At 40.6% G+C, this 1,023,217-nt stretch overlaps 10 protein-coding genes, 1 long non-coding RNA gene, 4 other non-coding genes and 3 pseudogenes across 55 annotated transcripts; 6 read left to right on the forward strand and 12 right to left on the reverse strand.

Annotated features, from left to right (window-relative positions):
• The first annotated feature begins 68,030 nt into the window (after positions 1-68,030).
• On the forward strand, positions 68,031-89,354 carry ZNF184 (zinc finger protein 184). 5 transcript variants are annotated; one of them, XM_017678676.3, is made up of 6 exons: positions 68,033-68,294; positions 68,827-68,974; positions 77,591-77,658; positions 79,734-79,860; positions 80,214-80,306; positions 83,735-89,354. In XM_017678676.3, the coding sequence occupies exons 2-6, from the start codon at positions 68,968-68,970 to the stop codon at positions 85,693-85,695; spliced, it is 2,256 nt and encodes a 751-aa protein (XP_017534165.2). In that variant the 5' UTR covers positions 68,033-68,294; positions 68,827-68,967; the 3' UTR covers positions 85,696-89,354. The 5 variants fall into 5 exon arrangements, with proteins under 5 accessions (XP_073081202.1, XP_017534165.2, XP_073081203.1 ...); XM_017678677.3 differs by lacking the exon at positions 68,033-68,294 and adding an exon at positions 68,303-68,592; XM_073225101.1 differs by lacking the exon at positions 80,214-80,306 and having other exon boundaries at positions 68,031-68,294.
• Positions 89,355-117,611: 28,257 nt separating this feature from the next.
• On the reverse strand, positions 117,612-125,494 carry ZNF391 (zinc finger protein 391). The gene is given in 5 exon segments (XM_073224321.1): positions 117,612-117,832; positions 117,835-118,275; positions 118,278-118,793; positions 125,205-125,298; positions 125,390-125,494. Coding segments are annotated over 5 exon segments (1,377 nt in total).
• A 138,485-nt stretch (positions 125,495-263,979) lies between these two features.
• On the reverse strand, positions 263,980-270,151 carry PRSS16 (serine protease 16). Its single transcript, XM_017666850.3, has 12 exons — positions 270,082-270,151; positions 269,847-270,007; positions 268,944-269,043; positions 268,669-268,798; positions 267,755-267,878; positions 267,435-267,512; positions 267,302-267,349; positions 266,589-266,879; positions 265,699-265,840; positions 264,609-264,788; positions 264,384-264,529; positions 263,980-264,271 (listed from the first exon to the last, which is right to left on the reverse strand). Exons 1-12 carry the CDS (start codon positions 270,149-270,151, stop codon positions 264,203-264,205), a joined length of 1,539 nt encoding a protein of 512 aa, XP_017522339.3. The 3' UTR covers positions 263,980-264,202.
• Positions 270,152-272,329: 2,178 nt separating this feature from the next.
• Positions 272,330-385,390, reverse strand: LOC108400702 (histone H2A type 1-H). Of its 10 annotated transcripts, none has more exons than XR_005056453.2 (3): positions 384,911-385,388; positions 299,455-299,524; positions 272,420-272,550 (listed from the first exon to the last, which is right to left on the reverse strand). XR_005056453.2 is itself a non-coding variant. In XM_037000201.2 (2 exons), exon 1 carries the CDS (start codon positions 385,300-385,302, stop codon positions 384,916-384,918), a length of 387 nt encoding a protein of 128 aa, XP_036856096.2. In that variant the 5' UTR covers positions 385,303-385,389; the 3' UTR covers positions 272,330-272,550; positions 384,911-384,915. The 10 variants fall into 10 exon arrangements, 7 of the variants coding, with proteins under 7 accessions (XP_036856096.2, XP_073080640.1, XP_073080639.1 ...); XR_012126203.1 differs by lacking the exon at positions 299,455-299,524 and adding an exon at positions 372,046-372,117 and having other exon boundaries at positions 272,421-272,550; positions 384,911-385,390; XR_012126202.1 differs by lacking the exon at positions 272,420-272,550 and adding an exon at positions 372,046-372,117 and having other exon boundaries at positions 384,911-385,390.
• Positions 328,853-328,935, reverse strand: TRNAS-UGA (transfer RNA serine (anticodon UGA)). Its single transcript has one exon. It is a non-coding gene; the product is annotated as a tRNA-Ser (tRNA).
• TRNAT-AGU (transfer RNA threonine (anticodon AGU)) lies at positions 362,237-362,310 on the reverse strand. Its single transcript has one exon. It is a non-coding gene; the product is annotated as a tRNA-Thr (tRNA).
• Positions 366,695-366,767, forward strand: TRNAV-UAC (transfer RNA valine (anticodon UAC)). The gene has a single exon. It is a non-coding gene; the product is annotated as a tRNA-Val (tRNA).
• A 127-nt stretch (positions 385,391-385,517) lies between the features above and the next one.
• On the forward strand, positions 385,518-874,541 carry LOC108400704 (histone H2B type 1-L). 27 transcript variants are annotated; one of them, XR_012126208.1, is made up of 9 exons: positions 385,522-386,039; positions 399,146-399,337; positions 407,239-407,395; positions 409,539-409,809; positions 412,580-417,356; positions 428,851-428,958; positions 429,071-429,136; positions 433,092-433,323; positions 433,721-435,225. XR_012126208.1 is itself a non-coding variant. In XM_073224552.1 (2 exons), exon 1 carries the CDS (start codon positions 385,650-385,652, stop codon positions 386,028-386,030), a length of 381 nt encoding a protein of 126 aa, XP_073080653.1. In that variant the 5' UTR covers positions 385,518-385,649; the 3' UTR covers positions 386,031-386,039; positions 392,296-392,313. The 27 variants fall into 27 exon arrangements, 4 of the variants coding, with proteins under 4 accessions (XP_073080653.1, XP_073080654.1, XP_073080652.1 ...); XR_012126210.1 differs by having other exon boundaries at positions 409,659-409,809; XR_012126211.1 differs by having other exon boundaries at positions 409,750-409,809.
• Positions 390,144-391,775, reverse strand: LOC108400700 (histone H4-like). Its single transcript, XM_037000205.2, has one exon. It carries the CDS (start codon positions 390,779-390,781, stop codon positions 390,470-390,472), a length of 312 nt encoding a protein of 103 aa, XP_036856100.1. The 5' UTR covers positions 390,782-391,775; the 3' UTR covers positions 390,144-390,469.
• Positions 394,713-398,282, reverse strand: LOC140846798 (histone H2A type 1-J-like; annotated as a pseudogene).
• LOC140842985 (histone H2B type 1-J) lies at positions 398,486-399,137 on the forward strand. Its single transcript, XM_073224556.1, has one exon. It carries the CDS (start codon positions 398,488-398,490, stop codon positions 398,866-398,868), a length of 381 nt encoding a protein of 126 aa, XP_073080657.1. The 5' UTR covers positions 398,486-398,487; the 3' UTR covers positions 398,869-399,137.
• Positions 399,671-426,931, reverse strand: LOC140846800 (uncharacterized). 2 transcript variants are annotated; one of them, XR_012126231.1, is made up of 4 exons: positions 423,459-426,931; positions 421,568-423,061; positions 402,496-403,278; positions 399,671-399,898 (listed from the first exon to the last, which is right to left on the reverse strand). It is a non-coding gene; the product is annotated as an uncharacterized lncRNA (long non-coding RNA). The 2 variants fall into 2 exon arrangements; XR_012126230.1 differs by lacking the exon at positions 399,671-399,898 and having other exon boundaries at positions 401,961-403,278; positions 423,459-426,911.
• Positions 553,935-579,278, reverse strand: LOC140846675 (uncharacterized). The gene is given in 3 exon segments (XM_073224139.1): positions 553,935-567,178; positions 567,932-569,668; positions 578,890-579,278. A coding segment is annotated over 1 exon segment (1,998 nt). The 5' UTR covers positions 561,409-567,178; positions 567,932-569,668; positions 578,890-579,278; the 3' UTR covers positions 553,935-559,410.
• Positions 679,697-681,314, reverse strand: LOC108405489 (acid-sensing ion channel 3-like; annotated as a pseudogene).
• Positions 701,366-701,438, reverse strand: TRNAV-AAC (transfer RNA valine (anticodon AAC)). Its single transcript has one exon. It is a non-coding gene; the product is annotated as a tRNA-Val (tRNA).
• On the forward strand, positions 735,362-758,889 carry ZNF322 (zinc finger protein 322). Its single transcript, XM_017673691.3, has 3 exons — positions 735,362-735,743; positions 736,535-736,616; positions 754,672-758,889. Exon 3 carries the CDS (start codon positions 754,839-754,841, stop codon positions 756,042-756,044), a length of 1,206 nt encoding a protein of 401 aa, XP_017529180.1. The 5' UTR covers positions 735,362-735,743; positions 736,535-736,616; positions 754,672-754,838; the 3' UTR covers positions 756,045-758,889.
• LOC108390956 (olfactory receptor 2M2-like) lies at positions 837,181-838,117 on the forward strand (annotated as a pseudogene).
• Positions 874,542-1,000,392: 125,851 nt separating the features above from the next.
• ABT1 (activator of basal transcription 1) lies at positions 1,000,393-1,005,359 on the reverse strand. The gene is made up of 3 exons (XM_017675669.3): positions 1,005,085-1,005,359; positions 1,004,197-1,004,402; positions 1,000,393-1,004,054 (listed from the first exon to the last, which is right to left on the reverse strand). Exons 1-3 carry the CDS (start codon positions 1,005,344-1,005,346, stop codon positions 1,003,674-1,003,676), a joined length of 849 nt encoding a protein of 282 aa, XP_017531158.1. The 5' UTR covers positions 1,005,347-1,005,359; the 3' UTR covers positions 1,000,393-1,003,673.
• Between the last annotated feature and the right edge of the window lie 17,858 nt (positions 1,005,360-1,023,217).

The following is a 1,023,217-nucleotide window of genomic DNA, read 5'->3' on the forward strand; positions in this document are numbered from 1 at the left end:
TTTTAAAAAAAAGATAGGATGTCTAGAAATGAGAAACATAATAATTTAAATTAAAAACTCCATTGGAGAAACTAAATAGCAGATTAGTCACCTCCACAGACAGTTACTGAACTAGAAAACATTCAAAAAAGTTATACAGCACAGCCAGATGAACAAATAAAAAATATCAAAGAAAGTTTGGAGGCTGAAGTAAGACTATTTACCATATCTCTAATCAAACTCTCAGAAGGAGAAATAGATATAACAGAGCAGAGGCATTATTTGAAGAGTTTTCTAGAATAGTTGAAAAGTACAAGTCCTCATATTCAGTCAATGAACCCATAGTAGGATAAAATCAAAGAATCACCACCTGCATATATTGAAGTGAACCTACCATTAAAATATACAAAATGATGATCCTAAAAGCAGCTAGTGGGAAAGAACAAATTACCTACAAAGGAAAGACAATTAGATTAATGGCAGACTTCTCAAAAGCAACAATAAAAATTAGAAGACATTAGAATAAGATCTTCAATGTGTTGAGAAAACAACTGTAAATGTGGAATTTGAACCTAGAAGAATGTTCTTTCTCAAGAATGAGTGCAAATTAAGAACATTTGCCAACAATAGCAATCCACTAAAGAAAGTTCTTAAGAACTTAGTTTAGTCATATAAATTGATCTTGAATAATAGTAGAAAAGCAAAAGGGAATGATGGACACAGACATCGTTGACTATGTGGTAAATGCTTTGAACAACTACATGAAATAATAACAATGCCTCGTGTGGAATTTATGATACAGTTAGAACAAAAATACTAGAAAATAATAGCATAAAATGGGCAGGAGAATGATCAAAGTTTAAGTATAAGAATGCTTTGTTTTTGTGAAAGAAGGTAAAAATATCATGATAACTTGAGATATTGTTGAGAATGTATGTTAAAATATCTATGGTGTTGGGTGGAGCTAGAGGGTATTATGCTCAGTGAAATAAGCCAGGTGGAGAAAGACAAGTATCAAATGATTTCACTCATCTGTGGAGTATAACAAAGCAAAAACTGAAGGAACAAAACAGCAGCAGACTCACAGAAACCCAAGAATGGACTAACAGTTACCAAAGGGAAAGGGACCTGGGTGGATGGGTGGGAAGGGAGGGATAAGGGGGGAAAAGGGGCATTATGATTAGCACATATAATGTAGGGGGGTGGTGTATGGGGAAGGTAGTATAACACAGAGAAGACAAGTAGTGATTCTATAGCATCTTACTATGCTGATGGAAGGTGACAGTAATGGGGTATGGGGTGGGGACTTGATAATGGAGGGAGTCTAGTAACTATAATGTTGCTCATGTAATTGTACATTAATGATACCAAAAATAAATAAATAAATAAAATATCTTAGGTAAACACTTAAAACATAGACATGCTGAAAAGAACTTACAAACTGAGACATGGAGAAAAGTGGAATGAGGAAAAAGAAAAAGAATATTAATCTGAAAGAAAAAAATTTTCAAATAATATGACATAATAAGCACAAAATTATGTGATTAAAAATAAATCCAGTTAAGTCGGTCATCACAGTACAAGAATTAAATAAATGCATCACATAAAGAAAAAGGTTGTGAGACAAGGGAACAAAAGCAAACTTCAGCTCTATATTATTTACAAGGGACACACAAAAATTAAAGAGCAAGGAAGCTACTACTTCATGCCCACAAAGACAGTTAAGACAGTTCAAAAAAACAACATCAGGAACAGAAAAAATAGGTGTTGATAAGGATGTGGAGAATTTAGAACCCCCATACATTTCTGATGGGAATGTAAAATGGGACAGCCTCTTTGGAAAACAATTTGCAGTTACTCAGAAAGTTAGAGATAGCATACCATATGACCCAGAAATTCCAATTCTATCTAGGTATATACCTAAGAGAATTGAAAACATTTATATAAAAATGTGTACAGTATGTTCGTAAAAGCATTATTTATTACAGCCAAAAAGTGAAAACAACCCCATCAACTGAAGAATGGCTACACCACAAAGATGTTATATCCATAGTGTGAAATATTATTTAAAAAGGAATGAAGTATTGATACATCCTACAGCATGGATAAACCTTGAAAACATTATAAGTGAAAGAAGCAGACACAGAAGGTCACATATTGTATGATTCCTTCTATATGAAATGTCTAGAACAGGTAAATACATAGAGACAGAAAGTAGATTATTGTTTACCATAGGATGGGGGAAGGGGAAATTGGGAAGTAAAGGGTTTCTTTCTGGGATTTTGGAATTGTTCTGCAATTAGTGCTGATGCTTGTACAATACTGTGAATACATTAAAAATCACTGAATTTAAGATGGTTAAAATAGTGAATTTTATGTTATTAAATTTTATCTCAAAAATAAAAAGATACTGAAGCAAAGGGATGGAAAAATGTATATCATACATATGATTCAAAAGCTAACCAAGAGAAAAGCTGGGATTGCACATTAACTACAGGCCGAGACTTCAAGGCAAAAAGGATGACTAGCAGTAAAGAGGATCCTCTCCTAATGATAAAAAATTCGATTCAACACGAGGATATATTTGTATTCATCTAACAACCACATATCCAAACTAAAGCAAAACTGACAGAACTGCAAAGACAAATCGAGAAGCTCATTGTCATCACAGCGATTTACAGCATACTTCTCTCAATAATTGACAGGACCACAGGTAAAAAAAAAAAAGTATGGATGGAAAATATTTGAACAGTATGTTCAAACAGAATATTTGAACAATAATTCACAATCTTGATGAGATTCAGGGATCAGTAAGCTCTTTTAAGGGGCCATACACTAAAACATTTTAGGCCTTGTGGCCTATATGCTGCTGCCATTGTAGGGCAAAAAGAAACCATAAATAATATATAAACTAATTGCCATTACTGTGTGTCAGTAAAAAGTTATTTTGAAAAATAGACAGAGGGCCACATTTAGATTACCAGCGATAGTTTGCCGCTTCTTACTATGGATAAATGTAGAAAAGCTAAAAAAAAATAAACTTTCATTTTAAGAAGTTGGAAAAAACAATGGCAAAATAAAGAATTTAAAGGAAGGATAATGTTTTTAAAGAAGCAGAAACAAATGACAAAGGCATAAAGCATACCATACCATAGGGAGGATCGACAAAGGTAAAAGCTGGTTCTTTGAAAAGATGTGATTACCAAAACACTGCTGAAATTAATTGAAAGAATAATAGCACAAAGAATAGTGGCATTAATGGCAAAGATAGGACATTCCATACATGCTACAGAACTTTAAAAGATAATAACAGAATACTGAGCAGCTTTATGCCAATAAACTTGAAAAAGAATGCAATAGACATATTCCTAAAAGTATATGACTTCCCAGATCTGACAAAAACAGCTAAGAGAACCCAAAGGACTTCACAGGTGGTTTTACTGGTGAGTTCAGCCAAATGTTTAAGGAATGATAATTTTGATCTAATACCAACCACTTTGCAAAAGCTAGCATAACTTTCATATCCAAATCTCAGCCAGAACAATGTTAAAAAAATTACATAAAAGCAAAAATTCTAAACTAAATATTAGCAACAAAACCCAGGATGACATATTGCATTTATCATGAGTGCAAAATCGGTTTGTCATTAGAAAAATTGATTAATTCCCCATGTTACAGATTAAGGGAGAAAAATCATGGTTATTTCAAAAATTGAAAATCAAGTTCAAATTCCATTGAGGATAAAATCTCTTAGCAAACTAGCATAAAAGAGAATTATCTTCACAGAAGACTATCCACACAAAAACAAAAACTCTACAAAAATATTATATCTAATGATGAAATATTGAAAGCATTCTCTTTGAGAGGGTAACAAAATGAACTTGACTGCTAGGTGATGCAGGCAAAGCTCCAAGTCAACTCAGTAAGGCAAAGAAAAAGAAACAAAATATATGTGTGTTGGAGGGAAGAAACAAAACTTCTTGTTCTTAAGCTAAATAAACATATATATTCCAAAATAATCTATGGATGAATTATTAGAATTAATGGGAGTTTATATACAGGGCACAGAATAAATATAAAGATGTATTGCATTTATGTACATTATCAGTAATAAAGAGAAAACAGAATTCTAAAAAAAAAGTTATTTCCTGAATCAGACTATTAAGTTATATAGTTGGAGAATTTCTCTCTTTTATTGGTTTCCAAATGTATTGATGTAATGTTGCACTCAATATGCTCTGATTTTCTTTCCAATTTTGCAGGATCTTCTGCTATTGTGACCAGATAGCTAGGTAGAAAAGAGGGTTAATGGGGAAAAAGCTGGTCCTCTGCGGAGCTGATCTGGGAGCAGACGTCAGAGGGGCACAGAGTTGCTGCTCCCAACTGCAGTAACAGCCCTCTGAGTGTGCCTGGGGACCCTCCCTGTGGCCAAAGACTGAGGGCTCTGGCCAATCTTGACCTCTCTTCTGAATGCTAGTCAGAATTGTACTGGTTTTCACCCTGTCTGTATAATCTGTATACCAGCCAGAACTGTACCTGCTCCAGGCAATGAACTTGCCTTTCTCACACTCTGGCTCCATTGAGTCTTGCAGCTGCTGACCGACCAGAGAGCTGCTAGTCACTGGCTGACATTATCTGGGAGCACAAACACCAGCGGCTGACACCCACCAAGAGCTGCCCATGGAGTGCTGCGGCCAAGCCCTGAGAGCTAACACTCACCAGGAAGGGAGCCCGGAATGTAGTAGATGTCAACCACGAAGGGACTGCCCAAGGGGAGAGCAGTGGGCACTGGCAGCTGGCCCCTGGATACGGGTCCCACGCTTGGGTCCGCGTTTAGGGGGCCACAAAGGAAAGGCTCCTTCTTCGCACCTGGTTTGTGAGCTGATGTATCACCATTCTGGACAGACTAAGTGGCTGTGCTGGGCCTTTCTTGTCCAGAAATCCCTAAAATAAGGATTCCAAGGAAAGTTTTGGAGGGTCATACTAAGGGTCTGCAGCATGGTTTGCACCTCTGACCTGTCCAGTGGGTTGACTGCAGAAAGAAATGTGTCTGGAGCCCTGTGATAGTTTTCAAAACATGGGCACAAATTGTCCGCACCAAAGGAACGCCCACCAGGATGCCCACTCTGTGACTAGCAGTCACTGGGCTGCTTCCTGTGTGTAAGAAGCAGGTGGTACTCTGTTAAACAGCTGGCCTCACTCAGTACAACCTTCAGGATCAAAAGAAGTGGCCAATAAATAGGCTAATTATAATAATATCTGTGCTGTAATAAAATTGGCAAAAGGCAAGACATTCCATATGTCCAGGGTTTCACGGTTCTCAATCAACATGAAGGCTTGCAGTGAAAACGCAAGCTGACTAGGTTTCATATTGAAACCCCCTCTCTTAAGGAAATACATTTCAGGCCCTGGAAAATCGCCCTGAGCCAGGAAAGCCCCTTCTCTATACTTCTAGACTCCTGAGTGGACCCTGTTGTCTGGAAGCCTCTCCCAGGAATGCTGAGAGCTGGTACTCATCAAGGGGCGGAGTAACCGTGAGCTGGCTCCGAGAAGTGAGCCCCGTGTGTTCAGCTACATGTCTCTCCTTTTTCATTCCCAGTTTAATTTTGTTGTTCTATCTCTCCCTTTTCTTATGGAAAAACAAAAGACCAAAAATATTCTTTAAAAAGTAAAATGTGTTAGGACAAGCCTCACTAAAGTATCAGGATATATATAACATAATTAAGAGCATAATTTTTATTTAGACCAAAGGAACAGAATAGAAAGCAAAGAAACGGGATACTTGGTATACAAAAGAGGTGGCAATGTATTATGGGAGACTACAATAAATGATGCTTAATAAATTTGTTGTCTCTGTGAATAAAATGAAATTTGATCCCTCTCCCACAGCACAAAAATCACTTCATGGTGGATTAAACCTAAATGTGAGAGGCAAAAATTTAAAGCTTTTGGAAAGAAATAAGAGAATATCATCACCTCAAGGTATAAAGAATTTCTTAAAAGAAAAAAAAGGATTTCTTAAAAAGCACAAAACGTAAAGGAAGAGATTTACAACATCTGATTTAATTAAGTTTAAGAATTTGTGTTCTAGAGGTGACAAATAGAGAAAACAAAACAGACTAGGAGGTATTATTTATAAAACATATAACTGATAAAAGACTACTACTGAGAATATACAGACAGCTAGTAATATATTCAACATCCAGAAAGCCCTAACTCAATTTTTTAAATGAGCAAAAGATTTGAATAGGTGCTTAACAAAAGAGGAACCCTGAATGACCAATAAACCTATGTGAGAAGATGTTCAGTTTCATTAGAAATCAGAGAAATTTTAACAAAAATCTCCAAGATTTTGCCTCCAGATTAGCAAGATTTAAGAGATGACAAACCAAGGTCATTAAGAGTGAAGAACAACAGGAACTTGCCTCCACCGCCAGGGAGATTATAAACTAGACAGCCGCTTTGGAAATCGTTCAGCATTTCCTGCCAAGGTGAGTATGTTTCCACCCTTAGAAACAATACTTCTTTGTACACAGTGTAGAGAAACTGCACATGCATCACAGAGACATCTACAAGAGCATTTGTAGATGCATTTTTCAGAAACAGGGACCACCCTAATGCAGAAGAGTAATTGAATGACACCGGATGGCAGTGGAAGGGAACTCAGCTGCCTGTGTCAGTGTGGAAGGCTCTCCACAATGTGGAACCCAAAACGCAAGACAGAAGCGGACATGTAAAAATCCCCTTGTATAGAATTCAAATGCATGCTGCATTAAGTGGTTTCAGAATCCAAAATACTAAAGTTACAGAAGGAAGGGAGAATGATAGACACAGCTTACAGGACAGTGGTTACCTGCTGGAGGGGCATGGGGCTGCAGGGAGAAAGGGCATTGGTCTGGCAGCACACTGTGATATTATGGGAAAACATAAAGCCTCATTCTTTAGCTGGTAGGGGAGGCAGGCATGCTGTTTTATACCTCACATTTAAAATACATTTTTTCTCAGAGTGGAGATGAATACATTTATTCATATTTAGAAAGAAGGGAAAAAGGGAGGGAAGAAAGGGGGAGGGAGAGGGACTACCACGAGTGTATGAGATTCTTGGAGCTCATTGGCACGTAGCAGAGATTAATGGGGGAGCGGCAGTCGGGACTGCCCAGAGGGAGAGTCCTGAGATGGGCCCCTGAAGGGCTGGAGGGATATGATAGGTGAAGATGGAGAGGAGGCGGGAGGGTCCCAGGGAGAAGGCGGGCCAAGACAGTGTGGAGGAATGAGCCTAGGAACTGTCTGCTGGGGGTCTGTGGCCGAAGGACAGAGGTGCACAGACAGCAGGGGTCCATTAGGGAGGCCTCTGGAAGCCAGGGCAAGTCAGGGAGGCTGTCTGACAGGAGCGCAGCATCCATTTCTGAGGATCTGAATGGGAGACCATCGCCCCCTGAGGCACTTAGCAATCTTGAGGAATCCAGGATTTATGTTCTGCTCATCAGAAATGGCCCACAGTAATCAGAGATGCCCTCTCTGTCTTCTGGAGCTTAAGTTTATGGAAGCCGGAATTCCCTGAGAATAAGGGGTGTAGGACAAGGTGAATATAGGACCCCCACTGCCTTCTCCCTGTGGCTCTGCATCTGGATGGGGAACTTCCCTGAAGCTCCCCTCATGTGGAATGAGGCTAGAAAACCTGAAAACCATAAGCCCAGAGGCCCCATTAGAGTGCAGTGAGCTGGGAATACAGCTTTACCCCAAAGGAAGTATCCCTATGCCTGAGGGCCTCTGAGACGGGGTCACTCACAGGCTCCTGCTCACGGTGGTCCCCAGAGTCACGCCCCGGGGAGCGGAGCAGGCCAGTCATGCTGGGTTCAGTACAAAAGCCCAGTTCTTACATCTTGAGGGACAAGGAAGCTATGAGGCCAGCTGTGACAAGCAATACGACTGGAGATACAAATGCTGCTCTTTGCATGAAATGCTTTTGCTTATTGCTGGGTCTTTTCTTGCCATGAGCTCTCAGCTACACATTCCCGTCATCAGAAGGACTTTAATAACCCTGGATAAAGCATTCCCTCATCACTGTCACAGCACCTGTTCTACCTCCTGCCTGTAGCACTTGCCACTCCTTAGGGTGTCCAGGAGGGCGCGACACTGTCACCACTCTGAAGTGCTAACACCAGGCTGGCACAAAGCGAGTGAATGAGCACTCCATGTGTGCGTGTGGAAGGAGAGAGAAAAAGGGGTAGGAGAGAAGAAGGAGGGAAGGCCGGGCACAATGGAGAAGGCACGGGGCATGGGAAGCAAGGGTCCTGGTGCGGGTCTCGGCTACAGCCACAGGGGAACTCTCATCTATCAGAGCAATGTGGCCGGCCTGTTAGATGGCTGCACCAGGAAGGTGCTTCTATGAGGACTAAGGCATTCCTGGTAGAAAAACTCAAGGAGTAAGAGAAGGAAATGTGGTCCCAGCAGGGATGGCCGGGGGTGGGGATGGCCTCTCACAGGTTGGCTCCAGCCCCCAGGAGCATGGCCATCCACAAAGCCTGAAGGAACTACTCTGAGGTAAATTCTGCAGACGCCCTTCTCAGCACGCCATGTACAAAATGCGAATGGGCGGCGGGGAGCAAGAGAAGCCTCTGGAGCGGGAGCCGCGCTGTCCTGGCCACGCCTCCCTGGCCGCGCCCCGCGGACTGACCGCGCGCCGCGCCAGCACCCAGCCTCACAGGCTACAGGTGCCTTGGGAGACCGCGGCCCAGGGAGCCAGGGCGGGGCACGAGGGGGCCTGTCAGAGCCACACCCATGCAAGAGCGCATTCCCTGGGGACCCTGGAAGTGCCTGGGGTGCTTCCAGTGGGTGGGCTCATATTCATCCGGTGGGAAGCGCGGGCCTGCCAAGCGGCTCCTTACCGACCTCGGCCGGCATTGCGCTCTGGCCTGATAGGCCGGGAAATACGGGACTGAGCCGTGACAGGGAGCGAGACAGGATATGCGGATGAACAGAATCCAGTGACGCTGAAAAGACAAGTTGGGGACTATTTTAACTGTCAGTGGGCTTTTTCAGGCTGAGAAAACAACCATGCATTAGCCAGTTTCATGCAGAGATGCTGAGACGCAGCGACACGACTCCAACGGCCCCACCAACACGCTGCCAGAGTCCCCGGAGCAAGAGGCGGGATTGGGATGACAACCTTTGACCAGTACAGCCACTTGTAAACCACGGAAACCCTCAGAGGGATTCAGCAGCGCCCCTTGCCTTCAGGAGGCATTTAACTAGCCCCCTTGGGGATTCCTGTCTCTAGACAATTATTTCACAGTAAGGAAGAAAAAATTGCCTGAGGTTTCCAAGCACAGTCAAATTCACTGAAGTCAATAAACATGTCAGACGGTCTGTGTAGCTGCCACAGAGAAGACACAAAACTTTGCTCTTGAAGGATGCTCTTTTCCCACACGAGATTGCATACAGGTGCAACCAGGAGCCACGTATTCCAGGTGACAGTGAGTGTGACCTCTGAAATAGCCTCACTCAATAAGTATTGGTAATGATACATTTTTATTATGAGATAAATGAAGGAAAGTGCTGAGTACAGATATCTTATATCTTAAAATGCAAGTACATTGCAGTGTATTCACTAAATTATTTATATCTTAGTAAAGATTTGTTGGGAGCCGGGCTATGCCCCTTCCCCCACTTGCTGATGTGGTGGGAATGGAGAACAAAGAACATCCTGTTTATGCATCCCAGGAGGAACTGGAGGAGCCCTGCTGTCCTTAACTTTGCCCGGCTACCACTGACGTCAATACTGTGCTTCATTGTCTATTGGATAATGCTATTTCCTGGAATAGTGTGCCTTCTTTGCTGTATGAACACCCTGGACCTTCAATAAAGCTTTGTTGGCAACACATTGAAGTGTCAACTCTCCCTGTTCTTTCTGTCATCTTTTTCTTCTGAGCCCCAGCGTTTTCCCCTTCAGCAGACCCTGTTTGATTTGATGCGGATGGTCCGTGTCAAGTGGCGCCCAAACAAGGACCTGAAAGACGTACAAGAGAAATGTTGGAGAGACTGCATTCCGGGAAAAGAGAAGGGGGATCCCCAAGAATAGAGACAGCGACGCTTCAGACACCGCGTGGATGCAGTGAGTATTTACTGGGAGCCCAGACATGGAACAAACGGGTAGCAGACAGCTTTACGTGTCGGGTTTAAAAAGGCTGTTAGCTGTAGCAGTATAAAAGTAGGGAAACCCCAATTAGAAAGATTTTTAGATTTTATTGAGAAAGTGTGCCCTTAGGAAGAAGGGACAGTAGACATACAATTGTGGAATGAGGTAGGAAAGGGACTTCAATCTTATTATTCTACCCATGGCCCAAAAAAGGTTCCAGTGGACACATTTGGCCTGTGGACCTTAATTAGAGACTCTTACATGACTTAAGGCAAATTAATGCGGTTCTTAAACCTAGGGGACCTTTACAACAAGGCATCCCTTTTCCGGCTATGATTCCAAAAGACTGGAATATGGCTATCATTGACCTTAAGGATTGCTTTTTTACCTTGCTCCCCATTCAAAGCAGTCCTCTTAGGCCTGCTTTACTTTCTCCTGTGTAATGTAAATAGAGCCTGTAATTAAGCTGAACCCTCAGATCAACTTGTAAATAGCTCTATTCTATTAACTGCTTTCCTTAGAGGCAGTCATCCTGGAGCTAAGCATTTCCTCCTCAGCAGCCCCAGGGAAGCCAAACAAGCTTGTGACTCAGATCAGGGCTCTAGTAGTGAAAAGCACACAGTCCCTGCATTTATCAGACAGGCAGGGCACTCTTGAGGAATGACTAAAGCTCGGGCAGAAAAAATAGGAAAACTAACTGAGAGCAGTTCGATTCCTAAACTCTAAAAAGAAGTATCTTATCTTCTGCACACAAACCTGGCCCCAGTACAGACTCTCTGATTAGAGAGGCTTGGCCCCTAAAAGAAGTATGCAATATAATGTTATGCAGCTAAATACATTTTGCCACAAGGGAAGAAAATAGTCAAAAGTTCCATGAACTACTACAATATGGAGCTAGTTTTCTAAATTCTTTTAGTGAACATCTATTCTACTTATTAAGTTCATCACTATCTTTGAGAATTGAGAAGTCTTAAACTAAACTCTCTGAGATAGAAGAAATTTATCTTCTGCAATACAGCCTGGCTTTAAATGACTGGAGCTAGAATTGTATTTGCATTTCATTTCCAGCCCCCTGGACACACACAGTCCGTATCAGTTCAGAGCCTTCATCGGCCCTGTTAGCCTGGGGCCGTCTAAACCTTAACCCAGTTATGTAAACTGCTTGCCCTTAGAGTGTATTCTTGATAACTGAAGTACTTTTAATCAAATAAACTAAGAAGAAAGAAGACCATTGAATATTAGAAACTCAAATCTTTATGTCAGTTTGTCTGTATACGTTTTTATATGAAAAGTGTTGCTAACTGTAGTCATTATGTCTCAGTCTGTATGTTTGTGTGTCTAAGTGTGTAAATAAAAAATATTTTCTGAAGGGCCCCCACCCATAAGATGGTGAACTCACACCTCGCCCGCCCTAATCCCAGCACCTAGCCAATAGCCAACAGCCCCGTAGAAGTGACACCTCAATCAGCTCATGCCCCTTCCTATATAACCCAGCACCTTTCCCTAATAAAGCAGATTTCTCCAGTGAATTGCTGCTGTGTGTCGCTCCTTTCCTTTCATTGGTGCCAAAACCCAGGAGACGGGACACCCCAACTGGGCCCCGTCTTCCCCCGACACCAGCAGCAGCTTGCCTTCGTCCTCTTTTTCCGGCGCTGGCTCCTCACACTCACCACTCCTCTTTGGCCTTTGGGTAAGTTTTCCCCCGGAGCGGGCCACTATTCCCTGAGCTATCGCAGTGCCATTGATCACGATTGTCCAGCAAGGCCCTGATGCTTGGGGACAAGGAGAGAACTCTCCCCACCTTAGGCCTTCACGGCTGCGGCGGACCCTCAGGCCCCTCCTCCAACAGCCATAAACGAGATGACTCCTTTGCGGAGGAGAACGCTCCCTTTTTCCCCCCTCCTCCTTCCATTCCTTCCTCCAAAAATTCCTAGTACTAGGTACCTCGTGACTCCAGTACTCTGCCTTCTTAGAGAAGTCTAGGTGACGACCCACACTTCCTAAGAAATTCCGACTCATATACGAGTTTCCACAGACCACCAAGGATCATCGGGGATGCCCTTTGTCTCCTTGCGGTCTGCTCCCAGTCCGAGGATCTCCGTTCGTCTTCCCCTGTTTGTCTCCTTCTCTGTCCTTTAGCCATGGGAGCCTCCTCATCCGTCCCTAAAGATTCACCTCTTGAATGCCTGCTCAAGAATCTAGCCACCCTCTCCCTGACACCTAATATAAAACCAAAACTTCTCCGTAAATACTGCTCCCAAGATTGGCCGACATACCCCCTAGACGATAACAACCAATGGCCCGCAGGGGGAACTCTTGATCCTAACATCACTCGCGATCTCTTTAACTACTGCCAGCGCCTGAAAAAATGGAAGGAGATTCCCTATATCGAAGCTTTCCACCTCCTCCTCCCCCTGCCTCTTCCCAAGTTCTCCTAGCCTGCAAGCCATCTCCCCTGCAGAAGCCTCCAGTTCACTCCCTTCCCCTTTTTCTCCTACAACAGCTCTTCTCCCTTCTTCCCCCACCATCTCCTCCCACATCTCACCTCCTCCGCCTTCGTTCCCCTCACCTGCCCCTCCCCCACGGATTGAGCCTGAGCCTTTCAGCCCCCCTTTAACTACATCCGGGGGGCTCCTCCGTCTTTGCCCTCATCACCTGTTTCTCCCCCACAGACTGAGCCAGAACCCTTCAGTCCCCCTCCCTCCCAGTTCTTAGACTCACTCAAGCTCTATTACAGTATACCAGCCTGGACCCAGAAACGCCTGATGGAAGACATGTCCTTGTGACATACTTCCTAGCTCAAAGCTACCCTGACATTAAAGCTAAACTCAAAAAGTTAGAACAGGGCCCCGCTACCCCACAGACTTAGATCCTAACAGTGGCCTTTAAACTCTTCCATAACCGAGAGGAGGAGAAAGAACGCCGTAAACAAAACGCTGATCAGGCCAATTTCCAAATGTTGGCCCAGCTGATAAAACCACAACCTGGGCGCCCTTCTACAAACAAGCCCCCCCCCAGGAGCTTGTTTCAAGTGCAGACAAGAACGACATTAGTCAAGGGCGTGCCCCTCCCCCAGATCTCCTACCACCCCATGCCCCAGATGCCACAAAAAGAGCCACTGGGGCTCTGATTGCCCAGCCACCTGAAGGGGAGGCTGGACGAACAACCCCCATCCTAAGCCCGCCGTAGTGGGGCTGGCAGAAGAAGATTGACAGGGCCCGGGGGCTTCTCGCCTGACCATTTCCATCACCAAACAGGAGCCCAGGATTACTTTGATAGTAGACAGTCGCCCCATCTCCTTCCTCCTAGATACAGGAGCCACCTTCTCAGTCCTGGGAGAATACTGGGGCCCTACCACGCCTGCCATTACTCCTATAGTTGGGGTAGGAGGTAAACAGATTTTCCCATTAAACCCCCCCCCACCCCTTTTTATGCACAATCCAAGACAATCCCATACCTTTCTTCCACTCCTTCCTGGTTATGCCCCAGTGTCCCATCCCTTTACTAGGATAGGACATCCTTACTCTCCTCCACGTTTCCATAACTATATCCACTCTGACAGCCCCCAGTACCCCCTTTCTGATGGCCCTCATAGCCGATGACCCCCCTCTGATAAAAGCTCCAGTTTTGCCCTCATACACCCTGTAGATCCCAAGGTCTGGGACATTACAAGCCCCTCCGTGGCTCTATGTCCTCCTGCCTCTATCAAATTATGTGACCCCTCTCAGTATATCTGTCAGGCCCAATAACCCCTAAACACTTCAGCCCTCATAGGCCTCCAACCCATCATTCAAGATCTCTTAAACAAAAATTACCTCAGACCCACTCACTCCCCATTTAATACCCCCACATTAGCTGTTAAAAATAACCCAACAGATCTTTCTGCCTTGTCCAAGACCTTTGCCTCATCAACATGGCTGTTGTCCCTATCCATCCCTTAGTTCCAAATCCATACACCATTTAGTCACACATCCCTGCCTCGGCATCCCACTTCTCAGTCCTAGATCTCAAGGTTGCATTTTTTTCTATACCTCTGGACCCCTCCTCCCAAGATTTTTTCGCCTTCACCTGGACGGACCCATACACAAGACATTCTGAACAACTCACTTGGACAGTTTTGCCACAAGGCTTCCGAGATAGTCCCCATATTTTTGGACAAGTCCTAGCTCAGGACCTCAGTTTCATCATGAGCACTCCAAGTCCACCTTATTACAATACGTAGACAATCTTCTACTCTGCAGTCCCTCGTGGGAACAGTTTCAACTTGACACTGCCTCCCTACTTAATCTTCTAGCTTCCAGAGGTTACCGGGTATCCCCCATCAAAGCTGAAATCTCTTCCCCTTCTGTCACTTACCTTGAATTCCTTCTGTCTCAACAAAGAAAGTCCATTACCTTAGACAGAAAACGACTCCTCTCTGACCTGCCCGTTCCAAAACCAAGACAGAAATCCTTTCCTTTCTAGGCCTGGCTGGGTATTTTAGAGCATGAATCCCTAAATTCTCCCTGTTGGCAAGACCCTATACAACCTCAGAAAGGGCCCCCCTGAAGAACCATTATCATCCTCACCCCGACACTCCTTCATTAAGCTCCGTCAAGCCCTTGCGGAAGCTCCAGCTCTCCATCTCCCTGATTTGTCGAAACCCTTCTCAATATACATTCATGAGAGGTCCAGTCAAGCTCTAGGAGTCCTAGGCCAATATTATGGCCCATCCTTTGCCCCAGTAGCTTATCTCTCCAAGCAATTAGACCCCACAGTTTGGGTAGGGCCGCCTGCCTATGGGCATTAGCCGCTGGGCAGCTCTTGCAGAAAGAAGCTCATAAACTAACATTCGGGGTGCCCCTGACCATTCTGTCCCCACATCACCTAAAAGATCTCTTAACCTACAAAAGTTTACAGACTCTCCCTCCCTCCAGACTCCTGACCTTACTGTCCTCTTTCCTCCAAAATCCAGACATTTCTTTCCTCCCCTGCCAGCCCCTGAATCCAGCCACTCTTCTTCCTCTACCCTACTTTCCTCATACTCCCTCGCATGATTGCCTGGAAGCCCTTCACAACTTCCTTCCGTGCCACTCCACGACCTCCAAAGGAGCGCTCTCACACTCCGACCTCATCTGGTTTACTGATGGGTCCTCCTTTAAACATGAGGGCACCCACTACGCAGGATATGCAGTAGTCTCCCTCGAAGACGTCATTGAGGCACGAGCCCTACCCCCTGGTACAACCAATCAACAGGCTGAACTCATTGCAGCCACCAGAGCTTGCACTCTGGCCCGGGACACGTCTCTCACATTGTACACTGACTCCAAGTATGTATTCCACATTCTCTTGTCTCATGCGGCAGTATGGAAAGAACGAGGCCTCCTCACCACAAAAGGAAATTCCATAACTAATTCAGCCTTAATTACTAAACTTCTAGAGGCTTCACAGCTCCCACACTGACTAGGCATAGTCCACTGCAAATCACATCAAAAGGATGACTCCCCCATTGCAAGAGGTAACAACAAAGCCGACAGAGTAGCCTGGTCAGTTGCCTTATCAGAAGACACACCAGACAACAATCCGTCTACCCTTGCACTTCTAGCCTTATCACAAGACACCCTCTCTTCCCAGGACAAGGAGTCTCTCTTCCGCCTCTTACATGAACTGTTCCATCCCAGCCCCCAATCCTTGATCCATTTTTTGCAATCTTTTTTTTTTCTCTCTCTCCTGAACACAAAACCCTACTTAACCAAATCACCCGCAGGTGCACCATCTGCCAACGCACTAACTCTAATACCCCCCTCAAGGCCCAACCCTTCCCAGTTCATCAAGCAAGGGGTAATGTCCCCACTGCAGATTGGTAAATAGACTTCACTAACATGCCCCCTGTATGGCGTACCAGATACCTACTCGTGTTAGTAGATACATTTTCAGGATGGGTTGAAGCTTTCCCCACCACTAACAAACGAGCGTCCGCAGTTGCCTCTATCCTCCTCAACCAGATCTTTCCTAGGTTTGGGATACCCACTTCCCTCCAATCAGATAATGGCCCTGAGTTCACTGCCCAAATTATCCAGAACCTTTCCAAGTCGCTCTTGCTCCCCTGGCATTTACATTGTCCTTATCGACCACAAGCTTCGGGAAAAGTAGAAAGAACCAATAAGACTCTAAAGGACATCCTGACCAAACTATCTCTAGAACTACACCTTGACTGGGTTCGCTTACTTCCCTTAGCTCTACTCCACATTCGGGCCCTCCCAAAGAAACCTTCTTTCTTGTCACCCTTTGAGATCATGTATGGCCACCCGATTCTACCCCCGGGGCTCCCTTCCCACAAAGGACCAATTCCTCCAAATATGGCCCTTCTGCTACTCTCTCTCCTCTGCACTGAATTGTGGAAATATCAGGATTGGCTCCTTCCTGATCCATCTGCCTCCCAAAATCCTCCTGTCTTAGAGCCCGGCCAAGTAGTGTTTTATAAGCCGCCAGAGGATTGGCCCTCTCTCACCCCAAAATGGGAAGGTCCACACCCAGTTATTCTCTGCACCCCCTTGGCCGCAAGCTCTTACTGCCTGATAACTCTGTCAGCCCTTGGATTCATATCTCCAGGTTGAAAGCAAATACCCAGGACCCACCTTCTCTGGACACCCAAGACCCATCAGTCACAATCCAGAGTCCATCGGATACAGCCCAAGACACTGTCTACTCTGCCATGCCTCATCCCTCTGATCCCTTGAAACTCTGCATCTCCCATTCACCCCCTTTGCCATCCATACCCGAATCATGACTTTTTCCTCCTTTACTGCTCTCTCGCTTTTTTTCCTCATTCCTATTGTCTTCCCCGCCACCCCAGCCTCCTTTGTATGGTGATTCAAAGTCAGACAGACTTACACACAGCATCAAACAAAAGTTACTGCCCTCATTGCCACATCAGACTGCCCTCTGAAAGGCTGCTCTTAGCCTTTATACCTCCACTTTCCTCCCTCCACCGAAGTGTTCACTAGTAGCTACCTTTATTCTCCGTACCTCTGCTTCCTCTATGACCAAAGACAAGCCTATTGCAAGCGATGGCAAGACACCTACGGGGGATGTCCCTACTGGTCTTGCGCCATTCACTACATGGGTAACTCACGGTACCCACAGTATTACTCCTCCAACTGTTTCATGAAATATCCCAACGGCTCATTCTCCTTATCAATCCCAGATCCCTGGGACTCTTGATGGGCCACCAGAGTCACAGCCTCAGTTTACTATGGGGGGTCCTCGACCCCCCACGGTACCCTTCATATCTCTCGAGAGTATGTTCCCTCTCACTCCCAGATCTTTCAAGTTGCATCAGATATTGGACATTCCGAAAAAGTCATTATCCAAACCCTTGACGGCGCCTCTTCATCTTCTTATTCCTCCTACTCTTGGTTACAGCTCATTCAAGACACCACCATCTTTCTCAACCACACCCTCAACACCGCCAATTGTTTCTTGTGTGCATCACTATAGCACCCACTACTGGCCGCCGTGCCCCTTAATATTTCCAACTACTCCTTCCATGCAGAAGGACAACTCCTCCACCCCTTGGAAGACATACTCCTATGGGAACCAGAATACGCAGATAATCTCACCATCCACCACTGTGTAGGCCCAACTCCACCCCCCTCCAGTGCACTTCACTGCCTCTATCTACACCCCTACCTCCAGCTCTAAGACTTTTATGCAACCGGGACACTTCTTTTGGTGTAATGGCAGTCTTTTCAACTCACTGCCTCCCAACTCCAATATACCCTGCATTCTCATCACCCTAATCCCACAGCTTACACTTTACAGCATGGCAGAATTTCTTGAGCTCCAACCTCCCTTGCCCTCGTGCACAAAAAGGGCTGCTTTCCTTCCCATCATGGTCGGTATCTCTTTGACCACCTCGGCCATTGGGGCAGGGTTTTCAGGAAGAGCCTTGGGTCACTCTCTATGGGCAATTAAAGATCTCAACGCCAAACTTGAGAGAGCCCTGACATCCACTGCCGATTCCCTGGCCTCTCTCCAAAGACAGGTCACTTCGCTAGCTAAGGTCACCCTTCAAAACCCGCGGGCCTTAGATCTGCTTACAGCCAAAAAGGGCGGCACCTGCGTCTTCCTTTGAGAGGAGTGCTGCTATTACATCACTGAATCCGGCATTGTAGAAACTGACATTACCAAACTCACCGACCTTGCCTCCAGCCTCCACTCTGCTTCCAATTCCAACCCATTCTCTTCAATACTAACAAACCCCCTCCTTACCTGGCTCTGGCCCATTGCAGGCCCCATAATAATCATTCTTCTCGCCTGTCTCTTCTTACCCTGTATAATAAAGTTCATCAAAATCCCAAGTAGGAAAAATCTCTAATCAAATTTTGAACCAGCTTTTACTCAGGAACTACCAGCTTCTGGCCACAGAAGATCCCTCACCCTCACGTAACCTGCTCACCACACGCTGAGATGGACCTCTCTCTCCACTAGAAACTGTTCCTGGAAACAATGGCCACAGATGCCTGGCTCCTGACACCCATATCCTCTTGGCATCATTGGAATCAACAGGTCCTCGACCTATGGTTACAGGGAACCTTCATTGATTTCCAACCTGAAGAAGTCCACATCTACTCGTCCTTACTGTGGGGAGTCCTATCAACCCTTTCCTCCCAATCCTCAAGCCCTCACTCCATTCTCTGCCCCCGTTCAGCAGGAAGCAGAGAGAAAGCAACGTCCACAACCCCATAGAGGAGAAAGGGGGGAATGAAGGGCCCCCACCAGTAAGATGGCGAACTTCCTGCTTCTCTTCCTGGTCTTCGGTTCCCACCGGCGCCACCTGAAGCCCAATCACCTCTCCCCTCCCCCCAATCCTGGCACCTGGCCAATAGCCACCAGTCCCGTTGAAGTGATACCTCAATCAGCTTATGTCCCTCCCTATATGACCTAGTACTTTTCCCCAATAAAGTAGAACTCTCCGGTGAATTGCTGTTGTGTGTCACTACTTCCTTTCGCTCTTCCTCCACCGGAACACGCTCCTCCCATCCTCTGGTTCCAGAAGCCACGGACAAGAAGCTGAGGAGAGAGAAAGCAATTAGATATTAGTGACTCAAGTCTTTATATCAGTTTGTCTGTCTGTGTATGTTTTTGTGTAGGGAGTGTTCCTGATTGTAGTCATTGTGTCTCAGTTTGTATGTTTGTGTGTAAATGACAAATATTTTCCTACCTCCGGATGATATTAATAAAAATTGATTTAAAAACAAGTTCTTGTGAAAATTAGGCATTCTAAAACTTCCAGAAAATATGATAAAAAATGTTAAGCATTAACGCTAATTTGGGTTTGGCTGAGGTGGGAATGTACTTGTGGTTATCAGCTGCCTAAGTTTACCTAAGGTCATTTAAGTTGATGTTATCTGCTAAATCTTTTAAGAATAAAATGCTTAAAGGCTTGGCTTTGTCTAATATACAGTAAAGGTCTTGTAAGTAATCTAGCATAGTTGTTACGAATGAGTGAACTAAATAAGTGTGGCAAGTGAACACCTTTTGTTTGTTACAGTGTGTATACCTACCTGCATCTTTATAGTAACCTAAAACCTTAAAATTTTGCTGAGTTAAAAAGATATACTTTGTGCTTAGTGAGAAATTGTGTTGTAAAGCTCATAGTTAACAGAAATTATAAAATGTTCATAAATTTGTCAATCCAAGAATGCTAGTGTAACAGTTTATAATAGTCTACTTCTCAGTGTTCACTAAAAATTAAAGTACCTGGTAGTTTTAAGTTCTAATTAAAACTACTTAAAGTAATAAGGAAAACATTTCTGCATGCTAAATAATGTGTCTTTTGATAAAAGAAAGTAACTTTGTTCTAAAGTACAGCTGTTTATTTAGAGAGATAAATCTAAATGTAAAAAGGTTGTAGAAAGCTTGTGGAAGAATTTAATATGGTCATGCTATATAAAATTAAAGCAAATGAGTCTTGGTATAAAGTACACAGCAAAATTAGAATTTCATTTTCAGTTAAAAAGACAAAGTTTTCTTAACTGTTAATCTGCTCTTAATATTAAAAGATTGTAATGAGTTCTCTAATTGTTTTATCAAAGCAGTTTCTCATGCTTAAAGTCTCAATAAGTTGTCGGAGTCTTTAAGAAAATGAGATCTTAATATTAAAAGAACTAAAAGCTAAAGTTTGCTAACAATTGTGTAACCTTCTTTATTTGCCTTTGAGGTATTTTGTTGTCATTCTGGTTAAATAGATAAGTATTGCTTCATAGCAACCTATAATCCTATTTAAGCAAGTACCTTAAAACTTTTAACAGCTTCCCAAAATCAAATTCAAAAAGGTACTTTCACCTCTAGTTAACTCTGATATTTTCCAGAGGGCCCCTAGAACATGTCAGAAGACCTTTTTCTCATTGGAGAAAATATTTGGCTAATTTAGCTTACTTATCTGATATATAATTACCTGCTTAATTACGTAGAAAGCACTGTCAAAAAGAATAATGCTAAACTTTGTTATTGAATGTTTTGTATTACAGAAATATCAGAATTTCCTTATGTCAACTGTCTTACAGTAAGCTCTCATCAGATATTTAACCATTGCCATTTGTAAGTCTTTTGTCATTTATAGTCACTATTTTATTACTCCTAAACTAGCAAAAAACTAGATTTCAGCAGAACAGGTATTAGTTACAAAGATTAAGTAAACTAAAGAAGATGATTTTGTGGCTTTTTGTTTCAGATGTTGCTGATAAAATGTTTTAAGCTTTTTCTCTTAAGCTGACAACAGTTTGGTGGGTGGCTGCCTTTGTAAGCAGAATTGGGACTTTTATCTTTCTCTCTACCTGATCCCTCCAGAATTAAAAAAAAAAAACTCTGAGTGACTATTTTTATATTTCATGGCAGTGTGTTTATTTGCACAAGTTCAATAAGAATCTGCTTTCCTTGTAAGAAAACCAATTAGAAACACTAGTTATATTACCAAAACTTTAACTGGAATGTCATACCTGAGAGACATGTGCATAAACTCAGATATGAACAGCTTTAAGGAACTAAGGTTGATTTTATAAAGCCAACAAAGCCCCTTGGAAGAACTGGCCTGGTACCTTGCTTACAAGGTTCACAGCAGCCTTACCAGGTGAGTAAAGAAAGTCACTTCCTGGCAGGTGCAGGAACTTCAAGATGTCTTGGAGACCTCAAGAAGAGAGAAATTCACCCAGATCTATAGGTACCGCAGGCAAAACCTGATGGCAAGTATGGCTTGGCTGTCTGGCCTCAAGAGGCCTTTAAAAGTTCTATCTGAAATTCCTTACAAAAACTTCCAGCAAAGCATATTTTAAAAAGCCTATGTAATCAATTGCTCTTCTTGCTGCACTTATGCAAATAATCAAGCCAAGTGTTACTTATTTTCTTAACCTAGTTACTTCTAATAAAAATGAGGGTGATTTTAGAGAAAAGTATTCTTTCAATAATAGTCTTATCTATACTAAATCCTAATACTAGTCATTGAGATGTAAACTCGATCCAGAATTCTAGTTTCCCCATGATACCTGGCTATGATTCTCAATTAAACTCTTCATATTTCTAGTTCTCATATTCAGCCATGCATTCTTAATCTCATCAAGTTTGTCCTTCCAGAATAAAAAATCCAACTCCAGATGTTCCTACTTAACCTAATAACAATGTGTTCTATCTTGCCTAGAAGCCACAAAACTGCAAATAGTAATAGAAATGAAACCCAGAATAGAAGTGCCAACCTTCTGAAGCCCTCTCAACTGACCAGTGATAGAAACCCAGCTGCAACCTTTACTGCGCCCCCTCTCAGCATGAAGCAGCCAGAGCCGTCATTGCCCCTTTTCCCTGGCATCAGCTAGAGTCTCTATCTGTAGAGGAGAGAATGAGACAGAGACCATAAGCTTAAACAGAATAAAGTGAGAGCCTCTAGAAAAAGCAAGGCAAGATATTTGCAGTCAGAGCAATGTAACTACATGCTATGAAAAACCCCCTGCCCCACGACATCTCTTATCAGACAAAAGTAGCCAAATCAAATCATTGCCCATTATGACCAAAAGGCTGGAATGTAAGGTTGAAGGCACTAGAGGGAGGGGTGAGCACGTCAGACACTGATGACGTGCCAAAAGTCCCCAGCTGCTGCCCCCTCCCAACCTAGAAAATGTGCCTTAAGCTAGCCAATCCTCGCACCGCTGTAAACCTAAGCTCTACCTCCCCCTACCTTCTTTAAAAACTCACTGCCTGTCTACTTTCACGTGACTTCCCCAGCCGCCATTTCCATAGACTAGGGAACCTCTCCTGGGGCATTCAAGTAAACTACCTGGCCCTTTGTTGCCTCTCTTCACCTGCTTATTTTGGCTAAAATTTACATGTACAAGAATGTTATACAATAAAATCTATGTCTAAATAAGTCTAAGAGAGAACTTAAAATAAGTATAAATTTAAAAGAAATCTAGTTGTAAGAAAGCCATTGTGTTATTATTTGAGTTTTTTCCTTTGTTAGGGGTACACAAAACACTGGTGCATCCTGTAATCACAAGCCTCTTGCACTGGAACAAGCAGTGTCATCTCGGTGCGTAGGCCAGTCCTAATAAACCTCTCCAGCCATGTGCAGCAGGGATTATCCTGGCCGATGCCCTGGGTGCCATCGTCATTTCTCCAGCCCCAGCACCAGGAAGTTTCCCAGTGGAGGAGGAAGAAAGACAGTCGCTGCTTTCTCAGGATCCAACCATCATCTTTTACTCTCATTAGCTAAATTGAATTTTGAGATATTATGAGAATCAAAAGTAAGTTTACCTGGTGTAAAATTTAGAGTCATAAAATTACACTAATATACATTTAAAATCGATATGTTCATGCACAGCAAAGATTCATTTGCTGGCATAGAAAAGAATAGTATAGTTTAAAAACACTGTCAATAAGAAGGGTTGAAACAAAGATGAGGTCTAACTAACTATACATCAGCTAAATTGAACACATTCCCTGTACTTTCTCATAAGCCCCAATTATGCCATCCTGTATTATAATTCAGACCCTATGGACCTTTCCTTAGGCATTAGGGTTATGTTTGAAATGTGTGGATGCATCTTGATCAATTTTAAAACTTCACTTCTGTGTCTTACAAACTGGGAAATGTCTAGAACATTTCCAACCTTCCTGAAAGAGTGAAATTAAATTCTTCTCACATCATCCTAGATAATTCATAACTTAACATAGCTTCCAATTGTGTTTGCAGAGGGAATAGAAAGTGCAGAGGCATATCCTATGATAAGCTTGGTTTTTAAAAGAGCAAATGATAAAATTTAATAAATAGCACACATGTCCTGTTAGATTTTACTCTATTTAACTCCCCTCAGCCTAAATTACTTTAAACTAATTTTATATCAAATTTGCTGTTACCATTCTTGGCTGTTATACAATAAATTCAAGCATATTACAGTTTGAAGTGCATGTACACTTATTTTTAAAATCATACAGATGTACCCTTATTAAAATCTACCATCATTACAAGCCAAAATCTTAAATATTTTGACATAAGCTAAATCTTCATGAAAAGAAAAATGCTGCCTTCTATGTGACACCTTCTCAATATACATGTAGAGAGTATGTAAGTTTGAGATCACACCAGTCATCAGATGTCACTGTATAGCATGTGTTTTATTCGAAGTAGAGGATGTTATTTTTAACACTTTATTCTGAGACTTTTTTAAAAATAGCTTTGCAATGCAGCAATCTCATCTACAGGTGCTTCTTCAAAAATCATTACTGATTTCAAAAATCACACATGAAAAGTTAAGTGCAGTGGCAGATACGCACAAGCTTAGATTACTAGGATGCAGATGTGGTCAGGGTCTCAAAGGATAATCTAGTCATGATGGTTAATTTTATGTGTCATCTTGACTGTGCCACGAACTGACCAGATTAAACATTATTTCTGGGTGTCTGTGAGGATGTTTCCTGATGAAAATAGCATTTGCATAATAAACTTGCTCCAGTAAATCTTTGTCCTCAATGTGGGTGGGCATCATCCAATCTGTTGAGAGCCTGATTAGGAAAAAGGCAGAGGAATTCACCACTTTTCTAACTGCCTCTCTACTGGAGAATGTTTCACCTCATCTTCTGCTCTCAGGCTGAAATTTATGTCATTGGTTCCCCATTTCTCAGGCCTCGAATCAAACGGAATCATACTCCTGGCTTTCCCGGGTCTCCGCCTGCAGAGAGCAGATAGTGGGACATCTCAGCCTTCACACTGATGTTGGTTCTGCTTCTCTGGAAAATCCTGGCTAACATATTAGCTGTGTTTCTGATTTCTAGATTAGGAAAACTCCACATCATTTAAGCCTGACTTTCATGTATTAAAATAGTTAATAAATAAGTAAGGAAGCACAGGAATAGTGCCCCCTCCAGTGGTCAAACTCCTTGAAACTTTTCAAACATGGGAAAGCTGTCTTGTAAGCCCTGGGTGGATCCTAGGCCCAGGTCCCAGGAGAGCTCCCTTACCGTTGTAGGTGCTGTGTGTAAACAGGAACATGATTTTAAAAACTGGGCTTCTGGTTTGGAATAATGGACACAACTAGATCAGGACACGTGTTTTTAAGTTGTGAAAACATAAAGAAAAGTAAAATTCAGTGCTGGTGTCTTAACATTAGATTCGCACTTTTTAATGCCTACCAGGTGTGAAGAAAATGTCTATTAACATTTAAAGTGATACATCTCATAAAGGGAAAAAAACAGTCTTGGGGTTTGAGGATTTTTATTATTATTATTAATAAAATACAGTGGTTCTCAACCAGGATGGATTTTTTTCCCCTAAGAGTGGGAAAGCTTAGAGACATTTTTGGTTGTCCCAGAAAGGGGCAGAGGCTACTGGCACCTGAGGGAAGTCCCTCAACACGAAGATGGCTCCACTTCAACATATCCTCCTGTCCAAAATGTCCACAAAGTTAAGGTTGAATAACCCTGACTTAAGAATGTACTCTAATCCTTTTCATTCATATGTAGTATATATAAACCTTCAACATGTAAGCAGTATTTATTAAATGCAAAAGCAAATGCATTTTGTTAAAATTCCATCAGTAAAGTCAGAAACTCAGGAAGGATGATTCTTATGATCTCAATCTCATGTTCACCACTTTCTTCTGGATTATACATTTTCTGATTATACATAAAGTGATATATTTATGATGTTTAGCCATTGTTTTGCTAAATACAAAATATATTTGGGTGTTTGGGTAGATAGCCAATAAGAGATACATTTTGTCCCTTGGAGAAATACTAGGAGATGAAGTTTAAATTTATTCCAGGTGGGTCTGAAATATTTCCATTAGAAAAACACACCTGCTAGTGACAGGTGCATTGAGAGCAGAGAAAAGAGAGAGAACAGATTGACTGTGATACATTCATCCCTCTGGTGACCAAGGAAAAGCAATTCTCTTAGGACCAGGATACCCAGCCTGGGATCCCTGAATCCTTAGGCTGTATGAAAACAAGAAAAGTTTGAAAGCTATTTTCAACTTATTAGAAGTGATCTAATAAGAATTGAACACTTCTTCATAAGAAAATGTATTAGACTCACTAAAATGAAAACTTCAGCATGTAAACACATTACATACAAGTTCATTTTATTACATTCTGATGTAATGTTGTAGGAATTTCTAGATCCTTTGAAAAAATAATGCAAGGAATCCTTTGTGGTTAAATAAAACGTTGGAAACTGATGCCCTGAGGAAACCCAGCAGTGATATGAGTATGAAAAGTAAAACCATACACAGTACTGCAGGACTTTCTCTCCCACTTACTACTGTCTTACCAATGGGTTTCAGACCTGGGCAAGTTCTCTATGGATTCAATGTGACCAAAGAAATTGACAGCAAAACGTTCTTTGGGGTGAAAGGGTTTATTACTCGGCTTGTTCTCCCGGCTTTAGGTCAAGCACTAGCGTCTCTACCTCCACCCAGAGCACTGGGCCAAGCTGCCTATATAGGACAATAATAGCCTATTGCCTAAACGTGTGGAAGGGGTAGCCTCGCAACATGCCTGTTACATCATCAGGTGGTTTAAGTTCAGTGAGGATCCTGGCCACAGGAACCCCAACTTCCCCACACTCCACCGCTCCAGGATTCTCACCTTACAATCTACACTTTCAATCTTCCACAATGGTCCCCATGTGAGAAAGCTGGAGCACTGTAATCAGACTCCACAATAGCAATAGGGGTTAACAACAACTTAGAGATAATAAAAATTAAGATACAGCAAGATTTTGATACAGGTAGCAAAAACTATAATAATCCTCAAGGCAGAGGAGGTTCCTAATAACAAAAATAATAATAATCCTCAAGCCAGAGGAAGTTCCCAATCCACAAAGACTTTAGGGGTGATAAGACACGTTTTAATGCCACCAACATAGGCAAATCTTGTCCATCAGGTAGAATACATGCAAGAGAGTGGTCCTGTGATAGAACTGTAGCAGGAAAGGGGTCCCTTCCAGGTCTAGTATACCATACTTTTACTCCTTTCCCCGTGGGGGTTCCTGAAGGGTCTATATATATATAGTGCCACTGGAGCTGCATGCACTGGCCACAGTGATAAAACAAAACTCCCACTAAGATGCTCCTACTTTCTGGCCATTCAGGATATACTACTGTGACCTTTAGTGGCCACTCTGCTGTTATTCCAGGAATACACAGGAGGCCAGCTTCCAGGCCTTGTCCCCAAGGTGCCAGGAGAGCCAGCCATCATTGGTTCATGTTTCAAAAGGTTCAAGGCCACATCCACTCAATGGAGTCTCCAGGGTTCAGTGCAGTTGGTGCTGGAAGCAAGATGTTACTCTGGTGGCTGAACCTTGGCTTCAGTGATTCTTTCTTGGTTTGTACTTGCAGTTGTATAGGGGAGGCAGCCATATGTGTTAACATGTCTGTGGGGCTCAGGACTCCCTTTTGGGGTCTCTCATTCACATGCCTTAGCACGATCCCCACAGACTATTGGTATCTGACTTTAGTCCTGATTTTAACAAGCCATGTGTCTCTCTATCATGCCAGCTGCAGTAGGATTATATGGCACAGGAAACTTCCACTTGATTCCCAGCTGTTGCACCCATTCTTGCAGTGTATATCCAGTAAAATAGGTGCCCTGATCACTCTCAATCACCTGTGGTTGGCCTTAGGTGGCAAAGAGATGCTCCAGGCCTCTTTTGGTCACCTGCTGGTCTGCACAACATGTAGGAAAAGCAACCAGAAGTCCACTAGCTGTGTCCACACAAGTCATCACACCGATATCCTTCTGACACAGGTAAAGGTCCAATATAGTCTATCTGCCACCTGATGAGGGGTATAATCCCCTTAGCTATTGTCCCATGTTGCTGTGAAACTCAGTGTAAGACCCTTTTGGAGCACACGACACACTCCTGCCAGGCTCTACTAATTTCTTCGAAGGTCAAAGGCAAGCCGCACCTCTGGGCTACAGCCCACATTGTCTTTTGACCCACATGTAGCAAATGCTAATGTAGCCATTGGGCCACATCAGAGGCAGGTTTTCCTTCTAACCAACGTATCTGGGCCAATTTATCTGCCTTATCATTTCCTGGGGATGCCACTGGCAAATGACCTGTCCCATGGTATACTGTAATTATTTTAGTCTGACCACAGGCCCATAAAACCTGCCACAATTCTTGCCCCCAAGGGGTTGGTGACCAACCAGCCAGTTGAAATGGTACCAGGTTGGTGGTCACAGGGTCAAGCCCCAATAGACAGCCCAGCTGTCCATGCAGACAACTATAGGGGAGGGCTCCTGGCTGATCACAAGCCACATAGCCCACAAATCAGCCCACTGGCTGCTCTTCACCTCACCATCTTCCATCCATATTATCTCAGTCTTAGAATGGAAAGCTATGGCCCTCCAGTTTGGGGGCTACCCACAGCTGGAGCCATTTGTGTACCATGCATCTTTGGGTTTAGGGGCTCTTTACTCCTGAGAGGGACTCTCTGCTACTAATGGTTCAAAAGCAAGCTCTTCATGCTTTCACTAGTATATATCACCAGCCCCAACAAGCACTGGAGTTCTTCACTCAAGGGGCTACTAAAGGGCACTACACTGCTGTAGGTAAGCAACCACTTGGCTAGTGTGGATGTTTGTGCCACAAAACTCCTTGGCTTTTGGGTCCAGTCTTGTGCCCACCCCAAGATGGGATAGGTGGTTACCTTTATCGGGGCCATTCCAGTGATGGGTTCTGTAGCCAGCAAGGCATGATACATAGCAGCCAGTTGTTTTTCTACCAAAGTGTATCATACTTCTGCCCCTTTCCAGAGATGTGACCAGAATCAAACGGGTTGGTGTGTTCGTTCAAGCTACTGCCAGAAACCCCAGCCATAATCGTCTTCAGTCACATGAACGTCCAGCTCACAGGGCCTTGATGGGTGTATCACACTAAAGGCCTGCACAGCCTTGACTGCCTGTTTTGCTGTAGTAAAGGCAGATACATATGTCTCATCCAAGTCCCACCTGACACTCTTTCTTACCAACCAGTATAAGGGCTTCAGAATTTGTGCCAAGTGCGGGATAAATATCCTTCAGTAGCCTAGAAGATCCAGAAATTCTTGTAGCAATGCTGCAGTTGTGGGGGTAGGAAAGGCCTGGACTTTATCTATAACTGCTTCTGGTATCACTGTGGTCTTACCCGACCAGACTATTCCAAAGAATTTGACAGACAAACCAGGTCCTGAACCTTGGTGCTGTTCACAGCCCAACCTTTCTCCTGTAGATGTTGCAGCAGTCTAGGTGCTGCACCTTCTAGATCTGAAAGAGAATCAGATGTGAGCATGACATCATCAATATAATGGTGCAACTGCACCGTTGGCAGTTTCTCCCATGTAGCCAAGTCCTGGGCTACAAGTCCATGACAGATGGGTGGGGCTCTGTAGGTATCCCTGTGGGAGGACAGTGAAAGTACATTGCCATCCTTCCCACATGAAGGCAAACTGTTCCTGACTTTCCTGCTCAATGTCAAGGGAAAGAAGGCATTATCAAGATCTGCCACATAATGATATGCTTCTAGTTCATGGCTGAGAGTATCCATCAAGCCTGTAATAGAGGGGACAGCAGCATGCATAGGGGGTGTGACTTTATTCAGTTCTCTGTAATGCACAGTCATACTCCAGGAGCCATCTGGTTTTTTACTGGTCACACTGGGGAATTGAAAGGAGTATGGGTGGGCTTTATAATACCCACCTCCTAATTTCCAGCTCCTGGAGAGTTTCTCCAATCCCTTTATGCCCTCCAGGCAGTTTGTATTGTTTGATATTAGTTACCTGCCAAGGCACAGGCAAACCTATGGATGGGTACTTAGCATGTCCCCTCAGAATTGCCTTCACCACATGTACTCTCAGTCTGAACTCACCTGCAGTGGTCTGCAACCATAGACTCTGCAGGATATCAATCCCCAAAATGTACTCAAGAATAGGAGATATATACACAGTATACTCTTCTGGGGGTAGACGCCTTATTCCCAAAGGGATTTGTACTTTTTTCACTCTGACAGCCTTCCCCCTGTATCCATCTATGATAGTGGGGGTCCCAGAGAACTGCTCAGGGTTACCATGAGTCAGTAAAAATTCAGCCCCAGTGTCCACCAGAGCCAGGACATGTTGTATGTTCACTGGGGACCAATGGATAGCTATTTCAACATGTGGCCTCTGGTCCCCCCCTGGTCCCTCAGGGGATATACCTTGACCTTCCCCTCAGTCAAACCATGTTCCCCAGTCACCATCCTGTGTGGACTCAAGTGAGGATGGCTCATTCTCCAGCAGGAAGTCTTGCAAACACACAGGCTGGACATGTGGCTGTCTCTGACATCTGCCTCTTTGGTCTTAATGGCTGGAACTGCTGCTCTGGTTTCAGCTGTTACCATAGCTCCAGTAAGATCCTATTTGACTTTCCATCTAATTTCCTTCCATCTGCTCCTGCCCATATTAAATCAACCCACATCTGGGTCCTCATAACCTTCATGGGGCCCTGTAAATTCTTCTTGTGAGTAACCGATCATATTTCTTTCTGATTCTCATTGCTTCAGCCTCTCCAAAGTCTGCTACTGTATGTGTCACCTCACTTATGGGATGCCATAAATGAGGGGAAAGAATGGCCACTAGAGACCCAAAGAGGAATGTAGGAGCCATTTGAAGTACAGTATTTCTCATCCCAGTAGTGAAAATCTCTTTATCTGAGTTATAATTCTCTGGACTATAGATGGCATTTCTTATGCCTACCTCTCATAGCACCTGTTGGAGCTCAGCATACACCTTCCATATAACACGAGAGGATGGTAGATCACCCGGATTGGGGCACAGAGCATGAAGAGCAGCCATAAGTCAATCAAGGAGGAGTGACTCCCTGCAGTCTGATATGCATTTTGTACTCACCTCCTCAAGTGGGATGCACTGTCAGGGAAGCCAGCTTTCCCATCTCTGATCCTGACAGAACAAGTCCATCCACCCCGAAGTACCACAGACACAGGAGCCAAGCTGCTATGGACTCTGACAGCTTCTGCCTAAACCAGGAGCCCAAATCCACCAGCTCAGCCTGAGTATAGTAGGGTCAGAGCATAGAGTGCTCCACGACCTGGGGAGGAGGATGCTCCTCTCCTTGGGGAACTTTCAGCTGCAGGGTCTTTATTTTCTTTACAACCACTGGGCATGCTTTAAATACAGGAGGGTCCAGTGCCTCTGGAACCACCCCTTCATCCTTCCCCAGCTCCTCCATTTCTGGGGATGATGGCACCTTTCTCTCCCCTCCCCCGAGTGCCTCCTCTGCTACAATCTTTACCTTTTCTACTGTGTCTCGCAGCAATGCTACCTCAGTCTTCAGAAGGTCTCTTACCTTCAGTTCAATGCTTCGCAGCTGATGTTCTCGTGCCACCTCTGCCTGTGCTTCCCTCGGGAGTTTGTTCTTTTCCTTGATGGCCTCTTTCTCCTTCAGAACACCTGGCAGTACTGCTGTTTTTTCTCTAATGTCACCTTGCTGCCGGTGCTCTCGTGCTGCCTCCTCCTGCACCCAGGCCATCTCCTTCCTTAGGGAATCCACAGAGGTTTGCTGCTCATGTTCTCGTGCCGCCTCCTCCCGCATCAATACCACTTCCCTCCTCAGGGCATCTGCAGAAGTCTGCAGCTCGCATTCTCGTGCTGTCTCTTGCAACAATGCCACTTCCTTCCTCAGGGAATCTACTGAAGTTTGCAGCTCGCATTCTCATGCCACCATTTCTTGGGTCTCCTCTGTAGACCTTTTTAAGACTGTGAGATGCAGCCAACTCACAGTCCCCGCTGCCTCATGGGCATTCTGCTTCTCAAAGGATCTGCTTACTATATCAAGAGCCACCCCTACTGCCTCAGGTGTCACCTCCACTTGCCTCCAGTCCTGGGTTGGGGCCCAGTCCTCTAGGAGACAAGCCACCTCAGACCACATACCCATTGGGGGACGATCCACTGCCTCCCCCATTCACAGGGGCAGCCCTCTGAAGCACCCCTCCCATAAAGGCAGCCTGTCTTTTTCCTTGGTCAACAATGAACCCTGCTGACTATCCCAATTGTTTTGCTAATAGGTTTTCGGCCCCGGGCATGTACACTATGGATTCAGTGTGACCAAAGAAATTGACAGCAGAACGTTCTTTGGGGTGAAAGGGTTTATTACCCAGCTTGTTCTCCTGGTGGTAGATCGAGCACTAGCATCTCTGCCTCTGCCCAGAGCACTGGGCCAAGCTCTCTGTATAGTGCAATAATAGCTTATTGCCTAAAGGTGTGGAAGTCGTAGCCTAGCGACAGGCCATTTACATCATGAGGTGGTTTAAGTTCAGTGAGGATCCTGGCCATAGGAACCCCAACCTCCCCACACTACTTGCGGGACTTAGTCCAGTACTTGGTATATAAGGAAAAATTGTAAATACTTGGCTTAAGCCAGAACTTTTAAAAGGAGTAGGATCTCCTCAGCTTCAAAATCATGGTGACTGGACAACTGAGGAATTGTGGGCCAAACTGCAGACCCGTCTCCAAGAGCCCACATTTGCTCTCACCAAGGGGACCTCAGGGCTGCTTCCTTGAGGAGCACCATGAAGATGGGCCCTGCAGTGGCGCCAGGTCCCCTTGCCCACAGTCCTCCCACAGCTGAGTCAGACCAGCTTCCAGAGCATCCCTGACATTTACCAGGTGTTGCTCCTCTCCAGGCCCGTGCCTGCTGAGAACCAAGTGCCCGCCCCTCGGTATCCTTCACCAGCTCCTCCTCCACCCCTCCAGTGTGGGTGCTGTGTCCTTCACACTGCTGTCTGGACCCTTCTATCCCCTCTCTCTAATAGCCACCCTAAGCAACCCCCTGCCCTACCACAGCCTCACTTACTAGCTATATGTGGAAACTCCGACATTTACATGTGTAGCTAAACTCTCTTCCTAGCTCCAGACCAAGGTATCTGTTTATTCATTTGGATATTTACTATGCAACCCCAAACTCAATGGGTCCAAAACAGAGTTCCCAATATTTCCCCTAAACTCTCTTTTACTCTAGACTTCCTTAACTCAGAACATAGCACCATAATTCACCACTTTGCTTCTCGGGGTTTTATCTTTGCCTTCTGTTATTGAATGAATTGTGTTGAAAAATTATTTTGACTCCCTAACTCCATGTATCTCAGAATGTGACTATATTTGGAAATAGGGTGTTTAAAGAGGTAATTAAGTTAAAAATGAGGCCATTCTGGGAACCCTCCTACACTGCTGGTGGGAATGTAAATTAGTTCAAGCATTGTGGAAAGCAGTATGGAGATTCCTCAAAAAACTCAAAATGGAAATACCATTTGACCCAGGAATTCTACTCCTAGGAATTTACCCTAAGAATGCAGCAGCCCAGTTTCAAAAACACATATGCACCCCTATGTTTATCACAGCACTATTTACAATAACCAAGAAGGAAGCAACCTACGTGCCCATCAGTAGATGAATGGATAAAGAAGAGGTGGTACATATACACAACGGAATATTATTCAGCCATAAGAAGGAACAAACCCTACCATTTGCAACAAAGTGGATGGAGCTAGAGGGTATTATGCTCAGTGAAATAAGTGAGGCGGAGGAAGATAAGTATCAAATGATTTTACTCAATTGTGGAGTATAAGAACAAAGCAAAAACTGAAGGAACAAAACAGCAGCAGACTCACAGAAGGAAAGGGACCTGGGAGGATAGGTGGGAAGGGAGGGATGAGGGGGGGAAAAGGAGCATTATGATTCACACACATAATTTAGGGGCTGGGGGCATGGGGAAGGCACTATAAACACAGAAGAGAAGTAGTGATTCTATAGCATCTTACTATGCTGATGGACAGTGAGTGTAATGGAGTATGCGGTGGGGACTTGATAATAGGGGGAGTGTAGAAACCATAATGTTGCTCATGTAATTGTACATTAATAATACAAAAAAATGAGGCTGTTTGGGTGGAGCTTTACTGCACTCCAACAGATGTCCTTATGAGAAGTTGGGGCCTATGGAGAAACACCAGGTATGCATGTGCATGGCAGACAGAAGACCATGTGAAGGCGCAGCAAGGAGGCAGCTGTCTGCAAGCCAGGAGAGAGGCCTTGTGCCAGACCAACCCTGCCAGCCTGTGGATCTTGGTCCTTAAGCTCCAGAACTCCATGAAAATAAGTTTCTGTTGACTAAGCCACCCAGTCTGTGGACTCCTGTTATAGCAGGAGTGCCTTCTCCCTCCCACCAGTCACCAAGTCCTACCCATCCTACTTCCTAAACATCTCTGCAGTCTACGCTCTGCATACCCATTCAACTGCCCTCATCCAGCACCCCATCAAATCTTTTGTGGATGCCTGTAGCAGCCTCCCTGTAGTCCTTCTGCTATCACTTTGCCCCCAAGAATTCCAGTCCCCAAAGAGAGGCCAGAGTGCTCATTTAAAAATGGAATCCTTTCCCCTGATCTAAAACCCTTCAATCTCTCAAAGAATAAAATCAGAACTTAATTTGGCAGGCAAGCTGAGAATGATCTAGCCGCTGCCCACCCCTCTGGCCTCAGAATCACGTCAACCTCTTATCTTCCATTAGACACAACCACGTCTGATAGTTTTTCCAAAGACTAAGAACACCATTCTTACCACCCAAATTTTACCCCTTGTTGGAAAATTTTCTCATCCTCTCCTCCCCTTTTGGCTAGTGTTCACAGATCTTTTGGGCCTTGGCCATGCTCTCACCTCCTAGGAGAGGCTTTCACTGACACCCCCTCTGTCCTCCTGGCTCTCCTGAGTCTTGGGAGAACCCTGCTCTGGTTTTCATAGTGCTCTTCATGAGTGAGATTAAACATTTATCTTTATGATGTTTTCATGTCTGCCTCTGATATGTGAGCCCCATAGGCTGAGTGTCACAGCTCTCTCTCTCTCTCTCTCTCTCTCTCTCTCTCTCTCTCTCTCTCTCTCTCTCTCTCTCTCTCTCTCTCTCTCTCTTTAAATTCCCACAGCCAAATACAGAGCCTGGCACATATTTGTGGAAAGGATGATGAATAACCAGAACACACGATTACTTCTAAGAAATGCCTCTGGGACTCCAAAGGAAGAGGACTTACTTCCCCTAAAAGCCCAAAATACGTTGAGAGAGGGCTTTGGCTTAAATTCTGAAGTCAAATACTGAACAGCCATGAAAACCAGAATTTACAGCAAGTTAAGCTATAAGAAGATAAAACTATATGTCTTATTTGCTTTTTATCCATATCACTGTATTTCCTAACACTGTAAAATTATTTTGTACCTTATATGATTACAGGATACACCATCCATTAAGAAAGAGTAGAACTTGGCTGGAATAAGGGGTTTGAGGATACCAGTGAAGATTTAAAGTGGGTATCAGGGGTAAATTAGAAGGGACTGAGAGAGATCAAGTAAGGTAACTGGCTGGCAGAACTGACAGCAGAGCTGGGGTCATTTATTCTATGGGCTCCAATCAACTAGAACTTAAGCTGCATAAAGGCAGTGTATGGATTTCCTGAGGCACCATAGCAAAGTGCTATAACCTGAGTGACTTCAAATGACTGAACATTATTGTTTCACAGCTCTGGACGCTAGAAACTAACATCGACGTGTCAACAAGCCACACATTCCCTGAAGGCTCTAGAGGAGAAAACTTCCTTGTCTTTCTCTACTTCTGGTGACTCCTGGCTTCCCCCTGTTGTGGCAGAATGGCCCCAGTCTGTGCCTCTGTCTTCACACATTCTTCCATCTGGGTTTGTGTGCCCAAGTCTTCCTCTCCTTTCTGCTAAAGGTATTAGTCCTGAAATTAGGTCAGTCCCTAAATCCCAGATGATTTCATCCTGAGATCCTTAACTAGTTCTATCTACAAAGACTATACTTTCAAATAAGGTCACATTCTGAGGTTCTAGGTGAGTATAAATTTGGGAGGCCACTATTCAGTTACAGGTGAGAACTTTGTTTCATTCACTACTCCATCCCCAGAGCCTAAAATAACACTTGGCACCTGGTTTATGCTCAATAACTATTTGTGACTGCATTAACAGGTAAATAAAAGAAGTGCAACAGAATCAAGGTTACTAAGGACTGTAGATGCTTCTCCTGAGCAGTGCAGACAGGGCTTCAGCACAAAGGCCAGCCACAACATGGACTGCCAAATGCAGAACCCAAGGGAGTGACCCGAGAAACCATGACACGGCTCCGGGTGTCTCACCAGGCAGGAGGTGGGAAAGGGCGGAGACGCCGAGACTTAGGGGTGGGTGGTATATGGAAGACTCTGAAGGAGCTGTACCGTGGGAATCTCACCCTCACCAGGGCCACCAAGAGAAGGGGTGAGGGGAGGGCTTCCTACTCATTCCAACTTCTTAGGACTGCTCTGGCTGCTCAAAGAGGGTAGCAGCTCTATGCCAGGAAGTCACTGTGTGCCCTCCACAGGTACATGACTCCCGGGGTGCAGACTTGACAGCAGGAATGTGGTCAGTCTGAGGTTGTTTCTAAAAGGATCCTGCCCCAAAGAGCAGCGTGTCAGGAAGAGAGGAACCTGTCACCTGAGGCAAGAGGGGATGGAATCTGAAAGTGATCAGAAGGGTCGCTGTCCACACCAAAGGAATGGCACCCAGGTGGGTGGCTTGGGAGGCAGTGGAGGGGATGTGGGGAGGTCAGTCTTCTGGAGAGCCTGGGAATGTGTTCACAGTGAATCAGCTTTAAACTCCACACCACCTGCACGGAACATGACTCCAGAGGTCAATCGAGAACCTGTGGTCCATTCTCGCTTTGCCTCACTGCCCCAGCAGAGTCAGAATCAGCAGCCGCGAAGCGAGAGAGTTGGTGGGGGGGGCTGCCCAGAACCTCTGCCCACACCAAACACTCCTATAAGCCCAAAAGCAGAGAGGGATCGAGTCTTCCTTTTGAGTGAGGACTGAGGTGGTGATGAGTATACTGGGTCTGAAAAAATCACTGATTTGAGACTACAGTGAACAAAGGACTGAGAGACCAGAAAATCATGGAATCTGCTCAAGTTTTCAAAAGGCAGAAGAAGGATTAGTCCCACTCAGAATTAAAGGGTCAGAGGTAAAGTGGTTTCTCTGATTACACCCCTAAGTGCCACATGATCTGAGTACTAGTTTCAAGCCATCAGTCACATAATACAGGTTGAGCAGAGGAGGAGAGGAGCTAGGAAAAAGCCTTCCAGGCACCACCGGTGTTATGCCTCCAGGAGGCTGTGGTCAGAGGGTGGATGATGGGTGTGGCATTTCTGAGGCCCATAACAGATGGTGGGGCTGTGGAGATGTCCCTGTGGAAGGATGGTAAAAGTCCATTGCCGTCCTTCCCACATGAAGGCAAATTCTTCCTGACTTTCCGGCTCAATGTCAATGGAAAAGAGGACATTAGCAATATCTACCACATAATTGTATGTTCCTAGTTCATGGCTGAGGGTATCCATCAGGCCTGCAATAGAGGGCACAGCAGCATGCATAGGGGGTATTACTATATTTAGTTCTCTGTAATCCACAGTCACACACCAGGAGCCATCTGCCCTTTTTACTGGCCATGCTGGGGAATTGAAAGGACTATGGGTGGGCTTTATAATGCCTTCACCACACATACTCTTAGTCTGAACTCACCTGCAGTGGTCTGCAACCATAGACCCTGCAGGATATCAATCTCTAAAATATACTCAGGGATAGGAGATACATACACAGTATACAGCTTTTTTCACTCTGATAGCCTACCCCCCATATCCATCTATGATAGTGGGGGTCCCAGGTAACTGCTCAGCCCCAGTGTCCGCCAGAGCCAGGACACGTTGTATGTTCACTGGGGACCAATGGATAGCTACTTCAACATGTGGTTTCCAGTCTCCCCCAGTCCCTCAGAGCAGATACCTCAATCTATCCCTCAGTCAAACCGTGTTCCCCAGTCATCTTCCTGTGTTGGCTCAAGTGAGGTTGGCTCACTCTCCAGCAGGAAGTCTTGCAAACACACAGGCTGGACATGTGGCTCTGTCTCTGACCTCTGCCTCTTTGGTCTTAATGTCTGGAACTGCTACTGTGGTTTCAGTTGTTGCCATAGCTCTAGTAAGATCCTATTTGACCTCCCATCTAATTTCCTTCCATCTGCTCCTGCTCGTATTAAATCAACCCACATCTGGGTCCTCATAACCTTCATGGGGCCCTTCAAATTCTTCTGAGTAGCAGACCTTATTTCTTTCTATGTTCTCATTGCTTCAGCCTCTCTTAAGTCTGCTGCTGTACATGTTATCTTCCTTATGGGATGCCCTAAGTGAAGGGTAAGAATGGTCACTGGAGACCAAAGAGGGATATGGGAGCCATTTGAACCACAATATTTCTCATCCCAGTAGTGAAAATCTCTTCATCTGGGCCATACTTCTCTGGACTATAGATTGAATTTCTTATCCCTAGCTCGATATGCGAGAACACCTGTTGGAGCTCAGCATACACCTTCCATATAACACGAGAGGATGGTAGATCACCCGGATTGGGGCACAGAGCATGAAGAGCAGCCATAAGCCAATCAAGGAGGGGTGATTCCCTGCAGTCTGATATGCATTTTGTAATCACCTCCTCAAGTGGGATGCACTGTCAGGGAAGCCAGCTTTCCCATCTCTGATCCTGACAGAACAAGTCCATCCACCCCGAAGTACCACAGACACAGGAGCCAAACTGCTATGGACTCTGACAGCTTCTGCCTAAACCAGGAGCCCAAATCCACCAACTCAGCCTGAGTATAGTAGGGTCAGAGCATAGACTGCTCCACGACCAGGGGAGGAGGATGCTTCTCTCCTTGGGGAACTTTCAGCTGCAGGGTCTTTATTTTCTTTACAACCACTGGGCATGCTTTTAATACAGGAGCGGTCAGTGCCTCTGGAACCACCCCTTCATCCTTCCCCAGCTCCTCCATTTCTGGGGATGATGGCACCTTTCTCTCCCCTCCCCTGAGTGCCTGCTCTGCTACAACCTTTACCTTTTCCACCGTGCCTTGCAGCAATGCTAGCTCAGTCTTCAGCAGCTCCCTTACATTCACCTCAATGCTTCACAGCTGGCGTTCTCGTGCCACCTCCGCTTGTGCTTCCCTCAGGAATTCCTCTTTTTCCTTGACTGCTTTTTCCTCCTTCAGAGCACCTGGCAGTGCTTCCATCTCATTCTGTAAGGAATCTTTTACCTCTTTAATGGCACCTTGCTGCCAGCATTCTCGTGCTCCCTCTTCTTGCATCAATGCCATTTCCTTCAGGGAATCCACAGAAGTTTGCAGCTCATGTTCTTGTGCTGCCATTTCTTGGATCTTTTTCAGAACTATGTCCTTTTCTTCTGTAGACTTTTTTAATACTGTGAGGAGCAGCCAACCCACAGTCTCGCTGTATCAAGGGCACGCTGTCTCTCAAAAGACCTACTTAATATACCAAGGGATATCCATACTGCCTCAGGTATCACCTCCACTTGCCTCCAGTCCTGGGGAGGGCCTAGTCCTCTAGGAGGCAAGCCACCTTAGACAACCTGCCAATTGGGGGACAATCCACTGTCTCCTCCATTCAGTGGGGCAGCCCACTGAAGCACCCCTCCCATAAGGGCAGCCTGTCTTTTTCCTTGGCCAACAATGACAATGAACCCTGCTGTATTTTTTTTTGAGAGGGCATCTGTCATATTTATTGATCAAATGGTTGTTAACAACAATAAAATTCTGTATAGGGGACTCAATGCACAATCATTAATCAACCCCAAGCCTAATTCTCAACAGTCTCCAATCTTCTGAAGCATAATGAGCATGTAAGAACAAGTTCTTACATGGTGAACAAGTTCTTACATAGTGAATAAGTTCTTACATGGTGAACAGTGCAAGGGCAGTTACATCAGGGAAACTTTTGGTTTTGATCACGTATCATGAACTATAAACCTTCAAGTCACATATGATTCTTTGTTTGATTTTTATACTTGATTTATATGTGAATCCCACATTTGTCCCTTATTATTATTATTATTTATTTTTTAATAAAATTCTGAAGTGGTAGGTAGATGCAAGATATAGGTAGAAAATATAATTTAGTGCTGTAAGAGGGCAAATGTAGATGATCAGATCTGTGCCTATAGACTAAGTATTAATCCAAGCAAGACAAGGGCAACAAAACATTCATGGATGCAGAAGATTTCTCTCAAAACAGCGGGGATGAGGATCTAAGCCTTACCTCTGCTGATCCCCAGTTTCTCACCTGATGGCCCCCTGCGATGGTGCCTGTCTTAGGTTGTTCCTCCCTTGAGAAATCTTACCCGTCTCTGGCTAACCAGTCATCTTCCGGGTCCATACAGGGAAATGTAAAGTTGGTAAGTGAGAGAGAAGCAATATTCTTTGAAAAGGTTAGCTTTTTATTTCTTTGAAGATTTATGCCCTGTGGCTTCTATGCCCAGCATTAGTCTTGAGGTACCTTCACCACTTGGAAGAAATATGATACTCAGTAATTTTTTATATGAGGCACGAATTCTACTAAAGGGTTGTAATTAGGAAGGAAGAAGAAAAGCTATAGAAGTAGCAGATGGAAGAAAACATGGGAAGATTGATTATTTCTTTGACATATCTTCTTGTAGAGTAACATAAGCATGTATAGGTTTTAAAAAACTACTAATTAAAGTGTGTACACACATTAACAGAATAGGAATACAGATAGATAACAAAAGCAGACCTACAATTACCAGCCATATCCAGTGAAACCAAGAAAACCAGTTAGGTACTTTAGGCATTTGTGAAAACTTGTCAATGATATGATGGATATTGTCTAACTGAATTTGAATAGTTTGAGAAAAATAAGACAAATTAAAACAACACATTCCTGGGAACTGTTCACATCCCATATGTTCTTTTATCAGTAGATAGTCTATAGTCACAGGATTTTGGAGCACTGCAACTTGCACTTCTCCTAATTCTTGGTTGAGTTCTGACAGTATAGATCCAGTCAAATTTGTTGTTTTACTGTATGCACAGGCCAGCTTAGATATCTCCTTCCTCATTCCAATGGCAAGTCCAAGAACTGGTGGGATAAATGCAGCTACAACTGCAACAACACCAGGATCTTTGTTGAAGTTTTTTGATGATCATCTTCTGGAAAGACTCTTCCAGAGTATGTTGATGTTGGAACTTCTTCATATCGTATCTTAATTCATTTTCTGGGTAGCCAAATTAGGCTTTGATCTTCTGTATAAACACAAACAAACCCTTTGCCCACAGTTTGATGTGACCTTTATACCACTATGAAGAACCTATTGGAGATCACCACACAGGAACTGCCTTATTTTTTTGAGAAAGGAATATTATCAGAAAAATGTACTTCCATAGCTGATCATCTGACACCCTTTAAAAGATCAAAATGAAGGATATGTAAAGCATGCATTAATCGTTGATTTGCAGTTAGTTTTATCCTATCAGGGATTAATCCACCTTTTCTTTCTCCTTTTTTTTTTATCATTAATCTACAATTACATGAAGAATATTATGTTTACTAGGCTCTCCCCTACACCCAGTCCCCCCCACAAACTGTATTAAAGTCACTGTCCATCAGCATAGCAAAATGTTGTAGAATCACTACTTGTCTTTTCTGTGTTGCACAGCCCTCCCCTTTCTCCCACCCCCTACATTATGCATGCTAATCATAATACCCTCTTTCTTATTCCCCCCCTTATCCCTCTGTACCCACCCATTCTCCCCAGTCCCTTTCCCTTTGGTACCTGTTAGTCCATTGTTGGGTTCTCTGATTCTGCTGCTGTTTTGTTCCTTCAGTTTTTCCTTTGTTCTTATACTCCACAGATGAGTGAAATCATTTGGTATTTGTTTTTCTCTGCTGGGCTTATTTCACTGAGCATAATACCCTCTAGCTCCATCCATGTTCTTGCAAATGGTAGGATTTGTTTTTTTCTTATGGCTGAATAATATTCCATTGTGTATATGTACCACATCTTCTTTATCCATTCATTTACTGGTGGACACTTAGGTTGCTTCCAATTCTTGGCTATTGTCAATAGTGCTGCGATAAACATAGGGGTGCATCTGTCTTTTTCAAACTGGAGTGCTGAATTCTTAGGATAAATTCCTAGGAGTGGAATTCCTGGGTGAAATGGTAAGTCTATTTTGAGCATTTTGAGGAACCTCCATACTGCGTTTTCTTTTGCTGTACAGAAGGTTTTCAGCTTAGTATAGTCCCACCTGTTCATTTTTGCTTTTGTTTTCCCTGCCTGGGGAGAAATGGTCAAGAAGAGGTCACTCATGTTTATGTCTAAGAGATTTTTGCCTATTTTTTTTTAAGAGTTTTATGGTTTCATGACTTACATTCAGGTCTTTGATCCATTTCGAATTGACTTTTGTGTATGGGGTTAGACAATGGTCCAGTTTCATTCTCCTACATGTAGATGTCCAGTTTTGCCAGCACCATCTGTTGAAGAGACTGTCATTTCGCCATTGTATATCCATGGCTCCTTTATCAAATATTAATTGACCACATATGTTTGGGGTAATTTCTGGAGTCTCTAATCTGTTCCACTGGCCTGTGGCTCTGTTCTTGTGCCAGTACCAAATTGTCTTGATTACTATGGCTTTGTCGTAGAGCTTGAAGTTAGGGAGTGAGATCCCCACTAATTTATTCTTCTTTTTCAGGATTGCTTTGGCTATTTGGGGTCTTTGGTGTTTCCATATGAATTTTTGAATTATTTATTTCAGTTCATTGAAGAATGTTGTTGGTATTTTGATAGGTATTGCATCAAATCTGTATATTGCTTTGGGCAGGATGGCCATTTTGACAATATTAATTCTTCCTATCCAAGAGCATGGGATGAATTTCCATTTGTTAGTGTCCCCTTTAATTTCTCTTAAGAGTGACTTGTAGTGTTCAGGGTATAGGTCTTTCACTTCTTTGGTTAGGTTTATTCCTAGGTATTTTATTCTTTTTGATGTGATTGTGAATGGAGTTGTTTTCATGATTTCTCTTTCTATTGGTTCATTGTTAGTGTATAGGAAAGCCTGTGTGTTGATTTTGTATCCTGCAACTTTGCTGTATTCCGATATCAGTTCTACAAGTTTTGGAGTGGAGTCTTTAGTGTTTTTTATGTACAATATCATGTCATCTGCAAATAGTGACAGTTTAACTTCTTCTTTACCAATATGGATTCCTTGTATTTCTTTTTTTTTGTCTAATTGCCATGGCTAAGACCTCCAGTAATATGTTAAATAACAGTGGGGAGAATGGGCATCCCTGTCTTGTTCCCTATCTCAGAGGAAAAGCTTTCAGCTTCTCTCTGTTCAGTATGATGTTGTCTGTGGGTTTATCATATATGGCCTTTATTATGTTGAGGTATTTGCCCTCTATACACATTTTGCTGAGAATTTTTATCATGAATTGATGTTGAATTTTGTTAAATGCTTTTTCAGCATCTATGGAGATGATCATGTGGTTTTTGTGCTTCTTTTTGTTGATGTGGTGGATGATGTTGATGGATTTTTAAATGTTGTACCTTCCTTGCATCCCTGGGATTAATCCCACTTGGTCATGGTGTATGATCCTTTTGATATATTTTTGAATTCTGTTTGCTAATATTTTATTGAGTATTTTTGCATCTACATTCATCAGGGATATTGGTCTGTAATTTTCTTTTTTTCATGGGGTTTATGCCTGGTTTTGGTATTAGGGTGATGTTGTCTTCATAGAATGAGTTTGGGAGTATTCCCTCCTCTTCTATTTTTTGGAAAACTTTAAGGAGAATGGGTATTATGTCTTCTCTGTATGTCTGATAAAATTCTGAGGTAAATCCGTCTGGCCTGGGGATTTTGTTCTTGGGTAGTTTTTTTGATTACCGTTTCAATTTCTTTGCTCGTAATTGGTTTGTTTAACTTTTGTGTTTCTTCCTTGGTCAGTCTTGGAAGGTTGTATTTTTCTAGGAAGTTGTCCATTTCTTCTAAGTTTTCCAGCTTGTTAGCATATAGGTTTTCATAGTAGTCTTTAATAATTCTTTGTACTTCTGTGGAGTCTGTCGTGATTATTCCGGTCTCATTTCTGATTCTGTTGATTTGTGTTGATTCTTTTTTTCTCTTAGTAAGTTTGGCTAGAGGCTTATCTATTTTGCTTATTTTCTCAAGGATCCAGCTCTTGGTTTCTTTGATTTTTTTCTATTGTTTTATTCTTCTCAATTTTGTTTATCTCTTCTCTGATCTTTATTATGTCCCTCCTTCTGCTGACTTAAGGCCTCATTTGTTCTTCTTTTTCCATTTTCAATACTTGTGATGTTAGACTATTCATTTGGGATTGTTCTTTCTTCTTTCCGTGTGCCTGGATTGCTATATACTTTCCTCTTAAGACTGCTTTCGCTGTGTCCCACAGAAGTTGGGGCTTTGTGTTGTTGCTTTCATTTGTTTCCATATATTCCTTGATCTCTTTTTTAATTTGCTTGTTAATCCATTCATTATTTAGGAGCATGTTGTTTAGCCTCCATGTAATTTTGAGCCTTTTTTTTGTAGAATTTATTTCTAGTTTTATACATTTGTGGTCTGAAAACTTGGTTGGTAGAATTTCAGTCTTTTGGAATTTACTGAGGCTCTTTTTGTGACCTAGTATGTGGTCTATTCTGGAGAATGTTCCATGTGCACTTGAGAAGAATGTATAACCTGTTGCTTTTGGATGTAGAGTTCTATAGATGTCTATTAGGTCCATCTGTTCTGCCGTGTTGTTCAGTGCCTCCATGTCCTTACTTATTTTCTGTCCAGTGGATCTATCCTTTGGGGTGAGTGGCGTGTTGAAGTCTCCTAAAATGAATGCATTGCATTCTTTTTCCCCCTTTAGTTCTGTTAGTATTTGTTTCACATATGCCGGTGCTCCTCTGTTTGGTGCATATATATTTAAAATGGTTATGTCCTCTTGTTGGACTGAGCCGTTTATCATTATGTAGTGTCCTTCTTTATATCTTGTTACTTTCTTTGTTTTGAAGTCTGTTTTGTCTGATACTAGTACTGCATCCCCTCCTTCCTTCTCTCTGTTGTTTGCCTGAAGTATATTTTTCCATCCCTTGACTTTTAGTCTGTGCATGTCTATGGGTTTGAGGTGAGTTTCTTGTAGGCAGCATATAGATGGGTCTTGCTTTTTTATCCATTCTATTGCTCTGTGTGTTTTGATTGGTGCATTAAGTCCATTTACATTTAGGGTGATATATGCACCCAACACAGGATCACCAGCATATGTGAAACAAATACTAACAGAACTAAAGGGGGAAATAGAATGCAATGCATTTATTTTAGGAGACTTCAACACGCCACTCACTGCAAAGGATAGATCCACTGGACAGAAAATAAGTAAGGACATGGAGGCACTGAACAACACAATAGAACAGATGGACCTAATAGACATCTATAGAACTCTACATCCATTGCCATTGCAGGCTTTAGATTCTTGGTTACCAAAGGTTCAAGGTTAGCTTCTTTAGTATCTTACTGCCTAACTTAGCTCACTTACTGAGCTGTTATATACACTGTCTGGAGATTCTTTTCTTCTCTCACTTCTTATTCCTCCTCCTCCATTCTTTATATGTTGGTTGTTTTATTCTGTGCTCTTTCGTGTTTCCTTTAACTGCTTTTAGTGGGTAGTTGATTTTATTTTTTGCCTTGAGTTAATATTTGGTTGGTCTGCTTTCTTTGCTGTGATTTTATTTTCTCTGGTGACATCTGTTTAGTCTTAGGGGTGCTCCCGTCTAGAGTAGTCCCTCTAGAATACCCTGTAGAGGGGATTTGTGGGAGGCAAATTCCTTCAACTTTTGCTTGTCTGGGAATTGTTTAATCCCTCCATCATATTTATATGATAATTGTGCTGGATATAGTATCCTTGGTTCAAGGCCCTTCTGTTTCATTGCATTAAATATATCATGCCATTCTCTTCTGGCCTGAATGGTTTCTGTTGAGAAGTCTGATGATAGCCTGATGGGTTTTCCTTTATAGGTGACCTTTTTCTCTCTAGCTGCCTTTAAAACTCTGTCCTTGTCCTTGATCTTTGCCATTTTAATTATTATGTGTCTTGGTGTTGTCCTCCTCGGGTCTTTTCTGTTGGGTGTTCTGTATATTTCCATGGTCTGTTCTATTATTTCCTCCCCCAGTTTGGGGAAGTTTTCAGCAATTATTTCTTCAAAGACACTTTCTATTCCTTTTTCTCTCTCTTCTTCTTCTGGTACCCCTATAATATGGATATTGTTCCTTTTGGATTGGTCACACAGTTCTCTTAATATTGTTTCATTCCTGGATATCATTTTATGTCTCTCTGTGTCAGCTTCTATGCATTCCTGTTCTCTGGTTTCTATTCCATCAATGGCCTCTTGCATCTTATCCATTCTGCTTATAAATCATTCCAGAGTTTGTTTCACTTCTGTAATCTCCCTCCGGACTTCATCCCCTAGCTCTTGTATATTTCTGTGCATCTCCGTCAGCATGTTTATGATTTTTATTTTGAATTCTTTTTCAGGAAGACGGGTTAGGTCTGTCTCCTTCTCAGGTGTTGTCTCTGTTATCTTTGTCTGCATCAAATTTTGCCTTCTCATGGCAATAGAGATAGTTTGCAGAACTGGCATGAGTGACAGCTGGAAGAACTTCCCTTCTTGTTGTTTTGTGGCCTTCCTCTCCTAGGAGGAGAGCGACCACTCATGGCTTGTGTTGGGCAGCTGCGTGCAGACAGGGCTTCTGATTCTTGTCCGGCTGCTATGGAGTTTATCTCTGCTGTTGATGTGGGCGTGCCCTGCCTCGGGCTGCTGCTCCGATATGGTGAAGCCGCATTGGAAGGAAAACGGCCAGGAGAATGTTTATCTCCATAAGGGGCCTCAGAGCTGCCCTGCTATCCAGGAGTTTAGGGTGCCTGGATTTCCCTGCTGCTGGACTAAGTGTCCCAGGATGCTTTTGTCCAGCTTTAAGACTTCCAAAAGTCCCTTTAAGACTTCCAAAAAGCATGCGCTTTTCTTTGTCCCCGGGGCACCAGCTGCAGGGTCCTGCTAACTGGTCTTACTGTCCTGTTTCCCTAGTATCCAGGACCCCACACATGCAATGTGTCTGCGCTCTGGTGCAGATGGCTAGGGCTGGCTATTTAGCATTCCTGGGCTCCCTCTCCCTCCCCGCTCCATCTCCTCTCCTCCTGCCCAGATCTGGGACGTGGGGCGCTTGGGTCCCACCAGGCTGGGGCTTGTATCTTACCCCCTTTGTGAGGCACTGGGTTCTCGCAGGTGTGGATGTGGTCTGGATGTTGTCCTGTGTATTCTGGTCTCTCTTTTAGGAAGAGTTGTCTAGGAGATTTCCACTGCTCTACTCATGCTGCCATCTTGGCTCCACCTCTGAACCCTGCTGTATTTTGCCAATTGTCTTCCCAATGGGTTTCAGCCCTGGGCAAGTTCTCTATGGATTCAGTGTGACCAAAGAAATTGACCACAAAACATTCTTTGGGGTGAAAGGGTTTATTGCTGGGCTTGTTCTCCTGGCCGTAGGTCGAGCACTAGCATCTCTACCTCCACCCAGAGCACTGGGCCAAGCTGTCTATATAGGACAATAATAGCCTATTGCCTAAACGTGTGGAAGGGGTAGCCTAGCAATAGGCCTGTTACATCATCAGGGGGTTTAAGTTCAGTGAGGATCCTGGCCATAGGAACCCCAAATTCTGCACAGTATTTCTCTTTTTAGCTCTGTCACTTTTGTTCTTTTTTTATACTTTGAAGTTGTTATTATGTACCTACAAATATAGGATTGTAATATCTTACTAAATTGACCTTTAAGGTTATGAAATAGACTGATTTATTGCTAGTAATGCTTCTTCCAAGTGTCAAAGTATTATCATTAAAATGGTTCTAGTCTATCTTTTCTGGCTACTTTTCTATGCCTTTTACATTCTTTTGCTTTAATTCTTTTAAAAAATCCACACATTTAAGTTGTATGCCTTTTAAAAAGCATATAGTCTGGGAGACATTTTCTTTCCATTATGATAATCTTTGTCTTTTCAGAAGTATTTAGTCTACTTAAAATAAATGTTCTTTTAGTTGTGTTTTTCCTTGATATTCTTTTAATTTTGTCAATATGTTCTTCATTCTAGTCTTGCCTGAGGGTATCGGCCACATGCAAGTTCACTATGGATTCACTGAGACCAAGGAATGACAATGGAAGTTCCTGGGATAAAAGGGTTTATACGCAGCTTAATTCTCCCTGCTATATGTCAAGCACTATAATCACATCTTCTTCCAGCAGTCTGCAGGTCTCTAATCTGTCCCCATTTCTGCCTCTGCAGAAAGCACTGGGAAGAGCTCTTTATATAGTGACTCAGTCAATAATAGCTTATTGCCTACAGGTGTGGAAGCAGTAGCCTAGCAGTAGGCCAATTACATCATCAAGTAGTTTAGATTCAGGTGAGGATCCTGGCCATAGGAACTTCAATTTTCCCCACAATTCTTTAATTCCTGTGTGCTTGTCTCTTTTTAGATTGAAAAGTATTTATATTATTCTGCTTCCTCTCCTAGATTAATCTGTAGTTCTACATAAAAGATTTTAGTGTAGATATCTTGCTCATCTTTTATTCAATTTAGCCCTAGGCAGTTGAAATTTTTTATGTTACTGTAATTGGACCTTTTCATTTTAAATTTCCACTTGTTTGTTGTTAGTACATATAAGTACACTAAATATTCTGTATACTGACCATGAAGCTAGCTATCATTGCAATTCATGTATTCCAATTTTCAGATTCTTTATTTTTCTTTAGTTTAAAGAATACCCTTTAATATATCTTGTAATGCACATCTAATAAGGAATTCTCCCTGTTTTTATTTGAGTTAAATCATCTTCAGTTTGCTTGATTTCAATTAAATCACCTTAATTTTTCTCATCTTCTAAACGAGGTTATAATATGCTGTGGGGAAGTTGGGGTTCCTATGGCCAGGATACTCACTGAACTTAAACCACCTGATAATATAACAGGCCTATTGCTAGGCTACCCCTTCCACACGTTTAGGCAATAGGCTATTATTGTCCTATAAAGACAGCTTGGCCCAGTGCTCTGGGTGGAGGTAGAGATGCTAGTGCTCGACCTACGGCCGGGAGAACAAGCCGAGTAACAAACCCTTTCACCCCAAAGAACGTTTTGCTGTCAATTTCTTTGGTCACACTGAATCCATAGTGAACTTGCCTGGGGCTGAAACCCATTGGCAAGACATATACAGATGGTAAAGAGCACAAATCTTAATTACATAGCTTGATGTATTTTCACATATGAATATACCTATATAACAGCTATCATGGTCAAGACATAGAATATTTTAGCAGTACAAAATGCTGTCTTTAGAAGCATTCCAGTCAGTGCATGCCCTCCTCCCAAGGACAATCACTCTCCTCATTTCTATCACTGTAAATTAGTTTTGCTGTTTCTTATTTCTTATTAAGTGATAATGTATGGTTTATACTCTTCTGTGTCTTTGAGTGACAGTATGTCTGTGACCTTTAGCCATGTTATTGTGTGTATCAGTAGTTATTCTTTATAATGACTGTATGTATTTCACATTTCTATTCTACCCCTGATGAACATTTAGGTGTTCCAAATTTTGAGTACTACAAATAAAGTTGTTGTGAACATTCATTTACATGTTATTTATGTTGGCTATATACTCAAGTAATGGAATATCAAGGTCATAGGAAGTAAATGTTTAGCTTTTGTAGGTACGGTGAAACATTTTTTCAAAGAGGTTATAGTAATTTATACTCCAACTAGAAATATGAAAATGTACTTGCCACCAGTTGGTATTGTTAGACTTTTTTATTTTAGCCATTCTGGTGGGTGTGTAGTGCTAATTTTGGTTTTGATTTGCATTCCTCTGATGACCTTTTCACATACTTATTGACAATTTTTAATCTCTTTTGTAAAGTGTCTGCAAAATCTTTTGCCCATTTTCAAATTAGGTTGTCTAAATCCTGATTTGTGTAGGTTTTTTATATATCTGGATTTTAATCATTTAATGGATCTATTACAAATGACTTCTTGTATTCTATAGCTTGTGTTTTCACTCTTTTAATGGTGTATTTTACAGCCAATACATCCTTAATTTAAAATGTCTTAACTCATTAACTTCTTGTCTTATGATTCAGCAAGGCCATGAAGATATTGTAGTATGTTTTTGTCTAGAAACTTAGCTGTTTTTTTCTTTCACATGAAGGGCTATCATGAAATAGTTCTGTATTTATAATATGAAGTAGGAAGTCAAGGCTTATTTTATTCTACATGTATATCAAAATGTTACATCATCATTTATTAAAAAGACCATCTTTGCATGAACAAATTGACCTAGAGCCTATTTTGTAAATCAGCAGCATAAATCTTCATTTAGTTCATCTTCTTCAATACTCACTTGACATTTAAAATTCTTTTGCATTTCCAAATATAATTTATAATCAATTTTCACAAAAATACTTTGAGATTTTTATTGGAATTTCACCAAATCTGTTGATCAGTTTAAGAAGAATTGATATCCTAACACTATTGAACTGAATCTTCCACTTAACTTACTAAGTCTGACCTTAATATCACTTAACTTGTTAAGGTATGTCACTTATCTTATTGAGGTATTCTTTTGTTTATCCCAGTAATGTTTTGTAGCTTTTGGTGTAGGTTTCTTTCACACTTTTGCTAGACTTATTCTGAGCTAAGTAATGTTTGTAATGCTATTGAAAATGGAATTTTAAAAAGTTTTATTTTTCAATTGCTTGTTGCTAGTATATAGTAACATATATGATATTTTACATATTGACCACAAGGGCAATAACCTTATAACTAGTAGCTAATAGTAACTAAATTCACTTACAAATTAGTTTTTAGATTCTTCTCAGTTTTGTGCATTCATATTGAAATGATCTTCCAATAATGAAGTCTATGTTTATTTCCCAATATTAATATCAATTGTTCTTGTTTTATTGTATTAGCTTTTACTTCCAGCACAATGTTGAGTAGAACAGATAATATAGACATCCTTGTTATGTTCTCAAACTTGGACTCATTTTTTTAAAATTAAGGCATCATTGATATATAATCTTATAAAGGTTTCACATGCGCAACATTGTGGTTTCAACATTCACCCATATTATCAAGTTCCCCCACCACACACCCCATTGCAGTCACTGTCTATCAGCATAGTAAGATGCTATAGAGTCATTATTTGTCTTCTCCATGCTGTACTGTCTTCCTAGTGGCCTACCTATATTGTGATTGCTAATTATAGTACCCCTTCATCCCCTTCTCCCTCCTTTCCCACCCACTTTCCTCAACCCCTTCCCTTTGGTAACCACTAGACTCTTCTTGGAGTCTGTGTGTCTGTTGCTGTTTTGTTCCTTCAGTTTTGCTTTGTTTGAAACTTGGGCTCATTTTATAGTTAACTTTTATTAAACTAAAGAAATTCCCTTCTATTTATTTTGAAAGTTTTTATCATGAATTGGTGTTGAATTTTGTCAAATGCTTTTCGTTGTCTTCTAAGATAGTCATCTGGTTTTTATTTATTTCATTGATGTGGTAAATTACATTTTAAACATATTAAGTCAATCTTGAATTCCTAAAATAAATCCCATTTGGGCACAATGTTTTAGCTTTTTAAAAAAATGTGCTTGTTTGATTTGCAAATATTTTAGTTACTGTTTATATTGGCCTGTAATACTCTCTTCTCATAATCTCTTCTCAGGTTTTGTTATCACAGTTATATTGGGCTATATATAAAATGAGTTGAAAGATACTCTCTTTTTCTATTGTCTGAAAGGGCTTCTATAAGATTGATAATATTCATTTCTTATTTGCATAGAGGAATTCACAAGTGACTCTATGTAGGCATGGAGGTTTATATGAGTGACTTTTCAAATTACAGATGTCATTTCTTTAATATGCATAGGGCAATCAGATTTCCTTTTGCTTTTTTGTGTCAGTTGTAGTATATTGTGCTTTTCAAGGAATGTATCCATTTCATCAAATGCTTCACATATACTGGTGTAAAGATATTTATAATACCAATTTCTTGTTTATAAAATATATTTAAAATACACATGATTATTATCTCTTTCATTCCTAATGCTCATATTTTGTATTTTATTTATTCTCTTTTCTTTTTGATTAGTCTTGTCCAGGGTATCTATTTTATCAGTCTTTTCAAAGAACCAACCTTTTACTTTGTTTATGCTCTCTGATGTATGCCTGCTTTCACTTATTAATTTTTCCATTTATTTTAATAGCTTTTATTTTTTGCATTTAAGTCCTACCTTTTTATAGCTTTTTGAGTTAGATCAGTGATTTTCAACCTTTTATTTGCTGTCCAATACAGTAAATTTAATGATGAAAATTTCCCTCAATGAATAGCTAATCAGACAAATTATGATATATTGCATTTTCATCATCATTCAGTTCAAAATTTAAAAATTTCCATGTGTTTTCTTCTTTGGCTCATGGATCATGTAGACAAGTATGTATTGCTTTCTTTTTATACCTCCAAAGTTTTCTGGCAGTCTTTCTGAAATATACAAGATTGAGCTTTTGTTACGCTTGGTCTATGTTAGTTTTTCTTTTCTCTGAAAACGTAACCTTTACTCCTTTGTTGTGGTCCTTACAGCTGGGTTTGCTATTTACTGCTAAGGGGTAATGCGTCTGAAGTCTCAAATGACAGCTGATAGTGTTTACCAAGTTCCCCCCAACTGGGAGAGGCATGAACTTTAACCCTTTGTTCCCCAGAGCTCTGCAGCTGCTGAATCTCAACAGATTATTCGCTTTCCAGCTTCTCTTTCCTACAGAGTTTTTGGAACATCTTCCTGTGTATGTACAATTTAGGAATTAAGCAACAATGTAACAAGGATTTATACATAGAAATTTGAGCATGATTCCTCATCATCTGAATTTTGACCCTCTGTTTCTATGGACTTTGGTAGCCCCAAACTCCAAGGAGTGTCCTGACAGTCCAGTGCAACTGCTTCTTTCCCCTTGGAATTTATTCCAAAATGCTGCAAAACAGTACAGTTCCTCCCTCAAGGGCCAGCCCTTGTGCAAGGGCTTATATCATGCATTTCCCTTCTCTCAAGGACTGTAGCCCATCAAGTTCTGCCTTTATTGATTGCTCATCAGTGCCTTTATAGCTCTCTTAAAAAATTTTTTTTTAATTAAGGTATTACTGACATACACTTGTATGAAGGTTTCACATGAAAAAACAATGTGGTTACTACATTTACCCATATAATCAAGTCCCCACCCATACCCCAATGCAGTCACAGTCCATCAGTGAGGTACAATGCCACAGATTCACTATTTGCCTTCTCTGTGCCACACTGTTTTCCCCGTGATCCCCCACATCATGTGTACTAAACTTAATACCCCTCAATCCCCATCTCCCTCCCTCCTGACCCGCCCTCCCACACCCCTCCCCTTTGGTAACCACTAGTCCCTTCTTGGAGTCTCTGAGACTGCTGCTATTTTGTTGCTTCAGTTTAGCTTCATTGTTCTACTACACAAATGAGGAAAATCATTTGGCACTTGTGTCTCTCTGCCTGGCTTATTTCACTGAGCATAATGTCCTCCATCTATATCCGTGTTGTTGCAAATGGTAGGATTTGTTTCTTTCTTATGGCTGAATAGTATTCCATTGTGTATATGTACCACATCTTCTTTATCCACTCATCTACTGATGGACACTAGGTTGCTTTCATATCTTGGCCATTGTAAAAAGTGCTGCAGTAAACATAGGGGTGCATATGTCTTTTTGAATCTGAGAAGTTGTACTCTTTGGGTAAATTCCAAGGAGTGGGATTCCTGGGTCAAAAGGTATTTCTATTTTTAGTTTTTTGAGGAACCTCCATATTGCTTTCCACAATGGTAGAAATAGCTTATATTCCCAACAGCAGTGTAGGACGGTTCCCCTTTCTCTGCATCCTGGCCAGCATTAGCTGTTCTTAGTCTTTTCTATGCTGGCCATCCTTACTGGTGTGAGGTGATATCTCATTGTGGTTTTAATTTGCATTTCCCTTGTGATTAGTGATGTGGAGCATCTTTTCATGTGTCTGTGGGCCATCTGAATTTCTTCTTTGAAGAACTGTCTCTTCATATCCTCTGCCCATTTGCTAATCAGGTTATTTGCTTCTCGCTGTTAAGTATAATGTTGACAGTGCGTTTGGCATATATGGCCTTTATTATGTAGAGGCACTTGCCCTCTATACCCATTTTGTTGAGTGTTTTGATTATGAATGGATGAATTTTGTCAAATTTTTTTTCAGCATCCATGGAGATGATCATGTGGGTTTTGTCCTTCTTTTTGTTGATGTGGTGGATGACGTTGATGGATTTTTGAATGTTGTACCATCCTTGCATCCCTGGAATAAATCATACTTGATTATGATGGATGACCTTTCTGACATATTTTTGAATTCAGTTTGCTAACATTTTGTTGAGTATTTTTGCATCTATGTTCATCAAGGATATTGGTCTGTAATTTTCTTTTATGTGGTGTCTTTACCTGGTTTTGGTATTAAAGTGATACTAGCCTCATAGAATGAATTTGGAAGTATTCCCTCTTCTACTGTTTGGAAAACTTTAAGGAGGATTGTATTAGGTCTTCACTAAATCTTTGATAAAATCCAGTGGTGAAGCCATCTGTGCCAGGGATTTTGTTCTTAGGTAGATTTTTGATTACCAGTTCAATTCCGTTGCTGGTAACTGGGCTCTTCAGATTCTCTGTATCTTTCTGGGTCAGGCATGGAAGGTTGTATTTTCCTAGAAAGTTGTCCATTTCTACTAGGTTATACAGTAATGTTGGCATATAATCTTTCATAGTATTCTCTAATAATTCTCTTTATTTCTGTGGTGTCCATAGTGATTTTTCCTTTTTCATTTCTGATTCCGTTTATGTTTGTAGACTCTCTTTTTTCTTGATAAGTGGCTAAGGGTTTATCTATTTGGTTTATTTTCTCAAAGAACCAGCTCTTGCTTTCATTGATTCTTTCTACTGTTTTACTCATCTCGATTTTATTTATTTATGCTCTAATCTTTATTATGTCCCTCCTTCTACTGACTTTGGGCCTCCTTTGTTCCTCTTTTCTAGTTTCATTAATTGTGAGTTTAGACTGCTCAAACGGAATTGCTCTTCTTTCCTGAGGTAGGCCTGTATTGCAATATACTTTCCTCTCAGCATGGACATTGCTGCATTCCACAGATTTTGTGGTGTTGAATTATTGTTGCCATTTGTCTCCATATATTGCCTTATCTCTGTTTTTATTTGATCATTGATCTATTGGTTATTTAGGAGCATGTTGTGAAGCCTCCATGTGTTTGTGGGATTTTTCATTTTCTTTGCATAATTTATTTCTATTTTCATACCTTTGTGGTCTGAGAAACTGGTTGGTATGATTTCAATCTTTTTGAATTTACTGAGGCTCTTTTTGTGGCCTAGTATATGATCTATTCTTGAAAATGTTCCATGTGCACTTGAGAAGAATGTGTATTCTGCTGATTTTGGGTATAGAGTTCTGTAGATGTATGTTCAGTCCATCTGTTCTTATGTGTTGTTCAGTGCCTCTGTCTCCTTACTTATTTTCTGTCTGGTTAATATGCCCTTCAGAGTGAGTGGGGTGTAGAAGTCTCCTAGAATGAATGCATTGCATTCTACTTCCCCTTTAAATTCTGTTACTATTTGTTTCACATATGTAGGTGCTTCTATGTTGGGCATATAGATATTTATAAAGGTTATATCTTCTTGTTGGATTGCCCTTTTTATCACTATGTATTGTCCTTCTTTGTCTCTTGTTACTTTCTTTGTTTTAAAGTCTATTTTGTCTGATACAATACTAGAACTCCTGCTTTTTTCTCTCTATTAGTTGCATGAAATATCTTTTTCCATCCCTTCACTTTTAGTCTGTGTATGTCTTTGGGTTTAAAGTGAGTCTCTTGTAGGCAGAATATAGATGGGTCTTGTTTCTTTATCCATTCAGTGACTCTATGTCTTTTGATTGGTGCATTCAGTCCGTTTACATTTAGGGTGATTACTGATAGTATGTACTTATTGCCATTGCAGGCTTTAGATTCATGGTTACCAAAGGTTCAAGGTTAACTTTCTTACTATCTAAGAGTCTAACTTAACTCACTTAATATGCTTTTTCAAACAAAATCTAAAGGTTCTTTTCTTTTTCTCCTCCTTTTTCTTCCTCTTCCATTCTTTATATATTTGGTGTCATATTCTGTACTCTTTGTCTATACCTTGATTGACTTTGGGGATAGTTGATTTAATTTTACATTTGCTTAGTAATTAGCTATTCTATTTTCTTTACTGTGGTTTTATTACCTCTGTTGGCAGCTATTAAACCTTAGGAACACTTCCATCTATAGCAGGCCCTCCAAAATACACTGTAGAGATGGTTTACGGGAGGTAAATCCTCTCAGCTTTTGCTTATCTGGAAATTGTTTAATCCCTCCTTCAAATTTAAATGATACTCTTGCCAGATAAAGTAATCTTGGTTTGAGGCCCTTCTGTTTCATTGCATTAAATACATCATGCCACTCTCTTCTGGCCTGTAGGGTTTCTGCTGAGAAGTCTGATGTTAGCCTTATGGGGTTTCCTTTGTATGTGATCTTATTTCTCTCTCTGGCTGCTTTTAATAGTCTGTCCTTATCTTTGATCTTTACCATTTTAATTACTATATGTCTTGGTGTTGTCTTCCTTGGGTCCCTTGTGTTGGCTCTCCATGGCCTCGGAGACTATCTCCTTCCCCAGATTGGGGAAGTTTTCAGCAATTACCTTCTCAAAGACACTTTCTATCCCTTCCTCTCTCTTCTTCTTCTTCTGGTACCTCTATAATGCGAATATTGTTCTGTTTGGATTGGTCACACAGTTCTCTCAATATTCTTTCATTCTTAGAGATCCTTTTTTCTCCCTGTGCCTCAGCTTCTTTGTATTCCCCTCTTCTAGTTTCCATTTCATTTATTGTCTCCTCCACCACATCCAATCTGCTTTTAATACCCTCCATTGTGCTCTTCAATGATTGGATCTTGAATATCTTTCTGTACCTCCTTGTTCATGTTAATGATTTCTATTTTTAAGTCCTTTTCAGGAAGATTCATGAGGTTGATGTCCTCTTTCTCAGGAGTTGTATTAATAATTTCACTTTTAACCAGGTTCCTTTGGCATTTCACATTTGTATTTGGCAGTCTCCTGTGTCTTGAAGTTCTACTCTCTGGAGCTGCTCAGCATCTGAAGTGATGTCAGGGTCACAGGGGAGTGGTATTGGTTCCTGGGGGGAGGAAAGAGCTGTTTCCTGCTTCCCAGTCGCTATGCCTGTCTCCACTGCCTGAACCAGTGGGCCAAGCACACAGGTGTAAGCCTCTATGTTTTGCATTTGTGCTTGCTATAGACAGATCTTCCTTGTGTCTGGCCTAATGCCAGGGTAGGGTTTGCCAGTTTGCGAGCCAGGTGGGGCTGGCTGGGAGAAAGGTGCAGTAGGCTGGGTATCACAGAGGGGGTCCTTGGAGCTGTGTAGTCAGCCAGGGTGCTGGAGCACCTGAAGATCGTGAAAGCTCCCAACCTGCTGGGCAGAGTGCACACAGACAATTTTGTCTACCAGTCCTTTCTCCTAAGCAGTAAGCTCTGTGCAATCTCTGCCCCTTTGGCAGCCCTCTTGCTCAGGGCTTCCTTGTTAGGAAGTCTCTCAGACTGCACACCTTTCTTTTGTCCCAGAGCAGCTGGATATGGATCTCTGCTTTCCACAAGTGGGTGGAATCTCAGTCTCTCCAGGAATTCTTCCTGTCTTAGCTTTCCAATCCCCTAATCATGAGAGTATCATGAAAGCACCATGAAATGTAGGTCTGTGCTCCCAGAGCAGATCTCTGGAGTTAGATATTCAGCAGTCCTAGGCCTCCATTCCCTCCCCACTTCATTCCTCTACCCCCCCGCCCCAGTGAGCTGGGGTGGGGGATGGGCTTGGGCCCCTCCTGGACACAGCTTTATGTTACTCTGTTCCATTACATCTGCTCTTTTCTCCAGGTGTATACAGTCTGGTGCAGTCTTCTTTCCTGTTGTTCTTTTGTGATTAGTTGTATTAATTATATTTTCATATTATATGTGGTTTTAGCAGGGAGCCTCTGTCTCACCTCTCATGCCACCATCTTTAATGAGATCAGCCTATAGTTCTTATATACAATGAATCATTTTTTCCTCAATAAGAAAAATATAATATTTTATGAAGAAAATGAGAGAAGTAAATGATATTTAGTGTTAGGTGAAAAGGAGGGGATATCAATTACTCAATTGTTCAGTAGAGATACTGAATGAATAATCCAGTGGCTGTCAGTGGTGCACAATAATAATTTTAAAAATTGACTACCAAAATTTTGTGACAGAATGTTAATAATTAATTTTAAAATAATATTTCAGATTTATTCTTTTATCGTGGATATTCCTTCTTTTATAAAGTGCTATTAACAACAAATGCTGGTGAGGATGCAGAGAAAGGGAACCCTCCTATACTGCTGGTGGGAATGAAAAGTAGTTCAACCACCGTGGAAATCAGTATGGAGGTTCCTCAAAAAACTCAAAATAGAAATACCATTTGACCCAGGAATTCCACTCCTAGGAATTTACCCTAAGAATGTAGGATCCCAGTTTCAAAAAGACATATGCACCCCTATGTTTATTGCAGCACTATTTACAATAGCCAAGAAATGGAAGCAACCTAAGTGTCCATCAGTAGATGAATGCATAAAGAAGAGATTGTACATATACACAGTGGAATATTATTCAGCCATAAGAAGAAAACAAATCCTACCATTTGCAACAACATGGATGGAGCTAGAGGGTATTATGCTCAGTGAAATCAAGCACCAAATGATTTCATTCATCTGTGGAATATAAGAACAAAGGAAAAACTGAAGGAACCAAACAGCAGCAGACTTACAGAACCCAAAAATGGACTAACAGTTACCAAAAGGAAAGGGACTGGGGAGGGTGTGGGAAGGGAGAGAGAAGGTGAATAAGGGGCATTATAATTAACACACATAATGTGATGGGGGGCATGGGGAAGGGAGTGCAGCATAAAGAAGACAAGTAGTGACTCTCTAACATCTTACTATGCTGATGGACTGTGACTGTAATGGGGTATGTGGTGGTGACTTGATAATGGGGGGAATTTAGTAACCACAATGTTGCTCATGTGATTTTATATTAATGGTGCAAAAAAAAAAAAAGCAGTGCTGTTTGGTGTTAACTGTGCCTCACAGAAATACTGATCTTAACACTCATCCATTCAGCAATTGGTCCAAAGTATATATTTAGTGTACTTCTAATTCTAATCTTGTTCATCACTATAAGGGAGCATAGGATTATTTGGATTTGGTCACATCTTCCCATCTTACATTTATTTCTGTTTTGATTTTTAGTACCATCTTGTTTTCATATTCCAAAATGTAGTCATTATTAAACAATGTTGTTTTAGGCATGCAATGTTTATTTAGCTTTTCTCATGTGTTATGAATTTCCTCTTTCACTATAGCATTTTGCATCCCATTCCATCATCATTTCTAAATTCTACCCCTTTATATCTATGGTTTATATATGTTCATTTATTTTAATTTATAGATTTATTAGTTCTTTCTTCTTGTTTTCACTTTTTATATTGAAATAATGTAATATTTAAATAGTTTCAGACTGAGAGAAAAGTAACAAGAATATAAAGAATTCCTGGCTACCTCTCAACCCATACTCCAAATATTAGCGTATCTGGCAGATTACTGTATTGTCTTTTATTTCTCTGTCACATATGAAAGAGAACTGTCTAAGACTGTTTGAAATTGTAAAAGAGTTAGAACTGCAATCATACAACACAAAGAAATAAAAGGCATCCAGATTAGTAAGGAAGAAGTTAAACTGTCACAGTTTGCAGATGACATGATGTAGTACATAAAAAACCTAAAGAATGCACCCCATAACTACTCAAATTAATAACTGAATAAAGCAAAGTTGCAGGACACAAAATTAATACAAAGAAATCCATTGCATTCCTATATACTAATGATGAACTAGTAGAAAGAGAAATCAGGAAAATGATTCCGTTCACAATTGCATCAAAAAGAATAAAATATTTAGGAATAAACCTAACTAAGGAGGTTAAAGACCTATACCCTGAAAACTATGAGACATACATGAGAGAAATTAAAGAAGATATCAATAAATGGAAATACATCCCATGCTCACAGATAGGAAGAATTAATATTGTCACAATGGCCATCCTGCCTAAAGCAATCTACAGATTCAATTCAATCCCTATCCCTATCAAAATACAGCATTCTTCAATAAACAAGAACAAATAGTTCTAAAATTCATATGGAACCACAAAAGACCCTGAATAACCAAAGCAATCCTGAGAAAGAAGAACAAAGCTGAGGGGATTACATTCCCTAACTTCAAGTTCTACTACAAAGCCACAGTAATCAAAACAATTTGATACTCCCACAAGAACAGTCCCATAGATTAATGGAACAGAATAGAGAGACCAGATAGAAACCCACACATATATGGCCAATATACAATAAAGAAGCCATGGATATACAGTGGGGAAATGACAGACTCTTCAACAACTGGCACTGGCAAAACTGGACAGCTACATGTAAGAGAATGAAACTGGATTATTGTCTAAGTCCATTCAGAAAAGTAAACTCAAAATGGATCAAAGACCTGAATGTAACTCATGAAGCCATAAAACTCGTAGAAGAAAACATTGGCAAAAATCTCTTGAATATAAACAAGAACAACTTTTTCCTGAACACACCTCTTAGGGCAAGGGGAAAAAAAGCAAAAATGAACATAAAATGACTATATAAAATTAAAAAGCTTCTGTACAGAAAAGGACACCATCAGCAGAACAAAGGGGTTCCTACAGTATGGGAGAATATATTCGTAAACAGCTTATTCAATAAAGAGTTAATATCCAAAATATATAAAGAGCTCACATGCCTCAAGAGCCAAGAAACAAATAACTCAATTAAAAAATGGGTGGAGGATCTGAACAGACACCTCTCCAAAGAAGAAATTCAGATGGCCAACAGGCATGTGAAAAGATGCTCCACATTGCCAATCATCAGGGAAATGAAAATTAAAGCCACAATGGCATAGCACCTCATACTAGTTAGGGTGGCCAACATCCAAAAGGAATGGAACAACAAATGCTGACGATGATGTGGAGAAAGGGAAACCCTCCTACACTGTTGGTGGGAATATAAATTCGTTCAACCATTGTGGAAAACAATATGGAGGTTCTTCAAAAAACGAAAAATAGAAATACCATTTGACCCAGGAATTCCACTCCTAGGAATTTACCTTAAGAAAACAAGATCACAGATTCAAAAAAATCTTTGCATCCCTATGTTTATGGCAGCACTATTCACACTAGCCAAGATGTGGAAGCAACCTAAGTGCCCATCAGTAGATGAATGGATAAAGAAGAAGTGGTACATATACACAATGGAATATTATTCAGCCATAAGAAGAAAACAAATCCTAACATTTTCCACAACATGAATGGAGCTAGAGGATATTATGCTCAGTGAAGTAAGCCAAACGGTGAAAGACAAGTACCAGATGATTTCACTCATTAGTGGAGTATAACAACAAAGCAAAACTGAAGGAATAAAACAACGGTAGACTCATAGACTCCGAGAAGGGACTATGGGTTATATAAGGGAAGGGGTGGGGAAAGGTGGGTGGGGAGGTAGGGAGAAGGGGATTAGGGGGTATTATGATTAGCACACGTAGTGTAAGTGGGTTACGGGGAAGGCAGTATAGCATGGAGAAGACCAGTAATGACTGTATTACTACGTTGATGGACAGTAATTACAATGGGGTGGAGGGGGAACTGACAATGTGGGTGAATGTTGAAGCACAATGTTGCTCATGTGAAACCTTCTTAAGATTGTCTATCAATACCTTAATTTAAAAAAATAAAATGAACATAGGACAAACTTAACAGCTTAAAAAATAGAACTGTCTGAGACTCAGTTTGAAAACACATATCTATCTACTCTTAAATGGATGTATTTTTGTAAAACAAAGGCATTGGTTTATATAACCATAAAACAACCAAAACAATCAAGAATTATCACTGACAATATCATTTAATCAATAAAAAGTCTTTATTAGATATCACCACTTTTTCCATTAATGTCCCCTACAACAAAAGAAAATCCCAGATCATGTGTTGCATTAAATTGTCATCTTTAATCTGGAACACTTAGTTTTTCTTTGCGTTTCATAATAGTGCTATTTTTGAGGAGTACAGTTCAGTTACTTTGTAGAATGATCGTTAATTTGAATTTGACGTTTCCTGTGATTAGATTCAGATTACACATTTTTGGCAGAAATACCGAAGTGACATTGTGCCCTCCCGAGTACTTCACAACCAGAGGTAATTTTGTTAGGTCCTCAAACTGGTTAATCACTGATCAAGGAAGTATCTGCCTTATTTCTCCACCGTAGGTGCTATTTTTCTCTTTGTATTACTCTAACTTGTTTTTGCAATCAATATTTCGTCGTTATGTGGCTTTAAGAACTCAGCCGGAGACAACAAGCCACCAGAAGCGTACTTTTAGAAGTCAAGCTTTCCTCCTCGCCGGGGACTGGAACACTGCACCTCCTGAAAAGCTGGTATAATTTGCCACCACATTAACCAGGGAAACAAGTTGCAGCCTGTCCTTGGGAAATAGCCATAAAGTTACACATTGCTGTTCGCATTCCTTCACTTTGCAAGCAGACACTTATCCCCATGAGGAGGTACGACGCACATACGTTGTCAGCGTCTGAGTCAAACGTACAGACTCCAGAAGTTTCGGTTAACTCCAGTTCATCCTGCACTCGCTGGAACAGGCAGCGCGGTGGGCCGGGCGGCGATGGAGCTTTGTGAGAGTATTAAAGTAAAAGTAAAAAGCAAAGATGAAAAACGCTCTCCCTAGCTTCCTTTGTGGTGTACTGATTCCTGTTTACACTCCACCATAATGTGAGTCCTAGGGAACACAGAAGGGAGTCTCTAATACATGAAATTCCTTTGACTCCAATGAGCTTTCCAAGGCATGAAATTCAAAGACAAAGGGAAAGGAGACTGATTATTAGGGAACCTTGCAGGAAAGGAGAGCCACTTTTTAGAAAACAAAAACTTACGTTTCTTGCTTGGTATTCCCGGAGCCATTCGACAAGCTTTGCTAGGAAGCGACTAAGAGCAAAACCTGACGTTACACCTTTCTCCACTGACCTTAGCAGCCAGAGGAAAACACCCCGTAGTTGGCAGGACTTGAACTTGAGTGGGGAGACCCTAATGAACTTCCAATTCATCACCCTAACCACTTGGCCACAACTACACTTTTCTTCTTGGGCTTTTAAATAGAAATTCCATCATCTGACGTAAAGCAAGAGCAAAAGGGAAAAAAAACTATAAAAACAGAAAATGTACTCTGCAAATTGGATAGAAACCCTCAGGTGAAGTGCAAATTTGGCATTAACATTAACCTCTCTCGGATGACCGGGGGAATTCAAAGCACCAGAAGGGGAATTCTCACCGCCTTAGCAACACCTTTTTGGACAACTTAAGGCCTCTGTACTCTCTCACTCGCTACTAAACTCACCTCGCAACGAGGTGGAACCAGACCCGCATCATAGTTTCTAGGCCTGAGAACATGGACCTTTTGTTTGCCATTTCCAGGCTCCTTGATGAACGTTAATTGCTTTCAGGAAGGGACTTGGTTCTGCTAATTAGTGTTCCAAGTGGAGGGCGAGGAAAATTACGTGGGCAAGCCTCCTAGCACTCCCTTTTACTAGAGCCCTCAAGCGCCTAGGCCCACATCAGTCCTAAAGGAGCGTCAATCCCTCTGTTATTTCACAATCCATGCATTGTGAATAGAAGGTTTATGCGTTCCTGTCGGATCTGGAACCAGGCTATCTTACAAAAGGAAGAACCTAGCTTGATTTTCGGCTAAAGCAGGCGCTCTCATTTTGTCGAAATTTAACCAACTCAAGTATGTTTTCTTTGCTCCTTCTCAGAATCAAAGCTTCAATCTCAGAATCAAAGCTTCGGGTCACTGTATTCTTCTGAACTGTCTGGTGCATAGATTACTGTAACTGGTTTTTGACTGCTTCTCTGTGTCACACATTAATTTAAGCAGAGGAAAACGATTGCAAATGGAGAATCACGTCACCTTAACTGAGATGAGGAAGAGGGTCAAGAAGGGAGGAGGAGAGAGGGAAGAAAGTGTCACAAAGGGAGAAGGGAGAGACCTAAGAAACAAAGTGGTTTTATAGGAGACAACCTACTCTGAAGGGTTAGGCATGAAGCAATTTTTCATATAAATTATGCTTTAGAAAACTGTTGTCTATAATTTATGAATATCATGTCTTTTCATTTGATATATCTATATCTATACCTATATATCTATATCTATCATCTATCTCTATCATCTATCTATCTATCTATCTATCTATCTATCTATCTATCTATCTATCTATCTATCTATGTATCTATCTATCTATCATCTGTCTATAATTGTTTAAAGCATTTGAAACAGCTTCGATTGAAGAAATACCAAAAACCTTTGTACTGAAAAGAAAAAACAGCTCAAAACAGAAAGCAGTTAGTGCTGTATTTGAGCTAAAATTATTAATCAATTATTGTTTAGGGTAACAATGAACAAAGACTGTACACAAGTGTTTTACTGCACTGAAAAAAACTTCCTTTTTCTTAGTGGTGGACTGGATCTTGGTAAAGAAAGAGAGTCAAGGTTGAGTTGTAGAAAACAAAAACTAGCCTACTCATTATTTTAGCTCTAAACTGGAAATAAACCAAATGTCCATCTACAGTAGAAAAGACAAATAAACTGAAGGGGTTTTTTTCTTCATACAAAGGAATACCATACCACAAAGTTATGGAAATACAAATACATACAACCACATGGCTGAAACCTCACAAATTAATACTGAGTGGAAAAAGCCAGTGAAAAAATCTGGTTATTATCAAAATCCTATGTGAAAGAAGAACCATTATCAAGGCAGATTATACCTTAGGTTATTAATTTATGCATTTTTTTGTGAATTTCCCACATTTTCTGTTCTCTAGTTGGCACCCTGAGTTAATCAAATGAACTAAAGTAAAGTGTTTAGAACTTAGCACCAAGTAAAAATGCAATAAACTTTGGTTTTTATTCACTGAATTATACCTTGTAGCCAGTGTTTCTTATTGGTGCCTGGCATATAGTAGGTACCCAATATTTTGCCTATACAATCAGAAAGCATCCATATGGGTCTTCCTATGATTGCTTACATTTTTATGTGTAGACCCAGTCACTTAAACTAGATAGAAAAGTCACTGAGGACAAGAATTGTTTTACTTCTTGTTATGCTCAATATGTACTTAAAGTTTATTTGTATAATGTGTGGCTAAAAATTTCCCAACCCATCAATAAATGGTTCTTTTTTTGATTAACAGTTTTTCCTCAATTTATCTCTTTCCTCACACATTTTACTATAGACAGCAAGGAGAAACTGGGCTGCGCCTTCCACCCTCTGCTTGGAAATCTGTCTTGGCAAAGGGTTTCAGCCCTGGGCAAGTTCGCTACGGATTCAATGTGACCAAAGAAATCGACAGCAAAACATTCTTGGGGTGAAAGGGTTATACTCAACTTTATTTCCAGGTGGCACGTCACTCAATAGAATTCCATTCACTCAGAGTGAGTCTTCATGCAGCAAGCCGGTCTCTGCCTCTGGGCCCATCTGTCCCCACAGCCATCCTCTGCGCCCCTCTGTCCGCACAGATGTCCTCTGTGCCTCTCTGCATAGTCGTCCCACACAGTCATCCCACACAGCCGTCCTCTGGGCCTCTCTGCCTGCACAGCCATTCCGTACAGCCGTCCTCTGGGCCTCTGTCCTCCGCGCTGCCACCACTCCAGCCTCTGCTCTCCTCTCCTGCAGCCTTGCAGCCCTGCCACCGTGTCGCGTGCAGAGTACTGGGCGGAGCTCTTTTTATAGAGTCAACAGCCATGTATTGCCCACAGGTATGCAGTGAGCTAATCAACCACGGCCAGGTGAGAATCCTGGCCACAGGAACTCTCATTTTATCCACAAAACCTCAGTTAAAAATTTGATTTCGTGTTGTAAATTCTGCTTTCCACCCAATTGTAGAACACAGTTCAGCCAACTTTCTGCCACTTTATAACAAAAATACATTTTCTTCCAGTTTCTAATTACATGTCCTCATTTCCTTTTGAGAACTTACCAGAAATCCCTTTAAGAGTCATGTTTTTAAATAAATACACTTAAAAAAACAGTTTTAGGTTTGCAGGAAAATTGAGTGGAAAGTATAGTTTCCATATACTTTCATCACCCTCAATTATCCCTATTATTAGCATCTTGCATTAGTGTAGTGCATTTGTTAAAATTGATGAGTCAATATTAATAAATTATTATTACCTAAAGACCTAGTTTGCATTAATTCACTCTGTGTTGTAAGTTCTATAGGTTTTCACAAATACATAATTAAATATATTCACCATTACAGTGTTATACAGAATAGTTTCATTGCTCTAAAATCCTGTGCTTCTCCTTTTCATCTCTCATTCTTTTCCCCAGCCCTTAGCAACCATCAATCTTTACTATCTCCATAGTTTTGCCTTTTTCAGAATGTTATATAGTTTGAATCATATATATGCAGCCTTTTCACATTAACTTCTTTCACTCAGCAATATGCATTTAATGCTCCTCCATGTTTTCTGCTAGCTTGTTAGCTCACTTCTTTTTATTGCTGAACACTATTCATTCATTGCCTGGATATACCACAGTTTATTCATTCATTGATCTATTGAAGTACATTTTGGTTGCTTCCAAGTTTTGCCAATTAGGATTTTGTGTGGACATGAGTTTTCAGCTCATTTGGATAAATACCAAGGAGAGATATTGCTGGGTCATATTCTAAGAGTGTGTTTAGTTTAGCAAGAAACTGCCAAACTGTCTTCCCAAGTGGCTGTACCATCTTGCACTCCCACTAGCAATGAATGAGAGATGTATTCTTTTTTAAACTCAGGAAATTGTTTATCTCTTTGCTAGGGAGTATAATGTTAGAGATTAAAAGTGAGAGCTTGGGACCAAATTACTATATTTAAGTTCTAGCTTTCCCACTTAATGGCTATGTCACTTTGGGGCAAGTTACTCAATTTATCTGTGCATCAGTTTCCTTTGTTGTAAAGTAGGAATAAGAATGCAGAGATAATTTCATTAGATTATTTTAGGACTCAAATAAGTTAAAAGCAGTAAAGCACTTAGAACATTGCCTGGCACAAAGAAAGTGTTAAATGATAGCTGGTTTCACGTGGTCTCTCCTTCCTGATGGCCAATTACACATGTTAGCTGTCCAACCTCTATTTTTTATATCCATCACTTTCTTTTCTTCTATTCCACTCATCTTTTTCTTTTGAATCGTGGAAGAGTTTTAACAGAATACCCTATACATAACTGATTCACTTTTCCACAGCATCAATTCAGTTCTTCTCCAGTATGACTTTAATTATGTTGCTGTATTTTAAATATGCTTGCTATGTGTTTTTATCCTTCTTCATCTAGTGTCTTTATTTCAGCCTCTTCCCTCACATCTTTCTTTCCTGTTTCATTCAGGTCCTGTTTTCTTGCCATCTACTGAGAATACCAAATTGTTTCCTAAAATTTTCTAGTTCCTATAGATCTTTTCTGAAATCTGCTCTTAGAGACTTCTAGATATTGTTCCTTTTCCTTTGACCCTGAATTTGTTTTCCATATACTCATAGTTAGGATGTCCAAGTTTCGTGTTTTTTGTAAGCTAATAGGCTGAGTGGCTTCATCTTAGGCTTTCTATCCAAATACTGGGGATGCACAGAAGGGCAGTAAAATGCGTGGACCACACATTAAAAAACGTAAAACTTACCGGCTTCTCATGGATTCTTTTCTTCCGAGGACACACTGACAAATTGAAATTGGGCACCATTCGCAGATAACTGGTGGCTGACGTAGGCTTACACAATGCACTGCTGCAGGGCAAAACACAGTAACACCAGCTTTCGGTTGCCTTCAGCATTTCAAAAAGTGTATCGCGACCCAGTCATGAAAGCAATGTAATGGATCACAATGGATTTAAATCTAAGATTTGTAATTTTTAAAACAAAGGAATAGAACACTGAATTGAATGCAGAACAGGTAACAATGTATCTTGAAATGCTTGTTTGTGTTTTAAAATTATACGTGTGTAAATGTGTATTTCTTAAAATCCGTTCGATCACACAAGCGTGAGTGACCACTCGAACATACCACCGCTTGAGACATTTGAAGCAAATAACGGACGCGTAGAACGTCCAGCTCACGCAACGGGATTTTAAGCGTTCGCTGGGCCTCTGGGAAATGGAGTTCAGCATCGTGGAGCACTCTGGGAATCGTAGTCCAGCGTTTCTGCCCTGCGCAGTCTACTAGCAGCAGCGGAGCGGGGGCGTGGTTCTTTCCGCGCGACCGGAAGTGAATGTTGAAGCCGGCTGTAGGCGTGAAGAGGTTGGCGCTGGGGAAGTGCAGCTGCTCTGGCGGTCTTCGCTGGATCTAGTGATTGTCCCAACGCTTCCGGACCTGGGATCGGGGTGTACAGATCGCTGTATAGGGAGGGAAACCCAGGTATTACCATGGCAACCGCCAGCTCTCCTGCTCCGTGACGTCAACCTTCTTGCTTCTCTGGAAGCGGCCTTTGCATCGCGGAGATGGGGAGTCCTCGCAGGGGACGCCCCTCGCCGCCTGCACTGCGGAGAGGTTCCGCCCTGATCCCTTGGAGGTCTTTGTTCTTTTGTTCCGGTTTAGGAGGAAGGACTGGAGCTGGGCCCCGCCCTGCTTGTCTACCTTTCAGCTTTTCCGCTCCTCAACAGGTGTGCCTTCCTGCATCCGAGTCGCGGGTGTGAGCCTGCAAGTGTGCGCGGAGGTAACCCGCCGGGTCTGTGGGCACCTCTAGCTAGATTCCAGGGTTGGCACCAAGGACCTTTTTTGAGGCGGGCTGAACCTGCATACCCGATCTCAATTCTGTTTTTGTTCAGCAGGGGTTCCTATTTAGTGTTCTCTCCGGGCACTTCTCTTTTCCAAGGACCTCTTGGCCACCATGTAAAACTCTGAGGTGTGACTGTGACGCATGCTGCTAACCCCATCCTGTGTCTTCTAGGGCAGCCACACTCAGCCAGTGTGTGTACGGGCTCAAACTCCTTGATGGACATCTGAGCGCCACATCGGGGATCCAGGTGGAGGGACGCTGCTTGGGAAACCTTGGTGTCCAGGTTCCAGAGGAAAGGGATGAGTTCCTGAGATGGAAGGTAGTGGGGACGATAGGGGGAAGAATGGAATGGTGCAGGCAAAAGAACAGCCATGATTTGAAATCAAATACATGACAGAGCCGGTTGAGATGAAGGAGGGAACCTCATATTTAGGGATAGAGAAAAGAAACTGAATTACACTATACAGAGAGATTCTTCTTTACATTTACAGGGAGAGACTTGGAGGAAGAGTTAGTTCATTCTCCGGATTAGGGAATGAAATGGAGCAATGATATAGAATGTCTGTGATCCTTACACAACTTCTTTTTATTAGATATTGAACTGATAATCTTGCAGTCAGAAAAAAAATCTTGGTAATCATCCCTTAAATGCAAGAATCAGTTTTGAAATATCTTGGCAGATGGCCTCTTTTAGTTAAGCCTATGCCTGAACTAGTGTGGCATTAAACTGTCCATTTTGGGTGCAAACAACTTCCCATGTTCCCCTTTCTTTTTTCAGTTCCTTATATTAAGCAGAAGTGCCTGTTCCTGTTAACTTATGTGTTGATCTTAGTTCTTAGTCTCCATAAGCAAGAGATTGCTCCCTTTCACATTGCTGCCCTTCAGATATGTGAATTCAGCTGTTACAACTCCTACTCACAAATACTTTTCCTTTCTAAACAAAATAGCCTCAGGTCCTTTGATGTCTGTTCATATGACATATCAAGACCTCTTCTCTGGAAACCCTCCTGCATCTCAGCATGTTTCTTAAAATGCATTGCATAAAATTAAACAGTTCTTTAGATGTGCTTTAAAAAATATCTACTTTTGATTTGGATTATACTTCTGCTGTTTAACATCAGATTGTATTTGCTTTAATAAAAGTCAGTAACATTGTGCTGTAAACCTAGATATTTTTTAATTTATATAAGCTGCAGTTTAAAAAAATAGAACTTTTTTATCCTTAACATCAGGACTTAAAACATATATAATTATTCAATCTTTTGGCAAGTGTTCCAATTTGTCAGAATAATTCTGAATCTTAATTTACTTATCAAGTGTTTTAACTGTTCTTTCCAACTTCATGTCACTAGTATAGTTAATGAGTATTCCTTCTAGTTCTTCCTTTATATCATTGAACAGGTCAGGGTGAGGTCAGAGCCCTGTGACATCTATGGACTTCCCTCTGCATCATCATTGTCTTTACATTCTTTAGGTATGACTACACAGTCAGGTTTGGTTTAACTTAACTGTTACCATCCAGTCCTTTTTAAAAATTTGTTTAATATCACTAGAAGTCTTAACATATTATTTACATAGGTTTGAGCTATACCTTATATTTGTCCTCAGTCTTTTTTTTTTAAAGGTACAAAGAATCTGTTATATTTATTACAGCTTGCATGCGTATCTACAGTTATCTCACAACAAGTCGTTTAACTTAACTGTATTGTGTCACTAATGAACAATTATAAATTGTAATAAGAATAATTCAATTTATGATAGTATAAGAAAGTATGAAACAGGAATATATCTAACAAAAATATGCAATGTCTGTACACAGAAAGCTACAGAACATTGCTGGGAAATTTCTTTTCCCGCTGTACTGAGATGTAATTAACCCATAACATTGTGTAAAGTTTAAGTTGTCCAGTGTGGTGATTTGATAAATCTGTGTACTGCAAAATGATTACCACAATAAGGTTAGTTAACACATCACCTCACATAGTTGCCCTTTGTGTGTGTGTGGTGAGAACAGTTAAACTTTACTCTCAGCAACTTTCAGGTATATAGTATTGTTAACTATAGTCACCATGCTGTACATTAGATCTCTAGAACTTATTTATAACTAAGTTTCTACTCTGTGGTCAACATCTCCCATCATCTTCCACCACCCCCCAGCCCCTGGTAACCACCATTTTACTCTTTGTTTCTGTATGTTTGGCTTTTTTAGAGTCCATGTATCAGTGTGATCATGCAGTATATGTCTTTCTCTATCTGATTTCACTTAGCATAATGTCCTTAAGATTCATCCATGTTGTCGCAAAAAGCAGGATTTCCTTTTTAGGGATGTATAATATTCCATTGCATATATACACAAAATATTCCCACTGTTGGTGGGAATGTAAATTGATATATAGTCACTATGGAAAACAATATGGAGGTTCCTTAAGAAATTAAAAATAGAAGTATTATATGATCCAGTAGTCTCACTTTTGAGTATATATCCAAGGAAAATGAAGTCACTATCTTGGAGAGTATCTGTACCTCTGTGTTCACTGCACTATTATTCATAATAGCCAAGACATGGAAACAACCTAAGTGTCTCAGGAATGAATGAATGGGTAAAGAAAATGTGATATATATATTTTCCAATGTGACTCTATCAATTTACATTCTCACCAACAGTGCTCAAATTTTTCATTTTCTCCACATCCTCACCATCACTTGTTGCCTCTTGTCCTTTTGATGATACTCATTCTAACAGGTGTAAAGTAGTTTAGTTTTGATTTGTATTTCCCTCATGATTAGTGATGTCAAGCCCCTTTTTTAAAAAGTTTTTTTTATTGAAATATAATTTATATACAATATTAAACTGGTTTCAGATGAACAACTTAGTGATTCATCAGTTATATACTTCATCAAGCACTCACCATGGTAAGGGTAGTTACTATCACTATACAAAGATTTTAAAATATTCGGAGTTATATTCCTTAACAATACTTCCATCCCTATGACTAAACTATTTTATAATTTGATGTTTGTACTTCTTTATCCCCTTTACCTATTTTACCTGTAGTCCCATCCCATGGTAACCAACTGGTCTCTGTTTGATTTTATTCCTGTTTTATTTGTTTTCTTTTTCAGATTCCACATATTAGTGAAACTCCATGGTATTCCTCTTTCTCTGACTGACTTCACTTAGCATAATACTCTCTAGGTCCATCCATGTTGTCACAAATGGCAGGATTTATTTATTTTTTATGGCCGAGTAATATTGTATATATGTACTACACCTTCTTTATAGTTTCATCTCTTGATGGATACTTTGGTTGCTTCTGTATCTCGGATATTGTAATTATGTGGCAATAAATAAGAGTGCATTTATTTCTTCCAATCAACGATATTGTTTTCCTCTGGTAGATTCCTAGAAGTGAAATTGCTGGGTCATATGGTATTTCTATTTTTAGTTTTTGAGAAACTCCATACTGCATACAGGTTGTACCAATTTGCAGTCCCACCAGCAGTGTACAAGGATTCCCATTTTTCCACATCCTTACCACACTTGTTACTTTTTGTTGATACTAGCCATTCTGACTTGGTGTGAGGTGGTATCTCATTGAAGTTTTGATTTGCATTTCCTTGATGATTAGCGATGATGTGCATCTTTCCATATGGTCTGTTGGCCATCTGTATGTCTTGTTTGGAAAAATGTCTATTCAGGTCCTCTGCCTATTTTGGATATTTTGGATATTAGCCCCTGTCAGAAATATTGTTTTCAAATATATTCTCCCATACAGTAGGTTGTCTTTTTGTTCTGTTGATGTTTCCTTTGCTGTACAGAAGCTTTTTAGTTTGATGTAGTTCACTTGTTTACTTTTGCTTTTGTTTCCCTTGCCTGGAGAGAAGTAACCAGATTAGTACACTGCTGATGTTCAAGAGTTTACTGCCTATGTTTTCTAAAAGTAGTTTTATGTTTCTGGTCTTATATTTATGTCTTTGATTCATTTTGAGCTTAGTTTTGTGTATGTTGTGAGACAATGATCCAGTTTCATTCTTTTGCATGTAGGTGTCCAATTTCCCCAACACCATTTATTGAAGAAACTACCTTTTCCTCATTGTATGTTCTTACCTTCTTTGTCATATATGAACTGACCATGTATAGACATGGGTTTGTTTCTGGGCTTCCTATTCTGTTCTATTGATCTATATATCTGTTCTTGTGCCAGTATCATACTATTTTGATTACTGTAGCTTTGTAGTATTAGTTGAATTACGAAGAAGCATGAAACCTCCAGTTACGTTTTTTTTCAAGCTTGCTTTATCTATTCAGGGTTATTGATTTGAATATGTTTAGAACTATCCTTGCAGCCCAGGGATAAATTCCACTTGATTATGATATATTATCCTTTTAATATGTTGTTGAATTTGGTCTGCCAATATTTTGTTGGGAATTTTTGCATCATTAGTCATCAGGGATATTAGAATATAGTATTCTTGTAGTATCCTTGTCTGGCTTTGTTTTCTGGGTAATCTGGCTTTGTAAAATGACTGTTCCCTCCTTTTCAGCTTTTGGAAGAGTTTGCAAGACTTGGTTTTAATTCTTCTCACAATTAAAGTTCACCAAGGAAACCATCTTATTTCTCATTGTATACCATTGTGGTTGGAATAGATTATTTGTATGATTTCAGTCTTCCTAAATTTGCTGAGACTTGTTTTTTTATCTATCATACAATCTATCATGGAGGGTGTTCCTTGTGCACTAGAGAGGAGTGTGTATGCTGGTGCTGTTGTATAGAATGTTCTGTATATGTCTGTTAGGTTTATTTGTCTAAAGTATGAGTCAAGTCCAGTGTTCCCTTGTTGATTTTCTGTCTGTATGATCTATTCATTGCTGACGGTGGGGTATTAAATTCCTCTACTATTACCACATTGTTTATTTTTCCCTTCAGATCTGTTAGTATTTGCTTAACATAGTTAGGAGCTCTGATGTTAGGTACATATATATTTCTACTTGTTACACCCTCTTAATGAATTGACACCTTTGTCATTTATTATAATTGACCCCTATATTGCTTATTATAGTTCGTGACTTAAAGTCTGTTTTGTCTGATATATGTATAGCTAAATCTGCTATCTTCTGCTTTCCATTTGCATAGGATATCTTTTTCCATCCCTTTACTTTGAGTCTGTGTGTGTCCTTACAACTGAAATGACTCTGTAGGCAGTGTAAAGTTGGATTCTGTTTTTTTATCCACACAGCCACTTTATTCCTTTTTATTGGGGAATTTAGTCCATTTATTTAAAGTAATTAGTAGGTAAGGACCTACAGATGCCAGATTATTAGCATTTGCTGGCTGTTTTGTACTTTCCATGTTCTTTCCTCATCTTTTGCTGTCTTTGTGAGTTGATGATTTTCTGTAGTGGTTTGCTTTCATTCCTTTTCTTTATCTTTTGTGTATATATTGTAGGTTTTGCTTTGTGGTTACTCTGTGACTTAGAAACGTCTTGCAGATACAACAGTCTATTTCAAGCTGATTACTTCAATAGCATACAAAAACTCAACTCTTTTACTAACCCCACCATTTTGTTTTTGATGTCAGAAATAACATCTTTTTATATCCTGTATTCAGGATTTTTTAAAACATTTTTGTCCTTTAACCTTTACATAAGAATTAAGTGATGAACACATAACCATATTACAGTATTTGAGTATTCTGAATTTGATTATATATTTATCCTTATCAGTGTTTTATCATTTTGTATATTTCTTTTTCATATCAGCTTAAAAGACACCTTTCACCATTTCTTGTAAAGCAAGACTAGTGGTGATGAATTCCTTCAGTTTTTGTTTATGTAGGAAAGTCTTTATCTCTCCTTCATTTCTGAAGGACCACTTTACCAGATAATATATTCTTAGATGGAAGTTTTTGCTTTGAGCACTTTGAATATATATCATCCCACTCTTTCCTGCCTACACAGTTTGCTGAGAAATCCAGATAAACCTACAGGAGTTCCCTTGAATGTGAGGAATTTTTTTTCCTCTTGTTGCTCTTAAAATTTTCCCTTTGTCTTTGATTTGAGACAGTTTTATCATAATGTGCCTCAGTGAAGGTGTTTTGTGGGTAAAATTATTTGAGGATTTCTAAGCTTCACAAACTTGGATGTCCTAATCTCTCCCAAGATTGAGGAAGTTTTATTTCCTTAAGTAAGCTTTCTTTCCCTTTCTCCCTCTCTTCTTCTGTGACTCCAATAATGCATAGATCTTTTAATGGCATTTCATGGTTCATGTAAGCTTTCTTTGTTCTTTTGTATTATTTTTTTCTATATTCTCTGACTGGATAATTTCAAAAGACTGTCTCCTGCCTCACAGATTCTTTTCTTTTCTTGATTCAGTCTGCAATAGATTATATTTTGTCTAATTTTTCATTTCATTCATTGTGTTCTTTGGTTGAAGATTTTTCTAAGATTGGTCTTTTTGTAAAACTTCAAGTATTGTGGATTATTTTCCTAATTTCATTTAATCATCTTCCTGTGTTTTCTTGTAGCTGACTGAGATTCCTTAAAACAACTATTTTGAATTTCTTACGGAAATCATAGATGTCAATTTCTTTGGGTCAGTTACAGGAAAATTATTGTATTCTTTGGTACTGTCATGTTTTCTTGACTTTTCATGTTCCTTGCATTCTTGCTTTGCTATCTTCCCTTTTGAAGATGTAGTCACCTGATCCAGTCTTCACTAACTTTGGGAAGAATTACCTTCTGTCAGCCCTGTTGGGGATTCTAAGGCTTTCTTCAACCTTCTATAGATATATCTGCCCCACATTTTCTTGTTCCTCTTGAATTCTCAAGATTGTATGCCTTTTCTCAATACTGCAAAGCCAGGTGCTTGCTGGGTGCTGACAGCCTCCCATTTGCTTTCCTTTGGCAATCCTGAATGGTCAGGTTTTAGTGCTTTCTCCCAATGCTACAGATTTAGATTGGCTTTCTGCATGTGTTCACCAGCTGTCTACAAAGGCTCACTCTTACCGCTGTAGGGGGTGCACATAGGAAGGCAGCTGCAATGTGAGAGTGGGATGTAGGTGAGGCACATGAAGTATTAGGGTTGTTAATGATGAGTTGGTGTGATCTGTAGGCAAAGCATCCCCAGTGGCTCCATCTTCCTGATGGAGTCTGTGAAGTGGTTTAGTAGGATCTTTGTTCCTTTTGTACCCTCTGAGAGCTCTGACTGCTCCCCACCACCCAGTCAATCACTCAGCACACCTCAGTATTCTGGATGAGTGAGAAAGAACTGTGTTTCTTGATTGGCATCCCACACAACTAGAGAACCTGGGTACTCACATGCTCTCACTTCCCCCATGAGTAAATAATAGGCTGAGAAGGTCTTTCTTGGCACTGAGCTTTGCCACTTTGGCCAGGGGAGTGACATGGGTAGTAAAGTGAAACTGTTCCTCTTTTTTCTTCAATGTGTCCACTCATGGATTTTCTTTTTGCCCCAATGGTTTGCTGGAATTTCCCTGCTGGACTCCTGGACTTTTACAAGGACATTGTCATCTGTGAGTGATTGTCTAAATCAGTATGCTTTGGGAGGAAGATGGTAGCAAACTTACTCTGCCATGTTGATGACATCACTCCTCCTCTAAGTTTTTTGCCCCTTATATCTTTTATGAGTGTTCTTTTAAATTTTAAGTTCATCAGAATTAAGTCAACCAAAATAGTTTCATCAATGCTTTTTCTTTTGGAGATTTCTCACAATTGCATAATTTGGATTACCTTTCATAAGCCTCTTATCTCTTAAAGTCATGATAATACTTGTAACATTTACTAGGCATTTACTGTTGCTAGGCACATAGTTGGTTTCTACAACTGTTACTATTGTTGGTTCAGTTGGTTTTTATTACTTGGAATCAAAAGCATCTTAGCTAAGACATTGCTCTTGATTCTGTTTTCCTATAGTCTTGGGTATGTATTTGTCCAGGTACACAATATTTCCTTTTACTGCTAAAAATTCCAAGATAACATTTTCATTATTTTCTCAAGATTTCTGTTAACAAAAGTTTTCCCTTACTGGTCAAATTTAAATCTAGAGTAATAGTTCCTTTCATCGCTGCTTCTATTTTCTGAGGATTGGTCTTACCTATTAACCATTCTCCAAGAGGAAAGTTTTTGTTTTCTTTATTGATATATAAGTTACATACATTAACTGCATAATTCTTAAGTGTACTGCTTGATTAATTTTTATATATTATATATACTACCCATATTAAGATACAGAATGTTTCTAATGGCCCAGAAGTCTTTCTTGGTCACCTGCCCAGTTAATAACCTGCCAGAGGTACCCACTATTGTAACTTCTGTAACTGTGGGTTATTTTGGTCTGTTATTGAATTTAATATAAATGGAGTAATATAGTGTGCATTCTTTTATGTCTGGTTTGTGTAGCTCAATACTTTTTATGAGATACATCCATGTTAGGTTTGTCAATAGCTCATTCTTTTATATTATGGAATAATATTCTATTTTATGAAATATCAGTTCATCCATTCTCCTGTTGAAAGACATTTGGATTGCTTCCAGTTTGGAGATATTATAAATAAACCTGCTAAGAATAGTCTTGTGCTTTGGTGGACATAAGCCCTCATTGCTTTGGGTACTGTATGTGTAGGAGTGGAGTTGCTTAGTTATAGAGCAGATATTTACTTAGCTTTAGAATATACTGCTAGTTTTCCTCAGTGATTGAGAAATTTATATCACAGCAATGTACAAAAGTTCCAACTACTGCATATTTATGCCAGCAGTTTTGACCATGTCTATTTAATTTCATACATTCTGGGGGGTAAGTAATGTAAGTGATATATGTTGTTGTGATCATTTGCCTTAATAGCGAAGTTTCAAAGGGCCTGTGAATACTTGTGGAAAGTTGAACAGGATTAATTGGGGTTTCTTCTTCTTTCTCCAGATCTCTCCTCTTCAGAATCTGCCCTTCTTCAAGAGGGGCGTATTCTACTCCCATCAGCCAGTTTTCAGGTATGTTAGGATTTCCTGAAATGTCTTTTCAGTCCTTGAAATGGGATTGTGTATTCTTTTGCTGTGGCATATGTTATCAAAAACTGGTTTTAGGGAGTGTTACTTCGAAAGTGTGCTGGAACTGTTTGTGATATCTCTCTTCTTAACTCTGGGTTCAGTTCTATCATATCTGTAATTTGATAGTGCTGTGGAGATGGTATTTTCACCAGATTTTTGGATCATCTCTATATAGTCCCCTCCTCTCCAGTATCTATGCTGCAAATTCCCTGCCCTAATAGTCTGAGCCCCCTTTCTCTCCTCAGCTCAGTAAGACCACTGTGCTTTGTAGAGTCTGTGCCTTCTTTCTTGGAAGTCTGGAGAGTATCTCTAAACAGGAAGCTGAGGGGATTATGGGGCTTATATGATTGTCTTCCTTCTCTCAGGGGTCACAGTTCTGCTTGCTGTTCAAAGTACAAAAATACTTGTTTCAGATGTATTGTTTAGTTTTATGGTTGTTTACACTGGGAGAGCTAGTCCAGTTGCTCTGTGGGTCTAGAAGCAGAAATTCCAATAATACACTAATCTATTTCAAGGCAAAATTTAATCACCCAGTTTCAAATACATAGTAAACAAAAAAATTAGAAAGTTCCCCTGCAATGCCTCCAAGTCCCACTACACAGTACCACTAATAATAGTTGGTAATGTGTTCTTTCAGGTTTTTTTCTGTGCACTTACATATAAACTTTCCTATTCATAAAAATAAAAGTGGGGTCATACCATGTATATACTGTTTTTTAAATATTTACACATATTTCCTAATCTGTATATTACAGGTACTTCATTTATAAAATGTCTACATAAAGTGCTTTAGTATGGATATAGCATACATTTTTTAACCAGTCTCCTATTAAGGGACATTTAAGTTTGCTTTTTGCCCCTCTCACGCAGTGTTGCAAGGGTACTTGTACATATGTATTTGCATCCTGACATGTTTCTGAAGAATAAATTTCTACAAGCAAAAAAACTAGGTTGAATGATAGGTCCTGTTAGATTGCACTCCAGATAGACTGCGTTAGGTTTCTGTTCCCACCATAGTACGCATGTACGCTCAGCAGTGTTAGTCATTCAGATATCATTATTTCACTCTATTTTTAGTAGAGTGGAGCATTTTTCATGGTTTGTTAACAATGTCTTAGGTGAATTATCTGTTTGGGTTGTTGGCCTTGTTACTTTTGTGAGTTGTTCATCTTTTTTGCTATTTGTAGAAACTAAGAATATTGCCTGTTGATAAAGTTTATTAGAAGTTTTACATTTTTATATGGTTACACTTACCAGTCTCCTTATAATTTTTATCTTTCACATTTCAAACTTACTAAAAAGTGTTTCACTGTCTTTTATTTTTGCTTTTTCTTTAAAGTTTAGTCTGTAATCTAGCAGAAATTTTTGTTTGGATTTTGATGGTATACCATGAAATAAGGAACTCAATTTTTTCTCAGATAATTAATTATGACATCATTTAGTAACTAATCCAGCTTATTTTAACTAATTTGAAAGTTGCTTGATTCTATTCAATTCTTATAAATACGAGTCTGTTTTTGGACTCTCTATTTTGTTTCATTGAGTTTTATTCCATACTAGGCTACTCTGTTTTATCTTATCTTTATCTTTTGGCTTATTTTATCTTGTATTATATTTTGTAATGTGGTAGGGCAGGCCTCCTCCCCAAATTCTTTCAAAAACATCTTTGGCTATCCTTGCACATTGTAGGTAGTAGAACATTACTGATGTTAGTTAAGTGTACAATTAATACTTGATATATTTTGAAACACACAAATGATGATGATGATAATGAATAGTGATAATGGCCAATATTGACTGATGATGTACATATGGCAGACCCTAATTGAACATATTATTTAATTCTTACAATAAGCCTATGAGTGAGGTACTGTTTTAATATTCATTTCACAAAGGAGGAAATATCTGTCATTTTTCAGATAGCCCATAGGTTGCCTTACTTTTGTCAATATTGCTAACTTTATCCCTTGCCTAAGTGAATGCTTTATGGCTAAGCAGAAATATGTTTGGTGTTTCAGGAATCAGTGACCTTCAAGGATGTGATAGTGGACTTCACCCAGGAAGAATGGAAACAGCTGGATCCTGTGCAGAGAGATTTGTTCAGGGATGTAACATTGGAAAATTATACACACCTGGTCTCTATAGGTGAGGATAACTTCTCTGAGTTAATATCTGGGGGTGTGGAGGAGGCGGGTTCTCTCGTGCTTAGGTGAGTTGTGCCTTTCATTGAAGGAACCAAAGATTTCCACATTTTGAAAGATTTTGTAAAGGTTTTTATTTCCCTAGCAAGTAGAAGGACAAATAATTTTTCTGAACCCAGATCAGTTCCCAAATTATACCATGTCTGGGAATTTGTAACATTGAAGCTTTATATGTTATCCACTCCCATCAGCTTTGTCCCACATATCCTTTCCTCTGAACACAAAGTGGTGAGACTGAATTATGATACACACTTTTAACTTATTGCAAACATACACCTTTTTCCCCCCCATGAGCAGGGCTCCAAGTTTCCAAACCTGATATGATTTCCCAGTTAGAACAAGGAACAGAGCCATGGACTGTGGAACCTGGCACTCCAGCAGGTACTGGAGGTAAGTAATGGATACCTGGCAGATGAGTGTCATCTAACCACCAGCCTGATAATAGGATTTTATGTCTGAAATATAGATGTACTTGCTTTTCTTTAAAGTATGCCTGGTGGAGATATAAGAAGCTATCTGGACTCTTTTATGCTTTGCAAGCACTGGCTCAATATATATTCTATTTTTATCGTGCTTTCAGAAGAGTTTTCCTTCCTGCCTTTCTCATAAAGTAATGCCCTGAACTGGACTCTGCATTCCATCTTTTCCTACATCCTTTGGGACCCTGATCTCTTAATTATTACTTAACTTTTCAGCCCTTATAGTTTCCTTTTGAATCTCCAGGCTCTTTCACTAGTACCTTCAAATAGAAATAGGTAACCTAAATTTACATATACACCGTTACTCAACACAGTTAATCTTTTTGGCTACCATCTAATCTGCCTCCTTGCTTTCCCACCAAACTCTGCAAAATTGAGTACCATGCCTGCAGCCTCTGTTCATCACCTACTCCTTTCTTAATCTATGCATAGACTCTGATCCTATCACTTCATCAGACTGTCCTTGAAATTATGAATAACTTTCTTGTAAACCATCAACTCCCAAACTGCACAGAGAGACCTCTTCAAAGATCTGATCCTGGAAAAATGTGCAGCAGACTTAGTCATACTAGGTAGGGAATCTAGCTCCAGAGTTAATGAGATGGGAATGGGGGTTCTTTTTACAAGGAGGAAAAAAGCACCATGTTCAAATTCGGGAAGTGCTGGATTAGTAAAGTTTTAGGTTTTTAAGAGAATTAAAAAAAAAAAAATGTAGTTGGGCATTATGAATTTCCAACAGAGTTGCCTAGAGTATAACATTTCTCTTTGCCCCACCACCCCAGTCATGAATCCTTGTTTTCATACTGCACCTTTAAAATCTATTAGAAAGTTTCATGGAACACAATTTAGAAAAGTAATTTAAAAAAAAAATAAGAGCTTTATTAATTTGTATGTTTTACAGTTAACTTTTGAAAAATTAACAAGGTTTGTTACAAATTAGAAATGAAATTTTAAAAAATCTCAACTTTAGCAGATATAAAACAATTTTGAAAGATTAAATGTGCTTTGAAAAGCAGATTTTTCAAAAAATGCTTTAGTCATTACCAAAAAGACTTACTTAGCTAAAAATAACAATAAAAAACCCATGTTGCATAGGTAATATAATTCCAGTGATCCAGTCAATAGGCAGAGGACAATCACATGATGTATTTATTTAGTTCCATTCTTTTATTTACTTATCATTGCTTGGAATGACCTGATGATCATAGTCTTGGTAAGCTAGTCTTCGGTACTGCCCTCTTCAGCATTCAGAACACACATTTAACTAGTGACTTGGCTTCTTCCATTTCTGTAAAAATGATTTACAGTTCTATAAGCATCTGTACAAGTAATTGACATTGAGATAGTACCTATATTGAGGTGGTCAGTGGCCCTGAGCCCTGTCTGTGTCATTTTCCTTATCTTCTTTATTGCCATCTTCTCTAGGCTGTCTTGGTAACTTGGCCCTTGTGAATTGTGATCAATAATCCTGACATGTACTCTGTTTCACAGGTCTACCTTGTACTTTTGCAGCCTGGTTGTCAACATACTTAATTATTTCTCCGTATACAGGGGTGGTGGAATACTGTGGTCAGTGCCCACAGACTTGCTGCAGTAAAGTGGGAATTCCTTGCAGTAGGGATGGTACTGTTCAGGCTGACCTTCTGGAACTTCCTCCAATTCCTCATTCTTTGCCACCCTCCCCCCCATGATATTCTGGTCATTCTGTTGGCTATTGTGTGAAGACATGACAACATGGATAACATTGGTCACTTTCTGTTGTATGATGACTCCCTTCAACTAGAACTCCAACCAAGGCTGGAGATTAGCCACTTCCACACCCTTTTCTCCTTTAGCAACATCAGACTCCATGGTCTCAATATCTACTTCACTGTAAAGTATTTCCAGGAGGTATTCTTTATGGCCATCTGCTGTACAAATATATTTTTGGTGTCACTCCTGTTAATAAGAACATATCCATTTCTTATACTGAACAACTGGCCATTACCCAAAATGTGTGTTCTGAATGCTGAAGAGGGCAGTACCAAAGACTAGCTTACTAAGACTATGATCATCAGGTCATTCCAGCAATGAAAAGTACATAAAAGAATGGAACTAAATAAATACATCATGTGATTGTCCTCTGCCTATTGACTGGATCACTGGAATTATATTATCTATGCAACATGGGTTTTTTATTATTATTTTTAGCTAAGAAAACTGATTTTCTTGTTCCTGCTGGAGAAGTACTGCTGCTATGAGTCTGCCTGCACTTAATATACACTGCACCATTATCCATGGTACTGGTTATGGCAGGCAACTATGAGCCTCTTCCTCACTGCTCGTGCTTGCAGTGATAATGAAGGTGAAAGTGACTAGGTGGCAGCATAGGAAATTCAGGATTCTCTGCTATCTGCTGTACCCTCCTGTTTCCAGTAGAACCAAAGAAATGCTATTTAAACACAACCGTTTTGTTTTTACTGAATCTGCCAGTATTGATTAATCCGCTTCTTTTAATGGTCATCTTTCTTGTCTTGGGCAATACTCTTTGTCCTGGTTATGTACTTTTCTGTCTTTTGTTTCATTTACTGTTTGCTGACAAACTGCTCTCTTTCAGTATTATATTGTATTAATCCCATTATCCTAAAGACCCTCAACGATTGTGCCCCCACCTCTGCTCTTTTTCATATTCCTATGGCTCCAGCTATTCTTTTCCTTCTGCTTTTGAGCTGGTATTTCCTACCTTACATATGAACATCTTGATTATTCTACTTTGGATGTCTCCCACCCCTACAAACACCCCTATAGTGGAGTACTCCATTTTTCTTCCTAAATCTCAAAATGCCTAGAGTCGAACACATTATTTTCCTCCTCACAAATTATTTCCTTTACTGTTTACAACTTTCCCATTTTGAGCAGTGATATGGCTGTTCCTTCAGTGTTCCAGGCTATAAACCATAGAATCTTAGCCAGGTCTTTACTGTTTTCCTGTCATTGAAATCTTGGCTCTTAGATTTTTGTTTTCTTAATCGTCAGCAAGGGATCCCATTTAAGACTGCTTTCTTAGATTCAGTCCATCTGTCTCCTCTTAGCCATCTCTATGGTCACTTTTTAGTCTACCTTAAATGGAATTTCCTTACTGGTTCTTAGAAATTATTTATGAAATTGAATTAGACATTTTCTTGCCACTTTTATATTGTCTTTATCATTATCCTTGATTCCTTCCAACTTTTTCCCCAAAATAATAGGGTTATATTTGAAAATACTCAAGATTTCCTGAGGGCTTTATAAGTTATTTCTGTTAACAGCAGGACTCTTTTCCTCTGTTCAGAGAATACAGAGCTTTTCTTTTTCTTTCAGACTGGGAAATGATACTGGAAAATAGCATAGTAGCCCCAGAGCTGGACATTTCTGAAAAACAATCATCTAAAGAGGCAAGAGTGGAAAAACACAAAAGGGATGAACATTGCAGTTCCAACTTCTTAGAGAGTTGTGTATCTGAAGGCAGTGTAGAGAGGCAGCAGACAAACCAACAGACACTGCCAAGAGAAGTAAAATTAACTGAAAAGACAGTGCCCACATGGGAGAGAGGCCCTGTAAATAATGACCTTGAAGAAAGCATCAATATGAGTTCAAACATTGTAACACAATGGGAAACATATCCACAAGAGACCTCTACTAAAACAAGCAACAAACAGACTTTAAAGCCAGTTAAAAAAGAAAAATCTTGTAGGTGCAACGAATGTGGGAAAGCTTTTAGTTACTGTTCAGCTCTCATTCGCCACCAGAGAACACATACTGGAGAAAAACCGTACAAATGTAATGAATGTGAAAAAGCCTTCAGTCGGAGTGAAAACCTTATAAACCATCAAAGAATTCATTCTGGAGATAAACCATATAAATGTGATCAGTGTGGAAAAGGCTTCATTGAGGGTCCATCTCTTACTCAACATCAAAGAATTCACACTGGAGAAAAACCCTATAAATGTGATGAATGTGGGAAAGCCTTTAGTCAAAGGACCCATCTTGTTCAGCATCAGAGAATTCATACTGGTGAGAAACCATATACCTGTAATGAGTGTGGAAAAGCCTTTAGCCAGAGAGGCCACTTTATGGAACATCAGAAAATTCATACAGGAGAAAAACCTTTTAAATGTGATGAGTGTGATAAAACCTTTACCAGGAGCACACACCTTACTCAACATCAAAAAATTCATACTGGAGAGAAAACCTATAAATGTAATGAATGTGGGAAGGCCTTTAATGGGCCCTCAACATTTATCCGTCATCATATGATTCATACTGGTGAAAAACCTTATGAATGCAATGAATGTGGAAAAGCCTTCAGTCAGCACTCAAACCTCACTCAACATCAGAAAACACATACTGGGGAGAAACCTTATGATTGTGCTGAATGTGGAAAGTCTTTTAGTTACTGGTCGTCCCTTGCTCAACATCTGAAAATTCATACTGGAGAAAAGCCTTACAAGTGCAATGAATGTGGAAAGGCCTTCAGTTATTGTTCATCCCTTACTCAACATCGGAGGATTCACACCAGAGAAAAGCCCTTTGAATGCAATGAATGTGGAAAGGCTTTCAGTTACCTCTCAAACCTTAATCAACATCAAAAGACTCATACCCAAGAGAAAGCTTATGAATGTAAGGAATGTGGGAAAGCCTTTATTCGGAGTTCATCTCTTGCTAAACATGAAAGAATTCATACTGGTGAGAAACCCTATCAGTGTCATGAATGTGGAAAAACCTTCAGTTATGGCTCATCCCTTATTCAACATAGGAAAATACATACTGGAGAAAGACCTTACAAGTGTAATGAATGTGGGAGAGCATTCAACCAGAACATACACCTTACACAACATAAGAGAATTCACTCAGGAGCAAAGCCTTATGAGTGTAATGAGTGTGGCAAAGCCTTTCGACATTGTTCATCTCTTACTCAACATCAAAAAACTCACACAGAAGAAAAACCCTTTCAGTGTAATAAATGTGAAAAAGCTTTCAGCCAGAGCTCCCATCTTACTCAGCATCAACGAATTCACACTGGAGAGAAGCCCTATAAGTGCAATGAATGTGACAAAGCCTTTAGCCGGAGCACTCATCTGACTGAACATCAGAATACTCATACTGGAGAGAAACCTTATAACTGTAATGAATGTAGGAAGACTTTCAGCCAGAGCACTTACCTCATCCAGCATCAGAGAATTCATTCAGGAGAGAAACCTTTTGGATGTAATGATTGTGGAAAGGTCTTCAGATACCGTTCTGCTCTCAAAAAACATCAGAGACTTCACTCTGGCATATGACAGCCCTAGGAACATTGTAGGGTATGCTTTTACTATAGTTTGATCTTTTAAGTACTGAAGAATTAGAATGGATTGAGAAACTGATTAAAATATTTTAACTTTTCATTATCACACTATGGAATGAAAGCACATTGAACTGAAGTAATACAGTTATGGGTGACATTGGAAAATTCAGCTGTTTTAAGGTTCAATTTCCTCTGAAATGAGGGATTTGGAATAGATGATTTCAAAGGTTGTTTGGTTTTATATTCAGTTTTGTATATTCACAATATATTCTTGAATAGGATTAATCTATATCAGCATTTTGCTATGTTATACCTAGAACGTATATATTTATGCATGTTTGGACAGTAGAAAGCATTTGTGCTTCAGTAACTAGACCAGTGATCTATAATGCTCCTGTTCTAATGCTTTTCAGTTGTTTGACTAGTTTCTAATAAAAAGATTATAAAATATCCTCAAATTAATAACTAACATATTATGGTTTAGCTCAATGCAAGTATTATTTTTCTATTATTTTTCTCTTATAGTATGTTTTAAGATTCTAGGAGTTTATCACAATTATAGAGCTTTTCTGCAGCTTAAACCAGTGTTATTTAACCTTTGCTGCATAGTGGAATTAGTTTGGGAACTTCATAATTTATTACCAAAGCCCCATTCCAAGAGATTAAATTAATTAGCCAGCTGTGTAAGACCCAGGCTTCAGGGCTGGTTTGTTTTTAACTCTTAATGTGCAACTTGGAGAGAACAGCCAGATTAGATTTCAGTATCCATTCCTTTAGTTAGTTTCTTGTGGCTCCTCCTAGAAGCTTCACAGATTAGTTGCTCAGTATAATGTCATTTTGACTGTCATCTTTGTAAATTGGGTTTTCACAAGCTTTTGGAGGTAAAGTGCAGAAATTAATTGTGTAAAAATGAATCATTTTACTTGCTTTCTCTTGCTCCCTCCCCTGCCCTGATATCAGAAGCAGAGGACACTAAGAGTGACACTCCCGGAAATGTGCAGCCCACAGCCTGCAAGACCATTTGTGGCAATTCTAGTCAGGATAATGTTTAGCCATAAAGAAACTGTTCCCTTACATTTTTTCCAGGTACAGTCTAATAATCAGGTCAGCTCTTTTAACAGCAACTGATAGTTTTCCAGTCTAGCCTTGACAGTGGAGAGCTATGAGAACAGGGGGTAGCATAGAAACTGATCATTATTTAAATATAAGGAGAACTAAACTCTTCCCACAAATGAGGTTTGGGGGAGTGAGCACTGCATATTTTTACAAGTGAAAAAATCAGTGCAGTCTTTTTTGCTTATATAAATGCCAGTGACCTGCACTGGAATTTTGTCACCTCTTTAACTGAAAATGCCATACAGTGAAAAACAATTCAGGAAATAATGTAGCCAATTAAATCTCAGAATCTTTTCTGTTGTGATCTGAAACATCTATAAAGGAATGTCATCTTGATATTAAGAAATTAAAAAGTGTTCCATTATGTAGGAATTACCTGTTGCAAAGAGGTAGAAACTGGCAAAGTGAAATGGATCTCAGGTTATAAGGCAAGCTTTGGTTGGATCTGAGCTACTCCTACAGTACAAGGAAATGAAGTTTCTATATCCAGATGAAGGGTCATTTTGTTTCACTGAAGATCCCAAAATGTAAAACAGTCTGTCGGGAAGACTGCTTTCCTTGTGCCACTCTGATTCCTATGTGAAGCAAGAGAATTGATGTACAAATCTATAATTAACCCTGAAAGATCCCACTCTGTCCCATTAATTTGATCTCTTCACAGATACTGTCAGATCAAACCCCGAGTAACAAGAATATGTGATCACTGCTTAATTCCTCTTTTATGCCTGCTTGTACTCCATCTTCCTCATCTTCCTCATCTTTGGAAATGTGTTACCCACTCCTAGATAATACAGGCCTAGTGAAGGGATATGCTGTGAGGCTCCAGTAATTAACATGATCTTGGTTTCTGTGTCTCCTTTTTGAATACCTCAAAAACATCTTTATAGCTATCCCAGAAGATATTTGTTTCCCCAAGTGGGTGTGTTTTTAATTGCTGCTCTTAATCATGTTAATCTAACTAAACTAAACTAAACTGGTGAACTAAAGTTTTGTCCCTTATTACCTGACATGTCCTTTAACCATGCAGTTACCTTTTTCTCTGCTTCTCACCCCTACCTTAAGACCAGAGGGGAAGTTGAGTGGTTTCTTAGTCTTTTAAAATTAATTATGTCATTTATATGCTATAAGCTCCTAGCATGACATACCTGAAACATCATCTCAGTATCATACTGAAAGTGGAGTAAAATTAAAATCTAAAGGGGAAAATTGAAAGTTAGAAGTTAGAGTTTTTTTCTTAAAGTAGCAGAAGGATTCACTTTAGATGTCTAACATCCATTGACCAAACTTCAGAAATATAATCTCAGAATTAATAAAGCCAGACAGTACTTCATGAGACAAAGAATTCTCTACTATTTACAAAAAAATTCTAAACCTTCATATGTAGTTTCTTTGGATCAGTGTCCAAGATTGAGCATGCAGAGACCAAGCGTTTTGCTCCAGGTCCTAGATTGACAATTTCCTTATCTGTCACCAGATCATAGAAAATTGGGCCATCTGACTAGTTTTTGTCAAATAACTGGGTGAGGGAAGAGGGAAAGGGAGAGATATCACAAAGCCTAGTCAGTCATTCTTAAACATTTAGGTAGACATTAAAAATCATTCAGCACAGCCAATGCGTAAGAGATACCTGATCTTATAGAGGTTGGAGTTGAGAAGTGGACAAAACCAAATTTGCATTTGCAGAGCTCACATCCTATTTTAAATGTGTGAAATGTCAAAAGTGTTATAAATGTTATAAATAACACTAGAGCAGCATGAAGGGCTTGTGAGGAATCCTCACATGTTGGCTGGGAACTGCCTTTCTAATGAAATTTCATTGCAGTATAGACTGGAGGAAATGAAGAAATGAACCAAGTAGATATCTGGGAGAAAAACGTTACAGACAGAGGAACCAGTAGCAACAAAGGTCCTGAGATAGGAGCATCTTTGTCAGTTTTAGGAACATTGTCAGTTTTAGGAACATCTTAGTTTTAAAGCATCTTTGTCAGTTTTAGAGCACAATGAGTAAGTGGTAGATGAAGTCAGAGAGAGAGCTGGGAAACGGTTCATGCAGGGCTTCTTTGTCATGAAAAAGATCGGGCATTTTATTCAGAATGAGATGGTAGGCCACTGGAGAATGTTGAGCTGAGGACTGACATGATTTAATTATGTTTTAAAAGGGTCACTTGCTTGCCGCAGTGTAGGGAAGAGACTGTAGGGGTCACAAGTTCATCAGAGGTCTAGTTGGAATGCTAGTCCAGGTAAGAGCAAATGTGGTTTAGAGAAAGATATTAATAAGTTGTAGGAAGTAGTTAGATTGGAAATGTATTTTGAAAATACAGACAATTTGCTGATTGTTTGTAGACATGGAAGTATGAGAGAAAGAGAAACTAGAATGGTTCTAATGGCTTTGGCCTGAGCACCTTTAAGAAAGGAGAGGCTGTGTACCACAATGGAGAATATCAAGGAAGAAGCAAGTTGACAGAAGGCTTGAGGAATCAGAATTCAGTTTTGGAACTTTAAACACAGACAACACAAAATGTAAGCGTACAAACTGAACACATCTGTAAATAATCACCCAGGTCAGGAAATAGAGCATTACTACATCCCAGTAACCTCCTTCCAATCACAACCTCTTTCTTCCCCAAAGGTAACCACTATCCTCAGTTCTAATGCCATTTATATTAGTTTTGCCTGTTCTTGATTTTTGTTAGAGGTGAAATGAAAGGAGATAAGGCATAGGATAGTTAGCTCTTACGAGTGGGAAAGTGAATTGACTAAGGAAACAGGAGTGGAGGGAAGCCCTGATAGTTCCTTTGAGGTATTCAACCATGAGTTTTAAATCATCATCTTTGAGTTTTCTTTGGCTATGCTCAGTTGCATGGGGGCAGGGATGGAAGGAGCTGAATATTGGTTTTAACTAGGATTTCTCAAAGAGAGGACAGTTGATCCAAGAGAGAGAGAGGAGAGCAAGGGTCATTGAAAGAGGGTTTGTAATAAAGACCTATAGAATTTAAACTGGGAGGAAATGAAAAGTAAAGGCTAAATTGGGGGTGTAATTAAAAATTGCAAGACAGTACAAGAGGGAAGAAATTGAAAGAGATGATAGGAAATGGGATGCTTGAATTGGGTTTTGAAGAGCATATGTACTGGTAATGATACAAGGTCTAGAGTGTAACTGTGGGCATAAATGCCTGAGGGGGTAAATGGGACCAGATCATTGGAGGAGAGGAGGCCAAAGACTTGAGAGCCTGGGGTGTTGGATGGATTGACTATATACATATTAAAATCACCAAGTATAATGGTCTGAGCAGCCATGGGAAGATAAGGCAAGTGTTATAATCTCCAGTGAATGAGGGAGTGACTTGGGATCAGTAAATGATTTCAACCAGAAGAGGTAGTGGTGCCAGATGTCTTGGAGCTGAAGGGTTCTAGGGAGAAGGCAGAAACCATGGCCTGTAAGTGGCAATAAAGAGCAAGAAGAACATTTACCTCACTTCCAGGCTCAGTTAAGTCTGCTTATGTAAGAGATACAAGGGAAGAAGAGCAATCACGTGAAGGAATATTCTGGAAGAAACTCCAGAATTATTTGGAGAATTGTTTTCAGAGTCTGATGCATTTTCTTGTGAATTCTCTCATTGTGACAAGTGCAAATGAGAAAGTGGATTTGGGAATTTGGGAACATTTTGAATCAATAATAAATAGTAATTACAGAGACTGGGGTTGTCTTATCTTACAGTAAAGAGGAAGAAGAAAGGCAGTGGAAGAGGGCACAAGCCCCTAAGCACACTATCTCAAATGGTAGGCACTCAGTAGAATTTATAATTATGTAACTGGTTGAAAGTTAAGTAGGGCTAATGCATTATAAGCAGGGAAAGGGGTAAATATTCACCATAAGGATGCTATTATTTTTGGGGAAAGTAATTAGGCAAATTATAGCATCCAGGCTGGAAATAATAGGAAATGAAACTAGGAAGGGGTTGAGAAAACAGAAGGGCACAGAGCCCATGACGGAATAGTGTGTGCATGAGGTGCTTAAAGAGCTAAAGAGAGATATGACAATGTTGGTATGATCTGTATCAGGGTATTTCAGCATGATCCAAAACATTCTGAATCACACCCTAACTCCCCTTGCACAAATTTCACATTTTCTAGGCTGTGTTTTTCTTCCACACCTTTAGTTTCTAATAACAAGTTGGTTTCCTGTACAGATGTGCCTACGAGGAAAGAATGCAATGTTTATACTCACTAAGTATTCCAGTCCTCATGGCAGTTGCAGTTTTCATTGTTAATAAAGGAGCATTCTGTATATATATCAGTCTCAAACCGCTGATTTCATTTGCATTGGTCAGTGTGAGTAATTCCTACATTATGGTCACATCTATGTTCAAAAAGCTGGGACCAGGTTATGGATGATGACAACAGCAACAATAATCACAATTTATTAAAGAGCAACATACCAGGCCACCTAGCATGCATTATCATAACTCTAGGAGATCTGTGTTGCTATACCTATTTTTACAGGAGATTAAATTTAAATGGTTAATAACTTTCCTGTCAATCACATAGAAAGTATTGCAGTCAGCATTCAAATTCTGGTTCTGGCTTGTTTCAAAGTCTATGTTTTTCCACCTTATCACAATACCTATCAGTAAGTCGCCAAAAGTAACAACACTGCCCTGTGAGTGGTCAGCCAACTGTATTTCTTTTAGTGACAAGAATACATACCCATGGACCTCTTTAAATCTCCATTATAGTTTGGAACTTTTACATACTCTGTATTATATCTCCATGACACTTCCCTTGTGAAAAAGTTTCCCCACACACATAAAATGAGACTTAAAAAAAAATAATAACCTTTGATAAAGTCCCTTGTCAAAGGCTTTTGAAAATATTAATCACATTATCATCATCAAGGCAAACTTCATCATATCTGTGTACCAGAGGACTACCAATGTCCCCTCAATTAATAAAAAATAGAAAATGATCAGTGTTTATTTAACAGACATCTGTACTATAGTGATCATGGAGTAATAGACAGAAAGTAGCATTACATTTAGATTCTCAGATCAAATCTGAGCACTACTTCTTACCATCAATGAAACTTGAGGTTTTTAACATTTCCATATATCAGACAGCTCCAGGATTACAAAATGGATATTGTTTGACTCCCTAAAACTTATTATTTTGGGTGCTTGAGCCACTTCTCACCACTTTTCAACAGAGTTAATTCATTAAAAATCAATTTGTCATAAATCAGTTAGACAAAAATCAGTGAATGACCAATTTGTTGAAAAAATTCATCCATTTTACAAAAAAATGTGGTTACTTAACTATGAAGTTACAGATGGGTAAAGTAAGAAAAAAAACAGGCAATGACAAGAGTAAAAATACTGGATACATTTCTAATATTTTTGAAGATTCATAAGATTTCAGGTGGGCCAGTTTCATATTACTAGCATATAAAGAAATGTTTGATTTGAGGAAATCATAATTTGGGGAAGTAAGATCATGGGTATTCCCATCTTCTAATCTATTATGCAAAAATGATTATACTCAGTAACCAAAACTTCAGTATAAGATTAGTACTCCAAATCTCGTAAACATGAATCATAAACTTGCTAAGAAACAATCTAGGGTGGTATTTCCCGAACTTTAAAGAAATTGTGAATCTCTGGGGATCTGTTACTGATTCAGGAGGTCTAGGGAAAGGTCTAAGATTCAGCATTTCTAACAAGTTCATAGGTGATGCTGCTGATCTATGTACTACACTCTAAAAAACTAGTCACTAGTGACTTCAATATGAAATATCACTGAACATGGTAGCCAGTGTAAAAAATTGGGTTGAAGATGAGGCGCTCCTTTTTGGACATAGTCATTTGTGGTGCCATCAGAAAGGAAGTATTTGGAAATATGGGATTTGAGCTCATGAGGAAGGCTGTGTCGATGTGCAGACTTGGAACACAGAGATAATGGTTTAAGCTGCAGCAGAAAGAGACTAGAGAACCAGATGTTAAAGACAGAATTTTGGAGCATGTCTGTATCCAAGAAACAGAAAAGAAGATAAGGCAAGTCAGAGAAGTAGGAGGGATAAAACTCTGAGAAGCTAGATGAGCAAACTCTGAAGAAAGATTGGTGTGTGGTAGAGCATGCTACTGAGTTACAATTTGTACCAGTAAGAGTAAAATCAGCAATTAGGGGTTAGTGGAGTCCTCAGAAAATTTGTTTTTGAATAGATAAAAACAGTCACATAGTTCAAAAATCACAAAAGTATTTAAAAAAATACAATAACTTTTCACCCTTCTGTCCTCCATCTGGCTAGAACCCCCTCTCAAGTAGAAACTTTTAATTAATTTGTGTACCCTTACAGAGTTTTAGTGCAGATATAGGCGAATATAAAGACATATTCTTGTTTCAATTCCTGTTTAGTGTAGCATATAGCACATAGAGTATTATGCACCTGGCTTTTGTTCACACACAAATATATTCTGGAGATCTTTACATGTAGAGAGTGTTTTCATTCTTTTTTATAGCTATGTATCATGCAGAGTTCTACAGAAAAAAATAATTATAGCTAAAGAGACAGATTTATTTTAAAGAATTGGCTCATGCAATTGTGGGGGCTGACAAATACAAAATCTGTAGGGCAGGCAAGCAGCTTGGAAATTCAGGTAAGAGTTGATGTTGCAGTCTTGAGTCCAAAATCCCTAGAAGGGCAGCAGGCTAGACATTCAGGCAAAATTTCTATGTTACAGTCTTAGGGCAGAATTCCTTGTGCTCTAGGAAACCTGTTTTTACTTTTAAGGCCTATAACTGATTGAAAAGGCCTACCCACATTATGGAGGGTGATCAACTTTACTAAATGACCACATCTACAAAACAACCTTCACAGAAACATCTAGTGTTTGACAAAATGAGTTGGCACCACAGTCAAGCCAAGTTGACACAAAAAATTAATCATCACAAGCTGCATAGTATTTCATTGTATGGATGCTCATTATTTAACCAATTCCATTTAGATTATCATTTTTTGCTATTACTAACTATTCGATGAATTGCCTTATATAAATGTCATTTTAAATATGTACAAACATATGCAGTTGTCATGTATTGCCAAATTCCCTTTCATGGGGATTCTCCCCCATCAGCAGTATATGAGACTATTTCTCCACAGCCATAACAAGGACTATGTTGTCATACCTGGAAATTTTTGCCAGTCTGATTGGCAAAAATGACATCTCAGCGTAGTTTTAATTTTCCTTTCTCAATGTGCAGATTTAGTTGAGTTTCAAAGGGACAGGCCAAATTTAAGGGGTTATGGAATAAGTGGCTGGTAACTTAGAGAATGGATAAAATAGGTAGTAGTCCGAAGGGATCGACATCTGGCCATATTGGGAGAGAATTAGTTTGGTGGCTAAAGAAGCATGTGGATTTGATGAAGATGTTACTAAACAAGAGACCTACTACTCTTGTTTAAAGCGGTCATGAAAAGAATCACTAGAAAAGGAGAGACTGAATATTTGAAAAGAATGTGAAAGCAGTAGTAAAGGAGGCAGAAAGAAATGGTATCCCTGACAAAGTTAGGATGGATAGGAGCTAAGTGCTGGATGTGAAAATTATGGACAGAAGGCTGTGGGTGGGGAGCAGTTGGCAGGCACTTCTTAAAGGAGGATTTTTGGAACAAGAATTAAAAAGGGAAGGGTTAGATTCACCAGTGGAAGAGGAAAAGCACAGGCTGCAGATGCTGCATTATCCACAGGCATGGGGATTCCTGCCTGCCAACACCCCAGGGCTCCAGATAAAAAGCAGAAGGTTTGCTGGATGATTCACCCACGTGGACATTGATTGATTCAACAAATACTTACTGAGCTTGTACTCTTTCAGGCACACTGATGTCACTCAGAATGAAATGAGACATGAAATAGCACAGAAGGCTATAAACCACATACCAAAGTCACATATGTATGAGAGATCAGGACAATGAGGTGTGGGAGGACATGAAAGTAAAAGGAGTGTTCTGGGAAAAGGTGAGATTTACTTTAGTTTCAGAGGTACTCTGGAAAAAAACAGTAACAGGATGGGCCCAGGAAAAGAAACCCCTAAGCATTATGGAGATGACAGTGTAGCTCATTTGGGCAGTAGTCAAAGGATGACGTGAACATGAGGCAAGAAGGAGTTAGCTGACTTCACTGTTTCAAGAAAAAGGCTGGTTTCAAAAAATAATAACAGAAAACTTCAGGCATAAAACAGAATAGTATTATGAATTCCAGTGTACCCTTAACCGAGATTCAATAACAGTCAATATTTTGCCAATCTTGTTTAGCTATATCCCCCGCAATCTCTACTTTTATTTATTCCAGGAGTATTTTTAAGACCCAAACATCTTGTCATTTAATTTGTCAGTATTTATCTTTTTTCCTTTTAAACATAACCATAATGCCATTATCATAACCAATGAAATTAACAATAATTTTATAAAGTTGTTTCAACAATAAAAGACTGAAACATTTGTTAGTGGTTCTAAATAAAAACAATGGTGTTTCAGAAGCCTGAAAAGAAATGCTGATACAGAGACAGGACTAGTTAGCTCTTTGATGATACCATTAAAAATTATATTGTAAAATATTAACCACCATAGGGAAAGTTCGTATGTATATAGTAAACATTTCATTACATATAAACTATACCACTTTTTGGTATGTGTAAACATATATACACAGAATCTATCTTTCTCCATATCTAGCATATGTAGATATAAAGTGGCTCAAAGAACATTTACTAATACACCCAGGGATTATCCGAGTGATGGGACAAGTGCTTATTTTTTTACTTTTTGGGTGTGTACTGGGGTGGTGGAGGAGGAGGGTGGCAGGAAGTGTTGGAGGAAGGATTATGGCTTCTTCGATGGGGCTGAACTGACTTTCAGTGAAGAAAGTGACTCATCTTCCATCTCACAGTCCACAAATCAGAAATGTAGGTGAATACATAGTAGATGCAGAAAATAATTGAATAAAATCTAATGAAAATAATTGAATAAAATCTAATGAAAAAGGGTGAAAGCTTCACTGCGATTTATCATTTTGCTGGAAAAAGAAGTGACAGAGATTCAGGGTAAGCTACCCTCTCAAAATGAGGTTCTGGTATCTCTACAGCACTTTGTGAGCTGCTGTCCACTCTGAAACCCATGACATCAGGAAGCCCATGATATCACACAGTTTTCAGTGTGAGTGGGACTTGGCCCTAAGACTTCTGATAAACGGAGTCTGGTAGCTGTGATGTTTGTGAGCTATGGAGGTTTCTGGTAATTCTAATACTTACAGGTAGGCTCAGGCCAGATAAGTTGTGGTGTGAGGTTGCTTGGAGTGCACTCTGCACTGTCCTTCTGAGGTCACTTCTACTTTATTAGGAGGGCCCCGAGGTTCCCCACATTCTTGTCTGCTTTATTAAAGGGGTTGAGGAACCCGTGTGTTGATTATAAGCTCTATAATGGCAGCAACCGAATCCCGAGGTGGGAGAGAAGGCCGTGTATATCTGGGTGCTGTACATGAAGGAAAGTCCTGGAAACCAAAGTGTCTGTGTCTAAATTAGGTTTAGAGTCCTTGTTTGACAACAGGAACAAGTACCTCCCAGTGTGTGGATCTGGACAGCACTATAGGGATGGGACTGAGAGGCTAGATGACTTATTAAGGAAGCAGTCCTAGATGGCTCAGAGCACATATACTGTCATGCTATTCCCCAAGTTCAATGCATATAGATGGCACTGGCAATGTTATTCCCTTACCTTTAGGCCGTTGTTTACTGGACCATGGGAGAGTAAGAGCAGCCTATATTGAATCTGGCTAAAGAAATAAACTATTGCAAAAGCTCTAATCAGATTCTCATAAAAATTTGAACTTTGGATTTGGAGTCAAACAGTTAATAATGGTGATAAAATGAGATAAGCAGAGAGAAAAAGATTAAACAAAACACTTTACAGCAGAGTACTGATTAGTGATTGATCTTTGTTTCTGAAAAGACAACTAGTAGAGTTCCCATACAGTCATCTAAGCTATGTTCAGTTTGTTAGACCCATCAGTTTATACTGAAAATACCTCCATGAGGCTGGGTAATATCCGAATTTACACATTTGTTCCCATAGTTAAATTTTCTACTATGATAACTCACACAAATGACATGTGGTTAGCCCCTTTAAACAGATGAGACCCTGGAGAGACAGAGATAGATCTAGTCACAGTAAGAGGGCAGGAATTAATTAAGAGTGCCCTCTAGAGAGGGCTTATAGCACCAGGGGATAAAAAGGATAAAGCCTTGTTGGGCTTTTGTTCAAACATATTGTAATTTCCCTTATTTCCCATTTATTGTAAGAGCAAACTTCAGTACATTTCTGAGTAACTAACTACCCTTGATAACCTTGAACAGGTTGATGTATAATTAAGACCTCAGACTGGACAAAAATGGTAGGTCCCAATGATGCAGAAGGGTGAGCAACAACCATGGAATGCTGTTTTTCTTTTTAATTCTATGGGATCGTCCTTCCTTTAGCTCTAACCACCAAAGCAACTCATCAGGAGTCTCAGAGATGATGGTCAAGGACTGCTGGTCTCCACTGTCAGTGAACCAGATCCATTACAGCCCATTAGGATTCTGTTTCACACGCAACTTGATGAATCACTTTCCTCCTCCCACCCACCCCTCAAAAAAGGCATTGTGATCTTATCAGCCTTTGGAAGGAGAGTATTAAAAGTCTGATGTAATCTTCCAGGAGCCTATGGCATCAAGGCCCTGTGTTGGGTGACCTCTTGGGTCAAGAAACACAGGACAGTGTGGAGGAGGCCGGCCTGCAGGATGGGCTGGAGCAGAAGGGAAGCTTCTTTCCTTAAAGCAGCTATTAGGGTAAGAAGGATGAGCAGATGGGAAAGAGGGGAGTGCTGAGCCGTTTGCACCAGTAAACACAGTTTTGGACTTCAACTGTTCACTTGGCTTCAACAAATGAACTTTTAATAACATTTTGGCACCAAATGGGCATCTGGTTTCATTCTTACCTCTAGCTGTGTAGTCTTGAAACATTATCCGCTGACATAAGTGGCAGATCATGAAAAATCCTCTCATGTTCCCTGACCTGGCCCACACAGCCACTGAAGAGGTAGGACAATGGGATGACCCTTTCTCCTCCCTCACCTTACGGACCACTCACTTAGGTGAGAAAATGGGCTGCCATATCCTGAGGAAACATCTCATCTCCTAACCTGGCTCATACTATGTACAAGATCCCTGGGAATCTTTTTTTTTATAGTGTTCAATGTGTTTTTTTTATATCATTAATGTACAATTACCTGAACATTATGTTCACTAGACTCCCCCTATTATCAAGTCCTTCCCACATACCCAATTACAGTCATTGTCCATCAGCGTAGTAAGATGCTATAGAATCATTACTTATCTTCTCTGTTCTTTCCCCTGTCCCCCCCTGCTACATTATGTCTGCTAATCGTAATGCTCCCTCTTCCCCCTTATCCCTCCCTTTCCACCCAGCCTCCCCAGTCCCTTTCCCTTTGGTAACTGTTAGTCCATTCTTGGGTTCTGTGAATCTGCTGCTGTTTTGTTCCTTCAGTTCTTCCTTTGTTCTTATACTCCACAGATGAGTGAAATCATTTGGTACTTGTCTTTCTCCTCCCGGCTTATTTCACTGAGCATAATACCCTCTAGCTCTATCCATGTTGTTGCAAATGGTAGGATTTGTTTTCTCCTTATGGCTGAATCATATTCCATTGTGTATATGTACCACATCTTCTTTATCTATTCATCTGGTGGACACTTAGGTTGCTTCCATTTCTTGGCTATTGTAAATAGTGCTGTGATAAACATAAGGGTGCCTATGTCTTTTTCAAACTGGGCTCCTAGGAGTGGAATTCCTTGGTCAAAAGGTATTTCTATTTTGAGTTTTTTGAGGAACCTCCATACTGCTTTCCACAATGGTTGAACTAGTTTACATTCCCACCAGCAGTGTAGGAGGGTCCCCCTTCTCCACATCATTGCCAACATTTGTTGTTGTTTGGCAGTCCCTGGGAATCTTTATCCCCTAACCATAGCTATATGGCTTCATATCTTCCAAAAGGACAGTGTAACTTTACCAGTTCTATGTGAGTGCCAAGTTAATCAAGTATATAAGATGAGAAAAGGCCTGACCAATTTGGCCACTAAAAATACAGTGAGCCACTTTCAGAGGCAGACAGTTTTATTACTTATGTAGAAAGCAAAAGGAAGAGTAAGCAAAGGTGCTAGCTCCCTAGGTCATTGTCCCACACACCAAAAAAGGATGAAACTGAATAAAAGGTGTTGGATTGGACTGAGTTGGAGTTAGGGCATACTCTGTTGCTGAGGAATCTGATCTCAGCTAAGCAACTTTATAATCTTCCGCTAAACCCTGGAGAAAGCATCATACCTCTTCAGAACTCGGGAAGCCAATGAGAAACTGTCACATGATGCTTCTTAGGGATATAAAGAGTTGTGTAGGAGGTAGCTTTATGACAGCTCCTCACAGCCTTCTATCTTGTATTCCTGGAAGATTATAAGACATTTTCCAAGGCTCAGATTAGCTTTGGCTGTGTGACTTCTATGGATATGTGCAGGCTCCACAGTGGAGCTGTCCACCTACAAGAGGTAAGCAAACTTTTTTCTGTAAAGGACCAGACTCCTCCCAGTCACTCATGTATCTTTTACTTTCATTTCTAATACAAAAAGTTTTAAATCTTAATGAAACCATACTTATAAGAATGCTTTTAATTAACAGAGACCAATACCATACAATAATAATAAATACATGTACAAAAGAAGGATTGAAAGGACATACCAATTGATGGCAATGGTTGCTTTTAGGGAGAGAGGGAGAGGAATGAATAGTCAAGATAACGAATACAATTTCAATTTGTCTTTAAAAAAAAGTACTAACAGGGACATTTAGATAAACATAGTGAGAAGCTAAAGTCACATCACTACTATGTGCCCCATGATCAGACCTCCCTCTCCCTAGTGGGCTGGCTCCCAGGATTATTGGCATCAAATCCACCAGCCCTCCAGATGCCTTGGACCAACACTGGCTCTGTGGCTGGCTGGCTGGCTGCCCCATCTTGTCACTCACGATCAGTCAGCTACAACCCTAACACCACACCTGGGAGGAATGTACGACTAGTAGCCCTTTAGAGGATACTCCCCAACTCCATGACCCTGCACAACCCCAGGCTTTCCCTTTGGTGGATGCAGTAGCAGTAGGTTCTGATTGATCCTTTCAAACACACTCGCTAGTTCTTTTTTCCAACTTAGCTGGAATTCCTAAGCAGGAGCCTTGCCCAGTGCAGAGGTTTTAGGGAGGGCAGGGAAAAAGGTTACCCTGTGCCTGCTCACAACTTCATAATTGTCATCACTTTCTAAGCACAGAGTAGCATGTTACTTGCTTTACTTTATAAATACCTGACTCCACTTAGCAGTCCTGTGAGATAAATAAAACTATTCCCATTTTACATATGGTAAAATTGCAGCCTAGACCAGTTTGAGTGGCTTGCTCAAAAAGTGGCAGTTTGGGGACTGGAGGCTTACTAGTAATGGCACCTTGAATCCAAGTTATTTAAATGTTTCTCCTCCCCCATTCTCAAGGACCTCTTCTTCCATGCCACCAACATCACTTATCATGTTAAAAGTGCTTGGAGTTGCCTTTCCTTCTTCATTCCTCATTCTTTCCACACTTCATCCAGTCTTAGGCTGACGCTTGAGTCCACACCCCTGCTCAGACCTTACCACCTCAGTCCTTTAAAAGGCTCCCTCACTCATCTCCTGCTTCCAGACTCTAGGCTACTCTTCATTCCCTGCTGAAAGAATTATCTTTTTTGTTCTCTGTTTTTCAAACTGCATAAGAAAAGAAGCAAAAAAAGACATACTATGTAGAAAATATGAAGCAAAATAGGAAACTCCAAGGAACTCCCTCCATACCCACTCTACTTACCACACCAGAAATAATCATATGTTAATAGTTTAACCTATAGCCTTCTACCCTTACTCTAGACCCAAGGGTGCAGTGAAAGGCAAGGGGGTACAAAGCACCCCCACTCACTGCACTTCATGGTGACATTTCCCTATACTGGTAATGCTGATGCTTGAGGCCCAAGATCAATGAGCTGTAAAGGGAGTCAGTGCTGTTTCCACCTGTCTTCCCCAAACTGCCCTCACGATCTGGCAACCAGCTGAAATCACATGGCTGTCTGATTTTTACTGAATATGAATTATTTAACATGTTCTTCATATTAACTTAGTTTCCAAGGGAATGTTGATTTTACCATTAGATCAAATCCAATTAATTATTTGCCTCTACAGAAACTAACCAAAAAGTTAAATACAATAAAGCACATAAAATACAATTAAAATTTACAAGACTGAAGGAAAAACTTGATAGGAAATACAACTGATTTATAACAACGGATACATAAAATGAGATTTTTAAAGATAATCAAAGCTCTATAATTATTCAGTAATAAAAGTAAATTTTATTATGCATATGCCTTAAATTTATAGCAATCATGTGCAGTGGGACGAAGAGACTTTCACATACATAGAAATATTTTAATGCACCCAATTATCAATTTTTATGAAAACATACAAGGTATAATTTAATTTGTGGGTAAATATTTATGCTAAATAATAAACTGAGATAGTTTCACTATCCTGAGAATTTCAGATACATACAGCTTTTAAACATACACTACAGATTACTTCTAATAACAAAATCAATGGTGAATGAACGTGACTTTAGGAGTAAGACCATCCAAGTACCATTTGTGAACAATAAATTCCGTCAAACCCCGTCTGGGGAGAAAGTGGTCCAGTCACCTCCTATCTCTTCATCCCCACCAGGTGCTCCTTCTACAGCTGCTGTAGGCGGAGATGAGCCTTTGCAGTTGTCTGCCAGTAGAGTCTCGACTACCCAACCGATGCCCCCAGAGATTCTGAGGCCCCACCCACACGCGGGTTTTGGATCTTTGCCTGCCCACCTGAGGGCAGGGTAGGGGGTCATGGCTTTGGTTGTGTGGGGGCCACAATAGTGGGACCAGAAGGTGGCGACGTAGGTAACCCAGGTCCGGACCCACTTTTCTCCCCGCACCGCATTCTGCAGCCCGCAGCATGGAGAGCAGAGCTCTGAGCTCCACGTTTCCACCTCAGAAGAGTGGGGTTCTCTGCCAGGGTCCAGAAGCTAAAGTGTGTGAACACCCTGATCCAGCGTCTCTGTCCAGCTGTGACCCCAGAGGTCAGAACCGGGGAGCTGAAATCATACTTAAAGGCCAGACCTGCCACACTGCTCCTCAGGGGCCCTTACCTGGTCAAGCCTGGACCCCCGCCATTGACCACAGCCCAGAAGTTCACAGACCTGCCTTAGAGGCCTGTGTGCCACCAGTCCCCCAGCCCCTGCACAATACCCACCATGGTTCAGCAGATCCACCGTACCCACTGGGCACACTCCACTCGCTGGGAGACCACCAGACACAATCCTGCCAATCCTACCTCGTGGATTGTCATCAAGGCTTGGAAATGCTGTCCCATAACAGACCCCATTATTTCATTATGCCTGTTCTTTCCAAATAGTGGGAAAGTTACTTCAAGTGGAAGCTTTGGTTTGTTTCTACAGCAATGTGGAGGCAGGTGATGATCAAGATCTCTCCTCCTGAACAGAGCGCCACCCCTTTGCATCCTCAGAAGAGATAATCAGCTCTGCAGGGACCCCACCCACAGAGAAGCCCCCAGACCCATGTGCAAAGGAGACAGTGCTGAGGGACCTCAGATAATTCAAGAAAGGGAGAGTGAAAGATGGAGACCTTAATCATTCTGAAAGCGGGCACAAAAGAAAGAGCTGGGAGACCAGACCTTCTGCATTTAAACCTGAAGAAAAATGGAGTCTTCCTTCCTTTGAGCACAAGAGTAGGCCTCTGAAGAGGAAAACCTCCATTCCCAGGGCTTACATGACTGAATAAGAGACACCATCAGTTTTTTATGAAATACTTGACCAGTTCAGTCCTTGACCAATCTTTGACCTGCCAGTGGGAGGTCCTATAGCTCCACTCAAGATCTCTCTGTGTCAGAGAAAGGGTTTCATTTCATCATCCTAGCCAGTGGAGCAGCCAGCCAAGAGGAGAGAATGACATCAGTTACACTAGCAAAAGCTTTACTGGAATCCTCAAAGAGCAAGAGTAGTTCTTGTTAGTTCTGGACAGCAATATTAGGAGATTCTGCTGCTGCATCTGGCTCTGGGTACCAGCTGACACTATATCCTAGATTGGTTATATAGTTCCTGTGAAGACCTGGCTTTGGGAATAAGGTTACACTCCAATAGATCAATAAGGCCAAGGACAAAACTGAGGCCACCAGATACCTGGTCACTCAGACCTGGCCTGATAGTCAGCCTTCCAAGTAGATCACCCTGCCTGCTGCAGGGACATCTCCAGCCCAGAGCTCCCAGGCCATCTGGCCTCCCACAATCTACTGGATAAGCAACCAGTGTGGCACACATGCCTCTGAAGTCATTCAACCTGCTGGCCTCACTTGGGTCCTCACAGTCAGAGGGCCTTCCAGGCACCTCTTCAGACTCAAAACCCACAGCTACTTTTACCCTTTAAACCCCTGCCCCTCCCCCATCTCTAGTCACTGATACCACCCACCTGCCCTTGACAGGTCTGTCATGCCCCACCAAATCCTTCAAGTCTATCTTTGGCAGCTCCAAAGGTATCCCTGTAAATTCCTATTTGATTTTGGCCTTAGTGCTGCTGGGAAGAGCCTTATCCTCCCCTTTTTCAACTGTAAGAGACCCAGATTTCTGACCTTGGATGTTCCTTGACTTTCTACTCTAGAAGCTGGAGACTCAAGTCCTCTCTGAGGAATGCATTTTTGAGGCCCTACAGAGGCGAATCTTTTGGACTTGAACAGTTCTACTTTTGAAGCTTGAAAGTAGAGAAATATTCACACATACCAAAAATCTCTTCTTCCCATCTATTCCTTCCTATGTTTTCTGTGGAAACAGATATGCCGGAAAGGTCAGCTTTCTTTCTCAAGTCTAATTGTCACTTTCTCTATTTGTATATATAAAGACTTGGTCTTACTATTTATCTGACAAGAAACGTAATGTGTGCTTTGATTTGAGTTTGTTGGAGGAATGACTTGTAGTGGTGAGATGCCAACAGAGCCAGGTTTAACTGTGTTAAGGTTCCGGAGATAAGGCAAGTTGGATGAGACAAGCAGCACCACATTATGGACATAAATGCTGAATGCCAATTTTCAAGTTCTTTGGCTTAAGGGACAGCAACATCTCAGGATGCTACTAGGGCCAGGGAAGTTAAAGACAAGGTAAAACAACACTGCTTCTTCTCTCTACATCATAGGCCATGATTTCCCTTATACTTGCTAGGAATGCTAAATTGGGGAAATAAATCTTACACGTACTCTTTCTCTTAACTTAGACCTTATCAAATCACCCCTCACATTCATACTTCTCCCATGGAAGGTAGATTAGGAAGCCTCTTGGGCCAAAGAACAAAGAAAGAAAGATGGGGAAGAGCAGGTTCCTAAGCTTACCCCTCTGTGAAACCAGTGAAGGTCTCAAACTTAAAGTGAGTCCTTGGCACTTCTTACCATTCTGATGAATAAAAATAAAGTCAAGAAAGATTCCTTGAGTACGTCTACCCCCTTTTAAATAGAAAGTCTTGGAGGCTTATTTGGAACAATAACCAATGTAAAATTTGTTAACAAAAAACAAATTTCTCACCATAACATGATATATGTACTACTCCTAGCACACCCATTTTTATAGATGGAGAGTCTGAGGCAAAAAGATGCTGAATAGGGCAAAAAGTGATATGAAAAGATAGAAATGGCTTTGGTAGGATATACAAGTTAAATTTATTATCAGCTACTGCCCCCATCTCTCAAAACTGCATAAAGAGCCATTCACTAGGAATTAGGGCAAAGTGCTATTCTTCAGCAAAGCCATGGACTTCTTCAAAGTGCATGTTGACAATGATTCAGGCATCCAGGCTTCATAACCATCAATAGTCCTTTTTCTATCTTTAATTGTTCAAAATGTAAAATGCAATACATTCATTCTCATTAGTTTGTCAGAACAACTTAATTCCTATCAGGAAAGATACAATATCACTAGCAGAACTTGAACACAAATCTTTGTACAAAAACAGGACTCCCCAGAGGCAGAGCCAAGATGGCGGTGTGAGTAGAGCAGTGGAAATCTCCTCCCAAAACCACATATATCTATGAAAATATAACAAAGACAATTCTTCTTAAAATAGAAACCAGAGGACACAGGACAACATCCAGACCACATCGACACCTGTGAGAACCCAGAGCCCTGCCAGGGGGTAAGATACAAGCCCCAGCCCTGTGGGACACGAGTGCCCCTCCCCCAACTCCCAGTGGGAGGAAAGGAATTGGAGCAGAGAGGGAGAGGGGGCTCAGGACTGCTGAATATCCAGGCCCAGCCATCCAGACCAGAGCGCAGAAACAGTGCATGCGTGGGGCCCTGGATATTAGGAAAACGGCAGCAAGACTGGTGAGTGGGTGCCTGAGGCTGGCGCGGGAGAACAAAGAAATGGGAGTGGCCATTTTTTTTTTTTTGGCGAGTGCTTTTTGGAAGTCTTAAAGGGACAGGGACACCAATACTAGGGAAACAGGGCAGCAAGAACAATGAGCGGGTGCGTGAGGCCGGCGCCTGAGGACAAAAAAAAGTGAGCATCTTTTAAAAAATTAATTAATTAATTAATTTTTTTTTTTTTTTTGGTTTGGTGAGTGCTTTTTGGAAGTCTTAAAGGGGCAGGGTGGGACACTAGGTCCAGAGGCAGGGAATCTGGGGATCTCTGGGTGCTCTAACCCCCTGGGAAGCAGGGAGCACAGAGGACCCTTATGGAGATAAATAGCCTCCCGGCCACTCCCCCATCAATGGGGCTCCACCATTTTGAAGGAGCAACCCCAGCCAGGCCAAGCCCACAGCAACAGCAGAGATAAACTCCATAGCAGCCGGGCAGGAAGCAGAAGACCTGTCTGTGCACAACTGCCCAGCACAAGCCACTAGAAGTTGCTGTTCTCCCAGGAGAGGAAGGCCACAAACCAGCAGGAAGGAAAACTCTTCCAGCCGTCACTCGTGCCAGCTCAGCAAACTATCTCTATCACCATGAAAAGGCAAAACTACAGGCAGACAAAGATCACAGAGTCAACACCTGAGAAGGAGACAGACATAACCAGTCTTTCTGAAAAAGAATTCAAAATAAAAATCATGAACATGCTGACGGAGATGCAGAGAAAAACGCAAGAGCAATGGAATGAAGTTCAGAGGGAGATCACAGATGCCAGGAAGGAGATCACAGAAGTGAAACAAACCCTGGAAGGATTTATAAGCAGAATGGATAAGATGCAAGAGGCCATTGAAGAAATAGAAACCAAAGAAAGGAATGCATAGAAGCTGACATAGAGAGAGATAAAAGGATCTCCAGGAATGAAACAATACTAAGAGAACTGTGTGACCAATATCCGTATTATAGGGGTACCAGAAGAAGAAGAGAGAGGAAAAGGGATAGAAAGTGTCTTTGAAGAAATAATTGCTGAAAACTTCCCCAAACTGGGAGAGAAAATAATAGAACAGATCACGGAAATACACAGAACCCCCAACAGAAAGGATCCAAGGAGGACAACACCAAGACACATAATAATTAAAATGGCAAGGATCAAGGACAAGGAAAGAGTTTTAAAGGCAGCTAGAGAGAAAAAGGTCACCTATAAAGGAAAACCCATCAGGCTAACATCAGACCTCTCAACAGAAACCCCACAGGCCAGAAGAGAATGGCATGATATATTTAATGCAGTAAAACAGAAGGGCCTTGAACCAAGGATACTGTATCCAGCACGACTATCATTTAAATATGATGGCAGGATTAAACAATTCCCAGAAAAGCAAAAGCTGAGGGAATTTGCTTCCCACAAAACAACTCTACAGGGCATCTTACAGGGACTGCTCTAGATGGGAGCACTCCTAAAAAGAACACAGAACAAAACACCCAACATATGAAGAATGGAGAAGGAGGAATAAGAAGGGAGAGAAGAAAAGAATCTCCAGACAGTGTATATAACAGCTCAATAAGCGAGCTAAGTTAGACAGTAAGATACTAAAGAGGCTAACCTTGAACCTTTGGTAACCACGAATTTAAAACCTGCAATGGCAATAAGTACCTATCTCTCAATAGTCACCCTAAATGTAAATGGACTTAATGCACCAATCAAAAGACACAGAGTAATAGAATGGATAAAAAAGCAAGACCCATCTATATGCTGCTTAAAAGAAACTAACCTCAAACCCAAAGACATGCACAAACTAAAAGTCAAGGGATGGAAAAACATATGTCAGGCAAACAACAGCGAGAAGAAAGCAGGGGTTGCAGTACCAATATCAGACAAAATACTTCAAAACAAAGAAAGTAACAAGAGATAAAGAAGGACACTACATAATGATAAAGAGCTCAGTAACCATTCTAAATATATATGCACCCAACACAGGAGCACCAGCATATGTGAAACAAATACTAACAGAACTAAAGGGGGAAATAGACTGCAGTGCATTCACTTTAGGAGACTTCAACACACCACTCACCCCAAAGGATAGATCCACGGGGCAGAAAATAAGTAAGGACACAGAGGCACTGAACAACACGGCAGAACAGATGGAACTAATAGACATCTATAGAACTCTTCATCCAAAAGCAACAGGATATACATTCTTCTCAAGTGCACATGGAACATTTTCCAGAATAGACCACATACTAGCCCACAAAAAGAGCCTCAGTAAATTCCAAAATATTGAAATTCTACCAACCAACTTTTCAGACCACAAAGGTATAAAACTAGAAATAAATTCTGTAAAGAAAACAAAACGGCTCACAAACACATGGAGGCATAACAACATGCTCCTAAATAATCAAAGGATCAATGAACAAATTATAATAGAGATCAAGAAACATAGAAACAAATGACAATAAAAACGCAAAGCCCTAACTTCTGTGGGATGCAGCGAAAGCAGACTTAAGAGGTAAATATAGCAATCCAGGCGCACTTGAGGAAGGAAGAACAATCCCAAATGAATAGTCTAACATCACAATTATCGAAACTGGAAAAAGAAGAACAAATGAGGCCTAAAGTCAGCAGAAGGAGGGACATAAAAAAGATCAGAGGAGAAATAAACAAAATTGAGAAGAATGAAACAATAGCAAAAATCAATGAAACCAAGAGCTGGTTCTTTGAGAAAATAAACAAAATAGGTAAGCCTCTACCCAAACTTAATAAGAGAAAAAGAGAATCAACACAAATCAACAGAATCAGAAATGAGAACGGAAAAATCACGACAGACTCCACAGAAATACAAAGAACTTTAAAGACTACTATGAAAACCTATATGCCAACAAACTGGAAAACCTAGAGGAAATGGACAACTTCCTAGAAATAATACAACCTTCCAAGAATGACCAAGGAAGAAACACAAAGTTAAACAAACCAATTACGAGCAAAGAAATTGAAACAGTAATCAAAAAACTACCCAAGAACAAAACCCCGTGGCTGGACGGATTTACCTCGGAATTGTATCAGACACACAGAGAAGACATAATACCCACTCTCCCTAAAGTTTTCCAAAAAATGGAAGAGGAGGGAATACTTCCAAACTCATTCTATGAAGCCAACATCACCCTAACACCAAAACCAGGGAAAGACCCCACCAAAAAAGAAAATTACAGACCAATATCCCTGATGAATGTAGATGCAAAAATACTCAATAAAATATTAGCAAACCGAATTCAACAGTATATCAAAAGGATCATACACCATGACCAAGTGGGATTCATCCCAGGGATGCAAGGATGGTACAACATTTGAATATCCATCAACATCATCCACCACATCAACAAAAAGAAAGGCAAAAACCACATGATTATCTCCAAAGATGCTGAAAAAGCGTTTGACAAAATTCAACATCAATTCATGATAAAAACTCTCAGCAAAATGGGAATAGAGGGCAAGTACCTCAACATAATAAAGGCCATATATGATAAACCCACAGCCAATATTATACTGAACAGCGAGAAGCTGGAAGCTTTTCCTCTAAGATCGGGAACAAGACAGGGATGCCCATTCTCCCCACTATTATTTAACATAGTACTGGAGGTCCTAGCCATGGCAATTAGACAAAAAAAAGAAATACAAGGAATCCAGATTGGTAAAGAAGAAGTTAAACTGTCACTATTTGCAGATGATATGATACTGTACATAAAAAACCCTAAAGACTCCACTCCAGAACGTGTAGAAGTGATATCTGAATACAGCAAAGTTGCATGAAACAAAATTAACACACAGGCTTTCCTATACACTAACAATGAACCAACAGAAAGAGAAATCAGGAAAACAACTCCATTCACAATCACATCAAAAAGAATAAAATACCTAGGAATAAACCTAACCAAAGAAGTGAAAGACCTATACCCTGAAAACTACAAGTCACTCTTAAGAGAAATTAAAGGGGACACTAACAAATGGAAACTCATCCCATGCTCTTGGCTAGGAAGAATTAATATTGTCAAAATGGCCATCCTGCCCAAAGCAATATACAGATTTGATGCAATGCTTATCAAATTACCAGCAACATTCTTCAATGAACTGAAATAAATAATTCAAAACTTCATATTGAAACACCAAAGACCCCAAATAGCCAAAGCAATCCTGAGAAAGAAGAATAAATTAGTGGGGATCTCACTCCCCAACTTCAAGCTCTACGACAAAGCCATAGTAATCAAGACAATTTGGTACTGGCCCAAGAACAGAGCCACAGACCAGTGGAACAGATTAGAGACTCCAGACATTAACACAAATATATATGGTCAATTAATATTTGATAAAGGAGCCATGGACATACAATGACGAAATGACAGTCTCTTCAACAGATGGTGCTGGCAAAAGTGGACATCTACATGTAGGCCGAATGAAACTGGACCATTGTCTAACCCCATACACGAAAGTAAATTCAAAATGGATCAAAGATCTAAATGTAAGTCATGAAACCATAAAACTCTTAGAAAAAAACATAGGCAAAAACCTCTTAGACATAAACATGAGTGACCTCTTCTTGAACATATCTCCCCGGGCAAGGAAAACAACAGCAAAAATGAACAAGTGGGACTATATTAAGCTGAAAAGCTTCTGTACAGCAAAAGACACCATCAATAGAACAAAAAGGAACCCTACAGTATGGGAGAATATATTTGAAAATGACAGATCTGATAAAGGATTGACATCCAAAATATATAAAGAGCTCACCCACCTCAACAAACAAAAAGCAAACAATCCACTTAAAAAAATGGGCAGAGGAACTAAACAGACAGTTCTCCAAAAAAGAAATACAGATGGCCAACAGACACATGAAAAGATGTTCCACATCGCTAATTTTCAGAGAAATGCAAATTAAAACTACAATGAGATATCACCTCACACCAGTAAGGATGGCTACCATCCAAAAGACCAACAACAACAAATGTTGGCAAGGCTGTGGAGAAAGGGGAACCCTCCTACACTGCTGGTGGGAATGTAAGTTAGTTCAACCATTGTGGAAAGCAGCATGGAGGTTCCTCAAAATGCTCAAAATAAACTTACCATTTGACCCAGGAATTCCACTCCTAGGAATTTACCCTAAAAATGCAGCACTCAAGTTTGAAAAAGACAGATGCACCCCTATGTTTATCGCAGCACTATTTACAATAGCCAAGATTTGGAAGCAACCTAAGTGTCCATCAGTAGATGATTGGATAAAGAAAATGTGGTACATATACATAATGGTACATATACTCAGCCATAAGAAGAAAACAAATCCTACCATTTGCAGCAACATGGATGGAGCTAGAGGGTATTATGCTCAGTGAAATAAGCCAAGCAGAGAAAGAGAAATACCAAATGATTTCACTCATCTGTGGAGTATAAGAACAAAGGAAAAACTTAAAGAAGAAAACAGCAGCAGAATCACAGAACCCAAGAATGGACTAACAGGTACCAAAGGGAAAGGGACTGGGGTGGATGGGTGGGTAGGGAGGGATAAGGGGGGGAACACAAATGGGGGTATTAAGATCAGCATGCATTAAGGGGGGTGGGAGAAAGGGGAAGGGTGTACATCACAGAGAAGACAAGTAGTGATTCTACAGCATTTTGCTATGCTGATGGACAGTGACTGTAAGGGGGTTTATTGGGGGGACCTTGTATAGGGGAGAGCCTAGTAAACATAATATTCTTCATATAATTGTAGATTAATAATAACAAAAAAAAGAAAAAAAAGGAGAGGGGGATTACTCCCTGATAGGATAAAACTAACTGTAAATCAATGATTAATGCATGCTTTAAATATCCTTAATTTTGATCATTTAAAGGGTGTCAGATGATCAGCTATGGAAGTACATTTTTCTGATAATATTCCTTTCTGTTAAAAAAAAAAAAGTAGTTCCTGTGTGGTGACCTCCAATAAGTTCTTCAGAATGGTATAAAGGGTATATCAAAGTATGGGCAAAGGGTCTGTTTGTGTTTATACAGAGGATCAAAGCCCAATTTGTCCACCCAGAAAACGAAATAAGATACTATATGAAGAAGAAGTTCCAAGATCAACATACTCTGGAAGAGTCATTCCAGAAGATGATCATTAAAAAACGTCAACAAAGACCCTGGTGCTGTTGCAATTGTAGCTGCATTCATCCCACTGGTTCCTGGAATTGCCATTGGAATGAAGAAGGATATATCTAAGCTGGTCGGTGAATAGAGTAAAATAACAAATTTGACTGGATCTATACTGTCGGAACTCAACCAAGAATTAGGAGAAGTGCAAGTTGCAGCTCTCCAAAATCTTGAGACTACAGACTATCTACTGTTAAAAGAACATATGGGATGTGAACAATTCCCAGGAATGTGTTGTTTTAAATTGTCTGATTTTTCTCAAAGTATTCAAATTCAGTTAGACAATATCCATCATATCATAGATAAGTTTTCACAAATGCTTAGGGTGCCTAACTGGTTTTCTTGGTTTCACTGGAGATGGCTGGTAACTGTAGGTCTGCTTTGATTATGTAACTGTATTCCTATTATGTTAATGTGTGTGTGCAAGTTAATTAGTAGTTTAAAACCTATACATGCTTAAGTTACTCAACAAGAAGATATGTCATAGAAATAACCAATCTTCCCATGTTTTCTTCCATCTGCTACTTCTATAGCTTTTCTTCTTCCTTCCTAATTACAACCCTTAAATAGAATTCCTGCCTCATATCTAATTTACCGAGTATCATAATTCTTCCAAGTGGTAAAGATACCTCAAGACAAATGCTGGACATAGAACCCACAGGGCATAAATCTGCAAAGAAGTAAAAAGCTAACCTTTTCAAACAATATGGCTTCTCTCTCACTTACCAACTTAACATTTCCCTGTATGGCCCCAGAAGATGACTGGTTAGCCAGAGATGGGTAAGATTCCTCAAGGGAGGAACAACCTAAGACAGGCACAGTCGCAGGGGGGCCATCAGGTGAGAAATTGGGGTTCAACAACCTCACCCCCCCTGTTTTGAGAGAAATCTTCTGCATCCGTGAATGTTTAGTTGCCCTTGTCTAGCTTGGATTAATTAATACTTAGCCTATAGGCACACACCTGATCATCTACATTTGCTTTCTTACAGCACTAAACTATGTTTTCTACCTTTATCTTGCATCTACCTACTACTTCAGCATTTTATTAAAAATAATAATAATAATAATGATAATGATAAGGGAGAAATGTGGGATTCACATATAAATCAAGTATAAAAATCAAACGAATATTCTTATCTGACCTGATTGTTGGTCGTTCATAATGCGTGATCAAAACCAAAAGTTTCTGTGATGACTGCCCTTGTACTGTTCACCATGTAAGAACTCATTCACTATGTAAGAATTTGTTCACCATGTAAGAACTTGTTCGTTATGCTTCAGAAGATAGGAGACTTATGAGAATTAGGTTTGTGGTGGACTAATGATTGTGCATTGAATCCCCTGTACAGAATTTTATTGTTGTTAACTGTTAACAACCATTTGATCAATAAATATGAGAGATGCCCTCTCAAAAAAACAAAACAAAACAGGACTGAAAAATGAGTATACTGTATTAGCAAGCATAGACAAAATGCACTTTCATCATTAAAATCAAGTTTTAAAATAAATTAAATTTAGAGTCAGTTCTCCAAATTGCTATATTAAAAAGCATTAAAGCAATAATAAAAATAGTAAGAGGCATAGTCAATTTTTTGTACCATTAACACTTTTTCATTACAGAAGAAGTCAGCAAATCTGAAGCAACAGACCTTTTGTAAAAAAAACCGCTCAACATACCTTCTGTTCCCACACTCTGTATGTAACTAAACATTTCTTCCTTCTCAAAAGGTAGTGTACTATTTCGGATCTTGCTTTATCTCCAACCCTATTTGCATCCACATATTAGACCATGTTCACAACCTTTCTTAGGACGTAAATTAGAGAACCAGAATCCACACGTGCTGACTTCTAGTTCTATACTGTCTTAAACAAAAAGCTAGCAAGCTACTGTTTTAAAAAGAAAGTAAACAAAATAGAATTCAGCGGTGGGCGAGGCTTACGCCCTGGCTGGGGTCCAACCCTCGGGTGGCCTGAGCTTGGAGCTTACCTCACCAACTGAGGCATCGGGCAATGCTGGCTTTTCGCGGTGGTTTCAGCAAGCAGAGGAGCAGGCCGCCCTTGATCGTAGCTTCCCAGGATATGCCAGGCAGGCCCTGGACGCCGCGCCCTCCTGGCTCTTTAGCTGATCTTGCTTCAGAGAGCCAAGAAGCAGGAAAATGGAGTTTGGGAGCGCCTACTGGCCCTCTTTCGGTAGCTCCTTGGAGTGGCCATGGGGGCCGTGTTGGGGAGAACGTGTGCACACCACCGTCGCCGCTAGCGTTCAGGGGCCGTGAAGAGCCAGGAGCACGTCCAAAAACGCAGAGCCCCCATGTGGTGGTTTTCGAACACAGGTGCCTCCTTACCTACCGAGATGACGGAGAAGCTACCCAGTCGCCAGGTAAGCAACGACCAGGGAAGGCAGCTGGCTTCCATAGGACACTTTCTCTCTCTCCACCTGCAAGGCTCACAGAAAAGGGCCTAAACTGAGTGCCTGGATGTGGGCTCTCTCCAAGGTAGGATATTATTTTGAAGAGGTTCTTCACAATGACTTTGGCTGCAACAGAAGACCTACGTTTTTCCTTAAAATAAAGCTGACCCCTCCCAATCACTCTTACCTTCAGACTCAACTTCCCCACCAGAAATCCCAAAAGTTTCTGGTTCCACATTGACTTCATTTTAAAGATACAAGTTAATCTTATCAGACACAGTATTTTTATGTTTTGTGTTCATAAGTAACTGCTGAGTGTATGTTAGAAATCCCTCCCTGCATGCCCTACTAGCTTACATGAAAATTATCAACAGCATTTAAGGAACGCAGTCACTGGCCCCCTCTTCTTCCTCGCCTTCCTTTATATCTGGTCACCAGTTTCACTGGATCTTCCCTTTAACTGGGTTTCTTCATCCATCTATCTTCATTTCCCAGTCACTGTTCTAAGACTTGAGCTTTGCATCTAGTTTCTGCCTATTCTCTGTCATTTCCATACCTGTCTATTCTACCACATTAATCATCCCCTCTGAAACCAAACAATTACCATGATCAACAACCTCCTGGAATTCCCTCATTGCCTAAAAGAGTAAATTCAAACACTATCTAGCTCTCAAGGCTGCCATCTAGTTTTCTAATTCCAAATCAACTTTCTCATTTTTTTACTTCACTGAACTCCCTGCCATAGAGAGTCCATTTCATCTACTCAAATAAAACTAGATGAGGACATTTTCTGACCTCTGTACCTTTTCTTACATCTTTCTCTTCCAGGTCTTGCTAGGGTCCAGTTTTAGAGGTCCAGTACTGATCAGCAGAACTGGGATCAAATCATGGTCCTTGGGTAAGTTATTTAACATTTGAAAACTTCAATTTCTTCATTCTATGGTATGGTATATTAAATGACTCATGTATGAAAAGAGCTTTTCTTCTGGCACCCAATGATTACTTGATTATCTAATATACTCTACCCTCTTCCCCTTCTAACTCCATTTCACCCCAAGAACAACTTCACACCTGCTTTCTGAGCCTTCTACTATGAGCTAAATATTTATTTACTGGAGAACCTACTACATGCTAGGTGTTATGGAGGGTACATTATTTTTTATTTTTTGCAGTCAAATGCATCATATAATTACACAAAGGCCAATAGAGAAATTCATTTTAAATCTATTAGGAAATCTTTGCTTTCCTTGAAAAAGGGGCTTTTTTCTTTCCCTTACAATTATAGTATAAACAAATGACCATCTCACTTTGGTTGCCAGAATGCTCAGTTTGCATCTCTATCTGAATGACTGTATGGCATACTGAAATTTGTCCTGATCTCAGTCTTCTTGGCACCTTCCCCTTTCTCTAATGATTTGTATGTTTTCAGTTTTCTATTTTATCATATCTTATCAGCTATCTTGAATCACTTTGATACACTATAGAGTTATGATAAGACTGATAGTTATTGTCTATTGTGGCAGTTAGAAGAAATACCTTCTAACTGATTTGTGATCCTACTTTTCCATTTCTGACAATAGAATTACCATCTTTCAGGGGATGAAAAGAAAGGTTACAGACAGATGTGAAGAAGTAGAACATAACAATTTATTAAGCACTTATGTCAGACACTGTTTTCATCACTATACATGAATAAACTGACTTAATCCTTACAACAGTTTCATGAAGTAGAAAACCAGGAACACTAAAGGAAAGTCAGTCCCCAGTTAATGTACATAATTCAAGGTAGGACAAAAAGGACCAAAATATTTATGAGGTTATCTTACCATTCAAGAGAATAAGGAGGCTGCACCATTAAACTTAAACCCTCCTGGTTTAGATTAAAACTAGAATTCAGGCCTGCATTGTACTATGTATTAGATAGGACACAAAGAGATTAAGACAATTTCTAACTTCAAAAAGGCTTATGGAGAAAAAGCATCTGAAAGAACCAGAGAACAGAAGTATGTATTGAAGAATAATGCAAACCATCGCAGCAATGACTTCTAAGGAGGTGGGGGACTGAAAGTATCAGAGGCAGGATTTGAGTAGGGCCTTTTATAAAGTATGAATGGGGTTCCTGGAAACACAAAGAAGAAAATAGGACATGTAAGAGTGTGTAGTAGTTTGAAAAGAAACCAAGCATGAGAAGAGGGTGTAGTAGAGATAAAGGATAGGCCTGGCCACATGTACTGGAGAGTAATAGAAAATAAATAAGTAGATCCAAGTATGGAAGCCCTTGAAGTTAAACAGTTTGAACTTCCCCTGGGGGTCAGAAACTGTGGTCCCTTTGAACAAAGTGGTAATTTAGTCAGGCAGCTAGGTAAAGACAAGGAAACAAGGGCAGCAACAATGTGTTTACTCTAGTAAACCTAGGCACAAACTACCAGGCAGCAACAGTAGAAATAGAAAGAAATGAACTGTTAAGCCATTTCTAATAAAGTTTAGCAGACTGATTACCTGGGATAAAAAGGAATCAGTAAGCAGTAATTACAGGGCATTTAGTAACTACTCAGCACTTTGGATGTTTTATATGGATCTAAAACAAGATTTCTGTCTTTAATAAACTTACAATCTAATTGAATAACCTCAAGCATTATATAACCTGATAAAATAAGATTATTCTGGTCTACTCTTGCCCAAAGTCACAGAGCTGATCATTGTTAATCAGAAGACTGCTGAGAGGTAGGAAAACTGTGGATTAGCACAGAATCATGAACCCCAAAAGCTCAAATTTTAAGGCATAAGAATGGTCAAGAGTGCCAATGACAAGTAGGAAAAGGACTGAGAACTAGGCACTGAGTTTGTCCATTAGAGATCAGCTTTATAGGATTGGTGAGAGTTAGAGCCAGAGGGTATGTTTCATGAAATCTCTAAACAAAATTAAAATAAAAAAAATAGGGCAGCAATTTTTTAAATGATAATGAAGGAACAAAATGTAAGAGCTTTAGGACATTACTGGTAAGTATGGGATAGAATAGCATTACAATTAGTTAGGCACATTAGTACAACTATGGGTTATACTTTGAGGAAAACATGCTTTATCAAAAAAGGAAAGAGAAAGGAAGAGAAAAATCTGTCTTTATAACTTGAAGGACTTAATTTGCCTTAACACTGTTATCCCCAAACTGTTTTTTTGTACTGTTCTGAAGTCAGTTCCTTGTCTTCTGCTACTAGAGCCAAGAAGCATGAAAATACACGCACGCACACACACAAAGGATTCCTCTGTAAGTGAAGGAGGTGATGTGGTTGGAAAATAGAGTGTTAAGCTCAACTTGTTGTTCAGAGACTTACATGAAATAGAGATGGTGAGGAAATTCAGGGTATCAGGTTGCTGTATATGTTTAAGGCTGAAGTCAACCAGACTATTAGATTAAATATATTAGGTTTCTTTTTAGTCAACCCCTTGTTGTATTGATCACTAATTTGAGCATCTAGTTTACAAAAAGGAAGGAAGGCTAGCTTGAAACTGGTTTATAGCTAGCTAGTAGAGAAGGAAAATTCAAACAAGTATGTATTTTTCTTTTCAGCTGTAGGAGATTATGTTACATGCTCTTGTGCTAATATTTAAGAATGTTTATATGTTACTCAGTATGAAGTTGCTGATGTCTTATGAGAGTTGAACTCTGACTCAAGGCTTTCCCACAATTGTTACATTTGTAAGGATTCTCTCCAGTATGAGTTCTCTGGTGAATAATAAGGGATGGGCTCCAATTGAAGTGCTTTCCACAGTCTTTACATTCATGGGGCTTTTCTCCAGTGTGGATTCTCTGATGCTCAATAAGGGATGAGCTTTGACTGAACACTTTCCACAGTCACTACGCTCATAGGGGTTCTCTCCAGTGTGCGTTCTCTGATGTTCAATAAGAGATGAGATCCAACTGAAAGCTTTCTTACATTTACTGCATTCATAGGGACTCTCTCCATTGTGTATTCATTGATGCTGAATTGTGGTTGAATAGTCACTGAAGGCCTTCCCACATTCATTACATTTGTAAGGTTTTTCTTGAGTATGAGTTCACTAATGTTGACTAAGGTTGGTACTTCGACTAAAGGCTTTTCCACAGTCACTACATTCATATGGTCTTTCTCCAGTATGAATCTTCTGATGTAGACTAAGATGAGTACTCTGGCTAAAAGCTTTTCCATATTCACTGCATTCATAAGGTTTCTCTACAGTATGAGTTCTTTGACGTTCGATAAGGTCTGTGCTTTGACTAAAAGTTTCCCCACATTCATTGCATTCAAAGGTTTTTCTCCACCATGAAGTTTACTGTGGACAATAAGGTCTGATTGGTAACTAAAGGTTTCCCCACATTCATTGCATTTACAAGGTTTCTTCTGCAGGAAGAGTTTTGGGTGTTTAATTAAGTCTGAATTGTGTTTGGAGTTTTTCCTAAATATGGGAGATCTATCACCCTGTGAAATTTTCTGCTGTGCACTAAGTTTTGAGCTTAGACTAAATTCACTAAATTCAGGACCTCTTTTCCTAGTGAAAATTTCCTTGAGGGTCATTGACACTTTTCTGATTGCTGTTTTCTCAAAAGATTTCTTTTGTACAGGACATTTTGTCTGCCTTGATAATTGGTCCTCAGTTTTATGGGCTTCTTCATTTGTAGGACCTTGGGTAGTATTTCCTCTGAGAGTTTCAATTGCTGACCCTGAAAACTTTAGTTCTTCAGAAATAGCCTGACTGGTATTGATGCTTTGGTTCAGTTCAAATCCCCCTATCTGAAAGACACTTAAAGTGCAAATGTCACCTGTTTCTAGTGTGGAGAGCAAGAAAAATAAACCAGCAGAAAAAAATACAACTAATTTGCCATTCATGCATACTAGAAACTTTATATGGTGAGAAAATAAAAAGGGACACTGGAAGAGAAGTGAAGAAGACCAAGAGAGATAACAGGCAGAGTTTTTACAGTGGGCATGGTCAGAACAGAGACATCAAGAAATATGGAAAAGAGGATTTGGGTAATATGCTAAGCCAAAAAATGGAAATGAGCAGATACACCAGCTCATAAGCAGAGAAGAGTGATTAGAAAGTAAAATGAACTATTAGTTATGACAGCTGATTCATCCTGGTAAATGAGAGAAAGGAAAAGGAAAAGAAGACTAGGTGCTCATGTGCAGAAAAGACAACCCCTAAAAAAGCAAAATGTAAGAATGAGTCTATCAAGCTTGGGTGCAACCATTTTCTTGGCAATGAGAGAGAACAAAATTTCAGAAATGCTAACTACCACACTGCCACCTCCATTTTCCCCCAACCCTTTTTCCAACTAGTTTAGTAATTCTTCTAAACAAGTCTGCAGTCACAGTCTATCAGAAGTTTAACATAGCTCATGTAAACTGAGCTTGACTTAGAGTTCATCTAGGCCAACTCACTTATTGTCAGATTGAGTAACTCAGGTCACCCAGAGAATTTTAAGAACTTAGACTAGAATTCATATCTCCTAAATATCAGTGGTGGTCTTTTTGTGGTACCACTCACCCAAAGAGGTATTTTTGGTCACTGCTCTCTTCAGCTCCCTGAAGATCCAGTATCTATTGTTCTCCCACCAACTGGGTGATCACGTCCTATTTGCATGCTGGGAATCCTGCTGATTGGTAATAGTTTAACACAGGCTGTTGGTGCTGGAGAAACAGGGCAATTCAGAGCTCAATCTTAATGCTTTGATCTGTAGAAAAGATAGTGTGAACTTTCACAGAGGCTGTAGCAGGAGGGGCTAGAGAAATGAGTATCTAAAAGAACCTAAAATTAAGTTCTGAAAGAAAGGTTATGCTCATTCATATCAGAATCATGTGGAACTTGTTACTCCAGACACCTGGTCTTTGCCTCAGACCTAGTAAGTATGATGGGGACAAGGCATTTGTATTTCATAATTTCATATGAGTTAACAAGCTGAGTTGTCCAAAAAGACCCTCAAAAACACACTCTGGGTTGCCTGAAAATCATATTAACTGGGACTAGCCCCTCCTTACCCAACATTCTTCTCACATCAGGAGGGTCTAAAACATTAACTCAGCTTCCCATAGGACATGGCTTCTTCCTTCTGCCAGAAGGGCCAATACTTCCCAAGGACATCAAGTTTCCCAGGTTAGCTTTGTCAGACAATTCCTGTTAAAAAGCTGGGACCCCACATTCAAATTGCCGGGCACCAAAACATTCATTTATTACCTCCACTAACAAGGTTGTTCTTACATCTGCCTTATAAGGAAGAGCAGCAAAGCCCTCTCCTGGAACATAGACCTACATTGAGTGTCCAGCAGAGCATCCTGGCTCCAGCAACCTTTCTGTTGGGAAAATGAGAGGATATCGGAATCTGTGACTTTTACCTGTCTCTGGAAAGTTTTCTCATGAAGCCTTTTTCTTTAACCTATTCTGTTGTGAATTCTTCCAGAGCCCTTGTGCATTACAGTAGGCAACAAACCGTATAACAGCTTTCTTAATGTTTCTGCTCACAGCACAATTTGAGACCCATTGGGTTAGGAGTTGATCTAGTTTCACAAGTCTTTCCTTTCTCATAGATTGGGAATCTCCCAGATGTAGAGGTGAACCTTGGAGGAGATCCACCAAGAAGCCATGCATGGAGAATCTCAAGAGCAATATGATGAAGATGATGTCTGTATCCAGTTTTGTCAAAAACACACCTTGCAAGTAGAGACAGGGAATACAAAATCCCTACCACTGAGTTGAATGAGAGTCAGAAATTCTAATTTATTTAGATCCTTGCAAGAAAATCCAGTTGGATCCTTTATGAAGCCAACATTCCTTAATAAGAATTTGCCTTACTGGTAGGTCGGTTGGCCTACATTCTTGTAGCCTAGATCCATAAGCTACTTCATCATTATTTTGTTGGCAGTTCACCATTACTACTGTTTTTTATTATAGTAATCCTTGGGGGTAGCCATACTACCTCCTAGGGAGAGTTTTGGGAATTTGTGAAGGTTTTTTGGTTGTCATGGTGATTGGATTACACCATTGGAATTTAGTGGGGGACAAGGATAATGGCCATTCCTGCAAAACAGAGAATGTCCTTTATCCTGCCTGACTTTCAAAAAAGCTGTCTTAACTGAGACTAGAACCAAATACTACTTTACATACAGAGAAAAAGTATTTTGCACAGCTTTGATATATATTGGGAAATCAAGGAAATATACTTCTTTTTCTTTGAATGTGATTAGGAATTATTCACCATTTCACGAAAAGTAAACCACTCATGGTATTAGATTTACAAATACGATATCCATATATCAGGCTACATTTGTGGCTGGTGTATTCAAAGTAATTTTATAAATAGCTGTAGACATCTATTTCTTGCAATCTTTACATGCTGAAATTCACATTATTCTATTATGAATTACTTTCCTTTCTTTCTCCTTTATATTTCAGTTAAGGTAATATATTGATATTTTGGAAATTACATCTATAGGTAGTTAATATTATCTACAAATTTTATTTCAGGATATCAAATGGGATGAGGAAAGGTGGAGAAATGCTTCTCTAGTGAAATGGAACTAAACAGTTACACAATAGATGAATAGCGCATCTCTAGATAGATAAATTACAAAGCCATAAAGCAAAAGTCCTTGTCCCTAACAGAAGCCCTTGAAGACCTGAAAATACCCACACTGACATAAGGGTGATGGGGAAACTAATGAAAACTTGTACATAGTGGAACATTATTACATGATTATACAATACATCCATCCTGAAGAAGAAAGATTGTTAAGGAAATGTTTAGGTTTTTGAAGGTAATGGGAAACCAAGAAGAATTGAAATTTGAAGATCTTTGTAAACTGTCTCCCTGGAACCATTAAAACTTAAAAGCTAGCAGGATATCCTGAACAAGAAAAGAACTATGACAGAATTCAAAGGAGTGGCCAATTTGAAGTTTAGAGTTTACTTTCATGCTTATTAATATCCTGATGATTGGTAAACCGTGCTAATTTGATATGATTATAATTCCACTAATGTGTATATACTGTATAGTACAAGTGTCCCAAATTGTAGCTGTTTTTGCATTTCAAAAAAACTCACTAAATGTATAATTGTATTATGCATTGTGTTTGTCTACATGAAACACAAAGGCAGACACATAGAAACCCCACTGGGGAAAGTTTCTATATTAATTTTTCAAAAAGGAAACTGAATGGAACTTAACATGGAAGTTCTTGAGGTCTTTCAGGTCTGCTTACTCTAAGCATTTTATGAATATTTACTCATTTATGCCTCACAACAAGGAGAGGGGTACTATCATTCCACAATACAAATGAAGAACTTGAGGTACAGAGAAGTTAAATAATTTGACCCAAGGCCAGGTGATAAATCCTGGACTCAAACACACTACACTATACAGGAAAACAGGGAAAATATACCTGAGTCACATTTTCCATTCCTGTGGTCCCTAAATGGTTAAGAAACTAAACTCCATTTATCCTAGGATACCAGCATGACCTTGACTGCAGAGTGCTATGAAGGTTTAGGGAGTGACTAACCTCTCTGAGAGGTGAATACCCCGAGAGGCCCAATCATGCTAAAAGCCCTATCTATGTAACCTAAGAATTAAAATTTCCAGCCTCCGCACCCCCCAAAAATTTCCAGCCCCTACTGAAGTGCTTCCACAGTGTAGATAGCATCCTTGGCATGAATCATTGAAATATAAGATAGGGTCCTGTGGTATAAGCATTTATCAGGTAATCTGGATTTTTGTCCTATCTCTGTTGGTAGCTACATAAAAACCAGAGGACAATAACCAGTCTGGTTTTATGTCTCCTCACCTGTAAAATGAAGATGTTATACTTGATTGTTTGGTCCAAAGCCATCTGACTCCAGGAGTTTAATTTTAGGTCTCTAACTCTGAGGCACATACCCATCTGCCTGGACTAAGAAGACTAAATGACCTGCTCTTTTTCAAATCACCAGAGACATATGAGAGCCTAAGGTCCAGATTTCTTTCAGATAAAACCATTCAAGAATCAGGCCAATAAGGCTGTATTCTTAAATCCTCTAATGATGAAACAAAGCACAGGAATATTGAGGAAGACATAAAGAGCAGTCAGGAAGCAAATAGGGTATAGTCCCTTGTTAGGCAAAACTTGGCAGACTCACGTAAGAAGGGAAGTTCTATGCAAAGAGAAATAAATGTGTCTCTGCTCAGCAAGATGACTCAAACTTTCAGAAAAGAAGGCAGAATCCTTAACCTATGTGGGATGTAGATATTAGAGTTAAACAATTGCTTTTCCCTCTTCTATCTCCTCTTGGCTTTCTTTCTGGTAAAAGACAAAGCTAGGTAAACATCTTAAGGCATCCAAAGTGACTGGTCTAGTAGTGTCCACATCTGGCCAGTTGAAGAAAACCTTAAGGGTTAAGAGGTAAAGTAAATGCCAAGTTCTTCTCAGGTACAAAAAAAGAATAATAGACATTTATGTCTGGGCTTAAGTCCTCAGTTCTTTAATAATAAAATGTAAATGGGATAGATCTGGGCGAAAGTCCAAACTCTAAATTCTAGGTGATCTGAAGCATATAATCCAGCCTCTTTGTTAGTTTCCTCACATGAGGTATGGATTTAAATAGAGTATTGCCATCATCTCTTACCTCCTTTTAAGGGTCAAAACAGAAGGCAACTCACAATGCTCTACCACCACAGGGCTGTACATCCCTGGACAGGTCACTCACCTTTCTGAAAATCTGGTCCCACCCTGTAAAAAGGCATTGTTAGCACTTGCTTGTCTTACCTCACAAAGCTTCTGTTAACACTACAAGTTAGATGATAGGAAAACATTTACAATAAAATATATCATACAACATAAAGAGATGATACTATTGTCATGTTTACTTCACAAAGCTTCTGTTAATGCTACAAGTTAAATGATAGGAAAACATTTATAATAAAAAATATCATGCCACATAAAGAGATGTTACTATTGTCATGCTTACTTCAAATGAATTAATTTTTAAATTGTGATGATGTACATATAAGGACAGATGTTTTCAGAAAATTTTTGAGACTCCCTTCAGCAGCTGCTGCTCTAGAGCATGGAAAGATTTGTTCTTTTTCTTCGCTTGGGAGGATGAACATGAAATGGGGAAAGGAGGGCTGGTGGATGTGACAAAAATCTCAGCAGGAGTCCCTAGATATATTTCATACAGGTTAGGAAGTCACTGTCTCCACAAGGGTATGGCCACACCCATATCCAGGTTCCATCCAAGGGGTTCCTCCACCATGGTGTGTAAAGTTGTCTCTCCTTTTCTTCCTCATACTTTAGTTTTTTGGATCACCTTACTACTCTGTAGATACTGTAGCTCTACCAAATCATTATTCTGTCAAGTACAGTGGTCACAAAGTACTGTAACCTCCCAAAACCCAATCTACTCTTTATGTGACTCTAACTTAATAGCCCTAACAGCTGCTGGCCACCACCTATTATCCTAACCATCTTAAATTCTTTTGATCATGCCACTTTTTCTTATATTCAACTTCTGATACAGCAGGAATTCTCCCTTATTTTGACTTTCTTCAGTGTTAAGAAATTAAGTCATTCAGAAAGAAGCAGGTTCTGGAATAGCTCTTCTCCATATGCTTTGCTTTCTGGTATAGGGCTGATTGCTTCCTGTAGCCCTTGCCAGTGCACAAAGGAATCAGCAGAAGGGCCTAGGCAGTCTCAGGTCAACCCTACAACTAAAACTGGTCCCTAGTCCTATTAAAATATGTTCTTCAGGAAACAGTGTTAATGTAAATTGGCTCAACATTAACAAACTCACAGACTTTGTCAACACCTCCAACAAATAATTAACATCTATTATATTCTTACCTATAAACTATTAACCCTCATTATTAGAACCATACAATAAAGGCTATAAGCTCTGTAACTTCAAGGAAGGTCCTTCATCTCTGTGTGCCTGTTTCCTTATCTTTAACATGGGGATAATAACAGTGCATCTTATGGGGTTAATAGACTAAAATCAGGTAATAACAAATAAAAACTCTTGGAACTTTTATTCTGCCTGGTACTAGGTAGCCACCTGGGAAACATCCAAAGTATATAAGAAGTCCTCCCTCGCCTTGCTAGAGGGGAGGGGAAAGCAACTCTGAACCATCTCCCAGGTATGCATCTGAAGAACACTCCCTGTTAGTGCAGCCAAGGGACCCGAATGAGCCCATTCATGAGGCAAGTACGGGGGCTCAGAGCAGAGATCCGGCGCAGCGTCCCAGCTGCAAAGGTGCTCTTAGTCGGTTCTTCAGCCTGACCACCCACGGCCCTCTCGCATGTCTTACCGAAGAGAGCCAAATGTTTACGGAGGACCACTTCCCAGAACCCCACCGCCCACCCGACTAGGCCCGGCGCTACGCGCCCCACTCACCGGCCGCCTCCAGCCGAGAGTGGGGACACACCCCGGGACGGGACCCGAGCTTGGACGGAACCTGAGTTCGCGCGGCTTGAGGAAGCCGGAAGGATTAATGGGCATCCCTTGTGTTAACCAGCTGCTCCAGCGCTCACCACGTTCCCCTGAGTCACAGAAACTCTTCTATTCATATTCCTGATCATGTCCTGCACGTTATGTGGAACCGGTCATTATTCCATCAACTGCCCGTAACCGAATTCTCCTGGCATAGACAATCCGTGAGAGAACAGAGGATTAATAACGGAGAGTGAGCAATGTACTAGTGGACGCGGCTCTGCGCCTGCGCCGGAGAATCCGGGCCCTCCAGGCTGTGACCAGACTCACTTTCCTGGAGGATTGTGCAAAGCTCCTCTCCAGGAGTGTGTTAATGAAGAGGTTGAGAAGTTGGTGCTGGAGGACTGAGAAAGGGGGTCTTCAAGAGCTCTGGAAGACCTTAATACGTTCTACAAAGTTTAGCCCAGACCACCGGTTAACCTTTAAATAGCGTACCTGGAGACCTGGTTAAAACAGATTCCCAAGCTTCGTGCTCCCAGATTGATTTATTGATCTGAGGAGGATCCCAGGAATGCCCAATTTTCAACGGACATCCTGGATAATTCTGATGTAGGTGGTCCCCACACCATCTCTAGAGAAACAGGCTTCTTAGTACAGCCTGGATGCTTACCTGCAATCAAATGCAGTACACTTCTCAAATTCCACCGAGACATAAAGATGAATAAAATCAGAACCGTATCCTAATCTACTAATTTTTTAAAAACCACATTTCTACAGATAATTTTAAGACAGTATAGTGTTGTTGCAACAAAAGCGGTACAATTTATTCTGAGAGTTCAGAGGGGAGAGAATCTGTGGGATGAGGAACACTGGTATGCTTTGATTTGAAAAATTTAATGGAAAGTATAGCAAAGGGCAACCTTTAAAAGAGTTGGTGAGCTATAAGAGTAGAAAGCATATGAAAAGTTGTGGATTTAGTATATGGCAGCTATCTACAAGTACTATAGAATAAGTGGAGTTTACAGAAGCATGAAGTAAAGGGGAGCAGGATCCAAACCATTAAGGTAAAAGGGACCTAGAGACCATCTAATTTTATCATTTCCATTGTATTGTTTTTATTAAGGTATCATTGATGTACAATCTTATGGAGGTTTCACATGAAAAACATTGTGGTTACTACATTCACCCCTATTTTCAAGTCCTCCCCCCACATACCCCATTACCGTCACTGTCCATCAGCATAGTAAGATGCTATAGAGTCATTGCTTGTCTTCTCTGTGCTATACTGCTTTCCCTGTACCCCCAGTACATTATGTGTGCTAATCATAATGCTCCTTAATCCCCTTCTCCCTCCCTCCCAACCCACCCTCCCCAATCTTTTGGTAATCGCTAGTCCCTTCTTGGAGTCTGTGAGTCTACTGCTGTTTTGTTCCTTCAGTTTTGCTTTGTTGTTATACTCCACAAATGAGTGAAATCATTTGGTACTTGCCTTTCTCTGCCTGGCTGATTTCACTGAGCTTAATACCCTCTAGCTCCACTCATGTTGTTGCAAATGGTAGGATTTGTTTTCTTCTTACGGCTGAATAATATTCCATTGTGTATATGTTCCACATCTTCTTTATCCATCTACTGATGGACACTTAGGTTGCTTCCATATCTTGGCTATTGTAAATAGTGCTGCGATAAACATAGGGGTGCATATGTCTTTTTGAATCTGTGATCTTGTTTTCTTCAGGCATTTCCAGTGTATTTTTAATAAAAATTTTATATTGTATTAAAAATACGCAGAATACAAAAACTATCATTTTAACCATTTTGAAGTGCACAATAGTTTTTAGTATATTCATAATGTTGTACAAACACCAACCATCTAATTTCAGAACAATTTTATCACCCCAAAAGCACATTCTGCAGTCATTGCTTATTACCGTCTCCCCTTTACAGCATAGTAACAACCATTTTACTTAATGTCCCAATGAATTTGTTTGGTCTAGATACCTCATATAAGTGGAACTGTACAATATTTGTCCATTAATTTCTAGTTTATATCAAGTAGCATAATGTTTTCAAGTTTCATCCACATTATAGCATGTATCAAGTTCATCCATGTTACAGTATGATCAATTCGTCTTTTGTTGCACACTTGGTTGTTTTCATCTTTTGGCCTTTGAGAATAGTGCTATGAACATTAATTACAAGTAACTGGAATAAAAAGAAAAAAACAAGTAACCGAATCCCTGTTTTCAATTCTTTGGGATATCTACCTGAGAATAGAATATATGGGTCATGTGGTAACTCTATGTTTAACTATTTGAGGAACCACCAAACTGTTTTTCACAATGGATGCACTATTTTACAGTCCAGCCAACAGTGTGTCAGGGTACCAATTTCTCCACATATATGCTAACATTTGTTATTTTCTGGTTTTGGTTTCTTTGTTTTGGTTTTCTATTATAGTTATCCTAATGGGGAATAAAGTGGTATCTAATAGTTTTGATTAGCATTTCCCTACCAGTTAGTGATGCTGAGCATCTTGTCATGTGCTTATTTGTTGTATATGTCATTTTTGGAGAAATGTCTATTCATATCGTTTGCCCAATTTTGAATTGATTGGGAATATTTGTTGCATTGTAAAAGTTTTTATGTACTCTGAATATTAATCTCTTTTCAGATACATGATTTGCAAATATTTTTCCCATTTTGTGGGTTGTCTTTTCACTCTTTTGATAGTGTCCTTTGGTCCTGTGGGGAAAACTTTCTGACCAGGATTCCCGCCTGGACTTAATAGCATCCCCTGTGTACATAATAATATGTTTGCACATTTATGGGATGTTTACCCCTGACGGAGTCTCTGGTCAGTTATGGAATACCAGTCTAAGGTAAAGGTGGAGAAGAAACACCCATTATCTCCTACCCTCTGTTCCTGATATGTAATTGGTCAGGCACCCACCAGCCACCAGGGACCTGCTCACAGAGTTTTTCCCCATGTGAGAGTGGGGCAGGGTAGCGTGGCCAGGAAGAAAGACCTTGGTGAAAGAGGGGTCCCAACCAGTGCCAAGGTAGAGAGCAGGGCAGCCAGGATTCAGAGTCATGAGAATGGGGAGGGAGCCAAGTGAGCCACCAGTGCAAGTCAGGAAAGACTAAGCCATGAGAATAAACCCCTCTAATTCCCAACTTCTTGCCCTTGCCTTTCTTCAGTCTCACTGAATTCATAGTCAACTTGAACTGGGAGGGGAAACCCCTCTTCCTGGAGCTACAGTGCACAAAGTTTTTAAAAAATTTTTATGGCAATGTAATTGACATATAATAATATATTCATTTCAGGTGTACAAATGATTGCTCTCATATTATGAAATGCACACCACAGTAAACCTAGTTAACACCCATCACCACACATAGTAACACATTATTTTTCTTGTCATGAGAACTTTGTAAGAGCCATTCTTTTAGCAACTTTCAAATATTCAATACAGTATTACTAACTATAGCCACCATGCTGTAAAGAAAGTTTCTAATTTTGATGAGGTCTAATTTATCTATTTTCTTTTTACTGCCTGTGCAGTAAAAAGTATTTTTCTCCTAAGTATTTTCTCCTTTCAATGCTAATGAAAATGTAATTGTTTAATTTCTATTTCAGAGTTTTCATATCAAGTGTATAGAAATACAAACGAATTTCTTGTGTTGATTTTATATACTGTAAACTTGTTGAATTCTTTTATAATCTGTAGCAATGTTTTTGTAGATTATACAGGGTTTTCTACATATAAGCTCATATAATCTGTGAACATAATGTTACTTTATTTTCCAATTTGGGTGCCATTTTTTCTTTTTCTTGCTAAATTGCTCTGGTTAGGACTACCTGTACTGTATTGAATAGAAGTGGAAAAAGTGGTCATCTTTTGTTCCTGATCTTAGGGGGAAACTTTTCAGTGTTTTACTATTCAATATGACTTAGCTGTGGGTTTTTCACATGTGATCTTTATCACATGGAGGAACTTCCCTTCTATTCTTACTTTTTTGAGGTTTTTACCATAAAAGGTATTGAATTTTGTCAAATGCTTTTTTTGTATCAACTGAGATGATCATGTGGTTTAATTCCTTCTACTAATGTAGAAATTCATGTGGAATCTCGTGCATTAATTGATATTTGCATGCCACTTGGTTAAGATATACAATCTTTGTAATAGTCTACTGAATTGTATTTGCTAGCATTTTGTTGAGGATTTTTACATTTTTATTCAGGAAGGATATTTGTAGTTTCCTTTTTTTTTGTAGTGCCATTGTCTGGCTTTGGTATCAGGCTAATGCTAGCTTCATATAATGAATTGGAAGTGTTCCCTTGTCTTCAAATGTTTAGGAAGAGTTTGAGAAGAATTTGTGTTAACTTTTTAAATGTTTGGTATAATTCATTCATAATGCCATCCAGTCCTCTGCTTTTAATACTGGTTCTATCTCCTTATGAAGTATAGATCTATTCAGATTGTCTATTTCTTCTTTAGTAAGTTTTAGTAGATTTTGTATTTCTTTGAATTTGTCCATTTCATCTAGCTTTGTATTGTTTGTATTCTCTTATAATTCTTTTTGTTGTAAAATCAGTAGTAATGCTGCCATTTTATTTCCAGTTTTAGTAATTTGAGTCTTCTCTTTTTCTTAGTCAATCTAGACAATGAGTTGTCAGTTTCATTGATCTTTTCAAAGATCCAAATTTTGGTTTTGTTAGTTTTCTCTATTTTTTCTATCCTCTATTTTATTTATCTCTGCTGTAATATTATTATTTCCATCTTACTAGTAGCTTTGGGTTTAGTTTGTTCCTTTTTTCTCCCAGTTCTGTAAGGGTACAATTAGGTAACTGATTTGAAATCATTCTTTTTTAATGTTCATACTTACAGCTATAAATTTTTCTTTTAGCACTGCTTTTGTTTCACCTCATAAGTTTTGGTGTGTTGTACTTTGTTTTTGTTCTTCTGAAGTTATTTCCTAATATTCTTTGTGATTTCTTCTTTGACCAACTTTTTGTTTAAGATTATGCTATTTAATTTCCACACAGTTGTGAATTTTTTAGTTTTTCTTCTGGTATTGATGTCTAGTTTCATTCATTTTGATCAGAAAAGATACTGTGTATATCAGTCTTTTAAAATTTATTAACACTTTTATTGTGGCCTAACATATGCTCACTCCTGGAAAATATACCATATGTGCTTGAGAAGAATGTGCATTCTGCTGTTGCTGGGTGGAGTGTTTTATATATATATTTTCTAGGTCTGTTTGGTTTATAATATTTCTCAAATACTGTTTCCTTATTAATAATCTGTCTCATTCTTCTATCCATTATTGGAAGTAGGTTATTATGTTTCCAACTGTTATTGTAGAATTTTCTGTTTCTCTTTTCAATTCTATCATGTTTTGCTTCACATATTTTGTGCTCTTTTATGTATGCTTATAACTCTTACATCTTCTTGTATTGAAAATTTTATCAATATGTAATTTTCCTCTTTCTTTCTTGTAAACTCTTCTGATTTAAAGTCTATCTTTTCTTTAATCCAGCCATGTCAGGTCTCTTTTAGTTACTATTTGTATGTATTCTATTTTCTTTTCTTTTCTTTCTTTTCTTTTTTGTATCTTTTCACTGTCAATCTCTTTGTGTCCTTATATGTAAAGTGAATCTCTTGTAGACATCACACAGGTGGATCTTGTTCGTTTTTTATCCAATCTGCCAATCTCTGTCATGAATAGGAGATTTTAATCTAGTTACATGAAGTGTGATTACTGATAAAGAAGCGTTTGATCTGCCATTTATCTATTGTTTTCTGCATATCTTACAAGTTTTTGTTCCTTATTTTCTCCATTACTGCCTTTTCCTGTCTTTAGTTCATTTTTTGTGATGCACCATTTTGATTCCCTTTCCTTTTCTGTATGTTTTTAGTTATTTTCTTAGTAATTACTTTGGGGATTAGAATTAACACCTTAAATATATAACCTAGTTTGAATACTAATTTAGTTTTAATAGTATACAAATGCTGTGCTCTTATACATCCCCATGTCTCATCCTTTATATTCTCATTGTTATACCTTTATTCATTGTATGCCCACTAACATAGAGTTATAATTATTATTTTATGCACTTGCCTATTAAATCATGTAAAAAAAGAGGGAAGTTTCAAGCCATAACAAAAGTACAGTACTATCTTTTATACTAACCTATGCATTTACCATTGCTATATTCTTTATACTTTCTTTGGGCTTTGAATTGCTATCTAGTAAGTATCCTTTTGTTTCAGCCTAAATGACTCCCAATAGCATTTCTTATAGGACAGGTTTACTGGTAATGAACTACCTAAGCTTTTGCTTATGTAGAAATGTCTTAATTTATCCATCAGTGCTAAAGGATGGGTTTTTCCACATAAAGAACTTCTTTTTTTACTGTCTCTTTCAGCCCATAAATGTTATCCCATCACCTTCTGGTCTTCATGGTCTCTGATGAGAAACCATCTGTTAATCTTAAAAATCTCTTTGTCTTTGATTTTTGACAATTTGATTATAATGTGGATCTCTTCAAGTTTATCTTTCTTAGAATTCATTGAGCTTCTTGGATGTGTATATTCATATGTTTCATCAGATCTTGGAAGATTTATTATTTCTCCAAATATTCTTTCTCTTTCTCTTTTGATTCTCCTTCTAGGATTCCTGTAATGTGTATATTAGTACCACAAGCCCCTCAGGCTCTGCTCATTTTTCATTATTCTTTTCTTTTGCTAGCAGACTGGATAATTTCAATTGTCTTACCTTCAAATTTGCTGATGCTTTCTTCTGCATGTTCAAATGTGCCCTTGTACTCCTTGTAGTGAACTTTTCATTTCAGTTACTGTGTTTTCAGCTTCAGGATTTGTCTGGTTTCCTTTCTTCATTGTTTTCATGATTTTCTTTTGTCCTTTATTCATGGTTTCCTTCACTTCATTGAAAATAATAAAGACAGTGGACCTAATGTCTTTTTCTAAGTGCAATGTCTAGGCTTCCTCAGGGATGGTTCCTGTCAAATCTTCTTTTTTCTTGCTAATGGTTCACTTTTCCTGTTTCTTTCTTTGCTATATAATTTTCTTCTTGGTAGGGAGAACTGAGCATTTTCATAACTCCAGAAATCCAATTCTCTTCTCTTCAGGGATTGTTGATTTATATTTTTTGAGGCTGAAGTCATTTTGTAGCTTTTCCAAGCTATTTTTACAAACTATGCATTCTTTGTTGTGTGTGATCACTAAACTTTCTCTTCCATTGTCTCTGTAGTCAGTCAGTTATCTGACAAAGTTTTGCTTAAATGTCTGGCTCCCAAAAGGGAAGTACCAAAAGGTGGAGGAGAAGTACTATTCCTTTAAATCTCATAGGGGTTATTTCAGCCTTTAACATTTAAACAATGGATGGCCTCTGTGCTGTCTCCTCAGTCATCAAAAGCAGTTACCAGCAATCAAAACATGCAGCCCTGATTTTTGGAGTACATAGTCTTTATTGTCTACCTTAGCACCAGCAAGCCACACCTTGAACAAGGCCCACAGTCCCCACTGGTTGCCTGCCATAGTGCTGAGTGATGGGGTATAGTAGCCACTTCATGAAACAGTGATAATCACCAAAATTTACCAAATTCTTCATCAATATCTCCTCTTTATATCAGTTTAAGTTAGTTAAAAAATGCCAAAAGATATATCTTCAAATAAAACACTATATAAATTTTCATTATGGAACCTGATTCATAGATATATTTTTTTGTAGATAATTATTTTTTATTGAAGGGTAGTTGACACACAGTATTACATTAGTTTCAGGTGTACAACACAGTGATTCAACATTTATATACATGATAATTCTAGGTACTAGCTATCACCATACCAAGTTGTCACAATATTTTGACTATATTCCTTATGCTATACATTACATACCGATAACTTATTTATTTTACAATTGGAAGTGTGTACTATTTTTTTTGTGAGGGCATCTCTCCTATTTATTGATCAAATGATTGTTAACGACAATATAATTCTGTATAGGGGAGTCAATGCTCAATGCACAATCATTAATCCACCCCAAGCCTAATTTTCGTCAGTCTCCAATCTTCTGAAGCATAATAAACAAGTTCTTACATGGAGAGCAAATTCTTACATAGTGAATAAGTTACATGGTGAACAGTACAAGGGCAGTCATCACAGAAACTTTTGGTTTTCATCATGCATTATGAACTATAAACAATCAGTCCAAATATGAATATTCATTTGATTTTTATACTTGATTTATATGTGGATACCACATTTCTCTCTTTATTATTATTATTTTTAATAAAATGCTGAAGTGGTAGGTAGATGCAAGATATAGGTAGAAAACATAGTTTAGTGTTGTAAGAGAGCAAATGTAGATGATCAGGTGTGTGCCTGTAGACTATGTGTTAATCCAAGTTAGACAAGGGCAATAAAACATCCACGGATGCAGCAATTTCTCTCAGAACAAGGGGGGAGAGGTTCTAAGCCTCACCTCTGTTGATCCCCAATTTCTCACCTGATGGCCCCCCTGCAACTGTGCCTGTCTTAGGTTGTTCCTCCCTTGAGGAATCTTACCCATCTCTGGCTAACCAGTCATCTTCCAGGGCCATACAGGGAAATGTAAAGTTGGTAAGTGAGAGGGAAGCAATATTGATTGAAAAGGTTAGCTTTTTACTTCTTTGCATATTCATGCCCTGTGGCCTCTATGCCCAGCATTTGCTTGAGGTATCTTTACCACTTGGAAGAATTATGATACACGGTAAATTCGATATGAGGCACGAATTCTATTTAAGGGTTGTAATTAGGAAGGAAGAAGAAAAGCTATAGAAGTAGCAGGCGGAAGAAAACATGGGAAGATTGATTATTTCTTTGACATATCTTCTTGTAGAGTAACATAAGCATGTATAGGTTTTAAACTACTAATTAAATTGCACACACACATTAACATAATAGGAGTACAGTTATATAACCAAAGCAGACCTATAATTGCCAGCCATCTCCAGTGAAACCCAGAAAACCAGTTAGACACCATAGGCATTTGTGAAAACTTATCTATGATATGGTGGATACTGTCCAACTGAACTTGAACAGTCTGAGAGAAATCAGACAAATTAAAATAGCCCATTCCTGGGGACTGTTCACATACCATATGTTCTTTTAACAATAAATAGTCTGTAGTTGTAAGATTTTGGAGTGCTACAATTTGCACTTCTCCTAATTCTTGGTTGAGTTCCAACAGTATAGATCCAGTCAAATTTGCTGTTTTACTGTATGCACAGGCCAGCCTAGATATCCCCATCTTCATTCCCATGGCAAGTCCAGGAGCCGTTGGGATGAGTGCATCTACACCTGTAGCAGCGCATGGATCTTTGTTGGAGTTTTTTGATTATCATCTTCTGGCATGACTCTTCCAGAGAGTGCTGATGTTGGAAGTTCTTTTTCATATTCTATCTTAGTTCATTTTCGGGGTAGCCAACTTAAGCTTTGATCCTCTGTATAACCAGGTCCCCCCTATAAACACCTTTACAGTCACTGTCCACCAGCATAGCAAAATGTTGTAGAATCACTACTTGTCTTCTCTGTGTTGTACAGCCCTACCATTTCTCTCACCCCCCCCCATGCATGCTAACCTTAATACCCCCCTTTTTGTTTCCCCTGCCTTATCCCTCCCTACCCACCCATCCTCCCCAGTCCCTGTCCCTTTGGTACCTGTCAGTCCATTCTTGAGTTCTGTGATTCTGCTGCTGTTTTGTTCCTTCAGTTTTTCCTTTGTTCTTATACTCCACAGATGAGTGAAATCATTTGGTATTTCTCTTTCTCCACTTGGCTTATTTCGCTGAGCATAATACCCTCCAGCTCCATCCATGTTGCTGCAAATGGTAGGATTTGCCCTTTTCTTATGGATGAGTAGTTTTCCATTGTGTATATGTACCACATCTTCTTTATCCATTCATCCATCGATGGACATTTAGGTTGCTTCCAATTCTTGGCTATTGTAAATAGTGCTGCGATAAACATAGGGGTGCATCTGTCTTTCTCAAACTTGATTGCTGTGTTCTTAGAGTAATTCCTAGGAGTGGAATTCCTGGGTCAAACGGTAAGTCTGTTTTGAGCATTTTGATGTACCTCCATACTGCTTTCCACAATGGTTGAACTAATTTACATTCCCACCAGCAGTGTAGAAGGGATCCCCTTTCTCCACAGCCTCGCCAACATTTGTTGTTGTTTGTGTTTTGGATGGCAGCCATCCTTACTGGTGTGAAGTGATACCTCATTGTAGTTTTAATTTGCATTTCTCTGATAATTAGCGATGTAGAGCATCTTTTCATGTGTCTGTTGGCCATCTGTATTTCTTTTTTTAGAGGACTGTCTGTTCAGTTCCTCTGCCCATTTTTTAATTGGGTTATTTGTTTTTTGTTTGTTGAGGCATGAGAGCTCTTTATATATTCTGGACATTTATTGGATCTGTCATTTACAAATATATTCTCCCATACTGTAGGGTTCCTTTCTGTTCTATTGATGGTGTCTTTTGCTGTACAGAAACTTTTCAGCTTAATATAGTCCCCCTTGTTCATTTTTGCTGTTGTTTTCCTTGCCCGGGGAGATATGTTCAAGAAGAGGTCACTCATGTTTATGTCTAAGAGGTTATTGCCTATGTTGTTTTCCAAGAGTTTAATGGTTTCATGACTTACATTGAGGTCTTTGATCCATTTTGAGTTTACCTTTGTATATGTGGTTAAACAATGGTCCAGTTTCATTCTCCTACATGTAGATGTCCAGTTTTGCCAACACCATCTGTTGAAGAGACTGTCATTTCGCCATTGTATGTCCATGGCTCCTTCATCAAATATTAATTGACCATATACGTCTGGGTTAATGTCTGGATTCTCTAGTCTGTTCCATTGGTCTGTGGCTCTGTTCTTGTGCCAGTACCAAATTGTCTTGATTACTATGGCTTTGTAGTAGAGCTTGAAGTTGGGAAGTGAGAAACCCCTACTTTATTCTTCTTTCTCAGGATTGCTTTGGCTATTCGGGGTCTTTGGTGTTTCCATATGAATTTTTGAATTATTTGTTCCAGTTCATTGAAGAATGTTGCTGGTAGTTTCATAGGGATTGCATCAAATCTGTATATTGCTTTGGGCAGGATGGCCATTTTCGAGATATTAATTCTTCCTAGCCATGAGCATGGGATGAGTTTCCATTTGTTAGTGTCCCCTTTAATTTCTCTTAAGAGTGACTTGTAGTTTTCAAGGTATAAGTCTTTCACTTCTTTGGTTAGGTTTATTCCTAGGTATTTTATTTTTTTTGATGCAATTGTGAATGGAGTTGTTTTCCTGATTTCTCTTTCTGTTGGTTCATTGTTAGTGTATAGGAAAGCCACAGACTTCTGTGTGTTAATTTTGTATCCTGCAACTTTGCTGTGTTCCGATATCAGTTGTAGAAGTTTTGGAGTGGAGTCTTTAGGGTTTTTTATGTATAGTATCATGTCATCTGCAAATAGTGAAAGTTTAACTTCTTCTTTACCAATCTGGATTCCTTGTATTTCTTTGTTTTGTCTAATTGCCGTGGCTAGGACCTCCAGTACTATGTTAAATAGCAGTGGGGAGAGTGGGCATCAGTGTCTAGTTCCCGATCTCAGAGGAAAAGCTTTCAGCTTCTCGCTGTTCAATATAATGTTGGCTGTGGGTTTATCATAAATGACCTTTATATGTTGAGGTACTTGCCCTCTGTTCCCATTTTGCTGACAGTTTTTATCATCAATGGTTGTTGAACTTTGTCAAATGCTTTTTCAGCATCTATGGAGATGATCATGTGGTTTTTGTCCTTCTTTTTGTTGATGTGGTGGATGATGTTGATGGATTTTCGAATATTGTACCATCCTTGCATCCCTGGGATGAATCCTCCTTGGTTGTGGTGTATCATCCTTTTGATATATTTTTGAATACGGTTTGCTAATATTTTATTGAGTATTTTTGCATCTACATTCATCAGGGATATTGGTCTGTAGTTTTCTATTTTGGTGGGGTCTTTGCCTGGTTTTGGTATTAGGGTGATGTTAGCTTCATAGAATGAGTTTGGGAGTATCCCCTCCTCTTCTATTTTTTGGAAAACTTTAAGGAGAATGGGTATTATGTCTTCTCTGTATGTCTGATAAAATTCCGAGGTGAATCCATCTGGCCCGGAGGTTTTGTTCTTTGGTAGTTTTTTGATTACCGCTTCATTTTTGTTCCTGGTAATTGGTCTGTTTAGATTTTCTGTTTCTTTCTGGGTCAGTCTTGGAAGGTTGTATTTTTCTTGGATGTTGTCCATTTCTTCTAGGCTTCCCAGCTTGTTAGCATATAGGTTTTCATAGTACTCACTAATAATTCTTGTATTTCTGTGGGGTCCGTTGTGATTTTTCCTTTCTCATTTCTGATACTGTTGATTTGTGTTGACTCTCTTTTCCTCTTAATAAGTCTGGCTAGAGGCTTATCTATTTTGTTTATTTTCTCAAAGAACCAGCTCTTGGTTTCATTGAATTGTGCTATTGTTTTATTCTTCTCAATTTTATTTATTTCTTCTCTGATCTTTATTATGTCCCTCCTTCTGCTGACCTTAGGCCTCATTTGTTCTTCTTTTCCCAATTTCGATAATTGTGACATTAGACCATTTATTTAGGATTGTTTTTCCTTTATTAAATATGCCTGGATTGCTATACACTTTCCTCTTAAGACTGCTTTTGCTGTGTCCCACAGTAGTCGGGGCTTAGTGTTGTTGTTGTCATTTGTTTCCATATATTGCTGGAACTCCATTTTGATTTGGTCATTTATCCATTGATTTTTTAGGAGCGTGTTGTTAAGCCTCCATGTGTTTGTGAGCCTTTCTGCTTTCTTTGTACGGGTTATTTCTAGTTTTATGCCTTTGTGGTCTGAAAAGTTGGTTGGTAGGATTTCAATCTTTTGTAATTTCCTGATGCTCTTTTTGTGGCCTAGTATGTGGTCTATTCTGGAGAATGTTCCATGTGCACTTGAGAAGAATGTGTATCCTGTTGTTTTTGGATGTAGAGTTCTGTAGATGTCTATTAGGTCTGTCTGTTCTAGTGTGTTGTTCACTGCCTCTGTGTTCTTACTTATTTTCTGTCTGGTGGATCTGTCCTTTGGAGTGAGTGGTGTGTTGAAGTCTCCTAGAATGAATGCATTGCATTCTATTTCCTCCTTTAGTTCTGTTAGTATTTGTTTCAGGTATGTTGGTGCTCCTGTATTGGGTGCATATATATTTATAATGGTTATATCCTCTTGTTGGACTGAGCCCTTTATCACTATGTAATGTCCTTCTTTGTCTTTTGTTACTTTCTTTATTTTGAAGTCTGTTTTTTCTGATACCAGAATTGCAATACCTGCTTTCTTCTCTCTGTTGTTTGCATGAAATATCTTTTTACATCCCTTAACTTTAAGTCTGTGCATGTCTTTGGGTTTGAGGTGAGTCTCTTGTAAGCAGCATATGGTTGGATCTTGCTTTTTTATCCATTCTATTACTCTGTGTAATAGAGTAATGGACTGGTGCTTTCAGTCCATTTACATTTAGGGTGATTATTGAGAGGTATGAACTTATTGCCATTGCAGGCTTTAAGTTTGTGGTTACCAAAGGTTCAGGGTTAGCTTCTTTACTATCTTACTGTCTAACTTAACTCGCTTGTTGAGCTATTATAAACATGGTCTGATGATTCTTTATTTCTCTCCCTTCTTATTCCGCTTCCTCCCTTCTTCATATGTTGGGTGTTTTGTTCTGTGCTCTTTTTAGGAGTGCTCCCATCTAGTGCAGTCCCTGTAGGATTCCCTGTAGAGGTGGTTTGTGGGAGGCAATTTCCCTCAACTTTTGCTTGTCTGGGAATTGTTTAATCCCTCCTTCATATTCAAATGATAGTCGTGTTGGATACCATAGTCTTGGTTCGAGGCCCTTCTGTTTCATTGCATTAAGTATATCATGCCATTCTCTTCTGGCCTGTAGGATTTCTGTTGAGAAGTTCTATGATAGCGTGATGGGTTTTCCTTTGTAGGTAACCTTTTTTTTCTCTCTGGCTGCCTTTAATACTTTGTCCTTGTCTTTGATCTTTGCCATTTTAATTATTATGTGTCTTGGTGTTGCCCTCCTTGGATCCCTTGTCATGGGAGTTCTGTGTACCTCTGTGGTCTGAGAGAGCATTTCTTCCCCTAGTTTGGGGAAGTTTTCAGCAATTATTTCTTTAAAGACACTTTCTATCCCTTTTTCTCTCTCTTCTTCTTCTGGTACCCCTATAATCTGGATATTGTTCCGTTTCGATTGGTCACCCAGCTCTCTTAGAATTCTTTCATTACTGAAGATCCTTTTATCTCTCTCTGCGTCAGCTTCTCTGCATTCCTGTTCTCTGTTTTCTAGTCCATTAATGGTCTCTTGCATCTCGTCCATTCTGTTTTGACGTCCTTCCAGAGCTTGTTTTATTTCTGTATTCTCCTTCCTTAGTTCTTGCATATTTCTCTGCAAGTCCATCAGCATGGTTATGACTTTTGTTTTGAATTCTTTTTCAGGAAGACTGGTTTGCCTTTCCATGTTGACAGGTGCTATTTACTGTCAGCTGGGAGGGCCAAACTTTTCACTTGCTACTGGCCTTTCTTTACTGGGACAACTGCGACTCCTAGTGACTTGTGTTGGGTAATTGCATGTAGACTGGGTCTTTGTGTTTTGCCCAGCCGATATGGAGGAATTTCCCTTTTGTGGACGTGGTCTGCCTTAGGCTGTTTCTCTGCTTTCGCAGCACCTGGAGGGTAATGGATTGGGGGGTGGGTGCGGCAGGCTGTTTGGCTGTTTACCTCTATGAGGGCTCTCAGAGCTGTTGCCCAGGGGTTTACTGCGCCCGGTTTTCCCTGTAATTTCCAGCCACCTGGCTGTGACCTGTGTTGTATCTGTCCAGCTGTTATGTCCCTGTCCCTTTAAGACTTCAAAAAGCACTCGCTTTTCTTTGTCACAGGGGCATCAGCTTTGGAACCCACTCAGAGGTCTTGCTGCCCTATTTCCCTAGTTTCCAGCCCTCCACACATGCAATGTGTCTGCGCTCTGGTGCGGGTGGCTGGGGCTGGGTGTTTAGCAGTCCTGGGCTCCCTCTTCCTCTCACCAGGAGCTGGGGGGAGGTGTGCTCAGGTCCCGCTGGGCCGGGGGTTGTATCTTACCCCTTTCACCAGGTGCTGGGTTCTCACATGTGTGGATGTAATCTGGCTGTTGTCCTGTGTCTTCTAGTCTCCCTTTCAGGATTAGTTGTATTTGTTTTATTTTCAAAAATATGTTTTCGGGAGGAGATTCCCACTGTTCTACTCACGCCGCCATGTTGGCTCCACCGATTCATAGATATTTTTAACAAAATTTTCTAATTTCATATATTTAATGGGAAATAATTAATTACAGGGTTACTGCCTGCAAGGGAACTTGGTAGGAAGATAGAAATATCATATGGCATAACTAGGGGTGGTTGTTACTCAAGTGTGTATACAGTTGTCAAGTCATTCACTGTCTACTTAAAAATTATACATCAATGCATATTTGAAAAAATGTTATACGAACAGTACATTAACAAATTTCTGTTCTTTCAGATCATGTAATTTTTTCTTTAAAATCTGTACATGTTCTTGAGAAGTTTGTAAGACTAGATCTTTATTTAGATTTGCAAATCTATGGGATCCATATCAAGTTCAGCAGTATCTATTTCTTTAAACACATGTCACACACACAGATTATATTTCTGTTTCTTGCTACATCATTGGAAGTTCATGAGATTTAATCTTACCCAGTTTATTTTAACAATGATTTTCTAATTTTTAATTTTTCCAGGTAGAATTGCTCATATTTTTCTACTTCTGCTTTATTTGAATTTTAACTGCAATTTCTCATTTTGGAGCCTCAGGTTTTAGGCATTTAATTTTTAGTTCTCTTTGATATGCTCTTAACTCTTCCCAGTTTCTTTGATATGCTCCTTGTGTCATTTGCTAGGCTGTTTTCTCATCAGCAATACACTATTAACTCATTTAATCTTCACAATAACCTACAGAAAGAACCACTGAGAAACAGCCTCTCAGATGCACCAAAGGAGAATACCTCACACCCTGAATTTTCTCAAATTATGCCCATTCTTAATCAAAGAATTATGAGAGGCTTGTTTAGATATAATAATTAAGAAATATAGAGAGACAATCAGACAAATCCATTGATGTTTATTTTCTCAGGCTTGTACATTTAGGAAGGACTTAAGACATTTTAAGAGATACAGATACAATGGCACTTATTCAGCACCACACACTGTGCTTTCTTTTTCTTTTCCTGTGAATCATTGACCTTCTCACAATCATCAACATGCTTCTCAATGCCAGGCTGCTTAATGTTCTTCACCATTAGAATGAACAACTAATATCAAGGCCATACCATACCAAGGGTTGGAACTTGATTTAGCTTCCATTTTAAATATGAAGATAATGGATCTCAGAGATGTTTTCATTCATCAATAGAGGTCTATACAAGGCTAGGCAGATGACCTAGAGCATACACGTATTACACACACACACACACACACAAATACCACAGTGAAGTAGACTAGGAAAAGAATTGTACTGGGATTAGGGTACTAAATATCATCTTGGGCCTGTTTCTTGGCATTTGAAAAACAGTAGGGAATATTGCACAATTAAGAATATAAGCTTCTATAGCCAAATCATATGGGTGACCTTGGGTGACTTACTTCTCTGAGTATGAAGTTAATAATCTCAATCATTTATTCAAAGGTATTTGATTATATACAATGTGCTAGTCTCCGTTCAAACTTATGTTTACGATAAAACATATTAAAACACATCAGATATGCACTACCAGGACTAAATCTATAGTCCAACAAAATTAGGTTTATTCACTTGCTACAACAAGGTGGATCATCACCAGCAGGATCATGGGACATGATCTCACAAAGAACGAAACAGGGTTAAGGTAGAATTTTGAGGGAGGGTAGAATTTAGGTAAAATTAATGATGCAGTATTTTGATAGGCCCAGAGAAAGGCCAATCTGGATTAAAAACTGGACTAAGGATCCTGTTTCTTTGGAAATCTCAAAGTTAAGATAAATGTGATATGTTGTATCTAAAAATGCTGGGCTTCCAAAGCTCTGCACCTGGTTTGGAAATAGATTGTTTTTCTTGTCAAAGATGGCTCCAATCCTGCAGTTCAGATGGCCTTGGTTTTCCTCGCTTTGAGGGGAGAGAAAAGAACATAGGGGAAGAAGCTTTGTGTGAGAAGGTGGGAAGAAAGCTTCCATGCCTGTGTGGTGGGGTTTGTCTGACAGAATGTTTAAAGCCTCCACCATACCCCTCCTGTGTTATCTGGGTTACTTCGCATAATCTTTTTTTTCCCCACACCAGCCTTTTATCCACATGGTACAATGAAAATGGTGTGGTTTAGTCAGTTAATTTAAAAATTATCCTACCACAAAACTGATATTAGAGGGGCATAGAGTTATAACATATGTATAGATTTGTGTAACCACCAGCTTCAGTCAAGATACTGAGCTGTTTTGTTCACTCCAAAAATCTTCCGTCTCTATTAACACCCTTTCCCACCATTAACCCCTGATAGCCACTGATTATTCTCCATCTCCACAGTTTTGTTTTTTCCAAGTATCATGTAAATGGAATCAAATACTGTGTAACCATTTGAGACTGACTTTGGTCACTCAGTACCACTGATGGAGGTGATAGAGGGACGCAGGCAGATAGAGTTCAGGGCCTCTTTAAGTTTCAAGACCTTTGTAAGTTTCAAAAAGCTCAAATCCAACTCAGCCATTCAAAAGTCTGCTTAGATACACCTCAGCTCTGATTGGTTATGCCCAATGCAAATGAAGCATTGTACTTTCAGGCAAGCAAGAGTGGATTGTGATGTCATTAGTTCAGTTTGCTATTGGTCAGTGAGGTGGAACTTCCTCCCCTCAGTAGGCAATATAAACCCTAGACATCACAGCCCTGGCATCCTCCCTTGGAGACGCTCCTGAATAGCAGGAATCATTTCCTTTTCATTCTTCAGTAAAAGAGATTCAGTAAAAAAGATCTCCCTTTGTGAGATCATGCTGGTTGCTCTCTCCTCTTGTCTTCTGGCTTCATTCTTTGTCACCTCTGAGACATAATCCTGCAGAAAAACAGCATCTCAGCCAGTGACACCAACCTGTGAAATTCATCTGTGTTGTTGTGTGAGTTCCTTCTTATTGTTCAGCAATAGTCTGTTGATTAAATAAATCACTGGGTTTTTTCATTCCATTCACCTGTTAGTGGGCAGTTGGATTGCTTCCAGTTTTGGGTAATTAATTATATTACTCTAAATGTTCATGTACAGGTTTTTGTGTGAACAACAGTTTTCATTCATGCCTGATTTTTTAAGGCAAACAGGTCTAAATTTGAATCCTGGCTTTGAGACTTATTGACTGTGTGGTGCCCATGGACAAGTTAACTTTTCTGAGTACTTTCTTCAGGGAGTTGCTGTGAAGTTAAATGACCCAATCAATCAGTGGCTCTCAACTCTTTCAGACCCAACAGGCCCCTTTTACAACAAATATTTTATAATGCCCTCATTTCTATGCTGAAACAAAATTCATAAAATTGGTAAAACTAATCTACATACATGATTTTTAAAAAATATATAATGCCCTAAGTCTAAAATAAAGGAGAAATAAGAGGAAACATACTGCAACTCAGTCTAAGAAAATGACCAAATCTTAGTAAAATTCAGAATATAGTATCATGATTTAGATGGCAGTTACCTTTATAGAAAAAATTATTGTACGTTAGCACCTAAAACAACAAAAAAACTCTAGTTGGGTGTAAAAATGTTAGGTTCTAGGCTCTGATAATGATCAACAGATTTTTCACCCATATGAATGTCTTGCAGGACATTTGAAAATTGAGTAAGTACTAGCTCCTTCCCATTGAGATCCTCTGATTTATGTGAAACCTTTAGTATATTTACTAGCTCATGGCAGCTGCAAGCAACAACATTCTGAAATTCTCCATTGCTTTATTTGGGGACTGGCTCAACATTTTCACCTTTTTCTGAACCAGTGGTTCTCAAACTTGAGTGTGCATCAAAATCACCTGGAAGGTTTGTTAAGCATTGATTTCTAAATCCACTGCCAGAACTTCTCATTCAGTAGGTCTGGGATATGGCCTAAGAATTTTCATTTATGGCAAATTCCAAGGTGTTACTGATACTGCTGGTCTAGGGACCACATTTTCATAAGAAGTATTCTAAATCTCTCCCTTCAAATGTTAAAATTCAGTGGATCTTATAAAAATGCAAATCTTGTTTAATCTCTACAAAATTCTGTATAACAAAGGATTCAGATACACTCATCCCTGTTATTTTGTTCCTCAAGAAACTTAGATTCAAAGATTTTAGTAACTTGCTTAATGCTTTACAGTCTTTTACTCACTTAGATATTAGAATCCAGGGTCCTTCATTCCCAACTGAATGCTTTTTCCATTAAGTAGCACTGTCTCTGATAATAAGGCAGTATGTCCTATAATGAAGAATGTGACAAGCAATTTCTTCTATATTCTCAAAGAGTCAAGGAAAATGGCATTACTTTATATCACTTAATGATCCATTCCTCATTTCTTACATTCTCCTAGCTTACAATGCTTTCCAGCTGCACTGGCCTGTTCTTCCCAGAGTATGATGAGGATATTCCTGTCTCAGGATTCTGATGTAGGAAAGATAAATTGTTTCCTCCTGTGGGGAAAATGGAACTTTCTAATCAGGATTCCCACCTGGTCTTAATAGTGTACATTGTGTATATAATAAGAGCATGTTTGCACATTTATGAATGTTTATCAGTGGCAGAGCCACTGGTCAGTCATGGGATTGCCAGTCCAGGGTATGGGTGGAGAGGAAGGACCCACACACTGAGTTCCTTCAGGTGTGGTAGGGGAGCTGAATGGGTGGCAGAGAGAAAGGAGAGGGTCTGGGTTTGGAGCTGGGAGTGCATTGCAGCCAGGAGACAATGAGCTTGGGAGAAGAGCTGGAGCAGGGAGAGAGAGCTGAACAGCCTAGGTTTGGAGTGGGGAGAGACTGAACTGTGAGAATAAACCCTTTAATGCCCAACTTCTTATCTTTGTCTTCCTTCAGTCTCAGCAAATTCATAAAGAACTTGTCCTGGGCAGGGAACCCCTTCCTCCTGGAGCTATGCCTCCCTAGAAAAGTTTCCCCTGGCCATCCTACCTAATATCAAGTTTTTAATCCCCTTAGTTTTGGTAGTATTTATGACTACCTGAAGTTGTGCTTGTACATGTATTTTTATTTCTGCTTTTTTCAGAGGGGCTTTATTCTGTCCTGTTGTTGCATCCCTTGTGCCTGCCAAAGTCCTTAGCTTGGAGCTGAATGGATGTGTGAATTCAGTATGTTAGAAACTCAGTTATGAATTCAACACAATTTTCATCCCAGTTTATTCAGTTCAGCAAGCATATATTGAGCACCACCAAATAGTAGGTACAGTGTTGATATTAAGGATATAAAGATGGAACTTGATTCCTGCTGGGGGAAGGGGAGGGGAGGGGAAAGGTGCTCAGAAAGTAATTTCAGTACAGGGAATAAGTACTATGATAGAGACTAAGTTACTGCTCTTGTTCTCTGGAACCTACTTTGGCTGTGAATAATGTACAGCATGAGACTGAGGCACAGTGCCTGTAGACTTTCACTGCTCATAGGATGGCACAGAATGTCTGGATGCCCTTACTTGCTGGAGCTGAAGAATCAGTTGGTGTGGTCTCACCAAATACTACATATGTGTATTTCTGGAGCAGTGCATGCCCTTACTTGCTGGACCTAAAGAATCAGTTGGTGTGGTCTCACCAAATACTACATATGTGTATTTCTGGAGCAGTGCTATCCAATATGTTTAAATCTGTGTTGTGCAATTTACTCACTGGCTGTTGAGTAATTGAAATGTCAGTATTGCAGTTCAAGAATTAAGGCTGTAGAAGAAACTGGCTGGAGCTTGAGAGGTCCTGTGGCTGTGGGCTTACTAGACTGGAAAATCAGAGAAATGCAATAGACAAGAAATATCCAGATTTTGGATGCCTTTTGTGTGGGTGAACCATACTCCATACAGTGTCATCTGTGTGTGGAAAGCAGTGCAGGCAAGGTTACCTGAACATAGAGGTTAGGGCAACTACAGCTGCCCCAGGAAAAAGAACACAGTGGAGCCTTTTTATTGGTGTTGCAAAGATAGAAGCCTAGGAAAAAGAGCAAGCCAAAAGAAAACTATGAAGATCTGGCCATTGGGCTTCAGCAATTAGGTGGGAAGCTTGAACAGAGAAGTAAATGTATTCTTCTAAGAGAACCCACACTCTCTCCAGATATTGCTGGATCTTTGAACTGGCATGCAGTTCTATGAATATCTGAGAAGGTCATTCTAATACAATTCTAAATTGGAGGATGCTAATGTGATACAAGAAGAATCCAGACATTCTCCTTTAATACATTTACCAGGCATGGATGCAGTCTTCCAAAATCAAGAATAAATAAACAGAAACGAAATCTACACACAACTGAGTGAATATTATCATAATAAAAAAAAGAAAAAAGAAAAGAAGAAAAGTGTAGTACTAAAAAGAACCTGCTTTGGGAAAATATTTACTAAAAAAAGCAAATATCAGATAGCATCTGCTCATGCCTTCTTTTAAATTCAAGAAAATATTTGCTCTCTGAAACCAACATGAACTATAAAATATAAAAAGACAACTGGCTGAGGTGCAAGAAGAATTTTTTGAAAATAGAACTCAATGAAATGTGACAAGAATGTAAGAAAACCAATGATTCCAGAGCAGAGTTAAAAATTGCAAAAGGCAATAAAAGAGAAAAACTATACTGAAATAGAAGCAAAACTTAAGAATGTAAGATAATCCTGATTAAATTATCAGTTACATTTTATGTGCCAGGGAGTATATTATATGACTTCCCTGCATTACCTATCCTGTTAATTTTTTTTTGGTATCATTAATCTAAAATTACATGAAGGACATTATATTTACTAGGCTCCCCCCTTCACCAAGTCCCCCCCACATACCCCTTCACAGTCACTGTCCATCAGTGTAGTAAGATGCTGTAAAATCACTACTTGTCTTCTCTGTGTTGCACAGCCCTCCCTGTGCACCCCCCCTACTATACATGCTAATCGTAATGCCCCCTTTCTTTTTTCCCCACCCTTATCCCCCCCTTTCGACCCACCCTCCCCAAACCCTTTCCCTTTGGTAACTGTTAGTCCATTCTTGGGTTCTGTGATTCTGCTGCTGTTTTGTTCCTTCAGTTTTCCTTTGTTCTTATACTCCACAGATGAGTGAAATCATTTGGTATTTGTCTTTCTCCACTTGGCTTATTTCACTGAGCATAATACCCTCTAGCTCCATCCATGTTGTTGCAAATGGTAGGATTTGTTTTCTTCTTATGGCTGAATAATATTCCATTGTGTATATGTACCACATCTTCTTTATCCATTCATCTACTGATGGACACTTAGGTTGCTTCCATTTCTTGGCTATTGTAAATAGCACTGCAATAAACATAGGGGTGCATCTGTCTTTTCAAACTGGAGTGCTGCATCCTTAGGGTAAATTCCTAGAAGTGGAATTCCTGGCTCAAATGGTAAGTCTATTTTGAGCATTTTGAGGAACCTCCATATTGATTTCCACAATGGTTGAACTAATTTACATTCCCACCAGCAGTGTAGGAGGGTTCCCCTTTCTCTGCAACCTCTCCAACATTTGTTGTTGGTCTTTTGGATGGTAGCCATTCTTACTGGTGTGAGGTGATATCTCATTGTGGTTTTAATTGGCATTTCTCTGATAACTAGAGAATGGAGCATCTTTTCATGTGTCTGTTGACCATCTGAATTTCATCTTTGGAGAGCTGTCTGTTCTGCTCCTCTGCCCATTTTTTTTTTTGAGAGGGCATCTCTCATATTTATTGATCAAATGGTTGTTAACAACAATAAAATTCAGTATAGGGGGGTCAACGCTCAATGTACAATCATTAATCCATCTCAAGCCTAATTCTCGTCAGTCTCCAATCTTCTGAAGCATAACGAACAAGTTCTTACATGGTGAACGAATTCTTACATAGTGAATAAATTCTTACATGGTGAACAGTACAAGGGCATTAATCACAGAAACTTTCAGTTTTGATCATGCATTATGACCTATAAACAATCAGGTCAAATATGAATATTCGCTTGATTTTTGTACTTGATTTATATGTTGATCCCACATTTCTCCTATTATTATTATTATTTTTATTTTTAATAAAATGCTGAAGTGGTAGGTAGATGCAAGATAAAGGTAGAAAACATAGTTTAGTGCTGTAAGAGGGCAAATGTAGATGATCAGATGATCAGGTGTGTGCCTATGGACTAAGTATTAATCCAGGCTAGACAAGGGCAGCAAGACATCCACGGATGCAGAAGATTTCTCTCAAAGCAGGGGGGGTGAGGTTCTGAGCCTCACCTCTGTTGATCCCCAAATTCTCACCTGATGGCCCCCCTGCGACTGTGCCTGTCTTAGGTTGTTCCTCCCTTGAGGAATCTTACCCGTCTCTGGCTAACCAGTCATCTTCCGGGGCCATACAGGGAAATGTAAAGTTGGTAAGTGAGAGAGAAGCCATATTGTTTGAAAAGGTTAGCTTTTTACTTCTTTGCAGATTTATGCCCTGTGGCTTCTATGCCCAGCACTTGTCTCGAGGTATCTTTACCACCTGGAGGAATTATGATACTCGGTAAATTTGATATGAGGCACGAATTCTATTTAAGGGTTGTAATTAGGAAGGAAGAAGAAAAGCTATAGATGTAGCATATGAAGGAAACATGGGAGGATTGATTATTTCTTTGACATATCTTCTTGTATAGTACCTTAAGTATGTATAGGTTTTAAACTAACTAATTTGCACACACATATTAACATAATAGGAATACGGTGACATAAACAAAGCAAATCTATAATTACCATCCATCTCCAGTGAAGCCAAGAAAACCATTTAGGCACCCTAGGCATTTGTGAAAATTTATCTATGATATGATGGATATTGTCCAACTGTACTTGAACCATCAGACAAATTAAAGCAGACCATTTCTGGGATCTGTTCACATCCCATATGTTCTTTTAACCATAGATAGTCTATAGTCATGAGATTTTGGAGTGCTACAACTTGCACCCCTCCCAACTCCTGGTTGAGTTCCAACAGTACAGATCCGGTCAAATTCGTTGTCTCACTGTATGCACATGCCAGCCTAGACATCTCCCTCCTCATTCCTATGGCAAGTCCAGGAGACAGTGGGCTGGATGCAGCCACAACCACAGCATCGTCCGGATCCCTGTGGAGGCTTTTTGATGATCATCCCCTGGCACAAGTCCTCCAGAGAGTGCTGATGCCGGAAGCTCCTCCTCATATCGTATCTTAGTTCATTTTCTGGGTATCCAAGCTAGGCCTTGATCTTCTGCATAGAAACAAACAGACCCTTTGCCCACAATTTGACATGCCCTGTATACCACTGTGCAGAACTCATTGGAGGTCAGCACACAGTAACTGCTTTTTTTTTTTTAATTAAGAGAAAGGAATATCATCAGAAAAGAGTACCTCCATAGCTGATCATCTGACACCCTTTAAGTGATCAACATTAAGGATATTTAAAGCATGCGTTGATCTTTGATTTACCAATAGTTTTATCCTGTCAAGGAGTAATCCCCCTTTTCTTTCTTTCTTTCTTTTTTCTTTTTTAATTTTTAATCTACACTTACATGAAGAATACTATGCTTACTATGCTCTCCTCTATATCAGGTCCCCCCTAACAACCACATTATGGTTTCTGTCCATCAGCTTAGCAAAATGTTGTAGAGTCACTACTTGTCCTCTCTGTGTTGTGCAGCCCACCCTCCTCTTTCTACCTCCCCCCATGTATGCTAATCTTAATACCCACCTTCTTCTTCCCCCCCCTTATCCCTCCCTGCCCACCCATCCTCCCAAGTTCCTTTCCCTTTGGTACCTGTTAGTCCATTTTTGGGTTCTATAATTCCGCTGCTGTTTTGTTCCTTCAGTTTTTCGTTTGTTCCTATACTCCTCAGATGAGTGAAATCATTTGGTATTTCTCTTTCTCTGCCTGGCTTATTTCACTGAGCATAATACTCTCCAGCTCCATCCATGTTGCTGCAAATGGTTGGATTTTTCCATTTCTTATGGCTGAGTAGTATTCCATTGTGTATATGTACCACATCTTCTTTATCCATTCATCTACCGATGGACATTTAGGCTTCTTCCAATTCTTGGCTATTGTAAATAGTGCTGCGATAAACATAGGAGTGCATCTGTCTTTCTCAAACTTGATTGCTGCGTTCTAAGGGTAAATTCCTAGAAGTGGAATTCCTGGGTCAAATGGTAGGTCTGTTTTGAGCATTTTGATGAACTTCCATACTGCTTTCCACAATGGTTGAAGTAATTTACATTCCCACCAGCAGTGTAGGAGGGTTCCCCTTTCTCCACAGCCTCGCCAACATTTGTTGTTGTTTGTCTTTTGGATGGCAGCTATCCTTACTGGTGTGAGGTGATACCTCATTGTAGTTTTAATTTGCATTTCTCTGATAATTAGCGATGTGGAGCATCTTTTCATGTGTCTCTTGGCCATCTGTATTTCTTTTTTGGAGAACTGTCTGTTCAGTTCCTCTGCCCATTTTTTAATTGGGTTATTTGTTTTTTGTTTGTTGAGGTGTGTATGCTCTTTATATATTCTGGACGTCAAGCCTTTATCGGATCTGTCATTTTCAAATATATTCTCCCATACTGTAGGGTTCCTTTTTGTTCTATTGATGGTGTCTTTTGCTGTACAGAAGCTTTTCAGCTTAATGTAGTCCCACTTGCTCATTTTTGCTGTTGTTTTCCTTGCCCGGGGAGATATGTTCAAGAAGAGGTCACTCATGTTTATGTCTAAGAGGTTTTTGCCTATGTTTTTTTCCAAGAGTTTAATGGTTTCATGACTTACATTCAGGTCTTTGATCCATTTTGAGTTTACCTTTGTATATGGGGTTAGACAATGGTCCAGTTTCATTCTCCTACATGTAGCTGTCCAGTTTTGCCAGCACCATCTGTTGAAGAGACTGTCATTTTGCCATTGTATGTCCATGGCTCCTTTATCAAATATTAATTGACCATATATGTTTGGGCTAATTTCTGGGGTCTCTAATCTGTTCCACTGGTCTGTGGCTCTGTTCTTGGGCCAGTACCAAATTGTCTTGATTACTATGGCTTTGTAGTAGAGCTTGAAGTTGGGGAGTGAGATCCCTCCTACTTTATTCTTCTTTTTCAGGATTGCTTTGGCTATTCGGGGTCTTTGGTGTTTCCATATGAATTTTTGAATTATTTGTTCCAATTCATTGAAGAATGTTGCTGGTAATTTGAGAGGGATTGCATCAAATCTGTATATTGCTTTGGGCAGGATGGCCATTTTGACGATATTAATTCTTCCTAGCCATGAGCATGTGATGAGTTTCCATTTATTAGTGTCCCCTTTAATTTCTCTTAAGAGTGACTTGTAGTTTTCAGAGTATAAGTCTTTCACTTCTTTGGTTAGGTTTATTCCTAGGTATTTTATTCTTTTTGATGCAATGGTGAATGGAATTGTTTTCCTGATTTCTCTTTCTATTGATTCGTTGTTAGTGTATAGGAAAGCTACAGATTTCTGTGTGTGAATTTTGTATCCTGCAACTTTGCTCTTTCCGATATCAGTTTTAGTAGTTTTGGAGTGGGGTCTTTAGGGTTTTTTATGTACAGTATCATATCATCTGCAAATAGTGACAGTTTAACTTCTTCTTTACCAATCTGGATTCCTTGTATTTCTTTGTTTTGTCTGATTGCCGTGGCTAGGATCTCCAGTACTATGTTAAATAACAGTGGGGAGAGTGGGCATCCCTGTCTGGTTCCCGATCTCAGAGGAAATGCTTTCATCTTCTCGCTGTTCAGTATAATGCTGGCTGTGGGTTTATCATATATGGCCTTTATTATGATGAGGTACTTGCCCTCTATTCCCATTTTGCTGAGAGTTTTTATCATGAATGGATGTTGAATTTTGTCAAATGCTTTTTCAGCATCTATGGAGATGATCATGTGGTTTTTGTCTTTCTTTTTGTTGATGTGGTGGATGATGTTGATGGATTTTCGAATGTTGTACCATCCTTGCATCCCTGGGATGAACCCCACTTGGTCATGGTGTCTGATCCTTTTGATATACTGTTGAATTCGGTTTGCTAATATTTTATTGAGTATTTTTGCATCTACATTCATCAGGGATATTGGTCTGTAATTTTCTTTTTTGGTGGTGTCTTTGCCTGATTTTGGTATTAGGGTGATGTTGGCCTCATAGAATGAGTTTGGGAGTATTCCCTCTTCTTCAATTTTGTGGAACACTTTAAGGAGAATGGGTATTATGTCTTCTCTGTGTGTCTGATAAAATTCCGAGGTAAATCTGTCCAGCCCCGGGGTTTTGTTCTTGGGTAGCTTTTTTATTACTGTTTCAATTTCTTTGCTCTTAATTGGTTTGTTTAACTTTTGTGTTTCTTCCTTGGTCAGTCTTGGGAGGTTGTATTTTTTTAGGAAGTTGTCCGTTTCTTCTAGGTTTTTCAGGTTGTTGGCATATAGGTTTTCATAGTAGTCTTTAATAATTCTTTGTATTTCTGTGGAGTCTGTCATGATTTTTCCATTCTCATTTCTGATTATGTAGATTTGTGTTGACTCTCTTTTTCTCTTAATAAGTTGGGCTAGAGGCTTATCTATTTTGTTTATTTTGTCGAAGAACCAGCTCTTGGTTTCGTTGATTTTTGCTATTGTTTTATTCTTCTCAATTTTGTTTATTTCTTCTCTGATCTTTATTATGTCCCTCCTTCTGCTGACTTTAGGCCTCATTTGTTCTTCTTTTTCCAGTTTTAATAATTGTGATGTTAGACTATTCATTTGGGATTGTTCTTCCTTCTTCAAGTGTGCCTGGATTGCTATATACTTTCCTCTTAAGTCTGCTTTCGCTGCATCCCACAGAAGTTGGGGCTTAGTGTTGTTGTTGTCATTTGTTTCTATATATTCCTTGATCTCTATTTTGATTTGTTCATTGATCCATTGATTACTTAGTAGCATGTTGTTAAGCCTCCATATGTTTGTGAGCCTTTTTGTTTTCTTTGTAGAATTTATTTCTACTTTCATACCTTTGTGGTCTGAAAAATTGGTTGGTAGAATTTCAATATTTTGGAATTTACTGAGGCTCTTTTTGTGATCTAGTATGTGGTCTATTCTGGAGAATGTTCCATGTGCACTTGAGAAGAATGTATATCCTGTTGCTTTTGGATGTAGAGTTCTATAGATGTCTATTAGGTCCATCTGTTCTAGTGTGTTCTTCAGTGCCTGTGTGTCTTTACTTATTTTCTGCCCGGTGGATCTATCCTTTGGGGTGAGTGGTGTGTTGAAGTCTCCTACAATGAATGCATTGCAGTCTATTTCCTTATTTAGTTCTGTTAGTATTTGCTTCACATATGCTGGTGCTCCTGTATTGGGTGCATATATATTTAGAATGGTTATATCCTCTTGTTGGACTGAGCCCTTTATCATTATGTAGTATCCTTCTTTATCTCTTGTTACTTTCTTTGTTTTGAAGTCTATTTTGTCTGATATTAGTACTGCACCCCCTGCTTTCTTCTCACTGTTGTTTGCCTTAAATATGTTTTTCCATCCCTTGACTTTTAGTCTATGCTTATCTTTGGGTTTAAGGTGAGTTTCTTGTAAGCAGCATATAGATGGGTCTTGCATTTTTATCCATTCTATTACTCTATGTCTTTTGATTGGTGCATTAAGTCCATTTACATTTAGGGTGACTATTGAGAGATATGTACTTATTGCCATTGCAGGCTTTAGATTCTTGGTTACCAAAGGTTCAAGGTTAGCTTCTTTAGTATCTTACTGCCTTACTTAGCTCACTTATTGAGCTGTTATATACAGTGTCTGGAGATTCTTTTCTTCTCTCCCTTCTTATTCCTCCTCCTCCATTCTTCATATGTTGTGTGTTTTGTTCTGTGCTCTTCTTAGGGGTGCTCCCATCTAGAGCAGTCCCTGTAGGATGCCCTGTAGAGGTGGTTTGTGGGAAGCAAATTCCCTCAGCTTTTGCTTGTCTGGGAAGAGTTTAATCCCGCCATCATATTTAAATGATAGTCGTGCTGGATACAGTATCCTTGGTTCAAGGCCCTTCTGTTTCATTGCATTAAGTATATCATGCCATTCTCTTCTGGCCTGTAGGGTTTCTGTCAAGAAGACTGATGTTAGCCTGATGGGTTTTCCTTTATAGGTGACCTTTTTCTCTCTAGCTGCCTTTAAAACTCTTTCCTTGTCCTTGATCCTTGCCATTTTAATTACTATGTGTCTTGGTGTTGTCCTCCTTGGATCCTTTCTGTTGGGAGTTCTGTGTAATTCCATGGTCTGTTTGTTTATTTCCTCCCCCAGTTTGGGGAAGTTTTCAGCAATTATTTCTTCAAAGAGACTTTCTATCCCTTTTCCTCTTTCTTCTTCTTCTGGTATCCCTATAATACGAATATTATTCCATATTTCTCTTAGTGTTGTTTCTTTCCTGGAGATCCTTTTATCTCTCTCTATGTCAGCTTCTATACGTTCCTGTTCTCTGGCTTCTATTCCTTCAATGGCCTCTTGCATCTTATCCATTCTGCTTATAAATCCTTCCAGGGATTGTTTCACTTCTGTGATCTCCTTCCTGACATCTGTGATCTCCTTCCGGACTTCATCCCACTGCTCTTGCATTTTTCTCTGCATCTCATCCCATTGCTCTTGCATTTTTCTCTGCATCTCTGTCAGCATGTTCATGATTTTTATTTTGAATTCTTTTTCAGGAGGACTGGTTAGGTCTGTCTCCTTCTCAGGTTGTCTCTGTGATCTTTGTCTGCCTGTAGTTTTGCCTTTTCATGGTGATAGAGATAGTTTGCAGAGCTGGTACAAGTGACCGCTGGAAGAGCTTCCCTTCTTGTTGGTTTGTGGCCTTCTCCTGGGAGAATAGCGACCTCTAGTGGCTTGTGCTGGGCAGCTGTGTGCAGACAGGGCTTCTGCTTCCTGCCCAGTTGCTATGGGGTTTATCTCCACTGTTGCTGTGGGCTTGGCCTGGCTGGGGCTGCTCCTCCAAAATGGTGGAGCCCCATTGTAGGGGGAGTGGCCGGGAGGCTATTTATCTCCATAAGGGGCCTCTGTGCTCCCTGCTGCCCAGGGGGTTAGAGTGCCCAGAGATCCCCAGATTCCCTGCCTCTGGTCTCAGTGACCTGTCCTGCCTCTTTAAGACTTCCAAAAAGCACTCTCCAAACCAAAACAACAACAGCAACAATGAGAGAGGGAACAGAAAGAATAAAAAAGGAAAAAACACGTGATTTTTTTTTTTGTCCTCAGGTGCCGGTCCCAGGCACCCGCTCACTGGTCCTGATGCCCTGTCTCCCTAGCACCAGGGTCCCTGTCCCTTCAAGGCTTCCAAAAAGCACCCACCCACCGGTCCTGTAGGGAAAAAACACTCGATATTCTTTGTCCTCAGGCGCTGGTCCCAGGCACCCGCTCACCAGTCCTGCCGCCCTGCCTCCCTAGCACCAGGGTCCCTGTCCCTTTAAGGCTTCCAAAAAGCACTCACCAAAAAGAGAGAAAAAAAGGGGAAAAACGCACGATTTCCTCCGTCCTCAGGTGCCGGTCTCAGGCACCCGCCCACCGGTCCCACAGGGAAAAACGCGGGATATTCTTTGTCCTCAGGTGCCGGTCCCAGGCACCCGCTCACCAGTCCTACCGCCCTGCCTCCCTAGCACCGGGGTCCCTGTCCCTTTTAGGCTTCCAAAAAGCACTCGCAAAAAAAGAGAAAAAAAAAGAGAAAAAAAGAGGGGAAAAACGCGTGATTTCCTCCGTCCTCAGGTGCCGGTCTCAGGCACCTGCCCACCGGTCCCGCAGGGAGAAACGCGGGATATTCTTTGTCCTCAGGCGCCGGTCCCAGGCACCTGCTCACCGGTCCCTCCACCCTGCCTCCCTAGCAATGGGGGCCCATCCCTTTAAGGCTTCCAAAAAGCACTCGCCAAAAAAAACCCGCTCCGGTTTCTTTCCACCCGCCGGGAGCCGGGGGGAGGGGCGCTCGGGTCTCGCTGGGCCAGGGCTTGTATCTTACCCCCTTCGCAATGCGCTGGGTTCTTGCAGGTGTGGATGTGGTCTGGATGTTGTCCTGTGTCCTGTGGTCTCTATTTTAGGAAGATTTTTCTTTGTTATATTTTCATAGCTCTATGTGTTTTTGGGAGGAGATTTCCACTGCTCTACTCACACCGCCATCCTGGCTCCGCCCTCTCTGCCCATTTTTTAAGTGGATTGGTTGTGTTTTTTTGTTGAGGTGCGTGAGCTCTTTATATATTTTGGGTGTCAAGCCTTTATTGGATATGTCATTTACAAATATATTCTCCTATACTGTAGGGTACCTTTTTGTTCTGTTGATGGTGTCCTTTGCTTTACAGGAGCTTTTCAGCTTGATATAGTCCCACTTGTTCATTTTTGCTTTTGTTTTCCTTGCCCGGGGAGATATATTCATGAAGAAGTCACTAATGTTCACATCCAAGAGATTTTTGCCTATGGTTTTTTCTAAGAGTTTTATGGTTTCATGACTTACATTCAGGTCTTTGATCCATTTTGAATTTACTTTTGTGTATGGGGTTAGACAGCATATAGATGGGTCTTGTTTTTTTTATCCATTCAGTGACTCTATGTCTTGATTGGTGCATTCAGTCCATTTACATTTAGGGTGATTATCAATAGGTATGTAATTATTGCCATTTCAGGCTTTATATTTGTGCTTACCAAAGGTTCCAGGTTACTTTCCTTACTCTCTAAGAGTCTAACTTAACTCACTTAGTATGTTGTTACAAACACAATCTGAAGATTCTTTTCTATTTCTCCTCCTTTTTCTTCCTCCTTCATTCTTTATATATTAGGTATCAGATTCTATACTTTTTCTCCATCCCTTGATTGACTTTGGGGATAGTCAATATAATTTTGCATTTGCCTCACAATCAGCTGCTCCACCCTCCCTACCATAATTTTCCTACCTCTGGTGACAGCTAACCACCCCTAGGAACACTTCCATCTATAGCAGTCCCTCCAAAATAGACTGCAGAGATGGTTTGTGGGAGGTGAACTCTCTCAGCTTTTGCTTATCTGGAAATTGTTTAACCCCTCCTTCAAATTTAAATGATAATCTCACCAGATAAAGTAATCTTGGTTCCAGGCCCTTCTGCTTCATGGCATTAAATACATCATGCCACTCCCTTCTGGCCTGTAAGGTTTCTTCTGAGAAGTCTGTTGTTAGTCTGATGGGACTTCCTTTGTATGTGATCTTATTTCTACCTCTGGCTGCTTTTAACAGTCTGTCCTTATCCTTGATCTTTCCCATTTTAATTACTATGTGTCTTGCTGTTGTCTTCCTTGGGTCTCTTGTGTAGGGGGATCTGTGGATCTCCATGGCCTGAGAGACTATCTCCTTCCCCAGATTGGGGAAGTTTTCAGCAACTACCTCCTCAAAGACACTTTCTATCCCCTTTTCTCCCTCTTCTTAATGCGAATATTGTCCACTTGAATTGGTCACACAGTTCTCTCAATATTCTTTCATTTTTAGAGATCCTTTTTTCTCTCTGTTCCTCAGCTTCTTTGTATTCCTCTTTTCTAGTTTCTATTTCATTTATTGTCTCCTCCACCGTATCCAATCTGCTTTCAATACCTTCCATTGTGTTCTTTAACAATTGGATCTCTGACCTAAATTAATTCCTGAGTTCTTGGATATCTTTCCGTACCTCCATTAGGATGTTGATTATTTCTGTTTTGAACTCCCTTTCAGGAAGAGTCATGAGGTCCATATCGTTTAAATCTTTCTCAGGAGTTGTATTAACAATTTTACTCTGGACAAGGTTCCTTTGGCATTTGATGTTTGTATATGGCACCCTCTAGTGTCCAGAAGCTCTATACTGGAGCTGCTGAGCCCCTGAAGCAATGTCAGGGTCACAGGGGAGCGGTACTGGTGCCTGGGGGAAGGAAAGAGCTGATCCCCACCTCCTGGCTCCTGTGCTTGTCTCCACTGCCTGAGCCAGTGGGCCGTGCACACAGGTATAAGTTTTCATCCCAGAGCAGCCAGATATGGATCCCTGCTTTCCACAAGCAGCCAGAATCCCAGTCTCCCCAGGAACTCTGCCTGTATTAACTTTCCAACCCAGTAGTCATGCAAGTCTCATGAAAGCACCATGAAATGTAGGTTTCTACTCCCAGAGCAGATCTCCGGAGCTAGGTATTCAGCAGTACCAAGCCTTCTACTCCCTCCCTGCTCCATTTGTCTTCCTCCTGCTGGTGAGTTGGGGTGGGGGAGGGGTTCGGGTCCCACAGAGCCACAGCTCTGGTACATTACCCCATTCGCTGAGGTCTGCTCTTTTTTCCAGGTGTGTGTAGTCTGACGCCATCCTCTTTCCTGTTGCTCTCTCAGGATTAGTTGTGCCAATTAAATTTTCTAATTGCATCCAGTTTTAGGAGGAAGCCTCTGTCTCTCCTCTCATGCCACCATCTTTTCTGTTTATGATTTTTATTTTGAATTATTTTTCAGGGAGACTGGTTAGGTCTGTCTCTGCAGCTTCTCTCTCAGGTGTTGTCTGAACTGTCTTGGACTAGACTAAATTTTTTTGCCTTTTCATAGTGATAGCGGTGGCTGTAGGCAGGTTGTGGGTGTGTCGGCTGGGAGAAGAAAGTCCTTTCCTGCTTGCTGGATGCCTTACCCTTCTCTGTTGCCTTTGTTGGTGACCCACACTCATGGAGCAGCCACTGCGTTAGTCCCCTAAGCTGCTGTGGGTAGGGTCTCCATCAGAGCAGCGCGGAGCCCTGCCGGGAGTGGCAGGCATGCCAGTTGTGCTCCTCCGTGATAGCAGCACCCCTGCTGGGCAGCTGTATACCAGCAGCGGCCTTTGGGTCTGGCCCGGGCAGCTGTGCATTGGGCTGGGATTCTGATCGGCTGCTGAGAGCATGCCTGCTCCCTCTGGCTCTGCTGCAGGTGCACGTGGGGCTCTCCTGTGTGGGCCTCTACCGTGCTCCTCTGGCTCCACTGCTGCCGGTGCGCATGAGCCATACCTGGGCTGTTCGGTTGCCGCCACTGTGCACTTGCACAAGCCTCTCCTGGTCTCCTCTAGTGCCATTGGTGCACGTGATGTGCTCCCGGTCCCTTCTGGCAGCCACCCCTGGCACGCGCTACCACTCTCCCGCTACTGGGCCAGTGTGTCGGGGTCCACGCCAGTTGGAGGAACGACTGGCAGGCTGCTTAGTGCTGTGAGGGGCTTCAGATCTGCACTGCTTCCCCGGAGTTTACAGCGCCTAAGGTTCCCTGGGATTCCCAGCTTCTGGCTAAGTGTGCCAGGATGACTTCGTACAGCTATGGGGCCCCTGTCTCTTTAAGATTTGCAGAAAGCACTAGCTTTTCTTTTGTCTTGGGGGTGCTGGTTGTGGGGACCTGCCAACAGGTTTTACTTTTCCGTTTCTCTAATATCTGGCACCCTGTGCACAGTGTATCTGCGCTCTGGGTGTGGATTTCTAGAGCTGGTTGTTTAGCAGTCCTGGGCTTTCACTCCCTTCCCGTTCTGACTCCTTTCTTCTCACCAGGTTCTGGGGTTGGGGAGTGTTCAGGTCCCACCTGGCCATGGCTTGTATCTTACCCCCTTCATGTGATGTTGAGTTCTCACAGATGTAGATGTATCCTGGCTGTTGTACTGCATCCACTGGTGTCTCTTTTAGCAATAGTTGTATTTATTGTATTTTCATAAATACATATGTTTTGGGGAGGAGATTTCCTCTGAACTATTCATGCCGCCATCTTCCCGTGATCATGATTCTGATTTCTGTCACCAGATAGTTTGCTTGCTCTTGAACTTCATATAGGTAGAATTATACAGTTTTTCCTGTCATACTGCCCTTTTCCCCAGCTTGTTTTGAGATGTGTCATTGCATGTACAATAATTCCCAGAAATTTATTATTCTTATTGCTAAATAGGATTTTATCTTATAAACTGCAATTTACTATACAAGGAAATATGAGATCCCAAATAATGTTCATAGGAAAGAAAAACCAAAATTGTAGCATCCATAAAGGAGAGTAATGTAGCAGAAGCACGCTGAGCCCATAATCCAGAGGTCGATGAATCGAAACCATCCTCTGCTACCAGAGGCTTTTCTTCTTGTTGCAGGCAAAAATACAAAGCAAACAGAAGTCTTCACAGATATGCAGCAGCACGTTGACTAATCCTATTACATATTGCCACCCTCACCTAATTAGGTATTTTCTTTATCTTTCTGCAAAAACCTCTCTTCTCATTCAATTCCAAAGAGGCAAATTGGTCTCCATTCACCTCCAAATCACGAAGAGGTGGTGACTAATTTACCTTTGATTTCCAATAGATCGGCATTTTATCTTTGGAATGGAGAATGGAATATGCACTTGTCTTGGGTTTTATGTTTTCTTTACACTGGGAAGAAAAACATCCGTATTGATTTCTGCCGAACGACTATGTTGCATTTTTATTTGGGCACAAGCCTCCTGCACATAGTCACTTCTTTATTCACTCCAATACATGACTTATCAAATTTAGATCGAGTTAATGGGAATTTTTTGTGAATCCTTCTCTAAAGCAATAAGACACCATATGTATGGACTTTAAGGGAAAAACTGAAGCGAAGAAGTTAAATGTGAAATAGGCAAAAATGGAAAGAGTGCATTAAAATTAAAAAGTTCGTGCATCAGGATCCCATTGGCAAACTTAGGGGGAAAACAGAAATCTCAGTAAGGTATTTTCAAAAAAAATTTTTTTTTAGAAAAATGTTTTAATGAAAGCATTCTTTAGTGACTCCCCACATTATAAGAAAATATAAATTCTTCTAAACAACAAGTACCATAAATAGTGAGAATTTTAAGAAATCAGGTGGAAAAGTAGAAATATGGTGATAGGAAAAGTGGATCAACTTATCTTGCCTACTTATCCCTTAAAAGAATTTTGACTAAATGTCCACGCACAGGAGATAGGTTGGATAGCTATAGCACAATGAGGACTATGCGGCAGAATGAATAACGAAGATGCCTATTAACTGGTACAGAGTAATTTGTAGGAGATATTGTTAAATGAAGACAAAGGGCAAAAGAACACATACAGTATTTTAGTTTTTGTGCAAAAAAAAAAAAAGGTGTGGGGAATAAGAAGAAATATGCAGAGAAAGATAAATCAGAAAACATGGAAGTTTTTTACCTAAAAGAGTAGCAGGTCATGGAGAGGATGAGGTAGAAGTGTTGTGGAAAGAAGTGATACTTTCCTGCATATACTTTTTTTTATATGGGGTGTAAAAATATCCTTAATCTGAAAACAAAGTGAAAGAAATGAACCTAGTTGTGTTCCAGTGAATATCATACCATATATAAGAGGAAAAGAAGTAGTACTAAAACAAGTTATTAACTGACAAGGAAACTAGGGGAGGAACAGAAATACAAAAAAATCCTGGATTCTTTCTAATTGTTTTGTCTTCTGTTGTCATATGGACAAAGCAATTTTGAAGATGTTTCAGGTGTACATAGAGCACATGAGTAAATTTGTTGATGTCATTTCATCCAGTGTTTTCATTGTGAAGGAAGGCACATACAAATATGAGATGGAGGGAAGGCAAGAAAGACCCCTGTGAGATGGACAAGAAATGGAAGTATCAGTGTGAACTCATGATTACTAATAAATGCATATGTATGGGTATATACATGTATGTATGCATGCACAAATATGTGTGCATCTGTCTATATATTTATTACTTGTGTGTATGCACATGCATATATATCTTAGATATTTTTGCTAAAAGGTCTTAGAAGCAAAGACACACCAGAGGTGATAAGTGTACCTAGACCTCAAATACCATTTCTCACTAAAAGGACACCTCTGAGAAATAACTGACTTTAAAACTGGGACAGGGTAGATGCAAGTCAAGCCTAGAAAAACTTACTACACCAGAAATTAAGAAAATCCTAAAAAATATGATCATAGAATGTTACAAGGACACAGTAGTCAACTTGAAGGGCCTTCCACTAACCTAAATTGGGTTAATTTGAATATCAACATAATTTAAAGGCAATAAGGAGTTGTAAACTACTGAAAAATTAGGATTTCATGTGTCTATACTGAGAATAAATACATAAATAAATGGTGGCTGATGGATGACTTTTGCTTGCAGTAGAATGCTGAAGTGCAGACCCATAAATGTGAAGAGAATCCTGGAATTGACATATTATCATATTTGCAACCATTACAGTAAAGATGGGCTCAACCAAGATTTATTAGTGATGCTAAATCTGAAGGGTAATTTTGATGGGGACAAGGTGTATGTATGGCTTTAAGATCTCTCCCCATAGATTACTTATTAGTTTCAACAGGGGAAAATATAATCATGTACCATCTTTAATGTGTGATAAGAATTAACCCCATTAATGAGGGACAATGGACTTTCTGTGCCTCCAGATTCCATACCCTGTGGAAGGATGTAATATCACTTACATGGGATTCTGAGTGGGGAAACATAATTGAATCTTATTATGAGAGGGGAAAAGAATCACACAAAGTCCAAATGAAGAGTGTTCTGATTTTTTTAAATGTGAGCTGTTACTGTGTCCTTTAAAAATATCAGTGTAAAAATACAAGAGATGTTGTGGAGATGTTCCAGACTCAAGGAGACAAAAGGGATATGGACAACTGATACAATACCTAACCCTGGATGGAATATTGTGCTGAAAGGGGAAAAAATTCCACAATGGGCATTATTGAATCAATTGACAAAACTGAAATACAGGTGAGAGATTTTTAAAAATATATACATTAATATTAAATATACTGAATTAATAATTATATTGTCATATATAAAGAATATCCTTATTTTTAGGAAATACTCATTTAAATATTTTAACAATTTACTTCTAAATGGTCTGAAAAAAATAAAAAATATTGGAAATAGAGATGGAGATGGAAATGGAGATGGGGGAGAGGGAATAGTGTAAAATGTTAATAGATGAATCCCAACAAAAGGTATATGGGTGGGTGGTCTTTGTACTATTCTTTCTTTTTGATTTTTTGGTTTTTAAAGTCTTTTGTTTTTTTGAGAGGATATCTATCATATTTATTGATCAAATGGTTGTTAACAACAATAAAATTCTGTATAGAGGACTCAATGCACAATCATTAATCAACCCCAAGCATAATTCTCAACAGTCTCCAATCTTCTGAAACATAACGAACAAGTTCTTACATGGTGAACAAGTTCTTACATAGTGTATAAGTTCTTAGATGGTGAACAGTGGAAGGGCAGTCATATCACAGAAACTTTCGGTTTTGATCACTCATCAAACACGCATCTGAACTATAAACAATCAAGTCAGATATGATTATTCATTTGATTTTTATACTTGATTTATATGTGAATCCCACATTTGTCCCTTATTATTATTATTATTTTTAATAAAATGCTGAAGTGGTAGGTAGATGCAAGATATAAGTAGAAAACATAATTTAGTGCTGCAAGACGGCAAATGTAGATGATCAGGTCTGTGCCTATAGGCTAAGTATTAATCCAAGCTAGACAAGGGCAGCAAAACATCCACAGAAGCGGAAGATCTCTCTCAAAACGGGGGGTGGGGTGGGGTGAGGTTCTAAGACTCACCTCTGTTGATCCCCAATTTCTCACCTGATGGCCCCCTGCGACTGTGCCTGTCTTAGGTTGCTCCTCCCTTGAGGAATCTTACCTGTCTCTGGCTAACCAGTCATCTTCCAGGGCTATACAGGGAAATGTAAAGTTGGTAAGTGAGAGAGAAGCAATATTCTTTGAAAAGGTTAGCTTTTTTTTTTTTAATTTGAGAAGGCATCTCTCAGATTTATTGATCAAATGGTTGTTAACAACAATAAAATTCTTTATAGGGGACTCAATGCTAAATGCACAATCATTAATCCACCCCAAGGCTAATTCTCGTCAGTCTCCAATCTTCTGAAGCATAATGAACAAGTTCTTACATGGTGAACAAATTCTTACATAGTGAATAAGTTCTTACATGGTGAACAGTACAAGGGCAGTCATCACAGAAACTTTCGGTTTTGATCACGCATTATGAACTATAAACAATCAGGTCAAATATGAATATTCATTTGATTTTTATACTTGATTTATATGTGAGTATCACATTTCTCCCTTATTATTATTATTATTATTATTATTAATAATAATAATAAAATGATGAAGTGGTAGGTAGATGAAAGATATAGGTAGAAAACATAGTTTAGTGCTGTAAGAGAGCAAATGTAGGTGATCAGGTGTGTGCCTGTAGACTAAGTGTTAATCCAAGCTACACAAAGGCAATAAAACATCCACGAATGGAGAGGATTTCTCTCAAAACGGGGGGGGGGGGGGTGAGGTTCTAAGCCTCACCTCTGTTGATGCCCAATTTCTCACCTGATGGCCCTCCTGCGACTGTGCCTGTCTTAGGTTGTTCCTCCCTTGAGAAGTCTTACCCGTCTCTGGCTAACCAGTCATCTTCCGGGGCCATACAGGGAAATGTAAAGTTGGTAAGTGAGAGAGAAGCAATATTGATTGAAAAGTTTAGCTTTTTACTTGTTTGCAGATTTATGCTCTGTGGCTTCTATGCCCAGCATTTGTCTTGAGGTATCTTTACCACTTGGAAGAATTATGATACTCGGTAAATTCGATATGAGGCACGAATTTTATTTAAGGGTTGTAATTAGGAAGGAAGAAGAAAAGCTATAGGAGTAGCAGGTGGAAGAAAACATTGGAAGATTGATTATTTCTTTGACATATCTTCTTGTAGAGTAACTTAAGCATGTATAGGTTTTAAACTACTAATTAAATTGCATACACACATTAACATAATAGGAATACAGTTACATAACCAAAGCAGACCTATAATTACCAGCCATCTCCAGTGAAACCAAGAAAACCAGTTAGGCAGCCTAGGCATTTGTGAAAACTTATCTATGATATGGTAGATATTGTCCAACTGAACTTGAACAGTCTGAGAGAAATCAGACAAATTAAAACAGCCCCATCCTGGGGACTGTTCACATCCCATATGTTCTTTTAACAGTAAATAGTCTGTAGTTGTAAGATTTTGGAGCACTACAACTTGCACTTCTCCTAATTCTTGATTGATTTCCAACAGTATAGATTCAGCCAAATTTGTTGTTTTACAGTATGCACAGGCCAGCTTAAATATCTCCTTCTTCATTCCAATGGCAAGTCCAGGAACTGGTGGGATGAATGCAGCTACAACTGCAGCATCGCCTGGATCTTTGTTGAGGTTTTTTGATGATCGTCTTCTGGTATGACTCTTCCAGACAGTGCTGATGTTGGAAGTTCTTCTTAGCGATGTGGAGCATTTTTCATGTGTCTTTTGGCCATCTGTATTTCTTTTTTGGAGAACTGTTCAGTTCCTCTGCCCATTTTTAATTGCATTATCTGTTTTTTGTTTGTTGAGGCGTGTGAGGTCTTTATATATTTTGGACGTCAAACCTTTATCAGATCTGTCATTTACAAATATATTCTCCCATACTGTAGGGTTCCTTTCTGTTCTATTGATGGTGTCTTATGCTGTACAGAAGCTTTTCAGCTTAATATAGTCTCACTTGTTCATTTTTGCTGTTGTTTTCCTTGCTCAGGGAGATATGTTCAAGAAGAGGTCACTCATGTTTATGTCTAAGAGGATTTTGCCTATGTTGTTTTCTAAGAGTTTAATGGTTTCATGACTTACATTCAGGTCTTTGATCCATTTTGAATATACTTTTGTGTATGGGTTTAGACAACGGTCCAGTTTCATTCTCTCACACGTAGCTATCCAGTTTTGCCAGCATCATCTCTTGAAGAGACCGTCATTTCCCCATTGTATGTCCATGGCTCCTTTATCAAATATTAATTGACCACATATGTTTGGGGTAATTTCTGGAGTCTCTAATCTGTTTCACTGGTATGTGGCTCTGTTCTTGTGCCAGTACCGAATTGTCTTGATTACTATGGCTTTGTAGTAGAGCTTGAAGTTGGGGAGTGAGATCCCCTCTACTTTATTCTTCTTTCTCAGGGTTACTTTGGCTATTCGGTGTCTTTGGTGTTTCCATATGAATTTTTGAACAATTTGTTCCAGTTCATTGAAGAATGTTGTTGGTAATTTGATAGGGATTGCATCAAATCTGTATATTGCTTTGGGCAGGATGGCCATTTTGACGATATTAATTCTTCCTAGCCATGAGCATGGGATGAGTTTCCATTTGTTAGTGTCCCCTTTAATTTCTCTTAAGAGTGACTTGTAGTTTTCAAGGTATAAGTCTTTCACTTCTTTGGTTAGATTTATTCCTAGGTATTTTATTTTATTTGATGCAATTGTGAATGGAGTTGTTTTCCTGATTTCTCTTTCTGTTGGTTCATTGTTAGTGTATAGGAAAGCTACAGATTTCTGTGTGTTAATTTTGTATCCTGCAACTTTGCTGTATTCTGATATCAATTCTAGTAGTTTTGGGGTGGAGTCTTTAGGGTTTTTTATGTACAATATCATGTCATCTGCAAATAGTGACAGTTTAACTTCTTCTTTACCAATCTGGATTCCTTGTATTTCTTTATTTTGTCTGATTGCCGTGGCTAGGACCTCCAGTATTATGTTAAATAGCAGTGTGGAGAGTGGGCATCCGTGTCTTGTTCCCGATCTTAGAGGAAAAGCTTTCAGCTTCTCGCTGTTCAGTATAATATTGGCTGTTGCTTTATGATATATAGCCTTTATTATGTTGAGGTACTTGCCCTCTATTCCCATTTTGCTGAGAGTTTTTATCATGTATGGATGTTGAATTCTGTCAAATCCTTTTTCAGCATGTATGGAGATGATCATGTGGTTTTTGTTTTTCTTTTTGTTGATGTGGTGGATGATGTTGATGGATTTTCGAATGTTGTACCATCCTTGCATCCCTGGGATGAACCCCACTTGGTCATGGTGTCTGATCCTTTTGATATACTGTTGAATTTGGTTTGCTAATATTTTATTGAGTATTTTTGCATCTACATTCATCAGGGATATTGGTCTGTAATTTTCTTTTTTGGTGGGGTCTTTGCCTGGTTTTGGTGTTAGGGTGATGTTGGCTTCATAGAATGAGTTTGGGAGTATTCCCTCCTCTTCCATTTTTTGGAAAACTTTAAGGAGAGTGGGTATTATGTCTTCTCTGTGTGTCTGATAAAATTCCAAGGTAAATCCGTCCAGCCCTGGGGTTTTGTTCTTGGGTAGTTTTTTGATTATCGTTTCGATTTCTTTGCTCATAATTGGTTTGTTTAACTTTTGTGTTTCTTCCTTGGTCAGTCTTGGAAGGTTATATTTTTCTAGGAAGTTGTCCATTTCTTCTAGGTTTTCCAGGTTGTTGGCATATAGGTTTTCATAGTAGTCTTTAATAATTCTTTGTATTTCTGTGGAGTCTGTCATGGTTTTTCCATTCTCATGTCTGATTCTGTTGATTTGTGTTGATTCTCTTTTTCTCTTATTAAGTTTGGCTAGAGGCTTATCTATTTTGTTTATTTTCTCAAAGAACCAGCTCTTGGTTTCATTAATTTTTGCTTTTGTTTTATTCTTCTCAATTTTGTTTATTTCTTCTCTGATCTTTATTATGTCCCTCCTTCTGCTGACTTTAGGCCTCATTTCCTCTTTTTTATTTCAGTTTCGATAATTGTGATGTTAGCCTATTCATTTGGGATTCTTCTTCCTTCTTCAAATGTGCCTGGATATCTATATTCTTTCCTCTTAAGACTGCTTTCACTGCGTCCCACAGAAGTTGGGGCTTTGTGTTGTTGTTATCATTTGTTTCCGTATATTCCTTGATCTCTATTTTAACTTGTTCATTGATCCATTGATTATTTGGGAGCATGTTGTTTAGCCTCCATGTGTTTGTGAGCCTGTTTGTTTTCTTTGTGGAATTTATTTCCAGTTTTATACCTTTGTGGTCTGAAAAATTGGCTGGTAGAATTTCAATCTTTTGGAATTTACTGAGGCTCTTTTTGTGAGCTAGTATGTGGTCTATTCTGGAGAATGTTCCATGTGCACTTGAGAAGAATGAATATCATGTTGTTTTTGGATGTAGAGTTCTATAGATGTCTATTAGGTCCATCTGTTCTACTGTGTTGTTCAGTAGTGCTTCCATGTCCTTATTTATTTTCTGCCCGGTGGATCAATCCTTTGTGGTGAGTGGTGTGTTGAAGTCTCCTAAAATGAAAGCATTGCAGTCTATTTCCCCCTTTAGTTCTGTTAGTATTTGTTTCACATATGTTGGGTGCATATATATTTAGAATGGTTAGATCTTCTTGTTGGACTGAGCCCTTTATCATTATATAGTGTCCTTCTTTATCTATTGTTACTTTCTTTGTTTTGAAATCTATTTTGTCTGATATTGGTACTGCAACCCCTGCTTTCTTCTTGCTGTTGTTTTCCTAAAATAAGTTTTTCCATCCCTTGACTTTTAGTCTGTACATGTCTTTGGGTTTGAGGTGAGTTTCTTGTAAGCAGCATATAGATGGGTCTTGCTTTTTTATCCATCCTATTACTCTGTGTCTTTTGATTGGTGCATTAAGTCCATTTACATTTAGGATGACTATTGAAAGATATGTACTTACTGCCATTGCAGGCTTTAGATTCATGGTTACCAAAGGTTCAAGGTTAGCCTCTTTCATATCTTACTGCCTAACTTAGCTCACTTATTGAGCTGTTATATACAGTGTCTGGAGATTATTTTCTTCTCTCTCTTCTTATTCCTCCTCCTCCATTCTTCATATGTTGTGTGTTTTGTTCTGTGCTCTTTTTAGGAGTGCTCCCATCTAGAGCAGTCCCTGTAAGATGCCCTTTGGATGTGGTTTGTGGGAAGTAAATTCCTTCAGCTTTTGCTTGTCTGGGAATTGTTTAATCCTGCCATCATATTTAAATGATAGTCATGCTGGATACAGTATCCTTGGTTCAAGGCCCTTCTGTTTCATTGCATTAAATATATCATGCTATTCTTTTCTGGCCTGTAGGGTTTCTGTTGAGAAGTCTGATGTTCGCGTGATGGGTTTTCCTTTATAGGTGACCTTTTTCTCTCTAGCTGCCTTTAAAACTCTTTCCTTGTCTTTGATCCTTGCCATTTTAATTATTATGTGTCTTGGTGTTGTCCTCCTTGGATCCTTTCTGTTGGGGGTTCTGTGTATTTCCATGGTCTGTTTGATTATTTCCTCCTCCTGTTTAGGGAAGTTTTCAGCAATTAGTTCTTCAACGATACTTTCCATCCCTTTTTCTCTCTCTTCTTCTTCTGGTACCCCTATAATGCGGATATTGTTCCTTTTGGATTGGTCACCCAATTCTCTTAGTATTTTTTCATTCCTGGAGATCCTTTTATCTCTCTCTATGTCAGCTTCTATGTGTTCCTGTTCTCTGGTTTCTTTTCCATCAATGGCCATCTTATCCATTCTGCTTATAAATCCTCCCAGAGTTTGTTTCATTTCTGTAATCTCCTTCCTGGCTTCTGTGATCTCCCTCTGGACTTCATCCCATTTCTCTTGCATATTTCTCTGCATCTCTGTCAGAATGTTTATGATTTTTATTTTGAATTCTTCATCAGGAAGACTGGTTAGGTCTGTCTCCTTCTCTGGTGTTGCCTTTGTGATCTTGGCTTGCCTGTAATTTTGTCTTATCATGGTGATAGGAAGAGTTTGCAGAGCTGGGATGAGTGACGGCTGGAAGAACTTCCCTTCTGGTTGGTTTGTGGCCTTCCTGTCCTGGGAGAACAGCAACCTCTAGTGGCTTGTGCTGGGTAACTGTGTGCAGACAGGCCTTCTTCTTCCTGCCTGGCTGCTATGGAGTTTATCTCCGCTGTTGCTGTGGGCGTGACATGGCTCAGGCTGCTGCTCCAATATGGTGGAGCCCCATTGGAGGGGGAGCGGCCGGGAGGCTATTTATCTCTGTAAGGGGCCTCCGTGCTCCCTGCTGCCCAGGGTTTAGAGTGCCCACAGATCCCTGTATTCTCTACCTCTGGACTAAGTGTCCTGCCCTGCACCTTTAAGACTTCCAAAAAGCACTTGCCAAAACAAAACAACAACAACAAAAAAAAAATTAAAAAGAAAGAAAGAAAGAAAGAAAGAGAAAGAAAGAAAGAAAGAAAGAAAAAAAGGCTGCTTGCTTTTCTTTTGTTCTCTGGCACCGGCCTTTGGTACCCGCTCACTGGTCTTGCTGCCCTGTTTCCCTTGTGTTAGGGTCCCTGTCCCTTTAAGACTTCCAAAAAGCACCCGCCAAAACAAAATGCCAACAACAAAAATTAATAAGTAAAAAGTGGCCACTTGTTTTTCTTTATTCTCCAGTGCCAGCTTCAGGCACCCGCTCACCGGTCTTGCTGCCCTGTTTCCCTAGTATTGGGGTCCCTGTCCCTTTAAGACTTCCAAAAAGCACTTGCCAAAACAAAACAACAACAACAACAACAAATGGCCACTTGCTTTTCTTTTGTCCTCCAGCGCTGGCTTCTGGTACCCGCTCACCCATCTTGCTGCCCTGTTTCCCTAGTATCCAGGACCCCATGCATACACTGTGTCTGCACTCTGGTCCGGATGGCTGGGGCTGGGTGTTTAGCAGTCCTGGGCTCCCTCTCCCTCCCCGCTCCAACTCCTCTCCTCCCACCGGGAGCTGAGGGAAGGGGCTCTCTGGTTCCGCCGGGCCAGGGCTTATATCTTACCCCCTTTGCAAGGCCCTGGGTTCTCACAGGTGTGGATGTGGTCTGGATGTTTTCCTGTGTCCTCTGCTCTTTATTCTAGGAAGAGCTGTCTTTGTTATATTTTCATAGGTATATGTGGTTTTGGGAGGAGATTTCTGCTGCTCTACTCACGCTGCCATCTTGGCTCTGCCTCGAAAAGGTTAGCTTTTTATTTTGCAGATTTATGCCCTGTGGCTTCTATGCCCAGCATTTGTCTTGAGGTATCTTTACCACTTGGAAGAATTATGATACTCAGTAATTTTCGATATGAGGCACGAATTCTACTAAAGGACTATAATTAGGAAGGAAGAAGAAAAGCTATAGAAGTAGAAGACGGAAGAAAACATGGGAAGATTGCTTATTTCTTTGACATATCTTGTAGAGTAACATAAGCATGTATAGGTTTTAAAAACTGCTAATTAAATTGCATACACACAGTAACAGAATAGGAATACAGATACATAACAAAAGCATACCTACAATTACCAGCCATATCCAGTGAAACCAAGAAAACCAGTCAGGTACCCTAGGCATTTGTGAAAACTTATCAATGATATGATGGATATTGTCTAACTGAATTTGAATACTTTGAGAAAAATCAGACAAATTAAAACAACACATTCCTGGGAACTGTTCACATTACATATGTTCTTTTAACAGTAGATAGTCAATAGTCACACGATTTTGGAGCACTGCAACTTGCACTTCTCCTAATTCTTGGTTGAGTTCCTACAGTATAGATCCAGTCAAATTTGTTGTTTTATTGTATGCACAGGCCAGTTTAGATATCTCCTTCTTCATTCCAATGGCAAGTCCAGGAACTGGTGGGATGAATGCAGCTACAATTGCAACAGCACCAGGATCTTTGTTGAAGTTTTTTGATGATCATCTTCTGTAATGACTCTTCCAGAAGATGTTGATGTTGTCTTTGTACTATTCTTATTCTTACAATTGTGTAGAGATTTGAGGTTATTTCCAAGTAAAAACTTTAAGACCCTTGTAATGGAAGTTTGAAGAAGCAAAATGAATAACATAATAAACATTCAAATTCCCACCAACCAACCTAAACAATATGCCGTATTTTGTCAAAGTTGTTTCTTCTTTTACTTCTCAATCACCGGACTAGTATTTTGAAGCAAATCTAACACAGGAGGTTCCAAAGCACTTTACTGTGACAAGAAAGAAAGGTAAGAACTTCTGTGACCTGAGTAAATGAAGAAGGTGATATGCAAACTTTTGTCAAATATCCAGAGAAGAGGGTAGCCAGAGTCAGACAAAAACCTTGGCTCCTTTGGCTCTGCAATTTGAGCCATGATGTGATTAGGGTGAGGGATTGCACTACGGGGACTCCTTGTCAGGTCAAAATCACAAGCACATCCATGTACGGATGTGGTAAGATAGAATAAAAAGTAGTAAATGGTGCACTAAGAGAGCAATTATTCTCAGCCAAAATGCAGGAACACTGGAGTATCTGAGAAGGAAATTAAAGTACCTGAAGCAAAGAAAAGGGGGTGTGTAGTAGTGGAAAGGGAAAATTGTGCAATGTGCAATTTTTCTTTAATTAACCGAGAGGTAATAAACAGAGAATACATGTCCACAACAGGATGGAATTTGAACCCACATCTGCAAAGCACAATGAATTAGCAGTTAACCACTGAGCCACCTCACCCCTTTTTGAGTATATTTTTAAAAATTTCTTTTAAGTCTTACTTTGGGCAAAGCCTTGCACTTTGATTCTGGTGTGTAGTATTATTTTGCAAACTGCAGTTACCTTGGAGAATTTTTACACAAAACCAGTTTTCTCCACCTTTGTCCAGAGAACGTTTCACACTGATTATTTTAATGTGCCCTTGTCTCCAGTCTCAATTGTCATCCTTTCTCAGTACTCTCACACTTGCCTCCCAGTCACGGTGAAATTCTTTTAATTATTCCCCAATTCCATAACCCCCTCATTTTCTACCTACGATACTTTTTAGGACACCCGTCTGCCCTCATTTCACCTGCCTTCTTCTTCTCAGATCTCAATTTGAGCCTTACAGCACCGCCTGCCACTCCCCCTCCCAACCCCTACACTTTCTCCTTTAGAGCCCTAAGTGAGATTTTACAGCTAAAGAGTACGTTTTATCTTGGAAACATTTTCATTCCGTAACTGCAACAGAATTTTATCCTAATATGTATTTTTTATGCTCAAAGACATATATATCTGAAATCTACTTTTCAATTATTTCCAATGACTATAAATCTGTTTAAGCATTTTTTTCTGACTTATATTATCTGCACATTTAAAAGTGGCATACAATAAAAAATACATAATACTGGTAATGATTTATTATACGTAAAGTAGAATTACACTGGAAATGTGTCTTTTGGTGAAAGGTCTGGCAATATTTTTCCCAATAAATTCATGCGTCTGAAGGTGAAAATTTATTATGACTGAAATTGGAACTTGGTGGAAATTTAACAGTAAAAAGACTACTATTTTGTGGTTTTGAGTAAGAGCAGGGCTTACTTTTTGTAGTTAGAGTGCATCATTTAAAGTAGAATCTTCAATACAGTTCCACTAAATGTATCAAAATTTAATAAATAAACAGCAATAAATAAAAGTGATAGCGAGCAGGGAAATTGCAACCACGTAAAAATATAGTTTTATAAAAGATGAATATCTATTTTCTTTCAAAGAGAATAATTTTCTTACAAAGCTGAATAAGTGTAAAAAATTTAAAGCATTAACTTTCCATGATACATGTATGTTCACTTCGTTAAAAGTGCAATGTAGGTGAGGAATTTGTTGCCTCGTCCTCTATGAAATCGTGTAAATACACAACTGAGACGCAGCCCTGTGTTTCATTTACAGGCGATACTTCGGAGACACCAATATTTACAATCGTTTTTTCTTGTCAACAGGGAATGTGTTTACCCTTGAGGTAATGTGTCACGGTAAGATGTTGGAAGAAAGTAACAGAACAGCATGATTAGCAAGGGAATGTGAAAGCAGAGACCGTTCCCATCCCAGGAGCGGGCGAGTGGTCAGGAATGCAGTATAGGAAAGTGTTTCTCTGTACCCTGAAGGATCTCTCCATCTCCAGTCTTTACCTGCTGCTGAGTTGCATTGCTGCAGAGCGCGCTCACTTCTCTATCTGCCTTAACAATGAGCTGCTTTCCCTGCCCACATTTCCTTTCTTCCTGCTCGCCTGCTTCTCTTTTCCAATTGGACTTTCTTCAAAACTAAACGGTCCCCACAATGCCGGAGGCGGCTGCACTTTCCCAGTCTGCAGAAAGTGTCCCAGCTCTAAGTCAGACGAAGAAGTGCACGGAGCCGAGGAGCGACGCACCCAGCAAAGTCCTCAAGATACCCTCGCTAGAAAAGGTCGCGGCGGTGTGGACTAAACACCGCTGTCCTCAGGAAGAAATATTAATCAGCTCATTTCCCCTCTTCCCGGGACAAGCTTGCTCGTGCAAACTCAAGGCAGCCTGTCCACTGACTGTTGACTATTGCTGTTGTAGCTTCCAGTCCCCTGGCCTATCCACCCCGACCTCTGAACTCGGGCTGTGAGCCCTTTGTGATCTTCTCTGCGAACAGTTTTCTCTCGGCATGGGTGATGTTCAATTGCCTGAGACCTATTGCCTAAAGGTAAATCACCTACTAAATTTCCACCCTGACTCTTCTCGGTCCGCAACTATCACCAAACTTGCGTTTTTCTCACTGGCCACCTTACTTCCTGACTCCTCAGTTTACGGATCTTTAGAGATTTCCAGGTCATTAAAGTTCGGGCGAATTCCATGTGCATTTACTTTTCAGATTTCTTCTGCCCACACCCCAAGAAGCAAATTGTGCACAGCAAGCATTATTAAGTTATTCTTTGGTTGGTGACTGTAGACACTGGGCTCAGCAGAAGTGACGTAGGAATATCAGGAATAGAATTGGGCGCAGAGGTTTGTATGTGTAAGAGACTTGGTTGCCGGGGAAAAGATGGGGATCCAACAAGGAAGAAAGAAAACAACTAAGGTCCTACTGAGACTTGAACTCAGATTGCTGAATTCAAGATCTAGAGCGCTGATCATTATACCACAGAAAAGCTGCTTGCACAAGATTCCCTAAAAACTTTGATGACCTTGTTCTTCTTAAACCTGGTTGTGAGAAGTGGGAACATTCTGCTTTATTTCCTCTAGGATTAAGCTGTGCACAGTTGTTACATGCCTGCATCCAACACATTTTACACCAGTCTTAATGAAAACCATTGACTTCCAAAAGTCTGGAATCCTCCCCCATCAACCCATCCCATTTCTTCCCAAGTGGTTCCCGGACTTCACTGGAAAACAGGTGCAGTTGTTGAACAGAACTGAGCCCTTACCGTGTTTCAGGTGCTGTGACAAGTATTTTGTGTTGGTACCTCCCCTAAAGCTCACAACCGCCCTGTGAAATGTGGACTGAGGCAGAGACCTGAGATCCTTCACTCTGCTTTATTATCAGGTCTTTTTTCCCCCTCTCAAATCATTTTTAGTGTGGTACCTGGTACTTTTCCCGACGACTCGCAAACGCACTCAAGATTCCCCCACCCCACCCCCGCCCTGCCTGGCATATCCCTTTCTCGCACACACAGGAGCCCACACGGTGAAAATCCACAAGATAAATTCTGTTTCTGTGATGATTTTTGTTAAGGGTCCGGTCTCAGCATCTTGATAAACTCCTGCTGGTCTTCAACTGGCTCGAAGAATGAAGAATGTCAGTACAAGTTTAATAAAGAATTTTGACCAATTTCTTTAATGATATAGGAATACAAAGCTGTCCTGCAAATAGTTTACCTGGGTTACATCCCAGTTTGATGGGAGCTAGACTTACTGGAATTTGAAGTCCTGAGTTTGAGCACTGGAGACGAGGACCAGACATGATTGGAAGACTGTGCGCCCGGTCTTGGGCAACTGACGGTAAAACACAAACACAGCCAGGTACCGCTACAAAGGCTTTATGAGTATTCTCGTTGAATTCTGCAAAACCCCATGTGGTAGATAGCTTCTGAATCCTCTTCAACATCACCACCACCACCACCATCATCTTAATACATTTCACTGATGAAGAAATATTACCTCAAGCTAGGAAATGGTAGAGTTGGGGATCCAAGCCAGGTAGTCTGACTCCAGAGAACTAAGAAGGCTTAAGAGCCAACAATCACTATGTGACACGGTCTCCCTCATTCTGCTTTAAGAAATATTGTTGGAAATAGGTACTTTTATGTGTAATCTGGGAGACGCCAATCCTTCATTCCCTGATCTTAATGTTTTCTTATAGAGTATAATCTATGTAGAAAATATGAAACAATTAGGAAAACTAGATGAACTCCCTTCGAACCCATTCCAGTACTTCACAGAAATAATGCCAGAGCTGAGGAAGAAGGACGTTCTAAGGTGATTGTGAAGCAGAACCAACATTGAGATCACAACTTGTTCCTCTCAATACATTGTCAGTAAATTCGGTAGGATTGCAGTGTAAAGACATCCCATTCTGAGCATTTGTGAATACTCCACCCTTCTTTAAATCCTGGCCTCCATCAGTGTCTGCCAGTTCAGGCCCTAGGATTGGGCTCAGATTGGCTCCCAAGAAGTGTCCCTACTTTTGTGCTTGATCACACTGACCTCTGAATGTTCTGGGCTCTGTCTCTGAGGAGGAGGACTTTCTGCCTTGCTCTAGGCCTATGGAAAAAAAAACCTTATCTACACATTAATAACCATATTTATACTTAAAATACAATAGACATAATGTTATGTAATTTTTTAAACTCAAATGTCCTGGACACACTTCAAACATCAATACATAAAGGTTTGCCTTACCTTGGTTATTTAATTCTATACTGCAGCATAATTTATTTAACTAGACCTTACTTGTTGGACATTTAGGTAATTCCTATTTGTATTTTCTCATAAAGAAGTTTCACAGGAATATACCCCTGCCCTGTGCCTCTAGACCTGTCACTTGTTACCTGCCCCCCCAAGGCCAACCCCTAATGCCTTATACAAATGCCCAGCTTCTAGAATTCCCTCTCTGGTTGGACTTTTCTGACCCTGACAGCCTGCTGCTGGGTCCTCCTACAGATGGTTCACCCCAGGTCCTTTCCTTGTTACCTTTGATGGGAGTTCATTTGTAGGCTGAGGGTTTTACTTCCTTTGGTGAGAAATTTTGTCTGGCTCCTGTGTATAGGATGTAGAATGGGTTGAAATCTGGCAAAGCTGCAGGTGCAGAATCTTGCCTGGTGGCCTTTTCAGAGTCACAATCAGAATCACTCCGCCTCTGCCAGTGGCAGCAGAAGGAAGGACAGCACCTTGTGCTTGACTCTAAGGAGGAGGGTGCAGGAATAGAGCATAAGACCACGATTCTCTCTTTATCTAAAGGAATCATCTCTCTCATGCCTTATAAATACAAGCTTGGCTTTTGCACGTGTGGAACATAAAGGACTCCTTCCTCGGTCCTGTCTCTCCCAGGAGCACAACATGAAATTGTAGGAAGTGAGAAGAAATTCACCTACAGAAAATCACTGATGAGAGGTGCAGGGAGAAAATCTATAAACTTAAGCTCAGACTCAAAGAAAGAAAGGGGTTTTCTTTTCCTCTGGGCCCTGTCTCCTTTGCACTTTAGCCACGTGACAAGGTCCTCCCCAGAGACTGAAATTTTTGCTGTCAGTCATCTGCCCCTGGACTACTGAATGGAGCTGTAGAGCTCCCCTCTTAGATGTCCTTTGGCTCCTCCCCTAAGGACAGAGGCCATAGACCTCCAGGAGTTGGGAGTGGGGGTAACCCCACCCCTCCACCCCTCCACCCTCTCCCCTTCAGGAAGAGTTTTCAGCCTGAATTAACAGCCCGTGTCAGGAAGCTTTCAGGAAGAGGGCTCCCCTTCTGTTCAAGGTGGAAATTACAGTTAATAGAGACACAAGGTGAGGCGAAAGAGTGAGGGAGCGAGGCCCACGTGACCATGCCTGAGGATGCCATTTCCACAAACAGACAAAGTGCATCCTATTTGATCCCAGGCTTTGAAATGCCCCCACGCACACCCGGAAAATGGTTGAGAGCTTATTTACTGAATATGATATCCACTCATTACTTCTGCTCATATATTTCTTATATAGATTTATTTCTAAAAATATTACTTCCATTAAATGAAACATAATTCATTATTTGCATAGGAAAAGTTACTTAAAAGGTAAATAGAAAGAAAATGTCCTTATCATTTTGCAAAAGGTAATTGGTTTACACTACTGAGTACATGAAATGATTCTCATTGAAGAGAAGGAAGTTCTCTGATCATGTAGCAGAAATAGCAAATTCAATTTTCTACACATGCATTTTAAAATTAGAAAATCAACTACTTGAAATGGTGAACATAAGGTTTCTTATCTGACTACAATTGTAGGGAAACAGAGATCATCAAATTCTTTTTGTATCAATCTACAATTACATGAGCAACATTATGGTTACTAGACTCCCCCATCACCAAGTCTCCACCACATAACCCATTACAGTCACTGTCCATCAGTTTAGTAAGATGCTATAGAATCACTACATGTCTTCTCTGTGCTGTACAGCCCTCTCTGCACCCTCCCTTACATCATGTCTGCTAATCTTAATGCCCACTTTTCCCTCTTATCCCTCCTTTCCCACCCACCCTCTGCAGTCCCTTTTCCTTTAACTGTTGGTCCATTCTTGGGTTCTGTAAGTCTGCTGCTGTTTTGTTTCTTCAGTTTTTTTCTTTGTTCTTATACTCGACAGATGAGTGAAATCATTTGATACTTATATTTCTCTGCCTGGCTTATTTCACTGAGCGTAATACCCTCTAGCTCCATTCACGTTGTTGCAAATGGTAGGATTTTTTTTCTTATGGCTGAATAATATTCCATTATGTGTATGTACCACATCTTCTTTATCTATTCATCTACTGATGGACACTTAGGTTGCTTCCATTTCTTGGCTATTGTAAATAGTGCTGTGATAAACATAAGGGTGTATATGTCTTTTTCAAACTGGGCCCCTCCATTCATAGGGTAAATTCCTAGAAATGGAATTCCTGGGTCAAATGGATTTTTATTTTGAGTTTTTTGAGGAACCTCCATACTGCTTTCCACAATGGTTGAACTAACTTACATTCCCACCAGCAGTGTAGGAGGGTTCCCCTTTCTCCACATCCTCTCCAACATTTGTTGTTATTTGTCTTTTAGTTGGTGGCAATCCTTACTGGTGTGCGGTGATAACTCCTTGTGGTTTTAATTTGCATTTCTCTGATGATTAGTGATGTGGAGCACCTTTTCATGTGTCGGCCATCTGAATTTCTTCTTTGGAGAAGTGTCTGCTTAGATACTGTTCCCATTTTTTAATTGGATTATTTGCTTTTTGTTTGTTAAGGTGCATGAGCTCTTTTTATAATTTGAATGTCAACCCTTTATTGGATATGTTATTTATGAATATATTCTACCATACTGTAGGATGACTTTTTGTTCTATTGATGGTGTACTTTGCTGTACAGAAGCTTTTCAGCTTGATATAGTCCCACTTGTTCATTTTTGCTTTTGTTTCCCTTGCCCTGGGAGATATGTTCATGAAGAAGATTTTTGCCTATGTTTTTTTCCTAAGAGTTTTATGGTTTCATGACTTATATTCAGGTCTTTAATCCATTTCAAAATTACTTTTGTGTATGGGGTTAGACAATGAACCAGTTTCATTCTCTTACATGTAGCTGTTCAGTTTTGCCAGCACCAGCTGTTGAAGAGGCTGTCATTTCCCCAGTGAATATTCTTTTATCATTATTTGCCTTTGTCATATATTAATTGACCATATATGTTTGGGTTAATATCTGGAGTCTCTATTCTGTTCCACTAGTCTGTGGGTCTGTTCTTGTGCCAGTACCAAATTGTCTTGATTACTGTGGCTTTGTAGTAGAGTTTGAAGTTGGTAAGCGAGATAACCCCTGCTCTATTCTTCCTTCTCAAGATTGCTTTGACTATTCCGGGTCTTTTGTAGTTCCATATGAATTTTAGAACTATTTGTTCTAGTTCATTGAAGAATACTGTTGGTATTTTGATAGGGGTTACATTAAATCTGTAGATTGCTTTAGGCAGGATGGCAATTTTGACAATATTAATTCTTGCTAGCCAAGAGCACGGGAAGAGTTTCCATTTGTTAGTGTCCTCTTTAATTCCACTTAAGAGTGTCTTATACTTTTCAGGGTATAGGTCTTTCACTTCCTTGTTTAGGTTTATTCCAAGTATTTTATTGTGAATGGAATTGTTTTCCTGATTTCTCTTTCTGCTAGTTCATCATTAGTGTATACGAATGCAACAGATTTCTGTGCATTAATTTTGTATGCTGCAACTTTGCTGAATTCAGATACTAGTTCTGGTAGTTTTGGAGTGGATTCTTTAGGGTTTTTATGTACAATATCATGTCATCTTCAAACAGTGGCAGTTTGACTTCTTCCTGACCAGTTTGGATGCCCTTTATTTCTTTGTTTTGTCTGATTGCCGTGGCTAGGACCTCCAGAATAAAACCGGGGAGAGTGGGCATTCTTGTCTTGTTCCCGATTTTAGGGGAAAAACTTTCAGCTTCTTGCTGTTAAGTATGATGTTGGCTGTGGTTTGTCATACATGACCTTTATTATGTTGAGGTACTTGCCCTCTATACCCATTTTGTTGAGAGTTTTTATCATGAATAGATGTTGAATTTTGTTGAATGCTTTTTTGGGATCTATGGAGATGATCATGTGGTTTTTGTCATTCTTTTTGTTGATGTGGTGGATGATGTTGGTGGATTTTCAAATGTTGTACCATCCTTGCATCCCTGTCATAAATTCCACTGGATCATGGTGAATGATTCCCTTGATGTATTTTTGAATTCGGTGTGCTAATATTTTGTTGAGTATATTTGCATCTGAGTTCATCAGGAATATAGGTCTGTAGTTTTCTTTTTTTGTGGGATCTTTGCCTGGTTTTGGAATTAGAGTGATGCTGGCTTCATAAAATGAGTTTTTAAATATTCCCTCCTCTTCTATTTTTTTGGAAAACCTTAAGGAGAATGGGTATTATGTCTTCTTTATAATTCAGCAGTGAATCCATCTGGTCTGGGGATTTTGTTCTTAGGTAGTTATTTGATTACTGATTCAATTTCATTGCTGTTAATTGGTCTGTTTAGATTTTCTCTTCCTTCCTTGGTCAGTCTTGGAAGGTTGAATTTACTAGGAAGTTGTCCATTTCTTCTTGGTTATCCAGCTTATTAGCATATATATTTTCATAGTATTCTCTAATAATTCTTTGTATTTCTGTGGTGTCCATCATGATTTTCCCTTTCTCATTTCTGATTCTTTTTATGTGTGTAGATTCTCTTTTTGTCTTTATTAGTATGGTTAGGGGTTTATCTATTTTGTTTATTTTCTCAAAGAATCAGCTCTTGGTTTTGTTGATTTTTCTATTATTTTATTCTTCTCTTTTATTTTTTTCTTCTCTGATCTTTATTACATCCCTCCTTCTGCTGACAATGGGGTTTCATTCTCTGACATGTAGCTGTCCAGTTTTGCCAACAACAGCTGCCTCATTTGTTCTTCTTTTTCCAGTTTCAAAAATTGTGACTTTAGACTATTCATTTGGGATTGTTCTTCCTTCTTTAAATAGGCCTGGTTTGCTATATACTTTTCTTTTAGAACTGCCTTCACTGCATCCCAAAAAGTTGGTGCTTTGTGCTGTTGTTGTCATTTGTCAACATATATTGCTTGATCTCTGTTTTAATTTGGTCTTTGATCCATTAACTATTTAGGAGCACGCTGTTAAGTCTCCATGTGTTTATGAACATTTTTGTTTTCTCTGTCCAATTTACTTCTAGTTTTATACCTTTGTGATCTGAGAAGTTGGTTGGTACAATTTCAATCTTTTTGAATTTACTGAGGCTCTTTTTGTGGCCTGGTATATGGTCTGTTCAGGAAAATGTTCCATGTGCAGTTGAGAAGAATGTCTATCCTGATGCTTTTGGGTGTAGAGTTCTATAGATGTCTGTAAGGTCCATTTGTTCTAGTGTGTTTTTCAGTGCCTCTGTCTCCTTATTTATTTTCTGTCTGGTTGATCCATCCTTTGGAGTGACTGGTGTGTTAAAGTCTCTTAAAATGAATGCATTGCATTCTATTTCCTCCTTTAATTCTGTTAGTATTTGTTTCACATATGTCATTGCTTCTGTGTTGTGTGCATACATATTTATATTGGTTATATCCTGTTGGACTATCCCCTTAATCATTATGTAATGTCCTTTATCTCTTGTTATTTTCTTTGTTTTGAAGTCTATTTTGTATGGTACAAGTACTGCAACACCTGACTTTTTCTCCCTTTTGTTTGCATGAAATAACTTTCTCCATCCATTCACTTTTAGTCTGCATATGTCTTTGGATTTGAGATGAGTCTCTTGTAAGCAGAATATAGATGGGTCTTGCTTTTTAAGCCGTTCTATTACTCTGTATCTTTTGATTGGTGGATTCAGTCCATTTACATTTAAGGTGATTATCAATATGTATATACTTATTGCCATTGCAGGCTTTGGATTCTTGGTTACCAAAGGTTAAAAGGGTAGCTTCTTTACTATTTAACCATCTAACTTAACTCTCTTATTAAGCTATTATAAACAGTCTAATGATTCTTTATTTCTCTCCCTTCTTATTCTTCCTCCTCCATTCTTTATATGTTAGGCATTTTATTCTGTACTCTTTTCTGTTTCCTTTGCTTTGTGGATAGTTGATTTCGCTTTTTGCCTTTAGTTCCTATTTGGTTGGTCTGCTTTCTTTGCTGTGGTTTTATTTTCTCTAGTGACATCTATTTAGCCATTGGAGTGCTTCCATCTAGAGCAGTCCCTTTAAATATACTGTTGAGGTGGTTTGTAGGGGAAAATTCCCTCAACTTTTGCTTTTCTGGAAATTGTTTAATCCCTCCTTCAAATTTAAATGATAATCATGCTGGGTATAGTATTTTTGGTTCAAGACCCTTCTGTTTCATTGCATTAAATCATGTCATTCTCTTTTGGCTTGTAAGGTTTCTGTTAAGAAGTCTGATCATAGTCTGATGGGCTTTCCTTTGTAGGTGATCTTTTTTCTCTCTCTGGCTGCCTTTAATACTCTGTCCTTGTCCTTGATCTTTGCCATTTTAATTATTATATGTCTTGGTGTTGTCCTCCTTGGGTCCCTTGTGTTGGGAGATCTGTGGGCTTCCATGGTTTGAGAGACTGTTTCCTTCCCCAGCTTGGGGAAGTTCTCAGCAATTATTTCTTCAAAGACACTTTCTCTCCTTTTTTTTCTCTATTCTTCTTCTGGTACCCTTATTATTTGAATGTTATTCCATTTGGATTGGTCACACAGTTCTCTTAATATTCTTTCATTCCTAGAGATCCTTTTATCCTTCTCTGCCTCAGCTTCTCAGTATTCCTGTTCTCTGATTTCTATTCCATTAACAGTCTCTTGCACCTCATCCAGTCTGCTCTTAAGATCTTCTATTGATTATTTCATTTCTGTTATCTCCCTCCAGACTTCATCCCTTAGCTCTTGCATATTTCTCTGCAGGTCCATCGGCATGGTTATGACTTTTATTTTGAATTATTTTTTCAGGAAAATTGGTTGTATCTATCTCATCAGGCTCTCTCTGTGGTTGTTTGAGTGATTTTTGACTGGACCAGGTTCTTCTTCCTTTTCATGGCAATAGAAGTGGTCACAGGCAGGTGGCGTGTGTTTCAGCTGGGAGGACAAAGTCCCTTCCTGCTTTCTGGTCACCTTGCCCTTCTCTGCTGCCTGTGTCAATTACTCACACAAAAGGAGCAGTCTCTGGAATGAGCTGTTGTGGATGGGGAGGCCCTTGGGATATCCAAGGGCCTTACAGGGGGTCACAGATGCACTTGTGTTCTCATGTGAGAACAGTGCCCCTTCATGACTTCCAGACCTTGCCCTGGGTTCTGTGGCCTTTGTGGTTACCTGCACACTGGGAGCAGTCTCTGGGATAATCTCCTGAGCTGCTGTGGGTGGGGATGCCCTTGGGATAGCCTAGCACACTGCGGGGGTTGCCAGACACACCAGATGTGTTCTCCTGTGAGAACAGTGTCCCTTTCTGCCTTGTGGACCTTGCTTCTGCTTCCTCTGTCTGTACCAGGCAGTTGCACACAGGTGGCAACCTCTGGGTCTGTCCCGGTTAGCTGTGTGCAGGGAGAAGACTCTATGTAGTTGCTGTGGGTGGGGCTGTTTTCCAGCTGCTCTGCAGCTGTGGCAGGTCAGCTGGTTTGCTTGCAGCACCAGACAGAGGGAATGAATGGCAAGCTGCTTATCACTGTGAGGGGCTTCAGGACTGCGTTACCCACCAGGGTGTTTGGGTGCCTGATGTTCCTTAAGATTCCAGCCTGCTGGGCTGGGTGTGCCAGGGCAATTTTGTCCATCTGTTAAGCTCCTGTTCCTTTAAGACTTTAAAGTGCCTGTTTTTCTTTTGTCCTAGGGGAGCTGGCTATGAGGACCTGCTCACAGTGTCCGTCTCCGATTTTACTTTTCTGTTTCTCTAATATCCAGTACAACATGCAATGTGTGTCTGTGCTCCTGGTGCAAATTACTAGGGCTGCTTATTTACCAGTCCTGTGCTTCCACTCCCTCCCCACTCTGATTCTTTTCCTCTGCCAGTGAGCTGGGGTGGGGGGAGTGCTTGGGTCCCGCCAGGTCACGGCTTTGTATCTTACCCTTTTCATGAGATGCTGGGTTCTTGCAGATGTAGGTGGAGCCTGGGTGTTGTACTGTATCTTCTGGTCTCTCTTTTAGGAATAGTTGTATTTGTTGTATTTTCAAAAATATATATGAGTTTGGGAGGAGATTTCTGCTTCCCTGCTCACGCCACCATCTTATCAACATTCTCTGTCCTTCAATTTTCATAATAAATATTATAAGGTATAATTTAATTAGTGGCTAAATATTCATGCCAAAATAGAGTAAAATAGGATGCTCTTATTCTCTTGACAATTTCAAAACTGAATTGTACAAACCTACTCCTTCTAACAACAGCACAATACATTTTAATGTGACTCTACAAGAAAGATCACTTAAAGATCATTGGGGAACAACCTGTCCTCTTCAAGACCCATCCCATCCATAAGTGAATCCAGCCCATGTCCATCTCACCATACTTTTTGATGTGGATAGGGACAGGGATGGCCTAAACTAGGAACTGAGTGGGATCACCAGAGGGCTCAGGTGCTGGGCAGGTCTCATTCATCCACCTACTTGTAGTCTCTGAGGCTGTGCCAGTTGAGAGTCACTGCCAGACCTCCTAGGAGGACTATCAAAATTTACCCACCTGGAGGCAATGATGGAACAGGAAGGTGTTTGGATTCCTCACAGGTGAAGGGTACCTATGGGAGGCCTCAGCCATAAAGAAAAAGTGTTCTTATTTCATATATCCCAACCCTCAGGCTCCCTCATCAGAAAGCTCCCACCTTCAGTCTCTCAGACCAATGGAGATCCAAGTGCCTCTCATCATTTCATTGTCCTTCAAGACCCCAGGTCCTAGGCCTTGTACTCCTGAAAGCTCCCTTCTCTGCCTTAGCCCTGGCATGGAGAACACCCTAGGGAAGACAATCCAAGCTGAGGACCCTCCAGATATCTGCCCCAGTTGGAGCCTGGAGGCCCGGTCCAACATATGTTGCAGACTGCTTGCCACAAGCAATCTGAGGCTCCATGATTCCCAGGAAGTCAATTTGAACTGCCAACACACACCTCTCTGCTTGCCAAAAGCATGCAACCTACAGCAGAAACAACAGAGCCTTCATTTGCCCCTCTTCATCCTCCAAATAGGCCAGACTTGTTTCCATCCATGATGGAAACAAGGATCAGATTTACCTTCCTGCCTGGAACAACTAAAATGACAAAATATATGAAACGATTTTCAAGGCACTAAATATCAGGAAAAGGATAGTAATCCCTGAAAGAAAAAAAAATGAAGTGAACATGGGGAAAACTGAAGTTAAAACTAGGATTGCTCCCAACTTACTGCCTTGAGAGACCCTTCCATTCCAGGCCCCAATGCAATGAAGTGGAAATCAGGCAGTGGCTCTGAACTTCCTGAGTTAATGAGGGAGATGACAGTCCAGGAGACCAAGACAACTAGAGTTGGCAGAAGAGCGTACTGCAAAGAGAGGTCTGTGATAAGAGAAAATTTCATAAAGAGCTCCCCATTGAGCTGAATACCTATCTGAGCATGCTGGCAGGGAAACTCTAGAAGGCTGGAGGGAAATGATGCAGAAAAATCAGAGGCAACCACAATATTTAATTGTCCTTTCAAGTCAGAAGCAATGATACGAGATCTATGTCTACCTATTGATCACAAGATTTCAAATTCAACTCATGTTGAAAGAAAGGAAGGAAGGAAGGAAGGAAGGAAGGAAGGAAGGAAGGAAGGAAGGAAGGAAGGAAGGAAGGAAGGAAGGAAGGAAGGAAGGAAGGAAGGAAGGAAGAAGGAAGGAAGAGAGGAAAGGAAGGAAAGAAGGAAAGAAAAAGAAAAAGAGAGAGAGAGAAAGAGAAGAAAAGTCAAGGAAAGGAAAAGAAAAGAAAAAGAAAGCCCGTGTTCTTGTGTATGGTGTTTCTTATTCAAAGTAATACATACATGTAAGTAAAGGAAATATCCTGAGCCAGTCCTACACCTTCCTTGGTACCTCCTCACAGGGCAATCTCAGGATGTCAGTGAAAACTTAAAGCTTTTGGAGACATGGAAATAACAACTTTTTAAGAACTCATTACTTTGTATCTTTTAATGATTTGAGAAAGGAGGTTGTTGGTAACACTACTGGAAAGACGATTTAAAATCAGATAAGATTTTTTAAAGTTTGTCACTAATCTCTTCCACTTCTTTTCCCCATTAGGCAGAGCTCGCACTCTTGGGTCCTCTGCTTCTGCACAGCTCTTTGTTCTCGGCCATTGCTTCTGGAAGAAAGAGAACACAGAACACAGACTGGGGAAATACCAAACCCGGGAACTGATTTGGGTTGTGAGCAGATTAAGGGAAACCGACATAGATATATTTTGAATTTTATACAGTATTATATGTTATTTCCTGCTTTTTATGGGTTAAGAAGCGAGTTTCTCTGAAAATAAGCAACAGCCTCCTTTTGAAGGTTAAAGTAAGACACATTGGCCACTACAGGGATTCCACCCAAGACCTTGTGGTTATTAGCACCATGCTTTAACCAACTGAGCTAACTGGGCCTTGCCAGCTATAAAGGTCACTATTGTTCAATTTGCTTTCTTTCCATCTTTAAGGCAAATGAGACCTAGAAGGAACAAGGGTTGATTTCAATTTTCTTTTTCTTCAGTCAGGACGGTTCTTTAGGACTTGAGCCTGCCGTGTCCTCAGTCTGCCAGCCTTCTGAATAAGGCCGTTTTCCTTGTCCCAGTATCTTGTTTCTCCACTTATCGGCCTGTCGGGCAGCCAGTGGCATGAGCTTGGACTCAGTAACACTGGGACTCTGGTTAGTCTGGTTGATCACTTTCCCTGGATTTATTAATAACAGGCAAATGGCTGCTTGGTCTCCTCCAGAAAGTGCTGAATTAAGGAATCAGCATCAGTTTGTACTGGTGGCAGGTTCAGCATTTGAGAGTAGCAGTTAACTTTATCAGCCTTGCTGAATGGGACCCCATGTTATTGTGCCCATCCATCCCTGCCACTACTTTCATGTGACCAATTTGCCAGCCCTGGGATTGCTAATTACTAAGGCTGGATGACAAAAACTGGCAGAATCATTCTGGTTACTTAGTTTTTTAGTACTTCTGCAGTTGATTAATTCTTATAGAAGTGATATGTGATAGATTTTCATGCTTTGTACCTACTATAACCCACCAGCCAAACCAGTAATCACTCACAGGAGTTCTTGTCTATTCTTACATCTGAAAATGAAGTTGATGACCAGGTCTTCTGCCAGAAGCTCTGCCCATTAGGGGAATTCCCCACTCACTGCTCTTTCAGAAATATTACAGGGTGGGAGGTACTGCATTCACAGTCCTCCAATCCTGTTGGTATGGTAGAGAGATTCATTAGAGAACCTACTTCTTACCACTCCCAATGGAGGTACTTTAATTTTAGGCTTGAAGATAAAAGACAGGGCTGTTTTTAGTCCTAAGAGGCAGAACCACCTCATGTTTTAAAACTATTTACATTTTTACTAAGTCCTGGCTCACACACAAGCAAAGAAGACTTTCTTTTTGAGCTGAACATGTGTCAAACTAGAGTTACAGGCATTCTTTGAACCCCCAAAAAAGACTGCTTTATTATTGGTGTTCTTGAGTAAATTATGAAACTAACACACCCAACCAAGTCAATAATTATTAAACCTTTTTCCCTCTCCTTTCATACTTGCCAAAAAATCCAGCAAATGGCCCGCCTGATCTAGAGCGTGCATGCTCCCTCTTCCCACCCATAATGGCATTGGGCAAAGTTCGATGAACTTCATCCAGTTAGATGCTGAGTCCAGAGAAAAGTCCAGCAAGAGCAACTGCATGTCCAGATTACTTTCAAGGACCCCAAATGCACATACACACAAGAAAACACCTTGACTCCATCCTATGTCCACCTGGGCATTCTGGACCTAAATTGAACTCCGTGAAGTCAAGTGGCTGACTTGATACGGAATACATGAATGCTCAGTTTCTGATGTCTGTTAACTGTTTTACAACACGAGGAACACTGTCACAAACTGAACAGCAGACCACAGCTCACAGGGTCTTGCCAGCTGCCTTGGGAATAGTGATAGGGACTACATTTCGAAACCTCAGCAGTGCCAACAGCTCAGAAGAGCAGCCGTGAAGATGGAAGTTTGAGGTCACTCAAGAAATCGGTGGCCAGAGCTACTGAATGAACTGCCACCCTGGACCTGGACTCACCAGAAATTCTTTTTTTCTTGTTTTTTATATCACTAATCTACAGTTACATGAGGAACATTATGGTTACTAGACTCCCCCCATCACCAAGTCCCCTCCCCACATACCCCATTACAGTCACTGTCCATCAGCAGAATAAGATGATATAGAATCAATACTTGTCTTCTCTGTGTTGTATAACCCTCCCTGTGCCCTCCCCTACATTAGGTCTTCTAATAGTAATGCCCCCACTTTTTCCCCCCTTATCCCTCCCATCCCACCCTTCCTTCCCAGTTCATTTCCCTTTGGTAACTGTGAGTCTGTTCTTGGGTTCTGTGAGTCTGAAAAAAACTGAAGGAACAAAACAGCAGCAGACTCACAGAACCCAAGAACAGACTCACAGTGAAATCATCTGATACTTCTCTTTTTCAGCCTGGCTTATTTCTCTGAGCATAATACCCTCTAACTCTATCCATGTTGTTGCAAATAGTAGGATTTTTTTCTTCTTGTAGCTGAATAATATTCCATTGTGCATATGCACCACTTCTTCTTTATCCATTCATCTACTGATGGACACTTAGGTTGCTTCCATTACTTGGCTATTGCAGATGGTGCTGTGATAAACATAGGGGTGCTTCTGCCTTTTTCAAACTGGGCTCCTGCATTCTTAAGGTAAATTCCTACAAGTGAAATTCCTGGGTCAAATGGATTTCTACTTGGAGTTTTTTGAGGAACCTTCATGTTGTTTTCCACAATGGCTGAATTAGTTTACATTCCCACGAGCAGTGTAGGAGGGTTCCCCTTTCTCCACAACTTTGCCAACATTTGTTGTTTGTCTTTTGGATGGTGGCCATCCTTACTGGTGTGAGGTGATAGCTCATTGTGGTTTTAATTTGCATTTCTCTGATGATTACCAATGTGGAGCACCTTTTCATGTGTCGGCCATCTGAATTTCTTCTTTGGAGAAGTCTCTGTTCAGATTCTGTGTACCATCTTTAAATTGGATTATTTGTTTTTTGCTGTGGTGCATGGGCTCTTTGTGTATTTTAGATGTCAACTCCTTATCAGATCTGTCATTTATGAATATATTCTCCCATACTGTAGGATGCCTTTTTCTTCTATTGATGGTGTCCTTTACTGTACAGAAGCTTTTTCAGCTTCATAGAGTCCCACTTGTTCAGTTTTGCCTTTGTTTCCCTTGCCTTGCCGGACATTCTTAAGAAGTCTCACAGATTCTTCAGAAGTCCTTCCAGCACAGAAATGAATTTCCAGTTTGTGGATACCTGAACATCCAAGACTTACTTAAAAGAGAGATAGAGGGAAGAATCACGCCCAGAAGATTGTGTAGATCTGGAAACCAGACCTGCAAGGCTTGTGATCAATTTGTATAATTCACATTCACTTATAATACTATAGAAAGACAATAAGAAAATAGAGCAAATTTTCTTTCAAGTATTTTGTATGTTATGTAATGATTGTGCTTCTCTTAACAGTTTCTCCTTTGCATGGGAGTGTTTTAAAGAAACCTTGTGAGTTTGTTTACTGAAATTTTGGAGCCAGTTCAGCTTCTCACATTTCTACATAAATACAGCTTTCTTAATATACATATATTGGAGACCATGGGTGTAGGTGGATCAACATTGGTAATATATGTATTATTTTTAAATTTACAGATGAAAAATAACCTAAGCGTACTGGGATACACTTTTAAATAAACCACAATGTATTTTCACTGTAATAAAAAAGAATAATTTGAAAGAACAATCCAAAATGAATAGTCTAAATTCATAATTACTGAAACTGGAAAAAGAAGAAAAAATGAAGCCCAAAGTCAGCAGAAGGAGGGAGATAATAAAAATCAGGAAGAAATAGATAACATTGAGAAGAATAAAACAGTAGAAAAACATCAATGAAACCAAAAAGTAGTTCTTTGAGAAAATAAACAAAATAGACAACCACCTAGCCAGACTAATAAAGACAAAAAAGAGAATCTACACACATATAAAGAATCAGAAATGAGAAAGGGAAAATCATGATGGACATCACAGAAATACAGAGGATTATAAGAGAACACTATGAAAATCTATATGCTAATAAACTGGATAACTGAGAAGAAATGGACAACTTTCTAGAAAAATAAAGCTGCCCAGGAATGATGAAGTAAGGAATAGAAAATCCAAACACACCAATTATGAGCAACAAAACTGAATTGGTAATCAAAAAAATACCGAAGAACAAAACCCCTGGACCAGATGGATTGATTCACTGCTGAATTTTAGCAGACACTTAGAGAAGACATAGAACCCATTCTCCTTAAGATTTCCAAAAAATAGAAGAGAAGGGAATATTTCCAAACTCATTCTATGAAGACAGCAGCACTGTAATACCAAAATGAGGCAAAGACACAACAACAAAAAAAAATTACTGACCAATATCCCTGATGAACATAGATTCAAAAATACTCTACAAAATATTGGCAAACCAAATTAAAAAATACATCAAAAAGATTATCCATCATGATCAAGTGGGATTCACAACAGGGATGCAAGGATAGTAAACATTTGCAGCCCATCAACATCTCTCCACATTAACAAAAAGGACAAAAACCACATGATTATCTCTATAGATGCTGAAAAAGTATTCGACAAAATTCAACATCCATTCATGATAAAACTCTCAATGAAATGGGTATAGAGGGCAAGTACCTCGACATAATAAAGGCCGTATATGACAAACCCAAAGCCAACATTTTACTTAACAGCAAGAAGCTGAGGGCTTTTCCTTTAAGATAGGGAAGAAGACAAGGATGCCCACTCTCCTGACTTCTATTCAACATAGTTCTAGAGGTCGTAGCCATGGCAATCAGACAACACAAATAAATAAAAGGCATCCAGATTGGTAAGGAAGAAGTCAAACTGTCACTGTTTGCTGATGACATGATATTGCACATAAAAAACCCTAAAGAATTCACAGGAAAACTACTAGATCTAATATCTGAATTCAGCAAAGTTGCAGCATACAAAATTAATACACAGAAACCTGTTGCATTCCTATACAGTAACGATGAATTAGCAAAAAGAAAAATCAGGAAAACAATTCCATTCATAATTGCATCAAGAAGAAGAAAATACCTAGGAATAAACCTAACGAAAGAAGTGAAAGACCTATACTCTGAAAACTATAAGGCACTCATGAGAGAAATTAAAGAAGATACCTACAAATAGAAACACATCCTGTGATCATGGAAAGGAAGAATTAATATTGTCAAAATGGCCATCCTGCCTAATGCAATCTACAAATTCAATGCAATCCCTATCAAAATACTAACAGCATTCTTCAACAAACTAGAACAAATAGTTCTAAAATTCATATGAAACCACAAAAGTCTCCAAATATCCAAAGCAATCCTGAGAAGGAAGAATAAAGCAGGGGGAATTATGCTTCCTGATTTCAAGCTCTACTACAAACACACAGTAATCAAGACAATTTAGTACTGGCACAAGAACAGACCCATATACCAGTGGAACAGAGTAGAGAGCCCAGATATAAACCCAGGCATATATGGTCAATAAATATATGAGAGCCATGGATATCCAATGGGGAACTGACAGCCTCTTCCAGACAAAACTGGGCAGCTACATGCAAGAGAATGAAACTGGGTTACTGTCTAACCCCATACACAAAAATAAAGTTGAAATGGATCAAAGACTGGAATGTAAATCATGAAACCATAAAACTCAGAAAAAAACATAGGCAAATATCTCTTGGACATAAACTTGAGCAACTTGTTCATGAATGTATCTCCCAGGGCAAGGGAAACAAAAGCAAAAATGAAGAAGTGGGACTATGTCAAACTAAAAAGCTTCTGTACAGCAATGGACATCATCAATAAAACAAAAAGATCCTACAGTATGGGAGAATATATTCATAAATGACATATCTGATAAAGGGTTGACTTTCAAAGGAGACTTCAACACACCATTCACTACAAAGGACAGATCCACCAGACAGAAAATAAGTAAGGACATGGAGGCACTGAACAACACACTAGAACAGATGGACTTAATAGACATCTATAGAACTCTACATCCAAAAGCAACAGGATATACATTCTTCTCAAGTGCACATGGAAGATTCTCCAGAATAGACCACATACTAGGTCACAAAAAGAGCCTCAGTAAATTCCAAAAGATTGAAATCTTACCAACCAACTTTTCAGACGACAAAGGTATAAAACTAGAAATAAATTGTACAAGGAAAACAAAAAGGCTCACAAACACATGGAGGCTTAACAACATGCTCCTAAATAATCAATGGATCAATGAACAAATTAAAATAGAGATCAAGGAATATATGGAAACAAATGACAGCAACACAAAGCCCCAACACTTGTGGGATGCAGCAAAAGCAGTCTTAAAAGGAAAGTATATAGCGATCCAGGCACACTTAAGGAAGAACAATCCCAAATGAATAGTCTAACATCACAATTATTGAAACTGGAAAAAAAAAAAAGAGCAAATGAGGCCTAAAGTCAGCAGAAGGAGGGACATAATAAAGATCAGAGAAGAAATAAACAAAATAGAGAAGAATAAAACAATAGAAAAAATCAATGAGAAAATCTTGGAGAAAATAAACAAAATACATAAGCCTCTACCCAAACTTATTAGGAGAAAAAGAATTCTCACACATATCAACAGAATCAGAAATGAGAATGGAAAAATCATGACAGACTCCACAGAAATACAAAGAATTATTAAAGACTACTATGAAAACCTATATGCTAACAAGCTGGAAAACCTAGAAGAAATGGACAACTTCCTAGAAAAATACAACCTTCCAAGACTGACCAAGGAAGAAACACAAAAGTTAAACAAACCAATTACGAGCAAAGAAATTGAAATGGTAATCAAAAAACTACCCAAGAACAAAACCCCTGGGCCAGACGGGTTTACTTCGGAATTTTATCAGACACACAGAGAAGACATAATACCCATTCTCCTTAAAGTGTTCCCAAAAATAGAAGAGGAGGGAATATTCCCAAATTCATTCTATGAAGCCAACATCACCCTAATACCAAAACAAGGCAAAGACCCCACCAAAAAAGAAAATTACAGACCAATATCCCTGATGAATGTAGATGCAAAAATACTCAATAAAATATTTGCAAACAGAATTCAACAGTATATCAAAAGGATCATACACCATGACCAAGTGAGATTCATCCCAGGGATGCAAGGATGGTACCACATTCGAAAATCCATCAACATCATCCACCACATCAAACAAAAAGAAAGACAAAAACCACATGATCATCTCCATAGATGCTGAAAAAGCATTTGACAAAATTCAACATCCATTCATGATAAACACTCTTAGTAAAATGGGAATAGAGGGCAAGTACCTCAACATAATAAAGGTCATATATCATAAACCCACAGCCAACATTATATCGAACAGCGAGAAGCTGAAAGCTTTTCCTCTGAGTTCAGGAACAAGACAGGGATGCCCACTCTCCCCACTGTTATTTAACATAGTACTAGAGGTCCTGCCCATGGCAATTAGACAAAAAAAAGAAATACAAGGAATCCAGATTGGTAAAGGAGAAGTTAAACTGTCACTATTTGCAGATGACATGATATTGTACATAAAAAACCCTAACGACTCCACTGCAAAACTACTAGAACTAATATCGGAATACAACAAAGTTGCAGGATACAAAATTAACACACAGAAATCTGTGCCTTTCCTATACACTAACAATGAACTAATAGAAAGAGAAATCAGGAAAACAACTCCATTCACAATTACATCAAAAATAATAAAATACCTAGGAATAAACCTAACAAAAGAAGTGAAAGACCTATACCCTGAAAACTATTAGACACTCTTAAGAGAAATTAAAGGGAACACTAACAAATGGAAACTCATCCCATGCTCTTGGCTAGGAAGAATTAATATCTCAAAAATGGCCATCCTGCCCAAAGCAATATACAGATTTGATTCAATCCCTATCAAATTACCAGCAACATTCTTCAACGAACTGGAACAAATAATTCAAAAATTCATATGGAAAACACCAAAGACCCCGAATAGCCAAAGCAATCCTGAGAAAGAAGAATAAAGTGTGGGGGATCTCACTCCCCAACTTCAAGCTCTACTACAAAGCCGTAGTAATCAAAACAATTTGGTACTGGCACAAGAACAGAGCCACAGACCAGTGGAACAGATTAGAGACTCCAGACACTAACACAAACATATATGGTCAATTAATATTTGATAAAGGAGCCATGGACATACAATGGGGAAATGACGGTCTCTTCAAGAGATGGTGCTGGCAAAACTGGATAGCTACGTGTGAGAGAATGAAACTGGACCGTTGTCTAAACCCATACACAAAAGTAAATTCAAAATGGATCAAAGACCTGAATGTAAGTCATGAAACCATAAAACTCTTAGAAAAAAACATAGGCAAAAATCTCTTAGACATAAACATGAGTGACCTCTTCTTGAACATATCTCCCCGGGCAAGGAAAACAAAAGCAAAAATGAGCAAGTGGAACTATATTAAGCTGAAAAGACAGCAAGAGACACCATCAATAGAACAAAAAGGTACCCTACAGTATGGGAGAATATATTTGTAAATGACAGATCTGATAAAGGCTTGCCATCCAAAATATATAAAGAGCTCACCCACTTCAACAAACAAAAACAAATAATCCAATGAAAAAAATGGGCAGAGGAACCAAACAGACAGTTCTCCAAAAAAGAAATTCAGATGGCCAACAGACACATGAAAAGATGCTCCACATCACTAATTATCAGAGAAATGCAAATTAAAACCACAATGATGTATCACCTCACACCAGTAAGGATGGCTACCAACCAAAAGACAAACAACAACAAATGTTGGTGAGGTTGTGGAGAAAGGGGAACCCTCCAACACTGCTGGTGGGAATGTAAATTAGTTCAGCCATTGTGGAAAGCTGTATGGAGTTTCCACAAAATGCTCAAAATAGACTTACCATTTGACCCAGGAATTCCACTACTAGGAATTTACCCTAAGAATGCAGCACTCAAGTTTGAAAAAGGCAGATGCACCCCTATGTTTATCGCAGCACTATTTACAATAGCCAAGAATTGGAAGCAACCTAAGTGTCCATCAGTAGATGAATGGATAAAGAAGATGTGGTACATATACACATGGAATATTATTCAGCCATAAGAAGAAAACAAATCCTACCATTTGCAACAACATGGATGGAGCTAGAGGGTATTATGCTCAGTGAAATAAGCCAAGTGGAGAAAGAGAAATACCAAATAATTTCACTCATCTGTGGACTGTAAGAACAAAGGAGAGACTGAAGGAACAAAACAGCAGCAGAATCACAGAACCCAAGAATGGACTAACAGGTACCAAAGGGAAAGGGACCGGGGAAGATGGGTGGGTAGGGAAGGACAAGGGGGGGAGAAGAAAGGGGTATTATGATTAGCATGCATAATGTGGGGGGTGTTAGAAAGGGGAGGGCTGTGCAACATAGAGAAGACAAGTAGTGATTTTACAGCATCTTACTACACTGATGGACAGTGACTGTGAAGGGGTATGTGGGGGGGACTTGGTGAAGGGGGGAGCCGAGTAAACATAATATTCTTCATGTAATTGTAGATTAATGATAACAAAAAAAAGAGAAAGAAAAGGGGGATTACTCCCTGAAAGGATAAAACTAACTGCAAATCAATGATTAATGCATGCTTTACATATCCTTAATTTTCATCTTTTAAAGGGTGTCAGATGATCAGCTATGGAAGTACATTTTTCTTATAATATTCCTTTCTCTTAAAAAAAAAAGCAGTTCCTGTGTGGTGATCTCCAATAGGTTCTTCACAATGATATAAAGGTCATATCAAAGTGTGGGAAAAGTGTTTGTTTTTGTTTATACAGAGGATCAAAGCCTAATTTGGCTACCCAGAAAATGAATAAAGATATGATGTGAAGAAGAAGTTCCAACATCAACATACTCTGAAAGAGTCATTCCAGAAGATGATCATCAAAAAATTTCAACAAATATCCTGGCGTTGTTGCAGTTGTAGCTGCATTCATCCCACGAGTCCTGGACTTGCCATTGGAATGAAGAAGGAGATATTTAAGCTGGCCTGTGCATACAGTAAAACAACAAATTTGACTGAATCAATACTGTCAGAACTCAACTAAGAATTAGGAGAAGTGCAAGTTGCAGTGCTCCAAAATCGTGCGACTATAGACTATCTACTGTTAAAAGAACATATAGGATGTGAACAGTTCCCAGGAATGTGCTGTTTTAATTTGTCTGATTTTTCTCAAATTATTCAAATTCAGTTAGACAATATCCATCATATCATTGATAAGTTTTCATAAATGCCTAGGGTACCTAACTGGTTTTCTTGGTTTCACTGGATATGGCTGGTAATTGTAGGCCTGCTTTTGTTATGTAGCTGTATTCCTATTCTGTTACTGAGTGTATGCAATTTAATTAGCAGTTTTTAAAACCTATACATGCTTATGTTACTCTACAAGAAGATATGTCAAAGAAATAATCAATCTTCCCATGTTTTCTTCCATCTGCTACTTCTATAGCTTTACTTCTTCCTTCCTAATTATAATCCTTTAGTAAAATTCATACCTCATATAGAAAATTACCGAGTATCATAATTCTTCCAAGTGGTAAAGATACCTCAAGACAAATGCTGGGCATAGAAGCCACAGGGCATAAATTTGCAAACAAGTAAAAAGCTAACCTTTTCAATGAATATTGCTTCTCTTTCACTTACCAACTTTACATTTCCGTGTATGGCCCCGGAAGATGACTGGTTAGCCAGAGACGGGTAAGATTCCTCAAGGGAGGAACAACCTAAGACAGGCACAGTCGCAGGGGGGCCATCAAGTGAGATATTGGGGATCAACAGGGGTGAGGCTTAGAACCTCATCCCCCCTGTTTTGAGAAAAATCCTCTCCATCCGTGGATGTTTTGTTGCCCTTGTCTAGCTTGGATTAACACTTAGTCTACAGGCACACACCTGATCATCTACATTTGCCCTCTTACATCACTAAATTATATTTTCTACCTATATCTTGCATCTACCTACTACTTCAGCATTTTATTTTAATAATAATAATAATAATAATAAGGGAGAAATGTGGGATTCACATATAAATCAAATATAAAAATCAAATGAATAATCATATCTGATTGTTTATAGTTCATGATGCATGATCAAAACCAAAAGTTTCCGTGATATGACTGCCCTTGCACTGTTCACCATGTAAGAACTTATTCACTATGTAAGAACTTGTTCACAATGTAAGAACTTGTTCACAATGTAAGAACTTGTTCATTATGCTTCAGAAGTTTGGAGACTTGAGAATTAGGCTTGGGGTTGATTAATGATTGTACATTGAGTCCCCTCAACAGAATTTTATTGTTGTTAACAACCATTTGATCAATAAATATGAGAAATGCCCTCTCAAAAAAATTTAAAAAATAGAATCTGTAACACTGAGAGAGAAGCTGCATCTTCTGAACCCTGTTGGGAGATTCTTGGACTTGTTCCATTCCAATTTCATGGTTTTGAACAGCTTTTACTGTGCCCTGAGACTTTCTGGGAAAAGAAGAAGAAAGCCCCTCTTTTAAATATTTCTTTGTTTCCTTGATTCATGACCAAAGAAGGTAAGTTTCCCCTTAGATGTGAGTTCTGTTACTGTGGAAATTGAGAGCTTTTCCTTTTTCTTTTTCCTTTCACCAGGGGGAGGCAGGAATTTAAAAAATAAGAGTATAATTTGATTGTTATTGCTGTTAAAAAAAACCCAAAGGCACAATGTTGTAGACATGATTCTATAGACTATAAAAAGGAAGAATGGTATAGAGAGCATTGCTCGTAAACAGGGCTGTTTAGATTAGCAAGTGGTTTGATAACTTAAAGTAAGGCTGGAAGTGAGTGCATTTTCATTACTTCTGTTGTAGGGTATATTTTAGTTTGGAAACAGCCATGTAAAGTCCTTCTAAGAGTCTTTCTTTTGGCCCTAACTCTAGGCTTCATTAAAACTTCATATGTCACATGCAAAGTGATTTCATATCCTTTCTAAATTTTTAAAACAAATATGAAATTAATTTATATATGTTATTGCAAAACAGTAACAACAAATGGGTTCTTGAGATGGCGGTAGAGTTGAAAATTGGATCCCCGAGTGTTTGTGTGTGTGTGATGGCCATTCTCCATTAAGCAATCAGACACTTGTCTCTTTCTCAGATGTGACCACTGACACTGAGCTCTGTGTTTACATTGTATTAGTCCGCCCAGGCGGCCACAACAATGTATCACGGACTGTGTTAAATGACAGTCTCTGACCCTGAGACTGAGGAAACAGGGAGAACAAAGAGAAACTGCCTCTTGTTGATGGTTACAAGATTTGGGGAGCTATTTGAGTTCATTTTCAAGTCGAAGTCAGTGTTACATTTTAACCCAGAGATTTAATTCAGTTTTCCTCTGTTATACTATCATGGCTTAGTACAGTGGTGTCTTCAGAATTAGAATTTAGTAAATATTTTACTAATCCTCCCCAAAAGTGTGTATTGTTAAACTTTAATATATTTGCTAATTCTGACTATTAGAACAAATAGGCACTCATGAAAAACTGGTAATCATATGCAACCAAGGTCATTATCTATTCTATAAAACATGTAAGTGTGGCGATTCTTTAGTATATGTAACACACACAGAAGTACAGGGAAGAAAAAGTGACAGGTATATGATAGGAGGGAATGATATTTAGAAATTGCAGATTTGACCAGATACTTTGACTTGCCCTAATAAAGAAACCATAACATTTTCAGGATGCTTGTTTTCTTTCCAAGTATGTATAAAATAGACACCTCTGTTCTTTCTCTGAGCCTCTCCATGTTTTAGATGTACCCTTGCTAACTCCAAACCAAGGATGGGATAAAGACCAGAGATGGACTGCATATTGTTTGAGAAATGCAGTAGGGCTTAAAGATGTATTAAAGGATAAGGATGAGGTGATGATCATGACTTGGTAAAAGCAGAGGGGAGATAAGAAATAGAAATGTGTGTTGAGCACATTGCCTTGTGATAAAAATATTTTAGTTTCAGACATTTCTGTTTCATATTAGTTACATCCAATTACTTCATCAAATTTTTAATTTATTCTGCTACAGTTACAAGGCTAGTCTACTAATCCTCAAACACTATTCCCAGGAATAGTCTTCCCTCAAGTCTTCTTTCTCCCTTCTTCCCTTCATTCCTATCTTCCTTTTCCACAGGTAATATACTCATTGAGACTTTCAATGAAAACCTTATTCAAAATTCCAAACAAACCGTACACTTTCAATACCACTTCCTTGGTTTACTTATCCACATCCTTCATCAAGATCTATATTTGACTTGTTTATATTGTTATCTATCACTCCTCCTCTAGAACGTAAGCAGATAGATAGTTTTTGTCTCTTTTGTTCACTGCTGTATTCCTAGTAACTAAGAAAGTGCCTCACACATAGTATGTAGATTCAGTAAGTATTTATTGAATGAATGAGTAAGCTAGTGAATTATGTTTTCTTCACAGTGAAGTACAGAGGAGGATGGAGGATGCCTGACTAGTGAAAGAATCTACATAGGCATATGTGTGATTTCTTGGTGAGCTAATGAGACTAATTAATTCATTGGATATTATCTCTGGGCCATCGAGGTTTGATTAGAAAGACAAATTTTAACTAAATCAAACCCAAGGTCATTTGGTGCAGTACATGCTTCTCTTCTCAATTTTACTCATTCCCTGGCAGGTTTCCTTCAGTCTTACCATTTTAATACTATGTATGTGTTAGCAACTCAATAATATCTTCAGCCTGAACCACTTCTTTAAACTTCAGACTGATATATTGAACTGCCCAATTGCTATCTCCAGTTATACATCTAATAATAGATATCTCCAACTTAATATATTCAAAACTAAATTCAAAACTAAACTCTTGGTCTCCCCTGATTCCAGGATATTTCCTCATTTTCTTCCCCTTCTCAATTAGAGACAACCCCATGCTTCCTGTTTATAAAGCCAAAAGGATTGGAATATTCTTTGATCACACTAATTTCTTACTCTCCATGTCAAATCTGCCAAATTATTTCTTTAAAGTAGGTGCAGAATCTAACCATTTTTCACCACTTCAACTGCTATCATACTGGTCCAAGCCATATTATATCTGATATGAAATGCCATGTTATATATCTGGTATGAAATATTTAAAATACCTAAAATATCTTCATAGTCTTCCTGCTTCCCCCTCTACAATATTCTCTGTGGATCTGCCTCAGAGATTTTTTTTTTACCTTAAGTTATATGAAACCATTCCTTTGCTGAGAAGGAAACAATGGCTCTTGCTGCACTCAAAGTAAAAGCCAAAATCTTGCATAGTTCATTAGTTCTCTAATATCTTCACCTTCTCTTCCATTGCTCATGCCATCCTTTCTCTGAAACTGTTTTCCAAAATAGAGACATGACTTACTCCCTCACTTCCTTCAAGTTCTAGTTCAAATACTACCACATTAGTGTGGTTTTATCAGCATAGTACTATCAGGATTCCTCTTTCATATTCTTTTTCTCCATAGAATTTATCATTTTTTAACACACTACAGCATTTGATTAATTTTTTTCATATACAGTGTTTCCCCATGCCACTGGAATATAAGTTCCATAAAGAGAGAGGAAATTGTTTCCATTTATTTGTTTATGTATCATTTTATCTACAACAGAGCTGGCCACATAGTGAAAATAAACATTTGTTGAATTAATGCACCAAATTTAATGTTTGGTTTTGTATATTAGAAAAATGGAATTATGAAAATCATGGTTCTTCCTAGACTCATGAAGATAAGAAAACTCATGTTTAAATCTATGTCTGAATTTAACTCTTTGCAGCTTCTGATTGATTATTGCCCAACCATTGTGACCTCTCTTCCTCATTTGTCATAGGTTTGTCTATGTCAAAAATCCTAAATCTCTTCTAGAAGAGCTCTTCCAACATAAAGTGACACTACATTTGTAAGTCATAATTCTTCTTGGTAAATTACACAATTTTTTATTTAGAATAATAAAGGCCACTATGGGAAATTTAAACATGTCAAAAATAATAAATTAATACATGTGAGAAAAAATATTAGCACTATTCAAAAAGCAAACAGTTCCATCCATCTCTCTCATTGAAATACAGCTCAAAATTTGGGACAGAATGCATAGAGCAGCTATCTGAGAACTCTGAAAAGCAAATGGTAGAGGTAGATTGGGGAAGGAAATCAGAACTAAAGTACCCCCAAACTGTCTGCAAATTTCTCACTTCCTTTCCTCCAGTAGAACAAGACTAGAGTCAAAGACAGCCTAAAAACTCAGAACTGCTCCAGTCCTTAGGATCCCTTTTGTGGTTGGTGACAATGGTAGCATAAGCTACACATGCATAAAATTCTGAGGCAGATGAAATCTTGTCTCTGACCAAAGAACTGGTTCCAAGGTCGTAGAGGAAATCTTTATTGTTTTTTAATTTGTGTCTATTCTTTGTGGAACCCTGTTGAAGTACCAATTCAGTGAAGTGTGCAACAGAGCAAGGGAACTAAATTTTTGGACTTCTATTCAGAGAACCAAGAAAAGGATCCACTAGGAACTGGAAAGTGGGAGTGTAACTGCACAGGTAGCCCCCTTTTGATGAAGCCTCTCAGACTTTTATTAACAACAAGAAGATCAAGTGCCTCAATTATGACCCAGAGTTTGGGAATTAGACTGAGTAGTTAGATGAAAGAAAATGGGAATTTGCAAACCAAGATAAAGCAAACTCAATAGACACGGGACTCTTGACTTATATATCCTTGAGGTTTTTGTAGGAATTTAGAGCCCCCACCAGATGAACCGCCTGCAGACCACAAGCATGCAGACCCAGACTGGGTGGAGCCAGAAGAGTGATAGGTAAAATTCCTGAACCATTCCCCTGTCACCTCACCACTGACCAATCAGAAGATTGTGCAGGAGTTGATCACACCTTACAACACTTCCCCATTATTTTGCCTGTAAAAATCCTTGCTTGTAAGCCAGTGGTGAGTTTGGGGCCTTGAGCATTAGTTATTCATTCTCCTTGCTTGGCACCTTGCAATAAAAGCCCACTTTCTTTCACTACATCCTGATGGCAGTGTTTGGCTTTGGAGCACATTGGGCAAGTAGACTCAAGTTTGTTTGGTTCAGCAACAGGAGATTGCAGAAAGGAACTGAGAAATGTGAACTTATAAATTTGTGTTTGAACTTGGAGACTCAATTCTGAGCTGTGCATGTATATCTGACTGAAATGGCATATTAAAAGTAATTTCAAAGTAATATGCAATTATAATTCCATAACATGGGTTCATTTTTCAGTGTACAATTCAATGATTTTCTTTTATAGGTCTACAAAGTTGTGCAAATATTATTACAATCCAATTTTAGAATATTTCCATCATCCCAAAGAGAAACTTTTGCAGTCACTTTCCATTCTATCTCCAGCTCCAAGTAAGCACTAATATACATTCTATCTCTCTTTAGAGAGAAATCTTGTCTCTGGCCAAAGATAATATCCCTCTTCTGGATATTTTATATTAAAGGAATCATAAAATTTGTGGAGTTTTGCATCTAATTTCTTCCATTTGGCATAAGGTTTTAGGGGTTCATGCATATTTTAGCTTATATCAGTATTTTTTTCCTTTTTATTGCCAAATAGTATTCCATTGTATGGATATATCACATTTTGTACACCCATTCACTCACTGATGCATATTTGGGCTGTTTCCCCTTTTTGGCTAATATGGGTAATGCTGCTATGAATATTTGCATACATGTATTTATGTGGATATATGTTTTATTTCTCTTGTGTAGAAACCTAGGAGTGGAATTGCTGGATTACATTGTAAGTATGCATTTAACCTCTTAAAAAACTGTCAAATTATTATCCAAAGCAGTTGTATCATCTTATGCTCTCTTCCAGAAATACATATGAAGATTTTATTTTCTCTGTATCCTCATCAACATATCCAACAATTGTCTGTCTTTTTATAATATAGCCATCCTTGTCAGTATGAAGTGATACCTCATTGTAGTTTAAATTTTCAGTTCCCTCATAACTAGTGATGTTGAGCATCTTTTCATGTGCTTCATGGACATTCATACATCTTCTTTAATGACCTATCTATTAAGATCTTTGCCTATTTCTAAATTTGGTTATTTGTTTTTTGATTATTGAATGGTAAGGGTTCTTTATATATCCTGGTTCCAAGTCCCTAACTGAACACTCGACTTGCAGATATTTTATTCTAGTATGCTACTTGTCTTTTAGCTTTTCAAATGATGTTCTTTGCAGTGTAAGAGTTTCAAATTCTGTGGAGTTCAATTTATAATTTTATCTTTTGTATGTTTTTGGTGTGAAATCTAAGAAATTGTTGCCTAAACCAAGGTTATAAAGATTTATTCCTGTGTTTTCTTCAGAGTTCCATAGTTTTAGATCTTATATAATCTGCAATATAATGAGTCATAAAAAATATATATTTGGTCATTCATATTGAGACAGGGACCGTGGATATAGGCAGAGTAGGGTGAGGGCCTCCAGAAAAAAAACAAAGCAAGATAATTACAGACAAAACAATGTAATGATGTGCAAAGAAGCCCCTATCGAAACTCTGCGTTAAGCATTATGCAAAGTGAAAGTCACACTAATTCTCTAGGGTAAAGATACTAGACTAGGAATATAGACATCCTCAGTGAGATTAGTTAAAGATCAAAAGGCCAGGAGCAACTTGGCCTGGGATGTTTGAGTTTTCTGCAAGTAAAGAAGAGTATCTCAGCATAACCTGTGAGTTCACTGTATCAGTTACATCATGACACTGTAAAATTTGCCTTAGCCTACTGAAAGGCCCAGCTTATTTTTAACTGTATCTATATGCTGTTTTTCCTTCTCTAATGCTAATCAAGTAATCTGCAACCGAGGCAAAAGACTAATTTGGTAAGCAATCCCAACTATAAACAGCCCAAAAAGTCAAGAAATAAGATTCTGAACACATACTCTAGCAAAACAGGCAACAACCTAGCACACCTTGGGGGCAGGGCAGGTGGCCTAACAAGTTTGCACCCCTAGCCCTTTACCCCCATTCCTGAAAATCCTCAACCATGCATAAAACCCCTAGAAAATGGAACAACCATGGACTCTCTTGTACACTCCTGGCATCTCACTTTATCTCTAAATAAAAGCCTCTAACTTGATCTCCTACTTTGAGTGTTTGCGAAGTTCATTCTTTAGCTCTGTGAACAAGAACCCCGGTATCAGTATGACCAAATATATATTTCCCAAGTATATTTGGTCTTCATCCACAGTTCTTGAAAACATGGCAGTCTGAAAGGTGAAACAGGTGTTTTTGTCATGTTAATGAGAAACTTTTGGAACCCTATCCAAGGGCAGGGGCTGGAGGCTTCATCAGCCAATGGCGGATAATTTAGTCAGTCATGACTATGCAATTAAGTCCTCACAAAAATCCCTGAGAAGAGCTCTTTGCTCTCTCTTTCTGCTCTGCTTTGCCTACTCTGCTCAGTTGATTGCAGAGAGCTTCTATGCTTGGGGAACCAGGACGCTTCCACCTGCCACCAAGCCAGACCCCAAGTTCCACAAGGACAGAAGCTCCTTTATTTGGGACCTTGCCCTACAGATCTCATCATCTGGCTTTTAACTTGTATCCTTTATGGCTTATCCTTTATTAAACCGGTAAACATAAATGTTTTCCTGAGGTCTGTGAGCTGCTCTAGCAAGTTAATGTAATCTAAGGGGAGGTCATGGGAACCTCCAATCTGTAACTGGTAGGTCAGAAGCACAGGGAACTGCCTGGGACTAGCAACATACAACTGGAGTCGGGGGTGGAGGGCAGTCTTGAAGGATAGAGCCCTTAACCTGGGAATCTGATGCTGTCTGCAGGCAGATAGCATCAGAATTGAGTTGAGTTCTCCAACACCCTGCTGGTGTTCCAGAATTTCTTGGTGTAAGTATGTGTGGGAAGGTGCCCTCTCACATGCTTACACACATTGGAATTGGGTCTGGGTACGCAAATGAAGTTATACTACTATTACTGCTATGTATAATATTGTTATTGTTATACATATATCTGGGGAAAAAATACACCACTGCTTTGGTGTCAGAAGAGTGGGAATCACAAAATCTATGACCCATTTCTTGCTTCATTTGTGTTATTTTACAAAGATTAATTGCAAAATTAACTCAAAGCTAATTTGAGTTAATTTGGTGTGAGGTAAATTAATGTTTTTTTCATGTGGATATCCAGTTGTCTCTGTGAGACAGAGACCATGGGTGTAGTCAGAGTAGAGTGAGGGCCTCCAGAAAAAGACCCCTACCAAAACTCTGTATTAAACAATTAAGCAAAGTCAGAGTCACATTTATTCTCTAAAGTAAAAATACCAAACTAAGAATATAAGCATTCTTCAGTGAAGATTAGTTAAAACTAAAAAGCCAGGAGTAACTTGGCCTGGAATGTTTGAACATCCCCCAGATAAGAAAATATGTCAGCATAGCCCATGTTTTCATCATGTCAATTAAATGAGGCTGTTGTAAAATTTACTCTAGCCTGCTAAAAGGCCCAGTTTATCTTCTTTAACTTCGCCCAGATGCTGCTTTTCCTCCTCCAGCCCCTAATCAAGTAATATATAACCTGGGCAATTAATATAGCAAGCAAGCCCAGTCACAAACAACACAGTAAAACAAGGAAGATTACATCTTAAAGATAAGATTGCATTTGAACCCCGCCCCCCAAAATAGGTTTCTTAACATAACAGACAATAACCCAGCCCACCTTGGGAGCAGGACAGGCAGTCTTGATTAATGTGCTCCCAAACCTAGAAGTTGCTATTCTGGGAAAGAATCATAGCAGTAAATTTCTTGTGTTAACTCTGCAAAATAATCCAGAAGTCAACACTAAACTATGTTTTCTACCTTTATCTTGCATCTACCTACCACTTCAGCATTTTATTAAAAATAAAAAAATAATAATAATAAAGGGAGAAATGTGGGATCCACATATAAATCAAGTATAAAAATTAAATGAATATTCATATTTGACCTGATTGTTTATAGGTCATAATGCGTGATCAAAACCGAAAGTTTCTGTGATGACTGCCCTTGTACTGTTCACCATGTAAGAACTTATTCACTATGTAAAAATTTGTTCACCATGTAAGAACTTGTTCGTTATGCTTCAGAAGATTGGAGACTGATGAGAATTAGGCATGGGGTAGATTAATGATTGTGCATTGAACATTGAGTTCCCTATACAGAATTTTATTGTTGTTAACAACCATTTGATCAATAAATATGAGAGATGCCCTCTCAAAAAAAAAGTAATAATCCAGAAGACTGATAAGAAACTTAGTGTCTCTTCAAAGATGGACATTTGGGGACCATTTAGTAGGTCTGCATCCCTAGCCCTTTGTCTCTCAACCACCTATAAATCCCCTAGACAATGCACCACTATGGGTTCTCTTGTCCCCTCCTGGTGTGAGCCAGGAGCTCTGTCCTCTCACTGTATCTCTCAATAAAAGCCTCTCCCTGGCTCTCCTACCTTGGGTGTTTGCTAAGTTCATTCTTCAACTCTGCAAACAAGAACCCTGGCATCATCTGCACTATCTGTTGAAAGACTATCCTCTGCATCACTGAATTGCCTTGGCACTGTTGTTGAAAACCAGTTGACAGTATGTGTAGTGGGTTATTTCTAGACTCTTAGTTCTCTTCTGTTGATCTGTTTTTCTATCCTTATTGCCAGTGTCTCAGTCTTGGGTACTGTAGCATTATAGAAAGTGTTCAAATCAAGGAGTATAAATCCTTCAACTTTGTTCCCCTTTTTTCAAAATTATTTTGCCTTTCCTGGGTAATAAAAAAAGTTTCTTGCACCTTATATAAATTTTAAGATTAGCTTTTCTATTTCTGCCAAGAAAAAAAAACTAGTTAAGATTTTAACAGGGATTACGTTGAAATTATAGATAAATTGGGGGGTATAGTCTTCTTAACTTCATTCTCATCCCCAGTAGGAAAGATACAAATTCTTCCAGCATTTTTTATAGAGCTCAGTAATGCATGATTTTGCAGCCCAAAAAAAGTCTATGTGTTTGGAATTTCCCTCAGGAAGGAAAAGTAATCTGTGCACTGTAAGTGGGAGATGAGCCCTCTGAGTCCTGTGCTTCCCAGTTCTCATTGTGATCTGAAACCTTGAGCAGCTTTGCCTTTGCTGAGAGTTATTTCAGGAAAAAGGTAAAAGAAAAGAAGCTCCCCCTTGAAAATGTTTCTCTTTTTTGGTCGAATCACGCTTGTAGAAAGACGAAATTTCTCAGTGAGTGAAATTCTTTCCTGCTGAAGGTGGAATTTTTCTTTCAATTTTTTTCTATTCCCAATAAATAAGGAAAAGTGGGAAAAAGAAAATGACTTTCTCTGAAGAGCTAGTGCAAAATATATGATCAATAATTTTAAGCAAAATCACAAGAAGCCGATTAGTTCAATTGTTTGGAGCATGGTACTAATAATGAGAAATTTACAGGTTCGTCCCCATACAGGCTAATTGAGCCTTCCCTACGTATATTTAAAATTCTAGGCTACCAGAGATTTGGCTACCTGGTTCTAGCTAATACGACTTGTAGGTAAGATTACTGTTATAAAAATTAATGTTATTTCTTCATTATTTAATTGTGGAACCTCTCTAATTTGCTCAGAATATATTAATTCTACTATTTTACAATCAACTGATTGTCCAAAAATATTTTCCTCTAAGCTTCCCATCTTCTGCCTTTACAAAAAATGTCAGCCTTGGAATTAGCTTTACAGAATCTTGTTATACATTTTCCAAGATACCAATTTTATCCAATTTTCACTTACTGTAAAGCATTTCATTTATTCCATTTTCGTTTTAAGTTATTTCTAGAATTTGTAGGAGAGTACTGGTTCTAAATAGGAGCCATCACTCTTAGGGATATATATATGTATATACATTTTTTCGTATCATTAATCTACAATTACATGAGGAACATTATGCTACTGTACTCCCCCCATCACCAAGGACGCCCACATACCCCATTACAGTCACTGTTCATCAGCGTAGTAAGATTCTCTTAGGGATATTGTAGAAATGTGTGGGGATTTTTGTTTGTCATCATGATTGGCTGGTTCCTCTGACATTTGGTAACAGATCAGGAGTGATACACATCCTAAAATTTTCTGGACAGTCCACATATTGTCCTGAGTCCACTAGACTTCCAAATGTTCTCTGGACTTTCATGTATGTAAATACGCTTTGATGATCACAGCCTTAAACTGAATCTCTTTATATATAAATGCAAGCATTTTACATGGTTTTAATATACTAAATTTATAAATTAAGGGATGATTGTTTTTTGTTTTATTTTGCTTGCTGAGAAATGTTCATTTTAGAAAATCATGTCATTGTGAGCAGTACCATTTTTTTGAGTCACCAATGAAACATGCCTCTGTCATGATGATTCTAGGTCCAAGTTACACCTCAGGGCACATAACAGCTCCAGGTTAAGAATAAACATGCCGTAGATACTTACTGATGAATGAATCCTCACTAAGAAAGTATGCTGTTCAATGCCTGTGTTTTGCCATTCTGATAAGTGAGCAGGGGTAGTCAGTAGAGTTTGCTTACTCACATTTCTTTTATAATGAGTCTAAGTATATATATTTGCCATATATATGAGGCAATTTTATTTCCTTTTCTATTAACTGCATGTTATATCCATTCTATAAGGTTATTAGTCCTTTTCTCATTGATTTGTAGGATCTCTTTTAATATGAGGGCTATTAGTCATTTGTCTATGATTATGAAACAGTATTTTCAGTTGTCATTTGCCTTTTGACTTTCTTTATGATGGATTTTGCCTTGTACAAAAATTACCTTTTGTAGACATAATAATCACATTTTCAAGGTTTTTAGTTTTTGTTTCTCCACTTTACTATTATAAACACTTTAAACTATGTGTTCTTTTGGTATGTTCACCTTTCTATATATTATATTTAAACTTACGACCCACTGTAAATTTATTCTTTTTAATACGTTATTCATATTTCCTCTGCAATGATTCTCTTCAATTCCCTGCCCAGTAGACTATATAGTTTTACCAAACAATTCTTTCGCCAACTGATTTGAAATGCTGCCTTTATCACAAACAAGTCTTTGCCAATTTCCATATTTTAAGTAACATTAATCTGGCACTTTTGAGAGGAAAGATGACAGGACCTGGATCCCTATAAATTTTGCATGAATTTCATATTTTTCCTTCAGCTCTCCCAATTTTCTCCTTTATAAAATAGAGATAGTCCCTAACTCTTAAGATAACTGTAAAGGTTAAAATCAATAATGTTTATAAGATATCTAGAATAACGACTGAAAATAGCAGTTGGTTAATAAGTATAAATTCATTTTCCTTTCAAAAGAAATTATTCTTTCTTTTATAAGCTCTATTATTACACAACTTTTCTCTCCTTGTTTAATAGCATACTTGTGCTTCTTTAATAGTTTAATCATTCATTTATGATTTGCCTAAATATGTGTGATCTCATCTCATTAGTAAGGATATGAGCCAAATGCTGAAGTATTTTAATGGAAGTGGTAAATTTTCACCTCAGGTTCTTTGCTATGTGACTTTTCAGTCAAGCAACTGTTGCATCCTGGGGTCTCAGGATGTCTCTTCTTTATTCAGTGAATTTCAAGTCTGAAAATTGCTCAGGTTCAGAAATTGGGCAAGGGATTATGATTTTTATTGGTGTAACTGCCCTCATCCATCTTTGTTTTCTTTTGATAATATGGCCTGAGCAATAACCATCTCCATAATTCTCTTTGAGTCAGGATTTATTGGCTATGACTACAAGTTTGCTGCTTACCATATAGGAGGCTTCTGGCAATGAAGCATCATTACCTAGCTTTTATTGTTTTGGTGTCTTCTCCTCCCTATAGTAGAGTCAGTTTTTGTAATGGCTTCTCCTACCACCAGCCCTGACTTGCAGAGAAGAGCTAATTTTTAAAAAATAAATATAACTTTTTAGTCATGCTCTAGAAATGTTTGCCTACTGTAAGGTCATGCAGATATTCTCTCATATTTTTTAGTTGAAAGTTCTATTGTTTTACCTTTTAAATTTACATTTAGATCTGCCATCCACACTAAAATAATTTCTTATGGTGTGTTGAAGGGCTTATGGTTCTTTTTTTTCACATACAGCAAACCAACAGTTCCAACACTTCTATTTCTGTGTTATCTAGTCTATCTATTGGTCTATTTGTCTATTCTGGAATCAATACTGCACTAACGTAATTATTATCATTTTATGCATACCATAGTATCTCATGTCAATTCTCCAAATTTGTTCTTATTTTTCAAGATTACCTTGATTTTTCTTGGTACCTGGCAGTAAACTTTAGGGGGAAAACCTTTGTTGATTAAAAAAAACTGCTGGAATTTAGATTTGGATTTAACTGAATGTATAAAACAGTTCGGGGAAAATAGATATTCTAATAACGTGTCTTCCAATCCTTGAGCCTGGTAGCTCCATTTATTTAACCTTAAAATTTGTCTATGTGATGTTTGTAGTTTTTAGTGTGACAAAATAGTCTTAACCCTTTAAAAAATGTATTCATGTATATTTGAAGATTTTTGATGCTCTTGTTAATTGTATATTATTAAAATGTATTTTCCTGATGTCTGTTGTTGTGCAGGAAAATTAATTAATATTAATAGTAACTTTTGCTGAAATGGTTTTCTAAATTTACTTGTTAAATTGCTTTGTTTGAAAATAAAAGTGATTTATCATGTTAACAGAATAAAAGAGAAAACACATTATTCTAATGGGTGGAGAAAACATATTTGACAAAATTCAATACTTATTCATGATAAACAGCCTCTAGGGTTAGAAACAAATTTCTTCAATGTCATATAGGGCATTTCCAGGAAATGTATAGCTTAACTGGCAACACTAAGTATTATTTCCCCTACATCTGAAGCAAGACATAATGTTTGCTCTTGACACAGGATTCCATAGGTGTACTTGAGGTCAAGTCAGTGCAGTAAAACATGAAAAAAAAAGCATGAAAAATAGAAAGGAAAGGGAGGAGTAAAACTATCTCTATTTTCAAAAAACATTACCTTCTACACAGGAAAAAATGTCTTCAGGGATCTACAAAAAAATCTACCTAGAATTTTTAAGTGCATTTAGCAAGGTTATAGAAGGTCAAGCAGATATACTAATATCAATTTTGTGTGTGTGTTCAATACCAATTCAAAAACAATTGAAAGATAAAATTAAAATACATAATTTATTAGAGTATAAAATACTTAGGAGTGCATTTGACAAATACCTGCCAACATTGTTGAAAAAAATTGAAGACTACCTAAATAAATGGAAATTTATACCATGTTTGTGGATTGGAAGTCTCAGTAATATTCACTTTTCAATTCTCCCGAACTGACCTATAGATTCAATGAAATCCCAATTAAAACCCCAGCAGTCTTTTTGTAGAAATTAAATGTTATGAAAATTCAGAGGATCCAGAATAACTGAAAAGGACCTAGATCTCCAAAAATAGTTTTGAAGTAGTTGGGAGAAGAAAGGGTATATTTGGAATTTTTCTTACCTGATTTCAAACTTCCTCTAAGTTGATGGTAATTAAGACATTTGTTATGTAAGGGTAAACAAATACATCAGTCAAACAGTATACAGTCTAGGAATAGACCCACCCTCGTATGGTCAGCTGATTTTTGACAAAGGGACTAAGTAAGTTCTATGGGAAAACTAGAAGTCTTTTCAATACTGGTTGTACAACAAATGGATATCCACACATAAAAATATGAACCTTCACTCTTATGTTACATCATATGGAAAAATAAAATCAAGACAAACTAAAACATAAAAGTTAATTCATAATATTTTTAGAAGTGTGGCAGAATATCTTTGCAAGGTGAAAGTAGGTAAATTTTCTTAGCACACATAAAGGAATTGATAAATTGGATTTCATCAAAAAATTTTTAAATGTCTTCTTTTCAAGGCACTGTTAAGGAAATAAATAAGAAAGTCATAATAAAGACAGAAATAATATATGTTTAATACCTGTATCTGACAAAGGACTTGTGTGAAGATTATACAGAACACTCCTACTCTCAAAAATAGAAATACGAACAACTTAATCAAATATGTCAGAGACTAAAAGACATCCACAACTAAAGATACATGAACAGCCAATTAATACACTAAAAATGCTCAGTGTCATTGGTTATTGGAAAATTAAAATTAAAAACTAAAATGAGATACCATTGCATACACTCATTAGAAAGCTTAAATTGAAAATGCCAACACCACTAAATGTTAGTGGTGCTGCATGTGGAGCAACCAGAATGTTCATATATTGCTGCTGGGAATATAAACTGATATAACCACTTTGAAATATTTGGTAGTTTCTCCTAAAGTTATATATACGTGTGAACTTTTACCCAGTCATTCCACATACAGACATTCTAAGTATTTATCCAGGAGAAATGAAAACACGTGACTACTGAAAAAAAACCCAGCATAATAATGCTCATAATAATGTTCATAGCAGTCATTCACAAATCTTGAAACCAATCAACAAGTGAATGGGTAAGTACTGATAGAAGCAACAACTTGACTGAAGCTCACAGGTAAAATGCTGAGTGAAAGAAAGGTATATAAAAGAGTAAATATTATATGATTCATTTATGTGAACATCTAGGACAAACAAAACTAATCTAGTTTGAAAAATAAATCAGAACAATGGTTTTTCTTTGAGGGGCTGGGTATAGCTGGTTGAGAAAGGACCAAAGGAATATTGGAAGTTGGAAATGGTTTATAAATAATGGTAGGTGTGTGAGTTATATAAGTATGTCCATTTTTCAAAACTGACTTGGGATTTATGCATTTTGTTACATGTACATTTTACCTGTAAAAAGAACTGTAAAAATAAAAGAAACAACATAGACAGGCATGGGAAATAGATGGAGGTAAGGATGGAAATAGAGAATGGATAATAGAATATGGATGATTGTTAAGGCTGGGTGATGGATATGTGATGATTTATTATAGTGTTCTGTTCATTTTGTATATGTCTGAAAATTCTCATAATAAAAAATATAAAGTGATCACACTTTTAATGTTTTTAAAATGTATGAAATGTAAAAAACTATTATCCCTTTCTATTGCTGAGTCTTACCATATTTTAGACACCCTTTCAACTCCAGGTTCAGAGATGGGATAAAGATGTGAATGAAAGGTGATTTCAAGTATGGTTCTGTGTATTCGTTTAACTGCTGGCATCCCTTACAGAACACATTCCCAAATCTCATAAAATTTCCTAGAATGAAAATCGTGAATTAAAGGAGCTTGTTTTTTTAAAAAATTAAGGTATCATTGACATACAATCTTATGAAGGTTTCATATGGGCAACATTGTGGTTTCAACATTCACCCATATCATCAAGTACCCTCCCTCCACTGCAATCACTGTCCATTAGCGTAGTAAGTTGCCATAGAGTCATTACTTGTCTTCTCTGGGCTGTACTGCATTCCCTGTGACCTACCAATATTGTGTGTGCTAATTATAATGCCCTTTCATCCCCTTCTTCCTCCCTGCCCACCCACCCTCCCTAACCCCATCCCTTTGGTAATCACTAGTCCCTTCTTGGAGTCTTTGAGTCTGTTGCTGTTTTGTTCTTTCAGTTTTGCCTTGTTTTATACTCCACAAGGAGTGAAATCATTTGGTACTTGTCTTTCTCCACCTGGCTTATTTCACTGAGCATAATACCCTCTAGCTCCATCCATATTGTTGCAAATGGTAGGATTTGTTTTCTTCTTATGTCTGAGTAATATTCCATTGTGTATATGTACCACATCTTCTTTATCCATGCATCTACTGATGGACACTTAGGTTGCTTCCATTTCTTGGCTATTGTAAATAGTGCTGCGATAAACAGAAGGGTTCATTGTCTTTTTGAATCTGAGATCCTGTTTTCTTCTGGTAAAGTATAGGAGTGGAATTCCTGGGTCAAATGGTATTTCCATTTTTAGTTTCTTAAGGAACCTCCACATTGCTATCCACAATGCTTGAACCAATTTAGATTCTCACTGACAGTGTAGGAGGGTTGCCCTTTCTCCACATTCTTGTCAGCATTTGTTGTTTCATGTCTTTTGGATGATGACCATCCTAACTGATAGGAGGTGATATCTCATTGTACTTTTAATTTGCATTTCCCTGATAATTAGTGATGTGGAGCATCTTTTCATGTGCCTGTTGACCATCCTAAATTATATATGCATATATATACATATATATTTGGTATCAATAATCCACAATTACATGAGGAACATTATGTTTACTAGGCTCTCCCCTTCACCAAGTCCCCCCTGCCCAACAGACCACATTAGTCACTGTCCATCAGTGTAGTAAGATGCTTTAAAAATCACTACTTGTCTTCTCTGTGTTGCACAGCCCTCTCCGTGCCCCTACACACATTATACATGCTAATTGTAAGGCCCCTTTTCTTCTTCCCCACCTTCTCCCTCCCTTCCCACCCATCCTCCCCAGTCCCTTTCTTTTTGGTAACTGTGAGTCCTTTCTTGGGTTCTGTGATTCTGCTGCTATTTTGTTCCTTCAGTTTTTCCTTTGTTCTTATATTCCACATATGATTGAAATAATTTGGTACTTGTTTTTCTCCATCTGGCTTATTTCACTGAGCATAATACCTTCTAGCTCCATCCATGTTGTTGCAAATGGTATATAGTCAATGTACGATAAAGGAGCCATGGACATACAGTCGGGAAATGACAGCCTCTTCAACAGCTGGTGTTGGCAAAACTAGAAAGCTACATGTAAGAGAATGAAACTGGATCATTGTCTAACCCCATACACAAAAGTAAATTTGAAATGGATCAAAGACCTGAATGTAAGTCATGAAACCATAAAAATTTTAGAAAAAATTATAGGCAAAAATCTCTTGGACATAAACATGAGCAACTTCTTCACGAACATATCTCCCCGGGCAAGGGAAACAAAAGCAAAAATGAGCAAGTGGGACTATATGAAGTTGAAAAGCTTCTGTACAGCAAAGGACACCATCAATAGAAAAAAAAGGTATCCTACAGTATGGGGGAATATATTCATAAATGACAGATCCAATAAAGGGTTGACATCCATCCTAATTTTTTATTTGGAGAACTGTCTGTTCATATCCTTTGCCCATTTTTTAATCAGGTTATTTGCTTTTTGGTTGTTGAGGCATATGAGCTCCTAGGTATTCCTAGGTATTTTATTGTTCTTGATGCAATTGTAAATGGAGTTGTTTTCCTGATTTCTCTTTCTGTTACTTCATCATTAGTATATAGGAATGCAACAGATTTCTGTGTATTAGTTTTGTATCCTGCAACTGATGAATACAGTCACTAGTTCTGGTAGTTTTGGAGTGGATTCTTTAGGGTTTTTTGTGTATTTTGGATGTTAACCCCTTATCAGATAATTCATTTAGGAATATATTGTCCCATACAGTAGGATACCTTTTTGTTCTGCTGATGGTGTTCTTTGCTATACAGAAGATTTTTAGTTTGATGTAGTCCCATTTGTTCATTTTTGCTTTTGTTTTCCTTGCAAGGAGATGTGGTCAGGAAAAAGTTGCTCATGTTTATATTCAAGAGATTTTTGCCTATGTTTTCTTCTAAGAATTTTATGGTTTCATGACTTATATTCAGGTCTTTGATCCATTTTGAGTTTTCTTTTGTGTATGGAATTAGACAATAATCCAGTTTCATTCTGTTATACATAGCTGTCCAGTTTTGACAACACCAGTTGTTGAAGAGGCTGTAACTTCCCTATTGTATATCCGTGCCTCCTTTACCATATATTAATTGGCCATACATGTGTGGGTTTATATCTGGGCTCCCTATGCTGTTTCATTGATCTTTGGGTCTGTTCTTGTGCTAGTACTAAATTGTCTTGATTACTACAGCTTTGTAGTAGAGTTTGAAGATGGGAGCATAATCCCCCCAGCTTTGTTCTTCCTTCTCAGAATTGCTTTGGCTATTCGGGGTCTTTGTTGTTCTATATGCACTTTAGAACTCTTTTTTCTAGTTTGTTGAGGAATACTGTTGCTATTTTGAGAGGGATTGCACTGAATCTGAAGATTCCTTTAGACAGGATGGCCATTTTGACAAAATTAATTCTTCCAAGTGTGGGATGTATTTTCATTTATTGGTGTCTTTTTTAGTTTCTCTCATGAGTCTTGCAGTTTGCAGGGTATAGGTCTTTCACCTCCTAGGTTAGGTTTATTCCTAGGTATTTTATTGTTCTTGATGCAATTGTAAATGGAGTTGTTTTCCTGATTTCTCTTTCTGCTACTTCATCATTAGTATATAGGAATGCAATAGATTTCTGTGTATTAGTTTTGTATCCTGCAACTGATGAATACAGTTACTAGTTCTGGTAGTTTTGGAGTGGATTCTTTAGGGTTTTTTGTGTACAATATCATGTCATCTGCAAACAGTGATAGTTTAATTTCTTCCTCATCAACGTGGATGCCTTTTATTTCTTTGTATTGTCTGACTGCCATGCCTAGGACCTCCAGTACTATATTGAATAAGAGTGGAGAGAGTGGGCATCCTTGTCTTGTACTCGATCTTAGAGGAAAAGCAGCTTTTCACTGTTAAGTATCATGTTGGCTGTGGGTCTGTCATATATGCCCTTTATTATGTTGAGGTACTTGCCCTCTATACTACTCATTTTGTTGAGAGTTTTTATCATGAATGGATGTTGAGTTTTGTCAAATGCTTTTTCAGCATCTATGGAGATGATCACGTGGTTTTTGTCCTTCTTTTTATTGATACAGTGGATGGTGTTGTTGGATTTTCAAATGTTGTACCATCCTTGCATCCCTAGGATGAATCTGACTTGATCATGATGTATGATCTTTTTGATGTATCTTTGAATTCAGTTTGCTAATATTTTGTTGAGTATTTTTGCATCTATGTTCATCAAACATATTTGTTTGTAATTTTTTTTTTGTAATGTCTTTGTGAATCTGGCCACATGGAATGAGTTTGGCAGTACTAGATGGCAGGTTAGTATGTCTTAACTAAAAGTTTGATAAAATTCGCAGGTGAAGCCATCTAGTCCAGGCCTTTTGTTCTTTGGAATTTTTTTATTATCGATTCAACTTCATTGCTGGTAATTGGTCTGCTAAGATTTTCTGTTTCTCCCTGGGTCAGACTTGGAAGGTTGTATTTTTCCAGAAAGTTGTCCATGTCTTCTAGGCTATCCAATTTGTTAGCATATAATTTTCCTAGTATTCTCTAATAATTCTTTGTATTTCTGTGGTGTCTATAGTGAGTTTTCCTTTCTCATTTCTGATTCTGTTTATATGTGTTAACTCTCTTTTTTTCTTGATAAGTCTGGTTAGGGGGTTATTATTTTGTTTATTTTCTCAAAGAACTAGCCCCTGGTTTCATTGATTCTTTGTATTGTTTTATTCTTCTTAATTTTATTTACTTCTGTGCTGATCTTTATTATAGACCTCTTTCTACTGACTTTGGACCTCATTTGTTCTTTTTTTCCCTAGTTTCATTAATCATGAATTTAGACTGTTCATTTGGGATTGTTTTTTCTTGATGTTAGCCTGTATAGCAATATACTTTCCTTTCAGAACTACCTTCACTGCATTGCATGGGTTTTGGGGTGTTGACTTGTTATTTTTTTTGTCTCCATATATTGCTCAATTTCTGTTTTTATTTGTTCATTGACCCATTGATAATTTAGGAGCATGCTTTTAATCCTCCACGTTTGTGGGCTTTTTGTTTTCTTTGTATAATTTATTTCTAGTTTCACACCTTTGTGTTCTGAGAAACTGGTTGGCATGATTTCAATCCTTCTGAATTTACTGAGGCTTTTTTTGTGGCCTAGTATGTGATTTATTCTGGAAAACATTCCATATACACTTCAGAAGAATGTGTATCCTGCTCCTTTTGGGTGGAGAGTTCTCAAGTGTCTGTTCAGTCCATCTGTTCTAGTGTGTTGTTCAGTGCCTCTGTCTCCTTATTTATTTTCTGTCTGGTTGATCTGTCCTTTGGAGTGAGTGGTGTGTTTAAGTCTCCTAAAATGAATGCAGTGCATTCTATCTGCCCCTTTAATTCTGTAAGAATTTGTTTCACATATTTAGGTGCTCCTATATTGGGTGCATAGATATTTATAATGGTTATATCTTTTTGTTGGACTGACCCCTTCATCATTATGTAATGTCCTTCTTTGTCTCTTATTGCTTTCTTTATTTTGAAATCTATATTGTCTGATATAAGTACTGATACTCCTGCTTTTCCCCCTTTTATCTGGATGAAATATCTTTTTCCATCCCTTCACTTTTAGTCTGTGTAAGTCTTTGGGTTTGAAGTGAGTCTCTTGTAGGCCACGTATAGATGAGTCTTGTTTCTTTATCCATTCTGTAACTCTATGTCTTTTGATTGGTGCATTCAGAACATTTACATTCAGGATGATTATCGATAGATATGTACTTTTTGCCATTGCAGGCTTTAGATTGGTGGTTACCAAGGTTCAAGGGCAGCTTCTTTACTATCTAACAGTCTAACTTGACTTCCTTTTGATGCTATTTCAAACACAATCTAAAGGTTCTTTTATTTACCTCCCTTCTTCTTCCTCCTCTACTCTGTATAATATTAAGTCTCATATTCTGTACTCTTTTGCATCCCTTGACTGACTTTGTGGGCAGCTGATTTAATTTTACAGTTGCTTAGTAATTAATTGGTCTACTTTCTTTACTGTGGTTTTATTTTCTTTGGTGACAACTACTTAGCCTTAGGAACACTTCCATCTATAGCATTCCCTTTAAAATACTCTGTAGAGATAGTTTGTGGGAGGCAAATTCCCTCTGCTTTTGCTTATCTGGAAATTGTTTAGTCCCTGCTTCGAATTTAAATGATATTCTTACCAGGTAGAGTATTCTTGGTTGGAGGCCTTCTGTTTCATTGCATTAAATATATCATCCCACTCCCTTCTGGCCTATGAAGTTTCTGCTGAAAAGTCTGCTGATAGCCTGATGGGCTTTCCTCTGTACGTGATAGTTTTTACTCTCTCTGGCTGCTTCTAATACCCTGTCCTTGTCCTGGATTTTGCCATTTAATTATTATATGTCTTGATGTTATCTTCCTAGGGTGTCTTCTGTTGGCAGATCTATGGACTTCTATGGCCTGAGAGACTATTTCCATCCCCAGTTTGGAGAAATTTTCAGCAATTATTTCCTCAAATAGACTTTCTATCCCTTTTTCTCTCTCTTCTTCTTCTGGTACCCCTAAAATGCTAATATTGTTCTGTTTGGATTGGTCTCACCATTCTTTTATTATTCATTCTTCCTAGAAATCCTTTTTTCTCTCTGTGCCTCAGCTTCATTTTCCTATTGTCTAATTTCTATTTCATTTACCATTTGCTCTACCTCATCTAATCTGCTTTTAAATCCCTCCATTGTATGTTTCACCTCAGATATTATATTTTTCAAAGTTTCAAAGTCCTCCCTGAGATCTTGAATGTTTTTCTGTAGCTCTGTGAGCATGTTTATAATTTTTATTTTGAAATCCTTATCAAGAAGATTGGTGATTTCAGTTTTGCTTAGCCCTCTTTCTCGTGTCTGGTGAATTTTTGTCTATACAAGTTTTTTTGGCGGTTTCATATTTCTAGTGATTCCTATGGAATAATAACTTTTTGTAAATTGTACCCTCTAGTACCCAGAAGCTCTACTCTGGAGTTGTTGAGCAGGTGGAGCAATGGGGGTGGGTCAGGGTTGGTCACAGGCAAGTGACATTGGCACCTATCAGGAGGAAGGAGCTCTTTTCTGCTTTCTGGTTCCAATGCCTGCCTCCACTGCCAGGTCTGGTGAGCTGAGCCCACAGGGAGGAGCATCTGCACTATGCCCCTGTAGCTGCCCTCGTGGGGCCAGCCTCTGTCTGGTCTGGTGCAACAGCAGGGGCAGTAGTTGTGAAGATCAGTGCCTGCTGGGAGGAAGGAGTAGCAAGCTGCACATTGGCAGTTGGGGGGCCTCAGAGCTGCATTTCCAGCCAGAGGGATGGAGCCTCTGGAGCTGCTGAAAGTTCCCAACCTGCTGGGCTGAGTGTGTCTGGACTAATTTGTGCACCTGATCTTTCTCCTGAGCAGCAAGTTCTGTGTAATCTTTGCCCCTTTAGTTCTGTGTAATCTTTGCCTCCTGCTGTTGGGAAGTCTTTTAAAGTGCCTGTCTTTCTTTTGTTCCAGAGTGGCTGGTTGTGCATAGCTATTCTCCACACTCCAAGTGGCTGGAATCTCAGTCTCTGAGTATTCTGCCTATCTTTGCTTTCCAACCCCACTATTCTCCAGAGCACCATGTAATATGGGTTCATTTTCCCCCAACAGATCTCCAGGGCTGGGTGTTTATCAGTCCTGGGCTTCTACTACCTCTTTTCTCCATTTCTCTTCCTCCTGCCTGTGAGCTTGGATGCAGGGAGGGTTTGGGTCCCTCAGGCTCCCTGCTTTGCTACTTTACACTTTTCTTTGAGGCCTCTCTTTTCTCCAGATGTAGGCAATCTGTTGTGTAGTCTTGGGTTGTTCTTTCAGGATTAGTTGTATTTGCTGTATTTTCCTGTTGGTGTCATTTTGGGAGGAGGTTTTGCCTCACTTCTCACACTGCCATCTTTTCCCGCTGTTTTCTCATTTTGTTTTATTTGTGTTGCCCCTGCCTCCCCCATTTTGATTGTATTCAGATCCTCTACCCTGTCCTACTTCCAGAGGTCCCAAAAGTGAAACACAGAGAAAGGAGGTCCATCTGTTTAAAATGTGCATGACATCACTCTGAATCTACCACTGCCTGGCTGTGGTACCAATACCACCCTTCCTAGGCTCTTTAACCTCCATCCAGGATCCTTTCAGGATCTATTGTCCTGCAGGCTGGCTTCGCAAACCTTACTCCACATTCAGAGTATGCAGTGGTCTACTGGACATCCCATTGCTGGGAGGTGAGGTTCCGGCTGAATCTGGTATGTGGGCATCAAGACCCACATGCCCCACAGAGGGGAGCAGCACTGGTCTTCCATCTGCACAACTGTGGCCTTTCTCGATTTAACACTTCCTCAGGCAATACCTCTTTTCTTTCCAGTGGGAGTGGTGACGTCCTTGCTCAGTTAGAACAACATTAGTGAAAACATTTGTGGGCCCACATTGTTTCCTCTTTCACTTTTTTTTTCTTTACAGCCTCTTTGATTTAAAACTGTCTATCAATCTTTCTATGTGATCCTCTCCTCGTCATTAATGGCAAGAGATTTAAATGATAAAACCTTAGATTATGGATGCTCCTTTGATTGACTGTGAAGACACATTTCAAGTTGCGCAACAGCCAAAATTGCTTTCTGGGATAGTAACAATAAACCAATTTCACAATAATTGGAACCTGAAAAACTTTCAGATACTCATTTTAGCATCAGTTTAAACAAGATTCACATAAAGATGAATGACAAAAGGTAGAACTAACCAGGAGTCAAACTTAGAATCTCCTGTGTCAAACCTAGAATGTCCTGATCCACAATGAAGCATATTATTCATGGCACCACTGGCTCACTGTGGCAGAGGTTCTTAAATACAACTTTTTGGATGAGACCTCAGCAGTCGCTGGTTCAAGTATGAGGATAGAAATAAGAACCACAAAACTGCTGGCTCCAACAGACTCATATAATTTGTATTAGTTTACATAATACACCTTTGTTTTAAATCTCTACATTTAAAATTATAACCAAACTTAACCTTTAGAACACTATATATATGATAGAAGGAATGTCTTTCCTTTAAAGCAATTTTTTCATCTCTGTGTGTCTTTTTATTGGTTTACTTGTGAGCTCTTCACTAGTTTTTGCAGTCTGTTTTCTATCATGTTTTCACCTTCATTATATTTTTCTTATATAGTTGGGCATTATGATATAGTCATGGATTAGTTTATTTAGTTTGGAAATACATTTGGTTGTAAGAATCACATCTTTTTCTCTCACAGTTAAAAAAGCAGTAACTCACTACGAGGGAGAGTCACAGCAAAATTGTGAAATAAGTCATACAGCAGATAAAAGTGTACAAAAGCAGATGGTAAAGGCAAAAAGAACAAGAATTCAATAAAAGCACACACATTCTAGAAATCGTATTTGACATAGACTGTTGGGTCTAGGAACTGATTTATTAGCCAAATAAATTTTTGTAAGACAGATATGTTACATTTAGGCAATTTGGTTATTTGTTTAGTTTTCAAAGTTGGCAAAATAGACACTTCAAAATGTAAAACTGCTTTAAGAGAAGGATCTTTGATGTTAAGAGAGAGGTGGCTTATGTTCTTATAAGCACAAATGTGGAAGCTAGAATACAAAGGTTTCTTGTCCTATCTTTGACATCTTTTGTCTAAATGGCCTTACCCACATTAGTCAACCTCTGTGCTTGAGGTTCCTCATTTTTATGAAGCAATCTTGTCTGCTGAGGTATTACTATCATTATTCTACCTTCTATCTTGACATCCAGATGTCTGCTTTTCCTATCTAGAATTCTTTGTACTGTCCTGAGAATTTCATGAGAATAAGAATGATGACAGAATTTGGGAGGAGGAGAGGACCACTACAAAGTGGAAATGTTCTATTGTCTATCAAACACCATCTCACAGAACATTTAATTTGCTTAAGTGAATAGTGTAGATGTTACTGTGATGATTCTGAAAATCATATTCAAAGACCTCAATCTGTGCATTTTTTCCTTAAAGGAGCTGGCTGTGAATCTCATGTTAATATCCTTTCCCTTGAATTGAAAAATTAAATTTCTCTTTCTCTTCTGAATTACATTTCCATGTTTTCTGCAGGTGATGAGTCCCCATCTTGCACCTTAGATAATTAACTACTCACTGTGAATCTGTTATTCATCTCACATTGAGGTAATATTTACCTTGCAGGACCATAGTAAGTGTTTACATATTTTTTCAATTAACATTCATTGTGGGTACTAAGGACTGCAACAGATAGAGTTTCATTCATGAACAAAACCTGGCACTGCACCTACCCTCTTGGAAATTATGTTCTAGTGAGAGACAGACACTAATCAAGTTACTATGCAAATTAACATAAACTTTGCATTAAAAGAGAGGTATATAGTGCTAAGAGAAATATGAAGACTTGTTTAAAAAGCTTTAGGGAAGCTTTTTCTGAAGTAGTAATGGTTGAACTCAAGTTTCAAAGTCAGGGAGATATGAGCTAGGTATAGAAGAGTATTTAAGGTAGAACAGATAATATGTGCAAAAATCCATGGCAAATAACAGGGAGTGATTTCAAAGAGGATAGTGCTGTTGGAGAGAAGGGGAAGTAAGGTATTAAATGAGGCTGAAGACATACAAGTGGCCACAAAGAGGATTTCAAGCCATTACCTTTTATAGCTGTATCAAAATAACTATAAAATGTGTAGGTAATAGTTTGTTACCAAACCAAACAAACCTGGATCCATTCACCTGATGTGCAGTAAAGCCAAACACTGACATCAGGGAAACTGAGCATTTATTGCAGGGTGCCAAGCAAGGAGAGAAGGTAGTTAATGCTTAAGGTCCCTAACTCCCTGTAGGGTTACAAGTAGGGATTTTTAAGGAAAAAATTATGGGAGAGGGTTGCAGGGTGTGTGATCAGTTCATGCATATTCTTCTGAATGGTCAGTGGTAAGATGACAGGGGATTGTTTCATGAATGTCAGCTATCAATCTTCTGGCTCCACCCAATCTGGGGTCTATTGTCAGGAGGTGGCCCATTTGGTAGGGTTCTAAATTCCTGTAAAACATCTCAGTGATACGTGGGTCAAGAGTTTATTTATAGCCTTGAAGGAGAACTAAGAGTCCTGTATCTGTTTAGTTTGCTTTACATTTGTTTGCAAACTCCCATTTTATTTCATCTCTAACTACTGAGTCTAATTCCCACACTGTAGTTTATCACTGAGGGACTTACACTTCTCTTTGTTAATGAGAAATCTCAGGGACTTCATCAAAAGGGGGCTACCTGTGCAGTTATAATTTTTTTTAGAAACACCAGTTTCTGCCTTATCCCTTTGCCTCTCAAAGTACACAGAATTTGAGATATGGTCAGACTGAATCTAAATAAAAAACAACTATCTTTCTCCAAACAATTTGAGAAATCTCACAGAAATTTGGATCATGTTGATCTCCTTAGTCCATCAGGGGCAAATCAGTGGTCCCATTTGGGAGCCTAGCAAATGTAGTAACCCCAAATGGAATTCCAATTCTCTACCATCCTTCTAGGGCTGTGTTCTGCAAATGCAGATGAACTAGCACTTAAGATCCTTAAGTACAATTTCCCTGAATGTGGTAATGCTTATTTTGTAACCTTGTACTCAATCAAGTAGAAATACTGTCTTCCATATTTCATGTTTCTAAAACAATAAAAAAGTGACTAAACACACACACACCATCAACCCAATATACCATGAAGCCATTTATTTCCTCCTTGACTTTCCTCATTTGCCAGAAAGCCTTCAAACAGCCCAGCAAAAGCCAGAGTATGCTGTACACGGTTCTGGTCCCAGGAACAGTCAGGATCCCTTGTTGCAACCCAGACAATATTTCCTTGATGTTTTGCTCACCTTGAGCTGAACTGGTAATGTCCGAGAAGAGCAGCTGCCGGTCTAGATACCCTGCCTATGAGGGCCCCAATGCCCGATTCTGTGTATATCTGTCTCACAGACTTGTCTAATCACACACTCAAGTAAACCCACCATAATCCCTTTCCAGTCCCCCAACTGGGACTGTTCTGTGCCTAAATGTAATCGTCCTTTGAAATCACTGAAACTGAGGTTCTTGGCACCTGACAACTTCTGGCCGAGTTGCCGCTCCACCCAGGGAAGCCTGGATCTTGTGATGTGCGTTGGGTTGCGGATCTCCGAGCGCCACCTGGGATTCTCCAAAAGGTGCTGTTCAGCATTGACAACATTGTGGAAACACCTGAGTGGGAGATGTAGCTCAAGGGGGACTGCTAACCAAGTCCCTCAGAGTATTTTTGGGATACTAATGCAGCAACCAGAACTGGATGAAAAAGGAAAGGAGAGCCAAAGTTCAGTTGATGCCTCTGCAGGACAAGATCTCGGCATAGTTCTTGGGAAAAGGAAACTTTCCTTACTCATTTCCTCCATCCCCTACTCCATTCTATTTCACATCCTCCATACACAAATCCTATACTGAAGATTTTTGAAAATATTTCTGGCAAGGAAAAACTGTTTTGGAGAAGGATGGCATCTAGTTAAGTCTAACCCTTTCTTTTTCATTTGTTTTGCCTTTTGTTTGACTACTTTATTTATTTGCTTATTTATTTAACATTGAGGTCTGGCATACCTCAGTTGCTTATTGGCCATTTGATATTCCAAGAGGCATCTGTTCAAATAGTTTGCCCATAGACCAAAAGTGAAAGTGAAGACAATAAAGCCTTTTGAGGAAAATTTAGAAAAAAACTTCATGCCAAAAAGATGGTGATATGAGAGTTGAGACAGAGGCTCCCACTTAAAACTGCATATAATATGAAAATATAATTAATACAACTAATCCTGAAAGAGCAACAGGAAAGAAGACTGTGCCAAACTGCATACACCTGGAGAAAAGAATAAACCTCATGGAATAGGGTAACATATCAAAGCCATGGCCTGGCAGGATCCAAGCCCTTTCCCCAACCCAGATCACCAGTGAGAGGAAGAGAAATGGAGTGGGGAGGGACTGGAGGCCTGGGACTGCTGAATACCTAACTCTGGAGATCTTCTCTGGGAGCACAAACCTACGTTTCATGGTGCTTGCATGGTACTGTCATGATTAGGGGTTTGGAAAGCTAAGGCAGGCAAAATTCCTGGAGAGACTGAAATTCCAGCCACTTGTGGAAAGCAGGGATCCATATCCGACTGCTCTGGGACAAAAGAAAGGCGGGCAGTCTGAGAGAGTTCTTAACAGCAAGAGGGCTGCTAAAGGGGCAAGAATTGCACAGAACTTATGGCTCAGGAGAAAGGACAGGTAGACAAAATTGTGTGGGTACACTCTGCCTAGCAGGTTGGGAGATTTCATGATTTCCAGGTCCTCCAGCTCCCTGACTGGCTACACAGCTCTAAGACCCCCTCCGTGATATGTAGCCTACTGCACCTTTCTCCTGGTCAGCCCCACCTAGCTCGCAAACTGGCAAACCCTACCCTGGCATTAGGCCAGTCAGAGGGAAGCTCTGTCTGCAGCAACTACAAATGCAAAGCTAGAGGCTTACACCTGTGTGCTCGGCCCACTGGTTCAGGCAGTGGAGACAGGCATAGCCGCCGGGAAGCAGGAAACAGCTCTTTCGTCCCCCCAGGCACCAATATCACTCCCCTGCTACCCCCGACATTTCTTCAGGGGCTGAGCAGCTCCAGAGAGTAGAGCTTCTGGACACTAGAGGGCGCCATATACAAATATGAAATGCCAAAGAAACTTGCTTCAAATTAAAATTATGAATACAACTCCTGAGAAAGATTCAAATGAAATTGACCTCATGAATCTTCCTGAAAGGGAGTTCAAAATAAAAATCATTGACATGCTCATGGAGGTACAGAAAAATATTCAAGAACTCGGGAATGAATTCTGGTTGGAGATCCAATCATTGAAGAGCACAATTGAGGGTATTAAAAGCAGATTAGATACAGTGGAGGAGACGATAAGTGAAGTAGAAACTAAAGAAGAGGAATACAAAGAAGCTGAGGCACAGAGAGAAAAAAGGATCTCTAATAATGAAAGAATATTGAGAGAACCACAGCAGCAGAATACACATCCATTTGCAACAACATGGATGGAGCTGGAGGGTATTATGCTCAGTGAAATAAGCCAGGCTGACAAAGACAAGTGCCAAATGATTTCCTCCATCCCCTACTCCATTCTATTTCACATCCTCCATACACAAATCCTATACTGAAGATTTTTGAAAATATTTCTGGCAAGGAAAAACTGTTTTGGAGAAGGATGGCATAGGAGCATGGAGTGCTCCACAACCTGTAAGCTATAAGCAGGTTTTAAACTTTATTTCTTCTTTTGACTGATTTCTGTTTTTAGAGGTATCTGCCCCAGGATTTCCTCTCCCCGGACTTACAGGGAGGTAGCAGGAAAAGCTGCATTGCAGGAGGCCATGGGGGACGGTGGGAAAGAATAGTGGCGTCAGCCCTGGAAATGGTGGAGGAGAAGCTGTTGGTGGAGAAGACCAATGGAGAATAGGAGGAGACGGGGCCACTGGCATATCTGCTATCCAGGCCACCAGTGGAGGTACCATCATCTCCTGTTTTAAAGTCCTATCCAGCTGTAATTAAGAAACTAAAAACGAAACGACCATGGGCTTCTCAGGGGGAGGAGCAGCCCCCTCCCCAGGTTGTGGAGCTCTCCATGCTCTGCCCCTATACCCTGGATGAGCTGGTGGACATGACCATCTGGTATAGGCAGAGGCCATCAGAATCTCTGCCTACATAGCTTTTACGTCTCTGGGATATGGGGTGGAAAACGTTGTGTTGGGTACTGAGATGAGTAGAATGGCTTCCCTGATGACTCACCTTTCCCTCTGGCAGTGGTTGCAAAGTGCCCGTCATACCTCAGGGAATCAGACACTCCTGGAATGGCTGACAGCTACCATCAGAATAGTTTGGCCTAATCAGGGTGATTTACCATATTTTCCCAGTAATTGGAAAATGTATGCAGAGCTCCAACAGGTACCATGGGAATGGGGTATGAAAACTATCATCTATAATATGGATCCCCAGGGCCCTGATGAGGAGGTGTTCACTGTAGGAATGAGAAACCTGGTGCTGCATACAGCTCCCACATCTCTCTTTGGGTCCCCAGTGAATACTCTTGCCCCCCACCTAGGGCAACCCATAAGGGAGGCTACTTGTACTTTAGCAGATCTGGGGGAAGTTGAAACAATAAGGGCACGGAGGGAAATACAGGCCACGACTGAAAGGAGAAGTGCAAAAGGCTCAGTGCAGGTCTCGAGGACCCAGATGTAGGTTGATTTGATAAAGGCTGGGGTAGTGAAAGAAAAACTGGATGGGCAGTCCAATAGAATATTGTTAGAACTGTGGCACCAATTAAAGCCAGAGCAGCAGCTCCAGCCACTGAGGTCTGGACACGGAAACCAGAGTCAAGGCCTCATGCCCGGCCTGTGTACCTGCAAAACTTCATGGGATACAGTACTAAGGATTCGCCTGAGCCCTCACCCCAACAGGAGGATGATTGGGCATCGTGGTTAGACTGAGGTGGGGGGGTTAAAGTTCCCACCTTGGGGGACATGGTGGAGACCAGAGGCCACATGTACAATTAGCAATTCATTGGTCCCCTCTGAATGTACAAAGTGTCCTGGCGCTGGTGGACACAGGAGCTGAGGGCTCTTTGATTCATGGCAACACTGAGCACTTTCCCAGGACCCTTGCTGTGATAGATGGCTATGGAGATAAGGCAAGTAAGGTGAAGAAAACCCAAATCTCATTGGGGATAAGGTGTTAACCTCCAAAGGAGTATACTGTGTACATTTCTCCCATCCCTGAATATATTGTGGGGGTAGATATCCTGCAGGGCCTGTGGTTACAGACCACTGCAGGTGAGTTCAGACTGAGGGTATGCATGGTAAAGGCAGTCATGAGGGGACATGCTAAGCACCCACCTGTAGCTCTGCCTATACCTTAGCAGGTGACAAATACTAAGCAGTATAAATTGCCAGGGGCACAAGAAAATTGGAGAAACTTGACAGGAGTTGGAGAGGGTGGGTATCATAAAGCCCACTCATAGTCCTTTTAATTCCCCAGTGTGGCCAGTGAGAAAGCCAGATGGCTCCTGGCATATGACTTGAACTACAGGGAATTGAATAAAGTCACACCTTCTTTGCATGCTGCTCTCCCCTCTATAACAAACATTCTGGACACCCTCAGCCATGAACTGGGAATGTATCATTATGTAGTAGAACTTGCTAATGCTTTCTTCTCTATAGACATAGGACAAGAAAGCCAGGAACAGTTTTCTGTCATGTGGGAAGGCTGGCAGTGGACATTCACTGTCCTTCTGCAGGGATATCTCCACAGTCCATCTGTCATGGACTTGTAGTGCAGGACTTGGCCACATGGAAGAAACCACAAAGAATGCGATTGTATCATTACACTGATGAAATTATGTTCACTTCTGATTCTCTTTCAGATTTAGAGGGGAGAGTTTCTAGACTGTTGCAGCATCCACAGGAAAAAGGATGGCCTGTAAACAGGACCAAGGTTCAGGGAACTGATTTGTCTGTGAAATTCTTGGGGGTTGTCTGGTCGGGTAAGAGTAACGTTCCTGAAGCACTCATAGACAAGGTCCAAGGCCTTCCCCACCCCTACCACTGTGGCAGTATTACAAGAGTTTTGGGGCCTTCTGGACTACTGGAGAGTGTTTATCCCACACTTGGCACTAATTCTCAAGCCCTTATGCCAGTTGGTATGAAAGGGCGTCAGGTGGGACTGGGATGAGACATGTGCAGCTGCTTTTACTGCTGCCAAGCAGGCAGTGAAGACTGTATAGGCCTTGATTGTAATGGACTCATCAGGGCCCTGTGAACTAGATGTTCATGTAACCAAAGATGTTTATGGATGGGGTCTTTGGCAGCACCTTGAATGAACACAACAATCTAATGGATTCTGGTCACTGTAAAGGAGGGCAGAGGGCATCAAGAGTCAGGAAAAAGGACTAATAACATTTAACCTAACTGCCTAAAGCATGGGCCACCCAGTTTTGAATAAACAACCCGAGGCTAAGCTTAGAAATGCGCCTGTTTTAAGTTAGATAACTAGAAGTAAGCAACAGCCTGGGGACGTGATCCGTGATAAGTCACATAGACATGCTTGGGTAAGCAAGAGATAACAATTGAAGCAGTCAGGCAACTAGAGTGTTCCCTAAAAGGTTACAATATAGAATGTGTTTTAAAATTATTGGTTGTAGAAATGTGCGGGCTTCGGTGTAACGGCTGTGAAAATCCTATGTAAGCAATACCTAAAGTTGCCTGGGGGTCGGCAGCTCAGACTCGGCCTGCATGTCAGGGGAGGTGCTGTCGACCCCAGCTTGCTGGCTGAATAAAGACTTTGCCTGTATTTACATCTCCATGCCTGTGTGCTTTGTTCTCTCGGGAAAACCCGGAGTTCCTGGACCCTAACAGTAACAACTATGGAAAGGGGCAGAGGTCCGGTATACCTTGGTAGAGAAGCAACTGGCTGCTGTGTGCCATGCCTTACTGGCTATGGAGCCCATTGCTGGAACAGCTCTGACCAAGGTAATAACCACCTATCCCATCGCAGGGTGGGTGTGAGACTAGAACCAAAGGCCACAGAGTGACATGGCACAGACACCTATACTGGTCAAATGGGGCACATATTTACAGCAGTGCAGTACCCTCTCTACTAGCCCCTTAAGTGGAGAACTCCAAGGCTTATTGGGGCCAGTGACCTATACCAGTGGAAAGCAGGAAGAACTTGCTTTTTATCCATTGGTAGCCGAGACTCCTTATCAGGAGGGAAAAGCCCCTATACTTAAATATTCTTGGTACACAGATGGCCCCAGTCATGGGCAGCCCCCAAAGTGGAGGGCTGTGGCTTTCCATCCTAAGACTGAGACAACATGGATGGAGGATGGAGAGGGGAATCTCAGTCAATGAGCTAAGTTGTGGGCAGAATGGCTTGTGATCACCCAGGGGCCTTCCCCCATAGTTGTATGCACTGACAGCTGGGCCATCTACTGGGGCTTGACCCTGTGGCTACCAACATGGTATCATGCCAACTGGATGGCTGGTCACTGGCCACTTTGAGGGCAAGAGTTGTGGCAAAGACCTATGGGCCTCTGGTCAGACTAAGACTATTACTGTATATCATGTGACTGGCCATTTGCCTTTGGCATCCCCAGGGAATGATGAAGCAGACAAATTGATCCAGGAGCACTGACTAGAGGAAAATCCTGTTTCTGAAGCAGGAGACCCATCTGTAGCTCCCACAGGGAGGGGGGTGAAAGTCTGGTATACTAGACCAGGATGAGATCCCATTCCTGCCACCATTTTATCACAAGACCACTCTCTTGTATGTATCCTACCTGATGGACAAGATTTGCCTATGCTTGTTTTACTAAAACATGTATCTTATCACCCTTAAGTCCTTGTGGCCTGAGTGCATCCCCTGACTGCAGCTGCCACATGATGATTGCTTTGAACCCTGTTACTGCTTGCCTATGGAATGGATGGGCTATGGATTTAATCTGTATGAAACTTTGAATCTAGCTGAATCCTCTGGCTTTGAGGATTGTCATAATTTTATTGCTGTTGCTATTGTTATGTAATTAGTCTGGTCACAATGCTCCAGTTTTTCATCCAGGGACCATTGCGGAAGCAGGGGAAAGAGTAGATTGTAAGGTGAGATTACTGGAGGGGTGGCCTGTGGGTAAAATTTTAACATTTCCAGAGTATCTTGCCTGGCTGTAGTGCATTTGCATATACTCAGGGGTGGAGAGAAGTTCATCTCCACGTCAATAGGTAATTACCTGGGCATCTGAGAGCATTTCTGAACTTGAGAGTGTAAATGGGAGGGGCTGTCTTGTTGGCTTGCTTCCTCCCAGAGCAGGGGAGAGAGAAACGGTGCTGGACTGCAGTTTATAGGCAAAAAATGGGTTTTAAACTTTATTTCTCCCTTTGACTGATACTGGATTTCCTCTCCCTGAATTTTTACTGCCTTTTAGTATGTTGTTTATGGCTGGGCCTGCATGCTAAATTATTTGCCTAGGTTACAAACTACTTGATTAGGGCTGAAGGATCAAAAAACCCAGCATATAGGTAAAGTTATAAAATAAGCTGGGCCTGCATGATTAACTCAATAATGACATGGGCTATGCTGAACTACCCTCCTTCATCTCAGGAATATTCAAACATCACTGGTCACATTGCTCCTGGCTTTTTGAGCTTTAACTGATTAACTCTGGGTCTTTTGTTTAGTGTTTTTTTTCCCTGGCCTTATTCTCTTTCCACCCCACTCATATCATTTTCTTGCCTAACAATTAAATAATAATTCTATCTATTTATGATTGGGTTGGTGGTGATCTTAATGTGTTTTTTGACTCATACCACAATGTCATCCCAAGAGGAGATTTTTGAACTTTGTATTTAAGGCTATGTCTTCAGAGACTTGAAAAATGTCTGGAGCATACTAAGTTCTCAATAAATGTGGGTAGTGATAGAATCCAGACCTGAGTACCACCTTTTGAATAAGCCCACCCACCATCTCAGAGAGACCTAGGTGTCATCTTACTTAGGCTACAAGCATTCTCCAGAGGACACGTCAGCAAGCCACAAGCCCACCTTTGTCCCTCACCCTTCCTCTCAAAGAGCCTGCCAAAAACCCTGGCCATAAAAAGCCTCTTGACCTGTTAGAGACCCCTTTTTCCTTTGTTTTGCTGGCCAGGACAGAGGGGTCCCTCTCAGGTTCAGCAATAAATCTGTTTGGACTGTTGAGTTTGCATACCCTCTTTTCTTTAATCTATCCCCTTTCCCTTTCAGGTAGAAAAGCTGAATAAATGTAGATTAGTCTGAGAGTGTTCCAGGAGGACAGAAACAGTGTGGTTGAATATTTGTACTCACTTTAATCCTCTATTTTCATGTCACACTACTCATTAAAACTTTCAAACTTGTGTATGTTAGATGTGGATAGTTCATTTGTTCCCACATATTTCTGAACCATGTTCAGAGGAGTTGGTGCTTGCCAGTAGTAACTATTTGAATCTGACTTCACTCTCTTCTCACATTGATTCTTGGAGGAGCATTCAAAAGCACTTGTAGTGTTTGAGTTCTGTGGTGTAGTGGTTAGCACTTTACACGCAGAACAATCCTGGGTTTGACTCCCACTGGAGCCATAAAGTTTGTGTATCTTTCCACTCAAATAAAATTAGAGTCTGTGCTTTTTCTTTCTCCTTTAGAGAGTTAAGAAAAAAGAGAGTCTAATCAGCTGCTTCTCCAGTTTCCTCCTCTGAACACCCACACAACTGAACTGCAGGATGTGGGGCTATGCTATCTTACACTATCAGAAAATTTATCTTGGTAACACTCTGGCTTTCATGATGGCCGAGGAGAAAGCAGGCACAAACAAGGCCTAACCAAAAGCAAATGAAAAATGCTTTAAAATAGTTCATAGCCAGGACATGATTGAAAAGATTCTTCTGATTTTAATTCCGCAGTAGTTATAATGTTAAAGATTTATAACTGCAAAAACAGCATCTACTTTAGTAAGTTTAAGCACTAAGGGTAGAGAAAGGAGTAAAGAAAACAAGTGTTTTATCTCAGAAACTTAGACTCCAGTTTTCATGTTTCCTACAGAATCAGATTTTTAAGGAGCATAAATCAGGCATTCTTTTGTGGTTTGGTAAGGAAACGTTAGTGGAGTGAAAATAGCTACAGCACCTATGTGGAAAAATGTGGTACTGTTAAATAAAATGGAAAACCCACCTTTTTAAAAGGCACTATATAATTTTTAATGTCCCATAATTTAAAAATTAAAAGCCTAAAGAGAATAGTAGTTGCCTAGATCCAAATTTCTCCAGGTATTAAAATACAAAGATACACAACAAATCAAACCACACCTTTTCCTCACTAGAAGACAGCACTACAAAATTCAAGTTACCTATAAACAGAACTATAAACATCCCATGCAAGCAGGTCTATCTGTCAAGTGCTCCCAAAGGTGAGGATTTATAGGGATTGGAAGGAGGTAAAGAAAAACCAAACAGAAGCAGGAAGATGGAAACTGAGAACCTAAGGTTCCATAAAATCTCCCTGTCCTCAAATACAAATACCACCCTAAGTGAGAAAATATTGTGGGAGTTTTCTGATAGATCAAAGCACTGGCTAGAGATGGGACTTAGAAGTACGTGAGATGTGTGATGGTAGCATCAAAAAGGAATGACTTCTGGATGAGAAGATATGAAAAAGGAAGGGAGAAGCATACTTTGGATACTAGATGGTGAGGGGAAGAGAAGAAAGGAGGGATTTCAAAACCCTGAAAAATAAAAGGAAACCTAAAATCTGAAGACACAGAACCCTTTCCCAGTACACCCCAAGTTCCCCCCAAACAGCATCTATTAGCGATACTGTATTTTTACGAAGGTATAAAAGAGGATGGGCTTGGACTAACAATCTTGTAAGTTTCCCCAAATCTCTTCACAAAATACCTAGTCTTTATTTACACAAAGCTACTTTCAGAAAAATCAAAATATTTTTGCTGAGGGAAATTCCTCCAAAAATGAAAAAGCAGAACAAAATTTAACAAAACTCTCAAGTTTGAAAGAGATATTTTCAAAGAAGCATTTTTGGATTCTAAAAAATCACATTGTTGGAAGTTCAAAAAATTAGAAGAAAAATGGACCAAAATGGAAAGCAGTGAAATGAAAGTTGGTTAACTAAAGAAAAAAATGCAAAGAAAAAGAAGAATCACATCAGAAGTAAAGGCTAAATTATGAAGAACCCAGGGAGCATGGATTTAAAAAACCAATGTTTGGTAATGGAAATTGAAGACAGAGAAACCACCAAGGGAATTAAAAGGAGACAAAGAAAGAAGTCATATAGATCAGGAAAAAATGATTGAAAGAATAGGAAGGCAAAGAAATCCAATATATGAATAATTGGATTTCCTGAAAGAAAAAGTGTCAATAAAATAGAAGTAGTAATTCAATCTATAATCCCAAAAAAGCTTCTGAAAATAGAAGAAACCTAGCTTCAGACTTCTGAAAACCAACATAAAAAATTAGATCAGCATTTAAAAAATAGAAATAGAAGTGTGAACCAAGAATTATATACCTAGCCAAGCTAATCTTCAAGAATCTCTAGACTATAGAAAAGTGTTCTAAATACGCACAATTCAGTTTTTCTTGAAGAGTATATGGTGGGATGAGTTTCATCTAATCAAGAAATGAAGAAACTACATTCAAATTACTGTTGAGTGAGCCTTTAATATATTTAATTATAGATCTAAGACCAAGACAAATATAAGAGCAAAGATGGAAGAATAATGCAAAATATTTCTATACTGATACAAAAGAAATAAGCATGTGAAAATGGGAAAAGAATGGAAAAAGGAAACAAAATAGATTTATGGACCATTACATAGACAAATAAGTGAAAGTGAACAGTTACCATAAAAAAACTGGAAACAAAACCCCAGGTTATGTAAGGGTAAATAAAGAAATGGGGGAAATAGAAACATTAAGGTAATGACTAGAATAAAATCAAACCATCCTAGATGTCATAGAATTTTTTTTAAGTGAGAAAATATATTACATTAAAAAAGTAATACAACAAATAATATACATTACAATGATGAAATAAGACAGTTAAGAACAAGTGTATCAATCATATCATTACATATTAATGGGCTTAACATATATGTTAAAATATTTTCAAATTAGCTCACAGAGCAAAACCTAACTATATGATATAAGATACACATCTAAAACAGAATGATTTAGAAAGAAGAAAATAAAGGGATGGGTGAATGTACACCAGGAAGAAACAAAAATAAAGTAGGAACTGTGATCCTGACGTCAGATAAATTTGAATTCCAGCCAAAAATATTAAACATGGCAAAAATGTCAGTTTTTAATGTCAAAGGCCACAAATCCAATAATGCTAGAACAGCTATAAATTGCTATGTACTATAATGGATCTGTGGCATCTTGCTGCACTGATGGACAGTGACTGCATTGGGGCATGGGCTGGGACTTGATAATATGCGTAAATGTAGTAACCACATTGTTTTTTCATCTGAGACCTTCATAAGAGTGTATATCAATAATACCTTAATAAAAATTTTTAAAAAAATTGCTATGCACTAAAGAATGCACAAGCTACATTTATAAAATAAAAATTATGGAAAATATTGACTAGGTTTAAAAAACAGTAATAATAGAGATTTTTAAATGACACCTTCAGCACAAGATAGGCCAAATGGACACAAAGTAAGAAAAGATGTAGAAAACCAAAACAGCATAGTCGAATTTGGATATATATCAACATTTATAACATGGTATAGAGAATATTCCTTCTTCTCAAGGGCACAAGGAACACTGACAAAAATTACTGATGTAATGTGTCACCAAGAGCATCTGTAAGTTCCACCAAACAGAAATATTACATCAGCACTTGCTAGTGTATAAAACTCAGCCTGGGCCTCAAGGAGTATTCTGCCCAGTGCAATCTCTGCTTTGAAAGAGTGAGATAAAAGAATACATATATTGGTCTCTGTCCCTTGGTTCCAGGAATGAGCTCCTTGAAACCCTTGTAATTTCCTGGGTAATAGGAGTCTCTTTTGTTCTATTAAAGAGACTCTGGGAGGTTCCTCAGTGGATCCTGCATGAGGACTGGTCACTAGAAAGACAAAGCCACGATTAGAGGCCTGGAATTTTCATTGCCAACCTTCATTCTCTTGAGAAGGGAGAGAGTTTAAAATGGAGTTAATAATTGATCATGCCTATGTGACTCCATAAAACCCCAAAAATATGGGATTTGGACAGCTTACAAGCTGGTGTACATATGGAGGTTCTGGGAGAGTGAAATGCCCAGATGTAGCATGGAAGCTTTGCACCCCTTCCCAAATACCTTACCTTACATCTCTCTTCCATCTGGGTGTTCATCTGTATCCTTTTCCTTTAATAAACTCATAAGGGTAAGTAAGTGTTCCCCTGAGTTCTGTGAGCCACTCTAGCAAGCTAAGGGAATAAGAACAAAGGGTCATGAGAGTTGTTAGCCAAATATGATGGAAGTTGTGGCTAACCTAGGAACCTATTACATGTAATTGTCATCTGAAATGAGGTGGGAGCATCTTTTGGGACTGTACAATCTGACAAAACCTTACAATCTGACCTTAACCTGTACAATCTGACAAAATCACCTGGTAGACAGCATCAGAATTGAGTTAAACTGTAGGACACCCAGCTGGTGTTGCAAAGAATTGCTTGTTGTGGGGAAAACCCTCCACACAGTTGGTGACCAGAGCATCAGAAATAAAATGTTTTCTATGAGAAATAAAGGAGACACACGGGTGAAAGACTCATAGTAGGGAAGGACTGGGATTTTTCCTACCTAGAAGGTAGAAAACTGAATTTTTCCATTTAGAAACATACAGGAAAGCTGGAAATTACTGTTGGAAAATAAAAACAAAAATCTTGTAGCTCCCTAGCATTGCAAAGACTCCCCATTCTCTCCAATGTGTTTCCATCTTGTCCAGTTAAATAAAACAGAATAAAGGTAATGGAAGCTAAGTTTATCTACATTGGAGAAGGAAATTATACGTATAGAAAGTTGTAGAATAAAATAAACCCCTGGTTGTTGGATTAGAATGAGGGGTATCAGTATGGCTATATCCATTTGTAGGTAGCTAGATAGGGATATTGAAATAGATATAGATGTATGTATTTTTATGTGAATGCACATTTCCTGACTCTGTTCACTGAGAAGTAATGAGCACAGGTCTTGATTTCTAAAAACTATTTCCTGATAAAAGGATCCAAGACCTCCTTTGAAAAATAGCTGATCTCAAGACTGGGACCAAAAATGTATGATATAAATATGGAGATTTTCCTTGTCCTGGAAATTAAGAACTTCTTAAAGAATGATGATACATGTCAAAAAGACACAGGAGTTAGTTTGAAGGACCCACACTGACCATATCTCTGACAATTTGAGCGTCAAAACAAATGATTAATAATTATATCTCTTTGAATAGGAATTCATTAGTTCATTTGAAATAATAAATAAATAAGTAGAGGGGAAGGGAAAGTCATAGCATTTCAAAGAAGACATGCAAAAAGAACAATAAAATTGTTATATTATCAATTTGAAATGATAATAACTTATTCATACTAGATGGCAAGCTAATAGGTAGAACTTTTGAGGAGGATGAAGATATTTACATAATTTTCAAAGACTCTCCACAAATTCTTTTTTAAAATACTGATATTTGCTATTATGGCAAAACATACCACAAACATAACATAAAATTTGCCTTTTACCCATTTTTAAGTGTGCAGTGTGTTTCACAGCAACTCCTTTTGGGTTCCCAGACCCGATTCCAACGTGTGTGTATGTGAAGGGGGAATTTCCCACACATACAACACCAAGCAATTCTGTAACACCAGCAGGGGGTCTGAGAACTCAACTCAATTCTGATGTTATCTGCCTGAAGACGGCACCAGATCCCCCAGGTTAAGGGCTCCATCCTACAAGACTGCCCTCCACCCCCCACTCCACATGCCAATCGGAAGCCTTAGGCTGTTAAACCAACCAGCTACAGATGAGAGGTTCCAATGACCTCCCCCTTAGGTTTGATTAACTTGCTAGAGCAGCTCACAGACCTCAGGAAAACATTTATGTTTACCAGTTTAATAAAGGATAAACCAGAAAGGATACAAGTTAACAGTCAGATGAAGAGATATGTAGGACAAGATCACAAATAAAGGAGATGTTGTCTTGCAGAGCTTGGGGGCCTGACTCAGTGGAATTTTTCTGGTTCTTCAAGTGTGGAATCTCTCTGACAGAAAAACAGGTTCAAAAAAGAGAGAGATGCTCTTCTCATGGAGTTTTGTGAGGGCTTCACTGCATAGTCATAAATGACTATATCATTGGCTATTGGCTGATTCACCTCCAGCTCTTGCCATTGGATGGGATCCTAAAGTCTGTTATTAACATGGTAAGACCCCCATTTCACAATTTAAGGCTCTGAAGTATTTTCATAAACTGTGGATGAACCTGTAAAAAATACAAGTGGTCATCTGAATGACTAAATGTGTATTTCTTATGTCATTATATTGCAACAGTTCTGTGATATTAATTACATTGACATCGTTGTGCAACCATTACCCCCATCCATCTCTAAAACTTTTTTGTCTTCTCTGAAACTCCTACCCATTAAACATTAAATCCCCATTTCCCCCTCCTCTCAGCCCTCCAACGACTACCATATTATTTTCCCTCTCTATGAATTTGGCTACTCTAGGTACCTCATATAAGTGAAATCACCCAATATCTATCCTTTTGTAACTGGCTTATTTCACTTACACAATGTCTTCAAGGTTCATCTATATTATGTCATGTCAGAATGTCCTTCCTTCTTAAGGCTGAATATATTTCATTGTATCCATGTACACCACATTTTGTTTATACTTTCATCTGTCAATGGATACTCGGTGGCTTCCACCTTTTGGTTATAGTAAATAAGGCTGTCATGAATATGAATGTACAATTATCTATCTGAGTATTTCCTTTCATTTCCTTTGGGTATATATCCAGAAGTGGAATTGTTGGATCATGTGGTAATTCTATGTTCAGTTTTTGAGAAATCATTGTTTTCTGCAATGACTGCATCATTTTACATTTCCATCTGCAATACCTGAAGGTTCCAATTTGCTCACATTCTCACTAACATTTATTATTTTCTGGTTTTTGGATAATATCTATCCTAACAGGTCTATAGATTACGTTAAAAATAGAGAAAGAATAGTCATATAGATTAATGAAGCAAAATAGAGACTCCAAAAATAGAGGTATACATATAAAGTAAATTGATTTTTGTCACAGGTGCCATTGTAATGGATGGGAAAAGAATAGTCAAAACAATAGTGCTGTAACAATGGGATAACCATATGGAAAAAATTTAACTTTGACCTTTATCTCAGAGTATATACAAACATTAACTCAAAATATATCATGACTTAAATAAAAGCACTAATTTATAAAACCTGGAAAAGAAAACATAGGAGAAAATCATCATGATCGTGGAGTAGGCAAAGATGTCTTAGGATATCTTTGCATGAACCATGAAATACAAAAATTTGATTAAATGTTTTCCATCAAAATTAAAAACCTTTGCTCTTTGAAAAATACTATGAGAAAAATGAGAAGGCAAGTCACAGACTGTGAGAACATATTCAAATTCATAACAGAACAGACTTGTATACAGAATATATGAAGGACTTTTACAAATCGGTACTAAATGACAAAACCCAACAAAAACATGGGCAAAAGACTTAAACATAGTGCTTCAAAAATGAGGATATATAAATAGCCAATAAGCATACAAAAATGCTCCATTATAGGGAATGCAAATTAGCACTTTAGAAACAAACTGCAAATAATACTTTAAATCCAGTAAACTACCTAAATTTAAGTCTGGCAATATCACATGTTGAAGAACTTTGGAGCAAATGGAACTCTCATAAGTTATTGTTTGGAATGCAAAATGGCACCACCAGTTTGGAAAACATTTGGTAGTTTCTTATAAAGTTAAACATACATTTACCAAATGACCAGCAATTCCACTATCTACAGTTCACCCAAAAAGAAATGAAAACACATGTGACAGTTAATTTTATGTGTTAACATGACTAGTCTACACTTCCTAGATATTTGGTCAAAGACTAGTTTAGATATTGCTCAGATTAACATTTAAATCAAGACTTTGAGAAAAGTAAATTATCCTCCATAATGTAGGTGGGACTCATCCAATCCTTTAGAGTTGAAGAGCTTGAGAGAAAAAAGACTGACCTCTCCTAAGGAAGAGGAAATTCTTCTAGCCGACTGCCTTTTGACTTGAGCAGTAACATCAGTCCTATTCTGAGTCCAGCCTGCTGACATACCCTACACATTCAGATTTCCCAGCCTTCACAATTACATGAGTCAATTCCTTAAAATCCCCCTCTCTCTCTCCCTCAATATATATGTAATTCTTTTTCTCTTTCTCTGGATAACACTGACTAAATACAACATATGTCCATACAAAGACTTATTATATGAATGTTCATAACAGCTCTAATCATAGCCAGAAAATAAAAACAGTGCAAATGTCCATTCACATTTGAATGGAAAACAAATGCTGATATAGCTGTACCATGGAGTACAATTCACCGGTAAATTGGAATAAGCTACTGATACATGCAACATGAATAAATAAAAAATTCACTCATGAACAAAAGAAGCCAGAAATACAAGAATACAAAATAGAGTTGATTAAAAAATAAAAGAATCAGAATCTTGTACAAACTGCTTTGGTTCTGCTTTTTGCTTCAGCATCTACCAGACACAGAATAACATCAACATGTCATTTAAAAAAACATCTTGTTTTATCTTTCAGAAGTGCAGAACTTGTGGATAGATTTACAGTTTCTTTCCCGACAGAATAATCCAAATAGGTCTGTTTTCTTTGCAAGAATCAGTGTACCAAAATTAGAAGAAGAAAAAAATGCCACACAGGAATCTTTTTTCTTTGCTGGGTCACAACTTCCCTTTGCTTTGTTGATGGAAATTAAACAAGGAGAACTAAACCTTGAGGGAAATCAGAGATGTGTGTTCAATTCCTTTAAATTCTTAGAGACAGATTTTTCCTCGCAGACATTCATTGAGACCTCGGAGTGGACCAGAGGCTGTGAGAGCTATCTGTGTATAAACGTAATAAAAGCCACTCCAGACTAGTCCGTACAGGGATCAAACCCACAGTCTTAGTGTTGTCAGCACCATCTTTTTACCAACTGAACTAGCCTTCCACGGGAAAGGAACTGTTTTATTTTCTATTAAAAGTATATAAGCCGAAGTTATTGTTTCAAAGTTTATTTCCAAAACAAAACAGGAAGTTCTTTAACTCTTCGTATTCCGTCCCTTCCTCCCTCAATGAATCCATCCTACCTTACTCAATTTCCTTTAAAGAAAACAAAAAATTCCAGCCTACCTCTCGTATATTATGTATTTAAGAAAAACTTGAGCTGGTATTAAATCACATCGCTCTAGCAAGTAGAGGTGTCTTCATGAATAGTGGTTCGTTTCACCAGCTGTGTTCTTGGTTTTGTGGTTGATGGGCAGAAGCTCCCTTCACAGATATGGTCGACACAGAATTGAAACATGCTTGCTAGAGGAATGTTCGGGATAGAACCTGTGACCTTGATGGTGTTAGTACCACGCTCTAACCAACTGAGCTGGCACTAAGAAACCTTCCCATATGGAGGATATAAATGAAAACCAAAGGACTTCACTCTCTCCTGTATCAGAGATAGGAAAAAGAAAGAAGTTTAACATTCGTCTTGAATGAACCCTGCCTCTTTTTGCGGGCCTCTTGTGGATCTTTCTCAAACCCCCAGTTCTGACAGGAAAATATACTAATCAAAGTTGCTGAGTGAGGCTTCCTTTCTCCTATCCAGGGAAGGCCCAGGGCAAACGGGAAGCTGCTCCAAGCCTGAAATGGCTACGGGCATATCTCAGAACTGGTCACAAAGTTCAGGTAGTGCAGGGCTCGGAGGACTCGGCTGCTGCCCAGGGTGCTCTCCGCTCCTGTACAGTATTTGGACCGATCCAAGGCCTCAGGATGCAGGAGCTTGCACCCTCTCCCTGCCTGGCCTCTAAGTGCTCCTGAAGTCACCTTCACTTGAAACGCCGCCAGTCCTTGCACTGAGTGGTGGGGTGGTGTGTGCGTGTGTGCTGACAAAAGACCCCTGACACCTCCTCTTCTGTGACCTCTCCCCTTCCAAGGGCAGAACCATGCCCCCACCCCCTACCTATCAATGCCAAAAGGAAATCCAGGCATCCTGTGAGGACCAGTTAGATTACACTGCTCTTGTGAGTCCCAGATCCTGCTCTTGCCAAGGCAGTTCGAAGTTAGAGTAATGGAAATGTTGTGGAACTAGATAGAGGTAGTGTTTGCACAACGTTGTAAATGTACCAAATGCCACTAAATTGTTCGTTTTAAAGAGGTTATAAAATCAGAAAACAGAGTAGGCATGATTTCTGGATAGAGGGGGTTCTGATAGGAACTTTGGTGTGTTACATGTTCTATTTCTTGTAGTATTTATTACTTGTTTTTGTAAACTGTGGGCACACAGATATTACTGGTAGTAGCTTAACAAAAATTAATACCACACTTCATAAAAAAGTAGATTAGTGGTTCCTGGGACTGAGTAGGAATGGAGATTTACTGCAAATGGATGTGAGATTCTTTCAGGGGGTGTTTGGAAATGTTCTGAAACAGGATTGTGATGATGGTTGTATAACTATAAATTTATGAAAGATCATTGAATTGTACACTTAAAAGTGGAGGAATTTTATGGTATGCAAATTATGTCTCCATAAAGCTGACTAGTAAAAAGATAAGTAAATCAAGACTCTGAGAGGATAAAAAAACAGCAGTCATTACATGGTGCCAGATCACAAAGTAACACTTGACAGCATCCTAAAAGATGAGGAACTAGTTTTGAAATTATCTGTGGTAAGAAAAATGTGTTTGAGGCAAAGAGATTTTCAGCATGTCTAGGCCTTAAACAGATATTGCTCCATTTCATACTCATCTATCCTGAGACAGTAAATAGCACCTCACATTATTTTACTTTCCAACAGTGGCATATAATACAAGCAGTCCTTTAAAATCAGTCTATCATCTTTAGATTTAAACAGTTTAAGTATGACGTGTATAAGTATGGATCTCTGTGCTTATCCTTGTGGAGTTTGTTGAACTTCTTACATATGTAGCTTGATGTTTTTAATCAAAAGTAAGAAGTTTGGGGCCATTATTGTTTTTTTTGATATCGTTAATGTACAGTTACTTAAACAACATTACGGTTACTAGACTCCCCTGGGGCCATTATTTTTTTTTTTTTTTTTTTTTTTTTTTTTTTTTTTTTTTTTTTTTTTTTTAGAGGGCATCTCTCATATTTATTGATCAAATGGTTGTTAACAACAATAAAATTCAGTATAGGGGGGTCCATGCTCAATGTACAATCATTAATCCATCTCAAGCCTAATTCTCGTCAGTCTCCAATCTTCTGAAGCATAACGAACAAGTTCTTACATGGTGAACGAATTCTTACAGAGTGAATAAATTCTTATATGGTGAACAGTACAAGGGCATTCATCACAGAAACTTTCGGTTTTGATCATGCAATATGACCTATAAACCATCAGGTCAAATATGAATATTCATTTGATTTTTGTACTTGATTTATATGTTGATCCCACATTTCTCCTATTTTTATTATTATTTTTATTTTTAATAAAATGCTGAAGTGGTAGGTAGATGCAAGATAAAGGTAGAAAACATAGTTTAGTGCTGTAAGAAGGCAAATGTAGATGATCAGATGATCAGGTGTGTGCCTATGGACTAAGTATTAATCCAGGCTAGACAAGGGCAGCAAGACATCCACGGATGCAGAAGATTTCTCTCAAAGCAGGGGGGGTGAGGTTCTGAGCCTCACCTCTGTTGATCCCCAAATTCTCACCTGATGGCCCCCCTGCGACTGTGCCTGTCTTAGGTTGTTCCTCCCTTGAGGAATCTTACCCGTCTCTGGCTAACCAGTCATCTTCCGGGGCCATACAGGTAAATGTAAAGTTGGTAAGTGAGAGAGAAGCCATATTGTTTGCAAAGGTTAGCTTTTTACTTCTTTGCAGATTTATGCCCTGTGGCTTCTATGCCCAGCACTTGTCTCGAGGTATCTTTACCACCTGGAGGAATTATGATACTCGGTAAATTCGATATGAGGCACGAATTCTATTTAAGGTTTGTAATTAGGAAGGAAGAAGAAAAGCTATAGATGTAGCATATGAAGGAAACTTGGGAGGATTGATTATTTCTTTGACATATCTTCTTGTATAGTACCTTAAGTATGTATAGGTTTTAAACTACTAACTAATTTGCACACACATATTAACATAATAGGAATACGGTGACATAAACAAAGCAAATCTATAATTACCAGCCATCTCCAGTGAAACCAAGAAAACCATTTAGGCACCCTAGGCATTTGTGAAAATTTATCTATGATATGATGGATATTTTCCAACTGTACTTGAACCATCAGACAAATTAAAGCAGCCCATTTCTGGGATCTGGTTCACATCCCATATGTTCTTTTAACCATAGATAGTCTATAGTCATGAGATTTTGGGGTGCTACAACTTGCACCCCTCCCAACTCCTGGTTGAGTTCCAACAGTACAGATCCAGTCAAATTCGTTGTCTCACTGTATGCACATGCCAGCCTAGACATCTCCCTCCTCCTTCTTATGGCAAGTCCAGGAGACGGTGGGCTGGATGCAGCCACAACCGCAGCATCGTCCAGATCCCTGTGGAGGCTTTTTGATGATCATCCCCCGGCACGAGTCCTCCAGAGAGTGCTGATGCCGGAAGCTCCTCCTCATATCATATCTTAGTTCATTTTCTGGGTATCCAAGCTAGGCCTTGATCTTCTGCGTAGAAACAAACAGACCCTTTGCCCACACTTTGACATGCCCTCTATACCACTGTGCAGAACTCATTGGAGGTCAGCACACAGTAACTGCTTTTTTTTTTTTTTTTTAATTAAGAGAAAGGAATATTATCAGAAAAGAGTACCTCCATAGCTGATCATCTGACACCCTTTAAGTGATCAACATTAAGGATATTTAAAGCATGCGTTGATCTTTGATTTACCAATAGTTTTATCCTGTTAAGGAGTAATCCCCCTTTTCTTTCTTTCTTTCTTTTTTTTTTAAATTTTTAATCTACACTTACCTGAAGAATACTATGTTTACTATGCTCTCCCCTATATCAGGTCCCCCCTAACAACCACATTACGGTTACTGTCCATCAGCTTAGCAAAATGTGGTAGAGTCACTACTTGTCCTCTCTGTGTTGTGCAGCCCACCCTCCCCTTTCTCCCTCCCCCCCATGCATGCTAATCTTAATAATCCCCTTTTTCTTCCCCCCCCTTATCCCTCCCTGCCCACCCATCCTCCCCAGTTCCTTTCCCTTTGGTACCTGTTAGTCCATTTTTGGGTTCTGTAATTCTGCTGCTGTTTTGTTCCTTCAGTTTTTCCTTTGTTCCTATACTCCTCAGATGAGTGAAATCATTTGGTATTTCTCTTTCTCCACTTGGCTTATTTCACTGAGCATAATACTCTCCAGCTCCATCCATGTTGCTGCAAATGGTTGGATTTTTCCACTTCTTATGGCTGAGTAGTATTCCATTGTGTATATGTACCACATCTTCTTTATCCATTCATCTACAGATGGACATTTAGGTTGCTTCCAATTCTTGGCTATTGTAAATAGTGCTGCGATAAACATAGGAGTGCATCTGTCTTTCTCAAACTTGATTGCTGCGTTCTTAGGGTAAATTCCTAGGAGTGGAATTCCTGGGTCAAATGGTAGGTCTGTTTTGAGCATTTTGATGCACCTCCATACTGCTTTCCACAATGGTTGAACTAATTTACATTCCCACCAGCAGTGTAGGAGGGTTCCCCTTTCTCCACAGCCTCGCCAACATTTGTTGTTGTTTGTCTTTTGGATGGCAGCTATCCTTACTGGTGTGAGGTGATACCTCATTGTAGTTTTAATTTGCATTTCTCTGATAATTAGCGATGTGGAGCATCTTTTCATGTGTCTCTTGGCCATCTGTATTTCTTTTTTGGAGAACTGTCTGTTCAGTTCATCTGCCCATTTTTTAATTGGGTTATTTGTTTTTTGTTTGTTGAGGCGTGTGAGCTCTTTATATATTCTGGACGTCAAGCCTTTATCGGATCTGTCATTTTCAAATATATTCTCCCATACTGTAGGGTTCCTTTTTGTTCTATTGATGGTGTCTTTCGCTGTACAGAAGCTTTTCAGCTTAATGTAGTCCCACTTGCTCATTTTTGCTGTTGTTTTCCTTGCCCGGGGAGATATGTTCAAGAAGAGATCACTCATGTTTATGTCTAAGAGGTTTTTGCCTATGTTTTTTTCCAAGAGTTTAATGGTTTCATGCCTTACATTCAGGTCTTTGATCCATTTTGAGTTTACCTTTGTATATGGGGTTAGACAATGGTCCAGTTTCATTCTCCTACATGTAGCTGTCCAGTTTTGCCAGCACCATCTGTTGAAGAGACTGTCATTTTGCCATTGTATGTCCATGGCTCCTTTATCAAATATTAATTGACCATATATGTTTGGGTTAATTTCTGGGGTCTCTAATCTGTTCCACTGGTCTGTGGCTCTGTTCTTGTGCCAGTACCAAATTGTCTTGATTACTATGGCTTTGTAGTAGAGCTTGAAGTTGGGGAGTGAGATCCCCCCTACTTTATTCTTCTTTTTCAGGATTGCTTTGGCTATTCGGGGTCTTTGGTGTTTCCATATGAATTTTTGAATTATTTGTTCCAATTCATTGAAGAATGTTGCTGGTAATTTGAGAGGGATTGCATCAAATTTGTATATTGCTTTCGGCAGGATGGCCATTTTGACGATATTAATTCTTCCTAGCCATGAGCATGGGATGAGTTTCCATTTATTAGTGTCCCCTTTAATTTCTCTTAAGAGTGACTTGTAGTTTTCAGAGTATAAGTCTTTCACTTCCTTGGTTAGGTTTATTCCTAGGTATTTTATTCTTTTTGATGCAATGGTGAATGGAATTGTTTTCCTGATTTCTCTTTCTATTGATTCGTTGTTAGTGTATAGGAAAGCTACAGATTTCTGTGTGTTGATTTTGTATCCTGCAACTTTGCTGTATTCCGATATCAGTTCTAGTAGTTTTGGAGTGGAGTCTTTAGGGTTTTTTATGTACAGTATCATATCATCTGCAAATAGTGACAGTTTAACTTCTTCTTTACCAATCTGGATTCCTTGTATTTCTTTGTTTTGTCTGATTGCCGTGGCTAGGACCTCCAGTACTATGTTAAATAACAGTGGGGAGAGTGGGCATCCCTGTCTGGTTCCCGATCTCAGTGGAAATGCTTTCAGCTTCTCGCTGTTCAGTATAATGCTGGCTGTGGGTTTATCATATATGGCCTTTATTATGTTGAGGTACTTGCCCTCTATTCCCATTTTGCTGAGAGTTTTTATCATGAATGGATGTTGAATTTTGTCAAATGCTTTTTCAGCATCTATGGAGATGATCATGTGGTTTTTGTCTTTCTTTTTGTTGATGTGGTGGATGATGTTGATGGATTTTCGAATGTTGTACCATCCTTGCATCCCTGGGATGAACCCCACTTGGTCATGGTGTATGATCCTTTTGATATACTGTTGAATTCTGTTTGCTAATATTTTATTGAGTATTTTTGCATCTACATTCATCAGGGATATTGGTCTGTAATTTTCTTTTTTGGTGGGGTCTTTTCCTGGTTTTGGTATTAGGGTGATGTTGGCTTCATAGAATGAGTTTGGGAGTATTCCCTCTTCTTCTATTTTGTGGAACACTTTAAGGAGAATGGGTATTATGTCTTCTCTGTGTGTCTGATAAAATTCCGAGGTAAATCCGTCCGGCCCCGGGGTTTTGTTCTTGGGTAGTTTTTTGATTACAGTTTCAATTTCTTTGCTTGTAATTGGTTTGTTTAACTTTTGTGTTTCTTCCTTGGTCAGTCTTGGGAGGTTGTATTTTTCTAGGAAGTTGTCCATTTCTTCTAGGTTTTCCAGCTTGTTGGCATATAGGTTTTCATAGTAGTCTTTAATAATTCTTTGTATTTCTGTGGAGTCTGTCGTGATTTTTCCATTCTCATTTCTGATTATGTTGATTTGTGTTGACTCTCTTTTTCTCTTAATAAGTTGGGCTAGAGGCTTATCTATTTTGTTTATTTTCTCAAAGAACCAGCTCTTGGTTTCGTTGATTTTTGCTATTGTTTTATTCTTCTCAATTTTGTTTATTTCTTCTCTGATCTTTATTATGTCCCTCCTTCTGCTGACTTTAGGCCTCATTTGTTCTTCTTTTTCCAGTTTTAATAATTGTGATGTTAGACTATTCATTTGGGATTGTTCTTCCTTCTTCAAGTGTGCCTGGATTGCTATATACTTTCCTCTTAAGACTGCTTTCGCTGCATCCCACAGAAGTTGGGGCTTAGTGTTGTTGTTGTCATTTGTTTCTATATATTCCTTGATCTCTATTTTGATTTGTTCATTGATCCATTGATTATTTAGTAGCATGTTGTTAAGCCTCCATGTGTTTGTGAGCCTTTTTGTTTTCTTTGTAGAATTTATTTCTACTTTCATACCTTTGTGGTCTGAAAAATTGGTTGGTAGAATTTCAATATTGTGGAATTTACTGAGGCTCTTTTTGTGAGCTAGTATGTGGTCTATTCTGGAGAATGTTCCATGTGCACTTGAGAAGAATGTATATCCTGTTGCTTTTGGATGTAGAGTTCTATAGATGTCTATTAGGTCCATCTGTTCTAGTGTGTTGTTCAGTGCCTGTGTGTCTTTACTTATTTTCTGCCCGGTGGATCTATCCTTTGGGGTGAGTGGTGTGTTGAAGTCTCCTACAATGAATGCATTGCAGTCTATTTCCCTCTTTAGTTCTGTTAGTATTTGCTTCACATATGCTGGTGCTCCTGTATTGGGTGCATATATATTTAGAATGGTTATATCCTCTTGTTGGACTAAGCCCTTTATCATTATGTAGTGGCCTTCTTTATCTCTTGTTACTTTCTTTGTTTTGAAGTCTATTTTGTCTGATATTAGTACTGCAACCCCTGCTTTCTTCTCACTGTTGTTTGCCTGAAATATGTTTTTCCATCCCTTGACTTTTAGTCTATGCTTATCTTTGGGTTTAAGGTGAGTTTCTTGTAAGCAGCATATAGATGGGTCTTGCTTTTTTATCCATTCTATTACTCTATGTCTTTTGATTGGTGCATTAAGTCCATTTACATTTAGGGTGACTATTGAAAGATATGTACTTATTGCCATTGCAGGCTTTAGATTCGTGGTTACCAAAGGTTCAAGGTTAGCTTCTTTAGTATCTTACTGCCTAACTTAGCTCGCTTATTGAGCTGTTATATACACTGTCTGGAGAGTCTTTTCTTCTCTCCCTTCTTATTCCTCCTCCTCCATTCTTCATATGTTGTGTGTTTTGTTCTGTGCTCTTTTTAGGGGTGCTCCCATCTAGAGCAGTCCCTGTAGGATGCCCTGTAGAGGTGGTTTGTGGGAAGCAAATTCCCTCAGCTTTTGCTTGTCTGGGAATTGTTTGATCCCACCATCATATTTAAATGATAGTCGTGCTGGATACAGTATCCTTGGTTCAAGGCCCTTCTGTTTCATTGCATTAAGTATATCATGCCATTCTCTTCTGGCCTGTAGGGTTTCTGTTGAGAAGTCTGATGTTAGCCTGATTGGTTTTCCTTTATAGGTGACCTTTTTCTCTCTAGCTGCCTTTAAAACTCTTTCCTTGTCCTTGATCCTTGCCATTTTAATTATTATGTGTCTTGGTGTTGTCCTCCTTGGATCCTTTCTGTTGGGGGTTCTGTATAATTCCATGGTCTGTTCGATTATTTCCTCCCCCAGTTTGGGGAAGTTTTCAGCAATTATTTCTTCAAAGACACTTTCTATCCCTTTTCCTCTTTCTTCCTCTTCTGGTATCCCTATAATACGAATGTTTTTCCTTTTGTATTGGTCACATATTTCTCTTAGTGTTGTTTCATTCCTGGAGATCCTTTTATCTCTCTCTATGTCAGCTTCTATACGTTCCTGTTCTCTGGCTTCTATTCCTTCAATGGCCTCTTGCATCTTATCCATTCTGCTTATAAATCCTTCCAGGGATTGTTTCACTGCTGTGATCTCTTTCCTGACATCTGTGATCTCCTTCCGGACTTCATCCCACTGCTCTTGCATTTTTCTCTGCATCTCATCCGATTGCTCTTGCATTTTTTTCTGCATCTCTGTCAGCATGTTCATGATTTTTATTTTGAATTCTTTTTCAGGAGGACTAGTTAGGTCTGTCTCCTTCTCAGGTGTTGTCTCTGTGATCTTTGTCTGCCTGTAGTTTTGCCTTTTCATGGTGATAGAGATAGTTTGCAGAGCTGGTACAAGTGACCGCTGGAAGAGCTTCCCTTCTTGTTGGTTTGTAGCCTTTTCCTGGGAGAATAGCGACCTCTAGTGGCTTGTGCTGGGCAGCTGTGCGCAGACAGGGCTTCTGCTTCCTGCCCAGTTGCTTTGGGGTTTATCTCCGCTGTTGCTGTGGGCTTGGCCTGGCTGGGGCTGTTCCTCCAAAATGGTGGAGCCCCGTTGGAGGGGGAGCAGCCAGGAGACTATTTATCTCCGTAAGGGGCCTCTGTGCTCCCTGCTGCCCAGGGGGTTAGAGTGCCCAGAGATCCCCAGATTCCCTGCTTCTGGTCTAAGTGACCTGTCCTGCCCCTTTAAGATTTCCAAAAAGCACTCTCCAAACCAAAACAACAGCAGCAACAATGAGAGAGGGAACAGAAAGAAAGAGAAAAAAAAAAGGAAAAAAAAGGAAAAAACAAGCGATTTTTTTTTTTTTTTTTTTGTCCTCAGGTGCTGGTCCCAGGCACCCGCTCACTGGTCCTGCTGCCCTGTCTCCCTAGCACCAGGGTCCCTGTCCTTTCAAGGCTTCCAAAAAGCACCCACCCACCGGTCCCGCAGGGAAGGAACGCTCAATATTCTTTGTCCTCAGGCACTGGTCCCACGCACCCGCTCACCAGTCCCGCCACCCTGCCTCCCTAGCACCGGGGTCCCTGTCCCTTCAAGGCTTCCAAAAAGCACTCGGCAAAAAGAGAGAAAAAAAAGGGGAAAAACGCGCGATTTCTTCCGTCCTCAGGTGTTGGTCTCAGGCACCCACCCACCGGTCCCACAGGGAAAAATGCGGGATATTCTTTGTCCTCAGGTGCCGGTCCCAGGCACCCGCTCACCAGTCCCGCCGCCCTGCCTCCCTAGCACCGGGGTCCCTGTCCCTTTTAGGCTTCCAAAAAGCACTCGCAGAAAAGAGAAAAAAAAAGGGGAAAAACGCGCGATTTCCTCTGTCCTCAAGTGCCGGTCTCAGGCACCCGCCCACCGGTCCCGCAGGGAAAAACGGGGGATATTCTTTGTCCTCAGGCGCCGGTCCCAGCCACCCGCTCACCAGTCCCGCCACCGTGCCTCCCTAGCACTGGGGTCCCCGTCCCTTCAAGGCTTCCAAAAAGCGCTCGCCAAAAAGAGAAAAAAAAAAAAAAGGGGAAAAACGCGCGACCTCCTCAGTCCTCAGGCACCGGTCTCAGGCACCCGCCCCCAGGTCTCGCAGGGAGAAACGCGGGATATTCTTTGTCCTCCGGCGCCGTTCCCAGGCACCTCCTCACCGGTCCCGCCACCCTGCCTCCCCAGCAACGGGGGCCCGTCCCTCTAAGGCTTCCAAAAAGCGCTCGCCAAAAAAAAAAAAAAAAAAAAACCGCTCCGGTTTCTCTCCACCCGCCGGGAGCCGGGGGGAGGGGCGCTCGGGTCCCGCCGGGCTGGGGCTTGTATCTTACCCCCTTCACAAGGCGCTGGGTTCTTGCAGGTGTGGATGTGGTCTGGATGTTGTCCTGTGTCCTGTGGTCTCTATTTTAGGAAGATTTTTCTTTGTTATATTTTCATAGCTCTATGTGTTTTTGGGAGGAGATTTCCACTGCTCTACTCACGCCGCCATCTTGGCTCCGCCCCCCCTGGGGCCATTATTTTTACAAATTTTTTTTTTGCCCCTTTATCTTTCTCTTTGTGGTGGTATACTCAATGGCATTCCACAGATCTCTGAGGCTCTGTTCCTTTTTCTTCATTCTGTTTTTCTGTTCTTCAGATTGGATAATCTTTATAATGTATCTTCAAGTTCACTGGTTCTTTCTCCTGCCAGCTCAAATCTATTATTGAATCCCTGTAGTGAATTTTTCCTTTCTGTCACTGTACCTTTTAACTCTAGATTTTTCACTTATATCTTTAAACATTTTTTTCTGTTCCTTTCTTGATCTTCTCTATTTGATGAAACATTGCCATCATCCTCCTTTCATTCTTTACACATGGTTTTGTTTAGTTGTTTGAAAATATTTATAATAGTTGCTTAGAAGTCTTTGTCTTCTAGATTCAACAACTAATTCCCCTCAAGCTTAGCTTCTATAGCCTATTTTTTTTCCAGTGTACAGATCACACTTTTCTGTTTCTTTGCATGTCTCAACATTTTGTTGAGTATTAGATATTTTAGATAATATATTGGTCTATTCTGTATATGTGTACAGACTCAGTGAGGGATGGGTTGGTGCCTTGGGTTCACTTCCATCTCTGTGGCACATGCACACATTCCCGGGCAAATTTGGAATTTGTGGGAGACCTTATCAAGGCCCCAGTGGCTGTTCCGCCTCCCTATTAAATCTTTACCTAGTCCCCATGTCCATTATATGTTCCGAACTTATTCAAAACTGCAGACCAGGGGAATCACTGGCCCTTCTTTTTTGTTTGTCACTGAGATTGCTACTTTAACAAACAGTGCTCTGATAATCATGTGAGAACTCTATAGTAGCAATAGCAAAACTGCTGTTTTCGTGATCTTTCCTATCCAGGTTGAACAACTGTGCTGACAGAACTAATGGGGAGTGGGAGCAGCCCTAGGCAAGAATCTGCCACAGACCTGTTTTATTCTTTTCTAAAGTTCAGTGTTTTACAAATAAATGCTTCGGGTTGTTGTATGTCTTTTGTACGTACTGAAATGGTGGTCTTTATCCAGTTTTACAGTTGCTATTGGCAGGAAAATTTATGTTATCATGCCAGGGTAAATCTCTAGTATAGATTAATTGTACCTGTTCTTAACCTTTCCATAAATGAAGACATACCATATATACTTGTGTCTAGCTTCTCTTGCACAGCATAATAATTTTCAGATAAATCTGATTCTGTATTTACAGTGGTTCATTCTTTCTTATTACTAAGTAATATTTTATTTTTTATGCATTATCAAAATTTGTTTTTCCATTTATCTGTTAATGAACATTTGTATTATTTCTAGTTTTGGGCTATTGTGAATAAAACTGTTATAACCATTATTTTACACATCTTTTCATTGATATATGTTAGAAAAGCATAAAACCTAAATGTGATTTATTCCAGGCAGGAGGTTGGAACATTTTAACAGTAAGGTATTAACAAAGGGCCACGTGGTGGAAAATATGCCAGGAAGCTGCTCAAGCTGAGATTGGGGGTGGGAGGGAATTGGTAAGGACTTGGCTATACCTGTTTGAGTTTTTAAACCTACAAATGAAATTACGACAAATGTAAGGAAAGGCCTAATATGGATATAACTGGCTTAGGCAACGTCCAGGAAAGAATATGAACCCTGTAGTACTAAGTCAATGAGGGATACTAGGGAATACATTACTTGACACCCGCAGCCTCAGGTGTGCCTGCCCACCAGACACCTGATCTTGCAAGCCTGTCATTAAAGCCTCACTCCATGGTTCTCTTTGTCTCCATGTCCACGTATTGAGTTTGGACCAGGGAGTGTTTCTCACAATATATAATTTTATTTTTCTTGGGAAATGCCTAGAAGAGGGTATGCTGAGTTACAGACTAAGGTGTGTGTGTGTGTGTGTGTGTGTGTGTGTGTGTGTGTCTAAAGCGGTTTTATGATTTCACATTCTCAACAGCACTAATGGGATGTACTACACCCTCATAATTTGAACTTGTTGGGGGTTTTGTTTATTTGCTTGTAACTCAATTGTGTGTAAAGTAGTATTTAATTGTGATTTTAATTCATGTCTCTAATGACTAAAGACATTAGGTGTCTTTTCTATGTGCCTATTGCCCATTCACATATTTTTAAAAAATTCAAGTGTTTATTCAAATGTTTCACCTACTTGTTACTGGTTTATCTTTTTATTATTGATTTCTAAGAGTTCTTTTAAATCATCTGAACATGAGTTGTTTGCCAGACATATGTATTCCCATTTCTTAATGATGTTCTATAATGATTAGTTTTAAGTTTTGGTAATATCCAACTTATCTCTTTTTATATATTTCAGGCTATTTTTTTCCTAAGAAATATTTGCCTACTGCAAGATCATAAAGGATTTTCCTATTTTTTTCTAGAAACTTCATAGTTTTAGCTTTATACTTAGATCCATGATTCACATTGTATTGATTTTTTAGTATGGTGTGAGATGGGTGTAAGGTTTTTTCCCCAAGTTTTGAGAAGTTCTGAAGCTCAGAGAATACTTGAGTAGAAAAAGTAGCCTAGCACCAAACCAAAACCCATTCAGATATCAAATTGAAAAGAGGTTTGGAAGAGACTGAGAGAAGGTGCATATAGCAAACTAGTACGAAAACCAAGAGCACGTGAAGAGTTCTTTCATTTATGGACAGGTACTGAGCATCAGACCATGGTGCACATGTTAAGCATATAAAGGGACACTGGAGCTAGACCTTAGCATGTGGGGCTGTGGTTCAAGAGCAGAAAGCAGTAAAGGGCAGAACCTGATGAACAGAGCTCAGGGCAGACCTAAGGAAAAAAAAATTAGTCCTCATGGTTTGGAGTCAAGATAGGCAGGGAGGGACTTGCTCATAGGAGAATGGGCTTTATGGCTTCTCTTACCAACCAACCTCCCTCCCCCCATCCTGCCTTGTCCTGACTTGCCTTTACTTCTCTACTTCCCAACTTCCTAGAGGCACTTTGTCTCCCTGACTTGCTACTTCATACTCCCAGTGGCTGCTGCTTAGAGTGGAAAACCATGGCATGGTTGGCACAGTTGAAGTGGGCTAAGCAGGCACTCTTGGGATTGGGCCTACCCTTCCTAAGGTTAGAAGCTGAAAGTGCCAGAGAGTGACATATGATTGTAGGAAAACATGGTGAGTAAAAGGTTTGGAAGGAAGATGAAAAGCGAGAGATAGAGAATGATAAAGATTAAATGACAGAGCGGATCACAGGAAGATGGTGGCGTGAGTAGTTCAGTGGAAATCTCCTCCCCAAAACATATATATATATATATATGAAAATACAATAAATACAACCATTCCTAAAAGAGACACCAGTTGATGCAGTAAAACAGCCAGGATACATCTACATCTGCAAGAACTCAACATCACATGAAGGGGGTAAGATACAAGCCATGGTCAGGTGGAACCCGAACGCTCCCCCACCCCAGAACCTGGCGGGAAGAAAGGAGTCGGAACAGGGAGGGAGTGAAATCCACACCCAGAGCACAGACATAAGGTGCATGGGATGCTGGATATTAGAGAAATGGAAAAAGCAAAACCTGAGGGCAGGTCCCTGCAACCGGCACCCCTGAGACAAAAGAAAAGCAAGTGCTTTCTGCAAGTCTTAAAGAGACAGGGACCCACAGCTGGATGAAGTCGTCCTGGCACACTTAGCCAGCAGCTGGGAATCCCGGGGAACTTTAGGCATCCTAAACCCTGGGACGGCAGCGCAGCTCTGAAGCCCCTCACGGCACTAAGCAGCCTGCCAGTTGTTCCTCCAACTGGCGCGGACCCCAACACACCAGCCCAGTAGTAGGAGAGTGGCAGCATGCACCGGGGGCGGTGGCGCCGGAGGGGACCAGAAGCAGATCACGTGTGCTGGCAGCACCAGAGGGGACTGAGAGCGGCTCGTGTGAGCCCGCCGCAGCAGCAACCGAACAGCCCAGGTGCGGCCTGCGCGCGCTGGCAGCAGAGGCGCCAGAGGAGACTGGGAGAGGTCCGCGCAGGAGAGGCCCGTGTGCACCTGCAGCAGTGCCAGAGGGAGCAGCCATGCTCCCAGCAGCTGACCAGAATCCCAGCCCAGCGCACAGCCACCTGGGCCAGACCCAAAGGCCGCTGCTGGCACACAGCTGTCCAGCAGGGGTGCTGCTATTGCAGAGGAGTGTACCTGGTGTGCCTGCCACACCCCACAGGGCTCTGCGCTGCTCTGACGGAGACCCCGCCCACACCAGCTTAGGGGATTAACCTGGTGGCTGCTACAGGAGTGCGGGTAACCAACACAGGCAGCGGAGAAGGGCAAGGCATCCAGCAAGCAGGAAAGAACTTTCTTCTCCCAGCTGACACATCCGCAACCTGCCTACAGCTGCTATCACCATGAAAAGGCAAAAAAATTTAGTCCAGTCCAAGATAGTTCAGACAACACCTGAGAGAGGATCTGCAGAGATAGACCTAACCAGTCTCCTTGAAAAAGATTTCAAAATAAAAATCATAAACATGCTGACAGAGCTGCAGAGAAATATACAAGAGCTAAGGGATGACGTCCAGAGGGAGATTACAGAAGTCAAACAATCTCTGGAAGGATTTATAAGCAGAATGCATAAGATGCAAGAGGCCACTGATGGAATAGAAACCAGAGAACAGGAACACATAGAAGCTGACGCAGAGAGAGATAAAAGGATCTCCAGGAATGAAACAATATTAAGAGAACTGTGTGACCAATCCAAAAGAAACAATATCCACATTACAGGGGTACCAGAAGAAGAGAGAGAAAAAGGGATAGAAAGTGTCTTTGAAGAAATAACTGCTGAGAACTTCCCCAGACTAGGGGAGGAAATAGTTGCTCAGACTATGGAGGCACACAGAAATCCCGAGAGAAGGAACCCAAAGAGGACAACACCAACACACATAATAATTAAAATGGCAAAGATCAAGGACAAGGACAGAGTACTAAAGGCAGCCACAGAGAGAAAAAAGGACACCGACAAAGGAAAACCCATCAGGCTATCATCAGACTTCTAAACAGAAACCTTACAGGCCAGAAAAGAATGGCATGATATATTTAATGAAATGAAACAGAAGGGCCTTGAACCAAGGATATTGTATCCAGCATGATTATCATTTAAATATGAAGGAGGAATTAAACAATGCCCAGACAATCAAAAGTTGAGGGAATTTGCCTCCCACAAACCACCTCTACAGGGTATTTTAGAGGGACTGCTCTATATGGGAGCACTCCTAAAAAGAGCACAGAACAAAACACCTATCACATAAAGACTGGAGGAGGAGGAATAAGAAGGGAGAGAAATAATCATCAGACTGTGTTTATAGTAGCTCAATAAGTAAGTTAAGTTAGACAGTAAGGTAGTAAAGAAGCTAACCTTGAACCTTTGGTAACCACGAATCTAAAGCCTGCAATGGCAATAAGTACATACCTATTGATAATCACCCTAAATGTAAATGGACTGAATGCACCAATCAAAAGACATAGAGTCACTGAATGGATAAAAAACAAGACCCATCTATATGCTGCTTACAAGAGACTCACCTCAAACCCAAAGACATGCACAGATTAAAAGTCAAGGGATGGAAAAAGATATTTCATGCAAACAACAGGGGAAAAAAGCAGGTGTTGCAATACTAGTATCAGACAAAAGACACTTCAAAACAAAGAAAGTAACAAGAGATAAAGGACATTACATAATGAAAAAGGGCTCAGTCCAACAAGAGGATATAACCATTATAAACATATATGAACCCAATACAGGAGCACCAATATATGCGAAACAAATATTAACAGAATTAAAGGAGGAAATAGAACGCAATGCATTCATTATGGGAGACTTTAACACACCACTCACTCCAAAGGACATATCCACCAGACAGAAAATAAGTAAGGACACAGAGGCACTGAACAACACACTAGAGCCGATGGACCTAATAGACATCTATAGAACTCTACATCCAAAAGCAACAGGATACACATTCTTCTCAAGTGCACATGGAACATTCTCCAGAATAGACCACATACTAGGCCACAAAGAGAGCCTCAGGAAATTCCAAACGATTGAAATCCTACCAACCAACTTTTCAGACCACAAAGGCATAAAACTAGAAATAAACTGTACAAAGAAGGCAAAAAGGCTCACAAACACACGGAGGCTTAACAACATGCTCCTAAATAATCAATGGATCAATGACCAAATTAAAATGGAGATCCAGCAATATATGGAAACAAATGACAACAACAACACAAAGCCCCAACTTCTGTGGGACGCAGCAAAAGCAGTCTTAGGAGGAAAGTATATAGCAATCCAGGCATACTTAAAGAAGGAAGAACAATCCCAAATGAATAGTCTAATGTCACAATTATCAAAATTGGAAAAGAAGAACAAATGAGGCCTAAGGTCAGCAGACAGAGTGACATAATAAAGATCAGAGAAGAAATAAATAAAATTGAGAAGAATAAAACAATAGAAAAAAAATCAATGAAACCAAGAGCTGGTTCTTTGAGAAAATAAACAAAATAGATAAGCCTCTAGCCAGACTTATTAAGAGAAAAAGAGAGTCAACACACATCAACAGAATCAGAAACGAGAAAGGAAACATCATGACGGACCCCATAGAAATACAAAGAATTATTAGAGAATACTATGAAAACCTATATGCTAACAAGCTGGAAAACCTAGGAGAACAACTTCCTAGAAAAATACAACCTTCCAAGACTGACCCAGAAAGGAACAGAAAATCTAAATAGACCAATTACCAGCAATCAAATTGAATCAGTAATCAAAAAGTACCCAAGAACAAAACCCCAGGGCCAGATGGATTTACCTCAGAATTTTATGAGACATACAGAGAAGACATAATACCTATTCTCCTTAAAGTTTTCCAAAAATTGAGGAGTACGGAATACTCCCAAACTCATTCTATGAAGCCAACATCATCCTAATACCAAAACTAGGCAAAGACCCCACAAAAAAGAAAACTACAGACCAATATCCCTGATGAACATAGATGCAAAAATACTCAACAAAATATTAGCAAACCGAATTCAAAAATACATCAAAGGGATCATACACCATGACCAAGAGGGATTCATCCCAGGGATGCAAGGATGGTACAACATTTGAAAGTCCATCAACATCATCCACCACATCAACAAAAAGAAAGACAAAAACCACATGATCATCTCCATAGAGATGAAAAAGCATTCAACAAAATTCAACATCCATTCATGATAAAAACTATCAACAAAATGGGCATAGAGGGCAAGTACCTCAACATAATAAAGGCCATATATGATAAAGCCACAGCTAACATCATACTGAACAGCAAGAGTCTGAAAGCTTTTCCTCTGAGATCGGGAACAAAACATGGATGCCCCCTCTCCCCACTGTTATTCAACATAGTACTGGAGGTCCTAACCACAGTAATCAGACAAAACAAAGAAATACAAGGAATCCAGACTGGTAAAGAAGAAGTCAAACTGTCACTATTTGCAGATGACATGATATTGTACATAAAAAACCCTAAAGACTCCACTCCAAAACTACTAGAACTAATATCGGAATTCAGCAAAGTTGCAGGATACAAAATTAACACACAGAAATGTGTGGCTTTCCTATACACTAACAATGAACTAATAGAAAGTGAAATCAGGAAAACAATTCCATCCACAATAGCATCAAAAAGAATAAAATACCTAGGAATAAACCTACCCAAGGAAGTGAAAGACCTATACCCTGAAAACTGCAAGACACTCTTAAGAGAAATTAAAGAGGACACTAACAAATGGAAACTCATCCCATGCTCCTGGCTAGGAAGAATTAATATCATCAAAATGGCCATCATGCCCAAAGCAATATACAGATTCCATGCAATCCCTATCAAATTACCAACAGCATTCTTCAATGAACTGGAACAAATAGTTCAAAAATTCATATGGAAGCACCAAAGACCCCAAATAGCTAAAGCAATACTGAGAAGGAAGAATAAAGTGGGGGTGGGGGGATCTCACTCCCCAACTTCAAGCTCTACTACAAAGCCACAGTAATCAAGACAATTTGGTACTGGCCCAAGAACAGAGCCACATACCAATGGAACAGAATAGAGACTCCAAACATTAACCCAAACATATATAGTCAACTAACATTCGGTAAAGGGGCCATGGACATACAATGGGGAAATGACAGTCTCTTCAACAGATGATGCTGGCAAAACTGGACAGCTACATGTAAGAGAATGAAACTGGATCACTGTCTAACCCCATACACAAAAGTAAATTCGAAATGGATCAAAGACCTGAATGTAAGTCCTGAAACCATAAAACTCTTAGAAAAAACATAGGCAAAAATCTCATGTTCATAAACATGAGTGACTTCCTCATGAACATATCTCCCCAGGCAAGGGAAACAAAAGCAAAAATGAACAAGTGGAACTATATCAAGCTAAAAAGCTTCTGTACAGCAAAGGACACCATCAATAGAACAAAAAGGTACCCTACAGTATGGGAGAATATACTCATAAATGACAGAACTGATAAAGGATTGACATCCAAAATATATAAAGAGCTCATGCACCTCAACAAACAAAAAGCAAATACCACAATTAAGAAATGAGCAGAGGAGCTGAATAGACAGTTCTCCAAAGAAGAAATTCAAATGGCCAACAGACACCTGAAAAGGTGCTCCATATCGCTAGTCATCAGAGAAACGCAAATTAAAATCACAATGAGATATCACCTCACACCAGTAGGGATCGCCACCATCCAAAAGACAAACAACAACAAATGTTGGCGAGGTTGTGGAGAAAGGGGAACCCTCCTACATGGCTGGTGGGAATATAAATTAGTTCAACCATTGTGGAAAGCCGTATGGAGGTTCCTCAGAAAGCTCAAACTAGAAATATCATTTGACCCAGGAATTGCACTTCTAGGAATTTACCCTAAGAATGCAGCACTCAAGTTTGAAAAAGACAGATGCACCCCTATGTTTATCGCTGCACTATTTACAATAGCCAAGATATGGAAGCAACCTAAATGTCCATCAGTAGATGAATGGATAAAGAAGATGTGGTACATATACACTATGGAATATTATTCAGCCATAAGAAAAAAACAGATCCTACCATTCGCAACAACATGGATGGAGCTAGAGGGTATTATGCTCAGTGAAATAAGCCAGGTGAAGAAAGAGTAGTACCAAATGATTTCACTCATATGTGGAGTATAAGAACAAAGGAAAACTGAAGGAACAAAACAGTAGCAGAATCACAGAAACCAAGAATGGACTAACAGTTACCAAAGGGAAAGGGACTGGGGAGGATGGATGGGAAGGGAGGGATAAGGGCAGGGAAAAACAAAGGGGGCATTACTATTAGCATGTATAGTGTGGGGCGGGGGGACACGGAGAGGGCTGTGCAACACAGAGAAGACAAGTAGTAATTTTACAGCATCTTACTACGCTGACTGACAGTGACTGTGAAGGGGTATGTGGGGGAGACTTGGCGAAGGGGGGAGCCTAGTAAACATAATGTTCTTCATATAATTGTAGATTAATGATACCAAAATAAAAAAAAAGATTAAATGACAGAAAGAAATAGAGAGGAAGAGCATCAGAGACTGAACAGATAAGAGTTTCAGGGAGATAGATTGCAAAGGCAACAAAGAAAGAAAGGGAAAGTCTGAAGAGAGTGAAATAGAGGCAGAGAGAATGAGAGAGAAAGTGACTAAATTGACACAGAGTCCAAGAATTAGAGACAGAAGCCAAGAGAGTGGAGATGGCTAAGGGCAGAGCAAAAGAGGAGAGTAGGCACACACCGATTGAGAGACAGTGACAGACATAGATGGGACCAGAAAAATAAACAGAGAAAGACTAAGACTCATACAGAGAAATGAAGATATTCACAGAAACAGCAGAAGATTGAGAAATATAGAGTCAGAGGCAAGACAATAGAGGAAGAGACTGAGGGAGAGGGGAACAGTGAGAGAAACTGAGAAGCAAAGAGACAGGTCAGGGTCTGAGTTCCAGAAAGACATGCAGCAAGATGCCCAGCTCAGGAGCTGAGCAGAATCTGAGCCAGAATCTGATTAGCTGAGCATGAAGAACCGCATTTCTTTGAAATTTGACATTTAAAATACCAGTATTCACAATGAGAATAAGCATCCATTTATATTTACATAACTTTATCTGTAACAAAACACTTCTAGTCAGTAGTTGAGATGTTTGCAGAAACAAGTCAGTTATATGCAGAACAGGTGCTGAATCCCAATCCCTGGGAATTTCAAAGTAAGCTGCTTTCTCCTGTCTAATGAATGAATATGTCCAGGACTGAGGTGGCCGTGCAGGGTGTACTGAGGATGTGGGGCTCAGATCCCACCCCTAACCTGGCTGTCCTTCGCCAGCCTAAGCCAGGTCTGCAGTTGCTGAAAGATGTTCTGTAGAGAGATGAGAATTTTGAAAGTCAGACCCTAGCACTAATAAGGTTATGAGTATGCAAACTAGTATGCAAATGACAATGCAAACCACCCAGAGCTTATTTTCTCTTACCTGCCGCCCTTGGCGGAGGCTGGGGGAGTCTGCTGGACTCTCAGGTGCCATGTCCAAGCAGTGGGAGGCACCAGGAATGAGAAGAGCTGACTTCAAGGGTCCCAAGGCTTGTGTTACACTTAGTACATGCCAGGGGTCTATGTCCCCTGGAAATTAAGGAGAGAATGGTGTGTTGAGCTGGGGCAAGGTGGAAACTTAGGAGTCTGGTTCTAATGACATGCTCACCATTAACAAACAGCACTTGGGTGGCCCCTAGGGTCTGGCCACCATAGTAGGAGTTTGTCTGTGCCACAGCCTGGGCTATGGATGAGGCTGAGAGTCCAAACACCTGCTCACATAGCTCTAGGTGGGAAGGCAGTGCTGGGAGCTGGGAGAAAGGACATCTAGGGCCCTCACAGGTGACATCTATGGAAGGAAATATTTATTAGTGTGGGGCATACAGCCAGCCCCCAATTCTCCTTTAATAATCATTTACAGAGCTCTCCCCCAGTGGTGACCAAGATACCTCCAGACCCTCCCTTCAATGAGTTCACCATCCTGTCAGAGAGACTCCCCCCAGCCCCTGCCCCCTGACAGTGACAGCCAGATAAACAAACACATTTTTAGTCTAAATATGTCTCATGCTATATTTGAGACACAGTTACATGAAAAAAAAATGTTGTTTATCTGAAATTCAAATTTAACTGGACATCCTGCTTTATTTGGCAACGCTACCCTACAGTCACTGAGGAGCCATGGAAGAGTTTTGAAAAGGAGAAGAACAAGTCATATTGCAAAAGCTCTCTCTGGATCCCTGAGGAAGCTGGGTTGTAAGGGTGAAAAGAAGGTCTAGACACCAAAGAGGAGGCTGGGAGGATGGGGGCATCTACCAAGACAGCAGAGGTGGGATAGAAAGGGGGTTGGGGTGAACTGGAGAAGTCCAAAATGAAGAGTAGGCAGGACTCAGTGATTGATAGGCTATGGAGATAATGGGGAGGAGACATGTAAAACACTGCTAGGGGTTCCAGCCTGGTGATTAGGGAGGGTGTCACCATCATTCCTGGGACAAGGACACAGATGAAGAGCAGATTGAAGGGGTGATTACTCATGTTGGGGACTAAGTGTGTATGTGAGAAGGTATGTGAGGACCAAGTACACATGCACCCTCTAGTATAGCTGTCTACTCTCAATCCCCACACCTGTAGGTTAAAAAATTCCAGCAGTCAGGTCAGTTGTCCTGTGAAAATGAAAATGAATCCAGATTACCTATGACATGGGTTGTATGGGCATAGCACATAAGGTATGTTCTAAGGGTGATGTTGGGCCAGTCACTCACAGAAGCCAAACTCAGTACAAGTTTGGTACAACCACTGCCGATCACCCATGCCGGACTCTTGGGGTTCTGTGACCCTCAGCTGTGCCACTGTCTCTGCTCGGGAAAAGCTTAAACACTTCTGGCCCAGACTGTGGATGACAACCTAGAGGACAATATGCATATATACATACACATACATACGTACCTATACACACACACACACATAAATTCCTTCCCTCCCCCCAACAAGCCAGGTCTAGAAGCAGAGGGCCCTACAAGTGAACTGTCAGAAGTCAGAAGAGTGAATTTCAGAGTTCTCGAACTGTTGTAGGTCACAGGGAGTGTAGAGATTAAGGTACCAGATGACTGTGAGACCTTGGACAGGTGATAACCCCTTGGACCTCATTTTCCTCACCAATAAGTTGGGATAATAAAACCAATCTCCTAAAACTATAGTGAGAAGTCAATTAAGATATGTAAAGAGCTTCACACAGCGTTTGGTCCAGACAGCGCTGGTAGCCGATTGTAACAGTGTGTTTCTAAGGATACTGGTATCTCGGAGAACTCTGTTCCCAGGGCTACATTTCTTCACTCATTCTGTAAATACTAATTGAGCACCTGCTATGTGAGACACTGTTGCAGGCCCTGGGAAGATAGAACAAGACAGGTAAAAGAGCTAATAGTCATAGTCGCTAACATTTGCATACTGTGTGCCAGGCTCCTGCTGAGTGCTCTACATGCCCCACTTCATTTCTTGAAACTCACACCTTGCCTGTGAGGTGTCATCCCCATTTTACAGATTGGGAAATTAAGGCCCAGAAAGGGTTCACGCTTGCCCAAGATCAGAGAGCAGAGGTGGAACTGGAACCCTTGCAGGCGGACTCTTCCAGAAGATGCTCAGAGGTGCTCACCTGCACGGCACGTCTCAGCCCGCGGTAGGGAGTGGAGCGACTGCAGTTGCCCCCGCCCCCGAGGAGGAGTCCGCAGAGATGTCGCACACTCAGCGGCGCTCCAGTCTGTCCGTCGTACTGCACTGCACCTCCCACCAGGGCCTGCAGCGCCCCCAACATTTCTGCCTGGTCCTCAGCGCGGTTCAGGGACCCGCAGGCGACCAAGTCCGCCCGCAGCGCTGCCTGAGTCGCCCTGCCGGCACGTAGCCGCCGCTCCACCTCTGCGAAAGCTGCAGATGCCGCCTCCCGGCACTGCGGGGAACAAGAGGCAGGCCTGGGCCTCGGCTTTACCTTCTCCAGGGGTCTTCCTGGAGCTCCCCGCCTACGGGATCAAACTCCTCCTCGGGCGGTCGAAACTGGCTTCACCCACTTCCGTTTCCTCTTGTGGATAGCCTTTCCCAGGCCTCACCCCACAGTGAGCCTCAGCCCACTGAGAGGGTTGTCGGTCCCTCGGCCCCGCGCCTCCTCAGCCTCGCCCCTGTTGGGACGCTTCCCTTTCTGGGAGAGCCACCGCATACTCAGTTCCCACCTTCATCCCAAATCCTCCCGCTACCCGTAGCTCAGGACTTCATCAGACCCCGCTACCTTGTAGGCTTCACCCTTTTTCTTTGACTCCCAACTTCCAAGGCCTACTCTCTCTCCCTATCATCCTCGGAGTAGGCTCCATTTCCTACCTCCGCGGATCCGCCAATCGCCACGCTCATTAGACTTCTGGACACCACCTATAGTCGGGCCGTAGGAGAAGATATCAGGGACTCCCATGGCGGGGACCCTTCTCCTCCCGCACCCGCCGCCCGCCATTCTTACCTGATTGTACTCGGAGAAATCCAGCACCGCCTGCACCGGGGCGGAAGAGGCGACGGAAGCGAAAATGAGGTGGGGGTACTAAAGGAGAAGAGTGGGGTTTGAGGAACTGGGTCCCCATACTTCCTGCCCCTATGTCACTCACCAGGGTGGTTTTAAGCAAGTTCCCACCCTCTATACACTCGACTCTTTGGAAAGCTCTTCTGGGGGAAAGGAGGATGTGGGGGAAAGGAATGTACTGGTAAGGTATTCCTATTATCTGAGGTGGGAGCCCCGGAGTTCAAGTTTCCTCTTCCCAGCTGGCCCAGAGGAGTGCCGGGGACCTTTAGCCTGGCCCAGGCGGCCAGGGACCCGGCGTAGGAGCCTCCAAAGCAGATCCAGTAGCTGGAGAAGGAGACGTTGAAGAGGCGAGCAAGTGCGAGGCGTGCAGAGACCACGTCAGCCAGCCTGGGGTCAGAGAGGAGGCTCAGTCAGTCCTCAACGCTGAGAATCCCTGAAGATTCTCCCTCTACATAGGCGGTGATCCAGAGACTCGAGTGTGGATAGTCTGGCGAGAACCAAGGCTCTTTTCTCATGATCATTTCTGAGGGCTCCCTTCCCTGGTACATTTCCACATGTACAGGTAGGCTAGAGGAGACCTCCAAGCTGCTTCCCTTCTGGACTAGATGGTAGAGGGAAATCTCCAAGGTTTCCAGTTTCCAGGTTAGATGGAAACCTGGCAAAATATAAGGGAGAGGTTGGGAGCAGAAAAGGAGAGCTACTCAGGAAGAGGCTGAATGGGTTAGAAGGCACTGAAAGAGGAGACACAATTGGAAAAAGAGAGAGGATATGTCTCACATTCTCTTCAATTGTTGATTCTTTCTTTCCCAACCTTCTGAAATGGTTTTCAGTTAGTGCCATCCTACTGCAGTTAGAAACTGATTTAGCTTGTGAAAAGATTGCAAGATAGAGAAACATGGAGTCAAAGAGACCTTTGTAATCTAGGTAACAGATGCTGTAGTCTGGACCAGCAGGCCATAGAGGGACAGAAAGAGATGAGAGTACACTGTAAGAGAAAGAACGACATAGGGAGGACAGAGACCCAGAGATGGAGAAAGAATAAGACACTGAAAAACGAGGGAAACCTGGAACCCAGAGGTCACCTTTGGACAGTGGAGGAGACACAGTGATCCAGAGATGCCGAGACACAAACATTCTCAGTTGTGTGACTCCAAACACTTTCCTTCCCCCAACTTACGCATGGCGGCTGGACAAGAAGCGGAGCTGAGCCATGTCCAGGCCCCTGGCAGGTACACTCAGACCATAAAATCTGTGTTCCAGGCCTATCACAAGAGCCCCCCATGCTGGGGCCAGGGCTGCAGGATGCCCTGTGAAGAGTATGCAGAGTGGGGGTAAGGGGTGAGCTGGTCTTAAGCCCTGGCCTCCATCAAGGCTTATAACTGCAACATGCATCTCCTCTTCCTGGCCCCCACCAGTTTCCCAGCTATGTCTTTTTCCACCCTTGTTTCTTACCTCTCATCACTGAGCCAGGTCCAAGGCTGCCCTCACCACCTAGATGCAGGAATACAGGTCCATCCTGGCTGGCCCAGTGTTGGTCATTTGCCCAGTACCTCTAAGAGTTGGGAAAGAAGAAATGGGATTGTGAAAATTCTGACTTAGTATTTATTCCTTTTGGTTCTAGTCTCTTTCCTTTATGGATCTTTCTTTATATACTTAGTAGTATGTGAAATAAGCTTGTTTATTTACATGTTCATTTCTCTTCTATTTGTTTTATCATCTAGAATATAAGGTGTACAAAAGAGAGTAGATAGTTTTGTTATGTTTTCACTCTTATATCCTTAGGGTCAAGGATAGTGGCTAGCACATTGCAGACACTTGCTATACATTGAAATAATAATTATAGAATGAGTAATAAATGCAGGTGGATTTAGGAATAGGGCTCAGGTAAGCTGGCCTTTGGAAACTATAGAGCAGTTATGAAAAATGGTGAATTTGTCCATTTATTCAATAGATATCTTCAAGTGCCTGTTGTGAGCCAGGTCTTATTCCAAAGCTGGTCCGAATACCTGCTACATAGTGAAACTTGGTGGTGGTTTTAGTGTTCAATGCAAAGGACAGGGAGAAGGAGACTGAGGGGCAGTGAAAGAGTGAGAGTGAATGCCAGAGAGAAGGAAAGACTGAGGGACAAAGAAAGTGGGAGGCTAAGAAGAAGGCAGGGAGATAAGGGGATAGAGGACAAGTCTAAGAAACAGGCGCTAGACTAAAGCACCATCAGGGATACTGGCAGCAGGCAGAAGATGAAATGAGGTGCACAGAGATGGGAGGTGAAGTGTTGAGACAGGGGAGGCGGCAAAGACAGTGGGAAAGTGAGGAAGGGGCTGCGTAGGTGGTGAGCTCCCCCTCTTCTGGCCTCACCTGCAGGAAAGATCGTCTGTCAGATGCGTTGAAGGGATCCAGTGGCTGCTCCAGCCACCCTTGTTTTGGGATGGCCACTGTATCTGGGCTCAGGCCCAGGCCCAGGGTAGAGCTCTCCTGAAACCTTTGCATATGCTCACCCAGGCGCCTAAGAAGGGAGGCTGTGGGACACAAAAGGGAAGGAGTCAGGCCAGACCATATGGGAGCCCCTGCCTGACCCTCAGCCTCCTCCTACCTGGAGCTGAAGACCCCCAGAGGGAAACCAGGAGCACAAGGCCCAGCCACGGGGCAGGCCAGATGGCCATGCTGTCCAGTGTCCTGCACAAGAGCTCTGGGTGCTTGTTCTCCCCACTCACTAAGGACCTTTACCATATCCCTAGTAGGGCTGGGCTTTAAATTGATAGTCTTTCATCCAGAGCTCAGGTTGCTGTTCAGATGCCTCTCCTGGGACAGGTCAAGCGTCTGTAGGAACCACTGAAGCAGGGCAGGGACGCCAGAATCTGTCTACAGAAGCCTGCTGATGTGGCACCTGAATATCCAATTTCTCTCTTCCTTCTGTACCTCTGTATGCCTCAGTCTCCCCTCTACCCCTTAGTCTTCCCCCTCTTTACCCCAGATTCCCCCTTCGTGTGCCCTAGTCCATTTTCTGTCTTCAGTCGCCACCTCAGGACTGCCTCTTACCCACTTACTCTGTATTGTATCTCTGCCCCTCAGCATTATCTTCAGTCGGCCTCAGTTGCCCCAACACTCTGTCTCTCCCTGTCTTTGTTCCTTAGTCCCCTGTCTCTCTTCCGATCTTCTCTACTTCAGTTTCTCTCTCTGTCCCTGAGTCTCACCCTGTCTACTCTCTAGTCTCCCCACTTTCTGCTCCTCATCACAGCCCCACAACTCCTGTGACCCCCAATCTTACCACTCTCCTTAGATTTTTTGTGGTTCTTTGAACATCCAGACTTGTTCCTGCCTCAGAATGCTTATCCTTGCTGTTTCTGCTCTGAATTGCTGCTTCTCCACAAATGCACATGGCTTGCTCCTTTACCTGAATAGATCGCTATTCAAATGCCATCTGTTCAGAGGTCTTTCATGGTCATCTTTTTAAAAATTGCCAAAGCTGCAGTCCTCCTCTATTCCTTTTCCTGCTTTATTCTTCTTCATAATACTTATCACTATTGGAAATACTATACATATTTTATTTATCTATATGGTTTATCTGTTTCCAAGGCTAGAAAGGAAGGTCCAGGAATTTTCACCTCTTTTGTTTATTGCTAAATGTCTAGTTCCTACAACATCATGGACAATCAATAAATATTTGTTGAGTGAATGAATAACCCATCAAGTAATATTTCTGGTTCTAATTAAAAATATTTCCAGAATCTGACAATTTTTCACCACCTCCAGGGCTATCACCTTACTCTGAGCTACCATCATCTCTGACTTGGAATATCACAGAAGCCTCTTAGCTGGTCTCTCTGCTTCTGATTTATCCTCCACTCGGCAAATACATCCTAGTGAATATAAATTCAATCATTCCACTTCTTGGTTCAAAACATTTCCCTGGTTCCCCATCTTACTCAATAGTCTTTGAAGTTCCATGTGATCTGGCCCCCTGTTACCTGCATGATTTCATCTCCTACCCTTCACTCCTTGGCTCACTGCTCCAGCAACATTGGATTACCTCATATTTCATAAGCCTTTCAACTCCACTTCTTCCTCAGAATCTTTGCTCTCACTGGGATGCTTTTTCTCCAAATAAACAAATCTTTTCTTACTTCTTATAGTTCCCTAGTTATATTTCACCTTACCAGATAGGTTTTACCTGATCACTCATATAAAAAAGCACAACCTCTGATACTCTCAGTCCCCTGACCCTTGTATTGTCAGTCCCTGATTATGATAATGTTTTTGCATTTCTATCCCAAACTTTTCCCCAGGAAACAAGTTTATTGCAGCAGGAATTTTATCTTTTGTTCACTGCTTCATCCATAACACCCAAACCACTTCAAAGCAGTTGGTAGGTGCTTGATAGATATATAATGAGTAGAAGGCTATATATGGTGAATTAATCAATTCATCAATTAATTTTGAGGTCAGAAGAGGATTCCCTAAGAACGCAGCATTAGAATTGAGGTAAGACTGAGGAGCTGGAAGGAGCATGAAGTGATCTGGGGTTAGAGGGGTCCTGGCCCAAGCAACAGCAAATGCAAAGACTATGAGTTGCATACTTGCCTGGCACCTTCAAGGAAAATCAACCAAGTCAGTGAAGCTGCAGGAGACTGAATGAAGGAACTCGAATTAGATGAGAAATGTGATGAGCAGCAGAGTCATGCCTGCTGGCAGACCATAAAAAAGGCTTTGGATTTTATTTAAAATTGGTATGTCATTACAGGAAGCCCTTTGAAAAGTAATCTATTGGTACATTTATTAATTTCTTTTTCAGTAAATATCAATTTGCTCAATTGTTTTAATTGCTAGACTGGAAAGGTAAGGATCTTCACTCCAGCTCAAAAATAAGAAGACAAATAGCCCATTTAAAATGGGCAAAGGATTTGAAGAGGCATTTCTCCTAAGAAGATATACCACTGGCCAATGAAAAGATGTTCAACATCAAAATCTCACTTATCTGAGAGAAGGTGACACTCCAGAAACAAGCATGCCTCCAATATGAATCCCACTACATCTTCATCTTCTCCCTGGTTTTGCTTCAGACCTGTAGCAGGGAATCCAGAAACAGGACTCAATTCATTTTTTGTTCAGCATGGTTAAAATGAGCAAGCAAAGAAATAAAAACACTAGGTGCCAAGCTGTGTAGCGAAGCTCAGGCTGGAGGAAGACCCCTGCAAAGCAGGGGCCTTCGCAGCTGGCTCCCTCTATTACCCACCTTGGTTTTGTTATTCTCCATTATACTATTGGCTTTGTTTTTACCTGCATTGTTGCTAAAGACTAAGCTAACCTTTGCTAAGCAGCGTGGAAAGGATGAGAACATAAACTTCCCAAAAGCTTTTCAGGACAGTGCTCCTGAAGAATAGAACATGCAGGGCCAGATGGTGATTTTAGCATAAAGTACCAAAACCTGCTGTTAGTCAAACATTGACCACCCCATTTCCACTGAGAATGCCCCCCTTGTTTACACTGCTAGTGAAACTAGTGACGGAAAGTTTTCTAGAAATCAAGTTATGAGAGAATGTTGAATGGAATAACCCTGTTGACACTTAATTGATCATTTCATGTTTTCTTCCCTCTACTACTTCTATAGTTTGTTTTTCTTCTTTCCTAATTACAGCCCTTTACTAGAATTTGTGCCTCATACGTGAAATTACCAAGTACCATAATTTTCCAGGAAGTAAAGATACCTCAAAACAAGTGCTGGGCATAGAAGCCATGGAGCATAAATCTGCAAAGAAGTGAAAAACTAACCTTTTCAAAGAATATTACTTCTCTCTCACTTACCAGCTTTACATCTCCCTGTATGGCCCCATAAGATGGCTGGTTAGCCAGAGACGGGTAAGATTACTCAAGAGAGGAATAACCTAAGACAGGCACAGTTGCAGGGGGGCCATCAGGTGAGAAAAAGGGGGCCAACAGAGGTGAGGCTTAGAACCTCAGCCCCCCAGTTTTGAGAGAAATCTTCTACACCTGTGGATGTTTTGTTGCCCTTGTTCAGCTTGGATTAAGACCTGGTCTGTAGGCACAAACTTGATCATCTATACCTGCCTTCTTACAGTTCTAAATCATGCTATCTATATCTTGCATTTACCTACTACATTAACATTTTGTTAGATTCACATATAAAGTATAAAAATCAAATGAATAATCATACATTATATTTGATGTGATTGTTTATAGTTTAAGGTTTATAGTTAAAACAGAAACAGTTTCTATGATATGAATGCTCTTGCATTGTTCACCATGTAAGAACTTGTTTAGTCCCTGCAGTAGTGGAGTCTTGGAAACTTGTGTAGCATATGTCAAGGAGATTTTGGTATCCACATAGAAGAAAGAGAAATGTAGATAAAAAGGGGAAATTTAGTTTGCTGCCTACTGTGTCCTATAAAGGAGTATAAGATGAAGATATGAGTTTATGATTTTAAATTGATTATAAATTTATTAAAGCCTCTAAGAATATTTTTGTGGGAAAGAATCCTAGCTAACTGTGGCACTAGGTGACCTGTATTTCACCCTGAGCTGATAGACTCCATAGTCGCTGCTACATACTGCACGCTCCTACGGTCACATGCACTACTTAGAAACTGCATTGCATAGAAACGTAAAACACAATAGAGTACATATTAATAAGAAAAGTTTCAGTCAGACAACAGAAAAACAATCACCTGTCTAACACTTGACCAACCACGAATAGATTAGAAAGGAAAAGAAAGAAAAAAGCTTGCCTATACTTATTAACCAACTGCCTATACTAATGAATCATCAGAACAATAAAAAATGATCATATCCTTGTGCAAAATGGTATAAATAAAGCTGTCATCGACACTTTGTCGAGAGACCACCTCCATCTGACTCCGTGTCCTGTCTCTCCACACACCGACTCCGTCTCATCCTTTTGGGCTTCACACCCACCCGCTGGAGCTGGACTCCAGCAACTAGGTGCAGCCTCAATTGTGGGCACTTGGGTAACATCTGTCAAAGCCATCAATTCATGTATGCACAAGAAACTAAAAACAATGAAATCTACTGGGAGGGTAGGAGACTGGGCATAGCGGAATTCAGTGACAAGGGATGCTCACTGCATGCTTTTAAAAAATATATTGTGACTTCATTTCCTATTAAAAAATACAGAATTTAAGAATATACTATAAAAGTACAGTAAAGGAGGAGCTAAGAAAGAAATGCTGGGCTCACAGGAATCCACCTCCTTTGAAATGGTCACCAAGCAGTACTGAGGTTTCTCAGGTGACAACGATTCACACAAATACAATTTGAGTTCTCTCTGGAAACCTAATGCAAACCCATAGGAAGGCTCCAACTGCAAGCCTGGCCATGCGCAGGCCCAGATAAGAGAACTGAAACTGTCATGAAAAATCATTGAAAAAAGGGTCCTGTGGTGGGCTCGTTCTTCAGGCACAAAACTGGATCTTCCCATTGTGGGTATTGCCTGTGACTCTTGTTTCAATGGTCATACTCACCATGTGCCCTTTAGGAGAAGCAGAAATTTCCATGGATTCCCCGGTTAGAACCCACAGGTTTGTAAAAACCTATGGTTCCTTTATCAAGTTCATTAGTATGGCTCAGAACCAAAGGTTTGTTTGTTTGAATGAAGCTTGATCATTTTATTAAGACAGTAATGGGAGGCAGGAAAGAATTTTGGCCTTCAATACCATCCACAGGAAAGATGCTAATGGAGTTAATATTTTCAAAGAAAATACAAGCCTGTAGAATGGCTGGGTAGTTCAGCTGGGCTAGAGCATGGTCATAACCACAGGTTGCAGGTTTGTTTCTGTACCAGCCTCTTCTCTCTGGTTTTGTTTCCTCTGAACTGTTCTTATCAGAAGTTCTCTCTCAGTCTTAGCTGTAAAAGCAGGGGATAAGTTAACCATGCTCTAGGAAGCCTTAAATCAGTCCCCTAGATTTCCCCCCCCTTTTTAACCCATTCACAATCCAAATGACCCATCCATCTTAGAGCAGGACAGGTAGTGGTTCATTCTTTTAAACTCTCAGTGCTCTGTACAGCACCATTGGTGAACTGCAAAAGGGGTTATAAACTATTCACAAAATCCACCCACAAATTAAGGGTACTATTTCCATATAACCTTGGTTTACTCCCAGAGCCTTGTGCTCTCTCCCAAATTAATTGTAATGTGCACATGTATTTTTGTTGCAAGAAAGTAGGGTATAGGAAGCTTAAAGTAATTTTAAGCATAAAAATTATATCTGGGGGGAAAGTGAAGTTTGAGGAGGAAACAATGACATAAGATTAAGGGCTGTAAAAAAGTACTTGTTCATGCAATTATTTTTTTTCATGAATAATGATTATATCAACTTACTTAGAATTTACCTTTGATATATCAAGAATGATGCAACAGTTTCATTTTTATATGGTCAATAATTACAATACAAAGAAAAACAACTATTTAAACTCTTGATAAAAATTAATTAATTATCAAAAAATGTACCAGGGGTGCATAGTTTTAAAACTTAGGGAAGCTAACAAAATTTTTAAGCCTAAAGGCTCAAACTTGGCCAAGTATAGAATAACTAAGCTCTGTTCTTTTTTCAGCATTTGTTTGATTCTTATTCATATTGGAAACAGTCTCCATGCCCAATGTTAAGAGGCTCCACTCAGACCAAATATTTCAATGCGTCCTTGCCTGGAACGTTTGGAGGTCTGCATAGCTGCCTGGGCAACTCAAAGCAAGGGTCTGGTGACCAGCTGAGTGACACATCCTTCTTACCCTCAGGATAGAAATTGGAAGAACTTGTAAGTGGCCAGAAAATCTAGAACACTCGAGGGTGCCACTGTTATTCCAAAAATGGTGAAGATCTCTCTTTCCATTTGAAATGGTCTTGGCCTGCGTGGCCTCCCAACTGGAGGTAGGCGGGACGCTGAGTTGGCTGGGAAATTTTCCAGGAGGAAGAGCCACCCATCCAGGATCTTTGCGAGGGCCAGGATTTACTTGGCTGCTCCACACACACACACACACACACACCACACCTGTACCTACTAAACCCTGTTTGCACGCTGTCCTTGTTCCGCGTCTAAAAAGAAGTGTGCGCCAAGCTTGTTGAACTTGAGAATGATTGGGCTACGGGAGGCGCAGCGTGTGAGCCCCTAGAGAATGAAGCACGCGGTGAGAGGAAGATTACTGTAGAAGCTGGCTAAGGAAGTCCTTGGAATTCTTCCTGGAGCTCCAGCGGCGGGAACTGGGCGAGAAAGTCATTTTTGGATGATGGAGATCTTTGAGCTGTTACCGGAGCCCATCTTTCTCCACCATTCTCCTGCCCCAACCACGCGCTCCACCAGTAAGGAGATGAATCGAGTTGAAAATAACTTTCTGGAAAGAACGGAAAAAAATTGAAACTCCTGATGACATCCGAATGACACCAGAGGGTTTTCGTGCTACACTTAACCATTAGCAGAAATGATCTGTACATCTTTTCCCCATCTGTCAAATTAAAATACTGAGAACCTACCACGCTGTGGGGGCACCAGGGGTACCAGAGGAATGAAGACACCACAGTCCTCGCCTTCATAGAGAAGGAAGATAAACATAAGTAGTTAGTTATAATAAAACCTCAAAGTGAAGCAGAAGGCACTCACACAGCTGGGAGTTTTCCAGGGAGCAGAGAAGGGACATCTTCTCAGTTCTTGGGCACCACACGGCAGACATGCCAAAGACTTCATTACCCGCCGTATGGAAGCCAATCCAGCTGCACCCAGCCGGGACCAAACCCACTCCACAAACTGGAGGGTCAGTTTCATAATCTGCCCATTCGGAAGTAAAGCTCGGAATGACCAGCTTCTCCTTGCAGACCTATCCCTGGGTCAGAAGAAGGAAGCTCGTCCTGTGAACGCTTCTTGGTGTTTTCTCAAGGAGGAACTGACAAGTTTCAGAAAGTCTTGTTTTCCACAGAAGAGGCGAAAGTTCATTTCTTTCCGAAGCAATTTTCGCCTTGTCTGCTTGCAGGAGTGCAGAAAGGAGGAATGGAAAACAAGAAGAGAAGCTTGGAGAAACAAGCTTGATCGTGGTTAAAATCAGCGAAACGATAGTCTCTTTTGGAAAAAAGGAAGAAAGCTTTCCTTTAAACACAAAAATGTTAAGAAACTTTTTAATTTTTCAAGAAAAAAAAGAATAGTGCCACAAGCAGTTAGCTCAGTTGATTAGAGCGTGGTGATAATGACGCCAAGACTGATGGTTCGGTTCAGTTTCCCCTACGGGACGTGAGAGGTTTTTTTTTTTCTAACTATAACAAAAATTCCTTTTACTGCAATCACCCTACGCATTGGAAATAAACTCTCCGGGGTAAAACTGGAATTAAATGTTGACATCATTTCTTAATCCTCAGCAGTGAAACCTACTTTCTTGGTTCCCTCTCCAAAGGGGGAGAGAAAGAAAAAGAATAAGCTTGTGGGAAAAGTGGCAAAAGATTTCAGATCGAAATTTTAGTAAAGAAAATGAGGGTACCAGAGTAGAGGTGGTATAGAAGGTAAGGTGTGTGTCTGATGGCCCCTGTCCATCTGAGTGCCATGGATTCCTCATCTCTTTCCCAGAGTCCAGTCCACCAGGTCCCCTTGTGGCCATTATGTGTTTCATGTAACTGCTCATTCTTTGCACTGACTTTCAACATTGTAAGCATTGATATTTCTTGTTGTTAAAAATAACCACAATCGGACAAATTGCATATTTCCTTTCCTTTTCTTTTTCTTTTAAGCAGTAAGCTTCCACCAGGATTTCTGTCCATGAGGACAGATATTTTTTTTCTCCTTCTGGATCTCCAGAACCACGAACAATTCTGAACACAAAGTAAACATTCAGAAATATTTGTGGACAGTGAATATATGAAGTCTTGCCATCAAAGTATCTTTTCAAACATTGTGATTTTGTTTGCTGAATCTCATCATTTCACCTATATAAAGGAACCAACGCTTACCAAAGTCACCATTTATGACAAAATAATGTGGTTGTAAAGGCCACATTATTTTGTAGAATATGTAAGAATTTCAGAAATGAAAAATTAATGATAAATATAATCCCAATAGAAATGAAATTCAGATTTGATAAAGAGACATTTTTCAAGAGATGATGAAACAACAGCTCAATACTTGAAATACAAGGCCAAATTTCATTTAAGGAGAGAATTATGTTGGTAAGGTACAGTCCTTTGGAGAGAGCCAATGGCTGGCTTTTTTGTGGGGAGAAGGCTTAGGGAAGTGAGGACTGTCAGATACTAAGTGGGTTGACATAATTTATGGAAGCCTAGTTATTTGAGAGAAACTGTTTTCATTTGGTTGGCACTCATAGGCCTGTTTATTGAAGTGAGTCCATCTGTGACTGGCTCACTTTCAGAAAGCAGGGCTGACAGTGATTAGTTGTCCCACAAAAAGTATGTTCACAAAACGATTATCATTGACAGATTGAATTGGTTTAGAATTGGTTCTGGTTGCTACTTGTTATCATGGCAACAGAACAATCAGTAAGTCTTTCCCTAAGTTTGTAATTAGTTTATGCCCTCAACACTTTACCTTGACCTAAAAATAAAATATTATTTTATTCATTTGATTTAGTATCCAAGTAATGTGTAATTAAAACAATTTTATCTCTGAACCCTCAGTCTACCTTAGACACCTTTAACTTTCAGTTTGGTGATGGGATGAATAGCAGAGATGGAGTTAAGAAAGGATGAAGGATGGGTAAGGCTTAGAGATATTGTAGCTGGGATGGATCATGATCATGGCTGGGGTGATGGGGAAATTGGGATAAGAAACTGGAATATATGGAACACATAACTGGTAGTAAAAAAGATGATTTTAATTCTGAGTTTTGCCTCAAATCAACCTAAATAATTAATTCCTTGTGGTGGGTTTACTGTAAGGATAACCCAATTCTTCTCCCATCATCTTATCCATGCTTTTTTCTATGTGATCTTATAGTGCCTTCCCAGTTCCTTGGCTGAGCACTGCAGTTTACTTTGGCCAGTGGAATATTAACAGACTTGACAAAGAAGATTTCTGAATATGCCCTTTGCTCTTTCTGCTTGCTTTTTGAAAGTTGTGGTTTTAGTTTTAGTTTGTTTTTTTAAAATGGTCTGTTTTTTAAAGCAGCTTTAGCTTAACAGCAAAATTGAGTGAAAAATTCTTATATTCCCTCCCCCAGTACACACACATCCTTTCCTATCATCAACTGCCAGAGTCCAGCTCCACCCGAGGGGTGGGTCACGAAGGAAAGGACAGCGTCGACGAATGAGGAGATGAGACTCAAGATCAGGTTGAAGAATCTCCTGACATCAAGTGACAGGGTCTTTATTTTTATATCTTTTAGGTCTTTACATAATATTAAACCTTTGACAATGTTTTTTCCCTTTAGTTTTTGCATAATTCCGTCTCATTACAGATGTTATAATTTCCTTGAACAGCTTCCTTGTAACATTTAATGTTTAACTTTCCCCTAATCTTTTTGCCCAAAGATGTAGACTACGTGCTAGGTGCTAGACAGGAAAATGGCGTGTGGCAGTCTGTGGGCTATGATTATGCTTTTAAGCATGTGAGGTTATACAGAATTTAATGCATATATAAAGTTTAAGCTGTATGGTTAAAACTATTAAGCTTCTATTCACATGCTCTGAGGTTTCTGTTTACATCCAAACGTTATCCATCCCCATCCTAGTTTAAGGTCTATGTCCTCACGATCTGGATCTGATTTTTGTATACAATATGAACATTTTATTCTATTATAATAATCATTCCACATTTTTAGATCTTTGTATCTTTCTTCTCTAGTTCGTAAGCAGTATGGTTTATTACTTATCTTTATCCTTTCACACAGTGACACAGAGTCTGTGCATACTACTTTGCCATTAATATAATAGTATTTTATCTTGTATTCATCATAAATCCCTGTGTATGGGATATTTGTGAAAGTCCATTTCCCTATCTTTCCCATAGAAATTTTTCCTTTAGGGGGATACCAGAGGCATCCCCTTATGTTCTAAGCAACATGGGGAGGCCCCTGGGCAGTAGGGATTATTAGGTGTTTTTTAGTTTCACTTTGCTGCTTCACAGGAACTCCTGGGCTTTTCCACGGGCCTGGCTCCCATAACTCCTTCTTAGCCAATTCTGTAAGAAATTCCTCGTTCGTCATATATGTGTTGTTGCAGAATGGGGGACAGGCTGGATCTAATTCTTGGAACAGCTTGGTTTGTTCTGACTTAACTGCTTGTGGCAGCATGCCGGGGACGGTTGGTCCCGGAACGCTACTTTTATTCACGGAACTACTGTTTTGATTCCAATTATGATCAAAGGTTCATGTTATGTTGATTAATAGAGATGAATCAGTTTTAGATACATATGATTTCCCATATATGAGCCCAATTACCAATATCATAACTGCAAAAATAAGTACAGGAACTAGCAGGGGCCAGCTACGAGGTTTCCTGGCTTTTTCAGGATTCCTCTTCATGCGTGGACCTTGTCAAACAGCATGAGCAGCATGGCCCACGCCAATCAACATCCTAAATTAGAATGATACATTTGTTACAACTGAAGTCTACATTAAAGCATTATCCTTCAAGGTCCATAGTTTATATGAGGATTCCCTCTTGATATATATTCCAAAGGTTTTGGCACATATCTGACATATGTCCATCATTATAGTATCATACAGAATTGTTTCACTGCCCTAAAAATCCTCTGTGCCCTGCCTGTATATTATCTCTCTTTCCCTCCCAACCCCTAGAAACCTCTGATTTTTTAACTTTCTCCAAAGCTTTGCCTTTTCCAGATCTCATATAGTTGACTCATATGGTATGTAGCCTTTTCAGATATGCTTCTTTCACTTAGTAATATGCATTTGAAACTCCTCCACAACTTTTCATGGCTTGATAGCTCATTTCTTTTTAGTGCCAAATAATATTCCACTGTCTGGATGTACTACAGTTTATCTACTTGCCTACTGAAGGACCCCTTGGTTGCTTCCAATTTTTGGCAATTATGAACAAAACTGCTCTGAACATCTGTGTTCAGGTATTTGTGTGGACTTCAGTTTTCAGCTCTTTTGGGTATAAATAGCAAGGAATGAGATTGCTGGATCATATGATTGTTAAGAGTATTTAGTTTTATAAAAGACTGCCAAACTGTGTCCCAAAGTGACTACACTAGTTTGCATTTCCACCAACAATGTATGAGAGTTCCTGTGATTCCACATCCTCTGCAGCAATTGGTGGTGTCACTGTCTCAGATTTTGGCCATTCTAATAGGTGTGTGCAATAGTACTTCGTTGTTGTTTTAAGGATTGCTGGCAATTAGAGACTAACGTGAATCAGTAAATCTCTCAGTGTCATTTTCTCTTCGAATTTACTGTGCCTCGTCAGTCCACTGTCTGATTACCTTTGCTTTATCCAGTTGTAGTTTTTCCCCTAAAAAACCCATGTGGAATACTTACTTATCTAAATGCTTGAAACACTTTTGGGGCAGAGCTTTTTATTAAAGATCAATTATATGTCACCTCACAGGTCACTTGCCAGTGCATGGACTGAATGTCTTTGAGAGCTCTGGCCCAACCTTATTTGGCCAGAGTTTGGGTGTCAGCATTATATGTAGAAAATATGGCTGCCCTTAATGAAAATATATATCATTTTTGTGATTGCAGGGTGATGGTGCAGTAAATGTCTACTATATGAGACTAATGCCATCATTTTAAATTTAAGCAAAATTCTAGAACCAGTCTTTATGAATATTTGTTCTGAAAGGGAAAACAACAGAGAAGACAAACATGGAATGAAAATCCATTTGTGATGTGTTGCTATAAAAGAACTTTGGAAAATTCTTCAGTTTCCTCAGGGAGAGGAATTTTCATGTACTCCAGTCAGTGAATTACTAATGACTTAAAACAGTTTTATTTGTACTGACAATAACAATCTTTTTCCTGACTATTGGATTATTCTCATGAACATTCAAATATGCTATTTGACTCCTACGTTAAAAAGGCTTCTCCTGATGTTGAGGATGGTGGTGTGCATAGAGCAGCAGAAATCTCCTCCAAAAACCACATATATCTATGAAAATATAACAAAGACAACTCTTCCTAAAATACAGACCAGAGGACACAGGACAACATCCAGGCCACATCCACACCTGTGAGAACCCAGCGCCTTGCGAAGGGTGAGAGAAAGGCCACAAACTAACAAGAAGGAAAGCTCTTCCAGCTGTCACTCGTACCACCTCTGCAAACTATCTCTATCACCATGAAAAGGCAAAACTAGAGGCAGACAAAGATCACAGAGACAACACCTGAGAGGGAGACAGACCTAACCAGTCTTCCTGAAAAAGAATTCAAAATAAAAATCATGAACATGCTGACAGAGATGCAGAGAAAAATGCAAGAGCAATGGGATGAAGTCTGGAGAGAGATCACAGATGTCAGGAAGGAGATCACAGAAGTGAAACAAACCCTGGAAGGATTTATAAGCAGAATGGATAAGATGCAAGAGGCCATTGAAGGAATAGAAAACAGAGAACAGGAATGCATAGAAGCTGACATAGAGAGAGATAAAAGGATCTCCAGGAACGAAACAACACTAAGAGAACTATGTGACCAATCCAAAAGGAATAATATTCGTATTACAGGGGTACCAGAAGAAGAAGAGGAAAAGGGATAGAAAGTCTCTTTGAAGAAATAATTGCTGAAAACGTCCCCAAACAGGGGGAGGAAATAATCGAACAGACCACGGAAATACACAGAACCCCCAAAAGAAAGGATACAAGGAGGACAACACCAAGACACATAATAATTAAAATGGCAAGGATCAAGGACAAGGAAAGAGTTTTAAAGGCAGCTAGAGAGAAAAAGGTCACCTATACAGGAAAACCCATCAGGCTAACATCAGACTTCTCAACAGAAACCCTACAGGCCAGAAGAGAATGGCATGATATATTTAATGCAATGAAACAGAAGGGCCTTGAACCAAGGATACTGTATCCAGCACGACTATCATTTAAACATGATGATGGGATTAAACAATTCCCAGACAAGCAAAAGCTGAGGGAATTTGCTTCCCACAAACCGCCTCTACAGGGCATCTTACAGGGACTGCTCTAGATGGGAGCACTCCTAAAAAGAGCACAGAACAAAACACCCAACATATGAAGAATGGAGAAGGAGGAATAAGAAGGGAGAGTAGAAAAGAATCTCCAGACAGTATATATAACAGCTCAATAAGCAAGCTAAGTTAGGCAGTAAGATACTAAAGAAGCTAAACTTGAACCTTTGGTAACCACAAATCTAAAGCCTGCAATGGCAATAAGTACATATCTCTCAATAGTCACCCTAAATGTAAATGGACTTAATGCAGCAATCAAAAGACACAGAGTAATAGAATGGATAAAAAAGCAAGACCATCTATATGCTGCTTACAAGAAACTAACCTCAAACTCAAAGACATGCACAGACTAAAAGTCAAGGGATGGAAAAACATATTTCAAGCAAACAACAGTGAGAAGAAAGCAGGGGTTTCAGTACTAATATCAGACAAAATAGACTTCAAAACAAAGAAAGTAAGAAGAGATAAAGAAGGACACTACATAATGATAAAGGGCTCAGACCAACAAGAGGATATAACCATTCTAAATATATATGCACCCAACACAGGAGCACCAGCATTTGTGAAACAAATACTAACAGAACTAAAGAGGGAAATAGACTGCAATGCATTCATTTTAGGAGACTTCAACACACCACTCACCCCAAAAGATAGATACACATGGCAGAAAATAAGTAAGGACACAGAGGCACTGAACAACACACTTGAACAGATGGACCTAATAGACATCTATAGAACTCTACATCCAAAAGCAACAGGATATACATTCTTCTCAAGTGCACATGGAACATTCTCCAGAATAGACCACATACTAGCTCACAAAAATAGCCTCAGTAAACTCCAAAATATTGAAATTCTACCAACCAATTTTTCAGACCACAAAGGTATAGAACTATAAAAAAATTCTACAAAGAAAACAAAAAGGCTCACAAACACATGGAGGCTTAAAAACATGCTTCTAAATAATCAATGGATCAATGAACAAATCAAAATAGAGATCAAGGAATATATAGAAACAAATGACAACAACCACACAAAGCCCCAACTTCTGTGGGATGCAGCGAAAGCAGTCTTAAGAGGAAAGTATATAGCTATCCACACACATCTGAAGAAGGAAGAACAATTCCAAGTGAATAGTCTAACATCACAACTATCGAAACTGGAAAAAGAAGAACAAAAGAGGCCTAAAGTCAGAAGAAGGAGGGACATAATAAAGATCAGAGAAGAAATAAACAAAATTGAGAAGAATAAAACAATAGCAAAAATCAACAAAACCAAGAGCTGGTTCTTTGAGAAAATAAACAAAATAGATAAGCCTCTAACCAAACTTATTAAGAGAAAAAGAGAATCAACACAAATCAACATAATCAGAAATGAGAATGGAAAAATCACGACACACTCCACAGAAATACAAAGAATTATTAAAGACTACTATGAAAACCTATATGCCAACAACCTGGAAAACCTACAAGAAATGGACAACTTCCTAGAAAAATACAACCTCCCAACACTGACCAAAGAAGAAACACAAAAGTTAAACCAATTAGAAGCAAAGAAATTGAAATGGTATTCAAAAGACTACCCAAGAACAAAACCCCTGGGCCGGACGGATATACCCCGGAATTTTATCAGACACACAGACAAGACATAATACCCATTCTCCTTAAAATGTTCCAAAAAATAGAAGAGGAGGGAATACTCCCAAACTCATTCTATGAAGCCAACATCACCCTAATACCAAAACCAGGCAAAGACCCCACCAAAAAAGAAAATTACAGACCAATATCCCTGATGAATGTAGATGCAAAAATACTCAATAAAATATTAGCAAACAGAATTCAGCAGTATATCAAAAGGATCATGCACCATGACCAAGTGGGATTCATCCCAGGGATGCAAGTATGGTACAACATTCGAAAATCCATCATCATCCACCACATCAACAAAAAGAAAGACAAAAACCACATGATCATCTCCATAGATGCTGAAAAAGCATTTGACAAAATTCAACACCCACTCATGATAAAAACTCTTAGTAAAATGGGAATAGAGGGCAAGTACCTCAACATAATAAAGGCCATATATGATAAACCCACAGCCAACATTATACTGAACAGCGAGAAGCTGAAAGCATTTCCTCTGAGATCGGGAACCAGACAGGGATTCCCACTCTCCCCACTGTTATGTAACATAATACTGGAGGTCCTAGCCATGGCAATCAGACAAAACAAAGAAATACAAGGAATCCAGATTGGTAAAGAAGAAGTTAAACTGTCACTATTTGCAGATGATATAATACTGTACATAAAAAACCCTAAAGACTCCACTCCAAAACTACTAGAACTGATATCAGAATACAGCAAAGTTGCAGGATACAAAATTAACACACAGAAATCTGTAGCTTTCCTATACACTAACAATGAACCAATAGAAAGAGAAATCAGGAAAACAATTCCATTCACAATTGCATCAAAAAGTATAAATACCTAGGAATAAACCTAACCAAAGAAATGAAAGATTTATACTCTGAAAACTACAAGTCATTTTTTAGAGAAATTAAAGGGAACACTAACAAATGGAAACTCATCCCATGCTCATGGCTAGGAAGAATTAATATCATGAAAATGGCCATCCTGCCCAAAGCAATATACAGATTTGATGCAATCCCTATCAAATTACCAGCAACATTCTTCAATGAACTGGAACAAATAATTCAAAAATTCATATGGAAACACCAAAGACCCCAGATAGCCAAAGCAATCCTGAAAAAGAAGAATAAAGTAGGGGTATCTCACTCCCCAACTTCAAGCTCTACTACAAAGCCATAGTAATCAAGACAATTTGGTACTGGCACAAGAACAGAGCCACAGACCAGTGGAACAGATTAGAGACTCCAGAAATTAACCCAAACATATATGGTCAATTAATATTTGATAAAAGAGCCATGGACTACAATGACGAAATGGCAGTCTCTTCAACAGATGGTGCTGGCAAAACTGGACAGCTACATGTAGAAGAATGAAACTGGACCATTGTCTAACCCCATATACAAAGGTAAACTCAAAATGGATCAAAGACCTGAATGTAAGTCATGAAACCATTAAACTCTTGGAAAAAAACATAGGCAAAAACCTCTTAGACATAAACATGAGTGACCTCTTCTTGAACATATCTCCCCGGGCAAGGAAAACAACAGCAAAAATGAGCAAGTGGGACTACATTAAGCTGAAAAGCTTCTGTACAGCGAAAGACACCATCAATAGAACAAGAAGGAACCCTACAGTATGGGAGAATATATTTGAAAATGACAGATCCGATAAAGGCTTGATGTCCAGATTATATAAAGAGTTCATACGCCTTAACAAGCAAAAAACAAATAACTCAATTAAAAAATGGGCAGAGGAACTGAACAGACAGGTCTCTAAAAAAGAAATACAGATGGCCAAGAGACACATGAAAAGATGCTCCACATCGCTAATTATCAGAGAAATGCAAATTAAAACTACAATGGGGTATCACCTCACACCAGTAAGGATAGCTGCCATCCAAAAGACAAACAACAACAAATGTTGGCGAGGCTGTGGAGAAAGGGGAACCGTCCTACACTGCTGGTGGGAATGTAAGTTAGTTCAACCATTGTGGAAAGCAGTATGGATGTTCATCAAAATGTTCAAAACAGACCTACCATTTGACTCAGGAATTCCACTCCTAAGAATTTACCCTAAGAACGCAGCAATCAAGTTTGAGAAAGACAGATGCACCCCTTTGTTTACCGCAGCACTATTTACAAAAGCCAAGAATTGGAAGGAACCTAAATGTCCATCAGTAGATGAATGGATAAAGAAGATGTGGTACATATACACAATGGAATACTACTCAGCCATAAGAAGAGGGCAAATCCTACCATCTGCAGCAACATGGATGGAGCTGGAGAATATTATGCTCAGTGAAATAAGCCAAGTGGAGAAAGAAAAATACCAAATGATTTCACTCATCTGTGGAGTATAAGAACAAATGAAAAACTGAAGGAACAAAACAGCAGCAGAATTACAGAACCCAAAAATGGACTAACAGGTACCAAAGGGAAAGGAACTGGGGAGGATGGGTGGGTAGGGAGGGATAAGGAGGGGGAAGAAGAAAGTGGGCATTAAGATTAGCATGCATAGGGGGGCAGGGAGAAAGGGGTGGGAGGGCTGTACAACACAGAGAGGACATGTAGTGATTCTACAACATTTTGCTATGCTGATGGACAGTGACTGTAATGTGGTTTTTAGGGGGAACCTGATATAGGGGATAGCATAGTAAACATAGTATTCTTCATGTAAGTGTAGATTAAAGATTAAAAAAAAAAGAAAGAAAGAAAAGGGGGATTACTCCTTGATAGGATAAAACTATTGGTAAATCAAAGATTAACACATGCTTTAATTATCCTTAATGTTGATCAATTAAAAGGTGTCAGATGATCAGCTATGGAGGTACTCTTTTCTGATAATATTCCTTTCTCTTAATAAAAATAAATAAAAATAAAAAATGAAAAATAAATGCAGTTCCTGTTTGCTGGCCTCCAATGAGTTCTACACAGTGGTATAGAGGGCATGTCAAAGTGTGGGCAAAGGGTCTGTTTGTTTTTATGCAGAAGATCAAGGCCTAGCTTGGCTACCCAGAAAGTGAACTAAGATACGATATGAGGAGGAGCTTCCGGCATCAGCACTCTCTGGAGGACTCGTGCTGGGGGATGATCATCAAAAAGCCTCCACAGGGATCTGGGCGATGATGCGGTTGTGGCTACATCCACCCCACTGTTTCCTGGACTTGCCATTGGAATGAGGAGGGAGATGTCTAGGCTGGCATGTGCATACAGTGAGACAACGAATTTGACTGGATCTGTACTGTTGGAACTCAACCAGGAGTTGGGAGGGGTGCAAGTTGTAGTGCTCCAAAATCTTACGACTATAGACTATCTACGGTTAAAAGAACATATGGGATGTGAACAGATCCCAGAAATGGATTGCTTTAATTTGTCTGATTTCTCTCAGACTGTTCAAGTACAGTTGGACAATATCCATCAAATCATAGACAAATTTTCACAAATGCCTAGGGTGCCTAAATGGTTTTCTTGGCTTCGCTGGAGATGGCTGGTAATTATAGATTTGCTTTGTTTATGTCACCATATTCCTATTATGTTAATATGTGTGCACAAGTTAGTTAGTAGTTTAAAACCTATACATGCTTAAGGTACTCTACAAGAAGATATGTCAAAGAAATAATCAATCCTCCCATGTTTTCTTCCATATGCTACCTCTATAGCTTTTCTTCTTCCTTCCTAATTACAAACCTTAAATAGAATTTGTGCCTCATATCGAATTTACCGAGTATCATAATTCCTCCAGGTGGTAAAGATACCTCGAGACAAGTGCTGGGCATAGAAGCCACAGGGCATAAATCTGCAAAGAAGTAAAAAGCTAACCTTTCCAAACAATATGGCTTCTCTCTCACTTACCTGTTGGCAGCCGCGCTCAGAAAATAGCGCCCAATGCAGGGCAGCCGGAAGGCCCCGAACTTCCTAATGACAAATCATCCAACACCACTAAACTACATGCTAATTGCGCCTTGGCATAAGGACCAATGAGACCCACCAAATTGATATGCTAATAAGGCATATAGAGCCGCACCAACCAGGTCAGAGCATGAGAACTATATAAGCAAGCCTCTCCTTCCCCTCTGGGTCCTGCCCAACTCATTTGTTTCACAAAGAGCTGAAGAATAAAGCTTTCTGCAGAAGAATCCTGCTGTTGTTGCATGCTGTTCTTGCCGGCGAGGACGGGGCACGCGACAAGTGGTGCTGAAACCTGGGGACCAGAACATCACCGGCACAGGGAGGACCCTTCAGACATCTGGAGAGGATTCAGAACTGCAGGTCTGAAGAAAGCCCGGAGGGGTAAGTTCCGAGAGGCCCCTGCTTTTTAGGATGATGGTTGATGGTTCTCTGTAAATAAGGAGGCACCATGGGGAATGCACCGTCATTAGTCACGGCGCTGCAGACAGCTCTCAAATAGCGAAACTTGAAGGTCTCCAGCAAAGTCTTAGGATCTTTTGTGAAGGAGATAGACCGTGTGGCCCCCTGGTTCATTTGTTCAGGGTCCCTCTCAATCCCGAGCTGGGACAAACTGGGGAAAGATCTTGATAGAGAGGAGGAGGAGGGTAGCCTGAGGGGAGGCACCAGGCCCCTCTGGAAACTGATTAGAGCTTGTCTGCAAGATGAGAGATGTGAAAAGGTAATAAAAGAAGGTCAGAGAGCATTGACAGATATCCAAGAGAGCATGTCAGAAACAGAACGGGAAACAGAGAGCGCGCGCGGCCGAAAAAAGGCCACAAAAACGAAAGTAAAGAAACCCCAGAGTGAGGGAGAAAGCCCGCCTAGGGCAAAAGCGAAAGAGCCCCGAGAAGCGAGTGACGATCGCCTCGGAGAAAATAGTAAATACCCCTGGAAAGAGTTGAGGGACCTCCAATTCTCCAATAGGGAATCTGAGGAGGAATTAACGTCCGCAGAGGAAGGGGAAGAAAATAAAACCGCAGAGTGCAGAAGTAAGGGAACCAGCAAAGTTGAAAAGCGGACCAAGGAAAAAATGAAAGCAGGGTGTCCCCCGACGCCCGTTGCCCCGCCACCTTACGTGAGTGGCGCACTCTCCTTTTGCCACCCAGATACTCTTCAGGCAATTAGACAAATGTTTCCTGTATTTGAGGATAATGGTGTACGCTCTCACCAACCCCTGAGTCATAAACAAGTTAAAGACTTAGCGGAATCCGTCCGAGCGTATGGGGTCAGTGCCAACTATACCATGGCACAAGTTGAGAGATTAACAGAGACAGCCATGACACCCGCAGACTGGCAATATGTAACTAAGGCATGCCTTTCTAGTATGGGGCAATACATAGAATGGAAGGCATTGTGGCATGATATCAATATGACCCAGGCACGCGCAAACGCGGCCAAAGGACAGCCTGCGTGGTCATATGATATGCTGACGGGCCAAGGACAGTGGGTAGCCAACCAGACCGCCTTCCCCTTACAGGTATACGCACAAATAAACACGTGCGCCGCCAAGGCATGGAAAGCCCTCACCAACAAAGGAGAAGTATCAGGCAATTTGACAAAAATTATTCAGGGGCCAAGCGAGCCATTTTCTGACTTTGTCGCCCATATGATGGAGGCCGCAGGCAGAATATTTGGAGATCAGGAACAAGCAATGCCCCTAGTGGAGCAATTAGTATTTGAACAATGTACCAAGGAATGCAGACAGGCGATAACACCCTGGAAACAAAAAGGGATACACGCCTGGTTGAAAGCCTGTAGAGAAATAGGAGGGCCACTCACCAATGCGGGCCTAGCCGCGGCCATATTACAGAGCCACAAACAAGCCAGGATCACTAACAGAAGTATCAAATGCTTTCAATGCGGAAAATTAGGACATATAAAGAGAGAGTGTAGGAGCCCAGCTTCAGAACAAACAACCCAAAAGATCCCTGGGTTATGCCCTAAAGTGTAAGAAAGGCAGGCATTGGGCCAATGAGTGCCGGTCTATTAAAGATATAGAAGGGAAACCCTTAGAACTGCCAAAAAACGCCCAGAGGGGCCCCCGTCACCAGGGCCCGCAAATATATGGGGCAACCAGCACGCAAGTGTCATTCGGGAACAACCAGGCCCCCCAAGGAGAGCCACTTCAGGTTCCGCGGGATTGGACATCCGTGCCACCACCAGAATAGTGTTGACTCCACAGATGGGAGTTCAGCCTATCCCTTCAGACTTTAAAGGCCCCCTACCACCAAATACCATTGGGTTACTCCTAGGGCGCTCTTCTGCTGCATTGAAAGGCCTGGTAGTTCATCCCGGAGTCATAGATCAAGATTATGAAGGACAGGTAAAAATCATGTGTTCGGCCCCTAGAGGAATCTACCCTATATCTCCGGGAGACCGCATAGCCCAGCTCTTAGTTTTACCTAGTCTCCACACCAATTATCCTGCTACCAACACGGAGAGGGGAGAAAGGGGCTTCGGCTCCTCTGACTGGGATTCAGCCTTCATAGTATTAGATTTAGCAGACAGACCAAAATTAACTCTTCAAATAGAGGGAAAGAGCTTTGAGGGAATCCTAGACACTGAAGCAGATAAAAGTATTATCTCTGCAACCTGGTGGCCCTCCAAGTGGCCTGTGACCCAATCCTCACATTCATTACAAGGTTTAGGATATGAGTCAAGCCCTTCAATTAGTGCCAAACCATTGAAATGGCGAGCCCCTGAAGGACAAGAGGGTACAGTCACCCCTTATGTACTCCCTCTACCGGTCAATTTATGGGGGAGGGATGTCATGAGAGACTTAGGCCTCAAACTCATTAATGAATACTCCACCCCCACCCAAGGCATGATGATGGACATGGGATACATCCCTGGCAAGGGGCTGGGGAAACACCAACAGGGACGCATAGAGCCCATCCTGCCCAAAGTAAAGAATGACCGTCACGGCCTGGGTTTTTCATAGGGGCCATTGAAGATGCCATGCCCATACCTTGGCTCACAGAGGAGGCCGTATGGGTTCCTCAGTGGCCCCTATCCTCTGAAAAATTAGAAGCAGCTCATTGCTTAGTGCAAGAGCAGCTCCAAGTGGGACACCTAGAACCCTCTGTGTCCCCATGGAACACACCCATATTTGTAATCAGGAAAAAGTCAGGATCATGGAGGTTGCTTCATGATCTGAGAGCAGTAAATGCTCAAATGAGAATGCTTGGACCCGTACAACGGGGACTGCCACTCCTCTCTGCCTTACCCAAAGAATGGAAAGTGCTCATAATAGATATTAAAGATTGTTTCTTTTCTATACCTCTAAGCTCCAAGGACAGGGAAAGATTTGCTTTTACTTTGCCAGCTATTAACCATGAACAACCCGATGCCAGATTTCAGTGGAAGGTCCTCCCTCAAGGAATGGCAAATAGTCCCACCATATGTCAACTGTATGTTCAGCGGGCGCTAGACCCAATTCATAAGACCTATCCCACGCTAAAGATCATCCATTACATGGATGACATCCTTCTTTGCTCCCCACAACCAGCGGAAATAGAAGAAGCATATATAGATCTCACTAGATCCCTAGAAAATTGGAGACTGAATATAGCAAGCGAGAAGGTCCAAAAATCTAGTGTTAGCAAATTCCTAGGAGCAACCATTTACACAGATGTAATTTGCCCCCAAAAGCTTGAGATAAGACATAATCAGTTGCGAAATTTGAATGACTTCCAAAAACTCCTAGGGGATATTAATTGGTTGCGCCCATACTTAAAGATACCCACCACTGAGTTGACACCACTGTTTAAAATCCTAGAAGGAGACCCACAACTAACGTCACCGCGCTCCCTCACACCTGAGGCATTACAAGCCATTCGCAAAGTGGAACAGGCTTTGATGACAGCACAGCTAAATAGGGTTCAATTGAATGAACCCTTTGAGTTGTGTGTCCTTCCCACCCCAGAGCTGCCAACAGCAGTCTTATGGCAGCACGGCCCACTGATCTGGATTCATCCCCAAGCCTCTCAGGCTAGGACAATAGAGTACTATCCGGCAGCCGTGGCCAAACTTGCTTTGAGAGGAGTAAAAACCTCCATGACACATTTCGGAGAGGCTCCAGCTAAAATTATAACCCCTTACAGCGTAGAACAGATACAAGTATTATGTGCTATGAACGATGATTGGGCCATACTTGCTTACAGTTTCTCAGGAACCTTTGATAATCATTTCCCTAAACATCCCCTCATCAACTTCGCCAAAAATCATCTCCTAGTATTTCCTCGGGTCACTAGCCTAACCCCGCTGCCTCATGGAAAAACAGTTTACACGGACGGGTCTAAGATAGGCACAGGTGCCTATGTCCATGATGGCAAAGTTGTGACAAAAGGCTACACGCCTGACACTCCACAAATAGTGGAATGTCGCATAGTCTTAGAGGTCCTACAAATCTTTCCTGAACCTTTAAATATTGTGTCTGACTCCTGTTATGTAGTTAATGCAGTCAAATCTCTAGAAATGGCCAGGCTAATCAAAGCGTCCAGCCCAGTAGCCACTTTGTTCAAACAGATACAATCAGCACTACTTCATAGACAATCTCCTTTGTATATAACTCATATCAGAGCACATTCAGGCCTTCCCGGGCCTATGACTCAAGGCAACCACCTGGCAGACCTCGCAACCAGAAATATAGCTTTTCCCCTGCTAGACCCTATCACCACAGCTTCAAAATTCCATACACAATTTCATGTCACTGCTGAAACGCTGCGCAAGCGGTTTAGCATAACCAGGGCCGAAGCTAGGAACATTGTCCTTAGCTGCCAACATTGCTGCAGCTTCCTTCCCGCACCTCATGTTGGGATCAACCCCAGAGGTATTAGGCCTTTACAAGTCTGGCAAATGGATGTGACGCATTTTTCACCTTTTGGGAAACTTAAATACGTACACGTATCCGTGGATACTTGTTCAGGAGTCATCTTTGCCTCCCCATTGTCAGGAGAGAGAGCTTCCCATGTCATCCAGCACTGTCTTGAAGCTTGGAACGCATGGGGCTTACCACAAATCCTGAAAACAGATAATGGCCCAGCCTATACCTCTACAAAATTTGCTCAATTTTGTCAATGTATGGGGATAAAACATATCACTGGCCTTCCCTACAACCCACAGGGTCAAGGGATTGTGGAACGCGCGAACCGCACGCTCAAATCCTATTTACTTAAACAAAAAGGGGGAATTGAGGATATACCCCCCACACCAAAAACTGCCACAGCCCTAGTACTTTTCACTATAAATTTTTTGAATCTGGATGCTCAAGGCCATACAGCAGCGGATCGCCATAATCAGTGGCCAAAAGACCCACAAGAACTAGTAAAATGGAAGGACGTGTTATCTAACCAATGGAAGGGCCCGGATCCAATCATAATCAGATCCAGGGGAGCTGTGTATGTTTTCCCCCAGGGTGAAGAAAATCCCTTCTGGATCCCGGAGCGCCTAATGAGGAAAGTCCTAAACAAAGGAGATGACTTCGCTGTACCTCCTGACCCTGCTCCTGACACTGGAGACCCCGACTCAGGGAGTATTGAGATGGGGAATCCTGTCTGCCTTTCCTAAGCCTATGCCTGTCCATTTCAATGCAGCCGTTTTTCCCCGCTTTTTCACCACCAACTCTAGTATGAACTTGCCCTACCTAGAAAAGGACACCCTAACAGCCCCGTTGGGAGAAAACCGATCCTTCGTAACTAATGGGTCATTATGCTTCACCACTCAGAATCTAGCTGGCTGTATCTCCCTGAAACGGAGGAAATACGGATGGTTCAGTGACATAATTCTAGAGGCCAGTGGCCTCCCAGTTATGTCAGCTAAATTTGAAGGGCCTAATAAGGAAGGGAGCCCACCCTATAAGAACATGACTATCCACCAGATGGTTCTCTGGATCAATGGCACATTTGTACACTCTCCCAGGAACAATTCCACCGACAGGCCTCGTCAACCCAAATATGCCTCCCATTGTGTGGGCGACTATGAGGGAGAGCTGTGGCCCAGGACTGACTGTCAGTCAACTGTAGTAACGTGGGCAACTGAGAGGCAGGAGTTTACCATCTCCCCAGATATGGAGGGACGGCCAGCCAATGAGGCTTGGTGGCCAGTAAAGGTGCTCGAAGGCGAGTTTCGCCAGCAGCTGAGCATGAACCCCTTCCATAAATGGATGCTGTGTGGAGTCAATGGCTCGTGTACCGACCTCTCCCCCTTTTCCGCCCTCCAGGGTGGGGGAATCGGTGTAAAAAATATCACCTTTTGGTGCGAGAACAACCACACGCGCGCACACTGGAACATGACCATGACCCATAACAACGAGAACTACACGTGTTCAGCAAAATCAGGTCCAGAGTCACCTAATTCCCTTTTTCCACCTTCTCCAGTATGCGTATACCCCCCATTTCTGTTTATCTTATCCAATAGTAGCTTTGACTCCTGCTCCAATGAAACCTGCTTTCTGTCTCAGTGTTGGGATGCGCGTAACTTTACCAATGCTTTGGTAGTCCGCATCCCCCGTTGGGTCCCTGTTCCCGTAGACGCCCCTAACACCATGACTCTGTTTCGAGAAAGGCGCGATTTCGGCGTTACAGCCGCCATAGTGCTCCTGATCTCCGCGACCGCGGTCGCAGCCACTGCCGCTGGTATAGCTTTAGACACCTCCATCAAATCGGCTACAGAGCTCAATAACCTTGCAGCCTCAGTAGCTTCTGCCCTGGACCAACAGTCCACACTTGATGGCAAACTGAAAGGAGGAATAATGATCCTCAATCAACGCATAGATCTTGTGGAGGAACAAATGGAGGTGCTCTGGCAAATGGCCCAATTGGGATGTGAGCGGAAATATCATGCTCTCTGCATCACTAGCATTCAATATGAAAATTTTACACGGGCAGCTAATCTGTCACGAGACCTGTCCCAGTATCTTTCAGGAAACTGGTCCCAAGACTTCGATGGGACACTAGAAGAGCTGCGGCGAGAAATAATCCACATCAACTCCACCCGTCTAGATATCTCCGTAGTGGAAGGACTCTCTTCCTGGTTCCTCAGAGCTCTCTCCCACGTCAAGGAGTGGGCGGGCATGGCTGGGATGGGCGTGTTCCTGCTTGGAGGTCTCATGCTCTTACTCTGGTTGTTATGCAGACTCCGCAACCAACATAAGCAGGACAAGGTGATCCTTGCTCAAGCCCTAATGGCGATAGACGTTGGCGCCTCTCCCCAAGTGTGGCTCAACATGCTTAAGAAGGAAGCTCGGCTTTAGCTTGAGGTAGCTCTTGCACCCTGAGCCCATGTGGCACTGCACCAGGCCCGAGTACCTCAATGCTTAATCACAGCTTTCTTTAAGAAGCTCATGGTGCAAGAGGGTTGAGAAAAAAGGTCCAAACCCTTTGTACCAAGCGGTCCCAACGCCAGCCAGAGGATGCGAGGCAAAGCACTGCAAGAGGTCTTGGACCCCTCTGAGAGGCATGCCTGACTGCATAGGGGTAGATGCCCAGAACCCCTCTCCAAAAAGGGGGCATCAGGAAGTATGATGGAGGTCAGGCCTCTGTCTCCGCCTCTGCTGGCAAGTTCCGCCTTGAGCTTCTGTTAGACAAAAAAGGGGGAGATGTTGGCAGCCACGCTCAGAAAATAGCGCCCAATGCAGGGCAGCCGGAAGGCCCCGAACTTCCTAATGACAAATCATCCCACACCACTAAACTACATGCTAATTACGCCTTGGCATAAGGACCAATGAGACCCACCAAATTGATATGCTAATAAGGCATATGGAGCCGCACCAACCAGGTCAGAGCATGAGAACTATATAAGCAAGCCTCTCCTTCCCCTCTGGGTCCTGCCCAACTCATTTGTTTCACAAAGAGCTGAAGAATAAAGCTTTCTGCAGAAGAATCCTGCTGTTGTTGCGTGCTGTTCTTGCCGGCGAGGATGGGGCACGTGACACTTACCAACTTTACATTTCCCTGTATGGCCCTGGAAGATGACTGGTTAGCCAGAGAGGGGTAAGATTCCTCAAGGGAGGAACAACCTAAGACAGGCACAGTCGCAGGGGGGCCATCAAGTGAGAAACTGGGGAACAACAGTGGTGAAGCTTAGAAACTCACCCCCCCTCCCCCCCGTTTTGAGAGAAAGCTTCTGCATCCGTGGATGTTTTATTGCCCTTGTCTAGCTCGGATTAGCACATAGTCTATAGGCATACACATGATCATCTACAATTGGTCTCTTACAACACTAAACTATGTTTTCTACCTTTATCTTGCATCTACCTACCACTTCAGCATTTTATTAAAAATAATAATAATAATAATAAAGTGAGAAATGTGGGATCCACATATAAATCAAGTATAAAAATCAAACAAATATTCGTATTTGACCTGATTGTTTATAGTTCATAATGTGTGATCAAAACCTAAAGTTTCTGTGATGTACTGTTCACCATGTAAGAACTTATTCACTATGTAAGAATTCGTTCACCATGTAAGAACTTGTTTGTTATGCTTCAGAAGATTGGAGACTGACGAGAATTAGGCTTGAGATGGATTAATGATTGTGCATTGAGCATTGACCCCCCATACAGAATTTTATTGTTGTTAACAACCATTTGATCAATAAATATGAGAGATGCCCTCTCAAAAAAAAAAAAAAGGCTTCTCTTTCCCCAACATTTTCCTCTAGCTGCTGTCAGGTGCCATTATACAAACTCTCTAAAGAACTATACAGATTTACTATCCGCAGTTTCTCTTATCGGACTCCTCGACCCCTGACCAGAGGAAGAGCGGGAGATGCGATGAGTCATTGAAGACCTGAAAGGACCAGCCAGGGAACTCAAGGCGTAACAGCGCAAGAGTGGTGCTGAGAGGGCACCTCTCATATTTATTGATTAAATGGTTGTTAACAACAATAAGATTCTGTATAGGGGACTCCATGCACAATCATTAATCAAGTCCAACTCTTATCAGTCTCCAATCTTCTGAAGCATAACGAACAAGTTCTCACATGGTGAACAAGTTCTTATATAGGAAACAATGCAAGGGCACTCGTATCATAGAAACTGTTTCTGTTGTGACTACGAATCATGAACTGTAAACAATCAAGTCAGATATGATTATTCATATGATTTTTATACTTTATATATGAATTCCCACATTCTCTCCTCCCATTCTTCTTCAAACCAACTACTTTCAGGGTTTTGGCGCAACCATTTCATGAAAACTGTTTGTCAAGATCACCAATGACCTGTAAATATTAAAATTAATGATCACTTCCAATTTCCTGACTTCTCAGAGGCCATTATCCTTCTTAAGACATTTTCTTTATATGACTTTCAAGACATTGCTGTCCTGATTGTCTTTATACCTCACTCACTTTACCCTCTCAATATCCTTTGTTTCCCCTCTTCTCAATCACCTTTTTTTCATAATGGAATCTTAGGGCATGGTCATTGGACCTCTTCTTTATGTACTTCAGTCCCTGGTTATGTTATTTCATCTATTCTGATAGCTTAACCAATGTCTATATGACCACAACTCCCAAATTTGTATCTGCAGTCTTGATGCCAGGCTTGTATATCCAGTTGATTCTTTAACACTCTACACTTGAGTATTTTAACAAGGTATCTCAAAGTTAGCATGTCTAAAAACAGAACTCCTAGTTTTTCCCCAATAATACTGTCATCTAGTCTTCCCCATTTCAGTCTTCACCCTTTCAGTTTTTGAGCAAAAAACCTCTAAGTCATCATTGATTCTACTTTCACTCCTCAGAAATTTATTTTTACTCTACCTTGAAAATACATCTAGACTGTCACTACTTCTCACCAACTCGACTGCCGCTATTGTGTTTAAGCCACAGTTATGATATATCTCTGATATGCAGCATGGTGAAAGGGACATAATATGTCTTCTTGTTTCTATTCCTTTCTCCAAACAAAATATTCTCCACAGAGCTGGTAGATCTCTTTTGAAAAGCCTGTTATATGGAGTCATTTCACTGTTTAAACTGCAACATCTCTTTATTATATCAGAGTAAAGATCAGAGTCATTAAGCAATGGCCTAACAAGGCTCCATTTAATCCATTCCCTCCCTGCCTAATTGAGCTACTTTCCACTTGGCTCATTCTGCTGCAGTTTGAGGCTTCTTGATTCTCCTAGTTTACAACTACTCTGCTGTCTCAGGGATCTTCAACTCTGTTACGGCCCCGAATGTCTGGGGACCGCTCCTCCTTCTAAGAACACCTCCCACCGCGAGGCGCAGTTGTCTTACCAAGTTGAGCCAGGAGAGGTGACAAGTCTCAGGTCTGGTCTTGTTCCGTAATTCTTGTAACTTAAAAGTCCTGCATTGCAAAGGGGTGCAAAGATTTGAGACTTGGAAATATAAACAGATTCAGATAGAAAACTTATGGAATAAAACTCCACACACATGAAGACAAAGCCTCTTGTTTCCACCTTATTTTGAATCAGGGACTTTTCGCAGGTTAGGCGAATGTGATAACTACTACACTACAGAAACTGACGCTTCACTTGTCTTTTTACATCCTTGAATTAGTTTAGCCTTAAATTTATCCTTTCCTCCAGAATATTTTCTTTGTTGAGGACTATTTTACACTTTGCGATTCTTAAAATTAATGATATCCAAACTCGATCATTCGTCGGCAGGCGAATGCTATTCCCAGAACCCCAATTACTTTTCAAGCACCATGCAGGGAAATCTTTGGCAGGCTCCTGGAAAATTTTATTTCAGGAAACTCCTTGATAATGTTCTACACTCATTTCTCTAAAGCTCTGAGCTTCATCTCTCCATAACTGAAAATTATCCTTTAGTAACTAGAATCAACTGGCTGAACTTGGGACTTCCTCAGGCAATGGCGGGAGAGAGGGGCAGAGGAAGGGCTGGAGGACTGGGCCCTTTTTTGTCTGTCAAGCGTGGGCTAAGGGGGTGACTGGGAAGTTTTGTGAAAGTGAAACCTGACTATTAGAAGTCAAACATTCTATTCTTGTCACTCACGTTTACTGCTCCGGAACAGTAAACTCGGTGTCTGATGTCTGTTAATGTCTTATAGCAGGAAGATGACCTTTGTGATTTACCCAACTCTTTTTTGTTATTCACCCACTTTCAACTGTCCCAAGTCCTGTCCTTACCAACAAGGAAAGCAGTCTGCCTTCTACTAGGTTCTAAGGCCAAGCCTCCACAAAGGTAGTCAGTGGCAAAAATATGCTTGTCCCCAAAGTAAGTCGTGAGAAACTAGTAACAGGAGAGAGGCTTCTTGAAGGCTTTGAGAAAGGTCACAGACTGGTGCTCTATTGTGACAGCTTAAACATGATTGATCAAAATATTGTGGGTAGTGGAGAAGAAAGTCATGTTTCTCATTAGCATAATCTCCAACCCCACCTTCTTTTGTTTTGAGATCACATCAACAGAAAAAACAACTATTACATTTAATGCATATGTGTTTGTAGGCTTTTCTCAGTATTTGGTTAGAAGTTTATTTTAAAGAAATTATTGAATAGTCCAGTCCCATTCTCATCATTGGAAGTATCTGACACCCTAAAGGAACTGGTAAACTAGAAGAGAGGGAATACCTAGCCTGATCACAATGATCAATTTGCACACAGTAATTTAGTTGTGATAAGACTGCTATGTGAAATGTCAGCTATAAAAGTCATAGGGTTTTCTCAAATGAGCACAGAAAAGAGACATCTCCTCCATTATCAATGGTCAGGAAATACTTGCTAGGGGAAGTGATGACTTAACTGATGAAAGAAAAAAGTGAGGTGGTTGAAAACACATTGAATGGAGAGGGGATACCTGCATTGGGATGGACATGGAGCTCCAAGTGTATGTTTGAAACACAGTGTGCCTTCATTCATTCCTGTTCCTCATGGAAATTCATTCAATTGAGAGTAAGTAAAATAACATGTGCTGGATCAGGGAGATAAAAGACCACCCTCGACAGTATGGAGCTTAGATTTACTCTGAATATAATGGGTGGGAAAGAATTGACTGTTGGAAAGAGGAATATGACATTTTCTATTTCAATCCAAAGACCTTATCTGTATAAACCATGAATGAAGAGGGCCAATATTTTATGATAAAATATTGAAGCATTCATAAAGTTTGAAGAACTGCACAGTGAACACCCACATGTTTTAGTTATGGGAGATTGGTTCTCTGCCTTCTTTGCTGAATACTCTACTCTATAAAACAATATCCCCCCAACAATCCCCTTTGCCTCTAGGATAAATGTTACTTGGTATTGCTTCCAGAAGAATCTCCACGAGCCTTAGCCCTTGTGATGAGTTGGACATCAATGAAAGCCATCATCTCAGGACAGATTGGGCTCATTGTTCTTGACCATTCTAGGGATGCAGGGTACTAAATGTTATTCTCTGTTGCCTAGAGGGCAAATGGTCTCACAAGCTCCTTTCTTTTTGAAGTTGAATGGCCTGGAGAATTGAAATCTCTTAAGGCAGGACATGGATTTGAGTGTTTTTTCCTTATGCTGGCAACTTGTCAGGACCTTGAAAGTAAGATTCATTTGGGCACCCACTTTTAACACTCTGATATTAGGCCTTATCTTGAGGTTTGAAAACAAAAGACAGAGTAAGTGTTCATGCAGAGGTGCACAACAGGAAATAAATAACTTGGATGGGTTTAGGGAAGTTCAAAATCAAGCAGAAAAAAAATCTATTTATGGACCAATTACCATTGAACAAGTATATATAGATTTCTTACACCTTATATTTATTACTTTTTTGTGCATATATTGGCAGTTTCCTATGCATAATTATCTCAACTTAGCTTTGTGAACAATATCCAGGGCACCAAATTTTACTGATCCTGAAAAAGGGGAGTTGATAAAAAGTTCTGCTAGGAATGGTTATAGTTTTCATTAAAGAAAGGCATATTTAATCAACAGCTACTAATTGCTTGGAACTAAAACATAAGCTCCATGAGGAAAAAAGGTATTTTGTCTGTTGTGTTCACTACTTTATTCCTAGTTACAATGTCTGACTTATAATAGGGATTCAATTAATATTCCTTGGATGAATCAATGGATGATAAATTGAACGAATGAATGAATGGATGGATGGATGAATGAATGAATAAGGACCAGGTAAAAATCAAGAATTTAGTTTTGAACATCAATACCTACTTTTCCCCGTTTATTCTAACTGATGGGCTTTTTAAATATGTGCCAAATGAGATGCTTATAAAGTTACTTAGCACTAAAAATGTCCTCCATACCTCATTTGTGATGACACTGTCCCTGGATCTGTTAACTGTAGCCAATTTTTTTGTTGGCTTCTGGGTATTTCTATCATTTTCACCTGTCTTCCTCAGCAATGACATTGTGTCTTAGTGTAGTGTTTATTACTTGTGTGTTATATACAGAAGCCATAGTTTTGTCCCCCACTAAACCCAAGAAACACTGGTCCCTTTGTCAAGTTTTTTTATTTCATAGTAGAGAGACCAAGACATTGTTTTACAATCTCTCCCATCTGGATGATGACTACTCTAGTAGCTGCAGGGTTCTGGGATCTGGTTGACATCTCCATTCCCTCATTTATTTCTGTTTATCATAAGGAGCTACCTAAAAGTATTTTCAAAAAAGCTCGAGTGACTGTAATTGAAAAATATTCTTAGAACACAAAATTAACAGTTGACATGGGAAACTACTGTGGAAGCTAGGAAGTATGGAATTCTCCCAGTTTCAGACAACAAAAGAGGAGGTCAGGGATTAAGATTGTCTGAGCAGGCCTTGAGTCTAGCACCATGGAAAGAAATTAATGCTCAAGAATACAGATGGTCATTCCTCTCGGAAAGGAGAAAAGTAGGCAGTGTGAGAAGTGTGGCGGAAATCTCCAAAACCACATATATTCTGAAAATACAGCAAATACAACTATTTCTAAAAGATTGACCAGAAGTAAGAGTACACTGGTCAGTCTACATCTGGGAGAAGTCAACATCTCATGGAAAAGGGTAAAGTAAAAAGCTACGATCCAGCGGGACCTGAGTAATCCCCCCACCCCAGCTCACCATTTGGAGGAAGAGAATCAGAGCAAGGAGGGAATGGAAGCATGGGACTGCTAAATACCCAGCCCTAGAAATTTATCCCCAGAGTACAGACCCACATTGCATGGTGCTCTGGAGATTAGAGGGCTTGAAAACTGAAGTCAGAGAATAAGATGGTGGGGACAAGAAAAAAAGCAGGCACTTTAAAAGGCTTCTCAACAGTCAGAAGGCTGTTAAAAGAGCAAGGGTTTAGGAGAAGGAACAGGTGGAAAAAATCGCCCTGGCACTCTCAGCCCAACAAGTTGGGAACTTTCAGGAGCTTCAGGCACCCTATCCTCCTGGTTGGCAACCCAGCCCTGATGTTCCTCACCCTGATAAGCAGCCTGAGGCTCCTTCCTCCCTGCTGGAACCTGTGGGCAAACCCACTGTCCCCACCACTGCTGCACACCAGCCAGAGGGCAGCAACTTAATGTAGAGGTGTCTCCCTGTGCGTGGCTAACCAGCCCAGACAGCTGAGACAGGCAAAGTGACCAGGAAGCATGACAGGGCTTTGCCCTCCCTGAAAAATTGCATGCTGCTTTTCAATGACCCCCACAATCACCCTAGGCCATCCCGAGGGCTGCCATGCCCATGGCATTTAGGGGATTAACACAGAGGCTTCTCCCTGCACACGGTTAACTGGCAGAGACAGCAGACAAGCACTGTGACTGGTGAGGAAGGGACTTTGTCCTCCCAGCTGACACCCATGCCACTCCCCTGCAACCACTCCCATTGTTTCAAGACTATGAAAAGGCAGAAGAACGTTGTTCAATCCAAAATCCCTCAAACACCAGAAAGAGGGCTTGGGCTCGGTGAAACTGAAATAATCAATCTTCCTGAAAAAGAATTCAAAATAAAAGTCATAAGAATGCTAATGGAGCTACAGGAAAATATTCAAGAGCTAAGTGATGAATTCAGGAGGAAGATAACTGAAATGAAACAATGGAGGAATTTAAAAGCAGATTAGATGAGGTAGAGCAGACAGTAAATGGAATAGAAATTACAGAACAGGAATACAGAGAAGCTGAGGCAGAGAGAGAAGAAAGGATCTCTAGGAATGAAAGATTAAGAGATTTGTGTGACCAATCCAAACAGAACAATATCCACATTATAGAGGTACCAGAAAAACAAGAGAGAGAAAAAGGGTTAGAAAGTGTATTTGAAGAAATAATTGCTGAAAACTTCCCCAAATTGGGGAAGGAAATAGTCTCTCAGGCCATGAAAGTCCACAGATCTAGCAACACAAGGGACTCAAGTAGAACAACACCAAAACATATAATAATTAAAATGAAAAATATCAAGGACAAAGACAGAGTACTAAAAGCAGCCAGAGAGAGAAAAATATCACCTACAAAGGAAAACCCATCAGGCTATCATCAGACTTCCATCAGAAACCTTACAGGCCAGAAGGGAGTGGCATGATATATCCAATGCAGTGAAACAGAAGGGGCTCATACCAAAAATACTCTATCTGGCAAGATTATCATTTAAATTTGAAGGAGGGATTAAACAGTTCTCAGAAAAGCCAAATTTGGGTAATTTATCTCACACAGGCCATCTCTACAGTGTATTTTAAAGGGACTGCTCTACATGGAAGTATGACTAAGGCTAAATATCTGTCACCAGAGAAAATACAACCACAGCAAAGGAAGTAGACCAACTAAATACTAACCAAATGCAAACTTAAATCAGCAACCCACAAAGACAGTCAAGGGATACACAAAGAGTACAGAATATGACACCTTACATATAAAGAGTGGAGGAGGAAGAAATAGAAGGGACAAAAAAAAAGAATCTTCAGACTGTGTTTATAATAGCATAATAAGTGAGTTAAGGCAGAGTGCTAGATAGTAAAGAAGATGCCCTTGAACCTTTGGCAACCGTGACTCCAAAGCCTGTAATGGCAATAAGTACTTATCTATCGATAATCATCCTAAATGTAAATGGACTGAATACACCAATCAAAAGACACAGAATTACAGAATGGATTAAAAAAAGCAAGACACATCTATATGCTGCCTACAAGAGACTCACTTCAAACCCAAAGACATACACAGACTGAAAGTCAAGGGATGGAGAAAGATATTTCATGCAAACAATGGGGAGAAAAAAGCAGGTGTTGCAGGTGTTTTGAATAGACTTTAAAACAAATAAAGTAACAAAAGATAAGGAGGACATTACATAATGATAAAGGGGTCAATCCAACAAGAGGATATAACCATTATAAATATCTATGCATCCAACACAGGAGCATGTACATATGTCAAACAAACACTAACAGATTTAAAGGAGGAAATAAAATGCAATGCATTCATTTTAAGAGACTTCAACACACCACTTACTCCAAAGGACAGATCAACCAGACAAAAAATAAGTAAGACTAGGCCACTAAGAGAGCCTCAGCAAATTCAAACAGATTGAAATTGTACCAAACAACTTCTCAGATCACAAAGGTATGAAACTAGAAATAAACTGTACAAGAAAACAAAAAGGTTCACAAACACATGGAGGCTTAACAACATGCTCCTAAATAATCAATGGATCAATGGCCATATTAAAACAGATATCAAGCAATATATGGAGAAAAATGAAAACAACAGCGCAATGCCCCAACTTCTGTGGGACACAGCAAAGGCAGTTCTAAGAGGAAAGTGTATAGCAATCCAGGCCTATTTAAAGAAGAAAGAACAATCCCAAAGGAATAGACTAAATTGATGATTATTGAAACTGGAAAAAGAAGAACAAATGAGACCCAAAGTCAGCAGAAGGAAGGACATAATAAAGATCAGAGAAGAAATAAATAAAATTGAGAAGAATAAAACAATAGAAAAACAATGAAAACAAGACCTGTTTCTTTGAGAAAATTAAAATAAACTCCTAGCCAGACTTATCAAGGAAAAAAGAGAATCTACACACATAAAAAGAATCAGAAATGAGAAAGGAAAAATCACTATGGATACCACCATACAAAGAAATTATTAGTGGTATTACAAATACAAAGAATTATTAGAGAATCCTATGAAAAATTAGATGTTAACAAATTAGATAACCTAGAAGAAATGGACAACATTCTAGAAAAATACAACCTTCAAAGACTAATGCAGGAAGAAACAGAAAAACTGAACAGACCATTTACCAGCAATGAAATTGAACTGGTAATCAAAAAACTACCCAAGAAAAAAGTTCCCGAAACAGATGGCTTCACCACTGAATTTTGTCAGACATTTAGAAAAGACATAATACTCATTCTCCTTAAAGTTTTTCAAAAAGTAGAAGTGGAGGGGACACTTCCAAACTCATTCTATGAAGCCAGCATCATTTTAATAACAAAACCAAGCAGAGTAACCACAAAAAAGAAAATTACAGACCAATATCCCTGATGAACATAAATGCAAAAATACTCAACAAAATATTAGCAAACCGAATTAAAAAATACATCAAGAGGATCATACATCATGATCAAGTCAGATTCATCCTAGGGATGTAAAGGCAGTACAAAATTCAAAAATCCAACAACACCATCCACTATATCAATAAAAAGAAGGACAAAAACCACATGATCATTTCCATAGATGCTGAAAAAGCATTCAACAAAATTCAACATCCATTCATGATAAAAACTCTCAATAAAATGGGTATAGAGGGCAAGTGCCTCAACATAATAAAGGCCATATATGACAAACCCACAGCCAACATTATACTTAACAGCGAGAATCTGAAAGCTTTTCCTTTAAGATTGGGTACAAGACAAGGATGCCCACTCTCCCCACTTCTACTCAACATAGTACTGGAAGTCCTAGCCACAGCAATCAGACAATACAAAGAAATAAAAGGCATCCAGATTGGCAAGGAAGAAGTTAAACTGTCCCTGCTTGCAGATGACATGATATTGTACATAAAAATCCCTGAAGAATCCACTCCAAAACTAATAGATCTAATATCTGAATTCAGCAAAGTTGCAACATACAAAATTAATACACAGAAATCTGTTGCATTCCTATACTCTAACAATGAACTAGCAGAGCAAGAAATGAGGAAAACAATTCCATTCACAATTGCATCAAAAATAATAAAATACCTAGGAATAAACCTAACCAAGGAAGTGAAAGACCTGTACTCTGAAAACTACAAGACATTCATGAGAGAAATTAAAGAAGATACAAATAAATGGAAACACATCCTGTGCTCATGGATAGGAATAATTAATATTGTCAAAATGGCCATCCTGCATAAAACAATCTATACATTCAATGCAATCCCTATCAAAATACCAACAGCATTCTTCAATGCACTAGAGAAAATCATCCTAAAATTCATATAGAACCACAAAAGACCTCGAATAGCCAAAGCAATCCTGAGAAGGAAGAATAAAGCAGGGGGAATTATGCTCTCCAACTTCAAGCTCTACTACAAAGCCACAGTAATCAAGACAATTTGGTACTGGCGCAAGAGCAGACCCATAGACCAATGGAAGAGACTAGAGGGCCCTGATATAAACCCAACCATATATGGTCAATTAATATATGATAAAGGATCCATGGACATACAATGGGGAAAAGACAGCCGCTTCAACAGCTGGTGTTGGCAAAACTGGATAGCTACATGCAAGAGAATGAAACTGGATTGTTGTTTAGCCCCATACACAAAAGTAAACTCAAAATGGATTAAAGACCTTAAGGTAAGTCATGAAACCATAAAACTCTTAGAAGACAACATAGACAAACATCTCCTGCATATAAGCTTGAGAACTTTTTCCTAAACCTATCTCCACGATTAAGGGAAACAAAAGCAAAAATGAACTCATGGGACTACATCAAACTAAAGAGTTTTGTACAGCAAAGGACATCATCAACAAAACAAAAAGGCATCCTACAGTATGTGAGAATATATTTGTAAATGACATATCCAACAAGGGATTAACATCCAAAATATCTAAAGAACTTACACACCTCAACACCCAAAAAGCAAATAACCCGATTAACAAATGGACAGAGGATATGAAGAGACAATTCTCCAAAGAAGAAATTCAGATGGCCAACTGACACATGAGAAGATGCTCCACATCACTAATCATCAGGGAAATGAAAATTAAAAATCACAATGAGATATCACTTCACACAAGTAAGGATGGCCAGCATCGAAAAGACTAAGAACAACAAACCCTCCTACACTGCTGGTGGGAATGTAAGCTAGATCAACCATTGTGGAAAGTAATATGGAGGTTCCTCAAAAAACTAAAAATATATTCCACTCATTGGAATATACCCAAAGAATACAACTTCTCAGATTAAAAAAGACATATGCACCCCTATGTTTATCACAACTCTTTTTACAATAGCCAAGATATGGAAGCAACTTAAGTGTCCATCTGTAGATGAATGGATAAAGATGTGGCACGTATATGCAACGGAATACTATTCAGCCATAAGAAAGAAACAAATCCTACCATTTGCAACAACATGGATGTGGCTGGAGGACATTATGCTCAGTGAAATAAGCCAGGTGGAGAAAGACAAATGCCAAATGATTTCCCTCATTTGTGGAGTATAACAATGAAGTAAAACTTAAGGAACAAATTGTCAGAGGCCTCAGAGACTCCAAGAATGAACTAGTGGTTACCAAATGGGAGGAGTGTGGGAGGGAGGGAGAAGAGGACTGAGGGGTATTATGTTTAGTACACATGGTGTGGGGGATCATGTGGAGAACAGTGTATCACAGAGAAGGGACATAGTAGATTGCTGGCAACCTGCCGCACTAATGAACAGTGACTGCATTGGGGTATGGGTGGGGACTTGATAATATGGATAAATGTAGTAACCACATTGTTTTTTCATATGAAACCTTCATAAGAGTGTATATCAATCTTACCTTAATAAAAAATTAAAAAAAAACACAACACCCTCCCTCCTACCCCAAACCATCTGGAACCTGTTTTAATGAGTTCTTAACCCACTATCCCATCCCTGAAGCATCCAGAAAAGTCTTAATGACTTGGAAAACTATGTGCACCTGGCTCAGTGCTTAGGACATAGTAGGTATTCAGGAAAGATTTCACTAGTGGATAGCTAGAACTGCATGTTAAAATACTTACTTATAAAACCAGTGTCTCATATTGAAACTCCAAACTCCATGTGTATGCATGAGGTTTTCCAAATTTACCCCAAGGAGAGCTTGTCTCAATATTGACTTTCCTCTGGTTCCAGAACTGAAGCCTTTACCTGGACAATCAGATTCAGTGGATTTGGAATGGGGCTTAGATTCAGCAGGCAAAACAGTGTTTTCTGATGAGTAATAAAAATGTGTAGATATCACCTTTGTAATATGCAGCTTCATTCTCCCCACCTCTATTATTCCATGTCCTTTCCTCCTTGTTTTTCTTTCCAGATCCATGTAAAGAAGTATCTTCTCTTGAGTGTAAGTGGTGGTACAGTGAACTGGGTCTGGAAAAGTGGGTGTTGCTTTAGCATTATGTCCTTTTTTTTTGGTTACAATATTCTACATTTTAAGATCAGGGATGGTTTACAGTCTTTCCCTAAAACCAGAGTAATGCATGGTGCAAATTAGTGATTAGATAATACTTGTTTAAAATGAACTTTTCATTAGTTTTCTCCAAGAAACCTTATAAGGATTTGTTTCTTTTCCATGCTCTTCAAAGTCTGGTCTCAGAGTTCATGGATATATTCATAATCTTCCAGGGACTAGCAATTATCATTAATTCTAACTCAGTCATTTTGACTACTACTGCCTAGCTGTTACTGGGATGGATGAGTAGTTAAGGAATTACGTTTAAGATTGAGTGGATGTATGTCCATGTGAGTTCAAGCTCCACTTTAGGTGCAGTTGTTCTGGTAAGTATTTTACTTGAAAATGAAAATTTTTTGTGAAAAGTTAGGAGCTAATCCAGCATATAGTTGGGTCTGGATTTATTTTATCCAATGTGGCAAACTCTATCTATAATTGGTGGGCTTAGGTAATTTACATATGATGTAATTACTGACAGTTTTCTATTAAAAGTCTACCATCTCATTACTTATTTTCTGTGGTATACTGTTGCAGTCAAATGTCATTATGTGAAAGTTTTATGTCTTGCTATGCTACTCTTTTCTGGGTCATTTGTCTAGAGATAGATGTCTTTTCTTAAGGCTTTTTAAATTCATGTTAGTTGACATGGACACAATGTCCACCTAGTCTGTGGTACTTTTTTATGGCAGCCCTGGCAAATACATGCAAGGACATATTAAACAAATACATACATACATATGAAATAAAAGTAGGACACAAAAGGATTTTTAAAAAGTAATTTAAGGAAACAGTCTGCAAGCCAAAACTTTACATCATATAATCAGGAATATGCTCAGAGTATAGAGAAATAATAATTTGCCCAATAACTAGAACTAGGAAGCAATGGAGAAAAGTTTTTATAGAATAACAAAAAAATGTCTTATATCAAAACTATATTAATAGAATGTAGTTTAAATTGAGGTAGAGGAACATGGCGGCATGAGTAGGACAGTGGGAATCTCCTCCCAAAAACATATATATTTTTGAAAATACAACAAACACAACCAATCCTACAAGAGAGACCAGAAGATACAGAACAACAGCCAGACTACATCCACACGTGCAAGAGCCCAGTGCCTGGTGAAAGGGATAAGATACAACCCCTGGCCCAGCAGGACCTGAGCACACCCCCCCCCAGCTCCAGGCGGGAGGGAGAGGGAGCCAAGGACTGCTGAATACCCAGCCCCAGCCACCCGCACCAGAGCACAGACACAGTGCATGCATGGAGGGCTGGAAACTAAGGAACCAGGGCAGCAAGATCTCTGAGCGGGTTCCGAAGCTGAAGCCCCTGTGACAAAGAAAAGCAAGTGCTTCTGGAAAGTCTTAAAGGGACAGGGATGTAACAGCTGGACAGAAACAACACAGGTCACAGCCCAGTGGCTGTGAATTACAGGGAAAACTGGGCACACTAACCCCCTGGGCAACAGCTCTGACACCCCTCACAGAGGTAAACAGCAAAACAGTCCCCATCCATTACCCCTCCAGGTGCTGTGAAAGCAGAGAAGCAGCCCAAGGCATATACCACACCCTCAGAAAGGGAGATTCCTCCATATCGGCTGGGCAAAACACAAACACCCAGTCTACACGCAATTACCCAACACAAGCCACTAGGGGTCGCAGTTCTCCCAGTAAAGAAAGGCCAGTAGCAAGTGAAAAGTTTGGCACTCCCAGCTGACAGTCAACAGCACCTGTCAACATGAAAAGGCAAAAAAATATGATACAGACAAGACTAACCCAGAAAGCTTCAACATCTGCTACATCTTTCCCTGAGAAGGGATCTGGGGAAATAGATTTAACCAGTCTTCCTGAAAAAGAATTCAAAACAAAAGTCATAACCACGCTGATGGACTTGCAGAGAAATATGCAAGAACTAAGGAAGGAGAATACAGAAATAAAACAAGCTCTGGAAGGACTTCAAAACAGAATGGACGAGAAGCAAGAGACCATTAATGGACTAGAAAACAGAGAACAGGAACGCAGGGAAGCTGATGCAGAGAGAGATAAAAGGATCTCCAGGAAAAAAAGAATTCTAAAAGAGCTGAGTGACCAATCGAAAGGGGACAATATCCGCATTATAGGGGTACCAGAAGAAGAAGAGAGAGAAAAAGGGACAGAAAGTGTCTTTGAAGAAATAATTGCCAAAAACTTCCCCAAACTAGGGGAAGAAATGGCCTCTCAGACCACAGAGGTACACAGAACTCCCATGACAAGGGATCCAAGGATGGCAACACCAAGACACATAATAATTAAAATGGCAAAGATCAAAGACAAGGACAAAGTATTAAAGGCAGCCAGAGAGAAAAAAAAGGTTACCTACAAAGGAAAACCCATCAGGCTATCATCAGACTTCTCAACAGAAAACTTACAGGCCAGAAGAGAATGGCATGATATACTTAATGCAATGAAACAAAAGGGCCTCGAACCAAGACTACTGTATCCAGCACAATTATCATTTAAATATGAAGGAGGGATTAAACAATTCCCAGACAAGCAAAAGTTGAGGGAATTTGCCTCCCACAAACCACCTCTACAGGGCATCCTACAGGGAATGCTCTAGATGGGAGCACTCCTAAAAAGAGCACAGAACAAAACACCCAACATATGAAGAAGGGAGGAGGAGGAATAAGAAGGGAGAGAAATAAAGAATCATCAGACCATGTTTATAATAGCTCAACAAGTGAGTTAAGTTAGACAGTAAGATAGTAAAGAAGCTAACTCTGAACCTTTGGTAACCACAAACTTAAAGCCTGCAATGGCAATAAGTTCATACCTTTCAATAATCACCCTAATGTAAATGGAATGAATGCACCAATCAAAAAACACAGGGTAATAGAATGGATAAAAAAGCAAGATCCATCCATATGCTGCTTACAAGAGACCCACCTCAAACCCAAAGACACGCACAGACTTAGAGTCAAGGGATGAAAAAAGATATTTCATGCAAACAACGGAGAGAAGAAAGCAGGTGCTGTAATTCTGGTATCAGACAAAACAGATTTCAAAATAAAGAAGGTAACAAAAGATAAAGAAGGACATTACATAATGATAAAGGGCTCAGTCCAACAAGAGGATATAACCATTATAAATATATATGAACTCAATACAGGAGCACCAACATACCTGAAACAAATACTAACAGAACTAACGGAGGAAATAGAGTGCAATGCATCCATTCTAGGAGACTTCAACACACCACTCACTCCAAAGGACAGATCCACCAGACAGAAAATAAGTAAGGACACAGAGGCACTGAACAACAAACTAGAACAGATGGACCTATTAGACATCTATAGAACTCTACAACCAAAAGCAACAGGATACACATTCTTCTCAAGTGCACATGGAACATTCTGCAGAATAGACCACATACTAGGCCACAAAAAGAGCCTCAGGAAAGTCCAAAAGATTGAAATTCTACCAACCAACTTTTCAGACCACAAAGGCATAAAACTAGAAATAAACTGTACAAAGAAGGCAAAAAGGCTCACAAACACATGGAGGCTTAACAACACGCTCCTAAATAATCAATGGATCAATGACCAAATCAAAATGCAGATCCAGCAATATATGGAAACAACCGACAACAACAACACAAAGCCCCAACTACTGTGGGACACAGCAAAAGCAGTCTTAAGAGAAAAGTATATAGCAATCCAGGCATATTTAAAAAAGGAAGAACAATCCCAAATGAATGGTCTAATGTCACAATTATTGAAATTGGAAGAAGAAGAACAAATGAGGCCTAAGGTTAGCAGAAGGAGGGACATAATAAAGATCACAGAAGAAATAAATAAAGTTGAGAAGACCAATATCCCTGATGAACGTAGATGCAAAAATACTCAACAAAATATTAGCAAACCGAATTCAAAAATACATCAAAAGGATAGTACACCATGACCAAGTGGGATTCATCCCAGGGATGCAAGGATGGTACAACATTCGAAAGTCCATCAACATCATCCACCACATCAACAAAAAGAAAGACAAAAACCACATGATCATCTCCACAGATGCTGAAAAAGCTTTTGACAAAGTTCAACATCCATTCATGATAAAAACTCTCAGCAAAATGGGAATAGAGGGCAAGTACCTCAACATAATAAAGGCCATATATGATAAACCCACAGCCAACATTATATTGAACAGCGAGAAGCTGAAAGCTTTTCCTCTGAGATCGGAAACTAGACAGGGATGCCCACTCTCCCCACTGTTATTTAACATAGTACTGGAGGTCCTAGCCACGGCAATCAGACAAAACCAAAAAATACAAGGAATCCAGATTGGTAAAGAAGAAGTTAAACTGTCACTATTTTGAGATGACATGATACTGTACATAAAAACAGCCTAAAGACACCACCCCAAAACTACTAGAACTGATATAAGAATACAGCAAATTTGCAGGATACAAAATTAACACACAGAAACCTGTGGCTTTCCTATACACTAACAATGAATCAACAGAAAGAGAAATCAGGAAAAGAACTCCATTCACAATTGCATCAAAAAAAAAAATACCTAGGAATAAACCTAACCAAAGAAGTGAAAGACTACAAGTCATTCTTAAGAGAAATTAAAGGAGACACTAACAGATGGAATCTCATCCCAAGCTCTTGGCTAGGAAGAATTAATATCATCAAAATGGCCATCCTGCCCAAAGCAATATACAGATTTGATGCGAACTCTATGAAACTACCAGCAACATTCTTCAATGAACTGGAACAAATAATTCAAAAATTCATATGGAAACACAAAGACCCTGAATAGCCAAAGCAATCCTGAGAAAGAAGAATAAAGAACTGGGGATCTCACTCCCTAACTTCAAGCTCTACTACAAAGCCATAGTAATCAAGAAAATTTCGTACAGGAACAAGAACAGAGCCACAGACCAATGTGTCGCGACCCTTCAGGGAATGAAGCAACACGCCCAAGGTCTTGATTCTTCTCTAGGCTTTATTTTCTAATCTCTCATGGTGGTTACAGCAGTTGTCGGGAAGCTCCTCTCCCTCCCGGCAGGCTCCCTTATATTCAGTCACCCAACCAATCCGGGACAGTATCATGCGTGACCTTTAAGCGGATAGGTGTCACGCGCCACTCTAAGGGGCAGCACGAGCTGTGCACGGGTATGGAAGTCTGCTGGGCCAATCCCCAACAGGGAAGAGGGGAAAGGGTGGTGAGCAGGAAGCAGGCGCCATCTTTAGGGCATTGTCCAGCTAGAGTGGGGCTCAGCCTCGGCCGTAGGCCGGGCCCCCACATCTCCCCCTTTATTGTTTTATAACCAAAAGGCTGTCAGGATCATGCCTGTCTTAGGTCGTCTGGAGTCTGCGGCATTCTTACCCGTCCTCAGGCAACAGACAGCTTAGGTCTGCACCCTGTCTTAGGTTGATATGCGCAGCTCCCGATCTTACCCGTCCTTGACTACTGATCCAGCATATTAAGCCATACTCTAGGGGAGATGCCTTCCTCTAGTGCTGCCATGGCCTGCAACAGGACCTTCCATTCTCCTCCTTGCTGTTTTGTATGGAACAGACTTTCCTCCCAAGCACGAGGAGGCCCACAATTAGCAATATTCCTATGACACCTACACCTGACCAGGCTTTGGTGGCGTTTAACACAGCTTCAGCTATTTGAGCTACGGAGCAAAATTTCTAACCATAGCTGAGTGGTGAGCTCGTCAAGCTCACTGGACCAATTTGTGGTTAACATCTTGCCTAACTGTCTGGACAAGTTGGCAGCTTTAAAATAATTATGAAAAGGAATACCAGTAATACACCCCCGTATAAGAATGGACACAGCCCACAGACAAAACCTCCCCCAAGAGGTCCAATTGTTCTTGAAGAAGGTTCATGCGTTGGTTGACCAAGGCCATCCCATTCTTAAAATGGCCGTTGATGACGTTCTGCATTGTCATTGCCGAGGCAGTGGCCTGGGACAGACCATTCAGCATCTCTGCCGTAGGAATGGTGATCCACGGCAGGAGCAGAAGCAGTGCAATCATCTTGTACCTCTGCTCTGGGGTTTTCCAATCTGTGTATCAGATGTTCAGGCACCCAAACAGGGTTCTGCTGGTCCTGTGGAAAAACACAAACCGAGCCTCGGGTCCAGATAATCACTGTGTCCGGGCCTTTCCATGTTCCTTCCACAAAACTTTAGGCATGTGTTTTGGATTGGATTGTTGGCCGTGCACTGCAGCCATTTTTGTCCAGTGTTCTAAAGTCTTCTCCTATTTCCCCTTTTTGTTTATATAAGGCATTCTTGAGGGTGAGGTGGGTGCGTTCCACCATACCCTGACCCTGAGGGTTGTCTCTAGCTCTCTGCTGCTCTCATGACACAAAAGGATGTCATCCATATATTATCAGGGGAAACTGTTTCCTGACAGTTTGTAAGGCCTTCTTTACATACACATGGTGGGGCTATTAGCCATGCCCTGTGGCAATAAACCTTTGACAGTCTCTTGTTCTAATATTTGGTCTTTAACCTTGTTTCCTAACACAAGCTACTGAAAACCCTGTAATTTTCTGGGTGATAGTAGTGTCTTTTGTTCTAATGAGGCAACTCCTTGTGGGTTCCTGAATGAGGGCTGGTCACTGGAAAGACAAAGCCATGATTAGAAGCTTGGAATTTTCAGTGTCCCTCCCAATTCCTTTAAGAAGGGAGAAGTGGCTGAAATGGAGTTAATGATTGATCGTGACTACATAATGAAGCCTGTGTAAAAACCCCAAATTACAGTGTTGCAGAGCTTCCAGGTTGATGAACTCATCTACGTACTGGTAAGGGTGATACATCCCCAATTCCTGTGCTTGGGACCCTCCCAGACCTCACTGTATGTACCTCTTCATGTGGCTGTTTGTCTGTATCCTTTATTATGTTCTATAATAAACTGGTAAACAAAAGTGTTTTCTGAGTTCTGTGAACTGGTCTAGCATGAAATGGAATCCAAAAAGCAGAAGCTCCTGGGGAACCTCTAATTTTTAGCTGAATTGGACAGAAGTTGTGGGTAACCAAGCGACCTATTACTTGAGATTGGTATCTGAAGTAGGAGCAGTCTTATGGGACTGAGTCCTCAACCTGTAGGATCTGACACTATCTCTGGAAAGACAGTGTTAGAATTGAGTTAAATTATGGGACAGCCATCTAGTGTCAAAGAATTGGGTGGTAGGAGAACCACCACACACACACACAAACACACATCTCGTGGCCAAGAATGTCAGAAAGTATTCTGTGTGAGTAATAAAGGAGAAAAACATAAGGAATAACTGGGTTTGTTTCCAATATACCACTCAGCCTCAAATTTTTGAAAAGGGACCTGAGCTTTTTAAATATTTCTTTTCTTATGCTAGATGGCACTGGAATTTAGTCAGTAGAGGATGCTGGAGAGATACTGCAGGAGGCGAAGAGCTTTGTTTTCTGGTTCCAGGAACTCCTGTGCCCTCTCATCTTCTCCATTCATTCTATGGACTTCCACAAAAGTGAAAAAAAGAAGTTGGATATCATTGATTCATTCACAAATATTACTAGACATCACATAAGGTGAATATTCCAGGATGCAAAATGAATTAACACCTGTTGTGGGGATCTTACAAAAACAAAATAAAACAACAGTGGTGTCCAGTAATTGCTGGAGATCTTGCAAGCCTCAAGTGACAATGTCATAGATCAAACACAAAATATCCAATAGTCGCAAAACGTATCACTGATAATCTCACTGAATAGGGGAGGGGCAATGTCATCAAATGAGAATTCTGAATTTTTTGGTGACCAAATAATAATTTATGGTGCTTCAGTCATGTCATATGAAGAATGATTTTCATGCAAATTTTTAGATGGTTCATTTAGTCTTTCTCTATCTTCTTAAAAAATTTCTATTGCTCACTACTTCTAGTAACCACATCTACAAAGTAAAAAACATCAGACTCTTAGTTTCCCACATGATGTTACAACTGAATAACACAGTTTCGTCAAGAATAAATTTCTCAGACTGTCTTCAACAAAACTAAGGCTAACACTTTAAAACATTACAAAACCTATGGAGAGAGTCCCAATAAATTGCAATTCAGAATTTTCTGTTTACTAAGCAGACTCTTTAACTAGCCAATCCACAAAACCCTCTTGAATAGAAACAGAAATGCAGGTAAAGAAACATAGATTGAGGTAAACTTTACTTTCACATTTTAGTGTGAGGGCCGGGCCCCTGGCCAGGGCTTGGTCCTGGGGCTGATCCACCGTGGCTCCCTTGCCCAGTGGTAGTTCTAAGACCTGGTATTTTAGCCTTGTCACCAGCTGGAGAAGATGGCACCCATTTCTTGCTCACCACCCTTTCCCCTCTTCCCTGTTGGGGATTGGCCCAGCAGACTTCCGTACCCGTGCACAGCTCATGCTGCCCGCTTAGAGTGGCGTGTGACACCTATCCGCTTAAAGGTCACACATGATACTGTCCCGGATTGGTTGGGTGACTGAATATAAGGGAGCCCGCCGGGAGGGAGGAGAGCTTCCCGACAACTGCTGTAACCGCAGTTTAGAGATTAGACAATAAAGCCTAGAGAAGAATCAAGACCTTGGGCGTGTTGCTTCAGTCCCTGAAGGGTCGCGACAAGTGGTGCCAAAACCTGGGAATCGCTAAACCTCGTCGCGACCTGATCCGCTGACCCTGGTGCCTGCCGATGAACGTCGCTGGATGCCGTTCGGTCGGCTGGCCAGACCGGGAGAGGGAACCGAGGAGGGTGAGTGGATCGGCGAGTAAACTGAAAGTATACGTGGCAGGGCAGACAGCAGGCAGTTGCGGTGGGTGTTTATGTGTAGTGTGTGTGTCCTGTTAGTGTTTGTGACATTGTTTATTATAATATATGGAATGAGGAGGCGCCAGTGAAGGTTCACAGAGCAGCGATGAAATCAAAAGGTTCACAGAGTGGTGACGAAATCAAAAGGTTCGCAGAATTAGCGACGTAGTCCATCTAAATTATAACTAGGATACTTGGCCCTTTAGAAAGAGGATGGGGACGGAGGCCTCTAGGGTTAGGGCTGAGGAACCTCTGAAAGCGCTCCTTAGAGCTAATGGAACCCCTTTGAAAATGAAGACTGCCAGGGCATTCCTGAACACTATAGAGAATCATGCCCCATGGTTCTTAGATGAAGGAAAGATCACCAGCCCTTTATGGGACAGGCTGGGGGATGACCTACGCCGGGCAGACAAGAGGGAGCCCCTTCCACCAGGGACAATCCCTATTTGGGGTCGAGTAAAAAATTGCCTGAAGGGACAGAAGCCAAGCTGCCGAGAGGCCATCCAAGAGGGGGAGGAAATATTAGAGGAATTACGAGAAGAGCGTGCCTCCGCAAAGGCATCAGAAGGGGGACCTGAACAGGGACTGCCATCTGATGAGGATGCAGACGAGGAACTTTCAGGGGATGAGCTAGAGAACAGGTTTAATAGCAGAGCATCACACCTGTCATTATATCCCTCCCTTGAACCGTTGAGACTCCAGCCAAGGGAGAGGGTGAGGCTCACCACACCCCCCTAAAGGCAGATAATGCCAAAGCAGGGCTAGTAACTTCCTCAGCCCCCATTGAACCCTCACGATTAAAACCAGGACCATTCACTTCATGGCCCGAACCGCCACCTTATCAGCACTGTCACTGTAAAGATGGCTGGGCGAGGTGGGTATGCAGAGAAGGGCAGGCAGCATTCCCTGTAATAGAAGACCCAAACACTCAGCAAAGGTATCATCAACCCATAGACTTCAAAATAATCAAAAGCCTGAAGGAGGCCGCCACCACCTATGGGCCTCAGGCCGCCTTTACAGTGTCTCTGGTAGAATCAGTGGCCTCTTTGAACCTAACCCTGGCCAATGTCGCCAGGGCGTCTCTCTCCGGAGGCCAGTATCTGACTTTTAAAACTGCGTGGCAGGAGTTTTCCCAGGATACAGCACGGCGTAATATTGCAGCAGGGAACCATCAATGGAACCTAGACATGTTAATGGGCTCTGGACCCTACTTAGGGCAGCACAATCAGGTCAACTACCCTCCCTCGGTTTACTTACAGATTTCCACAGCCGCGGTCAGAGCTTGGAAGACCTTACAAGGCACAGGGGATCTACAGGGTCAGCTTTCTAAGGTGTTGCAGGGGCCTAATGAGCCCTATGCAGATTTTCTCGCGAGGTTGATGCAAACTGCTGGTAGGATCTTTGGAGATGCAGAAACAGCCATGCCCTTAGTCAAACAGTTAGCGTATGAGCAAGCAAACAAATGGTGTAAGGAAGCCATTCGGCCATGGAAAAATAAAGACTTAAACACCTATATTAAGGTATGTAGAGACATAAACGATAGTGTAGTTCAAGGGCAAGTGATGGCCACTGCAATAACTCAAGGACTGCGCAATGCACGCGGTGGAGCCACCCCTCCAGGGGCATGCTTCTATTGTAAGCAGCCAGGTCATTTGAAGAGGGACTGCCTCAAGCTAGGGGGACCAGGAGGTAATGCCGCACCCATCAGGCAACCTCGACTGTGCCCTAGGTGCAGAAAAGGGAACCATTGGGCAAATGAGTGTAGATCAGTGGCTGATGTAGAAGGACGCCCACTGCCTCCACAGCAGCCAAAAAACGGGAGGCGGGGCCCCACACCTCAGGGCCCGCAAATGTATGGGGTGATTCAGCAAATCCCCCAAACGCGTTATCACCTGACCGATCAGAGCACTCACAAGGAGGCGGAGAACCAAGGAGAGCCACAACAGGGAGTGTCGGACTGGACATCCGTGCCACCACCCGCCTCGTATTGACCCCAGAAATGGGAGTTCAAGTAGTGGAGTCTGATTACAGGGGGCCCTTAAAGAGGGGGGTGGTGGGACTCCTTTTAGGCCGCAGTTCTACCACTAGAGCAGGCTTGATAGTCCATCCTGGAGTGATAGATCCAGATTTTGAGGGAATAGTAAAGGTGATGGTCTCCTCCCCATGAGGCATTACCGCCATAAATCCAGGAGACCGCATCACTCAAATTCTTATGCTTCCCAGTAACCATGACAATTTTGACAGTAAGAAGGTCATAAGGGGGACCTCTAGCTTTGAGTCATCCGGGGCTTCACTAGCTTGTGTCATGCTAGAATTAGGGGACCGGCCTATGTATGTAATCCAAATTAGAGGCAGGGAGTTTGTGAGGCTGTTAGATACCGGGGCAGATCGCAGCATCATCAGGGAAGAAGAGTGGCCTAAAGACTGGCCTCTAAATCGAGCTGCACAAACACTGAGAGGTCTGGGGATAGCCCAGGCACCAATGTACAGTGCAGCCACACTGCCATGGAAGGACTTAGAGGGGCATCACGGTGTTATTCAACCATACATCCTAAAAATGCCTATGTCCCTATGGGGACGAGATGTGTTAACACAAATGAATTTTAAACTAACCACAGAGACTTTTTACAGTGAGCAGTCTAATGCCATAATGAAAAGACAGGGGTACGCAGGCACTAGAGGACTAGGGAAGGCTCTCCAAGGGAAAGAACAACCAATCCTTTTAGCAGGGAGATCGCCCAAAGGGCCCGGAAGACCAGGATTGGATTTTTCTTCGGGGCCACTGAGGGAAAACAGCCTATAGAAATAACATGGCAGTCAAAAAGGCCCGTGTGGGTACCTCAGTGGCCCCTCACCAAAGAAAAGAAGGAAGCAGCCCACACTTTAGTACAAGAACAGATAGCAGCTGGTCACCTCCAGCCCTCTACCTCTCCATGGAACACACCTATTTTTGTAATTAGGAAAAAGTCTGGCAAGTGGAGATTACTCCATGATCTCAGGGCAGTGAACAGACAGATGGAGCTTATGGGACCTGTACAATTAGGCCTTCCTCTCCCTGTGGCTCTGCCCAGAGGATGGAATTCAATAGTGATAGATATCAAAGACTGTTTCTTCTCCATCCCACTTCACCCCAGAGACTGTCAAAGGTTTGCCTTTACCGTGCCAGCAGTGAATCATAGTTGTCCTGATGAGCGATATGAGTGGATAGTATTGCCACAGGGCATGGCTAATAGCCCCACCATGTGTCAGATGTATGTAAAGAAGGCCTTACAAACTGTCAGGAAACAGTTTCCCCTCATAATCATCTATCACTATACGGATGACATTTTGCTGTGCAGTGAAGAGGAGAGACAACTGGAGTTGGCTCTCTGTTTCCTGCAGGAACATTTTGAGGAGTGGAACCTTAAAATAGCCCCTGAAAAGATCCAAACATCCAAAGTAAAGGAATATTTAGGAATGAGATTGGGAAACACAATGGCCAGGCCATTAAAGGTAACCATAAGGACAGATCACCTGAAAACTCTAAATGATTTTCAAAAACTACTGGGAGACATTAATTGGGTTCGTCCATATTTGAAACTCACCAGTGAAGAGCTAAGTCCCTTATATGACCTCCTGAGGGGAGAACCTGATCTGGCCTCCCCTCGATCACTCACTGAAGAGGCGAGAAAAGCTATAACATTGGTTCAGTCACGCCTGCAGTTAGCGCAAGTCGAGCGGATTGATTACTCCAAACCAATTGCCTTCATAGTGCTCCCTAGTAATCATAGCCCCACAGGTGTATTGTGGCAAGAGGGCCCTATGCTATGGGTCTACTTGGCACATTCGCCCGGGAAGATCCTGGATTGGTATCCCCAAAGTGTGGCCGAGCTGATCTTGAAAGGTGTCAGGGTATCCACAGAGACGTTCGGTGCCCCTCCAAATACCATCATTACCCCATATACTGCAAAACAAATTGAATGTCTTACCGCCTGCTGTGATGTATGGGCTATCGCCTGCACCATATCTAGTGCCACCTTCGATAATCATTATCCAAAATTCCCCTGGCTCCAGTTTTGCCTAGCTAACCCGATCATTTTCCCTAAAACTACCAGGAGGGAACCCATTCCTAGGGCTAAGGTAGTCTTTACCGACGGCTCTAAGGATGGCACCGCCACAATAGTTACCAATGGACAATCATGGACCCTCACATTCCCAGCGACATCCGCCCAGCAGGTAGAGCTGCTGGCAGTGGTGCAGGCCTTTAAATTATTTCCCCATGAGCCATTTAACCTCCTGTCAGACAGTCAATATGTAGTTAACTCAGTTACCATTATAGAAAATGCAGGGCACGTTAGACAGACATCGCCAGTCGCCGGAACACTTAGAAGCTTGCAACACCTTATCTGGGATCGGGTCCATCCTTTCTTTATTGGACATATCAGGGCTCATACTCCACTCCCAGGCCCGCTTGCCGAAGGAAATAGGAGAGCGGACAAACTAACCCGCTGCCCATACATCCTGGCTTTAGCCAACCCGGTAGAACAGGCCACTAATTACCACAAGCTCTTTCATGTTAATTCCACCACCTTACGGATGAAATATCCTATTACAAGGGAGCAAGCGAGAGCCATAGTTCTCAGCTGTAAATGGTGCGTTGCTCTCCTACCCCTACCATCTCAAGGCATAAACCCAAAAGGACCACTACCAAACCACCTGTGGCAAATGGATGTCACACACATCCCCGAATTTGGGAACATGAAATATGTTCATGTGTCTGTTGACACATGCTCAGGAGTAATATTCGCCTCCTGCCACACGGGCAAAAAAGTCCGAGATGTTATTTCCCACTGCCTACAGGCATTCTCTGCCTGGGGCATGCCTAAACACCTGAAGACTGACAATGGACCAGCATATACATCCCGACCGTTTCTGACATTTACTCAGACTCTAAACATTGCTCATACAACGGGCATTCCATACAACCCTCAAGGACAGGGTGTAGTAGAGCGCACACACAGAACACTCAAGGCCACTCTAATAAAACAAAAAGGGGGAATAGGGGCAGACTACAAATCCCCTAAAGATGAACTTAATACCATCCTATTTATATTAAATTTTTTGACATTGGACATAAACGGCCAGAGTGCGGCTGAAAGACACAGTCAGTCTGCCAACCCTGACAGGAAACCCAAAGTACTGTGGAAAGACATGCTGGAAGGTAACTGGAAAGGCCCGGACCCAGTACTTATCTGGACCCGAGGCTCTGTTTGTGTTTTCCCGCAGGGCCAACACCAACCTATCTGGGTACCGGAGCGATAACGTGAGGCGAGTGGAAAACTCAAGGATGGAAGAACAGAATACTGATGCTGATAGCGCTCATGATCCTAGGGTGGACCCTGCTGCCAGCAAGACCCAAGCAGAGACAGCTATGGGGAGTAGTAAAGGCATGGCCACTGCCACTGCCCCTGAGTAACCTATCAGCAGAGACTTTGAACAGCCTGTCGCAAGATCTTGGTGAACCAGCGCGTGGACATTCTCCAGGAACAACTGGATTTGCTCGGTCAGACATGGCATTTGGGCTGTGTCGGTTCCTACACTGGACTGTGTGTTTCCAGCATTCTGTTCAACAACTTCTCTCAGGCTGCGAACCTATCCCGACAGCTGGGACACTTGCTGAACACAAACTGGTCTAGCGAACTCGAGGAGCTTACCGCGCAGCTAAGATTAGAAATCATGAATGTTAGCTCCATGTCTCAATCAGCTATGACAGTGTTTGATGCCGAAAGGCTTGGTCCGGGGTGGGAGTTATGGGTGTGATTGTGATCGCTGGACTGCTGCTTCTTGGCAGGGCAATTTGCTCTGTGCAGCAGCAGCAATTACAGGATAGACGAGTGCTGTTGCAAGCGATGGCTGCCCTGGAAGAAGGCGTCTCCCCAAATATATGGTGGCTTCAGATGTTGGATCAGTAGCCAGAGACGGGTACGATCTGGAGCTGCGCATACCAACCTAAGACAGGGCACAGACCAGAGCTGTCTGCTGCCTGAGGACGGGTAAGAATGCTGAAGACTCTGGGCAACCTAAGACAGGCATGATCAAAAGGCCATGCATTATATCAAACAAGAAGGGGGAGATGTGAGGGCCGGGCCCCTGGCCAGGGCTCGGTCCCGGGGCTGATCCACCGCGGCTCCCTTGCCCAGTGGTAGTTCTAAGACCTGGTATTTTAGCCTCGTCACCAGCTGGAGAAGATGGCTCCCATTTCCTGCTCACCACCCTTTCCCCTCTTCCCTGTTGGGGATTGGCCCAGCAGACTTCCGTACCCGTGCACAGCTCGTGCTGCCCACTTAGAGTGGCGCGTGACACCTATCCGCTTAAAGGTCACACATGATACTGTCCCGGATTGGTTGGGTAACTGAATATAAGGGAGCCTGCCAGGAGGGAGGAGAGCTTCCCGACAACTGCTGTAACCACCGCGAGAGATTAGACAATAAAGCCTAGAGAAGAATCAAGACCTTGAGTGTGTTGCTTCGGTCCCTGAAGGGTCGCGACATTTAGGAACTGCTTTCAGAGAAAAATACATTTGTATTTTTTTAAGTAAAAAAACAAACAAATTCTTTGAAATATGACACTACCATGGTGTTTGTCTGAAAGAACTACATATCTGGCAAATTGTATGTTACTGACATTGCCACATCAATAACCACAAGAAGATGTAAGAGTAACAAATACTATCATATAGTAAGTACTTTTATTTTTTCTAGCGGCCATGTTAAAAAAGTAGAAATAAACAAATGAAATTAATTTTAATGTTTTTACCTCAAATATTATTTCAACATGCAACCAATAAAAAAATTGAGATACTGCTTTTTCTTTTTGAACAAAGTTTTATAAATATGTGCTAATGGCTATAATGACTGTTGTTTTGGATAGCGCACCACAACGTTCTCGGAGAAAAGGAAAGAATTCTCTTTCACGCTGTAATCTCTGTAGATTTTTTGAGTGGGAGAATTCCCAACACGCAGACTGAAAACAAAGTATGTTTCCTCCTTTAGGTCAAAGAGTGTGATTATTATATCACAGGTTTTTTTGTTTGAGCAGGAGGTGGAGACGGACTTACTTCTAAAACAAGCCACCACCAACACCCGTCCCCCCAACAAACAAAAAAGGATTTGACGAAATTTACACTTTATTAAAGAGAGAAATAAAAATCTTGATGGTAGAAAAGTTCTGTTAACTTGGTTGACTAAAGCCTAATGGAATAATGCTGAAGTTGTGAGTTTCGTCTCCCTATAGACCCTCTGTTATTTTTCCTTTTTACCATGGAAGTTTTCTGTTGGTGTTAGATGTAAGCGGGTAGTAGAATACGACGCATTAGTCCGGTGCTGATTAGAGTATGGGATGCGGATGCGGTGTCAGGATCACCCTGCTAGCAATTGACGGGCCACATCCGAGAACGAGTGCAGAATCTCTTGGAGTGAAGGCCCAAAACTGGGTTTAATACTCCCCAGTGATTCTCCTGAGGCTAGAATTTGAGAAACATTTCCTTTAAGAAGCTCCAGATATTTTGGACAATTCTTCCCTCCCTCTCCCTTGTAAATCGCTTCCAGCCCAACGGACAGTGAATTAAACGAGGTCGTGTCGTGTAGCAGGCGGACTCCCCTTAATGAGTTCAGCGTCAATAAACTTTTGTAAGAGAAATATGTGTATGCCCACAAGTGAAGGTCTCTTTTGCTTATTTGTGTTCCTTTTCACAGCTTCACCTAGGTTTTCCTCCCACGCTCTTCCACTCTGCCCCAGCTTCTGCAGTCAATCCAGGAACACCTAGAAAGGAGATCCGCCTGTTCAAAGAGATCGCCCCAAAGTTGCCAGTTCCCTCTGCTCCCTGAACATCTTCTCCCTCTTCTGATAAGTTTGTTACCCGGGATTCCTCACAACTCTAAACAGTTTCTGAGTCTCGGTGCTGTTCTGAGATTGACGCGCACCGGTGACACGCGAGCTGGATGGGGAGATAGAGGCTGAATCACTTTGGCGGACGTCAAGGCTAATCTTTGCTGAGATCGCAGATCTGATAGCCTACGGAAGACGCGGTGATTTCCATGGTCCACTGTCACCCATTTTTTTTTAAAAATTATTTCTCCAGTTGACTCCCTTCTCTTTCCTTCATGCTCAGGAAAGAAAAGTGTGAAGGAGAACCAGAAGAGTGAGAGCCCTGCCCAGTGGAGGAAAAATTAATAAAGAAAATACTGGTCAATTTTTATTTACATTTTCTTTGATGCATCTTCTATTTTTTAAACCTAGTATTTCCTTTTTTGTACACCATAAATTCACATTTTTGTACACCATAAAAATGTACAATTCAGTGGTTTTTAGTATATTCACAGACTCATGCAATCATTCACCATTATCTAATTTCAAAACATTGTTATCATCCCCAAATAAACTCTGTACCCTTCCCCAGCTCCTGGCAACTACTAATACTACTTCTATGGATTTGCCTATTCTGGATATTTCATGTAAATGGAATCATGCAGTATGCTGCCTTGTGCATCTGGCTTCTTTGACTTGTAACTCGTATCAGAACTTCATTATTGTTTATGGTCGAAAAATAATTCTTGTTTTGATTTTTAAAGTTGTCTTTACAAAGTTCTCTTTCAAACAACTCCCTTTCTTAGCATTAGTGAAAGAATGGAGATAAAAAGGATGAAATTTTTGAAGAGACATTTTGAGTAACCAGATTTACTTGGACTGCCCACACTGTGCTGTCCGGAAGTACCTTGCAGGTTGAAGAGTCAGGTCAGATGAATTAATCTTTCGAAGGACTCGAATAATTTGTTTTAGTTTATCAATTTGAAACGCCTGTACAAAGAAGGATGGATACTTTTCTAAAAGTGGGTAAGCCAAGCCAGCCAGGAGTGGAACCTAGAATCTTCTGATCCGTAGTCAGACACATTATCTACTGCACCACTGTCCCCTCACGACTGCAAGGTTGGGGTTTATATGTATTACTCATTAAATCATTGAGGAAAATGGTTGATTGGTAATGCATTTTAAACAGAAATGAATTGAATGACTAAAACCTGTGGATTCTGAAAAACTGACTAATTGTCTTTGTGGTCAATTTGTATAAGACGCATTAGCCTAAATTATTTATTTTATGAAATAATTTTCTGCTTTGAAGCACCATGTACGTGATAGGACTGTCGTTCGCCTTTTTGAAATTAATGCAGTCCATTCATCTGTTCACCAAGCAATTATATTTTTCTTATATACTTAGATTCTGATGCTGTGTGTGGGTTAATAATTAGTGATACACATAATTTTAAATTTTGACATAATGAAAAAGAAAGAATAAAATACATTATTGCAGTATTCAATCATGTTTTCCATCTCACTGTCCAAAGAGCCATAATTCATTATGGAGGAAATAATTTCAGACTCTATACAGCAGAAAAGAGATTCAGAAACACTCACCTCACAAATTAGGCCAAATGGAGGCAAGAATTTCAGTAAAACTAAACATTTTAAGAACCAAATTCCCATGGTTAATACAATTATAAAATTAAAGAATACCAATAATCATTACATAAATTGGCTAGCTATACTTAAGGGCTCAGTGTAGACGAAATAAACACGTAGAAATACAAAAGTATTTATAAGTGAAGGTGGTCCTGTCCTTTAATAAGGGCGAGAAACAAGAAGAGTTTCGTTCCAAGTGCAGCCGGGCTGCACATCGTCTTCATCAGGACTCACTAAACTGCCTTTGCCAAGTGTTATCTTCTCTTTGTCTTAACTTCGTAATTTCTCTACAATGTTTCAAAAAGCGCTTGGCACCCATATACAAACGATATTTACAGTCCTAGATCTTCCCATTAGTCTGTTTCTTGTGTGCTTGCTCTTTTTTTTTTTTAATACCACAGAAGTCTTTAAGGAAGCCACCCACATTTCTACTATGAGCACGGACACTGTTATCCCAAACTTTGGAAAACAAAATTTCCTGTTTTGCTTTACCATTGAGGTCCGAAGCTGCTGCTTTCAGATTTAACTATTTCAATGCAAAGCAAACAGCTATTCTGAACGCAAAGTCTCGAGCTTTGCGTGGACTGCAGGGAAGCTGTAGATGGTAGGACGGAAGGAAGCACCGCATGCTCATGGTCTGACTCACAAATGCCCAGCTTGGAGATGATGTGAGACAAAACACACAAAGTGGTCGTGAGGGAAAAGATGGGTGTCGTGGTGGAAAAACCACGGCATTTTCTGAAGGATTCAAAGTTTTACGAGATCACAACAGTGCGAAACGCTGAGAGCAGGATTATGAACCTGCATGGGGAGCTCCCATTGGATTTCAAGTCCAACTCCTTAACCACTCAGCCATCACAGCCTCACCCAGCACACCCCTCATAAATGAAACACCACAGCCACAAAAGACTCCGATTTATAGTGTTTTGTATCAAAGTTGGTCGCTCCTGTTTATTTGGTATGTTTATTTTAAGCAGTATACGCAAGGAGCTCGCTCCCCAAACCCCTCCATCAGATTTCTTCACTCAGCCCCTTCTCAGCCTCATCCAGCTTGACCCCATCTTTACAGGCCCCAGGCTGTGAAATATCACCTCTTTGAGAGAAAGCAATACTCCAGCATCACAAGAATCCTTGATTTTCAGGAATTTTCTATAGTCTACATGGATTGCATCGTCAGTTGGCAGGCAATGAAGTAAGGGATTGTATTGAGTGTGCCCAGTATCCTACTCAACTGTGCTCTCTCTCCATAGACAAATACTATGTTTTGCTGCTATGGAGAACAATTTGACAGGATCTACCAATATTTCAAATGCATATAACCTTCGATACAGCATTTCCACAAATGTACAAGATATACTTGCACACCTCAGAGAATATATTGTGTTAGAGCTTATTCTCTGCAGCATTAGTTATAATAGCATGATTGGAAAAAACCAAATTATTCAGAATTATTTAACTAGATAAGTTATGGCATTACTACACAGTGGAGTGCTATGTATATTTTAAAAAACAAGGATGGTCATTATTTACACACACATATTTTGAAATAAAAGCAAGGTTCATATCCATCTGTATAAAACAGAGAGATATTATTTTAGATTACATATGCATGTTTCAAAAAATCTCTCCAGGATAATCAGTAAACTCATGACAACCGTAACCAGTTGAGGGGCTGGAGACTAAGGAGAAGGAATTGCTTGGGATAAGCAGGAGGGAGAAGGTAATGCATGTCATTTTAGACTTTGGATGTTACCTATTAAAAGATTTACATAAAAGCTCAAGAACCGGCTGAAGATGAGCCATGTGTTGGTTTCATTGGTTTAATTTCCAGTGCCTCTGATGGAACACTTTGGAGATTTAAACAATCTTGAGAGGAAGACTGTGGAATCCACTAACGAATTAAAAGGCTCTTTTGATATGTTTGTGGTTCTTTCTCAGCTAGATCTTGATTTTTTTCCCCTAGTCCTTCTACTTACCAAGGAAATCAGGAGTCCTGAAGGAAAACAAAACAAAAAAACAGAGAAAGATCATTTTTTTAAAATGATGCTATCCAAAAACAAGTCACTGCTCATCCAATCCTTTCTCCTCCCTGGGAGTTTAACTTTAGTTGTAGATTCTTTTCAGTTCTAAACAGTTTCTCAGCCTCTCCATGCCACCATGAACCCTTCTTCTACACATCAACATCCTCCAGATGTTCCTTCTCTTTCCTCCAGGAGTGGCTCCTGCTACAAAAGTCCAAATGAGTGTGGGTGCTATCCAAAGGGAAAGAAGTTGGAGAAAGTATTGGTCAATTATTATCATTTCCTTTAAAGCTTCTTTGATTTTAAAATTTGTTCGAGTTTTTCTCAGTCATCATTCTTTCTCAACTTCAGGAAGAAGTGGGAGATAAAAAATCTTAGAAGATGGCTCCTTTGATGGCTCTGCAGACTTGGACTCAACTGACAGCCAAAGCTCCATGGTGGGGTAACATTTTCCCATGTGAAAAATCAACTCAGGATAATTTCCTTTCAAAGTACTTTAATAATTTGTAACAGCATCACTTCCATGAACAATGTAGTAAGAAAGATGTATTTCAGAAAAACAAAAGAAAGCAGACAGCCAGGTGTGGAGTCATGACTCGTCAGACCTGTGACCCATTGCTCCACTGGCCTCCTTGCACAGGAGGTCCATATCAATTTATCTTTGGCTATTTATGCTTGAGTTCAGAAAAGGAAATGAAAGTTTTAGGGGTTTCTATAAAGTTAATGTGTTCCCCCAAAATTGATATGTTGAAATCTAATACCTAATGTGATGGTATTGGGGTAGGGAGGGGGAATTTGGGATGTGTTAGGTTTTCATGAATGGGATTAGGCTCTTATGAAAGAGACCCCAGAGAGTTCATTCACCATTTGCTCCATGTGCAGAAGACTAATAATAGCCAGGAAGTCAGGAAACAAACTTTTACCAGGCTTGGAATTTACTCATGCTATGATCTTGGACTTCCCAGCCTCCAAAACTGTGAGAAATAAATGTGTTATTTAAGCCACCCAGTTTGTGGTATCATTGTCATAGCAGCCCAAGTGGGGTAAGACTGGGATAGAGACACAAGTGAGACCCACAGGACTGAGCCAGTTGTGGCAAGACAGACTCATTTACCTTATAATTAGTTTCCATACTATACATCTGCCTAAAATGTCCATATTTAAAAGAGTAATCAGGTTTCAACTTTAGAGCATATGGTAAGGTGGTAGAGGTCTTGTGTACTAACTGGAGAGTTGATATACCCCTGAAGTAGAGTATATACTGCCAAATTCACCAGCTGAAAGCCCACTGCTTTTCATGGTCTTTATGCTTAAGTATAGATAAAATAGCACTAATAATAATAGCTGCATACCAGGTGCCCTGGTATGTGTTAATTTACTTTATTAATAAAATGACATCTGGAATAGCTGATGCAATTGGAGTAATCACCTGACAAAACGATAACTTTACAATAGTCTTTATAATAACTCACTGTCATTCTCCATAATCAATTTGTCTTCTTTAGTTGAATAAGAGAATTGAATAGCGATATTGTGGAAATCTCTGCCCCTGCATCTTTCAAGTCTCTGATGTTGGCACTAATTTCTGCAGTCCCTTCACTAATACCAATATTGCTTTTGGCTTGCTATTTTAATAGAGGGATTTCTAGTGGCTTCACTTGGTCTTTTTTGTCATAATAGCCTTTACTCTGTCAGTCACAGAAAAAAAGATTCTATCTGAAACTGGGGAAATCACCACAGGACTGGTTCAAGGACCCACTGTGCCCACAATGAAATGGAGCAGAGACAAAACATCATTGATTGTCAGACACTATTGATTCATAAGTCCCTACTGTTACTGAACCAAACAAGCCTGGGTACACTCACTTGACATGCAGCAAGCCAAACACTGACACTGGGATGTAGTGAAAGAAAGGGGGAATTTATTTCAGGGCACTATGCAAGGAGAATGGGTGGCTAACGATCAAAGTCCTGAACTCTCCTTGGTTTACAAGCAGGGGTTTTGAAGGGCAAAATAATGGAAAAGGGTTGGTGGTTGTGTGAAGTTCATACCCATTCATCTGACTGGTCAGTGGCGAAGTGAAAAGGGATTGTTTCAATAATCTTAGTCATCAATGTTTTGGCTCCACCCAGTCTGGGGTCTAAGTGCTTTTGGTCAGCAGGTGGCTCATCTGCAAAAATGTTCCTGCAAAACATTTCAAGGATCCATGAGTCAGGAGTTTATCTGTGGCCTCGATGGGAAACTAAGAGTCCTATGTCTATTTAGTTTGCTTTACCTTGGTTTGCAAACCCCCATTTTCTTAAATCTCTAACTACTCAGTCTAATTCCAACATTCTGCGGCATTATTGAGGGACTTGGAATTCTCCTTGACTTATTAATGAGAAGTCTGAGAGAGGCCTATCCAAAAGGGACTGCCTGTGTGGCTACACTACTTAGCCTGGTGGACAGCAGTGATGTTTTATATCTCTAGCCATTAATGCCAGTTCAGGGCCATGGTCTAATAATTCCTGAAAAATCTATTTCCTTTTCCCTAATGCACAGTCATTTTGGTAATCGATGCAGGTCTCTTTAGGAAAGGCTAGAAGGAAAAATACCAGTATTAATTTTTAGCAATGTGCCAGTGGTCTTTCTCAAGGGACATAGGACTTCTTTCAGTTCAAAACCGGCTAGCGTCTGGGAGCTCATACAGATCAAGTTCAAGGTGCTCTCAGAGCTGATTTCTGGTGAGACCTCCCTTCATAGCTTGTAGATGACCACCTCTTACTGCATCCTCACATGGCCTTTCCTCTGTGCATACATGGAAAGAAAGATTTCTGTTGTGTCTTTCTGGTCTTATAAGGATACTAGTAGAATTGGATGAAGCCATACCCTTACGACCACATTTAACTGTATTTACCTCCCTAAAGACCTTATTTCCAAATACTCACATTAGGGGTTAGGGCTTAAACATATAAATTTTCAGGGGATACAATCCAGTCCATAACAACATCCACTAGTCTTTGGCAATTAAGTGTCAACATTTGCTCTCTGTCACCCTGTAATCCAATACAGGTAACTGTATTTACCTCCCTAAAGACCTCATTTCCAAATACTCACATTAGGGGTTAAGGCTTAAACATATAAATTTTCAGGGGATACAATCCAGTCCATAACAACATCCATCTAGTCTTTGGCAATTAAGTGTCAACATTTGCTCTCTGTCACCCTGTAATCCAATCATCTCCATTATGTTTAGGGATTCCAGTTCAATGGTAGCAGGTCCCACTATAATTTCTGGCCTATAAGGAAGTTACCAGAGAGCAATTCAAGGCTTCTGGGGCTCCCCTTATGAATTTATTCCTTACAATTTTGGGGAAAGTTAGCTTCTGTGGAGAAGCCCATGATAAATCCATTCTAGAATTTTAAGTTTCTTAAGACTTAAGAAATTCTGCTCTGCAGTATACCAAGGAAGTATTGATATTTTACTGTCATTTAATTGAACCCTAACTTTGGGTCCATGTATTAATAATTTATTAATTATAACTTTATAATTAATAAATTATAATGAATTAGATTTTAAGGGATTGTTTCAATAATCTTAGTCCTTAGAAGGAAAAATACCAGTATAAATGGAGGACAATTTGACAAGATTTACCAATATTTCAAATGCATATAACCTTTGATACAGCATTTCCACAAATGTACAAGATATACTTGCACACCTCAGAGAATATATTATGTTTGAGCTTATTCTCTGCAGCATTAGTTGCAATAGCATGATTGGAAAAAAACCAAATTATTCAGAATAAGTTATGGCATTACTACACAGTGGAGTGCTATTTATATTTAAAAAAATGAGAATGGTCATTATGTACACACATATATTTTGAAATAAAAGCAAGGTTTTTTTTGGATCTCATGCTCTTCTATCATAGTTAAACTGGTAACATGATATTAAAGCAAAATATATTTTTTAAAATAAAAGGTATATATGCCAACCAAATTGACAATATTTGACAACAAAATGTAACTGGCAACAGTTGCTCTTGATAAGACTCAGACTGAGAACAGAGCTTTCTAACAAGGTTCCCAAGCCCGTGAATTAAATTATCAACTCAGGTATCACTGCCTAATTAGACCATATCAATGCATTTCAGGTAATGCAACTTTATATTCCTTCCATCTTGATCCTATACCCTTAAGATCTATTCTCATTCAAATTTTCCAGGTTTATATCAGTATAAATTGGCAAAATCATTAAATTCTTTTGATGCATGTCACACCTTATCATGGACCATACATTGTGCTTGACCATCTGGGGTCTCAAGAAAGGGGAGAGGTGGTAGTGATAGATCCTGAGGAGTACAGCAGAGCTTAGCAAGACAACTATCTCAGAGAGGCCATTGCAAAGTCCTCATGCAAGGAGACACTAACCTTCTCAGGCTGGGATAGAAGGGCTGCTTCTACCAGTTAACACCAGGAGTTGTAAACTAGGTGTTGAAATGTATGATAATTTCCATAAATGTGGTTGAAAGAGGTGATATCTCCCACCTTTTAACTTATTTCATTCTAGAAAAAAATCCATTCTATTCTTCAATATTCTTAATTTTTAGCAAAATATCTAACTAAAATGCAGACCCACTTATCACTAGAGTAAAATGCAGTTTACTCTTCCTTTTTTACTATCCTATCCCTATTCATCTCCCAAGATAGGAATTTATCTTTTACCTGAATCAGTTCCTTTTTTAACAATATATTTAGAAAGCCTTGTTATCAGTATGAGTCTGTCAAGAGCAACTGTTGTCAGTTACATTTTGTTGTCAAATATTGCAAATTTGGTTGACATATACATCTTATATTTAAATATATACATATATATTTGCTTTAACATCAAGTTTCCAGTTTAATTCTGAAAGAAGAGCCTGAGATCTCAGGAGGAGATGACAATATCTTGTCTTTACTTTTGTTTGCACCAGCTATAAGTTTGGTCTATAGAACAGTAAAACAAAGATATCATGATTCTGTAAGAAAGACTTATAAATGATTCTGAGTTCCTTGAGGGCAAAGGCTATTCTTTGTGCATTTGTATTCTGTGCCAGAGATGGTGGTGTTCTCTAAATGTTTCATCTGCTTCCCTATATTTCTCAGAAGCCTGCTTACACTACGCTTACAACTGCATACAATTGACTACTTCTGGTCAATTGTATGCAGACGAAGTGACAAGACTGTGGGAGAAAGGGCTTCCGACCCTCTCCTGAGCTCAGGCCGCTCAATTCTTGTTCCCAAAGAGTCATTTTCTGTCACCAAGAGATGAATATCAGGGTGCATTGCAGGGACAGAGAAACACGGGGAGGTCTTGAAATGAAATTCTCCAGTTGTGGTAATCATTTCACAATAAATGTAAGTCAAATCATTGTCGTACACCTTAAACTTATACAGTGCTGTGTATCAATTACATCTCAGTAAAACTACACAAATTCTTATTTTAAAAGCGTATCATTAATTCACACACACACACTCACACACACACACAAAAAAAAAATACAGAGAAAAGAAAAAGACATCCCCCAAGATGCTGTGATAGCTTTCCATGCCTGGAATCTGTGTAAGAATCTGAGCCTTGCGTGAAAGGCTTTGCTTGGTTATGAGGGGTTTTTTTTCTTCATAGATAGTAGAAAAGAGGAAGGCACCGGGACAATGGGCATTTTCTGAACAGGCTCGTGGCAAATAAACTTGGGCCCTACTGGTAAAGTTTTAAGTATATATAGGCAAGAGCACCATATTATCCGGAACAGTTTCTGTAGTGTAGTGATTGCCATGTTTGTTTCATACACGAGAGGTCCCCGGTTTGAAGCCGGATGAGATCATGCTTTCCTAAGATTGCGTTCAGTTTTATTTCAGGAATTTTGCCTTGATTGTACTTGCAGGTAACAGAACTCACAAATCGTCACACCTATTTACTTGAAATCAGGAGTTATCCTAAGAGACCTACACTACTGTTAGGGTCCGGGCTTCCGAAGCTTCTCCAGAGAACAAACTACACAGGCATAGAGATGTAAATTCAAGCAAAGTCTTTATTCAGCCAGCTAGCTGGGGTCCAAGTGTCAGCCCGAAGCAGCGGGTCTCAACAAGGACCCCGAGCACTCAAAGCCAAGGGTTTATATAGCATTTTCAAAACACTTAACTCATAGTAATTTTCCACAGCTGCACATTATTCTTGCAAGACATACATCCTGGGGTTTGGCAGGAGCAAGATAAGACCACTCCTCAACTGTCAGGGAGGTTCTGCATTATAAGCTTGGTATGTAAGATTAGCTGACCAAGGTTAGCTGACTAAAGGCCACAGCTGCCCACCACCTGGTGTTCATGATTAACTTGTTTTTCAAGGCCTTACCCAGTTCCAGTTTTTCTTTCTAAGTCACATACTCAGAAAATGGCTTCTAGGCCTTTAAGATGGCTATGCTTATGCTAACCTATTTCTATTCTTACACTACTGCAACGCTTCTGTGTCAGCTTGGAGACAGCTTTTCCCCGTCTCCCATCTGCCTTCCCTCTGCTGAGTTCCTGACTGGCCTGTGAGGGTCTTTGGGAAAGTACCAGAAGAGATAAGCCGGCGCCACGAAATGGTTTTCTCTGCTTGGAATCTGGGTATCTGCGAAATACACGGCTTCACCTTGAAGACGAGACGCAACAGCTACCCAGTGTCTGGCAAGGACCTTAGCCACCACCCTTATTTTATTTCTTGCGAGGTAAGTATTTTCAACTAAAACCTACTGACGTCGCAGAAGGGGATATTATAGTGGGCTGCAGAGCGCGGAAAGGTACTGCAAAGCCCCGGCTCTTTGATACGCGCCCTTTCCCGGAGGCTCCCAGGCTGGACCCGCCCAGAACGTTGTCCGGGCTGTGGGTGGCGGGGGTTTCCCTGAGGCTCTGTGCTGCAGGCGAGCCGCGGCTGGGTGGTGCTGAGCTGGATCTACCTGCTGGCTGCAGCGCGCGCGCTCTGCTTACCCGCACAACACCTCCAGGTGCGGGAGCTGCAAACAAGCGGGTGGGCGTGCGTGGAGAACCTGCTGGAGTCCCGAACTGGGTCCTTGAAATAAACTTTGCCCGGACATTTCCAGGACTCGGTGTCCAGCTCAGCTCGATGAATCAGTGCCCAGCAAGTGAAGACTGTCCTGGGTGAGAGAAGGGTGACGGAGCCTTCTTGGCGTTAGAATGGCGCAAGCTGGTTCTACTTAGATCTCTTACAGCTCTTGTATTGTCTAATTTTCAACACTCTGGAGTTAAGTATTCTAGAATGACCAGCTTTTTGGACAGCTGACCCAGGACATGGCCCTATTAGGCCCAAACTAACTAACATAAGCATATCATATAAGATGAATAATTATACACATATGTATTATTATTTTTAACATAGAAATATGAAAAGCAGGTGTTTATTTGAAATTACAGTATTGTATTTGCTATTCTGTTACATAAATGCTGCTATTTAATCAAGACACCAGGACTAGTTAAAAAAATGGAAATTAGTAATTAATAGGACAAATGTGTGAGAAAAATGTAACAATATTTCATATTTCATAGCATTTTGCTCTTCTGGTACAGAAGCTTTTAAACTTTTGGTGGTTATTTAAAATTTGTAGCCTACATTATTGTGTATTCATAACATGCATATATGTTACATTTTAAAAAAAGGATAACAAAGATAATGGGCCAAATTAAACAGATTACCTATATTTAATAAGTAACATGACTTTTTTATGTACCATGATACAGTATTTTTACTTTGTGTTTCTTTTTCCAATAATATTTCTCTGAACTGCCTGCAGGCTTTAGGATGTTCTTCTTTCCTTTAATGTAGTGTTAAAACCAAATACATCACACCATATCACACTATTCTTGGTGTCAGTTCTGTGTGATGAAATCAAGCTAAATATCCTCTCAACAAAAAGGTTTGAGCATTAAATCTTCAGGATTTTACATAATAGCAAATATAGGTTCTTAGACTAGTGAGAATTACTTTCTAGCTCTCTAAAAATGTGCATCTACTTTACATCTTGTTTGGATAGACCTGCTGTTTGTCAATCAGATCCTTTGCATCTATATGTTCATCAAATCATATCCATGTTAAAAATGCCCATCATTTAAAAATATTGCATGACACATGGGATACTATTGTACTCAGATCTCTCTCTTGGGGAATATAGTTTTAAAGCACAGAGGTAATTTGAACTAGTGAAATAAAAGTTGGATTCCAATTAAGTTACAGTTTTGGTAGAGAAATGAATAAGTCTTGTTTAACTCCTGACTGCCCATTTTGGCTATTTTTTTTTTACGTTCTGGAGTTTTATTTGAAAAAATTGAGTCATTCTTTTCAGTGTATGAATTTTTGTGGCAACTTACACACAACATTGGATAACTCTAGTGTTGTCAGTTCATCCTTTTCAAGTCTCCTGTGCCCTCTTCAAAGATCATCAAACAGTATTGGAAAAGGATCTTATACATTTCTTTTTACTCAAAACCTTTTCTACATTCTCATCCTCAACTTATTTCTAAGTTAAAGAAGAGCATTCTGCTTGTCTCAAAATTTGAAAATATGATTTTATGATTTTTATGGAAGGCCAATATTTTCATATATTTTCTATAGATGTAGAAATCCTGCAGGCACATACTTAAAGAGGCCATAATCTTCTATTTCTATACAGTCAAAATCTGTACATTTTGAGGAAACTGAAAGGTGACCAAAATTTTTAATTATAAAAACTCTAATAAGCATTCATAAAACCTGAATAAGGTTTATTTAGGTGAATAAACCATATCTCTTTTTAGCAATATTATATAGAAGATGTACAGGACATTTAGCATATCATCTTTACTTTTTCTTTGGTAAGAAATTTGCTGTCTGAATTTTCTAAAATTTACATTTGTGCTGTCAGATAAATATGCAGATCGATGAGCAAAGTCTAATTTTTATTTGGGCAAGAGATTACAAGTGATGTAGGCCATTCTGATAATGGTGACCTTTAATAGGACCTAGAGGATGAGAAATGTTTTTTAGGAAACAGACAAGGAGAGAAAAGTATTTTAGTCAGGAAGAAACACTTCAGTAAAGATATACATCTTTGAATGTCTTGGCCTTGTTCAGAAATTGTTTGGTAAGATCAATATGTTTACTGTTTGTGATAGTTAATTTTATGTGTCAACATGGATGGAGCCATGGTACTCAGATATTTGGTCAAACATTATTCTGATTGTTTTTGTGAAAGTGTTTTTGGATGGGATTTATATTTAAATTGCTGGATTTTGCACTCTTAGAATTAGTTCATACTTAACTGACCATCAACTTATTATAGATTGTATATTCATAGGATGTTATATAAGAACCCCATAGTAACTGCAAGCTAGAAATTTACAATAGATACACAAAAAAGAAATAATGGAGAACCCAAGCATAACACTAATGAAAGTCATAAGACACCAAAGAAGAGAGAGCAAGAGTTGAAGAAAGGATCAGAGAAGAACAACAAAACCAACCAAGAAACATTTTAAATGTAAATGGCCTACATGCTCCAATCAAAAAATATAGGGTGACTGAATGAATAAAAAAACAAGACTCATCTAATTGCTGCCTACAAGAGACTCAATTCAGACGTGAAAACACACACAGACCAAAACTAGAAGGATGGAAAAAGATATACCATGCAAATAGGGATGAAAAGAAAGCTGCAATACTTATATGAGAGAAAATGGGCTTCAAAACAAAATAACAAGAGACAAAGAAGGACATTACATAATGATAAAGGGGTCAGTCCAACATATAACAATTGTAAACAGCTGTGCACCCAAAATAGGAGCACCGAAATATATAAATCAAATACTAACAAACCTAATGGGAGAAATTGACAGCAACACAATAACAATAAGGGGCTTTAATACTCCCGTACATTAATGGATAGATCATTCAGACAGAAAATAAAAAAGGAAATAGAGGCCTTAAATGACATATTAGACCAGATGGGCTTAGCATATATATACAGAACATTCTACCCAAAAGCAAGAGAATACACATTTTTCTCAAGTGTACATGGAGTGTTCTCCAAAACCGATCACATATTAGAACATTAAACATGTTTCAACAAATTTAAGAAGACTGAAATTGTATCAAGCACCTTCTCAGACCACAGTGGTATGAAACTAGAAATCAGATAGAAGAAAAAGTACTGGAAAAAACAAACAGTGAAGGCTAAACAATATGCTCCTAAATAATTAATGAGCTGAGGAACAGATCAAAGAGGAAATCAAACAATACCTGGAGAGAAATGAAAATGGAAACACAGTGGTTCACATATGTGGGATGCAGCAAAAGCAGTTCTAAGAGAGAAGTTTATAGCAATACAGCTTACCTGAAGAAACAAGAACAATATAACCATGAAACTAAAAAAACTAAAAAAAGAACAAACAAAGCCCAAAATTAGTGGAAGGAGGGAAATAATAAAGATCAGAGTGGAAATAAATAAAACAGAAATCAAGAAAACAATAGAAAAAAAAATCAATAAAATCAAGAGCTGTTTTTTTGAGAAGATAAATAAAATAGACAAATCCTTATCCAGACTTACCAAAAAAGCATAGAGAAGACACAAATAAAATTGTAAACAAAAAAGGAGAAGTTACAACTGACAAAACAGAAATTCAAAAAGTTATAAAAGAATTCTATGAAAAATGATATGGCAATAAATTGGACAACTCAGCAGAAATGAATAAATTCCTAGAAACATAGTCTTCCAAGACTGAACCACCAAGAGACAGAAACTCTGAAGAGACCAATTACTAGTAATGAAATTGAACTGGTGATCAAAAAATTCCAAACAAACAAAATTCCATGACAATATAACTTCACTGGTGAATTCTACCAGACATTCAAAGATGAGCTAATACCTATCCTTCTTAAAGTATTCCAGAAAAGAGAAGAGGAGGGAATACTTCCAAACTGTGAGGCCAGTATCAACTCTTATACCAAAACCAGAGACACTACAAAAAAGAAAACTACAGCCTAATATCCATAATGAACATAGATACATGAATCCTCCATGAAATATTAGCAAACTGAATTCAAAAATACTTCAAAAGAATCATCCATCACAACCAAGTGGGATTTATTACAGAGATGCAAAGATGGTATGAAATCCACAAATCTATCAATGTGATAGATCACACTAACAAAAGGAAGGATAAAAACCATATGATCATCTCAATAGATGTGGAAAAAGCATTTCATAATATTCAACATCCACTCATCCTAAAAACCCTCAACAAAGTGGGTTCAGAGGGAACATACCTCAATATAATAAAGGCCATATACAACAAACCCAGAGCCAACATTATACTTAATGTTGAAAAGCTGAAAAATTTTTCTCTAAGATTAAGAATAAGATAAGGATACCCAATCTCATCATTTTTATTCAACATAGTATTGCAAGTCCCAGGAATGGCAATCACACAAGAAAAAGGCATCCAAATTGGCAAGGAAGAAGTAAGTCTCACTATTTGCAGATGACATGATACTATATATAGAAAACCCTAAAGACTCCACCACAAAATAAGATCACATACAAAGGAAAGCCCATCAGGCTAACATCAGACTTCTCAGCAGAAACCTTACAGGCCAGAAGGGAGTGGCATAATGTATTTAATGCCATGAAGCAGAAGGGCATGGAACCAAGATTAATTTATCCAGCAAGATTATCATTTCAATTTGAAGGAGGGATAAACAATTTCCAGATAAGCAAAAGCTGAGAGAGTTTACCTCCCACAAACCATCTCTGCAGTCTATTTTGGAAGGACTGCTATAGATAGAAGGGTTCTTAGGATTGGATAGCTGTCACCAGAGGTAGTAAAACCACGGTAGGGAGGGTGGAGCAGCTGATTGCAAGGCAAATGCAAAATTAAATTGACTATCCCCAAAGTCAATCAAGGGACAGACAAAAAGTACAGAATTTGATACCAAAACTATAAAGAATGAAGGAAGAAGAAAAAGGAGGAGAAATAGAAAAGAACCTTTAGATTGTGTTTGTAACAGCATACTAAGTGAGTTAAGTTAGACTCTAAGTAAGGAAAGTAACCTGGAACCTTTGTTAACCACGAATCTAAAGCCTGCAATGCCAATAAGTACATATCTATTGATAATCACCCTAAATGTAAATGGACTGAATGCACCAATCAAAAGACATAGAGTCACTGAATGGATAAAAAACAAGACCCATCTATATGCTGCTTACAAGAGACTCACCTCAAATGCAAAGACATGCACAGACTAAAAGTCAAGGGATGGAAAAAGATATTTCATGCAAACAACAGGGGAAAAAAGCAGGTGTTGCAATACTAGTATCAGACAAAATAGACTTCAAAACAAAGAAAGTAACAAGAGATAAAGAAAGACATTACATAATGATAAAGGGCTCAGTCCAACAAGAGGATATAACCATTATAAATATATATGCACCCAACACAGGAGCACCAGCATATGTGAAACAAATACTAACAGAACTAAAGGAGGAAATAGACTGCAATGTATTCATTTTAGGAGACTTTAACACACCATTCACTCCAAAGGACAGATCCATCAGACAGAAAATAAAGACACAGAGGCACTGAACAACACACTAGAACAGATGGACCTAATAGACATCTACAGAACTCTCCACCCATAAGCAACAGGATACACATTCTTCTCAAGTGCACATGGAACCTTCTCCAGAATAGGCCACACACTAGGCCACAAAAAGAGCCTCAGTAAATTCAAAAAGATTGAAATTCTACCAACCAACTTTTCAGACCACAAAGCTATAAAACTAGAAATAAATTGTACAAAGAAAGCAAAAAGGCTCATAAACAAATGCTTAACAACATGCTTCTAAATAGTCAATGGATCAACGACCAAATTAAAATGGAGATTCAGCAATATATGGAAATAAATGACAACAACAACACAAAGCCCCAACTTCTGTGGGACACAGCGAAAGCAGTCTTAAGAGGAAAGTATATAGCGATCCAGGCACCCTTGAAGGATAAATAATCCCAAATGAATAGTCTAACATCACAATTATTGAAACTGGAAAAAGAAGAACAAATGAGGCCTAAATTCAGCAGAAAGAGGGACATAATAAAGATCAGAGAAGAAATAAATAAAATTGAGAAGAATAAAACAATAGAAAAAAAATCAATGAAACCAAGCTGGTTCTTCAAGAAAATAAAGAAAATAGGTAAGCCTCTAGCCAGACTTATTAAGAGAAAAAGAGAATCAACACACATCAACAGAATCAGATATGAGAAAGGAAACATCATGATGGAACCAACAGAAATACAAAGAATTATTAGAGACTACTATAAAAACCTATATGCTAAGAAGCTGGAAAACCTAGAAGAAATGGATAACTTCCAAGAATAATACAACCTTCCAGGACTAAAGACTAACCAAGGAAGAAACACAAAATCTAAACAAGCCAATTACCAGCAAAGAAATTGAAATGGTAATCAAAAAACTACCCAAGAACAAAACACCTGGGCCAGATGAATTTACCTCGGAATTTTATCAGACATACAGACAAGACATAATACCCATTCTCCTTAAAGTTTTCCAAAAAATAGAAGAGGAGGGAATACTCCCAAACTCATTCTATGAAGCCAACATCACCCTAATACCAAAACCAGGCAAAGACCCCACCAAAAAAGAAAATTACAGACCAATATCCCTGATAAATGTAGATGCAAAAATGCTCAATAAAATATTAGCAAACCTAAATCAAAAATATATCAAAAGGATCATACACTATGACCAAGTGGGATTCATCCCAGGGATGCAAGGATGGAGGAACATTCAAAAATCCATCATCATCCACCACATAAAAAAAAAGAAAGACAAAAATCACATGATCATCTCCATAGATGCTGAAAAAGCATTCGACAAAATTCAACATCCATTCATGATAAAAGCTCTCAGCAAAATGGGTATAGAGGACAAGTACCTCAACATAATAAAGGCCATATATGATAAACCCACAGCCAACACCATACTGAAAAGCGAGAAGCTTAAAGCTTTTCCTCTGAGATCGGGAACAAGACAGGGATGCCCACTCTCCCCACTGTTACTTAACATAGTACTGCAGGTCCTAGCCATGGCAATTAGACAAAACAAAGAAATACAAGGAATCCAGATTGGTAAAGAAGAAGTTAAACTGTCACTATTAGCAGATGACATGATATTGTAAATAAGAAACCCTAATACTCCACTCTAAAACTACTAGAACTGATATCAGAATACAGCAAAGTTGCAGGATACAAAATTAACACACAGAAATCTGTGGCTTTCCTATACACTAACAATGAACCAATAGAAAGAGAAATCAGGAAAACAATTCCATTCACAATTGCATCAAAAAGAATAAAATACCTAGGAATAAACCTAACCAAAGAAGTGAAAGACCTATACCCTGAAAACTATAAGGCACTCTTAAGAGAAATTAAAGAGGACACTAACAAATGGAAACTCATCCCATGCTCGTGGCTAGGAAGAATTAATTTCGTCAAAATGGCCATCCTGCCCAAAACAATATACAGATTTGATGCAATCCCTATCAAATTACCAACAACATTCTTCAATGAACTGGAACAAATAGTTCAAAAATTCATATGGAAACACCAAAGACCCGGAATAGCCAAAGCAATCCTGAGAAAGAAGAAGAAAGTGAGGGAGATCTCACTCCCCAACTTCAAGCTCTACTAAAAAGCATAGTAATCAAGACAATTTGGTACTGGCACAAGAACAGAGCCACAGACCAGTGGAACAGATTAGAAACTCTAGACATTAACCCAAACATAGGAGCCATGGACATCCAATGGGGAAATGAGAGTCTCTTCAACAGATGGTGCTGGCAAAACTGGACAGCTACATGTAAGAGAATGAAACTGGGTCACTGTCTAACCCCACACACAAAAGTAAATTCAGAATGGATCAAAGACCTGAATGTTAGTCATGAAACCATAAAACTCTTAGAAAAAAACATATGCAGAAATCTCTTGGACATAAACATTAGCAACTTTTTCATGAACATATCTCCCTGGGCAAGGAAAACAAAAGCAAAAATAACAAGTGGGACTATATCAAGCTGAAAAGCTTCTGTATAGCAAAGGACACCACCAATAGAACAAAAAGGTACCCTACAGTATGGGAGAATACATTCGTAAATGACAGATCCAATAAATGGCTGACATCCACAATATATAAAGAGCTCATGCACCTCAACAAACAAAAAGCAAATAATCTAATTAAAAAATGGGCAGAGGAGCTGAACAGACAGTTCCCCAAAGAATAAATTCAGATGCCCAACAGACACACAAAAAGATTCTCCACATCGCTAGTCATCAGAGAAATGCAAATTAAAACCACAATGAGATATCACCTCACACCAGTAAGGATGGCTACCAACCAAAAGACAAACAACAACAAATGTCAGTGAGATTGTGGAGAAAGGGGAACCCTCTTACATTGCTGGTGGGAATGTAAATTAGTTCAACCATTGTGGAAAGCAGTATGGAGGTTCCTCAAAATGCTCAAAGTAGACTTAACATTTGACCCAGGAATTCCACTCCTAGGAATTTACCCTAAGAATGCAGTACTCCAGTTTGAAAAAGACAGATGCACCCCTATGTTTATTGTAGCACTATTTACAATAGCCAAGAAATGGATGCAACCTAAGTATCCATCTGTAGATGAATGGATAAAGAAGATGTGGTACATATACACAATGGAATATTATTCAGCCATAAGAAGAAAACAAATCCCACCATTTGCAACAACATGGATGGAGCTAGAGGGTATTATGCTCAGTGAAATAAGCCAAGCAGAGAAAGACAAATACCAAATGATTTCACTCATCTGTGGAGTATAAGAACAAAGGAAAAACTGAAGGAACAAAGCAGCAGCAGAATCACAGAACCCAAGAATGTACTAACATTTACCAAAGGGAAAGAGACTGGGGAGAATGGGAAGGTAGAGAGGGATAAGGGTGGGAAGAAGAAGGGGGGTATTATGATTAGCATGTATAATGTGGGGTGTGGGGGAAAGGTGAGGGCTATGCAATACAGAGAAGACAAGTAGTGATTCTACAGTATCTTACTACGCTGAAGGACAGTGACTGTAATGGGGTTTGTGGGAGTACTTTGTATAGGAGAGAGCCTAGTAAATATAATGTTCTTCATGTAATTGTAGATTATTGATAACAAAATTTTAAAAAGTTAAAAAATATATATATAAAGGAGAACAAAATGAAAATGTAAGAATGGAAAAATTCAATAAGCAAAATAAACGTCTCAGAGTATGGGTTCTACACCAGAATAGAGGGGACAGAGGAAAGAATTAGTGAACTGGAAGATAGAACAATAGAAATTACCTTTATGGCAGCCTTAGCAAACTAGTACACTCATAAATTGCTGGTGGGAATGTAGTACAGCCACTGGAAACAGTTTGGCACTTTCTTTAAAAAACTAAACATGAAACCATCATGTGATGAGCAGTTGCTCTCCTTGGCATTTATCCCAGTGAAATTAAGACTTATGTTCACACAAATAACTATGTGGGAGAGGAAAAAGATTTTTCCCTCTATGGCTGAGAGCCCTCCTCCTGAAATAAAACATGGATTAGCAAGAGAAAAGCAATCATTTCAGATAGATTTCTTTGACCTATTGTTCAAAATTCCATTACCTAATTTTATCTGAGCTTTGGATAAGAGAGAAGTAACATGACACTTTCAATTTCTGTTAAAAATGGCTCCTGAGGCTTCAGAGCATTTAGTTCACAGGAGATAATCCCAACAACAGTAGTCAGTTTATATAAATTATAACAGACCTTTTCACTTCTCTAATTTTTTTTTCTCATGGAAATTAATGCTTAAAATCGTGGAAATTTAAACTAGGTCATCTGAAAACATGTAAAAGTCCACTAGAAACCTTGCACAAAACTGATTTAAATACATATTCTACTTCCTTACTTGAGATTGAAAGAAGAAATTAGCTATTCATTGATCCATTTTCAAAAACTGGTTGAATGCCAACTTGTTGTAGGTTTGGTGAATGTTCTGGTGTTGAGAAAATCAGAGAGTCAAAGAAATAACACAAAAAGTAGAATGGTAATTCATGGAGACTACTGAACTTCTATCACCTTTTTATATGACAAATTAGTGAGACTTAGTGTCAAATCCTACATCCCATTCAGCTTGTTTTGATGCAGGCATTCAAATTCCACTGTTCTCCACAATTTATTACTGGTTACAGAAGGAGAATTCTGCATCCTACAGTTCCCAGGATAGAATTTAAGGTACTCTTTTGAGGCCCTACTGGGAATGATTTTTCATGCAATCTTGTACATGGACCAAAACTTCACATTAACCTTTTCCTATAAAATACTCCACTGTCATCTCCTCACTTCAAAATCCTAATTTCCTAGCTGGTAACAAAATTCACTTTTGTCCATCATTTACTTCTACTTAATATATACCCTATCAAGCTATCTTCAACATTGCTGGTGATATTACTCTTCAAAATTACAGAAAGAAAAGGAGAAGGAGTTTAACACAGGATATTCTTAAGCAGATGTTCCATGAAGCTCCAGCATGGATGTTTTCCATGGCACATTGTTTAAGTACTTTCCTTGTTAATCTGTCCTGATCATTTGTACAGAAAATACATCAGTGTCAGAACTGAAGAACATAGAAGATCCTTAAGGTAAAATGAAGTTACTGCTTATGTGGACAAGGCATGTGTGGGGAAAATGCAAGTTCCTATCACTAGGATCCTCATCCTGCCCCTAAACTACTTGATGATCTAAATGGCCTACTGCTAGGCTACTGCTTCCACACCTGTAGGCAATGAGCTGTTAGTGACTGAGTCACTATATAAAGAGCTCCACCCAGTGCTCCTGGTAGAGGCAGAGAAGGAGGTGGATTAAAGACTTGCAGACTGCTGGATGCATATGTGGTTCTAGCGCTTGATCTACCATCATAAGAATAAAACTGCGTATAAAACCTTTTAGCCCAAGAACATTCCATTGTCACTTGTCAGTCTCATTGAATCCATAGTGAACTTGCCCAGGGCTGAAACCCTCAGCCAAGACAGCATGCCTATAGTGAGACAGCTAATTAGAAATCATGGATTTTAAGCTCTAGGAGGTTGGGGCAGGGGAACCATGTATGGCCCTGGGTTAATATGGTGAAGACTAGACTGTTTCATGGTAGGTGCTCAATGAATACTTGTCAAATCAGTGAACAACATTACAAGTAGCTTTCTGATATGTATCCTGATCTCCATGTGACAATCTTTTGCCCTGGGTGCCTAGCAGTCTCACCCAAAAGTCTAAGTAAAGCCTGGCAATGCACCTGCAGGTGGTCAGCCATTTGACTTCTGGAATGTTTACACAGCATCATCTAGATATTATTTCTCACTTTTCCTAACTTCAATATAAGGACAATAATGGCTGTCTCTTAATATCAACTGGATAAATCTCATGTGATGTAATGTTTACCTGAAATAGCATCCAAAGCACCTGGCACAAATTAGGCCCTCAAATGGTTGGTTTCCTTATTGAAAGAGGCCTATGCTGTTGCTATATATTTTAAAGAATATAGTTTCAAGGAGCTATAAAAGCAGTTTTGGCACAGAAATATGGAAATATTTAAAAAATATATAGCACTAAGTTCCATATCTGGTTAGGTAGTAGAAAGTTGCAAGAGTATGTCCCTATTAACTAAACCAAACCCATAAACTTGAGAATAGATTTTCTGAGACATCAAGGATTTGATGATACAAAAGAACCTAAGTAAACAAAATTCTAGAGGAAGGCCTTCAGAGGAGAGAAGAAACCTCTGGCTGCCCTTATCCCTGACAGATGGACAGAGACATCTCTCAGGAGGAGCTGCAGTAAAGCACAAAGAGAAGGGATTACAGAGAGCAAGTACTATAGTAAAAAAAAAAGGGGGGGGGTTTCCATTCACCTTCCACTGAATTTTACTAAAGACAGTGCAAATGAGGACAACTACTAGTTCATATGGTGATTGATAATACAAGTTAAAGAAATGTGCCAATGTAAGTCTGGGGAGAGGAAATCCTGGGGCAAAATACCTCTAAAAACCGAAATCAGTCAAAGAGAGAAATAAAGTTTAAAGCCCGTTTATTGCTTACAAACTGCAGTCCAGTGCCATCTCTCTCCCCTGCTCTGGAACAAGCAAGCAAGCAAGCTCCTCCCCTTAAACTCTCAGGTTCAGACACGCCCTCGGCTGCCCAGGTAGTTTCCCACTGGCATGGAGATGAACTCTCCATCCTTGTGAATATGCAAAAGCCTGAATGCCAGGTGAGATATTCTGGAAATGTTACAATTTTACCCACAGCCAATGGTAAGGAATACTATCTTACATGATCTTTTTATTTTTACTTTTATTTTTTTTGAGAGGGCGTCTCTCATATTTATTGATAAAATGGTTGTTAACAACAATAAAATTCTGTATAGCGGAGTCAATGCTCAATGCACAATCATTAATCCACCCCAAGCCTAATTCTCATCAGTCTCCAATCTTCTGAAGCATAACGAACAAGTTCTTACATGGTGAACAAATTCTTACATAGTGAATAAGTTCTTACATGGTGAACAGTACAAGGGCAGTCATCACAGAAACTTTTGGTTTTGATCACGCATTATGAACTATAAACAATCAGGTCAAATATGAATATTCGTTTGATTTTTAAACTTGATTTATATGTGGATCCCACATTTCACCCTCTATTATTATTATTTTTTTCTTTTTAATAAGATGCTGAAGTGGTAGGTAGATGCAAGATAAAGGTAGAAAAAATAGTTTAGTGTTGTAAGAGAGCAAATGTAGATGATCAGGTGTGCGCCTGTAGACTAAGTGTTAATTCAAGCTAGACAAGGGCATTAAAACATCCATGGATGCAGAAGATTTCTCCCAAAACAGAGGGGCTGAGGTTCTAAGCCTCACCACTGTTGAACCCCAATTTCTCACCTGATGGCCCCCCCATGACTGTGCCTGTCTTAGGTTGTTCCTCCCTTGAGGAATCTTACCCATCTCTGGCTAACCAGTCATTTTCCGGGGCCATATAGGGAAATGTAAAGTTGGTAAGTGAGAGAGAAGCCTTATTGTTTGAAAAGGTTACCTTTTCACTTCTTTGCATATTTATGCCCTGTGGCTTTTATGCCCAGCATTTGTCTTGAGGTATCTTTACCACTTGGAGGGATTATGATACTCAGTAAATTCAATATGAGGCATGAATTCTATTTAAGGGTTGTAATTAGGAAGGAAGAAGAAAAGCTATAGAGGTAGCAGACGGAAGAAAACATGGGAGGATTATTTCTTTGACATATCTTCTTGTAGAGTAACTTAAGCATGTATAGGTTTTAAACTACTAATTAAATTGCTCACACACATTAACATAATAGGAATACAGTTACATAACCAAACCAGATCTATAATTACCAGCCATCTCCAGTGAAGCCAAGAAAACCAGTTAGGCACCCTAGGCATTTGTGAAAATTTGTCTATGATATGATGGATATTGTCCAACTGTACTTGAACAGTCTGAGAGAAATCAGACACATTAAAACAACCTATTCCTGAGAACTGTTCACATCCCATATGTTCTTTTAACAGTAGACAGTCTGTAGTTGTAAGATTTTGGAGTGCTACAACTTGCACTTCTCCTAATTCTTGGTTGAGTTCCAACAGTATAGATCCAGTCAAATTTGTTGTTTTACTGAAAGCACAGGCCAGCTTAGATATCTCCTTCTTCCAATGGTAAGTCCAGGAACTGGTGGGATGGATGCAGCTACAACTGCAGCATCGCCTGGATCTTTGTTGAGGCTTTTTGATGATCATCTTCTGGTATGACTCATCCAGAGAATGCTGATGTTGGAAGATCTTCTTCATATCGTATCTTAGTTTATTTTTTGGGTAGCCAAGTTAGGCTTTGATCCTCTGTATAAACACAAACAGACCCTATGCCCACAGTTTGATATGCCCTTTATACCATTGTGTAGAACTCATTGGAGGTCACCACACAGGAACTGCTGCTAGTCCATATTTGGGTTCTGTAATTCCGCTGCTATTTCATTCTTTCAGTTTTTCTTTTGTTCTTATACTCCAGAGATGAGTGAAATCATTTGATATTTCTCTTTCTCGCTTGGCTTATTTCACTGAGCATAATACCCTCCAGCTCCATCCATGGTGCTGCAAATGGTAGGATTTGCCCTCTTCTTATGGCTGAGTAGTATTCCATTGTGTATATGTACCACATCTTCTTTATCCATGCATCTACTGATGGACATTTAGGTTGCTTCCAATTCTTGGCTATTGTAAATAGTGCTGCGATAAACATAAGGGTGCATCTGTCTTTCTCAAACTTGATTGCTGCATTCTTAGGGTAAATTCCTAGGAGTGGAATTCCTGGGTCAAATGGTAGATCTGTTTTGAGCATTTTGATGAACTTCCATACTGCTTTCCACAATGGTTGAACTAACTTACATTCCCACCAGCAGTGTAGGACGGTTCCCCTTTCTCCACAGCCTCGCCAACATTTGTTGTTGTTTGTCTTTTGGCTGGCAGCCATCCTTACTGGTGTGAGGTGATACCTCATTGTAGTTTTAATTTGCATTTCTCTGATAATTAGTGATGTGGAGCATCTTTTCATGTGTCTGTTGGCCATCTGTATTTCTTTTTTGGAGAACTGTCTGTTCAGTTCCTCTGCCCATTTTTTAATTGGGTTATTTGTTTTTTCTTTGTTGAGGCATGTGAGCTCTTTATATATTCTGGACGTCAAGCCTTTATCGGATCTATCATTTACAAATACATTCTCCCATACTGTAGGGTTCCTTTTTGTTCTATCGATGGTGTCTTTTGCTGTACAGAAGCTTTTCAGCTTAATATAGTCCCACTTGTTCATTTTTGATGTTGTTTTCCTTGCCCGCGGAGATATGTTCAAGAAGAGGTCACTCATGTTTATATCTAAAAGTTTTTTGCCTAAGTTTTTTTCTAAGACTTTAATGGTTTCATGACTTACATTCAGGTCTTTGATCCATTTTGAATTTGCTTTTGTGTATGGGGTTAGACAATGGTCCAGTTTCATTCTCCTACATGTAGCTGTCCAGTTTTGCCAGCACCAACTGTTGAAGAGACTGTCATTTCCCCAATGTATGTCCATGGCTCCTTTATCAAATATTAATTGACTGTATATGTTTCAGTTAGTGTCTGGAGTCTCTAATCTGTTCCACTGGTCTGTAGCTCTGTTCGTGTGCCAGTACCAAATCGTCTTGATTACTATGGCTTTGTAGTAGAGCTTGAAGTTGGGGAGTGAGATCCCCCCTACTTTATTCTTCTTTCTCAGGATTGCTTTGACTATTCGTGGTCTTTGGTGTTTCCATATGAATTTTTGAACTATTTGTTCCAGTTCATTGAAGAATGTTGCTGGTAATTTGATAGGGATTGAATCAAATCTGTATATTGCTTTGGGCAGGATGGCCATTGTCATGATATTAATTCTTCCTAGCCATGAGCATGGGATGAGTTTCCATTTGTTAGTGTCCCCTTTAATTTCTCTTAAGAGTGACTTGTAGTTTTCAGGGTATAGGTCTTTCACTTCTTTGGTTAGGTTTATTCCTAGGTATTTTATTCTTTTTGATGCAATTGTGAATGGAATTGTTTTCCTGATTTCTCTTTCTATTGGTTCATTGTTAGTGTATAGGAAAGCTACAGATTTCTGTGTGTTAATTTTGTATCCTGCAACTTTGCTGTATTCTGATATCAGTTCTAGTAGTTTTGGAGTGGTGTCTTTAGGGTTTTTTATGTACAATATCATATTATCTGCAAATAGTGACAGTTTAACTTCTTCTTTACCAATCTGGATTCCTTGTATTTCTTTGTTTTGTCTGATTACCATGGCTAGGACCTCTAGTACTATGTCAAATAACAGTGGGGAGAGTGGGAATCCCTGTCTAGTTCCCGATCTCAGAGGAAAAGCTTTCAGCTTCTTGCTGTTCAGTATAATGGTGGCTGTGGGTTTATCATATATGGCCTTTATTATGGTGAGGTACTTGCCCTCTATTCCCATTTTGCTGAGAGTTTTTATCATGAATGGATGTTGAATTTTGTCAAATGCTATTTCAGCATTTATGGAGATGATCGTGTGGTTTTTGTCTTTCTTATTATTGATATGGTGGATGATGTTGATGGATTTTCGAATGTTGTACCATCCTTGCATCCCTGGGATGAATCCCACTTGGTCATGGTGTATGATCCTTTTGATATGCTGCTGAATTCTGTTTGCTAATATTTTATTGAGTATTTTTGCATCTACATTCATCAGGGATATTGTTCTGTAATTTTCTTTTTTGGTGGGGTCTTTGTCTGGTTTTTGTATTAGGGTGATGTTGGCTTCATAGAATGAGTTTGGGAGTATTCCCTCCTCTTCTATTTTGGAAAACTTTAAGGAGAATGGGTATTATGTCTTCTCTGTGTGTCTGATAAAATTCCGAGGTAATACCGTCCGGCCCAGGGGTTTTGTTCTTGGGTAATTTTTTGATTACTGTTTCAATTTCTTTGCTCATAATTGGTTTGTTTAACTTTTGTGTTTCTTCCTTGGTCAGTCTTGGAAGGTTGTATTATTCTAGGAAGTTGTCCATTTCTTCTAGGTTTTCCAGCTTGTTGGCATATAGGTTTTCATAGTAGTCTTTAATAATTCTTTGTATTTCTGTGGAGTCTGTCTTGATTTTTCCATTCTCATTTCTGATTCTGTTGATTTGTGTTGATTCTCCTTTTCTCTTAATAAGTTTGGCTAGAGGCTTATCTATTTTGTTTATTTTCTCAAGAACCAGCTCTTGGTTTCATTGATATTTTTCTATTATTTTATTCTTCTCAATTTTATTTATTTCTTCTCTGATCTTTATTATGTCCCTCCTTCTTCTGACTTTAGGCCTCATTTGTTCTTCTTTTTCCAGTTTCGATAATTGTGATGTTAGACTATTCATTTGGGATTGTTCTTCCTTCTTCAAGTGTGCCTGGATCGCTATATACTTTCCTCTTAAGACTGCTTTCGCTGTATCCCACAGAAGTTGGGGCTTTGTGTTGTTGTCATTTGTTTCTATATATTCCTTGATCTCTATTTTGATTTGTTTGTTGATCCATTGATTATTTAGAAGCATGTTATTAAGCCTCCATGTGTTTGTGAGCCTTTTTGTTTTCTTTGTAGAATTTATTTCTACTTTTATACCTTTGTGGTCTGAAAAATTGGTTGGTAGAAATTCAATATTTTGGAATTTACTGAGGCTCTTTTTGTGAGCTAGTTTGTGGTCTATTCTGGAGAGTGTTCCATGTGCACTTGAGAAGAATGTATATCCTGTTGCTTTTGGATGTAGAGTTCTGTAGATGTCTATTTGGTGCATCTGTTCTAGTGTGTTGTTCAGTGCCTCTGTGTCCTTACTTATTTTCTGCCCGGTGGATCTATCCTTTGGGATGAGCAGTGTGTTGAAGTCTCCTAAAATGAATGCATTGCAGTCTATTTCCCTCTTTAGTTCTGTTAGTATTTGTTTCACATATGCTGGTGCTCCTGTGTTGGGTGCATACATATTTAGAATGGTTATATCCTCTTGTTGGACTGAGCCCTTTATCATTATGTAATGTCTATCTTTATCTCTTGTTACTTTCTTTGTGAAGTCTATTTTGTCTGATACAAGTACTGCAACCACTGCTTTCTTCTCACTGTTGTTTGCCTGACGTATGTTTTTCCATCCCTTGACTTTTAGTCTGTGCATGTCTTTGGGTTTGAGGTGAGCTTCTTGTAAGCAGCATATAGATGGTCTTGCTTTTTTATCCATTCTATTACTCTGTGTCTTTTGATTGGTGCATTAAGTCCATTTACATTTAGGGTGACTATTGAGAGATATGTACTTATTGCCACTGCAGGCTTTAAATTCGTGGTTACCAAAGGTTCAAGGTTAGCCTCTTTAGTATCTTGCTGCCTAACTTAGCTCGCTTATTGAGCTGTTATATACACTTTCTGGAGATTCTTTTCTTCTCTCCCTTCTTATTCCTCCTCCTCCATTCTTCATATGTTGTGTGTTTTGTTCTGTGCTCTTTTTAGGAATACTCCCTTCTAGAGCAGTCCCTATAAAATTCCCTGCAGAAGTGGTTTGTGGGAAGCAAATTCCCTCAGCTTTTGCTTGTCTGGGAATTGTTTAATCCCAACATCATATTTAAATGATAGTCATGCTGGAACAGTATCCTTGGTTCAAGACCCTTCTGTTTCATTGTATTAAATATATCATGCCATTGTCTTCTGGACTGTAGGATTTCTGTCGAGAAGTCTGATGTTCTCCTGATGGGTTTTCCTTTATAGGTGACCTTTTTCTCTCTAGATGCCTTTAAAACTCTTTCCTTGTCCTTGATCCTTGCCATTTTAATTATTATGTGTCTTGGTGTTGTCCTTCTTGGATCCTTTCTGTTGGGGGTTCTGTGTATTTCCGTGGTCTGTTCGATTATTTCCTCCCCCTGTTTGGGGACATTTTCAGCAATTATTTCTTCAAAGAGACTTTCTATCCCTTTTCCTCTCTCTCCTTCTTCTGGTACCCCTATAATACAAATATTGTTCCTTTTTGATTGCTCACATAGTTCTCTTAGTATTGTTTCATTCCTGGTGATCCTTTTATCTCTCTCTATGTCAGCTTCCATACGTTCTTGTTCTCTGGTTTCTATTCCTTCAATGGCCTCTTGTATCTTATCCATTGTGCTTATAAATCCTTCCAGGGTTTGTTTCACTTCTGTGATCTCCTTCCTGACATCTGTGATCTCCCTCCGGACTTCATCCCATTGCTCTTGCATTTTTCTCTGCATCTTCGTCAGCATGTTCATGATTTTTATTTTAAATTCTTTTTCAGGAAGACTGGTTAGGTCTGTCTCCCTCTCAGGTGTTGACTCTGTGATCTTTGTCTGCCTGTAGTTTTGCCTTTTCATGGTGATAGAGATAGTTTGCAGAGCTGGTATGAGTGATGTCTGAAAGAGCTTTCCTTCTTGTTGGTTTGTGGCCTTCCTCTCCCCCTTCCCAAGGCGCTGTGTTCTCGTAGGTGTGGATGTGGCCTGGATGTTGTCCTGTGTCCTCTGGTCTGTATTTTAGGAAGAGTTGTCTTTGTTATATTTTCATAAATATATGTGGTTTTGGGAGATTTCTGCTGCTCTACTCCTGCCACCATCTTCTATTGTCCATCTTTTTATTTTAATTAAGAAAAAATGTTATAAGTTGGATAATGGAAAAAAAGCACATGAAGTGTTGACCTGATTGGTCAAAAGGTACAGCTCTCTTTTTTCAAAAACAAAAAGAAAAATCAAAAAGTGTCTTTCAGGTCTTACACAGGTAGACATATATAAAATGTACGTATATAAAATGGGTAAATTAACTTAAGATGCAACAAAAAGTAGAAAAGAAATATGGGGGTTCCAACAGAGAAAAGGGCAATGGAGGGTGAGTCAGCTGCTCTACTGGTCCCTCCCAGGGTTGACACCTGCCTGCAGGTGAATCAGGCCTAGCCTGGGAGGGCCTCACTTCAAAGGCCCAATGGTTTTCTGCCCCCTTTCTCTGAATTGCCCCATCTGGCCTCCGATCCCAGTTTCTTCCTGGTCCTGAAAACCTCGGGGACTCTGAACTCTTCTTGGGCTTGACTTCTCTAGTCCTGGATTAGGGAGGAAGGAGAGGTTCTTAGTTCTTTGGGGATGGAGAGGAGTCAGAGGCTATGGAGAGAGGCAGTCCTCAGTTGTTTGTCCCTGCAGACCACTCAGGCACCGCCAAGTGTCCCATAAGCTGCACTGAAGCTCCATATCCATCACTCTGGTGTGTTGCTGAAGGTTCTACATATTTCAGGGGTTCTGTGGCGAGGGAACCACACTGAGACCAGAAGTGGAGATGGCGCAAGTTTCCAGGTCCTGAGGCCTCTGGCAAGAATTGATCCATCCAGAATGATCTTCAGGAGCGGAGAATCAGCATCCCCGCCCAAGGAAGTTGGCAGTTTCTTTATCCGCTGGCTGCCATTTCGGGGTTCACGTTTACTCTGGGCCTTCTCAGAGTTCTTGGCAGAAGTCCCACTCGCGGACATGTATCTGGGTCTTTGGTCAGTTTGAGAAAGATTTAACTTTTACCAGGAAAAAGCAGAGTTCATCAGTGCCAGCAGCTGGGATTTCTCTTTTTCCCGTTTTTATAGAAAAAGAAAAAAAAAAAGACCATTTCTCAAACTTTTGTAGAAGAAAATATTACTCGCCTCTGGTTGGACAAAACTTTGAAATAAGTAAGGAAAGGTACTTGCCCGAACTGGCCGGTTAGCTCAGTTGCTTAGGGTGCAGTGCTAATAATGCCAAAATCGTGGGTATGGGCCACACAGTAAGGAACATTTTATCATCACCAATGCCCAGATTTTATTTATAACTTTATTTTTTCTTTAAGACATATGAGAGTTAGGATGGAGAGGTTTTACAGGAAACTGAATGAGGTAGTGGAGATGCAATTAAGAGTCCAGTAGGGGAAACAGAATTTTTTGCATACTTTGGAAAAAGCTTGAGGCAATACTATTTTGGTACAGTTTAAGCTTTCGAAAGGCAAGTATCCCTTTTCGTTAAGGTAAGTTGCTCAGCCGGTTAAAGCATTGTTTTTATAGTTTTATGGTCATAGGTTCCACCCCCTACAGTGTACTAGAGGAGGCATTTAGTTTTTCTTTTTCTGCATGTGGGAACTATCTCAGCCTCCTGGCTTTTCCTTGCATCTACAGACCTGCCCTTGAGAATGCTCTGTGGGCAAATGGAGCAACGGTCCTCCTTTGGGTTATATTTGATTGTTACTTCAGCACTCCCATTTAACCAAGCCATTTACAACTCATCTAAAAATTCTTTTGAACTTATATCAGAAATGCGTTGGATCTGAGATTTGATTTATGAAAACAGGGTGTACGGTGGGCAAGAGCCACTGGGGCCACTCTCAGTCTAAGCGCCTTGCTCTCTCTGTCTTGTCCCTTTCTTGAAGTCTGGTCCCTGGGCCTCTTTGTCCCTAGCCCGCAATCTCCTTTACCTGTTTTTCTCCTCTCCTCTTGCTCTTTCCCCAGAACCTCAACATATGTTTACTCTTTCTCTTGTTTAAAAGTAGAGGGTTACTATGAAGACGACATTAACGATTTAGAGTAATGACATAAATCATGTCTCAAGCACAGTTGCCATGGAGTTAGTGGGTGCTCAGTAAATCCAAGAAGGCAGGGCCTTACTCTGTTTTGCATCCTTCACATCAAGAACAGTGCCTGGATAAAAGTCAGAATCCCCCCAAAGTTTTTTAAACAATTAAAGAATACCTATAACTCCACTGTGTATTAAATAATATACTTACAGATTTGAAAATAAGAAGGACTCTACAGGCCGCTGCTGACTTTGAAGATGTAAACCAGTGTGGGGAGCAGGCTATGCCCTTCCCCCACTTGCTGATGTGGCAGGAATGGAGAACAAAGAACATCCTGTTTACGCATTCCATGAGCAACTGAAGGAGCCCTGCTGTGCCTACCTTTGCCTGGCTACCGCTGATGTTAATACTGTGATTGATTGTCTATTGGATAATGCTATTTTCTGGGATAGTGTGCTTCTTTGCTGTATAAATACTCTGGACTTGAATAAAGCTTTGCTGGCAACGCGCAGGAGCGTCAGCCCTCCCAGCTCTATCTGTCTTTCTCTGTTTTCTTCGCCCCCCTTCCGCACTTCAGGACCTGCTCGACTCGGCGCGGCCGGACCGCGTCAAGCCAGCCTCCAGGAAATGGGATAACACCCAGTAGAAACAATGATTTCTAGCTGATAACCTGCTAGGAAACAGAAACCTCAGTCCTTTGCCAACTTCATGGACCTGCATCCTGTCAACACCATGACTTTGGAAGTGAATTATCTCTTAGATCCTACAATAAGGAGTCCAGCTCTGCCATGTTTCTCCTTAGCCTGATGAGCCTCATCCCCCACATAACACCCCCATAAGGTAAATGCATTTACAGGGTCAATAACTACATGGGTATAAATTAGGTATTCCTTCTCCCTCTCATCCCTTGTCTTATCCCCTTACTGCCAAACCTCAGCACTACAGACCATATATAAGTACTATTCTTAATTTCATATGTATTCTTGATTTTCTTTATGCACAGATGTAAATATGAATATAAATTTTCTTTTTCCTTTCTACTTACAAAATTGTCACATTGTATACATTCTTTTGCATCTTGTTTTTTTATACTTGCTATATCTTGGAGATAATTGGTCAACACTTGCAGAGCTTTCACAAAGCATATTTAATATTATATATTATACAGAAACAGACCCTATTTTCAACTGAGTTAGTCCAGCTAGCCAGTAGTTGAATTTGAACTTTTAAATACATCCCACTACTGAAGACAGGAAATGTACAAGTAGGGCTAGAGAGACTGCCAGGAGATAGCACCTTTAATTTTCTGTTATAATATCAATGAAACATTCCCTGTGTGAAACCATATATTATTTCAAATAGTCTTAAGGTAGGGGCTCCAAAGCAAACTTTTAATCAAGAAGATTATGTATAGATATGTTCAAAGATAATTTCTGGAAAAATACAAAACTATGACTCACATACAACATAAAAATGAGCACATTGGATAGGAGGAGCCAAGATGGCGGAGTAAGTAGGGCAGTGGAAACCATATATTTTTTTGAAAATACAACAAATAGAACCATTCCTAAAAGAGAGACCAGAAGACAAAGTACAACAGCCAGGCTACATTTATATCTGTGAGAACCCAGAGCCTCACAAAGGGTGTAAGATACAAGCTGCAGCCCAGCATGACCCAAGCCCAGACCCCCACCCCAGTGACCCAGCACACATAACGTAGTGGGAGGGCATGGGGAAGGCAGTATAGCACAGAGAAGACAAGTAGTGACTCTATAACATCTTACTACGCTGGACAGTGACTGTAATGGGGTATGTGGTGGGGACTTGAAAATGGGGGGAATCTAGTAACCACAATGTTGCCCATGTGATTTTATATTAATGATACCAAAATTTTAAAAAATGTAGCAGAGAAAGAGGAGAGGGGATTCAACTTCCTTATCCTTCAACCAGGCTGTGGAGGTAGTCTTGGGATATACTTATAATGGAGGAAGCCTCCTTTCGATGTAGAGGCTGAATTTGGAGTAACTGACAGGTGTTAGGTAGTCAGAGTTTGGTTCTTGTCTTGTGTGTTCTATGTAACATTTCAACAACAGTTCAACAACAATGGTTGAACTAGATAAGGAATATTCAGGATTACTTATTGACAGGAATGTGAGAACATATTTGTCCCTTCCCAACTGAGCTTTTGGTAAGGATAGGGCAGGAACAACACTGTAATATATGATATATAGGACTAAAGGTATTTTCGATCTTCAGTGGATTTAGTTTGCAAGATCAGAATACTGCAGTATGGAAGTTGTTTGTAATATAAATTCTAGCCGAAATAAGCAGGCGAAGAGAGGCAACAAAGGGCCAGGTAGTTTATTTGAACGCAAATTCCCGGGTGATGTTCCAAGGATTGGCTAGTTTAAGGCACATTTTTCAGGTTGGGAGAGGGCAGCAGCCGGGGACTTTCGCAAGTCATCAGTGTCTGACGTGCTTGTCCCTCCCCCCAGTGCCTTTAACCTTACATTGTTGAGGCTTATTACTGCAGGGGTGGAAACACAATTTTTCCTCTACCCTCTGAGCTCTCAGCTGAGAATTGTCCCCCTACCCGCTGCATAGTAAAAGACATTAACAGGAGAAAAACAAATAGAAGTTTATTAACATGTATACCTCACGTATATGCGGTATATAATCAGGGAAAAATAAGTAACTCTCAGAGGTGGCTTATAATTTCAGTTTACATAGCATATTCAACAAAGAACAATAAATTTGTGGAGAAATGACAGGACAAAGGAAAGCAGTTTTAGGCTTCGATGGGCAGAGATAAACGGTAGTCAAGTTTGTTATTTAGATTCCAAGCCTTTAGGGTCTAAAGTAGTCTCTGGGGACTGAGAGAAAGAGAAAAAAGGACCTCCATTAAACTTGTCCCGCTTTTAGGCAAATAGCAGGAGGGCAGGGAGTTTGTTTTTTGGTATCTGTTACTGCTTACTTGCTTTCAGCTCACAATAATACATATGCCAACGTGGCATATTTTGGGGTGGCATAATCGGCAACCCTTCATGACCATCTTTTTTTTGCTCTCATTCTTTTGGAAGAAGATGGTGGAGAATGGCTATGAATAAAACTAGGAAAATGAAGCCAAGTTTGCCATGAGGTATAAATGGAATTTCAGCGTAAGTGCAGGACTACTTTTACTAAAGTGGAAAGACAATGACTCTTGCGGAACTTCAATCATATTTGAAATCTTGGAAAATGGAGAAATGGAATGCCCAGTGTGTAGGCCAGTGCTACACAGTACGTTTTAGCTTGGGAACTACAATGTCAGTTAAGATTCAAGACAATGATAATTTATTTGTGATTTATGTCCTCAAAACGTTGTTTTGCTCCAGTTTTTCCCCTTGTACTCAACAGGTTATACCAATGTGCAAACAAGTCTGACAGTTCTTAGGGTTTGTACAAAACCAAAATTGTGACTATCTAAATTACACCAGTGCTCTCTTAGTTGTTCTCAAAAATAAAAATAAATCTGATTCCAAACCAGATGCCATGGCTTATTAATTCTTTGCCTGACACTGACAACCGAACTCCATCATTTAGCTGAAAATGTTGGCTGTCATAGGTTAAGAGATATGAGACCGAACTTCCCAAACAGAATGTGAAATGTTACTGCCTATCACCTAGTGCAAGATAATTTTTCTTAATCCAGATCATTGCCATAGCAATCATCAGCAAGCTCACCATTTTCTATCAACTGTAGAAACCTTAATCATCTTTTCTTTTATCCCACTCTTTCATATCGATTCAATTATCTGGTAATAGTCTCTCCAAAAGTGGAATAGTAATTCAGTAGCCTTTCCAGCTATTCAGTGCAAATCCCACATAATATTTAGTGGCAGTAGTGAAAATACAAAAGCAAACAATACAGGCCCTGCTGGGATTCGAACCCAGGATCTCCTGTTTACTAGACAGGCGCTTTCACCAGCTAAGCCACAGAGCCCTCCTCTAGGTATCTGTTAACTACACCTTATTTGTTACATTTTCCGTACAATGTAAAAAATTGGTCATTATCAAGAGCTTTTGTCATTTGATTTTGTGACAAAGAGAATACATCTATGTTTCTGAACTCGTACCACCGAGTAGAAACTTCATTATTTAAAAGATGCAATCTTCAATGTAAATTTTAAAAAATGGTTTCAAATTGGAATGTAATTCCTATTTCATGGTCAATATCGCCATCTAGAGAAAATATTGGATATTGCAACACATTTTAAATCTGTTTATCTGTTAATTCATTTTTTCCACAAATGTTGAGTCATTGTAGTATTTAAGGTAATTTTATCGATATTGAAGATACAACATGAACAAAAAACAAGAATTCTTCTCTTATAGAATATGCATTCTAGAAGGTAAAGAAAGCAAGTTTAAAAACTTTGTCCAAAATCCCCCCAAACAGAAAAGGAGGGATATAAGAACTAATCCCGCTACTATCAGGTTACAAAATCCCCGGTAATTCTGAGTTAATCCACTCCATTTGAGCAAAACCATCATGCTTCCTTCTATTTTATCAAACCTGCACACACACACACATACACAAACACGCAGAGATGAGGACGAACTGATGCCGAGGAGATTCGCACCCACTCAGCTTCCAACTTGTCCAAAACAAGCACTGGTTTCAAAACACTTTCAAAGACAATTTGGGTCTCAACAGGTTTGCTCCTTAATGCGGAATTCCGCAGGAGGAAACTTTGCCTCTGGCACAGTCTTCTTTTGCTCATTGACCTGCTGGGTTTAAATTGACTTGGTTTCTGTCTCCATATATTGTAAAACTGAGTGAGGGTACAGAGAGGTAAAGAGAAAATTAGGGTACAGTATCATAAATCACCCTCACAGAATGTTGTGGGAACTTGGGCACGGCACAGAGTGTGTTTTGGTAACATCACAAAACCTCTGATCTGACAGGCTCCTGTGAGGTTGAATGTAGAAGGGTTTGTGGCATGTTTGGCTTGAAATACAGCTTAGTGGTTGGGAGAGAACAGATGGGGCCACATCCTGAAATGTTTAAAAAACTGCCTTGTGTGTTAAGGGGATGAACCAGGGCATATGCATTCACTGAGCACCCACAAAGTGCAAGACCCAAGAAAGATGAGAAGTCACTTAAGAGATCTTGTGACAGATCCTCTGTATATCTGACTTCCTCTGGGCATTCCCCTCTTTCCTGCCAGTCTAGGTTGTACCTAATCTACTAGTCCTTTCTTACAACACTTCAAGAGTCATTAATTACCTTTGTTCCCATGCTGCCATTCCTCTCCTTACAGAATTTAGTTTGTTTATTGTGTGTCATTTTGATCATATGCACTGTTTGCAAAATTGACTATTTTGTTTTGTGCACATATACATATACACAAGTGGTTTATATATTCTTATGCCTTTTAAAAAACATTATGATTTTTAAGATCCATCAAAGTTATCCTGTGAACACCTAACTTCTAACTGCTATGTAAAATCCCATGCTGGGCACTCACCATGTATTTATCTTCTGTCCCAGTGATGGACTCATGGGTTGCCTCCACTGTCCCACCGCTCCAAATAAAGCTGTCTCCTCATTTGTCCCCCTTTATGTACTCATGTGAGGATTTCACTGTGATATATATGTGGGAGCAAATTAATCCCAATTTATTTTCAAGTCATTCTCCACTCCCACCAGTACGGCATGTCCCTTTTTCCTCATCCATGCGTAACATCACCCAGCCTTCTACTTTTAATCTAATATGTGTAAAGTGACCAATCATTGTCTTATTTACATCTGCAGTCATATTTTCTAATGATTTTGAGAGTTTGCTTACATGTTCGTTAGCCATTTGAATTACATCTTTTGTACATTGACTCTTATAATTTGCCCACGATCTTATTGAGGTTGATGTATTTTTCATGTTGAGGTACAGGGGATGTATTGTATATTGTGGTTATTCGTCTACTGTGAATTTTAGACCTTGCAATATTTCCTACTATTATGTAACTGTCTATTGAGTTTGTCAATGGAGGAACTTAACGGCAGGTCCTTGATTTTGTTAAGGATTCATCTTTTTTTCCCCTTATAGTTTGTATTTTTGAGGTTATACTTAATGGAGCTTTCTTTGCTACTAGGTTAAAAAATGTTCTTCTCTCTCTAAAAAAATGTAGATTTTCTTTTTCGCATTTGAGACATTAATCCACATCTAAATAAGTGTATTGTTTTTTTACATGACAATCTGTTAGAGCTGCATTTTCTAGTGACCAAATTTTGGTTTAGTAGGGTCTCCAGTATGTGTGGATGCTCATGGAGCATCCTATGCTTCCTTTATCTTAGCTGCTTCATATTTGCATGTGAATACATATTTAATAAAATTACATGTTTTTCCAGTTAGAATATATATCTGCAAGGCCAGGGAAAGTCCATTTACTCCCTAATACTCAGCACAAATAAGGGCACATAAATAATATTTTTTAAGAAAACAATTGTTTGAATTAAACCTTACGAATTACCAATCAAACAGCCTCCCAATGACTTGTTTTTTTGGTTATGTTCTTGTAAGCCTGGGCTGCTGTTTCATGGATCAATGAAGTTGATCCTAGGTAACCCAAACTGTAAACAAGCGTTTTAGTTTTCATAAGAAAAAGATATGAGAACAAAATTCTAAGTTCTGTAATAGATGAGTAGACAAGGTTTTAAACTTAAGATTTATAAGTTGCCTGTCTGCATGGGTTCAGCCTTCTGACACATGATTTTATCTTCTAATTTGTTCTTTAAAATAAGAACTGGAATCCCCTCTCAGTGGTTCCAGAAAACTTACATGTTTCTGTTTTGTACTCTGGCTATTTGATTATTTTTCTCTCATATAAACATGCACCTTCTTTCCAGAGCCTGGCAAGTAAAATCCTATTAGGCATTATTTAATAAGTACATGTTTGAATCTTTCTACTATGGTCCTAGCCCACCATGGATATGCTATTCCAAGTCCATGAATGTCTAAGTCTGCTGAAATTTAACTGAAAGGAGAAATGAAAACTGAGAAAACCTTCGACAGCACAAAGGAACAACTAGTATTATGTAGCCCATAAACAACTTCCTTGGCTTGGTGGCCCTCACTAGTGACTTGACATTCTAAAGTCTCCCGACTCTTCACTAAAGCTTTGGAGAGCAGGATCCAGAATTTGAAGACTTGTTAGAACAATACTGGATGGACAGTTGAGAAAGAGATTGTGTAGGGGATGTAAAACTTCTCCCCTCATAAGGTCTCTGGCTAGACCTAAGACTTAAATTGACATAAAACAGAATAGGAGAAGAACATACAAATTTTATCAAGTAATCTTTACATGTACTTAGGACCTTACACAAGAGAAACGAAGACTCAAAGAATCGGTCAGAATCCAATACTTACATACTAGGTTGGACAGATATTGTGAAAACGTGACAAGACCAGGGGTTTGGCAAGGACAATTAATTGTTGAGAAGTGACTAGGAGGATAAGGGTTAATTTAACATTTTTTTTGTACAGATTTTCCTCAGCCTCCACTTCTCCTCTCTGGTGGTAAGAATGCTTACTTCCTCCTGGTATGGGGAGGGCACCTTTCACTTGGGAATTTTTTCTCCTGCTTTCAGGAAGAAAAAGGAGTGTAGAGTACCCTTCCTGCATCTTTTGGTTTTCAAGTGCCTTTAACTCAAAACAGGCAATATACCAGAAAGGCATATTTTGTGGGGGCATGCTCTGAAACCCTGCAATTGAAAATATTTATTTGGCTCTCATTTTAATGCATAAATATCTGTAAGTTGACTTAGTGAGTAGTCCCCAGTTAGCCAGCTCTGACTCAGTCTCAGATAAAGGGAGATAATTTACTCAGGACCTGTTATTTCCTAGAAACCACGGTGTAAGGTGCACCCATTCCAGGGTTTATTGGTTGCACTGCTCTGTCCTCAGCACCTCTACAAATGCTTGGCAGATGGTAGACGCTGAAAAAAAAATAATTTTTTCACCAATGGATGAGTATAGATTAGTTTAAAAATGTTCAAAAAGGTACAAATCAAGAATGCAGTTTTTGATAATTCTTTCTCTTATGTTTACAGATGACTCTACTGCGGATATTTAAAGCTTGTGCGCGAGTGAAATGCCCTGGAAATGTAACTCAGCACTAAGTTTCCCTATGTTCGAGCAAAGTTATCTATATATGGATGAAAAATTTATCAACATTTTTTAATATATTTGTCCAAGCACTTATGTAGGGAAGGAAGACTTGGGATACAGAAAGTATGAGATACAAATGCAATATAGAAATCAAATAGGATAGTTGGGAAACGACAGGTAATTATGTATTCTCAGAAAGAAGCTGCGCATTTATGTTGCGGTTCCATAGTGTAGTGGTTATCACGTCTGCTTTACACGCAGAAGGTCCTGGGTTCGATCCCCAGTGGAACCAACGAAGAAGGTGACAAATACTTTATTCCTTTTCCCACCCCCGCCGCTCGACTCTTCCCTTGTTCCACACACTAGAGCAGGGTTTGCTTTGCTTTTTGTTTTTTGCCTTAGTTTAGGCTTCTGAGGGTGTACAGAAAAAACAATTGCTGGTTCTCCCGGCGCTTCTCTTCGGAAGATCTATTTTCATGCACGACTTAGCCCTCGGGCTCAATGGTGCACAAGAGCCCACAAAAAAGGGATCTTGTTATTTCTGCTACCTCTAGACACCTTAAGACTTAGTTTTCAGTGACGCCTGAGTGCTCGAGACACGAAACATTTTCTCACCTCAAGAGTGCGAAAGCCTAAATCGCAGAGATTCCTAAAATTGTAAAACTGGGTGGAGGGGCGAGGATTCGACTTTACGTCAAAAGGGTGTAGCCCGGGCTTCAGATCAGGAACAATGACAAATAAATGTGCGGGCAGGTCTGCACAGAGGCTGGCCGTTCCAGCAGTTTCCCAATCCTTCGGGGAGACTCGCGTTCTCTTCCCCACAGATTCAAGCTCTCCTAGCTCTTGCCAAGGAATTCTCAAGAAGAAAATTCGAGGTTTGTTCTCTTAAGAGGAAAAACAGAGGTCACTGGCCTGGGAGACACTTGACGCATTTGATGGTTGCGGTTCCATACTAAAAACAAGAGAAATCTACGAAAACCTAGATCTTAAACTGTTAGCCTTCCCAGCTCTCTTCAATCCCACTTCCACTCACAATAAAGTGTCATACAAAGCGTCAGATCTTCTGAGCGACTTTCCTGCATCCTGCTCTTAACTATGAAAAGTCAGAATTATTACATATCTGTAGAGTATATTAAAGAAAGGTAATAAAACACAGAAAGAAAGAGCAACTTGAGGGACAAAGTCTACATAGATAGAACAATATTGAGAAAAAACCAATAATATATTCAGAGACATGGAAGATATTAAATACAAGTGTGTTTACACAAGGAAAGAGGCTTTTGTAAAACAAAAATACATTATCAGAAACGAAAAATTCAGTAAGTAGATGATAAAGTACGATAATATTCTGGAATATCAAGCAAAGAATAGCAATGAGGAGAGAAGAAAATAAGCACACTAGAGGAAAAGTCTAGGATGTACAATAAGTAAATAGTACTACTTCCAAAAATACAGAATAGGGGAAGTGCAAGGAAGATAAACCTCAAAAAATCAGGTATATATCACAACACTCTAACACACACATACACACAGAAAATCTACATAAGCAGGGATCATTGAATATTTAGTAAAAAGGAGAAAAATATTCTTATACTTGATTATTGAAGAAAGAGAGAAGAACATAAAATAGAGAGGGTAAAAAAATTACAAAAAGGACCAGTTAATAGAATAGCTGACTTTTCAAGGTTAAGGGAAGCTATAAGACAGTGAAGCACTGGCTTCAAAGCTGAGAGAAGATGACATCCACTCTAGAATTCTTTATGACCTGTAAGTATCAATCTAGTTTGAGTGTGTAAGATAGATTTTCAAATATACATTGTCTTGTGAAATTTACCTTCAATACTGCCTTTCTCAGGATCTACTGGAGGATATGTTCTACCACAATGAAAGGGTAAGTTAAGAAAAAGGAAGACTTGGGATACAGAAAGTATGAGATACAAATGTAATATAGGAGACAAATGGTCAGATAGTTGGGGATGACAGGAATATCATATATATGAAGTGTTAAAGGGAGCTAGACCAGACTGCAAGAGTTCAGAAATGTCTGGGGAAGAATTCTTCCAAGGAGATGAAGTCAAGAGAAACCTGGATGTAGAGAAATACCCTGAAAAGAGGTTTAAATAACTGTTGTGTGAATTTGTGGTTGAAATAATAAAACGTATTGAAAATTGAAATAAGAATAAGATTACTTATTCCGTGTGGGGGAAACAACTGTAGTTTGTTAGGATAATTTAAAGTTAGAAAATATGTATAAGAATTGAAAGGGAATAAATAAGGAATCATTTGTTGCAGATGGTATGATATCTACAGAGAAAACTGGAGAATCAACAAATGTTTAAAATCAATAAATGAGTTTAGCACATTTGCTAGATACTGTTCATAATTTTAATTTAGAAATATATCTTATTCAAAGAAAATAAGGTTTTCAAAATTGTACCTTAGAGTTAATATGACAAGTTATGTACAATACTTACACACTAAGAGTTATACAATTTTATGGAAAGATAGCAAAAACTACTTAAATAAATGCAAAGATACATTACATTAATGAGAACAAAAGTCGCATAACATAAAAATGAAAAGTTTCTTTAAAATTATGTGTATATGTGTATTTCAATCCAAATTCCAATAGATTCTAGTGCTTGGAAAAAATAGTGAGTTTTAGCAAACTAAATCATTTTAAAAGTTAAAAAAAGACATCAGTGCTGTTTTCCAAGTATTAGATGTCCTCTAAATGACAGTAATTAATATGTATGGTATTTTTACAGAGATAGATAAATAAATCAGAACAGAATGGATAGCACAATTAGACCAAAGCAAATAATGAAATATCATATCTGACATAGGTGGTATGACAGATCAGAAAGAAAATGTAGACTATTCATTAAGTATTGCTGACTCAATTATACATATTAGAAAAAAAATCCATACTTTAAAATATACATAAAAATTACTTACAGGTAGATTACAGGCTGAAATGTGAAACAAAAAGCCTTTAGGCTTATCAGCTAAGGCAGTCAAGGAAAATTGCTAAAAATTCTTTCTCAGCCAAGGGTCTGTCTACCAAGAGCTGTGGGGCAGAATTGACATGAATCACCATTTCTCTCTTCTTACTGAGATTGTTTTTCCCTGTTCCTCTCTCTTTCAATAGCCTCTGTCCATAGGAGTCTGTACCCCCTGGGCATCACACTTAGAGGAAAGCCTAGGAAGGCTGGAGGACATGCAGCAATAAGCTACTGGAGGACTATTGAGGGCGAGGGTGAGTTTTTATTCCCTAATCTAGAGCGGAGTTGCCTCTGATTTATCTTGATGTGGACCATTAGCTTCTACTCATGAGTTCATTGAAAGGCCAGGACCTATATACATTTTTCAGCTTTCTTGACTAAGGTTCTTTATGAGGTTTATCTATTACCTGACTTCTACTTTTCACTGAAAGGGAAGTGTTTTCATGAATCTTCCTAAAAACCTAACTAAGGTCCTGGGGGAAAGGCCCTTTGTTTCTCCTTTTGGAAAGCCTTCCAAAATATAAGTAGTCATTTTAACATAAAGTTAAACATAAACATGCTAAAGTGGTATGGATGCAGAGAGATCACTGCACACTGGAGTAAGATTAACATGCCCAAACCATTGCCTACTTGCACTACTTTTCTTGTGTTTCTGCTGATATTAGAAGAATGTTTCTTTGGTATAAATCTTTTTTTTTCCTGATTCCCTGAATTTTGTGGTCATACTTTCTATGGTCTACCTTCCTCTAAGACCTTTGTGCCTTCTCCAAATTTATGGCCTAATATGGCAAACATTTTGGCCATCATTGGCTTTATAAATAGCTGAACTGAAATCTTAAAATACCCCTTAATCCTGAGGACAGACAAAACTTCTGCCATAGTTGGAATTAGCTTATTACCATCAAAATAGCAGAGGACTGCTGCCAATTTAAACACATGCTAGGTTCAGCACTAGTGTTTGCAACATCACTACTGCACAGAGGCCTTCTTCCATGTAAGTAGTGATGTTTTTATTTAAAAGTAACATCAATGGCTTATTTTATCATGCTTTTGGTTTGTAACTCACTGAGACAGTGCCATCATGCATATTATGCCCCCAAATCTTTAGAACAATTATACAGAGTGGTAACTCTCATTAACATTCATTGAGAGATGAAGATGATCATGCACAGAAAGATTAAAAAACTAGACCATGAGTGCTATAGATAGAGCAGGGCAGCTTTCTCTCTGCAAATGTGGTTGACAGGTTGGGTAGGATGTATCCAGACCAATATTCATGCATTTGCAAAAGGACACATGAAAAATGCAGGCTTTTCATCTCATAATTCCCCTGCGAGTTTATACCAGATTTGCTAGTGATGCTCACTCAAAGCTACACAATGCACTTGAGAGCCAGAGAACCTGTCACATCTAATATAAAAATGTGCTTGATACCAAGTACCATATGGTGCGTGCCACATAAGCTCTCTACTTTTTGAACATATCATAGGTCTTCGTTATTCTTATCACTCATCTGGCACTACAAATTAATACTGCACCACATTTAGGGCCCTCATCCTCCTGTAGGCCATAGCCTAGGGATTCCTGCTGCTCAAGCCAGTAAAAGCTGGAGAAAATGTGTTCTAGAGAATTGCAAGATCAAGATATTTGTCTCTATTCTAAGTCCAAGTTTCCTCATTTACTGGTGGCAAAGAATTGACAGGAGCTGGTCCTTCTGGATCACTCATATCCTCATCCATGGAAAACTGAGGAGAAACAACATACACAAAAGAGAAAATTGAGGTAGATGTGGTAAAAGAGAACATGGATGACACTGTGAGTGCTGTTGGACAATTGGAAAATAGCTTCAAACCTGGGCTGCTGGAGGGATGGCAGACAAAGTATAAGACATTTCAGCTCAGTTACAATATCTCTGAAGCTTTGTTAGTGTAAATTTCAGAATCCATGTCAGGTAGATAGATAAGGAAGGAATGAGAGCTATTTTAGCCCTAAGAAGGGAAGGCTTTAGAAAACTGAAGAAGATATCTTCATACTGAAACTTCTATAAGCTGTTACAAATATAGGACAGAGACAGTATTTTTTGAGCACTCAAAATCCACAAAGCCCAGGGCAGACCAGATGCCTGTGTTCTCAGAGTGTTGTGTTACAGAAGCAGAGAGCTCATGGAAACTGCTGTGGGTAACTGCTTATCTCTAGTCACCTCACTGTGGTTGCCAGGTAGCATCTACTGCTTCTCTTTTCCAGCCACCTCTCCATCTCAGATCAGTTCTTCTCCATTTCCACCTTACCCAGTCCAGTTGCCCCTTTCTAACTCACTCTAGAAACTAAAGAGGCTCGAGATAGTGGTTATTCTTCTGAGCCATGATTTTTCCCCTTAAAGTTGCTCGAATTTTCTCCAGATTATCAGTTTACAGTTTCCCAGCACTAGCCCAGCCAGGATGCTTAGAAGTGCATGATTCATAATCAGTCTTTTGTGTGCTAGGAAAGATTGCCAAAATAAACATGGACTGCATTTGAATGGGCATTTTCTCCTTTTTAAAAGGAAAAGTACTCTGCTTTTATTACCTCAATTTCTTCTTTGGGACTTTCAGCAAGGCCAACAGGACTGTTGGGTTGGGTATGGTTGGGAAAGAAGCTCTGGAGAGAGAAAAATGAAAAACAAAAACCATTGACGCTTTCTGTTTGGCCAGCCGTGGGGGAAAGGTCACAAACATTTTATCTCTTTTGGTTAGAAGTCTGTTCAATTTCCCTTGGGTTTTTCAGAGGCTGTCTCCACTGCAGTGTAGCAAAAAGCAGAAAGGTGTTTAAGAGCACAAACTTCCACCACGACTCAGATTGGAAAGGAGATCGCTGGCAGCCAGTGAAGAGTACTAACCACTATAGTTAGACCACATACAAGTTTCACAATGTGGGCAAAATAGTAGTATTTCCCAAATGTCTCGCCTGGTTTTAGTTCATCTGCATATCAACAGGCATCCCTCAGGGGTGGAGCTAAATTCATCTCCATATCAATGGGTAATTACCTGGGCTACGGAGGGCTGATCTGAACGTGAGAGGTTAGAGGGGTGTTCCTTTTGCCTCTGTGGAGCAGGAAAGAGAGACGGCCCCAGACTGCAGTTTGTAAGCAATAAACGGGTTTTATACTTTATTTCTCCCTTTGATTTCACTTTTAGAGATATTTCGTCCCAGGGTTTCCTCTCCCTGGAGTTACACACTACATGGAATTTTCTGAACTTTCCTAATGGGGGTTAGTAACATAACACCCCCAAACTCACAACTTTCACTTTCACTGCTAACTCATGCACATCTCAGACCTCGGCCGCAGAGTGCAGTGGGTGCTGCTGTGAAGTGAACTGGCCTGGTCCTATTTTTAGCCATTCTGGTCGGAATCTCCAGGTGCTTGGCATGGAATCTGGCATGTTAATAAGCGCCAGGGGTCAGTCTCTGGTCCCAGGAACGCACATGGTCAGTGCTAACCCACATATCGTGAGCAGCCCGTAAGGTTCGCCCTTGACTCAGCCAGTCCACTTTGAACTGTCAGAAAACGCTGAGTCCCTTGGGGGTGCTCAGACCTCATCGAAACTTCTTTCTCCTGGTCTTCCTAGGCTGCCAGAATGGGGATAAAAAAACGTGCTTTTCGTATGGCCCGGAAACTCGTATGGGATACCCTCCTGCTAGCACGCTGCTCTGCGAACGTGTCTTCTGGAATGAGGCACCTGGATGCGCTGTTTCTTTGGTGCAGAATAATTGCCTTTCCTTCTATATGGTTAAATTTGATCAGTGCTTCAGCTCTCCGCTTTAACTTCAATTCATCGGGGAAGCTTTTCCTGACTTCCCCTCTCCACATAACACACTCATTCCAGTCTATGTCAAATTTATTTTCTGTGCTCTAAGAGGAAATGACCATTTTGTTCAACAGTCTGTCACCAGAGCTCCACATTTGGTGTGTTGTTTATGAATATTGCATGGCCACAAAATGAATGAATGGGCAGAGATTTGAATCCAATGGTTTATGAAAGCACTTTTTCCAGCAGCATGGAGCCATGCCCTGCAAAGATGACTCTATTTTGTGTGTGTGGAAGAGGATGCTCAGATTTGGGTCATTGGTGGGAAAGAATACGTAGAAAATTAAAGCAAAGCAATTCAGAATACCTCAGCAGCTGTCCATATAAAACTTCTCAGCACAGCCAAAATTTTGTGTTCACTTTTCTGAGATTTTATCTCTTTTCTTCTAGATTATATAAAGTCATCCTAATTACTGTCAGGTTTGCTGAAGAATTACCTGCTTCCCAAACTTTTTTTGATCAGGGAAGAGTGCTAGGGATTTCCTCAGTCTCAAAAAGATGAGCTCAGTTCAGTTGGAGGAAAGGAAATGCTGCCAGTAGAAAGAACACAGGCTTCCTCTGCCTCAGGCTTGTATGAGGGGCCTCTCTTTCCTCTCCTTCCCTCAGAGACTTCCTCTTACCCTAGTTAGAAAGTTAATTGTGGACACAAGTGCTTTTCTGAATTTTCTGCAGGGATGTTTTCAGAAACTGGATTGATCTGCAAGTGCTTCTCTATAAACAAAGAGGAAAGCTAAGCCTGAATACTAGTTTTTTTGTGTGGACAGGCCTAGAAAATGGCCTGTTTTCTTCTGATTCTTATTTTTGAAAGTTTTTCTGAGGTTTTTGGCTGACACATTCACTAAGTGATTCTGGGTAGCATAAAAGACAGGCTGGAATACACCCTATCAACTCCACATTTACCAATGCCATAGACTCTCTACTTCTGACTTTCCTAAATTTTCCATAAGAAATAAATTTAAAACCCTCTCCTACTCAAGGGTGTAGTTTCAGCAACTCTACCCTCTCTCTCCTGTATTATTTAAAAAGACAACCTCTATAGGATCTTTCCTATCAGCATTCAAAGATGCTTTCATTTCTTTCATCTGAAAGAAATGCTCTCTTGCTCTCATTTATCCTTTCATCTAGTGACATGACTGTCCTTCAACTTTAGAGCCATGTTTCCCTAAAGTGTCATCAAACTCATATCTTCTTTCATTCAGTGATTTTATTTAATCAACTTTGCCTTGCCTTCCCCCCAACACTTGACTTTCAAATTTCACTAATCGAAATTGCTGTCTAGTAGTTGATTGTTAGCCCTTGTTTTACTTGACTTCCCAGCATAATTTGCCATAGCTGATCAATCCTCCCTGAAACGTTTCTTCATTTGGATTCAAAAACACCATCCTCCAGATTTTTCTCCCAATTCATTAGCCTCTAATTTTCAGTTTCATTTTGATTCATCCTAATCCTCATGTCCTCCAGGCTCAGTCCTTGTTCTCTATCTTCTCTCACATCCTTGGTGATTATATCTGGGACTATATCTGATGATTATATTGGAAATCCATACTCTGGGATTTCAGCCAAGACCTCTACTTAAAACTCTGAACATGATATTCAGCTTCTCAGTGGATACCATTTTTTGGATGTCAAGTAGACATTTCAAATTTAATACATCTGAAACTTTATTATTTTTTGTCTAATGGTTTTATTTATTCATTGAAGTATAGTTGATATACAATACTGTATTGGTTTCAAGTATACAACATAGTGATTCAACAGTCATCTACATTGTTAAATCCTTGCCCTGAGTGTAGTTACTGTCAACATGGAAAGATATTAACAGTATTATTGACTATATCCTCTATGCTGTACTTTCATCCTATACGGGATTTATCTTATGATTGAGATTTTATGTCTCTTTATCCCCTCACCTATTTCACCCACCCACTCCTAACCCCTCCCCCATGATAACCACTAGTCACTTCTCAATGTCTATGTATCTATTTCTGTTCTGTTCATTTGTTTGTTTTGTGAAACTGAATTCTTGATCTTCCCCTCAAACCTAAACTTGCCATTCCTCTCTGCTTTCTGAAAAATTTGGATGGGTAGTAGAGACTGAGAGTAGGTTACTGCTAACTTGATTGGATATTGATACCAAATGACACTTCACTGTCATATATGATTCATTGGTGGGAAGGGGTGCAACCTGTCATGACTTCTAGTACCTGGTATGTACTAGGAAATATTTTTCTTAATCTCAACTAATAATTAAATCCAGAAATTATTTTCAGATGGGAAAAAGAATGCATGTATGTGGGTGTGTATGTGTGTATTACTGTTTGCCAAATGGCTCTGAAAATCATTTATCATAATGTTTTCCAGAAGAACACATCATAATGCCATACAGAATATCATGCTGGCACATTACAATGACATCAATATACTGGTTAGTCCTGGGGAGCAGAAAGTGAGAAGTATTCTAGATGTTTTACTAAGAGATGTGAATACCAGAGTTTAGAGATAAAGCCATGAAAGTCAACAGCTTGATGCAGAGAAGTTTATAGGGGTCTGGTGACATAAGATTGTTCAGAATGTTCTCTCTAAAGTGAAAGACAGGTTGCTGCACCTCCAAATCCCTACATTAAGAGACAATGCTTGGTGGGCCTCTTTGGATTTTGGAAGCAACATATACAATATTTGGGTGTGCTACCTTCACCAGCTACCAGATAATCTGTAAGCCTGCTGGTTTTCAGTAGGGCTCTCTTCAAAGTGCAAATGTCCTGCTACTTAGATTTTATGACACATAAGAACTGTTGGTCTAGAATTATTCATGGCAGACAAAAATTCTCTAAGGAGGCTCTTGCAAAGCTCATGAAGAGTATCATACCAGGGGATTTAGAATAAAGGATTATTTTATTAAAATAATTATGTCTTTTTTTCTGATTTTAATTATGCTTTCTTTCATAACTGGTGCCAGCCACTTAAGGACAGTAGGATATTTTTGTTGAAGGAAGAAACAACGTTATACACAGATGTGTAAATTACTCTTTAGGAGCTATGTTTAAAGGCTGGGGATGGAAGAGGTCATATATAAGAAAACAAATACATTTGGCTCTTATTTTGAGGGGTGGACAATGAGGATGAAAATAATCCATTAATTTGCCTTTAAAAATATATACATATTGCTGGTGTTGGGAAAACTGGACAGCTATACACAAGAGAATGAAACTGGATTATTGTCTAACCCCATACACAAAAGTAAACTCAAAATGGATCAAAGACCTGAAGGTAAGTCATGAAACCATAAAACTCTTAGAACAAAACATAGGCAAAAAACTCTTGAATATAAACATGAGCAACTTTTTCCTGAATGTATTTCCTCAGGCAAGGGAAACAAAATAAAAAATAAACAAATGGGACTACATCATGCTTCTGCACAGCAAAGGACACTGTCAGCAGAACAAAAAGGCATCCTACAGTATGGGAGAATATATTTGTTAATGACATATCTGACAAGGGGTTAACATTCAAAATATATAAAGAACTCACACGCAGCAACACCCAAAGAGCAAAAAATCCTATTAAAAAATGGGCGAAGCATATGAACAGACACTTCTCCAAAGAAGAAATTCAGATGTCCAACAGGCACATGAAAAGGTGCTCCACATCGCTAATTATCAGGGAAATGCAAATTAAAACAACAATGAGATATCACCTTACACCAGTTAGGATGGCCAACATAGAAAAGACTGGGAACAAATGCTGGCAAGGATGTGGAGAAAGGGGAACCCTCTTACACTGCTGGTGGGAATGTAAATTAGTTCAACCATTGTGGAAAGCCGTATGGAGGTTCCTCAAAAAACTAAAAGTAGAAGTCCCATTTGACCCAGGAATTTCACTCCTAGGAATTTACCCTAAGAATGTAGGATCCCAGTTTCAAAAAGACATATGCATCCCTATGTGTATCACAGCACTTTTTACAGTAGCCAAGAAATGGAAGCAACCTAAGTGTCCATCGGTAGATGAATGGATAAAGAAGCTGTGGTACATATACACAATGGAGTATTATTCAGCCATAAGAAGAAAACAAATCCTACCATTTGCAACAACATGGATGGAGTTAGAGGGTATTATGCTCAGTGAAATAAGCCAAGCAGAGAAAGACAAGTACCAAATGATATCACTCATCTGTGGAGCATTAAGAACAAAGCAAAAACTGAAGGAACAAAACAGCAGCAGACCCACAGAACCCAAGAATAGACTAACAGTTACCAAAGGGAAAGGGACTGGGGGGGGAAGTGAGAAGGGAGGGATAAGGGGAATAAGGGGCATTACAATTAGCACACATAATGTAAGGGGGGACACGGGGAAGGCAGTATAGCAAGGAGAAGACAAGTAGTGAGACTCTATACCATCTTGCTATGCTGATGGACAGTGACTGTAATGGGGAATTTGGTGGGGACTTGATAACGGGGGTAATCTAGTAACCACAATGTTGCTCATCTAATTGTATATTAATATACCGAAATTTTAAAAAATTAAAAATAAAAATATAAATAAATAAATAAATATAAATATATATATATACACACACACACACACACACACACACACACATATATTATAAACAGCATGAAACAAATTCTTTTAGTTTCTCTAGCAGATGGGAATAGGCAGCTTAAGGATTGTTTTTTATTTGTCTGTGTAGTTCTATTGCTTAGCATGATGTTAAGCCAAGTATTCAAGTTCAATAATCCAAATTCTTTATTTGAAAAGTAGCTTCTGATGTCTACTGAGCTGTTTTAGTTACTGAATGCCTGACAGTGGAACACAACATAAATGTGTGTCCCAAAATATTCACCAGGAACTGGGTATTCTATCACCTACTGGATTTTAAAAATTGATACTCACAGTAGCATTTTATTCTAAGATGAAATTCTATAGACAAGACCACATCTAAGACCTTGGTCTGGAGAGCATGTGTAATGCTTAGACTCTTGTGGTATCTGTTCACTAACTGCTGTCACTTCTCCTTCAACTCCTTTTTTTTATCACTCACTGAAAACTCCATATGACCAATTAACAGAGGATTAAATCATTGGCCTGTTTTGACTGGCTTTGCAAAATATTCTGGTACTGATAGAATTGGATGGCTGTGCACTACAAGTCACAACTCTACTTAAGGATTGGAGGCCTTGAGAGAAAGAAAAGTGAAGAGAAATTTTCCCTGTCAGCAGAACATTTAGTGGTACATCTGGTTGTCCACTTCTTGTTGCAGGGAATCTGGCCTGATGCAGGAAAAGCAAATCTGTATGTATCTTTACTAATTTATGGATAGTGACTAATGAGTTATCCAGCTAGTCAAGGACATGGAAAAAAAGACTAGAAAATTGTTAACATGAATGGGGTGTAATGCAAATGGTCAATGGTAGTAAATGTATTTGAGTTGCCCCAAAATTATTACCAGAGGGCTCCACTATTAAGGAAGCTCTTAATAATCAGGTGGAAACATGACTTCTGTGGGTGTCAGCCTCTTTGCCCAAGTACTATTTTTTCTCCTTTAGATAACAATATTATTATACTGCAGTGAGAGTACAACTCCTTTTGGATTCCTGGACCCGATTCCAATGCATGTGTGTGAGGGAGGTGTGGGGTATTCCCACACACACAACATCAACCAATTCTTGAACACCAGAAAGAAGGGTGTTGGAGAACTCAACTTAATTCCGATGCTATCTGCCCAGAGACAGCACCAGATTCCCCAGGGTAAGGACTCCATCTTACAAGACTGCCCTCCATCCACCACCCCAGGCAGTTATCTGTGCTTCTGACCAACCAGCTACAGACTGGAGGTTCCCATGACCTCCTCCTTAGGTTGGATTAATTTGCTAGAGCTGCTCATAGGACTCAGGAAATCATTTATGTTTATCAGTTTAATAAAGGTTACCATAAGGGATACAAGTTAACGGCCAGATGAAGAGAGACATAGGGCAAGGTCCCAAATAAAGGAACTTCTATCCCCATGGAGCTTGGAGCCAGGCTTGGTGGCTAGTGGATGCGGAAGTTTAGAAGCTCTCTATCTCACAGAGAGGCAGGATCCAAGAAAGTGATAAGCTCTATTCAGAGATTTTTGTTGTTGTTGTTTTTTGAGGACTTCATTGCAGTCATGATTGACTAAATTACTGGCCATTGGCTGATTGAACCTTTAGCCCCTTCCCTTGGGTGGGGTCCAAAATTCTCTCATTTACATAACAAGACATCCATTTCACCTGTAAGACTGCAGTGTCTTCAGGAACTGTGGATGAAGACCAAATATACCTGGGAAATACAGATTTGATTGTATAAATTGTATGAATGACCAACTTTTTATTTTTTATGACTCATTATATCGCACCAACCAACCAGTGATTGCACAATAGTTCACATACAAAGTAGTTCATATTGGGAGGGATGGACCCTATGGATGAATTCAAATCATGGGATCACTAACACCAAGCTGATTGGGCTACCACCACTGCTGAATGTTCTATTTGCCAACAGCAGCCACACTTGAGCCTCTTTATATTACCATTTGCAGGGGACTATCAGCTGACCATTAGTCCACTAGAGATTATTATACTGGACCCTTCTCTTATGGAGGAGGCACTAATTTTTCCTTACAGGGATAGACACATGGAGTCTGGATTTTACTTGTGTTTCTACTCCTACCACTATCTGTGGACTTACAGAATACCTTTCCCATCATCACTGTATCTCAAACAATGCCTCCCAAGTAGGGCACATATTTTGCAGCAATGGCCTTGCACCCATGGAATTCACTGATCTTAACATGTTCTTCATCACCCAGAAGCTACTGACTTGATAGAATTTTGAAATGACATTCTGAAAGCTCAGTTATGTCACCAACTGGAAGGTAAGAATCTTCAAGTTTTTGTCTTACAGGATGTGGTATATGCCTTAAAACAATGGCCAATATATGAAGCCATCTCCCCTGGATCTGAAATAATAATTGATAATTAATTTCAATTAATTTGAAGGCTGAGCACGGCCTCTGTACATTTTAGTCTTCTCATGTCACTGAACCAATAGGCAAAGGAAAGTGTTCCTCCTTTCGCTGCGATGAGTGGTCCCAATTTCTAGGAAGTAATTGCGCTCCTGCTGTATAATTGAAGCTAAGAAGATACTGCTGGAACCCAGGGAAGCCTCTAAATGTTCTTTGTCCACAAACCCTGGTCAAAAAATTGTGGCAGAGCAATAAAGAAAAGACTACTGAGGATATAGATCCCACAGGAATAAAGGCAAAAATTATGCCACCATGTAAAGAATTCAGCCAAAGTGCTGACAGAGGTCAAGGTAATAAGGAATGAGTTTTTAGAAGAAGGAAGTCATGATTACTAACTTAAGCCTCATGACCAGAAGCAGAGTCCATGTGACAACATTTCAAGTTTGAAGTGACACTATGAACAAACTAAACCACTTTATAAGCTGTTCATTCCATGTATCCCATGTAGAAATGCAAATTTTTTACCTGGGAAAAGGACAAGAATAAATACCAAAGGACAAATTTACTTGGTCAGATATTTATTTACCAGTTCATATTCTCTCCCCCTTCTTCATCCTGAAGGGCTAACCTATATATGACCTATAGGCTGACCTATGAATTCAGTCCTTGTCCTTTGACTTCTAGTTGGATTTGGCCAGTGGAAAGTAAAAGCAGATTAGAGTGAGGAAGGAGCTCTTTCTGTCTCCAGATTTTTTTCTTCTTCTATTGTCCTTTAGGGCCTAGGTGTGATAACTGCCTGTTTATGTTAGATTCAGAGCACTGCACTATCCCTTATGATTTCTTAACACCTTGCTTACTGCTTTACAATTAGCCTATTAAACATTTCTCAAAGTATTCCATTTAAGGGAGTATCTCCTCATGGAACACTGGCTAACTTACTGACCTTTTCTAGCTTATATGCTAATGGAGCTTGCAGGCCAATTAAACACAAACATAAATAAGATGTTTAAAAAAAAATAATTGGTAGGGAGTTTAAGAACCTGGTCTATCAATAGTGAATGGTTGTCAGAAGGCATGCGTGGATTAGGATTCAAAAAATAACTCACTGAAGAGGTGCTTTTTTATGAAAATTGAAGAATGAATAAGAGTTATTCAAGGAGAGACTAGCTAAACACTCTGGGCCTTGAAAACAGGAAATGCAAAGCTACTGAGGCAGGAAGAACTACCATATGTTCTAGAAATAACAATCCCTTGTGACTGGAGTATACATGAAAGGAGAAAAACAGAAAAAATGTTGTGGAGATAGAGAGAGCCAGGTAGATGGTGAACACTTTACTTTTTTTGCATGGATCTGTTGTGTCTTTGTCCCAACTTCATGCTTTCCTTTGTATCCTGAAAGCTAGATGACAGCAAATTACATTTCCTTGATTCCTTTGTCAGCCAGTTTCTGATTTGTTTAATCCAGCAAGAGGCAATGGAAGAGAAGTGAGAAGCTGGGAAGAAAGGAGAATCTGTGCTTATGGCAATAAAGGTGTTTAGTTCTTGAGGGTAGGTTGGGGAGAGATGATCACTTTATCACTGTTAACACAACACACCTTTCCCCTTGTGGAAGAGCTGGAAAAACTATTATCTCTTTATGTAATCTGATCTAATGAATGGATATTTTGGAAACTGACAAGTGCTAGTATGTACAGGAGAAACTTCTAGTTTATTTAGCAGGAGGATCAGACCAAATCAGACAGGCCAATCCCTGAATATACTTCCTAATTCTACTGTCTTGCCAATGGGTTTCAGCCCTGGGCAAGTTTGCTATGGATTCAATGTGACCAAAGAAATTGACAGCAAAACGTTCTTGGGGTGAAAGGGATATACCCAATTTTATTTCCAGGTGGCAGGTCAGTCACTAAAATTCTGTTCACTCTGAGCAAGTCTGCATGCAGCAAGCCGGTCTCTCCCCTTGCCTCTGGGCGCCTCTGTCTGCACAGCCGTCCTCTGGGCCCCTAGGTCCGCACAGCCGTCTTCTGGGCTCCTCTGTCTGCACAGCCATCCCACGCAGCCGTTCTCTGGGCCTCTGCAGTTGTTCCGCACAGCCACCCTCTGGGCCTCTGTCCTTGGCACTGCCACCACTCCAGCCTCTGCTTTGCTCTCCTACAGCCTTGCAGCCCTGCCACAGTGTTGTGCCCAGAGTACTGGGCGGAGCTCTTTATATAGAGTCAATAGCCATGTATTGCCCACAGGTGTGCAGTGAGCTAGACAACCAGGGTCAGGTGAGAATCCTGGAGGATAAAACATTCATTTTACCCACACTCCACTCCTCCAGGATTCTCTCCTCTCAATCTACGTGCCCTTAATCCTCTGCAATGGTCCCTGTGCAAGAAAGCTCGAACATTGTTTTCCAACCTCTCCAGCAAAATGTCTTGCAGACACACAGGCCGGACTTGTCGCTGTCTCTGACCTCTGCCTCTTTAGTCTTAATGGCTTGAACTGCTGCACTGATTTCAGTTGTTGCCACAGCTCCAGTAAGATCTTATTTGCTTCCCGTCTAATTTCCTTCCATCTACTCCTGCCCGTATCAAATCAACCCACATCTGGGTCCTTGTAACCCTCACGGGGCCCCTCAAATTCCTCCTGTTAACAGGTCTTACTTCTTTCCGGGTTCTCATTGCTTCAAACTACTGTACGTGTTACCTCGCACTTTGTAATCGCTGCCTCAAAGCGGGCTGCACTGTCAGGGAAGACAGCTTTCCCATCTGTGATCCCGACAGAACAATTCCATACACCCCTAAGTCCCACAGCCACCGGCTCAATCTGAGTATAAAGGTGGACCATAGAGTGCTCCACGACCTGGGGATGAGGCTGCTGCTCTCCTTGGGGAACTTTCAGCTGCTGGGTCTTTATTTTATTTACAACCACTGGGAGTGCTTTCAATACAGGAGGGACCCAGTGCCTCCGGCACCATCCCTTCATCCTTCTCCAGCTTCTCCATTTCTGGGGCTGATGGCACCTTTCTCTCCACTCCAAGTGCCTCCTCTTTACAGTGCCTCTCAGCAATGCCAGCTCAGTCTTCAGAAACTCTCCTACCTTCACCTCAATGCTTCGCAGCTGACGTTCTTGTGCCACCTCCGCCTGTGCTTCCCTCAGTTCGTCTTTTTCCTTGATGGCCTCTTCCTCCTTCAGAACACCTGGCAGCACTGCCCTCTTGTCTCCAATGGCACCTTGCTGCCGGTGCTCTCGTGCTGCCTCCTCTTGCATCAATGGCATCTCCTTCCTCAGGGAATCCACAGAATTTTGCAGCTTACATTCTCATGACACCATTTCTGGGGTCTCCTCTGTACTCCTAATGCTGTGAGAAGCAGCCAACCCACAGTCCCCACTGCCTCACGAGCACTCTGCTTCTCAAAGGATCTGCTTACTATACCAAGGGCCACCCCTACTGCCTCAGGTGTCACCTCCACTTGCCTCCAGTCCTGGGGTGGGGCCCAGTCCTCTAGGAGGCAAGCTACCTGAGACCACATACCCATTGGGGGACGATCCAGTCTCCCCATTGACAGGTGCAGCCCACTGAAGTACCCCTCCCATAAGGGCAGCCTTTTTCCTTGGTCAACAGTGAACCCTGCCTACTTTGGCCAAGTGGCTTGCCAATGGGTTTCAGCCCCCGGCAAGTTCACTATGGATTCAATGTGACCAAAGAAACTGACAGCAAAACGTTCTCGGGGTGAAAAGGGTTATACCCAACTTTATTTCCAGATGGCAGGTCAGTCACTAGAATCCCATTCACTTAAGAGCAAATCTGCATGCAGCAAGCTAGTCTCTGCCTCTGGGCCCCTCTGCCTGTATCATTTATTTTCTCAATTTATGCAGGTCTCTGATCAGTTAACACCTTTAAAAAGGTTATTTCCACTTACTCTATCTAAAGTAATAGCCCCCTTATGCTTGATGTCTTATCTCCACTCTTTTTCCCATGGTATATGTATTACTTGTTTACATGTTTTATGTCCCCCACCTGGTAGTTTCCATGGAGGCAGATTTTCTAAATTGCATTCACTGCTGTATCCTAAGCTAGTACAATGCGTTAGTGTTCCAAATAGAACCAAGTACTTAACCATTATGGGATTAAGTTCTGCATATTAATAAAAATTCTAACTCCCACTGGAATCAATTCTTAAAATGGAAATGGTCAATGAGTATAAAGTTAATAATTTCATCATCTTAAGAAAACTGAGTTTACATCACTTAACCAAGCTGTTCTTTTCCAGGACTCTTCTAGTATACAAAGAAATACTACATTGGTCTTCAAAAAGCGACCAGTTCATCTGTACTTTTGCTTGTGAACACTAATAGTTAATTAAAAACTGTTGAAATATCTACTTCATCTAAAATTTCTGAGCAAGCTTCTCCTGGTCATACTAACACCTGTACACTTTCACATTGTTTTCAGGTCAGTTTACATTTACTAGAGTTGCTAACCTCTCCCAAAAGGGAGAACATTTTGTAAATTAGACTACCAAAAAATTGAAGTATAACAAACGGTGTGTACCAGCTTTCTTCCTCTGACAAAGTAATTGGCTCTGAAAAGAGCCTTTTGTTTCGTGGATTTTCTAACCTTGCTCATTTGGCCTTGTGGTGGCTCTCGGTCTTCTTGGGCAGCAGCACGGCCTGGATGTTGGGCAGGACGCCGCCCTGCGCGATGGTGACTTTACCCAGCAGCTTGTTGAGCTCCTCGTCGTTGCGGATGGCCAGCTGCAGGTGGCGCGGGATGATGCGCGTCTTCTTGTTGTCGCGGGCGGCGTTGCCCGCCAGCTCCAGGATCTCGGCCGTCAGGTACTCCAGCACCGCCGCCAGGTACACGGGCGCGCCGGCTCCGACCCGCTCGGCGTAGTTGCCCTTGCGGAGCAGGCGGTGCACGCGGCCCACGGGGAACTGCAGACCAGCCCGCGACGACCGGGTCTTGGCCTTGGCACGAGCCTTACCTCCTTGCTTGCCTCTTCCAGACATAGCGACTTCAACAAGTACTCTGCACACAACCTCCAGTGAAAGCGCGTGGGGAGAATGGAAAGTGGTGGTGGTGCAGCTTTTTATACCCCTATTTGGGCGCGAAAAAGAAGAATTTTCATTGGTTAAGCGTGCAGTTTCATCTTAACGAATGAAAATTGAACGTTAGGATTTTTGTGTTCTGAACGTTCAGAGCTAGTTTATGACGTCATCCAAAAAGTGACCAATCAGACGCAGGTCTTTAACTTATCAGCTATTTGCATAAGCGGTTCTATATAAAATGGACCTGTCGTGCTTTGCTTGTGTCACTTTGTCCTTGTTATTGTAGTAGGTAGATTGCGTACTTGACTATGCCTGAACTCGCCAAGTCTGCTCCGGCACCCAAGAAGGGCTCCAAGAAGGCGGTTACTAAAGCGCAAAAGAAAGATGGCAAGAAGCGCAAGCGCAGCCGCAAGGAGACTTACTCTGTGTACGTGTACAAGGTACTCAAGCAGGTCCACCCGGACACCGGCATCTCGTCCAAAGCCATGGGCATCATGAACTCGTTCGTCAACGACATCTTCGAGCGCATCGCGGGCGAGGCGTCGCGCCTGGCGCATTACAACAAGCGCTCGACCATCACCTCCAGGGAGATCCAGACGGCCGTGCGCCTGCTGCTGCCCGGGGAGCTGGCCAAGCACGCGGTGTCCGAGGGCACCAAGGCCGTCACCAAGTACACCAGCGCCAAGTAAATTTGCCAAGTAAGCGTCTTTAAAGTTAACCCAAAGGCTCTTTTAAGAGCCACTAAGCACTCAGCATTAGAGCTGCAATTGCATTCTTCCAGTCTAGGCTTTAATTATGGCGGTTTCCGTGAGTGGTTGCGGGGATTCCATTACACTGAGGAATGTGTGCGGTGCTCGGCTAGAAGGCAACCGGCTATAGTATCAAGTATCTTTTACGAAATCAGGTACACGGATCTTAAAATGGGGTGGTGACCCAAAATGTGTGTGTAAATAATATATATTATGTAAACTATAGTATATGATATGTACATACATGGCGTGAAAACATCCTTCGGTTGTGAGAAAGTAGGGTGGCTTCCTGTTTTAAACCCTGACAGCCTATCACGTGTCCTTTTTTCCTTCGTAGTTAACATCCTGTTATGAGTTCTGTCTCCGATAACCTTGCAGCCTTTTAACTCGTTATGTCCTAGGCGGTGCTATGTGAATAGAAAGATAAAAAATAAGGGGATTAAATTGGAAAAACAATTGCTTTCGTTCACCTTTTTTTAAAGCTTTCGTCTCCAGCCCATTAGGAATCAGGACAATGCCAGGCCCGGAGGGGTAAAGCACGCAAGACAAGGATTAGAAGCATAGCTTTCCTCCTGCTTAAAGACAAAACGGGTCTCAAAAAGTCTTGTGTGACCAATTCACTAGTTTTTTAAATCAAATATATACAGCTACAGAGACAAGTGACAGATATGTTGTATAAAATGGAAAAAACAAGGACGTACTAAGAAAAATTGGAATATTGTACTGCCTTTAATAATTGAGCAAGTTTTTTCAAGCCCTTACATTCCAGTATCCTATTTGTAAAAGAACTTTGATCCTTGTGATTCCTTTCAGGTGTTAAATTCTGTGCTATCCAGACAAAATGAGATCTGTGTGGTGTGAGAATAAACGTGACTTTCTCAGGTCCACAACCTGACCAATTACAAAAGAAAAATTCGGATAATGAAATCAAGTTGACATTCACAGGCAGATCTTGTACCTGGCCTGACACACTTCCCCAAATTCTCCATTATATGACCAGGGCCATTATACTCTGTGATGACTTATCTATCAATTGAGAGTGATTGAGAATGTTACAGCTTGGGTTATAGAATATAAAATATTTGGTGCCTTGGTTATTTGATTTTGATGTCAGTTATTTTGCCATTTTAAAATGATGAAACCTATCAAGATTATTAACAGGAGAATAATCCATGTAAAGCATTTAACAAATTTGAATAAACAAATATCTTAGGCATTTTTTCTTTCACTCTTTACCTTTTTTTGTCTCACGTTTTGGAAATGTTAAGCATCCAGTTAATCATTGCTTATTTAGAGAATAGAAAGCTCAATCTTTTCAGCTCTTTCAATCAGTTTAGCTCTAAATTTTAAGACAAATAATGAGATATAACCAGCCTAATTTTTTTGTCCATTGATAACAATTTTTTTGGAGAATTAGGGGAGAGGGAAGTAACTCCTATATGAAAAGCCAGCATTCATAAGAACTGTCAAAAATCAACATTACTAATTAATTTTTGTGAACCTAAAGATACAATAAAAACAAATCAACCCCCAAGGTGACAATATATTTCTCATGCTGAAAAAGTTTAAAAGCCAAAATATATAAAGAAAGAATACTTACAAATCATAAATAAATCCCAGGAAATAAAAAAACAGGCAAAAAAATATGGACAGGTAGTTCCCATTAAGGGGAAAATTCCCAAATAGCCAAAATCCTATAAGAAAATAAACAACTTTATAACCAGAGAAATGCAACTTAATACACAATGAGATACCATTTAGCAAATCCTTAGACTGACAATTTAATTCTGACAGGAAAATGTTGAAGATGTGAAGTAACAAGAACTGTCAAGAGTACTGGTGGGATATGAGAGTGTAAACAAAATACAATCCTGAAAAGCTAATTGTTTCTTTATTTTCATGTTGAATATCTACATACCCTTATACCAAGCAGTTTCACTCCTAGATATGTAACTAGAGAAAGAGCACAGCTGTGTACAATGCCCACTGTAGCGCTATTTATAATGAAAAATTTAAGATATTTAAATTTCTATCAGGGAAATGAATGTTATGTGCTATTGACTCACCGCAAGACTTCAGAAGGGAAATAAACAATTACATGTTTCAACACATGAAAAGCAAATACAGAAAAACATGTTTCATAGAGGTGTACTGATTTCTAAAAAGTTTTAAAAGGAGAGACATGATGCTATATATTATTTAGGGGTATGTGCAAGTAAAGTTAAAAACTAAGAAGCATAGGAACAATAAACAAAATCAGGGTGCTGGTTAATTACAGGTAGAGGATTAACTCTAGGGAAAATGGAGAGCTGTGCTGTTGAAAAGGGACACACAGAGAGATCCCATTGTATTTTTTCTCTTTTGGTATCATTAATAAATAATCACATGAGCAACATTGTGGTTACTAGATTTCCCCCATTATCAAGTCCCCACCACATACCCCATCACAGTCACTGTCCATCAGCATAGTAAGATGCTATAGAGTCACTACTTCTCTGTGCTATACTGCCTTCCCCATGCTCCCCCCTCCTTTATGTGTGCTAATTGTAATGCCCCTTATTCCCCTTATCTCTCCCTTCCTACCCACCCCACCCCCAGTCCCTTTCCCTTTGGTAACTGTTAGTCCATTGGGTTCTGTGAGTCTGCTGCTGATACGTTCCTTCAGCTTTTGCTTTGTTCTTATACTCCACAGATGAGTGAAATTATTTGGTACTTGTCTTTCTCGCTTGGCTTATTTCACTGAGCATAATACCCTCTAGCTCCATCCATGCTGTTGCAATTGGTAGGACTTGTTTCTTTCTTATGGCTGAATAGTATTCCATTGTGTATATGTACCACCTCTTCTTTAGCCATTCATTTACAGATGGACACTTAGGTTGCTTCCATTTCTTGGCTATTGTAAATAGTGCTGCAATAAACATAGGGAAGTATATGTCTTTTTGAAACTGGGATCCTACATTCTTAGGGTAAATTCCTAGGAGTGGAATTCCTGCGTCAAATGGTATTTCTACTTTAAGTTTTTTGAGGAACCTCCATACTGCTTTCCATAATGGTTGAACTAGTTTACATTCCCACCAGCAATGTAGGAGGGCTCCCCTTTCTCTGCATCCTTGCCAACATTTGCTTGTTCCTAGTCTTTTCGATGTAGGCCATCCTAACTGGTGTTAGGTGGTATCTCATTGTGGTTTTAATTTGCATTTCCCTGATAATTAGCGATGTGGAGCATCTTTTCACGTGCCTATTGGGCATCTGAATTTCCTCTTTGGAGAAGAATCTGTTCATATCCTCTACCCATTTTTTTTAATAGAGTTATTTGCAAACATTTTGGGTGTTGAGGCATGTGAGTTCTTTATATTTGAATGTTAAACCCTTGTCAGATATGTTATTTACAAATATTCTCCCATACTGTAGGATGCCTTTTTGTTCTGCTGATGGTGTCCTTTGCTGTATAGAACATTTTTAGCATGATGTAGTCCCACTTGTTCATTTTTTATTTTGTTTCCCTTGCCCGAGGAGATGCATTAGGGAAAAAATTGCTCGTTTATATTCGATTTTTGCTTGTTTTCTTCCAAGAGTTTTATGGGTTCATGACTTACATTCAGGTCTTTGATCCATTTTGAGTTTACTTTGGTGTATGGGGTTAGACAATCGTTTCATTGTCTTGCATGTTGCTGTCCAATTTTGCCAACACGGGATCCCATTGTATTTGAATTAAGTGGTGTGGTATTCACTAGCATCTTTTGTATAGATGTACTTTAGTGTTTAAGATTGTACCAAAAGGCAAACATTGGAAAGGGAGGCAAATGTACTGTGGACTGGGTTAAGACTGTCCAAATGTTTCCAGCCACAGTTAAATGTAGAGGAGAAAGGTGAACAAAACTCTCCCAATACTCCGTTACAGATCTCTTCAACTCCCTTCAGCCAAACACATTTTTCTGAAGGTTCTTGACTAAATGGAAAGTATACCTTTCTTAAACCCTTCAGCCTGTCATTAGGGATATATCTACAGGATCCGACGGAGATTGTTGGACAGAGTACTCTTGGTCTCAGGTAGACTCATTAATTAGGACGATGACCCCAAATTAATAAGCCAGAGAAGTTGAATTCAATCTGCACCCAGAGAAAAGCCGCTGGCTTGCAGAGCTCTGGTCCCCCACAGGCCTGGGAGTCTTGCCCCGGAGCCAATACCACGAGCCGCCCAAATGTAACACCCTGTGTAACACCCTACCCAGAGTAAACCTGAACCAAAGTAATGATTTACTAAACGCTTGTTTTCTGACAATCACTCCAGCTTTTTCAATGAAAGTTTTGGGGGCCCTTACAAGGGCCCCCTTTTTTTTTTTTTTTTTTTTTAGCAAATGACGTTATTCTAAATTACGTTAGCCGCCAAAGCCGTACAGAGTGCGGCCCTGGCGCTTGAGCGCGTAGACCACGTCCATAGCCATGACCGTCTTGCGCTTGGCGTGCTCGGTGTAGGTGACGGCGTCCCGGATCACGTTCTCCAGGAACACCTTCAGCACCCCGCGGGTCTCCTCGTAGATGAGGCCGGAGATGCGCTTGACCCCGCCGCACCGGGCAAGGCGGCGGATGGCGGGCTTGGTGATCCCCTGGATGTTGTCCCGCAGGACCTTGCGGTGGCGTTTGGCGCCGCCTTTACCCAGGCCCTTTCCGCCCTTCCCGCGTCCAGACATTTTCAAGAAGTTGAAAATTAAAGAGAGCCCACCTCCTCAGGTTATCTCCTTTTTATGGGTAACCTCTGCGGACCAGAGTGAAAACAAGAGCTGTGGCGGGAAGTGCGTCTAGTTTGGGAAGGGAACCTAAACTGAAACAAGCGTGCTATGCTACTCCCTTTTGTTCTTTCAGTTAATTCTTTTGAATTCTTAATACCTATTTTTCTGCCTCTTTTCTCTTGTAATGTGTCTGGCGACCAATTCTCATAAAACAGCAAAACTTAAACATTGCAGAAAATACATAAAAAAGTAAAGAGAATAAAATATTCTGCTTTAATCTCTACATATATACATGTATTTTTTTCTCTTAATATTTGTATAAAACTATACCATTTTGTAGTTTTCTCCTTAATCTGCGGGAGAAATATCACGTGAAATAACTTCCCAGAAATAGAATAAGAATGCTAATAAAATAGAAAATTTTAAGATCTTTCAGGTATATTGCTAAATTTCCACAGAAGGTGCACCAATTTTCATTTCAACAGTAGGGTAGAACCATTTAAAAAATTTTACCCTAAAATAATCTTTCTTGTAAAGCGAATGAACTTTTGAAAAATTAACTAGCTGGCTAATCAGTATAACATTAAATATTCCTACTGGTTTGAGGAACTTAATTGATTATACATTGAATTTTTCTCAAAATTAATTCCTGAGATTTTATTGCTGTGCTGATCAATCTGTGTATAGTGCGGAAGTGTTATGTGAATTGTTTGAAATACTGAAAAATATTTTAATACTTGGCAGTGTTCCTACATCTTAATTAGTTTCAAATAATTTCTACTATTATTACCATTCATTCTTGAAGTTATAAATCATGTCTTGTTGCAAGAAAGTTCTTTTAGTACTCTGCTCAAAACTTAAGCCTACCCACTTATTAGGGCAGAATTGTTATTTTTGAAATACTGTGTGTCCTCCTAACCTAAAAATACTAAATCTCTCCATCAATCCAGGTCTTTAATTGTATCTCAGAACAGATTTTACTATGTAATATATAATTTTAAAAATTAAAAAACTTTTGTTAGGCAGGAAAATAGATATGAGCGGGGTGGAAAGAAAAAAAGGCCGGAAAAGTCCACTAAAACTTTAGACCCAAAATTAATCAATTAAAGCTAAAAAAGCCAGCAGCAACTTGGCCTGGAATGTTCGAATATTCCCCAGAAAAAGGAGTACCTCAGCATAACCTATGTCTTTATTGTGTTAATCATGCAGGCCCAGCTTTATTTACCTTTACTTTTGTGCTGTATTTTTTCTCCTTCCGGCCCTAATTAAGTAGTTTGTAACCTAGGCAACTAATTTAGCATGCAGGCCCAGCCGTAAACAACATAGTAAAAGGCAGGAAACATTCCATCTTAAAGATTGTATTTTAATACCCAGTAAGTTAAAAATGTAAGATTCTTAACTTACTCTTTACCAAACAGACAATAACTCAGCCCACCTTGGGGTCCTGGCAGGCAGCCTGTTTGATCTCCCCCTAGACCAAGATGCCGGTATCCCAGGGAGAAGATGATGCCGGGGTTCTATGCTCACGAAGCCGAAGAATGAGCTTCACAAACACTCAAGGTAGGAGAGCAAGGTACAGGCTTTTATTTAGAGATAAAGTGAAAGGACAGAGCTCCCGGCTCACGCCAGGAGGGGACAAGAGAGTCCGTAGTGGTGCTTTGTTTAGGGGGTTTTATAGGCAGTTGAGGATTTTTCGAGAACACGAAAAAACTTAGGGGTGTGGACTTGCATCACCTGCCTTGTCCTCAAGGTGGGCTGGGTGGTAGTCTGATTGCTAGGGCTGACAGCAGAGTCACGGGTTATGCTGATACCCTTGCAGAACATTCCAGGCCAAGGTGCTCCTGGCCTTTTGACCTTTAACTGATCTCATTGAAAGATGTCTATATTCTTAGGTATCTTTCCCTAGAGAATTAGTGTGACTTGACTTTGCATAATGCTTAACAGAGTTTCATTGGAGACTTCTTTGCCCATTGTTAACATTGCTCTGACTGTAAATATTCCTCCCTGCTTTTCCCAGAGGCCCTCACCCTACTCTGACTACACCCAAGGTCCCAGTCTCAAAATCAGAGCAGGAAGTTCCTTGTGTTAAGTTAATTCTAAGTATTCAAAGTCCACTTAACTAGTCTGCTCCTCCAGCCCTTAGACACATCCCTAAAGAATCATTAAACGGGAGAACCCCCAACCTTTTGAAGCGCTCCTCTCTGAGACTGCCTGCACTTTCCAACTTTAACTTTCAACTGCACCTTTTAACTTTAAACTCTCTCTTTTCAACCTTTCAGGGGGTGCTCCTCTAAGTATCCGTAAATAAAACTTTTACTCTGCTTCACTGTGTCTCTGCCCTTCAATTCTTTGTCGCAGCGGGGACAGAGGAAAATACACAGCGCTCCCCCAAACACTTTTGTAAGAATTAAGTTGTCAATGAACAAGTGGAAAACTCGAATGCAGGGGAAAGTATACTTTTGTTTTTCTAGGAAAACTTCTATTAAAAGACTGATTACATACTTCAAACATTCTTGGTTAGATATTCTAATTGTTTAAAAATTACAATTTTACTATTGTTTAAATTCTGAGAAATTTTAATCGCACTTAGCATCAGAATGTAATTATTCAGTGATTTTCTTGCTATCACTTATTTCAATGAGGGTTACTTTTAGCCATGTTGCATTACAGTATTTTCAAAGTATTTTAAATTTCATTAAATAAAGAGAAATCTTTCATTAAAATATTTAATTTTTTATGTACTTCTGTTTACAATAAAAGAAAACTTGCCAAACACCTTTGTAAAAACAAAACTGATTCAACCAGCGGTAAGGGAATTAATTCATTGTATTTTATGGAGAGGGTAGATAGTATAGGCTTTTAGTTTAAGGGCAAATACAAATTGAAAATCAGAAACTTAATTCTCCAAGGGTCCTTTCCTTTTCCTCTTTCAGAATTTATTTCTCTGTCCTTTTCAAATGCACATAAATCCTTTTAATGGCTAAGTCTTTTTGTCAGCCTCTTAACTCAGGAATGTTTCCTCTTGGACCTTAGGCCCTGTCTTTGAAATGTAATCATCAAGGAAAATAGTGCTCTATTTCCCAGTTTCCTGAGGAGCGATGGACCTAACTTCGGCTGTTACCTGACTCCAATAGCTAAATCTACCCAGTGCAGTAAGTTATTGTTAGGCCGGGGAGAGGAAATCCTGGGGTAAAATACGTCTAAAAACCAAAATCAGTCAAAGGGAGAAATAAAGTTTACGAGTCATTTTTTGCTTACAAAACTGCAGTCCAGCCCATCTCTTTCTACTGCTCCAGCAGCAGCAAACCAGCCTTCTCTCTCACCTCTCAGGTACCGATAAGCCCTCCTTGCCCAGGTAATTACCCATTGATATGGAGATGAACTTCTCTCCACCCCTGAGGAATGATAAAAATACACTAAAACCAAACTTCTTTCCACCTCTGAATGCCTATTGAAATGCAGATATACTAAAGCCAGGTGAGAAATTCTGGAACTATTACAATTTTACCCACACTGGATTTAGGGTAGGCTCTAAATCTAATGACTGTTTTCCCTGTAAAAGGAGAGGATGTAAAGACACAGGAAATAAGGCTTTGTGAAGATGGTGGTAGAGACTGCAGATACGTTGCCACAAGCCAAAGAACTCCAAACATTACCTTTCTTTACCAGATGGAAGCTCCCAGATCAGTGATTACACTATGGGAGCAAAGGGACAAAATAAGTTTTCAGGATTTATTTTGCATATCACTTCCAAAAACTGTCATTACTGTCAGTGTCTTCCACATTTTGCCTTTAGATGTTCCATGTAACTCTTCAGGGAAATCCCGGGGCAAAATACCTTTGAAGCCAAAATCAGTCAAAGGGAGAAATAAAGAGGGAGAAACCCGTTTATTTCTTACAAGCAGTCATCCACTTCTGCTCTCCCATATCTCTTACAACCCAGCTGCAGAAGGAACCTCACATAACCTCTGTGATCCAGAAAAACCCTCACTCTCCATGTAATTACCTATTGATATGAAGATGGATACTTCACCCCTTGGAAACACCTATTGATATGGACATGTACTCAGGCCAGGCAAGAGATTCTGGAAATATTACAATTTTACCCACATCCCACAGGAGAGAAATCAAGGCATCGACTTAAATCTGCCTAACTAACTTTGCCCTTGTTTTCCTAGTTACTTCCCTGCAGCTGCCTTCCCCACACCTTTTGTCTATGGCTGAAGGTGATATTTAGGCAGTAGTTCTACGGCACCTCGGGAATTACTCATTTTTCCCTGGGACTCTCCCATGTATGCAATGAGGTATGCATGCAGTTAAAAAGAAGACAGCAGGCCCCAAATGGAGTTAACTTGGGCTGAACCGTAAGTCAACAAACCAAACCTTAAAATCTAGCCTAATTACAGTCTCTGTAACCTTTTACCAGTCAACCTGGAATTAACCGGTCAAAACTAGTAAACTAATCCACTTTATAGGCCCTTGTAATCCCCTCAGGAGGATGGCTTTGCCTGAAACAATGCATTCTTGGCTAATAATTTTTTCAACCCCTTTTCCACTTTTAAAAATCTTTCTTTTTCTATAGTTCAGTGGGGCTCCTTTCTAGTGCTAGATTGGATGGTGCCTGATTGATGAATCATTGAATAAATCCAATTTGATCTTTAAATTTACTCAAGTTGAATTTTTGTCATTTAACAATGTTAATAAACTTATGTTTTCCTCTTGCAAATGTGTCTTTTATTACAGGGGTTTCAGCCAAAAATTCAGTAGAGGAAAAAAAATTTTTTTCCCCCTACAATTGGAAGACATATTTAAAGATAGAATGACTGACTAAAATAACTTGGATTATATAGCTTCTAAAAAGCCTATAGAAAAGTTAAACATTTTACTGTTTTTGGCAGGACCATTTTAGTGCCTATAATTGTTGGTATTTGGGTGTATTCCAAGAAGTCATATTTAGACTAGTATTCGAAGCAGTTATATTTTAAATACAAGAAATAGAAAGAACAAAAGGGTGTGAATATTAGTATGAGAAAATTATATACTATAAGTGTTAAAAAAAATGCAGATAGTAAGATTCAGTTTCAGGGGAAAATTATAATTAAGTTGAAAAGGGATGGTTGACCAAATTTTAGAGCAAGGGTTTTCAACCTTGATCCATATATACCGCAACACCTCTGAGGATAAAAAACAAAAAACAAAAACCCCTGAGGGCAGGGTGTGGATGGGTGGTGGTGAGGGGGAAGTCCATAATTTTGAATGGGGAAAATATATTGCAATTAATCTCTGACTGGAATTTAGCATTTTACTTTGTTATGAATTTAGGCCACAAACCTCAGTACCTGTTACTTTGCTACTCACTGGTAATTACAGATGTTTCATTTTTCTCATGACAGTTGCTGCATTATCTTGAGCCATCATTTATACTCATCTAATTACTGACAGCAGTTTTTAGATTCACCAAAAGATTGTATCATGTAGTATGTTAACTATGTAAGCACATGTCACTCATTCAAATTTATTGTTAAAAATACTTTGGTAACTAATGTAGTATATTTTCTCTTGCAATTTTTGCATTTATTAACATAAAACATTATGCTCAAAAAGGTTTCCATGTCATTAGATAGCCAAAGGTGTTCACCATATTCAAGAGAAAGTTAAGAACTTTTTTGAGATAACATCAGTTAAAGGAGTTCAGTGAGCAGAGTGTAGGGGTTCTTCCACTTGGGCAATAAAATCATTGGCAGGAATATTCCTTATTTGGTTTCTTGTAACAAGTTACTTGTAATGTCACATTACATAATCCTCTGCCATAGATAATCCTGTCAGTTTTGCTGAGGGACTTCGATTTCTGTCAGACACCACAATATACAGTTCTCCAATACACATGAACAGCTCTTTGTCAAACCATTCCATAGTCCCTTATTTTCTTATCCTACACATACTTTTAAGTTTTTGAGGCAGAACAGTCTGTGTGATTCGTTACACATTTCAATGGCAATTGTTACGGGAGACATTTACTCAAACTTCTTGATTGACTTAAAAATTTTTTGCCCTGTCAAGTACTCAGACAATAGGACTTCAGACAACAGACAACAGATTTTAGGTGCACACCAATTACGAGAAACTTTTCTCGGTCTCCAGAATGCTGTTGCATCTGCGGATGTAATCTTACCTCACTCGTTTCATTTAGCGTGGTAGAGTGGTGAGGAGGAGTGTCTTGCAGCACATGTATTATTGGGAAAAATGTATATGGGTCTGACAGCCTTTGGGTAGGGGAAACCTATTGCGTGATGAATTTCCGTTGATCTGTAGGGGAACTGGATGTTCTTGGCCATAATGGTGCCCCGCTGGTGTCGTGCTTGACGTGGATGGCGCACAGGTTGGTGTCCTCGAAAAGCCCCACCAGGTAGGCCTCACACGCCTCCTGCAGAGCCATCACGGCCGAGCGCTGGAAGCGCGAGTCGGTCTTGAAGTCCTGCTCGATCTCGCGCACCAGGCGCTGGAACGGCAGCTCGGTGGACTTCTGGTAGCGGCGTATCTCGCACAGCGCCACCGTGCCGTGCCGGTACTAGTGGGGCTTCTTCACGCCCTCCGTGTCCAACGCGCTCGAGGGCCGCCTTGGTGGGCAAGTTGCTTGCTGTGCCGTGCAAATTCGAATTACTTAGATAATTCTTTTGTATCCAAATATTTCAGAAACCAAGCTAATGGCTCCCTGTGGACACTTGATAGCAATAGGGACTGGTTCAGTCACTGCAAAGGACTTTCAAAACCGATGAAACTTTAACGTTTCTTGCACCTTATCTTTTACATTGTTTTTTTCAACCGTTAGGAACCCTGTTTTTCCAGTTAAACCGTTTTTCTCATTCTACATAAAAAGTATTAAGATCTTTATCCAGGAAATATGGCTGGCCCTTAAAAGGGCCTTTGATTTGCTCCAGTTGCTACAAACTAACCTAAACCACTACTTCCCCTTAAGTCTTGTGGTGGCTCTCGGTCTTCTTGGGCAGCAGCACGGCCTGGATGTTGGGCAGGACGCCGCCCTGCGCGATGGTGACTTTGCCCAGCTGCTTGTTGAGCTCCTTGTCGTTGCGGATGGCAAGCTGCAGGTGGCGCAGGATGATGCGTGTCTTCTTGTCGCGGGCCGCATTGCCTCCCAGCTCCAGCAACTCGGCCATCAGGTATTCCAGCACCGCCGCCAAGTACACCGGCGCGCCCGTCCCGGCGCGCTCGGCATAGTTGCTCTTGAGGAGCTGACGGTGCACGCTGCCCACGGAGAACTGCAGCCCATACCGCTAAAGCGAGTCATGGCCTTAGCGGGATCCTTGCCGCCCTGCTTGCCACTGCCAGACATTTTTCTGTTGGCAAAACTTTAACTACACCCCGAATAGAAGTTAACGCTGCAGAAGCAGTATCTTCTATAACCCTCATTAGGCGCGGAAAAAAGATTTTTCATTGGTTAAATTGACAGCTTCTTCTTGCCCAATGGAAATGAGTCTTCGATGTGATTGGGCAGAACTAACTTCCGACGTTATCCTGAATAGCCACCAGTTATACATAGGACTTTAGCCTATCACCTTATTTGCATAAGAGGCTATATATGAAAAGAACACTTTGGAATTTTATCATAGTGTTTCTTATTCTTCACGGCGTTTGAGCTATTCCAAATCATGCCTGAACCCGCCAAATCCGCTCCGGCGCCCAAGAAGGGCTCCAAGAAGGCGGTCACCAAGGCGCAGAAAAAGGACGGCAAGAAGCGCAAGCGTAGCCGCAAGGAGAGCTATTCCATCTACGTATATAAAGTGCTCAAGCAGGTCCACCCCGACACCGGCATCTCGTCCAAGGCTATGGGCATCATGAACTCGTTCGTCAACGACATCTTCGAGCGCATCGCGGGCGAGGCGTCGCGCCTGGCTCATTACAACAAGCGCTCGACCATCACCTCTAGGGAGATCCAGACGGCCGTGCGCCTGCTGCTGCCCGGGGAGCTGGCCAAGCACGCGGTGTCCGAGGGTACCAAGGCCGTCACCAAGTACACCAGCGCTAAGTAAACGAGTTGGCAGCAAACGCAACCATAAAGGCTCTTTTAAGAGCCACTTCTATTCTCAAGGAGAGAGCTGGTGCTTGTTTGCCTTCTGTGCTGGGCTTTTGTAACTCGTTAAGTATTTAGTCTGCGTGATAGGGCAGTTACTTAACAGTCATGTATTAGGATCTTCCTATCACGGTAAACTCGAGATCTGCTAACGACAGAAATAGCCTGACTAGTGTAAAGCTAGAACTCCTTTCTGTAAGATAGATAATAATGCTTGAACGCCTTTTGTCATTTAGGAACTTTACATCTAAAGGGGCTCGGCCACCAGTTCTCATAACCATAAGGTTAGAAGCAAATTCAAATCCTTTGGATCACCACTTGGACAAAGGGTTGGACTCTTCCCGGGTGCCGACGTTCGCGGGCAATTTGAATTTGTCCAGAGAATGCCCGCCCTCCCTCTCCGCTTCCTGATTGGTTGCCAGCATGCGGTAAGCGACGACGGTTTTGCGTGCGCGGGAGGAATCCGCTTACTGCCTCTGCCCGCTTAGCACATCCGAGCTTCTGGAGTAAATATTGTCGCCATCCTGCTTTTCATTCTTTAGCGTTTTATCCCTTTCGGGAACGAGATTTATTATTTCCTAGAAATTTTCGCGGGATAGAAGGGAAACTGAAGGATGTACTTTTCAGTCTGAAAATAGCAACGCTTTATTTCTAATTAGGAAACTTCCCTTTGCCAAATGTACATATAATAGAAAATATTTCAAGGTGAAACAGGACTCTGGGGTCCAAAGAGGCAGAGAAGATTGAGGGCATTATCGTAGACTCTTATGAAACAAAAAATCAGTTTCCATTCTGAAGTTCCCTTCATTGGTATTTTAAATTGTTTGATTTTGAGAACAGTGAGGTAATTCAGCGTCATTCAGCTTGTCATAAGTGAGAAGTAATCACCCACCAGTCTTTCTCTTTTAAGTACAAAGCCATAATCTATAAAGCACTAGGAAGCTTCTATGGCTATTTATTATGTAGAAGTGATATATACAAGACCCAGCCTGAGCAAGTGAAGGAAGAAAAATAATTGTTAGGACAAGTAGCTCATACTCCAATTACTTTTGAAATCGTTATGCTTTTTTATTTTTTAATAACGAGAGGTTTCCTATAAATTGTTGGTTGGGAAAGACTATCCAGATTTGAAACTTGGCCCTACCTCTTAAAATTTGCACTGGCAAATGACTTTCTCTGGCTTTTTTCCTCACTTAAAAAAAGGGATAGAATAGTCATTCTCATGAATTAACACTTTTAACACGCTTAGAACAATTTCTTGCATATAGTAAGTATTCAACATATGTGAGCTAATTCTGCTGATAGCAATCATTACAGCAGTATTAGAAACAGTAATAATAGCATGCAATTTAGGAGTACTCATGGAAAACAAAAGGGAAAAGAAGAATTGCCACCACTAGGTGGAATGGGCATAGTATCTTACTTTTTCTGGAAGGATAAATGATTTAAGATAACTGACTTAAACTGATTCATGTGCATGGCTAATGATTTGTTTGGATAGGCAAACATTTGAAGGAGGCAAAATGAGTTTATTTGACAAGTTTTGGGTAAGAGTGATGTAGATGAACTTTTTAGCATGATCTGAGAGAATAATGTTCCATGTGAATATTAGTCAAAAGTTTCACTCTTCAGAGGAGACTATCAATTATCAGGTATGCAACGTCAACCACGTGGATGTCTCTTAAGTCTCTTTTCCTAACACTTTTCTTTTCCTAACACTTTTCTTCTTACTGCCCAAGCAATTTGTAAACAAAGTGGCCAAGGAGGAAGGGGTAAAGGTTATATATGAACTCCACAGTATAGACTTAGCTGACCAAGGCTGACCTGGATACTGGCCTTGCTAAGTGTCACATCTGCTAGGACAAGTAGTCTTGGATACATGTCGTTATGAATGAGGTGGGGGTTTGTCTTCACGAGATAGACACTTATTCTAGATTTGGATGTGTTTTACTTTGTATCATGCTGCTGCAAGCAAGACTGTCTGTGGACTTATTGAATACTTTATACCTCATATTTCATAATATAACTTTTAACCCAGTTCAATACATTATAGAGAAAAGGTAAGGTAGTGCACAGATGGCCATGGGTCTCACTAATCTTAATGTATACGACATCCTTCATAAGTACCAGCCTTATCAATTATTGGGAGACTCAACTAAAGTAGTATCTAGGAATTTGGCAAGATATTTTCTAGTCCTGTTCAACTGGATATTGTATATGTGCTGAGTAATGACAGAATAGGTGTAATTTCTCCCATTCTAAAGCACATTTATTAAATAAGAGGTAGAAATGGAATAGTATCTGTTATTATACTCAATAACCAATTAAAACATGTTTCACTTTCCATCTTTGCATCTCAGAGCTCACTCTGCTGTGTTTAGCGTGTGTAGAAGTCCTGTATTTAAAAGAAGAATGCTTCTGCCAATGGATACTGAGATAACTCTATTAAAATTATTGATTTACCAAAAATTCATTTCTGATAAAGTTAAAGCAATTTTAATTAGATTTACTAGCTGGTTTAAGAGAGCTGTGGGAAGCCTTGACTTAAGGTAATTGGGCCTTTGTACTCCTCTTTTACTCAGTCTTCTATATGTTTTTTTCTTTCTCCCTTCCCAGAACCTCCTTTTTTAGAGAGATGGGCAGGTAGCTGGGACAGAGACTGTTCTTTAAAATGTGCTAATAAACAATAGAAGTGAAAGCTGGACAATTTAGCAATCTTAGAAATCTTTAAATAAGTGAAACTATACTAATGTTAAGTTACTGTAAAATTTATAAAGACATAAAGTTTTCTTAATTCTTAGAAATTAGTAATTTAGTGGTTTTTAGATAACTGAATTGAGAAAAATTGTCCTGACTACCCATATTTCTTCCTTTGACATTTCATGTATGTGTTTGGCTACTTGACCTTATCACTGCATCTTCTTTCCTTCACTTTTAGCATTTTATTTAGGGTGTGTTGGTGCCACATAAGTGCAAGTTACCGAATATATAGCTGTCCTCAAAACAGGACTAGAGTAGAGTGGATTCTGGGTTAGGAGCTTTTCTACAACTGAAAAGACTGTGCATACTCATGAGTATGACTGAGATATGCTTTATGTTAGGTGAGAAAATTGTCACCATTATCACCATCATCAGCATCATAAAGAAGCAGTAAGTGGAAAAGAGTGTTGGGTTTTGGTGATTTTTATGGCCTTACGGCTACTAATCAAATTACAAAAATTAATTGAATTTCTACATAACACAATAACCTTCTGTAAGTACGGGTAGAGGAAATCCCGGGGCAAAATACCTCTAAAAACTTAAATCAGTCAAAGGGAGAAATAAAGTTTATAACCTGTTTATTGCTTACGAACTGCAGTCCAGGGATATCTTTCTCCTCTGCTCCAGAGGAAGCCAGCAAGCAAGCAAGCCAGCCCCTCCCTTTAAACTCTCAGGTTCAGACACACCCTCAGTTGCCCAGGTAATTACCCATTGATATGGAGATGAACTTCTGTCCACCCCTGAGGATATGCAAATGAACCAAAGCCAGGCGAGATATTCTGGAAATGTTAGTTTTACCCATAGGCCACCCCTCCAGAAATCTCACCTGACAATCTACTCTTTCTCCTTCTTCTGCAATGATCCCTGGATGAGAAAACTTGGAGCATTGTGACCAGACTAATGACATAACAATGGCAACAGCATAGAATCATGACAATCCTCAAGAGGAGGCTTCAGCAAGGTTCAAAGTCTTATGCACATTAAGTCCACAGCTTGTCCATTCCATAGGCAGGCAGTAGCTGAGAATTCAGAGCAATCATCATGCAGCAGTTGCAGCCAGGGGGCACATTCAGGCCACAAGGACTATAGGAGAAAATAACCTTAAGGGCGATAAGATACATGCTTCAATGATACCAGCATAGGCAAATCTTGTCCATCAGGTAGGATACATACAAGAGAGTTGTCTTGTGATAAAATGGTGGCAGGAATGGGATCTCATCCTGGTCTAGTATACCAGACTTTCACCCCCCTCCCGGTGGGAGCTACAGATGGATCGATATATAGGGCTATGGGAGGTACATGCACTGGCCATAACGATAAAACAAAACTTCCTCACAAAATGCTCTTACCTCCTGGATGTTTTGGTACATTACCATGACCTTCAAGGGCCATTCAGCTGTTACTCCAGGAATACACATGAGGCCATTTTCCAGGCTTTCCCCCAAGGTGCCAGAAGGACCAGCCATCGCTGGTCCATGTGTCGAAATGTCCAGGGCCAGGTCCATTCAATAGTGTCTCCAGGGCTTAATGCAGTAGGGGCTGGCAACAGGATGTTGCTCTGCTGGCCATATCCTGGCTTCAATAACTCTTCTTTGGTTTGGAGTTACAACTGTGTAGGAGAGGCAGCAAGGTATCAGGTAGGATACATACAAGAGAGCATATCCATGGGACTGAAAGCTCCTTTACATGGCTTCTCATTCAAACGCCGCAGCACTGTCCATAGGCGAACTAACCAACCCTGCAGGCTATTGTTGTCCACCCTGAGGCCAGATTTCAACAAACTGTTTTACCTTTCTATCATGCCTGCTCCAGTAGGATTATATGGTACATGAAATTTCCACTTTATTCCTAACTGCTGCACCCATTGTTGTAACGCATGTCCAGTAAAGCGGGTGCCTTGATGGCTTTCAATCACCTGCGACTGGCCATAAGCTGCAAAGAGATGCTTCAGGCCCCTCTTGGTGGTTTGCTGATCTGCATGACGTGCAGGAAAAGCAACCAATAGTCCAATAGCTGTGTCCATACGTGTCATGGCATATCGATATCCTTCTGATATTGGCAGTGGCCCAATATAGTCTATTTGCCACCTGACAAAGGGGTATTGGCTCTCTTATATTGTCCCATGTTTCTGTGGAACTCCGTGTAAGTCCCTGTTAGAACACACAAGGAACTCCTTGCAGGCTCTGCTAACTTCGTCAAAGGTCAATGGCAAGAGCCACCAGTGGGCTACAGCCCACACTGTCTTTCAACCTGCATACAACAATCGCTGGTGTAGCCATTGGGCCACATCAGAGGCAGGCTTTCCTTCTAGCCAGCACATCTGGGCCAATGTGTCTTCTTCATCATTCCCTGGGGATGCCAAAGGCAAATGGCCAGTCACATGATATACAGTAACAGTCTTAGTCTGACCAGAGGCCCATAGGTCTTGCCACAACTCTTGCCCCCAAAGGTGCTGGTCACCAACCACCCAGTTCTCATGATACAATGTCGGTAGCCACAGGATCAAGCCCCAGTAGATGGCCCAGCTGTCAGTCAGACAGCTATAGGGGAAGGCTCCTGGGTGATCACGAGCCATACTGCCTGCAACTCAGCCCATTGACTGCTCTTCCCCTCTCCATCCTCCATCCACATTGTCTCAGTCTTAGGATGAAAAGCAACAGCTCTCCGCTTCAGGGGCTTCCCATGACTGGAGCCGTCTGTATACCAAGCATCTTCAGGTATAGGGGCTTTTCCCTCCTGGTAAGGAGTCTCAGCTACCAATGGCTGAAAAGCAAGTCCTTTTTGCTTTCCACTGTTATAGGTCTCTGGCTCCAGTAAGTGTTGGAGTTCTCCACTTAAGGAGCTAGTAGAGAGGGCGCTGTGCTCCTGTAAATATACACCCCATTTGGACAGTGTAGGTGTCTGTGCCATGCCACTCCATGGCATTTGGGCCTAATCTTACATCCACCACACGATGGGATAGGTGGTTATTACCATGCTCAGAGCTGTTCCAGCAATGGGCTACATAGCCAGCAAGGCATAGTACACAGCAGCCAGTTTGCTTCTCTATCAAGGTGTACCAGACCTCTGCTCCTTTCCATAGTTGTGACCAGAATCCAATAGGTTTGTGTGTCCATTCAAGACACCATCTATAACCATCTTCGGTTACATGAACATCTAGTTCACAGGGCTTTGACGAGTCCATTACATTCAAGGCCTATATGGCCTTGACTGTCACTTGGCAGCAGTAAAAGCAGCTGCACAAGTCTCATCCCAGTCCCACGTGATGCCCTTTTGTACCAAACAGAATAAGGGCTTCAGAATTTGTGCCAAGTGCAGAATAAACACTCTCCAGAAGCCCAAAAGACCCAAAAACGCTTGTAATAGAGCCACAGTGGTAGGGGTGGGGAAAAAGCCTGGACCTTGTCTGTAACTGCTTCAGAAACAACTTTAGTTTTACCGGACCAGACAACCCCCAAGAATTTCACAGACAAATCGGGTCCCTGAAACTTGGTGTTATTCACAGCCCATCCTTTTTCCTGTAGATGTTGCAACGGTCTAGGAACTGCCCCTTCTAAATCGTAAAGACAATCAGATATGAGCATAAGGTCATCAATGTAGTGATACAACCACACTGTTTGCGGTTTCGTCCATGTGGCCAAGTCCTGGGCTACAAGTCCATGACAGATGGTGGGACTGTGGAGATATCCTTGGGGAAGGACAGTGAATGTCCACTGCCAGCCTTCCCACATGAAGGCAAACTGTTCTTGGCTTTCCTGTGTTATGTCAATAGAAAAGAAAGCATTAGCAAGGTCAACTACATAATGACACATTCCCAGTTCATGGCTGAGGTTGTCCAGAATGTCTGCGATAGAGGGGACAGCAGCATGCAAAGGTGGTGTGACTTTATTCAATTTCCTGTACTCTACAGTCATATGCCAGGAGCCATCTGGCTTTCTCACTGGCCACACTGGGGAATTAAAAGGACTATGAGTGGGCTTTATGATGCCCACCTTATCCAACTCCTGTTGAGTTTTTCCAATTTGTGCCCCCCAAGCAATTTATACGGCTCACTATTTGTCACCCGCCGAGGTACAGGCAGAGCTGCAGGTGGGTGCTTAGCATGAGCCCTCAGAACTGCCTTTACCATACGTACCCTCAGCCCAAACTCACCTGTAGTGGTCTGTAACCACAGCCCCTGCAGGATAACTATCCCCCAAATATATTCATGGATGAGAGAAATATACACGGTATACTCCTTTGGGACTAAACACTCTATCCCCAATGAGATTTGGGCTTTTTTCACTGTAATTGCCTTCCTCCCCATAGCTATCTATCAGGGGTCCCAGGAAAATGCTCAGGGTTGCCATGAATCAGAGAACACTCAGCTCCTGTGTCCACCAGTGCCAGGGCACGTTGTACATTCACAGGGGACCAATGAATTGCTAATTGTACATGTGGCCTCTGGTCCCCACCATGTCCCTCAAGGTGGGGAGTTGACCCACTCCTCAGTTGAACCACGATGCTCAATCATCCTCCTGTGGGGGTGAGGGCTCAGGTGAATCCTGAGTACTGTCTCCCATGAAGTTTTGGTTTCTGTGTCCTGGACCTCAGCGGCTGGAACTCCTGCTCTGGCTTTAATTGGTGCCACAGTTCTAACTATATTTTATTGGGCTGCCCATTGAGTTTTTCTTTCACTGCCCTGGCCTTTATGGAATCAACCCACATCTGGGTCCTTGAGACCTTCATGGGGCATTTTGCACTTCTCCTTTCAGTCATGGCCTGTACTTCCTTCCATGCCCTTATTGTTTCAACCTCCCCCAGGTCTGCTAAAGTATGAGTAGCCTCCCTTGGTTGGGGGAAAGAGTATTCACTAGGGACCCAAGGAGAGATGTGGGAGCTATATGCAGCACCAGGTTTCTCATTCCTATAGTGAACACCTCCTCATCAGGGCCCTGGGCGTCCATATTATAGATGATGCTTTTCATACCCGCAGTACCTGTTGGAGCTCTGCATACATTTTCCAACTACTGGGAAAATATGGTAAATCACCCTGATTAGGCCAAACTATCCTGATAGTGATAGGGAAAATTTACAAGGACAGCAACCTAGCGGGTGGCTCCACTCTGTCTCACACCCCTCCCTCCTCAACATAAACAACTCTACAAGGACAGTAATTTAGGAGGTGGCTCCCCTCTGCCTCTCCCCCCTCCTCAACCCAAACAAAAAAAACACTCCCTTGGTTTCCCTGTGCTGCCCAGCACCAGGTCCCAAGGTTCACTCCCTAAAGTCACTCCCCCTTGCCTGCTCGCTTGCTGTGCATGTAGGAATGTTACAGATAAGGAAGCAGAAAGGTATAAATTGCTCCCTTTTCCTTTGTTGGGGGCTCAGACTTTTTGGGAGATTACTCCCCTCTGAGCCCGCTGGTATGAAATAAAGCCTCAACACTCCAAGACCTCCGAGTGCCACTTGTTTTTTTCCATCGGTGATCCAGTCCAGGCTATTTTTCTTCATTTTCCGTAACATTTGGTTCCCTGACCGGGAAACCCAACCGCGCTGGCCCTTTGTTGACACTGGTTTGGGGCAACAGCGGGATGGTGATGGAACAGATCACAACGGTGAAGGCGCGCCCTGCCTGACCTTTCAGCAGTCTCCCACCTGGTCGCCCTGGGCCAGCCACGCTCCACTGTTCCTGCTGGACTCAAGGAGGCTTGGCATGTGAAGACCTGGTTCCGACGTCGAATCCGGTAAGGCCCCCGGGGCACCTAACCCAGCCAGTCCCACCCATTGGGGTGAAAAGGGAGCCTGATCATCTCCCGGGAGGCTTATTAAAAGTCTCACAGGTAGACATTCCCAGGGGGGAAATGTTTAAACTCTGGTCTGCCTGGGTGTGTGTGTATGAGTGAGTGTGCTGGGCAGCTGAAGTCATTCAGTCTGCACTGAATCTATGATTTCACAGCCTGCAATAAGGAATCTGCGTGTGCCCTCATCCGCTTTCGCGGTCAGCCATCAGGGCATATCAATGATTCAGCTTTGGCTGACCTGGCCTGGAACTTATACAGGTGCACCTTAGCCAAGGCTGGCCAAAGTCTCGCGACAGGACGGGCATCTGACTGGTCTCCTTTCTAGATGAGGCACCCCTCCCTTGTCTGTTGTTGTGGCACTGTCCATGGATACATCATGGGGTCAGGACATAGTAAACCCACAGTTCTCGACACTATGATCAAGAATTTCAGAAAGAGATTTTCAGAAAACAACAGAGTAAAATTAGCTCTTGGCAGGTTGAAAACCCTGTGTGATGTAATAAGTATTGGACCATCCAGCTCAGCCAGTCCATGTTTTACTATCAACCCTTCTCCACAACTGAAACCCCATCAGAAAAGCCATAAGCCCTGGTTGATCTTATGTAACCCCTCTTCCAAATCAATCGGCCAACTTAAAAACTGTCAACAGCTTCTCAGTATCCTGTTCACAATAGGAAAGGAGAGGCAGCTGGGGTCCTTGGTCAGGGTGCATAGGCTGAAATTGCTGTCCCCGAGGAACACCCCAAGAGGGACTTCACCACCCCTGAGGGACAGCACCAGATCCACCGATATCAGGACGCCCTCTTCCAGGAGATCAAAGCTGGGACCAAAAAGCCTATGAACATGACTAAAGTCTTTTCAGTCACTCAACAACCAGAAGAATCTTCTAGAGACTATTATGAGAGACTGTGTGAAACTTATCGCATCTACACCCCTTTCAACTCTGAGTCACAAAGGAGCCAGCAGGTAGTAAACACCACATGCATAGCCCAAGCTGCCCCAGACATCAGATGAAAGCGCCAAAAGCTTGAGTGCTTCACTGAGATGACTGATATTGCCAAAAAAAAAAAATCTAAACAAAGAAGTTCAGGCCGACAGAGAGGAAAAAAAAAAATTAGGCAAGTCTCCTGGCAGCTGCCCTGAAAGAGACGGATGGGCAGAAGGCAGAGAGAAGCCAGCCACCTAGAGGGGGGAAGCCCAGGAACCCCCTAGCCAGAGACCAGTGTGCTTACTGTGAAAAAAAAAAAGGTGGGGGAGGCATTGGAAGGATGAATGCCCCAAATAAGGCAAAGCCCCAAAGCCCAGTCGCTGCCAGGAAGAGCCCCGTGAGGAAAGGCTCATTAGCCTGGCAGGAGCAGACTGAGACTGACAAAGACTGGCCTCTCTTACACTTGGCCCCGTGAGCCCATGGTCAGAATGAAACTGAGGGGCCAAAACATGACTTTTATAGTTAACACAGGGGCATAACATTGTGGTCACCCTCCCTGTAGCCCTCTTCAGTGAAAAAGACTGCAACTATTCTCAGTGAAAGAGTACCTCACTGCGACCCTCCTTATCCAGGATGACTCAGGAGACACGGGCCCACGCAAGAGATTTTTTATCTGAAAGAGAAAGTGGCTGCCCCAGAGAGAGAGAGAGAGAGAGAGAGAGAGAGAGAGAGAGAGAAAGAGCAATGGGACAGAGAGCAGAGAGAGCAGAGGTACAGAGAGACAGAGAGCAAGCATGGTGCAGAGAGTTATGCCTTTTATTGTAGTAAATCCCCTTGGCCTGTTGCCTTGGGGATGGTTGGGATGTTTAGAGATAAGGTGGGGCAGGCCCAGGCATGATTCTCACAGGCTTATGTGCTTGAGACCATGGAGTAAATGAAAGATAAATTACTATATTCTACACTTGGAGCCACAAAGACAGTGGCAGTATCCCCTCTCACAAGAGGCGAGAGCAGGCATCCAAGAATGCTAATCAGACTCAGAGAGGCAGGCACCAGTGTCTCAGAGAGAAATCAAGGCAGAAAATTAATCTTTAGTATTCGAGGACCGCATGCCATCCTACACCTGTTACTAACCCTTGGGCCCTGTATTATCAACAGGCTGGTCCAGTTTGTCAGAGACCATGTGGAGGCTGTCCAACTGATAGTCCTCCATGCTCAATACAAGCCTCTAGTAATACTTTTACACCTGCTTACCTTTGAACCATGTATTCTCAATAGACTGATGACTTTTGTCAAAGATAAAATTAATACAGTCCAGCTAATGGTGCTAAGGCAACAGTATCAGCCTTTATCTCCTATCAACTGAAAGAGGTTCCGGGATCCCAGAGACCCCCAGGACTCCTGACCCAGAGGGACCCAGTGCTGGCTGGTGAGTGCACTCAGTTTTCTGTCTGTCTTTGTCTATCTGTGTCTCACTGTTTTTGTTCGCGAACAAGCCTGTATAAGCCTGTAGTAGCTCCAGTCTGTCTCAGGGTCGGCAGTGACTTAGGCAGACACGCTGGTGGGTCGTCGACCGGGGGTCTTGGGAGACATCCCTTGCCCCCATCTGGAGGACGAGGTCCTCATCTGTGAGGAAAGTCAACTGCCACTGCGGTCTGACAGGCCCTCAACTTACTTTCAGTTTTGCCTCTGCAGCCACGGCAGATTCTTCTCTGTAGGCGCCTGTTTGTTGTTAGTCATGTTTGTCTTAGTCTTGTTGTTGACAGAAGAAATGAGACAAATGCAAACGACCCCCTTGTCTCTCATGATAGACCATTTTCCAGACGTTAGGGAGAGAGTTCACAACCTGAGCACGGATGTCAGGAAGAGAAAATTTCGTGTTTTCTGCACCTCCGAGTGGCCATCCTTTAACGTTGGCTGACCGCTGGAGGGAACTTTGATCTAACCACTCCTTTACACGTTAAAGATATCAGAAGAGCTAACAACCTCAGTGTGGAAGTCAGGAAGGGTCGGTAGTAGACTTTTTGTTCTAGCGAGTAGCCAGCTTTCAATGTCAGATGGCTGCCAGAGGGAACCTTATTATGTCTGTCTGTATGTTTGTGTGTCTAAGTGTGTAAATGAAAATATCTTTCTACCTCCGGATGGTATTAATGAAATTGATTTAAAGACAAGCACTTGTGAAAATTGGGCATTCTAAAACTCCCAGAAAACTCTAATAGAAAATATTCAGCATTAATGCTAATTTAAGTTAAACTGAAACAGACATGTCCTTATAGTTATCAGCCGCCTAAGTTTATCTAAAGTCATTTAAATTGATGTTATCTGCTAAATCTTTCAAGAATAAAATGCTTAGAGGCTTGACTTTGTCTAATATTCAGTAAAGGTTTTGTAAGTAACCTAGCATAGTTGTTAGGAATGAGTGAACTAAATAAGTGTGGCAAATGAACACTTTAATAATTGTGTGTAACAGTGTGTATACCTACCTACAGCCTGAGAATCTTTGTACCTACAGCCTGAGAGTTTTAGTAACCTAAAACCTTAAAGTTTTGCTAAGTTAAAAAGACATACTTTATGCTAAGTGAGAAGTTGTGCTGTAAAGCTCATGGTTACAGAAATTATAAAATGTATTCATAAATTTGTCAATCTAAAAAATGTTAGCTTGTCTACAATAGCCTACTTCTCAGTGTTCACTGAAATTTAAAGTTCCTAATGGTTCAAGTTCTAACTAAAACTACTTAAAGTAATAAGGAAAGCATTTCCCTATGCAAAAAAATGTATGTTTTAATAAGAGAAGGTATAAAGAATGGAAATTCATTCTGCATGCTAAAGAATGTGTCTTTTGATAAAAGAAAGTAACTGTTCTAAAGTACAGCTGTTTATTTAGAGGGAGGGAAAAATCTAAATGTAAAAAGAAAGTTGTAGAAAGTTTTAGAAGAATTTAATATAGTCATGCTATATAAAATTAAAGCAAATAAGTCTCAGTATCAAGTACACAGCAAAATTAAAATTTTGTTTTCAGTTAAAAAGACAGTCTTCTTAACTGTTAGTCTGCTCTTAATATTGAAAGATTGCAAAGAGTTCTCTAATTGTTTTATCAAAGCAGTTTCTCATGCTTAAAGTCTCAATGAGTTGTCGGAGTATTAAAAAGATGAGATCTTAATATTAAAAAGACTAAAAGCTGAAGTTTGCTAACAACTGTGTAACCTTTAGTTATATAAGATTAAGTAAACTAAAGATGATGTTGTGTCTTTTTGTCTCAAATGTTGCTAATAAAGTATTTTAAGCTTTTTCTCTTAAGCTGACAACAGTTTAGTAAATGACCATCTTTATAAGCATAATTGAAACATTTATCTTTCTCCCTACCTAATCCCTCCAGAATTTAAAAACTTTCAGTGACTATTTTTATATTTCATGGCAGTATGTTTATTTGCGTAAGTTCAATAAGAATCTGCTTTCCTTGTAAGAAGACCAATTAAGACCACTGGTTATACTACCAAGGCTTTGACTAGAATGTTATACCTGAGAAGCATGTGCATAAACTCAGATATGAACAGCTTTAAGGAACTAAGGTTGACTTTATAAAGCCAACAAAGCCCCTCAGAAGAACTGCCCTGGTACCTTGTTTATGGGGTTCCCAGCAGCCTTACCAGGTGAGTAAAGAAGGTCACTTCCTGGCAAGTGCAGGAACCTCAGGATGTCTTGGGGACCTTGAGAAGAGAAGAATTCACCCAAATCTACAGGTACTGCAGGCACAACCTGATGGCAAGTCTGGCTTGGCCTCAGGAAGCCTTTAAAAGTTCAATCTGAAATTCCTTATAAAAAGTTCCAGCAAAGCATATTTAAAAGAGCCTATGTAATCAATTGCTTTTCTTGCTGCACTTATGCAAATAATTAAGCCAAGTGTTATTTTCTTAACCTGGTTACTTCTAAAAAAATGAGGGTGATTTTAGAGAAAAATATTGTTTCAATAATGCAGTCTTATCTATACTAAATCCAATACTAGTCATTGAGATGTAAACTTGATCCAGAATTCTAGTTTCCCCACGGTACCTGGCTATGACTCTCTATTAGACTCTTCATATTTCTAGTTCTCATATTCAGCCATGCATTCTTAATCTTGTCAGGTTTGTCCTTCCAGAATAGAAAATCCAACTCCAGATATTGCTACTTAATAATATGATTTATTCTATCTCACCTAGAAACCACAAAACTGCAAATAGTAATAGAAATGAAACCCAGAATAGAAGCGCCAATCTTCTGAGGCCCTCTCAACTGACCAGTGATGGAGACCTAACTGCACCCAGTACTGCACCCCCTCTCAGCATGAAGCAGCCAGAGCGGTCATCACCCCTTTTCCCTAGCAGCAGCTAAGGTCTCTATCTGTAGAGGGGAGAATGAGACAAGGACCATAGGCTTAGACAGAATAAGGTCGCAGGCATCACTCCAAGAGTCCATCATTCCAGAGTGAAAAAAAGCCTGTCATCCTATTAAAGAAGCACATTAGCAGGAGGCCCAGCCAGACCTCCATATCCTCTCTGCCTCCACATCTGACAATTGCCCTCTGACTAATGGACACCTGCGTGCCGTAGATCCTGGCTCTTGTTGGAGTAGTGTCTTTTATTCTGGGCATTGGACTCTATGCTGTTGCACCCATGGACTGGACTATTCCTCAAAAAAAGTTGCCCTTTCTATTGTCTATTGGGTAATCGTTAAATTGTTTTACTGTGCTTACCTGTCTCTCCTAGCTGGACCCAAGTCTCAGCCTGCATTTCCAAAGTACCTCTCTGTAATGTTTAATTGTATAAAAGTTATAAAGTGAGAGTGGGCTAAAGGGAGCTACCTCCTTTCCCCCAGTGAGATTTCCTAGGCAGAACAAGCTGCCCCTTTACTGATCCCTGCTCTAGTTGGGCTCATTAGAGCTGGATCAGCTGCAGTAGACACAGCAGCTCTAATAAAGAAACTCAGGGCTTGATGCCCTAACAGAGGAAGCTGATCAAGATTTAGAGCAGCTTGAAACCACCATGATTCAGCTGCAAGATCAGACTGATTCCCTGGCTAAAGTAATGTTGCAAGATTGTGAAGACTAGACCTCCTGTTCATGTCACAGGAAAGCTTATGTATAGCCCTGAAAAAAGATTGTTGTGAGTTATCTAGCCAAAGTTAAAGAAAACATCCAGCATAGAAATAAAATGCTTGAAAATAAAAGGTCTTAGTTACAGAGATGGTTTGAATAGAATCCATGGCTAACAACTCTTCTAACTGACCTTGCTGGGCCAGCAATTCTGCTGTTCCTTAAACTATTAATGAAACCCTGTATATTTAATTGGCTCATTAACTTTATGGAGGAATGCGTTTCCTCCATACAGCTCATGTAAGTGCGGAGCCACTATGACCCTATCATAAGCCAAAGAGATGATGCCCCCTAGGTGTTTGAAGGGGCATCAGAGGGGGGAATCAGGGAAAATTTACAAGGACAGCAACCTAATGGGTGGCTCCACTCTGTCTCACACCCCTCCCTCCTCAACATAAACAACACTACAAGGACAGTAATTTATGAGGTGGCTCCCCTCTGCCTTGCCCCCCTCCTCAACCCAAACAAAAAAAAAAACACTCCCTTGGTTTCCCTGTGCTGCCCAGCACCAGGTCCCAAGGTTCACTCCCTAAAGTCACTCCCCCTTGCCTGCTCGCTTGCTGTGCATGTAGGAATGTTACAGATAAGGAAGCAGAAAGGTATAAATTGCTCCCTTTTCTTTTGTTCGGGGCTCAGACTTTTTGGGAGATTACTCCCCTCTGAGCCCGCTGGTGTGAAATAAAGCCTCAACACGCCAAGACCTCTGAGTGCCCCTTGGATTTTTCTGTCAGTGATCCAGTCCAGGCTTTTTTTTTTTTCAGTATTTTACGTAACAATGGCAGCCATAAGCCATTCCAAGAGTGTCTGATTCCCTGAGGTGTGACAGGCATTTTGCAACTGCTGCTGGAGGGAAGGGTGAGTCATCAGGGAAGCCATTCTACTCATTTCAGTACCAGACATAACAATGTTTTCCACCCCCATATCCCAGAGATGTAAAAGCCATGTAGGAAGAGGGCCTCTGCCTATACCAGACACTCAATGTCCACCAGCTCATCCTGGGTATAGGGGCGGAGCATGGAGTGCTCCACAACATGGGGAGGAGGCTGCTCATCCCCCTGAGGAGCCCACGGTTGTTTCATTTTTATTTTCTTAATTACAGCTGGGCGGGCCTTTAAAATGAGAAAATGGTACCTCCTGCAGTGGCCTGGGTAGCAGAATTGCCAATGGCCCTGCGACCTCTTCTCCCTCGGGCTTCTCCACCAATGGCTCTTCCTCCATTTCCAGTGCTGAAGGCACGGCTCTTTCCTCCCGCTCCCCTACAGCCTCCTGCCATGGGGCTTTTCCTGCTGTCTCCCCTTTGCCGCTAAGGAGTCTTCTAGGAGTATGACCTGTGTTTTCATTAACTGTCTTTCTTCTTTAACAGCATCCCATAGGTTATCGCTCAGCATCTCCAAGTGGTGAAGTGTGTCTCTGATCCATCTAAGTCCCTCTCTCTCCTCTCTAACCCTCTTGATAATCCTTTCTCCTGTATAACATTTTCCACTATCTCGATGAAAAGAGACCCTACAACGCCAGCTGCTACATGGTCCCAAGGTCTCCAAGCAGTCTTCCAACTCACGGAGGGCTAATTCTGCAGCTTCTGGTGTTTCCACCCTTCCCCAGTTCTGGGGAAAGCCCCACTCCTCTAGGAGGTACTTTACCCTAGACCAATTCCCCACTAGGGATTCCCCAGTTGTAAAACCCTACAGCTGGGGGGATAATAAAAGGTGAAGTGGCACAGCACCCTCTGCCACTGCATGCACTAGGGCCTCCCTATCATTCACAGGAGCAGCCCTCCCAAAGATGGCACCCATTATGACATTTAAAATTGGGTTCAGAGGCACCCTGCTGACTGCCACCAGATATAAGTCTGGGGAGAGGAAATCCCAGAGCAAAATACCTCAAAAAAAGAAATCAGTCAATGGGACAAATGAAGTTTAAAACCTGTTTATTGCTTACAAACTGCAGTCCAGGGTCATCCTCCTCTGCTCTGCAAGCCAGCCAGCCAGCAAGCAAGCAAGTCCCTCCCTTTAGACTCTCAGGTTCAGACACACCCTCAGTTGCCCAGATAATTACTCACTGATACAGAGATGAACTTCTCTCCACCCCTGAGGATATGCAAATGCACTAAGGCCAGGTGAGATATTCTGGAAATTTTACAATTTTACCCACACCTTCAAAAGTTAATAAATACATGTATAATATAGCCACATAATAGATAAATATAATGGATCAAGAAGAAATACATGATACAAAGCTCTTATTTAAAGGTATTAAATGAAAAGATATATTCATAGAAAAGAAATATTGAATAGCATAAAGATGTCAGTTCTTTGAAAACTGGTATAATTATTCAAGGTAGTTCCAGTCAAAATCCTACTGTTAGTTTTGGAATTTGGAAACTAATTCTGATATTTGTTTGAAAATCAAAGTGGTAAAAAACAAAAATAAACCGCCATGAAACTGCTGAACAGCCAGAACACAATTTAGTGATTAAAAAAATGAAAACCTCATATGACTATTCTACTGAGCACTATAGACAGGGGTGGACATATCTACCAACTGAATTAGTTAGAAATCCAAGAATGACATCTAATTTTTTGTTAAAACTTTTACAAAAGAGAAAAGTGAGATTCCAAGTTAGTGAGGAAAAAATAGGCTGGTTCAAAAATTTATCACAGCAGCTGGTTATCGAAAGAAAAGAAAACACCACTAAATGTAAAAGGAAGACCACTAAGACCTTTTAGAAGATTGGAATATTGGGATAGAGGCGTTGTGTATTTTCCTCGGTTCTTGTCCCCACTGCGACAAAGAATTGAAGGGCAGAGACACAGTAGTAAAGAAGAGTAAAAGTTTTATTTAAAGTTGGTTAGAGAGAAAGAAGTGGAGGTGACCTCAGAGAGAGGGGAGCACCCTGAAACGTTGGGAAAAAAAGTTACGCACTTAGAAAGTGCTGGTGACTTCAGAGAGAGGAGTGCCCTGAAAGGTTGGGAGTTTCCCCTTTTAAAGATTTTTCAGGAATGTGACAAAGGGATAGGGTGCAGGCTTGTTAAGTGGTCTCAAGTATAGTTGATGAGACATTAAGTTTCTTATCAGTCAGCCCTATCCATCACCTCCCTGCTTCAGAGCCACAGACAAGGGAGGAGACGCCATGAGTTATCAAAGACCCAAAAGGGCCAGCCAGGGGACTCAAGGCCTAACAGCTCAAGAGCAATGCCCAGAAGGCATTTCTTGTATTTATTGAATAAATGAACTTACAGTGAACTCAAACATCATTATCTGGACTTGAGTCTAGCCCAAGGACATGAAGCTGTTAGGCTGCAGGCATCAGGGGAAGGGGTGAGCCTGATGGACAAGCCCAGGCCTCACCAAAGGAGGCAAAGAGACCCAACAGGTTCCGGTCTGACAACATTCCAGAGCCTGATCCGATAACCCTCCCAACTAGAGCCCTTCCCCCAAGCTAAAGAATTAGTGGTAACTTTGCAGTACCTGGCTAAAGGCCAGTGAGAGACCCTCACGTACCCTAGACGAGCCAATCCTCACACCAATGTACACCCTTGCTCTCCCTCCCTGCCTTCTTTAAAAACTTGCTGCCTGCCCTGCTGGGTGTGACTTCTCTAGCCTGTAGTACCCAGGCCGCGGGAGCATCACCCTGGGGTGGCATTCAAATAAACTACCTGGCCCTTTGTTGCCTCTCTTTGCCTGCTTACTTCGGTCGAAATTTATTGAAATTTATCTTACATATGGTGCCAAAAAACCCAGGAAGGAGTGTGAGCGCGGAGCCCAGACCAGCCACTGGTGGCTCCGCCCCCTCCTTCCCCGACCCGGGACCTCAGACTGCTCTCCACAGCATGGACTATTTTCTGGTGAGTTCTTCAGTTTCCCCCAGTCTGTTTCCCTTCCTAACTCTGTTTCACCTGGTCCATTAGAAATCGTACATACGTCCAGGTGGCCCACCCTCTGCAGGCATCCGGCCTGCCCCTGGCCCTGCGGTATGGGAGATGTCCATACCCCAGGCCCCAGGATGTCTGCGGGCATCCGGCCCGCCACTGGCCCTGTGGTGGGGGAGACGTCCCTCACCCAGGCTCCCAGGGCGTCTCCCCTGACTTGGTGCGCTTGGGACGCTGGTCGTTCCTCTCAGAGGGATTAATTGGGGAGTGATGCAGGCATGGGGAACTAGCCCTCAAAAGCAGAGGCTCAGACCCCACTGTGGTGTCTCATTTCTAATTTGGCTACTTTATATTTGCCCCTGGAAGTTCACAAATAAAAGCTAGTCTTTCTTTGCTCTGAGGCCGGGCCTCAGTATCCCTTGGACAATCAATCTCGCTGCCCCCGAGGGAACTTTGTTTTAGCTTCCTCACCACCTTGATTAATTATTGCCACTGGAGCGGAGAGTAGAGTGAAATCCCATATGTGCAGGCTTTTTGGACTTGGCACTCCCGTCCAGATCTTTATGTTGTATTCAATGACTCAGGTTCTCCTAGCCCAATCTCCAGTTAAAGATTGTCATCCTCTTACTCTGCTCAGTCCTTCCTTTTCAGATCCACCAGAAAATCTCAGTCGCCCGCGTCCCTCAGCTTCTGATCCCCTCCCCCTCTCTCCACCACCATCTTTAAGACATTCTTAACCATGCCTTTTCCCGCTCTCCTCTTCAGTAGCTGCACCACCCTCTCTCCCTCTCCTTCCACCTTCACCGCCCTCTTCCCCCACCAGAACACGGTCCACCCGCCCTCTAGTTCCAAAAGCCACAGACAGGAAGCTGAGGAGAGGGAAAGCAACTGAATATCAGTAACTCAAGTCTTTATATCAGTTTTGAAAGGGCAAGTTCCCAGATTCTATTTTAGCCAATTGGGGCCCGGATCCTACTTCACCCAATCGGAGCTTGCTCTCTCTCCCCTCCAGTCAGCAAGAAGTACACCCACCACCCTAGACCCTGCCAATTGGCCAAAGCCATGACTCATCACCCTCCCAACTACCCCCAGGCACAGCCAATCAGCCAGAGCCACGGCCATCACCCCCCAAACCGCCCTGGTTTTCTGGGGAAAACGGGCTCTCTTTCTCTGGCACCTTGCCACTGTGTTGGCACGGATGTGAGATTGAGCTCTGCCTAGCTCGAATAAAGGCTCTTTTGCTTTTGCATCGGTGTTGGCTGGTCTCCTTGGGATTCGCGACTTTGGGCACAAGTTTGTCTGTGTATATGTTTTTGTGTGGGAGATGTTGCTGACTGTAGTCATTGTATCTCAGTTTATACGTTTGTGTGTCTAGGTGTATAGATGAAAAATATTTTATTTAAAACAAGAGCTTGTGAAAATTGGGCATTCTAAAACTTCCAGAAAATCTGATGAAAATGTTAAGCATTAATGCTAACGGGTTTGGCTGAGGCGGGCATGTCCTTGTTATCAGCTGCCTAAGTTTACCTAAGGTCATTTAAGTCAATGTTATATGCTAAATCTTTTAAGAATAAAATGCTTAAAGGCTTGGCTTTGTCTAACATTCACTAAAGGTTTTGTAAGTAATCTAGCATAGTTGCTAAAAATAAGTAAACAAGCCTAGCAAATAAATATCTTAATAATAATACTGTATTAATGTATAAGAGTATATATATATGCAAACAGCCTGAGAATTTTTGTAACCAAAATTCTTAAAGTTTGCTAAGTTATGTGGACATATTTTGTGCCTAATAAGAAATTGTGCTCTAAAGCACATTTCCAAAAATGATAATATACGTTCATAAATGTATCAATGTGAAGAATGCTAGTGTAACAGTTTACAGTAGCCTATTTTTCAGTGTTCACTGAAAGTTAAAGTAATAGCTTTAAGTTCTAATCAAAACTACTTAAAGTAGTAAGAAAAACATTTCTGCATGCTAAAAAATGTCTTGATAAGAGAAAGTAACTTCTAAAGTACAGCTGTTCATTTAGAAACATCTAAATGTAAAAAGAAAGTTGTAAAGAGTTTGTAGAATTTAATATGGTCATGCTATATAAAATGGAAGCAAATGAGTCTCATTGTCGAGTGCACAGCAAGACTAGAATTTTGTTTTCAATTAAAAAGACAAGTTTTCTAAACTGTTAGTCTGTTCTTAATATTGAAAGATTGAAGAAAGTTCTTCTATTGTTTTATCAAAGCAGTTTCTTATTCTTAAAGTCTCAGTGAGTTATCGGAGTCTTTATGAGATCTTAATGTTTAAAGGACTGAAAGCTGAACTTTGATAACAACTGTGTAACCTTCTTTATTTGCCTTTGAAGTACTTTGTTGTCATTCTGGTTAGTTGGATAAGTATTGCTTCATGGCAACCTGTAATCCTATTTAAGCAAGTGCCTTAAAACTTCTAACAGCTTCCCAAAATCAAATTCAAAAATTTGCTTTTACCTCTAGTTAACTCTGATGTTTTCCAGAGGGCCCCTGGAACATGTCAGAAAAACGTTTTCTCTTGGAGAAAGTATTTGGCTAATTTAGCTTATTTGATATATAATTACCTGCTTAATTACCTAGAAAGCACTGTCAAAAAGAATGATGCTAAACTTTGTTACTGAATGTTTTGTGTTACAGAAATATCAGAATTTCCTTATGTCAACTCTCTTACAGTAAGCTCTCATCAGATCTTTAATTATTGGCATTTGTAAGTCTTTTATTATTTATAGTCACTTTTATTACTCTTAAGCTAGTAAAGAACTAGATTTCAGCAGAACAAGTATTAGTTACCTAAGATTAAGTAAACTAAAGAAGATATTTTGTAGCTTTTTGTTTCAAATGTTACTGATAAAGTGTTTTAAGCTTTTTCTCTTAAGCTGACAACAGTTTAGTAAATGACTATCTTTATAAGCAGAACTGAAACATTTATCTTTCTACCTCATCCTTCCAGAATTTAAAAACTCTCAGTGACTATTTTTATATTTCATGGCAGTATGTTTATTCGCACAAATTCAATAAGAATCTGCTTTCCTTGTAAGAGGACCAATTAAAAACAATGGTTATATTACCAAGGCCTTGACTGGAATGTCATGCCTGAGACACGTGTATAAACTCAGATATGAACAGACAGCTTTAAGGAACTAAGATTGACTTTATAAAGCCAACAAAGCCCCTTAGAAGAACTGGCCTGGTACCTTGCTCACAGAATTCCCAGCAGCCTTACCAGGTGAGTAAGGAATGTCACTTCCTGGCAGGTGCAGGAACCTCAGAGAAGAGAGGAATTGACCCAAATGTACAGGTACTGCAGGCACAACCTGAGGGCAAGTCTAGCTTGGCTTTCTCTCCTCAAGAAGCCTTTAAAAGTCCAATCTGAAATTATTTATAAAAAGTTCTAGCAAAGCATATTTAAAAGTGCCTATGTAATCAATTGCTCTTCTTGCTGCACTTATGCAAATAAGCCAACCGTTAATTTTCTTAATCTGGCTACTTCTAATAAAAATGAGGGTGATTTTAGAGAAAAGTATTGTTTCAATAATGCAGTCTTATCTATACTAAATCCCAATACTAGTCCTTGAGATGTAAACTCGATCCAGAATTCCAGTCCCCCATAATGGTCTAGCTAATGCCCCTGCTAGGCCCCTTAATAACAGTTTGTGGTTTACTATTAGTTGCCCCTTGTGTCCCCAGGTTCCTCCAACAGCTGCTAACCCAGATGACCTGGGTCGCCACCAACCAGATGTTACTTCACCAATACACACCTCTTCCCACTGAGCCCCCTCCTTCGGCCTAATACCAGCCTCAAAACCCCATGACGCCCCTTGTCAGCTGGAAGTAGCCAGATCGAGTCATCACCCATTATGACCAAAAGGCTGGAATGTTAGGCTGCAGGCATCAGGGGAAGGGGTGAGCCTGATGGACAAGCCCAGGCCTCACCAAAGGAGGCAAAGAGACCCAACAGGTTCCGGTCTGACAACATTCCAGAGCCTGATCCAATAACCCTCCCAACTAGAGCCCTTCCCCCAAGCTAAAGAATTAGTGGTAACTTTGCAGTACCTGGCTAAAGGCCAGTGAGAGACCCTCACGTACCCTAGACGAGCCAATCCTCACACCAATGTACACCTGTTGGATTCCCCTGAGGAAGGCGCCGCCCCAAATCACTCACCAAAGACGTTTCTTGATGCAACAAGCAAGAGGAATTTATTCGGAAGCCAACTAGTTGGGGTCCAAGTCAGCCCGTCGCAGCAGGTCTCAACGAGGACCCTGAGCACTTACAACTAAGTGGTTATATAGGATTTTCTGAGGCATTCAGCCCTAGAGGATTACCATGGTTACAGATTGTTTTGTAATAACAAGATAACAATACTACATAGCAAGATAACAATACTACAAAGGCAGTAATTTTTCAAACCTACGATTTCTGGGTTAGTGCCACGTCCTGGGGGTGTAGCAAGGTAGGGTCGGCATTTAGGTTAGCGCTGCCAGCAGTCATGATTGATTAACTTGTTTTTCCAGAGGAGTTACCTGGTTTCAGTTGTTCCCTCTGAGTCATATATCAGAATGGCTTTTTGGGCTTCAAGATGGCTACTCTTAGGCTAACTTATTTCTCAGGGAGGTTGGGGTCCTACATTCCCCACTTCTTTTTCTGAACATTCTAATCATGGAATGTTGGTTTCTTCTTGTTGTGTGAGGGTATGATACTGTTGTCTCAGCATTAGCACCTGCACAGCACTTACTCTTTCTCTAATAAAGGTTATTACTCGATTTAAAATGCAGGGACTTAAGGTGAGGAGCAATATTGAAATAAGCAGGGGTCCTGTCAAAGTGGATATTAGAGTTGTAAGCCATGGGGATCTAGAAAACCAGGATTCAAACAGGCTCTGGTTAGCTTCTCGTTCTCGCTTTCGCTGATCTAATCTTTCTCTTAATTTAGACATTGAGTCTCTTACTACTCCAGTATGGTCTGCATAGAAGCAGCACTCTTCTTTTAGAGCTGCACACAATCCACTTTCTTTTAGAAATAGTAAATCTAACCCTCGTCTATTTTGCAGCACTACTTCAGAGAGAGAGGTTAGGGACTTTTCAACTTTAGAAATAGACTGTTCTATAGTTCTCAAATTTTCATCGATAGCTATTCTTAGTCCTTCGTAATGTTGGTTTCCTTGTATAATTGCAGCTGCCCCTGGTCCTACTCCGGCTGCGACTCCTACTCTTAGTAATACAGCTAGAGTGAGACTGGCTCTCTTTTATGCCTTAGTTTAGGTTCTAATTCTGCCACGAATGATAAGTCATCATGATACATTAGTCTGGGTACTAACTGGACCATGATACAGAAATCACGGGAGGAGTTGAAGGCAGAAGTAGAGACACATGGGGTCACTCCAGTGTTACAAGCCCACCATCCCTTGGGAGGAGGGATTAAATACCTGTTTTTACCAGGGAAGGCTATGGGTATGGTCTCATTCTTTCTTCTACAGATAAAGACTCTAGCTGCTGCTAGGGAAAAGGGGCGATGACCGCTCTGGCTGCTTCGTGCTGAGAAGGGGGCGCAGTAAAGGGTGCAGCTAGGTCTCTATCACTGGTCAGTTGAGAGGGCTTCAGAAGGCTGGCGCTTCTATTCTGGGTTTCATTTTTATTACTATTTGCAGTTTTGTGGCTTCTAGGCAAGATAAAACAAATTGTGTTATTAGGTTATGTAGCAACATCTGGAGTTGGATTTTTTATTCTGGAAGGAGGCTACATTATTGAAACGATACTTCTCTCTAAAATCACTCTCATTTTTACTAGAAGTAACTAGGTTAAGAAAATAATTAACAGCTGGCTTGATTATTTGCACAGGTGCAGCAAGAAGAGCAATTGATTACACAGGCTCTTTTAAATATGCTTTGCTGGAACTTTTTGTAAGGAATTTCAGATTGAACTTTTAAAGGCCTCTTGAGGCCAGACAGCCAAGCCAGACTTGCCATCAGGCTTTACCTGCAGTACCTGTAGATTTGGATGAATTCTTCTCTTCTCGAGGTCTCTGCACCTGCCAGGAAGTGACCTTTTTTACTCACCTGGTAAGGCTGCTGGGAACTCTGTAAGCAAGGTACTAGGCCAGTTCTTCCAAGGGGCTTTGTTGGCTTTATAAAGTCAATCTTAGTTCCTTAAAGTTGTTCACATCTGAGTCTATGCACATGTCTCTCAGGTACGACATTCCAGTCAAAGCCCTGGTAGTATAACCAGTGTTCTTAAGTAGTCTTCTCACAAGGAAAGCAGATTCTTATTGAACTCGTGCAAATAAACATACTGCCATGGAATATAAAAACAGTCACTGAAAGTTTTTAAACTCTGGAGGGATCAAGTAGAGAGAAGGATGTTTCAATTCTGCTCATAAAGATAGTCATTTACCAAACTGTTGTCAGTTTAAGAGAACAAGGTTAAAACATTTTACCAGCAACATTTGAAACAAAAAGACACAAAATCATTTTCTTTAGTTTATGTAATCTTATGTAACTAATACCTGTTCTGCTGAAATCTAGTTCTTTACCAGTTTAGGGATAATACTATAAATGACAAAAGACTTACAAATGACAATGGTTAAAGATCTGATGAGAGCTTACTGTAAAACAGTTGACATAAGGAAATTCTGATATTTCTGTAATACAAAACATTCAGTAACAAAGTTTAGCATCATTCTCTTTGACAGTGCTTTCCTGGTAAATAAATATATATATATCAGATAAATAAGCCAAATTAGTCAAATACTTTCTCTAGTGAGAAAAAATTCTTCTGACATGTTCCAGGGGCCCTCTGGAAAATATCAGAGTTAACTAGAGGTAAAAGCACCTTTTTGCATTTAATTTTTTTAGAACTATCATTACACATTTATTGTCTATATACTCAGCACAGTAAACAAGATATCTTAAAAAGTGGGGCAGCAGGGGAGATTGCTGCTGTCAATTTTTAAAGACAACATACAGAAAGTCAAACTAATTCTAGGTTACTAAGCATTCTTGAGAGAATGGTAGCAGATGGTAGATTCTTCTGCTTTCATCTTCAGGAGGGGAAAAAAGCTACAATAAGAATTCATATTTAGCTGAAAGAACTGTCTAAACTCAAGGCAGAGTATAATATCACCAGGCATACAAAAGACCTGTTAGAGATACATACAAAGAATGAATATGGCTATAGTTAAATTCAACTTAAAAGTTTAAGCAGAATCTCAAATTTAAATGTCTCTTTCTTTCACACAGATATTCAGATATGACCAGAAATATGATTTGAGATGAAAGAGGTCAGGCATTTTACTTCTTCATTTAGGGACTGAGAAATGATGACCTTTGGCTTACAATCAATAGCTTACAAACAGTGAAAATAATAAGAACATAACTCAGCATAAGTGTCTAAGACCAGATACAAAAAAGCAGAGAAAGTGCTTAAGTTTACAGGTCTTCCCTGAAAGCTTCAAGAATGTTTTACTCTTTAATAGTAGATATAAGCTGCTATGCAAATTCTATTAAAAGCTCTAAGATTATTTGCATTAAAAAATATGGAGAGTCCCCCATGTTTTTTTTTAAAACATACAGCATATAAATTAAACAAGAAGACCTGGTGGTTCTCAAAAAATCTATTACAACTTTTCTCAAAAGTGGTCACACGTTCATCTATCTAAACCTTTACAGTGAAACCTGTTTTTCTGGGAGAAACATAATCTTGTCCAGATTCTACAGTTTAATAAATTTTGGTTTGTTAACTAAGTGCATTTAATCAGCTGAAAAAAGCTTTGTTACTATTCTGCTTAGGAATTCAATTTTTCAGGCCATGCAATCATTTTTAATAACAAAATATTTCAAAGGCAAATAAAGGTTATACAGTTAGTTGTTAACAAACTTTAGCTTTTAGTCCCTTTAACATTACGATTTCATGGCAACTCACTGAGACTTTAAGCATGAGAAACTGCTGTGATCTTTCAACATAGAGAAATGCCCTCTCTATCACTTTAAGCAGTTCTAACCAGAACTCAAAACTATTAGAAACTTCAAGCTCCAGTGAACACTGAGAAGCAGGACACTGCAAACTGTCAAACCAACATTTCCTAGACTGACAAACTTACGAACACATTCTACAATTTCTGCAACCATGAGCTTCACAGCACAATCTCCCAGCAAACACAGAGCACATCTTCTCAACTTAACAAAACTCTAAGGCTTTAAGTTACTACAAAGATTCTCAGGCTGCAGGTAGCCATACACACTGCAACACACAATTAAAAATGTGTTCACTTGCCACACTTATCCAGTTCACTTACCTGCAACAACTATGCTAGCCTACTCTCAAGACCTCCACTGAACACTAGACAAAGCCAAGCTTCTAAGCATTCTATTCTTAAAAGATTTAGCAGATAACATGACTCAAATGACTCTAGGTAAACTCAGGCAGCCGACAACTACCAGGACATGCCCGCCTCAGGCAAACTCAAATTAGCATTAATGCTTAACACTTTTTTGTCAGGTTTTCTGGAAGTTTTAGAACACTCAATTTTCACAAGCGCTTGTCTTTAAATCAATTTCATTAATACTATCCGGAGGTAGAAAGATATATTCATTTACACACTTAGGGGGTTGTCTGAGTCTGTCCCATTGTCAGTATAACAATTATTAGGCACATGAAAGACACAAAAAACAGAGACACACACAGATTAGACACACAGCGGCCGCTTTTTGTTTTTTCTCAGATTTTCAAACAGAAACCGAAAGGAATCAGAGGGTTGATATTCCTGGCGCCTGAAAATCAACCCTATCTCATCAGATTCACCTTGCCAGAAAAACAGACGGGAGGCTACCAGGCGTCCCTGGCCTCCCAACCTCCCCGAGGCGTCCCCCAGGGTTGCAGCCTGCGGTGCTCCTAGTACGTCTACCGACCGCAGTCTCGACCCCTTTACGGGATCGGGACAGCTGCCAGACAGTGGGTACCCCTTTTCAGAATTCTGACCGGTCTCACTGAAAAACAGAAGACAGAACACAGACAACTCAAGGCGCCACTAATACAGAACACAGACAACTCAAGGCGCCACTAATCTTACCTCTTCCTCCAAGAGCGACTTCGGGAGTGAAGCGGGGTGAACGCATGATCCCGGACGAGCCCCCAAATGTTGGATTCCCCTGAGGAAGGCGCCGCCCCAAATCACTCACCAAAGACGTTTCTTGATGCAACAAGCAAGAGGAATTTATTCGGAAGCCAACTAGTTGGGGTCCAAGTCAGCCCATCGCAGCAGGTCTCAACGAGGACCCTGAGCACTTACAACTAAGTGGTTATATAGGATTTTCTGAGGCATTCAGCCCTAGAGGATTACCATGGTTACAGATTGTTTTGTAATAACAAGATAACAATACTACATAGCAAGATAACAATACTACAAAGGCAGTAATTTTTCAAACCTACGATTTCTGGGTTAGTGCCACGTCCTGGGGGTGTAGCAAGGTAGGGTCGGCATTTAGGTTAGCGCTGCCAGCAGTCATGATTGATTAACTTGTTTTTCCAGAGGAGTTACTTGGTTTCAGTTGTTCCCTCTGAGTCATATATCAGAATGGCTTTTTGGGCTTCAAGATGGCTACTCTTAGGCTAACTTATTTCTCAGGGAGGTTGGGGTCCTACACACCCTTGCTCTCCCCCCCTGCCTTCTTTAAAAACTTGCTTCCTGCCCTGCTGGGTGTGACTTCCCTGGCCCGTGTTTCAGACCACAGAACATCACCCGGGGATTGAGTTCAAATAAACTGCCTGGCCCTTTGTTGCCTCTCTTTGCCTGCTTACTTTGGTTGAAATTTATTGGAATTTATCTTACACAGGACTTGATTGCTTTTCCCACACACTCTGTTGATGTGTAATCAAGGACTGAGTGATGAGAACCAAAGCAGTTCTCATGTCTCAGAGTCATCTTCACACAGTTTTGGTGTCCTTGAGAAGCTTCTGTAAGATAAATTCTACCTTATTTGAACTGTGTATTAACCCCATCAATCCCACACAGCCCTCTAGGTAATTCTGCAAAATTAGCTTATCAATATTGTCAGTCAGTCCTCCAATTTGTTTGCCAAAGAGTATGTTAAGAATCTTTTTTCTTAAACTTCTTGGGTTTTTAAAAAAATGCAATTTTGACATTAAAGTGGGATCTCCCTGTCTTTATTATGCTGTTTATAGGTGGGCCTTTTTAGCAGGTTAGAGTAAATCTTAACAATTGACACAATGAAGACATGGGCAGTGCTCAGATACTTTTATCTGGGGAATATTCAAACCTTCAAGGCCAAGTTGCTCTTGACCTTTTGAGCTTTAACTGATTAACTCTGAGTCTTTTCCAGCTTTCTAGTTTTAACTGGTTAACTGAGTCCTTTCTAAGCGGCTTTATTGACCTTGTTCTCTTTTCACTCTGCTCATATCTATTTTCCTGCCCCACAGGAAAATACAATCTCAAAGTAGGGAAGGATTTCTTAAACAAGAAACAAAAGCAGTAATTGTGAAGAAAAGTATTACATTATACTTCATTAGGAGGCATTTTCTTTTTAAGCTATTTTGCAACATTAAGACTACTATGTTCTTTTTGCCTTAAGGAGGGAGAAAATATTAGTGAATGTCAATTTAAAATGAGGAAAGGGTTCAAAAGCCTGTTTCTACTGAAATCTGATCTTGACCTCACCTGAGGTCAGATTTTAGTAGGTTCAAACCCTTTCTTCTCTTCCAGTTTCTAATTCAGAATAGTAAGTGTTGTCTTTTCCTATTTTGTCTATAGATACAGAAAAAAACTTTTAAATAAATGTGTAGGGAACTAAGAGTTTCAGAATAAGAGTTTCAAATATATATGAGCGAAAGCTCTTTTGACTTAAACAGAAAATATTACTATGATGTATTTTCTTTTTAGAAAGCAACCCTTTTCCCTTGCGCCTTCAACAGAAAAGTTCTACAAGCAATCACAATCCATGAATAATGAGACCTCCACCATCCCAACTATAGTTTCTCAATTCCTTTTCCACTCAGCTATTTGGAGATTTGGTTAAATGTTATGTATTTAAATAGATTTAAAAAACCTAACAACCAAATGCCATGTGTAAATGTAATGGAATCCCAACTCAGATAAAATCATTGTAAAAAACATTTGAGGCAATGTGGGTAAAGTTGAAACATTTCCAGAATATTTTGCTTGGCTTTAGTACATCTGCACATCAACAGGCGTTCAGAGGTGGAAAGAAGTATGGCTTTAGTACATTTGCATCTTTCCTCAGGGGTGGAGAAATTCATCTCCATATCAGCGGGTAATTACCTGGGCAAAGGAGGGCTTATCTGTACCTGAGAGGTGAGGGGGAGGGCCATTTTTACTGCTGCTAGAGCAGGAGAGAGGCTTGCGCCAGACTGCAAATTTTAAGCAATAAACGGATTTTACACTTTATTTCTCCCTTTGACTGATTTCGGTTTTTACAGGTATTTTGCCCCAGGATTTCCTCCTCCCAGACTAACAGGCAATTGAAGATTTTTTTGGAAAGCTCTAGATATTGGATGATGTCAAACATCATGATTAAATTTTCTTAGGTGAGAAAATTTTGTGTTTTGTTTAACCCTGTCAGGACGTTTATATAAATACTCATAACTGAAACAATATGCTTGTGATTTCTTTATACTGTCCCCTTCCCACCCACTGCAGGCATGGGCAAGGAAACAATATGGGCATGATGGTAATTGTTGAGGCATGCGTTATGGGCACTTGGAGGTACGTTATTTTCTTATGTACACTTACGTATGATTCAGTATGCCCGCAATCCCTTCCCTGCTTCCTTCTCCCTGCTCCTCCTTACCCCACTTCCAAAAATGTTTTTAAGAAACCTGGCCCAGTTAACGAACATATTCTCTTTTGGTCAGCAAAAGATGACACCAAGAGGGAAAAAGAAGAGGCTACCTGCCCAAGGGAGATAACTCACAACAGCTGTCCCCTCCCTCCATTGCACAGGCCGGATAGAGTAAAGAATTGCTATCGCCATCTTGTGGCCCGTTAGGATAATGCACCTAAACTTTTGTTTAATGGTTTCTATTAGGCAGTCCATTGTTAGGGTTTAATAATTCATATAGAAAGAATACCATAAGCAATCCTGTTCCTAACAGTCCTCAACTGCCAGGTTTCCCCATCAATAACAAAGAACCACTCTTTATTAGTTTCCCGTGTACCGGTCTGGAAAAATAAATATATAAATGGAGATTCTCTTCTTCCTCTAACACAAATGGCCAATGGTTATATTCCTCTCATGATTCTGACCCTTGTTTTTCTAATTATCTAGTTTGGAACCCTTTCCTATAAGTATAGTAGTGTAGGACCCCAACCTCCCTGAGAAATAAGTTAGCCTAAGAGTGGCCATCTTGAAGCCCAAAAAGCCATTCTGATATATGACTCAGAGGGAACAACTGAAACCAGGTAACTCCTCTGGAAAAACAAGTTAATCAATCATGACTGCTGGCAGCGCTAACCTTTCAGTTAGTTAAGCATAAAAGCTGACCCTACCTTGCTACACCCCCAGGACGTGGCACTAACCCAGAAATAGTAGGTTTGAAAAATTACTGCCTTTGTAGTATTGTTATCTTGCTATGTAGTATTGTTATCTTGTTACTACAACACAATCTGTAACCATGGTAATCCTCTAGGGCTGAATGCCTCAGAAAATCCTATATAACCACTTAGTTGTAAGTGCTCAGGGTCCTCGTTGAGATCCGTTGCGACGGGCTGACTTGGACCCCAACTAGTTGGCTTCTGAATAAATTCCTCTTGCTTGTTGCATCAAGAAACGTCTTTGGTGAGTGATTTGGGGCGGCGCCTTCCTCAGGGGAATCCAACATTTGGGGGCTCGTCCGGGATCATGCGTTCACCCCGCTTCACTCCCGAAGTCGCTCTTGGAGGAAGAGGTAAGATTAGTGGCGCCTTGAGTTGTCTGTGTTCTGTATTAGTGGCGCCTTGAGTTGTCTGTGTTCTGTCTTCTGTTTTTCAGTGAGACCGGTCAGAATTCTGAAAAGGGGTACCCACTGTCTGGCAGCTGTCCCGATCCCGTAAAGGGGTCGAGACTGCGGTCGGTAGACGTACTAGGAGCACCGCAGGCTGCAACCCTGGGGGACGCCTCGGGGAGGTTGGGAGGCCAGGGACGCCTGGTAGCCTCCCGTCTGTTTTTCTGGCAAGGTGAATCTGATGAGATAGGGTTGATTTTCAGGCGCCAGGAATATCAACCCTCTGATTCCTTTCGGTTTCTGTTTGAAAATCTGAGAAAAAACAAAAAGCGGCCGCTGTGTGTCTAATCTGTGTGTGTCTCTGTTTTTTGTGTCTTTCATGTGCCTAATAATTGTTATACTGACAATGGGACAGACTCAGACAACCCCCTAAGTGTGTAAATGAATATATCTTTCTACCTCCGGATAGTATTAATGAAATTGATTTAAAGACAAGCGCTTGTGAAAATTGAGTGTTCTAAAACTTCCAGAAAACCTGATAAAAAAGTGTTAAGCATTAATGCTAATTTGAGTTTGCCTGAGGCGGGCATGTCCTGGTAGTTGTCGGCTGCCTGAGTTTACCTAGAGTCATTTGAGTCATGTTATCTGCTAAATCTTTTAAGAATAGAATGCTTAGAAGCTTGGCTTTGTCTAGTGTTCAGTGGGGGTCTTGTGAGTAGGCTAGCATAGTTGTTGCAGGTAGGTGAACTGGATAAGTGTGGCAAGTGAACACCTTTTTAATTGTGTGTTGCAGTGTGTATGGCTACCTGCAGCCTGAGAATCTTTGTAGTAACTTAAAGCCTTAGAGTTTTGTTAAGTTGAGAAGATGTGCTCTGTGTTTGCTGGGAGATTGTGCTGTGAAGCTCATGGTTGCAGAAATTGTAGGATGTGTTCGTAAGTTTGTCAGTCTAGGAAATGTTAGTTTGACAGTTTGCAGTGTCCTGCTTCTCAGTGTTCACTGGAGCTTGAAGTTTCTAATAGTTTTGAGTTCTGGTTAGAACTGCTTAAAGTGATAGAGAGGGCATTTCTCTATGTTGAAAGATCACAGCAGTTTCTCATGCTTAAAGTCTCAGTGAGTTGCCATGAAATCGTAATGTTAAAGAGACTAAAAGCTAAAGTTTGTTAACAACTGTATAACCTTTATTTGCCTTTGAAATATTTTGTTATTAAAAATGATTGCATGGCCTGAAAAATTGAATTCCTAAGCAGAATAGTAACAAAGCTTTTTTCAGCTGATTAAATGCACTTAGTTAACAAACCAAAATTTATTAAACTGTAGAATCTGGACAAGATTATGTTTCTCCCAGAAAAACAGGTTTCACTGTAAAGGTTTAGATAGACGAACGTGTGACCACTTTTGAGAAAAGTTGTAATAGATTTTTTGAGAACCACCAGGTCTTCTTGTTTAATTTATATGCTGTATGTTTTAAAAAAAAACATGGGGGACTCTCCATATTTTTTAATGCAAATAATCTTAGAGCTTTTAATAGAATTTGCATAGCAGCTTATATCTACTATTAAAGAGTAAAACATTCTTGAAGCTTTCAGGGAAGACCTGTAAACTTAAGCACTTTCTCTGCTTTTTTGTATCTGGTCTTAGACACTTATGCTGAGTTATGTTCTTATTATTTTCACTGTTTGTAAGCTATTGATTGTAAGCCAAAGGTCATCATTTCTCAGTCCCTAAATGAAGAAGTAAAATGCCTGATCTCTTTCATCTCAAATCATATTTCTGGTCATATCTGAATATCTGTGTGAAAGAAAGAGACATTTAAATTTGAGATTCTGCTTAAACTTTTAAGTTGAATTTGACTATAGCCATATCCATTCTTTGTATGTATCTCTAACAGGTCTTTTGTATGCCTGGTGATATTATACTCTGCCTTGAGTTTAGACAGTTCTTTCAGCTAAATATGAATTCTTATTGTAGCTTTTTTCCCCTCCTGAAGATGAAAGCAGAAGAATCTACCATCTGCTACCATTCTCTCAAGAATGCTTAGTAACCTAGAATTAGTTTGACTTTCTGTATGTTGTCTTTAAAAATTGACAGCAGCAGTCTCCCCTGCTGCCCCACTTTTTAAGATATCTCATTTACTGTGCTGAGTATATAGACAATAAATGTGTAATGATAGTTCTAAAAAAAATTAAATGCAAAAAGGTGCTTTTACCTCTAGTTAACTCTGATATTTTCCAGAGGGCCCCTGGAACATGTCAGAAGAATTTTTCTCACTAGAGAAAGTATTTGACTAATTTGGCTTATTTATCTGATATATATATATATTTATTTACCAGGAAAGCACTGTCAAAGAGAATGATGCTAAACTTTGTTACTGAATGTTTTGTATTACAGAAATATCAGAATTTCCTTATGTCAACTGTTTTACAGTAAGCTCTCATCAGATCTTTAACCATTGTCATTTGTAAGTCTTTTGTCATTTATAGTATTATCCCTAAACTGGTAAAGAACTAGATTTCAGCAGAACAGGTATTAGTTACATAAGATTACATAAACTAAAGAAAATGATTTTGTGTCTTTTTGTTTCAAATGTTGCTGGTAAAGTGTTTTAACCTTGTTCTCTTAAACTGACAACAGTTTAGTAAATGACTATCTTTATGAGCAGAATTGAAACATCCTTCTCTCTACTTGATCCCTCCAGAGTTTAAAAACTTTCAGTGACTGTTTTTGTATTCCATGGCAGTATGTTTATTTGCACGAGTTCAATAAGAATCTGCTTTCCTTGTGAGAAGACTACTTAAGAACACTGGTTATACTACCAGGGCTTTGACTGGAATGTCGTACCTGAGAGACATGTGCATAGACTCAGATGTGAACAACTTTAAGGAACTAAGATTGACTTTATAAAGCCAACAAAGCCCCTTGGAAGAACTGGCCTGGTACCTTGCTTACAGAGTTCCCAGCAGCCTTACCAGGTGAGTAAAGAAAGTCACTTCCTGGCAGGTGCAGAGACCTCGAGAAGAGAAGAATTCATCCAAATCTACAGGTACTACAGGCAAAGCCTGATGGCAAGTCTGGCTTGGCTGTCTGGCCTCAAAAGGCCTTTAAAAGTTCAATCTGAAATTCCTTACAAAAAGTTCCAGCAAAGCATATTTAAAAGAGCCTGTGTAATCAATTGCTCTTCTTGCTGCACCTGTGCAAATAATCAAGCCAGCTGTTAATTATTTTCTTAACCTAGTTACTTCTAGTAAAAATGAGAGTGATTTTAGAGAGAAGTATCGTTTCAATAATGTAGCCTCCTTCCAGAATAAAAAATCTAACTCCAGATGTTGCTACATAACCTAATAACACAATTTGTTTTATCTTGCCTAGAAGCCACAAAACTGCAAATAGTAATAAAAATGAAACCCAGAATAGAAGCGCCAGCCTTCTGAAGCCCTCTCAACTGACCAGTGATGGAGACCTAGCTGCACCCTTTACTGCGCCCCCTTCTCAGCACGAAGCAGCCAGAGCGGTCATCGCCCCTTTTCCCTAGCAGCAGCTAGAGTCTCTATCTGTAGAAGAAAGAATGAGACCATACCCATAGCCTTCCCTGGTAAAAACAGGTATTTAATCCCTCCTCCCAAGGGATGGTGGGCTTGTAACACTAGAGAGACCCCATGTGTCTCTACTTCTGCCTTCAACTCCTCCCGTGATTTCTGTATCATGGTCCAGTTAGTACCCAGACTAATGTATCATGATGACTTATCATTCGTGGCAGAATTAGAACCTAAACTAAGGTATAAAAGAGAGCCAGTCTCACTCACTCTAGCTGTATTACTAAGAGTAAGAGTCCCAGCCGGAGTAGGACCAGGGGCAGCTGCAATTATACAAAGAAACCAACATTACGAAGGACTAAGAATAGCTATCGGTGAAGATTTGAGAACTATAGAACAGTCTATTTCTAAACTTGAAAAGTCCCTAACCTCTCTCTGAAGTAGTGCTGCAAAATAGACGAGAGTTAGATTTACTATTTCTAAAAGAAAGTAGATTGTGTGCAGCTCTAAAGGAAGAGTGCTGCTTCTATGCAGACCATACTGGAGTAGTAAGAGACTCAATGTCTAAATTAAGAGAAAGATTAGATCAGCGAAAGCGAGAACGAGAAGCTAACCAGAGCCTGTTTGAATCCTGGTTTTCTAGATCCCCATGGCTTACAACTCTAATATCCACTTTGGCAGGACCCCTGCTTATTTTAATATTGCTCCTCACCTTAAGTCCCTGCATTTTAAATCGAGTAATAACCTTTATTAAAGAAAGAGTAAGTGCTGTGCAGGTGCTAATGCTGAGACAACAGTATCATACCCTCACACAACAAGAAGAAACCAACATTCCATGATTAGAATGTTCAGAAAAAGAAGTGGGGAATGTAGGACCCCAACCTCCCTGAGAAATAAGTTAGCCTAAGAGTGGCCATCTTGAAGCCCAAAAAGCCATTCTGATATATGACTCAGAGGGAACAACTGAAACCAGGTAACTCCTCTGGAAAAACAAGTTAATCAATCATGACTGCTGGCAGCGCTAACCTTTTGGTTAGTTAAGCATAAAAGCTGACCCTACCTTGCTACACCCCCAGGACGTGGCACTAACCCAGAAATAGTAGGTTTGAAAAATTACTGCCTTTGTAGTATTGTTATCTTGCTATGTAGTATTGTTATCTTGTTACTACAACACAATCTGTAACCATGGTAATCCTCTAGGGCTGAATGCCTCAGAAAATCCTATATAACCACTTAGTTGTAAGTGCTCAGGGTCCTCGTTGAGATCCGTTGCGACGGGCTGACTTGGACCCCAACTAGTTGGCTTCTGAATAAATTCCTCTTGCTTGTTGCATCAAGAAACGTCTTTGGTGAGTGATTTGGGGCGGCGCCTTCCTCAGGGGAATCCAACAGTAGAGCGTTGAAACTTCTCAGCAGCTGCACCTGAGCTAATGCCGCAAGGAGGGTAACCCGAGGCCAGACCTTTTCCTATACCTGGGAACCCCACGATGGCTGCATCTTCCCTGAAAATAGGTTGATGTTCGTGGGAGGAAGGTGCCAGTGGGTCTCTTTGAGGAGCTGCCCAGGGGCTGAACCAGGTCAGACAGCTGTGGGTGTTTGAATTCCTGCTCACTTCCTGGTTTGGCACTCATGCTTTGTACAGAGGGGCATTGAGGTCGTAATGCTGATTTCTCATCTTGTCGGTGAGGCCTTCTTTGATTGTCATCTTTATAATTGAGCCACCCTATCCAAATTTCCTATTCCTGCTTACTATATTTTTCTTAACAATATTTATCAAGATCTGAAATGCTGTATGTTTTACTTATTATTTTGCTTATTATCTTCACCATACCACCCTCCCCACTAGAATAAAAGTTACTTGAAAGATGTATTTTTCTATTTTGTCTTATTTTGATCACTACTGTATTTCCCAGCTTCTCTAACAGTACTTGGCATGCATTGTGTCTCTGAATAAATGAATGAAGTAGTATTTCTTGGCTCCACTGTTGCCAAATGTGAGACCCTCAAAGAATTTTCTTTACTTCCTTTGGTGAATGATGCAGAATATCTGTGGGGGCCTGGCCTACGGCCGAGGCCGAGCCCCACTCTAGCTGGATGACGCCCTAAAGATGGCGCCTGCTTCCTGCTCACCACCCTTTCCCCTCTTCCCTGTTGGGGATTGGCCCAGCAGACTTCAGTACCCGTGCACAGCTCGTGCTGCCCACTTAGAGTGGCGCGTGACACCTATCTGCTTAAAGGTCACGCATGATACTGTCCCGGATTGGTTGGGTGACTGAATATAAGGGAGCCCGCCGGGAGGGAGAAGAGCTTCCCGACAACTGCTGTAACCGCCACGAGAGATTAGACAATAAAGCCTAGAGAAGAATCAAGACCTTGGGCGTGTTGCTTCGGTCCCTGAAGGGTCGCGACAATATCAGAGACAAACTGTGCTCCCTTCTTGCCATTCTTTGAGTGCTCCTTCTGGTTAGCATCCCAATTTTCTCTCCCCCACAAAAAAAAAATTGGTTCTGTTAAAACTCCAATTACTTCTTTTTCCTGAATATTTTACATTGATTATTGGCACATACATTATTTTATTTTAATACACCAAATAAGGCAACTGACACACTGTGTCACTTCAATTTGTCCTGCTCTCTGAATTTCGCATTAAGGACCCTTTCATTAGGGAAGACGCACAACTGAGCTTCAGGGATGTGGCTATCAGGAAATTACAAGTCTTTCCTTCTTTTGAGGCTGCTTTCTGAATTTCTGTTTCTTCTGGGAGAGAAACACTGGCATCAAAGAACTTCTCCACAGGAGCCAACAAGTCTTTTATTTCACCCCTGCATTTAGAAGAACCAACACTCAGGGTGGTGCTGCACACCATTCCCTGCTCATCCAGCAGCAGGGCCTTGTGGTCTTCTAAGGGGAGGCATGTGTTCAACTTTGGCTAGTCTTTTTTTTTCTTATTTGATTATCTTCAACTCCCTGCTTTCTGAAATTTCAATCACTCCTTCACTGTCCATTGTCTCCTCTTTGGCTACAGTACCAAGTAGGTCAACTAGTTCAACTAATAAAGGGATGAAGGACTGTCAAACCTGTCTCCAGCCTCAATGTGCTCCTTATTTAAACTGCACTTGCTACCACATGGCCTGAGGTACTCCAAAATAGCATGAAAAGGACCTCATAGTAATACCACTATCTATTCAGGGTGTGTGTCAGGGAACAGTAAAGAGTGAATCACAGTTTTATTTAATCCAATTTAATTTTTTCATAAACAGATATTATCATCTTCATTTTAGAGATGAAACTGAGGCTCAAGGGAAAAAATAACTTCCTAAAGTTACATGGCTGATAAAGCAAAGCCAGTAGAGGAAAGCAGTTAGTTTACTCTGAAATGTGTGCTCTTTCTTCCATCTCAGCTCATGTTTCCTCCACATTCCTTCTTCACATGTGCTCACTAGTTCATTTAACACATATTTACAGATTTATGGATTCATCCATTAAACAGATATCCCCACCTCTAGTGACTTGCCAAATCTTGTAAGTTGTTCCTGTGCACTCTTTCCTTTCACTCATTCCTTCACCCACTTGTGGTAAGTGGTATTGTGGAAGAGACGCTGTGTCACATATAGGTCACCTCTGACTTCAGAGGCTGATATAAGGAATATGGCCCATCATCTGGGGCTTTTCAGTGTTTGAATAGTTTCTGGTTTCTTCACCTTTAATCAAACCATCTTCTAACCTTTCTGACAGTCCACACTGCTAAAGAAATATACTTTAAAGCTCAGTTTGGTAGTGAAACTCCTCTGCTTAATGTTCTTCAAGTAATCTTCCATCCTCTTAAACTGGATTTCAAACCATTACTCAACATCATCTACAATTTTATACTTCACTAAAAGAAATCATTTCTATCCTGAATGAATGTCTCATGCCAAACTAAACAGATGCCTCTCCCTCCCTCAGAAACTCCCATTTCCACCCCTGTGGGCCTACACTCTATTCTTGCTTCAGTTTTATCCTTTAATGGCCAGTTTTGGTTCCTTTGACTTGATATATTGTTTTCCTCTAACCTCCCACAGCTCTTTATTAAACTTATTTTGTGTTTTTACTCTCCCACCATGTATTTGTGTGTGTGTGTCTTCTGAACATCTCCATCTCAAGAGCAGTAAGTATCACATTAAAACCTCACATATTTTCAAGAACTAGCATGTAAATTTGTTAATTTGTCCTGAAAAGTGGAAAGAACATGGCTTTTTCTTTATATTAGCTTTTTATAGATGTTTAGATAGGAAATGAAAAATGGACAATTGTTTGTATCTTGCATTTGCCACAATTGACAGCTTCCTTTCTTCAAGTCTTTGCAATGTTCTGTACCAAGGAGATTTGTCTTGGTATGTTTCCTGCTCAAAAAAAATGTGACTTCTCAATTACAAATTCCAAAAATCTACTGGCATGCTCATAAATGTTTTCACATGTTGCATAAAAAATAAATTTATTTTTAGGACAATAAAGGCATTGTTGCTTTGTTGTTGATTCTACTTACCTAGTAAGAAAAAGATACTGGATTCAAATCCTTACAGGATTTTATTTTTACATCGTCTAGTACTTCTTCATACTCATTTCTTTACACGAAACTGTTGCCACTTGATGAAGCTTTATTTGCTTTATCTAGTAGATTCCAAACCTGACCTACCAATACTTGCATAATTGAGAGTAACCATAATGGCATGTCTTTGTTCTTAAGAATAGATAACTTTAATAACTATTGAATAAGTGTCTGTGTCAAGACCTGTTTAAGGCATCTGGAAAACAAAAAGGAGTAAGATATCACTGTTATTAAGGAATTCATTGTCTAATAGAAAAGACCAGGGAGGTACTTAATTCTAATAATCCTGCTGCCAGGAATAAAGTGATATGTTCAGAACCTTCCTCAACTCCACAGCCTTCTGGCTGCTCCAGGTTTCTAGTGCTGCATTCTCACTTGCTAATTTCCATTTTCTTTCCTTCAGGACCTGGTGAACACAGCCGAGGAAAGGGTTGAATGTCTTCCTTGTGCTGCAGGAATAGGACTGGACCCTCTGAACGACTCATGTAAACTTGAAATTACCCCCTGCCAGTTTCATTCTATTCTATTCTGATAATAAGTGAAAGGAAAGGAGCGACACACAACAGCAATTCACCGGAGAGTTCCGCTTTATTAGGGAAAGGTACTGGGTTATATAGGAAGGGGCATAGGGTGATTGTGGTGTTACTTCTATGGGGCTGGTGGCTGTTGGCTAGGTGCTGGGATTGGGAGGGGGGCGAGAGGTGATTGGGCTTCAGGTGGCGCCGGCGGGAACCGAGGACCCCGAAAAGAAGCCGGAAGTTTGCCATCTTACTGGTGGGGACCCTTCATTCCCCCCTTTCTACTCTATGGGTTTGTGGACGTTGCTTTCTCTCTGACTGCTTCCTGCTGAACAGGGGCGGAGAAGGGAGTGAGGGTTTGAGGATTGGGAGGAAAGGGTTGATAGGACTCCCCACAGTAAGGATGAATAGATGTGGACTTCTTCAGGTTGGAAATCAATGAAGGTTCCCTGTAACCATAGGTTGAGGACCTGTTGATTCCAATGGTGCCAAGAGGATATGGGTGTCAGGAGCCAGGCGTCTGCAGCCATTGTTTCCAGGAACAGTTTCCAGCGGAGAGAGGGGTCCATCTCAGCATGTGGTGAGGAGGTCACGTGAGGGTGAGGGGTCTTCTGTGCCCAGAAGCTGGTAGTTTCTGAGTAAAAGCTGGTTGAAAGCTTGATTAGAGATTTTTCCGACTTGGGATTTGATGAACTTTATTATACAGGGTAAGAAGAGACAGACGAGAAGAATGACTATTATGGGGCCTGCAATGGGCCAGAGCCAGGTGAGGAGGGGGTTTGTTAGTATTGAAGAGAATGGGTTGGAATTGGAAGCAGACTGGAGGCTGGAGGCAAGGTCAGTGAGTTTGGTGATGTCAGTTTCTACAATGCCGGATTCGTTGATGTAATAGCAGCACTCTTCCTGGTGGAAGACGCAGGTGCCGCCCTTCTCGGTTTTGAAGGGTGACTTTAGCTAGCGAAGTGACCTGTCTTTGGAGAGAGGCTAGGGAATCGGCAGTGGATGTCAGGGCTCCCTCAAGTTTGGCGTCGAGATCTCTAACTGCCCATAGAGAGTGACCCAAAGCTCCTCCCGAAAACCCCACCCCAATGGCTGAGGTGATTAAAGAGATACCGACCATGATGGGAAGGAAAGCAGCCCTTTTTGTGCACGAGTGCAAGGGAGGTTGGAGCTCAAGAAATTCTGCCATGCTGTAAAGTGTAAGCTGTGGGATTACGGTGACGAGAATGCAGGGTGTATCGGAGTTGAGAGGTAGTGAGTTGAAAAGGCTGCCATTACACCAAAAGAAGTGTCCCGGTTGTGTAAAAGTCTTACAGCCGGAGGTAGGGGTGTAGATAGAGAGGCAGTGAAGTGCACTGGAGGGGGGTGGAGTTGGGCCTACACAGTGGTGGATGGTGAGATTATCTGGGTATTCTGGTATGTCTGTCAGGGGACGGAGGGGTTGTTCTTCTGCATGGAAGGAGTAGTTGGAAATATTGAGGGGCACGGCGGCCAGCAGTGGGTGCTGTAGTGATGCGCACAAGAAACAATTGGCGGTGTTGAGGGTGTGGTTGAGAAAGATGGTGGTGTCTTGAATGAGCTGTAACCAAGAGTAGGAGGAATAAGAAGATGAAGAGGCGCCGTCAAGAGTTTGGATAATGACTTTTTCGGAATGTCTGATATCTGATGTAACTTGAGAGATCTGGGAGCGAGAGGGAACATACTCTCGAGAGATATGAAGGGTACCATGGGGGGTCGAGGACCCCTTGTAGTAAACTGAGGCTGTTACTCCAGCAGCCCATCGAGAGTCCCAGGGATCTGGGATTGATAAGGAGAATGAGCCGTTGGGATATTTCATGAAACGGTTAGAGAAGTAATACTGTGGGTACTGGAAGTCACCCATGTAGTGAATGGTGCAAGGCCAGTAGGGGCATCCCCCGTAGGTGTCTTGCCATCGCCTGCAATAGGCTTGTCTTTGGTCATAGAGGAAGCAGAGGTAGGGAGAATAAAGGTAGTTGTAAATGAATACTTCAGTGGAGGGAGGAAAGTGGAGGTACAAAGGCTCAGAGCAGCCTTTCAGAGGGCAGTCTGATGTGGCAATGAGGGCAGTAACTTTTGTTTGATGCTGTGTGTAAGTCTGCTTGACTTTGAATCGCCATACAAAGGAGGGTGGGGCGGCAGGGAAGACAATAGGAATGAGGGAAAAAAGCGAGAGAGCAGTAAAGGAGGAAAAAGTCATGATTCAGGTATGGATGGCAAAGAGGGTGCACGGGAGATGCGGAGCTTCAAGGGATCAGAGGGATGAGGCGTGGTAGAGTAGACAGCGTCTTGGGCTGTATCTGAAGGACTCTGGATTGTGACTGATGGGTCTTGGGTGTCCAGAGAAGGTGGGTCTTGGGTATTTGGTTTCAACCTGGAGATATGAATCCAAGGGGTGACAGAGTTATCAGGCAGTGAGAGCTTGGCGGCCAAGGGGGGTGCAGAGAATAACTGGGTGTGGACCTTCCCATTTCGGGGTGAGAGAGGGCTGATCCTCTGGTGGCTTATAAAACACTAGTTGGCCGGGCTGTAAGACAGGAGGATTTTGGGAGGCGGATGGATCAGGAAGGAGCCAATCCTGATATTTCCACAATTCAGTGCGGAGGAGAGAGAGTAGTGGAAGGGCTATATTGGGAGGAATTGGTCCTTTGTGGGAAGGGAGCCCCGGGGGTAGAATCGGGCGGCCGTACATGATCTCAAAGGGCGACAAGAAGGAAGGTTTCTTTGGGAGGGCTTGAATGCGGAGTAGAGCTAAGGGAAGTAAGCGAACCCAGTCAAGGTGTAGTTCTAGAGATAGTTTGGTCAGGATGTCTTTTAGAGTCCTATTGGCTCTTTCTACTTTTCCTGAAGCTTGTGGTCGATAAGGACAATGTAAATGCCAGGGGAGCGAGAGTGACTTGGAGAGGTTCTGGATAATTTGGGCAGTGAACTCAGGGCCATTATCTGATTGGAGGGAAGTGGGCATCCCGAACCTAGGAAAGATCTGGGTGAGGAGGATAGAGGCAACTACGGATGCTCGTTTGTTAGTGGTGGGGAAAGCTTCAACCCATCCTGAAAATGTATCTACTAGCACGAGTAGGTATCTGGTACGTCGTACAGGGGGCATGTTAGTGAAGTCTATTTGCCAATCTGCAGCGGGGACATTACCCCTTGCTTGATGAGCCGGGAAGGGTCGGGCTTTGAGGGGGGTATTAGGGTTAGTGCGTTGGCAGATGGTGCATTTGCAGGTGATTTGGTTAAGTAGGGTTTTGTCTTCAGGAGAGAGAGGAAAAAAAGATTATAAAAAATGGATTAAGGATTGGGGGCTGGGATGGAACAGGTCATGTAAGAGGCGGAAGAGAGACTCTTTGTCCTGAGAGCAGAGGCCGTCTTGTGATAAGGCTAAAACTGCAAGGGCAGACGGATTGTTGTCTGGTGCGTTTTCTGATAGGGCAACTGACCGGGCTACTCTGTCGGCCTTGTTGTTACCTCTTGCAATGAGGGAGTCATCTTTTTGATGTGATTTGCAGTGGACTATGCCTAGTCGGTGTGGGAGTTGTGAAGCCTCTAGAAGTTTAGTAATTAAGGCTGAATTAGTTATGGAATTCCCTTTTGTGGTGAGGAGGCCTCGTTCTTTCCATACTGCCGCGTGGGACAAGAGAATGTGGAATACGTACTTGGAGTCAGTGTACAATGTGAGAGACGTGTCCCGGGCCAGAGTGCAAGCTCTGGTGGCTGCAATGAGTTCAGCCTGCTTATTGGTTGTACCAGGGGGTAGGGCTCATGCTTCAATGACATCTTCGAGGGAGACTACTGCATATCCTGAGTAGTGGATGCCCTCATGTTTAAAGGAGGACCCATCAGTAAACCAGATGAGGTCGGAGTGTGAGAGGGCTGCTTTGGAGATCGTGGAGTGGCACGGAAGGAAGTTGTGAAGGGCTTCCAGGCAATCATGCGAGGGAGTATGAGAGAGTAGGGCAGAGGAAGAAGAGTGGCCGGATTCAGGGGCGGGCAGGGGAGGAAAGAAATGTTTGAATTTTGGAGGAAAGAGGACAGTAAGGTCAGGAGTCTGGAGGGAGGGAGAGTCTGTAAACTTTTGTAGGTTAAGAGATCTTTTAGGTGATGTGGGGACAGAATGGTAAGGGGCGCTCCGAATGTTAGTTTATGAGCTTCTTTCTGCAAGAGCTGTCCAGCAGCTAATGCCCATAGGCAGGGGGCCCATCCCCGAACTGTGGGGTCTAATTGCTTGGAGAGATAAGCTACTGGGGCAAAGGATGGGCCATAATATTGGCCTAGGACTCCTAGAGCTTGACTGGACCTCTCATGAATGTATAATGAGAAGGGTTTTGACAAATCAGGGAGATGGAGAGCTGGAGCTTCTACAAGGGCTTGACGGAGCTTAATGAAGGAGTGTCGGGGTGAGGATGATAATGGTTCTTCAGGGGGGCCCTTGCTGAGGTCATATAGGGGTCTTGCCAACAGGGAGAAGTTAGGGATCCACGCTCTAAAATACCCAGCCAAGCCTAGAAAGGAAAGGATTTCTGTCTTGGTTTTGGGAACGGGCAGGTCAGAGAGGAGTCGTTTTCTGTCTAAGGTAATGGACTTTCTTTGCTGAGACAGAAGGAATCCAAGGTAAGTGACAGAAGGGGAAGAGATTTGAGCTTTGACAGGGGATACTCGGTAACCTCTGGAAGCTAGAAGGTTAAGTAGAGATGCAGTGTCAAGTTGAGACTGTTCCCACGAGGGACTGCAGAGCAGAAGATCATCTACATGTTGTAATAAAGTGGACTCGGGGTGATCATGGTGAAACTGTTTAAGGTCTTGAGCTAGGACTTGTCCAAAAATATGGGGACTATCTCGGAAGCCTTGTGGTAAAACTGTCCAAGTAAGTTGTACAGAATGTCTGGTGTATGGGTCCTTCCAGGTGAAGGCAAAAAAATCTTGTTAGGAGGGGTCTAGAGGGATAGAAAAAAATGCGTCCTTGAGATCTAGGACTGAGAAGTGGGATGCGGAAGCAGGGATCTGCGATAAAAGGGTGTATGGATTTGGAACTAAGGGATGGATAGGGACAACGGCTATGTTGATGAGGCGAAGGTCTTGGACAAGGCGGAAAGATCCGTTGTTTTTTTTAACAGCTAATATGGGGGTATTAAATGGGGAGTGAGTGGGTCTGAGGTAGTTTTTGTTTAAGAGATCTTGAATGATGGGTTGGAGGCCTATGAGGGCTGAAGTGGTTAGGGGGTATTGGGCCTGACAGATATACTGAGAGGGGTCACGTAATTTGATAGAGGCAGGGGGACATAGGGCCATGGAGGGGCTTCTAATGTCCCAAACTTTGGGATTTACAGGGTGTATAAGGGCAGAACTGGAGCTTTCATTGGGTAGAGGGGGGTTGTCAGCTATGAGGGCCATCAGAAAGGGAGTACTGGGGGCTGTGGGAGTGGATATAGTTATGGAAATGTGGAGGAGGGAAAGGATGTCCCATCCTAGTAAAGGGATGGGACACTGGGGCATAACTAGGAAGGAGTGGGAGAAATGTATGGGACTGTCTAGGATTGTGCATAAAAGGGGGGGGGTTTAATGGGAAAATCTGTTTACCTCCTACCCCGACTATAGGAGTAATGGCTGGCGTGGTAGGGCCCCAGTATTCTCGCAAGACTGAGAAGGTGGCTCCTGTATCTAGGAGGAAGGAGATGGGGCGACCTTCTACTGTTAAAGTAACCCTGGGCTCCTGTTTGGTGATGGAAATGGTCAGGCGAGAAGCCCCCGGGCCCCATCAGTCTTCTTCTGCCAGCCCCACTACGGTGGGCTTAGGATGGGGGTTGTTCGTCCAGCCTCCCCTTCGGGTGGTTGGGCAATCAGACCCCCAGTGGCCCTTTTTGTGGCATCTGGGGCATGGGGTTGTATGAGATCTGGGGGAGGGGCACGCCCTTGACCAATGTCCCTCTTTTCCGCACTTGAAACAAGCTCCTTGGGGGGGCTTGTCTGTAGAGGGGCGCCCAGGTTGTGGTTTTATCAGCTGGGCCAACATCTGGAAATTGGCCTGATCAGCTTTTTGTTTACCGCGTTCTTTCTCCTCCTCCCGGTTATGGAAGACTTTAAAGGCCACTGTTAGGATCTCAGTCTGTGGGGTAGCGGGGCCCTGTTCTAACTTTTTGAGTTTAGCTTTAACGTCGGGGTAGCTTTGAGCTAGGAAGTATGTCATAAGGACCTGTCTTCCTTCAGGTGTTTCTGGGTCCAGGCTGGTATACTGTAATAGGGCTTGAGTGAGTCTATCTAAGAACTCGGAGGGGGTTTCATCTCTCTTTTGAATTATGCCTTAGAGCTTTTGAAAATTGACTACTTTACGAGCTGCCTTTTTTAGACCTGCTATTAAGCAGGAGGCAAAAATATCTCGAGAGTGGAGACCCTCGGCGGTGTTATAATCCCAGTGTGGGTCTTGTTCGGGGACAGCAGTGGGACCAGGGGGACAGGTGGGGTCAGTCCTGTGGGTTTCGGTAGCATGCATTTGGGCGAAGTCCCAAGCTCGTCTACGCTCCTCAGGGAGGAGAGTATTGGCTAGGAGCATGAAAATGTCATGATGCGTGAGGCTGTAAGACTGGAGGGTCCATTGAAACTCCCTGATGTAGGTCGTGGGATCAGTGGAAAAGGAACCTAGGCATTTCTCTAGTTGGGCTAAATCTCCTAAGGGGAAAGGGACGTGAATGCGCACGATGCCTTCGGATCCTGCTACTTCCCGGAGCGGGGCGATAATTTTGGGAGGCCCTTGGGGCCGAGTCTGAGGGGGACTGAAGGGTTCTGGCTCAGTCTGTGCGGGGGAAACAGGTGATGGGGGCAAAGTCGCGATAATTTTGGGAGGCTCTCGGAACCGAATCTGAGGGGGCAAAGACGGACGAGGCTCTTGGAACTTAGTTAGAAGGGGGCTGAAAGGCTCAGGCTCAATTTGCGGGAGGGGGGAAGGTGAGGGGGACGGAGGAGGAGGTGGTGAGGTGCAGGAGATGGTGGAGGAGGGGGAAAGGAGAGGATGGGAGGCTTCTGCGGGGGTGGAGGCGGCGGCTGCGATAGAGGAAGGGGGAGGGGCTGTTGTAGGAGAAGAAGGGGAAGGGAGAGGATGGGAAGCTTCTGCCGCGGGGAAAGCGGCAGCATTGGCGGGGGTAGAGGAAGGGGGAGGGGCTGTTGTAGGAGAAGAAGGGGAAGGGAGAGGATGGGAGGCTTCTGCCATGGGGAAAGAGGCGGCAGCGGCGGCGGAGGGTGGAGGGGTTGTAGGATGGGGAGGGGCTGAAGGGGGAAGTCTGTATGGCGGAGGCTCGTTGGCCGGGTCAAAGGTAATTGAAGAGGGACTGGGAGTGTGTGGAGGGGAGGGAGACGGCTTGCAGGCTAGGAGAACTTGGGGCGGGGAGCAGGTGGTGCAGAGGCTGGGATTTTGAGCTAGGAGGCGAAAAGCTTCGATATAGGGAATCTCCTTCCATTTTTTCAGGCGCTGGCAGTAGTTAAAGAGATTGCGAGTGATGTTAGGATCAAGAGTTCCCCCTGCGGGCCATTGGTTGTTATTGTCTAGGGGGTGTGTTGGCCAATCTTGGGAGCAATATTTACGGAGAAGTTTTGGTTTTATATCAGGCGTCAGGGAGAGGGTAGCCAGATGCTTAAGCAGGCATTCAAGAGGTGAACTTTCAGGGAGGGATGAGGAGGCTCCCATGGCTAAAGGACAGAGAAGGAGACAAACAGGGGAAGACGAACGGGGATCCTCGGACTGGAGGCAGACCACAAAGAGACAAAGGGCGTCCCCGATGATCCTTGGTGGTCTGCGGAAACTCGTATACGAGTCGGAATTTCTTGGGAAGTGTGGGTCGTCACCCAGAGTTCCCTAAGAAGGCAGAGTGCCGGAGTCATGAGGTACCTAGCGCTAGGCGTTTTCGGCAGACCGAACAGGTTTCGGCGGACTGAACAGAAGGAGGAGGGGGCGGGAAAGGGAGCGTTCTCATCCGCAAAGGAGTCACCTCATTTATGGCTGTTGGAGGGGGGAGGGGGCTGAGAGTCTGCTGCAGCTGTGAAGGCTTGAGGTGGGGATTTATGGCTGTCGGGGGAGGAGCCTGAGGGTCCGCCGCAGCCGTGAAGGCCTGAGGCAGGGAGCGTTCCCTCCTCGTCCCCGAGCATCAGGGCCTTGCCGGACGATCACGGTCAATGGCACTGCGATAGCTCAGGGAAGAGTGGCCCACCCCGGGGAAATTTTGCTTAAAAAGTTTCAGCTGAGGCGGGGGTTTATGGCTTTTGGAGGAGGGGCCTGAGGGTCCGCCGCAGCCATGAAGGCCTGAGGAGGGGAGCATTCCCTCCTCGTCCCCGAGCATCAGGGCCTTGCCGGACGATCACGGTCAATGGCACTGCGATAGCTCGGGGAAGAGTGGCCCACCCCGGGTGGGGGGGGGGGGAACTTACCTAAAGGCCAGAGAGGAGTGGTGAGTGTGATGAGCCAGCGCCAGAAAAAGAGGACGAGGGCAAGCTGCTGCTGGTGTTGGGGAAGACGGGGCCCAGTTGGGGTGTCCCGTCTCCCGGGTTTCGGCACCAATGAAAGGAAAGGAGCGACACACAACAGCAATTCACCGGAGAGTTCCGCTTTATTAGGGAAAGATACTGGGTTATATAGGAAGGGGCATAGGGTGATTGTGGTGTTACTTCTACGGGGCTGGTGGCTGTTGGCTAGGTGTTGGGATTGGGAGGGGGGCGAGAGGTGATTGGGCTTCAGGTGGCGCCGGCGGGAACCAAGGACCCCGAAAAGAAGCCGGAAGTTTGCCATCTTACTGGTGGGGACCCTTAAATAGGGAAGGTACTAGTTTACACATTGTGTTTAGGCTTTCTGGCATCATTTTGATGCTGGGGTTCTTGTTTGTGGAGCTGAAGAATGAGCTTCAGAAACAGTCAAGGTAGGAGAGCATGGTACAGGCTTTTATTTAGAGATTAAGTGAAAGGACAGAGCTCCTGGCTCATGCCAGAAAGGGACAAGAGAGTCCGTAGTGGTGCGTTGTCTAGGGGGTTTTATAAGCAGTTGAGGATTTTTCGAGAACATGAAAAAACTTAGGGGTGGGGACTTAAGTGGTTCCTGAATATTAAAAATTAACTGTAAGGAATTTCCTGCCTTGATTTCTCACTGGGACACCAGCGCTTTGGTCTGGGAGCATATCAAAATGATGCCTGCCCAGCCCCCAAGGTAGGCTGAGGTATTATCTACTTGCTAAAGAATCTTGCCTCTTGAACTTCCTGGGTGTTAAAATGCAATCTTTTCTTTAAGATGGAATTCTTCCTGCTTTTTACCATGCTGTCTACAGCTGGGTCTGCATGCTAAGTTAGTTGCTCAGTTTGCAGAATTACCTCGTCAGATCTGAAGGAGGAAAGACAGCACATAGGCCTGGGCCTTTTAGTATGCTAAAGTGAATCTTACACATGGTTACAAATGATTAGCATAATAAAACATGTACTACTCTTCTTTATCTGGGAAACATTAACTGATCTCACTGAAGAATGATTCTAGAGCTCAATGTTTAACATAGAGTTTTAGTAGGGTGGTGTTTCCTTGCATGTAGTTACATTGCTCTGACTGCAAATATCCTGCCCTGCCCCCTCCAAAGGCCCTCACCCTACTCTGACTACATCCATGGTCCCTGTCTCAATTTGATTCAAATAACATTTAAAATATTTTTTATACACTATATAAAAAGTCAGTTTCATGTAAAAGTTAAGAAATGAAAGATTAGCAAACCATAGTATATTTGAATTTATGTTTAAATGAATTATGTCACAAAATCAATACCTTAAAGTATAGATTTGAATGCTAAAATTTCTTTATGTTAAAAAATAATGTATACATAGTATGATATTTGACTCATGGTGGTCTATAAGTGATGGTGACATCTAAAAAGAGCTAAAATGCTATTTTGCTCTTTAAGACTAGAAAACAATTTCAGGAAATGCTAACAATTTAAAAGTTAATGTCTTTGGTTACTTTTTAAGGTTCTTTTCAGGTTTTCTTGGGCTGTTATGAATATAAGTTCTATGAAAATTTTTGTGTGTGACTTCTGGTAAACTTATGCATTCATTAATTTTGAGCATATGAACAGTCAATTTGGAAGGTAGCCATATGTTTAATTTTAGTAAACACTGACAAATATTTTTCCAAAATAGATAGATGAACCAATTCAGTCTCCTGTGAGTGACATAAGATGATTTCAAGTGCTTCGTACCTTTGCCTTTATCTTGTCAGGCTTTTTATTTTGTCCTCTGGGGAGAATGTGTAGTAATATCTTGTTTTAATTTTGATTTTCAGTTACCTGATGAGTAATGATGTTGTTGAGTAATGATGCTCATATACTTACTGTATATTGAATGGCATTTAGTGGAAGAGATTATTCATATTTTTAATTCTTTTTATTGGATTATTTATCATTGATTGCCTTGTAAGATGTTTTTTTCATAAGGATGTTTCTATATGGACATATCATTGATCTAACACAATTTATTGACTAAAGAGTCCTGACTAAAGAGTCTGGGCTTAAGCTACTCCATCTTTTTTAATGACTTCGTTTTGTGAGAAACAGGTCACGCCCACTCTGTGTCTGCACGCAGCCCATTTTGTGCACCGCCTGCTCTGCGCATGGCCCGCTCTGCACACGGCCCGCTCTAGTATAAAAGAAGAATAAACTTGTTCTTTGGGGTCTCCACCTGCACGTGCGAGACCCCAGCATGATGGCTACCCAATAAATGCTCTTGCTTTTGCATCCATGCGTCTCCCAGTTATTTGGAGGTCGATTACACGGACCGAACATTGACAAGACAACAGCTTTCCCATTGCACTGTAGTGTTACCTATGTCATGAAACAGGTTACTATAGTGTCTATATTTTTAGCTCAATACCAACTGCCTTTATTGTCATAGCTTAAGGTAGGATTGATATCTAGTATCATAGAAACTTCAACTTTGTTCTTTTTTATGATTGTCTTTGCATTTTCACATATGTGTTAAGATTTGAGAAGAAATACTTCCTAATTCAAGGTTGGCAAATTAAACTGTAGGCTAACTCTGCCCTACCAATGAATTCTTAAAATAAAGTTATTGGAACACAACTACAGCCGTTCACTTCTGTATTATCTATGGCTACTTTCTCTTAAAACAGCAGAGTTGAGTAGTCACAGAGAACTTATGGCCTGCACAGCCTAAAATATTTACTATCTGGCTCCTTAAAGAAACTATTTGCCAACTCCTATCCTAACTATCATTCTATAATGTGGACATTAGGCTGATACTAAAACCAGACAAATACATTACAAGCAAAGAAAACTATTGACCAATATCCTTCATGGACATAGATGCAAAAATTCTTAATGAAACTTTAGAAATTAAAACCCAATAATACATTAGAAGAATAACACACCATGATCAAATACTCCTGGTTTATCCCTACAATGTTGGCTTGGTTTAACATTAGTAAATCAATCAATGTAATATGCCATTTTAACAAACTGAAAAAGAAAACCTATGATCATATCAACAAATGCAGAAGAAAGCATTAAACAAAATCCAATATCCATTCCTGACCAAAACTGTCAGCAAACTAGGAATAAGAGAGAATTTCCTAACCCTGATAAAGGGCATCTGCAGAAAACCTCAAATAATATCATATTTAAAAGGGAATGGCTGAGTGTTTTCTCCCTGAGATTGTAAGGTAGCTATGTCTGTTTTTACTACTTTAATGTTGTACTGGAAATTCTAGGAAAAAAAGACAACAATGGAGGAAAAGAGGGAAGGAGAGAAAGAAAGGGAAAGAGAGAGAGGAAAAAAAGTCACCCAAATTGACAATCATTCATACTGTCATTTTCTCAAGTGATATTGATGCCGGGGTTCTTGTTTGTGGAGCCAAAGAATGACATTCACAGTAGGAGAGCAAGGTACAGGCTTTTATTTAGAGATAAAGTGAAAGGACAGAGCTCCCGGCTCACACAAGGAGGGGACAAGAGAGTCCATGGTGATGCATTGTCTAGGGGTTTTATAGTCAGTTGAGGATTTTTTGAGAATGTGAAAAAGAGTTTAGGGGTGTAGACTTATTAAGTGGCCTCTGAATATTAAAAATTAACTTAACATAAGGAATTCCCTGCCTTGATTTCTCTCTGGGACACTGGCGCCTTGGTCTGGGAGCATATCAAAATGATGCCTGCCCAGCCCCCAAGGTAGGCTGAGGTATTATCTACTTGCTACAGAATCTTGCCTCTTGAACTTCCTGGGTGTTAAAATGCCATCTTATCTTCAGATGGAATTCTTCCTGCCCTTTACTATGCCATCTATAGCTGGGTCTGCATGCTAAGTTAGTTGCTCAGTTTGCAGAATCACCCCCATCAGATCTGAAGGAGGAAAGACAGCACATAGGCCTGGGTCTTTCAGCATGTTAAAGTGAATCTTACACGTGGTTACAAATGATTAGCATAATAAAACATGTGCTACTCTTCTTTATCTGGGGAACATTAACTGATCTCACTGAAGAATGATTCTACAGCTTGTAAGAATGAGTTAGCCTGAGAACGGCCATCTTAACAGCCAAAAAGCCATTTCTTGAGTACGGGACTCCAAGGGAGGAGGGACTGGGTAAGGCTTGATAAACAAGTTTTGAAGAACAAATTAATCAAGGACACCAGGTTGTGGGCAGTTGTGGCCCTGGTCAGCTTATCTTGCAACACCACTCTGTCTAATTGAGGAGTGGTCTTATCTTGCTCTTGCTAAAAATAATATGTAACTGTGGAAAATTACTGTGAGTTAAGTGCTTTGAAAATGCTATATAAACCCTTAGCTTTGAGTGCTCAGGGTCCTTGTTGAAACCCGCCATGTCGGGCAGATACTTGGACCCCAGCTAGCTGGAAATAAACCTTGCTGTGTGACTTGCATTATCATGAGTGTCTTCTGTCTGAGAGGTGGTTGACTCCGGACCCTAATAAGCTCAATGTTTAACACAGAGTTTTAGTAGGGGAGTTTCCTTGCATGTAGTTACATTGCTCTGACTGCAAATATCCCACCCTGCCCCCTCTGGAGGCCCTCACCCTACTCTGACTACATCCATGGTCCCTGTCTCAATATGATCATTTATGTAGAAATCAAATGGAATCTATAAAAAGCTACTAGAACTAATGAGTGAGCTCAGAAAGGTTATAGGATAAAATATTAATATACAAAAGTCAACTGCATTTATATCCACTAACAATCAGAAATCAAAATTTTAAAAATTCCATTTATAATAAAATTAAAGTATGAAATATTTAGAGATAAATATGACAAAAATGTCTGACATACTGTCCACTGAAAATTACAAAATTTTCCTTCAAGAAATTAAAGATGACAACTAAATAGGGAGAGAGAGCTCATTCATAAATCAGAATACTCATATGTCATTTCCAAACTGATCTATAAATTTAAGAAACCTGGCAGGAGCCATGCCATTCAAGCTGTGTAGTAAGCTCAAACTAGAGGAAGACCCCCACAAATCAAGGGCCTTTGCAGCTGGCTCCCTCTATTATCCACCTTGATTTTGTTTTTCTCCATTTTATTATTGGCTTTGTTTTTACTTGCATTTTTGCTAAGGGTTAACTAACCTTTGCTGAGCAGTGTGGAAAGGATGAGAACATAAGTTTCCCAGGAGCTTTTCAGGACAGTGCTCCTGAAGAATGGAACACGTCAGGGGCCAGCCAGATGGTGATCTTGGCATAAAGTACCAAAACCTACTGTTAGTTAGTCAAACATTGACCACCCCATCTCCACTAAGTGAGAATGCCCCCCCTTTTTTTATTACAATGCTAGTGAAACTAGTGATGGAAGAGTTTTATAAAAATAGTTATGAGAGAATATTGAATAGAATAACCTAGTCAGACACTTAATCCATCTTCTCATGTTTTCTTCCCTCTGCTACTTCTATAGTTTTTCTTCTTCCTTCCTAATTACAGCCCTTTACTAGAATTTGTGCCTTACATGTGAAATTACCAAATACCATAATTTTTCAAGAAGTAAAGATACCACAAGACATGTGCTGGGCCTGGAAGCCACAAGGCATAAATCTGCAAAGAAGTAAAAAACTAACATTTTCAAAGAACATTACTTCTCTCTCACTTACCAGCTTTACAGCTCCCTGTATGGCCCCAGAAGATGGCTGGTTAGCCAGAGACAGGTAAGATTCCTCAAGGGAGGAACAACCTAAGACAGGCACAGTCGCAGGGGGGTCATCAGGTGAGAAAAAGGGGGCCAACAGAGGTGAAGCTTAGAATCTCACACCCCCAGTTTTGAGAGAAATTGTCTACACCCATGGATGTTTTGTTGCCCTTGTCCAGCTTGGATTAATACCTAGTCTATAGGCATGGACCTGATCATCTACACTGCTCTCTTACAGCACTAAATCATGCTTTCAATCTGTATCTTGCATCTACCTACTATATCAACATTTTATTAGAATTACATATAAAGTATAAAAATCAAATGAATTATACATATTTGACTTGTTTATAGTTTAAGGTTTGTAGTTAAAACAGAAACAGTTTCTATGATATGAATGCCTTTGCATTGTTCACCATGTAAGAGCTTGTTTAGTCCCTGCAGTAGTGGAGTCATGGAGACCTGTGTATTATGTCAGAGAAATTTTGGTATTCACACAAAAAGAGAAATGCAGATAAGAAGGGGAAATGTAGTTTGCTACTTACTGTGCCCTATAGAGGGATGTGTAATGAAGATATGAGTTTATGATTTTAGATTGATTATAAATTTATTAAAGCTTCTAAGAATATTTTTGTGGGAAAGAATCCTAGCTAACTGTGGCAGTAGGTGATCTGTATTCACCCTGAGCTGATAGACTCCATAGTCACTGCTACATACTGCACGCTCCTATGGTCACATGCACTACTTAGAAACTGCATTGCATAGAAACATAAAACACAATAGAGTCCATGTTGCTAGGAAAAGTTTCAGTCAAGGAACAGAAAAATGATCACCTGTCTAACACTTGACCAACCATGAATAGATTAGAAAGAAGAAAGAAAAAAGCTTGCCTATACCTATTAATCAATTGTCTATACCGATTAATCAACAGAACAATAAAAAATAATCATATCCTTACGCAAAATGGTATAAATAAAGCTGTCATCGCACTTTGTCGAGAGACCACCTCCATCTGACTCTGTGTCCTGTCTCTCCGTGCACCAACTCTGTCTCATGCTTTTGGGCTTCACCCCTCCCACTCCCCCACTCCCTGCTGGAGCTGGACTCTGGCAGAAACCCAATCAAAATTCAGCAAGTTTCTTTGTAGAAATTGACAATATGAGTCTAAAATTCATGTTAAAATGAAAAGGACATGAGATAGCCAAAATAACTGAAAAAAGAACAAGGATGAATGGCTATCAACTACTGACTCCAAATAATTATTGCAAAGTGACAAAGTCAAACAACATAATATTGTCATAAGATATGCAAGTAGGTCAATGGAACAGAACAGAGAGTCCAGAAATAATCCAACACATACATAAACAACTGAATTTTGAAAGAGGCCCAAAGGCAAATTGGTGGTAAAAAGATAGTTTTTTCAATAAATGGAAAAATTTCAGTATCTACTTGGGAAAAAATAAAAGAACTTGGGTCCATAACTTGCAAAAGTTACCTTGAAATATATCATAGATTTGAACATGAAACTAAAACTACAAAACTCTAGAAGAAAATATATAATGAAGTTTTGCAACATTGGGGTAAGCAAAGAGCTCTTATATATGATACAAGAAACACAATCCAAAAAGGAACAAATTAATCAGTTGGACTTCAAAATTAAAAACTGGCAAAAGATAAGAGAATGAAAAAACTAACTTGGAGACATCTTTAAAAATTCACTTATCTGATAAATGACTGGTATCCAGAATATTTAAAGTATGCCCAACATTCAACACTAAGAGAATAAGCAACCCAATTAAATGAATGGGCAAGAGTTATGAACAGACACTTCACAGAAAATATATGGATGGCAAATAACTATAGAAAAAGATGTTGAATATCATTAGTTATTAGGGAAATGCAAATTAAAACCACAAATACCTCAACACATCTATTAGGCTAAAATTAAAGATTAGTCATACAAAGTATTGGAAAGGACATGGGAGAACTGGAACTCTTAGAAACTTCTGTACTGGTAAAATGGTAGAGCCACTTCAGAAAATAATTTAACAGGTTTTTAAGTTAATCTCACAACCTACCATTATGATTCAACTGTTGTACTCCTGATGCCAGGGTTCTTGTTCACGAAGCTGAAGAATGAGCTTAACACTCAAGGTAGGAGAGAGCAAGGTACAAGCTTTTCTTTAGAAATAAAGTGAGAGAATAGAGCTCCTGGCTCATGCCATGAGGGGACAAGAGAGCCCATAGTGGTGTGTTGTCTAGGGGGTTTTATAGGCAGTTGAGGATTTTTCGAGAAAATGAAAAAAAAACTTAGGGGTGTGGACTTGCATCACCTGCCCTGTCCTCAAGGTGGGCTGGGTCACAGTCTGATTGCTAGGGCTGACAGGGGACTCACAGGTTATGCTGATACCCTTGCAGAACACTCAAACATTCCAGGCCAAGTTGCTCCTGGCCTTTTGACCTTTAACTGATCTCACTGAAGATGTCTATGTTCTTAGGTGTCTTTCACTAGAGAATTAGTGTGACCTTGACTTTGCATAATGCTTAACAGAGTTTCAGTGGGGACTTCTTTGCCCATTGTTACATTGCTCTGACTAAATATTCCACCCTACTTTTCCCGGAGGCCCTCACCCTACTCTACTACACTCATGGTCCCTGTCTCACTCCTATGTATCTACTGAAGAGAAAAGGAATCATATGAACATTGTAGGGGTAGACAAATTTTCCCCTTTTCCATTCCTGCTATTTGGCTGGTCTAATAATTAAACTGCCATAAGATAAACAGGATGTTATATTGTAATATTTCCAGAATATCTCACCTGGCTTTAGTATATCTGAATATCAATAGGCATTCAGAGATGGAAAGAAGTATGGCTTTGATGCATTTGCATCATTCCTCAGGGGTGAAGAGAAGTTCATCTCCATATCAATGGGTAATTACCTGAGCAAGGAGGGCTTATCTGTACCTGAGATGTGAGGGGAGGGCCTGGTTTTGGCCTCTGCTGGAGCAGGAGAGAAACAGCCCCAGACTGTAGTTTGTGAGCAATAAACAGATTTTAAACTTTATTTCTCCCTTTGACTGATTTCGGTTTTTAGAGGTATTTACCTCAGGATTTCCTTTCCCTGGACTTACACAGGAGAAAAAGAAACTTAATTTCATACATATGTGAACCACATAAAAACATGAGACACAAAGTGACCAAAGCAGGTACCTTTTTACCTTTTAGATAAGGAAATAAAATAATACATTTGTAAAGAATTAACAAGACAAAGGGGTTTCAGCTTGGGGAAGTAAATTAATGAAGAAGTAACAAGGTTTGTTTATATAGTTTTCTTGGTCCTAAATTCCCTCTTTGGTGATAAAGATGCCTTCCACCTCCTCAAATAGGGAGGGTAACTTTCACATGGGAGATTTCTTTTCTGCCTTCAGGGACACAAATTGAAGGGCCCCCATCAGTAAGATGGCGAACTTCCGGCTTCTCTTCCAGGTCCTTGGTTCCCGACGGCGCCACCTGAAGACAATCACCTCTCTCCCCCCTCCCACTCCCAGCACCTAGCCAATAGCCACCAGCCCCATAGAAGTGACACCTCAATCAGCTCATGCCCCTTCCTATAAAACCCAGCACCTTTCCCTAATAAAGCGGAATTCTCTGGTGAATTGCTTCTGTGTGTCGCTCCTTTCCTTTCATTGGTGCTGAAACCCGGGAGACAGGACACTCCAACTGGGCCCTGTCTTCCCCACCGACACCAGCAGCAGCTTGCCCTCGTCCTCTTTTTCTGGCACTGGCTCATCACACTCACAACTCCTCTCTGGCCTTTAGGTAAGTTTTCCCCCGGAGTGGGCCACTCTTCCCCGAGCAATTGCAGCGCCATTGACTGTGATCGTCCAGCAAGGCCCTGATGCTCGGGGACGAGGAGGGAACTCTCCCTGCCTCAGGCCTTCACGGCTGCAGTGGACCCTCAGGCCCCCCTCCAAAAGCCATAAATCACCGCCTCAGGCCTTCACAGCTGCTGCAGACCCTCAGGCCCCCCTCCAATAGCCATAAATCGCTGCCTCAGGCCTTCACAGCTGCGACAGACCCTCAGGCCCTTCCTCCAACAGCCATAAATGAGGTGACTCCTTTGCAGATGAGAACGCTCCCTTTTTTCCCCCCTCTACCTTCCGTTCTGTCTGCCGAAATCCGTTCCATCCACCGAAAATTCCTAGTACTAGGTACCTCGTGACTCTGGCACTCTGCCTTTTTAGGGAAGTCTGGGTGACGACCCACACTTCCTAAGAAATTCTGACTCATATACGAGTTTCTGCAGACCACCAAGGATCATCGGGGATGCCCTTTGTCTCCTTGCAGTCTGCCTCCAGTCCGAGGATCTCTGTTTATCTTCCCCTGTTTGTCTCCTTCTCTGTCCTTCAGCCATGGGAGCCTCCTCATCCCTCCCTGAAAGTTCACCTCTTGAATGCCTACTCAAGCATCTGGCCACCCTCTCCCTGACACCTGATATAAAACCAAAACTCCCTAAATACTGCTCCCAAGATTGGCCGACATACCCCCTAGACAATAACAACCAATGGCCTGCAGGGGGAACTCTTGATCCTAACATCACTCACAATCTCTTTAACTACTGCCAGCACCTGAAAAAATGGAAGGAGATTCCCTATATCAAAGCTTTCTGCCTCCTCCTCCTCCCGCCCCCCCAAGTTCTCCTAGCCTGCAAGCCGCCACCCCCGCAGAAGCCTCCCATTTACTCCCTTCCCCTTCTTCTCCTACAACAGCCCTTCTCCCTTCCTCCTCCACCGTCTCCTCCCCCATCTCACCTCCTCTGCCTTCGTCCCCCGCAGATTAAGACTGAGCCTTTCAGCTCCCCTTTAACTAGGTCCTGGGGGCCTCCTCCGTCTTTGCCCTCATCACCTGTTTCTCCCCTGTTGGAGACCGCCTTTGTCTTCTCACATGTTTGTAAGCAGAATGGGAAATCACCTTCCCCCATGTCTAAATGCAGCATAGGAAAGCACAAGCTTAAGAACAACCGGTACAGTCCTTGGAAGTTATCTGTCCACAAAAACATATCTTGTCCTCGAAGATGAGCCAAGACTACTCACTCTGAAACTAGGGAGACCTTGAAGATGTGTAGAAACACCACCCCTGTTTCTAGCTATGCCCTTCCCCAACTTGCCGATGTGGCAGGAATGGAGAACAAAGAACATTCTGTTTACACATTCCATAAGCAACTAACTGGAGCCCTGTTGTAGTTCAGTCAGTAGAGCATGGGACTTTTAACCTCAGAGTCGTGAGTTCAAGCCCAACTGGAGTGGCAGAGGCAAGCAGCTGGGCTGCTGGCTGGCAACATGTGGGAGTGTCAGCCCTCCCAGTTCTTTCTATCTTTCTTTATTTTCTTCGCCCCCCTTACGCACTTCAGGACCTGCTCGACTAGGCATGGCTGGACCGTGTCACCCCCCCCACAGACTGAGCCAGAACCGTTCAGTTCCCCTCAGATTCGGTCCCAAGGGCGTCCCAAAATTATCTCCCCCCTCCAGGATGTAGCTTAGACAGACTCACTCAAGCCCTACTACAGTATACCAGCCTTGACCCAGAAATGCCTGATAGAAGACATGTCCTTATGACATACTTCCTAGCTCAAAGCTACCCCAACATTAAAGCTAAACTCAAAAAGTTAGAACAGGGCCCTGCTATCCCACAGACTGAGATCCTAACAGTAGCCTTTAAAGTCTTCCATAACCGGGAGGAGAAGAAAGAACGCAGTAAACAAAAGGCTGATCAGGTCAATTTCCAAATGCTGGCCCAGCTGATAAAACCACAACCTGGGCGTCCCTCTACAAACAAGCCCCCCCTAAGAGCTTGTTTCAAGTGCAGAAAAGAAGGGCATTAGTCAAGGGTGTGCCCCTCCCCCAGATCTCCTACCACCCCGTGCCCCAGATGCCACAAAAAGGGCCACTGGGGGTCTGAATGCCCAGCCACCAGAAGGGGAGGCTGGATGAACAACCCCCATCCTAAGCCCACCATAGTGGGGCTGGCAGAAGAAGATGGATGGAGCCTGGGGGCTTCTCGCCCTACCATTTCCATCAGCAAACAAGAGCCCAGGGTTACTTTAATAGTAGACAGTCGCCCCATCTCCTTCCTCCTAGATACAAGAGCCACCTTCTCAGTCTTCCGAGAATACCGGGGCCCTTCCACGCCAGCCATTACTCCTGTAGTCGGGGTAGGAAGTAAACAGATTTTCCCATTAACCCCCACCACCACCTTTTTATGCACAATCCAAGACAATCCCATACCTTTCTCCCACTCCTTCCTAGTTATGCCCCAGTGTCCCATCCCTTTACTAGGACGTGACATCCTTTCCCTCCTCAATGTTTCCATAACTATATCCACTCCCACAGCCCCCAGTACTCCCTTTCTGATGGTCCTCATAGCTGACGACCTCCCTCTACCCAATGAAAGCTCCAGTTTTGCCCTCATACACCCTGTAAGTCTGAAAGTTTGACACGACACATTACAAGCCCCTCCGTGGCTCTATGTCCTCCTATCTATCAAATTATGAGACCCCTCTCAGTATATCTGTCAGGCCCAATATCCCCTAACCACTTCAGCCCTCATAGGCCTTCAACCCATCATTCAAGATCTCTTAAACAAAAATTACCTCAGACCCACTCACTCCCCATTTAATACCCCCATATTAGCTGTCAAGAAAAACCAATCGATCTTTCCGCCTTGTCCAAGACCTTCGCCTCATCAACATGGCTGTTGTCCCTATCCATCCCTTAGTTCCAAATCCATACACCCTTTTATCGCAGATCCCTGCCTTGGCATCCCACTTCTCAGTCCTAGATCTCAAAGACCCATTTTTCTACCCCTCTGGACCCCTCCTCCCAAGATTTTTTCATCTTCACCGGACCCATACACAAGACATTCTGAACAACTCACATGGACAGTTTTGCCACAAAGCTTCCGAGATAGTCCCCATATTTTTGGACAGGTCCTAGCTCAGGACCTCAAACAGTTTAATCATGATCATTCCGAGTCCACCTTATTACAATACGTGGACGATCTTCTACTCTGCAGTCCCTCGTGGGAACAGTCTCAACTTGACACTGCCTCCCTACTTAACCTTCTAGCTTCCAGAAGTTACCGAGTATCCCCCGTCAAAGCTCAAATCTCTTCCCCTCCTGTCACTTACCTCAGATTCCTTCTATCTCAACAAAGAAAGTCCATTACCTTAGACAGAAAACGGCTCCTCTCTGACCTGCCCGTTCCCAAAACCAAGACAGAAATCCTTTCCTTTCTAGGCCTGGCTGGGTATTTTAGAGCATGGATCCCTAACTTCTCCCTGTTGGCAAGACCCCTTTACGACCTCAGCAAGGGCCCCCCTGAAGAACCATTATCATCCTTACCCTGACACTCCTTCATTAAGCACCGTTTAGCCCTTGTGGAAGCGCCAGCTCTCCAGCTTCCTGATTTGTCGAAGCCCTTCTCATTATACATTCATGAGAGGTCCAATGAAGCTCTAGGAGTCCTAGGCCAATATTATGGCCCATCCTTTGCCCCAGTAGCTTATCTCTCCAAGCAATTAGACCCCACAGTTTGGGGATGGGCCCCCTGCCTATGGGCATTAGCCACTGGACAGCTCTTGCAGAAGGAAGCTCATAAACTAACATGCAGGGTGCCCCTTACCATTCTGTCCCCACATCACCTAAAAGATCTCTTAACCTACAAAAGTTTACAGACTCTCCCTCCCTCCAGACTCCTGACCTTACTGTCCTCTTTCCTCCAAAGTCCCATTCACCCCCTTTGCCATCCATACACGAATCATGACGTTTTCCTCCTTTACTGCTCTCTCGCTTTTTTCCTCATTCCTATTGTCTTCCCCGCCACCCCAGCCTCCTTTGTATGGCGATTCAAAGTCAGACAGACTTACACACAGCATCAAACAAAAGTTACTGCCCTCATTGCCACATCAGACTGCCCTCTGAAAAGCTGCTCTGAGCCTTTATACCTTTCCTCCTATACACTTTCCTCCCTCCACCGAAGTGTTCACTAGCAGCTACCCTTACTCTCCTTACCTCTGCTTCCTCTATGACCAAAAACAAGCCTATTGCAGGAGATGGCCAGACACCTACGGGAGATGTCCCTACTGGTCTTGCACCATTCACTATATGGGTAACTCTCAGTACCCACAGTATTACTCCTCCAACCGTTTCATGAAATATCCCAACGGCTCATTCTCCTTATCAATCCCAGATCCCTGGGACTCTCGATGAGCTGCCAGAGTCACAGCCTCTGTTTACTATGGGGGGGATCCTCAACCCCCCACGGTACCCTTCATATCTCTCGAGAGTATGTTCCCTCTCTCTCCCAGATCTCTCAAGTTGCATCAGATATCAGACATTCCGAAAAAGTCATTATCTAAACTCTTGATGGCGCCTCTTCATCTTCTTATTCCTCCTACTCTTGGTTACAGCTCATTCAAGACACCACCATCTTTCTCAACCACACCCTCAACACCGCCAATTGTTCCTTGTGTGCATCACTACAGCGCCCACTGCTGGCCGCCGTGCCCCTTAATATTTCCAACTACTCCTTCCATGCAGAAGGACAACCCCTCTGCCCCCTGGCAGACATACCCCTATGGGAACCAGAATACGCAGATAATCTCACCATCCACCACTGCGTAGGCCCAACTCCACCCCCCTCCAGCGCACTTCACTGCCTCTCTATCTACACCCCTACCTCCGGCTCTAAGACTTTTACACAACCGGAACACTTCTTTTGGTGTAATGGCAGTCTTTTCAACTCACTGCCTCCCAGCTCTGATACACCCTGCATTCTCATCACCCTAATCCCACAGCTTACACTTTACAGCATGGCAGAATTCCTTGAGCTCCAACCTCCCTTGCCATCATACACAAAAAGGGCTGCTTTCCTTCCCATCATGGTCGGTATCTCTTTGACCACCTCAGCCATTGAGGCAGGATTTTCTGGGGGAACCTTGGGTCACTCTCTATGGGCAATTAAAGATCTCAACACCAAACATGAGAGAGCCCTGACATCCACTGCTGACTCCCTGGCCTCTCTCCAAAGACAGGTCACTTCACTAGCTAAAGTCACCCTTCAAAACCGGCGGGCCTTAGATCTGCTTAGAGCTGAGAAGGGCGGCATCTGCATCTTCCTTTGAGAAGAGTGCTGCTATTACATCAACGAATCCGGCATTGTAGAAACTGACATCACCAGACTCACCGACCTTGTCTCCAGCTTCCACTCTGCTTCCAATTCCAACCCATTCTCTTCAATACTAACAAACCCTCTCCTTACCTGGCTCTGGCCCATTGCAGGCCCCATAATAATCATTCTTCTTGCCTGTCTCTTCTTATCCTGTATAATAAAGTTCATCAAATCCCAAGTCAGAAAAATCTCTAATCAAACTTTCAACCAGCTTTTACTCAGGAACTATCAGCTTCTGGCCACAAAAGATCCCTCACCCTCATGTAACCTCCTCACCCCACACTGAGATGGACCCCTCTCTCCGCTGGAAATTGTTCCTGGAAACAATGGCCACAGACGCCTGGTTTCTGGCACCCGTATCCTCCTGGCACCACCATTAGAATCAACAAGTCCTTGACCTATAGTTACACGGAACCTTCATTGATTTCCAACCTGAATAAGTCCACATCTACTCATCCTTACTGTGAGGAGTCCTATCAACCCTTTCCTCCCAGTCCTCAAGCCCTTACTCCCTTCTCCGCCTCCATTCAGCAGGAAGCAGTCACAGAGAAAACAACGTCCACAACCCCATAGAGGAGAAAGGGGGGAATGAAGGCCCCCCACCAGTAAGATGGCGAACTTCCAGCTTCTCTTCCAGGTCCTCGGTTCCCGACGGCACCACCTGAAGACCAATCACCTCTCTCCCCTCTCCCACTCCCAGCACCTAGCCAACAGCCAACAGCCCCGTAGAAGTGACACCTCAATCAGCTCATGCCCCTTCCTATATAACCCAGCACCTTTTCCTAATAAGTGGAATTCTCCGGTGAATTGCTGCTGTGTGTTGCTCCTTTCCTTTCACAAATGAGGATAAGAGTGTCCTGGCTGTTTCTCAGATAACTTTAATTCAAAATAATCAATGTGCCAAAGTGGCATATTTTGGAGTGGCATATTCTGCTTCCCCCCTTCACCATGTGAGAAACACACTGGTCTAAACTGAGTAAGTGGACACAGAGACAAAGAGAACAACAAAGGGAGGCTTTAATGACGATCTTGCAAGATAAGGTGTCTGGTGAGCAGGCACACCTGAGGCTGTTGGCGCCAAGTAATTTATTCCCAGTACACGAGTCCTTCCCTTGGTTCCTCATTGGCTGAGTACTACAGGGTTCACATTCTTTCCCTGACATTGCCAAAGCCAATTATATTCACATCGGGCCTTCTCTAACATTTGTCTTAATTTCATCAGTAGGTTCAGGTATAGCCAGGCCCTTACCAATTCCCACCCCCACCCCCGACCTCCTCTCTCAGCCTGGGCAGCTACCTGGCATATTTTCCACCAAGTGGCAATTTGTTAATACCTTACTGTTAAACTATTTAAACCTCCTGGTGGGAATAAGTCACATTTAGGTTTTATGCATTTTCTAACAACCATACAAAGACTTTATACAAATGCTCATAGAAGCTTCATCTTTATTAGCCAAAATCTGTAAATTATTTAATGTTCATCAGTAGATGACTAGCTAAAATATGTAATATATTCATGCAATACAGTCCTACTCAGCAATGAAAAGGAATGAACTGTTGGCAAATAAATGTGTTAGTTTCCTATTGCTGCCTAATGAATAACCATTATTTAAAAAGACAACACATCTGGCGGAGTAGGACAGTGGGAATCTCCTCCCAAAAACATGTATATTTTTGAAAATACAACAAATACAACTAATCCTAAAAGAGATACCAGAAGACACGGGACAACAGCCAGACTTCATCCACATGTGCGAGAGCCCAGCACATGGTGAAAGGGGTAAAATACAAGCCCCAGCCTGGCAGGACCCGAGTGCCCCTCACCCCAGCTCTCAGAGGGGGAAGAGGAGTCAGAGCGGGGAGGGAGAGGGAGCCCAGGACTACTAAACACCCAGCCCCAGCCATCCGCACCAGAGTGCAGACACAGTGCATGCATGGAGGGCTGAAAACTAGGGAAAGAGGGCAGCAAGACCTCTGAGCAGGTCCTGAAGCTGAAGCCCCTGTGACAAAGAAAAGCGAGTGCTTTTTGAAAGTCTTAAAGGGACAGGGATGAAACAGCTGGACGGAAACAACCCAGGTCACAGAACAGCAGCTGGAAATTCCAGGGAAACTCAGGCGCACTAACCCCCTGGGCAACAGCTCTGAGACCCTTCACGGAGGTAAACAGCCAAACAGCCCCCCATCCATTACCCCTCCAGGACACGGACATAGCAGAGAAGCAGCAGAGGCTGGTCACCCCCTCAGCAAGGGAGCTTCCTCCATACCAACCGGGCAAGACACATAGACCCAGTCTACATGCAATTGCCCAACACAAGCCACTAGGGGTCGCAGTTGTCCCAGTAAAGAAAGGCCAGTAGCAAGTGGAAAGATTGGCTCTCCCAGCTGACAGTCAATAGCACCTATCAACATGAAAAAGCAAAAAAAAAATTGATCCAGACAAGACTAACCCAGACAGCTTTGGCATCTGCTACATCTTCCCCTGAGAAGGTACCTGGGGAGACAGATGTAACCAGTCTTCCTGAAAAAGAATTCAAAACAAAATTCATAACCATGCTGATGGACTTGCAGAGAAATATGCAAGAACTAAGGAAAGAGAATACAGAAATAAAACAAGCTCTGGAAGGACTTCAAAACAGAATGGACGAGATGCAAGAGACCATTAATTGACTAGAAAACAGAGAACAGGAACACAGAGAAGCTGATGCAGAGAAAGATAAAAGGATCTCCAGGAATGAAAGAATTCTGAGAGCTGAGCGACCAATCAAAACGGAGCAATATCCACATTATAGGGGTACCAGAAGAAGAGAGAGAAAAAGGGATAGAAAGTGTCTTTGAAGAAATAATTGCCAAAAACTTCCCCAAGCTAGGGGAGGAAATGGCCTCTCAGACCACGAGGTACATAGAACTCCTATGACAAGGGATCCAAGGAGGGCAACACCAAGACACATAATAATTAAAATGGCAAAGATCAAAGACAAGGACAAAGTATTAAAGGCAGCCAGAGAGAATAAAAAGGTGACCTACAAAAGAAAACCCATCAGGCTATCATCAGACGTCTCAACAGAAACCCTGCAGGCCAGAAGAGAATGGCATGACATACTTATGGCAATGAAACAGAAGGGCCTTGAACCAAGACTACTGTATCCAGCACGAATATCATTTAAATATGAAGGAGGGATTAAACAATTCCCAGACAAGCAAAAGCTGAGGGAATTTGCCTCCCACAAACCACCTCTTCAAGGCATCCTCTAGGGACTGCTCTAGATGGGAGCACTCCTAAAAAGAGCACAGAACAAAACACCCAACATATGAAGAAGGGAGGAGGAGGAATAAGAAGGGAGAGAAATAAAGAATCATCAGACCACGTTTATAATAGCTCAACAAGTGAGTTAAATTAGACAGTAAGAGAGTAAAGAAGCAAAACCCTGAACCTTTGATAACCACAAACTTAAAGCCTGCAATGGCAATAAGTTCATACCTTTCAATAATCACCCTAAATGTAAATGGACTGAATACACCAATCAAAAGACACAGAGTAATAGAATGGATAAAAAAGCAAGATCAATCCTTATGCTGCTTACGAGAGACTCACCTCAAACCAAAGACATGCACAGACTTAAAGTCAAGGGATGGAAAAAGATATTTCATGCAAACAACAAAGAGAAGAAAGCAGGTGTTGCAATTCTGGTATCAGACAAAACAGACTTCAAAATAAAGAAAGTAACAAAAGATAAAGAAGGACATTACATAATGATAAAGGGCTCAGTCCAACAAGAGGATATAACCATTATAAATATATATGCACCCAATACAGGAGCACCAACATACCTGAAACAAATACTAACAGAACTAAAGGAGGAAATAGAATGCAATGCATTCATTCTAGGAGACTTCAACACACCACTCACTCCAAAGGACAGATCCACCAGACAGAAAATAAGTAAGGACACAGAGGCACTGAACAACAAACTAGAACAGATGGACCTATTAGACATCTATAGAACTCTACAACCAAAAGCAACAGGATACACATTCTTCTCAAGTGCACATGGAACATTCTCCAGAATAGACCACATACTAGGCCACAAAAAGAGCCTCAGTAAATTCCAAAAGATTGAAATCCTACCAACCAACTTTTCAGACCACAAAGGCATAAAACTAGAAATAAACTGTACAAAGAAAGCAAAAAGGCTCACAAACACATGGAGGTTAACAACACGCTCCTAAATAATCAACGGATCAATGACCAAATCAAAATGGAGATCCAGCAATATATGGAAACAAACGACAACAATAACACTAAGCCCCAACTTCTGTGGGACACAGCAAAAGCAGTCTTAAGAGGAAAGTATATAGCAATCCAAGCATATTTGAAAAAGGAAGAACAATCCCAAATGAATGGTCTAATGTCACAATTATCGAAATTGGAAAAAGAACAAATGAGGCCTAAGGTCAGCAGAAGGAGGGACATAATAAAGATCAGAGAAGAAATAAATAAAATTGAGAAGAATAAAACAATAGCAAAAATCAATGAATCCAAGAGCTGGTACTTTGAGAAAATAAACAAAATACATAAGCCTGTAGCCAGACTTATTAAGAGGAAAAGAGAGTGAACACAAAACAACAGAATCAGAAACAAGAAAGGAAAAATCATGATAGATCCCACAGAAATACAAAGAATTATCAGAGAATACTATGAAAACCTATATGCTAACAAGCTGGGAAACCTAGGAGAAATGGACAACTTCCTAGAAAAATACAACCTTCCAAGACAGACCCAGAAAGGAACAGAAAATCTAAACAGACCAATTACCGGGAATTAAATTGAAGCGGTAATCAAAAAACTACCAAAGAACAAAACCCCCGGGCCAGATGGATTTACCTTGGAATTTTATCAGACATTCAGGGAAGACATAATACCCATTCTGCTTTAAGTTTTCCAAAAAATAGAAGAGGAAGGAATACTTCCAAACTCATTCTATGAAGCCAACATCACCCTAATACCAAAACCAGGCAAAGACCCCCCAAAAAAGAAAACTACAGACCAATATCCCTGATGAATGTACATGCAAAAATACTCAACAAAATATTAGCAAACCGAATTCAAAAATACATCAAAAGGATAGTACACCATGACCAAGTGGGATTCATCCTAGGGATGCAAGGATGGCACAACATTCGAAAGTCCATCAGCATCATCCACCACATCAACAAAAAGAAAGACGAAAACCACATGATCATCTCCATAGATGCTGAAAAAGCATTTGACAAAGTTCAACATCCATTCATGATAAAAACTGTCAGCAAAATGGGAATAGAGGGCAAGTACCTCAACATAATAAAGGCCATCTATGAAAAACCCACAGCCAACATTATATTGAACAGTGAGAAGCTGAAAGCTTTTCCTCTGAGATCGGGAACTAGACAGGGATGCCCACTCTCCCCACTGTTATTTAACATAGTACTGGAGGTCCTAGCCACGGCAATCAGACAAAACAACAAAATACAAGGAATCCAGATTGGTAAAGAAGAAGTTAAACTGTCACTATTTGCAGATGACATGATACTGTACATAAAAAACCCTAAAGACTTCACAGCAAAACTACAAGAACTGATATTGGAATACAGCAAAGTTGCAGGATACAAAATCAACACACAGAAATCTGTGGCTTTCCTATACACTAACAATGAACCAACAGAAAGAGAAATCAGGAAAACAACTCCATTCACAATTGCATCAAAAAAAAAATACCTAGGAATAAACCTAACCAATGAAGTGAAAGACTTATACTCTGAAAACTACAAGTCGCTCTTAAGAGAAATTAAAGGGGACACTAACAGATGGAAACGCATCCCATGCTTGTGGCTAGGAAGAATTAATATCGTCAAAATGGCCATCCTGCCCAAAGCAATATACAGATTTGATGCAATCCCTATGAAACTACCAGCAACATTCTTCAATGAATTGGAACAAATAATTCAAAAATTCATATGTATCCACCAAAGACCCCGAATAGCCAAAGCAATCCTGAGAAAGAAGAATAAAGTAGGGGGGATCTCACTCCCCAACTTCCAACTCTATTAAAAAGCCATAGTAATCAAGACAATTTGGTACTGGCACAAGAACAGAGTCACAGACTAATGGAACAGACTAGAGAACCCAGACATATATGGTCAATTAATATTTGATAAAAGAGCCATGGACTACAATGGCAAAATGGCAGTCTCTTCAACAGATGGTGCTGGAAAAACTGGACAGCTACATGTTGGAGAATGAAACTGGACCATTGTCTAACCCCATATACAAAAGTAAACTCAAAATGGATCAAAGACCTGAATGTAAGTCATGAAACCATTAAACTCTTGGAAAAAAACATAGGCAAAAGCCTCTTAGACATAAACATGAGTGACCTCTTCTTGAACATATCTCCCCGGGCAAGGAAAACAACAACAAAAATGAACAAGTGGGACTATATTAAGCTGAAAAGCTTCTGTACAGCAAAAGACACCATCCATAGAACAAAAAGGAACCCTACAGTATGGGAGAATATATTTGAAAATGACACATCTGATAAAGGCTTGAAGTCCAGAATATATAAAGAGCTCACATGCCTCAACAAACAAAAAACAAATAACCCAATTAAAAAATGGGCAGAGGAACTGAACAGACGGTTCTCCAAAAAAGAAATACAGATGGCCAACAGACACATGAAAAGATGCTCTACATTGCTAATTATCAGAGAAATGCAAATTAAAACTACAATGAGGTATTACCTCACACCAGTAAGGATGGCTGCCATTCAAAAGACAAGCAACAACAAATGTTGGCGAAGCTGTGGAGAAAGGGGTACCCTCCTACACTGCTGGTGGTAATGTAAATTAGTTCAACCATTGTGGAAAGCAGTATGGAGGTACATCAAAATGCTCAAAACAGACATACCATTTGATCCAGGAATTGCACTTCTAGGAATTTACCCTAAGAATGCAGCAATCAAGTATGGGAAAGACCAATGCACCCCTATGTTTATCGCAGCACTATTTACAATAGCCAAGAATTGGAAGCAACCTAAATGTCCATCAGTATATGAATGGATAAAGAAGATGTGGTACATATACACAATGGAATACTACTCAGCCATAAGAAGAGGACAAATCCTACCATTTGCAGTAACATGGATGGAGCTGGAGGGTATTATGCTCAGTGAAACAAGCCAAGTGGAGAAAGAGAAATACCAAATGATTTCACTCATCTGTGGAGTATAAGAACAAAGGAAAAACTGAAGGAACAAAATAGCAGCAGAATCACAGAACTCAAGAATGGACTAACAGGTACCAAAGGGAAAGGGACTGGGGAGGATCGGTGGGTAGGGAGGGATAAAGGGGGGAAAAAAGGGGGGGTATTAAGATTAGCATGCATGGGGGGGTGGGAGAAAGGGGAGGGCTGTACAATACAGAGAAGACAAGTAGTGATTCTACAACATTTTGCTATGCTGATGGACAGTGACTGTAAAGGGGTATATAGGGGGGACCTGGTATAGGTTATAGCCTAGTAAACAAAATATTCGTCATGTAAGTGTAGATTAATGATAAAAAAAGAAAAGCAGTTCCTGTGTGGTGACCTCCAGTGAGTCCTACACAGTGATATAAAGGGCATATAAAGTGTAGGCAAAGGGTCTGTTTGTGTTTATACAGAGGATCAAAGCCTAATTTGGCTACCCAGAAAATGAACTAAGATACGATATGAAAAAGAACTTCCAACATCAGCACTCTCGGGAAGACTCATGCCAGAAGATGATCATCAAAAAACCCCAACAAAAATCCATGCACTGCTACAGGTGTAGATGCACTCATCCCACCATTCCTGGACTTGTCATGGGAATTAAGAAGGAGATATCTAAGCTGGCCTGTTCATACAGTAAAATAACAAATTTGACTGGATCTATACTGTTGGAACTCAACCAAGAATTAGGAGAAGTGCAAATTGTAGCGCTCCAAAATCTTACAACTACAGACTATTTACTGTTAAAAGAACATGTGGGATGTGAACAGTCCCCAGGAATGGGTTGTTTTAATTTGTCTGATTTCTCTCAGATTGTTCAAGTTCAGTTGGACAATATCCACCATATCATAGATAAGTTTTCACAAATGCCTACGGTGCCTAACTGGTTGTCTTGGTTTCACTGGAGATGGCTGGTAATTACAGGTATGCATTGGTTATGTAACTGTACTCCTATTATGTTAATGTGTGTGTGCAATTTAATTAGTAGTTTAAGACCTATACATGCTGAAGTTACTCTACAAGAGCATATGTCAAAGAAATAATCAATCTTCCCAGGTTTTCTTCTGCCTGCTACTTCTATAGCTTTTCTTCTTCCTTCCTAATTACAACCCTTAAATAGAATTCGAGCCTCATATCGAATTTACCGAGTATCATAATTCTTCCAAGTGGTAAAGACACCTCAAGACAAATGCTGGGCATAGAAGCCACAGGGCATAAATCTGCAAAGAAGTAAAAAGGTAACCTTTTCAAACAATAAGGCTTCTCTCTCACTTACCAACTTAACATTTCCCTGTACGGCCCCGGAAGATGACTGGTTAGCCAGAGATGGGTAAGATTCCTCAAGGGAGGAACAACCTAAGACAGGCGCAGTCGCAGGGGGACCATCAGGTGAGAAAATGGGGATCAACAGAGGTGAGGCTTAGAATCCCCCCCTTCCCATTCAGAGAGAAATATTCTGCATACGTGGATGTTTTATTGCCCTTGTCTAGCTTGGATTAACACTTAGTCTACAGGCACACACCTGATCATCTACATTTGCTCTCTTACAGCACTAAACTATGTTTTCTACCTTTATCTTGTATCTACCTACCACTTCAGTATTTTATTAAAAATAATAATAACAAAGAGAGAAATGTGGTATCCACATATAAATCAAGTATAAAAATCAAATGAATATTCATATATGAACTGACTGTTTATAGTTCATAATGCATGAGCAAAACTGAAAGCTTCTGTGATGACTGCCCTTGTAATGTTCACCATGTAAGTTATTCACAATGTAAGAATTTGTTCTCCATGTAAGAACTTGTTCGTTATGCTTCAGAAGATTGGAGACTGACAAAAATTAGGCTTGGGGTGGATTAATGATTGTGCATTGAGCATTGACCCCCCCTTTAGAGAATTTTATTGTTGTTAACAACCATTTGATCAATAAATATGAGAGACGCCCTCTCAAAAAACTATATATATATATACACAATTCCAATTGTAAACAATTGTAAAATAAATAAGTAACCGGGATGTAATGTATAGCATAAGGAATATAGTCAAAATATTGTAACAACTTCGTATGGTGATAGCTGGTACCTAGAATTATCATGTATATAAATGTTGAATCACTGTGTTGTACACCTGAAACTAATGTAATACTGTGTGTCAACTACCCTTCAATAAAAAATAATTATCTAAAAAAATAAATAAATAAAATAAATAAAATAAAAAAATAAAATAAAATAAAATAATATAGAACCAAATTATTTTGTAGCTTTTTGATGATTGAGCCATTGATATTGTTGTGTGAGTGTCAGGGCACTAATAAATGATGTCTTGAAACAAGCCACAAATTATTTTCAGAATTAATTTTTTATTCACTTATTAAGACATACATTCAAATGTATAACAAATCAGAAAATACAGAAATTCTACCTACTTGCTTCTATTTACCTAGTTTCTCTGAAACCAGATAACATTCTTTTAGTTTCTTTTGAACTCTTACAGAGATTCATGATTTAAATGACATCGAGTTGAAACATTATATTCCATTTTTGAACATTATTACTCTTACATTGCTTTCTTTTATAAAGAAATATGCCTTAGATATCATTCCACATGAACACATTTTGAACTTACCCATTCTTCATAAGTTCAATAAAATCCCTTTGTGTGGCTGGATCCTCTAGGATATTTTCAAATAACTAGCAAAATAGCCCTTTTTGCTGGGTATTTAGTTCACTTTTTTTAAAGCTGCAATGTGTAATAATTTTTACTGTAATTCTCACAGATATGTACAATATCTGTATACATTGTACAGATATACAAAATATCTGTAGGATCATCCTAGAAGTGGAGCTCCTGAGTTAAAGATTGAATTCATTAGCATTTTGATAGAATTTGCCAAATCGTTCTTCTTCTCCTTACTACTGGAAGCTTGGTAGTGAAAGAGCCATATTATGATCAAGAGAATTGGAAGTGGCTTGCACGTCATAAGAGTGATGGGTTAGACAATGAGAAGATGTAGCTTAGTATGATACCTTGGGTGGTGCTCAGTACTGCTAGTCACGAGGTTTGCTGTATAACAATATAACATAATGTGTTTAAGATATTCTTCTTTTTTGGACACAGCATAACATAACTTAATTCAAACTTACTCTGTAAGGGATTGATGAAACAGACATTTTCTCAAGTCATAATGAATGTGCCAATGTTCAGCCAGATGTCCATTTCTGTGAATCAGCACAAATGGACTGAGAATTGCATAAACAAGGATTAGAATTTCTAGAATATTTAATGTAATGGAATTATTCTCAAAGGGGGAATTTACATATAAAGAAACAATACAATCTGTACCATAAAAGAAAAGAAAACAAAGCATCAGAAGGAGAACACTTTAAGCAGCTTTTATCTCAGGGGGAGTTTGGTAGAGAACCTTGGAGTCCTAAAGCTTGTGGTGCTTGTGGAGAAGAAATACCATGTAGACACTGGCAAAGCCCATGAGGCACTGAAATAGGGCATCTTGAAAGTCCATTAGAATGAGAAAAATCCACTTTATTTTCTGGCTTTCTGGTAGAAAGTAACAACAGCTATCACTTTTACTAATTTGGGATCTGTTCATGCTGCTGCTGTTTGTGATGTAATAGAATAAGTTTCTGCTTATCAAGGAATTGAGTATCCAAAAAAAGAGAAAAAAAGGAAGGGTATGCCATGTAAATACTGGCTTGAGCCTTGCCCATACAGAGGCTCTGGGACTGATGGTGACAGCCTGGACCACAGTGAGGAGATTGCTGGTACAGATTGAAAGGCCCCGACCCACCCTCTATAGATAACAACAATTTTACAGCCTATATCACCTAGGAAGTTTCTCAACCCCAAATTTTCTATTGTCTTTGTAATTCCCTTGGAGAAAAGTATTATGATATTTGTAAAAGTTAACTGCATGACGATGAGATGTATAGATTTCTTCTCAGTGCCACCAAAGAAAATGCATACGTAATTCACAAAAACAAAGATATTCCCCACACAACCAGATCCAGTTATAAGGAGGACTATTGTTCCTTTAATGACTAAACCATTTCTTACTTCATGGGCAGAAAAACTTTGGATCCAGCAAACACTGCTTGAAGAGAGTGACAGCAATTATGATATGTATCTGCAGAGACTAATTCATATAATAGGCTTTTCAGAGGTGTGAGGGGCACTGATTTCATCTGAGGGTCATTATACATGTAATGCAGTGGATTTTCCTCCAAATAATTCTATTGCTTTCCCTGTGGATACCCCTTGTGGGTAATTCTAAATAGTCTGAAATATATTCTTGGAGTTCAGTGTACAATAATCTGAATTTGCAACACAGATTTTTTTTAAATTTCCATACCATCAAAAACAGCCTGCTTGTTCAAATCCTACATATCCTTCATACGTTCGGTCTCAGCAGTGCTGAATTGAAACACAAATTATCCCAATATGAATTTAATTGTTTTCTAATTAATTGTATGATATATCCATCAGTGAATGCCCCAAACCAGGGCCTCATCCTTAACCCTTCTATCCACTCCCACCAACAGACACTTAAAAAATTCTGTTGCTTCAACGTCTTTTAATATCACAAATTTAGCCTCATTTCATCTTCCATAATGCCATCTTAGGTTCCACATTCATTAGATGTCTCCTTTTGATAATACAATTTCATAGTTTGTTGCCTGATTCCAATTTTTATTATCTCTGATACATGCACCTTAATATTTCTGGAGTTGCCTTTTGAAACCCAAACTTTTTCTGTAAGTTTACTGCTTGTAATTTTCAGTGAGTTCTCCTAGTTATGAACATCAAATTAACCTGTATAGATCCCAACTTTTAAAGTCTAATCCGTCAAAGACTTCCAGAAACAGGACTGTGGGCTGAAAAAAACAAAAACAGATCTACTGACTTGACGCAGTCTGGGCAGGATAAATTGGGAAATCTGAAAGGATCTTTATGAGAGATCTGAGTTCTGAGGAATCTAAGGAGAGTCTAAGGGCAGTGTGGATCAGTTCAGGATGTGCTGATGCTTCCCAAAGGGCATTAAAAAAGTTGATTAGAAATTGGGGGCTGTTATCAGACAAGGGCAATTCATGAATTAAAGATCCCCAGTAATTGCTGGATATAACAAAGTGGATTGGGACACTGTTGGTAAGAAAAGAGTAATCACTCAAGAGGGTCATTGTGGCATTTTTACAGCTGCTGAATAATCTTGGGAGAAACAAATTTTTCGGGTAAATTAGGATCCAGCTTTACCTGTGTCCATTTTCCCAACATGCTTAATAACAAAACTGACTTGATCTTCTTCAGTCCAAGCTGATAGGCACTCTTCCAGGCCTGGATAAGGTTTAGTCTTTCACTGCTAAGCTCTTGAATCTCATTTCTCACCTAGAAATTTATATAAAACTACTGACAACTTTTCAAAAACAAAAAACCCATGATGTTTGAGCGAATCCCCATGATTTCTATATGTTCCATATGCTTAGAAAGCCTTCATCCCCCTCCATTTCCTACCAATCATTAAGGGCCTGCCTTAGATTTGTCCTTGCCTTGCAGGTCTCTGGAAGCATGAACTGCATGAACCTAGGCTTGTGTCCACATTGGTACCAGGTAGTCTCAAGACTTGGGGAAAACTGGCTATTGCCTTTCAACCTCTATTTCTTCCCCTGACCAATGGAGAAACTAATGCCTGCAGAAAAGTTTTTAAAAAAACATTACATTATCCTAAATGCCCAAAACTAAGTGAAAGAAACTACCAGCTTAATAGTAAGAGCATCAACAATAACAAATATTCTGGAATAAGAATTGATTAAATATTTAGTCAAAGCCCTAGATAAAAATGATTGCACGAAATGCCTTCATGAGCCCTCATCAAAATGCCCTTGTCAGGTATGATCCTGTGTGTTTTTGTCTCTGTCTAGATTTTCCAATTTTTCTGGCCTTCTCTTTACCATCCCAAAATTTCAAAGCTTTCATCAGAATTGGGACTTGTTTCTGTGCCACCTAATATCACTTCTCTTTCTGGCTGAATATTGCCAGATGAGGAAGGTGCACTGACACTCCCAGATGCTGCTGCTGCTGATTAGAAATGGAAAGGTATTTAAGAAGACATGCTTTACATTCAGACATATGTGTAATGCCCAATCTATATCTAACATCTACTAGCTTAGTCAAATAAGCTCCATCTGAGCTCATATTCTCTAACTAAAAAATGAGATTGGTACTTTCTGCTACATAGGACAATGGTAAAATTAAAGTGGGTTGGTTACCTCTGGTTATGCTACCTCAAAATTCAGCAATTAAAAGTAGGAATTTTATAAACAACAAGTATAATTTTAACCATTTTGTTAGTAGGTGCCCCCCTCAAGCCGGTATATAGTGAATGAACTTGAATTACACATATGATATGATATTAAGTATTAGGATAGGGAGTCTTTAAGAATGGATGCAGGAAGAAAATTCAAATTAAACACTTGCATTTGGGGAACGTGCAACATAATGGGAAAAACCAAATTGCCGCTTTTGCAAAGCAGAAATGCACCCAAAAATGAGGTGTACATTTTTATAAAAGCTAATATTGCTGACAGAGTCATAATGCAGGTGAAAATGGAAACTGAACAAAACAGTTGTTCCTAGAAACTTGACTCATAGCTTCCTGATTTCTGGAGCAAATAAAGTGGTAACCTTAGATGAGAACATACCCAGAGCTCTCTTATGCTTCTAGATCCTGAACCCACGGACAAAAAACTCAAGCATTTCTGGAGTCACATATGTTAAAACTGGTCCCCATCATCCTTCTGATCTCAGGGACACACCATGGAAAGATCAGAAGAAGAGTTGAGGGCCTCAGGCTTACAGACCTCTCGAGTGCCCTCCCTTATTTAGCCAAAGAGAAAGGCAAGATCTATGTGGCTGAGGGAAATTTTATATGGTACAGGAACTAATAAAAGGATCAGCCAGGTGTACTCACCTTGTACCTGTTATGTCCAAACTCTTTGTTAGTCCTTCTGGCAGGTGAGGTCTCCTAAGCCGTATTTGTACTTTCTGGACTGGTTGAACTTTTGGCTCAAGTAAGCTGTAACCAACTCTTCAATTTTCCAAGTTGTCACCCTATCAGGGAGAAGGAAAGCTTCTGCAGAATCTCAGTCCCTAAAGTACAACTTTCCTTCTCCCTACACAATTATGATTGTTTGGCTCATGAGTTATCTCAGACTTAATTATGTTTAATTATATTAAAATGAAAGATGCACAGTGAGAAAGTGAAAACTAGCTAACCTTCCATATACAGCATTCCCATTTTTCAGACCCTCTCCTCATCTTCCCAAAGTTCCAAAGTTCTGAATCAGTATTAGAATCAGCTTCTGAGACACATAAGAAATCACTCTCCTTTCTTTCTCAAGGCCTTCTTTATGCACGGGATATAATAAGTGCTTCCTGTTTTCTGAGCACATCCCAACCACGGATCTGGAGAGGACAAGAATCCCCACTCTTTTCCTATGCACATTTCAGAATAGGGGAAGACAAATGATATTCTCTTGACTCTTCTCTGTTCCAAGCTGAGACCCCTGTAATAAAAGACAGATTCACAAGAGACAAGCAAGCAGAAGTTTATTATCATAAATAACCAATGCATATGTGGAGATACCCAGAGAAAAATGATTGACTCCCTCAGGTGGCTTAGAATTGTGGCTAAGCTATTTTAATTGGGAAAGGGGATGGAGGGATGTAGGCTTCTTAGGAAACAGTAAATGATTTTTAGGAAAGATGAATGGGCCCTTAGAAGAATAGGTGAGAGGTATGATAGTGTCTGACATTTGTCTGGACATGTGGTATAGACTTCTCATCTCCTGTACTGTCATAAGAGCCAATCTTCCCAGGTTGACAAAACTCCTTGAGAGGGGATTCATGACAACTGAGTTTGTTTTGGGTGGCCTGCTTTTAAGTAGGTAAGGGGAATTTTCCAAGTACCCGCAGTTCAAAACTATCAATATCCCCAAACAGCATGTTTTGGCATGTCCTGAACTCCTAGAGTCTTATTTTGGGGTGGCATATTCTACTACCTTCAGATCTTTTCTGTAAGTAGTTGTTGTTTAATTAAAGAATGGACAAAGGACCCTTTGTCAAAATTAGAAGGACCCTTCTGTATCTCTGTTACGGATCACTTCTACACTACAAAGCATTATTAACACTTACTTCTTTCATCTACAGCAACTTTCTACCCCTAAGAATGACCTTTCCAGAGCCTGATGCAAAAGAATATTAATAAACAGAAATAAGGGCTGAGCTTCTCTAGGAGGCAGGTTCTGGTCAAAGTTCCTTCCCTCATTTTCTGTGGGACTGAAGACTAATTACTAAGATTCTTTGACCAAACTTTAATCAGGTTCCTGAACCTTCTTCTAGGCCCATCTGTGCACTTCCTTGTAAAATTATAGTTTTGTTAGGACCCCTCCTATATCAACTTAAGCAGAATCTCCTACCCTTGATGTCTGACCCCCCTCAATATCTGATCAGGTTCCTTGCCCTTCATCTCTCCCAAGTGATGTTCAATCATACTGGCCTTCCTTCAGCAAGAATCCTGTTGAGTGGCTAAGTCAAAAGTCCTCACCCCTGGTGTGTCCTCTTAGAAATTTTTAATTCACAGACCCCTCTTTACTACCAATCTGCTGCTTGGCTATACATTCCATTTGCCAATGCTATATTCTTCCCACTACTGCAAAATCCCATTGCAGTGGTCCCTATTCCTATTTGCAGTGGTCCTGAGTAAAGTTTGCCTTACCGTCTTGAACAAGTGTTATGATTTTTTTTTCTTCAACATTACTTCCAGGTGTACTTGAAATCTGATAAAAAATACTTGTGTCATAAATAAAAAACAGCTCTTTGAGACAAGCACTATTTTCATCCCCAATTTTTATGAGGAAATCCAGACACAGTTAGATTGCATAAATTACCCACTGAGACTTCTAAAGTAAAAAGAAAAAAATTTCCCTGGTGCAAAATGAGGGATTTATTTCCCTTTCTTTTCCTAGAGCATTTGCATTTAAAACTTGTCATTATAAATTTTTTTCTCTGCCCTTTTGAAATGTGGGTACATTTTTTTTAAAGGTAAATATGGCTCTTGTGAGTTTTGCAACCCAGGAATATTTTCCTGAAGGATATGTCAACCATCTTTTGCAATGTAAACCTTAAAGAAGATACTGCCCCTATATTCCAGTTTCTGTGGGAGATTAGGAACCCAACTTCCAGGCCTTATTACAAGTTACAAATATATGTCCTGTCAAGATAGGAGAAATTAATTTTTTCTTTGGGTAAAGCCAATTAATTTACACAGTCATCCAATCACCAGGTGAATTTAGGATGAACTATGTGTGACAAATGGTGTTGTCAAGGCCTCTTACTTGAGGGCAAGTTATCACTTATCTTGAACATATGTATATAAGGGGTTATATCTGTTTGGCCATATAAAAATGAGGATTTTGTTTGTTTGTTCTTGCAATCTCTTTACTGGATTGTCTATAATGCAAATCATATTATGGCTTAATGCTTTTTCAATAATAAAATTCTTTCTTTCTCTTTTACTTTTATAGAGAAGTCTTATGGACTGACAAGAAAACTTTTTTTCTAATTATCTTTCTCCAACACATATCGATAATAGATAGCTGAAACAAGAATTGAACCCAGAAACTCTAACACAAGAGCAAGAAAGAGCTACTAACTACCAATCAGATCTCCCTTTGCCTGTTGTTTCCTATGTGTCCTTCTGGATCAGTCTCTCATTCTAAGCTTGAGTCCCATCTTTCCTAGCCTTTGCATCTATCTTTCTCTCTTCATGTCTGGGTGTGTGTCCCTCAACCTCTGCTTCTATTGGGAGTAACTGCCATTGGTGATAACTCCTGATTTTAATGTGGACTCCATTGATTCTTGGCTAAGAACAACTGGTGGGAGACATTTGATGAGCCACTTGGCCTCTCTATTGTTATGATTTCTCTTATGCAAAATGGCAATGAGATTAGGACCTATTTCAGTGACTACTTGTGAGCATTTAAAAGAGGTTATAAAATGATAGTCAAGAAATTATTGCTAAATATGTTTAAGGTAAGAGAATCTTTCCCAGTTTTAAGAAAGAGCAGGACCGATTGGTTTATGCAGATGGCTCACATCTGTGTTTCTTGATGTGGAACTGTTTGGCTCAGAATCTGAGCTAGGTTTGGGTCATGATGACTCAGGTGAGTTTTACTGTACAATTGATTAATCTGTGGGAGCATTGTACCTCTGTGACATAAACCAGTTGTGCAAGTAACTAACAAGTCAAATGTCTCTCCTATCTAAATCTTCCTTTTCTTTGATTGAAACATCTTCAACAAGGCTACTATTTAAACTATTTTCTCTATTGCTTGTTTCCCTGTTGCAAGTTTAAAACAAACAAAATACTATTTAGAAAACTGAGTCATGTGCTAATAATTTATCTGTTAATTTTCATTTAAGAGTTAAAATGTGGACGTTTGTGTTTAAACCTCTTTCTCCCAACTCTACACCCCAGGGGTGTGGGAATCTCAGGGCAGGGATAGCATGTGTGTCTTTGTGTATCTCCTGTAATGCCTGGAAGAGATTTTGGTCAACACAGAACTCAGAGTTGTACCTCCCAGGACTCTTTGTCCACAAATATGTATCCACAATACATCTCATTAGGCACCACTTGTGGGTAATGTTCTGTATAAACCTTCTCTTCATTCTGCCTGTCACCTTTTCTTTTTATCGAACCAACTTTTATTTCTACCTAGGTCTACGAGCTCCTCCCAAACTCTATGTGCAAATGTAAGCACCTATCAGCTCCCAGATTTGAAGCATGTGGTTTCTTTATAAATATGGGAGGTTGAACAGTTGAGCGAGGGATTAAATTTTTCTCGAGTTTTCAAAATTATTTGAAAAGTTCAGTCTGAAGTGTTTGTAAGATTTTCTTTTTTTAATTTGATATTAATATACAATCACATGAGCAACATTGTGGTTACTAGATTCCCCCCATTATCAAGTCCCCACAACATACACCATTACAGTCACAGTCCATCAGCATAGTAAGATGCTATAGAGTCACTACTTATTTTCTCTGTGCTATACTGCCTTCCCTATACCTCACCCAATGTTATGTGTGCTAATCGTAATGCCCCTTATTCCCCTTCTTCCTCCCTTCCCCCCATATTCTCCACAGTCCCTTTCCCTTTGGTAACTGTTAGTCCATTCTTGGGTTCTGTGAGTCTGCTGCTGTTTTGTTCCTTTAGTTTTTGCATTATTCTTATACTCCACACATTTGGTACTTGTCTTTCTCCACCTGGTTTATTTCACTGAGCATAATACCCTCTAGCTCCATCCATGTTGTTGCAAATGGTGGGATTTGTTTTCTTCTTATGGCTGAATAATATTCCATTGTGTATATGCACCACATCTTCTTTATCCATTCATCTACTGATGAACATTTAGGTTGCTTCCATTTCTTGGCTATTGTAAATAGTACTGCAATTAACATAGGGGTGCATCTGTCTTTTTCAAACTGGGCTGCTGCATTCTTAGGGTAAATTCCTAAAAGTGGAATTCCTGGGTCAAATAGTATTTCTATTTTGAGCTTTTTGAGGAACCTCCATACTGCTTTCCACAATGGTTGAACTAATTTACATTCCCACCAGCAGTGTAGGAGGGTTCCCCTTTCTCCACAACCTTGCCAACATTTGTTGCTGTTTGTCTTTTGGATGGTGGCAATCCTTATAGGTGTGAGGTGATATCTCATTGTGGTTTTAATTTGCATTTCTCTGATGACAAGCGATGTGGAGTATCTTTTCATGTATCTGTTGGCCATCTGAATTTCTTCTTTAGAGAACTGTCTATTCAGCTCCTCTGCTCATTTTTTAATTGGATTATTTGCTTTTTGTTTGTTGAGGTGTGTGAGCTCTTTATATGTATTTTAGATGTCAACCCTTTATTGGATATGTCATTTATGAATATATTCTCCTATGCTGTAGGATACCTTTTTGTTCTATTGATGGTGTCATTTGCTGTACAGAAGCGTTTCAGCTTTCTATAGTCCCACTTGTTCATTTTCACTTTTGTTTCCCTTGTTTGGGGAGATATATTCTTGAAGAAGTCGCTCATGTTTATGTCCAAGAGATTTTTGCCTATGTTTTTTTCTTAGAGTTTTATGGTTTCATGACTTACATTCAGGTCTTTGATCCCTTTTGAATTTACTTTTGTGTATGGGGTTAAACAGTGATCCAGTTTCATTCTCTTACATGTAGCTGTCCAGTTTTGCCAGCACCATCTGTTGAAGAGACTCTCATTTCCACACTGTATGTCCATGGCTCCTTTATCATATATTAATTGACCATATATGTTTGGGTTAATGTCTGGAGTCTTTATTCTGTTCCACTGGTCTGTGGCTCTGTTCTCGTGCCAGTACCAAATTGTCTTGATTACTGTGGCTTTGTAGTAGAGCTTGAAGTTGGGGAGCAAGATCCCCCCCTCTTTATTCTTCTCAGGATTGTTTTGGCTATTTGGGGTCATTGGTGTTTCCATATGAATTTTTGAACTATTTGTTCCAGTTCATTGAAGAATGTTGTTGGTAATATGACAGAGATTGCATCAAATCTGTACATTGCTTTGGGCAGAATGGCCATTTTGATGACATTAGTTCTTCCTAGCCAGGAGCACTGGATGAGTTTCCATTTGTTAATGTCCTCTTTAATTTCTCTTAAAAGTGTCTTATAGCTTTCAGGGTATAGGTCTTTCACTTCTTTGGTTAGGTTTATTCCTAGGTATTTTATTCTTTTTGATGCAATTGTGAATGGAATTGTTTTCCTAATTTCTCTTTCTATTAGTTCATTGAAGTTTATAGGAAAGCCACAGATTTCTGTGTGTAAATTTTGTATTCTGCAACTTTGCTGTATTCCAATGTCAGTTCTAGTAGTTTTGGAGTGGAGTCTTTAGGATTTTTTATGTACAATATCATGTCATCTGCAAATAGTGACAGTTTAACTTATTCTTTACCAATTTGGGTTCCCTGTATTTCTTTGTTTTGTCTAATCGCCGTGGCTAGGACCTTCAGTATACTATGTTGAATAACAGTTGGGAGAGTGGGCATCCCTGTCTTGTTCCCAATCTCAGAGGAAAAGCTTTCAGCTTCTCACTGTTCAGTATGATGTTCTCTGTGTGTTTATCATATATGGTCTTTATTATGTTGTGGTACTTCCCTGTATACCCATTTTGTTGGGAGTTTTTATCATGAATGGATGTTGAATTTTGTCAAATGCTTTTTCAGCATCTATGGAGATGATCATGTGGTTTTTGTCCTTTTTGTTTATGTGGTGGATGATGTTGATGGCTTTTCTTTTTTTTTTAATTTTTAATTTTGGTATCATTAATCTAGAATTACATGAAGAACATTATGTTTACTAGGCTCCCCCCTTCACCAAGTCCCCCCTACATACCCCTTCATAGTCACTGTCCATCAGCGTAGTAAGATGCTGTAAAATCACTACTTGCCTGCTCTGTGTTGTACAGCCCTCCCCATGCCCCCCTCACTACACATGCTAATTGTAATGCCCCCTTTCTTTTTCCTCACCCTTGTCCCTCCCTTCCTGCCCATCCTCCCCAGTCCCTTTCCCTTTGGTAACTATTAGTCCATTCATGGGTTCTGTGATTCTGCTGCTGTTTTGTTCCTTCAGTTTTCCTTTGTTCTTATACTCCACATATGAGTGAAATCATTTGGTACTTGTCTTTCTCCACCTGGCTTATTTCACTGAGCATAATTCAAATGTTGCACCATCCTTGCATCCCTGGGATGATTCCTACTTGGTCATGGTGTATGATCCTTTTGATGTATTTTGAATTCGGTTTGCTAATATTTTGTTGAGTATTTTTGCATCTATGTTCATATTGGTCAGTAATTTTCTTTTTTGGTGGGATCTTTGCCTGGTTTTGGTATTAGGATGATGTTGGCTTCATAGAATGAGTTTGGGAGTATTCCCTCCTCTTTTTCTCTTTACAAGTCTGGCTTATCTATTTTGCTTATTTTCTCAAAGAACCAGCTCTTGGTTTCATTGATATTTTTCTATTGTTTTATTCTTCTCAATTTTATTTATTTCTTCTCTGATCTTTATTATGTCCCTCCTTCTGCTGACTTTAGGCCTCATTTGTTCTTCTTTTTCCAATTTCGATAACTGTAATGTTAGACTATTCATTTGGGATTGTTCTTCCTTCTTTAATTATGCCTGGATTGCTATATACTTTCCTCTTAAGACTGCTTTCACTGTGTCCCCCGAAGTTGGGGCTTTGTGTTGTTGTTGTCATTTGTTTCCATATATTGCTTGGTCTCTATTTAAATTTGGTCGTTGATCCATTGATTATTTAGGAGCATGTTGTTAAGCCTCCATATGTTTGTGAATCGTTTTGCTTTCTTTGTACAATCTAGTTCTGCTTTTATACCTTTGTGGTCTGAAAAGCTGGTTGGTAGAATTTAAATCTTTTTGAATTTACTGAGGCTCTTTCGTGGCCTCATATGTGGTCTACTCTGGAGAATGGTCCATGTGCACTTGAGAAGAATGTGTATCCTGTTGCTTTTGGGTGTAGACTTCTATAGATGTCTATTAGATCCATCTGTTCTAGTGTGTGGTTCAGTGCCTCTGTGTCCTTACTTATTTTCTGTCTGGTGGATCTGTCCTTTGGAGTGAGTGGTGTGTTGAAGTCTCCTAAAATGAATGCATTGCATTCTATTTCCTCCTTCAGTTCTATTAGTATTTGTTTCACATATGCAGGTGCTTCTGTGTTGGGTGCATATATATTTATAATGGTTATATCCTCTTGTTGGATGGACCCCTTTATCATTATGTAATGTCCTTCTTTATCTCTTGTTACTTTCTTTGTTTTGAAGTCTATTTTGTCTGATCCTAGTGCTGCAATACCTGCTTTTTTCCCCCTGTTCTTTGCATGAAATATCTTTTTCATCCCTTGACTTTTAGTCTGTGCATGTCTTTGGATTTGAGGTGAGTTTCTTGTAAGCAGCATATAGATGGGTCTTGCTTTTTTATCCATTCTATTACTGTGTGTCTTTTGATTGGTGCATGCATTCAGTCCATTTAAATTTAGGTTAATTATTGAAATATATGTACTTATAGACATTGCAGGCTTTAGATTCATGGTTACCAAAGGTTCAAGGTTAGCTTCTTTAGTATGTTACTGTCTAACTTAATTGGCTTATTGAGCTATTATAAACACTGTCTGGTGATTCTTTATTTCTCTCCCTTCTTATTCCTCCTCCTCCATTCTTGATATGTTGGTTGTTTTATTCTGTGCTCTTTTGTGTTTCCTTTAACTGCTTTTGTAGGTAGTTGATTTTATTTTTTGCCTTTAGTTAGTATTTAATTGGTATGCTTTCTTTGCTGTGATTTTATTTTCTCTGGTAACATCTGTTTAGCCTTAGGAGTGCTCCCATCTAGAGCAGTCCCTCTAAAATACCCTGTAGAGGTAGTTTATGGGAGGAAAATTCCCTCAACTTTTGCTTGTCTGGAAATTGTTTAATCTCTCCTTCATTTTTAAACTATAATTGTGCTGGATACAGTATTCTTGGTTCAAGGCCCTTCTGTTTCATTGCATTAAATATATCATGCCATTCTCTTCTGGCCTGTAAGGTTTCTGTTGAGAAGTCTGATGATTGCATGATGGGTTATCCTTTGTAGTTGACCTTTTTCCTCTCTCTTGCTGACTTTAAAAACTCTGTCCTTGTCCTTGATCTTTGCCATTTTGATTATTATGTGTCTTGGTATTATACTCCTTGGGTCCCTTCTGTTGGGAGTTCTGTGTACTTCCGTGGTCTGATCGATTATTTCCTCCTCCAGTTTGGGGAATTTTTCAGCAATTATTTCTTCAAAGACACTTTCTATACCTTTTTCTCTCTCTTCTTCTTCTGGTACTCCTATAATGTGGATATTGTTCCTTTGGGATTGGTCACACAGTTCTGTTAATATTATTTCATTCCTGGAGATCCTTTTATCTCTCTCTGTGTCAGCTTCTATGCATTCCTGTTCTCTAATTTCTATTCCATCAAAGGCCTCCTGCATCTCATCCATTCTGCTTTTCAATCCTTCCCGAGATTGTTTTATTTCTGTAGTCTCCCTCCCTACTTTGTCGTTAGCTCTTGTATTTTTCTCTGCAGCTCCATCAGCATGGTTATGAGCTTTATTTTGAATTCTTTTTCAGTAAGATTGGTTAGGTCTATCTCTCCAAGCTTCTTCTCAGAGGTTGTCTCTGTGATTTTGGTTTGGATCAAATTCTTCTGACTTTTCATGATGTTGTGGGGAGCTGGCCCATGTGTCAGCTGGGAGAATGTCCCTTCTAGTTAGTCTGGCCTTCCTCTCCTGGGAGAACAGCAACTTCTAGTGGCTTGTGCTGGGCAGCTGCGTGCAGACGGGATATGTGATTCTTATCCAGCCGCTGTGACAGAAGCTCTGCCCTGCTGTTGTGGGCGTGGCTGGCCTCAGGGTGCTACTCTGCTTTGGCTGAGCTGTGCCACAGGGGTAATGGGCAGGAGGGTGTTTATTGCCATGAGGGGCCTCCGAGCTGCACTGCCGCCTAGGGGTTTAGGGTGCCCCGTGTTCCCTGGGATTCCCAGCTGCTGGGCTGAGTGTCCCCAGGTGCTTCCATCCAGCTGCGGGGTCCCTGTCCCCTTTAAGAGTTTTAAAAAGCACTCGCTTTTCTTTTGTCCCAGGGGCACTGGCTGCAGGGACCTACTCACAGGTTTTACTGTTCTGTTTCCCTAGTATCCAGCACCCCATGCACTGTGTCTGTGCTCCCAGTGTGGATGGCTAGGGCTGGGTATTTAGCAGTCCTGGGCTCCCTCTCCCTCCCCAACTCTGACTCCTCTCCTCCTGCTGGGAGCTGGGGTGAGGGGTGTGCCCTGGGCCATGGCTTGTATCTTACCCTCCTCGCTAGGCGCTGGGTTCTTGTAGGTGTAGATGTTGTCTGGGTGTTGTCCTGTGTCTTTTGGTCTCTCTTCTAGGAATAGTTGTATTTGTTGTATTTTCAAAAATATATACGGTTTTGGGAGATTTCCGCTACTCTACTCACACTGCCATCTTGCTTCCTCCTTCCTCTTGATTTGTTTTTGAAATCAGTTTGCTGATATTTTGTTTAGTATTTTTCATCTATGTTCATCAGGGATATTGGTCTGTAATTTTCTTTTTTGTGGTGCCTTTGCCTGGTTTTGGTATTTGAGTGATGCTGGTTTCATAGAATGAGTTTGGAAGTATTCCCACCTCTTCTATTTTTTGGAAAACTTTAAGGAGAATGAGTATTATGTCTTCTCTAAATGTCTGACAAAATTCACCAGTGAAGCCATCTGGTCTGGGGTTTTTATGTTGGGTAGTTTTTTGATTACTGAGTCCATCTCATTGTTTGTAATTGGTCTGTTCAGATTTTCTGTTTCTTCCTTGGTCAGTCTTGGAAAGTTGTATTTTTCTAGAAAGTTGTCCATTTCTTCTAGGTTATCCTGTTTGTTAGCATATAGTTTTCATAGTATTCTCTAATAATTCTTTGTCTTATTGTGGTGTCCATAGTGATATTTCCTTTCTCGTTTCTGGTTCTGTTTATGTGTGTAGATTCCCTTTTTTTCTTGATAAGTCTGGTTAGTGGTTTATCTATTTTGCACATTTTGTCAAAGCACTGGCTCTTGGTTTCATTAATTTTTTCTATTGTTTTATTCTTCTCAATTTACTTATTTCTTCTCTGATCTTTATTGTGTTCCTTCTTCTACTGACTTTAGGCCTCATTTATTCTTCTTTTTATGGTTTCAATAACTGTGAATTTAGAGTATTTATTTGGAATTGTTCCTCTTTAACTATGCCTTGATTGCTATTACCTTTCTCTGATAACTACCTTTACTGTGTCCCACAGAAGTTGGGGCATTGTGCTGTTGTTTTCATTTGTCTCCATATATTGCTTGATATCTATTTCAACTTTTTAAAATTTCTTATTAAGTAATTATTGATATACACTCTTATGAAGGTTCACATGAAAAAACAACATGGGTACTACCTTTACCAGTATTATCAAACTCACACCCATATCCCAATGCAGTCACTGTCCATCAGTGCAGCAAGATGCCACAGATTCACTATTTGCCTTCTCTGTGCTACACTGTTCTCCCCGTGAACCCCACACCATGTGTACTAAACATAATACCTCTCAATCCCCTTCTCCCTCCCTCACCACCTGCCCTCCTCCACCCCTCCCCTTTGGTAACCACTTGTTCTTTCTTGTAGTCTCTGAGTCTGATGCTGTATTGTTCCTTCAGTTTTACTTCGCTGTTATACTCCACAAATGAGGGCAATCATTTGGCACTTGACTTTCTCTGCCTGGATTATTTCACTGAGCATAATCTCCTCCAACTCCATCCATATTGTTGCAAATGGTAGGATTTCTTTCTTTCTTATGACTGAAAAGTATTCTATCATGCATATGTACCACATCTTTATCCATTCATCTACTGATGGACACTTAGGTTGCTTCCATATCTTGGTTTTTGTAAACAGTGCTGTGATAAACATAGGTGTGCATATGTATTTTTTCCTTGGGTAAATTCCAAGGAGTGGGATTCCTGGATCAAATGGTGTTTCTATTTTTCATTTTTTGAGGAACCTCCATATTGCTTTCCACAATGGTTGAACTAGTTTCCATTCCCACCAGCAGTGTAGGAGGGTTCCCTTTCCTCCACATCCTTGCCAGCATTTGTTGTTCTTAGTCTTTTCAATGCTGGCCATCCTTACTGGTGTGAGGTGATGTATCATTGTGGTTTTAATTTGCATTTCTCTGATGATTAGTTATGTGGAACATATTTTCATGTGTCTGTTGGCCACCTGAATTTCTTCTTTGGAGAAGAATCTGTTCATATCCTCTGCCCATTTTTTAATCAGGTTATCTTCTTTTTGAGTTTTGAGGCATGTAAGTTCTTTATATATTTTGGATGTTAACCTTGGATATGAGTGTCTTGTAGTTTTCAGAGTAAAAGTATTTCACTTCCTCGGTTAGATTTATTCCTAGGTACCTTATTCTTTTTAATGCAACTGTGAATGGAATTGTTTTCCTGATTTCTCTCTCTGCTAGTTCATTGTTAGTGTATAGGAATGCCACAGATTTCTGTGTATTAATTTTGTATCCTTATACTTTGCTGAATTAAAATATTAGATCTAGTAGTTTGGGAGTGGATCCTTTAGAGCTTTTTATGTACAATATCATGTCATCTGCAAACAGGGATAGTTTAACTTCTTCTTTGCCTATCTGTATGCCTTTTATTTCTTTGTGTTGTCTGATTGCCATGATAAAAACCTATAGTACTCTGTTGAATATAAGTGGAGAGAGTGGGCATCCTTGTCTTTTTCCTGATCTTAAAGGAAAAGCTTTTAGGTTCTCGCTGTTAAGTATAATGTTGGCTGTGGTTTGTCATATTTGCCTTTTATTATTTTGAGGTACTTGCCCTCTATACCCATTTTGTTTAGAGTTTTTATCATGAATGGATATTGAATTTTGTTGAGTGCTTTTTCAGCACCTAAGGGGATGATCATGTGGTTTTTTTCCTTCATTCTGCTGATGTGGTGGATGATGTCAATGGATTTTCAAATGTTATGCCATCCTTGCATCCTGGGGGGTGAATCCCACTTGATCACAATGGATGATGTTTTTTTATGTATTTTTGAACTCGGTTTGCTAGTATTTTGTTTAGTATTTTTCATCTATGTTCATCAGGGATATTGGTCTGTAATTTTCTTTTTTTTGTGGTGCCTTTGCCTGGTTTTGGTATTAGAGTGATGCTGGCCTCATAGAATGTATTTGGGAGTATTCCCTCTTCTTCTACTCTTTGGAAAAGTTTAAGGAGGATGGGTATTAGGTCTTTACTAAGTGTTTGGTAAAATTCAGCAGTGAAGCCATCTAGTCCTGGGATTTTGTTCTTAGGTAGGTTTTTGATTACCAGTTCAATTTAGTTGCTGGTAATTGTTCTGCTCAGATTTTATGTTTCTTGATCAGCCTTGGAATGTTGTATTTTTCTAGAAAGTTGTCCATTTCTTCTAGGTTATCCAGTTTGATAGCATATAATTTTTCATAGTATTCTCTAATAATTCTTTGTATTTCTGTGTGTCCATAGTGATTTTTCCTTTCTCATTTCTGATTTTGTTCATGTGAGTAGACTCTCCTTTTTCTTGATAAGTCTGGCTAAGGGTTCATCTATTTTGTTTATTTTCTCAAAGAACTAGCTCTTGCTTTCATTGATTCTTTCTATTGTTTTATTCTTCTCGATTTTATTTATTTCTGCTCTAATCTTTATTATGTCCCTCCTTCTACTGACTTTGGGCCTCCTTTGTTCTTCCTTTTTTAGTTTTGTTAATTGTGAGTTTAGACTGCTCATACATATATATTTTCTTTCCTGAGGTAAGCCTTGTATTGTAATATACTTTCCTCTCAGCACAGCCTTCACTGCTTCCCACAGATTGTGTGGTGTTGAATTATTGTTGTCATTTGTCTCCATATATTGCTTGATCTCTGATTTCATTTGGTCATTGATCCATTGGTTTTTTAGGAGCATGTTGTGAAGCCTCCATTTGTTTGTGGGATTTTTCATTTTCTTTGCATAATTTATTTCTAGTTTCCTACCTTTGTGGTCTGAGAAACTGGTTGGTACAATTTCAATCTTTTTGAATTTACTGAGGCTCTTTTTGTGGCCTAGTATATGATCTATTCTTGAAAATGGTCCATATGTACTTGAGAATAATGTGTGTTCTGCTGCTTTTGGGTATAGAGTTCTGTAGATGTCTGTTAGGTACATCTGTTCTAGTGTGTTGTTCAGTGCCTCTGTGTCCTTACTTATTTTCTGTCTGATTGATATGACCTTCAGTGTGAGTGGAGTGTTGAAGTCTCCTGGAATGATTGCATTGCATTCTAAATCTTCTTTTAATTCTGTTGGTATTTGTTTCACATATGTAGGTGCTCCTGTGTTGGGTGCATTGGTATTTATAATGGTTATATCATCTTGTCGTTTTGACCCTTTTATCATTATGTAATGTCATTCTTTGTCTCTTGTTACTTTCTTTGTTTTGGTCTATTTTGTCTGATACAAGTACTGTAACTCCCTCTTTTTTCTCCCTATTAATTGAATGAAGTATCTTTTTCCATCCCTTTGCTTTTAGTCTGTGTATGTATTTGGGTTTGAAGTGAGTCTCTTGTAGGCAGCATATAGATGGGTCTTTTTTTTTTTATCCACTCAGTGACTCCATGTCTTTTGATTGGTGCATTCAGTCCATTTACATTTAGGGTGATTATCGATAGGTATGTACTTATTGCCATTGCAGGCTTTAGATTCGTAGTTACCAAAGGTTCAAGGGAAACTTCCTTACTATCTAAGAGTCTAACTTAACTCACTTAATATGCTATTACAAATGCATCTAAAGGTTCTTTCTTTTTCTCCTCTTTTTTCTTCCCCCTCCATTCTTTATATATTAGGTATCATATTTTGTACTCTTTGTCTATCCCTTGGTTGACTTTGGGGATAGTTAATTTAATTTTGCATTTGCTTAGTAATTAGCTTTTCTACTTTCTCTACTGTGGTTTTATTACCTCTGGTGACAGCTATTAAACCTTAGGAACACTTCCATCTATAGCAGTCTCTCCAAAATACACTGTAGAGATGGTTAGTGGGAGGTAAATTCTCTCAGCTTTTGCTTATCTGGTGATTGTTTAATCCCTCCTTCAAATTTAAATGATAATCTTGCTGGACAATATAATCTTTGTTTGAGGCCCTTATGTTTCATTGCATTGAATTTATTATGTCACTCCCTTCTGGCCTGTAAGGTTTCTGGTGAGAAGTCTGAGGATAGCCTGATGGGTTTTCCTTTGTAAGTGATCTTTTTTCTCTCTCTGGCTGTTTTTATTACTCTGCCCTTGTCTTTGATCTTTGCATTTTAAGGGAAATGCCAGATTGAGGAAGTTTTCACTAATTATTTTTTCAAAGACACTTTCTATACCTTTTTATCTTTCTCCTGGTATCTGTAAAATGCAAATATTGTTCCATTTGGCTTGGTCACACAGTTCTCTTAATATTCTTTCATTCCCAGAGATCCTTTTTTTCTCTCTCTGCCTCAGCTTCTCTATATTCTTTTTCTCTGATTCTTGTTCCATGAACAGTCTCTTCCACCTCATCTAATCTGCTTTCAAATCTCTCCATTGTTTGTTTCAGTTCTGTTATCTCCCTCCTGAATTTGTCCCTTAGCTCTTGAATATTTTTTTCTGTAGCTCCATTAGTATGCTTACGACTTTTATTTTGAACTCTTTTTCTGGAAGAGTGGTGATTTCAGTCTCACAGAGCCCTCTTTCTGGTGTTTGAGGGATTTTGGATTGGACAAGGTTTTTATGACTATTCATGGTCCTGGAGCAATAGGAGTGGTCACCCATAAGTGACATGTGTGTCAGTTTGGAGAACAAAGTCCCTTCCTGCTTGCTGGTCTCCACACCCATCTTTGCTGTCTGTGCTGGTCAACTGTGCACAGGAAGCAGCCTCTGGGTTAATCCCCTAAACTGCCATGGGCAGGGCAGCCTGCCGGATGACCTAGGGCACTGCCAGGTGTTGCAGGCAAGTAGTGCGTGTTGTGCCATGAGAACAAATTCCCTTCATGTCTCCTGTTCTCTACACCTGTTTCCACTGTCTGTGCCAGTCAACCACAAACAGAGAGCTGCCTCTGGTTCTGGGCTGGTTAGTGGTGTGCAGGTAGAAGCCTCTGCATTAAGATGTATATTTGCTGTAGGCATGGTTGCCCTCCAGCAGGTCTGCAGAAATGACACAGCAGCTGGTTTGTGCACAGGTCCCAGCATGGAGTATGGAATAGCAGGCTGCTTTTCGTGGTGAGGGGCATTGGCACTACATTGCTAACCTGGTGGATAGGGCACCTGAAGCTCCTTGAAGTTCCCAGCCTGCTAGACTGAGTGTGCCAGGACGATTTTTTACACCTGTTAAATCCTTTATCCATTAAAGACTTTAAAACACTTGCTTTTCCTTTGTCCCAAGGGAGCTGGCTGTGGGAACCTGTTTGCAGTCTTTGTCTCAGACTTTGCTTTTCAGCTCCTTTAATATCGAGACTACTATGCAATGTGTGTCTGTGCTCCTAGGGCAGATTACTGCAGCTGGTTATTTGACAGTCCTGTGCTTCCACTCCCTCCCCACTCTGATTCTTTTCCTCCCACCTGGGGTTGGGGAACTGCTTGGGTCCTGCCAGGTCACAGCTTTGTACTTTACCTTTTTCCATGAAATCTTGTCTACTCACAGATGTAGACTACCTGGTGGACTGTTACTTCTGGTCACTCTTTTAGGAATAGTTGTATTTGCTGCATTTTCAGAATATATGTAGCTTTGGGAAGTGTTTTCCACCACACAACTCACACTGCTATCTTTTCCTCCTGATATGAGATTTTCTTTTTTTAATATAGAAAACAAGTTTTGCTAATGGAAACACTGGGGCACTATTGAGTAACATCACCTGAGGTTTGTCCCAAGTTTTATGTGACCATGGTTCATTTTTTTAGACAGTCAAAATAATTAAAATAAATGAGCAGTGTTAAAAGGCAGTGCTGATGAGATTCAAGATGGCGGCATGAGAGGTGAGACAGAGAACTCCTCCCAAAACCAGAAATAGTACAAAAACATAGTTAACTAATACAAATAACCCTAAAACAGCAACAGGAAAGAAGGCTGAACCAGACTGCATACGGACATCACGAACAGAGCTGACTTCACAAAACAGGGTAACATACCAAAGCCTTGATCCAGTGGGACCCAAGCATTCCCCCCACCCCAGCTCACTGGCAGGAGAAAGAGAAATGAGGCAGGGATGGGGTGGAATCCTGGAACTGCTGAACACCTAGCCTTGGAGATCTGATTTGCAAGCAAAAACCTACATTGTGTGCTGCTCTGGAGGTTGGTGGGGATGGGGAGCTAGGACAGACAGAGTGCTTGAGAGACTGAGATTCCAGCTGTTTGTGGAGGGTGGGATCCATATACAGCTGCTCTGTGACAGAGGAAAGGCAGGTGGTCTGGGAGGCATCGTAGCAGTGAGAGGGCTGCTGAAGGGGTGGGAGTGACATGGAGCTTGCTGCACGGGAGAAGGGAGAGCTGGACAAGGTCGTCTGGGTGCGCTCTGCCCATCAGGTTAGGAACTTTGAGGAGCTTCAGGGGCTCCACCCCGCAGGCTAGCTGCTCAGTTCTGAAGCCCCCTACTGTGACATGCAGCCTGCTGCACCTCCCTCCTGACCTGCCAGCACCTGCTCGCAAACCGGAAGTCACTGTGGTGACATCAGGCCAGCCAGAGGGAGGCCCCGCCTACAACAGGTAGAGACCCCAAGCACAGAGGCTTACACTTGTGTGCTCGGCCCACTGGCTGTGATACTGGAGACAGACACTGCAGATGAGAATCAGGAAACAGAACTTTCCTTCCCCCAGACACCAGCTCTGCTCCCCTATGATCCCCAGCCTCAGTCTAGGGGCTGAGCAGCTCCAGAGACTGGAGCTTCTGGGCACCAGAGGGCACCACATAGAAATATAAAACATCAAAAGAACCTGGTTCAGACCCAAATCTCACAAACCTCAGAAAAAGGGCCAAATGAAACTGAACTCACCAATCTTCCTGAAAGAGAGTTCAAAATGAAAATCATAAACATGCTTATGGAGGTACACAAAAATTTTCAAGAACTCAGGAATGAATTTAAGACAGAGACTCAATCATTAAGAAATTCCAATCTGAAATGAAACATACAATGGAGGGATTTAAAAGCAGATTTGATGTAGTAGAAGAGATGGTAAATGGAAAACAAATTAGAGAAGAGGAATACAAAGAAGCTGAGGCACAGAGAGGAAAAAGAAACTCTAAGAATGAAAGAATATTGAGAGAGATGTGTGACCAATCCAAACAGAACAATATTTGCATTATACGGCTACCAGAAGAAGAAGAGAGAGAAAAGGGGATAGAAAGTGTCATTGAAGAGGTAATTGCTGAAAACTACCCCAATCTGGGGAAGGAGATAGCTCTCAACCTATGGAGTGCACAGATCTCCCAACACAAGGGACCCAAGGAAGACAACATCAAGACATATAATAATTAAAATGGCAAAGATTAAGGATAAGCACAGACTTTCAAAAGCAGCTAGAGAGAGAAAAAAAATCAGACAAAAAGGAAAACCCATCAGGCTGTTATCAGATTTCTCAATAGAAACCTTACAGGCCAGAAGAAAGTGGCATGATATATTTAATGCAATGAAGCAGAGGGCCTTTAACCAAGAATACTCTACCTAGAAAGGTTATCATTTAAATTTGAAGGAGGGATTAAACAATGTTCAGATAAGCAAAAGATGAGAGAATTTGCCACCCACAAACCACCTCTACAGTGCATTTTGGAAGGACTCCTACGGATGGAAGTATTCCTAAGGCTAAATAGATCTCACCCAAAGGATAGACAAAGTGTACAGAATATATTTCATAACATACAAAGAATGGAGGAGGAATAAAAAGAAAAAGGAGGGAAAAAAAGAACCTTTAGGGTGTGTTTGTAATAGCACACAAAATGATTTAAATTAGACTGTTAGATAGTAACAAAATTACCCTTGAACCTTTGGTAACCACAAATCTAAGGGCTGCAATGGCAATAAGTATGTACCTATCAATAATAACCCTGAATGTAAATTGTCTGAATGCACCAATCAAAAGACATAGAGTAACTGAATGGATAAAAAAAAAAAAACAGAAGACCTATCTATATGCTGCCTACAAGACACCTCAAACCCAAAGACATACACAGACTGAAAGTAAAGGGATGGAAAAAGATACTTCATGCAATTAATAGAGAGAAAAAAGCAGGAGTTACAGTACTTGTATCAGACAAAAGAGACTTCAAAACAAAGAAAGTAACAAGAGACAAAGAAGGACATTACATAATGATAAAAAGGTCAGTCCAACAAGAGGATATAACTATTATAAATATCTATGCAACCAATACAGGAACACGTACATATGTGAAACAAATATGTAATACTAACAGAATTAAAGGGGAAATAGAATGCAATGCATTTATTTTAGGAGACTTCAACACACCACTCACTCCAACGGACAGATCAGCCAGACAGAAAATAAGTAAAGTGACAGAGGCACTGAACAACATATTAGATGGACCTAACGGACATCTACAGAACACTCCATCCAAAAGCAAGAGGATATACACTCTTCTCAAGTGCACAGTGGACATTTTCAAGAATAAATCATATACTCGGCCACAGAAAGAACCTCAGTAAATTAAAAATTATTGAAATTGTACCAACCAGCTTATCAGATCACAAAGGTATGAAACTAGAAATATATTACTCAAAGAAAATGAAAAAGTCCACAAACACATGGAGGCTTAATAACATAATCAATGGATCAATGACCAAGTAAAAACAGAAATCAAGCAATATGGGGAGACAAGTGACAAAAATAATTCAACACCACAAAATCTGTGGGATGCAGCGAAGGCCATGCTAAGAGGAAAATATATTGCAATACAGGCCTACCTCAGGAAAGAAGGACAATCCCAAATAGTCTAAACTCACAATTAATGAAACAAGAAAAGGAAGAACAAATGAAGCCCAAAGTCAGTAGAAGGTGGGACATAATAAAGATTAAACAGAAATAAAATTGAGAAGAATAAAACAATAGAAGGAAACAATGAAAGCAGGAATTGGTTCTTCGAGAAAATAAACAAAATAGATAAACCCCTACCCAGACTTATCAAGAAAAAAAGAGAGTCTAACACACATAAATGGAATCAGTAATGAGAAAGGAAAAATCTTGATGGGCACCACCAAAATACAAAGAATATGAGAGAATAGTATGAAATATTATATGGTAACACTCTGGATAACTTAGAAGAAATAGACAACTTTCTAGAAAAATACAACCTGCCAATTCTGAATCAGGAAGAAACAGAAAATCTGAATAGAACAATTACAAACAAGGAAATTGAATTGGTAATCAAAAAACTACCTATGAACAAAACACTTGGACCAGATGGTTTCACTACTACATTTTATCAAACATTTAGTGAAAACCTAATACCCATCCTCCTTAATGTTTTCCAAGAAGTAGAAGAGGAGGGAACACTCCCAAACTCATTCTACAAGGCCAACATCACTTTGAAACCTAAACCAGGAAAGACACCACAAAAAAAGAAGATTACAGACCAATATTCCTGATAAACATAGATGAAAAAATACTCAACAAAGCATAAGCAAATCGAATTCAAAAATACATTAAAAAGATCATCCATCATGATCAAGTGGGATTCATCCCAGGGATGCAAGGATGGTAACAATATTTGAAAATCCATCATCATCCACCACATTGACAAAAAGGACAAAAAACACATGATTATCTCCATAGATGCTGAAAAAGCATTTGACAAAATTCAACATTCATTCATGATAAAAACTCTCAACAAAATGGGTATAGAGGGCAAGTACCTCAACATAATAAAGGCCATATACAACAAACCCACAGGCAACATTATACTTAACAGTGAGAAGTTGAAAGCTTTTCCTCAAAGATGGGAAACAAGACAGAGATGCCCACCCTCCCCACTTATATTCAACATAGTACTGGAGGTCCTAGCCACAGCAATTAGTCAAAACAAAGAAATACAAGGCATCCAGATTGGTAAACAAGAGGTCAAACTGTTACTATTTGCAGATGACATGATATTGTACATCAAAAACCCTAAAGACTCAACTCCAAAACTACTAGAACTAATATCGGAATTCAGCAAAGTTGCAGGATACAAAGTTAATATACAGAAATCTGTGGCATTCCTATACACTAACAATGAACTAGCAAAAAGAGAAATTGTGAATTCCATTCACAATTGCATCAACAAGAATGAAATAACTAGGAATAAACCTAACCAAGGAAGTTAAATACCTATACCCTGAAAACTAGGCACTCTTGAGAGAAATTAAAGAGGACACTAATAAATGGAAATTCAACCCACTCTTTTTGGTTTGCAATAAGCAACTTCTTCATGAACATATCTCCCCAGGCAAGAGAAACACAAGCAAAAATGAACACATGGGACTACAGCAAACTTAAAAGCTTCTTTACAGCAAAGGACACCATCTGTAGAACATACAGTATGGGAGAATATATTCATAAATGACATATATGATAAGGGGTTGACATCCAAATTATATAAAGAGCTCATGTACCTCAACAAATAAAAAACAAATAAGCCAATTAAAAGATGGTCAGTGGAGCTGAACAGACACCTCTCCAAAGAAGAAATTCAGATGGCCAACAGGCACATAAAAAGATGCTCCACATCGCTAACAGTCATCAGAGAAATGAAAATTAAAACTATAATGAGATATCACCTTACACCAGTTAGGATGGCCACCATCCAAAAGACAAACAACAACAAATGTTGGCGAGGGTGTGGAGAAAGGCGAACCCTCCTACACTGCTTGTGAGAATGTAAAATAGTTCAACCATTGTGGAAAGCAGTTTGGAGGTTCATCAAATAACTCAAAGTAGAAATACCATTTGACCCAGGAATTCTACTCCTAGGAATTTACCCTCAGAATGCAGCAGCCCAGTTTTAAAAAGACATATGCACCACTGTGTTTATAGCAGCACTATTTACAATAGCCAAGAAATGGAAGCAACCTAAGTGTCCATCAGTAGATGAATGGATAAAGAAGATGTGGTACATATACACAATGGAATATTATTCAGCAATAAGAATAAAACAAAGAAGTTGCTCATGTTTATGTCCAAGAGATTTTTGCCTATGTTTTTTTCTAAGAGTTTTAGTTTCATGACTTACATTCAGGTCTTTGATCCATTTCGAATTTACTTTTGTGTATTGGGTTAGGCAGTGATCCAGTTTCATTCTCTTGCATGTAGCTGTCCAGTTTTGCCAGCACCATCTGTTGAAAAGACTGTCATTTCCCCATTGTATGTCCATGGCTCCTTTATCATATATTAATTGATCATATATGTTTGGGTTATAAGAACAAAGAAAAACTGAAGGAACAAAACAGCAGCACAATCACAGAACCCAAGAATGGACTAACAGTTACCAAAGGGAAAGGGACTGTGGAGGATGGGTGGGAAGGGAGGGATAAGGGTGGGGGAAAAAGGGGGATTTATTATTAGCATGTATAATGTAAGGGGGCATGGGGAGGGCTGTACAACACAAAGAAGAAAAGTAGTGATCCTACAGCATCTTACTATGCTGATGGACAGTGACTGTAATGGGATGTGTGTGGTGGACTTGATGAAGGGGGGAGCCTAGTAAACATAATGTTATTCATGTAATTGTAGATTAATGATAACAAAAAAAATCCTCTATCAACAAATTTATACTCTATCAGCAGAAAAAAAAAGTAAAGAAAAGAAGAAAACAAATCCTACCATTTGGAACAAGATGGATGGAGCTAGAGGGTATTATGCTCAGTAAAATAAGCCAGGCATGGAAAGATAAGTATCAAATGATTTCTTTCATCTGCAGATAAGTATCAAATGATTCCACTTATCTGTGGAGTATAAGAACAAAGCAAAAACTGAAGGGACAAAACAGCAGCAGACTCATGGAACCCAAGAATGGACTAACAGTTACCAAAGGGAAAGGGATTGGGGAGGATGGGTGGGAAGGGAAGGATAAGGGGGGAAAAGGGTCATTACTATTAGCATGTATAATGTAGGCGGGGACACGGAGAAGGCAGTATAACAGAGAAAACAAGTCATGATTCAATAGCATCTTACTATGCTGATCGACAGTGAGTGTAATGGGGTATGTGGTGGGGACTTGATAATAGGGAGAGTCTAGTAACCATAATGTTGTTCATATAATTGTACATTAATGATAGCAAAATAAAAATTAAAAGAAAGAAAAAAGGCATTGTTGAGGCCTTAATTATGGTTTTTGAAACAGTTAAAGAGAGTTCATAACTGCCCTAATAGGAATTGGACCATAATGATAGGGAGAACATCTTTCAGATCTTATTTGGCAAGCAATGGTTTCTCCACCATCATTCAGAATTCTTTGATCCTGGGTGAGTCGATGGGAAATGTGCACCTACCAAAAGCCATTCCTTGTTATTATATCCACTTTCAGTAATTCCCCTCAAGTGGATCCCAGTGTATCAGAGAAAACTTGTTTATTTCTCAAATTCCAAAGTCAAGAAAACCTTAGAACAAAACATTGGTAGGTGAGGAAAATTAGGTTTGAAGGAAATGCTGCCTCTGTTTACATTCCTCTTTAACAAAGTGGATGAAATGCCAACCAATCATCTTGGCAATTAATTTGGTTTAATCAGATGTAAGTCCTCAGAACAAGGACTGGGACGTAGATGAGATATTCTTTCTCTGTTCTGAAGAAGTAAGCTGCCATTCAGGAAATGGCCATAATGGAGAAGCCCACATGCCAAGAAATTTTGTGCAACCTTCAAAAAGAAAAATGAACACAGTCCTATGGCTTCAACTAAATGTGTACTGCCAACCTTATAAATAAGTCTCTCCACAATCATGAGGCTAATGAAACTGTTCTCTGCCTGATACATGGACGGAAGTCTGGTGAGACCCAGAAGCAGAAAACCCTTCTAAGCCATGTGTGAAATTCTTACCTGCAGCAACTGTGAGACAATCAAAATATGTTTTTTAGCCACTAAATTGTAGGAATTTATTACAGTATAGGGAGTTAATATGTTTTTGTTAGGAGATAAGGTGATAAATGATATTTTAGGAACTGGATTCCTTAGCATCCCTGGTTCATATTTTGAGTGTAGAGTGAGTGCCTGTACTGGAAAATCTCTTCAGTCTTGGGTTTGGGTGTTTGATCAAGTGGTACAGAGTTAGATGGATTCAGAGGTTTGATGAGCACTGAGAATCACTTGAAAGCATCAGCTTCATGGTCACATAGACCTGGATTTGTCCCACCAAATACCTACATATTCTTGGGCCATTTGACTAATTCTTCGAACGTCCTCTTCTTCAGATCATAAACCAGAGCCCCTAAATGATCTAAATAAAGTCTTCACAAGCTTCACATCTGCCATGAGTGCTTGCAGTTGCCCTGGAAAAAGGAAATCTGGAAAAAGCTGACATTGGGCAATTCGGTCAGTCTCAGGAGAGCTGAAGTCAGTGCTGAATATAAGCCTGAGAATTTTCCCTGGAATGGTGCACTTCTATGGTGAGTGGACCAACTGCCTTCCTCTACCCATCTCACTGTTCAAGGGGAGAGATGTTGCCTGTACCCATGAAGAGCTGAACATATACTCATTGATGGTTCTGGAGAATCCCATCACATGTGAGGTAAATCTCTATTGGAGGGTATAAATTTGGTAATGGTTTTTCACAATCCTCATCCCACAAACTGTTAGCAGTGTGCTCAGTACAGTGCTCACAGCTGAAAGATAGTTAGACCTGCATACGTAATTTTAAATTTGTGGTAGCCACACCAGTAATTACAAAATTAAGAGTAAATACTGACTTTAAGAAATGTTTATTCCAATGTTTCCAAAGTATTATAACATGTAATTAAAATAAAATTATGGGAGAGGGATTAAAGATGGCAGCGTGAGAGGAGAGACAGAGGCTTCCTCCTAAAACTGGATACAATTAGAAAATTTAATTGGTGCAACTAATCCTGAGAGAGCAACAGAAAAGAGGACGGCATCAGATGGGACACACCTGGAGAAAAGAGCAGACCCCAGATAATGGGGTAATGTACCAGAGCTGTGGCTCTGTGGGACCCGAGACCCTCCCCCACCCCAGATCACTGGCGGGAGGAAGACAAACGGAGCAGGGAGGGAGTGAAAAGCTTGGAACTGCTGAATACCTAGCTCTGGAGATCTGCTCTGGGAGCACGAACCTACATTTCATGGTGCTTTCATGAGACTCGCATGACTACTGGGTTGGAGTTCCTGGGGAGACTGGGATTCCAGCTTCTTGTGGAAAGCAGGGATCCATATCTGGCTGTTCTGGGACAAAAACTTATGCCTGTGTGACTGGCCCACTGGGTCAGGCAGTGTAGACAGGCACAGCAACCAGGAGGCGGGGTACAGCTCTTTCCTACCCCCAGGCACCAGTACCGCTCCCCTGTGACCCCCGGCATTGCTTCAGGGGCTCAGCAGCTACAGAATAGAGCTTCTGGACACTAGAGGGTGCCATATACAAACAGGAAATGCCAAAGGAATCTTGTCCAGAGTAAAATTGTTAATACAACTCCCGAGAAAGATTTAAGTGATATGGACCTCGTGACTCTTCCTGAAAGGGAGTTCAAAATAAAAATCATCATCATCCTAATGGAGGTACGGAAAGACATCCAAGAACTCAGGAATGAATTCCAGTCAGAGATCCAATCATTGAAGAGCACAATGGAGGGTATTAAAAGCAGTTTGGATATGGTGGAGGAGAAGATAAATGAAATGGAAATTAGAGAAGAGGAATACAAAGAAGCTGAGGTACAGAGAGAAAAAAGGATCTCTAAAAATGAAAGAATATTGAGAAAACTGTGACAAATCCAAGCAGAACAATATTTGCATTATAGGGATACCAGAAGAAGAAGAGAGAGAGAAAGGGATAGAAAGTGTCTTTGAGGAGGTAGTTGCTGAAAACTTCCCCAATCTGGGGAAGACATAGTCTCTCAGGCCATGGAGATCCACAGATCGCCCAACACAAGGGACCCAATGAAGACAACAGCAAGACACTTAGTAATTAAAATGGGAAAGATCAAGGATAAGGACAGACTGTTAAAAGCAGCCAGAGGCAGAAATAAGATCACATACAAAGGAAAGCCCATCAGACTAACATCAGACTTCTCAGCAGAAACCTTACAGACTAGAAGGGAGTGACATGATGTATTAAATGCCATGAAACAGAAGGGCATGGAACCAAGATTACTTTATCCAGCAAGATTATCATTTAAATTTGAAGGACGGATTAAACAATTTCCAGATAAGCAAAAGCTGAGAGAGTTTACCTCCCACAAACCATCTCTGCAGGCTATTTTGGAGGGACTGATATAGATGGAAGTGTTCCTAGGGTTGGATAGCTGTCACCAGAGGTAGTAAAAGCATGGTAGGGAGGGTGGAGCAGCTGATTGCGAGGCAAATGCAAAATTAAATTGGCTATCCCAAAGTCAATCAAGGGATAGACAAAAAGTACAGAATTTGATACCTAATATATAAAGAATGAAGGAGGAAGAAAAAGGGGGAGAAATAGAAAAGAACCTTTAGATTGTGTTTGTAACAGCATACTGAGTTAAGTTAGACTCTTAGATAGTAAGGAAAGTAACCTGGAACCTTTGGTAAGCACGAATCTAAAGCCTGAAATGGCAATAAGTACATACCTATTGATAATCACCCTAAATGTAAATGGACTGAATGCACCAATCAAAAGACACAGAGTCACTGAATGGATAAAAAAACAAGACCCATCTATGTGCTGCTTATTAGAGACTCACCTCAAACCCAAAAACATGCACAGACTAAAAGTCAAGGGATGGAAAAAGATATTTCATGCAAACAATAGGGAGAAAAAAGCAGGTGTTGCAGTACTAGTATAAGACAAAATAGACTTTTAAACAAAGAAAGTAACAAGAGATAAAGAGATAAAGAAGGACATTACATAATGATACAGGGCTCAGTCCAGCAAGAGGATATAACCATTATAAATATATATGCATCCAACACAGGAGCACCAGCATATGTGAAACAAATACTAGCAGAACTAAAGGAGGAAATAAAATGCAATGCATTCATTTTAGGAGACTTCAACACACCATTCACTCCAAAGGACAGATCCATCAGACAGAAAATGAGTAAGGACACAGAGGCACTGAACAACACACTAGAACAGATGGACCTAATAGACATCTATAGAACTCTACACCCAAAAGCAACAGGATACACATTCTTCTCAAATGCACATGAACATTCTCCAGAGTAGACCACATACAAGGCCACAAAAAGAGCCTCAGTAAATTAAAAAAGATTGAAGTTGTACCAACCAACTTTTCAGACCACAAAGGTATAAAACTAGAAATAAATTGTACCAAGAAAGCAAAAAGGCTCACAAACACATGGAGGCTTAACAACACGCTTCTAAAAAGTCAATGGATCAATGACCAAATTGAAATGGAGATCCAGCAATATATGTAAATAAATGACAACAACAACAACACAAAGCCCCAACTTCTGTGGGAAGTAGCAAAAGCAGTCTTAAGAGAAAAGTATATAGCAATCCAGGCATATTTAAAGAATGAAGAACAAACCCAAATGAATAGTCTAATGTCACAATTATCAAAATTGAAGAAAGAAGAACAAATGAGGCCTAAAGTCAGCAGAAGGAGGATCAGAGAAGAAATAAACAAAATTGAGAAGAATAAAACAATAGAAAAAAAATCAATGAAACCAAGAGCTGGTTCTTTGAGAAATAAACAAAATAGATAAGCCTCTAACCAGACTTATTAAGAGAAAAAGAGAATCAACACACATCAACAGAATCAGAAATGAGAAAGGAAACATCACAATAGACCCAAAAGAAATACAAACAATTATTAGAGATTAGTATGAAAACCTATATGCTAAGAAGCTGGAAAACCTAGAGGAAATGGACAACTTCCTAGAAAAATACAACCTTCCAAAACTGACCAAGGAAGAAACACAAAATCTAAACAAACCAATTACCAGCAAAGAAATTGAAGTGGTAATAAAAAAACTACCTAAGAAAAAAAAACCCGGGCCAGATGGATTTACCTCGGAATTTTATCAGACATACAGAGAAGATATAATACCCATTCTCCTTAAAGTTTTCCAAAAAATAGAACAGGAGGGAATACTCCCAAACTCATTCTATGAAGCCAACATCACCCTAATACCAAAACCAGACAAAGACCCCACCAAAAAGGAAAATTACAGACCAATATTCCTGATGAATGTAGATGCAAAAATACTCAATAAAATATTAGCAAACCGTATTCAAAAATATATCAAAAGAATGATACAGCACGACCAAGTGGGATTCATCCCAGGGATGCAAGGATGGTACAACATTCAAAAATCCATCAACATCATCCACCACCTAAACAAAAAGAAAGACAAAACCACATGATCATCTCCATAGATGCTGAGAAAGCATTCAACAAAATTCAACACCCGTTCATGTTAAAAACTGTCAGCAAAATGGGTATAGAGGGCAAGTACCTCAACATAATAAAGGCCATATATGATAAACCCACAGGCAACATCATACTGAACAGTGAGAAGCTGAAAGCTTTTCCTCTGAAATCGGGAACAAGACAGGGATGCCCACTCTCCCACTGTTATTTAACATAGCACTGGAGGTCCTAGCCACGGCAATTAGACAAAACAAAGAAATACAAGGAATACAGATTGGTAAAGATGAAGTTAAACTGTCACTATTTGAAGATTACATGATATTGTACCTAAAAAACCCTAAAGACTCCACTGCAAAACTACTAGAAGTGATATCAGAATATAGTAAAGTTGCAGGATACAAAATTAACACACAGAAATCTGTGGCTTTCCTATAGACTAACAATGAGCCAATAGAAAGAGAAATCAGGAAAACAATTCCATTCACAATTGTATCAAAAAGAATAAAATACCTAGGAATAAACCTAACCAAAGAAGTGAAAGATCTATACCCTGAAAACTATAAGACACTCTTAAGAGAAATTAAAGAGGACACTAACAAATGGAAACATCCCATGCTCTTGTCTAGGAAGAATTAATATTGTCAAAATGGCCATCCTGCCCAAAGCAATATACAGATTTGATGCAATCTCTTTCAAATTACCAACAACATTCTTCAATGAACTGGAACAAATAGTTCAAAAATTTATATGGAAACACCAAAGACCCCAAAAAGCCAAAGCAATCCTGAGAAAGAAGAATAAAGTGGCAGGGATCTCACTCCCCAACTTCAAGCTCAACTACAAAGCCGTAGTAACCAAGACAATTTGGTACTGGCACAAGAACAGAGCCACAGACCAGTGGAACAGATTAGAGACTCCAGACATTAACCCAAACATATATGGTTAATTAATATTCGATAAAGGAGCCATGGATATACAATGGGGAAATGACAGTCTCTTCAACAGATGGTGCTGGCAAAACTGGACAGCTACAAGAGAATGAAACTGGATCACTGTCTAACCCCACACACAAAAGTAAATTCAAAATGGATCAAAGACCTGAATGTACGTCATGAAACCATAAAACTTTTAGAAAAAAACATAGGCAAAAATCTCTTGGACATAAACATGAGTGAGTTCTTCATGAATATATCTCCCCGAGCAAGGGAAACAAAAGCAAAAATGAACAAGTGGGACTATATCAAGCTGAAAAGGACACCATCAATAAAACAAAAAGGTACCCTACAGTATGGGAGAATATATGCATAAATGAGAGATCTGATAAAGGCTTGACATCCAAAATATATAAAGAGTTCACGCACCTCAACAAACAAAAAGCAAATAATCCAATTAAAAAATGGGCAGAGGAGCTGAATAGACAATTCTCTAAAGAAGAAATTCAGATGGCCAACAGACACATGAAAAGATGCTCCTCATCGCTAGTTATCATAGAAATGTAAATTAAAACCACAATGAGATATCACCTCACACCAGTAAGGATGACAAACAACAACAAATGTCGGCGAGGTTGTGGAGAAAGAGGAACCCTCCTACACTGCTGGTGGGAATGTAAATTAGTTTAATGATTGTGGAAATCAATATGGAGGTTCCTCAAAATGCTCAAAATAAACTTACCATTTGACCCAGGAATTCCACTTCTAGGAATTTACCCTAAGTATGCAGCACTCCAGTTTGAAAAAGACAGATGCACCCCTATGTTTATCGCAGCACTATTTACAATAGCCAAGAAATGGAAGCAACCTATGTGTCCATCAGTAGATGAATGGATAAAGAAGATGTGGTACATATACACAATGGAATATTATTCAGCCATAAGAAGAAAACAAATCCTACCATTTGCAACAACATGGATGGAGCTAGAGGGTATTATGCTCAGTGAAATAAGCCAAGCAGAGAAAGACAAATACCAAAAGATTTCACTCATCTGTGGAGTATAAGAACAAAAGAAAAACTGAAGGAAGGAAACGGCAGCAGAATCACAGAACCCAAGAATAGACTAACAGTTACCTAAGGGAAAGAGACTGGGGAGAATGTGAGGGGGTGGGTAGGGAGGGATAAGGGCAGGGAAGAAGAAAGGGGGTATTATGATTAGCATGTATAATGTGGGGTGTGGGGGAAAGGGGAGGGCTTTGCAACACACAGAAGACAAGTAGTGGTTCTACAACATCTTACTATGCTGATGGACAGTGACTGTAATGGGGTTTGTGGGGGGGGACTTGGGGTAGGGGAGAGCTTAGTGAACAATGTTCTTCATGTAATTGTAGAATAATGATAACAAAATTAAAAAGAATAAATAAAATAAATAAAATTATCTTCTTTTGTGCTCAGTATTTGAAATAATGTGTATTTTAAATTTCTAACAATGTTGTTTTTGACTAGCTTTATTTCAATTGCTGAATTTCCATATGTGGATTGTAACTACTCTTCTAGAAAGCTCAGATTGGTCTACAAATGTGGTGTTCAAATCCAACTTTCACCCCTAATTCTGTATTTTGGTTGAATACATAACCACTGGGATAAAACTCAGTGTACTCACTGCTACAGTGACTTTTTTTTTTTTTTTACAAAAGCCACATAGCTTCAGAGTCATTTTTAAAGAGTCCCAATTTTATTTGACTCTGAGAACCCAAATAATGTTGATTGGAGGTTATTTATTATTGATACTTAATATATGGGATTCTATCACTCGGCTCTGAATTTACCATGTTATTGGAGTCCTTACAAGGATAAAGATATGTTCCTGACCAACCTCATTTGGAAAATGAGAGTTCTGAGGTTCAGAGTAGAAAGAAGCCTGAGCAACTTCAGACACTCATTTAGAACTTACAGTGTGGGGGACGCTTTCTATAAATTATGAACATGCACAAGGAGGAGGCAGCAAACTCTTACTTATTCAATGAGGATTTATTTGGGGGATCCTCTCAGGGCTGGGCTTGGTAATGTGAAGGTCATAGGAAATACAAGGTCCCTGTGTTTGGGGAGCAGCAGGGCATTCAGTTTTTTATCTCAGTCACCAGTTTTTCTAGAGCCATGTTGGTCTAGACACGTGAGGAAAGGCAATCTGGATTCTCCCTCTCCAAACACCTGAGGCAGGTGAAACAGAACTACTGTTTGCAAAATGTGAAACAGGCATCTTCAGAATGGTTTAGGCGGATGGGACATGTCTATTATTTTCTGAGTTTCCACTGTAATAACTGTGGGGGGAAACAAAAGAGATATGAAGTTGTAGAAATCATATAGAATTTTCATTCCATAGGGGTTGACATTTATACATTAATATTTATAAAGAACATGTCCCATGTACATAATTGTATACTTGTTTTCCAAGGAGAAGAGAGAGGGATACATTGACAGACAGGGATGCACAGACATAGAAAAATCAATACTCTCGAAGAGGTATGTCTAATAATTCTCTAAAACTGTTCAAAGCTATTAAGCAACATTTTTAAAACACAGCAAGAAAATACATTAATAGACACACATACCATCCACAAATTCATACCAAATACACAATCACACTTTACCATATCTACAGGATGTGACATTAATTCCATATTTTAATTTTAAGCACATGTTGCAAGAGACCATGAAAAAAGAATAGAGTTTCTGAAACATAACCAAAGAATAACAAATCCAAATGTCCATCAACAGTGGGAAAGCAAACAATGAAGTTTATGCAGAAAATTAAAGGATTGCAAAACAAATTAAACGTTACTCATTGAAGTAACTCTGTGAGTCAACATGAATCAATTTCACAAATGTGCAGTAGAAAAAAGACTTCACATTCACTTTGATCCTCAAATGAGGATTCTACAGGTACTCATCTGAACATCACACAAACTAATTCATGGTGATAAAAGTCAGGAGACACTACGTTTAGGAAGGAAAAGGAGATGGTATGTAGGGAGGGTGCAGCCAGTGATTTTTGTCAAAATATAATATTTTAGATTTTATTCTAGGTAATCTTCAGGGGCGTTGACACTTTGCCATGACTCATCATCCTTCAGTACAATTATGATCAATGCAATGTTCTCTATGTAAATTATCAAGGAGACAAACATCTCTTTCAGGTAGTGAATCGAATGCCCTGCTGCCTTCCTGTTGCCTTCCTGTTGTATTTCCTGTTGTCTTCACATTACCAAGCCTAGCCCTGAGAGGATCCCCCAAATAAGTCCTCATTGAATAAGAAAGCTAGAGTTTTCTGCCTCCTCCTTGTGCACGTTCATAATTTATAGAAAGCATCCCCCACATTGTAAGTTCTAAATGAGTGTCTGAAGTTGCTCAGGCTTCTTTCTACTCTAAACCTCAGAACCCTCATTTTCCAAATGAGGCTGGTCAGGAATATATCTTTATCCTTGTAGAGACTCCAGTGACATGGTAAATTCAGAGCCAATGGATAAAAATCCCATACAGTTTACTATACTGACTTTTTAACGGCTCAATAAAACGGGGCCTCCAATCAACATTCCCTGGCTCTTAGAGTCAGGTAAAATTGGGACTTTTAAAAAAAATCATTGAATAATGTCAAGAAGAAGTGCTAAGAATGTGTGCTTCTCAGAAGCTCCTGGCCTTAATGCATGGGTTATCTAAAACAAAGACCTGATTTATGGTCTGTAGGACAAACCTTGTACATATGCTTTACACCTGAATATTTTCATGATATTTCCTTATGCTTAGGTAATGATCAAGAAATACCCTGTAACATCAATTTCTGTATGTACTAATCTATACTTTTGACATCATGACCTATGTATCCTTTGTTCAAAAGAGTATATAGGCTTGTAAGAAAGGTTTTCCTTCTGGAGCACTTTTCTTCCAAAAGACTGTTTCCCAAGCAGCTGTCCTAAATCTGGGCTCAAATAAAACTCTAGTAACTCTTTCTGGGAGTTTTACTCTAGGATTTTCTTTTCATCAACAGTAGCTGTGTAGCTGGGGTAAAAAAGTCAGTGGACACTGAGGACACTGAGTTTTACCCTGGTAGTCACTTTATTCAACCAAATCACTGCATCAGGGATGAAAGTTGGATTTGATTTAGAAAATCAACCTGAGCTATGAACCCTGTGGCAACTCAGCAACTGAGTGTGGCTATCAGAATCAATGTTGTTGAAAGTTTTAAATACATTGGATTTAAAATACTGAGTATAAAAAAAGAACATAAAACATTTCACTGATAATTTTACATTAATTAAATGTATAATGGTAACATTTTGGATATATTAGAGTAAATACTTTTTAAGTTAGTATTTCATTCTTTTTTGTAATCATTACCATGGCTACCACAAAATTTTAGATTCCATAGTTGGTCGTTATTATCTTTTCAACTGTGAGCAATGCTCTGAGAACCCTGCTAGAGTTTGTGGGATGAGGGTTGTAAAAAACCATTACCAAATTTATAACCTTAAATGGAGATGGGATAACCCCACATGTGATGGGAGTCCTCAGAACAATCAGTAGGATATGTTCTGGGCTTTGTGGATACAGGCAACATCTCTCTCTGTCTTGATGAATGATATGGGTAGGGGAAGGTGGTTGGTCTACTCTTGGTAGAAGTATGCTCTCCCAGGGAAAATTCTCAGGCCTGTGTTCAGAGTTGGCTCCAGCTGTCTACTGAGATTCACCAAATTGCCCAATGCTGGTTTTCTCCAGATTTCCTTCTTCCAGGACAACTACAGCAGTCAGGGCAGATAAAAATCCTTAATGTTGAGGAGCAGAGCCAGGATGGCGGCGTGAGTAGAGCAGTGGAAATCTCCTCCCAAAAACACATAGAGCTATGAAAATATAACAAAGAAAAATCTTCCTAAAATAGAGACCACAAGACACAGGACAACATCCTGACCACATCCACACCTGCAAGAACCCAGCGCCTGGAGAAGGGGGTAAGATACAAGCCCCAGCCCGGTGGGACCCGAGCGCCCCTCCCCCGGGCTCCCGGCGGGTGGAAAGAAACCAGAGCTTTTTTTTTTTTTTTTTTTGGCGAGTGCTTTTTGGAAGCCTTAAAGGGACAGGGCCCGCGTTGCTAGGGAGGCAGGGTGGCAGGACCGGTGAGCAGGTGTCTGGGACTGGTACCTGAGGACAAAGAATATCCCGCGTTTTTCCCTGCGGGACCGGTGGGCGGGTGCCTGAGACGGGCACTTGAGGACGGAGGAAATCACGCGTTTTCCCCCCTTTTTTTTTCTCTTTTTGGCGAGTGCTTTTTGGAAGCCTTAAAGGGACAGGGACCCCGGTGCTAGGGAGGCAGAGCAGCAGGACTGGTGAGCGGGTGCCTGGGACCGGCGCCAAAGGACAAAGAATATCCCGCATTTCTCCCTGCAGGACTGGTGGGCGGGTGCCTGAGACCAGCACCTGAGGACGGAGGAAATCATGCATTTTTCACCCTTTTTTTTTTTTTTCTCTTTTTGGCGAGTGCTTTTTGGAAGCCTTAAAGGGACAGGGACCCTGGTGCTAGGGAGGCAGAGCAGCAGGACCGGTGAGCAGGTGCCTGGGACCGGCGCTTGAGGACAAAGAATATCGCGCGTTTTTCCCTGTGGGAATGGTGGGCGGGTGCCTGAGACTGGCACCTGAGGACGGAGGAAATCGCATGTTTTTCCCCTTTTTTTTTCTCTTTCTGGCGAGTGCTTTTTGGAAGCCTTAAAGGGACAGGGACCCGGTGCTAGGGAGGCAGGGCGGCAGGACTGGTGAGCGGGTGCCTGGGATGAGAGCCTGAGGACAAAGAATATCGCGTGTTTTTCCCTGCGGGACCGGTGGGCGGGTGCCTTTTGGAAGCCTTGAAGGGACAGGGACCCTGGCGCTAGGGAGACAGGGCAGCAGGACCAGTGAGCGGGTGCCTGGGACCGGTGCCTGAGGACAAAAAAAAATCTCGTGTTTTTTCCTTTTTTTTTTTTTTTTCTGTTCACTCTCTCATAGTTGCTGTTGTTGTTTTGGTTTGGAGAGTGCTTTTTGGAAGTCTTAAAGGGGCAGGACAGGTCACTTAGACCAGAGGCAGGGAATCTGGGGATCTCTGGGCACTCTAAACCCCTGGGCAGCAGGGAGCACAGAGGCCCCTTACGGAGATAAATAGCCTCCCGGCCGCTCCCCCTCCAACGGGACTCCGCCATTTTGAAGGAGCAACCCCAGCCAGGCCACGCACACAGCAACAGCGAAGATAAACCCCTTAGCAACCGGGCAGGAAGCAGAAGCCCTGTCTGCACACAGCTGTCCAGAACAAGCCACTAGAGGTCGCTATTCTCCAAGGAGAGGAAGGCCACAAACCAACAAGAAGGGAAGCTCTTCCAGCGGTCACTTGTACCAGCTCTGCAAACTATCCCTATCACCATGAAAAGGCAAAACTACAGGCAGACAAAGATCACAGAGACAACACCTGAGAAGGAGACAGACCTAACCAGTCCTCCTGAAAAAGAATTCAAAATAAAAATCATGAACATGCTGACAGAGATGCAGAGAAAAATGCAAGAGCAATGGGATGAGATGCAGAGAAAAATGCAAGAACAGTGGGATGAAGTCCGGAGGGAGATCACAGATGTCAGGAAGGAGATCACAGAAGTGAAACAATCCCTGGAAGGATTTATAAGCAGAATGGATAAGATGCAAGAGGCCATTGAAGGAATAGAAGCCAGAGAACAGGAACGTATAGAAGCTGACATAGAGAGAGATAAAAGGATCTCCAGGAATGAAACAACAATAAGAGAACTATGTGACCAAGCCAAAAGGAATAATATTTGTATTATAGAGGTACCAGAAGAAGAAGAAAGAGGAAAAGGGATAGAAAGTCTCTTTGAAGAAATGATTGCTGAAAACTTCCCCAAACTGGGGGAGGAAATACTCGAACAGACCATGGAATTACACAGAACCCCCAACAGAAAGGATCCAAGGAGGATGACACCAAGACACATAGTAATTATAATGGCAAGGATCAAGGACAAGGAAAGAGTTTTAAAGGCAGCTAGAGAGAAAAAGGTCACCTATAAAGGAAAACCAATCAGGCTAACATCAGACTTCTCGACAGAAACCCTACAGGCCAGAAGAGAACGGCATGATATACTTAATGCAATGAAACAGAAGGGCCTTGAACCAAGGATACTGTATCCAGCACGACTATCATTTAAATATGATGGTGGGATTAAACAATTCCCAGACAAGCAAAAGCTGAGGGAATTTGCTTCCCACAAACCACCTCTACAGGGCATCCTACAGGGACTGCTCTAGATGGGAGCACCACTAAAAAGAGCACAGAATAAAAAACACACAACATATGAAGAATGGAGGAGGAGGAATAAGAAGGGAGAGAAGAAAAGAATCTCCAGACAGTGTATATAACAGCTCAATAAGCGAGCTAAGTTAGGCAGTAAGATACTAAAGAAGCTAACCTTGAACCTTTGGTAACCATGAATCTAAAGCCTGCAATGGCAATAAGTACATATCTCTCAATAGTCACCCTAAATCTAAATGGACTTAATGCACCAGTCAAAAGACACAGAGTAATAGAATGGATAAAAAAGCAAGACCCCTCTATATGCTGCTTACAAGAAACTCACCTTAAACCCAAAGATAAACATAGACTAAAAGTCAAGGGATGGAAAAGCATATTTCAGGCAAACAACAGTGAGAAGAAAGCAGGGGTTGCAGTACTAACATGAGACAAAATAGACTTCAAAACACAGAAAGTAACAAGAGATAAAGAAGGACATTATAATGATAAAGGGCTCAGTCCAAAAAGAGGATATAACCATTCTAAATATATATGCACCCAACACAGGAGCACCAGCATTTGTGAAGCAAATACTAACAGAACTAAAGAGGGAAATAGACTGCAATGCATTCATTTTAGGAGACTTCAACACACCACTCACCCCAAAGGATAGATCCACCGGGCAGAAAATAAGTAAGGACACACAGGCACTGAACAACACACTAGAACAGATGGACCTAATAGACATCTATAGAACTCTACATCCAAAAGCAACAGGATATACATTCTTCTCAAGTGCACATGGAACATTCTCCAGAATAGACCACATACTAGCTCACAAAAAGAGCCTCAGTAAAGTCCAAAATATTGAAATTCTACCAACCAATTTTTCAGACCATAAAGGTATGAAAGTAGAAATAAATTCTACAAAGAAAGCAAAAAGGCTCACAAACACATGGAGGCTTAACAACATGCTACTAAATAATCAATGGATCAATGAACAAATCAAAATAGAGATCAAGGAATATATAGAAACAAATGACAACAACAACACTAAGCCCCAACTTCTGTGGGAGGCAGCGAAAGCAGTCTTAAGAGGAAAGTATATAGCAATCCAGGCACACTTGAAGAAGGAAAAACAATCCCAAATGAATAGTCTAACATCACAATTATCAAAACTGGGAAAAGAAGAACAAATGAGGCCTAAAGTCAGCAGAAGGAGGGACATAATAAAGATCAGAGAAGAAATAAACAAAATTGAGATGAATAAAACAATAGCAAAAATCAACGAAACCAAGAGCTGGTTCTTCGAGAAAATAAACAAAATAGATAAGCCTCTAGCCCCACTTATTAAGAGAAAAAGAGGATCAACACAAATCAACATAATCAGAAATGAGAATGGAAAAATCACGACAGACTCCACAGAAATACAAAGAATTATTAAAGACTACTATGAAAACCTATATGCCAACAAGCTGGAAAACCTAGAAGAAATGGACAACTTCCTAGAAAAATACAACCTCCCAAGACTGACCAAGGAAGAAACACAAAAGTTAAACAAACCAATTAGGAGCGAAGAAATTGAAACGGTAATCAAAAAACTACCCAAGAAAAAAACCCCGGGGCCAGACGGATTTACCTCGGAATTTTATCAGACCCACAGAGAAGACATAATACCCATTCTCCTTAAAGTGTTCCACAAAATAGAAGAAGAGGGAATACTCCCAAACTCATTCTATGAAGCCAACATCACCCTAATACCAAAACCAGGCAAAGACCCCACCAAAAAAGAAAATTACAGACCAATATCACTGATGAATGTAGATACAAAAATACTCAATAAAATATTAGCAAACAGAATTCAACAGTATATCAAAAGGATCATACACCATGACCAAGTGGGGTTCATCCCAGGGATGCAAGGATGGTACAACATTCGAAAATCCATCAACATCATCCACCACATCAACAAAAAGAAAGACAAAAACCACATGATCATCTCCATAGATGCTGAAAAAGCATTTGACAAAATTCAACATCCATTCATGATAAAAACTCTCAGCAAAATGGGAATGGAGGGCAAGTACCTCAACATAATAAAGGCCATATATGATAAACCCACAGCCAGCATTATACTGAACAGCGAGAAGCTGAAAGCATTTCCTCTGAGATTGGGAACCAGACAGGGATGCCCACTCTCCCCACTGTTATTTAACATAGTACTGGAGGTCCTAGCCATGGCAATTAGACAAAACAAAGAAATACAAGGAATCCAGATTGGTAAAGAAGAAGTTAAACTGTCACTATTTGCAGATGATATGATACTGTACATAAAAAACCCTAAAGACTCCACTCCAAAACTACTAGAACTGATATCGGAATACAGCAAACTTGCAGGATACAAAATTAACACACAGAAATCTGTAGCTTTCCTATACACTAACAATGAATCGATAGAGAAATCAGGAAAACAATTCCATTCACCATTGCATCAAAAAGAATAAAATACCTAGGAATAAACCTAACCAAAGAAGTGAAAGGCTTATACTCTGAAAACTACAAGTCACTCTTAAGAGAAATTAAAGGGGACACTAATAAATGGAAACTCATCCGAAGCTCATGGCTAGGAAGAATTAATATCGTCAAAATGGCCATCCTGCCCAAAGCAATATACAGATTTGATGCAATCCCTCTCAAATTACCAACAACATTCTTCAATGAATTGGAACAAATAATTCAAAAATTCATATGGAAACACCAAAGACCCCGAATAGCCAAAGCAATCCTGAAAAAGAAGAATAAAGTAGTTGGGATCTCACTCCCCAACTTCAAGCTCTACTACAAAGCCATAGTAATCAAGACAATTTGGTACTGGCACAAGAACAGAGCCACAGACCACTGGAACAGATTAGAGACTCCAGACATTAACCCAAACATATATGGTCAATTAATATTTGATAAAGGAGCCATGGACATACAATGGCAAAATGACAGTCTCTTCAACAGATGGTGCTGGCAAAACTGGACAGCTACATGTAGGAGAATGAAACTGGACCATTGTCTAACCCCATATACAAAGGTAAACTCAAAATGGATCAAAGACCTGAATGTAAGTCATGAAACCATTAAACTCTTGGAAAAAAACATAGGCAAAAACCTCTTAGACATAAACATGAGTGACCTCTTCTTGAACATATCTCCCCGGGCAAGGAAAACAACAACAAAAATGAGCAAGTGGGACTACATTAAGCTGAAAAGCTTCTGTACAGCGAAAGACACCATCAATAGAACAAAAAGGAACCCTACAGTATGGGAGAATATATTTGAAAATTACATATCCGATAAAGGCTTGACGTCCAGAATATATAAAGACCTCACACGCCTCAACAAACAAAAAACAAATAACCCAATTAAAAAATGGGCAGAGGAACTGAACAGACAGTTCTCTAAAAAAGAAATACAGATGGCCAACAGACACATGAAAAGATGCTCCACATCAGTAATTATAAGAGAAATGCAAATTAAAACTACAATGAGGTATCACCTCACACCAGTAAGGATGGCTGCCAGCCAAAAGACAAACAACAACAAATGTTGGCGAGGCTGTGGAGAAAGGGGAACTGTCCTACACTGCTGGTGGTAATGTAAATTAGTTCAACCATTGTGAAAAGCAGTATGGAGGTTCATCAAAATGCTCAAAACAGACCTACCATTTTACCCAGGAATTCCACTCCTAAGAATTTACCCTAAGAACGCAGCAATCAAGTTTGAGAAAGACAGATGCACCCGTATGTTTATCGCAGCACTATTTACAATAGCCAAGAATTGGAAGCAACCTAAATGTCCATCGGTAGATGAATGGATAAAGAAGATGTGGTACATATACACAATGGAATACTACTCAGCCATAAGAAGTGTAAAAATCCAACCATTTGCAGCAACATGGATGGAGCTGGAGAGTATTATAGTCAGTGAAATATGCCAAGCGGAGAAAGAGAAATTCCAAATGATTTCACTCATCTGAGGAGTATAGGAACAAAGGAAAAACTGAAGGAACAAAACAGCAGCGGAATTACAGAACCCAAAAATGGACTAACAGGTACCAAAGGGAAAGGAACTGGGGAGGATGGATGGGCAGGGAGGGATAAGGGGAGGGGGGAAGAAGAATGGGGGTATAAAGATTAGCATGCATGGTGGGGAGGGAGAAAAGGGAGGGTGGGCTGCACAACACAGAGAGGACAAGTAGTGACTCTACTTTTTGTTAAGCTGATGGACAGTAACCGTAATGTGTTTTTTAGGGGGGACCTGATATAGGGGAGAGCATAGTAAAAATAGTATTCTTCATATAAGTGTAGATTAAAAATTAAAAAAGAGAGAAAAAAAGAAAGAAAAAAAGAAAGAAAAAAAGAAAGAAAAAAAGAAAAAAAGAAAGAAAAAAAGAAAGAAAGAAAGAAAGAAAGAAAGAAAAAAAAGAGAGAGAGAGAAAGAAAGAAAGAAAGAAAGAAAGAAAGAAAGAAAGAAAGAAAGAAAGAAAGAAAGAAAGAAAGAAAGAAAGAAAGAAAGAAAGAAAGAAAGAAAGAAAGAAAGAAAGAAAGAAAGAAAGAAAGAAAGAAAGAAAGAAAAGGGGGATTACTCCTTGATAGGATAAAACTATTGGTAAATCAAAGATCAACGCATACTTTAAATATCCTTAATGTTGATCACTTAAATGGTGTCAGATGATCAGCTATGGAGGTACTTTTTTGTGATAATATTCCTTTCTCTTAATAATAATAAAAAAAAGCAGTTACTGTGTGCTGACCTCCAATGAGTTCTGTACAGTGGTATAGAGGGCATGTCAAAGTGTGGGCAAAGGGTCTGTTTGTTTCTATGCAGAAGTTCAAGGACTAGCTTGGATACCCAGAAAATGAACTAAGATACGATATGAGGATTAGCTTCTGGCATCAGCACTCTCTGGAGGACTTGTGCCGGGGGATGATCATCAAAAAGCCTCCACAGGGATCCGGACGATGCTGCGGTTGTGGCTGCATCCAGCCCCCGTCTCCTGGACTTGCCATAGGAATGAGGAGGGAGATGTCTAGGCTGGCATGTGCATACAGTGAGACAACGAATTTGACCGGATCTGTACTGTTGGAACTCAACCAGGAGTTGGGAGGGGTGCAAGTTGTAGCACCCCAAAATCTCATGACTATAGACTATCTACAGTTAAAAGAACATATGGGATGTGAACAGATCCCAGAAATGGATTGCTTTAATTTGTCTGATTTTTCTCAGACTGTTCAAGTACAGTTGGACAATATCCATCATATCACAGATAAATTTTCACAAATGCCTAGGGTGCCTAAATGGTTTTCTTGGCTTCACTGGAGATGGATGGTAATTATAGATTGCTTTGTTTATGTCACCGTATTCCTATTAGGTTAATATGTGTGTGCAAATTAGTTAGTAGTTTAAAACCTATACATACTTAAGGTACTCTACAAGAAGATATGTCAAAGAAATAATCAATCCTCCCATGTTTCCTTCCATATGCTACATCTATAGCTTTTCTTCTTCCTTCCTAATTACAACCCTTAAATAGAATTCGTGCCTCATATCGAATTTACCGAGTATCATAATTCCTCCAGGTGGTAAAGATACCTCGAGACAAGTGCTGGGCATAGAAGCCACAGGGCATAAATCTGCAAAGAAGTAAAAAGCTAACCTTTGCAAACAATATGGCTTCTCTCTCACTTACCAACTTTACATTTCCCTGTATGGCCCCGGAAGATGACTGGTTAGCCAGAGACGGGTAAGATTCCTCAAGGGAGGAACAACCTAAGACAGGCACAGTCGCAGAGGGGCCATCAGGTGAGAATTTGGGGATCAACAGAGGTGAGGCTCAGAACCTCACCCCCTTGCTTTGAGAGAAATCTTCTGCATCCGTGGATGTTTTGCTGCCCTTGTCTAGCCTGGATTAATTCTTAGTCCATAGGCACACACCTGATCATCTGATCATCTACATTTGCCCTCTTACAGCACTAAACTATGTTTTCTACCTTTATCTTGCATCTACCTACCACTTCAGCATTTTATTAAAAATAAAAATAATAATAATAATAATAAAGGGAGAAATGTGGGATCAACATATAAATCAAGTACAAAAATCAAACGAATATTCATATTTGACCTGATTGTTTATAGGTCATAATGCGTGATCAAAACCGAAAGTTTCTGTGATGAATGCCCTTGTACTGTTCACCATGTAAGAATTTATTCACTATGTAAGAATTCATTCACCATGTAAGAACTTGTTCGTTATGCTTCAGAAGATTGGAGACTGACGAGAATTAGGCTTGAGATGGATTAATGATTGTACATTGAGCATTGACCCCCCTATACTGAATTTTATTGTTGTTAACAACCATTTGATCAATAAATATGAGAGATGCCCTCTCAAAAAAAAAACATTAAAAAAAAACATTAAAAAAATAATTTAAAAAAAATCCTTAATGTTCTCCATCATCAAGGAGGCAAGGAGCCTGAGATTCCCCTGTATCCACAGAGTGAGGCTCCTCAAAGTAGTCCCTGAAATAGGGACAAGTCAGTGCTTTTCAAAGTTCACCCATGGATGTTGCAGAAAGAGAAAACACAGAAGGGAGGATATGCCATTGTGAAAGACTGAGTATCCCACTGATGTTTTGGGAATTTTTCATTCCTTTGTAGAGGGTTTGGCACGAATTATGTTGTAAGACAGGAGATGGGTGCTTAGGTGAAAGTAGGTCCAAAAGAAATTAAGTCTTCAAGTGAAGTGCATTTTGCAACTAAAAAGTGACATACATTTCACTTTATTTAAAGAAATCTGCACAGAAAAGGACCGATTGTGTTTTTAAATGAAGTGATTACCATTATAGCTCCTATCTCCTACCAGGCCTGACTCACAATCATCAGGTGGCCAGATGAAAATGTAAGGTTAGGAGTTATTAATTCCTATATCATAGGAAGAACATGGGATTTCACAGTAGTGAGGTTGTTCCTGGAAAAGTATTGGCCTGTAAGTGTGTCTGAAAAGAGAACTCCTTAGCCTATTTGAATATAGGACTTTCTTAAAGTAATCATGAATATTTAATGTATGAATGGAAGCATTTTCTGAGTTATTAAATGCCATGATAAAACTTCATCTTATCATCCTTCTATAATATAAATTCACATCTACATGGAAATGAGTTGAAACTTAACTCATGTCTACTGTTTTTTTAACATTTATCTACATATTCCTAAATTGATTCATCAAACAGCTTTATTAGGTATAATTTATTTAACATAAAAGTCAATCATTTTAAGTGCATAATTCAATGATTTTTAGTAAATTTACAGAGCTGTGCAAACATCAGTAGGTTAGTTTTTAATTGAGGAGTCACCCATTCAATAAATATTCAGGGACATCTTTTGGTAGGAACTGAGGTTTCAATTATAAATCACACTAGACCTAGCTTCCAATGACCTCACAAGGTGGAATTACAGGTAAGTTAAACAAATTATGAAATAGTTGTCATATTGGAGCTCAGACTAGATGTCTCATCCCCATGGCTGGTGGAATGAACATTTAACTTGGGCAACCAAAAGAAATGTAAGACCAATGACACATGTAGCTACTATGACATTCTTAAGTCATTCACAGTGATCAGTTGTGAACTTTCCTCTGATTGGAGACTTGCTTTCTCCATCACAGTGGATGGTTCCTGCCAGCAATGTAAACCGTTTCTTCTTCTTTTATCTCCCTCCATGGTAACTTAGTACAGAACTATTAGACATGACAAATTAGTGAAGGAATCTGGTGGGTAAAATTCTCTTGGTGAGAGTGTCTTAGGTCATTCCACAATTCAAAGTATAAAAAAATAAGTGAGGTATGACAAATCAGAAATGTTGGTGGGTTAAACACCCATAAGAAAAACACTTTAACCATAAAAATAATGTAAAAAATTAAATTCACTTAAGTGAATGAGAGAGGAAGCTTCAGATTATAGTATGTTATCCATTACAGCATGAATTCAGACAAAGTACATTATAGTTTACAATGTCAGTTTCCTCATATGTAAAAAGGAAGCATATTGTATAATAGTAAGTACTTGCATCTTACAATGGTTATAAGAATCAAGTGAGTCAATAAATGCACCATGTATGGAATAGTGTCTGACAAATGGTAAGTATAAAACAAACTATGGTTAGTAATATCATACTTGTTAAGATGGAGATATTTCAACCACTGTGCTGAGGAGGAATGTGAACAGAAGCAGCATTTCCTTGAAAAGAATACTTTTTTTAACCTACCAATATTTTGTTCAAGGCTTTCTTGACATAAAATTTGTAAAATGATCAACTTTGGGGGTTTCTTCTCTTACACACAGGACTCCACATGACAGGCATTAACTAAGAGGGAGTGAGAACAAAGAATGGATTTGGTGAGTGCACATTTCTAGAAATAAGAGAGAGATCCATTGAGAATCAGAGAATTCTGAAGATGGTGGTAGAGAATCTACTAATTGTCAAAATGGGAAAGGAAGATCTTCATTACCATTATTTGTGGTCCATTTTTCTATTTAGGGCAGTTATAAACTCTGTGACAGCTGTGAGTCAAGCTGAGACTGACATACCCACACTGACATACCCCTTGCCTATCTCCAAGACAGCAAGACAGACTGAAAGAGAAATTAGTCCAGAAGGATAGATATAAAACAGGCATGGGAGCCATAGGTGGTAGTTAGAACCTTATGCTCTTGTGTCAGGTTCTCTGGGGTCAGATCTTGATTTTGCTATTGATTATCTGTGTATGTTAGGGAATGATAATTAGAAACTAAAGTTGGAATCCTATCTGAAAAGGCTATGCTGTTTGATTTGATGTTAAGAATTGGGAAAACCCACTGAAAACTTGCAAGTAATGAAGTCGCAGAATCAGTTTGGGTTTTAAAAGACAATTGCTGAAGTATTTAAGTGTATGTATCAGAGTTCTGAAAACTGGAATCAGGAGAGACAAACCATGAACTTTTATAGTAATCAATATGGGATCTCTAATGGATATTAAGCCTAAGAGGGGCATTACAAAAAATGAAACAAGGCTAAATCTCTGAGACATAAGAAATGTTGAAGTGTTTATTGTGGGAGGTTGGGAGGTAGAGATATTGAGAACCAGTTCAGTTATTTTGGAGTTGGCCAATGGTAATATATGATGAAGTAAAAACACAGGGTGACATGAAGTCAGGGGAATTTTTAGTTCAAATCAGCACATGCTAAGATTTAAAATATCTGCAATATATAAAGACGAGCACATTAGTTGCTTTTTCTGACATGGAGGTAGAAAAAAATTCGAAATGTGTATTTAGATTTCTGTTATTGCCATAAAATGACCTACAAAGAGTGCTCACAGTGAAAGGAATAGAGTTCTTTACATAAAAATCTAATCCTTTAGGTATGTCATGATTGTCCTTTATACACTAGAAAAGCCCTATGATATAAATTAACCTTTGCAGATAAATATCATCATAGTGTTGCTTTCTTCATAAGGTGCTTGCTAGATGCAAATCACTCTACCATGAAATAAGAAATGGTTTTGAACATTATCAAGGGAACAATTTTGCTCGTACTCAGTGGATCTGTCATTGTGGGGAATAACTATTTTTATGAATTACACACAGATTTTCATTTGGGGCACTGAGAATAAATCTATACATCTTATTATCAACCACTTGACTCTTACAATATCATAATACTTTTTCTAAGAGAATGTTAGAACAACAGGAAGTTTTGGTTGGAGAAATTTCCTGGGTGACATAGGCTATAAAATTGTTATTTATCTAGAACGGTGGCTTGGGGCCTTTCAGTCTTTACCCCTTGCTGTGACCCAGGCTGTCACCATCAGTCCCAGAGCTTCTGTGTGGATGATGATTAAGCCAACATTCGTATGACATATTCTTACATTTTTTATCTTCTTTTGGATACTCAGTTCCTTGATAAGCATAAATTTACTCTATTACATCACCAACATCAGCAGCATAAACAGATCATAAATTAGTAAAATTAACCGCTATTTTTGTTTAATATTATAAAGCTAGAGAGCAGGATAGATTTTTTGCACTTTTATAGCCTTTCAAGATTTCCTGTTGCAGTGTCTCATGGGCTGGGCAAATGTCTACATGGTATTTCTTCTCCACAAGCACCATAATCATGTCCTCTACCTTCAGAACTCCAAGGTTCTCTACCAAACTTCCCAAGATAAGAGCCACTCAATGTTCTCTTTCTGAATGCTTTGTTTTCTGCTTTGTTATTGGACAGATTCTATTATTTATTTATATTTAAATTCCTCCTTTGGAAATAATTCTTTAATATTAAGTATTCCAGAAATTTGAATCCTTGGTTATGCAATTCTCAGCCATTTGTACTGAGTCACAGGGATAGACATCTGGCTGAATATTGGGACTCAATAAAACTTAAAAAAATGCCTGTTTTCATTAATCCCTTCATTAAGTTTGAAATACTGTTAGTTTTGCATGCTGTGCTAAAAAGTACTATGCTAAGTGAAAACAGTCAGACAACAGAAAGACCAAAACCATATGAATTCACTTATATGTTGAATCTAAAAAAAAAAGAACAAACAGAAGAGAAATAGGCTCATAAACATAGACTGTGGTTGCCATGACAGCTAAGGATATAAAGAAAAAGCCACATCAAGAAGGGTAGGAGGGGCAGAGATACAGTTGGGACCCAGACCGTGTGTCACAACCACTCACAAATAAGAGGGATATCACAGGTGTAGAGGTCCTCCCTCAGGAGAAAGGGATACTTCCAGGCCTAGGGATCTGCACCAGGAATACAAGCCCCCATAATGTTTGGCTTTGAAATTCAGTGCGGCTTACCTCTGGGATTTCTGGAGGGTTATAGGAAACTGAGACTCTGCTCTTAAAAGACCAGCATGCTATATTACTTGGTCTAAGACCCAGCACAAAAGCAGCAGTTAGAAAAAAGCCTCAGTTTAAATGAAATAGACTTAATGACTAATATTAAGTCATGTGCCAGATGCACCAGGATCTATAGGAACCTTCTCCAGGAAAGGTAGTGCTAGTGGGCACCATTTTTCTTGCCCTCCTTAAGCTTAGCTAGCCAGATGCTCACAGGAGTCAACTTACTACCTTGCTAGCACTGTTTGTCCAACCCTGACATTCTCCTGTGGATACACCCCACCTAACCCACCTGCAGGGCAGGCACCCTTCCTAAGCAGCTCCTGCCCCACCATACTCAATGGGCATCCCTGGTTAAGATCAGCACCCCTTGAAAGTGACTCCTGCCAGGCACAGGGGGGAGTGGAGGTAGATAAGGAAGACTCACAAACATGCCCACATCAGATACCACTGGGCTCTCAGGCAGCTGCACAGGCAACATTACCTTTCAGAATTGAGGGAGAAATTAAAAGCTTCCCAGACAAAGTTAAAGGACTTTATCACCACAAAACCACCCTTGCAAGAAATATTAAAGGGACCTCTTTAAGAAGAAAAGGCCATACCAAGAGGTAAGAAAATTATGAAAGAAAAAAATCTCACTAGTGAAAGCAAACAGATAATAAAGGTAGTGGATCAACCACTCATAAAGCTAGTATTAACAATGAAAGACTTTATCTATAATATCTACAAATAAAATATAAATATCTATAAAAGACTATATCTACTATAATTAGTTAAGAGATACATGGAAAAGATAGAAAATATGACATAAACAAAATTGGGGGGGGAGTCAAAATATTACTTTTGGAATACATTCAAACTTAAGCAACCATCAACTTAAAATAGGCTGCTATGGACATAGGTTATTCTATATGAAATTCATGGTAACCACAAACCAAAATCCTATAATAGATACACAAAAAATAAAGGGCAAGGAATCGAAGTGTAACATTAAAGAAAGTCATTAAATCACAGGGGAAGAGAGTAAAAGAATAATAAAAGAACAGAGAAGACCAACAAAAGCAAGCAGGACACAATTATCAAAATGGCAATAAGTACATGCCTATCAATAATTACTTTAAATGTAAATGGATGAAATGCTCAATTGAAGTAAATAGGGTGACTTAATGGATAAAGAAAACAAGAGTCAGCTATATGCTGCCTGTAAGAGACTCACTTCAGACCTAAAGACACATATGAACTCAAAATAATGGGCTGGAAAAGATATTCTTTGAAAATGGAAGAGAAAAAAGGCTGGAGTAGCAATCATTATATAAAACAAAATAGACTTTAAAACAAAGACTCCAAGAGACAAAGAAGGGCATTACATAATAATAAGGGGATCAATCCAAGAAGAAGATATTGCAATTGTAAATATCTATGCACCTAAAATAGAAGCACCTAAATGTATAAAACAAATACTAACACACATAATGTGAAAAATTGAGAGTAATACACAAATAGTAGGGGACTATAACACACCACTTACATCAATAGATCATCCAGACAGACAATGAGTAAGGAAACAATGGCTTTGAATGACACATTAGACCAGATGTACTTAATAGGTACATACAGAACAGTCCATCCAAACATTACAGAATACACATTCTTTTCAAGTGCACATGGAACATTCTCCAGAATGCATCACACATTAGAACACAAAGTCACAATAAATTTAAGAAGACTAAAATAATATCAAGCATCTTTTCCAAAGTAGTATGAAACTAGAAATCGGTTACAAGGAAAAAACTAAAAAAGACACAAACAAGAGATTCAAGATGGCAGCGTGAGAGGTGAGACAGAGAATTCCTCCCAAAACCACATATAGTGTGAAAATATAGTTAATACAACAAGCCCTAAAACAGTAACAGGAAAGAAGACTGCATACAGACCTCACCAACAGAGCAGACCTCATGAAACAGGGTAACGTACAAAAGCCTTGATCAAGCAGGACCCAAGCCTTTCCCCTACCCTAGCTCACCAGCAGGAGGAAGAGAAATGGAGTGGGGAGGGGGTGGAAGTCTAGAACTACTGAACACCCAGCCCTGGAGGTCTGCTTTGGAACATAAACCTACATTGTGGTGCTCTCGAGGTTGGTGGGGTTGGGGAGCTGAGAGAGGCAGAGTGCTTGAGAGACTGAGATCCCAGCCATTTGTGGAGGACAGGGATCCATATCAGGCTGCTCTGGGACAAAGGAAAGGAAAGTGGTCTGAGAGACTTCCTAGAAGCTAGAGAGCTCCTGAAAGAGTGGGGTTTGCATGGAGCTTGCTACACATACACGGGAGAAGGGATAGACAGACAAGGTTGTCTGGGTGTGCTCTGGCCAGCAGGGTAAGAACTTTCAGGAGCTTCAGGTGCTCCATTCCCCTGGCTGGCTACTCAGCTCTGAAGCCCCCCACTGTGACATGCAGCTTGCTGTACCTTCCTCCTAGCCTTCTGACACCTGCTTGCAAAGCAGCAGTCACTGTGCTGGAGTCAGGCCAGTCAGAGGGAGGCCCCACCTACAACAGCTAGAGATGCCAAGCACAGAGGCTTACACCTGTGTGCTCGACCCACTGACTCTGATATTGGAGACAGATATGGCAACCAGGAATCAGGAAACAGTGTTTTCTTACACCCAGGCACCAGTGCCACTCTCCTCCAACCTCCAACCCTACTCTAGGGGCTGAGGAGCTTCAGAGACTGGAGCTTCTGGGAACTAGAGGGCACCACATAGAATTATGAAATGTCAGAAGTACCTGGTTCAGGCCAAAATCTCACAAACCCCAGAAAAGGGGCCAAGTGAAACTGAACTCAAAAATTTGCCTGAAAGAGAGTTTAAACTAAAAATAATCAACATGCTCATGGAGGTACAGAAAAATATTCAAGAACTCAGGGATGAATTGAAGATGGAGATTCAATCAATAAGAAACTCCATATCTAAAATGAAACACACAATGGAGGGATTTAAAAGCAGATTTGTTATAGTAGAAGAGAAGGTAAATGTAATATAAATTAGAGAAGATGAATAAAGAAGCTGAGGCACAGAGAGAAGAGAGGATCTCTAAGAATGAAATAATATTGAGAAAACTGTGTGACCAATCCAAACAGAACAATATCTGCATTATAGGGGTACCAGAAGAAGAAGAAGAGAGAAAAAGGGATAGTGTTATTGAGGAGGTAATTTCTGAAAACTTCCCCTATCTGGTGAAGGAGATAGTCTCTCAAGCCATGCAGTGCACATATCTCCCAACACAAGGGACCTAAGGAAGACAACATCAAGACATATAATAATTAAAATGGCAAAGATCAAGGATAAAGACAGACTTCTAAAAGCAGCTAGAGAGAGAAAAAAGACCACAAGTAAAGGAAAACCCATCAGGTTATCATCAGACTTCTCAACATAAATCTTACAGGCCAGAAGGGAGTGGCATGATATATTTAATGCAATGAAGCAGAAGGGTCTCAAACCAAGAATACTCTACTTGGCAAGATTATCATTTAAATTTGAAGGAGGGATTAAGCAATTTTCAGATAAGCAAAAGCTGAGAGAATTTACCTCCCACAAACCACCTGTGCAGTGCATTTTGGAGCAACTGCCATAGATGGAAGTATTCCTAAGGCTAAATAGATGTCACCAGGGGAAATAAAACCACAGCAAAGTAAAATAATTAATTACCAAGCAGACGTAAAATCAAATCAACTACCCCCAAAGTCAATCAAGGGATAGACAAAGAGTACAGAATATAATATCTAATATATAAAGAATGGAGGAGGAAGAAAAGGGGGGAAAAAAGAACCTTGAAGTTGTGTTTGTAATAGCATATGAAGTGAGGGGAAAAAAGAACCTTTAGGGTATGTTTGTAATAGCATATGAAGTGAGGGGAAAAAAGAAGAACCTTTAGGCTGTTTGTAATAGCATATGAGGTGAGTTAAATTAGACTGTCAGATACTAAGGGAATTACCCTTGAACCTTTGGTAACCATGAATCCAAAGCCTGCAATGACAATAAGTACATACGTATCGATAATAACTCTAAATGTAAATGGTCTGAATGCACCAATAAAAAGACATAGAGTCACTGAGTGGATAAAAATACAAGACCCATCTATATGCTGCCTACAAGAGACCCACTTCAAACCCAAAGACATACACAGACTGAAAGTGAAGGGATAGAAAAAGATATTTCATGCAACTAATAGGGAGAAAAAAGCAGGAGTTGTAGTACTTGTATCAGACAAAATAGACTTCAAAACAAAGAAAGTAACAAGAGACAAAGAAGAACATTACATAATGATAAATGGGTCAGCCCAACAAGAGGATACATCTACTATAAATATTAATGCCCACAACACACCTACATATGTGGAACAAATACTAACAGAATTAAAGGGGAAATAGAATGCAATGCATTCATTTTAGGAGACTTCAACACACCACTCAGTCAAAAGGACAGATCAACCAGACAGAAAATAAGGAAGTAGGCAGAGACACTGAACAATGTATTAGAACAGATGGACCTAAATTACATCTACAGAACACTTTATCCAAAAGAACAGGATACACATTCTTCTCAAGTGCAAATGGAACATTTTCAAGAATAGATCACATATTAGACCACAAAAAGAGCTTCAGTAAATTCAAAGAGATTGAAAATGTACCAACCAGCTTCTCAGATCACAAAGGTATGAAACTAGAAATAAATTACACAAAGAAAATGAAAAAGCCCACATGGAGGCTTCACAACATGCTCCTAAATAACCAATGCATCAGTGACCAAATAAAAACAGAAGTCAAGCAATATATGGAGACAAATGACAACAATAATTCATAATTGCAAAAATCTGTGGGATGCAGTGAAGTCCATGCTAAGGGGGAAGTATATTGCAATACAGGCCTACCTCAGGAAAGAAGAACAATCCCAAATGGACAGTCTCAACTCACAGTTAATGAAACTACAAAAGGAAGAACAAATGTGGCCCCAAGTCACTAGAAGGAGGGGCATAATAAAGATTAGAGCAGAAATAAATAAAATCAAGAAGAATAAAACAATAGAAAGAATCAATGAAAGCAGGAGCTGGTTCTTTGAGAAAATTAACAAAATAGATAAACCCTTGGTAAGACATATCAAGAAAAAAAGAGAGTCTACACATAAACAGAATCAGAAATGAGAAAGGAAAAATCACGAGGGACACCACAGAAATACAAAGAATTATGAGAGAATACTATGAAAAATTATATGGACACACTCTGGATAATCTAGAAGAAATGGACACCTTCTGGAAAAATACAACATTCCAAGGCTGACCCAGAAAGAAATATAAAATCTGAATAGACCAAATACCAGCAATGAAATTGGACTGGTACTCAAAAACCTACCTAAGAAAAAAATACCTGGACCACATGGCTTCACCGCTGAATTTTATCAAACATTTAGTGAAGAACTAATACACATCCTCCTTGAAGTTTCCAAAAAGTACAAGAGTGAGTAGTTCCAAACTCATTCTATGAGGCCAGCATTACTCTAATAGCAAGCAAAAAACCCACAAAAAAAGGAAAATTACAGACCAATATCCTGGAAGAACATAGACGCAAAAATACTCAACAAAATATTAGCAAACTGAATTCAAAAATACATAGGAAGGGTCATCCATCATGATCAAGTGGGATTTATCCCAGGGATGCAAGGATGGTACAATATTTGAAAGTCCATCAACATCACCCACCATATCAATAAAAAGAAGAACAAAAACCACATGATTATCTCCATAGATGCTGAAAAAGCATTCAACAAAATTCAACGTCTATTCATGATAAAAACTTTCAACAAAATGGGTATAGCGAGCAAGTACTTCAGCATAAGAAAGGCCATATATGACAAACCCAGCGCCAACATTATACTTAACAACAAGAAGCTGATAGCTTTTCCTTTAAGATCGGTAACAATACAAGGATGCCCACTCTGCCCACTTCTACTCAACATAGTACTGGAGGTCCTAGCCACTATAATCAGACAATACAAAGAAGTAAAAGTCATCCAGATTGGTAAGGAAGAAGTCACACTGTCCCTATTTGCAGAATACATGATACTGTATATAAAAACCCCTAAAGAATCTACTCCAAAACTACTAGATCTTATATCTGAATTCAGCAAAGTTGCAGGATACAAAGTTTATACACAGAAATCTGTTCTCTTCCTATACACTAACAATGAACTAGCAGAATGAGAAATCAGGAAAACAATTTCATATACACTTGCATCAAAAAGAATAAAATACCTAGGTATAAAGCTAACCAAGGAAGTGAAAGACCTATACTTTGAAAACTACAAGACACTCATGAGATAAATTAAAGATGATTCCAATAAATGGAAACACATTCTGTGCTCATGGATAGGAAGAATTAATTTGTCAGAATGGCCATTCAGCCTAAATCAATCTACAAATTCAATGCAATCCCTATCAAATCCCAACAGCATTCTTCAATGAACTACAGCAAATAGTTCATTCTTATGGAAACACAAAAGATCCCAAAGAGCCAAAAAAATTCCTGAGAAGGAGGAATAAAGCAGGGGCAACTATGCTCCCTTACTTCAAGCTCTACTACAAAGCCACAGTAATCAAGACAATTTGGAACTGGCACAAGAACATACCCAAAGACCAATGGAAAAGACTTAAGAGTTCAAATATAAACCCAACCATATATGGTCAATTAATATACAATAAAGGAGCCATGGATATACAGTGGGGAAATGAGATCCTTCTCACCAACTTGTGTTGGCAAAACTGGACAGCCACATGTAAGAGAATGAAACTGGATTATCGTGTAACCCCATACACAAAAGTAAACTCAAAATAGATCAAAGACCTCAATGTTAGTTGCGAAACCATAAAACTCTTAGAAAAAAAAACATAGGCAAAAATTTCTTGGACATAAACATGAGCAACTTCTTCATGAACATATCTCCATGGGCAAGGGAAACCAAAGCAAGAATATACAAGTGGGACTATATGAAACTAAAATGCTTTTGTACAGGAAAGGACACCATCACTAGAACAAAAAGATATCAATCATACAGTATGTGAGAATACATTCATAAATGACATATCTGATAAGAGGTTGATATCCAAATTATATAAAGAGCTCATGCACCTCAACAAACAAAAAGCAAATAACCCAATTAAAAATGGGCAGAGGATTTGAACAGACACTTATCAAAAGAAGAAATTCAGATGGCCAACAGGCACATGAAAAGATGCTCTACATTGCTAATCATCAAAGAAATGCAAATTGAAACCACAATGAGATATCACCTCACACCAGTTAGGATGGCCACCATCCAACAACAAATGTTGGCGAGGTTGTGGAGAAAGGGGAACCCTCCTACACTGCTGGTGGGAATGTGAATTAGTTCAACCATTATGGAAAGCAGTATGGAGGTTCCTCAAAAAACTAAAAATAGAAATACTATTTGACCCAGGAATTCCACTCCTGGGAATTTACCCTAAGAATGCAGCAGCCCAGTTTGAAAAGTACATATGCACCCCTATGTTTATCATAGCACTACTTACAGTAGCTAAGAAATGGAAACAACCTAAATGTCCAACAGTTGATTAATGGATAAAGAAGAGGTAGTACATATACACAGTAGAATATTATTCAGCCATAAGAAGAAAAGAAATCCTACAATTTGCAACAACATGGATGGAGCTAGAGGGTATTATGCTCAGTGAAATAAGCCAGGCAGAGAAAGACAAGTATCAAATGATTTCACTCATCTGTGGAGTATAAGAACAAAGAAAAAACTGAAGAAACAAAACAGCAGCGGACTCACAGAACCCAAGAATGGACTAACAGTTAGCAAGGAAAATGGACTGGGGATGATTGGTGGGAAGGGAGGGATAAGGGTGTAAAAGGGCAGTCCATTAGCATGTATGATGTAGCAGGGGGGACATGGGGAAGGCAGTGTAACACAGAGAAGAAAAGTAGTGATTCTATAGCATCTTACTACACTGATGGACATTGACGGTAATGGGGTGTGTGGTGGGGACTTGATAATAGGGAGAGTCTAGTAACCATAATGTTGTTCATGTAATTATATATTAATGATAGCAAAAAAACAAAACAAAAAACCCACAAAGAAAGGAAGCTAAACAATATGCTGTTAAACAACCAATGGATCAAAAAAGAAATCAAGAGGTAATAAAAAGCAAATGAAAATGGAAACACAATGCTTCAAAATGTTAAGAATGCAGCAGAGCAGTTCTAAGAGGAAAGTTTATAGTAATGCAGGTCTAGCTCTACAAACAAGAAAAATCTCCAGTCTAACCCCATAACTAAAAGAACTAGAATAAGAACAAAGTGCAAAAACCCAAAGCTAGTATAATAAATAATAAAGACTGGAGAGGAAATAAATAAATGAAACAGACTAGAAGAGCAATAGAAAATAGCAGTTAAACAAAGAACTGGTTCTTTAAAAAGATTTTAAAAATTGAGAAACCTTTAGCCAAACTCATAAAAAATAAGAGGACTCAAATAAATAAAATCAGAACTGGAAGAGAAGTTACAACTGACACAGCAGAACGAAAAAGAACCACAAGTCAATTAACCTGTGACAATAGAGGCAAGAATCTACAGGGGGGAAAAGACAGTTTCTTCAATAAATGGTTTTAGGAAAACTGTACAGCTACATGTGAAAGAGAGGAACTATAAAAAAAACACAGAAAACAAATAATAAAATGGCAATAACTACATACATATGTATCAATAATCACATAAAATGTAAATGGACAAATGCACCAATCAAAAGACAGAGTGGCAGAATGGATAAGGCAACAAGGCCCATCTATATGCTCAATACAAGAGACTCATTTCAGACCCAAGGACATACACCCCCTAAAAGTGAAGGGATGGAAAAAGATATTCCATGCATATAATCGGGAGAAAAATGCAGGAGGAGCAGTATTTGTGTTAGACAAAATTGATTTCAAAACAAAGTAACAAGAGACAAAAGAGGCTATTACATAATGATAAAGGGATCAGTCCAACAAAAGGATTTAACTATTATAAATATCTCTGCACCCAAAATAGGAGCACCTAAGTATGTAAAACAAATAGTAACAGAATTAAAGTAGGAAATACATTGCAACACATTCATTTCAGGAGATGTTAATACCCCACTCACATCAATAGACAGATCAACCAGACAGAAAATAAATGAGGAACAAGCACTAAACAATACATTAGATCAAATAGACTTAGCAGATATCTACAGAACACTCCATCCAAAAGCAGCAGGATACACATTTTTCTCAAGTGTACATGGAACGTTTTCCAGAAGAGATCACATACTAGGCCTCAAGAAGAGCCTCAGTAAATTCAAAAGGACTGAAACTGTATTAAGCAGCCTCTCAGACCACAATGGTATGAAACTAGAAATAAATTACACAAAGAAAACAAAAAGACCCAGAAACACTGGAGGCTAAACAACATACTTCTAAATATTCAATGGATCAATGAAAAAATTAAAACAGAAATCAAGAAATACATGGAGAAAAATGAAAACAAAAACTCAATAGCCTAAAATATGTGAGAGGCAGCAAAGGCAGTTCTAAGAAGAAAGTACCCAGCAATACAGGCTTAATCTAAGAAACAAGAACAATCCTAAATAAACTATCTAAAATCACAACCAAAGAAACTAGAAAAAGAACAAATGAAGCCTAAAGTCAGTAGAAGGAGGAACATAATAAAGATCAGAGCAGAAATAAATTAAATAAAGAAGAATAAAACCATAGAAAAAAATCAATGAAACCAGGAGCTCATTCTTTGAGAAAATAAACAAAATAGATAAACTCCTAGCCAGAAATAAAGAGAACATACACACATAAACAGAATCAGAAACAAAAAAGGAATAATCACAACAGATACCACAGAAATACAAAGACGTACTAGAGAATACTATGAAAAATTATATGCCAACTAATTGGACAACTTAGAAGAAATGGACAACTTCCTAGAAAAATACAGCCTTCCAAGACTGATCCAGGAAGAAACAGAAAATCTGAACAGGCTAATTACCAGCAATTAATTCAACTGGTGACCATAAAACTCCCCCAAAACACATTTCCAGGTACAGACAGCCAAATTCTACCAAAAATTTAAAGAAGAGCTAGTACCCATCCTTCTTAAGGCATTCAAAAATGTAGAAGAGGGAATAATTCCAAACTCATTCTATGAGGCCAGCACCACTCTAATACCAAAACCAGACAAAGATACCACAAAAAAAGAAAGTTACAGACCAATATTGCTGATGAACATGGATGCAAAAGTCCTCAACAAAATATTAGCAAACCAAGTCCAAAAATACATCAAAAAGATCATTCATCATGACCAAGTAGAATTTATTCCAGGTACTCAGAATGGTACAATATTCATAAATCCATCAATATCATATACCAGATTAACAAAAAGAAGAAAACCCACATAATCATTTCAACAGATGCTGATAAAATATTTGACAAAATTCAACATCCATTCATTATATAAACTCTCAACAAAATGAGTATAGAGAGTACATAGCTTGACATAATAAAGGCCAAATACAACAAACCCACAGCCAACATCATACTTAACAGTGAAAGATCAGGAACAAGACAAGGATGCCCACTCTCACCACTTTTATTCAATATAGTACTGGAGGTCCTAACCACAGCAGACAACACAAAGAAATAAAGGACATCCAAATTGGTAAGGAAGAATTTAAACTCACTATTTGTAGATGACATGTTATACATAGAAAATCCTAAAGAATTCACCAAAAAACTGCTAGAGCTAATAACTGAATTCAGCAAAATTTCAGGATACAAAATTAATGCACAGAAATCTGTAGCATTCCTGTACACTAACAATCAACTAGCAGAGAGAGAAATTAGGATAACAATTCCACTTACAACTGCATCAAAAAGAATAAAATATCTAGGAATAAACCTAGCCAAGGAGGTGAAAGACCTATACTCCGAAAACTACAAGACATCATGAGAGACATTAAAGAAGACACCAAAAAATGGATATCTATCCAGTGCTCAAGATAGGAAGAATTAGTACTGTCAAAATGGCCATCCTTCCCAAAGCAATTTACAGATTTAGTGGAATCCCTTTCAAAATACAAATAACATTCTCCAATGAAGTAGAACAAAGAGTTCTAAAATTCATATGGAACTACATAAACCCCAAGTAGCCAAAGAAATCCTTAGAAAAATGAACAAAGCTGGGGGAATTACACTCTCTACTACAAAGCTATAGTAATCAAAGCAATTTGGTACTGGCACAAGAACAGACTCATAAATCCATAGAACAGAATAATGACCCCAGATATAAATCCAAGCATATATGGTCAATTAATATATGATAAAGGAGCCATGAATACACCTTGGGGAAAAGACAGCCTCTTCAACAACTGGTTTTGACAAAACTGGACAGCTACACATAAAAGAATGAAACTGGATTATTGTCTAACTCCATACACAAAAGTAAATTCAAACTGGATCAGAGACCTGAATGTAAGTTATGAAACAATAAAACTCTTAGAAGAAAATATTGGCAAAAATCTCTTGAATATAAACATGAGCAACTTTTTCCTGAACACATCGCCTTGGGCAAAAGAAACAAAAAATAAACAAGTGGGACTACATCAAACTAAAAATCTTCTGTACAGTAAAGGACAAAAAGGCATCCTACAGTATGGGAGATTCAAAAAGATATATGCACCCCTATGTTTATTGCATACTATTTGCAATAGCCAAGATATGGATGTATCCTAAGTGTCCATCAATAAATGATGCATAAAAAAGAGTTGGTACATATATACAATGGAATATTATGCAGCCATAAAAAGAAAAGAAATCCTGCCATTTGCAACAACATGGATGGATCTAGAGGGTATTATGCTAAGTGAAATAAGCCAGGTGGAGAAAGACAAATACCATATGATTTCACTTTTTTGAAGAATATAAAACAAAGCAAAACAGAAGAGCAAAACAGCATTAGACTCATAGACACTGAGAAGTGACTAGTGGTTACCAAGGGGAGGGGAGTGGAAGGGGGCAAGGAGAGGGGTATTGTAGAACTACAGTGATGTACATATGATGAAAAAAAAGCAATGAAAACCTTCTCATTTTTGACAACTTGAGTGAACCAGAGGATATTATGCTAAATGAATAAGTCAGACAGTGAAAGGCATGTGTATAAATGAAAACCATGTGATTTCATTTATATGTGGAATTTAAAAAACTAAACTAATGTACAAGCAAACAGAAACAGACTCAGAAATACAGAAAGCAAAACTGCTGTTTGTCAGAGGGGAAGGGGATTGCAGGGATGGTTGAAATAGAGATGAGGATATTAGGAAACACAAATTTCTAGTAATAAAGTAACTAAGTCGCAGGGATGAAAAGTAGAACCTAGGGAAAATAGTCAATAATATGATAATGACATTTTATAGTGACAGATAGTAACTACATTTATTGTGGTGATCATTTTATAATGTACATAATTATTGAATCACTTTGTATACCTGAAATTCATATAATATTGTATTTCAACTATATTTTAATTAAAAATATAAAATTAGACAGGAGATACCTAGATGAATAAGGACACATTTTGTGACTGGTGGCACAAATTGGTTAATGATAACATGAAATTTGACTTCTACAAATAAGTGCTATTCTGTGCTTCACTCTCAAAAAACTAGATTTGAAATTAGGAAATTTAAATAGACTCTAGAATCTTAAGTAGAAAACAATTTTAAATACAGAAATACATGATTAAACAGTTTCACATCCAAAAGGGTGGCAGGTAGGAGGCAAGAACTGATACTACTGAATTTTAGAACCCACTGATGTGGTTGATAAGCAAATCAACTGCCTCTCACCTCTTATGTTTTTCTAAGTTTTCTTACCATTAAAATAGAAGTAGGAAGATGACCTCTGCATCAATCTTGCCTAAAAAATCTTATATGAAATATCAAGAAATAATGGCTGAAAACATCTAAATTTGGTGAAGGACATAAACTTTTAGATATAGGAAGCTCAGAGAACCCTAAACTGTTTATACCCAGACTAATCATAATCAAGATTTTTAAAAATCACAACAAAAAAATCTTGAAAATGGCCAAAGAGAAACAACACTTCACCTACAAGGGAACAAAAGTTCTTAAATGACAGTGGATTTCTCCTAGGAAATCATGGACTAAGACAAAACTCCACTGATCACCTGATCCTATTAAATCCCTACTGTAACTGGTAGTTCACAGTGACAATATGGACTTCTAGGAATTGCTGTCAATTCAAAACCAGTGTCCATTAATCTCGAAATATCTTTCCCACTACATAATACCCTAGCAAATGACTGCAGGTCTCTTGGAGGAGGGCTGGGAGGTAGATTAACAGTATACAATTTTAGCAGAATAGCAGGGATGCAGTCCTGCATTCTCCTTCACTCAAGGGGTCTGGGTCTGGCATTGGTTCTTAAGTCTGGTAATTGATTATCTATTTTAGTGATTCATATCATATGTGTAGGTCACATTTGGGTCTATTTTTTGATCAACAAAACTAGTAAACTAGTAGAGCCATTCCTAGGCCCTCAAGCTAAAACACTCAATTCAAAATGTCTGCTTAATGGTCCCATATCAATTGATTTTACCTGATCTAATTTTATATCTCTTTAAGCTTGATCCTATACCCATTAGATCCATTCTCACTTATATATCTCTAGCTGGAATCACAGCAATCTGGGAACTGTTTCTGTCTGACTTTCTCCAATGTACATGGCTTTGTTCTAAAACCTATCTTGCTCAAAAATCTGTTCCAAGATTTTCATGTCTCCAGAGAACAACCTAAACTTCTGTAGTCATATTACTCATAATCAGATCACCTTTTTCATAACTACCAAGCAGAAAATCTGCCTCATCGTATCTGGACCTGACCAGAACCAAAATATCATAAGCCTACAAATCTAGTTATGAATTTGCAGGAAATATGGGGGAGAGGAGGGGAGGTGACAGCATGTTTAATGGGAATGAATAAAATTCAGATGTCAAATTTCTATTGCTTGAAAGTCCTGATTTCTAAGAAACTAAATGGCATGAGTTAAAAAGGGGAGCAAAGATTTTATAGATAACAAGAGACTTAAGAGACAAAAAGAACAGGGTTGGGTCCAGTTGCGGGTCTTGTTTTACATAAACCACACTATTTAACTACTACTACTACTACTAATAATATGATCAGAGAAATTTAAACAAGGACTGCTGGGTATTACATATTATTAAAGAATTAGTGTCATTGTTGGGTGTGATATTGGCATAGTTGTTCTTTTTCAGTATTTATTAGTAATATATCCTGAAACATTTACTTGTGGAATGAAATGATAGTCTAAATTTTCTTTAAAATATTCTAGTATGGTAGGGAAAAAAGAGAGGATACTTAAAAGGAATGCTAATATATTAATGATTGAAGCTGAGAGGTTTGGTCAGGGGTGGTTGTAGGGCATTATATTCTGTACTTGAATGTGTGTTTCACATTTTCCATAGTAAAAACAGAAAGGCTCAGGGGCCTATTCTGGAAGTTTGAGATTTGAAGTGCCCTACAGCTCGCCCAAGCATGTTGGGACCTGGAGGGAGAGTCTGAGACTGAATCAGAGTCTCGTGGGAACCCAGCAGTCAGAGGATGTTGAGTACTGGGGCTTAGGAAGCCACCACAGCCACAGCCTCCATCATCTAGATACACTGGTAACAATCACATTGCAACTGTGATTGTACTAAAAACAAGAAAATAGAGTCTTCGAGGTCCACGGTGCTATTTAGCCCATTTAGCCCAACAGTCATCCGCAGTGTCCTCCGCAGCTGGGCCCAGCTGGCTCCCCCATCCTATTTACAATCAGGATCCAGAAACTGTGGTGAATGAGACCTTTCCTGCCGTCACCTTCACTTTTCTCCCACCCTCCTACCTATGGAGCAATGAAGGGCCTCTTGACTTTGACCGAAGCCTCTTTTAGAAGAGCCCTCATAAGTCCAAATGGGGGTTTACGGAACCAAGACTGAATCCATGTCAGGCAAAGATTGCTAAGCGGTTTGCCGCTACAGTGTGGGTGGAGCATAGCGTCTGCTGCTCTGAAATTATTACAGGTTAAAACAGGTACTTGGGAGAAACAGTTCAAATCGTAGACCCTAGCATGCGGGAAGCAGTAGAATCAATGCCCGTGTTCTCCAAAGTTCCTCCTCTTCACTGAGAGTTGTGCATGCTTTCCTCACCAGAGCTTAATGAGTGGCGGCCTAAATATCTGAGACTATGTGTGGCTTGTCTAGAGGGGAACAATTTATAAGCTTATGGGTTTTCCCAGGTCAGTGGAGAACAGAGGAAGCTGAGGGCCTTGGCCAGTTCGCCAAGGAAGAGTCTTTCAGTCATAAAGACACGAAGGGAGCATGTGAAATGACCTCGCGTCCACGCTCAGAAAGGCTGTCTGGGTTGGATATTCTCTCAGAGATTCATAATGCACTTCTGCGAATCTCACTTCCACCCATTCTGTCCCTGTTCTCCATTGCTTAAAGAAGCCAACTTATTCCCTTGGATTCTTTCCAAAGCTACACGTCTCACTGCACCCCCAAAACCTTAGTAAACCCTCCTAACACTTTCAGGTACTTGTTTTAGATTTAACCCCCCATACCAGCCTCTGAGACTGATGAAGGTAGGAACACTTTGTTCAGGTCATCAGGGACCAATCCTCTGTCTTCAAGAAATAATTACTTTATTGAATGAAGGTGGAAATGAATAAATGAATTAAAATATGTATCATGCAGGATGGATAAATAAGGTAAAATAAAGTTCTCTTACAGTTATTCCTGGGGACAAACATATAAAACATTTGTAGAGAGAAATGACAAGGGTAGAAATCATTTGGGGTAAGAAGATGAGGGAGGAAAAATAAAAACTAAGGGGAAGTTTGGAAAGAAACACTGCAATCAGCTGGAACCACCATCTGTAGGTATAAAAACGCACTGCTTTACTGCACCAACATAAAACTGTAACCTGTGTATTATTTTCACTAACAATGATACCATACAATGGAGTACCATTATTTGAGAGCTAAATATTTTCTTCATATTGGCTTTCCACAGACCACTCATTTCTGTGAACTCCAGTGTTTCACCAGAGTCATATGTTTAGATTCCCTTTCCCAATAATGCAGTTGCTTTTCCTCCTCATCATAAATAAAGACTCTAAATATATTTATAGGCAGGTCTGTGAAGTTTTTAGGGGGCAACTGCTCTAGGGGTGCTTCAGAGTTTCAGTTTCCTGATAGAACAGTTTCTCAAAGACAGGAATTGGAAAAAGCAGACAGGGAAGAGGTGTATGGTCAAGGCCAGACAATAGAAGGGACTTTTGAAGCTCTTAAGTTAAGTTTGTGGACATTTTTGTATTATTATTTCTAATTTTCAATGAAATATTATTTAAATTTTATAATTGCCATAATAAAAGTTTTTACCTTGTTTTTAAAAGAGTTTGAAAACTGTTTTTATTAAATAATCATAAAGATAAGAATTTTAAATCATAAGATAGTGTAATTGTTAACACTACTTGAAATTTGTGGAGGAAAAACACTTTGATCATTCTCCTAACTGGATAGATCTCAAATATCTATCTGCCATATTCTATTGTTACATAGATATAAAATAATAAAATAATTGTGAAACTAGACTGTCCATTATCCTGGAGAATCTAGCTTACTCAAGTATTAGTGACGACATTGTAAAAGGACACAGTAAATCGGGAAACAGAACTGGTCAATTGCTAAAAAGAGCCATACAGTTTAAGCCCTGGACCAATTAATTCTAATTATGAATTGACTGGAAAAAAAGTCTTCAAAGTGGCTGCTAAATATCAAGACAACAATGTTAGACTAGGTAAAATTAAGGAATAATCCACAAAATCTGCTTTGAAATACTAATGCCTTAATGCAAGTTTAGGCTCATAGAATTAGGAAGGGGGAAATTAGGAAGAGTGAAAAGGAAGGCGGACTTCTCGGGGCTGGACACTGAGCCAGGTAACCCGAAAGGAGCTTGCCCCAGGACTGGAAACGGAAATTATCCACCCGACGAAGGTGGAACTTGAACCCATGCGTGAAAAGCACAGGAGATTAGCATTCTACCGCCTTAGCCACTCGGCCACTTCGTCATTGTAGAGCAATTTGGGAGCACGTATTTCCAGATTTATACTAATTCACTGGCTATATTGATTGGAAAGACGCCTAGGACATGGCTTGGAGTCATGTGGGAGATATGGAGAACAGGGACAGAATGGGTGGAAGTGAGATTCGCTAAAGTGCATTATGAATCTCTGAGAGGAATATGTAACCCAGACAGCCTTTCTGAGCGCGGACGCTTGCGAATGGACAAGCGGGTGGAGTGGGAAGGCTGCGACGAGGGAGAAAAAACCAAACGGGTTTAGCTCTCACAGAAGTCAAGAAAGTGGTTGGGACGTGTAGAAATACATTTGCCTGGGCCTTTGCTCCTTTCTCGGGCTGCCTGTTCCGGGGGCAAGAAGCGCATTCAGGCAGGAGGCGGGCGTGGCCCGCCCGCAGCGCCCAGCCGGCGTTTGCGGTCACCCTCCAGCCCTCAGCCAAGCCCGATCGCGTGCCTGGTGGGATCCCCGCGGCCCGGAAGAGTGGCCCGGAGCCTCAGTGAGCAGCGGATCCCAGGCCTAAACTCACTGGAGTTGACCTAGGGGAGGTTGGTGAATCGGACTCCTAAATCGTTAATAAAACAGTCTGGAAAATTAGACAATGGATCTGAGCAGGCAATGCTCCATTTTTATTCAGTGTTTTTACTACTTCTTCAAACACGTAGGGTGAAACTGCATAAAGAAGAATCCTTAGCTGGTGAGGCTTTCATTCTGTAACAGAGGAACCGTGAATTCTGATGCCCTCGCCAAATACTTGTATGGTCCTTGGAGTGGTTTTTCTAGGTGAGAGGTTGCCCAACTTCCATTCGATTTTCCAAGGCATCTGGTAATGAAAACGTTTAGAAACTCATTCCTAGCGAGAAAACGATTCAAGGAATAAAAGAGAAAGAAAAACATTATTTCAGCTCCATCGTGTTTCATAAGAATGAATACAACAAACAGATGAATGAACAAAAGTAGTAATTAACTCTGACTAACCAGAGTGAATCATAAATGCCATGGGGGAAACGGTAATATAGAAGGTGAGTCTTGATAAGCAAGTTTTCTAGAGGTGGCAAACAATGAGGGTATCCCACACTGAGCAAAGGCAGAGAGGCGCACAGTTATTTAGAGGAATGGTGAGGAATCCTTGTGAGTTCAACTTTCCCTGTCCAGTATTTGGCTCAGGGATTATTCGTTGTTTTGTCTTTTAACCAATTTTTATTAGAAATTACTTCAAACAGCAAAACGTTACAAGGACGTATTTATAGCACCAAGTTTATTCTTATATATGTTATGAGGAATAAATCTAATTTTATCTTTTTCCGAATTGCTATTAATTGTTCCCCAGACCTTAAAACCTGTTTTTATTTTCAATGATTTGAAATGCCACTTTGATCTTGTACTGAATTTCAATTTTGGTTTAATCTAAGTGAAGTTTCCTTATGCATGATATCCCTTAACTAGTAATTAATTTTGGTATATAAATATTAATTTTTACATATTAATTTTATGTCCTACTATATTGCTGAATTGTTTTATTATTTGATTTAGTTCATCATTATTTCCCTAGGGCTGTACTGCCTAATGGAAATTTCCACAATGACAGAAATATCCTCTATCTATGCTGTTCAATAAGGTAGCCACTAGCTACATGTAGCTATTAAACACTTAAAACATATGATTTGAGGAGTTGAATTTTTAATTTCTTAAATTAAATTTAAATAGCTGAGTGTGGCTAGTGATTTCTATATTGGACAGTGCTGGTATACCATATGTCATCTGCAAATAGAGATAATTTTATATCTCCTTTTCCAGTTCTTATTGAAAGGAAAGGAGTGACACATAGCAGCAATTCACCGGAGAGTTCCGCTTTATTAGGGAAAGGTGCTGAGTTATATAGGAGGGGGCATGAATTGATTGAGGTGTCACTTCTTCGGGGCTGGTGGCTGTTGGCTAGGTGCTGGGATTGGGAGGGGAGCGAGAGGTGATTGGGCTTCAGGTGGCGCCGGCGGGAACTGAGGACCCCGAAGAGAAGCCGGAAGTTTGCCATCTTACTGGTGGGGACCCTTCATTCCCCCCTTTCTCCTCTATGGGTTTGTGGACGTTGCGTTCTCTCTGGCTGCTTCCTGCTGAACAGGGGCGGAGAAGGGAGTGAGGGCTTGAGGATTGGGAGGAAAGGGTTGATAGGACTCCCCGCAGTAAGGACAAGTAGATGTGGACTTCTTCAGGTTTGGAAATCAATGAAGGTTCCCTGTAACCATAGGTTGGCCAAGAGGATATGGGTGTCAGGAGCCAGGCGTCTGCGGCTATTGTTTCCAGGAACAGTTTCCAGTGGAGAGAGGGGTCCATCTCAGCGTGTGGTGAGGAGGTCATGTGAGGGTGAGGGATCTTCTGTGGCCAGAAGCTGGTAGTTCCTGAGTAAAAGCTGGTTGAAAGCTTGATTAGAGATTTTTCCGACTTGGGATTTGATGAACTTTATTATACAGGGTAAGAAGAGACAGGCGAGAAGAATGATTATTATGGGGCCTGCAATGGGCCAGAGCCAGGTGAGGATGAGGTTTGTTAGTATTGACGAGAATGGGTTGGAATTGGAAGCAGAGTGGAGACTGGAGGCAAGGTCGGTGAGTTTGGTAATGTCAGTTTCTACAATGCCAGATTCGTTGATGTAATAGCAGCACTCTTCTCAGAGGAAGACTCAGGTGCCGCCCTTCTCGGCTGTAAGCAGATCTAGGGCCCGCCGGTTTTGAAGGGTGACTTTAGCTAGCGAAGTGACCTGTCTTTGGAGAGAGGCTAGAGAATCGGCAGTGGATATCAGGGCTCCCTCAAGCTTGGTGTTGAGATCTCTAACTGCCTATAGAGAGTGACCCAAGGCTTCTCCCGAAAACCCTGCCCCAATGGCTGAGGTGATCAAAGAACTACTGACCATGATGAGAAGGAAAGCAGCTCTTTTTGTGCGCGAGGGCAAGGGAGGTTGGAGCTCAAGGAATTCTGCCATGCTGTAAAGTGTTAACTGTGGGGTTAGGGTGACGAGAATGCAGGGTGTATCGGAGTTGAGAGGCAGTGAGTTGAAAAGACTGCTATTACACTAAAAGAGGTGTCCCGGTTGCGTAAAAGTCTTAGAACCGGAGGTAGGGGTGTAGATAGAGAGGCAGTGAAGTGCGCTGGAAGGGGGTGGAGTTGGGCTTACACAGTGGTGGATTATCTGCGTATTCTGGTTCCCATGGGGGTATGTCTGCCAGGGGGCAGAGGGGTTGTCTTTCTGCATGGAAGGAGTAGTTGGAAATATTAAGGGGCACGGCGGCCAGCAGTGGGCGCTGTAGTGATGCGCAGAAGAAACAATTGGCTGTGTTAAGGGTGTGGTTGAGAAAGATGGTGGTGTCCTGAATGAGCTGTAATGAAGAGTAGGAGAAATGGGAAGAGGGGTGGGGATAAGAAGATGAAGAGGCACCATCAGGAGTATGGATAATGACTTTTTCGGAATGTCTGCTATCTGATGCAACTTGAGAGATCTGGGAATGAGAGGGAACATACTTTCGAGAGATATGAAGAGTACTGTGGGGGGTCAAGGACCCCCCGTAGTAAACTGAGGCTGTGACTCTGGCAGCCCATCGAGAGTCCCAGGGATCTGGGATTGATAAGGAGAATGAGCCGTTGGGATATTTCATGAAATGGTTGGAGGAGTAATACTGTGGGTACTGGAAGTTACCTATGTAGTGAATGGTGCAAGACTAGTAGGGACATCTCCTGTAGGTATCTGGCCATCGCCTGCAATAGGCTTGTTTTTGGTCATAGAGGAAGCAGAGGTAGGGAGAATAAGGGTAGCTGCTAGTGAACACTTCAGTGGAGGGAGGAAAGTGGAGGTATAAAGGCTCAGAGCAGCTTTTCAGAGGGCAGTCTGGTGTGGCAATGAGGGCAGTAACTTTTGTTTGATGCTGTGTGTAAGTCTGTCTGACTTTGAATCGCCATACAAAGGAGGCTGGGGTGGTGGGGAAGACAATAGGAATGAGGAAAAAAAGCGAGAGAGCAGTAAAGGAGGAAAAAGTCATGATTCGGGTATGGATGGCAAAGTGGGTGAACGGGATTTTGGAGGAAAGAGGACAGTAAGGTCAGGAGTCTGGAGGGAGGGAGAGTCTGTAAACTTTTGTAGGTTAAGAGATCTTTTAGGTCATGTGGGGACAGAATGGTAAGGGGCGCTCTGAATGTCAGTTTATGAGCTTCTTTCTGCAAGAGCTGTCTAGCGGCTAATGCTCGTAGGCAGGGGGCCCATCTCCGAACTGTGGGGTCTAATTGCTTAGAGAGATAAGCTACTGGGGCAAAGGATGGGCCATAATATTGGCTTAGGACTCCTAGAGCTTGACTGGACCTCTCATGAATGTATAATGAGAAGGGCTTCGACAAATCAGGAAGATGGAGAGCTGGGGCTTCCACAAGGGCTTGACGGAGCTTAATGAAGGAGTGTGGGGGTGAGGATAATGGTTTTTTAGGGGGGGGCTCTTGCTGAGGTCGTATAGGGGTCTTGCCAACAGGGAGCAGGGAGAAGTTAGGGATCTACGCTCTAAAATATCTAGCCAGGCTTAGAAAGGAAAGGATTTCTGTCTTTGTTTTGGGAACAGGCAGGTCAGAGAGGAGCTATTTTCTGTCTAAGGTAATGGACTTTCTTTGTTGAGATAGAAGGAATCTGAGGTAAGTGATAGGAGGGGAAGAGATTTGAGCTTTGACGGGGGATACTCGGTAACTTCTGGAAGCTAGAAGGTTAAGTAGGGAGGCAGTGTCAAGTTGAGACTGTTCCCACAAGAGACTGCAGAGTAGAAGATTGTCTATGTATTATAAGGTGGACTTGGAGTGATCATGATGAAACTGTTTGAGGTCCTGAGCTAGGACCTGTCTAAAAATATGGGGACTATGTCGGAAGCTTTGTGGCAAAACTGACCAAGTGAGTTGTTTAGAATGTCTTGTGTATGGGTCCGTCCAGGTGAAGATGAAAAAATCTTGGGAGCAGGGGTCTAGAGGGATAGAAAAATGGGTCTTTGAGATCTAGGACTGAGATGTGGGATGCTGAGGCTGTATGGATTTGTAACTAAGGGATGGATAGGGACAATGGCTATGTTGATGAGGCAAAGGTCTTGGACAAGGCGGAAAGATACGTTGGTTTTTTTAACAGCTAATATGGGGGTATGTCTTTGAGATCTAGGACTGAGAAGTGGGATGCTGAGGCTGTATGGATTTGGAACTAAGGGATGGATAGGGACAATGGCTATGTTGATGAGGTGAAGGTCTTGGACAAGGCGGAAAGATCCGTTGGTTTTTTTAACAACTGATATGGGGGTATTAAATGGGGAGTGAGTGGGTCTGCTTGAATGATGGGTTGGAGGCCTATGAGGGCTGAAGTGGTTAGGGGGTATTGGGCCTGACAGATATACTGAGAGGGGTCACATAATTTGATAGAGGCAGGGGGACATAGGGCCACGGAGGGGCTTGTAATGTCCCAAACTTTGGGATTTACAGGGTGTATGAGGGCAGAACCGGAGCTTTCATTGGGTACAGAGGGGTCGTCGGCTATGAGGGCCATCAGAAAGGGAGTACTGGGGGCTGTGGAAGTGGATATAGTTATGGAAACGTGGAGGAGGGAAAGGATGTCTCGTCCTAGTAAAGGGATGGGACACTGGGGCATAACCAGGAAGGAGTGGGAGAAAGGTATGGGATTGTCTTGGTTTGTGCATAAAAGGGTGGGTGGGGGGTTTAATGGGAAAATTTGTTTACCTCCTACTCTGACTATAGGAGTAATGGCTGGCGTGGTAGGGCCCCAGTATTCTCGCAAGACTGAGAAGGTGGCTCCTGTATCTAGGAGGAAGGAGATGGGGCGACCGTCTACTGCTAAAGTAACCCTGGGCTCCTGTTTGGTGATGGAAATGGTCAGGCAAGAAGCCCCCGGGCCCCATCAATCTTCTTCTGCCAGCCCCACTACGGCGGGCTTAGGATGGGGGTTGTTCGTCCAGCCTCCCCTTCGGGTGGTTGGGCAATCAGACCCCCAGTGGCCCTTTTTGTGGCATCTGGGGCATGGGGTGGTAGGAGATCTGGGGGAGGGGCACGCCCTTGACCAATATCCCTCTTTTCTGCACTTGAAACAAGCTCTTGGGGGGGCTTGTTTGTAGAGGGGCACCCAGGTTGTGGTTTTATCAGCTGGGCCAACATCTGGAAATTGGCCTGATCAGCCTTTTGTTTATGGTATTCTTTCTCCTCCTCCCGCTTATGGAAGACTTTAAAGGCCACTGTTAGGATCTCAGTCTGTGGGGTAGCGGGGCCCTGTTCTAACTTTTTGAGTTTAGCTTTAATGTCGGGGTAGCCTTGAGCTAGGAAGTATGTCATAAGGACATGTCTTCCTTCAGGTGTTTCTGGGTCCAGGCTGGTATACTGTAATAGGGCTTGAGTGAGTCTGTCTAAGAACTCGGAGGGGATTTCATCTCTCTTTTGAATTATGTCTTGGAGCTTTTGAAAATTGACTACTTTACAAGCTGCCCTTTTTCAGACCTGCTATTAAGCAGGAGGCAAAAATATCTCGAGAGCGGAGACTCATGGCGGTGTTATAATTTCAGTGTGGGTCTTGTTCGGGGACAGCAGTGGGGCCAGGGGGATAGGTGGGGTCAGTTCTGTGGGTTTCAGTAGCCTGCATTTGGGCGAAGTCTTAAACTCGTCTACGCTCTTCAGGGAGGAGAGTATTGGCCAGGAGCATGAAAATGTTATGTTGTGTGAGGCTGTAAGACTGGAGGGTCTATTGAAACTCTCTGATGTATGTCATGGGATCAGTGGAAAAGGAACTTAGGCTTTAAAGGCCACTGTTAGGATCTCAGTCTGTGGGGTAGCAGGGCCCTGTTCTAACTTTTTGAGTTTAGCTTTAATGTCGGGGTAGCCTTGAGCTAGGAAGTATGTCATAAGGACATGTCTTTATGACGTTTCTCTAGTTAGGCTAAATCTCTTAAGGAGAAAGGGATGTGAACGCGCACGATGCCTTCGGATCCTGCTACCTCCCAGAGGGGGGCGATAATTTTGGGAGGCTCTCGGGACTGAGTCTGAGGGGGACTGAAGGGTTCTGGCTCAGTCTGTGGGGGAGTGACGCTGTCTAGCCGTGCGTAGTCGAGCAGGTCCTGAAGTGCAGAAGGGGGGGCAAAGAAAATAAAGAAAGATAAAATCGGACCCACATGTCACCAGCTAGCAGCCCAGCTGCTTGCCTCTGCTGCTTTAGTTGGGCTTGAACTCATGACTCTGAGGTTAAGAGTCCCATGCTCTACTGAGCTACAGCAGGGCTCCAGTTAATTGCTTATGGAATGCGTTGTTTTCTATTCCTGCCACATCGGCAAGTGGGGGAAGGGCATAGCTAGAAGCAGGGGTGGTGTTTCTACACATCTTCAAGGTCTCCCTATTTTCAGAGTGAGGAGTCTTGGCAAGATATGTTTTTGTGGACAGATAACTTCTAAGGACTGCACCGGTTGTTCTCTAGCTTGTGCTTTCCCATGCTGCGTTCAGACATGGGGGGAGGTGCTTTCTCATTCTCTCTACAAACATGTGAGAAGACAAAGGCGGTCCCTAACAGGGGAGAAACAGGTGATGAGGGCAAAGATGGAGGAGGCCCCTGGGACCTAGTTAAAGGGGGGCTGAAAGGCTCAGGCTTAATCTGCAGGGAATGAAGGTGGAGGAGGTGAGATGGGGGAGGAGATGGTTGGGGAGGAAGGGAGAAGGGCTGTTGTAGGAGAAGAAGGGGAAGGGAGTGAACGGGAGGCTTCTGCGGGGGCGGTGGCTTGCAGGCTAGAAGAACTTGGGAGGGGGCGGGGAGAGGAGGAGGCGGAAAGCTTCGATATAGGGAATCTCCTTCCATTTTTTCAGGCACTGGCAGTAGTTAAAAAGATCGCGAGTGATGTTAGGATCAAGAGTTCCCCTTGCAGGCCATTGGTTTTTATTGTCTAGGGGGTATATCGGCCAATCTTGGGAGCAATATTTACGGAGAAGTTTTGGTTTTATATCAGGCATCAGGGAGAGGGTAGCCAGATGCTTAAGCAGGCATTCAAGAGGTGAACTTTCAGGGAGGGATGAGGAGGCTCCCATGGCTAAAGGAGAGAGAAGGAGACAAACAGGGGAAGATGAATGGAGATCTTCGGACTGGAAGCAGACCACAAGGAGACAAAGGGCGTCCCCGATGATCCTTGGTGGTCTGCGGAAACTCGTATATGAGTCGGAATTTCTTGGGAAGTGTGGGTCGTCACCCAGACTTCCCTAAGAAGGCACAGTGCCGGAGTCACGAGGTACCTAGCGCTAGGCGTTTTCGGCGGACGGAGCAGAAGAAGGATGGGGGGAAAAGGGAGCGTTCTCATCCACAAAGGAGTCACCTCGTTTATGGCTGTTGGAGGGGGGTGCCTGAGAGTCAGCCGCAGCCATGAAGGCCTGAGGCGGGGATTTATGACTGTCGGAGGAGGGGCCTGAGCGTCCGCCGCAGCCGTAAAGGCTTGAGGCGGGGATTTATGACTGTCGGAGGAGGGGCCTGAGCGTCCGCCGCAGCCGTAAAGGCTTGAGGCGAGGATTTATGGCTGTTTGGGGAGGGGCCTGAGGGTCCGCCACAGCCGTGAAGGCCTGAGGTGGGGAGAGTTCCCTCCTCATCCCCGAGCGTCAGGGCTTTGCCGGACGATCACGGTCAATGGCACTGCGATAGCTCGGGGAAGAGTGGCCCACCCCGGGGAAATTTTGCTTAAAAACTTTCAGCACTGATTGAAGGGATGGTGAATGTGTTTCACTGTCGGAGGAGGGGCCTGAGCGTCCGCTGCAGCTGTAAAGGCTTGAGGCGGGTATTTATGGCTTTTGGAGGAGGGGCCTGAGGGTCTGCCGCAGCCGTGAAGGCCTGAGGCGGGGAGCGTTCCCTCCTCGTCCCTGAGTGTCAGGGCCTTGCCAGACGATCACGGTCAATGGCACTGCAATAGCTCGGGGAAGAGTGGCCCACTCCGGGGGGAAAACTTACCTAAAGGCCAGAGAGGAGTGGTGAGTGTGATGAGCCAGCGCCGGAAAAAGAGGACGAGGGCAAGCTGCTGCTGGTGTCGGGGGAAGACGGGGCCCAATTGGGGTGTCCTGTCTCCCGGGTTTCGGCACCAATGAAAGGAAAGGAGCGACACATAGCAGCAATTCACCGGAGAGTTCCACTTTATTAGGGAAAGGTGCTGAGTTATATAGGAGGGGGCATGAATTGATTGAGGTGTCACTTCTACGGGGCTGGTGGCTGTTGGCTAGGTGCTGGGATTGGGAGGGGGGCGAGAGGTGATTGGGTTCAGGTGGCGCCGGCGGGAACTGAGGACCCCGAAGAGAAGCCGGAAGTTTGCCATCTTACTGGTGGGGACCCTTCACTTATGCCTGTAATTGCTATGTCTAGTTTAGTACCTTTAGGAAAATGTTATAGATGCCAGGCATCCTTGCATTGTTTTTGACTTAGTGGAAATGCTTTCAAGATTTCCACATTAAGATGTTGACTTTAGGATTAAAATACAAGTTTTTATCATGATGAGGAAGAATTGATTCATTACATTTTCTCAAAAGTTTTTATTAGAAATGGATGTTGAATTTTATTACAGTTTTTTTCAGGATCAATGAAGGTAATCATCTAATCATGTGGAACTATGAATATAGTATGATATTAATATTGACTAATATGTATTTAAGATTTTACATTGATATTCATAACATACTGGTCTGAAATATTTTTTTGTGTTAAATTTATCAGCTTTAGGAATCAATGTTATATTTGTTCATTAAAAGAACATGGAAGTCTTCTCTAAATTGCAGTGTTCTTGCTCCTTTCTGTAGATGATGCTTACTTTTAGGTACTATTTTCCTCTTGCTTGAAGAACTTCCTCTACCATTTCATGTAGTTCAGGTCTACTGATAATAAATTCTTTCAGTATTCATATGGTGAAAAATCTTTATTTATCTTTTTGAAATATAAACTTTTAATTTTAGAATAGTTTTAGATTTACAGAAAAATTGCAAAAAGAGTTCCCATATACTCTCATTCAGTTTTCCCTATAGTTAACATTTATGCATAACCATGATACAGTTTTCACAGCATAAGAACCCAACTTTAGTATAATACTACTAACTGAAATCCAGATCTTATTTGAATTTCACTGGTTTTTCCACTAATGTCTTTTTTCCTTTTGAGGATCCCGTCTGAGATACCACATTATATTTAATCATTGTGTCTCTTTAATCTATCTGCTATATGATAATTTCTCAGCCTTTTCTTGTGTTTCATGGCATTAACTGTTTTGAGGAGCACTGCAAGTATTTTGTAAATATCCCTAAATTTGGGTTTGTCTGGTGTTTTCTTTATGATTAAACTGGAGTTATGAGTTTGTGGGAAAAATACCACAGAAATGACACACCCTCATCATATCTTATTAGGATATATGTTATCAACATGATTTATCACTAGGAATGTTAAAATTGATTAGCTGGCAAAGACAGTGTTTATCATGTTTCCCCTCAATAGAGGTACTAGTTTTACCCTTTCTATGCTCTGTTCTTGGAAACAAGCCACTAGAAGAATAATTAAGATTCAATTCCTCGTAGGAAAAGTAGCAACATAAATTATTTGGAATTCTTCTGTAGGAACATTTGCTCTTTCTTCCTCATTTACTTATTTGTTCAACCATTTTTTAAATCAGTATGTACTTATGAATATTTATCTTATACTTCAGGCTATATCCAGTGATGCACAGCTGTTTATACTCAATTTCTCTTTCCCTTTGGTAACTGTTAGTCCATTCTTGGGTTCTGTGAGTCTGCTGCTGTTTTGTTTCTTCAGTTTTTTGCTTTGTTCTTATACTCCACAGATGAGTGAAATCATTTGGTACTTGTCTTTCTCTGCCTGGCTTATTTCACTGAGCATAATACCCTCTAGCTCCATCCATGTTGTTGCAAATGGTAGGATTTCTTTTCTTCTTATGGCTGAATAATATTCTACTGTGTATATGTACCACCTCTTTTTTATCCATTTATCAACTGATGGACACTTAGGCTGTTTCCATTTCTTGGCTACTGTAAATAGTGCTGTGATAAACATAAGGGTGCATATGTCTTTTTCAAACTGGGCTGCTGCATTCTCAGGGAAAATTCCTAGGAATAGAATTCCTAGGTCAAATGTTATTTCTATTTTTAGTTTTTTAAGGTGTTGGGAGTGAGCTAAAAAGAAAGAACTTAAGTAATGTTAGCCTTAAGACAACAGCAAAAGGAAATCCTGCCATGGCCTAAATTGAGGTAAACCTTGCAGTCAGGTTACCTAGCAACATGTGCTTTTCTGTTCTTTCCACTGGCCTATTAATATTGCCAACATCTTGTTAATCAAAAAACACCCTCTGCCCCAGGGGAAAGCCCCACCCTTAAAACCTCCATCCCAAGGGCCCCCACCCACAAGATGGCGAACTCCCTGCTTCTCTTCCGGGTCCTTCGCTCCCACCGGCACCAGCCAAGGCCCAATTACCCCTCTACACCTTCCCGCCGGTGCCACCTAAGGCCCAATCATCTTCTGACCCACCCCTTCCTTGCTACCTGTCTAAATTGAACCTGCAAACAATAAACTGTGTCAGCTTGATCAGACAGCCTGTCTTGCTGTCCATTCTTTGTGCCTCTTGCCCCTTCATTCTCTCCTCCAGGTCGTCGACCCCCATTGATAGTCCTGCAGGTCAGGACAACTGGCGCCCAACGTGGGGCCCGACAGACTGGAGAGGCGAGAACGTCGCCATGTTCTGAACCCGGCGTGAGACAGACTCATATATACTCAATCGGCAACGCATTTGGGAAGGTAGGTCATGGGGCAAGCATCCTCACAAGAATTGTTTATAGCTGGACTCAAGGAGTCCCTCAGGACAAGAGGAACTAGGGTTAAGAAAAAAGACCTGAAACGTTTCTACCTTAAAGATTGCTTTTTTACCTTGCTCCCTAGTCAAAGCAGTCCTCTTAGGCCTGTGTTACTTCCTCCTGTGTAATGTAAATAAAGCCTGTGATTAAGCTGAATCCTCAGATCAACATGTAAATAGCTCCATTCTATTAACTGCTTTCCTTAGAGGCAGTCATCCTGGAGCTAAGCATTTCCTCCTCAGCAGCCCCAGGGAAGCCAAACAAGCTTGTGACTCAGATCAGGGCTCTAGTAGCGAAAAGTCATACAGTCCCTGCATTTATCAGACAGGCAGGGGCCTCTTGAGCAATGACTATAGCTCAGGCAGAAAAAACTAGGAAAACTAACTGACAGCTTTCCAAAACCAAAATTTAAAAAGGTATTTTTACCTCTCAATTAACTCTGATATTTTCCAGAGGGCCCCTGGAACATATCAGTAGAATTTCTTCTTCTCATCAAAGAAAATATTTGACTAATTTGGCTTATTTACCTGATATATACTTACCTAAAAAGTGCTGTCAAAAAGAATAATGCTCAATTTTATTACTGAGTGTTATAATGTCTGCATGTCAAACACGGAAAACTGAAGCCCACTAAATAATAGTATCTTTTTTATTTGCAATAATGGCACTTATGTACGTACATACTGTTGGATTCTCCCAGAGGAGGACGCCGCCTCAAATCACTCACGAAAGGCGTCTCTTGATGCAACAAGCAAGAGGAATTTATTCAGGAACCAGCTAGCTGGGGTCCAAGTTAGCCCATCACAGCGGGTCTCAACAAGGACCCTGAACACACAAAGCCAGAAGTTTTTATAGTATTTTCAAAGGGGCAGCATTTTCTACAACTACAATACAGTGTTTTTCCATAGACACATAAATTTTCGGCTGGCGCTACATCCTGGGGGTCTGGTTAGATAAAATTACTTTCAGAATGTTTAGGGTGGTTCTAGCAAGATAAGCTTGGTATGTATGATTAACTGATTTGAGGTTAGCTAACTAAAGGTCACTACAATTAACACTGGCTGACTAACTTGTTTTTCAAGGTTCTAATAATTTTCCTCCTTCTAGGTTAGAGGGTGGTGTTTAAGCCTTTTAAGATGGCTGTGCTTATGCTAACTTTTGATTCTTCAGATCTTACATTTCCCCACTTCTCTTTAGGGGCATTCTAATCATGGAATGTTTGTGTATTTTTTGTGGGGTGAGTGAATGATATTGTTGCTTCAACATTAGTACATGAACGGCACTCACTCTTTCTTTAACAAAAGCTATCAGCTGATTTAGTATGCAGGGTCTTAGAGTGAGGAGCAACACAAGGATGAGTAAGGGCCTAGCCAGAGTGGATATCAGGGTTGTAAACTATGGGGATCTAGTGAACTAAGATTTAAATAGCCTTTGGCCGGCTTCTCATTCTCTCTTTCTCTGGTCTAGCCTTTCTCTAAGCTTTGACGTTGAATCTCTTACTATTCTGGAATGGTCTGCATAAAAGCAGCATTCTTCTTTTAAAGCTGCACACAGTCTTTTTTCTTTAAGGAACAGCAGATCCAGCCCTCGTCTATTCTGCAAGACTACCTCAGAGAGGGAAGTCAGAGATTCTTCAAGTTTTGTAATGGATTACTCTATGGTTTTTAGGTCTTCATCAATAGCTGTCTTTAGTCTTTCATAATGTTGGTTCTCTTGGACAATAGTGGCTGTCCCCGTTCCCACTCCGGCTGTGACACTTATCTCTAACAACACAGCTAAGGTCAGCGAGACCGGCTCTCTCTTATATCTATGCCTAGGTTCAAATTCAGCTACGAATGAGAGATCATCATGATACATCAACCTGGGCACCAGCTGAACCATGATACAGAAGTCACGGGAGGAGTTGAAGGCAGAAGTAGAGACACATGGGGTCACTCTAGTGTTATAAGCCTACTATCTCTCGGGAGGAGGGACTAGATACTCATTTTCACTTGAAGAGGTTACAGCTATGGTTTCATTACACAAAGCTTTATGGGTGGGGGGACCTGTACTTAAACATCTTCTTCCAGTTACTTCGGTCAGGGTTAGTTTCTTATGGCTTTCCCAGCTACAAATCTCGTGATGGGTCGTCTTGTTAAAACTGCCCAACAATCTTAATTTTTCATAATAAGGCGGCTCAGAAGAGAAACACAACTAACAGGATCCAGTAGTGTTAGGATTGGTGGTGTTTAAGACCTGAAAAGCTCCTTCAAGGAAGTTGAGAAGGCGTTGTCCTGTGCTAGGAAAAGGGGTAACTTGGCCAAGAGTGGAGACAGAGGGAGTGGTGGCAGAGTTCATAGGAGCTAGGGTCTGCTCTGGGGCTGGGGCTGGGAGATGCGGCCGATCCCGCAGGACAGCATTGGGTCTTACTGGGATAGTCGGGAGAGTCTCTACTTTAAGCTTAAGCATAAACAAGACTTTATTATCATAGCCACTCTGGTAGAGTCTTAGTCTCTACGTGAGCCCTTTTTCTCAGTTTGTTGCCCTTTTTCCTGCATCTGTGAAGGAGATGTCAATAAGATTGCAGGTGGGATTAGTCATGCATTGGGCACGAGTGGCACTCCGTTGGATTTTTATGAGGCCTGGAGGAGGTCTCCCTGCACTTCCTGTCAGCCAATGGCATGTCTCTGTCTGTTCACAACTCTAATTTTTACAGAAAAAATCTGTCTGCCTACTACACTGTGAGAACTCGGCATCGGTTGAGGGGGCCGGGCACACATAAAAGCAGGTATTTTGGATCTCTTTCATAGTCTCAGAGCCCCAACGCACTGTATAATCCTGAGTGCCACATCTGGGACTCCAACTTTATCTTCGTACCAAGGGTCTTGTTTGAAGAGAGTGCATATATCTACAGTGAGGGTAGGCTACCAGGTTCCCCTAGGGTGTTGTCCTGTTAACTGGACTACTACTTGGCGGGAGGCTGGGGTAATGATTTGCCACGTCAGTAACCTGGGTTCATGGGGGTTAGGGTTCTGGTGGGTTGGAAGTAGCAGGAGCATCAGAATCACTAATAACATAGTTCTTCTTACACAAGCGAAGCTTAAGGGGGTTATCAGTCCTAGTTACTCGCCAATCCGAGTCCGACTGGGGCGCTTTCTTCAGATGTGAAGCATGTACCCAGGAGGAGATGCTATCTACTTTCACGGCTGTGGGAGTGGTCAAGAGGATGATGAAGGGTCTTTTCTACCGAGGCTCAAGGTTTCTTGTTTGGTGTCGTCTTATGTAAGCGGGGTCTCCCACCTGGAACTGATGAGGCACCGATAGGTCTTCCGGCCGATAGGCTTCCCGGATGGTGGCCCACACTTCTCTCTGTACAACTTCTAGGGCCCGTAACCTTTCAAGCAGAAACTTATTAGTTACACATTCAGGAGATGCGTGGAGGTGAGCCAACTCAAGCGGAGCCGGGGCTCTAAACATTATCTCAAAGGGTGTTAGCCCAAAGCGGCCGGGAGTGTTTCGGACTCGAAATAAAGTGAAGGGAAGGAGGACCAACTAATCACACAAACCAGTCTCTATGGATAATTTAGTCAAGGTCTCTTTTAGAGTTCTATTCATCTTTTCTACCTGTCCTGAGCTCTGGGGCTTGTATGCACAATGCAATTTCTAATCTGTCCCCAGGATCTTGGCCAATCCCTGACTTACCTGGGCAACAAAAGCAGGTCCATTATCGGAACCAATTACCTTGGGGATTCCAAACCTTGGAAATATTTCTTCAAGTATCTTTTTGGATACTGTCTGGGCTGTCTCGGTCTTGGTGGGGAAAGCCTCCGTCCATCCTGAAAAGGTACCTAAAAAACTAAAAGGTACTTATGTCCATACTTAGCAGGCTTAATTTCAGTAAAGTCAACTTCCCAGTAAGCTCCCGGTCGATCTCCGCGAAGCCTTTTTCCGCATATCATTTGATGTTTATTCACATTTACTAATTGGCAAGGGACGCAATTCTTCACTACCTCGTCTGCCATTTTTCTTAAACTAATGATATGATAAGGGGAGTGTCGAACCAGGGCTTTTAGGTTCTTGGCCCTTAAATATGTCAATTGATGTAATTGCCTCAATATTCTGCCTCTTTCTGGGGCAGAATATTTTTTTCATTTCCTGACTTATATGTTCCAAGGGGTGAAGATTTTTGGAACTTCAGTTTGTCCATCCGAGCGAGATCTTCGGGTGTATACTGGAAGCTCTTGATACATGTTGCTTCCGGGTGCACCTGGAGGGGTAAAATGTTTATTCCCTGAGCTGCTTGTTTTGCGGCTTGGTCCGCCCTCTGGTTTCCTTGAGCTAATGGAGAGTCATCTTTCTGATGTCCAGGGCAATGTATTATTGCTACTTCCTTAGGCCTATGGATGGCTTCTAACAATTCTAAAATTTCCTGTTTGTTTTTAACATCTTTCTTGGCAGAAGTTAACAGCCTTCTCTGTCTATAAATAGCCCCGTGTATATGAGCGGTAGCAAAGGCGTATTGGCTGTCAGTGTAGACGTTAAGTCTCTTACTTTCTGCCATCCTTAGAGCTTGAGTCAGGGTGACGAGTTCTGCTCGCTGTGCAGAAGTGCCCATTGGGTGTCCGCTGGCCCACACGATCCGATCATCATCCACTACTGCAGCTCTCGCCATCTTCTTTCTTCCTATGATGTAACTGCTCCCATCTGTGTACCAAGTCAGGAGTCCTGGTCTTTCTAGGGGCTGATCTCGTAAGTCCTGGTAGGTCCCTGTCTCCTCAGCCAGGATTTCCTGGCAGGTATGGAGTACTTCTTTCCCTGGATCGGGGAGCAGAGTAGCCGGGTTTAGGATGGCGGTTGGGGCAAATTCCACACGATCGCGATTTAGGAGCAAGGTTTGGTAGTGAGTCATTCTGGCGTTCGACATCTATCTTTCGGGTGGTTGCTGAATTACGCTTTCCAGCACATGTGGAGCAACCACAATGAGCTTTTGTCCCAGCGATAGTTTGTCAGAATCTTTAACTAAAAGGGCCACGGCCGCCATTACTCTCAAACAGGCAGGCCACCCGCTACTCACTGGGTCTAATTTCTTTGACAAGTAGGCGACAGGTCTCTTCCAAGGTCTCCATTGTTGGGTCAACACTCCTCGAGCTACTCCGTTCCGTTCATCCGCAAAAAGGACGAATGGCTTAGTCACATCTGGCAAGGCCAGAGCGGGTGCCGACAGGAGGGCCTTCTTGATATCATCAAAGGCTTGCTGTTGTTCAGGTCTCTAAACAAACGGGGCTGCCCCTTTGGTTAGGGGATACAAGGGGGCAGCTAAGGTGGCATATCCGGGTATCCATAGTCTACAAAACCCTGCCATCCCCAGAAACTCGCGAACTTGGCGTAGTGTAGTAGGAACCGGGATCTGCGTCACAGTCTGCTTTCGGGCTTCAGTAAGCCACTTTTTTTCTTCTCTCAGGGAATATCTCAAATAAGTCACTTGTTGTTGGCAGATCTGTGCCTTTTTGGCAGATGCCCTATACTTCAATTTAGCAAGTTCAGTCAAAAGGGCTCTAGTGGCCTCTTGGCAGGCTTCCTGAGTAGGGGCTGCTATCAGTAAATCATCAACATATTGTAACAAAGTTACCTGTGGGTTGGAGGCTCGGTAAAAGGCCAAGTCCTGATGTAAAGCCTCGTCGAAGAGGGTGGGCAAATTCTTGAATCCTTGTGGCAAGCGAGTCCAGGTCAATTGTCCAGTAGTTCCCGTGGAGGGGTCTTTCCATTCAAAAGCAAACAGCGGTTGGCTACTCTGATGCAGGCTCAAACAAAAGAAGGCATCTTTTAAATTTAAGACTGTATACCAGGTGTTTTCTGGGGCCAGAGAGCTAAGCAGGTTATAAGGGTTCGGCACAGTGGGATGAATGTCCTGTATCCTCTCATTAACTTCTCTTAAATCTTGCACTGGTCGATAATCTCCTGTTCCCACTTTCTTTACAGGCAGCAAGGGAGTGTTCCATGGGGATTTACATTGCACTAGTATCTCCTGCTCTATGAGCCTCTGGAAATGGGGCCTAATTCCATCTCTGGCTTCTTTACTCATTGGATATTGTCTCACAGTTACTGGTAAGGCTGAAGCTTTTAATTCTATGACTACCGGGGGCTGGTTCACAGCAAGCCCCATACCCGCTGTCTCCGCCCAGGCCCCTGGAAACTGGTTAAGCCACCCCTGACTAACTCGGGAGGGTTCTGGTTCTTTAAAAAGGCAGTACTCGACTTCTAATCTTATGGACAGAATACTTAGGCCCAAAGGTTTTTTTCTCTCGATCAGTCACTCGGGTGTCTTCAGCCTGAAAGGATATTTGGGCCCCGACTTTGGTCAAGATGTCTCTTCTTAACAAGGGTGTGGGGCATTCCGGTATGACAAGGAATGAGTGGTTTACTTGTCCCACTCTTAAGTCCACTGTTCTTTGGGTAGTCCATGCATATTGTTTCTGGCCCGTGGCCCCGAACACCCAAGACTTTTTGCCAGAAAGAGGGCCTCTAGCTTGGGTCAGTACGGAATGTTGAGCACCAGTATCTACCAGAAACTCAACGGGTTGCCCCTCCACCTTCAGGGTTACCCTAGGCTCGGGGAGGGGCTCCGAGCCCCGTCTTCCCTAATCTTCATCTTCCAGCAGAGACAACACTTTTTTTGGAGGTCCCCGCGGTGGCTTCTTAGGGCATTCTTTCACCCAATGCCCCTTTTCTTTGCAGTATGCACATTGGTCTTTTTCTAAAGGGATCTGGTTGCCCAGGTGCCCTGCCTTACTAGTTCTGCCACTAGAGGGCAGGTGTCCTCTACCTTCTACTACTGCGGCCAAGATCTTTGTTAAATTCTTCTCATGCTTCCTATCTCTCTTTTCCTCCTTACTTTCTCTTTTCTTCTCTTTATTTAACTCTTTCTCTTCTTCAGTCTCCCTCTTGTGATAAACTTTCTCAGCCTCTTTCACTAAATCTTTCAATGACAGATCCTGTAGGCCCTCTAATCTCTGAAGCTTTTTTCTAATGTTGGGTGCCGACTGTCCGATAAAAGCAAGGGCCACTGAAGCGCTGTGCTCCTCAGAAGTGGGATCAAAGGGAGTATACCACCTGTAGGCTTCTATCAGGCGTTCTAAGAACACTGCGGGTGCTTCAGTGGCCCCCTGACTGACCTCTCTTACCTTGGCCAAATTGGTGGGGCATCTCGCGGCCCCACGGAGACCTGCCACCAGAGCCTGGTGATAGATGGTTAGTCGCTCCCTACCTTCTGGAGAATTAAAGTCCCAGTTGGGTCTGGTCAATGGGAACCCCCTCTCTATGTCATGAGGGAGTTGTGATGGTCGCCCTTCAGTTCCAGGCACATTCTTTCGTGCCTCCAGGAGGATCCTCTCTCTCTCTTCTGTGGTGAAGAGTACCTGCAAAAGCTGCTGACAGTCATCCCAAGTGGGCTGGTGAGAAAACATCAGGGACTCTATCAGACCAGTTAGTCTTTGCAGTTCCTCTGAAAAGGGCAGGTGGTTAGCTTTCCAATTATACAAATCGGCAGAGGAAAAAGGCCAATATTGCAGAGGTTGGAAAGGCGGGTCCCCCTCTTCCCCGAGGATGGGAACTCCATAAGACCGGAGAGGAAAAATACCCGGTGGTTCCAAGGTGGCCCCTCGGTGGTGCCTAGTTCTCTGGGCAGTTCCCGAAGCTGGTCCCACTGCCTCAGCATCAGGGACTGAGGGTGCCAGGGGTGCTGGGGCTGGCGGTGCCGGGGGTGCCGGGGCTGGCGGTGCTGGGGCTGGGGGTGCCGTAGGGGCAGGAGGGTAAGGAGGGGGATCATCAACCATAAGCAAATCTTGAGTGTCAGGGTGAACTTTAGTAGTTTCTTTTTCCTTGCTCTGAGGTTGGGTCTGGGCAGCTAAAACTCGAGGGCCCGTTTTCTTTTGCACCCAGGGCTTTACCCAGGGCGGTGGGTTCTCCACCAACTCTTGCCAGACTACAATGTAGGGTTGCTGATCCGGGTGTCCTTGAGATGAATCCTGGAAGACAACAGTTTTTACTGCTAATAAAGGGGAGAGATCAAAAGTCCCCTCTGGGGGCCACCCAACATTGAAGGTGGGCCATTCGGAGATGCAGAAAGTCTGCCAAGGTCTTTTCTTAACTTCTACTGACAAATTATGTGCCCTAGTCCTTACTTCTGTGCAATGATCTAGCGTCAGGCTAAGTGGGGTCGTCACTGTCTGTCCCATTGCCAACACCACGATAATTAGGCACGTAAAAGACACAAAAAACAAAGACACACACACATTGACACACAGCGACCGCCTTTGGTTTTTCTCAGATTTTCAATCAGAAACCGAAAGGAATCGGAGGGTTGGTATTCCTGGCGCCCGAAAATCAACCCTATCTCATCAGGTTCACTTTGCCGGAAAAACAGATGAGAGGCCACCAGGCGTCCCTGGCCCTCCAATCTCCCCGAGGCGTCCTCCAGGGTTGCAGCCTGCGGTACTCCAAGTACATCTACCGACCGCGGTCTCGACCCCTTTACGGGATCGGGATGACTGCCAGACAGAGGGTACCCTTTTCAGAATTTCGACCGGTCTCACTGGAAAAACAGAAAACAGAACATAGACAACTCAAGGCGCCACTAATCTTACCTCTTCCTCCAAGAGTGGCCTTGGGAGTGAAGCGGGGTGAGCGCAGATCCTGGATGAACCCCCAAATGTTGGATTCTCCCAGAGGAGGACGCCGCCCCAAATCCCTCACGAAAGGCGTCTCTTGATGCAACAAGCAAGAGGAATTTATTCAGGAACCAGCTAGCTGGGGTCCAAGTTAGCCCATCACAGCGGCTCTCAACAAGGACCCTGAACACACAAAGCCAGAAGTTTTTATAGCATTTTCAAAGGGGCAGCATTTTCTACAACTACAATACAGTGTTTTTCCATAGACACATAAATTTTCGGCTGGCGCTACACCCTGGTAGTCTGGTTAGATAAAATTACTTTCAGAATGTTTAAGGTAGTTCTAGCAAGAGAAGCTTGGTATGTATGATTAACTGATTTGAGGTTAGCTAACTAAAGGTCACTACAATTAACACTGGCTGACTAACTTGTTTTTCAAGGTTCTAATAATTTTCCTCCTTCTAGGTTAGAAAGTACTGTTTAAGCCTTTTAAGATGGCTGTGCTTATGCTAACTTTTGATTCTTCAGATCTTACAATACTACAGAAGAAATGTATAGACACATGATAGAGGAAAACTTAGATGGAATGATATTGCTGATTAGTCTGTTAGAGATGGTGATCATTATGATATTTATAAAGCAGTTTTGTCCCAAGAAGATATTGGCAGTTATACTTGTGAAAAGTTTCAAAAAAGAACTCCTGTCATATTGCATAAGAGTAATTAGTTGTTTTTAAATATATCACTCATTCCAGAAAATAATTTTTCCTCACCTAACTTGTAGTTACAACTACTCGTGAGCCAAAAGTTGCACATCATCTTTTTGTGTAGCAAGAAATTCCTCTATCAGTGAACTGTTGAAGAAGAATTTAATAGGCATAAGACTTTCTCCTATGGTGTTCACTAATATCTCAGGCAAAAAACATCACTCTTCCCCCTAAAGTGCTTGCTCCTGATGCCCAATTAAATTTGCCTGTTAATACTACTATAATTACTGATTGTGTATGTATTAATTGTACTCATGTGCCCTCTTATTGTAATTCTTCAATTGTCGGATTCTCCCAGAGGAGGACGCTGCCCCAAATCACTCACGGAAGGTGTCTCTTGATGCAACAAGCAAGAGGAATTTATTCATGAACCAGTTAGCTGGGGTCCAAGTGTCAGCCCGACACAGCGGGTTTCAACAAGGACCCCGAGCATCCAAAGCCAGAGGTTTTTATAGCATTTTGCAAGAGGACAGTATTTTTCCACAAGCACGTAACAGGGTTTTTCCATAGACACATGAATTGTCGGCTGGAACCACATCCTGGGGGTTTAGTGAGATAAGATCACCTTCAGAATGCTAGGGTGGGTTTTAGCAAGATAAGCTTGGTATGTATGATTAACCGATTGAGGTTAGCTGACTAAAGGTCACTGCTGTCTGTGCTCATGATTGACTAACTTGTTTTTCAAGGTCCTACCTGGTTTTAATTTTCTCCTGAGTCATACCTTTAGGAAATAGTTTCTAGGCTTTTAAGATGGCTGTGCTTATGCTAACTTACTATTTCTTACTAAATGCTTAGGTCCTACATTTCCCCACTTTCTCTTTGATCATTCTAATCATGGAATGTTCGTTTCTTCTTGATGTGTGAGCGAGTGATACTGCTGTCTTAGCATTAGCACCTGTACAGCACTCACTCTCTCTCTAACAAAAGATATTAGCCGGTTTAAAACACAGGGACCAAAAGTAAGAAGCAGTACAAAAATAAGCAAGGGTTCGGCTAGAGTGGATATCAGAGTTGTAAACCATGGGGATTTAGTAAACCAAGACTCAAATAGACCTTGGCCAGCCTCTCACTCTCTTCTTCGTTGATTTAATCTCTCTCTGAGTTTAGACATTGAATCTCTTACTATTCTAGAATGATCTGCATAGAAGCAGCATTCTTTTTTTTGGGCTGCACACAATCCTCCTTCTTTTAAGAACAGTAGATCTAGTCTTTGTCTATTCTGCAGCACTACTTCAGAAAGGGAAGTTAGGGACTCCTCAAGTTTAGTAATAGATTGCTCTATAGTTCTCAAATCTTCATCAATAGCTGCCCTCAGTCCCTCATAATGTTGGTTCCCTTGGATGATGGCAGCTGTCCCCGTTCCTACTCCAGCTGCAACTCCTACTCTCAACAACACGGCTAAAGTCAGCGAGACTGGTTCTCTTCTAAATCTCTGTTTGGGTTAAAATTCTGTTATAAATGATAAATCATCATGGTACATCAGCCTGGGTACTAGTTGGACCATAATGCAGAAGTCGCGGGAGGAATTGAAGGCAGAGGTGGAGACACATGGGGTTAGTCCAGTGTTACAAGCCCACCATCCCTCGGGAGGAGGGATTAGATACCTGTTTTCACCTGAGGAGGCTATGGGTATGGTCTCATTACACAAATGTTTATGAGTGGGGCGAACCATACCTAGACATCTCTCTCTTCCCATTACTTCAGTCAGGGTCAACTTCTTATGGCTGCCCCAACTACAGACCTCATGGCTGGTTGTATTGTCAAAACTGCCTGTCAAACCCAATCATTCATAATAGGGAGGTCTAGAGGAAAAACATAACTAACAGGATTCGGTAGTTTTAGGACTGGTAGTGTTTAGAACCCGGAAAGCCTCGTCAAGAAGATTGAGGAGGCGTTGTCCAGTGCCAGGAAAGGGGGTTATCTGGCTAAGGCTGGGGGCAACAGAAATGGTGGCAGGACCTACTGGTGGGGCTAGACTCTGTTTTGAGGCCGGGTGGGAAGTCTCTTCGGAGGCGTGGGAAGACGCAGCTGATCTCTTAGGACAGCATTAGATCTTACCGGGGCAGCCGGAAGGGTCTCAATTTTAAGTCTGACAATAAATATGAGGCCTTTGTCATATCTAGATTTATAATATCTAAGTCCCCAATGACACCCCATGACCCACCCATCATACTGGCGTCCTTTATCACTGAATGTGATATTTAAAGGATTGCATAACTTTGTCTGTTCACAATTAGGGGATGTATGGTTCCGGACTACTTTAAGGAGGTCTCAACTGGACACGGGGTTCCAATAAACGTCCCCTGTAGTCTCACATCCCCAAGAATTACAATAAAAGGACTGTAAGCCCCCGCATTGTTGGGCTTGTTGATAGGTTCGTCCGTCGCGGGGGCAGACATAGAAGGCAGTGGTTTTCATCTGTTGACGTGCGGCTGGGTCTCGGCACCTAAAGCCCCCTACGCCTCTTTGGCTCTGAGCCTGCATTCCCCCGATGTGATACGTCGGTGGTCCCCCTGGAACGTGCTGGCCTTTGGGTCGGATCTCATCAGCTTGCATCCAGCTAAGCTCGGGTATATCCCAGTCTCTTACTCCAGCAACTAAGGCACAAACATCGGGGTGCAGGGATGGCCACCAAGTTTTAAGGGGAGCCACCTTAGAAATAGACTATACTGCTTCTCCTGTCTGGGAGTAGACCTGCCATGTCAGTAACCTGGGTTCATGGGGGTTAGGGTTTTGGTGGGTTGGGGGTAGTAGGAGCATCAGAATCACTAATAACATAGTTCTTTCTACACAAGCGAAGCTTAAGGGGATTATTAGTCCGAGTTACTCGCCAATCCGAGTCTGACTGAGGCACTTTCTTCAGATGTGAAGCATGTACCCAGGAGGAGATGCCATCCACTTTCACAGCTGTGGGAGTGGTCAAGAGGACGATGAAGGGTCCTTTCCACTGTGGCTCAAGGTTTCCTGTTTGGTGTCATCTTATGTAGATGGGGTCTCTCACCTGGAACTGATGGGGCACTGACAAGTCCTCCAGCCGATAGGCTTCCCGGATGTTGGCCCACACTTCTCTCCATACGACTTCCAAGGCCCTTAACTTTTCAAGCAGAAACATTTTAGTTACACATTCAGGGGACTCATGGAGGTGGACAGACTCAAGCGGAGCCGGGGCCCCAAACATTATCTCAAAGGGTGTTAGCCCAAAGCGGCCGGGAGTGTTTCAGACTCGAAACAAGGTGAAGGGAAGGAGGACTAACTAATCACATAAACCAGTCTCTATGGATAATTTAGTCAAGGTCTCTTTTAGAGTTCTATTCATCTTTTCTACCTGTCCTGAGTCTGGGGCCTGTATGCACAATGTAATTTCCAATCTGTCCCCAGGATCTTGGCCAATCCCTGATTTACCTGGGCAATGAAGGCAGGTCCATTATCGAAACTGATTACCTTGGGGATTCCAAACCTTGGAAATATTTATTCAAGTATCTTTTTGGATACTGTCTCGGCTGTCTCGGTCTTGGTGGGGAAAGCCTCTGTCCATCCTGAAAAAGTATCTAAAAAAACTAAAAGGTACTTATGTCCATACTTAGCAGGCTTAATTTCAGTGAAGTCAACTTCCCAGTAAGCTCCCGGTCGATCTCCGCGAAGCCTTTTTCCGCATATCATTTGATGTTTATTCACATTTACTAATTGGCAAGGAACACAATTCTCCACCACCTTCTCTGCCATTTTTTCTAAATTAATAATATAATAAGGGGAGTGTCGAACCAGAGCTTTTAGGTTCTTGGCCCTTAAATGGGTCAATTGATGTAATTGCCTCAAATATTCTCTTGCCTCTTTCTGGGGCAGAATATTTTTTTCTATTTCTTGACTCATATATTCTAAGGGGTGAAGATTTCTGGAACCCCAGTTTGTCCATCTGAGCGAGATCTTTGGGTGTATACTGGAAGCTCTTAATACATGTAGCTTCTGGGTGCACCTGGATGGGTAAGATGTTCATTCCTTGAGCTGCTTGTTTTGTGGCTTGGTCCGCCCTCCAGTTTCCTTGAGCTATTGGAAAGTCATCTTTCTGATGTCCAGGGCAATGTATTATTGCTACTTCTTTAAGCTTATGGATGGCTTCCAACAAATCTAAAATTTCCTGTTTGTTTTTAACATCTTTCCCGGCAGAAGTTAACAGCCCTCTCTGTCTATAAATAGCCCCGTGTATATGAGCGGTGGCAAAAGCATATCGGCTGTCAGTGTAGATGTTAAGTCTCTTACCTTCTGCCATCCTTAGAGCCTGAGTCAGGGCGACGAGTTCTGCTCACTGTGCAGAAGTGCCCGTTGGGAGTCCGCTGGCCCACATGATCTGGTCATCATCCACTACTGCAGCTCCCGCTATCTTCTTACTTCCTATGATGTAACTGTTCCCATCTGTGTACCAAGTCAGGAGTCCCGTTCCTTCCAGGGGCTGATCTCGTAAATCCTGGCGGGTCCCTGTCTCCTCAGCCAGGATTTCCTGGCAGGTATGGAGTACTTCTTTCCCCAGATCGGGGAGCAGAGTAGCCGGGTTTAGGATGGCAGGCGGGGCAAATTCTACACGATCGCGATTTAGGAGCAAGGTTTGGTAGTGAGTCATTCTGGCATTTGACATCCATCTTTCGGGTGGTTATCGAATTATGCTTTCCAGCACATGTGGAGCAACCACAATGAGCTTTTGTCTCAGCGATAGTTTATTAGAATCTTTAACTAAGAGGGCCACGGCTGCCACTACTCTCAAACAGGCAGGCCATCTGCTACTGACTGGGTCTAATTTCTTTGACAAGCAGGCAACAGGTCTCTTCCAAGGTCCCCATTGTTGGGTCAATACTCCTTGAGCTACTCTGCTCTGTTCATCCACAAAAAGGACAAACGGCTTAGTCACATCTGGCAATGCCAGAGTGGGTGCGGACAGGAGGGCCTTCTTAATATCATCAAAGGCCTGCTGTTGTTCCGGTCCCCAAACAAACGGGGCTGCCCCTTTGGTTAGGAGATACAGAGGGGCGTCTAGGGTGGCATCCACAGTCTACAAAACCCTGCCATCCCCAGAAACTCGCGAACCTGGCGTGGAGTAGTGGGAACCGGGATCTGCGTCACTGTCTGCTTTTGGGCTTTAGTAAGCCACCTTTTCCCCTCTTTCAGGGAATATCCCAAATAAGTCACTTGCTGCTGGCAGATCTGTGCTTTTTTGGCAGATGCCCTATACCCTAATTTAGCAAGTTCAGTCAAAAGGGCTCTAGTGGCCTCTTGGCAGGCTTTCCAAGTAGGGGCTGCTATCAACAAGTCATTGACATATTGTAACAAAGTTACCTGTGGGTTGGAGGCTTGGTAAAAGGCCAAGTCCTGATGTAAAGCCTCGTCGAAGAGGGTGGGCAAATTCTTGAATCCTTGTGGCAAACAAGTCCAGTTCAACTGTCCAGTAGTTCCTGTGGAGGGGTCTTTCCACTCAAAAGCAAACAGCGGTTGACTATTCTGGTGCAGGCACAAACAAAAGAAGGCATCTTTTAAATCTAAGACTGTATACCAGGTGTTTTCCGGGGCCAGAGAGCTTAGCAGGTTATAAGGGTTCAGCACGGTGGAATGAATGTCCTGTATCCTCTTATTAACTTCTCTTAAATCTTGCACTGGTCGATAATCTCCTGTTCCTGCCTTCTTTACAGGCAGCAAAGGAGTGTTCCATGGGGATTTACATTTTACTAATATCCCCTGCTCTATGAGCCTCTGGATATGGGGCCTAATTCCATCTCTGGCTTCTTTACTTATTGGGTATTGTCTCACAGTTACTGGTAAGGCTGAAGCTTTTAATTCTATGACTACCGGGGGTTGGTTCACAGCAAGCCCCATACCCACCGTCTCTGCCCAGGCCCCTGGAAACTGGTTTAGCCACCCCTGACTAACTCGGGAGGATTCCGGTTCCTTGAAAAGGCGGTATTCATCCTTTAATCTTATGGACAGGATACTTAGGCCCAAAGGTTTTTTCTCTCGATCAGTCACTCGGGTGTCTTCAGCCTGAAGCGATATTTGGGCCTCGACTTTGGTCAAGATGTCTCTTCTTAACAAGGGTGTGGGGCATTCCGGTATGACAAGGAATGAGTGGTTTACTTGTCCCACTCTTAAGTCCACTGTTCTTTGGGTAGTCCATGCATATTGTTTCTGGCCCGTGGCCCCGAACACCCAAGACTTTTTGCCAGAAAGAGGGCCTCTAGCTTGGGTCAGTACGGAATGTTGAGCACCAGTATCTACCAGAAACTCAACGGGTTGCCCCTCCACCTTCAGGGTTACCCTAGGCTCGGGGAGGGGCTCCGAGCCCCGTCTTCCCTAATCTTCATCTTCCAGCAGAGACAACACTTTTTTTGGAGGTCCCCGCGGTGGCTTCTTAGGGCATTCTTTCACCCAATGCCCCTTTTCTTTGCAGTATGCACATTGGTCTTTTTCTAAAGGGATCTGGTTGCCCAGGTGCCCTGCCTTACTAGTTCTGCCACTAGAGGGCAGGCGTCCTCTACCTTCTACTACTGCGGCCAAGATCTTTGTTAAATTCTTCTTGTGATAAACTTTCTCAGCCTCTTTCACTAAATCTTTCAATGACAGATCCTGTAGGCCCTCTAATCTCTGAAGCTTTTTTCTAATGTTGGGTGCCGACTGTCCGATAAAAGCAAGGGCCACTGAAGCGCTGTGCTCCTCAGAAGTGGGATCAAAGGGAGTATACCACCTGTAGGCTTCCATCAGGCGTTCTAAGAACACTGCGGGTGCTTCAGTGGCTCCCTGACTGACCTCTCTTACCTTGGCCAAATTGGTGGGGCGTCTTGCGGCCCCACGGAGACCCACCACCAGAGCCTGGCGATAGATGATTAATCGCTCCCTACCTTCTGGAGAATTAAAGTCCCAGTTGGGTCTGGTCAATGGGAACCCCCTCTCTATGTCATGAGGGAGTTGTGATGGTCGCCCTTCAGTTCCAGGCACGTTCTTTCGTGCCTCCAGGAGGATCCTCTCTCTCTCTTCCGTGGTGAAGAGTACCTGCAAAAGCTGCTGACAGTCATCCTAAGTGGGCTGGTGAGAAAACATCAGGGACTCTATCAGCCCAGTTAGTCTTTGCGGTTCCTCTGAAAAGGGAGGGTGGTTAGCTTTCTAATTATATAAATCAGCAGAGGAAAATGGCCAATATTGCAGAGGTTGGAAAGGCGGGCCCCCTCTTCCCCGAGGATGGGAACTCCATAAGACCGGAGAGGAAAAATACCCGGTGGGTCCAAGGTGGCCCCCCGGCGGCGCCAAGTTCCCTGGGCAGGTCCCAGAGCCGGTCCCACTGCCTCAGCATCAGGGACTGAAGATGCTGGAGGTGCTGGGGCTGGAGGTGCCGGGGCCGGAGGTGCCGTAGGGGCAGGAGGGTAAGGAGGGGGATCATCAACCATAAGCAAATCTTGAGTGTCGGGGTGAACTTTAGTAGTTCCTTTTTCCTTACTCTGAGGTTGGGTCTGGGCAGCTAAAACTCGAGGACTTATTTTCTTTTGCACCCAAGGCTTTACCCAGGGTGGTGGGTTCTCTACTAACTATTGCCAGACTACAATGTAGGGTTGCTGCTCTGGGCATCCTTGAGATGAATCCTGAAAGACAAAAGCTTTTACTGCTAGTAAAGTGGGGAGATCAAAAGTCCCCTCTGGAGGCCACTCAACATTGAAGGTTGGCCACTCAGAGGTACAGAAAGTCTGCCATGGTCCCTTCTTCACTTCTACTGACAAGTTATGTGCCCTCACCCTTACTTCCGTCCAATGATCCAACGTCAGGCTAAGGGGGGTCGTCACTGTCTGTCCCATTGTCAGCACAACAATTATTAGGCACATAAAAGACACAAAGAGCAGAGACACACACAGATTAGAGACACAGCGGCCGCTTTTTGTTTTCTTCAGAGTTTTGACCAGAAGCCAAAAAGAATCGGTGGGTTGATACTCTTGGCACCCTAAAATCAACCCTATCTCATCAGATTCACCTCGCCGAAAAAACAGGTGAGAGGCCACCAGGCGTCCCTGGGCCTCCAATCTCCCCGAGGCGTCCCCCAGGGTTGTAGCCTGTGGTACTCTGGGTACGTCTACCGACCGCGGTCTCGACCCCTTTACGGGATTGGGACGATTGCCAGACAGAGGGTACCCCTTTCAGAATTCTGACCAGTCTCACTGGAAAACAGAAAACAGAACACAGACAACTCAAGGCACCACTAATCTTACCTCTTCCTCCAAGAGCGGCCTCGGGAGTGAAGCGGGGTGAGCGCAGATCCTGGACAGCCCCCAAATGTTGGATTCTCCCAGTGGAGGACGCTGCCCCAAATCACTCACAGAAGGCATCTCTTGATGCAACAAGCAAGAGGAATTTATTCAGGAACCAGCTAGCTGGGGTCCAAGTGTCAGCCCGACACAGTGGGTTTCAACAAGGACCCCTAGCATCCAAAGCCAGAGGATTTTATAGCATTTTCCAAGAGGACAGTATTTTTCCACAAGCACGTAACAGGGTTTTCCATAGACACATGAATTGTCAGCTGGCACCACATCCTGGGGGTTTAGTGAGACAAGATCACCTTCAGAATGCTAGGGTGGGTTTTAGCAAGATAAGCTTGGTATGTATGATTAACCGATTGAGGTTAGCTGACTAAAGGTCACTGCTGTCTGTGCTCATGATTGACTAACTTGTTTTTCAAGGTCCTACCCGGTTTTAATTTTCTCCTGAGTCATACCTTTAGGAAATAGTTTCTAGGCTTTTAAGATGGCTGTGCTTATGCTAACTTACTATTTCTTACTAAATGCTTAGGTCCTACACAATCATTGTAAAATAGTCTTCTAGATATAGACTTCCAAATAGTTGAGCATTTTTGTGTAATAACAAAACATATCAAGCCCTTTCTTCACACTATCAAGGTGTTTGTAAGGTGGGACTCATTCTTCCTGCTCTATAGACCACCTGAATATAAGCCAAGAAGCTTCTCCTAGCTCTGCCATCTGATTGTCATGAAAACTTGAAACTTTGAGATCCTGCTGCTATTGCAGTTGCAGCTGCATTCCTCCTGCCAGTTCCTAGACTTGTCATTGGAATGCTAAAGGAGATACCTAAGCTAGCCTGCGCGTATAGCGAAACAAACTTGACTGCTTCTGTATTATCTGAACTCAACCAAGAACTGAGAGAATTGCGAGCTGCAGTGCTTCAGAATCGCGCTGCTGTGAACTGTCTGATGTTAAAAGAGCATGTAAGATGTGATCAGTTTCCAAGAATGTGCTGTTTCAATTTCTCAAACTACCCAAAATCAATTAGATGATATCCCTCATATTGTCAATAAGTTTTTACAAATGCCTAAGCTATCTAACTAGTTTTCTTAATTTCATTAGATAGAACTAGTAATTGTAAGTCTGCCTTTGTTATGTAACTGTATTTCTATTCTGTTAATGTGTGTATGCAATTTAACTAGTAGTTTGTCAAAACCTATATATATATATATATTCAAGTTATGTTTGTCTTTTGACATGTTCGATCTCAGCCATGTAATGCATATTTCCCACAAAACTGAGATACCATATAATCCACAAGGTCAAGGCATTGTAGAATGTGTCCATGGCACCCTTTAAGCTCAATTGGAAAAAACAAAAAAGGGGGAGTTATATCCCCGGCCACCATAGAACTATTTAAATCATATCTTATTTGCAGCCAAAACTGCATCTGATGTATTAAATAAGATAAAAGACATGTTCAAAGAACCCCTGAATAGTGTCTGTCACACTGTCACACCTCTCTTAACCCTAAGCATTTTATGGCTTTTATTGCTGTTCCTAGGGCCTTGTGTCCTTTGCAGCATGTGGAAACTCATCCAACTAGCATCATTTGAAATTGCAGACAGCCCCCCCCACTTGTAAATCATAAGATGTAAATCATAAGATCTAAAGTCAAGTATGGTAGCCAGTGACAGGTAAGATATGGTTGAATTGTAAATACCAACCTAAGACAGGGAGTGGTCGACAGAGGACTATAGTCTCATGACGGGTAAAGATTTACTTCAACCATACAACCTAAGACAGGCACATACCTTGACCCAGTCTGAGTTGGACTGGTTGTTTTATTAAAGAGAAAAAGGAGACGGGATAGTCAAAGATGGGTAAGCACCCTGGAGCCTCTGGCAACCTAAGACAGGGCTTCCACATTGGAGTGGGAGTACCAATGATGGGTAAGATCAGAGTTGCTGCCTTGGGGCACGTAAGATAGGCACTGTCTTCTTATTATAAAACAAAAAAGGGGGAGATGTTGGGAGCGAGCTAAAAAGAAAGAACTTAAGTAATGTTAGCCTTAAGACAATAGCAAAAGGAAATCCTGCCATGGCCTAAATTGAGGTAAACCTTGCAGTCAGGTTACCTAGCAACATGTGCTTTTCTGTTCTTTCCACTGGCCTATTAATATTGCCAACATCTTGTTAATCAAAAAACACCCTATGCCCCAGGGGAAAGCCCCACCCTTAAAACCTCCGTCCCAAGGGCCCCCACCCACAAGATGGCGAACTCCCTGCTTCTCTTCCGGGTCCTCTGCTCCCGCCGGCACCAGCCAAGGCCCAATTACCCCTCTACACCTTCCCGCCGGCACCACCTAAGGCCCAATCATCTTCTGACCCACCCCTTCCTTGCTACCTGTATAAATTGAGCCTGCAAACAATAAACTGTGTCAGCTTGATCAGACATCCTGTCTTGCTGTCCATTCTTTGTGCCTCTTGCCCCTTCATTCTCTCCTCCAGGTCGTCGGCCCCCATTGATAGTCCTGCAGGTCGGGACATTAAGGAACCTCCATACTGCTTTCCACAAAGGTTGAACTGATTTGCATTCCCACCAGCAGTGTAGGAGGGTTCCCTTTCTCCACATCCTTGCCAACATTTCTTGTTGTTTGCCCTTTGGATGTGACCATCCTAACTGGTGTGAGGTAGCATCTCATTGTGGTTTTAAGTTGCATTTCTCTGATAATTAACAATGTGGAGCATCTTTTCATGTGCCCGTTGGCCCTCTAAATTTCTTCTTTGGAGAACTGTTCAAATCCTCTGCCCATTTTTTAATTGGGTTATTTGCTTTTTGTTTGTTGAGGTGCATGAGCTCTTTGTATATTTTGGATGTCAACCCCTTATCGGACATGTCATTTATGAATGTATTCTCCCATACTGTAGGATGACTTTTTGTTCTTCTGATGGTGTCCTTTGCTGTACAGAAGCTTTTTAGTTTGATATGGTCCTACTTGTTCATTCTTGCTTTTGTTTCCCTTGCCCATGGAAATATGTTCATGAAGAAATTGCTCATCTTTATATTCAAGAGAGTTTTGCCTATGTTTTCTTCTAAGAGTTTTATGTTTTCATGACTTATGTTCAAGTCTTTGAACCATTTCGAGTTTACTTTTGTGTATGGAGTTAGACAGTAATCCAGTTTCATTCTCTTACATGTGTCTGTTCAGTTTTGCCAACACCAGTTGTTGAAGGGGCTGTCATTTCCCTATTGTGTATCCATGGCTCCTTTATCATATCTTAATTGACCATATATGCTTGGGTTTATATCTGGGCTCTCAAGTCTGTTCCATTGGTCTATGGATCTGTTCTTGTGCCAGTACCAAATTGTCTTGATTACTCTGGCTTTGTAGTAGAGCTTGGAGTTGGGAAGCAAGATCCCCCCTCCTTTACTGTTCTTCTCAGGATTGCTTTGGCTATTCAGAGTCTTTTGTGGTTCCATATGTATTTTAGAACTATTTGTTCCAGTTCATTGAATAATGCTGTCGGTATTTTGATAGGGATTGCATTGAATCTGTAGACTACTTTAGGCAGGATGGCAATTTAACAATATTAATTCTTCCTACCCAAGAGCATGGGATGAATTTCCATTTATTAGTATCCTCTTTCATTTCTCTTAGGAGTGTCTTGTAGTTTTCAGAGTATAGGTCTTTCAGTTCCTTGGTTAGGTTAATTCCTTGGTTATTCTATTCTTTTTGATGCAATTGTGAATGGAATTGTTTTCCTGATTTCTCTTTCTGCTAGCTCATCATTAGTGTATAGGATTGCAACAGATTTCTGTGTATTAACTTTGTATCCTGCAACTTTGCTCAATTCAGATATTATATCTATTAGTTTTGGAGTGGTTTCTTTAGGGTATTTATGACAGTATCATGTTATCTGCAAATAGTCACAGTTTGACTTCTTCCTTACTGATCTGAATGCCTTTTATTTCTTTGCGTTGTCTGATTGCCATGGCTAGAACCTCCAGTACTATGTTGAATAAAAGCAGGGAGAGTGGGCATCCCATCTTGTTCCCAATCTTAAGGGGAAAGCTTTCAGCTTCTCACTGTTAAGTATAATGTTGGCCCCTGGTTTGTCATATATGGCCTTTATTATGTTGAGGTACTTGCCCTCTATACCCACTTTGTTGAGTTTTTATCATGAATGGATGTTGAATTTTTAAAATGCTTTTTCAGCATCTATGGAGATGATTATGTGGTTTTTGTCCTTTTTAGTTTATATGGTGGATGATGTTGATGTATTTTTAATGTTGTACCATTCTTGCATCCCTCATATGAATCCATTTGATCATTGTATATAATCCTCTTGATGTATTTTTGAATTTGGTTTGCTAATATTTTGTTAAGTATTTTTGCATCTATGTTCATCAGGGATATTGGTCTGTAATTTTCTTTTTTTGTGGTGTCTTTACCTGGTTTTGGTATTAGAGTGATGCTGGCTTCATAGAATGAGTTTGGAAGTATTCCCTCCTCTTCTATTTTATGGAAAACTTTAAGGAGAATGGGTATTGTATCTTCTCTAAATGTCTGATAAAATTCAGCAGTGGATCCGTCTGGTCTGGGAGTTTTGTTCTGGGGTAGTTTTTTGATTACCAATTCAATTTCATTGCTGGTAATTGGTCTGTTCAGATTTTCTGTTTCTTCCTCGGTCAGTCTTGGAAGGTTGTATTTTTCTAGAAAGTTGTCCATTTGTTCTAGGTCATATAGTTTGTTAGCATATAGATTTTCATAGTATTCACTAATAATTCTTTGTATTTCTGTGCTGTCTATCATGATTTTTCCTTTCTCATTTCTGATTCTGTTTATGTTGTTGGATTCTCCCAGAGGAGGACGCTGCCCCAAATCACTCATGAAAGGTGTCTCTTGATGCAACAAGCAAGAGGAATTTATTCAGGAACCAGCTAGCTGGGGTCCAAGAGTCAGCCTGACGCAGCAGGTCTCAACAAGGACCCCGAGCAGCCAAAGCCAGAGGTTTTTATAGCATTTTCTAAGAGGACAGTATTGTTCTACAAGCACATAACAGGGTTTTTTCATAGACACATGATTCATTGGTTGGCGTCACATCCTGGGGGGTTCAGTGAGATAAGATTACTCTCAGAATGCTAGGGTGGGTTTCAGCAGGATAAGCTTGGTATGTATGATTAACCGATTGAGGTTAGCTGACTAAAGGTCACAGCTGTCTGTGCTTATGATTGACTAACTTGTTTTTCAAGGTTCTACTTGGTTTTAGTTTTCTCTTGAGTCATACTTTCAGGAAATGGTTTTTTAGGCTTTTTAAGATGGCTATGCTTATGCTAACTTAGGATTTCTAAATGCTTAGATCTTACATTTCCCCACTTTCTCTTTGATCATTCCAATCATGGAATGTTCGTTTCTTCTTGATGTGTGAGTGAGTGATACTGCTGTCTTAGCATTAGCACCTGAACAGCACTCACTTTCTCTCTAACAAAAGATACTAGCCGGTTTAAAACACAGGGACTAAAAGTAAGAAGCAGCACAAAAATAAGCAATGGTCTGGCTAGAGTGGATATCAGGGTTGTAAGCCATGGGGATTTCGTAAACTAAGACTCAAATAGACTTTGGCCAGCTTCTCGCTCTCTTCTACAGATAGAGACTCTAGCTGCTGCTAGGGAAAAGGGGCGATGACCGCTCTGGCTGCTTCGTGCTGAGAAGGGGGCACAGTAAAGGGTGCAGCTAGGTCTCCATCACTGGTCAGTTGAGAGGGCCTCAGAAGTCTGGCGCTTCTATTCTGGGTTTTATTTCTATTACTATTTGCAATTTTGTGGCTTCTAGGCACGATAAACAAATTGTGTTATTAGGTTATGTAGCAACATCTGGAGTTGGATTTTTTATTCTGGAAGGAGGCTGCATTATTGAAACAATACTTTTCTCTAAAATCACTCTCATTTTTATTAGAAGTAACTAGGTTAAGAAAATAATTAACAGCTGGCTTGATTATTTGCACAAGTGCAGCAAGAAGAGCAATTGATTACACAGGCTCTTTTAAATATGCTTTGCTGGAACTTTTTGTAAGGAATTTCAGATTGAACTTTTAAAGGCCTCTTGAGGCCTGACAGCTAAGCCAGACTTGCTATCAGGCTTTGCCTGCAGTACCTGTAGATTTGGATGAATTTCTCTCTTCTCGAGGTCTCTGCACCTGCCAGGAAGTGACCTTCCTTACTCACCTGGTAAGGCTGCTGGGAACTCTGTAAGCAAGGCACCAGGCCAGTTCTTCTAAGGGGCTTTGTTGGCTTTATAAAGTCAATCTTAGTTCTTTAAAGTTGTTCACATCTGAGTCTATGCACATGTCTCTCAGGCATGACATTCTAGTCAAAGCTTTGGCAGTATAACTTGTGTTCTTAAGTAGCTTTCTCACAAGGAAAGCAGATTCTTATTGAACTCGTGCAAATAAACATACTGCCATGGAATACAAAAAGAGTCACTGAAAGTTTTTAAACTCTGGAGGGATCAGGTAGAGAGAAGGATGTTTCAATTCTGCTCATAAAGACAGTTGTTAACAAACTTTAGCTTTTAGTCTTTTTAATATTACGATTTCATTTCTTTTTAATATTCTGGCAACTCACTGAGACTTTAAGCATGAGAAACTGCTTTGATCTTTCAACATTAAGAGCAGACTAATAGTTAAAGAAAACTTTGTCTTTTTAACTGAAAACAAAACCCCAACCTTGCTGTATACTCGATATCAAGACTCATTCGCTTTAACTTCACACAGCATGACTATATCAACTTTTCTACAAGCTTTCTACAACTTTCTTTTTACATTCAGTGTTCTCTCTCTTTAAATAAATAGCTGTACTTTAGAACAATTACTTTCTTTTACTTTCAACAAAATGAATTTCTGTTCTTTATACTTTCTCTTATTAAAACATACATCTTTTATCATAGAGAAATGCCTTCTTTATCACTTTAAGTAGTTCTAACTAGAACTTAAAACTATTAGAAACTTCAACTTCCAGTGAACACTGAGAAGTAGGACACTGCAAACCGTCAAACTAACATTCTTTAGATTGACAAACCCACGAACACATTCTACAATTTCTGCAACCATGAGCTTCACAGCACAATCTCCCAGCAAACACAGAGCACATCTTCTCAACTTAACAAAACTCTAAGGCCTTAAGTTACTACAAAGATACAAAGATTCTCAGGCTGCAGGTAGGCATACACACTGCAACACACAATTAAAAAGGTGTTCACTTGCCACACTCATCTAGCTCACCCACCCGCAACAACTACGCTAGACTACTCACAAGACCCCCACTGAACACCAGACAAAGCTAAGCTTCCAAGCATTCTATTCCCAAAAGATTTAGCAGATAACATGACTCAAATGACTCTAGGTAAACTCAGGCAGCCGACAACTACCAGGACATGCCTGCCTCAGGCAAACTCAAATTAGCATTAATGCTTAACACTTTTTTATCAGGTTTTCTGGAAGTTTTAGAATACTCAATTTTCACAAGCGCTTGTCTTTAAATCAATTTCATTAATACCATCCGGAGGTAGAAAGATATATTCATTTACGCACTTAGGGGGTTGTCTGAGTCTGTCCCATTGTCAGTATAACAATTATTAGGCACGTGAAAGACACAAAAAACAGAGACACACACAGATTAGACACGCAGCGGCCGCTTTTTGTTTTCTTCAGATTTTTGACTAAAAACTGAAAAGAATCGGTGGGTTGATACTCTTGGCGCCCTAAAATCAACTCTATCTCATCAGATTCACCTTGCCGGAAAAACAGGTGAGAGGCCACCAGGCGTCCCTGGCCCTCCAATCTCTCCGAGGCGTCCCCCAGGGTTGCAGCCTGCGGTGCTCCAAGTACGTCTACCGACCAGTCTCGACCCCTTTACGGGATTGGGACGACTGCCAGACAGAGGGTACCCCTTTCAGAATTCTGACCGGTCTCACTGAAAAACAGAAGACAGAACACAGACAACTCAAGGCACCACTAATCTTACCTCTTCCTCCAAGAGCGACTTTGGGAGTGAAGCGGGGTGAGCGCACGATCCCGGATGAGCCCCCAAATGTTGGATTCTCCCAGAGGAGGATCCCGCCCCAAATCACTCATGAAAGGCGTCTCTTGATGCAACAAGCACGATGGAATTTATTCAGGAACCAGCTAGCTGGGGTCCAAGTGTCAGCCCAACGCAGCGGGTCTCAACAAGGACCCCGAGCAGACAAAGCCAGAGGTTTTTATAGCATTTTCTAAGAGGACAGTATTGTTCTACAAGCACGTAACAGGGTTTTTTCATAGACACATGATTCATTGGCTGGCATCACATCCTGGGGGGTTCAGTGAGATAAGATTACTCTCAGAATGCTAGGGTGGGTTTCAGCAAGATAAGCTTGGTATGTATGATTAACCAATTGAGGTTAGCTGACTAAAGGTCACAGCTTTCTGTGCTTATGATTGACTAACTTGTTTTTCAAGGTTCTACTTGGTTTTAGTTTTCTCTTGAGTCATACTTTCAGGAAATGGTTTCTTAGGCTTTTTAAGATGGCTATGCTTATGCTAACTTAGGATTTCTAAATGCTTAGATCTTACATCACCACCTATAACCAGGCAGTTGAGGTGAAAAATGCCGAGGAGTCTCTATACCTGGTATCAGGAGTTTACGAGTAGATAAAGGGAGACTGGACCTCAGTGAATGAGGATTCTCACCATGAAGAGGCAGAGAAGGGTCAACTCTGGGGATCAACCATGGCCACGAAGGCCATGGCTGGGGATTTCACTGCCCTGGAAGAGACCACAGGGGTGCTGGATGCTCAACGGTCACTTCCCTAGTTCCACAGGGCATTTAAGTTGACCCCAAAGGAAAACTTACCAAATCGGAGGCCGGTGTTATGCGGTAGATTGAGCGACTGGGGAGATGGATGGTGGGTTCATGGCAGAGGATCGAGGAGTGAGGGCTCCCAAGGTAGCTCAAATTCGTGGAGGAAGAGCAATATCAATGGGAGAGCCTCAATTCGAGTCACGGCACCATTGCAAGGGTATCTCACTGTGATCCTCCCTACCCTGAAATAACTCAGGGAGATACAGACCCACGCAAGAGATTTTAATGGCTGTCTGTAGGTGGAGAGTAGCAGCTTGTGGGTGAGGAAATGCATTTTTAAGGAGTAGAGGTAGGGTGTGTTCTGCATTGATGATTGGATCTTAAGGCATGGTGCAACCATCTGACAATTGGTGATTGGATCTAAAGGGGTGGGGCATCTTAGGGTGCCAGAATTTGCCTTCTCTCTGGAGCTGCTCAGCCCCTGGAGCAATGTCAGGGGTCACAGAGGAGCAGTGTTGGTGCTTGGGAGGAGGAAAGAGCTGTTTTCTGCTTCCCAGCTGCTATTCCTGTCTCCACTGCTAGAACCAGTGGGCCAAACACAGAGGTGTAAGCCTTTCTGCTTTGTGTTTGTAGCTGCCAAAGGTAGGGCTTCCCTCTGGCTGGCCTGAAACCACAGCGGGGGTTACCAGTTTCAGGCCTGAGCCAGGTGCAGGCTAGCTGGGAGGAAGACACAGCAGGCTGCATATCATGGTGGGGGCCTTGCAGCTGAGTAGTTTTCCAGGGGCATGGAGCACCTGAACATCGTTTAAGCTCCCAAACCTGTTCTGAGGTCTGCTTTTTTCTCCAGGTGTATGCAGTCTGGTGCAGCCTTCTTTCTTTCTGGATTAGTTGTATTAAATTATATTTTCATAGTATATGTGGTTTTAGGAGGAGGTCTCTGTCTCACCTCTCACACTGCCATCTTTTCTGGAATCATTTATTAAATGTAACTCACAGTCAATTCATAAGGTTAGAAACTGCAATGACATTAACACTTCTCCAGCATGATTAGCTTATCTCATAAATTGCTTATGAATGTTAATAATTGACAGATACTAAACTTTGAAATTAAAAATGTTTAATTTGTGAACAGTTACTATGTCAGTTTTCTGCATGAATTAGGTTTTCTTTTTAACCTGAGAAGTACATAATAATTGAAACATCCATATTGTGTGTACATACTTAACTCAGGAAGGCTTATTTTTCTCTTCCTTATAAACTTAAATAAATAGGACAGTTCTATAATATTGTGATCTAACCAAAATATCTATTGAATGTCAAGCATATGTTGTTGTTTCTAGTTATCTCCCTTTTGTATCATAAATACATAATCTTTATATTAACTAGTGAGAATTCTGGAATTTGAACATAATTTAGGTGTGAAAGACATCAAACTAATTTTTATTCTCAGTTTGGGGCAGCAAAACTACTGAGAGAGGAACAAGTTATAAGTATAAAGCTTAAGTATCTATATGAAATAAAATTTACAGACAATAAAATACAGTAAAAAGAACAAATGAGATTAATTATCTTTTTAATAAGCTTTTGATAATTTGAGAGTATGTCAAAACAGAAAATTAATGAGTTTCTTTAGTGATTAAAAAAATCTGGTGTCTGGGCAGTATATGATATATCTATTTTAATAGCAATACAACTCATAATGTGACTTTACTCTCCTTTTTAAAAATTGTCTAAGTACAACTTGCAGTAAAGGATTTATAAGCTTTTCAAAACATTAAATTTCTCAATGTTTAGTCGACTTTGTCTATCTTAAGATATTATATTGCTCTTAAAATTATCTGTATGTATTATAAACCTAGACAAATAAGGTTCATTTCAATCAGAATGGCTTTACTCATGGACAAAACTTTATTTCTTTTATCCTTTGTTATATGCTGGCATAAGAAAAAAATAAACTTAAATGACCTCAATTGAATAAAAAAAAGCAGTTGGCAAATTTCAATACCCTTTCATAATAAAAATAGTCAATAAAGTAGGCACAGACGAAAACTACTTCAACATAATAAAGGTGATACATGAAAAATCCACAATGAACATCATGCTCAATGGTGGAAGACTAAAGCTTAATCTCTAAAATTTGGGAAAAGATAAAGGTACCCCTTTCGCCATTTCTATTCAACATAGTACTACAAGTCTTAGTTAGAATAATTAGGCAACAAAAATAAGTAAAAGGCATCTAAATTGGAAAGAAGGAAGTAAAAGTATCTCTGTGTATACTACAATGGTTTATAGGTAGAAAACTCTAAGGATTCCACTTACATGTAGAAAACCTAAAGATTCCACCAAAAAACCTGTTAAAACTAATAAATAAACTCAGCAAAGTTGCAGAATACAAAATCAACACACAAAAATTAATTGTTTCTGTACACCAACAATGAACAATACAAAAAGGAAATTAAAGAAACAATTCCATTTTTAAAAAGCATCAAACAATAAAATAAAATAAAACACTTAGCAATAAACTGAGCTAAAGAGGCAAAAAGCTTGTATACTGAAAACTACAAAACACTGCTGAAGTAAATTAAGAAGACATAAATAAATCGAAAGACATCCCATGTTCATGATTAGAAGACTTAATATTGTTAAGATGCCAATGCTACCCAAAACCATCTACAGATTTAATGCAAACCCTATCAAAATCCAATGCTGTTTTTCAAAGAAACAGTAAAATCCAACCTAAAGTTCATATAGAATCTCAAAGGACTCTGAATAGCCAAAACAATCTAGAAAAAAAAGAGAAGTCTCATACTTCCTGATTTCAAAACTTAACTATAAAGGTATGGTAATCTAACATCATGGTATTGTCATGGAGCCAGTCATAAAGACCAATGCAATAGAATTGAGAGTCGAGATATAAAACTTCACATGTTTGGTGAAATGATTTTCAATAATAGTGCCAAGATCACTCAATGGGGAAAGAGTGGTTTTTTCAGCAAATGGTATTGAGAAAACCACATTCAACATGCAAAACAACAAGGACAGATCCTTATCTCATACTATATATAAAAATTAATGGACTAAAGATCTAAATTTAAGGGCCAAAACTATAAAAATCTTTAGAAGAAAACATAGGACAAAAGCTTCATAATATTGGATTTTACAGTGATTTCTTGGACTCCAAAAGCATAGGCTCAAAAGAAAAAGTAGATAAAAACGTTTGTACATCAAAGGACATTGTCAATGGAAAGAAAAGGCAGCCCACAAAATGGGAGAAAATATTGATAAATCATGTATCTGATAAGGGATTGATATCTAGAATATATAAAAACTATAACTCAACAAAAAACAACTCAATGTAAAAATAGTCAAAGAACTCAAATAGACATTTCTTCAAAGAAAATATGCAAATGTCCAATAGGCATATGACAAATTCTCAATGTCACTAATTCATGAGGGAAAAGTTAATCAAATGACAAGAATCAAAGTGAATCAAACCACAATGAGTTAACACTTCACACCCATTATGATGGCTATTACTAAAACAAGAAAGAAAATAATAATTGTTACAGATCTAGGTCAGGGCCATGACTACAGGACATGAGCTTCCAGAGCCTGGGGCACTGTTTGGCAAGAAACTTTTAGAAGAGATGCACACAGAAAGAAGTGTAGAGATCACAAGTGAACATCCAAGTGAGTTGTATGAACTGATTCATATACGTATAACCAGATCTAAAAACAGTCAATGCCAGTAACCAAGAAGCCCTCATTCTGCTGTCTTCTAGATGCTACACCTGAAATGTAGCCAGTATTCTGATTCTAGGACTCAATGACCTTTTATTATCATTTGTGGTATATTATGATTTATTGTAATTATTGTAGAATGTAGTTTTTAAAATTAAAGTATCATTAATATACAATCTTATGTTGGTTTCATCACAGTGATTCAACGGTCTCCAAGATCAACTTATATTGTGATTGAGAATTCTTGTTCCCTTTTATACCCCTCTCCTCCCACCCCAAGCCCTCTCCTTCAGTAACCACTACTCACTTCTCAGTGTCTATGAGTCTAATGCTGTTTTGTTCCTTCTGTTTTGCTTTATTTATACTCTACAAACAAGTGAAATCATGTGGCATTAGTCTTTCTTCACCTGGATTATTTCACTGAGCATAATACCCTATAGATCCACCCATGTTGTTGCAAATGGCAGGATTTCTTTTCTGTTCATGACTGAATAATATTCCATTCTGTATATGTAACACATATTCTTTATCCATTCATCTATTGATAGACACTTAAGTTGGTTCCATGTCTTGGCTATTGCAAGTAGTGTGGTAATAAACATACAAGCACATTTATCTTTTTGATTCAGGAATTTTGTTTTCTTCAGGTAAATTCCTAGGAGTGGAATTATTGGGTCAAATGATATTTCTATTTTCAGTTTTTTGAGGAACCTCCATACTGCTTTCCACAATGGTTGGACCAATTTGCAGTCCCACTAACAGTGTAGGACAGTTCTCCCTTTCTCCGAATCCTTGCCAGCATTTGTTGTTTCCTGTCTTTTGCATAGTGGCCATTCTAACTGGTGTGAGGTGATATCTAATTGTGGTTTTAATTTCCATTTCCCTGATGATGAGTGATGTGGAGCATCTTTTCATGTGTCTCTTGGCCATTTTTATTTCTTCTTTGAAGAAGAGTCTGTTTGGGTCCTCTGTCCATTTTTTAATTGGGTTATTTGCTTTTGGGTGTTTAGGCATATAAGTTCTTTATATATTTTGGATGTTAACTCTTACAGAGAAATTGTTTACAAATACATTCTCCTGCACTGTAGGATGCCTTTTGTTCTGCTGATGGTGTCCTTTCTGTACAGAAGCTTTTTATTTTATAATATCAGCCATAGGTGTGTGGGTTTATGTCTGGGGTCTCTATTCTATTCCATTGACCTACGGGTCTGTTCTTGTGCCAGTACCAAATTGTTTTGATTACTGTAGATTTGTAGTAGACCTTGAAGTCAGGTAGCATAACCTCCACAGCTTTGTTCTTCCTTCTCAGGATTTCTTTGTATATTGGGCTTTTTTTGTGGTTCCATATGAATTATTTACAACAATGTTCTAGTTCATTGAAGAATGCTATTGCTATTTTGATAGGGATTGCATTGAATCTGTAAATTGCTTTGGGAAGGATTGCCATTTTGGCAGTACTCATTCTTCTATCCTTCAGCACTGGATAGATTTCCATTTTTTTTTGGTGTCTTATTTAATATCTCTCATGCATGTCTTGTAGTTTTCAGAGTATAGATCTTTCATCTCCTTGGTTAGGTTTATTCCATTTTATTCTTTTTGATGCAATTGTAAATGGAGTTGTTTTCTATATTTCTCTCTCTGCTAGTTGATTGTTAGTGTATAGGAAAGCAACAGATATCTGTGCATTGATTTTGTATCCTGAAATTTTGCTGAATTCAGTTATTAGCTCTAGTAGTTTTTTGGTGGATTCTTTAGGATTTTCTATGTGCAATATCATGTCATCTGCAAATAGTGAGAGTTTAACTTCTTCCTTACTAATTTGGATGTATTTTATCTCTTTGTGTTGTCTGCCTTGGCTAGGACTTCCAGTACTATGTGTTGAATAAAAGTAGTGAGAGTGGTCATTCTTGTCTTGTTCCTGATCTTAGGGAAAAAGCTTGAAGATTTTCACTGTTAAGTATGATGTTGGCTATGGGTTTGTTGTATATGGCCTTTATTATGTCAAGGTATGTACCCTTTATACTCATTTTATTGAGAGTTTATATCATGAATGGATGTTGAATTTTGCCAAATGCTTTCTCAGCATCTATTGAGATGATCATGTGGTTTTTCTTCTTTTTGTTAATGTGGTATATAATATTGATGGATTTATGAATATTGTCCATCCTGCACACATGGAATAAATTCTACTTGGTCATAATGGATGATCTTTTTGATGTATTTTTGGACTTGGTTTGCTAATATTTTGTTGAGGACTTTTGCATCTATGTTCATCAGGGATATTGGTCTGTAACTTTTTTTTTATGGTGTCTTTATCTGGTTTTGGTATTAGAGTGGTGCTGGCCTCATAAAATGAGTTTGGAAGTCACCCTTCTACATTTTGGAATGCTTTAAGAAGGATGGGTACTAGCTCTTCTTTAAATGTTTGGTAGGATTTGGCTGTGATGCTGTCTGTACCTGGAAATATGTTTTGGGGGGAATTTTATGATGACCAATTGAATTTCCTTGCTGGCAATTGGCCTGTTCATATTTTCTGTTTCTTCCTGGGTCAGTCTTGGAAAGTCGTATTTTTCTAGGAAGTTGTCCTTTTCTTCTAAGTTGTCCAATTAGTTGGCATAGAATTTTTCATAGTATTCTCTAGTAATTCTTTGTATTTCTGTAGTATCTGTTGTGATTATTCCTTTTTTGTTTCTGATTCTGTTATGTGTGTATATTCTCTTTATTTCTGGCTAGGGATTTATCTATTTTGTTTTTTTTTTCTCAAAGAATGAGCTCATTGTTTCATGATATTTTTATCTATGGTTTTATTCTTCTTTATTTAATTTATTTCTGCTCTCATCTATATTATGTTCCTCCTTCTACTGACTTTGGGCTTCATTTGTTCTTTTTCTAGTTTCTTTGGTTGTGATTTTAGATAGTTTATTTAGGATTGTTCTTGTTTCTTAGATTAAGCCTGTATTGCTGGGTACTTTCTTCTTAGAACTGCCTTTGCTGCCTCTCACATATTGAGTTTTTGTTTTCATTTGTCTCCATGTATTGCTTGATATCTGTTTTAATTTTTTCATTGATCCATCGAATATTTAGAAGCATGTTGTTTAGCCTCCAGTGTTTCTGGGTCCTTTTGTTTTCTTTGTGTAACTTATTTCTAGTTTCATACCATTGTGGTCTGATAGGCTGCTTGATACAGTTTCAGTCCTTTTGAATTTACTGAGGCTCTTCTTGTAGCCTAGTATGTGATCTCTTCTGGAAAGTATTCTACGTACACTTGAGAAAAATGTGTAACCTGCTGCTTTTGGATGGAGTGTTCTGTAGATATCTGCTAAGTCCATTTGATCTAATGTATTGTTTAGTGCCTGTTTCTTTATTTATTTTCTGTCTGGTGGATCTGTCCATTGATGTGAGTGGGGTGTTAACATCTCCTGAAATGAATGTGCTGCAATGTATTTCCTCCTTTAATTCTGTTACTATTCATTTTACATATTTAGGTGCTCCTATTTTGGGTGCATAGATATTTATAATAGTTATATTCTTTTGTTGGACTGATCCCTTTATCATTATGTAATGACCTCTTTTGTCTCTTGTTACTTTCTTTGTTTTGAAATCAATTTTGTCCAACATAAGTACTGCTACTCCTGCTTTTTCCCCCTATTATATCCATGGAATATCTTTCCATCCCTTCACTTTTAGTGTATGTATGTCTTTGGGTCTGAAATGAGTCTCCTGTAGAAGGCATATAGGTGGGCCTTGTTGCCTTATCTATTCTGCCATTCTGTCTTTTTATTGGTGTATTTGTCTGTTTACATTTAATGTGATTATTGATAGTATGTACTTATTGCCATTTTATTAATTGTTTTCTGGTTGTTTTTTTATAGCTCCTCTCTGTTCCTTTCTTCCTGTTATTCATGTTTTTCTTTAGTGTTGTAATTGGATTTCTCTTTTTAAATTAATTTAGTGTGTGTGTGTATTTATTTTTGGCCTTAGTTTGTGGTTAACAATGGTTCAAGAATAGTTCCTTACTATATAACAGTCTATCTTAAACTGCTGATTACTCTATTTCAAACACACTCTGATGGTACCTTTTCTCTCTTCTTCCTCTTCCACATTTTTCATATTAGATGTCATAATCTGCACTTTTTATGTATCCATTGACTGATTTTTATACAGTTGATTTTGATCCTTTTATTTTGTTTTAATTTCATACTTGGTAATTAGTTGGTGTACTACATTTACTATGGTTTATTTTCACTGGTGAAAGCTATTTAGCATTACAGTCATTTCCATCTACCTTTAACATATCCTGTAAGGCTAGCTTTGTTGTGGCAAATTCCTTCAACTTTTATTTATCTTGACATTGTTTAATACCTGCTTAAAATTTAAATGATAATCTTGTCAGATAGAGGGTTCTTGGTTGGAGGTCTGACATGGCCAATGCTGCTTATGCTGTTTGACAAGGTCCAGGCATGAGGAGGAATCCTGAAAACAGGAAACCTCATAGCTGGCCCCTGCTAATTCCCACACTTATTTTTGCAGTTATGATGTTGGTGATTGGGCTCATATATGGGAAATCTTATGTATTTAAGATTTATTAATCTTTAGTAAATAACATAACCCGAAGTATTGATCAAAGCAGCAATCCTGGAAATGAAAGCAGTGTTGTGGGACCAACTGTTCCAGACATACTTCCACAAATAAGTGAGGCAGAACAACCCGGCTTCTCTTAAAACTAGATGCAGTTTGTCCTCCCCTTTGTAACAATTCAAACACAACTAACAAGGATTTCTTTAGCATATTGGCAGAGAAGGAGTTATGGGAACCTAGGCCATGGAGAAACCTATTCTCCCAAGAAACTTATATGAAACAGCAAAGTAATAGAGATTAATGGTTCCCATTGCCCACAGCCCCCTTTATGTTGCTTAATATTAGAAGAGTATCCCCCTTGAATAAAGAATTTATGAGCAGAATAGGAAGACTTACATTTATAAATATCCCATATATAGAAATTTATAATAAATTCATGACAAAATATTATTATATTAATAGTAAGGTAGTAAGAGCAGATTTAGTGTTATTATGTAAAGGATAAAGAGGACTGCAAGGCCCTAGTGCCTGTAGATGCAGGAGGAAAGGTGTAAACATCTGAAATTGTGGAATGAATATTATGAAAGAATAAGGTGTTTTTATTGTATTTGTAGGAATGTTGAGGAATGGGTGGTAGGAGTACCATCCCTAGACTTTAGATGTAAGCCTCAACCCACATGTGTAGGATAGGAGTTAATAATTAATAATATATTTATACTTAATAACCAAAAGACATATAGCTTGCATTTTATATAACCTGCTTAAACTTTATATAGCCTTAGACACAAATCTTAAACTTTATGCTTAAAAGCAGACATTATGATTAAAAGCAGACATTATAAACCATACACTGCCACATGCCATTTTCCTGTCTAGCACCTAGCATGTTACCTACATCTCTGGCCAAAAAGGTTAAGGGAAAGTTAAACATTAAATGTTACAAGAAAGTAGTTCAAAAAGATGATAACATCTGTAATGAGCTGGAATTATACAAAAACTGAAAGGAAAAAATATTGTACCATCCATGAACAAAGAAAATATGTAGAATTACGTAAACCTTAAAAATATATAAAAATAAAAACTCTGCTGCTTGATGTCAGGAGACGTTACAACCTTAATTGGGTGCTTCATCTCCTCATTCATCTCTTCACTTGCTGACACTGTCCTTTCCTTCTTGACCCAAACCTTGGCTGGAGCTGGACTCCAGCAGAGGTCCTTCTGTTTCAGTACACTGAATATATCACACCACTCCCTTCTGGCCTGAAGTGCTTCTGTTGAGAAGTCTGCTGGTAGCTTGATGGGGTTTCCTTTATAAGTAATCTTTTTTCTCTTTCTGGCTGCCTTCAACACTCTTTTTATCTTTGATCTTTGTCACTTTAATTATTATGTCTTGGTGTTGTCTTGCTGGGGTTCCTTTTGTTAGGGGTTCTCTGTGCTTCCATGACCTGAGTGTCTATTTTCTTCCCTGGACTGGGGAACTTTTCAACAGTTATTTCCTTAAAGAGATTTTCCATCTGTTTGCCTTTCTCTTCTCCTTCTTGTGCCCTTATTATGCGAATATTGTTGGATGTATTGGCCACATATTATTTCATTCCTACAGGTCCCTTTTTCTCTCTGCTCCTTAGCTTCTTTGTATTCCAGTTCCCTAATTTCCATTTCATTTACATCTCCTCTACATGTGATCTATTCTGGAAAGCATTCCATGTATACTTGAGAAAAATGTGTATCAAATTTCCATTTGATCTAATGTATTGTTCAGTGCCTCTGTTTCCTTATTTATTTCTGTCTGGTTGATCTGTCTATTGATGTGAGTGATGTTTTGTAGTTTTAAATTTCTCCATTGTATGTTTCATTTCAGATACTGTATTATTCAGCCCTGAGTGGCTCTTTTTCAGATTTTCTATCACTTTGTTGAAGTCCTCCTTCAGATCTTGAATACACTTCTGTAAATCTGTGAGCATGTTTATGATTTTTATTTGAAATCTTTATCAAAAAGAATGGTGATCTCTGTGTCATTTAGCTCTCTTTCTGGGGTTCTGTCCTATAGTTCTGTTTCAATCATATTCCTCTGCCCACCCATTTTGTCAGGATTTCCATATTTCTTCATTTGTATTAGATGTCTCTGCTTTGCTTTCTGGTCTTTAGAGTAATATCTTTATGAAGAATGAATGCTATGGTGCCCAGAAACTCAAGATTCTTTTTTTCTAGTTTCTATCTTTCAGGGACCCCAACTGTTGGGGTCCTGTAGACAGTGCCACAGTTCTTTACCCTTTTTTATGTGTTCTTATCTTCCTCAGGTATAGGTGGTCTGTTCTGCAGTCTTCAGATCATTTTCAGGCTTAGTTGTATTTGGTGTATTTTCTTCTTTTATGTGTTTTTGGGAAGAGGTTTCTACCTTACCTTCCTATTCTGCGATCTTTTGTAGAATGTAGTTTTAAAAAGTAACATAAGTGACCATTTCTGATTCTCAGATGTTTTTTCCAAATTGCTCCTGACCTTTGGTGGTGAATGGAGGAGATGTAAAGAGGCTACAATAAAGTCTAGGAAACCTGGACTTCTCAGCCACCTGTGCTTGGTAACTGCTCATGCTTATAGTGCCTCCTACTCATTGCTGCACATTTACTATAATTGGGATTGGGATGTCTCTGGTCATAAGAAATTATGGAGCATCAGGGAGAGGAGAGAGATGTGCCCCAGGGATTGATGTTGTACAATAGAAGCTCATTACCCCTAACACAGCCAAAATTCACATTGACATTTTGATGAAAGTGAGAGTTAGCCATAAGCAATGGGACTTGGGTAAGAATAAACAAGTCTAGCTGGTGCTGATTTGCCAGAACACTACCCAGAGCAATGCTACAACAGAGCTACCAATATGAGTATATCTGACAATGACAGATTGGGACAGCCTTTGGCTTTGGAAGGGAGGCTGTTTGGGTCGGTGCTGATCAGTGACAAGCAGTGAGAGAGAAGAGTCTGAGCTCTTCTGTCACTTGTGAAGAAGAAATATCAGGAATCAGTGGAAGAGGAAGTGCCAGGAGTCAGGGAGGAGAAAGATGATGATTTCCCAACTGTCATCCAGGAACATCTGCTGCTGCCTGGTCCATGAGGGAGCTGTTGTGCAGCAGTTAATTGATGCACTATGTCTGAAGCTGCCTCTTTTTATACAGGCAAGGTAGATATAGGAGATACTAGACAGCAAGGGCTTTTCATCCTGGGTGTGTGGAAGCACTTTTCTCTGTTGTCTCCCCTCAGCACTTGTGCATTTTTCCTTCCCAGTGGGAATTTTTACTTAAGCAGTTTACATTAATTCTGGTGTCCTTCTGTCTTTTCAGTGTGGGCCATTCTTGCTTTTTTCATTAAGATTTTATTTATTCTAATATTTTTCTTTTCCCAGCCCCCAAATATAGCATAGTACATTATTACAGAGAATTGAAGAAAAAGAAAACAGTGGGCATATAATAACATTAATAGTTGCTTTTCAAAAGTGGTTCATTGAGCCTTAAAAAGGCCAAATAATATCCCCAAAGCCATCCAGTTTTGGAATTTGGAAGGCCAATGTTTGAAGTCTGGAGTAAACTCTAGAGTTGTTCTTATCAGCACTGTATTGTTATATTTCTTAAATTTAATGATTGTGTTCAAGCATTTGGAATATGCATACCCTTCCTCACCATTTTCTATAGAAAACATTGACTTAACTAGATTCACACAGATTGTAGTTTGTCAATCATTTAATGATGGAAGTAAGAAGCTTGTGAAAGCTTATTTTAAAAATATACATAACCTCTCTTTCCAATATCATCCATATCAGATATAAGTATATAACTTTTCCAGTCTAGGTGTGATGATCTTTAGGAAAGCAAAGACAAACTTCTTATTCCAAATCTGTTATTGGTATCTCAGAGAAAAAAAGGTGTATCTGGAAGAAAAAAAAACAACCTAGTCAGAAGCCAGTAAATACAGAGATGTGGGAAGTAGAAATTTATCATAATTTATAACACTCTTAATATATGGTCCATATCATTTACTGAATCAATGGAGGCTTTTACATTCAACTCCTCTACACATCTGAGGAAACACTGAAGTTCATACTGCATGTTTCATCCAATCTGGATTGATTTCTACAAGTCATTCAATTTTGATATTCATAAGGAAACATAAATCAACTCAAATGTCTTCCCAAACTGACTTGTAAACTCATCTATGTGATTAATGCAGTTTTACAACCATACCCATGTGCCTCATATAATAATTTTTTGAGCATTTAATAGCAGAGACTGTTGTAAGCAACTTAGATAAAGAGATCATCTCTCTCAAGTGTTCCCCTACTGAGCGTAGGAAGGAAATAGGTAAACAGGCCATGGCAACAGAGATCAATGAGTTCAGTTAAAAGCACCAGACTATAAAATTCTAAGCTGATTTATGACAGATAGGCAGCAGTTATCCACATAAGGGGGTTCTCCAGGGCAAATGCAGCTTGGCATCAGGAGTTTATGCACATTCTGAGGGGAAGGGTTGAAGGTAGTTCAAAAATTAGTTTGAAAAAAAGAGGAAGCCAATCTGTGGAGGAAAAATACATTTAAACTTAAGGTTGAGATGTGAAGCCATATATAGTTTATAAGAAGTGAAGCAAAAGGAACAGATTTATGTTTCAGAAGCTCATTCTGAGTATAATATAGAAGGAAAATAAACAGGAAACATGACACCATTTATATACCATAAAGTGGTTATATAACCACTGTGAGATATTAGGGATGCCTTGATCTAAAGGACAGTGAATTTCTGATTGAGAAAATCACTAGATTTGACAAAGATAAAGAGACAGAATCAGTAAGATGTGTGTCTTTGGCTGGTGCCATGGGACCAGAACCTGGGAAAGGGACTTTTTCTCTGATGACTTTTTGGGGGCATGCTCTCAGGGAAGTGAAGAGGGAGAATAAGATAGGCAGGAAAAATCAACTTCAATCTAATCAGAAACACCAATTTTATTAGGGTTAGTGCCACCCTGAGGCAAAGGGACTGGACTTTTCTATTGTCCTTACAGGGAAAGGGGTAAAGCCACATAGCCTCCCCTATGAAACTACTGTCATTTAGCCAAGAACAATTCTTGGAGAAACTACCACTCTTTATTAGCCCAATATTCATAGTATCTGAGGGATGAGTAGTTATAAACTAATAAAAAGGATCAAGGTAGGGCATCAACACAATACACCAGAATGAGGTAATTTATTGGGCATAAGTAGTGAAGGAGAAAGAGGTATCTAAAATGATACTCAGCACTATAGCTTAGAAATTGATGGAATGATGTTACCTTTGCTTAGTTATTTTCTGGGAAGAATGTTGTTATCTAAATTCTGGACATGAGAGATACATAGAATGATCTCTTGGAAAGGCAGGTAGATGTGCTAGTGTGGAATTTATGAGAGAAGTCTGGGCTGGATATTTAAATTGTAGTTATCACCATCTTCATACCAATTGAAACAAGATAAAAAGAAAAAAAGCAAAGAATAAGACCAGAGTATGTAACCAACACAACCATGTACCTTTACATATTTCAGAATTGAAACTGTTCTTTTCACTGGAATAAACACAGAAAAGCTACAAATTTAAAATGTGTCATCTTTACTTATTTGTGTTTCTCAACTGTTTCTCCTACTTTTTTCCATGAAGTTAAATGATTTGGAGTAACATCATCCAGAGAATAATCTTCCTTTCCTTTATTGGACCTGGAAGTGTTAGGAACTTCCTTATATTTGGGAGACATATATATACTTTTGTCATGGACACTGAGAAAAAAACCCATATGCATTATCCTCACTCATTTGACCTTTTGCAAATACAATCATTATTTGTACCAAAGGGATCAAAGATACAATGGCAGTTTTTCCTCAGAAATTTCCTAGGCAATGTTGGTTGCAAAACTGTGCTTTATCTGGGGAGAGTGGCACATGGTCTTTCAGTCTGCACCACCTGTCTCCTCAGTGGGGCCCAGGTCATCACCATCAGTCCCAGAACCATGTCATGGGGAAAGCTTAAACCATGGACTGCATGGCATGTTCTTCTCCACCTCCTCCTTTTCTGGATCTTTGATTTTATGATAATCTCTAACTTGCTCTACTGTATCACAACAATCAATAGCATGAACATATCTGCAATTAGACCATATGTTGGATATTGTTATTTGCTACCATATAGGCAAATGCTTAGGTGGTTCTTCACTCTCATGGCTCTGAGGGATATCATCTTTCAGAGTCTCATGCACTGGAGCAGTTGGTACATGGCTTTTCATCTGTATAAGCATCATGAATGTGTGCTCTACTTTCAGAACTCCAGGTTTCAAAAAGAAAATCCAGGCCATAAATCAAATCTATGCAAAGTACTCTCATTTTTATGACCTGTTTGCTTTTCTTTTGTTGGGCAGATTTCATTTTCTCCTTCTGCATCAGCTCCTTCTTGATAAATAATAACATAAAAATTTATTGTTAAAACATTTCTAATATTTGGTTATGCCAGTCTCAGCCCCTTTGTGCTGATCAGCAGAGAAATCCACAAGGACAACTGCTGGAGTGCTCACTGAGATGTTCAGGAAATTATGTTTAACATTAATTCCTCCAGGAATTAAGGGTATATAGTTTTAAGGACTGCTTTTACTGTTCTGTACCAGAGCATCAAATTAATCAAGGCTTCTAAAAAATAGATTTACTTTTTATTTTAAGAAGAGACCTGGTACTAGACAATCTAAGGAAGTAGGAAGAATAGATTCTTTCCAGCTTCCCATTCCACCATCTTTTTGTGGCTTTATGTTTTTCCCACAATTATTGCTCTGCCTTCATTACTTAATCAGCATTCTGAGCATAAAGAAAAAGAAAGAAAAGGAAGACACACATATATGCACACACACTCTTTAGGAAAATAAAACATTTTCAGAATTCCTCACCAAATATTTGAATATATTGTTAACATTATATTACTTGGCAGCCTCCAAATGCAAGATTGACTGAGGAATGTTGTTGTTTTCAACTGGGTTACAGTCCCATCCTCAAGATAATCCAGTCAGGCAATTAGTTTTCTGTATGGAGTATTATGTGATCAATGACACTGGATCCAATGTGATCAGTCATTTCAAAAAGAAGACTTTGAGAGAAGAAAAAAGTGGTGAAGACCTTTCCCTACCTATGTTCCTGGAACACATAAGCCTGTCTTCAGAAGCTTCTCTTTGAGATATAACTGAAAAAAATTGTCTGGCAGAATGACTGATAAATTATGACACTGAAATAATTATTCATTAATAACTGACTCAGAGGGTTAAGGATCAATAAATGAAGCTAAGTGTCCATCAGTATATGAATGGATAAAGAAGATGTGGTACATATACACAATGGAATATTATTCAGCCATAAGAAGAAAACAAATCCTACCATTTACAACAACATGGATGGAGCTAGAGGGTATTATGCTCAGTGAAATAGGCCAGGCAGAGAAAGACAAGTACCAAATGATTTCACTCATCTGTGGAGTATAAGAACAAAGAAAAACTGAAGGAACAAAGCAGCAGCAGAATCACAGAACCCACGAATGAACAAACAGTTACCAAAGAGAAAGGGACTGGGGATGATGGGTGGGAAGGGAGGGATAAGGGCGGGGAAAAAGAAAGGGGGCATTACGATTAGCATGTATAGTGTTGTGGGGGGATACGGGGAGGGCTGTACAACACAGAGAAGACAGCTAGTGATTATACAGCATCTTGCTATGCTGATGGACAGTGACTGTGGTGGGGTGTGGTGGGGGGGGACTTGTTGAGGGGGTAGCCTAGTAAACATAGTGTTCTTCATGTAATTGTAGATTAATGATAGCAAAAAAAAAAAGGCAGCTCTAAAAAAAAATGAAGCTCAAAGCTACAGTAAATACTTAACTTTCAAGTAAAGGCCAGGTTGAAAATATATAGAGACAGGATGGTAGGACAGGATTAGAAGAATGTTGTTTAGTTGAAAAATGAACAAGTACTTCCTCTGGATTTCAGGGGTCTCCTACTTAAGTAACAAGCATCTTGGCTCCATTATTTACCTGACACCAAAGTTTGTAAACCATGTGCCTGAGCATACAATGAATGAGATTGATTGAAACCCTTTAGCAACTCAACTGTCTATGACCTACAGTGTAGAGTACTCATCCAGGCAGACAGAGATTTGTCCTTACTCACCTCTCTCCACTGTACTCACCCAGTCTCACCAGGATGCATCGAGAATTTGGTACAAATGTATTTGGAAAAAATCAAAGTACATTCTTTGGGAAAAATGTGTGAGAATAGCTACATGTGAAGAAATTTGAGTATTGGGACTGTACTTGAACTTTACTCTTCTTTATACCTACAGAAGCCCCTGAACCACTCTGAGCATCATGGGAGATGCAGACAAATAAATTAGGAAAAATAAAATGTGCTGGACCGGGAGGCAACATTTTAATTACAGTAGTCAAAGGAGGCTGCCTTCAAGAGCTGATATCCACAATTTTCTTCCCCAGGCCTCTGGCAGAATTCAGGGTAGCTGAAGTTTCAGGTTTTAAGTAAACCAGGAATAGTGACTTCTTCCAGATGTAATTCAGAAAAAATACAATAAAAATTATGTTGTTATTTGTTGTCAGTCTTCTTGCAAGCAAATGTCACCCAGCACCCAAAGGAGACTTTGGGAACAGTAAGAATTTAAGGCTCCATAGTTCAGTTGACTCAAGAGTTGACTGAAGATTTCAGGGGCTTGAGACTGATTTTCCTTATGGGATACATGCCTTACAAAACTCCTGCACTCCAGGGCTGGGAAATATTTCTAAGATGGTCTAAGACATAAATGCAATGGGTAACTACATTTAGTATAGAGTGGCAGCTACAACTGTGTAAAGAAACAGAGCAGAAGGTGGACATATTTTGAATTATTACTTGGGTTTTGGGAACAAGTGTGTTGTGAATAAGTGTCTCTAAATGTCCTTGAACACTGAAATGTTTAACCCCAAAATGTATATATAAGAAAAATTAAAACAACAAAATGAGTTACGTTATAATTATGCACCACAAGGTGGCGATTGTAGAAGAAATTATATCACAGGTGTCTGAAGGAGAGGCCCCGAAAACAGCTCTTGGAGTCCTAGGCTCAGGGGCTGCTCTATTTCCGGGTGTTTCTCCCTTTTTGGGCAGTGACTTAAGTCTCCTCACCTGGAAAATGGGGACTGTAATGGCGCCACTGCCAGCCATAGTAATGCTGTGGAGCCACGGATTGGGGCAAGTACAGGTCCTAGAGCAGGGCCAGGGCTACAGTAAATGGATGCTCCCAAGAACATTTTCCCAGAATCCTTGTCCTCTGCAATGTGCCAGGAGCACAATGGGTACTAGGGAAGGGCTTGGTGAGTAAATTGTTAGAAGATGTTGGGCACTGGAAATGTCTACCATTCAAGCTAATTCCCCTTGAATTGGGGGCCAGAGGCTCGCATCCCACCAGAAAGCCTGAAGGAGTAAGTTCTTTCTATGGTGGCCTGTGCTCACGTCGAGGCTCAAGGCCAAGGATGAAGTTTCAGTTAGCGAGGATTGAGAGGAGCAAAGAGGGGTGGGGAGAATTGATCTTCCTAAAAAGTATTTTTTGCATTCGTGTGCGTGCCACACCTTGGAAAAGCCTTCACCTCCTCCACCCTATCCTCTCCCAGCCTCTCCAAGGCCTCTTAAAAGTTCCTCCCCTCTCCCAGCTCCTCTGTCCCTGGGATCTTAGGGCCCTCCTGCTCTGACATACAGTTCTGGGCCTAAGACACTTTGGGCTGCTGGTGAGAATGATGTCAGCAGAACCGGCAGCTTCCTCAGGAGCTGAAAGGTGTTCAGGCACTTGCTGGCAGTTCTGGCCCCGCAAATAGAGCAAGAACAGAGTTGTGAATGAAGGACCCCGTGAGCCCACCCGACTGCCCCCAATCAGGCAGCCAAGAAATCTGAAGCCAAACATCATGCCATGCTTACTAGAAAAAATAAGTGCAGAGCATTTGGAGAGAGCTATGTAATGAGCCGGTGGTCCTGCACAGGGCTTCTAGAACTTCCTCTGAGTAAAATCCAGGAAGTCAAATTAGGGTGAAGCTAGACCTTTCCTGTGGTGACTTTGCAGGTCTAGCTGTTCTCCACCTCCTTCTGCTAGGTGATCTGCTGTTCCTTCCCAAGGGATGTTTATGAGTTGTCACCCTCTATTCCAAACAATTCAGCTTTGGTGTTCTTGGAGTTCCTAAGGCATCCAGGTTGGCCTGAAAAAAAATTCAGAGATGACATTAATGATTATGAAGAATTCTTCTCATTGTGAGGGGTAATAGGATCGACACCCACATTCTCCAGTCATTTTGGTAAGTCGACATCTGCCATCCATAGGTATGTCAAACCAGAGCTTCTTTGAGGTGAAAGGCAGATTCAAAGCCAGAAGTAACCGGACATCTTAAAGGGAAGCCGTTAAGATGTTCCTATTTTTTCTACTAGAATGCTTAGGATGCTACACCAACCAATATGAGAAACAAGGAAGGAACCCCTAGCAAGCCATAATACTTAATGAAATACTTTGTTTCTATGTGTGATGGTCTGAATATTTGTGTCCTACTAAAATTCATGTTGAAACCTAATGGCCAAGGAGATGGTGTAAGGAGGCAGGCATTTGGAGAGGTGATTAGATAATGGGAGCAGAGCCCTCATGAATGGGATAGTGCTTTTGGTAAAGATACCCCAGAGGGCTTGCTTGCCCCTTCAATCATGTGAGAAGTCAGCACCTTATAATCTCAAAGAGGGCTCTTACCAGACATTGAATGGGCTGGCACCATAATCTTGGACTTCCCAGCCACCAGAACTGTGAGAACTAACTTGTTTACAAGCCAGTCTATCTTTTATAGCATCCTAACCCAACTAAGACATTATATGTGACATAGTGAGTGTAAGAAAAACATATTTCCCAGGTATATTTGGTCTTTATCCACAGTTTCTGAAAACACTGCAGTCTTAAAGCTGAAATGGGTGTCTTGTCATGTTAATGAGAGACTTTTGGATCCCCACCCAAGGGCAGGTGCTTGAGGTTGAATCAGCCAATGGCTAATAATTTACTCAGTCATGACTATGCAATGAAGCCCTCACAAAAACCCTTGAGAAGAGCTTTTCACTGTCTGCCCTCTTGCATCCTGCTTCTCTGTCAGAAAGAGCTCCTTCATTTGGGGAACGAGAATGCCTCCATGTGCCACCAAGCCAGGCCCCAAGCTCCATAAGGATTGAAGCTCCTTCATTTGGGAACTTGCCCTACAGATCTCTTCATCTGGCTGTTAACCTGTATCCTTTATTAAACTGGTAAGGGTAAGTGTTTCCCTAAGTTCTGTGAGCCACTCCAGCAACTTAATTCAACCTAAGTGGAGGTCACGGGAACCTCCAATCTGTAGTCAGTAGGTCAGGAGTGCAGATAACAGCCTGGGGCTTGCAACTGGCATCTTGAGTGAGGAATGGAGGGCATAGAGACCTGGGGAATTTGGTGCTGTCTCTGGGCAGACAGCATCAGAATTGAGGTGAGTTATCCACTGGTGTTCAAGAATTGCTTGGTGTTGTGTGTGTGGGAAGACACCCCTCCCTTGACCTCCCCCACACACCGGAATCAGGTCTGGGAACCCAAAAGAAGTTAAATACACCCATTGCCCTGTATTTTTTCTTTTGATGTAAGTTTCTAATTTTATAAAGCTTACTTTTATTTTAGTTAGTTTACAATGTATGTTTACTATATATTTTTACACTGTTCTAAATTTGTTGAGGATTCATCAAAGTAGTTAAGCAAGGAGGCCATTAGACTAAAGTGGCTCTAAATGTCTTGATAGCCTAAGTTAGCATACTGAAACCTAAGCCAGAGTCAGTGCACTGGAATTTGAGAAGACGAAATTTAAGAAAAACTAAGTCATGTATGCTTTTCCACATAAGACAACCTTAAGCTATAGCCAATCAAAGAATTGCTTTGCTTTGCTTCCAACATCTTCAATATAAAAGCCTTTCCCCTAGCTTCTGTCTACAGAGCCTTCTAACCACTTTTGATTTGGCACTACCCTGTTTGGATGGATGCTTGCTTATAGCTCTGAGGGAAAGGGTGTTCCCACCAGGGCAAACCCCCTATTGAACCAGTGAGACTAAAATAAGTCAAGGGAAAGGTTAGGTTGGGAGAAACTGTTTTTATTGCTCACAACTTGCTCCAGTTCACTAGCCAGGCTTTGCTGACCATCTCTTCCAGCTGCAGCTCACACTTTACAGCCACAGCACACTCTACTTCCCATGAGCACCTTCCAGGAGGAACTCCATTGGCAGATTGTTGGCTACTGGCAGACACCAGACCAATAACCTACCAGGAATGGAGGGGAGGAAAAAATGGCCATTTTCTTGCTACCCCTTGCCCCAGATGAAAGGGAGGCTCTGCAGTGGTTAACACCCACTGATATGTAAATGAACTAAGGTGAGGCATGAGATTCTGGGAATTCTGTCATTTACCCCATGTAGCTCAAATAAACTCTTGTAAATTTTAATGTACTTCAGTTCATCTTTCAACTATTCCAATGGTTAAAGTTTTAAGTCTAAGGAATTAATATCATATTAAATAAAGCAAAATGTCTAGTATGATTCAAAATACTGCATGTAACCTAAATATTTCTTTAAAATTATGCTTCAGAGATTTCCTTAGTCATATTCTTTGTTTTGTTGTAATTCATGTACATAGTTCTATGTTTATAATTAAGTTTATCCCCCCCAAAAAAAACTCATCAATTTGATGGTTGGCATAAGGAATGTGAGTTGTGGGTAGGGTTGCTGAGCTGTCCTGCCTGTTGGTTATTATTAGAAGCATAATAGATTGAATTAGTGCAAAGTCTGTCCAATTTATTAGATATAGCATAAGTGTGGAGATAAACAAAAGTAATTATTCTCATGTACCATCACTTCTAATTTACTATATATTATAAATCATTCTGATTATATAAGCTCTATAATTCTCATTTCTCCATCAAGATTTGAGACTTGGAATTATTTTCTCTCTTTTCAGCCTGTGATGCTGAATTATTCAGCTGCAGATGTTGAAATGTACCAATTCTGTGTAAGGATGGTAGACTGGGAAATTTATTATTCTGTTTAATCAAACATGATCTAAGTCAGTGACATCACTGTTTAGACCACATCTAGGCATAAGGATCAGGATTTATTCTCCTCAAAAGACTCCAAATTTCAGACCATTACTTTGGTTCTAACTAAGGAACACTGACACAGAAAGGGCCATACTTCACCTTAGATAAGTGTCTCATTTAACACATAGGGAAGCTGAAGATTCACAGGAGTCAAATGCTTTACCCAACATTAAGCAAGTTTAAAAAATGTGGGCCTGAGAAGGAAGAATAAAGCAGGGGGATTTATGCTTCCTGATGTCAAGCTCTTCTACAAAGCCACAGTAATCAAGACAATTTGGTGCTGGCATAAGAACAGACCCATAGACCAATGGAATAGACTTGAGAGCCCAGATATAAACCCAATCATATATGATCAATTAGTACACAATAAAGGAGCCATGGATATACAATGGGGAAATGATAGCCTCTTCAACAGCTGGTGTTGGCAAAACTGGACAGCTGTATGCAAGAGAATGAAACTGAATTATTGTCTACCCCATACACAAAAGTAAACTTGAAATGGATCAAAGACCTGAATGTAAGTCATGAAATGATAAAACTCTTAGAGGAAAACAGGCAAAAATCTCTTGAATTAACCATAAGCAACTTTTTCCTGAATGCTTCTCCTTGGGCAAGAGAAACAAAATAAAAAATGAACAAATGGGACTGCATCATGCTAAAAAACTTCTGTGTGGCAAATGACACTATCAGCAGAAAAAAAGGCATCCTACAGTATAGGAGAATATATTTGTAAATGACATATCTGACAAGGGGTTAACATCCAAAATATATAAAGAACTCATATACCTCAACACACAAAAAGCAAATAACCCTATTAAAAAATTGGCAGAAGATATCAACAGACAATTCTCCAAAGAATAAGTTCAGATGGCCAACAGACGCATGAAAATATGCTCCACATCACTAATTATCAGGGAAATGCAAATTTAAACCACAATGAGATATCACCTCATGCCAGTTAGGATGGCCAACATAGAAAAGAATAGGAACAACAAATGCTGGCAAGAATGCAGAGAAAGGGGAACACTTCTACACTGCTGGTGGGAATGTAGATCAGTTCAACCTTTGTGGAAAGCAGTATGGAGGTTCCTCAAGAAACTAAAAATAGAAATTCCATTTCATCCATGAATTCCACTCCTAGGAATTTACCCTAAGAATGCAGCAGCCCAGTTTGAAAAAGACAGATGTACCCCTATGTTTATATCAGCACTATTTACAGTAGCCAAGAAATGGAAACAACCTTAGTGTCCATCAGCAGATGAATGAATAAAGATGTGATACATATACACAGTGGAATATTACTCAGCCATAGGAAGAAAACAAATCCTACCGTTTGTAACAACATGGATGGAGCTAGAGTGTACTATGCTCAGTGAAATAAGCCAGGCAGAGAAAGACAAGTACCAAATGATTACACTCATCTGTGGAGCATAAGAACAAAGCAAAAACTGAAGGAACAAAGCAGCAGCAGACTCACAGTTTCCAAGAATGGACTAACAGCTGCCAAAGGGAAAGGGACTGGGGTGGGTTGGGTTGGAAGGGAGTGAGAAGGGGAATAAGGGGCATTATAATTAGCACTCATAATGTAGTGGGGAGGGGGTGGCACGGGGAAGGCAGTATAGCATAGAGAAGACAAGTAGTGATTCTATAGTATCTTACTACACTGATAGACAGTAACTGTAATGGGGTATGTGGTGGGGACTTGATAATGGGGCAAATCTAGTAACCACAGTGTTGCTCATGTAATCGTATATTTATGATACCAAAAAAGGCAAAAAAAATAAGTAAATAAATAAAGTTTAGAAAATGCACAAAAAAAGGTGGGCCTGAAATTCATGAATATTGTTTGTCAGTACAGAATTAGTATTAAGTACAGCCCTTCTTAACGGTAGAATATATGAAATATATAAATAACCTCTGATGTAATGCTTACTGCAAGAATCAGAGAACCTGGGTGTTGAGTCAGGCTTTATTTTTGACTTGATGTGAGACCTGGGGAAATTGTGGAAATTCTGGGCCTCTCACAAATGTCGGTTCTTTCAGTATCATGGTCCTAGTTCCCTGCCAGTATTAAGCAAACAAAGCTTGCATTAGAGCTGCACTAGGGAAGGCTGGGCTTTCCCAGAAAAAGAATCAAATGAGAGGAACTTGTTAATGGAAGAGAAGCTACAGATGCTCAGAGGTCTTGCTCTCAGACCTCATATTCCCCTGTCTTTCAAATGGCAAAGTCTGCCCACCTGGAACTAGGCATGGAACTGGCACCACCCCAATTTCTGAGCCTTTTACAGTTACTCCAGGAAACTTGACTTTTGCTTTGGAAATCAGAAAATATTGTGTCTCTGGAACTTATAGATCCAGAAAACTGTCTCCTAGCCTCCTCTAGGGCTGCTACAGAGCATGGAAAGAAGTGGGTCCCATAAGTCTGGGGCTCTCCTGGCTTTCTGGAGTGACAATGGGAATTTTCCACCCTGAAGTAGAAACCTGAAGACAAATTTGGACTTAGTTCATACTCTTCTTCCCTCCCCAAAGAATTGTTTTATTGAGTGATAGCTGATATGCAATATTACATTGGTTTCAAGGACACAACATTGTGATTCTACAGTTACAGACTTTATTAAATGCTCACCCCAGTTAGTGTCATTACTATCTGTCAGCATAGAAAGATATTACAGTAATAATGATTTTATTCTCTATGTTAAACTTTCATCCCCATGACTTATTTATAATCGAAATTTTGTGCCTCTTTATTACCTTCACCTATTTCAGCCACCCATTCCGGCCCCTCCCCCATGGTAATCATCAGTCTCACCAACAAAGCAGAAATAGACTCCCCAAAGAATCTTGACATCAACATTTTGAATCCCTTGCAAATGTTTAAAGAAATTAGATTTGAATTTGTGGGTAAATAAAATGTTTATCATTCTGACTTGAAACACTTATCCCAATTAATTTGAATGCAGAAAGAAATTAACATACTAGAAAATGGATACTGAATAGATGTGTACAACGAGCAGCCTCCCACCCCTCTGATGCCCTTCCACTCTCTTCACCATGTAGGCAAAGGCCTCTCCTGCCCTTACTGACCTTTGTCACCTCTCTGACCCTCTTGGCCAACTCTGGGGCCCAATTTGCCCCTCACAGCATCTTTGTGTCCTCAGAAACCTGGTAAGAGCTTAATTCCTAACTTCCTCATCTGACCCCTTAGCTCATCTGGCTCAGATTCTGTCTTAGGCCTGAAACAGGGTAGGTTCCTAAGAAAAAGTGGTTAGTCTCCAGTACCTCTGCCTGTCACAACATAAGTCCTATTTGAGTTGGGCACTGATCCACCGGATAAGAGGGTAGGGAGTGAAAAGTGAGGGCAGCTCAGGACTGGAAGAAGTATTCATGGACAAGTGAGGTCTTGAAATGTTTCTGTCTCCCTCATGGAATCTAAGAAGGACCTGGAGGTGATGATGGTAGACACATGAAATGTTCTCTTTTCAGTTCATCTTCAGAAGGGAATGTGTATTTGAGACTGGAGTGAAGGGTAGTTTCACTTTCTGATAGCAGAAACAACCATAAAAATTTAGAAGGAAAGTTTCTACAACGTTTCGGTCTTAGGTGCTTTCTGAGCAACATTTAAGTAAATTGCAGCAGGCTATTGAACATAAAAACAATCTGCTGATATGGACTTATAGCTAGTACTCCGACTTGTGGTCACAGCAACCTGTGCTTGAATTACAGCCACCACAGTTAGGTTGGTGGGCACATTTGGAGCTTCTTTTTGTTCCTTTCCTTTCACTTTGGAACCAAAGATCCTGTGAAACATTTGTGTTCCTGGCAGCCTCCTTTGGAAATTGAATCTGAGACTGAAATTTGTGATTTCCACATTGATCCCATCAGAGAATTAAAAAAGAAACATTCTGTCTCTCTGATATTCTCTCCAGAGACTGCTTTCAAAACAGAGAAGAAGGAATTCTCCCTGGTCCATTTTCCTGCATCTTTCTTTCCCAGTTTTTTTCCATCTCCTCTTAAATCTACTCACACAGTTTTAGTTAAAGAATGAGAAAGATCTAGATTCCTTAGAGAATGTCATTTCAGGCAGAGATAAAAATCTGGAAAATGAACAAAGAGAGTACAAGAGAAATGTAACTAAGGGTAGCATGTAGAAAGGTCACAGTGAATGTGAGTTTGGAACACTGGCCAGCTGTCCTAATGAAAGAGAGTCTAAGGATTTTCAACATTCTCTTTCAGGTGCAAAAGTCTGCAATGAAATAACAAATGTAACATGGTTGAATTTGCATTATAGAAAGCAATAATGCCTTTATACAGGGTAGAAAAAGGTTTAGGATTCTATCATGATGATCCAGGGAAAGATGATGAATATCTTTATGAGGTAGTGGCAGAAATGTCATTAGACTCATTCAGTCATTTATTTATTCAACACAAACTTACTGAAAGCCCAATATGTGCCTATATGGTGTTAGTTTCTGTGAGTAGAGCCATAAGCAAAATAAGCACAAATTTAGCATTCTAGTGTTGGAGAAGAAACAATAACCAAAGAAAACAGTTAATATAATTCAGACAACAATAAGGACTTGACAGAAAATAAACAGAATAACAGATCATACAATTAAATGGATAGTTTGGGCAGAACATCCAGAATAGTTGATTAAAGAGCTTATCTTCCCCCAAAACAATGATAAAACTGGACAGAATTGACAGAAATAACCATTTCAGTCTGGAAATTGACCAAAAGCATACAGCCAATTGAGAAATGTTTATTCAAGAAAACCTACTGAACCTCATTAAGAAAAGTAGGAGTCTATGGCATTTTTGCTTACAAATGCTCCCATCCACTCGAAGCTCCATGGTTCAGTAACTTTACCAAGAAGGGAAGAAGGCTGACTTGATTAGAAATGTAACGCATAAAAGTCATGACCAAGGGTATTATGATTAGGTAGCAAAAAATCAGAGAAGGCCAACAGCAAAGTTAAGTTGAGATGGCAATGCTGTGGGAATTGAGCAAAAAGCACCAGAGAAGTCTGATTTTAACAAGGAGATCCCAGAGAAAAGCCAGCCACTGTGGTCTTTGACAATGTCTTTCATACCCTAGTTGGCATGGAAGGCCATATACTCACTCAGGAAAGATTAAATATGGCCCTAGCTGTCTACCCAGTGCTAGCTGAATGTTTGTCCTTGTACAAATGGAAAGTAAAACCTAGAACAGACACATAAATAACTGTGTGAACAATGGATGTATTTCCCAACTCACATATAGACCCATTGGTAAAGCATGGAAGCCTTACTGGCTCAAAGTGTTTATACAAAGCATCTGACCAATATCTGACCAACCACTAAACTGAGCAGAGCAGAGGTAACTCCTAAAAAGCCAAGCTTAAGAAACACAAATAAGTAAAAACTAAGCAAAGATATCAGTGACTGTACACTGCAAGGGAAACAGTCCCTACAGAATTTGTCCAGGCAAGTCACAAACAACAAACACAACAATAACACTGAGGGTAACAGAATCTAGGGTTGCTGCGATGAATTATCTAAAATTTCTAGTTCACAAGAATCACTAGACATGTGGGGGGAAAAATCAAGAAAGTATAATCAAGTAAAAAAGTGCAGTGAATAGAAACTGTCCCCAAAGGGGCCAAGATGTTGGTTTTAGCCTAAGACATAAAAGTAGCATAAGTATGTCTAAGGTACTAAAATAAAATATAGTTAAAGAATTAAAGGAAAGAAGAATGACAGTGGTTAATCAAAGAGAATATCAGTGAAGAGATAAAAATGATTTAAAAGAACCAAATAGAAATTCCAGAGTTGAAGAATACAATAACCAAAACAAATAATTTACTAGAGGGAATCAACAGCAGATATGAACTGGCAGAAGAAAGAATCATTGAACTTGAAAGTATATCAATAAAAATTATTCAATTTGAAGAACAGAGGATAAAATAATGCATAAAAATAAAAAGAGCTTCAAAACATATGGGACACCATCAAACATTAATATATAAATAAAATGGAAGTCTCATAAGGGAAGAGAAAGAGTTAGAAAAAATACATTAAGCAAAATATTCCAAAATTAATTGAAAAATATTAATACAAGCTTCCAATAATCTCAACCAATCCAAGTAGGGTAAACACAAATAAGTCCACACATAGACATATCATAGTCAAAATATCAAGAGCCAGAGATAAACAGAAAATCTTGGGAGCGCAAAGAGAAAAATTATTCATCACAAACAAAGGAAAATTAAAATATTAGTGCTAATTTATTATCAGAAAAACTGAAGACCAGTAATCACTGGGAACAAAAAGCCCTGAAAATTGTCATACAAGGAATATTAAAGGCATTTTCAGTTCATTTATAATTAGTTTAAAGGAAGTATTGATATAGTTGAATTTGCATCTCTCATTTTGCTATTAGGTTTCTATATTTATATGTCTATTTTGTCCCTCTTTTTCTCCTTTACTGCTTTCTTTGCTGTTAAATAGATAATACCTAGTGTACTGTTTTAACTGTTAGACTTTTTTCTTTACTTTTTTAAAAATTTTATTTTGGTATTAATCTACAATTACATGAAGGACATTATGTTTACTAGGCTCCCCCATTCACCAAGTCCCCCCCACATCCCCGTTCACAGTCACTGTCCATCAACATAGTAAGATGCTGTAAAATCACTACTTGTCTTCTCTGTGTCGCACAGCCCTCCCCGTGCACCCTCCCCACACTATACATGTTAATCATAACGCCCCCTTTCTTTTTTTTCTGCCCTTATCCCTCCCTTTCAACCCATCCTCCCCAGTCCCTTTCCCTTTGGTAACTGTTAGTCCATTCTTGGGTCCTGTGCTTCTGCTGCTATTTTGTTACTTCAGTTTTCTTTTGTTCTTATACTCCACATATGAGTGAAATCATTTGGTACTTGTCTTTCTCTGCCTGGCTTATTTCACTGAGCATAATACCCTGTAGCTCCATCCATGTTGTTGCGAATGGTAGGATCTGTCTTTTTCTTATGGCTGAGTAATATTCCATTGCGTATATGTACCATATCTTCTTTATCCATTCATCTACTGATGGACATTTAGGTTGCTTCCATATCTTGGTTATTGTAAATAGTGCAGAGATAAACATAGGGGTGCATCTGCCTTTTTCAAACTGGAGTGCTGCATTCTTGGGGTAAATTCCTAGAAGTGGAATTCCTAGGTCAAACGGTATTTCTATTTTGAGCATTTTGAAGAACCTCCATACTGCTTTCCACAATGGTTGAACAAATTTACATTCCCACCAGCAGTGTAGGAGGATTACCCTTTCTCCACAACCTCACCAACATTTGTTGTTGTTTGTCTTTTGGATGGTAGCCATCCTTACTGGTGTGAAATGATATCTCATTGTGGTTTTAATTTGCATTTCTCTGATAACTAGCGATGTGGAGCATCTTTTTATGTGTCTGCTGGCCATCTGAATTTCTTCATTAGAGAATTGTCTATTCAGCTCCTCTGCCCATTTTTTAATTGGATTATTTGCTTTTTGTTTGTTGAGGTGCGTGAGCTCTTTATATATTTTGGATGTCAACCCTTTATCGGATTTACAAATATATTCTCCCATACTGTAGGATACCTTTTTGTTCTATTGATGGTGTCTTTTGCTGTGCAGAAGCCTTTCAGCTTGATATAGTCCCATTTGTTCATTTTTGCTTTTGTTTCCCTTGCTGGGGGACATATGTTCAAGAAGAGGTCACTCATGTTTATGTCTAAGAGATTTTTGCCTATGTTTTTTTCTAAGTGTTTTATGGTTTCATGACTTACATTCAAGTCTTTGATCCATTTCAAATTTAATTTTGTGTATGATGTTAGACAGTGATCCAGTTTCATTCTCTTACATGTAGCTGTCCAGATTTCCAGCACCATCTGTTGAAGAGACTGTCATTTCCCCATTGTATGTCCATGGCCCCTTTATCAAATATTAGTTGACCATATATGTTTGGGTTAATGTTCGCAGTCTCTATTCTGTTCCATTGGTCTGTTGCTCTGTTCTTGTGCAAGTACGAAATTGTCCTGATTACTGTGGCTTTGTAGTAGAGCTTGAAGTTGGGGAGTGAGATCCGCCCCCCCTACTTTATTCTTTCTTCTCAGGATTGCTTTAGCTATTCGGCGTCTTCGGTGTTTCCATATGAATTTTTGAACTATTTGTTCCAATTCATTGAAGAATGCTGTTGGTAGTTTGATAGGGATTGCATCGAATCTGTATATTGCTTTGGGCAGGATGGCCATTTTGATGATATTAATTCTTCCTAGCCAGGAGCATGGGATGAGTTTCCATTTGTTAGTGACCTCTTTAATTTCTCTTAAGAGTGTCTTATAGTTTTCAGGGTATAGGTCTTTCACTTCCTTGGTTAGGTTTATTCCTAGGTATTTTATTCTTTTTGATGCTTTTGTGAATGGAATTGTCTTCCTGATTTCTCTATCAGTTTATTGTTAGTGTATAGGAAAGCTACAGATTTCTGTGTGTTAATTTTCTATCCTGCAACTTTGCTGAATTCTCATATTAGCTCTAGTAGTTTTGGAGTGGAGTCTTTAGGGTATTTTATGTACAATATCATATTATCTGTAAATAGTGACAGTTTAACTTATTCTTTTCCAATCTGTACTCCTTGTATTTCTTTGTTTTGTCTAATTGCCATGACTAGGACCTCCAGTACTATGTTGAATAACAGTGGGGAGAGTGGGCATCCCTGTCTTGTTCCTGATCACAGAGAAAAAGCTTTCAGCTTCTCATTGTTCAGTATGATGTTGGCTGTGGGTTTGTCATATATGGCCTTTATTATGTTGAGGTACTTGCTCTCTATACCCATTTTTTTGAGAGTTTTTATCATGAATGGATGTTGAATTTTGTCAAATGCTTTTTCAGCATCTATGGAGATGATCATATGGTTTTTGTCTTTCTTTTTATTGATGTGGTGGATGGTGTTGATGGATTTTCTAATGTTGTACCATCCTTGCATCCCTGGGATGAATCCCACTTGGTCATGGTGTATGACCGTTTTAATGTATTTTTGAATTCAGTTTGCTAATATTTTGTTGAGTATTTTTGCATCTACGTTCATCAGGGATATTGGTCTGTAGTTTTCTTTTTTGGTGGGGTCTTTGCCTGGTTTGGGTATTAGGGTGATGTTGTCTTCATAGAATGAGTTTGGGAGTATTCCTTCCTCTTCTATTTTTGGAAAACTTTAAGGAGAATGGGTATTATGTCTTCCCTGTACGTCTGATAAAATTCCGAGATAAATCCATCTGGCCCGGGGGTTTTGTTCTTTGGTAGTTTTTTGATTATTGCTTCAGTTTCATTGCTGGTAATTTGTCTGTTTAGATTTTCTGTTTCTTTCTGGGTCAGTCTTGGAAGGTTGCATTTTTCTAGGAAATTGTCAATTTCTCCTAGGTTTCCCACCTTGTTAGCATATAGGTTTTCATAGTACTCTCTAATAATTCTTTGTATTTCTGTTGGGTCCGTCGTGATTTTTTCTTTATCGTTTCTGATTCTGTTGATGTGTGTTGACTCTCGTTTCCTCTTAATAAGTCTGGCTAGAGGCTTATCTATTTTGTTTATTTTCTCGAAGAACCAGCTCTTGATGTCATTGATTTTTGCCATTGTTTTATTCTTCTCTATTTTATTTATTTCTTCTCTGACCTTTATTATGTCCTTCCTTCTGCTGACCTTAGGCCTCATTTGTTCTTCTTTTTCCAATTTTGATAATTGTGACATTAGACCATTCATTTGGGATTGTTCTTCCTTCTTTAAATATGCCTGGATTGCTATATACTTTCCTCTTAAGACTGCTTTTGCTGTATCCCACAGTAGTTGGGGCTTAGTGTTATTGTTGTCGTTTGTTTCCATATATTGCTGGATCTGCATTTTGATGTGGTCATTGATCCATTGATTATTTAGGAGCGTGTTGTTAAGCCTCCATGTGTTTGTGAGCCTTTTTGCTTTCTTTGTACAATTTATTTCTAGTTTTATGCCTTTGTGGTCTGAAAAGTTGGTTGCTGGATTGCAGTCTTTTGGAATTTGCTGAGGCTCTTTTTGTGGCCTAATATGTGGTCTATTCTGGAGAATGTTCCATGTGCACTTGAGAAGAATGTGTATCCTGTTGCTTTTGGATGTAGAGTTCTGAAGATATCTATTAGGTCCATCTGTGGTAGTGTGTTGTTCCATGCCTCTGTGTCCTTACTTATTTTCTGTCTGGTGGATGTATCCTTTGGAGTGAGTGGTGTGTTGAAGTCTCCCAGAGTGAAAGCATTGCATTCTATTTCCTCCTTTAATTCTGTTAATATTTGTTTCACATATGTCTGTGTTCCTGTATTGGGTGCATATACATTTATAATGTTTATATCCTCTTGTTGGACTGAGCCCTTTATCATTATGTAATGTCCTTCTTTATCTTTTGTTACTTTCTTTATTTTGAGGTCTATTTTGTCTGATACTAGTATTGCAACACCTGCTTTTTTCTCTCTGTTGTTTGCATGAAATATCTTTTTCCATCCCTTGACTTTAAGTCTGTGCATTGTTTGCGTTTGAGGTGAGTCTCTTGTAAGCAGCATATGGATGGGTCTTGCTTTTTTCATCCATTCTATTACTCTGTGTCTTTTGATTGGTGCATTTAGTCAATGTACATTATGGTGATTATTGAAAGGTATGTACTTATTGCCATTGCAGACTTTAAGTTTGTGGTTACCAATGTTTCAAGGTTTGCTCCTTTACTGTCTAACTTAACTCGCTTATTGAGCTGTTATAAACACGGTCTAATGATTCTTTATTTCTCTCCCTTCTTATTCCTCCTCCTCCCTTCTTCATATGTTGGGTGTTTTGTTCTGTGCTCTTTTTAGGAGTGCTCCCATCTAGAGCAGTCTCTGTAAGATGCCCTGTAGAGGTGGTTTGTAGGAGGCAAATTCCCTCAACTTTTGCTTGTCTGGGAATTGTTTAATCCTTCCTTCATATTTAAATGATATTCGTGCTGGATACAGTATTCTTGGTTCGAGGCCCTTCTGTTTCATTGCATTGAATATATCATTCCATTCTCTTCTGGCCTGTAGGGTTTCTGTTGACAAGTCTGATGATAACCTGATGGGTTTTCCTTTGAAGGTGACCTTTTTTTTTCTCTCTGTCTGCCTTTAATACTTTTCCTTGTCTTTGATCTTTGCCATTTTAATTATTATGTGTCTTGGTGTTGTCCTCCTTGGACCCCTTGTCATGGGAATTCTGTGTACCTCTGTGGTCTGAGAGGCCATTTCCTCCCCTAGTTTGGGGAAGTTTTCATCAATTATTTCTTCAAAGACACTTTCTATCCCTTTTTCTCTCTCTTCTTCTTCTGGTACCCCTATAATGTGAATATTGTTCCATTTCAATTGGTCACACAGTTCTCTTAAAATTCTTTCATTCCTAGAGATCCTTTTATCTCTCTCTGCATCAGCTTCTCTGCATTCCTGTTCTCTGTTTTCTAGTCCATTAATGGTCTCTTGCATCTCATCCATTCTCTTTTGAAGTCCTTCCAGAGATTGTTTTATTTCTGTATTCTCCCTCCTTAGTTCTTGCATATTTCTCTGCAAGTCCATCAGCATGGTTATGACTTTTGTTTTGAATTCTTTTTCAGGATGATTGGTTAAATCTATCTCCCCAGGTTCCTTCTCAGGGGAAGATGTAGAAGATGTCGAAGCTGTCTGGGTTAGTCTTGTCTGGTTAAAATTTTTTTGCCTTTTCATGTTGATAGGTGCTGTGGTGTGCTATTGACTCATCTGTCATCTGGGAGAGTCAAGACTTTCCACTTGCTCCTGGCCTTTCTTTACTGGGACAACTGCGACCCGTAGTGGCTTGTGCTGGGCAATCGCATGTAGATTGTGTCTGTGTATCTTGCCCAGCTGGTATGAAGGAAGCTCCCTTGCTGTGGGCGTGGCCATCCTCAGGCTGCTGCTATGCTATGGTGGGGCCCTGGAGGAGTAATGGATCGGGGGCTGTTTGGCTGTTTACCTCTGTGAGGGGTCTCAGAGCTGTTGCCCAGGGGGTTAGTGCACCCGGTGTTCCCTGGAATTTCCAGCTTCTGGACTGCGACCCGGGATGCTTCCGTCCAGCTGTGGGGTCCCTGTCCCTTTAAGACTTTCAAAAAGCACTTGCTTTTCTTTGTCCCAGGGGCGCCGGCTTCTGGACTCACTCACAGGTCTTATTGTCCTGCTTCCCTAGTTTTCAGCACCCCACACATGCACTGGGTGTTTGGCAGTCCTGAGCTCCCTCTCTCTCCCTGCTCCGACTCCTCTCCTCCCACTGGGAGCTGGGGTGAGGGGCCTCGGGTCTCGCTGGCTGCAGCTTGTATCTTTCCCCTTTCACCAGGCACTGGGTTCTTGCAGGTGTGGATGTATTCTGGCTGTTGTCCTGTGTCTTCTGGTCTCTCTTTTAGGGATAGTTGTATTTGTTGTATTTTCAAAAATATATGTTTTTGTGAGGAGATTCCCACTGTTCTACTCACGCCACCATTTTGTGTTAGACTTTTTTGCATAAGTCATTTCTCTAGGGATTACAACATGCATCTTAAATCAACCTGCTTCAGATTAATATTAAATTAATTAATTCAGACTGAAAAGAAACACCAGGAGGTACCTTAAAGAATAGGAAGAAATAAAGGCAACTATGTAAATAAAGGTAATTACATAGGTAAATATAAAAAAGAATACATATATATATTACACATACATGTATATAAATATGAATAAGATAGTAATTACAGACATGTATTTTGGGGCTTATAACAAATGAATATGTAATATACCATGGCAGTAAACATAATTTTGGAAAGAGAGCATTGAGCTATGTTGAGTAAAATTGTTATATGTTAATATAATTAAATTGCTATTCATCTAAAATAGATATATAAAATTTAGGTGAAATCTATAATCCCCAGAGCAACCATTAACAGAACAAATCAAAATTTTAATAAAGAAACCAACAAGAGAATTGAAGTAGAGATTAAATTTTCCCAGAATAATAAGAGTTAAAACAATTCACCACCAGTAAAGTGGCCTTGTAGGATAAGGATATGTATATTTTTCATCAGTGAAAATAAACCCATAGTAAACACAATAGGTGAATTACTTACTAAACAAGTATTAAATTAAAAAATAAACTATACACAAAATAAGTCAAGAGATACACAAAAAAAATGCTGATTGTGACATCTAACCCAAGAAGTATGGAGGAAGAAGAAGAGTACAAAAGAAGTAATTTTGGATTGTGTTTGAAATAGAGTGACCATCAACTTAATACAGACTGTTATATATATAGGAAACTATGTATGAACCATGGTAACCACAAGCCTAAATTCTGTAATAGATAAACAAAAAAATTTTTTTTTAAGAAATCCAATGATAACACTATAGAAAACCATAAAATAACTAGAGAAGAGTAAAGAGAGGAAGAAAGGAACAGAAGGAACTACAAAAACAACCCAAAACAATTAATGAAATGGCAATAAGTATATACCTATCTGTAAGGTTGGAGGTACTGGAGGGAGGAAAGCAAGGACTGTGCAAGCAGTACAAAGACAGCACCAAATAGCTCTGTGCCATATAAGGAAGGAACATACAACTCTTCCTGGATTCCAGTCCTGGGACGTGCTGACAAACCCCAGATGCAGAAACCCTCCATCCAGAAGGAGGAGACCTCTAGCTGTCTATCACCCAACCCTGAGCCAATAAAAATTCCCCACACACTCCTGGCATGGCCCACATCCCACTCCCTTCCCTCTGCTTATAAAAACTCACTGCCTGTCTGGTTGGGCGTGACTTCTCCAGCCTGTGTCTGTGCAGACTGGTGAACCTCACCGGGGATTGCACTCAAGTAAACTGCCTGGCCCTTTGTTGCCTCTCATCACATGCTCATTTTGGTTAGAATTTACCTTATATTTGGTGCCAAAACCTATCGCGTCCTGCCATCTAGAGTGACGGCAGGAGAACGATCACCGAAGGCCTGGTTTGTTAGGAATCTTTATTATGGGCGTCTGAGCATCCATCTAGCGAAAGGCAAAAGCAAAAAACAACTACCACCACTTCCTCCAGGGCAGCAGCTTATATAGCATATCCCAACCAATCAGCTGACTGATCATGCGCCAGGTTCAGTCTTATTGGAAACATGTGAAAAGCATGCTATGAGCACGAGCACGGAAATGGGGACAAGCCAATCATGGAGACTTCCTTATGCGCTGAGCTGTAGGGCCAGGAAGGGTGGTGTCTAGGAATCAGGTGCCATCTTTAGGGCGTTGTCCAGCTAGAGTGGGGCTCAGCATCGGCCGTAGGCCGGGCCTCCACATCTCCCCCTTTATTGTTTTATAACCAAAGGGCTTTCGGGATCATGCCTGTCTTAGGTTGTCCGGAGTCTGCGGCATTCTTACCCGTCCTCAGGCAACAGACAACTTAGGTCTGTGCCCTGTCTTAGGTTGATACGCGCAGCTCCCGATCTTACCCGTCCTTGACTACTGATCCAGCATATTAAGCCATACTCTAGGGGAGATGCCTTCCTCTAGTGCTGCCATGGCCTGCAACAGGACCTTCCGTTCTCCCCGTTGCTGTTTTTGTATGGAACAGACTTTCCTCCCAAACAGGAGGAGGCCCACAATTAGCAATATTCCTATGACACCTACACCTGACCAGGCTTTGGTGGCGTTTAACACAGCTTCAGCTATTTGAGCTAAGGAGAGCATCTCTACCTTCTTGAAGCTAACATTCAAAATTTCTAACCGTAGCTGAGTGGTGAGCTCGTCAAGCTCACTGGACCAATTTGTGGTTAACATCTTGCCTAACTGTCTGGACAAGTTGGCAGCTTTAGAATAATTATGAAAAGGAATACCAGTAATACACCCCCATATAAGAATGGACGCAGCCCACAGACAAAACCTCCCCCAAGAGGTCCAATTGTTCTTGAAGAAGGTTCATGCGTTGGTTGACCAAGGCCATCCCATTCTTAAAATGGCCGTTGATGACGTTCTGTGTTGTCATTGCTGAGGGAGTGTCCTGGGACAGACCATTCAGTGTCTCTGCCATAGGAATGGTGATAGCGCGGCGGTGGCTGCAGCTGCAGCTTGGCTCTGCCATCACCTGCTGTAGGATCCACGGCAGGAGCAGAAGCAGTGCGATCATCTTGTACCTCCGCTCCGGGGTTTTCCACTCTGCGTATCAGATGTTCAGGCACCCAAACGGGGTTCTGCTGGTCCTGTGGAAAAACACAAACCGAGCCTTGGGTCCAGATTATCACTAGGTCCGGGCCTTTCTGTGTTCCTTCCAACACATCCTTCCACAAAACTTTAGGCATGTGCTTTGGATTGGATTGTTGGCCGTGCCACTCTGCTGCACTGCGGCCATTTTTGTCCAGTGTTAAAAAGTTTAAAATGAATAATATGATGTTTAATTAGTCTCTGGGGGATCTAAAGTCTTCTCCTATTCCCCCTTTTTGTTTATATAAGGCATTCTTGAGGGTGAGGTGGGTACGTTCCACCATACCCTGACCCTGAGGGTTGTCTCTAGCTCCCTGCTGCTCTCATGACACAAAAGGATGTCATCCATATAATGATAGATGCCTTAGGCAGGGCCATGGGCAGTGGCACACCCAGTTGTATTGAGCCCATAAGCACCATCTGCTTATTTACAGCTCTAAGGTCATGTAAAAGCCTCCACTTCCCTGTTTTCTTTCTTATCACAAAAATAGGTGTGTTCCAGGGGGAGGTAGAGGCCTGAATATGCTTGGCAGCAAGCTGCTCCTGTACTAAAGTGTGGGCTGCTTCCTTCTTCTCTTTAGTAAGGGGCCGCTGAGGAACCCACACAGGATTCTCAGATTGCCACTGAATCTTTATTTGCTGTTCTCCTTCAGTGGCCCCGAGGAAAAACCCAGCCTGGGCCCTCCAAATCAACTGGGTGTAATGTTAGACAAAGGAATGGGCTTTTCTTGACCCAACAAGTTCTTCCCAAGTCCACCTGTCCCGGGGTAGCCCTGTCTTTTCATAATGCAGTTAGACTGTTCACTGTAGAAAGTTTCCGTGGTCAATTTGAGATTCATTTGGGTTAGTACGTCTCTTCCCCAGAAGGGTTGAATTATCCCCTCGTGCCCTTCTTGGTCCATCCAAGACAGTGAAGCAGCACTACATAGGAGCGCTTGGGCTATCCCGAGTCCTCTTAAGGTTTGTGCAGCTCGATTTAAAGGCCATTCCTTCGGCCATTCATCTTCCTTTATGATACTATGGTCTGCTCCTGTGTCCAGCAATCCTGAGAAATGCCTACCTCTGATCTCTAAGGTGTGCATGGGACTGGTTCCCAAATCCAATGTAAGGCAAGCCAGCGGAGCCCCAAAAGACCCAAACCCTTGCTGTCCTCGAACAGCATTTTTATGAGCATACAAATCATGTTTGCTAGGAAGCATAAGAATTTGAGCAATGCGATCTCTTGGGCTAATAGCCATGATTCCTTGTGGGGAGGAGACCATAATTTTAACTATTCCTTCATAATCTGGATCTATAACTCCTGGGTGTACTATTAACCCTGCTTTAGTAGTGGAGCTCTGGCCCAATAAGAGACCCACTACTCCTTTTGCCAAAGGTCCCTTAAAATATGACTCTACAACTTGAACTCCCATCTAGGGGGTCAATACGAGTCTGGTGGCGGCACAGATGTCCACTCCTGCGCTTCCTGCTGTTGCTCTCCGTGATCCCTCGGTGCTGGGTGAACTCCCTGATCTGTCAAAGGGTGGTGAGTTCTGGGTATCTGTTGAACCACCCCATACATTTGCGGGCCCTGAGGTGGAGGGCCCCTCCTCCCGTTTTTTGGCTCTTGAGGGGGCAGCAGTCAGCCTTCCACATCTACCATTGACCTACACTCACTGGCCCAGTGATTTCCTTTTCTACATCTCGGGCATAATCTTGGTTTGTGCCTGCTAGCAGGTTCGTTGGCTTCCTTCAACTTGGGACAATCTCTTTTCAAATGACCCACTTGTTTGCAGTAGAAACAAGACCCAGGAGGAGTTGATCTGCCACGAGCATCTCTCAATCCCTGAGTTATGGCTGCAGCCATAACCTGTCCTTGCACTACGCTGTCATTAATGTCCCTACAAACCTTAATATAAGTACTCAGATCTTTGTTCTTCCAGGGTCTTATGGCCTCCCTACACCATTTGTTGGCCTGCTCATAGGCCAGCTGCTTCACAAGGGGCATAGCAGTATCAACATCACCAAATATGCGACCGGCTGTTTGCATCAGTCTGGCTAGAAAGTCCGCATATGGCTCATTAGATCCTTGCAACACCTTTGCCAGCTGACCCTGTAGGTCACCTGTGCCTTGCAGCATCTTCCAGGCCCTCACTGCTGCCATGGCTATTTGCATATATACCACTGGGGGGAATCCTACCTGATTCTGTTGACCCAAATATGGACCCGTGCCCATCAACATGTCTAAGTTCCATTGATGATTACCTGCTGCGGCATTACGCCGAGCCGTGTCCTGTGAAAATTCTTGCCAGGCTGTCTTAAATGTCAGGTACTGACCTCCAGAGAGGGCTGCTCTTGCTACATTGGCCCAATCATCTGGCGTCAGATTAAGAGAAGCTCCTGACTCCACTAAAGAAATAGTGAAAGCTGCCTGGGGGCCATACGTTGTGGATGCTTCCTTCAGACTTTTAATGACCTTGAAATCTAGGGCTTGATGATACCTCTGTTGTATATTAGGGTCTTCAAATACAGGGAAAGCAGCACTTCCTTGTTCTCCCAGCCACTCCCTCCACCCCCCTCTTTCTAGTCCTTGATTACAATCACACGTACGATGACAGGGCTGTACGTGATACAGGGGCAGTTCTGCAAATGAAGCTGAAGGAAGAGGGGGGGCTGACGGCACCATTTTCAAGCACGGTTTCAGGGTTGTTGAGAGGGGGGTGTCCCCCGACTCCTCTTCCTCTTTCTGTTGCCTCAGCTGCGTTAGGGAGGGATAACTGCGGGGGACAGGGCGTTACTTCCTCTGGGCGATTCTGAGTCTCCTTATATGCTTTTCTAATTCCTCCCCCGATAGCTCCCCTTCCTCATCTGTAGATCCTCCTCGCTTGGACCCCCTCTCTGAGGTCCTAGTGGAGGATCTTTCCTCCAGGACATCTTCCAGGACTTCCTCCCCCTCTCTTATAGCCTCTCTGCAGCTTGGCTTATCCTCCTTAAGGCACCCCCTGACTAGACTCCATATAGGAATTGTCCCTACTGGGAGCGGTTCTGCTTGATCTGCTTTGCGCAGATCGTTCCCTAGTCTTTCCCACAAGGGGGCAGTGATCCTTCCCTCATCCAAAAACCACTGCGCATGCTTCTCAACAGTATGTAAGAAAGTCCTCACGGTTTTAGCCTTTAATGGAGTTCCATTAGCCCTTAGGAGTGCCCGGAGTGGTTCCTCTGCCCGCATCCTAGACACCTCTGAACCCATAGTGCAGAGGAAAGGAGGTTGACTCTATTCTAAGTTGAGGTTACATGCGCCCGTGCTCATACCCCTGAATTGAGTCTCCTTACAGCCTCGCTAACTGGTTTTTGTCGCTTCCCGCGAACTTTAGTCTACGTCGCTTTACCTGCGAACTCTCCACAACGCTCTTATTCTTTCGTGAGGAAACACAGAAACATATACAGACTAAGACAGAACAAGACAAGGAACACAAAGGCTAAACACACACACCACAATTGCTTGCATTCGCACGACCTGATGTTGCTTTCACTTTGTCCCTGACCATACTCACCACTCTCCAAAATGTCAGTCACTTGTGTAACTCTTCCAAAGGGTGTCCACTCGGATCGCCGCAGGGTGAGAAGTTCCACTCCATCCTTGGACGCCAGGTTTTCGTCCCGGGGTTCGGCACCAGCTATCGCGTCCCGCCATCTAGGGTGATGGCAGGAGAACGATCACCGAAGGCCTGGTTTGTTAGGAATCTTTATTATGGGCATCCGAGCATCCATCTAGCGAAAGGCAAAAGCAAAAAACAACAACCACCACTTCCTCCAGGGCAGCAGCTTATATAGCATATCCCAACCAATCAGCTGACTGATCACGCGCCAGGTTCAGTCTTATTGGAAACATGTGAAAAGCATGCTATGAGCACGAGCACGGAAATGGGGACAAGCCAATCACGGAGACTTCCTTATGCGCTGAGCTGTAGGGCCAAGAAGGGTGGTGTCTAGGAAGCAGGCGCCATCTTTAGGGCATTGTCCAGCTAGAGTGGGGCTCAGCCTCGACCGTAGGCCAGGCCCCCACAAAAACCCAGGAAGGAGCATAAACACAGGGCCCCGACTGGCCATTGGTGGCCCTGCCACCTCCCTCCCCGACCCGGGACCTCAGCCTGCTCTCCGCTATGTGGACTATTTTCTGGTGAGTCCCTCAGTTTCCCCCAGTCTGTTTCCCTTCCTAACTCCTTTTCACTTGGTCCATTCAAAATCGTACCTACGTCCAGGTTGGGGCATCCAGCCCCTAGGCATCCAGCCCATCCTATGTGGACATCCGGCCCCCCCTGGCCCTGTGGTGGGGGAGATGTCCCTCTCCCAGGCTCCCAGGACTTTCCCCTGACTTGGCGCACTTGGGATGCTGGGTGCTCCTCTCTGAGGGATTAGTTGGGAGGGAGTGACACACAGACATGGGGAACCAGCCCTCAAAAGCAGAGGCTCAGGCCCCACTGCGGTGTCTCATTTCTAATTTGGCTATTTTATATTTGCCCCAGGAAGTTTGCAAATGGAAGCTAGTCTTCCTTTGCTCACAGGCCTGACCTCAGTATCCCTTGGACAACCAATCTCGCTGGCCCCCTGAGGGAACTTTCGATTTTGACCTCCTCACCAACTTGACTAATTTTTGCCACCAGAGCGGAAAGTGGGGTGAAATCCCATATGTGCAGGCTTTTGGGACTTTGTGTGCCTGCCCAGATCTGTGTGTTAAGTGTACTCCTTCCCAGTTTTGTTGGCCCAGGCCTCTGTCAAGGACCGCTGATCTCTATTACTGGGAGGCTCTTCTCTGACGGACTTGGTGGAAGATCTCAGCTACCCCCTTCCCACTCCTCCAGGCCCACTGCAGGGGCCAACTTCCTTCCTCAGTGTCCATCTTGTTCCCCTTCTCTTTCAGTCACACCTCTGTCTTGCTCCACAGGTGCTGACTCCACTTTGGGAAAAAAAAGGATAAAACTCCCCCATATCCTGGTCCCCAGCCTTCAAGTTCCACATCAATTCTCAGGTTGTATCCCCCACTGCCAGTGTTGCCTCCTCCATCCCCTCCTTCAAACTCATCACCATCCTATTTGCTGCAGCTAGTGCCCAAGTGGTCTAGCCCTCCTGTAACCAACTCTAAGTCACAGTGGTCTCAAGCTCATGTGATGGCTCCTCTGAGGGACGTGGCAGGGGCTGAAGGGGTGGTGCAGGTTCATGTTCCCTTTTCCCTGGCAGACTCATCCCAAGTGGAACAGCTATTGGGGTCCTTCTCCTCCAACCCTATAATGTTCACTAAACAGTTTAAATATCTCACTCGAGCTTACAAGCTCATCTGGCATGATGTACATGTAGTCCTCCAATCCACTCTAACCCTGGAGGAATATGACCATGTCATGGCTGCAGCACAGCACTGTGCCAATGAGGCCCACACCACAGATGAACAGGAACCTATGGGCATAGAGGCTGTTCCTCTACAGGAACCCCTGTGGGATTATAATTCTCCCAAGGGTGAGGCATGCCGGGATCACATGGTTCACTACTTGTTGGCAGGTATGAACTCAACTGCTCAAAAGACCATCAATTATGATAAGCTTAGAGAGATTACTCAGAGGCCTGATGAAAACCCATCAGAATTCCTCAAACACCTAAAGGAAATCCTAGGGGCTTTAAGATTGACCCGGCCTCAGCGTTAGGTTCCTCTCTCCTGGACATGCATTTTATAACTCAGTCAGCTCCCGACATCAGGCACAAGCTTAGAAAGTCTGAGGATGGTCCTCAGACCCCTCTAGGAGACTTGGTAGATATGGCATTGAAGGTTTTTCATGCCCGAGAGGATGAGAGCGAGAAGAGGTCAGCTGCCCAAATGGCAGAACAGACTCGTGCCATAACAGCTGCTCTGCGACCAGCTCGTGGAGATCATCGAGGTGTCCCTGAAGATCAACTCGAACCTCCAGGCCCTTGCTTTTGGTGCAGTGAAGAAGGGCACTGGGTACAGAAGTGCCCCCAACCAACCACGCACACTGACCAAACCATGCCCCAGCTGCGGTAAGCGAGGTCATTGGAAAGTAGACTGTCCACTAGAGGGTGGTCCTCCTCTGGTGGCAGAGCCTTGGGGGAGGGCAGACGCCCTCGAAAGACTACCCTTAGATCTGCTGGGCACCCTCAAAGATTGAAGACTCCTCGACTCGGACACCCTGATCACCTTTGCCGAGCCCAGGGCCAAGCTGTAGGTAGCGGGTAAGCCTATCTCTTTCTTGGTAGAGACAGGGGCTACCTACTCTGTTCTCCCCTCCTTTAAAGGGCCTTTATATCCTGCCAGAGTCTCCATAGTTGGGGTCATGGGAACCCTCTCCAGGCCTTTAGAGACGGGCCCAGTGGCCTACACCTTTCAAAGCATCCCGTTTACCCATTCCTTTCTAGTGATGCCTTCTTGTCCTACCCCTCTGTTAGGATGGGATTTTCTCTATAAGTTAAGAGCCTCTATTTCTCTCCCACCTTTTGAATGCTTACAGGATGCCAGAAGTTCCCTCATTGCTTTGGTCGGTGAAGGGGGGATAGACGAGGGGAACCTGAGTCTCCCAACTCCCTGGACTGCTGTAAATCTGGCTGTGTGGGACATCTCCACCCCTGCAGTAGCAACCCACCACACTCCAATTTTAATACACCCTAAGAACCCATCCTGCTTCCCTTCTCAACCTCAATTTCCCATTTCACAGCACACCAAAGGGGACTACAGCCTATTGTTAATCGTTTGCTTTCACAGGGGCTTTTGGTACTCACTAACTCTGCATGCAATACTCCCATCTTGCTGGTAAAAAAGCCTTCTGGAACTTATCGCCTCATTCAAGACCTCCAAATAATTAACGAGGTTGTTATTCCCTTACACCCAGTGGTGACTAACCCATGTACCCTTCTGTCTCAGGTCGCTTCCAGTACCTCTCATTTTACTGTACTAGACCTTAAAGATGCCTTTTTCACTATACCTCTCCACTCAGACTCGCAGCCGCTATTTGCCTTCATGTGAGAAGACCCTGACACCCATAGGTCTAGACAATTAACCTGGACAGTTCTACCTCAAGGTTTTACAGATAGCCCCCATCTTTTTGGACAGGCCCTGGCAGAGGACCTCATACGACACTCAATGGGTGAAAGTACTCTCCTCCAATACGTAGATGATCTTTTACTTTGCAGCCCCTCGAAAGAGACCACGGTTATAGACACCACATCCCTTCTTAATTTCCTGGTAGACATGAGATACAGAGTATCCCCTGCCAAACACAGCTGTCTCTATCTCAAGGTACATACCTTGGGCTAGCTCTAACACCCACTACTAGAGCCCTAACAGCAGACTAAATGGCTGCAATTAAAGCTCTCTTGGCCCCTACTTCAGTAGCCGAGATACTATCCTTTCTAGGATTAGTAAAATTTTTCAGACACTGAGTGCCTAACTTTGCCCTTCTGGCTAGACGACTTTATGCGACTGCCACAGAGACTCCTACTGGGCCATTAACTTCACCCACTGAAGTAGCTTCTGCTTTCAGTCAGTTGTGGGATGCGTTGCTCTCAATCCCCCCATTGATGCTCCTCAACTTAACTAAGCCCTTTACCCTATATACAGCAGAGAGGGCAGGGGTGGCAGTTGGGGTGCTAGTACAGCCAGTAGGGCTGGGCTACTGTCCCATTGCCTTTCTCTCCAAACAGTTAGATACCACCACCAGGGGGTAGCAGCCTTGCCTCCAAGCCCTGGCAGCTTCAGGAAGTCTGGCCCGAGAAGCCCTGAAATTAACTCTCCAACAGCCCATCACTGTGTATTCCCCACACTGGTTACAAGATCTGTTTAGTCATAAATCCCTGGCGCCCTTGAGTCCTTCAAGGGTACAAGAATTCCAACTTCTGTTCATTGAACATCCACAGGTAACCCTACAAGTTTTTCCACCCCTTAACCTAGTCTCCTTGCTTCCCGTCAGTGATCAAGCAGATCAGCCCACTCAATCCTGTGTAGAGATTGTCAAGGATCTTAGAAAACCTAGAGAAGGCCTACAAGATGTGCCCCTTGAGGACCCTGACTTGACTTTTTTGGTGGACGGAAGCTTGGTGAAAGAAAGTGACAGGGTGCGAAGGGCAGCCTATGCAGTGGTAACTCTATTGCAGGTGATAGAAGCAAACCTACTCCCATCTGGGACCACCTCCCAGAAAGCCGAATTAGTAGCTCTTACCCGGGCATTACAGCTGGCGCTGGGAAGAGGGCCACAATTTATACTGACTCTAAATATGCCTTTCTAATTACACACAAGCATGCTACAATTTGGAAGGAAAGGGGCTTCCTTACCACTAAGGGAAACCCAATCATCAATGGCAGGGCTATCAGCTGCCTGCTACAGGCCCGACAGGACCCCAAGGAGGGTCATCAGACTGGAAATGATCCAGCAACCAGGGGTAATGCACTGGCAGATGCCATGGCCTGACAGTTAACATCTGGGTCTAGCCAACCCTCTGTGCTGTTTCTTTCCCCCTCTCTATTGCCCCAGTACCGCAATGATGAATGGTGACTGCTTCTACATCAAGGGGGGATGTTGAGAGATCAGGGGTAGATATACCTTGGGGGATGAATTGCCCTCTCCCAAGCCCAAGGCCGAGATATCATATTCAAAATTCATTCTACACATTGGGCAGGAAGCCATACATGAGTTTCTCTCCCCCATATTTGCCCCTTATAGTCTCCGCAACGCAATAGATCAGGTGCACCAGACCTGCACTACTTGTCATTGCATCTCATCTCAAGGGGCTCTGAGAACCCAGATGGCCCTCCACCAGATGAGAGAACAATCCCGGACAAAACTGGCAGGTCGATTTCACCCGTATGCCTAGACATAAAAAGCTCTGGTATTTACTAGCTCTGGTTGATACCTTTTCAGGGTGGATAGAGGCCTTCCCCACCTACCGAGAGACTGCATCAGTGGTGGCACAGGTGCTGGTGGAACACATCGTTCCTCGTTTCAGGCTTCCCACTTCACTTCAATCTGATAACGGACCTGCCTTCATCTCCCAGGGTCACTCAGCTAACAGCCAAGGCTCTCAATATGACCTGGAACCTCCATATACCCTATCACCCCCAATCATTGGGTAAAGTTGAAAGGGCTAATGGTCTCCTAAAAGGACCAACTAACTAAGCTATCTCTGGAGGTAAAGCTCTCATGGCCTGATTTTCTCCCTATTGCTCTTGCTCAGCTGTGTGCTGCCCCTCTGGGACTGGCTGGACTAAGCACATTTGAGCTAATGTATGGCAGGCCCTTCTTACTGAGCACAGGCCTGCCTGCTACCTCTCCTCCTTTGGCCTCCTACCTTCCTTACTTTTCACTGTTGGGACATCTTCTCAGGGAACACACAGACCAGCTCCTACCTCAACCTACGTCATCCAACAACACAGGAGATGCAGCAATGCTTCAGTCAGGGGATGAGGCACTTCTAAGAGAACTCCAACCGCCATCACTCCAGCCTTGCTGGACAGGACCACACACTGTAATCCTCACAACCCCCAGTGCTGCCAAACTATCGGGAAACCCTGATGGTACCATATTTTCCAACTAAAAAGAGCCCCTCCCTCTGATAATGTTTGGCAAATGGAACAAGTTAGACCTCTATGGATCCAACTCTGATGGGCTCCTCCTCCTCCTCCTACATAGTGGAGTGGCCTCACCTCCTACCATCAGGTATTGATTTGAAGCCACCCAAAAATACACCATAAAAAATGGACAGTTGGAGGAGATGATTGGGACAGCCTTTTGTGAGGTTAACAATTGCCAGTCCATAACAGCCCTCCCTCTTAACCGTGCTTGGTGCCCTGATGGGAAGACACCTACCCACATGGCCCTCTGCTTCACCTTTCCACAAACATGAAAGTGCAAAACACAATTAGTCAAGGAAAATTTTGGATGGCCCTGGGCCTCCTGTGTCATGAACTGGATAGCAGAGGGCTGCCCAGGCGATAGCCACCATATGCTTACTTTTCAATGCTGGGCACCCCATGCAAAGAAGTATTTGACAATCAAGGACCCCTTACATAATTGCTGGAATGAGGCGTTACAGGGGGTGTCTACTTAAATAATTTTCAAGCATACCCCTGCCAGACTATCATGATTCGCCAATACCTGGAATTAAACACCCCTGAACATCTTGAAGAAGTGCAACAGGCCATTAAAACCCAGGAAACCCACCTACAGTCTCACATACAACAAAACGCTAGGACCCTTCCCTTTTCCTGTTTAAGTCTCCTACAGGAGGGGCTTGATTTATTCCAGCACACCCTCCCCACTATTTCCTTGACTCAATGCTTCTTCTGCACTTCCCTTATAGAAGCCCCTGTGGTAGCAGTTCAGGCACTGCCAAGAGAGAACCTATCTTGTCCTCCAGACCCTCCCTCAAAGCCCAAACTTATCAGGGAGGTACCATTATTTGAGACACCTGAAGCAAATGTGACCTTGAGACATCATTATAAGCAGCCTTCCCTTCTCTGCTCCCTGCCAGGCACCTTCCTGTGGTGCAATGGGACCTTATACAAAACCAACTTGGCAAACACTTCTCACCTGCTCATCACCCTAGTCCCTAAGCTGACTCTGTATGGGGGAGCTGAGTTCGCCAACTCCTGGGCCTTGGATTCCCATCACAAGAGAGCAGTTCTCCTTCCTTTAGTGGCAGGGATCTCCCTCACTACCTCCATTCTGGCCATGGGAGTGAGCGCCGGTGCCCTGGATTTCAGCATTATGGCCCTAGAAAAACTGGAATGGCAGCTTGAGGCAGCTGTCCAGGCATCTGCAGCCTCTCTGGCATCCCTCCAGAGGCAAGTCACCTCCTTGGCCCAGGTAACTCTCCAAAACCACTGAGCTTTAGACCTCCTTATTGCAGAGAAGGGAGAGACCTGTCTATTCCTCTGGGAACAATGTCGTTACTGTATCAATGAGTTGAGACTCATGGAGCAAAACGCTCAAAAACTAGAAGAACTAAAAAAGAAACTCCAGGGAACCAGCATATCAGATAGTAATCCATACAGCTGGTTTCAATCCCCTATTATGGCCTGATTGGTGCCTCTCCTGGGCCCTGTTGCAGCGATCTGTTTTATACTCCTTATTGGCCCATGTGTTTTCAGGTTCCTTCAACAGCACATAGTGGAAATATCACACATAAAAGTCAATCAACTGTTGCTGCGCAATTATTCGCCCCTCCCGACTGACCCTCCTCCAGCCGTCAACCAGCCTTAAAACCCCCCCATGATGTCCCTTGTCAGCCAGAAGTAGCCAGATTGAGTCATCGCCCATTATGACCAAAGGGCTGGAAAGTAAGCTTGGAGGTACCAGAGGGAGGAAAACGAGGACAGTGGAAGTGGAGCAAAGACAACACCAAATAGCTCTGTGCCATATAAGGAAGGAATGGACAGCTCTTCCTGGATTCCAGTCCCGTGATGTGACAACAAACCCCAGATGCAGACCCCCTTCATCCAGAAGGAGGAGACCTCTGGCTGCCTATTGCCCTACCCTGGGCCAATAAAAATTCCCCACACACCCCTGGCATGACCCACTTCCCCCTCCCTTCCCTGTGCTTATAAAAGCTCTCTGCCTGTCTGGTTGGGTGTGACTTCTCTGGCCTGTGTCTGTGCAAACTGGTGAACCTTACCCAGGATTGCACTCAAATAAACTGCCTGGCCCTTTGTTGCCTCTCGTCACCTGCTCATTTCAGTTAGAATTTATCTTACACTATCAGTAACTACCTTAAATGTAAATGGACTAAATGCACCAATCAAAAGACATAGGGTGGCAGATGGATAAAGAAACAAGAGCCATCTGTATGCTGATTACAAAAGACTCATGTTAGAGATAAAGACATACACAGACTGAAAGTGAAGGGATGGAAAAGCTATTTCATTCAAATAATAGGGTGGAAAAAGCAGGAATAGCAATACCTATATCAGGCAAAACAGACTTCAAAACAGAAAAAGTAACAAGAGACGTAGAATGACATTACATAATGATAAAGGGATCAGTCCAATAAGAGGTTATAACCACTAGAAATATCTAAGTGTCCAACATAGGAGCACCTAGATTTGTAAAACAAATACTAACAGAACCAAACAGCAAAGTAGACTGCACTCAATCATATTAGGAGACTTTAACACACCATTTACATCAATAGACTGATCAACCAGACAGAAAACAAATAAGTAAACAGAGGCATTGAATAACACATTAGATCAGATGGACTTAATAGATATATACAGAACATTCCACCCAGAAGCAGTAGGATACGTATTTTTCTTAAATACACATGCAACATTCTCCAGAATAGATTATATATTAGGACACAAAGGGAGCCTCAATACATTCAAAAAGATTGAAATTGTATCAAGTTTCTTTTCAGGTCACAATGCTATGAAACTAGAAATATATTACATGAAAACAAAATTCCAAAAACACATGGAGGCTAAAAAACATGCTTCTAAATAATCAATGAATCAAAGAAGAAATCAAGCAATACATGGAGACAAATAAAAACAAAAATACAACAGTTCAAAATATGTGGGATGCCACAAAAGTGGTTCTAAGATGAAAGTACATAGCAATACAGGCCTACCTCAAGAAACAAAAGCAATTCCAAATAAACAGTCTAAATTCATAACAAAAGAAATGAGAAATAGAAGAATAAATGAAACCCAAAGTTAGTAGAAGGAGGGACATAATTAAGAACAGAGCAGAAATAAACAAATTGGAGAGAATAAAATAATAGAAAAAAATTAATGAAATCAAGAGCTGCTTCTTTGAGAAGGTAAACAAAATAGATAAACTTCTAGCCAGACTTATCAAGAAAAAAGAGAGAGGACACAAATAAACAAGATCAGAAATGAGACAGGAATAGTTAAAACTGACAACACAGAAATGCAAAGAATTACTAGAGGATTATGTAAAAAATTATATACTAATAAATGGGACAACTCAGAAGAAATGGGCAAGTTCCTAGAAAACTACCTTCCAAGACTGACCTAGGAAGAAGCAGAAAATCTGAACAGACCAATTACCAGTAATGAAATTGAATTGGTAGGCAAAACACCTCAACAAACAAAAGTCCAGGACCAGATGGCTTCACAGCTGAATTCTACTAAACATTTGAAGAAGGGCTAATATTCATCCTTCTTAAAGTATTCCAAAGAGTAGAAGAGGAAGGAATACTTCCAAACTCATTATATGAGGCCAGCATTACTCTAATAACGAAACCAAAGACACTACAAAATAAGAATATTATAAACCAATATCCCTGATTAGCATAGATGTGAAAATCCTCAAAAACATATTAGCAAACCAAATTCAAAAATACATCAAAAGGATCATCCATCACAACCAAATGGGACTTATTCCAGGGATGCAAGGATGGTACAATATTCATAAATCATTCAATATCATATACCACATTACTTAAAGGAAGGATAAAAACCATATGATCATCTCATAGATGCTGCAAACTTTCAACAAAATAGTTCTAGAGGACATATCTCAACATAATAAAGTCCATATTCAACAAACCCAGAACTGACATAATGCTCAAAGGCAACACCTGAAAGCATTTTCCTCTAAGATCAGGAATAACCATTTCCTATAAGATATCCAGTCATCACTTTTATTCAACATAGTACTGTAAGTCCTGGACACAGCAATCAGGTAGTCAAAGGGATAAAAGGCATTCAAATTCATAAGGAAGTAGTAAAACTGTCACTATTTGCAGATGACATGATACTATATATAGAAAACCCTAAAGACTCCACTAAAAAACTATTAGAACTAGTAACTCAGTCTCAGGACTCAGCAAAGTTTCAGGATACAAAATTAATACACAGAAATCTGTCACATTCCTATGTACTAACAATGAACTAGCTGAAAGAGAAATCAGTAAACAGTTCATTTAAAATTGCATAAAAATGAAAAAGATACTTAGGAATAAACCCAGCCAAGGAGGTGAAAGACTTTGAACACTATGAGACATTCATGAGAGAAATTAAAGAAAACACCAATAAATGGAAATCTGTCCTGTGTTCATGGATAGGAAGAATTAAAATTATCAAAATGGCCATCCTGCCCAAAGCAGTTTACACATTGATTGCAATGCCTACCAAAATACCAATGACATTTTTTAATAAACTAGAAAAAATAATGTTAAAATTCATATGGAACCACAAAAAAAAAAATCCAAATAGCAAAAGCAATCCTGAGAAAGAACAAAGATTGTGGTATTATGCTCCCTAACTTCAAGCTCTAGTACAAAGCTACAGTAATCAAAACAGCATGGTACTGGCATAAGAAAAGATCCATATATTAATGGAATGGAATAGAGAGCCCAGATATAAACCCACACATATATAGTCAATTAATGGGATTAAAGATGGTGGCATGAGAGGTGAGACAGAGCCTTCCTCCTAAAACCACATATAATATGAAAACATAATTAATATAACTAATCCTGAAAGAGCAACAGGAAAGAGGGCTGTGTCAAACTGCATAAACCTGGAGAAAAGAATAAACCACATGGAACAAGGCAACATACCAAAGCCATGGCCCAGATGGACCCAAGCCCTTCCTCCATACCAGCTCACCAGTGGGAGGAAGATAAATGGAGCAAGAAGGAAGTGGAACTACTGAATACCTAACTCCGGAGATTTGCTCTGGGATCACAAACCTACGTTTCATGGTGCTTTCATGGTACTCTCATGATTAGGGGTTTGGAAAGCTAAGACAGGCAGAATACCTGGAGAGACTGGAGTGGAAAGCAGGGATCCATATCTGGTTTCTCTGGCACAAAATAAAGGTGGGCAGTCTGAGAGACTTCCTAACAGCAAGAGTGATGCTAAAGGGGTAAGGATTGCACAGAGCTTACTGTTCAGGAGAAATGACAGGCAGACAAAATTGTCTGGGTGCATTCTGCCCAACAGGTTGGGAAGTTTCTCAATCTACAGGCATTCCAGCTACCTGGCTGGTTACACAGTTCAAAGGACCCCCTCTGTGATATCCAGCCTACTGCAGCCTTCTTCTGGCCAGCACCACCTGACTCGCAAACCAGAAAACCCTACCCTGACATTTAGGCTAGCCAGAGGGAAGCCATGTCTACAACAACTACAAAGCATAGAGGCTAAGACCTGTGTGCTCAGCCCACTGGTTATGGCAGTGGAGGCAGGCTTTGCAGCGAGGAAGCAGGAACAGCTCTTTCCTCCCCCCAGGTGCCAATACCACTCTCGTGCAATCCACAACATTGCTCCAGGGGCTGAGTAGCTCCACAGAGTAGAGCTTCTGGACACTACAGGGCACCATATACAAATATGAAATGCCAAAGAAACCTGGTTCAATGTAAAATTATGAATACAACACCTGAGAAAGATTCAAATGAAATTGACTTAATGAATCTCCCTGAAAGGGATTTCAAAATAAAAATCATTAACATGCTCAAGGAGGTACAGAGAAATATTCAAGAACTCAGGAATGAATTCCGGTCAGAGATCCAATCATTGAAGAGCACAATGGAGGGTATTAAAAGCAGTTTAGGTATGGTGGAGGAGATGATAAATGACATGGAAATTAGAGAAGAGGAATACAAAGAAGCTGAGGTACAGAGAGAAAAAAAGGATCACTAAGAATGAAAGAATATTGAGAGAACTGTGTGACCAATCCAAACAGAATAATATTCACATTGTAGGGGTACCAGAAGTAGAAGAAGAGAAAAAAAGGGATAGAAAGTGTCCTTGAGGAGGTAATTGCTGAAAATCTCCCCAATCTGGGGAAGGAGATAGTCTTACAAGCCATGGAGGTGCACAGATCTCCCAACATAAGGGATGCAAGAAAGACAACACCAGGACACATAGTAATTAAAATGGCAAAGATCAAGGATAAGGACAGACTATTAAAAGCAGCCAGAGAGACAAATAAGATCACATACAAAGGAAAGCCCATCAGGCTATCATCAGAATTCTCAGCAGAAAACTTACAGGTCAGACGAGAGTGGCATGATGTATTTAATGCAATGAAGCAGAAGGGCCTCGAACCAAGAATACTTTATCTGGCAAGATTATCAATTATATTTGAAGGAGGGATTAAACAATTTATAGATAAGCAAAATCTGAGAGAATTTACCTCACACAAACTGTCTCTACAGTGTATTTTGCAGGGACTGCTATAGATGGAAGTGCTCCTTATGTTTAATAGCTGTCACCAGAGGTAATGAAACCACAGTAAAGAAAGAACAGCTAATTACTAAGCAAATGCAAAATTAAATCAACTATCCCCAATGTCAACCAAGGGATACACAAAGAGTATGGAATATGATACCTAACATATAAAGAATGGAGGAAGAAGAAAAAGGAGGAGAAAAAAGAACCTTTAGATTGTGTTTGTAATAGCATATTAAGCAAGTTTAGTTAGACTCTTAGATAGTAAGGAAGTTAACCTTGAACCTTTGGTAACCATGAATCTAAAGCCTGCAATGGCAATAAATACATACCTGTCAATAACCACCCTAAATGTTAATGGTCTCAATGAACCAATCAAAAGACATAGAGTCACTGAATGGATAAAAAAACAAGACCCATCTATATGCTACCTATAAGCAACTCACTTTAAACCCAAAGACTAAAAGTGAAGGGATGGGAAAAGATATTTCATGCAACTAACAGGGAGAAAAAAGCAGGAGTTACAGTACTTATATCAGACAAAATAGACTCCAAAACAAAGAAAGTCACAGAGACAAAGAATGGCATTACATAATGATAACGGGGTCAACCCAACAAGAAGATACAACCATTAAAAATATCTATGTGCCCAATACAGGAGCACCAACATATGTGAAACAAATACTAACAGAATTAAAAGGGGAAATAGAATGCAAATGCAATCATTCTAGGAGACTTCAACACTCCACTCACTGTGAAGGACAGATCAACCAGACAGAAAATAAGTCAGGACACAGAGGCACTGAACCACACATTAGCACAAATGTACCTAACAGACATCTATGGAAATCTGCACCGAAAAGCAACAGAACACACATTCTTCTCAAATGCGCATGGGACATTTTCAAGAATAGGTCATACACTAGGCCACAAAAGGAGCCTCAGTAAACTGAAAAAGATTGAAATTGTACCAACTAGTTTCTCAGACCACAAAGGCACGAAAATAGAAATAAATTACTCAAAGAAAATGAAAAATCCCAAAAACACATGGAGGATTCACAACATGCTCCTAAACAAATGATCAATCAATGACCAAATAACAACAGAGACCAAGCAATATATGGAAACAAATGACAACAATAATTCAACACTGCAAAATCTGTGGGATACAGTGAAGTGGAAAGTATATTGCAATACAGGCCACCTCAGGAAAGAAGAACAATCCTGCATGAACAATCTAAACTCATAATAAACAAAACTAGAAATTAAGAACCAAGGAGGCTGAAAGTCAGGAGTAGGAGGGGCATAATAAACATTAGAGCATAAATAAATAAAATCAAGAAGAATAAAACAATAGAAAGAATCAATTAATGGAAGAGCTGGCTCTTCGAGAAAATAAACAGAACAGATGAACCCCTAGCCAGCCTTATCAAGAAAAAAATAGAGTCTACACACATAAACAGAATCAGAAGTGAGAAATGAAAAATCACTAGACACCACAGAAATAAAAGTAAATATTAGAGAATACTATAAAAAATGATATGCCAACAAAGTGGATAAACTAGATGAAATGGACAACTTCCTAGAAAAATACAACCTTTTGAGGCTGACCCAGAAAGAAACAGAAAATCTAAACAGAACAATTACCAGCAGAGAAATTGAATTGGTATTCCAAAAAAAGACTACCTAAGAACAAAACACCTGTACCAGATGGCTTCACCATTGAATTTTATCAAACAGTTAGTGAAGACCTAATACACATCCTCCTTAAAGTTTTTCAAAGAGTAGAGAGGAGGGAATACTTCCAAACTCATTCTATGAGGCCAGCATCACTCTAATATGAAAACCAGGCAAAGACACCACAAAAAAAAAGAAAATTACAGACCAATATCCCTGATGAACATAGATGAAAAATACTCAACAAAATATGAGCAAATCAAATTCAAATATACATCAAAAACATCATCCATCATGATCAAGTAGGATTTATTCCAGGGATGCAAGGATGGTACAATATTCAAAAATCCATCACCATCATCCACCACATCAACAAAAAGGACAAAAACCACATGTCATATCCATAAATGCTGAAAAAACATTCTACAGAATTCAACATCAATTTATGATAAAGACTCTCAACAAAATGGGTATAGAGGGCAAGTACCTCAACATAATAAAGTCCATATATAACAAACCCACAGCCAACATTATACTTAACAGTGAGAAGCTGAAAGCTTTTCCTTTAAGATTGGAAACAAGACAAGGATGCCCACTCTCACCACTTTTATTCAACAGAGTACTGGAGGTCCTAGCCACGGCAATCAGATAACACAAAGAAATAAAAGGCATCCAGATTGGCAAGGAAGAATTTAAACTGTCCCTGTTTGTATATGAGATGATATTGTACATAAAAAAACCCTAAACAATCCACTCCAAAACTACTAGATCTAATATTTGAATTCACCAAAGTTGCGAGATACAAAATTAATACACAGAAATCTGTTACCTTCCTATACACTAATGATGAACTAGGAGAGGGAAAAATCAGGAGAACAATTCCATTCATAGTTGCATCAAAAAGGGTAAAATACCCAGGAATAAACCTAACCAAGGAAGTGAAAGACCTATACTCTGAAAACTACAAGATGCTCATGAGAGAAATTAAAGAAGATACCAATAAATGGAAACACATCCTGTGCTCATGGATAGGAAGAATTAATATTGTCCAAATGGCCATCCTGCCTAAAGCAATCTACAGATTCAATGCATTCCCTATCAAAATACCAACAACATTCTTCAACAAACTGCAACAAATAGTTTTAAAATTCATATGGAATCACAAAAGAGCCCGAATAGCCAAAGCAATCCTGTGAAGGAAGAATAAAGAAATAAAGCAGAGGGGATCTCACTTCCCAACTTCAAGCTCTACTACAAAGCCACAGTAATCAAGAAAATTTGGTACTGGCACAAGAACAGAACCATAGAGAAATGTAACAGGATAGAGAGCCCTGATATAAACCCAACCATATATGGTCAAATAATATAAGATAAAGGAGCTATGGACATGCAGTGGGGAAATGAGAGCCTCTTCAATGACTGGTGTTAGCATAATTGGACAGCTACATGCAAGAGAATGAAACTGGAATATTGTTAAACCCGTAAACAAAGGTAACCTCAAAATGGATCAGAGACTTGAAGGTAAGTCATGAAACCATAAAATTCTTAGAAGACAACATAGGAAAAAAATCTCCTGAATATAAGCATGAGCAACTTCTTCCAGAATGCATCTCCTCGAGCAAGGGAAACAAAAGCAAAAATGAACAAATGGGAGTACATCAAACTAAAAATTTTCTGTATGGCAAAGGACACCATCAGCCAGACAAAAAGGCATCCTAGAGTATGGGAGAAGATATTTGTAAATGACATATCCAACAAGGGGTTAGCTTCCAAAATATATAAAGTACTAACATGCCTCAATACCCAAAAAGCAAATAACCTTATTAAAAAATGGGCAGAGGGAGGCAGAGCCAAGATGGCTGCTTGAGTAGGACAGTGGGAATCTCCTCCCAAAAACATATATATTTTTGAAAATACAACAAATACAACTAATCCTAAAAGAGAGACCAGAAGACAAAGGACAACAGCCAGACTACATCCACACCTGCAAGAACCCAGTGCCTGGTGAAAGGGGTAAGATACAAGCTGCAGACCAGCGGGACCAAAGCACCCCTCACCCCAGCTCCTGGCAGGAGGAGAGGAGTCAGAGCGGGGAGGGAGAGGGAGCCCAGGACTGCTAAACACCCAGCCCTAGCCATGCACATCAAGAGTGCACACACAGTCTATGTGTGGGGTGCTGGATACTAAGGAAACAGGACAGTAAGACCTTTGAGCAGGTCCCGAAGCCGGCGCTCCTGTGACAAAGAAAAGCAAGTGCTTTTTGAAAGTCTTAAAGGGACAGGGACCCCACAGCTGGACGGAAGCATCCCGGGTCGCAGTCCAGAAGTTGGAAATTCCAGGGAACACCGGGTGCACTAACCCCCTGGGCAACAGCTCTGAGACCCCTCACAGAGGTAAACAGCCAAACAGCCCCCGATCCATTACTCCTCCAGGGCCCCACCATAGCATAGCAGCAGCCTGAGGATGGCCATGCCCACAGCAAGGGAGCTTCCTTCATACCAGCTGGGCAAGATACACAGACACAATCTACATGCGATTGCCAGCACAAGCCACTACGGGTCGCAGTTGTCCCAGTAAAGAAAGGCCAGGAGCCAAGTAGAAAGAGGCTTGACTCTCCCAGCTGATAGATAAGTCAATAGCACTCCACTACACCTATCAACATGAAAAGGCAAAAAAATTTGATCCAGACAAGACTAACCCAGACAGCTTCGACATCTTCTACATCTTCCCCTGAGAAGGAACCTGGGGAGATAGATTTAACCAATCATCCTGAAAAAGAATTCAAAACAAAAGTCATAACCATGCTGATGGACTTGCAGAGAAATATGCAAGAACTAAGGAGGGAGAATACAGAAATAAAACAATCTCTGGAAGGACTTCAAAAGAGAATGGACGAGATGCAAGAGACCATTAATTGACTAGAAAACAGAGAACAGGAATGCAGAGAAGCTGATGCAGAGAGAGATAAAAGGATCTCCAGGAATGAAAGAATTTTAAGAGAACTGTGTGACCAATTGAAATGAAACAATATCCACCTTATAGGGGTACCAGAAGAAGAAGAGAGAGAAAAAGGGATAGAAAGTGTCTTTGAAGAAATAATTGCTGAAAACTTCCCCAAACTAGGGGAGGAAATGGCCTCTCAGAACACAGAGGTACACAGAACTCCCATGACAAGGGGTCCAAGGAGGGCAACACCAAGACACATAATAATTAAAATGACAAAGATCAAAGAAAAGGACAAAGTATTAAAGGCAGCCAGAGAGAAAAAAAAGGTGACCTACAAAGGAAAACCCATCAGGCTATCATCAGACCTCTCAACAGAAACCCTACAGGCCAGAAGAGAATGGCATAATATACTTAATGCAATGAAACAGAAGGGCCTCAAACTAAGACTACTGTTTCCAGCACGAATATCATTTAAATATGAAGGAGGGATTAAACAATTCCCAGACAAGCAAAAGTTGAGGGAATTTGCCTCCCACGAACCACCTCTACAGGGCATCTTACAGGGACTGCTCTAGATGGGAGGACTCCTAAAAAGAGCACAGAACAAAACACCCAACATATGAAGAAGGGAGGAGAAGGAATAAGGAGAGAAATAATCATCAGACCGTGTTTATAATAGCTCAATAAGTGAGTTAAGTTAGACAGAAAGATAGTAAAGAAGTTAACCTTGAACCTTTGGTAACCACAAACTTAAAGCCTGCAATGGTTTTAAAGAAAAGTACATACATTTCAATAATCACCCTAAATGTAAATGGACTGAATGCACCAATCAAAAGACACAGAGTAATAGAATGGACAAAAAAGCAGGAAGCATCCATATGCTGCTTACAAGAGACTCACCTCAAACCCAAAGACATGCACAGACTTAAAGTCAAGGGATGGAAAAAGATATTTCATGCAAACAATAGGGAGAAAAAAGCAGGTATTGCAATACTAGTATCAGACAAAATAGACTTCAAAATAAAGAAAGTAACAAAAGATAAAGAAGGACATTACATAATGATAAAGGGCTAAGTCCAACAAGAGGATATAACCATTATAAATATATATGCACCCAATACAGGAACACCAACATATGTGAAAAAAATACTAACAGAATTAAAGGAGGAAATAGAATGCAATGCATTCATTCTGGAAGACTTCAACACACCACTCACTCCAAAGGATACATCCACCAGACACAAAAATAAGTAAGGACACAGAGGCACTGAACAACACACTACCACAGATGGACCTAATAGATATCTGCAGAACTCTACATCCAAAAGCCACAGGATACACATTCTTCTCAAGTGCACACGGAACATTCTCCAGAATAGACCACATACTAGGCCACAAAAAGAGCATCAAGAAATTCCAAAAGATTGAAATCCTACCAACCAAGTTTTTAGTCCACAAAGGCATAAAACTAGAAATAAATTTCACAAAGAAAACAAAAGGGCTCACAAACACATGGAGGCACAATAACACAGTCCTAAATAATCAATGGATCAATGACCAAATCAAAATGGAGATCCAGCAATATATGGAAACAAATGACAACAACAACACAAAGCCCCAACTACTGTGGGATACAGAAAAAGCAGTCTTATGAGGAAAGTATATAGCAATCCAGGCATATTTGAAGAAGGAAGAACAATCCCAAATGAATGGTCTAATGTCAGAATTATCAAAATTGGAAAAAGAAGAACAAATGAGGCCGAAGGTCAGCAGATGGAGGGACATAATAAAGATCAGAGAAGACATAAATAAAATAGACAAAAATAAAACAATAGAAAAAATCAATGAAACCAAGAGCTGGTTCTTTGAGAAAATTAACAAAATAGATAAGCCTTTAGCCAGACTTATTAAGAGGAAAAGAGAGTCAACACACATCAACAGAATCAGAAATGAGAAAGGAGAAATCACAATGGACCTCACAGAAATACAAAACATTATTAGAGAGTACTATGAAAACCTATATGCTAACAAGCTGGAAAACCTAGGAGAAATGGGCAACTTCCTAGAAAAATACAACCTTCCAAGATTGAACCAGAAAGAAAGAGAAAATCTAAACAGACAAATTACCAGCAACGAAATTGAAGCGGTAATCAAAAAACTACCAAAGAACAAAACTCCCAGGCCGGATGGATTTACCTCAGAATTTTATCAGATATACAGAGAAGACATAATACCCATTCTCCTTAAAGTTTTCCAAAAAATAGAAGAGGAGAGAATATAACCAAACTCATTCTATGAAGACAACATCACCCTAATACCAAACCAGGCAAAGACCCCACCAAAAAAGAAAACTACAGACCAATATCCCTGATGAACGTAGATGCAAAAATACTCAACAAAATATTAGCAAACTGAATTCAAAAATACATTAAAACGGTCATACACCATGACCAAGTGGGATTCATCCCAGGGATGCAAGGATGGTATAACATTCAAAAGTACATCAACATCATCCACAACATCAACAAAAAGAAAGACAAAAACCACATGATCATCTCCATAGATGCTGAAAAAGCATTCGATAAAATTCAACATCCATTCATGATAAAAATTCTCAACAAAATTGGTATAGAGGGCAAGTTCCTCAACATAATAAAGGCCATATATGACAACCCCACAGCCAACATCATACTGAACAGCGAGAAGCTTAAAGCTTTTCCTCTGAGATAGGGGACAAGACAGGGATGCCCACTATCTCCAGTGTTATTCAACATACTACTGGAGGCACTAGCCATGGTAATTAGACAAAACAAAGAAATACAAGGAATCCAGATTGGTAAAGAATAAGTTAAACTGTCACGATTTGTGGATGACATGATATTGTACATAAAAAACCCTAAAGACTCCACTCCAAAACTACTAGAGCTAATATTGGAATTCAGCAAAGTTGCAGGATACAAAATTAACACACAGAAATCTGTAGCTTTCCTATACACTAACAATAAACTAATAGAGAAATCAGGAAGACAGTTCCATTTACAATAGCATCAAAAAGAATAAAATACGTAGAAATAAACCTAATCAAGGAAGTGAAAGACCTATACCCTGAAAACTATAAGACACTCTTAAGAGAAATTAAAGAGGTCACTAACAAATGGAAACTCATCCCATGCTCCTGGCTAGGAAGAATTAATATCATCAAAATGGCCATCCTGCCCAAGGAATATACAGATTCGAGGCAATCCCTATCAAACTACCAACAACATTCTTCAATGAACTGGAACAAATAGTTCAAAAACTCATATGGAAACACGAAAAACACCGAATAGCTAAAGCAATCCTGAGAAGAAAGAATAAAGTAGGGGAGGGATCTCATTCCCCAACTTCAAGCTCTACTACAAAGCCACAGTAATCAAGACAATTTGGTACTGGAACAAGAACAGAGCCACAGACCAATGGAACAGAATAGAGAGTCTAAACATTAACCCAAACATATGTGGTCAACTAATATATGATAAAGGGGCCATGGACATACAATGGGGAAATGACAGTCTCTTCAACAGATGGTGCTGGTAAAACTGGACAGCTACATATAAGAGAATGAAACTGGATCACTGTCTAACACCATACACAAAAGTAAATTCAAAATGGATCAAAGACTTGAATGTAAGTCATGAAACCATAAAACTCTTAGAAAAAACATAGGCAAAAATCTCTTAGACATAAACATGAGTGACCTCTTATTGAACATATCTCCCCAGGCAAGGGAAACAAATGCAAAAATGAACAAATAGGACTATATCAAGCTGAAAAGCTTCTGCACAGCAAAAGACACCATCAATAGAACAAAAAGGTATCCTACAGTATGGGAGAATATATTTGTAAATGACAGATCTGATAAAGGGTTGACATCCAAAATATATAAAGAGCTCACACACCTCAACAAACAAAAAGCAAATAATCCAATTAAAAAATGGGCAGAGGAGCTGAATAGACAGTTCTCTAAAGAAGAAATTCAGATGGCCAACAGACACATGAAAAGATGCTTCACATCGCTTGTCATCAGAGAAATGCAAATTAAAACCACAATAAGATATCATCTCACACCAGTAAGGATGGCTACCACCCAAAAGACAAGCAACAACAAATGTTGGCGAGGTTGTGGAGAAAGGGGAACCCTCCTACACTGCTGGTGGGAATGTAAATTAGTTCAACCATTGTGGAAAGCAGTATGGAGGTTCCTCAAAATGCTCAAAATAGAAATACTATTTGACCCAGGAATGCCACTTCTAGGAATTTACCCCAAGAATGCAGCAATCCAGTTTGAAAAAGACAGGTATACCCCTATGTTTATTGCTGCACTGTTTACAATAACCAAAATATGGAAGCAACCTAAATCTCCATCAGTAGATGAATGGATAAAGAAGATGTGGTACATATACACAATGGAATATTACACAGCCATAAGAAAAAAACAGATTCTACCATTCGCAACAACCTGGATGGAGCTAGAGGGTATTATGCTCAGTGAAATAAGCCAGGCAGAGAAAGACAAGTACCAAATGATTTCACTCATATGTGGAGTATAAGAACAAAAGAAAACTGAAGGAACAAAACAGCAGCAGAAGCACAGAACCCAAGAATGGACTAATAGTTACCAAGGGAAAGGGACTGGGGAGGACGGGTGGGAAGGGAGGGATAAAGGCGGGAAAAAAAGAAAGGGGGCATTATGATTAGCATGTATAGTGTTGGGGGGCACGGGGAGGGCTGTGCAACACAGAGAAGACAAGTAGTGATTTTATAGCATCTTACTATATTGATGGACAGTGACTGTGAATGGGGATGTGGGGGGGGACTTGGTGAATGGGGGAGCCTAGTAAACATATTTCCTTCATGTAATTGTAGATTAACGATACAAAAAAAATACAGGCTATGAGATAGCATGTTTTGAAAAATCCCATTTTAGTTTTTAAAGAAGTGAAGAATATAATTCTCCAAAGAATTAAAATTTGTTTATTCTGGGAAGTGGCATTATTTTTAAATTTCTTGTCTGTTTCTGTATTTTTTGTATTCTTAATTATAAAAAACAAAGACTATATTTTTAATTTTGTAAATGAGTTTTATTTTGATATGGTAAATGTCACATTTATAGCATTTGTAGCATTAATAAACTGAAATAACAAGGCAGAAAAAAATGGGCAGAGGATATGAAGAGACAATTCTGCAAAGAAGAAATTCAGATGACCAACAGACACATGTAAAGATGCTCCACATCACTAATCATCAGGAAAATGCAAATTAAAACCACAATGAGATATCACCTCACACCATTAAGGATGGTCAGCATCAAAAATACTAAGGACAGCAAATGCTGGCGAGGATGTGGAGAAATTGGAACCCTCCTACAGTACTGGTGGAAATGTAAGCTAGTTCAACCACTGTGGAAAGCAATACGGAGGTTCCTCAACAAACTAAAAATAGAAGTACCATTTAACCCAGGAATCCCACTCCTTGTTGATTATGCAAAGAATACAACTTCTCAGACTCAAAAAGACATGCCCCCCTATGTTTATCACAGCACTTTTTATAATAGCCAAGATATGGAAGAAACCTAAGTCTCCATAGGTAGATGAATGGATGAAGATGTGGTATATATACACAAAGGAATACTATTCAGCCATAAGAAAGAAACAAATCCTACCATGTATAGCAGCATGCTCAGTGAAATAAGCCAGGTGAGAAAAACAAGTGCCAAATGATTTCCCTCATTTGTGGAGTATAACAATGAAGCAAAACTGAAGGAACAACATAGCAGCAGACTCACAGACTCCAAGAAGGGACTAGTGGTTACCAAAGGGGAGGGGTGTGGGAGGATGGGTCAGAAGAGAGTGAGGTGGGGATTGAGGGGTATTATGTTTAGTACACATGGTGTGGGGGGTCATGGGGAAAACAGTGTAGCACAGAGAAGGCAAACAGTGAATCTGTGGCATCTTACTACACTGATAGACAGTGACTACATTGGGGTATGGGGTGTTTACTTGATAATTTGGGTAAATATAGTAACCACATTGTTGTTTCATGTGAAACCTTCATAGAGTGTATATCAATAATACCTTATTTAAAAATTTAAAAATAAATAAATAATAATAATGTAAAAATAGAAACTATATTCTCCTTTGAAACCCTAATATATCTAGCTCCCTACTCAACATCTTTACTTAGATATCGATTAGACATCACAAAATTAAAACAGAGCTGTTAAAATCCACCACCATTATTCCCTTGGCCTTTCACATTTCCATAAGTGACATCACCATACAAGTTGCTCAGGCCTGAAACCTAGAATGTATGGTGTGTCTGTGTTTCCTTTCTTCCTTCCTTCCTTCCTTCCTTCCTTCCTTCCTTCCTTCCTTCCTTCCTTCCTTCCTTCCTTCCTAATCACTCCATCAACCATCAGAGTCTTTTCATCTCCACATTCATATATCCAAAATTCAAACGTTTCTTCCCACCTATTTTGCCATGTCCTATATTCCCATAATAGCTTCCTTCCTAATTTCCCCAACTCTACTCTTGCCTACTGTAGTCCATCCATCACATAGCAGCCATGTGAGCTTTCTAATTAACCCATATGGTACTTAAAACTCCTCACTGACTTCCTAGTATAACCAACATAAAATCCAAACATATTACAATAACCCATTTGGCTATAATGTGGCCCCTACCTACCTTGCTCACATCTTCCTTAAATCTTTTCACTATGCTCTAGCAGGCTTCTTTTTATTCTCTTCAATATCTTTCTTTCAGAACTTTTCCATTCCTGTTTCTTTCGTTAACAGAAAGTTTCCCTTCCAGATAATCACATAACTTCTCATTTAGGTATCAACTCAAATACCACCCTTTTTCTGACCACCCTAGCTAAAATAATTCCCAGTCTCATTATAGCATGTATGAATACTGGAACTTATACTTAAGTGTATTTTTGTATCATTTACCTACAATTACATGAGGAACATTATGTTTACTAGACTCCCCCCATCACCAAGTCCCCCCCACATACCCCATTATAATCACTGTCTGTCAGTGTAGTAAGATGCTATAGAATCACTACTTGTCTTCTCTGTGTTATATCTTTATTATCTTTCTTCTCTCACTAGAATTGAAAATTTAAGGATAACAACTGTTCATTTTTTCCCATCATTATATTTTCAGTCCTTAAAACTATACAGTGACTGATTTACAGCTGATTACATTCTGAAGGGTTATTTGTTTAACCTCCTCAGAGTTCAGTATGTATGTGTTTGCTTTTTTGTGGTAGCTTATAAATAAATTGGCTTTTACTACTTCAAATTTGGTACATTATTAAATGAAGTGTATATTGAAATGTACAGGAAGAAAAACACCTGTTTCTGTTCTCAAGAAATAAAAGTGACACTTCTAGAGGCCACATCTTTTGTAACTTGTAGGGTAATTCAGTTACATGTGAGTAGGTCCCTGGAGGCAGCTGAAAGAAATGGTTTGTGAAGAAGATATATTGTTTTTAGCATGTACCCTAAATAAGACATCTGTAATTTACCTGGATAATGGCATCAGTCACATTTGTACTTTGACTAAGGACTCCAGTTTCTAGCACCACTCCTAATTCTTCACCACCACCTATTTCAGCTGGATCTGGTAGTTTCATGTTCTTAATAGGAACTATAATTGTCAAAGTTTAGGCCAAGGATAAAAGCACCTTTAGAATCATTTTTCTTAAGTTAACATATTAGCTCTGTTTCTTACTATGTCACTTGGGCCACAGTTTATTTCTAAAATGAATATGTTTTGCTTAAATATTAAGGTTCTTGCAAGGACAAAATGAGTTAGTCTGTTAAAAATGCTTGCATCTGGCAGTAGTAAGCACTTGGCAAATGATAGCTATCAATTTTTTCTTTATCTGTACAAGTAATTGTTATCCTTCCAGATATGCTATGTATGTTTAAAACAGTCCCAAGTCATGGGAATTAAAAATAACATCAATAATAGGATAAACATTATCAGTATAGGTGGACAGATGAAAGACATGGCAGCATATGACAAACTACTGAAATGCTGTTGCTATTCAGTAAATACTGCACATCTAAGTTCACTTAATTACTATTTCTAAACAAGAGATGCATCTTTTAAAGTACCCTACTGTTGATCATCCCTGAATCATATTTTTCTTTTAAACCTTTCCTGTTTATTTAATTTGGCAGTAGTTTCTCATGCCTAGGACTAAGTCTTGGTAGTAAAGGTCAATGGGAATACCAGTAGTTAGAAATTTCTGCTTGGGATGAGCCTTCTTCAAAGTTTTCAACTTTGGGACGACAGACTCCAAAGAATATCTCTGAGGCTTAGGAAGGTACTCTGACCATGAACATGGAGAAGGAACACAGACAGAAGCAAGGCAGTTCAGTTACATTTGAGCAGGTGCACCTAGCATTTCTGCATGTTTGGCCAATTCTGCTACATCAGCTCTCTGGCCCCCAGTAGGCACTGAACTAACTCAATAACCTTTGATTTGTTAGCCGAGGCCAGAGATGCACAGAAAATAACTTGGAGCTTCTTGGAGGTTCCTGCACTAAGACAATTACTGATCATCCTGCCTAAGGGGTGTCAGGCATGAGTATAAAATCATCATCCTTACAGTGGTGAGTAGGCATTGGGGTTGTTGGAAAATCTGGAGAGGAAGCTTAATGAAACGGCAGCAGGTGAGGAAAGAAGGTCTAATCCAATGTTTTTCGTACTACAGGTCCCAACCTTTAAGTAGATAAATTGATTGAATGTGTTGTAGAGAGCACATTCTTACTTTGAAAAATTAAAGCTATTGAAAAATGAAAACATAGGTCACTGAACACTCATATATATTCACATAGATTCATCAATTGCAAACTTTTGTAACATGTGCTCTTTCTCTACATGCACACATACATACACATAAATATCGCTGAAAACAATTTAAAAGAAAAGTGCAAACCTCATCATATTTAACCTCTAAAGTACTTCACTTATCTTACCCAATTTAAGCATATAAAATACTATCTAATATAGAGTTTGTACTCATATTTCCAGATTGTCAATAAAATGTCCTTTAGATTTTTTTCTTTTAGCCAGGAGCTAATCAGGATGACATGATTTTTTTAATCACCTTTTTAAAATCTTCAATCTAGAATAGTCCCCCATTGTTCTTTTGTCTTTATTAACCTTGATATTTTTGAAGAGTCCAAGCCAAATAGGGAGTAATGCTCCATTGACCGCATTTGTCTGATTGTTTTCTCAATAGACTCAAGTTTAATGTTTTTGATAAGAACTTCATACAAGTAATGGTGCGTGTTTCTCATTGCATCACATCTTTAGCTAACTCCTGCCCATTTGTGGTCATGCTAAGTTTCACCTTTAACCTGCTGGCCAGATCTTTCCATTGCAATGAAAACAGAGTGTGTAATTAATAAGTAATCTCTGAAGTGATACTTTTAGATCTTTAATAGCATTTTGCTTTGTAAGTAAAGAAGAGAGTAAAAAATCCACTTGCACTGTATATACATACACACACACTGAAATACATATACCACACACATGTCTACCTGGTCACAATGTCAAACACATTATTTCTGTGTGTTGCATTCGAAGTGTTTCACTTGGTGTTTGGCTGCATTATTTCCAGTGCTTGAGGCTAGAGTGAAATGTATAAAATCTGGTTCTAAGAGGAGAGTTTCTGTGCTTGTTTCCACTAGACAATCTTAGAGTTTTATCTATTGGGCCACTCTGCTAAGATCTATATTAATTAAGAGAATTGAATAAAATTAATCTCTTTCTGTGTGATTTCTTATGTCCATTTTCTCACTAACCTAACTGATGATCCTTGATGGTATTAAGGTTGTTACTTGTGTGGTTCGAAGGGAAATGTTTAGAAGAGCACCAATAAGCATGGCAAGGGAAACAGTAAACATCCAGCTTTGATCAGTAGAAAGTCAACCATCATTGGAATGTTTAGGATTTGGCCCTCTGTAAGACATTGATGAGAGAAGGGTATTTGGAAGACGACCTGTGAGTAGGGTAACTTATGCCATTCAGAATGGATACGTCCCTCCAGTAGTTGTATCACATTCTTCTGAAACCTATTTCCAATCTTTTTATTGTTCTGGCTCCCATCTCCTTGTCTCTCCTAGGATGAAAATTCTTCTTCAACTTAACAAAAAAAAAATCATTATCTTTCCCTATTACAGAAATAATATGGGTTAATTCACATTTTAGGTAAGCAAAAGGAATAAAATAAAAATCAAGTGACTGGCTCTCTGATAACCTAGTGTCATTTTACACCGACCTAAAAATCACACATAATCACCTAAAAGGCATTAAACACCATCTGGGAAGAGTATTTTGGATACTGAAATACACTAATTCTCTGCCATTTCAATGTTTTATGGAGATAGTAGGTGAGAATATATGAGATATGTCCCAAAAAAGGTTATATAATCTCACTAAATATTCTTAGTACCCTAAACAATTTCCAGAGAAGCAAAAGTTGAAAGAATTTACCTCCCACAAACTCTCTCTACAGTGTATTTTGGAAGGACTGCTATAGATGGGACTGTTTCTAAGGCTAAATAGCTGTCATCAAGAGAAAATAAAACCACGGTAAAGAAAGTAGAACAATTAGTTATTAACCAAATGCAAAATTATATCAACTACACCCAAAGTCGGTCAAGTGACAGAAAGAGTACAGAATATGATACCTAATATATAAAGAATGGAGGAGGAAGAAAAAGGAGAAAAAAAGAACCTTCACGTTATGTTTGTAAAAGCATACTAAGTGACTTAATTAGACTGTTACATAGCAAAGAAGTTACCCTTGAACCTTTGCTAACCACAAATCTAAAGTCTGTAATGGCAATAAGTACATATCTATTGTTAATCACCCTAAATGTAAATGGACTGAATGCGCCAATCAAAAGACATAGAGTCACTGAATGAATAAAAATACAAGACCTGTCTATATGCTGCCTACAAAAGACTCAGTTCAAACACAAAGAGATACACAGACTAAAAGTGAAAGGATGGAAAAAGATAATTCATGCAACGAACATGGAGAAAAAATCAGGAGTTGCAGTGCTTATAGCAGGCAAAATAGACTTCAAAACAAAGAAAGTCACAAGAGACAAAGAGGGACATTACATAATGATAAAGGGGTCAGTTCAACAAGAGGATATAACCATTATAAATATATATGCACCCAACACAGGAGGACCTACATATGTAAAACAAATACTAAGTGAATTAAAGGGGAAAATAGAATGCAATGCATGCATTCTAGGAGACTTCAACACACCACTCACTCCAAAGGACAAATCAACCAGACAGAAAATAAATAAGTACACAGGGGCACTGACCAACACATTAGAACAGATGGACCTAACAGACATCTACAGATCACCACACTCAAAAGGAGCAGGATACGCATTCTTCTCAATTGCCCATGGAACCTTTTGAAAACAGATCATACTTATACTAGGCTGCAAAAAGAGCCTCAGTAAATTCAGAAGGATTTAAATTGTACCAACCATCCTCTCAGACTGCAAAGGTATGAGACTAGAAATAAATTATGCAAAGAAAATAAAAAAGCCTGCAAACATATGGAGGCTTCACAACATGCTCCTAAATAACCAATGGATCAATGACTAAACAAAAACAGAAATCAAGCAATATATGGAGACAAATTGAAACAACAACTCAATAACTCAAAAATCTGTTGGACGCAGTGAAGGCTATGCTAAGAGGGAAGTATATTGCAATACAGGCTTACCTCAGGAAAGAAGAAAAATCCCATATGAACAGTCTAAACTCACAATTAATGAAACTAAAAAAAGAAGAAATAAAGTCAAAAGTCAGGTAAAAGAGAGACATAATAAAGATTAGAGCAGAAATAAATAAAATAAAGGAAAATAAAACAGTGGAATCAATGAAAGCAGGAGCTGGTTCTTCGAGAAAAAAACAATATAAATAAACGCCTAGCCAGACTTATCAAGAAAAGAGAAAGCTTACACACACAGACAGAATAAGAAATGAGAAAGGAAAAATCACTACAGAAACCATAGAAATAAAAAGAATTATTAGATAATACTGTGAAAAAATTATATGCTAACAAATTGGATAACCTAAGAAGAAACAGAAAACTTTCTAGAAAAATACAATCTTCCAACAGTGACCCAGGAAGAAGCAGAAAATCTGAACAGACCAATTACCTGCAATGATATTGAATTGATAATCAAAACCTACAAGAATGAAACTCCTATACCAGACAGCTTCACCATTGAATTTTATCAAACACTTAGTGAAGACCTAATTATACCAGATAGCTTCACCATTGAATTTTATCAAACACTTAGTGAAGACCTAATACCTATACTCCTTAAAGTTTTCCAAAAAGTAGAAGAGGAGGGAGCACTTCCAAAGTCTTTCTATGAGGCCAGCATCACTCTAATACCAAAACCATATGAAGACACCACAAAAAAAGAAAATTACAGACCAATATCCCTGATGAACATAGAGGCAAAAATACTCAACAAAATATCAGCAAACCAAATTAAAAAATATATTAAAAACATCATCCATCATGAATATGGGAAACAAAAGTAAAAATGAACAAATGGGACTACATCAAACTGAAAAGCTTCTGTAAGCAAAGAACACTGTCAGTTGCACAAAAGGGCATCCTATAGTATGGGAGAATATATTCATAAACAATGTATCTGACAAGGGGCTAGTATCCAAAATATATAAAGAACTCACATGCCTCAACACCTAAAAAGCAAATAACCTCACTAAAAAATGGGGAGAAGATATGAACAGACACTTCTCCAAAGAAGAAATTCAGATGGCCAACAGGAACATGAAAAGATGCTCCACATTGCTAATTATCAGGGAAATACAAATTAAAACCACAATGAGAATTACCTCACACCAGTTAGTATGGCCAACATCCAAAACACAGGGAACAACAAATGCTGGTGAGGATGCAGAGATGCAATATAGGATGCAATCTATATTGTTGGTGCGAATGGAAATTAGTCCAACCATTGTGGAAAGCAATATGGAGGTTCCTCAAAAAACTAAGGATAGAAATACCATTTGACCCAGGAATTCCACTCCTAGGAATTTACCCAAAGGAAACAAGATCTCAGTTTCAGAAAGACGTATGTACCCCTATGTATATTGCAGCTCTTTTTACAATAGCCAAGATATGGAAGTAACCTAAGTGTCCATCAGTAGATGAATGGATAAAGAAGAGGCAGTACACATACACAATGGAATATTATTCAGCCATAAGAAGAAAACAAATCCTACCATTTGCAACATGGATGGAGCTAGAGGGTATTATCCTCAGTGAAATAAGTACAAAATGATTTCCCTCATTTGTGGAGTATAACAACAAAGCAAAACTGAAGGAACAAAATAGCAGCAGGTTCACAGACTCCAAGAAGGGACTAGTGGTTACCAAAGGGGAGGGGTTTGGGACAGCGTGTGGGGAGAGAGGGAGGAGGGGATTGAGGGGCATTATGATTGGCACACATAATGTAGAGGGGGTCATGGGGAAGACAGTATAGTGCAGAGAAGATAAGCCATGACTCTGTGGCCTCTTACTACGCTAATGGACAGTGACTGCAATGGGGTGTTGAGGGGACTTTATAATATGGGTGAATGTATTAACCACAATGTTGCTCATAGAAACCTTCATCAGAGTGTATATTGATGATACCTTTAAAAATATATAGTAATATTCTTAATTCTTAATGCTTATTTTTAATGCCTCTCTTCTTGCTCCTCTTAAGTGTAGGGAAAGTAGCTCTTTTGTGGTAAATTTCCAGTAACCCATTGAGTTCATTCAAAAAATTATTATTTAGTCTTAGTACTAAGTGCTAAATATTAGTCTATGAAAGATTAAGTGAGCTTGGGAATATGCAGCTCACATTATCAGTGAATCATGGCAGTAGTGAAAACAGTATTTAGTAAGCAGGCACCTAACGAATTTGTATTTTATGCCATTTAGGAAGATGGTATTTGCACAGCCAAGGTTTTGTTTGTTTGTTCTTTTTGTTTTTAGAATGAGACTTTGAGGAAGTGAGTCATGTTTGTAATCAGTGCCCATTAAGTATAAGCATTTTTTGATAGGGGGTGGGTTACTTGGATCTATGAGATACTGTGATCAAAGCATTATTAATTAAATTATTCCAATGTGATTATACAAAAGAATATCCAACCTAGAATTATGAACCTAGTGAAATTATCCCTCAAAAGTGAAAGAAAAATTCTTTCTCAGACAAGTGAAAATTGATGAAATTTATAGCTAGTAGACCTGCCTTGCAATAAATATTAAAAGAAGTTCTTAGAGAGAAAGAAAATATAGGTCAGAAACTTTTATCTACATAAATGAAAGGAAGGGTGCTATAGAAGGAATAAATCAAGTTAAACCCTTTTATTTTTCTCCTTTTTAATTGATCTAGCAGGTAATAGCTTGTTCAAATTAATAGCAACAGTGTATTTTTGTCTGATGCTAGTTGTATAACAGTCTTTTTGTCTGAAACTAGTACTGCAACACCTGATTTTTTCTCCCTGTTGTTTGCATGAAACATCTTTTCCATACCTTGACTTTTAGTCTGTGTATATCTTTGAGTTTGAGGTGAGACTATTGTAAGCAGCATATAGATGGGTCTTGCTTTTTTATCCATTCTATTACTCTGTGTGTTTTGATTGGTGCATTCAGCCTATTTACATTTAGGGTGATTATTGAAAGATATGTACTAATGCCATTGCAGGCTTTAGATTCGTGGTTACCAAAGGTCCAAGGGTAGATTCTTTACTATCTAACTGTCTAACTTAACTGCTTATTAAGTTATTATAAAAACAGTCTGATGATTCTTTATTTCTCTCCCTTCTTTTTCTTTCTCCTCCATTCTTTATATGTTAGGTGTTTTATTCTGTGCTCTTTTGTGAGTAGTTGATTTTATTTTTTGCCCTTAGTTAGTACTTGGTTTGTCTGCTTTCTTTGGTGTGATTTTATTTTCTCTGGTGACATCTATTTTGCCTTACGAGTGCTTCCATCTAGACCAGTCTCTTTAAAATATCCTGTAGAAGTGGTCTGTGGGAGGAAATTCTCTCAATTTTTGCTTGTCTGGGAATTGTTTAATCCCTCCTTCATATTTAAATGATTGTTGTGCTGGAAACAGTATTCTTAGTTCAAGGCCCTTCTGTTTCCTTGCATTATATATATGATGCCATTCTCTTCTGGTCTGCAAGGTCTCTGTTGAGAAATCTGATGATAGCCTGATGTGTTTTCCTTTGTAGGTGACCTTTTTTCTCTCTCTGGCTGCCTTTATACTCTGTTCTTGTCCTTTATCTTTGCCATTTTAATTATGTGTCTTGATGTTTTCCTCTTTGGGTCCCTTGTGTTGGGTGTTCTGTGGGCTTCCATGGTCTGAGAGCACATTTCCTCCCCCAATTTGGGGAAGTTTTCAGCAATTATTTCTTCAAATACACTTTCTTTCCCTTTTACTCTCTCTTCTTCTGTTACCCATATAATGCAAATATTGTTCCATTTGGATTGGTCACACAGTTCTCTTAGTATTCTTTCATTCCTGGAGATGCTTTGAACTCTCTCTGCCTCAGCTTCTCTGTATTCCTGTTCTCTGATTTCTATTCCATTAGTGGCCTCTTGCACCTCATCCAATCTGCTCTTCAGTCCTTCCAGAGATTTTTTCATTTCTGTAATCTCCCTCCTGTCTTCATCTCTTATCTCTTGCATATTTCTCTGAAGGTCCATCAGCATGGTTATTACCTTTATTTTGAATTCTTTTACAGGAATATTGGTTAAATCTATCTCCCTAGGCTCCCTCTCAGTGTTTGGGTGATTCTGGACTGGATCAGATTCTTCTGCCTTTTCATGGCTATAGAAGTAGTCATGGGCAGTTGGTGCATGTGTTAGCTGGGAGAACAAAGTCCCTTCCTGCTTGCTGATCACCTTGCCCTCCTTGGAGCAGCTTCCAGTTTTATTTCCTCAGCCACTGCAGGCAGGGCAGCCATTGGGGCAGCCCAGAGCCCTGTGGGGAGGGGCAGGTGCACTGGGTGTGCTCTCCTGTCAGAATGGCAACACTTGGTGCCCTGTCCTGGCTTCCTCTGTCTGTGCACACTGGTGGGGCCTCTGAGTCTGGTCCAGGCAGCTGCGGAGGAGGCTCTGGGTAGTTGCTGTGGGTGTGGCTGCTCTCAGGCTGCTCCACTGCTATGGCGGGGCCATGCCAGAGGGGGAATGGATGGGAGGCTGTTTATCGCTGTGAGGGGCTTCAGAGCTGCACTGCCTCCCAGGGGGCTGGAGCACCTGAATTTCCCCAGGATTCCCATCTGCTGGGCTGAGTGTCAGGATGCTTCCATCCAGCTGTGAGGCCCCTGTCCCTTTATGACTTCCAAAAAGCACTCGCTTTTCTTTTTTCCCAGGGCACTGACTGTGGGGACCCACTCACAGATTTTGCTCTTCAGTTTCCCTAATATCCAGCACACCATGCAATGTGTGTCTGCACTCCCAGTGCAGATGACTAGGGCTGGGTATTTAGCAGTCCTGGGCTTCCACTCCTTCCCTGCTCTGACTCCTTTCCTTCCACCAGGGAGCTAGGTGGTTGGGGTGCTTGGGTTCCACCGGGCCACAACTTGTGTCTTACCCCCTTCGTGAGATGCTTAGTTCTTGCAGATGTAGATGTAGACTGGCTATTGTACTATATCTTCTGGTCTCTCTTTTAGAAATAGTTGTATTTGTTGTATTTTCAAAAATATATATGGTTTTGGGAGGAGATTTCTGCTACCCTACTCACACCGCCATCTTGGCTCCTCCCCACTGAAGCCTGAGTTTTGACAAAAATTTTCTGCCCTCTGGGAATTTCATGAGTGAAAACTTTTCATTACTGTATTATTCAGGACTTCTTTTTTTGGTAGGTAACAAAACCTTGTCCAAACTATGTTAACAAAAAAAAGAGCAAATTTATTGGAAAGATGCAATGAAGCAGAAGGGCCTAGAACCAAGATTACTTTATCTGGCAAGATTATCATTTAAATTTGAAGGAGGGATTAAACAGTTTACAGATAAGCAAAAGCTGAGAGAATTTACCTCCCACAAACCATATCTATAGTGTTTTTTTACAGTTCCTGCACCTTTATCTTTTTTGTTGTTGTTTGTTTGTTGGTTGGTTGGTATCATAAATCTACAATAACATGAAGAATATTATGTATACTAGACTCACCCCATCACCAAGTCGCCCCCACATACCCCACTACAGTCACTGTCCATAATCATAGTAAGATGCTCTAGAATCACCACTTGTCTTCTCTGTGCTGTACAACCCTCCATATGATCCCCCCTACATTATGTCTGCAAATAGTAAAGCCCCCTTATTTTCCCCTTATACCTCCCTCCACACCCATCCTGCACAGTCCCTTTCCCTTTGGTAACTCTTAGGCCATTCGTGGGTTCTGTGAGTCTGCTGCTGTTGAGTTCCTTCAGTTTTTTTCTTTGTTCTTGTACTCCACAGATGACTGAAATCATTTGATACTTGTCTTTTCCCACCTGGCTTATTTCACTGAACATAACACCCTCTAGCTCCATCCATGTTGCTGCAAATGGTGGGATTTGTGTTCTTATGGCTGAATAATATTCTGTTGTGTATATGTACCACATCTTCTTTACCCATTCATCTACTTACGGACACTTTTTGGCTATTGTAAATAGTGCTGTGATAAACATAGCAGTGCATATGTCTTTTTCAAACTGGGCTGCTGCATTCTTAGGGTAAATTCCTAGGAGTGGAATTCCTGGGTCAAATAGTATTTCTATTTTGAGTTTTTTGAGGAACTCAAAAATACAGCTTTTTTTTTTTTTTGCAAATTTTTTAGGAAAAATACTGCTTTCCACAATGGTTGAACTAATTTACATTCCCACCAGTAGTGTAGGAGGGTTCCCCTTTCTCCACATCCTCGCCAACATTTGTGGTTGTTTGTCTTTTGGGTGGTGGTGATCCTTACTGGTGTGAGGTGATATATCATTCTGGTTTTAATTTGCATTTCTCTGATGATTAACTATGTAGAGCATCTTTTCATGTGTCTGTTGGCCATCTGAATTTCTTCTTTGGAGAAGTGTTTGTTCAGATCATGTGCCCATTTTTAAATTGGATTATTTGCTTTTTTGTTTGTTGAGGCACATGAGCTCTTTATATACTTTGAATGTCAATCCTTTATCAGATCTGTGATTTATGAATATATTCTCCCATACTGTAGGATGCCTTTTTGTTGTATTGGTGGTGTCATATGCTGTACAGAAGCTTTTCAGCTTGATATAGTCCCACTTGTTCATTTTTGCTTTGTTTCCCTTGCCTGGGGAGATGCGTTCATGAAGAAGTTGCTCGTGTTTATGTCCAAGATATTTTTGCCTATATTTTTTCTAAGAGTTTTATGGTTTCATGACTTACATTCAGATCTTTGATCCATTTTGAATTTACTTCGTGTATGGTGTTAGACAATGATCTAGTTTGATTCTCTTACATGTAGCTGTCCAGTTTTGCCAATACCAGCTGTTCAAGAGGCTGTCATTTCCCCATTGTATGTCCATGGCTCCTTTATCATATATTAATTGGCCATATACATTTGGGTTAATATCTGGTCTCTATATACTGTTACACTGGTCTGTGGGTCTGTTCTTGTGACAGTACCAAATTGTCTTGATTACAGTGTCTTTGTAGTAGAGCTTGAAGTTGGGAAGCGAGATACCCCTCCCCCACTTTATACTTTCTTCTCAGGATTGCTCTGGCTATTTGGGCTCTTTTGTGGTTCCATATGAATTTTAAAGCTATTTGTTCTAGTTTGTTGAAGAGTGCCATTGGGATTTGATAGGGATTGCATTGAATCTGTAGATTGCTTTAGGCAGGATGACAATTTTGACAGTATTAATTCTTCCTAGCCAAGAACATTGGATGAGTTTCCATTTGTTAGTGTCCTCTTTAGTTTCTCTTATGAGTGTCTTATAATTTTCTGGGTATAGGTCTTTCACTTCCTTAGTTAGGTTAATTCCTAGGTATTTCATTCTTTTTGATGCAATTGTGAATGGAATTGTTTTCCTGATTTCTCTTTCTGCTAGTTCATCATTAGTATATAGGAAAGTGTGTATTCATTTATATCCTGCAACTTTGCTGAATTCCGATGTTAGTTCTAGTAGTTTTGGAGTTGAGTCTTTAGGTTTTTTTATATACAATATCATGTCATCTGCCAATAGTGACAGTTTGGCTTCTTCTTTACTAATCTAGATGCCTTGCATGTCTTTGTTTTGTTTGACTGCCTTGGCTACTACCTCCAATACTATGTTGAATAACAGTGGGAAAAGTGGGCATCCCTGTCTTGTTCCTGATCTTAGAGGAAAAGCTTTCATCTTCTTGCTGTTCAGTATGAAGTTGGTTGTAGGTTTATCATATATAGCCTTTATTATGTTGAGGCACTTGCCCTCTATACCCATTTTGTTGACAGTTTTTACCATGAATGGATGATGGATTTTGTAAAATGCTTTTACAGTATCTATGGAGATAATCATGTGGTTTCTGTCCTTCTTTTTGTTGATGTGGTGGATGATGTTGATGGATTTTCGAATGTTGTACTACCCTTGCATGCCTGGGATGAAACCCACTTGATCATGGTGTATGATATTCTTGATGTATTTTTGAATTTGGTTTGCTAATATTTTGTTGAGTATTTTTGCATCTATGTTCATCAGGGATATTGGTATGTAATTTTCTTTTCTGGTGGTATCTTTGCCTGGTTTTGGTATTAGAGTGATTCTGACTTCATAGAAAGAGTTTGGAAGTATTACCTCATCTTCCATTTTTTGGAAAAATTTGAGAATGGGTATTATATCTTCTCTATATGTCTAATAAAATTCAGCAGAGAATTCATCTGGTCTGGAAGTTTTGTTCTTGGGTAGTTTTTTGATTACTGATTCAATTTCATTGCTGGTATTTGGTCTGTTTAGATTTTCTGTTTCTTCCTTAGTCAGTCTTGGAAGGTTGTATTTTTCTAAAAAGTTGTCCATTTCTTCTGTGTTTTCTAGCTTGTTAGCATATAGATTCTCATAGTATTCATTAATGATTGTTTGTATTTCTGTGGGGTCCGTTGTGATTTTTCCTTTCTCATTTCTGATTCTGTTGATATATGTAGAGATTCTTTTTCTCTTAATAAGTCTGGCTAGGGCTTACCTATTTTGTTTATTTTATCATAAAACCAGCTCTTTTTTTCACTGATATTTTTCTATAGTTTTATCCTTCTCAATTTTATTTATTACTTCTGTGATGTTTATTATATCCCTCCTTCTGCTGAGTTTGGGTCTCATTTTTTCTTCTTTTCCAATTTCAATAATTGTGGCTTTAGACTATTCATTTGGGATTGTTATTCCTTCTTTAAATAGGCCTGGATTGCTATATACTTTCCTCTTAGAACTGCCTTTGCTGCATCCCACAGAAGTTGGGGCTTTGTGCTGTTGTTGTCATTTGTCAACATATATTGCCTCATCTCTATTTTAATTGGTCATTGATCCATTGATTATTTAGGAGCATGTTGTTAAGCCTCCATGTGGTTTGTGAGCCTTTTTGTTTTCTTTCTATAATTTACTTCTAGCTTTATACCTTGGTGGTCTGATAAGTTGGTTGGTACAATTTCAGTCTTTTTGAATTTACTGAAGCTCTTTTGGTGGCCTTGTATGTGGTCTATTCTGGAAAATGTTCCATGTGCACTTGAGAAGAATGTGTACCCTGCTGCTTTTGGGTGTAGAGTTCTATAGATGTCTATTAGGTCCATCTGTTCTAGTATGTTGTTCGGTGCCTCTGTGTCCTTACTTATTTTCTGTTTGCTGGATCTGTCCTTTGGTGTGAGTGGTGTGTTTAAGTCTCCTATAGTGAATGCATTGCATTCTATCTCCTCCTTTATTTCTGTGAGTATTTGTTTCACATATGTTGGTGCTCCTGTATTGGGTGAATATATATTCATAATGGTTATATCCTCTTGTTGGACTGACCCCTTTATCACTATGTGATGTTCTTCTTTATCTCTTGTTTCTTTCTTTGTTTTGAAGTCTACTTTGTCTGATACTAGTACTGCAACACCTGCTTTTTGCTACTTGTTGTTTGAGTGAAATATTTTTTTCCATCCCTTGACTCTGTGTATGTCTTTGGGTTTGAGGTGAGTCTCTTGTAATCAGCATATACATGGGTCTTGCTTTTTTATCCATTCTATTACCCTGTTTCTTTTGATCGGTGTATCCAGTGCATTTACATTTAGGGTGATTATTGAATTATATGTACTTATTGTCATTGCAGGCTTTAGTTTAGTGGTTACCAAAGGTCCAAGGGTAGATTCTTTACTATCTAACCATTTAATTTAACTCATTTATTAAGCTATTATAAACACAGTGTGATGATTCTTTATTTCTCTCCATTCTTATTCCTCCTACTCCATTCTTTATAAGTTAGGTGTTTTATTCTGTACTGTTTTGTGTTTCCTTTGACTGCTTTTGTGACTAGTTGATTTTATTTTTTGCCTTTAGTTAGTATTTGGTTGGTCTGATTTCTTCATTGTGATTTTATTTTCTCTGGTGACCTCTATTTAGCCTTAGGAGTGCTTCCATCTAGAGCATTCCCTTTAATATACCCTGTAGACCTATGGGAGGCAAATTACCTCAACTTTTGCTTGTCTGGGAATTGTTTAATCCCTCCTCCATATTTAAATAATAATCATGTTGGATACAGTATTCTTGGTTCAAGACTCTTCTGTTTCATTGCATTAAATATATGATGCCATTGTCTTCTGGCCTGTAAGGTTTCTGTTGAGAGGTTTGATGATAGCCTGATGGGTTTTCCTTTGTAGGTGATCTTTTTTCTCTCTCTGTCTGGCTTTAATACTATGTCCTTGTCTTTGATCTTTGCCATTTTAATTATTATATGTCTTGGTGTTGTCCTCCTTGGGTCCCTTGTGTTGGTATATCTGTGGGCTTCCATGGTCTGAGAGACTATGTTCTCCCCCAGCTTGGGCAGGTTTTAAGCAATTACTTCTTTAGAGACACTTTCTATCCTTTTTTCTCTCTCTCCGTCCTCTGGTACCCCTATAATGCGAATATTGTTCCATTGGGATTGGTCACACTGTTGTCTTAATATTCTTTCATTCCTGGAGACCCTTTTATCTCTCTCTGCCTCAGCTTCTCTGTATTCCTGTTCTATGATTTTTATTCCATTAACAGTCTCTTGCACCTCATCCAGTCTGCTCTTCAGTCCTTCCAGAGATTTTTTTCATTTCTGTAATCTTCCTCCTGTCTTCATCTCTTAGTTCTTGCATATTTCTCTGCAGGTCCATCAGCATAGTTATATGACCTTTATTTTGAATTCTTTTTCAGGAAGATTGGTTATATCTATCTCCCCAGGCCCTCTCTCCGTATTTGTCTGGGTGATTCTTGACTGGACCAAATTCTTCTGCCCTTTCATGGTGATAGAGGTAGTTGCAGGCAGGTGGCATGTGTATGAGCTGAGAGAACAAAGTCCCTTCTTGCTTGCTGGTCACCTTACCCTTCTACTCTGCCTGTGTCAGTTACCCACACAGCGGGAGCAGTCTCTGGGTTAATGCCCTGAGATGCCATGAGAAGGGGCAGTGCTCAGGGTCCTCCAGAGCCCTGCTGGGAGTGGCAAGTGCCCCGGCTGTGCTTTCCTGTGAAAACAGCACCCTTTCACACCTTGCCCCAGCTTCTTCTGTGTCTGCTGGGCAGATGCACACTGGTGGCACCCTCTGGGTCTGTCCCAGGTAGCTGCATGCTGAGAGGAGACTCTGGGCAGTTACTGTGGGCAAGGCCACCCTCCAGCTGCTCCGCCGCTGTGCCGGGGCAGTGCCAGCCATGGGGAGTGAATGGCAGGCTGCTTATTGCCATGAGGGGCTTCAGAACTGTGTTGCCACCCAGGGGGTTAGGCGCCTGAAGTTCCTCAGGATTCCCAGTCTGCTGGGCTGAGTGTGTTGGGACGATTCCATCCAGCTGTTAAGCCCCTATCCCTTCAAGACTTTCAAAAAGCACTGGGAGCCAGCTGTGGGGACCTGCTCACATATTTTACTTTTCTGTTCCTCTAATATCCAGTACACCATGCAATGTGTGTCTGTGCTCCCAGTGCAGATTACTAGGTCTGGTTATTTAAGAGCCCTGTGCTTCCACTCCCTCCCCACTCTGGCTCCTTTCCTCCCACCAGTGAGCTGGGGTGGGGGAGTGCTTGGGTCCTGCTGGGTTGTGGCTTTGTATCTTACCCCCTTTGTGAGATGCTTAGTTTTTGCGGATGTAGATGTAGCCTGGCTGTTGTACTGTATCTTCTGGTCTCTCTGTTAGGCATAGTTGTAATTTCTGTATTTTCAAAAATATATATGGTTTTTGGAGGAGATTTCTGCTGCCCTATTCACAGTGACATCTTGGCTCCTCCTCTACAGCATATTTCAGAGGGCCTGCTTTAGATGGAAGTTTTCCTAAGGTTTAATAACTGTCACCAGAGGTAATAAAACCTCAGTAAAGAAAGTAAAACAGTTGTTACTAAGCAAATGCAAAATTAAATTAACTATCCCCAAAGTCAATCAAGGGATAGAGAAAGAGTAAAAAATATGATACCTAACATATAAAGAATGGAGGAGGAAGAAAAAGGAGGAGAAAAAAAAAGAACCTTTAGATTGTGTTTGTAATAGAATATTAGGTGAGTGAATTTAGACTCCTAGATAGTGAGGAAGTTAACCCTGAACCTTTGGTAACCACAAATCTAAAGCCTGCAATGGCAATGAGTACATACCTATTGATAATCACCCTAAATGTAAATGGACTGAATGCACTGCACCAATCAAAAGACATAGAGTCACTGAATGGATAAAAAAACAAGACCCATCTATGTGCTGCCTACAAGAGACTCACTTTAAACCCAAAGACACACACAGACTAAAGTGAAGGGATGGAAAAAGATATTTCATGAAAATAATAGGGAGAAAAAAGCAGGAGTTGAAATACTTGTATCAGACAAAATAGACTTCAAAAAAAGAAAGTCACAAGGGACAAAGTAGGACATTACATAATGATAAAGGGGTCAGGCCAACAAGAAGATATAACCATTATAAATACCTATGTGCCTAACACAGGAGCACCTACATATGTGAAACAAATACTAACAAAATAAAAAGGGGAAATAGAATACAATGCATTCATTCTAGGAGACTTGAACACTCTACTCACTCCAAAGGACAGATCAACCAGACAGAAAATAAGTAAGGAGACAGAGGCACTGAACAACACATTAGAACTGATGGACCTAACAGACATCTCCAGAACTCTACACCCAAAAGCAGCAGAATACACATTCTTTTCAAGTGCACATGGAACATTTTTAAGAATAAATCATTTACTAGGCCACAAAAGATTCTCGGTAAATTCAAAAAGATTGAAAATGTACCAACCAGTTTCTCAGACCACAAAGGTCTGAAACTAGAAATAAATTATGCAAAGAAAATGAAAAATCCCACAAACACATGGAGGCTTCACAACATGCTCCAAAAAAACCAATGGATCAGTGACCAAATAAAAACAGAGATCAAGCAATATATGGAGACAAATGACAACAATAATTCAACACAGCAAAATCTGTGGGATGCAGCAAAGGTCATGCTAAGAGGAGAGTATATTGAAATACAGGGCTACATAAGGAAAGAAGAGCAATCCCATATGAGCAGTCTAAACTCACAATTAACAAAACTAGAGAAAAGAAGAACAAATTAGACCCAAAGTCAATAGAAGAATGGACATAATAAAAATTAGAGCATAAATAAAGAAAATCGAGAAGAATAAAATCATAGCAAGAATCTATGAAAGCAAGAGCTGGTTCTTCAAGAAATTAAACAAAATAGATAAGCCCCTAGCCAGACTTATCAAGAAATAAAGAGAGTCTATTCACATAAACAGAATCAGAAATGACAGAGGAAAAATCACTATGGACACCATAGAAATACAAAGAATTATTAGAGAATACTATGAAAAATTATATCCTAACAAACTGGATAACCTAGAAGAAATAGGCAACTTTCTAGAAAGATACAACATTCCAAGGCTGACCCAGAAAGAAACAGAAAATCTGAACAGACCAATTACCAGCAATGAAATTGAACTGGTAATCAAAAACCTAGCTAAGAACAAACCCCGGGACCATATGGCTTCACCACAGAATTTATCAAACATTTAGAGAAGACCCAATACTCATCCTCTTAAAGTTTTCCAAATAGTAGAAGAAGAGGGAATACTTCCAAACTCATTCTATGAGGCCAGCATCACTCTAATACCAAAACCAGGCAAAGACACCACAAAAAAATAAAATCACATACCCTTATCCCTTATGAACACAGATGCAAAAATACTCAACAAAATATTAGCAAACCGAATTAAAAAATACATCAAAAGTATCATCCATCATGATCAAGTAGGATTTATTCCAGGGATACAAGGATGGACATCATTCGAAAATCCATCAACATCACCCACCACATTAACAGAAAGGACAAAAACCATATGATCATCTCCATAGATACTGAAAAAAGCATTTGATAAAATTCAACATTCATTCATGATAAAAACTCTCAATAAAATGGGTATAGAGGGCAAGTACCTCAACATAATAAAGGCCGCATATGACAAACCCACATCCAAGCTTTTCCTTTAAGATGGGGAACAAGACAAGGATGCCCACTCTCCCCACTTCTATTCAACAGAGTAGTGGAGGTCCTAGCTACAGCAATCAGACAACACAAAAAAATAAAAGGCATCGATATTGGCAAGGAAGAAGTTAAACTGTCCTTGTTTGCAGATGACATGATTTGTATATAAAAAACCCTAAAGAATCCACTCCAAAAGTACTAGATCTAATATCTGAATCGAGCAAAGTTGCAGGATACAAAATTAATATGCAGAAATCTGTGGCATTTCTATACACTAACAATGAACTAGCAGAGAGAGAAATCAGGGAAATAATTCCATTCACAATTGCATTAAAAGAATAAAATGCCTAGGAATAAACTTAACCAAGGAAGTAAAAAACCTATACTCTGAAAACTACAAGACACTCATGAGAGAAATTAAAGAAGAAACCAATAAATGGAAACACATCCCATGCTCATGGATAGGAAGAATTAATATTGTCAAAATGGTCATCTTGCCTAAAGTAATCTACAGATTCAATGTAATTCCTACCAAAATACCAACAGCATTCTTCAATGAACTAGAGAAAATCATTCTAAAATTCATACGGAATCACAAAAGACCCCGAAGAGCCAAAGGAATTCTGAGAAGGAAGAATAAAGCTGGGGGGATTATGCTCCCCAACTTCAAGCTCTACTTCAAAGCCACAGTAAATAAGAAAATTTGGTACTGGCACAAGAACAGACTCACAGACCAATGGAACAGATGAGAGAGCCCTGATATAAACCCAATCATATATGGTCAATTAATATATAATAAAGGAGCCATGGACACACAATGGGGAAATGACAGCCTCTTCAACAACTGGTGTTGGCAAAACTGGACAGCTATATGCAAGAGAATGAAACTGGATTATTTTCTAACCCCATACACAATAGTAAACTCAAAATGGATCAAAGACCAGAATGTGAGTCATGAAACCATAAAAGGGAAACAATAGCAAAAATGAACTCATGGGAGTACGTCAAACTAAAAATTTTCTGTATGACAAAGGACACCATCAACAGAACAAAAAGTCATCCTGCAGTATGGGAGAATATATTTGTAAATGACATATCCAAAGAGGGGTTATCACCCAAAATAAATAAAGAACTTACACGCCTCAACACCCAAAAAGGAAATAACCTGATTAACAATTGGGCAGAGGATATGAAGACACAGTTCTCCAAAGAAGAAATTTAAATGGCCAACAGACACATGAAAAGATGCTCCACATCACTAATCATCAGCGAAATGCAAATTTAAACCACAATGAGATATCACCTCACACCATTAAGGATGGCCAGCATTGAAAAGACTAAGAACAACAAATGCTGGTGAGGATGTGGAGAAAGGGGAACCCTCCTCCCACTGCTGGTGGGAATGTAAGCTAGTTCACCCATTGTGGATAGCAATGCAGAGGTTCCTCAAAAAACTAAAAATAGAAATACCATTTGACCCGGGAATCCCACTCTTTGGAATTTACCCAAAGAATACAACTTCTCAGACACAAAAAGACATATGTCCCTCTATGTTTATCACAGCACTTTTTACAATAGCCAAGATATGGAAGCAACCTAAGTGTCCATCAGTAGGTGAATGGATAAAGAATATGTGGTACACAATGGAATACCATTCAGCCATAAGAAACAAATCCTACCATTTGCAACAACATGGATGGAGCTGGAGGATATTATAGTCAGTGAAATAAGCCAGGCAGAGAAAGACAAGTGCCAAATGATTGCCCTCATTAGTGGAGTATAACAACGAAGCAAAACTGAAGGAACAAAATAGCAGCAGACTCAGAGACTCCAAGAAGGAACTAGTGGTTACCAAAGGGGAAGGGTGTGGGAGGGTGGGTGGGGAGGGAGGGAGAAGGTGATTGAGGGGTATTATGTTTAGTACACATGGTGTGGGGAGATCACAGGGAAAACAGTGCACCACAGAGAAGGCAAATAGTGAATCTGTGGCATCTTACTACACTGATGGACAATGACTGCATTGGAGTATGGGTGGGGACTTGATAATATGGGTAAATGTAGAACCACATTGTTTTTTCGTATGAAACCCTATAAGATATAAGGTATATCAATAATACCTTAATAAAAAAATAATAAGATAAAATAAAATTATATGTATGCAGTTGGAAGGATAACAAATGAACCACCAAATACAGAAAAAAACATTGCCAATGTATTAGAAGTCAGTGTGCCCGTTCAATCTACCTTTCTAGCCACTTTTCTGGCTCCTCCAGTTCTTTTTCTCCACACCAATTCAAACTATATTTCTACCCTATGAAACTGCCTTCCTCAAATACACCAGGCACCTTTTGTAACTTTCAATCATGCACAACCTGAACCCTCTGGCCCTTTATTGCTTTCTCACAAGGTCAAATTTGTTTTCCCCTTCAAGATTAAGTTCAAAGGTGATGGCATGGAGAGCTTCCCCTGACTTTCCCTCCAGAATTAATTGCTCTATTTCCATGCTGCTAGCACATCTGTTTTCATTTGTAGTGCAGAACTTCTGTTTTATTGTAATTATAAGTTTAGAGTTGCATCTGTGACTAGATGTCAGTTTCTTGAGGAATGAGGATTAAGCCTTATCTTTTGCTTGATAAATAGACATTTTGAGTTATTGAGGGTAAACGTTAGAAGATTGAAAAGGAATTGGACATTGCTATCAATGATGACTACATTTTATTGACAGCCTAAATATCTGCCAGGACTTTAGCTATATTATAACATTCAATATCACAACAAACCTGCAAAGTATCATCCCCATTTTGCAGTTAAGATAATAGAGTGACTACAAGTTACTTGATTTGTCCAAATTCACACAGCTATTAAAAGGCAAAATCAAGATTCTAACCTGGATCTCTCTCTAAGCCTGCTCTTTTTTCCATATCAAGTTTCTTTTCATAAGCAGTAAGAATAATAGAGAGTAAAAGGTAAGGCATAAAATGTTAAACTATGGTTATGCTGGAGATGAGAAGATCATGATAATGAAGCAAGTTAAAAATAACAACTGTTACTAAAGAAGGTGCAAAAATAAGCCTGAAAACCAAATGAGAATTGTATATTTTATAGACAAATTTAAGTAGCCTAAATTATTAATTTCCAGAATTAGGAATTTAAGACTCCTGTTCTGCCTGGAACAGTAAATGGAGAGCTATTTCACATTGAATTTTAGATCTCTGCACTGGAATGCACATGTCAGCCTCTGACCATTCAGAAGCTGTAGTCATCACTTTACTATGCAGTCATAAAGATCTATGATGTATGGCATTATTAGTAGCCAAACTTATACAATTTGGATTTCTAAGTCAATATGTAATAATACACAATGTCACATACAATTAACATGCTGAATACAACTACTAAATGCCAAGTCGTAGGTCAAATTACTTCTGCAATAGATTTGAAAATCTAGTTAAGGTCTAATGTGATTTAATGTAAAGAACAGAGTTCTGGCTCTCAAAAATGCTTTTAAAATACTTATTTCATTTTATTTCAAATGTGGGAATGGAGTAGGGTATGACAGCTAATACTGCTTGCACCACCACTAGTCATCAATATATATCCCCCCATTCCTCCTTTCCAATAACCTTCTCTGTATTGCCTTGACTTTGGAGGAAGTGGGCCCCATTCTCAGCTCCAGAGGTAGAATTAGGATTGATCTAAATGATCACAGTGGTCCCACTCTTGTCAGTAATTGGATTAGGTGAAAGTGGGTGATACAAATCTAGCCAATATAAAGGGAAATCTATGGGGGCATATAGGAGAAGCTGTCCTCAACAAGAGATACAAGAAAGATCTCTCTTCTGGGCTTTATCTTGAGATTGTGACAGTCTGAAGTACTGCAGGGAAACTGGCTGGAATACGAGAGCCACATGTTGAGAATGACAGAATGCAAAGATTCAAAAAGTCTGAGTCCTGCTTTCGCTATATGATTAAGAAACCATTTAACATCCCTAACCCTCCAGACTTGGAGGGTTATATGTGTGATATGTGTGATAATGTGTGATAATAAATCCACTTTGTTTCAGCCATTTGAATGTTGTTATTTCAACTGTTGTGAAACTATTGCTGAAGTTTTCTGTTACTGGGAAGGGATCTTTGCCTAGATATCTTTCAAGTGTTGTAAACAGTGTGTTCTAAATCCTCCTCATAACTGGCATCATGAAAACTAAAATCAAACACATAAATGCTTTCAAAAATGTCAGTCTTGTGTGCACTTGGCTCACTTAGCTTTTTCTTTCAAATCAGATGATTGGGCATTCTCTTCACTTAGGAGGCCTATTTCTCAGCCACTAGCTCCAGCCCAGCCCTACTGTCTGTCACTTTAGATTTAATGGACACATGCCCAGCACATGTCCCCCAGCGCATAAACAGCCACAGTGAGCCTAAAAGCTATATTCAGGAATCTAGAATACTGCTGCTGTGAATAGCACTACACTGCTCTTCCACTAAACATCTGAGTTGGGATAGCATATGGAACCAAAGATGCCTGATACCTGTCTATACCACAAGTTAAACCTTTTTCCTTATTCTTAAAGGCATTTTTCTCTTCATTTATGTTTGCAAACCTTTAATGTAAAATTAGTTATCATAGACACTGAGGTCTGCCCTAGAGGAACATACAGTTGAATGGGCAAGACTGCTGTTTACGAGTGTGATTACGTTCCATAATTGAAGGGTATGCTTTTTGCCCTAAGAGTACAGGAAAGAACACAGCCCAAATTATGGAAGAATTAATGCCCGATTAGGTTTGAGAGTGTGGGGTTATTTCATTTGTTTACACTGGTCCCTGGTTCCAGGTTTCTTTCTGTTCTCAAACAGTGAAGCCATAAAAACTCCATCATTTGCTGTTTTCAGGTCCCTCACCAAGAAGTCAAGGACCTGAACAGGAGGCTAGCAGGATATTGAACTAGTGAGGCATTAAGGTAGACCGCAAATCTGTATATTCTCTCAACTAAGAAACTGGAGAGCAAACCAATAGCAAGAAGGCAGAGCGCATGTCAGCCAGCCAACCAGGAATTCGATGAAAATGAAAAGAACCTCATAAAGACTAACTAATAATGCTTTAAAAGGCAGTGCCAAAAGTAGGGCCCGTGGTGTAATGGATAACTTGTCTGACTAAAAGTCAGAATACTCTAGGTTCTACTCCTGACTGGCGCCACAAAGAGTTGCCACCTTCTGTTGCAGACGGGGTGTGTGCAGTTTTATAACCCCACAGGCACCAAAGAATTCTGTAATTGTTTTATTATAAGGGAACCCTCATAAAACTTGCTTTGTAACTTTTGTTCCATCGCCACACACCTGAGGATTAAGGGAAGGTGAGGTAGGCTGGAAAAAATACACAAAGGAATAAGACGAACATCCTGCGCAAATCGATTAATACCTTCTATAATAGCCCACTCTACGTGCAGAAGTCACCCATGTGAGGACGTCTACCTCTTCGTTAATGCTCTCTTGAGAATTAACAGAATCCACCCCGAATCCTACTTAATTTCCTCCGATGTTCACCTCTCCAAGTTCACACCCAAATTACAGCAACACAATACCCACAGAAATGAGAAGCTTAAGTAAGGAGGGCAGAACTGACCGGAATCACCTGTTAGGTGTGAAAACCAATGAGTGAGGAGAAGCAGCTTGTAAGACTCTCACACTGTAATAGGGACGATATGGATCTTTTTTCTGTCAGGTGACTGTGGGTGAGGTAGGGATCTGTTGGGAGGAGGTAGCTGCCCAAAATTAGCAGGGCCTTGACCTGCAGGATCTGCAGAACAGCAGCCCAACGCCACGCAGTCACCGCGCGCCCCCGCACCCTGCGCGGGCTGGGCTCCTCAGCTCAAAGGTGACAAGTCCCCACCGTAGCTGCCCCGAGCACTCGTCCTCGCCGAGGAAGAGAGTCCTAATGAGGTCTACCGACGCACAAGCCAGCGGGTCAGCTGGCAGAAGAAGCGCAGAGGACGAGATCCCGGGAAGTAAATGGACGAGTTTATCTATTCTTGTCTACTGAGACTCACCCTGAAAGAGCATGGGAGGCGGCTGTGACAGAAAAGAGAACAGAAGGAGCAGCGGAGAGTGACTCCTTCCAACTCGGCTGTGTTGTGGCCTTGTAGGATAATGTAGCTCAAACGTGTTCTTTAAAAGTTTGAAAAAGGAAATACATTTCCGGAGTCAAAACACAGATGCCTCCAACAGCACCACCCACGTAGCCTACCAAAGACAACTACTATTAACAATGGCCTTCGTGGCTCCAGTGAGGAAGAGACATATTTATTAATTTGCCCTCACATTCTCTTCCTACTTTCAAACTCATAGGTTCCAGACTTCCGGCTGTAGTTTTGCTTCACTCTGTTTTGGGGATATCTAACAGGGTAATCACTATCCAGATTACTCAGATTACTAACAAACTAATATCTGTTAACAGCATGCCCTAACCAACAGAACTGTAAGAAAACTAACACCTGGATCGGATCTCTCAAGCATTTCCCTGGAGTATGGATATTCCGTGTTCAAAAGGTACTCCCCCCAACTTCAAATTTATTAGAAGTTTAAAAGACTTATTGGGGGGCGGAGCCAGGATGGCGGCGTGAGTAGAGCAGTGGAAATCTCCTCCCAAAAACACATAGAGCTATGAAAATATAACAAAGAAAAATCTTCCTAAAATAGAGACCACAGGACACAGGACAACATCCAGACCACATCCACACCTGCAAGAACCCAGCGCCATGCGAAGGGGGTAAGATACAAGCCCCGGCCCGCGGGACCCGAGCGCCCCTCCCCCCGGCTCAGGGCGGGTGGAAAGAAACCGGAGCGGTTTTTTTTTTTTTTGGCGAGCACTGTTTGGAAGCCTTAAAGGGACGGGCCCCCGTTGCTAGGGAGGCAGGGTGGCGGGACCGGTGAGCAGGTGCCTGGGACCGGCGGCTGAGGACAAAGAATATCCCGCGTTTCTCCCTGCGGGACCGGCGGGCGGGTGCCTGAGACCGGTGCCTGAGGACGGAGGAAATCGCGCGTTTTTCCCCTTTTCTTTTTCTCTTTTTGGCGAGCGCTTTTTGGAAGCCTTAAAGGGACAGGGACCCCAGTGCTAGGGAGGCAGGGCGGCGGGACTGGTGAGCGGGTGCCTGGGACCAGTGCCTGAGGACAAAGAATATTGAGCGTTCCTTCCCTGTGGGACCGGTGGGTGGGTGCTTTCTGGAAGCCTTGAAAGGACAGGGACCCTGGTGCTAGGGAGACAGGGCAGCAGGACCAGTGAGCCTGGGACCGGCACCTGAGGACAAAAAAAAGAAAAAAAAATCACTTGTTTTTTCCTTTTTTTTTTTTTCTTTCTTTCTGTTCCCTCTCTCATTGTTGCTGTTGTTGTTTTGGTTTGGAGAGTGCTTTTTGGAAGTCTTAAAGGGGCAGGACAGGTCACTTAGACCAGAGGCAGGGAATCTGGGGATCTCTGGGCACTCTAACCCCCTGGGCAGCAGGGAGCACAGAGGCCCCTTACGGAGATAAATAGCCTCCTGGCCGCTCCCCCTCCAAAGGGGCTCCACCATTTTGGAGGAACAGCCCCAGCCAGGCCAAGCCCACAGCAACAGCGGAGATAAATCCCAAAGCAACTGGGCAGGAAGCAGAAGCCCTGTCTGCGCACAGCTGCCCAGCACAAGCAACTAGAGGTCGCTATTCTCCCAGGAAAAGGCTACAAACCAACAAGAAGGGAAGCTCTTCCAGCGGTCACTTGTACCAGCTCTGCAAACTCTCTCTATCACCATGAAAAGGCAAAACTACAGGCAGACAAAGATCACAGAGACAGCACCTGAGAAGGAGACAGACCTAACTAGTCCTCCTGAAAAAGAATTCAAAATAAAAATCATGAACATGCTAACAGAGATGCAGAGAAAAATGCAAGAGCAATGGGATGAGATGCAGAGAAAAATGCAAGAGCAGTGGGATGAGATGCAGAGAAAAATGCAAGAGCAGTGAGATGAAGTCTGGAAGGAGATCACAGATGTCAGGAAAGAGATCACAGAAGTGAAACAATCCCTGGAAGGATTTGTAAGCAGAATGGATAAGATGCAAGAGGCCATTGAAGGAATAGAAGCCAGAGAACAGGAACGTATAGAAGCTGACATAGAGAGAGATAAAAGGATCTCCAGGAATGAAACAACACTAAGAGAAATATGTGACCAATACAAAAGGAATAGCATTCGTATTATAGGGATACCAGAAGAGGAAGAAAGAGGAAAAGGGATAGAAAGTGTCTTTGAAGAAATAATTGCTGAAAACTTCCCCAAACTGGGGGAGGAAATAATCGAACAGACCATGGAAGTACACAGAACCCCCAACAGAAAGGATCCAAGGAGGACAACACCAAGACACATAGTAATTAAAATGGCAAGGATCAAGGACAAGGAAAGAGTTTTAAAGGCAGCTAGAGAGAAAAAGGTCACCTATAAAGGAAAACCAATCAGGCTAACATCAGACTTCTCAACAGAAACTCTACAGGCCAGAAGAGAATGGCATGATATACTTAATGCAATGAAACAGAAGGGCCTTGAACCAAGGATACTGTATCCAGCACGACTATCATTTAAATATGATGGTGGGATTAAACAATTCCCAGACAAGCAAAAGCTGAGGGAATTTGCTTCCCACAAACCACCTCTACAGGGCATCCTACAGGGACTGCTCTAGATGGGAGCACCCCTAAAAAGAGCACAGAACAAAACACACAACATATGAAGAATGGAGGAGGAGGAATAAGAAGGGAGAGAAGAAAAGAATCTCCAGACAGTGTATATAACAGCTCAATAAGCGAGCTAAGTTAGGCAGTAAGATACTAAAGAAGCTAACCTTGAACCTTTGGTAACCACGAATCTAAAGCCTGAAATGGCAATAAGTACATATCTCTCAATAGTCACCCTAAATGTAAATGGACTTAATGCACCAATTAAAAGACATAGAGTAATAGAATGGATAAAAAAGCAAGACCCATCTATATGCTGCTTACAAGAAACTCACCTTAAACCCAAAGATAAGCATAGACTAAAAGTCAAGGGATAGAAAAACATATTTCAGGCAAACAACAGTGAGAAGAAAGCTGGGGTTGCAGTACTAATATCAGACAAAATAGACTTCAAAACAAAGAAAGTAACAAGAGATAAAGAAGGCCACTACATAATGATAAAGGGCTCAGTCCAACAAGAGGATATAACCATTCTAAATATATATGCACCCAATACAGGAGCATCAGCATATGTGAAGCAAATACTAACAGAACTAAAGAGGGAAATAGACTGCAATGCATTCATTGTAGGAGACTTCAACACACCACTCACCCCAAAGGATAGATCCACTGGGCAGAAAATAAGTAAAGACACACAGGCACTGAACAACACACTAGAACAGATGGACCTAATAGACATCTATAGAACTCTACATCCAAAAGCAACAGGATATACATTCTTCTCAAGTGCACATGGAACATTCTCCAGAATAGACCACATACTAGATCACAAAAAGAGCCTCAGTAAATTCCAAAATACTGAAATTCTACCAACCAATTTTTCAGACCACAAAGGTATGAAAGTAGAAATAAATTCTACAAAGAAAACAAAAAGGCTCACAAACACATGGAGGCTTATCAACATGCTACTAAATAATCAATGGATCAATGAACAAATCAAAATAGAGATCAAGGAATATATAGAAACAAATGACAGCAACAACACTAAGCCCCAACTTCTGTGGGATGCAGCGAAAGCAGTCTTAAGTGGAAAGTATATAGCAATCCAGGCACACTTGAAGAAGGAAGAACAATCCCAAATGAATAGTCTAACATCACAATTATTAAAACTGGAAAAAGAAGATCAAAGGAGGACTAAAGTCAGCAGAAGGAGGGACATAATAAAGATCAGAGAAGAAATAAACAAAATTGAGAAGAATAAAACAATAGCAAAAATCAACGAAACCAAGAGCTGGTTCTTTGAGAAAATAAACAAAATAGATAAGCCTCTAGCCCAACATATTAAGAGAAAAAGAGAGTCAACACAAATCAACATAATCAGAAATGAGAATGGAAAAATCACGACAGACTCCACAGAAACACAAAGAATTATTAAAGACTACTATGAAAACCTATATGCCAACAAGCTGGAAAACCTAGAAGAAATGGACAACTTCCTAGAAAAATACAACCTCCCAAGACTGACCAAGGAAGAAATACAAAAGTTAAACAAACCAATTACAAGCAAAGAAATTGAAACGGTAATCAAAAAACTACCCAAGAACAAAACCCCGGGGCCGGACGGATTTACCTCGGAATTTTATCAGACACACAGAGAAGACATAATACCCATTCTCCTTAAAGTGTTCCACAAAATAGAAGAAGAGGGAATACTCCCAAACTCATTCTATGAGGCCAACATCACCCTAATACCGAAACCAGGCAAAGACCCCACCAAAAAAGAAAATTACAGACCAATATCCCTGATGAATGTAGATGCAAAAATACTCAATAAAATATTAGCAAACAGAATTCAACAGTATATCAAAAGGATCATACACCATGACCAAGTGGGGTTCATCCCAGGGATGCAAGGATGGTACAACATTCGAAAATCCATCAACATCATCCACCACATCAACAAAAAGAAAGACAAAAACCACATGATCATCTCCATAGATGCTGAAAAAGCATTTGACAAAATTCAACATCCATTCATGATAAAAACTCTCAGCAAAATGGGAATAGAGGGCAAGTACCTCAACATAATAAAGGCCATATATGATAAACCCACAGCCAGCATTATACTGAACAGCGAGAAGCTGAAAGCATTTCCACTGAGATCGGGAACCAGACAGGGATGCCCACTCTCCCCACTGTTATTTAACATAGTACTGGAGGTCCTAGCCACGGCAATCACACAAAACAAAGAAATACAAGGAATCCAGATTGGTAAAGAAGAAGTTAAACTTTCACTATTTGCAGATGATATGATACTGTACATAAAAAACCCTAAAGACTCCACTCCAAAACTACTAGAACTGATATCGGAATACAGCAAACTTGCAGGATACAAAATTAACACACAGAAATCTGTAGCTTTCCTATACACTAACAACGAATCAATAGAAAGAGAAATCAGGAAAACAATTTCATTCACCATTGCATCAAAAAGAATAAAATACCTAGGAATAAACCTAACCAAAGAATTGTGAAAGACTTATACTCTGAAAACTACAAGTCACTCTTAAGAGAAATTAAGGGGGACACTAATAAATGGAAACTCATCCCATGCTCATGGCTAGGAAGAATTAATATCGTCAAAATGGCCATCCTGCCCAAAGCAATATACAGATTTGATGCAATCCCTCTCAAATTACCAGCAACATTCTTCAATGAATTGGAACAAATAATTCAAAAATTCATATGGAACCACCAAAGACCCCGAATAGCCAAAGCAATCCTGAAAAAGAAGAATAAAGTAGTTGGGATCTCACTCCCCAACTTCAAGCTCTACTACAAAGCCATAGTAATCAAGACAATTTGGTACTGGCACAAGAACAGAGCCACAGACCAGTGGAACAGATTAGAGACCCCAGACATTAACCCAAACATATATGGTCAATTAATATTTGATAAAGGAGCCATGGACATACAATGGCAAAATGACAGTCTCTTCAACAGATGGTGCTGGCAAAACTGGACAGCTACATGTAGGAGAATGAAACTGGACCATTGTCTAACCCCATATACAAAGGTAAACTCAAAATGGATCAAAGACCTGAATGTAAGTCATGAAACCATTAAACTCTTGGAAAAAAACATAGGCAAAAACCTCTTAGACATAAACATGAGTGATCTCTTCTTGAACATATCTCCCCGGGCAAGGAAAACAACAGCAAAAATGAGCAAGTGGGACTACATTAAGCTGAAAAGCTTCTGTACAGCGAAAGACACCATCAATAGAACAAAAAGGAACCCTACAGTATGGGAGAATATATTTGAAAATGACAGATCCGATAAAGGCTTGACGTCCAGAATATATAAAGAGCTCACACGCCTCAACAAACAAAAAACAAATAACCCAATTAAAAAATGGGCAGAGGAACTGAACAGACAGTTCTCCAAAAAAGAAATACAGATGGCCAAGAGACACATGAAAAGATGCTCCACATCACTAATTATCAGAGAAATGCAAATTAAAACTACAATGAGGTATCACCTCACACCAGTAAGGATAGCTGCCATCCAAAAGACAAACAACAACAAATGTTGGCGAGGCTGTGGAGAAAGGGGAACCCTCCTACACTGCTGGTGGGAATGTAAATTAGTTCAACCATTGTGGAAAGCAGTATGGAGGTGCATCAAAATGCTCAAAACAGACCTACCATTTGACCCAGGAATTCCACTCCTAGGAATTTACCCTAAGAACGCAGCAATCAAGTTTGAGAAAGACAGATGCACTCCTATGTTTATCGCAGCACTATTTACAATAGCCAAGAACTGGAAGCAACCTAAATGTCCATCGGTAGATGAATGGATAAAGAAGATGTGGTACATATACACAGTGGAATACTACTCATTCATAAGAAGTGGAAAAATCCAACCATTTGCAGCAACATGGATGGAGCTGGAGAGTATTATGCTCAGTGAAATAAGCCTAGCGGAGAAAGAGAAATACCAAATGATTTCACTCATCTGAGGAGTATAGGAACAAAGGAAAAACTGAAGGAACAAAACAGCAGCAGAATTACAGAACCCAAAAATGGACTAACAGGTACCAAAGGGAAAGGAACTGGGGAGGATCGGTGGGCAGGGAGGGATAAGGGGGGGGAAGAAGAAGGGGGGTGTTAAGATTAGCATGCATGGCGGGAGGGAGAAAGGGGAGGGTGGGCTGCACAACACAGAGAGGACAAGTAGTGACTCTACAACATTTTGCTAAGCTGAGGGACAGTAACCGTAATGTGGTTGTTAGGGGGGACCTGATATAGGGGAGAGCATAGTAAACATAGTATTCTTCATGTAAGTGTAGATTAAAAATTAAAAAAAAAAGAAAGAAAAGAAAGAAAGAAAAGGGGGATTACTCCTTAACAGGATAAAACTATTGGTAAATCAAAGATCAACGCATGCTTTAAATATCCTTAATGTTGATCACTTAAAGGGTGTCAGATGATCAGCTATGGAGGTACTCTTTTCTGATAATATTCCTTTCTCTTAATTAAAAAAAAAAAAAAAAAGCAGTTACTGTGTGCTGACCTCCAATGAGTTCTGCACAGTGGTATAGAGGGCATGTCAAAGTGTGGGCAAAGGGTCTGTTTCTATGCAGAAGATCAAGGCCTAGCTTGGATACCCAGAAAATGAACTAAGATACGATATGAGGAGGAGCTTCCGGCATCAGCACTCTCTGGAGGACTTGTGCCGGGGGATGATCATCAAAAAGCCTCCACAGGGATCCGGACGATGCTGCGGTTGTGGCTGCATCCAGCCCACCGTCTCCTGGACTTGCCATAAGAATGAGGAGGGAGATGTCTAGGCTGGCATGTGCATACAGTGAGACAACGAATTTGACCGGATCTGTACTGTTGGAACTCAACCAGGAGTTGGGAGGGGTGCAAGTTGTAGCACTCCAAAATCTCATGACTATAGACTATCTATGGTTAAAAGAACATATGGGATGTGAACAGTTCCCAGAAATGGGCTGCTTTAATTTGTCTGATGGTTCAAGTACAGTTGGACAATATCCATCATATCATAGATAAATTTTCACAAATGCCTAGGGTGCCTAAATGGTTTTCCTGGCTTCACTGGAGATGGATGGTAATTATAGATTTGCTTTGTTTATGTCACCGTATTCCTATTATGTTAATATGTGTGTGCAAATTAGTTAGTAGTTTAAAACCTATACATACTTAAGGTACTATACAAGAAGATATGTCAAAGAAATAATCAATCCTCCCATGTTTCCTTCATATGCTACATCTATAGCTTTTCTTCTTCCTTCCTAATTACAACCCTTAAATGGAATTCGTGCCTCATATCGAATTTACCGAGTATCATAATTCCTCCAGGGGTAAAGATACCTCGAGACAAGTGCTGGGCATAGAAGCCACAAGGCATAAATCTGCAAAGAAGTAAAAAGCTAACCTTTGCAAACAATATGGCTTCTCTCTCACTTACCAACTTTACATTTCCCTGTATGGCCCCGGAAGATGACTGGTTAGCCAGAGACGGGTAAGATTCCTCAAGGGAGGAACAACCTAAGACAGGCACAGTCGCAGGGGGGCCATCAGGTGAGAATTTGGGGATCAACAGAGGTGAGGCTCAGAACCTCACCCCCCCTGCTTTGAGAGAAATCTTCTGCATCCGTGGATGTCTTGCTGCCCTTGTCTAGCCTGGATTAATACTCAGTCCATAGGCACACACCTGATCATCTGATCATCTACATTTGCCTTCTTACAGCACTAAACTATGTTTTCTACCTTTATCTTGCATCTAACTACCACTTCAGCATTTTATTAAAAATAAAAATAATAATAATAATAGGAGAAATGTGGGATCAACATATAAATCAAGTACAAAAATCAAACGAATATTCATATTTGACCTGATTGTTTATAGGTCATATTGCATGATCAAAACCGAAAGTTTCAGTGATGAATGCCCTTGTACTGTTCACCATGTAAGAATTTATTCACTATCTAAGAATTCATTCACCATGTAAGAACTTGTTCGTTATGCTTCAGAAGATTGGAGACTGACGAGAATTAGGCTTGAGATGGATTAATGATTGTACATTGAGCATTGACCCCCCCTATACTGAATTTTATTGTTGTTAACAACCATTTGATCAATAAATATGAGAGATGCCCTTTCAAAAAAAAAAAAAAAAGACTTATCATCTCTGTTTATAGCCTGAAACTTTAGTCTCCATGAAATTCTGCAGTAGGAAAGTTCAAATGTCATCTGCTTGGATGACCTCAGTTAAAAGGCAACTTACCTCAGAGCCTGGCCTGTTTAGTGACCTACTTCCTGCTTTAGTTGTCTCCATAGTACTCATGACTCTCAGAGGCTGAAAAAAAAAATTTCCTCTTCTTCCTGGTCCAGACTGTCAAGTGGATCCAAAGCACAAAAATAAACTTATGCATGCAGTTTCTCTGCTCCTGGATCCTTCCCCAATTCTCAGTCTCCACTCCACTCATTTTTCCCAGAGGGAAGCATTTTGATTCTCCTGAAACTTGCACCAACTTCTAATTGCAGTCCCAAACCTGCTGTTGGTAATAAGGACTTTGGAGGTATATGTTTTCATAATATCCCTTCTGATTGAATTAATTTCTTCTTGAAACATGTAAGTTGATTGTCATTTTGTACACAGAAAAATAAACTCACTTTGAACCCCCTCATTAGGATATTAAGGTTGGGAAAGGAAAGCTACCAGGGAGTTGAAGTTAACATTCAACTTCAAAACTAAAACCTAATTTCTCCCCCCGCCCCAGTTTTCCATGCTGCTTTTATGGAATGTCGTTTCTCTGCGCACAGAAGCACTGGTTCATTGAGACTTTCCTATATAACTCAACATGAGATCAGCTTTTGACAGAACTTCACACCCATGAACCACGAATCAAGGCCTTTAGTGGCCAGCCAGTGGCTGAATCCTCAGGGATGCACTATGCCAACCCAGAGCCTAGGAATATGCAGTAGCAGGCCCTCAAATGAAGATTCGTTGAATGAATGAAGGTCTAACTCCATTGTCCTGCCCTATTAAATAGGCACAGTTTCTCTGTCTGGAGCCTTATGACAATGCTCTGACCCTCCTCCTGGCCTTTGCACTCGACTCTCAATTCTGTCTCCTCCCCAGCACAGCCTGTCTGTGACCATCATCTTCTTCAGTGAGGTTCCGCTCCTGTCAGGGTTTCTTCCCTTCTGCTTTTTCCTGATTTCCTTCTGCATTTACAGCTCTTCACTTGGGGTGTTAAGCAATTGCCCCCACCCTGTGTGTATCCACAGAGAGAAAACAAAAAGATCCAAGTCCATTTTGATCTAGATTTGAACTTGCTGTCCCAGATAAAAACTTTGTGGTTGTCATCTGGAGAGTGGAGATCACTACCACTAGGGAAAGGATAGCACAAAAGTGGAGAGGTTGGCTTAGCTGTTGCTGCCTCTAGCAAAGTGTGTGTGCTCTGCCTTTGTATTAAATAGCTCCCGAGAATTTATCATGCCCTTCACTTTCAAATCATATGAATTAAACAGTTATCTTCCTTTCCAAAAAGGTACCTACAACATGCCTGCTCTCTGCACCCTGTGTTCCCTTCTCATCTCCATCCCTCAAGGTTCATTTTTTTATTCCTTCACTCTGATACAGTCTTGCCTCTTAACTCCCTTTCTGGAAAACATATTTGTGATTTTTGGCTGTTCTTTTGTGGAGGAGGGGCTTTGACTGCTACTAGACACACATTAACAGGGAGTGATGTGTGCCTCAGAAGTTTAAAAAGCAGCCAGACCAAGAGGTTTCTGTAGTGTAATGGTCATTGTTTGTTTGTTTATTTTTTGTTTCTGCTGCTATACTAGATTTTTATTTGGGGTGAGGTGAAGATGGCAAAGACATGTGCATGTCAATGACATCAAGGTGCAGCCCTAAAGACAACTACACCGGGTCTTGAGCCATGTGACAATGTAGCAGGTGCTGTGGGAGGCAAAGTCTTGACAAAGCACAGGGAAGGGTGGGACGCCTAGGGTCCAGGCTAAGGTGGGGAATTTGGGTTCGATGGCTGCCCAGTCCTTTCTGAAGCAGATTGGTGCTAGAGTGCCTTTGGGAATGCGTTTGGTTCCAGAAGTATCCCAGGACCCTGTCTCGGAACACCTCACAGAGGTAGTGTAGGATCTCAAGGATGGTGAGCAGGCTGGCTCCAATAAATGTCGCCCAATGTTGCCCAGTAGCTCTGAAACTATATAGGGCTGCTGCTGCTCCACTGTAGTTGGGGGTCCCAAAGAAATGTCCAGTACCAGCACGTTCTACGCGACATAGGCCTCTCCTTGGTTGTGTTTCCGGGGCCGGACAGCAGGCAGCGGCACGTCTGGGGATGTGCACCATGGAAATTTCCTTGTCCCAGCGTGGGCAGGCGCACAGGTTGGACCAGGCCCACGCGTCCTTCCCCTGCCCCACATCTAGCACTAGAAACGCGCAGTCCCTGTACTGCTGGTGACTGCACACCGGCGCTCCACCAGGCATATGCTTCATTCGGTAGCTGTACTTTCGAGCCACGCAGTTTGGCTGTACGTCAAGTTGGAGCCTGGGCTGCGGAGACCCAGGGGACCAGAGGGATCCAGATCTAAGTCCGTGTCCAGAGAAATGGAGCTGCAGTCGTCCCAGGGTGTTGTCAGGAAACTCAGTTGCTGCTGCTGTAAGGACACGAAAGTCTAGTAGCTGGGGGCCGCCCAAAGCCCAGCTGGTCAATAATGGGTTGCTCCTCCTGGCTGTGGATCTACATTCAGATCCCCACATCAAACAGGGTCTGCTCTCTGTCCCTCCACATGTGCATATACTCATTCTGCTACACATTCAGCATGACCATGCCACCCTTGGTAATAGTAGAGCAGCTCTGCCCCCTCCGTGCCAGAGTTCAAGGTGTACTACTGGCCCATCCGCATGAAGATTTTGGGCCCAGAGCCAGCCTGGGTGAGAGCTCCCTGCTGGAAGGCATGGCCTTGCACACTGCAGTCCAGCCAAGTGACAGGAAGGGGGCCCCGAGGAGGACAGTTTCCTGGACGTGGTGAAGTTCTCAGGTGGGCAAGGTTGACCACGGTAGCGGCAGCCCGGCAGTATGTTCTCAAGGGTGCGCCCAGCAGCCCGGGGCGTGCAGTAAGGTGGCGTACTCAGTGGGCTCCAGGCCAAGCACCTCAGGCTCAGCCCAGTACAGGTCGTTGGGAGTGAGGCGTGAGCGCCTCAGCAGGTTGATATTGCATAGTGTGATGGCCGGGAAGGTGAGCCTGTGGCTTTAGCCCTAATGCATGGTGGTCTTGTGGTGGAACTCCCCGTAGTAACGGACCCTTTGAGCCACCCGGTAGAGGAATGTGGCCAGTGATAGGGGCATCGCTGCTGTTCACAGCCCACGGCTTGGGGTCAGCCTCCCCCACCCCCGGTCTAGGCCGAAGATATGGCCCAGTTCATGCAGCTTGCAGCTAGCTGCTGGCAAACACGCAGAATGTCCGAGACTGGCCGCCCGGCCTCCTCCGGCCTGAAGGAGGGCTTCATGGCTGAGAGGACTGAGAGGGCTGGGGGATGGTTACCAGGTTACAAGGGGCTTGGACGGGCCATCTTTAAGAAGATGTGCAGTTAGTCAAGTCCTGCCCCTGCATCAATGGCTTTGACCTTTCCTTGTGTTCTGGGCCGCCAGAAATTGTGAATAAGGAAGTGGAGACTGGCACACTCCTGAAAGAAAAGCTAGAGAAGGGGATATGTTGTCTTTGGAGAATTGGTGTAAGTGGTAAAGCACTTGCTTAATATGTGGGGGGGTAGTGAGATCGACGCTCACATCCTCTTATTTCAACCTGTTTTCTAGGTGGCAACTCAAAATCTTTTTCTGACTCCTTACAGAAAATGAGAAAACATCCAATATTTTGAGTGCGGTAATAATTTGGTTGCTTCTTTGATTTTGACCTATAGGCATAGACAAAACAGAACTGGTGATGGTTCCTGGTGAAGCCTCTATCTGACTTGAGTGAATAGACCTACTAATTTATAATTCGATTTGTTTTTTCTGAGCTATGGTCCCAAAAGGGTGAAGTTTACGAAACTGCTAGTTTTCTCAATTTGTCTTCCTGCAGCTTGGCTCTAAATTTGTTAGTCTTGGAAAGTGCAAAATACATAAATGAGATTCAAGAAATTCAACACATCTTACGAAGGTTAAATCCCAAAACTCCACACCCAGACATATCACAATCAAGCTGTTAAAAATAAAGGAAAGAAAAAAAATGTGAAAGCTGCCAAAGGCAAATGAAAGTGAAATGACAATTGTATTTTCTTATCAGAAACCACAGAAACTAGAAAGAAATGGAAGAATTTTTTAAACCCTGAAAGAAAATAATTGTCAAACTGAAATATTGGGTATAGCAAAAATATCTTTCAGACATAAAAGTGAAATAAGTACATTCTCATTTGAAAGTAGACTGAGAAAATTCATTGGTAGCCAAATGGTTAAAACAGAATTAGCAAAGATTTTACACCAAACAAAAAAATTTGAAAAATCAGAAATGAACAAATAGCGGAATTGGAAACATCTGGGTAAATATAATAGACTGAATTCTTTAAAGTGTTCTTTAAAGTGTGCTTGATGATTGAAAGAAAAACATTACAAGTAATGAATTTTCATTGTACCTAATGTACTATGTACATAACACAAAGGGGCAAAGGTAAAGGCTCTTAAAGGTGATGAGGTTTCTGAACTCAATTTGACTGGTCCAATATGATTCCAAAATAGACTGTAAAATATTAAGTGTGTATATGCTAATACATATACCAATTGTTATTAGTAAGCTAGACCAATGTTAAGTAATTATACAAATAGATACATTAAGAAACATGACACATAAATTAATATGCCATAACAAAATAACAAAAGCTGGGTGGCTTAAAACAAGAATTTATGGCCTTAGTTCTGTAGTCTAGAAGCCTTGAGTCAAGGTTTTGGCAAGGCCATGCTCTCTCCATAATGGCTCTTGGGCAGAATCCTCCCTTGCTTCTTCAGGCACCTGGTGTTTGCCAGCAATGCTTGGAGTTCTTTTTCTTGCAGATGCATCACTCCAGTCACACGGCCTCACATTGTCTTTTTCCCGTACGTCTTTCATTCATGTTGTAGAATGCATCAATTGTTCATTCTTTTAATTGCTGACTCCTCTTCCATTGCATGTGTATGCCAGAAAAATTATTATTCACTTCCCTGCTGACATTTGATAGACTAGTATGAATAAAGCTTCCATGAAGCTCAGGTGGAAGGTTTAGTGGGTATATGATCTTATTTCACTTGGATAAACATAGAAGAGATTTTCTTGGTTATATTTTAAGCATATGTTTAACTTTATAATAAACTGCCAAATATTTTTCCAAATTGGTTGCCCAAATTTGCACTACCACTATCGATAGAGTCCTGAAGCCCTCTGCTCCTGCATGGTGATCAGAGAGAGTGTGGGTGTCCTGACTGCGCAAGAATTTCGTGGGCGCCGTGGGTAGCGGCTTAAGGGAAGGAGACTTCCCGCAGCAGCTGCTTAGATTCTGCATTCGGCTTGGAGGTTATTTCTCCTTTTGACGACTTGAAAATACTTGTTTCAATTCCCACCCCTGCACCCCTCCACCCACGTTTCAAGGGGCTTGACCTGTGGTGGTGGTGGGGAAGGGGCCGGGGAGGGGGCGGGGGGCGGCAGGATGATCGCTTGGGTCCTTCACCACTTCAGTGTTTGGAGGCAAGGAGAGAAAGAGCTTCGCTCTGCGCTGTGTTCTTTCATGGAGGAAATTCACAGGGAAACAGCTGATGATGATGATAAGGAAACAGCAAATGCAGGATTCTCTGGAGTGTCTGGAACAATCGTGGGAATCTGACACACGGGAAAACATTCGCATTCCACTCACCAAGTTCATGCTGAGTTTACATCCCTCATTATTACGACTAAGGGATAAAGCTAAATGTTGCTCGCCCATTTAGAGTGGCGTGCGGTGATTAGAGTGCTTTGCTTTACGGTTGCAACAACCTCGGAAGTTTCCAGAGGGTTTATCTCTTCTGTTTTTTTCCTTCCCCTTTCGGACCAGACAAAAGGCTTTCTTTCCTTTTTTCCTTTCCTCTTCTACTCAAGGCTAGGTTCACAATTAAGCTCCGAGGAGGAGCAGAGGGGGCCTACAGCTGCTTCATCCAAGGGCATTCCTCGCCTGTGCACAGCACGGATGCAGAGACACATGTGAAGGAGGATTAACAAGGGTCAGTTGGCACAGAGGGGGCAGCGGCTAGACTTTCAGAAATGAGGCGGAAAGACAAGTTAGCCCTGTGAACAGTGGACTGGAGCGAGGTGAGAGTGGAATACAAAAGCCTGGAGAAAAAAACAAGCCATTAGCAAAAATGGGCCGTGCGGTGAAGCTGAAGATTTGTAATAAATTAAAGCTGTGTGTTGAGACTCCTTTATTTATTCAGTAATTCAGTACATGCTATTACACATGCTATCAGTCTACCATGCTCTTGGTTCCTGGATACGGTGAGTGTCCCGGGCATTCAATAGCTCTGTGTACACTGCATGCTGCAAACCACGTTATCCGGGATCAGAAACCCTTCCGAAATGAATCCCGCGGAACCACTGTTTTTCCGGAGAAATAGCCAGGCGGGAGCACCGCACGGGGAGGACAAATTAGGTCTTCTCACTGGAGCAGAATGTATCAACCTGCCAGAGGGCGAGATCTGCAGAGCTTCAGAGTCTGTCCCTGTCTGAACGTCATGAATCCCAACTTCAACGTTGAGTCTTTCTGTGCACAAGTTGTCAATCGACTTGACCTGTCATTTAAAGTGTCTTTTAAAAATACCGATATGGGAATGGTTTTCCCGATTAGATACAAATGGGGGAAAAGATAGAAAACTCCCTTTAGGGGAAAATCGGTGAACACAGTTGGGAACTGTGCTAGAAGCCACGTGCAGTGAAGCCTGGGCAGGAGACTTATGTCTGCCTTAACAGCAGGTGGAGACCAAGTGGAGGTTAATTTCGTTTTCCGCCAATTCTCCGGAAGTCACAAAGGAGAAGCAAAATAGAAAGGAAGGAAAGAGATAGGCCAGAGTTTTAAAAAAGGTGGTCATGAAAACCTAGCGTCATGAAACACCTAAGGAGGAGACATTTGAACCTTCCTTCTGCAGAATCGTATTTTATCTGATATTTCGGGTTTAGAACAGAGGATCGTAACTTCCAAGCTACAAGATAAGCTTGGGAAAAAAAATCTTCCTTTGGAACTGGTAGGGATAATATTCATCATTAAGTATGTCACAGGGGATAGGTAACGTCTCTCGTCGGTTGGCTAGTTAGTTCAGTCGTGGTGTTACTAAAGCCAAGGGCACGGGTGCGATCCCCGCAGGGGCCACGGGTGCGGTTTTCTTCCTGTGCCCCCTGAACAAACAATTCTGTGTTCTGAAAACCCATGAGAAAGTGAGAGAATGTACGTCCATATACACCCCATCAATCTCTTGATGGGATATAAAGCTGTTAACTGTGGTTTTTTTGTATCCTGGGAAGAGCAGATGGTGAAGGGAGCTGTAATAAATCTGAAAGGGAGCTGGGAATACAGGAACAAGGTGAAAAACAGAAATAAGAACACTGGGTTTTTCATCTTTGTACACTTCCCAAGGTGTCCAAATATTTCTCAGCCATGACTAGTTCCTGAAGATTGTTTTTGCTAGTTATGCATCTGCTTACTTCCCATAAGGCTGTCTTTGGGATGAGGAGGGGAGCTAAAGCCTTTCAGAGCAACTCAGTCCCTTGCCTCCACCCAATTCTTCATTCTCGCTTCTGTTTCTGTTTCTCATGCTTCTGTTCTCATGCTTGACTCCAGAGATAATGGACTTAAGGAAATGTCCCATAGAGAACGCCAGACCTTTCACTGCTCTTTTCTTGTCCAGCTGCTTGTTAGACTCAAAACTATTTTCTGGGAGACATCTTTTCCCTGACCCTTCTCCCAGTTTTCTGAGGGTGTGTTGGGTTCCTCCCAGCACTTCCAGAGATTGAGGCACACATCTGTTTTGGGGCATTTATCAAGTCGTGAATTTTTGTTACTCAGCCATCTTCCGCATTAGACTGTAAGGGCCTTGGGGGGCAGGATGCTTATCGCCTTGTGCTAAGTACTCTTAAAAGTCTGCTTGAATGTCTGAAGAGTGAGAGAGATGTGTGCAGGTATGAAAGAAAGAGTGTGACTTGTGCTTCAAGTGGACCTCACAGGTCTGTGGGACCCATGCTCTCTCAACACAGTGCACACATGTCAAACAAGGGGTAGACTACTGTATATGGTGAGTGGTCTATTTCGTAGAATGCATCCTGGAGGCTCATTCAGAGTGCCTCTATATGTCCCCCGGATCAGAGTGGTGGCGCCAGGATCAGGACAGAGCATGCACAGCAGATCCAGTGTTAAGGAAAGTCTGGAAGGTTGAATTGTGCTAAGGCTGAGAGATGGGAGAGAGCCACATCAGTGATCTGTAGTAAATGAAACAGGGAGCTAAGTGCACCTCAAACCATATTTTCCATAGCATTAAAACTGATTTTGGTTTTGAGATTTAAGAAATTTAAATGATGAGAACACTTTAAAATTACGTTCACTACTATTTATGAAATCTTTAGGTTTAAGCAGAAACACATAGAGTAGTCCTTTGCATTTTACAGTATTTATGTTTGTGCCCATAAATATGGTTGCACAGTAATTACTCAGGGAAGGAAAGCTGCAAGGTTGATTGATTGAATGGCTCTGTCCTCAACATATGGGCCTTGCACTGCAGCTGCTCTCCCTGAAGTAACTCCTGACCTCACAATCTGAGGGCAAAATCCAGAGGCAGAGAAATGGAAACTTCATATGTATGCATATATGAGATTTTTACAGGACTGAAGAAGGTCTTTCTTAAATGCTGTTCCCTAAATTTACCCTTGAATCTCACTGGCCACATTTGTTATATTCCCTTGGCATAAACCAATCACTGGCAAGAGAACTGAGACAACTCTGTTTAGCTTTGTGCTCTGAGGCTGGGATCCATCTCCCCTGAAGAAGGTGGTTGTGGAAACAAGTTCAAATGCTGGATGAAATCTTTCTGTTATTATTGGAAAAAAGAGAACGGAAGGAATGATGATCAATTATTGTTGAGTGTACAACAAACAGTACCTACCATATCCTATTCTGTCTCCAACTAAGATGTAAAGGGAAAATTATTTAGGTAATTGCCCTACTTGTTTCAGTAACACACATGAGGCTATAATCAGTTTCCAGATTTAGCTATAATAGAAATAACTTGTACTGTACTTCCAACTGAGTGATAGTGATAGGATAAGGATAACAATGACATTGATATTACACAATGAGGTAATGGATTTTAAATAAAAATGCCATGAATCTGCCTATGACTTTTTAAAAAGAATCCAACTTTGGCTTCCTGTAAAATTTGCTCCTATGTTTTCTTGTTAAAGTTTTATAGTTTTATCTCTTATGCTTGTTTTTGATTCATCTTGAGTTAATTTTTATATGTGATGTGAGGAAGGAGTGCAGCTATATTTAGTTGCCTCAGCACCATTTGTTGAAAACAAATCGAATTTCTTTCCCAGTTGAATTGTCTTGGCATCCTTTTCAAAATCAACTGACTGTAAATGTGAGGGCTTATTTCTGAACTCTTAATTTTATTCCATTGATCCATATGTCATCTCTGGTGCCAGTGCCATATTGTCTTCGTGACTTGTTGCCTTATTATAAGTTTTAAATTCAGAAATTTGAGTCCTCCACTTTTGTCCTTCATTTTAAGGATTGTTTTGGCTACTCTGAGTTCCCTGCACTTCCACATGACTTCTAAGATCAGCTTGTCAACAACAACAAAAAAGACTATTTGGGATTTTGATAGGGATTGCATTGAATAGATTGACTGACTTGGGGAGTAGGGCCATCTTAACAATACTAAGTATCAATAGTATCAATGAACATCGCATGTGTTTCCAACTTTCTAGGTCTTCTTTAATTTCTTTCAGCAATATATATATAGCTGAAGAGTATACATTCCGTGTGTGTTTTTCTAAAGGTATTCCAAAGTATTTTATTGTTTTGGATAAAGAGTATTGTATTTATTTATTTAATTTTTCTATTAAGGTATCATTGATACACAATCTTATAAAGGTTTCACACGAGCAACACTGTGGTTATTACATTCACCCATATTATCAAGTGCGCCCCCCTTGCCAAACCCCATTACAGTCACTGTCCACTGTCCATCAGCGTAGTAAGGTGCTGCAGAGGCACTACTTGTCTCCTCTGTGCTGTACTGCCTTCGCCTTCCCCACTACCCCCGCTACATTATGTGTGCTAATCGTAATGCGCCTCAATCCCTTTCTCCCTCCCTACCCACCCTCCCTCCCTAACCCCTTCCATTTGGTAAGCGCTAGTGCCCCCTTGAAGTCTGTGAATCTGCTGTTGTTTTGTTTCTTCAGTTGCTTCGTTGTTACACTCCACAAATGAGTGAAATAATTTGGTACTTGTCTTTCTCTGCCTGGCTTATTTCACTGAGGATAATACCCTCTAGCTCCATCCATGGTGTTGCAAATGGTAGGATTTGTTTTCTTCTTATGGCTGAATAATATTCCATTGTGTATGTGTACCACCTCTTCTTTATCCATTCATCTACTGATGGACACTTAGGTTGCTTCCATATCTTGGCTATTGTACATAGTGCTGCAATAAACATCGGGGTGCATATGTCTTTTTGAATCTGGGATCTTGTTTTCTTTGGGTAAATTCCTAGGGGTGGGATTCCTGGATCAAATGGTATTTCTGCTTTTAGTTTTTTGAGGGACCTCCATATTGCTTTCCACAATGGTTGAACTAATTTACATGCCCACCAACAGAGTAGGAGGGTTCCCCTTTCTCCGAATCCTCGCCAGCACTTGTTGTTCCTTGTCTTTTTGATGTTGGCCATCCTAACTGGTGTGTGGTGATAGCTCATTGTGGTTTTATTTTGCATTTCCCTGATAGTTAGTGATGTGGAGCATCTTTTCATGTGCTTGTTGGCCATCTGAATTTCTTCTTTGGAGAAGTCTCTGTTCAGATCCTCTGCCCATTTTTTAATTGGGTTATTTACTTTTTGGGTGTTGAGGTGGGTGAGTTCTTTATATATTTTTGAATGTTAACCCCTTGTCGGATATGTCATTTACAAATATATTCTCCCACACTGTAGGATGCCTTTTTGTTCCACAGATGGTGTCATTTGCTGTAAAGAAGCTTTTTAGTTTGACATAGTCCCATGTGTTCATTTTTACTTTTGTTTCCCTTGCCCGAGGAGATTTGTTCAGAGAAAATGTTGCTCGTGTTTATATTCAAGAGATTTTTGCCTATGTTTTCTTCTAAGAGTTTTATGGTTTCATGACTTACATCAAGTCTTTGGTCCATTTCGAGTTTACTTTTGTGTATGGGTTTAGACAATAATCCAGTTTTATTCTCTTGCATGTAGCTGTCCAGTTTTGCCTTGGTGAAGAGGCTGTCATTTCCCCCACTGTATATCCATGGCTCCTTTATTGTATATTAATTGACCATGTATGTTTGGGTTTATATCTGGGCTCTCTATTCTGTTCCATTGATCTATGGGTCTGTTCTCGTGCCAGTACCAAACTGTCTTGATTACTCTGGCTTTGTAATAGAGCTTGAAGACGGGGGAGCATAATCCACCCCGCTTTATTCTTCCTTCTCAGGATTTCTTTGGCTATTTGGGGTCTTTTGTGGTTCCATATGAATTTTAGAACTATTTGCTCTGGTTTTTTGAAGAATGCTGTTGGTGTTTTGACAAGGATTCCATTGAATCTGTAGATTGCTTTAGGCAGGATGGCCATTTTGACAATATTAATTCTTCCTATGCATGAGCAGGGGATATATTTCCATTCATTGGTGTCTTCTTTAATTTCTCTCACAAGTGTCTTGTAGTTTTCAGGGTGTGGGTCTTTCACCTCCTTGGTGATGCACTTGTAAATGGAATTGTTTTCCTGATTTCTCTTTCTGCTAGTTCATCGTTAACATACATGAATGCCACAGACTTCTGTGTATTAATTTTGTATCCTGCAACTTTGCTGAATTCACTTATTAGTTCTAGTGGTTTGGGGGTAGATTCCTTAAGGTTTCTTGTGTACAACATCACGTCATCTGCAAACACTGACAGTTTAACTTCTTCATTACCAATCTGGATGTCTTTTATTTCTTTGTGTTATCTGATTGCCATGGCTAGGTCCTCCGGTACGTGGCTAGGTCCTCCTTCTATCTTAAAGGAAAAGCTTTCTGCTCTTCGCTGCTGAGTATGATGTTGGCTGTGAGTTTGTCATATATGGCCTTTATTATGTTGACGTACTTGCCCTCTATAACCATTATGTTGAGAGTTTTTATCACAAATGGATGTTGGATTTTGTCAAATGCTTTTTCAGCATCTATGGAGATGGTCATGTGATTTTTTTGCCCTTCTTTTTGTTGATGTGGTGTATGATGTTGAAGGATTTTTGAATATTGTACCATCCTTGCATCTCTGTGATAAATCCTACTTGATCATGATGGATGGTCTTTTTGATGTATTTTTGAATTCGGTTTGCCAATATTTGTGGAGTATTTTTGCATCTATATTCATCAGGGATATTGGTCTGGAATTTTCTTTTTTGTGTGTGTGGTATCTTTGCCTGGTTTTGGCATTAGAGTGATGCTGGCCTCATAGAATGAGTTTGGTAGTATTCCCTCCTCTTCCACTCTTTGGAAAACTTTAAGAGGATGGGTATTAGGCCTTCTCTAAATGTTTGATAAAATTCAGCAGTGAAGCCATCTGGTACAGGAGTTTTGTTCTTAGGTAATTTTTTTGATTAACCATTCAATTTCATTGCTGATAATTGGTCTGTTCAGATTTTCTGATGTTTTCATGGGTCAATCTTGGAAGGTTGTATTTTTCCAGAAAGTTGTCCATTTCTTCTAGGTTATCCAATTTGTTAGTATATAATTTTTCATAGTATTCTCTAATAACTCTCTGCATTTCTGTGGTGTCCATAGTGATTTTTCCTTTCTCATTTCTGATTCTCTTTATTTGTGTAGACTTTCTTTTTTTTCTTGATAAGTCTGGCTAGGGGTTTATCTATTTTGTTTATTTTCTTGAAGAACCAGCTCCTGCTTTCATTGATTCTACTGTTTTATTCTTCTCGGTTTTATTTATTTCTGCTCTAATCTTTATTATGTCCCTCCTTCTACTGACTTTGGGCTTCACTTGTTCTTCTTTTCCCAGTTTCATTAATTGTGAGTTTAGACTGTTCATATGGGTTGTTCTTCTTTCCTGAGGTAAGCCTGTATTGCAATATACTTCACTCTTAGCACAGCCTTCGCTGCATCCAACAGATTTTGGGTTGTTGAGTTGTTGTTTTCATTGGTCTCCATATATTGCTTGATTTCTGTTTCTATTTGTTCATTGACCCATTGATTACTTAGGAGCATGTTGTTAAGCCTCCATATGTTTGTGGCCTTTTCTGTTTTCTTTGCATAATTTATTTCTAGTCTCATACCCTTGTGGTCTGAGAAGCTGGTTGGTACAATTTTGATCCTTCTGAATTTACTGAGGCTCTTCTTGTGGCCTAGTATGTGATCTATTCTGGAAATATTTCCATGTGCACTTGAGAAGAATGCATATTCTGCTGCTTTTGTGTGTAGAGTTCTGTAGATGTCTGTTAGGTCCATCTGTTCTAATGTGTTGTTCAGTGCCTCTGTGTCCCTACTTATTTTCTGTCTGGTTGCTCTGTCCTTTGGATAGAGTGGTGTGTTGAAGTCTCCTAAAATGAATGCTTTACATTCAATTGCCACCTTTAATTCTGTTAGTATTTGTTGCACATAACTAGGTGCTCCTATGCTGGGTGCATAGATATTTGTAATGGTTAAATCCTCTTCTTGGACTGACTCCTCTATCATCATGTAATGTCCCTCTTTGTCTCTTGTAACTTTCTTTGTTTTAAAATCTATTCTGTCTGATACAAGTACTGCAACTCTGGCCTTTTTTCTCCCCGTTATTTGCATGAAATATCTTTTTCCATCCTTTCACTTTTAGTCTGTGTATGTGTTTGGGTTTGAAGTGAGTCTCTTATAGGCAGCATATAGACAGGTCTTGGTTTTTATTTTTTATCTGTTCTGTAATTCTCTGTCTTTTGATTGGTGCATTCAGTCCATTTACATTTTGGGTGATTTTCGACAGGTATGTGCTTATTGTTATTGCAGGCTTTAGATTCTTGGTTGCCAAAGGTTCAAGGGCAGCTTCTTTACTATCTAACAGTCTAACTTAACTCACCTATTACACTATTTCAAACTCAATCTAAAGGGTTATTTTTCTTCCCTTCTTTTTCTTCCTCCTCCACTCTTTATAAATAAGGTTTCATATTCTGTACTCTTTGTGTATCCCTTGACTGACTTTGTGGGTAGTTGATTTACTTTTGCATTTGCTTAGTAATTAATTAATCCACTTCCTTTACTTTGTTTTATTTTCTCTGGTGACAGCTACTTAGCCTTAGGAGCAAGTCCATCTATAGCAGTCCCTGCAAAATACACTGTAGAGATGGTTTGTGGAAGGTAAATTCCCTCAACTTTTTCTTATCTGGAAATTGTTTAATCCCTGCCTCAAATTTAAATGATAATCTTGCTGGGTAGAGTATTCTTGGTTTGAGGCCCTTTTCTTTCATTGCATTAAATGTATCATGCTACTCCCTTCTGGCCTGTGAGGTTTCTGCTGAGAAGTCTGATGATAGCCTGATGGGTTCACCTTTGTATGTGATCTTTTTTCCTCTCTCTGGCTGCTTTTAATACTCCATCCTTGTTCTCGATCTTTGCCATTTTAATTATTATATGCCTTGGTGATGTCTTCCTTGGGTCCCTTGTGTTGGGAGATCTGTACACTTCCATGGCCTGAGAGACTATTTCCTTCCCCAGATTGGGGACGTTTTCAGCAATTATTTCCTCAAAGAGACTTTCTATCCTTTTTTCTCTCTCTCCTTCCTCTGGTAACCCTCTAATGTGAATATCATTCCATTTGAATTGGTCACACAGTTCTCTTACTATTTTTTTCATTCTAGAGTTCCTTTTCTCTCTCTGGCCCTCACCTTCTTTGTATTCCTGTTCTCTAATTTCTGTTTCATTTACCGTCTCCTCCACCTCATCTAATCTACATTTAAATCCCTCCATTGTATGTTTCATCTCAGATACTCTGTTTTTCAAAGTTTCTATCTCTTTCTTGAAGTCCTCCTGAAGTCTTGAATATTTTTCCGCATTCTGTGTGCATGTGTGTGACTTTTATTTTGAAATCTTTCTCACGGAGATTGGTGATTTCAGTTTCACTTATCCCTCTTTCTGGTGTTTGAGGGATACCAGGTTCTTTTGCCATTTCATATTCCTAATGATTACTGTGGAATAATAACTTTGTGTAGGTGGCACCCTCTACTGCCCAGAAGCTCTACTCTCTGGTGCTGCCCAGCCCCTGGATCAATGGCGGGGGGAGGAGGTCTCAGGTTTGTGGTACCAGTGCCTGCCAGGAAGAAAGAGTTCTTTCCTGCTTCCCGGACACAATACCTGCCTCCACTGCCAGGACCAGTGGGTCCAGCATGCAGGGAGGCACCTCTATGCCATGCCCTTGTAGCTGCCACAGGCAGGGCCACCCCCCAGCTGGCCTGGCACGATGGCAGGGGTAAAAGGTTTGCGAACTGGTGACACCCGGAGGAAGGAACAGCAGGCTGCATATCACAGTGGGGGAGCCTCGGGGCTGCATTGCCATCCAGGGTGATGGAGCGCATGAGGCTCCTGAAAATTCCCAACCTGCTGAGATGAGTGTACCAGCACGATTTTGTCCACCTGTCCTTTCTCCTGAGCAGAAAGCTCTGTGTAATCCTTGCCCCTTTAGCAGCCCTTTCACTGTTGGAATTCTTTCAAAGTGCCCGTCTTTCTTTTGTCCCAGAGTGGCCTGTTGTGGGTACTTCTTCACAGGCAGCTGGAATCTCAGTCTCTCCAAGTATTCCACCTGTCTTTGCTTTCCAACCCCTCTAATCTCCAGAGCACCATGTAATGTGGGTTCGTGCTCCCAGAGTAGATCTCCAGGAGTGGGTATTTAGCAGCCTTTGGCTCCTACTCCGTCTCCACTCTGCTTCTGTCCCTCCTACTGGTGAGCTGGGGTGGGGGGAGGGCTTGGTTCCCACCGGATCATGGCTTTGCTACTTAACCCTTTTCCATTATGTCTTCTCTTTTCCCCAGATGTAGGCCATCTGTTGCAGTCTTCTTCTCAATTGCTCTTTCAGGATTAGTTGTATTTGCTGTATTTTTGTGTGGTTTTTTATTAAGGTATTATTGATATACACTCTTAAGAAGGTTTCACATGAAAAAACAGTGTGGTTACTACATTTACCCATATTGTCAAGTCCCCACCCATACCCCAATGCAGTCACTGTCCATCAGTGTAGTAAGATGCCACAGATTCATGTATTTTTGTGTTATACGTGGTTTTGGGAGGAGGTTTCTGCCTCACTTCTCATGCTACCATCTTGTTTAATCCACGCCCTATTGTACTCATTTAAAAAAATTTTTGAGGTACCTCCATACCGTTTTCCTTAGTGGCTGCACCCATTTACATTCCCATCAACAGTGCACGAGGATTCCCTTTTCTCCACATCCTCACCAACACTTGTTGTCTCTTGCCTCTTTGATACTAGCCATTCTGAATAGTGATGTGAGGTGATCTCTCACTGTGGTTTTGGTTCCCATTTCTCTGGTGCTTAGTTATGTTGAGTATTTTTTATGAGTCTTTTGGCCATCAGTACCCTTTCTTTGGCAAGATGTCTATTTCAAGTCCTCTGCCCATTTTTAAATTAGATTATTTGTGGGGTTTTTTTTTTGGTGTTGAGTTGTATGAATTCTTTATATATCAATACCTTTTGTCTAGTAGATGATTTGAAAATATATTCAGCAGGTTGCCTTTTCATTTTTGTGGTGAAGTTTCATGTATGCTTTTTAGTTTCATGTAGTCCCACTTTTTTATTCATTATTTTATTCATAAGTCCCACTTATATATAAAAAAAATATTTTGTTTATTTTTGCTTCTGTATCCCTTACCTGGGGAGGCATATCCAGGAAAAAATTACTAATGCTGATGTTCAAGAGTTTACTGTGCAGCATTATTTACGATAGCCAAGATATGGAAGCAACCTAAGTGTCCATCCACACAAGAATGGATAAAGAAGATGTGGTACATATACACAATGGAATATTACTCAGCCATAAAAAGGGGCTAAATCTTGCCATTTGTGACATGGATGGACCTATAGGGTATTATGCTGAGTGAAATAAGTCAGGCAGAGAAAGGCAAATGCCATATGATTTCACTTATAAGTGGAATCTGAAGAGTAAAACAAATGAGGAAACAGACAAAATGAAAATAGACTCATAAACATGGAGAACAAACTGGTGATTGCTGTAGGGGAGAGAGGTGGGGGGATGGGTGAAATAGGTGAAGGGAATTAAAAGGGACAAACTCCCAATTATAAAACAAATAATTCACGAGGATGAAAAGCATAGCATAGGGAATATAGTCAATAATATTATAATACCTTTGTATGGTGGCAGCTGGAAACTATCATAGTGTAATTGAGTGAAAAAGTGGCATCTCTGCCTTCATATTGTATCTTTCTCCTTTGCTGCTTAATCTTTGGGTCAAAAGCTTCTGCTCAGTTCTGCAGCCCTGCATGGAGGCTTATTAATCATCAAAAGGAATTTTGTTCCTGACTTAAGATTGATGCAACTGGTCCCTTACCCCAAAAATGTACCTCCCCTGAGGAGTTAAAAGATTTACAGGAATGGTGACTGGATTGTCAAAGGCTTATGGGAGCATGATGGCCAGACCCAGGGTCAACAGAATGACTGGAGTCAACTAACCAAGGATAAAGGATTTCACAGTCCTGACATTCAGATGTCTTAGTTAATTGTCATATCCTGACCTCAACTCCCACCTGTTCCCCCTTCCCTAATATAAAATAAGTTTAGAATCAGCCCAGCCCTAAGTTAACACGAGTCTCTATAGGACATGAGTCCACCATTCTTTGTCTGTTGACTTTCAAAATAAAGTTGCTTTTCTTGCCCCAACACCCTGTATGTCAACTTATTGGTATGCTGAGTGAGTGAGTGGCATGAGCTTGGACTTGGTAACCATGGTGAGTATTTCATGATATATATAGTTGTATAGATATGCTTGAAATCAGTATAATATTGTATATGCCAATTATACTTCAATGAAAACATTTTTTTTAAAACTTAAAAAAAGAATATTGTGAACAAAATTATTTTCTTAATTCTATCTTCAGAAAGCTTATTGTTAGTATGTAGAAATACAATAGATACTTTAATATTGATCTTATATTCTGCAACTCACTGAACTAATTTATTAGGTCTAATTTTTTTAAATGGATTCCTTAGGATTCTTTATATATTCAAGATCATGTCGACTGCTAAAAGACAATGTTACTTTAACCATTCAAATCTAGATGTTTTAAAATTTTTCATTTTATTGAATCATTATCCTGGCTACAAACTCCAGTACAATGTTAAATTGAAGTGCTACTAAACTGTGAGGATCTAGAGCCTAAATAATGGGAAAAGGCTTTTATTCAATCTGCGAGGAACACATTTCCTTTCTTCTTTTTGTTAAGGTCAAAAGGCAAGGACTCTGGTCCATTCAAATTGGGGATTTTAAGCCAACAAATTACATATTATTTCTCTGTACCATTTATTTTTCATTCTCATCAAATTAGATGCTTAACCATTCTGACCTCCTCAGCACTCATCTCTGTACTGAGTGAGACCCTGATACGCGCTCAGATTATGCCCCTCTACATCAGGGCTTCCTGCTTTTCCCAGAGGATGCTCTATTTTTCCAGCCCATTTAGGACTCTTTTCCAGTCCAAGGACCATGGGTAAACTTAGATGAAAGTCTGTTCTTCCCAAGAAGAGAACCCTGATGGATTCTAACTTCATTCTCTAATCCATTCTTTAAGCCCTTGATGAGCATGTATGATACAAGCTCAGTGTGAGAGGAGAACATTCCACAGGAAAAGACAGCCAAAAAGCAGTAGTTAATGCTTTTTAATTAGTTCCTATTGCTGTGACCCTGTTCCAGGTACTGGAAATCCACCTACAGAATCCTACAGTCCTCATTTTTCCATATGAAGAATCATGTGAGGGATTTACCACCCCAATTCTCAAATAATACCTTATATCCAACTAAGCTCACTGGCCTTATGTGTGAAAGCTCTCTTAACACCCACTTGTATTGATAGGAAAAAACTACTCTAGTGACAGTGTTAGAAAAACTTTCATTTAAAGAACATAACCAATGTTACTTGAAAATCACTCCATATAAGCCAATGCTGCACCTGAATGACTCCATACCCAGGAATGGTGGAGTCCGTGCTTTCTAGTATTCGCCTGGCAGTCAGCCCCTCCGGCCTGCAGAACAGGGAAAATTGTGCTTGTCTTTTGCTACTCTGTTTTCCTATTATGTTCCAATGATCTGGCTCTTCCCTCCCTCAGAGGTTTCAGTCACTCTTACATTTTCCATGGTACCCTTTGTTCAAAAGGAACATAAGAAGTACCCAATTAATATTAGCTCATTGAATGAATAAATAGCCCTCAAATTTGTGTACAGTACATACTTCTCTGTCTTACTCTGTATATTCACTTGTGTCTACATGACTGGAGAAATTTTTCCTACAAAAAAACACAAACTGAACTTACAATAAGAGGCTCCCTGTTTTTTTTCTTTCCAGCCTTATGTGTCATTGGTTACACTACAAGATTTGCATCTTGGCAACAAAACTATGTATCATAATCTGCACTTTCCAGGTACAGTGGAGGCTCAGATAAGCTAAGTACTGTTCCTAAGTTCTCACATCTGTAAGTTTGCCATGAGCTGAGAAGCAGATTTTTAGATTCCAAAATGTGAACTCTTTCTCTGCTCCAGCTCATGATCTCTCTGGCTGTTCTTCTCCACAGTAGCCCATCCCTCCATATGCCAAATATTTAATCTCCAGCCTCCTCTGTTGGGAAATTTTGGCTTAGATTTCCACGTCAACTTTGACTCATTCTTCTCCTTCAAACCTCCATCCAATGACATGGTTCTGGTGCGGTTCTTTTCGGTCTTTCCCTTCCTTTCCATTCACTCGGTACATGTTCACTGGGGAGCTGCTCTGTGCCAGGTGCTGTAGTAGTCTCACGGTGATTCTGAAGGAATCTGAAGACCTCAGGAGATGGAAGGATAAATATGGACAAGGGATGATCCACTTCCAGTTTCACCACTTCCAGTCTCTTTGGCATTTACAGCTAAATAACTCTTCCTGAAATATCAAAGTTTCACTAATATCCCTCTTCTGCACTCCGGTGATTCTTGATTTCTTAGTTTTGATATGGCCTTGCTTCTCTCTCAATATTCAACCCTTCCTTCTACCTACATTGTGATTTTGCTCCATAAGGTCAATTAGATCCATCGGTGGATGGTGTTGCTTAGTTCTTCAATACGTTTGCTGATTTGTGATCTCTGAGATGTATCAGTGAGAGAAGAGTGTTGATGTCTGCAACTACAATTGCGATTTCTTTTCATTTTTCTTTTGGGCTTATCAGCTTTTGTTTATGAGTTTTGAAGCTCTGCGGCCTGGGCATACACACTTAGGACAGTTATTTATGTAACATCTCTCTTTATATGTGGAATTTTGCTTTGCAATCTATTTTGTCTCATATTAATATATCCCCTTCAGCTTTCCTTGGTGTAGTGTATATTTTCCAATTCTTTACTTTCAATCTCTTATGTAACTTTTACTCTTGTATAAAACTTCTATTCTCACATATGACCATATTTGAAGTGAGTTTTTTATAGTCAACATATTTATTTTTAATGCATTCTGACAATATCTAATTTTAATGTATTTAGACCATTTACATTTAAGTTTGCCTGTAGGTTCACTATTTAATAATTTATTAATGGTTTGTTCCCTGTGTTTGTCATTCTTCTTTGTTCCTCTTCCTGTCTTCTTTTGACTTATTTAAACCTTATTAAAGGAGGTGGTTTAGTGATTACCATACACATCCTTAACATTTCATAATATATAGAATCAACAAATTATCATTCAGATTGAATATGGAAACCTCATAACCATTTAGCTCCTTTACCATAACCGCTTCATGTTATGTATATAGTACAACTAGATACAATGAAAACTCCATCAGACGAGGTTATATATTTTTTTCTTTCAATCATCAACCATACTTTAAAGAACTAAGGAGCAGACTAATAGTCTGTCATATTAACCGAGACATGTCCTATCTCTGCTATTGTTCCTTCATTCATGGCATTCTAAATTTCCTTCTGCTATCGTTGTTTTTTGGTCCCACAACTTTACTCTTTTCTAGAACTTCTGCTAGTAGTGGATTCTCTCAGTTTACTTTAAATGAGAATGTATTTCTTTCACTTTTATGTCTGAAGTATACTTTTTCTATAGTTAGCATTCTGGGCTAACAGGTCCTTTCTTTCAGCATTAATAAATGTCACGTCATTCCTTTATGGCCCTTATGGTTTCTGATGAGAAATCCACAATCAGTCAGATTGTAGTTTCCCTTTAATTTTTCCCTGCCTGCTTTCAGGAATTTTTTTCTTTTGTTTCCAGCAGTTTAATTGGGATATGTCTGGATATGGATTTATTTGGGTTTATCCTGCTTGAGGGTTGCTGAAATTCTTCAGTCTGGCATCTGGCTTATGCCTTTTGGCAAGTCTGGAAAGTTTTCAAACATTAGTAATTCAGTTCTTTTCTCAAGAACCTCCTTCCCCTCTTCTGGGTCTTTGTTATTTTCCTATTTGTCTCTGAGCCTTTGTCCATTTTTTAAAGTACACTTTTCTTTTTTATCTTCATATTCGCTGACTTCTCCTCAGTCATCTCCTTCTCTTATTGAGACAATAGAGTGTTGTTTCTAATTTTGGTTAATACATTTTTCAGTTCTGAAGTTTCAATTTGGATTTTTATCTTTCCATTATTTGCTAAGAGTTTCTAATCATCCACTCATTTTAAAGACTTCTCACCCCCAATTCTCAAAGCATTTAACAATCACTGCTTTAAAGTATTTGTCACATGATTCTATATCTGTGTCACCTCAGTATTGGTATCTGTTGATTATCTCTTCCAAGTGAATTAAGATTTTCTTAGTTCTTCATATGATGAAAAGTTTTGGATTAAAACCTGGCCATTTTTCTATTATGTCATAGGACTGTCTCATTCGAATTTTATGGAGAATAGTGCTGTTTTTGTTTTGCAGGCATTTGACTGCCTTGTGTTCAAGTTCCAAGTATCAGCCAGCCTTCTATGTGCTGTAGTTTCAGAGTTCATTCCATTTTCAGAGCCTTTAAGATATTGTTCGGAGATCTCTGGAGTGTGTGCATCCCAGTGGCCTGTGAGGACTTGGTCAGTGGACTATCACTTCCTTCAGCGCTCAAAGTCTATGTGGTACGGTGTTTAGGATCAAAGCCACTTACCTCTCTCAGGTGCGTTAGTTCATGAACTACTTTGTGTTTGCTTTCCACGGTGTCTTTCCTGATATTTTCTCGTTACCTGGGGGCTCCCTGGTTTCAGTCCCCTGACAAGAAAGCTGGGGCCTTTACTTATCCCACTCTATAATGCACTTCTCAGGACTGTGCAGCATTTAGGGTCAGGCTGCAGGAGAAACAGGGAGAACAGGGGCAATCAAATGTTTCTTGGGATCGCAGCTCCTCTGAAGAAAAAGAAAAGAAAGTATAAATTGATAGTAGATCTACATACCAAATGCCAGTAGAGCCAGCAAAGCCTTGTCTGGTCCTTGCCCATGAGTCATAAACCTCAGAAATGTCCGAATTACCACTGCGTGTCTCAAAGTGTGTAATATTTTCTTATTTATTTCAGTAGGTTGGAAGATTTGGGGTTGTCACGTGGACATCCAAGGTCGAAAAGGAAAACCTTGGAGAATGTGGTTATCGATCCCACACTAAGGGAGCGCTCTACCACTTGAGCTAACTCCCAACCTCTGGTTTCACTTTTCTTTTTTGTTTGTTTGTTTGTTTTTAAAGCATACCTTTCTCTCCCTTGTTCATTGGTCTGGGCAGTCAAAATAGAGGAAATGCCAAAGCCATTAATATGAAACCAGGAATCTACTAGGGCGCATCTTCAAAGATGACCCGGGTCGAGGGCGCGATGGCTCCCTATTCCTTTGCCAGGGAAAGGATAAAGTCGCCATGGGAAAAGTCTAGCACCACCAAAATTTCACGTTTCAGATTTTCCTGAACAGAAGAGGGCACAACCCACTTGCGAGGACTCACCCAGGAGGGCCCAACTAGAGCGGTGTAGCTATTTCAGGATGATTACCTGTTTCTTAAAAAGGAAAACAGAAGTGCTATTACTACTTGTTCCTTTCAGGTAGGGCCACCTAGAAGAGAAAGAGGTGGTGAGGTGATTTTCCCTGGATCCTCTAAGACAGGAAGACAGAAGAGGAAGCGAGAGAACTGTTCCCGCTCGGTTTCAAACCGAGGACCTCTCGCGTGTTAGGCGAGTGTGATGACCAGTACACTACGAAAACCCCTCGTGAGGCCCACCTCTGACATAGATCTACTCCATTTCTGGCAAGGTGCATTGTAGGTGTTACATAGCTACATCATATGAGAGAGTGGTAAAAATTACAAAGTATTGTAGGTTACAGACACTGAAATTTAGAGGCAAGATCATATCAGAGCATACCAGAGTGAAGGAATAAAAAATGGACATTGAGGTGCGCAGACTAAAGAGTGAATATCAGGCGGAGGGAGAAGGGTGTAAAATAGGCGTACAGGAAAACAGAAATTAAAGAGCCTGGACACTTGGAGGTATGCTGGGGAGAGCATTGTGGATGTTTAAGAATGTTTGAAAAAACTCCAGGAAGATGGCATCCATAATCAAAGTAGTATTTTAGGCAAGGTTTTAGTTTGGAATGCCAAAGAGGAAATGCAGAAATTAGAATTCAAGGGAAAGGGAAAGAAGTTATAAAGATATTAAAGGATTGAGATGTACCCTGTAAGCTACAGAGAATAGCAGTAACATGTACTTTGATTATGGAATAGATCACATACTAGGCCACAAGAAGAGCCTCAGTAAATTCAGAAGGATCAAAATTGTACCAACCAGCTTCTCAGACCACAAGGGTATGAGACTAGAAATAAATTATGCAAAGAAAACAGAAAAGGCCACAAACATATGGAGGCTTAACAACATGCTCCTAAGTAATCAATGGGTCAATGAACAAATAGAAACAGAAATCAAGCAATATATGGAGACCAATGAAAACAACAACTCAACAACCCAAAATCTGTTGGATGCAGCGAAGGCTGTGCTAAGAGTGAAGTATATTGCAATACAGGCTTACCTCAGGAAAGAAGAACAACCCATATGAACAGTCTAAACTCACAATTAATGAAACTGGGAAAAGAAGAACAAGTGAAGCCCAAAGTCAGTAGAAGGAGGGACATAATAAAGATTAGAGCAGAAATAAATAAAACCGAGAAGAATAAAACAGTAGAATCAATGAAAGCAGGAGCTGGTTCTTCAAGAAAATAAACAAAATAGATAAACCCCTAGCCAGACTTATCAAGAAAAAAAAGAAAGTCTACACAAATAAAGAGAATCAGAAATGAGAAAGGAAAAATCACTATGGACACCACAGAAATGCAGAGAGTTATTAGAGAATACTATGAAAAATTATATACTAACAAATTGGATAACCTAGAAGAAATGGACAACTTTCTGGAAAAATACAACCTTCCAAGATTGACCCATGAAAACATCAGAAAATCTGAACAGACCAATTATCAGCAATGAAATTGAATGGTTAATCAAAAAAATTACCTAAGAACAAAACTCCTGTACCAGATGGCTTCACTGCTGAATTTTATCAAACATTTAGAGAAGGCCTAATACCCATCCTCTTAAAGTTTTCCAGAGAGTGGAAGAGGAGGGAATACTACCAAACTCATTCTATGAGGCCAGCATCACTCTAATGCCAAAACCAGGCAAAGATACCACACACACAAAAAAGAAAATTCCAGACCAATATCCCTGATGAATATAGATGCAAAAATACTCCACAAATATTGGCAAACCGAATTCAAAAATACATCAAAAAGACCATCCATCATGATCAAGTAGGATTTATCACAGAGATGCAAGGATGGTACAATATTCAAAAATCCTTCAACATCATACACCACATCAACAAAAAGAAGGGCAAAAAAATCACATGACCATCTCCATAGATGCTGAAAAGGCATTTGACAAAATCCAACATCCATTTGTGATAAAAACTCTCAACATAATGGTTATAGAGGGCAAGTACGTCAACATAATAAAGGCCATATATGACAAACTCACAGCCAACATCATACTCAGCAGCGAAGAGCAGAAAGCTTTTCCTTTAAGATAGAAGGAGGACCTAGCCACGTACCGGAGGACCTAGCCATGGCAATCAGATAACACAAAGAAATAAAAGACATCCAGATTGGTAATGAAGAAGTTAAACTGTCAGTGTTTGCAGATGACGTGATGTTGTACACAAGAAACCTTAAGGAATCCACCCCCAAACCACTAGAACTAATAAGTGAATTCAGCAAAGTTGCAGGATACAAAATTAATACACAGAAGTCTGTGGCATTCATGTATGTTAACGATGAACTAGCAGAAAGAGAAATCAGGAAAACAATTCCATTTACAAGTGCATCACCAAGGAGGTGAAAGACCCACACCCTGAAAACTACAAGACACTTGTGAGAGAAATTAAAGAAGACACCAATGAATGGAAATATATCCCCTGCTCATGCATAGGAAGAATTAATATTGTCAAAATGGCCATCCTGCCTAAAGCAATCTACAGATTCAATGGAATCCTTGTCAAAACACCAACAGCATTCTTCAAAAAACCAGAGCAAATAGTTCTAAAATTCATATGGAACCACAAAAGACCCCAAATAGCCAAAGAAATCCTGAGAAGGAAGAATAAAGCTGGGTGGATTATGCTCCCCCGTCTTCAAGCTCTATTACAAAGCCAGAGTAATCAAGACAGTTTGGTACTGGCACGAGAACAGACCCATAGATCAATGGAACAGAATAGAGAGCCCAGATATAAACCCAAACATACATGGTCAATTAATATACAATAAAGGAGCCATGGATATACAGTGGGGGAAATGACAGCCTCTTCACCAAGGCAAAACTGGACAGCTACATGCAAGAGAATAAAACTGGATTATTGTCTAAACCCATACACAAAAGTAAACTCGAAATGGACCAAAGACTTGATGTAAGTCATGAAACCATAAAACTCTTAGAAGAAAACATAGGCAAAAATCTCTTGAATATAAACACGAGCAACATTTTCTCTGAACAAATCTCCTCGGGCAAGGGAAACAAAAGCAAAAATGAACACATGGGACTATGTCAAACTAAAAAGCTTCTTTACAGCAAATGACACCATCTGTGGAACAAAAAGGCATCCTACAGTGTGGGAGAATATATTTGTAAATGACATATCCGACAAGGGGTTAACATTCAAAAATATATAAAGAACTCACCCACCTCAACACCCAAAAAGTAAATAACCCAATTAAAAAATGGGCAGAGGATCTGAACAGAGACTTCTCCAAAGAAGAAATTCAGATGGCCAACAAGCACATGAAAAGATGCTCCACATCACTAACTATCAGGGAAATGCAAAATAAAACCACAATGAGCTATCACCACACACCAGTTAGGATGGCCAACATCAAAAAGACAAGGAACAACAAGTGCTGGCGAGGATTCGGAGAAAGGGGAACCCTCCTACTCTGTTGGTGGGCATGTAAATTAGTTCAACCATTGTGGAAAGCAATATGGAGGTCCCTCAAAAAACTAAAAGCAGAAATACCATTTGATCCAGGAATCCCACCCCTAGGAATTTACCCAAAGAAAACAAGATCCCAGATTCAAAAAGACATATGCACCCCGATGTTTATTGCAGCACTATGTACAATAGCCAAGATATGGAAGCAACCTAAGTGTCCATCAGTAGATGAATGGATAAAGAAGAGGTGGTACACATACACAATGGAATATTATTCAGCCATAAGAAGAAAACAAATCCTACCATTTGCAACACCATGGATGGAGCTAGAGGGTATTATCCTCAGTGAAATAAGCCAGGCGGAGAAAGACAAGTACCAAATTATTTCACTCATTTGTGGAGTGTAACAACGAAGCAACTGAAGAAACAAAACAACAGCAGATTCACAGACTTCAAGGGGGCACTAGCGCTTACCAAATGGAAGGGGTTAGGGAGGGAGGGTGGGTAGGGAGGGAGAAAGGGATTGAGGCGCATTACGATTAGCACACATAATGTAGCGGGGGTAGTGGGGAAGGCGAAGGCAGTACAGCACAGAGGAGACAAGTAGTGCCTCTGCAGCACCTTACTACGCTGATGGACAGTGGACAGTGACTGTAATGGGGTTTGGCAAGGGGGGCGCACTTGATAATATGGGTGAATGTAATAACCACAGTGTTGCTCGTGTGAAACCTTTATAAGATTGTGTATCAATGATACCTTAATAGAAAAATTAAATAAATAAATACAATACTCTTTATCCAAAACAATAAAATACTTTGGAATACCTTTAGAAAAACACACACGGAATGTATACTCTTCAGCTATATATATATTGCTGAAAGAAATTAAAGAAGACCTAGAAAGTTGGAAACACATGCGATGTTCATTGATACTATTGATACTTAGTATTGTTAAGATGGCCCTACTCCCCAAGTCAGTCAATCTATTCAATGCAATCCCTATCAAAATCCCAAATAGTCTTTTTTGTTGTTGTTGACAAGCTGATCTTAGAAGTCATGTGGAAGTGCAGGGAACTCAGAGTAGCCAAAACAATCCTTAAAATGAAGGACAAAAGTGGAGGACTCAAATTTCTGAATTTAAAACTTATAATAAGGCAACAAGTCACGAAGACAATATGGCACTGGCACCAGAGATGACATATGGATCAATGGAATAAAATTAAGAGTTCAGAAATAAGCCCTCACATTTACAGTCAGTTGATTTTGAAAAGGATGCCAAGACAATTCAACTGGGAAAGAAATTCGATTTGTTTTCAACAAATGGTGCTGAGGCAACTAAATATAGCTGCACTCCTTCCTCACATCACATATAAAAATTAACTCAAGATGAATCAAAAACAAGCATAAGAGATAAAACTATAAAACTTTAACAAGAAAACATAGGAGCAAATTTTACAGGAAGCCAAAGTTGGATTCTTTTTAAAAAGTCATAGGCAGATTCATGGCATTTTTATTTAAAATCCATTACCTCATTGTGTAATATCAATGTCATTGTTATCCTTATCCTATCACTATCACTCAGTTGGAAGTACAGTACAAGTTATTTCTATTATAGCTAAATCTGGAAACTGATTATAGCCTCATGTGTGTTACTGAAACAAGTAGGGCAATTACCTAAATAATTTTCCCTTTACATCTTAGTTGGAGACAGAATAGGATATGGTAGGTACTGTTTGTTGTACACTCAACAATAATTGATCATCATTCCTTCCGTTCTCTTTTTTCCAATAATAACAGAAAGATTTCATCCAGCATTTGAACTTGTTTCCACAACCACCTTCTTCAGGGGAGATGGATCCCAGCCTCAGAGCACAAAGCTAAACAGAGTTGTCTCAGTTCTCTTGCCAGTGATTGGTTTATGCCAAGGGAATATAACAAATGTGGCCAGTGAGATTCAAGGGTAAATTTAGGGAACAGCATTTAAGAAAGACCTTCTTCAGTCCTGTAAAAATCTCATATATGCATACATATGAAGTTTCCATTTCTCTGCCTCTGGATTTTGCCCTCAGATTGTGAGGTCAGGAGTTACTTCAGGGAGAGCAGCTGCAGTGCAAGGCCCATATGTTGAGGACAGAGCCATTCAATCAATCAACCTTGCAGCTTTCCTTCCCTGAGTAATTACTGTGCAACCATATTTATGGGCACAAACATAAATACTGTAAAATGCAAAGGACTACTCTATGTGTTTCTGCTTAAACCTAAAGATTTCATAAATAGTAGTGAACGTAATTTTAAAGTGTTCTCATCATTTAAATTTCTTAAATCTCAAAACCAAAATCAGTTTTAATGCTATGGAAAATATGGTTTGAGGTGCACTTAGCTCCCTGTTTCATTTACTACAGATCACTGATGTGGCTCTCTCCCATCTCTCAGCCTTAGCACAATTCAACCTTCCAGACTTTCCTTAACACTGGATCTGCTGTGCATGCTCTGTCCTGATCCTGGCGCCACCACTCTGATCCGGGGGACATATAGAGGCACTCTGAATGAGCCTCCAGGATGCATTCTACGAAATAGACCACTCACCATATACAGTAGTCTACCCCTTGTTTGACATGTGTGCACTGTGTTGAGAGAGCATGGGTCCCACAGACCTGTGAGGTCCACTTGAAGCACAAGTCACACTCTTTCTTTCATACCTGCACACATCTCTCTCACTCTTCAGACATTCAAGCAGACTTTTAAGAGTACTTAGCACAAGGCGATAAGCATCCTGCCCCCCAAGGCCCTTACAGTCTAATGCGGAAGATGGCTGAGTAACAAAAATTCACGACTTGATAAATGCCCCAAAACAGATGTGTGCCTCAATCTCTGGAAGTGCTGGGAGGAACCCAACACACCCTCAGAAAACTGGGAGAAGGGTCAGGGAAAAGATGTCTCCCAGAAAATAGTTTTGAGTCTAACAAGCAGCTGGACAAGAAAAGAGCAGTGAAAGGTCTGGCGTTCTCTATGGGACATTTCCTTAAGTCCATTATCTCTGGAGTCAAGCATGAGAACAGAAGCATGAGAAACAGAAACAGAAGCGAGAATGAAGAATTGGGTGGAGGCAAGGGACTGAGTTGCTCTGAAAGGCTTTAGCTCCCTCCTCATCCCAAAGACAGCCTTATGGGAAGTAAGCAGATGCATAACTAGCAAAAACAATCTTCAGGAACTAGTCATGGCTGAGAAATATTTGGACACCTTGGGAAGTGTACAAAGATGAAAAACCCAGTGTTCTTATTTCTGTTTTTCACCTTGTTCCTGTATTCCCAGCTCCCTTTCAGATTTATTACAGCTCCCTTCACCATCTGCTCTTCCCAGGATACAAAAAAACCACAGTTAACAGCTTTATATCCCATCAAGAGATTGATGGGGTGTATATGGACGTACATTCTCTCACTTTCTCATGGGTTTCAGAACACAGAATTGTTTGTTCAGGGGGCACAGGAAGAAAACCGCACCCGTGGCCCCTGCGGGGATCGCACCCGTGCCCTTGGCTTTAGTAACACCACGACTGAACTAACTAGCCAACCGACGAGAGACGTTACCTATCCCCTGTGACATACTTAATGATGAATATTATCCCTACCAGTTCCAAAGGAAGATTTTTTTTCCCAAGCTTGTCTTGTAGCTTGGAAGTTACGATCCTCTGTTCTAAACCCGAAATATCAGATAAAATACGATTCTGCAGAAGGAAGGTTCAAATGTCTCCTCCTTAGGTGTTTCATGACGCTAGGTTTTCATGACCACCTTGTTTAAAACTCTGGCCTATCTCTTTCCTTCCTTTCTATTTTGCTTCTCCTTTGTGACTTCCGGAGAATTGGCGGAAAACGAAATTAACCTCCACTTGGTCTCCACCTGCTGTTAAGGCAGACATAAGTCTCCTGCCCAGGCTTCACTGCACGTGGCTTCTAGCACAGTTCCCAACTGTGTTCACCGATTTTCCCCTAAAGGGAGTTTTCTATCTTTCCCCCATTTGTATCTAATCGGGAAAACCATTCCCATATCGGTATTTTTAAAAGACACTTTAAATGACAGGTCAAGTCGATTGACAACTTGTGCACAGAAAGACTCAACGTTGAAGTTGGGATTCATGACGTTCAGACAGGGACAGACTCTGAAGCTCTGCAGATCTCGCCCTCTGGCAGGTTGATACATTCTGCTCCAGTGAGAAGACCTAATTTGTCCTCCCCGTGCGGTGCTCCCGCCTGGCTATTTCTCCGGAAAAACAGTGGTTCCGCGGGATTCATTTCGGAAGGGTTTCTGATCCCGGATAACGTGGTTTGCAGCATGCAGTGTACACAGAGCTATTGAATGCCCGGGACACTCACCGTATCCAGGAACCAAGAGCATGGTAGACTGATAGCATGTGTAATAGCATGTACTGAATTACTGAATAAATAAAGGAGTCTCAACACACAGCTTTAATTTATTACAAATCTTCAGCTTCACCGCACGGCCCATTTTTGCTAATGGCTTGTTTTTTTCTCCAGGCTTTTGTATTCCACTCTCACCTCGCTCCAGTCCACTGTTCACAGGGCTAACTTGTCTTTCCGCCTCATTTCTGAAAGTCTAGCCGCTGCCCCCTCTGTGCCAACTGACCCTTGTTAATCCTCCTTCACATGTGTCTCTGCATCCGTGCTGTGCACAGGCGAGGAATGCCCTTGGATGAAGCAGCTGTAGGCCCCCTCTGCTCCTCCTCGGAGCTTAATTGTGAACCTAGCCTTGAGTAGAAGAGGAAAGGAAAAAAGGAAAGAAAGCCTTTTGTCTGGTCCGAAAGGGGAAGGAAAAAAACAGAAGAGATAAACCCTCTGGAAACTTCCGAGGTTGTTGCAACCGTAAAGCAAAGCACTCTAATCACCGCACGCCACTCTAAATGGGCGAGCAACATTTAGCTTTATCCCTTAGTCGTAATAATGAGGGATGTAAACTCAGCATGAACTTGGTGAGTGGAATGCGAATGTTTTCCCGTGTGTCAGATTCCCACGATTGTTCCAGACACTCCAGAGAATCCTGCATTTGCTGTTTCCTTATCATCATCATCAGCTGTTTCCCTGTGAATTTCCTCCATGAAAGAACACAGCGCAGAGCGAAGCTCTTTCTCTCCTTGCCTCCAAACACTGAAGTGGTGAAGGACCCAAGCGATCATCCTGCCGCCCCCCGCCCCCTCCCCGGCCCCTTCCCCACCACCACCACAGGTCAAGCCCCTTGAAACGTGGGTGGAGGGGTGCAGGGGTGGGAATTGAAACACGTATTTTCAAGTCGTCAAAAGGAGAAATAACCTCCAAGCCGAATGCAGAATCTAAGCAGCTGCTGCGGGAAGTCTCCTTCCCTTAAGCCGCTACCCACGGCGCCCACGAAATTCTTGCGCAGTCAGGACACCCACACTCTCTCTGATCACCATGCAGGAGCAGAGGGCTTCAGGACTCTATCGATAGTGGTAGTGCAAATTTGGGCAACCAATTTGGAAAAATATTTGGCAGTTTATTATAAAGTTAAACATATGCTTAAAATATAACCAAGAAAATCTCTTCTATGTTTATCCAAGTGAAATAAGATCATATACCCACTAAACCTTCCACCTGAGCTTCATGGAAGCTTTATTCATACTAGTCTATCAAATGTCAGCAGGGAAGTGAATAATAATTTTTCTGGCATACACATGCAATGGAAGAGGAGTCAGCAATTAAAAGAATGAACAATTGATGCATTCTACAACATGAATGAAAGACGTACGGGAAAAAGACAATGTGAGGCCGTGTGACTGGAGTGATGCATCTGCAAGAAAAAGAACTCCAAGCATTGCTGGCAAACACCAGGTGCCTGAAGAAGCAAGGGAGGATTCTGCCCAAGAGCCATTATGGAGAGAGCATGGCCTTGCCAAAACCTTGACTCAAGGCTTCTAGACTACAGAACTAAGGCCATAAATTCTTGTTTTAAGCCACCCAGCTTTTGTTATTTTGTTATGGCATATTAATTTATGTGTCATGTTTCTTAATGTATCTATTTGTATAATTACTTAACATTGGTCTAGCTTACTAATAACAATTGGTATATGTACTAGCATATACACACTTAATATTTTACAGTCTATTTTGGAATCATATTGGACCAGTCAAATTGAGTTCAGAAACCTCATCACCTTTAAGAGCCTTTACCTTTGCCCCTTTGTGTTATGTACATAGTACATTAGGTACAATGAAAATTCATTACTTGTAATGTTTTTCTTTCAATCATCAAGCACACTTTAAAGAACACTTTAAAGAATTCAGTCTATTATATTTACCCAGATGTTTCCAATTCCGCTATTTGTTCATTTCTGATTTTTCAAATTTTTTTGTTTGGTGTAAAATCTTTGCTAATTCTGTTTTAACCATTTGGCTACCAATGAATTTTCTCAGTCTACTTTCAAATGAGAATGTACTTATTTCACTTTTATGTCTGAAAGATATTTTTGCTATACCCAATATTTCAGTTTGACAATTATTTTCTTTCAGGGTTTAAAAAATTCTTCCATTTCTTTCTAGTTTCTGTGGTTTCTGATAAGAAAATACAATTGTCATTTCACTTTCATTTGCCTTTGGCAGCTTTCACATTTTTTTTCTTTCCTTTATTTTTAACAGCTTGATTGTGATATGTCTGGGTGTGGAGTTTTGGGATTTAACCTTCGTAAGATGTGTTGAATTTCTTGAATCTCATTTATGTATTTTGCACTTTCCAAGACTAACAAATTTAGAGCCAAGCTGCAGGAAGACAAATTGAGAAAACTAGCAGTTTCGTAAACTTCACCCTTTTGGGACCATAGCTCAGAAAAAACAAATCGAATTATAAATTAGTAGGCCTATTCACTCAAGTCAGATAGAGGCTTCACCAGGAACCATCACCAGTTCTGTTTTGTCTATGCCTATAGGTCAAAATCAAAGAAGCAACCAAATTATTACTGCACTCAAAATATTGGATGTTTTCTCATTTTCTGTAAGGAGTCAGAAAAAGATTTTGAGTTGCCACCTAGAAAACAGGTTGAAATAAGAGGATGTGAGCGTCGATCTCACTACCCCCCCACATATTAAGCAAGTGCTTTACCACTTACACCAATTCTCCAAAGACAACATATCCCCTTCTCTAGCTTTTCTTTCAGGAGTGTGCCAGTCTCCACTTCCTTATTCACAATTTCTGGCGGCCCAGAACACAAGGAAAGGTCAAAGCCATTGATGCAGGGGCAGGACTTGACTAACTGCACATCTTCTTAAAGATGGCCCGTCCAAGCCCCTTGTAACCTGGTAACCATCCCCCAGCCCTCTCAGTCCTCTCAGCCATGAAGCCCTCCTTCAGGCCGGAGGAGGCCGGGCGGCCAGTCTCGGACATTCTGCGTGTTTGCCAGCAGCTAGCTGCAAGCTGCATGAACTGGGCCATATCTTCGGCCTAGACCGGGGGTGGGGGAGGCTGACCCCAAGCCGTGGGCTGTGAACAGCAGCGATGCCCCTATCACTGGCCACATTCCTCTACCGGGTGGCTCAAAGGGTGCGTTACTACGGGGAGTTCCACCACAAGACCACCATGCATTAGGGCTAAAGCCACAGGCTCACCTTCCCGGCCATCACACTATGCAATATCAACCTGCTGAGGCGCTCACGCCTCACTCCCAACGACCTGTACTGGGCTGAGCCTGAGGTGCTTGGCCTGGAGCCCACTGAGTACGCCACCTTACTGCACGCCCCGGGCTGCTGGGCGCACCCTTGAGAACATACTGCCGGGCTGCCGCTACCGTGGTCAACCTTGCCCACCTGAGAACTTCACCACGTCCAGGAAACTGTCCTCCTCGGGGCCCCCTTCCTGTCACTTGGCTGGACTGCAGTGTGCAAGGCCATGCCTTCCAGCAGGGAGCTCTCACCCAGGCTGGCTCTGGGCCCAAAATCTTCATGCGGATGGGCCAGTAGTACACCTTGAACTCTGGCACGGAGGGGGCAGAGCTGCTCTACTATTACCAAGGGTGGCATGGTCATGCTGAATGTGTAGCAGAATGAGTATATGCACATGTGGAGGGACAGAGAGCAGACCCTGTTTGATGTGGGGATCTGAATGTAGATCCACAGCCAGGAGGAGCAACCCATTATTGACCAGCTGGGCTTTGGGCGGCCCCCAGCTACTAGACTTTCGTGTCCTTACAGCAGCAGCAACTGAGTTTCCTGACAACACCCTGGGACGACTGCAGCTCCATTTCTCTGGACACGGACTTAGATCTGGATCCCTCTGGTCCCCTGGGTCTCCGCAGCCCAGGCTCCAACTTGACGTACAGCCAAACTGCGTGGCTCGAAAGTACAGCTACCGAATGAAGCATATGCCTGGTGGAGCGCCGGTGTGCAGTCACCAGCAGTACAGGGACTGCGCGTTTCTAGTGCTAGATGTGGGGCAGGGGAAGGACGCGTGGGCCTGGTCCAACCTGTGCGCCTGCCCACGCTGGGACAAGGAAATTTCCATGGTGCACATCCCCAGACGTGTCGCTGCCTGCTGTCCGGCCCCGGAAACACAACCAAGGAGAGGCCTATGTCGCGTAGAACGTGCTGGTACTGGACATTTCTTTGGGCCCCCCAACTACAGTGGAGCAGCAGCAGCCCTATATAGTTTCAGAGCTACTGGGCAACATTGGGCGACATTTATTGGAGCCAGCCTGCTCACCATCCTTGAGATCCTACACTACCTCTGTGAGGTGTTCCGAGACAGGGTCCTGGGATACTTCTGGAACCAAACGCATTCCCAAAGGCACTCTAGCACCAATCTGCTTCAGAAAGGACTGGGCAGCCATCGAACCCAAATTCCCCACCTTAGCCTGGACCCTAGGCGTCCCACCCTTCCCTGTGCTTTGTCAAGACTTTGCCTCCCACAGCACCTGCTACATTGTCACATGGCTCAAGACCCGGTGTAGTTGTCTTTAGGGCTGCACCTTGATGTCATTGACATGCACATGTCTTTGCCATCTTCACCTCACCCCAAATAAAAATCTAGTATAGCAGCAGAAACAAAAAATAAACAAACAAACAATGACCATTACACTACAGAAACCTCTTGGTCTGGCTGCTTTTTAAACTTCTGAGGCACACATCACTCCCTGTTAATGTGTGTCTAGTAGCAGTCAAAGCCCCTCCTCCACAAAAGAACAGCCAAAAATCACAAATATGTTTTCCAGAAAGGGAGTTAAGAGGCAAGACTGTATCAGAGTGAAGGAATAAAAAAATGAACCTTGAGGGATGGAGATGAGAAGGGAACACAGGGTGCAGAGAGCAGGCATGTTGTAGGTACCTTTTTGGAAAGGAAGATAACTGTTTAATTCATATGATTTGAAAGTGAAGGGCATGATAAATTCTCGGGAGCTATTTAATACAAAGGCAGAGCACACACACTTTGCTAGAGGCAGCAACAGCTAAGCCAACCTCTCCACTTTTGTGCTATCCTTTCCCTAGTGGTAGTGATCTCCACTCTCCAGATGACAACCACAAAGTTTTTATCTGGGACAGCAAGTTCAAATCTAGATCAAAATGGACTTGGATCTTTTTGTTTTCTCTCTGTGGATACACACAGGGTGGGGGCAATTGCTTAACACCCCAAGTGAAGAGCTGTAAATGCAGAAGGAAATCAGGAAAAAGCAGAAGGGAAGAAACCCTGACAGGAGCGGAACCTCACTGAAGAAGATGATGGTCACAGACAGGCTGTGCTGGGGAGGAGACAGAATTGAGAGTCGAGTGCAAAGGCCAGGAGGAGGGTCAGAGCATTGTCATAAGGCTCCAGACAGAGAAACTGTGCCTATTTAATAGGGCAGGACAATGGAGTTAGACCTTCATTCATTCAACGAATCTTCATTTGAGGGCCTGCTACTGCATATTCCTAGGCTCTGGGTTGGCATAGTGCATCCCTGAGGATTCAGCCACTGGCTGGCCACTAAAGGCCTTGATTCGTGGTTCATGGGTGTGAAGTTCTGTCAAAAGCTGATCTCATGTTGAGTTATATAGGAAAGTCTCAATGAACCAGTGCTTCTGTGCGCAGAGAAACGACATTCCATAAAAGCAGCATGGAAAACTGGGGCGGGGGGAGAAATTAGGTTTTAGTTTTGAAGTTGAATGTTAACTTCAACTCCCTGGTAGCTTTCCTTTCCCAACCTTAATATCCTAATGAGGGGGTTCAAAGTGAGTTTATTTTTCTGTGTACAAAATGACAATCAACTTACATGTTTCAAGAAGAAATTAATTCAATCAGAAGGGATATTATGAAAACATATACCTCCAAAGTCCTTATTACCAACAGCAGGTTTGGGACTGCAATTAGAAGTTGGTGCAAGTTTCAGGAGAATCAAAATGCTTCCCTCTGGGAAAAATGAGTGGAGTGGAGACTGAGAATTGGGGAAGGATCCAGGAGCAGAGAAACTGCATGCATAAGTTTATTTTTGTGCTTTGGATCCACTTGACAGTCTGGACCAGGAAGAAGAGGAAATTTTTTTTTTCAGCCTCTGAGAGTCATGAGTACTATGGAGACAACTAAAGCAGGAAGTAGGTCACTAAACAGGCCAGGCTCTGAGGTAAGTTGCCTTTTAACTGAGGTCATCCAAGCAGATGACATTTGAACTTTCCTACTGCAGAATTTCATGGAGACTAAAGTTTCAGGCTATAAACAGAGATGATAAGTCTTTTTTTTTTTTTTGAAAGGGCATCTCTCATATTTATTGATCAAATGGTTGTTAACAACAATAAAATTCAGTATAGGGGGGTCAATGCTCAATGTACAATCATTAATCCATCTCAAGCCTAATTCTCGTCAGTCTCCAATCTTCTGAAGCATAACGAACAAGTTCTTACATGGTGAATGAATTCTTAGATAGTGAATAAATTCTTACATGGTGAACAGTACAAGGGCATTCATCACTGAAACTTTCGGTTTTGATCATGCAATATGACCTATAAACAATCAGGTCAAATATGAATATTCGTTTGATTTTTGTACTTGATTTATATGTTGATCCCACATTTCTCCTATTATTATTATTATTTTTATTTTTAATAAAATGCTGAAGTGGTAGTTAGATGCAAGATAAAGGTAGAAAACATAGTTTAGTGCTGTAAGAAGGCAAATGTAGATGATCAGATGATCAGGTGTGTGCCTATGGACTGAGTATTAATCCAGGCTAGACAAGGGCAGCAAGACATCCACGGATGCAGAAGATTTCTCTCAAAGCAGGGGGGGTGAGGTTCTGAGCCTCACCTCTGTTGATCCCCAAATTCTCACCTGATGGCCCCCCTGCGACTGTGCCTGTCTTAGGTTGTTCCTCCCTTGAGGAATCTTACCCGTCTCTGGCTAACCAGTCATCTTCCGGGGCCATACAGGGAAATGTAAAGTTGGTAAGTGAGAGAGAAGCCATATTGTTTGCAAAGGTTAGCTTTTTACTTCTTTGCAGATTTATGCCTTGTGGCTTCTATGCCCAGCACTTGTCTCGAGGTATCTTTACCCCTGGAGGAATTATGATACTCGGTAAATTCGATATGAGGCACGAATTCCATTTAAGGGTTGTAATTAGGAAGGAAGAAGAAAAGCTATAGATGTAGCATATGAAGGAAACATGGGAGGATTGATTATTTCTTTGACATATCTTCTTGTATAGTACCTTAAGTATGTATAGGTTTTAAACTACTAACTAATTTGCACACACATATTAACATAATAGGAATACGGTGACATAAACAAAGCAAATCTATAATTACCATCCATCTCCAGTGAAGCCAGGAAAACCACTTAGGCACCCTAGGCATTTGTGAAAATTTATCTATGATATGATGGATATTGTCCAACTTACTTGAACCATCAGACAAATTAAAGCAGCCCATTTCTGGGAACTGTTCACATCCCATATGTTCTTTTAACCATAGATAGTCTATAGTCATGAGATTTTGGAGTGCTACAACTTGCACCCCTCCCAACTCCTGGTTGAGTTCCAACAGTACAGATCCGGTCAAATTCGTTGTCTCACTGTATGCACATGCCAGCCTAGACATCTCCCTCCTCATTCTTATGGCAAGTCCAGGAGACGGTGGGCTGGATGCAGCCACAACCGCAGCATCGTCCGGATCCCTGTGGAGGCTTTTTGATGATCATCCCCCGGCACAAGTCCTCCAGAGAGTGCTGATGCCGGAAGCTCCTCCTCATATCGTATCTTAGTTCATTTTCTGGGTATCCAAGCTAGGCCTTGATCTTCTGCATAGAAACAGACCCTTTGCCCACACTTTGACATGCCCTCTATACCACTGTGCAGAACACATTGGAGGTCAGCACACAGTAACTGCTTTTTTTTTTTTTTTTTAATTAAGAGAAAGGAATATTATCAGAAAAGAGTACCTCCATAGCTGATCATCTGACACCCTTTAAGTGATCAACATTAAGGATATTTAAAGCATGCGTTGATCTTTGATTTACCAATAGTTTTATCCTGTTAAGGAGTAATCCCCCTTTTCTTTCTTTCTTTTCTTTCTTTTTTTTTTAATTTTTAATCTACACTTACATGAAGAATACTATGTTTACTATGCTCTCCCCTATATCAGGTCCCCCCTAACAACCACATTACGGTTACTGTCCCTCAGCTTAGCAAAATGTTGTAGAGTCACTACTTGTCCTCTCTGTGTTGTGCAGCCCACCCTCCCCTTTCTCCCTCCCGCCATGCATGCTAATCTTAACACCCCCCTTCTTCTTCCCCCCCCTTATCCCTCCCTGCCCACCGATCCTCCCCAGTTCCTTTCCCTTTGGTACCTGTTAGTCCATTTTTGGGTTCTGTAATTCTGCTGCTGTTTTGTTCCTTCAGTTTTTCCTTTGTTCCTATACTCCTCAGATGAGTGAAATCATTTGGTATTTCTCTTTCTCCGCTAGGCTTATTTCACTGAGCATAATACTCTCCAGCTCCATCCATGTTGCTGCAAATGGTTGGATTTTTCCACTTCTTATGAATGAGTAGTATTCCACTGTGTATATGTACCACATCTTCTTTATCCATTCATCTACCGATGGACATTTAGGTTGCTTCCAGTTCTTGGCTATTGTAAATAGTGCTGCGATAAACATAGGAGTGCATCTGTCTTTCTCAAACTTGATTGCTGCGTTCTTAGGGTAAATTCCTAGGAGTGGAATTCCTGGGTCAAATGGTAGGTCTGTTTTGAGCATTTTGATGCACCTCCATACTGCTTTCCACAATGGTTGAACTAATTTACATTCCCACCAGCAGTGTAGGAGGGTTCCCCTTTCTCCACAGCCTCGCCAACATTTGTTGTTGTTTGTCTTTTGGATGGCAGCTATCCTTACTGGTGTGAGGTGATACCTCATTGTAGTTTTAATTTGCATTTCTCTGATAATTAGTGATGTGGAGCATCTTTTCATGTGTCTCTTGGCCATCTGTATTTCTTTTTTGGAGAACTGTCTGTTCAGTTCCTCTGCCCATTTTTTAATTGGGTTATTTGTTTTTTGTTTGTTGAGGCGTGTGAGCTCTTTATATATTCTGGACGTCAAGCCTTTATCGGATCTGTCATTTTCAAATATATTCTCCCATACTGTAGGGTTCCTTTTTGTTCTATTGATGGTGTCTTTCGCTGTACAGAAGCTTTTCAGCTTAATGTAGTCCCACTTGCTCATTTTTGCTGTTGTTTTCCTTGCCCGGGGAGATATGTTCAAGAAGAGATCACTCATGTTTATGTCTAAGAGGTTTTTGCCTATGTTTTTTTCCAAGAGTTTAATGGTTTCATGACTTACATTCAGGTCTTTGATCCATTTTGAGTTTACCTTTGTATATGGGGTTAGACAATGGTCCAGTTTCATTCTCCTACATGTAGCTGTCCAGTTTTGCCAGCACCATCTGTTGAAGAGACTGTCATTTTGCCATTGTATGTCCATGGCTCCTTTATCAAATATTAATTGACCATATATGTTTGGGTTAATGTCTGGGGTCTCTAATCTGTTCCACTGGTCTGTGGCTCTGTTCTTGTGCCAGTACCAAATTGTCTTGATTACTATGGCTTTGTAGTAGAGCTTGAAGTTGGGGAGTGAGATCCCAACTACTTTATTCTTCTTTTTCAGGATTGCTTTGGCTATTCGGGGTCTTTGGTGGTTCCATATGAATTTTTGAATTATTTGTTCCAATTCATTGAAGAATGTTGCTGGTAATTTGAGAGGGATTGCATCAAATCTGTATATTGCTTTGGGCAGGATGGCCATTTTGACGATATTAATTCTTCCTAGCCATGAGCATGGGATGAGTTTCCATTTATTAGTGTCCCCCTTAATTTCTCTTAAGAGTGACTTGTAGTTTTCAGAGTATAAGTCTTTCACAATTCTTTGGTTAGGTTTATTCCTAGGTATTTTATTCTTTTTGATGCAATGGTGAATGAAATTGTTTTCCTGATTTCTCTTTCTATTGTATAGGAAAGCTACAGATTTCTGTGTGTTAATTTTGTATCCTGCAAGTTTGCTGTATTCCGATATCAGTTCTAGTAGTTTTGGAGTGGAGTCTTTAGGGTTTTTTATGTAGTATCATATCATCTGCAAATAGTGAAAGTTTAACTTCTTCTTTACCAATCTGGATTCCTTGTATTTCTTTGTTTTGTGTGATTGCCGTGGCTAGGACCTCCAGTACTATGTTATGGGGAGAGTGGGCATCCCTGTCTGGTTCCCGATCTTTAGTATCTTACTGCCTAACTTAGCTCGCTTATTGAGCTGTTATATACACTGTCTGGAGATTCTTTTCTTCTCTCCCTTCTTATTCCTCCTCCTCCATTCTTCATATGTTGTGTGTTTTGTTCTGTGCTCTTTTTAGGGGTGCTCCCATCTAGAGCAGTCCCTGTAGGATGCCCTGTAGAGGTGGTTTGTGGGAAGCAAATTCCCTCAGCTTTTGCTTGTCTGGGAATTGTTTAATCCCACCATCATATTTAAATGATAGTCATGCTGGATACAGTATCCTTGGTTCAAGGCCCTTCTGTTTCGTTGCATTAAGTATATCATGCCATTCTCTTCTGGCCTGTAGGGTTTCTGTTGAGATGTCTGATGTTAGCCTGATTGGTTTTCCTTTATAGGTGACCTTTTTCTCTCTAGCTGCCTTTAAAACTCTTTCCTTGTCCTTGATCCTTGCCATTTTAACTACTATGTGTCTTGGTGTTGTCCTCCTTGGGTCCTTTCTGTTGGGGGTTCTGTGTACTTCCATGGTCTGTTCGATTATTTCCTCCCCCAGTTTGGGGAAGTTTTCAGCAATTATTTCTTCAAAGACACTTTCTATCCCTTTTCCTCTTTCTTCCTCTTCTGGTATCCCTATAATACGAATGTTATTCCTTTTGTATTGGTCACATATTTCTCTTAGTGTTGTTTCATTCCTGGAGATCCTTTTATCTCTCTCTATGTCAGCTTCTATACGTTCCTGTTCTCTGGCTTCTATTCCTTCAATGGCCTCTTGCATCTTATCCATTCTGCTTATAAATCCTTCCAGGGATTGTTTCACTTCTGTGATCTCTTTCCTGACATCAGTGATCTCCTTCCGGACTTCGTCCCACTGCTCTTGCATTTTTCTCTGCATCTCATCCCACTGCTCTTGCATTTTTCTCTGCATCTCATCCCATTGCTCTTGCATTTTTCTCTGCATCTCTGTCAGCATGTTCATGATTTTTATTTTGAATTCTTTTTCAGGAGGACTAGTTAGGTCTGTCTCCTTCTCAGGTGCTGTCTCTGTGATCTTTGTCTGCCTGTAGTTTTGCCTTTTCATGGTGATAGAGATAGTTTGCAGAGCTGGTACAAGTGACCGCTGGAAGAGCTTCCCTTCTTGTTGGTTTGTAGCCTTTTCCTGGGAGAATAGCGACCTCTAGTTGCTTGCACTGGGCAGCTGTGCGCAGACAGGGCTTCTGCTTCCTGCCCAGTTGCTTTGGGGTTTATCTCCGCTGTTGCTGTGGGCTTGGCCTGGCTGGGGCTGTTCCTCCAAAATGGTGGAGCCCCTTTGGAGGGGGAGCGGCCAGGAGGCTATTTATCTCCGTAAGGGGCCTCTGTGCTCCCTGCTGCCCAGGGGGTTAGAGTGCCCAGAGATCCCCAGATTCCCTGCCTCTGGTCTAAGTGACCTGTCCTGCCCCTTTAAGACTTCCAAAAAGCACTCTCCAAACTAAAACAACAACAGCAACAATGAGAGAGGGAACAGAAAGAAAGAAAAAAAAAAAAAGGAAAAAACAAGCGATTTTTTTTTTTTTTTTTTGTCCTCAGGTGCCGGTCCCAGGCTCACTGGTCCTGCTGCCCTGTCTCCCTAGCACCAGGGTCCCTGTCCTTTCAAGGCTTCCAAAAAGCACCCATCCACCGGTCCCACAGGGAAGGAACGCTCGATATTCTTTGTCCTCAGGCACTGGTCCCAGGCACCCGCTCACCAGTCCTGCCGTCCTGCCTCCCTAGCACCGGGGTCCCTGTCCTTTCAAGGCTTCCAAAAAGCACTCGCCAAAAAGAGATAAAAAAAAGGGGAAAAACGCACGATTTCTTCCGTCCTCAGGTGCCGGTCTCAGGCACCCACCCACCAGTCCCACAGGGAAAAATGCGGGATATTCTTTGTCCTCAGGTGCCGGTCCCAGGCACCCGCTCACCAGTCCCGCCGCCCTGCCTCCCTAGCACCAGGGTCCCTGTCCCTTTTAGGCTTCCAAAAAGCACTCGCAGAAAAGAGAAAAAAAAAGGGGAAAAACGCGCGATTTCCTCTGTCCTGAAGTGCCGGTCTCAGGCACCCGCCCACCAGTCCCGCAGGGAAAAACGTGGGATATTCTTTGTCCTCAGGCGCCGGTCCCAGGCACCCGCTCACCAGTCCCGCCACCCTGCCTCCCTAGCACTGGGGTCCCCGTCCCTTCAAGGCTTCCAAAAAGCGCTCGCCAAAAAGAGAAAAAAAAAAAGGGGAAAAACGCGCGACCTCCTCCGTCCTCAGGCACCAGTCTCAGGCACCCGCCCGCTGGTCCTGCAGGGAGAAACACGGGATATTCTTTGTCCTCCGGCGCCGTTCCCAGGCACCTGCTCACCCGTCCCACCACCCTGCCTCCCCAGCAATGGGGGCCCGTCCCTCTAAGGCTTCCAAAAAGCGCTCGCCAAAAAAAAAAAAAAAACCGCTCCGGTTTCTCTCCACCCGCCGGGAGCCGGGGGGAGGGGCGCTCAGGTCCCCCCGGGCCGGGGCTTGTATCTTACCCCCTTCGCAAGGCGCTGGGTTCTTGCAGGTGTGGATGTGGTCTGGATGTTGTCCTGTGTCCTGTGGTCTCTATTTTAGGAAGATTTTTCTTTGTTATATTTTCATAGCTCTATGTGTTTTTGGGAGGAGATTTCCACTGCTCTACTCACGCCGCCATCCTAGCTCTGCCCCCCAAAACTATGATATTTTCAGAGATATTCTCAAAAATGAGAGAAATCAGCCTGTCACTTCAAAGAAAATAATTGACAGAATTTGTTTTCATTGTAAAACATTAGCTTTCAGGTGCAAATTAGTATTCTGGAAACTTCATGAACTTGCAGTTTCCCAAGTCTTAGACATTTCTGATGAGATTGGTGATTGTATTAATGAAAGTCCTTTTCTGGGAGCTGAATACCTCCATGGACCAATATAACCAAGTTGTTAGCAAATCACTCCATTCAAAGTTAGTGATATGGCTTCAGTTTCCACATTACAACCAACCCTAAAGGTACCACCTGTCAAGTTAGGTGTAAAATCAAAGAAGAATATCCACAATTATCTGAATACCCAAATGGCATAGTCTCTCAGATCCATGAGATGTCACTTCTTGGTATGATAAATTCATAATAATAACAAACTAGGGATAGTCACATAACTTTATCAAATTAGCCCTCTGTGATATGAATCAACCAACCTATTGGAGATAATATTACATAAAATATAGTTTGGGTCTTCCACTATGTTTTGTTTTTTTCATTCACTGGGACACATTATTCCCCTATCTCCATATGAAGCATGGCTCTTATAAACAGTATATAGCCTTTATTTTTATAAATGAATCCAGATTGAAAATTATTCCCTTTTAGAAAGGAAGTTAAGTTCATATATATTGTGAAATGATATCTTACATTTGTTTCAAGTATTCACTATGTTCTCCTTTATTGTCTACATTTTTACTGATGTTTTATCTTTTCTTATGAAATATTAAAATTTTTATTTTATGATTAGGAAGTTATTAGCTTTATGTCTATTACTTTGTTCATTAGCTTAAATATTTTCATACACGCCTTTTAATTAAGACATTATACTGTTGTTCAATATCTCAAACTGTTCTGAAAAAGAGAACTTTTATACCTTGAAACATGTATATTATTTTTTGTCCAATATTTTATTTCTACCATATTTTTCAAAGTACAATTCAGCATTTTCAAAAATTTAGTGTGGGTTTAGATTTACCCATGTATTTTTCTCACCATGACTGGCATTGCATATCTTCTGATAGAATATAAGTTCTTTGCCATTTTTGTTTACTGATTTGTCCATAGAGTCTAGAATATTGCTTTTGAAAATATTTGCTGAAGGAATCTATACATGCAATTTTCCTTCTTTGGAGTATATTCTTGAGATTTCCTTTACTGAGGGTCATTGTGGGATAAGTCCTCCAAGTTTCTTTTGTTTATATTGCTATCATTCGTGAAAAACAGATTCACTAAATAAAATTTTAGTTGAATAATGATTTTATTTCTTCAACTTGAAAATTTTACTAAGTTGCTTTCTAGCTGTCAGTGTTACGTTTGCAGGCAATCTACTTTCTCTTCTTGAGGATTACTTTTAGTCTTAAGTCCTTTTTTGCTTTTTTCTTTTCATCTTTTTTTTACAATTTCACTACAGTGTAATTGGCTATGGATTTATTTTTATATTGCTAGCTTTTGGTGATTTGGACTTCTTGAATCTTTCCCTCACTATAAATCTTGAATTTATAGGTCAAAAAATTCTCATGTATTATCTATTCAGCTTCTTACTGTGTGTCTCATATCTAATCTACTCTCCTCATAGACAGAAGTTTTTATAATTTCACTGAACATGCCAGTGTTCTGTCAGGTGACTTCCCTGAAAATCAGCAGAAAAGAAATGAAGGAGGCATAGCCAGGTGCTAGAAATGTTTTAATATTAAATAGCATCAACTTATTGCTTAAGACAGAAGAAAGTAATAAAATCCTCCCAAGAACAGATGTAAAACACTCCATCAGAAACAGCCTCCTAAAATGAATAGCAAGCATAGACTCTAATGTTTCACATTATAATGATGGCAAGGGGAGACATGAGCAAGATGGCAGAATAGGAAGCCACAAACCTCATTTCTTGAGAGCAATACCACCTTAACATCAATATATGGTCCAAAAAGGCTTCAGGAGAACTTCAAAAACCAATCAAGAAGTCACAGTGTCCCAAGCAAGTACAAATTGAAATAAATAAGTTAAGTCTTTGTATTCTACCCATATAGACTTTCTTCTAAGCTGACAGCTCCACAAGATCAGGAGAAAATGCCTGTTTCTTTCCTGGGAAGGAAAGAGAAGAATGAAACATATGTCTAGCATTCTGGCTTTTGGGGAGGAAACTGCTCAAGGGACTGGTTTCTCCCCCATCTGTCTAGGAGTGCTCATAGGAACAGTTAACACTTTGGATGCCTTAGGGCCACTGGGAACAAATGGAGAGTTTGGCCAGCTTGTTTGCACCACAGAGCCTACAGTATCACAGATAAACACCAGAAGGAGGAAGAGATTATGAACTGCAGGAAAAGAAACTGACACATATCTCTGATTGAGAAATTACATGCACAAGCTCAGACAACAGAAAAGGTTTGAGACATCTTAATAACCTCTAGCCAGGCTGATTGATGGAAGTCTTCTCCTGTATAAAGCCAGTCCAGAAAGACTGGAAGACATGGCTGTTTTCTCAAATACCCAAATCCTAGCAACGTAGCCCAATCAAAGGAAAATATAAATATAAACCTCTAATAATTGACTATAGAGACAGAGATCTATGAATTACCTGAGAAGAAATTCAAAGTAATCATCTTAAAACTCAATCAGCTACAAGAGAACATAGCCAACTAAACAAAATCAGGAAAAGGACATATGAACAAAGTGAAAATATCAACAGAGAGAGAGAACCAAACAGAAAGTCTGGAGCAAAAGAATGTAATAACTGAATTGAAAAAAGAAAATCACTAGAAGTATTCAACATCAGACTTGAACAAGAAGAAATACCTAGTAAACTTAAATACATGCCATTTAAAATTATTAAATTAGAGGAGACAAAAGAAAAAATTAAGAAAAGCAAAGAAAGTCTAAGGGACTTATGAGATACCACCATATGGACTAAATTGTATATTATGGCAGTCCCAGAAGAAGAGAGAGAGAAAGGAGCAGAGAGCATATTTGATGAAATATGACTAAAAACTTCCCAAATATGACATTCACATTCAAGAAGCTCAGTGAACTCCAGTGAGGACAGACCCAACACACACTGTGACACAGTGTAATCAGATTGTCAAAACTCAAAAGTCAAAGACAGAGTTTCTAAAGCAAAAGAAAAGCAACTCATTACATAAAGGGAACCCTCATAATATTATCAGTGGATTTCTCAGCAAAAACATTATAGACCAGATAGAGATACAGGGGATAATATTCAAAGTGCTGCTGTCAACCAGGAATACCAAGACTATCAAAACAGTCATTAAAAAATGAAGAAATAAAGACCTTCCCAGATATACAAAAACTGAAAGAGTTCATTACCACTAGACCTTCCTTGTAAGAAAAGTAAGAAAAGTTAAAAGGAATCTTTCAAGTTGAAATGAAAGGATGCTAGACAGCAACATAACAGCATAAATATAAGGCAAACTATTTCACAAAAGGTAAAGGTAAATCTGTAGACAATACTATATGGTAATACTATATGGTAATACTATAATGGTAGTGTGTAAATCACTTTTAATTCTAGTGCTTAAAAGATAAAAGATAAAATGCATCAAAAATAACAAACTGTTAGTTGAGACAAAAAATAAAGATATGTAATTGTGATATTGACAACTGTATGAGGGGTGTAAAGAAGCAGAGTTTTTGTATAAAAGAACTGTAAACTTTGTTATGAGTTTAACAAAGATTGTTATAACTTTAAATGTTTTACATAATCCTCATGGAAACTACAAAGAAAAACCTACAGCAGTGTGACTCCCTCTCATCGAACACCAAATGCCATGGTGTATTTTTTCTCTATATGTATGTATAACTAACAGTATTATACATAGCAGAAAGAGTAGTATAACTTCATTAGAGTCCCTGGATCTGATACCAGTGTGTGTAAATATGTGGGAAGGGGTCTTCCCACACATACTTACAACAAGCAATTCTCAAACACCAGCAGCATGTTGGAGAACTTAATTCTGATACTATCTGCCCAGAGACAGCACCAGATTCCCAGGTTAAAGGCTCCGTCCTACAAGACTGCCCTCCACCCTCCACTCCAGAAGCTGGTCGCAAGCCCCAAGCGGTTACCTGTGCTTCTGACCTACTGACTACAGATTGGAGGTTCTCAGGACCTCCCCCTTAGGTTCAATTAATTTGTTGGAGTGGCTCACAGAACAGAGGAAAACACTTAGGTTTACCAGTTTAAAAAGGATACAAGTTAACATTCAGATGAAAAGATACATAGGACAAGGTCCCGAATTAAGGAGCTTTCTATCCTCGTGGTGCTTGGGGCCTGGCGCAGTGGCATGTGGAGGTATTCTGGTTCCCCAAGCATAGAAGCTCTCTCTGACCAAGGAGCAGGATGCAGCTGACTTGAGCCAAGCAGAGCAGAGAGATAAACGCTGGGATATTTGAGGGCTTCATTGCATAGTCATGATTGACTAAATTATTGGCCATTGGCTGATTCAACCTTCAGCCCACACTCGGGTGGGGTCCAAAAGTTTCTCATTAACATGACAAAACACTCATTTCACCTTTAAAACTCTGCAGTGTTTTCAGGAACTGAGAATACCAAATATACCTGGGAAAGGCACGAAAGACCAAATATGTATTTCTTATAACTCATTATATCCCAAGAAGACACATAAAAGAAAATGAGAAATGAAACAAATCATGTCACTACCAAAAAAAAAAACCAAAACAAAAAATCAATGAAACACAAAGGAGAGAAGGCAGCAACCGAGGAAAAGAGGGACAAAAGAACCACTGTTATGGAAAAACCTGAAAAACCTGGAGTGGATCACTGTTGGAAGAAACAAGCGGCACTCGGAGGTCTTGGAGTGTTGAGGTTTTATTTTTACACTGGCAGGCTCAGAGGGGAGTAATCTCCTAACGTCTGAGCCCCGAAGAAAGGCAAAAGGAGCAATATGTATCTTTCTGCTTCCTTATCTACAACATTTCTACCTGCACAGCAAACAAGCAAGGGGGTGTAAATTTAGGGCGTGAGTCCCAGGAAGAGCGGGAATTAAGGGAATGTTCTGTTGTTTTTGCTGAGAAGCAAAAGGGAGCCACGTGGACTAGATTACTGTCCTTGTAAAATTTTCCCTATCACTGCAAGACACAAAATAACAAAATGGCAATATGGGTCCTTTCCTATCAGGAATTATTTTAAATGTAGATGAGTAAATTCCTTAGTCAAATCACACAGTAGGGCCAAAAGGATTTAAAAAAAAAAACTATGTGCTGTCTATAAGAGACTCTTGTTTTTAATTTTTAAAATTGAAATACAGCTGATATACAATATTATATTGGTTTCAAGTGTACAACATAGTGATTCAACAGTTAGATACATTATTAAATCCTCACCCCAACTAGTGCAGTTACTCTGTCAACATAGAAAGATGTTACAGAACTATTGGCTATACTGTACTTTCATTCCCATGACTAATCTATATTATGATTGAGAATTTATACTTCTTTATCTCCTTTACCTATTTCACCCCTCCACCCCAATACCTCCTCCATGGTAACCACCAGTCACTTCTCAATGTCTATGAGTCTATCGCTGTTTTGTGAGTTTTGTTTTATTTTTAGATTTCACATATAAGTGAAAACATATGATACTTGTCCTTCTTTGGCTTATTTCACAGCCTAATGCCCTCTAGGTCCATCCATGTTGTCACAGATGGAAGGACTTCTTTCGTTTTTATAATTGAATAATATTCCATTGCGTTTATGTACCACACCTTCTTTATCCATTCATCTGTTGGTGGACACTTTGGTTGTTACCATATCTTAGCTGTTTTAAATGCAGCAATAAACAAAGGGGCCCATATATCTTTTGAATCAGAGATTTTGTTTCCTTCAGGTAAATTCCTAGTAGTGGAATAGTATTTCTGTTTTTAGTTTTTTGAAGAACCTCCATACTGCTTTCCACAGTAGCTGCACCAATTTACATTCCCACCAACAGTGTAGAAGTGTTTCCTTTTCTCCACATCCTTGCCAACACTTGTTATTTTTGTTCTTTGGATAGTGGCCATTCCAACTAGTGTGCAATGATATCCCCTATGGTTTTTGATAGGGATTACTTTGACTCTATAAAATGCTTTGGGCAGGATGGCCATTTTGACAATATTAATTCTTCCTATCCATGTGATGGTATAGATTTCCATTTATTTGTGTCTTCTTCAGTTTCTTTCATCAGTATCTTAATTTCAGAGTATAGATCTTTCATTTATTTGGTTAGGTTTATTCCTAGGTATTTTATTCTTTCTGATGCAATTGTAAACGGAATTGTTTTCCTAATTTTCTGCTGTTCATTGTTAGAATATAGGAATGCAACAGATTTCTGAGTATTGATTTTTTTATCCTGCAACTTTGTGGAATCCATTTATTAGTTCTAATAATTTTTTGGTTGGAGTCTTTAGGGTTTTCTATATATACTATCACATCATCTGCAAATGGTGAGTTTTATTCTTTCTTACCAATTTGGATAACTTTTATCTCTTTTTCTTTTTTGATTGCCATGGCTAAGACTTCCAGTACTATATTGCATGAAAGGGATGAGTGGGCATCCTTGTCTTGTTCTTGATTTTAAAGGAAAAGCTTTCAGCTTTTCACCATTGAATATGATATCAGCTGTGGGGTTGTCATGTATGGCCTTTACTGAGATATGTTCTCTCTATACCCATTTTGTTGAGAGTTTTTATCATGAATTCATGTTGAATTTTGTCAAATGCTTTTTCAGCATCTATTGAGATGATCATATGGTTTTTTGTCCCTCCTTTTGGTAATGCGTTATATCACATTGACTGATTTATGAATATTGTAACATTTTTGCAACCATGGAATAAATCACACTTGGTCGTTGGATGATCCTTTTGATGTATTCTTTGAATTACATTTACTAATATTTTGTTGAGGATTTTTCCATCTATGTTCATCAGTGATATTGGTCTGATCAGTGATACTGGACTTAGTTTTCATTTTTTTGTATTGTACAAGAGACCCCCTTAATATGTAAAGACACATAGACTGAAAGTCAAAGGATGGAAAAAGATATTCCATGCAAATAGTAATCAAAAAGAGAGGGACAGCCATAATTGACTTTAAGTCAAATACTCTCACAAGAGACAAAGGACAATATATAATGTTAAAAGTATCAATTCACCAGGAAAATATAATTATTATAAATATGTATGTATTTAATAGCAGAGAACCAAAATATATGCAATATTGCAAAGAAAGGAATACCAAATTTCCACTGGGCAGAAGGACATTACTTTTTGAATTCTGGAGTTAGTACAAGCAGTTCTTTGCACTATTTTGTCACAGTTCAACAGCCCAGTTTGGCTGGTCAAAAAGGCCTGTGGGTCATGGAAACGGACAGTGACCAATATTGAGGTTCTGCCCTTGGCCCCTGTGGTGCTATCATCACAATCACTGACACAGTGGCAAACCATACCAGAGATTGGTACCCTCTTATTGACTTGGCTAATGACTTTTTCTCATCCCCTTGTAGTATAAGGATCAGAACTAATTTGCATTCACATGTATACCTTCACTGTACCACACATACACACAAAAAAACCCCTCAATTCCCCTGTGACATGCTATCATTGGGTGGTACTCAGCCTTCAATGAGCCTAGGACCCCAGACAAGTTTTGCATTCATTAAATTGATGATATCCTGATAGTGAGGCCCACCAAAAAACAGGTGGGTGTGGTGGTCTATTTAGTCACTGACACAATGACTAGTGCCAGTTGGTCCATAAATCCAAATAAAGTCCAGGGTCCAGCAAAACAGGTGCAATCTCCAGGGGCCACTTGGCTGAGAAGCCAAAGACGTTCCCAAGATTTCATCGAACAAAAATTGTTGGCCCTGGTGACACCAACTAATAAAAAGGAGACCCAACCACTACGCTTCTTTGGGTATGGAGACAACATGTGCCCCACCTGGATATTCTCTTAGTCCTTTAGTCAAGGTGACCACCAAGCCACCAATTTTAAATAGGTCTCTTTGCAGCAGGAAACCTTGAGAGCTGTTTAGCAAGCTATGTCCCAGGCACTGCCTTTGGGACCTTTGGATCCTGCCACCCCAATAAAACTACAGGCGTTTATAATCTCCAACATCCTGATTGGGTCTATGGCAGCAGAAACACCATTGAAGTGCACTGGCATAATGCCCTCAAGATCCATCACTTTATTGCACAAGACATTTCTTTTTTCAAATGGCTATAGATAATTTTCAGTGTGTGTGTGTGTGTATTTCATGTTTTATCTATTTATCTGCTTATGTACACTTGTTGTTTCTATATCTTAGCTATTGTGAATAATCCTGCAATGAAAGCAAGAGTGCAGACATTTTTTCTAGGTAGTGATTTCATTTTTCAGATATATTCCCAGAGGTGGAATTGCTGGATCATATGGTAACTCTATTTAAATATTTTGAAAACCCTCCATATTTTTCCATAGTGACTGCATCAGTCTACATTTCCTCCAATAGTGTATGAGGGTTCGATTTGCTTCACATCCTTGCCAACACTTGTTGTCTCATCTTTTTGACAATAGCCATTCTGACTGGTGTGAAATATCTCATTGTAGTTTTTATTTGCATTCCTTGATTAGTGACATTGAATATATTTTCATATACCTATTGGCTATTTGTATGTCTTCACTGCGAAAATTCAGGTCCTTTGCCTGTTTTTTTTTTGAATTGTTTTTTTTGGTATTGAGTTGTATGAGTCCTTATATATTTTGGATATTAACCCCTTAGATATGTGGCTAGCAAATATTTTCTGCCATTATGGAGGTTGCCTTTTCATTTTTTTTTAAAGGTATCATTGATATACAATCACATGAGCAACACTGTGGTTACTTGATTCCCCCCATTATCAAGTCCCCATCACATACCCATTACAGTCAGTCCATCACATTTAACCCTATTTTATTTTTTTATTTGGTATCATTAATATACAATTACATGAGCAACATTGTGGTTACTAGATGGCCCCCCTTACAGTTAATATCAGCATATTACGATGCTATAGAATCACTACTTGTCTTCTCTGTGCAATACTGCCTTCCCCGTGCCTCCACCCCCATTGCCTTTTCATTTTATTAATGGTTTCTTTTGCTGTGCAGCTTTTTAGTTTGCAGTTCCATTTATTCATTTTTGCTTTAATTGTTTATGTGTCAGGTGTCATACCTAGACTCAGTTTTTGACCCCTTAACTAACTTAACTCTGGCATTTAGAGTTCCTGCTCAAGGACCATCTGCCAGAGACTAGCCATCCTCCTGGGTCTGGTTTTCTTAGTGATTCCAGTGAGTTCTGTCTCAAAATGACAAAGGGTCTGCAAGTGAACTGCATCTGTACAAGTTACTCAAGGGCCCCACTAGACCAAATTATGCCCCCAAATTTAAGTAGTTTATGGTCCTGTCAGATTTGACATGCTTTATCAGCTGTTTCAGAAAACTGGAATATGGACTCTTGGTGGAGGCAGTCTCATGTGTAGTCTTTCAACTCCTTGGTCACAGAAGAATAGGTCTTATGCCTGAATACTGCCTTACCAAGGGATAAAAATGACCACACAGCCTGTGCCAGGCTTATCACCTTGTTTGGGAATATCTTTCCCTGTTTCATACTTAATGGGTATCCCTTTGTTCTGCTTAAGCATGTCCATCAGTAACCCTCAGGCATGTCTCCAAGCTTTCAGCATTTCAGACTCTATAGGGGAGGTGTCATGGTCTAGTTTTCAGCTATTTCAAGTGATACCAAACATTCTTGAATATGTATCCTAGTACACATAAGCATGTATTTTTATGGTATGTATAAAAATGAGTGAACTTGTTGGTAAGGGAAGTATATCTTCAATTAGTACTGCCACACTTCTTTCCAAACTTACTGCACCAATTTGTACCCCCAATAGTAGTGTATGAGCTTCCATTGCCTCACTTAGTTTAAATCACTGTAATGTCTTAGTGTGATTACTATGCAGCTTCTCAACACATTTCTCTATTTATTGCATTTTAAAACCTATATTCTGTATTGTAGCCAAAGTTATCTTTGAAAATACAAATCTTTTCTGGAGACACCACTGCTGAAAGCACTTCTCTAATTTTGTCTTAAAAGTCAAAGACTTTCATGATGGGTCCCATACTGAACTCTCAAATGCTGTATCATTCCCTTCCTACCCTCCAGCTCATACTGAACTATTTTTACTTCCCCCTGGAATATGAAACTCATATGCCACAGTTTAATCACAGGCCTATGAATTAGCTTCAGTTCTTAAAATGAGTCATCCTTTCTCTCTCTCTTCCCTTAACTTTCACAATAATCACTATTTATTCTTCAGGAACCCATTTGTAATTTTTATTTACAAAGTCCTCCCTGACCTGAAGCCTGTATTAGATTTTCCTACTATATTAATAACATTTACCTAAGTTGTAGTAAGAATTGCATGTAAGAATTCCTTCCTGGCATTTCCTGGTAAATTTATATTTTTCCAAATCCTGACAAAAATCAGTTAAGAAAGCAGGAAAATGGGGCAAGAATATGGTAGGCAGAATAATGGCCTCTCAAAGACATTCAATCATAATCCCTGGAATTTGTGAATATATTACCCCAGTGGGAAAAAGGATTTTGCGGATTCATCAAGGTTATGACCTTGAGATGGGGAGATTACCCTGGATTATATGGGTGAGCCCAGTCTAATCATGTGAGTCCATAAAAGTGGGTATAATCAGAAAGTGGTGCAATGACAGACTTGCAGAGATGTGAGATGAGAAGGAATTAGTCCTTCACTGCCACTTTGAAGATGGAGGGTGGCTATGAGCCAAGGAATGGAGGCTGGAAAGAGCAAGGAAACAGATTCTATAGTACTGCCAAAACCTTAATTTTAACTCAGTGTAACCTGAGCTAGACTTCTGACCTACAGAATTGTACAATAAATTTATATTGTTTTATCAATTAAGTATGTAGTCATTTGTTATACCAGAAGTAAAAAATACTGATTTGTACCCCTTTGGGGGTATATCGAGGGCTCTGCAGTCTTATGTCTTGAGATCTGCTTCTTTCATTAGAAGTAACTTTGGGGCATGACTTCCCTCACATACATACTTCTTCAGTGAATGTCTGATATTTACTGAATGAGAAAACTAAAACTGTTTGCCTGAATTGTGTTCAAGCTGTGTACCTACCTAGATTATTGACTAGGTTGATGTTATGTTGACTTTATAATATATACTACTACTACTACTAAATGTTCTCCAAAAAGAAGAGTCACTAATTAGCTTATAAAACAATCTATTGACCCACAAATTATTTTTCTATGTTTTACATTTTTCTTTTCCCCCCAAAATTCCAAAGGTTCTTCCATATTTTTTGGGGGGGGCTTCCATTGTCTTAAACACGTCCACAGTTTATCAATAAACTTACATTTGAAGTGATTTTTATTAACTGAAAGATATTGTTCCTCAGCTGCAGGAGGTTGAGTATTATTCAGTTATATTGACTTATTTTATAAATTAATATTGCAACATTCCTTTGGAAGAGTCTGAGATGCTCTATAAAAACATTTGGGGCAAGATAACCTAGTATGCAGCTCTAAGTTCTGCCCCCTGACAAAACATTTAAAAACAAACAGAAGGTGAAAGCTAACTTTGTCAGAACTGTGGAAGAACAGTCAAAGGTTTATAGCAACTAAGTGAAAGCTCAATCAAGAAAAAAAAGTCAACTGAGAAATGGTAGGAAAGCTTTGGGGCATTTTCACTTTGTTTTTGTTCTACTCCCCCTCTGGCTCAGTAGAAGTCTTAAAGACAAAAGTATGTTAAATTCCTACTATGCAACATAGTGTCAGGTGAATTGGAGGTGCTCAATAAACATTTGTTGAAGAATGAATAAAATGAGCACTATGCTTGGGCCAATGTTTCTTGAAAGAAAAGAATTGTTGAACACTTGAGACATTCTGACATACAGTGCAGGATTGGAACATAGCTCACTTGATTTTTATTCCAGTACATCCCCACAATATCCTCAGCACTACTGAAGTAGTCCTAATAGTACAGTGGTTACAAAGCACAGGCTCTGGTATCAGACTGTTTATATTTCAGCTTCACCGTGCACACATAAAATTAAGTAAAATCTTTCTGTGCACCAGTGTCCTCCTAAAATAAAAATACACATAAAATATTTCTAACGAGCTAACTAGATAATACATGTAGGTGATTAGAAGTGTCCAGAACATACCATACACTCAAAAGTAATTTAAAAAGTACTTCAAATATTAAGACGACTCTGGATAAAGTATTTTGGCCTTATTCAGTTTTCCTTAAAAAAAATATGAAACTAAAATAAGCTGCAGTTCCTCTGGAAAAGAATTCCAAAACTAGAAATATGATGAGTTAATCTTGAACATGTGACTGCTAAGACCCTCATGATGCTCTCCCGATATATAACCCCAGCTACTTACCCCACAATCCAAGTCTTTGGCCACATTGCCCAGGCTTTAGTCCTCTACATTCTCAGTACTCATACCTCGCCCTTTTTAAGTCTAAAGGCTTTTTAAAAACTTTTTTCATTCAATAATTCAGCAGAGATAATAGCTCTTTATTTTTGTATCATATAAATATAACAAAATACACATATACCCAGTATATATAGTTCACTCCAAAGGAAATATTTTGCCAAGCCAAAACAAAGGCGATTACTCTTAATTACAGTCCAGAAACAATCAGAAAGGACTAGAGAACCCCTTGATATCAAAGCAGTCTCCCTCCGCTGCAGTTTCGCCACCCACACAAGGCCACAATACTCCCTCTTAAAACACTTCATCCCTCTTCTCAGGCTACATCTTCGGTGACGAAGCGCCTCCGCGGTGGTTTGGCACACTCCATTTCTTCAAAATCCTTCGGGGTGTTTTTCTCAGGGTCATCAGCATCCAGCTCTGTGACGCTACTCCCAGCTCGAGTCCTCTTTTAACAGCCTTTACGAAGGAGAACGGAAGTAGAAAACGACTACAATCTTGTTTCTTCTTAGACAAAGTGGCAGTGGAGTTCTCCTTCCACCCTTGGACTTCGTAGCACACCATTAATACTCCTTCGGTCCTTGCCCGCTCCGCCCGGAAATGCCAAGTGCCCCTGGAGCGCATGCGGCGCTCGAGGGCCCCTCCCGTTCCAGAGGCTTGGCCCCTATTGGCCCAGAGGCCGGGTAGCGCGTCCTACTTCCTGAAGCGGGAGGCTGAGGGTGATCATGTGACTCTCGGGGGTGGGGCTACCCTAGCTGCTTCCCAGCCTGGCTGAAAGGGCTCGCGTAGCTGGCCTCGTCAGCCCTTAAAGCGCCTACTGGGCGGCCTGACTTCAACTCCTTTCGCCGAACCACGCAAAGGGAGTTGCCCCTGGTTCTCGTTACCCCTCCAAGTTCGGTTTCCTTCAATCCCCGAAGGTGGGCCCTTAAGTCCATCGCCACGGGGCCTGAGGCCACCGGGAAACACAAATCCCCAGTGTCCGAAGAGTAACCGGAAGTGCACTCCCAGACGGCCAGGTGGATTGGCGGTGCCGGCAACTACCGGCGGTAAGCGCGGCCTGCGGGGCCTGGGCAGGGCAGGGTAGGGCCTTGTGGGCTCGGGGATGGGGGAGGGGCGCGGCAGACCTGAGACTTCCTAGGCTTCAGCAGCGCGGGAGCAGCTCCAGTTCCTCGCGACTGATCGGGGTCCGTGACCCGCCCTCCCCCGCCCCAACACGGGACTGAAAGGCCGTCGATGAAAAGTTGAAAGAAAAGCTTGGTATGGTGGTTTCTGTAGATAATCTTAGTAAACACTGGCTGGGAGTTTTTTAAGCGATCTGTCTTTCATACTGGGAAAAAAACGAAAGACGTTAAACAGTCTCCCTCTCACTTCCCATCCTTAATGCAGAGATTAGTTATGTTGCAGTTGAATCTATATACAGAAGAATCGTTTTTTTTTTTAAACATTACTCCATTTTTGGAAACTTGCATATATAACATTGTATTATATGCGCTTATCAACTACGTGTTGGGGGGGTTTATAGTGGTAGAAGAATGGGCCCTTGACCCTCTAAGTTAGATAATATAAACAAAAAACAATGAGAAAAAGTAAACAAGTAAAACAGAACTTAGGGTTTTATTATGAAATTGAAGTTAGTCATTATCCAGAAGAATCTTGATATTTTGTCCCGTGGTAGGTACTTTTGGAGACAGAATGTAAGCAAAAGTGGGAAGAGTTATTTTGAAGAATGCTGATTAAACTGGGGAGTAAATGGGACCAGTTTTTAGATGTCCAGCTCCAGAAAAAATACGTATTTCCACAAAATTAGAAATTTACACATTAATCGATGTTTCTCTAGGAGACAGAAGAACTGAGTGTTGTGAATAATTATGGGCTAGAGACCTTTTGGACCCAAAAAGAAATCTTGAGTCTTTGTTTTGGTAAGTGGCATACCAGTGCATGTTTCTATATAAATGTAGTGGGTTTTGGAGAGTGGAGGACAAGATGGAATGGGAGAAGATCCATGGAAAAAGGGAACGATCCTTTTTTAGTTCCTGAAATAGAGTGATAAAGCTGGATCTTATCTTACCAGTTTAAGTGTATTTTCTGCTCCTTTCCAACATGCATATATTCACAATAGGCTTGTAATTGTTTCTTGGTGGATTTGCAGCCCCCAAAAGGCAGTATGCCCAATGTCTAGGCAGGCTCTGGAGTCAGAAGACAGATTTAAATCCTAGCATTGCCACTTACTAGTTGTGAGTTCTTGGGTAATTATTTAACTGCCTTAAGCACCTAGTTTTCTAAGGTCGAAACATTGGAACAATTAAATGAGACAGTCCATGTAATCAATGAAAAATAAATGCAATAATCCCTAGCCTCTGACCTGATACAGTAAGCAGTATCTTTTAGGTAATACCTTATTGACTTCGACTGCTTTAGCTGTAAGGATAACCTTGAACTTTTATGTTCTGTACTCAGCCTGTCTTGGACTTTATTGCCTATTTGCTTACTCTGTGCACTCTGACCCTACCGTTGAGAGAATTAGACTTTTCCTAAGATGAAGTAAGAGACTGTCTTAGAGGAGTGTACCCTGAAACTAAGACTTGTAAGGATATATTTGGGTTTGCCAGATGGACCTTGGGCACCAAGGATTATGATAGCCCTTTTTTTGGTTTTGGTATATTCATTCATATTTTTCATACATTCAACAAATATATTCTAGGTGGTAGGGTTATGGCAGTAAGTAAAGACAAAGCCCTAACCCTAATGGGAATTGTATTTGAGTAGGAAAGAGAAATTAACAAATATAAAATATATTCCACAAAGTTGGATAATCATAAGAGCTGTGAAGAGGAATAAAGCAGAATGAGGGGACGTGCCTAATTAGATAAAGTAGTCAGCATGTGCCTCTTTTTGAGGAAGTAATTTTCATTATGGAGACTTGAATCAAATCAAGGAGCATAGTACCTGGAGGAAGAGCATTCTAGGCAGAAGGAGCAAGTGGTGCAAAAATTCTAATGTCTTATTAGGCTGAAGATAGTTGGAGGTACCATATTATTGGTTATTTAGGGGAAATATGATACCCTGGATGGATAAATTTATAGAGTACTTGGGTTCATTTACCAGGCTCAGAATCCTTAATTTTAAGTCTACTCTCCTTTTGACTTTAACAATAATACAATTTTAAAAAAGAAAACACCCACAAATCATCTTCTACTAGCTATTTTCTATATTCCCTGTGTATCTTTACTTAGTTGTGATTCTAAATTCTTCCTTTTCCTCCTAATATTTCTCCATAAATGTTTTTTAGTTTTTGCATAATCTTTGTTAATCATTGGCATTGTTATTTTATTATTATTTAGTTAATTACGTTAAATGGATTTCAAACAAGGCTTTACACAAGAGGCAGGCATAGAGGATGGTCTCAATAAATGTTAGGGGTTTTCTGTATGTCAAGATGGAATTAAGAAAATAATAGACCCTGCCATTTATTGAGACCCAGGCATTGCACTGAATTCTGTACTGACATAGTGTCTCAGTTCTCATAGCAACTCCTTGAGTCATGTAGTATCTTACGTATTTTATCAAAGGGGAAATTGAAGCTGAAGAAAGTTAAGTAACTTACCCAAGTTCTTATAGCTATAAAGGAGTACAATGGGAATTTGAACCAAAATCTGATTCCAGAGCTTGAACATTCAATTTTAACTAGCACAAAATTACCAACTCTCAGCCATTATTCTTTAAAAAACAAACATACCTTTTCATTTTGAAATAATTTCAGACTTACAAAAAGTTGGAAGATTATATAGAGTACCTGCCCACTTACCCTTTGCCAGTAGACCCTAAATGCTAACATTTCAATGCTTTATGATTCTAATTGTCTCTGTGTATGTAAATTTTTTTCCACATTTTTTATATTTTTTCATTAATTTACAATTACATGAAGAACATTACGTTTACTAGGGACCCCCCTTCGCCATGTCCCCCTGACAAACCCCATTATAGTCGCTGTCCATCAGCGTAGTAAGATACTGTAGAATCACTACTTGTCTTCTGTCTGTTGCACAGCCCTCCCCATGCCCCCCCCCCGACATTATACATGCTAATCATAAGGCCCCCTTTCTTTTTCCCTGCCCTTATCCCTCCTTTCCCTCCCATTCTCCCCAGTCCCTTTCCCTTTGGTAACTGTTAGTTCATTCTTGGGTTCTGTGATTCTGCTGCTGTCCTGTTACTTCAGTTTTTCTTTGTTTTTATACTCCACATATGAGTGAAATCATTTGGTACTTGTCTTCCTCTGCCTGGCTTATTTCACTGAGCATAATACCCTCTAGATCCATCCATGTTGTTGCAAATGGTAGAATTTGTTTTCTTCTTAGGGCTGAATAATATTCCATTGTGTATATGTACCACATCTTCTTTATCCATTCATCTACTGATGGACACTTAGGTTGCTTCCATATTTTGGCTATTGTAAATTGTGCTGCCATAAACACAGGGGTGCATCTGTCTTTTTCAAACTGGGCTGCTGCATTCTTGGGGTAAATTCCTAGAAGTGGCATTCCTGGGTCAAATAGTATTTCTATTTTGAGCATTTTGAGGAACCTCCATACTGCTTTCCACAATGGTTGAACTAATTTACATTCCCACCAGCAGTGTAGGAGGGTTCCCCTTTCTCCACAACCTCGCCAACATTTGCTGTTGTTTATCTTTTGGATGGCAGCCATCCTTACTGGTGTGAGATGATATCTCATTGTGGTTTTAATTTGTACTTCTCTGATGATAAGCGATGTGGAGCATCTTTTCATGTGTCTGTTGGCCATCTGAATTTCTTTAGAGAACTGTCTGTTCAGTTCCTCTGCCCATTTTTTAATTGGATTGTTTGCTTTTTGTTTGTTGAGGTGTGTGAGCTCTTTATATATTTTGGATGTCAACCCTTTATCGGACCTGTCATTTACGAATATATTCTCCCCTACTGCAGGATACCTTTTTGTTGTATTGATGGTGTCTTTTGCTGTGCAGAAGCTTTTCAGCTTGATATAGTCCCATTTGTTCATTTTTGCGTTTGTTTCCCTTGCCTGGGGAGATATGTTCAATAAGAGGTCACTCATGTTTATGTCTAAGAGATTTTTGCCTATGTTTTTTTCTAAGAGTCTTATGGTTTCATGACTTACATTCAAGTCTTTGATCCATTTCGAATTTACTTTTGTGTATGGTGTTAGACAGTGATCCAGTTTCATTCTCTTACAGGTAGCTGTCCAGTTTTGCCAGCACCATCTGTTGAAGAGACTGTCGTTTCCCCATTGTATGTCCATGGCCCCTTTATTGAATATTAGTTGACCATATATGTTTGGGTTAATGTTTGGAGTCTCTATTCTGTTCCATTGGTCTGTGGCTCTGTTCTTGTGCTAGTACCAAATCGTCTTGATTACTGTGGCTTTGTAGTAGAGCTTGAAGTTGGGGAGTGAGATCCCTCCCCCCCCCTATTTTATTCTTTCTTCTCAGGATTGCTTTAGCTATTTGGTGTTTTTGGTGTTTCCATATGAGTTTTTGAACTATTTGTTCCAGTTCATTGAAGAATGCTGTTGGTAGTTTGATAGGAATTGCATCAAATCTGTATATTGCTTTGGGCAGGATGGCCATTTTGACGATATTAATTCTTCCTAGCCAGGAGCATGGGATGAGTTTCCATTTGTTAGTGACCTCTTTAATTTCTCTTAAGAGTGCCTTATAGTTTTCAGGGTATAGGTCTTTCACTTCCTTGGTTAGGTTTATTCCTAGGTATTTTATTCTTTTTGATGCAATTGTGAATGGAATTGTTTTCCTGATTTCTCTATTAGTTCATTGTTAGTGTATAGGAAAGCTACACATTTCTGTGTGTTAATTTTGTATCCTGCAACTTTGCTGAATTCCGATATTAGTTCTAGTAGTTTTGCTGTGGAGTCTTTCGGGTTTTTTATGGACAGTATCATGTCATCTGCAAACAGTGACAGTTTGACTTCTTCTTTACCAATCTGGATTCCTTGTATTTCTTTGTTTTGTCTGATTGCTGTGGCTAGGACCTCTGTACCACGTTGAGTAACAGTGGAGAGAGTTGGCATCCCTGTCTTGTTCCCAATCGCAGAGGAAAAGCTTTCAGCTTCTCGCTGTTCAGTATGATGTTGTCTGTGGGTTTATCATATATGGCCTTTATTTTGTTGAGGTACTTGCCCTCTACCCATTTTATTGAGAGTTTTTATCATGAATGGATGTTGAATTTGTCAAATGCTTTTTCAGCATCTATGTAGATGATAATGTGGTTTTTGTCTTTCTTTTATGGATGTGGTGGATGATGTTGATGGATTTTCGAATGTTGTACCATCCTTGCATCCCTGGGATGAATCCCACTTGGTCATGGTGTATGATCCTTTTGATGTATTTTTGAATTCAGTTTGCTAATATTTTGTTGAGTATTTTTGCATCTACCTTCATCAGGGATATTGGTCTGTAGTTTTCTTTTTTTGGTGGGGTCTTTGCCTAGTTTTGTTATTAGGGTGATGTTGGCTTCATAGAATGAGTTTGGGAGTATTCCCTCCTCTTCTATTTTTTGGAAAACTTTAAGGAGAATGGGTATTATGTCTTCTCTATATGTCTGAAAAAATTCCGAGGTAAATCCATATGGCCAGGGGGTTTTGTTCTTTGGTAGTTTTTTGATTACTGCTCAATTTCTTTGCTCGTAATTGGTTTTTTAAATTTTGTGTTTCTTTTTTGGTCAGTCTTGGAAGATTGTATTTTTCTAAGAAGTTGTCCATTTCTTCTAGGTTTTCCAGCTTGTTAGCATATAGGTTTTTATAGTATTCTCTAATAATTCTTTGTATTTCTGTGGGGTCTGTCGTGATTTTTCCTTTCTCGTTTCTGATTCTGTTGATGTGTGTTGATTCTCTGTTTCTCTTAATAAGTCTGGCTAGAGGCTTATCTATTTTGTTTATTTTCTCAGAGAACCAGCTAATGGTTTCATTGATTTGTGCTATTGTTTTATTCTTCTCAATTTTATTTATTTCTTCTCTGATCTTTATTACGTCCCTCCTTCTGCTGACCTTAGGTCTCATTTGTTCTTTTTCCCATTTTGATAATTGTGACATTAGACCATTCATTTGGGATTGTTCTTCCTTCTTTAAATATGCCTGGATTGCTATATACTTTCCTCTTAAGACTGCTTTTGCTGTATCCCGCAGTAGTTGGGGCTTTGTGTTGTTGTTGTTTGTTTCCATATATTGCGTGATCTCCATTTTAATTTGGTCACTGATCCATTGATTATTTAAGAGCATGTTGTTAAGCTTCCATGTATTTGTGGGCCTTTTTGCTTTCTTTGTACAATTTAGTTCTAGTTTTATACCTCTGTCTGAGAAGTTGGTTTTTAGAACATCAATCTCTTTGAATTTACTGAAGCTCTTTTTGTGGCCTACTATGTGGTCTGTTCTCAAAAATGTTCCGTGTGCACTTGAGAAGAATGTATATCCTGTTGCTTTTGGATATAGAGTTCTATAGATGTCTATTAGGTCCATCTGTTCTCGTGTGTTGTTCAGTGCCTCTGTGTCCCTACTTATTTTCTGTCTGGTGGATCTATCCTTTGGAGTGAGTGGTGTGTTGAAGTGTCCTAAAATTAATGCATTGCATTCTATTTCCTCGTTTAGTTCTGTTAGTATTTGTTTCACATATGCTTGTGCTCCTGTGTTGGGTGCATATAATTTATAATGGTTATATCCTCTTGTTGGACTGAGCCCTTTATCGTTATTTAATGTCCTTCTTTATCTCTTCTTACTTTCTTTGTTTTGAAGTGTGTTTTGTCTGATACTAGTACAGCAACACCTGCTTTTTTCTCCCTGTTGTTTTCATGAAATATCTTTTTCCATCCCTTGACTTTTAGTCTGTGTATGTCTTTCGGTTTTAGGTGAGTCTCTTGTAAGCAGCATATAGATGGGTCTTGCTTTTTTATGCATTCTATTACTCTGTGTCTTTTGATTGGTGCATTCAGTCCATTTACATTTAGGGTGATTATTGAAGATATGTACTTAATGCCATTGCAGGCTTTAGAGTCGTGCTTACCAAAGGTTCAAGGTTAGCTTCTTTAGTATCTTGCTATCTAACTTAACTCACTTACTGTTTAATTATAAACACTGTCTGGTGATTCTTTATTTCTCTCCCTTCTTATTCCTCCTCCTCCATTCTTTATATGTTGGTTGTTTTATCCTGTGCTCTTTTGTGTTTCCTTTAACGGCTTTTGTGGGTAGTTGATTTTACTTTTTGCCTGTAGTTAGTATTTGGTTGGTCTGCTTTCTTTGCTGTGATATTATTTTCTCTCATGACATCTGTTTAGTCTTAGGAGTGCTCCTCCCATGTAGAGCAGTCCCTCTAAAGTACCCTGTAGAGGTGGTTTGTGGGAGGCAAATTCCCCCAACTTTTGCTTGTCTGGGAATTGTTTAATCCCTCCTTCATATTTAAATGATAATCGTGCTGGATACAATATTCTTGGTTCAAAGCCCTTCTGTTTCATTGCATTAAATATATCATGCCATTCTCTTCTGACCTGTAAGGTTTCTATTTGAGATGTTTGATGATAACCTTATGGGTTTTCCTTCGTAGGTGACCTTTTCCTCTCTCTAGCTGCGTTTAAAACTCTGTCCTTGTCCTTGATCTTTGCCATTTTAATTATTATGTGTCTTGGTGTTGTCCTCCTTGGGTCCCTTCTGTTGGGAGTTCTATGTACTTCTGTGGTCTGATTGATTATTTCCTCCCCTAGTTTGGGGAAGTTTTCAGCAATTATTTATTCTAATACACTTTCTACCCCTTTTTCTCTTCTTCTTCTGGTACCCCTATAATGCAGATATTGTTCCTTTTGGATTGGTCACACAGTTCTCTTAATATTGTGTCATTCATGGAGATCCTTTTAACTCTCTCTGTGTCAGCTTCTCTGCATTCCTGTTCTCTGATTTCTGTTCCATTAACAGCCTCTTGCACCTCGTCAAGTCTGCTCTTAAGTCCTTCCAGAGATTGTTTCATTTCTGTGATCTCCTTCCAGACTTTATCCCTTAGTTCTTGCATATTTCTCTGAAGATCCATCAGCATGGTTATGACCTTTATTTTGAATTCTTTTTCAGGAAGATTGGTTAGGTCTTATCTCCTTCTTAGTGGTTGACTCTGTGGTTTTGGTCTGTGTCAAATTCTGCCTTTTCATGAAGATAGAGGTAGTTTTGGGGAGCTGGTGGGTGTGTCGGCTGCGAGAATGTCCCTTCTTGCTGGTTTGTGGCCTTCTTCTCCTGGAGAACAACAACCCCTAGCGGCTTGTGCTGGGCAGCTGTGCGTCGACGGGGCATCTGATTCTTGCCCAGCTGCTGTGGAAGAAGCTCTTCCCAGTCGCTGTGGGCATGGCTGCTGCCACTATTGTGGAGTTGCCCTGGAGGGGGAATGGGCAGGAGGCTGTTTATCACCGTAAGGGGCCTCCGAGTTGCACTGCCGCCCAGGGGGTTGGGGCGCCTGGAGTTCCCCAGGATTCCTAGTTCCTGGGATGATTGCTCCGGGGTGCTTCCGTCCAGCTGTGAGGCCCCCGTCCCTCTAAGATTTTCAAAAGGCACTTGCTTTTCTTTTGTCCCAGGGGCGCTGGCTTCAGGGACCCGCTCACAGGTCTTACTGTCCTGTTTCCCTAGTATCCAGCACACCACGCAGTGTGTGTCTGCGCTCTTGGTGCAGATGGCTAGGGCTGGGTACTTAGCAGTCCTGGGCTCCCTCTCCCTCCCCGCTCCAACTCCTCTCCTCCCACTGGGATCTGGGGTGAGGGGCGCTCGGGTCCTGCCAGGCCGCGGTTTGTATCTTACCCACTTCATGAGGCACTAGGTTCTCACAGGTGTAGATGTAGTCTGGCTGTTGTCCTGTGTCTTCTGGTCTCTCTTTTAGGAATAGTTGTATTTGTTGTATTTTAAAAAATATATCTGGTTTTGGGAGGAGATTTCCGCTGCTCTACTCACACCACCATCTTGGCTCCGCCCCCTGTATGTAAATTTTTTTCCTGAACATTTTGAGAGTAAGTTGTAGATAGAATGATTCTTCTCAAACTATGAGAGAATTAAAGTCCTAACACAGCTAAGCCCTAAGGTCTTAAGAGAATCAAGCCCTAAAGTCCTAAGATATATGTGTAATGAATTAATTTATCTCCTATGCATGTACACTGCTGCTAGCTACATGTCATCCTTGGGAAACATTGAAAAAATTGTTCTTCAAACAATTTTCTGTAAAGTTTCATTCTTTCCCAGAACTTAGTTGAGAAAGCCTGTCTTAAATACTCAGTAGTTTATTTCCTAAAAACAAGGCTATTCTCTGATATTACCGTTACAGCTATCAAAGTAGGAAATTAACATTCATATATTTTATCTGTAGACCTTATTCAGATTTAGCCAATTGTTGCACTAATGTCTGTTGTCCAAGATCTAATCTACCATCACCCATTTATTTAATTGTTACATTTTCTTTCTTGTGGAACTTATCCTTAGACTATCTTTCATAACCTTGACCTTTTCTTAAAAAAAAAAAGAATTTAGGCCATTTATTTAGTAGAATTTCCCTCAGTTTGGTTTTGTCTGGTGTTTCCTCATGATTAGATTCAGGTTACACGTTTTTGGCAAGATGGAAGAGGTGATGTTTTGTTCTTTGTATCATGTTAGGAAGCAAATTATATATCTCATTACTAGTAATGTTAACTTTGAACACTTGGTTAAGAGAGTGTCTTCCAAGTTTCTATATTGTGGAGTTAACTCTTTGTCTTTGTAATTATTAAATATCTAGCAGAGAGATATTTTCAGACTGTGTAAATATCCTGATTCTCGTAAATCATCTCACCCAGATTTTTGCTGATGCGTTAATGTTCCTTTGATTGGACTTGGTGATTTTTAAAATGCCATCTTTTTTCTAAATTTAATCATTGACTTTTTTTAATGTAAGAAGAAACTTCCCTTCCTCCCTCTATTTACTTTTTTTTGGGGATTTGTGGATTCTTACTGTGTTACTCATTTATTATTATCATGCATTTTGATGTTCTCTTCCAGATTTGTACATTGGCAGTCCCTGTACCTGTGTCCTTTTGGCATACCACTTTTTAAACACTTCATCATTTTCTGACATAGCAAGATGTTCCAGGATCATCTTGTACGTTCTGACCCCTGCAGTCAGTGATTTCTCCAAGGAGCCCTGATTCTTTTCAGTGGAGAATGTTATCTAGAAACCAACATTTGAGTGCTTGGTACCATTGCTATTAGTATTTCATTGTTTCTATGACCTGTTAGGAGACATGGCTAGAAAAAAAAATAAACACACACTTTCATGCATACACACCTTTCTGTTTTTTTCTAGATATATTTTAAAACCTTGACCTCATACTGATATTTCTAATTCCAGTTAAACACTACAGAGTTTATTCTAGCCTTTCCTTCTTCTGTATTTGCAACTCCCTTCTGTGACAGTAATCTGGGTGCTGTTGCCCATAGTATATATGCTTATTTGTTTCATTTCTAGGATATACATTAAGTAGTGTATCTTTACCTCCACTGGGGAAAAAAAGCTCTACTAACTAGAGTTCAGTAATTGCTTATAGTTCTTTTTGTCTTGAGCTTGAGTTTATATAGTCCTCATAAACTCCACAAGCCCATTATAGTCCACAAGCTCATTTGTTTTTGCTTGTGTTCCATTGTAAGTTTTCTTTCCTCCTCCCAACTTGTCTGTTTATTTGTTTATTGATTTATTAACTATGTGAAATGTAGCAGTTCTAAAAGTTGAGTGTGTGTTAAAAAAGTACACTCAAGAAAGTGTCACTTTCTCTCCCTGCACCTTTTCCTGTCTTTTGATCTCATTTTCACCTACCTTGTGATGATAACCAGACTCATTAGTTTCTTTTATCTTGAATTTCTTTTTGGCCAGATGAATGGATACATGTATAGTTCTTTATTTCTACTTCATTCTTACACAAAATGTGTAGCATACTTTTTTATACTATTGCTTTTAGAAATTTACAATTTATCCTGGGAATCACTTCATAAAGTTTTTCTTCATTCTCTTTTATAGCTGCATAGTACTCCATTATTATTTGTAGATCTATATACCAAGTTTGTTCAATCACTTTCTTAAATGGACATTTAAGTTGTTTTAAATATTTTCAAGTTACAAACATACAAGGAATAACTTTATGCATGTGTATTTTCACATTAGAAGTGTATCTTCAAAATCAAATTCTAGAAATGGGATTGCTAAGTCAGCTGTAAATGTATATCTAGTTTAAAAAACACCAAATTCTCCTCCCAGAGATACAGTACCAATTTGCATGCCCTCCCTCCAGCAATATATGAGAGTATCTATTTTCCCAGAGCCTTAGCAGCAAAAATGTGTTGTCATACCTTTTAATGTATGCCAGTTTGATTGGTGTGAAATATTTCACATACTCTTTTTATGATTTCACTTTTTTAAACAGACTTTTTCTCAGTACTTTTAGGGTTACAGCAAAATTGAATGGAGAGTACAGAGAGTTGCCATATGCCCCCTGCAGTTACCAACATCTCACACTAGAGTGGGCCATTTATTATAATCAGTGAACCTCCATTGAGACACATTATCACTTAAAGTCCATAGTTTACATTAGGGTTCATTCTTTGTGTTGTACATGCTGTGGGTTTTGACAAAATGGCATGTATAAACAGTTATAGTATCACACAGAAGAGTTCCACTTCCCTAAAAATTCTTTGTGCTCCACCTTTTCATCCCTCTCCCCAACCCCTGACAACCACTGATCTTTTTTACTGAATCATTGTTTTGCCTTTTCCAGAATGTCATAGTTGGAATCATACAGTTTGTAGCCTTTTCTTATGGGCTTTCTAAACTTAGCAATATGCATGTAAGGTTCTTCCATGCATTTCCATGGTTTAATAGCATGTTTCTGTTTTAACACTGAGTAATACTCCATAAACTGGATGTACCACACTTTTATTTGTCCATTCATTGACTGAAGGATATCTTGGTTGCTTCCAAGTTTCAGCAGTTATAAATAGAGCTGCTATAAACATCCTTGTGCAGGTTTGTGTATGGACATAAGTTTTCAACTCCTTTGGATAAATACCAAGGAGAGCGCAATTAATGGATTGTATGGTAACGCTACATTTGGTTTTGTCAGAAACCACCAAACCATCTTTGTAAGTGACTGTACCATTTTGCATTCCCACCAGCAGTGAATGAGAGTTCTTGTTGCAACACATCTTTGTCAGCATTTGGTACTGTCAGTGTTTTGGATTTTGGTCATTCTAATTTGTGTGATATCTCATTGTTTTAATTATCAATTCCCTAATGACATACAATGTTGAGCAGCTTTTCATATACTTTTTACTTGCCATCTGTATATTTTCTTTGATGAGGTGTCTCTTCAGACCTTTTGTCCATTTTTTAATGTAGTTATTCGTTTTCTTGTGTTTCAAGAGTCAGGAATGGATGTTGATTTCTGTTGTCAGTTCTAGCATCTATGGAGATAATTGTGTTTTTCTCCATAGATCTGTTAACATCTGGTATTATATTAATGGATTTCCTAATATTGAAACAATCTTGCATTCTTTGAATAACCAATTGGTCATGGTGTATTACTTTCTTAATATGTTGGGTTTTTGTTAGTACTTTTCACATTGATAATACTGGGCTGTAAACTTTTATACTCTTCATCAGGTTTAGTTATCAATGTTAAACTTTTTTCATAAGAGAATTAGATGTTTTTCTTCATTTCTAGTGCTCTGGAAAATATTCATGAAGGATTTGGGTTTATCTGGTCTTTGTGAGATTGTTAGAATTCCCTTTTAAAACAATCTAGGTCTAGTGTTTATTTGTGGGATAGTTCCTTAATAACATTGTACGTATTGGTGTTTTAAAACTTTCTCTCTTTAATCGTGTGGATTTTGGTGAATTGTTTTACTAAAGAAACAGCCTGTTTCATGGGTTATCACATTTATTTGTATAGAAGTCTGCAGAGTGGTCTCCGGGAAAGGAAGGGTGCTGATAGTAAGATGGTGGTTTGGTTATAGTCCCAAGTATACTCTGCAGTACTGGCAGCATGAGTCCCTGTGGGAAGGATGATGCCTTAGCATTTACAGTTTACCACTGAGATTTAGTGTTAGGGGCTCTTTCCTTCAATGTCAGTATGATCCCAAGGAAGCTAGAGATTATGCAGATGGTTTTTAGGTTCTTTATTGTCCTTTTTTTCCAGAGTCATACATAGGATGACTTAGGACTATGATTATTCTCTTCAGAATTGAACTTAAGGGATTGTTTAAGAAAACCCATCTGCCCCTAAATCTGCAAAGAAGTAAAAAGCTAACCTTTGCAAACAATATGGCTTCTCTCTCACTTACCAACTTTACATTTCCCTGTATGGCCCCGGAAGATGACTGGTTAGCCAGAGACGGGTAAGATTCCTCAAGGGAGGAACAACCTAAGACAGGCACAGTCGCAGGGGGGCCATCAGGTGAGAATTTGGGGATCAACAGAGGTGAGGCTCAGAACCTCACCCCCCCTGCTTTGAGAGAAATCTTCTGCATCCGTGGATGTCTTGCTGCCCTTGTCTAGCCTGGATTAATACTTAGTCCATAGGCACACACCTGATCATCTGATCATCTACATTTGCCTTCTTACAGCACTAAACTATGTTTTCTACCTTTATCTTGCATCTACCTACCACTTCAGCATTTTATTAAAAATAAAAATAATAATAATAATAGGAGAAATGTGGGATCAACATATAAATCAAGTACAAAAATCAAATGAATATTCATATTTGACCTGATGGTTTATAGGTCATATTGCATGATCAAAACCGAAAGTTTCTGTGATGAATGCCCTTGTACTGTTCACCATGTAAGAATTTATTCACTCTGTAAGAATTCGTTCACCATGTAAGAACTTGTTCGTTATGCTTCAGAAGATTGGAGACTGACGAGAATTAGGCTTGAGATGGATTAATGATTGTACATTGAGCATTGACCCCCCTATACTGAATTTTATTGTTGTTAACAACCATTTGATCAATAAATATGAGAGATGCCCTCTCAAAAAAAAAAAAAGAAAACCCATCTGCCCTTTTCAGGGAAACGGTAGTTTACCCATTTTCAGGTTCTTCACATGAAATGATCTAGTGCTAAATCGTTTCATTTGTGACTGTCCTTTTCTTATTCTTGTGTTTTATAGAATGCTATCTTCCCTTGAAAAATCAAATTCTCAGGACCAGGAAGTAAATGCTGCATTTCTTCCATTTAGATTTCTAGGTAATCTACAGTTTTTAAATGTACCTTCTCTCTCCTAGACTGCATCCTATCAGAGTAGCTCCCATCCCTTGTGGCATTCAGTTCTTTTCCTTTACCAGATAAGGACACAAGTAGAATTTCAGTAAAGATTTATTCATGCCCTCAGCAGATGTTAATATTAAGTACCAGTTGTGGGCTTGGCACTTCTCTGTATATTAAAGAAAGAAACAAACAAAACATAAACATCCTTGCCATATTTTAGCAATAGACCATAAATAAGTAAATTACATAGTAGACTAGAGGGTGATAAGTGCCATGGAGAAAAATGAAGCAGAAAAGATGGGTAGGGAATGCTGGAGCACAGGGCCACTTCACATTTCTAAAAAAGATGGTCAGAAAAGGCCTTCCTGAGAAGAGCATTTGAAATAGTTTGAGGAATTAAGAGAGAGCAATGTAGATACCTGGAGGAAGAAGGCTATAGGCACAAGACAGGAAGGGCAAATTCCCCAAGGGGAGTATATCTGGACGAGGATATCTAGGAAGCCATTGTGGCTGGATTAGAACATGCAAAAAGAAGAAAAATATGAGAGGTCAGAGAGGCAGTGGTAGGGGTTGGCAGGACAGCCCATGCGGTCCTTTCAGACTATTGTGAGTACTGAGTGGGAGAGGAAACAGTTGAAGGAAGCAGAGAAAGAACATATTCTGGCTGTTGTTTTAACAGGATTTCACTGACTGCAGGGTTGAGAATTAGAGCCTAGGGAGAGAAGGGTGGTATATTAGTTTTCTAGGGCTACCATGAAAAATACCACAGACCAAGGGGCTTAAACAATTTTCTCACAGTTCTGGAGGTTTAGAAGTCCAAGATCAAAGTGTCAGGTTTTGTTTCTTCTGAGGTCTCTCCCCTTAGCTTGCAGATGGCCACCTTCTTGCTGTGTTCCCACATGGTCTTTCCTCTGTGTGTGCAGTTTAGGGTCTCTCTGTGTCTTAATCACCTGTTCTTAAAAAGACACCAGTCATCTTGGATTAGGGCCCACCCTAATGGCCTCATTTTAACTTTACTCTTTAAAGACCCTATTTCCAAATGCAGTCACATTCTGAGGTAATGGGGACTAGGGCTTCAATGTATGAATTTTGGGGTCACCCAGTTCAGCCCACAGTGGGTTGGAACCAGTTCAGAAGTTGTTAACAATAATCCAAGTGAGAAATGAGAATGGCTTGGATCAGGGTGGTAGCAGCAGAAGTGAGCAATAGTTGGATTCTTGTTTTAAGAATAGAGCCAACAAATTTGTCAGGAGAGGAAAGAGTACAGTGACTCCAGGTTTTTGGCCTGCAGAAATAAATGGATGGATTTGCCATGAACATGGGATAAGACAGATGATAGGTGGAGTAGATCTGCAGTTCAGCTCCAGTATAGGTTCTTTGTTGACTGCCTGTGACTAAGGCAAGAGCAGATACTAAGCAGTTAGCTCTAAACTCTACTTAATAAAGCAAAACAATGTGATACTCTTTGTGACACTTCAGGCGTTTGAAGGTTGATTGTGGCAGTGACGATATATACTCTTGTGTTTAATACATTGCATGTTGTTGTTGGGTACTTTTGGGTAACTTTGTAGAGAGGCCTATCATTCATGGATAATCAAAGCTATGTTTTCTATGGATACCTGCCATTGCAGGTAATCTCTTGGAACTCTGAGACCCACTTGGATGAATCAACAAGGTGTAAACTCTGACTCAGCATCTTGGTTAAATTCATAGAAATCAATTCTATATCATGGGGATAGAGCATGCTGATTTTTAGGATATTTTATTGGGTAGCAAGGGTTCATTTTATGAGTCAGGTTCCTATACTTCTTAAGATACCTGTTATCAAGTGAGCAGAGAGAAATGTGTAAGGAGTGTAAGGAGTTCTTTTATGATACTATGGAGTGTAAGGAGTTCTTTTATGATACTATGAGTCACCTGAAAGATATGATTTAGACCAAAAAAATTAATTTCTAGAATAGTTGAGTAGATTATGGCAACATGAAAGGCTTACTTGAAGTCTAGGCTTTATAGTTAACTGTATTTAGCATAAGCATGCTGTCTCTTTTATTTAGCTTACCTCTTTTCCGTTCTGAAAGCCTGTTTGACTTCACTACTTTTAGCCTTGTATCACATTTTTCTCCCATTCTGTCCCTGTGTAGTTTCAGTGCTACATTTCTTGTAGAGCTGTATGTATCTTGACTCTCAAGAGATGGTACTACTCCCACCCCATTTAATTTTTTCTTATCCTCTAAACTAAATTTTAGAACATTTTGAGTTAACATTCAAAAGCCTTGGTATCTCTTTTTACATTTATAAATAACGTTTTCTTCTGAGAACTGTCTCTGTTTTGCACATGGCAAGTATACAATTGTTGAATGAAATTGGAAAAACAATTACAAATTTAAGAAATAGGATATCATCCATCTTCACACCATGTCTTTTAGATACTTTTGACTGGATGTTGTCTCTGAGTTTAGGTATCTGTTGCTTATTCTGTTTGTATAGCTGTTTTGTTTTGACTTCCAGTCCATTATACTTACTAGTATGCTATATTCAGTGAGCTCTCATATTGTTTTCATTTCCCATGAATGGTGGAAGGTCCAGTCTGTCACAGTTGATGAACTATGGACTCTTTCCCCTGAAAACATGTACATATACTAAATAACAGTTAGCAGTCAGTTTCAAAGGTTTCATAGGTTATTTGGGAGTCCATAAATGTCAAATAAGAACTTCTCTTTTAGGTTTGAGCACTTACTATGTGCCAGGCACTGTCCTAGGTACTAGGGAAACAGCAGCAAATGAAATGAACAAAAGTTCCTGTCCCTTAGGGGTTTACATTCTGTGGAGAAAAAAGAGGAAGGGAGAGAAGGGGTGTGAGTCAGCTGGGATGGAAGTGTGTTATAATTTAAAACAGGATGATCAGACATGATCTCATTGAGAACATGACAGTTTAGAAAGATTTGAATAAGGTGAGGGAGGGATCCTTGAAGATGTAGAGGAAGAGCACTTTAGCCAGGGTGAGACAGCAAGTACAAAGACCCTGAAAGGGGAGTGGACCTGATTTGTTTGAATAACAGCAGAGACCAAGGTGACTGGCATGCCATAAGTAGGAGAAGAGCAGGGAAATGGGTCAGATTTCTTAGGGGCTTGTGGGTTTCTAAAGTAGTGGTTCTAGTGGAATGGAAAGGATAAATGTTTGATTAGAGTATGTTCCAGAAACCTTGAAAAATAGAATTGGAGACAATTAACAGATTAATTTCTTTTGAGGAGTTTTGCTACAAAGAGGAACAAAGTAGTGAGACTATAGCTTGCGGGTGAGGTGGTTGAGGGAAGTTTTCTTGTTTGTTATGTCTCGTTTTAGGAGAGAGCTAACAGCCAGTTTGCTGATTAATCTACAGTAGAAAAGAACAAATTGATAATGCAGGAGGGAGAGGATAGAATTGCTGGAATGATGTCCTTGTGGAGAAAAGGGGTGGACTCCAGTACTGATGAAAACGTTGTCCTTAGATGGACAGTTGATAAATATAAGAACTTTTAACTCGCTCTGTACTTTTCCCTTAAACCAGCCCATCATTTTTCATTAGCATTAGTCTGTTTTTCTGTATTTCCTGTTGGCTGTGACATCTTTAACTCTAGTGGTGTAGCCCAAGGGAAAATAGGTCCTGAACTGAAAGGCCTTGGTGTCTGTCTCCTCCCTTCCACCTTTTAAATTTCCTAGGCATTGAAAGATGTGACTATATCCCACCAAGGAGGAAGGGGAGTGACTATCCCATCCAGAAGGAGGGGAGCATTTGGAATGCTCTGACAGCCTGAGCAGAGGGCCTGTTTCAGTAATGTTATTAAGGAAAATTATATAATTGTGATCTTTCTGTGGATTTATTTCTTTAAGATGCTCAGTCCCTAAGTATTTTAATGTATGTATATTCCTCTAAACAGGAGAAAATCTTTTCCACATCTCGTCACTGTACAAATGAAAGCCAGGCATAAAAGCTGGTTAGAATCCCAAGCTTTTATCTGTAGTCAGCCTGGAATTTTCTTTTTAAGCAAGATTTGTGCTCATATAATCATACAAAGCAGAATTTTAGATTCCTTTATCATAACAATAGTGATTATAAGAGCTAACAGTGTTTATAATGAACTATATTGTGATTAGCTTACTATTCAACTCAGTGATGTAAGGTAATTTCTTTTATTAGTACATTTTACAGATGTGGAAAGCTACAGAGTGGTTGAATAAGTTGCCTAGCATCATACAGTTAGGATAATAGAGTCATAGGAACTTTTTTCTCTCTGTACAGAGAGAATTCTAATGACTGTTAACCATTTGCTTCCAAACATTTCTACAGAAAGGACTGCATAAATATTTACAGTCCCTTTTGGGTTGTTGCCGTCATGAGCAGATATACTGATTATTAGACCAATCTTGATTACTCAGTTGATGCAAGAGGAAGAGAAAAAACCATGTTTCATAAAAGAAAGAATTCTTCCTAGGACTTTCCCCATATATGTTTCTGATTGGCTTCTTATTAGCAAAGAGGAAAACTGAGTTCAGTCCCTGTAAAGCCTAGAGTACTTAAGGACTCTGATAATAGAATTTCTGTCTTTTCTGCAGTGGTTTGAATTTTGAGCAGTCTTGTCTTAGTTATAGGAATGTAAATAATGTTTCTCCTTTGTCTTACAGGGTTGGAAATACCAAGTGAAGAATTAGTGCGTATGATGTTGAAAACTTGTGGAGATGAAAGGCCTAAAACAGATGTATTTTCCAAGTTCTCGTCAAGAAAATGACTATGAAGAAAATGATGGGTCAGGAAGACCAGTGGAAAATTCCCTAGGAGAGAGCTGTAGAAAATGTACACTTCAAAAGAAAGATATAATCAGAGAACTAAGAAAAGGAAAATATATCATGTATGCCCTCAGAAGGGTAAAAATATTTTTATTAATGTGCATGAGATTACTCTAATAGATGATCAGATATACCGGTGTCTTGAACATAAGCAAAACTTCTGTGAAAACTTAGCTCTTATTATGTGTGAGAAAACCCATACTGGGGAGAAACCTTATAGATGTGATATGTGTGAGAAAACCTCCATCCAAAGCTTAGATCTTAGTTCACACCAGAGGATACACAATTATGAGAAACCTTACAAATGTAGCAAATGTGAGAAGAGCTTTTGGCACCATTTAGCCCTTTCAGGACACCAGAGGACACATGCAGGTAAAAAATTCTATACGTGTGATATTTGTGGCAAGAATTTTGGTCAGAGCTCTGATCTGCTTGTCCACCAGCGAAGCCATACAGGCGAGAAACCTTATCTCTGTAGTGAGTGTGATAAATGCTTCAGTCGAAGTACAAACCTCATAAGGCACCGAAGAACTCACACAGGTGAGAAACCATTTAAGTGTCTGGAGTGTGAAAAGGCTTTTAGTGGGAAATCAGATCTTATTAGCCACCAGAGAACTCATACTGGTGAAAGGCCCTACAAATGTAATAAGTGTGAGAAAAGTTACCGACACCGTTCAGCCTTCATTGTTCATAAAAGAGTTCATACTGGGGAGAAACCCTATAAGTGTGTTGCCTGTGAGAAATGCTTTGGCCAGAAATCAGACCTTATTGTACATCAGAGAGTCCACACAGGTGAAAAGCCCTATAAATGCTTGGAATGTATGAGAAGTTTTACTCGGAGTGCCAACCTAATCAGGCACCAGGCAACTCACACTCACACATTTAAATGCCTTGAATATGAGAAAAGCTTCAGCTGTAGCTCAGACCTCATTGTGCATCAAAGAATTCACATGGAAGAGAAACCACATCAGTGGTCTTCATGTGAGAGTGGCTTCCTCCTAGGCATGGACTTTGTTGCCCAACAGAAAATGAGAACTCAAACAGAGGAGCTGCATTATAAATATAGTGTATGTGATAGAAGCTTCCACCAGAGCTCAGCCTTTCTTCAACATCAGACAATCCACATCAGTGAAAAACATATCTGTAATGTGGGTGAGAACAGTCATGAGCTCAGCCCTCCCCATGCATCAGAGGCCTCACAGATGTCTTGACCAGACAGGAAGTCAAAATACCATAAAAAATGTATTTACATGTCAGAGAACTCACTAAAATGAGGAACTTCAGGTAATTCTCAGACTTTCCTGAGAGTTCAGACTTCAATGGGGACAAGAATCTGCCACTGTAGGAAGTTGAAAAATGGTTTGCCCAGAGAGCTGCCCTAACAGAACACAGTATTAGTCACTCCAATAAGAAATCTTAAAAATGCCCTGAGTTTTGGAAAACCTTTAACCCAACGAAGCTCATGTTTGATCACCAAGAGGATTCATAGAAATGGAAAACTTTAGAAATGCTGTGTGTGAGCACCCTCATTCCAAAGAGAATTCATATCAGAGGACAACTTTTTAAATGCCCTCAGTTTCAGCAGTGCTTCAGACAGTATGCACATCTCATTGGATATCAGAAAGCCCACAATGAGGAGAAACCCCAGCAAGTGTGAAAAAAGCTTCTAACAGAACTGTAACTCTTACCCATCAGAAAAGTCATACTGGTGAAAATGTGTATATTTGTAATGAATGTGGCAAAAGCATTAGTTGAAGAGCCTTCTTGGGTTTGTACCAAAAAAAGCCAATCAGAGGAAAGACTTTATGAAGTATGAATGAAAAAAGCTGTCAGTGATGAGCCCCTGTCATACACCGGGGAACTCACCATAAGTGAAAAACTGCATGAATACCTTGAGTCAGACAAAAGCCTCACTAGTCACTCCTATCTTATTGGGCCCCAAAGAACCTACTCTGCAGAGAATTTGCTCTAGTGAGATCTGATTGTGGACTGTGTGCATATAAGGTATGAGAGGAACTGTTCTCATAGATGACAGTATTGTAGAGATGACTTTTAATGGAGTCAATATGTAAACAGTTTTTTAGATAGCCAGAAGCTTGTTCTGGGAGGAGCTAGGGCAGGTCAGAGTAGGCCTGATGGGTAACTCAGGTAAAGATGCTTTTCTTCTATCTGAACCACTTACTGATTGCTTTACTTTCACTTTTTGAAATTAGGAAACCCAATAAAGGAAAGGACTATAATGTTGTAATGGCAGGTGTGGCATGTGTTACTGTTGGGGGAAAGGAATGTATTGACTTTGCCTCTTGACTTTTTTGTGTGCTATAGTAAACCTTTTGCTGGTGGTGAAAAGAACTAGCAACTAGGGAGTAGTTATCCTAGACAAAACTCTCTCCAGAAGGTTCTCCTTTGAAGGGCCAACCTCCTAAAGAGGCAGAATATTCAGCTTTTCCTTATTATGATTGAGGCATACCCTCAAAAGTTTCCTATCCATATAGCTTTCAGATTATTACTAGTATTTGAAATTTCAGCTTTAGAGATTCATTTCAACTCAAAATGAAAATTTCAGGATAATAATTTAACAATGTTGCTTGTATCCATGTTTTTGTGACTTCATTTGTCTCTTTTCAATGATAAGATATCCTCATCAGCTTCTTGCAGAAAGATTAAGACTGAAAGGTTTAAGCCTGAGTAGGCACAATAAAAAATACAGATACATTATTAATGGAAGAGCTAGACTTTTTTTATCATTCTGACTCCAAAGTTGGTGTTCTTTTCACTCCATTATACTGCTCTTTATAGCGAAACTAGCTCCATAACAATATGCTTTTCATTTATTTCAGTTCTGCCAAGAAAAGAGAATATTTTTTATTCTCGGGGAGAATTACAGTCACCACAGTATAAGGTATAAATTTGGCTTGGAATGTAGAATTCAAAGGCTAAAAGGGAAAAGTAGCTGGCAGATTTATCAGAGGCTTAAGGGTAAGCACTTATCTCCAGTTTAACAACATAATTATGATTATCTTTAATGTTCTCTAGAAATACTGTACTTAATCCAAGGATCTAAAAAAGACCTTTCTGAGGATTTTCTTCTTTCCTCAGGTTTAAGGACATTTAATGTAAATATTTAAAATGTCTACAATATTTGGGGCAGTAGACTGGTGAACAAATATTTTGTTGCTTGTCTGGGTCCTCTGGTTTATCTCAGCAAACCTCTGAACTCCAGAGAGTGTTGGCATTTGGACTCACGGAGGTGGCCAACTGCTACCTTGCTTTATGTGGTTCTGAGATTTGGGTCCTAATGACTGGTTGATGATCTTGATAATCTTAGGGTCAGTGGATATAGTTAATTGTGATGATAAGGAAGCTTAATGCTAAGGTGTTTTTCTTTTTTTTAGAAAACAGATCCTGGACGTTTATTTGATCTGATGTATTTTAATAATTTTTATAAATAGCTCTTACACAATGAAAAGTTGCCCAGTGTGATAAAATACACAAGATGTATTTGTTTCTCCTTGGTGAAAATCATGCCTATCTCTAGTATGTGTTTGACAGTTTTAATACTTAAGATAGTATTGGGTATATGGCATGGTGTTGATGAAAATAAGTCCTTATGGCTATTTGTTAGAACTTGGAGAAGGGGACAGTTTGTATCATTGGCGGTACAGTGACTTTCCCCTGTCGGCTAATCTTATTTGTAATATCTCTAGTCTTTGAGTAAATTGAGAATGGACCATCCCTTGAAGAGAACTTTGGGGATATGAAACAGATCTGAGAGCTTTTTAACCGTGGGGAAAAAAGGTATTGGTATTACTCATATAGAATAACCTGAGGTTGGAAAGGACCACTTGGGAGCCTGTAACCAAAACTAGAAGGTAACTTCTGGATGGATGGAGGTTCTCTTGAGACAGTGCTGACCTAAATCTACCTCAGGTAAGTAGAGTAACTTTTTCAAGGTTTCAGACCAAATGAGACACTTGTATGCAGTCAGTGTATTCTTATGCTTTAATGTTTTTGTTTTCCCTGAATTCTTAAATAAACATTTGTTCTGAAAAACTATATTTTTGTCTACTGTACTAAGAAAAAGCATTTCCCCTACATTTGCTTTAGCATAAGGCAGATATTCAGTAATCCTTTCACAGTATATGTATATATATATATATATATATATGAAATCGTCATGATATACTCTTTAAGTATCTTAAAGTTTTATCAATTATACCTCAATAAAGGAGGGAAAAAGTGGATATTCATATGACCTTTAAGTCTGGTGGTGGTGACAGTAATGGAATTTCTCTAGAATTCTAGGAGTTTTTGATGTTAAGGCAGAGTGAATGGAAACTTGGAAAGACTATTGTCTATGCTCTGCTGTGGACCTGGGATCCTTTGGGAGCCTCTCCCACTACAGTACATACAGAGAGCAGGGTGGAGTAAGCTTATACTGACCCTACTGGGGACTAAAATTCAAGAACAACAAAGCCATCTATTGTTTATGTGAGTAACCTACACCTTCAAAATTAAAAACCTTGAATTCAGAGTTTCCGGTAGAATCCACATTATGGCTCCAGTTCTACCTCTTCCCATCTTGTTATACCATTTGTTGGAGTGGAGCAGAGGGAGGTGGTATAAAAATGGGGACGCCAATTTACCTGTTATGAAGTTTGCCCCAGTTTGTATTAGTTTCTCTGTCAGCACAATAGGTCCTAGGGTTTATATTGCTTTGATTGTGAGGAAAGAATAAGAGGGGTAAGTTATGACAGTTGGATGGATGAAAGGGGGAATGGGAAAGGGTGTAACTTTGTTTTGTTTTTCCTTCTGACTTTAGAATGGTGTGACTAGAATAAGATTTGCAATATTCATGCAATTAATTCCCCCACTTAAAATGATTTCACATGCCAACATTTAGGTTAACTATGGTGAGAAATATTTCTGGGAAACACTAACTTCATCCCCTAGAAGTAACTGCAAGAGAAATGGTGCCCCATTGTCTCTTCAGAAGTGGAAAAGGAAAGAAATGTAAGCCACAAATGTTTCTTGAAATAGTTCTTTAGCTTGCTCCTTACGGAAAAAAATTTGTATTGCAACTGAAACTTTGTTTCATTCCCAAACATAAACTTGTCTTACCACTTTACTCAGAGATTTGGACTTGAAAGTGGTGAGGGAGGCTGAAGGTGGTTAACCCTTGTAAAAGGAATCCTTTTTCTATCTAGCAGAGGAAAATTAAAAAGTAGAGGTGTAGGGGTTCCACTCTCAGTAGTAACTGATAAAAACAAACAATTGATGGTAGTCTAGCAAAGAAAAGAGGATGCTGGAGTAGCTCTTGTTTATCTTTCATACCCCTTTTTAAGTTCTAGGCAACCCTCTTGTACCCAGGACTTGATCTTAATTGCTTGTCTCAGAAAGTTGCATTAAATTTGAAAATAAGAAACATTTTGTATGGAATTCTAAGTGGACCTTGCTCATTAATGAGTCTAGCCCCTCTTATAAATGGGGAGCCTCAGTGTTGTAGATGGGGGAAATTGGAGTTGCTTTGAGAGATGGGATAGGAGTGTGTGGAGGGTAGTAGGGCCTTAAAACGAGGTTTCTGACTGAGCAGGGGACTGATAAAGAAGTCCTATGAAACACTGTTGACCTGTCATTTCTGCCAATGTATTAAGCGCACACTCTCTGCTCTAATTTTCCAGCCCTCTTCAGGACCACCTGACTCTTGACACATTGCCCCATAGGATTATCACCACCACTGAGAAAGATCTGGCAGTCAGAGCCCTCCTGACCACTTTAAAATAAATCTCTTTATCTAGCCTGTCTTTCCCCAAAGGAACAAAATGTCCTGACTCCTTTAATGTGCCAAGCACATTTTCTTCAACAGCCTCAGGAACCTTCATTGGACTCTTGTATAGATTTTTTTCCCATTTATTTCCTTCATTGGAATCTTCCTCATGCCTTCAAAGAACACATACAAGTTTTTTCATTCCTGTGTAAATAAGTTTATGTTGCCCTTAATACACTGCTTTCTCTCTTTGCAGAATTCACCAGCTTAAAATGTATACTGCCTCCATTCCCAGTGTTCATTTCCTATCATGCTACAATCTTGCTTCTTTCAATTTTTCTACTTAGATGCTTCTCAAAGATCACCAGGGACCTCTGAATCAAATTGGATGATGTCTTCTTTAGCATTGCCTGCCTCTTTTCTGTTCTTAGCAACATAGATTGTTGACGACATACTGATAATCACCCTGTCTTTCTGACATTTGTTTTCATTAACTCCTATGTTCGCCCCTGTGGGTAAAATTGCAATATTTCCAGAATCTCTCACCTGGCCATAGTACATTTCCATATCAATAGGTGACCACAAGAGGGCTTGAGAGCAAGTGCACACCTGGATGGGAGAGGTTTGGTGGGGCCTTCATACCTGGGTCATGAGAGACACGGATGAGCAGGAATAGATGACTGCTTGTAAACAATAAATGAGTTTCTCCCACTTAATTTTCCCTTTGATCTTGGCTTCAAAGGTTTATTTGCCCTAGGCTGTGAACACAATCCCCACCTCCCACCCCCACCGAGTTACAGCTACTTTTTTCACTTTTTCATAAAGTCCAGGCCCTGATCGCCACCTTTCCCTTCCTCAGAAAATTCATTACCTGTATTGTATGTCTTCCATTCAAATCTAAATAACCTCCCATCTCTTACTCCCTCAAGTGCAAGCTTTAATTTTCCAACATTCTCCTGAATCATTTCTCTTAAAGATGTAAAGGGAAACCATGTAAAATCCAACTTATTTCCATTTTCTATGGCCTCTCCCAACCACCAACCTATGTCCTAATTTCTCTTTTAGGCTCTATGGCACCACCTTTGCTGATCCAGGAATCATCTTCAACTCCTCCCTTTCCCACTGTTACTAGATCCTGTTACACTTTCTCCATGTCTCTCACTGATTTGTATTCTTATAACCACTAGTCCAGAAACTTAATTTATTTTGAGTTTTGTAGTTATTTTGATTATCTCTCCCCTTTCCATCCTACTCAGTTCAGCAGGTTTACCTACTTTTACCACTGCCTTTATATAGCCTCCAGTAAACTACTCTGCATTACCCATAGCTCCAACGGTACATTTTCAAACCTAGCTTTTGAGGAGCATAGCATTTGATCCTTTTTAAGATCCATTTTCCACAATTAATCTAGAGTGGGCATTCCACCTTACCCATTGTGCAGCAGGAGTGGCAATGGTAAGCATAATATATGATACCTTTGTTCAGATAGTGAGCCCAGGCTTATGCTAATTTAGCCCAAAGCATTTTTGGTCCAGGGAGGGCAGGTAAACTAAGTTAACCCAATTAGACTAAAGGAAAAATCTTACATAAACCCCTTGCCAACTCCACAAGTACAGTTGATCTGGCTCTGGGCAGTGACAGAAGGCAGAGCTGAGATAATTGCCAAGAGGTGGGTCAAGAACTGCACCTAAACTGAGCTATTACCTTCCAATTATAATAACCAACAAATTTCCTTTTTGATTATGCCTTGAGATGGGTTTCTATTACTAAAATACATGTTTCATATATATATACATAAATACACACATATATAAAACTGAAAACATCTTGATTCCATAAACTCTTACCTAGTTATGCAGTTGCAGTGTAAACTCTAACAGTTGTTTCTCTTTTTTGTAATACAAGCACTTGACAAGCTTTGATTGCTGAAGCATCCATTTCAAAGAGAGATCTCAAATAAACACATTGTCAGCCACATTAGACAGAAAGGCCACCTCCCCCAATGGATGCTCCTTTGTTTTAGAGATCTTTGTTGATTTTGAAAACTGACCCTTTGGGCCACTTGTCTTCCTGCACTTTAAATTCCTGCTCTTATATTTTAAATTCACCAGTAGTGAGTCTTGGAAACCCTGGACCACCACCCACCCTTGGCCTTAATAAAAGCAGAACCCCTAACTCATGCACTCTTTGTACCTGTGACCTCACTGTGTGGCCTTAGGTGTACTGTGCAATTTCTAGGCCTTGTAAGAAACTTTTTTCAAAGTTCCCTAATGGCTGTTGCTGAAGGGCATCTTGCAGTCCTAATAACTCGTAGAGTGGGTCCAGCCAGTAGTGTTCAGAGCTGAGACAGGGACCATGAGCTTAGACAGTGTAGGGTGAGGGCCTCCGGAAAAAGAAAAGCAAGATAAAGCAATCTACAGATTCAATGCAATCCCTAGCAAAATACCAGCAGCATTCTTCAACGAACTAGAACACATAGTTTTAAAATTCATCTGGAACCACAAAAGATGCTGGATAGCCAAAGCAATCCTGAAAAGGAAGAATAAAGGAGGGGGCATCTCGCTTCCCAAATTCAAGCTCTACTACAAAACTGCAGTAATCAAGACAATTTAATACTGGCACAAGAACAGACCCACAGACCAGTGGAACAGAGTAGAGAGTCCAGATATGAACCCAAGCATATATGGTCAATTAATATATGATAAAGGAACTGTGGATGTACAATGGGGAAATAGCCTCTTCAACAGCTGGTGTTGGCAAAACTGGACAGCTACATGTAAGAGAATGAAATTGGATCATTGTCTAAGCCTATATACAAAAGTAAATTTGGAATGGATCAAAGACCTGAATGTAAGTCATGAAACCATAAAACTCTTAGAAAAAAGCATAGGCAAAAATCTCTTGGACATAAACATGAGCAACTTCTCCATGAACATATCTCCCTGGACAAGGGAAACAAACACAAAAATGAACAAGTGGGACTATATCAAGCTGAAAAGCTGTACAGGAAAGGACATCAGTAGAACAAAAAAGCATCTTACAGTGTGGGAGAACATTCATAAATGACAGATCCGATAAAGAGTTGACATCTAAAATATATAAAGAGCTAATGCACCTCAACAAACAAAAAGCAAATAATCCAATTAAAAAATGGGCACATGATCTGAGCAGACACTTCTTCAAAGAAGAAATTCAGATGGTCAGCAGGCACATGAAAAGATGCTCCATATCGCTAATCATCAGAGAAATGCAAATTAAAACCACAATGCGATATCACGTCACACCAATAAGAATGGCCAGCATCCAAAAGACAAACAACTACAAATGTTGACGAGGTTGTGGAGAAAGGGGAACCCTCCTACACTGCTGGTGAGAATGTAAATTAGTTCAAACATTGTGGAAAGCAGTATGGAGGTTCCTCAAAAAGCTCAAAATAGAAATACTATTTGACCCAGGAATTCCACTTCTAGGAATTTACCCTAAGAATGCAGCAGCCCAGTTTGAAAAAGACATATGCACCCCTATGTTTATTGCAGCACTGTTTACAATAGCCAAGAAATGGAAGCAACCTGTGTCCATCAGTAGATGAATGGATAAAGAAGCTGTACATATACACAATGGAGTATTATTCAGCCATAAGAAGAAAACAAATCCTACCATTTGCAACAACATGGATGGAGCTAGAGGGTATTATGCTCAGTGAAATAAGCCACGCAGAGAAAGGCATGTATCAAATGACTCCACTCATATGTGGAGTATAAGAACAAAGAAAAAAATCTGAAGGAACAAAACAGCAGCAGATTCACAGAACCCAAGAATGGACTAACAGTTTCCAAAGAGAAATGGACTGGGGAGGATGGGTGGGAAGGGAGGGATCAGGGGGTAGAAAGGGGAGGGCATTACTATTAGCAGACATATTGTGGGGGGGGGTGTCACGGGAAGGGCTGGCTGTACAACAGAAGACAAGTAGTGATTCTATAGCATCTTACTATGCTGATGGACAGTGACTGTAATGGGGTATGTGGGTGGGGTTTGGTGAAGGGGGGAGTCTGGTAAACAATGTTCCTCATGTAATTGTAGATTAATGATACCAAAAAAAAATCCACACTGAAAATAGAAATCCCAGGGTTTCCACTCCTAGGAATCTACCCAAAGAAAACAAGATCACAGATTCAAAAAGACATATGCACCCCTATGTTTATCGCAGCACTATTTATAGTAGTTAAGACATGGAAGCAACTTAAGTGTCCATCAGTAGATGAATGGATAAAGAAGATATGATACATATACACAGTGGAATATTATTCAGCCATAAGAAGAAAACAAATCCTACCATTTGCAACAACATGGATGGAGTTACAGGGTATTATGCTCAGTGAAATAAGCCAGGTGAACAAAGACAAGTACTGAATGATTTTACTCATGTGGTTTATAAAAACAAAGCAAAAACTGAAGGAACAAAACAGCAGACTCACAGAACCCAAGAATGGACTAGTGGTTACCAAAGGGAATGGGTGGTAAGGGAGGGAGAAGAGGATTATGGGGTATTATGATTAGTGTACATAATATGGGGAATCAGAGGTAAGGAAGTAGAGCAAAGAAAAGACATAGTGACTATAGCATCTTCATAAGATTGTCAATGATACCTTAATAAAAAAATGTCTTGCTAACAAAAAAGGCAAGATATTTACAGTTGAAGCAATGTAACAATGTAAAGTCCCTATTGAAACTCTTGTGTTCAGCATTATGCAAAGTCAAGGTCACACTAATTCTTTACGGTAAAGATACTAGACTAGGAATGTAGACATCTTCAGTGAGATCAGTTAAAGGTCAAAAGCTAGGAGCAACTTGGCCTGGAATGTTTGAGTGTTCTGCAAGGGTATCTCAGCATAACCCATGACTTCACTGTAAACCACCCTAGCAAACAGCAACCCACTCAATAAAATGAGTATAGAGGGCAAGTACCTCAATGTAATAAAGGCCATATATGACAAACCCACAGCCAACATTATACTTAACAGCAAGAAGCTGAAAGCTTTTCCTTTAAGATTGGGAACAAGACTAGGATGCCCACTCTCCCCACTTCTATTCAACATAGTACTGGAGGTCCTAGCCTTGGCAAACAGACAACATAAAGAAATAAAAGGCATCCAGATTGGCAAGGAAGAAGTTAAAACTGTCACTGTTTGCAGATGACATAGAGTACATAAAAAATGCTGAAGAATTCACTCCAAAACTACTAAATCTAATATCTGAATTCAGCAGTGTTGCAGGATACAAAATTAGTACACAGAAATCTGTGGCATTCCTATACACTAACAATGAACTAGCAGAAAGAAATCAGGAAAACAATTCCATTTACAATTGCATCAAAAAGAAAAACCAAGGAAGTGAAAGACCTATACTCTGAAAACTACAAGACACTCAGAGATATTAAAGAAGATACCAATAAATGGAAACATCCTATTCTCATGGATAGGAAGAATTAATGTTGTCAAAATGGCCATCCTGCCAAAAGCAATCTATAGATTCAATGCAATTCCTATCAAAATACCAACAGCATTCTTCAACGAACTAGAGAAAATCATCCTAAAATTCATATGGAACCACAAAAGACCTTGAATAACCAAAGTAATCCTGAGAAGGAAGAATAAAGCAGGGGGAATTACTCTCCCAACTGCAAGCTCTACTACAAAGCCACAGTAATCAAGACAATTTGGTACTGGCACAAGAACAGACCCATAGACCAATGGAACAGACTAGAGAGCCCTGATATAAACCCAACCATATATGGTCAATTAATATATGATAAAGGAGCTGTGGACATACAATGGGGAAATGACAGCTTCTTTAACAACTGGTGTTGGCAAAACTGGACAGCTACATGCAAGAAAATGAAACTGGATTATTGTTTAACCCCATACACAAAAGTAAACTTGAAATAGATTAAAGACTTGAATGTAAGTCATGAAACCATGAAACTCTTAGAAGACAACATAGGCAAACATCTCCTGAATATAAGCATGAGCAACTTCTTCCTGAACCCATCTCAAGCAAGGGAAACAAGCAAAAATGAACTCATGGGACTACATCAAATTAAAAAGTTTTTGTACGGTGAAGGACATCATCAACAAAACAAAAAGGCATCCTACAGTGTGGGAGAATATATTTGTAAATGACATATCTGACAAGGGGTTTACATCCAAAATATATAAAGAACTCACACGCCTCAACAACCAAAAAGTAAATAACCCAACTAACAAATGGGCAGAGGATATGAAGAGACAGTTCTCCAGAGAAGAAATTCAGATTGACAACAGACACATGAGAAGATGCTCCACATCACTAATCATCAGGGAAATGCAAATTAAAAGCACAATGAGATATTACCTCACACCAGTAAGGATGGCCATCATCGAAAAGACTAAGAACAACAAATGCTGGTGAGGATGTAGAGAGGGGAACCCTCCTACACTGCTGGTGGGAATGTAAGCTAGTTCAACCATTGTGGAATGCAATATGGAGGTTCCTCAAAAAGCTACAAATAGAAATCCCATTTGACCCTGGAATCCCACTCCTTGGAATATACCCAAAGAATACAACTTCTCAGATTCAAAAAGACATATGCACCCCTATGTTCATCGCAGCACTTTTTACAATAGTGAAAATATGGAAGCAACCTAAGTGTCCATCTGTAGATGAATGGATAAAGAAGATGTGGTACATGTACACAATGCAATACTATTGAGCCATAAGAAAGAAACAAATCCTACCATTTGCAACAACATGGATGGAGCTGGAGGAGATTATGCTCAGTGAAATAAGCCAGGTGGAAAAAGACAAATGCCAAATGATTTCCCTCATTTGTGGAGTATAACAATGAAGCAAAACTGAGGGAACAAAATGGCAGCAGACTCACAGACTCCAAGAATGAACTAATGGTTACCAAAGGGGAGGGGTGTGGGAGGGTGGGTTGGAAGGGAGGGAGAAGGAGACTAAGGGGTATTATGTTTAGTACACATGGTGCAGGGGATCACTGGGAGAACAATATCACAGAGAAGGGACATAGTGGATTTCTGACAACTTGCTGCACTGATGGACAGTGACTGCATTGGGGTATGGGTGGGGACTTGATAATATGGGTGAATGTAGTAACCACATTGTTTTTTCATGTGAAACCTTCATAAGAATGTATATCAATCATACCTTAATTAAAAATTAAACAACAACCTAGCCCACATTGAGGACAGGACAAGTGGTACAAGTCCACCCCCTAAGCCCTCAATTTCCAAAAATCCTCAACTGCCTATAAATCTCCTAGACAATGCAGCACCCCAGGCTCACTTTTCCTGTCCTGGTGTGAGCCAGGAACTCTTTCCTATCACTTTATTTCTAAATAAAAGCCTCTCCCTGGGTCTCCTACCTTGAGTGTTTGCTAAGTTCATTCTTCGATTCTGCAAACAAGAATCCCAGCATCAGAGCCACATTGGTTTAGAAAGACGAGAGGTCTGTGGGAAGCTCACTGGGGCACAGATGAGTGCCCTTAGGCATATCTAGCTATAGCATTTCTATGGTCAAAGTGAAAGCAGCACAAAACAAATTTCCCTTGTTAACCTTTGTACATACTTTATACTTACTCTGCTTTCTGTACCTAGATTGTGTTTAACTTTGCTTTCTATTCAAATATGAAAACCTGATTATAAATATCTGTATAAAATGGGATTTTATATAGAATTAATACATGGGCATCAGTTAGTGAACTACCTGAAATTGTATGCCAAGGTTTTAGAGGTAGAAGGTCCATATCTTCACCAGATTTCCAAAGAACTGCATTGGCCCACCAAACTTTAAGGTGCACTGCTTTAAGGGCCAACTTAAGTTGCAGATCCTCTAAGTTCTTTGGACTTTCTACAACTTTCTCAGTATCTATCCACTTGACCTAAAATTGCTGCAGGTAGAGTTAACTCTCCTCTGGTCTTATCCCCACTGTAACAGAGAATTGAAAGGCAGAGACAACCTCAAAGCACAGCAATAGTTTTATTTGTACACACTCCAAGGGAGGTGCAGGCCAGAGTCAAGGTTGACAAAGGCCCCAAAATTTTAAGAAAGGGTCTATTTATCATGACCTAACTGGGAGGCATTCTTTGATTGACAGGCTGAAGTCACTTGATTGACAGCTCTAGTTATACAACCATTCTTGGTGTGCATGTCTTTTCTCAAAATGTACACAGAAAGGCCCATGGGGAGAAGGGAGCAAAAGCACAATGTTATTTTAATGCAGTTATAATGAGGTTTGCGTGGTTCTTGGTTTTGTTCAATTGCACTGAGTTGGGACCTCGTTGGGACCAGTTTGGCCTGGTTCCAGTAGGCAAGAAATTATCTCCCTGCAAAGCCTTTGTTTTCTTACATGGGACCCCAAAACTGGGCAAAGTTTGAGCATTTTTTCCCTTGAACCTTATCTTCTTCCCTGGATGCTCATGTCTACCTACCTAACAAAATGACCAGTCCAGGAGCAATAAATCCTGCACTAACGTTTGATCTTGAAATTAACCTCCCATGAAAGGAACCAGGTCTCTGGAGAAATTACTGGAAATGTTCAAGATTACTCGAGCATTGTACCATACAGACAGTAAGGAAGTCATCAAAGACTTTAGGGTATGTGAAAGGATTCAAGTCAACAAGCAGCGACCCCCACTGGCCGGAGAAAGAACAGTTTAAGCAATAATAACTGCAGTGGGTTGAAATGCATCCAATATTGTGTGTTCATAATGAGAAGCAAACTAATTGGGTACATCTGAGGTATGTTAGGAAACTAAAGTATTTTGAAGATCAATAAATAGGACAAAGAAACTTGCCCATATCCTACCTTTTTATATAACCTATACTGTTAGGCAGGAAAATAGATATGAGCAGGGTCAAAAGAGAATCAGGCCAGTCAAGCCCACTACAAGGGACTCAAAGAGTTAACCAGTTAATGATTGTGCATTGAGCATTAACTCCCCTATACAGAATTTTATTGTTGTTAACAACCATTTGATCAATAAATATGAGAGTGCCCTCTCAAAAAAAAAAAAAATACAAAGCTCAGAAGGCCAGGAACAACTTGGCCTAGAAGTTTGAATACTCCCCAGATTAAAAAAAGTATCTCAGCATAGCCTATGTTTTCACTGTGTCAATTAGAACATACTATTGTAAGATTTACTTTAGCACCTACTAAAAGAACCAGCTTACTCAGGAATTCTATCTTAAAGCTAAGATTGCATTTTAATCAAACGGACAGTGGCTCAGCCCGCATTGGCAAGAGGGCAGACAGTCTTGACTGATATGCTTCCAGACAGAAGCTGATACCCTGGGAAGGAATCAAAGCAGTATATTTCTTGTGTTAAGTTAAAAAAAAAAAAAAGGCTTAACAAAGATGAATATTCTGGGCCAATTTGGCCGGTCCACACCTGGCCCTTTGTCTCATTCCTGTCTTCTACTGCCTATAAAACCCTAGACCCTAAACCTTTCAGTGTGCTCTTCTCTCTGAGATTACCTGCCTTTTCTATGTGTGTAGCCTTAAAATTTTACCTCAACCTTTCAGCACATCTCTACTACGAGGTAGCTCACACTCCCCTTTCTCCAAGTGCACAGTTGCTCTCTTTAAATGAAACTTAAACCTTTCAGGGCGCCTCTCTGAGGTCGCCCACACTTTTTCTCTCTTTAAATAACTTTAAATAAAACTTTTACTCTTTTTCACCACTGTGTCTCTGCCTTTCAATTCTTTGTTGCAGTGGGGAAAAGTGTAAGACCCGAGGTACCGGAGGAAGGGACGGGTCTCACTGGAGGGACCCAACTCAAGCCAAGTAAGGAAGAGAACAGCGAATGTCACTCAAATGATTCAACAGAAGGTCCCTAGCCACAGGTCCCACCTAGAACACGTCGCAGTACTCTCTCCCCAGCAACCTAACATGACCAATCATCAGTGATTATGACACCCACACTGGCCAATTCTGTTCACAATACCCTTAGGGCTCTCCCAGCTCCCTTGATAAGCATGTCGCCCCTCCTGATGGGCACGACTACTCTAGCCCATGGATACACGGACAAGTGAACCTCGCCCGAGATGGTGCTAATAAATTTTTTTTTGGCTCCTTTGTTGCCACTTGTCTGGTCTAGTTTCTTTTACCTTACACTTGATGCTGAAACCCGGGAGGATGGTGTGGGGCCCCAGCTGGCTCCACCCTCTCCTGACCCAGGACCTCTCTCCAGAACAGGACCTGATCCTAGGGCCTCAGACAACTTGGTGAGTCGTCTTCCCTGCTCCCTCCTCCTACCCTCCGTGGGGTGCCTGGTCCGAAATTGCGGCCGCATCTGAATGCCCCTCTGGCCTGTGCCTATTTGGCTTCAGTATAGTGGAGACGTCCCTATCTCTGGATCACCAAACCTGTTTTTCCCTTCCCTAACTGGAGTGGATCTGGGACACTAGGCCTACTCGTTTAGGGACCCGGGGATGGAGGAGATAGTCATGGGAAGCCAGCACTCAAAACCTGAGGCACAGACCCCACTGAGGTGTCTTAACTTCCCATCTCACTACTCTGGGCTTATCCAACGATATCTGTAAATGGAAGCTGATCTTCCTTTGATCCCAGGCCTGGCCCCCAATATCCTCTGGATAACCAGTCTTGCTGGTCCCCTGAGGGAACTTTTGATTTCTGGCTCCTCACCGATCTCAGCAACTATTGTCACCAGACTGGGAAATGGTCAGAGGTTCCCTATGTCCAGGCCTTTTGGGCATTGCACTCCTGCCCAGACCTCTGTGTTAAGTGTTCCTCAGCCCAGGTTCTCCTGGCCAAGTGCCCCAATACGGGCTATCAACCTCTCACTGCACTGGAATCTTCCTTTACAGATCCCTAGAAGACCTTGGCCTCACCCCTCAGCCTCTACCCCTCTTTCCCCATTTCTCCTGTCTCCTTCCCCTCAATCGTCTGCCCCTTTCCAATCCCCTCCTTATTCGCCCTCCAGTGCCTAAGCCTCTTCTGTTCAGGGCTCTTCTGTGCCTACCCCTCTGTCATCTCCCATCTCACCTCTCCTCTGTCTGGCTACCCCCCCACCCAAACTGCCATCTTTAATTCCTTCTTTGTCTTCCACTTCAGTCCCACCAAGTTCAGTCAATTCCCTTCCCCCACCTGCCTCTATTCCTGCTACGGGGACACAACTACCCACCTCCGGTCCTACTGATGTCACATCTAACTCCTTTTCTGGCCTTACTCCCGCCACCCACAAGTTATACCTGCCTCTTCTGTCAGCACCGCCATCTTGTCCTCCTACATTGCTTCCTACCCCCGCTCCACTGTCATCTTGTGCTTCTTCTACATCACCTCCTACCCCCACCCCACTGCCATCTTATATCCCCAAGCCACCTCCTAACTGGGCCAGCCCTCTGGTCACTAGATCACAGGCCAAATGATTGGCACCCCTTCGGGAAGTGGCTGGCGCTAAGGGATTGGTTCCCCTTACCAATCCCTTCACCCTGTGAAGTACATGTCCCCTTCACCCTGGGAGACCTGTCTCAGATAGAAAAACACCTGGGCTCATACTCTGCCAATCCAACTGCCTATACTAAGGAGTTTCGGTAACTCACTCAAGCATATGAACTCACATGGCATGACCTGCACATAACTCTAACCTCCACTCTCACCCCTGAGGAGCATGATCGTGTCACCTCAGCAGCTCAAGACTACACTGACCAGGTACATAACTCTGGCCAATCTCTACCAGTCAGGGCCATGGCAGTGCCCGCCGAAGACCCACAATGGAACTATCAAGATAATGCTACAGGTAGGACTAGGGATCAGATCGTCCACTGTCTTATTGCAGGTATGAGTAAGGCAGCTCAAACAATTGTTAACTATGACAGAGGGAGGTCACTCAAGAGCCTAATGAAAACCCAGCATCTTTCCTTAATCACTTAACAGAGACTCTTATTCTCCACACCTATTTAGATCCTTCCTCACCGCTGGGGTCCATGGTTGTAGCTAACCACTTTATCACCCAGTCCACCCCAGACATCCAGCATAAACTATAAAAAGGCCAAAAAGGGCCCCCAGACTCCACTCCAAGACCTGGTAAATATGGTCTTTAAAGTTTATAATGCCCGAGATGAGGAAGCCAAGGCCATTTGGGCCCAGAGGCTAAAACAGAAGGTGGCCCTTCAAGCCCAAGCCCTGGTAGCTGCCCTGTGGCTGGCACAACAGGGGCCTCAGGGGCCCCCACCTCAGGAAACAATCTGAGACCCACATGCCTCCAGGAGCCTGCTTCAAGTGTGGCCAGGATAGCCACTAGGCAAAACATTGCCCCAACCCCATGCCACCCACTCAGCCCTGCCTTGTCTGCAGACAGAAGGGTCGCTGGAAGTCAGAGTGCCCCCTTGGAATGAGCCATCCTCCAGTGACAGTTTCATGGGGAGCCAGCTCCCCCGATGGGCCCCTTCTCAGAACTCCTGGGTCTCCTGGATGACTGAAGCTGCCTGAACTCAAGCACCCTGATCACCTTTGCTGAGCCCAGGGCTTCACTACAGGTAGCAGGTAAGTCCATCTCCATTTTGGTGGACATGAGGGCTACCTGTTCTGTTTTACCCTCCTTCCATGGGCCTTTACATCTTTTCCAGGTCTCGGTTGTGGGAGTCTCTGGGAACCCCTCTAAACCTCTAGAAACAGGCCAGGTGTCCTGCTTCTTTGAAGGCTGCCCCTCCACTCATTCATTTTTAGTCATTCCATCATGTCCAGCTCCCTTGCTAGGAAGGGTCCTCCTATATATCTATCCCTTCTCACACTGAGCTCCTCCAACTCTGGTCCTTGCCCTCACCCAGGCTGTCTCGTCCCCTGAGCCCCTGTCTGACTGCCCTATTTCCCCTGAGAAGGTAGACCCAGTGGTCCAGAACACTTCCACTCCAGTAGTGGCCAGACACCACACCCCAGTTCTCATTCATCTCAAGGACCCCTCCTGCTTCCCTTCTCGGCCTCAGTTTCCTATTTCACACACCCACCACAAGGGTCTTCAGTCCATTGTCAATCAGCTTCTCACCCAGGGTCTCCTGGTTCCACCAATTCCCCTTGCAATACTCCTATACTACCAGTCATAAGACCATCTGGTGCTTATCCACTGGTACAAGATCTATGGATAATCAACTCAGCTGTAGTGCCACTACATCCAGTGGTCCCTAACCCATACACTCTTTTATCTCAGATATCCCCCACTACCACTCATTTCACAGTCCTAGACCTTAAAGACACCTTCTTCACCATCCCTTTACATCCCAATTCCCAGTTGCTTTTTGCCTTTACTTGGGATGATCCAGACACCCACAGAACCCAACAGTTAACCTGGACTGTTTTGCCCCAGGGATTCTGCAACAGCCCCGATCTTTTGGCCAAGCATTGGCCAGAGACATATCCCTCTATGACTGGGTGCAACACCCTCCTCCAGTATGTAGATGACCTCCTCCTGTGCAGCCCCTCAAAAAAAATCTCCCTCCAAGACACAGCCTCCCTCCTTAACTTCCTGGCACAATGGAGATTTAGGGTCTCCCCCTCCAAAGCTCAGCTCTCCACCACACAAGTCACCTACCTAGGGGTGGCCCTAACCCCCACCTCCAAGGCCCTCATGGTGGACCACACCACCTCCATCAGGGAACTCCAGACCCCCACCTCAGGTGCTGAGATCTTGTCATTCCTTGGATTGGTGGGCTTCTTCATACACTGGGTCCCAACTTTGCTATACTTACTAAACCACTATATGCTGCAGCTAAAGTGACCCCCACTGGGCCCCTTAACTACCCCTCAATGGTAGCTCATGCTTTTGAGAATTTATGGAGCACCCTCCTCTCCTCCCCCTGACCTCCTGCTTCCCAATCCTCACAAGCCTTTCATCCTGTTCACTAAAGAAGAAGCGGGAGTAGCAAATGGAATTTTAGTCCAACCAGTGGGGCCCTCATACCAACCAGTTGCCTTTCTATCCAAACAGTTAGACTCCACTGCCCAGGGATGGCAACTTTGCCTCTGAGAACTGGTGGCGGCAGCATGCCTATCCAAGGAGGCCTTAAAACTCACCCTCCAACAATCCATCACAGTCTATTCTCCTCATTGCCTCCAGGACCTCCTGGGATATAAATCATTAGCCTTACTAAGCCCCTCAAGAATTCCATCTCCTGTTTCTAGAACACCCACAACTCTCTCTTCAGCCTTCACCGCCACTAAATCCGGCCACTCTTCTCCCCTCTGTCAGTTCCTCTGTCCTCCATAACCACTCCTGTGTGGAACTGGTGGAGGCCTTGTGCCTCCCATGCATGGGTCTCTTAGATAAGTCCTTACCCAACCCCGACCTTACCCTCTTCATGGAAGGCAGTTCAGCTAAGGGACAAGATGGGTGTTGCCGGGCTGCCTATGCAGTAGTCTCTTCATCTGCAGTAGTAGAAGCAGCCTCGCTGCTACTGGGTACCTCCTCACAAAAGGTAGAATTAGTGGCTCTCACTCGGGCTCTGCAATTGGCTGCAGGCCTTAGGGTCACTATCTACATGGATTCTAAGTATGCCTTCCTTATCACCCACAGTCACGTAGTGATCTGGAGGGAAAGGGGATTCTTAACCACTCAGGGAACTCTGGTGATCAATGGTAAGGCCATTAACTGCCTATTTCAGGCCCTACAAGAACCCAAGGAGGTGGCCATTGTCCACTGTGGAGGCCATCAGACGGGTACAGACCCTGTCACCCAGGGAAATGTCCTGGCCGATGCCACAGCTCGCCAATTTACCTCAGCCCAGAACTCCACCCTCATCCTGTTTCTTTCCCCTTCCCTAGCTCCCAGGCACTCAGAAAACAAGCGACAACAACTCCTCAACCATGTGGCCATATCTGGACAACAAGGATGGATCTCCCTACACAACAGATTAGCCCTCTCTAAACAACAGGCCCAAGAGATTGTGGCCTCAATTCACCAGTCTCTACATATTGGCCCGAAGGCCATGTACAGGTTTCTCTCCCCAATCTTCTCATCACAGGGTCTCCAGGAAACCATCAACCAAGTACACATGGCCTGCAACCCATGTGCTCATGTGTCTTCCCAGGGAGCCCTCTGACTCCAGACAGCAACCCATCAACTGCAGGGATGCTTTCCAGGACAGGATTGGCAGATGGATTTCACTCACATGCCATCCCACAAAAAGTACTGATTCCTGTTAGTAATGGTTAATACCTTTTCAGGTTGGATGGAGGCCTTCCCCACACACTGGAAAACAGCATCCATAGTGGCTGAGACGCTGTTGGAACACATCATTCCCCAGTTTGGCCTCCCAGCCTCCATCCAATCAGACAACGGTTCGGCATTCATCTCCAAGGTCACCCAACTAGTGGCCGAGACTCTCAATATCACCTGGAAGTTATATATTCCCTACAACCCCCAGTCCTCGGGTAAGGTAGAATGGGCAAACAGTCTCCTATAGGACCAACTAACCAAACTCTCCTTAGAGATAAAGATCTCCTGGCTGTCTCTACTACACATAGCCCTTACCTGGATATGAGCGGCCCCTTGGGGACCAGCTGGCCTTAGTCTGTTTGAGTTATGTATGGTAGGCCTTTCTTAATCAACAACTCCCTTCCTACCAACACCCCACCATTAGTCTCTTACCTGCCTTATCTCTCACTCCTCAGACACCTCTTGCAGGAACACACAGACCTTACCCTACCTCAGGTAAACACCTTGTCTGTGCCACAGGCGACCGCTGCCCTTCAGCCAGTGATGAGGTCCTCCTCCAAGAACTCCAACTCTGGTCCCTCCAGCATCGCTGGATGGGGCCTCACACTGTAATTCTCACTACTCCCATTGCTGCCAAATTACTGGGACATGCCTCGTGGTATCATGTATCCAGACTCAAATGGGCCCCAGGGACAAAACATGGCAGAGCGAAGAAACAGCACCCCTCCACATCCATCTTACATGGTCCAGTCCTGACAGCACACCTAACACCAAGATCTAATCAAGATAAGTCTCTCTTACTTTTCACCATCGTCCTCTGCTTCTATCCCGAACCCCTCCTAAGCTCCTAGCCCATTCACCCCCAAATAGCAGTCCCATGGCAATGGGAACTAACGGATCAAAATACTGGTAATATTATTCAGACCCTACCACCCAGTATGCAAAAGCCCCAGTTTAATATTGACCTTTGTCAACTGGGTAGCAGGCTAAACCTATGGCAAAGACATTGGGGCCACCCAGGGGACCCCTTAACATTGGGGGTCAGGAGGCATGATGATTACTAATAAGGACTTAGAGATTTTAATAACCAGCCACACTGCGGATCCCCACAGGGGGAGACCCGCTTTCAGGCGTGGCACTTCTATGCTTGTCTGGCAACAGGTAACCCTGGGTGCCATGAGGACAGACAATACTATTGTGTTTCCTGGGGCTGTGAAATAGCAGCATCCTGGGCAAACCATGATCCCTTCTTAAAAATAACCCAAGGTAAAACTCCCTCCCCTTGCAAGAGGGCTGGCTCGTGCGATCCTTTAGTCCTTGAACCACAGTTGTGAAACTTTGTGACTAGTCTGTGGGGCATGGACAAAAGCTGGAGATTCCAATTATATATCTCAGGAAAAAAACCCGAACATCCTTTACCATATGGTGATATGCCCCCCAGCTAAACCCCCTCAACCCAATAGGGCCTATCAGCAAGATTCTGGCCCCACGACCCCGGCCATCACAAGAGAAAAACCACTGTGACATCACAGCCCCAATTGCCAGCCGAGACCACCACAAAAGACACGGGGGGGGCTCCCGACTTATAATGATCTAGGCCACGCCAGCCAGTGGCTTCCAATGCTCAAGAGTGTCCTTCTGATCACAAATCAGACAAATCCTAGTCTGGCGACCGATTGCCAGCTCTGTCTCAACCCGAGACCACCCTACTATGCCGGAATAGGGTTAAATGCCTCCCTGGGAAATGTAGATACATAGGTCACGATTGTTAATCTTATCCAGAGCCTTACACAGTGTAAATGGGGCCAAAAGATAACCCTAGGAGATATACAAGGACAAGGGCTCTGCTTAATATTAACAAAATTTCCCCCCAAAACATTCCAGTATCACAAGTCTTGCCTTATGCATTATAACCCCTCCCACTCTGACTCAAAAAATTTTTAAAGCTCCCCCATCTACATGGTTCACTTACACCTCAGGCCTAACTCCGTGTGTAAGTGCTGCCAGTCTATCTTTTCAAATCCAGCTAGAACTGTGCATCCTGGTATATATATTACCACAGGTATATTTCAATAGTGGAGAGGAAGGAAGACAATACATACAAACAGGTCACCCCAGCCCAAGAGAGCAACTACAATTCTCATTCTATTGCTGGTTGGCTTAGGAATAGTGGGGTCCACGGCAGTAGGAACAGCAGCCATAATAACAAATGATATCAACTACAAAAGATTTTCCCAACAGGTCGATCAAGACTTAGGATATCTAGAATCCTTGGTAACAAAGCTAGAAAGACAGGTAGACTCCTTTGCAGAAGTAGCTTTACAGAACCGGAGAGGCCTAGACCTACTGTTCATGAAAGAAGGTGGTTTATGTGTTGCCCTGGAAGAAACTTGCTGCTTCTATGCAAACCAATCAGGAGTAATTCGGGACATCCTGGCTATGGTGAGACAAAATCTCCAAGACATAGAACAACAAAGAACCGAGAGCTCAAGTTTCCCAATATTGGGATGGTGGAATTCCCAGCTAATGACCTGTCTCCTACCTAACTTAACTCCCCTAGCCATCCTTCTTATTCTTCTGTCACTAGCCCCTTGTCTCCTCAGATATTTTTCAACAGTGACTGGCAGAAATCTCCTGAGTTATGGTTAACCAGATGCTGTTACACCAGTACTTGCCCCTTCTCTCTGACCCACCACTGGCCACATACCAGCTGTAACTTCCTCACACCATCCCTCCTCAGCAGGAAGTAGCTAGAATGAGCCAGCACCCCCTATGACAAAAAGGCTGAAATGCAACCCCAGAAGAAGGGATGGGTCTCACTGGAGGAACCTGACTTGAGCCAAGGAAGAGAATGGTGAATGTCACTCAAATGATTCAACAGAAGGTCCCTAGTCACAGGTCCCACCTAGAACACATGTCACAGTACTCTCTCCCCAGCAACCCAGCATGACCAATCATCAGTGATTACGACACCCACACAGGCCAATTAGTTCTGTTCACAATACCCTCAGGGCTCTCCCAGCTGCCTTGATAAGCCTGTCACCCTTCTTGCTGGGCGTGACGTCTCTGGCCTGTGGATATGTGGACTGGTGTACCTCGCCTGGGATTGTGCTAATAAAATTTTTTTTTTTTTTTTTGGCTCCTTTGTTGCCGCTTGCCTGGTCTGGTTTCGTTTACCTTACAACAAGAACTGAGGAAAATACACAATGCTCCCCTAACTTATTTGGTGCTGTGCCTCGGGTGAATTTCCATCCCCAGTAAGCCAAACCAACCTCTCCCCCTAATAATACCACTGAGAATCCAAATGGTTAAGAGAAAACATATCTTCAAAGAAGTATTCCAACCAATCAATGCAAGAAAGATTAAGATAAATATATAAAATTAGTTATGTTTCTTGTTGTGGAGAAAATGGAAATTTCTGACCAGGATTCCCACTGGCCTTAATAGCGCCCATTGTGTGTATATATATATATAAAAGCATCTATTTGCACATCTATGGGATCTTTACCAGGGACAGAGTGGCTGGTCAGTCAATGGAGTATCCACCCAGAAGAGGAGTGGAGAGGAAATCCACATTCTCTCCTCTCAGTTCCTGGTACATAATTGGTCAGGCATCCACTAGTCACCAGAGACCCACTCACAGAGTTCCTCCCGTTGCTAGGGGCAGAGAAGTAGAGTGGAGGGAGAGCAGGGAGAGAGTAGTGTGAGCGTGTAAGTAGAGAGCCATGAAAATGAGAAAGAGCAGAGAAGGGAAGCCAGGAGGGAGAAGTAGGGGAGAACAGCAGCTGACAGAAGGAAGCCATGGAGCTTAGGAACCAGGAGAGACTGAGACCTACTACTGGGAGAACAAACGTGGTATGAATCCCTTTTGACCCAACTTCTCGCTCTTGCATTTATTCAGTCTCTGAATTCATAAGGAACTTGTCCCAGGCAGGGAACCGCCTCCTCTCAGAGCAACACTTGTGTACCTGGATTTTGTAGTCTGAATATTTCTACTGGTCCACAAAGTTTGGGAAATCATAGGACCTTTATATTTAAATGAAGAATCTTGACATGATTAAGACTAACACATTTCATGCTTAAAAATGCCCGTTGATGATGTTCCAACATTTAAAATACAATTGAGATCCCCAGACCTTGGTCTTGGTCTACACTGCCCTGCATAATCGAATTCCTGCCAGCCTCTGCTACCTTATGCCTTCTACCATACTCTAACCACACTGGCCTTTCAATTCTTTCTAATATTCAAGTAAGATTGCTTTTGCCTTTACACTAATTCTTCTAACTGCAATATTCTCTTTGATTTAAGCCTCAACTTAAAAAGTCACCTCCTCAGAAAGGCCTTTCTAGCCATAAAGTAAGAAACTCAAGCCAAAATTGTTCTGTCAGTATCACATAATCTAGTTTTAACTAGTTTCACATCATATATTTTTAAAAACCTTATTTTTGAATTTACAACAAAATTGAGACAAAGGTACAGAGATTTCCCATATATACCCTGTGACCCTGCATATACACATCCTCTGCCATTACCAGTATCACTCATTAGAGTGATAAAATTGTTACTAAGGATGAACCTACATTGACACATCATAATCACCCAAAGTCCATAGTTGTTAACCTTAGGGTTCACTCTTGACGTTGTACATCCTATGGGTTTGGACAAATATATACTGACATATATCCATCATTATATTTTCATTAAAAAACCCTTTGTATTCCATCTATTCATCACTGCCCATCCCTGCCCCCTGGCAACCACTAATTTCCTTATTGACTCTATAGTTTTGCCTTTTCCAGAATGTCATATAGTTGAAATCACATGTATATAGCCTTACCTGACTAGCTTTCACTTAGTATAATGCATCTAAGTTTCATCCATGTCTTTTCATGCCCTTAAGAGCTCATTTATTGTTAGTGCTGAATACTATTCCACTTCTAGGTGTAACACAATTTACTTACCTTGACTGAAGGATATCTTGATTGCTTTCAAGTTTTGCCAATTATGAACAAAACTACTATAAATATACATATGCCGGTTTTGGTGTGGACATAAGTTTTCAACTCCTTTGGGTAAATACCATCCTTTATTTGTTTCTTTTTGCAAACATAGGCAATTACATATGTGTGTGCATATGTATGTCATTTGGTGTATGTGTGTATGTTTACATTATTTTTACTCCTCTCTTATTCACAGGGAAGCACACTCCATGCATTCTTTTTTTTTTTTGAGAGGGCACCTCTCATATTTATTGATCAAATGGTTGTTAACAACAATAAAATTCTGTATAGGGGACTCAATGCACAATCATTAAGCAACCCCAAGCCTAACTCTCAACAGTCTCCAATCTTCTAAAGCATAACGAATAAGTTCTTACATGGTGAGCAAGTTCTTACATAGTGAATAAGTTCTTACATGGTGAACAGTGCAAGGGTAGTCATATCACAGAAACTTTAGGCTTTGATCACGCATCATGAACTATAAACAATCAAGTCAGATATGATTATTCATTTGATTTTTATAATTTATATGTAAATCCCACATTTCTCCCTTATTTTTTTTAATAAAATGCTGAAGTGGTAGGTAGATGCAAGATAAAGACAGAAAGCATAATTTAGTGCTGTAAGAGGACAAGTGTAGATGATCAGGTCTGTGCCTATAGACTAAGTATTAATCCAAGCTAGACAAGGGCAACAAAACATCCATGGATGCAGATTTCTCTCAAAACAGGGGGGCAGGGGTGAGGTTCTAAGCCTCACCTCTGTTGATCCTCAATTTCTCACCTGATGGCCCCCTGTGACTGTGCCTGTCTTAGGTTGTTCCTCCCTTGAGGAATCTTACCCGTCTCTGGCTAACCAGCCATCTTCTGTGGCCATACAGGGAAATGTAAATTTGGTGAGAGAGAAGCAATATTCTTTGTAAAGGTTAGCTTTTTACTTCTTTGCAGATTTATGACCTGTGGCTTCTATGCCCAGCATTTGTCTTGAAGTATCTTTAGCATGCATTCTTTTGTACTTTGATCTCTTAATGTATTCTGGAAATCTTAATGCTCTCACAGAATTTTGTTTTAATTACTGATAATCTATTCTGTACTACATTAAGATTTGGTCAACTAATCTCTTGGGGATGGACATTTATGTTACTTCATATTTCGCTATTGCCATTAATGCCACAATTAACTTCTAAATTCCCCTTTATAAGGGTTATATCACTTTGCAGTACCATCAGCAATGTATGGAAGTGACTATTTACCCAGTCTCACCAACACTGTGTCACTATGCTTCTGAATGTTGCTGATCTTTTCTGTGAGAATCGATATCTCAAAGTGTTTTTAATTTGCATTTCTTTCATTATAAGTAAAGGTGACCATTTTTTTCATGTTTAAATGCACTTGTAATAACTTTCTGTGACTTGTTAATTTGTTTTTGCCAATTTTATTGGGTTTTTAATATTTTCTCCTTATTTTCAAGAGGTATTTATATATTAGGAATATTAACCCTTTATCTGTGAAGTGTTTTACAAATATGTCCTCTCATATCATTTGTCTTTTGTAGTATTTTGCTATGCAAATGTTCTTTTTAAATAATATAGTTGATATGTCAATCTTTTATTTTAATGCACGTGGATATCAAGTCATAATTAAAAAGTCTTTCCTTACACTTTGTTTATGAAGACTTGACATGTATTTTCTCCAAACTGTGCCATTTCATTTTTTAGAAATAGCTATTCCTTAAAAGGAAAAAAGAAAGAGAGAGAAAGACAGAAAAAGAGAAGGAAGGAAGGAAGGAAGGAAGGAAGGAAGGAAGGAAGGAAGGAAGGAAGGAAGGAAGGAAGGAAGGAAGGAAGGAAGGAAGGAAGGAAGGAAGGAAGGAAGGAAAAGAGAAAGGAAGGAAAAGAGAAAGGAAGAAAGAGAAAGGAAGGGAAGGAAGGAGTGAGGAAGGAAAGAAGAAGAAAGAAATAAATTAAATTCATTCATTTAGTCAGTCAGTCATTCACTCATTCCTAGAAGCCCTCCCACTGGCCAGGATTGCATCTCCTGCTTATTACTGATCCAGTCTCTACAGATTGGAGAATGCTATGGGCTGATTGGCTCAGATCTGCTTTTACACAGCAACTATAAAGTCAAATGAAATTATTCTTAGACAAATCAGGCTGACCCTTGTGCAAATAAATTCTTAAGGGTTTCTTTACACATGTGATAATATTTTTATATAATAGATATGAAGGGAAATTGATGGGAAATAGAATATACATATTAACCCTGTAATGTAGATGCTGCAAAATTGTATGTTAACTATATATACATATAATCAAAATTGTATTAACAGCGTTTTTATCAACAATGGTTGTGATTTTAAAGTGACAACAAATACTGTATACATTTACATACTGGGCCCTGACAGGGCAATGGGTGCAGTGGAAGTGGCAGGCACAGGATTCTATGAAATTCTGCATGGGTCCTGGGATTATACAAACTATAGCCCCAAATGAGCCATGCCCTGTCCAGGCCCTGTCCCGCCTCCATCCCACCTTCAGCCTTCCTGAGCTCAGGCTCAGAACCCTGTCTCAGGGTTGGTTCTAAGACATATGGAGACAAAAATACACACAAACATCACCGCATAACACAAATCTGTGTGGGGCTGTGGGGGAGATGGAGTGGGCAGGGCCTGGAGCCTAGTTTTACAGAGATTAGGACAAAAACCTGTGATGGTTTAGCACCTGAAGGTAACAGCACACAAGCACCCCATCCTGGCTCAGTCTTCCCTTCACATGCCTGCCTGGCGCAAAGGTCAGGGTAATTGCCACCACGCAGGGCTGAACCCAGGGCTCTTCTCCCAACCTCAACACTGCCCAGGATGGGCAGCAGCCTTGGGCCAGACTCCTCTCCAGCCAGGACAAGAGCATGGGATGGTATTGGTCTTAGGCTCTGGAAGCTTTTGTTTCTCTAAAAGTAGACCACAACTGTTTCTAATTTCTCCAGCTTTCTATGTACAAACATTGCTTTTTCCTAATTAGAGGACATTATTCCTATCTCAGCATCATGCTCTGAGGGAGGGCTGTGGCCCAGACAACCTTCCTACATAGTCGCTAACTAGATAGAGTAGGTCCTCTCAGGATCCAAGCCGTGGTCAAGGCTGGTTTGCTCACCACGGCCCTCGCAGCCCCTTTCCCTGCCATTTATGCCTTGCCCCATACCCGCTATGCCCCGCCCCCACACGCTTCTCTCACGCCCTATCTTCTGAAACCTGAACACACTGACACCTGCCCGCAATTCTCTAACTGGTGAGTTGTAGGACTTCCGCTGCCCCAGCAAACTAGGGCTTCTGGTTCAGGTTTCTGACTCCTCCTGTCACAAAACCGTGCTCTTCTTATTCGGGTCCCTCCACCTACCTCTGTTGTCTGTGTCTTGGGCTGAGTTATTGTATGAGTTCTAGTATGTGTTTGCATTAAACATGTGTCGCTGCAAATGGGTATTTCCTTACAACAAGGCTCAGATTGTGATGAGAACACGTGAGATAGAGGATAACTCAAAAATTTACATCTATAAATAAAGTGTGTCATTTTTAACATAATTATGTGTACATATATGATACCTTTAAAATATTGTGCATTATTTTTGTTCAGCCATGTAGTTGAAATGGAAAACCACTGGAGAGTGCTTATTGCCAGACACCCAAGAGATCAAGAGTTCTTTTCCTTCAAAAGACAGTAGATAGAACAGAATAGAAAGACCAGAAACACTTTACATAGAAATTCACTGTTTTTAAAAAGTTGTAAATCAGTGCAGAAAGGATGGTTCACTCAGCAAATGGTGTTAGATTAGTAGAGCAGTGGTGGGGGAAGAGATTCCTAACACAGTAAGTGCAAAAATAAAGTACAGGTAGGTTAAAAGATGGAACTCTAAACCCAGCTCCCTTCAAATATAGGATGACCTTGAATAAAGTCCCCTAACACCTCTGGACCTCAGCTTCCTATGGTATAAAATAAGCATTTAAGAGGTTAAACAAGATGTTGTGAGAAGTGAGGCAGAAACCTCCTCCCAAAGCTACTTATAACACAAAAATACAGCCAGGGCAACTAACCCTGAAAGAGCAACTGGAAAGATGACTGCAACAGATGGCCTACATCTGAGGAAAAGAGAAGACCTCATGGAAAAGGGTAAAGTAGCAAAGCCATGATCCAGTGGGACCCAAGTCCTTTCCCCACCCCAGCTCACTGGTGGGAGAAAGAGAAACAGAGCAGGAAGGGAGTAGAAGCCCAGTACTGCTAATTACCACTCCTGGAGATCTACTCAGAGAGCACCAACCCACATTACATGGTGCTCTGGAGATTAGAGGGGTTGGAAAGCTAAGACAGGCAGACTGCTTGAAGAGACAGATTCCAGCTGCCTGTGGAGAACAGATACCCACAACCAGGTACTCTGGGCAAAAGAAAGGTGGCCACTTTGAAAGACTTCTCAACAGTGAGAGGGCTGCTAAAGAGGCAAGGGTTACACAGATCCTAATGCTCAGGAGAAAGGACAGGTGGACAAAATTGTCCCCATGCACTCAGCCCAGCAGGTTGGGAACTTTGAGGGGCTTCACGCACTCCATCTCCCTGGCTGGCAACACAGCACTGAGGCCCCCCCCCTGCAATATGTAGCCTGCCACTCACTCATCCCAGCCAGCACTGGTTGGCAAATCTGCTGCCCCCACCATCACAACAGGCCAGCTGGAGGGCAGTCCTGCCCATGGTAGCTACAATGGTGTATCATAGAGGCTCCTTACTCCATGCTCTGTCCAATGGCCCCAGCGGTGGAGGCAGGCACTGCAGCTGGGAAGCAGGAAAGAGCTCTTTCCTCCTAGCAGGCACTGGTTCCACAGGCCTGTGACCCTTGCTCTAAGGGCTGGGCAGCTCCAGAAAGTAGAGCTTCTGGGCACTAGAGGGCACCACCTACATAAAGTTATTATTCCATAGTAATCATTACAAATATGAAATGTAAAAAGAACCTGGTACAAACCAAAATCCTTCAAACACCAGAAAAAGAGCTAAGTGAGACTGAAATCATCAATCTTCCTGAGAAAGACTTCGAAGTAAAAATCACAAACATGCACACAGAGCTATAGAAAAATATTCAAGACTTTAGGGAGGACTTCAAGAAAGAGATAGAAACTTTGAAAAATACAGCATCAGAAATGAATCATACAATGGAGAGATTTAAAAGCAGATTAGATAAGGTAGAGGAGACAGTAAATGAAATAGAAATTAGAGAACAAGAATACAAAGGAGGTGAGAGCCAGAGAGAGAAAAGGAAGTCTAGGAATGAAAGAATATTAAGAGAAGTGTGCGACCAATCCAAAAGGAACAATAGTCACATTATAGGGGTACCAGAAGAAGAAGAGAGGAAAAGGGATAGAAAGTCTCTCTTAGGAAATAATTGCTGAAAACTTCCCCAATCTGGGGAAAGAAATAGTCTCTCAAGCCATGGAAGTGCACAGATCTCCCAACACAAGGCACCCAAGGAAGACATCACCAAGACATGATAATTAAAATGGCAAAGATTGAGAACAAGGACAGAGTATTAAAAGCAGGTAGAGAGAGACAAATAGATCACATACAAAGGAAAACCCATCAGGCTATCATCAGACTTCTCAGCAGAAACCTTACAGGCCAGAAGGGAGTAGCATGACATATTTACTGCAATGAAAGAGAAGGGCCTCGAACCAAGAACACTCTACCTGGAAAGATTACCATTTAAATTTGAAGCAGGGATTAAACAATTTCCAGATAAGCAAAAGTTGAGGTAATATACCTCCCACAAACCATCTCTACAGTGTATTTTGCAGGGACTGCTATTGATGGACTTGCTCCTAAGGCTAGGTAGCTGTCACCAGAGACAATAAAACCACAGTAAAGGAAGTAGACCAATTAATTAATAAGCAAATGCAAAAATAAGTCAGCTATCCACAAAGTCTGTCAATGGATACACAAAGAGCACAGAATATGACACCTAATATATAAAGAGTGGAGCAGAAAGAAAAAGAAGGGAGGAAAAAAACCAAGCATTTAAATAATACATTTGCACTATTAAAGTAGTTGGTAGTAACTAGCCACATGTAGCTATTGAGCACTTAAAATTTTAGTCTAAACTGAGATATGCTATATCTTTTAAATATACAGGTTTTGAATGCTTAGTACAAAAAAATGATAGTGTCTCATTTTATGCTACAATTTCATGTTGCAATGACAATATTTTTGGATATATTGTGTTTAATTTCTCAAATTTCAGCTTTTTTTCATATGGCTATCAGAATATTTAAAATTATACATGTGGCTTACTTTATGTTCCTATTGAACAGTGCTGCTATGTAGTATTTTAGGCCATCCCAACCATTAAAAGCCTACTGTTAGTTCTTTATAGTGATTCCTTATATTTGAATAGTGTGTTACATCTTCTAGGGCTATCTTGTAATATATTATCTCATTTAATATTCCCAGGAACTCTGTGACTTCAGGCAGAGTGACAATTATTATCCCCATTTCACAGATGGCAAGGAATCTATGAGTCTTGGTTAAAGACAGTTTCAAGGGCCATATGATGAAACCAGAACTTGAACAAATCCATTCTTCTCTGCTGTGCTCTGAGGCTGGATTTTGGCAGGTTTCACTTTATATCTGACAAGGGCAGCACATGGAACTTGAAGCTCATCTTAGAGGTTATTTGCATGCCCAGGCTCTGCAGAGATCATACCCACATTTTGTCTGAGTGGTGGTGGTGGTGGAAGGGTGGTCACTTCTTTTGATCTGTTGTTTATCTCCCTCATGGGGAATATAGATGAGCCTCAAACTTAAAAAATAAAGCTGGTGGGAGCTTGCCTCTTTAGGTATGAAACTCAAGCATCTGTAAGAAATAAAGAGTAGGCATAAAAAAGCAAAATCCCAGAACAACAAAAATGAATCTTGAAAAAGATCTATATGCCTAATGAAACAAGCATCTACGGCTATTCCACATAGAAGACTTTTTGTTTTCCTCCAAAGGCTGTAGCTAGAAAATCCAGAAACAAATCAGTGATTAAAAGTGGAATTTATCTTTAAATTAGTATTTAAGTCATGGAGACAGGATAATTCATTTGAAAATACTCTATGACACTAAGGGAAAATAGCACTAAATACCACATCAAATATAAAAACAGTCTAGAGGAAATTCATTAGAAAAATATTTTCTTAATGTAAAATATAAGATCATGCTTGTATTATAATAAAGGTTAGGATAATAAGATAATCCTTTGTTATGAGGGCCTTTCTTCTCTTAATATCAGAAATTATGAGTTATCAGACTTGGTATAAAAATTTAAAACTTATGTTACCTAATTGCACTATAAACAAAAGAAGGAAGAATACTTGCCTTATGTAGTAGACAAGTGTTCCTAATCATGCTATAAAAGAACTTATACAAATCAGTAACTAAAACAATATGGGGAAAAAGTGTGAACAGGGAGTTCATTGAGGAAATACAGGTGGCCAATATACAGTTGAAGAGAGAGCTGGTCTCATTAATGTTCAAAGTAATGTAAAATACTTCAATTATTTTTAATTATCAAACTCTTTTGGTAATGTTTCATATTATCAAATAGTTAAAAAATTATAGCTAAGTTGGTGACAGTTTGAGAAAACAGACACATTTTGCTATAGACTGAATGTTTGTATATCCCAAAAATTCATGTTGAAACCTAATGCCCAATGTGATGTTATTTAGGTGGGGCCTTTATGTGGAACCCTCATGAATGGGATTTGTACCCTTATAAAAGAGACCCTAGAGAGCTACCTTGCCCCTTCAGCTATGTGAGGACACAGCTGTCTGTAAACCAGGAAGTAGGCCTTACCAGAACTCTACAATGCTGCCATCCTGATCTTGGATTTCCAGCCTCCAGAACTGTGAGGAATTATTTTTCTCTGAGCTACTGAGTCTATGCTATTTTTGTTACAGCAGCCCAAACAGACTAAGACACTCCTACACACTACTAGTAAGAGTATAAATATTTCATATTTAGTCTTATTGGAGAGACAAATTTTTTTCCATGAAATGGTTTAGAACTGGAAGAGCAGTAGCATTCACATGTAATGCACATATTCTTTAACCCAGTAAATTCACTTTAAGACTATTTCTATAAATATACTGATACAAATCTGGATATTTATATCTATGTGATATTATTATAGCCAACTTGCATATAGAGCAAAAAAATTAGAAACAATTTAACTGCCAAGTTGGATAAACTATTTAAATAAACTAGGGTGATCCATTTGATGAAATGTCCAAAATATATTCATGTAAAGAGCAAAAAAGTATGTACATTATTTTTTTAAAGTTATGTTGGTATATGCATAGAAAAACATTCTAAGAGGATATTGATGGTAGTATTTTTACGAATATTAGAAGAGAGAACATTTTCACTTCCTAATTTCTGTGTTTTATATAATTTCATTTAAAAATGTAATACAGAAAAAAAGAACTATTTGAACAAAATATTAAGAATACAACTATTTTACTGAAGTTGGGCAACTCTTGGAGCATAGCTGTATTGTGAACAATTGGGAATTGTTTAGATCATTGTATTTAAAGCCCAACATTTTTTCTTAGTTTTTCATAGTTTTTCTTCTCTCTATCTACTCTAGAGTTATATATACCCTTGGTTTCCAAGGAATTCCTCCTTTAGTTTTCCTCAGCACTCAAATCCTCTTGGGTTTGGTCATGTTATTTTAAGGAATTTATCATTAGAAAGCAATAAAAAGTGTGATAACACACAAAAATGCTTATCACATAGTTAATTATACTAAATAAAATGCACCTGTCTAACACTAGGGGATACATTAAAACTGAAAGGCAGGTTATGAAATGGTATGTACTATATGACTCCAGTTTTAATATGTTTATTATATATAGGGAAAATAGCATGAATATATACATTAAAATGGTAAATGATTATCTCTGTTGGTGGTTTATAGGTTTATTTCCCAAATATTTCATAGTGAACATATTTTTGAAACTGAAAATTTCAAAAAAAATTTCTTTTAAATTGTAGTGAAATGCACATAACAAAATTTACCATTTTTATTATTTTTAAGGGTACAGTTCAATGGCATTGAGTACATTCATGAGTTGTACAGCCATTACCACTGTCAATTTCCAGAACTTTTTCATATCCCAAACAGAAACTCAATACCCATTAAACAACTCTTCATTCCCTTTCTCCCCAGCCGCTGATAAACTTTATCTAACTTTCTGTCTCTATGAGTTTGCTTAGTTTAGATACTTCGTAGAAGTGAAATCACAAAATAGTTGTCCTTTTGTGTCTGGTTTATTTTACTTAGCATAATGTTTTCAAGGTTATGCTATGTGTAGCATATATCAGAATTTCATTCCTTTCTAAGGCTGAATAACATTCCATTGTATGACTATGGTATATTTGGTTTATCCACTCATCTGTTGATGGGCCTTTGGGTTAATGCAACATTTTTTTTTAATTTTATTTTTTATTAAGGTATTATTGATATAGTGTCTTATGAAGGTTTCACACTTAAAAAGAATGTGGTTACTATATTCACCAATGTTATCATGTCCCCCCCCATACCCCATTACAGTCACTGCTCATCAGTGTAGTAAGATGCCACAGAGTCACTATTTGCCTTCTCTGTGCTGCACTGTCTTCCCCATGATCCCCCCACACCATGTGTGCTAATCATAATACCCCTGAATCCCCTTATCCCTCCCTCCCCACCCACCCTCCCCCACCCCTCCCCTTTGGTAACCGCTAGTCTCATCTTGGAGTCTGTGAGTCTGTTGCTGTTTTGTTCCTTCAGTTTTGCTTCATTGTTATACTCCATAAATAAGGAAAATCATTTGGTATGCCTTTCTCCACCTGGCTTATTTCACTGAGCATAATATCCTCCAACTCTATCCATGTTGTTGCAAATTCTAGGATTTGTTTCTTTCGTATGGCTGAATAATATTCCATTGTGTATATGTACCACCTCTACCTGATCCATTCATCTACTTGTCAGGAGCAGGTCCGAACTGCCAGCCTGATGACACAGTCTGGGCAGTCGGATGGAAGGGACTGCACAGCGGCCTTCCCAGAGGAACAACCCCAATATTCCTCCTGCTCAAAATGTCCCTCCTAATAAATTTGCTTATTTCAGTTTCAAGTCAAGCTGCCCCATCAGAGAAGAGGGAATATCCAACCCTCCCTGAAAATTTTAGGCACTGGCCCTAAAGGAAATTAGAAAAACCACTATCTGTCCTTGTGACCACCCCGAATGATGGGAAAGTGAGACCCCATGAATATTGGACCCAAGTTTATGGGAAAAAAGATATGGAAATTTACCTGGGTTGAGGTTCCTTCCCCTGCCTCTACGTGGCTTCCAAATAACGTATTCAATGATTAATGGCAACAGGTGTGTACAGAGAACAAATGATATTCTTTGGCTAGCCCACCAAAGAACAACCTGGCAAACTACAAAACAAAAGAGAACAGGGCATTACCTAACTCCAGATCAGAAAAATCTCCATTGTAAGTCTTACTGAAAGTGGGTCCAAGATACAGTCCATAAAATTTGTCCCTGCCTGCCAAAAAAAGTCATCGTGTTCTTTTAGAGAGAGCCTCTTTCTTTCCTACCGGAGGTGAAGAATGAGAGTATAACTATGAAAGAATGAGGGCCCTACATAAAAATAATAAAATAGTGAGCTTTAGATACTCATCTGTAAAGAAACCAAGAGTCTGGCACCTACCTAACCGTTGTAAGATTTTCTGGCCAGAATAACTAAAAACAAAGCTTAGTAAGAAAAAGTTAACTGCTAAGACTTGCCAAATGATGTAATATCATCCTACAAACTCATGTAACTATGCTATGTGTCAATTAAATGATTAATATCTGTACTTTACTTTATGTAATCAAAAAGTATATAATCAAGCTGCTACTTTTCATTAAAGGCCAGGCTCAGCTTTTGCTAGTATCTGTGTCCTAACTCATTCATTCAGTCGCCAACGCCATTCATCCTTTAGGGACTCCTGGACTCTCTGGAGCTGGACTCCGGCATCTACTGATGGACACTTAGGTTGCCTCCATATCTTAGCTATTGTAAATAGTGCTGCAATGACCACAGGGTGCATATGTCTCTTTGAATCTGAGAAATTGTATTCTTTGGGTAAATTCCTAGGAGTGGAAGACCAAGGGTCAAATGGTATTTCTATTTTTAATTTTTTTAGGCCCTCCATATAGCTTTCCACAATAGTTGAACTAGCTTACATTCCCACCAGCAATGTAGGATACTCCACATCCTCACCAGCATTTGTTGTTCTTAGCTTTTTCAATACTGGCCATCCTAAGTGGTATAAGGTTATATCTCATTGTGGTTTTTATTTGCACTTCCCTGATAATTAGTGATGTGAAGCATCTTTTCATGTGCCTGTTGGCCATCTGAATTTCTTCCTTGGAGAACTGTCTCTTCATATCCTCTGTCCATTTGTTAATTGTGTTATTTGCTTTTTGGGTGTAGAGGCTTGTGAGTTCTTTATATATTTTAGATGGTAACCCCTTGTCGGATATGTCATTTACAAATATATTTTCCTATACTGTAGGATGCCTTTTGATCTGTTGATAGTGTCCTTTGCCATGCAGAAGCTTTTTATTTTGATGTAGTCCCATGTGTTCATTTTTGCTTTTGTTTCCCTTGCTCGAGGAGATGTGTTAAGGAAGAAGTTGTTCATGTTTATATTCAGAAGATTTTTGCCTATGTTATCATCTAGGAGTTTTATGGTTTTATGGCTTACATTCAGGTCTTTGATCCACTTTGAGCTTACTTTTGTTTATGGGGATAGACAATAATCCAGTTTAATTCTCTTGCATGAAGCTGTCCAGTTTGGCCAACACCAGTGGTTGAAGAGGCTGTCATTTCCCCATTGTAGGTTCATGGCTCCTCTATCGTATATGAATTAACCATACAAGCTCTCTCTTCTGTTCCATTGGTCTATGGATCTGTTCTTGCACCAATACCAAATTGTCTTGATTACTGTGGCTTTGCAGTCGAAGTTGAGCTGGAGAGCATAATCCCCCCAGCTTTATTCTTCCTTATCAGGATTGTTTTGGCTATTCAGGGTCTTTTCTTGCTCCATATGAACTTTAGAATTTTTTGCTCTAGTTTGTTGAAGAATGCTGTTGGTATTTAATATGGATTGCATTGAATCTGTACATTTCTTTAGGCAGGATATCCACTTTGACAATATTAATTTTTCCTATCCATGAGCATGGGAAGTATTTCCATTTATTGGTATCTTCCTTACTTTTTCTCATGACTGACCTATAGTTTTCATTGTATAGGTCCTTCACTTCCTTGGTTAGGTTTATTCCTAAGTATTTTATTATTTTTGATGCAATTGTGAATGGAATGGTTTTCCTGATTTCTCTTTCTGCTAGTTCATCATTAGTGTATAGAAATGAAACAGATTTCTGTGTATTAATTTTGTATCCTGCAACTTTGCTGAATTCACATATTAGATCTAGTTTTGGAGTGGATTCTTTAGTGTTTCCTATGTACAATATCATGTCATCTGCAAACAGTGGGAGTTTAACTTCTTTACCAATCTGGCTGCACTTTATTTCTTTGTGTTGTCTGATTGCCATGGCTAGGACTTCCAGAACTATGTTGAATAAAAGTGGGGAGAGTGTGTTTCCTTTCCTTGTTCCTGATCTTAAAGGAAAGGCTTTCAGCTTCTTGCTGTTAAGATGATGTTGGCTGTGGGTCTTTCATATATGGCCTTTATTATGTTGAGGTACTTGCCCTCTATACCCATTATGTTGGGAGTTTTTATCATGAATGGATGTTGAATTTTGTTGAATGCTTTTTCAGCATCTATGGAGATGATCATGTGGTTTTTGTCCTTTTTGCTAATGTGGTGGATGATGTTCATCCATCTGGTGCAGGGGTTTCGTCCTAAGGTAGTTTTTTGATTACCAATTCAATTTCATTGCTAGTAAATAGTCAGTTCAGATTTTCTGTTTCTTTCTGGGTCAGCCTTAGAAGGTTGTATTTTTCTAGAAAGTTGTCCATTTCTTCTAGGTTATCCAGTTTGTTAGCATATAATTTTTCATAGTGTTCTCTAATAATTCTTTGTATTTCTGTGGTATCCATAGTGGTTTTTCCTTTCTTATTTTTGATTCTGTTTGTGTCTGTAGACTCTTTTTTTCTTGATAAGTCTGGCTAAAGGTTTATCATTTTGTTTATTTTCTTGAAGAACCAGCTCCTGCTTTCATTGATTCTTTCTGTTGTTTTATTCTTCTTGATTTTATTTATTTCTGCTCTAATCTTTATTATGTCCCTCCTTCTACTGACTTTGGGTTTTATTTGTTCTTATTTTTCTAGTTTCCTTAATTGTGAGTTTAAACTTTTCATAGGGGATTGTTCTTCTTTCCTATGGTAGGCCTGTATTGAAATATACTTCCTTCTTAGCATGGCCCACAGATTTTGTGGTATTGAATTATTGTTGTCATTTATCTCCATATATTGTTTGATGTCTGTTTTTATTTGGTCATTGATTCATTGATTATTTAGGTACATGTTTTGAAGTCCCCATGTGTTTGTGGGATTTTTCATTTTCTTTGCACAATTTATTTCTAGTTTCACACCTTTGTGGTCTGAGAAGCTGGTTGGTACAATTTCAACCTTTTTGAATTAACTGAGGCTCTTTTTGTGGGCTAGTATATGATCTATTATTGAAAATGTTCCATGTGCACTTGAGAAGAATGTCTATCCTGCTGCTCTTGGGTGGAGAGTTCTGTAGATGTCTGTTAGGTCCATCTGTTCTAATGTGTTGTTCAATGCCTCTGTCTCCTTACTTATTTTCTCTCTGGTTGATCTGTCCTTTGGAGTGAGTGGATTATTGAAGTCTCCTAGAATGAATTCATTGCATTCTATTTCCTCTTATAATTCTGTTAGTATTTGTTGCACATATGTAGGTGCTGCTCTGTCGGGTGCATAGATATATATAATGGATATATCCTCTTGTTGGATTGACCCCTTTATCATTATGTAATGTCCTCCTTTGTGTCTTGTGACTTTCCTTGTTTTGAAGTCTATTTTGTCTGATACAAGTGTTGCAATACCTGCGTTTTTCTCCCCATTGTTTGCATGAAACATCTTTTTCCATCCCTTCACTTTTAGTCTGTGTATGTCTTTGGGTTTGAAGTGAGTCTTTTGTAGGCAGCATGAAGATGGGTCTTGTTTTTTGATTCATTCAGTGACTCTATGTCTTTTGATTGGTATATTCAGACCATGTACATTTACGATGATTATTGATAGGTATGTACTTATTGTCAATGAGGCTTTAGGTTCATGGTTGCCAAAGGTTCAATGTTAACTTCTTTGCTACCTAAGAGTCTAACTTAACTCAGTGTGCTATTCCAATCACAGTCTAAAGGGGTTCTTTTCACTCCCTTTGTTCCTCCTCCATGCTTTATATATTAGGAATTATATTCTGTACTCTTTGTCTATCCCTTTTTATTACCTCTGGTGACAGCTATTTAACCTTAGGAACACTTCCATCTATAGCAGTCCCTCCAAAATACACTGTAGAGATGGTTTTTGGGAGGTAAATTCTCTCAGCTTTTGCTTATCTGGAAATTGTTTAATCCTTCCTTCAAATTTAAATGATAACCTTGCCAGATAAAGTATTCTTGGTTCAATGTCCTTCTGCTTCACTGTATTAAATATATCATGTCACTTCCTTCAGGCCTGTAAGGTTTCTGATGAGAAGTCTGATGATAGCATGATGGTTTTCCTTTGCATGTGATCTTATTTCTCTCTCTGCCTGCTTCAAATAGTCTGTCCTTGTTCTCAATCTTTGCCATTTTAGTTATTGTACATCTTGGTGTTGTCCTCCTTGGGTCCCTTGTGTTGGGAGATCTGTGCACCTCCATGGCCTGAGGGACTATCACCTTCCCCACATTGGGGAAGTTTTCTGCAATTACCTCCTCAAAGACACTTTCTATCCCTTTTTCTCTCTTTTCTTTTTCTGGTACCCCTATAATATGAATATTGTTCCATTTGTACAGTTCTCTCAATATTATTTTATTCCTACAGATCCATTTTTGTCTCTGTGCCTCAGCTTCTCTGTATTCCTCTTCTCCAGTTTCTATTTCATTTATCATCTCCTCCACCATATCTAATCTGCTTTTAATACCCTCTATTTTGCTCTTCAATGATTGGATCTCTGACTGGAATTCATTCCTGATTTCTTGAATATCTTTCCATACCTCCATGAGCATGTTCATGATTTTTATTTTGAACTCCCTTTTAGAAAGATTCATGAGGTCAATGTCATCTTTCTCCTGAGTTGTATTAATAATTTTACTTTGGACCAGGTTCCTTTGGCATTTCATATTTGTATATGGCACTGTCTAATGTCCAGAAGCTCTACTCTCTGGAGCTGCTCAGCCCCTGAAGCAATGTCAGGGGTCACAGGGGAGTGGTATTGGTGCCTGGGGGGAGGAAAGAGCTGTTTCCTACTTTCTGGCTCCTATGCCTGTCTCCACTGCCTGAACCAGTGGGCCCAGACACAGGTATAAGGCTCCATGCTTTGTGTTTGTAGTTGCTGTAGACAGATTTTCCTCTGTCTGGCCTAATGCCAAGATAGGGTTTGCCAGTTTGTGAGCCAGGTTGGGCTGGCCGGGAGAAAGACACATTTGGTTGCATATTATGAAGGGGGTCCTTGGAGCTGTGTAGCCAACCAGGGAGCTAGAGCACCTGAAAATCCTGAAAGTTCCCAACCTGCTGGGCAGAATTCACCCATAGAATTTTCTCTACCTGTCCTTTCTCTTGAGAAGTAAGCTCTGTGCAATCCTTGCCCCTTTAGCAGCCCTCTTGCTAAGGGCTTTCTTGTTAGGAAGTCTCTCAGACTGCCTACCTTTCTTTTGTCCCAGAGCAGTCAGATATGGATCCCTGCTTTCCACAAGTGGCTGGAATCCAATCTCTCCAGGAATTCTGCCTGTCTTAGTTTTCCAATCCTCTAATCATGAGAGTATCATGAAAGCACCATAATATGTAGGTTTGTGCTCCCAGAGGAGATCTCTGGACTTAGGTATTCAGCAGTCCCAGGCCTTGACTCCCTCCCTGCTCCATTTCTATTCCTTCCACCAGTGAACTGGGTAAGGGAAGGGCTTGAGGGAAGGGCCACAGCTTTGGTACATTACCTTGTTTTGTGAGGTCTGCTCTTTTCTCCAGGTGTATGCAGTCTGGCACGTTGCTCTTTCAGGATTAGTTCTATTAATTATATTTTAATTTTATATGCTGTTTTAAGAGGAAGTCTCTGTCTCACCTCTCACACTGCCAAATTTAATACTTCGATGCATGTTTATGATTTTTATTTTGAAATATCTTTCAGGAATATTTATTAATTCAGTCTCACTCAATCCTTTCTCTGCTCTTGAAATTTTGCTTTGAACCAGGTTCCTTTGACGTTTCATATTTGTCTGTGGCACCCTCTAGTGCCCAGATGCTCTACTTTCTGGAGCTCCTCAGGCCCTGGAGCAATGTTGGGGGTTGCAGGGGAGTTGTGCTGGTGCCTGGGAGGAGGAAAGCTGTTTCCTGCTTCCAGGTTGGTATTCCTTTATCCACTGTCAGAACCAGTGCGCCAAACACACAGGTGTAAGCCTCTATGCTTTGTGTTTGTACCTGCTGTAGGTGGGGCTTCCTTCTGGCTGGCCTGACACCAGGGCAGGGGCTGCTGGTTTGTGAGCCAGGAGCGGGCTAGCCAGGAGGAAGGTAAAGCATGCTGCATAAAATGGTGGGGGGCCTTGAAGCTGTGTAGCCAACCAGGGGGCTGGAGCACCTGAAGATTATTTAAGTTCCCAACCTGTTGGGCAGAGTGCACCCAGACAATTTTGTCTATGTGTCCTTTCTCCTGAGCAGTAAGCTCTGTGCAATTCTTGCCCCTTTAGCAGCTCTCTCACTTTTATGATGTCTCTCAGACTGCCTGCCCAGAATGGCTGGATATGAGTCCCTGTTTTCCACAAGCAGCTGGAATCTCAGTCTCTTCAGGTATTCTGCCTATCTTAGCTTTCCGACCCCACTTATCAGAGCACCATGCAATGTAGGTTCGTGCTCCCAGAGCAGATCTTCAGAGCTAGGTCTTCAGCAGTCCCAGGCCTCCACTCCCTCCCTGCTCTGCTTCTCTTCCTCCCACCAGTGAGCTGGGGTGGGGGAAGGGCTTGGGTCCCAAAGGATCAAGGCTTTGGTATGTTACCCTGTTCTGTGAGGTCTGCTCTTTTCTTCAGGTGTATGCAGTCTGGCACAGCCTTCTTTTCTGTTGCTCTTTCAGGATTAGTTTTATTAAATGTATTTTCATATTATATGTGGTTTTAGGAGGAGGTTTCTGTCTCACCTCTCACACCACCATCTTTAATCCTCTCTCCTATTGCAAATTTTTTAATTTGTGTATTTTAAAAATAATATTTTAATGTAGCTTCTAGGGTTTTCATGTTGCTACAAAATTAAGCTGACAGCTAGATTCTCCTTTTTAAGGAATTGGTCTATCATGTTAATAAACTTCCTTGAAGGAATTCTCTGGTGTTTCTTCCCTCAAGTTTTTCCCACATTTTTATCCCTCATTTTTCCTCAACACTCAAGATTTTATAGAGTTTGCTTTTATTGTGGAGAAAAACCTTATATGTGAAGGGCTTTGAAAGTAAGATACCAAGGAAGAACTTCACTGTGATACAGACTTTGTCCCAGTAGGAGCTCAGAGAAGGGAGGTATCACCCAACTGAGTCCCTTATTAGGAAAACCAGTTCTGGATGCTCCACCTCCCAGAGACAGCATCTCTCTTTGGAGTTCCCACCCTTAGGGCCAGAGACTCCCTGCCTTTCTATCCCAAACAGTTGAACTTACAGCTGTTTAAAAATCTTTGATGATTCCTATTGCTTTTTGGGTAAATACACAAACACTTCATACACCTACAAGGCCCCAGGGAATCTAGTCGTTGCTTGCTTCTCCAGGCCCATCTTGGATCTTGGGTGCCTCATTCAGTATTAGTCACTTACACTTATCTTCTTTATTATCCTGGTTGGTATTATGTTATTCCTGCTTCAAGGTCCTTACACATACTCTTCCCTCCATCTGTGCTTCTTTTCTTCCCCTTTTTATCTGTGAGTTAACTTCTTTTCATCTTTTACTCTCAGCTCAGATGTTACTTCTTCAGTAAAATCCTGTCTTAAATTAAATTCATACTGTGTTAGAGCCTGGATATACTCTAATCTAACCATTCACTTTTACTTGATAGTATTTATCACAGAGTGTGGTCAGTATGCATTTGTGCACTTACTTAGTTCTTACCAGTTTTCCCACCAGCTTAAGCTCCTTGAAGTCTGGGAAAGTAACTGTGCATCACTGTATCTCCTGAGCCCAGCACATGTAGAAGACAGTCAATAAATAATTGTTAAACAAGTGAGTGAATTTATATTTTGAAAGCTGGAAGTTATAGCACAGCCAGGCTACTCATGACTTCTTTTCTCCCTTAGCTCTGTCTTACTAGGACACTACGGGCTCAGAATTGCTCTAACATTTGAAGAAGAAATGTGTAGTATTATAATACCCAGGACCCAGGTAGGGTGAGATCAATAGATTTATTTATTTCAATTCCTGAATATGAATTTTTATTCTTCCATGATTCTGATACTTAATGATTAACCCAACCCTGCCCTGGAACTTGTACTTTAATTCTCTTGTAGATAACTAGAGGTAGTACTTGAGGGTATATCAATATCTGAAAGCAGTGTTACCCATTCTTCAAGTGGCTTCCCTTCAACATCTTTCTTTATTTTCAACTATCTTTAATACATGCATGCAGCCATTAATCTCTAATACTAGTCGCATGCACAGCTTTGTACTCAGCCCTGTTTGCAATGGAAAGCATGCATTGGACGTGGCTCTGTCCCCAGAAAGTTTACACAATAATTACAGAGTTATTAGGGATTCTGTGTATACACATACATATATATATACATATATTGAGTGCATGATCAAATGTGCAAGGTAAGAGTTAAAGGAGTTTTAGAAAGGAGAGGGCCTTGCAAACAGGAGAAGGCAGGGAGAGCTTCATATAGCATGTGAGATTTGCATTGGCTCTTGAATAATGTGTAAGAGTTTAGGGTGTTCCAGGCAGAGGGGAAAGCATGATGATAGCAGTGAATGTATCCTGTGCAGCAGCCAGAAAGGAGACTGAAGTTGCCATTGAAAATATTAGTTGAGGCCAGAAGGTGGAGAATCTTGAACTCCAATTCTGTCCCCTGTGTCCTAATAGGGATTCTTCTGAGAAAGAAGGTTGATTTGATGAAAGAAGTGGATATAGAGATTGAGGAGGAAGGAAATTTCTGGAAAATGCCAAGATAATTTTGTTTGGGGAACCTATGGAAAGCTAGACTCTGGCGTAAGATTTGATTTGGAATGGATATGAAGAATATGTTCTCACCTATACACTGAGAAAACAGAAGTGAGCAAAAGACTAGGGCAGAGAGTTCAAAAAGAGCTGTCCATTAGAGTTGTAAAAGAGAATTCTGTGATGTCATATTTAGGACCACACAGCTAATAAATGATGGAGCAAAGAAATCAGCCTTGGTATTAGAGCTTGTGGTTCATGTTCTTCTCACTATGCTACTACTGTGGTGACTGAGCTTGGGTGAGCTCAGTATGAATCTAGTATGCCTCAAGTGACTTGAGTATAATCAGGAATTTATTACATTCAAAACAGTGTGCTGGCCACTATGTTCCTTAGTCCACAGTCAGAAGCCAGGAAGAAAGTGGTTTCAGTTTCTTGAGTTGACCTATATATTTCTTCTATGACTATACTTTTCAAGTCAGGAAAATTCTCTCTTTTGTGTTCTTCCCTCGGAGAAGTGCTTCTCAAACTTTAATGTGTATTCAGATCACCTGGAGATCTTGAAGATCTGAATTCTGATATAGTAGATCTGGGATGGTGAGACAGGGAAAGGACAAGGCAGCCCCTTTCCAGTTAGAGCTAGATAAGGACCCTGTGAAGGACAAATGCGACTTACTAAGGATCTTAGGAATGTGAAAAACAGGAGACTTGCAGCTGAAACAATGCAACAGTGTATAAGAAGGTTCCACCAGTGATGAAGAACCCTTTTACTGACTGTAAGTCATGTAACACACAGCTTCACAAAGGCATACTAGTTAAAAATAGAAATTACCTTTTCTTTGGCTAAAATATAGCTGGTTTTCTGACAGGAACCTGTAGAAAACAAACAGCTTCTCTCCCTCATGGATGCAACAGGCATAAAACCCCTAGAACTGAGCCCATAAATGGCTCCCTAGCCACTCCCAGTATATGCCTGGGAGTTCTGTATCTTCACTTCTATCAATAAAAAGCCTCTTTCTTGCTTGCCTACCCTGAGCATTTGCAAAGTTCATTCTTCAACTCTGTACACAAGAATCCCGGTATCATCTTTTCGGGCCTTGTCCAGGATCTCTCCCTGTTTTGTCAGCCTCCTAGAGAGGACAGTTACCACTCTCTACTACTCTCTCCTTAATGAATTCCTTCCTTACATACACTCGATCTACCTGTTCAAGAATTCTTTCTCATCCAGAGTCAAGAACCCTCCCCCATCCAGGATGAGGTTTCTCCTAGTGCTTTTGCTCAAGGAGAGACCTCCCCAGACTGGCAACATGGGGTCTAGGATTTTGCATTTCTGACTAGATCTACGGAGATGCCAATGCTGCTGGTTGATGGACCACATATTGAGTAGCAAGGTCTTAGAGAATCAGTGTGGGCTTGAGAGGATAAGGAGGACTTTGTGGAGGAGAAGGTCGAGTTAAGTGTGATTTCCTAAATTTTTACTAAGGAATTTGCATTGAAAGCTTAGGTTCAAATACTGTGAAACTACCATTTTTAATAGCTTCAATTTCTTTTTATATCTTGGCTTTTGATACTTGTTTAAAGTGGGCATAGAGCTGTAAAATCCCAGCATGTAAAAAAATAAAAGTAATATGAAAATAGGGATGTAGTTTGGATTTTTCCCTTCATAATGTACATAGAATGTACATAATACCCATATTATAGAGAATGACACTGAGAATGCATTCTCACACACATTAAATCATCCGATGGTTTGCTGGATCTTTAACCTCTCCTTAAATTGCCTTTTCTCCTTATTTTTTTCCACCATAACTTTTTTCCTAAGGAGAAGGATTCTCTATGCTGAATTCACATTGGCATTGCCCAGCATATTAATAAAAACAAAACACCGATGTTTTGGCTGTCTGTTTGACACTTTAAATCAGAATTTCAGGGAGTTGGGCCTTGATATTACTACATTTTAGAAACTCCCCAGTTAATTGTTTTGTTCATCCAGGGTTGAGAGCATTGTTTAAGTGAACTCCATTTACTACCTTGGCATACCCTGATCTCCTTACTTGAATGCCTTTTGTACATTTTGTCTGTACCAAAGAAGTCCACAATTTGTTTATGTGCTATGTTGTTTTGAAATTATTTCACATGTAAAATTTCCAGTCCCTTGAGGACTGGTATTCTTTGTTTTGTATTTCACATAGACTCAAGCATAGTACTAGTCACAAAGTAAGAATGAAATAGACTTTGCTTGTCTTGACCAACCCTATTCTATTATAACTACATTTTGCTTTGCTTTGTTTTCATTTTGTTCACTTCTAGGATTATAGCCCTTCTGAGGCTGTTTTGTATTTGTTTTTCAGGAACCAGTGATATTCAATGATATGACTATAGAATTTACCAAGACTTGGCTGGATTCTGAACAGTATTTACACTGGGATATGATGATCAAACAGTATAGAAATCTGATCTTACTGGTAAGAATTCCTTTCCCCTTCAAAATGTCTTTGCCTCTTTTTGATTTTTAGTAATGCTGGCATATCAGAAGAATTTGACTTCTCTGCTTTGGAGCCAGAATAATGAAATATTTCTAAAGCACATTTTAAACCAAGAGACTAGGTGTTTATGCTTTTTATTCCCCAGATCTGTTAGTTCAAGGTATATGAGTAGAAATCAGCCAGTAAATTTACTTACATGATACCTTATCCTCCTCACTCCAGATCTGAAAAAATCTTTGAAGTACTTGTCATTATCAAAGTTTAGTAGGAAGATATTAGAACTGAATGGCTTTAAGCTCAGTTTTGGGAGTTCCTTCATTACCAAATTTGGTGTGTTACCCTGGGCAAGTCAGTCAACCTTTCTGAGTCTGAGTTTTATCTTTAACAAAATAGCACATTGTTTGGGTATTTATTATTCTCTTAGCAAAGAAAACTAAATTATATAATCATTTTTGTGGTCATTTGCCTCTATCCCTGCTCTTACCTGGTGCTCTCTCATTCTAGGGACATATTAATGTGCCTATTTTGCACTGCTTTCCGGATCTTCCCAAGTATCCTGTATTTCAAAATACTCAAGTCTGTGCTGAGAAACCTATGCCGATTCTTTGACTTTTGAATCTCCAAGATCTTATTTTACTCAACTAATACTTAAAATTCTTAATGTTTCACTCCTGTTTTTCAACATTATATTCTGAAAATTTTCAGACACAGATTTTACAATGAACACTCATATACTCACCACCTAGGTTCTACAATTATAGTTTGACTATACTCATTTTATCATACATCTATACATATATCCCATTCATCAGTTCATCTTATTTTTTTATGCATTTCAAAATATGTTGCAAACATCAGTACACTTTTCCTCAAATATATCAACATGATATCATTAACTTGAGTTTAATAACTGGTTATTGTTTTTTGCTTTTAAGGATAAATTTATAAACAATAAAATGTATCAATCTTAAGGGTACCATTTGATGAATTCCAACAAATACATGCATATTTGCAACCCAAATCTCTTATCAAGATGTAGAGTACTACCATCACTGTAGAAAGTTTCCTCATGTTCTTTCCCAGTCAGTCCACATTCCACTCCCCAGAGGCAAACATTGCTCCGATTTATTTTCTACCATAAACTAGTTTTCCCTGTTTTAGAACTTACGTAAATTGAATCATACAGTATATACTCTTTTGTATAAGTATTCTTTCTCTTAGCCTAGTATGTGTGAGATTAATCCATGTTTTCCTAAACACCAATAGTTCCTTTTTATTGCTTGATAGTATTCCACAGTGTGAATATACTACAGTTTGTATATCCATTCTTCTGATAAAACACCTGAGCTAATTATGAATATAATTTCTATGAAAATTCTTATAAAATTCTTTTTTTGGGGTCTTATGTTTTCATTTCTAAGTTACAGTCTAATTATACATTTAATTTTACAAGAAACTGTGATATTTAGGTTCACATCAAAAGGGCATGAGAGTTCTAGTTGTTCAACTCCCCACCAATATTTGGTGTTCTCAGCCTTTAATATTAGCCATTCTAGTGAGTGTGAAATGGTCTCTTACGGCCTCTACCTCATCACTGTTTCCCTAATTAACCCCACTTGCATGATTTCTGATCTTTTGGATCTATCTGGACTGTTAACTGCCAGTTTACTGAAGATCAAACTCTTTCCCTAATCATTGTTATGGATTTCTGTTGCATTTAATCTTCTTTCTTCCCTCTTAGTTTACATATCCTAATTTTCTTGATCCTTTCTAATTAGGGTGACTGCATAATTAATTATCAAATCCATCACATTTGGATATAAGAATAAAAGAGAGCATTGTTAGTAATTTTGCCTGATCAATAGGCATAAGCTAAAACTTTTCTAGGAAAGCTAGAATGTATATTCGAGTCCACTTTTCCTGTTATACTGACAGACTCTTTTTTCTCTATCTTTTGGGGGCCCTAAGACTTTTTCCTCATCCCTCTATTGTCTTAAATGTTCTTCTATAAATTGTCTCTGTTTTTCTGTAGGGATAATCTTTCCCTCATGCACCAGAATCTGCCCTCTCTTGTCACTTCAACAATTTCCCCTTTCTCTTTAGTCATAGTTTTTCCCTTTCCTGAATCCATTCCATAATCATAGAAATAGGCTCTTATGTGATCTTGAACCCACTCCTGTCTCCCTCCAGCTCCTGTTTCTTTGTCCCTCTTTACAGTAGAGCTTCTGAAAGTGCTAATTATATCTGCTGTCTCTATTCATTCTGTTCCCTCTTGAAACCACTACAGTCAAGTGCTCCCCACTACTCCATAAAAATTATTCTTAACAAGGTGAAGAGTGACCTCCATTTTGCTTAATGTAATGGCTAATTCTCAGCTGTCACTTTATTTGTACTATATGCAATATTTGATCCTTGAAACATTTTCGTAGCTTGGTTTCCAGAAAACCAAACATGCTAGTTTCTTCCTACCTTACTACTTACTTTTCTCAGTTTGCATTATTGCCTCTTCATTAACCTGACTTACAAACATTAGAATTTTCCCCGTCACTGTTTGAAAACACATTATCTTGAAACTGCTAATATGTATAAAAATTAAAAGAATTTTTACCTTTCATCTAGGTTCAATAGTTAACATGTTGTAATATTTGTTTTCTTTCTTACTGTCTGCATACTCATATACAGCATTTTTTCCTAAAAATTTAATATTACATAGCCTTTTACCCATAAATATTTCACAAGTATCTTCTAAGAATTAAGATATTCTCCCACACAATTTCATTATTATACCTAAGAAAATAAAATATAATTCCTTAATATATTCTAATGTATCATTCATATTCAAATGTCCCAATTTTTCCATATATATCTTTTTAGCTGTTTTTTTTTCAAACCAGCATCCATCATTTATGGTTTATGCATTACATTTGGTTTTTGTTATTGGCTCTTCAGTCTCTTTTTAAAATCAAGATATAATTAACATGTGCCATTATATAGTTTCAGAAATACAACATAATTATTCAAAATTCATATATATTGCAAAATGATCACCACAGTAAGTCTCTTTAACATCCATCACCATACCCTAGTTATAACTTTTTTTCTTGTCATGATAACTTCTAAGAACTACTCTCTTGGCAACTTTCAAGTGCACAATACATTATTATTAACTTTAGTTACCATGCTGTATATTATTTCTCATGACTCATTTATTGTATAACTGGACATTTGTATTTCTTGATCCCTTCACCCATTTTGCCTATTCCCTAACTCCCACTTTTGGCAACCACCAATCATTGCCCTGTATTATGAGTTTGGATTTTTGTTTTGTTTTGTTTTTAGATTCCACATGTAAGTGAAATTATATGGTATTTGTCTTTCCTTATCTGACTTATTTCACTCAGCATAATGCCCACAAGGTCCACAAGGTTGTTGGAAATGGCAAGACTTTTTTGTTTATTATGGCTGAATAAAATTCCTATATTCCATATCACATTTTCTTTATCCACTCACTCATTAATGGATACTTAGGTTGTTTCCATATCTTGGCTATTGTATATAATGCTGCAATGAACATATGAGTCATATATCTTTTCAAATTGGTGTTTTCATCGTCTTTGGATAAATACCCAAAAGTGGAATTGCTGGGTCACATGGTAGTTCTATTTTAATTTTTTGAGGAACCTCTGTACTGTTTTCCAAGTGGTTTCACCAATTTACATTTCCACCAACAAGGCACAAAGTTTCCCATTTCTCCACTGCTTCACCAAGATTAACTATTTCTTGTTTTTTGGATTTTTTTTTAATATTAGCCATTCTCACAGGTGTGAGATGAAATCTCATTGCGGTTTTGATTTGTAATTCCCTGACAGGTAGTGAAGCTTAGCATCTATTCATGTACCTGTTGGCCCATCTTTTTTAGAAAAATGTCTACTCAGCTCTTCTGCACATTTTATAATTGGGTTGTTAGGGATTTTTTTTCTATTGAGTTGTATGAGTTCTTTATATAAGTTGGATATTAACCTTTATCAGATATATGGTTTGCAAACATTTTTCTCCTATTCAGTAGTTTGCCTTTTCATTTTATTGATGTTTTCCTTTACTGTGTGGAGCTTTTTAGTTTGGTATTTTTTAGTTTGGTAGAGTCCCTTGTTAATTTTGATTTTCTTGCCTTTGCTTTTGATGTCAAAATTTAAAAACTATCACCAAGATTGATGTCTTACTATAAGGAGCTTACCACACATGTTTTCTTCTAAGAGTTTTATGGTTTCATGTCTTATATCCAAATCTTTAATCCATTTGAGTTAATTTTGGTATATGTTGTAAAACAGCAGTCCAGCTTCATTCTTTTCCATGTGACTGTCCAGTTTTTCCAACACTTACTGAAGAGACTATCCTTACCCCATTGTGTTTTCTTGGCTCATTTGGTGTAAATTGTAATTAACCATATATACCTGGGTTTGTGGGCTCTCTATTTTGTTCCATTGATCTGTGTCTGTTTTTATGCCAATGCCAATGCCATACCATTTTGATTATTATAGATTTATAATATAGTTTGAAACCAGGGAGCATGATGCCTCCATCTTTGTTCTTTCACAGGATTGCAATGGCTATTCAGGATCATTTGTGGTTCCATAAAAATTTAGGATTCTTTGTTCTGTTTCTGTGAAAAATGCCTTTGGAATTTTGACAGGGATTGTATTGAATCTGTAGATTACTTTGGGTAGTATAGAGATTTTTTTACTTTGATTTATTTAAAAGTTTATGCAATTTAATTATTTTAAATTGAAGTATTGTTAATATATACAATCTTGTGTTGGTTTCAAATGTACATTACAGTGGTTCAGCAGTCCCCATGAACAATTTATATTGTGAATGCAAATTATTGTGCCCCTTCATCTCCCTTTCTGCCCCATGAACTCTCCCACTTCCCTCACCATTGGTAATAACTAAGCACTTCTCAGTATCTATGAGTGTACTGCTATTTTGTTCTTTCTGTTTTGCTTTGTTTTTATATTTCACAGAAAAGTGAAATCATATGATATTGTCTTTCTTCACCTGGCTTATTTTACTGAGTATAATACCCTTTAGATCTATCCATGTTATTGCAAATGACAGGATTTCTTTTCTTTTTGTAGCTGAATAATATTCTATTGTGTATATGCATCACATCTTCTTTATCCATGCATCTATTGATGAACACTTAGGTTACATACATATCTTGGCTATTGCAAACAATGCAGTGATAAACATAGTGGTGCATATATCTTTTCGAATCAGGGATTTTGTTTTCTTCAGGTAAATTCCTAGGAGTGGAATTCCTGGGTCAAATGGTATTTCTATTTTTAGTTTTTTTGAGGAACCTCCATACTGCTTTCCACACTGGTTGCACCAATTTGCAGTCCCATCAACAGTGTACGAGGGTTCCTATTTCTCCACATCCTTGCCAGCATGTGCTGTTTCTTATCTTTTGGATAGTAGCCATTCTAATTCATGTGAGGTGATACCACATTGTAGTTTTAATTTTCATTTCCTTGATGATTAGTGATGTGGAGCATCTTTTCATTTGCTTCTTGGCCATTTGTATTTCTTCTTCAGAGAAGTATCTGTTCAGGTCCTGTGTCCATTTTTTGATCAGGTCATTTGTCTTTTAGATGTTGAGGCATGTGAGTTCTTTATATATTTTGGATGTTAACCCCTTGTCAGATATGTCATTTATAAATATATTTTCCCATACTGTAGGATGCCTTTTCATTCTTCTGATGGTGTCCTTTGCTGTACAGAAGCTTTTTAGTTTGATGTAGTCCCACTTCTTCATTTTTTATTTTGTTTCCTTTGCTCAAGGAGATGTGTCCAGGAAAAAGTTGCTTATACTTATATTCAAGAAATTTTTGTCTATGTTTCCTTCTAAGAGATTTATGGTTTCATGACTTACATTCAGGTCTTTGATCCATTTCAAGTTTACTTTTGTGTATAGAGTTAGACAATAATTCTGTTTCATTCTCTTACATGTAGCTGTCCAGTTTTGCCAACACCAGTTGTTGAAGAGGCTGTTTTTCCCCTATTGTATATTTGTGGCTACTTTATCATATAGTAATTGACCATAGATATTATATCTGGGGTCTGTATTCTTTTCCATTGATTTTTAGGTCTGTTCTTGTGCCAGTACCAAAGTGTTTTGATAACTGTAGCTTTGTAGAACAGCTTGAAGTTAGGGAGAGTAATCCCCTAAGCTTTCTTATTCTTTCTCAGGATTCCTTTGGCTATTTGGGGTCTTTTGTAGTTCCACATGAATTTTAGAACTATTTGTTCTTGTGCCAGAACCAAATTGTATTGATTACTGTGCCTTTGTAGTAGAGCTTGAAGTTAGGGAGCATAATCCCCCCTGCTTTATTCTTCCTTCTCAAGATTGACTTGGCTCTTTGGGGTGTTTTGTGGTTCCATATGTATTTTAGAACTATTTGCTCTAGTTCCTTGAAGAACACTATTGGTATTTTGATAGGGATTGAATTGACTCTGTAGATTGCTTTGGGCCAGATGGCCATTTTGACAATATTAATTTTTCCTATCCGTGAGTATAGGATACATTTCCATTTATTGTTTTTTTTAAAATTTCTCTCATGAGTGTCTTGTAGTTTTCAGGGTACAGTCTTTCATTTCCTTGGTTAGGCTTATTCCTAAGTATTTTATTCTTTTCATGCAATTGTGAATGGAATTGTTTCCCTGATTTCTCTCTCTGCTATTTCATTGTTAGTGTATAGGAATGCAACAGATTTCTGTGTATTAATTTTGTATCTTTTAACTTTGCTGGATTCAGTTATTAGTTCTAGTAGTTGGAGTGAATTCTTTAGGGTTTTTATGTATAATATCATGTCATCTGCAAATCATGACAGTTTAGCTTCTTCCTTACCATTTTGGATGTTTTTTTATCTCTTTGTGTTGTCTGATTTCCATGGCTAGGACCTCCAGTGCTATGTTGAATAAGAGTGTAAGAGTGGGTATCCTGGTCTTGTTCCTAATGTTAGAGGAAAACCTTTCAGCTTTTCACTTAAGTACAATGTTGGCTGAGGGTTTGTCGTATATGGCCTCTATTATGTTGAGGTATGTACCCTCTGTACCCATTTTGTTGAGAGTTTTTATCATTAATGGATGTAGAATTTTGTCAAATGTTTTATCAGCATCTGTTGAGATGATCAGTGGTTTTAATTCTTTTTATTAATGTGGTGTATGATATTGATTGATTTAAAAATACTGTACCATCCTTGTATCCCTGGAATAAATCCCATTTGGTTATGAAGGATGATATTTTTGATGTATTTTTTAAATTCAGTTTTCTAACATTTGATGAGGATCTTTGCATCTATATGAATCAGGGATATTGGTGTATAATTTTTTTTTTGGTGTATTTGTCCAGTTTTGGTATTAGAGTAATGCTGGCCTCATAGAATGAGGTTGGAAATAGTCCTTCCTCTTCTTTTTTCTTGGAATACTTTAAGAAGGATGGACTACCTGTTCTTTAACTGTTTGGTAGAATTCAGCTGTGCAGCCATCTGGACCTGGTGTTTTGTTTTGGGGGAGTTTTTGATTACCAATTCAATTTTATTGCTGGTAGTTGGTCTGTTCAGATTTTGTTTCTTCCTGGGTCAGTCTTGGAAGGTTGTGTTTTTCTAGAAAGTTGTCCATTTCTTCTAGGTTGTCCAATTTATTAGCATAAGGTTTTTCATAGTATAATAATTCTTTGTGTTTCTGTGGTATCCATTGTGATTATACCTTCTTCATTTCTGATTCTGTTTATCTGGGTATATTCTCTTTTTTTCTTGATAGGTCTGGCTAGGAATTTATTTTGTTTGTTTTCATAAAAAAAACTAGCTCCTAGTTTCATTGATTTTTTCCTATTGTTTTATTCTTCTCTTTTTTATTTATTTCTGCTCAGATTTTTATTATGTCCCTCCTTTTTTTAACCTTGGGCTTCATTTTTCTTCTTTTTCTAGTTTCTTTAATTTTTATTTTAGACTCTTTATTTGGGATTATACTTCTTTCTTGAGGTAAGCCTGTGTTGCTATGTATTTCCTGTTAGAACTGTATTTGCTGCCTCCCAAAGATTTTGAACTGTTATGTTTTTGTTCTCTATTGATGTGAGTTGTATGTTAAAGTCTCCTGAAATGGCTGCATGACAATCAATTTCCCCCTTTAATTCTGTTAGCATTTGTTTTACATTTTTGGTGCTCCTCTTTAGGGTGCATAGATATTTATAATGGTTATACCCTCTTGTTGGATTGATCCCTTTATCATTATGTAATGTCCTTCTTTGTCTCTTGTTACTTTCTTTGTTTTGAAATCAATTATCACTCATATAAGTACTGCTACTCCTGCTTTTTTCTCCCTATTATTTGCATGGAATATCTTTTTCACTTTTAGTGTGTGTATGTCTTTGGGTCTGAAGTGAGTCTCTTGTAGGAATTCTCTTGTAGATGAGTCTTATTTCCTTGCCCATTCTGCCTCTGTTTTACATTTTAAGGTCATTATTAATAGATATATACTTATTACCATTTTACTAATTGTTTTCTGACTTTTTTATAGCTCCTCTCTGTTCCTTCCTTCCACTCTTATACTCATCTCTTGTTATTGACGGTTTTCTTTAGTGTTGTAATTGGATTTCTCACTTTTTTTAATTTATTTTTTTCTATGTGTTTATTTATTGTAGGCTTTAGTTTTGTGGTTACTAACAGTTTCAGGATAGCTTAATTACTATATAATGGTGTATTTTAAATTGCTGGTTACTCTATTTCAAACACAATCTAAAGGTACTTTTTTTCTTCTTCCTCCTCCACATTTTTTTGTATTAGATGCCATAATATGCAGTTTTTGTGTATTCTTTGACTGAGTTTGTGTATAGTTGATTTTGCTTCTTTTGTTTTGTTTTAATTTCATACTTCTTCTTAATTAGTTGGTCTACTACCTTTAGTGTAGTTTATTTTCACTGGTGAAAGCTATTTAGCCTTAGGGTCATGTCCATCTACAGCAGTTCCTTTAACATATCCTGTAAGGCTGGCTTAGTGGTGGCAAATCCCTTCAACTTTTGTTTATCTGGACATTGTTTTTTACCTGCTTCAAATTTAATGATAATCTCATGTGGTAGATCTTGGTTGGAGGTCCTTCTGTTTCAGTACATTATATATATCATGCCACTCCCTTCTTGCCTATAGAGTACTTTGCCATTTTAAGTGTTGTATGTCTCAGTGTTGTCTTCCTGGGGGTTCCTTTTGTTAGGGGATCTCTGCACTTTCATGACCCGAGTGTCTATTTCCTTCCCCATATTGGGGGAGTTCTCACCAATTATTTCTTTAAAGAGACTTTCCATCCCTTTGTCTTTCTCTTCTCCTTCTGGTACCCCAATTATGAGAATATTCTTTCATTTGGATTGGTCACATAGCTCTCATCATGTTTTCATTCCTAGAAATCTTTTTTTTCCTGTGTTCCTCATTGTTTGTTTTCCAGTTCTCTAATTTACATTTCATTTACCATCCCCTCTGCATGATCTAATCTACTTTTAAATCTCTCCATTTATGTTTCAATTTAGGTACTGTATTCTTCAGCTCTGAGTAGCTCTTTTTCAGATTTTATATATTTTTGTTGAAGTCTTCCCTGGGATTTTCAATACTTTTCTGTAAACCCATGAGCATGTTTATGACTTTTATTTTGAAATATTTATCAAGAAGATTGGTGATCTCTGTTTTACTTAGCCCTCTTTGTATGGTTCTGTCTTATAGTTTTCTTTGAATCATTCTTCTGCCTACACATTTTGTCAGGGTTTCTGTGTTTCTTCCTTTGTATTCGATGTCTATGCTATATTTTTTCACCTATAGAGTGATAGCTTTATGAAGAAAGTGCTCTATGGTGCCCAGAAACTCAAGATTCTTTACTCTATAGTGCCTGGTTCTATTTTGTGGGGTTCACAGCTTGGTATGGCATGGGCAGGGCTTCTTTGTGTCTGGCATCTGGGTCGTTGCTGGAGTCAAGCTCTCGTGGGGGGTGGGCTGTCTGAAAGGATGAGATGGAGTTGGCTCATGAAGAGACAGGATGTGGAGTCAGTTGTAGGAGGTCTCTTGACAAAGTGCTGATGACATCTTTATTTATACCATTTTGAACAAGGATATAATTATTTTCTATTTGTTCTTTTGATTAACAAGCATAGGCAAGCTTTTTTCTTTCTATTTCCTTCTAATCTATACATGATTAGCCAAATGTAAGACAAGTGACCTTTTCCTGTTACTTGACCTAAACTTTTCTTAGCAACATATACTCTATTGTGTTTCTCATTTCTATGCAAAGCAGTTTCTAAGTAATGCATGTGACTGTAGAAGCATGCAGCATGTAGCAGTGACTATGGAGTCTATCAGCTCAGGGTGAAATACAGGTCACCCACTGCCACAGTTAGCTAGGCAGGTATCATCATCTATATTTCTAATGCAATGGGTACATTTTATCCCCTCATAATATTTATTCTGTGGTGCCTTCCAAACCTTTAATTCTGCCCCCATCCACAGGCACCATGCTCATTTTATTCACTTTATTCTTTCCCACAAATATGTTCCAGAAGCTTTAATAAATTTATAATTAATCCCAAACCATAAATTCATATCTTCATCATACACCCCTTCATAGGGCACAGTAGGCAGCAAAATAAATTTCCCTATCTTATTTATATTTCTTTTTCCTCTGGGTGGATATCACAATTTCCCTGATATATAATATGTAGATCCCCATGGCCCCATCACTGTAGGGACTAAACAAGTTATTACATGGTGAACAGTGCAAGGGCACTCATATCACAGAAACTGTTTCTGTTTTTATCATGAATCATAAACTATAAACAAACAATTCAGATATGATGATTCATTTGATTTTTATACTTTATATGTGAATCCCATATAAAGTATTTTCTAATAAAGTACTGAAGTGGTAGGTAGATACAAGATAAAGACAGAAAGCATGATTTAGCGCTGTAAGAAGGCAAGTGTAGATGATCAGGTCTGTGCCTATAGACTAGGCATTAATCCAAGATAGACAAGGGCAACAAAATATCCATGGGTGTAGAAAATTTCTCTCAAACTTGGGGGGTGAGGTTCTAAGCCTCACCTCTGTTGGCCCCCTTTATCTCACCTGATGGCCCCCCCTGCAACTGTGCCTGTCTTAGGTTGTTCCTCCCTTGAGGAATCTTACCCATCTCTGGCTAACCAGCCATCTTCCAGGGCCATACAGGGAGATGTAGAGCTGGTAAGTGAGAGAGAAGTAATATTCTTCAAAAAGGTTAGCTTTTCACTTCTTTGCAGATTTATGCCCTGAGGCTTCTATGCCCAGCACTTGTCTTGAGGTATCTTTACCACTCGGAAGAATTCATGCACTTGTTATGAGGCATGAATTCTAGTAAAGGGCTGTAATTAAGAAGGAAGAAGAAAAGCTATAGAAGTAGCAGATGGACGAAAATATGCGAAGATTAAGTGTCAGACAGGGTGATTCCATTCAGTATTCCCCCATAACTCTATTTCTCTAATTTTCTTATAAAACTCTTCATCACTAATTTCACTAGCACTGCAAAAGGGGGGGGGCATTCCCACTTAGGTGGAGATGGGGTAATCAATGTTTAACTAACTGCAGGTTTTGGTATTCCATGCCAAGATCGCCATCTGTCCCCTGCATGTCCCATTCTTCAGGAACACTGCCCTGGAAAGCTTCTGGGAAATTTTTGTTCTCATCTTTTCCATGCTGCTTATCAAAGGTTAGCTTAGCCTTTGGCAAAAATGCAAGCAAAAACAAGCCAATATTATAATGGAGAATAACAAAATCAAGGTGGGTAACAGGGGTAGCCAGCTGCAAAGGCCCCTGCTTTGTGGGGGTCTTCCTTCAGCCTGAGCTTTGCTACACAGCTTGAGTAGCATGGCTCCTGCCATGTCGTCTCAGTCTGGGCAGGCAGTTTACTTTAGGTGTGCCTTTATGATCAACTCAGGAATTTCTGCTGAGCTCACTGTGGGCCATGCCACCCTCTGCCTGGCCTGCAGCAATGGCAGAGCTGCAGGGTTAATGGGGTAGGTGGGCCAATGTGAAGCTCTGCCCTGGCTGGTCCCATAGCACTGGGTTTGGACACCTGCAGGGAGGAAAGAGCTCTTGGGGCTTGCTCCTGCAGGTACCTCCATGGTTGGGCTGAAATGAAGCCAAGGAAACTTGGAGAGTCTCCCTCTGCCTACCAGGCAGTTGAGTCTGATGCTGCCACCGGGCCAAGTGTGTTGGGTCCTAGTAGCATGTGCAGAGAGGAGCCTCAGGGCTGTGTTGCCAGCAAGGCGGATGGAGCATCTGGAACTCCTGAAAGTTCCTGATTTATTAGGCTGAGGGAGGGCTGGGGAGGTATCTTCCACCTTCCTGTTTTCCTGTGTAGAGAGTACCATCTAAACCTTGCCCCTCTGGTACCCCTTTCACTGCTGGCATGCCTTTCAAACTGCCACATCTGCTTTGGATCTCAGGACTGGCAGAGCATTCCTGCCTTCCACACTGGCTAGAGTCTCAGCCTCCCAGAGTGTTCTGCTTGTCCCTGGTATCCAGCCCTGCTAATCACCAGACCCCAGTGTAATGTGGGTACATGCTCTCAGAGCAGATCTCCAGGGCCAGGTGTGCAGCACTTCTGGGCTCCTACCCACTACCTGTTTTGTTCCTCTTTCTCCTGCTTGTAGACTAGGCTGAGGGGAGGGTTTGAGTCCCGCTTTGCCACCTCACCCCTATCTTGTTATCCTCTCTTCTACCTCAGGTTTAGATGGTCTGTTCTGGTCTTCAGGTCATTTTCAGGTCTAGTTGTACTTTCTGTATTTTCTTTTTTCATATGTTTTAGGGAGGAGGTTTCTGTCTTGCCTTCCTATCCTGCCACTTTAATCAGTTTGGACATTTTAACCATTAATTTTTGCAGTACAAGAGCACAGGATATATGTCTATTTACTTGTGTCTTCTTCAGTTTCTTTTATTATTATCTTACTATTTCCAGTACAAAGACCTTTCACCTTCTTGGTTAAAATTACTTCTAGGTATTTTATTCCTTTTGATGTAATGGTAAATGGGATTTTTTTCTTAATTTCTTTTCAGATAGTTCATTGTTAGTGTACAGAAGCACAATTGGGTTTTGTATATTGATTTTGTATCCTGTAAATTTATCGAATTCATTTTTTAGTCCTAACAGTCTTTTTATGTTGTCTTTAGAGTTTTCTATACATAACATAATGTCATCTGCAAATAGTGACAATTTTACTTCTTCTTTTCCAATTTGGATGCCTTTCATTTCTTTCTCTTGTCTAATTGCTCCATCTAGGATTTCTAATAATATATTGAATAAAAGTGGCAAGAGTGGGTATCCTTGTCTTGTTCCTGATTTTAGAAGAAAAGCTTTCAGGCTTTCATCATTGCATGTGATATGGCCTTTATTATGTTGTGGTACATTCTCTCTATACCTATTTTGTTGAGAGTTTTTGTCATAAATATATGTTGAATTTTTTCAAACGCTTTTCTGCATGTATTGATATGAACATATTTTTATTCATTCCTGCATCAATGTGGTGCATCACATTGACTTACAGATGTTAAACTATTCTTGCACCCTGGAATAAATCCCACTTCATCATAGTATATAGTCCTTTTAATGTATTGTTGAATTCAGTTTGTTAATATTTTGTTGAGGATTTTTACATCTATGTTCATCAGGAATATTGGCCTGAATTGTCTTTTCTTTCATCTGATTTTGGTATCAGGGTAATGATAGCCTCATAAATGAGTTTAGAAATGTTTCTTCTTTTTTTTGGAAAACTTTGAGAAGGATTGGTATTAATTCTTCTTCAAACCTTTGGTAGAATTCTCCAGTGAAGCCATCTGGTTCTGGAATTTTGTTTGTTGGGAGGTGCTTGATTGCTGATTCAATCTTCTTACTAGTAGTCAGTCCTTCAGATTTTCTATTCATAATTCAGACTTGATTGGTTACATGTTTCTAGGAATTTATCCATTTACTCTAGGTTGTCCGGTTAGTTGGCATGTAGTTATTCAGAATAGTCTCTTATGATCTTTTGTATTTCTTTGATTTTGGTTGTAACATCTCATTCATTTCTAATTCTATCTGAGTCCTCTCTTTTTATTTCTTGGTAAGTCTAGATAAAGGTTTGTCAATTTTGTTTATCTTTTTTATAAAACCAGTCTGTAGTTTTACTGATCATATCTATTGTCCTTTTAGTCTCTATTTCATTTAGTTCCACTCACATATTTGTTATTTTCCTCCTACTACCTTTTGGCTTTGCTTTTTCTTTCCTAGTTTCTTGAGTTGTAAAGTTAGGCTGATATTGGAGATTTTAAAACTGCTTTCATTGCACCCTATAAGTTTTGGTGTGTTGTATTTCCACCTTTATGTATTTTCCATTTCCATTGTATTTTCATTTGTCTGAAGATATTTTTTGAATTCTTCTTCCTTTCTTCTCTGACCCAGTAGTTGTTTAAAATAATACTTACCCTGTTATTGTTTGTTGAGTTTTCTAAATATGTCAGTTATGTCATGTCAATCAGTTATAAACTTCATATAATACCCAAAAAAAGTGTGCTTAAGAAATTGTTACCTACTGTAAATCATGTTTTCCTCTTAAAATCTTCTTCCTTTCACATTTATATCTTCAATTCTTACAAAATTTATTTTTTGTTAGTAAGTTAATATTTGCTTATTTTTTCATATAAGTATCTATTTGTCTCAGCAGAATTTTTTGAACACCAAACTTTCCTAACTGCATATAGTTACTATCTTTGTCATTAATCAGGGGATTTAGATAGTTTCACAGTGTATCAAGTTCTAGTTTACCAGTTAGTTATACTGAGCCTTCTAAAAATATCATTGCATTGTCTTCTGGTTTCCATCCTTTCAGTTTACAATCAAGTCTAAAATCAGATTGCTCTTTTGAAAGCAATATATTCTATCTCTGTCTGATTTCAAGATTTTCTTACTGTAATTTGTGTTTTTCACTGGTTTGACTATGCTTTTCCTTGGTTCAGTCTTTCCTGTAGGTTGAGATTTGAAGAACATCTTCAATCCATTCATTTATATCTTTCATCAGTTTGGGGAAATTTTCTATTATTTTCTTTTCAAATATTTGTCTTTTTCTACTCAATCTCCTATCTTTCTGGTATTCCAATTACAGCTATATTAGAAATTTTAACTATGTCCTACAGGTCTTATATGCTTTGATTTTCCATAACTTTTTTTCCTCAGTGTTCAATTTGAATTACTACCAAACTGATTTCCAGTAGGCTAAGCATCTCTTGTCCTGTGTCTAGTGTGCCATCAAACCCATCTACTAGAACATTAAAGTTAGTTATTGTATTTTTAATTCTAGAGTGTTGATTTTTTAGTTCTGAATTCCAATTCACTGGTAAAATGCTAGATATTTTCATTTAATTTTTAAATCATTTCTAACTTTCTTCAACATGTTTAAAATAATTATAATTAAGTCATTGACTTTTAATTCAGCCCACTGCATATAAAGTGTATCTCTGTTATCCTTTTTCCATCTCTTTATATTCAGTTTTATGATTCTATCTCTTTCCATGCCTAGTTATTTTGAGTTAATGCCAGACATTTTGTATAAAGCATGGAGTCCCATACTGATGTTATTCTGCCAGATAAAGTTCCATTTTCCTCTGCTGAACCAATAAAGTGGTGATGTAACAAGACTATGCATTATATAGGAGCGATTTAATGAATAATGATCATGTTTTTGGGCTTAATAGTAGCTTAATTTGAAAGTATCAACTGACAAAGCAAATATGGAGGACAAAAATAAAAGCTTATTGAACAAGTTTTGCCATGGAACAGAGAACAACAGGATTCAAGGACTAAGATGGTATTGTTAACTTTGGGAATAATAGAGCCTGCACAAGAGAATCAACTGGTAAGATTTTTAAAATAGCAATGTTTGGCCTCTTCTCAAGAGATTCTGATTCAGTGGGCTAAGAACCATCTGGTCCTGGAAAATACTTTTGAATCTCAAGAGATTCTAATCAGTACCCATGTTTGAGAGCCACCAGGATAGGAGATACAAAAAATTGTTAAGATTTTTTAAATCCCGACATGAGACAGGCGAATAATTCAGGCAGTCTATATTACTACTGATGAAAGAAACACATGCTCATTACTATCTGGTATAAAAATAAAGATAATGCTGGAAACAGGAACAATTACCTAGATGACCTAGGAAAAATTTGGAAGATATCTTCACCATTATAACTAAAGACAAGGGAAGGAATCCCTATAGACTAAGAAATTTAACTAAGAAAAATCCCTAGGAATTTAAGCCCTTTTATTAAATCAGTTAGTGCTTCTGTATCTTCTTGGGAAACACAAAAAGGAAAGATTGGAAAAAGTAGTTAAAATTACAAAATTTCTAGAACATTCTTGGTTTCAATGAAGCACAAATATATGAAAACTGGTACTATTACAGTTACTTCTAAAGCAATAGATGCATTTTAATAACTTGGCTTGCATTAATTCATCCATTACTTAAAACTTGAGTAATATTAATCTTGGCAAGGTCTTTTTTTTAGGAGTTCTTAACAGATATTATGTAAATATAAGGTATTATTATGATTTTATTGTTCTTTACTGCATGCTACTTTAAAAATCAGAGAACCTGTTCATGGATCTAGTTCATCAGTTCAAGACTTTTTACCCCTAAGAAGCACATATGCAACTCTGTGCGTGATTCTATTTGACTAAAATTGTATTTTGAAAATGTAACACACAGGGGGGTGGAGCCAAGATGGCAGCATGAGTAGTTCAGTGGAAATCTCCCAAAAACATATATATTTATGAAAACACAATAAATACAACTATTCCTACAAGAGACACCAGTGGATACAGTACAACATCCAGGATACATCTACATCTACAAGAACTCAACATACAAGCTGTGGCAAGGCAGGACCCGAACACCCCCCCTACCCCAAAACCCGATGGGAAAAAGGAGTCAGAACGGGGAGGCAGTGAAAGCCCAGGACTCCTAAACAACCAGCTCTAGAAATCCACACCAGGAGTGCAGACACAAGGTGCATGGGGTGATGGATATTAGAGAAACGGAAACACAAAACCTGTGGCCAGGTCCCCACAACTGGTGCCCCTGAGACAAAAGAAAAGCGAATGCTTTTTGCAAGTGTTAAAGAGACAGGGACCCCACAGCTGGATGAAGTCATCCTGGCACACTCAGCCAGCAGCTGGGAATCCCGGGGAACTTTAGGTGCCCTAACCCCCTGGGTAAAAGTGCAGGTCTGAAGCCCCTCATGGCACTAAGCAGCCTGCCAGTCATTCCCCCAACTGGCGTGGACCTTGATACACTGGCCCAGTACTGGGAGAGTGGCAGCATGTGCCAGGGGTGGCAGCGCCAAAGGGGACTGGGAACGGACAGTGTGTGCCAGCGGCACCAGTCCCCTCTGCCAGCAGCTCATGCAAGCCTGCTGCAGTGGCAACCGAGCATCCCGGGATTGGCCCGCATGTGCCAGTGGAAGCGGCGCCAGAGGGGACCAGGCGAGCTCTGCATGAGCCCAAGGCGGCGGCAACTGAGTGGCCTGTGTGGGCTGGTGACCCTGGCACCAGAGGTTGAAGGGAGAGGGCCAGGCAAGCCCACAGCAGCAGTGACCAAGCGACCAAGGAGTGACCTGCATGTGCCAGCTGCGGCGGTGCCAGAAGGGCATGGGAGAGACCTGCACACACCTGCATTAGTGCCAGAGGGAGCAGCCACACTCCAAGCAGCCGACCGGAATCCCAGCCCAATGCACAGCTGCCCAGGCCAGACCCAAAGGCTGCTGCTGGCACACAGCTGCCCAGAAGGGGCGCCACTATTGCAGAGGAGTGCACCTGGTTTGCCTTCCACTCCCCGCAGGGTTCTGCACTGCTCTGACAGAGACCCCACCCACAGCAGCTAAGGGGATTAACCTGGTGGCTGCTCCAGGAATGCAGGTAACTGACACATGCAGTAGAGAAGGGCAAGGCATCCAGCAAGCACAAAAGAACTTTTTCTCCCAGCTGTCACATCTGCAACCTGCCTACAGCCACTGCTATCACCATGAAAAGGCAAAAAAATTTAGTCCCGTCCAATATAGTCCAGACAACCCCTGAGAGAGGATCTGCAGAGACAGACCTAACCAGTCTCCCTGAAAAAGAATTCAAAATAAAAATCACAAACATGCTGATGGAGCTGCAGAGAAATATACAAGAGCTAAGGGATGATGTCCAGAGGGAGATTACAGAAATGAAACAATCTCTGGAAGGATTTATAAGCAGAATGGATAAGACGCAAGAGGCCATCGATGGAATAGAAATCAGAAAACAGGAACACATAGAAGCTGATGCAGAGAGAGATAAAAGGATCTCCAGGAATAAAAGAATTTTAAGAGAACTGTGTGACCAATCCAAAAGGAACACTGTCTGCATTTTAGGAGAATCAGAAGTAGAGGAGAGAGAAAAAGGGATAGAAAGTGTCTTTGAAGAAATAATTGTTCAGAACTTCCCCAAACTGGGGGAGGAAACAGTTGTTCAGGCTATGGAAGCACAGAGAACTCCCAACAGAAGGGACACAAAGAGGACAACACCAAGGCACACAATGATTAAAATGGCAAAGATCAAGGAAAAAGACAGAGTATTAAAGGCAGCCAGAGAGAACAAAAAGGTCACCTACAAAGGAAAACTCATCAGGCTATCATCAGACTTCTCAACAGAAGCCGTACAGGTGAGAAGAGAATGGCATGATATATTTAATGCAATGAAACAGAAGGGCCTTGAACCAAGAATACTGTATCCAGAACGACTATCATTTAAATATGAAGGAGGGATTAAACAATTTCCAGACAAGCAAAAGTTGAGGGAATTTGACTCCCACAAACCACCTCTACAGGGCATTTGAGAGGGACTGCTCCAGATAGGAAAACTAAAAAAGCACAGAAAAAAACACCCAACATATGAAGAATGGAGGAGGAGGAATAAGAAGAGAGAGAAATAAAGAATCATCAGACTGTGTTTATAATAGCTCAATAAGTGAGTTAAGTTAGACAGTAAGGTAGTAAAGAAGCTAACCTTGAACCTTTGGTAACCACGAATCTAAAGCCTGCAATGGCAATAAGTACATACCTTTCAATAATCACCCTAAATGTAAATGGACTGAATGCACCAATAAAAAAACACAGAGTAATAGAATATATAAAAAAGCAAGACACATAAATATGCTGCTTAAAAGAGACTCACCTCAAACCCAAAGACATGCACAGATTAAAAGTCAAGGGATGGGAAAAGATATTTCATGCAAACAACAGGGGGAAAAAAGCAGGTGTTACAGTACTAATATCACACAAAATAGACTTCAAAACAAAGAAAGTAACAGGAGATAAAGGACATTACATAATGATAAAGGGCGCAGTCCAATAAGAGGATATAACCATTCTAAATATATATGCACCCAATACAGGAGCACCAACATATGTGAAACAAATACTAGCAGAATTAGAGGAGGAATTAGAATGCAATGCTTTCATTTTAGGAGACTTCAACACACCATTCACTCCAAAGGACAGATCCACCAGACAGAAAATAAGTAAGGACACAGAGGCACTGACCAACACACTAGAACAGATGGACCTAATAGACATCTATAGAACTCTACATCCAAAATCAAATCAACAGGATACACATTCTTCCCAAGTGCACATGGCACATTCTCCAGAGTAGAACACATACAAGGCCACAAAAAGAGCCTCAGTAAATTCCAAAAGATTGAAATCCTACCAACCAACTTGCAGAGCACAAATGTATAAAACTAGAAATAAATTTTACAAAAAAAGAAAAAAGGCTCACAAACACATGGAGGCTTAAAAACATGCTCCTAAATCATCAATGGATCAATGACCAAATTAAAATGGAGATCCAGCAATATATGGAAACAAATGACAACAACAACACAAAGCCGCAACTTCTGATGGACGCAGCAGAAACAGTCTTAAGTGGAAAGTATATAGCAATCCAAGCATATTTAAAGAAGGAAGAACAATACCAAGTGAATAGTCTAATGTCATAATTATCAAAATTGGAAAAAGAAGAACAAATGAGGCCTACGGTCAGCAAATGGAGGGACATAATAAAGATCAGAGAAGAAATAAATAAAATTGAGAAGAATAAAACAATAGAAAAAATAAATGAAACCTAGAGCTGGTTCTTCGAGAAAATAAACAAATTAGATAATCCTCTAGACAGACTTATTAAGAGAAAAAGAGAGTCAACACCCATCAACAGAATCAGAAACGAGAAAGGAAAAATCACGATGGACCCCACAGAAATACAAAGAATTATTAGAGAATACTATGAAAACCTATATGCTAACAAGCTGGAAAACCTAGGAGAAATGGACAACTTCCTAGAAAAATACAACCTTCCAAAACTGACCCAGAAAAAAACAGAAAATCTAAACAGACAAATTACCACCAACAAAATCGAAGTATTAATCAAAAAATTACCGAAGAACAAAATCCCCGGAGCCAGACGGATTTACCTCAGAATTTTATCAGAAATACAGAGAAGACATAATACCCATTCTCCTTAAAGTTTTCCATAAACTGGAAGAGGAGAGAATACTCCCAAACTCATTCTATGAAGCCAACATCACCCTAATACCAAAACCAGGCAAAGACCCCACCACAAAAGAAAACTACAGACCAATATCCCTGACGAACACAGATGCAAAAATACTCAACAAAATATTAGTAAACCAAATTCAAAAATACATCAAAAGGATCATACGCCATGACCAAGTGGGATTCATCCCAGGGATGCAAGGATGGTACAACATTCAAAAATCCATCAACATCATCCACCACATCAACAAAAAGGACAAAAACCACATGATGATCTCCATAGACACTGAAAAATCATTTGATAAAATTCAAAATCCATTCATGATAAAAACTCTCAACAAAATGGGCATAGAGGGCAAGTACCTCAATGTAATAAAGGCCATATACAATAAACCCGCAGCTAACATCATACTGAACAGTGATAGGTGGAAAACTTTTCCTCTGAAACTGGGAACAAGATAGGGATGCCCACTCTCCCCACTGTTATTCAACATAGTACTGGAGGTCCTAGCCATGGCAATTAGACAAAACAAAGAAATATAAGGAATCCAGATTGGTAAAGAAGAAGTCAAACTGACACTATTTGCAGAGCAACATGATATTGTACATAAAAAACCCTAAAGACTCCACTCCAAAACTACTAGAGCTAATATTGGAATTCAGCAATGTTGAAGAATACAAAATTAACACACAGAAATCTGTGGCTTTCCTATAGACTAACAATGAACTAATAGAAAGAGAAATCAGGAAAATAATTCCACTCAAAATTGCATCAAAAAGAATAAAATACCTACAAATAAACCTAACCAAGGAAGTGGAAGACCTATACCCTGAAAACTACAAGACACTTTTAAGAGAAATTAAAGAGGACACTAACAAATGGAAACTCATCCCATGCTCCTGGCTAGGAAGAATTAATATCATCAAAATAGCCAACCTGCCCAAAGCAATATACAGATTTGATGCAATCCCTATCAAATTACCAACAGTATTCTTCAATGAACTGGAAAAAATAGTTAAAATTCATATGGAACCACCAAAGACCCCAATAGCCAAAGCAATCCTGAGAAGGAAGAATAAAGAGTGGGGGGATCTCACTCCCCAACTTCAAGCTCTACTACAAAGCCACAGTAATCAAGACAATTTGGTACTCGCACAAGAACAGAGCCACAGACCAGTGGAACAGAACAGAGACTCCAAACATTAACCCAAACATATATGGTCAATTAATATATGATAAAGGAGCCATGGACATACAGTGGGGAAATGACAGCCTCTTGAACAGGTGGTGTTGGCAAAACTGGACAGTTACGTCTATGAGATTGAAACTGGATAACTGTCTAACCCCATACACAAAATAAATTTGAAATGGATCAAAGACCTGAATGTAAGTCATGAAACCATAAAACTCTTAGAAAAAAAAGTAGGCAAAAATCTCATGGACATAAACACGGGTGACTTCTTCATGAACATATCTCCCTGGGCAAGGGAAACAAAAGCAAAAATGAACAAGTGGGACTATATCAAGCTGAAAAGTTTCTGTACAGCAAAGAACACCATCAAAAGAACAAAAAGGTATCCTACAGTATGGGAGAATATATTCATAAATGACCGATCTGATAAAGGCTTGATATCCAAAATATATAAAGAGTTCACACACCTCAACAAAGATAAAACAAATAATCCAATTAAAAATTGGTCAGAGGATCTGAATAGACAGTTCTCTAAAGAAGAAATTCAGATGGTCAACAGGCACATGAAAAGTCACTAGTCATCAGAGAAATGCAAATTAAAACCACAATGAAATATCACCTTACACCATTAAGGATTGCCACCATCTGAAAGACAAACAACAACAAATGTTGGTAAGGACGTGGAGAAAGGGGTACCCTCGTACACTGCTGGTGGGAATTTAAATTAGTTCAACCAGTGTGGAAAGCAGTATGGAGGTTCCTCAAAAAGCTCAAAATAGAAATACCATTTGACCCATGAATTCCACTTCTAGAAATTTACCCTAAGAATGCAGCAGCCCAGTTTGTAAAAGACAGATGCACCCCTATGTTTATCACAGCACTATTTACAATAGCCAAGAAATGGAAGCAACCTAACTGTCCATCAGTAGATGAATGGATAGAGAAGATGTGGTACATATGCACAATGGAATATTATTCAGCCATAAGAAGAAAACAAATCCTACCATTTGCAACAACATGGATGGAGCTAGAGGGTATTATGCTCAGTGAAATAAGCCAGGTGGAGAAAGACAAGTACCAAATGATTTCACTCATATGTGGAGTATAAGAACAAAGAAAAACTGAAGGAACAAAACAGCAGCAGAATCCAGAACCCAAGAATGGCCTGTTACCAAAGGGAAAGGGACTGGGCAGGAGGGGTGGGAAGGGAGGGATAAGGGAGAGGGGAAAGAAAAGGGGCATTACGATTAGCATGTATAATGGGAGGTGGGCACGGGGAGGGCTGTGCAACACAGAGAAGACAAGTAGTGATTCTACAGCATCTTAATACGCTGATGGACAGTGACTGTAATGGGGTTTGTTGGGGGGACCTGCTGATGGGAGAAGTCTAGTAAACATAACGTGCCTCATGTAATTGTAGATTAAAGATATCAAACTGAAAAAAAAAAGAGGATGTCTGTATACAGACATAAACACAGGGAGAATGCCATGTGTAGATGAAGGAAGACATATGGGTTATGCTTCTCCAAACCAAGGAATAATACCAATGATTGACAGCAAATCATTAAGAGCGAGGTGAGAGACATGGAAGTGATTCTTCCTCACAGCCCTCAAAAGGAACTGACCCTGGTGAAAGCTTGATCTGACAATTCTACCCTCCAGATTGTGACATAGTAAGTTTCTGTTCTTTAGTCTACCCGTTTTTGGTATCTGTTATGGCAGCCTAACAAACCAATACAATATGATTAAATGTGAAAATTGTGATAATGCTAATATTAATATAGTTGAAGTTTACATTTTCTGAGTTAAATTTTGGGCTATTCTTTATATTGAGGGTCTTGTGAAAGTTACCTTTTATCATTTTGATAATAATCATGAGAGGTAGATAGATATTAGGCCCAGTGTAGAGTTTTTTTTTTTTTTAAAGAGGAGGCCTGATGATACAACTTTGGCAGTAGAGCAATAGTTGAAATCCAGATAAGTATGTTACCAAAATCCCTGTTTTTGTTCAACACTCTGCATTGCTTTTGGTAAAGAGCAGTAGAAGAGGCCACATGGCTGAGTTTAGTGCATGGGTTGAATATTATCTATTAAAATAAAACAGCTCAATAGAATGATGAACTTGTTCTCAAGGTTCAAGGAAAGAATGAACTGAAAATGTTGGGGTACCATGAGGGGAGCAACCTGAGCAAAGACCTTATGTAGTATGTTTAAAATGAAAGAATAGAATTTTCAGGGTTTCTGTTGAAAAATAATGAAGAGAAACCTCTCAAGATGGTGGGTGTATGTTCTTATGCAGTATTCTGAACCCAAAACGAATAGCGGCCATTTGCATCTCTGACAGTTTATAATCTGTGATGAAAAGTGACATAATTCACCAGGGTCAGTTCCTTTTGAGGGCTGTGAGGAAGAATCACTTCCATGTCTCTCACCTAGCTCTTAATGATTTGCTGTCAATCTTTGGTATTATTCCTTGGTTTGGAGAAGCATAACCCATATTTCTTCTTCAGTGAAAAAATGTAATCATGGAATATTGAATCCAGGTGATGAGAAGTAAAGGATTTACTTTAGTAGAAACTGGATAAGGTTACTGGGAAAGGCAGAGGAGATTTTGAGAAGTAGCACTGTGTTTTTCCAAACTGTAGTAGCTTTTCTCTATATAGGATACTGGAAAAGGTCCTCTTGAAGGCAGGAAGATCCAAACCATATGGAGGCTTGTCAAAACATATTTCTGGGTAAGACCCCTAGAAGTTCTAATTCAGTAGTTCTGTGGTCATACCTGGAATTCAAATTTCCAACAAGTTCTCACTGGTATTGATGCTGGTTTTTTGGGCAATAACCCTGTGAGAACCACTAGACTAAATGGGTACTTTCTAAGCATCTTACAGGACATCCTTGTGCCATGACAATCCACCTTGCCACCTGCAATCTTTTTACTGTGTACCGCATGAGGATGGCATTTCTGGGTTTATACCTAAGGGAGATGCAAGTTAGGAAGCATTATGGCATCCACACTATTGAACTCTTCATGCTTGATATGCCACAACCATATCCATGTTCTCATCTCTACTCTCCATATGGTCTCTCCTCTATTTATTATTGCTCTTACGCTTCCTTTTTTTCTCAAAATTTACACTAATTCTTTCAACTTCCTCATCACAGGTTTTCCTCTTTTCCTCCTTTCTCCCATTTTCCATTTACATGTAATATTTAATATGTATTTGGAAAAGTCCTCCTTCTTATAAGTAACAAGAAAGATAAGCTCTGTGTATTTCTGTACTGAAAATAATTAGATATAGCTGCATAGTGTTTTATGATGAAGTGTTTCCAATACCAACTGAAAGGAAAGGAGCGATACACAGCAGCAATTCACCGGAGAATTCCGCTTTATTAGGGAAAGGTGCTGGGTTATATAGGAAGGGGCATGGGGTGATTGTAGTGTTACTTCTACGGGGCTGGTGGCTACTGGCTAGGTGCTGGGATTGGGAGTGGGGCGAGAGGTGATTGGGCTTCAGGTGGCGCCAGCGGGAACTGAGGACCCCGAAGAGAAGCCAGAAGTTCGTCATCTTACTGGTGGGGGCCCTTCATTCCCTCCTTTCTCCCCTATGGGGTTGTGGACGTTGCTTTCTCTCTGACTGCTTCCTGCTGAATGGGGGTGGAGAAGGGAGTGAGGGCTTGAGGATTGGGAGGAAAGGTTTGATAGGACTCCCCATAGTAAGGACGGGTAGATGTGTAATTCTTCAGGTTGGAAATCAATGAAGGTTCCCTGTAACCATAGGTCAAGGACTTGTTGATTCCAATGATGCCAAGAGGATATGGGTGTCAGGAGCCAGGCGTCTGCGGCCATTGTTTCTAGGAACAGTTTCCAGCAGAGAGAGGGGTCTATCTCAGTGTGTGGTGAGGAGGTTACGTGAGGGCGAGGGATCTTCTGTGGCCAGAAGCTGGTAGTTCCTGAGTAAAAGCTGGTTGAAAGCTTGATTAGAGATTTTTCCGACTTGGGATTTGATGAACTTTATTATACAGGGTAAGAAGAGACAGGCGAGAAGAATGATTATTATGGGGCCTGCAATGGACCAGAACCAGGTAAGGAGAGGGTTTGTTAGTATTGAAGAGAATGGGTTGGAATTGGAAGCAGAGTGGAGGCTGGAGGCAAGGTCGGTGAGTCTGGTGATGTCAGTTTCTACAATGCCGGATTCGTTGATGTAATAGCAGCACTCTTCTTGAAGGAAAACGCAGGTGCTGCCCTTCTCGGCTGTAAGCAGATCTAAGGCCTGCCAATTTTGAAGGGTGACTTTAGCTAGCGAAGTGACCTGTCTTTGGAGAGAGGCTAGGGAATCGGCAGTGGATGTCAGGGCTCCCTCAAGTTTGGCTTTGAGATTTCTAACTGCCCATAGAGAGTGACCCAAGGCTGTTCTCGAAAACCCTGCCTCAATGGCTGAGGTGGTCAAAGAGATACCGACCATGATGGGAAGGAAAGCAGCCCTTTTTGTGCACGAGGGCAAGAGAGGTTGGAGCTCAAGAAATTCTGCCATGCTGTAAAATGTAAGCTGTGGGATTAGGGTGATGAGAATGCAGGGTGTATCGGAGTTGGGAGGCAGTGAGTTGAAAAGACTGCCATTACACCAAGAGAAGTGTCCCGGTTGTGTAAAAGTCTTAGAGCCAGAGGTAGGGGTGTAGATAGAGAGGCAGTGAAGTGCGCTGGAGGGGGGTGGAGTTGGGCTTACACAGTGGTGGATGGTGGGATTATCTGCGTGTTCTGGTTCTCATAGGGGTATGTCTGCCAGGGGGCAGAGGGGTTGTCCTTCTGCATGGAAGGAGTAGTTGGAAATAATAAGGGGCACGGCGGCCAGCAGTGGGCGCTGTAGTGATGCGCACAAGAAACAATTGGCGGTGTTAAGGGTGTGGTTGAGAAAGATGGTGGTGTCTTGAATGAGCTGTAACCAAGAGTAGGAGGAATAAGAAGATGAAGAGGTGCCGTCAAGAGTTTGGATAATGACTTTTTCAGAATGTCTGATATCTGATGCAACTTGAGAGATCTGGGAATGAGAGGGAACATACTTTCGAGAGATATGAAGGGTACCATGGGGGGTCGAGGACTTGCTGATTCTAATGATGCCAAGAGGATATGGGTGTCATGAGTCTGGAGGGAGGAGAGTCTGTAAACTTTTGTAGGTTAAGAGATCTTTTAGGTGATGTGGGGACAGAATGGTAAGGGGCGCCCTGAATGTTAGTTTATGAGCTTCTTTCTGCAAGAGCTGTCTAGCGGCTAATGCCCATAGGCAGGGGGCCCATCCCCGAACTGTGGGGTCTAATTGCTTGGAGAGATAAGCTACTGGGGCAAAGGATGGGCCATAATTTTGACCTAGGACTCTTAGAGCTTGACTGGACCTCTCATGAATGTATAATGAGAAGGGTTTCGACAAATCAGGAAGATGGAGAGCTGGGACTTCTACAAGGGCTTAACGGAGCTTAATGAAGGAGTGTCAGGGTGAGGAAGATAATGGTTCTTCAGGGGGGCCCTTGCTGAGGTTGTATAGGGGTCTTGCTAACACGGAGAGGTTAGGGATCCATGCTCTAAAATACTCAGCCAGGCTTAGAAAGGAAAGGATTTCTGTCTTGGTTTTGGGAATGGGCAGGTCAGAGAGGAGCCGTTTTCTGTCTAAGGTAATGGACTTTCTTTGTTGAGATAGGAGGAATCTGGGGTAAGTGACAGAAGGGGAAGAGATTTGAGCTTTGACGGGGGATACTCGGTAACCTCTGGAAGCTAAAAGGTTAAGTAGAGAGGCAGTGTCAAGATGAGACTGTTCTCACGAGGGACTGCAGAGTAGAAGATCGTCCACGTATTGTAATAAGGTGGACTTGGAATGATCATGATTAAACTGTTTGAGTTCCTGAGCTAGGACCTGTCTAAAAATATGGGGACTATCTCGGAAGCCTGTGGCAAAAATGTCTAAGTGAGTTGTTCAGAATGTTTTGTGCATGGTTCCGTTCAGGTGAAGATGAAAAAATCTTGGGAGGAGGGGTCTAGAGGGATAGAAAAGTGCGTCCTTGAGATTTAGGACTGAGAAGTGGGATGCCGAGGCAGGTATCTGCGATAAAAGGGTGTATGGATTTGGAACTAAGGGATGGATAGGGACAACAGCCATATTGATGAGGCGAAGGTCTTGGATGAGGTGGAAGATCCGTTGGTTTTTTTAACAGCTAATATGGGGGTATTAAATGGGGAGTGAGTGGGTCTGAGGTAATTTTTGTTTAAGAGATCTTGAATGATGGGTTGGAGGCTTATGACAGCTGAAGTGGTTAGGGCATATTGGGCCTGACATATATACTGAGAGGGGTCATGTAATTTGGTAGAGGCAGGAGAACATAGAGCTACGGAGGGGCTTATAATGTCCCAAACTTTGGGATTTACAGGGTGTATGAGTGTGGAACCAGAACTTTCATTGGATAGAGGGGGGTCATTGGCTATGAGGGCCATCAGAAAGGGAGTACTGGGGGCTGTGGAAGTGGATATAGTTATGGAAACGTGGAGGAGGGAAAGGATGTCCCGTCCTAGTAAAGGGATGGGACATTGGGGCATAACTAGGAAGGAGTGGGAGAAAGGTATGGGATTGTCTTGGATTGTGAATAAAAGGGGGGGTTAATGGGAAAATCTGTTTACTTCCTACCCCGACTACAGGAGTAATGGCAGACTTGGTAGGGCCCCGGTATTCCCGCAAGACTGAGAAGGTGGCTCTTGTATCTAGGAGGAAGGAGATGGGGCAACCGTCTACTATTAAAGTAACACTGGGCTCCTGTTTGGTGATGGAAATGGTCGGGTGAGAAGCCCCCGGGCCCCGTCAGTCTTCTTCTGCCAGCCCCACTACGGTGGGCTTAGGATGGGGGTTGTTCATCCAGCCTCCCCTTCGGGTGGCTGGGCAATCAGACTCCCAGTGGCTCTTTTTGTGGCATCTGGGGCATGGGGTGGTAGGAGATCTGGGGGAGGGGCACGCCCTTGACCAATGTTGTTCTTGTCCGCACTTGAAACAAGCTCTTGGGGGGCGCTTGTTTGTAGAAGGGCTCCCAGGTTGTGGTTTTATCAGCTGGGCTAACATTTGGAAATTGGCCTGATCAGCCCTTTGTTTACAGCGTTCTCTCTCCTCCTCTCGGTTATGGAAGACTTTAAAGGCCACTGTTAGGATCTCAGTCTTTGGAGTAGCGGGGCCCTGTTCTAACTTTTTGAGTTTAGCTTTAATGTCGGGGTAGCTTTGAGCTAGGAAGTATGTCATAAGGACATGTCTTCTATCAGGCGTTTCTGGGTCTAGGCTGGTATACTGTAATAGGGCTTGAGTGAGTCTGTCTAAGCTATGTCCCGGTGGGGGGCGATAATTTTGGGAGGCCTTCAGGACCGAGTCTGAGGGGGACTGAAGGGTTCTGGCTCAGTCTGTAGGGGAGTGATGTGGTCCAGCCGCGCCTAGTCGAGCAGGTCCTGAAGTGTGGAAGAGGGGTGAAGAAAATAAAGAAAGAAAGAACTGGGAAGGCTGACGCTCTCATGCATCACCAGCCAGCAGCCCAGCTGCTTACCTCTGCTGCTCCAGTTGGGCTTAAACTCACAACTCTGAGGTTAAGAGTCCCATGCTCTGCCAACTGAGCTACAGCAGGGCTCCTGTTAGTTACTTATGGAATGCATAAACAGAATGTTCTTTGTTTTCCATTCTTGCTACATCGGCGAGTAGGGGAAGGGCATAGGTAGAAGCAGGGGCGGTGTTTCTACACATCTTCAAGGTCTCCCTATTATCAGAGTGAGGAGTCTTGGCTCATCTTTGAGGACAAGATATTTTTTGTGGACAGATAACTTCCAAGGACTGCACCGGTTGTTCTCAAGCTTGTGCTTTCTCATGCTGCATTCGGGGAAGGTGCTTTCTTATTCTGCTTACAAATATGTGAGAAGACAAAGGTGGTCTCTAACAGGGGAGAAACAGGTGATGAGGGCAAAGATGGAGGAGGCCCCCAGGACTTAGTTAAAGGGGGGCTAAAAGGCTCAGGCTTAATCCGCAGGGGCGAAGGCAGAGGAGGTGAAATGGGGGAGGAGATGGTGGGGGAGGAAGGGAGAAAGGCTGTTGTAGGAGAAGAAGGGGAATGGAGTGAATGGGAGGCTTCTGCGGGGGCGGTGGCTTGCAGGCTAGGAGAACTTGGGGGGGCGGGGGGAGGAGGAGGCAGAAAGCTTTGATATAGGGAATCTCCTTCCATTTTTTCAGGCGCTGGCAGTAGCTAAAGAGATCGCGAGTGATGTTAGGATCAAGAGTTTCCCCTGCGGGCCATTGGTTGTTATTGTCTAAGGGGTATGTTGGCCAATCTTGGGAGAAGTATTTACGGAGAAGTTTTGGTTTTATATCAGGTGTCAGGGAGAGGGTAGCCAGATGCTTAAGCAGACATTCAAGAGGTGAACTTTCAGGGAGGGAAGAGGAGGCTCCCATGGTTAAAGGACAGAGAAGGAGACAAACAGGGGAAGACAAATGGAAATCCTTGGACCGGAGGCAGACAGCAAGGAGACAAAGGGCGTCCCCGATGATCCTTGGTGGTCTGCGGAAACTCGTATACGAGTCAGAGTTTCTTAGGAAGTGTGGGTTGTCACCCAGACTTCCCTAAGAAGGCAGAGTGCCGGAGTCACGAGGTACCTAGCACTAGGAGTTTTCGGCGGACGGAACGGATTTCGGTAGACAGAATGGAATGGAAGGACGAAGGGGGGAAAAGGGAGCGTTCTCATCCACAAAGAGTCACCTCGTGTACAGCTGTTGGAGGAGGGGCCTGAGGGTCTGCTGCAGCCGTGAAGGCCGGAGGCGGGGAGAGTTCCCTCCTCGTCCCTGAGTGTCAGAGCCTTGCCGCACGATCATGGTCAATGGCACTGTGATAGCTCAGGGAAGAGTGGCCCACTCCCGAGGAAAACTTACCTAAAGGCCAGAGAGGAGTGGTGAGTGTGATGAGCTAGCGCCGGAAAAAGAGGACGAGGGCAAGCTGCTGCTGGTGTCAGGGGGAAGACAGGGCCCAGTTGGGGTGTCCCATCTCCCGGGTTTTGGCACCAATGAAAGGAAAGGAGCGACACACAGCAGCAATTCACCGGAGAATTCCACTTTATTAGGGAAAGGTTCTGGGTTATATAGGAAGGGGCATGGGGTGATTGTGGTGTTACTTCTACGGGGCTGGTGGCTATTGGCTAGGTGCTGGGATTGGGAGGGGGGCGAGAGGTGATTGGGCTTCATGTGGCACCGGTGGGAACTGAGGACCCTGAAGAGAAGCCGGAAGTTCGCCATCTTACTAGTGGGGGCCCTTCATCAACAATACTAGGGCCCTAAATCGAGCACTACATAGCACCAAGCATTGCACGAGAGTTTGGGTGTGGATTTTCTATTACAGAAAAAATTTACAATACACATAAAATATTGAAGTAAATCAATTTAAGATTTTGCATGTATTACTCTAATGACCCTTGTATTATTGTTTCTATAACTAAACCAAGTCTAATGTTATTTTGAAAATCATTGAACCACAATCTTATGAGCTACTAATATTCTCCAAGACACAGTTTTACAGATGTGATAATACTGAGATTTTTAAATTCTGTTTTTTTATAAAGTCTCCAGCAAATTTAAGGTTTATTAATCACAATTTCCTATTATAATTGTAAAGGATAAAGACATGTTACTTGCTCTCTGGGAGAGTCCCCCCACCATCTCCCCCACACAGAAACAGTGGTCATTCCCTAAATTATATAATCCTTGGGAAAGTCTGTTAAACAATGCCCATGCATGATATGTATCTATGCAAGATACATGCCAACTGCCTTTTTGCCTCATTTTGATATTGTCAATAATTACTTAATAAGATATTCCAAGGACATTAATATGCTGGCTTGAGTGAACTGCAAGCTTCCTATGTAAAATTAAACTTTATTTAATAACTAGGATACATGCTTGAACACTTAGATGCTCAAATGTCAAGTTGAAGTTTTAGGAGTTTTAGAAATACAATGATAGTATCTAACATGTATATGTAGGATTAATTGGAAACTTAAGAACCTTTGGGAAATAAAGGTTAATTCGTTGATACAATAACTATCAACATAGAAGGATTAGGGTTGTGCATAATGGAAATAAGAACATATGTGTTTGTATGAATAAGAGAGTTTTAAGGACAAATTTGTATGACTGAGTCTAGGAAATAAAAAAAGAGTGAAGAATCCAAATATGATTTGTGATTCCTATGCTGTACAACTAAAGAACTATGAAAAACTGGTTAGAAATATTTTGAGAAGCCAGGATAAAGAAACGGGTAAGGACACTGGCAACAAGGTACTTTTGTTTCACCTCAGGGAAGATATAAGTGAGCATCTACCTCTGCCGAACATGTGCACATCCATAATTATTACCACACAAACTGGTTAGTGCTATTGTGCAGGTATATTTAGAGGGTCATTGGAGGGTTTCCAGCTCAAGAATACTGGGGAATGCATGTAGCAATAAACAAGGTCAATGCTAATGCAGGAAGAGATGATGAGCAAATTCAACATTACCAGGGATACATGGAAGGATCGAAACACAAAAATGTCTGATGAATAAAAGAAACCAGAGATTGGTGCAGTTATAAATTACACACAAAGGCCCCATGTGAAAAGACATCAGCTGAAGACCTGCTCAAAGGATGCTGTTCCAATGAGCCTCACCACCATTCTCACCATCCTCACTCCTCATGCAGAGTACATCACAGAACTGGGATATTTCTTGGAAGCCACAGTACCCTGAAGAGGGTGTCTGAATTGTGAACACTGGTTAATTAAGAGGAGACCACAAATGAGAGACTTAAATCATAGAAGGCATTGTAAGTGGAGGGTTAACTCTTAAAATTGGACTCACCGAATGATAGGAATCTTATAAGGGAGTGCCACCAACCAGGGAGAAGCCTTACCCTAGTCAATTTGATGGCTATCCCTAGAGAGAAGTACTCTGCCTCCTTCATTTTGCTTCCAGGTATGCAACTGGCTGCCAGATTCCAAAGGGGGAAAGTGAAAGTAGGTGAAAATGGGAAAGATCCTGTTTGCAAACAATACCTAGAATGTAATGATATGTCACCTGCCATAGCACAAATTCAAAGCAGGGAAGCAGGCAGCCTCTGGATGAAAGAATCTTATAGGCCTTCTACCAAGAGAGTAATGGGAGCAAGAGCAGGCCCAATTCTGGTTCAGCTTGAAACATATTGAACATTGAGGGCCCTCATTAAGAAAAAAGTGTACACAAATATGAATACAAAACTGTTAGATCTTTGAAATGGGACTGTGCAAAAGATGGGCCCTAAAGCCTGGGCTTCAGGTAAATCCTCCTCTGAATAGGGATGAAAAAACAGAAATGTGAGAATAAGGGGGTTTTTTAACGTGCTTTCTCTTTGCCTGAAAATGTCTTAGGACAGGACCATAGTATGGAAGCCAGAGACTTTTACCAGGAACAGTAAAAACTTGCTTCATCAGCATTTGAGAGTAAAAGCGTGAAACCTGTCTAATTTCTAAACGCAGCTGAGTTGAGTCAGTGGTGGGCAGGCTGAGTGAACACCCTTCCTTTAATGACAGAATACATCCTGTCATGTGGTTGGCTGGGGTCCTCTTTCTTGTAAAACCTGTAAAATGTAAAACCTCTTTGTTAAGGTTGCTTTTGTGTAATCCTTTGTCATTCCAATGATCCCTGAGCACAAAAGGCTAGGCTTGAGTCACTCTTACAATGATAGAGATATACTAAGACATTTGTTGTTTGTTTTGTCTCATTTGATGCTGATGTAAAGAATTCAGCAGAAACACAAGGAATGGAATTCAGGTATCTTGCTACAACTACTTAAAGTTTCTTCATTTCTTTTCTGTGTGAAAAGAAATCTGAAGCTACTGACTTCCTCAAACTGAAACATAAATGATGATTTAGATTTTTACTTCCTCACCTATGATTAAATGATCTATTCATGATAAATGAATTACTTGCAATTATTTACCAACTGTTCTTAAATTGAGGTTCATCAGCTATCTAACTGTATAACTAGTAGTCCTGTTTGATCTCTAAGTTTGCTGCACAAATGAAACCATACATAAATATTTTAATATCTCTTGAAAACAACAGATTAGTTGGGTATTTCACATTACTATATAGGCAATGTCATACAAAATGCTTTATTCCTATGTTGCAGAATTTTTTATGGAATGACATATGATAAATTTATGGATATACTCCTATCCAATGCTTGAGGACTCAGCTGCTCTGTGCAGATGCTGTAGTTGCATTTGATATCTTGTGTAATACCCACAACAACTCAATTGAAAATTAGTTCTGCTTTGTAAAAGAAGAAACATTAAGTACAAAGAAATAACTTGTAGGAGAATGTACACATCGGTAGAAGTGCAGCTTGATAGTAACTAATGCTACCTGACTACACTCTACTCATTCTCTTGCACAGTCCTGGCTTTTCACGTGTGGTCATTTACCACAGTACCTCCTCCCATAGTGTAGACAGCGGATAAATAACTACCCAAATGTTTAACTTTTGTAACTTTTTGTGGGTCTAGATAAAGAAAATATTCATCATGAAATGGGAGAATCACACGTTTAGCCCTGACTTCATCCTGATGGGACTCTTCACTCACATTCACACTCATGTCTTCCTCTTTGGTTGTGGGTATCTTTACAGTGGCTTTCTTGGCAAACACTATTATAATTCTGCTCATCTACCTGGATACGTGGCTGTATATGCCCATGTACTTCCTCCTCAGCCACCTCTCCCTCATGGACCTTATGTTCATCTGCACCACTATACCCAAAATGGCATTCAACTACTTGTCTGACAGGAAGTCCATTTCTGTAGCAGGATGTGAAGCCCAGATATTCTTCTATGTGTCTCTTTTTGGTGAAGAATGCTTCCTGTTGGCTGTCATGGCCCATGACCTCCATGTTGCCATTTTCTACCCTCTTCAGTACCCCAATCTCATGAATTGGGAACTCAGTGGATTCATGGCTGCCTCTTCATGGATCCTTAGTTCCCTTGATGGGATTGTTGATGTAGCTGCTTTGTCCTTCTCCTATTGTGGCTCCCGAGAAATACCCCAGTTCTTTTGTGATTTGCCTGCACTCCTAAATCTCTCGTGCACAGATACCTCCACATTTGAAACACTTGTTTTTATCTGTTGTGTATGAATGCTTCTCTTCCCTTTATCTCTCATTGTCATCTCTTATATGCATGTAATTACGGCTGTCATTTGCATAGGTTCTGGGGAGGGTAGGCACAAGGCTTTCATGACCTGAACTTCACACCTTATTGTCACTGGGATGCATTACAGAGCAGCTATGTTCATATATATGCAGTCCCCTTATAATCGTTCCCCAACCCAGGACAAGATGGCTTTGGCCTTCTACACCATTCTCACCCCCATGCTGAACTGCCTTATCTACAGCCTCCACAACAAAGATGTGGCCAGAGCATTTAGTAAGGTGCTAGAGAAGGGGAAATCTAGAGAATAAACTAGATAGTGGTTTAAAAGTTTTTTTTTCCTCTCATAACTTCTCTCTCTGGCACATTAATTTATGTAAAAAACAAGATTTTGCAACAAATGTATGCAAACCATCTGGATAATGTATTTGGAGGCACAGAATGGTTAGACTCTGGACACACATCTAGTTCATGAAAATACTTTTGCATTCATTTATGTTCATTTTTGTTTATATAAAAACTATTAAAATTCATGAAAGTGAAAAAGTAAGTTAATAAAATGGTGTAGTTCAGTACAGAACTAAATAATAAATAAAAGTGTGTTAGGTTTTCCTCATTTTGAAAACTATGACTTATTGAACTTTTTATTTATGACATGTACTGTGTTAATTGCTCAAATCATTTTCTTAGTTCATTGTAAACAAATAAATGGAAGAGTCACTGATTTTTCATTTACCAAAGAGCTTGTCTTATAATGAATGTTACTCATATTGGCACAGGAAGCACTTTCTTTTAAATAAACATTTTCATTCCTTGATGTATTGAGCATCTGTATATTTGAAGACTGTCTTTTGGTAGAATCAGTTGTATTCCAGAATTTTTGTAAATAATGCAGTAGCTATTCATAGATTAAAGATGGCGGCATGAGGTGAGACAGAGAACTCCTCCCAAAACAACACATAATATGAAAATATAGTTAATACAAATAATCCTAAAAGAGCAACAAGAAAGAGGACTGTGTCAGACTCAATACACCTAGAGAACAGAGCAGACCTCATGAAACAGGGTAACGTACTAAAGTCTTGATTCAGCAGGACCCAAGCCCTTCCCCTGCCCCAGTTCACCTACACGAGGAAGAGAAATAGAGCAGGAGTGGGTGGAAGCCTAGGACTGCTGAACACTCAGCCCTGGAGATATGCTTTGGGAGCACAAACCTACATTGCATAGTGCTCTGGAGATTACTGGGGTTGGAAAGCTAAGACAGGTGGAATACTTGGAGAGACGGGGATTCCAGCCATTTTTGAAGGGCAGGGATCAACATCCAACTGCTCTTAGACAAAGGGAAGGCAGGTGATCTGAGAGGCTTCCTAGCAGCAAGAGAGCTGCTGAAGTGGTGGGGTGTGCACAGAGCTTGCTGCACAAGAGAAGGTATAGGTGGGCAAGGTTGTCTGGGAGTGATATGCCCAGCAGGTTGGGAACTTTCAGGAGCTTCAGGTGCTCCATCCCCCTGGCTGGCTACTCAGCTCAGAGGCATGCCACTGTGATATGCAGACTGTTGTGCATCCTGGCCTGCTTGCACAAGCTTGCAAACTGGCAGTCCCTGCCCTGGCATCCGGCCAGCCAGAGGGAAGCCTGGACTATGGCAGCTACAAATGCAAAGCAGAGGCTTACACCTGTGTGCTCAGCCAATTGGTTCTGACAGTGGAAGCATGTGCTGCAGCCAGGAAATGAGGAAACAGCTCTTTCTTCACTCAGGAACCAGAACCACTCCCTGCGATCCTCAATATCACTCCAGGGACTGAGCAGCTCCAGAGACTGGAGTTTCTAGGCACTAAAGGGCCCCACATACAAATATGAAATGTCAAGGAACCTGGTTCAAACCAAAATCTTACAAACACCAGAAAAAGGATCAAGAGAAACTGAACTCACAAATCTTCTTGAAAGAGTTCAAAATAAAAATCATAAACATTCTCATGGAAGTACATAAAAATATTCAAGAACTCAGGGATGAATTTAGGATGGAGATTCAATCATTAAGAAATTCTAAATCTGAAATGAAACATACAATGGAGGGATGTAAAAGTAGATTTGATGTAGTAGAAGAGGTGGTAAATGGAATAGAAAGTATATAAGAGGAATACAAAGAAACTGAGGCACAGAGAGAAAAAAGGATCTCTAAGAATGAAAGAATATTGAGAGAACTGTGTGACCAATCCAAACGGAACAATATTTGCATTACAGGCATACCAGGAGAAGAAGAGAGAGAAAAGGGAGAGAAAGGGTCTTTGAGGAGGTAATTGTGGAAAACTTCTTCAATCTGGGGAAGGAGATTGTCACTCAGGCCATGGAGGTACACAGTTCTCCCAACACAAGGGACCCAAGGAAGACAATACCAAGACATATAATAATCAAAACTGCAAAGATCAAAGATAAGAACAGACTTTTAAAAGCAGCCAGAGAGATAAATAAGATTACATATGAAGGAAAACCCATCAGGCTATCATCAAACTTCTCAACAGAAACCACACAGGCCAGAAGGGAGTGGCATGATATATTTAATGCAATGAAGCAAAAATGCTTCGAACCTGGAATACTCTACCCAAAAAGATTATCATTTAAATTTGAAGGATGGATTAAACAATTTTCAGATAAGCAAAAGCTGAGGAGTTGCCTCCCACAAACCACATCTACAGTGTATTTTGGAGGGACTGCTATAGTGTTCCAAAGACTAAATAGCTGTCACCAGGGAAAATAAAACCACAGTAAAGAAAGTAGAACAATGAATTACAAAGCAGATGCAAAGTCAAATCAACTACAAAGTCAATCAAGAGATAGACTAAGAGTACAGAATATGATACCTAATATATAAAGAATGGAGGAGGAAGAAAAAGGAGGGGAAAAAAGAACCTTTAGGTTGTGTTTGTAATGGCATACTAAGTGATTTAAATTAGACTGTTAGATAGTAAAGGAATTACACTTGAACCTTTAGTAACCACGAATCTAAAGACTGCAATAGCAATAAGTACATGCCTATCAATAATCACCCTAAATGTAAATGTTCTGAATGCACCAATGAAAAGACATAGAATCATTGAATGGATAAACAAACAAGACCCAACTATATGCTGCCTACAAGAAACTCACTTCAAACCCAAAGACATACACAGACTGAAACTAAAGGGATGGAAAAAGATATTTCATGCAACCAATAGGGAGAAAAAAGCAGAAGTTGCAGTATTTGTATGAGACAAACTAGACTTCAAAACAAAGAAAGTAACAAGACACAAAGAAGGATATTACATAATGATAAAGGAGTCAGTCCAACAAGAGGATATAACTATTATAAATATCTATGCACCAAACACAGGATCACCTACATATGTAGGTGAAAAAACACTAAAAGAATTAAAGGGGGAAATAGAATGTAATGCATTCATTTTAGGAGACTTCAACACAGCACTCACTCCAAAGGACAGATCAACCAGACATAAAATAAGTAAGGACACAGAGGAGCTGAACAACACCTAGAACAGATGGACCTAACAGACATCTACAAAATACTCCATCCAAAAAAACCAGGATACACATTCTTCTTAAGTGCACATGGAACATGTTCAAGAATAGATCATATACTAGGCCACAAAAAGAGCCTTGGTAAATACAAAAAGATTGAAATTATACCAACCAGCTTCTCAAACCACAGAGGTACAAAAGTAGAAATAAATTCAGCAAAGAAAATGAAAAAGCCCACAAAAACACAGAAGCTTAATAACATGCTCCTAAGTAACCAATGGATAAATGACCAAATACAAACAGAGATCACACAATATATGGAGACAAAGGACAACAATAATTCAACAACACAAAATCTGTGGGACACACAAAGGCCATGCTAAGGGGGAAGTATATCGCAATACAGGCCTACCTCAGGAAAGAAGAACAATCCCATGTGAACACTCTAAATTCATAATTAATGAAACTAGAAAAAGAAGAACAAATGAGACCAAAAGTCAGTAGGAGGAACATAAAAAAGATTAGAGCATAAATAAATAAAATCAAGAAGAATAAAACAATAGAAGGAATCAATGAAAGCAGGAGCTGGTTCTTTGATAAAATACACAAAATAGATAACCCCCTTAGCTAGACTTATCAAGAAAAAAAGAGAGTCTACATGAATAAACAGAATCAGAAATGAGAAAGGAAAAATAACTATAGACACCACAGAAATACAATGAATTATGAGAGAACACTATAAAAATTATATGCTAACAAACTGGATAACCTAGAATTAATGGAAAACTTTCTAGAAAAATACAACCTTCCAAAGCTGACCCAGGAAAAAAAAGAAAATCTGAGTAGACCAATTACCAGCAAGAAAGTTGAATTGGTAATCAAAAAGCTACCTAAGAACAGCACACTTTTACCAGGTGGTTTCACTGCTGAATTTTATCAAACATTTAGTGAGGACCTAATATCTATCCTTCTTAAAGTTTTCCAAAAGGTGGAAGAGAAGGAAATACTCCCAAACTAATTCTACGAGGCCAGCAATAGTCTAATACCAAAACCAGGCAAAGACATCACAAAAAAGAAAATTACAGTCCAATATCCCTGATGAACATAGATGCAAAAATACTCAACAAAATATTAGCAAACCGAATTCAAAAATACATAAATAAAAAACATCGATCATGATCAACTAGGATTTATTCCAGGCATGCAAGGATGGTACAACATTCAAAAATCCAAAAACATCATCCACCACCTCAACAAAAAGGACAAAAACCATATTATAATCTCTTTAGATGCAGAAAAAGCATTTGACAAAATTAAACATTCATTCGTAATAAAAAGTCTCAACAAAATGTGTACAGAGGACAAGTACCTCAACATAATAAAGGCCATATATGAAAAACCCACAGCCAACATCATACTTAGCAGCGAGAAACTCAAAGCTTTTCCTTTAAGACAGGGAACAAGACAAGGATGCCCACTCTCCCCACTATTATTCAACATAGTTGTGAAGGTAATAGCCACAGCAGTAAGACAATACAAAGACATAAAAGGCATCCAGACTGACAAGGAAGAAGTTAAACTGTCACTGTTTACAGATAACATGATACTGTACATAAAAACCCTAAAGAATCTAGTCCAGAATTACAAGGTCTAATATCTAAATTCAGCAGTTCTTTACAGCATACAAAATCAATACACAGAAATCTGTTGCATTCTATACACTAACAATGAACTGGAAGAAAGGGAAGTCAGTAAAACAATTCCATTCACAATTGCATCAAAAAGAATAAAATACCTAGGAATAAACCTAACCAAGGAAGTGAAAGACCTATAATCTGAAAACTACAAGATACTCATGGAGAGAAATTAAAGAAGATACCAATAAATGGAAACTCATCCAGTGCTCATGGATAGGAAAAATTAATATTGTCAAAATGGCCATCCTGCCTAAAGCAATCTACAGATTCAATGCTATCCCTATCAAAATACAAACAGCATTCTTAAATGATCTAAAGCAAATAGTTCTAAAATTCATGTGGAACCACAAAAGACCCCAAATAGAGAAAGCAATCCTGAGAAGGAAGAATAAAGCTGGGGAGATAATGCTCCCCCACTTTAAGCTCTACTGGAAAGCCACAGGAATTAAAACAACTTGGTACTGGCACAAGAATGGACCCATAGACCAATGGAACAGACTAAAGAGCCAAGCTATAAACCCAACCATATATGGTCAATTAATATACAATAAAGGAGCCATGGATATACAACAGGGAAATAACAGCCTCTTCAACAACTGGTGTTGGCAAAAATGGACAGCTACAGGCTGGAGAATGAAACTGGATTATTATCTAACTCTATACACAAAAGTAAACCCAAATGTATCAAAGACCTGAATGTAGGTCATGAAACCATAAAACTCTTAGAAGAAAACATAGGCAAAAATCTCTTGAATATAAACATGAGTAACTCTTTCCTGAACGCATGTCCTCAGGCAAGGGAAACAAAAGCAAAAATAAACACATGGGACTACATCAAACTAAAAAGCTTCTTTGCAGCAAAGGACACCATCATCAGAACAAAAGGCATCCTACAATATGGGAGAATATATTTGTAAATGACATATCTGACAACGGGTTACCATGCAAGATATATAAAGAACTCAAATGCTTCAACACCCAAAAAACAAATAACCCTATTAAAAAAATGGGTGGAGGATATGAAAAGACACATCTCTAAAGAAGAAATTTAGATGGCCAACAGGCACATGAAAAGATGCTCCACGTCAGTATCAGGGTAATGCCATTTAAAACCACAATGAGCTATCACCACACACCAGTTAGGATGGCCAACACCAAAAAGCAAGGAACAAGAAATGCTGGCTGAAGGCAAATTTTGTCGTGCTAAGACTCCTGACACCTTAAGATCACCAATAGCCAGATGGTCACCCCACCCCTTAAGATCCATTCACCAACGCAGAACACACCCTACCCCTACTCCTTAAAACCGCACTTCCTCACCCATGAGCTACAGCTCTCCACCTAGAGACAGCCATTCTCTCTTTCAGCCATTAAAATCTCTTGCATGGGTCCATGCCTCCCTGAGTCATAGCAAGATAACCTTTTTTTTTTTTTTTTTTTTTATATTTTTTTTTTTTTTTGAGAGGGCATCTCTCATATTTATTGATCAAATGGTTGTTAACAACAATAAAATTCAGTATAGGGGGGTCAATGCTCAATGTACAATCATTAATCCATCTCAAGCCTAATTCTCGTCAGTCTCCAATCTTCTGAAGCATAACGAACAAGTTCTTACATGGTGAACGAATTCTTACAGAGTGAATAAATTCTTACATGGTGAACAGTACAAGGGCATTCATCACAGAAACTTTCGGTTTTGATCATGCAATATGACCTATAAACCATCAGGTCAAATATGAATATTCATTTGATTTTTGTACTTGATTTATATGTTGATCCCACATTTCTCCTATTATTATTATTTTTTTTATTTTTAATAAAATGCTGAAGTGGTAGGTAGATGCAAGATAAAGGTAGAAAACATAGTTTAGTGCTGTAAGAAGGCAAATATAGATGATCAGATGATCAGGTGTGTGCCTATGGACTAAGTATTAATCCAGGCTAGACAAGGGCAGCAAGACATCCACGGATGCAGAAGATTTCTCTCAAAGCAGGGGGGGTGAGGTTCTGAGCCTCACCTCTGTTGATCCCCAAATTCTCACCTGATGGCCCCCCTGCGACTGTGCCTGTCTTAGGTTGTTCCTCCCTTGAGGAATCTTACCCGTCTCTGGCTAACCAGTCATCTTCCGGGGCCATACAGGGAAATGTAAAGTTGGTAAGTGAGAGAGAAGCCATATTGTTTGCAAAGGTTAGCTTTTTACTTCTTTGCAGATTTATGCCCTGTGGCTTCTATGCCCAGCACTTGTCTCGAGGTATCTTTACCACCTGGAGGAATTATGATACTCGGTAAATTCGATATGAGGCACGAATTCTATTTAAGGTTTGTAATTAGGAAGGAAGAAGAAAAGCTATAGATGTAGCATATGAAGGAAACTTGGGAGGATTGATTATTTCTTTGACATATCTTCTTGTATAGTACCTTAAGTATGTATAGGTTTTAAACTACTAACTAATTTGCACACACATATTAACATAATAGGAATACGGTGACATAAACAAAGCAAATCTATAATTACCAGCCATCTCCAGTGAAGCCAAGAAAACCATTTAGGCACCCTAGGCATTTGTGAAAATTTATCTATGATATGATGGATATTGTTCAACTGTACTTGAACCATCAGACAAATTAAAGCAGCCCATTTCTGGGATCTGTTCACATCCCATATGTTCTTTTAACCATAGATAGTCTATAGTCATGAGATTTTGGGGTGCTACAACTTGCACCCCTCCCAACTCCTGGTTGAGTTCCAACAGTACAGATCCAGTCAAATTCGTTGTCTCACTGTATGCACATGCCAGCCTAGACATCTCCCTCCTCCTTCTTATGGCAAGTCCAGGAGACGGTGGGCTGGATGCAGCCACAACCGCAGCATCGTCCGGATCCCTGTGGAGGCTTTTTGATGATCATCCCCCGGCACGAGTCCTCCAGAGAGTGCTGATGCCGGAAGCTCCTCCTCATATCGTATCTTAGTTCATTTTCTGGGTATCCAAGCTAGGCCTTGATCTTCTGCGTAGAAACAAACAGACCCTTTGCCCACACTTTGACATGCCCTCTATACCACTGTGCAGAACACATTGGAGGTCAGCACACAGTAACTGCTTTTTTTTTTTTTTTTTAATTAAGAGAAAGGAATATTATCAGAAAAGAGTACCTCCATAGCTGATCATCTGACACCCTTTAAGTGATCAACATTAAGGATATTTAAAGCATGCGTTGATTTTTGATTTACCAATAGTTTTATCCTGTTAAGGAGTAATCCCCCTTTTCTTTCTTTCTTTCCTTTTTTTTTTAAATTTTTAATCTACACTTACCTGAAGAATACTATGTTTACTATGCTCTCCCCTATATCAGGTCCCCCCTAACAACCACATTACGGTTACTGTCCATCAGCTTAGCAAAATGTGGTAGAGTCACTACTTGTCCTCTCTGTGTTGTGCAGCCCACCCTCCCCTTTCTCCCTCCCCCCCATGCATGCTAATCTTAATACCCCCCTTCTTCTTCCCCCCCCTTATCCCTCCCTGCCCACCCATCCTCCCCAGTTCCTTTCCCTTTGGTACCTGTTAGTCCATTTTTGGGTTCTGTAATTCTGCTGCTGTTTTGTTCCTTCAGTTTTTCCTTTGTTCCTATACTCCTCAGATGAGTGAAATCATTTGGTATTTCTCTTTCTCCGCTTGGCTTATTTCACTGAGCATAATACTCTCCAGCTCCATCCATGTTGCTGCAAATGGTTGGATTTTTCCACTTCTTATGGCTGAGTAGTATTCCATTGTGTATATGTACCACATCTTCTTTATCCATTCATCTACCGATGGACATTTAGGTTGCTTCCAATTCTTGGCTATTGTAAATAGTGCTGCGATAAACATAGGAGTGCATCTGTCTTTCTCAAACTTGATTGCTGCGTTCTTAGGGTAAATTCCTAGGAGTGGAATTCCTGGGTCAAATGGTAGGTCTGTTTTGAGCATTTTGATGCACCTCCATACTGCTTTCCACAATGGTTGAACTAATTTACATTCCCACCAGCAGTGTAGGAGGGTTCCCCTTTCTCCACAGCCTCGCCAACATTTGTTGTTGTTTGTCTTTTGGATGGCAGCTATCCTTACTGGTGTGAGGTGATACCTCATTGTAGTTTTAATTTGCATTTCTCTGATAATTAGCGATGTGGAGCATCTTTTCATGTGTCTCTTGGCCATCTGTATTTCTTTTTTGGAGAACTGTCTGTTCAGTTCCTCTGCCCATTTTTTAATTGGGTTATTTGTTTTTTGTTTGTTGAGGCGTGTGAGCTCTTTATATATTCTGGACGTCAAGCCTTTATCAGATCTGTCATTTTCAAATATATTCTCCCATACTGTAGGGTTCCTTTTTGTTCTATTGATGGTGTCTTTCGCTGTACAGAAGCTTTTCAGCTTAATGTAGTCCCACTTGCTCATTTTTGCTGTTGTTTTCCTTGCCCGGGGAGATATGTTCAAGAAGAGATCACTCATGTTTATATCTAAGAGGTTTTTGCCTATGTTTTTTTCCAAGAGTTTAATGGTTTCGTGACTTACATTCAGGTCTTTGATCCATTTTGAGTTTACCTTTGTATATGGGGTTAGACAATGGTCCAGTTTCATTCTCCTACATGTAGCTGTCCAGTTTTGCCAGCACCATCTGTTGAAGAGACTGTCATTTTGCCATTGTATGTCCATGGCTCCTTTATCAAATATTAATTGACCATATATGTTTGGGTTAATTTCTGGGGTCTCTAATCTGTTCCACTGGTCTGTGGCTCTGTTCTTGTGCCAGTACCAAATTGTCTTGATTACTATGGCTTTGTTGTAGAGCTTGAAGTTGGGGAGTGAGATCCCCCCTACTTTATTCTTCTTTTTCAGGATTGCTTTGGCTATTCGGGGTCTTTGGTGTTTCCATATGAATTTTTGAATTATTTGTTCCAATTCATTGAAGAATGTTGCTGGTAATTTGAGAGGGATTGCATCAAATTTGTATATTGCTTTCGGCAGGATGGCCATTTTGACGATATTAATTCTTCCTAGCCATGAGCATGGGATGAGTTTCCATTTATTAGTGTCCCCTTTAATTTCTCTTAAGAGTGACTTGTAGTTTTCAGAGTATAAGTCTTTCACTTCCTTGGTTAGGTTTATTCCTAGGTATTTTATTCTTTTTGATGCAATGGTGAATGGAATTGTTTTCCTGATTTCTCTTTCTATTGATTCGTTGTTAGTGTATAGGAAAGCTACAGATTTCTGTGTGTTGATTTTGTATCCTGCAACTTTGCTGTATTCCGATATCAGTTCTAGTAGTTTTGGAGTGGAGTCTTTAGGGTTTTTTATGTACAGTATCATATCATCTGCAAATAGTGACAGTTTAACTTCTTCTTTACCAATCTGGATTCCTTGTATTTCTTTGTTTTGTCTGATTGCCGTGGCTAGGACCTCCAGTACTATGTTAAATAACAGTGGGGAGAGTGGGCATCCCTGTCTGGTTCCCGATCTCAGTGGAAATGCTTTCAGCTTCTCGCTGTTCAGTATAATGCTGGCTGTGGGTTTATCATATATGGCCTTTATTATGTTGAGGTACTTGCCCTCTATTCCCATTTTGCTGAGAGTTTTTATCATGAATGGATGTTGAATTTTGTCAAATGCTTTTTCAGCATCTATGGAGATGATCATGTGGTTTTTGTCTTTCTTTTTGTTGATGTGGTGGATGATGTTGATGGATTTTCGAATGTTGTACCATCCTTGCATCCCTGGGATGAACCCCACTTGGTCATGGTGTATGATCCTTTTGATATACTGTTGAATTCTGTTTGCTAATATTTTATTGAGTATTTTTGCATCTACATTCATCAGGGATATTGGTCTGTAATTTTCTTTTTTGGTGGGGTCTTTTCCTGGTTTTGGTATTAGGGTGATGTTGGCTTCATAGAATGAGTTTGGGAGTATTCCCTCTTCTTCTATTTTGTGGAACACTTTAAGGAGAATGGGTATTATGTCTTCTCTGTGTGTCTGATAAAATTCCGAGGTAAATCCGTCCGGCCCCGGGGTTTTGTTCTTGGGTAGTTTTTTGATTACCGTTTCAATTTCTTTGCTTGTAATTGGTTTGTTTAACTTTTGTGTTTCTTCCTTGGTCAGTCTTGGGATGTTGTATTTTTCTAGGAAGTTGTCCATTTCTTCTAGGTTTTCCAGCTTGTTGGCATATAGGTTTTCATAGTAGTCTTTAATAATTCTTTGTATTTCTGTGGAGTCTGTCGTGATTTTTCCATTCTCATTTCTGATTATGTTGATTTGTGTTGACTCTCTTTTTCTCTTAATAAGTTGGGCTAGAGGCTTATCTATTTTGTTTATTTTCTCAAAGAACCAGCTCTTGGTTTCGTTGATTTTTGCTATTGTTTTATTCTTCTCAATTTTGTTTATTTCTTCTCTGATCTTTATTATGTCCCTCCTTCTGCTGACTTTAGGCCTCATTTGTTCTTCTTTTTCCAGTTTTAATAGTTGTGATGTTAGACTATTCATTTGGGATTGTTCTTCCTTCTTCAAGTGTGCCTGGATTGCTATATACTTTCCTCTTAAGACTGCTTTCGCTGCATCCCACAGAAGCTGGGGCTTAGTGTTGTTGTTGTCATTTGTTTCTATATATTCCTTGATCTCTATTTTGATTTGTTCATTGATCCATTGATTATTTAGTAGCATGTTGTTAAGCCTCCATGTGTTTGTGAGCCTTTTTGTTTTCTTTGTAGAATTTATTTCTACTTTCATACCTTTGTGGTCTGAAAAATTGGTTGGTAGAATTTCAATATTGTGGAATTTACTGAGGCTCTTTTTGTGAGCTAGTATGTGGTCTATTCTGGAGAATGTTCCATGTGCACTTGAGAAGAATGTATATCCTGTTGCTTTTGGATGTAAAGTTCTATAGATGTCTATTAGGTCCATCTGTTCTAGTGTGTTGTTCAGTGCCTGTGTGTCTTTACTTATTTTCTGCCCGGTGGATCTATCCTTTGGGGTGAGTGGTGTGTTGAAGTCTCCTACAATGAATGTATTGCAGTCTATTTCCCTCTTTAGTTCTGTTAGTATTTGCTTCACATATGCTGGTGCTCCTGTATTGGGTGCATATATATTTAGAATGGTTATATCCTCTTGTTGGACTAAGCCCTTTATCATTATGTAGTGGCCTTCTTTATCTCTTGTTACTTTCTTTGTTTTGAAGTCTATTTTGTCTGATATTAGTACTGCAACCCCTGCTTTCTTCTCACTGTTGTTTGCCTGAAATATGTTTTTCCATCCCTTGACTTTTAGTCTATGCTTATCTTTGGGTTTAAGGTGAGTTTCTTATAAGCAGCATATAGATGGGTCTTGCTTTTTTATCCATTCTATTACTCTATGTCTTTTGATTGGTGCATTAAGTCCATTTACATTTAGGGTGACTATTGAAAGATATGTACTTATTGCCATTGCAGGCTTTAGATTCGTGGTTACCAAAGGTTCAAGGTTAGCTTCTTTAGTATCTTACTGCCTAACTTAGCTCGCTTATTGAGCTGTTATATACACTGTCTGGAGATTCTTTTCTTCTCTCCCTTCTTATTCCTCCTCCTCCATTCTTCATATGTTGTGTGTTTTGTTCTGTGCTCTTTTTAGGGGTGCTCCCATCTAGAGCAGTCCCTGTAGGATGCCCTGTAGAGGTGGTTTGTGGGAAGCAAATTCCCTCAGCTTTTGCTTGTCTGGGAATTGTTTGATCCCACCATCATATTTAAATGATAGTCGTGCTGGATACAGTATCCTTGGTTCAAGGCCCTTCTGTTTCATTGCATTAAGTATATCATGCCATTCTCTTCTGGCCTGTAGGGTTTCTGTTGAGAAGTCTGATGTTAGCCTGATGGGTTTTCCTTTATAGGTGACCTTTTTCTCTCTAGCTGCCTTTAAAACTCTTTCCTTGTCCTTGATCCTTGCCATTTTAATTATTATGTGTCTTGGTGTTGTCCTCCTTGGATCCTTTCTGTTGGGGGTTCTGTATAATTCCATGGTCTGTTCGATTATTTCCTCCCCCAGTTTGGGGAAGTTTTCAGCAATTATTTCTTCAAAGACACTTTCTATCCCTTTTCCTCTTTCTTCCTCTTCTGGTATCCCTATAATACGAATGTTTTTCCTTTTGTATTGGTCACATATTTCTCTTAGTGTTGTTTCATTCCTGGAGATCCTTTTATCTCTCTCTATGTCAGCTTCTATACGTTCCTGTTCTCTGGCTTCTATTCCTTCAATGGCCTCTTGCATCTTATCCATTCTGCTTATAAATCCTTCCAGGGATTGTTTCACTTCTGTGATCTCTTTCCTGACATCTGTGATCTCCTTCCGCACTTCATCCCACTGCTCTTGCATTTTTCTCTGCATCTCATCCCATTGCTCTTGCATTTTTTTCTGCATCTCTGTCAGCATGTTCATGATTTTTATTTTGAATTCTTTTTCAGGAAGACTAGTTAGGTCTGTCTCCTTCTCAGGTGTTGTCTCTGTGATCTTTGTCTGCCTGTAGTTTTGCCTTTTCATGGTGATGGAGACAGTTTGCAGAGCTGGTACAAGTGACCGCTGGCAGAGCTTCCCTTCTTGTTGGTTTGTAGCCTTTTCCTGGGAGAATAGCGACCTCTAGTGGCTTGTGCTGGGCAGCTGTGCGCAGACAGGGGTTCTGCTTCCTGCCCAGTTGCTATGGGGTTTATCTCCGCTGTTGCTGTGGGCGTGGCCTGGCTGGGGCTGTTCCTCCAAAATGGTGGAGCCCCGTTGGAGGGGGAGCAGCCAGGAGACTATTTATCTCCGTAAGGGGCCTCTGTGCTCCCTGCTGCCCAGGGGGTTAGAGTGCCCAGAGATCCCCAGATTCCCTGCTTCTGGTCTAAGTGACCTGTCCTGCCCCTTTAAGATTTCCAAAAAGCACTCTCCAAACCAAAACAACAGCAGCAACAATGAGAGAGGGAACAGAAACAAAGAGAAAAAAAAAAAGGAAAAAAAAGGAAAAAACAAGCGATTTTTTTTTTTTTTTTTTTTGTCCTCAGGTGCCGGTCCCAGGCACCCGGTCACTGGTCCTGCTGCCCTGTCTCCCTAGCACCAGGGTCCCTGTCCTTTCAAGGCTTCCAAAAAGCACCCATCCACCGGTCCCGCAGGGAAGGAACGCTCAATATTCTTTGTCCTCAGGCACTGGTCCCACGCACCCGCTCACCAGTCCCGCCGCCCTGCCTCCCTAGCACCGGGGTCCCTGTCCCTTCAAGGCTTCCAAAAAGCACTCGGCAAAAAGAGAGAAAAAAAAGGGGAAAAACGCGCGATTTCTTCCGTCCTCAGGTGCTGGTCTCAGGCACCCACCCACCGGTCCCACAGGGAAAAATGCGGGATATTCTTTGTCCTCAGGTGCCGGTCCCAGACACCCGCTCACCAGTCCCGCCGCCCTGCCTCCCTAGCACCGGGGTCCCTGTCCCTTTTAGGCTTCCAAAAAGCACTCGCAGAAAAGAGAAAAAAAAAAGGGGAAAAACGCGCGATTTCCTCTGTCCTCAAGTGCCGGTCTCAGGCACCCGCCCACCGGTCCCCCTTCACAAGGCGCTGGGTTCTTGCAGGTGTGGATGTGGTCTGGATGTTGTCCTGTGTCCTGTGGTCTCTATTTTAGGAAGATTTTTCTTTGTTATATTTTCATAGCTCTATGTGTTTTTGGGAGGAGATTTCCACTGCTCTACTCACGCCGCCATCTTGGCTCCAAGATAACCTTTTAATGGTGCCGTGACTCGAATTGAGGCTCTCCCATTGATTTTGTTCCTCCTCCAGGAATTTTAGCTGCCTTGGGAGCCCTCACTCCCTGATCCTCCTTCACAGACCCACCTCCCATCTCCCCAGTCGCTCAATCTCCTGCACAACACTGGCCTTCAATTTGGTAAGATTGCCTTCAGGGTCGACTTAAATGCCCCTGTGGAACCCGGGAAGTGACCATTGAGCATCTGGCACCCCTGTGGTCTCCTCCAGGACAGAGGACCCCCACCCACAGCCTTCACATCCACGGTTGATTCCCATAGTTGACACTTCTCTTCCTCCCCATGGTGAGAATCCTCATTTACTGATGCCCGGTCTCCCTTTATCGCTCATAAACTCCTGGTACCAGGTACCAAGCCTCCTCGGCATTTTTCACATTGACCACCCAGTTAGACGTGGTGAAGACCCCCTAGCCATGTTCAGTCTTCTCCTCAACCTTTCCTTATCACTCTGGGGTGCCTTTGCAATCTGTCAACTGTCTCATTCTCACCATGGGAATTAGCCCTTCCATCCCCATAGACTCACCATTGGGATGTTTACTCGATAATTTCAAACCCCATTCCCTTACTCCCAACCTCAAACCTTTCAAACTTATTTGTTACTGTAATGAAGTCTGGCCACAATATTCTCTAGATAATCAGTCCAAGTGGCCACTCAATGGCTCTTTAGATCCTAATATTCTCTGAGATTTATAAAACTTCTGTGAGTGTACAGGCAAGTGGAAAATGATTCCATATATCCAGGCTTTCTCCTGTCTCTGAACCAAGCCCTCTCTCTGTCTGCCCTGCAATCCTAAACACCTACTACTCGCCTTAAAGTCGTCACCCTCTGACAAACCAGATCCCACTACATTCTCTTACTTTGACCCCACTGACAAACCCCCACACTACCGACCCCAAATCCCCATGGCACCTCCTCCTTCTCCTCCTCCTCCTCAGTCACCTGATCTGCCTGGTGCCACCATGGAAACTGCCCAGCCTCCTCCCTGTCAACACCCCCCAGGTCTCCCACCACAAGCTCCCATTGGTGGCAGCATAACAACGCCACCTCCTCAATCGCATCCAGTCCCCCTTCCATGCTGAGATCCCCTACCAAGTCCCCCAGTTATTCACTCTCATACCCAAGTCATAGCCCCACTATGAGAGGTAGCAGGCACAGAAGGTGTTTTTTGGGTCCATGCTCCTTTTTCCCTCTCTGACCTGTCTCAAATAGAGAAGAGATTGGGCTCCTTCACCTCCAACCCAGCCACTTATATAAAGGAGTTCCAGTACCTGATCCAATTGTATGATCTAACCTTTCATGATGTACACATGATCCTCTCCAAGGAGCACAAGTCTGGGAACAGACTAAAACTTATGCCGATGAGGTCCACCAAACCACACCTGCTCACCCTATCAGTGCTGAGGCAGTTCCCGATCAAGACACCAAGTGGGATTACAACACCCCTGGGGGACTCATTAGCTGAGATCAATTTATCACTTGTCTCATGGAGGGTCTCAAGAGGTCAGGCAATAAAGTTATCAATTATGAGAAACTCCAAGAAATTCTCCAAGATAAAAATGAAAATCCCTCCATATTCCTAGACTGTCTTACTAAAGCCCTTCTACAGTATATACCAATTTAGACCCTGAGACCCCAGATGGGAGACAACTACTTATGACTTACTTTTTCTCCTGGAGCGTCCCAACATGGCAGTACCTTCAAGGTATGCAGTGTAAGAGATGATAAAGCGGGTAAACAAAAATACCAAATGATGGCTAAGGCCTTCCAGCCTGCCTCAACCACTGGTGTAACACTGCTTCTCAAGAAACAACCAAGAGGACCTCCTGGTCCATGTTTTAAATGTGGCCTATTGGGACATTGGAATAGAGCTTGCCAAAATCGCCAGAAGCTCCCTGATCCATGTCCAAAATGCCATCAGGAGGGACATTGTGCTGTTGACTGTCCTCACACACCGAGAGGTGCCAGGTCACCAAGCTCTGACAACCGACCTATAGACCTTCTAGGTCTGGCCACTGATGACTTGGGGGGCGCAGGACTCCCACAACCGGCTCCTACTTTGTGGGAGCACAGGGTGATTATTGTGGTAGCAGGCAAGCCCATATCCTTCCTATTAGACACCAGAGCTACTTACTCAGTCCTGAAGCAGTTCTGGGGGCCCACCTCCCTTTCACAGTCCTCTATAGTCGGGGTAGAGGGCATACACTGTCAGCCTTTACAAAATCCCATGCTTCATTGCCTCTTTAAGGGCGTTGCTCTCTCTCATTCCTTTTTAGAAATTCCCTGTTGTCCAGTTCCCCTTATGGGAAGGGATCTATTGTCTAAGCTACAGTCCTCCATCACCTTTACCCTTTGCCCATGCCTCAACTTCAACTCACCTTCAATCCGTTTTCTACTTGCTCTCCAAACCACAGTAGACCCACCTCTCTTGCCTTTTCCCTTACCCTTTTCCAAGTTTACCCCATAGTTTAGGATACCTTACCTCCTCCATCACCACCTGCCCACCCATAACCATCAAATTCAATGCCACTACCACCTTCCCTTCACAATCTCAATACTCCTTATCTCTCAAAAGCCTATTGAGTTTACAACCCATCATCCAAGAGCTCCTACGAAAGGACCTTTTGAGACCAGCCAATTCCCCTTACAATGCCCCAATACTGGCTGTCAAAAAACTAAATGGCATTTATAGGCTAGTTCAAGATTAAAGGATTATCAATGCAGCTGTTATTCCAATCCATCCAGTAGTCCCTAATTCTTATACTACATTATCCACTATCCCCGCCCCTTCTACTCACTTCTCCATCCTCGACCTCAAAGATGCATTCTTTACGATACCCCTCCATCTCAACTCTCAAGAACTTTTCCCTTTACATGGACTGATCCCATCACCCAAACCTCTACTCAGTTAACCTGGACAGTCCTTCCTCAAGGCTTCAGGGATAGTCCCCACCTCTTTGGACAAGCCTTGGCACAAGACCTCAAATCCCTCACTCTCTCAGGCTCTACTCTTCTTCAATATGTTGATGATCTTCTTTTATGAAGCCACTCCTTACAAACCTCTCAGCAAAATACTATTCTCCTTCTCAACTTTCTCTCAAAACACAGGTATTGGGTCTCACCTTCCAAAGTCCAACTTTCCATCTCTGACCTAACTTACTTAGGGGTTCTACTTACTCCCAGCCATAAAGCCATTACCTTAGAGAGAAAGAAACTCATTCAAAACATACCAGTTCCCTATATAAAAGATGAAATCCTCTCCTTTCTAGGACTCTCTGGGTTTCTTCGCTCATGGATTCCCAATTCCTACCTCCTAGCTGCTCCCCTCCATTCAGCATCCCAAGGATCCACTTTGGAACCTCTCCTAACACCTGTAACCAAGCCCTTTCATAAACTTCAAGCAGCTCTTTTACAAGCCCCTGCTCTCCATCTCCCTGATCTCACATACCCCTTCTTCCTGTTAATCTCAGAAAATCAAGGATTTGCTCTGGGAGTCATAGGCCACAGGCTAGGGCTCTCCTTTGCCCCCATCACTTATCTTTCAAAATGGCTGTACCCCACCATTCGGGGATGGGTCCACTGTCTGCAAACACTGGCTGCAGCTGCCATCCTCATCCAAAAATCAAAGAAACTCACTTTTAGATCACCCACCACTGTTCTTTCCCCTCACAATCTTTCTGAAGTCCTCACCTACAAGGGCTTACAAACTCTTGCCCCTTGTAGGATTCTGTCACTTCAAGTTGCTCTGATCGAGGATAGTGCCATCAAATTTGAAGTCTGCTGTCCCCTCAATCCTTCTACTCTTCTCCCATTTCCTACCAAATCACAGGAAAAAATAGAATCTTCCCCTGACTCTCATAGCTGCCTACAAATTCTAGATGAGTTACTACCCTGTCCTTCTCATACCCAGGAGGGAACTCTCCCTCAGACTACACATACTTGGTTCACTGATGGTAGTTCTTTTATCCATGAGGGCATCCATTGAGCCAGATATGCCATTGTTTCCCTTGATCAAACCATTGAGGCAAAGCTCCTTCCCTCTAACACCACAAACAAACAGGCAGAATTAATTGCCCTCACCCATGCTTTTACCTTAGCACAGGGATCTTCAGTTACCATCTACAATTATTCCAATTATGCCTTCCATATCTTACTTTCCCATGCAGCAATCTGGAAAGAAAGAGGCCTCCTCAATACCAAGGGCAGCTCCATTACCAATGCTAACTACATCATACAACTTATAGAGGCCTCATACCTACCAACTACCATAGGCCTAGTACACTGCCACTCTCATCAATCAGATCAATCTTTCATCACTCAGGGAAATAAAAGAGCAGACAAAGCAGCCAGATGGGCAGCAATGATTTCTATAATATGTGCTCTCACTTCTACGCCTAATGACCCCTCTGCTGCTGACTCTAAATCACCTTCTACTAAAGCCATACTCTCCTATCTACACAATCTATTTCATCCTAAACTCCAATTTTTACAACACTTTCTAAAAACCCACCTACCTCTCTCCTCTTCAGACATTACCTTTCTAAAAACACTTACCACCTCACGTGAAATCTGCCAAAAGGTTAATCTTAATTCACCTTCTCGACCTCCCTCCTTTTCCACTCATCAAGCACGGGGTCTCATTCCTGGGGCCGACTGGCAGATGGACTTCACAAATATGCCCTCAGTAAAGAGCTACTGATACCTTCTGGTACTGGTAGACACATTTTTAAGTTGGGTTGAAGCCTTTCCTACAACTAACAAATGAGCTCAGATAGTCTCCACCATTGTGTTATCAGAGATCATCCCCCGTTTCGGAGTACCTACTTCCTTACAATCAGACAATGGCCCTGAATTTATCTCCCAAGCTTCCCAGACAAGCGCTAAAGCTCTTAATATCCCCTGGCATTTCCATATCCCATACCACCCACAATCCTCAGGTAAGGTGGAGAGAACCAACTGAACTCTTAAATCTATCCTTACCAAACTATCCATAGAACTCCATCTCAACTGGACAAAGCTTCTCCTTTTAGCTCTGCTACAATTCCACGATCTGCCTTAAAAGCCCACTTCACTTTCTCCTTTCAAGCTTATGTATGGCCTCCCTATGCTTTCACCAGATCTTAACTCTGAAACCCCCACTCTTTCTTCTCATGTTATATCCCCGTTACTCCAACACATCCACTCTCTACTATGGTCCCTTGCTGACCTCTACATGCCAAAACGTCATGACCCACCCTCTCCTACGTTTTATCAACCTGGAGATTCAGTCCTCCTCTCTTCTCCTAACCAGGTATCATCACCCCTAACTCTCAAATGGTAGGAACCCTATCAAGTGGTCCTATCCACTCCTACTGCAGTCAAACTTACAAAATTTCCTCACTGCACCCACAACTCCCATATAAAACCCTTTATCTCATCCTCTCTCCCTTCCTCTGAATCTTCCACAGATTCCTACTCCTCCATCCCAATGGGACCACCTACACCTTCAAGTCCACAGACTACAAATCCTCCAGTAATATACTCTACAACCCAAACAGGACTTCTCCAAATTTAGTTTTCATCTCGGCCTACATCTCTCCCAGCCATCCCCGAACACCACACCCCAGAAGATATAAAAGGACAAGTACAATACCTACATAATTGTACTCATTTCCTATGAGCCCAAACTTGCATAACTCTGCTCATTCCCTAGCCATCTTATTAGAACTTCCCCAGTACTCATTCTCTACCACCTTACATATAATAATTCAAGATTTATGGCTGCAGGGAACCCTTTCAGACTTCTCCCCAAATGAGATTGCTACCTTTTCCTCATGCATTCTATTACTTCAAGCCTTATTCTCTTAATAACACTTACTCACTCAATCTCTAACCCTAAGGCTCAAACCCTTCCCACATACCTCAATCAAACAATCTCTCACACAGTCCAAATCATCCAAATCTTTAATGGAACTATCCAACCCCCTTCCTGGGTCTGTCTTCACCTTTCTCAGTTAGCAGACTCAGTAACCCCTGTTCCCTTAACATCCTGGATCAATACCTCAACAGAACTTCACTTCACTGAAACAGCTAACCCCAGAGGCACAGCCCTAGCTGAGGGATCTGACATCAGACTACCAGGAGGACTAAAAAGCATTAGACAAACCTTGAAAGCCCACCAACTTCCCCAACGAGCCATTATCAGCCCATCCCAAAGTAAACTTCACATGACCCATCCTGCCCCCTTATGCATTTCTCGAGCCCAGCAAGACCACTATATTCCAGTAGGCTCTCTAGATCCTTCCCTCTGCAAACACTTCCTCCAACTCCTTCCACCATCAAACTACCACAATACTAACCACCTGGGAGCTCTCTTAAGAGTCCCTGGATATCACTCTTTCCAAGGCAGTCTAAATGCCACCACATCCCAATATTGCCAAGACAGAGGAAAAGACCCCCTAAAGGACGCTACCCTAGCTCATAGGGGAAACCAAGAATGCAAAAACTTCGACATGCCCAAAGGTAGAATCTTCTTAAACCAAAAATATACAGCTCTCAGCCAAGAAAGTTCAGCCAAGATACAACCAGCCCCACCTCTATCCCCTTTAACAGTTGCAGCATTAAGCTCCTCTGTTCAAATATGGCATAAATTTCAGGCAGTCCAACATTTACTCCCCAAACCACCCCCAGATCTCCTCCTCTTATCCTGCTTTGACCTCATAGATTGTCTATCCTTGGAAACAGGCATCTTTTGGGTATGCAGAGATAGAGCATATGTCTGCTTGCCAACCAACTGGACCGGGACTTGTACTTTAAGTCTCCTTACTCCCACCCTTAGCCACACCTGACTTACCCATTCCTGTGTCCCATATAAACCACATCAGAGTGTACCATATTGTACAATTAGTTCCCCTAATTGCTACCCTAGGAATAATCGCGGGTACCAGAACAGGAATTGGACTTCTAGGACTATCTCTTTCAGAATTTGCTAAAGTATCAAGGTAACTCACAAAATGGTTAAAAGAAGTCTCTAACCATTTAAGACACCTACAAGATCAAGTATACTCTCTAGCCTCAGTTGTTCCCCAGAATCGCAGAGGTCTAGACCTCCTTACAGCTGCCCAAGGCAGCATATATGCCCTACTCCAAGAACAATGCTGCTTCTACACCAACCATTCCAGTACCATCAGGGATGGTGCAAAATGCCTCCGTGAATGAGCCTCCAAACTTCTAGAAAGCTCCCCTGACAATCCATTCCCTTATCACTTGAATTGGCTCCTTCCCATCCTAGCCCCTATTACCTTTATTATTATAATTCTCCTTTTCCTTCCCTGCTTCATTAACCTATTCCAAAAATTCATTCAAAATCAAATTTTGAAAATTTCTAACCATACTGTCAAACAGTTACTCCTCCAGGACTATCAAGGCCTTCTCACAAAGAATAACAAAACCAGGTATGACGACATCACGAATCATCTCAAGATGCTTGCCCTTCCCCAACTCTACAGCAATGGCCTCACCAACTCCAGAATCTGTGCCCCCTTCCTGCAGGAAGTAGCTAGAGAATGAGATTCTATACCCAGTTCCCCAGAAGCCCCTACTAAGAAAAGAAAAAGATGGGAATGAAGGCAAATTCTGGCATGCTAAGAGGCCCAACACCTTAAGATCCAATCACCAACAGCCAGATGGTCATACAACCCCTTAGGATCCTATCACTAATGCAGAACACACACTAGCCCTACTCCTTAAAAAGGTGCTTCCTCACCCACCAGCTGCTGATCTCCACCTAAAGACAGCCATTAAAATCTCTTGCATGGGTCTGTGCCTCCCTGAGTTACTTCAGGGTAAGGAGGGTCATGTAGAGATACCTCTTCACTGGCACAGGAGCTGCTCCTGTGGATGATGGAGAGGCCCCATTGGATGCGGTGACAGAAAGTGCCACTTCTTCTACACTGTTGGTGGGAATGTAAATAAGTTCAACCATTGTGGAAAGCAATATGGAGGTTCTTCATAAAACTAAAAGTAGAAATACCATTTGACCTGGCAATTCCACTCCTAGGAATTTATCCAAAGAAAACAATTTCTCAGAATCAAAAAGATATATGCACCCCTATGTTTATCACAGCACTATTTACAATAACCAAGATATGGAAGCAACCTAAGTGTCCATCAGTTGATGAATGGATAAAGAAGAGGTGGAATTCAGAGGCAGAGCTAACATGGCGGCATGAGTAGGACAGTGGGAATCTCTTCCCAAAAACATATATTTTTGAAAATACAATACAACTAATCCTAAAAGAGAGACCAGAAGACACAGGACAACAGCCTGACTACATTGACATGTGCGAGAGCCCAGGGCCTGGTGAAAGGGGTAAGATACAAGCCCCAGCTGGCAGGACCCCAGCACACCTCCTGCGAGCTCCTGGAGGGAGGGAGAGGGAGCCCAGGACTGCTAAACACCCAGCCCCAGCCACCCGCACCAGAACGCAGACACAGTGCATGCGTGGAGGGCTGGAAACGAGGGAAATAGGGCAGCAAGACCTCTGAGCGGGTGCCGAAGCTGATGCCCCTGTGACAAAGAAAAGCCAGTGCTCTTTGAAAGTCTTAAAGGGACAGGGATTTAACAGCTAGACGGAAACAACACAGGTCACAGCCCAGTGGCTGGAAATTACAGGGAAAACTGGGCGCATTAACCCCCTGGGCAACAGCTCTGAGACCCCTCACGGAGGTAAACAGCCAAACAGCACCCCCGCAGTCCATTACCCCTCCCGGCGCTGTGAAAGCAGAGAAACAGCCTAAGGCACAACACACCCACAGAAAGGCAGAAAGGAAAATTCCTACACTTCGGCAGGGCAAGACACAAAGACCCCGCCTACACACAATTACCCAACACAAGCCACTAGGGGTCGCAGTTGTCCCAGTAAAGAAAGGCCAGTGGCAAGTGAAAAGTTTGGCCCTCCCAGCTGACAGTCAATAGCACCTGTCAACATGAAAAGGCAAAAAAATATGATCCAGACAAGACTAACCCAGACAGCTTCGGCATCTGCTACATCTTCCCCTGAGAAAGAACCTGGGGAGAGAGATTTAGCCAGTCTTCCTGAAAAAGAATTCAAAACAAAAGTCATAACCATGCTGATGGACTTGCAGAGAAATATGCAAGAACTAAAGAAGGAGAATACAGAAATAAAACAAGCTCTGGAAGGACTTCAAAACAGAATGGACGAAATGCAAGAGACCATTAATGGTCTAGAAAACAGAGAACAGGAATGCAGAGAAGCTGATGCAGAGAGAGATAAAAGGATCTCCAGGAATGAAAGAATTCTAAGAGAGCTGAGTGACCAATCAAAAAGGAACAATATCTGCATTATAGGAATACCAGAAGAAGAAGAGAGAGAAAAAGGGATAGAAAGTGTCTTTGAAGAAATAATTGCTGAAAACTTCCCCAAACTAGGGGAAGAAATGGCCTCTCACACCACAGAGGTACACAGAACTCCCATGACAAGGGATCCAAGGAGGGCAACACCAAGACACATAATAATTAAAATGGCAAAGATCAAAGACAAGGACAAAGTACTAAAGGCAGCCAGAGAGAAAAAAAAGGTTACCTACAAAGAAAAACACATCAGGCTATCATCAGACTTCTCAATAGAAACCCTACAGGCCAGAAGAAAATGTCATGATATACTTAATGCAATGAAACAGAAGGGCCTCGAACCAAGACTTCTGTATTCAGCACGAATATCATTTAAATATGAAGGAGGGATTAAACAATTCCCAGACAAGCAAAAGTTGAGGGAATTTGCCTCCCACAAACCACCTCTACAGGGCATCCTACAGGGAATGCTCTAGATGGGAGCACTCCTACAAAGAGCACAGAACAAAACACACAACATATGAAGAAGGGAGGAGGAGGAGTAAGAAGGGAGAGAAATAAACAATCATAAGACCACGTTTATAATGGCTCAACAAGCGAGTTGTTAGACAGTAAGATAGTAAAAAACCAAACCCTGAACCTTTGGTAACCACAAACTTAAAGCCTGCAATGGCAATAAGTTCATACCTTTCAATAATCACCCTAAATGTAAATGGACTGAATGCACCAATCAAAAGACACAGGGTAATAGAATGGATAAAAAAGCAAGACCCATCCATATGCTGCTTACAAGAGACTCACCTCAAACACAAAGACATGCACAGACTTAGACAAGGGATGGAAAAAGATATTTCATGCAAACAACAGAGAGAAAAAAGCAGGTGTTGCAATACTAGTATCAGACAAAACGGACTTCAAAATAAAGAAAGTAACAAAAGACAAAGAAGGACATTACATAATAATAAAGGGCTCCATCCAACAAGAGGATATAACCATTATAAATATATATGCACCGAATACAGGAGCACCAACATACCTGAAACAAATATTAACAGAACTAAAGGAGGAAATAGAATGCAATGCATTCATTCTAGGAGACTTCAACACACCACTCACTCCAAAGGACAGATCCACCAGACAGAAAATAAGTAAGGACACAGAGGCACTGAACAACACACTAGAACAGCTGGACCTAATAGACATCTACAGAACTCTACATCCAAAAGCAACAGGATACACATTCTTCTCAAGTGCACATGGAACATTCTCCAGAATAGACCACATACTAGGCCACAAAAAGAGCCTCAGGAAATTCCAAAAGATTGAAATCCTACCAACCAACTTTTCAGACCACAAAGGCATAAAACTAGAAATAAACTGTACAAAGAAAGCAAAAAGGCTCACAAACACATGGAGGCTTAACAACACGCTCTTAAATAATCAACAGATCAATGACCAAATCAAAATGGAGATCCAGCAATATATGGAAACAAACGACAACAGCATTAAGCACCAACTTCTGTGGGACACAGCAAAAGCAGTCTTAAGAGGAAAGTATATAGCAATCCAAGCATATTTAAAAAGGGAAGAACAATCCCAAATGAAAGGTCTAATGTCACAATTATCGAAATTGGAAAAAGAAGAACAAATGAGGCCTAAGATCAGCAGAAGGAGGGACATAATAAAGATCAGAGAAGAAATAAATAAAATTGAGAAAAATAAAACAATAGCAAAAATCAATGAAACCAAGAGCTGGTTCTTTGAGAAAATAAACAAAATTGACAAGCCTCTAGCCAGACTTATTAAGAGGAAAAGAGAGTCAACACAAATCAACAGTATCAGAGACGAGAAAGGAAAAATCAGGACGGACCCCACAGAAAAACAAAGAATTATTAGAGAATACTACGAAAACCTATATGCTAACAAGCTGGGAAACCTAGGAGAAATGCACAACTTCCTAGAAAAATACAACCTTTCAAGACTGACCCAGAAAGAAACAGAAAATCTAGACAGACCAATTACCAGCAATGAAATAGAAGCAGCAATAAAAAAACTACCAAAGAACAAAAACCCCGGGCCAGATGGATTTACCTCAGAATTTTATCAGACATACAGGGAAGACATAATACCCATTCTCCTTAAAGTTTTCCAAAAAATAGAAGAGGAGGGAATACTCCCAAACTCATTCTATGAAGCCAACATCACCCTAATACCAAAACAAGGCAAAGACCCCACCAAAAAAGAAAACTACAGACCAATATCCCTGATGAACGTAGATGCAAAAATAGTCAACAAAATATTAGCAAACCGAATTCAAAAATACATCAAAAGGATCGTACACCATGACCAAGTGGGATTCATCACAGGGATGCAAGGATGGCACAACATTCGAAAGTCCATCAACATCATCTACCACATCAACAAAAAGAAAGACAAAAACCACATGATCATCTCCATAGATGCTGAAAAAGCATTTGACAAAGTTCAACATCCATTCATGATAAAAACTCTCAGCAAAATGGGAATAGAGGGCAAGTACCTCAACATAACAAAGGCCATTTATGAAAAACCCACAGCCAACATTATATTGAACAGCAAGAAACTGAAAGCTTTTCCTCTGAGATCGGGAACTACACAGGGATGCCCACTCTCCCCACTGTTATTTAACATAGTACTGGAGGTCCTAGCCATGGCAATCAGACAAAACAAAAAAATACAAGGAATCCAGACTGGTAAAGAAGAAGTTAAACTGTCACTATTTGCAGATGACATGATACTGTACATAAAAAACCTTAAAGACTCCACCCAAAAACTACTAGAGCTGATATTGGAATACAGCAAAGTTGCAGGATACAAAATCAACACACAGAAATCTGTGGCTTTCCTATACACTAACAATGAACCAACAGAAAGAGAAATCAGGAAAACAACTCCATTCACAATTGCATCAAAAAAAAATAAAATATTTAGGAATAAACCTAACCAAAGAAGTGAAAGACTTATACTCTGAAAACTACAAGTCACTCTAAAGAGAAATTAAAGGGGACACTAACAGATGGAAACGCATTCCATGCTCATAGCTATGAAGAATTAATATCGTCAAAATGGCCATCCTGCCCAAAGCAATATACAGATTTGATTCAATCCTTATGAAACTACCAGCAACATTCTTCAATGAACTGGAACAAATAATTCAAAAATTCATATGGAACCACCAAAGACCCCGAATAGCCAAAGCAATCCTGAGAAAGAAGAATAAAGAAGTGGGTATCTCACTCTCCAACTTCAAGCTCTATTATAAAACCATAGAAATCAAGACAATTTGGTACTGGCACAAGAACAGAGGCACAGACCAATGGAACAGACTAGAGAATCCAGACATTAACCCAGACATATATGGTCAATTAATATTTGATAAAGGAGCCATGGACATACAATGGCAAAATGACAGTCTCTTCAACAGATGGTGCTGGCAAAACTAGACAGCTACATGTAGGAGAATGAAACTGGACCATTGTCTAACCCCATATACAAAAGTAAACTCAAAATGGATCAAAGACCTGAATGTAAGTCATGAAACCATTAAACTCTTGGAAAAAAACATAGGCAAAAACCTCTTAGACATAAACATGAGTGACCTCTTCTTGAACATATCTCCCCGGGCAAGGAAAACAACAGCAAAAATGAACAAGTGGGACTATATTAAGCTGAAAAGCTTCTATACAGCGAAAGACACCATCAATAGAACAAAAAGGAACCCTACAGTATGGGAGAATATATTTGAAAATGACAGATCCGATAAAGGCTTGACATCCAGAATATATAAAGAGCTCACATGCCTCAACAAACAAAAAACAAATAACCCAATTAAAAAATTGGCAGAGGAACTGAAGAGATGATTCTCCAAAAAAGAAATACAGATGGCCTACAGACACATGAAAAGATGCTCCACATTGCTAATTATCAGAGAAATGCAAATTAAAACTACGAGGTATCACCTCACACCAGTAAGGATGGCTGCCATCCAAAAGACAAACAACAACAAATGTTGGCGAGGCTGTGGAGAAAGGGGAACCCTCCTACACTGCTGGTGGGGATGTAAATTAGTTCAACCATTGTGGAAAGCAGTATGTACTCTACATCAAAATGTTCAAAATAGACTTACCATTTGACCCAGGAATTGCACTCCTAGGAATTTACCCTAAGAATGCAGCAATCAAGTATGAGAAAGACCAATGCACCCCTATGTTTATTGCAGCACTATTTACAATAGCCAAGAATTGGAAGCAACCTAAATGTCCATGGATAGATGAATGGATAAAGAAGATGTGGTACATATACACAATGGAATACTACTCAGCCCTAAGAAAAGGGTAAATCGTACCATTTGCAGGAACATGGATGGAGCTGGAGGGTATTTTGCTCTGTGAAACAAGCCAAGCAGAGAAAGAGAAATACCAAATGATTTCACTCATCTGTGGAGTATAAGAACAAAGGAAAAACTGATGGAACAAAACAGCAGCAGAATCACAGAACTCGAGAATGGACTAACAGGTAACAAAGGGAAAGGGACTGGGGAGGATGGGTGGGTAGGGAGGGATAAGGGAGGGGGAGAAAAAGGGGGTATTAAGATTAGCATGCATGGGGGGGGAGAAAGGGGAGGGCTGTACAACACAGAGAAAACAAGTAGTGATTCTACAACATTTTGCTACACTGATGGACAGTGACTGTAAAGGGGTATATAGGGGAGACCTGGTATAGGGGAGAGCCTAGTAAACAAAATATTCGTCATCTAAGTGTAGATTAATGATTAAAAAAAAGAAAAGCAGTTCCTGTGTGGTGACCTCCAATGAGTTCTACACAATGATATAAAGGGCATATAAAAGTGTAGGCAAAGGGTCTGTTTGTGTTTATACAGAGTATCAAAGCTTAATTTGGCTACCCTGAAAATGAACTAAGATACGATATGAAAAAGAACTTCCAACATCAGCACTCTCGGGAAGACTCATGCCAGAAGATGATCATCAAAAAACCCCAACAAAGATCCACGTACTGCTACAGGTGTAGATGCACCCATCCCACCAGTTCCTGGACTTGCCATGGGAATGAAGGAGATATCTAAGCTGGCCTGTGCATACAGTAAAATAACAAATTTGACTGGATCTATACTGTTGGAACTCAACCAAGAATTAGGAGAAGTGCAAATTGTAGTGCTCCAAAATCTTACAACTACAGACTATTTACTGTTAAAAGAACATATGGGATGTGAACAGTCCCCAGGAATGGGTTGTTTTAATTTGTCTGATTTCTCTCAGACTGTTCAAGTTCAGTTGGACAATATCCACCATATCATTGTTAAGTTTTCACAAATGCCTAAGGTGCCTAACTGGTTTTCTTGGTTTCACTGGAGATGGCTGGTTATTACAGGTATGCTTTGGTTACGTAACTGTACTCCTATTACATTAATGTGTGTGTGCAATTTAATTAGTAGTTTAAAACCTATACATGCTGAAGTTACTCTACAAGAAGATATGTCAAAGAAATAATCAATCTTTCCATGTTTTCTTCCACCTGCTACTTCTATAGCTTTTCTTCTACCTTCCTAATTACAGCCCTTAAATAGAATTCGTGCCTCATATCGAATTTACTGAGTATCATAATTCTTCCAAGTGGTAAAGACACCTCAAGACAAATGCTGGGCATAGAAGCCACAGGGAATAAATCTGCAAAGAAGTAAAAAGCTAACCTTTTCAAATAATAAGGCTTCTCTCTCACTTACCAACTTTACATTTCCCTGTATGGCCCCGGAAGATGACTGGTTAGCAGAGATGGGTAAGATTCCTCAAGGGAGGAACAACCTAAGACAGGAACAGTCACAGGGGGGCCATCAGGTGAGAAAATGGGGATCAACAGAGGTGAGGCTTAGAACCTCCCCCCCCTGTTCTGAGAGAAATATTCTGCATATGTGGATGTTTTATTGCCCTTGTCTAGCTTGGATTAACACATAATCTACAGGCACACACCTGATCATCTACATTTGCTCTCTTACAACACTAAACTATGTTTTCTACCTTTATTTTGTATCTACCTACCACTTCAGCATTTTATTAAAAATAATAATAATAAAGAGAGAAGTGTGGTATCCACATATAAATCAAGTATAAAAATCAAATGAATATTCATATTTGAACTGACTGTTTATAGTTCATAATGCATGATCAAAACCGAAAGTTTCTGTGATGACTGCCCTTGTACTATTCACCATGTAACTTATTCACTATGTAAGAATTTGTTCTCCATGTAAGAACTTGTTCGTTATGCTTCAGAAGATTGGAGACTGATGAAAATTAGGCTTGGGGTGGATTAATGATTGTGCATTGAGCATTGACCCCCCTATACAGAATTTTATTGTTGTTAACAACCATTTGATCAATAAATATGAGAGATGCCCTCACAAAAAAAAAAAAAAAAAAAAGTATACACTTCCAATTGTAAAATATATAAGTAACCGGGATGTAATGTATAGCATAAGGAATATAGTCAAAATATTATAACAGCTTGGTATGGTGATAGCTGGTACCTAGAATTATCATGTATATAAATGTTAAATCACTGTGTTGTACACCTGAAACTAATGTAATACTGTGTGTCAACTACCCTTCAATAAAAAATACTTATCTAAAAAAAAAAAAAGAAGAGGTGGAATTCCTGGGTCAAATGCTTTCCACAATGGTTGAAGAAATTTACATTTCCACCATTAGTGTAGGAGTGTTCCCCTTTCTCCTCATTAGCACCAGCATTTGTTGTCCCTAGTCTTTTGGATGTTGGCCATCCTAACTGGTGTTAGGAGATACCTAGTTTAATTTGCATTCCCCTGATAATTATCTAGACTAAGAGAAAAAGGTTGAAACAAACATTTGTTTTTCTGTTTAAGAGATTGTGGGTAGAATTGTAACATTTCCAGAGTACCTCCCCAGTCTCTAGTGCATTTGCATATCCTCAGGAGTGGAAAGAAATTCATCTCCATGTCAATGGGTAATTACCTGGGCAACTGAGGGCATGTCTGAACCTGGGAGTTCAAAGGTAGGGGCTAGTGTGCATGCTTGCTTACTTCTTCAGGAGCAGACGAGAGAGATGAACCTGGATTGAAGTTTTTAAGCAATAAATTGATTTTAAACTTTATTTCTCCCTTTGTGTTGATAAAATTATAACATTTCTGGAATATCTTGCCTGTCTTTAGTGCATTTGCATATCCTCAGGGGTGGAGAGAAGTTCATCTCCATATCAATGGGTAATTACCAGAGCAACCCAGGGTCTGTCTGAACCTGAGAGTTTAAAGGGAGGGGCTTGCTTGCTTGTTTGTTTGCTTGCTTGCTTCTTCTGGAGCATAGGAGAAAGAGGGCCCTGAACTGCAGTTTGTAAGCAACAAACGGGTTTTAAACTTTATTTCTCCCTTTGATTTCTGTTCTTACAGGTATTTTGCCCAGGGCTTCCTCTCCCCAGACTTACATCTGGCAGCAGTAAGAAGGGTGACTCTGAACCCAAAATCTGTCATAATGGGTGCAACCTTTGGTAGGACTGCCCCTGTGGATGATGGGGAGGCCCTAGTGGATGCAGTGGCAGAAGGTGCCACTTCATCTGTTTTTATCCCCCCAGATGAGGGACTTCCAAGCTGGGAACCCCTAGTGGGGACTTGATCTAGGGTAGAGTACTTCTTAGAGGGGTGGGGCCTTCCTCAGAACTGGGGAAGGTTGGAAACACCAGAAGCAGCAGAATTAGCACTCCATGAGTTGGAAGACTGTTTGGAGACCTTAGGGGGCCATGTAGAGGCTGGTGTTGCATGGTATCTTTTCATTGAGATAGTGAAAAATGTTATACAGGAGAAAAGATTATTGAGAGGGTTAGCAAGGAGAGAGAGGGATGTAGGCGGGAGAGAGACACACTTCAACATCACTTGGAGGAGCTGGGCAATAACCTATGGGATGCTGTTAAAGAGAGACAGTTACTGAAAAGCAGGTCACACTCCTGGAAGACTACTTAGCAGTGGTGAAGGGAAAGACAGCAGGAAAAGCCATGTTTCAGGAGGCTGTGGGGGAAGGAGGAGGAAAGAGTAGTGCCTTCAGCCCCAGAAATGGTGGAAGAGGAGCTGAGGGAGAAGAGGAGGCAGGGTGATTGGCTGATTTGCTATACAGGCCACCCCCTGAGGTACCACTTTCTCCTGTTTTAAAGGCCCTCCCAGCTGTAATTAAGAAAATAAAAATGAAACTGAAAGGGCAAGCTCCCAGATCCTATTTCAGCCAATTGGATCTTAGTCTCTCTCCAGTCAGGAAGTACACCCACCACCCCTAGACCCTGCCAACTGACCAAAGCCACGACTCATCACCCCCCCAACTATCCCCAGGCCCAGCCAAGCAGCCAGAGCCACGGCCATCACCTCCCCAAACCACCCTGGAAACCCATAAAACCTTTGTTCTGGGGAAAACGCGCGCTCTTTTTCTGGCATCTTGCCACTGTGTTGGTGTAGATGAGATTGAGCTTGAGCTAGCTCGAATAAAGTCTCCTTGCTTTTGCATCGGTGTTGGCTCCTTGGTGATCTCCTTGGGATTCACGACTTTGGGCACAACATTTGGGGGCTCATCCGGGATCCCAGAGACCCCCAGGACCCCCGACCCAGAGAGCCCTGTGCCAGCTGGTGAATGCACACAGTTATCTATCTGTCTTTGTCTGTCTGTGTCTCACTGTTTTTGTTCACAAACAAGCCTGTATAAGCCTGTAGGAGCTCCAATCTGTATCAGGGTCAGCATTGACTTAGACAGACGTGCTGGCAGGTCATCGACCGGGGGTCTTGGGAGACGTCCCTTGCCCCCATCTGGAGGATGAAGTCCTCATCAGTGAGGAAAGTTGGCTGCCGCTGCAGTCCGACAGGCCCTCAACTTACTTTCAGTTTTGCCTCCGTGGCCGCGGCAGACTCTTCTCTGTAGGTGCCTGTTTGTTGTTTGTCGTGTTTGTCTTAGTCTTTTTGACAGAAGAAATGGGACGGACTCAGACGACCCCCTTCTCTCTCATGACAGACCATTTTTCTCAGACGTTAGGGAGAGAGCTCACAATTTGAGCACGGATGTCAGGGAAAATTTCGTGTTTTCTGCACCTCCGAGTGGCCGTCCTTTAACGTTCGCTGGCTGCCAGAGGGAACATTTAATCCAACCACTCTTTTACAGGTTAAAGATATCAGGGGAAGAGCTAACAATCTTAGTGTGGAAGCCCAGAAGGGTTGGTGGCCCACTTTTTGTTCTAACGAGTAGCCAGTTTTCAATGTCGGATGGCTGCCAGAGGGAACCTTATCATTATGTGTCAGTCTGTAGGTTTGTGTGTCTAAGTGTGTAAATGAAAATATCTTTCTACCTCTGAATGGTATTAATGAAATTGATTTAAAGACAACCGCTTGTGAAAATTGGGCATTCTAAAACTTCCAGAAAATCTAATAAAAAATGTTAAGCATTAATGCTAATTTGGGTTTGGCTGAGACATGCATGTCCTTATAGTTATCAGCTGCCAAAGTTTACTTAAAGTCATTTAAGGTGATGTTACCTGTTAAACATTTCAAGAAGATGCTTAAAGAAAAGCTTGACTTTGTCTAACATTCAGTAAAGGTTTTGTAAGTAATCTAGCATAGTTGCTAAAAATTAGTAAACAAGCCTAGTAAATAAATATTTTAATAATACTGTATTAATGTATAACAGTATATATATATATATATATATATATATATGCAAACAGCCTGAGAATTTTTGTAGTAACCAAAATTCTTAAAGTTTGCTAACTTATCTAGACATATTTTGTGCCTAATAAGAAATTGTGCTATAAAGCACATTTCCAAAAATTATAACATATGTTCATAAATGTATCAATCTGAAGAATGCTAGTGTAAGTTTACAGTAGTCTATTTTTCAGTGTTCACTGAAGGTTAAAATAATAGTTTTAAGTTCTAATCAAAACTACTTAAACTAGTAAGGAAAAAATTTCTGCATACTAAAAAATATGTCTTTTGATAAGAGGAAGTAGAAGTAACTTTGTTCTAAAGTACAGCTGTTTATTTAGAAAGATCTAAATGTAAAAAGAAAGTTGTAAAGAGTTTGTAGAAGAATTTAATATGGTCATGCTATATGAAATTAAAGCAAATGAGTCTCAGTATCAAGTACACAGCAAAATTAGAACTTTGTTTTCAATTAAAAAGAAAGTTTTCTTAACTGTTAGTCTGCTCTTAATACTGAAAGATTGCAGAAAGTTCTTCTAATTGTTTTATCAAAACAGTTTCTTATGCTTAAAGTCTCAGTGAGTTGTCAGAGTCTTTAAGAAAATGAGATCTTAATATTAAAAGGACTAAAAGCTAAACTTTGATAACAACTGTAACCTTCTTTATTTGCCTTTGAAGTACTTTGTTGTCATTCTAGTTAATTGGATAAGTATTGCTACATGGCAACCTATAATCCTATTTAAGCAAGTGCCTTAAAACTTTTAACCGCTTCCCAAAATCAAATTCAAAAAGTGCTTTTACCTCTAGTTAACTCTGATATTTTCCAGAGCACCCCTGGAACATGTCAGAAAACCTTTGTATCATTGAAGAAAATATTTGGCTAATTTAGCTTATTTATCTGATATATAATTACCTGCTTAATTACCTAGAAAGCACTGTCAAAAAGAATAATACTAAACTTTGTTACTGAATGTTTTGTGTCACAGAAATATCAGAATTTCCTTATGTCGACTGTCTTACAGTAAATTTTCATCAAATCTTAGCCATTGTCATTTATAAGTCTTTTGTTATTTATAGTCACTGTTTTATTACTCTTAAGCTAGTAAAGAACTAGATTTTAGCAAAACAGGTATTAGTTATATAGGATTAAGTAAACTAAGGAAGATGATTTTGTAGCTCTTTGTTTCAAATGTTGATAAAGTGTTTTAAGCTTTTTTTCTCTTAAGCTGACAGCAGTTTAGTAAATGACTGCCTTTATAAGCAGAATTGAAACTTTATCTTTCTCTCTACCTGATCCCTCCAGAATTTAAAAACTCTCAGTAACTATGAATTTAAAAACTCTCAGTAACTATTTTTATATTTCATGGCACTATGTTTATTTGCACAAGTTCAATAAGAATCTGCTTTCCTTGTAAGAGGACCAATTAAAAACACTGGTTATATTACCAAGGCTTTGACTGGAACTTCATACCTGAGAGATATGTGTATAAACTCAGACATGAACAGACAGTTTTAAGGAACTAAGATTGACTTTATAAAGCCAATAAAGCCCCTTAGAAGAACTGGCCTGGTACCTTGCTTACAGAGTTCCCAGCAGCCTTACCAGGTGAGTAAAGAAGGTCATTGCCTGGCAGGTGCAGGAACCTCAGAGAAGGGAGGAATTAACCCAAATGTACAGGTACTGCAGGCACAACCTGAGGGCAAGTCTAGCTTGGCTTTCTCGCCTCAAGAAGCCTTTAAAAGTCCAATCTGAAATTACTTATAAAAAGTTCCAGCAAAGCATATTTAAAAACGTCTATGTAATCAATTGCTCTTCTTGCTGCACTTATGCAAATAATTAAGCCAACCGTTAATTATTTTCTTAATCTGGCTACTTCTAATAAAAATGAGGGTGATTTTAGAGAAAAGTATTCTTTCAATAATGCAGTCTTATCTATACTGAATCCTAATACTAGTCATTGAGATGTAAACTCAATCCAGAATTCCAGTCACCCATAATGGCCTGGCTAATGCCCCTACTAGGCCCCTTAATAACAGTTTGTGCTTTACTCTTAGTTGCCCCTTGTGTCCCCAGGTTCCTCCAACAGCGGCTAACCCAGATGACCCGGGTCGCCACCAACCAGATGTTACTTCACCGTTACACACCTCTTCCAACTGAGCCCCCTCCTTCAGCCTAATACCAGCCTCAAACCCACACGACGCCGTTTGTCAGCTGGAAGTAGCCAGATCGAGTCGTCGCCCAGTATGACCAAAAGGCTGGAATGTTAGGCTGCAGGCATCAGGGGAAGGGGTGAGCCTGATGGACAAGCTCAGGCCTCACCAAACGAGGTGAAGAGACCAACAGGTTCCTGTCTGACAACATTCCAGAGCCTGATCCGATAACCCTCCCAACTAGAGCCCTTCCCCCAAGCTAAAGGATTAGTGGTAACTTTGCAGCACCTGGCTAAAGGCCAGTGAGAGACCCCCATGTACCCTAAATGAGCCAATCCTCATACCAATGTACACCTTTGCTCTCCCTCCCTGCCTTCTTTAAAAACTTGCTGCCAGCCCTGCTGGGTGTGACTTCTCTGGCTTGTAGTACCCAGGCCGCGGGAACATCACCCGGGGGTGGTATTCAAATAAACTACCTGGCCCTTTGTTGCCTCTCTTCGCCTACTTATTTTGGCTAAAATTTATCTTATCTTCTGCAACTAAGAATAAATTGCTGTGATTATACACCCATAGCACCAAAGAAGAAGCCCAGTGTATATTTACTTAAATTTTAGAAGATGCATATTCCTCAAGTGAGAATATTGTTAGCTCCCATCTGTAAACTACACACAAAAAAGCTGTATTTAAGTAAAGACTTGAGCAAAAGCAAGCCATATCTAAATCACAAAAAGTAGCCATACTCTCAGTACCTTTGACCCCTTATGACCCTCACTCAGATGTAATTTTAAAAGTATCTGCTATCCATACCCATGCAGACTAGAGCTTGAGACAAAAGCCCATGAGTGCCTCCCAATAGCAACCATTGAAATTTTAAACCAGAAAATTCCCAAATGCTGCTGCCCAGTAGACACCATTTGAGAGACAATTATTAGCATGCTTTTGGGTATTAACTGAGACTGCCACAATGACTGAAGCGAAACCTGATGAGATGGAGACCATGGGTGTAATCAGAGTAGGGTGAAGGCATCTGGAAAAAATGAGGCAGAATATTTACAATCAGAGCAATGTAACTGAAAGGAAAGGAGCGACACACAGCAGCAATTCATCGGAGAATTCCACTTTATTAGGGAAATGTGCTGGGTTATATAGGAAGGGGCATGGGGTGATTGTGGTGTTACTTCTATGGGACTGGTGGCTATTGGCTAGGTGCTGGGATTGGGAGGGGGGTGAGAGGTGATTGGGCTTCAGGTGGCGCCGGCGGGAACTGAGGACCCCGAAGAGAAGCCGGAAGTTCGCCATCTTACTGGTGGGGGTCCTTCAGTAACTACATGCAAGGAAACCCCCTACCAAAACTCCATGTTAAACATTAAGGTCTAGAGTCATTCTTCAGTGAGATCAGTTGATATTCCCCAGATAAAGGAAAGTAGCCCATGTTTTTATTATGTTAATCACTTGTAATTATGTGTAAGGGACATAATGTCTCATCAAGGATAAACATCCTAAGACCACTTTTAACAAGTCCACACTGCTAAGCTCTTTATCAATTCCCCAAAATCCTCAACTGCCTATAAATCCCCTAGACAATGCACAACCCCGAGCTCTTTTTTCCCCTCCTGGAGTGACCCAGGAGCTCTGTCCTCTCACTGTATTTCTAAATAAAAGCCTCTCCCTGCCTCTCCTACCATGGGTGTTTCCTAAGTTCATTCTTCGAGTCTGCAAACAAGAACCCTGGCATAACTGAGATATCTGTAATGTCTTGGGTGATGTCAGAGAAACACTCTAATTAAGAAGGCAGTGCCCAGAAAAGTTCCATAGTAAAATTAAAATAGTTCATACAAAAGCTGGCTGCCAGGGGAAGGCAAAGAAGCCCACACCATATCCATGAGCAAATAGCTTCTTTTCCTCTAAGACTGATGTTAGAGCCACCTGATGAGCTGCCAGAACTGAAGGCTGCATAGACTATGCCCTGTGAACAGCTCTCAGCTGAACAGCAAAGAGCGTCTTAAAATAGCAGTTCCAAGATGAATAAATGTGGGTAGAATTGTGATATTTCCAGAATATATCGCCTGGCTTTAATATATCTGCATATCAATAGGTGTTCAGAGGTGGAAAGAAGTATGGCTTCAGTGCTTTGCATCATTCTTCAGGGTTGAAGAGTTCATCTCCCTATCAGTGGGTAATTACCTGGGCAAGGAGGGCTTATCGGTATCTGAGAGGGGAGGGGAGAGCCGGTTTTGCTGATGCTGGAGCAGGAAAGAGAGAAACGGCCCCAGACTAAAGTTTGTAAGCAATAAACGGATTTTAACTTTATTTCTCCCTTTGCCTGATTTTAGTTTTTAGAGGTATTTTTGCCCCAGGATTTCCTCTGCCTAGACTTATATCTGGCACAGTCAGCAGGGTTCCTCTGAACCTGAAATCTGTTATATAGTAGGTGCGATCTTAGGGAGGGATGCCCATAGAAATGATAGGGAGAAGTGGTGCTCATACCGAGGGACATGTGTCTACACTCGTGTGGTCATGGGGGCGCCACCCTGGCTGCACTGATCCCAGCCCATGGCCTGAGCCTAAGGCTACTGCTTCTGCCACTGCTTCTGCTCCTGCTGCTGGCCAGAGCCTGGTCACAACTATGGAAAGGAGCAGAGGTCCAGGTCATCTTGATAGAAAAGCAAATGGCTGCTATGTACCACACCTTGCTGGCTATGCAGCCCATCACTGGAACAGCTCCAACCAAGGTAATGACCACCTATCCCATTGTGTGGTGAGTGAGGGACTAGACCCAAAGGCACAGATACCTACTGTATATAATGTGACTGGCCATTTGCCTTTGGCATCCCCAGGGAATGGTGAAGTAGATGGATTGGCCCAGGTGCACTGACTAGAAGAAAAGCCTGCCTCTGATTTGGCCCAATGGCTACATCAGCATTTGTTGCATGCAGGGTAAAAGACAATGTGGGCCAGTCGGTGGGGCTTGCCATTGACCTTTGAAGAAGTCAGCTGAGCCTGGAAGGAGTGCCCTGCATGTTGTGCAGATCAGTAAACCACCAAGAGGGGCCTAGATTGTCTCTTTGCAGCCTATGGCCAGCCACCAGTGATTGAGAGTGATCAAGGCACCCACTTTATTGGACATGCTTTGCTAAGATGGGTGCAGCAATTAGGAGTAAAATGGACATGGCCCTGCACATTTCAACACATGGACCAGTGATGGCTGGCTCTTCTGGCACCTTGGGGAAAATGCCTGCAAGCTGGTCTCCTGTGTATTCCTGGAATAACATAAAAGGGACCCTCCACAATCACAGTTATTTGCTTCTAAGTCCTTGTGTCTGGATACTCCTCCTGGCTGCAGCTACCCCATGATGGCTGGAATGGACAAGCTTTGGACTCAATATGCATGGGACTTTGAACCTAGCTGAATCCTCTCACTTGAGAATTATCATGATTGTGTTGCTCTTGTCAGGAAAAAAATGCTTACAGTGAGGCTTGACTTTGTCTAATGTTTGGTAAATTTTTGTGAGCAGTCTAGCATTGTAGGAATGAGTAAACAACTGTAGAAACATATTGTGCTTATGAGAGATTGTGCTGTAAATTACATTTACTTAATCTGCATAGGTTGAATCCTCTGGCTTGAGGGTTATCAAGATTTTATTGCTGTTGTTATTAGATGTTATTCAATTGGTCAGAAGAGAGAGAACAAGTAAATTGTAAGGTGAGATTTTTGCAGGGGTGGGTAAAATTGTAATATATCCAGAATATCTCTCTTGGCTTTAATATATCTGCATATCAATAGGTGTTCAGAGGTGGAAATAAGTATGGCTTTAGTGCATTTGCATCATTCCTTGGGGGTGGAGAGAAGTTCATCTCCATATCAATGGTTAATTACCTGGGCAAGGAGGGCTTATCTGTACCTGAGAGGTGAGGGGAGGGCTTTGCTGCTGCTGGAGCAGGAAAGAGAGAAATGGCCCCAGACTGCAGTTTGTAAGCAATAAATGGATTTTGAACTTTATTTCTTCCTTTGACTGATTTCAGTATTTAGAGGTATTTTGCCCTGGAATTTCCTCTGCCCAGACTTACAATATGTTAGGCAGGAAAATATATATGAACAGGATGGAAAGAGAACAAGGTCAGTAAAGCCCCCTAGAAAGGACTTAGCAGTTAAAACAAAAAGCCAGAAAAGACTCAGAGTTAATGAGCTGATCAGTTAAAGCTCAAAAGGTCAGGAGCAACTTGGCCTTGAATGTTTGAATATTCCCCAAATAAGGAAAAGTATCTGAGCATAGCCCATGTCTTCATTGTGTCAATTAGATCATTGTAAGATTTACTCTAGCCTGCTAAAAGGCCCACCTATAAATAGCATAATAAAAACAGGGAGATCCCACCTTAAAGCCAAACTTACATTTTGAAAAAAACCGGGAATTCAGGTTGATTCTTAACATATTTTTTAGCAAACAAATAACTGCCCACCTTGGAGGAAGGGCAGACAGTCTTGATATGCTCCCAAACCAGAAAGCTGCTATCCTGGGAGGAGACAAAGCAGTGAATTTCTTGTGTTAAGAAAATTTTGTAGAATTACCTAGAGGAATTGTTGGATTCTCCCAGAGGAGGACGCCGCCCCAAATCACTCACGAAAGGCATCTCTTGATGCAATAAGCAAGAGGAATTTATTCAGGAACCAGCTAGCGGGGGTCCAAGTTAGCCCGACGCAGCGGGTCTCAACAAGGACCCTGAGCACACAAAGCCAGAAGGTTTTATAGCATTTTCAAAGGGGGCAACATTTTCCACAATCACAATACAGTGTTTTTTCATAGACACATAAATCTTTGCCTGGGGCCACATCCTGGGGTCTGGTTAGATAAGATTACCTTCGGAATGTTTAGGGTGGTTCTAGCAAGATAAGCTTGGTGTGTATGATTAACTGATTTGAGGTCAGCTAATTAAAGGTCACTACATTTAGCACTGGCTGACTAACTTGTTTTTCAAGATTCTAATAATTTTCCTCCTTCTAGGTTAGGGGGTGGTATTTAAGCCTTTAAGATGGCTGTACTTATGCTAACTTTTGATTCTTCAGATCCTACAGAATGATAAGAAACTTAATGTCTCATCAAAGATACTTGAGACCACCTAACAAGTCCACACCCCTAGCCCTTTGTCACATTCCTGAAAAATCCTTAAAAGGGCAAATGCCCAACTTTTCAGTACACTCCTCTCTCTGAGGTCACCAGTGCTTTGTCTCTAAGTAACTTTAAATAAAATTTTTATTCTTTTTCACTACTATGTCTCTGACTTTCAATTCTTTGTCACAGTGGGGACAAGAACAGAGGAAAATACACAATGTACCACCCCCTGGTAAAAGATAATATCTTGTTTAGAAAACTGCATTAAGACCAGCAAATGGCAACACTCTAGTTGAAAATAAAAACAAATCAGCTCAGTGAGTTGAACTTTGTGCTGTTTTCCTGGCAGTGATAGAAAAATTGAACAATGATAAAAGCCCATATGTTTAAATTTTTACTAACTTGTAAGCTGTAGCCAATAGACTAGCTGTATAGTCAAGAAAATAAGCAATAGAAAACTAGTATTTAAAAATGCCTGTGTGAGGTGCAGCCCTATGAAAATCACTCCAAGAATTTAAAGAGAGCATTAAAGACATGTTGATGATCATCAGAAGAACCCCCTTCCAAAATCAGAAAGTGACTGAAACCTAGTAGACCTGTTGGTGCATTCTCTTGCCATAGCCACTTGAGTCCATAAAATGAGTAGACAAGGGGGAGCTGGAGCAATGCATAAATAAGCTAAATATAAACATATTCTTCTTGCACTCTGTAAGGTACAGCATGCCAACAAGAACTGTTTTATCTTTGAACAAGAGAGACAAAAATTGCAGTTAGGTATAAAAAAAGTTCCCTGGGGAGAAGACCCTGCACATAGCTGGCAAGTAAATTACATTAGAACAATGCAAGCTGCCTCTAGGGGCTATAAATAAATCCTAACTAAAATAGACACTTATTATAAACTGGGCTTTGCATACCTGGTGGTATATGCAAATGCTCAAAACACCATAAGAAAATTAAAACAAAAAATACTGGTTTAAACCACCAAGTCACATCTTTTCAGACCAAGAAACACACTTTACAGCCCTTAGTGTCCAACAGTGGGCCAAGAGACTGTTGGATTCTCCCTGAGGAGGATGCCACCCCAATTCACTCACGAAAGGTGTCTCTTGATGCAACAAGCAAGAGGAATTTATTCAGGAACCAGCTACCTGGGGTCCAAGCATCAGCCCGACACAGTGGGTCTCAACAAGGACCCTGAGCACACAAAGCCAGAAGGTTTTATAGCATTTTCTAAGGGGGCAACATTTTCCACAATCACAATACAGTGTTTTTTCATAGACACATAAATCTTTGGCTGGGGCCACATCCTGGGGTCTGGTTAGATAAGATTACCTTCGGAATGTTTAGGGTGGTTCTAGCAAGATAAGCTTGGTGTGTATGATTAACTGATTTGAGGTCAGCTAACTAAAGGTCACTACATTTAATACTGGCTGAGTAACTTGTTTTTCAAGATTCTAATAATTTTCCTCCTTCTAGGTTAGGGGGTGGTATTTAAGCCTTTAAGATGGCTGTACTTATGCTAACTTTTGATTTTTCAGATCCTACAAGACATCCCATCAGATAAGCATACCATATTGTTTATCATCCTCAGAGCAATAGTTTAATAGAAAATTTAAATAAGCAGCTAAAACACTTGCTGTCTAAAATGAGAGAAGATAAAGGCATGAAGGGATGCCTTAGATGCTTCCAAGAGTGTGTGCTCACACTTCACATAAGGGGGACTACGGGAGGGTCCCACTAAATCAATTCCTCCACTTTCCCAGAAAATCTAGAAGAGGGGGTTGGGGAGGATGCTGGTGTAACTATACAGTTCTTCCCCATATCATGGCAATTATCATTTTTTCCTACTGTGGGTGAAATTGTACTATTTTCAGAATATCTCACCTGGCTTTAGTACATCTACATATCAACAGGTGCTCAAGGGTGGAGAGAAGTATGGCTTTAGCGCATTTGCATAATTCCTCAGGGGGTAGAGAAGTTCATCTCCATGTCAATGGGTAATTATCTGGGCCAGGAGGGTTTATCTATACCCTAGAGGTGAGGGGAGGGGGGTTTTTATTTCTGCTGGAGGAGGAAAGAGAGACGGCCTGGGACTGCAGTTGATAAACAATAAACCAATTTTAAACTTTACTTCTTCCTTTGACTAATTTCAGTTTTCAGAGGTATTTTGCCCTGGGATTTCCTTTCCCCGGACTTATACCTACCAAATGCAGTGAGGAGTGCAACTGCAGGTTGTTAGGCTGTAGGAAGGAAAAACAAGGACATGCAAACAGAACAGAGAGATACCATAAAAGGAGAACAGACCAGACCCCAAGGTCTGTGCCTTATATGGAAAGGGGACAGCTCTTCCTGAATTCCATCCTTCTGATGTGCCAACTAAGACCCGGACGTCACCCTTGGAAGGAAAAAAAGTTTCTAGTTGTCTATTATGTCACCTTTAGCCAATCATACCTTTCCACATCCCCTAGGATAGCTTGCCCACTCCCCCCCTCCTAGCCCCTTATAAGCTCCCACCTCCCTGACCAGGTATTACTTCCCTGGCCTGTAATACCCAGGCTGGAGAATATCACCTGGGAATTGTGCTCAAATAAACTGCCTGGCCCATTGTTGCCTCTCGTCACTTGCTTATTTCGGTTGAAATTTATCTTACATTTTAGAATTTACCTTACATTTGGTGCCAAAATCCCAGGAAGGAGCATGAGCATGGGGCCCTGACCAGCCACCAGTGGCCCTGCCCTTCCTTCCCCGACCCAGGACCTCAGCCTGCTCTCTGCTGCTTGGACTATTTTCTGGTGAGTCCCTCAGTTTCCCCCGGTTTGTTTCCCTTCCTAACTCCATTTCACCTGGTCCATTAGAAATCATAGCTATGTCCAGGTTAGGGCATCCGGCCCCTTGAGCATCCAGCCCATCCTCTGTGGGCATTTGGTCTGCCCTTGGCCCTGTGGTATGGGAGACGTCCCTCACCCAGGCTCCCAGGACATCTCCCCTGACTTGGTGCACTTGGGACACTGGGCGCTCATCTCAGCAGGATTAGTTGGGAAGTGGCACAGACATAGGGAACCAGCCCTTGAAAGCAGAGGCTCAGACCCCATTGCGGTGTCTCATTTCTAATTTGGCTACTCTATATTTGTCCCAGGAGGTTCGCAAATAGAAGCTAGTCTTTCTTTGCTCTGAGGCCAGGTCTTAGTATCCCTTGAATAATCAATCTCACTGGCCCCCTGAGGGAACTTTCGATTTTAGCCTCCTCACTGACTTAACTAATTATTGCCACTGGAGCAGAGAGGGCCAATTAAAAACACTCGTTATATTACCAAGGCTTTGACTGGCACATCATACCTGAGAGACACATGTGCAAACTCAGATATGAACAGACAGCTTTAAGGAACTAAGATTGACTTTATAAAGCCAACAAAGCACCTTAGAAGAACTGGCCTGGTACCTTGCTTACAGAGTTCCCAGCAGCCTTACCAGGTGAGTAAAGAAGGTCACTTCCTAGCAGGTGCAGGAACCTCAGGAATGTCTTGGGAACCTCAATAAGAAAGAAATTCAACCAAATGTACAGGTACTGCAAGCACAACCTGATGGCAAGTCTGGCTTGCCTTTATGGCCTCAAGAAGCCTTTAAAAGTCCAATCTGAAATTACTTATAAAAAGTTCCAGCAAAGCATATTTAAAAGAGCCTATGTAATCAATTGTTCTTCTTGCTGCACTTATGCAAATAATCAAGCCAACTGTTAATTATTGTCTTAATCTGGCTACTTTTAATAAAATTGAAAGTAATTTTAGAGAAAAGTATTGTTTCAATAATGCAGTCTTATCTATACTAAATCCTAATACTAGTCATTGAGATGTAAACTCGATCCAGAATTCCAGTATGCCATAATGGCCTGGCTAATGCCCCTACTGGGCCCCTTAATAACAGTTTGTGGTTTACTCTTAGATGCCCCTTGTGTCCTCAGGTTCCTCCAACAGTAGCTAACCCAGATGACCTGGGTCGCCACCAACAAGATGTTACTTCACTGTTACTCACCTCTTCCCACTGAACCCCCTCCTTTGGCCAAATACCAGCCTCAACCCCCCACCATGCTCTTGTTAGCCAGAAGTAGCCAGATTGAGTCATTTTCCATTATGACCAAAAGGCTGGAATGTTAGGCTGGAGGAAGGAAAAATAAGGACATGCAAACAGAACAGAGAGATACCATAAAAGGAGAACAGACCAGACCCCAAGGTCCGTGCCTTATATGGAAAGCGGACAGCTCTTCCTGAATTCCATCCTTCTGATGTGCTATCTAAGACCTGGATGTCAACCTCTTCCCTCTTGGAAGGAAAAAAAGTTTCTAGCTGTCTATTATGTCACCTTTAGCCAATCATACCTCTCCATGCCTCCTAGGATAGCTTTCCCACTCCTCCCCATCCTAACCCCTTATAAGCCCCCACCTCCCTGACCAGGTGTTAGTTCCCCGGCCTGTAATACCCATACCAGAGAACATAACCCAGGAATTGTGCTCAAATAAACTGCCTGGAACTTTGTTGCCTCTCATCACCTGCTTATTTTGGTTGAAATTTATCTTACACAGGTAACAGAAGCAGAGAAGTTTACTAAGCTAGAAACTGTAATATTACCTGTAAATATCTATGTCAGAATTCCTAAGAGCCTGGGGTGGTTGTGTCTTCACCTAGTCTGGCCAAGTTGGAGCTGACAGCACAGCCCTGCTGCCCAGTGGCTGGGACAGCCCTCTAGTTCTGCACTTGTGTAACTCTACCTTACCCGAGTGAGAGTGGACTGCAGGGGAGGCACTTGCTAGACTGGTACTGCTGACAGCTATCTGGACCAGCACAGTAGCCAAACCTAATGCCCCTTCCACAGGGGGAAACGTCTGAGTAAAGATAAATGACAAATAGAGAGAAAGATAAATTATAGCTGAAAGTAAAGAAATGAATAAGCAAGTTATGCAAGGAGAAAAATTCAACAGTTTGTTAGTGCCTCAAGAAACGTTCAGAGTAAGAATAATAGCTCTCAGCAAAAACATACCAAATGCTCAAAAAAGTGAACCTTCATGTCTGCAATAATCACTTCTGCTCTTAGAACCTGACAAAGTTGAACAAGAGCCTACAAGCCAGAGTTAATCGCCGTGGGAAAAACTCTAATCATGACTTTATAAGATAAATGAGTTGTCTCTTTAAATCTATCCCTACCCAAAACTGGCTTATCCAAATGTCAAGCTCATTTGCATTAGTGCTATTGTTCTATCTGTTGTATAAAGTGTAAGGCTGGAGGTACTGGAGGGAGAAAGGTGAGGACAATGTAGGCTTTTCTCTGACGGACTCAGAGGAGGATCTTGGCTAACTCCTTTCCCGCTCCTCCAGGCCCACCGCAGGGGCCAGCTCCCTTCCTCAATGTTCATGTGCTCACCCCTCTCCCACTCTCTCTCTCTCTCCACCATCTTGTTCCCCTTCTCTTCCCATCTCTCCATCACCTTGTTCCCCTTCTCTTCCAGTCTCTCCACCATCTTGTTCACCTTCTCTTCTGGTCTCTCCACCATCTTGTTCACCTTCTCCTCTGGACTCTTCACCATCTTTTTCCCCTTCTCTTCCAGTCACACCACCATCTTGCTCCAAAGGTGCTGACTCCACTTCGAAAAAATGGATAAAACTCCCCCATATCCTGGTCTCCTGCCTTCAAGTTCTGCATCGATTCCCAGGTTGTATCCCCCATTGCTAGTGTCACCTCCTCCATCCCCTCCTTCAAATCCACTGCCGTCCTACTCACCACAGCTGGCACCCAAATGGTCTAGCCCTCCTGTAACCCTCTCTAAGTCACAGTGGTCTTGGGCTCATGTGATGGCTCCTCTGAGGGAGGTGGTGGGGGCTGAAGGGGTAGTGCAGGTTCATGTTCCCTTTTCCCTGGCAGACTTGTCCCAAGTGGAATAGCAATTGGGGTCCTTTTCTACCAACCCTGTAATGTTCACTAAGCAGTTTAAATATCTCACTCGAGCTTACAAGTTCACCTGGCACGATGTACATGTAGTCCTCCAATCCACTCTAACCCTGGAAGAATATGACCATGTAACAGTGGTGGCACAGATTGTGCCAATGAGGCCCATGCCACAGATGAACAGAAATCTATGGGCAGGGAGGCTGTTCCTCTAAAGGAACCCCTTTGGGATTATAATTCTCTTAAGAGTGAGGTGTGCCAGGATGGCATGGTTCGCTACTTGTTAGCAGGTATGAACTCTACTTCCCAAAAGGCCATCAATTATAAGCTTAGAGAAATTACGCAGAGGCCTGATGAAAACCCATCAGAATTCCTCAAGCACCTCAAAGAAACCCAAGGGGCTTTTACTAAGATTGACCCTGCCTCAGCGTTAAGTTCCTCTCTCCTGGCCATACATTTTATAACTCAGTCGGCTCCCAACATCAGGCGCAAGCTTAAAAGGCTGAAGATGGTCCCCAGACCCCTCTAGGAGACTTGGTAGATATGGCATTTAAGGTTTTCATGCCCAAGAGGACGAGAGCAAGAAGAGGTCATCTGCCCGAATGGTGGAAGAGACTCGTGCCATAGCAGCTGCTCTGCGACCGGCTTGTGGGGATCGGTGGGGTGTCCTGAAGATTGACTCGAACCTCTGGGCCCTTGCTTTTGGTGTAGCAAAGAAGGGCACTGGGCATGGAAGTGCTCCAAACAACCATGCAGACCGACCAGACTGTGCCCCAGCTGCAGTAAGCAAGGTCATTGGAAAGTAGACTGTCCACTAGAGGGTGATCCTCCTGGGGTGGCAGAGCCCTGCAGGGGGCAGACGCTCTTGAAAGACTACCCTTCAGACCTGCTGGGCACCCTCAAAGATTGAAAACTCCTGGACTAGGACACCCCAAGCAAGGGCCAAGCTGTGGGTAGTGGGTAAGCCCATCTCCTTCTTGGTGGGCACGGGAGCTACCTACTCTGTTCTCCCTCCTTTAAAGGGCTTTTATACCCTGCCAGGGTCTCCATAGTTGGGGTCATGTGATCCCTCTCCATGCCTTTAGAGATGGGCCCAGTGGCCTGCACTTTTCAAGGCATCCTGTTTACCCATTCCTTTCTGGTCATCCCTTCCTGTCCTACCCCTCTGTTAGGACTGGATCTGCTCTATAAGTTAGGAGCCTCTATTTCCTTCCCACCTTGTGAAGGCTTAGCTTCCCTCATTGCTTTAGTCAGCGAAGGAGGGTTGGACGACAGAGACCTGAGTCTCCCAACTCCCTGGACTGCTGTCAATCTGATCATGTGGGACATCTCCAACCCTGTGGTGGCAACCCACCACACCCCAGATTTAAAATGTCTTAAAGACCCATCCCGCTTCCCTTCTGGCCTCAATTTCCTATTTCACAGGCTCACCAAAGGGGACTACAGCCTATTGTTAATTGTCTGCTCTCAAAGGGGCTTTTAGTGCTGGCTAACTCTCCATGCAATACTCCCATCTTGCCAGTAAAAAAGCCTTCTAGAGCATATCGCCTCATTCAGGACCTCCGAATAATTAACGAGGCTGTTATTCCCTTACACCCAGTGGTGCCTAACCCATATACTCTTCTGTCTCATGTCCCTTCCGGTACCTCTCATTTTACTGTACTGGACCTTAAAGATGCCTTTTTCACTATACCTCTCAGCTCAGACTCACAGCTGCTATTTGCCTTCACGTGGCAATAGTGAATGTGTAGCCCAATGTGTAGAAACTGATGAACATGGAAATCTAGACAATTGACCTGTACAGTTCTACCTCAAGGTTGTAGAGATAGCTCCCATCTTTTGGGACAGTTCCTAGCAGAGGACCTCGCACAACATTCAATGGGCAAGAGTGCTCTCCTCCAAAACATGGATGATCTTTTACTTTGCAGCCCCTCAAAGGAGGCCTCGGTTCTGGACACCATATCCCTTCTTAATTTCCTGGCAGACATGGGATACAGAGTATCCCCTACCAAAGCACAGCTGTCTCTACCCCATTACATACCTCGGGCTAACTCTAACTCCCACCACTAAAGCCCTAATGGTGGAACGAGCAGCTGTGATTAAAGCTCTCTTGCCACCTACTTCAGGAGCCAAGATACTATCCTTTCTAGGATTGGTAGGGCTTTTCAGACACTGGGTGCCTAAATTTGCCCTTCTGGCCAGACCGCTTTATGTGACTGCCATAGACTCTCCTACTGGGCCATTAACTTCACCCACCGAGGTGGTTTCTGCTTTCAATCAGTTGTGGGATGCATTGCTCTCATCCCCCCCGCCCCATTGATGCTCCTCGACTTAACTAAGCCCTTTACTCTATATACAGCAGAGAGGTTAGGGGTGGCAACCAGAATGCTGGTACAGCCACTGGTGCCAGGGTACCGTCCCGTTGCCTTTCTCTCCAAACAGTTAGATACCACCACCAGGGGGTGGCAACCTTGCCTCCAAGCCCTGGCAGCTGTGGGAAGTCTGGCCCGAGAAGCCCTGAAATTAACTCTCCAACAGCCCATCACTGTGTATTCCCCACACCAGTTACAAGATCTTTTGAGTCATAAATCCCTGGCCATCTTGAGTCCTTCAAGGGTACAGGAATTCCATCTTCTTTTCATTGAACATCCACAGGTAACCCTACAAGTCTCTCCACCCCTTAACCTAGCCTCCTTGCTTCCCATCAGTGATCAGGCAGATCAGCCCACTCATTCCTGTGTAGAGATTGTAGAGGCTCTTAGAAAACCTAGAGAGGGCCTAAAAGATGTGCCCCTTGAAGACCATGACTTAACTTTTTTTCGTGAACAGAAGCTCGGTGAAGGGGAATGACGGGGTACAAAGGGTGGCCTATGCAGTGGTGACTCTGTCACAGGTGATAGAAGCAAACCTACTCCCATCTGGGTAGTGGGTAAGCCCATCTCCTTCTTGGTGGGCACGGGAGCTACCTACTCTGTTCTCCCCTCCTTTAAGGGGCTTTTATACCCTGCCAGGGTCTCCATAGTTGGGGTCATGTGATCCCTCTCCATGCCTTTAGAGATGGGCCCTCAATCCCAGAAAGCTGAATTAGTGGCTCTTACCCGGGCATTACAGCTGGCAGCCGGGAAGAAGGCCACAATTTATACTGACTCTAAATATGCCTTCCTGGTTACACACACTCATGCTGCGATTTGGAAGGAAAGGGGCTTCCTTACCACTAAGGGAACCCCAATCATCAATGGCAGGGCTATCAGCCACCTGCTACAGGCCCTACAAGACCCCAAGGAGGTGGCCATCGTGCGTTGTAAGGGACATCAGACTGGAAACCATCCAGCAACCAGGGGTAATTCGTTGGCAGATGGCATGGCCCAACTGTTAACATCCAGGTTTAGCCAATCCTCTGTGCTGTTTCTTTCCCTCTCTCTATTGCCCCAGTAACCCAATGATGAATGGCAACTGCTTCTACATCAAGGGGGGACATTGGAAGATCAGGGATAGATATACCTCGGGGGATGAATTGCCCTCCCCCTAGCCCAAGGCAGAGATATCATATCCAAAATTCATCAGTTTCTACACATTGGGCTGTAGGCCATGCACCAGTTTCTCTCTCCCATATTTGCCCCTTATGGTCTCTGCAAGGCAATAGATCAGGTGCACCAAGCCTGCACTACTTGTCATCGCGTCTTGTCTCAAGGTGCTCTGAAGACTCAGATGGCCCTCCATCAGATGAGGGGAACTATCCCCGGGCAGGACTGGCAGGTCAATTTCACCCATATACCTAGGCATAAAAAGCTCTGGTATTTACTAGTTCTGGCTGATACCTTTACAGGGTGGATCGAGGCCTTCCCCACCTACCGAGAGACTGCATCAGTGGTGGCGCAGGTGCCAGTGGAACACATTGTTCCTCGTTTTGGGCTCCCCACTTCACTCCAATCTGATAATGGACCTGCCTTCATCTCCTGAGTCACTCAGCTAACAGCTGAGGCTCTCAATATTACCTGGAACTTCCATATGCCCTATCACCCTCAATCGTCAGGTAAGGTTGAAAGGGCTAATGGTCTCCTAAAGGACCAACTAACTAAGCTGTCTCTGGAGGTAAAGCTCTCGTGGCCCAATCTTCTCCCTATCACTCTCGCTCGGCTGAGCGCTGCCCCTGGGAGACTGGCTGGACTAAGTGCATTTGACCTAATGTATGGCAGGCCCTTCTTACTGAGCATAGGCCTGCCCGCTATCTCTCCTCCTTTGGCCTCCTACCTTCCTTACTTTTCACTGTTGAGACATCTTCTCAGGAAACATGCAGACCAGCTCCTACCCCAACCTACGTGATCCAACAACCCAGGAAATGCAGTGATCCTTCAGCCAGGGGATGAGGTATTTCTAAGAGAACTCCAGCCAAAATCCCTCCAACCCTGCTGGACAGGGCCTATATGGTAATCCTCACTATGCCCTCAGCAGTCAAACTACACGGGCATTCTTCCTGGTATCACCTTTCTAGACTCAAATGGGTGCCCAGACATGATGATTGGGTGTCTTGTGAAGTGGGTCCTCTTAAGCTGCATGTTAGTTGTTTCAAGTGCAACCAGCCAGATGAATAACTCGGTGGTCTCCAGGTAGAGCTACTCTGCATGGAAGTTTAAGCTCCAACTATCTCTTCCTCACAGAACCGAAGCCCGAGAAGGAGGCACCCAAAGTTGCCCATGTGCAGGTTGTCAGACAGTGGTTCAAATACCAGTACACACAGCCATCTTAAACACCTTCTCAAACCCAATGCTGTGCTTTCCATATAACCAAACCTCTCATACATATACTTTCCAGTCCAACATGTATGGGGGATGTCATCCTGAATTAGACACATGTAGGGTTCATGCAGTAGGAGATACAACAAGAGGAGTCTCTGAAAACATGTTCGCAAGAATACAGGATAGGCTATACATTACCATTGGTGACCCATGGGATCAATGCTGGGAGAAAGGATTACAGGGAAAGCTATATGATAGTTACCAAGCCCAGCCATGGGGCACAGTATACATCAAGAGGGAATGGACCACTGTGAATCCCACTGTCGTGGAGGTTCTAAACACCCAGGTACAGGTATCAAGTAATATTCTGCAGACAGAACAGACACTAAAACAGAAGATCCAGTCGGACCCCTACCCCCGCTCCCCACAATCAGCAGGAGCACCACTTTCCTGGGCCAGAGTCATTGGAGAAACACTGCAGTTTCTTAATGCTTCACATTTTCTCAGCAATGTGTCTGATTATTTCCTCTGTGCCTCCCTCCAATGCCCCCTGGTGGTGGCGGTTCCCATTAGTTTCTTCCAGGCTCAACCAGTAAACTCCTCTGAGAAGGACTGCGGCCTCCTTTTGAGTGAGATACCGATGTGGCAGACAAGCCTTGAACCCAGGACTCAACATAAGTCCAGAGCCACCAAAAAAACGGCATGAAGAATCATTGTCCCCACTGGCCCGCTACCTGACCAAGTGTCCCACCATCTCGGGACTGTCAATGAGAAGCCAATGCCAACAATGGGTGACCGTAGACACTCTAATTTCCCTTTAAGGGGGAGAGATTTTCTGGTGCAAAACACACTTACCCAGTGTATCAGCAGCACCACAGTAGGACCCTGCTTTTCAGTGATGCTAGTTCCCCAATTGAAGTTATACAACATACCTGAGGTAAAACAGGCACTAGACGGATGGTCTATGTATCTGAGAGCTAGGCAAAAGACAGCTGTCTTCCTACCCATACTAGTAGGAGTAAGTCTGGTCACCACAGTAGCCATGGCCACCACAGGAGCAGGGGCGTTAGGCCATAGCCTAGTCAGCTCTCAAGGTCTCACAAGTCAACTGGCAGCATTAGATGATAGAGTGAGCCTGACCCTGGAAGAAACCTCAACCTCTCTTATTTCCCTCCGGTGGCAGCTTACTTCCCTTGCCCAAGTCACCCTTCAAAATAGGCGGGTTTTAGATCTGCTTACCGCAGAAAAGGGCAGAACCTGTATTTTCCTACAAAAAGAATGCTGTTACTATATCAATGAATCTGGGACCATAGAACAAAGCATTAAAAAATTACAAGAACTACAAAAAGACCTCCACAAAACACGAGCACCTGAAGGCAGCCCATATGGGTGGCTTCAGTCCCCCATGATAGCCTGGCTAATGCCTCTACCGGGCTCCTTAATAATGGTTTGCGGTTTACTTTTAATTGCCCCTTGTGTCTTCAAGTTCCTCCAACAGAAGCTAATTCAGATGATGCGGGTTGTCACTAATCAGATGTTGCTCCATTGTTATGCACCTCTCCCCACTAAACCCTCTCCTTCGGCATAATACCTGCCTCAACCCCCCCCCTCCACAATGCCCCTTGTCAGCCGTAAGTAGCCAGATCGAGTCATCACCCATTATGACCAAAAGGCTGGAATGTAAGGCTGGAGGTACCAGAGGGAGAAGGCCAAGGACAATGCAGGCAGATCAGAGACAGCACCAAGTAGCTCTATGCTGTATGGGGAACGAATGAACAGCTCTTCCTGGATTCCAGTCCCATGATGTGCCAACAAACCCCAGATGCAGAACCCCTCCATCCAGAAGGAGGAGACCTCTGGCTGTCCATCACCCAACCCTGAGCCAATAAAAATTCCCCATATACCCATAGCGTGGCCCACTTCCCCCTCTCTTCCCTGTTCTCTTAAAAACTCCCTGCTTCCCCTCCTGGGCACGACTTCCCCAGCCTGCATCCCTGCAGACTGGTGAACCTCGCCTGGGAATTGTGCTCAAGTAAACTTCCTGGCCCTTTGTTGCTTCTCATTGCCTGCTTATTTTGGCTAGAATTTATCTCACATAAGGGTTATAGCATATTTAAGTGCTGTGATGAATATGATTATTTTCCTGTAAAAAATCTGTGTTTGAAAACCAGGGGGTGGACTTCAATATAAGTCGTAAGAAACACATGTTTGGTCATTCATATGACCAACTATGTATTTCCCAAATATATTTAACCTTCAGCCACAGTGCCTGAAAACAATGCAGACTTAAAAGTAAAATGAGTGTTTTCTCAACTTTTAAATCCTCACCCAAGGGCAGGGACTGGAGGCTGAATCAGCCAATAGCCAATAACTTAGTAAATCATGACTATGCAGTAAAACCCTAACAAAACCCTGAGAAGAGTTTATGTCTCTCTCTGCTCTTCTCTACCTGCTGTGCTCAGTTAGATGCTGCTTCTTGGTCAGAAAGAGCTTCTATGCTTGAAGAACCAGAATTCCTCTATGTGCCACAGAGCCATACCACAAGCTCCACAAGAATAAAAGTTTCTTTATTTATGTAAGTCCAGGAAGAGGAAATCCTGAGGCAAAATACCTCTAAAAACCAGTCAAAGAGAGGAATAAAGTTTAAAACCCATTTATTGCTTACAAACTGCAGTCCAGTGGCGTCTCTCTCCCCTGCAATGGAGGAAGCAAGCAAGCTCCTCCCTTTAACCTCTCAGGTTCAGGCATGCCATTGGTTGCCCTGGTACTTACTCACTGATGTGAAGATGAACTTCTCTCCACACCTGAGGATATGCAAATGTGCAAAAGCCAGGCTAGATATTCTGAAAATACTACAATTTTACTCACAGGCCATGCCTCCAGAAATCTTGCCTTACAATCTACTCATTCTCCTTCTTACACAATGGTCCCTGGGTGAGAAAACTGGAGCATTGTGACAAGACTAATGATATAACAATAGCAACAGCACTAAAATTATGACAATCCTCAAGCCAGATGATTCAGCTAGGTTCAAAGTCCCATGCAGATTAAGTCCATAGATTGTCCATTTCATAGGCAGACAGTAGCCAAGGGTTGACAGCAGTCATCATACAGCAGCTGTAGCCAAGGGGCACATTGAGGCCACAAGATTGTAGGAGAAAACCTTAAGGGCAATAAGATACATGTTTTAATGACACCAGCATAGGCAAATCTTGTCCATGCAAGAGAGTGGACCTGTGATAAAACAGTGCCGGGGATGGGATTTTGTCCTGGTCTAGTATACCAGACTTTAATCCTCCTCCCTGTGGGAATTACAGATGGGTCAATATATAGGGCTATAGGACATGCACTGGCCATAAAGATAAAACAAAGCTTTGCTGCAAGATGCTTTTACCTCCTGGATGTTTTGGATACACTACCATGACCTTTGGGAGCGATTCTCTTGTTAGTCCAGGAATACACAAGAGGCCAGCTTCCAGGCATTTCCCCCAAGGTGCCAGAGGGCCAGCAATCGCTGGTCCATGTGTCTAAATGTCCAGGAACAGGTCCATTCAAGTGTCTCCAGGGCTTAATGCAGTAGGGGATGGCAGCAGGATGTTTCTCTGCTGGCCATATCCTGGCTTCAATAACTCTTCATTGATTTGGATGTACAATTGTATAGGAGAGGCAGCAAGGTGTGTGAGTATTTCCATGGGGCTCAAAGCTCCTTTACGTGGGTTCTCATTCAAAAGCTGCAACACAGTCCATAGGCGAACTGACCAACCCCATAGACTATTGGTGTCCAACTTCAGGCCAGATTTCAACAAACCGTTGTACCTTTCTATCATGCCTGTCCCAGTATGATTATATGGTATATGAAATTTCCACTTTATTCCTAATTGCTGCACCCATTTTTGTAACTCATGTCCAATAAAGTGGGTGCCTTGATCGCTTTCAATCACTGGCGGCTGGCCATAGGCTGCAAAGAGACGCTCCAGGTCCCTCTTGGTGGTTAGCTGATCTTTACAACATGCAGAAAAAGCAACCAATAGTCCAGTAGCCATGTCCACACAAGTAATGGCATACAGATATCCTTATGGTATGGGCAGAGGCTATTTGCCACCTGACAAGGGGTATTGGCCCTTTTCTATTGTCCCATGTTGCTGTGGGGACTCAGTGTAAGTCCCTCTTAGAGCACACAAGGCACTCCTTCCAGGCTCTGCTGGCTTCTTCAAAGGTCAATGGCAAGTCCCACTGACAAGCTACAGCTCACATTGTCTTTTGCCCAACGTGCAACAAATGGTGTAGCCATTGGACCACATTATAGGCAGGCTTTCCTTCTAGCCAGCGCACCAGGGCCAATGTGTCTGCTTCATAATTCCCTGGGGATGCCAAAGGCAAATGGCCAGACACATGATATACAGTAATAGTCTTATTCTGACCAGAGGCCCATAGGTCTTGCCACAGCTCTTACCCCCAAAGGGGCCGGTGACCAACCATCCAGTTGGCATGATACCATGTCAGTTGCCATGGGATCAAGTCCTGAAAGATGGCCCAGCTGTCAGTGCAGACAACTATGGGGGAAGGCTCACTGTAATCACAAGCCATACCACCTGCAACTCAGCCCATTGACTATTTTTTCCCTCTCCATCCTCCATCCATATTTTCTCAGTCTTAGGATGGAAAGCCACTTTGGGGTCTGCCCAAGACTAGAGCTGTCTGTGTACCAAGCATCTTCAGGTATAGGGGCTTTTCCCTCCTGATAACAAGTCTCATTTGCCAATGGCTAAAGAGCAAGTTCCTCCTGTCTTCCACTGGTATAGATCACTGGCCTCAGCAAGCGTTGGAGTTTTCCACTTAAAGGGCTGGTACTGTGTTGCTGTAAACATATGCCCCATTTAGCCAGTGTAAGTGTCTGTGCCATGCCACTCCATGGCCTTCAGGTCTAGTCTCTCACCTACCCCATGATGGGATAGGTGGTTATTACCTTGTTAAGCTTTTCCAGTAATGGGCTCTGTGGCCAGCAAGGCATGATACACAGCAGTCAGTTGCTTCTCTATCAAGGTGTGCTGGAACACTGCTCCTGTTCACAGTTGTGACCAGAATCCAATAGGTTGGCATGTCCATTCAAGCCACTGCCAAAGACCCCATTCACAGCCATCTTTGGTTACAGAATGAGCAAGTTCACAGGGCCTTGAAGAGTCCGTTACATTCAAGGCCACGACTGCCCACTTGGCAGCAGTAAAAGCAGCTGCACATGTCTTATCCCAGTCCCACCTGATGTCCTTTCATTCCAACCAGTATAAGGCCTTCAGAATTTGTGCCAAGTGAGGGATGAACACTCTCCAGTAGCCCAAAGGAACCAAAAACTCTTGTAATACTGCCACAGTGGTAGAGGTGGAGAAAGCCTGGACCTTGTCTATAATTGCTTCAGGAACAACTTTGGTTTTACCCTACCAGACAACCCCCAAGAATTTCACAGACAAACTGGGTCCCTGAACCTTGGTGCTATTTACAGCCCATCCTTTTTCCTGTAGATGCTGCAACAGTCTAGGAATTGCCCCTCTATATCTGAAAGAGAATCAGATGTGAGCAATATGTCTTTGTAGGACCCCAACCTCCCTGAGGAATAAGTTAGCCTAAGAGTGGCCATCTTGAAGCCTAAAAAGCCATTCTGATATATGACTCAGAGGGAACAACTGAAACCAGGTAACTCCTCTGGAAAAACAAGTTAATCAATCATGACTGTTGGCACCACTAACCTCTCGGTTAGTTAATCATGAATACCGACCCTACTTTGCTAAATCACCCTAGCAGAAAAAGAATGATCTTATCTTGCTACACCCCCGGGACGTGGCGCCAACCCAGAAATCATAGGTTTGAAAAATTATTGCCTTTGTAGAATTGTTTTCTAATCTGTAACCATGGTAATCATCTAGGGCTGAATGCCTCAGAAAATCCTATATAACCACTTAGTTGTAAGTGCTCAGGGTCCTCGTTGAGACCCGCTGCATCGAGCTGACTTGGACCCCAGCTAGTTGGCTTCTGAATAAATTCCTCTTGCTTGTTGCATCAAGAAACGTCTTTGGTGAGTGATTTGGGGCGGCGCCTTCCTCAGGGGAATCCAACATCTTCAGTGTAGTGATACAACCGCACCATTTGCGGTTTCTTCCATGTGGCCAAGTTGTGGGCCACAAATCCATGACAGATGCTGGGACTGTGGAGATATCCCTGTGGAAGGACAATGAATGTCCACTGCTGGACTTCCCATGTGAGAGCAAACTGTTCCTGGCTTTTCTGTGTTATGTCAATAGAGAAGAAAGCATTAGTGAGGTTTACTACATAATGATACATTCTGAGTTCATGGCTGAGGGTGTCCAGAATGTCTGCTATAGAGGGTACAGCAGCATGCAAAGGGGATGTGACTGTATTCAATTCCCTGTAGTCCACAGTCATACGCCAAGAGCCGTATGACTTCCTCACTGGTCACACTGGGGAATTAAAAGGACTATGAGTGAATTTTACTTGATGCCCACCTTTCCAATCCCTGTAGAGTTTCTCCAATTTCCTTGTGCCCCTCAGGTAATTTATACTGCTTAGTATTTGTCACCCACTGAGGTACAGGCAGAGCTACAAATGGGTGCTTATCACATCCCCTCAGAACTGCCTTTACTACACATATGCTCAGTCTGAACTCACCTGCAGCGGTCTGTAACCACCAGCCCAGCAGGATATCTACCCCAAAATATATTCAGAGATGGGAGAGATACACACGGTATAGTCCTTTGGTGGTAAACGCCCAATACCCAATGAGATGTGGGCATTCTTCACTCTAAGTGCCTTACCCCATAGATATTTATTGCAGCAGCTGTCCTGAGAAAATGCTCAGTGTTGCCATGAATCAAAGAACACCCAGCTCCTGTGTCCACCACTGCCAGGACATATTGCACATTCACAGGGGACCAATAAATTGCTAATTCTACATGTGGCCTCTGGTCCCCATCATGTTAACCAAGGTAGGGACTGTGAACCTCCCTCAGTTGAAACATGATGCCCAATCATCCTATTGTGGGGTGAGGGCTCAGGAAAATACTTTGTACTGTCTCCCATGAAGTTTTTCAGGGACACAGGCCGGACATGAGGCCTTGACTCTGGTTTCCATGTCCTGGACCTCAGTGGCTGGAACTGTTGCTCTGGCTTTAATTGGTGCCACAGTTAGAAAACAACATTGTATTGGGCTGCCCATCTAGTTTTTCTTTCACTACCCTGGCCTTTATCATGTCAACCCACATCTGGGTCCTCAAGACCTTCACAGATCCTTTTGCACTTCTCCTTTCAGTCATAGCTCATACTTCCCTCCATGCCCTTATTGTTTCAACCTCCCCCAGATTTCCTAGAGCATGAGTATCCTCACTTATGGGTTGCCCTAGGTGGGGGGCAAGAGTATTCACTAGGGACCAAAAGAGAGATGTGGCAGGTTTCTCATTCCTATAGTGAACAACTCCTCATCAGAGACCTGTGGGTCCATATTATAGATGATATTTTTCATACCCAATTCCCACAGTACCTGTTGGAGCTCTGCATATGTTTTCCAACTACTGGGAAAATATGGTAAATCACCCTGATTAAGCCAAACTATCCTGATGGCAGTCAGCCTTTCCAGGAGTGTCTGATTCCGAGGTGTGACGGGCATTTTGCAACTGCTGCTGAAGGGAAGAATGAGTCATCAGGGAAGCCATTCTACTCATCTCAGTATCTGACAACAATGCTTTCCACCCCCACATCCCAGAGACTTAAAAGCTATATAGGCAGAGATTCCAATGGCCTTTCCCTATACTGGATGCTCATATCCACGAGCTCATCCTGGGTATAGGAGCAGAGCATGGAATGCTCCACAGCCTTGGGAGGGAGCTGCTGCTACCCCTGCACAGCCCGCAGTTGTTTCATTTTTATTTTCTTAATTACAACTGGGCGGGCCTTTAAAATGAGAAAATGGTACCTCTGGTTGGGGCCTGGGTAGCAGACCTGCCAGTGGCCACACCTCCTTCTCTTCTCCCTCAGTTTCCTCCACCAACGGCTCCTCCTCCACCATTACCAGGGCTGAACGCACTACTCTTTCCTCCCCTTCCCCATAGCTTCCTGCAACTTGGGTTTTCCTGCTGCCTCCCCCATTGCTGCTGCTGAGGAATCTTCTAGGAGCATGACCTGCCTTTCAGTAACTGCCTCTCTTCTTTAACAGCATCCCATAGGTTATCGCCCAGGTCCTCCAAGTGATGCTGAAGTGTGTCTCTCTCACACCTAAATCCCTCTCTCTCCTCGCTAACCCGCTTGATAATCCCATCTTTCTCCTGTGCAGCATTTTCCACTATCTTGATGAAAAGGGACCCTACAATGCCAGCCACTACATGGCCTCCTAAGGTTTCCAAGCAGTCTTCCAATTCATGGATGTCTAATTCTGCAGCTTCTGGTTTTTCCACGCTTCTCCAGTTCTGGGGAAGGCCCCACCCCTTTAAGAGATACTTTACCCTAGACCAAGTCCCCACTAGGGGTTCCAACTTGGAAGCACCACAGCTGGGAAGATAATAATGAGACAGACCATGGGTGTAGTCAGAGTAGGGTGAGGGCCTCCGGGAAAAGCAGGGCAGAATATTTACAGTCAGAGCAATGTAATAATGGGCAAAGAAGTACCTATTGAAACTCTGTGCTAAGCATTATGCAAAATCAAGGTCACACTAATTCTCTAGGGAAAGATACCAGACTAAGAATATAGACATCTTCAGTGAGATCAGTTAAAGGTCAAAAGGTTGGGAGCAACTTGGCCTGGAATGTTCGAGTGCTCCACAAGGATATCTCAGCATAACCTGTGACTTCACTGTAAAGAGTCCTAGCAGACAGACAAAAGCCCAGCCTACTTTGAGGGCAGGGCAGGTGATGCAAGTCCACACACCTAAGTTTTTTTTCATGTTCTCAAAAAATCCTCAACTGCCTATAAAACCCCCTAGACAACACACCACTATGGGCTCTCTTGTCCCCTCCTGGTGTGAACCAGGAGCTCTATCCTCTCACTTTGTTTCTAAATAAAAGCCCGTACCTTGCTCTCCTACCTTGAGTGCTTGTGAAGCTCATTCTTTGGCTTCGTGAACAAGAACCCCAGCATCAATAACACGTGAAGCAGCACCCTCTGTCACTGCATCCACTGGGGCCTCCCCACCATCCACAGGTGCAGCCCTCCCAAAGTCACCCATTATTAATGCTGGGGTTCACAAACACCCAGGGTAGGAAAGCCAGGGAGAGGATTTTATTTAGAAACAAAGTGAGAAGAAAGAGCTCCTGGCTCACGCCAGGAGGGGACAAGAGAGCCCGGGGTGGAGTGTTGTCTAGGGGATTTATAGGCAGTTGAGGATTTTTGAGAATTGAGGGCTTAGGGTGTGGACTTGTGCCACCTGCCCTCCCCTCAAGGTGAGCTGGGTTGTTGTCTGTTTGCTAGGGCTGTTTACAGTGAAGTCACGAGTTAGGCTGAGATACCCTTGTGGAACACTCGAACATTCCAGGCCAAGTTGCTCCTGGCCTTTTGACCTTTAATGTATCTCACTGAAGATGTCTATATTCCTAGTCTAGTATCTTTACCCTAGAGAATTAATGTGACCTTGACTTTGCATAATGCTGAACACAGAGTTTCGATAGGGACTTTACATTGTTACATTGCTTTGACTGTAAACATCTTGCATTGCTTTTTCCGGAGGCCCTCACCCTACTTTGTCTATGGCCATGGTCCCTGTCTTTTTTGCTCCTCTATTATAGATAGAGACTCTAGCTGCTGCTAGGGAAAGGGGGTTGATGACTGCTCTGGCTGCTTCATGCTGAGAAGGGGTGCAGTAAAGGGTGCAATTAGGTCTCCATCAGTGGTCAGTTGAGATGGCCTTGGAAGATGCGTACATCTATTCCAGGTTCCATTTCTGTTACTATTGGCAGTTTTGTGGCTTCTAGGCAAGATAGAACCAATTGTGTTATTATGTTAAGTAGCAACATCTGCAGCTGGATTTTCTATTCTGGAAGGACAAACTTCATGATATTAAGAATGCATGGTTGAATATGAGAACTAGAAATAGTAAAACTTTAATTGTAATGATGGGAAAAAACCAGCACATCTGGAGAATCATAGCCGGAAGTTTGGGGAAACTAGAATTCTGACTTTAGTTTATGTCCCAATGACTAGTATTAGGATTTAGTATAGATAAAGACTGCATTATTAAAACAATACTTTTCTCTAGAAAATAATTAACACTTGACTTGATTATTTGTATAAGTGCACCAAGAAGAGCAATTAATTACATAGGCTTTTATAAATGTGCTTTGCTGGTACTTTTTATAAGGAATTTCAGATTGAACTTTTAAAGGCCTCTTGAGGCCAGAAAGCCAAGCCAGACTTGCCATGAGGTTTTGCTTGAATTCCTCTCTTCTTGAGGTCCCCAAGACCTCAAGGGATTCGTGAACAAGAACCCCAGCATCAATAACACATGAAGCGGCACCCTCTGCCGCTGCATCCACTGGGGCCTCCCCACCATCCTGAGGTTCCTGCACCTGCCAGGAAGTGACCTTCCTTACTCACCTGGTAAGGGTTCTGGGGACCCTGTAAGCAGGGTACCAGGCCTGTTCTTCCAAGGGGCTTTGTTGGCTTTATAAAGTCAATCTTAGTTCCTTAAAGCTATTTGTTCATATCTGAGTTTACACACGTGTCTTTCAGGTATAACATTCCAGTCAAAGCCTTGGTTTTCAATTGGTCCTCTTACAAGGAAAAGAAGATTCTTATTGAACTTATGCAAATAAACATACTGCCATGAAATATAAAAATACTGAGAGTTTTTAAATTCTGGAGGCATCAGGTAGAAAGATAAAGTTTCAACTCTGCTTATAAAGATAGTCATTTACTAAACTGTTGTCAGCTTATCAGCAACATTTGAAACAAAAAGCCACAAAATCATCTTCCTTAGTGTAAGGTAAAAATCGAACCAAAATAACGCATGTGAGGACAAAGGACTTAAAGATGGCAGCAACACATGTGAGGACAAAGAACTTAAAGATGCTGGCAGAGAGAGGGGGAGGGGATTGTGAGCTGAGGGAAGCAGGTGACTGAGGTCCTCCAGCAGATCTAAAAAGGAGGAAGGACTGGGCAAAGTAGGAGGCTAGTAATCCTTAACTAGAGATCAGGCCAGGAGAACCTGGCTCGTTGAACACTTAATGTAAAAGACTGGGCAGGAGTGCAATGTCCAAAAGGCCTGGACATGCAGGACTTCAGACCACTACCCAGTTCGGTGACAGAAATTAGTTAGGTTGGTGAGGAGGCTAAAATCAAAAGTTCCCTCCGAGGGCCAGTGAGATTGATTGTCAGAGGATACTGGGGCCAAGTCTGAGAACAGAGTCAGACCAGTTTCCATTTACTGATCTCCTCTACTGTATCTAGTGTTGCCAGATTGAATATGAGACACCGCAGAGGGGTCTGAGCCTCTTATTTAGAGGATTGGTTCCCCATGTCTGTTACCCATTTCCCAGAGCCTCTAACTGGTGAGTCCAGTGTCCCAGACTCACTCAGGTTAGGAGGAGACAGGGAAGTATTGTACTTTTTCCCAGAGATCTGGGAGTCCAGATGAGGATGTCTCCTCTATCTCAGGACCAGGACAGGCTTAATGCCCAGAGAGAGAACCTGGATGTAGGTATGATTTCAAACCAGGTGGAGACAGGACTGAGAAAAGAGACCGAGGAAAAGGAGGGACTCACCGAATCACCATCCGAGGTGCTGAGAGTAGGCAGAGGTCCAGGATCGGGGAAGGAGGGATTGGAGCTGCCAGTGGCTGGCCAGAGCTCTGCACCTTATCCCCTTCCCGGGTTTCGGCACCAGCTGTAAGGTAAAAATCGAGCTGAAATAATCAGGCGAGGAAGCTACAAAGGAGCCAAAAGTTTAATAGGGCCAATCCTGGGCTATGTTCACCAGTCTGGTTAGTCACAGGCCAGAGAAGTTGCGCCCAGCAGGGCAGGCAGTGAGTTTTTAAAGAAGTTAGGGGGAGGGAGAGTATAGGTTTACAGTGGCACGAGGATTGGCTAGCCTAAGGCACCTTTTCCAGGTTGGGAGGGGGCAGCAGCCGGGGATTTTGGCATGTCTTCAGGCTGGAATCTGTTGGTCTTTTTCCCTTACTAGGCCGGGGTTTGGGGCTTTGCTGCCCCCCCCCCTTGTATTTGGTTAGGGCTGAGTTCCTCTGACGTGTTCACTCTTCCTTCCAGTGCCTCTAGTCTTACAGTTAGTTTACTTAATCCTATGTAACCAATGACTCTTCTGTTGAAATCTAGTTTTTTACTAGTTTAGAAGTAATAAAACAATAACTATAAATGACAAAAGACTTATAAATGACAGTGGTTAAAGATCTGATGAGAGCTTACTATAAGACAGTTGGCATAAGGAAATTTGGATATTTTTGTAACATAAAACATTCAGTAACAAAGTTTAGCATCTTTCCCTTTGACAGTGCTTTCCAGGTAAATATATGTCAGATAAATAAGCTAAATTAGCCAAATATTTTCCCTGATGAGGAGAAAAAGCTCCTCTGACATGTTCCAGGGGCCCTCTGAAAAATATCAGAGTTAACTGGAGGTAAAAGTACCTTTTTGAATTTGATTCTGGGATGCTGTCAAAGAAAGTTTCTTTGGCACTTGCTTAGATAAGATTATAGGTTGCCATGAAGAAATACTTATCCATTTAACCAGAATAACAACAAAATTCTCCAAAGGCAAATACAGAAGGTTACACAGTCGTTAGCAAAGTTTAGCTTTCAGTCCTTTTAATATTAAGATCTCATTTTCTTAAATACTCAGGCAACTCATTGAGACTTTAAGCATGAGAAACTTCTTTGATAAAACAATTAGAAAACCTTTTGCAATCTTTCAACATTAAGAGCAGACTAACATTTTAAGAAACCTTTGTCTTTTTAACTGAAAACAAAATTCTAATTTTGTTGTGTACTTGATATTGAGACTCATTTGCTTTAATTTCACATAGCATGACTATATCAATTTTTCCACAAGCTTTCTACAATTTTCCTTTTACATTCAGTGTTCTCCCTCTTTAAATAAACAGCTGTACTTTAGAACAAAGTTACTTTCTTTTATCAAAAGACATTTTTTTATCATGCAGAACTGTTTTCCTTATTACTTCAAGTAGTTTTAATTAAAATTTAAAATCATTAGGAACTTTGAGGGAACACTGAGAAGTAGGCTATTGTAAACTGTTACACTAGCATTCTTTAGATTGAAAAATATATTAACACATTTTAGAATTTCTGGAATCAGGTGCTTTATAGCACAATCTCACTAAGCACAAAATACATCTAAACTTAGTGAAATTTTAAGATTTTAGGTTACTACAGAAATTCTCAGACTGTAGGTAGGTATATGCACTGTAACACACAATTATTATTAAGATGTTCACTTGCTACACTTAGTTTACTCATTCTTAACTATGCCAGACTACTTACAAAACCTTTATTGAATATTAGATGAAGTCAAGCCTCTAAGCATTTTATTCTTGAAAGATTTAGCAGATAACATCAACTTAAATGACTTTAGGTAAACTTAGGCAGCTGATAATCATAAGGATATGTCCATTTCAGTTCAACTTAAGTTAGCATTAATGCTTAATATCTTTTATTAGAATTTTCTGAAAGTTTTAGAATGCCCAATTTTCACAAGCGCTTGTCTTTAAATTAATTTCATTAATACCATCTGGAGGCAGAAAAATATTTCTCATTTACACACTTAGACACACAAACATACAGATTGAGATGTAATGACTACAGTTAGCAATACTTTTCATAAAAGAACATACACAGACAAATAAACTGATACAGAGATTTGAGTTACTAATATCCAATTGCCTTCTTTCCTTTTAGCTTATTTGACTAAAAGTTTCTCAGTTTTCAAGAATAAACTCTAAAGGTGAGCAGTTCACATAATTCGGTTAAGGTTTAGATGGCCCCAGACTAACAGGGCTGATGAAGGCTCTGAACTGATAGGGACTGTGTGTGTCCAGGGGGCTGGAAATAAAATGCAAGTACAATTCGAGCACCAGTCATTTAAAGCCAGGCTGTATTGCAGAAGATAAATTTCTTCTGTTTCAGGGAGTCTAGTTAAAAAACCTCCCAATTTTTGAAGATAATGAACTCAATAAGTAGAACAAATTTTCACCAAAAAAATTTAGAAAACTAGTCCCTTATTGTAGTAGTTCACAGGACTTTTGACTATTTTCTTTTATTGCATTAAAATAAATTTGGCTGCATAACCTTATTATATTGTATACTTCTCTCAGGGGCCAAGCCTCTCCATTAGAGAGTTTATATTGAGGCCAGGCTTGTGTGCAGAAGATAAGACACTTCTTCTTTTTCAGGGTCTGGGGACCAAAATTGCTCCCAGTTCTTTAGAATGTAAGCCAGAGGCATGTCTGGCTTTAACTTGAAGAGGAAGCTCCCACCTGGGAGAGAGAAAGACAGGTGTGTGACACCTGGTCGGCTTTTTCTCTGTGTGAGGGCATCCCCTAGCCTTGGAGCCTGGATGACAGTGGTCAATCACCTCCTCTGCCAGGCCTACTGGACTTAACCACTCCTTCCCAGCATGGCCTGCACCTTGCTTGATTCCCCTCTTGCCTTCCCACTAAGCAAGAGTCGCCTCGGAGCTCTGGATTTAGTGGGACCTTACCCGTGTATTCCTACTTTATGCCTTTTGGGAGTTTTGCTAGTTTTCTCTGCACAACCTTTAGTCATTCCTTGAGAGCCCCCTGCCTGTCTGATAAGTGCAGGGACTGTGTGACCTCTCACTGCCTGAGCCTTGGTCAGAGTCACAAGCCTGTTTTGCTTCCCTGGGGCTGCAGAAAAGGAAATGCCTAGCCCCAGGACAACTGCCTCTAAGGAAAGGAGGTCAACAGAATAGAGCCATTTACACTTTGGCCTCAGGATTCAGTTTGATTACTTCACAGACTTGGTTTACATTACACATGAGAAAGTGGCACAGGTCTAAGGGGACTGACTTGAATGGGGAGCAGGGGAACTTTTTCCAAGGCCAGAGATAAAATTCAAAGGCTGCCACTGACATTTATGGGGTGTGTGTGTGTATACTCTTAAACACCAGCTTCTGCCACTGTATGGTAACTATCCTGCTAGTCACTGTAAGAAATCTGACCTGTGAGACAAGAGGTCAGGTGTCACCTGTGACTCTGGCATAGGCAGCAGCCTAGCTAGAGGTTCACTGAGCACTGTTGTATCAATCTGTAGGAGCCAAGATCCAGGAACCACTGTCTACTAGTCCGGTCTGCCCTCAGAGTCTGCATATTAGGATAGGAAAGTAAGAAATTGGCTCAGCCACTCCCCAACATTCCTGTCTGGAGGCAGGGGATCAAGGAGCGGCAGATACTGGGAAACCTTTCACCCAAGACTTAAGATTGGTAGCTGATGCTAATCATCTTTTAAGTGGCTAACAGTGCCCAGACACATTTTGTGAGATAAAGAGTACAACATTAAGTCAGAAATAAGAGTGAAGCGTAGATCTCCAACTTTGCGGTGGTGAGCATTGGGTACCGTGAAATTGATGAAGTTAGGAGAGAGTTAGGAATACCCCCTGCCTCACTGAGGCCAGGGTAGCTTGAAGAAGCAGGCTGGAAGTCAGAGACAGAGGGAGAGACACTCCTCACGGATACCCAGTCACGCTGTTGGGGTCTGATTCCAGACAAGTGGACCTTTGAGAAGCCTCGGCCTAGACTCTTGCAGTTGCCCATGGCTTTCCTCAGTCCCTTGCATTCAAGGAGATGCCTCTAAAAGGGAATCCTGGACTCCACTCAGGTGACATTTCCGGTTCTCAAGGGAGATGGGGGATCCATTAAGGGAGATGCAGGGGAACCTGTCACTTGAGACTTTGAGAATAGTAGCTGGGCTAGTCCCATTTAAGTGGCTGATGAGCGCCCAATGTTTTGTGTGATAGATGGCTTCCTTCTATTAGGACAGTGAAAGAAAAGACAAGCTTGGATTCCGATACTCACCTCCAAAGTTATCCCGGGCAAGCCCCCAAATATGATGCCAGGGTTCTTGTTTGTGAAGTCGAAGAATGAGCTTCACAAACACCCAAGGTAGGAGAGCCAGGGAAAGAATTTTATTCAGAAAAAAAGTGAGAGGAAAGAGCTCCTGGCTCACACCAAGAGGGGACAAGAGAGCCTGGGGTGATGTGTTGTCTAGGGGATTTATAGGCAGTTGAGGATTTTTGAGAATTGAGGGCTTAGGGTGTGGACTTGTACCACCTGCCCTGCCCTCAAGGTGAGCTGGGTTGTTGTCTGTTTGCTAGGGCTGTTTACAGTGAAGTCACGAGTTAGGCTGAGATACCCTTGTGGAACACTCCATTCCAGGCCAAGTTGCTCCTAGCCTTTTGACCTTTAACAGATCTCACTGAAGATGTCTATATTCCTAGTCTAATATCTTTACCCTAGAGAATTAGTGTGACCTTGACTTTGCATAATACTGAACCCAGAATTTTGATAGGAACTTACATTCTTTGACTGTAAATATCTCACATTGCTTTTTCCGGAGGCCCTCACCCTACTCTGTCTAAGCCCATGGTCCCTGTCTCATTATAACAGATTTTGGGTTCAGGGGAATCCTGCTGACTGCACCAGATGAGTCCAGGGAGGAAATCCCATGGCAAAATATCTCTGAAAATCAAAATCACTCGAAGAGAGAAATAAAGTTTAAAACCCATTTATTGCTTACAAACTGCTCCAGAAGGAAGCAAGCAAGCAAGCCCCTCCCCTTAAACTCTCAGGTTCAGACAAGTCCTCAGTTGCCCAGGTAATTACCCATTGACATGGAGATGAACTTCTCTCCACCCTTGAGGATACACAAATGCACCAAAGCCAGGAGAGATATTCTGGAAATATTACAATTTTACCCACATTTAAAACCTACCCTTTGTCTCTCTTCATCTAGCTGTTAACTTGTATCCTTTACAGTATCCTTTATTAAACTAATAAACCTTTGCGTTTTCGTAAGTTCTGTGAGCTGCTCTAGCAAATTAATCAAATGTAAAGGGGAGGTTGTAAGAACGTCCAATCTGTAACCAGTAAGTCAAAAGCACAAGCAACAGCCTCGGGCTTGCAACCAGCATCTAAAGGGTTGAACCCTTATCCTAAGAAATCTAGTGCTGTCTCCAAGCAAATAGCATCAGAATTGAGTTGTTTTCCAACACTATGCTGATGTTTGAGAGTTGCTTGGTAATATGTATGAGAACACCCCCCTGCCACATACTTACATACATTAGAATCGAGTTCAAAAGCCCAAATGGAGTTATAGTACTATTATTGCTTTGTATAATATTGTTATTCTTATACATATATGTAAAAAAAATTGATGATTGCAATCAGCAAAGTTCTTGAAAAGCAAAGAATTAATTTAAAATATACATCTTAGCTTATATTACAAAATAATAAATAAAAGTGCATTAAATGTTTTGCATTATTTTGAAAACCAAGTTTTCTTGAATTGCTTATATTGTCTTACGTACTAAGTTAAATACCATATTTGCCTAATTAATTTTGTTATAGTTCATTCAAATTAAATATCAAACAAAAGAGTCACACATCTTTTCCTTTACCAAAAAGCTTGTCCTTTAATGAGTGCTACTTATACTGGCAAAGAAAGTGTTTTTTTCCTAAAGTGTCTGATTTCCTTGATATACTAAGTGTTCATATATTTGTAGATTGTCTTTTGTTTTCAGATACAAAAAATCATTGCCAAGACTAATATCAAGGAGCTTACACCTATGTTTTCTTCCATGAGTTTTATGGCTTTAGGTCATATATTCAAGTTTTTAGTCCACTTTGAGTTAATTTTTGTGTATGATGTAAGATAGTGGTCCAGTTTCATTCTTTTGCATGTAGCTGTCCTTTCCCAACACCATTTATTGATAGCACTCTCCTTCAACCATTGCATATTTTGGCTTAATTAACCATATATGTGTATGTTTATTTCTGGGCTCTGTATGCTGTTTCATTGATCTATGTGTTTGTTTTTATACCAACAGCATACTGTTTTGATTACCATAGCTCTGTAATATAGTTTGAAATCAGGGAACATGATGCTTCTAGCTTTGTTCCTCTTTTCTCAAAATTGCTTTGGCTACTGGGGTCTTTTGGGGTTCCATATAAATTTTAAGATTTTTTAAAAATCTTTCTGTTGGAAATGCCATTGCAATGATAGGCATTGAATTTAATCTGTAGATTGTTTTTGGAGTATGGACACTTTTGCATTATCGATTCTATCATGAGCTCATATTATCTTTATATTTATTTGAGTATTCTTCAATTGCTTTCATCAATGTCTTATAGTTTTCAGTGTACAAAGTCTCTGACCTTGCTCAAATTTATTCTTAAGTATTTCATTCTTTTTGATGCAATTGCAAATAAGATTGCTTTTTTATTTCTTTTTCTAATAGTTCATTTTTAGCATGTAGGAATGTGACAGATTTCTTTATATTGATTTTATACCCTGCAACTTTACTGAATTCATTTATTTGTTCTAACAGTTTTGTAGTGGTGTCTCTAGGATTTTCTATATGTAATATCATGCCATCTGTAAAGAGTGACAGACAGTTTTATTTCTTCCTTTCCAATTTTCATGCCTTTTATCTCTTTTTTTTTTTTACCTAATTGTCTAAGTTTGGACTTCCAATACTATTTTGAATGAAACTGGTAAGAGTGGACATCCTTGCCTTGTTACTGATCTTAGAGAAAAGCTTTTATCTTTCCACCATTAAGCACAATGTTAGCTGTGAGCTTGTCAAATGTGGCCTTTATTATTGTGTTGAGGTACATTCCTTTTATACCACCTTGTTGAGATTTTCTATCATGAAAGGATGTTGTATTTTGTTAAATAATTTTCCTGCATTTATTGAGATGATCATATGATTTCTATCCATTATTAGTATGGTATATCACATTTATTTGTCAATGTTGAACCATCCTTGCATTGCCGAAATAAATCCCACTGGATCATGGTATATGATACTTTTAATGTATTATTGAATGTGGTTTGCTAATATTTTGTTGACCAAAATAGAATTATTGACAGGAGAGTTTTATTAATTGAATTTGTAAGTTTATAAGTGATAAAATTAACTTCTAAAACTTTCTTGTTTTTCTCTTTGTGTGTTTTTGTTTCTGACATATAATATACTATCAATGGAAAAATTACCATAGTTTTAGATAGTTATATTGAGTTCATGCAAGTTTGCTTTGTTTAATAAAACTATCATTATGAATTCATTATTGTTTATATTTTAATTGACTATGTAGAGTTCAGTACCCTTGCTGGTCATATACAAAGATGTTAAACACATCCAGGTTTATAAGAAGAAGGAAGAAACTTGGGATAATATTGACCTCCAGCATAGCTCAATCTCTGCTCAAACATGCTCCACTCCTGGGCAGGAGTGCTAGTTCTAATGGATCAAGTTCAAAAAAATGAACAAGGTTATGGTGAGAGGATAGATATTTTTAGGTATTAATAGCAAAGAGGTTAAATATCTTGTTTTCAATATAACTAGAGGAGGAGGACAATTTGTCCTGCCAAGAAATAGTTTATTCTAGAGAAGATGTTATGTGGACAGGTTAGTCCAGATGTAGCATTAAATTCTCAGGGAATACTTTCTCTTTCCTCCCATTCTGGTTTATAGGGTTTCCTCACCACAAGAGGTAAATGTATAGGGATGAGATTTGTGTGTGAACATAGGCAGGAAATGGCAGAAAGACTCATCAATCAACAATTGCATTACCTGACAGTTTTACCAATCATGCAGTCCAGATCATTACTATAAGGATTAAACTGAGATGAATATGGGAGCCTTGGATTATGGAAATCATAAATGTGTCTTACTTGAGATTGTCTTAAATACATTTCTTCCAGGCCTCTCTGGACTAAGGAAGGTGTGGCAGTAAGCTCTACTCTGTTCAGTTTGATCTTGAGTTTTGGGATAAATATCTCTACTGAGGTTAAACAAATGTACACAACTTTAGGATGCTCAGATTCATTCAGCTAACTTCTAGTTTTAAAGTAAAAATTTCTACCATATTTGCTCTGTTACTATAGCTGAAAAAGGCCTCTGCACCCTACCACTAACCACATTCAGTTTTTGAGACCTAGAGACATGAAATTATTTTATAAAGTTCATAGATTTTTGCATTCTGTAGGCTCATCAAAGAAAGCTTGAAAATTTTAGGAAACAATACAACAAAAGTTCAAGGTTGAAGAGGACCCAAACACCCAAACATAATATTTGGTTGTTACTATGGTGGTCACTTTTTTTTTATGGTCCAGTATAATAGTTCTTATAGGTTTATATTTGAACTTGTAAATTTTACCAGTCTATAGAAGGTAAGTTATGCAGGATCATCTCTAAATATACTGTTCATAATGAGATTGGTAACATATATGATAAGTCTTTTAAGACTCAACATCTCTGGAAGTAAAGATATAATCTAAACTTTATTCTGAGTTCACTGATTCTAATTTTCTCTGACATCAGTTGGGGTGATCACCCTTCCAGACATATGATCACCAGGGTCTCTTTGCTCTAAGCTCAATAGAGAGGTACTACTACTTAGAAAAAGGTGCTCAGAGACTCACTAAATGATGTATCTTTTGGGAGCTGAAAACTTTTAATGAGCACAGCAAAGCTGAAGATCCAGGGAGTCTAGTTAAATAACTGCCTAACTGGAACACTATAAAATTTTTTGTGTTTCTTTGATATCTAGGGACAAAGTACCAACTAGTTAGAGGTGGAAAATGTCATGATTAACAAACTCAAAAGGACAAAGCTCTTTGGTCACCTTGCTGACATCTGATAGAGAAATAAGTTTAATAGTGTAAATAGATATTAATCAAAATAATGTGGCAAACAAGTTAACATATAGCCCCTATATTCTATTTAATACAATTAGTACAGCATGTGCTAGGACTGTTGTAACATAAATGTCTCCTACAACCTGTGTTAAGTTAAAATCATATCACTACAAAGTTATGAACATCTGAAATTAAAAATACCTTTTCCAATTAATCTAGGATATTTTACATAGAAAACCAGCCAGTAAAAAGCCTTGTGGTTAGATCATAAAAGATCATTCATTCCAACTGATTTTCATTAGACTGCACTGTATTCCTTGAGGTGGAGTAGGACCTTTTTCTTTTTTCTTCTTTCAAAGCAATAAGTAACCAACTCTACACAATTTTAGTAACCAATTAAATCATCTAATCAAGCTTAATTTAAGCACTAAATAAAGAAATAATAAAAACAAAATATATTTTTATATGGCATTAATTTATTATTTCTTGAAATTGTTTTTGGTTTTATTTTTGGAAAAATATTTATGATAAATTATACAAAATGAATAATGTAATAAATATGCAGATATCCAACTTAAAAGTTTATTACATCTTAACTTTATGGCTATTTCTTTTCCTGCTTTAATAAATTTATTCTAATGAAAATAAATTTGATGCCTCCTGTGTAACTCCCCCCAATCATACCATTCACCTCCTATCTTTCTGGCTATAACCAGAAACTTGGGTTTTTGGTTATTGTTCCCAGGAATGTTATTATATTTTGCTGAATATATAAGTATTTGGAAAAATTATGTCATTATAAAGACATTTTTACATGATACAATAAATAAAATATATTCTCCATGTACTTCTTCAACCTGCACCTTTCACACATTGTGCTTTTTAAAATTAACCTATATTGATAAGTTTATTCATGTGAACTTTTAAACATTTGTACAATACCCCACTCTATAAATATGACATCAACTTATTTATCTATGCCCTTATTGCGAGAAATTTGGACTGATATATGTCATATGTCATTACAAAAAGCAATTGCAACGAATACTTATTTACCTATCATTACATACTGTTATTTTGTTAGTGAGGTTAAGCATCTTTTATAAGTTTATTACCCACTTGTGTTTCCATTTCATCACATTGTCTTTTATATCTGTGATACCTTTATCTGGTGTCTCAGAATGCTATTTACATTTATTTTGCTCAAATCTAGTAACGCATTGATTTTCTGGAGACTTATTATGCTGACAATCAGATTCCCTGCAAAAGTGTTAATATTTTTTTCCTCCTTTTTAATTATTTTGAATTTTAATTTGTTTTCATTGATGTCTCTTTGCATTACCAGAATTTCTGGGACAATGTTTGAATAGTAGTGGTCATTGTGGATGTTTGCTCATTCATGATTTTAATTTAAATATTTAAAATGTTTCACAATTAATTTTGAGGTTTGTAATAATATCATCCTGAATGTCTGCCTTGCCAATGGGTTTCAACCCTGGGCAAGTTCACTATGGATTCAATGTGACCAAAGAAAATGACAGCAAATGTTCTTTGCGGTGAAAGGGTTTATTACCCAGCTTGTACTCCCAGCGGTAGGTTGAGTACCTACCGTCTCTACCTCCTACCATCTCTACCTCTGCCCAGAGCACTGGGCCAAGCTCTCTATATTGTGCAATCATAGCTTATTGCCTTAAGTTGTGGAAGAAGTAGCCTAGCAACAGGCCAGTTACATCATCAGGTGGTTTAAGTTTAGTGAGGATCCTGGTCATAGGAACCCCAACTTCCCCACACTCCACCCCTCCAGGATTCTTACCTTAGAATCTACACACTTCCAATCTTCCACAGTGGTCCCTATGCGAGAAACTGGTACAATGTAACCAGATTGCACAATAGCAACAGAGGATAACAACAACTTAGAGATAATAACAAAAATTAAGACACAACAAGATTTTGATATAGGTAAGAAAAATTATAGTAATCCCCAAGCCAGAGGAGGTTCCTAGTAACAAAAATTATAATAATCCTCAAGCCAGAGGAATTTCCTAATTTAAAAAAAAATATAATAATCTTCAATCCAGAGGAAGATTCCAATCCACAAAGACCTTAGGGGTGATAAGACACATGTCTTAATGACACCGACATAGGCAACTCTTGTCCATCAGATAGAATGGATGCAAGAGAGTGATCCTGTGATAGGACTGTAGCAGGAAGGGGGTCCCTTCCAGGTCTAATATACCATGCTTTTACTCCTTTTTCCATGGGGATTACTGAAGGGTCTATGTATAGTGCTACTGGAGGTGCATGCTCTGGCCTTAATGATAAAACAAAACTCCCCAGTAAGATGCTCCTACCTTCTGGTCATTCAGGAAATACTACTATGACTTTGGGTGCCATTCTGCTGTTATTCCGTGAATACACAGGAGGCCAGCTTCCAGGCCTTGTACCCAAGATGCCAGGAGAGACAGCCATTGCTGGTCTATGTGCCAAAAGGTCCAAGGCCACATCCACTCAATGGAGTCTCCAGGGTTCAATACAGTTGGTGCTGGCAGCAAGATATTATTCTGGTAGCCAAATGCTGGCTTCACTGATTCTTCCTTGCTTTGTACTTGCAGCTTTATACAGGACGCAGCAATATGTGTGAACATGTCTATGGTACTCAGGGCTCCCTTTTGGGGTCTCTCGTTCAAAGTGGACTGACCAACCCCAGTATCTGAACTATTGGTATCTGACTTTAGTACAGATTTTAACAAGCCATTCTACCTCTCATGCCTGCTGCGGTAGGATTGTATGGCACATGAAACATCCATTTGATTCCCAGCTGTCGCACCCATTCATGCAGTGTATGTCCAGTAAAATGGGTGCCTTAATCACTCTCAATTGCCTGTGGTCGGCCATAGGTAGCAAAGAGATGCTCCAACCCTCTTTTGGTCTGCACAATGGGAAGGAAAAGCAACCAAAAGTCCAGTAGCTGTGTCCACACAAGTCATGGCATACTGACATCCTTCTGACACAGGTAGAGGCCCAATATAGTCTATCCACCACCTGATGAGGGGTATAGGCCACTTAGCTATTGTCCGATGTTGCTGTGGAACTTGGTGTAAGTCCCTTTTGGAACACATGACACACTCCTGCCAGGCTCTAGTGACTTCTTCAAAGGTCAAAGGCAAGTCCCACCAACGGGCTACAGTCCACATTGTCTTTTGCCCCGCATGCAACAAATACTGATGTAACCATGGGGCTACATCAGAGGCAGGCTTTTCTTCTAACCAATGTATCTGGGCCAATTTATCTGTTTAATCATTCCCTAGGGATGCCAGTGACAAATGACCTGTCACATGGTATACTATAATTATTTTAGTCTGACCACAGGCCCATAAGTCTTGCCACAATTCTTGTCCCCAGAGGTGTCAGCTGGCATGGTACCAGGTTGGTAATCACAGGGCCAAGCCCCAATAGACAGCCCAGCAGTCAGTGCAGACAACTATAGGGGAGGGCTCCTGGCTGATCACAAGCCACACGGCCCACAACTCTGCCCATTGGCTGCTCTTCCCTTCATCATCTTCCATCCATATAGTCTCAGTCTTAGGATGGAAAGCTATGGCCCTCCATTTTGGGGACTTCCCATGGCTGAAACCATCTGTGTACCATGCATCTTCAGGTATAGGGGCTCTTCCCTCCCAATAGGGACTCTCTGCTACTAATGGTTAAAAAGGAAGTTCTTTCTGCTTTTCACTAGCATATGTCACCGGCCCCAATAAGCCATGGAGTTCTTCACTCAAGGGGCTACTACAGAGGGCACTATGCTGCTATAGGTAAGCACCCCACTTGGCCAGTGTGGGCATTTGTGCCACATCACTGCTTAGCTTTTGGATCCAGTCTCGTACCCACCCAAAGATGGGATAGGTGGTTATGACCTTTATCAGGGCCATTCCAGTGATAGGTTCTGTAGCCAGCAAGGCAGCCAGTTGTTTTTCTGTCAATGTGTATCATACCTCTGCCGCTTTCCAGAGTTGTGACCAGAATCCAGTAGGTTAGCAAGTTTGTTCAAACCACTGCCAGAGACCCCAACCATAACCATCTTCAGTCACATGAACATCCAGCTCACAGGCCTTTGATGGGCCTATCACACTTAAGGCCTGCATGGCCTTGACTGCCCATTTTGCTGTAGTAAAGGCAGATGCACATGTCTCATCCCAGTCCCAGCTGACACCCTTTCATACCAACCAGTATAAGGGCTTCATAATTTGTGCCAACTGTGGGGTAAACACTCTCCAGTAGCCTAGAAAACCCAAAAACTCCTGTTGCAATGCTACAGTTGTAGGGGTAGGAAAGACCTGGACTTTATCTAAGACTGCTTCTGGTATAACTTTGGTCTTACTCGACCAGATGACCTCCAAGAATTTGAGAGGCAAACCAGGTTCCTGAACCTTGGTGCTCTTCACAGCCCATCCTTTCTCCTGTAGATGTTGCATCAATCTAGGTGCTGCACCTTCTAGGTCTGAAAGAGAATCAGACGTGAGCATGACATCATTAATATAATGGTACAGCTGCACTGTTGGCAGTTTCTCCCATGTAGCCAAGTCCTGGGCTACAAGTCCATGACAGATGGTGGGGCTGTGGAGGTATCCCTGTGAAGGACAGTGAAAGTCAATTGCCATCCTTCCCACATGAAAGCAAACCGTTCCTGACTTTCCTCCTCAATGTCAATGGAAAAGAAGGCATTAGCAAGATCTACCACATAATGGTATGTTCATACTTCATGACTGAGGGTATCCATCAGGCCTGCAATAGAGGGGACAGCAGCATGCATAGGGGGTATGACTTTATCCAGTTCTCTGTAATCCACAGTCATACGCCAGCAGTCATCTGGCTTTTTTACTGGCCACACTGGGGAATTGAAAGGACTATGGGTGGGCTTTAAAATACCCACCTTCTCCAGCTCCTGGAGAGTTTCTCCAATCTCTTTATGCCCTCCAGGCAGTTTGTATTGTTTGGTATTAGTCACCTGCCGATGCACAAAGCTGTGGGCACGTGCCTAAAATATCCCATCAGAACTGCCTTCACCACACATACTCTCAGTCTGAACTCACCTCAGCAGTCTGTAACCATAGACCCTGCAGTATATCAATCCCAAAAATATACTCAGGGACAGGAGATATATACACAGTATACTCTTTTGGGAGTATACGCCATATTCCCAAAGGGATTTCAGCTTGTTTCATTCTGATAGCCTTACCCCCGTATGCATCTAGGATAATGGGGGTCCCAAGGAACTGTTGAGGGTTACCATGGATCAGTGAAAATTCAGTCCCTGTGTCCACCAGAGCCAAGAGACATTGTATGTTCACTGGGGCCCAATGGATAGCTATTTGAACATGTGGCCTCCAGTCCCCCCTGGTCCCTCAGGGAAGACACCTTGACCTTCCCCTCAGTCAAACTGTGTTCCCCAATCATCATTCTCTGTGGGCTCAAGTGAGGTTGCCTCACTTTCCAACATAAAGTCTTGCAAACACACAGGCCATACTTATAGCTCTGTCTCTGACCTCTGCCTCTTTGGTCTTAATGATTGGAACTGCTGCTCTGGTTTCAGATGCCATAGCTCTAGTAAGATCTTATTTGACTTCCCATCTAATTTCCTTCTATCTGCTCCTGCCTGTATTAAATCAACCCACATCTGGGGCCTCGTAACCTTCATGAGGCCCTTTAAATTCTCCTTGTGACTAGCAGAACTTATTTCTTTCTGTGTTCTCATTGCTTCAGCCTCTCCTAAGTCTGCTACTGTGTCACCTCACTTATGGGCTGCCCTAAGTGAGGGGAAGGAATAGCCACTAGAGACCCAAATAGGGATGTAGGAGCTGTTTGAAGCACAATATGTCTCATCCCAGTAGTGGAAATCTCTTCATCTGGGCCATAATTGTCTGGACTATAGATGTCATTTCTTATGGCTAGCTCTTGTAACACCTGTAGGAACTCAGCATACATCTGCCATCTAACAGGAAAAGATGGTAGATTACCCTGATTGGGACCTCCCTGGGGTCTGATGTGCTTTTTGTAATCGCTGCCTCAAGGTGGGCTGCACTGTCAGGGAAGACAGCTTACCCATCTCTGATCCTGACAGAACAATTCTATCCACCCCTAAGTCCCACAGACACAGGAGTCAAGCCGATATTGACTCACTCTGGCCTTCTGCCTAAACCAGGAGCCCAAATCCACCAGCTCAGCCTGAGTATAGGGGCGGACCATAGAGTGCTCCATGACCTGGGGAGGGGGCTGCTCTTCTGCCTGGGGAACTTTCAGTTGCTGGGTCTGTACTTTTTTACAACCACTGAGCATGCTTTCAATACAGGAGGGGTCAGTGCCTCCAGCACCAACCCTTCATCCTTCCCCACCTCCTCCATTTCTGGGGCTGATGGCACCTTTGTCTCCCCTCCCCTGAGTGCCTCCTCTGCTACAACCTTTACCTTTTCTACTGTGCCTCGCAGCAATGAGAGCTCAGTCTTCAGCAGCTCTCTTACCTTCACCTCAATGCTTCACAGCTGGCATTTCTGTGCCACCTCCACCTGTGCTTCCCTCAGGAGTTGATCTTTTTCCTTGATGGCCTTTTCCTCCTTCAGAGCACCTGGCAGCACTGCCGTCTCATTCTGTAAGGCATCTTTTACCTCTTCAATGTCATCTTGCTGCCAGTGTTCTCATGTTGCCTCCTCTCACATCAATGCCATTTCCTTCTTCAGGGAATCCACAGAAGTTTGCAGCTCATGTTCTCATGCCACCATTCCTTGGCTCTTTTTCAGGAGCATGTCCTTTTTTTTCTGTAGACTTTTTTAATACTGTGAGAAGCAGCCAACACACAGTCCCTGATGCTTCATGGGCCCTCTGACTCTCAAAAGACCCACTTACTATACCAAGGGCTATCCATACTGCCTCAGGTATCAACTCCACTTGCCTTCAGTCCTGGGGTGAGAACCAGTCCTCCAGGAGACAAGTCACCTCAGACCACATGCCCACTAGGGGACTATCCACTGTTTCCCCATTCACAGGGGCAGCCTGCTGAAGCACCCCTCCCATAAGAGCAGCGTTTTTCCTTGGTCAACAATGAACCCTGCCAACTTCACCAATTGTCTTGCCAATGGGTTTCAGCCCTGAGCAAGTTCGTTATGGATTCAATGTGACCAAAAAAAATGACAGCAAACGGTCTTTACAGTGAAAGGGCTTATTACCCGGCTTGTTCTCTGGACTGTAGGTCGAACACTAGCATCTCTGCCTCTGCCCAGAGCACTGGGCCGTGCTCTCTATGTAGTGCAATAATAGCTTACTGCCTAAAGTTGTGGAAGCAGTAGCCTAGCAACAGGCGAGTTACATCATCAGGTGGTTTAAGTTCAGTGAGGATCCTGGTCATAGGAACCATAACTTCCCCATAATGTCCCTCATTAGATTAAGAAAATTCTTTTTATTACTGAATGGCAAAGGGGTTTTCATTATAGAATGTTAAGTTAAACTTCTTTTTTTGCATCTACTTTGATAGTTGCATTTATATCATTGAATTTGATAATACAGCCCAATATATTTATAGATGTTCTTACATACAAAATAAGCCCTTCAGTTATTATATTGGATACACATTGATATTAATATAGTAAATATGCTAACAATTCATCATAGTATTTTCTCAAATTTATACATAATGTGATTTCTGTGGAGAAAATGGAAGCTCCTATGGCCAGGATCCTCACCTGACCTTAAACTACTTGATGATGTAATTGGCTTATTGCTAGGTGAATTCTTCCACACCTGCAGCAATAAGCTATTATTCACTGAGTCACTATATAAAGAGCTCTGTCCTGGGCAAAGGCAGAGATGGAGGTAGATTATGGGCCTGCAGACTGCTAGATGCAGATGTGATTTGAGTACTTGACCTACCACTGGGAAAATAAAGCTGGTATAAACTATTTTACCCCAAGAACATTCCATTGAAATTTCTCAGTCTCATTGAATCCATAGTGTACTTTCCTGGGGCTGAAACCCTCAGGCAAGACAATTGGCCTAGTCCACAGGATTCACTGTAGACCAAAAAATGGAACAGGCTGCCTTTATGGAAGGGGTGTTTCAGTGGGTTGCCCCTATGGATAGGGAGACATTTGAATGTCCCCCAATAGGCATGTGGTCTGAGGTGGCTTTCCTTCTAGGGGACTAGACCCTACCCCAGGACTGGAGGCTGGTGGAGGTGATTCTTGAGGCAGTAGAGATGGCCCTCGACATAATAAGGAGGTCCTTTGAGAAACAGAGTACCCATGAGGTGACAGGAACCATGAGTTGGCTGTTTCTCACAGTATTAAAAAAGGCTACAGATGAGAAGGACATGCTCCTGGAAGAGAAACAAGAAATGGCAGCACAAGAACAAAAGCTGTGAATTGCTGTGGATTTGTTGAAGAATGAAGTGGCATTGATATAAAAGGAGGTAGCATGAGAATGCAAGGTGTGAGGTACTAAGGAGGAGGTAAAAGTTTCTTTGCAGTGAGAGAATGTGAGCTGCAAGGTGCAGTGGAGAAGGTAAAAGATTCTTTACAGAATGAGACAGCAACACTGCAAGGTGCTCTGAAGAAGGTAAAGGCCATGAGAGGGAAGGACATACTCCTGCAAGAAGCACAAGAAGATGCAGTACGAGAATGTCAGCTGCAAGTTATTGAGATGAAGGTAAGAGAGCTTTAGAAGACTGAGCTAGCATTGCTGAGAGGCACAGTAAAAAGGGAAAGGGTTTAGCAAAGGAGGCACTCACGGGAGGAGCCAGAGAAGGACAAAGGGGTGGTGCCAGGGGTACCAACACCTCTTCTATTGAAAGCCTGCCTGGTTGTAGTCAAGGCAACTGCATGTGTCTCCGAGAGAGGTGCAGACCTTCCCCAGGTCATGGAGCACTCTATGCATCACCCCTATAATCAGGCTGAGCTGGTGGATTTGGGATTCCAGTTTCAGCAGAAGCCCTTGGAGTCTGTATCAGTTTGGCTCCTGCATCTTTGGGATTGGGGGTGGGGGTATTGGAATTGTTCTGCCTGAATCAGTGATTGGAAAACTGGATTCCCTGACAGTTCATCCTGCCTTGAGGCAGTGATTACAAAATGCGCATCAGACCCAAGAAAATCACTCCTTCCTCAATTGGTTTATGGCCATGCTTTGTATGGTATGGCTCAATCAGGGTGATTTACCATCCTCTCCTGCTAGATGGCAGAGGTTATGCCTGGAAAATGCCACTTATAGTCCAGAGAATTATGGCCCAGATTTGGAGATGAGAAATGTTGCTTCAAAGAGTTCCCACATCCCTCTTTGGCCACTAGTGGTCATTCTTGCCCCTCACTTAGGGCATCCCATAAATGAGATTACCCATAGAGTAGCTGACTTGGGAGAGGCTGAAGCAATGACACTATAGAAGAAAATGCAGTCTGCTGCTCAGAGGAAGAATTTAAAGGTTCCCATGAAGGTCATAAGGACCCAGAAGTGGGTTGATTAAATAGAGAGAGCAGACAGAGAAAAATTGGATGGAAAGTCAAATTAGAATCTTACTGTAGATGTGGCAACAGTTGAAACCAGAGCAGCAGTTCTAGCCACTGAGAACCAAGAAGCAGGGGCCAGAGACAGAGCCAGAAGTCTGGCCTATGTTTGTAAGATGTTGTGCTGGAGAGTGAGCCAAATTCACCTGAACCCACACAGGAAGATGATTGGGGGATATGGTTTGACTGAGGGGAGGACCGAGGTACCTGCCCTGTGGGACTTCGGGGGACCAGAGGCCACATGTTGAAATATCAATTCATTGGTCCCCAGTGAATGTACTATGTGTCCTGGCTCTGGAAGACACGGGAGCTGAATGTTCACTGACTTATGGCAACCCTGGGACCCCCACTGTTTCTCAGGATGCCCACTGTTATAGATGGATATGGAAGTAAGGCTATCAAAGTGAAACAAGCCCAAATCCTGTTGGGAATTGGGCATCTATCCCCAAAGGAGTATACTGTATATATCTCTCCCATTCCCAAATATATTTTGGGGATAGATAACCTGCAGGGCCTGTGGTTACAGACCACTGCAGGTGAGTTCAGACTGAGGGTATATGTGGTGAACGCAGTTCTGAGGGGACATGCTAGGCACCCACCTGTAACTTTGCCTGTGCCTCTGCAGGTGACTAATACCAAACAATGCAAATTGCCTGGAAGACATAAAGGAATTGGAGAAGCCCTCTAGGACCTGGAGAAGGTGGGTATATTTTAAAGCCTACCCATAGTCCTTTCAGTTCTCTGGTGTGGCCAGTAAAAAAGCAGGATGGCTCCTGGTGTATGACCATGGAATACAGATAATTGAATAAAGACATTCCCCCTGTACATGCTGCTGTCCCCGCTATTACAGACCTGATGAATACCCTCAGTTGTGAAATAGGAATATATCATTCTAGATCTTGCTAATGCTTTCTTTCGCACTGACATAGAACAAGAAAGACAGGAACAGTTTGCCTTCACATGGGAAGGATGGCAATGGATTTTCACTGTCCTTCCACAGGGGTACCTCCACAGTCCCACCATCTGTCACATACCTCTAGCCCAGGACTTGGTAGCATGGCAGAAACTGCCAATTGTGCAGCTGGACAATTAAATTGATGATATGCTCATGTCTTATTCTCTTTCAGATCTAGAAGGTGCAGCACCTAGGCTGCTGCAACATCTACAGGAGAATGGATGGGCTGTGAAGAGCACCAAAGTTCAGGGACCTGGTTTGTCTGTCAAATTATTGGGGGTCATTTGGTCGGGTAAGACTATTGTTATCCCAGAAGCAGTCTTAGATAAAATCCAGACCTTCCCCATCCCTACAACTGTGGCATTTTACAGGAGTCTTTGGGTCTTTTAGGCTACTGGAGAGTGTTTATCCTGCACTTGGGACAAATTTTGAAGCTCTTACACTATTTGGTACAAAAGGGAGTCAGGTAGGACTGGGATGACACATGTGTATCTGCTTTTACTGCTGCAAAATGGGAAGTCAAGGCTGTGCAGGCCTTGAATGTGATAGATTCATCAAGGCCCCATGAGCTGGATGTTCATGTAATCAAAGGTGGTTATGACTGGGGTCTCTGGCAGTAACTTGAATGAACTCACCAACCTACTGGATTCTGGTCACAACTCTGGAAAGGAGCAGAGCTACAATACACCTTAATAGAGAAACAGTTGGCTGCCATGTAACATGCCTTGCTGGCTAGAGAACCCATTACCAGAGTGGCCCCAATAAAGGTAATAACCACCTATCACATCTTGGGGTTGGTACGAGACTGGACCCAAAAACCAAGGAGTGGTGTTGCATAGACACCTACACTGGCCAAGTGGGGTGTGTATCTACAGCAGGGTAGCTCCCTCTCTACTAGCCCCTTGAATGAAGAACTCCAATGCTTATTGGGGTCAGTGACATATACTAGTGAAAAGCAGGAAGAATTTACTTTAGAACCATTAGCAGCAGAGAGTCCTTATCGAGAGGGAAGAGCCCCTATAGCCACAGATGCATGGTACTCAGATGGCTCCAGCTCTGGACAGCCCCCAAAATGGAGGGCCACAGCTTTCCATTGTAAGACTGAGACAATGTAGATGGAATATGGGGAGTGGAAGAGAAGTCAATGGGCAGAGTTGCAGGCACTGACAGCTGGGCTGTCTATCAAGGCAAGGATTGTGGCAAGACTTATGGGCCTGTGGTAAAAATAAAACAGTTACAGTATATCATGTGACAGGTCATTTGACATTGGCATCCCCAGACAATGAAGCAGATAAGTTGGCCCATGTACTTTGGCTAGAAGGAAAGCCTGCCTCTGATGTGGCCCAATGGTTACATCATTGTTTGCTGCATGTGGGGCAAAAGACAATGTGGGCTGTATCCCATCGGTGGGGCTTGTCTTTGACCTTTGAAGAAGTCAGCAGAGCCCAACTCTAAAAGGGACTTACATCAAGTTCCACAGCAACATGGGACAATAGCTAAGGGGCCGATACCCCTCATCGGGTGGCAGATAGACTCCATTGGGCCTTTGCCAATGTCAGAAGGGTACCAATATGCCATGACTTGTGTGGACACAACTACTGAACTTCTGGTTACTTTTCCTGTGTGTTGTGTAAACCAGTGGATGATCAAAGAGACCTGGAGCATCTCTTTGCAACCTATGGTCAACCACAGGTAATTGAGAGTGATCAAGTCACCCACCTTACTGGACATGCACTACAAGAATGGGTGCAATAGTTAGGAATCAAATGGAAGTTTCATGTGCCATACAACCCTACTGTAGAGAGATACAATGGTCTGTTAAAATTTGACCTGAAGTTAGACACCAATAGTCTGAGGGGATGGTCAGTCTGCTTATGGATGGTGCTACAGTATTTGAACAAGAAACCCCAAAAGGGAGCCCTGAGCCCCATAGACATGCTAATACACACTGCTGCCTCCCCTATACAACTGCAAGTACAAACTGAGGAGGAATGAATCACTGAAGCTGAGGTTTGGCCACCAGAATAATATCTTGCTACCAGCTGCAACTACAATAAGCCCTGGATACTCCATTCATTGGAGGTGGCCTTAGACATTTTGACACATGAACCAGTGATGGCTGGACCTCCTGGCACCTTGGGGACAAGTCCTGGAAGCTGACCTCCTGTGTATTCCTGGTGTAACAGCAGAGTGGCCCCGAAAGATCACAGTAGTATATCCTGAATGGCCAGAAGGTAGGAGCATCTTACCAGGGAGTTTTATTTTATCATTATGGCCAGGGCATGCACTTCCAGTAGCACTACATATAGACCTTACAGTAACCCCCATGGGAAAAGGAGTAAAAGTATGGTATACTAGACCTGGAATGGACACCCTTCCTGCCACAGTCGTATCACAGGATCACTCTCTTGCATGCATCCCACCTGATGGGCAAGATTTGCCTATCTTGGTGTCATTAAAACATGAGTCTTAAGGTTAATCTCCTCTAACTTCTTTTTGGATTGGGCACACAATCTTGCAAAAAACTGCTACTCCCTGGGGTGCATGGAGCTCACTATCAGTACTGCTACTGGCCTCCCATGAAAAGTACAAATGGTTGAAGTGGGACTGGTTTGAATATACCTGGGATGACTGCTTGGTGACAATCGATCTCCTCAGGCTTGAGGATGACTATTATTGTTATAATTTTTGTTGTGACAAGGTTCCAGCTTTCTTGCACAGAGACCATTGCAGAAGACTGATTTCTCCCATAGGAAGTGTGAGTCATGGAAGCAGGCTCAAATGAGGAACTGAGTGGAATTGGCTTGAATACAGCTGGAATAACCTCTCAGGCTTGAGGATTATTATAATTTTTAACCTGTATTATAACTTTTGTTGTATCATATATATATATATTTTTATTATCTCTGTGTTGTGGTTATCCTCTGTTGCTATTGTGGAATCTCATTATAATGCTCCAGCATAGGGACCATCATGGAAGATTGAGGATGTATAGGGCGGATGAGGCGAGAATCCTGGAGGGGTGGAGTGTGGGGAAAATGGAGGTTCCTATGGCCAGGATCCTCACCTGACCCTAAACTACTTGATGATATAATTGGACTACTGCAAAACTAATGCTTCTACACCTGTACGCAATAAGCTGTTATTGACTAAGTTACTATATAAAAAACTCTGCCCAGTGCCTTGGGTGGAGGCAGAGACAGAGGTGGATAACTGACCTGCAAACTGCTAGATACAGATGTGGTTTTAGTGCTCAACCTACCACCAGGAGAATAAAGCCAGGTATAAACCCTTTTACCCAAAGAAAGTTCCATTGTCATTTCTCAGTCTCATTGAATCCATAGTGGACTTGCCTTGGGCTGAGACCCCCAAGCAAGACAATCTTCTATACTTCTATTTATACTACTGTATTTGCCCAGCTTTGATTTTTTGATTCTCCTGTATTACAGAAGAGTTGGGTAAAAGATTGTAGCTCATTAGTTGGTTGGTTAACTTCCCATTCTCTGGAAAAATTTAATGTAACAGGGATTATCTATTAAATATTTATAATAACTCACCTGTAAAAGCTTATGTGCCCTTAGAGTGTGTTATATTTGAATACCTGGATCACTTAATTTCTGTAAAAATTATTCATTTATTCATGATTTTATTTACTATCAAGTTGACATTTAAAATTTTTGCTTTCCAGAAATTTATCATTTTTTCCATGAAATTACAAACTTTTGAAAATGTGTTTTTCTGTGTATTGTTTTACTTATGAATTATATTTAAAGCCATTCAAAGTTTCATTATGATTATTTTCCACAAGTGTTAAAATGTATTTGTATTGTTCCCTTCTACAATTCTTAATTAACCCATGAGTTTTCTTGAAGTACATTTAAAAACTTCCAAACATGTAATTTTATTATTTATGGGTAATTTTATTATGTATGTTTACCTTTATTTTTAGTGTGATTTTAACTTCATGTGAAAGAAAATAGTACCTGTATTGTATTCATTACTTGCATCTGGAATGTATGTAAAATAAATACTTCTACCTCTTAGATTCTCCATAACTTTTGTTTAAAGGTACTACCATTTTTACCTTCCTCTAATTGGGATCAATTTTTGTACCTTGACTTCCCTCATCAAAATATAGTTTATCCCAAATGACTTTACTCCTCTTGAAACAAAAACAGACAATTGGTTGATTTGATACTGAAAGCCCTGCTGGCATATTTATTGCTCTATTTGCTTGTACGTATATTTTATCAACAGGAACATATTTAACATGTTAAATAACAAGTCTAGAGAATGGTAATTCTGTATTCAAGCATTTTATAGAAAGAAGAGACCATAACATTTACATATTTTAAATTTAGGTACATGTAATAAATTGCATGAATCTCAGTCTACATCCTGATGAATTTTGACATGTATACCTTTATGTAGCCATCATCCTGATCAGGATACCAGATTTTCTCACTGATATTTTTCCCTTCACCTATTTCATCCATCCCCCCACAATGAATACCATATGATTTCACTTACGTGTGGAATCTAAAAAACAACACAAATGAACAAATAAAACTGAAATACTCATAAACACAGGAAACACACTGGTGATTACCATAACTCTTATATTAAAGAAGATATTGGAATCATATTTTGTTCAATTACTGACATATTTTGTCCCAATAAAAAATGCTCATTTTTCATAAAATTCTTCAAGTTACATTTCAAATAATACAAAGATTACATCATTAAGGAAAATGCTTAGCTGGGTTTGCCTTTTTGCTTCCTTTTGATTGTTTTCAGTTTTCATATTCTTCAATATTAGCACAATTTGTATTAACTTCTCCAAACATGTAAAGAATAGAACTTATTCTACACAAAGTCTTCAGGAAAATAAAATAGGAGAAACAACTTTCCAACCAATTTTATGAGGCTAAAATTACCCTGATACCAAAACCACAAAACACAGTAAGAAAATAAAATGCATACAAGTATGCCACATGAACATAGACACAAACATTTTCAACAATTTATGAGCAAATCAAATCTGAAATACATGAAGAGAACTGTACACTATGTGTAAAGGAATTTGGGATTTTAATCCAGAAATTTAAGGACAGAATCAATAATAAAAAAAGTGATTAATTATGTCTACCACGTAACAGGGAAGAAAAATTATATGATCCTATCTGATGATTAGAAAAAACATTTGACACAATTCAATTTCATACATGACCAAAACCAAACAAAAGGGAAAAAGAAACCTTCTCAGCAAACTGGAATTTCTTCAACTGGATAAGGAGTACCTACAAAAATTTGTACAGCCAACATGATTATTAAAGTTGAAAGACTGAATGTTTTCCCTCTCAGATCAGAAACAAAGCTTTCGAAACTATTTTTATATTTGAATATGTTCAAGTATAACTTTGATAAAAACATAATTATAATAGATTAAAAGAATAGAGTACATAACTCAGAAAATTAAAATAAATGGTGTTAATGCATAAGATATGGCATATATTTAGAGATATCTGGATTAATGCCTTGGGATAGATTACTGTCTTTTGGAAGAAAACAGATTTGTATGTGACACCATATATAATAATATTTCAAAGTAATTAATGGTTTAAATACATAAATAAGACTAAAGTTACTAAAATGAAATATGTTAAAAATATACACCTGTTACAGGGGGAAATAACCTACACATTCTCCCAAACCCAGAAGCCATTATAAAAACGCAGATTTGATTACATGACAGTTCAAATTTTTGAGCCAAAAGATCTAAAAACAAGGATCCATACACTAATTAGAAATATCTGGAAATATTTAACAAATGTGAAAAAGAAATAAGACAGAAGGTCATTAATCAGTAAAAAGATAAGCCCCAAAAAAACAATGAAGCATTTATTAATATTCAATTTCATATGGCAATAAACTTCATTTAAACATATAAAATTGTGTTTCTATTCTCTCATGATGTATTAGGAATAATTTAAAACTAGTTGATCAACAAATTGGTCAAAAAGATGAACAACACTGATTATATTCAGTGCTGTTATGGTGTGAGGAAATGGGCATGTTAACATATTGGCAGAATTGTATAAATTGGGCCAATACTACTGGAGTATTAATACACAGACATTAAAAATATTTTTGTGACCTAACAAAGTTTAGGATTCTTTTGAATAAAACTATTAGCACAATAACTTAAAGATATCTCCTAATGTATTTTATAGCAGCCTTTTCTCTTGAAAACAAAATAAAACAACCTACTCTAACCAAAATGGTAAGGTCTAAATAACTTGCTGCATTCCTGTATCAGTGGTATCTGTGACCTGTAAAGAACAAGGAGCTCTCTATGGTCTATATGGTCATTGCCTTCCTAATTATTTTTTATAAAGTTTTACGGCATGTATTTAGTTTTGAAGGAATCCAATTTCCACAATCATATATACAATTAAGTTCACTTAAAACATTTTTTAAACTCAGAAGCTGTGAACTGATTGAAATAGCCTGGGTTTCACCTACCTTGGAAACCTGCAAAAGACATGAGCCACTTAATAGCTCAGTTTTTATTTTCCACCAGAGTTTCCCAAGTAGAAACAATGTTTCCCACTTCAATATCCTTGGCCATGTTACAGTAATCTACATATAACTTTTCCATCATGAACTATATCATATATTCATGAAACTTCTGAAAATGAGAAAAACTATAAAGGAAAAAAATCTCAGTGAAGCCACATGGTGCATGGTAATAGCATTTGCTGCATTGCCTTGTCTTATGGCAGCATCCTAATTAATGTTGTGAAGTGTGTGTTAGCTAATACAATTATAATCCTTACTTTCCATGGATGAGAGACTCCAGAGAGATCTTGCCTCTGAATCCAGGATCATGACCCTCAAAGTTGAGCTCGTGACAGTTGCCTAAGGAGGCTGTAGCAAACACATACACTCAGGGAGTTCAAAAAGTATAAATACAACTTATGTGTCAGATACAGCCTAACCCAGAGCCAAGATTCTCTGCAAATAGGAACTTTTCACTTGGGTGAGTGAAATGAAAACTTAGAATTTGAGAAAAAGGGGCCAAAAATAAAAATTAATTAAGGCAGTGAAGAATAGTTGTCAAGCACATTTTAGAAGGCACGATTTGAACACTGGAGGGAGTTAAGTCAGGAAGTAAGAACTCATGAGTGAGAATGAAAACGAATACAACTCACATGTGGGATGGTGGCTGAAAAGGAGACTGGTTTTTGTTCTATTTGGTACCATTTTAGCACTGCTCCAAGAATGGCTTATTCCATTAGGAACAGCTGGAAATGAGCCTTTACATATGTAATATGAAATGCACGAATAGGAATTAATTGCACAGATATCATGACAGACACCTGAGTTTAAATCCTGGTTCTGTCATCTCCTAGGTTTATGAATTTATTAACCTCACTGTATCTCAGTTTCTATAAAGTTGGCATAATAATCATGCCTGCTTTGTAGTGTGGTTCTATCAATTGACTATATATTATTTAATTTCCAAAAGCCTTGTCATAGTTCTAATGACTTGGGTTCCCTTTTCCCAGTTTGTTCTTAAATGTTATGTAAGGGAAAGTCTTTTGTGTCTTCTTTTTATTTGATCTATCATATCATTAAAAGGGAATGAAGAATGTGGACAATAAACCCATATTGCTCTTTGGAAGACCATACAAGACTAAGTTGGGGGCTATCTCCTAGTGGAAAAATATCAGTCTAATACTTGAAAAACTGAGCCACTCAGAATTTTTAAGTATCCTCAAAATCACACTTGTAATGTCCTAGCAGGCTTTGAACAATTTCCCTAGTTAAGCTACCTTTTATATTTATTTTTAAACTTTCAGTTTTATTTCTCAATGCAAAATCAATATATGCCTGTTCCTGAATTTGTCAAATGCAAAGTGAACGGATAAAAGAATGAATGGATAGAAAGAAAAGATAAAAGCACTCCTGTTTGAACAGAGAATATGAGAAACCATTAATAACATTTTGGTGAATTTTCTTGTCATTTTTTAATAAGAATTTTACTGATTTAAAATAACTTAAGAACATTTTACATTTTTGTTTTAAATGTGTATAAATACCTAAATATATTTTTCAAACACTTAAAAAATATCTTTAAAAAATATTCACAGACCTGAGTAAGAAAAAAGTTACTCATAATGGCAGTACTTTAGATATCTAAGAAATACTATACACACACACACACACACACACACACACACACACACACTTCTAATCCATCCTCTTAAGAATTAACTAGTATTCTTTACTGAGACCGAGCAATATTTATACCCCCTCTTCCAAGAATGCAGCTATATAGGTCCACAACAAACTGCAAATGATGGTTCTAACCAAAGCACATGCTCAACACAAGTTCCATAAAGTGAAAATACACTTTCCATTGACATAAATTGTGTACTCTTGGCAGTATATCTCTGCATACTCTGTCTCTCAAATAATGTGAGTGGTATCCAGGGAGAACTAACTGAAGTGAAAGTACTGGAAATATGCTCAGGAGTAATGCTGTGAAGTTACTGAGTTAGCACAGTAAAGATCAGGAATAAAGGGCAGAGGAGATGGTATGATATAGAGAAAAAAAGTGGTCAGCATTTAAGAAGAACCAGAGGAATAATGCATGAACATATGCATTATCAGCCATGTGGGAGCAGAAGTGTTCAGCTGTTACTGCAATTTTCCAAAAACACATGACCATCTACACCTCCATTCCTCATGCAACCATATTAACACATATGCACACACAGGAAGTGGGTTCACAGAACATTTTCACTGTACTGCTGGCTAGAGTGGGATGATTTTTAATTCATATTTGCTTTGATATGAACTATCAGTTAAGTTTCATGTGGTTTCTGATGTTTCTTCTTTACACTGTAATAGATAGGATTTCAAGAGTAGAGATGGGCAGAAGTTACTCCAAGAACAGAGAAACTTGAGCAGAGCTACACAGACTAAAGAGTTCAGAGCATGTCTGGTAAACATGGGGAATCTAATACATCTGGAGAGTCAGAAATATACTTACATAAGGGAATAAGGATGATAATATGTCTTGGAAGTAGACTTTAAATTCCTGTGTGGGTCACCAAAGGACCACTCAGCTTTGAACAGACAGTCTCCATCTGTTTATGCTCTATTAAAAATTCAGAGCTGTAAGAGGAGTCGTTCAAATCATCAACATACAAATATTGAAACATTCATCCTAAAATTAGCAGGGATTAGTTGAGTGTATCTAACTGTGTTACTCATCAAAGAAATTCAACATGTTTCTTCCAGAGTTTGTGAGAAAAACTGTGTAGACAAGGAGCATAACAAGAGTGAATTTTATCAACACGTGAAAGGCAAAATTAAATGGAGTCTCTATGTCAAGGGGTTTTAGAACGGGTCCGGAGGCCCATTATGCATGTCCTCACCAGGTGGCACCATGAAGTTTCTTGAACTGGGCAAACTGGCAAACAGTCTAAGGACTCTGCGTGAACAACTGCAGCTTGCTACATTAACTGCCTTAGTGATGGCATTAGCAACCAATTATGTTCAGCCAAGATTAGTTTTCTGCTGCCAACACCAACGGAAAGGCTTTGTAAACAAGGTACACAAGCATTCCCTAACTTTCGTGCCCTACTGGGACACTAGTTGGGGAACTGCCCAAATATGTGTAACCTAAAAAACTGCAATTCTTTGATCCAAAATAAATGCTTCTGATCAGTTTTTGCTGCCTGACAATTATGTTTGACAAACAGAATGCAGTGACTTGTTATAGAGCATACATTATGGTGACTAGTCTCAAAACAACAAAAGAGAAAAATCTCTTTTCCTCAAAAAGTTGACCAAGAGATAGAGGGAGGACATATATGTGAAATAGCTAAAAAATGACTACACACAGTAAATAAAGTCATTTCCATTAAATAGTTTTCAAGCAGCACTGACACCTTTGAGTAAGAGGATTTTAAGAAATTTTGGAGTGGACTAATCCTTCTTAAAATATAGATTTTATTCTGAGACAGGCTATTTGAAAAAAAGAATAACAAAATTTAATACTTATTGGCTAACCAAGTACTGTTTTCAAATGCTTTGGACCTTGGGAAGCATCATCTGTAAGGAATGAGGAAGCAACTTAAGAATTAAGTCCATTCAGGTTTTCTTTTTTCTCTAAGAAGTTTTCCAAGTTTACTGATAATTAGGAGTCTTGAGACTGAGTGCCTAGAATCCACTAATGCTTTTAGGGAACCAGGAAAATGTTCTAATTTAAAACAATTTTTTAAATTTTGTTACCATTAATCTACAATTACATGAAGAACATTATGTTTACTAGGTTCTCCCCTACTGAAGTCCCCCCCACAAACACCATTATAGTCACTGTCCATCAGCATAGTAAGATGGTGTAGAATCACTACTTGTCTTCTCTGTGTTGCAAAGCCCTCCCCTTTCCCCCACCCCCCACATTACACATGCTAATCATAATACCCCCTTTCTTCTTCCCCACCCTTATCCCTCCCTACCCTCCCATTCTCCCCAGTCTCTTTCCCTTTGGTAACTGTTAGTCCCTTCTTGGGTTCTGTGATTCTGCTGCTGTTTTGTTCCTTCAGTTTTTCCTTTGTTCTTATATTCCACAGATGAGTGAAATCATTTGGTATTTGTCTTTCTCCACTTGGCTTATTTCATTGAGCATAATACCCTCTAGCTCCATCCATGTTGCTGCAAATGGTAGGATTTGTTTTCTTCTTATGGCTGAATAATATTCCATTGTGTATATGTACCACATCTTCTTTATCCATTCATCTACTGATGGACACTTAGGTTGCTTCCAATTCTTGGCTATTGTAAATAGTGCTGTGATAAACATAGTGGTGCATCTGTCTTTTTCAAATTGGAGTGCGGCATCCTTAGGGTAAATTCCTAGAAGTGGAATTCCTGGGTCAAATGGTAAGTCTATTTTGAGCATTTTGAGGAACCTTCATATTGCTTTCCACAATGGTTGAACTAATTTACGTTCCCACCAGCAGTGCAGGAGGGTTCCCCTTTCTCCACAACCTTGCCAAACATTTGTTGTTGTTTGTCTTTTGGATGGTAGCCATACTTACTGGTGTGAGGTGATATCTCATTGTGGTATTAATTTGCATTTCTCTGATAACTAGCGATGTGGAGCATCTTCTCATGTGTCTGTTGGCCATATGAATTTCTTCTTTAGAGAACTGTCTATTCAGCTTCTCTGCTCATTTTTTAATTGGATTATTTGCTTTTTGTTTGTTGAGGTGCATGAGCTCTTTATATATTTTGGATGTCAACCCTTTATCAGATCTGTCATATACGAATATATTCTCCCATACTGTAGTGTACCTTTTTGTTCTATTGATGGTGTCCTTTGCTGCACAGAAGCTTTTCAGCTTGATATAGTCCCACTTGTTCATTTTTGTTTTTGTTTTCCTTGCCTGGGGAGATATATTCATGAAGAAGTCACTCATGTTTATGTCCAAGATATTTTTCCCTATGTTTTTTTCTAAGAGTTTTATGGTTTCATGACTTACATTCAGGTTTTTGATCCATTTTGAATTTACTTTTGTGTATAGGGTTAGACAGTGATCCAGTTTCATCCTCTTACATGTAGCTGTCCAGTTTTGCCAGCACCTTCTGTTGAAGAGACTGTCATTGGCCCACTGTATGTCCATGTCTCCTTTATCTAATATTAATTGACCATATATGTTTGGGTTAATGTTTGGAGTCTCTGTTCTGTTCCACTGGTCTGTGGCTCTGTTCTTGTGCCAGTACCAAATTGTCTTGATTACTATGGCTTTGTAGTAGAGCTTGAAGTTGGGGTGTGAGATCCCTGCCACTTTATTCTTCTTTCTCAGGATTGCTTTGGCCATTCGGGGTCTTTGGTGTTTCCATATGAATTTTTGAACTATTTGTTTCAGTTCGTTGAAGAATGTTTTTGGTAATTTAATAGGGATTGCATCAAATCTGTATATTGCTTTGGGCAGGATGGCCATTTTGACGATATTAATACTTCCTAGCCAAGAGCATGGGATGAGTTTCCATTTGTTAGTGTCCTCTTTAATTTCTCTTAACAGTGTCTTATAGTTTTCAGGGTATAGGTCTTTCACTTATTTGGTTAGGTTTATTCCTAGGTATTTTATTCTTTTTGATGCAATTGTGAATGGTATTGTTTTCCTGATTTCTCCTTCTGTTAGCTCATTGTTAGTGTATAGGAAAGCCACAGATTTCTGTGCGTTAATTTTGTATCCTGCAACTTTACTGTATTCCAATATCAGTTCTAGTAGTTTTGGAGTGGAGTCTTCAGGGTTTTTTTGTACAATATCATGTCATCTTCAAATAGTGACAGTTTAACTTCTTCTTTACCAATCTGGATTCCTTGTATTTCTTTGTTTTGTCTAATTGCTGTGGCTGGGACCTCCAGTACTATGTTAAATAACAGTGGGGAGAGTGGGCATCCCTGTCTTGTTCCTGATATCAGAGGAAAAGCTTTCAGCTTCTCGCTGTTCAGTATGATGTTGGCTGTGGGTTTATCGCATATGTCCTTTATTATGTTGAGGTACTTGCCCTCTACTCCCATTTTGCTGAGATTTTTTATCATGAATGGATGTTGAATTTTGTTGAATGCTTTTTCAGCATCTATGGAGATGATCATGTGGTTTTTGTCTTTTCTTTTGTTTATGTGGTGGATGATGTTGATGGATTTTCGAATGTTGTACCGTCCTTGCATCCCTGGGATGAATCCTACTTGGTCGTGGTGTATCATCCTTTTGATATATTTTTGAATTTGGTTTGCTAATATTTTATTGAGTATTTTTGCATCTACGTTCATCAGGGATATTGGTCTGTAATTTTCTTTTTTTGTGGGGTCTTTGCCTGGTTTTGGTATTAGGGTGATATTGGCTTCATAGAATGAGTTTGGGAGTATTCCCTCCTCTTCTATTTTTTGATAAAATTTAAGGAGAATGGGTATTATATCTTCTCTGTATGTCTGATAAATTTCTGAGGTAAATCCATCTGGCCCGGGTGTTTTTTTCTTGGGTAGTTTTTTGGTTACCTCTTCAATTTATTGGCTGGTAATTGGTTTGTTTAGATTTTGCGTTACTTCCTTGGTCAGTTTTGGAAGGTTGTATTTTTCTAGGAAGTTGTCCATTTCTTCTAGGTTTTCCAGCTTCTTAGCATATAGGTTTTCATAGTAGTCCATAATAATTCTTTGTATTTCTGTTGGGTCCATCGTGATGTTTCCTTTCTCATTTCTGATTCTGTTAATGTGTGTTGATTCTCTTTTTCTCTTAATAAGTCTGGCTAGAGGCTTATCTATTTTGTTTATTTTCTCAAAGAACCAGCTCTTGGTTTCATTGATTTTTTCTATTGTTTTATTCTTCTCAATTTTGTTTATTTCTTCTCTGATCTTTATTATGTTCCTCCTTCTGCTGACTTTAGGCCTCATTTGTTCTTCTTTTTCCAATTTTGATAATTATGACATTAGACCATTCATTTGGGACTGTTCTTCCTTCTTTAAATATGCCTGGATTGCTATATACTTTCCTCTTAAGACTGCTTTTGCTGCATACCACAGAAGTTGGGGCTTTCTGTTGTTGTTGTCATTTATTTCCATATATTGCTGGTTCTCCATTTTAATTTGGTTGTTGATCCATTGACTATTTAGAAGCATGTTGTTAAACCTCCATGTGTTTGTGAGCCTTTTTCTTTCTTGGTACAATTTATTTCTGGTTTTATACATTTGTGGTCTGAAAAGTTGGTTGGTAGGATTTCAATCTTTTTGAATTTACTGAGGCTCTTTTTGTGGCTTTGTATGTGGTCTACTCTGGAGAATGTTCCATGTGCACTTGAGAAGAATGTGTATCCTGTTGATTTTGGATGTAGAGTTCTACAGATGTCTAGTAGGTCCATCTGTTCTAGTGTGTTGTTCAGTGCCTCTGTGTCCTTACTTATTTTCTGTCTGGTGGATCTGTCCTTTGGAGTGAATGGTGTGTTGAAGTCTCCTAAAATGAATACATTGCAGTCTATTTCCTCCTCTAATTCTGTTAGTATTTGTTTCACATATGCTGGTGCCCCTATGTTGGGTGCATATATATTTATAATGGTTATATCCTCTTGTTGGACTGAGCACTTTATCATTATGTAATGTCCTTCTTTATCTCTTGTTACTTTCTTTGTTTTGAAGTCTATTTTGTCTGATACTAGTACTGCAACACCTGCTTTTTTCTCCCTATTGTTTGCATGAAAGATCTTTTTCCATCCCTTGACTTTTAGTCTGTGCATGTCTTTGCATTTGAGGTGAGTCTCTTGTAAGCAGCATATAGATGGGTCTTGTTTTTTTATCCATTCAGTGACTCTATGTCTTTTGATTGGTGCATTCAGTCCATTTACATTTAGGGTGATTATCGATAGGTATGTACTTATTGCCATTTCAGGCTTTTGATTCGTGGTTATCAAAGGTTCCAGATTACTTTCCTTACTATCTAAGAGTCTAACTTAACTCACTTAGTATGCTGTTACAAACACAATCTAAAGGTTATTTTCTATTTCACCTCCTTTTTCTTCCTCCTTCATTCTTTATATATTAGGTATCAAATTCTGTACTTTTTGTCTATCCCTTGATTGACTTTGGGGATAGTCAATTTAATTTTGCATTTGCCTCACAATCAGCTGCTCCACCCTCCCTACCATGCTTTTACTACTGGTGAACCCTAGGAACACTTCCATCTATAGCAGTCCCTCAAAAAGAGCCTGCAGAGTTGGTTTGTGGGAGGTAAACTCTCTCAGCTTTTGTTTATCTGGAAATTGTTTAATCCCTCCTTCAAATTTAAATGATAATCTTGCTGGATAAAGTAATCTTGGTTCCAGGCCCTTCTGCTTCATGGCATTTAATACATCATGCCACTCCCTTCTGGCCTGTAAGGTTTCTGCTGAGAAGTCTGATGTTAGTCTGATGGGCTTTCCTTTGTATGTGATCTTATTTCTGCCTCTGGCTGCTTTTAAGTCTGTCCTTATCCTTGATCTTTCCCATTTTAATTACTATGTGTCTTGATGTTGTCTTCCTTGGGTCTCTTGTATTGGAGGATCTGTGGATCTCCATGGCCTGACAGACTATGTCCTTCCCCAGATTGGGGCAGTTTTCAGCAACTACCTCCTCAAAGACACTTTCTATCCCTTTCTCTCTCTCTTCTTCTTCTGGTATCCCTATAATGCGAATATTGTTCCACTTGGATTCGTCACACAGTTCTCTCAATATTCTTTCATTTTTAGAGATCCTTTCTTCTCTCTGTGCCTCAGCTTCTTTGTATTCCTCTTCTCTAGTTTCTATTTCATTTATTGTCTCCTCCACTGTATCCAACCTGCTTTTAATACCCTCCATTGTGTTCTTTAATGATTAGATCTCTAATCTGAATTCATTCCTAAGTTCTTGGATGTCTTTCCATACCTCCATTAGGATGTTGATGATTTTTATTTTGAACTCCCTTTCAGGAAGAGTCACAAGGTCCATATCATTTAAATCTTTCTCAAGAGTTGTATTAACAATCTTACTCTGGACAAGGTTCCTTTGGCGTTTCATGTTTGTATATGTATCCCTCTAGTATCTAGAAGCTCTATTCTGGAGCTGCTGAGCCTCTGAAGCAATGTTGGGTGTCACAGGGGAGCGGTACTGGTGCCTGGGAGTAGGAAAGAGCTGTTCCCTGCCTCCTGGCTGCTGTGCCTGTCTCCACTGCCTGAGCCAGTGGACCAGTCACACAGGTATAAGTTTTTGTCCCAGAGCAGCCAGATATGGATCCCTGCTTTCCACAAGCAGCCAGAATCCCAGTCTCCCCAAGAACTCTGCCTGTATTAACTTTCCAACCCAGTAGTCATGCGAGTCTCATGAAAGCACCATGAAATGTAGGTTTGTGCTCCCAGAACAGATCACCAGAGCTAAGTATTCAGCAGTCCCAAGCCTTCCACTCCCTCCCTGCTCCATTTCTCTTCCTCCAGCTGGTGAGATGGGGTGGGGGAGGGGCTCGGCTCCCGGGTGCCACAGCTCTGGTTACGTTACTCCGTTCACTGAGGTCTGCTCTTTTCTCCAGGTGTGTGCAATCTGATGCAGTCCTCTTTCCTTTTGCTCTCTCAGGATTAGTTGTGCCAGTTAAATTTTCTAATTGTATCCAGTTTTAGGAGGAAGCCTCTGTCTCTCCTATCACACCGCCATCTTTAATCCCATCCAAATGTTCTAATTTTAATTCCTATTAAATCAGAAGAATCAATTCACTATGATGTACACCTGAAACTAATAGGACATTATAGGTCAATTATACTTCAATGAAGAAATAACAATTCTTGAAAACTGAAAAAAAAATGAGAAAAAACAGCATGATAATAATAAATATATAATGATGCTTCCAGCCTAGATTATATTGATTTTTATACTAACACAGTCATAAACTATGATTTTTAGTACTATAAAGGTACCGTGAAAATCATACTATGATCTTGGTTGCTAGCACATTGGCAAACAGGCATTTAACATGTAAATGGGCAAATGAAAGAACTTTGCTTGTTGACCATGACATAAGGGAAAGAGTAAATAAATATACTGGGTTGTAGATTTGCCAACAAAATTCTTAGCTAGACCACTGTAGATTGAGACTCTCAGTTGGCATTTCCAAACATGTACTTGGGGCTTCAAATTGCTATAAGAGAAGCAATATATAATAACTTATTAGTCACCTAATTATTGAGCCAGACTCCTTGATTTGAATCCTACATCACCATTTTATTAACTGAGTGGGGATAATAATGGTGCCTAACTGATAGGTTGCTGTATGATGATATGGACATCAGTTTCTACATTCTTGCAATCCCTTTGAGCCAATTGTATTTCAGAGATAGGAAGTGCAATGTGTGCAGCAGGTAAGGTCTGATTTTGTTGCTGTATGAATGTTTAAAAAAGTTGCCATTTTCATAGATTTTCTGGCTTTGGAATTGATGAGAGATGGCAGACTCAGTATCAGAGTCCCAAAAAGAAACAGATGACACTCGAATTAGGATGCATCAAGAAGGATTACTTGCAAAATGACTAATGACAACGATGTGAGTGAAGTACAAGGGATCCACAAGGCATAGAGCAGGAACCTGGTGTGAATATTATCAGAACTGCAAAGCCTAGGGGAAAGAGTTGACTACCACCCAGTAGTGTGAGAGCCATGTTCAGCAGGATGCACTAAAGAGAGTAGTGCCCTTATTTTGAAGGATATTTAAGGATAAAAACAGAAACTCATGAAAGGAAAAACAAAGACAAGGCAGAGGATCAATAAATCCAAACTCTGTTATTCTTTGAAATACGTAATAAAGAAGATAGTACACCAAATGGAAATTTAAAGTAGAAGGAAGGAAAAATAAATGATTTTAAGATTTTTAAGTGGTGATATTTATGTATCTATGGCACCAATGCCATGAAAATCTAAATGGACCATCAAGTAGAAGGGAATAAGTATTGAATGGTATAATGGTTTCTCCCAGAATGCTGACTCTGTGTCCTTTCTGTACTTATTCTGTGCTGAAAAACTGCCATTTTCTCTCCTTTCTGGTATCGCTTTCCTTCTCAGAGCCAAGAATACAGAGGAGCCTAGAAGCATGACCAACGGAGTTAGAAAAATGGGTTTTCAGTGTTGCTAAATAATGCATATCATCAAACAACACACGGTTAGTTCAATTCCAATCCTCCAGTACATGACACGTTAAAATGACAATAGCAACATTCTCCACCAAATAAAAAAAGGAAACCACAGAGCAGTGGCTAATTTTTTAAATGTCTCTTTGAAGTCACAGGTAATAATTGCTAAAGTGAGGAATTTTAAAAAACAGGTTGCCGAAGTTCATCCTGAAATTCTGCAGTCCATGTAGTTCAATGGATAGCATCCTGGGAATAGCTTTCCTCTTTCAAACTGGCCTTGGTGTCATGGGGAATGTCATTCTCTTTGTGGGCTATGTTCATACTTTCATCATGAGTATCAGACAAAGGCCTCCGTGCCTAAACATAACCCACTTAGCCTTGGTTCACATGTTACTAGTTTGTACTACAGGGATACCTGAGGAAGCAGCTGCTTTAGGCTTCAAAACTCTCATGAATGATGCTGTATGTAAGACCAATGCCCTTCTGCAGAGACTGTCACGTGGCCTTTCCATCTGCTTGACAAGTCTTTTAAGCATTCTTCAGGCCATCACCGTTAGTCCCGGTAGTCCTCATTGGGCAGCTCTCAAAATCAAAATACATTGAACGTCCTTTACTCCTTATTCATCTGGATACCTATCTACTCATATCTTCTAATTTAATTACCTCAATTACAGCCGTAAGGAATGGGTCTCTATCCAGAGTTATTGTCAAATCTTGCTTTATTTTGGGAGTGAATGACCTAGCTAGGTGGGTCTTTCTCATATTCATGGCCCTTCGAGATGTCTCCTTCCTGGGATCTATGTGCTGGACTAGTGGCTATATGATGCTTCTCCTCTACAGACATCATAAACAAATAAAGCACCTTCACAGGTCAAGCACACATTTCAAAATGAGCTCTGAGATCAGAGCAACTATAAAGATCATCATTTTGACTCTGTGTTTCATCACTTTCTATGGGCTAGATATGATTGTTTCCTTCAGCACAGGTTATCTTTCGAAAAACGATCCTATGTTCTTGAATGCTAAAAAGTTCATCGGAGCTAACTTTGCCTTACTAAGCCCTGTGATACTTCTCAGCAATGACAACCAACTCCAGAAAATTTGGACATCTGTCTTTGAGAAAAGTTGGATTTGACCAAAAGATGAAGTTCAATAGTCATAATGATACTATAAAAAATCAAATGCCATTCCAGTGGTGAGATAATGGTCAACCAATTAATTCAGTAATAATTATAATTATCCCAGTTAATAAACAATGAAACTTGATAGTGCTTCCACATTTTCTTGTCTTTAGAAAAATAAATTTTAATTCCATAAGCAAAAAAATACTACAATCCACATAATAATAAGAAATTGAAATAATTACCTAGTGAAAAGAGCCATTCCATTTTTGTAGGGTTCCTAAATGACAAAATTATACAAATGGAGAACAGTTTAGTGTTTTTCAGGTATAAGGATGAGGAAATGAAGTGGATGTGATTATAAAAAGGCAATATGAGGGATCCCTGTGTACATGAAGATATTCTGTATTTTGACTATCAATGTCAATATTCTGGTTATATTACTGTACTATAATCTTGCAAGATCTTACTTACCACTGTGAGAAATTGGGATATCTCTGTATTATTTTTTCAAATGCATTTGAATCTATAATTCTTTTAAATGAAAAAGTTGATTTAAAAAATTGAAATACTACATGTTGTTGTAATGTATGAAGACAATGTCTTTTTTGATCATGCCTAAACCTAGTCATTTACTTTCTCTCCAAAGACAGACAATGTTACCAACTTTTCACATATCATGTACACAGATTTGGTACATGTGAGCATAAAAAATAGTATTTCTTTGGAAAGATATATAAATACAGTTGGACTATTTGGTTTTACTGTCATATGTTTGTTTTTAGTAGGAAAATATTTTATTTATAAATGAGAGATGATATTACTAAATATGTATGTAAATATACAACATATGAAACAATAATGGCATGTGATTTATATACAGCAAAGAGACTTCTGAGCAATAATATCATGAACTTTGGGAGGGAAGTCATAAGACAAATGTGTTCTAAGGCCATTATATTGTTGAGGAATGGTAAACACATTAATTATAGATAATGTTAAATTAATTGTGGGTGCTTAAATTTAAGGTAAATAACAAAACAGTTACAGCATATATAAGTTTCAGTATATGGCACAATAACTGATTTTGGAAAAAACATATAGTCGTAAAAGGCAAGAACAAATGGATCAGAATCAATTTACTTAGATTTTTAATTTTAACTTTTATAGTGGGGAAAACTAAAACCAAGCTAAGTTACACCACAGAATTTTCTAAAGGCTCAGGAATTCATAAATGATGGGTACTTCTAGCACTAAGGGTAAACTGGTGAAGGGCTAAAATAAGGATGAATGTCTTTCCAACCCTGGCAGAAAGAAGATGAAACAGATAATATCTTGAATGAAGGACACAAGGCCCAGGTAATGTGATGGGCACCACAGGTGAAGACAAACTGTCACACAAAATTATCTATGCTGGCTGCTGAATTGTGGCCCCTTTCCCCAACTTTTATACCATAATTCAGATTAGGCGGTCTATATCTTCCAGTTATGTCACTGAAAGAGTCAGGTGAATCTGAGCATTTCAAGAGAAAAGATGTAAAGAAATGGACATCATCATCGCCCAAAAATGACCCTTCCAGATAACCCTCTAATGAAATTCACTGTCAACAGCCCCACCATATTCTATCTTCTAAAAACTGACAGGTTTTAGTCCATGATTCTTAAACATAAACAGAACAAATAAAAAATACCAGGCAACTGGGAGAAAAAAACATGAAATAAATATAGCAGAGATATAAACTTGGATGATAGAACATTCAGGGAGAAAGATATCATTAGTATGCACATATAATTAATAAATGTATAGCATAAAGAAGGAAAAGATGTGCTTGATATTTAAAAAATAAGATAGAATAATTGAAAAACTCAAAAAGTGTGGAAGATGAAGATGAAGGTTTAGGAAACAGTAAAAGAAAACAACAAAAAGAATTTGGAAAATAGAAGAGAGAAGAAAAGGATCTTAGATAAGCAGCCTAAGAATCTCCAATGTTAAATATTTAGAATTCCAAGAAGACAAAACAGAGGGAACAATCCATTAAAAAAGAAAAAAACTCTAACATAATATGAGTTTCCAGATTGAAAAACCTGAAATAGCCTGGAATGGTTAATAAAACATACCAACAAACCAAGTTACATAATCTTGAAATTCACAACACTAGAGGCAAAGACTGCTTCTATAAATTTCTTTAGGGAACAATATAGATAACATACAATGATTTAGTAATGAAAACTGTTTCATACCTTCCACAGCAACATTGGAAGCTATAAAACAATGGAGCACTGCCCTTAAAATCCAAAGTAAAATATTTTCTGGCTGAGAATTCCATAATTTATCAGACTTGCAATTAAATGTGAGGGTGACGGAAAGACTACATATATACAAGATCTCAAAAATTTATCTCAAATGCAACTTTTTTCAGATTACTGAATGATATGTTTCATTAAATTGAGTGAATAGCAGGAAGATGTGGGATACAAGAAAAAGGAAATTTAATACTGCAGAAAGGATAAAGAAACATTCAGAATAATGGTAGGAGTTTTCTGGGGGAGAATGAAACCTAGACAAAGACCTTACACCTTTCACAAAATTCAACTAAAAATCAATCATAGACCTAAATGATTGAACACAAAACTATAAAACTTCAAGAATGTAACAGGAGAAAGTCAAAGTAACCTTGGACATGGTAATGATTTTCTAGATGCAATACCAAATGTAAGATCCATGGTATAAAAGTGTAAGTTGAAATTTATTAAAATTAAAAACTCTGTGAAAGACACTGTTAAGAGATGAAAAGACCAAACTGGGAGAAAGCCAAAATCCAATTAAGAACTTCTACCCAAAATTCTAAAAGAACCCTTAAAACTCAACAGTACAAGAGTGAAAAATCCAGTTTTTAAAAGGGACAAAGATCTGAACAGACACGTCAACAATGAAGATATACAGATGGAAAATTAGCATATGAAAAAACACTCCACTTCATATGTCATTAGGGAATTGAAAATTAAAACAATATTGAGATACCACTTCATACCTGCTAGAAGAGCTAACATCCAAAACACCAACAACACAAAACACTGTTGAGGAGAACTCTCCTTCATTACTGATGGGAATGCAAGCTGATACACCACTTTGGAGACTGTCAGTTCCTTTCAAAGCTGAACATAATGTTAACATATGATGCAGCCATCTCACTCTAGTATTTACCCAAATGAGTTTTTAAAATTCTGTCCACACAAAAGCCTGCACACAAATATTTACAGCAGCTTTATTCATAATTGGAACAACTTAGAAGCAACCAAGATGCCCTTCATTAGGTGAATGGATAAACAAACAGCGGCCTATCCAGACGGTGGAGTATTATTCAGTGCTAAAAGAAAGGAGATACCAGGCCATGAAAAGACATGGGGGAAACTTCAATTCATATTACTAAATGAAAAAAGGTAGTCTGAAAAAGGCAACTTACTGTATGATCAGATGGTATGACATTCTGGAAAAGGAAAAATGACGTGGACACAAAAAGAGTCAGGTGGGTGGGGGGAGGGAGAGAAGGATAAACAGATGAAGCACAAGGGAATTCTAGGGCAGTGAAACTATTTTTATGACACTGCAGTGGATGTATGACATTACACATTTGTGAAAACCCATAGGATTGTATAATACAAAGAGTGAACCCTAATGTAAACTACCAGACTCAGTTTAATAATCATGTGTCAATGTTGGTTCACCAATTGTAACAAATGTATCCTACTAATGCTAGATGTTAATAAAAGGAGGAACTGTAGGGTGGTGAGGGAGGATCTCTGTGTACATTCTGCTCAATTTTTCTGTAAACCTAAAACTGCTCTTTAAAATGAAATCTACTAATCAAAACTTTAATATTCTCAAAAAGATAAATTTGAAAAATATATTAAGAATAATGTGTTGTAATAGCTGTTGAAATACAACTGTGTCTTTCATAGATTAAAATAAAAACATTGATGTTCACTTACAAAGACTGACTTAATTAAATGTTAACAAATTCATTGCCAAAGATTTTGTCTCTGACTTTAAACACCTTTGTCAACGAGCAGTATTCAAATTATTCTTTATGGGATGAATGAAAGGCCCTGAAGATGTTATGTCCTTGTTATTTATTTCCTCTTTACATATCCACTACCCTTTGTAAGTTCCTGAAACCAACGACAGTTTCCCTTACCTCATGAAGGAGAATCACAGAATTTTTTAAACTTCTGTTTGTGAACTATTCATTTCTCTTACAGCTCTCTTGGAAGCACCTTCGGATAACTCTCATTCAATATCTCTGTACAAGGTTCATACCTAAAAATGAAACAACTCTCAAGTAAGCTAAGCTATAAGTAACCTACATTCACCATTGGTATTTGAGCCTCTTCCAGAAGATAAATCAGCCAATAGCTAAACAATGTCCTCCACTGGAGTTACACACAGCCAGTACAAGACCAAACACTATATATATATAATACATTTACATAGTCATATATATAAAATAAACAAACAACCCTTCCATATCTTCCTCACTGAAATATTCTCAAGGGTCCTCTGGGGTGCATTCTCACTTGCCACAGAAAGCTTAATAAATCTAACAGCTTAACTAGACAGGTTTGTCCCTGCTGTCTTTAGCTGGTGAGCTTTTGCACCGTGTGTAATGTTTTATAAGTAAAATGATAACCTTTTGGGGGAAAAGTACATTGAAAAACATCTTTGGGACTTAGACCTAAGCTAAGAGTTCTTCGATTTTACACCAAAAGCACCATCAGTCCCCAGCGGGTTTCTCCATGGTCGCCTTTCCCGCCCCAGATCCTCCTATGTCACTCGGGCAGGTGCTTCCAAGATCGCGGCTGCCTAGCATATTTTGTGACCAATGGACTTTGTGTTTAATTGACGTGGGTTTTTCCCTCGCTAATTTCAAAGCCGACTCCAGCCGCTCTCGGGCAGCTGCAGGTCTTTGGCTTAGTGGGCATCGGGGCCCGTCAGCCTAGCGGCACCATTGGGCTGTGGGGTTGTGGTTTCTCAGGGGCCAGCAGCTCCTTTCTCCTTAGGCAGCTGTCCTGAGCTCAACTTTGAGCGTCATGATCCTGGATTCAGAGGTAAAATCTCTCTGGAGAGTCTCTCATCCATGGAAAGTAAGGATTATAATTTTATTAACTAACACACATTTCATAACATTAATTAGGATGCTGCCGTCTACAAGGCAATGCAGCAAATGCTACTACCGTGCACCATGTGGCTTGACTGAAATTTTTTTTCCTTTATAATTTTTCTAATTTTCAAAAGTTTCATGAATACACAATACAGTTTATGATGGAAAAGTTACATGTAGATTACTGTAACATGGTCAAAGATATCGAAGTGAGAAACATCTTTTCTACTTGAGAAACAATGGTGTAAAATTAAAACAGAGCCACAATGGCTCATGTCTTTCGCACATTTCCAAGGTAGGTGAAACCCAGGCTAATGTTGCTATCAGTTCAGTTTCTGAGTTAAAAAAATGTTTTAAGTGAACTTAATTGTATATATGAATGTGGAAACTGGATTCCCCCAAGAGTAAATATATGCCGTAAAACTTTATAAAAAATAATTAGGAAGGCAATGACCATATAGACCCATAGAGAGCTCCTTGTGCTTTACAGGTCACAGATACCACTGATAGAGGAATACAAGTTATTTAGACCTTACCATTTTGATTAGAGTAGGTTGTTTGTTTTAATTTTTTCAAGAGAAAAAGCTGCTATAAAATACATTAGGAGAAGGCGGAGCCAAGATGGCGGCATGAGTAGAGCAGTGGAAATCTCCTCCCAAAAACACATAGAGCTATGAAAATATAACAAAGAAAAATCTTCCTAAAATAGAGACCACAGGACACAGGACAACATCCAGACCACATCCACACCTGCAAGAACCCAGCGCCTTGTGAAGGGGGTAAGATACAAGCCCCAGCCTGGCGGGACACGAGCGCCCCTCCCCCCGGCTCCCGGCGGGTGGAGAGAAACCGGAGCGGTTTTTTTTTTTTTTTTTTTTTGGCGAGCGCTTTTTGGAAGCCTTAGAGGGACGGGCCCCCGTTGCTGGGGAGGCAGGGTGGCGGGACCGGTGAGGAGGTGCCTGGGAACGGCGCCGGAGGACAAAGAATATCCCGCGTTTCTCCCTGCGAGACCTGGGGGCGGGTGCCTGAGACCAGTGCCTGAGGACGGAGGAGGTCGCGCGTTTTTCCCCTTTTTTTTTTTTTTCTCTTTTTGGCGAGCGCTTTTTGGAAGCCTTGAAGGGACGGGGACCCCAGTGCTAGGGAGGCACGGTGGCGGGACTGGTGAGCGGGTGGCTGGGACCGGCGCCTGAGGACAAAGAATATCCCCCGTTTTTCCCTGCGGGACCGGTGGGCGGGTGCCTGAGACCGGCACTTGAGGACAGAGGAAATCGTGCGTTTTTCCCCTTTTTTTTTTCTCTTTTCTGCGAGTGCTTTTTGGAAGCCTAAAAGGGACAGGGACCCCGGTGCTAGGGAGGCAGGGCGGCGGGACTGGTGAGCGGGTGCCTGGGACCGGCACCTGAGGACAAAGAATATCCCGCATTTTTCCCTGTGGGACCGGTGGGTGGGTGCCTGAGACCAGCACCTGAGGACGGAAGAAATCGCGCGTTTTTCCCCTTTTTTTTCTCTCTTTTTGCTGAGTGCTTTTTGGAAGCCTTGAAGGGACAGGGACCCCGGTGCTAGGGAGGCAGGGCGGTGGGACTGGTGAGCGGGTGCGTGGGACCAGTGCCTGAGGACAAAGAATATTGAGCATTCCTTCCCTGCGGGACCGGTGGGTGGGTGCTTTTTGGAAGCCTTGAAAGGACAGGGACCCTGGTGCTAGGGAGACAGGGCAGCAGGACCAGTGAGTGGGTGCCTGGGACCGGCACCTGAGGACAAAAAAAAAAAAAAAAAATCGCTTGTTTTTTCCTTTTTTTTCCTTTTTTTTTCCTCTTTGTTTCTGTTCCCTCTCTCATTGTTGCTGCTGTTGTTTTGGTTTGGAGAGTGCTTTTTGGAAATCTTAAAGGGGCAGGACAGGTCACTTAGACCAGAAGCAGGGAATCTGGGGATCTCTGGGCACTCTAACCCCCTGGGCAGCAGGGAGCACAGAGGCCCCTTACGGAGATAAATAGTCTCCTGGCTGCTCCCCCTCCAACGGGGCTCCACCATTTTGGAGGAACAGCCCCAGCCAGGCCAAGCCCACAGCAAAAGCGGAGATAAACCCCATAGCAACTGGGCAGGAAGCAGAAGCACTGTCTGCGCACAGCTGCCCAGCACAAGCCACTAGAGGTCGCTATTCTCCCAGGAAAAGGCTACAAACCAACAAGAAGGGAAGCTCTTCCAGCGGTCACTTGTACCAGCTCTGCAAACTATCTCTATCACCATGAAAAGGCAAAACTACAGGCAGACAAAGATCACAGAGACAACACCTGAGAAGGAGACAGAACTAACTAGTCTTCCTGAAAAAGAATTCAAAATAAAAATCATGAACATGCTGACAGAGATGCAGAAAAAAATGCAAGAGCAATGGGATGAGATGCAGAGAAAAATGCAAGAGCAGCGGGATGAAGTCCGGAAGGAGATCACAGATGTCAGGAAAGAGATCACTGAAGTGAAACAATCCCTGGAAGGATTTATAAGCAGAATGGATAAGATGCAAGAGGCCATTGAAGGAATAGAAGCCAGAGAACAGGAACGTATAGAAGCTGACATAGAGAGAGATAAAAGGATCTCCAGGAATGAAACAACACTAAGAGAAATATGTGACCAATACAAAAGGAAAAACATTCGTATTATAGGGATACCAGAAGAGGAAGAAAGAGGAAAAGGGATAGAAAGTGTCTTTGAAGAAATAATTGCTGAAAACTTCCCCAAACTGGGGGAGGAAATAATCGAACAGACCATGGAATTATACAGAACCCCCAACAGAAAGGATCCAAGGAGGACAACACCAAGACACATAATAATTAAAATGGCAAGGATCAAGGACAAGGAAAGAGTTTTAAAGGCAGCTAGAGAGAAAAAGGTCACCTATAAAGGAAAACCCATCAGGCTAACATCAGACTTCTCAACAGAAACCCTACAGGCCAGAAGAGAATGGCATGATATACTTAATGCAATGAAACAGAAGGGCCTTGAATCAAGGATACTGTATCCAGCACGACTATCATTTAAATATGATGGTGGGATCAAACAATTCCCAGACAAGCAAAAGCTGAGGGAATTTGCTTCCCACAAACCACCTCTACAGGGCATCCTACAGGGACTGCTCTAGATGGGAGCACCCCTAAAAAGAGCACAGAACAAAACACACAACATATGAAGAATGGAGGAGGAGGAATAAGAAGGGAGAGAAGAAAAGACTCTCCAGACAGTGTATATAACAGCTCAATAAGCGAGCTAAGTTAGGCAGTAAGATACTAAAGAAGCTAACCTTGAACCTTTGGTAACCACGAATCTAAAGCCTGCAATGGCAATAAGTACATATCTTTCAATAGTCACCCTAAATGTAAATGGACTTAATGCACCAATCAAAAGACATAGAGTAATAGAATGGATAAAAAAGCAAGACCCATCTATATGCTGCTTACAAGAAACTCACCTTAAACCCAAAGATAAGCATAGACTAAAAGTCAAGGGATGGAAAAACATATTTCAGGCAAACAACAGTGAGAAGAAAGCAGGGGTTGCAGTACTAATATCAGACAAAATAGACTTCAAAACAAAGAAAGTAACAAGAGATAAAGAAGGCCACTACATAATGATAAAGGGCTTAGTCCAACAAGAGGATATAACCATTCTAAATATATATGCACCCAATACAGGAGCACCAGCATATGTGAAGCAAATACTAACAGAACTAAAGAGGGAAATAGACTGCAATGCATTCATTGTAGGAGACTTCAACACACCACTCACCCCAAAGGATAGATCCACCGGGCAGAAAATAAGTAAAGACACACAGGCACTGAACAACACACTAGAACAGATGGACCTAATAGACATCTATAGAACTTTACATCCAAAAGCAACAGGATATACATTCTTCTCAAGTGCGCATGGAACATTCTCCAGAATAGACCACATACTAGCTCACAAAAAGAGCCTCAGTAAATTCCACAATATTGAAATTCTACCAACCAATTTTTCAGACCACAAAGGTATGAAAGTAGAAATAAATTCTACAAAGAAAACAAAAAGGCTCACAAACACATGGAGGCTTAACAACATGCTACTAAATAATCAATGGATCAATGAACAAATCAAAATAGAGATCAAGGAATATATAGAAACAAATGACAACAACAACACTAAGCCCCAGCTTCTGTGGGATGCAGCGAAAGCAGTCTTAAGAGGAAAGTATATAGCAATCCAGGCACACTTGAAGAAGGAAGAACAATCCCAAATGAATAGTCTAACATCACAACTATTAAAACTGGAAAAAGAAGAACAAATGAGGCCTAAAGTCAGCAGAAGGAGGGACATAATAAAGATCAGAGAAGAAATAAACAAAATTGAGAAGAATAAAACAATAGCAAAAATCAACGAAACCAAGAGCTGGTTCTTTGAGAAAATAAACAAAATAGATAAGCCTCTAGCCCAACTTATTAAGAGAAAAAGAGAGTCAACACAAATCAACATAATCAGAAATGAGAATGGAAAAATCACGACAGACTCCACAGAAATACAAAGAATTATTAAAGACTACTATGAAAACCTATATGCCAACAAGCTGGAAAACCTAGAAGAAATGGACAACTTCCTAGAAAAATACAACATCCCAAGACTGACCAAGGAAGAAACACAAAAGTTAAACAAACCAATTACAAGCAAAGAAATTGAAACGGTAATCAAAAAACTACCCAAGAACAAAACCCCGGGGCCGGACGGATTTACCTCGGAATTTTATCAGACACACAGAGAAGACATAATACCCATTCTCCTTAAAGTGTTCCACAAAATAGAAGAAGAGGGAATACTCCCAAACTCATTCTATGAAGCCAACATCACCCTAATACCAAAACCAGGAAAAGACCCCACCAAAAAAGAAAATTACAGACCAATATCCCTGATGAATGTAGATGCAAAAATACTCAATAAAATATTAGCAAACAGAATTCAACAGTATATCAAAAGGATCATACACCATGACCAAGTGGGGTTCATCCCAGGGATGCAAGGATGGTACAACATTCGAAAATCCATCAACATCATCCACCACATCAACAAAAAAGAAAGACAAAAACCACATGATCATCTCCATAGATGCTGAAAAAGCATTTGACAAAATTCAACATCCATTCATGATAAAAACTCTCAGCAAAATGGGAATAGAGGGCAAGTACCTCAACATAATAAAGGCCATATATGATAAACCCACAGCCAGCATTATACTGAACAGCGAGAAGCTGAAAGCATTTCCACTGAGATCGGGAACCAGACAGGGATGCCCACTCTCCCCACTGTTATTTAACATAGTACTGGAGGTCCTAGCCACGGCAATCAGACAAAACAAAGAAATACAAGGAATCCAGATTGGTAAAGAAGAAGTTAAACTGTCACTATTTGCAGATGATATGATACTGTACATAAAAAACCCTAAAGACTCCACTCCAAAACTACTAGAACTGATATCGGAATACAGCAAAGTTGCAGGATACAAAATCAACACACAGAAATCTGTAGCTTTCCTATACACTAACAACGAATCAATAGAAAGAGAAATCAGGAAAACAATTCCATTCACCATTGCATCAAAAAGAATAAAATACCTAGGAATAAACCTAACCAAGGAAGTGAAAGACTTATACTCTGAAAACTACAAGTCACTCTTAAGAGAAATTAAAGGGGACACTAATAAATGGAAACTCATCCCATGCTCATGGCTAGGAAGAATTAATATCGTCAAAATGGCCATCCTGCCGAAAACAATATACAAATTTGATGCAATCCCTCTCAAATTACCAGCAACATTCTTCAATGAATTGGAACAAATAATTCAAAAATTCATATGGAAACACCAAAGACCCCGAATAGCCAAAGCAATCCTGAAAAAGAAGAATAAAGTAGGGGGGATCTCACTCCCCAACTTCAAGCTCTACTACAAAGCCATAGTAATCAAGACAATTTGGTACTGGCACAAGAACAGAGCCACAGACCAGTGGAACAGATTAGAGACCCCAGACATTAACCCAAACATATATGGTCAATTAATATTTGATAAAGGAGCCATGGACATACAATGGCAAAATGACAGTCTCTTCAACAGATGGTGCTGGCAAAACTGGACAGCTACATGTAGGAGAATGAAACTGGACCATTGTCTAACCCCATATACAAAGGTAAACTCAAAATGGATCAAAGACCTGAATATAAGTCACGAAACCATTAAACTCTTGGAAAAAAACATAGGCAAAAACCTCTTAGATGTAAACATGAGTGATCTCTTCTTGAACATATCTCCCCGGGCAAGGAAAACAACAGCAAAAATGAGCAAGTGGGACTACATTAAGCTGAAAAGCTTCTGTACAGCGAAAGACACCATCAATAGAACAAAAAGAAACCCTACAGTATGGGAGAATATATTTGAAAATGACAGATCTGATAAAGGCTTGACGTCCAGAATATATAAAGAGCTCACACGCCTCAACAAACAAAAAACAAATAACCCAATTAAAAAATGGGCAGAGGAACTGAACAGACAGTTCTCCAAAAAAGAAATACAGATGGCCAAGAGACACATGAAAAGATGCTCCACATCGCTAATTATCAGAGAAATGCAAATTAAAACTACAATGAGGTATCACCTCACACCAGTAAGGATAGCTGCCATCCAAAAGACAAACAACAACAAATGTTGGCGAGGCTGTGGAGAAAGGGGAACCCTCCTACACTGCTGGTGGGAATGTAAATTAGTTCAAGCATTGTGGAAAGCAGTATGGAGGTGCATCAAAATGCTCAAAACAGACCTACCATTTGACCCAGGAATTCCACTCCTAGGAATTTACCCTAAGAACGCAGCAATCAAGTTTGAGAAAGACAGATGCACTCCTATGTTTATCGCAGCACTATTTACAATAGCCAAGAATTGGAAGCAACCTAAATGTCCATCTGTAGATGAATGGATAAAGAAGATGTGGTACATATACACAATGGAATACTACTCAGCCATAAGAAGTGGAAAAATCCAACCATTTGCAGCAACATGGATGGAGCTGGAGAGTATTATGCTCAGTGAAATAAGCCAAGCGGAGAAAGAGAAATACCAAATGATCTCACTCATCTGAGGAGTATAGGAACAAAGGAAAAACTGAAGGAACAAAACAGCAGCAGAATTACAGAACCCCAAAATGGACTAACAGGTACCAAAGGGAAAGGAACTGGGGAGGATGGGTGGGCAGGGAGGGATAAGGGGGGGGGGGAGAAGAAGGGGGGTATTAAGATTAGGGTGCAGGGGGGGGGGGGAGAAAGGGGGGGGTGGGCTGCACAACACAGAGAGGACAAGTAGTGACTCTACCACATTTTGCTAAGCTGATGGACAGTAACCGTAATGTGGTTGTTAGGGGGGACCTGATATAGGGGAGAGCATAGTAAACATAGTATTCTTCAGGTCAGTGTAGATTAAAAATTTAAAAAAAAAAAGAAAGAAAGAAAGAAAAGGGGGATTACTCCTTAACAGGATAAAACTATTGGTAAATCAAAGATCAACGCATGCTTTAAATATCCTTAATGTTGATCACTTAAAGGGTGTCAGATGATCAGCTATGGAGGTACTCTTTTCTGATAATATTCCTTTCTCTTAATTAAAAAAAAAAAAAAAAAGCAGTTACTGTGTGCTGACCTCCAATGAGTTCTGCACAGTGGTATAGAGGGCATGTCAAAGTGTGGGCAAAGGGTCTGTTTGTTTCTATGCAGAAGATCAAGGCCTAGCTTGGATACCCAGAAAATGAACTAAGATACGATATGAGGAGGAGCTTCCGGCATCAGCACTCTCTGGAGGACTCGTGCCGGGGGATGATCATCAAAAAGCCTCCACAGGGATCCGGACGATGCTGCGGTTGTGGCTGCATCCAGCCCACCGTCTCCTGGACTTGCCATAAGAAGGAGGAGGGAGATGTCTAGGCTGGCATGTGCACACAGTGAGACAACGAATTTGACTGGATCTGTACTGTTGGAACTCAACCAGGAGTTGGGAGGGGTGCAAGTTGTAGCACCCCAAAATCTCATGACTATAGACTATCTATGGTTAAAAGAACATATGGGATGTGAACAGATCCCAGAAATGGTCTGCTTTAATTTGTCTGATGGTTCAAGTACAGTTGGACAATATCCATCATATCATAGATAAATTTTCACAAATGCCTAGGGTGCCTAAATGGTTTTCTTGGCTTCACTGGAGATGGCTGGTAATTATAGATTTGCTTTGTTTATGTCACCGTATTCCTATTATGTTAATATGTGTGTGCAAATTAGTTAGTAGTTTAAAACCTATACATACTTAAGGTACTATACAAGAAGATATGTCAAAGAAATAATCAATCCTCCCAAGTTTCCTTCATATGCTACATCTATAGCTTTTCTTCTTCCTTCCTAATTACAAACCTTAAATAGAATTCGTGCCTCATATCGAATTTACCGAGTATCATAATTCCTCCAGGTGGTAAAGATACCTCGAGACAAGTGCTGGGCATAGAAGCCACAGGGCATAAATCTGCAAAGAAGTAAAAAGCTAACCTTTGCAAACAATATGGCTTCTCTCTCACTTACCAACTTTACATTTCCCTGTATGGCCCGGAAGATGACTGGTTAGCCAGAGACGGGTAAGATTCCTCAAGGGAGGAACAACCTAAGACAGGCACAGTCGCAGGGGGGCCATCAGGTGAGAATTTGGGGATCAACAGAGGTGAGTCTCAGAACCTCACCCCCCCTGCTTTGAGAGAAATCTTCTGCATCTGTGGATGTCTTGCTGCCCTTGTCTAGCCTGGATTAATACTTAGTCCATAGGCACACACCTGATCATCTGATCATCTATATTTGCCTTCTTACAGCACTAAACTATGTTTTCTACCTTTATCTTGCATCTACCTACCACTTCAGCATTTTATTAAAAAGAAAAATAATAATAATAATAGGAGAAATGTGGGATCAACATATAAATCAAGTACAAAAATCAAATGAATATTCATATTTGACCTGATGGTTTATAGGTCATATTGCATGATCAAAACCGAAAGTTTCTGTGATGAATGCCCTTGTACTGTTCACCATGTAAGAATTTATTCACTCTGTAAGAATTCGTTCACCATGTAAGAACTTGTTCGTTATGCTTCAGAAGATTGGAGACTGACGAGAATTAGGCTTGAGATGGATTAATGATTGTACATTGAGCATTGACCCCCCTATACTGAATTTTATTGTTGTTAACAACCATTTGATCAATAAATATGAGAGATGCCCTCTCAAAAAAAAAAATACATTAGGAAATATCTTTAAGTTATTGTGATAGGGAAAGATTTATGAGGACAGCAATCTAGCCCGGGTGGCTCCTCTCTTTCTCCCCCCTCCTCAACACAAACAACAAAAAAAAACACTCCCTTGGTTTCCCGCTTTGCCAAGCACTGGTTCCCAAGGTTCACTCCCTAAACTCCCTCCCCCTTGCCTGCTCACTTGCTGTGCACGTAGGAATGTTACAGATAAGGAAGCAGAAAGATATATATTGCTCCCTTTGCCTTTGTTCCAGGCTCAGATTTTTTGGGAGACTACTCCCCTCTGAGCCCGCCGGTGTGAAATAAAGCCTCAACACTCCAAGACCTCCGAGTGCCGCTTGGTTTTTCTGTCAGTGATCCAGTCCAGGTTTTTTTTTCAGTATTTTCCATAATAATTGTGCTAATAATTTTCTTCAAAAGAATCCTAAACTTTGTTAGGTCATAAAAAATTTTTGAATGTCATATTCGGTGTAAATCCAGTAGTATTGACCAAATTTACACAATTGTATCATTAGGTTAACATGCCCATTTCTGACACCATAACAACATTGAATATAATGTCAGTCTTTTTCATCTTTTTGACTGATTTGTTTTACATCATAAGGGAGAGATCCGATAGACATCAAGTAAAATGCATCAGGTGGCAAATGAGATACCGCATGCAGTATTTCAACATGCAGTTCATATAGTGAACTGCTTGGTTGAGTGCTGGAAGTCTAATTCAGCAAAAAGGAAATGTTGGGGCAACCCAGAGTTAAAAACTGCAGGGAGCAGCTCCAGTCCACTATGGCAGGGGTAAAGGAAAGTTGTTGTCAGAAACTATAAGGTTGGAGAAGAGACCTTGGAAATCTGGTGTAGAGATTCCTTAGACCTCTGAGGTGGAGGTGCTTCCTGACTGGGATTAGTACCTCAAGAGCTCCTAGAATGAGATCTGATTGAACTGAGACTCAGATAGCTGAGGAGGGGACACTTCCTGGATAAAGAGGTATGTTTTAGCGTGCAAAAGCTTGGGTCTGCAGGATTTTTTTTACAATCACTCTGGCAATGTAGAGTGGAGGGCTTGTTGCTGTATAACTCAGAAAGTACCAGAGAACAATCTCCTAGAGCCCATCAAGAACATCTTCATAGCATTTCTATTGGACTTTCTCTGAAAATGATGGGCCACATACTTTATCAATATTAAATATTAAATTAAATATTAAATCAATATTAAATATATTAAAACTTCTGAAGTCTGCAGATTCTGAAAGTCAGGAAAGTTTTTTGGGGAGGCTCTGGATCAGGACAAAGTTGTCCTAGCGGAACTATTTACTTCTAGGTTTTTTTCAGGTCTCAAGGGGTAGCTTTGGACCCTGGATTTCTGAGCCTACCTAACTTAACTTTCCTTCTTCCTGGATGATCTGATATTCCAGGTGATCACTGTCATCTCAGGCCATTACCAAAGTGCTCCCTTTGAAACAGGGGTATGTGGATCCTCTTCTAAAGAGTTGATCCTCTTCTAAAACTATATTTATCCTGATTTCAATATAGTTTTGTTTGGTTTTGCATTTTATTTTTTCAAGTTTTAGACTTTTCATCAGCAAACAGAGCTGACAACCAGTTATCATGAGCTTTCTGCATGGGAATTCATCTGGATTCAAGAAGAACAAATCACACTTTCCAGAGTTTCTGCAAGACCTTTGGCCTACTTTCTGTAGGAATACAACTATTCAAACTTTCCAGAGTTTCTGCAAGACCTATTCTGCTAGTTAATCATTAGTGTATAGGAATGCAACTGATTTCTGTGTATTAATTTTGTATCCTGCAACTTTGCTGAATTCACATATTAGATCTAGTAGTTTTGGAGTGGATTCTTTAGGGTGTTTCATGTACAATATCATGTCATCTACAAACAGGAAGCTCATAACTTCATCTACTTTGGAAAGTTCTTCCTCTACATTAAGCAGTAAATTCTCTCTAGAGAAAATATTCTCTGGAATCTCATTTCATTTTCTTGTAATGCTTCTAACTTTCTCCTGAAGTCTTTGAAATTCACTTTCAGACTGAGCATTTTCTGTCTGCCTAGTTTTCCCAAGTTTGTATATATTTAATCTGATCTGAAAATGCTTCTTTGATAATGTCTTTTTCAGGTAACTTACTATATTTGGTTTCTTTCTCCCTCAAGAGTTTTTCAAGAAGCATTTGATGTCACAGCATAAGTCAGTTTCTTTATGATGCTTTTAGTAACTCATTGGAGGATTTCCATTTTCTGACTTATTCTTTATATGCAGTCCCAATTTCTATTATCCATGTTATCCTCTCCAAGTACAGCAGCTATATCTTTAGTCACTCTTGAGAGAATTGATCTGACATTTCTTATCAATAAGATTTCAGATGCACTATAATGTTTCACACATTTAGCTTTTCATTCTGTTCTACTTGTGAAAACAGACTTTTCTGAAAGTAGACTTTTCTATTCCAACTATTGTTTTTACTCTCAGAACCTGTTCTTCATTTTTCTTATATATTTGGAAGGTATCGGCCATCTGGTATTAGAAGGCTATCAATTCATCTAGTTCTCTATTCTTGAAAAGGCAGCCATCAAAGCATCTTGTTCTGGACATTTAGATTTCTCTTTTTTCATTTTTAAAATTTCAGTTCTATAAAGAGCTAAACATGTTCAGTTTTTCACTAAATGGCTCCAGACTTAGTGATCATGAAAGCTTATTCTCAAGACTTCCTCCTTTAAAAATGACTACAACTCATTCTCTTTTCATAATACAACTTTTACTTATCTAGAGCAGAAAATATTACAGAAAGTAACTTTTCAAACTTACCTAAGTAGACTTTTAACTATTAAAAAATATATATAGTTACACAAGGTCTATCTTTTCATGTGTCCTTCTCATGTCTCTCTCCCCGTTTGTTATTTGTACTGTTTCTTTCCATCTCTCTCTGAATCTCTGATCCCTTTACTGAGGTCTCCATAAATCCTTCACCTGCCCCTGCATAAAGGAGCAGAGGATCTTGACAGCATTTTTGTGTTTCCACATTGGCTCCTCATGCACCTTCAGAGGCCCTTAAATTAGTCACTTCCTGAAATTCCCACCCCCTGCCAAATCTGCACTTTTTAGACTTTAACTATTGACCTCTGAGACAGCTCTTCTCTTACTCTAAAGGCCCCTGTCTTCTGACCGCAGAGAACTCCCAACCATCAAACCCCATAGAACTTCAGTTATTGGCCCCAAACACAATCCCTGGATTCTGTGGATCTGGATCCATTCTCCCAGCTTTACCACTCAGTTATCACACAGACCTGTGTCACGTGCTCCCACCACTTTCTCACACCATAGTGTGCTCCATTTACACACTTACTGAATCTCAAAGTGTCCCAAGGATGTCCCTCCTTAACATGAGGGTGAATTGTTATGTTGCTGTCCATCCCCAACACAGATATACTTTGAGAAAACACACACATCCCTACACTCATACTTTGATACTTCCAGAAACACTGGGCTCACAAAGACACAGAGACACACAGCTTTCAAATCTGTACTAAACACTCACAGGCCACACATACACTGCCACCTCATTAACACAGACACACAGAAATTCTTATGCTTCACCACAAACATTGACCATACTCATGGACCACATTTACACAATGAAAAAACTGTCCATCCTGACCTCACACTGATCCCCAGAATACATAAACACACAGTCTGACCTTCTCATTCACACATATAAACTCATCTCTGGTTCCAACTGGTTAGCCACCTTCAGACTGTACATACCCACTTAAATACATACCTTTCATGATGACCACACACACATACAGACACACACTTCCTACCTAGTGGTCAAATGGAAAGCAGGATTGTGGGTAATAACCTGGGAACACATCTTAACTGACTAAGCTTTCACTTCCACAGAACTCTGCTGAGCTCCCATGGATGATTAGAGACTTTGTTCACTGTAAGAGCAAGTGGAGTCTGTGTTCCAACCAGAATCCTTGGGGTTAAGGGAGGCTGGCTCTTTCAATAACCCCTCCATAATCCTTAACCAAGAGGAGATTCACCTACTTTGTGCAATATTGTGGATTTGTGAGTGTGTATATGCACACATGCTACAGTGTAAATAGTGTAGACAATGACATTGAAGACTCATACATGTTCAGCAATACAAGATAAATAAAATACTGCAAAATTATTCTAAATCAGTAATTTTGGGAAAAATGAAAAACAGGATGTGAAATACTCAGTTACAAAAATTATAAAAATAAGAGGAATTACCTTATGGAAAGTGGGAAGAAATGCATATAAGATAATAACATAATCAATTGAAAAGAGAGAAAGATTTATTCATCATTTTTCTGATAAATGCACAGTCATCCCAGCCAACCTGTGAACATGATAATGCTTTTGTTTAAGCAACTGGGATGGTTACTCTTACGTGTCAACTTGGCTAGGCTTTGGCACCCAGCTGTTTGATTAAACACTAGCCTAGATTGTACTGTGAGGGAATTTCATACATATGATTAAAATTTACAGTCAGAAACTCTTAGAAAAAAACATAGGCAAAAATCTCTAGGACATAAACATGAGTAACTTCTTCATGAACATACCTCCCCAGGTAAGGGAAACAAAAGCAAAAATGAACAACTGGGACTATATCAATCTGAAGACATTCTGTACAGCAAAGGACACCATCAATAGAACAAAAAGATATCCTACAGTATGGGAGAATATATTCATAAATGACAGATCCGATAAAGGGTTGACATCCAAAATATATAAAGAGCTCATGCACCTCAACAAACAAAAAGCAAATAATCCATTTAAAAAATGGGCAGAGATCCATGGATGTTTTGCTGCCCTTCTCTGGCTTGGATTAAAACTTAGTCTATAGGCACAGACCTGATCATCTACATTTGCCCTCTTACAGCACTAAATTATGTTTTCTACCTTTATCTTGCATCTACCTACTACTTCAGCATTTTATTGAAAAAAAATAAGGGAGAAATGTGGGATTCACATATAAATCAAGTATAAAAATCAAATGAATAATCATATCTGATTTGATTGTTTATAGTTCATGATGTGTGATCAAAACCGAAAGTTTCTGTGATATGACTGCCCTTGCACTGTTCACCATGTAAGAACTTATTCACTATGTAAGAACCTGTTCACCATGTAAGAACTTGGTTGTTATGCTTCAGAAGATTGGAGACTGTTGAGAATTAGGCTTGGGGTTGATTAATGATTGTGCATTGAGTCCCCTATACAGAATTTTATTGTTGTTAACAACCATTTGATCAATAAATATGAGAGATGCCCTCTCAAAAAAGAAATGGGCAGAGGAGCTGAACAGACAGTTCTCCAGAGAAGAAATTCAGATGGCCAACAGACACATGAAAAGATGCTCCACATCTCTAGTCATAGAGAAATGCAAATTAAAACCACAATGAGATATCACCTCACAGCAGTATGGATGGCCAGCATCGAAAAGACTAAGAACAACAAATGCTGGCAAGGATGCGGAGAAAGAGAAACCCTCCTACAGTGTGGGTGAGAATGTAAACTAGTTCAACCATTGTGGAAAGCAGTATGGAGGTTCCTCAAAAAGCTCAAAATAGAAATACCATTTGACCCAGGAATTCCACTTCTAGGAATTTACCCTAAGAATACAGCAGCCCAGTTTGAAAAAGACAGATACACCCCTATGTTTATCACAGCATTATTTACAATAGCCAAGAAATGGAAGCAACCTAAGTGTCCATCAATAGATGAATGGATACAGAAGATGTGGTACATATACACAATGGAATATTATTTAGCCATAAGAAGAAAACAAATCCTACCATTTGCAACAACATGGATGGAGCTAGAGGGTATTATGCTCAGTGAAATATGCCAGGTGGATAAAGACAAGTACCAAATGATTTCACTCATATGTGGAGTATAAGAACAAAGAAAAACTGAAGGAACAAAACAGCAGCAGAATCACAGAACCCAATAATGGAGTAACAGTTACCAAAGGGAAAGGGACTGGGGAGGATGGGTGGGAAGGGAGAGATAAGGGGGGGATAGAAAGGGGGCATTATGATTAGCATGTATAATGTGTGGGGGGGCACGGGGAGGGATGTGCAACACAGAGAAGACAAGTAGTGACTCGACAGCATCTTACTACACTGATGGATGGTGACTGTAATGGGGTTTGTGGAGGGGACTTGGTGAAGGGGGGAGCCTAGTAAACATAATGTTCCTCATGTAATTGTAGATTAATGATACAAAAAAACTGGCCAAGTAAAAAAAATTTACAGTCAGTTGAATTTCAATAAATCAGATTACCCAGGATAACGTGGATGAACCTCATCCAATCAGTTGAAGGCTCTTAAGAGCAAAAATTGAGTTTCCTGAAGAAAATCTGTCTCAAGACTATAACATAGATATCCTGCCTGAGTTTTCAGCTTGCTGGCTTACTTTACACATGAGCCAATTAGATTGATAGATAAAGACATGTCTATAGAGAGACAGAAGTAAATGATAAAGATAGAGATTATGATGATGATAGAGAGAGAGAGAGAGAGTCAGAGAGACACCCACCACATACGTTCTGCTTTTCTGGAGAACCCTGACTGACACAGCCACTGGCATTTTGTAGTGTCTTCTTACACAGCAATAACTAAATGAACCAACTGTACACTAGAAAGTATATCTAAAGGCCTAATTACATCCAAGTTAAACCTTTTTATTTATTTTTATTTTTTATTTTTTATTAAGGAATTATTGATATACAGTCTTATGAAAGTTTCACATGAAAAAACGATATGGTTACTACAGTTACTGATATTATCAAGTCCCCACCCATACCCGAATGCAGTCACTGTCCATCACTGTAGTAAGATGCCACAGATACACTATTGGCCTTCTCTGTGCTACACTGTTTTCCCTGTGATACCCCACACAATGTGTACTAAACATAATACCTCTCAATCCCCTTCTCCCTCCCTCCCCACCTGCCCTCCCACACCCCTACCCTCTGTAACCACTAGTTCCTTCTTGGAGTCTGTGAGTCTGCTGCTATTTTGTTCCTTCAGTTTTGCTTCATTGTTGTACTCCACAAATGAGGGAAATCATTTGGCACTTGTCTTGCTTCACCTGGCTTATTTCACTGAGCATAATCTCCTCCAGCTCCATCCATGTTGTTGCAAATGGTAGGATTTGTTTCTTCCTTATGGCTGAATAGTATTCCATTGTGTATATGTACCACCTCTTCTTTAGCCATTCATCTACTGATGGACCCTGAGGTTGCTTCCATATCTTGGCTCTTCTAAAAAGTGCTGTGATAAACATAGGGGTGCATATGTCTTTTTGAATCTGAGAAATTGTATTCTTTTCTGGGATTCGTGGGTCAAATGGTATTTCTATTTTTAGTTTTTTGAGGAACCCCCATACTGCTTTCCACAATAGTTGAACTAGTTTACATTCCCAACATCATTGTAGGAGGGTTTCCCTTTCTCCGCATCCTCGCCAACATTGTTGTTCTTAGTCTTTTCAATGCTGGCCATCCTTACTGGTGTGAGGTGGTATCTCATTGTGGTTTTAATTTGAATTTCCCTGATGATTAGTGATGTGGAGCATCTTTTCATGTCTGTTCGCAATCTGAATTTCTTCTTTGGAGAACTGTCTCTTCATATCCTCTGCCCATTTTTTAATCAGGTTATTTGCTTTTTGGGTGTTGAGGTGTGTAAGTTCTTTGTATATTTTGGATGTTAACTCCTTGTCAGATATGTCATTTACCAATATATTCTCCCATACAGTATAATGCCTTTTTGTTCTGCTGCTGATGTCCTCTGCTGTACAGAATCTTTTTAGCATGATGTGCTCCCATTTGTTCATTTTTTATTTGGTTTCCCTTGCCCAAAGAGATACATTCAGGAAAAAGTTGCTCATGTTTACATTCAGGAGATTTTTGCCTATATTTTCTTCTAAGAGTTTTATGGTTTCATGACTTACATTCGGGGCTTTGATCCATTTTGACTTTACTTTTGTGTATGAGATTAGACAATAATCTTGTTTCATTCTCTTGCATGTAGCTGTACTGTCCAGTTTTACCAACACCAGTTGTTAAAGAGGCTGTCATATCCCCATTGTATAACCATGGCTCTTTTATCATATATTAATTGACAATATATGGCTGGGTTTACATCTGGGATCTCTAGTCTGTTCCATTGGTCTATGGGTCTGTTCTTGTGCCAGTACCAAATTGTCTTGATTACTGTGGCTTTGTAGTAGAGCTTGAGGTCAGGGAGCATAATTCCCCCTGCTTACTTCTTCTGTCTTAGGATTGATTTGGCTATTTGGGGTCTTTTGTGGTTCCATATGAATTTTAGAACAATTTTCTCTAGTTTGTTGTAGAATGCTGTAGGTACTTTGATAGGGATTGCATTGATTCTGTAGATTGCTTTAGGCAGGATGGCCATTTTGACAATATTAATTCTTCCTATCCATGAGAACTGGATGTGTTTCATTTTCTGGTATCTTCTTTAATTTCTCTTAGGAGTGCTTTGTAGTGTTCAGAGTATAGGTCTTTCACTTCCTTTGTTAAGTTTATTCCTAGGTATGTTATTCTTTTTGATGCAATTCTGAGTGGAATTATTTTCCTGATTTCTCTTTCTGCTACTTAATCATTGGTGTATAGGAATGCAACTGATTTCTGTGTATTAACTTTGTATCCTGCAACTTTGCTGAATTCACATATTAGATCTAGTAGTTTTGGAGTGGATTCTTTAGGGTGTTTCATGTACAATATCATGTCTTCTACAAACAGGGACAATTTAATTTATTCCTTGCCAATCTGGCCGCGTTTTATTTCTTTGTGTTGTCTGGCTGCAATGGCTAGGACCTCCAGAACTATGTTGAATAAAAGTGGGGAGAGTGGACATCCTTGTCTTGTTCCCGATCTTAAAGGAAAAGCTTTCAGCTTCTCACTGTTAAGTATGATGCTGGCTGTGGGTTTGTCATATATGGCCTTTATTATGTTGAGGTATTTGCCCTCTATACCCATTTTGTTGAGATTTTTTATCATTAATGGATGTTGAATTTTGCCGAATGCTTTTTCAGCACCTATGGAGATGATCATGTGCTTTTGTCCTTCTGTTTGTTGATGTGGTGGATGATGTTGATGGATTTTCAAATGTTGTGCCATCCTTACATCCCTGGAATAAATCCTACTTGATCATGATGGATGATTGTTTGATGTATTTTTGAATTCGGTTTGCTAATATTTTGTTCAGTATTTTTGCATCTATGTTCATCAGGAATATTGATCTGTAATATTATTTTTTTGTGGTGTCTTTGTCTGATTTTGGTATTAGAGAGATGCTGGTTCCATAGAATGAGTTTGGGAGTATTGCCTCCTCTTCTACTTTTTGTAAAACTTTAAGGAAGATGGATGTTAGGTCTTTAGTAAATGTTTGATAAAACTCAGCAGCACAATCATCTGGTTCAGGGATTTTGTTCTTAAGTAATTTTTTGATTACCAATTCAATTTCTTTGCTGGTAGTTGGTCTACTCAAATTTTCTGTTTCTTCCTGGGTCAGCTTTGGAAGGTTATATTTTTCTAAAAAGTTGTCCATTTCTTCTAGGTTATCCAATTTGTTAGCATATAATTTTTCATAGTATTCTCTCATATTTCTTTGTATTTCTGTGGTGTCCATGGTGATTTTTCCTCTCTCACTTTTGATTCCATTTATGCATGTAGACTCTCTTTTTTTCTTGAGAAGTCTGGCTAAGGATTTATCTATTTTGTTTATTTTCTCAAAGAAACAGCTCCTGCTTTCATCGATTCTTTCTATCATTTTATTCTTCTTGATTTTATTTATTTCTTCTCTACTTTATTATGTCCCTCCTTCTACTGACTTTGGGCCTCATTTGTTCTTCTTTTTCTAGGTTCACTAATTGTGAGTTTAGACTGCTTCTATGGGATTGTTCTTCTTTCCTGAGGTAGGCCTGTATTGCAATATATTTCCCTCTTAGCACAGGTTTTGCTGCATCCCACAGATTTTTCAGTGTTGAATCATCGTTGTCATTTGTCTCCATATATTGCTTGATCTCTGTTTTTATTTGGTCATTGATCCATTGATAATTTAGGAGCATCTTATTAAGCCTCCACGTGTTTGTTGGATTTTTGTTTTCTTTGTGTAACTTATTTCTAGCTTCATACCTTTGTGGTCTGAGAAGCTGGTTGTTACAATTTCAATCCTTTTGTATTTATTGAGGCTCTTTTTATGGCCTAGTATATGATCTATTCTTGAAAATGTTCCATGTGCACTTGAGAAGAAAGTATATCCTGTTGCTTTTGGATGGAGTGTTCTGTAGATATCCATTAAGTCCATCTGTTCTAATACATTGTTCAGTGCCTTTGTTTCCTTCCTAATTTCTGTCTGGTTGATCTGTCCTTTGGAGTGAGTGGTGTCCCCAGGTGTTTTTAAAGGTTTCTCAACAACAACAGTGGAAATACATGTCCAATTTGCTGAACTAGTTACCAACATCATACATTTTTGCATTAGTTTACTCTGGCTGCTATAACCAGTTACCACAAACCTAGAATGTAAAACAACACATTTATTCTCTTACAGTCCTGGAGGTCAATAGTCTGATATCTGTTTCACTGGGCCAAAATCAAGATGTTGTTAACACCACTTTTCGTCCATAGACTGTATGGGAGAATCTCTTTCCTTGACTTTTCCAGCTTCTAGAGTTCATTCCTTATGTTCTTTGGATCATGGGCCATTCCCCCATCTTAAAAAGCCAGTGGTGCAACATATTCTCTCTGATTCTGTTTCCCTTTCCTTCCAACACCTGGAATTCTCTTCCAAGTCAAATGTCCTTTGTGTTCTTCTTATAAAAAGATTTGTAATTAAGTTTAGAATCAATCCAGATAATCCAGGATAATCTCCCCATTTTAGTATCCTTTACTCAGTCACAATCAGTTCACAGGTCCTGGGGACTACATCTTTAAAATGCTCAGGTCCTCTACACTGAAAACTACAAGATATTTGTTGCTCCAGGAAGAGGGGAGTTCCCTGTTCTGGGCAAGTTCACTATGAATTTGGTGAGATGGAGTAACAAGAGCAAGTTGGGGGTTCAAGGGGGTTCATTCTCACCTGGCATTATTCTCACAGCAGTAGACTGAGTGCTAGAGTCCATCTGCCAGACTATGTACAAACAGCAAAGATAGCCCAGTTTCTCCTGGCTCTGGGAACTGCTCACTCCTGCTACCCAGAACAAGGCTTTCTCCGTTCCTAGCATAAAAGCCCTAAAGCTTTCCTCCACCAGCCTTTCTTCTTTCCTGGCTCTGCCTCCAGGATTCCCTTCTCTGCTCCCTTGTTTTCTCCTCCCTTTTCAGCTCCTAGCACAGGAGGAACTCTGTGGGCCGGTCTCTATGGTGGCTGGTGGATGCTGGACCAATTAGGTACCAGGAACTGAGGAGAGGAGAAAATGGGTATCTCCTCTCCATTGCTCCTCTGGGCAGGAGTGACTGACCAGCCACTCTGTCCCCTGTAAACATCCTGCTGCCCACAGATATGCAAAGAGGCCTTTTATGTATACAATGGTCAATGTTAAGGCCAGGCGAGTATACTGGTCATAATTTCCAGTTTCTCTACAATATTCCTTAGAGAAATTGAAGAAAGCCTAAATAAATGGAGAAATATTCCAAGCTTATTAATGGAAGATTCAATATAGTCAAAGATGTCAATTTTCTCACAAACTGATTTATAGATTATATATAAATCCCAATCAAAACCACAACTGGACTTTCTGTGTAAATTGAAAGTTGATTCCAAGGAAATGGAAAAGGCCAAAGATACCCATGGCAATCTGAAGAGAACACTGAACTTCCATTCTATATGTCAAGACCCATCATAAAGTTACAGTAACAAGACACTGTAGTATTACCACAAAGATAGATAAATACATTAATGGAACAAACGAATCACACATATATGGTCACCTAATATATGGCAGAAATGAACCTGCAGCACAGTGAATGGATGTTGAATATAATAAAATGCTTTTGCTTTTTCTGTATGTACTGAGATAATTTCCCCTCTTCTATTGATATGATTATGAATATACTGATTGATTTTCAACTGTTAAACCAACTTTGCACCCACAAAATTAACCCAACTTGCTCATATTGTGTTATATCTTCTAAATTTTGCTGGATGTAGTTTGCTAATATTTTGCTTAACTTTCTCAGTGTGCCCTTAAGTACCTAAGCAAAGCCCACAGGGGAGGCCAAAACCACAATTCTAATTAGATTTAGATGTTATTTTAATGAGGTGATACTACTTTCAGATAATGCCCTGTAATAATGGAAACCACTATGGTCTTGAGCCTCTTGACAATCTAGGTGTCCTTGACTCTCTGGGCCTTCTGATAAGCTAGGAATCCTTGACTGTGTAACTGGAAACTAAGGAGGGCTTAGGTGTTTGCCAGGGAGGAGTTCTCCTTGCTGATGGGCTGGTCCTTCACTCCTGGGTATGCCTAACTACCTAGTCTAACAAGACGACCAAAATATATTTCTCAAATATATTTGGTATTCAATCACACTTCCTGAAAATACTTCAGAGCCATAAATGTGAAATGAGTATCTTGTTACTCATTAATATAATAGAGAGACCTGGACCCCACTCAATGATAGGGGCTGCTTGCCAGGGGGACCAATGTGATTAGAGGGTGGGAACACTTAGCTCCCAGCCCCAAGCCCTGGAAAAGGAAAGGACTGAGGAGCTAAATGTTGAATCAGCCAATAGCCAATGACTTAGTCAATCATGACTATGCCATGAAGCCTGCACAAAAACCCATGAGAAAAGCATTTTGCCCTCCCTTTTTGTATCCTGTTTCACTGTCCATGAGAAAGCATGCACACTTGGGGAACCAGAATGCTTCCACCTGCCACCAAGCCAGGCCCCAAGCTCCACAAGAATACAAGCTCCTTTATTTGGGACCTTGCCCTATGTATCTCTTCATCTGGCTATTAAAGCATATCCTTTACCATATCATTTATTAAACTAGTAAACTTCAGTGCTTTCCTGAGTTGTGTGAGCTGCTCTAGCAAATTAATCTCACTTAAGGGGTTGTAACATCCAATCTGTAGCCGAGGGTCAGAAGGACAGGTATAGGAGCTTGCAATGGGAGTCTTGTGGGGATGGGCGGGGGGCACAGTTAAGTACATTCTCATAGGACACAGCCCTTAATCTGGGGAATCTGCTGCTGTTTCTGGGCATATAGGGACAGAACTGAGTTGAATTCTTAGACATTCTGGTGGTATTCCAGAATTGCTTGGTTTGGTGCATTGCTTGGTTTTTGTGCAATTTACTTGTTGAAGACATTGGATCATTTATTCTGAAGAAACTCCTAAGCTGTGGACTTTACTAATTGAACTTTTGTGGTATTGTGTTGAACATGTTTCTCCACCCACTGTATTTTTTGTAACCTGTTTTAGAGATTTGATCAGGCTCAACTTCAGTATTTTGAAAATACTACATAAGCATAGTACATTCTATGTATTATTTATGCATCACAAAAGGAGACATGTAATTTTTAGTTGTCCTTACTTACAGTGCTTAAGTTGATTAGTGGATCTTTGTCTAAGTTTTCATTAAAAGTTTTCCCCATTGTTATGAATGGAACTGTGCTCCCCATGACCACCACCCCTGTCAAATTCATATGTTGAAACCCTGATCTCCAGTGTATTTGAAGATAGGGACTTTAGGGAGGTAATTAAGGTTAAATGTGGTCATAAGGGTGGAGCCCTAAGTCAATATGACTGATATTCTTATAAGTGGAGAAAGAAGCACACCACTCTTGAGTTCTCCCTCCCTCTACTCCCCATGTATCTTTCACTCTCTTGATATAGACACAGATGTCCCTTTGGGTTGCATGAGGACACAGTGAGAAGATAACTGTTTACAAGCTAGAAAGAGGTTTCATCAGAAATCATCCTCAACTGCACCTTCATCTTGAACTTCCAGCCTCCAGAACTGTGAGACAATATATTTTTATTACTTAAGCCACCCAGTCTTTGGAATTTTGTATGGCAGCCCAAGGAGACAATACACCCATCAAGTTTTCTTCTAATGGTTTAACAACTGTTGATCATTAAAAAGATGCATCATGCCTGTGAACCCTGCATGGCTCCAGGTGCTGGGCAGCTCCAGAGAGTAGAGTTTCTGGGCACCACAGGGTGCCACCTACACAAAGTTATAATTCCATAGAAATAATTAGAAATATGAAATGGTAAAGAATCTTGCACAAACCAGAATCTATCAAACACCATAAAGAGGGCTAAGTGAAACTGAAATCACCAATATTCTCGATAAAGATTTCAAAATAAAAATCATAAGCATGCTTATACAGCTGTATAAAAATATTCAAGAACACAGGGAGGAATTCAGTAAAGAGAAACTTTGAAAAATACAGCATCTGAAATGAGGCATACAATGGAAGGACTTAAAAGCAGATTGAATGAGGCAGAGGAGACAGGAAATCAAATAGAAATAAGAGAATAGGAATAAAAAGAAGCTGAAGCACAGAGAAAGAATATCTAGGAATGAAAAAAATATTAGGAGAACCGTGTGACCAATTCAAATGGTAGAATATATGCATTAAAGGGGTACCAAAAGAAGAACAAAAAGAAAATGGGATAGAAAGTCTCTTTGAGGAAATGATTGCTGAAAACTTACCCATTCTGGGGAAGGAAATAGTCTCTCAGAATATGGAAGTGCACAGATCTCTCAACAAGGAACAAAAGAAAGACAAAATAAAGACATACAATAATTAAAATGGCAAAGATCAAAGACAAGTACACAGTATTAAAAGCAGCCAGAGAGAGAAAAAAGATCACATACAAAGGAAAACCCATCAGGCTATCATCAAACTTCTCAGCAGAAGGGAGTGGCATGATATATTAAATGCAAAGAAACAGAAGGGCCTTGAACCTAGAATACTCTACCTGGCAAGATTATCATTTAAATTTGAAGCAGTGATTAAACAATTTCCAGATAAGCAAAACTTGAAGGAATTTACCTCACACAAACCATCCCTACAGTATATTTTGAAGGGACTGCTATAGATGGAAGTGCTCCTAAGGCTAAATAGCTGTCACCAGAGAAAATAAAACCACAATAACGGAAGTAGACTAATTAATTACCAAGTAAATGCAAAAGTAAATCAACTACCCACTGTCAGTCAAGGGACATACAAGTAGTACAGAATGACACCTAAGATATAAAAAGTAGAGGAGGAATACAAAGGAGGGAGAAAAAAAGAACTTTTAGACTGTTTGTAATAGCATAATAAGGAAGAAAGTTAGAATGCTACATAGTAAAAAAGCTTCCATTGAACCTTTGGTAACCACAAATCTAAACCTGCAATGGCAATAAGTACATATTTATCAATAATCACCCTAAATGTAAATGGACTGAATGCACCAATTAAAAGACATATAGTTACAGAATGGATAGAAAAAGAAGACACATCTATATGCTGCCAACAAGAGACTCGCTTCAAACCCAGAGACATATGCAGAATAAAAGTGAAGGGATGGAAAAATATATGTCATGCAACTAATAGGGAGAAAAAACTAGAAGTCGCAGTAATTGTATCAGACAAATGAGATTTCAAAACAAAGAAAATAACAAGAGACAAAGAAGGACATTACACAGTGATTAAGGGGTCAGTCCAACAAGAGGATGTAACCATTATAAATACCTATGCACCCAATATAGCAGCACCTAAATACGTGACACAAATACTAAGAGAATCAATGGGTGGGGAAATAGAATACAAAGAATTCATTTTAGGAGACTTCAACACACCACTCACTCTTAAAGACAGACCAACCAGACCAAAAATAAATAAGGACACGGAGGCACTGAAAAACACATTAGAACAGATGGACCTAACAGATGTCTACAGAACTCCCTACCCAAAAGCAGCAGAAGTGCAAATGGAAAATCTTCCAGAATAGATCACATACTAGGTCACAAAAAGAGCCTCAATAAAGTGAAAAATATTAAAATTGTACCAACCACTATTCTCAGACCACAAAGGTATGAAACTAGAAATAAATTATGCAAAGAAAACAACAACAAAAATCTGACAAACACGTGGAGGCTTAACAGCATGCTCCTAAATAACCAATGGGTCAATGACCAAATAAAAACAGAGATCAAGCAATATATGGAGAAATATGAAAACAATAACTCAACACCCCAAAACCTGTGGGATGCAGCAAAGGCCATGCTAAGAGGGAAGTATATTTGCAATACAGGCTTACCTCAAGAAAGTAGAACAATCCAAAATGAATAAACTCATGGTTAATGAAACTAGAAAAAGAAGAACAAATGAGGCCCAAATCAGTAGAAGGTGGGACATAATAAAGATCAGAGCAGAAATGAAAAAACTAAGAAGAATAAAACAATAGAAAGAAGCAATGAAACCAGAACTGGTTCTTTGCAAAAATAAACAAAATAGATAAACCCCTAGCCAGAATTATCAAGAAAAAAAGAGAGTGTACACACATAAATAGAATCAGAAGTCAGAAAGGAAAAATCACTATGGACACCACAGACATGCAAAGAATTTTTAGAGAATACTATGAAAATTATATGCTAACAAATGAGATAACCTAGAAGAAATGGACAACTTTCTAGAAAAATACAACCTTCCAAAACTCACCCAGGAAGAAAGAGAAAATCTGAACAGACCAATTACCAGCAATGAAGTTGAATTGGTAATCAAAAAACTACCTAAGAACAAAACTCCTGTACCAGATGACTTCAGTGTTGAATTTTATCAAACATTTAGAGAATACCTAATACCCATCCTCCTTAAAGTTTTCCAAAAAGTTGAAGAGGAGGCAATACTCCCAAACTCATTCTATGAGGCCAGCATCACTCTAATATCAGAACCAGACAAACACACCACAAAAAAAGAAAATTACAGACTAATAACCCCATGTTCACCATGTAAGAACTTGTTCATTATGTTCAGAAGATTGGAGACTGTTGAGAATTAGGCTTGGGGTTGATTAATGATTGTGCATTGAGTCCCCTACACAGAATTTTATTGTTGTTAACAACCATTTGATCAATACATATGAGAGATGCCCTCTCAAAAAAAAAATGGGCAGAGGATATGAACAGACACTTCTCCAAAGAAGAAATTCAGATGGCCAACATGCAAAAATACTCAACAAAATACTAGCAACCCAAATGCAAAAAGACCATCAAACGTTATCAAGTGGGATTTATTCCAGGGATGCAAGGATGGTACAGTATTCAAAAATCATTATACACCACATCAAAAAAGGACAAAAATCACATGATTCATCATCAATAGATGCTGAAAAAGCATTTGACAAAATTCAACATCCATTCATTATCAAAACTCTCAACAAAATAGGTATAGAGGGCAATATAATAAAGGCCATATATGACAAACCCACAGCCAACATAATACTTAACTGAGAGAACCTGAAAGCTTTTCCTTTAAGATTGGGAACAAGACAAGGATGCCCACTCTCTCCACTTTTATTCAATATAGTTCTGGAGATCCTAGCCATGGCAATCAAGCAACACAAAGAAATAAAAGGCATCCAGATTGGCAAGGAAGAACTTAAACTGTCCCTGTTTGCAGATGACATGATATTGTACATAAAAAATCCTAAAGAATCCACCCCAGAACTACTAGAACTAATAACTGAATTCAGCAGAGTTGCAGGATATTAACATAAGAAATCTGTGGCATTCCTATATGCTAATGTGAACTAATAGAAAGAGAAATCAGGAAAAAAAAATACCATTTAAAATTTCATCAAAAAGAATAAAATACCTAGGAATAAAACTAACCAGGGAGGTGAAAGACCTATACCCTGAAAACTAAAGACACTCATGAGAGAAATTAAAGAAGCCACCAATAATAAATGGAAATATCCTGTGCTCATGAATAGAAAGAATTAATATTGTCAAAATGGCCACCCTGCCTAAAGCAATCTGCAGATTCAATGCAATCCCTATTGAAATACCAACAGCATTCTTCAATGATCTAGAGCAAATAGTTCTAAAATTCATAGTGAACCACAAAAGACCCCAAATAACCAAAGCAATTCTGAGAAGGAAGAATAAAGCTGAGGGGATTAAGCTCCCAAACTTCAAGCTCTACTAACAAGCCACCGTTATCAAAACAAGTTGTTACTGGCACAAGAATAGACCCATAGATCAATGGAACAAAATTGAGAGCCCAGATATAAACCCACACATATATGGCCAATTAATATATGATAAAGAAACCATGGATATACATTGGGGAAATGACAGCCTTTTCAACAACTGGTGTTGGCAAAACTAGACAACTACATGTAAGAGAATGAAACTGGATTATTGTCTAACTCCATACACAAAAGCAAACTCAAAATGGATCAAAGACCTGAATGGAAGTCATGAAACCATAAAACTCTTAGAAGAAAACATAGGCAAAAATCTCTTGAATATAAACATAAGCAAGTTTTTCCTGTACGCATCTCCTCAGGCAAGGGAAACAAAAGCAAAAATGAACAAATGAACTACAATCTAAAAAATCTTCTGTACAGCAAAGGACACCATCAACAGAACAAAAATGCATCCTACATTATGGGAAAATATATTCATAAATGACATATCTGATAAGGGGTTAACATCCAAAATATGTAAAGACCTCACATGCTTCAACACCCAAAAAGCAAATAACCTGATTAAAAAACGGGCAGAGGCTTGTCTAGCTTGGATTAATATTTAGTCTATAGGCACAGACCTGATCATCTACATTTGCCCTATTACAGCACTAAATTATGTTTTCTACCTTTATCTTGCATCTACCTACTATTTCAGCATTTTATTAAAAATAATAATAAGGGAGAAATGTGGGATTCACATATAAATCAAGTATAAAAATCGAATGAATAATCATATCTGACTTTTGTTTATAGTTCATGATGCATGATCAAAACTGAAAGTCTCTGTGATATGACCGCCCTTGCACTGTTCACCATGTAAGAACTTACTTAACTATGTAAGAACTTGTTCACCATGTAAGAACTTGTTCGTTATGTTCAGAAGATTGGAGGCTGTTGAGAATTAGGCTTGGGGTTGATTAATGATTGTGCATTGAGTCCCCTATACAGAATTTTATTGTTGTTAACAACCATTTGATCAATACATATGAGAGATGCCCTCTCAAAAAAAAAAAACGGGCGGAGGATATGAACAGACACTTCTCCAAAGAAGAAATTCAGATGGCCAACAGCTACATGAAAAGATGTTCTGCATCACTAATTATCAGTGAAATGCAAGTTAAAACCACAGTGAGATATCACCTCACACCAGTTAGGATGACCAACATTCAAAAGACTAGGAACAACAAATACTGGTGAGGATTTGGAGAAAAGGGAACCCTCCTACACTGTTGGTGGGAATGTAAATTAGTTCAACCATTGTGGAAAGTAATGTAGAGGTTCCTCAAAAAACTAAACATGGAAATACCATTTGACCCAGGAATTCCATTCCTAGGAATTTACCCAAAGAATACAAGTTCTCAGATTCAAAAAGACATATGCACCCCTATGTTTATTGCAGCACTGTTTACAATAGCAAGGTATGGAAGTAACTTAAGTTTCCATCAGTAGATGAATGGCTAATGAAGAGGTGGTACATATACACAATGGAATACTATTCAGCCATAAGAAGAAAACAAATCCTACCATTTGCAACAACATGGATGGACCTAGAGGGTATTATGCTTACTGACATAAGCCAGGCAGAGAGAGATAATTACCGAATGATTTCACTCATTTGTGGGGTATAACAATGAAGCAAAACTGAAGAAACAAAACAGCAGCAGACTCACAGACTGTGAGAAGGGCCTAGCGGTTACCAAAGGAAAGGGTTTGGGGATGGCGGGTGGGGAGGGAGGATGAAGGGGATTAAGGGGCATTACGATTAGCACACATAATGTAGGAAGGTTACAAGGAAGGTAGTATAGCACAGAGAAGACATGTGGTGACTCTATGGCATCTTACTATGCTGAAGACAGTGACTGCAATGGAGTGAGGGTTGGGGGGACCTGATAATATGGGTGAATGTAGTAAGCACAATGTTGTGCATGTGAAATCTTTGTAAGATCATATATCAATGATACCTTAATAAAAGAAGATGCATTGTTTTCATCAAGAGTGACAAAAGGTGATATCCTAATTTTATCATTCCTTCTCCATTATTCAAATGCTGATATAAAGTTGTCTGTATCAATTTTTTCATGTCTCTAAAATACAGCACATAGAATGAATCATAAATATAGGCTTATATATGTATTCATATGCATATTTATATATAATCAAAGTCATATATATTTATATATATGTTGGAGGACAGATATTAAAATTATTCCTGTCCCCTTGTATTCACATTCTTGGGTAATCTCCCTTTGAGTGTGTGCTGGCTTAGTGACTTGCTTCAAATTAATAGAATATATTAACATTGCTGGGATACCACTTCATGATTAGGCTATATAGGATTATGACTTCTCTCTGGCTAGAGGACTCTCCCTGAATCTGATGAAACAACTTGTCTTGTTGAAGAGACACATGACCAGAAACTGAGGCCAGTCTCCCATCAACAGTCATCAAGAAACTGAGCCCTCAGTCTACCATCCCATAGTCTGAATACTGACAACAACCACATGAACTGGGAAGCACATCCTTCCCCAGCTAAACTTTTAGATGAGAACTCAGCTCTGCCTGACATCTTGTGAGAGGCCTTGAAACAGAGGAGTAGCTAAACTGAGTTTGGATGCCTGAACCACAGAAACTGCATTAATAAATGTGTTTTGTTTAAAGCTGTAAGTCTGTAGTAATTGTTATGCAGTAAATGCACACACATACATATATTATGCAGCAAATATACACATACTCTATTCATTCTTATAATGAATGCAAAAAGCAAATATTTTACCTACCCCAATATATTCTCTCCCCTTTCTTAAGACCTTATTACAAAACATGGTGCACTTCTTCATTATAGTCCTTTTGTGGTGGGTTAAAGATGGCTCTATTTTGTAGCTTGAATTTAAGCGGGTCTGTGATGGTTTTGACCAAGAGGGCAAAGTAGAAGTGATGCTACACCAGTGCCAAGCCCAGCCTTTCAGAACACTGACAGTTCCTGCTTTAGTTTGTTGGTACCCTGAACCTGACCCTCAAGAATTCTAACTACCTTACTGAATAGAACACAGGGAGAGGCCTTGAGACTACATAATGTGGCAATGGACACAACTGAGTGAGCCTTTCAGTTATCCTTGCCAATACATCAGGCATATAAGTGGGGATGTCATGAACCCTCAAACCAGACCAGCTACCACATGAATACCACCAACTGACTTCAAGCAATAATATATGAAGCAGATAAGTAGCTTACCCCAACTCTGCCTAAGTTCCTGAACAGTTAGTCATGATAAAACAATAAAATGGTTATTGTTTTCAGTTTTAGGGTGGTATGACACACACACAGAGCAATAGAGAACTGAAACTTTATTTTCTATTTTCCATCTTTTTGTTTTTCTTTTCTTCATTCCAAGTCACAATCTCTTAGCCATCTCCTCTGGAATTACAAGCCCCACTAGGGAAAAAGCTTCCCAGATTTTAGGATAATTTTCTTTCAACTTCATATACCTAGATCTGATCCATGAATTTTCCCTATCTTGTTAGCTCTCCAATGACACCAAACTGACATTTTTTATTATACTCAATTCTAGTTTTTGAAGTAACATATTTTTTCCAAGTACCTAACTGTCCTTTAAAGGAGCACAATTTATTAGATTGTCTTCATTTCACAGGTTTCCAAATCATACAGTACCCCATCGGATCCTGATGAAGAGACAACTTTTCAACAGTTAAGGGACACCTCACATAACCCAGAAATATGGCACTTTCAAATTGCTGCCAGAACCAGACGGAACATTTGTTTTGTCTTCCTCAGGGAGGGTATGAGTGTATTTGCCTTCAGGAAGGAATGTGAGAAGATTAATTAAAGATAAAAAAGTTGAACTGCCATTCCAGCTTATCTGGTTCTCTTGCATTCCTGCACATGGAAAGATATACCTTCCTAAGATGGCAGCGTGAGAGGTGGGAGACAGAACTCCACCAAAAACCACATATATTATGAAAATATAGTTAATACAAGTAATCTTTATGTGTGTCATTACCACCTTAAAACTGAAAACAATAACCATTTATTGTTTTATCATGACTAACTGTTCAGGAATTTAGGCAGAGTTTAGGGTAAGTTACTTATCTGCTTCATATAGAAAGAGCAACCAGACTATATACACCTGGAGAACAGAGAAGCCCCCAGGAAACGTGGTAATGTATCAAAGCCTTGATCTGGCAGGACCCAAGCCCTTCCCCCACCCAAGCTCACCAGCAGGAGAAAGAGAAACAGAGTAGGAAGGGACTCAAAGCCTAGGACTGAACACTCAGCCCTGGAGATCTGCTATGAGAGCAAAAACCTACTGCATGGTGCTCTGGAGATTAGTGGGGTTGGAAAGCTAAAACAGGCAGAACACTTGGGGAGACTAAGATTCCAGCTATTTGTGGAAGACAGGGATCCACACCAGGCTTCTCCAGGACAAAGGAAAGGCAGGTGGTCTGAGAGATTTCCTAGCAGCGAGAGGGCTGCTGAAGGGACAGCATTCACACGGACCTTGCTGCCCCAGAGAAGGGATAGGTGGAGAAGGTTGTCTGGGTGCACTTTGCCCAGCAGGTTGGGAACTTTCAGGAGCTACAAGCACTACATCCCCCTGGCTGGCTACTCAGCTCAGAGGCCCCTCACTATGATACACAGCCTGCTGTGCTTTCTTCCTGGCCTGTTGGCACCAGCTCACAAACTGGCAGTCCCTGCTCTGACATAAGGCCAGCCAGAGGGAAGCCCTGCTTATGGCAGCTACAAAAACACAGAGGCTTACACCTGTGTGCTGGTCCACTGGTTCTGACAGTGAAGAAAGGCACTGAATCTGGGAAATAGGAAACAGCTCTTTCCTTCCCCCCAGCACCAATGCCACTTCCCTGTAACACCCAAAATCATGCAAGGGGCTGGGCAGCTCCAGAGACTAGAGCTTCTGGGCACTAGAAAGTGCCACATACAAATATGAAATGTGAACCTGATTCAGAAAAAAATTTTCAAAAATACCAGAAAAAGGCCCAAATGACACTGCACTCACCAATCTTCCTGAAAGTGAGCTCAAAATAAAATTTATTAACATGCTCCTGGAGGTACAGAAAAATATTCAGGAACGAATTTAGGATGGAGATTCAATCATTAAAAAATTCCGGATCACAGGAAGATGCTGCCATGAGTAGTTCAGAGGAAATCTCCTCCCCAAAACATATATATTTATGAAAATATAATAAATACAACTATTCCTAAAAGAGACACCAGTGGATGCAGTACAACAGCCAGGATACAGCTACATCTGTGAGAACTCAACATCACATGAAGTGGGTAAGATACAAGCCACGGCCAGGCAGGACCCAAATGCTTCCCCATCCCAGAACCTGGCAGGAAGAAAGGAGTCAGAACGGGAGGGAGTGAAAGCCCAGGACTGCTAACCAACCAGCTCTAGAAATCCGCACCCAGAGCACAGACACAAGGTGCATGGGGTGCTGGATTTTACAGAAACGGAAAAGCAAAACCTGTGGGCAGAACCCCGCAACCAGCACCCCTGAGACAAAAGAAAAGCAAGTGCTTTCTGCAAATCTTAAAGAGACAGGGACCCCGTAGCTGGACGAAGTCATACCGGCACACTTAGCCAGCAGCTGGGAATCCCGGGTAACCTTAGGCACCCTAAACTCCAGGGAGGCAGTGCAGCTCTGAAGCCCCTCATGGCACTAAGCAGCCTGCCAGTCATTCCTACAACTGGCACGGAACCTGACACACTGGCCCAGTAGTGGGAGAGTGGCTGTGCGTGCTGGGGGCGGTGGCACTGGAAGGGACCGGGAGCAGATCACATGCACCAACAGTGCCAGAGGGGACCAGGAGACGCTGGTGCAAGCCTGCAGCAGCGGTGACCAAACAGCCCAGGTGCGGCTAATGTGCACCGGTGGCAGTGGAGCTAGAGAAGCCAGGTAGAGGCCCGCATGGGAGAGCCCCGTGTGAACCTGCAGTGGAGCCAGAGGGAGCAGGTGCACTCGCAGCAGCCGACTGGAAACCCAGCCCAACATGCACTCGCCTGGGCCAGACCCAAAGGCTGCTGCTGGAACACAGCTGCCCGACAGGGGCGCCGCTATCATGGAGGAGAGTACGTGGCGTGCCTGCCACTCCCCGCAGGACTCTGCACTGCTCTGATGGAGACTCCGCCCACAGCAGCATAGGGGACTAACCCGGTGGCTGCTCCAGGACTGCGGGTAACTGACACAGGCAGCCGAGATGGGCAAGGCATCCAGTAAGCAGGAAAGGACTTTCTTCTCCCAGCTGACACACCTGCAACCTGCCTACAGCCACTGCTATCACCATGAAAAGGCAAAAACAATTTAGTCAAGTCCAAGATAGTTCAGACCACACCTGAGAGAGGATCTGCAGAGACAGACCTAACCAGTCTCCCTGAAAAAAAATTCGAAATAAAAGTCATAAACATGCTGACAGAGCTGCAGAGAAATATGCAAGAGCTAAGGGATGAAGTCTGGAGCGAGATTACAGACGTCCGGACGGAGATTACAGAAGGATTTATAAACAGAATGAATAAGATGCAAGAGGCCATTGATGGAATAGAAACCAGACAATAGAAATGCATAAAAGCTGATGCAGAGAGAGATAAAAGGATCACCAGGAATGAAACAATATTAAGAGAACTGTGTGACCAATTCAAAAGGAATAATATCAGCATTATAGGGGTACCAGAAGAAGAAGAAGAGAGAGAAAAAGGGATAGAAAGTGTCTTTGAAGAAATAATTGCTGAGAACTTACCTAAAGAGAGGGGAGGAAATAGTTGCTCAGACTACAGAGGCACACAGAACTCCCGAGAGATGGGACCCAAAGAGGACAACACCAAGACAAATACTAATTAAAATGGCAAATATCAAGGACAAGGACAGAGAATTAAAGGCAGCCATAGAGAGAAAAAAGGTCACCTACAAAGGAAAACCCATCAGGCTGTCATCAGACTTCTCAAGAGAAACCATACAGGTCAGAAAAGATTGGTATGATATATTTAATGCAATGAAACAGAAGGGCCTGGAACCACGGATACTGTATCCAGCACGATTATCACTTAAATATGAAGGAGGGATTAAACAATTCCCAGACAAGCAAAAGTTGAGAAATGAGAAATTTGGCTCCCACAAACCACCTTTACAGGATATGTTAGAGGGACTGCTCTAGATAGGAGCACTCCTAAAAAGAGCACAGAACAAAACACACAACATATGAAGAGTGGAGGAGGAGGAATAAGAAGGGAGAGAAATAATCATCAGACTGTGCTTATAATAGCTCAATAAGAGAGTTAAATTAGACAGTAAGATAGTAAAGAAGCTAACCTTGAACCTTTGGTAACCACGAATCTAAAGCCTGCAATGCCAATAAGTACATATCCTTCAATAATCACCCTAAATGTAAATGGACTGAATGCACCAATCAAAAGACATAGAGTCACTGAATGGGTAAAAATGCAAGACCCATCTATATGCTGCTTACAAGAGACTCACCTCAAACCCAAAGACATGCACAGACTAAAAGTCAAGGGATGGAAAAAGATATTTCATGAAAATAACAGGGAGAAAAAAGCAGGTGTTGCAGTACTAGTATCATACAAAATAGACTTCAAAACAAAGAAAATAACAAGAGATAAAGAAGGACATTACATAATGATAAAGGGCTCAGTCCAACAAGAGGATACAACCATTATAAACATATATGTACCCAATACAGGAGCACCAACATATGTGAAACAAATACAAACAGAATTAGAGGAGGAAATAGACTGCAATGCATTCATTTTAGGAGACTTCAACACACCATTCACTCCAAAGGACAGATCCACAAGACAGAAAATAAGTAAGGACACAGAGGCACTGAACAACACACTAGAACAGATGGACCTAATAGACATCTACAGAACTCTACATCCAAAATCAACAGGATACACATTCTTCTCAAGTGCACATGGAACATTCTCCAGAGTAGACCACAAACAAAGCCACAAAAAGAGCCTCAGTAAATTCAAAAAGATTGAAATCCTACCAACCAACTTTTCAGACCACAAATGTATAAAACCAGAAATAAATTGTACCAAGAAAGCAAAAAGGCTCACAAACACATGGAGGCTTAACAACATGCTTCTAAATAGTCAATGGATCAATGACCAAATTAAAATGGAGATCCAGCAATATATGGAAATAAATGACAACAACAACACAAAGCCCTAACTTCTGTGGTACGCAGCAAAAGCAGTCTTAAGAGGAAAGTATATAGCAATCCAGGCATATTTAAAGAAGGAAGAACAGTCCCAAATGAATGGTCTAATATCACAATTATCAAAATTGGAAAAAGAAGAACAATGAGGCCTAAAGTCAGCAGAAGGAGGAACATAATAAAGATCAGAGAAGAAATAAACAAAATTGAGAAGAATAAAACAATAGAAAAAATCAATGAAACCAAGAGCTGGTTCTTTGAGAAAATAAACAAAATAGATAAGCCTCTAGCCAGACTTATTAAGAGAAAAAGAGAATCAACACACATCAACAGAATCAGAAATGAGAAAGGAAACATCACAACGGACCCAACAGAAATACAAAGAATTATTATAGACTACTATGAAAACCTATATGCTAAGAAGCTGGAAAACCTAGGAGAAATGGACAACTTCCTAGAAAAATACAACCTTCCAAAACTGACCAAGGAAGAAACACAAAATTTAAACAAACCAATTACCAGCCAATAAATTGAAGAGGTAACCAAAAAACTACCCAAGAAAAAAACACCCGGGCCAGATGGATTTACCTCAGAATTTTTTCAGACATACAGAGAAGGTATAATGCCCATTCTCCTCAAAGTTTACCGAAAAATAGAAGAGGAGGGAATACTCCCAAACTCATTCTATGAAGCCAACATCACCCTAATACCAAAACCAGGCAAAGACCCCACCAAAAAAGAAAATTACAGACCAATATCCCTGATGAACGTAGATGCAAAAATACTCAATAAAATATTAGCAAACCAAATTCAAAAATATATCAAAAGGATGATACACCACGACCAAGTAGGATTCATCCCAGGGATGCAAGGACGGTACAACATTCGAAAATCCATCAACATCATCCACCACATAAACAAAAGAAAAGACAAAAACCACATGATCATCTCCATAGATGCTGAAAAAGCATTCAACAAAATTCAACATCCATTCATGATAAAAACTCTCAGCAAAATGGGAATAGAGGGCAAGTACCTCAACATAATAAAGGACATATGCAATAAACCCACAGCTAACATCATACTGAACAGTGAGAGGCTGAAAGCTTTTCCTCTGAGATCGGGAACAACACAGGGATGCCCACTCTCCCCATTATTCAACATAGTACTGGAGGTCCTAGCCATGGCAATCAGACAAAACAAAGAAATACAAGGAATCCAGATTGGTAAGGAAGAAGTCAAACTGTCACTATTTGCAGATGACATGATATTGTACCTAAAAAACCCTAAAGACTCCACTGCAAAACTACTAGAATATCAGAATTCAACAAAGTTGCAGCATACAAAATTAACACACAGAAATCTGTGGCTTTCCTATACACTAACAATGAACCAATAGAAAGAGAAATCAGGAAAACAATTCCATTCACAATAGCATCAAAAAGAATAAAATACCTAGGGATAAACCTAACCAAGGAAGTGAAAGACCTATACCCTGAAAACTACAAGACACTCTTAAGAGAAATTAAAGAGATCAGTAACAAATGAAAACTCATCCCATGCTCCTGGCTAGGAAGAATTAATATCATCAAACTGGCCATCCTGCCCAAAGCAATATACAGATTCAATGCAATCCCTATCAAATTACCAACAGCATTCTTCATTTAACTGGAACAAATAGTTCAAAAATTCATATGCCAAATACCCCGAGTAGCCAAAGCAATCCTGAGAAGGAAGAATAAAGTGGGAGGGGGATTTCACTCCCCAACTTCAAACTCTACTATAAAGCCATAGTAATCAAGACAATTTGGTAATGGCACAGAACAGAGCCACAGACCAGTGGAACAGACTAGAGAGTCCAGACATTAACCCAAACATATATGGCCAATTAATATACGATAAAGGAACCATGGACATACAATGGGGAAATGACAGTCTCTTCAACAGATGGTGCTGGCAAAACTGGGCAGCTACGTGTAAGAGAATAAAACTGGATCACTGTCTAACCCCATACACATTAGTAAATTTTAAATGGATCAATGTAAGTCATGAAACCATAAAATTCTTAGAAAAATCATAGGCAAAAATCTCACGGACATAAACATGAGTGACTTCCTCTGAATATATCTCCCTGGGCAAGAGAAACAAAGGCAAAAATGAACAAGTTTGACTATATCAAGCTTAAAGCCTCTTTACAGCAAAGGACACCATAAATAGAACAAAAAGGTATCCTACAGTATGGGAGAATATATTCATAAATGACAGATCCGATAAAGGATTGACATCCAAAATATATCAACAAACAAAGAGCAAATAATCCAATTAAAAAATGGGCAGAGGAGAAGAATAGACAGTTCTCTAAGAAGAAATCCAGATGACCAACAAGTGTATGAAAAGATGCTCCACATCACTAATCATCAGAGAAATGCAAATTAAAGCCACAGTGAGATACCACCTCATACCATAAAGGACTGCCATCATTGAATAGACAAACAACAACAAATGTTGGTGAGGTTGTGGAGAAAGGGGAACCCTCCTACACTGCTGGTGGGAATGTAAATTAGTTCAACCATTGTGGAAAGCAGTATGGAGGTTCCTCAGAATACCCAAAATAGAAATACCATTTGACCCAGAAATTCCACTTCTAGGAATTTACCCTAAGAATGCAGCAACCCAGTTTGAATAAGACAGATGCACCCCTATGTTCATTGCAGCACTATTTACAATTGCCATGATATGGAAGCAACCTAAATGTCTATCCGTAGATGAATGGATAAAGAAGATGTGGTACATATACACAATGGAACATTATTTAGCCATAAGAAGAAAACAAATCCTACCATTTGCAACAACATGGAGCCAAAGGGTATAATGCTCAGTGAAATAAGCCATGTGTAGAAAGACGAGTACCAAATGATTTCTCTCTTATGTGGAGTATAAGAACAACGAAGAACTGAAGGAACAAAACAGCAGCAGAATCACAGAACCCAAAAATGAACTAACAGTTACCAAAGGGAAAGGAACTAGGGAGGATGGGTGGGAAGGGAGGGATATGGGTGGGGAAAAAGAAAGAGGGCATTACGATTAGCACATATAGTGCGTGGGGGGCACGGGGAGGGCTTTGCAATACAGAGAAGACAAGTAGTGATTTTACAGCATCTTACTATGCAGATGGATAGTGTCTCTGAAGGTGTATGTGGGGGAGAGTTGTTGAAGGGGGGAGTCTAGTAAACATAATGCTCTTCATGTAATTGTAGATTAATGATACCAAAGAAAAAAAGGTGTCAGGGAAATAGAAGCTCCTAACTTATAGAGCAAATCCCATCCTAACAGAAGGGTAGGACAGGAAGGCATGACTTGAAAGGAATGGGCAAACGGGATGCCTTGGAAGGTGCAGGCCACTGGGCCCATCTCTAAAGGCTTGGAGAGGGTTCCCATGACCCTAACTATGGAGACCTTGGCAGGGTTCAAAAGCCCTTTAAAGGAGGGGAGAACAGAGTAGGTAGCCCCCATACACCAAGAAGGAGATGGACTTACCCACTACCCACAGCTTGGCCCTGGGCTCAGCAAGGGTGATCTTCAGTCTTCGAGGATGCCCAGCAGGTCTGAAGGGTAATCCTTCAAGGGCGTCCACCCCCCATGGGGCTCTAACTCTGGAGGAGAACCACCCCTGAGTGGACAGTCTACTTTCTAATGACCTCACTTACTGCAGCTGGGGCACGGTCTGGTTGGTCTGCATGTTTGGTTGGGGCACTTCTGTGCCCAGTGCCCTTATTCGCCACACCAAAAGCAAGGGCCCAGAGGTTCAAGTCAATCTTCAGGGACACCCCAACAATCTCTATAAGCCAGCTGCAGAGCCGCTGTCATGGCGTGAGTCTGTTCTGCCATTCAGGCAGCTGACCTCCTCTTGCTCTCGTCCTCTCGGCATAAAAATCTTTAAATGCCATATCTACCAGGTCCCCTAGAGGGGTCTGGGGACCATCCTCAGCCTTTTTAAGCTTGGGCCTGATGTCAGGAGCTGCCTGAGTTATAAAATGCATGGCTAGGAGAGAGGAACCAAACGCTGAGGATGGGTCAAACTTAGTAAAAGCTCCTAGAGTTTCTTTTAGGTGCTTGAGGAATTCTGGTGGGTTTTCATCAGGTTTCTGGGTAATTTCTCTAAACTTATCATAATTGTTGGCCTTTTGGGCAGTGGAGTTCATACCTCCAATAAGTAGTAAACCATGCGATCTTGGCATGCCTCACCCTCGGGAGAATTATAATCCCACAGGGGTTCTTGTAGAGGAATAGCTTCTCTGTCCATAGGTTCCCGCTCATCTGTGGCATGGGCCTCATTGCCACAGTGCTGTGCCGCCACTGTGACACAGTCATATTCTTCTGGGGTTAGAGTGGATTGGAGGACTACATGTACATTGTGCCAGGTGAGCTTGTAAGCTTGAGTGAGATATTTAAACTGTTTAGCAAACATTATGGGGTTGGAGGAAAAGGACCTCGCTGTTCTACTTGGGACAAGTCTGCCAGGGAAAAGCGAACATAAACCTGCACTACCCCTTCACTCTCCACTACCTCCCTCAAAGGAGCCATCACGTGAGCTTGAGACCACTGTGACTTAGAGTGGGTTACAGGAGGGCTAGACTATTTGGGCACCAGCTGCAGCCAGTAAGACAGTGGCAGGTTTGAAGGAGGGGACCAAGGAGGCGACCTTGGCAGTGGGGGATACAACCTGGGAATCAATGCGGAGCTTGAAGGCAAGGAACTGGGGTATGGGGAGTTTTATCTGCTTTATCTGAAGTGGAGTTGGCACCTGTGGAGCAAGATGGCAGTGTGACTGGAAGAGAAGGGGAACAAGAAGGTGGGGAAACTGGAAGAGAAGGAGAATGAGATGGTGGAGAAACCAGAAGAGACGGGGAACAAGATGGAGGAGAGAAATATTGAGGAAGGGAGCTGGACTCTGCAGTGGGCCTGGAGGAGCAGGAAGTGGGTAGCCAAGATCCTCTGCTGAGTCCGTCAGAGAAGAGCCTCCTAGTAATAGGAGGGGTAGAGATCAGCGGTCTTTGGTGGAGGCCTAGGCTAACAAAACTTGGGAAGGAATACACTTAACACACAAATCTGGGCGGGTGCACAGAGTCCAAAAAGCCTGAACATATGGGATTTCACTCCACTTTCCACTCCGATGGCAATAATTAGTTAAGTCGGTGAGGAGGCCAAAATCAAAACTTCCCTCAGGGGGCCAGCAAGATTGGTTGTTCAAGGGATACTGAGGCCAAGCCTGAGAGCAAAGGAAGACCAGCTTCAGTTTGGGAACTTCCCGGGACAAATATAGAGTAGCCAAATTAGAAATGAGATACCGCAGCGGGGTCTGGGCCTCCGCTTTCAAGGGCTGGTTCCCCATGTCTGCATCACTCCCCAACTAATCCCACTGAAAGGAGCACCCAGCGTCCCAAGCATGCCAAGTCAGGAGAGACATCCTGGTGAGGGACGTCTCCCACACCGAAGGGCCAGGGGTGGGCTGAATGTCTGCAGATGTCCTGGGGCCTGGGTTAGGGACGTCTCCTGCACTGCAGGGCCAGGGGCAGGCCGGAAGCCCACAGAGGGTGGGCTGGATGCCCAGGGGCAAGATGCCCCGACCTGGACATAGCTACGATTTTGAACTGACCAAGTGAAATGGAGTTAGGAAGGGAAACAGACCAGGGGAAACTGAGGGATTCACTGGAAAATGGTCCATGCAGTGGAGAGCAGGCTGAGGTCCCGGGTGGGGGAAGGAGGGGGCAGGGCCACTGGTGGCCGGTCAGGGCCCCGCACTCATGCTCCTTCCCAGGATTTTGGCACCAAATGTAAGATGAATTCTAGCCAAAATAAGCAGGCGACGAGAGGCAACAAAGGGCCAGGCAGTATATTTGAGTGCAATTCCCAGGTGATGTTCCCCAGTCTACAGAAATGGAGGCTGGGGAAGTCATGCTCAACAGGGCAGGCAGCAAGTTTTTAAAGAAGGCAGGGGGAGGGAGAGCAAAGGTATACAGTGGTGCGAGGATTGGCTCACTTAGGGTATGTGGGGGCCTCTCATTGGCCTTTAGCCAGGTACTGGAAAGTTACCACTACTCTTCTAGCTTGGGGGAAGGGGTCTAGTTAGGAATGTTATCTGATCAGGCTCTGGAATGTTGTCAGAACAGAACCTGTTGGTCTCTTTACCTTGTTTGGTGAAGCCTGAGCTTGTCTAGCAGGCTCACCCCTTCCCCTGGTGCCTCCAGCCTTATAATTTAGAATTAACTTAACACAAGTAACTTTCTGATCTGATGATTTGTCCTTGAGATACCAGCAATTTGGTCTGGGGGCATATGAAACAAGGCCATCTTCTCAGCCCCCAAGGTGGGCTGAGGTATTGTTTGCTAAAGAGTAAGTTAAGAATTTCTAAGGTCTTAACTTCTTGGGTATTAAAATGCAATCTTATTTCTAAGGTGGAATCTTTCTTGCCTTTTACTGTGTTGTTTATGGCTGGGCCTGCAGGCTAAATTAGTTTGCCCAGTATGCAAAATCACCTCATCAGATCTGAAGGAGGAAAGATAGTACATAGGCTTGGGCTTTTTAGCATGTTAAAGTGAATCTTACACATGATTATAAATTATTAGCATAATATAAACATGTGCTACTCTTCTTTATCTGGGTAATATTAACGGATCTCACTGAAGAATGACTCTAGAGCTGAATGTTTAACACAGAGTTTTAGTAGGAGGTTTCCTTGCATGTAGTGTTGGATTCTCCCTGAGGAGGACGCCGCCCCAATTCACTCACGAAAGGCGTCTCTTGATGCAACAAGCAAGAGGAATTTATTCAGGAACCAGCTAGCTGGGGTCCAAGTTAGCCCGACGCAGTGGGTCTCAACAAGGACCCTGAGCACACAAAGCCAGAAGGTTTTATAGCATTTTCAAAGGGGGCAACATTTTCCACAATCACAATACAGTGTTTTTTCATAGACACATAAATCTTTGGCTGGGGCCACATCCTGGGGTCTGGTTAGATAAGATTACCTTCGGAATGTTTAGGGTGGTTCTAGCAAGATAAGCTTGGTGTGTATGATTAACTGATCTGAGGTCAGCTAACTAAAGGTCACTACATTTAACACTGGCTGACTAACTTGTTTTTCAAGATTCTAATAATTTTCCTCCTTCTAGGTTAGGGGGTGGTATTTAAGCCATTAAGATGGCTGTACTTATGCTAACTTTTGATTTTTCAGATCCTACAGTAGTTACATTGCTCTGACTGCAAATATCCTGCCTTGCTTTTTCTGGAGGTCCTCACTGAAGGGCCCCCACCAGTAAGATGGCAAACTTCTGGCTTCTCTTCGGGGTCCTCAGTTCCCGCTGGTGCCACCTGAAGCCCAATCACCTCTTGCCCCCCTCCCAATCCCAGCACCTAGCCAATAGCCACCAGCCCCGTAAAAGTGACACCTCAATCAATTCATACCCCATCCTATATAACCCAGCACCTTTCCCTAATAAAGCGGAACTCTCCGGTGAATTGCTGCTGTGTGTCACTCCTTTCCTTTCATTGGTGCTGAAACCTGGGAGACGGGACACCCCAACTGGGCCCTGTCTTCCCCCCGACACCAGCAGCAGCTTGCCCTCGTCCTCTTTTTCTGGTGCTGGCTCATCACACTCACCACTCCTCTCTGGCCTTTAGGTAAGTTTTCCCCCTGGAGTGGGCCACTCTTCCCCGAGCTATCGCAGTGCCATTGACCGTGATCGTCTGGCAAGGCCCTGACACTCGGGGATGAGGAGGGAACTCTCCCCGTCTCAGGCCTTCACGGCTGTGGCAGACCCTCAGGCCCCTTCTCCAACAGCCATAAATCCCCGCCTCAAGCCTTTACGGCTGTGGCAGACGCTCAGGCCCCTCCTCCGACAGTCATAAACGCATTCACCGTCCCTTCCATCAGTGCTGAAACTTTTAAGCAAAATTTCCCCGGGGTGGGCCACTCTTCTCCGAGCTATCGCAGTGCCATTGACCGTGATCGTCCGGCAAGGCCCTGACGCTCGGGGATGAGGAGGGAACTCTCCCCGCCTCAGGCCTTCACGGCTGCGGCAGACTCTCAGGCCCCCCCTCCAACAGCCAAAAACGAGGTGACTCCTTTGCAGATGACAACGCTCCCTTTCCCCACCCCCTCCTCCTTGTGTTCCATCCGCTGAAATTTGTTCTGTCTGCCGAAAACGCCTAGCGCTAGGTACCTCGTGACTCCAGCACTCTGCCTTCTTAGGGAAGTCTGGGTGACGAACCACACTTCCTAAGAAATTCCGACTCATATACGAGTTTCCGTAGACCACCAAGGATCATCGGGGACGCCCTTTGTCTCCTTGCAGTCTGCCTCCAGTCTGAGGATCTCCGTTCGTCTTCCCCTGTTTGTCTCCTTCTCTGTCCTTTAGCCATGGGAGCCTCCTCATCCCTCCCTGAAAGTTCACCTCTTGAATGCCTGCTTAAGCATCTGGCTACCCTCTCCCTGACGCCTGATATAAAACCAAAACGTCTCCGTAAATATTGCTCCCAAGATTGGCCAACATACCCTCTAGACAATAACAACCAATATCCCGCAGGGGGAACTCTTGATCCTAACATCACTCGCAATCTCTTTAACTACTGCCAGAGCCTGAAAAAATGGAAGGAGATTCCCTATATCAAAGCTTTCCTCCTCCTCCTCCTCCCGTCCCCTCCCAAGTTCTCCTAGCCTGCAAGCCACCGCCCCCTCAGAAGCCTCCCGTTCACTCCCTTCCCCTTCTTCTCCTACAACAGCCCTTCTCCCTTCCTTCCCCCCATCTCCTCCCCCATCTCACCTCCTCTGCCTTCATCCTCCGCAGATTAAACATGAGCCTTTCAGCCCCCCCTTAACTAGGTCCCGGAGGCCTCCTCCATCTTTGCCCTCATCACCTATTTCTCCCCTGTTAGGGACCGCCTTTGTCTTCTCACATGTATGTAGGGAGAATGGGAAAGCACCTTCCCCCATGTCTGAACGCAGCATGGGAAAGCACAAGCTAGAGAACAACCGGTGCAGTCCTTGGAAGTTATCTGTCCACAAAAACATATCTTGTCCTCGAAGATGAGCCAAGACTCCTCACTCTGAAAATAGGGAGACCTTGAAGATGTGTAAAAACACCACCCCTGCTTCTAGCTATGCCCTTCCCCCACTTGCCGATGTGGCAGGAATGGAGACCAAAGAACATTCTGTTTACGCATTTCATAAGCAATTAACTGGAGCCCTGCTGTAGCTCAGTTAGTAGAGCATGGGACTCTTAACCTCAGAGTCATGAGTTCAAGCCCAACTAAAGCAGCAGAAGCAAGCAGCTGGGCTGCAGGCTGGCAACACGTGGGTCTGATTCTATTTTTCTTTATTTTCTTTGCCCCCCTTCCACACTTCAGAACCTGCTTGAATAGGCGCAGATAGACCACGTCACTCCCCCACAGACTGAGCCAGAACCCTTCAGTCCCCCTCAGACTTGGTCCCGAGAGCCTGCCAAAATTATCGCCCCCCTCCTGGAGGTAGCAGGATCCGAAGGCATCGTGCGTGTTCACGTCCCTTTCTCCTTAGGAGACTTAGCCCAATTAGAGAAACGCCTAAGTTCCTTTTCCACTGATCCCACGACATTGAAACTCAGGGAGTTTCAATGGACCCTCCAGTCTTACAGCCTCACACATCATGACATTTTCATGCTCCTGGCCAATACTCTCCTCCCTGAAGAGCGTAGACAAGTTTGGGACTTCGCCCAAACGCACGCTACCGAAACCCACAGGACTGACCCCACCTATCCCCCTGGCTCCACTGCTGTCCTGGAACAAGAACCACAATGAGATTATAACACCGCCATGGGTCTCTGCTCTTGAGATATTTTTGCCTCCTGCTTAATAGCAGGCCTGAAAAAGGCAGCTCGTAAAGTAGTCAATTTTCAAAAGCTCCAAGACATAATTCAAAAGAGAGATGAAACGCCCTCCAAGGTCTTACACAGACTCACTCAAGCCCTATTACAGTATACCAGCCTGGACCCAGAAACACCTGAAGGAAGACATGTCCTTATGACATACTTCCTAGCTCAAAGCTACCCCGACATTAAAGCTAAACTCAAAAAGTTAGAACAGGGCCCCACTACCCCACAGACTGAGATCCTAACAGTGGCCTTTAAAGTCTTCCATAACTGGGAGGAGGAGAAAGAACACCATAAACAAAAGGCTAATCAGGCCAATTTCCAAATGTTGGCCCAGCTGATAAAACCACAACCTGGGCGCCCCTCTACAAACAAGCCCACCCCCAGGAGCTTGTTTCAAGTGCAGAAAAGAGAGACATTGGTCAAGGGCGTGCCCCTCCCCCAGATCTCTTACCACCCCATGCCCCAGATGCCACAAAAAGGGCCACTGGGGGTCTGATTGCCCAACCACCCGAAGGGGAGGCTGGACGAACAACCCCCATCCTAAGCCCGCCGTAGTGGGGCTGGCAGAAGAAGATTGATGGGGCCCGGGGGCTTCTCGCCCAACCATTTCCATCACCAAACAGGAGCCCAGGGTTACTTTAACAGTAGATGGTCGCCCCATCTCCTTCCTCCTAGATACAGGAGCCACCTTCTCAGTCTTGCAAGAATACCGGGGCCCTACCATGCCAGCCATTACTCCTATAGTCGGGGTAGGAGGTAAACAGATTTTCCCATTCAAACCCCCCCCCCTTTTATGCACAATCCTAGACAATCCCATATCTTTCTCCCACTCCTTCCTAGTTATGCCCCAGTGTCCCATCCCTTTACTAGGATGGGACATCCTTTCTCTCCTCCACGTTTCCATAACTATATCCACTCCCACAGCCCCCAGTACTCCCTTTCTGATGGCCCTCATAGCCGACGACCACCCTCTACCCAATGAAAGCTCCAGTTCCGCCCTCATACACCCTGTAAATCCCCAAGTTTAAGATATTACAAGCCCCTCCGTGGCCCTATGACCACCTGCCTCTATCAAATTACATGACCCCTCTCAGTATATCTGTCAGGCCCAATACCCCCTAACCACTTCAGCCCTCATAGGCCTCCAACCCATCATTCAAGATCTCTTAAACAAAAATTACCTCAGACCCACTCACTCCCCATTTAATACCCCAATATTAGCTGTTAAAAAAACCAACAGATCTTTCCACCTTGTCCAAGACCTTCGCCTCATCAACATAGCCGTTGTCCCTATCCATTCCTTAGTCCCAAATCCATACAGCCTTTTATCGCAGATCCCTGCCTCGGCTTCCCACTTCTCAGTCCTAGATCTCAAGGACCCATTTTTCTACCCCTCTAAACCCCTGCTCCCAAGATTTTTTCATCTTCACCTGGATGGACCCATACACAAGACATTCTGAACAGCTCACTTGGACAGTTTTGCCACAAAGCTTCCGAGATAGTCCCCATATTTTTAGACAGGTCCTAGCTCAGGACCTCAAACAGTTTCATCATGATCACTCCAAGTCCACCTTATTACAATACATAGACAATCTTCTACTCTGCAGAACCTCGTGAGAAGAGTCTCAACTTGACACTGCCTCCCTACTTAACCTTCTAGCTTCCAGAGTTTACCGAGTATTCCCCGTCAAAGCTCAAATCTCTTCCCCTCCTGTCACTTACCTCAGATTCCTTCTATCTCAACAAAGAAAGTCCATTACCTTAGACAGAAAATGGCTCCTCTCTGACCTGCCCATTCCCAAAACCAAGACAGAAATCCTTTCCTTTCTAGGCCTGGCTAGATATTTTAGAGCATAGATCCCTAACTTCTCCCTGCACCCTGTTGGCAAGACCCCTATACGACCTCAGTGAGCGCCCCCCTAAAAAACCATTATCCTTCTCACCCTGACACTCCTTCATTAAGCTCTGTCAAGCCCTTGTGGAAGCCCCAGGTCTCCATCTTCCTGATTTGTCGAAGCCCTTCTCATTATACATTCATGAGAGGTCCAGTCAAGCTCTAGGAGTCCTAGGCCAATATTATGGCCCATCCTTTGCCCCAGTAGCTTATCTCTCCAAGCAATTAGACCCCACAGTTCGGAGATGAGCCCCCTGCCTACGAGCATTAGCCGCTAGACAGCTCTTTCAGAAGGCAGCTCATAAACTGACATTCAGGGCGCCCCTTACCATTCTGTCCCCACATCACCTAAAAGATCTCTTAACCTACAAAAGTTTACAGACTCTCCCTCCCTCCAGACTCCTGATCTTACTGTCCTCTTTCCTCCAAAATCCCGTTCACCCCCTTTGCCATCCATACCCGAATCATGACTTTTTCCTCCTTTACTGCTCTCTCGCTTTTTTCCCTCATTCCTATTATCTTCCCCGCCGCCCCAGCCTCCTTTGTGTGGCGATTCAAAGTCAGACAGACTTACACACAGCATCAAACAGAAGTTACTGACCTCATGGCCACACCAGACTGCCCTCTGAAAAGCTGCTCTGAGCCTTTATACCTCCACTTTCCTCCCTCCATCGAAGTGTTCACTAGCAGCTACCCTTATTCTCCCTACCTCTGCTTCCTCTATGACCAAAAACAAGCCTATTGCAGGTGATGGCCAGACACCTACACGAGATGTCCCTACTAGTCTTGCGCCATTCACTACATGAGTAACTTCCAGTACCCACAGTATTACTCCTCCAACCATTTCATGAAATATCCCAATGGCTCATTCTCCTTATCAATCCCAGATCCCTGGGACTCTCGATGGGCTGCCAGAGTCACAGCCTCAGTTTACTACAGGGGGTCCTCAACCCCCCACAGTACCCTTCATATCTCTCGAAAGTATGTTCCCTCTCATTCCCAGATCTCTCAAGTTGCATCAGATATCAGTCATTCTGAAAAAGTCATTATCCAAACTCTTGATGGCGCCTCTTCATCTTCTTATCCCCACCCCTCTTCCCATTTCTCCTACTCTTCATTACAGCTCATTCAGGACACCACCATCTTTCTCAACCACACACTTAACACAGCCAATTGTTTCTTGTGTGCATCACTACAGCGCCCACTGCTGGCCGCCATGCCCCTTAATATTTCCAACTACTCCTTCCATGCAGAAAGACAACCCCTCTGCCCCCTGGCAGACATACCCCTATGGGAACCAGAATACGCAGATAATCTCACCATCCACCACTGTGTAGGCCCAACTCCACCCCCCTCCAGTGCACTTCACTGCCTCTCTATCTACACCCCTACCTCCGGCTCTAAGACTTTTACGCAACCAGGACACTTCTTTTAGTGTAATGGCAGTCTTTTCAACTCACTGCCTCCCAACTCCAGCACACCCTGCATTCTCATCACCCTAATCCCACAGTTTACACTTTACAGCATGGCAGAATTTCTTGAGCTCCAGCCTCCCTTGCCCTCGCGCACAAAAAGAGCTGCTTTCCTTCCCATCGTGGTCAGTAGCTCTTTGATCACCTCACCCATTGGGGAAGGGTTTTCGAGAGAAGCCTTGGGTCACTCTCTATAGGCAGTTAGAGATCTCAACGCCAAACTTGAGGGAGCCCTGACATCCACTGCCGATTCCCTAGCCTCTCTCCAAAGACAAGTCACTTCGCTAGCTAAGGTCACCCTTCAAAACCGGCAGGCCCTAGATTTGCTTACAGCCGAGAAGGGAGGCACCTGCGTCTTCCTCTGGGAAGAGTGCTGTTATTACATCAACGAATCCGGCATTGTAGAAACTGACATTACCAAACTCACTGACCTTGCCTCCAGCCTCCACTCTGCTTCCAATTCCAACCCATTCTCTTCAATACTAACAAACCCCCTCCTCACCTGGCTCTGGCCCATTGCAGGCCCCATAATAATCATTCTTCTCACCTGTCTCTTCTTACCCTGTATAATAAAGTTCATCAAATCCCAAGTCAGAAAAATCTCTAATCAAGCTTTCAACCAGCTTTTACTCAGGAAGTACCAGCTTTTGGCCACGGAAGATCCCTCACCCTCGCGTGACCTCCTCACCACACGCTGAGATGGACCTCTCTCTCCACTGGAAACTGTTCTGGAAACAATAGCTTCAGACGCCTGGCTCCTGACACCCATATCCTCTTGGCACCATTGGAATCAACAGGTCCTCAACCTATGGTTACAGGGAACCTTCATTGATTTCCAAACCTGAAGAAGTTCACATCTACTCATCCTTACTGTGGGGAGTCCTATCAACCCTTTCCTCCCAATCCTCAAGCCCTCACTCCCTTCTCCAGCCCTGTTCAGCAAGAAGCAGCCAGAGAGAAAGCAACGTCCACAACCCCATAGAGGAGAAAGGGGGGAATGAAGGGCCACCACCAGTAAAATGGCAAACTTCCGGCTTCTCTTCGGGGTCCTCAGTTCCCGCCGGCGCCACCTGAAGCCCAATCACCTCTCGCCCCCCTCCCAATCCCAGCACCTAGCCAACAGCCAACAGCCCCGTAGAAGTGACACCTCAATCAATTCATACCCCTTCCTATATAACCCAGCACCTTTTCCTAATAAGGCGGAACTCTCAGGTGAATTGCTGCTGTGTGTTGCTCCTTTCCTTTCACTCACCCTACTCTGACCACACCCACAGTCCCTGTCTCAATAGAATATTATTCAAACTTTAAAAAGGACATACTGTTATTTGTGATAAGAATGAACCTGGAGTGCTTTGGGTTGGGTGAAATAAGTCACAAAGAGAAAGGCTAATACTGCTTGTTATCACTTATATGTGGAATCTAAAAAAAAAGTAAAATTGATACAAATAGTGCAAGACCGGAGGTACAGGAGGAAGGGACGGGTCTCACTAGAGGAACCCGACTCGAGCCAAATAAGGAAGAGAACGGAGAATGTCACTCAAATGATTCAACGGAAGGTCCCTAGAAGCAGGTCCTGCCTAGAACGCACGTTACAGTACTCTCTCCCCAGCAACCCAACATGACCAACCATTGATGATCACGATACCCACACTGGCCAATTAGTTCTGTCTAGATACCCTCAGAGCTCTCCCAGCACCCTTGATAAGCCTGTTGCCCCTCCTACTGGGGGCGATTTACCTGGCCCGTGGATACGTGGACGGGTGATCCTCGCCTGGGATTGCACTAATAAATATTTTTTTTGGCTCCTTTGTTGCCGCTTTCCTGGTCTGGTTTCGTTTACCTTACCAAAAGAAGTGTGGTTGTCAAGGGCTAGGGCATGAGAAATGGGGAGAGATTAATATTAAGGGTACAACCTTTTAGCTATGAAATAAATATGGTCTGAGGATCTAACATATAATGTGGAGACTATAGTTGATACTACTGTATTGTGGAACTGAAATTAGCTGAAAAAGTACAGTTTAAGTGTTCTTACCAAAAAAAAAAGGTAAATATGTGGATTGATGTATATGTTAATTAACTCATTTGTGGAAATCCTTTCACAATGAATACAGATGTCAAATCATCACATTCCTTTAAATATAATAAAATTTTATCTGCCTGTTACACCTCAATAAAGGTGAAATATGAACAAATGGCTATAAACAATAGCATGGATAAATATCACAAAAAAATGAATGAAAGAATTGAGACAAAAAATAAATACTGTATACTTGATTTATATGAAGTTCAAATGCAGGTCTTTATGGAAGCTGATTTGGGTGATACAAATAAAAAGAATAAATATATGGATTACAAAGAGTCAGTTTAGTGACAATCTTCAGTAGGGGGCTATTTCAACAGGAAGCCTTACAAGAATGCTGAAAAGTTCCATTTCTTAATCTTAATTCAGTATTATGTGGGTATTGATTCTATAATGATCTGTTAAACTGTACATTAAGGTCTTATGCATTTTCTGTAGTATATGAAATACTTTTAAAGAGAAAGGACTAAAACATGTTTTAGAATAATATTTAAGTAAGTGGTGGGGAAAAGATAAATTTCCTATGCAGAAGAATTCCAAATAATTTATATACATACTCTGTCCTCAAGGAGGTGGAGCATACATAACTCCTTGCTCCTTTAACTGTAGGCTGCACATAGAAACTTTCTTCCAAAGAGTATACAGTACAGAAGGTGAGAAAGGGTGATTTTACAGTGGTGAAATCTGATACATACTACCTCAGCCAGGTGATCAAGGTTAACATCAACAGTGGAAGTTATACTGACAGTATGTATCTTTGACATCATGTGTTGAAAATGGCATATTACCTCTGTGGTTTTCCTTCCAGAAACCCATAACCACTGTCTAACCATGAAAATCATCAGACAAGCCCAAATTGAAGGACATTCTATAAAACACTTGACCTGAACTCAAAATTGTCAAGGTCATCAAAAAAAAAAAAAAAAGGAAAGCCTAAGAAATTATTCAAGCATCCTGAAACAGAAAATGGATACTAGGTAAAAACTGAGAAAATGTGAATAAAGTATGGACTTTAGTTGGTAGTAATGTGACAAAGCAAAAATTCTTTTATGTTCTAAATTATGTGACATAAGGACAAGAGGATGAGGGAGAGAGACAAGGGAAGGTCATCAGTCAATAGTTGTAGGCTGCAGCTAATCAGAAACCCCACATTCTTGGATGAAATCATTTCAACAAGCATCTAGAAGATTCCCAGGACCACAGCATCCCCCTCATATATGATCTGTCTGACCATCAACAACCAATCTATGAGCTATCTCTATGGTCTAACCACCTATTCCAGGACTTTGTCCACTTCGCATTGGCCTTCCTTCCTTATCTGTAGCCAATGTGAATTTAACTTTTTTTCCTAGAGACCTATCATAAGTGAGCCGTTTCTTGAGTCTGGTGGACAAGATGTTTCTGTTAACTAGCCTTGGTGCTGGTGAAGCAGAAACTTCCTGCCCCAGGACTCAGTCTTTAACTGGCTCTCATCTGTAATGGCTCAATAAACCCTTTTATTCCAGATCTCTAGAGTTTTTGACTTGTCAAATGTATGAATAGTGGTTTCTTAATTGTAAAAAATGTAGTATAGTAACAAAAGATGTTCCTAATACAGGAATTTGATGTGGAATACATGGGAACTCTGTACTATCTTCACAAATTTTCTGCAGATCTAAAAATGTTCTAAGAAAATTAAGTTTAAGAAATAATATGCAAAAGGCTAAGTTAAGCTAAAACCATTTTTCTTTTGATTTTAAAAATATCTAAAGTTATAATTTTTTCAAATATATCACTTTTTCTTTGAATCTTCACTTGCTTTGTGCTTAGGAAGTCTTTCTGCATCCAGTCATCATTCATTTGACAGATTCACTCATAATGCTCTGATGTGCCTGACACCATTTTTAGTGCTGGGGATGCAGTAGAAATAGCATTCATTCACATGAAATACAACTTTCAGTGGTTGGATAAAAATTAACTACTAAGGCATTCATTGAAAATACTAATAATTACTGTTGGCAAAACTGTGAAGAAAGGGTCCTGCCATACACCTGTTTCAACCCGTTTGAAGGACAATTTGATGGTTCCTATCAATAATTATAACACAAATACCACTTGGGACAACAATTCCAATCCTATCTATCTTGCCGACATACTCATACCATACACATCCATATATGTACAAGGAAGTTCATCGCAGCATTTCCATGTTAGTAAATAATTGGAGGCAACCTAATACTCATGTTAGCAAATGGTTAAAACTTTGTTATAATCATACAATTCCATGCAGTGGCTAAAAAGTTTCTGGAGAATCAAACTATATTACTGTGACCACCAAAAAGCATGATACAATTTTACTATTTTTCTCCCATTTTTATATGCATAGAAAACGTCCCAAGGTACACTTTTCTCATTTACTCCAAGAAATGCGTTTTGGAAAACTGTTCTGGAAGAGTCGGTTTTCTCTGGCGGAGAGAATGTTTATGACCGAATTAGTAATTCCTAAATGGATTAAGTTGCAATTCCAAACCAGAGCTGCGGGGAGCGGGCAGGCTCAGGTTTCAGGCCAGGGTTCATAGTTTGTGTGAAGCTGCAATAGTCTCTTCCAAGAAGAGAGTGGGTGTGTGGGGTGGGGGTCGGGGAGACGGGCGTGGAATCCGGATTATTCTCCTTCGCCTTTGGACGAGTCCTGGGACGCGGCAACCCATCCCTGGAGCTAGTACCCACTGGGCTCTCGGTTGAAGCCGATACCCACCAAAGCAGTTCCCCGGTTAGAAGACCGGCTTCTCTAGTGCATCTTCTGCCCTCCCTCCCCTTTTTGCCTTTACCGAGTGGTTTTCACTCGAATCCAGGATCCGCCTTCTTCTTGTTCCTCCCTGCGACGCGCCAGGTTCTGTTTTAAATTCTGCCTCCTCCCTAGTGTCTTCATTCCTGAAAAGGGAGGCGGACGGAGGAAAATTCCACATTGATATTCACGGGAGCTTAGTTTGTCTCAGGAATATTCAGGATGTCATTTATATTGTAAAAATTTAGACAGGCGGTTTAACCAACTTCTTTCCATTCCATTCCCCTGGCTGTTATTACTCAGTCTTAGATAAGAGTTTTGTATGGATGTGGGAGTGACAGATGTAATTGACCCTAGGACAATTAACAGCATCTGCTGGGAATTCCAACTCGATTCCCTCATAAAGTGCAGAAATCAACACTGGTCCTCAAGAAATCTGCTAAAATATTAACCCTCGGCAAAACTGGTACATCCCTGAGGTTCCCACGGAGTTTTTCCCTTTGTACCAAAACAACCTGCACATGGAAATGTAAATTGAGGAAGAGTGCTCTGATGACTTTTGTACATTTTTTAAACTTCACAACACGCCTGGACACACCATAACAACCCTCTTACCTTAACAGAACCCCATTATATTTTACAGACTTACTCTATTCATCTTCTTGGATAGGAGTGAAACTAAGTTGATTCAGAGTATTAATTGAAATAATAGATTCATAACTGAGTCAAATTGTACAGGGGATGACAGTTCCTGGGAAATGAATTTTCTTCCACCCATTTAAAATTTTATTCCTCACTCCACCTGTAATTTATCCAGCTTACCTGGCAGCAAATGTGAGCTCTGTATGAAGGACTGTTTGAACTAAAGCCTGAGATGTGGGCCTTGGTTATAGTGATATTCCAAAGCCAACCAGCCTGGGAACATGATTTCTTTCATTCATTCAAAAAATTAAGCCCTATATGTGCTTTCCTAAGCTGTTTGCAACTTGATACTCCCTTTATCTAGTAAATGTGGCACTGGGCCCTCAGAATTCTGAATAAATGAATTATGACAAATTGTCAAATTATGACACTGGATTTTTTCAGCTTGCTTGGAAGTCATGATCTGAGGAAACAATCCACATGAAACAAACTCACAAGAAAAGAACACAGAAACAAGGACATCGAATTTCGAAGATTGTCGGAGTCCAGCTCCAGCAGTGGGGTGTGAAGCCCAAAAGGATGAGACGGAGTCGGCGTATAGAGAGACAGGACAGAGTCAGATGGAGGTGGTCTCTCGACAAAGTGTCGATGACAGCTTTATTTATACCATTTTGCACAAGGATATGATTATTTTTTATTGTTCTGATGATTAATTAGTACAGGCAGTTGTTTATTAAGTATAGGCAAGCTTTTTTCTTTCTTCTCCTTTCTAGTCTATTCATGGTTGGTCAAGAGTTAGACAGGTGATTGTTTTTCTGTTCTTTGACCAAAACTTTTCCTATCAACATGTACTCTATTGTGTTTTACGTTTCTATGCAACGCAGTTTCTAAGTAGTGCATGTGACCATAGGAGCGTGCAGTATGTAGGAGCGACTATGGAGTCTATCAGCTCAGGGTGAAATACAGGTCACCTAGTGCCACAGTTACCTGAGATTCTTTCCCACAAAAATATTCTTAGAAGCTTTAATAAATTTATAATCAATCTAAAATCATAAACTCATATCTTCACCTTATACCCCTTTATAGGGCACAGGAGGCAGCAAACTAAATTTCCCCTTCTTATCTACATTTCTCTTTCTTCTGTGTGGAAACTAAAATCTCCCTGACATATACTACACAGGTCTATGACTCCACTATTGCAGGGACTAAACAAGTTCTTACATGGTGAACAATGCAAGGGCATTCATATCATAGAAACTGTTTCTGTTTTAACTACAAACCTTAAACTATAAACAATCACATCAAATATAATGTATGATTATTCATTTGATTTTTATACTTTATATGTGAATCTAATAAAATGTTAATGTAGTAGGTAAATGCAAGATATAGATAGCATGATTTAGAACTGTAAGAAGGCAGGTGTAGATGATCAGGTTTGTGCCTACAGACCAGGTCTTAATCCAAGCTGAACAAGGGCAACAAAACATCCACAGGTGTAGATTTCTCTCAAAACTGGGGGGGTGAGGTTCTAAGCCTCACCTCTGTTCCTCTGTTGGCCCCCATTTTCTCACCTGATGGCCCCCCTGTGACTATGCCTGTCTTAGGTTGTTCCTCCCTTGAGGAATCTTACCCGTCTCTGGCTAACCAACCATCTTATGGGGCCATACAGGGAGATGTAAAGCTGGTGAGAGAGAAGTAATATTCTTTGAAAAGGTTAGTTTTTCACTTCTTTGCAGATTTATGCTCTGTGGCTTCTATGCCCAGCACTTGTTTTGAGGTATCTTTACTTCCTGGAAAATTATGGTACTTGGTAATTTCACGTATGAGGCACAAATTCTAGTAAAGGGCTGTAATTAGGAAAGAAGAAAAACAAACTATAGAAGTAGTAGAGGGAAGAAAACATGAGATGATTAATTGTCAACAGGGTTATTCCATTCAACATTCTCTCATAACTATTTCTAGAAAACTTTCCATCACTAGTTTCACTAGCATTGTAAACAAGAGGGGCATTCTCAGTGGAAATGGGGCGGTCAATGTTTGACTAACAGCAGGTTTTGGTACTTTATGCCAAGTTCGCCATTTGGCCCCTGCATGTTCCATTCTTCAGGAGCACTGTCCTGAAAAGCTCCTGGGAAACTTATGTTCTCATCCTTTCCACACTGCTCAGTAAAGGTTAGCTTAGCCCTTGGAAACAACGTAAGCAAAAACAAAGCCAATAGTATAATGGAGAATAACAAAACCAAGGTGGGTAATAGAGGGAGTCAGCTGCTAAGGCCCTGCTTTGTGGGGGGTCTTCCTCCAGCCTGAGCTTTGCTACACAGCTTGAGTAGCATGGCTCCCAGCAGAAGATAATGATATAACATTTCACAGATGTGTTTGTGTGCTGGGTATGAGAGATACATGAATTGTGGGAAATGTTATACCAAGCCAACCATAGTTTTTCACTGTATGGTCATTTTTATTCTACCAAATACAGTGTATGTATCAATTAATATCTTAATCTGGCTAGGTTATTTCAAAGCCAAAAATGTGGATGAATTCATTTTACCCAAAGAATACATGGATAATTGTATTTATGACAGTGAAATAAAAAATAGCACAAGCAAAACCCAAATTATTATTGTAATCACTCTATCACTTCTTGTAAGTTTAACAGCCTGAATACTGACCAGAGTTTTTCATCTATATGAGGTTGTGTGTAGGCTTCTTACTGTGACACCTCAATTTCTGGATCCTCTTGGTGGCTTACATAGATTCTTTATAGGCTCCAGGTTGCTTTGCATGTGAACCCTTCCTTGTTTAAGCCCCAAAACACAGAAATGCACCTGAGGGGCAACATTTGTACCTGACTACCACCTATGCTTTACCACCTTTACAAGTGGTTTGAACCCAACACTCCATCCATGGAGCTTTATTTGCAAGTGTAGGAGTGTATCAAGTTCTTTCAGAGTTCTATTTACTTTACAGGAATGCTATGGAAAACCCGGTGAAGACTGGCCCATCTCTGATGACTATGATCAGGAATCAGTTCCACACTGAGAGCACTGCTCAACTTCCCAGAGTCAACCATGGCCTTCCATGGACCCCACTCCACCCCTTATAAGTATCTACCATGATGCCTGTGGTACTTCTGTATACTTATTTACTAAATATCTGTCTTTTTCTAGTGGTCTGTAAGACTCAACACCAAGGGCCATGTGTTATTACTTACTGTCACTATGTCCTCATATAGTGACTTAGTAAATGCTAAATTAGATAACTGATTGATAAAATGGGCTAAGAAACTAATCAGATAGATAGAAAAGGGTCCAGGTTGAAGTGGGGGCGGGGAGGAGTCTGAGGCCAGGAGATAGAGTGAAGGTAAGTGAACGAGGAACAAGAAGTCAGAAGTTGGAACTTATCCAACAATCCCCTCGCCCCATAAACTACAAAGGCATATAAAAATATTTTTTAGTTTTCTATAAATATGTTTGGAAGGGGCTCCTAACCCCATCCCACCCATTAACCCCTGTTAATCTTTTCTAAGTAAAAAGGATGCTGCTGCCACCATTTGCCTGTAGACAGTAACTAGCTGCCAGGACTAGCCATTATCCCTCTGGCTCTAAGTAAAAGCTCTTTCAAGGGCTACAAGCAAGACTTTTAGAGTGCCCTACTGGGCCAGAAGCAAGCAGCCAACAATCAAACAAAACAAAACAGTTATTTGCAGTAGTTGTAATCATGCTAGTATGAATTAGGTGCACCAGACAAGCGAGTTGGAGTGGAGAGGAGACCAACAAAACTTCTTTGCCTAGGCATTCATGGGACTCCTGGTCAGAGAAACACAATAAAATATCTGCATAGCTAGTTATTATCAGGTAGACAGGAAGCAGGCTAGGAGGTGGAAGGGACCTCTCTGCCTCTCAAGAGTTCCTGACCAGTGAGGGTTCCTCCATGTTCTCTGAGAGTGGCTGGGCTCCAAAGATCCTAGCAAGCAGCCCTGGGTTGGTGCGGGCCTGGTCCTGGGCATTGGCTAGGCGACACCGTTCACGTCCTCCTGGCCAGGCTGCCTTCCGGGTTCTCAGCTCCTGCTCTGTAGGACGCTGGGCAAAGGCCCAAGAGCCATCTGGGCGGGTAGAGTCCCCATCAGCTGCAAGGAAGCGCTGTCCCCGTTCCACACTTCGCAGATAGAAATCAGTCTCACGCTTGGCCTGGGCAACCTCGGCCCTAAGGCGCTGCCTGCGCACCTGGCGCTCAAAGGCAAGATGCTCACTCAGGTGGGACCAGGTGAAACGGTGCAGATACTACTGAGAGGAAAACAAGAAAAGATCTGGGTTGGGTAGGGCAAGTAGTCAGGGATGATAAAGTGATGGGAGGGGGGCGGGGCCAACAAGAGGTCAGAGGTGCCTAAGCTGGGACTGGTAAGGCAGACAAGCCTACTCTCACCTTGAGGTTCCATAAGTCATATCGGAAGGGACTGCGACTGCGCGCGCCCATGGGCGTGCTGTGGAGACTGGCTGCCACACGCTTGGCTACGCGTTTGTCCCGGAACTCCACCCAGCCCTCGGTGTAGTCCTTGCTGTACTTGGACCGCTTTTTTCCTCTCGTAGCGGAGGCTGCCGCTATCTTCTTCTTGCGCCTCACGAAACCATCTGCACACCGAAGACAGAGCAGTGGTCAAGGAGACTGACGCGGCACCCACTGAACTTCACTCCCCACCAAGTCCCCAAACCTACCCGCCGGCCTGGATCCCATCTCAAGATCTTTGCAAGGAAGGAGAGAACTGTAAGATCCATTCTTCATCCCTGCACCTTTCCCCATATCTAATTCAATCCTTTCCTCAAATGTCAACAACTTAAATCAGGTCTGCCCTGAATGTTCTATTCAAAACTCGCACAAACCCCCAACCCCAATTCCAATTAGTGCATGTGTGAGAGTTGGGGGCGTTTGATCATATATTTACTGTCTCTGGACCTGGGTCGCAATGACATAGGGATGGGCTCAGTTACGTGAAAAAAAAACACTGAGATTTTTATTCAGGCTGTACTCATTTAACTAGTAAATTCAGGTCAAAAAAGAGGAGTAGGTGGAATCAAGATTAGAAGCCAACAGCTAACTCTCCAAGAACTGTCAGCTACGCATATGGTGCTACCCATTCCACTCAGGCCTCCAAGAGACTTGAGCACTATCAATTTACTCAAAAGGCCATGCTCCGGACGCCGGTCCCCAACCCCCCTCAGTGCCTCCCACCCAGCACAGCTGAGGCAAGAAGGACTCACCAGGTAGCGAGCGCCACCCTTCGCCCTTCATTGCTGGGCCTACGCACTCACTCACCTTCGGGCTGGAAAAAAACACGCCCGACTTCGCCGTACGCACTGAGAAGGTTCCGTACGTGCAGAGGCCGAAAGCGGGGCGGAATGTGGCCTAGATACACAATGCCCGGCACAACACGTTTCTTGCGGCCCCGAGCCGCCTCTTCGGATTTCTGCTGCCCCTCCTCTGCCTCTGGTTGCTGTTCTCTCCCTTCCGCAGGCTCTTGCTCGACAGATCCCTTCTCCGATTCCCTAGCTTCCATGCTTGCGGACATGTGATGCATGGCAGCCGTAAAGCGCTGAGCCATCTGACGCGAACCGCTGAGCGAGGGGGCAGGGCCGATGCAGGTGATGACAAATCAAAGAACAAGATTGCACCGTGAAGGTGGGTCCAGGCCTAAGGGTCCAGAAGAAGGCGGAAGTGGGGTTCCAAGTCAGCGGGGAGATTGAAAGCGTGACTGCGAGGTTAAAGGCCCATCATAGTAAAGTGACAGGACCCCTGAGCTGGAGAGGCAGAACCAGAAGAGATAGATACCCAAATATAACATACCCTATAGAAGTTTTGGAAATTTAAGCCTTGTAAAAAGAATAGGATGCAGCAACTTCTTCCGGAAATTTAGGAGAACTATTTTGGGAGTAGGGGTGGGTGGTGAGTTTCTGTGTGTTCTCCCTATCAAAATAGCTTTTTACCCAAGGGACCCGGGTGTGACTCCGGTTGGGATATGACTCACCTTTTAAGGGTTACTTAAATTTTGTGTAAAATTAAGTTTGACTTCTGAAATCTTAATTTTTCAAATTTTAGCAGTTTTGAATATTTTTAAATTTGAAGAGTTTAAAATGTAGTTTGACTTGGCAAATTTAAGTTTTGGAAATTTAAGTCGTGAGCTTTTAATTTAGTTTAAAATATTAATTTTAAATTTGATTTTTTGAATAAGGTGTCCAAAAATTTTAAATGTGACAACTATTCCTTGTATTTTGAAAACTTTTTTGGCACCTATTAGACATTTGTAGTGATATATGCATATTTATGTTATAAATACATGCTGTCAGGTACACACGGCCAGACTCTGGCAACTCCACGGCGGCGCGCCTAATTCTCGTCTCCAGGACTTATTTCACAAGTTTGTCCTCAGATCACCAACTACTTTTCCTTCCATGCGCTAAGCAATTGCAGAACTTAAGAGGCCCCAGCGGTTCTGGCCTCTCGCAGGAGAGCCCCGTGGGTGATGCCTGACCCAAAGCAGGGCCTCTTTCCCGGCGCTGGCGCTGGACCTCGGCGCCTTCTAGTTGCCTGACTATGCCCCCGACCAAAGGATGCTGTCCACGTTCTTTTAAAGCGCAGCAGTTCCTGGTGCGTTTTGTGCAGTGCAGACTGCAAAAGGCAGCAGCCAGGAGTGCACACAAATAATCCACCAGGTTTTTGCAAGGGGCCCCGGGCCAATTTGAGGGCAATACTAATCCGCCCTTGCTCCATCCAGATAAAATTTCCCAGCCCACTCAAACAGGGGTGCAAAATAACCCATTGGACAGAAACGAGGCTGTAAGTTCGGGGAAAGGAAATCCGGGGGCAAAATACCTCTAAAAACCAAAATCAGTCTAAGGGAGAAATAAAGTTTAAAATCCATTTTATAGCTCACAAACTGCAACCCGGGCCGTCTCTCTTTCTTTCTCCAGCAGAAGCAAAACCGGCCTTCCCTCTCATCTCTCAAGTACATATAAACCTTCTGTTGCCCAGGTAATTACCCATTGATATGGAGATGAACTTCTCTCCACCCCTGCGGAATGATGCAAATACACTAAAGCCATACTTTTTTCCACCTCTGAATGCCTAATTAATATGTAGATGTACTAAAGCCAGGCGAGGTATTCTGGAAATATTACAATTGTACCCACAAAGGCAAATGTGTCCACAGTTAAAATACGAGACAGCGAGCTATTTGCCAGACAGGCCTCCGAGTATTTCTAAAGTAGCAAGGCGCCGTGCTCTTTCGTGGAGCAGTCTAAAGATCTACTAAATTTGACTCGTGTTCTCATGCCCGTTTCATTAATTTTATTGAAGAGAACTGTTAGTTGCCCTCTACTCCCTTTTTGGAGGTGTAGAAGATGGTGAGAGGAGCAGACTGGGTCCACTTTTAATTCTTAATACAAATGTCTTCAAAAACATGGAGCAAGCAACAATGAATGAAATGAGAGCATATCTTGGATTGCTTAAATGGTCAGAGGCAGGGAGAGGGGCGTGCAAGGGAGTAGGTGCTGTCAATTGTGCCAGTGTGATGGACATGCTGATAACCTATTTTCTCCTTATTTGAAATTGTCATTAATATAATGTTTATTCACGTAGGTGTCAACAGAGAGCCCTATAGGGGCGTCGAACCTCAGAAAAAAATAATGTTTTTAGTGAAAACCTTGGAGCAGGACATCCTTATTCTCATTCCGCATGACCCCATCTTAACTCCTTGAAATTATCAATCTCCCGAAAAACCCATCTTATTTCAGCCACCCAGTTGACTTTCAGGGAAGCAACTGTTTTAGTACACAAATGATAACCTGTGTCTGTGTTCATGTTTTCTCAACACTCGTTAAAGGTCCGGGCCTGCATAGTATCACTAGAATCTCAACCAAAAGAGTTGCTGCTGCAAGCCAGTAACCTAAGGATGGTTGTATATCAAACTACAGTCCTCTGCTTTACCAGCTGAGCTATCAAAGATCCTGAAGTACTTTGTTGTATAAACACCTTAAATAATATTTATCTCAATGGCCATTTTGCTTCTGTGTTTACTGTTGAAGAACATGCAAACATGAAGGAGTTCCCTAGGGTGCTGGAAATTTTCTAAAACTGACATGGATAGTGATTATAGACTTAAAAAAATTAATGACCCTGGACTCTATAAAGATTTATATTTTTTACTGCATGTTTTAGGTCTTTAAAAAAAACAGCACCAGTGTTCCTAGTTCTGCTCCCTTAGGTTTAATATAGATAGGACCATCACCTTTATTACTGCTGCTGTCCTTCTGTCCCATCCACTTAGCACCTCCTCTCTCTATTAGAAGTGAAAGATAGATGGTAGGTTAGCCTAAATACAGTCAATAGGGTTGAAAACAGACCTACTGTATTGAAAGAGTTGCTTCCCAGTTGTTTCCGGAAACATTGCAGTTCTCCCTTTTGAAGGAGAAGGGAAATAACTGTAGATGCAAATGTACTACACACAAAATATGAGAGGCATTATGTATGTGCCTGTGTGTTAAGCAATCAGGTGGCTTATATTGCAGTGGGGCAATTAAATGAAACACACCCCTCCCCAAGTTAAAAAAAAAATGTTAGACATTCCATTTATAAGTATGTTGTCATGCATTGCTAATGAGCACCAATTATGGAGTTCAGTTTGCTGGCACCTAAGACAGAAATGAATACCAATAGAGAAAACAGGAAGCCATCTAGACTGACTTTTTTTGGTGCTATATTTATGGAAAAGATTTCTGGTGAATTTTTCTGATTAATAATTGTTGCTTATTAAAATCAAATTTCTGCATAATTGTAGTCTTGAAAAAAATTAATTTTTCTTCAAAAAGTTCATCCAAATGATTTACATGAGAAATATCTGCAGCATGTAATTAATATTTAATTTATTTATTCAGTTCTTAGTTTCCATGGGAAACTAAAAATATATGGTCTAGTACATTTCTTTCCAATAATCTAACCTAATCTGGGGAAAATGTGAGAAGCCAGAATGGAAAAAGCCTAGAGAAATAAGCAGTCTCTGTGTGCTATAGTCTCTTCTGTGTAATACCAACCTTACAAATAAAACAGTTATTTTACCAGCAAAACTGGGCTTATTTGGGAATAGCAGAAATTGCAATTCAGGACAAGCAAGCTACAGCAAAACCTCTACAACAAGTCTAGAGAACAAAGGAGAGGAATGCTCTTTTATAAAAGAAAAGGACCTACCTAGTTAAGACAGTTGTTTGCAACCAAAAAGTCCTTTGGAGTAAACTGGAAGTCCCACAAATAGTGGCTTATCATTGACTGACTTGTGACACTCTCTCACTGGCTAGGCTATTGCCAGAGAGGGAGAAGAGCTTCCATCCTCCTGCTGGGTGGGAAAGTAGTTAAAACAATGTGGACTTGCAGGGTGTCCAACTCTTTCAGTGGGGTCTGCAGTTTATGAGAAGTGGTGGGTGTCAGAGCTCCCACTGCTAGCCTCCTGACTCCACTTTAGTGAGGTTTCCCTTTCTCAGTTTTCACATTACCAAGTGTCCTTACTGAGTCTCAGAAACCAGACATGAAAGCAGCCAAACCCTAGGATCTCAATTCACATTGTCTCAAATAAAAACTTCACCAATTTTCATGGAGGACAGCAGTGGGACTTTCTGAAAGTTCAATACTTTTTTCATCAACTAGTGCCTATTTGGGATCCCAGAGCCTCATGTCTCACAGTTACATGGTATTACAAAGTTGATTAGTCTTAAAAATTTCTGTAACTGATCTCACAAGTTATTTCCTTTACCTATAAGCTAATCTCAGTACAAAATTGGCACTTTAAGGCCTTTAAAGTTGCAATTCTGCCTGGAAGCTCTTTCCTCTGATAACCCCATGGGGATACAAGGGCAAGTAATTCTTACTTTTCACACTGATTTGCAGGTTACCTTATGGGAAAACTTCCTTCCTCTTCTTTCAGTCTGTTGTCAGAGCTACCCTCTTCTCTCTTGCTCCAGACCCAAGGTCAACACTGGCTTCTGTGTAAGCAAATCATTCCTGGAAATGCATCATCATCACTTGATTAACATCTACACTCACTATGTAGCACAGTAAATTTTTTTTTTTCAAAAGATACTGCTAAGAAAATGAAAAATCAAACCAGAGATTGGGAGAAAATATTTGCAGAAAAAACAGCTGGTCCAAGACTTTTATCCAGAATCCATAAAGCATTCTTAGAACTCAGTGAGGAGGCAATTTTTAACAACTCAATTTTTTTTAAATAGTGGAAGGATTTCAAGACACTTTACCAAAGAAGATAATGCAAATGAGAGATGAGTACATGAAAAGGAACTTGACATCATTACTCATGAGGAAAATGCAAAATTAAAACCACATGAGATGCCACTACATACTTACTGTAGGAGGCAGAATTCTAAGGTGGCCCTCAAGATTCCCACTCATAATGTCTGGAATAGTCCCCTCTCCATAAGTGTCTGTGGGACATGTGAATGTGTTGTGAACGGCTAACATTTAAAAGGCTTACTGTTGCAGGTGTTGTCTAAAGTCTAGAGAAACTGGAACCCTCATCTAATGCACATGAAAATGTAAAATGGTACAACCATTTTGGATAACAATTGGTAGTCTCTTTGAAAGTTAAATATACACTTACCATAGGACCCAACACTCTCACTCCTAGGTGTTTACTAAAAATAAATGAAAACATGTCCACACAAAGACACATGCTCAAATATTTATCACCATATATTAGTTTTCTAGGACTGCCATAACATACCACAGACTGGGTGACTTAAACAAAAGAAATTTATTTTCTGACAATTCTGGAGGTTGGAAGTCCAAGAGCAAGATGCAGGTTGAGTTGATTTTCTCTGAAGCCTCTCTCCTTCCTTGCAGATGGCCACCTTCTTGTTTCCTCTTTATGTGGTCATTACTCTGTACACACACACACCCCTGGTGGCTCTCTCTGTGCCCTAACTCCTCAGGAAGACACCATTTAGATTGGATTGAGGCACACCCAACAGCCTTATTTGACTATAAGGACTTCTTTCAAAACCCTATTTCCAGTGTAATCTCCTGAGATACTGAGAATTAGGGCTTCAACATATGAATTTGGGGGTGAGGGCATAACTAGTCCATAATAAATAAGCAGTTTATTAATAATAGCCAAAACCAATATCCATACAATGAACTACTGCTTTACAGTAAAAAGGAATGAATTACTGATACACACAATGGCAAGGATGAACCTCAAAAGCATTATGAAGGAAGGCAGACTCAAAAGGCTAATACTATATGATTCTATGTCTATGACCATCTGGAAAAGGCAAAAGTATAGTGAGAGAAAGCAGATGAGTGCTTCTGAAGACAAACTCTATATCATGATTGTTGTGGTAGTTATATACAAACATAAATTTCAAAACTCATCAAACTATACACTTAAAAGGAATGAATTTCACTATATTTAAATTAAGTAAAGCTGATTAAAAATGAGACAAAACGTGGGTTAACCAAAAAACCTCAACACCAGTGAGCTTCACCCTGTGCAGTCTATTTATTGCTGCACATAGTCTCCTCATCACACATTCCCAATTTACTCTTATTCTTGTTCTTTTGCCCATAGTCCTTACTATTTTTAATATATATACAATTATACAAACTTACTTTCACCATATTTTTAAGTCTCTAACGCTTTAAAGCTGATGTTATTTTTAGTTGTTTTAGTTGTTTAGTTGTTTAGTTAGTTATTTTAGTTGATCCAATATTTTTAGTTGTCCTAAATGCCAGATTTGGGGGAAATTACCCAGTTGCTTTTATGAAAAGCACTACAGAAATACCTGCAAATCTTTCCCCAGTGAAGGAACCACTAAGTATCATTCAGAAGTCCTAGACTTTTCAGAAAATTAATGTTCTAATGGATTTTTATGTTGTGACCCAAAAAGAGAAGTCAAGTGTATTTGGCTTTTAAAAAAGAGAGTGGCCAGAATAACTGGTGGCCATATGGTGGGCTGTAATGGACATTATTGCCTTTCAAAAAATTCTGATTCACATTCTTCTAGCACATGTAGGATTAAATTTCATTACTCCTTTGGAAATAGATGTGGCCATGTGACACATTTGTTTTTGCAAATAAGATATCCCTTCTGAAAGTTTGAGAGCTAATGAGCAATCCACTAGATCCCTCCTTACCCTTACCCTGACAAAATAATTTATGATCTTGGTTGTAAAGGATCTATAAGTCAGGATCCCTGAATGGAACAGAGCCCACCATGATAGATTTATATGACACAGAAATGAGAACTTATGGTTATGAACCCTGTGATTCAGGGTGTGTGGAGGTGGCATGGGTGGGGGACAGGGGAATCCTTTTCTTTTTTGTTGGTACCTTCTACCATTTAGTCTTTGGGAACAGGTTTCCCCAAAGACAGACTGAAAATTACAGCATGAATCATCAAATCCAAGCCCTCTGGATTTCTTGGTGTTCTTGAAAATTACCGGATGAAAGATTTTCTTAATGTTGAGTTTTACACCTACCTATTATTAGAATATGAGCATCATACTCTTAAGACTCATATATGTATGCCATCTCTAGCCTAAGGTTTCTACGTTCATGGATGAAATGGCTATGGGAACTGTGTTCTTTGTCTTGTTTCTACTTTAATTTCTGTTGGTAGTCAAAGCTTCCCAACACTTTACGTCCTTCTACTTCAGCAGTAGCAAATATTACCTGGGAGCAGGGCAGATGTCTTCAGTCAAAAGCAAACCCACATGTGTGCAGGGTTAGCACTCTGGGGTCTTAGCCATTCAACCACCTTGCTCTCTTTCATCTTTGTTTCACTATCAATATTTAGCACATCAGCCTTGCCTCAGTAAAAGATTTTGTTTATTCTGTTAAACACCAAAGCAAATTTAAATAAAATAAGCTTTCAGACAAATGAGTATCTGCATGCCTGTTCTCAAATCCTACCCTGTCTGCAGGGTACATCCCAACATCTATAAGTCTGGTACAGGGACATCACTTGCCACAAAGGTCAGCTCCACATTGAAGATATTGTTGGAGCCTCACCCATATCCCCTTGGAACTCCCTGGCCTAACTTCCACTTCCTGGTCATGTTCTGGTGAATGAGAACTTTCTGAGTGCTGATCCCACCCTACCCACACACATGGCAGTCCAAACATTCCATGGAATTGGAGGTTTGGAACAACCTCCAAGCAATAACTTTGGTAATTGGTAATGGCTATCCTATCTCCCTTGTCCCTAAAGTTTGGTCATTGTGGGGCATAGTTTCCACATTTCTGTACCAGTGTTTTCTGGGATAAACAACTTGAACTCAAATCCTTGGATAACCCAAAATAACACAGGTTTTCAAAGGAGTGTCCATGATGCTGTGCAAGAATAGGCAATAATCAGGGATATAAGTAGGAAATAATTAGAGGCTACATCAGTGGTCCAGGTGGAAATGATGATGTCTTGAAATGGAGCTGTGGAGTTGTGGCAGCAAAACTGGTGAGATGTTACAAGACCAAGGATATATAATGAAATAGAAATATTACCTGATTGATGTGGGGTGTGAGACAAACAAGACTCAAGAATTTCTCCAGGGCATTTAGCTGTGGGGGCCCGGCCTATGGCTGAGGCTGAGCCCCACTCTAGCTGGACAACACCCTAAAGATGGCACCTGCTTCCTAGACACCACCCTTCCTGGCCCTACAGCTCAGCGCATAAGGAAGTCTCCATGATTGGCTTGTCCCCATTTCCGTGCTCATGCTCATAGCATGCTTTTCACATGCTTCCAATAAGACTGAACCTGGCGCACGTGATCAGTCAGCTGATTGGTTGGGATATGCTATATAAACTGCTGCCCTGGAGGAAGTGGGGGTGGTTGTGGTTGTTGTTTTTTGCTTTTGCCTTTTGCTAGATGGATGCTCGGACACCCATAATAAAGATTCCTAACGAACCAGGCCTTCGGTGATCGTTCTCCTGCCGTCGCCCTAGATGGGGGGACGCGATATTTAGCCAGAGAATCTCTAAAGATAGAATGAGGTGGGGGTGATTGTCAGTGGGAAAGAAGATTGGTAATCCAGTTTTGATGAGTATTAACCTCTAAGCAGAGATATTGAGTTTATAGGAGTGTATGAGTCTGGAGTTGGCGGGAGAGTCTAGGTTAGCCACATAATGCTGTACAGAGTTATCTGCACAGAGATAGCTTTAAGTCCATGAGACTGGAGGAGATTCTCAAAGTTTGAGGTTGGCAAATAACAGAGGTAGGCCAGAGGACTAAATCCTGGGTGGGGATCAATATTAAGGATCAGGGAGAAGATGAAGACCCAATAAAGAGGATTGAAGAATTTGATCAGAGTGTGCTGCCTTGGGAGCCAAATGAAATGTACCAACAAGACTGAGTGTCCCACTCTAGTGACACCACTGATGGGCCATGTAGGAGGTTGACAATCAACCTCCTACAATGAAATTTTGTAACCCTGAGGTCATTGGTGACTGACAAGAGCCATTTACATGGAGAGAGTCAAGAAGGGTTTATTTACAGATTGGTGAAAAAAGAACATGTTTGTGTATGAATGTGAACAGAGCTGGCTACATAATTGCAGGGCCCAGTGTAAAATGAAAAAGAGAGTCTCTTGCTTAAAAAGCAAGAGAAAACAGTCACCAAATATACTAAAATATAAAGCTTTTCCCTTCTTCCATAGTCTCTCTCTTGACTTATCATGATGCTTTTTTCTCTATGTAATGCTGTTCTAAAAGAAAATCAAATGTTTAAATTATTAAATAAGTAAACTAATGTTGTAAATGGCAGTTTTAAATGCAAATATAAGAATATTTAAGTCATATTTGGAATCACCAAAAGTATACAATTCATGTTTTATATCTCATACAAACCTGTGTATCTCATTAATACCCCTACAGTGGAAACACTTTTCAAAACTCACTCACTCCTTGATCATACATTCTACCAATGAAGGAAAATTCTGGCATGCTAAGACTCCCACCCCTTAAGATCCAATCACCAACGACCAGATAGTTGCCCACACCTTAAGATCCAATAACCAACACAGAATACACCCTACCCCTACTCCTTATAAACGCACTTCCTCACCCACGAGCTGCTGCTCCCTCTATCTGGGGGCAGCCATTTTCTCTTTCAGATAATAAAATCTCTTGTATGGGCCCGCATCTCCTGAGTCGTTCTGGGGTAAGGAGGGTGGCGATGAGATACCCTTTCAACCAACACTTTTTGGCCTCCTGAAGAGTAAGGAAAGACCAAAAGGAAAAGAAAATATGGTTGCCCTATATTTCTATTTCCTACTATGTCATTTTCTGTACAAGTGGCTGGAGAATACAGGGGAGCAACATTAGTGAACAGTATGTGATTGGGTTCCTTAGTCATTAAGTATTTTTTAGACCCCACCATTGCCTTCTTTCTGCCTCCTAAGCAAGTTTTGGTTCAAACAGAAACTGTAGCCTCTCTGTTCAGTCACAGAGGTAATGTTCAGTCTGAATGTTCAGTCACAGAGGTAACACACTTCCCTTTTACTCACTTTAAGTCTCTCTGAATGGTTCCCGTGGAATTCCATTGCTCACAGGGCATTGTCAAAACTGTGTGTGAGTAGGGTGGCAAGGAACTGCCACCTGACCTATCCCTTATGTTCACATGAATGCTCTCCATTGTCCCACTGGACTTCACTTTCAAAACACAAGTTCAAAGATAAAATTACGAGGAATTTCAAGAGGGCAACAGCAGAGTATTAAACCAAGAGCAGGTCTTTCCAAACACAGAACCTCATGCAATGGCCCAGGCTGCACACCCTCATGGCCTCTATTTGGGAAGCTGAAATAGTCCCTTGTTTTAGACTGTACTCACACTACGCAAGAGAGAGGTGATTAAAAACCACAAAAGGTCTCCATTTCTGCTTAGACAATATATCTTCCCCACTCTCAACCATCTCTCATTTGACCTTTTAAATAATCTCTTCCTCTTCCCCCCAAATCCTTCCCTGTACCCTTTTCCAACACTATTTCCCACTGTCATAGTGCCAATAAAGTGACCTTTTAAAAATACAAATCTACATAGGTAACTACAATTGGGAACAACTTTAAAGCCAATGCCCTCAAGGTAAAGAAAAAAAGTCATCAATTTTAATTAATGTTTATTCTAAAATAAAAATGTCCATCTTTGCAGGTGATACAATCTTTGAATATCCCAAGGAGTCCTACACCCAAATAGCAGCAGAACCACCCCTTTGGTTCCTTTTACCTCATTTTGGCTTAATTTCTCTTTTCAGACAAATCCCTTTACATGAAAAAAAAATGGACTTTTATATTGTTAGGCTACCATCAGTGGTATAATAAAATAAACAAACCTCTTAAGTTCTGAAGAGCACAGGTGACAAATTTTATTTTTTCTTTCATTTGAATTAAAAAATAAAATCAAGAAGGGAATCTGAATACAAATATAGATGCCAGCATCTCATGGTTCCTATGAATTTTCCCTTTGAGGTTTTTAGTCTAAGGATGAAGATTTTGAAATTAGTCTACATCATCTATTAAGGGGATGGAGAAGTTTATACACAAAGACAAAGATGAATAGTGTAGAAACTTCATTAAACCATACCAAAAAGAGATCATAAAAAATTAGCCCTTCCCTGACTAGCCTAGTCTTGTACTCAACCCTTAATCTAGATGTACCCCACCCTCCCTACTCATCCAGATGGCCCCTCCCACACTGCTCACTAGAGAGGGCCCCCTCCTCTATCTTTTCTTTTTTCCTGTCATTCACTGCTTTCCAACATATACAATTTGCCTCCTAAGTTTATGACATCTTTTCCAATCTAAAAAAGTAACTGACTAGAGGACAAGGATATTTGTGTGATTTTTTGACATAGGCTGAGTGACTTAGAAGGGTTGCTCTTTTGGGCATACTCAGTTACCATTTATTGAGTGAATAACTCAAGTTCTTGAGGACATCACACTAGCTAGAAGCACCCATTTCAGTTAAATCTGATGGAAAGGAGAAAGAAAAACAAGGTATTAAACAACCCTGGTTACCTCCTACCATTAGGCATTACCCTTTCCCATCCACTCAGTTTTGAGAATGGAGGATAGCTGATTTTTAAATCTTCATCCTTAGACTAAAACCTCAAAGGGAAAATCCATAGGAACCTTGAAATACTAGCATCTGTATTTGTTCCCAGATTCTCTTCTGGATTTTATCTTTAATTCAAATAAAAGACAAAATAAAGTTTGTTGCCTTCTGTGCTCTTCAGAACATTGACTTACTAGACAGTAGGAAAATGCTGTGGAGTGCGGAACTGGAACCTTGTGGTAAAGTAAATAGTTTGCTTGTGTAGGATCTAAGCATTCAGTGAAGACATCAGGTTAGCTCAGAGGCCATTTTCTGAATATATGACTCAGAAAGGCCTTGAAAACGAGGTGAAAAACAAGTTAGACAATCACAAGCACAGACAGCTGTGGCCTTTAGTCAGCTAACCTTAGTCAGTTAATCATACATACCAAGCTTATCTTGCTGAAACCCACCCTAGCATTCTGAGAGTAATCTTATCTCACTGAACCCCCCAAGATGTGATGCCAGCCGATGAATCATGTGTACGTGCTTGTAGAAAAACACTGTCCTCTTAGAAATGCTATAAAAACCTCTGGCTTTAGCTGCTCAGGGTCCTTGTTGAGACCCGCTGCGTCAGGCTAACTTGGACCCCAGCTAGCTGGTTCCTGAATAAATTCCTCTTGCCTATTGCATCAAGAGACGCCTTTCGTGAGTGATTTGGGGTGGCGTCCTCCTCTGGGAAAATCCAACACTTGCGTTTGGCCTCCCATTCAAGCCATGGCCTCATTGTCATCCCCAGACAACTTAAAGCAAACTTTCCCTCTCCTCTTGATTGTCAATATTTTATCCTCCTAACGTGCATATCTGGGACAATGAATCGCTGGATAAACACAATATGCCAAAATACTGTCTTGAAAAACAAGAAACAACGGACCGAACAAGTCAGCCCTGACAAGTATAATCTGATCGTGGTTCCCATGGTAGGCTTTGGAAGCGCTCCGGCACAGTCGACCTCGTCCGCCAAGGCTTTATTCCAAGAGTGACAGTGGATGTTACTGAACGCGGGACTCTTGCAAAGAAGGTCATATATGTGGCGAAACTTCTTGCTCACTGCCCTTCCAAGGCGACTTTCAGCCTCACTTCGAATCTGGTAGGGTGCACGCAGGCGTGGTCGGGCTGAACCCGGCTCCCGCCCTCAAGCCCCTTCCCACCCGCTGGAGGCGGCCCTCCCAACTCCACGTTTTCTTAACGGTTACAACCCAGGCAACTCCTCACACGTGTCCTCTCAGATTACAAAAAAAAAAAAAAAAAGGCCCCCTGCGATTTTGCCCCTGCGGGCAGAGGGAGAAGGAGTCTTCCTCCACTTGCCGCGCAGCCGCTTTCCCGGAGCCGGAGCTCGGCCTCTGCTCCTTGATGTTAGTGGAGAACGCGCCCGCCAGGGGGCGCCATCGCGTCCTTAAGGCGCCGTGGGGCCTACAGGGACCGCGCTACGGTTCTTTTTATTACTTACTATTAGGGTTTATACTATTTATTGCTATATAAGGCCCTTGCAGGGGCCTGACAGTTTTTTTTTTAAATCCGACCCGAACCTGCTCTAAGCTATCGAGGAGTGAAGCGGGTGGCAGATGTGAACACAGTTATAATATGGGCTTGACAATTTTTCTCTGGACCGATTCCAGTGACATTGCAAGGTACAGGCGACAAGGTACGGCGCTCTCCTCGTGTTCCCACCCTAGCACTGTTGATTTTAAGGGGGACAACTTTTTGTCATTTATCCTCCACTCCTGGTGCTGGAGGGTGGGGGGTATGAGCTGATTCTGTCCTGTTTTTCATCCTTAACACTGAACTCTTCTAAACACAACAGGACAAAATGAGAAAACACCTTGGATTTGTGTAGGGAGATCAGAAGTGGGGACGGCTGTATATTTGGGGTAGATGGTGCAAAAATTGTGGTTGTATCCGGGTGATGAGTACGATGAAGTTCGTTATACAATTTTCTACTTTGGGGTATGCTTGAAATTATCTCTAATAAACGACTTCCTCAAAAATTACCTATATAAGGGAACCCCAAAGGCCTCCTCATATCCGTCCGAACGAACCACCTTAAAAAGCGAAAACCTTAGGAGCAAGGATCCCTTCTCATTCCCCACGCACGATTTTCTTCTGCATGTTTGGGGTGTTGATTTAAATTTCGTGGTAGGCTCAAGAGTATGCCATTTCCAAGACCCTCGTTTTCAAAGCCTAATTCGAACCCTCTACCTAAGGATACCAAAGTTGCAGTATCTAGAGCCCTCCGTTCTGCCAACTGTACTATTAAAGACTCTTACTAAAGAGTTTTATAGAATTCCTAAAATACTGTCTGTCCAAATGGTTTCTGTTAAATTCCTAACAACTTTAAAAAATATAGTTTTAAACAGTCTTCTTAGATGATGAATGTATTTTATATAATGATCTGGATCTTTGGTTTCATTGGTTTAAGAATATATATAATTCATTGGGTTTTAAGATGCTAGGATATTACTCTGTGTGTACCTCAAAACAAAAACCCTAAGGGAAAAAAATGCCCTCCTCCACTAGGATTATATTGCTAGAGTGAATCCCCTGAATTACACCCGATTTCCGGCTGTCTTCTCTGATTACCTCCTTTTTTCTCTCAAAAGTATCCAGGTTTGCTCAATAAGTGTTATGGTTGCCCTAAATACAGACATCTGGGCTGAAAAAGATCCCAGGGCTGTGAACAGAACAATGATCAGTGCATTTTGGTACTATTGCAATTCTCCATTATGAAAATTGAATGGGAAATTGTGTATATTCCTAACACTAATGATGAAAAGTGATGTGTGTGCGCAAATTTCCTGAGTTCAATAAATGATTCGTATGGGTCATATTATATTACATAAATATAGTGGAGCAACTGAAATGAAACAAAACTCTTAAAAGAATTTTTAAAAGAAATATAAATATTCCTTTTCCAAAGCAAATTGTGAAACATAGAGTTTCAACAGATTTCTGCACAATTTCCTTGCACCTGAGGGTAGAATATGCTGAACTATCTGGAGAGAAAAGACTTTCCTTGGTAATATATTTAAGGAAAAGTTTAAGTGGATTTCTCTATAAAATATCTGTGCTTATTAAATAAAATTTCTAGAAAACAATATTATTGAAAAAACTCCGAATTTTTCTTCAAATGATAATCACCAATGCCTCCTATTAGAAATACTGAGAGCACGTAGTTGATATTAAACTCAGTAATTAAATCCCTTTCAATGAGAACCTGAGAATATATCACCTAATAAGTTTCCTTTCAATGTTCCTAACCTAGTAGAATATTATCCCCTAGAGAGGAGGGATCCTAGGAAGTGGACAGTTTCCCTTAACATTTTAAGTGTCCTATCTGTGCCTTGAATACCAGATGAAAAACAGTAAAGATGCCAACAAGTAATGAAATTTCATGGTGCCAGATTCAATTGTTGCTACAGAACTGCTGTCTCTGCTGTCTCTGTTGGGATACAGAAGTTTTACTTGGAGTGACACTTAGAGGAACAGCAAGTCCCAGAAAGGAAACAAGAATGACCACCGTTTCTCCTCCTCTAACCTTGCATGCTCCTTCTAGCTTCCTTTTTTGCAAAGGTTACCATCGGACCAAGTAGGAAATTATTAATAGAATCCCACCTCCTATATCACAAGGGAGATTAAAGAAGAGTGATTTTCACTCTGCTTGGGCTGTTACAAAAAATATCACAGACTGAGTGCTTAAACAGAAATTAATGTTTCTCATAGTTCTGGAGGATCCAAGATCAAGGTGACGGCCATTCGGTTCCCAGTGAGAGCTATCTTCTCAGTCTGTAGATGGTCATCTTCTGGCTATGTCCTCACATGGCAGAGTGAGAGAACTCTCCTGTGTCTCCCTTTTTAAGGATACTAATCCTATGGGATCAGGTCTCCGCCTTTATGACCTTATTTACCTTAATCACTTCCTTATTCCAAAAACAGCTACATCGGGGGTTAGAGCTTCAACATATGAATTTTGGGGGAACACAGTTCAGTTCAGAGCAGTGAGCTTTAGTTAATAGTTTTAACATCAGGTAAAACATCCATGTGAATTTTAAGATAATATGCTTGATCCTCATCCAATTAATCTCTGTGGAAACTGAGCAGTTGGAAAATTTAATACCTAATCCATTGTTACCAGAAACTAGAATTCTCGCTCATGGTTGAAAGCCCCCAGATAAATCAGTCACTTCCTGTTCACAGTCAATCATGCCAATGCTCAATCCATGGATCTGAGCTATGAGATTGGGCTACTTTCTTTTATTACACTTCCACACCTTTACCCCTAATAGCATCATGGAAAATAAACGGGGAGAAAAAAAATGAGTGGAAGCCAAACTGACCTCTGTAACTGGGTAAATTCTGTCCAGGGAAGAGTAAGGAGAAAGAAGCACCCTAATGGTGGTGAGAACGAAGGCAAAGACTGGCCTTGAGTCAACTTTTGAGATGGTTTTTACACACACTTGGAACTGAGTTTTCTCTTGCCTAAGATGTGGGGGAAAGGAGGATGCAGGAAGGTGGGGGATTTCTTCCCGCAGAAAGTTATCCACTTTTTTGTCAGCTCTGATTGCAATGAAAAAGCAAAAGAGGAGAGCAAGCATTAAGGGCATTAGAAGGATCTTGGAAAGGCCTGCTCAGCATGCCCTGCACAGCAAACAGCCATAGAGTCACTTTCTTACATGAGATGTCTCACCTTCTCCATTTTAATTTTGATCATCTCGTTCCAATTTCACTGAGACTAGGAAATAATATTAAGGCAAAAGAGGAGGACTCTTAATGATGGAATCTCAGGCAAAGAAGCAGTTGATGGTGTAGATGTTGAGGGCCTTTACGGCTTTTCTGCACGTGATGAGCCTCCGGCAATCTTCCCAGCCAATCCTCCTCTTCAGAACTAGGTCTGAATAGTACCTAACACCTAACACCTAGCAACTAGCACAATACCTGGTACCTCCAGATACACCGTAGGCCCAGAAGAAAAGGAGGCGACCACTGCCTTTGTCTTTTTGCAAGGACCTGCAGCCACAATTGTATTCGCCTCTACTATTAATGTTTACCTTAGAAAAATAACTTCTACATCACTTGACTGAAATCGGGACTATAGAAACCAGAATGAAGAGAAATTAACTGGGACACGCGCCGCTTAGTGATCATGAGTCCAGTAGCGGTGATTTTTTAAAAAGCCGAAAAGGCAGATCTTAAAGGACATCCGTAGGGACTTTGAAGAAGAATCTGTTTTTGAGGCCACCAAAGTCAACTGGTGGGAAAACTTAGGGGTGCAGGGACTGTCGGGAACTATCGGGAAGACCAAAACCATGCATCATGGCTTGAGAAACTTGAATTTTCCTCCTGGAAGAACCTGCAATTTCCTTCCGGTTCCTTGTTTCTGTAGTTAGGATTACAGTGTTAAACTTGCCAATTTTTAATTGTTTCTGTGGACTCCGTGCCCTGATCTACCTGCACTGTATGATCTTGTCCCTACAGGATCCAGCCCTGTAGAACAGATTACAGGTGACTTTGAGGGGTGGGGTTCGTCCTGGAACTGTTTGATCACTTTTGATATGCAGTCCCGCACTTGCTTCTATTGGCTAACAAAAACAACAAACCGAAATCACAGCGAGTTCTGAATTACTTTCAGATACCAAAATTGGTAAGAGAGGCACAACCCCGGGTAGCGGTGGGGAATTAGCTCAAGTGGTAGAGCGCTTGCTAAGCATGCGAGAGGTACTGGGATCGATACACATTCTCCAGTCTTATGTTCCTCTTAATGTTTGGCCTTTACTTCTGTGCTCCTGCAAATACCACCTTCTTGAATGCTAACAGAACAGCAAAGGCCCAATTCATACCCGGACCTTTACTTCGAGATCCACGTACTCGAAGTTACTGTTTCTTCTACTTCAGACATCGGTAGGCCAGGATAGGCAAAACTGAATTCTTTGGGATTTTTTCACCTTTGGCAGATTTTGAATTGGTCTTTGCCACGTAGATTTACAAATCTATACTTCAATTACTTACACATTAATATTACAATTCCTCCCCAGAATCTATTTCACACGTGTCCCTTTTGAGGGCCACCTCGTTTTTAAAAATGGAACAAATTATTCCCATTTTTTAACGAGATGGTGAAGAGCCAAGGAATACGTAGGTGTGTTCAAGGTTTGTTTTTTATACATTCGCTCCTCCTCAAGTCATCTGGCTGTATCTTCGGAGGTGGAGGTGGTGAACTGCTATTGGAATATGGCAGAATATGGCCCAGTTACCGGAAGGTGGAGAACCTATCTGTATTTGAATCTGTAGGGCGTTGGCAAGAAGCTCT

This window comes from Manis javanica, chromosome 16, assembly GCF_040802235.1.
Source record: "Manis javanica isolate MJ-LG chromosome 16, MJ_LKY, whole genome shotgun sequence".
Taxonomy (NCBI): Eukaryota; Metazoa; Chordata; class Mammalia; order Pholidota; family Manidae; genus Manis; species Manis javanica.

Bases quoted from the DNA above. Each gene is read 5' to 3' on its own strand.
- ZNF184 (XM_017678676.3), top strand. The intron at 77,659-79,733 runs GTATGTTAGGAT...TTGGTGTTTCAG, and splicing joins TCCCATCAGCCAGTTTTCAG to GAATCAGTGACCTTCAAGGA. The intron at 80,307-83,734 runs GTAAGTAATGGA...TTTTTCTTTCAG, and splicing joins CACTCCAGCAGGTACTGGAG to ACTGGGAAATGATACTGGAA.
- PRSS16 (XM_017666850.3), bottom strand. From the start codon at position 270,151: ATGGCCATCTGGCCTGCCCCGTGGCTGGGCCTTGTGCTCCTGGTTTCC. The intron at 265,841-266,588 runs GTGAGCACCTCT...ATTGTCCTCTAG, and splicing joins GGCTGAGACGTGCCGTGCAG to GTTGTCATCCACAGTCTGGG. The intron at 264,272-264,383 runs GTAAGAGAAAAT...ATCTCTCTACAG, and splicing joins GCCTCCGCCAAGGGCGGCAG to AACATCTTTCAGCAACTGCA.
- LOC108400702 (XM_037000201.2), bottom strand. From the start codon at position 385,302: ATGTCTGGAAGAGGCAAGCAAGGAGGTAAGGCTCGTGCCAAGGCCAAG.
- LOC108400704 (XM_073224552.1), top strand. From the start codon at position 385,650: ATGCCTGAACTCGCCAAGTCTGCTCCGGCACCCAAGAAGGGCTCCAAG.
- LOC108400700 (XM_037000205.2), bottom strand. From the start codon at position 390,781: ATGTCTGGACGCGGGAAGGGCGGAAAGGGCCTGGGTAAAGGCGGCGCC.
- LOC140842985 (XM_073224556.1), top strand. From the start codon at position 398,488: ATGCCTGAACCCGCCAAATCCGCTCCGGCGCCCAAGAAGGGCTCCAAG.
- ZNF322 (XM_017673691.3), top strand. From the start codon at position 754,839: ATGTACACTTCAAAAGAAAGATATAATCAGAGAACTAAGAAAAGGAAA.
- ABT1 (XM_017675669.3), bottom strand. From the start codon at position 1,005,346: ATGCATCACATGTCCGCAAGCATGGAAGCTAGGGAATCGGAGAAGGGA. The intron at 1,004,403-1,005,084 runs GTGAGTGAGTGC...TTCGGTGTGCAG, and splicing joins TGTTTTTTTCCAGCCCGAAG to ATGGTTTCGTGAGGCGCAAG. The intron at 1,004,055-1,004,196 runs GTGAGAGTAGGC...TCCTCTCAGTAG, and splicing joins ATGACTTATGGAACCTCAAG to TATCTGCACCGTTTCACCTG.